Source organism: Macaca fascicularis, chromosome 8, assembly GCF_037993035.2.
Source record: "Macaca fascicularis isolate 582-1 chromosome 8, T2T-MFA8v1.1".
NCBI lineage: Eukaryota > Metazoa > Chordata > Mammalia > Primates > Cercopithecidae > Macaca > Macaca fascicularis.
Genome location: NC_088382.1, coordinates 59,764,657 through 60,918,089, shown reverse-complemented (window position 1 = coordinate 60,918,089; position 1,153,433 = coordinate 59,764,657). Strand labels below are relative to the sequence as shown.

At 35.8% G+C, this 1,153,433-nt stretch overlaps 2 protein-coding genes, 2 long non-coding RNA genes, 2 other non-coding genes and 2 pseudogenes across 15 annotated transcripts; 3 read left to right on the top strand and 5 right to left on the bottom strand.

The window, feature by feature from the left end:
- Positions 1 to 14,632: 14,632 nt before the first annotated feature.
- LOC123575392 (small nucleolar RNA SNORA7) lies at positions 14,633 to 14,778 on the bottom strand. The gene has a single exon (XR_006700683.2). It is a non-coding gene; the product is annotated as a small nucleolar RNA SNORA7 (small nucleolar RNA).
- Positions 14,779 to 253,682: 238,904 nt separating this feature from the next.
- SNTG1 (syntrophin gamma 1) lies at positions 253,683 to 1,132,051 on the bottom strand. 10 transcript variants are annotated; one of them, XM_045398223.3, is made up of 21 exons: positions 1,131,211 to 1,132,051; positions 882,580 to 882,654; positions 870,719 to 870,769; positions 654,861 to 654,914; positions 646,802 to 646,936; positions 611,207 to 611,263; positions 600,367 to 600,424; positions 599,503 to 599,546; positions 599,373 to 599,414; positions 552,801 to 552,903; positions 539,946 to 539,990; positions 533,143 to 533,225; positions 526,204 to 526,334; positions 504,753 to 504,882; positions 464,983 to 465,021; positions 401,556 to 401,672; positions 399,915 to 399,986; positions 355,408 to 355,560; positions 351,179 to 351,271; positions 296,360 to 296,470; positions 253,683 to 255,393 (listed from the first exon to the last, which is right to left on the bottom strand). In XM_045398223.3, the coding sequence occupies exons 4-21, from the start codon at positions 654,885 to 654,887 to the stop codon at positions 255,235 to 255,237; spliced, it is 1,599 nt and encodes a 532-aa protein (XP_045254158.2). In that variant the 5' UTR covers positions 654,888 to 654,914; positions 870,719 to 870,769; positions 882,580 to 882,654; positions 1,131,211 to 1,132,051; the 3' UTR covers positions 253,683 to 255,234. The 10 variants fall into 10 exon arrangements, with proteins under 10 accessions (XP_045254158.2, XP_065375272.1, XP_065375271.1 ...); XM_065519200.2 differs by lacking the exon at positions 870,719 to 870,769 and adding an exon at positions 660,989 to 661,078 and having other exon boundaries at positions 1,131,211 to 1,131,846; XM_065519199.2 differs by lacking the exon at positions 870,719 to 870,769.
- On the top strand, positions 285,913 to 286,228 carry LOC123575191 (cytochrome c-like; annotated as a pseudogene).
- LOC102128495 (Parkinson disease protein 7 pseudogene) lies at positions 495,699 to 496,561 on the top strand (annotated as a pseudogene).
- LOC135964730 (uncharacterized) lies at positions 631,318 to 651,930 on the top strand. Its single transcript, XR_010577277.2, has 3 exons — positions 631,318 to 631,549; positions 646,123 to 646,181; positions 651,274 to 651,930. It is a non-coding gene; the product is annotated as an uncharacterized lncRNA (long non-coding RNA).
- LOC123575345 (U6 spliceosomal RNA) lies at positions 813,516 to 813,621 on the bottom strand. The gene has a single exon (XR_006700643.1). It is a non-coding gene; the product is annotated as a U6 spliceosomal RNA (small nuclear RNA).
- Positions 1,066,906 to 1,073,574, bottom strand: LOC107130613 (uncharacterized). The gene has a single exon (XM_065519198.2). The coding sequence runs from the start codon at positions 1,068,070 to 1,068,072 to the stop codon at positions 1,067,512 to 1,067,514; it is 561 nt and encodes a 186-aa protein (XP_065375270.1). The 5' UTR covers positions 1,068,073 to 1,073,574; the 3' UTR covers positions 1,066,906 to 1,067,511.
- LOC135964532 (uncharacterized) lies at positions 1,115,651 to 1,119,474 on the bottom strand. The gene is made up of 2 exons (XR_010577015.2): positions 1,117,217 to 1,119,474; positions 1,115,651 to 1,116,906 (listed from the first exon to the last, which is right to left on the bottom strand). It is a non-coding gene; the product is annotated as an uncharacterized lncRNA (long non-coding RNA).
- Positions 1,132,052 to 1,153,433: the final 21,382 nt, after the last annotated feature.

Genomic DNA, 1,153,433 nt, shown 5'->3' with positions numbered 1-1,153,433 from the left:
AAAGTAGTTAGCTTTATATGTACAAGTTTTATTTGCATGATACTGGTGGAATCAGAGTCAGAAAAAGAAATAAAAACCATCACATTGGACAGCAAGAAATAAAACTTCTTTTACTGGTAGATGATGTGATTATCTCTGGAGAAAGTTCTAATAAATCTACAAAAAAGCTATTCAACTAATAAGTGAGTTTAGCAGGACAGCAGTACATAAAATCAATGTACAATAATCAGATGTATTTCTATGTATTAGCAATAAACAATAAGATGCTTATACTTAAATATTCAGTTTACAATGCATTTATAATCATATCAAAACATAAAACATTTAAATATAAAATTAGGCAAATAAGTGCAAATTTCAAATAATAGAAACAACAATATTAGTTACAATTATTTAAAAGTCTGAAATAAATTAAGAGATGTACCAAGTTCATGTATTGTAGAACTTTATATTTTCAAGACGTCAATCTTCCCTTAGAAGATCTGTAAATTCAATATAATTCTAATCAAAATGCCAACAAGCTTTAAAAAAATGGCATGAACTTTAATTTTTATAGAAAAGTAAAGGACTTAGAGTAGCTGAATTGAAAAAACAAAAACAAGTTTAGAGGGCATTTATTTATTTATTTATTAACAGACTGCAAGTCTTCGTTAAACAAAGCAGTATGGTCTAGACAAGGAGTCTGGAATTTCAAGATTGTGTTGTTTTGTTTGATTTTTTTTTTTTTTTAACAAAAGTGTCAACTCCATTCAATTTGGAACAAAATAATATTTCAACAAATAGTGATGGAAAAAAATTGGATTCCCATATGTATAATAATGAACTTCAACCCTTACATAGCAACATATGCTAAATGTAACTGTAAATACATCATTAACTTATGTTTAAGACATAAAACTATAAACATTTAGAAGAAAACATGAGAGAAAATCTTTGGAATAATGGATCAAGCAAAAGTTTCTTAAATAAGAAACAAAAATCCCAAAAAACAAAATTAAAAAAAGAAAAAAAGACAAACTAGAATTCATTAAATTTAAATATTTTTTACATTCAAAAGACTCAGCTTAGAAAATGTTTTGTTTGGCTATTCATTTCAGTTTCCTTTTTAATTATTTTAGAGACAGTATGGCTTTTCAAATTTTCCAATCTCACAAATCTTCTCTTCTCTGCTAAATACACCCCACTCATTTTCACTACTTCAAGTCATCTGCTGTTTCTCTAGATCAAGCATTGGCAAACATTATTTTTTTTCTGTAAGGGTCCAAATATAAATATTGTATACTTTGTGAGTCAGTATTGTCACTACTACTCAACTCTACCACTGTAGCACAAAAATGTCCTTAGACTATAGGACATTTAGAATAAGCATGACTGCATTTCAATACAACTTTGTTTACACAGACAGCTGGTCAGATTTGACCAAGAGCGGTAGTTTGACAATGCTGCTCAAAACCAGTACTGTTCAGTAGAAATATAATGTGAGCCATAAATGCAAGTTACATAGTCATTTTAAGTCTCCTACTTGCCACTTAGAAAGTTTTAAAATGACATTAATTTTAATAACACATTTTATTTGACCCAATTATAAAAATGTTATTTTACATTTAATCAATGGAAAACTTTATTAAGATAGTTTACATTTTTGGTTCCATCCTGACATTCAAGTTCCACTGTGTATTTTGCATTATAGCACATCTCAATTCAGACTAGACAGATTTCAAATGCTTAGTAGCCACATGCAGATAATGACTATTGTACAGAATAGCTGTCAGTATTTGACCTTGCCACCAATCAGAAATGCTAAGCTTCCTGAAAGAATCTGTAGCCATTCCAAAGGAGAGTTCAGGTAAATGCATTATTACTGGTTCTTGCTTGTTTTCCCCCTAAGATTATTATATTGCAGCACCAATGAAGAATAAACCATTAGATTTTATTGGTGTTTGTTTGACTGTGCTAGCATTCTAGATTCAATGTTAATCTTTGTATTAAGTAACTTTTATGCCACTGTTTTACCATCTGATTTTCTGCTAACAGATACTGTTATCAGGATAAGTCCTCTTCTTTTGTTTCCTTCTATATCTTGAAATTGGAGTTTTATATATATAGTACATTATAATATAGTGTTCTGGGAAAATACAAAGAGATCACGGTGCTCAAAATGAAAATAAGACAGTGATGGGGTACTGATTTTTAAAATGTAAGTGAGATAATATATTTGGCTACAGCAGTTATATTTATGTTTATGTAGAGTAGCTACACAGAATATAAATAATTTGAAGTCATGTTTTTTCTAATTAAGATTTGTGACAGCTTTATTACTTGCAGTTTGAGGCATTTCAAACTCAACTTTATAAGGGTGACAAGATGACTTAAATAGCCTCTATGGAAAAAGGTTAATGAAACCATATGTACGGGGCAGGGGAAGTTGAAGGTAAATTAAATTGTATTCAAGAGTATTGTATTGGCAGGGTGGAGGGGAGTGCAGCTTGCCCTCTATTTTCACTAAGGATAGAACTTAAGAAAATTAGCTTCATCTGTAATAGAAGGAATTTAGCCTGGATATTACAAAGAAACATTTTCAGCATGAGGGTTGCTGAAAAAAAATGCTACCATGGGAGTTCTTGGTATTTATTTTCTCAAAAACGTATGTTTTCAATGAAAGTATAAACACGTAACAATTTGGGAGAGTTACCGAGATATAACTTTTCCCTAAAGTACAAGGGAATAATAGAGAAACTGTGCTGGTTCTTTTATTCCTTTATTTTTCTATTCACTTTGAGATATAAGCATTAGTTTCAAATGAAAAAAAAAAAAAAAAGTCAAAGAGACGCGCTAGAAGAGCTAAGGACACTGCACTGCGGTGTGTGGAGCATGCCCTCCTGGTCAAGTACTGGGCCTGAGGCTGTCTCCATGTTCTTAAGAGCAGCTTTGCATGCCACAGATCATAAAGGAAGGCAAAATCAAATTCAGAAAGTCAGACTGATTAAAAGAAGGACTTGTTTTATTATGATCTTTTAATATATGCATTTGTAATAGAAAACTGTTAAAATCTACATTTTCTCTGCCTACAATTTTTAATTTTTTTAATAAATAATATAATTTTCAAGCTGTTATATATTAATAACAAACAGCAAGAATCACTCCAGAAATCTCAATTTTTCAATTTTTTTTTTACAATGAAAGAATGGATAGTCTCTTTTCAACTTTCAAGACAATTTTATTTTTAATCTGGGTATCAGTTTTTTATATTTATTCAACAATAATCACTTCTATTTGCTAATTATTTTATTTTTCTTCCTATGATTTTTTTTTTATTTTTCTACATTATCAGTGACCAACTTTTAACTTTAAGTAAGTTAGCATTATTTATCTTTTGTGGGAAGCTATAGAAAATATAGGTGATGATAGCCATGTAGATACCTTTGGTAACTGGGATTGGGTGCGAGGGTACATGGCTAATGAGACTGTGGAGATTGGGTTTAAGCACTGCATAATTCATCTGGATATATTCTTGGTTAGTCTTCTCTTCCTTCAACCTAATTACACTCCTCAACTTCAGAATTATTGCTTGAATGGTTAATGTATTCATTAGATTATACTTCATACTAGTGTTATAAGTGGATTGCATGCCACAATTACAGTATTGGAGTATTCTGGGTTGTCTTTGTATTTAATTTTACCAGTGAATTTTAAACCTTCTGGTGTGTCCTTTTTGTACGTTTTTTTTTTTTTTTTTGATTCTTTCAGATTGAAGAACTCCCTTTAGCATTTCTTGTAAGTTGGATCTGGTGATGGTGAATTCCCTTTCCTTTGTAGTTGAAAGATAGCTTTGGTGGATAAAGTATTTTTGAATGGCAAATTCTTTTTTCTTTCAGCACTTTGAAAATGTCATTCCATTCCCTGTTGGCATCTGTTGAGAAGTGTGGTGCATGGTGTACATCGAGAAGTCTGTTGCCAGATGAATTGGAGTTCCTTCATAGGTCATTTTCTTCTTTTCTCTTGCTGCTTCTAGGATCTGCTCTTGGTTCTTGCGCTTTGAGAGTCTGATTATTATATGCCTTGGGGTAGTCTTATTTGGGTCAAATCTATTTGGTGTTCTCTAACCTTCCTGTACCTAGTATCTTTTCCAAGTTTTGGAAAGTTTTCTGTTATTATGTATTTAAATAAGCTTTCTACCCTTGCTCCTCTTCAACTCTCTCAAACACCAATAATTCTTATGTTTGGTCTCTTCAGGTAATTATAAATGATCTTTATTCTTTTTCATTTTTTTCTCTATTGATTGTGTAATTTCAAATAGACTATCTTTAAGATCATGGATATTTTCCTCTGCTTAATATATTCTGCTTTTGAGAGCAAACAAAATCTTCTGTTTGCTTTTATTATTTCAATTTCTTTGTTGAATTTCTCTAATAAATTTTTAAATTGTTTTTGCATGTTGTATTGGAGATCACTGTTTCCTTTAAATTGCTATTTTGAATTATTGGTCAAGGTGCTCACATATTGCTGACTCATTATGTTCAACCACTGGTTCCTCACTTTGTCTGTTTGGGGATGTCATGGTTTCCTGTTTGCTCTTGTTTCTTGTGAATGTCATCTGCCTTTGCATTGAATAATTACTTTTGTATTGCAGTTTTCTCTGTCTGGCTTTTTAAAAATGTTTATGTTTGCTGAGAGATTCTTCATAATTTACCTGCTTGATTTCTTATATATATTTTTTTTCTCTAGATCACTGCCTCCTTTTCTGTACGAGATGGCACCAAAAGTCCAGGTTTCTCTCTGCTTTAGCAAACAATCAGAGCATATGGAATGAGGGAGTTCCCAAAGAGGTCATCCCAGGAGCATGGAAGGGCTGGCTAGGGTTTATGTCTAGGGCATCTGTGTAATATACCTCCTATAGCATGGTGATGCTGAACACTCACACTGATTTGATGTCTATTTTGGCTGAGTTATACAGCAGAGTTTTCAAGGCTGGGGATAATAGTTTCACCTCTCCCCTTTGTCTCTAACTGTTCTCAGGCATGTCTCCATTCCTGTACTCGCAATGTTTCTCATTGGTGAGGCATGGACAGATCTGCCAAAAAAAAAACCAAGATGGTGGGGAATCTGGTTGTCCACCTCAGTCTCACTTTTTCCGGTGTAGAAACCTTGAGTCGGAGAATTTTTTCCATGTGCTTGGTGCTGGGCCAGCTGCGGGGAGAAGTATTGTGAATACGAAAATACAATTCTCTTTAATTTGCTCAAAGTACTTTGTTGTTGTTGTTGTCCTTCTCTGTAGTCCCAGGAACTGATTCATCCTCATATTTGAGCCCTGGGATATTGCTGCTGGAAATTTTTATGCTATATATTTGGTTTTGGTTTTCTGTAGGTGGTGAGTGAAGCCAGCCTGTGCTTATGCTGCCATTTAGGAACAGAAGTCAAGCTTATGCTTCATAATATGTACTTTAACAAAGCATAAAAATAGCAAAAGTCACTGATCTAAATTATCTTACTCTCATTCCCTCAGCTTCAAATTGTAGCCAATTTGTCCCCATCACTAAAAATTTCCTTTGACAATGGGTTTCCCTTCTACCATTCTGTAGACATTTAGAATTCCTTCGTGATACCACCTAGGCTTAAAAAATGTAAAATGTATATATATATAAATATAAAACTCCTACTTAACTCATTGCGTTTGAGTTTCTAACAATCCTCATCTTGATCATTTGTCAGTTTTTCATAGGATTGACACCTTTCTAGGACTCCATGGCATCATTTGCTCCTAAACTATGTTCTTTCTCTCTAACTACATTATTTCACTCATTTTTACAAGATCCTTTAGTCACTGCATGCTTGTCAAGTGCTTCCCGTTTTACTACTCTGTGTATACTTTCTAAACAATTTTGTTCATGCTAAGTCTCCAATTACCACATGTGGTTGATGGCTTTCATATCTGTATCACCCACTCACCAATATTTATTATTTCCTAATTCATATAAGCTATTGCTTATACGCTCTTCAGGTTTAATAGCCAATCTTTGCCTGAACCCAATACCTGGGAATTATACTCTAATCTCATAGTCATTAGTCACATCCAAATAATACCAGTCATCAAGCAATATTCTAACTCCCTGGTGTATCTTAGACCACCAAAAAAAAAAAAAAAATCCTGCATCATTGAAAAGGATGGAAGGTGGAAAATGCCTTATTAAGGAGTAGACCTATGTCCACTTTAGGTTAATCTTAAACATATGATTCATATGTTCTCACAAAGAACATTTAGGATTCCACAAAGACAAAATAGTAATCAAAATCACAAAACTTTGTATTACAGAAATTACAAATTTTATTTATCTTTCCCTGTACCTAACATTGCCCAGGAGACACTTTATTATTCTGCAATGTTTCCCTGAAAATATCAAGTACTCTCATGTCTCCAAGTTCTTGCAAACAATGTTTCTTTTGCCTAGAACCCTCATAATCATTTTTTATTCTCCTTGAAAAACTCATACTCACCCTCCAAGTCTTGATTTTTTAAGATTTTTGAATAATTTCTCTGGTCCTTCTTGTCTGTCTCTTTATCTATGTACCCGATAAACTTGTACACCTCTGTAAATACCTGACCTTAAGCCTGAGAGCAACAGTCATTGGAGAGTTAGCAACAGTCATTGGAGAGTTTGCAACAGGAAAATGAGTGATCAGATTTCACAGCATCCACACTGAATTATATGTGGAAAATACGTTTGTAGAAATAAGGCTGAGCCTGGAAACATATTGTTTTGAAGGCTGTCACAATAAATTGAGAGATGATGTCGATTTAGATGAAAAAATGACTAGATTGGAGAGAAGTTTAAAAGTAGACTTTCCATTTCATGAGACTTAAGTGAACGTCAGGGGTAGGTAATAAAAAGAATCCAATAAATATGGACTTCCTACTTAATACTATGCACAGCCCATGTTTTTAGACAGAAACGTATACATTCACAGTGAAACCATTCATGTTGGAATTTGCTCATTCTGCATTCACTGAGGAGTCCACAGATGGGTAACTCAGTGTCTTTTTACAGAATGGCTTCACCCACTGTTCTTCAGAACTTTCAGTACCACAGTACTTCATCTTTGGAGAAATAGTGCTTCTGGCAGTCCTGTCATGTAAAAACCCTGAAATCTTTTCACCATCTTAGAATATTTCCTACTGTCAACAACAAATTAGTATATTCTCTCCTATTGAGATAACACCTCACTGCCCAGAGGAAGATATTTTTGCACAATTAAGGGATAATAGTTGTTAAGAATTGACAAACTACCTTTGGCTGTATTGTTGTTGTTTTCATTAATGCCATATATAAGACACTCCATAAGAACTAGAATCTTTTCTGGAAAAGAAATAGGCAAGTTTCTGATGTTTTTGAACAGATTTTCTTTCTCCCCTACTCTCTGCATTGTTACTTTAATAATTAAAATTTCAAAAACCTAAATACAGGCTTATTTCACTTTATTGCTTTTTGCTTTATTGTACTTTGCAGATATTGCATTTTTTGACAAGTTAAGGTTGTGGCAACCCTCAATGTGTCCAGATGTGTCCAGCACATCTATTGGCACCATTTTTCCAACAGCATGTGCTCACTCTAGTTATCAGTGTCACATTTTGGTAATTCTCACAATATTTTAAACTTTTTATTAGTATGTCTATTATGGTGATCTGTGACCAGTGATCTTTGATGTAACTACTGTAATTGTTTTGGGTGCCATGCATCTCGCCCATATAAAATGGTGAACTTGATTGACAGATGCATGTGTTCTGACTGCTCCATCTACTGACTGTTTGCCCATCTGTTTCCCTTTCCTCAGGCCTTCCTATTCCCTGACACACAGCAATATTGAAATGAGGCCAATTGATAACCCTACATTTGTCTCTAAGTGTTCAAGTCAAAGGAAGGGTCCCACATCTGTCACTTTAAATAAAAAGCTAGAAATGATTACACTTAGTGAGGAAGGCATGTTGAAAGCTGACACAGGCTGAGAGCTAGACCTCTTGGACCAAAGGGTTAACTAAGTTGTGAATGCAAAGGGGGAGGTCTTTCATGAAATGTAAAGTGCTATTCCAGTGAACGCATGAATGATTAGAAAGCAAAACAGCCTTACTACTGATATGGAGAACATTTTGGTGGTCTAGATAGAAGATCAAACCAGACACAAAATTCCCTTAAGTTAAAGTCTATCTCAGAGCAAGGATATAACTCTCTTCAATTCTGTGAGGCTAAGAAAGGTGAGAAAGCTGCAGAAGAAAAGTTTTAAGTGAGCCAAAGTTGGTTAATAATGCATAAGGAAAGAAGTAATCTCCACAACACAAAGGTGCAAGGTGAAGCAGCAAGTGCTGGTGTAGAACTGCAGCAAGTTATTCAGAAGATAAAGGTAAGATCATTGATGAAGATGGCAACACTAAACAACAGATTTTCCATGTAGATGAAGTAGTCATCTATTGGAAAAAGATGCCATCTAGGACTTTCATAGCTAAGGAGAAGGCAATACCTGATTTCAAAGCTTCAAAGAACAGTCTGATTTTCTTGTTAGGAGCTAATGCAACTGTTGACTGGAGGTTGATGCCAATGCTCATTTATCATTCGGAAAAGCCTAGGACTTTTAAGCATTATTCTAAATCTACCCTGCTTGTGTTCTATAAATAGATTGACAAACATCACACCTGTTTACAGCATTCTCAGGAAAAAAAATATTTATTTTATAATTTTACTGCTCACTGAAAATTCTCTTGGTTGTCCAAGAGCTCTGATGGAGATGTACAAGGAGATTAATGCTTTTTCATATTTGTTGACATAGTATCCATTTGCAGCCATGGATCAAGGAGTAATTTTGACTTTCCAGTCTTACTATTTAAGAAATATATTTTGTATGATGATAGCTGCCCGAGATACTGATGCCTCTGATGGATATGGGTAAAGTTAATTGGATACCCTCTGGGAAAAATTCACCATTCTAGATGCAAATGGCAGATCCAAGACTTCAGTGGAGGTAATAACTGCAGATGTGGTAGAAATAGCAAGAGAACTGGAAATAGAAGTGAAGCCTCAAGATGCCACTGAATTGCTGCAATCTCAGGGTAAAACTTTAATAAATGAGAAATTGCTTTATGTCGACAAGCAAAGAAAGTGTGTTATTACATGGAATCTACTCTTGGTGAAGATGCTGTAATTGTTACTGAAATGACAACAAACGATTTACAATATGACATGAACTTAGTTGATAAAGCAGTGGCAGGGTTTGAGAGGGTTGATTCCAATTTTGAAAGAAGTTATACTGTGGATAAAATGCTATCAAACAGCATCACATGCTTTAGAGAAATCTTTTATGAAAGCAAGAGTCAACTAGTACAGCAAACTTCATTGTTGTATTATTTAAAGAAATTGCCACAGCCACCTCAACCTTCAGCAACTGCCACCCTGATCAGTCAAAAGCTATCAACATTGAAGCAACACCCTCCTCTAGCAAAAGGTTTAGTCTCATTGGAGGCCCACGTGATTATTAGCATTTTTTAACATTAAAGTCTTTTAAAACTAAGGCCTACATATTGTTTTAGACATAATGCTATTGCACTTAATAGACTACAGTATAGTGTACACATAACTTTCATCTACAGTGGCAAACCAAAGAAAATACCCATGACTCACTTAATTTACTTCGTTGCAATGATCTGGAACTCAACTAGCAGTTATCTCCAAGGTATGCCCATATTTAAAGATCAGTTTTAAGAAGTACTATCTTTCCACCACCCAGTAGTAATAAATGCTCATTTTTCATCAAAATCTCTAATTCAAGCAATATATTATAAATAATAAAGTTGGTAGACCAATTGCTTTCCTTCCATCTTATTTCTACATTTTTCCTTCCTAAAGGTAAACACTCTTAACAGATTTTTTGAGCATTCTTTCCTTTTACCGTATGAGAATTTGCATTTAGATCAGCCAAGTATCTGAGGGCTTCATACTCTCAGACTCCCACTGATGAACTTCATGCAATGTGTTTCTCGGAATGACCAGGATAAAGACTACCCAGCTTACCCATCCATGAAAGCATAGCACTTCACAGGCACAAAGGTCAACACTTCTCAGGCCAGGATGTCTTCCTTTACTGTTTATCCCCTAATCTGCTTGCTGCCCAATTTCCTGGGTTGGAGCAGGAGTAAAACAAACCAAATCTGGATCACACTGACTCTGAAATGTAACCACTAGGGTCCCAGCATAAGATGTCAATGTTTCCTCAATTACATTCCTCACTAAGCAATATTTCAGCCTTTATTTCTGTCCTTGGGCCTCCGGAGTCTGCTAAAAGTAAGCCCTTGGCCTATCTCCACCCCCCAAAAAAACTACCTTTGGTGCTCTGCTGACCTTCTGTGCTTTCTACCACACGTACTCTAACATCATGGGCTTTTCCCTCCTTATTTTATCCGGCAGTTTTCGTTGTTCTCAGTGACAGTATTGGTACAAAGTACCTATAATACCATTACCAGAAGGAGTAAGTCTGTAATTTCCCTCACCTTCAAGGTGTCCTGCATATTGCACAGGTAAGTAATTATAAAGTATGGTGACAGAAAAAATCAGGGCTCTGTAATAATAATAATTGTGTTGATGGAATTGACCTGGTTGATGTAACAGCAAAAGTGGTGGCAATTTATCTTTACCAGGGAATGCTTTTTAAAAAGCATTAACTTTTTAAAAAGTTATTTCTAGTAAAAGTCTCCTCTGGCAAGTCCAATATCACAGTTCAGAAAGTATTCCCTGGACAATCTTACATCATGTTTACACCTGTATTTGGGTTCTCCAGAGGGACAGAAATAATGGAATATACACACACACACACACATATATATATAAAATTATGATTTCACTGTTTTACATACATACATATATGTATGTGTGTGTATGTGTGTGTGTGTGTATGTATATGCACACACACACACACACACATATATATATATGCAGGCTGAGGAGCAAGGAGAGCCAGTCTGAGTTTCAAAACTGAAGAACTTGGAGTCCGATGTTCTAGGGCAGGAAACATCCAGCATAGTAGAAAGATGTAGGCTGGGAGGCTAGGCCAGTCTCTCTTTTCACATTTTTCTACCTGCTTATATTCTAGCCGAGTCAGCAGCTGATTAGATTGTGCCCACCCCCATTAAGGGTGGATCTGCCTTTCCCAGCCCACTGACTCAAATGTTAATCTCCTTTGGCAACACGCCCACAGACACATCCAGGATCAATAGTTTGTATCCTTCAATCCAATCAAGTTGACACTCAGTATTAACCATCACAACACCAAATCATATTTGGTATTTCAAAGGCAGCTGCCTGTGAGATAAAAACATTGTTTCTCACCTCATTTAGTAGCCCAACATACAGCACATGGAAGTGAAGTGGAATGACTCAGAAACAGAGGAACTTAATTGGTGTGCTCCGACAGGTTCTACTTTGACTTCGTATAATTTGCACAGCAGCCCTGTTTGTCAAGTCTATCATGAAGACCAGTTCAAAAAGACAAAAAGAGACTGGGATCAAGATGGTCAACTAGACACAGGTAGTAGGTTCCTCCTCCAGGAGAAGAGCCAGAATAGTATGTAGACACTCACATTTCAAACAGATTAACAAGAAACAAATGCTTGGATTTGGCAGAGAAGATATGGAAGTGCTAGAATTAAGAAGAGGGTTCAGAGCAGCTTGCCCAGCTAGGAACTTGCTGAGAGCTGAGCACAGCTTCTGGATGCAGGAAAGCAGTAAGAGAGAAATCCCAGAGCTCTGAAGTGGGCTTTAATGATTTTGGCTATGGGAGAAACCCTTGATGACTAGAGCCTCATGTCTGACATATGGAGCTGTCTAAGCTTTTCACAGAGATGTTGGTCCAGTAAGGGAATCAACAAAGAATCCTGTAGTCACTGAAGCCTGGAGCAGCTACAGCTGGGAGGCATTCTGAGTGTCCAAATACCAGGAATCTACAGATGCAGCTGCAGCTGCTGCTCTGCTGGAGGGAGGAAGAGGAGAGAATGGGTGCACCCATGTGCCCCTGGATAAGTACTTACTACAGTGCTATGAGCTGCTGTTGAGACTGAGAAGGGAGTGGATTGCACTCCTTACAGTTTCTTACCCATACTGCTTGCCTGGATGGTGCCCCATCCTTTATACCCTAGGCCAAGGTGCTATTTTGAGAGTTTAATTCTAGGCTGAGCTCCACACTTGGCCTGAGTTTAGGCTGATATGGCTGTAGCCACTGCCCAGCCAAGAGTCCACAGAGAAATCAGGCCATCCCATGTATACCTAGGAAATGCCCTCTTCCCTGCAACAGGCTGCTGTGAGATTGAGACCCAGTCAAAGTCCACTCTTCATAGCTTCTTGGCCACACTGCCTGCTGAAGTCATGTCCCACCCTCCTGGGTTGCAGGCCTAAGGTATCATTTTGAAAGTTTAATGCCAAGCTGTATATCATACTCTGCCTGAGCTTGGGCTGAAACGGCTACAGATGCTGCCCAGCCAAGGAGGGGCAGGGAAGCCAGGCTCTCCTACACCTACCCAAGACAATACCCAGCGCCCTGCTAGGGGCTGCTGTGAGACTGAGACTTGAGTGGACTGCACTCTCCACAGCTGGTTGCTCACATTTCTTGCCTGAGAGGGGTTCCACCCTCTCTGGTTACAAGCCCACAGGTGGCACCATTTTGAGAGTTTAGAAACACTGGTAACCTGGTGAACACAGCTGGCATTGCAGTCTTAGGCCATAGATTCGGGTGGTTACTCTGGGACAGGGGAAAGGCCTCCACAGCCAGAACTGAGTGTCAAGGGTGGAAAGTGCCCCAGTACTAGGCCAATGGGATTGAGATCTCTCCCATCCCAGTACTGGAGTGGAAGGAGAGTTCCTGATGCTGAGGTTTCTTCCAGGAAGTAAGACATGCAGCCAGGGAGAGCTTTATGCACTCACGTCTTCTCCTTTGATCAATTAGGGGACAGTACTACAGCAGCTATGAGGAGTGGGAGGGAAGGAAACCCTACTCTGCTGGAGATATAACTCTTGGCACAGACCACCCCTAAGGGAGGAAGGAGTACAACCTGTCAAAGCCCCCCTCAGGGCAAAGGAAATGCAAGCACAGCACCAGCAGCTAAAGACAGCACCACCAAAGCCCAGTAATAACTGTGGAGTAGGAGTCACCTTTCACCCCCACAAATCCCCTCCTCAGTGAACTGTTGCAGATTCAGCTGCAACTACTCTTGTCAGGGACCAGGAAACATGGGGTGAAAGAGTTTCCTTTTGGACTTCTCCAGTGGCTCCACCCTGAAAGAAGCCAAATGCTTTCTAAGGGAGGGTACTTTTTATGCTTCTTCATTGCCTCCACACCCACCCCTACCTGTTGGATCTTACTGTGAAGCGCTGTCTACTGCACTGCAGCCTGAATTACACAAACAAACAAATTGCATTGCTACAATAGGTAATGTCTGAGAATGCCACTGCACAAGTCTGACTGCAACCGTGGGATCCACACAGAACCTAAGCACCCTGCAAGCACTGAGAAATGAAGTTAGTCAATCATATGCAATATATACCACAGTCATATGCCTAAGAAAAAAAAAGTATAAAAAATCAAGAAGCCCCATCCAAACAATAACGAAAGTTTAAAAAACTGTTGGCTTTTTCAGATGAGGAAAAACCTGTGCAAAGAACTCAGACACTACAAAAAGCCAGAGTGTTCTGTCACCTCTGAAGGCTTCCTCTAGATCCTAATTAATAGATTCTAATCAGAATGAAACGACTGAAATGACAGATATAGAATTCAGAATGTGAATGGCAAAGAAACTCAAGGATATCAAAGAGAAATTTGAAATTCAAAACGAAGAAGTCAGAAAAATGATCCAGAAGCTAGAAAAAAAGTTGAAAGGTGACATAGCTATATCAAGAACTAACCAAACAGAAGTTCTGGAATTGAAACATTCATTTCAGGAATTTCAAAATACAGTTGGAAGACTTAACAACAGTGTAGACTAAGCAGAAGAACGAACTCAAAGGCCAGTCCTTCAAACTGAGCAAGGAAGAAAAAAAATTTAAACATGTTAAACATGAACAAAACCTTCAAGAAATATGGGATTATTTAAAGTTGATCAAATCAATGACTTCTGGCATTCTTGAGAGAGAAGACAAATAAGGGAAATTGGAAAATATATTTGAGGAAATAATTCAGGAAAATTTTCTGAATCTTGCTAGTGAGGACACCAGGCAGGTACAAGAAATCCAAAGAATTTCAGTGACACATTATACAAGATTACTATCTCAAAGACACATAATGATTAGACTATCTATAGTCAATGCAAAGAAAAATTCGAAAGGCAGCTAGAGAAAAGGCTAATGTTACCTATAAAGGGAAAATTGTCACACTAATAGAATTCTCAGAAAAACTTACAAGCCAGAAGATACTGGTGGCCAGTTTTTAACATTCTTAAAGAAAATATATGCCAGCCAAGAATGTGATGTCCCACCAAATTAAGGTTTATAAACAAAAGGGAAATAAAGTCTATCTCAGGGAAGCAATTGTTAAGGGAATTTATCACTACTAGACTGGCTCTATAAGAGATGCTTAAGGGAGTTATTTTTTGTTTCTTTGTCTGTTTTGACATTGTTGCAGAATGTCTTCCAACTGCCAGATCTGGAGCAAGCTGGGAATGGAATGAATGCCTCTCCTTTTATGAACGTTTGCTTTCCCTTCCTTTCTGAAGGAGGCAGAATACTGGGCACTCTCCAGACACAATCCCAGGAGATTAAGAGTTCTAAACATGGAAATGAAAGAGCAATACTTGCTACCATAAAAACACATGCAAGCATGTAGCCCAGAGATGCTGTAAAGCAAGTACACCATCAAGACTACAAGACACATAGCTAACAACACCGTGACAGAAAGAAAACCTCACATGTTAATATTGATCTTGAATATAAATTGCCTAAACACTCCACTTAACAGACACAGAGTGGCAAATTTGATTAAGAAAACAAGACTCATTCTTCTGCTACCTTCAGGAGACCCATCTCACATGTAATGATACCCAAATGCTCAAAGTACAGAGACGGAAATGGCAAACCATTTACTTTTGTTTTCCATAGCAGACAAATGGAAAATAAAATTAAAAAAAAACAGGGGTCACTATTCTTGTATCAGATAAAATCGGATTTAAACCAACAACAGTAAAAAAGGGACAAACAAGGGCATTGCATGATGATACAGGGTTCAATTCAAGAAGAAGACTTAACTCTCCTGAATATTTACACATCAAAGCACTCAGATTCATAAAACAATTATCTTTAGACAAAAGACTTTGACAGGCACGCAATAATAGTGAGGGACTTTAACACCCCACTAACAGCATTAGACAGATTACCAAGGCAGAATACTAATGAATAAATTCTGGTCTTTAATTTGAGACTTGATCATTTGGACCTAACAGGAATCTATAGAATAATTCATCCAACAATCACAGAATATACCTTCTTCTTATCTGCACATGGAACATTCTTTAAAATTGACCACATGATCAGTCATAAAGCAAGTCTCAACAAATTTGAAAAATTGAAATTATATCAAGCATCTTCGCAGACTGTACTGGAATAATAATAGAAATCAATACCAAGAAGAACTTTCAAAACCACAGATACATGGAAAATAAATTTACTCCTGAGTGATTTTTGCTTAAAAAATAAAATTAAAGCAGAAATAGAAAAATTTATTTGAAACAAATGCAAATACAGAAACAACTTACAACAACTTCTGGTATGCAGCAAAAACAGTCTTAAGAGGAAAGTTATAGGTCTAGATGACTACATCAAGAAGATAGAAAGATCTCAAATAAACAACTTAACCTCACACCTAAAGCAACTGGATAAACAACAACAAACTAAACCCAAAATTATCAGAATAAAAGAAATAATTAAAATCAGAGCAGAAGTAAATGAAATTGAGATCCAAAAATATACAGAGGATCAATAAAATGAAAACTCTGTTTTTTTGAAAGGATAAATAAGAATTATAGACTGCTAATTAGATTAACAAAGAATAAAGGAGAAGATCCAAATAAGCAGAATCAGACATGGCAAAGGTGACATCACAATCGATTTCACAGAAATACAAAATATCCTCAGAGACCTACTAGGTACCTCTATGTGCACAAACTAGAAAATCTAAAGTAAATGGATCAATTCTTAAATGCACACAACCTCCCAATATTAAACTAGGAAGAAACAGACATCTCAAACAGAATAATATTGATAATGAAATTGAATCAGTAATGAAAAACCTACCAGCCAAATAAAGCCCTGTGGATTAGCTGGATTCACAACCAAATTCTATCAGATGTACAAAGAAGAGCTGGTACCTGTCCTACTAATATTATTCAACAAAATCGAGAAGAAAGGACTCTTCCCTAATTCATTCAACAAAACCAGTATCATATGATATCAAGATCTGGCAAAGGTGCAACAAAAAGAAAACTACAAGTCAATATTTCAGATTAACACAGGAGAAATCTTCAAAAAATACTAGCAAACTGAATCCAACAGCACATCAAAAAGTTAATTCACCACAATCAAGAGGGCTTTGTGCTTAGAATGCAAGGATATTTCAACACATGCAAATTAATAAATGTGATTCACCACATAAACAGAATTAAAAACAAAAATCATATGCACATCCCAATATACATAGAATAAGCATTAAACAAAATACAATATCCCTTCATGATTAAACCCACAACAAACCAGGCATTGAAGGAACATGCCTAAAAATAATGAGGCATTTATGACAAACCCACAGCCAACATCATACTGAATGAACAAAAGCTGGAAGCATTCCTCTTAAAAAGTGGAGCAAGACAAGAATGTCTATATCACCACTCCTATTCAACATATTACTGGAAGTCCCATCCAGAGCAATCAGGAAACAGAAAACATAGAAGCATCAAAATAAGAAAAGAGAAAGTCAAATTTTCTCTCTTTACTGATGATATGATTCTATACCTAGAAAACCTTAAAAGTTCTACCAAAAGACTCTTAAGTCTAGCAAATGACTTCAACAAAGTCTCAGGATACAAAATCAACTCACAAAAGCAAGTAGTATTTCTATATACTTGTTATAAGTGTATACCAATTGTAATTAGCTTATGATAAGCTTGAATGTTATATTCAAGCTGAGAAGCTGAGAACCCGATTGAGAATGCAATCCTATTTACAATAGCCAGAAGAACATACCTAGGAATACATCTAACTTCAGAGATGCAAAATCTCTATGAGGAGAACTACAAAACAAACACCGCTCAGAGAAATCACAGATGACACAAACAAATGAAAATTCATTTCATGCAAATGGATGGAAGAATCAATATCATTAAATGTTCATACTGCTGAAAGCAATCTCCAGAATCAACACTATTCCTGTCAAACTAATAATGTCTGTTTTTATAGAATTTAAAAAAACCTAGCATTTATTTTATTCTTATTTTATATTTATTTATTATTTTTTTTGAGATAGAGTCTCGCTCTGTAGCCCAGGCTGGAGTGCAGTGGTGCTATCTTGGCTCACTGCAAGCTCTGCCTCCCGGATTCACGCCACTCTCCTGCCTTAGCCTCCTGAGTAGCTGGGAGTACAGGCACCCGCCACCATGCATGGCTAATTTTGTTGCATTTTTAGTAGAGATACAGTTTCTCCATGTTAGCCAGGATGGTCTCGATCTCCTGACCTTATGATCCGCCCGCCTCGGCCACACAAAGTGCTGGGATTACAGGCATGAGCCACTGAGCCTGGCCAAACCTAGTATTTATATGGAACAAAACTAGAGCCTGAGTAGTTGAGGCAATCTAATGCCAAAAGTGTAAAGCCAGAGGCATCAAATAAATTGAGATTAAACTATACTACATGACTATAGTAATCAAAGCATCATGGTGCTGATACAAAAGCAGACGGATAGACAAATGGAACATAATAGAGACCCCTAAAACAAAGCAACAAGCCTACAACCAAATCATCTTTGGAAAAGTCGACAAAAATAAATAATGTGGAAACGACATCCTATTCATTAAATACTGCTGGGAAACTGGCTGACACACAGGTTTCAGAATGAAACCTGACCCCTACCTCTCACTGTAGGCAAAAATTAACTCAAGATGAATTAAAGACTTACATGTAAGACCTCAAACTAAAATTTCTAACAAAACCTAGGGAATGCTTTTCTAGATATTGCTCTAGGCAAAAAGTTACGATGAATACCCCAAAAACAAATGCAATAAAATCAAAAATAGACAAATGGGAGTTAATCAAGCTAAAGAGCCTCTGCACAGCAAAATAAATTCCTAACAGAGTAAACATGCAACCTAAAGAATGAGAGAAAATACATTTGAAAACTATGCATATAACAAAGAACTAATATCCAGAATCTATAAAGAAATTAAACAAATTAATAAGAAAAAAAATAACGTGATTAAAAAGTTGCCAAAAGACATGAATAGACACTACTCAAAAGAAAACATACAGGTGTTAAACAAACATATAGAAAATGCTCAACATCACTAATCATTGGAGAGATACAAAGCAAAACCACCATGAGATATATGTCACACTTGGCAGTATGGCTATTATTAAAAGTTGTGGTGGCTCATGCCTGTAATCCCAGCATTTTGGGAGGCTGAGGTAGGCAGATCACGAGGTCAGGAGTTTGAGACCAGCCTGGCCAATGTAGTGAAACTTTGTCTCTACTAAAAATGAAACAATTAACTGGGTGTGGTGGCACACACCTGTAGTCCCAGCTGCTTGGGAGGCTGAAGCAGGAGAATCGCTTAAACCTGAGAAGCAGGGTTTGCAGTGAGCAGACACCACACCATTGCACTCCAGCCCGGGCAACAGAGTGAGACAAATGTTGAAAAATAAGAGATGTTGGTGAGGCTGTGGAGAAAAGGGGACACTCATATATTCTTGGTGGGAGTGAAAGTTTGTTCAGCTCCTGCAGAAAGCAGTTTGGAGGTTTTTGATAGAACCATAAAGAGTAACTGGATTGCTGGATCCATTACTACTTGATTCAGTAACACAATTGTTTTTTTTTGTTGTTGTTGTTTTTGTTTTTTTTTGTTTTTGAGACGGAGTCTTGCTCTGTCACCCAGGCTGGAGTGCAGTGGCCGGATCTCAGCTCACTGCAAGCTCCTCCTCTCGGGTTCAGGCCATTCTCCTGCCTCAGCCTCCCAAGTAGCTGGGACTACAGGCGCCCGCCACTTTGCCCGGCTAGTTTTTTGTATTTTTTAGTAGAGACGGGGTTTCACCGTGTTAGCCAGGATGGTCTCGATCTCCTGACCTTGTGATCCGCCTGTCTCGGCCTCCCAAAGTGCTGGGATTACAGGCTTGAGCCACCGCGCCCGGCCCACAATTGTTGGGTATATACCCACAGGGAAATAAACTGTTTTAGCAAAAAGATACCTGCACTTCTATGTTTATTGCACTATTCACAATACCAAACACATGGAATCAACTTATGTGCCCATCAACAGTGGACTGAATAAAGAAAATATTGTACATACACACAATAGAATCCCACTCAGCCATCAGAAAAGCAAAATCATGTCCTTTGCAGCTAGAACCCCACTCAGCCATCAAAAAAGCAAAATAATGTCCTTTGCAGCAGCATAGATGCAGCTGGTTTTGCATTTTTGTGTTTAACCTAAGCAAACTAACACAGAAACAGAAAACCAAATACTACACATTCTCACTCATAAATGGGAGGTAAATATTGGATACACATGGACAGAAAGATGAGAATGATAGTCACTGGGGACTTCAAAAGGGCAGACAGAGGGCGGTGAGGCAAGGTTTTAAAAACTACCTATTGGGTACTATGTTTATTACTTGGGCAATGGAATCATTAGAGGCTCAAACTCCAGCATCATTTAATATACACATCTAATAAACTTGCACACATACCTACTGAATCTAACACAAAAAATATTGGGGAATAAAAAGGACAAAAAGGGTAGTTCATCTTCCATGGGGAAAGTCAATTTTATTATTCTACATTATTTTATTTTGGTTAAGAAACATTACTTACACGAGTTTTCAACAAAATTCTGGCCAGGCTTGGTGGCTCATGCCTGTAATCCCAGCAGTCTGGAAGGCTGAGCCAGGCAGATCACCCGAGGTCAGGAGTTTGAGACCAGCCTGGCTAAGATGGTGAAACCCCATCTCTACTATGAAAAAAAAAAAAAAATACAAAAAGTAGCCAGGTGTGGTACCAGGTGTCTGTAATCCCAGCTACTTGGGAGGCTAAGGCAAGAGAATTGCTCGAACCCAGGAGGCGGAAGTTGCAGTGAGCCAAGATTGTGCCATTGCACTCCAGTCTGGGCGACAAGAATGAGACTTCGTCTAAAAAAAAAAAAAATCTAATAATCTCATGTGTTTTTATAGCATGTATAGAAATCTGACCATGATCAAAGGCTGACAACATGTAAATCAATGAGTTTAAAAAATATTTTATTCCTTGTTTGAGATACCTTTGATCATCCAAAATAAAGGATCGTGGGCTTCTTTCTAGGGAGACAATTACAGAAAGGTTGTTGTGATGACAATTTCACTGCCCATATCATCATTTTATAGGCAGAGCAGTAGAATGATTAAAGGGGATTTAAAAACATTGATTTACATATATTTTTTTTTTTACCAATAGTTATCTTCAGTTGACATGCACTAAAAGATACTTTCTAATTTCTTTTTTCCATTTTTGATGCCTCCAGTTGATTTCTCTTACTTTATTGCATTACTTAATACCTGTAACACAAAGTTAAATGATGATAAAACAGTGGTCATTCTTTTTTTCTCCATAGGTTTGTGTGTGTGTATTGTTTTCTAAATTTATACACTTTATTTTTTATAGCATTTTTACATTTGCAGAAAACTTGAGCAGAGAGTGCAGAAAGTTCCCATATTGCCTCTGCTTGGCAACCCACCTACCCACTGCACACAATCTCTTTTATTACTGACATCTTGTATTAGTGTGGTGCATTTGTTACTACTAAAAAACCAATACAAATACATGATTTTAATTAAAATGCATAGTTTAAGTTAGGTTTCACTCTTTGTGTTGTATTGTGTGATAGGTTTTGATGAATGCATAATATTGTGTTTCCACCATTACAGTATCACACAAAATCAATCAAACTAAAAATTACCTGTGCTCCACCTATTTATTCTCCTTCCTGTCCCAAAACTCTGGGCACTACTGATGTTTTTACTCTCTACAATTTAGCCTTTCCCAGATTGCCTTGTAGATGAATTATATAGTGTTAGCCTTTTCAGACAGTCTTCTTTCATTTAATTGGCTTCTTTCCTTTAACATTATTTTAGGTTCCTCCATGTCTTTTTATGGCTTGGTAGCTCATTTCTCTTCATCACTGGATGATATTCCATTGCATAGGTATAGCACAGTTTATTTATCCATTCACCTATTGAAGGACAGCTAGGTTGCTTTCAAGTTTTGACAACTGTGACTGAAGATAGTATAAACATCCATTTGCAGATTTTTGTGTGGACATAAGTTTTCTATTCATTTGAATGAATTCCAAGGAGTACAAATACTGAATCTTAGGATAAGATTATGTTTAGCTGTGTAAGAGACTTACAAATGGCATTCCAAAGTGGCTTACCATTTTACACTTCTACCTGCAATAAATGAAAGTTCCAGTTGCTCCAAATCCACACCAGCATTTAGTATTGTCAGTATTTTGTATTATAAATATCAGAACAGGTGTCTATTGGTATTTCATTGTTTTAATCCACAATTCTATGATGATATATAATTTTGATGATCTTTTCATGTTTATTTGCTATCTGTAGGTCTTCTTTAGTGAGATGTCTATCTTGACATTTTACTCATTGTCTTTATTGAGTTGTTTGTCTTTGTGTTGTTGAGCAATGAGTTTCTTATATATTCTAAATATTAGAGCCATGTCAGATATTTGATTTGTGAATATTTTCTCACATTTGGTATGGTTTTTACTTTTCTGATATTTTGTGAATAAACTATTTTTTAAATTTTTTACTCTGTCTTATTAATATATTTTTTTCTTGTTTCTCATGCTTTTGATATCACTGCCAAAATGAAACCTCTATGATTTCTGTTAAGAGTAAGATAGTTTTAGCTCTTATATTTACATCTTTGACCTTTTTGAGTTAATGTTTGTTTACATTGAGAGAGAGGAATACAACTTCATTCTTTTGTATTTGGATATTTCATTTTCTTAGCCCTGTTTATTGAAGAGGCTATTTTGCTTTCACAGTAAGTGGTGTTGACATTCTTGTCAAAGGTAAGTTGGTATAATTTACCAAAGGTATAAATTTATTTCTGGACACTCAATTCAATTTGTATGAATGTCCTTATGCCAGTACTACTCTGCTTCTCTTGCTTCATAGCTTTTCAATAATATTCCTGACATTTGTGGTATTATTCCTGCCTTCAACTTTGTCCTTTTTTTTTTTTTTTCAAGATTGTTTTAGCTAGTCAGTGGCCCTGGCAATCTTATAGAAATATTAGTATAGGCTTTTTCATTTCTGAAAGACAGACAGAGAGTGGCCATTAGGATATTGTTAGAAATTGAAATGCACCTGAAGATTTCTTTGTGGAGTATTTCAATCATGACCATATTAAGTCTTCTAATTCATGCACACAAGATGGCTTTCCATTTACTTAGCAATTCTTAGATTTCTTTCAGTAATATTTGGCAGTGTCAGTGTAAAATATTACACCCCTTTGGTTAAACTTATTTGTATTTTATTATTTTGAAGTCTATTGAATGTGTAATTGTTTTCTTAATTTTATTTATAGATTGTTCATTGGCAGTATCTAGAAGTGCAATGATATTTATTCATTGATATGGTGTCCTATAACTTTTCTAAAGTCATTTATTGCATCCAATAGTTGTGTGTATATATTATTCAGTATTTTCTTTATATAGAATAACATCATTTATAAAGAAAGACAATTTTAGTTTTTCTTTTCAATATATATGCCTTTTATTTTTTTCATTATGCTTAATTGCTTTGGCAAAAACTTCTAGTACAATTTAATGTTTGAACGGAAGTGGTAAAATAAGTCAAGTATGACATGTTCCAGATCTCAGAAAAGTTTTAGTCTTCCATCATTAAGAATGATACTAGGTATAGAGTTTCATAAATACACTTTTTCAGGTGAGGAAATTCTATTCTATTATTCCTACTTTGTATAGTGTCATATCATAAAAAGATGATAGAGTTTGTCAGATGCTTTTCCCACATCAATAGAGATGATAATATGTTTTTTCTCTTTGTTCTGTTAATGTGATATGACTAATGATTAATTGATTAAACATGATTAATTTTCATGTTGAACCACACTTGCATTCCTAAATCATTCTTGTTAATGGTATATAAATTTGTATATGCAGTTTGCTAATATTTTATTGAGGATATTTTTCTATATATTTAAGGGATATTTTATTATAGTTTTCTTTTACTGTGATGTCTTTGGCTTTGGTGTCTGGGAATGCTGATCTCATAAGATGTATTAAAACTGCTTCCTCTTCTATTTTTGTAACAGTTTGAGGATTGCCATTAATTCTGTTTTTAAAGTTTGGTAGAATTCAATTGTGATGTTATTGACTCTTGAGATTTTCTTTTTTATATTACTATTTCAATCTCTTTACTTCTTATAGATCTGTTCAGATTTTTTATTTCTTCTTCAGTCAATCCTGATAATTTATATATTTCTAGATTATTGCCCACATTGTCTAGGTTATCTAATTTTTTAAGATGCAATTGTTTACAGTAGACTCCTACATACTGTAGTAATGTCCTCACTTTCATTTTTTATTTTAATAATTGAAATTTTTCTCTTTTACTATTCATCAAGTACAATTAAAGTTTTGTTAGCTTTGTTAATCTTTTGAAAGAGTCAACTTCTGGTTTTGTTGATTTTTTCTATTGTTCTATTCTTTATCTCTTTTTTTCCTACTCTAATATTTTATCATTTATTTTCCTATACTAGCTTCATGTTTAGTTTGTTTTTTATTTTTTTTTCTATTTCCTTGAAGTCTATAAATTATTGATTTTAAATCTTTCTTCTTTATAAATATAACTGTATAAAGCTATAAGTTTCCTTGTGAGTATTGCTTTCATTGCATTCTATAAGTTTGATATCTTATTCATTTTATTCTACATGTCTCTTATGAAAATGTAAATTTAATTTTATTCTAAACTATTTTTTTATTTATCATTTTTTTCATTGTCATTTTTTCTCCAAGCGTATGTTGTTTAAATTTCCACATACTTGTGAATTTTCCAGTTTTTGTTTTAGTTTTTGATATTTAATTTTATGTCATTGAAGTCAAAGAAGATATTGTGTATGATTGAGATTTTCTTTTTTTCTTTCTCTTTTTTTTTTTTTTTTTTTGAGATGGAATCTTGCTCTGTTGCCCAGGCTGGAGTGCAGTGGTGCAATCTCAGCTCACTGCAAGCTCCGCCTCCTGGGTTTACTCCATTCTCCTGCCTCAGCTTCCTGAGTAGCTGGGACTATAGGCACCCGCCACCGTGCCTGGCTAATTTTTTGTATTTTTAGTATAGCCGGGTTTCACCATGGTCGCATTCTCCTGACCTTGTGATCCGCCCGCCTCAGCCTCCCAAAGTTCTGGGAATACAGCTGTGAGCCACCGTTCTTGGCCAGATTTTCTTTTTTTTAATTAATTAAGATGTGGTCTCTCCTGAGAAATGTAGCATGTGTACTTAAGAAGACTGTATATTTTGCTGTTGTTGAGTGTAATATTCTGTATATGTCTGTTAGGACTACAGACAACTCTCCTTATCTGCAGGTTTAGCATGGATGTATTCAACCAGTCAAGGCATAGAAAATACAGTATGGGGGGATGTAGAACTTGCATATGTGAATGGCTGACTTTTCATATCCATAGGTTTTTGGGGATTTTTAACTAATTAATTAATTTTTTTGAGACAAAATCACACTGTTGCCTGGGCTGGAGTGCAATGGTGCGATCTCAGCTCACTGCAACCTCTTCCTTCCGAGTTCAAGCAATTCTCCTGCCTCAGTCTCCTGAGTAGCTGGGATTGCAGGCATGCACCACCATGCCCGGCCAACTTTTTGTGTTTTTAGTACAGATGGGGTTTCACTATGTTGGCCAGGCTGATCTTGAACTCCTGACCTCGTGATCCACCTGCCTCGGCCTCCCAAAGTGCTGGGATTACAAGCGTGAGCCACTGCGCCCAGGCCCATAGGTTTTGCAGGGCTGACTGTGGGACTTGAACACCTGTGGGTTTGGCATCTATGGGGGCAGTCCTGAAACTAATCTGCCATACATTCCAAGAAATGACTGTCATTGGTTTAGAGTGGTGTCTCAGTCTTTTATTTCTTTATTAATCTCCTGCCTAATTTTGGTTAAACCAGCAGCTTACCAGAATCTACAGGAACGGCAACTTCGGAAACCACACATGACAAAGAATGCAAACTTTAAAATGTAGCATAGGAAAGACATGAAGCAAACAAGCAACCACAGTGCATAGAAAAGAACAAAGGGCCGGGTGCATAGAAAAGAATCACACCTGTAATCCCAGCACTTTGGAAGGCTGAGGTGGGCAGATCATGAGGTTAGAAGATCGAGACCATCCTGGCTAACATGGTGAATACTCGTCTCTACTAAAAATACAAAAATTTAGCCGGGCGTGGTGACAGGTGCCTGTAGTCCCAGCTACTTGGGAGGCTTAAATTTCCTTAAATTTCTGGAACCATAAAACAAAAGGAAAGAAAAGAAAAAATAGTCTTTTTTAATTTCTGTGTTTGCTGATTAGCTCTGTACTATATCACTCTACAACAGCCACTGTGTTAGTTGTCTTCCTTAAAGATCAGTTGGAAATGAAAAGTTAGGGCCTTCTCAGTAATTTTCCAAGGACGTGTTTTTCCTCAGTAGGTGCATGAAGACTTTGTTCATATTATATTATATGCAGGAGCTTTTTGAAGCTACAGTCTCCAAATTTATATTCTTCAGCTTTTACCCTAAGGCTTTTTTTTTTTTTTTTTTTTTGCGTGTCTATTTTGGCATATCTGAACTGTATTTTCTTATCCTAGGCAAAAGCAGCTTATTAATTTCCCTTATAATGGTATCCAGCAATGCCGTTCACTTAGACCCTTTTATACCCTGTCAGAGTTTGAATTAGAATAAACAAAGCAAGTGCCTCATATCAATCAGAGAACCCTAAGATAGGTCAAAACATACAAACATAAGTCCTTGAGAGTAAAGTTTGCTATTCTTCCTTCATAACTAATACCTACTGAGATTATCATCTTCAAGACCACTATCTTACCAAGGAAATGGGATGAAATAGGGCTAACTTAACATGCTGCAAATATTTTCTATCATGTTTAAGTAACAGCTTTTGTTTATTAAGTACTCAATTACTGTTGCAAACCTCTGACTGTTTTTCAAAGTTACAGTAAGATTGATTCTGACAACTTTGCTATTTTTTTTCAGGGTTTCCAAAGAAGGAAAAGCCTATGGAGCTACCTACTTTGCCATTTTAACTAGATGAACTTTCTTGCCTAGCTTCTGACTTTAGTGTAAGATCAAATAAGTACACAAATATAATGCTGACATTTAGACTGAGGATAGGTCTTCTGCATATTAAATAAAATACATTAATCTTTATTTCATTTCACTTTTGATTGGTTGTTTGGTGTATTCTTGTCAAATGTTTTCTGTGTAAATACATGGAATATCATAGTATTTTTCTCTGAAGATTTATATGTATAGGTAAATATATTAATACATTTCTTAATTATGATTAACCTTTTATTCCTGGAATCAGTACAATGTGATTATGATATAAGTACTGTTTTAATGTGCAATTTGATTTTATTTGTTTCCATTCAGTTTGAAATTTGTGTATTGATATTTAAAGTGAGATTGTTCTAGAGTAGTCTATTTTAAAAATTTTTTATATGGTTTAGTTATTTATTATATCTGTACTTTAGGACGAAGTTACTTTTTTTTTATGCTCTAAAGCATTTAAATAGCCCTGGGATTATGTGACATATGCCATTGTTTTTAAACACTATTAAACTTAATATTGTAAGAAGAATATTCAATTTAGCTTGAAAGATTAAAAATATTTTCTTTTGACATTTAATTATTTACATGCTACTGGAATAAAGTAAAGCAAAACAAATCAAATATGTTATTCAGTATCTTAGTGTAAGAGAATTAATCCACCTACCAAAGTAAAATTAAAAATTACTTCCAACACTACTTCTACCTGTCCACATCGTGCCCTGAATTGCTCCCTGACAGTTTTTAAATGGCAAAGTGGATAATGTAGATTAACCTTCTCTCTCCAGGAAAAATTTTGTATCAACTACATCAGGTAAAAAGAACTTTCTTCCATTTAAAATGTGTAAACAGAAATGGTAACCTTCCATTATCTTCAATAAAACTGTTAAATAGTTCACACGTCTTCAGCTGATTTCATAAAGACTTCATAGGATAGAATGTCTGAGGCAGTCTGCCAGGAATTTAGCAAATATTTGGAAAAATATTGTGCTTGCATCACAAATGTGAGAAGATAGTGGACTGCAAATACTTATTTTGGTAGTGGGAAACCTGACCTTAAATGGTGAATTCTTAATGGTATTATTCAAATAAAAACTATGTGAGATATTCATTAAAGTGACAGACACAATAATTGAAGATGAAAATGGCTTACTGACTTTTAAAAGAAACAATACCATATGAATTATAATTAAAAATATTTAGCAAGATTAAATGTTTAAGTTATATATTTTTTTCAGTAAATTTGCCTCCAGATAATGATTGACAAATATTCTTTGAATGACTGGATTTTATGCACATCATATATAAAAATTATTCCTTCTTAGGAAAAGCCAGAGCTGCTGATGCATTCACAGTCCTGTGAAATGATTTCTTTTTACTATGAATGTTATCAGAGCTTTCAAAGAGCACTTAGAAAAGTATTGATCTAAAATCCTAAATTAACAAGACAAATCACCTTTTCAAAATGTGGAGAGACAAGTGGGTATAGAGAGATAAAGGATAGTGTCACTGGAGCAGGAGTCACAGGAGACATAAACCAATGGGAACGCCTCAAAGGTAATTTTGATGAGTAACTGGAGCCTGAATGCTAACTAGCATGAGAGTGAGAAACGACTGGGTGACAGGCTTGATGGGGGATTTCATGGGCTTCCTCTCTAGGAAACTTAGTAGGCTCTAGATGTGAGGATCTCTTGGCTCTGACAGAATTAGGGAAAAAGTAACTATTGTGAAAAACATAAAGAGATCTTTTTTCCACTACAAAGACCTACACCTAGGAGAAAAGATGCCAGAAACCAATTCTAAAACTTTATCTCAGTTTGGAGAGAGGAATTAATCCCATCACACTCCTGGCTTCTAGTATCGCCTTGCAGGAGGGGAGCCCATAGGCAGCAAGAGCTAATAAATCCAACAAATGCATTGGGAAGACTGCAGACAAGGAGGCAAGGAGGAGCCAGAGTAGGACATGTAAACTATTATGCTGACTAAACTAATAAAGATTAGAGCCCCCAAGATAGGGCCCAAGAAAACACTGATACTTAACTGAAACATTATGGAAAGCTCCTCCCTTTTAACCTTGTTACCACACCAACAGGGATTCCGTATAGTAACAATGTGTGACAGCTGAAGGAGCTTTAAGACAGACTCTCTCTGAAGACCAGCATGAATAAGTGACAGTTAATTTTATGTATCAATTTGGCTAAGCCACAGAGCCCAGATATTTGGTAGAACATTATCTTGGATGTTTTTGTAAGGATGTTTTTGGATGAGATTTACGTTTAAATCAGTGGATTTTGAGTAAAGCAGATTATCATCCATATTTGGGTAGGCATAATGTAATCAGTTGAAGACCTGAATAGAACAGAATGACTGACCTCCCTGAGGAAAAGGTAAAGGGAATGATGGGAGTAGACTGCCTTTGAACATGAACTACATTTCTTGGATTTTCAAACTTCTGGCCCACCCTGCAGATTCCTAAACACATACACATACACACACACACACACACACACACACACACACACACACCCCCTATCCTGTTTCGATTCTGTTTCTCTGGAGAAGCTTAATATGAGACGAAAGTCCATAGTCAATAAGAAAGACAAAAACGACACTAGATAACTTTGAAGATTCTGATACTTATTTACTATTGTTATTTTTTAAAATTTTACATATATAACTGCACATATTTATGGGGTACATGGTGATGCTGTAATACATATAATGTATAGTAATTTGATCACAGTAATAGAATTTATAATGTACATTTATGTTGGAAACATTCAATATCCTCCTTCTAGCTATTTAAAACTATGTAATACAGTATTTTTACTATAACCATCCTACAGTGCTGTAGAATGCTGAATGAATTCCTCCTATTTAGTTGCCATTTTTTATCTTTTAACAAAACTCTCCCTATCCCCCTTCTCCTTACTCATCCAAGCTTCTAGTATCTCTTGTAATAGTTTCTACAACTATGAGATCAATTTTATTTTAGCCACATGTGAATGAGAACATGTGGTGGTTAACTCTGTTGCTGGCTTGTTTCACCTAGCATAAGGTGCTCCAGATTCATCCACATTTTTGTGAATGACACGATTTTATTCCTTTTTGTGCCTGTATAGTATTCCCATTGTGTATACGTACCACATTTTTATGCATTTATCTGTTGTTGGACACTTAGTTTGATTTAATATCTTAGCTATTGTGAACAGCGCTTGTACTTATATTTAAAGGGTGGGTCTAGAAAGTTCTGGGAAAACCAGAAACAGTAAACATGACCCAATTTTTAGCCAAATCAACATAGTTACTGACAGTAAAGTTCTATTTACCTCAATTCCTGCTACCTGATATGTGGCTTACTAATAAAAATTACAAGGCATTATTCTTAGTCTATTTATCCTGTTATAACAAAATACCACAGACTGGGCAATTTGTAAATAATATACATTTATTTCTTACAGTTCTGGAGCATGGAAGTCCAAAATCAGGCTGCTGACAGGTTTGGTGTCTGGCGAGGGCTTGGTGTCTTGCATCTAAGATGACAATTTTTTGTTGTGTCCTCACATGGGTGGAGGAAGGCGGAAGGGCAAGAGAGGCAAACTCGCTCCAAAGCCTCTTTTAAAATGGATAACCAATTCATGAGCACAGAGCCCCATGGCTTCAGCACTTCCCAAAGGAAACCACTTCTTAATAACACCACAATGACAGTTAAGTTTCAACATAAATTTTGGAAGAAATGCATAATAAAACCTTAGCAGCATGAAAAAGGCAAAGGAAAACACAGTCTGAAGAGATAATTCAGTTGTGGCAACCAGAGTGTAATAGGATACAGCTGTTGGAGATATCCAATAGAAACTATAAATAACTATCATCAGTATGTTAAAAGCTTAGTCTAATAAAAAAAAAAGACAACATAAAATAAAAGATAGGGTAATGTAAGCAAAGAGATGAAAATGCTAAGAAAGAATAAAATGGAAATGTAGGATAATAAGAAGTATGATATCATAAGTAAGGAGTGTCTTCCATGGGCTCATTGATAGTCTGGATAAAGCCAAAGGAAGAATCAATGTTCTCTAAGATAGGTCAATAGGAGCTTTCCAAACCTAAATGCAAAGAGGTAGGGAAACAATGTAAAATAGAAAGAAATGTTAAAGTGCTGTAGAGGACTACAAAAATGTATGAAATTTATGCTTCAGAAATCCAAGAAGGAGAAAAAGTGAGAAGAATGTAGAAGAAATATTTGAAAGAATGACTGCAAAATGTTCAAAATGAATTGAGAGATATTACCGTTGATAGATTAGAAGGCTTGGTATTTAAGAGGTCAACTTTTTTCCAGCTAAATTTATAAATTAAAAAAAAAACCACAATCAACATTCCAGCAAGGTATATTGTAGATAGTGACAAATTGATTCCAACTTTTTATAATATTTTAAGGCAAAGGATCTATAAGCGCCAATATAATTCTGAAAATAAAATAACAAAATTAGAGGATTCACATTTTCTGAATTCAAGACTTACTATAAAATTATTAAAACTCCTTGATATTGATGAAATAATAGACACATACATTAATGACACAGAATAAAGAGTTCAGACAAGAATCCACAGAAATATCTTTGATAAAGAAATGATCTTTGACAGAGGATCAAAGACAATACAGTGGAGAAAGTACAGTGTTTTCAATAAATGGTGCTGGAAAAAACTGGACATTCATATGAAAAAATAAACCTATACATAAATATTATACTTGTATAGCAATTAACTTAAGTGAAAATTAAATTTTATGTAAAATGAAAAACTATAATAGTGGAATGGAAAAAATAGAAAAGAACTGATTTGTCTTTAAAATTGAAATTTAATATTAAACTACAATAGCAAAAGTATAATGCATTAAAAGATGTGAATTTTTACCTTTACAAAAATTAACAGTTCAATTTCTAAATATAATGCGGTATCTGGGATGGAACAGGGAACTTTAAAGAGAATATTAGATAAAAATTAATGAAAAATGAATAAAGTATGAACTTTAGTTATTGTTAATGTATTAATATTATTTTATGTGCTGTGATGAATCTACCATACTATGTAAGGTCTTAATAATAAAGGGAAATGTGTGTGAATATGAAAACTTCTGTACTGTTTTTAAAACTTGTGTGTAAATCAGAAGTTGAGAAACATTGATTCTTCCTTTGGCTTTATCGAGACTACCAGTGAGCACATGAAGGCACTCCTTATTTATCATATCATACTTTTTATTATCTTACATTTCCATTTTATTTTTTCTTAGTATTTTCATCTCTTTGCTTACATTATCATATTTTATATTGTCTGTTTTTTTCCCATTAGACTGAGTGTTTAACATGCTAATGATAGTTATTTATAGTATCTATATGATATCACCAGCAGCTGTATCCTATTGCACTCTGGTTGTCATGATTATATTGTCTCTTCAGACTGTGTTTCCCCTTGCCTTTTACATGCTGCTATGGCTTTATTATGTGTTTCTTTCAAAAATTTATATTGAAACTCAACTCTCATTTTGTGATATTAAGCAATGGGTCTTTTCGAGAAGTGCTGTATTATTCCAAAATAGTAAAAGTTCAGTGCAAATGTTGTTTCAAAATAAGTTCAAACTGCTTCAAAGTAAAATTAATGTTGATGCTTGCAGCTTTTAAAAATATTAAATTCAATGATATATTTATAAAGTATTATATGTACTAAATATCTAAATACAGTATTTAATATTCAAAAATGTATGTATTTCTACAAAGTGCACAAATTGGGAACACATTGATTTTTCACATGAATATATATAAAATTGAAAGTATCTTCTTAGTCATTGGAAATAAAATCAACAACAAATAAATGTCTTGTGATGTTTAAAATATTTTCTTAAAATTATTTAGATTACTGTGGAAATTTTTCAATATTTAACGATATGCAACTCTTTTCTACTCCTATAGTAATCTTAAAACCCAGACGACATTTAATTCAGGAGTATACTTGTAGACAAGACAATTTCATTTTTTTTGTAGACAAAGTTAAAAAGTTGATTCTGAGAAAAAAATATATATTTATGATCAAAGGCCATTATATAGAAAAAATAAATTTGCCTGTAAAAGCCATATTAATATTTTATTTTAATAAAGCTTAGGAGGCACAAAAATGAAGAAATTTATATTGTAGTGATTTTAATACCCATTGTTTTGACTGTTGGCAAATAGACAAAAGAAAAAACACGCACATTTGTGAGTGTGAATGTGTATCAGGAAAATTTTAGCATAGGCAGTTGCAAATGCCCATCTCTTCACAGTCACATCAAAAAACAAGTAGAAACTTTAAAAACCAAGTGTGTCAGAGCTCTAGAAAACAGTCAAAGGTTTACAGAAACCAAGTAAATGCTGAATACAGAAAAGGGGAACTTTAAACAGGTGGAAAAGCTTTGTGGTGTTTTTAATTGCTCTTGCCTCACCCCAACCCTGACTCAGAGGCTGTCTGGAAGAGAAAAGTTGACATTTCATGTGGGAGATTATGGTCCCTGGTCCCAAAAGGAATAAAATAGACTTTATTTTTAAATTATTATGTTTGTCTATTCTAACCTGTCAGAGCTGCCTGAAGGACTGATGTAATTAACTCATTGCTATTTGACTTAATGTAGAATTCACTCGTGGCAGTAAAGTATTAAGAATCACTTAAAAACACTGTAAGGTAAACAAAAAACCTGTACCAAACCAAGGCAAAAGATTACAGCTGAAACAACATAGACTACTAAACCTGAATAGTGGTTACAATAATTTGAGAAGTGTTTCTTTGAGTAATTAGGGTATACAAAAGCACCTATATCTCTTGGGGAATTTACAAAAACCTCATGATGGCCAATAGCAAGATTCATGCTCAGAAAAGACCCGAGGGTCATAACGTTTTAGCCATGACTGAGCTCTCAGCTCATTGCAAGCAATAAAGAAAGTCTAAGACAGAGTAGTAAACATCCTGGTTGAGTATTGAGGAAGACCTCCAGCACACAAGCATTGTGCAAAGGCAGGGAGAAAGGTTTATTATTTTTAAAAATTTCTTAGTTTCTGCCATTTAAGTAAATCTCTATCAAAATGATAGTTGAAAACTGTATAAAGTAAGAGAGACTTAACTACTGCACATAACGAGGAATACCACCTTTGCGAAGACAATTTGGAAAACTCAGTAAAAAATGGACAACTATCATTTTCAATAATTAAAAACAGCAAGCCCAGGGGAACAGATAAAATAAGGTATCAGAATTAATACATAACAATATTCAAATGTTCAGCGTTCAACAGAAAATACCAAGGTACACAAAGTAAAGAGAAAGTATGGGCCATTCAAAGAACAAAAATTTATATAAATAATCGATGAAGTAACCCAAACACTGGACTTACTAGACAAATACTTGAAATCTAACGTCTTATACATACACAAAGAATTAAAGGTATTGGTCATGGTGGCTCATGCTTGTAATCCCAGCACTTTGGGAGGCCGAGGTGGGTAGATAACCTGAGGTCAGGAGTTTGAGACCAGCCTGGCCAACATGGTGAAGCCCCATCTCTATTTAAAATACAAAAATTAGTCAGGTGTGCTGGTGTGCACCTGTAGTGCCAGCTACTTGAGAGGCTGAGGCATGAGAATTGCTTGAACCTGGGAGGCGGAGGTTGCAGTGAGCCAAGATTGCACAACTGCACACCTGCCTGGACAACAGAGTGAGACTCCATTTCAAAAAATAATAATTAAAGGAATTAAAGGGAACAATGGATATAGAATTAAAGGAAATCAGAAAATAATGTACAAATAAAATGGGAATATTAATAAAGATATATACATGATAAAACCCACCAAATAGAAATTCTAGAGCTGAAAAGGTACAATTTTGAAATAAAACAAATTGCTAGAGAAATTAAATAGCAGATTTGAGCAAAGAAAACAGGCTGCGATAAAAATGAAGATAGGACAATGGAAGTTATCCAGTCTGAAAGTAGAAAGAAAAAGAATGAAGAAGAATGGATAGATTCTAAGAGACATGTGACATACCATCAAGCAGATCAATAAATGCAGTGTGGGGGTCTCAGAAGGAGGAGAGAGAAATAAAGAGGAAGTGAGAATATTTGAGGACATAATGGCCACAAACTTTGTAAATTTGAGGAAAGACATGAATCAACACATTCAAGAAGCTCAACAAACTCCAACTAGAATAACCTCAAAGAGGTCCACAATAAGAGACAGTATAATCAAAACACTGAATGACAAAAACAAAGAAATAATCTTGAAGCAGGAGGGATAGATAATTAACTCATTATATATCAGGAATCTTCAAGAATATTAACAATTGATTTTTTTTTAATCATAAACCATGTAGGCCAAAGAACAGTGAGATGACATGATTGTAAAAATACTGTCAACTAAGAATTCCATATCTAGTAAAACTATCCTTCACAAGAAGAAGAAATTAAAACCTTATTGGATAAACAAGAGCTGAAGGACTTTATACCAGTACATCTCCCACACAAGAAATACTAAGGGAGTCATACACATTGAAATAAAAAGACACTATACAGTAACACGAAGCTCCATGAAAAACTAAAGATCTCCAGTAAAAGTAACTACATAGATGAATATAAAACCAATGTTATTGACTTTTTATTTCTAAACTGTAATGTTTAATTTCCTACATGATTTCAAATACAAATGTATAAAAAGAATGATAAATTTGTGCTATTTTCCACACAATGCATAAAGATGTAATATGTAACAAAAAAACTCAAATGTGCAGGTTGAAGCAGAGGTGCAATTGAGTAGAGTTGCTGTATGATATTGAAGTCAAGTTGACATATATTCAAACTAGATGGTATAAATTTATGAGGTTAATTGTAACTCCCATGGTAAAAAAATAACTAATATGTATTTACAAAATAAAATGAGAGGGAATCAAAGTGACTTTACCACAAAAAATATTATCTAAACACTAATTAAGGTTTAATAATGGAAATGAGAAACTCATCACCCACCAAATTTTAGGTTGTTCAGAACAAACACCAAAATGACCTATGTAAGTCCTTCTTTATCAGTCATTACTTTAAAGTGAATGTATTAAGCTCTCCAAGAACACAAAATTCAGTTTAGATTCACAAATAGAAATATATATGCACCAAACTATAGAGTGCAAAATGTGTGATTCTCACTTCCAGACTTAAAAAGTATAATAGGGTGGGTTCCAAGATGGCTGAATAGGAACAGCTCCAGTCTACAACTCCCAGCATGACTGACAGAGAAGATGGGTGATTTCTGCATTTCCAACTGCATTTACAGGTACTGGTTTCATCTCTCTGGGGCTTGTTGGACAGTGGGTGCAGCTCATGGAGTGTGAGCCAAAGCAGGAGGAGGCAACACCTCACCTGGGAAGCGCAAAGAGTCGGGGAATTCCCTTTCCTGGATAAGGGAAGCCATGACAGACGGTACCTGGAAAATCAGGACACTCCCACCCTAATACTGTGCTTTTCCAACTGTCTTAGCAAACGGCACACCAGGAGATTATATCCCATGCTTGGCTCGGAGGGTCCTAAAACCACAGAGCCATGTGCACTGCTAGCATAGCAGTCTGAGATTGAATTACAAGGTAGCAGTAAGGCTGGGGGAGGGGCATCCACCATTGCTGAGGCTTGAGTAGATAAAGTGGCGAGGAAGCTGGAACTGGTGGAGCCCACCGCAGCTCAAGGAGGCCTGCCTGCCTCTGTAGACTCCACCTCTGGGGGCAGGTAATAGTTGAACAAAAGGCAGCAGAAATTTCTGCAGACTTAAATGTCCCTATCTGACAGCTTTGAAGAGAGTAGTTGTTCTCCCAGCACAGAGTTTGAGATCTGAGAACAGAGAGACTGCCTCCCCAAGTGGGTCCCTGACCTGTGAGTATCCTAATTGGGAGGCACCTCCCAGTAGGGGCCAACTGACACCTTATACAGCCGGGTGCTCCTCTGAGACCAAGCTTCCAGAGGAAGAATCAGGCAGCAGCATTTGCCATTCTGCAATATTTGTTGTTCTGCAGCCTCTGCTGGTGATACCCAGGCAAACAGGGTCTGGAGTGGACTTCCAGCAAACTCCAACAGACCTACAGCTGAGGGTTCTTTTTTTATTTTTATTTTTAGATGGAGTCTTGCTCTGTCACCCAGGCTGGAGTGCAGTGGCCGGGTCTCAGCTCACTGCAAGCTCTGCCTCCCGGGTTTATGACATTCTCCTACCTCAGCCTTCCTAGTAGCTGGGACTACAGGCGCCCACCACCTCACACGACTAGTTTTTCGTAATTTTTAGTAGAGATGGGGTTTCATCGCATTAGCCAGGATGGTCTCGATCTCCTGACCTCGTGATCCACCTGTCTCAGCCTCCCAAAGTGCTGGGATTACAGGCTTGAGCCACCGCTCCCAGCCCAGCTGAGGGTTCTGACTGTTAAAAGTCAGAACAGGAAGGACATCCACACCAAAACCCCATCTGTACTTCACCATCATCAAATACCAAAGGTAGATAAAACCATAAAGATGAGGAGAAACCAGAGCAGAAAAGCTGAAAATTCCAAAAATCAGAGCACCTCTTCTTCTCCAAAGGAATGCAGCTCCTTGCCAGAAACAGAACAAAGCTGGATGGAGAGTAGGCTTCAGATGACTGGTAATAACAAACTTCTCCGAGCTAAAGGAGTATGTTCGAAACCATTGCAAACAAGCTAAAAACCTTGAAAAAAGATTAGATGGATAGCTAACTAGAAGAAACAGTATAGAGAAGACCTTAAATGACCTGATGGAGCTGAAAACCATGGCACGAGAACTATGTGACACCTGCACAAGCTTCAGTAGCTGATTCTATCAAGTGCAACAAAGGGTCAGTAATTGAAGATCAAATGAATGAAATGAAGTGAGAAGAGAAGTTTAGAGAAAAAAGAGCAAAAGAAATGAACAAAGCCTCCAAAAAAATATGGGACTATGTGAAAAGATCAAAACTACATCTCATTGGTGTACCTGAAAGTGATGGGGAGAATGGAACCAAGTTGGAAAACACTCTTCAGGCCAACAGTCGAATTCAGGAAACACAGAGAATGCCACAAAGATACTCCTCCAGAAGAGCAACTCCAAGACACGTAATTGTCAGATTCACCAAAGATGAAATGAAGGAAAAAATGTTAAGAGAAGCCAGAGAGAAAGATCAGGTTACCCACAAAGGGAAGCCCATCAGACTAACAGCAGATCTCTCGGCAGAAACTCTACAAGCCAGAAGAGAGTGGGGGCCAATATTCAACAATCTTAAAGAAAATAATTTTCAACCCAGAATTTCATATCCAGCCAAATTAGTTTCATAATTGAGGGAGAAATAAAATCCTTTACAGACAAGCAAATGCTGAGGGATTTTGTCACCACCAAGCCTGCCTTACAAGAGCTCCTGAAGGAAGCACTAAACATGGAAAGGAACAACCGGTATCACCACTACAAAAGCATGCCAAATTGTAAAGACCATTGATGCTTGGAAGAAACTGCATCAACTAATGAGCAAAATAACCAGCTAACATAGTGACAGGATCAAATTCACACATAACAATACTAAACATAAATGTAAATGGGCTAACTGCTACAATTAAAAGACACAGACTGGCAAGTTGGATAAAGAGTCAAGACCCATGGGTGTGCTGTACTCAGGAGACCCATCTCACATGCAGGGACATGCATAGGCTCAAAATAAAGGGATGAAGAAATATTTATCAAGCAAATGGAAAGCTAAAAAATGCAGGGATTGCAATGCTAGTCTCTGATAAAACAGCCTTTAAACCAACAAAGATCAAAAGAGACAAAGAAGGCCATTACATAACGGTAAAGGGACCAATTCAACAAGAAGAGCTAACTATCATAAACATATATGCACCCAATACAGGAGCACCCAGATTCATAAAGCAAGTCCTTAGAGACCTACAAAGAGACTTAGACTCCCACACAATAATAATGGGAGAATTTAACACCCCACTGTCAACATAGACAGATCAATGAGACAGAAAGTTAACAAGGATATCCAGGACTTAAATTCAGCTCTGCACCAAGCAGACCTAATAGACATCTACAGAACTCTCCACCCCAAATCAATAGTACATACATTCTTCTCAGCACCAAATCCCACTTATTCCAAAATTGACCACATAGTTGGAAGTAAAGCACTCCTCAGCAAATGAGAAAGAACAGAAGCTATAACAAACTATCTCTCAGACCACAGTGCAATCAAATTAGAACTCAGGGTTAAGAAACTCAATCAAAACCACTCAACTACATGGAAACTGAACAACCTGCTCCTGAATGACTACTAGGTACATAACAAAACGAAGGCAGAAATAAAGATGTTCTTTGAAACCAATGAAAACAAAGACACAACATACCAGAATCTCTTGGACACATTTAAAGCAGTGTGTAGAAGGCAATTTATAACACCACAAGAGAAGGCAGGAAAGATCTAAAATTGACACCCTAACATCACAATTAAAATAACTAGAGAAGCAAGTGCAAACACATTCAAAAGCTAGCAGAAGGCAAGAAATAACTAAGAGCAGAACTGAAGAAGAGATACAAAAACCCTTCAAAAAATCAATGAATCCAAGAGCTATTTTTTTTTTGAAAAGATCAACAAAATTGATAGACCATTAGAAAGACTAATAAAGAAGAAAAGAGAGAAGAATAAAAAAGACACAATGAAAATGATAAAGGGGATATCACCATTGATCCCACAGAAATACAAACTACCATCAGAAAATACTATAAACACCTCTACGCAAATAAACTAGAAAATCTAGAAGAAATGGATAAATTCCTGGACACATACACCCTCCCGACACTAAACCAAGAAGAAGTTGCATCCTGAATAGAACAATCATAGGCTCTGAAGTTGAGGAAATAATTAATAGCCTACCAACCAAAAAAAGTCCAGGAAGAGAAGGATTCACAGCTGAATTCTGCCAGAGGTACAAAGAGGAGCTGGTACCATTCCTTCTGAAATAATTCCAATCAATAGAAAAAGAGGGAATCCTCCTTAACTCATTTTATGAGGCCAGCATTATCCTGATACCAAAGCCTGGCAGACACATAACAGAAAAAGAGAATTTTAGGCCAATATCCCTGATGAACATTATGGCGAAAATCCTCAATAAAACACTGGCCCGAATCCAGCAACCCATCAAAGAGCTTACCACCACCATCAAGTTGGCTTCATCCCTGGGATGCAAGCCTGGCTCAACATATGCAAATCAATAAACGTAATCCAGCATATAAACAGAACCAAAGACAAAAACCACATGATTATCTCAATAGATGCAGAAAAGGCCCTTGACAAAATTCAACAACCTTCACGCTAAAAACTCTCAATAAACTAGGTATTGATGAGACATATCTCAAAATAATAAGAGCTATTTATGACAAACCCACAGCCAATATCATACTGAATGGCCAAAACTGGAAGCATTTCCTTTGAAAACTGGCACAAGACAGGGATGCCCTCTCTCACCACTCCTATTCAACATAGTGTTGGAAGTTCTGGCTAGGGCAATCAGGCAGGAGAAAGAAATAAAAGGTATTCAGTTAGAAAAAGAGGAAGTCAAATTGTCCCTGTTTGCAGATGACATGATTGTATATTTAGAAAACCCCATCATCTCAGCCCAAAATCTCCTTAAGCTGATAAGCAATTTCAGCAAAATCTCAGGACACAAAATCAATGTGCAAAATTCACAAGCATTTCTATACATCAATAATGGACAAACAGAGAGCCAAATCATGAGTGAACTCCCATTCACAATTGCTTCAAAGAGAATAAAATACCTAGGAATCCAACTTACAAGGGATGTGAAGGACCTCTTCAAGGAGAATTACAAACCACTGCTCAATGAAATAAAAGAAGACACAAACAAATGGAAGAATATTCCATGCTCATGGATAGGAAGAATCAATATCATGAAAATGGCCACATTGCCCAAGGTAATTTATAGATTCAATGCCATCCCCATCAAACTACCAATGACTTTCTTCACAGAATTGGAAAAAAACTTCTTTAAAGTTCATATAGAACCAAAAGAGAGCCTGCATTGCCAAGACAATCCTAAGTCAAAAGAACAAAGCTGGATGCAACATGCTACCTGACTTCAAACTATACTACGAGGCTACAGTAACCAAAACAGCATGGTACTGGTACCAAAACAGAGATATAGAACAATGGAACAGAACAGAGCCCTCAGAAATAATACCACACATCTACAACCATCTGATCTTTGACAAACCTGACTAAAACAAGAAACGGGAAAAGGATTCTCTATTTAATAAATAGTGCTGGGAAAACTGGCTAGCCATATGGAGAAACCTGAAACAGGATCCCTTCCGTATACCTTATACAAAAATTAATTCAAGATGGATTAAATTAGATGTTAGACCTAAAACCATAAAAACCCTAGAAGAAAATCTAGGTAATACCAGTCAGGACATAGGCATGGGCAAGGACTTCATGACTATAACAGCAAAAGCAATGGCAACAAAAGCAAAAATTGACAAAAGGGATCTAATTAAACTAAAGAGCTTCTGCAAAGCAAAAGTAACCACCATCAGAGTGAACAGGTAAGCTACAGACTGGGAGAAAATGTTTGCAATCTACACATCTGACAAAGGGCTAATATCCAGAATCTAGAAAGAACTTAAACTTAATTTATAAGAAAAAATCAAACAACCCCATCAAAAAGTGGGCAAAGGATATGAATAGACGTTTCTCAAAAGAAGACATTTATGCAGCCAACAGACCCTTGAAAAAATGCTCATCGTCACTGGCCATCAGAGAAATGCAAATCAAAACCACAATGAGATACCATCTCGCCCTAATTAGAATGGTGATCACTAAAAAGTCAGGAAGCAACAGGTGCTGGAGAGGATGTGGAGAAATAGGAAAACTTTTACACTGTTGGTGGGACTGTAAACTAGTTCAACCATTGTGGAAGACCGTGTGGTGATTCCTTGGGGATCTAGAACTAGAAATACCATTTGACCCAGCCATCCCATTACTCTGTATATACCCAAAGGATTATAAATCATGCTGCTATAAAGACACATGTACACGTATATTTGTTGCAGCACCATTCACAATAACAAAGACCTGGAACCAACCGAAATGTCCATCAATGATAGATTGGATTAAGAAAGCATGGCGCATATACACCATGGAATACTATGCAGCCATAAAAAATGATGAGTTCACGTCCTTTGTAGGGATGTGGATGAAGCTGGAAACCATCATTCTCAGCAAACTATCACAGGGACAGAAAACCAAACACCACATGTTCTCACTCAATAGTGGGACTTGAACAATGAGAACACTTGGACACAGGGTGGGGAATATCACACACTGGGGCCTGTAATGGGGTGGGGGGAGCGGGGAGGGATAGCATTAGGAGATTGATGTAACGTAAATGATGAGTTAATGAGTGCAGCACACTAACATGGCACATGTATACATATGTAACAAACCTGTATGTTTTGCATATGTAGCCTAGGAATTAAAGTATAATTTAAAAAAGTATAATAAAGCTATAATAATAAAAACATTATTGTATTGGCATATGAATACATACATACATACACACACACACACACACACACACCCCAATGTAATGGAATTAAAATTTCATACATAAACCCATATATTTACAGTCAATCAGTGTATGATAAAAGTGGCATGTTCATTTATTGTAGCAGAAATAGTCTTACCAATGAATGTTGCAGTGGCAACTGGATATTCACATGCAAAACAATGACATCAGGAACCTAATTCGCACTTACTAAACACTTATTTAAAATGGATCAAAATCTTAAATATAAGACCTAAAACAGAGTTTACCTAAAATCATTTCAAGGGTTTATTTAAAATGGATAACAAAACTTAAAAACAAGAGCTAAAATCATAATACTCTTAGAAAAAATCATAGGGGTAAATCTTTATGACTTTAGATGTGCCAATGAATTATTAGATATGACTCCAGAGACCTCTACAACAAAATAAAAGGAAGGCTAATTGAACTTTATCAAAGTTAAAAAAATGTTGTGTGTCAGAGGATATTACCAAAAAAGCTAAAAGATAACTGACAGAATGGGAGAAAATATTTGTGACTCATATATATGAAAGAACTAGTGTTAAGAATATATAATTTTTAAAACTATAAAGACAAAACTCTAAATCGGGAAAACGTACAAAAGATTTGAGTAGACATTTCTTGAAGATTTTTACAAATGGCCAGTATATACATGAAAAGATAATCAAAATCACTATACTTTAGAGAAATGAAAACCACAGAGACACCACATCTCACCCACTATGATAGCACTACCTATCTGCCTAAACAGTAAAATAGAATCCTCACAAATGGTTGGAGGAAATGTAAGATGTTCACGCTACATGGAGAACAGTAGGGTTATTTTTTTAAAGTTTAAACATAGAATTACATAATTCTGTAATTTCACTCTTATGCATACAGTTGACATGAGGTTAAGGGTGCCGATCCCACACATAGTCGAGAACCCTCATATAATTTCTGACTTCCCCAAAACTTAACTACTAATAGCCTACTGTTGACTGGAAGCATTACTGATAATACAAATGGTCAGTTAACTCATATTTTCCATGTTATATGTATTATATACTGTATTCTTACAATAAAGTAAGCTACAGCAAAGAAAATGTTACTAAGAACATCATAAGCAAGAGAAAATATATTTACTATTCATTACATGGAAGAGGATGATCCTACAGGTTTTCATCTTCATCATCTTCGTGTTGAGAAGGCTGGGGAGGAGGAGGGAAAGGAGGGGTTGCTGTTTCAAAAGAGGCAGAGGCTGAGGATGTGAAAAGGGAGGCAGGAATGGAAAATGGCATCCTTGGTGGAGTTTTTATTGAATCCATGTATTATTGGACTTACACAGTTTAAATCCATGTTGTTCAAGGGTTAACTATGTAACAAAAGAATTGAAAATAGATAATCAAACCAGTACATATACAGACATGTTCACAGCAGGACTATTTACATCAACCAAAGCTGGAAACAGCCCAAATGTCCATAAAGTGATGAGTGAATAAACAGAATATGGCATAGGCATACAATGAAGTATTATTCAACCATAGGAAGAAATGAAGTACTGAACATGACACGATATGGATACTTGCAACAACATTATTAAGAAGCCTGACACAAAATTAAAAAACAGAAAGCCTGATACAAAAATTCACATATTGTATAATTTCATTTATAGGAAATAACCAGAATCATAAACCCATCAAGACAGATGATGATGGTTGATTTCCAGAGGTAGGAGGAAAAGTAGAGGATGGAGAAAAATTGCTTAATGTAAAGACTATTTAGGATTGAAAGAAAATATTTTAGAACTCGATAGAGGTTATGATTTCACAACACTGTGAGTACTTTGAATGTCAATGAATTGTTCATGTTACATAATTTTAAAATTAAAATTTAAAAATATTTTCAAAATAAGTACCAAAATTAATGTACAGGATTAGGAACAGTTTTCTTAGTTATTGGTAGCCTAAGGAATCTTAGGAAGGCAGTATTGAGTTAGAACCTTAAACTGAAAAAAAAAAAAAATGTATTTAGCATGTAAATAGTTCTTGGGTGCTTAAAGTATGTTTTGTTGATGGATGTTACTGAGATACTGACAGTTCCTGACACTTCTGATTTGAGCCAGAGGTTGAAATCAATTTCTGTACATCAACGTTGGTGCTTCTTTTGAAATTTAGTTTTATGTAAGAGTAATATTTTTCTATATATTTTAGACCCACAAAAATATGAAACCAGAGAAAGCCAAAGGGAAAAGCCTTTATTCTTTTTTTTTTTTTTTGAGAAGGAGTGTCGCTCTGTCACCCAGGCTCGGCTCACTGCAAACTCCGCCTCCCGGGTTCACGCCATTCTCCTGCCTCAGCCTCCCAAGTAGCTGGGACTACAGGCGCCCGCCACCTCGTCCGGCTAGTTTTTTGTATTTTTTAGTAGAGACGGGGTTTCACCGTGTTAGCCAGGATGGTGTCAATCTCCTGACCTCGTGATCCGCCTGTCTCGGCCTCCCAAAGTGCTGGGATTACAGGCGCGAGCCACCGCTCCCAGCCAGGCTTTAATCTTTAAAGATGATAGGAATACCACCAAAACATTATGCCTACTTCACTTAATGAATAGAATATATTAAATTATATATTTATTATAGACAGAATAAATTTATAATTTTTACTTCTATTTCTATTTTTATATTTCTATATTTATTTATAAATACATATTTTTTATTTGTATTATATTTTATTCATAGTAATATTTATTTATATTCTCTGTATTCTGTGTATAATAAATATAAATATCATAAGGAAGAAAAAATATATTTGCTATTCATTACGTGGAAGAGGATCATCCTACAGGTCTTCATCTTCATCATCTTCCTTTTGAGAAGGCTATCTCAACATCATACTAGAGATAATAAATTTTATAAACAGGATAAATTTATAATTTATTTATTTTTAAAACTATAGTTAAAATCATAGATGTTTTTAACTATAGTTTTAAAAATGAATAAATACTTTAAGGTGCTTAAAATCAGATGCTTAAACAATAACTTAAATTGAGTATGCAGTTGAACATTATTGCTGAAATTTTTTCACAAAAGTAGATACAATAGAATACTCCAAATTCTATTTCATTGGTCCAGGTGGTATGTTCTTAATTATTTATCATTTTTTTCATCATTATCAGAAAAGAAAAATTAAAGTAGAGGTACATTATTGTATAAGATAAAACTATTCCCCTGTTTCAAAATTAAAGTGTTATTAGATATGGTAGAAAGAATGCAAATAGGAGACAGATTATACCTGTACATAGGGATGTGAGGATTATGTGCATAGGCATGGTAATCAGTGCATCTAAAGTAAAGAATATACAAAAAGTGGCAACTCAAAAACAAACGAAGACACCACACCTACAAATAAAGAGGAACAAGAAAAATAGACAATGTCTACATAGCTAGAAAAAACTCATGATCATGAAATAATATGATAGCTAAAGTGCCCATACTTCTGCACTGATGATGAAAATTTCTCCTCTCCTCATCTCCATTTGTCTTCAATTTTGCAATTCTTTCATCGCTCATAAAATTCTACTACTACTCAAGTATTCCTTTTCTTTGCTTGGCTAATGTGTTCAATCCATTACTGGATAAGCAAATTTGGTTCACCTTTTCTTAATTGCTACCTTTTCTTCTAAATTTTATTCCAGAAGTTATTTGCTTTAATTCCCTGCCCTTCCGTCTGATTTAGATTATTTCTTTTGGGTCAATCACTACTCCTTTTATATATTGTTTCGGTGTTGATAACTTGTGAACAGGGAGAAAACTGTTAAATCCTAATGAGAGAATCATACTGAATGGGAGAGATAATGAAGGGAAGCAGCCTTCCTTAAGGAATAATACTGACATGTTAATATTGGCTGGGAATCCTGTGATAAACCTCATTTTGCTCCCAGAAAAACAAAGATGGCCAAAGATGAAATCCAAGGCTATTCACAGCTCCTACCGAGTGTCAGACATTGGGTCACAGCTGAGTCCAAGAAATGGGTGATGAGGATGGCAGTCAGATTCAATACCTGGAGGGCTTAAGGTGTCAACTGGGGCAAACCTCAAGAGTTAAATCTCAGGGAGCTGAGTATTATAATTTTTTTATTATTACATTTTATGTTATGGTTTACATGTGCAGAACGTGCAGTTTTGTTACATAGATATACACGTGCCATGGTGGAATGTGGCACATATACACCATGGAATACTATGCAGCCATAAAAATTGATGAGTTCATGCGCTTTGCAGGGACATGGATGAAGCTGGAAACCATTATTCTCAGCAAACTATCACAAGAGTATTATAAATTTAAAAATGCAACTATGTATCCAGGGAAAAGGAAAAGTGATTGCCACATATGATAAGTGCTGAGATGAAGTGTTTTATTAATACACAGAGAGATTGTGCAAGATCAAATAGAATTATAAGTGATTCAACTGGATGGGTATAAAGGTCTGTCATGTAGGGCAAAGGAGATAAATCTAATAAGAAAGTCTAAGCCCTAGGTTTCATTCTGCTCCCTTCAGCAGACTCTAGCCAGCAATTGGTCAGCCTATAGACTGGCGGCAAAAGGGAATATATCCGAGTAAACATCATTCTAGAGGTAATGTACTCTGCTTTCTGGGCCAATATTCTCCCAGTCCACCAGGTCTACCTGCCCAGGTGCCAGCTGGAGTTTATCACAGCACTGAACATTACGTTCTGGCTTGCTGTAGATGATGACTTCCTAGTGCAAAGAGTTCCAATAGGCCAGGAAGAAAGGATGCAATGATACACATGGTAAGCCATTACGGTGGTAGAATCTGGCTACAGAAAGCCACGAGGTTGATGCATTATTTGCATTTTCATTTCTGTAACCCTATCACCCAGCCCCACCACACAAGAACACATTCCACTGCCATCTGATACTGTGTTTCAACTTCGAAGATATCCGACATCCAGAAGGGTTCACTACATCTAGAGGCCTTTAGTGGTTGCCTTTGACGGCTGAGATGCACTTTTGAATTTTGAGTGAATTTGAGGAGTTTTAGAGATTAGTGATCCCTACCTTTTACCAGGGCAATGGATATAACTCAAGCAAAGGAAGTACCAGGAACAAAAACTATGAACAAGAGTGTTCTAGTTTTGTTACTGTTTGTTTTAGCTTGATTTGTGTTAGAATTCTGCTCTGATGACCAAGGTAAGTTACAGTGACTATTCCAATTGTTGCCATGATGAATGTGGAGAGGGTGAGGTTGGTGAGTGGGAACAGATAGAAGGAAAAATCCATATAAAAGGTAACCACAAGACATTAGGCATGGCAGCTCAGTGAGTTGCTGTAACAATCAGCAACCTTAGTTTCTGCTACCAACCACAAAGCTACTGTAGTGGTCCCACACTTAACTATCTGGGACTTCTATTCAACTTGCTTCTTGTTCAATTCTCCTCCAGTATGCTTGCAGAATAATTTTTGCAACTTTATAGCTGTGTTGTTTTTTCTATGTGATAGTTTACTTGTCTTTATCACCCACTTGTCAATGAATTACTATCTATATCCTGTCTGTGTTGGTCACCATAGTATTCCTAGACTTTAGCAAGAAACCTGGCTAAGAGGAGGTTCTCCTTAGGCAGGAGGCAGCTTCCATTTCTGTGGGTGGTGCTAAGGATGCCTCCCAGCAAGGCTGGGTCTCATGGCTTTTTATAACAGAATCTAAGAATCTTACTTATGCCTTACCATTGGTTTCACTATTTTCACAGATGTTTGACATAGAAACGAGGCATTTATTTTTGGAGGCAAAAAATAGTTTATAAACTATCCTTCAGTAGGATTATGAAACTATTGGACATGTTAAAAAATTTTAATTTTCATGTTATAATTCAAATCTAGATGAAGTGCATTTACCAAGCCATTTCTACTTACATTGTATGAGTAAGGGATAACATTAATTTAGATAGTATTTTTACAGTAAAGAAATAGCTTGTTTTATTAGTTCTTTTACATAAACTTTTAAACAAAGCATGATGTATATACGGAAAAAAATGTAAATCCTAAATATACAGCTTGATGAATTTTTACAAAGTATACATACCAGTGAAACCAGCACATTGATTAAGAAACAGAACTTAATGATCATCCCAGAAGTTCTAACTCCTAACAAGGAAAAATAGTCACTATTGGGACTTATAAAACCATATATGATTTTGTCTGTTTCTGAGCTTTACATAAATGGAATTTTATAGTTTGTTCTACTTTTATGTGCTTAACTTATTTTGTCAGCATTGTATTTGTGGTATCTACTCGTTTCATTGTAAACAGCAATAGTTAATTCTTTTCCTTTCCTTACAATATTCCATTTTCTGAACATATAATATTTTATTTTTGAACTAATTTATTTATTTTACCTTTGATTTACTATTTACCATTGTTTTACTTTTTCACTAATATGAAGAGTGCAATTATGAACTTGTTATTCATTTACTTTTTATGAACTTATACATTTATTTCTGTTATTATGCATACCTGTCAATTTATCTAATTGCTGTCTATCTGGAATACAGTGTCATAGAGTAGAAATATGCTCAAAAAAAAAAAAGTTTACCAAAATGATTGCACTAATTGACACTCTCACCATCAGTGCACCATCGGTGCATAACAAATCCCTTTGTTCCACCTCCTTTTCAATATTTAGTGTTTTCTGTTTTCCTAATTTTAGCAATTCTGGTTTGTTTGAAGTGTTAACCATTGCAATTTCAACTACACTTCTTTAATGACTAAGAAAGGTTAGCACAGTTTTTTTTTAAAAGAGAAATTTGTGATACATGACTACATTGTGGGAAGACTAAATCAAGCCAGTTATATGTATGTATTATATGTTTTTATAATATATACATATAATAATACTTATTATAATATATGTATATAATAAATACGTATTACCTTTAAAACACCATTTTTCTGCATGTGCTGAGAACACTTAAAACCCACTCTCCTCGCAGAAATCAGGAATACAGAACTTTTTGTTAACTACGAACACCATGTTGTACCTGACATCTCTTGAACTTATTCCTTCTGTGCAACTGAAACTTTTCGTATAATTATTTGGAGATTTGGAGTCCATCTTTTCTATGCGTTAGTTAACATCTTTTGCCTATTTTTCTATGGATTGTCTGTTTTTTTTTAATTTATTGCTTTCAGTTCTTTAAGGAATATATAAAATATTTTATTCATTAACAGTCAACAAATAATTACTTATTGATTATACTCAGTTTTTAAAAATTTGATCGATTTGCTTTTTAGCCAAGTTTACTGTGTAGTATGAGATGCTCTGTTAGCTACAAAGACTGAAGAAAGAAATGTTTTTTAGGGATAGTTGATTCCATTATTGATATGAATTTTATTTTAAGAAATTTGGTGATAGACATTTTGTAATTATTACAAGAAGAAATGTTTGATATTTTTGAAAAGTATATTACTTCTAAAAATATTGTTTCCAAGTAACATCTGCCATTTACAATTAATTGAGAAAAATTAAGAGAATGCAGCTAAATTCAAATATATGTTTCTGTACTTTAATTTTACATACACAAAGATATATGAAGTATTTGGGGTTTAAAGATTAAGGATTTATCCAGAATCTAGATTTCTAGCCCATATCAGAAGATTATATTTCTTTGCCACAGAAATTTTCCAAGATATCCTTTTAAGCATTTCTGTACTGTTGTGTTAGTGAATGTTTATCCACGTGACCCTTTAACTTGGCCTACATGATTTGCCTCTCTCCCTCTTCTGCCTTCATCTACCTTTCTCACTAACCTCTAGTTTTAATACTTTTTTTCTTTTTTGAGAGAGGGTCTTGCTCTATCACCCAGGCTGCAGTACATTGGGGAGATCATAGCTCACTGCAGCCTCCACCTTCTGGTCTCAAGCAGTCATTCTACTTCAGCCTCCCAAGTAGCTGACACTACAGGTGTGCACCAACCCAACTGGGAATTAAAAAAAAAATTGTTGTAGAGATGGGGTTTCACTATGTAGCTCAGGATGGACTTGAATTCCTGGCCTCAAGCAATCTTTTTACTTGGGCCTCCTAAAGTGCCGAGATCACAGGCAAGAGCCACTGCACCTATCCTGTAACACGTTTTGTTTATTAAACATGTTTCTAATTTACAGCACTTGCATGTGCTATTCTCTGTCTGAGAAGTTTCTCCCCATGTTTTCACTTGCCCAAAAATTTCCCATCTTTCAAGTCTCAAAAGCCAGACAACCAACCCATGTGCAGCCATATCCATGTCCCTCCCCAAGTCCTCACTATCCTGCTACCACGGGTTATTTTCAAGTCATTGTCAGTATCCGACATTATCACTTCTTGTCTGTCACATCTCCCCACCCCTAAATTAAAATATGGACTCTGTGAGAGCTGAAAATGTGTTTGCATGTATCAGAGTGTCTATCACTCTGAAGTGCACCTATTACAGGGTGGGGTTGGAATTTGGAGAAGTCATAGTTAAACACTCACATGGCTCCTGTACCATATACCTGCTTAAAGTCTTTAATGTGTTAATGATCATAATGAAACATTAAGTGGGTCATTAGTTTGTAGCATCACTGAAGTATCCATGATTATAGAAACCCCCCATGTCTACCTCTCCCACTTTTATCAATCGTGGTATCCTTTAGAATATTTTAGTGATATTAACTCTTTGTGACACTGTTGAAGAAACATTAAGCTAGATTTATTTTTAATTAAAATAATATTATGATGCCATATATCTCTTATTTTAAAAATATATCAAATAAAAAATGAATTTCAGGTTTCATAGTTATTTATTGTATAATATATATATTGTATAATATATTTATTGTATAATATATATTATATAATATGTATTATTGTATTTATTGTATAATAATAATGTGGTAAGTATAACACTTATATTTTAAATTTATAGATGTCCTGATTATCAGTTTTAAGTATTTATAGAAAATAGCATCTCATAAACATTGTTATGCAACTTTATACATCTATTGGGTTTTAATATAAATAAAATTGTGATTATCAACATCTGAGCTAGGCAGTAAAAACAAAACAAAACAAAAAACTAAAAAGCTAAAAAGCAAGCCCACTCACATGTCTTTTCTGTCATATTTTTCATGTGAATGTCCCACTAGGAAAAGGACTGAGTTAAATTTGAAAATTACATAAAAATAAATGTTATCTTTTATTGAATACTTAAATGTATCATGCACTGTGATGTTTACTGCATATATTTTATGTTTTAATAATAAAATGTTTTCTGAATCACCTCTTTCAAAAGATAAGTGAAAACAAAATTTGAGAGGGAGTTTAAGGAATTTGCCCAACATCACTCAGTTTGTGTTTAAGTCTGGATAAAGAATCTCATCAATCTGCTGCAGAAATTGTGTCTCCACGTTGTCTCAACTTGAAGATGAAATGCACATGAATCACTGATTCAATCCGTCTGAGCTTCTGCATTGCTAAAGAGCTCCCGCATGAAGTCAATGCTGCTAGCTCGAGTATCAGACTTTGAATAACAAGATTGGTATTTGCCAGAAGCTGGGAAGGGTCTGGGGAGGAGATGAAGAGAGGCTGGTAAATGGGTACAAACACATAGCTAGATAGACGGAATAAGTTATATTGTTCAGTAGCTCAGTAGGACAACTATATTTACCAATAATTTATTGTACATTTAAAAATAGCTAGAAGGGAATATTTGAGATATGCCAACACAACGAAGTGATAAATAAATGTTTAATGTCGTAGATACATATTCGAGGTGATGGATGTCCTAAATACCTTGAATTGATCATTATACATTATATGCTTCTGTCACAGTATCTCACGTAGCCCATAAATACGTACCATTAGTATGTATCAATAAAAAATTTTAAAAATTGCTTAGTTATTAATAATGGTAATGACTTCTTAGATTGTTTTGAAGATTAAAAGAAATAATGCTTGCAGAAAATGAGCATTCAATAGACATTACATCTCAATGTAAAACAATGTGATGCAATTTAAAGCAAAAGGGAAGAATCTATTTAGTATTATCTGGAGGAAAAATACACAGGAAGATAAAGATAAAGGCAAACACTGCATCTATGTCCCTCTCTTACCTTGTTCTACTTTTTCTTTTCTTCAATAGCATTTGCTACTTTCTATCATACTATGTAATTCAGTTATTTCTTTATTACCTTATTTTCTACCTCTCATATGGAATGTAAACTTTCACAGAGACAGGACAGGTTCTCTGTTTTGTGTACCTACAACAGTACTTGGGAGGTTCTAAGAGACTGAGAATAGATGTTCAATAAGTATTTGTTGAATAAATCCATAAATTTAAAAAGATTTGCTTTGTAGCAAGGTAATTGTAAGGGAACTTTCATAGTTCTCACTTGGTCCTGATAGAAAGAATAGAAAAGTATTCTGCTGAGAATATGCAATCAAAATGCACGTGTCACATGAGTTTGGAGCCTGAATTCAAACTATCTGCATTTCAGACAACCTCAGCGGAATTTATTTTAAATCAGACCCTGGTCTGTGTTGTTACTAGGTGTCCGGCAGAAACAAAAGCTCATTTTCTCCCAAAGAATAGACCTTCAGCCCAGGGCTCAATAATTTCAAATATTCCAAACTCATATATATATATATATATATATATATATATATATATATGAGTTCAAAGTTAGGAGAAATAAATGAAAAGAAATAAAATACCATGAAAGTCAGAAGGAACAATAGACATCAGAATCATAGCTGCAAAGCCTTTGAGTAATGGAAACTTCAGATAGGGACATAAATATTTAAAAATGTCAGAGTCAGAGAGAGAGGAGAGAGAGAGAGAGAGAGAGAGAGAGAGAGAAGCCTAGATAAAAATTCCCTAAATAAGAAGGTCAAATAAATTCAGCTGTATTCTAACTATTGTGAAAGCAGTAATTAACTATCCAGTGAAAACTATAAATTGTAAAATCAGCTTTTTATAAATCTGTCATAGCTTAGCACAAAACGCAAGAACACAGAAAAATTAATAATAAAGTATAGAATACAATAAATCTGGCCGGTAGTAACTAAATAAGTTTCTATATCCACACAAATATCAGAAAAAATAAAATTTAAATTTAAAAAAGCATAAACAAAGATAGAGGTGGCCACTACATAATGAGCAAAGAATCAGTTATCAAGAAGATGTAATAATACATAACTTGCAGCCAATGAACACTACCACTTTAAAATACACAATTTGCTCACTATCAGAACTCTAAGGAGGTATTGACAAATTCACAATAATGGAGAAGTATTTTATCACATATTCCCCAATTATTGATGATATATAAGCAACAGTCAAGTTTACGAGATGGTTTACTATAAAAATTATTACAAATGTTCATTAAAAATATCTGCAGTAGTAAAAAAATGTAAGTAACACAAATACCTGTCACCCAAGGAAGAAATAATTTACTGTGATGTATCAGCACGTTGAATATTTGGGTACTCATCCAGGATAAATGAAAACCTATACACAAATAGTCATAGAAGCTTTATTTTAATAATCAGAAACAGGAAACAATCCTGATGTCCTTCAGCAAGTGAATGATTAAATCAAATGTGATACAGCAATACCATGAGATATTATGCAGCAAAAAAAAAAAAAGAAAGAAAAACAAAAATTACCATTACATATAACCACCTGCGTGGGTCTCAAGTGGATATTACTGATATAAAAGGTCAATTTCAAAAGTTTACCTAGTGTAAAATTTCATTCTCATAACTTCGTTTTAATGACAAAACTAATAGAGATGGAACACAGGTTGGTAATTTCCATAAGTAGGAAATTGGGGAGGAAGGGAAGTGACTCTGGCTATCAGTGGATAGCACAAGGAATCAGTACCTTTGCAAAGGCTCAGTACCTTTGCATGGTGGTCTCAGTACACATATGATAAAATTTCCTACCTCTAAATACACACACTGACATACACACACGGGTGCTGCAAAACTGGTGAAATGTAAGCAATATTGGTAGATTGCATCAGTATCAATTTCCTCGTTGTGGTCATATGCGATTACAGTAATGCAAGATGTTACCATTTGGGGAAACCTGGGAAAGAAAGTTTGGGATCTCTCTATTATTTCTTATCACTGTATGTGAATCTACAGTTTTCTTGAAATTATAAAAATAAAGTCAATTACATAAACAATATATTTCTTTAAACTTACATTTCTGTGATAATGTGTGTATATCTGTGTGAATCTTTGTCTTTGGGTAAATACTATTCCATCATTGACCATTCATAACAACCTTTCAAGTATATTAAATTAATTTTAGTAGTTAATGAGGATTTCATTAAAAATGTAAGATCTATGAAAGACATTCAGAAATTATTTCTGAGGCTGAAACTCTATCATCCTAATACAATTTAATATTTTCCACCACTTAACTCTTTATTACAAAATAGGCCCCTTTTTACTCAGTACAAATTAGGAAATATGTAAAAGGTATATGCAGGAAAATGTGAGAAAAATGAAAACAAAATTTTTGAGTCGACAATAACTAATAAACATTAATAGATTATCTAAGTAAACTAAAACATCTAACCAATTTTTGGAATGCTGGCAGTTCCACATGTGTTTTTTACTGAACAATATGGTTTAAATAATATCTTGAAGATTTTTTGTGTTAATCATTGAAAGAAACTCTATTTAGAAATAACCTGAGAAAAACATTACTATTAATATTTGTTATGGTAGAATTATACCTGATGTTAAGGTTATTTGAATGACTTTTACATGCTGATTCCACAGCAATAGAAATGTATTTTTCCTGCTTCACAGTGTTTTTAATTTACAACACGATGCCAAAACCTTACCAATGCTCCTTCAATCTAGAAGCAATAATCTAACAAAAATCAATATGCACTGTTTTCTATAGTTTCTAATATGCTTCATTGTTTTATATAACAAATTATGTAATGGCTTAGAATTTAGAATGCTACAGAGCCTAATTAAAGCCATATTGTATCACTAGTTTGTAGAACTATTTGCAAAACCCTTGGTAATAATAATGTTAAGTTTATCAACATGCAATCAGAATACTTTAAGAAATTCCCCCAGAAAGTTTTATTTTGTCTTATTTTATTTTATTTTTTTGAGGCAAAGTCTCTGTTGCCCAGGCGGGAGTACAGTAGCCTGATCTTGTCTCACTGCAATCTCCGCCTCCCAGGTTCAAGCGATGCTCCTGTCTTCGAGTAGCTGGGATTACAGTAATGTACCACCACGCCCGGCTAGGTTTTTTTTTTTTTTTTTTTTTTTTTGAGACGGAGTCTCGCTCTGTCGCCCAGGCTGGAGTGCAGTGGCCTGATCTCAGCTCACTGCAAGCTCCGCCTCCCGGGTTCACGCCATTCTCCAGCCTCAGCCTCCCGAGTAGCTGGGACCACAGGCGCCCGCCAGCTCGCCCGGCTAGTTTTTTGTATTTTTTAGTAGAGACTGGGTTTCACTGTGTTAGCCAGGATGGTCTCGATCTCCTGACCTTGTGATCCACCCGTCTTGTCCTCCCAAAGTGCTGGGATTACAGGCTTGAGCCACCGCGCCCGGCCCCCTTTTTTTTTTTTTTGAGACGGAGTCCTGCTCTGTCCCCTAGGCTGGAGTGCAGTGGCGTGGTCTGGACTCACTGCAAGCTCAGCCTCCCGGGTTCAAGCCATTCTCCTGCCTCAGGCTCCCCAGTAGCTGGGACTACAGGTGCCCGCCACTAAGCCCGGCTAATTTTTTATATTTTTAGTAGAGACGGGGTTTCACCTGTGTTAGCCAGGATGATCTCGATCTCCTGACCTCGTGATCCACGCGCCTAGGCCTCCCAAAGTGCTGGAATTACAGGCGTGAGCCACCGGGCCCGGCCTAGGTTTTGTAGTTTTAGTAGAGACGGAGCTTCCCCATACTGGTCAGGCTGGTCTCGAACGCCTGACCTCAGGTGATGTGTCTGCCTCTGCCTCCCAAAGTGCTGAAATTACGGGCATGAGCCACCCCTCCTCGCTCCAAGGAGCTTTAAAGTTACACTTCCATCCTGTTCACATTTTCCACTAACGATTCCTTCTATTTAGTCAATGTAATGGCCTGAATTGCGTTCTCCCCCAGTTTCATGTGTTGAAGTCCTATTTCTTGTGAACTCAGAATGTGACTGTATTTGAAGATAGGGGTCTTTAAAGAGATAATTAAAGTAAGATGAGGGCATTCAGGCAGGTAGTAACCCAGTATGACTGGTGTTTGTATAAAATATATTGGGGTACAGATGTCCACAGAGAGAAGACCCTGTAAATACACAGGGAGAAAACGGCCATCCAGGGAGGAAAAGGCCATGGAGAGGGGCCTCCAAAAGAAACCAGCCTTGCCAGCACCTTAATCTCAGACTTCCAGCCTCCAGAATTGTGAGAAAACAAATTTCTGTTGTTTAAGCTACGCAGTCTGTGATCATTTGTAATGGTAGCCCTTGCAAACTAGTACAGTCAGTGTCATAGAAAATGTGTGTTAGGGAAGTTTGTGAGCTATGCTAGGTGTGCACGCAATTGCACCTTCTAGCGGGAAGGGGCCACAATTGTTCATCGAATGAATAAATCTAAGTTGATTAGCTACTGAAAGATGGACCTTTTGGTTTAATCTAGCAGAATGCAGTTTGTCAGAGATAAAACTAAGGACTGTGACTGGATTATAAAAAAGTAATGAAGAAGAACAATGAAAATTTTCATTGAGTGGGCATAGGATAGAGGGAAGCTCATCTGTACTGTGCAATTCGGTGACTGCCACACTGGATGACAGACATGCTCAGGGTAAAGCTTCTGTTCTGAAACATCAGGATTCAAATCCTACCTTTCCTCTTTTCCTAAATCATATAACCTAATTTATTCATTCTTAACTTTAATTTTCTTGTTCTAAAATCTGAATGGTAATAGCACCCAACCCTGTGGTTGGTGTAAGAATTAAGAGAGTTAATACTACCGGAACATTTAAAGCATTGCCTTGTAAATGGCTCACACTTGGCCAATATTGACTATAACTTTTCTTTAATCCACTAACTACCCAGAAACTTCCGAATATTTTGTTTTATTATTACATTCAACATTCTCTAGGTAAAATCTCCAGATAAAATTTGAGGCATATATTGTCATATTTTAAAACATTACTTTATCATTTAGAAAGTGGTTTCTGTAAAGTACAAGTTTTTCTCTGTAGATTAATTTGTTAAATGTAAAAGACACATTTTGGAAATGAGTGCATCTTTGACAATTGGCCAATCATTCTTTATAAAACTTTTGGTCCCATCAAAGCTGAATGTGGAAAGAATTATTGGTGGAAGCTATGTGGTAAAAATGAAGTGAATTTTCAGAATATGTGGCCTCAGATCTGAAAAATAGAGTTGGGATTATCTCTCTTTCCCAAAAATAAAGCAAAAAAATGTTGTGGTTGTATATTACTAAGATGTGCACTCTCAAATCAGATCTCAGTGAGTCTCACCTGCTGGCATTCACAGCCTGTGTGTTCCCTCAGCCTGCAAAGTGGGCTAAACCCCAGGACTTATTTTTAATAAACAGAATATAATGGAATGATGAGATGTCACATCCAGGATTAAGTCTGCAAAATGACCATGACTTCAGTGTTGCTCCCTCCATTTTGCCCTCTTGTGTGCTCTCCCTGATGGAAACTAGCTTCTTTCATGCTGGAAACCATTCTATCAAGAGGCCAGCATGTCCAGAGAATGAGGGAAGCCTCCGGCCAACTAACCATGTGGAAGAGAACCCAGTCATTCATCGCATAGTGAACATAGACCTGAATCTCTCTCAGTGAAACCCTGCAAGGAGATAGCATCTCTTGGAGGGATACACATGTTAGCAATGGTACAAGATGTGTACCTTTTGTACAAAAGTAGCACAAATGGTGGCCATTTCATAATATGGGACTTTGAGTAAGTATGGAAATGTCTGACTAATCTTTTCCATTTGAGTTTTGAGAGTTTCCTCTAGTGTAGATGCTTCTGCTGAGCGATTACATGAAATGTAAATAGCTTCATGCTCTGTGCTAGTCCAAGGAGATCCATCCAGATAGCTCTCTCTTAGTTCTTCTTGTAAACAATTTTCCATTTTTGTCCTTTCCAAGTGCCTAGCTAGCAGAGCAACCTGTTATGCACTACTAGGAATCAATATATATCAAAACCTAGAGTCATCTCTCTTTCCTAATAAAGGAGGCAAATCCTGTTCCTGTCCATGGTGTGATTTCCTTTCTCCGTGGATTTCAGGGATACCATTGAGTAGGGATAGGATTCAGTGTCCTTCATTTGCAGCCAGTGCCAGCACATGCTATGAATTCATGCCTCAATCACGCCCCTGCATTTTCCTCCCATGTTGAGCAGAACTCCCCTTCACTAGCTCCAAGTGAGGGAATGTAGGTAAGGAATTAGAAGGAATTAGATTTACTGTGAGGCATCTGAGTCATCTGCTCCTGTAGTTTGTTTGTACTTTTTAGATCTCTTAGGACAAGTCTCACACCTTAGGCCTGAAGAGATAAGGAAAGCATTTGGTTATGGGAAACTGAGAGCATATTGCAAATCACATATATGAGGGAGCAGCCTCCCATTGAAAAAGACACAGTCGAAATGCAGCAAATGAGCAGTGAGGGACCCTGGATAATAGATATTTGATGTCACCTTTGTCCACACTCTACTCCCTGTCTCCTAAAATGCCCCACTGAACAAGCCCAACAGAAAGTCTGAGAGAAGTAGAACCTGGTAATGAAGTTCACAGATTTCAGAAGATCAGCCTTTAGGGAACAGAAGAGAATGGAAAGTGGAGAGAAGGGATCTAAAAGAATGAGTTGAAAGTGCCTGGAAGCAAATGGAGAACAAAAAATTGCAGGGGTTGCAATACTAGTCTCTGATAAAACAGACTTTAAACCATCAAAGATCAAAAGAGACAAAGAAGGCCATTACATAATGGTAAAGGGATCAATTCAACAGGAAGAGCTAACTATCCTAAATATATATGCACCCAATACAGGAGCACCCAGATTCATAACGCAAGCACTTAGACTTACAAAGAGACTTAGACTCCCATACAATAATAATGAGAGATTTCAACACCCCACTGTCAACATTAGACAGATCAACGAGACAGAAAGTTAATAAGGATATCCAGGAATTGAACTCATCTCTGCAGCAAGCAGACCTAATAGACACCTGCAGAACTCTCCACCCCAAATCAACAGAATATACATTCTACTCAGCACCACATCACACTTATTCCAAAATTGATCACATAACTGGAAGTAAAGCACTCCTCAGCAAATGTACAAGAACAGAAATTATAACAAACTGTCTCTCAGACCACAGTACAATAAAACTAGAACTCAGGACTAAGAAAGTCAATCAAAACCACTCAACTACATGGAAACTGAATCATGTGCTCCCGAATGACTACTGGGTACATAACGAAATGAAGGCAGAAATAAAGATGTTCTTTGAAACCGATGAGAACATAGATACAACATACCAGAATCTCTGGGACACATTTAAAGCAGTGTGTAGAGGGAAATGTATAGCACTAAATGCCCACAAGAGAAAGCTGGAAAGATCTAAAATTGACACTCTAACATCACAATTAAAAGAACTAGAGAAGCAAGAGCAAACACATTCAAAAGCTAGCAGAAGGCAAGAAATAACTAAGATCAGAGCAGAACTGAAGGAGATAGAGACACAAAAAACCCTCCAAAATCTTTTGAAAAGATCAACAAAATTGATAGACCACTAGCAAGACTAATAAAGAAGAAAAGAGAGAAGAATCAAATAGATGCAATAAAAAATGATAAAGGGGATTTCACCACTGACCCCACAGAAATACAAACTACCATCAGAGAATACTATAAACACCTCTACGCAAATAAACTAGAAAATCTAGAAGAAATGGATAATTTCCAGGACACTTACACTCTCCCAAGACTAAACCAGGAAGAAGCTGAGTTCCTGAATAGACCAATAGCAGGCTCTGAAATTGAGGCAATAATTAATAGCCTACCAATGAAAAAAAGTCCAGGACCAGATGGATTCACAGCCGAATTCTACCAGATGTACAAGGAGGAGCTGGTACCATTCCCTCTGAAACTATTCCAATCAATAGGAAAAGAGGGAATCCTCCCTAACTCATTTTATGAGGCCAACATCATCCTGATACCAAAGCCTGGCAGAGACACAACAAGACAAGAGAATTTTAGACCAATATCCCTGATGAACATTTATGCAAAAATCCTCAATAAAATACTGGCAAACCGGATCCAGCAGCACATCAAAAAGCTTATCCACCATGATCAAGTGGGCTTCATCCCTGGGATGCAAGGCTGGCTCAACATACTCAAATCAATAAACATAATCCAGCATATAAACAGAACCAAAGACAAAAACCACATGATTATCTCAATAGATGCAGAAAAGGCCTTTGACAAAATTCAACAACCCTTCATGCTAAAAACGCTCAATAAATTCGGTATTGGTGGAACGTATCTCAAAATCATAAGAGCTATTTATGACAAACCCACAGCCAATATCATACTGAATGGGCAAAAACTGGAAAAATTCCCTTTGAAAACTGGCACAAGTCAGGGATGCCCTCTCTCACCACTCCTATTCAACATAGTGTTGGAAGTTCTGGCTAGGGCAATCAGGCAAAAGAAAGAAATCAAGGGTATTCAGTTAGGAAAAGAAGAAGTCAAATTGTCCCTCTTTGCAGATGACATGATTGTATATTTAGAAAACCCCATCATCTCAGCCCAAAATCTCCTTAAGCTCATAAGCAACTTCAGCAAAGTCTCAGGATACAAAATAAATATGCAAAAATCACAAGCAGTCTTATACACCAGTAACAGACAAACAGAGAGCCAAATCATGAATGAACTTCCATTCACAATTGCTTCAAAGAGAATGAAATACCTAGGAATCCAACTTACAAGGGATGTAAAGATCTTCTTCAAGGAGAACTACAAACCACTGCTCAGTGAAATAAAAGAGGACACAAACAAATGGAAGAACATACCATGCTCATGGATAGGAAGAATCAATATCATGAAAATGGCCATACTGCCCAAGGTAATTTATAGATTCAATGCCATCCCCATTAAGCTACCAATGAGTTTCTTCACAGAATTGGAAAAAACTGCTTTAAAGTTCATATGGAACCAAAAAAAAGCCCGCATTGCCAAGAGAATCCTAAGTCAAAAGAACAAAGCTGGAGGCATCAGGCTACCTGACTTCAAACTATACTACAAGGCTACAGTAACCAAAACAGCATGGTACTGGTACCAAAACAGAGATATAGATCAATGGAACAGAACAGAGCCCTCAGAAATAATACCACACATCTACCGCCATCTGATCTTTGACAAACCTCGGAAAAACAAGAAATGGGGAAAGGATTCCCTATTTAATAAATGGTGCTGGGAAAATTGGCTAGCCATAAGTAGAAAGCTGAAACAAGATCTTTTCCTTACTCCTTATATGAAAATTAATTCAAGATGGATTAGAGACTTAAATGTTAGACTTCATACCATAAAAACCCTAGAAGAAAACCTAGGTAATACCATTGAGGACATAGGCTTGGGCAAGGACTTCATGTCTAAAACACCAAAAGCAATGGCAACAAAAGCCAAAATTGGCAAATGGGATCTAATTAAACTAAAGAGCTTCTGCACAGCAAAAGAAACTACCATCAGAGTGAACAGGCAACCTACAGAATGGGAGAAAATTTTTGCAACCTACTCATCAGACAAAGGGCTAATATCCAGAACCTACAAAGAACTCAAACAAATTTACAAGAAAAAAACAAACAACCCCATCAAAAAGTGGGCAAAGGATATGAACAGACACTTCTCAAAAGAAGACACTCATACAGCCAACAGACACATGAAAAAATGCTCATCATCACTGGCCATCAGAGAATTGCAAATCAAAACCACAATGAGATACCATCTCACACCAGTTAGAATGGCAATCATTAAAAAGTCAGGAAACAACAGGTGTTGGAGAGGATGTGGAGAAATAGGAACACTTTTACACTGTTGGTGGGATTGTAAACTAGTTCAACCATTATGGAAAACAGTATGGTGATTCCTACGGATCTAGAACTAGAAGTACCATATGACCCAGCCATCCCATTACTGGGTATATACCCAAAGGATTATAAATCATGCTGCTATAAAGACACATGCACACGTATGTTTATTGCAGTACTATTCACAATAGCAAAGACTTGGAATTAACCCAAATGTCCATCAGTGACAGACTGGATTAAGAAAATGTGGCACATATACACCATGGAATACTATGCAGCCATGAAAAAGGATGAGTTTGTGTCCTTTGTAGGGACATGGATGCAGCTGGAAACCATCATTCTCAGCAAACTATCACAAGAACAGAAAACCAAACACCGCATGTTCTCACTCATAGGTGGGAACTGAACAATGAGATCACGTGGACTCGGGAAGGGGAGCATCACACACCGGGGCCTATCATGGGGAGGGGGGAGAGGGGAGGGATTGCATTGGGAGTTATAGCTGATGTAAATGATGAGTTGATGGGTGCTGACAAAGTTGATGGGTGCAGCACACCAACATGGCACAAGTATACATATGTATCAAACCTGCACGTTACGCACACGTACCCAAGAACTTAAAGTGTAATAATAAAATTAAATTAAAAAAAAGAAAGTGCCCAGAAGACTTAGTATGAATGATTTTTCATGCATTTACTTTCAATACTTTTTATCCTTAAATTGTAGATGTGCTTTTCTGAAACTGATGTAAAGATGATATTTTGCTACTGTTGTGTTGGTTGGCTTAATTTTAATGTAGTTCCATTATCTCTGATTTTTTTTAAAAAGCGTATGTAATATGTTTCATCAATATATGGGAATGATGTTATCAGTTTGGGTTGTATTGGGCAGCACACAGCAAAAAATGGCTTAGCGTGGCTTCCTCAAATGAGGAATTTTTTTTCCCCTATATCATAGGAATATCAGAGCTCACTACTCTGGGCTGGTGTGGCTGCTTGAGCAAGTCATGTAGGAAGGACCCTTGGAGCTTCCGCCTTCCCCCTTCTCAGTCTGTGGCTCTCAACCTCACAAATGCAAAACAGCAGCTTTATCCACAGGCATCACTCCTGCATTAGGTGACCTGAAGTTGGTGGTGCATGTGGGAGTGGTGGGGAGGGGTGGGAAGATAAAATTACACACCAGTGAAGGCTATACCCTTTTATGCAAAACATGAACTTATTCAGAGCTCTATTTCTCATTTGTCTTGTCAGTACCGAGCCTATCACCACCAGTAGACAAAATAATATTTCCTCCAGGGAAAGAATTACAGATTCTTTTGTTGAGGATATTGGGTAAACATATAGCAGTAACCGCTTACGTGCTATACTTGGATATCTTCCCTCTTTATATTTTATGCTTTCTGTATACCACAATCCTCCCTTGTTGCTGTTATTTTCTGCTCTTCTGACTTCTGTTAGATTGACTGCCTTTCCTTCATTGCCCTTTTTCTCTGTAAATGTGGAGTTCAAGGCCATGTTTCTGGTTTTTCTGGTTACTCCTAAATGTCTACCATGCATAGTTAGAAAGGTTTCAAACTGACTGATATCTCTAACCACTTTAAGAATCATGATGTACTTTAAATACTTTCACTCGGGTAAACTCAAATCTGAACTACATTTTAAACATTTTGTTTTGCCAGCATCTTTCACACAAGGGGCTTCCAGAGAGAGCTGGGTATGCACTAGCTACTCCAGACTTGTTTGGGCAAAACAAAGGCAGGAGTTTTGGCCTCTGTTGTGGCTCAAAGGGGGACTGAGAAAATGTTCCTGTGCAAGAGGTTTAATTTTCCTGCTGATGCCAAAGGAGGAGGTACATGTTCATGGGTTCTCTTACCAGGCTGCACAGATGTGGGGCCAAACAGGAAAGAGAGGCCGAGCCTGCAAATGCATTCAGTAGTAGAACACCAAAAATGGAGCCACACTCTTTATTACAAATATTTACCCTTCACTGCTCTATTGCTTTCTTTCCTGAATAATAATTCACTGGTTATTTTATGCTTTATATTTTAAAGAAACAGGTTTCCAGAAACACTTTAGAGATAGCATTCTAATATATATTTTTAGCGTCTATTTGTTGCTGTTGATAATTTTTCTGCTTTTAAGGTAAATTTTCTTTTTTATTCCTAGTTGCTCTTAATATTCCGGTTTTCTTTGGTGCTTGTTGTTTTGAATGCAATTTGACAATACTATGTCAATAAAATGACTACTTTTTATTTGTGTGGCTCAGAATGCATGTTCAACCAAATCTGTAAATTTCTAAGCATACATCATATTGACTATTTATCTGCTACATTGCCTTAATTCAATAATTAAGGAATCAAATCAGATATGTCATACATTCTTATTCTCTTCTCTATTTTCTTACACTTTTGTTCATATTTTTCAAATGTTCACTAATCTGTGTTGAATTATGGCTTGTTTTCACAAAAGTATTTCTTGGTTGAATTATACCCAGATTGCTGTTTAGGCATCATTAGTTTATAATATCAGAGTCCATTTTCATTTCTCTTTTTTATCATCCATTTGTGGCCAACAAATATAGATATATAATTTGATGCCATCGAAATATTTGCCATCCCAGGAAAGGTGAATTTCTGTGAAATATTTTACAAATACATTATTTTATCTAACAAAACACATTATTTTATGAATTGTATTTAGCAAATCACTTTACCATAAATTATTTTCTGGAACCAAAGAAAGTCACAGAAGTTAAAAATTAAATTTTTGAGACAAAGTTAGAGAAGAATCCCTGATCAAAGATAAAAGAACAAATTTGAAATATCAGGAACCCAGGGAAAAATGCATCATTATGTTTGAATTCATAGTAGAGAGCAGACATTAAAAGTCTAATATGCTCCCCAGCCAGGGGGCTCTAACCCTTTTGCATCTTAGATTCAAATAGCATGACTCCCTTTATAATAGATATAAATGGATTTATTTTTATTAAAGACATTTAAGTGTCACCAAGCATTCTGTAAAGGCCATTAACACTGAAGTAGTTCTGTTGGGTATAACTTTAATTTGTGAACTCAAAGTAAATTTATAAAAATCTTGTGCCTACCAAAGTTATTTATTAGGCTCATTGAATTTAATGAGAATGTGGTTAACTGAAAACAGGAAATTTACAACCCATCAATCCAGTGATTTACATGCCATTATGCCTGGGGAATATATCCCACTCTTATTGTTGTTAATGACTCAATAGCTCTGGATTGTGAATTAGAGATATGGGACAGAAGGGAGAAGATAAAATGGAGAAGGTAAAATGGAAGAAGTTTAGTTTGCCAAGAGGGGAGAGTGGAGAAAGTAAAGATGATGCTGATACATCTCACTAAAGGGCAGTTTCTGCTTTTTACTTGCATTCACCTCGCTATGTGAACATCACTGGTTGGAAGAGGAAAATCATTTCAAATTGAATGCTGTAAGAACTTTCTGTTTGGATTTGTCTTCTAACAAATATATGGAAAGAACATTCTTCTTTCGGTAATCACATTAAGAATCACATAAGAATCACATTAAGAATGTAGGGGAACTATGTCACATGAAAATCTCACTAAGTAAACGTAGTATCTAGGTGCTAAAGTTTATTGTACTTGGGAAAATAGGCATTACTATTTATCGGGTGGCTCCAATGGACCTGTTTAATTTTTTATACTTCAAATCATTTCATTAGTTTCTAGAAGTAAGAATAAAGAAATTATGAAAGCAGTTTACCAAAAATTATAATGAGAATTTAATCGTAATGAACACAAAATGTATTCTTTATTCCGCTGGTGTTCAATTCAATTTATACGTATGAAAAATGGACAATGCAATTGTCCTCTGAATACAAGTAGCTGTTCATCGATTGTCATACATGGAGCTGGAATTTATCATTCTTATAAATACTAATAATACTAGATTCCACATATGTCTCCAACAAGTTCTAGTATATCATTTTGAGTGATTTTTCTTGCACTTGCATCATCAAAATACGATATTTGAATAATTTTTGAAACCTTTGTTGGCTCATAATTATCTTAAAGAGATAACCATCTTGTTTGCTATATAATTTAGTCTTCCACTTTTTAATGTATAGACATCATTTAGAATAATCTACCCAATGTTTTAAAAATATCTTTATCATTTACTTTCTTCTAGTTATCTTTGTTTATACATCTGCTTTCATTATACTTTTGCTTCTGAAGAGTATCAAGTAAATTTTGGCACATAAACCTAACAAAGAATAAAATTACTTAGATGTGTCTTTTTAACAAAATGGGATTAGCCAAGATTTTGTCACAAAATATTGCATGATGAAATTCTTCCTGTTGAATGACTACATTGATAAGAACATCATTATTTTCTATTTTTACTTATATATACATTTCCCAATCACAAATTCATAAATTAATTAAACATACTATCATCTAGAAATTTACCTAATATTTCACTTATAAGATCACATTCACCATCATCTTTATGGTACCAAATGTTGCTGTTTGTTGCTTTTATCCTATGATTTTTCTAACAATTATGGTGTGTCTTTCCCTGCCAATTATATTTTTCTTTGCCATTATTAGTAGAGAATAAAAATTTTATTTTCAACTGTGCTCAATAAAAATTAAAGGCAGCCTACAAAGATGGTGTCTCTAGTCTTGTTTTATATACTTTTAAAAAGGTAAAACCCTGGCAAATGCAATAAAAAGATAATGGGAATGCAAGTTTATTGTACTTTATCATCATAATTTTAAGCCAGAAATAGTCAAACTTTGCTGTAAAGGGCCAGATAGTAACTGGCTTTGTCAACTATACAGTCCTGTCACTTGCCATTCTAGCATGAAAACAGTTAGAGATTATATACTATGAATAGACTGGGATGGGATCTCATATGTCTGTATTTATAAAAACAGGGTCAGGTTGGATTCGGTCCACAGCCACAGTTTGTCAATCCCTATTTAAGGAATTTTACAATTCTTTTGTTTCCTTATTATTTTGGTATAGTTCACCCTAAGTGGGAATAGTTTATAAGTAGTAATGATTACCAAATATGATTAAAATGCAAAATGTAGAAAATGTAGCAAAACAGCATATAAGACAGAAAAGTAAGGTAACAAAAATCTCATGATGTACCTGAGATTTATAAAAGGGATTAGTAATACCACAGAGTAATTGCAAAATAGAATGCATATTATTCTACTGGAAATTAGTTAAGTTTTATTTTTGAATAATGTGTAAGTAAGAATAAAATAATGATAAATCAATCTTACAAATCCTTGTAACTGCTTAAGAAAACCCTCACAAAGTAAAGTCTGCTCAGTGGAAGCTGATACTGTGATGAGGGTTTTTTAATACCACCATAAAAGGAAGGTATTGAATTTGGGTAAACTAAAACTGGACATCCCATCACCTTCTCGAATGTTGTTAATTGACATCCCCAGCAGGATAGCAAGGCTTGTCTGGAGGTAAGTACCCATAGGAGCACTGTGATCCCACCTGAGAAAAATTAACCTTTTATTAATCTAAGATTCATAATGAGAAACGTAAATGAATCCAAGAATATTAAGTCTAAGAACACTGAAGGATAAAAATTTGATCATATTTTGGTAATGACCTCTTCTTCTCCAAGGGGGAGAAGAAGTAGATAATATATAATATATAATATATATAACATATACCAATATATATATAACAAGTAATATATATTAATAATATACAATATAAATTATTTATATATTATATATTAATTATATATACATATTATAATTAATAATTATTATAATTATAATTAAAATTATATAATTTATTATATATTAATAATATATAATAAATGTATAATATAATATATAATATATAATCACTCACTATGTAAAATAATATATATAAGGTTAAGAGGGTATAAGGTTAACAATGTAACAATATAATATATTTTATATTATTATAATAGATACAATATAAATTATATATAAATTATATAATCTGTATAATATATAATCTATTATATATAGATAATATATAATATATTATCTCTCAATATAGAGAAATAATATAATATATAATATATTGATATACTAATAGGTATATAAACATATAAAATATATAAATAGATTATACATATATTTAATATCTAATATATAAATATATAAAATATGTTAACATATATTTTAGGGAGAGAGAAATAAATATCTATTATATGTAAATAACCTCTCTCATCTATGTATATATTTTATACTTCTACTTCTCCTTCTACTTATTTGACATCTTCATGTCCTTTCTGGTCTTTCTCACTTGTGTGATTTTCTGTGAAGCCACCTCTGCCCTTTCTTTTGGTGACCTTACTCATCCTTCCTATGTGAGCTCATTGCTATGTCCTCACAGATGAACCCTGTACAATTTTCACAGGGATTTTCCTAGTATAATATAAATATGTGCCACTTTGCATTCCTACTTGCTGGTTCTTCTTAAGAGTGTAACTATATTTTTTTATCTGAGTGACAATTTTGTTGCTATGTGTCTCTTCTACCAACTGCAGGCCCCACAAGGGAAGGAGACAGAACACCCTTGGCTCACTGTGAGAACCAAACATAATGCCTGCCATATTGTAGAAGATAAAAATATATTTACCACGGAAAATGATTGAATAATTAGCATTTCTGTGATGAAACATAATTGGCCTAAGAAAATGCTACTATATTGACTGTCATATGAATATTAGTTTGTTAAATGAAGGGAATCAATGTGGCATGTCATAGACATAAATTAGACAAAATTGAACGGAGTAAATGAATTCCAAATTCATTATTTTTTATTATGTATAACACCAGGAGCATCATTTGTCATTGAGAAGTAAATGAGTGTTAAATAGATGGATATTTAGGTGAAATTTGCATTTTAAAATGAGTATATTCAATTATCATACATATAGTTTGGAGAGAAAAAAGAATGCTCATTATTTTTGGAAATAACTCAGTTGTAAAATAAATTATCCTAAGGGAATTATCTCAACTGTTTTTAAGATGACTTTGACCTTGTCCATCTGTCCATCCTTAACTGTCTTTCAGTTTTCAGCCCCTCACACAGCTACAGCTCCACTGCATTTATTTTTGGTTCACATGAGCACCATCCTGCCTCAAATTCCTGACTTTATAGCTGATTTATTTTTAGCTCTTTCTTTTCTCTCTCCATATTGCTTCTCCTTTTAATCTAACTAGCACTTCCTCATTCTGCAACACTTCTAATACCATTTTATTGTTATTTCTTTCTGTATATAAACTAAATTCCATGAAGGGACTAATAGCATCTGTCCTTTTGTCATATAACCCTTGTACTTTTTTTTCTTTTCTTTCTTTTTTTTTTTTTTTTTTTTTTTTTTTGATATGGAGTCTTGCTCTGTCGCCCAGGCTGGAGTGCAGTGGTGCCATCTCGGCTCACTGCAAGTTCTGCCTCCTGGGTTCACGCCATTGTCCTGCCTCAGCCTGCCGAGGAGCTGGGACTACTGGCGCCTGCCACCATGCCCAGGTAATTTTTTGTATTTTTAGGAGAGATGGAGTTTCACCGTTTTAGCCAGGATGGTCTCGATCTCCTGACCTCGTGATCCACCCGCCTCTGCCTCCCACAGTGCTGGGATTACAGGCGTGAGCCACCGCGCCCCGCCAACCCTCGTACTTACTACAGACTTCGTACAAAGTACAAACAGGGAAGATGGGAAGAATGAAGGACTCAAATGCAGAGTCACTTCCTTTTTTTAATGATTACAAAACATAAAAATGTGTCCCATTCATAATTGGTGGTATATATATTCAGTAGAACACTATGACACATGAAAAATGCTAACTGTATAATGGGACTCAAATGAGAATAAAACTGCATAGTCATGTGCAAGTAGGAGGAAAACAACTATGTGTCAAAAGTGTTCATAGGCTGTATAAAAGTAACACATTTAAACTTACAATAGGCATTACAAGAGGACTGAAAAAACTTGGGTGATGAAAACATTTTTCTTGATATAATTTTATTAAATGTTTATACTGCTTATTTAAAATTAACAAATAAAGCTAAAATAAACTGAAGTTAATAAAGAGCCATCCAATGAAATGTTGTTTTTTTTAAAGTAAAAAAAAAGTTTTTCTTTATTATATTACATGGTAACAAGACAGTTGCTAATTTAATCAAAATATCATTCAGAAGGCAAATAAATTGATTTGGTTTTTGGTTTCAGAAACAAGCATTTAATTAAGTAACTTTTTCTCCTTTAAGAATCATGGGAGCCACAGTGTAAATATGACCTAAGTAGATTTTCTTTTCACATAAGTGTGCCTGTACAATATTTATCTGTGTAACAGTATGCTATACAGAGAGTCTATCTTTTAGATGATTACAGATATGGTTTATATGATGCTACATATAAATATGTTTAGACCTTTGTACCTACATGTGGATACTAATACACACATAAACATAGAAATATTAGTGATGAGTTTTTAATATGTATCAATGCATGCTCAGATTTCGTTAACATAACAGACATGGCATATATATACATCTCTTCTCCCTCAAATCCTTAAAAAATTATGTGTGTGTGTTTTTGAAAGAGATTAGTCTATAATAGTAATAGTATTGATTAAAAAAGAAAGTTCTACCAAGGGGAAAATATATTTTAAAAATATTTATTTAATGAAAGTATTGCACTAAGAAAATCATATGCAAAGATCATATAGTCAAAGATGCACTACAGAGCTCAAAGCGGTTCTAGGAGGTATGAGAGGTGCCAACTTTAGAATAAGTAGATACGAGTTAAATGACGGAGGCCTGTGTGGTTTCAGGATGTTGAACTGGTTTCAGGATATTATATATATAAATATATATAAAATATATATAAATATAAATAAATAAATAAATAAATATATATATATTTGCTGCCTTTATTTCCTCTACTTTATGGATACTATACAGATACCAATAGAGGGTCAGGTGCAGTGGCTTATGCCTGTAATTCCAGCACTTTGAGAGGCTGAGGCAGGCGAATTGTCTGAGGTCAGGAGTTCGAGACCAGCCTGGCCAACATGGTGAAACCCTGACTCCACTAGAAATACAAAAATTGGCCAGGTGTGGTGGTGGGCACATGTAATCCCAGCTACTTGGGAGACTGAGACAGGCGTATTGCTTGAACCTAGGAGGCAGAGGTTGCAGTGAGCTGAGATTGTTTCATTTCATTCCAGCCTGGGCAACAAGAGTGAAACTCTGTCTCAAAAAAAAAAAAAAAAAAAAAAAAAAAAAAAAGTGTTTATTCAGAATATAAACTATTGAAAAAGAGAGTCTTGGTTTTAGGTAGCTTTCATAAAACATATAAGCAGGAATTTTCAAATTTAAAGATGATTTGACAAATATGAATTACTAAATATTCACAAAATAACAACAAATTACAAAATAATGGCAAACTATTTTAACACCTAAATAAATCAAGACTAAATAAATGACATCCTTAAATTAAATACAAAAACATTAAGCTTCAACAAACTAGTGCATTCATTAACATGAAATAGGAAGACTTGGAATTCTGCTTCTGATTAGAATGCAGAAGGCCACAGCCCAAATATACCTCAAAATGACAACTAGAAAAATCAAGTAAATTTTAAAAATTATGTGCATATGTGTTTTTGAAGAGTTCAGAAATCTGGAGACTCACATGAGTGTAAAGAAACTAAATTTCAGAGACTGAAGTGCTCTTTTCAACTGAGTAGAAATTAGAAGCTATTTCCCTTGATGAGGCATCTGCTGAGTATAAGAACAGGCAGAAAAAATATTTGGCTTGTAATAGACAGAGAGACTATGCAGAGGGAAAAACATGCAAGTGATTATGAAAAATTGGGATTTTGATAAGTGCCACACATTCAACTGGTTATTACCAGTCAAATTATTCTAAAAGACTTGGACTAAGTAATGGGCTATGCAAGAAATGGGTGTCTTAAGTGAAAAGATGGAGAGAGAAAGCCCACTTTCCTTCAGTGCTGAAGTCCAAACTCCTAGCACAGAGGACAGCCCTGTGATTGACATAGAATAGCTCTTTCATGTCTAAAAGCAACCTAGTTCCATTCCAAATCAATGTGACGTGGTCATCCCCTTCCCCTAGCTGATTTTGGCATGTAGCATTATTATAATACCTAATAACTAGCATACTGTTAAAAATAATTAGGTCTGAGTAGAAATTAAGAAGCTAATAGAAGCTAACCCCAAAGTGACATAAATACTTAAGAGCAGGTAGAGAATAAAGGCATGCTACATTTAACAGGAAGAATAACAGCTGACTGTTCATGTGAAACTTTGAAAGCCTTAAGATAATGGAATGCACAAAGACTGGATTTACTCTCGTGCCTTAAAACAACTTCAGAAAAGAGTAAATATATGAAACACTGTTTCAAGGCACTGAGCATCAGTGAGCTCTGAGTGCTACTGTGGCAGAAGCACACTCCCTTAGGTAAATTTTCCTACCATGACTCAGGGAAAGGGGATGCAGGTATAGCTGAGGAAACTTCCTGAGTTGAGGAAATGGAGCTAAGATTCCAAGTAAACCAAAGCAATGTTGGTTAGCTTAGGGGACATAGTAATAGATTTCTTAGGGCATTGATCAGAGTACTCAGAAAGATGTCTTAGTAGTAGGAAAAAGTCCTAAGCTAAGCACAGTTCTAGCCTCACCTATTCTTAAAATTGGTATATGAAAAGATCATACTAATTTCAAGTGATTTAACTGTGTCCTAGAATAAAACTCAAAAATATTGATAAGAATAATAAAATATCTACCATCCCAAAAGCTAAAAGTCACAATATCTGAAATTCCATTAATAAGTACCAGGGAGGGCTGAGCATGGTGGCTCACGCCTGTAATCCCAGCACTTTGGAAGGCAGAGATGGGTGAATCACCTGAGGGAAGGTGTGGAGACCAGCCTGGCCAACATGGAGAAACCCCATCTCTACTAAAAATACAAAAATTAGCTGGGTGTGGTGGAACGTGCCTATAGTTCCAGCTACTTAGGTGGCTGAGGCAGGAGAATCTCTTGAACCTGAGAGGCAGAGGTTGCAGTGAGCCGAGATCACACCACTGCACTCCACCCTGGGTGACAGAATGAGACTCAGTTTCAAAATAATAATAATAATAATGATAATTGTTATTATTAAGGAGACAAATAAGCAAAATATGTTCAATAAGGAAAATTTTTAAAAATCACAAACTACCCAGAATTGACAGGATGTTAAAATTAGCAAAAACATTAAACTTGTTATTATAACTTTATTGCATACTTTCAAAAATTTAAATAGGAACATGGAAGTTATTTTAAAGATACAAGTCAAACTTAAAATGCTGAAACTATATTCTCTGAAACAAAATGTCCTGGATAGAATAATAGCAGATTATACGTGTAAAATGTGGAATTCGTGAATTTAAAGACAAAATGATAAAAAAATTACATTGAAACATACAGTGATGTAAAAAGAATAGAAATAATTAACAAAGTATCATTAACCTGAGACACAGTTTTCAAGATCCTAATAGTTGTGTAATTGGAGACTCTGAAAAAGAGAAAGAAAAATATATTTTGAAGCTTAATGTCCTAAAATGTTCTAATTTTATGAACTGTTAACACTACAGAACTAAGAAGCTCAATGCAGCCAAAGCACAATAAATATGAACAAAATACATTAAGTCATACTATAATCAAATTTCTCAGAACCAATGAGATTTAGAAATTTTTATGAACAGCCAAGGAATAAAGATGAGTTATATACAGTAGACTAACGATAAGAAAGGCAACAGATTTGTCATCTCAAACATTGTACATTAAAAGACTTGAGTAACACCTTAATATTCCTGAGAGGGATAAACTTAATTTAGAATGATTTTTGCAAGGAAAATATATTTCAAGAATAACAGTGAAATGAATACTTTTCAAATATACAAGAGCTGAAAGAATTAATCACCAAGAGTGTTTCACTAGAAAGATATGTGAGAGGAAGTCCTTCAGGCAGAAGGAAGATGGTAACAGATGGAAATACAGAACTACTCAAAAGAAGAAGCACCAGAAATTATAAATATATGGGTAAAGATAAATTATTCTGTATCACTATTTTATTACTTAAATATCATTAACATTTAAATGTTTATTCAAATATTGGTTTTTAAAACATATTTAAAATAAATGTTATGATAGCAATACCTAAAGATAAAAAGGGTGAAATAAATTATACTATTTTGTTTTAAATTGGTATATCACTTAAAGATAGACAGTGATAAACTAAAGATATGAACTTTTAAATCTTAAAGCACATTAACACAAGTTATAGTCCAGAGAGGAAATGAAATAAAATCATATAATAGAATTAGTCTTAAGGCAAAAAGAGAAGAAAAATGGAACAAAGAAGATGGGACAAATTGAAAACAGGCAAAACTTTAATTTTTTAAAGGTACACACAAAACCTTTATGTAAAACATATTATGAACTATGAAAAAAGTCTCAATAAATTTAAGAATAAATTACCTCATACAAAGTATATTATCGGGCTGAAATAGAATTAAATTAGAAATCAATGATAAAATAATATCTTAAAATATTTGAAGTATATACAAACTGAATAACACATTTTTATAAATCCCATGGGCCATAAAAAAAGTCAAAAAAATAAATAATTGATTTTCAATTCAATGAAATAAAGAAAAAAATTCAAAATCTGTGAGATTCTGAAAATAGTATTTAGGGGGACTTTCACAGCATTAAACTTCTATAGTAAAAAGGAGAAAGCTCCAAGGTCAGCAATTTCAATGGACATTTTAAGTCACTACAAAAAGAAAAGCAGACAAAATCCAAACTAAGCTCCAGAAAGAAAATAATAAAAATCATACTACTCATCAATGACATATAAAATAGACAAGCATTACGAAAATTGTAAAACCAAAAGCTGATTCTTTTAGACATTTTTTTTGAGGCCTCTTGAAAAAAACTGTATCTGGTAAAAGGAAAGATAACACAAATTACTAATATGAGAAAGAAGAGAGATGACATTGCTACATATTCTACAGATGCTAAAAAATGGGAATATTATTAAAGCCTTCAGGCATTAAGTTTGTCAACTTCAGTGGAATTGAAAATTTCTTTGAAAGTCACAAACTACCAATATGTTCAAGAAGAAATATAGAACTTGTGCAGTTCTAACACTATTATAGAAACCATAGCTGTAGTACAATTATTTCCTATATGCTCCATGTCCACATGGACAAGGTTGGCAAGGTTGTCACGGAGTCCCTGTCTCCCAGGGAGCATGTGCCTTAGTGTGCCTCCTAGGAAAGTGTGACTGCACTGGAGTTCAAACTTAACCTCTGGAGCCTTGGCTATTATGGTCCCTGGAGTCAATGCCATTCTCATTGTCGCCACAGTCCACTCACATACTGTACAGACTCCTTTCTCTCCCCATCTTGGAGACAACGTCTTCACATTCTCCACAACAGACCTTCAGTTGATCTTGTAGTATCTTTACTCATCCTCTCCCTCCTCCATGGCTGCTATGAATTTCCTTTGCTGTAGTTCAGCCAGCCTTGGTAGCTTCATTGGTGTTGTGACTCAAATCTTTACTCCCAGGGATAACATGCTTCTCAGTGTGGGTTTGCTGCATGTATCTGCCCATAGTAATAATGGACAAGAGAAGAGTATGCGTGGCCTCCCATGTTATCCAGAACACGGACCAGAGCAGAATTTCCAAGTGTGGGATCTGTTGCCTCCAGAACCCAAAAAGGCCTGAGGCGCCATGCTTCCTGTTTTATGGGAAAAGATTTTAAATGCCCAGTTTGTGCCAGATGCAGTGGCTGCAAGCTGTAACTCCAGCTTTGGGGTCCACTGCAGAGGGAGGATCACTTGAAGCAGGAGGTGGGGGCTGCAGCAAGCTACGATCACCCCACTGCACTACAGTTCAGGTGACAGAATGAGACCTTTTCTCTAAAGAAAAAATAAAAAATGTAGAAGTGTGTTTTTCACTTGTGTTAAACTAAATTTTGCCTATGGATGACTGCATACATTGAGTCACTAAGTGACCAACTCTAACTAACTTAGTATGTAAACCAACTGAAAGACTAACTTATTCCGTTGATTTAGGGTGGAGAGTTCTCTAGATGTTTCTAAGGTATGCTTGGTCTGAAGCTAAGTTCGTGTCTTGAATATCCTTGTTAATTTTCTCTCTTGTTGACCTCTCTAATATTGACAGTGGGGTGTTAAAATCTCCCATTATTATTGTGTGGGAGTCTAAGTCTCTTTGTAGGTCTCTAAGCTCTAAGAACTTCATTTATGAATCTGGATGCTCCTGTAGTGGGTGCATATATATTTAGGATAGTCAGCTCTTCTTGTTGCATTGATCCCTTTACCATTATGTAATGCTTTTCTTTGTCTTTCTTGATCTTTGATGGTTTAAAGTCTGTTTTATCGGAGACTAGGATTGCAATCCCTGCTTTGCTTTTTTTTTTTTTGTTTCCATTTGCTTGGTAAATATTCCTCTATCCCTTTATTTTGAGCCTATGTGTGTCTTTGCACATGAGTCGGGACTCCTGAATATAGCACACTGATGGGTCTTGACTCTTTATACAATTTGTGAGTCTGTGTCTTTTAATTGGGGCATTTTTAGCCCACTTACATTTAAGGTTAATATTGTTATGTGTGAATTTGATCCTGTCACCATGATACTAGCTGGTTATTTTGTACATTAGTTGATGCAGTTTCTTCATATTGTCGTTGGTCTTTATATTTTGCTATGTTTTTGCGGTGACTGGTACCAGTTTTTCCTTTCCATATTTAAGTGCTTCCTTCAGGAGCTCTTATAAGGCACGCCTGGTGTTCACAAAATCTCTCAGCATTTGCTTGTCTGCAAAGGATTTTTTTTCTCCTTCACTTATGAATCTTAGTTTGGCTGGATATGAAATTCTTGGTTGAAAATTCTTTTCATTAAGAATGTTGAATATTGGCCCCACTCTCTTCTGGCTTGAAGGGTTTCTGTAGGGAGATCCCCTGTTAGTCTTATGGGCTTCCCTTTGTAGGTAACCTGATCTTTCTTTCTGGCTGCCCTTAACATTTTTTTCCTTCATTTCCATCTTGGAGAATCTGACGGTTGTGTCTTGGGGTTGCTGTTCTCGAGGTGTATGTTAGTGGTGTTCTCTGTATCTCCTGAATTTGAAATTTGGCCTGTCTTGTTAGGTTCAGGAAGTTCTCTTGGATAATACCCTCAAGTGTGTTTTTCAACTTGATTCCATTCTCCCTGTCACTTTCAGGTACACCAATCAATCGTAGTTTGATCTTTTCACACAGTCCCATATTTTTTTGGAGGCTTTGTTTTTTTCATTTTCATTCTTTTTTCTCTAATCTTGCCTTCATGCTTTATTTCATTCAGTTGATCTTTAATCTCTGATATCTTTTCTTTCACTCGATCAATTCATCTCTTGATACTTTTGTATGCTTCACGAAGTTCTCGTGCTGTGTTTTTCAGCTCCATCAGGTCAGTTGTGTTCTTCTCTAAACTGTTTATTCTAGTTAGAAGTTCCATCCTTACATTGGGTTAGAAAATGCTCCTTTAGCTCAGAGAAGTTGGTTATTACCCACCTTCTGAAGCCCACTTTTGTCAATTCATCAAACTCATTCTCCAGCCAGTTTTGTGCCCTTGCTGGAGAGGAGTTGCAGTCATTTGGAGGAGAAGAGGCATTCTGGTTTTTGGAAATTTCAGTATTTTTGTGGTAGTTTTTCCTAATTTTCGTGGGTTTATCAACATTTGATTTTGATGCTGATGGCCTTTGGATAGGGTTTTTCTGTGGGCATACATTTTGCTGATGTTAATATTATTACTTTTTCTTTTTTTTGTTTTCCTTCTGACAGTCAGGCCCAATACCACATAGCACTTATTCTGAAATCTACCACATAATTGGAAGTAAAACACTCCTCAACACATGTAAAATAAAAATCTTAACAAACAGTCTATCAAACCACAGTGCAATCAAATTAGAATTTAGGATTAAGAAACTCACTCAAAACTGCAAAAGTACATGGAAACTGAACAACCTGCTCCTAAATGACTAGTGGGTAAATAATGAAATTAAGGCAGAAATAAATAAGTTCTTCATAAACAAGGAGAACAAAGACACAATGTACCAGAATCTCTGGGACACACTGCTAAAGCAGTGTTTAGAGGAAAATTTATAGCAATAAATGCCCACATCAGAAAGCAGGAAAGAGCTAAAATCGACACCTGAACATCACAATTAAAAGAACTAGAGAAGCAAGAGCAAACAAATTCAAAAGCTAGCAGAAGACGGGAAATAACTAAGATCAGAGCAGAAATGAAGGATATAGAGACATGAAAAATCCTTCAAAAATTCAACAATCCAGGAGGTGTTTTTTTGAAAAGATTAGCAAAATAGATAGACAACTAGCCAAACTAATAAAGAAGAAAAAAGAGAAGAATCAAATAGACACAATAAAAATGATAAAGGGGACATAACCACTAATCCTGCAGAAATACAAACTATCATCAAAGAACACTATAAACACCTCTATGCAAATAAACTAGAAAATCTAGAAGAAATGCATAAATTCCTAGACACATATACTCTCCCAGGACTAAACCAGGAAGAAGTCAAATCCCTGAACAGACCAATAACAAGTTCTGAAATTGAGGCATTAATTAATAGCCTATCAACAAAAAGGCCCGGGACCAGATGGATTCATAGCCAAATTTTACCAGAGGTACAAATAGGAGCTGGTACCATTCCTTCTGAAACTATTCCAAACAATAGAAAAAGAGGGAATCCTCCCTAAGTCATTTTATGAGGTCAGCATCATCCTGATACCAAAAAATGGCAGAGACATGACAAGAAAAGAAAATTTTAGGCCAATATCCCTGAGAAAATCGGTGTGAAAATCCTGAATAAAATACTGGCAAACTGAATCCAGCAGCACATCAAAAAGCTTATCCACCACAATCAAGTTGACTTCATCCCTGGGATGCAAAGCTGGTTCAACATACTCAAATCCATAAATGTAATCCATCATATAAACAGAACCAATGACAAAAACCACATGATTATCTCAATATATGCAGAAAAGGCTTCTATAAAATTCAACACCCCTTCATGCTAAAAACACTCAATAAACTAGGTATTGACGGAATGTATCTTAAAACAATAAGAGCTATTTATGACAAACTCATAGCCAATATCATACTGAATGGGCAAAGGCTGGGAGCATTCCTTTGAAAACTGGCACAAGACAAGGATGTCCTTTCTCACCACTCCAATTCAACATAGTATTGGAAGTTCTGCCCAGGGCAATCAGGCAAGAGAAAGAAGTAAAGGGTATTCAAATAGGAAGAAAGGAAGTCTAATTGTCTCCGTAGAAGACATGATTGTATATTTAGAAAATCCCATCATCTCAGTCCCAAAACTCTTTAAGCTGATAAGCAACTTCAGCAGTCTCAGGATGCAAAATCAATGTGCAGAAATCACATGCATTCCTATACACCAGTAATAGATAAACAGAGAGCCAAATATGAGTGAACTCTCATTCACAATTACTACAAAGAGAAGAAAATACTTAGGAATGCAATTTACAAGGGACATCAAGGAAAATTGCAAACCACTGCTCAAGGAAATAAGAGAGGACACAAATAAATGGAAAAAATTTTCCATGCTCATGAATAGGAAGATTACATATCCTGGAAAATGGCCATACTGCCCAAAGTAATTTATAGATTCAATGCTATTACTAACAAGCTACCATTGATTTTCTCCACAGAAATAGGAAAAAAAAAAAAACTACTTTAAATTTCATATGGAACAAAAAAGAGCCCATATAGTCAGGGCAATCTTAAGCAAAAAGAACAAAGCTGGAGGCATTATGCTACCTGTCTTCAAACTTTACTACAAGGCTACAGTAACCAAAACAGTATGGTAATGGTACCAAAACAGATACATAGAACAATGGTACAGTACAGAGGCCACAGAAACAACACTACACATATATGGTCATCTGATCTTCAACAAACCTGACAAAAACAAGCAATGGCTAAAGGATTTCCTATTTAATAAGTGGTGCTGGGAAAACTGGCCATATGCAGAAAACTGAAACTGGACCTCTTCCTTACACCTTATACAAAAATTAACTCAAGATGGATTAAAGACTAAAATGTAAAACCAAAACCATAAAAACTCTAGAAGAAAACCTGGGAAATACCATTCAGGACATAGGCATGGGCAAAGACTTCTTGACTAAAACACCAAAGCAATGGCAACAAAAGCCAAAATTTACAAATGAGATCTCATTAAACTAAAGAGCTTCTGCACAGCAAAAGAAACTATCATCAGAGTAAACAGGCAAGCTACAGAATGGGAGAAAATTTTTGGAATCTATCCATCTGAAAAAGGTCTACAGTATCCACAATCTACAAGAAACTTGAGCAAATTTACCAGAAAAAATCAAACAACCCCAACAAAAAGTGGGCAAATGATATGAACAGACGCTTCTCAAAAGAAGACATTTATGTGATCCACAAAGATATGAAAAAAAGCCCATCATCACAGGTCATTAGAGAAATGCAAATCAAAACCACAATGAGATACCATCTTACGATAGTTAGAATGGTGATCATTAAAAGGTCAGGAAACAACAGATGCTGGAGAAGATGTGGAGAAATAGGAACGCTTTTACAATGTTGGTGAGAGTGTAAATTAGTTCAACCATTGTGGAAGACTGTCACAATTCCTCAAGGATCTAGAACCAGAAATACCATTTGGCCCAGCAATCCCATTACTGCATATATACCCAAAGGATTATAAATCATTCTACCATAAAGACACATGCACAGGTATGTTTACTGCAGTGCTATCCACAATAGCAAAGACTTGGAACCAACACAAATGCCCATCAATGGTAGATTGGATTAAGAAAATGCGGCACATATACACCATGGAATACTATGCAGCCATAAAAATAACGAGTTTATGTCCTTTGCAGGGGCATGAATGAAGCTGGAAACCATCATTCTCAGCAAACTAATACAGGAACAGAAAACCAAACACCTCATGTTCTCACTCATAAGTAGGAGATGAACAAGAACACAGACACAGGGAAGAGAACATCACACACCGAGGCCTGTTGGGGGTTGGGGAACAAGGGGAGGGAGAGCATTAGAACAAATACCTAAAGCATGTGGGGCTTAAAACCTAGATGACGGGTGGATGGGTGCAGCAAACCACCATGGAACATGTTTATCTATGTAACAAATCAGCTCTTTCTGCACATGTATCCCAGAACTTAAAGTTTAATTTAAAAGAAATACTAACTTAGGAGTCTATTTTTTTGTAACAAACAGGTGATTCTCAGTCCATTACAGCAGTCAAGCTTCAGCCAATCAGAGGCTGCCAATAATTCAGACTGTGTCCAAGTAAGGCAAGGGCAGAGCTGTGATAAATGGAGCTGTTTCCGTGCCTCCTTCTGTTTTCTGTCTGTAAGTGAACAGTGCCCAGGTTACAGAGGGAAGCTCTCACAACTGCTTCTGGCTTTGAGGGCTGATCCATTTGCTAGTTGTTTTTTGTCTATTAAATGCTGTTAAATTTATCTAAAGTTTTTTTTTTTTTTTCTTTTAACACTTGAGAGTAAATTACTGTAGAATTCCCCTCATAATTAGACCCCTAAAAACTTTACCTGAAGTTGACCTCCCACCCTGTGGGGCACAAATGTCCTTCCAGGGACTCCAGCACACTAGCCAGCTCCCGCCCCTCCTCTCTAACCATACAGTGCTGGGATGTCCTAGACCAGGGTGATGAGCTACAGCATGTCCGGGCAGTCTCAGTGCTTTTGGACTAATAATGACAGAAGAAAAGAGAGGTAACAGAGTCGTGTAGCAAAACCATAAATGAAATTGTAATTCCTCCCATACAAATGTGGACTATTTCCGATGCCCTTCTCTAATTAGAATTGTTTTTACAAAAGTCACCAAATGAATGGCTGCACACCCCATATCTGAGGCCTCGCAGTATGCGCTGACTGTAACGCCACTTCTGGGACAGCAGCTGTGATCAGAGCTGTCTCCTGCCTAAATCTGCAGGATCAGGCGAGGCTGGGGAGTAAATGGATTTGTGATGGAAAGCGCCACCCTGCAGCCTTTAGGTTTTTAAGGGTGGCACTAATATCAGCTGTCGTCTTTTTTATTTACTATATTGATAAGGAAGGAGGCAATTTGAGAGGTTTCCCTCCAGGTGGCCCTCCTCATTAACCCTTAAATCACCTGGCAAGACCCAATGTGTGGGGCCAAGTATACTGGTTCCGATTACACACTCTAGGGCCGTGAAAATACCAGTGGGTTGCTCCAGAGTGCTTGGGGCTGTTCTGTACTCACACTTCATTGATTATCTGAATGTACCATGGCCCACTCTAACCATTCTGGCCTCTTGGGTTCTGGGGATAACATCTACTGATATTCTATGCCTAATAAATGAAAAGGCCTAGTTGTTTCCCTTTCCCCAGGGTATAGCCATTCGAGTGAATGGCCTTAGAAACCTCTGGGGAAAGATTGGGGGAAACATCATGCTATATATCTGCTTTGCTGTTGCAAGATCTTTTCTTCAACAGACCTGCCGCATCTGAGGACAGACAAGGGATTTTTAGCAGGGCAATCACACTTACCCTCCTCCATCACAGTTTTTTATTTTATTTTATTTTCTATTACGTTGTAGTAGATATTAAGCAGCAGCCAGATGGGCTTCCTAGTTTGCCTCCAGGGTCCCTGTGCTCTGTTAACCATTTCCTCCACTCACTGAAGTCAGCCCTTTAGCTTCCCTGTGAACTTGCTATGTGTTACTCATGGTGACCTTGTGGCTGCTGGTGGTTCAGAGCTCCCCACTGGCCTCAATGTTCTTGGCTATTAGAAAAGGACATCTCTGTGCATGCCTTTCCCACCATCACTGGAACCTGCAGAGGAGAGTCACTAGCCAATGTCCTCTCACCAGGACATCACAGACATCCTCGGGGCTCCTTATGCAACATGGGTGTCTGGTGGGCTCTGGCTATCCCTATGTATCTTTTTTCCCAGAATCTATTTATTCTTCTCCTAACTGCTGGAGTCACGTAGAATTTCTACTTCACGAAAAGCTGATCACTTTTCCAGGCTCCTAAAATCCACTCTGGCAGTGAGTCCTTGCCAGGGTGTTAAATCTCATGTCCCAAAGAAGTTCTCTAAGTCAATGAACTCTTGTTTATCCAGTCTTTAAGCCCATCTGACCAAAGCACTCTCAAAACTTAACCCCAAGAGTGGTCCCTGCTTCCTGCAATAAATGTTTTTCCCACATCAGGCCCTGCACATCCCACAGAGGCTATGCTGGGATTTACACTCAGTCATAAGGCTTTGTCACTTGCTCTGGGCACACGATTGAAATAAATACTAAAAACTCAGTAATCAAGGTAATTAGTATGTTACTGCATTTTTAAACAAAAGTTTTACACAAAAACTCCATGTTGAACAAATTATCATTTTAAATAGATAAAAACTGACTTTCACCTTAGTCCCAAATCAGCACCATCTTCATCTCTGTTCTTGATCATGGAACTGTTAACTGTCCTCACCCTCTGTCCCCTTATGGCTATTCCAGGACTGTTACCAACAGGCTGGGTTGAGCACGCCTCACCCAGGCTGTCTACAACTCTGGGCACAGCCACTTAGCTGGCTTCTTCTTTCAGTCATCTGATCTAACAAAGGAGGTAGAAACATTTTCCTAAAACCGAACTGGGCTTCTCTCAGTCTTCTCTTTTGCTACCATATGTAAACAAAAGTTTTTGTTTTATGTTTTAACAAATGCTACCACTACAGTTTTCCTCCTAAAGCAATATCATAAATTATAGTTCTGACAGCTTAAAACATAGTTAGGAAATTTCAGGTTAGCTAGAATTTCTCTCAGTCAAAATTGCTAAAATATTGACATGGTTTACACAGGAACTTTCATTATAGGGGCTTATATATATTTTGAGGGTAAATAGACTTAGTGCAAAAAATATCAATATGACAGGGTTTATAAATATTTTACTTTTCTGAGCCCCAAATAAAGATTTCTTCTTCATGATTTTTTTCTCCTAAGATAAATACAATTCTCATTATACATTTTCATTTAATAGAGCATAATTTTGTAAGAAACTTAATTGCCTTTCTAGTAATAAAAGTGAGACTACTATAAAGCTTGGTAATATAACTGCAACCATCAATTAGAATAAAAACAAACGCAACTTGTAGCACGAACCTGGCATTTCCTTCTGTTTCTGAGTTTCTGCAGGTCTAGGACGGTTAATAGTGCTTTTTGTTTACATTTCCTTCATGGGCTTTATGTGGAATCCAAGCAATGGGGTGACATTGTTTGTAAAACGCAAAACCATATGAATGTATGATAAAGGTGAGTAACATTTATAGTTTATTCTGCTATTATTATGTAAAATTTATTTTACTGTAGCACTTGTGTGCCTATTACAACACTGAAAACTGGTTTTTCTTCTTATTCCTTAGCATTAACAAAAGATTTAGGAAGTAATCTAGTTTTTAGTCCTCATATAATACTATACCCATATTCAAATAAAATTATGTTATAGTGTTTAAGGCAATTTGGAAGGGAAATCCTATAACTATATTCTAATATTTATGGCCATTTAATTAGTTTTGAGTTCAAATTTTTGTGTTCAATCTGGTCTAAACTTTACATAAACATTTTTTTACTCAGGCAGTTTTTATTTAGTCTTTAAATAGCTATGATATTCTTCATGATACTTTTTCTGACTAGAGGCAAAATCTTGGCCTTGCTCTTTAAATATGCCTGTTTTATTGAGATGGAAATGGGCCTTGGCAATTGATTAAGGCATCCCAATTATCACACATTGAGAGTCATGTTACTAAGAAATACAAGCAAGTCAAAGCTGATCCATTTGGTAGAGACGATGGTGCAATAGGAATCATTGTTGACATCACATAACAAATGAATTGATGTACAATGAATGAAATTGTATTCACCACCTAATAAATATTTAAAGGATCTCAAAACGATACGTGCAGTCTTTGAGTTAAGCAACATATCAATCTAGGTATCACTTCACAAGTGAATGTTTGAGAAACTGAAGCTTACATATTTGAAATTACTCACCTATGATGACCTAGTATATCAGCTCATGCGGTCCTTTTTATACCACATGTGTAACTCTACCATACCTCGGATACCTTTTCATTTAGTAGATTGGTGTTTAGAAATCACAAAGTCTACTGCCTAATTAAGCATAGGCATATGCTGAATCCTAGAAAAGTTGACTTGGCTAAAGTCTCAAAGCAAGTTTTTCTCAGGATGTAAAAGAAAGCTCATGTCTTTCTATTTCATGCTCAAACAGCCTATAATATATGTATAGACAGCTCCCCAGTCAATATAACACCGTGAATGTTCAGTAACACCGTGAATGTTCAGTGTCATACATGGTAAGATTTTAGTGCTTTAGAAAATTCTATTTCAATGCCCATCCTTTATCAATTTTTGGAATTTTCTTTGGTTCTGTTTTATTGTAATTGCTCAAATCTGATTATTAAACTGATGTTCTTGTGTTTGGTGATGATCTAAAACTAAACTGTTAAGTGTACACTGTTTCACATGTGACTTTAATGTTTTTGAGAATAAAATCATTGTGTTTATATTTGTGTGGTAGATAGATATCCATCAGTCTGTATTTATGAATCAAGAGGAACATGCATATGCAGTCTATCACAGCATCCTCTCTCAATCTCAAGAACAACCTTGGGCAATCTAGCATTTTACAATGTTTACTGAGAACTATCTACTGTGGCAACCCTCGGGTATGGGCTATGGTCTCATTTACAGTACACTAGAGATCACAATGATTCCTTGTAGACAAGAAAGAAAATGGTCAAGTAGAGTTTTCATATTAGAACAGATTTCCAAATCCAAATTGCACTACCATCATTTGTGGACAATAGGAGTTCTGTTTTCAAGTTGTCACTAATAGTAAAACAAAATATAAATCAACAAAATCCCAGGAAAATATATTCTGTACTCTAGAATCAGCTTTTGCGGTCCTGTTTGCTGAATAAACATATCCATGCATTCAAATATTTTAAAACATAAATAATCAGCCACATTTAAGATTCAGTAAAATTAATCCCTCTTCAGTGCTCTCACGTTACTTTGCATATATGTTTATGTCTGTCATAACACTGACTTACATGCCTCTTTTTTCACCCACTAGACAGAAAGCTCATTAAGATGAAAGGCTATATTTATCATTCCTGCATTATAGGACAATACATATTGGTGAAATAAATATGCATGTATTTACTTAGTGTTTAATAGGAAACTGATTATCAGAGTCAAGTGTTTTTCATGTATTATTCTACTAAATCATCAAAACAATGGCAGTAAAGACTGATGATAAGGTGCTGAGGAACTTGCAGTCTACATTTTACATAGCATCAGGTGTCAGAGAGGAGGCAGGGAACAGGAGCCAGGGTTCCTGGAAGCTGCTACAGCTCTGAGTGACTAGCTGACTGGCTAGTTAGAGCAGATTTTCTGTGTTTCCAGGTCCTTTCCTACAAAATGAGGACAGTACTTAATAGCTCTGCATACTGAGTTGCTTTTAGGAACTTGATGCCATTCATTTATTTCAACATTATCTTATTCTAAAGAAGAGTTTTTGTTGCTCATGATATCGCGCATGCAAAATTCCTCCAAAATAACTAATCCATATACATGTAATTAAAATTAATGGGATGATTTTATTACCAAGTTTCTTCAAGTGTTCCAGCAATGCGACCAAGTTGAACACCTTTTTTATGTACAGGCAAGGTGAAGTCACATTAGAAATTCGGGCCTAAGGATGAGAGAAAAGCCTAATGGGAATGTTCAGAAGATGATTTGATAAAGGGAAATTGTGCCAAATCCTTCCCCCTAGCACCACTGACAGGACTGGAAGATGTTTGCAGATTCCTTGGGATAGATAATGAGTAGAAAACTTAAGGGTGAAATATTGATTATACTACTTAAGAAGGATCCTCTGGACAGCAGGAGAGGATGGTAATGTAAAAATCAAGGCTTTGGGGCCAGTCTTAGTGGCTCATGCCTGTAATCCCAGCACTTTGGGAGGTCAAGGCAGGCAGATCAACTGAAGTCAGGTGTTTGAGATCAGCCATGCCAACATAGTGAAACCCCATCTCTACTAAAAATACAAACATTAGTCGGGCGTGAATCACTTGAACCTGGGAGGCAGATGTTGCAGTGAGCTGAGATAGTAACATAGCACTCCAGCCTGGAGACTTTGTCTCCATGTCTCAAAAAAAAAAAAAAAAAAAAAAAAAAAAAAAAGAAAAAAGAAAAAGAAAAAGAAATGAAGGTTTTGCCTTTAACCACATTCAATTTCCTATATTTCTCTTCCTTGTTCATTTGTTCTTTTGCTAACACTTGTAGTTCTATACATCTTTTGTATATTTGTGTAGGTTTTATCTAGTTGTGAGTTATTTTACTGGGTAGTAAATGTTTTCTCTCTTGTACTCTCTTTATGTTTTATTATAAAGTTAATTTAATAAAGTTTTCAATCCATCTGCTGTGCACTCAGGTTGTTGCAATATATGGAAATCAAGAGTGCTGCTTAAAAGCGCAAGCTCCTGATTCATATGGACTTGGGTATGAATTTCAGTTCTGCACATGCTAGATACTTGGGCGTAGGTTCATCTTTCAGTTATCTGTATCTTTGTAATGGAGAGACAGGACTAGCTGGACTTCCTGGGCTGACTAAGAATCCCTAAGCCTAGCTGGGAAGGTGACCACATCCACCTTTAAACATGGGGCTTGCAACTTAGTTCACACATGACCAATCAGGTAATAAAGAGAGCTCACTAAAATGTGAATTAGGCAAAAACAGGAGGTAAAGAAATAGCCATTCATCTGTTGCCTGAGAGAGTGACAATGATCAGGATACAAACGCAGGCATTCGAGCTGGCAATGGTTACCCTCTTTGGGTCTGCTCCCTTCCTATGGGAGCTCTGTTTTCACTCTATTAAATCTTGCAACTGCACACTCTTTTGGTCCGTGTTTGTTAGGGACCGTGTTTGTTATGGAGCAAGCTGAGCTTTTGCTTACCGTCCACCACTGCTGTTCGCCACCATCACAGACCTGATGCTGACTTCTACCCCTCCAGATCCGGCAGGGTGTCCACTGTGCTCCTGATCCAGCGAGGTGCCCATTGCTGCTCCCAATCAGGCTAAAGGCTTGCCATTGTTCCTGCACAGGTAAGTGCCCGGGTTCATCCTAACCGAGCTGAACACTAGTCGCCGAGTTCCACGATTCTCTTCCATGACCCACAGCTTCTAATAGAGCTATAACACTCTCCGCATGGCCCAAGATTCCATTCCTTGGAATCTATGAAGCCAAGAACCCCAGGTCAGAGAGCAAGAGTCTTGCCACTATCTTGGAAGCAGCTCACCACCATCTTGGAAGCAGCCCGCCACCATCTTGGGAGCTCTGGGAGCAAGGATGCCCTGGTAACATAATGACCCATTTGACATCAATGGCATAAAAAGACAATTTATTTTTCTTAAAATTTTGTAGGTCAGGAATTTAGGCAGGTCTCAGGTGGGCAGTTCTTATGCCTGTGAGTCACTGAATGTGGTCTTTTAGGTGGCTGCATTCACATGGTGATTGTCCTGGCCTGGAAAGTCCGGTCTGCTTACTTGGCAGATGCCTCACTGGTCTTCTGCAACCCTCTCTCCCTCTTTCTGTCTCCACAGGGTGTCTTGCCATTCACTTCTCCAGCCTGAGCTTGTTTGGAGAATGGCAAATGTCTTCCCTAAAAAGCACAAAGGTAAACAGTGTCAGAAACCTTAAAATCTAAGACCAAACCTGACACAGCATCACTTCTGCCCCAGTCTCTGAGTCAAAGCAAGTATCAAGGCCAGACTAGAATCAGAGAGATTAGACTCAACTCTTGAGACATCTGTAAATAGGGAAGGGGTGACGAATTGATGGAGGCCATCTCTGGAGACTCTAACTCACTTAAACTAACCTTTTCTAAGTGAAGTGGGTGGCTTCTTCTGTAGATAACTTCACAGGGTGGTTACAAGTCTAAGGAAGATGGATTTTGCAAATTACCTAGCAAAGGACCTGCCATTGGAAGATTTCAGTACACAGTAGTTATTTGTATGCTTATGGTAAATATTACTTTTGCATTACTACTACTGTCATTATTTTACTTAAATCCAGATAAAAGGCAGGTAGTAGGCAACCAAAACCTCATCTAAAATATTTGGTAAAGGAATAACAAAGTTGTAATTCCATATCCACAGAAGGAATCTGGAGGATTAATAAAATTTAGAGAATAAATTTCAGGGAAATGAAAATCAAAAGCAAAAACATATATTTTCTACTGAAGTAATGTAGAGGGGAACTGTACTATTTCAGGGGGACAGTCAATTTTCCAGGGCAGAATTCTAGACTGGTGTGAGATCTGAAGACAGATTTGATAATGTCAGAGATGAGAAATGAGATGGAAAATAGAGGAATTTATTAAAACTCTATAATCAGATTATCCAGTTATCCAAGACACCCCTCAAACCCATATTCAATGTGAAATAGCCAGGGGTGTACTATTGGGTAAGAAAAAAAGAAAATTTCTCTAAAAACAACTAATTGAATCATCTGTAAGAGCTAGAAAATCTAGCAAGAAAATTGTCACACTAGAGAAAACTGGGACACTTTTAGGGCTAAGCAGCAACTCTTCACTCCTTTATGCTAAGTACAGTTTGCTCATTGACAAGTCCCATCCACATTTACAGAGCGTTTCTGTATCTCATCTTCCAGATGAATAAATAACTAAATGTCACCATGGATTAGAGTAAATTTGGTATTTTGAGAGAGCAAAATCCAGATAAGAATAGAAAGACATGAGAATAAAAAAGAAAAAATAGTTTATATCCTTCAAAAATAATTTTTGAGATGATGTTGTGTTAAAAAAAAAAGAAACACTATTGCCTGGAAAACAAATAATCAGTAATTAGCAAAAGCACTCTTGAAAATAAAAGGTAAAAAACACTAAAAGGGAAGAATTAAGGAAAAAGATGAAAATTTCTTAAGTAAAACCTAAGAAAAAGATAAATATTTTGGATATATCAACCAAGGAGTTTGGTTTGTTGTTAACAACCTTGTGGAAAGAGAGAGAAATCTGAGAAAAAAGAGGTTCACTGAATTACCCTGTTGTGATGGAGGTTATACAAATTGGGGGTACACCTGAGCCCTAAGCAGTTACTTAATCCAAATAACATAGATTAGGAATAATGGAGGGGCATTTGTGCAAAGAAAATAAGGGAAATTTGAAAATGGAAGAGAAAGATGTCTGGTTTCCAGTCTCACGTGTAAGAAGCTTGAAAGTTCTCAATCCCGTCCTTCCAACAAGAAAAAAGCTAAACCAACTGAATATAAACAACTCATTTCAGATACATATGAAAGCTGAGGTCACAGAGCAAACCACTGGCCTAACATTGAATAGATAAACAGATGGATATAGAAAATTAAAAGTTACCTAAGCAGAAACCTCTGTGAGAACCAACCAAAGCAGAAAAACGTAACTGGAATTGAGGAATTGCAGGAGGTTCAGTATGGGCAAGTTTGAGAGTGAAAAACTCCAAGGTGGCATTTATCGAAAGGGGCTACAATTTTGTGAGCTTTTTATCCAGAAGTCCCACCACGTACTCACAGTGAAGATTGGTAGAAAATCCCTTCATGCTTCTGGCAGGGAAATAAATCAAAATTTATATTGGTGTAAGGCCAGAAATCCTGTTTTCAACAAGATCGGATTTCAAGAGAAGTTGTTATACCTGAGCCTGACCAGTCTAGGGAAAGGAAAGAAGTACCCAATTCCAGCTCCCTAACCTTCCGCTTGGAAAATACAAAACCTTAGCTCCATCTAAGCTTTCTGTTTCACTTGAGGATTAAACCTGAGAAGGTCACAGCGTAGGAGCACGGGCTCGCTAAAAGACTGAGACCTCCTCACGGGACTGTAGAATGCCTCCCCTTCCCCACACCTTGCCACTACACCAATGGAACTATTGCATAATAAGAAGAAAAGAAGAAAGAACTACACATCTCAGACTTCATTTAAGAAGTCTCTAAGGAAAAACCAAAACAACAGCCTTACCTTGTGTCTGCCGTAAACATAGGCGTGGCTGGCATGGCTATATTTTGTTGTCTTAATTCTTTAGAACAAAGGAAGTTTACTTTTTAGAAAATAAAGCAAGGGCATTCTGCACAATTGGAAGCTAAAAAGGATTTTTTTTTTTTTCAAACCATACTTTGATTGTAACCCTGAAATGTAAACATAAACTTCTGCTAACAAGATTAGATTTTTGTTACCTGGATATGGAAACAAAAGAAATAGGGTACAAATCAAAAATTTACAAAAATATATATTCTATTTTAAAGTCTTAAACTGTGGGGGTAAATTGATTTCTAATTTTTGTTTAAGTAAAGGCTAAATGAATAAAAATTTTATTGAGAAACTATGACAATAAATTTTTTTTATTAACAGGGATAGTATAGAGATTACTTGAAAGTAATGTTTCAAAGTAGTATCTCTCTACTTACCCCAATGTGCTATTTTAGTTCTTCCAAATATGAGTGTGCCGAGCTAAACATGTACAAATAATTGGCAGGTTAAGTTGTAAAGTCATTTAAAATGAATCAACAGTTTTAGTTAAATCCAGCTTTAAAATTAATGAAAGCCTCCAGATACTAAAATTTGTTAACATTCCAATGTTTCTTTATTTAAAGTAAGTTCAGCCACTACACCTAGTTTACTGACTCATTTTTTATCTTGGGCACTGGGCTCATCTTACCGTGAGATACCATGCTTACTTTACAAATATGTATTAAACATCACGCAACCTCAAAGAATAAAAGTAAATCGAAAAATAGGCTAAGATTATGAAAATAATGATGCATGGTTCAAAGATACATTTAACATGTTTTATTATACTCTTAAATAAAAATTATCACCTGAAATAGACAACACATTCCATTAGCTAAATGAACTAAATGTTCCAAACATTTTATGTAAAATTGTTTTTATTTACAAACTGTGCCTTAAATGTCACTAGTCTGTTTGAATAGCCTCTTCCTTTCCAAAATATGAGAAGTTATTTTCAAAGAAGTTAAAACATGGAAAATTAACAGCAAATATTAGTCTTTGGTTTACTCTAACATTGCTTCCTTTGGCTTCTCAAATTTTAATGTTTATCTTTTTACTGAAGGAAGGTCTAGACAATGTGTAGTCAGTTTTTTAACCTACTCTTATAGACTCTGTCTTTTCATTGGTATATTTAGCATATGAAAATTTAAAATAATTAAGTTGTTACATTAATATTTACCATATTTGATAATGTTTTCTATTTGTGTGGCCATTTTCTTTGCTTTTTCTTTTTTGTCTTCCACTTTTTTTCTTATCTTTTCTAGTTTTAAGTGAGTACTTTATATGATCCTATTTTTTTCTATTATTTTAGCACATTAATTAGGCTAATTTTAGTGTTTTAGTGGTTTCCCTTGAGTTTACAGATATCTCTATTCTACTTCATGAGTACTCTAACTTATTATAGATTATTCTCAATTTCTCCTTCTCATTACTTATAACATTGCTGTCATTTATTTTCTTCATTCACTTATATTTATATTTATTAACTTATTCTCCTCAATCTCTATATAGCCATGTATATGGCTATATTATGTTTATGTATTTTGCTATTATTGTATTGAATAATATTTTATATCAACTAAGGACAAAAATTACAATTTTATTTTACCTTCATTTGTTTCCTTTCTACTGCTCTTTCTTTTTAATGTAGACCCAAGTGTCAGAACTATATCATTTTCTTTCTTTCTGAAGAATTTCTTTTGACATTTCTTGAAACACATATATTGGTAAAAGAGAATTCTTCAAGCTTTATTTGTTTAAAAAAGTGATTTATCTTTCAATTAATAGGTTATTAGTTTTTTTTTTTTTTTTCCTTCTGTCAACACTTGAAATATTTCACTCCACTCTCTTCTTACTTGCATAGTTTCTGAACGGGGAAGTCTGATGCACATTTTATACTTTCCCTCTATAGACAATGTGTTTATTTTCTATGATTTTTTTCTAATCATTTTCTCTTCTTTGAATTTTATGGGATTTGAATATGATATGCCTAAATGTAGATTTAAAAAACTACTTAGCATACTTGGTATTATCTGGGACACAGAATCTATTATTGTTTGGTGTACTAATACAGACACAGCATACTGTTTTTATGCTGCTGATAAAGACATATTTGAGACTGGGCAATTTGCAAAAGAAAGAGGTTTATTGAACTTAGAGTTTCCATGGCTGGGGAGGCCTCACAATCACGGCAGAAGGTGGAAGTCACATCTCACATGGCAGAAGACAAAAGAAGAGAGCTTGTGCAGAGAAACTCCCATTTTCAAAACCATCAGGTCTCATGAAACTTATTCACTACCAGGAGAAAAGCATGGGAAGGACCTGGCCCCATGATTCAATTTATCTCCCACAGAGTCCTTCCCACAACACGTGGGAATTATGGGAACAGCAAGATGAGATTTGGGTGGGGACACAGAGCCAAACCATACCAATGTCTCATTAATTTAATTAAATTCTCAGTTATTAATGTCTGAAATATTTGGTAACTTTCTTTCTTTTCCTATGATAGTCCCATTATGCATTTGTTGTACATTAATTAATTTTCTCATAGTTACTAGATTTACTATTCTGTTTTTTTATTTTTTTTCTCCATTGTATGGAGAATGGGAATTCTCTCATTCTTAGGAAATGATATTCATTCTTGGGAATCGCTATCAAAGTTTCATTCTTGGGGATTGCTGTTTCATTCTTGGGGATTGCTATTTCAATCTTGGGGATTGCTATTTCATTCTTGGGAATTTCTATTAAAGTTTATTTTTTTCAGCAATAATGGAGCATCTTATAATGAATACAATAAACTTTCTAATTTATTGGCTCACTGTATCAATGAAGGATGAAAATAAGATTTTAAAATATGGTCAACACAAAATTTTTTAAAAATAATTCCAACCATTATTATGGATTAAATTTTACACATGCAGATTTGTTACCTGGGTATATTATGTGATGATGAGGTTTGGGGTTCCCATGATCCCATCATCCAGGCAGTAAACGTGGTACCCAATAGTTGGATTTTCAGTTTATGCTCCCTTCCTACCTTCCCTGTGTAGTGGTCCCCAATGTTTATTGTACTCAACTTATGTGTATTCAGTGTTTAGCTCCCACTTATAAGTGAGAACGTGCAGCATCTGGTTTTCTGTTCTTGAATTAGCTTTCAGAGAATACTGGCCATTAATTCAACTCCATTAATTATTGCTGCTAAGGACATGATTTTGTTCTTCTTATGGCTGTATAGTATTTCATGGTGTATATGTATCACATTTTCCTTATCCAGTCCACCTAAATTGATTTCATGTCTTTCCTATTGTGAATAGTACCATAATGAACATATGGGTGCATGTGTCTTTTTGATTGAATGAATTATTTTCCTTTGGGTATATATCCAGTAGTGAGATTGCTGGGGTAAATGGTTTTTCTATTTTAAGTTATTTGAGAAATCTGCAAACTGCTTTCCACAGTGGCTGAACTAGTTTGCATTCCCACCAGCAGTATATAAGCATTGCCTTTTCCATGTAGCCTTATCAGAATCTGTTGTGTTTTGACTTTTTAATAAGTGCTTTTTTGACTGGTGTGAGATGGTATCTCCTTGTGGTTTTGATTTGCATTTCTCTGATGAATAGTGATAATAAACATTTTTTCATATTTTTGTTGGCTGCTTGTGTATCTTCTGTTGAGAATTGTTGGCTCATGTCCATTGCCCATTTTTCCTTAAATTGGACATTTGTATTTTCTTCATTGATTTGTTTAAGTTCTTTGTGCATTATGGATATTAGACCTTTGTCAGATGCATAGGTTATACATATTTTCCCATTCTGTAGTCTTTCTCTTTATGCTGTTAGTAATTTATTTTGCTATGCAGAAGCTGTTTAGTTTATAAGGTGCCATTTGTCAATTTGTTAAAAATCAGATGGTTGTAAGTGTGCACATTTATTTCTGGTTCTCCATTTTGTTCCACTGGCCTGTGTGTCTCATTTTTTTACCAATGCCATGCTGTTTTGGTTACTGTAGCCATATAATATAATTTGAAGTTACACAATGTGATGCTCCAGCATCCCAGAAATAAAGCCTACTTGATTGTGGTGAATTAACTTTTTGATGTGCTGTGGGATTCAATTTGGTAGTATTTTATTGAGAATTTTTGCATCTATGTTCATTGGAATAGTGTCTAAGGTTTTCAATTTTTATTGCGTTTCTGCCAGATTTTGGTATCAGAATGATGCTTGCTTTGTAGAATGAATAGGGAGAAGCCTCTTCTCCTGGATTTTTTTGGAAAAGTCCCCAGTAGAATTGGTATCAGTTCTTTTACATCTGATAAAATTAGACTATGAATGCATTTACTCCATGGATTTATTTGATTGGTAAGTTTTTCATTACTGGTTCCATTTCCAAACTTGTTATTGATTTGTTCAGATTTTTACTGTCTTATTCAATCTTGAGAGGTTGTGTGTTTCCAGGAATTTATCCATTTCCTCTAGATTTTCTAGTTTGTGTGCCTAGAGGTGTTCATAATAGTCTCTGGGATTTTTTTTATTTCTGTGGAAGCAGCTGTAAAGTAGCCTTTGTCATTTCTGATTGTGCTTACCTGGATCTTCTCATTTTTTTTGTCATTAATCTAGCTTATGGCCTATATCTTGTTTATTCATTCAAAGAACCATCTCTCAGTTTCATTATCTTTTCGTATGGACTTTGAGTCTCAATTTCATTCAGTTCTTCTCTGATTTCAGTTATTTCCTTTTTTCTACTAGTTTTTCAGTTAGATTATTCTTTTGTTCTATTTTCTCTAGTTGCGATGTTAGGTTGTTAATTGGGAATCTTTCTAACCTCTTGATGAAAGTGTTTAGCACTATAAATTTTCCTCTTAAAACTTCTTAGCTGTATCCCATAGGTTTTGGTAAGTTGTGTCTCTAATTTTTAATAATTTCAAAGAATTTTTTTGATTTCTACCACAATCTCTTTGTTCACCCAAGAGTTATTTAGAAACAAGTTGTTTGATTTTCATGTTTTTGTGCAGTTTTGAGAGATCTTGCTATGGATTTCTATTTTTATTGCACTGTGGTCTGAAAGTGGGCTTGCTATGATTTCTTTCTCTTTTAAGTTATTGAGACTTGCTTTTTGGCCAACTATGTGGTCTATCTTAGAATATGTTCCATGTACAGATAAGAAGAATATATATAATGTGGTTGTTCAGTAAAGTACTGTGTAGATGTCTGTTAGGTACAATTGTCAAATTGTTGAATTTAAGTCCAAGATTTATTTGTTAGTTTTCTGCTTCAATCTGAATCCCACCAATTCTTTTTTTCAGCCATGTTTAGTGTATTGATGAACACTTCAAAGGAATTTTTCATTGCATATAGACAGATTTTCTTTATTTCTAGCATCTCTAATTCATATTGAAATTGCTATCTTGCTGCTTGCATTATCCATCTGTACTTGGATGTTATCTACTTTTTTTTTCCATTAGGCCCTAATCATTTCAATCATCGTAGTTTTAAATCTGCACTTTTGTAATTCCAGCTTCTCTGCCATATTTGATTCTGGTTCTAAGGTTCACTCTGTCTCTTCAATTTATAGGGTTTCTTTGCTCTTTAGTATCTCTTGAAAGATAATGTTCTGAGGAATTTGGACTAATAGGTCTTTAATATAAAATTTTATGTTTATATAACTAAAAATTAAGCCGTGTTTAATATTTTCTGCAGCTGTAGGTATCAGAGGTTACAATTTATTCTGGTTTTCTTGTTTTGCTCTCTTTTGTTGTCCTTGGGTTTTCTTAGAGCCTTCTTCTTAAATAATGCCTGAAATGTATTGTTCTTTCAGCTGTATTTCCTTATTATTATACCAAAACCCCATTGATATAGTGATAAGAAATGTCAGGGGTAGTAGGTGGAAAATTGTTTTATAAATCTACAACAGTTCTCAGAATTTTAGTGAGCCTGTGCCCTTAGGATGTGACTTTCCCAATTGCTTTTTTGGTTAAACAGGAAGATTAGATGGAATGAAATTGGATATTTTCCATCTCGCCACCTGGAAAACTAAAATCAACTAGAGTGGGGCATTTCCTTTCTCTATGTCATTGAGGCTCTTGAAAGGTAAGTTCCCTTGGGAGGGGACCTTACTCGTTGAAAAGAACCAAAGGTACTGGCCTTATTTGTAGTTGGCTGCTTTTCCCCTCTTGCTGCCAGAAGCAGGAGGAGATTTTTCTCTGAGCTTCAACTGAGAAATTGCTGGGGCTCATTGAGGTAAAACTCATAACAAACTAGGCCTCTTAGAGCTTTTATCTTTCAAACTTGACTACATTGAGCCTCTAGCAATTTGTCTATTAAAGTTTAAGTTTTTCTACTTTAGCACTGCTTACAGTGAGGTTTCCGCACTTGAACTTCTATTCTAGTATGCTGTAATCCTCTGTATCTTCCTGTGCTTTACAATGGAGATAAAACAAAGATGTTAATTGTGAACTAATACTATTTTGCAGTTTGCGGAAGAAGCATCTGAACAGATGCCTGAAGAACACGAACAAACTGGTCATATGAAGATGTAGATTCAGAATGTTCAGGAAAAAGAAAAAAAAAGTGAAAATTTTTAGAGTCAGAATAAGCTTGGCTTATTTAGAGAATAAGCAATGAAATAAACAGAGAATTGCAGCAAAGCAGGAGAGCAGTAATTGAAGAACTGTGGTTACACTGCAAGGATATCAATGCTCACAGCATCTCAGATAAAGACTAAGAACAAAAGAAATATTACAAAATGCACTTACTTATCAATCACTGAATAATTAGAAATATTCACTTAAAATGTGGACTATAGCTTTTCTTTTTAAAAAACTGGAAAGTCTGGCAACACTAAATGACATATCTTCATGTACTTCTCTGTTTTCCAGGGTTTGGTCTACCCTGTCACTCTTATGGATAATATATTTCTGGACTTTGTAAGTATATTACTTTAACATTTTATAATCTCATACTTTCATAGTATTTTTCTCTCAAGATATTGGTATATGTCCTAAATAAAAAATTAATCATAAAAATATTTAAGGTTTAAAATTCATATTCAATTAAGTTTGGAAAATGATGTTTAAAAGTTTTTTTTTTTTTTTTTTTTTTTTGAGACGGAGTCTCGCTCTGTCGCCCAGCCCAGGCTGGAGTGCAGTGGCGCGATCTCGGCTCACTGCAAGCTCCGCCTCCCGGGTTCACGCCATTCTCCTGCCTCAGCCTCCCGAGTAGCTGGGACTACAGGCGCCCACAACCGCGCCCGGCTAATTTTTTGTATTTTTAGTAGAGACGGGGTTTCACCGTGGTCTCGATCTCCTGACCTTGTGATCCGCCCGCCTCGGCCTCCCAAAGTGCTGGGATTACAGGTGTGAGCCACCGCGCCCGGCCTAAAAGTTTAAACTAAAAAGGTTTATTTGATTTTGTTTTTGTTTTAAAAATCAACTTTTTTGAATTATACTTTAAGTATGCTTTAAGATACAGTACCTCCAGTTTTAGTGCATAGTTCAGTAAGTTTAATAAATATATATACCTAAGCATTCCACCATAAATATTAGGCCATTTCTATCCCATATACAGTTTAATTATGCTTCCTTTGACTATGATCTCCCTTCATGTGAAAAGTTCCTGGAAATCACTGATCACCTTTCTGTAATTATCAATTTGTCTTTACTAAATTTTTGTATAAACACAATAATAAAGTATATATTATTTTTATGTTGGTTATTTTTTCTTATATAATGTTTTTGAGATTTAATCAATGTACTGTGGCTATCATAGTTTATTTCTTTTTATTTCTGAGTAGTGTTATAGTGTGCAGATTTATTACATGTGCTTATTTATTATCCCCTTGATAGATATTTGAGTTGTTTTTAACATTTTGCTTTATAAAAATAGACAAAATAAAATACATGTACAAATTTTGTATGGGTATACTTTTGTAATTATTATTTCTCAGTAAGCACCAAAGAATAAAATTTGTATAATATATAAAATGATATATAAATATGCGTGTGTGTTTGTGTGAGGTATCTGTTCTTTTAATATTTTAAGTATTATTCATGCTATCCAAAAAATGCTTTCCTTAGACAGGTTTTCAAGCATTTTTCTCTGTACTTTTTATTTCTAAAAGTTCTATAACTTTGATTTCAAGTTAAGTGTAGGATATTTTGAAAGTTTGGCTTTTGGATATGGTGCTGAAATTTTATAGATCTTTTTCTTACTAAATAGGTATTCAGTTGTTCCAGGACAATCTGTTAAAACAAATTCTCTTCATAATTCCCCTGGCACTTTTATCAAAAAGATGTTTAACCACAAACACAATTATTATTGCTGGATTTTCTGTTTGGTCCCATTGAACAGTGTGCTTACTCCCACACCAAACTGTCTTGACAGTTGTAGCTTTATAGTAAGTCTTGAAATAAAATAGTGTATGTCCTCCAAAATTTCTGTGCTGTTTCAAAATTTTTCAAATTCTCTATGTCTTGCTTATTTATATAAATTTTACACTCAAAATGTTAGTTCCTACAAAAAGTACTTCTGGAATTTTTACTGGAATTACATGGAATCTATACACCAATTTGGGGAAAATGTATACCCTGACAATAGTGAATTTCCAATCTCAATAGGTCATAATCCACCTGTTTATATAGGTAATTTTAAGTTTCTTTCAGAAGTGCTTTTTAAGATTTCAATTGCACATTTTTAAATTTTTCTACCTACTTTATTAAATTCAAGTTTTCATGTTTTAGGCTTCTATTATAAATGATACTTTTAAAATTTTGGTTTCTAATTTTTGTTGCTATTTTATAGAAATATAATTATTTTCTGCATAATAACCTCATATGTTAGGACTTTTCTCATTTATTAGTTCTAGAACCATTTTTTGTGTGTGTGTGGAATTTCTAGTATATCCTAGATACATAATACTATCTGTAAATAAAGATCTATTTAGGTTTATTTGGGGGGAATGACTTTTTTTCTTTTAATGTCTCATTGCATTTGCCATGCTTTCCAGCACAGTTGCTAAATAAAAAGAATAATGTCCTTTGTCTTGCTCCCCACTGTGTTAATCCATTCTCATATTCCTATGAGCAAATACCAGAGACTGGATAATTTATAAAGACAAGAGGTTTAATTGGCTCATAGCTCTGCAGACTGTACAGGAATCATGAAGCATGATGCTGGCATCTGCTAGCTTCTGGGAAGGCCTCAGAAAACGTATAAGTATGGTGGAAGGCTAAGGAAGAACAGACACTTCACATGGCTGGAGCAGGAGCAAGAGAGTGAATGGCAGGTGCTATACACTTAAACAACCAGGTATCCCAAGAACTCACTCAAAATCATGAGGAAAGTACCAAGGGGATGTTGCTAAACCCTTCATGAGAAATATACTCCATGATCAATCACCCCTATGATCAATCACCTCCCACCAGGCCCCACCTCCAACCATGGGGATTAGAATTCCACATGAGATTTGGTTCAGGACACAGATCCAAATAATATCACCCCATTTAGCACTGTTTTACCATTAAATATCATGTTTATTGTAGGTTTTCCTTAGATGCTCTCTATCAGATTGAGAAAGTTCTCTTTTACTTTTAGTTTGCAGAGTTTGATCACAAATCGGTGTTGAAGTTTTGCCAAATGACTTGCATGCATTTCCTGACATTATTATTCACTTAAACAAATTTGTTAACATAGTAAATTACAGTCAGAAATCTTGAACATTAAACCAGACTTGTGTTGGTAAAGTAAACCCCAAAGGGTCATGGTGTTTTACCCTTTTAATACATCACTGGATTCAAGTTGTTAAAATTCGGTTAAGGATTATTATTTTATGTTGATAAGGAAGATTTTGAATTGGAGGAATAATCTGTTGTTGGTTTTATTATTTAAAATTATTTTCTTAATCTTTAAGTTTTATAGCATCACTACGTTCTTTGCTTAATTTCTTATATTGGTAATTATTTGTGCAGTCTACCTAGCAGCACATACATTTTATTTCTTAAAAACACACACATGCAAACACACACAGCATTTCGTATAATTATGGGTTTCTTTTATATTTTTGTAATATTTTTTACTGATTTTTGCTGTTTTTTTAAATACTTGCTTTGTTTAATTATATTTCTTTTAAAAATATAGCCTTTGAGGTGGAAAATTACGTTCATTGGCTTTTGACCTTTCCTCCTTTTTTCTTTTTGAGACAGAATCTTGCTTTGTCGCCCAGGCTGGAGTGCAGTGGCGCGATCTCGGCTCACTGCAAGCTCTGTCACCTGGGTTCACGCCATTCTGCTGCCTCAGCCTCCCGATTAGTTGGGACTACAGGCGTCCGCCACCACGCCCGGCTAATTTTATTTTTTGTATTTTTAGTAGAGACGGGGTTTCACCGTATTAGCCAGGATGGTCTCGATCTCCTGACCTTGTGATCCACCTGCCTCGGCCTCCCAAAGTGCTGGGATTAGAGGTGTGAGCCACTGCAACCAGCCTGACCTTTCCTCTTTTTTGATATAAACATTTAAATTTCCCTATAATCATTGTTTTACTACACCACATTATTTGATATCTTGTAGTTTTTATTTTTTTAGTTCAAAATATTTTCAAATTTTGTTTGTGATTTCTTCTTTTACCCATGTGTTATATAAAAACAAAAACATATTGTTAAATTTTTAAATATTTGGTGGTTTTCCAAATATCTGTTGGTTAATGCTTTATTACCTTTGTTTTAAGAGAATGTACAAAGCATAATTTAAATTATTTGTTTTTATTTAAAAATGTTTTATGGCTCAGTGTATAGTCCATCTTGGGAAATGCAATGTGTGGAGAGTCATATGTATATTGTTGCTGGATTGAGTGTTAAATAGAAAACTTAATTAGAACAAGTTTCTTATGATTTTCCTGTGTAGTTGTTCTACCAATTAATGAGAAAAGAATGTTAAAATCTCCAACTATGTTTGTGAATATGTCTGACTCATTCAATGTTTTTCTTCACACATTTTGAAGATACAAGCAAATGCATTTAGACTTTTATAAATTCTTGATTATAGCTTTTTGAAATGATTTTCCTCTTCTAGCTACTTTTAAGGTTTTTCTCTCTATAGCTATTTGAACAATTTGATTATACTGTGGCTTTCTGTGGTTTTATTTGTTTAAGTTTGTACCGATTGGTTAATAATTCTGGCTCTCTGAGCCTGTGGTTTTCATAGATTTGGAATATTTTTAGCCATTCTCTTTTCAAACATTTGTTATGGATATTTCCTCACCTCAACTCTATTATACTTCCTGAAAATCCAATTACACATATGCTAGCCTTTATACATTTCTACAATCCATTGGGGCTCTGCTTATTCTTTTCTTTCAGTGATTTTTTTCTTCACTGTGATTTAGGTCAACCTGTTTTTATTGTTATCTATTGTCATTCACAGAAGTTTTATTTTGCCCTGTCTATTGCATTGCTAAGACTCACCTAATTAACTTAAACTCAGATACTATTTTTAATCTCTAGAAAGATCTCTTTGCTTTATTATGTCATCCATTTTCTCTTCTTGATATTCCTTTTTTTTTTTTTTAAATCTTTGACCACTGGGCACATTAGTAACAGATATGTGAAAGTCCTCTACTAAGTCTACCCTTTTCGTAATTTGTTTGTTCCTATGACTATTTTTTTTGTCACAATTTTGAGTCACATTTTCTCCTTTTGAATGTCTAGCAGTTTTGATTAAATGCTAGAAATCATCATTGTTACATAATTGTGCATTCAAATTCTGCTTTCATTCTTTAAATAGTGTTGGGATTTTAGTACTGAGGTGTTAAATTACTTTCAGGTCAGCTTGATCCATTCAAAGCTGTTTTAAGTTTTGTTGGAGTTGGCATGAATTAGCACATATTGTAGTGATAGTTTGGCCCTACCGTTTATATATGACACATTTGGGTATTCCACTGAATACCTTGGTTGATTAATCAGCGCTCCCCATCCTAGCTTTTTATAGCTTGAACCTCTTCCCACATTGTGAGAGCTCTGAGAATTTTTAAGTTTTTGTCTCTTTCGTCATTCTTAATCATCCTCATTTTTTCTGTTCTATACATCTCAGGCATTTCAGAGGAAATAACATCCAAATATATTTCATTGTCTTCATCACTACTAATGCAGCACAAACCACAAACATTCCTAGGTTGCATTATTGGAAAAGACTCTAGTTTAGCTCTCATAGACTGTTTTCTCTACTCAGCAGTCAGAATATTCCTTTTAAGACAGAAATTATATTCATAACACTTCTGCATTATCATGCTGGGGATGCTATAACAGAATGTTATAAACTGGGAAGCTCAGAAAATAAACATTTTTAAAAATAATTCTAGAGGGTGGGAAGTCCAAGATCAAGGTGGCAGCTGATTTTGTTCCCGATGAGACCTCTCAGCTTGCAGACAGCCACCTTCATGCTGTGTCCCTACATGGCAGAGAAGGAGTGATATGTTTTTCTCTTTCTTTTCTCATGAAGATATTAATTCTATGATAAGAGCCCCACCCTTGGCCAGGCGTGGTGGCTCATGCCTGTAATGCCTGCACTTTGGGAGGCCGAGGTGGGTAGACGAGGTCAAGAGATCGAGACCATCCTGGCCAACATGGTGAAATCCCGTCTCCACGGAAAATACAAAAATTAGTTGGTCATTGTAGTGTGAGCCTGTAATCCCAGCTATTCGGGAGGCTGAGGCAGAATAATCACTTGAACCCGGGAGACAGAGGTTGCAGTGAGCCAAGATCGCCCCACTGCACTCTAGCCTGGTGACAGAGCGAGACTCCATCTTAAAAAAAAAAAAGAGAAAAGAAAAAAGAAAAACTCACTCTTGTGATATCATCTAACTCTGATTACCTCCCAAAGGCCCCATCTCCTAATTGCATCATATTGGGAGTTAGAGATTTGACCTAAGAACTTGGGGGTTGTTGGGGGGTTCGGGGGAACAATTCAGTCCATAGCAATTTTTTACACAAAACTTCTCCAACTCCAAAGGCTTACCATTTAGTTTTAAGTAATAAATACACTTCTAATTGTATGTCATTATCTTTCCTTCTTCATTGTTCTCTCTACTTCAGACACTCCATTTACTGCTGTTCTTTAAATAAGTCAAGCACATTTTTGTCTCATTTCCTTTTATTTACCACTACCTAAAATTCTGTTTTCCCGAGATATTCTCATGTATAACACCATCACTTCTTTCAAGTCTCTTGCACTTTATCATAGCCACAACTGACCTCCTTATTTATCATTTATAACTGCCCAGACTGCCTAATGGACACTGTTTTGCTTATCTTATTTTTTTAAGCATTTCTCACCTTCTAATATACATTTTCACCTGTTTACTATCATTCCTATGAACTACGACATAGATTCCTTGAGGGTGGGTCCCCTTTCCTCTTTTAATCGCTGTTGCCTCCCCAGCTTCTAGAATAGCTCCTGGGATATAGAAGTAGTTCACAAATATTTAATTTGTGGATGAATAAAGAATTGTATAGAGAACATTCTAGGCAAAGGAATCATAATGTTAAAGATTTCAAAACAGAAATAAACTTGTTATGTTGGAAGTTCCAGAAAACGTTGAGGTATTCTTCAGTGTCATGGGACAGGGGAGAGTGATATGAATGACACTCATGAGTTGGTAATTTAAGAATTTTGAAATCAGGGTAAGAACTTTGGGTTACATGAATATATATTTCAGAAAAAGTTTTAGATTGGAGTCAAATATTTGAATCGTTGTTTTTGTGATTTTTGTATTTTGTGTTGTGCGTTTGTACTTAGTTCCTTCCTTTAAAGAGTTTTGGGTTTTTTTTACTAGGGAGTTAAGCTTTTTTGAGGTTAGCTTGATCTTTTCAAGGCTAGCTTGTAAGCTTTGTTAGAGTTGGATGTGATCAAGATTATTGGCCATAGAGATATCTCAAATATAATGATTAAGTACAAAGAGGAGATTAAAATTGCAATAGTCAATAACTCTCAAATTTAAGTTTCTGTTTTTTCACATATTTTTTCTTGAATGTTTTTCTGTATTTCTACTCGGATTTCTGTAAGTGAAGCACATATATTTCTTAATAAGATTTTCCCCATATTAATTATATTTATTAATATCCAAAAACTTGGAAAGATTGCTTTGGTCTATTTAAGAAATATTTACTGTATATAGAAACTGCTGGCAAATTTAAAGAGGCAACCATCATTTTCTCAGAATCATCTTTATTCCTTCTGTATTTTGCCTTCCTCTTTCTGAGATATGTTAGATCATTACTTATTATACACAGTGTTTGCTAAATATTAACATAATATTAAACTTATAGATATGTTATTGAGCAGCACTCCAAATTAAAGATAAACATGAGAAAATCAATGTTAATATTGGCAAATGTTGGTGGAATCATTAATAAAGTTGGAGATTTTAGTGTAAGTTAGGTTTATATAGCATAATAGGATTTTCCATTAATTGATAACATGTAAATTTGTGCACATGTAACATCCATTGTACTTATCATTATAATATTTGGTGGTTACATCTTATACATTGTATTTCACTTTTTTCAGGGTTAAATTCATGTCTCCCAGAAATTTCTTTACGACATTTTAATTTTATTCTTTTTACTATTTGTTTTTGTAGCAGGCACTGAGTCAGTACCCAGAACTGCAGGACAGTCAAATGCTTCTGAAGAGTCTCCTTTACTTTATCCTTCAGTTGCAATACATCATTTTTGTTCTTTTGCTTCTGTTATTTTCACATAGTCTACAGATGTTTTCTGGAGCAGTCTAATCTATTTTTTGAGTTGAACTTTATATTGACGAAAGAAGTATTTCAAGTCCAAAAACAATGATGTACAATGACTTCTGTCTTCAGTTTTATAATGCTTTGATCATCATTAGTGAGAATATTCAAAATGTAACATCGCTTGCAGGATTTTATTCAATTTTTTTGTTTTTTTTTGAAACAAATTATGAAAGTTATAGTTCATAATAAGGCTTCTAGGGACAATGAATAAAAAAACAAGATGTAGTCCATAAATTGGTTTGGATTATTTTAGTAAGTATGATAATAAAATTATAAATTTTTTTCTTAACCAGAGTAGTCAAGATAAAAGAGCTTCATGAAATCAGTCTATAATAAAATAACATCACTACATAAAACATAAAATTTGTACAATAAGAAGATAACATTGTGAACAATTTAGGCTAATAAGGTTTAAATTTTGGATTAAATGTACAAATTTGTAACAAATATCACTAATGAAAGAGAATATAATAATCAATTTTAAACGATGCAATGTCCAAAATCTATTAAACTAATTCAGCATCATTAAATCATTCCAACAGCAAAACAATAAAAATGTCATGCCCAGATGACTTTATTGGTAAATCATTTAAATATTTAAAAAGAAAAAACAAGCAATCTTAGAATAAGTCTTCCAGATAATGGAAAAAGGTGAAACTTTCCATTCCATATATTTTTTTGATCAGTTTAATCTTGATATTGGCAAGGACATTACAAGTGACAGAAAATATAGGCCAATATGTCTCAGGATAATACATATAAAAATCTTAAAGAAAATGCTAAGAAAATTAACATAAGGAATGAATATTTTGGCTGGGCATGATGGCTCATGCCTGTAATCCCAGCACGTTGGGAGGCCGAGGACAGTGGATCACCTGAGGTCAGGAGAGTGAGACCAGCCTGGCCAACATGTCAAGACAAAAAAAAAAAAAAAAGTACAAAAATTAGCTGGGCGTGGTGGCAGGTGCCTGTAATTCCAGCTACTCAGGAGGGTGAGGCAGGAGCACTGCTTGAACCTGGGTAGTGGAGATTGCAGTGAGCTGAGATTGTGCCATGGCATTCCAGCCTGGGTGACAGAGCGAGACTCCATCTCAAAAAAAAAAAATGAATATTTCATACAATTCATCAATTTCTATATGTATCTGAATCTTTATATCTCTATATTTATCTATCTACTGATCTATCTATTTACGTATCACGTACACATAACAAATCAAAGCTATGTTAGACTCTTCCAATAATGTTACGTTGGGTTCCCATTTGAGACAAGGAACAATCACAGCATCACCTCAACAGACTGAAGGTACTTAGTAAAATTCAAATTCGGCTTATTACATAAATATTTGTAAACATTTATTTTTTTCCTGTAAAGGAAACATAAAAATCTACAGCAAATATTATATTTAAATATTAAATATTTTCAAATTTTCCCCTATGTGACAGAAATCCACATTATCTGTCATACACCAAACTATGAGACCTAGCCAACAAAACAGAGTAGAAAGAAAAATATATGGCCTAGACCGGGCGAGGCGGCTCATGCCTGTAATCCCAGCACTTTGGGAGGCCGAGGCGGGTGGATCACGAGGTCAGGAGATCGACACCATCCTGGCCAACATGTTGAAACCCTGTCTCTACTCAAAATACAAAAATTAGCCGGGCGTGGTGACTGCGCCTGTAGCCCCAGCTACTCGGGAGGCTGAGGCAGGAGAATGGCATGAACCCGGGAGACGGAGCTTGCAGTGAGCCAAGATAGCGCCATTCACTCCAGCCTGGGCGACGAGCGAGACTCTGTCTTAAAAAAAAAAAAAAAGAAAAAAAAATTATTTGCAGATAACATAATCATGTGTGTGACTAATCCCACAGAAACTTGAGATGAACCTTTAAAATGAGTTGATGCACTAGCCCGGTACACCAATAAGGGTTTTTGGTCTCAGTTCAGGCTGCCATAAGAAAACTTTGTAGTGGGTGACCTAAAACTGAGAAATTTCACAATTCTGGAGGTTAGAATTTTCATATCAAGGTGCCAATCAGTTTGGTTTCTGGTGAGGGCTTTTGTCCTGGCTTGCAGACATCCACCTTCTCACTGTGTCCTCACGAGACAGAGACATCCAGTGTTCCTTCCTCTTTTATAAGGATACCAGTTCTATTGGATAAAGATTACACTCTTATGACTTTTTTCAACCTTAAACACCTCCTTAGAAGACTTATCTCAACTTCAATCAACTGCGGGGGGCGGGTAGAACTTCAACATATTATCTTTGGGGAACAAAATTCAGCCCATAGCAGTGTTCAAAATCTCTACATATCAAATTGCAAAATGTTAGTGATGTAGATTAAAAAAATCTAAATAAGTAATTTTCCCAGTTCATGGTTTGAAAATGTCTATATTATCAATGTGTTTATATTCCATAAAATCATTTAAAAATTAAATTAAATCACCATCAAATTCAAGTCCATTCATCTGAAGAAATCACCACACATATGTGTTTTTGTGTGTATATATATAATGTATATATATGTGTGTGTGTATGTGTGTGTATATATATTGCAAGTGACAGAAAATATAGCAGCCAATATAAATTGTCCCTGAGGAGGTTCAAATATTGGACTTACTATATAAAATATTTAAATTGGTTATTATAAATAAATTCAAAGGACTAAATAAAACCATGTGTAAAGAAATAAAGAAAAGAATGACTATGATGTGTCACCAGAGAATATTCATAAAGATATCAAAACAATATATAAGAACCAAATAGAAGTTCTGTAATTGAGAACCACAATTACTGAAACTTTTAAAGTTAACTGCTAAGTGGATCAACATCAGATTGGAGGTGAAAGAATAAGAGTCAGGGAACTTGAAGATAAATCAGTATAGGAAAATCATGAGAAACGGAAAGAAAAAATGAATTAAAGAAACAGTGCTTTGGGAACCTGTTGAATACCAGCAAGTATACTAATACACAAATAGTCATAGTCCTGGGAGGAGAGAAGAGAGAAAGAGAACAAAGTATATTTGAATTATTGATACCTGGATATGTCCAAATTTGAAAAATGATAATCTATAGCTCAAAGATACCTGAATAACTCCAAGTTGCAAAAACTCTAGAACTACAGCATTGTAGCAAAAATACGAAAATCCAAAGAGAACTTTGAAAGACACAACGAGAAGTCACTCATCACGGATCAGGGACTCTTAGTCAGATTAACAGCAAATTTCTAAAACCGTGGAGACCAGAAGGCAGCAGGATGACATATTTAAGCTGCTGAAGGAAAATAGACAACAAAGCTTATCTACCAAGGATTGTTGTTGGCCTGGGAAGAGCAGCGATTTAAGAGATGTCTTTAGATTGAAGTCCAAAGTTGCATTCCAAAGTACAAACTGGATCAGAGGGAAAGATCAAGAATAGATCTTTTGAAAACTTCTGGAGAAATCCCCTGTGAGTTTAGTAGGATATACTATTTTACTGACTTAACTCCAATCTAGAACAGTAAGTTACTTTCTTCTTTAGCCTAAATTTTATCTTTCAGCCCAAAAGGATTTTGGCAACGAGTGGAGCATTTTTATTTGTTTTGAATGATTAATATTGATTTAGCAAGAGCAGAATATTTTTATTTATAAGCATATTATATATCTATTAATAATAAAAATCAGCATAAATGACAATATTTTAATTATTTGAAAAATATTTTTATTTCAGGAAAAAATCATACGGTGAGAGCCATTCATAGTAGAGCTAGAGATGACTACATGAATATAATTCCAAGATCTGGTATGAAGTACGATTGTATTATGTTTGTGCTTTGATATGGTATTTTAAATGGTTTCTATTCTACTATATCCTCAGGCAAGTTGGGCCACTTTTCTTGCCACCATACCTTATAAATACCTTATTTATACCACTATGCAGTCTCTATTATTTTTATTCCTTTCTGCGCTCCTCACTCTACTGAGAACTTAATTAAAGCAGAAAGCAGTCCTATATTTGTCTGTAAAGTGTACATTATAAATGTCACTAAATATAGGTATGGAAAAAATTATTTAACTGCTTTGGTTTTCATAACCGTTAAGCATATGAGAAAAAGCTGTGTCTTTGTGTTAACTGTTTTTAAATGGTTATCCAATACTGCTACTTGAAGATTCACTCCTTCCTGTAGCAGGCACTCAATTTATTGGTGGATTGTGGCACAATCTCTTATTTGGAAGAGCAATAGAAACTTCCTGTTTCAAAGGTTCTTTCATCTTTTCTTTATCTCTTTCTTAACAGCCACTCTGATGAAAATTTGCACTTTAATGTGTCCACCAGGACACTATGACTAATGCCGGAGAGCCCCAGCAGAGTACAGATATTAGGAGGCTACATTCAGAGCCTAGGATTGAACGTTATTTAAACTTTACAGTTCTGGGAGATCAAAACTTCTGAATCCACAACATAATGAGGTATGGTATAACAAGACATAATTGTATTATAAATTCTGTTACAGTGATTTTTTTGGTCCTCATTTGAACAAGCTGTGAAGATTCCTTTCCTTATTTCACTCTGACCACAGGATACTATTATGTCTGTTTGCTCAAAAGAGCTCAAAATAAAATCAACAAATGGAAGTTTATTTAGTAACTAGGACCTACGGAATTCAGCTGTGTGTTAGGAACAAAATGTATATAGCACAAAGAATACACAGTGCCTTTTAAAAGTGAACTTGCCTCATATTTATAGTAATCAATGATAAAAGAGTACTATAAATGTCAAGGTTGTACGACACTCTAATGAAAAAACTGTATGCTGTCATGGGGTGAGCAAGCAGGAAACTAAGCTTGTCTGATTCTACCTCTTGTGCCCTCCACTATGCCTCACACTGTTCTATTACGTTTTTAGCTTAAGATGATATTTTTTAAAAGGTTATAGAAAGGGAAATGTCTTAAATAAGTTAAATCACCAGGTAAAACATAAAGAAATGGTTCTTAATCTGGTTGTTGCAGTGTACGTAAGATACTGCCAGCTGGAAAGAAAAAAATAATAAATCCAGAGAGTGAGCAATAACATCAGCTTACTCTTATTCAGTTGCCCCTCACAATTCCATGCACAAGCTTTTCAATGATACAAAGTAATACCAAAATGCTAATGACATACAATGTTTTCCATGAGGATGTTTAATCAGAAGAGTTAAAAAGGACTTTCATATGATCTATAATCAATACTAGAGAGATAATAGTTTATATTTGTGACTAATTATTTAAAGACAATGAAATAAGTAAAAGGTAACTGAAAACAGTGGTAAAATAAAAAGAAGCCAGTATAATTAAAAAAAAATGAAAATTAATCATGACATTTTTGAGAATTAAACCTTTTGGTCAGTGTCATGTTATGAGATAAATATCAATTGAAACAGTTGATTTCAATGGACAATGTTGTCTTTCCTGCATTAACATCTTTGCTTAGTCCTCTGCTAGAATAATTAATGGGTATTATTAGAAAGAAGTGGAATTAAGCACCACCCAATGCCTTTTTACATGAAAAACACATCACAAGAAAGATGCTCTTGAGGACTGTGCTGGCACTCCCTTGGGTTTTGAAAGTCTATAAAAAGCACTAAGTGAAGATAATAGCAACATAAAATCTATACATTCTTTAGCTTAAATTTTTTTTTTTTTTTTTTTTTTTTTTTTTTTTTTTTTTTTTTTGAGACGGAGTCTCACTGTGTCGCCCAGGCTGGAGTGCAGTGGCCGGATCTCAGCTCACTGCAAGCTCTGCCTCCCGGGTTTTTACGCCATTCTCCTGCCTCAGCCTCCCGAGTAGCCGGGACTACAGGTGCCCGCCACCTCGCCCGGCTAGTTTTTTGTATTTTTTTAGTAGAGACGGGGTTTCACCGTGTTAGCCAGGATGGTCTCGAACTCCTGACCTCGTGATCCGCCCGTCTCGGCCTCCCAAAGTGCTGGGATTACAGGCTTGAGCCACCGCGCCCGGCCCCAGCTTAAAATTTTTTTCAGTAAATTTATATATGTACTATTTGCTAGTCCTATTAAATTATAGACATAAAACTCGTTTTCACTCTAGTTCATGCCTTCTTTCAGCCAATTTGTGTTGTGTACCAACTGTTTCAGGCTCTGTTCTAGGAGCCCTGGATAGAGTAAAAAATCTTCTCCTTAAAAGAAAAATAATGACCTACAGTTTATGGCACAGTCTTGCTCCAAAGTCAAAAAGATCTAAACTATGAATCACCCCTAAGGCTTATAAAATATTCCATTGTGCATCCTTATCTACCTGTAGATACTTCAAACACCCCAGGGTTATACAGCAACATGAGCAGCAGTCGGGGCCTTTACAGAGCCTCTTTTCCCCAAACTTATGGCCTTCTGGATTAAATGAACTGGAATGAGATGTATGTTGTTTCCAGAATCCAAAGTGGCCCTCTAAGGATGGCACTTTTTCTTGAAGGAGGGAGCAGGTACAGTAACTGTCCTCTTTGCAGGACATTTCTTCATATATCCTCATCATTATGCCCTAAGGTTTTTACCAAGGTGTTATATGTTTGTCTCTGAATTTGGGCGAGGTTTGTTACCTAACTTCTGGCACATTCATGTGACTTACAAAAACGCATAGGATATTTTACTACTTTCATCAGTATGACAACATCCATGTGGTGGGTTAGTGTGATGTCCAGTAGAACAGAGTAAAATCACAGTTCCTGAGCATTGATGATGGGACAGGGCTAGAAAAGGTGTTAATACAACTGAGACAGAATAGCAAAGATGGAATGCTGCATCTGTTGCTTTGAACCAACTGCTTCTGATGGCTACTGATCTGAAGTACAGGGTAAATTTATCAGTTCATTGGGGCATACATATATTGATTTGCTGTCACCACAAAATCACATCTGTAATAGCAGCTATATTGGAGACCCCTTGTTTCAGTTTATGTGAATCCATTTTCCTTTCCTGAGGTACTCCTGTCTTCTGCCCAAGCCTAACAGACAAGTTGAATGGTGATGTGGTAGAAGTCTCCCAGCTGTACCTTTCTGGGCCTCAATGGTAACGCTTTCCTCTGAAATTCCATATTACTTTTGATTTACAATTTAATTAGGTAGGAGCCCTTTTCATGGCATGCACTTACATTTCCTATTAAAATATTGTTTCACGTGTCTGTGGTCCAATGTGTGTTTCTTCTAGTTGCTGAATATATTATTTCAACTATGTATTTCAGAACTTAGGAAGGAACTATAGAACGTACTGAAATATACCCACTTTGAGATCAATTGGGGACAAAAATTCCATTAATTGCTTGGCCTCTATGAGTCACTTTGATGACTACTGTACTATGGTGTTATTTTGGATTTCAAGGAATTAATGTTAATTTAGCATCTGGTCCATTAATATTTAAAAGTTTGGCTATTTCCTCTTCCTCAGTGTGTAGTTGCCATGATGTGGCTTCAGATTCCTCCGGTGCAGGCCAAATTTGGCTCAGTAACTTTCTTTTTTTATTAAAAACATTTCAGTTGAACATAACCATTCTCATAGTCTACAGCTGCTTTAATGTTATAATGGCTGGATTGAGTACTTGCCCACAATGCCTCAAATATTTACTTTCTTTTCCTATACAGACAAAGTTTGGTGACATTTGACTTATGGTATAAATTTTTGGCAATATACAGAGTCTTTCCTCAATATCCTTACCTCTTTTTAAAGGAGCTCTGGTGTTGTGAATTGGATCAAGTCCGAGAATTGGCTGAGGGGCCAGGACCCTTTTGTAATGACTGAAGTGAAGGCCCCCTTCTTCAAATTTAGAACTCTTCCATTATCACATCAAGTTAGGCTTTCATAGACTGCCCATCTATTTCAATTGTATAAAAACTATTATCATTAGCAAATACCAAATATTTTTGTGGTTTATTCTGTTTTGTTATGATTTCTGCTTTGATGCCCAGTAGAGTAGTCACATTTACTTTGTGTCTGGTGATTAGGTGGCACCACTTGGCCACTGCCTCTCCAAGACATAGCCTACTCATTGAATTTAAGAGCCCTCATGCAAGAGCAGAATTTCCTCTGTCATTTCTGGCCACCAATAGCCATTAGAGAGCTCTTCAAAACTAAAAGTGAAGCTCTGTTAGTTCTACTAATATGTATTAGCCCCATTCCTCGCAAGTACTCCCACTTACATCTAAAACACTCTGGACATAACAGAAAAGTATGAATGTAAGAAGACTCTGAAAGATGGAATGAAGAAGGATGGCTGCCTTGTAACCTTGTGACTTGAAGATGTTCCTTAGGTTCCCTTATTATTTCCCAAGTATCTTGGACAGGGTCCTGGGAAGCTTCCAATCCAGAACTAAAAAGACACAGACAAAAATGTTGCAAGACAATCCTTGTTATCCCCAGGCATAAGTCCATGATAAAAAGGTGACTTAACAACAGAAAACCTTTTGTGGCAATACCCACACTACTCCAGTTAACCCCAATATAAAATGGACCCCACTGGGGTTTCAGCCCCCACTTCACTACACTATAGAAGCACAGAGAGCACCCGGTTCCACTGCAGTGCCATGAAGACAGATGCACTTCTGGTTCTGCCTCACAGAAACATCTGTACCAGATGGTGTTGGTGGGATGAATGGGCAGGTTACCCTCATCTCCTGCTCAGAGAAATAGGTGGGGGTTGGTCTCTGAGATGAACTTTAAAAAAAAATAAAAACTTAGATGAACTAAATGTAATAGTTTATTTCAGCAAAATGATGGCTCTCCTCCAACAGAATGAACAGTGAGCATTTATAGGCTGAAAACGATCTGTGGGGACCTTGGTAAATAAAATTAGAGAAAGCACCTGATTGGCTATAGCCAGATATTTGCTTTATAGGTGGGGTATGGTGAGGTATTTGTCTTGTTTGGATGTGATCCTATGGTGGTATCCTAGTTGTACAAGCACTTTTCTGGAGGCTGCCATTGACTGAAGTTCATTATTTATTTATTTAAGTCAATTACTATAAATGCTTCCAATTTAAGTTTTGTTTGGCCTACTTATTTAAAACCCCAGTTACAGAGATAACTTCAGACCAATGATTTCCTTATTTGCCTTGTCAATACTCCTTTTGTTTTAGCTTCTCAATCTTGATAGATTGACAAAAATTGGGAGCATTAATGCCATTCTTTGTCATCATTATAATGGACTTATTTGGTTTCATTAAGGAATTGATAAGTCATAATATCAGACTCACTAAAAGATTCTTCATGTTTTTGTCATTCTGCAGGTAGTGAAGTCATTTTATACACAATGGGTGGCTGCAGACAAGCATTTAAGACTCTAGAGAGGATACAGCGCATGTGGAGACCAAAGAGATGACTATCAGGAGGATAACACCAGGCACTGAAATATGCCCTTTAACCAAAGACTCTGCAGACCAAACTAATTAAAATCAAATAAATCAAAGAATAGTCAGAAGAGGAATCTATTTAAACCAAGTAGTCATTTGTTGATATTTTGTAACTGAGTTTCTACAACACCAAATATACTTATCCAAGTGCAGCACGGGGTGTTAGCTGTCACACACTGTTCTCCCTGTTGAGCCAACAGATAGTCCAAAGCAATCCTGTTATCTAAAAACAAAAACAAAACCTTTATCGAGAAAGTTTAGAAAAGTTTGCTGGGTAACTATGAACTTTGCAGAAGAGTCACCTATAGTAGCAACTGTTTGAGACAGTTCTCTAATTATTACCTCATTTACATTTTTGCCAAGTTAGGAAAAAAGCATTCTACCAAAAGATGCCCAATTAGAGGGATTTATACCTACTGGTAAATTTAGTTTTATTCTGTAGTGCAAATTAAGAGGTGTAGACCAATACTCAATTTTTATTTTGTTACAAATTGTTAACATTAGAATCTCTAATTCATGATGCTTTCCTATTTTCCACTTAGTGAGATACGGAGTTTCCTGTGAGTATAGTTGACCATTATATTTTCTACAGATCAAAACAAATTCTGGAGAGGCACAATAGACAGTTCTCTTCGGGGTGTCTTGTGATTTAGGAGTCACCTGTTGGGAAGCGCTGATATTATTTATCCAAGTCTCCACTACTGAATCTTTGCATGACTGAAGGCTAATGACAATTAGGAGATTCAGGTTATTAATTTGTCTGTAAATTTTCAAATTATTTTTTCTTTGGTTTTCTTATTCAGTTTCTGGCATAATTTAACTATAAATCTCTCCCCATAGGTTTTATTTACTGTTAGACTTAAACAAGGAATATAAACGTGGATCTTAAAGCCTAACCTACAGCAAGGACCAGAGGTGCAATTTGAACAGGTAGTCGCACATAAAATATCAGTGAAATGTGTTATAGGGTGAAGTAGAAAAACTTTAAGATCATATGGGGATTTTAGTTTAGCATAACATATGTGATATTCAGTTATGTTTACTGTAGAAGCTATCAATTTCAAGTGATCAATTATCACATAATTTTGCCATGTGTAAACAGAAAAGTAACACAAGGAAAATAGAAGAAGAGACACAAGTTTTACCGTAACAGAGGAGAGAATCTTGATCTGTGATCTTGGGAAAGCTGTTCATGTCTAGGCTGTGAAATGCTTCTGGGAACAAACCTCCCTGGTCAATTTTACCATGAGGTCTTAAATGACTGTACAATCTGAAGAGCCTAGAGGGGCCCTCTTGAGATGAGGAATATAGACCCAAGGCTTGAGACCCTGAAGTTTTGCTGCAGTGTGGGTAGTGAGAACTTGGTATGGTCTCTTCCAAAAGGAGTTCAAGGACAGTCTTTCTCTGATGTAACCTCTAAAATATCCAATATCTGGGTTATAGATCCTGAAATGACTGGCTGTCCTCAGCTGACAGTTTATGAAAGGCTTATTTTACCTGGTAAAAATATACTTTGACATAGTGCTTTGAAGCTTTGCAGTATTGAGTCACATCAGAGTTTGTAGGAACAGGAAATATATGACTTTCTATTATTTAGAAAGCATTTGAGTCCTTCCAGGAACTGTTTAATAAGTTTCAGTAACAGTTTAATAGGGAACAAATTTGTGTTTTGCAGTGGAGGTGAATCTGATTGCCTTCAAGGCCAAAAAATGCCATTGGTCAAGGCAATCCATTTGATGTGGCTGGCTTTATCAATTTCAGTCTTAAAACACCATTTGTCCTTTCAACCTTATTAGAAGATTGACGAAGGCAGGGATAATGATAATGCTGTTGTATTCGTAATTCCTTGTTTAACTGCTTTAAAACTTGTTGAAAGGACCACCACTACCACTGGAGATTCCTTCCACTGCGTTATAATGAAAACAGATTTTCTAATAAGCAAATTAACTACTATTATAGCATCAACCTTCTTGCCTGGGAAAGCTTTATCCACTCAGAGAACATACAATTACAAGAACATATTGATATTTCATAGGGGGTAGCATTGAATGAAATCTCTTTGAAAATGTTCAGATGGTCCAGCAAGTGGCAGAAATGTATCATCTGAGGTTTTCATTGTCTTACCTGAATTATGGATTTGATAAACAATATATCAGTTGTAGACCATTTTACCAATTTTAGAGCAGTCATCCCACCAATATGTTTTCACAGTTTGTCTTACTGTATCTATTTCATGATGAGTTAATGAGTACAGAACTTTTAATAATGGAAGCTTTAAGTATTCAGGAAGAATTAGGCAGCCAGCTGGGCCCTATGTGAGTACAAGCTTAATGTTATATTTACAACATGTTAAATGTTAGTTTTATTTCTCCAATTCAGGTGCAACATACAATTTACTAAATAGGTTATCAAACATTGTTTGATGTGGATCAATCTTATGATGTTCATTGAAATTGTTTTTCTCAATTGTTTCAGTATTAGTTGACAGCATGAAAATATGCTAAGGCATTTCCTTGGTATTCAGTTAATTATTGTTCAGTTTGATATTGGTTTAGCAGTTTTATGAATCAGTTTCTTCATTAAAATTGTAAAACTTCTTACCCCGTCCAATGGTATAATCTTAAAGTTATGGGGAACTCGTACTTGCCAGACTTATGTCCATGTATCTACTCAATGGGAAACATTTTAGGATTATAGTAGCTTGCAAATGCTTTCAGAAAAGTCTCAGAGTAAAACAATTAATTGTCTGTGGATGATAAAACATTCAGAATGGTCACAGTTAAAAATCTACTTTTGTAGTTTCAAGTTTCTGACTGGTGGAATAAATAGACATAGTAGGCATACAATCACTAAATATTTTGCATTTCTCATCCATAACTTGGGCAAGATTCTGAGGGTTTTCAGCTATTGCTGTCCTTCTTCCTACTCCTCACCTTATTGTGTGGAAAGTTTCATCTTTTCTTCCCCTAGATGTTGGATGCTGCAGCTGCCTCTACCTCACAGTGGACTTGAAAGTAAACAGGCATTGCCATTATTGCTGCTTTCAGTGTTCTATTTCTGTGCTGTACCTGGTTATGTTTTTCTTTAAGCTACTTTATAAAATATTATTAATTGTTGCTATGAGATATAAGACGGAGGTGAAATTTCTCAAAACAAGAGCTTACATTCTTAAAATTGATTCTTCATCTCTATATTGCTGAAATCAAACTCTGAAGATTGATCAATGACTCCTTAATTTCAATCATTAAAGACTCCTGTTTGGCATTTTGCCTGATTGCTTTGTAGCTTTTGATACTCAGCAAACCTGGAATGCTGACTTTTTGGACATGCTGACTTTTTCCTCCCCAGATTCCAATTTGCTTCCTGCTCCTAACAGTAAGGACTCCCCAAACTGTAGTCTTCAGGCAAGTCTCTGTAGTGTCAATTATTAGGAAACAGTGTTTCCTCCCATGACTTTAATCATTATCTCTGAGCATATGGTACCCTAGTGTTTCCACAAACTGAATCTTCATTGCTATCTAGCCAATTGCCCATCAGGCATTTTCACCTGTGGTGATCTAATTTCAATATCTAAATTAAAGGTATCTTTTCCACAAAAGAAAAAAAAAAAAAGAAAAGAAAAGAAATCGAGCACCCTTACAATATCTCTATTCTTTTTAAGAACACTGCCATTTTTTTTTATATTAACATTTAAGCTTTAATTAGAAGTATAACTTTTTTAAGGTAAGTTTTAGGAACACCAGTCTTTCTTTGATTAGTATGTAGAATTCCATCTTGAACACTGCCATTTTTTTCTTCTATGTTGCTGGCAAATATAAACTTAAAAAATTCTCGGTGCTCTATTATTATTATCAAGCCAGTCATTATCCTATGTTAATTATTTCTCCACAACATCACTTATGTCTATCTTTTCTCCCCTCTACCACCATTTTAAGTGTAAAAGTTAATTCCGTAACATTGTGAGAATGTATGTATAGTTTAGACTTTATTTCTTAATCTCAAATCCTTCCTATTGCCAATGTCAAATTAATCTTCCAAACACAATATACATCATGTTTGTGACCCAATACTATTTTCTTTTCTTAATGTGACCCAATACTATTTCCTTTTCTTTATACATTTTAGAATCCTGAAATAATAATTTCCATTCTTATAGGCAAATCACATGTAAAAGCACCATTTATAGCAGATAGGACTAATGGTCAGAAATAGACTCATTTGCTCAAAGTCATGCAGCAAGTAGTGGCTGCACCAGATCTTGACACAATTGAAAACTTGACCCTGGTTTATCTTTGTATGGACTTTTACTACATGGGCTTTTAAAGTAGCATACCTTAGTGCATGATGTCACATATTTTATAAACATATAAATATCAAGAAATAGATAACAGTTTAAGTCATTCAAACAAATATTAGATATTGGTTTTTCAGGTTAAGTGAGAATAAACTTGTCTTAATATTTCTAAACATATACAAAGCTCTAAAATATTTTCTTTTAATATTACTTAAATAAAAATAGTTTCTTATATATATAATGCTTGGAAAATAATAGTATACGTAAAAGTAGAAGTACGGCCCGAATAGCCTGAAGATCATTTAATGCAGTATTTTTCTTTTACCACTATTTTCTCTTTAATGTTTATTCTTTTGGTATGCAAGAAATACATGCACATGTGTACATAAGAGCTACAGTCATGGTTATTCACATTAGAGGAAAACATTCACTTCCACTTGATTTCTTACACAGTTATTTATTTTTTTTTTATTTTTTTTTTATTTTACTTTAAGTTCTAGGGTACATGTGCACAACGTGCAGGTTTGTTACCTATGTACACTTGTGCCATGTTGGTGTGCTGCACCCCTCAACTTGTCAGCACCCATCAACTCGTCATTTATATCAGGTATAACTCCCAATGCCATCCCTCCCCCCTCCCCTCTCCCCATGATAGGCCCTGGTGTGTGATGGTCCCCTTCCAGAGTCCAAGGGATCTCATTGCTCAATTCTCACCTATGAGTGAGAACATGCGGTTTTTGGTTTTCCGTTCTTGTGAGAGTTTGCTGAGAATGATGGTCCATGCATGCATGGTCCAGATGCATCCATGTCCTTACAAAGGACACAAACTCATCCTTTTTTATGGCTGCATAGTATTCCATGGTGTATATGTGCCACATTTTCTTAATCCAGTGTGTCACTGATGGACATTTGGGTTGATTCCAAGTCTTTGCTATTGTGAATAGTGCCGCAATAAACATACGTGTGTATGTGTCTTTATAGCAGCATGACTTATAATCCTTTAGGTATATACCCAGTAATGGGATGGCTGGGTCATATGGTATTTCTACTTCTAGATCCTTGAGGAATCGCCATACTGTTTTCTACAATGGTTGAACCAGTTTACAATCCCACCAACAGTGTAAAAGTGTTCCTATTTCTCCACATCCTCTCCAGCACCTGTTGTTTCCTGACTTTTTAATGATTGCCATTCTAACTGGTGTGAGATGGTATCTCATTGTGGTTTTGATTTGCATAAATGCTCATCATCACTGGCCATCAGAGAGTAACACAGTTATTTTAAGTTATGGCACTGGCAGTTTCTTTAAAATATGGTTTTAGTAACAAAAATCAAATCATAAAACCTTTTACTGTACTTTTATTATTTCCATTTTTAGACTTTAGGTATAAAGTATTAAATTCATATTTAATGGTAGAAAACATTTAAAAAATACAAAAACCTCTGTGACCTACACTTTCATTTTCTATTTAAAAGTTCTTTGGCCGGGCGCGGTGGCTCACACCTGTAATCCCAGCATTTTGGGAGGCAGAAGTGAGCAGATCACCTGAGGTCAGGAGTTCAAGACCAGCCTGGCCAACATGGTGAAACCCTGTCTCTATTAAAAATACAAAAATTAGCTAGACATAGTGGGATGTGCCTGTAATTCCAGCTACTTGGGAGGCTGACGGAGGAGAATTGCTTGAACCAAGGAGGCACAGGTTGCAGTGAGCCGAGATCACGCCGTTGCACTCCAACCTTGGTGACAGAGTGACAGGGCAAGACTCTGTCTCTAAATAAATAAATAAATAAATAAATAAAAGTTCTCTAAATTGCTACATTTTAAGACTGAAAAAACAGTTTATTTTTTATGTGGATGTTTTCCTGATTTTTGGACCAAGGTTAAATTGTACATATTTGCATATAGAATACATAGTTTATAATTATCTCACATGTATCCATGCATTGAATTTCTAAAAAAGATGTTATAGCAATTACTAAAATATGATATACCTTATTCAAGAAAGGGTTTTGCAAATTCACATTATAATTATATTATTTTGCCAAGAATTATTTATTTAGATATTTACCTCTATCATCTAAGTTTTCCATTTCCCTTTTTAAATCTATCTCAATATGTCACAGTCTATGTGTCTTCATTAGATTTTCCTTCAGTTTAAGTGTCCCTTATCTTAAATACTTGGGACCAGAAGTGTTTTGGATGTCAGATTTTTTTCTGATTTTAGAAAATTTGCATGTACATAATGAGGTATCCTGGGGATGAGATTCAAGTCTAAACATGAAATTCATTTTTGTTTTATATATGCTTTATAAACATAGCCTGAAGGTCATTTAATACAGTATTTTTAGTAATTTTTTACATGAAGCAAAATTTGATTCTGATGTAGCACATGAGGTTAGGTGTGGAATTTTTCACTTGTGACATCATGTCTGCACTCAAAAAATTTTAGATTTTGGAGCTTTTAAGATTTTGGATTTTCTGGCCGGGCGCGGTGGCTCAAGCCTGTAATCCCAGCACTTTGGGAGGCCGAGGCGGGTGGATCACGAGGTCAGGAGATCGAGACTATCCTGGCTAACACGGTGAAACCCCGTCTCTACTAAAAATACAAAAAAATTAGCCGGGCGTGGTAGCGGGCGCCTGTAGTCCCAGCTACTTGGGAGGCTGAGTCGGGAGAATGGCGTGAACCCAGGGGGCGGAGCTTGCAGTGAGACGAGATCGCGCCACTGCACTCCAGCCTGGGAGACACAGCGAGACTCCGTCTCAAAAAAAAAAAAAAAAAAAAAAAAAAGATTTTGGATTTTCTGACTAGAGATGCTCAATTTATTTTTTATTTCTTCTGACTTAAAAGTGGTGCTTAAGAGATCCCAGCAATGACAATCCTATCCCAACAAAATGAAGATTTAAAGTTCCATGTACAAGCAGAGAGACTCTATCCAGAATGCTGCATAGCCCAGAGATGTTATCTTCCTCACCCACTGATACTTCAATGCATTTCCAGATGAAATCCATCAAAACTTTTTCCAATGATGATATCCATATGACTCAATTAAGAATTACTTTTCATTTGATTTGATCTTTTTTCAGTAATTGTTCTTGAAACACCCTCTGTTCTAGGCAGAATCATGACCCACCAAAGATGTCAAATTCCTAATCCCTACCATCTGTGGGTAAAGGGAATTGATGATATGAATGACATTGAGGCCGCTGATCATCTGATTTTGATATGGCGGGATTATTTTGGACTACTTGGGTGGATCTAATGTAATCTCAGGGGTCTTTAAATGTGGAAAATGAAGGCAGAGTCAGCTAGAAGCAGCATAAGAAAGAATTGACTGACATTGCTGGCTTTGAAGATGGAGGAACGGGATATGAGCCAAGGAATGGTAGGCAGCCTCTGGAAACTGTAAAGGAAACAGTTTCTCCATCAGTGACTCCCGATGAAACACAGCCCTACTGACACCTCTTTAGCCCAGCGAGACCCTTTTGGATTTCTAACCTCTAGAACTGTAAGATAATAAATCTCTTCTGTGTTAAGTCACCATATGTGTGATACTATGTTATAACAGCAATGGGACACTAATACATTCTCTTTCTTAGTGTACCAAATATCAAACACTCCAAGTTTCTTCCTATATCCATGACTGGATTTTAAAATTTCCTTTGTTGGATTCTCCTTCTTTTCTTGATCATTTGACATCGAAGTTCCTCTGGGGTTTTTCCTAGTTTTACTTGGCTCTTCTTTATACTCACTCTTTCCACATTGGGATGGCCCAAAAATCTTTGTCTCTAGTTCAGATCATAGTGTGTCTAAACTCTTGTAATCAATGTTTACATGAAAGTCCTTTGTGTACTTTATATGGCCGTGATTAATTTACTCCCATTGTTTACAACATTCTATTATTTGGAAATTTTACTCTTACTTAGGTATCCTACTATGAACGGACTACTAAGAACAATCAATACTTTGCATGTATTGGCACATAAACATACTTATTTCTGCAGAATTTATGTCTAGTGATGAGGTTGTTACATCATTTGATATTGACAATCAGTTTTATAAAGTGTTAGCACAAAATTACAGTCATGCCAACTGTGTATGAGGATTTAAATTCATAAGCATCGTTGCCAACACATTGTATGATCAATCTTTATATATATTTTCCACTCTAGTTGTATACATAATGGTGTTACATTCTGTTTTAATTCACTCCTCTGTGATACAGTGAAGATGAGGACTTTTTCATATATTTACAAGCAATTTAATTATTCTTGTTTTTGAACTGCCTCGCCAAGTATTTTGCATAATAATGTTCTACTCTGAATTGATTTTAATTCATTCTTGACGTATTTTGAATATTTGCATTTTATCAGTTTACAGGTGGAAAGTATCTTTTTTCAGTCTGTGGCTTCCCTTCTTATGATCACATGTGTGCCTTTTGATGAGCATGATGTGTTGTACATATTCTGTTTGCCCTTTCCAATTGGCTTTTCACCCTTCCTTACTTTCTTCACTGCACTAGGAGCTGGACTTTTATGGGCTCCATCAGTAAATTTCTGTAATCTTTGGTTTCTTGTAAGGCTTGGGTAATGGGAAACCCAGGGAACTAAGGAAAGAGAGAGGACTGATATTAGGTTATCTATTCCCCTGCCTTCCTCCATGCAGTGATGACTTAAGTTGTCCTGGTTGTGGTACCCACAGTTGATTTCTCTTTTCAAGGCGGATGTATCTCTATGCATCTTTCCCTTAAGGCTCTGGTGTCTCATACCTCCATTGAGCTCTTCAGGCCTTCTAACCCGTAATAACTTCACCAAGACCGAGCCCTGGGATTGTGTACTACCCTTGTGGTTACAAAGGTAGTAACCACATGAACTATGTAACTAACTCCATTGTCTCATCTTAAATAAATTCTCCTTAATTTATTGTCTCATCTTAAATAAATTCTCCTTATTTGTTTGAGTGGATATGTTCAGATATATTTTATTTTAATGAATTAGAAAATGAACTGCAAGTATGTATGTCTGTATGTATATATATGTTTGTGTATGTGTATATATATGTATTCACATATACATATACTATCTATATCTCAGCTATTATTTTAAGTTTTGCTTCAATTAAACATACTATAGTAAATGAAGAGAAAAAAGCCTATTGTACTTAGTCATATGTATATATTTTTTCTTTCTGTTCTTTTGTTTTAATTTTTTTTTCTGTTACTGTTACTTTTCTGTTTAGAAAACACACTGTTTCAGGCCAGGCGCAGTGGCTCATACCTGAAATTCCAGCACTTTGGGAGGCCAAGGCAGCCGGATCACGAGGTCAAGAGATTGAGATCATCCTGGCTAACACGGTGAAACTCCGTCTCTACTAAAAATGCAAAAAAAATTACCTGGGCTTGGTGGCAGATGCCTGTAGTGCCAGCTACTCGGGAGGCTGAGGCAGGAGAATGGCGTGAACCAGAAGACGGAGCTTGCAGTGAGCCGAGATCGCCCCACTGCACTCCAGCCTGGATGACAGAGGGAGATGCTGTCTCAAACAAACAAACAAACAAACAAACAAAAAAAGAGAACGCTCTCTGTTTCAGCCTTTGTTTTAGAGAAGGTTTACTAACAATGCTAGTTTTAGATTTCCTTCATTCGACAATATCTTGATTCTTTTTTTAATTCTGAAGAACATTTTTTTCCACTGAGTATAGGATTCTTGCTTCTTTCTTTTCAGTACTTGAAAATTATTCCTTAAGTTTCTTCTAGATGTCTAATTTCTTGATAAAAGATCCACCGTCATTTGAACTGTTTTTCTCCTATATGTAATGTGCCATTTCTCTCTGGCTGCTTCCAAGTTTGTTGTTGTTGTTGTTGTCTTCACTTTCCAGAAATTTGACTTCAATATATCTTACTGTGTAGGTTTCTTTGGGATTTTCCTCTGGGATTCATGCAGTCACGTGAATCTTCATGTTCATGTCACTTGCCAAATTTGTGGAGTTTTCAGTCATTATTTTATCATCATTTTTCATTCCTGCCATCTTTCTCCTCTCCTGTGACTCCAAAGACACAAAGGTTTTATCTTCAGTTACAGTTTTATAAGTGCCTGTTGTTCTGTCTTTACATTTGTTTATTTATTTTGAAGTGTATGTTCTCTCTGTTGTTCAGATTGGGTAATATCTATTGCTCCATCTTTCAGTTCACTGATTCATTCCTCTGTCTCATTCATTATGTTCCTGAACCCACCTCCTCAGCTTCTCATTTTGGTTATTGTGTTTTTTCTTTTCTTTTAATTTAATTTAGTTGTATTTTAAGTTCTAGGGATACAGGTACAGTATGGCCATTTTCATGACATTGATTATTTTTATCCATGTTATCTTATCCTAATATTGATTCTGATTTCCTGTACTGAAATTGACTATTCCTATCCATGAGCATGGATTTTTTTCCATTTGTTTGTGTCTTCTCTTATTTCCTTGAGCAGTGGTTTGTAGATGGCTTTGAAAAGGTCCTCCACTTCCCTTGTTAGTTGAATTCCTAGGTATTTATTCTCTTTGTAGTTATTGTGAATGGAAGTTCATTCATTATTTGGCTCTCTGGTTGCCCATTATTGGTGCATAGGAATGCTTGTGGTTTTTTCACATTTATTTTGTATGCTGAGACTTTGCTGAAGTTACTTAACAGCTTAAGAAGCTTTTGGACTGAGATGATGTGAAGCATCTCTCTAATTTTGTCATTTTGAGAATGTTATTTCAGTGGTATCATACAGTTATGTCAGTGGTATGCACACTTTGGGTTTTGTTTTTGTTGATTATTCAGCTTAATGCTCCTAAAAGCTATCAAATTTAACTATTCATGTAATAGAGATATTTTACTTGTTTCAAGCTTTTCACTATTAAAAATAAAACTACCTGGCCCAAGTATACATATGTAACAAACCTGCACGTTATGCACATGTACCCTAGAACTTAAAGTATAATAATAATAATAAATAAACAAATAAAAAATAAAACTACCAGGAACAATTGCATAAAGTTTTGTGTGCAATACGTCTTCATTTTCATAGAATAAATTTCCAGGTATGATATTTCTGGGTTGTATGACAAGTGTGAGGTCAATATTCATAAAACAAACAAGCAAACAAAACTGACCAAACCATTTTTCAAAGTGGCCACACTGTTTTACATACCTATCAGCAGTGTATCAGTGAATCACTTTTTTCACATCACCTTGCCAGCCCGTGGTATTGCCATTCATTTTTGTCGTATCTGTTCTAATGGGTGTCTAATGATACAATACAGTGGTCCATATTTTCAATCGCCTAATGCCTAGTAATGTTGAACATTTTTTCATGTGCTTATTTCCCATCCATATATTCTCTTTGGTGAAATGTTCTGTTCATTTCTAGTTAATTCATTTCTAGTTGTCTTTTGGCTATTGAGTTGCAAGAGCTCTTTATGAACAATAGATATAAAACGTTTCTCAGATATATGGTTTGAAAATATTTTCTCCCAGGCTGCTGCTTGTCTTTTTAGCTTTTTAACAGGGTACTTTGTAGAACAAAATTTTTAATATTCATTATGTCCAGTTTATTGATTTTTTTTGCCAAAATAAGTACTCCTTATCGAGTCCTAGGTCCTTATCTAATTTTCTTCTTTTAAAAAAACTTTTAGAGTTTTATCTTTTTAATTTAAGTCCATAGTCTGTCTTGAGTTAATATTTGAGGATGCTATGTAGTTTAAGCCCAGGTTCTATTTTTGCCTGATTATAGCATCGTTTATTGAAAGAGTATCCTTCATCTACTATAGTGCTTTTGCATCTTAGTTATATGTTGGTCATACTTGTGTGGGGCTATTTCCACATGCTCTATTCTCTATGCTCTATTCTTTTCCATTGACTAATGTGCCAGTCCCACCACATAGTTCATAGTATTATTTACTATAGTAAATAAAGCTACATGTTACATCTTGAAATCGGAGAGAGATATATATATTTTTTAATTATTATACTTTGAGTTCTAGGGTACATATGCATAATGTGCAGGTTTGTTACATATGTATACTTGTGCCATGTTGGTGTGCTGCAGCCATCAACTCATCAGCACCCATCAACTCGTCATTTACATCAGGTGTAACTCCCAATGCAATCCCTTCCCCCTCCCCCCTCCCCATGATAGGCCCCAGTGTGTGATGTTCCCCTTCCCTAGTCCAAGTGATCTCATTGTTCAGTTCCCACCTATGAGTGAGAACATGCGGTGTTTGGTTTTCTGTTCTTGTGATAGTTTGCTAAGAATGATGGTTTCCAGCTGCATCCATGTCCCTACAAAGGACACAAACTCATCCTTTGTTATGGCTGCATAGTATTCCATGGTGTATATGTGCCACATTTTCTTAATCCAGTCTGTCACTGATGGACATTTGGGTTGATTCCAAGTCTTTGCTATTGTGAATAGTGCCGCAATTAACATACATGTGCATGTGTCTTTATAGCAGCATGATTTAGAATCCTTTGGGTATATACCCAGTAATGGGATGGCTGAGTCATATGGTACATCTAGTTCTAGATCCCTGAGGAATCGCCATACTGTTTTCCATAATGGTTGAACTAGTTTACAATCCCACCAACAGTGTAAAAGTGTTCCTATTTCTCCACATCCTCTCCGGCACCTGTTGTTTCCTGACTTTTTAATGATTGCCATTCTAACTGGTGTGAGATGGTATCTCATTGTGGTTTTGATTTGCATTTCTCTGATGGCCAGTGATGATGAGCATTTTTTCATATGTCTCTTGGCTGTAAGAATGTCTTCTTTTGAGAAATGTCTGTTTATATCCTTTGCCCACTTTTTGATGGGGTTTTTTGTTTTTTTCTTGTAAATTTGTTTGAGTTCTTTGTAGGTTCTGGATATTAGCCCTTTGTCAGATGAGTAGATTGCAAAACTTTTCTCCCATTCTGTAGGTTGCCTGTTCACTCTGATGGCAGTTTCTTTTGCTGTGCAGAAGCTCTTTAGTTTAATGAGATCCCATTTGTCAATTTTGGCTTTTGCTGCCATTGCTTTTGGTGTTTTAGACATGAAGTCTGCCCATGCCTATGTCATGAATGGTACTACCTAGGTTTTCCTCTAGGATTTTTATGGTATTAGGTCTAACATTTAAGTCTCTAATCCATCTTGAATTAATTTTCGTATAAGGAGTAAGGAAAGGATCCAGTTTCAGCTTTCTACTTATGGCTGGCCAATTTTCCCAGCACCATTTATTAAATAGGGAATCCTTTCCCCATTTCTTGTTTCTCTCAGGTTTGTCAAAGATCAGATGGCTGTAGATGTGTGGTATTATTTCTGAGGACTCTGTTCTGTTCCATTGGTCTATATCTCTGTTTTGGTACCAGTACCATGCTGTTTTGGTTACTGTAGCCTTGTAGTATAGTTTGAAGTCAGGTAGCGTGATACCTCCAGCTTTGTTCTTTTGACTTAGGATTGTCTTGGAGATGCGGGCTCTTTTTTGGTTCCATATGAACTTTAAAGCAGTTTTTTCCAATTCTATGAAGAAACTCATTGGTAGCTTGATGGGGATGGCATTGAATCTATAAATAACTTTGGGCAGTACGGTCATTTTCATGATATTGATTCTTCCTATCCATGAGCATGGTATGTTCTTCCATTTGTTTGTGTCCTCTTTTATTTCACTGAGCAGTGATTTGTAGTTCTCCTTGAAGAGGTCCTTGACATCCCTTGTAAGTTGGATTCCTAGGTATTTTATTCTCTTTGAAGCAATTGTGAATGGAAGTTCATTCCTGATTTGGCTCTCTGTTTGTCTGTTACTGGTGTATAAGAATGCTTGTGATTTTTGCACATTAATTTTGTATCCTGAGACTTTGCTGAAGTTGCTTATCAGCTTAAGGAGATTTTGGGCTGAGAAAATGGGATTTTCTAAATATACAATAAGGTCATCTGCAAAGAGGTACAATTTGACTTCTTCTTTTCCTAACTGAATACCCTTGTTTTCTTTCTTTTGCCTGATTGCCCTAGCCAGAACTTCCAACTCTATGTTGAATAGGAGTGGTGAGAGAGGGCATCCCTGTCTTGTGCCAGTTTTCAAAGGGAATTTTTCCAGTTTTGGCCCATTCAGTATGATATTGGCTGTGGGTTTGTCATAAATAGCTCTTATTATTTTGAGGTACGTTCCATCAATACCGAATTTATTGAGCGTTTTTAGCATGAAGGGCTGTTGAATTTTGTCAAAAGCCTTTTCTGCATCTATTGAGATAATCATGTGGTTCTTGTCTTTGGTTCTGTTTATATGCTGGATTATGTTTATTGATTTGCGAATGTTGAACCAGCCTTGCATCCCAGGGATGAAGCCCACTTGATCATGGTGGATAAGCTTTTTGATGTGCTGCTGAATCCAGTTTGCCAGTATTTTATTGAGGATTTTTGCATCGATGTTCATCAGGGATATTGGTCTAAAATTCTCTTTTTTTGTTGTGTCTCTGCCAGGCTTTGGTATCAGGATGATGTTGGCCTCATAAAATGAGTTAGGGAGGATTCCCTCTTTTTCTATTGATTGGAATAGTTTCAGAAGGAATGGTACCAGCTCCTCCTTGTACCTCTGGTAGAATTCGGCTTTGAATCCATCTGGTCCTGGACTTTTTTTCGTTGGTAGGCTATTAATTATTGCCTCAATTTCAGAGCCTGCTATTGGTCTATTCAGGGATTCAACTTCTTACTGGTTTAGTCTTGGAAGAGTTGAAGTGTCCAGGAAATTATCCATTTCTTCTAGATTTTCCAGTTTATTTGCGTAGAGGTGTTTATAGTATTCTCTGATGGTAGTTTGTATTTCTGTGGGGTTGGTGGTGATATCCCCTTGATCATTTTTAATTGCGTCGATTTGATTCTTCTCTCTTTTCTTCTTTATTCGTCTTGCTAGCGGTCTGTCAATTTTGTTGATCTTTTCAAAAAACCAACTCCTTGATTCATTGATTTTTTGGAGGGTTTTTTGTGTTTCTATCTCCTTCAGTTCTGCTCTGATCTTAGTTATTTCTTGCCTTCTGCTAGCTTTCGAATGTGTTTGCTCTTGCTTCTCTGGTTCTTTTAATTGCGATGTTAGAGTGTCAATTTTAGATCTTTCCTGCTTTCTCTTGTGGGCATTTAGTGCTATAAATTTCCCTCTACACACTGCTTTAAATGTGTCCCAGAGATTCTGGTATGTTGTATCTTTGTTCTCATCGGTTTCAAAGAACATCTTTATTTCTGCCTTCATTTCGTTATGTACCCAGTAGTCTTTCAGGAGCAGGTTGTTCAGTTTCCATGTAGGTGAGCGGTTTTGATTGAGTTTCTTAGTCCTGAGTTCTAGTTTGATTGCACAGTGGCCTGAGAGACAGTTTGTTATAATTTCTGTTCTTGTACATTTGCTGAGGAGTGCTTTACTTCCAATTATGTGGTCAATTTTGGAGTAAGTGCGATGTGGTGCTGAGAAGAATGTATATTCTGGTGATTTGGGGTGGAGAGTTCTATAGATGTCTATTAGGTCTGCTTGCTGCAGAGATGAATTCAATTCCTGGATATCCTTGTTAATTTTCTGTCTCGTTGATCTGTCTAATGTTGACAGTGGAGTGTTGAAGTCTCCCATTATTATTGTATGGGAGTCGAAGTCTCTTTGTAAGTCTCTAAGGACTTGCTTTATGAATCTGGATGCTCCTGTATTGGGTGCATATATATTTAGGATAGTTAGGTCTTCCTGTTGAATTGATCCCTTTACCATTAGGTAATGGCCTTCTTTGTCTCTTTTGATCTTTGATGGTTAAAGTCTGTTTTATCAGAGACGAGGATTGCAACCCCTGCTTTTTTTTGTTCTCCATTTGCTTGGTAAATCTTCCTCCATCCCTTTATTTTGAGCCTATGTATGTCTCTGCGTGTGAGATGGGTCTCCTGAATACAGCAGACTGATGGGTCTTGACTCTTTATCCAGTTTGCCAGTCTGTGTCTTTTAATTGGAGCATTTAGTCCATTTACATTTAAGGTTAAGATTGTTATGTGTGAACTTGATCCTGCCATTATGATATTAACTGGTTATTTTGCTCGTTAGTTGATGCAGTTTCTTCCTAGCCTTGATGGTCTTTACATTTTGGCATGTTTTTGCAATGGCTGGTACCGGTTGTTCCTTTCCATGTTTAGTGCTTCCTTCAGGGTCTCTGGTAAGGCAGGCCTAGTGGTGACAAAATCTCTAAGCATTTGCTTATCTGTAAAGGATTTTATTTCTCCTTCACTTATGAAACTTAGTTTTGGGTGGATATGAAATTCTGGGTTTAAAATTCTTTTCTTTAAGAATGTTGAATATTGGCCCCCACTCTCTTCTGGCTTGGAGAGTTTCTGCCGAGAGATCTGCTGTTAGTCTGATGGGCTTCCCTTTGTGGGTAACCCGACCTTTCTCTCTGGCTGCCCTTAAGATTTTTTCCTTCATTTCAACTTTGGTGAATCTGGCAATTATGTGTCTTGGAGTTGCTCTTCTTGAGGAGTATCTTTGTGGCGTTCTCTGTATTTCCTGGATTTGAATATTGGCCTGCCCTACTAGGTTGGGGAAGTTCTCCTGGATGATATCCTGAAGAATGTTTTCCAACTTGGTTCCATTTTCCCCCTCACTTTCAGGCACCCCAATCAGACGTAGATTTGGTCTTTTTACATAATCCCATACTTCTTGCAGGCTTTGTTCATTTCTTTTTCTTCTATTTTATTTTGGTTTCTCTTCTTGCTTCATTTCATTCATTTGATCCTCAATCGCAGATACTCTTTCTTCCAGTTGATCGAGTCGGTTACTGAAGCTTGTGCATTTGTCACGTATTTCTCGTGTCATGGTTTTTATCTCTTTCATTTCGTTTATGACCTTCTCTGCATTAATTACTCTAGCCATCAATTCTTCCACTTTTTTTTCAAGATTTTTAGTTTCTTTGTGCTGGGTACGTAGTTCCTCCTTTAGCTCTGAGAAGTTTGATGGACTGAAGCCTTCTTCTCTCATCTCGTCGAAGTCATTCTCCGTCCAGCTTTGATCCGTTGCTGGCGATGAGCTGCGCTCCTTTGCTGGGGGAGATGTGCTCTTATTTTTTGAATTTTCAGCTTTTCTGCCCTGCTTTTTCCCCATCTTTGTGGTTTTATCTGCCTCTGGTCTTTGATGATGGTGATGTACTGATGGGGTTTTGGTGTAGGTGTCCTTCCTGTTTGATAGTTTTCCTTCTAACAGTCAGGACCCTCAGCTGTAGGTCTGTTGGAGATTGCTTGAGGTCCACTCCAGACCCTGTTTGCCTGGGTTTCAGCAGCAGAGGCTGCAGAAGATAGAATATTGCTGAACAGTGAGTGTACCTGTCTGATTCTTGCTTTGGAAGCTTCCTCTCAGGGGGGTACTCCACCCTGTGAGGTGTGGGGTGTCAGACTGCCCGTAGTGGGAGATGTCTCCCAGTTAGGCTACTCAGGGTTCAGGGACCCACTTGAACAGGCAGTCTGTCCCTTCTCAGATCTCAACCTCCGTGTTGGGAGATCCACTGCTCTCTTCAAAGCTGTCAGACAGAGTCGTTTGCGTCTGCAGAGGTTTCTGCAGCGTTTGTTATTGTTTACTGTGTCCTGTCCCCAGAGGTGGAGTCTACAGAGACAGGCAGGTTTCCTTGAGCTGCTGTGAGCTCCACCCAGTTCGAGCTTCCCAGCAGCTTTGTTTATCTACTTAAGGCTCAGCAGTAGCGGGCGCCCCACTCCCAGCCTTGCTGCTGCCTTGCCGGTAGATCACAGACTGCTGTGCTAGCAATGAGGGAGGTTCCGTGTATTTGGGACCCTCCCGGCCAGGTGTGGGATATAATCTCCTGGTGTGCCCGTTTCCTTAAAGCGCAGTATTGGGGTGGGAGTTACCCGATTTTCCAGGTGTTGTGTGTCTCAGTTCCCCTGGCTAAGAAAAGGGATTCCCTTCCCCCTTGCGCTTCCCAGGTGAGGCGATGCCTCGCCCTGCTTCAGCTCTCACTGGTCGGGCTGCAGCAGCTGATCAGCACCGATTGTCGGGCACTCCCTAGTGAGATGAACCCGGTACCTCAGTTGAAAATGCAGAAATCACCAGTCTTCTGTGTTGTTCGCGCTGGGAGTTGGAGACTGGAGTTGTTCATATTCGGCCATCTTGCTCCGCCCCCGAGAGATATTTTTCCAAATTGTTTTCTTTTTAGAATTTCAAAGTATTCTAGTTATTTTGGTTTCTTATGTACATTTTTTGATCTTGGTTATATTTAAGTAGAGCATCAGCTTATTTCAGCAAATATTATTTTCTATTTTAATGTGGCTAGTACAGTTGACCCTTGAACAACATGGGTTTGAACTATGCAACTCCACTTGCACATGAATTTTATTCTGACTCTGCCACCCCTGAGACAATAAAACCAACCCCTCTCTTCTTTTTCCTCCTTAGCCTACTCAATGTGAAGTTGATGAGGATGAAGAACATTTATGATGATTAACTTTCACTTAATGAACAGTAAATATATTTTCTCTTCCTGAGGATTTTCTTAATAACATTGTATTTCCTCTTGCTTACTTTATTGTAAGAATATAGTATGTATAATATGCAAAATACATGTTAATTGATTGTTTATATTATCGGTAATGTTTCTGGCCAACAGCAGGTTACCGGTAGTTAAGTTCTGGGGGAGTCAAAAGTTATAGGTAAATTTCTGACTATGTGGAGGTCACCATCCATAACCCTTGCCTTGTTCAAGGGTCAACTGTGTACAGAAATACAGTTAATCTTTATGTATCATTTTCTACCTTTTAAACTTGCTTAAGTTATTGGTAATTCCAGTAAGGTTTTTTATATTCTTTAGGATTTAATAGAAAGTCGTGTCATATATGAATACAAACAGTTTAATCTTCACTTTGTATACCTTATGCCTTTTGTTAAGTTCTCAAACAATATTTGAGATTCTGCAAACAATGTTTAATGGGAGTGGTGAGAGCAGATATCCTTGTTTTTATTGTATTTAGAAGGAAAACTACCAATAGATTATTTAATTTATCATGATGTTAGTTAGAAGTATTTTTTTTAGGATCTTTATCAGGTAGAATAACTCCCTTTGACATCTAATATTCTGAGAATACTTTTTCATGAATGGAAGTTGAATTTTATCAAATGCTTGCTCTTTGTGTATCCAGATGATCATATAATTTTTCTTCTTTATTCTCTCCAATTTGATAAACACTAATTTATTGATATTTTAATGTTAAGCTAGTTATATTCTTGGCAGAAATTTTAATGGGTTGTGATATATTATTACTATTGTTTTGATTTTGCCATATTTGTTAATTCTTTGTTGAGCACATATATTTACGCTCATAAAATATATTATTAATGTGCAATTTTTCTTTTTCATGTTTTGGTATCTGGGCTATGTTATGATCTGACAAAATAAGTTTGGAACTCTTACATTCTTCTTTGCTTTTATTATATAAAGGAATAGCATTTGCTCCTACAGAGTAAATCCTGTTCTGGCTTTTCATGTGTCTCACAAATGCCAGCAATGTTAACAAGATGTCTTTGTTCTTAGTATCCCCTTACTATGCCAGAACCTAATGTTTCTTAGTATTTTGCTTCATGTTCCTCTCTAAGCCACAGAAAATTGTTCTCTGCTAAACCTCATGACATCACATTCTGTGTATTTGCAGCTAATTTTCAGCCCTTCTGGCAGTCTCTCCTTCTAATCTCTTTATTTTTCCTCTCCTACCAGTCTGGCCAACTAAATAATTGTGGAGTTTAGTGCAAAATGATACACAGGATCCCCTATTTAAAAACAGGAAGAAAATTTCACTGAAGATAGTAAAACACAAGCTTTTTACTTTCTTCAATGATTTCTAGTCTCTGGATTCGTCATAGAGTTTTAATTTGCTATCTAACATATCTCAAAATGTAGCTATTATCATTTATTTCATTATTCACCTTTATATTGTGAAAAGTCACCTTTTAAAAAGCAGACATAAAGGCATTTAACTCATATGTAAAATCATCAAAATCACACAATTTGCATTCTATAGCTCATACACACATATGTGTTTCATTCTTACCAACAATGGAAACATTGCAAAAAACAAACTCAGCTTTGTAGAACATTTAATTTGCTGATATCTGCATTTCTGTCAGCACTCTTGACCTTAGGCTTACTGATTGGTTGGAAACAATCGAAAGGAGAAGGTTACAAAGTGACCAACCTTTCCCTTTCCTTTCATGTCATCATTTTCAATATGAGTGTTTGGTTAAACGTGAGGTAAGATGAATAAGAAGGGATACGATAGGGTTCCTTATAACGTCATTGCCTTCTTTTTGTGTTTGAAGCAGGCCCTAGTTGGAACAGAAAACATGAACTCCCACAGTTGCCACCTACTCAGTCACAGATGTGACAGGCTGATGGTGCATTCCCTGGGATTCCATTGAACACCACGCCTTCTGAGCTAATTGGAATTCTGTATTCCACCACAAACACTCTGTGAGTAGTGCAGCAAGGAACAGCAGACATGCGTGTGCAAGTCTCACCTCGCCTCACATACATGCACTGTGGTCCCATTAGGACTCAATTGTGAAACTCAAGTTCAAAGATGAAGGTGTTGAGAATTTCAAGACTGTAGCAGTAGAGGATTGGTCTAAATGTGAGCCCTTCTGAGTGTGGGGTTTGCATGACTGCACAGCTCATGGGCCATGGAGCTGGTCCTCTCTCCCATTCAGTGGTTCCGGCAACCCTGGCTGTCCACATGTGGATCTAGGCCTCCTCTCTGTCTGCAATAGGAACATTATTCTTGGTCAGAGTGCCTGCTTATATTGGGTGTTTTTTGTGTATTTCCTTTCTCTCAAGGATGATGACCCTCTTACAGCTATTTACCTAGTATCTGAAAATGTTGCCTCAACTTCTTTGCCCCCAGTTTAACAGCTATTCAAGAAAATATGGTAAGTCTAGTACCAACCAATTACTCTCATAGATGAAAAGTTGAAGTTGAATTAATTTTGTTTTAACTTTGTTTGCAAATTCTTAGCTTTATTTTCTATTATTGTAGGTAGTTATGATTATTACATAATTTGATTCACTTGAAAACTCTCATTAAGTCATAGTAAATGATTACATTAAACAAAGAGTGACATTCTTATGTTAATCGCATTTGATACAACTATTTCTGAGCATAGTTTTTGCTATGTGATTCAATGCTCACGTTTGCTATGTGAATCAGTTGTGATTCAATGCATTCCATAAGGGAATCTGTGATCATAACCTGAGGTAAGAGCCACTGAACTGTGTATCTCATATACTATTTCCACCTTCAGGGTACTACTCAATGTTCTATCTAAGGTAATTAAAAAGAGGTGAAAAAGACAAAATGCACTACATATAATAAACTACTAGATTTGAATTCAGAGAAACTTTTATTCAATGTCGGATGTTTCAACTTGTTCACTGAACAACTAAATTACTATCTGTATAGTTGAACTTTCTGATGTATGAGCCAAGGATGTTTGGTGAAGCAGTCTTTATTCTTCTCTCAAATTCTTATATCTTCTATATGTAATAAATAAAAATACCTTGTCACAATATTTTAATATTTTAATTATTAATTATCCTCCAAATTTAATTTCTTCTGCAATAAATTTATATCACTCTTGCCATAGTTATATTTGTTCAGGACTGTATCAAGGTAAATAGGTGAATAATTTCTAAGTGCCAAATTTTGTATAACTTAATTGAGGGTAACAGTCAGTTGGATTAAAATTATTACATTATGCCCTGTTGCTATGTGCATTTTTAATAATTGGGGATTGAGAGATGAGAAAAGATAAGAATAATGAGATTTAATTAAAACAACTCTATTCAATATGTAGTCTCATAATTCACATTTTATAGTAAAGTAAATTTTATCTGTTTTAACATTTATTCAAAAGAGCATTACATGACACATAATAATTTCCTCTGCCCTACCTCTGTCATTACTAGATAATTACATAGAAAGTATTATTTTCTTCTTTCTGATTAACTTCAATATTCTATTCTGTTGTTGCTAGGCTACAACAGATTTCAATCTTTTTTAATGTTGTTCTATAGAAAATAACTAAAATGTATTAGTCTCAGTAGGAGTATATTGGTGACAATCTCTCAAATCAGTTGCCGTACTCTCTACATAAAAGAAGTTATTTTTTACCTTAATATGCATAGTGATTAATATAGTCCTATATCTAGTAGAGAAGGAGCTTAAAAATTTTGACTGTAAATGTCCTCTTAAAATCCTATATCAATCTTAATTTTGGCTTAAAATGACAAAGGCTCATTTATTTACTAATATTCTTTTTTTATTATACTTTAAGTTCTAGGGTACATGTGCACAACGTGCAGGTTTGTTACATATGTATACTTGTGCCATGTTGGTGTGCTGCACCCATCAACTCGTCAGCACCCATCAACTCATCATTTACATCAGGTATAACTCCCAATGCCATCCCTCCCCCCACCCCCTCCCCATGATAGGCCCTGGTGTGTGATGTCCCCCTTCCAGAGTCCAAGTGATCTCATTGTTCAATTCCCACCTATGAGTGAGAACATGAGGTGTTTGGTTTTCTGTTCTTGTGATAGTTTGCTGAGAATGATGGTTTCCAGATGCATCCATGTCCCTACAAAGGACACAAACTCATCCTTTGTTATGGCTGCATAGTATTCCATGGTGTATATGTGCCACATTTTCTTAATCCAGTCTGTCACTGATGGACATTTGGGTTGATTCCAAGTCTTTGCTATTGTGAATAGTGCCGCAATAAACATACGTGTGCATGTGTCTTTATAGCAGCATTATTTATAATCCTTTAGGTATATACCCAGTAATGGGATGGCTGGGTCATATGATATTTCTAGTTCTAGATCCTTGAGGAATCACCACACTGTTTTCCACAATGGTTGAACTAGTTTACAATCCCACCAACAGTGTAAAAGTGTTCCTATTTCTCCACATCCTCTCTGGCACCTGTTGTTTCCTGACTTTTTAATGATTGCCATTCTAACTGGTGTGAGATGGTATCTCATTGTGGTTTTGACTTGCATTTATCTGATGGCCAGTGATAATGAGCATTTTTTCTTGTACCTGTTGGCTGTATGCATGTCTTCTTTTGAGAAATGTCAATTCATATCCTTTGCCCACTTTTTGATGGGGTTGGTTTTTTTTTCTTGTAAATTTGTTTGAGTTCTTTGTAGGTTCTGGATATTAGCCCTTTGTCAGATGAGTAATTGAAAAAACTTTCTCCCATTCTGTAGGTTGCCTGTTCACACTGATGGTAGTTTCTTTTGCTGTGCAGAAGCTCTTTAGTTTAATGAGATCCCATTTGTCAATTTTGGCTTTTGTTGCTATTGCTTTTGGTGTTTTAGACATGAAGTCTTTGCCCATGCCTATGTCCTGAATGGTATTACCTAGGTTTTCTTCTAGGATTTTTATGGTTTTAGGTCTAACATTTAAGTCTCTAATCCATCTTGAATTAATTTTTGTATAAGGAGTAAGGAATGGATCCAATTTCAGCTTTCTACTTATGAGTAGCCAATTTTCCCAGCACCATTTATTAAATAGGGAATCTTTTCCCCATTTCTTGTTTTTCTGAGGTTTGTCAAAGATCAGATGGCTGTAGATGTGTGGTATTATTTCTGAGGACTCTGTTCTGTTCCACTGGTCTATATCTCTCTTTTGGTACCAGTACCATGCTGTTTTGGTTACTGTAGCCTTGTAGTAGTTTGAAGTCAGGTAGTGTGATGCCTCCAACTTTGTTCTTTTGACTTAGGATTGTCTTGGCAATGTGTGCTCTTTTTTGTTTCCATATGAACTTTAAAGCAATTTTTTCCAATTCTGTGACGAAAGTCATTGGTAGCATAATGGGGATGACATTGAATCTATAGATAACCTTGGGCAGTATGGTCATTTTCGTGATATTGATTCTTCCTATCCATGAGCATGGTATGTTCTTCCATTTGTTTGCATCCTCTTTTATTCCACTGAGCAGTGGTTTGTAGTTCTCCTTGAAGAGGTCCTTCACATCCCTTGTAAGTTGGATTCCTAGGTATTTTATTCTCTTTGAAGCAATTGTGAATGGAAGTTCATTCCTGATTTGGCTCTCTGTTTGTCTGTTACTGGTGTATAAGAATGCTTGTGATTTTTGCACATTAATTTTGTATCCTGAGACTTTGCTGAAGTTGCTTATCAGCTTAAGGAGATTTTGGGCTGAGACAATGGGGTTTTCTAAATATACAATCATGTCATCTGCAAACAGGGACAATTTGACTTCTTCTTTTCATAACTGAATACCCTTGATTTCTTTCTCTTCCTGACTGCCCTAGCCAGAACTTCCAACACTATATTGAATAGGAGTGGTGAGAGAGGGCATCCCTATCTTGTGCCAGTTTTCAAAGGGAATGCTTCCAGTTTTTGCCCATTCAGTATGACATTGGCTGTGGGTTTGTCATAAATAGCTCTTATTATTTTGAGATACGTTCCAGCAATACTGAATTTATTGAGCATTTTTAGCATGAAGCGCTGTTGAATTTTGTCAAAGGCCTTTTCTGCATCTATTGAGATAATCATGTGGTTTTTGTCTTTGGTTCTGTTTATATGTTGGATTACGTTTATTGATTTGCGTATGTTGAACCAACCTTGCATCCCAGGGATGAAGCCCACTTGATCATGGTGGATAAGCTTTTTGATGTGCTGCTAGATTCTGTTTGCCAGTATTTTATTGAGGATTTTTGCATCGATGTTCATCAGGGATATTGGTCTAAAATTCTCTTTTTTTTTGTTGTGTCTCTGCCAGGCTTTGGTATCAGGATGATGTTGGTCTCATAAAACGAGTTAGGGAGGATTCCCTCTTCTTCTATTGATTGGAATAGTTTCAGAAGGAATGGTACCAGTTCCTTCTGTACCTCTGGTAGAATTTGGCTGTGAATTCGTCTGGTCCTGGACTTTTTTTGGTTCGTAGGCTATTAATTATTGCCTCAATTTCAGAGCCTGTTATTGGTCTATTCAGGGATTCAACTTCTTCCTGGTTTAGTCTTGAGAGAGTGTAAGTGTCCAGGAAATTATCCATTTCTTCTAGGTTTTCTAGTTTATTTGCGTAGACGTGCAGGAAAGGTCTAAAATTGACACCCTAGCATCACAATTAAAAGAATTAGAGAAGCAAGAGCAAACACATTCAAAAGCTAGCAGAAGGCAAGAAATAACTAAGATCAGAGCAGAACTGAAGGAGATAGAGACACAAAAAACCCTCCAAAAAATCAATGAATCCAGGAGCTGGTGTTTTGAAAAGATCAACAAAATTGATAGACCGCTAGCAAGACTAATAAAGAAGAAAAGAGAGAAGAATCAAATAAATGCAATAAAAAATGATAAAGGGGATATCACCACCAACCCCACAGAAATACAAACTACCATCAAAGAATACTATATTTAATAATATTCTTTAGAAGAAAAATATTTGTCTGGAACCAAATATATACTTGCTGTTATCTTTAGTATATTGCATAATTAAAACTACTTTTTCTACTATGTACAATTTTCTTTTAGTTGAATAATTAAATTCATTTATTGCCACTTTTCAATGTTAATTTAAATAAACTATATATTAGCTTCTAAAATACTCAAGTAAATTACTAACAATTATTCAAAAATTCTTTAATTTCAGAATGTGTTTCTTCATGATATATTTAGAGTGTTTATTGAAAGGCATTTTTTTGCATCTAAAATTGGGTATGTTCTCTTGAAGTTTCATGTTTACTGGAGGATAAATAATTTGGTAAAAATAGATATAGATTATTTTTATAATACAATTATTAACACATCATCCTAAAGAAGGTATATGCAATATCCTACAACTGTGATATCTTTTTTAGTCATGTTAGATCCAATTTTGTATTCCATATAATTATTCAATAAAGGAATACTAAATAAAGATTTTTGTTGTTGTTTTGTATATATGTGTATATGTTCTTTTATTTTTAAAACAGAAGAAAAGGGACTGAACAAAAGATAAGTGCAAAATTCAGATGTGTTGAATGAATGTAAAATTAGAAACTAAATAGATAATAAGCTATTACACCCAGCAATTGTTGAAACATGAAAAAATGAATTACTTTTATAATATGATTGCATCAAAACTTTCGTTCTGATTTCTAACATAGTATTAGACAGTTTTATAAGCCTACTATCTACAAATTCTGGAGTGCTTCTTTTCAGTTTGAAACCATTGTCAAGTCTTTGGGAAACGTGGTGGAGTGATGCTCTACCAATTTTAGTACAGGAGGTAACTGTGGTTCAGGTTGTAGTTCCCATTTGCCAGCATGTTTACTAATGAAATATATTAATGTCCCTTAATGTTTTTAGAGTGTATATTTGTGTTTATGGTGTTTCTGGATGGATCCAGTTTACAAATGTTTTTCACTGTAATTTACAGAAATTTCCACCAGTATGTTAGTTTCTTTTGTTCTTAAGCAAAAAATATAGGGTTTGGAATCTTCTTAGAAACAAATGTGTGTATATGTGTGTGTGTGCATGTGTGTGTTCATGTCCCCTAATTTATGAACTACAAATAACACACAAGACACAAATATTCCTATATGCTTGAGTTATAGATGCCTACAGTGACAATGAAGCCTTTTTAATAAGAAAAAGTAATTGGATTTTGTGAAAACATCACCCCATTCCATGGTTATATATATATTTTTAATGCTAAAAAAACGTTTGGCAGTCTTTCTCATTCTTCCTACTATCTCTTTCATTGCAACTATCATATGTGGATGATGTTGCTATGGCAATCAATTATTCCATCTAGATAAGCCTTGATGTGATAATAATATCCCATGCAGATTTATGCCAAGTAAGTTAGAACTGCTTAAGATCAGTATACACAGATCACGAATGGCTATTTAGAATCCCTTGATGTTGTTTAAAATATAAGTGTGTCAATACAGAGAGGCCCAGTTCAATCAAAGCTCTCCACTTGAAGATATATACCCTCTTCCCTGAGTTTAAGACCAGCCCATTGTATGTTACTTTCTAAATAAAATAGTAGTCAAACATGCTGCTGTACATTTGTCACCTGGCAAATACTTATTATGAAAACTGTTAGAAACAAATTATTCAGATGATCCTGAATAATTGCTATCTCAATCAGTTTCAGTTCGTAAACAAGTCAATAGTGTTGTCATATTATTTCTTACTTCCTTAACATGAAACTTGAGAAAAAATATTTGCTAACTGGATTTCAAAGGATTAATCATTAAAAGCATAAATTAAACTTTTAAAATGTGTATACATTAGTAGATACAAATACATTAGTAGATACAAATACAAATGTGTATATATTAGTAGATACAAATGTATGAGCATTCACTTTTAAGGGATGGAAAATTCCCTTAAGGGCCATCCCTTAAAAGTGAATGCTCATACATTTGTATCTACTAATATAGGAAATAAGATTTATATTTTGCAAAAATTTTGCCACATATTAAGGAAAAGAGGAACATTCCAATTGCTTGCATGAGGCTAGTATTTTTTATACCAAAACATGACAAGAATGTTACAAGAAAGTCAAGGGATAAGCTCAAAAACAGAGATGCAACAATGCTAAACAAAATATTACCAGATGGTAAGCTTCCAATATAGAAACAGTCTTGTATGTCACAACCAAGGTGTGTTTGTTTGTGCAATGAAACATGTTTATGTTAGCATTTAAACATTGGTCAGTATAATTCTCATATTAAAAGAGTAAAGGGCAAAAATTTTATTATAATGTCAATAGATGCGGTAAAACCACTTGATGATATTCAATATATATTATAAAATTTAACAGCTTAGCAAATTAGGAATGAGATTTGCCTTTAATCTGGAAAGGACATGCACTGAAAGATCAGCAAATAAGTGAAAATAAAAACATAAACACACCTAATTAACATTTTCAGATAGTTTTATTGTATATGTTAAAAAATATGTCTATTGATATATTATTTGAAATAAAAAATAGCAAGATTGCTGAATTAAGATCAGTGCTCCAAATTTATTTTTATAAGGAAAACTCATATGTCCCAATTTCAAAACTTACTATAATGAAATACAAACACACACACACACACACACACACACACACACACACACACACACACACACAGTCCCAGCCTGGACTAGAAGAGATGATAGCTGTTGGTGACTGATATTTAAAATCACCTTTGCCTTCAACATTTTTTTTTTTTTTTTTGAGACGGAGTCTTGGTCTATTGCCCAGGCTGGAGTGCAGTGGTGTGCTCATGGCTCACTGCAACCTCTGCCTCCCAGGTTCAAGTGATTCTCTTGCCTCAGCCTTCCTAGTAGCTAGGAGTACAGGCATGTACCACCATACTCAGCTAAGTTTTGTATTTTCAGTAGAGATGGGGTTTTGCTGTTATGGCCAGGCTGATCTGGAACTCCTGGCCTCAAGTGATCTGGCAGCCTCGGCCTTCCAAAGTGTTAGGATTGCAGGCCTGAGCCACTGTGCCTGGCAGTGGTTCCAACTTTTTACAGGCTAAAAAATAGCTGATAAGGTTTCCCACCTTCTCACCTTATAACATACGTTTTCTCCATCACTCATTTAGATGTAGAAGAAAAGGAAACGGAAAAAACGGAACCTCGCAGAAAGAGAGTAATAATTCAGAGTACACGAGATTAGGATTCATGAGGTCCCTGACATAAAACCGGCATTTGATCAATATATATTCTTTATTCACAAAGTACCAGGCCCTCATAACATTTTTCCCAGTGGTATTTCTGAACACCTATGTATCAGGGACGGCTTTTTGCCTTCAGTTCTCCCCCATTTTGAATGGGCATGTTGATTCTCTTCCATTATACTGGGTTGTGGCAAGCAGATAACGTACTCTAGTCATCTGCAACAATGGGAGCCAGATTTGAACAGGATGTAGATCATGCTGATTTGACTATGTGTCTGATGTCCAAAGCGCCTTGGGTTATTTTGGTAAGGAGTTGAGAACATTTTGTGTATCTGAGGAAAGTATATATTCCTGACCAAGTAGGTGAATTGGAATATTGTTTCCAATAATTCTTATCTCTCTACATAACAGAATCATATCCCCAAGCACTGACAGTGCCTCTGAGTAAGCTGTGGAGATATATATCTCCATCCCATGGGTGCTGAGATTTTCCCATGCAATTTAATGAGGGTAAAACTTGCCGTTCAGATCAGAATTTCTAAAAGGTAGAAGATGTTTCTATCCATATCTTTTTCATGTACTATATATAAAAAAAAAAGCGTGTATCAAGGGAGTATCTACATATTTTAGTTTTTGTTTTGGAATGAGAAAAATGGAGAACAAGTCTGAAACAGAGTCAATTGAGCTGAGTTAAGCCCAGCAAAGATCAGCTGATTCTAACCTGCAGGACTGCAATAGAGAAATAAATGTGTTCCTGATACTCTAGGCTTGCTTTTTGTTTCAGCAAATGATGAATAACAAGATGGTCAAGGTTAGCAACGTAGAAAATAAAAATCAATTAACAAGATACAATTAAAAGACATGTTGAATCAATTTGGTTTGTTCTTCATTATAATAACATGGCCAGCATACAGGAATATTGGCTTTCCAAATATGCTACCCACTAGTTACCTAAGGCTGGAACAAAGTATCAGCAGACTGCAAGGCTTAAAACAACAGAAATGTATTTTCCCACTCTCTGGAGGCTGGACGTCTACAATCAACATTTGGTGAGGGCCACGTTTCCTTTGAAATCTGTCTGGGATATACTTTGCCTCTTTCCAGGTTCTGGGCATTTGCTGGAGGTCTTTGGCATTCCTCCGCTAGTAGATGCATCATTGCAATCCTGTTTTCACAGAGCATTCTCTCTCTATGTTTTCACATCATCTTCTCTCTTTGTATGTTTGTTTCTGTGTCTAAATTTTCCCTTTTCATAAGGACATCAGTCATATTGGATTAAGGCCGACACTAACGACCCCTTTTTATTACCTCTGTAATGAGCCTATCTCCAAATAACATCACATTCTGAGGCACTGAGGATGTGTGAGGAAGCACTGAGGAAAGGGCTTCAATATAATGGGTGGGTGGGGCAGGGGGCACAATTCAACCACAAAAACTATGTGTATTAACACCATTAATTGTTTTAATTGAAAGTCATGATTTCTACTAACAATAGTCATAGATATTATTTTCTGCTGTAGATCCCAAAAATGCATAAGCAAATTTGCATTACACGTAAAGGTTTTAACGGAACTCCCTAGTATACACTGAGGTCTGGAGCTCCTTTAATTTTTTAAAATATTACCTTAGAATACATGTTGATTCAATATCAATGTGCTATGTGAATTTTTTTTTTTTTTGAGACAGAGTCTCCCTCTCTCGCCCAGGCTGGAGTGCAGTGGTGCGATCTCGGCTTACTGCAATCTCCGCCTCCCGGGTTCAAGCGATTCTCCTGCCTCAGCCTCCCATGTAGCTGGAACCACAGGTGCATGCCACCACGCCTGGCTAATTTTTTTGTATTTTTGTAGAGACAGGGTCTCACCATGTTAGCCAAGATGTTCTCCATCCCCTGACCTCGTGATCCACCTGCCTCGGTCTCTCAAAGTGCTGGGATTACAAGCGTGAGCCACCACGTCCAGCTGAATATATTTTTATGGAAACAAAATTGGAATGCAAGTGCCTTCCAATCCTACATCTTTAAAATTTGGCAGATGTACTTATAAAATGTCCAAGTTTTATATATATATATATATATATATATATATATATATATATATATATATATATTCTCCTTTGGTCTCTGGTTATTTCAGAAATGACTAAAACTACAATTTTTTCTAAACCTCCTGCTACATAGTGTTATTTTTGACAAATGGGGAGTGGCATGGTGATTTATGTTAGTACATAACTTTATATTTAAAGCATACTATTTTAAACATGAGGAGAGAAGAATTAAAAAAAAAAAGAATTACGTTTGGTTTTGAAAAATTATGTCTTTGTCCTTGAAAAAACAGTGTTAAATCATTTCTATTTTTTCCACTTTGTAGCTCAGGAATATTTGATATTGATATTGTCTGTTGTCTGGTGCATTACTTTGTGCTAAGGTTCCAATAAGGTTTGGCAGTATCTGGAATAAAGGGTAAATATATCTCTTCTCAAAGAACTTACTTTCTTAGGAAAAGAATGTACCACAAATACTGTTTTCATCTGACTACTTTGTTTCTCTCTGTCCCACTTTGTTTTGATAACATTAACTTGCTGCCAATGCTCTCACAGGGCTATGGCATCCAGTGAGGAAGGACAGATATACTCTATGAAAAATCTGAATCTTGAGAAGAGAATGATTAGAACAAGATGTAGGTGATATTTCCTCTGATGGCTGAACATCAGAGGGATATGGACGTTGGTCAACATTCCAGAGTAGTCCAGGTTCCTATCATTGGTGATGTGCAATTTTGCAACTATCCATTTGATTCTCTGACATACTCAAATGCCCATGCGGTCAACTCATCTTGCAGTAAGCAGAGTCCATTTTATTACTTGCAGCTAAAACACACACACACACACACACACACACACACACACACACACACACACAAATCCTAGCATACAATTTTATAGACAACAGAGCCTCAACCTTTTGGAAGTCCCTTGCTTTGCATACTGATTTTGTGGCTGTGTGAATAAGTGGAAAGCACACTGGATCAGAAATCAACCTGGTTTCCTATAATCACATTAACTTTCACCTGCAATATGGAAATAGTCTCCTGAACTCCCCCTATCCAGATTATCCCAAATATTACTGTCAGAGCGGTATTTTCAAATCAAATCTCCCTTATTCAAAAGCTTCCAAGGCTGCCCTACAATTTATTGAATTCTTTAATTTTAAGCTATAAATTCTTACTTTTCCTCATGTGCACTAAACTTCTGAAAAATTGAATAGTGGCTACTCCACAAATAAGCTCCCATATCGGTGGTCCTCATGCCTTTGCTGGCTATTTTTTTTCCTACTAGAATGTGCTTTCTTCCTCAATCCAGCTGTATCTGACAATAGTCTACTCAGAATTTATATGCAAATTCTGCCTCATTATAAATAGTCCTCACAATTTTCATTGCTCCTTCATTTTATTGACCCTAAAAACAATCTTGTTTACCTTATAGTTTGTGTTTTTATCTTCTTTAATAATTTATACTCTTATCTACATACTGAAATAAGATCCCCCCAAATGTTGGTATCTTGTGGTGATCCCCTCTGGAATCTAGACATTGCTTTATATACTGGGTTCTTAGCATTTTTATTTTGAACAGAAAGTTCAATTATTTGTGTCCATATTTTTCTAATTGTGCTTCTTAATGTGTCAGATAGGAGTGTTTAACTACAAGTAATAGAAAATTCAAGTTAACTTAAAATAAAGGAGATAGCTTATATAACCATAATGTTTCAATGTAGGACATGAGAAGGCAGTGATTTATAATGTTTTGCTGATTTATCACACAATTGTCCTGGTTCTACTCCTCTCCAAATACAATTTTAGTCTCAGAGAGTGGCAAATAAAGATATTGACCCGTTAGCCTGAATCCATGCAGAGAAATAATGACTGACTCTCATGGTAGGTTCAAAGCAGAGGGAGTTCATTTTCATGAAGATACAGAAAAATACCTTGATAGGTATTGGAGGAAGATTGGTAAAATGCTCATGATGAAATTGCCAAAAGCAATTTCAACAAAAGCAAACATTGACAAATGGGATCTAATTAAACTAAAGAACTTCTGTACAGCAAAAGAAACGATCATCAGAGTGAACAGGCAACCAACAGATTGGGATAAAATCTTCAAAATCTATCCATCCAACAAAGGTCTAATACCCAGTATCTACAAGGAACTCCAAAAAATTTGCAAGAAAAAAAATCCCGTTAAAAAGTAGGCAAAGAATATGAATAGACACTTCTCAAAAGAAGACTTTGGTGCAGTTGACAAACATATGAAAAAAAGCTCAAGATCACTGATCATCAGACAAATGCAAATCAAAACTACAATGAGATGCCATCTCATGCCAGTCAGAATGGTGTTTATTAAAAAGTCAATAAACAACAGATGGTGGTGAGGTTGTGGAGAAATAGTATTGTTTTTACACTGTGGTGGGAACTTAAATTAGTTCAAATTGTGGAAGAAGATGTCGTGATTCCTCAAAGAGCTAGAACAAGAAATACCATTTGACCCAGCAATCTCATTACTGGATATATTCCAAAAAGAATATATATTATAACATTACAAAGATATATGAACACATATGTTCATTGCAGCACTATTCACAATAGCAAGGGGATGAAATCAACCCAAATGTCCATCAATGATAGACTGGTTAAAGAAAATGTGGTACCAAAGAAAATGTGGTACCATTTTCTTTAACTATGGAATATTATGGAATATTGCCATGGAATATATATACCATGGAATATTATATACCATGGAATAGTATTCAGGCATAAAAAAGAATGAGATAATGTCCTTTGAAGGGACATGGATGAAACTGGAAGCCTTTACCCTCAACAAACTAACGCAGGAACAGAAAACCAAACACCACATTTTCTCACTTATACATGGGAGCTGAATGATGGGATCACATGGACATGGGGGGGGGAACAACACATACTGGGGCCTGTTGCAGGGTAGGGTGGTGGGAGGGAGAGTATTAGAAAGGCTGGTTAATGCATGCTGGGCTTAATACCTAAGTGATGGGTGGATAGGTGCAGTAAACCACTACAGCATACGTTTACCTAGTAACAAACCTGCATTTCCTGCACATGTACCCCAAAACTAAAAACCAAAAAACAGAAGAAAACAATTTAATGCCAATGTGAATTTTAATCTCTGTAAAAGTGGATAGTCATGTGATGGTTGGCTTAGGCCAGAGTCACTAAACCTGCTGCAGACAAGAGAACAAAATACTGTCAGACCATCAGGGACACTTAGAGATTTAAGAAAATGGTCAACTTCTCTTGAGACAATGGGGTTATAGAGGAAAACTTACAAAATAAAACTAGCTGCTGAGTAGGAGAGACAGATACTGTAGGTAGATCCACACCACATCGAACCCAGCTCACTTTCTTTGCCTGGTTCTACTATAGGGGCTAGAATTTACGATATGCTTCCTCCCAGGCAAACTTATTTGATAAACTATAAGCAAAGGTTTTTGGTGTTTTCACTCCTTTTGTCCTGATTTATCCTATTTACAAATTTTCCTCGAGGGTCTTCTTGTAGCAATCATCCTCTGACCAAGAGTGAAAGTCAACAAGATCAAGTCAAACTGGTATCACTGAGCCCCTGAAACAACTTCTATAGATGCATACCTTTGGATTCTTTATTATGTAAGAAAAATAAAACTCTGTTTAAGTCAGTGTGATGGGGTTTTCTATTACTATCAGGTGTAAGTATAACTAAATGTTATGGTGGGAAAGCAACAATTTTCACTCCAGCAAACATAGAAAGAAGCGTGAAATCCAAAAATTGGAGTATTCGACCTGGTTCTGCCTTTGACAAGCTATAAGATGTTGAAGTGGGAAATGTATTGAACTTTACTTTTGCCAGTTATAAAGTGAGTTGTGCTGAAGTACAAAGTATCTGATGTCTAAAGTCCACTCTTGGCCGGGCGCGGTGGCTCACGCCTGTAATCCCAGCACTTTGGGAGGCCGAGGCGGGCGGATCACAAGGTCAGGAGATCGAGACCACGGTGAAACCCCGTCTCTACTAAAAATACAAAAAATTAGCCGGGCGCGGTGGCGGGCGCCTGTAGTCCCAGCTACTCAGGAGGCTGAGGCAGGAGAATGGCGTAAACCCAGGAGGCGGAGCTTGCAGTGAGCCGAGATCCAGCCACTGCACTCCAGCCTGGGCGACAGAGCGAGACTCCGTCTCAAAAAACAAAAAACAAAACAAAACAAAAAAAAAAAGTCCACTCTTGCTCAAAAATTCTAGGAATGTATAATAATTCTATAAAAAGGTTTTATAATACGTAAGTATAATAATTTATTATTTTTCAAAATATTTAAAAATTTTTTTTTAGATTTTCAACATATTTGAAAAAGAATAATTATAACTTAATAATTGAGTGATACTCTCAGCTCTCGTATGCCATGGTGTGTGCTTGGCACAGGAACAGTCAGAGTCCAGCACATGTAGACCAGAAGACCAATCCCCTTCTGCATCTTCCATGCTGGCTTTGAGAGCCTTGTTAATAAATTGCTCCTTCTGATATGTTTGGAAACTGGTCATTTATCTTCTCCTTTCCAGCTTATTTTCCTCTGTATTTCCAAATTCTCTCTATTTCATTCCTTTAAGGAAATGGCTATCAAAGTGTAGTTTACAGTCCCTCAGGGTCTTTGAGACACTTCAGAGGATCTTTAAATGAAAAGCCTATTTCATGGTAATCGAGTGTTATGTGCCTTTTCTCTGTGTGCACATGCGCTCTGATGGAACATAAGCCAGGGTGCTGAGGCTGCTTGCTCAAGAGCATGAGTTACGGGAATTGCACTGTACTCAAAGCCACCCCTCATGTCCACATGATGGTAGAATGAAAAATAAAGCCAGTTCCACTTTAAAATACCCTTGATGACTCAGTAAAAAATGGTTATTTTTATTAAATTGCAACTTTGCATGCACACATTTTTAATATTCAGTGAGACGAGACAGGAAGTTCACATAAGCACTTCTGCAACTTGCAGGATGATGGACCATTGCCAGTAAAAGCCATCTGGGGATGGTTTGAGTTGTGAGTTGAATTAATCGCTTTTTTCATGAAACAGCATTTTTCCCTGGAAAGAATGACTGAGAGGCAAACTTGCATTATATGAGTTTGGTTAATTGGCAGACATTTTCACAAAAATTGGAAAAAGTGAGCTTGTTCCTTCAAGGAAAGTCACTGACAGCTTTGTTTGTTTGTTTGTTTTTGTTTGTTTGTTTGTGTTGCCAAATTCAGCATCTAGAGAGTGAACTTTTAGAAAGCTGTCTGCCACCATGAGCTAGGCAGCTTTCTGATTTCCAAAGACTTTGTGATGAGATTGGGAATGATGTTATGAAAATGATTTTTAAGATATGTATTATTTAAAAATGTGTTATTACTGTCACATCACATAAAGACATTTCTTTCGACAAAGCTCATACACAGCAGTGAGGCATGACTTAGCTTGTTTGTGGTTCTGCTGGTGGAAGCAAACCTACTGTGCTAGCAGTCATATAAAAGTCAAAGCACAAAGTACAGTCCATGATACTTGATAAGGATGCTAAATGACTATGTTAGTGGTTGCTGTATTTAAAAACACTGCACTATAGTTTTATCATTATTTTGGAGTACACTCCTTCTATGTAACAACAACAACAAAAACATTAACTGTTAATCAGCCTCAGCAAGGTCCTTCAGGAAGTCTTGTAGAAGGCATTATTGGCATCGGAGATGATAGCTCCATGCATGTTATTGCCTCTAAAGACCGTTCAGTGGGTTAAGATGTAGAGGTGGAAGACAGTGACATTAATGATCCTGACCCTGTGCTGGCCTAGGCTAATGTGTGTTTGTGTGTTAGTTTTTAACAAAAAGTTGAAAAAGTAAAAACAAATATAAAAAATAAAAATAAAATTAAGCTTACGGGATAAGAAATTATAAAAAGAAAATATTTTTATTCAGCTGTACAATGTGTTTGTGTTTTAAGCTAAGCGCTATAATGAAAGCTATTACAACCTGGAAACAATATTGCTTAATGTTTCTGCTAGATGCAGCTGTAAAGGTTATGCAATTATACTTTTTCTTGGTAAAAAATATAAGTGGAAAATTTAGAGTGTTTACATTTCTATAATAATTTCACTTTATTTACTGTAATTGAATGAGCTTAAGATTGTTGTGCAGTTTAATGAGTATGACCTCTCTTTATCTTCCCACTTTGAATGTTTTGTGACATGCATCCCTCCCTCTGATGCACTTGAAAAAGAATAATTGGACACCAGGCTAATGAAGAACTTGATGGCAGGAAGATTATTCAACAAGGCTTAGGTTTTGGTGCCCCGGATTCATCCATCTTTCAGCCTACCCTTTCAAATTCTGACTATCATTCTTAAACAGTTTTATTGGCTACATTGTTACATCTTTAAAAAATATAATTGGAGGAAATGATTGAAAGTGAAGGAATCACACTTGCCTAATATTCTTAGGATCTTTTACCTCAGCGTGACACCACATACTGTCATCGCAGTGAACATCTTACTTGTTAATCCCAATTCTGGAAGCAGCTTTCTGCACAAACCTGCAGGACATAACTGAAGTCATGCCTGCTTCTTTAATGTTATATGACATATGGCTTAGGTGGTTTCTCTTGTCCCATTAAATGCTGTTATCGTCTAAGGAAGAAAGCTTTTGTATGCTGAATATCATAATATCTGGGAATATAGAAAGTTTGGGCATAGAATATATGGACCTGTGAAGAATTGTTCTTCAGGGAGCAATTGATTTGTGGGTACATGTCTGAATTCGATAGGACAGAAATGAGACTAAAGAGTGTTGCTGGCTTTTTTCCTTGGTTGACTTTTGCCTCTGAGTGGCAAAAATAAGGGGTGACACAACTGAGGTTGGCAATACTTCATCAGATCCAAAGAAAGGAGTAGAAATAATATATTTTTAAAATAAAACATCCATGAACTTTGCAAGGGTAATAATTGCTCATAACCCCAACGATTTTACACTCACAAAATAAAATGTTAAGCTTGGCAGGGAGCGGTGGCTGAGGCCTGTAACCCCAGCACTTTGGTAGGCCAGGCAGGTGGATCATTTGAGGTCAGGAGTTTGAGACCAGTCTGGCCAACAGACTATCTACTAAAAATGCAAAAAATTAGCCGAGCGTGGTGGTGCACATCTGCAATCCCAGCTACTTGGGAGGCTGAGACAGGAGAATTGCTTGAACCTGGGAGGTAGAGGCTGCAGCGAGTGAAGATCGCAGCACTGCACTCCAGCCTAGGGAACAGGGTGAGACTCTGCTTTAAAAAAAAAAAAAAATGTAGTTAAGCTTGTGTGGATAAATTTCTTGTAGAAGGTACTAAGTTTTTGTCAATAGGGAACTAAAAAGGAGGCAGCCAAAATGGATAAAGGAAGAATTGCATATGAGGGGGGTAAATGTAAAATTCACATTTCTACTTTTCTTAACTTTCAAGTATGTTGTGAAGCGTAAAGAATATGAAAGATGTAAAATTTTGGATAAACAAAAATAATTATTTATGTAGGTTATTATTCGTAGTATTATATTACTTCTCATATGTATACTCATTCATGTAAAAAGGCTTTCATTTAAACTTTCATATATATATAGTTGATAAATGAGTCATTATGTACAGCTAATGTAAAAACTTTTCAGTAGGATCCTACCCTTTATCTGGAACTGTAAATATAAACATGAAAAAGGTTGCTAACTTTAATCTGTAATTTAATATAATAAATGTTATAATTTTTTCCCCCAAAAGCCTGAATATATTTACTCATTGTGCTAGAGTAACCAGTCAAAGCAAAACATCCAGGGACTCTGACTGGGGCATGATTGCAAGCAAGAGGGAAAATGTTATCTTGTGTGTGAAAACTAATTGTCAGAGATTGGAAGAAGCTTTATAAGATTTCTAGTGAGCCAAAGTCAGATAGCAAAGACGATTCGGTGAATTTCAATATGTCAGTGTATTTCTCATCATTCATTACCATAAAATCTAAAGTGGATTGCATATATACTGGGAATGAATAATAAATAATGTTCATTGCAGTGAAACATCTTAGTAAACTGTATTTGACTTTCTTTTTGGAATCAGGATTAGTAATTTGTTTGAAGTTAGATTATTTGCTTTAAGATTATTAGTAATTAGGATTACATGTATGTTTAAAAAATTACAGCAACTGTATTGAATCTCATGCTTTTAAGTGAGAACTCAGAACTTGGGAGAAAACCTCTAAATTTTGTAAATAAATTTATTTATTTTAACATATTTTTCTTACCCATTGCTTATAATTTAGCTAAGGCCTAGATCATTGTATATTAAAAAATACTTTTAAAAAGTGATTTAAGAGTTAATTTTTCACTTTTAAAATGTTTAAAACTACCTGAACATAGAATGTATTTTAAGTAAGGGCTTCACTACAGTTGTAATTTAAACAGAGAAAACAAATAATTTTGTTACTAGATTATGAGCTGATTTTTTTATATCCCTAACTATAATACAAGAAGATCAGGCCGGGCGCGGTGGCTCACGCCTGTAATCCCAGCACTTTGGGAGGCCGAGATGGGCGGATCACGAGGTCAGGAGATCGAGACCATCCTGGCTCACCCGGTGAAACCCCATCTCTACTAAAAAAAAAAAAATACAAAAAAACTAGCCGGGCGAGGTGGCGGGCGCCTGTAGTCCCAGCTACTCCGGAGGCTGAGGTAGGAGAATGGCGTGAACCCGGGATGCGGAGCTTGCAGTGAGCTGAGATCCGGCCACTGCACTCCAGCCTGGGTGACAGAGCGAGACTCCGTCTCAAAAAAAAAAAAAAAAAAGAAGATCAAAGTAAACAAAAATGAAGTATATATTGGAGTTCTGTCAATGTACCTCATATTTTTTCCATTTATTCTCAAACATTTTAGTTATTAAGAGGCTAGTTTGTCTAGCCATATTAAGCTGCTGAAGAAGGGGAGGTTGAAACTAACTAGGCTGGCTCACAAAAGATGAGATGTGATTTTAGGAACCAAAAACAAGTCCCTGTGACCTAGATGTCCAGGTTGTACCTCTAGGGAAGACAAGAAAGAGACATTGTGATGTACTTTGCTGTCTAAACTGGAAAACTTAATCACTAAGACATACTAGACTTTCTTCCAATTTCATCTACCAAGAGCAATAATTACAAATTTGGACTTTAAATAATTACTTGTGACATTACAATAAAAATAGAAATTTAATAATTACCTTAATTAGCCTTTGCTATTGTGGACATTAATAGTCAACTGCACATTATGTATACGCACACACATATACATATATACATATTACATATACATATGTATTTATATACATACGTATTTTGACCATAATCTTGATTATTAGGGTAAATATTTCTATTTACAGTCTTAACATATCCAAGATTAGAATCTATGGGATAGACATCTCATATTTATGTTTCATTGCTAAATGCTTTCATTAACAGGTCTTTACCTTCAAAGCAGCATATTTTGCCCACTGCTTTCCAAATAATCGTCAATTTTTATATACTTTTCTCCCATTAGAGCAATCAACTAATTTAGATTTTTTTCACTCACATTTTTCTCAATAGAATATTTCATTGCATTCTTGCTAGATAATCACATTAGTCTATGTGATTGTAGTCTAGTTTATGTATAGTCTAATCTATACTTTTTAAAAATATGACTTTCTCAGTAGGCCTTGAACTGGCAAAACTGACTTTAGATTAATTTTTAAATGCTTCCCTGGACTTACCTGCTATTATTTTATGCTTGTTGCCCTCAGCCTAGTGTTTAAATTGCTAATTCTCTAATCAAAACACAAACCAAAATGACACCATAATTTTAATTACCTTAAGACAGCATTTCTCTTGGTCTTTGATCTAACCCTGTACATTCACATGCAAAACATTGGTCAGGACAGCCACCTTCCATCTCATGAAAATGTCATATGATTTTTACATTATAGTTTTTTAGCTTTCTTATTCCCTTTATTGCCAAAACATATATTCTTTCTACTAAATTTCACCCATATCATTATTGTAGTTTAATTCTCCTCATCCCCTTGAAACCTTTGCCTGATGATTCTGATCTTGTTTATTTTCCTGCCCTACCTGCTAGAGTACATACAGTTTCTCTAATTTAATTTAGTGCACACCTATTTTATTTATAATGTAATTGATTTCAAAAATTATTATTACAATACATACTTTTTACTTTGAGAAAGCCAATGTAAAATAAAATTGGATTAAGGAAAAAACATGAAGCCAACAGACCGATAGTACTTATCAATTGTTCATTACTTTCAATCTGTTACTTGGAGAGTTCTTTGAGTGTGGTATCCATAGTATATACTGTTGTGGGGCTTCCAGTTTCAGCTTCAACTGTGAAGACTTAAAAGTCGTTACTACTGGACCAAAAGAGCAAAACATGAAATGAAGTTGATAATCAATGACTTCTTTGGAGCCAAAGAATATTGAGGCCCAAAGATAAACCACACCCTTGAAAACTAGTGAAACAGGTAAATCCAGAGGCTCAGGGGCAAGACCTTATCTGCAGGGCGAGTCACTACAGCCATAAGCTGGTGGGATCACATAAATTGTAATTTTAATGAGTTGCTGGATGCTGGGTGTGAACTAGCTGGAGAGGGAGGGAACATTAGAGGCAGTAGTCTTTATTTAATTTAATTTATTTCATTATTTGTTTTTGAGCAAAAGTCTCACTCTGTCACCCAGGCTGGAGTGCAATGGCATGATCTCAGCTCACTGCAATCTCCACCTCCAAGGTTCAAGCAATTCTCCTGCCTCCAGCCTCCCAAGTAGCTGGAATTACAGGCACATGCCTCCACGCTCAGCTAAGTTTTATAATTTTTAGTAGAGGTGGGGTTTCACCATGTTGACCAGTCTGGTCTCGAAATCCTGAGGTGATGATCCACCCGTCTCAGCCTCCCAAAGTGCTGAGATTACAAGCATAAGCCATCACGCCCAGCTGTGGGCAGTAGTCTTAATGTTCTCCCACATTTGAGCATTTTGCCTTTTGGAAACCCACTAGGTTCTCATGGTGAAGATCCAAGAACGATCTTCCCATGGCTTTGGCAGGAATTGGGAAGAATAAACTTTATGCTATATGTCCAGAGTTTCTCCACACCAAAAACCTCATCTCCAGGACAAAGCTTTTACCAGAGCTATATCTTATCTTGGGGAGGGAATTTTCCTGAGCTATCCCACTAAGCTTCCTGTCTCATTTAAGAGTCAGATAAGGCAAGAAGAACTTGAGAATGCCACAGACCAGGGACACACACTGTGAAAAGACAGATTCAATAGTAAAATTATAGGATGCCCTTCATTCCTTAACACCACAATACAGTTGAAATTACCACTGAAAAAGCTACATTATACCCATTATACTTGATATAGACTCTGCTTAAGGATTTCTTAGAGAAGCCCACAGACAACAAGGGAGATAAAACTAAGGACACAGGAGACTTGAAGCCTCTGGCACCTACAGGTACAGCAGTATTAAATACAGCCCAACTCCTAGACAGATTTACATAAATCCTTTCACTAAAGGCCAATTTACCTCAGTTACTTTTGCCAAAAATTCATTCTCTGGTTTAAACAAAAACTACAAGGCATACTAAAAGGCAAGAAAAATCATAGTTTGAAAAGAAAAGGCAAACATCAGAACTAGATTCAGAAATAATGCCGGTTTTCAATGATTACACCAGGAATTCATATTTAACATATTAATTCATATTAATTATACATTGCATTATAAAATATTATTATTGTATAAGTTAATATGTTAGTAGGGAAAAACTAAGATGACATGCAGGAACAGATGAGTAATGTATGAAGTGGAAACTCTAAGAAAGAATCAAAAGAAAATGCTAGAAATGAAAAAGAAACTGGAACAGAAATAAGATATGATGTTGATGGGCTCATCAGTAGGATAGACATAATCAAGGAGAGACGCAGCGAAATTAAATGGCAGTTCAATTGACTTTCCGAACTGAAATGCAAAAACAAAACAAAAAAAATTAATTTGAAAGTTCAGATTAGAACGTCCATGAACTTTGGGACTACTATAAAGGCGTTGCATACACATAACTGGAAAAGCTGAATGAAGATAAAGAAAGAACTGAGCAAAAGAAATATTTAAGATTATAATGGCCAAAAATAGTATAAAGTTAATGACAAACACCAAACCATAGATTCAAGAAGCTTAGAGAACACCAACTAGATCAATTTTTATAAATCTACAACTAAGCACATCCTATTCAAACTAAAACAAAACAAAACAAAACAAAAAGTGGAAAGAGAAACTCTTGAAAGTAGCTAGAAAGTAGTAAGAAAGCACCTTACTCAATAGGAACAAGGATACGAATTATAGTGGGCTTGTCACTATTATTAAATAGTGGAGTGAAGAAAAAAAGTCCTATCAATTTATAATTTGATATCCAGAAAAATTATGGTTTAAATAGGAAAGAGAAATAAAACTGTGTCAGATAAACCAAATCTAGGAGATTTCTTTGCTCTGCAAAAAAAAAAAAGCTAAAATGAAGTTCCCTGAAAAAAAGAATATAAGTCAGAAATTTCAATTTACATAACAAAAGGAAGAGTTTTGGAGAAAGAATAAATAAAGATAAAATAAAATATTTTATTTTTCTTATTTATAATAGGTCTGTATTAGTCTGTTTTCATGCTGCTGATAAAGACATAGCTGAAACTGGGCAATTTACAAAAGAAAGAGGTTTATTGGACTTAGCAATCCATGTGACTGGGGAGGCCTCACAATCATGGCAAAAGGTGAAAAGAATATATTGCATGACAGCAGATAAGAGAAGAGAGCTTGTGAAGGGAAACTCCCATTTTTAGAACCATCAGATCTTGTGAGACTTATTCACTATCACAAGGACAGCACTGGAAAGACTTGCCCCCATGATTGAATTACCTCTCACCAGGTCCCTCCCACAACGTGTAGGAAATTCAAGATGAGATTTGGGTCGGGGAACAGCCAAACCATATCATTCCACCCTGGCCCCTCCTAAATCTCATGTCCTGACATTTCAAAACCAATTAAGCCTTCCCAACAGTCCCCCAGAATCTTAGCTCATTTCTGCATTAACTCAAAAGTCCATAGTCCAAAGTCTCACTCAAGACAAGGCAAGTCCCTTCTGCCTATGAGCCTGTAAAATCAAAAGCAAGTTAGTTACTTCCTAGATACAGTAGGGATACAGGCGGGAGATAAATACAGCCATTCCGAAAGGGAAAAATTGGACAAAGCACAGGGACTACAGGCCCTATGCAAGTCCAAAATCAAGGGGGCAATCAAATCTTAAAGGTCCAAAATGATCTCCTTTAATTCTGTGCCTCACATCCAGGTCACACTGGTGCAAGAGGTGGGCTCCCATGGCCTTGGGCAACTTCCCCTCTGTGGCTTTGCAGGGTACAGCCTCCATCTCAGCTGCTTTTGCTGGCTAGCATTGAGTGTCTGCAGCTTTTCCAGTCACACGGTGCAAGCTGTCAGTGGATCTACCATTCTGGGGTCTAGAGTATGGTGACCCTCTTCTCACAGCTCCACTAGGTGTTGTCCCAGTAGGGACTCTGTGTGGGGGCTCTGACCCCACATTTCCCTTCTGTACTGCCCTCCAGAGGTTCTCCATGAGGGCCCCATTCCTGCAGCAAACTTCTGCCTGGTAGTCCAGGGGTTTTCGTATATCCTGTGAAATCTAGGCAGAAATCTAGGTTCCCAAACCTCAATTCTTGACTTCTGTGCACTGGAATGCTCAACACCACATGAAAGCTGCCAAGGTTTGGGGCTTCCACTTTCTGAAGCAACAGCCTAAGTTGTACCTTGGCTCCTTTTATCCATGGCTGGAGTGGCTGGAACACAGGGTACAAAATCCCTAGGTTGCACAGAGCAGGGAGGCGGGCCCTGGGAGTGGCCCACAAAGCCATCTTTTTCTCCAAGGCCTCTGGGCCTGTGATGGGAGGGGCTTTTGACATGCCATGGAGAATTTTCCTCACTATCTTGGGGATTAACATTTTGCTCCTCATTACTTATGCAAATTTCTGCAAGTGGCTTGAATTTCTTCTCAGAAATGGAATTTTCATTTCCATCACATTCACAGGTTGCAAATTTTTCAAAATTGTATGCTCTATTTCCCTTTTAAAACTGAATTTCTTTAACAGTACCCAAGTCACATCCTGAATGCTTTGCTGCTTAGAAATTTCTTCTGCCAGATACTCTAAATCATCTCTCTAAAGTTTAAAGTTCCACAAATCTCTAAGACAGGGGCAAAATGTCATCAGTCTCTTTGCTAAAACATAACAAAAATCACCTTTGCTCCAGTTTCCAAGTTCCTCATCTCCATCTGAGACCACCGCAGCCTATGTTTCACTGTCCATATCATTATCAACATTTTGGTCAAAGCCATTCAACAAGTCCCTAGGGAGTTCCAAACTTTCCCACATTTTCTTGTCTTCTTCTGAGCCCTCCAAACTGTCCCAACCTCTGCCTGTTATCCAGTTCCAAAATTGCTTCCACATTTTTGAGTATCTTTTCAGCAGAGCCACAGTTGACTGGTACCAATTTACTGTATTCATAAATTTTCATGTTACTGATGAATACATACCCAAGATTGCAATTTACACAAGAAAGAGGTTTATTGGATTTCCAGTTCTATGTGGGTGGGAGGCCACACAATCATGGTGGAAAGTCAAAGGCATGTCCTGCATGGTGGCGACAAGAGAAGAGAGCTTGTGCAGGGAACCCCCCCTTTTTAAAACCATCAGATCTTGTGGGAATCATTCACTATCACAAGAACAGCATGGATAAGGCCTGCCCCCATGAGTCAGCTGCCTCCCACAGTATCCCTCCCACAACACGTGGGAATTCAAGATGAGATTTGGATGTATACACAGCTAAAATATCAAGATCTAATATAGTTGTTTGTTTAAAGTAATAATAGCAACATTTTTTGAGGTGATGATAGCATATTGGTAAGTGAAATGAGTGACAGCAGCACCATAAGAAAGGAGAGGGAGAGATTGGGAACATTCTGTTACAAGGTACATGCCCCAAAGGTAAAGCGGCACAGTGTGTGTTGAAGGTGAACTAAGATTAGTTAAAATATATATTGCTAACTTCAGTGCAATGACTACATTAATTTAAAAAAGATAACTATAATGACTAAAGTAAAATAGGAGATAAATAGAATTATATAAAATACTCCATAAAACAAAGAAGTCAGAAAAAATAGGGGAAAAAGAAACAACAAATACAATGAACAGAAAACAGATACAACTATATCAGTAATGACTTTAAGTGGGAATGATCTATGCATGCAAATTAAGTGACAGAGAATGTCGTAGTCTAATGAAAGACAACTTTGTCATCTATGAAAACCCATTTTAAAAGTAAAGACAAGTTAAAATTACAGGACAGATGAAGATAAACTATATGCTAACACTAATGAAAAGAAAACTGGAATAACTATAATAATTTGAGACCAAGACTTTGGAGCAAAGAAAGTTATGAGCAACAAAGAGGGTATTACATAGTGATAAAGGCATCAATTCTCCAAGATGATGTAGTACTATGTGTGTATGGACCTAACAATAGAGCATCAAAATACACACAGCAAAATTGATAGAACTACAGGAAAAACAAACACATTCACTGTTACAAAAGCCGAGAGAACATTTTCTGACATTCTGGGGCCATTGTTAGCCTAATACCAAAACTATTTTTTAAAATTACTAGGTAGAAAATAAATCTCTTGTGAACATAGAAGCCAAAATACTCCAAAACTATAAGCAGTAGAATCTAATATACAATATATTTGGCCTGATCACACTATCTTGAAGCCATGCTTTCAGAAGTTGCCTTTGAAACAGTCTCATTTTTTTGAATCTGAGGAATCGTCACTCATGAAGGCATTGTAAACATCTTCTGAAGTGATGATGAATTATATGTGTTAATGTGGCTAGGCTATGGTATACAGATGTTTGATAAAACACCAGACTAGATGCTGCTGTGAAGGTATTTTTAATATCTGATTAAAACTGAAGTCAGTAGACCCTGATTAAAGCAGATTACCCTCCACAGTGTGGGTATATCCCCATGCAGTCAGTGAAAGACTTAAAACAAAAAGACTGAGGTCCCCTGAGGTCTTCTGAGAAGCAAGGACTGCTTCCAGACTACCTTCAGACTCAGCACCCGACATCAACTTTTCCCTAGGCCTCCAACTTGCTGTCCTGCCCTGTAAATTTCACATTTGTCAGTCTCCACAATCACATCAGTGAATTCCTTAAAATAAATCACTATTTGTCCATCTGGTTATCTATCTATCATCTATCTATCTATCTATCTATCTATCTATCTATCTATCTATCTATCTATCTATCATCTATCTAATCTCTACATATATCATTAAACATCCAATTAAAACAAAAGAAAATATTTTAGGTAATTTATTTTGCTTCCTAAGCAAGGTAAGCACTACATCTCCTCCCCACCTTTTGACTTTTATTTTAATTTCTGGGGTACATGTGCAGGATTCACAAGTTTGTCACATAGGTAAACATGTGCCGTGGAGGTTTGTGGCACAGACCAACCCATCACCTTGGTATTAAGCCCGAAATCCATTGCCTATTCTTCTTGATGCTCCCCCTTCCCCACTTGAGGACCCAGTGCATGTTGTTCCTCCTAGTGTGTCAATGTGTTCTCGTCTTTCAACTCCCACTTAAAAGTAAGAAGATGCGGTGTTTGGCCCTTTTATTCCTGCATTCAATTGCAGAGAATGACAGCTTCCAGCTCCATTCGTGTCCCTGCAAAGCACATGATCTTTTTCCTTTTTATGACTGCATAGTATTCCATGGTGTATATGTACTACATTTTCTTTATCCAGTCTATCATTTATGGGCATTTTGGTTGGTTCCATGTCTTTGCTATTGTAAACAGTGCTGCAATAAACATAAGTGTGCATGTGTCTTTATAGTAGAATGATTTATATTCCTTTGGGTATATACCAGGTAATGGGATTGCTGGGTCAAATAGTATTTCTAGTTCTAGATCCTAGAGGAATTGCCACACTGTCTTCTACAATTGTTGAACTAAATTATATTCCCACCAACAGTGTAAAAGTGTTCCTATTTCTCCATATCCTCACCAGCATCTATTGTTTCTTGACATTTTAATAATTGCCATTCTGACTGGCACGAGATGGTATCTCACTGTGGTTTTGATTTGCGTTTATCTAATGACCAGTGATGTTGAGCTTTTTTCATGTTTGTTGGCTGAATAAATATATTATATTGAAAAGTGTCTATTCATGTTCTTTGACTGCTATTTGATGGGCTTTTTGTTTTTTCCTTGTAAATTTGTTGAAGTTCATTGTAGATTCTGGGTAATAGAATCTACTATCTTGGAAAGATCTTCTCCCACTCTGTAGGTTGCCCGTTCACTCCGATGATAGTTTCTTTTGCTATGCAGAAGCTCCTTAGTTTAGTGATATTCCATTTGTCAATTTTGGCTTTTGTTGCAATTGCTTTTGGCATTTTCATCATGAAGTCTTTGCCCATGCCTATGTCATGAATGATATAGCCTAGGTTTTATTCCGGGGTTTTATGGTTTGAGGTTTCACATTTAAGTCTTTAATCCATGTTGAGGTAATTTTTGTATAAGCTGTAAGGAAGGACTCCAGTTTCAGTTTTCTGCATATGGTTAGCCAGTTTTCCCAGCACCATTTATTAAATAGAAAATCTTTTCCCTGTTGCTAGTTTTTGTCCGGTTTGTCAAAGATCGGATGGTTGTAGATGTGTGGTGCTATTTCTGAGGTCTCTATTCTGTTTCATTTGTCTCTATGTCTGTTTTGGTACCAGTATCATGCTGTTGGTTACTGTAGCCTTGTAGTATAGTTGGAAGTCAGGAATGTAATGCCTCCAGCTTTGTTCTATTGGCTCAGGATTGTTTGGCTCTATGAGCCCTGTTTTGGTTTCATATGAAATTTAACGTAATTTTTCCTAATTCTCTGAAGAATGTCAATGGTAGTTTGATGGGAATAGAACTTTAGGCAGTATGACCATTTTCAGGATATTGATTCTTCCTATCCATGAGCATGGAATTTTTTTTTTCCATTTGTTTATGTCCTCTCTTATTTCATTGAGCAATTGTTTGTAGTTCTCCTTAAAGAGGTCCTTTGCATTCCTTGTAAGTTGTATTCCCAGGTATTTTATTCTCTTTGTAGCAATTGTGAATGGGAGTTCATTCATGATTTGGCTCTCTGTTTATTATTGGGGTATAGAAATGCTTGGGGTTTTTGCACATTGATTTTGTATCCTGAGGCTTTGCCTAAGTTGCTTATCAGCTTAATACATTTTGGGGCTGAGATGATGGGGTTTTCTAAATGTAGAATCACATTGTCCACAGCGACAATTTGACTTTTTCTCTTCCTATTTGAAAATCCTTTATTTTATTTTTCTCTTGCCTGATTGTGCCGGCCAGAACTTCCAATACTATATTAAATAGGAGTGGTGAAGGGGGCATCCTGGTCTTGTGCCAGTTTTGAAAGGGAATGTTTCCAGCTTTTACCCATTCAGTATGATATCAGCTATGGGTTTCTCATAAAGAGCTCTTATTATTTTGAGATATGTTTCATCAATACCTAGTTTATTGAGAGTTTTTAACATGAAGGGGTGAATTTTATTAAAGGCCTTTTCTGTATCCATTGAGATAATCATGTGGTTTTTGTCATTGGTTCTGTTTATGTGATGGATTACATTTATCGATTTTTGCATGTTGAAGCAGTCTTGCATTCAAGGAATGAAGCCAACTTGATCGTGGTGGATAAGCTTGTTTTTTGATGTGCTACTGGATTCAGCTTGCTAGTGTTTTATTGAGGATTTTCACATTGATGTTCATCAGGAATATTGGCCTGAAGTTTTCTTTTCTTTTTTTTTTTTTTTGTGAGTCTCTCAGGTTTTGGTATTGGGATGACGCTGGCCTCATAAAATGAGTTAGAAAGGAGTCCTTTCTTTTCAATTGCTTGGAGTTGTTTCAGAAGAAATGGTACCAGCTCCTCTTTGTATCTCTGGTAGAATTTTGCTGTGAAACCGTCTGATCCTGGGCTTTGTTTTTGGTTTGTAGGCTGTTAACTGCGGTTTCAATTTCAGAAGTTGTTATTGGTCTATTTAGGGATTCAACTACTTCCTGGTTTGGTCTTGGAAGGGTGTATGTGTCCAGGAATGTATCCAATTCTCCTAGATTTTCTTTTGTTTGCTTAGAGGTGTTGATAGTATTATCTGATGGTAGTTTTTCTTTCTGTGAGGTCAGTGGTGATGTCCCCTTTATCTTTTTTTGTTTCTATTTGATTCTTCTATTTTTCTTCTTTATTAGTTTAGCTAGTGGTCTGTTTTGTTGATTTTTCAGAAAAACAGCTCCTGGATTCATTGATTTTTGTGTGTGTGTGTGTCTCTATCTCCTTCATTTCTGTTCTGATCTTAGTTATTTCCTGTTTTCTGCTAGCTTTTGGATTTGTTAGCTCTTGCTTCTCTAGCTCATTTAGTTGTGATGTTAGGGTGTCAATTTTAGATCTTTCCTGCTTTCTGATGAGGGCATTTAGTGCTGTAAATTTCCCCCTTGACACTGCTTGAGCTGTATCCCAGAGATTCTGGTACATTGGACCTTTGTTCTAATTGGTTTCCAAGAAGTTATTGATTTCTGCCTTAATTTCATTATTTACGCAGGAGCCATTCAGAAGAAGGTTGTTCAATTTCCATGTAGTTGTGTGGTTTTGAGTGAGTTTTTTAATCCTGAGTTCTTATTTGATTGCTCTGTGGTCTGAGAGACTGTTTGTTAAGATTTCCGGTCTTTTGCGTTTGATGAAGAGTGTTTTACTTCCAAATATGTGGTCAATTTTAGAATCAGTGCCCTGTGCCACTGAGAAGAATGTATAGTCTGTTGATCTGGGGTGGAGAGTTCTGTAGATGTCTGTTAGGTTCATTTGATCCAGAGCTGAATTCAAGTCCTAAATATCCTTGTTAATTTTCTGTCTTATTGATCTGTCTAATATTGACAGTGGAGTGTTAGTCTCCCAGTATTATTGTGTGAGAGTCTAAGTCTCTTTGTAGGTCTCTAAGAACTTGTTTTATGAATCTTGGTGCTCCCGTATTGGGTTCCTATATATTTATCATAGTTAGCTCTTCTTGTTGAATTGATCCCTTTACCATTATATAATGCCCTGCATGTCTTTTCTTTCTTTTATTTTTGTTGGTTTAAAGTCTGTTTTGTCAGAGACTAGGATTGCAACCCCTGCTTTTCTTTTTTTTTTCTTCTTTTTGCTTTCCATTTTCTTGACAAATTTTCCTCTATACTTGTATTTTGAGCCTATGCGTGTCTTTGTACGTGAGATGGTTTTCCTGAATGCAGCACACTGATAGATCTTGACTCTTTATCCAATTTGCCAGTCTGTGTCTTTTAATTGGAGTATTTAGTCCATTTACATTTAAGGATGATATTGTTATATGTGAATTTGATCCTGTCATCATGATACTAGCTGGTTATTTTGCACACCATTTGATGCAGTGTCTTCCCATAGTGTCATTGGTCTTTATATTTTGGTGTGTTTTTTTCAGTGGCTGGTACTGGTTTTTCCTTTCCATATTTAGTGCTTCCTTCAGGAGCTTTTGCAAGTCAGGCCTGGTGGTGATGAAATCCCTCAGCATTTGCTTGTCTAGAAAGGGTTTTATTTCTCCTTTGTTTATGAAACTTAGTTTGGCTGGATTTGAAATTCTGGGTTGAAAATTCTTTTGTTTAAGAATGTTGAATATTGGTTCTCACTCTCTTCTGGTTTGTTGGGTTTCTGTTGATATATCTGCTGTTATTCTGATGGGCGTTCCTTTGTAGGTGACTTGGTCTTTCTTTCTGCTTGCCCTTAATGTGTTTTGTTTTTGTTTTTGTTTTTTTTCATTTCGACCTAGGAGGATCTGATGATTATGTGTCTTGGGGTTGATCTTCTTGTGGAGTATCTTACTGGTGTTCTCTGTATTTCCTGAATTTGCATGTTGGCCTGTCTTGCTAGGTTGGGGAAATTCTCCTGGATAATATCCTGAAGTGTGTTTTCCAGTTTGGTTCCATTCTCCCCATCTCTTTCAGGTGCTCCCATCAATTGTAGTTTCGGTCTTTTTACATAGTCCTGTATTTCTCAGAAGCTTTGTTCATTCCTTTTCATTCTTTTTTCTCTAATCTTATGTGCATGACTGTTTTCAGCAAAATAGTCTTTCAACTCTGCTATCCATTCTCCTGCTTCGTTGAGTTGGCTATTGATACTTTTGTATGCTTCACAAAGTTATCATGCTGTGTTTTTAGCTTGATTAGGTCGTTTATGTGTCTTTCTAACCTGGTCATTCTAGTTAATCGCTCCTGTAACCTTTGATCAAGGTTCTTAGCCTCTTTGCATTGGGTTATAACATACTCTTTGCCTCTTTGCATTGGGTTATAACATACTCCTTTGGCTCAGCAAAGTTTGTTAGTACCCATCTTCTGAAGCCTACTTCTGTCAATTTGTCCATCTCATCCTCTGTCCAGTTCTGAGCCCTTGCTGCAGAAGCATTGCAATCATTTGGAGAAGAAGAGGCACTCTGGCCTTTTGGGTTTTCAACATTTTTTGTTGATTCATTCTCTTCTTTATGAGTTTGTCTAGTTTCAATCTTTGAGGCTACTACCATACTCTTTTAGCTCAGCAAATTTTGTTGCTACCCACCTTTGACCCTTGGATGGACTTTTCATGGGAACTTTTCTTGTTGATGTTTTTGTTGTTGCTTTCTGTTTGTTTCTTTTTCTTACTATGGTCAGGTCCCTCCTTTGTAGGGCTGCTGTGATTTGCTGGGGATTCACTTCAGGCCCTATTCATTTGGTTCACTCCCACATCCAGATACGTCACTCAAGAAGGCTGGAGAACAGCAAAGATGGGTGCCTGCTTCTTCCTCTGGGATCTCTGACCTCCAGGGGCATTGACCTGATGCTGGTAGGATTGTTCCAGTATAAGGTGTCTGATAATCCCTGTTGGAGTGTCTCACCCAGTTTGGTGGCATGGGGGAGCAGGACATGTTTAACAAAGCCCTTTGACTTTCCCTTGGTGGAGGGTGTGTTTCACTGGGGGGAAACCCACTCATTTTCCAGATTCCTCAGAACTAGCAGGAGGAAAGATTAAGTCTGCTGGCTCGTGGAGAGTGTGGCCACCCCTCCTCCTAGGGTTTCAGACCCATAGAGATCAGAGTTCTGTCCCTGAGCCTCTGGCTGAAGTTGTCCGAGTTCCTGTAGGGAGGCCTTACCCAGTGAGGAGGGATGGGTCAAGCTCAGGCCTGAAGAGGCATTCCGTCTACAGTCTGACACAGCCAGTGTGTTGGGCTGTGTGGGAAACCTCTTGGAGATTAAGCTGTGCAACCTTCCCAGCTCCAGTAGGGGAAAAATGTGGCCTGGAGCTATAGCGATGGCTGCCAGCCTTCCCCTGCCCTGGGAGTTCACTGTGTTAGGTGACTATCAGTCCCAGTGTTGGCTGCTGCCCCTCCCTGAAGATGCTCAAATGGCTTAGGCAACAGACAATCACAGCTGTGGTGCTGGTCACCCTTCCCCACAGATGCTCAGCAGGCGTAAGCAGATTCTAGCTTAGTGGCTGTTGAGAATCTGCTTGGTTCTGTGCTTGGGACCCTAGACCCTGGAGGCATGAGCTCATGAGTGGGATCTTCCAATCCATGGGTTGCACAGTTCCATGCACGTTTCCCAGGCTGGGTAGCACACTCACTAACCACCTCACTTGGTTTGGGGTGGGAGTTCCCCTGCCCTGTGTGGCTCTCAGGCTGCATGGTTTGGTCCCCAAGAGGTATCCCACACAGCCCAACACACTGGCTGTGTCAGACAGAGTGCCTCTTCAGGCCTGACCTTGACCCATTCCTCTTCACTGTGTGGGGCCTCCTCACAGGAACTCTGACAACTTCAGCCAAAGGCTCAGGGACAGAACTCCGACCTCTATGGGCCTAAAACCCTAAGGGGCCTGAAACTCTCAAGTGGCCTCCAGCATCACACTGCTCTTCCTTCCTCTCTGTGGGTCATGCCAGCGGTATAGTTAGTTCTGATGACAGAATCTGAACCTCAGTTGCTGGTTCAGGTTTCAAATGCTGTTTTGTCCCCAGTTGCTCTCAAAGTGGGTGTAATGTACTTCAACACATCCCATAGTTTCTTCCCAAGCTCTCAATTACATGGTTGAAATAATATATTCAGCAACTAGCAGAAACACACACTGGATCCCAGACATGTGGAACAAGGGCTATTTTGATAGTAAATGTAAGAGGATGCCATGAAAGGGCTCCTACCTAATTAAAGTGTAAGCCAAAAAAAATATGGAATTTTAGAGATAAGTGTTACCACTGAGGCCCAGAAAAATGCAGCTGTGGAGGTTTCTATCACGTGACTTTTCAACTTGATTCCATGTCTTTGCCATTGTGAATAGTGCCACAGTGAATATACTTGTGAATGTATCTTTGTGATAGCATGATTTATATCCCATTGGGTATATACTCAGTAATGGTATTGCTGGATCGAATGACATTTCTGCCTCTAGATCTCTGAAGAATCACCACACTGTTTTCCACAATGATTGAACTAATTAACATTCCCACCAATAGTGTAAAAGCATTCCTTTTTCCACACAGCCTCACCAGCATCTGTTGCTTCTTGACTTTTTAATAATCACCATTCTGACTGGCATGAGAGAGTATCTCATTGTGGTTTGGATTTGCATTTCTCTAATGAGAAATTAGCACTGTTGAGCTGTTTTTCATATGTTTATTGGTGACATGAGTGTCTTTTTTTGAGAAGTGTCTGTTCATGTATTTTGCCCACTTTTTAATGTTTTTTTTTGTTTGGTTTTTCTCTTGTAAATTTGTTTAAGTTCCTTGTACACTCTGGAGATTAGACCTATGTCAGATAAAGAGATTGCACAAATTTTCTCCCATTCTGTAGGTTGTCTATTCCCTCTGATGATAGTTTCTTTTACTGGGTAAGCACTAAGTTTTACTGAAGATTTTACTTTTTATATGAGCACATATTATAATCATTTTGAAGTTACTATTATAAATATTTCAGTAAATAATTTATAATGTTGAGTTGGAGTTTTTTCGTTCCAGCTCAAGGTCAAAATTCATGTTCATTTGGGAATCTCAACACCAAAAATGTCAACGGCATGTAGGAGCTCAGTAATTAATAATTGTTGGATGAATGAATGATTACATCATCATATAAATATGTATGTTTACTGTTATCTTAAAATATAGCTCAATGATTTCCTTGCTTCAAAAATAGTATTGCCTTCTATGTGTATAATGGGTTCAGTGCTGCTGGTTTTAAATCATTTCACTTGAGTCACAAAATCTGATTACCAAATTAGGAAAGACAAAAAAATAACCTCTCTCTGAATAAATGGATCTCAAAATTAATAGGTATTTGGAGCTATAAAGCATTTTATAAATGATTTTGTCCAACCCTCTAATTTTACAGATAAAATAAATATTTGTATGGGTTAATTTGTATGGGATAATCCTATTATAAATAACAGATTATTTGAGAGTTACTAAAGTAAGACTCAAAAAAATTAAATTTATTTTCTGGTATACCAGAGGAAAGGTACATTATTTTAAACAAGCTGTTTACCAATCTGGGTCTGTTCTATAATATGTAAAATTGCATTAGAGAATCACAAGTATTTATTTGATTGATAACGTTACATGAATTTTCTTACCTATAAAAATTATAAAAATGTTTGTTTCTATCACTTACTACGCCTACAAAGACATAAAATATGATGCTGTGTCCAATAACTGTTTCTATTAAGGTTTTCTTTAGCTTATTGGTTAAACTTAGCACAAATCCCAAAATATGTTCCAAACAAGTGAAATGACCAAAACCATGTATTATAATTTATTTTTGTCAATGACAAAAGCCTTGAAGTAAACAACACATGCCATTTAGAACTGCTGCCAATGGTTTTATTAGAAACGTAATAAGGGAATCTAACAGAGTAAAATGGTTTCACCATCAAATAACATAACGGGTCATAAAATGACTACATCATGTGTTTTCTCACAGTAAACTTCATTACCTAGAAATGATTCGAAAACTGCTCTTTGGATTTTTTGTTTGTTTGTTTCATTTTATCTGCTGACAGCCTTTATTAATGAAAGAAACAGAAACAAAGCTCTCAGGAAGAGAAAAGTCCCTGGAACTTCCTACTACTGCAAAGGTTATAGTATTACTATTTTTTCCCCCTTTCTTCTTTCAACCTCTACTGTGAAAAATAAAGTGGGATGAAAACCTTCATTTCCTTTAGAAGTACTTATGCAGTACTGGGTTTTTTTTCCCCTATAATTTTAATACATTTTGGTTGTTAGTGTTTTTGTTCTAATTTCACTGTTAGCAATGATTTGTTAGCACCTGTTGTCTCAAATTTATCAAAAGATATAATTTTGTTGAGATACACAGCATAAGATGTCCAAGGTTGTAGATGAAGATTTTTCATGCAATTGCCTCTCGCTATGTATTACCCTTTTTAACATAGGGGAAAAGTTCGTAAGATAAATGAAACATTGTGGAGGAGAAAGCATTAAACTAAATTACCATTTCAGATGGGCCATTCAAATACTGCCTCCATTTATTCCCTTGCCTGGTAGAGCAGTTGGCCAAGGTTGAGGGTGTGGAATACAGGAAATGAAAAATCAGAATTTTCTGGAAAATTTTGTTTAAAGTTCACACATTCTGACAGTGTCTCTCTAGAGATGACTAGAAGGCCAGGAGAGGTAATGCAAATTTTAATTTTTCCTTTGTTTGACTTCCTTTTTATTTCATTCACCCAAAAATAGTTTCAAAAACTTTCTTCCCTCTTTTTCCAAAATTCCTCATTGCAATATCCCTAACACAGAATAGATGGATTTTGCTGCACAGGAGATCTTCTTACTAGGAAAAATTTATATTTTTGGCTACATTTCTCTTTTTATATCTTTTGTTTTCTTCCCTGGTTGATTACCTTGATGTTCTTAGAAATGGCCCAGAAAGCACCTGGGCATGGTGGCTCACGCTTATAATCCCATCACTTTGGAAGTCCGAGGCAGGTGCATCACAAGGTCAGGAGATCGAGATTAGTCTGGTCAATATGGTGAAACCCCGTCTCTACTAAAAATACAAAAATTAGCCTGGCATGGTGGTGGGTACCTGTAGTCCCAGCTACTCGGGAGACTGAGGCAGGAGAATCGCTTGAACCTGGGAAGCAGAAGTTGCAGTGAGACGAGATCACACGACTGCACTCCAGTATGTGTGACAGAGTGAGACTGTGTCAAAAAACAAAACAAAACACAACAAAACCCAGAAAGCAACAGCAGCAGAGAATTGGCAATATCTACTAGTTAAGAGGGAGCAAATGAACTGAAACTGTGAAGACACTCAGCTAATACAATTGAAACTGTGAAGACACTCAGCTAATACATGTCAACTGATATTTCTTTGATTAGTTTTTAAAAATAAAATATAGTCATTTGAAACTCAGAGTCAGTTTTGAATTTGTTGCCATGCAATTTTCTATTTTCTGGTGACAGTAGCATGATTTGAGAGCTACAGATTGACGGTAGCCAGAAAGTCACATTTAATGAATCAGAAAGGAAAAATTGAACGTTTTTCCAATTTGCTGAATACATCAAATGCCATGGAAAGGGGAGAGGTGAATCTGACAGCATGATTAGTTTCTTTTGCACTTCTTAAGGACTACTTAAGGTTTCATTCTGTGTGTCGCTTATCAAGCCACAAAATTCTAAGGAACACTTTGCCTGTTTTGTACTTGGTATTCATAATGGAATAAAATTTCCTTTGAACTTTCTATCACAGGCCAATCTTTTTCCATACTTCAGAAATCCTGTATTTAAATCAACCTCAACTTCGCAAAAAAATAATAATTTAAAAATCTCTGAATCAAAATTAAACTAGAAAGAAACTTCTAAGACATGAAATGGAGAGGAAGTGAATAGATGATTCAAGTTAGACCATTTCCAGAGAGGAGGGTAGATACCAGAGCTTATAATAAGTTTTTTCTTTAGAAAATTCATTGAGAATGCAGTACTTTATACAAAGTATACTTAAATTACATGTTTTAAGTTGATTACTAATGATATATTTTATATTTTTGAAAGTCAAATTTACCCTTTTATTCATTCTATACATGCACACACATATATACTACTAATCACAGTAATTAAAAAGTTACTGAATTTCGCAAATAAAATTATTTTTTGCTCTAAGAGAATAATTATTGCCTTGATCAGCTAGAGAAGTGTTGCATTCCTTATCTCACTACTGGAATAACTACCTGTCATTTATCCCGACCTTCAGACTCTCTGTCATACCCATGTACGATTCTACTCAATTATCACTGTCTATTTTCCCTCTACATAGCACACAGCAGGGGAAACTTCAAAGGAGTTTTTAAAATGAAAAGAGAAAAATAAAAGCCTTTAAATGATTAAATATGTATGTTTATATAGACACATATATTTTGTAATATTAAGCTTAAAGGTGGATGAATTTCAAAAGAAAAAGGTGACTTTTTGAAAGGAAGAGAGGCTAAGATAAAAGAAAATACAATCAGGTTAAAACAAAGAAGCTTCCTAAACAGAACCTTACCTAAGATAAGATTTAGTTTCTCTTAGGTGATGAAAGACTTCTCAACAGGATTAACCCTGAAAAATCACAAATCACCAGAAGAACAAAGAAAATTTGTGAAAAGGTGAGAGGAGGAAAAGCAACCCCATCAAATACAGTTTATGTTTATTTCCTGATTTGATTTCATTTAGTTATAAGTAGCAATATAAGGTCAAAGCCTTTTAATTCACTGTTTTCTCATTAAAAGAATCCTTTTATTTATTTTAAGGTTGTCTGTTCTAGTAATCAGGTCCTGACCCTAACTATCCCCTGCCTCCATCCAAGCTATTAGAATGATCTGAAAATAAACTTCTCTATCATGTAATAAGAGCTTAAGAAATTCTAACTGCCTCTCTGAGGCATTGCACTCAAAGGTTAATTTTGTGGAGAATGTAAGAGAGAAGATGGACACCAATATATTGAGTCTATGGTTGGAACTACCAAGGGAAAAGGAGAGCTGACTGGATCTCTGGGGTTTGCTGCAAAGAAAAAAGAAGGAGCAAAGCAGATGTCAGCTTAAAAAGAGTCCCAGGGCTTAATTATGGCAAGAGGATACAGGAATCCTTGACAGTCATCCTGAGGCATCTTTATGTCAGTGGAGTTTACATGTGTGTAATGTTTCACTTCTTAAATTTTTGAATGAAAAATGTGGAAAATCACAGAAAGCAAAGTTTTAAAAATCCTATTATTTTCTTGTTTAAAAACAAAGTAAAACTATTGCCACTTCTGAACTTCCTTTCATTAATACATCCAATTTTTAACTAAGTTTAAAAATTTATTATTTGTGAAAGATGAAAAGGAAAATTAGAAAATAATACAGTGCATAATCACATCTCAAGAATAAAATACTAAGGAATAAATTTATCCAAGGTGGAACAAGACTTGCACACAGAAAACTCCACAATATTAGTGAAAAAAATTAAGAAAAAGCTGAATAAATGGAAGACATCTTGTGGTCATGGTTTCTAAGATTTAATATTATGAAGATGGAAATATTCCCCCAAACCATTTACAGATTCAATATAATCCCTATTAAATGCTTAACATCCATCTTAGCAGAAATGGAAATGTCATTCCTACAATTTATATGAAATTTCAAGGAACTCTGGGTACCCAAAAATATCTTGAACAAGAAGAACAACTTTGGAGGTGTATTGTCTGCTCTCACACTGCTAATAAAGACATACCCAAGACTGGGTAATTTATAAAGGAAAGAAGTTTAATGGACTCTCGGTTCCACATAGCTGTGGAGGCCTCACGATCATGGTGGAAGGCAAAAAAGGAGCAAAGTCACGTTTTACATGGTGGCAGGCAAGAGAGCGTGTTCAGGGGAACTCACCTTTGTAAAACCATCAGATATTGTGATACTAATTTACTATCATGAGAACAACACAGGAAAGACAAGCCCCCATGATTCAATTACCTCCTGCTGGGTCCCTTCCACAACACATAGGAATTATGGGAGCTAGAATTCAAAATGGTACTTGAGTGGGGACACAGAGCCAAACCATATCAGGAGGAAACACACTTTCTGATTTTACACCTTTCTACAAAGCTACAATGCTAAAAACATTGTGGTAATGTCACAAGCATAGGAGTGCAGATCAATGCAATAGAAACTGGAGTGCAGAAATAAACCTGTATGTCTGAGATCGATTGATTTTGATAGGGTGCCAAGGTCATTCAATAGAAAAAATATGGTCTTATCAACTAATGGTGCTGGAACAACTGAAGAGTCACATGCAAAAGAATTAAATTGTACTCTTACCTCACACTATATAGAAAGTATATCAAAGACATAGCATAAAAACTAAAACTATAAAACTCTTGAGGAATACATGGTTTAAATCTTTATGAAATTAGATTGACAATGTATGTATAATATCACATGAAAAGCAAAAGCAGCAATTGAAAAAATAGATAACTTGGACTTTATCAAAATTAACAATCTATATGCATCAAATAACACTGTCAAGAATGTTGGCTAGGCCCGGTGGCTCAAGCCTGTAATCCCAGCACTTTGGGAGGCTGAGACGGGTGGATCACGAGGTCAGGAGATCGACACCATCCTGGCTAATATGGTGAAAGCCCGTCTCTACTAAAAAATACAAAAAACTAGCCGGGTGAGGTGGCGGGCGCCTGTAGTCCCAGCTACTCGGGAGGCTGAGGCAGGAGAATGGCATAAACCCGGGAGGTGGAGCTTGCAGTGAGCTGAGATCCAGCCACTGCACTCCAGACTGGGCGACAGAGAAAGACTCCATCTCAAAAAAAAAAAAAAGAATGTAAAAAGATGACCCTCAGAATGTGAAAAACGTTTGCAAATTTTCTTATAAAGATACAGCATCCAGAATACATATGTATATAATATATATACATATACACACATATATACACACGCACATATATATATGAGTTTATATATATAAAGTCTTACAGATCAACAACAGAAAGACAAACAAAAAAACCTGAAAATTATAAAAGAGTAAGAAAGGATTTGAGTATATACTTCTCCAGAGAAGACATTCAAATAATTAACGAGCACATGAAAAGATGTTCAACATCATTAGTAATTTGGGAAATGTAAATCAAAACCACAATGATATACCACTTCACTAGGTGGCTATCATAACTATTATTTTTAATATCAAGTGTTGGCAAGGATGTGCACAAATTTGAACCCTCATAGGTTGCTGGAATGCAAAGTGATGCAAGCATTGTGGAAAGCAGTTTGCTAGTTCCTAATTATGTTATACATAGAATTTTCATATAGCCCAGCAATTTCAAACTTAGTTACATACTACAAAGAATTCAAAGCAGGTATTCAAACAAAATTTGTACAAAAATGTCCATAGCACTCTATTAATAATACTCAAAGGCAGAAGCAACTCAAATATTCACAACTGACTAATGGATAAACAAAATATCCATATAATGGAATATTATTCAGACATAAAAAAATGTGATGTTCTGATGCATAGTATGACATAGATAAACCTTGAAAACATTATGCTGGATGAAAGAAGCCAGACACAATAAGCAACATATTATATGACTCCATTTATGTGAAATATCCAAAATAGGTTCATTTATAGAGGAAAAAAAAAACAGATTAGTGGTGTCCAGATGTGAGAGAAGAGAATGGAATGTGACTACTTGATGAGTGTAGGATTTGTTTTTGAGATGATGAAAATGTTTTGAAAATAGATAATAGTGATGGTCACACAACTTGGTGATTGTACTAAATGCCACTGAAGTGTAAGACAATTAAGATGGTAAATTTTATGATATGTATATTTGTCAAAATAAAAATACAAGTAAATTCATATTAAAATAAAACAGCTTACACTTTATATTGTTAAAATGTTATGAAGTTTCTAAAGATCGATTCATATCTACCCATATCTACATGTACACAATGTTCTGCCAATTTGCTTTTATTGTCTAAAAATATCTCTTGAATGTCTTTCCAGGACAGTCTATGTAGGTGGATCAGCTATATTGGTAAATAATATTGTTCATGGAAAATACTATTTTAATGTATGAACGTGCTGTATACTTTAAACCACTGAAGTCTCACATTGAAGACTGTGTGATGACAAGATGGTAGGACTAAGCTCCTTTCATGGTCATGGTGCTGCCTATCAGCCTCTTGTACGTGATAGAGAAAAACAATATGCCATTTAAGCTCCCATTACATCCTTTTTTATCAATTACAGTCAAATCCAATTTTTGAAATGTGTTGATTTTTTTTCACTACCAAGTTGCAATGAGTATCTTTACAAAGATCTCTGCACACTTGTACCATTCTTTCTATGAGAGAATGATAGAACTGGAACTACTAAATTACTTTCAACAAAGTTTTCACTGATTTATATTACAGATAAATTGCATGTGTACCTACTTTTCTCACACTTGCAGGACCTACATATTTTCCAATATTCAGTGATTTTGTTCCCCAAAAAATAAAAAAGAATTATATAATGAATCTTATAATGTGTATGTTTGGATTTCCTTAGTAGTTAGTAAACCTTAGCATAATATCCTGGTTTACTGTTGATTTACATTTCTTTATAAATCACATGGTCATACTCCCTATCAGTTAGCTTTTGTGCAAAGCAATGTTTATCATTTTTCTGAGTGTGTGGTTCTCTGGAGGCTTGCTGGGAATTAGGTGGTCTGCTATGCCCTCACAGCACATGTCCAAAGGTTGGCATAATGTCAGCGGGCATGATAGCAGTGGCTCAGTCCAAATAGCTTTCATTTTCAAGCAGATTTTCCTGGCACTTTTGAAATAAATTGTCTCTGTTCCAAAAGCAGAAGAGCTCAGCAGAGAAGTCTGAAAGCCACTGTAAGGATTCTTAAGGCTTTTGCCTAGAATTTGCATTGCCTCTATGTCTTTTGTTGAAAAGTGTTTGTTCATGTCCTTTGCCCACTTTTAAATGGGGTGGTTTTCTGCCTGTTGTTTTGTTTAAGTTTGTTATAGATTCTGGATATTAGATCGTATTTGAATGTACAGTTTGCAAATATTTTCTCTTGTTCTTTGGGTTTTCTGTTTACTCTGTGGATAGTTTCTTTTGCTGGGCAGAAGATCTTTAATTAAGTCCCACTTGTCAATTTTTGTTTTTGTTGCAATTGATTTTAGGAACTCAGACAAACCTTCTTTGCCAAGGCCGAAAGGGAAGGGAGGGAGGGGAACCAGGGTTGAAAAACTACCTATCTTGTACTATGAGCATTACCTGGGTTGATGGGATCCATACCTCAAACCTCAGCATCATGCAATACACTCATATAACAACTTTGCAAATGTCCCCCCTGTATCTAAAAGTTTAAATTAAAAAGAAGAAAAATTAGCATTATGTGACTCAGCAAACATTTTCCCTCGTTTCTGTTTTCAACTTTATTTATGGTAACTCCGATTTTGCAAGCATTTATAAATTCCTATCCACTGTATCTGTTCTTTACGGTTATACACGGTTCCTAAGAAAGATCATGCCTATTCAAATAGCATTAAAGAGCATTTTTTTCTAGTAATTGTATTGTTTTGAAGCTGTTATTTTGGCCTGTGCTTTATCATTGATAATCTCTGGGAAGACAAAGGTTTCCTGGCTGCAGAAAGCAGGATCCTAGGAACTGACCCCCCAGATGTTACTCACACTGCCTACTAGAAAACCCGAGCCCAGGAGGAAGTGACTTCTGAAGGTTTTTCTTCAGTGGCAGGACTCCTGGGAGAGATATGCACATATTCTTGCCATAAAATGAATCCGACTGTACTTCTGTGACGATGCTAGAGGGCAGCCTCACAGACACTGTGGTTCCACAGCAGCAGACAGCCACTGGCTCCGTTTAGGATGCACAACCACTGAGCAGCTGTGCTCCATCACCTGGAGACAGTACATCCGCATCTGTGGGGTGAGGACAGAGAGGATGCCAATGACACTCATGCCCTATAATGGGCGAACAGCTGCTTCTATAAAGTAATTAAAGCTGGGACTGGTCTTCTAATTCTGCTGTGGTACTTTGACGCATTAATCACAATCTCATATCCTCCAAAATGTGCTCCATTGTTCCCTTGAAGAAGTCAAGGCCTATACATTTTATATGGCAGGAAACCAAAATCAACAGCATTTGATTATAGTCTAATACGCTGAGCTCTCTGGATATTGATTAGCTGCTTAAAGCTACCTTGGTTTGCTTAAAATTTCTGTCGAGCCCAAGAATATTTTTTAGAAAACAATTCTAAGTACTTAGTTGATCTTACATGGTTTTAGTAAAACATGTAAGTATGTAAAAACTTTATTCTGGGATAAGCACACTTTAAAGCTTATTTAATAGCAGTTGAAATAGGCTTTTGAAATTTAAATTTTAGCATATTGGAAAACAAAGTCTAAATGTTGTGGGAGAAAAGACTAAGAGAACAATTGCTTCTTTTCACTAGTAACCTTTCATTTGTTCCTATTTTATCTATAATTTCGTAAGTGCCTACTTTGCAGGATGACCTATCCTGAAGTAGGAAAAAATTGTAACACAAAAACTTAAAAAAAAAAAAAATTGACTTGCTCTGAGAGCAAAAAAATGTCAGTAAAGTATGCATTAAGAATAATGACTTATGTTAGAGTGGTAACATTGCTGGTGTTCTCTTATATTGGTACAGAAGAGATAATTTAATAAGTAGATGGTAGTAATAGGGATTTAATAAATATTTAAAAATTCAAATTAAACAATTCACTTTCCATGAGTATTTATCTTCTGATATCAAATTCTTCACTTTTGAAGTTATTATATCCTCTACTTGAACAAGGAGAGTTAGAGAATGCAAATAGACAAGGTCATTATCTCTGTCATTTCACTATATTTGTTAATGCCTTTGCCTGAACATCATCTGACTTGTTTCTGGGACTGACAAACCAGGGAAGGAAAATCGCTGAGTATGGATGGGGCAGTCCACAACTATTAAGATGTTTAGAATGGACAAATAATGAAGTGGCCATTTAGCTCATTCTATACCATATAATTTTGGTTTCAATTGCTAACACCAGGCGATTCAAGAAAAATTTGTTTTCAGTAGCATGGATTATGGTAAAGACAAGGGCACTGTGGAACGGAAAAATCAAGAAAAATAAGCAAACCTCACAATGCTTTTCAAAAAATTTTGATTGCTTAATTTGTGGCTGTGGGAGACAGAAATTAATAGAACAATATTATGGCCTCCAAGGAGCTTATTAGAGGAATTGAACAAATACAATGAAAAATGATTAGAAGAGTCTGAGTGAAGGCTCTAATGGGAAAGGAAAGCTATGATAGATGAGCACAGTGGTGCAGGACTGCTGGGGAGGGAAGCTGTGCTTCACTTCACAGAACTAAATAAGCAAGATATCCTTCCATGTTATCCAAGTCACAGATTACTTCAAAGGGTTAAATTCACAAGGATAAATGCAAAGTTTATTAGCAAACATAAGTAATGAAAGGGTTGATATTTCTACAAAATGCTTATGGTTTTGCTCATAATTATTAAAATTGAATACTTCTTCATAAGGCAGTTTGCACTAAATGCTCATCTTTATACTTATTTAAATATCAACAAAATCAAGTTCTTTATATAATTGATAATGCATATGCTGAGATTTAATTTATGACTCTACTAGCACATCTAAGCAGTATTATGCTTTTGTATACACATTTTTTCCTTCATTTAATTGCTTCTGGGACCCAAATTTGAGCAAACTTCTTTTTCACTCTAAAAATAGAAATTAAATGATAAAGTCTTGCATAGCAATACATCCTCTTAGTTTATACACAGTTATCCACACCAAACATGAATTTATCAGAAACTATGACTAGAAGAAAAGGAGGACATCAAAGAAGAATAAACATTGCTTTGGTGAATTTCTAACTTTTTAACCTTCTCTGGGGGAAAAATGGTCACAAAACAACAATCACAACAAATAACAACAAAAAAACAAAACTGATGAACAAAACAGAGACGATAATCTTATACACTGCATTGAGAAATCATTCCAGATTTCTTTTTTTTTTTTTGAGTTCCATGTTTTCAAAGTTTTTCCCATATAATTTATCTTAAGCAACATATGAAGTATGAACAGAAGTATTGTATACAGCTTCTAAGTTATCTACAACTTAAAGGTGAGCCAGTTATCCCAAACATTTCTTCTCTTTTCTGCCATTCTCCAGGGGTAAAATGTGAATGTAAACTTGAGCTAACTTGAATCCTTCAGAGAGGAAAACACTGAAAAAATGGTGAAGGAAAAGATGAAAAGGGTTCAACCATTCATAATCCCATGTATTGAAGCAGCTTGTCTGCTCCATGCCATATCCTACCTCCAAACTCACATTAGAGAGAAAAATAAACAATAATTCCTTTAGAGATTGGTGGGATCTCTTTATTTTAGCAACATAGACTATGAGCTTGCCAATAAACCTCTTCATTAGTAGGAATATTCTTCCTGTCTGATTTTAGACCTACTTCAACAGATCATCTTACTTGTCTTTCAGGTTTCAGGTTATGAATAACTTCTTCAGGAATTCTTTACTAACTCCTCTAATCCTGGTGTGATTGGTGAATTCTTAAATACTCATGTTAGACTTCTTATGTACTGCCTATTACAAAATTTAAGAAGACAATTGTTTAACAAATAGAATAATAAATAGATGTCGTTACTATTTTCCAATTATGATTATCTTTTAAAATATACATAAACTACTTTCCACCAAATATTGTTAAATACATTCTCTTGCAGCATATCACTTTGACCTTAAAATGTCAGAAACAAACAACAATATTTATAATTCTTTTTCAAAATGGAATATAATGACATATTAAGGCATACTTTTTGATCTGTAATTCTTAAAAAATGATCAGAGCAAAAGTGATGCAAAATCTTGGTGTGAAACTATGATAATGCTACATTTTACAAAAACATGTTAAAAAAAGAAAACATCTCATTTAAAATCCTTCATTATATTTCTTTAAGGAAGACATAATTTATCCAGTCAAACATGAAAATTTACAGATAAAGGCATTTTGACACTGCTGCTGGAAGCACATCCAACACAGAACTTTCAGGCCACAATTTTTAATGTCTGAATAATCAAGTTTGCTTGATGAGTTAATCAATAAACACTTGAGAACATTTGTTGCTTTGTCATCTTTGAAATAAGTTTTCAGAATACCATTGAAACTTTTAGAATATTTTAAAAATACTTTCCTTTGGTGTTCAAGTGCCCCGTGGTTCTGGTATTGATATTTCTCAAAGACATTATTCACTACATCGAGCTCTTTTATTGCACTATTTATATCCTTAATTGCCTGCAGAATCCTCACTCTGTCATTGAGCTCACTGGACATTTACTGTGAATTTGTGTAAGTGCTTGTGCCTTTCATTTGCATCCTGGAATTCTGGCTCTGGTCATTCAATTATCTACTATTATACATTAACAGCTGCCATATGAAGAAGAAATCCTGTGATCTTACTGTTTATAGTTTTTTTCTCTAAAGTTGCCAAAACAATGTATTGTGTGAGACTAGGGTTTTCTTTATTGGCCTTAATGAAAGCCACTCTCAGTATCTGAGCTGCAGACAGATTTACTCGTTTTAGGTTTACTGACTTCATTATAAAGGACAGCCAAGAGGAAGACATGTATAGGGCAAAGTATGGGGCTGGGGTGAGGTGGAGCTTCCATGTCCTCTTTGGATACTCCACTCTCTCAGTACTTCTGTGTCACCACCCAGAACCTTCATTTGTCTTTATCTAGAATGAAAACAAAAAAAAAAAAAAAAAGAAAGAAAAAAAGGAAAACCTTTGGAAATTCAACTAAAATTGCACTGAGAAGAAAGTGATGTTCTTAAAAGCATGTGTTACAATTAAGTGGAGATTAGCCAAGGAATACAAAGCTGGTTTGATATTTGACAATCAAGCCGTGTATTGTGGCGCATATTAACAGACCAAACAAGGACAATTACATGCTTGTCTCAATAACTACAGAAAAAAAGGAAAAATTAACATCCATTTAAATTAAATCTTAGTGCACTAGGGATAGAAGGAAGCTTCCTTAAACTGAACAGGCAATCTATTTTAAAAACATAGTTGAAATAATGCTTAATTGTGAAATGCTGAATAGTTGTCTCCTAAGATCAGGAATAAGAATTTCTACATTTCTCAAAAGAAGACATTCATACAGCCAACAGACACATGAAAAAATGCTCATCATCACTGGCCATCAGAGAAATGCAAATCAAAACCACAATGAGATACCATCTCACACCAGTCAGAATGGCGATCATTAAAATGTCAGGAAACAACAGGTGCTGGAGAGGATGTGGAGAAATAGGAACACTTTTACACTGTTGGTGGGATTGTAAACTAGTTCAACCATTATGGAAAACAGTATGGCGATTCCTCAAGGATCTAGAACTAGATGTACCATATGACCCAGCCATCCCATTACTGGGTATATACCCAAAGGATTATAAATCATGCTGCTATAAAGACACATGCACACGTATGTTTATTGCGGCACTATTCACAATAGCAAAGACTTGGAATCAACCCAAATGTCCATCAGTGACAGACTGGATTAAGAAAATGTGGCACATATACACCATGGAATACTATGCAGCCATAAAAAAGGATGAGTTTGTGTCCTTTGTAGGGACGTGGATGCAGCTGGAAACCATCATTCTTAGCAAACTATCACAAGAACACAAAACCAAACACCACATGTTCTCACTCATAGGTGGGAACTGAACAATGAGATCACTTGGACTCGGGAAGGGGAACATCACACACCGGGGCCTATCATGGGGAGGGGGAAGGGGGGAGGGATTGCATTGGGAGTTATACCTGATGTAAATGACGAGTTGATGGGTGCTGATGATTTGATGGGTGCAGCACAGCAACATGGCACAAGTATACATATGTAACAAACCTGCACATTATGCACATGTACCCTAGAACTCAAAGTATAATAATAATAATAAAAAAAAAGACTCACAAAAGTTAAAAAAAAAAAAAAGAAAGAGAAGAAAATACAATAAATATGGAAAGAAACCAGACTGTCACTATTAAAAGGTGATTTGATTACCTACATAAGAACCCCATCTACTAACAAAATGCAAGAATTAATGAGTATTTAGCAAGGTGTCTGACTATAACAATATGCAAATTTTATTGTGTTAATATACTACAACTAGAAAACACTTTAGAATTACATATTTTTGTTATTACAAAGAATATAAGTACAATGAATAGATTTTTTTTCTTTTTTTTTTTTTTTTTTGAGATAGAGTCTCGCTCTGTGGCCCAGGCTGGAGTGCAGTGGCACAATCTTGGCTCACTGTAAACTCCGCCTCCTGGGTTCACACCATTCTCCTGCCTCAGCCTCCTGAATAGCTAGGACTACAGGCGTCCGCTACTGCGCCCAGCTAATTTTTTGTATTTTTAGTAGAGACAGGGTTTCACCGTGTTAGCCAGGATGGTCTCGATCTCCTGACCTCATGATCCACCCACCTCGGCCTCTCAAAGTGCTGGGATTACAGGTGTGAGCCACCGCGCCCAGCCAATGTTTTTAAGAGGATATGTAAGAAACTAAAGAAGAAAGACTTAAAAATTTTTGAAAGCTATTTTTAAAAGACATAAATATGAAAAGGGAAATATGCCATGTTCATGGGATGGGATAACTCAATATCATAAAAATGTCACCTTAAATTGAACTATAGATTTAATTTGTTTCCAATATCATAAACAATATAATAAAAATGTCTCCTGAAATTTCTCCTCAAAAAAAAAAAAAACAAAAAACTATACATCACTCTTAAAGGCAAACCAATGACAACTTAGATAAATGGAGAGTTGTATTTGTTCATGAATTATAGAATCAAATAATTTTTAGTTGCCAATTATCCTCAAATTAATATGTAGATTCATTGCAATCCTAATAAAAATTACAGCAGGCTTCTTTGCAGCAAATGATAAAATTTACGTGGAAAAGCAGAAGGAATGAGAACAGTCAAAACAATTTTGTGAAAAAATAAGGTTGGAGGATGTAGAGGAAAAGTTAAATACTAAATTTGAACCCAATTGAACATGGACACAAACAATAGTCATCAAATCCAGGAATAGGTTGTGTGAGTCCCTTGAGGCATTCATCCAGCACTGTTTAGGAGAAATCTCTATTTCAATCTATTCCTGTATGTTAATTATTAAAAAACATCAGACAATCGCAGAAACAAGTTGACCTTGTTGTGTTCCTTGAGCCCAGTCGTGAAGGGCCCCCGTGACTGGTCCTCATGCCAAACAACTCGTTACAAAGAGAGCCAGGGTCCTTACAAAAAGAGCTAGGGTCCCAGGCTGCACTGAAGCTTCATGAGACCTCTCCTCTTCCGTGCACGGATGGGCGGCTGACTCTGGAGCCCAGGATGTTGCTTCTGGGTCTGGTGATGAATCCTCCAGAGTCGGGTGAGTGTAAATATATATATACATATATATATATATAAAAATATATATATATATATACATACACATATATATATATCTTTTCCCTTCTCCCCTGCCCATTGCAATTTGCTTATTATATCATTTGCTTATTATATCTGCATTGCCATTTACATAGGAAAAAGGTTGTTTACCATTAAAGGTATTGTGTGTGTGTCTTGTCTTTTCTCCTCATGCATTTCCTGCACAGAACAGAGGACAAACGTTACTGGATTTCAACTTATCTTACAGCAGCAATAATTGAAGCAGCTTGGTATTGATGAAAGGATAGACAGATAAATACATGAAATTACAACAGAGATTCTAGAAAAGGAATCAAATTCATATCATCAATGATTTATATATTATATATACATATATAATGTATATATTGTACATATATACACATACACATATATACACATACACACATATATACAGTAAAATTCACAGATTTTAACTCTACTCTACAATGAAATTTAGCAAATGAATATACAAGTTCTCACATGCCAATAAAAATATAGAATTCATTATCTCTAGTAATTTCCTCTTGTCCCTTCCCAAACGATGTCATCTTCTCTAAGAAATAGCTGTTCTGATTTCAATTACTTTAGTAAAATCTTCCCCAGTTTTTAATTTAATTTGAATAGAATTATACAGCATTGACTCTTTCTTTGTATTATTTTGCTTTCTGTAACATCTAATATTGATCCATGTTGTACCACATATCAATAGCTAATTAGTTTTATTTTAAGTAACATGTTGGGTGAATATGCCAAAATATGCTTATCCAATCACCTGTCCGTAAACATTTGAGAGGATTTTAATCTTTGACTATTGTGAATAAAGCTACTATAAATATTCTTCAGCTGATTTTTTTTTTAAAGTTCTCTAATGAATAGCAGAACTGTGGGTCATAGGTACATGCCTATTCAGATCTATCACAATCTGCCAAACAATTTCCCAAAGCAGTTGTCACATTTTACAATGCTGTCAGTGATGCTTAAGTCTGTCCATTCCATGCCTTTTCTAATATTTAGTTTTGTAGGTCGTTTTTAATTTCAGGCATTTTAATGTGTGTGAAGTGAAATCTCTTTGTGGATTTAATTGATATTATTCATATGATTAATGATACTGAGCTTAATTTCATGTTCTTATTGGTCATTATCCTGTCTTCTTTTGTGAAGACATGTTCAATCTACTGCTCATGTTTTATTGGGTTATCTGTTATTGACTTGCCATGTTTTTCATGTATATATTTATTATTGAGAATTTTTCACTGGACTTATAAAATAACATACAAATTATTTTCTTCTATTTTTAGAGCTTGTGTAAATTTTATACTATTTCTTTATTTAAATGCTTGGTAACATTTACCAGTGAAGACATTTCCATGAATATTTATTACATTTATTTACATTCATTTACATTCATTAAATTTAGTTCATTTTATGACATTTTTAAATGTTACAATCTGTCACTTTTAGTAATTTGTACCTTTCAAGGAACGTGTCTATTTAATTGACTTTGTTGAATATATTGATGTCAAGTTTTCATCTAATTTCCTTATAATCCTTTTAATGTGTATATGACCTTTAATGAAGTTCTTTTTTCATTTCTGATATTGCGTATCAGTGTTTCTTCTTCCATTGATTGTTTTATTTATGAGCTTTTAAAATTAATACATCTTTTCGAAAAATCCACTTTTAGTTCTTTAATTTTCTTTTATTGTTTGACTTTTTAAAAATTTCACCAACTTTTGCTATTATTGTTATTATTTACTTTCTTCCACTTACTTTAGGTTTAATTTGTATTTTCTTTTAAACTAGCTTGATGTTAGCATAGTTACTTGATTTAATATCTTTCTTCTTTTTAGTTACAAAAACAGTGAAATTCTTGTTTCCCTTTAATATTGCTTTACTTCCATTTCATAATTGTTTTTGAATTAATATACTTTAATATTTAGGGAAATTTTAGGTTTACAGACAAATTGATCAGACAGTACAAAGAGTTCCTACATATCCCCTCCTCAACCACATATGCTTGGTTTCCACCATTATTTACATCTCCATTGAGTGTAGTATTCTTGCTACAATTGATGAACCAATATTGATACAATATTATTGACAAGTCTACAGTCTGTATTAGGTTTCACTCTGTGTTGCATATTATCTGAGTTTTGAAATGTGAAATGACATGGATCCATCATTTCTGTATCACACAAAGCCATTTAACTGCCCTTAACATCCTCTTTGTCCCACCTAATTTTTTCCGTCTCCCTAAATCCCTGGCAATCATTGATGTTTTTACTCTCTCCTTGGTTTTGCCTCTTCCAGATGTTATATAGTTGAAATCATATGGTATATAGTCTTTACAAATCAGCTTCTTTCACTTAGTAATATACATTTAAGTTCCTGGTATGTCCCTTTGTGGCTTCATAAATCATTTCATTTTATCACTGAATAATATTTCATTTTCTGCATGTGTCACAGTTGGTTTACTCATTTACCTACTGAAGAGCATTTTGGCTGCTTCTAAGTTTTAGCAATTATGAATACGGCTGCTGTAAACTCTAGTGTGCAGGTTTTGCTGTGGACATGTTTTCAGCTCCTTTGGAAAGGGAACAAGAAACTCCTGCTGGATCATATAATAAAAGTATGTTTACGTCCAGGTGGAGTGGCTCATGCTTGTAATCTCAATATATTGGGAGGCTGAGGTGGGCGGATCACCTAAGGTCGAGAGCTGGAGACTAGCCTGACCAATATGGAGAAACTCCATCTCTACTAAAAATACTAAAATGCTTGTAATCCCAGATACTCAGGAGGCTGAGGCAGGATAATTTCTTAAACCCGGGAGTCGGAGGTTGCGGTGAGCCAAGATTGCACCGTTGCACTCCAGCCTGGGCAACAAGAGTGAAACTCCACCTAAAAAATAAAAAAAATAAAAAAATGTTTATTTTTTGTAAGAAACTGCCAAACTGTGTTCCGAAGTTACAGCACCAATTTGCTTTCCCACCAGCAATAAATTACAGTTCTTATTGCTTCACATCCTTGCTATCATATGTTGTCAGTGTCTTTGGTTTTAGACTTTCTAATAGGTGAGTACTGGCATCTCATCCTTGTTTTAATTTGCATTCCCCTAATGACATCTGCTGGTGAACATATTTTCATACAGTTATTTGCCATCTGTATATCTTCCTTAATAGGTGTTTGTTCAAATATTTTGCCCAATTTTCAATTGGGTTTTTTGTTTTCGTATCCTTAAGTTTTAAGTGTCTTTTTAATTTTCAGTACTGGTACTTTACCAGGTATAGTTTTTATTCCAGATGTTTTCTCCCTGTATATGACTTGTCTTTTCATTCTCACCATAGTGTCTTTCATGAACTGAGTTTTAAAAATTCAGACGAGGTCCAAATTAACAATTTTTTCTTTCATGGATCACACTTTGGTTTTTATGTCTAAAAAATTATCATCAAACTTAAGGTCACCTAGATTTTCTTCTATGTTATGTTCTAAGAGTTTCATAATTTGACACTTTGTGTTTATGCCTATGATCCATTTTGAGTTAATTTTTGTGAAAGATGTAAAGCATTTGTCTAGACTTACTTGTTTTGCAAATGAATGAGCACTTGTTATAGCACGATTTGTTGAAAAAAGTTTTCTAGTGAATTTATTTTGCTCCTTTTGTTGTGTGTATGCTTCTGTTTCTGACTCTTTATTCTGTTTCATTGATCTATTGTTTCATTCCATAATTTTCTGAAGTTTTGTTTCACTATTATTCAGTTTGAATATTTCTATTATTTTTAAAGTAAGTTCTTCCTTAACTCATGAGTTATATAAAAATTTGTGGATTGTTTTCTACATATTTTATATTTTTCTAGATAGTTCCCTTTTTTATATAATTTAATTCTATGGAGGATAAGAAACATATTCTTTATAATTTTATTTACTTTATTGAAATAGATGTGTTTTATAGCTCACTATGTGGTATATCTTTGTTTATAAGTTGTATGTTTGACAAGTATATGAATTCTATATTTGAGTACATTGTAGTTTTTTACAAATATTAATTAAGTCTATTTAGATGACAATATTGTACAAATATTATTTACTTTTACTAACCTTTTCTGTTTCATTTATAGTTTTAATTTTTGGGAGAAGAGTGTTAAAATCCACGGTAATACTCCTAAATTTCTCTATATCTGCTTTCCTTTCCTATGGTTCTGCTTCATGAAGGTTGATATTTTGTTATTAGTTGCATATTTATAATTGAGATTGTATGTCTCTTTGATAAATTGGCTCTTTTACATGATGGATTAATTATCTATTACTGGTAATTCCCTTCCTTGTCAGTCTTCTTTGTCAGCTTCTCATGTATCCATTCTTGTTTTCTTATTATTAGTGTTGCATGATAAAAAATAAGTCCCATTCTTTGCTCTTTGATCTTTTTTAGAATTATAGATTCACCAGAACATGAAAATATCTTCAGTTAAGTCACATGAGCTTTTTACCGGTTTCCCCATATTGTAACATCTTGAATAAGAATGGTGTAACAACAAACTAGAAATTGACATGGTACAATCCAAGGGTTTATTCAGATTTCACCAGTTTTATAGTTACTCAAAGGTTAGTGTGTTTGTACACATGTGTACTCACACAGTTCTGTGCAATTTTATCATGTATACTTTTATGTAACCGTCACTCAGAAAAGTGCTATTTAGTCATTACAAGACTTCACTTGAGAACCACTATTACTTCTCTCTCGCTAGCAACCTCTAATGTATTCTCTATTTAAAATTCAGCTGATTCAAGAATGTTGTATAAATGGAATTATGCAATATGTAACCTTTGAAACTGACTTTTTCATTCAGCATAAATACTATGAGCTTCATTCAAATTGTTATTGTGATGGAGTAAAACGATCACCAAGTGACTAATCTAAGGGCAGAGGAGGTGCCTTCCAGCCACTGTCACTGATGGAACGGACGGAAAATGAGGATGTGGCTAATGTGACTAGTCTTGTTGGACTGTAAGAGGGATACAGTTGCCTCAGATCTGCACAGTTGTCCTGAAACCTGAGGTCCTCAAAAGCAGAGGAAATCAGAAAACAATCAGTGGCACACGATTGTGCCTACCACCCTAATGAGCAGGGAGGTTCTAGCAAATAACAAAGATCTCAGCAAAAAAAAGACACAATACCCAATGTTGGGGCTGAGCAGGGTGAGTCAACAGCTGAAGCTGCTTGGAGAGTGCTGAACCATTAGTTCGCCCAGTGCGTGTCTGCCTGGTGCACTCTAGAGACTCTAGCCCCCAAACAGTGCTTTCTACAGGGTAGGCACACTGAACAGGTGTTATGATGAAGAGTGTTAAGAATTATCATGGATAACAACAGCTCTACTCCAAGATGGTTTCTTCTACCACGGCAGAATGAGAATGTTAAGAGTCTGCACTCATTCTACAGTCAGATACTACGGTGGCCACTTTCAGTTTTAGTTTGTGTCACAGTGAAATGAGTGAAATACATAGTTTTAAACATTACATTTTTGTTTCTATATAAATTTGAGGTAATCATTACCATATATGCATACCAACACTGGAAAAACTCCTTTTCCCCTTTACATCTCAACTTCTCACAATCTCCTGGGAGACTGAGAAGCAGACACTTTAGCCTGCCAGAGCCACACTGCCCAGCTCTATCACTTGCTGGCTGAATGGCCACAGGCAAATTACTCTACTGATCAGTTTTCATAACTGCAAAAATGGGGATTGATAATACCAGCACCTGTCTCATAGGTTGCATGAGGATGAAATGAGTTTTATCATGTAAACATATTTCATCATATGATGAAATGAGTTTTATCATATAAAGGAATATATATACACATATATATGGTATATGTTAGATTTTATTTTATTTTATTTTATTTATTTATTTTTGAGACGGAGTCTCGCTCTCTCGCCCAGGCTGGAGTGCAGTGGCGCGATCTCGGCTCACTGCAAGCTCCGCCTCCCGGGTTCACGCCATTCTCCTGCCTCAGCCTCCTGAGTAGCTGGGACTACAGGAGCCCGCCAACGCGCCCGGCTAATTTTTTTGTATTTTTAGTAGAGACGGGGTTTCACCGTGGTCTCGATCTCCTGACCTTGTGATCCGCCCGCCTCAGCCTCCCAAAGTGCTGGGATTACAGGCGTGAGCCACCGCGCCCGGCCTTAGATTTTACTTTTACAAAAATCATATGGCATAACAATTCTTTGGAAATTTTGTGTCATTTAGACATTTAATAAGGCAGAGGCCCTCAACAGTGAAATCTGAAAACCAGCAAAGGCAAACATGATTACCCATACACCAATATCAATGTGGTTAGTAGTGGCCAAGAAATCAAATAACTATCAGGTGTGACATACTGGGGTGTGATAGGTTAGCCATGGTCGAGTAGAACAGGCAAGATGAGATCACAAAGGTCCTTATAGGAGTTAAAAAGAGAATCCTGGCACATATACAGGTAGATTGAGTAACATTTCTGACATTCTCATGATGTGATCAATGATTTATGAGAAAATTATCTTGTTCGTTTTTAAGTGCTGAGTATGTATAAAATCATTTGTTTTTCCTTTCTATACATGTCTTGTTTTTACAATTTGGGGAGAAAAATAAAAGCTGCTTAGATGTAAGCAAGTAGTTTATAATATCATTTTTAGTTCTTTACTGCCAGAGTTTGAAGTATGAGATTCCTGCTTTGAAGTTTTCATTTCTATTGTACTTATTTATTAAACTAAAGATCAGTCATTATGTAACAAATCTATAATACATGAAACCAGATTTTAGTGCTTCCTAGGGACAGATCTTCAGGGTATCCTTTCTTATGTTATGATAACTTTAAAGAAAAATCCATTTCTCGGTTCTCTTTACTGATTATCTGTTCCTTTGTGTCACTCCAGAAAACATCTGTAGAACCACAGAATGTAATGAATATGACTAGGCAAGGCGGAAGAAGCATGTGGCTACTGCATAAGGTATTTCATCTTAAAACACATATTTTTAAAGGGAAAAAACATACATGTTTTTTCTAAAACAGATGGACAGTTTTGTTTTGTTTTTTAATTTAGGTGTTTACCTTCTGAGAGAGTATAGGCTTTCATCAAAGAAAAAATATATAAAATATATCAGGTCTTCAATGGGCTGTTGAAGCTGAGATGCTGGATATTCTTTGACCAATTTAATCAGGCTGCTTTGTTAAGAGAGAGCAAATGCACGAAACACTTCTTTTCAAGCACTCATGCATTGAATCATCACATTATTATTCTTTGTCACTTATTGGAGATGAGAGATTTGAGAGACTATTGTCTTAATATAAATTTATGTTTTATACAATGTCTAAAAATTGGGAATCAACAGTTCTCCGTAGTTTTAATATCTGATACTATTGTATTTAAACATAGGTAAATTCAAGGAAAACCTCTGCTCTTCAGAAATTATCTGACAGCTTAACTGTCTTCAGTGTTGTCAAGAACCAAGAAGGAAGTAGAAATGCCCTCAATATTCAAAGTAGAAGTGATGAAAGCAATGAATGACTTAGTTGAGAAGCTTATTTGTAGAAAATACTATTAGGCCTCTAATAAAATTTATAATTATTCTACTTAAAATTCATAATAAGTTTTATCATCTGTTTTTTAATCTGTTTATTTTTATTTGAACCTTAATACCTATAAAGTCATGAATAGCTAGAAAAGAACAATTGCGATATTCTCAATGCCAAGAAAACATGGATGTTTGAGGTAATGGAGATCTCAACATCCCTTATTTGATCATAATGCCTTATATACATATATCCAAACATCTCATGTACACCAAAAATATGTTGAACTAAGACATATCAATTAAAAATTAATATTAAAAAGAAGATGGAGTATTTATTTAAAATGACAGAAGATGATGTGCATCTATAGTCCCAGCTACTCAGGAGCCTGTGGCACGGGGATCACTTGGACCTAGGAGTTAGGTACTCCAGCCTGAGCAACAGAGAGGAATTCTGTCTCAAGACTAAAACAAAGATTTGACAGAAGGCAGTGTAAAAAGTTGTCAACAGTCACACCTGGGTCCACTAAGGTTTTAACAAAAGAATTTAGATACCTCAATAGATTCTGGGGTCACCTGAGGTCATAACACAATAAAATAGTTGATGATCTGGGGTAGCAAAGGGAATATGGTCATTGTATTTTCTTTAGAAAGGAAAAAAATTTGGGAGTAACTCAGAAAATTCTAACCACATTAATTAAGATGATATTTTTAAAAATGAATATAGGTCAGCCACGGTGGCTCACACCTGTAATCCCAGTAGGTTGGGAGGCCGAGGCGGGAGGATCACCTGAGGTCAGGAGTTTGAGACCAGCCTGACCAACATGGTGAAACCCCATTTCAACTAAAAACGCAAAAAATTAGCCAGGCGTGGTGGTGCATGCCTGTAATCCCAGCTAATCGGGAGGCTGAGACAGGAGAATCGCTTGAACCCAGAAGGCGGAGGTTGCAGTGAGCTGAGATCACACCACTGTACTCTAGCCTGGGCAATAGAGCAAGACTCTGCCTCAAAAAAAAAAAAAAAAAAAAAAAAAAGAAAGAAAGAAATAATGACACCAGCAGCAGTAAAATTAGGAACTCAGTAATCACCATGGCAGACACTTCAATTCACACTGATGGAAGGGAGTTAAATAAAATAACCTTTCTGGCTGAACTACAATTCATTGCCCTGGGAAAGCAGTGTGTCATCCTGAGAGTGAGGAGGCTTTGCGAATGCTCCCATAGGTGGAGGAGAGCTGGAGGGAAGGGCAGGCTGTGGGACACCACAGTGGAAGAGCCCTGTAGCACTGCAGGTCCAGGGCTCAAAACTAGCCTTGCCTGAAGGGCCCAGGTTGACAGGATAACCTGGCTAAGCTGGGGCAGCTTGTACTCAAGGACAAGGCAAGGCTTTTTTAAAGACTGAGGAGCAGCAGTGCCAGGGGGCACACAACTCAGACTTGCTCATGCAACTTCATTCTCCATCAACTCCCATATTTTAAGAAGCTTCCAATCTCTTCATATGGTACTAAATACTACATTATTAGCTGAAGTTCTGAAAGCAGAATCTTTTTTTTTTTTTTTTTAAGAGTTGCATTCTTGTTGCCCAAGCTGTAGTGCAATGGTGCCACCTCGGCTCACTGCAACCTCCGCCTCCTGGATTCAAGTGATTCTCCGGCCTCAGCTTCTGGATTAGCTGGGATTACACCACCACGCGCCACCATGCCAGGCTAATTGTTTGTATTTTTAATTAAAATGGGTTTTCACCATGTTAGCCAGGCTGGTCTTGAACTCCTGTCCTCAGATGATCTGCCCACCTCGGCCTCCCAAAATGCTGGGATTACAGGCATGAGCCACTGCGTCCAACCAAGAGCAGATTCTTATAGAATCCAAAAGGAGAAACAAAGAAACAAAAAATATTTAAATGCAAAGACAGCTAAAATATTAATCACTGATGGACCAAACAACAGCAACTAAGCAGCAAGCAAAATATGAATTCTATGAGGAAAAATTATCTAAGATAAGAAGGAAGAATAATTACAGCTTTCGATGATAAAGGTTAAATTTTACTAAAGATTTCCTTTAGGATGCAAAGGGGAAATTTGAATAGTGTCTGCTTTAAACTCTCAACATTTCTGAGAATATGGACACTGAGAAGTAAGATGAAAAGTAAGAAATTAGACAACAACTTGAGTTAATTTTGTGAAGTACATGAAATTAGTCAAAAGTGTGAAGATGAAAAAACTTAAAATTCACTGCAAACTGTGTGTTGAAAAAATGTCTCTGTAGTATATGAAATGCTTTGATACTAAAAATGAGCGTTTGAGTAAAACTTCAAAATGCAGAAGAAAGAAATAAAAATTGGATGTAATATGATGTGTGTGTACAGGAAAACAATTCAAAACACAGAAGATAGATGGTTCAGAAAATGAGGCTAAGCAAATGAACATTTTCCCTGCAGAGAACAATAGTGAATAAAGGTAAAACCTATATATTTGTTGGGAATAGTTTTGTTTAAACAAAGAAAAGTCCTGTTGTTCTCAACTGTCTCCATAAAATCAATCACTCGAGGACAAGGTCGGTAAAACTAAAGAGGCAACCTTGGGAGATTCTGCACTGAAGCCATTTTGTCAGGCAAGAGGACAATATGGTAACATGTGTAAAAATATCAGAAAAGGTAAGACTCAGCAAAAACACTATAATCAAGCAAGAAAAAAAAATAAATTAGTAGTTAGAAAAAAGAAAAGAAGTATGAGATTAAAAAAAAATAAGACCAGAAAGTTGAACCACCAAAATTAGCTGAATACTACATCCCCAGTAAAAGAAAAAGAGTCGATGGATTTTTAAAAAGTCTAAAATTCTTTTTATGAGACAAACCTCAGACACCTCGATGCTAATATATATTTATATGAAATGAATATATAAGTATACCCACAAAAATTTATCAGACAAAGCAAACAGGAGGGATCATAGCACTACATGTTTCTCAATGTATTAAAAGGATTCATCTGATTTTGGAATGTTACAATTAAAAAATAATATTTCTTCTTAGAATAAAATAGATTACATTAAAATCTATTTACGTTAATCATAAAACTTAAATGCATATTAGTTTCTATTTTAGAAAGACAGTATCATTTGAGATTTGATGTTGATCATATTCTTTGGGCCATCTGTAATTAAGCATGGCAAAATGGTAGCATAATAGCTTGTATATCCCGTGCTCACAATTCTTGCTCCATTAGCGTATTTAGTATTTTCTGCCTGTCCCCCTCAGCTTCAGAGGACTGTGCACTGAAAGAGAAAGAAAGAGAAAGGTCTGTGTCTCTCACCTCTGTGTCTCTCATGTAAATCACTTACACTACCAGTTCAAATAATTCAATCTTTTATCACAACTGTATTTTCAAAACTGGATGATAAACTACCCAAGAAACGCACATATTGACTGTGTGTTGGCTGCCATGTTTATTTAAATACCTTTCGTAAGATAAATCTTTATAATTTGACATTATAAAAACGAGAGAAAATGTTTTAACATTGCATTTTAGAATCAAAGAAAGAATTCATATTGGGTACTACATTTTAGGAAAAATGTTTGAGCAGAGCAAAAATTATATTTAAATAGAAAATAGAAGGCCACAGAAGTATATAGACCAATTAATCAAGCAGTTTAATATATACATAAAACTTACTTAAAAATCAAAGCAAATCCATTTACTGAAAGTCTATTTATAAAGCCTAAAATTATAGTCATATTTTACTATATTCCGTTTGTTACAGATAGGTGAAATATGTAGAAACAAATTTTAACATAATAGCTTTTTTTCTGAACATGATTCCGAAAAGGGAATTAACATTAAAAAAGCACCTACTTAAAACTGCCACATTTCTATATATTTTCAAATAGATTCACAAATTATTGAGGCTACGGGACAATTTAAATAAAATAACAAAAGCAGAAATTAAACGGACAACATTTTCAAACATCATTACAACAAATTGGAGATAAATAATAAACTATCACAAATTTTAAAATAATAAAAAAACAAAATTTAAAATAACTAATTTTGAAATAATTAAAATACTATTATAAACATTGATTGCATCAACTAGAAAAATTATTAAATTTCGAGTACCTGAAAATATTCTTAATTAGAATACCAGGCATTAAATTTTAAAGAATACAAAATGTTATTCTTAGGAACAGTTATAAGATTAACTGTTTTGGTTATTAAATATATAAAAATGTATTTAAAATAATTTAAAAATAGAAATATAAAAATAAAATTAATGCAAAAGAGGGCATAAAGTGAAAAACAGATAAAATAAGAACAGATAAAAATGTACCTGATACCTCTAAATGCTTAGCCTGTAAAAGTAAATTAGTACCTTAAGCTATTATAAAAAAGAGAAGATATAAATATGCTAACTAGGTAAAAGGAAGGAAATTTAGGCAAAGCATATAATTAATTATAAATTCACAACACTTTCCTAATACATTTGAAATCATTACAAAGTAATAGGTTTTTAAATTACCCCAAGCAAATGTGAATGGATAAATACAAATATTTACAAATCTAGAAATGGACAATTTCCACACTATATAATTTATTCTGCAGCAAAATGAGATCGATAGTTCTCCAACCACCTCTTGAATATGGCAAAACAGGCTTCAGAGGCAAAAACCTTTATTTTTTGCTAAAGCAATTAATCTTAGTCCTGACACAAAGATTGCAGAAATATTCAGTCACTCTCAGTATTTGAGATCGCTTATATATTTTTGAGATAATAAAAGAAGCTTGGGAATTACACAGACTGGCAACTGTCATTTATTGAGGAGAAGCTCGCCCTGAGGCCAGTGTTTTCCATTTAATGTGTGTGCAGAATAGTACACCCATTTCTCAGGTTCTTATAGCTATCGCTCTGTTGTCAGGGAAGGAAGCCTGGAAGCCTGAAAACTCCCTTATCAACTGTCTTTCCATTAGGGTCCGCTGATAGAAGACACTAGCTTGACTGAAAGGTAGGATGAAGTCAGAAGTCATTCTTACATTTAGCTTCCTAAAAACATTAACGAGCTATTGTATTTTCTCACTTTGGAAGTACTTGTTATGGTAATATCTTTTATCCACTTAAAAATTGGGCTAAGTTTTTATAATTGACTTATAGAATACAAATACACACACACAGCCAGATATCATTATTTGTGGTAATTATGTTTTATAAAGTCATCACAAACACTGAATTAGTGAATACTGTACAGATGCTCCTGGAGGAAATATAAGTATAAGTTCCTGCAAGCCTCCGGTCATAACATTTTTGTCAACCGATCAATACACAACCTATTTTATGTGTGTTTCCATTGAAAAACACTCTACTTGACATGTGTATATTGTTGATTCACCTACATTGAACTCATGGCCAATAGCACTGTAATTCATGACCTAATGAAGCTTATTTAACAAATGCATTTTCTCCACAAGGCAAATCGCAGCCTTCTTGCACTTAGAACCAATAGACAGTACTTCCGCAGTACACCTGGGGAACATTTTAAAGAGCGAATACCAACAAAAAGCACAAAAATGAGAGAAATATAGAACTAAATAGGTCATTAAAAAGACACTTGTTTACATATAAAAGCTGAAACAAGCAGGCAGCAGGTCACCCTGTTTGACGTCAGCTGGGGTTCTTCAATTTTTAAAAAAATTTTTCACCCCAGTGTGTATACCCACAAAAGACTACAAAATGCATCAATTATTGATTTAGGGATTAGAAACACATTTGAGAAGTATGTAAATTTGCATGTATGGAATCCATGGGTCAACTCTATCTAATATGTGAATTATGTATATATGCGCTACATGTATGAATGTATGCACATATATATTTATGTGTGCATATTTTTTAATGAAAGTTCTTTGTCCAATAAATGGATTTTGCCTACCTTCTCTTTGTCATTGACTTACCTATACCTATTCTCAAGGTGACTTTTGATGAACATAAAGTCTTAATTTAAACATAGTCCGATTAATCAAAATTTCCCATAATGTTTACTGATGTTATGCCTTACTTAAAAACTCTGCCAAAACCAAAGTCACAAAGTTGTTATCTGTTTTCTTCTATGAAGCTCTTAAAATGATTTATAACATTAATTTAAAATATTAAGCTTAAGAGCTTAAAATGAAATAAAAGACAGTCTCCTTTACAAATGTTTCAAGGTGTAGGAATAGATTCAATATGTGCAATGTATAGGTTAGTCATCTTTTTTAAATTTTAATAAAGGAGAATGATCTTTCCTGATGCCCAGTAAAATTATTGACAAATAGGCTAACACTTTAAGTAAAATGAAATTAAACTCCTAAACATAATGAAATTTATATAGCATTTAATATGTGCTAGACATTGTTCCAAGTACTTTAGGCTCATTCAATCCTCATGAAACTTATATGAAGAAGTATTTTTCTTGCTATTTTGTGAAGATTACACTGAAGCCAATAAAGACTAGGTAACACACTCCAGCTCATTGACCGCTGAAGAGGAAGAGGGAATTTGAACCTAAGTAGTCTAGCTCTACTTTGCTTTTATTTTGTTGCCTCTGATATGCAACCCAGAAATGCCTAAACTGCTTTAAATGTTAAATAAAAATTATTAAAAACCTAAATGAAATAGAGGAATATTATAAGTATTACGTATGATTGTTAAGAATTTTGAAGGCTCTGAGATTCCTCAATTTGAAAGCTGCCATGCTGCAAGCTACCAATTTCAGGATGTTAGTAGAAGACATGAGACTCCTAAGAAAGTGATTAAGGTTCCTTCATTAGTCACAGCAATTGCAATAGCTAGAGCTTCATTATTTTTGTGCTGGTTCTGTGACACTCAATTCTGGTAGGGCAATAAAAAGAGAGCCAGGTGACAGATTTAGGGATTAGAAACATACTGTATGCAGTTGCAACACAATAGTAAGTAATATGTTAATGCATTGTACTATGATGCTATGAAGGTAACAATGTTAAGACAACCACAATGTCACTAGAAAACTGGTAATTTTTTTGGCTGAGAGCGGCAACTCACACCTGGGTATATTATGATAGAGAAACCCAGAGCTTTATAACAGAAAGTAATTATGCTTAAACAGGGCTTCAGAAGATGATGTTATCTTTATTGCTCTGAGCAGTAAACATTCCTGCCCCTTGATTCATAGGAGACATTATCTCTTTTTTCTAAGGCTGTAAGAAAGCATGCTATATTTTATGAGAGGAGACACTAGCTTTGTCTTCCAAGGAAGGTACTTAGCTATAAAAAACGTCCTTGTTAACTGCTGTTTTCTGAGTGTTTGTATCTTCCCAAAGGTTGAAAGTTGAAACCCTAATTTCCAGTGCGGTGGTATTAGAAAGTAGGGCCTATGGGAGGTGGTTAGGTTATCAGGGCAGAGGCACCATGAATGAAATTGATGCCCTTGTGTAAGAGGCTAAAGATCTCTCTCCTGCCCGCCCCCCACACACAACACTAACACACAAAGATACTGTGCAAAGACATCATCTAGGAAAGAGAAAACAGGCCTTCACCAGACATTGACTAGTGCAGAACCTTGATCTTGAACTTCCCAGCCTCCAGAATTGTGAGAAATCAATTGCGTTGTTTATAAGTTACGCAGTTTGTGGTATATTACTATAGCAGCCTGAATAGACTAAGACATTAATAGAGTCTAGAAGAAAGAACAGTTAGTGACTTTTTGGCAGGACGTACAGTATCGTGAGAGACTTATGGAAAATTTTCTCTATAAAAAACCTGAGCATGGAGAAATATTTCATAACTAAAAGGAAAGGGAGTTACCCAGAAAATTGTGTACATTTCATTGGGTAATTTGAGACATCTGCGTAACAAACAATAGGCAAATGGCAAGTCAAATAGCAGGCAAATATTAAATTGAAAAACAAAATTTATAATATATGATGAAATGCAAATAGTGCACATTAACATGTAGAAAACATAAAAGACAATATGCAACAAACCAATGAACAAATTGGAAAAAAAAGTTAGAAGCATACCTGAATAATTTTTGCAAATGATTAGTAAGTACTTGAAAAGAAATGTCTATGTTATAACTTACTAAACAAATAAGTCAATAATGCTATATATCAGTTCTTAGCCACTGGAACTGATACATAGCATTATTTCACATACTGCTAAAAGTCATGTGAATTGATAGAATATTTTCATAGGGAATTCTTTACATGTTTATTAATAACTTTAAGTTATTTATATCTTCAACCTTATAATTCTACTTTCAGGAATTTTGTACAGCTCTTTTATATAAAATTCATGTATACATATTTCCATAACATCTGTATTTAAAGAGGTCAATATTGGTGTCAATACAGATGTGTAACAATATAATTGTTAAATTAATGGGCAAATACACATTAAGAAACAACCTCAGCCATTACAAAATTTTGATTCAGGAAATAGTTAATGAGAAGGAAAAGTATCTGCAGTATGTTTTCAAGTAATAAAATAGATTAAAAAACAGTACATTTTGAATTTGTCTTAAAACAGACCGCTATATGTATACACATACATGTGCATTGAAAAAATTATAAAGTTAAATACAGGTTTATTCTGATATTATGTGTGATTTTGATTTCCAAAATTTTTTATTTAACAATTTTTTAGTATATAACTTTTAAAATTTGATACATATAACCATAGGAAGTCACAGAGATAGCACAAAGAGGTTTGTATATCATTTAATTTGCTTCAATAGTTACAGTTCATCAGAGCATAACGTCAAAATCAACATTTTTTATGTGCATCACAGATACAGATGTGTGTAACCACAACAAAATCAAGATACACAACTAATAAAAAATATAAAACGTTGATAAAAGAAATAAATGAGGACTCATGTAAATGGAAAAACTAGCCCATGCTTATGGATTAGAAGAATTACTATTGCTGAAATGTCCTCATTACCCAGGGTCATCTACAGATTCAATGTAACACTTATTACAATACTAATGACATTCTTCACAACAATAGAAAAACTAGTCTTAAAATTCATACGGAAATGAAAAAGACCCCTAATAGCCAAAGCAATCTTGAACAAAAACAAAACAAAGCATCACACTATCTCACCTCAAAATAAAGTCATGTGTCACTTAACACAGGGATATGTTCTGAGAAACGTATGCTTAGGGGACTTCATCATTGAACGAGCATCATAGTGTGTATTCACATAACCCTAAATGTTAAGGGTAAAGACTACTACACTCCTAGGCTACATAGCTTAGTCCGCTGCTCCCAGGTTACAAGCTTATACTGCATGTTATGTAATGAATACTGTATGCAGTTGCAACACAATAGTAAGTAATATGTTAATGCATTGTACTATGATGCTATGAAGGTAACAATGTTAAGACAACGTCACTAGAAAACTGGTAATTTTTTTGGCTGAGAGTGGCAACTCACACCTGTAATCCCAGCACTTTGGGAGGCTGAGGCGGGTACATTACCTGAGGTCAGGAGTTCGAGACCAGCCTGGCCATAATGGTGAAACCCCGTCTGTACTAAAAATATAAAATGAGCTGGGAGTGGTAGCACACCCCTGTAACTGAAAATATGGAAGAAATGGTTCTCGAAATTTGACTGGGCCAGGATTCTTTGAGTAGGGCCTCAAAAGCACAGGCAACAAAAGCAAAAGTAGATAAATGGAATTATATCAAATTAAAAAGTTTCTGTACAGCTAGGAAAAAATCAATAAACAATCTACAGAATGGGAGAGAGTATTTGCAAATTATGCATCAGAAAAGGGGTTGATTTCCAAAATTTATAAGGAACACAAATAACCCAATAGCAAAAAACAATTATTTAAAAATTGGTAAAAGACCGGAATAGACATTTTCAAAAGAAGACATACAAATGGCCAAAAGACAAATGAAACAATGCTCAACATAACTAATGATCAGGGAAGTGCAGATTAAAACCATGATGAGTCTCACTTTGCCCCACTTATGGTGGCTATTATCAAAAAGACAAAAAAAAAAAAAAACAAATGGAGGCGAGGATGTGGAGAAAGGCAAACCCTTATTCACTGTTGGCGGGAATGTAAATTAGTATGGTCATTATGAAAAGTGGCATGGAAGTTCCTCGACTTTTATGTATTTTCAGCATAATCCAAATTCTTTTCTTATCTTACAAAATGGTACAATTTCACCAGAAATAATTGAGAATTACAGTGCTACTTGGAACTTTGGCTATAACTAGAATTCCTCATCTTGGAGGTTTCTTAAAGGGAAAAAGCAGCAAAATTCCTAATAATCAATGGTCTTCCTTCTATTGGAATAATAAAAAAAACTCTCTAAACAAAAATATTGAAGTTTTCATTATATTCCATGAAAAACTTTTTTGCCTACAGTTAATAAAATTTGTGAAATTTTAAAAATCAAATTAAATTAGAATTATCATATGATACAGCAATTCTGTTACTGTTCTATATACTGGGTATACATCCAAAGGGCATGGAATCAGTATTTCAAAGAGATGGCTGCACTCCCATATTTATTACTTTGTTATTCACAATAGCTACTATATGGATTTAATATGTTAAATCTCATTGTGAACTTAATTTGCATTTTCTATTTGCTAGTGATATTGAACATGTTTTCATGTGCTTTTTGTCATGTGTGTATTTTTTTCTGCTGAAATATCCTTTGCCCATTTTTCTCATTGGAGTGTTTTCTTTATTAAAAATATTGAGTTTTAAGTTCTGCAAATATTCTCCATATGCATCATTTGTCAGATATGTGGTCTGCAAATATTTCCTCCCAGTCTATAACTTGTCTTTGATCCTTGTAACAGTGTCTTTCAAGGTGCAAAATATTTTTGTTGTTGTTTTGATGAAATTGCATTTCTGAATATTTATTTTGTGGATCAAGTTTTTGGGGTTATGTTTAGAAACTCTTCACCGAGCCCTAAGTTGTAGAGATTTTTCACCACTGTTTCCTTCAAAAGTTTTATAGATTTATATTTTGCATTGAAATCTATGATACATTTAAAGTTTTTTTTGTATATGGTATGTGGTTTATTTTTTTTTCTGCTCATTCATATGCAATAACTCCAGCAACATTTGTTGAAAAAAACTATTATTCCTTCATTATATTACTGATGCTATATTATGTGGTATTGCTGAATTAATTTATTAATCTAAAGAGGGTTATTTTTGCTGACTTTGCCTGCGTAAAGAATCATGTATTTAATAAATAAGAGGAAGTAATATTCCTTCTATGCAGAACTATCTGCCTCTTATTTCTTTTACTGGCTTTATTGTGCTGGCTAGAATTTCCAGTACTATTTTGAATAACAGCAGGGGTAGCTGTTAAGTGTGCCTTGTTCCTGATCTTAGGGGGAAAGCATTCAGTCTTTCTCTATAATGACATTTTGTGTAAATGTTCTTTATCAAGTTGAAGAACTTTCTGTCTATTCTTACCACTTTTCTGGCAGTTTTGTTATTGATAAATGACATTATAATGAATGTCAAATGATTTATCTTCCGCAATTACTATGATCATGGGATTGTTCTCTTTGTTTTTCTTCCTTTCCTTCTTCTTTGTACAATAAATACACTTTATTTTGGTAATGGGGAACTTATTTTAAATGTATTTTCTTCTGTTCTTTTTTTCCCCCTCCTGTTTCAACTATCTAAATTTAGGATATCAGCATGCATATCAGCACCATTCTTTTGAGATTTGGTCTTCATTCCATCATAAGGATTAACTTCAAGTTTTCTCAAGCACCACTCTGTCACCCTCAGTCATCTCTCTATGCACCTTTAAGTATTCCTATTTCTTACATAATATGACCATAATAATTTGCTTAGAAATTGTGACCCTAATCACTTATTGACTTTAACACCTCGGGATATTCTAATTAATAATGCTGCAGTGGAACAATTGTCATTCTACAAAATGTCTATTACTCTGTTCTCACACTGCTATAAAAAAATACGTAAGACTGGGTAATTTATGAAGAAAATAGTTTTAATTGATTCATAGTTTCTCATGAATGGTGAGGTCTCAGGAAACTTACAACCAGGACAGAAGAGGAAGTGGGTACTGCCTCTCAGAAGAGATGGCAAGAGAGTGTATGTAGGATGAAATGTCAAACACTTATAAAACCATAAGATCTTGTGAGAACGCATTCACTATCATGAGAACAGCGTGGGGGAATCCGCCCCCATGATCCAATCACTTCCCACTAGGTCTCTCCCTCAACACCTGGGAATTACAATTCAAGATGAGATTTTGCTGGGGACACAGAGCCAAACCATATCAGTATATATGAAATCTTGTGGCTCATGCTTTGATTTCCTCTAGAATAGAACATCTTTTTACTTTCTGTCCACTTATGTATGCTCTAAATTTCCTTACAATTCAACATTCCTAGAGACTTTTCTACCCAAAACACTCAAAAACATTTTTTTGTGATCTTCCCTCTCTCTCTTTCTGTGCATATATATATGTCATATATACATTTTTATCATATATACATATATATACACACACACACATATACTTGCACTAGCAAGTATATGCACATTAGCACATTTATCATTTGTTCAGAAAGAAATCACAGGTAATACACACCTCTGTGTAAAATCTGTTGTAAAACTACATCTAACACCCATAAAGTTACTTGAAAAATAACTTTGTAGCTATCTTTGTTTCAAACTCTGCAAAACTTAGTACCTCCAAAAAAAAAAAATCAATGATTTTATTGTATCTTGCAGTTTCTATGGGTTAGGAACTCAGGAAGGGCTCAGCTGAGCAGCTTCCATCAGAGATCTTCATACAGTTTCAGTCAGACAGTGACTGTGCTGAGACAATGGGTCACTGGAGCAGCCAGCAGCTATGGGCCATCTCCTTTACATCCCATTTCAGGACTCTCTACATGATCTCAGATACACTAGTGTAGCTTCCTCACAGAATGGCAGTGTCAAGATTCATATGGCCATGGAAGGTTTCCAGCATGAGTATCATGGCCCGTAAATTGATAACTGCATTACACATCCTGACTTAGCTCCAGAAATCAAACAGCATCAAAATGATTGAACATAGTACTGAGAGTTCCAGCCATCACAAGAAGGCAAGAAAAAAATAATACATAAAAATGAGAAGTAAATAAAGAAAACTGTCCTTGTTTTCAGATGACATGATAACCTCTGTAGATAATTCCAAAGAATCTGCAAAAAAATCCTAGAAATATTAAGTGAGTTAAACAAAGTGAGAGGAAAGATCAACTTACCAAAAGTAATATATATATATATATACACACACACACACACACACACATATATATCTCCAATAAATGCATAAGAGCTGAAATTAAAAATAAATTACCATTTCTGCATGCTAAAAATTACAAAATGCTAAGAACATAAATAAATAGAGAGATAGTTCACACTCATAGATTCAATATAGGAAAGATGTCAATTCTCCCTGATTTTATCTATAGGTTTAATGTGATTTCTATTAAAATTCTAGCATTTTTATTTAAATTTTTATTTTAGGTTTAAGGGTATATGTGCAAGTTTGTTACATAGATAAAGTTGGGTTATGGGTTTGTTATTTTTGTTAGTTTTGTTTGTTTGTTAGTTTTGTTAGGTTTGTTAGTACCTATTTTGTTACCTCTGTACTAAGCCTGGTACTTAATAGTTAAGCAAATAATGCAAGAAGAGAAAATTGAATACTGCATGTTTTCACTTAAAAGTGGGAGCTAAACATTAGGTACTCATGGACACAAAGATGGTAATAATAGATACTGGAAACTACTAGAAAAGGGAAGAAGGGGGCAGCGGTTGAAAAACTAACTGTTGGGGACTGTACTATCTGAGTGGATGTGATTGCGGCATTCCTGGTTTGATTCTTGGCTTGGCTGTTGTTGGTGTATAGGAATGCTAGTGATTTTTATACACACAGTTTTTTTGTTTTGTTTTGTTTTGTTTTTTAATCCTGAAACTTTGCTGAAGCTGTTTTTCAACTGAAGGAGCTTTTGGGCAGAGACTGTGGGGTTTTCTAGATATAAAATCATGTCATCTGCAAACAGGGATAGTTTCACATCTTCTCTTTGTATTTGGTTGCCCTTTATTTATTTACTTGCCTAAGTTTTCTGGCCAGGACTTCCAATACTATGTCTAATAGGAGTGGTGACAGAAAGCATCCTTGTCTTGTGTCAGTTTTCAAGGTAAATGTTTCCAACTCTTTCCAATTTGGTATAGTGTTGGCTGTGGATTTGTCATGGATGGCTCTTATTATTTTGAGGTATGCTTCTTCAGTACCTAGTTCATTGAGAGTTTTTAACATGAAGTTATGTTAAATTTTATCAAAAGCCTTTTATGCATCTATTGAGATGATAATGTGGTTTTTGTCTTTAGTTCTGTATATGTGATGAGTCACATTTATTAATTTGCATATGTTGAACCAACCTTGCATCCCAGTGATAAAGCCTACCCAATTGTGAGGAATTAGCTTTTTGATTTGTTGATGGATTTGGTTTGCTACTATTTTGTGGAGGATTTTTACATCAATGTTCATCAAAGATGTTGTCCTGATGTTTTCTTTTTTATTATGTGTCTGCCAGGTTTGGGTATCAGGATGATGCTGGCCTCATAGAAGGAGCTGGGGAGGAGTCCCTCCTCTTTAAGTTTTTGAAATAGTTTCAGTAGAAACAGTACGAGCTCTTCTTTGTACATCTCGTAGAATTCAGCTGTGAATCTGTCTGACCCTGGGCTTTTTTTGGTTGGTAGGCTATTTATTACTTATTCAATTTGGAGCTCATTATTGGTCTGTTCAGGGATTCAATTTCTTCCTGGTTCAGTCTTGGAAGTATGTATGTGTTCAGGAATGTATCAATTTCTTCTAGACTTTTTAGTTTGTGTGCATAGAGACGTTCATAGTAGTCTCTCATGGTTATTTGTATTTCTGTGGGGTCACTGGTAACATCTCCTTTGTCATTTCTAATTGTGTTTATTCAGATCTTCCCTCTTTTATTCTTTATGAGTCTAGCTAGCAGTATATGTATCTTATTAATTATTACAAAATGCCAACTCATGGATTCATTTATCTTTTGAGTGGTTTTCATATCTCAATCTCCGTCAGTTCAGTTCTGATTTTTCTTATTTCTTGTTTTCTGCTAGCTTTAGAGTTGGTTTGCCCTTGACTCTTCAGTTCTTTTTGTTGTGGTGTTAGGTTGCTAATTTGAAATATTTCTAACTTTTTGATATCAGCATTTAGTGTCATAATTTTCCATCTTAATACTGTCTTAGTTGTGTCCTAGAGATTTTGGTATGTTGTATCTTTGCTCTTATTAGTTTCAAAGAACTTCTTGATTTGTGCCTTAGTTTTATTATTTACCCAAAAGTCTTCCAGGAACAAGTTGTTTAATTTCCATGTAATTGTATGGTTTTGAGTAATTTTGTTAGTCTCGATTTCTATTTTTCTTGGGCTATGGTCCAAGAGAGTGGTTGGTATGATTTCTGTTCTTTTAAATTTGCTGAGGATTGATTCATGTCCAATTGTGTGTTTGATTTTAGAGAATGTGACACGTAGTGATTAGAAGAATGTACATTCTGCTTTTGGGTAGAGAGTTCTGTAGATGTCTATCAGATCGCTTTGTTCCAGGGTTGAGTTCAGGTCCTGAATATCTTTGTTAGTTTTCTGCCTTGATGATCTATCTAATACTGTTAGTGGGCAGGTTGAAATTCCCCCCTCAGATTGTGTGGGAATCTGAGTCTCTTTGAAGGTCTCTAAGAAGTTGCTCTTTATATCTGGGTGAATATGTATTTAGGATAGTCAGTTCTTCTTGTTGAATTGAACCCTTTACCATTATGCAATGCCTTTCTTTGTCTTCTTTTATCTTTGTTGGCTTAAAGTCTGTCTTATTTCAGAGAGCCAATGTCCAAGCTATGAGATTCTTTCTTCATCTTGGTCTCTTCTGTTAATAATACTTGTGAACGTATTGTTAAATACTTGTAGTGTGTTTTTCAGCTCTGCGGAATCAGTTATGTTCTTTTCTATCCTGACTCTTTTTTTTCTATCAGCTCCTGTATCTGCTTATTGTGACTCTCAGCTTCATTGGGTTGGGTTTCAATGGTCTCTTGAATCTCAATGATTGTCATTGATTTCTGTCTATATTTTGAATGATCTTTCTGTCATTTCAGCCATGTCAGTCTGGTTAAGAACCCTTGCTAAAGAAATAATGCTGTTGTTTGGTGTAAAGAAGGCACTCTGGCTTTTTGAGGAGTCAGAGTTCTTGCACTGTTTTTTTTTCTCATCTTTGTGGCCTGATAGTCCTTCAACCTTTGAGGTTGCTGTCCTTTGAATTTTTTTATTTCTTTTATCCTATCTGATGACCTTAGGTGTTTGCCTGTAGTGTAAGGTGTGTTTTGTCAACTGACTTCATTTCTGGAAGATTTTAGGGGGCCAAGATTCAGCTCAGGGCTTCTGGACTTGGGGACTGGTATCAGGCCCCAACTTTATTCTCTGGCTCCTCAACTTTAGAAACCCACTACACTGGAGGAGCCGAGGTGCTCCCAGACTGCTGGTCACAATAGTCGGATGGGTGGTGCTAGCCACAGTTCCTCATAGGGTGCTGGCAGCAGGATGCATCCTTGTTCATGTGTGCTTGCAGCAGGGACAACAGCAGCACAGTAGTAGTTAAGGGTGCAGGCTTTATGGCTTCAGTGAGGTGCCCGACTCTGTGTGGGCATTTGCAGCATCAGCAGTGGCAGCACAGCACAGAAGGGTAGCAAACAGGGGGCCTCTACTAGTGTCTGTGAGGGCATTTGCACCAGGGGTGATGTTAGCCTGGGGGAGTGCTGCTGGTGGGTACAGGACTGTGTGTGTCCTCTGTGTATGTTCACATGCTGTCAGTGGACACTCAGGGTGGAGGTGTGTCTGCTGTTCTCCATACCTAGTTGTGCCATGGTAAAAAATCTATTATGGAAACTCTCTAGTGCCTAGCAAGCATATAATAAGTGATCTTAATATGTTCACCAACTAAAACAATGGATAATCAGAAAATCATGTAAAAGGGGATTAGTTCACTTTCTGAAACAACATTTAGGGTAAGTACATTTACCTATGTAGAAAAAAATATGCAAAAGGAGTCAAAGTGTAAAGCACTGGAGGAGGAAAATCTAGATGTTATGCAGACAGGAGGCAGCTAGAGCATATGCGGAAGAGAAAAGAGGACACACCAACAAATTAGAGAGGAGGACGTGGGAACATTGAGATCAACTATAACTCCTCCTTTAATTTAGGAGGTGACAGTCATTTTTACCAAAAACAAAACAGTGTAACTCAGGCTAAGATTGCAAGTATGGTCATAATATGGAATCAATAAAATAATACAAAGTATCATTTAAAAAAACAGGAAAAAATAAACAAATTTCTTGTTTTTGTTTTAGTTTTTGAAAAGAAAAGAGATGCCTTTATTGTTTTGAAGATAACCCTTTTAAAGAGTTTTATGTGAATTGCTATTTCTAATTTTATATGTTTAAATCACTTCTCACAGCCTGGAGTATAGTCAAAGGGTCATTTTGCCATGTCAACCATGAAATTGAAGTGGAAGAGAGATTATTTTTTTCCTGCTCTTGTAGTGACACTTTCTTTTCCAAATTTCCATGCGTACCATTCATTCCTCCTATCTTTACTTTCTCTAGAAAAATGAAACTTAAAGATAGAAGACATAACTTCTAGAATATCAGGGTAATAACATCTGATTATCCAGTTCCTGATAAAAACAGAGCACTGTAAAATATTGTCAAAATAAATGGAAATTAACCAAACCTTTCAATCATCCAAAAGTGTTTATCAAGAAAAATGGATGCATCATGATAAAGTCAGTAAGATTTGTGGTATTTGAATTTACCCTGTACTCATGAAAACCAGCAGCTGTTTAACTATTGTAGCTCTGAAGAACAAGTGGGCTTAGAGCTCCAACAATAAGCATTCCAGTCCCTGCAGGACTGTAACCATTTGACCTTCCTAGCAGCTACCGTAGGCTCCATTCTCAGGTATTCCCTTTCTTCACCTGGTCAGAGCTGTTTTATAATAGCCCTGTCCTTATGGTATTTGCCAAATACAATCAACAACACTTTTTAAAGTTGCAGCTGAGATGATGTTGGTCCCAAATGGGGCTAACCAAAGTCTGACCCCAAAACATAAGAGGACAATCTAGGGAATGAGATATCTATAAGGGGCTTTGAAAACTTCAAAATAGTGCCTTAAGGAAATAGCTGCCCAATCATTACCTGTCCATTATGCTAAGCAAGCCCAGACCTCAGTGGCTGCTCATAACAAATAAGGGAGACTTTATCAAATTGTGCAGAGAATTCACTAAACAAACAAATGCCAACAACAACAATGACAACAATAAAGAGAAGAAAAACACATGCTGGGGAGAGAGGGAATACCTGATTTCCAGAGTTATCAAATTATAATATTTAAATTATGGATTTATCAAGAAAAAAATAAAGAGGCAAAAAAATTAGGAAAATATGGACAATACATAAAAGGAAGAACAGCAAAGTTGAAAGCAGGACAATTGTGGTTTTCTAGTCTGAAAATAGAAAGAAAAAAACTGAAGTAAAATGAACAGAAACTAAGGATTTGTGAGAATAGTAAAAACAGTGGTGTGCTGATAACAAATTAGATAACCTAGATGAATTATACAAATTCATAGAAAGATATAAGCTATCAAAACAGACAATAAGAAATGAAAATCTGATTATAGCTATAAAAGTAAGGAGATTGAAATGAATTAGTAATTCAGACAAAGATATCATAGCAAAATGAAACTATAAACCAATATTTTTAATAAGTGTAGACAAAAAAATCCTAAATAAAATACAAGCAAGTAGATTCCAGCAATATATAAAATAGCAATACATGATATGATCAACTGAAATTTATTTCGAATTCACTATTTGGAAGCTAAGGTTGGTTTAGCCTAGGAAAATCAATTGATGTCATACAGTATATCGGTAGAATAAAAAACAAACAAAAAAAAATCATGATCACCTCAATAGATGTAAAAAGCCCTTGACTAAATAAACATTTTCCATGATAAAATATACTGAACAAACTAGGAATAGAAAGGAGTTTCTCATCCTGATAAAGGTGCTGAAAGACTAAATTCTAAGATCAGAAACAAGACAGAAATGTCTGCTCTTTCTACTCCTACTTAACATTTCAGTGGAGGTTTTAGTCGGGTCTAACAGGCAAGGGGAAAAAAGTCATCCATATTCAGAAGAAAGCAGCAAATCTAACCTTACTCACAAATATCATGAATGCATATACAAAAATTTCTAAGGAATCTATTTTAACAAAAAACAGTTACAATTAATAAACAAGTTAAGGAAGTTTGTAGGATACATGATCAACATAAAAATTCATTTTATTTGTATATATTATCAATATATAAAAATTAAAAATAACAACTCCATTTATAATACATCACCAGAGTAATAAAATATTAAGGAAAAATTTTAACAAAAATTTGTAAGATTTGTATGCAGAAACCCCCAAATGATTGTTGCAAGAAATTATATAATGACTACATATGAAAAACCCCATTTTTGAATCATAATATTTAATATTGTTAAAATTGCAATGATTCATAGCTGATCTACAGATTCAATGCAAACACTAACAAAATGTCAGCTTTTTTTCTTTCAGAGATTAACAAGCAATTCATATATGTGTGTAAGGAACTCAGAACAATCAAAACTTTCTTGAAAAGAAGAACAACGTCAGAGAACTCAAACTTCCTAATTTCAAAACTTCCTACACTTATAACTAAAACAGTGTGGTATTGAGAGGTGACAATGTGCTAGCAGCCCTCACTCTCAGCGCCTCCTCGGCCTCCGGCCTCGGCTTCCACTCTGGCAGCACTTAAGGAGCCCTTCACACCCACACAGCACCGTGGGAGCCCCTCTCTGGGCTGACTGAGGCCGGAGCCTCCTCCCTCTGCTTGCCGGGAGGTGTGGAGGGAGAGGTGCAGGTGGAACCAGGGCTGCCAGCTGTGCTGGCGGGTGGGGGCGGGGCCTCCGCGGACCCAGCACACAGAGCAGCCAGGGGGCGCCCTTGGCCCAGGGCAGTGAGGGGCTTAGCACCGGGGCCAGCAACTGCGGAGGTTGTGCCAGGTCCTACAGCAGTGCCAGCCCGCTGGGGCTGCACTCAAATTCTCAACAGGCCCTAGCTGCCTCCCGGCGGGGCAGGGCTCCGGGACCTGCAGCCCGCCATGTTTGAGCTCCTCCCCCTGCCATGGGCTCCCCTGCGGCCTGAGCCTCCCAGACAGGTGCCGCCCCCTGCTCCATGGCGCCCGGTCCCACGGACAGCCCAAGGGCTGAGGAGTGCAGGCACTGGCTCCCTACTGGCAGGCAGCTCTGCCTGCAGCCCGGTGCAGAATCCACTGGGTGAAGCCAGCTGGGCTCCTGAACTGGAATGGGGACTGGGAGAACTTTTATATCTAGCCAGAGGATTGTATGTGCACCAATCAGCACTCTGTGTCTAGCTCAGGGTTTGTGAATACACCAATTGGTACTCTGTGTCTAGCTAACCTAGTGGAGACTTGGAGGCCTAGCACTCTGTGACTCTGTGTCTAGCTCAAGGATTGTAAATGCACCAATCAACAGTCTGTGTCTAGCTCAAGGTTTGTAAAGGTACCAATTGGTACTGCGTATCTAGCTAACTCTGTATCTAGCTAACTAGCACTCTGTGACTCTGTGTCTAGGTCAAGGATTATAATGGTACCAATCAGCACTCTGTCAAAACAGACCAATCAGCTCTCTGTAAAGTGGACCAATCAGCTCTCTATAAAATGGACCAATCAGCAGGATGTGGGTGGTGCCAGATAAGGGAATAAAACCAGGCTGCCGGAGCCAGCAGTGGCAATCCGCTGGGGTGGCATTCCACTGTAGGGAAGCTGTGTGCTTTCCCTCTTTGCAATAGATCTTGCTGTTTCTCACTCTTTGGGAAGAAGAAACAACTCCAGAGGTACTGTCTTTAAGAGATGTAACACTCACCACGAAGGTCTGCAGCTTCACGCCATCTTTTAGGAACTGTAACACTCACCTCCAGGGTCCGCGGCTTCATTGTTGAAGTCCGTGAGACCAAGAACCCACCAATACGGGATGCAGTATTGGCTTGAGGTCCAGTATATAGATTAATGGAAAAGTGCTGAGAGTCCAGAAACATGCCTTAACATTTACAGCCTACTGGTTTTTGATAGATGTGTTAAGATAATTCAAGGAAAAAGAGTAAGTTTTTCAAAATATAGTGCTAGGACAAATGTATGTGTGCAGCAAAATGATGAGTTTGGAGGCTTTTCTCAGACTACATCCCAAAATTAATTCCAAATGTATAATTTATCTTATTGTAAGAGCTGCAACATCAAAAGCATAGATGACAAATGATACCAACTAGACACACCCAAAAGACAGATAATAACATTTATGGGTAAGGAAGTGGAGACATTGGAAGTCCCACATACCGTTGTGGGAAACATAAAATGAGAGACGGTGCAAAGCAATCTTGTAGTTACTCAAAAACTAAATGTAGAGTTAGTGACCCAGAAATATATCTCCTAGCTATTCACTTAAGATAATTGGAAATATGTGTCCATGCAAACATTTGTAAATCAATGTTCATAGCAAAATTTTTTGGAATAGCCAAAAGATGGATACAACCCAAATATCTGTCAACTGATGAATGGATAAATGAAATATGTTATATATGTATAATGGGATATTACTTAACCTTAAAAAAAAATGAAGTATTGATGCGTACCACAACGTGGATGAACCTTGGAAACATCATTCTAATTGAAAGAAGTGAATCACTGAAGAGCATAGCTTGCATGGTTCCATCTATATAAAATGTCCAGATAGTCAAATTGTCCATTTATATAAAATGTCCAGATAGTCAAATTGACAGAAACAAAGAGTAGGATTAGTGTTTGTCAGGGATTAGGGAAATGGGTAAATTAGGAGTGTCTGCTAATGGGTCTGGAGTTTCTTTCTGTGATGATGAAATATTCTAGATTTCCATGGTGGAGATGGTTACACAACTTTCTAACTAGAGTAAAATCACTGTTGTTTACATTTTACAGAGGTAAATTATATATTATTTCGATTAGACCTCAATAAGTTTGTTGTGAAAAAAATCTTAATGATATATACAAACATATAAGTGTACAAAATGAAACTAACAATCAACTAATATAAAGTTAGATAATTCTCAGAACATTATATCCTTTTATTGGCAATACTGTTTATTACTTGTCACTAGAAAGTTTGCACACCAGCATTTATATGAGCAAGCTAGGAGTTAGGTCCGCCATATATATAATAATAAATAAAAATAAAAAAATATGAAAATGCTGTGTTCAGTTTATAGCAAAATAAAAGTAAGTAATACCACTGGATATAGCTGTTAAGTTTATTGCAAAGCTCATAAAATTAGTTCAATACACTGTTGTTTCTCTATCGGGTGACAAGTGTATGCTGGATTCAGTCACCTTCATACATGAAATAAATGCACATCTAAGCTTAAAGTCTATGGCAATAGAAGTGATTATTTCCAAATTAGATTTTTGTTTGAAATTGAAGATATAATTTTGAAAATGTATATTAAAATATTTTCCAGATCTAATATTATTTTAGAATTATGTGATAATACCAAAATAGGTTATTTTCTTATTTAGATTTATTATGGAATATTTTATGGAGACATTTTCTTAGTGTTTTATTTTTTAAGACGGATTATTTTTTAGTTTTTTTTAAAACAGATGTAAACAATATATTTCATTTACACTATAAAGGTAAGTTTTATGGGAACCTGTTTAAATTTTATTTTATACATCTTTTAAAATGACTAAGTCAGTGAAGTTTTAGGTATATCTTAGGGCTCTTCATAATTTCGCTTTGTATGAGAGAGCTTCTTTTGGTGGAAGATACGTAGTTCACCTCACTGACTCCTGACTTCTAATGACCCTCGTTTGCCATCTTTAATGTATGTATTTTATCTTGGCTGGGCTTGATTCAGCATCTGGGCAGGAAAATTGTTAAAGTAGGATTTTAAGCTGCAGTGTAAGTTCCATGAGCACAGAGTCTGTGACTATCTTTTGCCCTCAGCACTAGTATGACATCGGGTATATTCAATAGATATTTATTGATGAAATAAACAAAATGATAATTCAATGACTTCTGGGTGTGTTACCTGTTACTTAAAAAAATATATATATCTATTATTACAGTGCTTACTATGTGTTATGGTTTTACTGTGTCCCCACTTAAATCTCTTCTTGAATTGTAGCTCCCATAATTCCCACATGTTGTGGGAAGGACCTGGTGGGAAATAATTGAATTATGGGGATGGTTCCCCCATAGTTTTCTTGTGGTAGTGAATAAGTTTCACAAGATCTTATGGTTTTGTAAGAAGCTACACCTTTTGCTTGGCTCTTATTTTCTCTCTTGTCTCCCATAATGTAAGACATGCCTTTCACCTTCTGCCATGATTGTGAGGCCTCCCTAAACAGATGGAAATGTGAATCCATTAAACCTTTTTTCTTTATAAATTACCCAGTCTTGAGTATGTCTTTATCAGCAGCTTGAGAACAGACTAATACACTATGTTTCAGGCATTGACCTACATTCTACCATTTAATCATCAGAAGTCTCTCATCAGGTAGATCTTACCATTCTAATTTTATAGGTGAAGAAGCTGAGGCCAAAGACATTAACCTGGACATTACCCTATGCTCTATGTGCAGCAGAATCATATTTTGAACACAAGTTATTTTGTTTAGTCATCCTGGCTTCTAATATTTATAATATTAGTTGCCTATAGTCAAACAGCTGTGAAGTAGTAGTAATTAGAGCCTAGCTTTGCTTTATTTCAAACCTTATGTTCACATTCAGGCCACTGAAAAATTCAAAGAACATAAATAGAGAGATTCTTTCTTCCTCCCCCTAGATCAGTTCCTTACATTTCAGATATATGCAAACAATGTCTTTCTCTCTGGAGGAGAGAATGGGCAGTCTTGACAGCTTCCTTTGTATAAGATCAGGGTCTCCTGGTCTTGAGATATCCCTGTTTTAACACCCCCTACACACACACACACACACACACACACACACACACACACACACACATATACATACACAGTATGTGCAGGCAGCTGCTCACCTCACCTCACCTGTGGGAACTGGGGCCTGGGAACCAATAGCAGAGTCATTACAGCTATTGTTATCGCTGTGAGTAATAAACTAATTCAAAAATATATGTATGTAAAAGAGTAAATAAAGAAGTATAGATGCTCTTAAATAATGCAAATGAAATGGGCAACTCAACCTACAAGATAGCAAGACCTATTTTAAAACTATATTAATTAGACTCCCTTCAAAGTGGTAGAATAATAGACCAGTAAAACAACAATGCTACACAAAAATTCACATTGATATGGAAGTTAATATAATAGAGATGGCAAAAATAATCCCTAGGGAAAGGATAGTCTACTCAAAAATGATAGAGAGGCAACTGGCTATATTTCCACAGGAAAACAAATCATATCAATATAATGCATTTCATAAAAATTAGTTCCAAGACCTTAAATAAAACCCAAAAATATGAAACGTTTTAGAGGAAAGTATGCAATGATGTCTTTATATCTTCTATCTTGTAAAGTAGAATTTCTTAAGACTAAAAACTATGAACTTTTATAGTGATTGTTATTAAATATTGCTATATAAGATATTAAAAATATTGTCAAACAAAAATAAGTTTACAAATAAGCCATCAACAGAAAAAGCATTTGCCTCACATATATCCAACAAGAAATCAGTGTTTGAAATATAAAAAGCACTTCAATGAAAATACAGATGGCTGCAAAAACAAATTTGCAAAAGACATGAAGGTTATGAAAAGTTGTTTTAAAGAAGAGGATAATTAAATAGTAGCATCTGTACAAATTAAATCAGGAAAATTCCAATTCAAACCAAAATGATCACCAGCACTGTCTATCTACTTGGGAAGCCTTCAGAGCTGCTTTGCATGCTCCACGCCTCACAGAAATGCACAAAAATAGGTGTGCAGAAATGTCACTAGCCGCATTTTAAAAATAGCAAATAGAAACATTATAAATGTTCCCTAGTAGAGATAAAACAATGATTTGTGGAAAATAGATAAAGTGGATTAAAATACTATAAACTTCCTGACAACTCTTCATTTATAAATTAGACATAATATGGATACTCTTACGTTACTATCTTAGAATTGTTGTGGAAATCAAATGAATTAAAACATGTGAAGTGTTCCAAATTATATGTAATATGCATTGAGTCATTTGATGATGTGTGTATATATTCATATACATGTAAATTTTCACTTATTAATCTGTTAATATAAATAAACTAGACCTACAAGAATCAACTTCGAAAATCTCAAATATCTAGCCTGGGCGACAGACCAAGACTCTGTCTCAAAAAAATTAATTAATTAAATGTAAGTTTGAAAATTCTATATCCAGTATGATGCCACTTACATAAGGATTTAAAGCATGCATGCCTATAAAATATTTTGGGTAAGGGTGTATTATTTGTAAGGAAAAGATAAATAAAGGCATTATTATAATAAACACCAAACTCAGGTTTGTAGCTGTCTTTGATAAGGGAAAATGCTTGCTATTGGACAGGACACTGGGCTTTAACTGTTTTAGGAATTATTTATATTTTATCAGAATAATGAGTATGTAAGTGTCTGGTATAAATTTTCATTACTATACTTTTTACTCTGAAATAATTTATAATAATTATAGATAATGTTGAGATTGATAGATATTGTCTATTACTCATCTATCTGAATATTGAAGATTACTCAAAATTATTCCTTGAGGATAATTTGTTTTATGCATGGCTTTTTTCTTATCTACTGGAGGACAGATTTGGTGCTCTGTATTCAAGACTAGGACTTTATAGGCTATACTTAAAAGAAAAAAAAAAAACTGTTGGAAGGAACAATCAGTCATGTGCCTGACTCGGATGAATTTTTCTGTGTTCTACACTTATTGAGCATCATGCCACATGTGCTGTCCAGTTACTAGACAGCAAAATAAAATCATATAGGCAGTGCCACTTTTGACTTATCAAAAGTTTTGCATGCCTAAATGATGTACAGTGAAAATAATGATACTCTATCATGTAGCATGGAATTAAGCCATACCTCTAAAAATATTCAAAGACACCTAGTATTAAATTGCTGTCTCCCTCCTACTCCCCTCAGCCTCATCTCCTGTGAGTTATCCACCCTGAAAGAATTCACCTCTGTATTTAATGACAGAATTGTTTCTAGCAATTTTATTTTTGTTTGTTCATCAGTGTCTTTTCTAGGACAAACATCATGGGATATTTTTCTCTGACCTAATTACTAAAAACAATAGAGAATTTTCCAAGCAATTAAAGCTAATCTTGCGGACACTAATTATGGCACAATCAATTATGGCTCTTCACATTAGTGACTACAAAGCTCATGGCCAAATTGGTGGAATGGCAATATAAAAATATACATTTACATACATTTACATAAAAACAAAGCAAAATAACTTTGGTGGTCATTTTTTCTTAGTAATGTTGACAGTGTAACAAAGCTGAGTATTTGTGTGATTCTAATGCTTAATCCAATAATAGAAAGATGAATAGAACAAAGAAACACAATATCTAGAAAAAAATTTAAATTATTGTTGAGGGAGAGGCAACAGAGAATTAAGCTTTTTCTTTACATATGATTGATACACATATTCTCATAATGACACTATAAACACCATCTCCACTTGAGTAGCTATACCAATTGCCTAAAGAGAAGGCTTTGTGCCATCAATATGTAAATATATATTTAAATTATACTTTTAAGTTCTCGGATACATGTGCAGAAAGTGCAAATTCGTTACACAGATATACATGTGTCATGGTGGTTTGCTGCACCCATCAACCCGTTATCTACATTAGGTTTTTCTCCTGATGTTATCCCTCCCCTTGCCCACTACACCCTGGCAGGCTCTAGTGTGTGATGTTTCTCTCCCTGTGTCCATGTGTTCTCATTATTCAGCTCACACTTATAAGTGAGAACATGCAGTGTTTGGTTTTCTGTTCCTGTGTTAGTTTGCTGAGAATGATGGTTTCCAGCTTCATCCATGTCCCTGCAAAGGACATGAACTCATTCTTTTTTATGGCTGCATAGTATTCCATGGTGTATATGTGCCACATTTTCTTTATCCAGTCTATCATTGATGGGCAAAAATGATTTTCACTTTGAATTGGGCATGAATTTAGTAATCAAAATAGGTTTGACTAGGTCAGGTGGAAGAAGTGAATTTTAGAATATGGACGTCTTATGTATTAATAGTTTAGATTCATAAACAATTAGAACAAATTGATTATCTTCACTAGAATACATATGAGCTATATCTAAACCATGAAAATGAAGCTAAAGAGGTAATAGTTTTACATGTACACAAAATAACTCACACCTACAATATTAAATGGCCATTCTCATATCCTTTCACATAAATGTTTTCCTAAGAATTTTAGAATAAATTTTTGTAATTAAAAACAAGAGTGCTTAATTTATATAAATATTCTCTATAGTGGATGCCCCTTTCCTTAGAGAAAGAGATGACTGGAAAATTACCTGAATCTACATATGTAGATTACAGATATCACTGAATAATTTTTTTCTCTGCCAATTTTTAAAGCAATCCACAGTACTCCACTTGGAAGCTGCATAAAGATATACCTTATCAGGGCCAGGCATGGTGGCTCACGCCTGTAATCCCAGCACTTTGGGAGGCCAAAGTGGATGGATCATGAGGTCAGAAGATAGAGACCAGCCTGGCCAACATGGTGAAACGCCGTCTATACTAAAAATACAAAAATTAGCTGGGCGTGGTGGTGCATACCTGTAATCCCAGCTACTTGGGAGGTTGAGGCAAGAGAATTGTTTGAACCCGAGAGACAGAGGTTGCAGTAAGCCGAGATTGCACCATTGCATCTAGCCTGGAAATAGGGCGAGATTCTGTCTCAAAAAAAAAAATATATATATATATATACACACACACACACACACACACACACACACACACATATATACACCTTATCACCCTATCAGAATATTATTTTCCATGAAAACAGGTGAACATCTGTAAAATTAATAATGCAGAGCAAACTTGTTGCTTTAAGTAGACTTTTAAAATGCTCCATTTCTCTGCAAAAGCTCAGGTAAATATGAAACATTTAGCATAGGTTGTTAATGTCAGTTACTTTTAGCTCTACTACAAAGACCATGGGGTTTATGAATTTGAGGACGTGTGTGAAATATAATTTGAATGATTGATTCAATCAAGCAATCTGAAACAATGTTCACATTTGCTTGAGGTGCTACTGTCTCATTAAATATTTGTTTTCTTTGATAAGAGCTGATGAATTGCCTGAAGTAGGCCTCATCGAACTTGACATATTTTTTAAAATGCTGCTGACAATTCCTTTCTGCGGTTTTTATATTTAGATTCAAACTGCATTTGGGTGATATTTTGATAGCATATCTATTATTAATGGAATTTACTATTTCTTATTGCCCAAATTTATGCAAATTTTATAATGCAAAGAAGCTACAACTAAAAGTCTTACAATACATTAAACATAAAAAGGGAATAAACCATCATTTGAAAATAGTTACATTGCCCCTAAAGTGGTTAAGACAGAGGAATATAGTCATGAGGGGCATAATGACACTTAGATCAACAATGGACTGCACATGTCATGGTGGTTTTATAAGATTATAATGGTCCTGAAAAATTCCTGTTGCCTAGTGATGTCGTAGCCATTCTGAAGTTGTAGTGGAAAGCATGCCCAAGTGTTTGCGATGATGCAGGTGCTAACAAACCTTCTGTGTTGACAGTTTTATGAAAGTCTAGCACATACAATTGTGTAACCTACCTAATACTTGATAATTACAATAAATGTTATTGTATTGCTTCTTTATTACACTATACATTTTATCATTACTTTAAGGTGTGCTCCTAAAACATAAGTTAATGATTAAATAGCTTCAGGCAGGTTCTTTGGGAAGTATTACAGAAGAAGGCGTTTTTACCGGAGGAGATGACAGCTCCATGCATGTTATTGTCCTTGAAAATCTTCCACTGGTACAAGATATGGAGGTGGAAGACAATGATATTGATAATCCTGGCCCTATGTAGGCCCAGACTAATGTGTGTGTTTGTGTTTTAGTTTTTAGCAAAAACATTTAAAATGTAAAAATAAAATAAGAATATAAAGAAAAAATATATACAACTATAAAATGTTTGTATTATAAGGTATTATTACAAAAGGATCAAAAAGTTAAAAAAATAAGTTTATAAAGTAAAAAGTTATAGTAAGCTAAGGTTAAATTATTATTGAAGATTTTTAAAAATCAATTTAGTGTAGCCAAGTGTTTATAAAGTCTACAGTAGTGTACAGTAATATCCTGGGCCTTCACATTTACTTACCACTCACTCACTGACACCCAGAGCAACTTCCAGTCCTGCAAGTCACACTTATGATAAGTACCCTATACAGGTGTACTATATTTTATCGTTTTATTGTTTATTTATTTATTGTTTTTGAGATGCAGTCTTGCCCTGTCACCCAGGCTGTAGTGTAGTGGCACCATCTCTGCTCACTGCAACCTCCGCGTGTTGGGTTCAAGGGATTCTCCTCCCTCAGCCTTCCGAGGAGCTAGGACTATAGGCGCCCACCACCTCGCCTGGCTAATTTTTATATTTTTAGTAGAGGCGGGGTTTCACCATGTTGGCTAGGCTGGTCTGAAACTCCTGACCTCAAATGATCCACCCACCTCAGCCTCCCAAAATGCTATGGTTTACAGGCGTGAACCACCGCGCTTGGCCTATTTTATCTTTTATACGATATTTTTACTGTACCTTTCCTGTGCTTAGCTATGTTTAGATACCACATACTTACCATTGTGTTACAACTGCCTACAGTATTCAGTGTAGCACCGTGCTGTATAGGTTTGTATCCTAGGGGCAGTGCGCTGTAACATATAGCCTAGGTGTGCAGTAGGCTATGCCATCTACATTTGTGTAAGTACACTTTATGATGTTACACAATTACAAAATTGCCTGACAACGCATTGCTCAGAAAGTAACCTTATCATTAAATGATGCATGACCCTCTTGTCTTTCGGAGTACAGGGGCCAAACAGAGAAAGTTTATGGTTAGTTTGCCTGTCAGAGGTATGCTGCCAGCTGAACCCTTTGCTATATCTAACAATTTGCCAGCTCTGGGTGAGGCAATCTCTCCTTAGCCAGAGAAATTTTATTTATTAAGGTCAAAACCAAAAAAATATACAAAAATTTAAAAATATAAACAATATAAGGAGGGAATATTTTCCACAATTTCTACGAAGCCATTATAACTTGATACCAAAATCATGAAGACATAAAAAGAAAAGGAAACCTCAAACAAACTCTCCTTCCCTTATAAATATTTATGTAAAAACCTCAACAAAATACTAGCAAATTCAATTAGCAGCAGATTAGAAGGATTATAAACTATCACTAAGCTGGATTTATCCTAATGATGCAATAATTATTTGATGTATTAAAATCTAGGTATTATAGCAAATTAATGAATAAAGTACAAAATTTACAACATCATCACAATATCAGATACTGTTTGTCAGCAGTATCTGACAAACTCCACAAATCTTTTATAATAATCATGCTCAACAAAATGGAAATAGAAGGGAACTTTCTCAACTTGATGAAAGATATCTTTGCAAAATGCACAGATATTATTATACTGAATGGGGGAAATAGTGAATACTTCCTACTAAGATCAGAAATAAGACACCGTGACTCACTCTACCACTTCTATTTAACTTTGCACGTAAGACTCTAGCCCAGAAATCAGTCCATATAGAGAAATAAAAGCATCCATGTTAGAAGGGAAGATGTAAAATAAATCTCTGTTTACAGATTAGATGACAGGACCTAATACGGAAGAAATTCTAAGGACACACACACAGATGTGCACACACACAGGCATGCACACGCACACCTAGGCACATTCTAGTCAAACTTTAGAAAACAAAAATAAAAAATAAAAAAATAAAAACTTGAAGACAACTGAAATATACCAAGGAACAATCTTAAGAACTACCTTAATCTTCTCATCAATAGAATGATGAGTATTGAAAGTATTACAAAGTATTAAATGAAAAAATAAAGGAGTTAACTTAGAATACTCTTCCCAGTAAATATATTTTTCAAATATTAAGGTGAAATTCAAAATATTCAAATAAACAAAGCTTAAAAGAACTTATTATCAGGAGTTGTATACTACAAAAATAAAAGAAGCTAAAAAATGGTAAAAATATGATCAATATAAAATAGATATATTTTTATTTTTAAATGCTTTAAAATATAATTTACCTACAGTGACAGTAGTAACGCTTATTGAGGGATTTATAATATATCTGGAGATATTAATATGTGATAATATATTGGGGATCTTCAGGAAAAAGAGCCAATAGGATGTATGTTCGTATAATTAGTTATTTTCTGAAATATAGGTAGTTTAGCAGCCATTTAAAAAGCAAAAATTATTTACTTGGGTATATATCTCAGAACTAAGTACATTCAGTCAACCCAAAAAATTTAAATTAGGACCTGTGCGGTGGCTCACCCCTGTAATCCTAGCAGTTTGGGAGTTCGAGGCAGGCAGATCATTTGAGGTCAAGAGTTCAAGACCAGCCTAAGTTAGGAGTTCAAGACCAGCCTGTCCAACATGGTGAAATCCTTTCTCTACTAAAAAATACAAAAATTAGCCAGACGTGGTGGCACATGCCTGTGATCCCAGCTACTCGGGAGTCTAAGGCAGGACAATCACTTGAACCTGGGAGGTGAAGGTTGCAGTGAGCCAAGATCACGTAACTGTACTCCAGCCTGGACTACAGAGTGAGACTCTGTCTCAAAAACAAAGAAAAAAAAAAAAAAGAAAGAAAAACAAGTGCCATGAAGTTATGAAACAAAAGATAGCTAAAATGATGTTAAAATCAGTTAAAGTAGTCTTAGGCATTCTTATCAAAAACATAAATGTAAAAGTAAAAAAGGTACCTATGCGAGGTGATAGATGTGTTAATTAACCTGATTGTGGTAATCATTTCACAATATATACATATATCAAATCATCTTGGATACTTTATATTAATATAGTTTGATTTTTCAATTATACCTCAAAAAAGTCAAAAAAAAAATGCCTTAAGAATGAAAAACTACCAATAATATGAAGAAAAAAAATGACTAAGTCAATTCTAAGTAATTTACATCTTCAGTGAATAAAAAATAGTTTATTAAAAAAGAAATTGTACCAGAGATAAAGAATAGCTTTCATAATTACAGACATCAATTTACTAAAAGTCTGAAAAATCCTAAATGCAAATGAACTATTAGACCTTCAAAGTATGTAAAACAAAGACTAAAAGACAGAAAGGAAAATTGTACAAACTTATGACTCTAGTTGGAGACTTCAATGATTTTCTTAGTATCGATGGAACAAGTACACAGAAAATCAACATGTATAAAGAAGACATGAATAACACTATTTACCAGCCTTGCCTAATTTACAGATAAAAGAACTTTCCACTCAATAGTAGGAGAATATACCTTTTTTTCAAGATTGATTGAAAAACCATGACCAGATTTCACACGCTGCCTATTCTACAAACTGAGAGCTAATGATATGCTTTTATTACATGCTAAAATGGTTATAAAAATCAATGAACCAACACAACAACAAACAGAAAAAGGTTATTATGTAGAAGCTGGCCCTCAAGCACTAAAATATTTAGGTCTTCTTGGTAAAACAGAAAACATTTACTCAACTGTTTTCCTGCAGTTGGCTATAATTTAACTCTGAACACATTTGTTACATTAAAGATTATGTGATACATATGTATGGCCACAAGAGAATCACATTGGAAATCGCTAAAGGAAAGATAGGTAGAAAATTCACAAATAGTAAGAAATTAAACACATACCCCTCTGTTACCCATAGGTGAAAGCAGGAATCATATAAGACCTCTTTTCTTTGACATGAATTGAAAGTAAAAACCTTACATATCAAAACTGGTGAGGTGGTGTAAAGTAGTACTCAAAAGGAAACTTTCAGCATTAAAAGTTTATCTTAAAGTAGTATTTTAATTTTCTTTTCTAAGGCATGATATAGCTATTCTGTTTCTGTAAAGAGACAATATATTTTAGCCTCTGAGGACCACATATGGTTTCTGTTGTATATCCTCTTTATGTTTTTTCTTATAAACATTTAAACATGTAAAAACCATTCTTACTCCAGAACCTTATAAAAACGAGCCACAAAACAGTTTCACTGCCTCATATAATCAGGATTCACATACAATGATAGAAAAAGGAAATACAAATTAAAGTTATTAATGGACTTTTTATGGTTCAAGATTTTTCTGTACTAAAATGTTATTGCTTACAGAAAGGCTGTGAAATGCTTCTCCTGTGTTTTATTCTATAATTGTTATTGTTTTAGTGTTTACATTTAAGTTCATTATCAATGTAGACAATGTTTATATATGTCATGACTTACTTATTAAGCTTCATTTTTTTTCTAAATGCATGTCTAGTTCTTCTAGCACCATTGGTTTTAAAATAATCCACCCTTTCCTAATTGAAATACATAGACAAATTATGTCTATATTAGATTGACCATCTTTTTTTTTTTTTTTTTTCTTTTTTTTTTTTTGAGACAAAATCTTGCTCTGTTTCCCAGGCTGGAAGGCAGTGTTGTGATCTCAGCTCACGGCAACCTCTGCCTCTTGGGTTCCAGCAATTCTCCTGTCTCAGCCTCCCAAGTAGCTGGGATCACTGGCATGTGCCACCATACCCAGCTGATTTTTGTATTTTTAGTAGAGACGGGGTTTCACCATATTGGTCAGGCTAGTCTCAAACTCCTGACCTCAGGCGATCCACCCACCTCTGTCTCCCAAAGTGCTGGGATTACAGGCGTGAACCACCATGCCCAGCCAGATTGACCATCGTTATGTGGCTCGGTATATTCATTTGGTAGGGCTCCAATAACAAAGTACCACAGGCTGGGTGGTTTAAACAACAGAAATATACTTTCTTACAATTATGGAGGCTGCAACTATGAGACCAGGATGTCAGCAGGGTTGGTTTTTTCTAAGGCCTGTCTGCATTTATTATAACATATAATAAAAATAATATAATATATATAATATTAATATATTATTCTTACATGACACATTTCATTATGAAATAGACCCAACATACATTGCTTTTTAAGGTGGGGATTATTGTTGTTACAGCTCATAGTTATGTAGAAGAATGTAATGTAAATAAAACAGAAAACTGCTAATTAGGCTTTTTTTTTTAAAGAGGTCTATGGACATTTGTAGACATGTCACACAGGCATACAAACATTTCAATTTTGTGTAAAAGTCTTATCTTTTTGCCAAAAATAGAAGATATGTTTCCCTTATAGATGTAGTGACAAGCTGGGCTGACTCAATGCCATGGCCCGCTACCCTGTCGCGTTAATCGCTGACTTGAATGGTGAATGTGCATTCAACTCCATTTCCTCTTGTCATTTGTAAAGACGTTTACTTTTACGGGCTAAAGATGTAACTATGCTCTTCTTTTGAAACACAAATCATATTTACACACTAGATACTTTCTTATTCAAACAAGAATTAAATTAGTCATTTACCACAATGACATTGAATCTTTTATAATATGTGACACATAGGTTTGCTTCCTTTTCTCTCTTAATTTTATGTATAAAACTTTGGTCTCATAGTTAGGAAAAGAGCTGATACCAAATAAATAATTTGTGTCACAGAGTTTTATTTAGTTAATTTTCTTAATCTCCAAGCAATACTAACAGGAAAATATTATTCCTGACACATAAACAATGGCAACAAAATTTGGAGGAGCTAGAGCCAGGTAAGTTACACAAAGTCAAAGTTTTAATATATGGAGGAATTTATATTTGAACTCAGAGCTGCCAAACTCACAATCGTTAGCTCTTTCTAATCTAAAACATCTATAAACCCAGCAATAATCATAGGAGATAAATGTGTGCTAAAAACACGTACTCAAGCTACAGAAATCTTCCTGATCGTTATTATTCGAATCCCACATAAACCATATTAGCGTGCATAGCTTTCTGCACTCTCAAATAAATGGGACAAAACATACCTGTGTTTGCATGCATGTCCTGACACACACACCACATAAAATTATTGATAAAAATGTGATCCTATTATGTAAATGTTGCTACATATTACACTTGTTAAAAAACACTCTTTAGAAAGCCCTTCAATTAGCTGGTGCAAATCGAATTCATTTCTTCATACTTAATACTATTTTATGATATTAACACACCTTAATGTTTTCATTGTTTCTATATTATAACTGCTATCATCTTCTTTATTTGTGACTGTGATGGTTAATTTTATGTGTAAACTCGAATGAGCCCTGGGATGCCCACATATATGGTTAAATATTGTTTCGGTGTCTGTGATGAATTTGTGGAAGAGATTGGCATTTGAATTGGTGGGCTGAGTAAAGTAATTGCCCTTCCAAGTGTAGGCGGGCATCATTCAACCCATTGAAGACCCTAAAAGAATGAAAACGTGGAGGAAGGTTGAATTCTGTCTGTCTCCTTCAGCTGTGATATCAGTCTTATTCTGCCCTTGGACTAGGACTTAACACCATTAGTGTTCCTGGTTCTCAGGCCTTCAAACTCACACTGTAATTTATATCACCAGCTTTCCTGTGTCTCCAGCTTGCAGATGGCTGATCTTAAAACTTCTCAGCCTCCATAATAGCATAAAGCAAACCATTACAATAAAATTTCTGAGACATAGAAAGAGAGAGGGGTGGATAGATAGATTTCTTAATGTTTCTGTTTTCCTCAAGAAGCCTGCCTAATACAATAACCTTTCCTATCTGATTTGTTAGTTTCAGCACCTTTATGTGATATGGTCACGGTATTTAATTATGATGGCCTCCCTAATTATATTAAGAGTATTTATTTTTTAAAATGACCTGGAATGATTTGTCATTTAAAAATTTCTGTTCTTTAAAGGTTAGATATTTTCCAGATATGCTTGAGGTCACTTTTATCATGTCTGTATTTTAATAGACCATCTACTTTCTCTAAGCTTTCAAGTATTATAACACAGAATTATTTCTTTAATCTTTGCTGTTGTTGCTTTGTTTTTTGTTTTTTGTTTTGAGACAGAGTCTCACTGTGAGGCCCAGGCTGTAGTGCAATGGTGCGATCTTGGCTTACTACAACCTCCGTCTCCTGGGTTCAAGTGATTCTCCTGCCTCAGCCCCCGAGTAGCTGGGATTATAGGCATACACCATCATACTTGGCTAATTGTCATATTTTTCGTAGACATGGGGTTTCACCATGTTGGTCAGGCTGGTCTCAAACTCCTGACCTCAGGTGATCCACCTGCCTCGGCCTCCCAAAGTGCTGGGATTACAGGGGTGAGCAACCATACCCGACTTCTTTAATCTTATAATACGTATATTATGATGTATTTTTATACCTACTATTCTACGTGTTTCTTCTTTCCTCTGCACGGGGCTCATGGAGAACCACTGGAGCCCATTGTGTGCATCCCCAGATGCGTTCAGCTGATCTGACACTTTGGACAGTTGGTCGCTTGCACAATGAATAGTCCAAGCCATGCTCACTTTGTGCATCATCTCCAGACATCTTTGCTGTCTTGTATTCTACTGGGTAAACATTAGTCTTAATTATAGCATCTTCGTGGTTGAGTCCTGTTCTAAAATTCTAGTGTATGCTAATTCGTTAGAACTTAGTATTATATAATTGTGTATAGAAAGTGTTGTAAATGATAACAAATTACTTCATTTAGGAACAATTTATTGAGATGAAATTCACACAACATAAAACTTGCTATTGTAAAGCCAACAACTCAGTGGCATTTAGTATGCTCAGTCTTGTGCAATTACCACCTCTATCTAGTTCAAAAAGATCTTCATCATTCCAATGTAAAACCTCTCACCCATTAGGCAGAATCTCCCTATTCCCTGCTAGCTCCTGACAAACATCAGTGTCTGTTCTTTCTGTGGATTTATCTATAGGTTAGTGAAAAGTAATTGGTGAAAGTCATGGCAAAAGCCACAATTACTTTTGTACCAATCTAATATTTAAACAGAATGAAACAGTATGTGACCTTTGTGCCTAGCTTCTTTCACTTAGGAAAATGTTCTCAGGGTACTGTATGTTGTAGTGTGGATCAGTGCTTCATTCCTTTTTATGGCTGTTATCCAAGTACAACTAATAATACACAAAAGGCAGGTAATAATGCCGTTCCTTTGCATTCGAATCCAAGGGGCTGTGGAGCAATAGTGCTGAGGGCAAAGGAAATGAAAGAGAACTCTAAGCCTATGCTTGGATTCAGAAGGGCCACTTTTGAGCATGATTTAAAGAACCATGTTTGTCCTTGACAGCGGGCTGCCTTTTCTCTTCTGTCTCACTGTAACCCCACAGTCTGAATAATTTCTGCAGTATTCTAATGATTGCTCACCAGTCTCCTGGCTTATTGTTGCCTGACAACCTCCAAAATTATCATATCCTTATATCCTCATCTCTGTTTTATAAAAAATCTTATTTTTAATGCTCCAATAAGCTAAGAGAAATGTAGGAGAAAAATATCTGAATGAATTCAAGCTAATGGATATTAATGGAAGCAAGTAACATTTTTATAGCATTTACTATGTGTCCAGTGTGCTTCTAAGTTCTTTGCACATATGAACTGTTAAGTCAAGTTTCACCTAAAGCCGACTCTTTACCTATTTTAAGTTTGGCCTAAAGATTTTTCTGTACGTCGTGAACTATAACAAGTGGAAGTGTAACCAGACCTTAGCCTACACTTGTGCCAATCACTGAATTTTGGCCAATCAAATGTAGTCAACTGTTCGAACTGTGCTCAAATAAGGCAAACGCTGAGCTGTAGCCAATCCAGCTGTTTCTGTGCCTCACTTCCATTTTCTGCCTGACACTTTCCTTTTTCCATCCATAAATCTTCTTCCACCACGTGGCGGTGCTGGAATCTCTGAGCCTACTCTGGCTGTGAAGGCCGCCTAATTCCTGAATCGTCTATTGCTCAATTAAACTCCTTTACATTTAATTTGGCTGAAGTTGTTATTTTATCATAACTCATTTATTCCTTATAACAACATTTGAGGGAGGTATTACATTATTATTTCTGTTTTACAGGTAAGAATATAAAATATAAGTAGATTTCCCAAAATTCTCTAACAGTTGACTCAAGCAGGGAAAAATGATTAAAACCAGTATTAATGTGATTATGATTATTTAGGCTAGTACTTACATGAAATTGCAGTCTCAGTAATAAACAAAGGTGGTGGGGATCCTCTGACAAGGTGGATGAACTTCCTGGCCTACTTTTATTTATAATCAGACACAGGAGCAGAGGTAAAAATGTTTTAATGATTATAAGTGTGGCCTTGTGGATTCTCCTGTTGTCTTTCTTCACATCATGGCTTGTCATGGCTGATGTCTCAGATTCATGGATTAATACCAGGGCACTCACAGTGACAACTATGTCTATGTCAGTGGGAAGCAAGGCTATCTTTTTGGGGGCAAGTGCTCTTTGTAAGTTGGAAACATAATACCCAGAAGTTCCTGCTGCAAATATGTTTAATAATGATTCAGGAAAGTTCCGCTGCAGGGAAGCACCAACATCGCAGGCATCTCTGCTGACATGGACCTTAGTTTCTATGGCTAATTTGAGTCCTCTAGGTTCCTTTGTAGTGTCCCTTTGTCCACTTGGTTTCAACCTCTCCACACTTTTAGCTCTCGGCTGCCTCATGCTCCTGCCTGCTTAGAACCTTTGGACCGGGGTTGGCTTCTACCTTGAAGCACACTGACCAACCTGCATGGATACTCGCTGCTCACTCTTCAGGTTTTCTTTTACATGTCATGGTTTCAAGGAACTTCCCCATATGCCTCTCCTTCTTAACACTCTCACCATGACTTGTGAGTTACATCTCATTATTTGATCCAGATAACTACACCCTAGCCAATCTATGTAAGAAAAACGAGGACAGCCTATCGATTTCCACAAGGTTGACCAAAGAATAAGTGAAATAGTTCAGATGTGAATGCAAGTTTCTTGGCTACATGAAGCAGGCAGAGAACAATGCAGACTGGTAGGGAAAGCTAGGGCCTGAGAAAGAGGAGAGCAGCAAGTTTCCTAAGTTTTCCTGTTGCTTCACACATCTCAGACGAGACACTGTCTAAAGAAATCAGGAAATCAGAACTTCAATGAACACAAGCAAAGCAAACAAAGATCTCTCTGTCACCCAGGCTGGAGTGCAGTGGCACGATGTCGGCTCACTGCAGCCTCAACATCCTGGACTCAAGAGATCCTCCCACTTCGGCCTCTCAAGTAACTGGGACCACACACCCATGTCACCCTGTCTGACTAACCTCAGTACTTTTTGTAGAGACAAGATTTTACCATGTTGTCCTGGTTGGTCTTGAACTTCTGGGCTCAAACAATTCACCCGCCGTGGCCTCCCAAAGTTCTGTGATTACAGGCGTGAGACACCACACTCGGCCCCAAACAAAGATCTCAAAAACAGCATGTTCATTTAGTTGTGTGACAAGTAAATGAACAAACAAGCAAGATAGAAAACATTTAAACACCATGAAAATAACTGATGAATGTGAAAAAAGGACTATAGCAATTAGCAAGACTAAACAAGACAGAAAATAGACTGGAAACAAAAGTTAACATAGCTTCAGGGAGCTGTGGGTGTACGAGAAAAAAATATAACATTTGTGTTGTGTGCATCCCAGAAGGAAAGGAAAACTTGGGTGGACTTTTAAAGGTATTTAGAAAAGTAATAGCTGAAAACTCTCCAGATTTGTAGAACATATCTGCCAAGAGATTAAATAGTCTGAGTGAACCCCAAACAGAGTGAAGTCAATAAAATCCATTAAGAAACATATCACAACCATACTGTCAAAATCAAAACACTTTTATTTTCAAATAAAAGACAAAGAAAGTTTGAATGCAGTGAGAAAGAAAGGACATTTAGAAAGAGACACTTACATAGAGTGAGAAAAAAAAAATGACACATTTCACTTTAGAAACTATAGGCGCCAGAGGGAAGCAGCACAACATTTTTCAAGAAAGAAGAGAACTGTCCACTCACAAAACTACATCAAATGAAAATATCATTCAAGTATAATATAGAAGTCAACACATTCTCAAACAATGGAAATCTGAGAAAATTCATGGGCAGCGTACTTAATTGGAAAAAAATGGCTAAAGGCAGTTTTTTACACAGGAAAAAAATTCTAGAATAGTAATCTTAGAACATTATGATATAAGAAAGAACAACAGAAAGAAGAAAGGAATGATCACGTCCAGTAGCCTTAAGCTTCTTGTCTGAGTTTCATAGATTATGTATATGGTAGAAGCAAAAATTACAACATTCTCTGATGATGTTCTCAATACAATTATACTAGAAAGAGAGGTGAGTAGAGGAATATAAAGGAAAATAAAATGTCTACATTTTACTTGAACTCAACAACAAAAAAGTAATGCAAATATATACACCCAAAAACATTATTGGTAAATCCAAATGGAATTCTAAAATAAATGATAACGTTACTTACAGGAAGGTAAGAAATATTTAAAAAAATTTAAAAACACAAAGAAGTGACACAGAGGAAACAAATAAAAAGCAACAAAAGATTGACAGAATTAAGCCCCAACATATGACAAGCTACATTGTAAATAAATCATTTAAACACACCAATTTAAAAACAGGTATTGATATATTAGAATTTATAGAAAAGGGACTCAACCCTCAACCATCTGGAAGAAACTAATTCCAAATATAATAATATAGACAAATTGAAAGTAAAACTATGGGAAAAAATACGCCACAGAAATAATAAGTAAAATAAAGTAGGATTGACTATAATAATATCAAATAAAGTAGGATTCAGGTTAAGAATGTATTAAAGATAGACATAAGTATCATGTAATCATAAGAGGATCAACCCACCAAAAAGATATATCCATGCTAAATCTTTAGACAGCAAAATGAATAAATAAATGAATAAAGCTGAACTATTTGTACAACAATACATGATAGCACTGTAATTAGCATGGACAAATGGAATACATATCAAAATGTATGGAACTAATAGAATGTATATCAAAATATATCATATTCTAGGCCATAAAAAACTTCAGTAGATTGAATCATACAGAGTGTGTTCTCTGACCACAGTGGAAGCAAACTAAACATCAGCAATGAAAAAGGATGCCAGGAAAATTTCTAAACACTTTGAAACAAAACAACACATTTCTACATAATCCATGAGGCAAAGGTGATGTCTCAAGGGTATCAGAAAAAACTGATAAAGGCCAGGCATTGGGTATCACACCTGTAATCCCAATATTTTGGGAGACTGAGGTGGGAGAATTGCTTGCTAGGAGTTTGAGACCAGCCTGGGCAACATAGTGAGACCTCATCTCTACAAAACAAACTTTAAAAATAAACAAACAAACAAAATAATTCTGGGAATGGTGGTGTGTGCCTGTAGTGCCAGCTACTTGAAAAGCTGAGGTGAGACAATCCTTGAGCCTGGGAGGTCGAGGCTATAGTGAACTATGATTGCACCATTGCACTCCAATGTGGGCACCACCACAGACCCCACAGATATCAAAAGGATAATATGAATAACAAGTCTTTCCCAATTTTGTTTTCCTCAAGTTTATGGAAGATCAGGATGCCCAAGGACATAAAGTTAGGAACAATAGACGTTGGTAACTAATAGAAAGAGGGAGAGGGAAGGGGGAAGGTCTGAAATATGATTGAAACCATCAGCTAGATAGTCTGAAAGATGATGTATTGAGTACCATGCTCACTACATAGGTGATGGTTTCAATCATATTCCAAACCTTAGTATCACACAATATGCCTTTATAACAAACCTGCACATGTACCTCCATATTCTAAAAAAATTGGAAAAGGAAAATATGATATAAACAACTGTAAAGACATAATCTAAACACACATATTTGATAATTTAGATAAAACAAACTAAATTTCCTGAAAAGTAACAAATTACTCCAACATGTTCAACAAATGGATCATTTGGACAGATCCAAATTAAGAAAAAAATCATAATTCTAAACTCTTTGAAAAGAAATTTCAGGTTCAGATGATTTCATTGAAGAGTAAAAACAAATGTTTTATAAAGAATTAACACAAATTTTACACAATCTCTTACTAGCAAAAAAGAAGAAAGTATTGACCAAATTATTATGTAAGCTTAGTTATCTTCTAATATAACCCACCATCCCAAAATGATAGTACAGAAAAGGAAAGCAATAGGTGAATCTCTCATGAGTAGAGACACAAAATTATTCAACAAAATATTATCAAACAGAATTCAGCAATCTATAAAAATAACTACATACCATACATACCATGACTAACTGGGCTTTATGCCAGATACACAAGACTGGTTCAATATTTGAAACTGATCAATGCAATCCACCATATAAGTTGACTAAAGAAGAAAAATTATATGACTATATCAATTTGTTGCAGAATTTTTCCTTAGTTCAACTAAACACGAGGACCTTGTCACATTACCATAAAAATTTAGGCTCATAGATTATCTGAAGGGTAAGTAAGGCAGGGTTTTCTTGGCTGAAAAGGGCGGGGAAAGGGGAAACAAGGACCCTCCTCAAAGCCAGAGTCCCTGCTGGTGTGCTTCCCATCTCAAAGTTTGAATTCCAGTTTCCACCCAGGAAGAGGAGGGACCAGGCTCCTCCCTTCTGCAACCAGTGTGAACTTCTGTGGATCCACTCCAGTGCACACTCCTCCCAGTGTGCCCAGGCCAGCCTGAGTTTGTGTTGGACCCCTTCCCACCAGATTGTCTCATTCTCCCTTCTTTTATTTATTTATTTTATTTTATTTTATTTTATTTTTTTATTACATTTTAAGTTCTAAGGTACATGTGCATAAAGTGCAGGTTTGTTACATATGTATACTTGTGCCATGTTGGTGTGCTGCACCCATCAACTTATCATTTACATCAGGTATAACTCCTAATGCAATCCCTCCCCTTTCCCCCCTCCCCATGATAGGCCCCGGTGTGTGATGTTCCCCTTCCCAAGTCCAAGTGATCTCATTGCTCAGTTCCCACCTATGAGTGAGAACATGCAGTGTTTGGTTTTCTGTTCTTGCGATAGTTTGCTGAGAATGATGGTTTCCAGCTGCATCCATGTCCCTACAAAGGACACAAACGCATCCTTTTTTATGGCTGCATAGTATTCCATGGTGTATATGGGCCACATTTTCTTAATCCAGTCTGTCACTGATGGACATTTGGGTTGATTCCAAGTCTTTGTTATTGTGAATAGTGCCGCAATAAACATACGTGTGCATGTGTCTTTATAGCAGCATGATTTATAATCCTTTGGGTATATCCCCAGTAATGGGATGGCTGGGTCATATGGTACTTCTAGTTCTAGATCCTTGAGGAATTGCCATACTGTTTTCCATAATGGTTGAACCAGTTTACAATCCCACCAACAGTGTAAAAGTGTTCCTATTTCTCCACATCCTCTCCAGCACCTGTTGTTTCCTGACTTTTCATTCTCCTTTCTAAAAAGTACATGTAATTGCTGTTAGAATAAGGATAATGATGAAGACCAACCTTAACTGCTTCCTGCTGACAGGTCGCGCTGTTTGGGGGAAAATGGCAGTCAGAGCTCCCTCAGAGGACTATCAAAGGGTTCCCAGAAAAAGGGGCCATCCTCCGAGGCTCTGGATGCAAGACCATTTTGAGTTTGATGGCCTGAGGGCAAGAAGAGACAAACTTGGTTATTAGAAAATATATATGAAAATGAAACAAGGGGAGGAGTAAGAGGAGTTCAAAAATCCTGAGACCTTTTACCAGTTTGCACAGGGAGAGGGAGGCCAAAAGCCCAATGGGTAAAAAGTTTCATCTTTTTGCTGGAATGTCATGTTTCTGGATTCCCTTCCCCTAAGCCCAATACTAAGCCAATCAGTTTAAGGTTTGGAAAATTAACTTTTCTCCGTTTGGAGGATGCATCTGAGGGGAGTGTTGCATAGTATGGAGACACAATTACCTATCTGTGAAGAGAGGACAGAGGAGGGGAGGGGGAAAAGGAAAGTGTTTTGTTTTGTTTTTTTTTTTCCAGTGGAGTACCAGGGTTCAGTATGCATTTGAAAGGGATACAGGCTGAACGTGAATGGCTACCCATCTAGAAAGAGGCAGGCATCCCTAGTTCCCTTCTGTTCCTAGAAGATACCCAGGGTACGTGACAGACAGAAGGAAGAGCATCCTCTTTCCTTCCTCTGTGCTTATATCCCTGAGTCCTGGCAACCTTGGCAGGTGCTGCCATGAGTGCCAAAGCAGCATGAAGCAGAGAGGTCCTAGAGAATAGGAATTATCCACTGTCCCCTATGTCTCATTCCCACCTACTGTCAGTAGCCCTGAATTCCCTAGACCTCATCTGTGTTGTGGATACTAACATGGCCTTTATCCATGAAATGGGAAACTTGGCTTAATTGGTAGGAATCAGCCACACTCACCTGCGCTGTGCTTTCTAACTTCCATTTTTGTCTTCATCTTGATCCCTCTGATCCAGTATTCCTTCCTAGGGTTTGATCTGAAGCCTGAAATTGAGTTTAGGACAAAAATGTGCCTCAGAGGGTAGCATGGACTCCTTATCATAAGCTGAATGTGGAAGTGAAACTGTGGAACTGAGTCCTCCTCCAACAAGGGAGAGAAAATGATGTCTTGTTACACGCCCAGAAAACTTGTGGCTATAGGTATGCTTGCTAGGATTTGGGTGGCTGGTACTTGGCTTTGGTTACCTCCCTTGGTCTTTCTCAAAGAAAATCTCCAACAATGGCATTCTATTTATTCCCATCATCTGGCATGATTTGCAGAATAAGTGCTCAGAACTACATTTTTGATCCAGTTTTTACATTAGCCATCCCTCTCATTTGTTTTGAGCTGCAGCCGGAGATTGCTGATTGGTTCACAGGAACAAACAGGATTAATTTAAAAATGTATACAAAAATTTATAAACAACTAATGAATTTAGAATTTAATGGCAAATGTATGCTAAAATTTGAAACATAATTTTTGTCTCCCAGTCCTGATTTTTGTTTAAAAAACAAAAAAAGAAAAGCAAATAAGCATAGAACTGAGTGGTTTGCAAAATAGACTTTCATCTTATACTTGGCCTGATTGTTTGCCTAAAATGCAGTAAGAATAATTGTTTCTACATAGGCCTTTTGGATTGGATTTAAGGGAACTCTGTTCCCTAAGGAATCTCAGATAAGACCTTTTAAAGCCAAGCACAGCCATGGGTTTGTGTCCTCAAAATCCTGTGAGTTGGGTGATCCTTTCATCTTAAGGTCCTAAGATAAACTTGGAGTGCCTGGAGCTGTTAGAAAGTGACATTTTTTACTGATTACAGGTCAGGAACTCTGTAAGTGTACTCTGTAGGCAAGGGCATGAGACCTATTTCTCCCACAGGGCCTTTATTGACTCTGCAATTTGAGATCGACTCCTTAAAGAGAAGCATAACTTTCCAGTCAAAGCCTTGATAAAACAACCAGTTTTTCCAGTTGAGTCCTGTTGCAAAAGAAAGATGGATTCTTATTGCACTGATGCAAATAACTATATTGCCGTAAGTTAAGAATACTCAGAGAGAGTTTCCAAATTCTAGAGGAACCAGGCCGAGATAAGCAAACATGCTCCAAAATTTGATCACAAGAGTAAACCCTGTTTAATTATTAAAGGCCTAAGTAGTTAAAAATAAGTTTCTTTGACTCTCTAAAACAGAACAAGGATCAGCAATATTTAAAGCAAAGGTAAAGAAGGTTGCTTCAGCTTTCTGAGTTCAATCCATTCAGTTAACTCTTGTCTTGCTTAATATCTGTGAGCATTTTAGCTCTTCATGAGTCTTGTAATTTGCCTTTATTCCATTGTCACACTCTCCAAGGTTAACAGCAACTTTGATAACTATTTGAGAGCACCTATAGGAGTCTTATAGCTTATTATAAACCATCTTTTGAAAAGGATTAAGACAGCAATTGTTTGTGAATAGCAAAATGTCCAGGATAGATACAGTTGGAAACACAATTGACAAAGAAGTTTACCTCCATGGTTTACAATAACTTAACATAACAACCTTAATTATGATTGATAGCACATACTCAGACATTAAAATTTTAGAAATTCCGTACAATTTGAAAACATATGTTAACATTCACCAAAATATAACCTAAAGAAGATTGAACATCATTTTGGCAATCCCAGGCACCTAAACATGTTAAATAATTCTGTTTACCTATTTTCTGAATGTTTCAGAGACCCTCTGAACCATCCCAAAAGGCACGCATTAGGAAAGAAAAATTTGAGACTGAAGTTTGATTTTGAGAGGGCTGTTAAATATGTCTGAAGTTTAAAACACTGGATATTATGAAATAGAATTCCAGATTACCACAAGTTATTCATTTTGCCAAAATGATGACTCAGAAATTTTAAAGAAGCAAAAACCTTTTGTAACCCTTTACAAATTTTCCTAAAGAGCAGATTTGTGCCTTAAGAATACCTTGTTCTTTTATTTTAATGCTCAATTTACATAAAAACCATTAATATATTTTTTGAATTAAGTCAATAGGCTCACACAAAGAATCTCTTCTGCTAGATGAATTTCCACAATCTTTCCACCACAAGTTTAAACCTTCAGCTTTTTCTTATCTAATTTAAAACAATTATTTAACTCTAGGCAAAAAATTTACATTTCCATGCTTTCTAAGAACTTTTTCCATAAAAGACATTTTACTGTATTTACACCTCACATGTAAATCTATTTTCAGTAGTTTCAATTACTTGTTATAATGGTAGCTGCTAGCAATTTTTTTTTTTTTTTGGAGAGTAATTTATAATCTTTTATTTATTTATTTATTTATTTATTATTATACTTTAAGTTCTAGGGTACATGTGCATAACGTGTAGGTTTGTTACATATGTATACTTGTGCCATGTTGGTGTGCTGCACCCATCAACTCACCAACACCCATCAACTCGTCATTTACATCAGGTATAACTCCCAATGCAATCCCTCCCCCCTCACCCCTCCGCATGATAGGCCCCGGTGTGTGATGTTCCCCTTCCCGAGTCCAAGTGATCTCATTGCTCAGTTCCCACCTATGAGTGAGAACATGTCGTGTTTGGTTTTGTGTTCTTGTGATAGTTTGCTAAGAATGATGGTTTCCAGCTGCATCCATGTCCCTACAAAGGACACAAACTCATCCCTTTTTATGGCTGCATAGTATTCCATGGTGTATATGTGCCACATTTTCTTAATCCAGTCTGTCACTGATGGACATTTGGGTTGATTCCAAATCTTTGCTATTGTGAATAGTGCTGCAATAAACATACATGTGCATGTGTCTTTATAGCAGCATAATTTATAATCCTTTGGGTATATCCCCAGTAATGGGATGGCTGGGTCATATGGTACTTCTAGTTCTAGATCCTTGAGGAATTGCCATACTGTTTTCCATAATGGTTGAACTAGTTTACAATCCCACCAACAGTGTAAAAGTGTTCCTATTTCTCCACATCCTCTCCAGCACCTGTTGTTTCCTGACTTTTTAATGATCTCCATTCTAACTGGTAAGTTGCTTTAATTGTGTGCTAAGTTCCACCAAAGTTTGTCTCCCAGCATAATTAAGGGCATGGTTTCTTTCATATGTCCCCAGGCCTTACCAATTGTGAAGCAGGCAAGACAGATAGTTCTCAAAACCCAAAAAGCAATTTATAACCTCGAAACATTTAGCAAACCTTGCATCTGACCTGCATAATTTATTTCACCTTTTTAAGTTTTAATAACACCTGCATTTTACCAATAATCTATAAGACTGTTTTTATATTTCAAATGTTAAGACATGTGAAATGAAAGGTACCACACTTTTTATCTTCCCTTTAAAAAATATTTGATCCAAGCTTTCTTTAGGATCTGTCTTTCTTTAGGCCAAATTAATTGGAGCTCCTTGTACAGGCATCACACACATACATAAAACTACACAGACAGGCAGGAGAAAACCCAGTCCCTGGGTGGGGTTCTTTAAAAGACAGAGCTGGAAAAACATGCAGATATCAAACCAGAAAGGAACTTATTGGCTAAGGCAGGATTGCAAAACAAAACCCTGCTGCTGGAGTTACAAGCCATGCCCTCAGGATGTAAAACAAGATGAAGCCTTGCAGGGAAGTTTACTATGAACCATACAGACATGCAAAGCACACCAGATTGGCTACAGCTTAAGATCAGCCTCACAAATCCTTTTTCACAAGTTAAACTTTATAGAGAATATGAACAGTGGTTCTTATCATTTCTGACCTAGTAAAACATCTTCCAAAAGTAAAAACCTTGTTTAAAAGTTAACTGCTGATGGGGTGGAGAAAAAGAAGAAAGGAAACATTTTAAAAATATGTGGGGAAGAGGCTCTTATTTTATTCTCACACAACTGGTTCCTCCACCAGGAGAGAAGCCTAATTACTGTCCAATGGAGCTAAACTCCTTGGCTGTAGAAGGGGAAGGATGGGGTCACACGCCTGAGAACCAGTCACCCAGCTGTGCAGGAACATGGGCCATGCTTCCCAACCTGGGAAGGAAGGGGAGGGGCAGCAAGGAGCTGCTGCTCACCCATCTGGCCTGATAAAGGAAGGAAAAAGCCATGAAAAGGTCCCCAAGGCCCATGAGGGATGGGGGTGGGGGCACAGTTATCCCTACCCTCAGAAGTCTGAGGATGAAACATCTTTGAATGGAGAGGAAAAAGATTTCTTGTTTTGCATCTCACTCACTGCTTCTTGAGGCCCCATGTTGGGTGCCAAAATGTTGCAGGACTTTTCCTTAGTTCAGGTAAAGACAAGGTCCTTGTCACACAGTCATAAAAATTTAGGCTTGCAAATGATTTGAAAGGTGAATAAGGCAGGATTTTATTGGCTGAAAAAGGAAAAAAGGGGAAATAGGGACCATCCACAAAGCTAGAGTCTATGCTCGTGTGCTTCCCACCTTGTAGTTTGAATTATAGGTTCCACCCAGGAAGAAGAGGAACCAAACGCCTCCTTGCTGTACATGACATGAACTTCTATGGTTCCACCCTGGTCTACATTCCTCCCAGTGCACAGGCCAGTTGGAGTTTTGCCAGGGAGCCCTTCCCACCTGGCTGCCTCAAGCTTATTCAGAAAAAGCATTTGAAAAGTTCAATATCCACATATAATGTAGACTCTTAGTAAAAGAGAAATGGAGGTGAAGTTTCTGAACTTACTCATCTGCAATAAACCTACAGCTAAGATTATAGTTAGTGATTAAAAACTGAACGGTTTTACCCATGATACAGCATAAAATGATGTATGTTCTCATCAATGCTACTTAACATTATCTTGGAAGTTGTAGTCAATCTAATAAGGGAAAAAAGAAGAAATTAAGACAACCATATTGTACTATCTTTGTAATTTCCTGTGAATTTATATTTCAAAATAAAAAACTTTAAAATACATAGATGCATATATACAGAAGAACATAAATATAAATAAAGCACCAAAAGTAAAATTCATTAAAAAATCTGTGAATTGGACTTCAAATTTAAAAATATAAGGTAAGTGTGAGACCCTGTTAAGAGAATAAGAAGTCAGGCCTTATACTGGAAGAAAAGGTACAGAAATCACACATCTGATAAAATCAAGAATATGTGAGTCTCAAAATTCAACATATATTAAAAACTCAATTAGAAAATGGCTGAAGGAATTGAAGAGCCACTTTTGCAAAGAAGATATATTCATAGCCAATAAGCACTTGTAAATTTGTTCAACATCATTTTCCATTCAGAACATGCAAATTAATGTCATCATGAAAAAATACACTACCTACCTAATAGAATGATTGAAACAAATACCAATAATACTGAGAGCTGAGTAGGGTGAAGAGCAACTGCATACCTCAGGCATTGCTAGTGGGGATGTAAAATATCACAGCTCTCTGGACAATACTTAAGAGTTTCTTATGAAGTTAAACACATTAGATAACAGAGCATTTGGACATTTGTCTATTGGTTGTTGAGAACCACATCTCGATAATATTTCTACATATCTTGTAGCATGAGTTATCTTTTTGAATATTTTTTACACACCCACATGCAGGCATTTTCACAGAGTAAGCATCCTTTGAAGCTATAGATTGATTTATCTTATCACCAAGGTAGTGAAGATAAAGAACTCCCTTCCCAGAGATATTGTATAATAGTAATGACCATTTCCTCCCCTTCCTAGTGAAGATCTGCTTACACACCACAGTAATAAAGATGTCTATCTCTCCAGAGAAGACAAATAGGTAGGCTTGAGAGGAATTCTTTTATACAGATGGGGGTTTTTTAAGCTCCTCGACAAGACACAGACCTACTGAATGACCTGTACCTACCTGGGTCCAAGCTTGCTTTGCCTCCATGGATCTTGGGGGACAAAGGATAATATGAAGCTTACACTGCCTGCTATGCCATGAAAAATGAACTGTAAAAATACATTAGGGCTCCTTATCTCCTTACCATATATATCTACTGAAGTGTGACAAGAAAACCTAGCAGCTGTTGTCTCAGTGATTCTTTGGGGCTGTTTGACTGCTAGTCATTGATCCCAGATAAATGACAACTCATGTTCACCAAACATGGGCACATAAATGTTTATTTCATCTTTATTTCTAATATGCAGAAACTGGAAAGAACTCAAATGTCTTTGATGGGTGATGAACAAACTGTAATATTTTATTAGGAAAGCAAGAACCTAGGAAAGCCAGGCTGACAACATTTTAAAATCAACCCCATCTTAAAACTGGCAAAGAAATGTCTGTTCATATCCTTTGCCCACTTTTTGATGGGGTTGTTTGTTTTTTTCTTGTAAATTTGTTTGAGTTCTTTGTAGGTTCTGGATATTAGCCCTTTGTCAGATGAGTAGATTGCAAAAATTTTCTCCCATTCTGTAGGTTGCGTAAATGACGAGTTGATGGGTGCTGACGAGTTGATGGGTGCAGCACACCAACATGGCACAAGTATACATATGTAACAAACCTGCACGTTATGCACATGTACCCTAGAACTTAAAGTATAATAATAATAAATAAATTTAAAAAAAAACTGGCAAAGAACATTCCTTGCCAATCACAATCCATGGTTCTAAGATATTTATAGTTGAGGAAATAGCCTAAAGACATCTATAAGGACACACTCCTACAATAGTGGAAATTCCAGGTGTCCCAATATTTGTAACAATAAATGATTTCAATATAATTATAGTTCTGCTTTTATGAACTCACAAACTAAAATGTCACGGATAGTTTTTACATAAACTAGACCCCTATATAAGAAAAACTGAAACCAAAGATGGTGGGTTCCCTCTCGGGCTTTCTGAGAATGTCCTACTCTGTAATGGAGTAGCTTTCAATAAACGTTCTTTCTTTCACTGCACTCTGTGACTCACCTTGAATTTTTTCTTGCATAAGATCCAAGAACCCTCTCTTGGTGTGTGAATCAGGACAACTTTTTCTGGTATCATGGTAACCATATAATAGGAAATGAATTTGCAGTAAAAAGTGACAAAGAATTGATGACGGCAAGAACTTGAACCTATCTCAAGGGTATTCTATTGAGTGAAAAGTCATTTAAAAATATAACATGTTGTATGGCTCCACACATACGATATTCTCTAAATTAAAAAAAAAAAAATAGTGTCAGGGGATAAGTCAGTGGTTGCCCAGGGCTACAATTTGGGGAGTAAGAAATTATAAAGGTGTAGTACAAGGGAGTTACTCTCTGGTGACAAAACTTTTCTGCATCCTGCTGGTGGTGGTGGTCACATGAAGTCTCTACATGTCACAACATTTCATAGAAAACCTCTACATCCTAAATATGAGTGCATGTACAAACAGATGAAATCTGAATAAGGTTTGTGGTTTAGTTACTTATACTATAATAATATCAATTTCCTGGTCTTGATAGTACGTTATAATTATGCAAGGTATTATTATTTGGATAAACTGGTATAAATGTACATGGTTATCCTTTGTATTATTTTTTTGCAAATCCTTATGCATCAAGTATTTAGGAATTTAAAAAAAGTTTTGTTTAATTCTCAATATTCTACTTACATATTTTTGAAGCCCTATACTTAAAAATCAATACTTTGCAAGAGTAATAAATATTAATAGAACAATTAGTTTTATAAACCAGAAAAAAAGAAAATGAGTGAAAATTAGATACGTAACTATAATACAACGATTTAAAAATAATCTGTGGGTTAGAAGACAGATTCTAATGTATATCCTAACACTTATTTTCTTTGTGTAATTTGATAGCATTCTAAAATTTGATTTGGTTTTGGACAATCTAGAAGAAGAATTTATTCAAATGTTTTGCCTAAATATTTATAAGTAATTATGTGTAATTAAATTAATTTATTTCTCAATATTTGATTTGAAAGGATTATAGATGATCTATCTATTTTGAATGTTTCATTCACAAAGTTTGCCCTAAAAATTCAAAATTGCAAGCTGGTTTTATAAAAATAGTCATTTTAACTATTGAATAAATTAGTTTTTAAAAAGGTGGACTGTATAGAGTGGACAGTGTCATGGTTAAAGTAACTAAAATGCCTCAATTTTTTTTCATGCACGTAAGCCACCATACATCATTTGTTGGTGGTGGTGGTGATGGTGAAGTAACATGAGTTTTGAGGTCTCTGGATCTTACTCCATATCCTATGTGCAAACTTGCTCTCAGGCACTCCATTGCACCTCTTGTTTAGCTCTGTAATTTTGTTGTCATTTTCAAGATTATGTCTACCAATTGTGTGAGTTTATATGATAACTATGATTTTTTGCTTCCATTTTCTTTTTTGACAAATAAGAATGGAATGATCTAAATCTCTTCACACCATTGTTTATGATTGACTCTAAACTCTAACTGATTTTCCTCTGACTGAGATTCTGATACCTCTTGCACCAACAGATATTTCTTTTCAATTATCAAAAATTGAGTACTCTGAAAATTCCATAATCAATAACATTAATTGAATGACTTCCACAGGTGTGAAAAGTAAATGGGTTGGACTTCTTTTAAATTGAATTTACCATCTGAATTTGAAAATATTTATTAATTCTCTTTGATAATTCATATTTTCATAAACATTTTGCAACAGTATCATATAAGATTCAAAAACAATGCAGCACAACCAGGAGATAGAGATATTGACCTTATCTGGTATATTTATATGTTTGTAAATATATAAAATTATTTCAGACACTTGACCTTCCCCAACTTTGAGAGCTGGTTAAACAGTCTCTGCAAGTCTATTGTCTTTGCACTTGTGCAGGCAATGGGGAAGGGACGTTGGATGTCAATTGAGGAAGAGCGGGAGTAAACAAAACTAGAACACATAATCATGAACTAATGAGCTGCAGGGCATGCAGATGGACTGAAAACTACATAATTTCTCACTTTCTTGTTTAAAGATGCGATTATTTTTCAGGAGAGAGGACTTAAACATGCACCTGCTGATGTGTGGTAGAAACTGAAGGAAGGCTCACCGGAGAACTGGCCTGGTTGCAGCCTTGCTGCTGCTCCATACCAGTGAGGTGAACCAGTAGCTGAGCAACAACCTGAATGAGTTGCAGCAGTGCCTGGACTCAGTCACAACCTGAGTGAGTTGCAGCAGAACCTACCAAGCATAAAAGCAGTATGTTGCTTGATAATTGCCTTTCAAATATTGTGCAAAATATCTCCTGTGCCTACCATCAATGAAAGTCTACAAGGAAGGAATTTCTGGAAAATGTAGTTCAGTATGACAGATTGACCCATTACAAGCCACCTGAGAAATCAACTATAAAGTACAGAAGGAAAGATAGGATTCCCCCAATATTAATTAATTTGTAATACTTTTAATAACTACTTATATATAAAATTTTTATTTAACAATGGAAATGAGTATTTATTCTTGTTTATTAAGACATCTATTATATCTGTCTTAGTATTTCCAGGATGTTAATTACTTGGATGGATCTTGAAATCTCAAAAGATTAATTTGATTATGCTAATGTAAATAATCAATGCAATGCAAATCTGAAAACATAAGAAGTATGGTACAAATAGTGGAAAAGAATTTTCATTTTTCAGCAACATTTTCATCCTTCTCTACCATGATATGAACCATTGGAGATAATTTTCTGCTATGATAACAGTCATCTTTCCATGCAATCTGTTAGTGAGTCACATCTTGCAAACAAGATGCACTTTAAAGAAAGAGCCCTATCCTGCGACATGTTATAATTAACTTAGGGATGCATCTTTATAAAAGTCTGGATCAAGTTAAGTTCCATCAATACCAATTTTGTTCTTAAACACTGTTAGTTAGTCTACATGTTCTTGGTGGAATCGTTTTCTTTAGTGAGAATAGTTTTGCTATGTTTCCTATATAGTTTCTTATTATTTTATATATAATTAGCCTAACACAACAGCTGTCTCTCATTCAAGAAGTGTTTCATTTCTTTCAGGGTTGTCCCTGTTGTTTCTTATTAACCTTTTGGAAATTTACAAGATACTCCTGTGCAGAGCTTATTCTATCATATTCAAAATGAATACCAATCATACAAATTATGATCACTCATATTCTTGGGAGTATTATAATAACCTGCTGATAGTTTAGATTCCAAGTTTGTTAATTTAGATTTTTTCACAAAGATAAGCACATTTAAGAAAATATTTACAGTTTTCCCTATTCTCATTTGAAATCTATTTATACTTGAACTACACACTATTACACCTTTTTATTATTTCTATTTATCGGGTTTATCAGAGATTTTAATCATCCTGAGAATTTGATCAACCAGAAAGAATTTACTTATTTCTGGCTATTCTCAAACTTGCAATCTCTCCTTTCTTGCTTCTACTTTTATTCTCCATATTGCCAATAAATATAATTTTTTAAAAAGCTACTGATGTAATTTTCTGGGTTAAAATATTCTAAAATCTTCCAATTGTCAATAAACTAAACCTGAAATTCCTTATCATAGCATAAATTATTTTCACAGTTATACCTAATGTTCTCTTTCAGTTTTGGCCTTTATCACAACAATCCCAGGCACAGTTACATTCTTTTGTGTCCTTACATATCTTTGGGTGTTTGCTGTACTGTAAATTTCTGTCCAATGTCATTATGAAGAGTTGCCAGCTATCTCTATTGTCCTCCTACAATTATTTGCAAAGTCTCATCCCATTACATTTTTCCATCTTTGCCTTCTCTTTAGCATAAGTAGATATCAGAAATTCTTAAAAACAAGAGAGTTAGGGAATTGTAAATTAAAACAACGAGAAGTCACTCTACACCTATTAGAGTGGCTAAAATTAAGAACTCTGACAACAAATTTATGGCAAGGGCAAAGAACAATAGAAACTTTCATTTATTGCTTGTGAGAATACAAAATGGCACAGTCACTTTGGTAGGCAATTTGGCAGTTTCTCACAAAACTAAATATATTCCTACCCAATGATCTGATGATTGAATTCATTGATATTTATCCGAATGATTTAATAACTCTATCCACACAAAAGTGGACTCATACATTTCCTTCAATGCAAAATATATGTATATTGTGGGCTGGGTGCAGTGGCTCACTCCTGTAATCCCAGCACTTTGAAAGGCTGAGGCGGTTGAATTGCGTGAGCTCAAAAGTTAGAGACCAGCCTCACCAGGTTAAATATACGTATATTATTGTGGGATTTTTCTTAAATGGAGTTGATATTTCAGGTGTATGTTTCCTTCCTTCTCTCCATACTTGCCTGTGTTAAATTCCTAATCTAGTGGAAACTTTTGAGTTGTAAGACTTTTATGACATTTCTGTTTCCCTGCCTATCATGGCAATTGGGTGCTTCTTGCACCTATAAACAGGGGTGGGAAATATCTGCAGAAAATCAACAAAAATGCTTGATCTGTAGTCCCTAGAGTGTGTAAGACTTAAGGAATAGTAGTATCTGACTCATACCTAGAAAACTCTAAAGCTGGTTGGAGCTGCCAAAGAAGATTGGTGGGCTCCAGTAGACTCAGGGCCAGGATGGTTACAGGACTTATCACAAAAAGAGAGAGAGAGAATAATTCATATTAAATCCAACAATTTATAAAGAGGATAATATGTTATGACCAACTGAATTGATACCAGCAATGCAATGATAGTTCAACATTTGAAAATGAATCAGTGTTACTCAGTATGAAAATCATGTAACCCTTTCAATGATGCTGGAAAAGCCTATGACAGTATTTAGTATTTATTCATAATTTATTATGAACTTTTAAGTTCTTGGCAAACTAGGAAGAAATAGAAACTTGCTTAGTCTGATAAAGACATTTACTGAAAACCCATGCCAACAAAGTGTTTAATGGTGATAGATTGAATGCTTTTCCCCTAAAATCATTACAAGGCAAGGATGTCTACTTTCAACAATTAGTGTTAAACAACAATTTAGTGTTAAATTGGAGGTTTCAACCTGTGTAATATGGTAGGAAGCCAAAATTAAAACGTATTTAATAAAAAGGAATAAATAAAACAGACTCTCTTGTAGATGGCATGGATGTCAACATAGAAAATCTTAATCTACAGAAAAGGCACTAGAATTGATAAACAAATTACAGTGATATCAAATGTCATATTTTTCAGAAGTTGTAACTCAGTTGGGTAAGTAATTTGACAAATACCATCTTTCTTCAAACTTTAGGAGCATTTAGGAGTTAGATGTCTTTTCTTCATAAATATTTGTCAACTAGAACAGATTATGTACCACATAGTCTGCACTTACATATACACAGTTCATATCTTAAACCTTTTAATTGAAGTTAAATCTCTCAGGATCATGTTTTAAACATACGTAAAACTTACAATTCAACCCAAAGAAATGAAAACCCAAATCTGTAAAAAGTATTTGTTTTTATTTTTCAGTATGCTTCATTTAAAAAAGTATGGTTTTATTAGTAGTACATTAATTAACTGAAAGAACGAAGTGACAAATTTTTGTCACAGATATTAATTTACATTTTACAAACATCCACCAAAACAATTAAAAATGAAATAAATATATTTACATTTTATATTTCTGGTATTTTCATTACATTTTAATGTATATAAAATATATAACATTTATAATATTTTATTTGCAAAAGCAAATTCAAATGTGCAAATAAGTGGCATTATGATTTTAAAGTATTCAGTAGAAGAATAAACAATAAAGAACAAATTTAGAGGTATGAATAAAGCAATTTCTTAAGGAGAAATTATAAGCACAGCAGTATTAATAGTAGCAAAATGTGTCTTATTAATATCCAAACGTCTACACTTACCTTAAAAAGTTAAGCACAAGATCATCCTTGTACTTTTAAAGCTTCTCCACACTGCTGATTTCTAGCAGTAATTCTAAATTATTGTTAGGATAATTAATTTTTCTCAGTAATAAATCAAGCTTTTCTTAAATCCAGCATTCAACATAGACAAAGTTCATGATCAAGCTTCAGCACTGTAAATGAGGGAAATGTTGATCTATAAACTAATGAACCCAAAGGAACATTTCTCTCCTTGCATGGCTAATACGGACTCGACATTTATTTTCAAGTAATTGCTTTCTTTTTCTTGCTGAAGGACAGCTTTATGAGAGAAGATTTCAAAATTATAAGTTGGTACACGTCTGAAATATGGGCAAGAAATAATTACCTGATTATCCTCCCATTTTAAAAAAGCTGGATAAGTGTGTTGGGGTATACATTACACATACACTAACTATTAAATTATTTTTTAAATAAATACTTGTTGCAATATAACAAATTATAAATGCCCTTTCTGTAATATGCTTCAGCTTAGATGAATTGTTATTCTTTATCAGGCAAAAGACATTGTTATAGTAGTTAGCAGTTTTCAGATGACTTTGAACTTCATTCTCTGACCTAAATAACAATATTCCCCATTAAGCTTGTGTTATGTACACCATAATGAACCATTTAATGATAACACACACACACACACACACACACTCACACATACACACATAGACACACACCCAATCACACATACATGCTCACATACACCAAGGCACTGGAGGGGTTAACACATTAGCGTTTTGCTGTTAAAATGTGCTCAATGTACAAACTAGGATTTTGTGAATAAATCTCATACATGTAAACCCAAATTATATGAGAGAGATAAATTTATATGTGTTTTTGTTCATTTCTAAGCTTTCTCATTCAAGTAGTCCAAGATATAACAAATGCCAACGACTAATCATCACATTGTAAAGAAAACATTAAACACTAATTGTTAAACTGATGAAAATGAGAATAGTATTTTGTTACTTTTTGACTGTTGTACTAATCATGTTAAATAAAAATCACGGTTTATGTTTTTTTATCAATAGTATCAAAAATAATCACAATGGTATTGTCATAAGTTTTTAATCAAACTGCATTTTACAACTTAATTTAATGTATATTAAATGTATGTACACAAAACATATTCTTTTAATATAATTAATGGTCAGCATTTGACTATATTTATATATATACACACATATATGCATATATATATGCATATGTACGTGTGTGTGTATTCTCCGAGGAGATATATATTTATACATATCTAATTGTGCACCTTTTCCTTCATAACATACATGAGCATAGACTAAATTTTCATAATATCAAAAAAATATAGCTAATAATAGATTTTTTAAATTTTGAAATTGAATGTTTACAAAATTTCACAATTTTTAAATCATTCTATTACAGGTAGGTAAACTATTGAAACTTTTTTCTTTTGCTTATGGATAATTAGCCCACGTCATATTGCCTCAGACCAGATTGTGGACACATTCATGTAACCCCAATATGGGGAACACTGAGATTCAGCTGTGGTTGGAAGCAGAAGTTCTACAATGAACCACCTGCCACAGCTGAAAATTCTAAGTTGGATGTATCCCACTGCTTTTTCTTCGTAAGTTCAGAAGTGGCCTACTACTGAAGCCTGCTTTTGGTGGGCTCCAATTTTACAATGACTGTTGTGTTTGATCAATATAGTGTGCAATCATTCTAAAGTTCTATACTAATTACAAATGTGTACTTAGTTTTATGGTCAAAATACATTACATTGAAACTGTTTATTGCAATTTGTCACAGTTCTTTGGACAAGGTATGTTAGACTCAGTTTAACATTTTCTCAGGGACAATTCTAAACCCTCACTTTTTCTTTTCAATTTTAGGTGTTTACAAATTAATCTGATGCAAAATAAATTAATGAATCATAATGAGTATAAAAACAACTAGATATTAATTTTTAAAATTAATAAATCTGTCCTTTATAGAAATCATTTTGTTTCCTTCTTGAGTGATTTTTAAAAACATATTTGGAAAAAAAGAAAATTGAATCAATTTATTAGATACTTGGTTATATCCACAAGGACACATGTAATACTTGGTTTACCTGGGAGCATGTGTACCAATAAACAAAGTTTTGTTTTGTTATTTCTTACATACACAGTTGACTTTTAAAAATATCTCAAAAAAGCTGTACTAAAGGACAGAGAATGTTTTCCATATTATACAACTAGTTGTATAATACCTGGAATCTCAGTAAATTGCACACCTCTAAGGCTTTCAAATTTCCCAGCCTTCCACATTTACATTCTTAGGACAAAATATCTAAAATAACCTGCATAGTTGACATTACTTAATCACTTTCCATGAAAAGGGAAGATAAAAATTTTTAACTTTTATCTTTAACTATCACCTTTGTTTCTAATAAAATAGTACTGAAATGGAAAAATGTCATTTAATTAGCATATATAATAGATTTGGGACTGCTTTAGAGGGACATTTTAGTTCATGATTAGCTAGTAGACTTCAGATTACAAAGAATTGCTTCTCACACCATATTTGTTTATATTATTTTCTCTACTAAAGTTTTTTGGTTCACTGAAAATTTATGAAACTTTAATTTGATAATAAATCTTCTTAGGTAAAATATAAATCTATTTAAAACCAAAGAAGAAATGAGAGGTTCATGAAATTTTCCATCACTCATAATTAAATTAATACATTATTGGCATACTTGATTGTTGGCAGCTGATAAGACATTTCAGTAACAGTGATTGAAGGGAGAATAGTCCATTCCACATTGTATCTATCATGGGTCAAAGTAATTATCCTTTCGAAGTTCTTTGGAATATTTACAATAAGATAAAAACAATTGGACTGCCAGTGTCAAATCATGGGATGAGAACACGAGGGCAAATTTACATCAGCAAATTAAAGTACATCCTTCTTTGATGTGATTTTTTTGCATGCTCCTTGCTGATTTATGGTTTTTAACTCTTTTATGTCCCTCATAATATAATGATAGGGCTTTGTTTATGACTCTGCCCAACATGTACTAGTCATACAAAATAATCTAAAATACAGAAGTAATCTTTTAATAAGTATTTTATTTATAAGTAGCTTACTATTTTTATATTACTTACATATTTCTTCAAATAATTCATTTTTGTCTCCACTTTTGGTGAAAGCAATATACTTACTGGTACAAAGCAACTGAACTTTTCATATAGTATGTTTCACAGATGTCATCCAGAATGGAAGTGTTTTTGAGGTTCCACATGACCTTCTTTTTTCTGCCAAAATTTCGATTTGCCTCCACTGCCGACTTGGTGATGTTATGGTTTCTCTAGGGTCTAAATGATGAGTAAATGTGTCCTGCTTATATAGTCATGGTGCGTGTCAATGCAGAGCTCAGTACGTCAAGTTGTATACTTTGCTTTGCTCGTGGTAGCAGAGCTGGCAGCAGCAGAAACAGTAGCTTGATTGCCTAAAAATAGAGGGTCCAAACAAGCTACCTTGGCAGCAAAGAAGGAATGAATGCAGTGAAGAACAGCAAATAAATTAGAAAATTCCAACTCCTGAAAGGGAAAGAGAAACAAGTCAGATAACAAAAAAATTAATGTCTTTAAAAATTTATAATAGCTAGATTTTAAAAAAATTTTCAATACACTTATCTAGAATCTGTGATACCTATCATATGGAAACTAATTTCAAATGTAGACATTTTTGGTCAACATGTAAACATCATAAGTATTGAAAATTTATTTCAATACATGGTGGTGGATAAGAGGTAGGGAGGACTAATCATTCTTATCATCTATGAATGTTGTTTTAGCATTGATGAATATATTTTGCCAAAATTTTACTCCTGATAATGTATAATTAAATATAAACTTGGAAGTACTTTTAAAAGTATTTTTATCTCTTTATACACACATTAGAGGATAAATATGAGTTAGAGCAATTTAAAAGTATTCTTGATTATTGTGTAGAATGAGTTAATATTTGCCATAAGAAACTGAATAAAAAAATTCTAGAAGTAAGGGGATATGAACTCTCGTAACCAGAGGATCCAAATGATTCACTTTCAAAAAATAATTCATGTATTAATTTTAATTGTGGCTGGCTGTTTAATGGTGTATGGGGCATATTTGCTAAAAAAAAATAAATAAACTAGAGCTCACTAATTCATTTTGGATTTTTAGAAATAGGTTTCCCATTAAAATACCAAAGGAAATTTGTAACCCATTTACCAGTGGCAACCAAACTATATATGTGAAAACAGAAAAAAGTTATTTCAAAATATAATTATGTCAAAATAGCTATAAAATCATAAAGCAATGCTCAGAATACATTTAGTAAGATGATGTTGCTAGTATTTTTATTAAAGACCATCAATAATCACATAAACATGTTTTAATTCCAAGGTTATTGAAAAATTAATACATTTATGTTCCTAATGAAATCAATACGATTAACTTATCACAAGGAGGATAACTAGATGGTAATAAAGAATATGAAATTTCTGATAAACTCATTGCTATTTTATTATATGTTTCACTACATATATGCAATAAAGAATATAGAATTATAATTGATATGTACATGACTGACTGTTTACAACTTATATGTGGCAGTGGAAAATATTACAAAATATTCAATACATTATGACACATTGTAACATCTGTCATGTACCAGGCAGCTATTTAAATAAAATAATTCATCTGAGGAGCATTTTCTCAGGTCAGGCAACAGGAGTACAATGAACCATAACATATATTCAGGGGTCTCTATAACATAGAAGAAATAGCTATGCTTTCTTAGTAGCTCCCTTCAAAACTTCAATATTTGATAGTTTCCTTTGTGAAACAGCAACTTGTTCTAGAGAATAGAAGAGGTTATTCATTTATTCTAATTCCCTTAGATGTTTCCACCAAAAAAGTTTTTAGTAACTCCATCATAATGATCTTAGAAGCTTTATTTATATAATAATCCACTTCATTGGCACTAGTCATATGTTATTTGTAAATAAGCAAGTTCTCTTTGCTTTAGCTCATCCTGGAAATCCGCAATTCACCCCATCATGCTTGGTGTAGCCAGGTTATTTCCCAAACAAATTTTGAATACTTTCTCTATTATCCCAAATTAAATCCACGTGATGTGAAAGGTTTGGAAATTTTGGGAAAATGTAAAATGTTCTTGCGCGTTGTTAAAAAATAAAACAACAACAAAAAAAATAAGCAATTCACTCTTGGTAAGGAGGAGAATATTGTTGAGTGTTACAAATGGGTAAAAATAGTATGGCAAATAGCTTTTTCTTAAAGGTAATTCTACCACCTCTTTATTAAAATAGAGGTTATATTTTGGTTTACCCAAAATAAACAACCCTTAAATATCTAAGTATCCAGGCATCTTTAGAAAAATGAAAATTTTCAATTATTACCACTTTGTCAATTATTTGTCAATAATTTGATATAGATTGACAGTTTAACCTTTTTATACCCGTTTTGAAGGAGTGATAGACAGGAAATAATAGCCGGTGATTAGAAGAGAAAGCAGGAGACCAAGTTGGATCCAAGTTTGGCTTTTCATTCCAATACCCACACATCTTTCCTCTTTCTCAGTGATCAGCCTTGGCAACCATTTCCACTCCTAGGGTGTCAACGATTCCTCTTATGTAAACTCACACTGCTCATTTACTAATTTCTTCTGTGAGTACTAGAACTGCATTCTTACCACCTATCAAACATCCACTGATGATGAGCATCTATCTATCCATCCACTGACAGCTTCCGCCAAGTTACAGACTTACAAGTTTCCCTTGTAAAAAAAAAAAGTCTTATGATTGTCATGATCCCTCAGATATCACTGAATATAAGCTATCTTCAAAACTGTAAAGAGTCATCCATTCAATAAAATACCAAGTCCTTCCTATGCATCCACTCTTTTTTGTTGTTAAAGTATAGCAGTGAATAAAGCAGACAAAAACAAACAAAGAAACAAAACAGTCCTGATGGGACTTACATTCCAGTGACAGGAGACAAAATGTGACTAAGGGCATAAATAAATTAAGGATAATATGCCAGAATATGACAGTTACAATCAAGAAATAAAGTGGAGGAGACAGCAAAGACTACTCAAGGGGCCGTGGGAAAGGAAAATTCATGTTGCCTTGTATATGGAACTTGAAAGGGACAAAGGAGTGAGCCATTTCCATGTTTGTGGGGAAATATTCCAGACACAAGAATTATAATTTTAAAGGCCCAGAGGTAGGGATGTTCCAGGAGAGTCTGAAGAAAAGCAAGGGCTGTTTTGTCTGAAATGGAATGAATTAAGGAGTACTTAGCAGACAATGAGATCAAAGAATACACTTAGTACGCTGCATGAGCCTTTATGAGTTTTACTATGAGCGACATGGGAAACCATGGGAAATTTTTGAGCAGATGAGTGACAAGCATTGACATAACTCAGAAAATGATGATTCTGGTTAGACTATTGAGAATAAGCTTTATGATAATTGAATTGAAAGAAGGAGGAGAAGTTACAAAGTTTCTATATGGAAATGGTTTGAATTTGGAAGTAGTTTTCAATAACTGGAAAAAAAGTGTTGCTCTGCAAATGGAGGAATTGTGGGAAAAGCAGGTTTGGAAGTAGAGATCAAGATTTTGGTTTCGGGCATGATGCATCTGAACGCATATTAGATATACAGGTGATACGTGGAGAACTGCATATATTAGTGTGGATCTAAGGGAACAATTAGAGTTTAGAATAGAAGTTCAGCTTCTGTCAGCACATAGATGGTAGGTAAAACACTGTGGTCTGGATGAGGAGATCAAGGTGTGCAGGATAGGTAGAAAAAATGACTGAGGACTCATCCCTGCGATTCCACAGTATAAAAATGTAAGAAAGATGGAGAAGAACCAGCAAAGAAGGAATAGCTGTAGTTGTGAAGAAAGTGAGAGTAAAAACCAGGAGTCTTGTAAAATGACAGCTGGAAATCGACCATTGAATTTAGCAACACAGAGGCCATTTTAATTCTTTACAAGAGTCCTTTTGTGGAGAAGTGGAAACAAAAACTTCACAGGAATGACTTAATGAGAGCTTGGGTTTGAAGGTGTTAGAGTTACTACAGGTAAGTCTACCACAGGCAGCTTCTCTTTGAAGAAGAAATCCTTCTTTTCCTTTTAAAAGGGGGCATAGGAATATATCAGTAGGAAATCAAGAATGTTTTTCCAAGGTTTATGAAATTAGTACATATTTGTTGAATTGCTGGCACGAAATAGTTGAGCTCTCAAATCTGAGGACAATTGTAGAAACCGTACTCTTGAGAAGGGTGAGATCTGGTGCAAAAGTAGAGAGGCTGGACATGGATGGAAACCTGGACAATTGATCTGAAGCGGCAGGAGGTAAAGCACAGTATATGGGCACCACTCAAGGAAGGAGGGTAGATTTGGCGGTGTGTAGCTTTCATTCATTCTGTGTTTTAAGTGGGATACAAAGCAAAGTCATATGCTGACAGGATAAAGCAGGAAGTGTTGAGAATTTGGATAAACACTAATTTATAGGTGTTATTTTAGGCACACAATCTGGAATTTATCTTCCTCATTCTGCTTGCTCCTTAAAAGTTTTTAACTCATTTATGCCTGAGACTGCAATTTTTTGAATTTTTGCAATCAGACCTTGGTGATGACCTTGAGAAGCAGAATATAAATAACTCCACATGCTTAGCATTTCAGTAATAGAACGTTAGGCATAAGTGGGTCAATAATCCTTTTTTTTTAATTATTATACTTTAAGTTCTAGGGTGCATGTACACAAAGTGCAGGTTTGTTACATATGTATACATGTGCCTTGTTGGTGTGCTGCACCCATTAACTCGTCATTTACATTAGGTATATCTCCTAATGTTATCCCTCCCCCCTACCCCTCCCCACAATAGGACCCAGTGTGTGGTGCTCCCCTTCCGGTGTCCAAGTGATCTCATTGTTCAATTCCCACCTATGAGTGAGAACATGCAGTGTTTGGTTTTCTGTTCTTGCGATAGTTTGCTAAGAATGATGGTTTCAAGCTGCATCCATGTCACTACAAAGGACACGAACTCATCCTTTTTTTATGGCTGCATAGTATTCCATGGTGTATATGTGCCACATGTTCTTACTCTAGTCTGTCACTGATGGACATTTGGGTTGATTCCAAGTCTTTGCTATCGTGAATAGTGCCGCAATAAACATACGTGTGCATGTGTCTTTATAGCAGCATGACTTATAATCCTTTGGTTATATCCACAGTAATGGGATGGCTGAGTCAAATGGCATTTCTAGTTCTAGATCCTTGAGGAATCACCACACTGATTTCCACAATGGTTGAACTAGTTTACAGTCCCACCAACAGTGTAAAAGTGTTCTTATTTCTCTACATCCTCTCCAGCACCTGTTGTTTCCTGATTTTTAATGATTGCCATTCTAACTGGTGTGAGATGGTATCTCATCGTGGTTTTGATTTGCATTTCTCTGATGGCGAGTGATGATGAGCATTCTTTCATGTGTCTGTTGGCTGTATGAATGTCTTCTTTTGAGAAGTGTCTGTTCATATCCATTGCCCACTTTTTGAAAGGGTTTTTTTTTTTTTCCTTGTAAATTTGATTGAGTTATTTGTAGGTTCTGGATATTAGCCCTTTGTCAGAGGAGTAGATTGCAAAAATTTTCTCCCATTCTGTGGATGGCCTGTTCACTCTGATGGTAGTTTCTTTGGCTATGCAGAAGCTCTTTAGTTTAATTAGATCCCATTTGTCAATTTTGGCTTTTGTTGCTGTTGCTTTTGGTGTTTGACATGAAGTCCTTGCCCATGCCTGTGTCCTGAATAGTATTACCTGGGTTTTCTTCTAGGGTTTTTATGGTTTTAAATCTAACATTTAAGTCTCTAATCCATCTTGAATTAATTTTCATATAAGAAGTAAGGAAAGGATCCAGCTTCAGCTTTCTACTTATGGCTAGCCAATTTTCTCAGCACCATTTATTAAATAGGGAATCCTTTCCCCATTTCTTGTTTCTCGCAGGTTTGTCAAAGATCACATGGCTGTAGATGTGTGGTATTATTTCTGAGGACTCTGTTCTGTTCCATTGGTCTATATCTCTGTTTTGGTAACAGTACCATGATGTTTTGGTTACTGTAGCCTTGTAGTATAGTTTGAAATCAGGTAGTGTGATGCCTCCAGCTTTGTTATTTTGACTTAGGATTGTCTTGGCAATGTGGGCTCTTTTTTGGTTCCATATGAACTTTAAAGCATTTTTTTCCAATTCTGTGAAGAAACTCATTGGTAGCTTGATGGGGATGGCATTGAATCTGTAAATTACCTTGGGCAATATGGTCATTTTCACAATATTGATTCTTCCTATCCATGAGCATGGTATGTTCTTCCATTTGTTTGTGTCCTCTTTTATTTCACTGAGCAGTAGTTTGTAGTTCTCCTTGAAGAGTTCCTTTACATCCCTTGTAAGTTGGATTCCTAGGTATTTTATTCTCTTTGAAGCAATTGTGAATGGGAGTTCATTCATGATTTGACTCTCTATTTGTCTGTTACTAGTGTATAAGAATGCTTGTGTTTTTTGCACTTTGATGTCGTATCCTGAGACTTTGCTGAAGTTGCTTATCAGCTTAAGGAGATTTGGGGTGGAGAGTTCTGCAGATGTCTATTAGGTCTGCTTGCTGCAGAGATGAGTTCAATTCCTGGATATCCTTGTTAATTTTCTGTCTCGTAGATCTGTCTAATGTTGACAATGGGGTGTTGAATTCTCCCATTATTATTGTATGGGAGTCTAAGTCTCTTTGTAAGTCTCTAAGGACTTGCTTTATGAATCTGGGTGCTCCTGTATTGGGTGCATATACATTTAGGATAGTTAGCTCTTCCTGTTGAATTGATCCCTTTACCATTACGTAATGGCCTTCTTTGTCTCTTTTGATCTTTGATGGTTTAAAGTCTGTTTTATCAGGGACTAGGATTGCAACCCCTCCTTTTTTTGTTTTGCATTTGCTTGGTAGATCTTCTTCCATCCCTTTATTTTGAGCCTATGTCTCTGCATGTGAGGTGGGTCTCCCGAATACAGCAAACTGATGGGTCTTGACTCTTTATCCAATTTGTCAGTTTGTGTCTTTTAATTGGACCACTTAGTCCATTTACATTGAAGGTTAATATTGTTATGTGTGAACTTGATCCTGTCATTATGATATTAGCTGGTTATTTTGCTTGCTAGTTGATGCAGTTTCTTCTTAGCATCAATGGACTTTACATTTTGACATGTTTTTGCAATGGCTGGTACCTGTTGTTCCTTTCCTTGTTTAGTGCTTCCTTCAGGATCTCTTGTAGGGCAGGCCTGCTGGTGACAAAATCTCTAAGTATTTGCTTGTCTGTAAAGGATTTTATTTCTCCTTCACTTATGAAATTTAGTTTGGTTGGGTATGAAATTCTGGGTTTAAAATTCTTTTCTTTAAGAATGTTGAATATTGTCCCCCACTCTCTTCTGGCTTGGAGAGTTTCTGCCAGTGATCTCCTGTTAGTCTGATGGGCTTCCCTTTGTGTGTAACCTGACCTTTCTCTCTGACTGCCCTTAACATTTTTTCCTTCATTTCAACTTTGGTGAATCTGACAATTATGTGTCATGGATTTGTTCTTCTCTAGGAGTATCTTTGTGGCGCTCTCTATATTTCCTGAATTTGGATGTTGGCCTGCCTTACTAGGTTGGGGAAATTCTCCTGGATGATATCCTGCAGAGTGGTTTCCAACTTGGTTCCATCTTCCCCATCACTTTCAGGCACATCAATCAGACATAGATTTCGTCTTTTCACATAATCCCATACTTCTTGGAGGCTTTGTTCATGTCTTTTAACTCTTTTTTTCTCCACACTTCTCTTCTCACTTCATTTCATTCATTTGATCTTCAATCACTGATACTCTTTCTTCCAGTTGATGAAGTCGGTTACTGAAGCTTTTTCATTTGTCACGTATTTCTCATATTATGGTTTTCATCTCTATCAGTTCTTTTAAGGTCTTCCTGCATTGATTATTCTAGTTATCCATTCATCCATTCTTTTTTTAAGGTTTTTAGTTTCTTTGCACTGGTTACGTAGTTCATCCTTTAGCTCTGAGAAGTTTGATCAATTGGGGCCTTCTTCTCTCAACTCATTAAAGTCATTCTCTATCCAGCTTTGTTCCATTGCTGGCGATGAGCTGCTTTCCTTTGGAGGGGGAGTTGCACTCTGATTTTTTGAATTTCCAGCTTTTCTGCACTGCTTTTTCCCCATCTTTGCAGTTTTATCTGCCTTTGGTCTTTGATGATGGTGACATACTGATGGGGTTTTGGTGTGGGTGTCCTTTCTGCTTGTTAGTTTTCCTTCTAACAGTCAGGACCCTTAGCTGTAGGTCTGCTGGAGTTTGCTTGAGTTCCACTCTAGACCCTGTTTGCTGGGGTATCAGCAGTGGAGGCTGCAGAAGATAGAATATTGCTGCATAGAAAGTGTTGCTGTCTGATTCTTGCTCTGGAAGCTTCGTCTCAGGGGTGTACCCTGCCGTGTGAGGTGTCGGTCTGCACCTAGTTGGGTATATCTCCCAGTTAGGCTACTCAGGGGTCAAGGACCCACTTGAGCAGGCAGTCTGTCTGTTCTCAGATCTCAACCTCCATGCTGGAAGATCCACTGCTCTCTTCAAAGCTATCAGACAGGGACATTTACCTGTGCTGAGGTTTCTGTTGCTTTTTGTTTAGCTATGCCGTGTCCCCAGAGGAGGAGTCTACAGAGGCAGGCCAGTCTCCTTGAGCTGCGATGGGCTCCACCCAATTCGAGCTTCCCGGTGGCTTTGTTTACCCACTTAAGCCTCAGCAATGGTGGGTGCCCCTCCCCCAGCCTTGTTGCTGCCTTACAGTTAGATCTCAGACTGCTGTGCTGGCAATGCGGGAGGCTCTGAGGGTGTGGGACCTCCAGGCCAGGTGTGGGACATAATCTCCTGGTGTGCCATTTGCTAAAACCCTTGGTAAAGTGCAGTATTAGGGTGGGAGTTACCCGATTTTCCAGGTGTTGTGTGTCTCAGTTTCCCTTGGCTAGGAAAAGGGATTCCCTTCCCCTTTGCACTTCCCAGGTGAGGCGATGCCTCACCCTGCTTCAGCTCTCGCTGGTCGGGCTGCACCAGCTGACCAGCACCGATTGTCCAGCACTCCCCAGTGAGATGAACCTGGTACCTCAGTTGAAAATGCAGAAATCGCCCATCTTGTGTGTCACTCACGCTGGGAGCTGGAGGCTGGAGCTCTTCCTATTGGTCCATCTTGGGGGTGCCTCCCCCGTCGGTCAATAACTCTTGAGTCCTCTGAACACCACTGAGAGCCAACTAAGTCACCGTCTACATTTGCATACGTTTCCCACAGTAAAATGATCATGCAACATTCAATAGATCTTTAAACCATAACTGAAGTAAGTCTTCTAAAATGTGAGGACAAAAAAATATTAAACTGCTGAAAACTTACATTTTGTAAATCTCTTGCTTAATAGCATTATCATGTTTCCATTATGGCTCTTGATTTCAAGATAGGTTTCTTTTTCATTTCTACTGTGATTGTCATCCCTTTTTCAAGGCCAGATTTAACTCTAATATTCTTCATGCCCTTGCAGTCATTAGAGAAAAACAAATCTCTCCATCATTATTCATAGAAGGTTTATCTATTGCTAAAGCCATTATGGTCAGATTTGTTTATGTCATTATTGTGTAAGTGAATATGTTTCCTGGTTTGACATCTCCTTTATGTGTCATTCACTTTTTGCTGCAGCAACCTTAGGGAGATATAGTTCACATACTATGATACTCAACTGTTTAAACCATGCAATTCAGTGGATTTTATAATATTCACAGTTGTACAAGTATCATCATCAAATTTTAGAACATTTTTATTGCTCCAAAAAATATATCCTGTACCCAGTACAAGTCACTCGTCATTTCCTCTCTCTTCAGCTTCTGATAAGCATTATTATTATTATTTTTTGTCTTTCTATTGGTTTGCTTTTTGTGGACATCTCATATAAATAACATCATACATATAAGATATTTGCTATTGTCTGCATTCACTTAACACACTATTTTCAAGGTGCACCCATGTTGTAGCATAGATAGTTCTTCTTTTCTCTTCATTGATGAATATTTCCTGATGTGGACATATCTCTTCCTTCCCATCCATCACCTGTTGAACATTTGGGTTGTTTCTACTTTTTATATTTTTGTGGATAAAGCTGCTGTGAACATCTGTGTACAGTTTCTTTTTTGTGTGTTTGGGAATATCTTCTATTTGCTCTTGAATATACCTAGAAGTGGAATTGCTGGGTCATATGACAACTTCAACTTGCACTTTTTCAGAAAACGTGGAAATTTTGTCTAAATGAGTTACCACATTTTACATTCTCACTAGCAAAAGATGAGCGCTCCAATTTCTCTACATCCTCACAAATCATCATTATTGTCTAGTTTCTTCTTTTTAAATAATTATAGCCATCCTATAGAATGAGAAGCTGTATTTTACTGTGGTTTTGATTTGCATTTTGATGACTAATGATTTGAGCCTCATTTCTTGTGCTTATTGGCAATTTGAATATCTTCTCTGGAAAAATGTCAATTTGAATCCTTTGTCAATTTTTATTTGGGGTATTTATGTTTCTATTTCAAATTCTAAAAATCTTTTATATATTTGCATACAGTCTCCTTAACAGATAAATGATTTGAAAATGTTTCTGCCAATCTGCAAGTTGTATTTCACCTTTTTTATAGTATTACTCAGCAGAAGTGCTTTAAATTTTGAAAAAGTCAAATTTGTCTATTTTTTCCCCTTTGATTCTTGTGCTTTTCCCCTTTGATACTTGTGCTTTTGGTGTGAAATGTAAGCACAATTGTCAAACCCAAGGTTACAAAAATTTAATCCCATGTTTTCTTCAGATAGGTTTACAGTTTTAGCTCTTAGATATATTTCCATGTTTCATTTTTAAGTATTTTTTGTTTGTTTGTTTATGGTGTGAGGAAAGGACCCAACTTAACTTTTTGGATTAGATGACCAGCACTGTTTATTGAAAAACCTGTTCCTTTCCACATTCTATTGTGTTGAAAAGCATGGCAGAAGACAGTTAACAATAAGTAAGGTTCATTTCTAGACTCTCAATTGTATTTCAGTGTTCTATATGTCCATTCTTATGACAATACCACAAAGCCATGGTGACCATAGCCTTGTAGTGTTCTGAAATATGGAACTGTGGGTCCTTTCCAACTTATTTGCCAAGATTATTTTGGCTATACTGGATTGCATATACATTCAAGATCAGCTTGTCCATTTCTGAATAAAAGGTAGTTGGCATTTTAATGGAGATTTCTTAAATCTGCACATTAATTTTGGAATATTTTCATATTAAAAATATAAAGTCTTCTAATTTATGCACATGGGATGTAGCTCCCCTTATTTAAATCTTCTTGAAATTCTTTCCATGCTTTGTAGTTTTCAGTACACAATATTTCCACCTTTTTGGTTAAATATATTCCTTAGAATTTTTTTGATGCTATTATGATTTTTTTTTCTTAATTTTAGCTACTCTAATCCACTGCTATCATATAAAAATACATCTGATTTTTGTGCATTGGGATTATATGCTGCAACCGTGCAGAAGTCATTTACTAGTTAGCACTAACAGTTTTCTTAGTGAATTCATGAACATTTTTTATATTTAAGTTTGTATCATCTAGCCTTGACTAGAAATTCCAACACAAGGTTGATGAAAGTGGAGAGAGCATACATCATTTTCTTATTCCTGATTGTAGGGGGAACACATACATTCTTTCTATACTTAGTTGTCCTCAATATACTTGTTATGAAATTGTATTTTTTTCTTATTTTTGAATCCATTACAATGATTATGTATTTTTGTCCTTTATTCAATTAATATGGTATTTTGCATTATTGATTTTAAGACACACACACACACACACACACACACACACACACAAACATATATATATATCATACATTACAGAATATATATCAAGTGATCATGGTGTATAATAATTTTTGATTGTTGCTGGATTTGGTTTGCAAGAATTGTGTTAAAGATTGTTTCATCTACCCCCATTAGAGATATTGATCTATGGCTTTCTTCTCATCTGATGGTTTTGGTTTTGCTATGAAGCCAATTTGAAACTCAAATAAGCAGGGGAGTGTTTCCTCTTTTTCTGTATTTTGAAAATATTGTGAAAGATTGGTAATAATTGTTTTTTCATTGTTTAGTGGAGTTCATCAGAGAAACCTCTTGATTTGGGGCTTTTTCTTGTGGCAGGTGTTTTAAAAATACCATTTAAATACCTTTCCTTCTTTTAGGTATATTCTAATTATTTATTCCTCTTTGGGTCAGTTTCATTGGTTGGTGTTATTCTCGGAGTGTACACACTTCAATTAATTATGTAAATCTTTAGCAATTATTTATAGTTATGTTTTTCTTTTTAATATCTAAAATATACTTTCTTTTATTTCTGATTAAAAAAAATGAACCTTCTCTCTCACTGGTTATCTAGTTAAAGTTTTGTCATTCTTGCTAACCTTTTAAAAGTCTAAATTTGAGGTTTTCTAATTTCTTTAATTGTTTATGTATTCTCTTTTTATTTCTGGTCTAAATTTATAATTGTTCTCCTTCCTGCTTTCTTTGTGTTTACTTTGCTGTTTTCTCTAGTTTCTGATTGAGAAAGATTAGATATTTAAGTCTTTTATTATTTAATATAACATTTGAAGTTAAAATTTTTCTCTAAACAAACTATAGCTGCATAGCATAAGTTTTAGGATGATGAGATTTCATTGTTATTTATCTCCCAATAATTTATAATTTCACTGTGATTTTCCTTTTGACCCATTGGTTATTTAGGAATTTGTTTTTAGTATCCTCATGTTTGTATATGTTTCAATTGTTCTTTTCTTATTCATTTCTAATTGTATTCCACTGTGTTCATAGAACATAATTTGTATTATTTTAACTGTTTTAAATGTAGTGAGGCTTGATTTATAACCTGACATATACGTGGTCTTAGATAATGTTGCTTGTATTCTGGTTAAAAATGTGTGTTCTTCTGTAATAGGGTGGAGAGTCTAAACAGGTCAGCATATCTGGTTGTTTACCATGCTGACCAAGTCAATATCCTGTTACTTTTCTGCCTCATTGTTCTATCCACTAGTTAAAATGGTGTATTGAAGTCTATAACTAACTGGTGGTACTTTCCATTTTCTCTTTGATTTCACCTCATTTGTTCCATAAATTTTGGAACTCTGTCATTATCACAAATATGCTTATAATTGTTATATCTCCTTGAAAAACTGATTCATTTTTCACTAAAAAATGCCCTTTTTAGTATCTTGAAACAATTTTTGACTTAAAACCTTTTGTGTAAAATTACTATAGTTACTCAAGTTCTTTTCTCATTATTGTATGCAAGATATATGTTTTTGTATCCTTTTATTTGCAACCTACATGTGTGTTTAGCTGTAAAGCTTGGATAATTCTACTTCTAGGAAGATGGGGTAGACATATCTGTCCCTTTTACTCCCACTAAGTAGGACTGAATTCTTTGCATATTATATGTAAAACAAACATAAGGAAACTTTAAAGGTAAATATTAGTGAGATAAATCCACCCACCCTACTCAGGGTGGGATCAGTGAAAGCCTACTGGGGAACTGGATCTCCTACTCTTTTACAGTAGTTGTGAAGAGCCCACTGTTCAACTCCCAATGGAGGTAAAGTAGTAAACCTGAAATTCTACAACTACCTGGCAGGAGCAACATGGCACTCTCCATTACCTTGATAAAGCTGTATCAATGGAAATTGCATAAAACATAATGTTTAAGTAAGATTTGGAATCTCATAACTAAATAACAAAAATGTTTAATTCCAATAGAAGATCACTCATCATACCACGAACCAGTGAAAACTCAAATTGAATGGAAAAAAATTCAAAAGATGCCAGCAGTGAGATGACATAGATTTTAGAATCAGTTGACAAATATTTTAAAGCAGTCACAAAGTTGTTCCAATAAGTGATTATCACCATGCTTACAACAAATGAAAGTGTAGAAAGTCTCAGAAAAGAAACAGAAATTCTAGGAAGAAATAAAAGACATAAAAAAGAATAAAATAAAAATTTTAGAACTGCAGATGACATGATTGTATATTTAGAAAACCCCATTGTCTCAGCCCAAAATCTCCTTAAGCTGATAAGCAACTTCAGCAAAGTCTCAGGATACAAAATTAATGTGCAAAAATCACAAGCATTCTTATACACCAGTAAAGGACAAACAGAGAGCCAAATCAGGAATGAACTTCCATTCACAATTGCCTCAAAGAGAATCAAATACCTAGGAATCCAACTTACAAGGGATGTAAAGGACCTCTTCAAGGAGAACTACAAACCACTGCTCAGTGAAATACAAGAGGACACAAACAAATGGAAGAACATACCATGCTCATGGATAGGAAGAATCAATATCATTAAAATGGCCATACTGCCCAAGGTTATTTATAGATTCAATGCCATCCCCATCAAGCTACCAATGAGTTTCTTCACAGAATTGGAAAAAACTGCTTTAAAGTTCATATGGAACCAAAAAAGAGCCCGCATCTCCAAGACAATCCTAAGTCAAAAGAACAAAGCTGGAGGCATCACGCTACCTGACTTCAAACTATACTACAAGGCTACAGTAACCAAAACAGCATGGTACTGGTACCAAAACAGAGATATAGACCAATGGAACAGAACAGAGTCCTCAGAAATAATACCACACATCTACAGCCATCTGATCTTTGACAAACCTGAGAGAAACAAGAAATGGGGAAAGGATTCCCTATTTAATAAATGGTGCTGGGAAAATTGGCTAGCCATAAGTAGAAAGCTGAAATTGGATCCTTTCCTTACTCCTTATATGAAAATTAATTCAAGATGGATTAGAGACTAAATGTTAGACCTAATACCATAAAAATCCTAGAGGAAAACCTAGGTAGTACCATCCAGGACATAGGCATGGGCAAAGACTTCATGTCTAAAACACCAAAAGCAACGGCAGCAAAAGCCAAAATTGACAAATGGGATCTCATTAAACTAAAGAGCTTCTGCACAGCAAAAGAAACTACCATCAGAGTGAACAGGCAACCTACAGAATGGGAGAAAATTTTTGCAATCTACTCATCTGAAAAAGGGCTAATATCCAGAACCTACAAAGAACTCAAACAAATTTACAAGAAAAAAACAAACCACCCCATCAAAAAGTGGGCAAAGGATATGAACAGACATTTCTCAAAAGAAGACATTCATACAGCCAACAGACACATGAAAAAATGCTCATCATCACTGGCCATCAGAGAAATGCAAATCAAAACCACAATGAGATACCATGTCACAACAGTTAGAATGGCGATCATTAAAAAGTCAGGAAACAACAGGTGCCAGAGAGGATGTGGAGAAATAGGAACACTTTTACACTGTTGGTGGGATTGTAAACTAGTTCAACCATTATGGAAAACAGTATGGCGATTCCTCAAGGATCTAGAACTAGATGTACCATATGACCCAGCCATCCCATTACTGGGTATATACCCAAAGGATTATAAATTATGCTGCTATAAAGATACATGCACACGTATGTTTATTGCAGCACTATTCACAATAGCAAAGACTTGGAATCAACCCAAATGTCCATCAGTGACAGATTAGATTAAGAAAATGTGGCACATATACACCATGGAATACTATGCAGCCATAAAAAAGGATGAGTTTGTGTCCTTTGTAGGGACATGGATGCAGCTGGAAACCATCATTCTTAGCAAACTATCGCAAGAACAGAAAACCAAACACCGCATGTTCTCACTCATAGGTGGGAACTGAACAATGAGATCACTTGGACTCAGGAAGGGGAACATCACACACCGGGGCCTATCATGGGGAGGGGTGAGGGGGGAGGTATTGCATTGGGAGTTATACCTGATGTAAATGACGAGTTGATGGGTGCAGCACAGCAACATGGCACAAGTATACATATGTAACAAACCTGCACGTTATGCACATGTACCCTACAACTTAAAGTATAATAATAATAAACAAATTAAAAAAAATTTAGAACTGATAAATATAATAACAGAAATAAAAAAACTGAATAGATGGCTCAACAGCAGAAAGAAGAGAACAGAAGAATCAGTGAACTGGATAAAAGAATTGTGAAAATTAACCAGCTAGAATAAACGGTATAAGAAAGATTGAAAAAAGGAAAGACTATTCAATGAACTGTGAGACTAAAACAAATATATATATGTACTATTCATGTCTTCAGAGTCAAAAAAATGAGGAGAAAAATTAAGGAACTGCAAAATATTGAAAGAAATTATAGCGGAAAATTCATTGAAATTGGTGAAAGACTAAATTCTTTAGATTTAAGAGACTAAGTGAAACACAAAGAGGATAAACTCAAAGAAATCCTTGCCAACACACATCATAGTCAACTTCTGAAAACTAGACAGCAAAAAGTCTTGAGAGCAGCAAGAGAGAAATAAAACCTTACCTATAGGAGAACACAAGTCAAATGACAGAGAATTTCTCATCAGAAATCATACAGTCAGAAGGAAGTGGCACAAGATTTTTCAACTGCTGAAAGAAAACAACTGTCAATCCTGAATCCTATATCCATCAAAACAGTGTTTCAGAAATCAAGGGAAAATGAAGACATTCTCAGCTAAAGATAAACAAAGTAAACTTATAATAAGACCTATCCTAAAAACATGGCTTAAAAAGGACAAAAAGAGAAAATAATTAAAGAAGCTATCTTGGAACTTAGGAAGAAAGAAAGAATATGGTAAGAAAAGTGATTGATAAATATTTTATTTCTGCTTTTGAGTTTTCTAATTTATACTTGGGTATTGAAACAAAAATTGTAACATTGTCTGATTTGGTTCTTATTATATGTAAATAAAATATTTTAAAATATTATATAAAGAACAGTATAAAATATGAAATATAAAACATAATATATTTATATATTATAAATATAAACTATATTTATAATAAATATTATATGTTAATATATGCTTAAATATAATATATAAATATTATAAACTATAATATATTATATATTATAAAATGTAAAATATAAAGTAGGTAAAGAGACATAATATGTTAAAGTTTCTACACCTAACTGATAAGATGTTGATTTCACTAGAATATGAAGATATATACAAAATGTAACCCTGAGAGTAACCACTAAAAACAGTATATGTTAAAGTACACTCAAAAACGTTGTGGATGAAATTGATTTCTAAAACAATATGTTCAAAAAAGGCACATGAAGGCAGAAAAATTAAAACAGAAAAATGGAAAAAAGAACAAAATTCAAATATATAATGATAAGTATGTCAGCACATCAATAATTAAAATGAAAGTAAATTATCTAAATATACCAATCAATACACAGATATTGGCAGAATAGATTAAAAAACATGACCCAAATATATGCTATCTACAAGCTCACTTTAAATATAATGATACAGTTATATTTAAAGTAAAAGACTGATAAAAGATATATCATGCATATTTTTATGAAGAAAAGTGACTAGTGACTCTATTAGCATTAGATGAGCTAAACTTCAAAGTAAAGAAAATTATGGGACAAAATAAGACAAATTAATTAATAATAAAAGTATAAATCTATAAGAAAAACATATCAACTCTAAATATGTATGCATCAAATAACTTAGATGCAAACTATGTAAAGCAGAAACTGATAGAATTGAAAGGTGAAATAGATAAATACACAATTACATCGAAGACTTCAACATCCTCTTAACAATTGGTAAAGAGTAAAACAGAACGTCAGCAGGAATATAGAAGAATTAGAAAACACCATCAAATGACAAGATCAAACTAACATTTTTAGAACTTTTGGACAACACAAATAGAATATACATTATTTGCAAGTTTCTGTAGAAACTTGACCATACTGGGGGCATAGAACAAATCTCAATACATTTAAATAATTAAATCATAGAAGGTGTGTTTTCTGACCACAGAAGAATCAGTAACAGAAAGCAAACAAAAACAATTTCTGACACTTGAAAATGAAGCCACAGAATTATAAATAATCCATTACATACAAAAAAGTCTCAAAAGAAATAAAAGAATACATTGAACTGAATAACGATAAAAACAAAACAGGGTCAGGGTGCAGGTGTTCTGCTTTGACTGTTTCAATGGCAATATCTTGATTGTAGTCATATATATACTAGAGTACTTTTCAATTAAAAAATTTAAACTATTTCTCATGAGAGCATAATATAGTTACATCATTTAAGGAAATTTATTATGTTAATCTCTGCCTTCCGTTGGAATGTTTAATATATTTGCTTTTAATGCAATTATAGATATGGTGATATTTATATTCACTTTACATCATAAATTTTTATTTTTATTCCTTTAATTTTCCATTACTATTTTTATTTTGGGTGTTATACCACTATAAATGTACATGTGTATATGTATATACTTTCATATAAATTATATATAAATATATACTATATAGATATAATTTTAATTCTCCTATTTTTATCATTAGTTATTTTATTAGTTATTTGGAGGGATATAATAATATTTTAAAATATTCTAGTTCAGAATAATGACAGTATCAATAGTGCTCAAAAATTTGCTTCTATAAAACTCTGTTCCCCCCACTTCTTTGTGTTATTATTGTCATACGCTTTACATCTTTATACATTACAAGCTGAAAGACACAGTGATATAATTATCATTTTATGAATTTTTCTTTTAAATCAGTTAGAAGTATAACACCAATAAAAATGCATTTATACTGTCACTTATATTGAATTATGTATTACCTTTAACAGTGTTTTTATTATTTCTAAGTGTGTATTCAAGTTATTATCTAAAAATTATTTTCTGTAGTGTATATTTACTAGCGGCAAATGTTCTTCTTTTTTTTTTATATGTAATAATGATTTAATTCTCCTCCATTTTGGAAGGTGAGTTTCGCTGAATAAGAACCTCTTAAATGACACCCTTTTTGTTTCAGCACTTAAATGTGTTATTCTATTACCTTCTAACTTTCACAGTTTACTATAAAAATGAGCTCTTATTCTTATTAATGATTATTTGCATGTTGTGAGTCATTTTTCTTTTGCTGTTTTCAAGATTCTTTGGCCTTTTGCTGGTCAACCATGATAATTGTACGTCTTTGTTTTTATTCTACATGGAATTCATTGAGCTCTTCAAATATGTATAGTAATATTAAATTTGAGAAATTTTCAGCTGTTATTTCTTAAAATATTGTTTCTATCCCTGTCTCTCCTTGTTTTCTTGGTATTCCCTTTACATATATGACAGTATAACTTACGTGGCCATAGAGACTTCTGAGACTCTGCTATTTTTCTTCATTTATGTTTTTGTTATTCCTTAGACTGGATAATCTCAGTTGCCCTATTGACATTGAGATATAGTGAACTCTTAATACTCTCTTAATCTTTCTTCATAAACTCAAATATTTTGTTCAGTTCATCTAAGAATTTTTAAAATTTCAGTAACTGTACTTTTCAACTGAAGAATTTTATTTGATTCTTTTCATTACTTCTATCTTTCCTAACATTTTCTATTTGGTCAAACATTAATTCTTTGGGCATAGCTTTGTTTAGACCACTTAATATATTTGTAATTCGCAATTTAAATTATTTTACTAGTAAGTGCCCCAGATGGTTTTCCTCAGAGAAAGCTTCTATTGAGTCTATTTTCTTACAGAAAAGCCACAATTTTGAGAATTTTTTCAATGTCACATAATTTTTGTTTAAAACTGGTAATTCAAAGAATATTCTTGGAAATCAGATTCTCATTCTTCCCAAGAGTCTGATGCTGTTGCAGTTTGTTGTTGTTGTTTTCCTATCTGTTTCACTGATAGGAAACAGATTATTTTTGTCTATTTAGCTTCTTGGTCATCTATTGTTTTTTTTTTTTTTTTTTTTTTTTGAGACGGAGTCTCACGCTGTTGCCCAGGCTGGAGTGCAGTGGCGCGATCTCGGCTCACTGCAAGCTCCGCCTCCTGGGTTTACGCCATTCTCCTGCCTCAGCCTCCTGAGTAGCTAGGACTACAGGCGCCCGCCACCGCGCCCGGCTAATTTTTTGTATTTTTAGTAGAGACGGGGTTTCACTGTGGTCTCGATCTCCTGACCTTGTGATCCGCCCGCCTCGGCCTCCCAAAGTGCTGGGATTACAGGCTTGAGCCACCGCGCCCGGCCTTTCATCTATTGTTTTGATCAATATTTCTGTAAATTACTAGAAGCAAAGTCTTACAACTTTTCCATGGGGCTCTGTGTGTGTTTTGTGGCACTTCTTTAGTGCTCCGGCAATGTGCAACTCTTTCTAAGTCTTTACTTTCTTCTTGCACAGATTTTTAAGGTCAGCCAGAACGGAGAGTTTAGGGCATCTTTTCTCGTCTTGCGCACCCGGCACTTTCATGCGCTCTTCCAGGTTCTCAGGAATGTATTGGAGCTTCTAAAAGTCCCTCATTGGAATCTCATTCCTCAGATCTTAAGTTTTACACCAGCGTCTTTCTTGCCACAACCGGTATTGCCAATTCAAGTAGGTGTAATCTTAAACAACTACTGTTGATTGTTAAATACTGAGGTTAGTAATCTTTCCAATGAGAAAGGTCTGAGTAAGGTCAAGTAATGACAAGGTCTGTGTCTTAGTCTGTTTGTGTTGCTATAACAGAATATCTGAGGCTGGGTAACTTAGAGAAAAAAAGAGATTTATTTGGCTCATTACTCTGGTGACTGAAAAGTCCAAGATGGGAAAGCTGCATCTGATGAAGGTTTCAGGCTGTTTCACCTCATGTCAGCAAGTGAAAGTGGAGTGGGCATGTGCAAAGAGATCGCATGTTGAGAAAGGAAGCAAGACAGAGAAACTAAGGAAGCCAGACTGTTTTTAACAACCCACTCCAGTGGGAAATAAGGCATTTCCACAAGAGTAAGATCTCACCCACCTTTGCAGCAGGGAATTAATTTATTTATGGAGGAATCTACCCCCACCACCTGAACAGTTCCCTCTAGGCCCCACATTCCAACACTGCCATATTGGGGATCAAATTTTGACATGAGTTTAAGAGGAACAAACCATATTCAAAGTGAAGCATTTCACCTCTGCCCCCATAAAACTCATGTTCTTCTTACAATGCTAAATACAATCATTCCCTCCAAATAGTTCCAAAAGTCTTAACTTTTCCAACATCAGCTTGAAAGCCCAAAGTTCAAATTCTCCTCTGAGATTCAGGGCAAGTTCCTTGTAGTTATGAACTGTGAAATCAAGAGCAAGACATTTATTTCCAAGATAAAATGGTATAACAGATATTTAGTCGATATTCCTATTCTAAAAGAGAAAACTAGACAAAAAGAAATAAATGACAGGCCCTATATTAAGTCCGAAACACAGCAGGGCAGACAGTAAATCTTAAGGCTCCAGGATAATTTTCTTTGACTCCATATCTCACACCCTGTGTACATGGGTGTGAAGGGTGTGTGCTAAGGTCTCGGGCAGTTCAACTCCCATGGTTTTGTTGAGTGTCGCACATGTGTCTGCCCTCATAGATTGAAGTCTGGTGCCTGTAGTTTTCCTCAGTGGGCATTACGCGGTGTTGGTGGCTCTATAATTCTGAGGTCTTGATGGTGACCCCAGTAGCTCCCCTAGGCTTTGTGCTGGTGAGGACTTGGTAGAGCTCTAACTCTACATTTCCACTCAGCATTGCCCTATGGGAGGTTCTCTGTGGTGGCTCTATCCTGTGACTAGTCTCTGCCTGGGCCTGCAGTTTTTTCTATACACCCTTTGAAATCTCAATCAATAAAGCCTTGTTTCCATAGCTCTCACATTCTGCAGTCCTGTAAAATCAACACCATGTGGATGCCAATGTTTACCGTTTGTGCCTTTCAAAGTAGAGTCCTGAGCCTTACTTGGGGCCACTTGAGCCATGGCTGCTCTTGATGTGGAGAGCAGCATCCTGAGGCAGCACAGGACTTCAGCAGCCTAGGTCTGTCCCCAAAACCCATTCTGTCCTCCTAGGCCTCTCAACCTGTGATGAAACTGGCCTCAAAGGTATTTGAAATGCCTTTAGGGATTTTCTCCATTATTTTTATTATTAGCACTGGGTTTCCTTTCAGCTATGCTAATCTCTTTAGCAACTACTCACTGGACCCAACGCTCAGCACCCTTTCCAAACATGCCTTTTCTTTTTATATAACCAGTCTGCAATTTTTTTAAATCCTTACAGTCTGCTTTCCTCTTAACGATAAATTGCACATTTAGGTCATGTCTTTGCTCTTAAATCTTACTTCACGCATTTAAATGCAACCATGCAGTTGCCTGAATGCTTTACTACCTGAAGTTTTCTTCTGACAAACATTAGTCACTCTTAAGTTTGACCTTCCACAAAATACTAGGGAATCGACATAATGCAGTCAGGTTCTTTGCAAGAGTGTAATAGGCATATCTTCTACTGTTTATATTTCTAATGGCATTTTGGTTCTGACCACATAATGAATCTCTAAGAAGTTCCAAACTTTCCCTCATCTTTTTGTCTTCTTCTGAGTCCTCACCAGAATCACCCTAAGGATCTCATTCACAGCAATACAGGCTTTTTCTAGTCTCCTCCAAATTTTTCCAGACACCAACCATTACCCAATTCCAGTGCCACTTCCACATTTTCAGTTATCTGTAGAGCAACACCCTACTCTGCATGCCAATTTTCTTAGTCCATTTGTGTTGCTATAACAGCATACTTGAGACTGGATAATTTATCTTTAAAAAAAGCAGTTTATTTGTCTCTGATTATGGTGGCTGGAAAATTCAAGGTGGGTTAGCCACATCTGGTGACCACTTCAGGTTGCTTAACCTCATGGTAGAAAGTGGAAGTGAAGTGGGACTATGCAAAGAGACCACATTGTAGAGAGGAAGTAAGAGAGAGAAAATTGTGAAGCCAGACTTGTTTTAACAACCAGTTCTCATGGGAATTAATCCATTTCCCTCTAGAATGAGAATCCACCCATTCTCACAAGAAGGCATTATTTACCACCATGACTCAGACACTTCCCAGTAGGCCCCACCTCCCCACACTGTCACATTGAGAATCAAATTTCAACATCAGTTTCAGAGGGGACAAGCCATATTAAAACCATAGCAGCCTGCAAATTGATTTCTCTAGGGAGCTTCCAGATAGGTCACATGATTATGATTTTCTTGGGATTGTGCTTTTTTAGAATCTGCAAGCCCAGTCCATATCCTTCAGTGGGTTCTGAGGTACTGGGTCTTATAGCTAGCTACCATGTTTTCTAGGATGCATATTTTCAAGGTCACAGTGGTTGTCTGGACAGGGTAGTAGGAAGCTCTCCATTCTTACCAAAACTTGAAGTTTGTCTTGTTTTTAAAAAATACTGTATGGTTACTCCAAACATTTATTTCACAATTCTGAATAACATTGATTCTGATAATTATGAATATTTTCTCATTGCCTTTCCAGAAGAGTGGAATTTCAGACGTCCTTAGTGTGCCATTCTGAAAATCCAGGCCACATTCACTTTTGATTTCTAAAATGCCTAAGGCACAGTAATTTGCAAAATGTTTATGGTCTGTAAGTATCAATTAATTTGCATTCCAGCGTTTATAGGCATATATCAGAATGCAACCTATTGTTTTGATCCTTTACTCTCTTCCTCTACTTTGTGGGTTTCCAAGGACTATAACCTGTACTCTTTGTGATTTGGGTTATTGGTTTATTATGTATCTCAATCTCCTGATCCCCATTACTGAGTTTGGCAAATAAAAATAGAAACTTATTACATTGCCTATCTCTGCTAAACTGCTTGCTTCAAAATCTTTTACGTTCTTTTAGGATCTTCATGTAATAGAACAATGTTTAATAAAATTTGGTTTATTTCTTTCAAATTAATGTAAATAAAATAAGATATTTGTATGTCTTATATCATGTTTACATGGATCTTCTCGTATTAAATTATTTGGTGAATATAAATATGTCAGCCAATATCTTGATACCTGTGTCCGTAAATGTTAAGGTGGCATGACAACTGCAGTTAAGAAACTTACTTGGGGCATGGAGAGACCTAAATTTATACAGTTAGTCTTACTTCATTGTGCAAATAATTATAAATAGACACATGTATAGCTTCAGGATAATTCTGTTTTTCCGGTTGAAATGCAATTTATTATTTCTAACCTTAAATGCTTTCATGATGATGGTGTTTTTTGCTACAATTACTTATGAGAACATAATACAGTACTTGGTTACTACACTCTGTGTTTTGTTACTTTACCTCCTGGGAAATTGCTTCCAGAAGGTCTTCAACTTTAAAATTCTGATTTTCAAAATGTTCTTAAATAGGTCACTTAACTAAAAATTTATGTACAATTCTTCTCTTCGTAAATGATTACTTTTGACAAAAAGGAAAAAACAAAATGTTGCATACCATAGGCATGTTCCCTTTGACAGCTACTACTTTGGAGGCAGTTAATAGATTTGTTTCATCTATAAGATGTTAATGTAAATTTTACAGTCTACCACGAGAGACAAAATGTAGTAGAGATTTCTCTACAAATGGGTAGAGAAATTCACTATTATGATGGAGAGTAGGAGATTTGAAAAATATATGCAAGGAGAAAAAATATATCTATGAAAAATAAAAATAATTCAGAATCCTCAGTGATTCCCAGGAGTTTAAAATCTCTTCTAAGGGAGAGAGAGACACTATCTTGCCCAGATATCTTCTTTACCACACATTCCTGTTCTCAATTCAATCATTAGTTTGAAATAAAATTTCACATAAAATAAGCTATTATGGAAATAATACATAAACACACACCTGCACAAATGTGAGTTCAGTTTTTGCCCTAACTTATTTCTATCTACTTCAGCCTATTTTACAGCATGAAGCACTCCAAACACAAATTTTTGCAAGACCTGTGCTATGAAGCAGATGCTCTACCTCAACCTCGTTTGTCTTCTCTGTAGTCTAAACAGCCAGTGCCTTGTACAGCTGGAAATGAGAGGAAAAGGGATCTTGGAATTTTAGAAAACCTTTGGTTTCAGATACCAGAGGGAGTCAGAGATTGTGGAAAGCCAGACAGACTGAAAGCTGATCCTTTATTTACAAGACAGAAAGAGAGCCTTGATCCCAAATACCTCCCCAGTCTTGTGAATATTAACAGACCTTACTTATAAGACTCAAGTGCCAAACAGGGATTCATTTAGATTACCGGCCTTCCTCTTCTGAAATGCAAAGAACAACACATCATGAATTCTTCAGTCAGGAGCTTTGAAAAACTGAGCATCCAAAGTGTTCCATTAATCGTGTTATGTATTCAGTCCTTACGTTCAAATAAGAAACTTTTTTTTCCCCTCTAGAGTAACCCTTTAAGGTAGGGGCTTTAATGCACAATTTACAATGAGAAAATGAAGATTTATAGAGACTAGCCAGAAAGTAGTATTAATGGGAGTCAATCCTCAATTTCTGACTTGAATTTCACTAATACTTAATATATTTGAAAATTTCTCTTATGATGTTGTAGTACCTGAGATGGTGGTAACTTGGGGCAAGGAGATGTTTGGGGAAAAAAAGACTCAGAAGATCAACTCTATTTAAAAATCTTCCCAAGTTCTGCACTGTTCCATTAAATAGAGAAGCAAATTTCTTTTCCCTTCTCTTATGTACTGTACAAAATGCACTACCATGACTTTCAGATCTCAAACTCAGTACCTTAGATGAATATGCTGTGTACACTAGTTTAGGAAATATTTTAACATTATTTCCATAAGGGGAATTATCATGAAATTCAATGAATAAAGCTACATTAATGCATGTAGAACACAGCAGGTTTTGAAATCAGGGGATTATCTCACCACGTTAAGTCCAATTATAATTGAAGAAAAAATGCATATATATGAACATATAATATTAGAGGTAGTAAATAAAAATATTTTGACTCAGAATATTTAGTTATAAACAACTGTGAGAATATATCAGTAATCCTAGATGTATTAGTGTCTATATGAATATCATATATAGAAACAACTTTTAAGTTTTCAGTAGCAATAAAATAAGCTTTTGTAACTTGTCAAAAAAAAAAAAAAAACCTATATTACTGCTCAAGGCTTCAGTTGAGAACCACTCCCCTGTTCCACTAGGGAAGCTCTGAGAAATTTAATGAGGCTTTGGAAAACAGATGGGAAATTTATTAAGCTTTTTGAGTAATGAAGTAAGAATTTATGAATTTTTGCTAAAAGAGGAAGAAAGTATAAAAGGCTTTTTTATTAAGACATTAGTCTTATATATATCAATAACAACAACAGTAAAAAGATAAAGCAAAGTTCTCTCAATTCCTATGTAAACCCACACGACTTTCTTCAGTATTTCCGATGCTTTCTCACAAACAAGGAATTAAGCACTATTTAGAATGTTTAATGTTATAATACATATGGCGGCTCAAGCAATAATGTTCCCCAAAGAAACCATTTTTTTCTTGTTAAATAAGCCCTGGTTAGTATGTATTTGCCTGGGTATTTGTACATGAATTGTTAAATTAATGCATGTTTTATTGAAAATATTTCCCTATTATCACATATGGTAAGTTCTAAGTCCATTCTGAACCATTTTCACCACTGCTTAGATAATTTTCAAAAGGAAGGAAACATTGTAACAGCCTCCACATTTAACCACATTTTCAGACCCATATTTCACACCTTGGCTCACCTTTTCTTTTTAACTTTGATGAAACAGAATCTCTTCACTTATTAATAATTTATTTCTTTTGGGTTATGGTCTTTTATTGACATTAATAACTTCAAAAATATATCATATCCAGATGGTGGTTTTAAAATGCAGCACTTTATTAAATATGTTATATCCTATAATTTTTCAAAGATTTGCAAATTACTTGTCATACTGTTGGAATTCTTGGATTCATGGGAGGACATGTGGGCAGCAGATAAGTAAAATCTCCCAATAAGCTTCTGTAAACAACTTCAACCAGTTTTGGCATTATTAATAAATAGGTATATTCTCTTGCCATCAATATATTTGAGATGGGGACACATGAAGACAAAGTAGTAAATACTATTTGTTTCTACTCCGAAATAAAGTTTTGTTTTCTGTAGAAATACGTGTAAAGTATAATCTTAAATCCCTCTAAAACAAGTCTGGTCTCATAATGAAGTCTTAAATACTCAAACATTCCATTTATAATATGTTCTGATGAAAGTTTTACATGCAAATAGCTATTAAGCTATATAAAATTAAGTGAAAATGATAGCCTTCAATTATTATTCCCAAATCAGCAGTAAGCAAAGCAAAAAAGAATTTCCATCATAAGTCACATAAAATTTTGAAATACTCTAAGAAACCATCTTAGTAACAGTACTTTTAGACATCACTCACAGTTACTTATTTGCTTACCTATCTAAATTCTGATAAAGAGCAAGAAATAGAAAATTTGACTTTGATTAATGAATGTTGTTTAATATTTTCAGGATGAAAAATGTTCTATTGGACGGTATCTAATGGGGTAAGGGTGGTGGAGACAACCAACTTCTTGTTATGCAGACAGTGGCCTCCACTGGAACAAACTGTCCTGGGTTTCCAATCTCTCTTTCAATAGAATCTACTGCAACTCATAATCTAGTAGCAATTTACAGGTATTTTCTATTTAACATTTGAGGTTTGAAATAACAGTTTAAAAATTAAATTGGGTTAAATTATCTTAAGCCATGTAAATTCCTCAGTATTGTTTACTCATATAAAATCGACTCTTATTTAAGTCATATTTGTGTAAAAATAAGGTGAAATCTAGGCGTTGCATTGTAGAAAACATTATTTTACAAAATAAGCCTACATAACAATGTCTCTACATGTTAAGAATTCTCCCTCCAGACTACTCAGCAGTTACACCAAGAGCCACATCATAATTATACTTCCATTGTCAACTTTTAAAATATTTTTTGTCACTATTCATTTGGGTTATGAAGATTGAGAAATTAACAATCAGAGTAATACAAGTAAGTCAAATATTTTTTCTTTTAAAAAATGGCATTAACAGTTTAAAAATAAACATAGTACTATGTTGGAGATAGAATAGACGTACTTTTCCCTATTCCTCTTCCTAAGTATCATCACAAACCTTGGACAACATAAATAAAATAAATGTAAGGACACCCTGAAAGAGAGAGGAGAGGCAGGCAGACGGAGAACCTAGAGACCCCGGGACCCTCACAACACATAATGATGAGTTCTCTGGGTTTGCCTCTTTGTGTCATATCCCCCAAATAAGACAGTGGAGAGGCTGGATACCCAGAAATACCAGTGGATGCAGACCAATAAACCCAAGAGATGCCTATTCCTTCTAGCCACATGACCTGAGAGGAGTAATCTATCAAGACAGAAACTGTTACACAATAATTGATATTCTTTAGCCAAATACTACAGAAAAGCAGTGGCCCTATACCCACTCATGTCTGCAAAGGCCTAGCAATAAGCTTGGGCATTTTTTCCCCTCAAATACTGATCATTTCTTACTCTAGTCTAACAAAACATTGTACCTTTTGACCAAAATCTCTCCATTCCCCCTATTCTCCAGTCTTTGTAAATACTACTACTATTCTGAGAGTTCCATGGTTTAGATTCTACATATAAGTGGGAACATGCAGTATTTGTCTTTCTGGGTCTGACTGACTTTATTTAGCATAATGACCCCCAGATTCTTCTATGACATAATGTCCTTCTTTTTTAAGGTTGAATATTATTCTGTTATGTACAAATATACCATATTTTCTTTATCCATTTATCAGTTGATGTGCTGACTATTGTGAGTGTAGCAGCAATTAACATGGAATTGCAGATATCTCTTCAATATACTTATTTCAAATCATTTGCATATATACTCAGAAATGGAATTGCTGGCCCTACACAGAGTGGTGGCTCTATTTTCAGTTTTTAGAGAAAGCTCTTCACAGTTTTCAACACGGCTTGTATAAATTTACATTGCCACCAACAGTATACAGGGGCTCCCTTTTCTCTACACTTTTGCCAACACTTATCTTTCACCATTTTAATAATAGCCATTTGATAGATATGAGGTGATATCTCATTGAGTTTCTAATTTTCCTAAGGATTATTGATGTTAAGCATTGCTTCATAGATTCACATGTATATAAATGTTGGCCATTATTATGTCTTCTTTTGAGAAATGTCTCAAAATGAGTCCTTTGCCCATTTTTAATGGGTTGTTTGTTTTGTACTTTGAAGTTGTTTTAGTTCCTTATATATTTTGATTACTAACCCCTTATCACATGTACAGCTTACAAATATTTCTCCCATGGTATAAGTCGCCTCGTCACTCTGTTCATTTCCTTTGCTATGCGGAAGTTTTAGAGTTTGATATAATCCTGTTTGCTTATTTTTTATTGTTGTTGCTGTTGTTGCCTGAGCTTGTGGAGGCAAATCTAAAAAATCATTGCCCAGATCAAAGTCATATAATCTGTTCTGAGTTGTTTTTATATATGGTGTTAGATAAGAACACAATTTCATTTTCCTCAACATGAAAATTCCATTTTCTTGTCACCCTGTTATTGGAGATTGTTCTTTTCCCATTTTGTATTCCTGGGGCCATTGTAAAAATCAATTGATCATAATCACACAGGTTCTTTTCTGGCCTCTGTTTTGTTTCATTGGTCAGTGTCTCTATTTTTTATCAGTATTCTGCTGTTTTAATTCCCATACCTATGTAATACAGTTTGAAGTCAGGTTATGTGGTATCTCCAGCTTTATTCTTTTGGCTCAAGATTGCCCTGGTTATTTCTCTCTCTCTCTCTCTCTCTCTCTCTCTCTCTCTCTCTCTGTGTGTGTGTGTGTGTGTGTGTGTGTGTGTGTGTGTGTGTGTGTGTGTGTTTCTGTATTAATTTTAGAGCTTATCTCTAAAAAAGTAAAATTGAAATTTTGGTAAAAAATTTAATGACTCTATTAATCTTTTGGGGGTAATACAGACATTTTAACAACATTAATTTTTCCAATCCCCGAACACAGAATTATCTTTCACAGTTTTCTCTTAAAAGCACATGCATGTGCACACACACACACACACTCACACACACAATAAAGGCAATCTTGAGCCAAAAGAGTGAAGCTGGAGACACCACACTACCTGACTTCAAACTGTATTTCAAAGCTAGGAATTAAAATAATATAATACTAATAAAAATAGACACATCAACCAATAAAACAATAGAGATGCCAGAAGAGAATCTATGCAATTCTGGGTTCTTTCCATATATTTGTGTCTTCCTCAATTTCCTTACCAAAATTATGTAGTATATGATACAGAGTATGAAAAAAATGAAATCATATAGAGTATGTTCTCTGGAATCAGACTAAAAATCAACTCCAGAAAGATAAATCCCTGAATACTTAGAAACTAAACACTCCCTTTCTAAAACTCCAAGTATCAGGAGCTTCAGGTTTCCAGTTCAATGTGTAAGAACCTAGAAGTTGCTACCCCATCCTAGCAAAAAGTAAAAAGCCAAAGGAACTGAAAAATCAAGAACTCTCCTCATCTCTACGGGGGAAAACCACTGTCATCCAAATTGGAAGGACAGACAGTCATATTACAAGAATCACGGATTGTTGGAACAGAAATCACTGAGTAAAAACCTCTGCAGAAACCGGTGCTGAAGTGGAGAAACCTGAATTATTATTGATGACTTGCTGGAGGCTCAGTATGGACAAGGCTGAGACATAAGAACTCTAGGGGAACACAGTCATCAGTGTCTCCACACTTTTGTAATTTTTACCTCTAGAACCTTGACCAGATTCTCATATTGGATTTTGGAGAAAAGTCCCATATGCTGCTGGTAGGGGGAAGGGAAAACATTTAAAAATAGCTAAGGCAATAGAGTGTGATGTCTGGCTTCAGAAAGGAAACCTTCATTATGCCAGAGACTAAAAAGAGAATTAAATATGGGTGATGTTGAGGAAAGCAAGATTTTTGTTCAGAAGTGTGTCCCGTGCCGCACCATGGAAAAAGGAGGCAAGCACAAGACTGGGCCTAATTCCCATGGTATCTTTGGGCAGAAGATGGGTCAGGCTGTTGGATTCTCTTACACAAATGCCAATAAGAACAAAGGCATCACTTGGGGAGAGGACACACTAATGAAGTATTTGGAGAAATTCCAAGAAGTACATCCCTGGAACAAAAGTGATCTTTGCCGGCATTAAGAAGAAGGTAGAAAGGGCAGACTTGATAGCTTATCTCAAAAATGTTACTAATGAGTAATAGTTGGCCACTGCCCCATTAATTCAAAACAGAAATTTCCCATGAGTTTTTTATGTCTACCGTACTTTAAGAGATCTCATACACCAGAATTCAGATCATGAATGACCAACAGAATATTTTGTTGGGCAGTCCTGATTTAAAACTAAGACTGGCTTGTGGTTAAATGAATATGTTCAGTTTTTGAATTTTAGTAGTTATTCCAATTCAGTAAATTCTATTGCTGTTCACTCCTTCTAAATATATGTTAGACTTCATTAGTAATGTTCAACTTTTCACAAAGACTGTGAGTGCCATCTTAAAACTTACTGGAGATTGGTTTTATATTTAGATTTATATAACTGGTTATGTGAATATATTTAAATATGGGGGAAATTCCTTCACTGTCTCTGAACCAAGCAAGATTCACTTGTGTTTTGTATCCATTTGCCTCTTAAAGGCAAGGATTAAAGATAAATAAGGTAGCAATGTCTACTTCATATTTTTGGCCTTAAGTATGCCCATCTAATTAGAATTCTTTGTATTTAAAATGGTTCCTTTTACTTATTTAAAAGCATTTTAGTGTGGATTATGTGTAATATCAAAGATTATTTAACACTCCTCACATTTCATTGATCTGTAAAGTCACATGCTTTAAAAATAGTAGCAAGTTAAACTTCACTCTTGAATTCTTTACAATCTAAGTCAATCTAAGTTGTAATTTAGGATTGTCTTTAAACAGCATTCAGGAACATAAAACTGTAGAACTGCTGTGTATTTGTGATTCGAATGGTGCTTAAAGTAGAGGAGATACACACAAATTTTAAAACTATGTGTGATAATAAGACAAGATAATTAAAAAAGAAAACCATAGATCATGAAATAAACAAAAGCTAAGGCACTCTGTTCTTCTTAGCAAGGTCTGCCCTCAGGAGAAACCAGCCTAACCTGCTGGTATTTTGTGAGAGGCTAACTCACCTTGGAGAAGGGAAATACCCCACCTCAACCTCCTCCAACCATCCTGTCTCACCTAAGTGAAGGTGGCTGAGCAGCACATCTGAAGCCACAGTTCAGAGGCACAGGCCAGCTACAAGACTGAGACCTACTCACAAGCTGTAGAACATGCCCTTTCCCATCTTAACACAACATTACTGAAGGTATGTTTGTAACAGTACCTTTTACTCAGTACACTATGCCTGACTATTAAGAAAACATTGCATTGGTTCTGTTTATGTGATGGATTACATTTATTGATTTGCATATGTTGAACCAGTCTTGCATCCCAGGGATGAAACCATCTTGATCATGGCAGATAAGTTTTTGAATGTGCTGCTGATTCAGTTTGCCAGTATTTTATTGAGGATTTTCCCATCAATGTTCATCAGGGATATTGGCCTGAAATTTTCTTTTTTGTTGTGTCTCTGCCAGGTTTTCATATCATGATGATGCTTGACTCATAAAATGAGTTAGGGAGGATTCCCTCTTTTTCTATTGTTTGGAATAGTTTCAGAGGGAATGGTACTAGCTCCCCTTTGTACCTCTGGTAGAATTCGGCTGTGAATCCATCTGATCTTGTACATTTTTTGGTTGGTAGGCTATTAATAGCTGCCTCAATTTCAGAACTTGTTACTGATCTATTCGGGATTCGACTTCTTCCTGGTTTAGACTTGGGAGGGTGTATGTGTCCAGGAATTTATCCATCTCTTCTAGATTCTCTATTTTATTTGTGCTGAGGTGTTTATAGTATTCTCTGATGGTAGTTTGTATTTCTGTGGGATCAGTGGTAATATCACCTTTATCATTTTTTATTGTGTCTATTTGATTCTTCTCTTTACTTCTTTATTAGTCTAGCTAGAGGTCTATCCATTTTGTTGATCATGATTATTGCAATAGATGCAGAAAAGGCCTTTGACAAAATTCAACACCCTTTCATGCTAAAAAACTCTCAATAAACTAGGTAGTGATGGAACATATCTCAAAATAATAAGCGCTATTTATGACAAGTCCACAACCAATATCATACTGAATGGGCAAAAAACAAAAAGCATTCCCTTTAAAACCCAGCACAAGACAAGGATGCCCTCTCTCACCACTCCTATTCAATATAGTATTGGAAGTTCTGACCAGGCAATCAGGCAAGAGAAAGAAATAAATGGTATTCAAATAGGAAGATAATAAGTCAAATTGTCTCTGTTTGCAGATGACATGATTGTATATTTAGAAAACCCCATTGTCTCAGCCCCAAATCTCCTTAAGCTGAGAAGCAATTCAGCAAAGTCTCAGGATAAAAATCAATGTACAAATATCACAAGGATTCTTATAAGAAATAATAGATAAACAGAGAGCCAAATCATGAGTGAACTCCCATTCACAATTGCTTCAAAGTGAATAAAATACCTAGGAATACAACTTACAAGGGATGTGAAGGACCGCTTCAAGGAGAACTACAAATCACTGCTCAAGGAAATCAGAGAGGACACAAACACATGGAAAAACATTCCATGCTAATGGATAGGAAAAATAAACATCATGAAAATGACCATAGTGCCCCAAGTAATTTATAGATTCAATGCTATCCCCGTCCAGCTACCATTGCCTTTCTTCACAGAATTGGAAAAAAAACAAAAAACAAAAAAAACAAAAAAAAACCTACTTTAAACTTCATATTGAACCAAAAAAATCCCCACATAGTGAGGACAATCCTAAGGAAAAAGAACAAAGCTGGAGGCATCATGCTACCTTACTTCAAACTATACTACAATGCTACAGTAACCAAACCAACATGGTACTAGTACCAAAACAGATATATAGACCAATGGAACAGAACAGAGGCCTCAGAAATAACAGCACACATCTACAATCATCTGATCTTTCACAAACCTGATAACAGTAAGCAATGGGGAAAGGATTCCCTATTTAATAAATAGTGTTGGCAAAACTGGCTAGCCATATGCAGAACACTGAAACTGGACCCCTTCTTTACACCTTATACAAAAAATAACTCAAGATGGGTTAAAGATTTAAATAAAGACCTAAAACTATAAAAACCCTAGAAGAAAACCTAGGAAATACCGTTCAGGACATAGGAATGAGCAAAGACTTCATTACCAAAATACAAAAAGCAATGACAACAAAAGCTAAAATTGACAAATGGGATCTTATTAAACTGAAGAGCTTCTGCACAGCAAAAAAGCCTATCATCAGAGTGAACAGGCCACCTACAGAATGGTAGAAAAATTTTGCAATCTATCCATCTGGCAAGGGACTAATATCCAGAATCTACAAAAAACTTAAACAAATTTACAATAAAAAAACAACTCCATCAAAAAGTTGGTGAAGTATATGAACAGACACTTCCCAAAAGAAGACATTTATGCAGCCAACAGACATATGAAAAAATGCTCATCATCACTGCTCATTAGAGAAATGCAAATCAAAACCACAATGAGATACCATCTCACGCTAGTTACAATGGCAATCACTAAAAAGTCAGGAAACAACACATCCTGGAGAGAATGTGGAGAACGCTTGTACACTGTTGGTGAGAGTGTAAATTAGTTCAACCATTGTGGAAGAGAGTGTGGTGATTCCTAAATGATCTAGAACCAGAAATACATTTCACCCAGCAATCCCATTACTGAGTATATACCCAAAGGGTTATAAATCATTCTACTATAAAGACACATGCACACGTATGTTTATTGTGGCATTGTTCACAATAGCAAAGACTTGGAACTAACCCAAATGTCTATCAATGATAGACAGGATAAAGAAAATGTGGCACATATACACCATGGAATACTATGCAGCCATAAAAAAGGATGAGTTCATGTCCTCATGTACATGGATGAAGCTGGAAACCATCATTCTCAGCAAAGTAACACAAGAACAGAAAATCAAACACCACATGTTCTCATTCATAAGTAGGAGCTGAACAATGAGAACGCATGGACACAGGGAGGGGGCATCACACACCAGGGCCTGTCAAGAGGTGGGGGGGCGGGGCAGGGGAGGGATAGTATTAGAAGGAATACCTAATTTAGATGACAAGTTGATGGATGCAGGAAACCACCATGGCACGTGTATACCTATGTAACAAACCTTCATGTTCTGCACATGTATCCCAGAACTTAAATTATAATAAAAACAATTTAAAAAAGAAAACATTGCAAACCACAATACAAGGAAAAAAGACATCACAGTTTACAGAGATAGGGCATGCATCACAACCAGGTGCAGATATGGCAGGAACATAGGATTTATTAGAACAGGCATTTGAAATAACTATGATTAATATGCCTCAAGCTTTAATAGATAAAATAGACCACATGCAAGAACAAATAAGTAATGTATGCAGAAAATGCAGATTCTAATAAAAAAGAAACGAATGAAATAGTATTTATCTAACACATAACAGTTTATTCAAAATAATAACAATGTATTAGATTCTATAGTATTATGTATAAGCAAAATGAGTAACAGCAATAATAGAAGGAAGGAGAGGCAGGAATTAGGAGGATTTTGTTATTATAAAATACACAACCTGTGAATCAGTGTAGTGTTATTTTGAAGGCAGACTTGGTTTAGTTGTAAACAGATTTTACAAGGTGTAGCGCTTCCACTAATAAAGTAAAAATATATATTACTGTTGTGCTAATAAGGAGAGAGAATGGAATTATGTTAAATGTTAAAACTACAAAATCTGTGAAACATGGAAGACTAAAATAAGAACAAAGAACAAGGGCAATAAATTCAGAAGGATAAGAAATATTGTAGATATTCATCCAACTGTATCAAAAACTATTTTTAACATCAGAGGTCTTAAATGTGCTTATTAAAAGCACATTATGGATGAAGAAATAAGACCAAATGATATGTTATCTGCAAGAAATCCTCTTTCAATGTTAAAGGCATACACGGATTAAAAGTGAATGAATGGAGAAAGATGTACCATACTAACACTAACCTAAAGAAAGCAGTAGTAGTTTTTATTGATTCCAGATGGAGCAGACTTCAATAAGGAAAGGTTTAGGGAAAAGGAGAGACATTAGACAATGGTAAATAAATTATCCAAAAAGACATAACGATCCTTAGCATGTTTACACCTCATGAAAGAACATATAAATATGTAAGGCAATACTGATAGAATTTCAAGGAGAAATGGAAGAATCCACTATTATAGTTTATTTGCAAGGCTTTCACAAAATTTGAAATTCAATTAATGTATTACATCAAAACAACAGGCTAAAGAAGAAAAATCACATGACATATCAATAGATCTAGAAAACTCATCTGACACTCATGCATGATAAAAACTCTCAGTGAACTAGGAATAGATGGGGAACATCCTCAACTTGATAACAATTACCTACTAAACCAAGAGCTGATATCATACTTAAGGGTGGGAAATCCAAAATTTTCTACTAATATTATAAAAAAAGGAAAGATATCCTCGATCACATGTCAGGTAAGTTAATATAAGACTAACTAAATAAACAAAAAATCTATAAGAGGAAAACTATCAGGCTCTGATAAATCAAAGAAGAGCTAAATAAATGGAATATACTTCATGTTCATGGACAGGAAGACTCAATATTGTCTGGATGTCAGTTATTCCAAACTGGAGCTATAGATTAAATAAAATTCCAATCAAAATTCCAGCAAGTAATTTTGGATACTGACAAATTGATTCTAAAACATATAGAGAGAGGCAAAAGACCCAGAATAGCAAACACAATATTGAAAAACAGGATGGAAGTTGAAGGATTAATACTATCAAACTTGAAGACATACTCTAAGCTACAGTCATAAAGACAGCGTGATTTTGGGAAAGAAACAGACATATAGATCAATGGAACAGAATAGAAAGCCTAGAAATAGACCCACATAAATATAGTCAACTAATTTTTGACTAAGGAGCAAAAAAATACAATGGAGAAAATATAGCCTTTTCAACAAATGATGCTGGAAAAATTGGACATCCACATGCAATGCAAAAAACAGAAAGAACTTAGACAGAAATCGTATACCCTTCACAAAAATTAATTCCAAATGGAACACAGCTCCAATTGTAAAACACAGTAATATAAAAACTTCCAGATGATAACACAGTACAAAGTCCAGATGACCTTCGCTTTGTCCATGACTTTTTAGATTCTATGCCAAAGGCATGATCCACAAAAGAAATGATTGATAAACTGGACCTTATTAAAATTAAAACTTTCTGCTCTATGAAAGACATTCTCAAGAGAGTGAAAAGACAAACTGCAGATTGGACAAAAATATTTGCAGACAACATATGAGGTAAAAGATGCTAATGAAAATATGCAAAGAACTGTTAAAACTCAATGATATCAAAACAAAAATTCCAATTAAAAATGGGCCAGAAACCTTAACAGACATCTTACCAAAAATATATATACAGATGAAAATAAGCATATGAAGATATGCCCCCCATTGTATATCATCAGGTAAATACAAATTAAAACAATAATAAGATACCACTACATGCGTATTAGAATGGTCCAAATCCAGAACATGGACAACAACAGATACTGGTGAGATTGTGGAGCAAAAGCAACTTTCATGCACAGGTGATGGAGATGGAAAGTTCTACAATTACTTTGGAAGACAGTTCGGCAGTTTTAAAAAAACTAAACACTCTTTTGCCGTATGATCTAGAAATAACACTCTATGATATTACCCAAAGAAGTTAAAAACTTATGTCCACTCAAAACCTGAATATGGATGTTTAGAACAGTTTTGTTTATAATTTATGAAACATGGAAGCAACAAAGACGTCTGTCTGCAAGTGAATGGATCAATGAACTGTTATACAGCCAGAAAATTGAATATTGTTCCGTATTAAAAAGAAATCAGTTATTAAGTCATGAAAAGACATGGAGGAAACTTAAAGTCATATCACTAAGTAAAATAAGTCAATGTGAAAAAGGTAACTATTGTATGATACAACTATATCACATTTTGAAAAAAGCAAAACTATGGAGACAAGTTTGTAAAATGAGTGGTTTCTTGGGGTTGGGGGAAGGTAGGAGTGAATAGGAAGAGCACTAAAGATGTTTAGGGTAGTGAAATGACTATGATACTATAATGGCAGATACCTGCCACTATACATATCAAAGCCCATAACATACGCAACACCAAGAGTGAACTCTAATGTAAACCATGGATTCTGGGTGATAATGATGTGTCACGGTAAATTTATCAGCTATAACTAATGTGCCACTCTAGGGGGGGGATGTTGACTACAGAGGGGGCTGTGCTTGTGTTGGGACAGGTGGTATACAGGAAATCTTTGTATCCTACATGCAACTTTGCTGTGAACTTAAAACTGCTCTGAAAACCTAAAGTCTATTTTAAAAAGGAAAGGAAAAAAATCCATTTGTCAAATCGAAAGACTTAAAGGAAATAAAAACATATTGAACTGATGAAAATAGAAACACAAGATGTCAGAATTTTGGGGATGCAGCAAATGCAGTGTTAACAAGGAAATTATAGAACTAAATCCTATATTAGAAAGGACATTTCAAATCAGAAATCTAAAATATTACCTCAAAAAATTTAAAAATAAGAGCAATATAAAAGTCAAAGCAACTAAAAAATAGGCAAATATTAAAAGAGCAGAATTCATTGAATGGATTACAGACCACAATATAAAAATCAGTAAAAATTACTGTGGTTCTTTGAAAAGCCTCTAGCAGAGTTAACAGGAAAATAGAGAGAAGGCACCAAAAAAATAATAATGTAACAATATTGTCAGAACATGGGCAAGAAACAGGAAGAGAAATCTCCTTAACAAAGAGGATATAACATATATAGCTAGCTAATAGGCATATAAAAAGTTGTTCATCACTATCAGACTTGAGGGAAATGTAAATGAAGACTATGATGAGCAGAACCAAAATTTTAAGTGAAAATACCCCAACCTAGCAGGGATGTAGAGAAACGGGATCTTTTATAATTATTGGTAGAATATGAAATGTTATCTATATTCTGTAGCCACTATAGAATATAATTTGGAATTTTATTTAAAACTAAACAAACATTTTCTATTCTATGGTGCAATTTGCACTTCTGGGCATTTATCCCAGAGAAATAAAAGCTTACGTCCACACAAGAACATCCACACTACAATTGCTTTGCTCCTGTGATGGTATGTTAGCTTACTGCTCACAAGTCGTGGTTATAGAGATTATACAATAGTTAGCAAAAGCCCTGCTTTCAGTTCTTACACAATTTTATGTCAGCAGAGGTAATGTTCAGGTGATATGGGCGAGGTCTGGCCAACATTCTGATTGGCTAGCATTATTTGTTGTTTAAATAGTCGTCATATTTTACTGGATATTTTCAGTATTACCCATGGAGATATTATTTTCTTTTATTTTATAAAGAGAGATGCTGACTTTAAAGAATTTCAACAACTCACCAAATGTCATAATCTCATTATTTTTAAGACTACTTTTTCTCTATTCTATAATTACTTCCTATCAATTTGAGAATTTCACTCAACCAAATATCTTTTCTTACACTACCTCTTAATGAATTACATATGAGAGAAAACTTTAAAACACAAAAATTACAAGAATGGATAATACTTATCAGCTGATAGGTAATTTCTAGTAAACTTGTCAGTATAATTAATTGCATGTATAATACATGCTACACTAAATTAACATCTAAACACCATAGTTAGTAGCCATTAAATTACATTTATCACTCTTGTTCCTTTGCAAAGGGTTTGTTGACTCATTAAAAAGTGTTGGGGTAAGTAACTGAATACTATGCTGCTGTCAGCAGCTGGTGGTTGAGGTTCCCCATCAGAATAAATGCCAGAATAATACAGAACTGACAATATTAACATCTTTCACCAGTATTAAAATTTGGCTGGGCTTTGAAAGATTAAGAAATATACAAAGAGCTAAAGGTAAAACATTTTTGACAAGAGTAATGCATTCTTTGATATTATCGGAATAAATGGTTGGCACAAAGTAAATGATTGATCAGTGGTAGCTGAGGTGGGAGAAGAGGAGTAGTAGCGAGAAGTGGAGAAAGGGCCGGTGCAGAGATCGGTCTATGTTCAGGGAAGAGGTTGTGTTAGAATTCTAAGTTAAAAATTTATGAGGCATGTAAAGTAAAGGGAGTGGAAGAAGTTATCAAAGCATTTGTCTAAACTGATGGGAGACAAAGTGAGGCCACCCCCTGGAAACATCAATGCATGCAGTGGCAAGGGAGCTCGCTGTAGAAACGATACAGTTCCCACATTACATAACCTGTGAGCTAGGAAGAGGCAGAAAAGACAAGTCCAAAGACAAGTAAGAGACAAGAATGGGACATCTCCAGAGATACTCAGACAAAAAGTTAAGGAAAACAGTTAAGAGAAAAGCAGAAGATACATAAGGCTACAATGAGTCACCTTGTTAAAAGAAGGAGAGCAGTGTTACAGGAGACTTTGCCTATAATATCATCAAGGGACATTCCTGGGAAGGTTCTGAATGTCAGGCTAAGGCTCCTTATCCCTGAATTTAATAAGTAAAGGGGTATAATAGAAACATGGTAATTTTAATTCATAGTTGAAAAATTATATTGAGCTTTCATGTTCATAGATATAATTTTTCATTTTGTATTTGTTATTTATCCTTTTCCCCATCTGAGATAATGCATTTATAATTCATTCTAATGCAAACATTGTTATTGTCAATTTTATATTAAGATAATAAAAAGGCAGATTTATGAATGTATAAAAATATATATATAAATAAAATGTAAATATATAAAATTATGTAAATATGAAGTCAGATTTTTACAAAGTATTTTTAATTATTATTTAGGATGAAACCACCAAAGGACTGCTTTAGTTCCCAGGATGTTGTTTTAGTTTGACACAAATGCAGTTCATAAGGAATTAAAACTAAGAAATGCAATTAGTTTTGTGTAATTTATTTTAAGTGCTGCCTTTAAGTGAAAATTTGCCAATAAAATCTTAAAGTAAGTTTATTCTTCTGGACATGAGGGATATTTCAAGATGAGCAGAGAATGTGTGTTTTTGCTCTTGTGATTCCCCAAAGGTTTCCCCTTTGTTCCTTAATGACATTAATGTGGTTTAGAGGGGTTATATGATGAATTTCTTGGGTTTACCTTTGCTTCAATCTGTTTAGTATCTGGATTCTGAAACAAAAATTTGATTTTGCTCTTGCCATCATCTGAAGAACCTTTAAGCTGAGAGAACTTATACCTCCAAAGGATAGCCTAAAGGGAAAAAAAGAAACAATGTAAGTCAATGGAATTAATATCTGCTTTCAAATCAAGAAACTGTTCTTTTTTAAATGATAAAAGTTAATCATACAAAGTTAGTACTATGTCCCAATATTTTAAAATGAAATTTAAAAATGTTAACATTTGTGATTCAATATTATCATTTAATTTTTAGAAATATTTTTTCCATGAAATAATTATTGCGAAAATACATAAAAATAAATTGCTTTTAGTATCCTGTCTTACGTGCATGGTCAATAAGAACTGTATGTTTCATGGAGTCCTTTTCAATAGAAGTGACAAGGTGATTTTGAATTGATCATTCTGGAGCTTTATCTTGAAGTTCAACTAATAACCTTATCTTTGTTAAGTTGACATATTAGCTTGAATAAACACTTGTGACAAAAGCTGACACGGTACTTTCATGAGATTCAGAATAAGCATTTTATAGAGCCATCCGCATCAGTCTATAGTATCTTGGAAAGTAGAGAGGCCTCTTTCAGAAACATATTCTACAAATGTAATTCCCTGAAGCAGAAAGTAACAGAAATCTGTTGCCTTTCCAAATAACAAAAAAGGATATATACAAGATTAAATTGGCAATAAGTGGGAATTGTCTATAACAATTTTTTGTCTATCCTATATCATAAATCATATTTCCTGGGAGTAGGTGCAGCACTTCGCTCTTTGGTATGTCCTGAAACTAAAATCATGCATGTCCAAAGTAAAATACCAAAGATATAAATCATTAAAGAAAATTGTGTATGTGTGTTCAAACACGATCACCTGCCATGTAGTTTTTTTTTACCTTATCTTAGCATACGTTCACCTCATTAAATATGTGATAGAAAATACTTTTACAAATTATTGTTTCAAATATTTTTAAAATGATTTCTTGTGGTTTCTAAATAGATCAGCAAAACATAGCTGATATAGTCAAATATTTTCTGAGTACAGTCCTATGTAAGCTATTGTCTCTGATGAAATAGTAAAGAAACAACAGAGTATATGTCTCACATCTTTTTCAGAATAAAATCTGATAGATAAAAGCATATATGGGCATACCTCGGGGTATATACAGGCATACCTCAGGACTTTTGTGGATTTTGTTCCGGACCACCATGAAACAGCAAGTATTGAAATAAAGTGAGTCACAGAAATTGTTTGGTTTCCCAATGCACATACGAATTATGTTTGTTACAATCCTGTAGTCCATTAAGTGCACAATGACATTAAGCCTAAAAAACAATGGATATGCCTTAATTAAAATATACTTTATTACTAAAAAATGCTAGGAGCCATTCGAGTCTTCAGTAAGCCATAGTCCTTTTGTTAGTGGAGGGGGTTGCCTTGATGCTGATGGCTGCTGACTCATCAGGATGGTGATTTGTGGTGGTTGGGGTAGCTGTGACAATTTCTCAGAATAAGACAGCAATGAAGTCTGCTGCATCGATTCTCTTTCATGAAATATTTCTCTGTAGTCTGCAATACAGCCTAATAGCATTTTACCCACACAATTTCTGAATTAGAGTCAATTCACTCAAATTCTGCTGCTGTTTATCGACTAAATTAATGTAATATTCTAAATACTTTGTTGTCATTTCAACAATATTCACAGCATTTTCACAAAGGGTAGATTCCATCTGAAGAAACTACTTTCTTTGCTCCTGCATAAGAAGAAACTCCTCACTCACTAAAGTTTTATCATGAGGTTGCAATAATTCAGTCACATCTTCAAGGCTCCACTTATAATTTTAGTTTTCTTGTTATTTCCACTGCATTTGCATTTCCTTCTTTCACTGAAGTCCTGAACCTCTCCAAGTCTCCTGTGAGGGTTAGAATTGATTTAACTTATTCCAAATTCCTATTAATGTTGATATTTTGACCTCCTCCCATGAATCATAGATATTATAATGGCATCTAAAATTGTGAATCCTTTCCGGAAAGTTTTTAATTGACTGCCAAGATCCATCAGAGGAGTCACTTTATCTATGGTATCTATAGACTTACAGAGTGCCTTTCTTAAATGATAAAACTTGAAAGTTGAAAATACTCCTTGATTCATGGACTGCAGAATGGATATTGTGTTAGCAGACAGGAAGACATTAGCCTCCTTACACACCTCCGTCAGAGTTCTTGGATGATTTGGTACATTTTTAGTGAGCCGTATTATTTTGAAAGGAATTGTTTCCTTGAGGCAGTGGGTGTCAATAGTGGGCTTAACATATTCAGTAAACCATGCTGTAAACATGTAAAAAAATATTGTCTTACACAGCTTGGGCAACATGATGAAACCCTGTCTACAAAAAAGACAAAAAGTTAGCTGGGCTTGGTGGCATGTGCCTGTAGGTCCAGCTACCTGGGAGACTGAGATGGGAGAATTTAATGTTCCATTTAGAGCACAGGTAGAGTAGATTTAGCATAATTCTTAAGGGTCATAGGATGTTTACAATGGTAAATGAGAATTGGCTACACGTTAGTCACCAGCTGCAATGGTCCCAACAAGAGGGGCAGCCTGTCCTGTGAAGTTTTGAAGCCAGACATTGACTTCTCCTCTCTAGCTATGAAAGTTTTAGATGGCATCTTCCTCCAATATAAGGCTGTTTTATCTACACTGAAAATCTGTTGTTTAGTGTAGCCACCTTTATCAATGATCTTAGCTAGATCTTCTGGATAACTTGCTTTAGCTTCTCCATCAGCACTTGCTGCTTCACGTTGTACTTTTATGGTATAGAGATGGCTTCTCTCCTTAAACCTCATGAACCAACTTATGCCAGCTTCAACCTTTTCTTCTTCAGCTTCTTCATCTTTATCAGCTTTCATAGACCTGAAAAGAAAGCCTTCCCCTAGATTAGGCTTCGGCTAAAGGGAATGTTGTGGCTAGTTTGATCTATCCATACTATAAAAACTTTCTCCACATCAGCAAGAAAGCTGTTTCACTTTCTTATCATGCATGTGTTCCCTGGAGTAGCACTATTACATTTCTTCAAGAACTTTTCCTTTGCATTCACAACTTGCTTAACTGTTTGTCACAGGAGGCCCAGCTTTTAGCTTATCTCTGTTTTCAACACGCCTTTCTCACCAAGCGTAATCATTTCTAGATTTTGATTTAAAGTGAGAGACATGTGAGTCTTTCACTTGAATGCTTAGAAAGTCCATTGCAGGATTATTAATTAGCTTGATTTTCAAATTATTGTGTCTGTGGGAATAGGGAGGCACAAGTACAGGGAGAGAGGTGGGGAGCAGTTGGTCAGTGGAGCAGTCAGAACACACTTTTTTTGGTTAAAATTGTTCACCATCTTATATGGGCACAGTTCATGGTGCTCCAAAATAATTACAATAATAACATGAAATATTACTAATTACAGGTCACCATAACAAATATAATTTTAAAAAGCTTTGAAATTTTGTAAGCATTACCAAAATGTGACACAGAGATACAAAGTCAGCACACGCTGTTGGAAAAACAGCCGATAGAGTGGCTCAATGCAGGGTTGCCAGAAACCTGCAATTTGTGAAAGACAGTATACATGAAGGATGATAAAGCAAAGTATGATAACATGAGATATGCCTGTAAATTACCACTTATGTCAATACATTCACACTGTCATATGAAGAGAAAGTTATAGTTAAACATTTCATGAATACGAATTTTAATATATCACCAGTGATCCTTAAAACCCAGATTTCTTAAGGTCCTAGCCTCTTTAAGCAGAGTTTATAATGAGAAAGTACTACCCCCTTACCCAGCAAAACATAAAGTAATTCCTGGTAAAATGCCTGTTCTCTAAGATTCTCTCACATTGGCACTGAGAAAATGAGATTGGTAAAGGTTCCAATAAATACATTTAAGGGTAAATGAAAAGGTGTGAGAACATGTTTATCTCCAGCCAACATACCAAAATTCCTTCCGGAAGTCTATAAGGATTTTTGACTATGTCCCATCATCCAATATCACAGTAGCATGTTTAGATAGCATACAATCTGCAGAAGAGCAAAAGCACTAAAAAAAAATAAACTTGCATTTGTTGTTTGACTACATAATGACATTGAACCCATATCTCCAACTATAGTAAATAGTCATATGCATAACTTTTCCTAGTGGTAATATTTTCAGTTTAGATATTACAAGTTTATAATTAGGAGACATTACCCATGGTCTCCATTTGGACATTTGTATTCTAATGGTGACAGGTAACAATGCCAGACAAAAAAATTGCAACTTTCATCTTCAACTCAATAAAGTGTGTGTGTGTGTGTGTGTGTGTGTGTGTGTGTGTGTGTGTGTGTGTGTGTTTTATCTTGGTATATGGGGAATAAATGTACCTTACATTAAAAAAATATTGTCTTAAACAGCTTGGGCAACGTGATGAAACCCTGTCTACAAAAAAGACAAAAAGTTAGCTGGGCTTGGTGGCATGTGCCTGTAGGTCCAGCTACCTGGGAGACTGAGATGGGAGAATCACCTGAACCCAGTGGTTGACACTACAGTGAGATGTGATCATGCCACTGCACTATAGAGTGAGCCCTGTCAGAAAGAGAGAAATAGTAAAAGAGAGGAAGGGAGGAAGGGAGGAAGGGAGGAAGGGAGGAAGGAAGGAAGGAAGGAAGGAAGGAAGGAAGGAAGGAAGGAAGGAAGGAAGGAAGGAAGGAAGGGAGGGAGGGAGGGAGGGAGGGAGGGAGGGGTGAAAATTTTTGTGTTTGAACAATTATAATATTGTCATTTTTCTTCTACAAATTAATACTAAAACAAGATCAAAATGTAAGAAAGAATTAAAGTGACAACAGAAATAAAACAAAAATTCAACATGGAGATTATATAAAATAATAGAATGTTACCTTAATTGTATAACTAATACATAAGATAAGCATATGATAAGGTAGAATCCTAGTCCCCAGTTTACTTTATATGTGCTCTTAAATATTAATTTTTATATGCCAATTTTTTAAAAGCAAATCACTCATGCACACAAAACACTTGTAGTATTTATGCTAGATTTTTGAGGTACCCTTAGTTTGACAAATGTGGAGGAATATGAGTACCATGCTCAAGGAAAAGTTTAAGTCCATGATCTGAACAATTCTACTAGTTTAGTGCATCATTTCAGAAAGATGCAACGAGGAATTACTGCAACATAATCCTTCATTACTGAAGTCAATATTTTCTGCTATCCTCTTTCAGGAGACACTTTTCCAATTTATATGGGCCTACAGTGCATTATAATACTTTCCCAGATTTGTAGCTCCAAGAATTCCTGAGGTGGGGCATTAATCTGGAGCTAATAGTTTTATAAGGAAATTCATTGCTTACTAGATCAAAATTCCTTCCGGAAGTCTATAAGGATTTTTGACTATGCCCCATCATCCAATATCACAGTAGTATGTTTAGATAGCATACAATCTGCAGAAGAGCAAAAGCACTAAAAAAAAAAAAAAAACTTGCATTTGTTGTTTGACTACATAATGACATTGAACCCATCCTACAAGTCTAAAGATGTTTTGCAGGGAAATATTATATATTAGATATACATATGTTCATGTTATTTACAATATCTATATATGTAAATATAGATATTATACATATATATGACTTAAAAATATTAAGACACTCAGAAAGTTCATACCCACCCCACACCCAGTTTGCCCAATTATTGATATCTGTGTGGTGTCTTGTCACAGTTAATGAACTAATATCAGAAGATTGTTAAGTAGGGTCATTATTTATTTAGATTTCTTTAGTTTTATCCTAATGTCTTTTTCCATTATGGTGCCGTGTTACATTTATTCAGTGTGACTTCTTAGGCTCCACTTGGCTGTGACAGGTTCTCAGTTCCTTATCAGACTGTACTTGACAACTTTGAGGAGTCCTGTCAGGTATTTTGTAGACTAGCCCCTATTGTAATGTTTTCAATGTTTTTCTCATGAATAGATGGGCCGAAGATTTTCTTTAAACCAAAAAGGACTCACAGTTTTTTGTCAATGATGCCAGTGGATATCCCTGAGAGGTTTTCATTTAAGGCAGGCATGTGATTTGAGTGTGATGTGTTGTGTGTTCGCTCAACTGGGGTAGGTGGTCTTAACACAATTTGATAGGTTATTTCAACATAGACCTATGTGAAGAAAAGCAGACTTTTAAAGTACTGAAACTCCATATCTTGATTACTTTATTGCTAAAACATTTGTATAAGAACAGTCAAAATTAAGTAAAATATACTCATGTATTTTTATATTGCCTATAATTGCTTCTTTTCTAATTTCAAATTATTATTTAACATTAACAATTATAAAAATAAAAAGAATATTTGCATTTTCTTTTGGTGTGGTAAAATATAAATAATATAAAATTTAGCATCATAATGATTTTTACATGTATGATTCAAGAACGTAAAATACATTCACAATGTTGTGCAATCATTACCACTAGCCGTTTCCAGAATATTTTTTATCACCCTAAACAGGAACTCCGTACTCATTAATCATATGTCTTCACTTATCTTTCCCCACTACCCCAGGTGCCCTTTATTCTACTTCCTGTCTCTATGAATTTGCCTATTCTAGGTGTTTCATTTAAGGGGAATCATAAAACATCTCTGCTTTTGATTTCACTTAACATAAGGTTTTCAAGGCCCACCATGGCTAAATAATATTCCATTATCTGAAAATCCCAATTGTGTTTATCCATTCATTTATTGATGGACATTTGAGTTGCATTCACCGTTTGTCAACTGTGAGTCATACTGCTATGAACATTGCTGTACAGGTATCTGTTTAAGTCCCTGCTTTCAATCCTTTGGTGTATATACTGAGAACCTGCATTATTGAATCATATGGTAACCTATGTTCAACCTTTTGTGGAATCCCCAAATGTTTTTCTGAGGCTACATCATTTTATAATTACACCAGTAATGTGAAAGAAAGGGTTACTCGTTCTCCACATCCTCATCAACAACTTTGCTTGTTTTCTTTCTGATTTTTGCCATCCCAATGAATGTAAAGTGGTAACTCCTGTGGTTCTGACTTACATTTCACTAATGGCTAGTGATGTTGGTCATCTTTTTGTGTGCTTGTTGGCCATTTGTATATATTGTTTGTTGCAATATCTACTCCTGTTCCATTTTGAATTGGGTTGCTTGTTTCGTTGTTACTCAGTTATATAAGCATTTTTTATATTTTGGATATTAACCATTATCACATATATGATTTGCAAATACATTTTTCCATTCTGTGGATGGCCTTTGCACTCTGTTGTAGTACCATTTGATGTACAAAAGTCATTCACTTTAATGTTGTCCAATTTATCTATCTTTTATTTTGTTGATTGAGCTTTCATTGTCATAACAAATAAATTATTGCCAAATTTAAAGTAATGAAGCTTTTCTCCATGCTTTCTTCTACAATTTTTATCATTTTAAGTCTTACAGTTAAGTCTTTGACTCATTTTGAGATAATTTTTGCATATGGTGTAAGGCAAAGATTTAACTTTATCCTTTTGCAGGTGAATGTTTTGTTTTACTAACAAACACCATTAGTTGAAAAGACTGCTCTTTCCTCATTGGATGGTCTTGGCACCCTTGTTGAAAATCATTTTACCATACATGTGAGGTTCATTCTGTGATCCCTATTCCATTCCAAGTTTTTATGTCAGTCTCTGTGACAGGACAACATTATTTTAATTACTATAGCTTTGTAATAAGTTTTGTAATCAGAAGTCAAAAGAACTTCGTTATTTTTTAAGATTGTTTTGGATATTCAGGGATCCTTAAAATTTTATATTAGTTATAAGATGGACTTTTTCTATTTCTTCGAAAAACATCAGTGACATTTTGATGAAGACTGCATTGTATCATATTGTCATCTTAATAATAATATGTCTTTCAATTCATAAACACAGGATATTGTTTCATTTATATACACTTAATTTCTTTCATCAATGTTCTGTAGATTTTAGTATACAAGACTTTCATCTACTTGGTTAAGTATATTTCCAATTATTTTATTCTATTATTATAAATGAAATTGTCTTCTCAAATGCTTTTCCACATTATTCATTGTTAGTGTATAGATACACAATTCTTTTTTTGTGTGTGCTGATTTTGTATACTGTGACTTTGCTACTATTATGTATTAGCTAAAACAGGTTTTGTGCGGTTATTTAGTTTGGATATTTGTCCCCACACAAATCTCCTGTTGAAATCTAATCCCAGTATTTGGAAGGGGCCTTATAGGAGGTGTGTGGATCATGGGGACAGATCTCTGAATGATCTGCACTCATGAATGGCTTGGGCCATCCCCTTGGCAATAAGTGAGCTCTCACACTGGGTTCACAAGAAATCTGATCATTTAAAAATGTGTTGCCATTGCTTTTGGTGTTTTAGACATGAAGTCCTTGCCCATGCCTATGTCCTGAATGGTATTACCTAGGTTTTCGTCTAGGGTTTTTATGGTATTAGGTCTAACATTTAAGTCTCTAATCCATCTTAAATTAATTTTCGTATAAGGAGTAAGGAAATGATCCAGTTTCAGCTTTCTACTTATGGCTAGCCAATTTTCCCAGCACCATTTATTAAACAGGGAACCCTTTCCCCATTTCTTGTTTTTCTGAGGTTTGTCAAAGATCAGATGGCTGTAGATGTGTGGTATTATTTCTGAGGACTCTGTTCTGTTCCATTGGTCTATATCTCTGTTTTGGTACCAGTACCATGCTGTTTTGGTTACTGTAGCCTTGTAGTATAGTTTGAAGTCAGGTAGTGTGATGCCTCCAGCTTTGTTCTTTTGACTTAGGATTGTCTTGGCAATGTGTGCTTTTTTTTTTTTTTTTTTTTTTTTTTTTTTTTGTATTTCGTTCTTTTTTTTTTTTAAGATCTTTTTTTTTAATTTATTGATTATTATTATACTTTAAGTTGTAGGGTACATGTGCATAACGTGCAGGTTTGTTACATATGTATACTTCTGCCATGTTGGTGTGCTGCACCCATCAACTCGTCATTTACATCAGGTATAACTCCCAGTGCAATCCCTCCACCCTCCCCCCTCCCCATGATAGGCCCCAGTGTGTGATGTTCCCCTTCCTGAGTCCAAGTGATCTCATTGTTCAGTTCCCACCTATGAGTGAGAACATGCGGTGTTTGGTTTTGTGTTCTTGTGATAGTTTGCTAAGAATGATGGTTTCCAGCTGCATCCATGTCCCTACAAAGGACACAAACTCATCCTTTTTTATGGCTGCATAGTATTCCATGGTGTATATGTGCCACATTTTCTTAATCCAATCTGTCACTGATGGACATTTAATCCAGCATATAAACAGAACCAAAGACAAGAACCACATGATTATCTCAATAGATGCAGAAAAGGCTTTTGACAAAATTCAACAGCCCTTCATGCTAAAAACGCGTGCTCTTTTTTGGTTCCATATGAACTTTAAAGCAGTTTTTTCCAATTAAGAAAATGTGGCACATATACACCATGGCATACTATGCAGTCATAAAAAAGGATGAGTTTTTGTCCTTTGAAGGGACATGGATGCAGCTGGAAACCATCATTCTCAGCAAACTATCGCAAGAACAGAAAACCAAACACCGCATGCTCTCAGTCATAGATGGGAACTGAACAATGAGATCACTTGGACTCGGGAAGGGGAACATCATACACCGGGGCCTATCATGGGGAGGGGGGAGGGGGGAGGGATTGCACTGGGAGTTATACCTGATGTAAATGCGAGTTTATGGGTGCTGACGAGTTGATGGGTGCAGCACACCAACATGGCACAAGTATCCATATGTAACAAACCTGCACGTTATGCACATGTACCCTAGAACTTAAAGTATAATAATAAAAAATAAATAAATAAATAAATAAATAAATAAATAAAGAAGCCAGAAGAAAAAAGTAAGAGAAAAGCACACACACACGCACACACACACACACACAAAGTTTGTCGCCTCCTCTCTGCTCTCTGCTCCTACTTTCACCATGTGACATGCTTGCTCCCACTTCATCTTCCACCATGACTAAAAACTCCCTGAGAGTTCCCCAGAAACCATCAGATGCCAGCACTGTGCTTCCTGTATAGCCTGAAGAACAGTAAGCCAATTAAACCTCTTTCCTTTATGAATTACCCAGTCTCAGGTATTTCTTTATACCAATCCAAGAATGGCCTTATACATCTGGGGGTGTGTGTGTGTGTGTGTGTGTGTGTGTGTGTGTGTGTGGTTGTCTACATGAGAGATCATGTCATCTGTGAACAGAGATAATTTTACTACTTATTTTCAATTTTTTGGCTTTTGTTTTCTTGCCTAATACCTCTGGCTAAAACTGTCAATAATACCATGTCAAACAGAAGAAATCAAAACAAGTATTCTTGTTCCTGATTTTAGGAGAAAACCTTCAGTCTTTCATCATTGGAAATAATGTTGTCTGTGGATTTTTTTGTCATATTTCAAATTTCCTTCTCTTCCTAGTTTATTAAGTTTTTTGTTAAAGGTTGATGCATTTTGACAAATGTATTTTTCTATATTAATTGAGAAGATTATTGTGTTTTCATTTAACCTTAATTCTATTAAGGTGTAATATTACATTGATTGATTTACATATATTGAAACTTCCTTGAATTTCATTAATAAATACTACTTGACCATGATGTATAATCCTTTTAATATGTTGCTGAATTCTGTTTGTTAGTATTCTGTAGAGAATTTTTTTTCGTTAATATTCATTAGGAATATTACGCTACTGTTTTCTTTTCTTGCAGTATCTTCTGGCTTTGGTGTCAAGGTAATGTTGGCCTCACAGAATGACTTACAAAGCATTCCCACCTCTTAAATTTTTTTTGTAAGAATTTGAGAATAACTTTGGTTTTTTTAATGGTTCGTAATTCACCAATAAAGCTATGTGGTCCAGGCCTCTTCTCTGTTGAGAGATTTATGATTGTGGATTCAATCCCCTAAATAGCTGTAGATTCATTCACATTTCACAGTGTGTATATTTCCAGGAATTTATCCATTTCATCTAGGTTATCAAATTTCTGAAATGCAATAGCTCATAAAATTATCTCTTAATGCATTTATTTTTACAGTGTTATCAAAATGTCTCTTCTCTTTTTTTCTGATTTTAGTAATTTGGGTCTTCTTGTTGAGACAGTTAGGCTAAAGACTTACAAATTTTGTTGATCTTTTCAAGGAACCAAGCTTTAATTTTGTTGATTTTTTTCTTCATTACTCTTCTAGTATCTATTTTATTTTTTCCAATAATAATCTTTATTGTTTCACCTTTCTAGCTAGCTTTCAGTCTACTCTTCTTTTTCTACTTCCTTAAGATGTAATGTTGGGTCACTGATTTGTGATGTATCTTATTTTTAGATGAGTTTTTGTTTTCATCCTCTTTTTTAATATATATACTTATATTCCTGTAAGTTTCCCTTTTAGTACGCTTTCACTTTGTCTCATATATTTTGATATGTTTGTGTTTCACTTTCATTTTCCTCTAAATATTTTCTAATTTGTTTTATGATTTCTTCTTTATCCAGTTGACAGGACAGTGTTGATTTCCATATCTTTCTGGATTATCCAGTGTTTCTACTGGTATTGATTTTTAGTTTCATTCCATTGTGAGCAGAAAAGATATTTTGTATTATTTCAATCATTTAAGATCTATCATGACATATTTTATGTCTTAACACATGGTATAATCTGAAGAATGTCCCATGTGCCCTTCAGAAAATTGTGTATTCAACTGTGGTTGGGTGGAGTGTCATCTATATGTCTGTTAGATCCAGTTAGTTAATAGTGTGTGTATGATTTTTTAAATTAATAATAGATTTTATTTTTAGAGCAGTTTCATGTTCACAGAAATAATACGCAAAAGATACAAAGTGGCACATTTGTGACAATCTATGAACCTACGTTGACATCATTATCCTTCAAAGTCCTAAGTTTACATTTGGGTTCACTTTTGGTATTATAAATACTATTGATTTTGACAAATGTATAATAACATTTATCTATCATTACAGTATCTTGCAGAGTAGTTTCATTGTCCTGGAAATCCTCTGTGCACAAACCTACTCATCCCTCTGTTTCCCACAATCACTGGTAATCACTTGTCTTTTTCCATCTTCATAGTTTTGCCTTTTCCAGAATCTCATATAGTTGGAATCATACAGTATATAATCCTTTCCAATTGACTTCTTTCACTTAGTAATGTGCATTTATTTCCATCATGCCATTTCACGGTTTTTTTTTTTGTTTTTTTTTTTTTTTTTGGTGCTCAATAATATTCCATTTTCTAGATATACCATAGTTGAGTTATCCATTCACATACTAAAGAATGTTGGTTGTTTCCATGTTTGGGCAATTATGAATACAATTGCTATAAATATCCGTGTGCAGACTTTTGTGAGGACATAGCTTTTTAGCTACTTTGAGTAAATACCATGCAATAAGATTTGTATGGTAACAGAATGTTTTGTTATGTGAGAAACTGTTCAAATATCTTTTTCTTACATTTAACTTTTATTTTAAGTTCAGGAGTACTCGGCCAGGTGCAGTGGCTCATGTCTGTAAAAAAAAATTCCAACACTTGGAAAGTGAATGCAGGAGGATCACCTGAGGTCAGGACTTTAAGACCAGCCTGGCCAACATGGCAAAACCCCATCTCTACTAAAAATAGAAAAAGTAGCCAGGCCTGGTGGTGCACACCTGTAATGCCAGCTACTTGGGAGGCTGAGGCCCAAGAATTGCTTGAACCCAGGAGGTGAGTGTTACAATGAGCTGAGATTTCACCACTGTACTCCAGCTTAGGTGACAGAGTAAGACTCTGCCTCAGGAAAAAAAAAAAAAAAGTTCATATGAAGGTTTGTTATATGGGTAGACTTATATCATGGAGGAGTTTTGTACAGATTATTTTGTCACCCAGGTATTAAGCCTAGTACCCAATAGTTATTTTTCCTGCTCTTCTCCCTCCTCCCAACCTCCATCCTCTGATAGGCTTCAGTGTATGTTGTTCTTCTCGATGTGACCTTGTGGTCTCTTCATTTAGCTCCTCTTTGTAAGCGAGAACATGTGGTATTTGGTTTTCTGTTCTTGTATTGGTTTGCTAAAGATCATGGCCTCCAGCTCCATCCATCTCCCTGCAATGTAAATGATCTCATTCTTTTTTATGGCTGCCTAGGGTTGCATGGTGTATATACATCACAATTTCTTTATCTAGTTTACCATTGATGGGCATTTAGATAGACTCCATGTCTTTGTTATTGTGTATAGTGCTGCAGTGAACATACTTGTGCATCTCTTTATGATAGAACAATCTATATTCCTTTGAGTATATACCCAGTAATGGGATTGATGGGTTAAATAATATTTCTATTTTTAGGTCTTTGAGGAATTAACACACTGTCTTCCACAATGGTTAAACTAATTTATACTCCCACCAACCAGGTAAAAGCTTTCCTTTTTCTCTACAACCTTGTCAGCATCGTTTGTGTTTTGTTTTGTTTCTAATGGTAGCCATTCTGGTGGGTGTGAGATGGCATCTCATTGTGGCTTTGATTTGCATTTCTCTAATAATCAGTGATGTTGAGGTTTTTCTTTTTTTATGTTTTTTGGCCACATGTATGTCTTCTTTCGAAAAGTGTGGTTCATTTCCTTCGCCCACATTTTAATAAGGCTGTTTTTATCTTGTAAATTTGTTTAAGTTCCTTGTAGATGCTGGATATTAGACCTTTGTCAGACGGACAGTTTGCAAAAATTTTCTCCTATTCTGTAAGCTGTCTGTTCACTCTGTTGATAGTTTCTTTTGCTGTACAGAAACTTTTTAGTTTAATTAGATCCCATTTTCCAATCTTTGCTTTTATTGTAATTGCTTTCAGCATCTTCATCATGAAATCTTTGCCCATTCCTATGTCTAGAATGGTATTGCCTAGGCTGTATTCCAGAGTTTTTATAGTTTGGGTTCTACATTTAGATATTTAATATATCTTGAGTTAATTTTTGTATATGGTGCAAAAAATGGAGTCCAGTTTGTTCTGCAGCTGGCCAGTCAGTTATCTCAGAATCATGAATTGGATAGGGAATCCTTACCCCATTGATTGTTTTTGTCAGATTTGTCAAAGATGAAATACTTGTAAGTGTGTGGCCTTATTTCTGGGTTCCCCATTCTGTTCCACTGGTATATGTGTCTGGTTTTGTACCAGTGCCATGCTGTTTTGGTTACTATAGCCCTGTTTAAAGTCAGGTAACATGATGCCCCCTGTTTGTATTTATTTTATTTTTTTATTTTACTTTAAGTTCTGGGATACACAATGCCATCATGGTTTCCTGCACCCATCAATCCGTTATCTATGTTAAGTTTTTTCCTAATGCTATTCCTCCCCTAGCTCCACATCCAGTATATACCCAGTAATGGAATGCTGCATCAAGTGGTATTTCTGGTTATAGATCTTTGAGGAATCGCCACACTGTCTTCCACGATGGCTGAACTAATTTACACTCCCACCAACAGTGTAAAAGCATTCTTATTTCTCCACATCCTCTCCAGCATCTATTATTTCTTGACTTTTTAATGATCACCATTCTAAGTGGTGTGAGATGGTATGTCATTGTGGTTTTGATCTGCATTTTTCTAAAGACCAGTGATGATGAGCTTTTTTTCCTATGCTTGTTGGCTACATAAATGTCTTCCTTGAGAAGTGTCTATTCACATACTTTGCCCACTTTTTTTATGGGGTTTTTTGTCTTTTTCTTATAAATTTGTTTAAGTTCCTTGTAGATTCTGGATATTAGCCCATTTTGAGAAGGATAGATTATAAAAATTTTCTCCCATTTTGTAGGTTACCTGTTCAATCTGATGATAGTTTCTTTTGCTGTCCAAAAGCTCTATAGTTTAATGAGATCACATTTGTCAATTTTGCCTTTTGTTGCTATTGTTTTTTGTGTTTTAGTCATGAAGTCTTTGCTCATGCCTATGTCCTGAATGGTATTACCTAGGTTTTCTTCTAGGGTTTTTATGGTTTTATGGCTTATGTTTACGTCTTTAATCCATCTTGAGGTAGTTTTTGTATAAGGTGTAAAAAAGGGGTCCAGTTTCAGTTTTCTGCTTATGGCTTGCCAGTTTTCCCAGCACCATTTATTACATAGGGAATCCTTTTCCCATTGCTTGTTTTTGTCAGGTTTGTCAAAGATCAGATGGTTGTAGATGTGTGGTGTTATTTCTGAGACCTCTTTTCTGTTCCATTGGTCTATATATCTGTTTTGGTACCGGTACCATGCTGTTTTTGTTACTGTAGCCTTATAGTATAGTTTGAAGTCAGGTAGCATGATGCCTCCAGCTTCGTTCTTTTTGTTTAGGGTTGTTCTGGTTATGCGAGCACTTTTTCAGTTTCATACGAAATTTAAAGTAGTTTTTTTCTAATTCTGTGAAGAAAATCAATGGTAGCTGGATGGGGATAGCATTGAATCTATAAATTACTTTGGGCAGTATGGTCATTTTCACGATATTGATTTTTCCTATCCATGAGCATGGAATGTTTTTCCATTTGTTTGTGTCCTCTTTTATTTCACTGAGCAGTGGTTTGTAGTTCTCCTTGAAGAGGTCCTTCACATCCTTTGTAAATTGTATCCCTAGATATTTTATTCTTTTTGTAGCAACTGTGAATAGAAGTTCACTCATGATTTGGCTCTCTGTTTGCACATTATTGGTGTATGCTTGTGATATTTACACATTGATTTTGTATCTTGAGGCTTTGCTGAAGTTGCTTCTCAGCTTAAGGAGATTTGGGGCTGAGAAAAGGGGTTTTGTAAATATATAATCATGTCATCTGCAAACAGAGACAATTTGACTTCCTCTCTTCCTATACGAATATGCTTTATTTCTTTATCTTGCCTGATTGCCCTGGCCAGAATTTTCAAAACTACGTTGAATAGGAGTGGAGAGAGAGGGCATCCTAATCTTGTGCTAGTTTTCTTTTTTTTTTTATTTTCTTTTTTAAAAAATTTTTTAATATTATTATTATACTTTAAGTTCTAGGGTACATGTGCATAATGTGCAGGTTTGTTACATATGTATACTTGTGCCATGTTGGTGTGCTGCACCCATCAACTCGTCAGCACCCATCAACTCGTCATTTACCTCAGGTATAACTCCCAGTGCAATCCCTCCCCCTTCCCCCCTCCCCATGATAGGCCCCGGTGTGTGATGTCCCCCTTCCTGAGTCCGAGTCCAAGTGATCTCATTGTTCAGTTCCCACCTATGAGTGAGAACATGCAGTGTTTGGTTTTCTGTTCTTGTGATAGTTTGCTAAGAATGATGGTTTCCAGCTGCATCCATGTCCCTACAAAGGACACAAACTCATCGTTTTTTATGGTTGCATAGTATTCCATGGTGTATATGTGCCACATTTTCTTAATCCAATCTGTCACTGATGGACATTTGGGTTGATTCCAAGTCTTTGCTATTGTGAATAGTGCTGCAATAAACATACGTGTGCATGTGTCTTTATAGCAGCATGATTTATAATCCTTTGGGTATATACCCAGTAATGGGATGGCTGGGTCATACGGTACTTCTAGTTCTAGATCCTTGAGGAATCGCCATACTGTTTTCCATAATGGTTGAACTAGTTTACAATCCCACCAACAGTGTAAAAGTGTTCCTATTTCTCCACATCCTCTCCAGCACCTGTTGTTTCCTGACTTTGCACTAGTTTTCAAATGGAATGCTTCCAGCTTTTGCCCAGTCAGTATGATACTGGCTGTGAGTTTGTCATAAATAGCTCTTATTATTTTGAGGTACTTTCCATCAATATTTATTTTACTGAGAGTTTTTAGCATGAAGGGTGTTGAATTTTGTTGAAGGCCTTTTCTGCATCTACTGAGATAATCATGTGCTTTTTGTAATTGATTCTGTTTATGTGATGGATTACGTTTATTGATTTGTATATGTTGAAACAGCCTTGTGTCCCAGGGATGAAGCTGATGTGATCATGGTGGATAAGCTTTTTTATGTGCTGCTAGATTTCGTTTGCCACTATTTTATTGACGATTTTCACATGGATGTTCATCAGAAATATTGGCCTGAAATTTTCTTTTTTTGTTGTGTCTCTGCTAGGTTTTGCTATCAGGATGATGATGCTGGACTCATAAAATGAGTTAGGGAGGAGTCCCTCTCTTTCTATTTTTGAAATAGTTCCAGAAGGAATGGTACCAGATCCTCTTTGTACCTCTGGTAGAATTCAGCTGTAAATTCGTCTGGTCCTGTGCTTTTTTTGGTTGGTAGGTAATTAATTACTACTTCAATTTCAGAACTTGTTATTGCTCTATTCAGGGATTTGACTTCTTCCTGGTTTAGTCTTAGGAGGGTATTTGTGTCCAGGAATTTATCCATTTCTTCTAGATGTTCTAGTTTATTTAAATAGAGGTGTTTATAGTATTCTCTGGTAGTAGTTTGTATTTCTGTGGGATCAGTGGTGATATCCACTTTTTTTATTGTTTCTACTTCATTCTTTTCTCTTTTCTTCTTTATTAGTCTGGCTAGTGGTCTATCTATTTTATTACTCTTTTCAAAAAACCAACTCCTGGATTCATTGATTTTTTGAAGGGTTTTTTCACATCTCTATTTCCTTCATTTCTGCTCTGATCTGAGTTTTTCTTGTCTTCTGCGAGCTTTTGAATTTATTTACTTTTGCTTCTCTAGTTCTTTTAATTGTGCTGATAGGGTATTGATTTTAGATCTTTCCCGCTTTCTCCAGTGGGAATTCTGTGCTATAAATTTCCCTCTAAACACCACTTTAGCTGCCTCCCAGAGATTCCGGTATGTTGTATCTTTGTTCTCAGTGGATTCAAATAACTTATTTATTTCTGTCTAAATTTCATTATTTACCCAGTAGTCATTCAGGAGCAGGTTGTTCAGTTTCCATGTAGTTGTACAGTTTTGAGTGAGTTTCTTAATCCTGAGTTGTAATTTGATTGCACTGTGGTCTGAGAGACTGTCATGATTTCCTTTCTTTTGCATTTGCTGGGGAATGTTTTACTTCCAATCATGTGGCCAATTTTAGAATAAGAGTGATGTGGTGCTGAAAATGTATCTTCTTTTGATTTGGGGTGGAAAGTTCTGTAGATGTCTATTAGGTCCACTTGGTCCGAGCTGATTCAAGTCCTGAATATTCTTGTTAATTTTCTCTCTCATTGATCTGTCTTATATTGAGAGTGGGATGTTAAAATATTCCACTATTATTGTGTGGGAGTCTAAGTCCCTTTGTACGTCTCTAAGAACTTGCTTTAAGAATCTGAGTGCTCCTGTATTGAGTGCATATATATTTAGGATAGTTAGCTCTTCTTGTTGTATTGATTCCTTTACCATTATGTAATGCCCTTCTTTGTGTTTTCTGATCTTTGTTGGTTTAAAGTCTGTTTTTTCAGAGACTAGGATTGCAACCACTGCTTTTTATTTATTATTTATTTATTTATTTATTTATTTTGCTTTCCATTTGCTTGGTAAATATATCTCCATCCCTTTATTTTGAGCCTATATATGTCTTTACACGTGAGATGGGTCTCCTGAATACAGCACACTGATAAGTCTTGACTCTTTATCCAGTGTGCCAGTCTGTGTCTTTTAATTGGGGCATTTAGCCCATTTGCATTTAAGGTTAATGTTGTTATGTGTGAATTTGATCCTGTCGTTATGATGCTAGCTGGTTATTTTTCCCATTAGTTGCTGCAGTTTCATCAAAGTGTAGATGATTTTTACAATTAGGTATGTTTTTGCAGTGGCTGGTACTGCTTTTTCCTTTCTGTATTTAGTGTTTCCTTCAGGAGCTCTGGTAATGCAGGCCTAGTGGTGACAAAATCTCTCAGCAATTGCTTGTCTGTAAAGGATTTTATTTCTCCTTTGGATAGGAAGCTTAGTTTGGCTGGATGTGAAATTCTGGGTTGAAAATCCTTTTTTAAAGAATGTTAAATATTGGCCCCCACTGTTTTCTGGCTTGTAGGGTTTCTACAGAGAGATCCACTGTTAGTCTGATGGGCTTCCCTTTGTGGGTAACCTCACCTTTCTCTCTGGCTGCACTTAACATTTTTTCCTTTATTTCAACCTTGGTGAATCTGATGATATGTGTCTTGGGGTGCTGTTCTTGAGGAGTATCTTTGTGGTGTTCTCTGTATTTCCTGAATTTGAATGTTGGCCTATCTTGCTAGGTTGGGGAAGTCCTCCTGGATATTATCCTGAAGAGTGTTTCCAACTTGATTCCGTTCTCCCCATCACTTTCTGGTACACCAATCAATCGTAGGTTTCATCTTTTCACATAGTTCCATATTTCTTGGAGGCTTTGATCATTCCTTTTCATTCTTTTTTCTCTAATCTTGTCTTCACACTTTATTTCATTAAGTTGATCTTTAATCTCTGACATCCTTTCTTCCGCTTCATTTGGCTATTGATACTTGTGTAAGCCTCACGAAGTTCTCGTGCTATGTTTCTCAGCTCCATCAGGTCATTTGTGTTCCTTAAACTGGTTATTCTAGTTTGCAATTCCTCTAACCTTTTCTCAAAGTTCTTAGCTTCCTTTCACTGGGTGAAAACATGCTCCTTTAGATTGGAGCATTAGAAGAGTTTGTTCTTTAGATTACAAGAGTTTGTTATTACCCATCTTCTAAAGTGTACTTCTGTCAATTCATCAAACTCATTCTCCATTCAGTTTTGTTACTTTGCTGGTGAGGAGTTGGGATCCTTTGGAGGAGAAGAGGAATTCTGGTTTTTGGAATTTTCAGCCTTTTTGCACTGTTTTTCCCTCATCTTTGTGGATTTATCCACCTTTGGTCTTTGATATTGGTGACCTTCAGTTGGGGATTTTCTGTGGACGTCCTTTTTGTTGATGTTGATGCTATTCCTTCCTATTTGTTAGTTTTCTTTCTCACAGTCAGGCCTCTCTTCTGCACGTCTGCTGGAGTTTGCTGGAGGTCCACCCCAGACCCTTGTTTGCCTGGGTATTATCAATGGAGGATGCAGAACAGCAAAGATTGCTCCCTTTTCCTTCCTCTGAAAACTTTGTCCCAGAAGGGCACCTGCCAGATGCCAACTGGAGCTCTCCTGAACGAGGTATCTGTTGATTCTTGCTGGGAGGTGTCTCCCAGTCAGGAGGCACAAGGGTCAGGGACCCACTTGAGGAGGCAGTCTGTCCCTTAGCAGAACTCAATTGCTGTGCTGGGAGATCTGCTGCTCTCTTCAGTGCCTGCAGGCAGGAACGTTTAATTCTGCTGAAGCTGTGCCCACAGCTGCCCCTTTCCCCAAGTGCTCTGTTCTGGGGAGATGGGAGTTTCATCTATAAGCTCCTGACTGGGGTTGTTGCCTTTCTTTCAGAGATGCCCTACCCAGAGAGGAGGAATCTAGAGAGGCAGTCTAGCTACAGCAGTTTTGCCAAGCTGCAGTGGGCACTGCCCAGTTTGAAATTCCTGGAGGCTTTGTTTACACTGTGAGGGGAAAATCACCTACTCATGCCTCATGGTAGACATACCTCCTCCCACCAAGTTCAAGCATTCCAGATTGACTTCAGGCTGCTGTGCTGGCAGTGAGAATTTCAAGCCAGTGGATCTTAGCTTGCTGGGCTCCCTAGGGTGGGATCCACTGAGCAAGACCGCTTGGCTCCTTTGCTTGAGCCGCCTTTCCAGGGGAGTGAACAGTTGGGCCAGAATGAACTGTTCTTCACGGCACAGTCCCTCACAGCTTCCCTCGGCTATGGGAAGGAGTTCCCTGACCCCTTGTACTTCCCAGGTGAGGTGACGCACCACCCTATTTCAGCTCACCCTTTGTGGGCTGCACCCGCTGTTTAACCGGTCCCAGTGAGATGAACTGGGTACCTCAGTTGGAAATGCAAAAATCGCCCACCCGCTGTGTTGATCTCACTGGGAATTGCAGACCAGAGCTATTCCTATTTGGCCACCAATCCAGTTTGTGGTTTTGTGTGTATGCGTGTGTGTTTTTTTTGGTTTTTTGGTTTTTTTTTTTTTTTTTTTTTTTTTTTTGGTTTGGATTGGCTTAGCTATTTGGGTTCTTTTTTGGTTCCAATCTCAATGATAGTTTAATAGGAATAGCATTGAATCTATAAATTGCTTAGGGCTGTATGGCCATTATACTGATATTAATTCCCCTATCCATGAGCATGGAATGTTTTTTCATTTATTTGTGTCACCTCTGATTTACTGAGCAGTGGTTTGTAATTCCCATTGTAGAGGTCTTTCACCTCCTTGGTTAGATGTATTCACATGTTTATTCTTTATCTGAATATAATCTTTGGTGTGGTGTCTGTTAAGGGCATGGTTCATTTTTTAATCAAGCTGGCTTTTTATTCCTTATTATTAATTTTTAAAAGCTATTTGTATATTTTGGTAGCATCCTTTATCCAGTATGTCTTTTGCAAATATTTTCTTCTGGTCTGTGGTTTGCCATCTCATCCTCTTGACACTTAAGTCTAACTTATCAGTCGTTTCTTTTGTGACTTCTGACTTTGGTGTTGTATCTAAAAACACATTCTCAAATCCAAGGTCATCTTGATTTTCTCCTGTGTTATCTTCTATACGTTGCACAGTTTTTCACTTACATTTCATTCACTCATTTACATTTAGATCTAATCCATTTTGAATTAATCCATTTTGAACTAATATCTTTCTGCTTGTGGATGTCCAGTTATTTTATTACCATTTGTTGAAAAGTCTAGTTTTTTTTCTCTATTGTATTGTTCTTGGTTCTTTGTCAAAGATAACTTAATTATATTTATGTGGGTCACTATTCTCTGTGACATGATTATTTCACATTGTATGCCTGTATCAAAACATCTCATGTGCCACATAAATATATACGCCTACTATCTACTCACAATAGTTAAAATAAAAAGATAAAAACTAGATACTTATGTGGGTCTATTTCTGGTCATTCTATTCTCTTCCATTGATGTATTTGTCTATTTTTTTACCAAAACCACACTATCTTGATTACTGTATCTTTATAGAAAGTCCTGAAGTCATATAGTACCAGTCTTATATTTTTGTTCTTATCCTTCAATATTTTGTTGATGATTCCTGAACTTTTTCTTTCTACAGATACTTTAGAGTCAGTTTCTCTGTATCCATAAAATAACTGGCCAGGGATTAGATTGAAAATAATAGTACCATTCAAGTTGTCTATTTCCTTATTGGTCTTCTGTCTGGTTGTTAATTCTATCTTTTATGTATGGTATAAAAATTTCCAATTATTATTATAGAGTAACCATTTCTCCCTCCAATTCTGTCAATATTTCCTTTATCTATTTTGGGGCTTTGATGTTTTATGCATGTATGTTATGTTTACTATTGTTGTATCTGATTGTTGAATTAACCTTTTTTTCAACATACAATATCCTTCTGTTCCTTTTGTAATAATGACTTAAAGTCTATTTTTTTCTAATATTTGTTTAGAAATTTAACATTTTTGGGCTATCATTTGCATGGAATATATTTTCTCATCATTTCTCTTTTACACTATCTGTGCCTTTAGATCTAATATTAGCCTCTTGTGTACAGCATATAATTAGATCATTTTTAAAATCCAATATGTAGGGCAGGAAGAATGAATAATTATTGCTTAATAGTTAGAGAGTTTCTGTTTCAGATGATGAACAGGTAGTAGTAATGATTATACAGTGGTGTAAATTAATTAATGCCACTGAATTGTACAATTGTTTAACATGACACATTGTATGGTTTTATATATATATAAATATGTATGTATATATGTAAATTGATACCTCTCTCTCTCAGGATCCATACCCTGAACTTCAGCATCATGAAAATTCCCATGTAACAAACCTGCACATTTGCCTCCTGTATCTAAAATAAAAGTTGAAAAAGTTAAAAAAAAAATTGCAGAAAGATGTTATTTTTAAAAAAGGAAAAAATAATTATTTTTGTTAACAACCATAGGAGAACTTGTTTAATCTCACTAGAAATCAAGAAGACTGCATTAATATTGGAGAGACTGTTTTTTTTCAATCATTATATTAGTAAAGATCACTGAAAATTATATTAACTAAAGCTAGTAAGATTATGTGGAAAAATATTTACATAACATTGCTGGTGACAGTGTGAAATTTTAGATATATATTTTAAGCCCTTAAAATGTTAATATTATTTGATTCAGAAATTCCATTTATAAAAATTAATAGTAAGGACATACAATATATAAACTGTAAAGGAATATGTTAAACACCTTATTAATGAATATCAAAAAATGAAAATTCTAAACATTTTGCATTAAAATAATTCTCATGAGTATTATGTAAATACATGGAAAATGCAATTAATATAATGTTTGGGGGAACATAAGGACATAAAATTATTTTTGTGTTAAAATAAATAAAAACACCTGTAACAAATAGAGAGAAAATGTCTGCCAAAGTACCTCACCATTTGTAGCACGCATTGACATTAACCTACAGTGTAGTTTTACAAGATACTTTATTTCTAGCTTTGCTTAGCTATAAAATGAAAGGTTTTGAAATTCCCAAATTATAATTATAAATTTGAAATGACATTTTCTATATAGTAATTACACTATTAACCAGGAATTTGCTATTTCAACTAGATGTACTTTTAAGAGTGAACAGATTTTAAAAGCTCATTATTTTAAATAAAGCATAATAAAGTTCCTCTGGCTATAAGAATGTGTATTAGAGTCATATGAAAGAGGTCTGATACGTTTTTGAATATGAAGCATGAATCCTTGGCTGTCAGTAGGATACCCCAAAGATGGATATAAAGAAGTTAATGAATATACTTAACTGAAGGATTTGTCAGCTAAAAGATAATGCAGTAAACTAGGAAAAGAGACAAGAATCTAGGAAAGCTATGTAAACTTGTAAAATTCAAAGAAATTTACTAAGGCCAATTTGGAATAACTTAAGTCAAAATTATTGTCAACGAAAGTTACAAAGTTCTTAAAAATGGCTTAACTCAAGAACTCATTGGCAGTCTTATTTCTTTTACCAGTATTTTGTTCCTAAGATTCTGATAAACATTGTGGCAATTATGTTAAGAATAATAATGTTTAAAATGATGAGCAGACATCACTATTTTTGATAGCATGTAATTTACATTGCTCTGTAATGTAAATTGTGAGTGCCATTGTAAATTCCTTATAGCTGGCTCTGAGGTAGACCCAGACAGGATAGCGTTGAGTAAGCTATTAGAAGTGCATGGAGGGTGGGATGGTTTAGAGTTATTGAATTCACTTTGATTTGCTTAGAAACAAGGTGAGAGCGAAGAAACACAGGAGCAAGAATTTCTGGCATCAAAAGCTTTTCAATCGGGTAGAAAGTAAATCAAGATGTAGTAATGAGATCTGTATAAAATATGTGTAGAATTTTGTTGGAAAAAATAATTTGCATAATAGAAGATGGCCTAATAGGAACAGCTCCAGTCTCCAGCACCCAGCGCCAGTGACACAGAAGACAGGTGATTTCTGCATTTTCAACTGAGGTACTGGGTTCATCTCACTAGGGACTGCCGGACAATCGGTGCTGGTCAGCTGCTGCAGCCCGACCAGGGAGAGCTGAAGCAGGGCGAGGCATCTCCTCACCTGGGAAGCGCAAGGGGGAAAGGAATCCCTTTTCCTAGCCAGGGGAACTGAGACACACAACATCTGGAAAATCGGGTAACTCCCACCCCAATACTGCGCTTTACCAAGGGTCTTAGCAAATGGGCACATCAGGAGACTATATCCCACACCTGGCCAGGAGGGTCCCACGCCCACGGAGCCTCCCTCATTGCTAGCACAGCAGTCTGCGATCTAACTGCAAAGCAGCAGCGAGGCTGGGGGAGGGGCGCCTGCCATTGCTGAGGCTTAAGTAGGTAAACAAAGCTGCTGGGAAGCTCGAACTGGGTGGAGCTCACAGCAGCTCAAAGAGGCCTGCCTGTCTCTGTAGACTCCACCTCTGGGGACAGGGCAAAGCTAAACAACAACAACAACAACACACACAAAAAAAAGCAGCAGAAACCTCTGCAGACGCAAACGACTCTGTTTGACAGCTTTGAAGAGAGCAGTGGATCTCACAACACAGAGGTTGAGATCTGAGAAGGGACAGACTGCCTGCTCAAGAGGGTCTCTGACCCCTGAGTAGCCTAACTGGGAGACATCCCCCATTAGGGGCAGCCCGACACCCCATACCTCACAAGGTGGAGTACACCCCTGAGAGGAAGCTTCCAAAGCAAGAATCAGACAGGTATACTCGCTGTTCAGCAATATTCTATCTTCTGCAGCCTCTGCTGCTGATACTCAGGCAAACAGGGTCTGGAGTGGACCTCAAGCAATCTCCAACAGACCTACAGCTGAGGGTCCTGACTGTTAGAAGGAAAACTAACAAACAGGAAGGACACCCACACCAAAACCCCATCAGTAGGTCACCATCATCAAAGACCAGAGGCAGATAAAACCACAAAGATGTAGAAAAAGCAGGGCAGAAACGCTGGAAATTCAAAAAATAAGAGCGCATCTCCCCCTGCAAAGGAATGTAACTCATCGCCAGCAATGGATCAAGGCTGGATGGAGAATGACTTTGACGAGATGAGAGAAGAAGGCTTCAGTCCATCAAACTTCTCAGAGCTAAAGGAGGAATTACGTACCCAGCGCAAAGAAACCAAAAATCTTGAAAAAAGAGTGGAAGAATTGATAACTAGAATAATTAATACAGAGAAGGCCATAAACAAACTGACAGAGATGAAAACCATGACACAATAAATACGTGACAAATGCACAAGCTTCAGTAACTGACTCGATCAACTGGAAGAAAGAGTATCAGCGATTGAGGATCAAATGAATGACATGAAGTGAGAAGAGAAATCTAAAGAAAAAAGAAGAAAAGGAAATGAAAAAAGCTTGCTAGAAGTATGGGATTATGTAAAAAGACCAAATCTACGTCTGATTGGGGTGGCTGAAAGTGAGGGGGAAAGGGAACCAAGTTGGAAAACATTCTTCAGGATATCATCCAGGAGAACTTCCCCAACCTAGTAGGGCAGGCTAACATTCAAATTCAGGAAATACAGAGAATGCCACAAAGATACTCCTTGAGAAGAGCAACTCCAAGACACATAAATGCCAGATTCACCAAAGTTGAAATGAAGGAAAAAATCTTAAGGGCAGCCAGAGAGAAAGGTCGGGTTACCCACAAAGGGAAGCCCATCAGACTAAAAGTAGATCTCTCGGCAGAAACTCTCCAAGCCAGAAGAGAGTGGGGGCCAATACTCAACATTCTTAAAGAAAAGAATTTTCAACCCAGAATTTCATATCCTGCCAAATTAAGTTTCATAAGTGAAGGAGAAATAAAATCCTTCACAGATTAGCAAATGCTTAGAGATTTTGTCACCACCAGGCCTGCCTTACAAGAGACCCTGAAGGAACATGGAAAGGAACAACTGGTACCAGCCATTGCAAAAACATGCCAAAATGTAAGGACCATCGACACTAGGAAGAAACTGCATCAACTAACGAGCAAAATAACCAGTTAATATCATAATGGCAGGATCAAATTCACACATAACAATATTAACCTTAAATGTAAATGGACTAAATGCTCCAATTGAAAGACATGGACTGGCAAACTGGATAAAGAGTCAAGACCTATCAATTTGCTGTATTCGGGAGACCCATCTCACATGCAGAGACACACATAGGCTCAAAATAAAGGGATGGAAGGAGACCTACCAAGCAAATGGAAAACAAAAAATGAGGGGTTGCAATCCTCATCTCTGATAAAACAGACTTTAAACCATCAAAGATCAAAAGAGACAAAGAAGGCCATTACATAATGGTAAAGAGATCAATTCAACAGGAAGACCTAACTATCCTAAATGTATATGCACCCAATACAGGAGCACCCAGATTCATCAAGCAAGTCCTTAGAGACTTATAAAGAGACTTAGACTCCCATACAATAATAATGGGAGACTTCAACACCCCATTGTCAACATTAGACAGATCTACGAGACAGAAAGTTAACACAGATATCCAGGAATTGAACTCATCTCTGCAGCAAGCAGACCTAATAGACATCTACAGAACTCTCCACCCCAAATCAACAGAATATACATTCTTCTCAGCATCACATCACACTTATTCCAAAATTGACCACATAATTGGAAGTAAATCACTCCTCAGCAAATGTACAAGAAAGGAAATTATAACAAACTGTCTCTCAGACTACAGTGCAATCAAACTAGAACTCAGGACTAAGAAACTCAATCAAATCCGCTCAACTACATGGAAACTGAATAACCTGCTCCTGAATGACTACTGGGTACATAACAAAATGAAGGCAGAAATAAAGATGTTCTTTGAAACCAATGAGAACAAAGATACAACATACCAGAATCTCTGGGACACATTTAAAGCAGTGTGTAGAGGGAAATTTATAGCACTAAATGCCCACAAAAGAAAGCTGGAAAGATCTAAAATTGACACTCTAACATCACAATTAAAAGAACTAGAGAAGCAAGAGCAAACACATTCAAAAGCTAGCAGAAGGCAAGAAATAACTAAGATCAGAGCAGAACTGAAGGAGACAGAGACACAAAAAACCCTCCAAAAAAACCAATGAATCCAGGACTTGGTTTTTGAAAAGATCAACAAAATTGACAGACCGCTAGCAAGACTAATAAAGAAGAAAAGAGAGAAGAATCAAATAGACGCAATAAAAAATGATGAAGGGGATATCATCACCAACCCCACAGAAATACAAACTACCATCAGAGAATATTATAAACACCTCTATGCAAATAAACTGGAAAATCTAGAAGAAATGGATAATTTCCTGGACACTTACACACTCCCAAGACTAAACCGGGAAGAAGGTGAATCCCTGAATAGACCAATAGCAGGCTCTGAAATTGAGGCAATAATTAGTAGCCTACCAATCAAAAAAAGTCCAGGACCAGATGGATTCTCAGCTGAATTGTACCAGAGGTACAAGGAGGAGCTGGTACCATTCCTTCTGAAACTATTTCAATCAATAGAAAAAGAGGGAATCCTCCCTAACTCATTTTATGAGGCCAACATCATCCTGATACCAAAGCCTGGCAGAGACACAACAAGAAAAGAGAATTTTATTTATTTATTTATTTATTTTTTTTTTTTTTTTTTTTTGAGACTGAGTCTCGCTCTGTCGCCCAGGCTGGAGTGCACTGGCCGGATCTCAGCTCACTGCAAACTCCGCCTCCCGGGTTTACGCCATTCTCCTGCCTCAGCCTCCCGAGTAGCTGGGACTACAGGCACCCGCCACCTCGCCCAGCTAAGTTTTTGTATTTTTTTTTTAGTAGAGACGGGGTTTCACCGTGTCAGCCAGGATGGTCTCGATCTCCTGACCTCATGATCCGCCCGTCTCGGCCTCCCAAAGTGCTGGGATTACAGGCTTGAGCCACCACGCCCGGCCAAGAAAAGAGAATTTTAGACCAATACCCCTGAGGAACATCGATGCAAAAATCCTCAATAAAATACTGGCAAACTGGATCCAGCAGCACATCAAAAAGCTTATCCACCATGATCAAGTGGGCTTCATCCCTGGGATTCAAGGCTGGTTCAACATATGCAAATCAATAAACGTAATCCAGCATATAAACAGAACCAAAGACAAAAACCACATGATTATCTCAATAGATGCAGAAAAGGCTTTTGACAAAATTCAACAGCCTTTCATGCTAAAAACGCTCAATAAATTCGGTATTGATGGAATGTATCTCAAAATAATAAGAGCTATTTATGACAAACCCACAGACGATATCATACTGAATGGGCAAAAACTGGAAAAATTCCCTTTGAAAACTGGCACAAGACAGGGATGCCCTCTCTCACCACTCCTATTCAATATAGTGTGGGAAGTTCTGGCTAGGGCAATCAGACAAGAGAAAGAAATAAAGGGTATTCAGTTAGGAAAAGAAGAAGTCAAATTGTCCCTCTTTGCAGATGACATGATTGTATATTTAGAAAACCCCATTGTCTCAGCCCAAAATCTCCTTAAGCTGATAAGCAACTTCAGCAAAGTCTCAGGATACAAAATTAATATGCAAAAATCACAAGCATTCTTATACACCAGTAACAGACACAAAGAGAGCCAAATCAGGAATGAACTTCCATTCACAATTGCTTCAAAGAGAATAAAATACCTAGGAATCCAACTTACAAGGAATGTAAAGGACCTCTTCAAGGAGAACTACAAACCACTGCTCAGTGAAATAAAAGAGGACACAAACAAATGGAAGAACATACCATGCTCATGGATAGGAAGAATCAATATCATTAAAATGGCCATACTGCCCAAGGTAATCTTTAGATTCAATGCCATCCCCATCAAGCTACCAATGAGTTTCTTCACAGAATTGGAAAAAAACTGCTTTAAAGTTCATATGGAACCAAAAAAGAGCACACATTGCCAAGACAATCCTAAGTCAAAAGAACAAAGCTGGAGGCATCATGCTACCTGACTTCAAACTATACTACAAGGCTACAGTAACCAAAACAGCATGGTACTGGTACCAAAACAGAGATATAGACCAATGGAACAGAACAGAGTCCTCAGAAATAATACCACACATCTACAGCCATCTGATCTTTGACAAACCTCAGAAAAACAAGAAATGGGGAAAGGATTCCCTATTTAATAAATGGTGCTGGGAAAATTGGCTAGCCATAAGTAGAAAGCTGAAATTGGATCCTTTCCTTACTCCTTATACAAAAATTAATTCAAGATGGATTAGAGACTTAAATGTTAGACCTAACACCATAAAAACCCTAGAAGAAAACCTAGGTAATACCTTTCAGGACATAGGCATGGGCAAGGACTTCATGTCTAAAACACCAAAAGCAACGGCAACAAAAGCCAAAATTGACAAATGGGATCTCATTAAACTAAAGAGCTTCTGCACAGCCAAAGAAACTACCATCAGAGTGAACAGGCAACCTACAGAATGGGAGAAAATGTTTGCAATCTACTCATCTGACAAAGTGCTAATATCCAGAACTTACAAAGAACTCAAACAAATTTACAAGAAAAAAGCAAGCAACCCCATCAAAAAGTGGGCAAATGATATGAACAGACATTTCTCAAAAGAAGACATTCATACAGCCAACAGACAAATGAAAGATGTTCATCATCACTGGCCATCAGAGAAATGCAAATCAAAACCACAATGAGATACCATCTCACACCAGTTAGAATGGCAATCATTAAAAAGTCAAGAAACTACAGGTGCTGGAGAGGATGTGGAGAAATAGGAACACTTTTACACTGTTGGTGGGATTGTAAACTAGTTTAACCGTTATGGAAAACAGTATGGCAACTCCTCAAGGATCTAGAACTGGAAGTACCATATGACCCAGCCATCCCATTACTGGGTATATACCCAAAGGATTATAAATCGTGCTGCTATAAAGACACATGCACATGTATGTTTATTGCGGCACTATTCACAATAGCAAAGACTTGGAATCAACCCAAATGTCCATCAGTGACAGACTGGATTAAGAGAATGTGGCACATATACACCACGGAATACTATGCAGCCATAAAAAAGGATGAGTTTGTGTCCTTTGTAGGGACATGGATGCAGCTGGAAACCATCATTCTCAGCAAACTCTCGCAAGAACAGAAAACCAAACACTGCATGTTCTCATTCATAGGTGGGAACTGAACAATGAGATCACTGGGACTCGGGAATGGGAACATCACACACCGGGGCCTATCATGGGGAGGGGGGAGGGGGGAGAGATTGCATTGGGAGTTATACCTGATGTAAATGACGAATTGATGGGTGCTGAAGAGTTGATGGGTGCAGCACACCAACATGGCACAAGTATTCATATTTAACAAACCTGCACATTATGCACATGTACCCTAGAACTTAAAGTATAATAATAATTTTAAAATAATAATAATTTGCATAATAATACTAAAACTCAGAATAAAATATGTCAATTTGTCTCCATTTTTTTCATACTGGTAAAGTTCATGCATACTAGGATAATCAGTAGTTGCCTACATCGAATGAGATCAAGGGGATTATAAAGACCAGAAACCATTCTCTCCTGTTTATCTCTTTTGGGCCCTCTTCTCCAGGTGCTGGCCTGAATTCCATTACCAGGAAATTAAGATGCTTTCCCCTATTACAATGCATATATTCCAGGAAAGTTCATGTATTTTGTTGTTAACAGTGTACTGAAATAAAGATGAATACCAAGCTCAGAGCCACAAGCCATAAAATGTAATCTGAATTTTATATTCTACTTATAAGCCACATGACTTTTGGCAAGATTCTTAATTTATTAGAGCCCAATCATATTCCACTGTGAATTAGAAATAATAATGTCTGACTATTCTACTTTAAAGGTTAGCGTAAATGAGATACCATCTCACACCAGTTAGAATGGCAATCATTAAAAAGTCAGGAAACAACAGATGCTGGAGAGGATGTGGAGAAATAGGAACACTTTTACACTGTTGGTGGGATTGTAAACTAGTTCAACCATTGTGGAAAACAGTATGGCGATTCCTCAAGGATCTAGAACTAGAAGTACCGTATGACCCAGCCATCCCATTACTGGGTATATACCCAAAGGATTATAAATCGTGCTGCTATAAAGACACATGCACACGTATGTTTATTGCGGCACTATTCACAATAGCAAAGACTTGGAATCAACCCAAATATCCATCAGTGACAGACTGGATTAAGAAAATGTGGCACATATACACTATGGAATATTATGCAGCCATATAAAAGGATGAGTTTGTGTCCTTTGTAGGGGACATGGATGCAGCTGGAAGCCATCATTCTCAGCAAACTATGGGAAGAACAGAAAATCAAACACCACATGTTCTCACTCATAGGTGGGAAGTGAACAATGAGATCACTTGGACCTGGGAAGGGGAACATCACACACTAGGGCCTATTATGGGGAGGGGGTAGGGGGGAGGGATTACGTTGGGAGTTATACCTGATGTAAATGACGAGTTGATGGGGGCTGATGAGTTGATGGGTGCACACCAACATGGCACAAGTATACATATGACATGTACCCTAGAACTTAAAGTATAATAATAATAATAATAATAATAAAGGATGAAATAATAATGCTCATAAAATCACTTTGTAGATTGCAAATAGTTTTTTCCTCTTTTAGTTCAAACTAGTTTAGTAGCATTTTTCCAATAGAACAGTAAGCTGATGGCAAACTTTAATGTAAGAAGTCACCTGAACACAAGTACTAATGGTGATGTTTCTGGGAGGATACGGAAGCAGAAGTTAAGAACTTTCAGAAGGCCGGGCACGGTGGCTCAAGCCTGTAATCCCAGCACTTTGGGAGGCCGAGGCGGGCGGATCACAAGGTCAGGAGATCGAGACCATCCTGGCTAACACGGTGAAACCCCGTCTCTACTAAAAAAATACAAAAAACTAGCCGGGCGAGGTGGCGGGCGCCTGTAGTCCCAGCTACTCGGGAGGCTGAGGCAGGAGAATGGCGGGAACCCGGGAGGCGGAGGCTGCAGTGAGCTGAGATCCGGCCACTGCACTCCAGCCTGGGTGACAGAGCAAGACTCTGTCTCAAAAAAAAAAAAAAAAAAAAAAAAAAAAAAAAAAAAAGAACTTTCAGAAGACAAATACTGCCTCCTTCATATTTTATGATGGATCTTTCTGTGTTCATTAAAAATTCTTTTTATTTCGGCCGGGTGCGGTGGCTCATGCCTGTAATCCCAGCACTTTGGGAGGCCGAGGCGGGCAGATCACAAGGTCAGGAGATCGAGACCATCCTGGCTAACATGGTGAAACCCCGTCTCTACTAAAAATACAAAAAAAAAACTAGCCGGGCGCAGTGGCGGGCGACTGTAGTCCCAGCTACTGGGAGGCTGAGGCAGGAGAATGGCGGGAACCCGGGAGGCGGAGCTTGCAGTGAGCCGAGATAGCGCCACTGCACTCCAGCCTGGGCTACAAAGCGAAATTCCGTCTCAAAAAAAAAAAAAAAAAAAAAAAAAAAATTATTTTCATTTCATCTTAAACATGTCATAAAATTCATAGTTTTTTGAGAAAACATATCTTTATGAATGTCTATAATGATTTTTCAATGCCATTAATAGTACATATGTTGACTCCTAGTTCTAGGTTATATCACGTCTGCAAAACACATCCTCTTGCTCCATTTGCTCCTGTAATCTTTTTGTTCAACCTCTTTAATGCATAAAGATTTTGTCATGTAATGCTCCTAATATCAGAGCAAACAGGGTGCTGAGTAGTGCCAAAAGAGTGTGAAATAATGAAAGCAGAAATAATTTTTTACTATGAATGTTTAAATCCTTTGAAGAGACATGTGCTTTCACAAATTTGATTATTTCAAAGCCTTTTAAATAGCAGTGTTCTTTTTCACACTCATTAGTTCCTTCATCCCCTCTGCCCCACTCAGTGTGTGGCGTAGCGCCCTCCACTGTCCACACTCAGCAGATAAAACTAAGCATGTCTTTCCACTGTTCTCTTTGTTTTTGCAAATATAGTTTTACTTTCATACATTCAAATCACTAAAAAATAATTAAATATTATCATTTCCAAAGCATATTTGTACAACATTCTGGATTGCATTTTTTTTCTTCCAGTCTCCTCTGAAACTATCAACTCTTCCCTATCTCTCCCATTTTATCTTATCCAACTACTTTTTAGCATCACAGCCCATGTAGTGAATACAGGGGTGCTCCCTCCAGGTCAGGGCTAGCACTCTCATTTCCCAGCTGCTGGGGGTACCTGCTGCTGCTGATTTGCCTTTTTACGCATCATAATGAATTCCTTGGTCAGAGTTGAAATCCTAGCTAATGTAGGAATATAGATGTCTGACCCTGTTGTTGCCGTTAGGATAACTCGGTAGGACAATCAAAGCTTCAGAATTTCCCTTAGGTATAACTAGCCCTTAGGTACAATTACCTGTGGGGCAGCTTGTCCTTCTTCCCTATCCTGCCTTCCTCTTTACATGGAAGTGTGTCCCGAATGTACCAACTCAAAAACCTATTTCTCTGCCCTGAATACTACTCTATGAAATTCAATCTCACATAGTTCATGCTAGGTGTAGTTCTTAATATAGAGGCAACAGTGAAATATTGGACATGGATTGCTTGCTAGCTGGCTGACAAAAGAGATGCCCATCACTGGAGGGGAGGTAGACAGGGACTTAATCTGCCAAACTCTATGACATTAGAAGTGTCTATTCTGAAGAAAGAACCTGTGTGGAATTTATGTGAAGCCCTCATAGGAGAATCACAATATAGACCTCTTTGGACTCTGGAGAAAAGTGATTCCATCTCCAGCAAATCTGTGTACCATTTCACAGTCAGAGGCCCTTGTAGAGAGAGATGCTTACATGTATCCAGGGCTACACATTATATTTGAACTCTGTCTGCCTAATAAGTTATAAGGTATAGCAGGGCAATGTAAAAAGTTGTAGCATGTAGTGTATTCACCTGGAATCAGGGATGAGCCAAACCACAGGGCACCAGCAAGTTACCAAGCTGGCAGCCCAGGTCTCCATCTCATCACCAGACTAGGACCTGCACCACTCAACAACTAGCAAGTATGCCACCAAAGGGACAATCCCTATGGTGACCTAAGATAGAACAAAAGGCTAAGATTTGCTCACAAATAGACAGGCTGAGCATACAAGCTAAATATTGAGGTTTCTTCTTCAACAGCCCCTCTGTTAGCTGTTCCTAAAACATAGTGCGGAGAAAATGCTTCCCACTGCACAGAACTCTGGACAGTGCATGTGGGTATCCATTTTCTGCAAAACAAGTAGACTGAGATAAGAATATGGGTGACTCATGGACAGAGGTGAAAGATTTGACCCAGTCAGGGATATGGGAGTACTAAAATATCAGAACATTAGGGACAAAGGGGTCAGAGGAAAAAGTCCCAAACAATGAGCACTCCTAATACTTCAGAGATTTTACAACAGCCCAGCTCTGTCATTGGCATAAAGAATATATGAACAAAGGGGGGCCACACATAAGCCCAACCTGACTCCTCACGCCCACAGGAGGATCCCATTTCTACCACAGCTGAGTGTTCAATCTGTCATCAATAGAAGCCAAAAATGAGAGCTCAAGGTGCCACCAATGTGGCTAAAACAATCAACCATTTGGTGGCAGATTGATAATACTGGGCTCTTTTCTCCCAAAAGAGGCATTAATTTATTTAGACATGAACAGATGCACACTCTGGTATGAGTCTGCCTTTCCTGTTCACCAGGCCTCAACATTTTAGGATTTGCAGAGTTTTTGCAGGAGTCTTTGTAACTCCTCATACCTACAGACCCATTGTACAACAAAAGAGGTGCTGCAGCAGGAACATTATCACGGCACCTAGTGGCGCCCTCAGCACTGCATCACCCTCAGGGTTTGGGCAGGAGAGGACAGTTCATGGCCTCTTCGTATAAAACTAGTGTTTCATCTAGGAGATATATTATGAGAAGGGGACACCACCCCCAGGCTGTGGTGGAATAGACCTGGAATCACTGACCAATACACAGTTCTGTGTCCCTGGTAAGTAGATGACATGGATCAGAGAATGAAGAGGTGGATTTAGGACAGGTTGCAGTTATCACCATTCCCAGCTGCTCAAAAGGGGAATGTGAGCATCTTGTACTGACACCTCTGTACTGTGCAGGTGGAGGTCATAAGCCACGGTGCATCCTGGTGATTTTAAACACTTTGTACCAAGAGGTCAGCAAACAGTTTAAGGAGTCACCTTCACAGGGATAATTGTCCCTCAACACAATCAGGAAATATGAGGAAGGTGAAGAAGAACTTATTTGGCATGCAATAACTCTGCTAAATGTTTATGCTGCCATTACCAGTTTTAACGGTAAATGGAAATAAATCAGTGTCCATAGACACAGGATCAGCTCTTGGGATGACAGTGTGGGTTAGCCCAGCAGGCAAACTTCCCAGAGCAGCAGATGTTATGGTAATGACGGCCAGTCAAGAATGAGGAGTGGAAGAGGGGATGACGTTTGTCAGTTATGACCTTGACAGCAGCCATAGCAGCAAGAGCTGTTTATCATCTCACTAACCCTTCTCTTCTTTTCTACAGAAGGACCAGTGAGAATCCAGGACCAGTGAGAATCCAAAATGCACCTGGATGGGCCCACTTTAGCATAAGAAGCCAGTGGGGCTGCGGAATGGAAGATGTGCACTGCAGTGGATATTGTGGTTCTCTGCTCACATCTGTTGGGAGGGCTACTGGACTCCCAGCATCTAGAAATATCATCTGTTGAAAGCTCTCTCAAAGAAAACTCTTAAAGGAACCCAGTCTAAGACAGCTTGTATAGAGATTAAAATTGATATATTTGAAGTGAATTTTCATCTTCCCCTCAACCACTCTCTTCTTTAATTTATTTTAGGGGTGGTCAGCACTTTTACTCCATCTTCTAAGCATTACATTTGAAAATAAAAGTCAAGTTTACCATCAGAACCCCTGCCTCTAATTTTGTTCATTCGAATTCCCACACACCTCATGAATCTCTCTGTCATCATTATCATTATTCACCACTAATATAGTTTAAATACAATTTCTCTCTTGAGTATTCACAGTAAATTCAAAATTAGTTTATGTTTTCTACTCTTGACAAACCACATTCTTATAAGCTCACTCCCTTCCCTTTTCTAAACTTAAATCATATTTCTGCTACATAACACCTTTCAATGGTAGTATCATGATCAGATTTAAACCTTTGTTAAGACACAGAAAATCCTTCAGGATTTAGCCCTTGATCAAATTTCTAATCTCATTTTTTTCTACTGACTTTCAACTACACTCTACTCCAGCCAAGCCACTCTTTATTATTCACAAATCGTGATGTTTTTGCTCATTCCTTCCACCTTGCCTGTTGCCCATCCTGCCTGAGGGGCCTCACTTGAGTGCTCCCCCAACTTCGGCCAGTTCATGTCTCATTTTATATTTCAGCCCCACAAAAATCACAACTCCTTAAGGAAGCTTTTTCAAAAACACATTACTGGCTGAAATATGTGTCCTTACTAACTGTTCCATAGCACCTTGCGTAATAAACAGTAATAAAATGTTTTTATTTATCAATTTTTAGAAATTAGTGATGTTGATGAGAAGATTATGAATGACTTTATTAAGAGCTCTTTCAGTCCACTATTTCAATACAGTGAGGAGTTCCTGGTTAATAACATGTTAATGTGAGTTTAGAAAGTTAGCTCTACAAATGGAAATTATATTTGTACACACACATACCACATGTCACATACCTGTACACAACTAGGCATTGAAGAAGGATGAAATGTGAAGATGTATATTGTTGTGTTATACCCTGAGAGGGAAGACAGAGTAGTAGAAGTTCATTTCTTCTTCCAGTGTGGAATACTAAAGAGCCCTGACAATCCTACAGTCTCATTCAGGAAGCATGGGTAGAGAAGATGCACTTCTGTAATTCAGCAGCATTAGGCACAAGGCTTTGTTTTGGGGGGTCAAAATTTGTATCAAACCAGAATATTCTCCTGGTTAGCAAAATGCAATAGACATGGTACTTGCTGATAAAACAAAGTGCATCTGGATATGAGGTGCTAAAGGCAGCTTATTTCTTCAGCTCTATTGCAGGGGAAGTATTCAACACCTCTGCTCACAAGCCAGTTGCTATTTAACAGCCTGCTTGCTGCAACCTGTTCTCTGGCATCAGGCAATCTTTCAACGGAGTAGTGAAAAACAGAGGAAATTAGAGGTGTCACGTACATAAAATATGGACAGGAAAGAGGATAAATGACCGTTCTGTAGGGTTTGTAGGCAGTAATCTGAATGCTCGTAAAAGAAGTTTTGTTGTTTATTGTATTATTAAGATTTTATTTTTTATTTTTATATTATTTTGGATTATAATATAGAAGTATATATATTTATTTTACAGTTCGATATTTTAAAAATCTGCATTAGACTCAACTTTAGTTAAGTTAAAAAATTAAGGGGAGAATTCTAATATATCATAAAGTTGATAACAAGTATGCAATTGCACAAAATGTTGTTTAATGTTCACCCACTCACCATGGGAATAACAGTATCACTGATTGCATAAAAGCCAAATGGAAAAAGTTGGTATATGTTTGAAATACAGGATTAGTAGTTACTTTAAAAGCAAAACATTGCCCAAATAAGTTGATCTAATATATTTAGATGGAGAAGGTCTATTTACAAGTCATTCTTTTTGCATAACTTTTTATTTTGATCAAATGATTCTCCATGTAAATGAAAGATACTCATTTTGAATGTCAAATTTTCTTATGAAACTGAGCCAAATGATATTTATTTGTTGTCATTAACAGAATAAATTCACTGATAATTAAATGATACCATCTTTCTATTAATGCTTCAAATTAAAAAATCTGTTAACTCTAATAACTTTTTTCCATTCCATTTGTAGAATAAAAGTTTTAGAAATTTCTTTCTGTCAAATTAAACTGTCTCTATTATTTTGAATGCTACCATAAATTCATCCAAACCTTAGCATTGTTTATGTTATTTACTAAACACTGATAATATGAATATATAGAATTAATAGAGGACAGAGTTGTAGTAAGATCAAATTCTTCTAAATTAAGAAACATATGTACCTACAGTGCACTGGAATTGATTTTGGTGAACATACCATTCATATTTGCATCTCAAAAAACTGTGATCGTCTCCTAAAAATGATCACCAAAAATGATTAGTCTATTTATTAATGCCTAGATAATCAATAGAAATCTCTCAATTTCTCTTTAATGTGCCTAGTATATGTTTATATTTTAGAGATAACAGTCTTTTAAAAATAATGCTTGACAAAATATCTTACAAGTGAACAAATACCAGGAAACTAATTTGTTAGCTAATAAATAATTATTTATTATCACAACTTGGGCAGCAAATTGCGTGGCCACCTTACCTATTATTAGCCCGAGGAGACCCCGTATTCAACTAAAACTATAGGAACTCAGATAAGAGGAAAATATTTAAATATGTCTCCTACACCCACCCCTTTCCCAAACAGAGATTCCTTACTTAAAATAATTTGGCACCTCTGTTGGTTTGTTTGTGATTACCTACATTATATCTGTGATATCTTCCACAGCCAGTGACCCATCCTGTTTCTGATATCAAATACAAAAAAATGTAACTAAGATTGCTTAAAATACAAAGCAAATGTTAAATACAAATAATACCATGGAATAAAACCTTTGGATAAAGTAAACATGAATTTATTTTCTATACTACAATCAGAATTATCTTTTTTATTCTCTCTCTCTCCCTCTTACTCACCCCCGCCCTCCTTATGTTTCTGGAAAAAAGCAAATAGCAAAGCCCTTTCATGTCTCTGACTTAACACTTCCTGTTCCCTCTCCTTGAAATCTTTTTACTCCTACTCATTTCATAGCTATTCCATTCTTGCTGTGGTCTCACTACAAATATCACTGCCTTAGGGAGTCTTTTCCTGCAAAACTACTAGAAGACCTTCTGAACCCTCTTTCTGTCAATACCTTTCTCCTTTCCCCCCTCCCCACCGACAGACCTCATTGCCATGTACCTCTCCTGCTGTGTGCCTCTCCTTCTAATGAAAGCTTCCAGTCAGTCTAACCGACCCACTGTTGCAGCCCTGGGTCCTAATACAGTCACTGGCATGCAGGGGACATGCAATAATTCTAACTTTTGTAAAATGAACATATTAAAACAGAATCAACTTTAATGAAGAAAAATCACTTCTTTTACCTCTGGTTATGTGGTTGTCATGTAATTGGAGGCCTGTAATTGAGAAGTGGGGGAAACATATACTAAAATGAGAACTTACAAATGTCTATGAAATGCCCAACTTCAGAGAAGGCATGATGAAAACAGCCAGGAATATTTTCTGGACTATACAAGTCCAGTGTCTCATCTAGAGAACTTTGATCAAAGGACCTTGAGTTTGTTATGAATAATTTCTGCCATTAGTAATAGTCTTAATTTGCTGAACTTTGTAGAGATCAAGTTGAAAGAGCAAAAGAAATAAACAAATGAACAAAAAGAATAACAATGTATGAAGACATTTTTCTTTTTTTTTTTTTTTCTTTCTTTTTTTTTTTTTTTTTTTTTTTTTTTTTTTTGAGGCGGAGTCTTGCTCTGTTGACCGGGCTGGAGTGCAGTGGCCGAATCTCTGCTCACTGCAAGCTCCGCCTCCCGGGTTCAAGCCATTCTCCTGCCTCAGCCTCCCGAGTAGCTGGGACTACAGGCGCCCGCCACCTCGCCCGGCTAGTTTTTTTGTATTTTTTAGTAGAGACGGGGTTTCACCGTGTTAGCCAGGATGGTCTCGATCTCCTGAGCTCGTGATCCGCCCGTCTCGGCCTCCCAAAGTGCTGGGATTACAGGCTTGAGCCCCCGTGCCCGGCCTTAAAGCCTGGAATTTGACCCAAAATCTTTATATTAAGTAATTACAGACCGGAGTTTTACTTTCCCACGTCTTTCCATGGACCTGTGAGGCTCCTGTGTGCTCCTCCAGAACAAGGAAGACAAATGAGGTCAAGTACGTTTGGTAAGCTTCATTAGCACGATAGTCTGAGGATATTTTCATAAAAGAAAATAATTTAACATTATTTATGCAGGTACTTTCTTTTTCCCATGAAACACAAGTTGAGAAGTGATAAAATATGCACTATAGAACAGAATATGTAATATATTTACATATAGTGCTAATGGATCTAAGATACCTGTTGACTTATTAAAACTTATTTGTTTTTGACAGTCAAAAACAATGTTTAATTCAAAATATTCCTTGGGCATCTATATGAAATGATAAATATATAATTTTTATTGAATTTTAAAATAAAATTAAATATTTCCCATACACAAAACCTGGAAGTAAAGATGAAGAAAGAACAACACAACAAATCCCGGCATTTTTACTACTGGAGTTCACTATAACAGAATCATTGAAGACCGCCAATGGCGAAAGCAATGTATGTGGTAAAACTGTTTCAATCAAAGGGCTGATTAAAGAATTAATTAAATAATATAAAAGAAAAATACATTCTGCAGAAGAATCATTTGCCTATGAGCTACTATCTATAACAGATAAATTTTATTTGAAGGAATGCATGGAAACAGGTAAGCATTACAGAATCTTGGATTCAATGCAATCACATTCAATTATACAATGTGGGCCAGGTGCAGTGGCTCATGCCTGTAATCCCAGCACAATGGGAGGCCGAGGTGGGAGGATCACTTGAGGTCAGGAGTTCAAAACCAGCCTGGCCAACATGGCAAAAACTCTGTCTCTACTAAAAATGCAAAAATTAGCTGGGTGTGGTGGCAGGTGCCTGTAGTCCCAGCTACTCGGGAGCTTGAGGCAGGAGAATTGCTTGAACCCAGGAGGTGGAGGTTGCAGTGAGCTGAGATCGCACCACTGCACTCCAGCCTGGGTGAGAGAACAAGACTCCACCTCAAAAAAAAAAAAAAATTATATATATATATACACACACACACACACATAAAATATGATCATAAATAATGATTAATCCATGTGCAATTGAAGATGAAATGTTGAAATTTTATCAAGCAGAATTTTTCATGTGAAGAGAATGAGGCATAAAATAAGTAATCCATTTGTTACTGACACTGAATCATTTGATGGCTGAACACAAGCACAGATTATAAGTAATTTGAAAATACTTCATTTAGTGTGTGTGAAGCATTCTGAGAGTCTGCTGCTCTTTCAGTGAAACATCATCTTTGTTATTTATTAAAATGGGCATTCACTATGCTGGGCCCTTTCCTACATTATCTCTGATCATTGCAAGAGCTGTCCAATACCTAGTTATTACAATTTCCCAGATGATACAATAAAGGAAGCACCATGCATGTTCACCATACTTCACAGCTAAGAAGTAGAAATCAAACCTAAGTCTGTCATTTTCCACAGTTTATATTTCTTCTTTTATTCTGACCTACCTTTTTAATGATTTCCCTAACTGAACATCAGACTCATTTGCTGAACATGATTAGAAATAAACTCTTATTGCTAATGCCTGACTTCTTTCTTAAAATAGAGGAGAGACTCAGAGTACCATTTAGAACAAGACACTAAACCCAGGAAAACAATTTATTCATAGCATGCTCTGAGTCATCACTTCTTCTTATAATAATACTGCTATTTTAAGCATTTGTCCCCCCCCCATATGTGAAAAGTTTCCCATAAGCTATTCATTTGAGTAAGACCCATTGTTAAAATTGGCTCAAAGTTTGAAAATGCCAGTAACCTAGAGAATGTCGGTGGGAAGGGAAGAGGAAACAAAGCTTGCCCTAACTTTTTATTTTTGACACTTATAATACAGATACAAAGCTGGCTGCTAGTTCCATCAGAAAACAGGGCTACAAAGCTGGCTGCAACTAAGGGACTCAGGTTAACGAATAACTTCACTTTCAAACGACATCAAGTGTTCCTTAGATACAGACCATTCAAAACTGTAATTCATTAATAATGTACAAATGGAAAGTAAAGTTGTATTAATGCTAATGAAAGGCTTATATGTTGAACAATAAAGGTTAAAAATCCCCAGCACATTCTTTATTCATTTCCTTACTAACTCACTGTTTTCAGGTCCAATTATTCATGCCCTAGAGAAAAGTTTATCTTTAAAGAAATTGAAGCAACTTTCACATATGAAGGTAAAACTAAACACTATGTTAACTATTTTATGTGCAATAAAAGTAGCTTTTTACCACAGAGGTAAAAAGCAAAAACATTTGAAAGAACAATTTATGTAGTTTAAAACTTATTATATAGAACATGTTAAAAATTACAACAATAATGCTTTGAAGGTAGTATCTATTTATACTCTTCTCACAACACAAATCACCTGGTATTTGATATTTGACTCATGAGTGTCCAGTGATAACCGCAAACATACTTTTTACCCTTTGAAAATTGTCTTGATGAACCTTCTGGTTAAGCAATTGATCAAACTGTCCCACCAAGTCCTATTTCCATTTGGCATTATCCCTCTTGAGTCTGTAACAAGGCCCTCATAATGTTTAGACTTCTCTCCATACTGCATGAAAGTACCTACCCTATTCTAGATCTGTCCTTTTCATTAGACTGTAGACTTCTTGAGGGGAGGGACTGCATCTGTTTTTAAACTCCTAGTATCTAGCAATAGTCATGTGGCATGATTGATGCATAATAAGAATATGTTCAATAAATAAATTGACAAGCCCTATTTGGAACATACTGTGGTAATCCAAATGAGAAGAGGTTAACCAAGTTAGTAATATTGAAAATGGAAAAGAGGGAGCATTTTCTAGATTTGTTTAGAGAAAGTTATTAAAAGGCTAAATGGCAAGGGTAAGGATAAGGTAAGAGGATAGAACTAAATTTGGATTTATTTAGATAGATGAGATGGGAATACAAAGGTGTGAGACTAAAATGGACAGCAAGTTCAGTGTTGAACACACTTTTGAAATGTCGTTATTATGGAGTCTTAGGGATCATGCATGTTTGAGCTGGACATAATAGAAGAGGAATGCATTATCATTAGGCCAGTTGGCTAAATTAAAGATTGAACAAAATTGTCTAATCAAGCTCAGAACTTCTCCCTCAAACGTATTTCATCTAAATTTATTCCCTTCAAATTAAATCCACATATCAAAATATATATTTCATCAAATATATTAAACCATTCGGAGGAGTATAGAGGTTTTCACTTTCAGAATTTATTTGAAATCTATTAAGGAAAAAGATTAATCTTTTTCTATTAAAATGTTTCTAAAGCTCAAATCTTACAGATTAATTTTATAATAACTTAATGCTATCAATCTGGTAAGTTGATGCATTACAATATTTCTTTTAATCATAGCCATGCAAAATTTTTCAAAAGAATGCCCCAAATTCATGTGGTAAAGAAAGCACCAGCACATTTCCATATACTACTGGTCACGGTATGCTATTTGTTATTCTTAACCTACAGATTTTATTTTCAGAAAGTTGACATGCCATCTGTCTGATGAAAATAGGCAAAAATCTTTGTTTTGTTGGGACAGCTTTCTTGGATTCTAAGAGCATGTTAGGCTGTTCCTCCTGCTATAACAAAATACCCAGGACTGAATAATGTAGAAATAATAGAAATGTATTTCTTACAGTTCTGAAGACTGGAAGTCCAAGATCAAGGTGCTGGCAGATTTGGTTTCTGGAGAAAAGTCATTCTCTGCTTTGAAAATAGTGCTTGTTGCTGCCTTCTCCCGTGGCAGAAGGAGGAAGGGCAAAAGGGACTAGGACACCACTTCAACTTCTTTTATAAGGGCACTAATTCCATTCACGAGGACAGAACCTCATGACTTAATTAGCCCCCAAGATGGCTTTCCTCCTAATGCTGTCACATGAGGTATTAGATTCTAATGTATGAATTTTGAGGGAACACATTCACTCAAATCATGGCAAAGGGCTTTGTTTTTTGGTTTTGTTTTACTTGTTGTTATTGCTGCTTTTTTCTGCAAACATGATAAAATTCGGTCACACTAATAATTTGTATTATTAATTCTGTGTAGGAATAAACTCTTCTAGCTATTTCTTTTTAACATATGAACACACAGTTTCCAGTTCAAAGGATAGTAAGCATTCTAAAGAGAAAAACAAATGAGTATCCTGAGAGAACTACATCTAGGTAAATATATTCTGCAATCTAAGAAACAACCACTATCTCCATTCTCCACAAGGTCGTCTGTAGGCTGGCCCACTGACAGAGATTAAGCACTTTATAAAATAACTGCCAAATTAATAAATAAGTATCTATATAGTTTTATTTTTGAGGCAACACTATTCTTCACATTTACTCATATGACTTCTAAAATTTAATTATTAACTTGATTGATGCAAATTCTATGGACTGGGCTGATCTGACCTCCCATTTGATAGTGGCCTCAACCACACGACATGGTTTGACTGACAGTAGGATTTTGCAGTTATTCCCAATACAGAGACTAAAATAGAATTGCACATTAAGGCTTTCTCTCTTCTGCCTTTGCCATTTACAAGAAAAGGACATGCCTGGGCTAACCTCCTCATTCTTACAGAAGAATAAGGAACAATCAGAGGATGCTTGAGCGAACCATCCAAATTACAGCCGTACAAATTAGCCTGCCCAGGTCAATCTTCTGAATCCCACAGAAGCACTAGAAACAAATGTTTACTTTCATAAGGCAGTGATGCATGGTCATTATGTGTTACATGGCAAACTTGGGCCACTGCTGATGTAAGTGCCAACTCTTCAACATGAAGTCCAAAGCTCCTCAGATTTGGTATCTGACTATTTTACTTTTGTGTGCCCTTCCCACTCCTTAATTTTCCACCTCCTCTCTCAGTGTTCTCTTAAGTCTCAGGGATTTCACACTTGCCTTTCAGTCTTCCTTCACCGTGTGCCTATTTAGCCACCCAGGACCTACAAATTCTCAAGTGAAATGTACTTTTTTTCCAGCTATTGCTAATGGCCCCTTAATCTAGTTTGTAGCTTCCAGGTTATCCCGAACTCCCTTTGCTAAGAACTATTTAAACATACGACTACTCGTTCAACATCAATCTTCACTGGGCTAAGAGGACAAAGACCTCCAAAAGCACAGACCCTAAGGACTGGAATGTAACAGACAATAACTCTGCTGACTGGTTGATCAAAACTTCTAGAAAATACAGTGCCCCTTTGACATCTTGAGGATGGTAGCACAGTAGCAAAGGGTCTCTGGTACGCATGTACTGCACTGGGTTGGACTATCCCACAGTGTGTGAGGGGCAGAAATGTCCATCTCCTTCTAAGCGTTCATCATGCAACTCTCACTGTGCAACACACTTCACACACATTTTCTTGTTTACACTTTACCATAACCCTGTGAGAAAAGTGTTATTCACATATCCATTTTAGAGATGAAGAAAATGAGGCTCATGGTGTCTGTGTGATTTGCAGAAGCAACTCCCTGGTTTGCTTTGAGGAATTTGAAACAGAAAGAAAAAGCATGATAAAATTCTAGTTACAGATGAAAGGACATGTTGTGGTTGAAACAAGATCTGTTGAAATATGGGCTAGCTGGAAATAATGCTCAAATGTTTCAGAATCTCTATCTTATGTTTTACAATTTATTATTTTTAACATGCTATCTCATTTAATTTTCAAATAATGCTGTAAGGAAAAGCAAAGCTATATCATTCCCATTCAATTCATGCAGGTTTGAAGGATAATTCTTTGAGTTACAAAACTTTTATGGAAATCAAAAATCATAATTTAAGCAAAGGTAAACTAAAATATAATGAGAAAAGTTTGAAGTCAGTTATTCTTAATAATAATAATATTAATCCAGAAAAATATAAAATATATCAGAAGCCACAGAAAGAAAGAATAAAAAATTAAAAGATTTAAAGAAGAGGAAAACAAGATATAAAATGTAAGGGTATGAAAAGTATATATTAGCCAAAGACCTTTCGACTCTTTCTTGATTTTATTTTTTCTATATTTGAATTATAAACATAGCAGTGAATTATGTGTTAATTTTCACAGTGCTGTATAATGTCCTTGTATATCAAGAAATGAGTAAGAGCCGGGCGCCGTGGCTCATGCCTGTAATCCCAGCATTTTGGGAGGCCAAGGTAGGCGGATCACGAGGTCAGGAGATTGAGACCAACTTGGCTAACAAGGTGAAACCTTGTCTCTACTAAAAATGAAAAAAAAAAAAAAAAAATTAGCTGGGCATGGTGGCGGGCGCCTGTAGTCCCAGCTACTCAGGAGGCTGAGGCAGGGGAATGGTGTGAACCCGGGAGGAGGAGCTTGCAGTGAGCCGAGATTGCGCCACTGCACTCCAGCCTGGGCCACAAAGCGAGACTCCCTCTCAAAAAAAAAAAAGGCAGGAAATTTTATTTTTTATATTAAGCCTCACTAATATATTGCATGGAAACTTGGGTTAATTTTTTGAATGTCATTCAAATTTGAATGTTTAATTTTTTAAAAAATATTTACTTTAGGGCTATCTTTGAAATACTTGAAGATTAGAAAGCAATTACCTGATAGATAGTTTCCCTAAATGTCTGAGATTTTTTTTGCAATAAATACAATGTTCTTCATTCTCCTAAAATCAAAGAAGAAATAATTTATCTGAAGATCATAAAAATCACATCAAACAGCTCTCTGTCTGTATTGCTGAGCTGTAACACAATTAGAACGAAAAAATAAATATATAATTTTAAAATGCTAAGATTTACGTGAGTACTGTCAGAACTATATTATAATGTGTAGAGTGAAGATTTCTACTTACATAGGAGACATTTCAAGAAAGAATTCATTTTGATGTTTTCAATTTTTTTTTTTTTTTATTTTTAGTAACTGTCTGATGTGAAATAATTGAAAGACTATGGAATAATATAAAATTTAAGAAATAAAGGGTTCATTCTATGTTGAGAAGTTTAAGTGATGGAATTCATATTGTGATCGTATAAATGCTTTATATAAAAAGTCTAAAGATGTATAATAAAGTGTGTATGTGTGTGCACATGTGTGTACATGAGGGTCATACACCTTTGGGACAAACAGTAGCTCAGAGCTCCTTCAGTTTATCAAAGCCATGTCAAATATTTTTAAAAATAAAAAGGGCCATATTAATTTCAATTCAAACTTTACCTTGAAACATTCTAGAAATCAGTGTTGATTTAAAGGACTAAGTGGATTAGACAGATTAAGGTATTTCATGAATTTCAAATGTTAATGTGTTAACCGTGAATTTAATTGTAAATCAAAATTATTTTGGAAAATAATCAAGTCCTCTAATTTTGTAGAAAAAATATGAAAAACCAGAATGAAGTGATTTCAGCTAAGATCATCTTGATTGTCTGTCTCTTACTGCTCAGAATGTAAGTTTGCAAAATGAAGGTCACTATACATGTGAGTGGGTTTTAACAAACATTTTCCATAACAATGCTTTTAATGCACATTCAGTTAAGGCTAATAATGGACATAAAGAGGAAAGAAACCATAAAATCCTTTTATAATAGTGTACAGTAGCTTATAATCTGTGATAGAGCTCATTCTTAAGACTGTGTCCTTTTACTTCATATTTATTATCTTCATAGATCTGTTAGCCAATCTTGATTTTCAAAAAGTGTTTTTAACAAGCTAAGTATCAGTACTGGCTTTTAAATAAATTGAAGTAAAGAAGCCTTTATAAGTATTACACCACAGCCATTCTCAATTTCAACTATTAAAATATTAAATAATGATAAAAACAAGCAGACTATAACAATTTGGGGGACCTAGTATTCTAGAGACAAGCAATGATATGAGTAATGCTGTCCTTTACCCATGTTTAAGAGTCAAATTTATGGTGCTCTAATAATCACAATGGATATTTACATAGTATGAATATGAATATTATTTGTGCTACAGTTACATCCCATGGAGCCCTGTGACTCCTGAGCTGCAGCAGGAGGAGTAAATGCTATGTCTCAGGTGTGGGATTCCAATGCCTTCATTCTTATTTTTACTACTAACACTCAGGTGTTATTTATTGGATGTCCATATTTATTATAGAAAGAATAACTTTCAAACTTTTTTAGAATCATGGAATTTTGTAAAGCAAAAACAAAAACATAAAAGGGAGGTGCCCATAACAAATATCTCCCTTTTATAGTTTTGTTGTTGTTGCTGTTTTTAGTTTTGGTTTTTACAAAATTCCATGATTCTAAAAAAGTTTGAAAGTTATTCTATAATAAGTCATTGAGGGGAAACATAAATGCCCATTAACTCAGTATTGCCTCCACCTGCTTGCTGCAAGCTGTACCTCAGCTAGAATGTTCTTTCCACTGTGTAAACAAGATTGTGGTGGAGCGCGTGCTGGACCTTGATCATGTGGCCCAATCTATTTCTCCAGTTTTCCTCTCCCCATGTACCTCCTGGAACCTTAACTTTGAGTTGTACTGTGTCTCTTTGTTCTAAAGTTACACTCTGATAATTTTCTTCCCTCAATTCATAGTGTTATTCTTTGACTTTGTCATCCATGAATGTATTTGTTTTTTCCTCAGTGATAGAGTGGTAAATGCCCAGTAGAGGATAGATTTCAAAAATCTGGAATCTGATTCTGTGAAGAAAGTCAATGGTAGCTTGATGGGAATAGCACTGAATCTATAAATTATTTTGTACCTTATGGCCAAAATATTGATTCTTAATATTCATGAACGTGGATTTTTTTTTTCATTTGTTTGCATCCTCTCTTATTTCCATGAGCAGTGATTTGCAGTTCTCCTTGAAGAGGTCAAATTTCATATGGAACCAAAAAAGAGCCTATATAGCCAAGACAATCCTAACCCAAAAGAACAAAGCTGGAGGCATCACACTACCTGATTTCAAACTATACTACTAGGCTACAGTAATCAAAACAGCATGGTTACTGGTACCAAAACAGATATATAGACCAGTGGAACAGAACAGAGGAATCAGAAATAAAACCACACATCTACAGCCATTTGATCTTCGACAAATCTGACAAAAACAAGCAATAGGAAAGGATTCCCTTTTTGTTTGTTTGTTTGTTTTTGAGATGGAGTCTCACACTGTCACTCAGGGTGGAGTGCAGTGGTGTGATCTCCACTCATGGCAACGTCTGCCTCCTGGGTTCAAGCAACTCTCCTGCCTCAGTCTCCCAAGTAGCTGGAATTACAGGTGCCTGCCACCACGTCCAGAAAATTTTTTGTATTTTTAGTAGAGACAAGGTTTCATTATGTTGGCCAGGCTTGTCTTAAACCCGTGACCTCATGATCTACCCACCTTGGCCTCCCAAAGTGCCGGAATTACAGGTGTTAGCCATCGCACCCAGCCAGGATTCCCTATTTAATAAATGGTTTTGGGAAAACTGGCTAGCCATATGCATGAAACTGAAGCTGGACCCCTTCATTATACCTCATACAAAAATTAACTGAAGATGGATTAAAGACTTAAATGCATGACTTAAAACCATAAAAACCATAGAAGAAAACCTAAGCAATTCCATTCAGGTCATAGGCATGGGCAAAGACTTCATGACTAAAACACCAAAAGCCATTACAACAAAAGCCAAGATTGACAAATGGGATCTCATTAAACTAAAGAGCTTCTGCACAGCAAAAGAAACTATCATCAGAGTGAACAGGCAACCTACAGAATGGGAGAAAATTTTGTAACATATCCATCTGACAAAGATCTAATATCCAGAATCTACAAGGAACTTAAATAAACTCACAAGAAAAAAACAACCCCATCAAAAAGTGGATGAAGGATATGAACAGACACTTCTCAAAAGAAGAAATTTATGTAGCCAACAAATATATGAAAAAAAGCTCATCACCACTGGTCATCAGAGAAACACAAATCAAAACCACAATGTGATACTATCTCACACCAGTTAGAGTGGCAATCATTAAAACATCAGGAAACAACAGATACCAGTGAGGATGTGGAAAAATAGGAACACTTTTACACTGTTGGTGGGGAGTGTAAATTAGTTCAACCATTATGCAAGACAGTGTGGTGATTCCTCAAGGATATAGAACCAGAAATATGATTTGACCCAGCAATCCCATTACTGAGTGTATACCCAAAGGATTATAAATTGAGTACATACCCAAAGGATTATAAATTCTCCTATGAAGACACGTGCACACACATGTCTATTGAGGCACTATTTATAATAGCAAAGACTTGGAACCAACCCAAATGCCCATCAATTATAGACTGGATAAAGAAAATGTGGCATATATGCACCATGGAGTACTATGCAGCCATAAAAAAGGGATGAGTTCACACCCTTTGCAGGGACATGGATGAAGCTGGTAACTATCATTCTCAGCAAACTAACACAGGAACAGAAAACCAAACACCACATGTTCTTGCTCATAAGCGGGAGTTGAACAATGAGAACACATAGACACAGGGAGGGGAACATCACACACTGGGGCCTGTTTGGGGGTAGGGGCATGGAGAGGGATAACATTAGGTCAAATATCTAATGCCGGCAGGGGTTAAAACCTAGATGACAGGTTGATGGGTACAGCAAACCACCATGGCGCAAGTATACCTATGTAACAAACATGCATGTCTTGCACATGTATCCCAGAACGTAATGTATAATTTAAAAAATTAAAAATAAAAAAAGAATCGAAAAACACATTTGGAATCTGGATTTTGCCCAGATGGTCTTAATTTCAGTCAAACATTATTTCAGTAGTTTTCTATTCTCAAATACACATCTGATCATTTCTTTCCTTTGTCTCAAACCCTAAATGTATTCCCCTGTTCTTAGAATCACTTCCAATTTCTTAATTGGATCTTTTTTTAAATCTGGCTCTTAGATACCCATAAACATGATCTCTCATCCCACTCTTCCCTCAAATTCCATGTCCTTCCTCACTTACAGATATCTGTCTGGGCAGTTTCATCCTGCTTGTCTCAACTTTAAGGAAACGTCTTTGACTGATGTGTATGCTCTCCCATGTCTCACAAGAGACAGCAGGCATTCAATGAAGATTTATTCATAAATTAAATGAGTGTTTTGTAGATGCCACTGCTGAGATTTCTATTTAACTAGGAACTCTATCACTAGATATAATTAATTAATGCACATATACATATTTAAAAGAATATAATGGCAACAAGGCTATGCTTTTAGCTATGTAAGTTAAGTATGGCTAACATTATTCTTTGACATAATAATAATAATACCCTTCTCTAACAGTGAAAAGCTACATTTTAATAAGGATGAGAATGACAAAGAACAAGCTGAGCTGTATAGTAATGAATTTGGGAGGAAATCACTCAGCAACAGTAAGGGAACTGAAGAATGTATCACCTCCTTATACCCTGCTAATGTAAATGTAAGCATAGGGAGCAGAATGCTATTTAATATGTCTTGTGCTCTGGCAAATCAAGGGTAATCTTTTACTCTGGGAACTTCCAAGCACAGGTGGTAAGTAATGAGAATTAGCTTGACATTTTCAGACATCCCTCTACATCCACACATTTAGCATACCAGTGTAATCTAAAATCATGCGGACTCTCATTCCCTGAAATAAGAGATGCAGCAATTCTTTCCTTCATTGATATATTAACAATACACTATCTGCTTTATATGGAGCTCACTTAATGTCCCAGAATAGAGTCCACCCTTTCCCTGGAATCTCTTCTTTATTACAAGACCTTTGGTTTGCTTCTGTAGTAACTTCAAGGTTGGAAGTTACAAGAAGAAGTGCAGAAGGACAAAGCATATTCAGCTAAAGGGTAAACTCTCCTGAATCCAAACATTTAAAAACTGTTGAACATATAGTCTTAGAGATATTTTTCACTTTCATATTACTTAGCAAAAATAGACAGAAAATAACTAGATATTATTTATTTTAATAAAACATTGGACAAAGCATGTTTTGATTTGTATGTAACAATTATCTTTTTTTGTCATATTTAAAAATAACTTCCAGGCTCATTTGATGAAGGGGTGCAAGTTTCTTGCAGTAAGCCCAGTTCAGTGGTTTGTCCAGGAATCTCCATTTGTGCTTGTCCTCCTCTTTATGTCTGATATAACTATTAATAGTTCCTACTTTCATTCTCCAAGTATCCTAATCTGTGATGGATACTACAATCTCCTTGATTAATGTGTAGATTCCTTTTAGCCTTTCCCAATTCTCAGATTGCCTTGAAGTTAAATGCTTCCAATGATAGAATCAGAAAATAGAACAGTGACTACTATTCCTGAAGGCTTCTGGTGTTTTCCTGAGTATCAAGCTTGGACTGATTAAATTCTCATTGCCTATTAAACTGTTTTCCCTGGATGGCATCATAATCATTCACTTAGACTCTCCTGACTACTCACTCATTCCCAGAACACCCAGCAGAAGTAGACAGTCATGTCAGATAGGACATTGGTGTCATGATTTTCTCCTTTATTATACAGAGTCAACAGGACACTGACATAGGTTAGTATTATGCTAGCCTTAAAATAAACTCAGAATAGATTCACATACTCCGAAATATATTCATGTGAATTTTATTTTTCTCATTCGCTAATGTAAGATTCTTGCAGATTCATGTAACAGCGTTTGGTGACAATTCTGGCAATAACATTTTCTTTTTAAAATCAGACTTTGACTTTTCTAGTTAGTGTAATTTGCTTCTAAATTTATTTATAAAATTAACTTATTACTCATTTAACTGATTATTTAATTCAATTAATTTATCAAATTAATTTAATACTCAGGAGCCTATCTTGATTTGATGAGCATTTTAATAAAAAAATTAGTAATAGGAATAGTTTATGGCAGTCTCATTTGAGAGTTTTCAAGAGTCATTGGCATTTAAAATTCCTTATTCACAAAGTATTCTTTTGTCATGATGCAAAGGCAATGCATTAGATGACCAAATCTGACCAGCAAATGTGTGCTGTTTAATTTTACCATATTAAAATAAAAATAACTATTAACCATCTTTAAGTAATGTGAGATTTTGCAGGAGAATGCCAACTGCTGGGTCATGAAGATTCACAAGGTGAATGACCGCAAGGCTGAATCCTACCTGGATCCCACCATTAGACGTTCATCTTTCCCGAATCAAGCACCCCCAGTGCCTCCTACAGTCCATCTTTCCTACACGTTTGTACCACTGTTTTATTTTGTTGGCATTTGCTTTAGAAAATCCCACACAAGACTTAATTTCTAGATAAAATATGTATGTTCTGGTAAAGAATTATTCATGAATTCTTAAAATTAGTGAGAAGGAACAAATCAATTTATACCCAAGCCATACTTTGATGAAGGAGGAAGTGGAATGGATCTAAGGAACTGAGATCCTCAATGAGAGGGAAGAGAAAGTCTTCCATGGGGACAACGGTCCCAAGTCACAAACTGGAGTAGTGCCTAGAAAGAGATTACCAGTTGAATGGGGGTCAGTTGACCTTTAAGATCACTTCCAATTAAAAATAATGATAATAATGTGCAATGATTTGGCTTTGTCATTTGTCATTCCATCATAATCAAAATTGGATTTTTTTTAGGTATGACTGGCTGAGTAGGCACCCTCTCTCATTCAATGTGCATCACTCCCAGAGATATATACTTTGGGAAAAGAGCACCTCATAGTGCATAATCCTTATTAAGTCAAGTGTTTATAAAAGTCCTACTCTCTGGCTAGACTCTAAACTTTAAATTTTCACCATTCAATAATTTTAACATGTCAGCTATATATATATATTTTTTAAAAAAACAACATGTTTTCCTTCTTTTTGTCTTGCAGAAGTTGATGCAGGTAAAGTATAAAGAAACATTTTTTTTTTTTTTAAATTGCTTTTTGGGGAAGAAAATGTCCCTTCAATTATAAAGTCATATCTTTAAAAAACAGGAAAATGATTGATAGATAGACACCTACATAGATAGACTTATAAAGAAATATTTACTTTCACATAGTTACAGTTTTGTGGTACTACGTTTGTTTTATTAAAAATTCAAACTTTTTTTCAGATTGAAGCATAATTTATCTTCCATTAACGAAAACGAGGATCTTAAATCTGACATATGATTACAATTAAAATGCTGAAAGGAGTTATGAGGCATTTAAATCATCCTTGAATTAGAATGTTTGCAGCATATTTCTCAGAGTTGACCTTAACACATTACCTTTGTTGCAGCATCAAAGCAGATAAATCCTGTGCTGAAGTCAATTGTGAGTCCCATTAGATGACTTTCTAGCACACATGCATAGGTCTTGCACTAGGTAGAACAGAAAGTATTGTTACTTTTCATGTTATTGATGCAATATTAATATTAAGAACTATGTGACAGCTTCTGCAGTAAGTACTTCATACAATATCTAATTTAATATTAACAATAATTGGATAAAGAAGGGAGGATTATCAACATTTTAATGTTAACGAAACAGAAGCTGAGAGTGTTGGGTTTTATTTTTAACTTGCCAAGGTGTATGCCTGGCCAAGTTTCCAATCCTGCTCCCTCTAGTTTTGTCTTTACATTGTGCTACACTGTTGGTTTTTGCTGTATTGACAATAAAGGTTGTATATAAAAAGTTTTAGGTGTAGGCAAGTTTATGTTAAGTCATTATTTACTGTAGCCAACCATTTTCATTAAACAGAAAGATAACTATTGTTAAATAGCACTGTCTTGAATTCTCAGGATATCAATGTTATGGATATTATTAAACCACATTCTCATGCACACAAATACAAATTTAGTAACCAAGCCAAAAGAGTAGATCTTGATCTTAAGAGTCTTTCTCTGTTCTTCAATGTTGCACAAGATATTCCTACAGATACGTACCACTTTCCAATTTATTTATTTAGAACTACAGACAATTTTTAAAAATCAACAAGTAATTACTTTCACAGTGAGGTCAGATAATATTATAATTTTTCTTTTTTCTTTTTTTTTTTTTTAAATAGAGTCTTGCTCTGTCACCCAGGCTAGAGTATAGTGGCACAATGTCAGCTCACTGTAATCTCTGCCTCTTGGGTTCAAGCAATTCTCTTGCTTCAGCTTCCAAGTAGCTGGAACTAGAGTCATCTGCCACTGTGTCTGGCAAATTTTTGTATTTTTAGTAGAGATGGGGTTTCACCATCTTGGCCAGGCTGGTCTCAAACACCTGACCTCATGATCCACCCACCTCAGCCTCCCAAAGTGCTGGGATTACAGGCGTGAGCCCCTGTGCCCAGCCTAATTTTTCATATTAAATATGGATACCGAAATATAAAGAAAACAGGATATAAATCAAATATGAAATAAAAACTTGAGGTTTATATATGCCACGATGTATTGTTACATCTACAGCCAGTTTTATTTGCATTTAATTTTAAATCATGGTGGGATATTCCAATCATGAAAAATATCTGTGATTCATGTACAAGACGAGAGAGAAGTAGAGACAGAGACAAAGAGAGAGAAGAAAAAAAGGAAGAGAAGTTTATCTGAAGTAAATTTTTAATACCTATCCTTACATTGTATTTTTTTTTACAATACCGTATGTAAAACTGCACTAATTGAATCCCATTCTGAATGTAATCATAACTAGATACATCAAGTTGCCTTCACCAAAAATTACATTCTTGTGTTTAAGCCTTATTAGCATAGAAAAATTATAATGATGCAAAATTATTATTGGAGTTACATTTTTTTAAAAAAAGCAGACTAAAGAACATACTTAATGGGCCTCAAAAGCCCATTTTGGGGAGTAATTATATTTGTTTAATACATAGCATTGTGCATGCTTACATCCACCCATTAGCACTTTATTAAAACTATTATCAACATTAAGGAATGTTTAAGGCTATAAAATTTTCTCCTAATTTAGACATAATGGTTTGCTAATTTCAAGGACTGTCATTTAAACAAGAAAATGTCAGGTGAAAATAAATTCGGTGCAGCATATTAAAATTTTTCTATTAAGTTCAGCATTACAAATTAAATTAGATTTTTCTCAATAATCATTAAATTGAAACAAATAGATGCGCTATAAATTGAGACTCATTGAAGTCTCAATTTATATATAGCCTCAAGTTCTATCATTTATAATATTAATAGCATATCATGAGTATAGTTAACATATGTTTAATATTGAAATATTTAATTTGTTGTTTAATTTGTTTCCTTAAAAACAAATTATACAGAGAAAAATCAATAAATAAATTATCCTTTTTAAGGAAGTTTAAATGAGAAACACTTCGAAAGTCAATTCATTACTTTTTTTTCTGCTTGTTTTACAACAGAACTTATGTTCCTTCTTTATTTAATTCCTTACCAACTTTAATGGAAGTGATAAATTAAGAATATAGAAGAAAAACATGTAAGGTTCTTCACGTAAATATATTCACATCTTGAATTTGAAAGTAACACTACAAAGGTGTTCAGTCATTGATTTCTCATATAGTAAACAAAAAAAGTTATAAAATCTGTAGAACAACTAAAAGCTAAGAAGACATTAAATATTTTACCTTTCACTTCTGACATGTATCTTACACTGGCATTGTGAATGGGCAAGGAGATAGTCCATTGTATTTCAGTGAATATCAGTTTACAGAACACAACGCCCAGATTCAAAGATTTTATCTCTATTTAATTTATAAATATCGGGAGACTTAAAATAAAATACTAAATTGGAACCAAAATGTTAAAATTACCATGTAGTTGTTTCCAAGCAAAGTGGACTGTTGTAGAGAAATAATAATTTTGAAAACCTGAAAGTATAAATTTGAATAACAAAACTGTCAACTTGCATTCCATTAAATTATATTTTAATGCTTTAAATGGTCTTGGACCTTGACTTGGAATAAAAATCATATTTAATATATTTTTGTTTCCATTTTTGATATAATATATATTTTTTTGAATTGAGGTTCTATGAGCTAATTGTGGAAACCATTTTTTTAGCTATTTAAGACTTTTTAGATGCATGAAGATAAAAGCAGAGTTATTGAAAAGAATCAGCTGAACAATTAAAAAAACTATAATTGGAATTTTCTTTCTGTCCTCTTCCTCTGATTGTAATGACATACTGGTACAACTTGATGTGTTGACTACAGAGGTTTGTGGTCAGAAAACAGAAATCAGTTCAACATGTTCAAAATATATGTATCCAACAATCCTATTTTAAGCAAACTTTCCAGAATAGTCAATGCTAGATAATTAAGTGTCCATGTGTGTATTTAGGTCCTTGCTCTATGGATCCATTTGCATGTGGCAAGCGCATGATAACCTTTCAGTTTGTCCACAGGTCTGTTTGAAGTCAGCCACAGAACCAACTTTGGGAGGCTGTTTCATTCAATGTTCTTGTGAAGACAGAGGCTGAGGGCTCTATAAAGTTTGATCTAGTGTATAACTTCACAGTTAAGAAACAAAGTTCAATAAATATCTGTTGACTACTCATGATGTGCAAAATGCACTAGACCATGGTTGGCACATGACTAAGATAATTCCAAACAATCTATAATTTAGTGCAGGGAATAACAAGCACATGTCACTGAAATACAAAACAGACTGAGTGTGAGCAACCCTTAAAGAAAAGACAAATAAATGGAAGAATCTTATAGATGCTGCTATAAATAAGTAGAAAATATGGTATAAATTTTATCACTAAACTATGCTATTTTAAAATCTATTTCCTATAATTGTATTTCCAATCAGATGTATCAGTTTTATGATTTTTGTTCTTATATGTTTTAATGATTTTAAGTAAAAATGTAATTGCTTTTCACGAATAGTATGAATGAAATTGATTAGTTTGCATTTTCTTTTCTGTAAAAAAAAAAAAAACAGACAAGTATGTTATATCGTGTTCAAAAGTGAGAAGAAGAGTTGTTTGAACAGGATAATTGTAGGAGGAGTATTGGCAAGCGTTAGGCATGGTGGGCTGGAAATCAGGAACATGTTCCTGGATGATATGACCTTTGATAAAAAGTTTCAAAACCTCTATAAGGCTTTGAAGGACGGAGGCAAAGGGAAGGTTTTCTAGAAGAAAGAGCATTGTGAGTAAATGATGCCAAGAGATTGGAAATTAGGAGGTCATATTTGGAGAACAGGAAGTGACCATGTCAACAATTAATTAAATTAGAGTATTTTCTATATTAGATTTAAGTCAGAGTAATGTCTAATTAAAATTAGAAATATATTTTTGATTAGTAGTAGGAAATAGCCTGGAAAGATCAAGTTGTGGAAAAATTAAAATTTTATTCAGAGCTGTATTACTAGTCACTAAATAAAAATGACTAATTATGGAATGTATTTGAGGTCAAGACTCCTGGAACTGTATTTTTACACTACTTTGGAATGATATTAGAATTCTAGGGAAGTGGACATACATCTGAGCGAGCCACACATCCTGCGGTCCCACAGACTCTCACCTGTATCCGTTCTACTTCTAGAAAGGTTGCTGTCTGGAACGCTCTTTCCCACTGGGCGAGGTCACTTTCCAGCTCTACTGAGAAGTACAGGTCCTCCCCAGACTCAGACTGCACGGTGAAGCAGTGTTTCCGTCGGTCCAGCAGGTCACTGTCCTGGTGAAAACCTGGAGTTACACAGGCTGGCACACATCACTTCACATTGCTAACCTGGCCATTCCTGACTGGAGCAAGGTGTGGAAGCCACAGTAAAAAGATGTGAATTCACCATGTCTTCATTACAAATTATTCCAGAACTCCGGGCTTCAAAGCCAATAACTAACACATGACTTCTCTGTCTTTACACTGAAGCATGTCCGTAAAATAGAAGTTAGGGTTTCTGGCTTCAACTCTTACCAACAATATAACCACTAAAGCATTTAACATACAAGACTTGGTTTATTACTGTTCAAAGGGGTGAGACACTAACTCTTCCCTTCCTTACATAAATGTTATGATGTTGAAATTAAATAATGCTTGTGAACATGTTTGTAAATTTTAAGGAACTTTATAAGCAAACTGAAATATTCTTCTCCATGAGAAATGAAAAAGAAAATGAGTCTAATTTGTCTACAGCACTAATATTATTTTTAAAAAAACACATTATTTACCTTACTTGTGTAACTGTATTTCATTGTATCAAAAAGATGACTTTGATACTAACAATTTCTTGGTCTTACAAGGAATTTTCAACTAAAGTATTCACAAATTTACATGTATTCCAATTTAAGAGATTTTAACATAAGAAAAAAAAGTGAAGCAAATAATTTATGAAATAGAGTAACTCAATGCAACATGTCAGATATAATACAGTCATGTGCCGCATAAGGACGATTCGGTTAATGATAAACTGTATATTCAACAGTGATCCTATAAGGTTATAATGGAGCTGAAAAATTCCTATTCTCTAGCAATGTCATAGCCGTTGTAGTGTCATAGAGCAATGCATTACTCATGTGTTTGTGGTCATGCTGGTGTAAACAAACCTGCTGTGCTGACAGCTATATAAGTGTGGCACATATGATTATGATATATGCTACATAATAATCATGATAAGAAAGACTATGCTACTGGTTTATGTATTTACTGTATTATAGTTTTATTGAATTTTTTAGTGTACTCCTTCTATTTATTAAAAAAAATAGTTAACTATAAAACAGGCTCAGGCAGTTCCTTCAGAAGGTATCCAGATGGCAGCATCATTACCATCAGAGATGACAGCTGCATGCATGTTATTGCCCCTGAAGATCTTACAGTGGGACAAGATGTGATGGTGGAAGACAGTGATATTGGACATCCTGACTCTGTGTAGAACAAGGCTCATGTGTGTTTTTCTGTCTTATTTTTTTAAAAAAATTTTAAAAAGTCAAAAATAAAAAATACATTTTTAAATTTAAAAGTAGAAAAAAAAGTAGAGAATAAGGATATAGAATAATTTTGTACAGCTGCATAACATGTTTGTGTTTTAACCTAAGCACTTTTACAAAAAAGTCCAAAGTTGAAAAAATTAAGTTTGTAAAGTAAAATATATTACAGTAAGCTAAGGTTAATTTATTATTGAAGAAAAAAATTATTTTTTATAAATGTAGTATAGCCTAAGTGTTCAGTGTTTATAAACTCTATAGTGCTGTACAGTAACAGCCTAGGCCTTTACATTCACTCACCACTCACTCACTGACTCACCCACAGCAACTTCCATCCTGCAAGCTCCATTCATGGTAAGTGTCCTGTACCTGTGTATCATGTTTTAAAAATCTTTTAGACTGTACTTTTACTTTACTTTTTCTATGTGTAGATGTGTTTAAACAACTACTTACCATTGTGTTACTTTTGCCTACAGTATTCAGTATATTCATATGCTATACAGCTATGCAACCTAGGAGCAATGGGCTGTACTGTATAACCTAGCTATGCAGTAGGTTATGATGTCTCAGGTTGTGTAAGCAAATTCTGTGGTGTTCGCACAACAGTGGAACCATCTAACTGAGAGGCATTTCCTAAAATATATCTCAATCATTAAAGGACTCACGACTCTATATATGCTGTATATATGCAGTGTACTGAAAACTGTCAAAGGGTTAATCACTGATATCTGTAATCATTTCTCCTAAGGAGGGATGTAAGTGTATCATTATTAAACACCCAAAATACTAGATGGAATTCTCTGCTTTGGCAAGTGTTTAAAATATAATAGCTATTTTCTTTGTTTCCCATTTGCAGTCTTATAATCTCTGGAAGAGAGCTAATGGAAGGCAGTTACTTTCAGGGTTGTAGAATTTAGCTCCGACCCTTGTTGCCAGTAGATGCTCAGAAAGCTAAAATGATGATAAATGGTGTGCTTATTGATTTTCCTACTCTGTCTGAAAGGAGAAAAAAATGAAAACATAATATTTTTGTGAGTACAATCGAATGATAAATTATAAATACTTTTTAGCAGTTTTGGGGTTATAATGTCTATGGAGGCAACAAAGAGAGATAATAACCACACAAGTAAATATGTTAGTACAAATTATTGTAAGCGCCATTATAAAAAAAATAAGAGGCCGGGGGCGGTGGCTCACACATCTGTAATCCCAGCACTTTGGGAGGCTGAGGCAGGCAGTTAACCTGAGGTCAGGAGTTCCAGATCAGCCTGTCCAATATCGTGAAACCCCATCTCTACTAAAAATACAAAAATTAGCCAGATGTGGTGGCGCATGCCTGTAATTCCAGCTATGCAGGAAGCTGAGGCAGGAGAATCACTTGAACCTGGACAGGGAGGTTACAGTGAGCCAAGACTGTGCCACTACACTTCAGCATGGGCAACAAAAGGGAAACTCCATCTCAAAAATGGAAGAAGAAGAAGGAGAAGAAGAAGAAGAAGAAGAAGAAGAAGAAGAAGAAGAAGAAGAAGAAGAAGAAGAAGAAGAAGAAGAAGAAGAGGAGGAAGAGGAGGAGGAGGAGGAGGAGGAGGAGGAGGAGGAGGAGGAGGAAGAGGAAGAGGAAGAGGAAGAAGAAGAAGGAGGAGGAGGAGGAGGAGGAGGAGGAGAAGCAGCTGCGCAGGAAGAGGTAGAGGAAGAAGAAGGTATTACATCACAATACATTGAAAAGCCAGAGGAATGTTCTCTAGGAAATAAATTTTAAATAGTGACTTAAAATGAGTAGAAGATTAAAGATAAAGTATAGAAAAGGGTGTTCTTTCCAGAGAGTGGATGGGGCTGGTTGGGACCAAGTGAGGCACTTCAGAAATTCAAAAAAAAAAAAGTGGCAGAAACATTGAGAGCTAAAGCTAGGAAAAGACATGGGATGATTGGTCTGGTTATAAATGTTGGACTTGAACACAGTATAATGACAAGCTACTATAGCAAAAATTTTAGTATGCCCTCTCTTTATACTGCAGATATTTCAACATCTACATTAGCTTTTTAAATTGATAAATTGGCACAGAAACTGTAACTCAACATTGCAGTTTCCAGAAACTTTGCCAATTTTATGGTTTATTAAATTGGCCTCAATCTACATTATAATAAAAATGTTATCTAATGTCATTATTAGTCAGAAAAATTTGGTATTTTTTCCTTTTCATAAATCACATGTAGCAATAGGATCTTAAAATGGCCTTCATGTAAGATTTTCTATTCTCTGGGCAAAACTTTTCTCCTTTACTCTTTTAAAACTCAATTTAAGATCTTCTGTTGTATTACCCAAGTGGTGACTCTCTCTCAGACAAAGGATCCTCTAATCAACTCTGCAAATACAGTTTCAGCATATCTGAAAACTTCTTGCAATTTCCTATTGTTATTTATAAGATACTTCTCATGAACTGACTCATACCACAAATTGCATCTGAGCACCCAGGTCTCATTTTAGTGAGGGAGAGAAATATGTTAAAATAATGAGCATATGACAGCATAACATGCTAAGGAAGCAGAATAAGGAGCCATAGATCATCTTGAGGTAAAGTAGGAGGGAGAAAGTTGTATTGTAGGGAGAGACTGTAGTACTATCAAGGACTTAAAGACAAATGCAAGAGCAATGTGATGCAAGCCCTTAAAAGACCAGATGATCCTGCTAAGAAATTCACAGAATGCACCTGCCAGGAAAAGATATTGGAGAGTTTCAAGTGAGAAGGAGGCAGCATAGACTGTAACTTTTAGATGGCTAAGAGTGGATGAGTGGGAAGAGTAGAAAGTTCAGAAAAAGCAGAAGATCCTTTATCAGAAATTCAGTGAAAAGTGACTATAGCTCAATCATTTTAAAGGTCTACTTTCAAAGTCATCATGTAAAATCATTGACACTAGATTTCTCTTACTAGAGTTTCTACTTTTGCTGCCTATAACATTTCAAAAGATTGTGTTCCTTTATGGTTGCAGTCATTATCAAGTTATATGCAAGTAATAATAAATATATATATATATATGTGTGTGTGTGTGTGTGTGTGTGTGTGTATGTATGTATCTGAAAAACTAAATAACATATTCTTAGAGGCTGGCATTGACTAGAAGTATTAGTATAATAAGGAGTATTTACACATGGTTATTCACATAGGTATAAGTAAGAATGTATATATTCCTCTTTCTCACCCTCATTCTCTCACTCACACGCATGCAAGAGCTGTCAGAAGGTGATAAGAATAAAAGCTCTAGCTTCAAAATTCTGTCTGGATTTGAATCTCCTCTCTTTTATTTATTAATAGGTAATCTTTGGCAAGTTCATTACCATATAATAGCTTCCTTCACTCATCACTAAAGTGGAAATAATTAATTGATCTGATGATTAAATAAGATACTATATTTAATTATTTGCTTAGTCTCTAATACTTGGAAGTACTTAATTAATGTTGGGTATTTCTGTTATCAGTGTTGATTCAATAAAATAAATATAGATAAATATTTGTATCATTTCCTAACTTGCCCTCTATGGCTTGCTCTCTGCATGCATTTCTCTTTTGTCAAAGTGTGACTTATACCCGAGTAGAAACAATAGCCTCCAGAATACTTTTTTGACAATTGGAAAGTATCATTTAATAATGATAATGATAATAATAATAGCTAAACACAACAAGAACACATTTTTTGCATTTTTCTCAATTTTCTCACTTCTCCAGAAGTATCTTCTATTTTGTTAGATTTGTTCCAAGTCCCCTGAACACTTTCTATAGACCGATAACCATATGCTGTCCTTCATTGGAGACCTCTGAGATGTATAAAGCAGTATTACAAAGAAACAACAGGTTGTTTTTTTTTTTTCAAGACAGCTGACTAGATGCTTTTCCAGGGTACTTCGTCCACTTAGAAGAGTAACAATGATGTGTAGACAATCACACTTGGCACATATGAAAGTAAAATCAAATATTGGGACCCCGAACTCACTATACCAAAGGTCTAAGCTTAGGTAGTGAGTCATGAAAAAACTCCCTTCCTTTCATTCCCAAAAAGCTGTAATTTCATGTTTACTTTACTTTACATAAAATGTAGCTTTTCTGCACATGAATAAGATCCTCACAAGAATGTGACCTCTTATTTCTTTGCCTACCCAGACTTTTGTTCTTTCTTCTTCCTCCTGCTTGCTTTTTCCTGTTAAATATTGAAGTTCCCAGAACCCTTTTTAAAAAAAGCACAGGGTCCAGATCTCCTTGTGATTTGTGTTTCTTTTTCCCAGTCATGTTCTCAACCTTGGCAAAATAAACCTCTAATTGATTAAGATCCACCTCAGTCACTTTTTTTGTTTACAAACGTATTATCCAAGAGAGAACACAGGAGTTTAACAGAAACACATGAAGAAACTCCAGAATCTGACCAGAAAAAGAAGAGCAGTCAGCCTGTGTGGCTGGGACTGGCTGAAAATGAGAAGACAGTAAATTCCCAATATGGGAGAGGGTTAGTGAGTATCTCTCTGTGGTCCACTTTCCCACTATAGATTCATGTAATTCAGGCCGCAGTAGAGCACCATGACTTTTCTAAGCCCTAGATCTACCTTGGGGAGTGGCTGGGAGACCGTAAGAAGTACCTGCTCTGGGACCTGGGAACCTACAACAGAACACCATTCTTGATCCTAGCTCTTTGCAAGCTGTGCACAGTCCTGAAAACTAGCAGCAGTGGCAGACTTTGGCATTAAATACACTCTAACTGTATCCTGGGGATCTGGTTCTCAAGCACGGAAGAGGTTCCCACAGCTGGAACTGATAATCAAGTACGGCATGGGCTCCAGCCATTGGCATGTTGGAACCAGGCTCATCCTATCTTTCACTTCACCCCTTCCCCTGCCAGACCAGGAGGGGATTTGCTTGGGAGGTATGGTGTTGGGCTGAGCAGTGACTCCTAAGGCCTGGGGCAGCTTGTGTTGACAACTAGAAGCAAACTACACTAACTAAGTGAATATCCAAACCTACTGGCATAGTTGAGAAGGTGGTGGGCCCCACCAAAACTGGGGCATGAGAGAAAATCAGATCTCACTCCTCTTGGCCAAGGTAGCAGTACTGAGTCCACACCTTTATCCTTATATACTCACAAACTAGAAAACCTAGAGGAAATGGACAAATTCCTGAAAACTTACTACCTCCTAAGATTGAATCAGGAAGAAATAGAAACCTTGAATAGACAAATAACAACAATGGATTTTAAATCCAATAAAAAAATCTCCCAACTAAGAAAAACCTCCCAACAAAGAAAATCCCAGGGACAGATGGATTCACATCCAAATTCTAGCAAATGTACAAGGAAGAACTGGTGCCAATACTCCTGAAACCCTTCAAAAAAATTGAAAAGGAATTTCTTCCTAACTTATTATACAAACTATATCACCCTGATACCAAAGTCAGGCAGAAACACAACAAAAAAATAAAACTACAGACATATATCCCTAATTAACACAGATATAAAAAATCTCAACAAATTCTCAGCAAATTAAATCCAACACATCAAAAAGATATTACATCATGATCAACTCAATTTTACACCAGAAATGCAAGAATGATTCAACATATGCAAACAAATAAATGCCATACATTACCTAAACAGAATTAAGACCAAAAATCATATGATCATCTTAATAAACACAGAAAAAGAATTTTTAAAAATTCAACATTGCTTCATAAGAGCACAATCTCAAAACCCTCAACAAATGAGGCATAGAAGGAACATACCTCAAAATAATAAAGGTCGGCCGGGCGCGGTGGCTCACGCCTGTAATCCCAGCACTTTGGGAGGCCGAGGCGGGTGGATCACGAGGTCAGGAGATCGAGACCAGCCTGGCTAACATGGTGAAACCCCATCTCTACTTTAAAAATACAAAAAACTAGCCGGGCGAGGTGGCGGCGCCTGTAGTCCCAGCTACTAGGGAGGCTGAGGCAGGAGAATGGCGTGAACCCGGGAGGCGGAGCTTGCAGTGAGCTGAGATCTGGCCACTGCGCTCCAGCCTGGGCGACAGAGCGAGACTCCATCTCAAAAATAATAATAATAATTATTATTATTATTATTATAATAATAATAATAAGGGTCATATGACGAACCCACAGTCAACATCATACTGAAAATGGAGAAGTTGAAACATTCCCCATAAGAACTGGAATATGAGAGGGATGTCCACTCTTAACACTCCTATTTAACACAGTAATATAGTACTAGACAGAACAATTAGGCAACAGAAATAAACCAAAGGCACCCAAATTGGAAAACAGGAAGTCAATTATCCTTATTTGCTGATGATATAATCAGGTATCTCAAAAAATCTAAAGACTACACCAAAAAAGTTTTAGATTTGATAAATAAATTCAATAAAGTTTCATAATACAAAATTAACATACAAAAATCTGTAGCTTTTCTATACAGCAACAATAATGCAGTTGAAATGAGGGCAATCTCATTTATAATAACTTCCAAAAAAATCCAGAAATATATTCAAGCAAGGCTGTGAAAGAGTTCCACAAGAAAAACTACAAAACACTGATAAAAGAAATTATAGTTGATACAAACAAATGACAAAACAGCCCATACTCATGGATCAATAGAATTAATACTGTTAAAATGACCATATTTCCCAAAACAATTTACAATTTCAATGCAATGCCTATCAAAATACCAAAGCCATATTTCACAGATTAGAAAATTATAAATTCTAAAATTGATATGGAATCCCAAAAGACCCCAAATTAGCCAAAGCAATCATAAACAAAAATAGCAAAGCTGGAGGCATCACATTACCTGACTTCAAATAATACAAGATGTCTATAGTAAGCCAAATGGCATGGTACTGGCGTAAAAACAGACAAATAGATCAATGAAACAAAAAAGAGATCTCAGAAATAAAGCCATATACCTACAGCCACGTGAACTTTGTCAAAGTCAACAAAAATATACACTGAGTAAGGGACATTTTCTTTCATAAATGGTGCTAGGAAAATTGGGTGGCCATATGCAGTAAATGAAACCAGATTCCTATCACTCACCATATAACAAAATTAACTCAAGGTGAATTAAAGACCATAAGACTTGAAACTATTAATATCCTAGAAGAAAACCTAGGGACATCTTCTGTACATTGGCTTAGGCAAAGATTTTATGACCAAGTCCCTAAAGAAAACAAAAATAGGCAAATAGGACTTCATTAAATTAAAAACTTCTCAAATCAAAAGAAATAACTGACAAAGTAAATATACAACCTAAGAATGAGAAAAAAAAGTTTCAAATCATGCAACTAAGAGAGGGCTAATATTCAGAATATATGAGGAACTCAGACAACTCAACGAGAAGAAAACAGCCCCATTAAAAAGTGGGCATTGGCATGAACAGACGTTTTGTCAAAAGAAAACATACAAGTGACCATGAGACATATGAAAAAATGCTCAACATCACTAATCATAAGATAAATTCAAATTTAAACCACAATGAGACACCATCTTATCCCAGTCAGAATGGCTATTACTAAAATGTCATAAAACAACCGATTTCATGAGGATGTAGAGTAAAGGAAATGCTTATACACTGTTGGTGGAAATGTACATTAGTACAACCTTTATGGAAAACAACATGGAGATTCCTCAACAAAATAAAAATAGAACTACCATTCAATCTAGCAATTCCACTACTGGGTATATACACAAAGTAAAAGAAACCATTTTATCAAAGCAAGACCTGCACTTATGTTTATCACAGCACTATTCACAATCAACCTATGTGTTGAATAATAAAAATTATATATACACACATATATATATATTTCAATACTACTCATCCATTGAAAAGAATACAATTATGTCTTTTGCAGCAACATTGATGGAACTGGAGGCCATTATCCTAAATGAAATAACTCAGAAGCAGAAAGTCAAATACTGTATATCTTCACCTATAAGTGGGAACTAAACAATGGGTAAGTCTGTACATATAGAATGGAATAACTGACATTGAAGACTTCAAAAGGTAAGAGGGTGGAAGACGGGTAAAGGTTAAAAATTTACCTATTTGGGTAACTGGTGCACTAGAAGCTCACATTTCACCACTACAAAATATATGCATGCAAGAAATTACACTTGTACCTCCTAAGTATAAATAAATAAATAAATAAGAAACAGAAAACAAAGACAAAAATTAAAACTCACTCATAATTCCTTCATTTAGGAATAATAACTATTAATATTTTGGCTTATCTACTCAGTAAATAAACTATACTTGACTGTCAGAAACAGCGTATTGCTAAGCATTTTGTGTATCTATTATAAATGGTATTGTTCTTTTGATTTTTTTTAAACATTGGTTGTTAATGTAAAGAAACACTACTAATTTTTGTGTTGATATTGTATGCTGCAACTTTACTAAATTTGTTTCTATTTCTAACAGTTTTTTTGTGTGTGAGTGAGTGGGAGGACCTTGGGGTTTTTTTAACACATAAGATCATGTCACCTGCAAACAAGGACAATTTAGCATTTTCTTTTTCAGTTTGTATGCCATTTATTTCTTCCTCTTGCCTAATTTCTCTGACTTGGATCTTCAACACTATAATGAATAGGAGTGGTAATAGTGGACATTCTTGTCTTGTTTCAGGTCTTACAGGAGATGCTTTCAACTTTTCCTTGTTGAGAATAATGTTGGTTTTTGGCTTGTCATATATGGCCTTTATTTTGTTGAAGTACATTTCTTTTATAACTAATCTGTTGGCAGTTCTTTTTTAATCATAAAAGACTGTCGAATTTTGCCAAATGCTTTGTGTTTTATAAAATGATTATATGATATTTGTCCTTCATTTCATTAATGTGGTGTATCCCATTTATTAATTTGCAAATGTTGAACCATCCTTGCATTCCAAGGATAAATCCCACTTGATCATGGTAAATGATTATTTTAATGTGTTGTTGAATTTGTTTGGCTAGTATTATGTTGAGTATTTTCACAGTTATGTTTATAAAGTGTGTTGGCCTATAATTTTCTTTTCTTGTGATGTCTTTGCCTTTGGTATCAGGGTAATGCTATCCTCATAAAAAAGTTTGGAAGTGTTACCTCATGAATTATTCAGAGTAATTGGTAGAGAATTGGCATCAGTTCTTTTAAAAATGTTTGATAGAATTCAACAGTGAGGCCATCAGGCCTTGGACTTTTCTTTGATGGGAGACTTCTTATTACTAATTTGGTATCCTCACTCATTGATGGTCTCTTCAGATTTTTATTTATTCAGCATTTACTCTTAGTAGGTTGTATGTGTCCCAGAATGCATTCATTTCCTCTAGGTTATCTAATTTGTTGTCATATACCTTTTCGTAAATTTGCTTATGATCCTCTGTATTTCTGTGGTATCAGATGTAATGTTTCATTTTTAATTGTTGATTTTATTTGTTTGAGTCTTTTATATTTTTCTTAATTTAGTTAAAGATTGTGAATGTGATATATTTTTCAAAAAAACAACTCTTCATTTCCTTGGTCGTTCTTTTCCAGTCTCTAATTCATTTATTTATTTATTTTTATTATTTTCTTCCTTCTAATAATTTTGGACTGTTTCCTCTTGCTTTACTGGTTTTTTGAGGTGTAACATTAGGTTACTTACATGAAATCTTTCTTCTTTTGTAATGTAGGTGGTTGTTGATATAAACTTCCCTGTAAGATTTGCTTTTCTGTATCCCACAGGTTTTGGTATGTTATGTTTTCATTTTCATTTGTCTCAAGAAATTTTTAAATGTATCTTTTAATTTTATCATTGACCCATTGGTTGTTCAGGAGCATGTCATTTAATATTCATATATTTGTGAATTTATAAAATTCTTACTGCTATTGATTTCTAGTTTCATATTACTGAGGTTGAAAAAAGTACTTGATATGATTTTAATCTTCATAAATTTGCTGAGACTTGTCTTGTGGCTTAAATGATTTATCTTGGAGAATATCCCACGTGTGCTTGAGCAGAATGTGCATTCTGCTGCTGTTAAGTGGAATGTTCTACAAATGTCTATTAGGTCCATTTGGTCTAAGGTGTTAATTCAAATCCAATATTTTCTTATTAATTTTCTGTCTGGCTGATCTGTCCAATTTTGAAGCCTCTATAATTATTTTATTGCAATTCATCTCTCTTTCCAGATCCTTTAATATTAGCTTTATATATGTAGGTGCTCTACTGTTGGGTGCATTTGTATATATACAATTGTTACATACTCTTAAAGAACTTACCCCTTTATCACTATATAATGTTCTTCTTTGTCTCTTTTTATAGTTTTTGATTCAACATCTGCTTTGTTTAAGACAAGTATTGCCACATCTGATTCTTTTTAGTTTCTATTTGCATGGAATGTCTCTTTCTATTTCTTCCATGTGTGTCCTTAAAAGGGAGGTACATGTATGGCAATCAGCATATAGTTGGGTTTTGTTTTTATCCATTCATTCATTTATTAGAAAATTTATATCATTTCTAATAAAGATGAGCATAGATAGTTAAGGATTTACTATGGCTACTTAGTTGTTTTATGTGTTTTTTTGTTTATTTCATAGAATTTTTTTCATTTTTCATCTCTTGCTGTCTTTTTTTGTGGTTTCACGGTTTTATATAGTCATATGTTTTGAATTTGTTTCATGTTTATTTTGTGCAGGTCATGCAGATTTTTGCTATTTAGTTACCAGGAAGCTTACGATAGTCTATTTCACAGTCTATTTCTATTAATTATAATTGTCTATTTCAAGCTGACAACTTTGATTGCATAAAACCACTTTATACGTGAAAACATTTTCAACTACTGAAAAAAGTAACTTATTTTTACAATTATTAATTGTAAATAAATTTTTAAATAATTGTAAATAAAACCTTACATTTGGGATATTTTAAACATTATTTTAAAAAATCAAATGAACATTAATATATGCAAATTAATTCTTTATTTCTGAGTTTTAGTTGCTTTATCTGAGAAAAAGAAAGGAGTATACAAGTTTAAATTTCCTCCTTCTTCTTAAGAAACTATAATCCCTTATATAAATTGACATATTCTTCAAATACCATCTCTAGTTTAATCTTTATAGTAATCCACCAAAGATGGCTATAATTTAATGTATCTAATGAGGGAAATAGGTCTCAAGCACATCGACAACTTTCCCACTTTAGAAGCTATTAATATTTGGCCTAAAAATTAAAAACGTTAGTTTGGGAGGCATTCAGCTTGAGTTTGAATGCCCCTTTTGACCACTCCTTTTATCTTTCTAAGAATTAGTGTAAGCATTTTCAACAGGAGATGATACTGCCTGATAGTACCTGCCTTAAGGTTCCTGTGAAGATTAAAATAATTGATTGATGTGTATCACTTAGAAAAAGTGACTTGAACATACTAAGTAGTCCATAATATTACTAATATCTCATAATGTGACTAATAACTATAATATTAACCATAATTGAAATAGACTACTATTACAAAACTAGAGCATATCTAACAATGAATGCTGTACATGTTGTGGTACCCATGCACCTAAGAATGCACACACACAACGGGGGGGCAGAGCAAGATGGCCGAATAGGAACAGCTCCAGTCTCCAACTCCCAGCGCGAGCGACACAGAAGACCGGTGATTTCTGCATTTTCAACTGAGGTACTGGGTTCATCTCACTGGGGAGTGCCGGACGATCGGTGCTGGTCAGCTGCTGCAGCCCGACCAGCGAGAGCTGAAGCAGGGCGAGGCATCGCCTCACCTGGGAAGCGCAAGGGGGAAGGGAATCCCTTTTCCTAGCCAGGGGAACTGAGACACACAACACCTGGAAAATCGGGTAACTCCCACCCCAATACTGCGCTTTAAGCTAACGGGCACACCAGGAGATTATATCCCACACCTGGCCGGGAGGGTCCCAAGCCCACGGAGCCTCCCTCATTGCTAGCACAGCAGTCTGTGATCTACCGGCAAGGCAGCAGCGAGGCTGGGGGAGGGGCGCCCGCCATTGCTGAGGCTTAAGTAGGTAAACAAAGCCCCTGGGAAGCTCGAACTGGGTGGAGCTCACAGCAGCTCAAGGAAACCTGCCTGTCTCTGTAGACTCCACCTCTGGGGACAGGGCACAGTAAACAATAACAAACACAGCAGAAACCTCTGCAGACGCAAACGACTCTGACAGCTTTGAAGAGAGCAGTGGATCACCCAACACGGAGGTTGAGAGCTGAGAAGGGACAGACTGCCTGCTCAAGTGGGTCCCTGACCCCTGAGTAGCCTACCTGGGAGACATCCCCCACTAGGGGCAGTATGACACCCCACACCTCACAGGGTGGAGTACACCCCTGAGAGGAAGCTGCCAAAGCAAGAATCAGACAGGTACACTCGCTGTTCAGAAATATTCTATCTTCTGCAGCCTCTGCTGCTGATACCCAGGCAAACAGGGTCTGGAGTGGACCTCGAGCAACCTCCAACAGACCCACAGCTGAGGGTCCTGAATGTTAGAAGGAAAACTATCAAACAGGAAGGACACCTACACCAAATCTCCATCAGTACGTCACCATCATCAAAGACCAGAGGCAGATAAAACCACAAAGATGGGGAAAAAGCAGGGCAGAAAAGCTGGAAATTCAAAAAATAAGAGCACATCTCCCCCATCAAAGGAGGACAGCTCATCACCAGCAACGCATCAAAGCTGGACGGAGAATGACTTTGACGAGATGAGAGAAGAAGGCTTCAGTCCATCAAACTTCTCAGAGGTAAAGGAGGAATTACAGACCCAGCGCAAAGAAACTAAAAATCTTGAAAAAAAAAGTGGAAGAATTGATGACTAGAGTAATTAACGCAGAGAAGGTCAGAAACGAAATGAAAGAGATGAAAATCATGGCACGAGAAATACGTGACAAATGTACAAGCTTCAGTAACCGACTCGATCAACTGGAAGAAAGAGTATCAGCGATTGAGGATCAAATGAATGAAATGAAGCAAGAAGAGAAACCAAAAGAAAAAAGAAGAAAAAGAAATGAACAAAGCCTGCAAGAAGTATGGGATTATGTAAAAAGACCAAATCTACGTCTGATTGGGGTGCCTGAAAGTGAGGGGGAAAATGGAACCAAGTTGGAAAACACTCTTCAGGATATCATCCAGGAGAACTTCCCCAACCTAGTAGGGCAGGCCAACATTCAAATCCAGGAAATACAGAGAACGCCACAAAGATACTCCTCGAGAAGAGCAACTCCAAGACACATAATTGCCAGATTCACCAAAGTTGAAATGAAAGAAAAAACCTTAAGGGCAGCCAGAGAGAAAGGTTGGGTTACCCACAAAGGGAAGCCCATCAGACTAACAGTAGATCTCTCGGCAGAAACTCTCCAAGCCAGAAGAGAGTGGGGGCCAATATTCAACATTCTTAAAGAAAAGAATTTTAAACCCAGAATTTCATATCCAGCCAAACTAAGTTTCATAAGTGAAGGAGAAATAAAATCCTTTACAGATAAGCAAATGCTTAGAGATTTTGTCACCACTAGGCCTGCCTTACAAGAGACCCTGAAGGAAGCACTAAACATGGAAAGGAACAACCGGTACCAGCCATTGCAAAAACATGCCAAAATGTAAAGACCATCGAGGCTAGGAAGAAACTGCATCAACTAATGAGCAAAATAACCAGTTAATATCATAATGGCAGGATCAAGTTCACACATAACAATATTAACCTTAAATGTAAATGGACTAAATGCTCCAATTAAAAGACACAGACTGGCAAACTGGATAAATAGTCAAGACCCACCAGTCTGCTGTATTCAGGAGACCCATCTCACATGCAGAGACATACATAGGCTCAAAATAAAGGGATGCAGGAAGATTTACCAAGCAAATGGAGAACAAAAAAAAGCAGGGGTTGCAATACTAGTCTCTGATAAAACAGACTTTAAACCATCAAAGATCAAAAGAGACAAAGAAGGCCATTACATAATGGTAAAGGGATCAATTCAACAGGAAGAGCTAACTATCCTAAATATATATGCACCCAATACAGGAGCACCCAGATTCATAAAGCAAGTCCTTAGAGACTTACAAAGAGACTTAGACTCCCATACAATAATAATGGGAGATTTCAACACTCCACTGTCAACATTAGACAGATCAATGAGACAGAAAGTTAGCAAGGATATCCAGGAATTGAACTAATCTCTGCAGCAAGCAGACCTAATAGACATCTATAGAACTCTCCACCCCAAATCAACAGAATATACATTCTTCTCAGCACCACATCTCAATTACTCCAAAATTGACCATGTAATTGGAAGTAAAGCACTCCTCAGCAAATGTAAAAGAACAGAAATTATAACAAACTGTCTCTCAGACTACAGTGCAATCAAACTAGAACTCAGGACCGAGAAACTCAATCAAATCCGCTCAACTACATGGAAACTGAATAACCTGCTCCTGAGTGACTACTGGGTACATAACGAAATGAAGGCAGAAATAAAGAAGTTCTTTGAAACCAATGAGAACAAAGATACAACATACCAGAATCTCTGGGACACATTTAAAGCAGTGTGCAGAGGGAAATTTATAGCACTAAATGCCCACAAGAGAAAGCAGGAAAGATCTAAAATTGACACTCTAACATCCAATTAAAAGAACTAGAGAAGCAAGAGCAAACACATTCGAAAGCTAGCAGAAGGCAAGAAATAACTAAGATCAGAGCAGAACTGAAGGAGATAGAGACACAAAAAAACCCCAAAAAAATCAATGAATCCAGGAGTTGATTTTTTGAAAAGATCAACAAAATTGACACACCACTAGCAAGACTAACAAAGAAGAAAAGAGAGAAGAATCAAATTGACGCAATAAAAAATGATAAAGGGGATATCACCACCGACCCCACAGAAATACAAACTACCATCAGAGAATATATAAACACCTATATGCAAATAAACTGGAAACTCTAGAAGAAATAGATGATTTCCTGGACGCTTACACTCTTCCAAGACTAAACCAGGAAGAAGTTGAATCCCTGAATAGACCAATAGCAGGCTCTGAAATTGAGGCAATAATTAGTAGCCTACCAATCAAAAAAAGTCCAGGACCAGATGGATTCACAGCTGAATTCTACCAGAGGTACAAGGAGGAGCTGGTACCATTCCCTCTGAAACTATTCCAATCAATAGAAAAAGAGGGAAAACTCCCTAACTCATTTTATGAGGCCAACATCATCCTGATACCAAAGCCTGGCAGAGACACAACAAAAAAGAGAGAATTTTAGACCAATATCCCTGATGAACATCGATGCAAAAATCCTCAATAAAATACTGGCAAACCGGATTCAGCAATAGATCAAAAAACTTATCCACCATGATCAAGTGGGCTTCATCCCTGGGATGCAAGGCTGGTTCAACATTCGCAAATCAATAAACATAATCCAGCATATAAACAGAACCAAAGACAAGAACCCCATGATTATCTCAATAGATGCAGAAAAGGCTTTTGACAAAATTAAGAGCCCTTCATGCTGAAAACGCTCAATAAATTCGGTATTGATGGAACATACCTCAAAATAATAAGAGCTATTTATGACAAACCCACAGCCAATATCATACTGAATGGGCAAAAACTGGAAAAATTCCCTTTGAAAACTGGCACAAGACAGGGATGCCCTCTGTCAACACTCCTATTCAACATAGTGTTGGACGTTCTGGCTAGGGCAATCAGGCAAGAGAAAGAAATCAAGGGTATTCAGTTAGGGAAAGAAGAAATCAAATTCTCTCTCTTTGCAGATGGCATGATTGTATATTTAGAAAACCCCATTGTCTCAGCCCAAAATCTCCTTAAGCTGATAAGCAACTTCAGCAAAGTCTACAAAATTAATGTGCAAAAATCACAAGCATTCTTATACACCAGTAACAGACAAACAGAGAGCCAAATCATGAATGAACTTCCATTCACAATTGCTTCAAAGAGAATAAAATACCTAGGAATCCAACTTACAAGAGTTGTAAAGGACCTCCTCAAGGAGAACTACAAACCACTGCTCAGTGAAATAAAAGAGGACACAAACAAATGGAAGAACATACCATGCTCATGGATAGGAAGAATCAATATTGTGAAAATGGCCATAATGCCCAAGGTAATCTATAGATTCAATGCCATCCCCATCAAGCTACCAATGAGTTTCTTCACAGAATTGGAAAAAACTGCTTTAAAGTTCATATGGAACCAAAAAAGAGCCCGCATCTCCAAGACAATCCTAAGTCAAAAGAACAAAGCTGGAGGCATCACGTTACCTGACTTCAAACTATACTACAAGGCTACAGTAACCAAAACAGCATGGTACTGGTAGCAAAACAGAGATATAGACCAATGGAACAGAACAGAGTCCTCAGAAATAATATCATACATCTACAGCCATCTGATCTATGACAAACCTGCGAGAAACAAGAAATGGGGAAAGGATTCCCTATTTAATAAATGGTGCTGGGAAAATTGGCTAGCCATAAGTAGAAAGCTGAAACTGGATCCTTTCCTTACTCCTTATAGGAAAATTAATTCAAGATGGATTAGAGACTTAAATGTTAGACCTAATAGCATAAAAATCCTAGAGGAAAACCTAGGTAGTACCGTTCAGGACATAGGCATGGGCAAGGACTTCATGTCTAAAACACCAAAAGCAACAGCAGCAAAAGCCAAAATTGACAAATGGGATCTCATTAAACTAAAGAGCTTCTGCACAGCAAAAGAAACTACCATCAGAGTGAACAGGCAACCTACAGAATGGGAGAAAATTTTTGCAATTTACTCATCTGACAAAGGGCTAATATCCAGAACCTACAAAGAACTCAAACAAATTTACAAGAAAAAAACAAACAACCCCATCAAAAAGTGGGCAAAGGATATGAACAGACATTTCTCAAAAGAAGACATTCATACAGCCAACAGACACATGAAAAAATGCTCATCATCACTGGCCATCAGAGAAATGCAAATCAAAACCACAATGAGATACCATCTCACACCAGTTAGAATGGCGATCATTAAAAAGTCAGGAAACAACAGGTGCTGGAGAGGATGTGGAGAAATACGAACACTTTTACACTGTTGGTGGGATTGTAAACTAGTTCAACCATTATGGAAAACAGTATGGCGATTCCTCAAGGATCTAGAACTAGATGTACCATATGACCCAGCCATCCCATTACTGGGTATATACCCAAAGGATTATAAATCATGCTGCTATAAAGACACATGCACACGTATGTTTATTGCAGCACTATTCACAATAGCAAAGACTTGGAATCAACCCAAATGTCCATCAGTGACAGACTGGATTAAGAAAATGTGGCACATATACACCATGGAATACTATGCAGCCAAAAAAAAGGATGAGTTTGTGTCCTTTGTAGGGACATGGATGCAGCTGGAAACCATCATTCTAAGCAAACTATCACAAGAACACAAAACCAAACACCGCATGTTCTCACTCATAGGTGGGAACTGAGCAATGAGATCACTTGGACTTGGGAAGGGGAGCATCACACACCGGGGCCTATCATGGGGAGGGGGAAGGGGGAGGGATTGCATTTGGAGTTATACCTGATGTAAATGACAAGTTGATGGGTGCTGACGAGTTGATGAGTACAACACACCAACATGGCACAAGTATACATATGTAACAAACCTGCACGTTATGCACATGTACCCTAGAACTCAAAGTATAATAATAAAATAAAATTAAATTAAATTAAATAAAAAAGAATGCACACACACACATACAGTCTGATATTGTGTGATGTTGCATGGTAGAATACAATGTATATAATACAGAGACGAGAAGACTTCATCTTTTAACACAATTAGCTAATGGTATTCACATTGAAGTGAAAACACGCTCACCAGAATTGTGTGCTATGTAGATAAATCTGACTCTTCCTCCATTCTATAGAGATCATGTGCTGTATGTGTACCTCTAGAGATCATGTGCTGTATGTGTATGTGTGCCCAAAAAGTGTATGAATTCTATGCTAGCTTAAAATAGCTGCATAAATACAAATACTGATCTCTATAGATATGTATTTATTGTTCCTGTTAACAATAGTATTTTCTATTTGAAGAATATCATTTATATTATATTATTATATTATGAAAAGTTTTTATGGATATTATTTCATTTTCCTTCCTGCCTTTGAAAAAATTAAGGTTTGAAAAGGCCAAATGACAAACAAGTTCAAATATTGAAAACTCAGAGATTCTGAAATTTACAGGTAAAATACATTTTTAAAAAAATATAACCACCTTCCACAGTTTTTTGTATTATCAGAGTTAGAAAACATATTCAAAGATTAGCAATTTTAGGCTTGGAAATCTATGGGAGCAAAGGGGCTTTTATAAGGTAGATAATGGATGAACTCCTGGACACCATTATTACCCTGGAGGACTGGTAGTTTAAATGGCATAGTTCTTTCTGGCAGTGTCTCTCATTTCACTAGCATTTACCTCATTCAGAAACAAATACATTAACCAATCTCTTGGAGCAAAAGCAAGGTTATTTTCCTACGTTTATCATAAGCAGAGAATACATTGACCACAGCCATGCTTTTGTTCTTCTAACACGCCCCTTTGTTTATAGCATCCTTACTGATTTATTTTTTAAATCTGTGTACACACCATGGCTTAATTTCTTTCACTAACTTAATATGTCTTAGATTTAGCTTTCCACTGGGCTGGGAGAAATAAAGCTCTATTTTTTTTTTTTAATTTAAAAAAAGGTGAATTTGAGTAAAGGTAGGTAGCACATATGGGAAAATGCTGTGCAACTTCAAAGGGAAAATAATTTTTTATATGATAATTTCTTAAAATATGGATAGATCATATGTAGAATGTAATGATCATAAAAACCGTTTTTATCACTGTATTTTATTTGCATTCTTGAACTTTTTATTTAATATACTTAAATCAGTTTTCATTATTATTTTGATTGACATCAGACAGAATTTTCGCTAAGACATTATTATTGAAACAGACAGAAACTTTACTACCATAAATTAGTATTCCTAGAACCAGAAAAGCAAACAAACAAGAGATACACAAAACAAAATTAATTTCTTATAATATTGTTGAATAGATTACTTTCAAAATTGCTTACTGAGATTAATCCAAACCAAGATTAGTAGTTCTAGGATTCATCTTCCAGCTTTTAACTCTAATATTCTATCTCTTATACTAATTGTATCATAATAAAAAAAGTTCTCAAATTCATGCTTAGAAAACACACAGACAGAGAGCATGTGGTTTTCTAGAGAAATGGCTACCCAGTGAGGGGGAAATACTACTTGTTTATATAAGTGGGGATATCAGAGGATCACAAACACTAGGAATTATGGTTGGTCATTTGGTCCTGCCTCCAAAAAATAATTCAAACAAACCCACAGTTAAATGTCTACTAAGAATGAAATTATAATTCTTAATCTTTAATACTTTGTATGTAGAATTTGTTCTTCAATGTTCCAGTCTCCCTTTTTGAAAACTTTACCCTCACATGGCAGCTTATACTAATTTTTTTCCTAATCTTTCTTCAATTGTTATTAAAAACAGGTGGTCACCACTTTTTCAAAAGTAACCTTTTATGTCCTTGAGGACAATTAAGAAATCTCCTTTCAGCTTTCTCTTTATAAAATCAAATGAAGCAAATGATTGGACCTTCCTCACAGGTGCTATGTTTTAGCTATTTAATTATCTTAGTGTCCCTCCACTGCAACTTATTCCACTTTTCCCAAATCCCTCAAGTAGTAAAAGCCATAAAGTAGCAGAATGGACTCATATGGATGTGACCACCATGGGATATAAAGGGAATACTTGTGTCACTTGAAATTGCTCTCCTATTTATATACCTTAGTATACTATATTAGTATCTTGCCTAGGGAGATGTAAAAAGTGCAGATCATTGTGGGAAATGGTATCTGGCAGCAAAATGTCTCATAAAATGTGTTCAATTAGTCCTGCACATTTTGTCAGATGAAGAGGAAGGTTTTGGCCAAACTATTCAATTAGCACTCATTAATATGGGTGATATCATCTTTGGCCTGGCTTCTGAGTCCTCTTCTAAAGAATGACTCAGGACTACAGAATGCTCATTCCATCCCAGTCCCATTAGATACTGTCTTCCCCCTATCCCCACCCCATTCACGCCTATAGTTATTTCTTTCTTTTAAAAAAATACAAATAACTTTCAACTGTGGAAATATTTTCAAGCGAAGTTCAAGACTGCATATACTCACTACTATTTCAGAAAGTGTTTTATTTGGGGGGGCTACAGAAATATCCATAGTAGATATTCAACCAAAAAATGGACTGCATTCCTGCTGTGTGCCAGTTGCTGTTCCAGTGTGGGGACATAGCACTAAGCAAAACAGATGACATCTCTGTCTCCTAGAGCTTTGGTTTTAGTGGGACAAAGACAAACCATAAAGCAAATAAGAAAATGCTTAATCATAATATGTCAGGCAATGATAAAGCCAATTAAATGCAGTAAGGAGTACTAGCCTTGGAGACATTGGCATTTATAAAGCATAATAGGAAAAATGATCTTCAGGAGGTAACATTTGAGAAGAGGCATGAAGTGAAAGGGTAAACTGTGGAAAGGAAGGCAACAAATTCAAAGGACCTAGGGCCAGTGTATGCCTAAACAGGACAGTGGAATTGGTCTGAGTTATTGGGTGGGTAGCAAAGGACTAGAGCAGGCAGGGGAGGCCTCAGGGTCTTGGGGGAGTGTTCTTACAGAGGGCCCTGATAACTTTGTATTTTACTTTGAGGCAAACTGGAAACTGATAGGAGGCAAAGGTCAAAGCAGGAACCAGGTGGGAAATGTGAGACTGACAGTGGAGGGCCGAGGATGACCAGGGTTAGATATAGTGAACTCCAAGTTTCTCTTCAAGGAATCAGTATGTCAGCATGTTCAGCTCTCTTATTCTTTGATTCTCTATTTTAAAGTTTAACCTCCTGGTTCTCTTTGCCCCCTTGCCTCTAGTTTCACAACTTTCCCACCAGCTCTAATCAGTAATTCACATCATTTCCCCTGGTCACCTGCTTTGACCTGAGTCACCCCTGGTCACCTGCTGTGACCTGAATCATCCTGAGTCACCTGTTCTGTAACTGCCCTTCCCACCAAGCTACCCACCTTGCCACTCCGGCTTGTACCCCTGCTCTCTTTAAAATAGCCAATAGGAATTAGCTTAGACTGCAGGGTCCAACCCTAGCCAATAGGGGAATGACACAGCAGTAGGGGCTACCTGCATCAGGAATAAGAACTCCTTCCCCTCCATCTCCAGGTGTGCTCTTGCCATTACTCCATCTGCGAGTCACACTCTTCTGTAGAAGTAAAAATTGCCTTACTGAGAAAATTAAATTTATGTTCGAGTGCTATTTCTTCTTTAGGGCACCAAGGAACAAGCATTTGTTTCTAACACCAGTGTCACAACAGTGGTTCCAGATATGTTTTGCTGATGTGTTAGATATGGGTCATGATAAAAGATTTCAAGAGTGACTCCAAGGTCTTGGGCAAGAGCAACAGAAAAGTTAAAACATCTCTTGACTGAGGTGTGTGTCTGCAGAATCAGAGGACATGTTGTGTTGGTTGTGTTTGAGGTATTCATTAGACATCCATGTGGCATCATTCAGAAGGCACTAAAAACGTTTGTTTGAAATGCAAGGGAGAGCTCTGAATAAATTTAGAATCATTGGCATATAAATGCCTTTTAATGCAAGGCAGTTGGAAATAGGTTGGGAATTCCTAACAAGTGAGTTTTGACAAAGAATTCTTAGCATTGCTGGCTCATTATGAGGCTTTGGGTCCTCCTCTCTCATTGTTTTACAAAATAGTACAACACTCAAAAAATACTTCAAAAATAAATTTCCTCTTACAATCCAAAAATAACATCACTCTCAGTTTTACACATTTCAGTTAAATAGTAAACAGGTTATGTATTATGTATAAGAACTACAAAAAAAATGAATAATTTTAAACTATATAAAATGATGTGATGTGTACATATACCCTAATGAAATATGTTTTTATTGACTTAACATTACTGGAAAAATAGTGATTATGAAAATAATTGAACATGGTATAACTCAGAGCCATTATTTATGTATGTAATAAAACACATCCCTCTCTCCTTTTGTATGTAAGTCTTTTCCATAAATGACATTTTAAAAAACTATATGCTCTATAATGTTCAATGTATTAGTTAATACTTCAACATCAAAAATACGTAAGCATGTAACCTGCATAATTCCAATCTTATGTAAATACAAAGCAAATTTGTATTCTGACCAAAATAGGTTATTATTACTGCACTCAAATTTGACAAAATTTTAATGTCTACAATTTATTATATTAGTTCAAAAATTATCAGATCCATTAGTAAATATTTTCTGTGGCATTTAATCTTTTGTTGAGATGGGTATGACTTTTCTTTATTTGAAAGCATTTCTCCTAAAACAGAAGTATAAGGGAGAAGATAAACCAAACAAAATGGAATTTAAGTATTTGTTTAGTTTTATTTACATTGTGTTTCTACATTATTCTAGTGAATAAACACCAGTGCTCCCGGTCATTGGGATGGAGTCCCAATGCAGATGGGAAGTCAGCTTACCCACAGGTCATTTACTGTCTGCAAATCTTTAAGCTGGGTTGGAGCTGCGAGCACATACCTGGATCTGGTCTCACCTTTGTTCTCATTCCAGGGTCACAGCCCAATGCTTCCATGTCACCAGGGCCCTAGGATGTTGGCACTTGAGGACCATTGGTCAGATTAGGGGCTAGTAAACAATGGAAAACAATAGAGATAGACTGCTTCTGAAGGGTGTTGGCAGAAATGGTAGGCAGAGCCACTATCATCCTGTAACTGTGCTCTAATCTGTAGCACTTTGCTCTCATATATTTCAATGTGTGCAAGCTTAGAGCCTCTCCAAGCAGAAAAAGAATCTGAAAATGATGCTTACTAAGAGCAACACTTAAAGTCCAATAAGAAAATTAGAAAATTGCATTCTTAGTGTTTTGATCCCATTCACATAATTTGTATTGATGAACTACAGCTTCATCAGCCATATGCCCCTAAGTCAAGAGGCCGAAGCCCATAAAGAGTGTACTGAACCAAGAGTCCTGACATGATTTGCAGATTCAGTGTGAGAATGCGGAGAAAGGATAATATTATCTGATTCATTCTGTTTGTTTTATTAAGCAAGTTTTTACAGTAAAATTGCTTGTCACATACACTATCCTTTTTGAAGAAGCTATCTGCACTGGATGACTGGCTTCTTTCTCTCACTGACATACAACCTAAGCAGATGATTCAGCAAGTTTTAGGAATTGTACATGATGGAGTCAATTAGTATCCTCAGAAGACTTCTGGTGACTGAGGGCAGTGGAGAAAGAGGAGAACTCTAAGGGTTAACAGGCCAAGGTTATATGTCCATTTCTGCTCTTGATTCCATGCAACAGAAGGCCCAAGGGAGGCCATGTAGGCTCCCCTTACCCAAGTAGAAGCATCTGCATATTACCTACCATTGAGTAGAGGCCTTATTTCTGATCTTGACACACTCTCAATTTCCTTTACATACTGTGTGTAGTTGTAATTGAGTTTATACCATGCCCAGAGAAAAGCAATCTTCAAAAGTTACAAATATAATCAAACGTCAGCTCACCACCAGAGAAATAAATCCATTCTCTTAATGTCAAGCAAGCACTTGCTTAGAGGACTGTTCCTTGATTTCAAGGATGGAAGAACAACTCATTCGAATGCCTATTTGGACAAAGGTAAAATAAATCTAAATCTTCAGAATTGCCACAAAGTTATTCAGAAAAGGTGAGAATGACACTGGATAAAAAATAAGGGAATTGCCATTGTGTGCATGAATGATATCACTTCAAGGGTAGCACCTATTCCACAAGCAATTTAGAGTGAGAAATCACTAATGTATTAAATGCTTACAAAGTGCTCAGTTTAAACAGACTTATTCATAATACTAACCCTATAATGTGGCTATAATGAGAATTCTTGATTTAAAGATGAGGATTCTGGAGATAATTAAGGTAATATACCATTGATGTATTGTTGATATTAATTGGGGCCAAAATTCAAGCTCAGGTAACATGAGGCTAGTTCATTCTATTAACACATCACTATTCTTTCTCTTGACCAACTAATCCAGTAATCCATGTTAATCAGACATACAAAAACTAAGTAATACTTAGTACATAATGAATAACTAAAGTATAAATGCATTTACGGAAACCAAAATAAGATTATTTCCAGAAATAAATGGTAGCCATAAATATAGTCAGAAAACTTGTCTTAGTTTCTATGAAGTCCACAGGCTGTTATCCAGAACAAACAGTTAACAGGTTATACTGTGAAAATACTACATCAAAATTGAATATTATTCCAAGTTTTGATTTAAAAAGTATCAAAAATATAGCTATTATTTAAAAACCATTATAACCAATACCTCCAAGACACAATGATAAAACACACATATACACATAGAGTTGTGTATGTATCTGTTTACTTATCTATATCCTTAGATATATCCTTGGAAAAGCAAACATTCCATAGGAGTGCATTATTTCTCTCTCAACTACTCTTCATCACAATGAATTGGAACACTATAAAAATTTTTCTCAATAGTTTTACAAAAAATTATGAACAATGTCAACCAGTTATGGGATATAATCCCAAAGGTAAATTTTGTATGCTTCTAATTTTATTATTTACATAAATGTGAGTTAATAGGAAATATTTCAGATAAAGTTTGGCTGAACATTCCTTCAATCATATATGTGACAAAATTTTAAAGTCCCCAAGCTGGAAGGGCAAAAACAAATAACAATGAAATTGTATACCTTAAGGTTAGTAAATCAAGTACCTATGTTCCTTAAATATTCAAAAACTTGACTTACTCCAAAGCCATTTCAAACAATATAAATATGTTGACACACTTAATGTAAACATTACAGCCCTGTAAAATCACGTTTTTCAGAAATAGAACTTGTCTGGATATAGTAAGAACACAGAGCAACTTGGTCCAGAAAAGTTGGGTCCTTATGGATTTCAGCATTTGCTACTGAGCACATCTGTAATCTTCATTTTCTCTACTTTTAATAAAAAGGAATATTGAGCAGTAGAACATATCAATTCCATTATTTAAAATATGCAAAGATAAAGTAACAGGAGATAGAGAGTGTTTGATGTATGTTGCTGAGTTTCTATAAGAAACAATATTAACCATAGATTTTGATGTTATTCTAAGAAAATAATAGCACAAATATCAAGAGCACTAGTATTATTATTATTATTCTTTCCTTTTGTCCCTTTTTTGTTAAATTTTAGTTTAAGTTCCGGCATACGTGTGCAGAAAGTACAGGTTTTTTACACAGGTATACATGTGACATGGTGTTTTGCTGCACCTATTGACCAGTTCTCTAAGTTCCCTCCCCTCGTACTCCTCCCCAAATAGGCCCTGGTGTGTGTTGTTCCCCTCCCTGTGTCCATATGTTCTTATTAAGGGCAATATTATTATTGTTAATAAAATAATGCATGATAGCTAAAATATTGTTAATTTCATTAGTGGTTAAATGATGTATTGAAAACTGGCACTGCAAACTATCTATGCCACTGTATCGTCAGAAATATATTCTAAATCAATTTGAAGGCTGTTGGAAAAATGCCAAAATATTCTGTAGTAGATGAAGGCTTCAGAAGCAGATGACACCTGGGCTTCTTCTGACATTAAAATTATATTTTTACTTTTAAAACAATAATACAAGGTTTTGGAAGGTCAAATAGTTTTACAATCATACACTATGTAAATTTGCAAGGCAGAACATTTCTGTAAACAGAGATCCAAGCATATTTAGTCTAGAAAGGTTACTGAAAAACCTGAAATAGACCTGAAGGAATTTAAGCTAAATAGAGCATTAAAAATAATTATCATCCTAAGGGATGAATCCATGAGATTGGCACCAAATTATTTGTGCAACAAAACCCACTTTCTAGCTTTTTCCTTACATTAAGGATATATTATGCTATGGGTTTCCATATAAAATTTTACTAACCAGATATTATTATGGAAGATAAGTCATTATTAAGTTTAATATTTTTAAGCATTCAATTTATTCATAATTCACAAAGATTTGTTTGCCTATGATAGGTAGATTTTCCTAATATAGTTATACTCTCACATTTTTATTAAAATTACTGCAGTAAATTAAAATGTTAGGATTTAAAACAGCAATGCTTTTCTACTGCTTATTTTCAGTATAATATTTAGATTATCTTCTGACTCAGCTTAAAGGAGAACAGATTTCTGCAACATGGAAATCTGTAATCATTCATAAACATATTGCTCTTAGACTCACTTTGATGAGGAAATAATACCCCAAAAATAGATTTTGAGAGAGACAAAGATAAGATGTTGGTTTATTTTATGTAAGTGTGAATTTTTTTCACTTCAAATATTGGAAAACAGAATTAGATAGCTTCTTTGTACATATTAAATTCTTAATGAGATAAAGTGACTGAATCTTTCTATTACCAAGTCACATTACTGATAAATACTTGTTTGACTTAAATAAGAACCTTGCGTTGTTTTAGAAATGTCTTAAAAAAATGGTGAGAATATAACTTTTTTAGCAAAAGGAATAAACAAACATTTTGAGAATTATAAGATAAATTACAGAATAATATAATATTATTTAAAAGTATTTTGACAAAATCATGCTTTATTCACACCTGCCATAAAAAATGGAGTGCAAATGACATTATTTAAAACATAATAATGTGAGAAAGACAATAAATATGTGCCACTAGATATGAATAAACTAAAAGAATCAGAAACCTACATTGAGCTAAAGGAGTGTGTTTTAACACAATGCAAAGAAGCTAAGAACTTTGATAAAAGGTTAGAGGAACTGTTAACTAGAGTAACCAGTTTAGATAGGAACATACACACAAATGAACTGATGGTGCTGAATAACACAGTACGAGAACTTCGTGAAACATACAGAAGGATCAATAGCCAAAAAACCAAGTGGAAGAAAGGATATCAGAGTTTGAAGACCACCTTGCTGAAATAAGACATACAGAAAAAAAACAGAGAAAAATGAATGAAAATGAATGAACAAATCCTCCGAGAAATATGGTACTTCGTAAAAAGTCCAAATCTGGAGTGCCAGAAGGAGACAGGGAGAATGGAAATAAATGGGAAAACACACTTCAGGATAATATCCAGGAGAACTTCCCCAACCCAGCAAGACAGGCCACCATGCAAATTCAGGAAATACAGAGAACACCACTAAGATACTCCATGAGAAGATCTACCCCAAGACACATACTCATCAGATTTTCCAAGGTTGAAATGAAGGAAAAACTGCTAAGGACAGCCAGAGAGAAAGGCCAGGTCACTTACAAAGGGAAGCGTATCAGAATAACAGTGGACCTCTCAGAAGAAACTCTACAATCCAGAAGAGATTGGGAGCCAATATTCAACATTCTTACATATCCAGCCAAACTGAGCTTCATAAACAAAGGAGAAATAAAATCCTTTCTGGACAAGCAAATACTGAGAGATTTCATTACCACCAGACCTGCCTTACAAGAGCTCCCAAAAGAAGCACAAAATATGGAAAGGAAAAACAGGTACCAGCCACTGCAAAAACACACCAAAATATAAACTATGAAGAAACTGCATCAACTAATGGGCAAAATAACCAGATAACATCATGATGACAGGATCAAATTCATACACAATAATACTAACCTTAAAGGTAAATGGGCAAAATGACCCAATTAAAAGACACAGATTGTCAAACTGGATTAAAGAGTCAAGACCCATCAGTGTGCTATATTCAGGAGAACCATGAATACAGAATATGCAAAGACACACATAGACTCAGAACAAAGGGATGGAAGAAAATTTACCAAGGAAAAATTTACCGAGGAAAGCAAAAAAAAAAAGTAGGGGTAGCAATCCTAGTCTCTGACTAAACAGACTTTAAACCAACAAAGATTAAAAAAGACAAAGAAGAGCATTACATAATGATAAAGGGATCAATGCAACAAGAAGAGCTAACTATCTTAAATAAACATGCACCCAATACAGGAGCACCCAGATTCATAAAACAAGTTCTTAGAGAACCACAAAGAGACTTAGACTGCCACACAATAATAGGAGACTTTAACACTCAGCTGTCAATATTAGACAGATGAATGAGACAGAAAATTAACAAGGATATTCAGGGCTTGAACTCAGCTCTGGATCAAGTGGACCTAATAGACATCTACAGAACTCTCCACCTCAAATCATCAGAATCAGCAGAAAATACATTATTCTCAATGCCACTTGGCATTTATTATAAAATCAGCCACATAAGTGGAAGCAAGACACTCATCAGAAAATGCAAGAGACTGAAATCATAACAAACAGTCTCTTAGATCATACTGCAATAAAATTAGAACTCAGGATTAAGAAACTCTCTCAAAAACACACAATTACATGGAAATTGAACAACCTGATCCTTAATGACTCCTGGTTAAATAATGAAATTAGAGCAGAAATCAAGAAGCTCTTCAAAACAGATGAGAACAAAGATGTAATGTACAAGAATCTCTGGGACATAGCTAAAGCGGTGTTAAGAGGGAAACTTATAGCACTAAATGCCCACATCAGAAAACTAGAAATATCTCAAATCTACACCCTAACATCACAATTAAATGAGCTAGAGAGGCAAGAGCAAAGTAATTCAATAGTTAGTAGAAGACAAGAAATAACTCGGGTCAGAGCAGAACTGAAGGAGATAGAGACACAAAAGCCCTCCAAAAATAAATAAATCCAGGAGCTATTTTTTTGAAAAAATTAACAAAATAGACTGCCAGCTAAACTAAGAAGAAAAGAGAATAGAATAAAATAAACACAAAAAAAGTTTAAAGAGGATATCACTACTGACCGCACAGAAATACAAACTACCATCACAGAATATTATAAATACCTCTACACAAATAAATTACAAAATCTAGAAAAATAAATAAATTCCTGGACACATGCACCCTCCCAAGACTAAATCAGGAGAAGTCTAATTCCTGAATAGACCAATAACAAGTTACTAAATTGAGGCAGTAATTAATAGCCTACCAACCAAAAAAACCCCAGGACCAGACAGATTCACAGCTGAATTCTACCAGAGGTACACAAAGGAGCCGGTACCATTCCTTCTGAAACTATTCCAAACAATCCAAAAGGAGGGACTCCTCTTTAACTCATCTTATGAAGCCAGCATCATCCTGATACCAAAACTGGAAAGAGACACAATAAAAAAAGAAAACTTCAGGCTAATAACCCTGATGAATATTGAGGCAAAATCCTCAATAAAATACTGGCAAACTGAATCCAGCAGCACATCAAAAAACTTACCCACCATGATCAAGTCTGCTTCATCCCTGGGATGCAAACCTGGTTCAACATACACAAATCAACAAATGTGCTCATCACATTGACAGAACCAATGACAGAAAACACATGATTATCTCAGTGGATGAAGAGAAGGCCTTTGATAAAATTTAACATCAGTTCATGTTAAAAACTCTGAATAAACTAGGTATTTATGGAACATATCTTAAAATAATCAGACCTATTTGTGACAAACCCACAGAGGATATCATATTGAATGGGCAATAGTTGGAAGCATCCCCTTTGAATACCAGTATAAGACAAGGATGCCCTCTCTCACCACTCCTATTCAACATAGTATTGGAAGTTCTGGCCAGGACAATCAGGCAAGAGAAAGAAATAAAGGGTATTCGAATAGGAACAGAGGAAGGCAAATTGTCTCTTTTTGCAGATGACATAATTCTATATTTAGAAAATCCAATCATCTCAGCAAAAAAATTCCTTAAACTCATAAGCAACTTCAGCAAAGTCTCAAGATACAAAATCAATTTGCAAAAATCACAAGCATCCCTTTACACCAACAATAGACAAGCAGAGAGCCAAATTATGAAAGAACTCCCATTCACAATGGCTACAAAGAGAATAAAATACCTAGAAATACAGCTAACAAGGGATGTGAAGGACCTCTTCAAGGAGAACTACAAATCACTGCTAGAGGAAATAAGAGAGGACACAAACAAATGGAAAAATATTCCATCCTCATGGATAAGAAGAATCAATATTGTGAAAATGGCCACACTGCCCAAATTAATTTATAGATTAAATGCTATTCCCATCCAAGTACCATTGACATTCTTCACAGAATTAGGAAAAACTACTTCAAATTCCATGTGGAATCAAAGAAGACCCCGTATAGCCAAGACAATCCTAAGCAAAAACAATGAAACTGGAAGCATCACACTGCCTGACTTCAAACTATACTACAAGCCTACAGTAACCTAAACAGCATGATACTGGTACCAAAACAGGCATATAGGCCAATGGAACAGAACAGAGACTTCAGAAATAATACTGCACATCTATAACTATCTGATCTTCAACAAAACTGACAAAAACAAGCAACGGGAAAAGGATTTCCTATTTAACAAATGATGCTGGGAAAACTGGTGAGCTATTTGCAGAAAAGTGAAACTGGACCCCTTCCTTACACCTTAAACAAAAATTAACTCAATATAGATTAAACACTTAAATGTAAAACCCAAAACCATAAAAACCCTAGAAGAAAACCTAGGCAATACCATTCAGGACATAGGCATGAGCAAAGAATTCATCTCAAAAATGCAAAAAGCAATTGCAACAAAAGCCAAGATTGACAAATGGGATCTAATTAAACTAAAGAACTTCTGCACAGCAAAAGAAACTATCCTCAGAGTGAACAGGCAACATACAGAATGGGAGAAATTTTTTGCAACCTACCCATCTGACAAGGGTCTAATATCCAGAATTTACAAGGAACTTAAACAAATCTACAAGAAAAAAAAAAAAACAAACAACCCCATCAAAAAGTGGGCAGGAGATATGAACAGGTACTTCTCAAAAGAAGACATTTATGTGGCCAACAACAAACATATGAAAAAAAAAATGCTCAAGATCACTGATCATTAGAGAAATGCAAATCAAACCACAATGAGATACCATATCATGTCAGTCAGAATGGTGATTATTAAAAAGTTAAGAAACAATAGATGCTGGAGAGACTGTGGAGAAATAGGAATGCTTTTACACTGTTGGTGAGAATGTAAATTGGTTCAACCATTTTGGATCAAAATGAGGCAATTCCTCAAGGATCTAGAACAGAAATACCATTTGACCCAGCAATCTTATTACTGGGTGTATACCCAAAGGGTTATAAATCATTCCATTATAAAGATACATGCACACGTTTGTTTACTGCAGCAATATTTACAATTGCAAAGTCATGGAACCAACCCAAATGCCCATCAATGATAGACTGAATAAAGAAAATGTGGTACATATACACCATGGAATACTACAGAGCCATAAAAAGAAATGAGATAATGTCCTTTGCAGGGACATGGATGAAGCTGGAAGTCATCATCCTCAGCAAACTAACACTGAAACAGAAAACCAAAAAAAGCATGTTCTCACTCACAAATGGGAGTTGAATTATGAGAACACATGGACACAAGGTGGGGAACAATACACACCAGGGTCTCTTGCGGGATTAGGAGTCAGGGGAGGGACTTTAGAGGACAGGTCAATAGGTGCAGCAAATCACCATGGTACATGTATAACTAGGTAAGAAATCTGCACATTTTGCACATGTATCCCAGAACTTAAAGCAAAATAATAATAACAATAATAATAATAATGTGAGAAAGATAAAGAACATAGGTATCACTAGACAAGAACTAACTAAAAGAATCAGAAACCTCTCCTTGGAAAAGAAAAGAAAACAAGAAAAGAGTATGAAACAATAATGTCTTTGGACTTTTAAGAGCAAAAATTGGTCAATGAAACAAATTTTGAAATATGAGATTTAATTAATTAATACTTGACACTTGAAAGATGTCTTGGTAAAAGGGAAATAAGCACTTTATATAACAGATGGGGAATTTATAGGAGTCACTTTCACAAAAGGATATGTGATAAAATATAAATAAACCAAAGAAAATGTTATTATATAACAAAAATAAAAAATAAAATTATGTTTTTAATCAATGATGATTATTATACTTTTAAGACAGGAAGCTGGATTTGAAGTTGCTGGGATTAGCTTTGGGATGGCAGTGACTTCCTTCTGATGTGTTCTCTCTGGCATATTCATAAACAGAACAAGGAACGGCTGCACCTTAGCTCTCACCCAGAGCAGCAACACTAAAACCTAAGTGCACAGCCTATAACGTCTCTTAAAAATCACCACGGAATTAAAGTTCTATTATCAGAGGAAAAACTAAAAACATATTTTCAGAAGCTTGTAGTTTAGGAAAGGACTAAACTTTTTATGCTATTTTAATTCTAAAATGTTACCATAAAAAAAGAACCATATTAATTTTAAATTACTTAATAAAATGTAAAGCAATCAATAAACTTTTAAAGAAAAATTATTTTAAAAATGAAAATAGATATAAATGTAGTCAGAAAATGCAGAGACACCTCTTTTTACTAAGATGGTACTATGGTTTGAACATGTCTCCAAAATTGTATGTGTTGCAAACTTAACCAAATTTATATATTTAAAAGAGGTAGGGACTTGGGGAAGGCAATTAGAATTAGATAAGGTCATCAGGATGGGGCTCTGTGATGGGTTTAGTAACTTTATAAAGAGAAGAAAAAGACCTCAGCTACTATGCTTGCTCTCTCTCCTTGTGATGCTTCCCTCTATGTTATGACACAACTGGTAGACTGTCACCACATGGAGATATCATGCTCTTGGACTTCCCAGCCTCCAGACCCAAGAGCTAATAGTTAAAACTCTATTCCTTATAAACTACTCAGACTGTGGTATTCAGTTGTAGCAACAGAAAACAGATAAAGACAAATGGCCACCCTAAAATGTAACTTTTTAAAAAAGTGTTTACTTTGGTGTTCTTACAAGAGTTTCTACTAATACCTGCCACTGACATAAAATTCTACTGTAAAATGATTCTTCACATAAATTATAGTCTGCTGGAAATATTTTTAACTCTCCCAAACTTTTAGCATTTGCCTAATAATGATATCAATATACTCTTATATCATGTCTTATCTTCTGTTATATCTTAATTTATGTATATAATATACATTTCTGTATTTTTATATTTTGATTTATTTTGCTTTTATTTTAAACCATATTATAAGAAACATAGTCTAATTTGGGCCATCTCTTTTCTATTAAAAATGTAAGCAGTTGTGATAAAAGAAATAATAATATTAGATTTAACTTTTCAATGACAAATATAGTAAATACAGGGCATGGGAAAATATATATTTGATATCAAAATATAAGAATTATAAATTCACACAGTATTTATTGAAGATGTAATTACTGCATTATTTTAATTTTTAAAGTTATTTTTTCTATTTATATGTTTATTTATTCTACTTATTTTGGGTATTATTTCTTCTTATCTATTCTTTTTTTTTTATTGTTTTACTTATTTCTAGAAGTCCTTTTTATTCTCAGTCTGCTTATTTCACATAGCCTCTTTTTGTGTGCTCATCTTTGTGAATAACAAAGGAAATACCTTTATTTATTTGTATGTCATACATGGCCCTTCTGCAAATCTATTGTTCCTACCAACCGTTACCTACAATGGCTTGCGCTGTGACCTTAGATTTATCTGTGAACATATTGGTTCTGGGGCTCTAACTCAAGCTAGCTTTTGTTTAAATTGTATGTGCTTCTGCTGTTACAGATGGCTACCAACTTGTAACTGCATTTGTCTGCTTTGAGGATATTGGCTCAGTAGGTGAGAACCAGGCTGTGTTCCTCATCTGTCTGCTAGTCCAAGATTCTGAATTCCAACAGGGTCTCTACTTTGCCTTAGTTCAGATCCTTGCTCACTTTCTTTTCTTTTCTTTTTTTTTTTTTGGTGGTGGTGGTGGGGGGTGTATTTCTGGTGAAAGCTATGATTCTTGTGCAGTGAGAGGGGTCCTTTAGTATCTCGATGGACATAACGCTGTATCGGAATCAGGCCTTGGATCACGCAGACCGAAAGCAATGATTACATTTCATTTGTGATACTATTAAAGATTTTTTTCCTGGCTGCAATAACTCAAAATATTTTATTTATTTCCCACTTCATGCACATTGATTTTTTTGGGTAATGGTAGCAGAAAATACGTGATTACCAGAGGAACGTCGATTAAGGCATTGAGGTTAGTGAAGCTTCTGAAAGTAGAAGGAGGAATGTACATTTTATTTTACTTTTATAAGACATGGGCTAGTAGTGCAGAACAGGAACACTTCCTATTCATTGGTAACAACAAAGGCCTTTTATTCATGGCAAATTACATTCCTAGAAAAGTGTTTTAATGGAATTATTTTGACTCTGATTTTCTGTAATAATGCTATATGAAAAATAATACCTCAGATTTGATATTTAAAAATGTCCTTCAATAATGTATTTTTTTTTTGCAGGATACAAGTTTATTTTTTATTTTTTTTATTATTTTTATTTTTTTAATTTATTTATTATTATTATACTTTAAGTTGTAGGGTACATGTGCATAACGTGCAGGTTTGTTACATATGTATACTTGTGCCATGTTGGTGTGCTGCACCCATCAACTCGTCATTTACATCAGGTATAACTCCCAATGCAATCCCTCCCCCCTCCCCCCTCCCCATGATAGGCCCCTGTGTGTGATGTTCCCCTTCCTGAGTCCAAGTGATTCTTATCTATTCTTAATTTGAGCACAATTTTAGCGCTGTCTTAGAACGTTGTACAAGCCTGGTAGCCTTTAGGGATTTCTATACTAATCTACTGCATTGTCTCTATATGAGGCAGGTTCGCTTTTCCTTGTTTGCTTGTTTTGCATTGCTGTTTATATAGAAACTCCTGACATGGAATAATTTTTAATACAATCAGATTTAAAGAACATTTGCAAGTGAATTACAAATATTTTCTGAACTATTTGTTAACTACCAATGTGATACCTCATTACCTCCCACTCTCATACTTTAGTGTGTGTGTACCTTCTGCAAACAAGAACATTAGAGCATCCACCTACTGAAACACAATGCAACCATCAAAGCACGGACTCTGATGTGGTCTAGTCCTTGGGCTTCATTAATGACTCACCAGTTCAGAACCCTCTGCTGCATGTGGTTGTTCTATGATATTACTTGCCTTCAGTGGGAAAAAAATGCCTTAATCTTTTCCTAACTTTAATGACTTAGACACTATTGAAGAAAATACGACATTTATTTTATATAAAACGTGTCTCACTTGGGTTTGTTGGAGATTTTCTCAGGACTAGAATAGGTTAAATCACATTAGATTTGGTTAGATTACATTGGTGTCTCCTTTATATTGCATTAGATAGATGTTTCCTCCTAGTTAGATTTCATTTATACCCAGCTCTAGTGGGAATGTCATGAACCTGCTATTTTGCTAATTATGATAGTCTATCACCCTATCAGACATGCATAATTTTTGATGTGTTGCATTAATGAAGTGTTCACTTTCATCAATTTGTTAAGGCAATGCTGTCACGTTTGTGCCCTGTAAAGTTCTCCTTTCTTCTTTGATAATTACAGTAAGTTCTTTGTGAGGAGGTACTTTGAAACTAAGTATGTTCTTTGTCCCTTTTTAAATTTTTCACTTCTTTATTTTTATGAAGATAGACTTAATGTTTTCCTATTTTATTTGTTGAGTTACAATCCATTGCTAGCATTTATTTTATCCCAGAATTGCTCAGTTTGTCCCGAATTTGCCCAATAGATGCTCTTGAAAGTTGCTTTTATGTCTTTTGATCTATCTCCCTCATTCTTTGAACACCTCCTTATTTCCTAGCACAGTAATATGACTTAGCCTCATCTTTGACTTTCTGTGCCACAACCGAGTCATCAAACATTTCTCTATAGAGTTCTGGCTTTTTGCAATTGAGAATAATATTGAGAAGTGGAGAGCTTTGCTGAGTGTGCTCCTTGCTATTAAGAACTCTCTGACCCCAGATATTTTGGGGACAGAGTAAGGTACAGCTGGACACATATACATGCGCATACATACACAGACACACACACACACACCACACTGCAAACTGAGACTGCATACCAATATTTCTAATTGTAATCCAATACTACAGAATTTATTCTCGGCTTCTTTCTTTCTGTATTTATGACTCTCATCTCTAACAGTGAGAAATAAGGTTCCCATTTCACCTTCCATGTAACATATCTACTTAGTTGATCAATCCCTCTTTCTCCTTCCCCATCTCCCACCTGCATTCACTCTGAGTACCCTCCTCATTCAACCCTACCAGACATGTCTTCTTCTTTTTTCTAAAAACGATTTTAGATGAATATCAGTGTGACTATATTGCTCACTATGTATATTTTATCAAAAATTTGAACTTATTTGTAACATCAGGCTGAAAAACAGTATCATGAAAACTAAAAAATAATCTTTATCATCCAAAGACTTGTTCTTGCTAAATCTAATGCTAGCTCTGAAACAGGCAGGTGTTGAATATCTACAAACAAAACGATGGTCCACTTTTTACGGGTTTCCTGGCCAAATGATAGAGAGTGCATCTTTATACGAATGATACACTGCTCATCTATTATGAATGAAGAGAGACATTCCTTTCACTCCTCTTCTATGTTTCCCATGTATGATCTGTTAGCATAACAACTACTACACTTGGGCTTCAAGTCATGCAGTTAGGTCCTAGCTTCCCCTCACTAGGAAGAACCTCATCATTGCTACTGTACTTCTGAATTCAGCTGTAAGAAGATACCTAAGTTCCATTGGGAGCTGTCCCTGGGCTAGGGACCTTGGGTGTCCTCTAGAAGGCAGGTGACCTTGGTGCCCAGAGAGATGAAGGTAAGATGCAGGGGGGTCTACTTCTTTTTTCCATAGACACTGGTTTACAATATCCTTTTTATTCAAACAGGCGATCAAAGAATACGCAGCCTCCAAAAATATAGGAGAAAAAGTACTCAATAGGTGTCTTAGTGAATTTATTACAAATATAGAGTATTTTTCATAGATTTTCAATGTTTGTGGTATCTGCCAACTTTATTCTGCATCACGAACTTTTCTCATTCTTGATATATATTCACTTTCATGCCTAATTTTATATTCCTAGTTTTGCATTTTCTTAATTTCTAAAGTACCAAAGTTGAATAAATGACAGTTTCCCTAACAGCTCAACACACCCCTGTTGGCAGGCACCAGAGGTCTCTAATGCTAAAATGTACTCCATGCTATAACTTAGTATCATCTCAGCTAATTGCCATGAGTTCCTAAAAAAATAGCCAAACTCTAGGTTTTGCTTTTGTTTTTCTCTTTTCTCTAATTTCCATGTTTCTTTACATTCTCTCCAATTGTTGATTCTATATTTTGGACATGTAACATGGACATTTCTATTAGGTATGTCAGCAGGCAGAAATATAAACTGTTGAATACTTAGAGTTCAGGAATAAGCTCTGGGCAGAACATATGCATTTGGAGTCATCAGGATAGAATTGCTGTTTATGTCGAGTGGATAAGATCTATGACCCAATGGGAGGCTTAGTATTAGATAAGAGCAAGGATAGTTATCTGTCAGGATAGGGCTGCCAGGAGGCATTTGCAATGCTGAGAGAGTTTTCATGTACGAATTAGGATCATTACCTAAAAGTGAGAATGGAAAGTATATATTAATTTCAAAAAAGAATGAAGAAGGTTTAATATAAGTTCCAGTAGATTAGGCAAGATAATAGGCTAAGAAAATATGACCTAACAAAAGGAAGAATTAAAGGCTTTCTTGAGATTTTAGTCTGTAATTGAAAATGCGTGTTGTCTTTTTTTCCAGCCATGCCCCGCTACAGTGCCGTGTTAGGGAGCTACAGCTCAGGCTAGAGTCAGAGCAAAACGAGTCAAACCAGAGTTGTGCAAGAGGGCTGTTCTATGCAGGTAAGTGGCTACTGTGAGGGCACCGGCACTATCTGTTCAGGCCCGACTCCTCTGCCTCACTCTTCCTAGCCCGCTGTCCACGCCCTTGTTGACCAGAAGATGCCCCAGGAGCACTCCCCTCCAACCCCTTCAACTCCATCTCACGTTGCATTTGAGGAGGATTTTTAAATGGGCAAGCTCAGTCCCTCCCCATGCTTGACATGTTTTAGTGGCTGTCCTTTGTTCCTCAGATAAAGTTCATGTGCTTTATTAAGGCCTTTTCCTATGATCTGTTCCATGCAAACACTAACAGCAACCTCATACCCAACTTGTTTGCATTGCTGAAAGGACACACACTTCTTCGTAGCTCTGGGCAAGTTTACACATTATTCCTTGTGCCAGGTTGCTCTTCCCTTCCTACTGGCTGAACTCCAACCCCTCCCATGACACATGTTCCTCTGTGGAGCCCTTTCACAGTCACTTAGGTTTCCATTCATTAAAGTTCTCCTCCAAAATGCCCTTCCTAAACTCCTTCATCAGCTGGAATTTTTGTGAGTTCAACTCTCTTGTACTGTTGTATTGATCCTTAATACCTAGTGGAGTGCTTGGCACATAGAAGGTACTCGAAGTAACTATAATATGAATTAACAGACAAAAATGCATTCACAAATCAGTTAACCAATTGCTAATCTTCACAGCACCCTCTGCATCAATAGCTGCATTTCACAGATGAAGAACTGAAGTTCGTAGTGCCCAATACACTCATAAAGGGTAATGTTTTAGTAATAGAAGTGGCATTTGTTGCCAAGTTCCTCTTTTTCTGAAATCTTTGCTCTCTCATCAGTACCAGGCCGGCTCTCTGGCTCCCATTTTTTTCCCCCAAATTATCAATATTTACACTGACAGACAGAGACAGTGTAGTATCATGTGCAAGAGCACAGAATTTTGAGACACTGCAAGATTCATATCTTTAGCTCTAATATTTACTAGCTATGTGGCCTTAGGCTATTTACTTCTACTGGTTTATGCCTCAGTTTCTAAATCTCTAAAATGGGAATAACAATAACTGACAGATAGTGGTGCTGTAATATAGACTGAATTCATATACTAAGCACTTAGGACAATACCTGGCATATACATATAAGCTGTATATACCAGATCAACCTTATTGTTTCATTTTTGTTATTACTGGTGTAGCTTCATTATTAACACATCAGAAGGGACAGGATTTTCCTGACTAATGGTCACAGGACAGTTCTTCTGTGATCCAGATATTCAAATCTGACTTTGAATTAGCCTCATCTGAGGGATCCCTTTCTGGAGGCAGAGTCTACAACTTGCACAGATTGCATCAGAACTGGTACCTCATGGCAGGAGAGGGCTGGGCTGTAGAAGACGCCCCTTCTGATTTGCTCACCAGCCCCACCTATCTGACTGGCTTCCTTATCAAGCAAATTATTTTCCAACCAGTGATCCTGAAACAGGAGAAGGGCAGAATGCAATCTGCATGCAGGAAAATAATCCATTGAGCATTGAATCTAGTAGCCACTCCTCTGTTCTTATGCTACATGAAATTTTCCTTTGGGAAAAGGGATGCTTAAAGGATGGTTTTATATGTCTAATGTCAAGCCACAAAGCATAAAGCACCAGCATTGTACTTACTAATGGGAGGGGACTTCCTTAATCACAAACAACAACTGAAGGTAGATTTACATTGTATTTGATGTCTGAGAATACTTATCTCCTGGCCTCGCTAACCTATGTAAACATTTTCCCAAGTAGAACATCACACACCGGGGCCTGTTGGGGGGTTCGGGGCAAGGGGAGAGAGAGCATTAGGACAAATATCTAATACATGCAGGGCCTAAAACCCAGATGATGGGTGGATAGGTGCAGCAAACCACCATGGTACATGTATACCTATGTAAAAAACCTGTACGTTGTGCACCTATATCCCAGAACTTAAAATATTTTTAAAAATTCAAGTAAACTAAGTCTTAGAGAAAATTTTAGATAGAAAGTTAAAATGAGAAGTAGTTTTTGATTTTAATTTGGTCAGAATATAAATACACAGGCACTCTCCTAGACACTTCTGATGGCAACATAAGTTAGGGTGACTTTTGTAGGAGACAATTTGGACATATGGATTTAATATCTTGAATATGTTAAAATATTTTTCCACACGGGATTCCCAAAGCTCAGAATTTAGAATAAAGGAAATAAGACTTTGCATACAAGTCTCTGAGCAAACATCAGTCCTTCCTACATATTATTATTTTGCCTCATTTATTTACTTACTATTTTTGTCTTCTTTACTGATTTACTTAACATCATACCACTTAATAAAATGCAAGTGCAATGAAAGCAGTAGCTTTTTCTGCGTTTTTCTCAGCCACATAACAAGTACTGAGGTTACCTGGTACACAGCAAACATTTAATTTCCTATTAAATCATTCAGATAATGATTGTTGTGATATGCCTGGTAGCAAGAAACAAGTGGGGGCAAAAAACTAAATGTAAAATTTTAAAGTGGACTCAGTGAGTATGGGCAAATGATGGAATAGATAAAATCTATCAAAAAGCTATCGGTGTTTTTGAGGAACATTAACTGCCATAGAAAAAAAATCTCAAGACATATTTTTATACAAAAAAAAACAGATCACGAATTGCATAATCTTAACGTTGTCAAAAATTATAACAAAGAGATATAAAATATTGAGTGTTTGTATATGTTGATAGAGCTAAACTTAATGTTTATTGTTTCCTTTAAAATTATCCTTTTAAACTATTATAATAAACTGCATTATGTTCTAATGTTTAAATGGCTATTTTTAAAGAGAGGATTTTAAAGATCATGTAGCTACTTGGAGAGTGGTTAGAAAATAATTTAAGTCTAAGTAAGAATATATAAATATGTGTTGCATTATTACTATGATAAAAGTTAGTGTACAGATAGAGAATAGACAAAGTTGATTTGTTGAGGCAGTTTTCTTTTCCCTTCCTTCCTTCCTTCCTTCCTTCCTTCCTTCCTTCCTTCCTTCCTTCCTTCCCTCCCTCCCTCCTTCCTTCCTTCCTTTCTTCCTTCCTTCCTTCCTTCCTCCCTCCCTCCCTCCCTTCCTTTCCTTCCTCCCCTCCATGCCTTCCCTGCCCCTCCTCCCCTTTTCTCTTTCTCTCTTTCTTTCTTTCTTTCTTTCTTTCTTTCTTTCTTTCTTTCTTTCTTTCTTTCTTTCTTTCTTTCTTTCTTTCTTTCTTTCTTTCTCTTTCTTTCTTTCTCTTTCTTTCTTTCTTTCTTTCTTTCTTTCTTTCTTTCTTTCTTTCTTTCTCTCTCTCTCTCTCTCTTTCTCTCTCTCTTTCTTTCTCTCTCCTTCCTTCCTCCTTTCCTTCCTTTCTTCCTCCCTTCCCTCCTCCCTCCCTCCCTCCCTCCCTCCCTCCCTCCCTCCTTCCTTCCTTCCTTCCTTCCTTCCTTCCTTCCTTCCTTCCTTCCTTCCTTCCTTCCTTCCTTCCTTCCTTTCCTTCTTTTCTTTTCTTTCTTTCCTTCTTTCTTTTCTTATTCTAATTATATGAGTAGCTTTACTAAAAATACACAGTTGGTCGGGTACGCTGGTTCACGCCTATAATCCTAACACTTTGGGAGAGCGAGGTGGATGGATTGCCTGAGCTCAGGAGTTCAAGACCAGCTTGAGCAACACGGTGAAACCCCATCTCTACTAAAATTAAAAAAAAAAAAAAATTATCTGGGCATGGTGGCATGTGCCTGTAGTCCCAGCCACTCAGGAGGTTGAGGCAGGAGAATTGCTTGAATCCGCGAGCTAGGGGTTGCAGTGAGCCAAGATCACGCCACTGCACTCCAGCCTGGGTGACCGAGCAAGACTCCATATCCCCCAAAAAGCTATCTCATTAGCCATTTGGCAATTGTTTCAGAAAACTGGAGTTGGGTATGATCTCCTTTTCCTCAGATACTAGCACCTGTTTAAGAAACTGTCAGACCATTATTTACTAACAATACACTCAAGTATTTCACGTTGTCCCTCCACCATTACGCCTACAAAAGAACTCAAAGCATGCACACTGATGAGCAATCGATGAACTCTATTCTTAGTTGGATTTTGCACTTCAGAGAACTTCAGCTTTAATCCAACGTTCTCTAAGGAACAGAAACAATGAACACTTTTGAGGTAATTATAATTTTTGTCTCTCTGCCTTCAGACACTTTTGATGCATTTTATTGTATTTTAAATGTTTCAGCATTTGTTTATTCTGCTAAGTCTTTAACAGGAAAATAAATAGCTAACATAAAACAAAGGGAAGTCAGTTTCCCTTGGGTACAGAAACAAAGTCAACCTTATGCAGGAATTGAATTATCAATCTGTAGTGAGTCCAAGCCTACAAACCCTAAAGTAGAAAGTGAAGAAAGTAGAAAGTCTTCATGTTTTATAGGTTATTCCAATTTTAATTCTTTAAAAAATGCTATAGAAACCATGTGACATTTTACAGAATTTGTGATGGCTTGCTATTGCAATAATCCTGCATATGGCAGAAATTCAACTCATATATGACAATCGAATGTTCTTTTACATATGCAAAAAGACGGTCAGCCATGAGATTAAGAAAAAAAGAGCAAAACTTTTCTTTGCATTTTTCTTGATATTTTCTACATTTTCGAATTCCAAGTCTTACCCAAATCTTTCTCTTTTGCATTTTATTCAGAAAGAAAAGAATTAAAAAAAAAAAAAAAGCATGGTAACAACTGACGTTTAAATTTAGACTACTTTCAACTGAATTTTCTTCCCCAGTGAACTCCTGAGGAGCTTCTTCCTATTCCCTCACCCATGGCAGGACTGCAGAGTCTGCTCGCAAGTTATTTAAGCAGATAGCTGAGTGCCAGTGCACTTCTGTGCATTCCATATTTTCTCGTTTTTGTCTAGTTTATTTTCTTTCTCTGTCATTTTTCTTTATCTTGTCTCTTCTTTCATTCCATGAATCATTTGCTTTCATGAGCTACTTATGAGCCCAGAGGCACTATTTGCTGAGGAAAAGTCATTCAAATACTGACTACTTATTGATCATACCTTGAGGATCTTGCACATAATCTCATAAACTGAGAATGTTTTCTCTGCTCTCGTCCAGTCCCAGGTGGTCACCTTTAAGAGATAAGAAAATAATGTTTAATTTGTTTTAGAAAGTTATTTACCACTGTATTTGATTTGCATAATATAGTGAAAAATAAGAAAAATTTTCACAGATGTATCTACTTAGTCTCTCATCTGTGAAGCTATGCTCATAAAGGACCCTACATAATGCTTTTGTTTCCTCTATTCCATGCTTTGTCACCATTTGTCTTATGCTTTCAGCAAACGATTTATGCTATGTGTAACAGTTCTCATTTGTGCAGTGTCCTTATGTGTCTTAAATAATGTATGTATTGTCTACCTATAAACACTAAGTATTTACATTCTGCACTCATAATTTTTTTCTCAATTTACCACTAGTTAAATACAGAGAATCCTAGATCTCAGCACAGCTCTAATTTTTTAAATATACATCATTTATATTAAGAAATTTCAAGATGACTGTGACATTGCAAACATACCAAAAGCGTAATGCAGTTATTTCACTTAGGTTGGGAACATATATTTAACTGCCCTGTCAAATAAATTATTCAGAGTAGGAATAGAGTAAAATATATAAATATTAATTTTTCCTCTGTCTTCCTAGTGCTTTAAACTATGTAGAGACAGACATTTAAAACAGCAGCAAATCAGACCTGATGATTTCTAAATCCTATGTATTATTAGACCTGCAAGTGACTGGTCGGGTATTTGGTATTTATATTCAATAAATATTTATTAAGTGTCTTCTGAGCTACAAGGTACATGTTTCCAAAAGGAAGACTTGAGGTGCAATAGGTATCTACACAAATCTACTACAAATCTCAATAACTAGGATATAGAATATAATAGAGGATGAAAATGCTATTGATTTTATTTAGAGAGACCAGTACAACATAGATAAACATAGTTTGACTGTCATAAATGACAGCTTACCAGAATGTATTTATGATGTTTGCCAAGGATGGAATCCTCTAATTTAATCTTTGAACACCATGAGAGTTTACATCATCTTATGGGATTACCACTATGGTGAGATAGACTTAATAGTGGATAGATAAGGTGCTATCATTTTGAGATTTCCTTATTACTCTTTGCTAATAATAAATTGCTAGTAATTAAAAGTGCTGAATAAATTTAAAAGAACTTTCAAAAGATCCTTTGAAAATAAGAGTTTAGTAAACATGTTCATTCATGCATAGCTCTAAAACAGTTTACTCTTTTTAATTTCACTTTTGGTATATTCATTTCTTTAAATTATATTCAATAAACAAAATACACTGACATATGCTTGAAAATGTTTCTTAAAATCTCCTTTCCCATGTCTTCATAAGATTTTTAATGGCATTATATTTTGATCCATTATTTTATAGGTTCACTATTTATAAAGAAGTAAGTTCCAGACTTTTCAAGGGTGATAAAGTAAATGTTTAATGTCAGAACATACATTTTTAGTAAGTTAAATCAGATAAACTGATTTCTATTTTTTTCTCTATATTATTTTTAAAAAATATTGATAGCACACTATTTGGTACTGTTAAGTTAGTGTCAATCTCTTGTGATAATATGGAAAAGAGCAACAAATTTGGATAAAACACTTACTGGAGGTGCCAGAAACTTGTAGAGACATGAGCCTCTCAGGGCCAAGAAGGTCGGGGAGTACACTCTGTCCTGAAGTGGGTCTTGCTCCCGGGCTTCACACCAGCCCATGTAGACAATCTGCAAGAAAATGGAATACAATCAACTGTCAAAAACTTCTTATTTTAATATATCTTATGTCTAAAAAATGTTTAGATGTAAATATTAAAAATATTTTAGATATTTTTTCATGTAGTATTAAAAGCTCACATAAAATTATCAAATTAAATGATGAAAAAAGTACACTAAACCAGATTTACCTTCAGTAAATGAATGTAAACCTCTCATAAGAATTTCTTATACATTTCCATCAGCATTTATCAAGTGTATACTTATGCCATCCAACCTGCCATGGATTATATTTCCCACTCTACCAATTCTTACAGAAAAAAAAAAAGACTTATTTGTAGTAGAATTCATTGATGCATCACACTAGTTTACCAATTGCTGACATTTTATTAATTGGGAATGTGCTTTAATACACAATGTTGAAGTGAGTAAAGAAAGTAAATCAGAGAGACATCTTATGGCATTACCACTAGGGCGGTGGACCACTTCTCCTCTCTGTGTGACAGGGGAGAATAATAAATGTCCTCCTTTTAATCACTGATCTTAGATGAATACAATTTATGCTAGTGTATTCATATGTCAAATGGCATTGAAACAAATTCTGTAGCGTCTAGTGGTTAAATAAAGGCAGATCGATTTCCAAAGATTTGGTGAGATGAGTCACTCCTCTCTTTCTATGATCTGACTTTCATGAGAGTCAAACAAATACATAAACAATAAATGAGTATGACATTTCTAGCAACATATTCACGTGACATTCCGTTTCCTTTTCATCACAACTCTATGTAGGAGGATTTACTTCCCACTTCATATAATTTATGTTAGCTTTATGGTTGGCAGAGTTAACTCCTCCTCCTAGATAATTTTTTTCTTTGTTTGGCTCATGAGACCTTCTATTATCAATAGGATATTCATGAATGTATCACGAGTAAAGTTAGCATAGCATCTTGTGCTTTTGCCATTACCATGAAAAACTCATACCCAGGATAGGAACAAGTGCAGCAGACCAGAGTTCAGCTTAACACCTGGACCAAGCCCAGCTAGCTCCAAACTGGTGGCTAATGACAATCAGGTCACTTTCAGAAAGAAAGAAATACTTATTGTTGTATTACAGCTAGTAAGGGGGTGGTTTGTTGTGCAGCATTAATGTGGTGACAGCTGACTAATAACAATGCAAGACTTTGAAACACAGGATTTAAAATATTACTGTCGTCTATTCATGGATCCCATCTTCTTTCCATTAATTATGTTTACTTTCTAAAATAATTGGATTATTCACCATCTCATTATCTCAGTTTGTCTTACAATAAGCCTCTGAGCTATAAAGTCCCTGAGTTAACAAATTAAGGAATTGTGATATAAATAAATTAGCTTAATAAATGAAACAAACTTGATACAAGTTAGAATTGGAATTTGAACCAAGATGCCTTGCTCTTTTAATTATATAATGTATTCTGTAATCTTTTAGATTACTAACATATGCATTACATAGAGACTGGTTAATAATAACATAATAAGAACCAGCTATAATAACTGACAATTTTGTATTGCTTATATGGTCAGGTATAGTTGATCAGATAGCAACACAGTTTTGAAAGAGTAAATGAAGCTTAATAGATAACCATCCCATAAAGAAAAGTATGACTTAGTTTAATATATATTTAATGTGTCAGAATAATTACATGAGTTAAAATAAAAGGATATTATAGTTTACACTTCCAGTAGTTGCATATTAGAGAATATAGACAACCTACCGTCTAATGTTACCTTAGGAAACTGGAAAAGAATATGCTTAAAGCAACTAGATAATTTACAAGCTATTAAAGGACAACCAGGAAAAATTTATAGTAATATGAAAATTGAGAGAGGTTAATCATTGATACAAATGTGGGGTCAACTTTTGCCATAGGTATGCTTTCTACACAGAAATGTCACATGAGATAATCAGCTACATTGGCCAGCCTCACAAGTTTGGATCAAAAGGTTAAAGTCCAGAATCCTCCACATGTGGAGGCCTTAGTAAACATGCTCTGCTTTTAGTTAGGATCAGAAATGTCTGCATCCTAATTACAAAGTTAAGGCAGAAGTCATCAAGCCCTTGCCAGGACTGGAACTCATATTTAAGCCATTGAGATGATCCAGAAAATGTCAAGCTTGAAATGGTTTATGATGATCCTGGCATTCTCTCAGGCTCCTGACTCAAGAAAATGGAATTTTTTTTCTGGATGACAATAATATTACTTATGTCAATATATTTTCATAAGAACTGTTTCTTGGAAGAGAATAAAAATAACCAAGAATACAAGGAAATAAAACTTCATGAAGTACATCAGGAGAAAAACATGAAGAATAAAAGCAATATATAGCAGAACTGAATATTTAGGCATTTCAGATATTGGAATTTTCTAATACAGGCATTAATTTACCTAGGTTTGCTATGTATAAGAATATAAGATACAAAATTGAAACTTCATCAGGGTATATCTGAGATAATAGATTATAAAATGTTCCATTTAGAAATTAGACAAATAAATATTTATGAAATATAAAGTTGGGTTTAACAACATATTAAAAAGCAGCTAAAGAAATAATTAGTGAATAGAAAGATGGCTCAGTAAAAATGTCTAGAATGATGATTGGAGAGACAAAAGTTTGGAAAAAACATATATGAGAGTAAGAGAAAAAGGTGTTACACTGAGAAGTATAAAACTTCAAATTTGAGTCCCAACCCAAGCACAGCAAAGAAAGGGAATGAACAGAAGATATATTGAAAGAGATGATGGCTAAGAATTTTTGCAAATAGATAAAAAGAAGTCAATACACGGATTCAGAAGACAAACAAAACAAAAGCTAGATAAATATAAACACACAGAGGCACTTCGGCATGTGTCTTCAGAAAACCAAAGACAGCAAAGAGCATAGTAAAAGGGATATGAAGACAGGAAAAACGTGTACATTAACGACTGGTTTAATAGAAGGCAGATGATTTCTAGTATATGTTTCCGCATTCACTCTCCTGTGATAGCAAAATCATTTTGCTTCTGGAAAACTTTCACTTTATGCCTATGAAACAATCAGAGTTAAAGAGGCAAATACCATCTGCATTTTACTATGAAAATAGTTTTGACCTTCTGGATCCTTGAAAAGTATCCAAAGAACATTCAAGGTTCTACAAAATACTCTGAGCCACTGTTGTAAAGTAAAAACTTTAGCAAATGTTATGATCTTTCAGGTAATCACTTACTATAAGTGAAGAAAAATAACTATGTTAGTGAAATATATAAAACTTCAAAATAAACATACAGAAAAAAATAATTTGTTTTATAATCAACCTAAAAGAAAAGGAGATTAAAAAGAAACAAATGTGACGGAAAAATATAAGGCACAAGGTAAGGTGGTGGAATGTAATCAAAACAAGGTACTAGTTATACAGCAGGTAAATAGAATAAATGCAATCTTGCAAAGTTTTTTTTTTTGTTTGTTTGTTTGTTTTAGACAGGGTCTCACTATCAACCATGCTGAAGTGTGGAGGTCACAGTTCACTGCAGCCCTAACATGACCTCCCCAGCTCAAGCGCTCCTCCTGCCCCAGCCTCCTGTGTAAGACTACAGACGCACACACCACCACTCCTGGCTAATTTTTGTATTTTTTGTAGAGACAGAGTTTAGCTATGTTGCTCAGGCTGGTCTTGAACTCCTGGCTTCAGCGATCTGATCATCTAGGCCTTCTAAAGTGCTGGGATTGCAAGAATGACCCATCATGCCTGGCTTCTTATAAAGTTTTTTACACTACACTAAAAAACAAACAAACAAATAAATAAATAAATATAAAAGCAAAAGAAAAAATCTATATTCTGTCTCTGTAAGACTTATCTAAAACATAAAAGTACAGAAAATTTGTGAAGAAAAGAATAAAAAAATTATCTCAGAGACCAAAAATCAATTGATTTAGCAATACTGATATTAGAAAATGTAGATCTAAGGCAAAAATCATTTCTAGAAATAAAAAAGGACTTTTAGTAATGGTAGTCTCAAACCTATCAAAAAGACATAATAATGCTTAGATTTTTTCATATCTGATAACATACTATTTATTTATTTATTTGTTTGTTTATTTATTTATTTATTATTGTTTTTGTGACTGTCTCACTCTGTCATCCAGGCTGGAGTACAGTGATATGATCTCAGCTCACTGCAACCTCCACCTCCCGGGTTCAAGTGATTCTCCAGCTTCAGCCTGCAGAGTAACTGGGACTAAATGTGCCCACAACCAACCTCAGCTAATTTTTGTATTTTTCCTAGAGGTGGGGTTTCACCATGTTGACCAGGCTGGTCTGAAACTCCTGACCTCAAAAAATCTAGATACCTCTGCTTCCCAAAGTGCTAGGATTACAGATTTGAGCCACTGTGCCTGACCTGATAACATACCTTTAAAATATATGAAACAAAAAACTGATGGAACTACAACAAAAGAAATGAACAAACTGATAATTGTAGAACAAGTTTAGCATAATTCATTGAATAACTAATAAAATAAGAGTTAAAAATCCATCAAGCCATAGAGGTTTTGAACAATTCAGTTAATACAATCTGCTTAATTTATTATGTTTAAGACACTGGACTCAACAAAAATTGAGTACAAATTATTTTCAAGTGCACTGGAAATGACCAGATGTGATTACACCTTTATAATAATTATATCATTATATTCAGGTAATAAAACAGGTATTAAATACATTTTGCCATTCAAATGACATGTGGTGCCCTAAATAGAATGAAATGACAGAGCAATATTCACAAAAAATTAGAATACCCCCCTCCAAAAGATTTGAAAATTAAGCAATATACTTCCACAGATCAAAGGAGAAATCAAAAATGAAGTTAAGGCGGGTTGTGGTGGCTTACGCTTGTAATCCCAGCACATTGGGAGGCTGAGTGGGGAGGATCACCTGAGATCAGGAGACTGAGGCCAGCCTGACCAACATGGAGAAATCCTGTCTCTACTAAAAATACAAAAGTAGCCAGGCATGGTGACACATGCCTGTAATCACAGCTACTTGGGAGACTGAGGCAGGAGAATCACTTGAACCTGGGAGGCGGAGGTTGCGGTGAGCTGAGATTGTGCCATTGCACTCCAGCCTGGGCAACAAGAGTGAAACTCCATCTCAAAAAATTAAATTAATAATAATAATAATAATAATAAAGCCCGGGTGAGGTGGCTCATGCCTGTAATCTCAGCACTTTTGGAGACCAAGGTCAGTGGATCACCTGAGGTCAGGAGTTCGAGACCAGCCTGACCAACATGGAGAAACCCCATTTCTACTAAAAATACAAAATTAGTTGGGCTTGGTGGCACATGCCTGTAATCCCAGCTACCTGGGAGGCTGAGGCAGGAGAATCACTTGAACCTGGGAGGCAGAGGTTGCAGTGAACCAAGATCATGTCATTGCACTCCAGCCTGGGCAACAAGAGCAAAACTCCATCCCTCCAAAAAATAAAAATAAAAAAAATGAAGATAAAAAATAGTTTGAACTAAAATACAGTGAAATATGAAATATCAAACTTGAGGGATTCAACAAAGGCTAACCTTAGGCTTTTATATATATATATATGCATTTTTTAAAAATCTCAATATCTGTAATCCAGGAATCTAGATCAAGAAGTTAGAAAATATTTAGGAAGACAGAGAGAAAGTGTGAGAGATAAGGGGAGACCCAAAAGCAAAAACAAAAACAAAACAAAACAAAAAAAAAAAGAAAAGAAAAAAGAAGTATTGAATGCAGGCACTAGTGAAATAGAAAAAATACATACAAATAGGTATTCAACAAAACAAAAAATAATTGTTAAGGGAGAATAATAATATAAATACTCATGGCAAGCATCAGCATAAATTACTAAAATCCATGATACCAGATCCTACAGATATTATAATTATGTTTTAAAATCTTATAAATAATATTTTGCAAGTTACTTTTAAAATTTAAATAAGAGGCCAGGTGCAGTGGCTCATGCTGGTAAGTAATCCCAGCACTTTGGAAAGCCAAGATGAGTGGATCACTAGATGTCAGGAGTTTGAGACCAGTCTGGCCAACATAGTGAAACCCTGTGTCTTTTAAAATTACAGAAATTAACCAGGTGTGGTGACGGGTACCTGTAATACAAGCTACTTGGGAGGTTGAGGCAGGACAATCACTTGAACCCAGAAGGTGGAGGTTGCAGTGAGCTGAGATGGCACCACTGCAATCCAGCTGGGCAACAGAGTGACACTTTGTCTCAAAAAATAAATAAATAAATAAAATGAAATATATTAATTCTTAGACAAATGTCAGAATAGATGCAGGAAGAAATTTGTTTTAAATAAAGAATCCTATAATTATTAAACTAATTTAATCTGCAATTTAAAACATCCCCTCCTCAAAAACAAAACAAAACAAAACAAAAAAACTTGAGGAACTTGTGATTCTTTTTAATTTCTACTAATTGTTTTTTTTAACGATCTAAATTCTTGTAAAGTCATCCAGAGAATAGAATAAAAGGGTGATCAGTCCCAATTTAATTTACGGACCAGTCACAACTTTACATGAATGAGTGAACAAGCGAATGAATTCGAGTAACAGCACCTGACAAAAATATTCACAAAAAGGGAAATTTACTTTTTAATCATTCTTTATATGAGGTGTAAAGGTATTAATTAAACAAATACCATGAGATTTAAAAGCATCAATATAATTCACAATATGAACCAAAGGAAGGATTAAAATCACATACTCAAAAAATGAAGAAAAAATGATGAAATTCAACATGAATTCATGATAGAGTTTTTAAATTAAAAATAGAAATTGTCTTTAAAATTGAATTTTTAAGTTTATAATCCAAATAAGGGTATTTGTAATTTTTAAAAATGTATTTAATGGTGAATTATTTAAATTATTCTTTGGAGATCAGTAACAAAACAGGAATATACACTACCACCACTAATAATCAATGATTTTCTACTTTTACCCAATGTGCTGAGAAAAAAAAAAGAAATTAAATGTTAGGTTTAGAAAATAAATAAGGCCATCATTTTTGTTGATAATATGAATTTATATATAGAAAACACAAAACTTTTAAATAAAATTATTCTGCAAATTTCTCAATGTTGCCAAATATAAAATTTTATCCAAAATAAATTATATTACTGAGTAACCTAAACTAATAGTAAAAAAAAAAAAAAATAGAAATTTAAAAATAAGACAATAATAGACTGAAACTAAAAAAGGCAAGCCAGTAGAAAAGTGGGCAAGAGCATTAATGAGGTTTTTCAGAAAAGAGATTTTGGCTTATTCAACTTAGAGAAAGTATTCAACCAAAGTGCTCATCAAAGAAATGCAATTTAAAACCACTGTTGTATATCCTGTGTTTATCTTCCAAAGTGGCTGCAATTAAAAGGACAGAAAGAGCTAAATTTTGGTAACTGTAGTGATGGAAAAGCTCTAACAGAGCTGGTGAGATTGACTCCTCACTTCTTTTTTTGAGAAGGAGTCTCCCTCTGTCGCCCAGGTTGGAGTGTAGTGGCACAATCTTGGCTCACTGCAACCTCCGCCTCCTGGTTCAAGTGACTCTCCTGCTTCAGCCTCCCGAGTAGCTGGGATTACAGGCATGCACCATGATGCCCGGCTAATATTTTGTATTTTTAGTAGAGAGGGGGTTTTACCATGTTGGCCAGACTGGTCTTGCACTCCTGACCTCAAGTTATTCACCTGCCTTGGACTCCTCACTTATGTGAACTGAATGCCGGTGCATGTAAGAGCACTAGAGAAGCATGTGTACCAGTGTTCACAGCAGCATTCTCCTTAGTAGTCCCAACTATGTGCTGATTTGGAAAATATCAATGAACTGTATCACAAATGTATATCATGTAGATGAATACAGTAACATGTTGTGTTATAGTATGAGTACACAGTAAGTACAATTATTAAATTATAGTTACATGGAACAACATGTGAATGAATCTCAAGGAACATCATGTTAACTGAAAGAAGCCAATATAGAGTCATACATATATATGATTTGATTCAAATAAGCTATGGTATTTGGAATGCACTCATGGTTGGAAAGAAAAAAGTAGTATATCAAAGCAAGATCATTATTACCAAGCCTTTCAGGATAGCAGTTACGTGAGAAGAGAACAAGTCAGTTGTGCAAAGTAGGGAGCAGGCAGCACAATGGTTAACAATCTACTCTTCTTGACACGTAGTTTGCTTATGGAGGTTTGATTTTTTTTAAATAATTAAATGGTATGCGTAAGTTTTAGGAATTTTCTATATATGCATTATATTTTATTAAATCATGTTTTTTAAATGTCATACAATATGTATTATTAACAGTTTTCTACCACTATTTTATTCAAATAATGTAGAGTTCTGTAAGTTCTACAGGAAAAAAGTATTCTAACAAATACTGTTAGATTGTCATTCTGGGGTCATTGTAATAAGATGAAATTTTAGTTATTGTAAATTATATCCCCATAAGCATTATTTCTCAGTTAAGTCAGGGTTTCTAGTTTTCATTCAGTCTGATAAAACTTATAGTTTGTCTATTAATGATGCCTCTGTTTTGGCAAGAAAGAAAAAAAAAGAATGCGGTGGTATACATAATCATAAAAAAGAGTATGTTCGAGACTCTTAAGACTATGATATTGAGTTTGTTGTCTCTTCCAAACTCTATACTTTGATGCAGGCTGAAATATTAAGGGTGGTGTACTATTATTCTTCAAGAAATATCATCGTTGTATGCAATTTTATTATTTTGAACTGAGTTTAGCTTTGGGAATGAGTTGAGAATATACCTAATAAAAATGGGATTATCAGATCTGTAAGGGATATATCTACATGTTTGCTCTCTGAGTCAAACATTCACCTTCCCATTTACTATGCCAAACAGGAAAAGGGAGTTCTTTTCAATTGCTCTCAGATGCCAAAAAGTACCATCATTGCCATACTTGGGTATAATAATTACATAGTTGAAGAGACATAAAGCAGTTTCAGTATGTTCTTCCTATGAGTCTCACAGAAAATAATAATTCTTAAGAATCAGTGTATCTCTTAATTTATAAAAAATGTAAAAATGGGAATTACAGGCATAATAGAAATAGGATGTTTTGGCAAAAAAGTAGAATTAAAAGGAGAATTTCCCTTAACACATTAAATGACAAGAGGACTTCCAAGATAATTATTTAAGATAAATAATTTGGAAGCTCATTTACTTTAAATTAAATGTATCATTATCACAAAACATGCCCAATATGTGAAGCTTGTACTACAAAGTAATAACTTGTTTATTATTTTAAAATTTATTTTAGTTCATATTTTTTTTCTTCAATAGAATTTCTTTTTTTAAAGTGCTTTTGGGTTCACAGAAAAACTAAGTAGAAAGCACAGAGCTCCCAACTACCTCTTGCCCTAACTTGCACAGTTGCCCCACTAGCAAAATCCCCCAGCAGAATGAAACCGATTTGCCATTTGTATGTGTGTGTGTGTATACATTCATATGTGTATATATATGTGTGTGTGTATGTGTGCGTAGTTTTTTCATGAGGTGCTTGTTCAGGTATTTTGTCTGTTTCAAATCAGGATGCTTCCTTTCTAATTGCTAAGTTTTAAGGGTTCTCTGTGTACTTCAGGTAACAGTCCCTCATCAGGTGCCTTTTGCATATATTTTCTTCCAGTCTGTAGCTTGTATTCTCATTTTCATGACTATATTATTCATAGAGCAGATGATTTTTCCTTTAATAGGGTCCAATTGATTAATTATTTCTTTCATGGATTATGCTTTTTGTGTTGTATCTGAGAAATCATCACCATACTCAAGGTCATCTGCATTTTCTCCTGCATCATCCTCTAGGAGTTTTATTTGCCTTTTAAATTTAAGTATATTATCCATTTTGAGTTAATGTTTCTAAAAGGTGTAAGGTTTGTGTCTAGATTATTATTATTTTTATTCCTCATGTGGATGTCCAGTTTTTCCAGTACCATCTGTAGAAAATATCAACTTTTTTGTTGTATTCTTTTTCCTTTTTTCAAAGGAAACAACTATACTTGTGTGACTCTATTTCTGGACTTTCCATTCTGCTTCATTGAGATATTGTCTATTCTTTCATTGAATACAACACTACCTTGATTACTGTCACTTTATAGTAAGACTTGAGATTGGATAATATGAGCCTCCTGACTTTGCTCTTCTCCTTCAGTATGGTGTTGGCTATTCTGGGTCTTTTGCCTCTCCATATAAACTTTAGAAACAGTTTTTAATAGATATCTACATCATAATGATTACATTTGTATATTTATCCTTAGTTTTTTGAAGACAAAGGGAAGGAGGGAGCATTTCAGGTGTTTTATAAGGAGGAATCAACATAGCCTGTAACAACATGTTCATAATAAATAATAAAACTGAAACAAATGGCAAATTCTTGCAGTCTAATTGTTTTATTATACTTTAAGTTCTAGGGTACAGTACATTATGTCTTTTACTTTTATTGAAACAAACCCACAAATTTATATGTAAATTTTTTCAGCTAAAGTGAAGATGGACAGCTGCTAATCTAATATTACCATGGTTTCCAGTCCAGCAACATCAGCATCATCTGAGAACCTGTTGGAAATGCAAATCCTCAGGTCTTAACCCAGAACTACTGAATTCAAAAAAAAAAATTTAGGGGTGGAATATACCTCTCGATATTTTAATGAACCTTCCAAATGACAGAGATGCTGCCTCAAACTTGGTCTCATAATTTATGCCTACGTCAGGGAGAAGGCCATCTAATTATGTTATAATTCCAACAGCTGGTAAGGCTGTGTATTAATGAGAACTATGTTTATTACTTAAGACAGAGGAAACCATTAATGAAAATGTCCTAGCACTTGAAAGAGAAAAATAAATGATGGGCTCTTGATAAACATAGTATTTCCAAATACGACATGTTGGACCACTTTATTACAAATCAATTCTACTTCAGGGACGATGATTAAAAGAGGAAATAATCTTTTTTTTTTAATGAGGATAAAAACATTTTAGAGAGCGCTGCAATGTTACCAAGGCAACACAGACTTGACCAGCCGAGCTGCCTGGGAAAAGAAAAGCTCAGAGATGTGCATCCCCTCCGAGACACTTTCCCCCTCGATATTTCCTCACTGTAAAATCATTGCCTAGAGGCTAAAACAGTGAATCACAGCAGTTTCAAAGGACTAAGCAACATATATTTGATTTCTGAGCCCTCCTAGAGAAAACCATCAGGCAAGATATAACACAGGAGGAAAAATAAATGAGTAATAACCAACACCTCATAAAGGTTGCAGCCTAAGTGTTCTACGAGCCCTTCATAAGCACACAGTCTTTAGTCTTCTCATTACAGTGAGATAAATTGTACCTGTGATTTTATTTTGCCAGGAATAAAAGTAAATTATCTCTGGAGGAAGATAATATCCCTATGAACCCCAAATCATGTCTACATATTTATATGCAATGTATTTTCTTGAACCAAAATTTATAAGCCATACAAGGAGATAAGGATACAATTTTAAAAAACAGAGGATAAAATGGACAAGAGAAAAAAAGCCGCACATACGTAAGATATTTAAATTTTGGAGGGACCAGACAGACTTTAAAACTATCATGCTTAATATGTTCAAACATTAGGTGGCTAGTTAGAAAATTATATACAAGTAAATTACAAAATAATAAAATGGATACCTCCAAATAAAAAATAGAATAACTAAAATTATAAACCCAATATATGAATTTACCAGAAGTTTATACACAGTTGAAGAGAAGAGCAAAGAATTAAGTGAATTTAACTGTTAACATATATAAAATAAACATAATAATTCTGTTTCTATATTAAAAAGAACATTTTTCTGATCTTTGATATGTGTGTGCTAGCAGAAGTTCAAATGCTACAACTAAAAGCAGCTGAGAGATGGCAAGGTGGCTCAGGCCTTTAATTTTAGCACTGTGGGAGGCCAAGGTGGGCAGATCGCTTGAACCTCGGAGTTTAAGACCAGCTTCAGCAACATAGTGAGACCTCATCTCTAAAAAAAAGAAAAAAAAAAAAAGCACCTGGGCATAGCAGGTGTTTCTTTAGACCACAACAATCTAAAGTGCCCACAAAAGACAAAACAGTAATGTTAAAATTATTTGCCAAGGAGGCCTGGTTTGTTAGCATTGTCACCCCACAACGTTCCTCACCCTGCAGAACTCAAGAATTAATCTCAAATCTCTAAATCAAGGGAGGGCTACATGTATCTCACAAATTATAGTTGTCTCTTCAACAACACAGGGGTTTGGGATACAAATCCCCTACCACTACCACGCCACAGTTAAAATTTGATGTATAACTTTTGACTTCCCCCCTACATTTTACTATTATGGCCTACTGTTGACTGGAAGCCTAACTGAAAATATAATCAGGCGATTCACGCACATTTTATTAGTTATATGTAATGTATACTGTATTCTTACAATAAAGTAAGCTAGAGAAAAGAAAATGTGATTAAGAAAATCATAAAGAAGAGAAAATATATTTACTATTAATTGTCAGAGTGGATCATCATAAAGCTCTTCATCTTCATTGTCTTTATGTTGAGTAGGCTGAGAAGAAAGAGGAAGAGGAGGCATTTGTCTTGCTGTCTCAAGGGTGGCAGAGGTGGAAGAAAATCCACATATCAGAGGAGCCTCGATGTCCAAACTTGTGTTGTTCAGGTGTTCAAGGGTCAACTGTACAATCATCTTCATGTTTCACCTCTTATACTTCCAGACAGTGAGGTCCACAGCACCTAACAAATCCAGATATCTGCTTTTGATGTTTCCAGGAGATTTCTGACAAAAATGCACCCATAGTGATAACATTGTGTGGCCACTGCAACCACTGTTTACTGTTTACTCCACTGGTGTCTTCCCTCAGTATCCAGGGCACCTGTCTCACAGCTGGATTCCCTCTGTGGAGCCCTGGGATTGAGCTGCGATGGGCTCATTTACTTTCAAAGATGGAGGCATCCTTTACTCTCCTTCCATGGTTCCCCATTTAGGAGCACCATTCCTATTGCTTAAAGCCATTCAAATAACAAGCCAAACCAGGTCTCATCACAGCCATTGATACTCTGCCATCCCCATGTTCACCCTCTCAGAAACCAAGGCTCATCCTCCTCTTGGCTCTCCAGGGCAGCAAAAACTCTCCCTCCATCCCTTCTGGGCAATGCTTCCCTCCCCAGCCCTGTTGTTACTGTGAGTCGCTCACTGTTTGATAGATGTTTTATCAGATATTTTTATTTTTGTCAGGTTTCTACAAGCCTTTTCCTGTGTTAATATTTCTTGAAGAGGAATCTTAATAAAATAAATTTCAAAAAGAGCTTCAGGTGGAAAAGAAGTTACAAAATGAACTAAATATACCACGAGTGCTCTGCTACACGCAGAAAGAAGTAATCTTCACTTTGGGGAAGGGCACATAGTTGGTTGCGAGTTTACAAATGAACCTATTGTCATTTTATATCAGCTGTAGAAACCATCTCCTTCCCCTCTTGCCAGCTGCTTCCCTGAAAACCACTGCTGAGCCAGCAATTACTGCAGCAGCACAAAGCCCCTCAAATGGGGAGACCATGGCAATTACCCTGATTTGTCACCACAGAGGGCTGGCTATAAAAGCTCCTTTCAAGACATTGAAATTAAGCAGTTTGGGACTATGCCAGGGCCTTTTGGAGAGTAGCAATCAGGAAAGAAAAAAAGAGACACCAGTGTCAGCACAAGAAAGCAGGTAGACTTGGAGCAGTGTGCTAAAAGGAAATAGGATGGCTATTTTCTGTCGACATGTTTCAGTGTTACCCAAAATGCATTATTTATCCTAGGTTGACTTTTCCGTGACAATTAAAATAATTCCAGGCCATCTTGATTCATGAGAAGGAGTAAAACCCAAGGTTATTCGCTTGGTTTCTTGCCAAGAAGAATATCAAATATAATGGCATCGACAGTGTCCACATACAAGGGTGACATTTTCAGATGATTGGTAACCTGAACATTTTTTCTTCTCCATCTCCCATTCTCTCCAAAAGAGAGTAATTCATTCAAGCCTCTGTCATAAACACTGGACACACAGCAGGAAACCAAATAGATGGAAATACCTGTGAAAATGTAACTTATATTTTACTTTGGAAGCATGAGAATATAAAGATAAAAAGCAAAATACATGTTAGGTTAAATAGTAAGAATCCTAAGGGGGAACCATAAATCAATCAATCAATCAATCAATCAATCAAGGAAAAAAAGCAGAAAATACTGGGAAGGGCTGAAATTGTAGCTGCAATTGCCCTGACATCTTACCAACGGGACACTTCAGTATAGGCTTAAAGGAAGTGAGTTACCTGTATGGATATCTGAAAGAGAAGCATCAAGGCTGAGGGGCCAGCAAGGCAGAGGCTGAAATTGTAAGGGCTTGCCAGGACGATCTCGGGGATGATGAGTCCATTATGGTTATGGTTACTGAAAAATTGTTTGAAGAGAGTAGTTGATAATGAGATAAAATGGAATGTGTCTTCGGTTGCAGACCTCCTTGTAGGTCCCTAAAAGACCTTTGGCTTTAGTCTGAGTCACAGGGCAAGCCATTGGAGGGTTTGAATGGAGGAGAGACAGAATTTAATGTGCTTTTTGACTGGATTCCTTGCCTGAAGAGAAAAAAAGAAAGAAAAGAAGCAAGAAGGACTATTTAGAATGCTCTTGTAGCAAAGCAGATGAGAGATGATAGAGGCTTGAAACATTGGCAGCAGGGAAGACTTTAGAGAGTAGTTTAACTCGATATATTTTGAAAGTAGAATTTTACTTCTGGTGTGAAATAAAAATAGAAGTTAAGGGTGATAGAAAGTTTTTGATATTTGCAATCAGAAGAATGGAAGAGGCCCTTAAAAGGGAGGATTTTGAGAAAATCAGCTTTGGAGATAAAACCAGGAGCTCAGTTTTAGACATTTCAAGACTGTGGTAAGTTTAGAAAGAAATAGAAAATACGAAGAAATAAATTTGATAAACCATTCTGGAGTTCTAAGGCATGGTCTAATCTTGTCATATAGAATATTCAGTTTAAGACTGTCTCATCAGTTTAAGACTGGTATTTAAAGTCTTAAAACTGTATGAATGTGTACAAATAGAGGAGACCCAGTGAATGGCAAGGTCCTGGGGCAGCAGACTTTGTGTGGTAATAGAGAAGAGGAGAGAACCACAAAGGTGTAAGAAAAAACTCAAGCATTTTTTACATCATGAAGACAAAAAGAAAGAGACTAGCTGTGTCAAATGCATGGATGACTCAACTATCATGAGGACCAATAATTGGCTATTTGATTTAGTGAAACAGTGTTCATTTGTGGTGTTGATGAAAGAAGTTTGTCCATGAGTAGTGGAGGCAAATGATTATTGGATTTGATTCAAGAGAGAAGGGAAGGAGGCTAATTGGAGACAGTAGATATAGTTTGTCTTTTAAATAGGCTCTCTCTGAATGAAAGCACAAAAAGTGTTGGTCATTACAGGGATTAGGGAGAGAAATGCAAGGACAGAGGAGAGAGCTGCTGAGCAATGTGCTTGAGTGAGCAACAGCAACAGCTGGGAGCACGTGCAGGTCCTTTCCAGCCACAGCAGAACACAGATGCAGGGAAGTGGGCAGATGTGTTCAGTTCTCCTCTGATTGCTTCAATTTTTTGAAGCAGGAAGCAGAATTATCTTGTGAGAATGGGGATGAGGGCTGTGGTTATTGGAGGCTTAAGGTGACAGCAGAAATTTATTTAAAAGAAATGGAGGGAATAGACTGGGGGAGGAAAGAATAATTGCAGGCTGCTTTAGGCGTGTAGTTGAGGTCAGTGATCATGAATTTAATGTGGATGAGTCACTATGGCTATTTGTTTTTCTTCAGCCATGTTTAGCTAAATGAGTTCAGGCATATAGTGGAAGGAAAGTTAGAGTTAGTCTGAATTCAGGGAGAATAAGGAAGAATAAAGAAGCAATTGAACTGAGCGTGTATGCTGGGGAATAATACTTGATTATGGAATTTAAGCTGGATAAGTGTCAAAGATGAATGCTCTAAAATGAAAGATGGTAGATTAGGAAATTGAAGTTGGGATATTATGAGCATGGGGCACAAGAGGGGCTACATTGGAAGGTTTGAAGATATCACTAGGGCAGATTGTTTGAAATTTAAATTATGTTCACATTGTAATTACTTGTAATGACAAGGTGTGGGGTTTGAACATGAGAATGTGTGGTTTAGGAGACATGAAGACTAAGATCAGCAGAGAAGAGCAGATCAAGAGCAGAAAGGCCAGAAGACATTCATATACAGTTTTGTCATATGGAAAGTATTGAAAGAAAAATGTTAGAGATTTAATAATGATCCAGAGACTAGAATCATTACCAGGCTGCGCAGATAGGTATAGATGTCTGGGATAGTGGATGGTGGAATTGGATCGAATGTGTATATATGTATGTGATGAAGGCATGAAGAAAAGACTGAGGAGGAGCAAGAAGAATACCTATCCATCTCCAAGTTTAGTAAGATTACAAACAGGAAATGAAATCAGATGCCATGTTAGAGAACTGCAGGATCAAACAATTCTCCGCAGGAAAGCCAGCTTTCAATTTGCAGAGTAAGGTGAAAAGAATGTAGATTAATGAGCTAGAGGAAAGAGAGGCCTAGCAGATGACTGACCTTTTCGTTATACATCTTTCCACCTGTACTATGTTCAGAATAGGACAGAGGGGAAGGAAGAAAACAGCCTGGGGTATAAACAGAGCAAAGCAAGGAAAGCTATTCCTTTTCATAGGCAGATGCACCATATACAATACAAGAAGTCACACTTCTTTCTTTCTATCTAACCATATTCCTCAGACAGCTCAAGTTTTCATTAAGCAAATTAATTGATCGATAGTATCTAATTAGGTTTTCTTTTGCAATGCTAACTCAACTTCTCAAGCAATTTGCCAGATTCATTTTTGATGGTAAAATTAAAATGTGTTCAAATCCACAATGATAGTACCTAAGAAATTGCATGATCAAATAAGAACTTGAAGCGGCTGAAGGATGCGGAAATAATATGATAATTGGTCCTGAAAAAAGTAAAACCTATCATGTCACCTATTTTAATAAATACTGATTACAGATGGGGAATTTTTTGTTGATAATTACTTATGGAGAAAATAAACTCATTAGAATATTTTGTTGAAAATACCAAGAACATTACAAAATCATAATATGCTAAAAGATAAACCTTGTTCATTGTTACTGGTTTCAGTTACAATATTGAGGTGAGAGTTTACTTGATATATTCTTTAAATGTAATTATTTGTAAAATATATATTATTGTAGCAAAGGTGTAATTGAATGTTTTTTCTGTAATAATCTGTAAAAATCTGCAGGTAGGACATTGTAAGCATGATTGCAGACAATTCTGTTGAGATCAACAACATATGCGTTAGTGCTTTACACAAATATGTACTTGAAAATAACATGGAAGCAATAAAGTCAAATCACATTTCTTATAGTTCATTTTAATTTATACAGCTAAAATGGCATTACATTTTTTTCTCCTAAATAAGTTCATAGAAAAACAAAAAGGCAAAAATTTACACCCATTAAACATTTCAGAAATGTGCATTAAAGAATAAGAAGCATATGAAGGGATGCAAATTATTAAAACCATAGTGAGGCGTTAGTCACAATTTCCTATTCTGATCAAGGCCAATGAGTAAAGAACCACTGTAAAAATAAAGAAGTCACTGAAATATAGCAATAGTTTTTTTCTTTTAACTGAAAACCATTTCTGTCACTATCATTATTTTATACAACAATAATGAGCTGCTCTTACAGAACTTTAAACTTGTATATCCATTTTATTCTTAGCTTTTACTTTTGTATAAATAATGTCTTCTTCTTAATATCAGGTTGTAGGTAGAATAACTTCTTATACAATTAAAATGATATTATATAAACCTCAATAACTGAATAATTTAAAAGTTTAAAAAACAACTGCAACAAGCATTTTGCAGCTTTTAGCATAAAATGATCTTCTTTGCTAATTGTTGTAAAGTAAAACAGTGATAAGTTTAAGTCTAGTTGGATGTAATCTGCTCATATGGTGATATTTAAGTCTTTATAGACATCTGATATTTTGTTGGTGCAGAAAAGCTGCTACTGTTATAACTTATTCTAAACTCCATGATTTAATTTTTAGACAAATCCTCAATGAGGTGAAATAGTGACTTATGGGGCAAACTTGAAAGGATTTTATTCTGTTGGAAAGAATGTCTATGGAGACACACCGCCTCTTCTAGGGTGGAAGGATGTATTCATAGAATCTCAAGAAGATGCTCAAGAATACCTGAAAACCTCAAAGGTAACTAACTGCTTTGATTCTTCATCTGAATATATCACTATTTTGTAAGTTATTTTCTGTTAAGACATAGAAGCATAATTTTCTCCTGTGCAGCCTTCTTCATTGGAGTACCCAGTGCTATAGAAACAATTTTTGTAACTCTACTCCTTGGTTTTTCACTCAACCATAGCAGAAAGCAAACCAGAAAAATCAATATTATTATATGATATCTTTGAATATATAATTTACAAATAATTACAGACTTAGTACATTATAGTGGCAGCTCACTTCCAGATATTTAAATCTGAATTAATTTCCTATTGTGGTTATAAAAATTGTCATAAAACCTTGGAGGCTTATAACAGCACAGATTTATTATATTATAGTTCTGTTCATCAGAAATCCGAAATAGGTCCTACTGAGCTAAAATCGAGATTATCAGTAGGCTTCATTCCACTCAAGGAGCTCTGGAGATGAGTTAATCTCCTTGCCTTTTCTAGTTTCTAGAGACTGCATGCACTCCTTATAGCATGACCTCTTCTTCCATCTGCAAAGCCACCATTGTAACATCTCTACCTAACTTCCTTTTTCCACATAAGGTAACATATTCAGTGGTATCTGGGGTAAGCACATGGATACATCTTTGGGAGTCATTCTTCTACCTATCACATTGATAAGTCATGTCTTGAAAGGAAAGTTATAAGAATCAATATGTTGAGAAAATGTTCTTGCAAAACTTCACCTTAATATTTGGTGTGGTTTAAGATAATTATCTCACAGAGAATTACACTGTTTGATGTTTAATTAACTCTTGCATCTTAAAGTACTTTAATTGGACAATAAATATTTATACAGATAAAGATATGTATTTTTAGATACATTACTTTAAAATAAATAAAATATCAATATGACTAATATAAATATATTTGTAAACAATTCAAATTATTTCTCGGATTTTTTTTGTTACCTATCTTTCCTTCATCAATAAGATAACACATTCAATTCTGTGCATTGCTTGGATCAAAGGTAAAATAGGAGTGAGTGATCTACTAGAGTGCTATACTAAAAATTGTACTAAAAGCTGTAGCAGAAGAAGATTTAGGACACCTGAATCCTAAGCTTGTTTCTAAGATTCATGTGCCTTATGACCTTGGGTAAGCCATTTGACCAAGACTATATTTTAAGCTCCTTGAAAATAATAATGATTTATTCATTTTAGGCATACTATAACCTTCAAAATTTATCATACAGAAATAATAGCAAGAAAGGTTATTTAATTGAATTAACCTTTGGGGGACATTTTCTCTGCAAATAAGAAAAGTAAACTCATGAATGGCTAAAGTTTACTCTAAATAAAGAGTTCATGAGTTTAATGGACATGATTGTATAACAAGAAAATTTTAATCATCACAAAACACCTGAGTCCCAAGCAAGCAAGGACAAAATGCTAAGATTTAGAGATAATTTTAGTAAATTTAAATGACAGATACAGTTAAGTCTACAAAGGTGCTACATTTCTTTTGCTTCTTTGCAGGTACATATGACCATGTGACTAGATCTCACCAATGAGATGTGAGCTGAAATAATGCATGCACTTTCAGGCAAGGCTTCCCTATTTTATTCTTTTAATTTAATGTATTTTGACACCAAGACCCTGGAAGACGGTAAAGCTACAAGACAAATTTCTGAATTATGGTATGGAGGAAAGTCACCTGCCAATCAAGAACACCGGTTTTAGTCTGTTTGGTGAGAAAAAAGAAAACGTATAGTGTTTAAGACATTATACATTTGGGGACTTGGAATGGAGCAAGAGAGCTGAATAGCATCTTCCATTGATTGTCCTCCCCATAGGAACACCAAATTTAATAACTACATTTAAAAAGGACCTTCATAAGAACCAAAAATTAGGTGAACAAACACAGTACCTGATTTTAATATCATTTTGCTGAAAGAGGTGCTAAAGAGAGTAGAAAGACAGTCTTGCATTGTTCCGCTAAGTGCCGCCTCTCCTCCATACTCTGTCAGTGACAACTTGGCAAGAGGAGAGAATCTGTGCTCTTTGGGGAGGGGGAGCACAGTGACTGTGGGAATCTGCATTGGAAGTCAGTCCTGCCAACATTAGCAGAACTCAGCTGATGCCCATGGAGGAAGCATTTAGATAAGCCATAGCCACAGGGGAATTGCACATCCCAGCAGTCAAAACTTGAGTTTTGGCAAGCTTCACTACCATGTGCTAAAGTGCTCTAGGGTCTTAAATAAACTTGAAAGGTGTCTAGGCCACAAGAGCTGTAACTCTAGGTAAGTCCTGGTGCTCTGCTGGGCTCAAAGCCAGTGGATTTGAGGGTATATGATCTAGTGAGTCACCAGCCAGGGTAGCTAAGGAAATGCCTGCACCATCTGTCCTCCAACCCCAGGAAGCACAGCTCACAGCTCTGAAAGAGACTCCTTTTTTTGTGCTTGAGGAGAGAGTAAAGAAGACTTTGTCTTGCAACTTGGATACCAGCTCAGTCACAGTAGTTGCCCCACACAGAGTCATGAGGAACTCATTTGAGGCCCTGGCTCTGGGACATTTCTAGACACACTCTGGGCGAAAAGAGAACCTGCTGCATTGAAGAGAAAGAGTCAGTTCTGGCAGGATTCATCACCTCCTGCTCACTAAAGAGCCCCAGCCCTTGGACCTTAAATGATAAGCAGCAATACCCAGACAGTGCTCACTGTGGGCCTTGGCTAAAACTCACAGCCTTGTTGGCTTCAGGTGATACCAACCACATTCCTAGCTGTGGTAGTTTTCATGCTTCCTGCTCTAGAAGAGCAGAGATAAAAGTAAAGGGGTTCGTTTTGCAGCTTTGGTACCAGCTCAGCCACAGAGGTTAGAGCACTAAGTGGGCTCGTGGGGTCTCTGATTATAGGCTTTGCCTTTTGGATGGCATTTCTGGACCTTACCCAGGCCAGAGGGGAGCCCACTTCCCTGAAGGGTGAGTCCCAGGCCTGGCAGTATTCTCAACAAGCTGAGTGAACTTGGCAGTGGTCTGGCCTTAAGTGAATGTTGGCAATAGCTGGGCAGCACTCCCTGTGGGCCTGTGGTGGTGGTGACCATGGGGAGAGACTCTTCTGCCTGTGTAAAAGGGAAGGAAGAGTGGAAGGACTTTGTCTTGCGTTTCGGGTGCCAGCACAGCTTCAGTAGACTAGAGTACCACGTAAATTTCTAAGGTTTCTGACTCCAGGCCCTGGCTCCTGGAAATCATCTCTAAATCAGCCCAGGGCCTGAAAAAACTCGCTGCCCCTAAGGGAAAGACACAAGGCTGGCTGACCTCACCACCTACTGACTGTAGAGTGCTAGGACCTTGAGAGAATGTAGGAAGTAGCCAGGGAGTGGTTTTTGTTGGCCAAACTAAAGTTGTCACTTTAGTTTTACAGGTCCATAGATGGACAGGTATTGAGTCCCGGGGCGGTGCTTAGTGTATTATGCCAAGAAATATAATCTACACATGATTTATATGTCTTTGATGATGACATTTTGGACTTTGAGGTGATAAGATTTAGATGAAACTTGGGAGTTTGAGCTGACATTAAAATGGGGTGAGACTCTTGGAAAGCTTTGAAAGGTTGAATATATTTTACATTTGGGAGGAGCATGAAACACTGGGGCCCAGGATGCAGATGGTGGTCGTCAATACCAAATAGTTACATAATATGTAATTGTGTTTATATAACACTTTTGAAATGACCAAATTGTAGAAATGGAAAGCATATTTTTGGTCACAAAAGAGTGTGGGGACAGAGATGAGGATGGTTATACAAGGCAACAGAAGGGATTAGGGTGGGTCTGCAAATGTTCACTATTTTGACCGGTGGTGGATATATGAGCCTAAGCGTGTTCTATAATTCTACAAAACTAATTACACATACTCATGCCACCAATGTACACAAGCAAAAATTAAAATAGACAAAAAAGCTAAACAATATGAATAGGTTTTATCAATTTTAATACCTTTGTTGTGATATTGTATCATATTATACAATAGTTCTGCAAAATGATGCCATTGGGAGAAACTAGGTAAAGGGTACACAAGTTTTCTCTTTATTATTTCTTAGAACTGGATGTAAATGTACAATTATTTCAATAAAATTTCAATTTAAAAAACTTGCTTAATAAGATGAAGAAAGGTGGTTGAAAAATCATGTTTGAAAGCCTCAAAGATGAAATGAGTTCAAAGATTTAACTGCATAAGACAGGACTCAAGTCTCAGCAGAGGACACCTGGATATATGACCCATACAATTTGATCATCAAAGGTGACTTGTGCCACAGTTAGCCGCCGCACAGAAAAGGAGGCTTTCATCTGCCAGTTGTAGTTTTCCAAGTGGCAGACCAAACAGCTAAGCTATTGGCAACAGATTAAATGTCAGTAAAAATATAATGAGGTTTATTTAGGGGTGTATTGACAACATCCATGAGAACAGCCTTGTGTCTGTCCACTGTGGAGAGTACCAAGTCAGTGTCTGACTCTGCATGGCGGGTGCTGAGGCTGGGACACAGCTATGACAGACCAGTGGACACCACTAGGCTTCAGCTTAGCTGAACCACTGGTAGCCCAAGCCTAGCATATGAGGAACCTCTGTGAATATATGCATCTATTCTCAATTAAGAGACTCCCCTTTGCTTAAGGGACAGAGAATCATAGGCATATAATGCATCAATTTCTACTTCATACACAGATATAGGAATCAAAAACAACATTCCATGGAATGCCCAATAGGCCTAAACAGCAACGTCCCTTTAGCCTCTCCTACACTGTGAATACTTCCTAAACCCCACTGATTGAATACTGGCACCCCACAGTCCACAAGAATAGGAGGATGATAACATGGGTACCTGTTTCAGAGCCATAGAATTTGGGGTTCATTTCCTACACAAAGTTCCCCAGCTCATTTGTATGGTTATGTGTCAGTTCCTCTTAAAGACAGAGACTTTAGTACACGGCCCACCTCAACATTCATATTCCCCCTTAAGGAAGTTGGGGTCAAGGTAGTAGGGTAGCAAGGGTTGAGGGCCCAGAAGGAGAAAAACACTTAATGCTAGTAAGCACAGCATATTTCCTTTCCTCTATGAGCACAGCCCTTGTCATTCATCTTTAGGAAGATTTATGCACCTGCTTTCTCATCTCTGGTGAACCAGGTAAAGTTCTAACTATTCCCCTGGTTTTTACCAGAGTGGCTATGAATTTTCCTGCTTTAATGCTCAGGGCAGAAGCATATCTGTACCTGTTTTCTGAAAAGAGACAAATCTATTAAGAGCAATTGCAGAGTAATAGGCCTGAGACTGACTGCAAGACTGGGGAGCAAGATGGGCCACATGAAGAACCATTAGACACACAGAAGACATTGTTCAGAAGGCTGGTTTTGAACTTACTTTTCAATTCTCTACCTATACCCTTTCCTCAAATTACTCTACATTAATAAGCAATGAAATGGAGGACAACTTTATAGCCTGATTGAAGGAACAATTTGATCAATATATTTATTACCAATGCCCATGAATTCTCTCAAATCCAATTAATCATTAATGAGGCCCTCATCTTTATTTCTACTGCAAAGCTATGTCTCAATCAGCATTTCAGCCCCACTGACAAATTGTTATAGACCATGAAAGGTCTGAGGTTTTGCAAATGAATATATTAGCTTATCACAGGTTTATAGGTACTGGTAGAAGACGCGCTATTCTTGAATCAGAGACAAAGGACCTTTATTAATTATGGCACAGTTGACATCTTGGACCTGCAAATAGACATTGATAGCCTAAACCTTCCCCTGCAACATAATCAATTTTCTTTTTTAATATAACAGTCTTCAGAATTTTGGTTTGGGGAAGGCATGCACCTTACTAGTTTTATAATATTTGATTTACCACTATACATTATTTACTTGTTTTACTTATTTATTATTTCATAATAGGAATAGCATATAAAATACATTTTTCTTAACCTAATAAAAGACTATAAAAATAAGGCTGGGTGTGGTGGCTCATGCCTGTAATCTCATCACTTTGGGAAGCCAAGGTGGGTGGATCACTTGAGGCCAGGAGTTCCAAGGTAGCCTGGCCAACATGGCGAAACCCTGTCTCCACTAAAACACAAAAATTAGCTGGGTGTGGTGGTGTATGCCCATGGTCCCAGCTACTCAGGATTCTGAGACATAAGGTTCACTTAAACCCAGGAGGCAGAGGTTTCAGTGAGCTGCGATTGCACCACTGCACTCTAGCCTGGGCAACAGAGCGAGACTCTCTCTCAAGAATAAATAAATAAATAAATAAATAAATAAATAAATAAAACTTAAAAGACTATAAAAATAAAATATATGCCATAATATTTATCATTTTATCATATATTCCCTCAATTGCTAAGCTTTTACCCATCTTTTAAGGCTAGAATGTAACTATAAATATAAATGTAATATATTTGACACTTCTGTATTTTGACCTGTTTCACCCCTTAGTGACTGCCATATCCTATGTTTGTGATAGTTAACTAGTACTGCAAAATATGTTTCCTAAACATCACAATATTTCTGTCTCGAGTGACCTCATTTTAAAGTATTTCCAAATGACAAATCGATTAACATAGTCACATACTCTGAGTTACTTTAATGTTTCAAAAACTCTAAAAACTAGACTAGTAAAATATAGTGGATGTGAGCGTTGGTTTAGGGCCTAATCATCAAAAACAGGTAGGAAGGGTATTCCAGCAGTATAGAAAGTTCTGCAGTGTCTGCACTACAGAGAGTAGAGTCAATCCATTAAACTGAAAATGGGATGAACAGGTCTCTTAAACCATAGATTCACACTATGCTTTTCTGTGGCACAAATCACATATTTCTTTATGTATCAAGGAGGATGAATTACACAATATGGTCAATTAAATCACACTTCAAGAAGTAATAAAGGAAGCAGAATACAACAAACAGTTGTCCTATCAGTGGATTATTTAAAAATATAAAAGTTCTCACCTGTGGGGCTTGTCTTGTCTTATCCTTCTCGAATTTGTCTATATAACATGTGATCACCCCCTTAAATAAGCCCTTTGGTTTTGAGATTCAGAGTCATTCATTGTTAATTTGATGAGGTCAATCAAGTATTAAAACTATTTCAAAATATAAAAAGAATGTTGCTCAGGCAAGCACACAAAATGAGTTCTAGTTAAACTAGATTCGTGTCTCTATAATACAATATAATTAGGATCACAATTGGTGCCTATGAAGAAATGATATTCCAAAAATTGTTGCATTTACATTATAAATATTCATTCCCATTGATGGTGCTGTGAGGAAATGAAACTTTTCTAGATTTCTATGTGTGTTTATACAAAGCTCCAGCTTCCTGAAACAGGAAATGTACACAGAAAAAGACAAGAATATTTGTTTTCACTTCTACTGGAAACATTGCTTTTTCTTTTTACATACCATAAGAATTACATCTGGAGCTATTTTTCTAGTGAATTGCTCTCATCTGAGCCAAAAAGATAACAACACTTCTCCTGCCTACCCGAGAGGGCCAAGAGGTTACAGTCCAGACTAGATTTCTAGGTTTAGCCCTGAAGACTCCTGGAAAACTAGGAAGCTTTCTCCCTGGATATGTACATCTCACAAAGGAGAAATCTTGGAGGCATCTCTAGTTCACGAAACCCAGAGACATTTGGGATGTATCTGACTTTTGGAGAGATTTTGGCATTCCAAAAGGTTAGGCAGAGAGCCCAGGATCCTTTCCATCCAGTCTCCAAAGGACAAATTATCTGTCCCTCCTTTCAGGAGCAGAGTGCTGTTTGACAGTTGTCCTTCACTTGCACATAAAGAAAGAAAATTCACTGTTCTTCATCTGTCTTCTTGGGGTGTAATCTCAAGTAATAAAATTCCATCAGTTCTCATCACATTACCTGCAGGTCTAGGTGCAGGTGACTGACACTGAGATTACTTTGGCTGTAGATATGGTTGTATGGTTGTATAAATAAAGAGGAGGTGCTTTGTGTTTCTGTAGTATTTATATATAATAAATTCTATGCCATTCACACCTTTTAAATCACATCATGTTTTAAAACAAGATAACGCGATTAGAAGACAAAGTATAGGTCTACTGAGGACACTTGGCCAGTAAGAACTGAAGAACGGTGGAGAAAAGATTGGGTTGGCATAATTCCAAAACCTTTGGCATTAATTACTAGGCTGCCTTTATTACACATGGCATTTACCAGGATTTAGGAACTCAAGGAAGATGATTGCTGCATTCTATTTTCTTAAAAACCTTAAACTAAGGTAAGCCTACCTTTTTCTCTGTCTCTTTCTCTTTCTCTCTTTGAAAGCAGAATAAATGCACGATATTCTTCCTTTATCACTCAGTAATAGAAAAATACAGATAGAGATGCAAATTAATATTTAAAGCCTCATTTTATGATCTTGAGTTAACAAGAAGATTATATAAATAACTTAGGTTTTCCATAAATTCCTACTTGCCTTTTATCACCTGTAATTTTTTACCAACAACATGCAAAATAGAAATTGAATCTTGAAAGTAATTTAAAAATTATCAAGATGTTAAAAAAAAATCCACCGATTTACCTATTGAACAAAAACATCAAATGACTATCATTGCATAGGCCCTGGCCTAGGTACTAATGTCACATGTATTTATAATATTGAAGTAGCACTGTTATGCATTTCTTTTGACACAGTAGCTAAATTCATCAGACAACTGATCGTCCCTATAGTTTTGGGTTATAAGATGTATCAATTACAATATTGCATTTTTAAAAATAGAGAAAATAAGGAATTTATAGTTTACATGAACAGAGGTAATGACACAACCATTATGACTCTAAAGTCACTAAAATAAATGCTATATGTAATTCTTACAGAGGTGTAACAAAGAGCAAAGGAATCTTTTATGAACAGAGACTCCAGTTTTAATTTTAAGGATTTGACCACTCAGGTTCTAAAATTAGTCAATATCATTGAGGACACATTTAAATAACCTCCAGATATAAGAAGCATACAAGATTAGCAAACATCATATATCTTATCAGAATTCTGTATCAATTAACTGAGTATGGGCAGTAAGGATTTGTCAGATTACATAGTGTGATATACTGTTTCAGAGAATTATCCAAATGTCTAAATTGAGTTATCTATTTCTTTATAGATTTGACTAGAAAAAAAATCATCTAATTTGAAGGAACAAGCATAGTAGCTATGTAAACTTACTACAACATAAAGGAGATGATCAACAGAAAATATTATTTCAAAACAAAAATTATTCAACAGAAAGTATTGCAATAAAATATTTAATAGTGATAAAAAATTGAATGCATTGAAGAAATTTGAAAAAAATCTCTGCTGTAGAATAATAAAACAAAGAAGATATGCCACAAGTGAACAACACAGTATTGTTAAGTATAGCCCCCATGCTGTGCATTAGATCCCCAGAACTTATCTTACAACTGAAAGCTATACCCTTTGATCAACATCTCACCATTTCTGCCTTCCCCTCAGGCCCTGGCAACTACTGTTCTACTATCTGCTTCTATGATTTCAACGTTTTTAGCTTCCACATAAAAATGAGATCATGTAGTACTTGTCTTTCTGTGGGAAAAAAATCAGACCATGGATTACCACTGGGAGCCAGAGACGAATTCACTAGAAAGGGGATATGCAGGAATATTCTGGTAATATTCTACATGTTGATAGGGAATTGTGTTACACAAGCACCTGAATTTGTCAAAACACAACAAAGACACCTCAATATTTGTTCATGTCATTCTAAGTTTTACTTCAAAAAAAGTAAACAAGCAAAAATAAACATATACTTTGCTTTACTTGTTATTATGAAAGACCACAAGTAAGATAGTAAAGCAAAAAGGAAAATAAATATAGCTTGTTCAGTTTTAGAAGAGAAGAGGAAACAAAAGTTTCTAAATTCACATAAATAAAGGAGAAATTGAAAGGTACAACCAGAACAGATTCTGATGAATACTCAAAGAATGAACAACAAGACTGAGAAAATGACAAAAGAAAAAATGGAAGTACATGATAAATGTAAAAGTATTGACTAGAACATGACAGTTATGGAAGAGAAGCAAAGGAGACCCTCCATGTACATCATTAGTGACCCTAAATAAGATCAGAACAATTAATGGGAAACAAATACAGCAAACAATTACAGAAAAAAAATGCATAAACTATAAGATGATCTTCATCTGCCAATTAAATGAACACATCTTGTTTCAAGAATAGTGAGATTGGAAATATCAATTCCAAGACTTAAATCAATCAAGTTATTAAACTTCAGAAAGGACAGAATCTTTTAGTCAGCCAGGTCAATACAAAATCTCATGTAAGAAAAAAAAGTAGCTTCAGTAATCCAAAGAGCAAAATGTAACATGATAAGAGAGTAATGTTCTGGAAGAAAGAAAATATGAACTATTTTAATGCCATGATACTATGAAATATGTATGTGATCTTTGTTTGCATGAGATGACTGGTGGCTGGTAGCCCCTAGGCAGTTTCAGGATGGGGCTGGTCACCAGAAAGGACAAGGCTTGATTAGAGGGTTAGGACTTTCAACGCAAGCTTTAATCTTGGGGAAGGGAGAGGGGATGAAGGTTGGGTTGATCATTAATGGCCAATAATGTAATCAATCATGCCTATGTAATGCAGTCTCCGTAAGAACCCAAAAGAACAGGCTATGTAAAGGCTTCCAGATAGCTGAACATGTTCCTGGAGGGTAGCACCCCATGTTCCTGAAGAAGACATGGAAGTTCCATTCTTCTCTCATGCCTTGCCCCATGCATCTCTTTCATCTGCTGTTCTTCTGCAGACTTTGTAACATTCTTCATAATAAACCAATAATTAGAAGTAAAATGCTTCCTGCATTCTGCGAGCTGCTCTAACAAATTAATCAAATCTGAGGTTGGGGTCACGGGAACCTTGGTTAATAGCCAGTTGTCTAGAAGTACAATTGATATTGTAGTCTGTTTTGTGCTGCCGTAACAGAATGCCTAAGACTGGGGAATTCATAAAGAACAAAAATTTATCCATCACAGTTCTAAAGGTTGGAAAGTTTATCACCAAGGCTCTGGAAAGCTGAGCCCACTTTGTCTGCTTCCAAAATGGTGTTGTGAAAGCTGGGTCCTCCACAGGAAAGGAACACTCTGTCCTCACATGACAGAAGAGCAAGAGAGAACCCACTCCTGCAAGCCTTGTTTACAGCAGCTTTAATCCATTCATGATGGCTTATTATTATCTATGATAATCTATGATTCAGAAAAAAGTAAGTTTATCTGTTAAAATATAAACTTGAGTATTAGTCATTAAACAAAACTCAACTTTGTAATAACTACAAAAAGTCACAGAAAACAAAGTGGCTCAGGAAAGTTGAAAATACAAAGATGAGCAATGTCAGCCATGCCTGGAAATGGAACAAAATGAAGAGACGTGGTTAAATCAGAAAAAGTAGAAGTCAGACAAAAAGGATTAAATGAGGCTAACAAAGACACTTTAAAATAATAAGCTGTGCAGTCAACAAAATCAATACACAAATAAAAACATCAATATCAATAGTGAAAAATAAATAGGGATTGTAATGAGATATAAGATGAGACCTTAATATATACATTTTTTCCATAATGGTTCAAAAAGATAAAACATAAATAATAACCTAAAATAATTTGCTCTTTCCAGTCCTGTTGGGAACAGGCGCCCAAATCTGGACAAAACCTGGCCCCAAAACTGGCCATAAACAAAATCACTGCAGCACTGTGACATGTTTGTGATGGCCATGACACCCACGCTGAAGGTTGTGGGTTTACTGGAATGAGGGCAAGAAACACCTGGCCCACCCAGGGTGGAAAACCACTTAAAGATGTTCCTAAACCACAAACAAGAGCATGAATGATCTGTACCTTAAGGACATGTTCCTGCTGCAGGTAACTAGCCAGAGCCCATCGCTTTGTTTCAGCCTATTCCTTTTTTCCTCTAAGGAATGCTTTTAGTTAATCTATAATCTATAGAAATAATGCTTATCACTGACTTGCTGTCAATAAATATGTGGGTCAAATTCTGTTTGGGGCTTTCAGCTCTGAAGGCTGTGAGTCCCCTGATTTCCCACTCCACACACTATATTTCCGTGTGTGTGTCTTTAGTTCATCTAGCGCCCTTGGGTTCGGGTCTCTGCGACTGAGTTGGTCTCGTCACAGTCCAATAACACATTGTACCTAGTTTCTTGAATTGAACTATGGAATCTTCACTTGCGCTTCTGCCTTTGCTGTATACTTCAATGAGCAGTCAGTAACTGCCTGCAACAAATATTCTCAGTATCCTTTTGAAATATTTTGATAGATCCTAAGAAGAAATTCATAGTAAAATGAGTGATATACAGAGGAAGTTCAGCCCATATATTCTCATAAACGTAGGAATACCCGAGAATATATGTAGGAAGCCTATGGATCTAGAAGAATATTATGAAAAAGCATATGCTGGCAGACCAGGTAAACCTGGGTTTGAATTCTCATATCAGAAAAAATCTTTGAACGACTTATACAATCGGTTTGAAGCCTTGTGTGTAGCTTTGGGCTGTGTAAAAAATCCACCACCACATTCTCAGTGGGAAGGAAAGCACACACGGGGTGTCCATCTTCCAAAAGGAGTTTTAAAAATAATTTGATAAATATGTACTATTATCTCTATTCCAACTGCCTGTATCATATCTACATATATCAGAAAACTCTTGTCATTTTAAAGAATTTTATGACAAATTTAGACGAAAACAGAAAATATTCTTATCAAAACTGCCTTGGTACAAAGTTGGAAATATTTGCTAATGAATTGTAGTTGAAAAGCAAGAATCAAATACTTTTTGTCACACTGAAACAAACTGATGGGATTTAAGAGTATTTAAAGTATTCATTTACTTTTAGCAAGTTGACTTCACAAGTATGAGTGGGATTATCTATGATAATCTATGATTCAGAAAAAAAAAGTAACTGACAATGATCAATACAAGCAAATGATTTGTTCTTTTTTTGGTCTTTATTTATTGATTTTTAGTTGACAAAAAATGTGTATATTTATGGTGTTCTACAGAGGGTTTTGCTATATGCATGTGTTGTGGGATGGTTAAACCAAGCTGATCAGCATATCCATGACTTCATCTTGACATAGTCATCAGAACTGCTGACAGCATCCTTCACAATATTCATTAAATAGAGTGCTTGCAAAAAGGGAAGTAGTAAACCCCTTGTATCTGCATTGATCTGCCACATCTGGGGCAATGCCTGCAGATAAATTTAGGAAAGGATATATTTATAGAACCCAGCAGCTAATCATGTCAACAACTACCCATGTAATTCTGCTCAGTTTCTTCACCTTCATGTGCTGTAGGGTCTTATCTGTAAGGTGAGGTCATTGAACTTAGTATATACATGTGATGGGATTGAATGAAATAATATATGTGAAGAACTTAGACAAGGCCCTTGGTTATTGTCATTAATCTGTAGTGATATTATAATAGAGAAATTGACCAGTTAATATATGATTAGAGAAGAGCAAAAGAAATGCTGAAGCTTTTGGAAAGCAAGTGCCAAGGAAAACAGGAAAATAAATTGAGTACCTTGGACCATAGAAGAGAAGGTGTAGAAGAAGGGACATTTCTTTGACTCTGAACGTCTCTGTGTGGAAGACAGAGTCACTTTCCTCGTGTCCTGTTGGAACCTGACTTCTTGTCATTTCAAGAAAGCTTTCACAGTATAGATTTTTCAGGAATAGAAAAAAACTAACCTACAAATAATGGAGTTAGTTGTTGTGAAAGTGTAATGCATGAACTCAGTACTGTAAGCCCAAAAGACAGTGATGTTAAGGAATGGAGGTTAGTTCACAAAACGTGTACACCTTTCTCAAGGCTAGAGTGCTGTAGCTCAATAGATGTCAATACTGCCTCAGACTACTTTAAATCAAAACTATTCTATTCCTAGTAGCAGTACTACCACAGTAACTTTCTTAGCTGGAATCAGCTTCATTCTCTCTGAGAATTTCAAGTACCAAATTCCGTTTATGCCTCTTCTGACTTAAAATGACATCCAGGGCCATTTTGGTCATTTTAGTTAACGACAGTTGATATGTGGCCACAGTGACCCAACAACAACCAGAAATTCTTGGCATATGAGCAGATAAAACTCTCCTTTAGAGCTGCCAGACAAAATTATAAAAAGCTACTTGCTATTGTTGAAAAACAATAGAATTTTTTTGTTTATCTTGCAGAGGTCAAAAGCTAAATTATCTCACCAAAGGAGAGTAAATGCATGAATTCTAGAGTGAGGCATTAGAATTAAATGTCAGTAGTGGTTACTCTAACATAGATGTAAGGAAACATTTTTTACATTTCTTTAGGTGCTTTGTGATATATGACTATGTGTATAATCATAGCCATGAGAAAATCATCTCTGGCTCAATAATTCCACTGTTAGAGATTTTCTAAGGAAATTATTAGAAATTCATACCACCAAACACAAAAGCCTACTTATTGAATTAGTATTTGTAAGGGGGCGGGGGATATGGAAAAAATAAATATATATTAGTAGAAGATTACTTCCAGATAGCTTAACGTAACCACTGAAATCAGATTTTAAATGAATATGGGGAAAAACCTCACAATAAAGTAATTGAGTATAATTTTAAGAGTTATAAAAAAAGAGATAATAAAAACAAAAGTATGATCTCAATAAAAATTACATAACATATGATAGAAACAAAACAAATCCGTATGATTTTTAAAACATTACTAGTTCTGTATGTTTATGTTATGAGACCAACACTTTATTTGGATGTATTTTTCAACTTTTCATAATAAAAACATTTATTTTAAAATCAACATATAAAAATAAGAATATTTTCGGCCGGGCGCGGTGGCTCACGCCTGTAATCCCAGCACTTTGGAAGGCCGAGGCGGGCGGATCACAAGGTCAGCAGATCGAGACCATGGTGAAACCCCGTCTCTACTAAAAATAGAAAAAAATTAGCCGGGCGCAGTGGCGGGCGCCTGTAGTCCCAGCTACTCGGGAAGCTGAGGCCAGAGAATGGCGTGAACCCGGGAGGCGGAGCTTGCAGTGAGCCGAGATTGCGCCACTGCACTCCAGCCTGGGCGACAGAGCGAGACTCTGTCTCAAAAAAATAAAAAATAAAAAATAAAAAATAAATAAATAAATAAATAAAAAATAAAAATAAAAATAAGAATATTTTCAAATATTTCATGATATAAAGAAATAAATTTTCGAAAAGCCATGATATATTTTGCATTAAAATTGATGTGAAGAATAATAGTTTGTGAACATTCTGAAAATTTTTTTGTGGAGTAGAAATGGGCACATACAGGGACATGGAATCTGGAAATTGAATTTCTTGATCATTGATTTAAATAGATTCTTCCTACAAGATACTCAGATGTTTTTATGTATATTAATTATATTCTGCAAGAAAATAAATTGAAGAAAAATTACATTTGAAAAATTCAACACCTTTTTATGATAAAGACCAAACAAAACAAAACAAAACAAAACAAAGCAAAACAACAAAAACTAGACATGGATGCCAAAAAGGAAATTTTCTCAACAAAGCAAAGGCCTTGTATAACAACCCCACAACTAACATCACACTCAGTGGTGAAAACTGAATTTTTTTCCTCTCAGATAAAAAACAAGACGAGGTGGCCCACTTTTGCCACTTCTTTTTAACATAATGCTGGAAATCCTTGTCAGAACAATTGATCACAAAGAATAAATGCATCCAAATTGTAAAGGAGAGAATAAAATCATCTCTATTCATAGACAAGATAATCTTATGTATAAAAAATCCTAAAGATTCCACACATAAAAAACAAAACCAAAAATTGTTAGACTAACAAATTCAGTGAAGTTTCAGGACACAAAATCAAAACATAAAAGTCACTTGCATTTCTGTGCATTAAAAATAAATTTTTAAAAAGCACTTATAAATGGAATTTCAGATAACATTTTCAAAGAAAAGATCGCTAATTCATTTTGAAAGAATTCATTATGAGGAGATATATTTACCTTTGAGGAGATATAACCAAAATCTTCAAAACTCCTAACTATTTAAAGATTCTTACTTTATTATGTTCTTAGAAATTTCATCTGCTAATGTCTTTGAAATTACAAGAAAGTAACAATGCTGCCACCAACTTTTTTATTGTAATCTCACTTGTAATACACTATTAACTATCTGTATGATTATAGGGAATTTAATATTTACATAGATATTCTTTATTACCTATGGTCAGATTCACAATTTCAACAGGAATATGGAAATGTCATGGGTAAGGTATAATTTTAAATGTAAATTGATTATGGTTAATTTACAAATGAAGAGAATTTATAGTTTACCCTAAGTAAACGACTAACTTAAGACATAAACTTTAATGGTGAGCTTCCCAAGGACAAAATACACATCACACATTCAAACACTATTTTTCTCTAAATTAAGTTTTCTATAACAATTGAACTTAAGGAAAAAAAACAGATTATTATCAGATTATTATCTGATGTTATTACTACAGATTATTATCAAAGTATGTTATTAAAAATTAACTCTTTCCATACAAGCTGAGGTGTTTGGAAGTAATATAAATGGTATTAGCATCGTTTATGGAAAATTATTTATTCTTACATTCAGCAAGTTTTTACTAAACACTTATTATTTTCCAAGCACTATTTTAACTACGTAGGATACCCTAGGGAACCACACTGGCAAGCTTTCTTCCACTGGCAGTTTTTAATGTTCTACAGGAGAGAAGAATAGATCAGCATGTGGGATGAAGTAGTTGCTAATAGGATAAGCAGAGAAAATGGGCAGATGCAATACCTATGAGGAAAATCTTGAGGCAAGTTGGAGAATTAGCATGAATATATCAGGTGACAGAGCACTGCTGGCATAGACTGGTGAGCACAAATTCTCAGAGAATGAGAACCCTCAGTGCATTTGACACCTAGCCCATATAGGAGCAAGACTGTGGCAGAGGAAAGGAAGATAGAAAGCATCTGGGTATGAAATCAGAGATATATGACTCTTCATTTAGTGGAAGTCATTAATTATTTCTAAAAGTTATATTATTCACTATTTCTGAGAGTTTTACACAACTGAAATAAAATCAAATATTTATAGGTTACCATGATACTAAATTTCATTTCCAAGTTGATTTCTAAATCAATAAAAGCTATCTATGTGTACTGAGTTACCTACAAATCAGTGGTTCATATAGACTTGTCAGGATAATTCATTAATGAGACTTGCAAGTTGTCTGCTGGCTGTCTCAGGCTGTGGAATTACAAACCAATAGTTTCTTTTGGACAAACAGCTAAATTTGTATTAGTGATTACTTATTTCATTGTTTGTATTATCGAGACTCTACTTTAAAAACAACTAGAAAGCAATTTATATCTTTGTTTTTTATTACCTCTAAGCTAATAATGGCTATCAAACATTAGAAAAGTCCATTTAAATTTGTCTGAACAAAAATATTAAAAGGAAATAACAAGAACTTTCTTCCCCTGCTTCTACACCTCTTCCTGTTGTTGGAGGACTTGTGATGTTACTTCATGAATCACCTACTTTGTGCTTCTAAAGCCATATCTTGGGGTAGCAACAGCTCAGTCATGTGGGAAGAATCCATTTATCTTGCCTATGAAAGAGTGAACTATCAACCTGGAGGCATGGTCTGAGTCATAGCCTGTGTTCAGTTTTAGGACCAGCGTGGAATCTCAGAAAATACTATCTATATTTACTTGAAAGATCTGAGAAAAATAGAATAAAAAACATATAAAATTATGATTATACCCCACCAAAAGAAAATGGTATATAAAGTAAGACTCTAAACACATCTCAATAAAAAGGTATCTCTTTATGGCTACAGCTCTGCATAATTGTCTGTTTTTCTGTTTCAGTTAATAGCCTCCAAACCCTTGCTCTGATGGCAAATTCTGCATGGCCTGGCAGTAGCCTGTGTCTCCAGGCTCACCAGAGACCCTGCTTTCTATCATCCATGCCTCTTTAGCCACAATCACTTTATTTATTTCTAGAGGAAGGCCAGGATCATTCACCTCTGAACAGGGTTGCTCCACCCTTCTTGCACTCCTTTCCCAAACTGGCGACTTCTTTCTATCTAGAACTCAGTTTGAAAGATCACTCCTTGAGTGAGAATTTTATTTAATATCCAAGCAACAGTTGTCACCTAGTTTCCTCCACATGGAACAACCTGCTGCTTCTCCTGTAAATATGTATTTGTTCATTGTTTACCTCTCTTAACTGGTACTATTATGCCCATTCTATAGATGATAATGTGGAAGTGCAGAAAAATTAGCTACTCTGTCTAAGGCACCCCAGCAAATACCTGGAGCTATGCCTAGCTCTGAATTCTGTATGTGCTCTTCACTCCTGCATCACAGCAATAGAATAGTACCCCCCACACATGCCTGTCCCCCAAACCCCAGAACATGGGACTGTGTTCCTGCAGGTGCCAAAGGGACTTTTCAAGTGTGATTAAGATGAAGGATTTTGTGCTGGTGACACGACCCTGAATTTCAGGTAGGATCCATCGAATCATGTAGACCCTTCACAGTGGAAGAGGGAAGCAGAAAAATCCATCAGCGATGTGACAGAAGAATAAGCAGAGATTAAAAGTATGAGAGGGACTCACCCCACGTCACTAGTTTTAAAGATGGAGAGAGACAAGGGATGCAGTGAACCTGGAGAGTCTTGGAATGGCCCCCAGATGACAGCCAGAAAGGAAATGGGGACCTCAGATTGGCAACCACAAGAACAGCAGGATGCCAGTCATAGGAAGCTAGGAAACAAGTCTCCCTTAGATCCCCTGGAAAGGAGCACAGCCTGCCCACATCTGGATTAGCCCAATGAGGTTCATGTGAACCTTAAGACCTACAGGAACACAAAGTGAGAAATCTGTGCTGTTTAAGCTGCTGAATTGTGTCAATTTGATATGGCTGCAATGGAAAACTAATAGAACCATGTTTCCTTTTTTTTTTTTTTTTTTTTTTTCCTGCAGACATGCCTGGAAGAGAGGTTGAAGAGTAGAAGTCAATATATTTCAAGTAGAAAGGGGTTAAATCAGGATCTATGAAAGGAAAAAGATAATAGGAGTCTTAGTATCATGGGTAAAAGGCTATGATTCTTGTGGGCCATGTATCTTATAATGGCCCAGAGATAATAAAAACTTTGGAAAAATATTTAAAAATTAAAATAAGAGCACCCAACACTGATCAGAAAGCAGATAAATAGGTACTTTAGCATATACAGTTACTCCAAATGGGTGTAAACACCCTCTCTGAATCTAATTTTGCTATGACTATCATACAAATTAAAATATTCATCATACTTAAAATAAAATCTATTCCTATAATGAATCTTAAATTCTTATCTGAGAAGTAGAACATTTGTATCTGCCATGATATTCAGCATAGTGCTCTAATAATAGCAGAACCACTGTGATGTCTACCATAGAAAATCAACTTTCATATAACATAAAGTTTAAATTATACAGAACGAAACATTATTTTATAAAAACGATAGCAGGAAACAGAAAAATAAACAGCCGTATGCACAAGACAGACTAGAGAAAATGCATGTTTATAGTGATTGTCCTTGGGCACTGATCAATGTCACTTGATCATTTAATTACACACACACACACACACACACATACGTACATATACAGATACACATATATAATTCCACCTTGCTAGCACACTCTAAAATGCGTATCTTGCTGGCCTTGAAGAAGTAAACAGCCATATCGTGAACTCTCCATAGAGAGGGCCTCATGACAGAGAATTGAGGGTGGTCTTTAAAATTTAGAGGTCTCCAACTGACAGCCAGTAAGAAGCTGGACCATTAGTCATACAGCTATAATAAACTGAATTGTGTCAATGACCTAAAGGGCAAGGAAGCAAATTCTTCCATAGTGGAAACTGCAGGTGAGAATACAGCCTGACAAACAACTTGATTGCAGCCTCGTGAAACAAGTTTAGTTTTTCAGGAATCTTGGCCTTGAGAACTGTGAGCTTAGGTAATGTGTGCTGTTTTAAGCCTCTTGGTTTGTGGTAATTTATTATAGCATTGAGAGAAAACTAATCAGGCTTCTAGTCAAATATTTTTTCTTGAAATAAACATTTTACCATAGAGATAAATGTAGTATATGGTAGAATTATAAGGTGAACAGTATGTAGATATTAAAATAGTGATTATGCATGCAACAGTAGAAACTACAGTATGAAATAAAAACAAAGAAAGTAAAATTCCTTGGAGAAAATTAAATCACAGAAAAAATATCAGGGGAGAACAAAGGAACAGTTACAGGTATATTTCGGTAGTTTTAAGTTTTTGTCATTGCTGTGGGATTGGTACTGGTTGTTTCTCTTTTGACTATATTCCAGTTATTTGTAATTTGCAGCTTTGTGGAAATCACAAAATTACAAGTAGTTTAATGCAAACATCATAACAACTTAGGCAAAGATAAGTAATGTCTTTCACTTTCATTTTTATAAATTAAACTAATTCATAATTGAGAAGTTGCTGTCTGCCGGACTTTCTTCCATCCACTGAGAGTACAACTAAGAAAGGGCAAGATTTCTGTTTTCACCGGCCTTATATTCTCTTAGCTCAGCTTAGCTTTCCCAGTGGAGCACATTTTTTATTATTTTTCTTGTGTTTCGTTATTTGTGTGTGGGTTTGTGTGTGTGTGAAATGCTTACTTGATCTAAATTGGTGTGGTCATATTGACCCTTTTATGCATGCCAAGATTCATTTGCTCATTGAACATTGAAATTAACTGAGGATTGCTCATTGAAATTAACTGAAGATTGAAAAAATGCCAAGGGCAGTTATAGGTTAAAGATCAGTGGACACAAATTAGCAGGTTCCTTCCCTTCCAAACTTGTATTCTTGCAGGTCAAGTAAGTAATAAAGGAGTAAATAGATGTATAGTATGGTTTCAGGCAGTGATAAGTGCTATGCAGAGCAGTAAAACAGAATGAGTGAGATAAACAATCACAGGACAATAGAGATGCTATCCCAGATACAGTATCTGGAAAGATGTAGCTTAGGGGTGATATTTGCTGAAGAACAAATGAAGCAAGCCACTGAGTAAAGTTCCTGTCTGATAGAAAAGCTTTATGAGCTGAGGCAAAAGCAAATGACACATCCCCGAGTTGGGAATGTAGCTGGTGTGTAGATGGGTAGCAAGAAGTAGATCACTGCAGCTGGGGCTTGCATGACGGAGGAAAAGAATTGTTAAGCACTAATGCTGAGTGATGTGCCAAAGGCAGGGTATTCAAAGCCTTATGGAGTAAATCTGCCACAATCCTGCCTCTGGGCTGTTAATTCTCCTGCATTTTCTGTAATATGTTCTGCATAAAGGCACAATTATCTAATCATTCTGCACATGAAACACAGGTCCACTACACTGGTGACATCTTGCTGAATGGGTTTGGCTATGTGCACTCTGAGAAGCTGGGGAGGAGGGCTCAAGAGCTCAAGAGAGAGACTGCAAGAGTGAAAAAGGACTTGGTTGTTCTCATTCATGTCCTATCGCCTGCCTGCTCATGCTTCCTGTGAGAATCACCCCAGCAAGGCTTTTTCACCTTGTCAGTGGCAATTACTTTCTGTAGCAGCAGCTGAATTCTTTTCATGCTTTTTCCAGCATTTTAAGAACCCAATTCATTGTATGCCCACCTCAGGGATAGCATCAGTGGCCCTTTACACAAGTCTATGGCCCTGATCCATAAAGTCCCTTCTCTGAGCTCAGGGACACCAGCACTAGCTAAGTACCGACTTCTCTTCCTTAGAAGCCTGAATCTCATTCCCTTAAGACACTTTACCTAAAGTTGTATGTTTTAATTGTTCTTACTGTAACAGTTAATTTTATGTGTCAACTGGGCTAGGCTGTGGTCCAGCTGTTTGGTCAAACCCTAGTGTAGATGTTGCTGTGAAACTATTTTGTAGATGTGATTCACATTTACAATCAGTTAACTAAGTAAAGCAAGTTACCCTCTATAATGTGGCAGGGCTCTTCAAACTACATGAAGGTTGTAAGAGCACAAACTGAGATCTCCTGGAGAAGAAGAAATTGTGCCTCAAGGCCTAACACAGGAATTCTGCCTCCGTTTTCTCTCTGCTGGCCTGTCTTACAGATTTCACACTTGCTCAATGCTCACATGAGCTAATTTCTTAAAATTTCTCTGGATCAAATGATTGATTGATCAATATGTGCCATGGTTCTGTTTCTCTGGATAATTCTGACAGATGTGCTGCCTCTTACCCTTATCCTTGCAGCCCCAGATGTGGTATCTGTTTCCTACAGCTGCTATATTTGTGGCACACAAGTCAGCTGTAGTTTTTCACCTTTTCAGTTACATAGTTAACATGTTATATATCTAGGTACAATTCTTTAAATTAAGTTATCTCTAGTTAGATAACTGGTGTGATTTCTGTTTCTTGATGCACTCTGATGCTTTCTTGTAAAGGCTTTGAGCATTTTTCTATGAGTGACTGGAAGCTTTTGTAGAGTTCCTGTGGCATGATGATTTCTTATCCCTCTACTTCCAACAAGTCACTTGTCATCTAGTAGAAACATGAGGTCGACTGTCTCTGTATTCAGTTATGCTTCCTCCTCATTCTGCTTTTTCAAGGTCTCTATAGAAAGTACAGCAGAATAGTTTCCTTCTCATGGAAATCTAAGATGCTTTAATTAAACTAAATGTCAAAATAAGCTGATAAGTGTTTACTTCCATGTTTCTTATTCCAGCCACAGTTCCATTCATCTGCTACACTTTTTTTCTTCTAAGAAATATCAGCAAATATTCAATATTTATTAACTTCTAATTTTCCTATACCATTTTCTCTAGAAGAAAAAACTGCCTCTCAAGGCCGGGCGCAGTGGCTCATGCCTGTAATTCCAGCACTTTGGGAGGCCGAGGCAGGAGGATCACGAGGTCAAGAGATCGAGACCATCCTGGTTAACCTGGTGAAACACCATCTCTACTAAAAACAAAACAAAACAAACAAACAAAAAAAATTAGCCAGGTGTGGTGTTGGGCACCTATAGTCCCAGCTACTCAAGAGGCTGAGGCAGGAGAATGGCATGAACGCAGGAGGCAGAGCTTGCAGTGAGCCTAATTCGCACCACTGCACTCCAGCCTGGGTGACAGAGCGAGACTCGGTCTCAAAAAAATAAAAAAAGAAAAAATTAATTCTCAAAACCTCTGATTATCTTAAAACATTACATAATCAGAAATGTTTAAAATAATTTTATTAAGTAATGATTAATATTTTCATATATTTAGCATATGCATTGGTATGTATAGTGCATTTATGGTTTTGCTAATAGAACAAAACGAGTTATTTTATGGAGTGTAAGAAATCCAAATAAATTTTATTTTTTGAAATTTCAGTTTCAGTAATTGGCACAAGTACATATAAAGCACATCCATTTTAGCCATTCTTCTAAATGTGCATATTGTTCAAAGTATAATTAAAATTTACTCATGCTTCTGTGGGTAGGATTATATAATTAAAATGCAAATCTCAACATAGGTCATTGCTCATTGAGTAGCTAAAAATAACTACAAATGTTATCATGGCATTCTACTATACATCAATTTGTCACAACATACTCCAAGGCTTGACTAATTAGATCTACCATTAGATATCCAATTTTATTTTTTAGATAAAATAAAATTTGCAAACCAGAAATTTTCCTTAGATGGTAAAAGAAAATTATCTCTTGATTCATTGCTACTGTAAATGGTATAATTCTCCTTCTATAGGAATTGTAGGCCTTCTTATCTAGAAAGAAACTATTTCAAGCTTAATAATATTGAATGCTTTTCTATGTTTCAGAAATATGTTCATATTTTCTCAAAATATAATTGAGTTAAAATTTACTTGAAACTGTAAGAATCACAATGCCACAAAAATATATATACCATCTAATTTTTCTTATTCCTTTATAATAAATTGTATGTAATGTTATTATTTTCAATTGTTTTTTAAGTCATTAAATAATATCTAAATAAATGTTGATTAAAAATAAGTCAAACATATAAAAATACACAAAATAAAATATCAAAGCTTAGTCCTTTCTCTCCTCCAGCTCCAGTATCTTTTTTAGGACCACTGAGAGTGCACAGTCCCATTGATATCATTCTAAAAGTTGAATCAAAATTTGTGTTCATAGGCATAACAAGACATAAACAGATGGAATTATTTTGTGAATGTGTCAGAGTTTTATTTTAGAACTTTTATTTTTACACATATAGAGTTACTCAAGGATTTTGGTGTAATCTATAGAGTGATTGTACAAATTTATGTTATCATTCCTATAATGAAGACAATTATGTTGTCTTCATTTTCCTTTTGCATGTAATATTTTGTTAAAAAAAACTTAAAAAGAGGAGTTGGAAAAAATGGTATGTGCAATTTAAATTCTAATACTCAGTACAAAACTGCCCTCCAAAAGTTATATAACCATTCACACTCTCACCAGCCATGTATGTGTATTTTGAATAACATATGTTTTTATAAACATAAGCAGATTAATAAATATAAATGATGATATCTGTGCTTCCCAAAATATCTGTATTCATCAATTCATTAAAATATGGAAAAGTGTAGCTAAAATGTGTCTTCCTGCATTCTGTCTCTGTATTTCACCTGACCATAATTAAATTATCAAATTCATATTATTTCTTTTTAATTTTCAAATGCATTATTACAATTTATCATTGCCCTCTAAGGGATACATTCCTGGTGATAAACACATCAGTTCAAGGAACACATTCTATCTTTTGTTGGAAGACACATCTTTTACTTGTTCCAAATTTAAAAATAAAGTTATCCTAAACTCAGGAAATTTTGAGGCATCAATACCCTACGTTTCTCATCTTACCACAACAGGCTTAAAATGAAGTTCACCCAAGTCTTTCATACGCATTCTATATGCAGAAAACATTTATTTGAATTGCACTCTAGCAGGAAAGGGAGACTCACCATAAACTTTGCAATGTTTCTATTATTGAATCCTAATATTGCTCTTGGATTTTAACAGATGCCCTTCTCCCTCTTCTTCAATTAGTAAGTGGGGCACTTTTTGTCTTATATGTCTAAAAAGTAGCCTTGGTAACCTCAGTAATCCTGCCTAGTGTTTTCTTCCTGTACACTTGGCTTTCATCTTATTGCCGGCTTCTTTAATCACCCAAGAATTGAACTCTGCAACTAAATTATTACTTGCATTTCTGAATCACATCTGCTGCAAGATATCCACGTCTCTCTGTGCACCTGCTAGTAACGTAAATGCTACACCCATAGAGTCCAGACTCTAAATGGCTACCTGAAACCGTCCACGGCTCTGTTGCTCTTACATCCGGAAAAATTCACCTACTTGGACTTCTATTTAATAAGTTAGAAATCTTGGCTTTGTATTCAAGCTAATATGGAAAATAAGTCAGATTTACATAGTAAAGCACATACATCAGAACATTTTAACGTCACAGGCATAGGAGGGAACATAACTATGACTCTAATTTTCCAACTGCTAGCCTACTCTCTACTTCCTAATATCACATTCATTTCACACAGAAAACTGAAGGTTGATCACATTTTCTAACATATAGTCTAACATATTACAGAATTAACGAAAAGTGACAAAGGAGACTAGCTGGATTCTCCCTCTTGTTAGTTACAATGTAATGCATTATGAATGGAAATGTAGAGAAAGCATTTGAATAAAATTATATCTTTAGTAACACAAGTGAGTACATTTTAGAGCATTCATATAGTATTCAAAGATTCTACTAAATCTAAAGGTATATTTAAACGAAATACTTTTTTCTGTGAATGAAGAAAATGTAAAAGATCCTGTATATTTCACTACATTAGAAACATCTTTCAGCTCTTACTATGGAGATAAAGGTTTTCAAAAGCTCTTAGAAAGCACAAAGATTGACAAGGTGATTACAAAACACAGTATTAGGCATTAATTTTATTTACTGTAAAGTTACTACAATGAACATTATGTTCTCACATGTGCTTCAGATTTTTTTTGTTGTTTGTTTTAAAGACAGGGTCTTGTCCGGGTGTGGTGGTTCACACCTGTGATCCCAGCACTTTGGGAGGCCCAGGCAGATGAAAGAACTGTTTGAACTCAGGAGTTCGAGACTAGCCTGGGCAACATGGGGAGACCCAGGCTCCACAAAAAATAGCTGGGTGTGGTGGTAAATGCCTGTAGTCTCAGCTGTGGAGGAGGCTGAGGTAGGAGGATTGTTTGAACCCAGGAGGTCAAGGGCGTGGTGAGCCAAGATCATTCCACTGAACTCCAGACGGGGTGACAGAGCGAGACTCAAAATTTAAAGTAGAGTAAATTAAAAAAAAAAAAAACAGAGTCTCTCTATGTTGCTCACACTAAACTGAAACTCTTGGACCCTCTACTACCTCAGCCTCCTTAAGTAGCAGGGACTATAAGCATGTACCACCATACTTGGTTATTCAACATATTAAGGGTATCACAGTAGTAAAAGCAAAATACATTCTTCAATGCTTTTAAATATAAATTTACCATGGTGTGAAATAGAATAAATATCATAGTCACTTATTTTATGTCTTTCTTCTGAATAAAAAATATTCCAGCAAATTGATTATAATCCAACAGTGAAAACAATCAAATATGATGGTACTTACAAAGTATGCTGTGTATCTACAGTTCCCCACCCCTCCCCATATAACTATAATTTTAATCCTCCTACCCTCTCTTCTGCGTCTTGGATTCTCACTTTCATGCAGTTCATGAAGGAATGTCCTTGCACTGTAGCTTCCTGTTGGAGTCTTTCTATCAGAGAAACTACTCAGGGGGAAAGGGGAGGAGGAGAGTGAGATGATACTGTGTGTGTGTGTGTGTGTGTGTGTGTGTGTGTGTGTGTGTGTGTGTGTGTATTTGTTTTGTTTTGTTTTGTTTTGTTTTGTTTTTGAGACACAGTCTCACTCTGTTGCCCAAGCTGGAGCACAGTGGCACGATCTCGGCTCACTGCAAGCTCCACCTCCCGGGTTCACGCCATTCTCCTGCCTCAGTCTCCCAAGTAGCTGGGACTACAGGCGCCCGCCATTGCTCCCGGCTAATTTTTTGAATTTTTAGTAGAGACGAGGTTTCACCGTGTTAGCCAGGATGGTCTCGATTTCCTGACCTTGGGATCCACCTGCCTTGGCCTCCCAGAGTGCTGGGATTACAGGCGTGAGCCACAGCGCCAGGCCGTTGCTGGTTATTTTCTAACTCTGTCCCTGCAGAGACTGCTAAGGTTGGAGAAGGATCCTTTGCCAAAGGATACATCTTCTCTCAGGCATTCATAAACATATAACCACCGTTTAATAATTAATATAACATCTCCCTTTCCTTTCCTCTTCAGGCCGAGTTAGTGCCTCCTCATGATATATGATCATTTTAGTTTCTCAAAATGTTCCATGCATTTTTAAACAGTTCCTAATTTTAATATCCTTAAATTAAAAGTTTAATTATTATTTTTTTTGCTATTTCTTATCTACCAATGTCATGAAGTGAATGATACGAAAAAGAAATCCTAAGCACATAAAACAAATGTGAAGCTGAAGAATAAACAGTCACAAACAACAATTTGGGAGCTTCATAGTCAACCTAATGCAGACTATAAATGGAGAAGTGTTGTCTTTCAAAAACTGCTCTAACTTTGGGTAAGAACAGTAGGAGTTGGTGGTCTTACTACCTCAGTTTATTCCCATTTTCCACCCCTACTCTCAGCGGTCGATGAAATTACTTACTTTGTTCACATGAACATGACATGAAACCCAACAACTTTGATATCTGATGGCATGGAATCAAATCTTGTGGCTTTGACAACTAAAATAACATATTTGGTAGTTTACAAATAGGCAGAATTCACAGTTTCGTACAGTGCAGTTGTGATGCTTATTGGGGAAATTGTCAGACACTGACAAATTTAACAGGTTGACCCTAGAAATGAGAAAGTCAAATAAGACTTAAATGAGCTTTCCACATACACCTGACTGAGTAGGAAGCTATGCACATGCAGAGAGAAGAACCCCCAAATCACAGTGGGGAGGAAGCCAAGTAGAACTTGGAGAACTGGCTGCATTTTGAATACACCCCTCAACCTAAACAGATTGATCAGTAGATAGTGGAGGCCTATGGGTGTAGGATGTCTTCACAGAACCTCTTTCCCAATCACTAGCTAGCCATTAAAAGAGAGAACTGAGCCCAAGGAAGTCAAACAAAAAATAAAAATCAGAATTAACATAAATAGTCATCATTGGCTGCACACTACAGGGGAGACAGATCCCACAGTTAATGCTCAGGCATATTACAACAAGATACAATTAAAAACTATCAGAAAAAAATCCAGAATTGATAACATTTATTATCTAAAATGTCCAATTTTCAACTAAAGAGTATCAAACAAGAAAACGAAGAAGAAAATGTGATTCATTTTTTTTGGGGGGGGGAAAAAAGCAGTCAATAGAAACTGACTCTGAATGAAAAAAGATAATACATTTAACAAACAAAAATGTATGAAGTTTTGTAAATATGTTCAAATAATTTATTATGGCAATGACTCAAAAAATAGAAACGTCAATAGAGAAACAGAAATTTAAAAATAAGAAACAAATGAAACTTTTAGAGTAGAAAAGAGCAGAACACAGCAAGGAAAAATAATTAGTAAACTAAAAGGTAGGTTAATAGAATTTATCCAATCTGAAAGGCAGAACGAATAATGGATTGAAGAAATGGACAGTTTAAGAGACCTTTGGAAAAGTGTTAAGCATATCAACATATTTGTATTCATAGTCTAAGGCAGAAACAGGAGAGTAGAGGGACAATAACATTATTATTTAAATAAATAATTGACAACTTTAAAAACTCAAAGTACAGCATTAATCTGGAGATTCAAGAAACTCAAAAAGTCTCAAGTGGAATAAACACAAAGAGATGTACAGCTAGGAATATTAAACTTCTGGAAGACAAAGATAAGAGAAAATACTGAAAGCAAAAAACATTTTCTCAAATGTAGGAAAGTATCAATATGTGTAACAGCTAACTATATATCAGAAAATGAATGCCAGAAGACTGGAGTGACATTTAAAGTGTTGAATGATACAAACAAAAAAGGTCAACAAAGATTTCAATTTCTAATAAACTATCCTTCAGAAGTAACAACAAAATACTTCACCAGATAAACAAGAAGTGAGGGAATTCACAGCTACAGGATATTCCCCACATGAAATACTTACGGAAGTCCGACAGTGTGAAAAACAAAAACTAATGCCAGGCAGTAACTTGTATTCACAGGAAGGAAAAGAATAATTAAGCTGTTACTTATTTTTATTAAAAAAGGAACTTTTCTGTTTTAATAACTTAAAGAATGAGATTGCTTAAAACACGAATAATCCTGTACTGTTGAGTTTATACATGCATGTAATATGAAACAATAGTTTGAAATAGATCCAAACTACAATGCAGCAAAATGTTTATGTAATTCCAAAATTAAATCAGTATAAAATTGAAGTGAATTGTGATCACTTAAAGACTCATACGTGATTCTAAAGAGCAATCTTTTTAAAAAATCAAAATATATAGTTAAAAAATCAACAGACAAATTAAAGCACTACATTGAAGCTATCTCTTTAATATAACTTAGGCAGTAAAAAAAATAGAGAGAAAATAAAAAAGACATAAAACATCTAGGAAAAAATAGCAGAATGGCAGGCATACATCTAAGCATATCCATAATTATTTCAAATGTGATTGACTGAAACATCTTAATCAAATGGTAGACATTGTCAGACTGAATTTAAAACACACACACACACACACACACACACACACACATGACCCAAGTTTATTCTGACTGGAACAAATGTGCATTTGATTTACCACTGTAAAACAGATTGAAACTAGATTGAGAATCTGTGCACTTGGGGGAAGAAGAGCACAGCGACTGGCAGGCTTGGCATTGAACTGTTTTGCTGCACTGTTGCAATAAAGAGCAAAGATTGGTGCTCATCTGGTGCCTGCCCATGGAGGGAGCCTTCAGAGCAGTCAGAAAGGAATCACCCATCCCAGACATCAGAACTTGAGTTTTGGCAAGCCTCACCACTGGAGTCTAAAATGCTCCAGCATCCTAAGTAAACTTGAAAGGCAGTCTAAGCCACAAGGGCTGACATTCCTAGGCAATTCCTAGTGCTGTGCTGAGCTTAGAGTCAGTGGACTAGGGAAACAGCTGACCTAGGGAGACACCGGCCAAGGCAGCTAAGGGAAGGCTTGCACCACTCCTCCCCTAATCCCAGGCAGTGCAGCTCACAGAAATGAAAGTGACTCTTTCATTCTGCTTCAAGACAGGAGCGGGAAGAGTAAAGAGGACTTTGTCTTAAATCTTTTATATCAGCTCAGCCACAATAGGACAGGGCACAGGGCAGAGTTGTGAGGTCACATTCCAGGTTCCAGCTCCTAGACAACATCTCTAGATATACCTTGGGCCAGAAGGAAACCCACTGCCTTGAAGGGAGGGACCCAGTCTGGGGACAATTCATCACCTGCTGACTGAAGAATCTTTGGGCCCTGAATAACCTGCAGTGATACCTTGCTCGTATGCCATGGCCTTTGGTGACACCCTAAGACATGCTGGTTTCAGGTGAGACCTAGTACATTTCCAGCTGTTGTGACTAGGATGAAAGACTCCTGTTGCTTGAGAAAAGCAGAGGAAAAATGAAGGGGACTTTGTCTTGCACCTTAGGAACCAGCTCAGCCACAATGGGGTAGAGAACGAACCAGGCTATTGTGATGGCTAAATCCAGGCCTAGGCTCTTGGACATTTCTGAACGTGTCCTGCAGTAGAAGGGGACCCACTGCCCTGAAGAATTCCTCCCAGGCCTGGTAGCATTCACCACAAGCTCACTGAAGAGCCCTTGGACTTTAAGTGAATATTGGTGGTAGCCTGGCAGAAATTCCCTGCCTGTAAAAAGGGGAGAGAAATGAGGGGAGGACATTGTCTTATAGTTTGAGGGCCATCTTAGCCATGGCAGAATAGAACACTAGGTAGATTTCTAAGATTTTATTTTATTTTTTTGTTTTTTGAAAGAGGGTCTTCCTGTCACCCAGGCTGAAGTGCAGTGGTGTGATCTTGGCTCACTGCAACCTCCACCTCCTGGGCTCAAGCAATCTTCCCATCTCAGCTCCCTGTAGCTGGGACTACAGGCATGTGCCTCCATGCCCAGCTAATTTTTGTATTTTTAAGTACAGATGAGTTCATCATGTGCCCAGGATGGTCTCAAACTCCTGAGCTAAAGTGATCTGCCTGCCTCAGCCTCCCAAAGTGCTGGGATTACAGGCAAGAGCCTCTGCACCAAGTAGATTTCTAAGGTTTTTGACTCTAGACCCTGAACCCTAGAAAACATATCTGAACCCTTCTGGGGCATGGAGGTACTCACCGTCCTGAAGTACAGGACATTACCCTGTCTGGCTTCCCCACTTGCTGACTGTAGAGCCCTAGGGCTTTGAGTGAACATAGGTGGTAGCCAGGTAGTGATCACAGCTGACCTTGAGCTAGCCTCAGTCCTCTGCTGGCTTCAGGTTTGACCCAGTGCAGTCCTAATGGTGGTAGCCACAGAGGTCTTGCATCATCCATCCTCTAACTCTAAGCTGATTAGCACAGAGAGGGAGTCTTGGTTTGGGGAAAAAGTAAGAGAAGAGAACAAAAATATCTACCTGCAAACCAGACAATTCTTCTGATCTTATCCAAGGCCACCAAGTCAGCACACCTATGAGTCTGCAAGAATCAGTGTTATTTGTCTTGGGGCCCAAGTCCCATCGAAGAGCTGGAAAGCTTCCCCAACAAAGAAGGGTACAAGCAAGCCTAGACTGTGAGGACTACAATAAATATCCAAATCTTCAATGCCCAGATGCTGACTAACCTCCATAAGCATCAAGACTATCCAGGAAAACATAACTTCTCCAAAAGAAATAAATAAGACACTAAGGACTTGTCCTGGAGAAATACAGATGTATGACCTTTCACAAGGAAAATTCAAAGTAGCTGGTTTGAAGAAACTCAAAGAGATTTAAGACAACACAGAGAAGGAGTTCAGAATTCTATCAAATAAATTTCATAAAGTGATTGAAATAGTTTAAAAGAATCAAGCAGAAATTGTAGAGTTGAAAAATGCAACTGACATACTGAAGAATGTGTAAGAGTTTCTTAATAGGGGAACTGTGGAGCAGAAAAGAGAATTAGTGACCTTGATGACAGGTTATTTGAAAATCACAGAAGAGACAACAGAAAAGCAAATAACAAATAATGAAGCACACTCACAAGATCTAGAAAATAGCTTTGAAAAGGCAAATCTAAAAGTTATTGGTCTAAAAGAGAAGGTAGTAGAGAAACAGATAGGAGTGGAAAGTTTATTCAAAGAAATAATAATAGAGAATTTTCAAAGCGAAAAGAGAGATAACATTCAAGTATAAGAACGTTATAAAGCACCAAATGGACTTCACCTAAAGAATACAACCTTAAGGCATTTAACAATCAAACCTCCAAAGGCCGAGAAAATGAGAGAACTCTAAACCCAGCAAGAGAAAAGAAAAAAAAAATAACACACAATGGAGCTCCAATACATCTGGCAGCTGACTTTTCAGAGTAAACCTGACAGGCCAGTAGAGGCTAGTATGGCATGTTTAAAGTGATGAAGGAAAATAATTTTTACTTTAGAATAGTATATCCAGTGAAAATATGCATTAAGCATGAGGAACAAATAAAGGCATTCCCAAACAAAAGCTGAGGGATTTCATCAACACCAGACCTGTCCTACAGGAAATGCTATAGGAAGTTTTTCAGTGTGAAAGAAAATGATGTTAATGAACAAGAAAAAATGGCCTGAAAGTACAAAACTCACTAGTAATAGTAAGCACACAGAAAAACACAATTATAACACTGTAATTGTGGTGTGTAAACTATTCATCTTAAGTAGAAAGACTAAATGATGGACCAATCAAAAATAAAAACTACAACAACTTTTCATGACAAACAGTACTATAAAACATAAAGAGAAACAGCAAGTTAAAAACTTGGAAGAAGAAGTTAAAGTGTAGAGTTTATATTAGTTTTTGTTTATGCAACTAGTTTTAAGTTCTCATTAGTTTAAAATTATAAGTTATAAGATACTCTATCAATCCTCATGGCAACCTGAAATCGAAAGCCATACAACGGATACACAAATAACATAAAAGAGAATTTAAATCATACCTCCAGATAAAATCACTATAACTAAAAGGAAGACTAGATGAAAGGAAATAAGAATGAGAAGACCACAAAACAATAAGAAAACAAATAGCAAAATAGCAGGAGTAAGTCCTTACTAATGAATAATAACATTGAATGTAAATACACTAACCTCTCTAATCAAAAGACATAGAGTGGCGGAATGGATTAAAAAAGGAAGACTCAATTATCTCTTGTTTAATGTAAACACATTTCACCTTTAAATATACACAAAGACTGAAAATAAAGGAATAATAAAAGATATTCCATGCTAATTAAAACAAAAAAATAGCAGAAGTAGCTATACTTATACCAGACAAAATATATTTCAAGACAAAAACTACAAGAGGAAACAAAGAAAGTTACTATATAATGATAAAAAGGTAAATTTATCAAGAAGATATAGTAATTACATATGCACCCAGTACCGAAGCACCCGGATGTAGAAAGTAAATATTATTAAAGCAAAAGAGAGAGACAGACCTCAATACAAGAATAGCTTGACACCTCAACACCCAATTTTCAGCATTGGACAAATCTTCCAGAAAGAAAATCAACAAAGAAAATCATGTTTAATCTTGCACTTTAGAACAAATGAACCTAATAAATATTTACAGAATATTTAATCCAACCGCTTCAGAATAAACATTCTTCTCCTCAGCATATAGATTATTCTCAAGGCGATATGTCAGCTAACAAAACATGTCTGAAAATGCTGAAAAACTCACAATCATCTCAAGCATTTTCCCTGACGACAATGGAATAAAACTAGAAATAAATAACAAGAGGAATTTTAGAAGCTATACAAACACATGGAAATTAAACATGTGCTCTTTAATGTCCAGTTGGTCAATGAAGAAATTAAGAGGGACATTGAAAAATTTCTTGAAACAAATGGTCACGCAAACACAACATAACAAAACCTATGGGATACAGCAAAAGCAGAGCTAAGAGGAAAATCTATAGCTATAAGTGCCTACATAAAAAACAAAACCAAACAAACAGAAACCTTCAAATAAATAGCTTAATAGCCTAACATGTCTGTTTTTTATTGTTTTGTTTTGCTTTTTTTTTTTTTTTTCTTTTGAGATGGAGTCTTGCTCACTCTGTCACCAGACTGAAGTGCAGTGATGCCATCTCAGCTCACTGAAACCTCCACTTCCCGAGTTCAAGCAATTCTCCCGAGTAGCTGGGACTACTGGTGCATGCCACCATGCCCAGCTAATTTTTTTTTGTATTTTTAGTAGAGACAGGGTTTCACCATGTTGGCCAGGATGGTCTCAATCTCTTGGCCTCATAATCTGCCCACCTCAGCCTCCCAAAGTCCTGAGATTACATGGGTGAGCCACCGCGCCCAGCTAGCCTAACGTGTCTTAAAGAACTAGACAAGCAACAGCAAACCAAACCCAATATTAATAGAAGAAAAAAAGTGTTAAGATCAGAGCAGAAATAAATTATGTACAAATAACCAAATAAAACAATACAAAAGATAACAAAGTAAAAAGTTTTTTTTAAAGAGATAAATAATATTGATAAACCTTTACTAAAACTAACAAAAAAAGAAAGAATAACCAAATAAATAAAATTAGAGAAGAATTTCTAATTACAACTGATACTGCATAAATTCAGTAGAAATTTATATATTTGCCATTATGAGCAAATATATGGCAATAAATTGGAAAATCCAGAGGATATAGGTAAATTCCTAGACACATACAACTTACCAAGATTGAATCATGAAGAAATCCAATATCAAAACAGACCAATCACAAGGAAGGAAATTGGAGCTCTAATAAGTCTCCCAGTAAAGAAAAGCTTGGGACCCAATGGCTTCACTGCTGAATTCTATCAAACATTTAAAGAACTAATACCAATCCTAATTAAACTCCTCCAAAAAATGGAGAAGCTAATATTTCCAAACTTATTCTACGCAGTTTTCCCTGATACCAAAAGCAGAACAAGGCACATCCAAAAAAGAAAACTAAAGGCCAATATTTCTGATGAAATCTGATGCAAAAATCTTCAACAAAATACTATCAACCCAAATTCAATACACTAAAAAGATCATTCATCATGACCAAGTGGGATTTAGCACAGAGATTCAACAATGGTTCAACATACACAAATCAATAAATGTGATACATCATGGCAACAGAATGAGGAACGACAACCATATGATCATTTCAATTGATGCTATAAAAGCATCTGATATTCAATATCCTTTCATGATTTAAAAAAACTGGGAATACAAGGAACATACCTCAACATGATAAAATCCGTATATTACAGACCCAAGGTAGTATTATAATGAATAGGGAAAAACTGAAAGCCTTTCTTGAAAGCATCTTTGTCTGGATCATGACAAAGAAGCCCACTTTCCCAGCTGTTACTCAACATAGTACCGGAAGTTCTAGCTAGAGCAATCAGACAAGAGAAAGAAAGAGCATCGAAGTGGGGAAAGAAGTAAATTATCATTGTTTGCAGATGTTATGATCTCATATTTGGAAAAATCTAAAAACACCAACAAACTATTAGAACTGATAAGTAAATTCACTAAAGTTTTAGGATTCAAAATCAACATACAAAAAGCAGTTGCATTTCTAAATGCCAAGAGTGAACAATTTGAAAATGAAATCAAAACTGTAATCCCATTTGTAATAGCCATAAATAACAAAGAAATGAAAGATCACTACAATGAAAACTATAAAACATTGGTGAAAGAAATTAAAAAGGATGCATAGAAAAGAAAGACATTTTGTATTCATGGATTTGAAGAATCAATATTGTTAAAATGTCCACACTACCCAAAGCAATCTACAGACTCAATGCAATTCCTAACAAAATGTCAATGACATTCTTTACATAAATAGAAAAACAATCCTAAAATTTATTTGCAACAACAAAATATCCAGAATAAACAAAGCTATTCTGAGCAAAAAGAAGAAAACTTGAGGATTCACATTACTTCATTTCTAATTATAATATAGAGATATAGTAAGCAAAATGGCATGGTACTGTTAAAGACAGACACAGATCAGTGGAACAGAATAGAGAACCGAGAAACAAATTCATACACCTACAGTGAATTCATTTCCAACAAGTGTGCCAAGAATATAGATTGGGGGAAATGATAGTCTCTTCAATCAATGGTGCTGGGAAAATTGGATGGGGGATAAACATCCCATTTTCCATTATGTGATTATTATGCATTGCATGCCTCTGTCAAAGTATCTCTTGCACCCAATAAATATATACACCTACCATAGATGTAGAAAACCTTAGACTCCAAAAAGTTGTTATAACTAATGAATGACTAGTAAATTTGCAGAATACACAATCAACATAGAATTAGTAGTATTTCCATATGCTAATAGCAAACTATCATAAAAAAATTAGGAAGCAATTTCATTTACAATGGCCACAGAGAAATACTTAAGAATAAACTTAACCAAACAAATTGAAGATCTCTATAATAAAATCTGTAAAGCATTGATGAAAGAAATTGGAGGAAATCCAAACGAATGGAAAGGTATTCTGTGTTCATGGATCGGGATAATTAATATTGTTAAAATGTCAATATTAACCAAAGCCATCTACATATTTAATGAAATCCTTATCAAAAAGATAATGTCATTTTCACAGATTTTTTAAAGCAATGTTCAAATTCAAATGGAAATGTAAAAGACTGCCAATAGATAAAGCAATCTTGAGCAAAAAGAATAAAGTTAAGGCATCATACAACATGACTTTAAAATATACTACAAAGATATAGTAAACAAAATGTATGGTTCTGGCATAAAAACAGATACATAAACCAATGGAACAGAATAGAAAACCCTAAGAATAAATCCACACACTTAAAGCCAACAAAAGTGTCAAGAACACATATTAGGGAAAGATCAGTTTTTTCAGTAATGATGTTGGGAAAACTGCATATCTGCACTCAGAAAAATGAAACTAGACCCTTATCTCTCACCACACACAAAAATCAAATCAAAATGCCTTAAAGACTTAAATTTAAGTAAGACCTGAACTTTAAGTAAGACCTGAAACTATGGAAGCACTTGAAGAAAGCATAGAGAAATTGCTTCATAACACTGGGCTGGGCAAGGATTTTTAAAAATAAGACTTCAAAAGCAAAGGCAATAATAGCAAAAATAGACAAATGGGATTATATCAAACTAAAAGCAACAACAAAACAAGCAAACAAACAAACAAAACCTTCTGCTTATCAAAGGAAATAACCAACAAAGAGACAACTCACAGAGTGGGAAAAAAATATTTGCGAATTTCCTGTCTGACAAGATATTAATAACCGTAATATATAAGAAGCTCAAAACTCAATAGCAAGAAACCATGTAATTGGATTTAAAAATGAGCAAAAGATCTGAGTAGACATTTCTCAAAAGAATACAAACAAATGGCCAAGGTTTACATTTAAAAATGCTCAAAATCACTAATCATTAGTGGAATACAAATCAAAACCAAAATGAGGTATTACCCCACACCAGTTCAAACGACTATTATCAAAAAACAAGAACAAAAAAAATAACAAATGCTGGCAAGGATGTGGAGAAAGGGCAACTCTTGTGTACTGTTGTTGGGAATGTAAATTGGTACACCCATTATGGAAAACAGTACTGAGTATGCACTCGAAGACCATGAAATCAGTATGTCAAAGAGATAGCTGCACTCCCAATAAGCAGCACTATTCACAATAGCTGAGATATGGTATCAACTTAAATGTTCATATACAGATGAATGAATAAAGAACATGAGGCATATTTATATACGAATGAATAAAGAACATGAGGCATTATATATATATATATATATATATATATATATATATATATTCTCTGCAGCTATACAACGGAATGAAATCTTGTCATTCATGGCAACATGAATGAACTTGGAGGACATTATGTTAAGTAAAATGACCCATGCATAGAAAGACAAACATCACATGATCTCACTCATCGGTGTTATCTACAAAATGTTGATCTCCTACAGGTAGAGAGTACAACAGTGGTTACCAGAGGCTAGGGAGGGGAAGAGTGAGGGGAGATTGGGAAAGGTTCACCTGCGGGTACAAAGTTACAGGTACACAATAAGTTCTGATGTTGTATTATACAGTAGGGTAACTATAGCAAATAACCACATAGTGTAAACCTCAAAATAGCTAGAGGAGATTTTGAATGTTGCCACCAAAATAAACGATAAATGTTTAAAGTGATGGATTTGGCAATTACTCTGATTCACTCATTATACAATGTATATATGATTTGAAATATTACACTGTCCCCCAAACATGTGTACAATTATTACATTTCAATTATATAAAAACATTAATAAAAATATTAGGAGTTTTATCAACAACAAAAAATAATCACAAAGCTAGGGGACTCACACTACTGATGTTAGACATTGTACTACTACAGTATTCAAGACAGTTTTGTATTTGTGTCATGAGATACAAATAGATGAAGGCAACAGCATTTGGAGTCCAGAAATAGACCCACATGTATGTGATCAATTTGTTTTTTGATAGGGGAATAATAATTCAGTGAAGAAAGAATAATATTTTCAATAAATATGCTGGAACTATTGTACCTCCCTTTAAAAATGCCTTTGATCTCTACCTCACTTTTGAAACAAGTGTTAAATAAAAATAAATCATAGATTTAAAATAAAAAGAATAATGTAAAAAACCTAGGATAAAAAATACGTGAAAATTTATTTCTTGTGTTAGGAATTTTCAAAAGCATGATTCATTAAAATACAATGAATTAGACTTCATCAAATTTAAAAACTTCTATCCTGGGGCAACATTTGAAGAGACAATTCACAAAATAATATATACAGATGTCAAATAAGAACGTGGAAAGATGCTCGACATCATTATTCTTTGGAGAAATGCAAATTAAAATTTAACAGATCACGACACATCTATTAGAATGTCCAAAAATTAAAGGCCTGACCATAAGGGATATCTACGAGATTATCTTTACTCTGCTGGTGTCAATGTGAGATGTAAAACCCTTTGGAAAACAGTTTTGCAGTTTCTTAAAATGTTCAAAATATACAACCATAATATCCAGTTATTACACTACTAGGATTTTACCCAAATGTAATAAAAGTGTATGTCAAGACAAATACTTTTCATAAATATTTATATCAGCTTTATCCGTAATACACTAAAACTTAAAATCAAGCAAATGTGCATTAATGGGCTAATACACAGCATATAAACGGTGGTAGAGCTACCAGTGAAATACTACTCAGCATTAAAAAGAATGATGGATTGTTGCACGCTGTTGAATGAGTAATGTTAAAAATAATTATGCTGTATGAAAGAAGCCACACAAATTCAACATACGGTATGATTCCATTTATATAACAATCTGGAAAATGCGAAACAAGACAATTTTGCCATATTTGTTCCCCACACCCTCAGGATTTTGAAAATCTATATATTTAGAAAAGAAAGCCAATGAGAATTAAGACAGTTCTTTCAATAATGAAGCCCATGTATATATGTGTATAAATTCAACACACACACATATACAACTTTCTATTGTTTGAATAACCCTTTCCCAAGTCTTCTAAAGTGTATATTTTATTTTAACTGTAATACATAATTGTTTACATAATTAGGTGTGGGCTCTTTTAGTTTAATTGTAAAATAACATTTACACCTCGTTTTCCTGTGAAATATCCATCATGTTTATTATCAAATGATTTATGAGCTAGCTGATTTTCCAAGAGTTAATTTATAAAGACACATTACTTTTTTTGAGGTGGATTCTCCTTTAGATCATAAAATGCCAGCATATTTTATCGGCAAGTGTTATGAAATGGACCAGAACAACAATAGGCTCATTATCCCCAGATTGTGTGACTCTATAATGTGTTTTTAACATTTATAAATTGAATATATAAAGCACTAGGATAATTTCTTTCTCAAATTGAAAAAAATAGATTTTGACATCCCCCCAAAATAAAGACCAATTGTTAGTTTCATTAATAGAATATTTTGTCTAAATACACACAAATACACATCTTCAAATTGAATGAATTAAATATACAACTTATTAGATTATAAATTTCAGGTTATACATCATTATTCTGTAAGCCACCATATTGCCAGAGAAAAGGGAGGGGTTGGAACTAGATCCAGTTACAATGCCACAAAGCTTGCTGTTCTTACCAAGACTCAGCTGTTTTTCTTGAATAAATGCTCCCTGGGTTCAGTGAGCCTTTGTGAATTTCCATATTTGTTAAAAGTTGATTCTATTTTTGCCATTCTTCTGTTGCTTTTATAGAGAAGCAAATCTTTTATAGAGAAGCAAAACTGACAAAATTTATCCTACTCCTCTTTCTTTTCTGATGCCACTCCAGAAATGGATTTTTAAAGTGTCCTGAAATTCTCTAATTCTCCCCAGCACGACTAGAGACTTTAGTCACTTTCTATTCCAGCTGCCAGCATTCTATGTATGGTATGTACACATCTATAATAATGTGTCCAAATTATTATGGTTAGTCAAATGTAAATATATCTGTAGGAATAGCTGCCACAGCTAACATGTTGTTTTAAATAAGTATAACTTTATTAATTTAAACTCATGTAAACAATTTGATTATATTATTTTGTATACTGCCTAATATAAAGCTCATTATATTAATATTTTAATGATGAATTAATACTTTATAATGTTACTCCCAGGTAAACAATTATAGAAAAAAGTTAATGAAAAATGCTATTTTTGTGGAAGGAATGAGATTTATTTCAGGATGAAGAAACTTCAGTTAAAAATGAGTAAAAATGACACATGTAATAAATTATGACCTAATGGTCTAGGTACATACAGTAGTGTGATGCAGGCCTGGTTCTCTAGGCCTGTATGCCTTTACCTCTAATATATTGAGAGAATTATCACAACATTACTTGACATCCATTCAGTTATCCCTATTTTGTTCATCAGCAAGACCACTGTCCCACCTTTCATCATTTCAACAGAAAGTTATCAGGGCAAATTGAATTTCAGTGTGTTCACTGTAAAAATGAACCAATTCAGGCTGGCTGTTGTGGCTCACGCCTGTAATCCCAGCACTTTGGGAGGCCAAGGCAGGCAGATCACTTAAGGTGGGGAGTTTGAGACCAGCCTGGCCAACAGGGTGAAACCTTGTTTCTACTAAAAATACAAAAATTAGCTGGGCGTGGTGGTACACGCCTGCAATCCCAGTTGCTCAAGAGGCTGAGGCAGGAGAATCGCTTGAACCAGGGAGGCGGAGGTTGCAGTGAGCCAAGATTGCGCCACTGCACTCCAGCCTGGGTGACAGTCTCAAAGAAAAAAAAAAAAAAAAAAAGAACCAAATTAGAATCTTAATAAAACAAAAACACATGAATGTGTCCCAGATGCATAGAAAAAATGGAAAACTTACTCCTCACGAAAAGTGAAGTAGGAGATACACTAATGTGATTTCAAGTGGAGGCAATAACTAAGATTATTTAGTTGGTTAATTAATTTTAAATGTAGGTTTTTTTTTTTTTTTCCAGTTTTGCACTCCTGTTTGGTTCTTTTAACAACCACAAATTTTAGCACTATGTCCTGTTCTTGTCTTACAATTTTGATTTATTTATTTAAAAAAATCATGATTAAAAATATTTTGGAGAGTTCTTTAGTCTCTATGCATTTCTTTATAATGGTTTATTTCCTCATATGGTTTATAATTTTGGGCCCAACCATCTTCTTCAGACAGAGAGTTTTTCTTGAAAGCATCATGCATTCTGGAGTGTGGCAGAGTTCATGTGGAACTAATCTTAGCACTTGTCTCAGTTGAACTGCAGTGGCTCTCTCCCTGTGTTTTGCTTTCATTTTAATTTATCTGGTTAGGGTAGTGGTACCATCTGGGTAGCACAAATTGAAAACCAGATCTCAGGGAGCAGAGAACTTCTGGTTCATTGTAGCTTGGGTGACTTTTAATTTCTGTTTTGATATCTAGAACACCGGGAATACGAGGGAGTTATTTAATGCATATATCATCAGAAATTGGATTATATGTGCTTTTAAATTTCAATTTCCTTAAACTGGCTCAGATTTTACTAAGTAGGAAATGTATTCTAGTCATTTAATGCATTGTTGTCATACTGTGAGGTGAGTTTTCCTAATTATGCAATAATATAAATATTTAACTATAAATTAATCCTATTTCTTAAAATTCTTCATGTATACAATGGAAAGTAGTAATGAAAAAAAAAAAAAAGGCCGGGCGCGGTGGCTCAAGCCTGTAATCCCAGCACTTTGGGAGGCCGAGACGGGCGGATCACAAGGTCAGGAGATCGAGACCATCCTGGCTAACACGGCGAAACCCCGTCTCTACTAAAAACACAAAAAACTAGCCGGGCGAGGTGGCGGCGCCTGTGGTCCCAGCTACTCGGGAGGCTGAGGCAGGAGAATGGCGTGAACCCGGGAGGCGGAGCTTGCAGTGAGCTGAGATCTGGCCACTGCACTCCAGCCTGGGCGACAGAGCAAGACTCCGTCTCAAAAAAAAAAAAAAACAAAACAAAAAAAAAAAGAAAAAAAAAAACTATTATTTTCAGGTTTCTTAAATGCTGGGAAGAATTTGTTATGATTTTCAAAACTGTGAACTGCCAATATAGTTGAAATAAAATCTGAAATAGTTTTGAATTACATAATTTCAGATTTGAAATAATTATATAATGAAAAATATTAGCATGCTAGCAAATAAAAATGATGAATAATAATGAACATCTATGTTTACATATGAGTATGTGTCAGAATATTATAGTGTTAGAATATTAAATTTTTTTATTACCTGTTCTATGTGTGATTTATTCAAATTCTCATTTATTTTACTTAATATTATTCTAAACCTGGATATAAGCAAAGGTGGCAAGAAGTGGTCCCAGTCAGCAGGCTGACTGCGTGAGAAGTGTTAGCTGTAATTGTCATTATGATTACAGAATAGCTTTGGGGCTATCAGGGGAATGACTACTGTAGTAATATATTACACCAATATTAATATCTCCCATGTTGAGGTTAGAAAAGGCATGAGAGGGTGATGACACAGGTCTAGAGTCATTCTTAAATTAAAAAAAAAAAAAATCACCATTTTTTTTATTTTGGAGAAGAATTTACAAAACAGTAGATTTCCATTTTTATAGATCTGACTAGAAAACAGCCTTGTGTATCGATGGACATTATAATCTTCCCCCATAGCTGATGCTTTCTTCTATCTGAGTAATTTCTTATTAATGACATTTTCCCTCTACTGGAACCCTATAAAAGCATTAAACTGTAGCTCTAAGATGACACCTATCTTTAACTATACCTGTCTGCAGTTCTCAAGATGACACCCATATCAGAATCACCTGGGAAAGCGTGGGAGCAACAGAGGGAGCATCCCAGGTGTCATCACAGAGCAAGTAAGCAGAGTCTGCTGGTGACAACTCTGGTTTCCACACTGTAAGTAAGGGACTTAGAAACAACTACAGGTTGCTGCAGCATGTGGCGAGACATGTACACCTCTCCAACCTCTGCATTTATCCAAAATATCAACTTGACTCAGGACTGAGGGACTTAAGGTAGGAGGGAGGGGACTTCTGGAGCTGAAAATAACTAGACCAGAGCATTGTAGACACAATGAACTCTCCAAAGCGGTTCTCTCCAGTGTTCTAGTTACACATGGCTTTGGAAGCTGATCTGGGCTAGCAGCATCATTAATGATACAATTTCTATAAAACATAAATTCTGTATTCCAAAGAATAAGTGTAAACATTTGGAAACTTTGATGATAATAATAGCATAGATTGAGAACTTTACATGTGCTATTATTTAATCCTGAAAATAAACTTACAGGATAGTCACCCTTATACAAATGTAACAGATAAGGGAACTGAGGTTTAGATAAGAAAAAGATCTTACATTTTATATGTTGAAGAGCATTTAAACATTTTTATCATTAAAATTAATAGGTAATTTATGTATCATTTATAAATAGCTATCATAGATATTTAGATTTGATCAATGGTTTCTAATCAAAGTTGATATCAAGAGTAAGAAGTTTATAGAGCTGAATAATCAAAATTATTTTTGTTCTATGCATTGACTTAGACTCATTTGAAATACTGTCAGCAAATTGTGAAAAATCCGTTTGAATTTTGAGATAAATTAAAAGTATGTCTCCCAAAAGTTAAGATATACTAAAACTATCATATGTAAATAAAACTGTAAGTTCTTCAACAATGTATTCATATAAATATCATTATTTTGTATAAACAATAATTTTTGACTTAGATACACATTTTTAAAGTAATTTTTAATATAAGTAGAGGAACCTACATATTATATAATATGAAAGAGATAGCTGAAATGTATATTTCTCACTAAAGATAGTAAATGACTGTACCAATTATTTCTGTTTAGAAATCAGATAACATTATCTTCTATAATAGATCAAATTGAAGAAATATATTATTTAGCTTTTCAAGTATGCTTTGATCTTACCTGCTGGTTTACAGGAAAATTTCTGTTGATTTTTTTAATCTGCAATGATAAATAAATAATAAAAGTGAGAAGAAAATTATGTGGTAACACAAGGTCCTCAGAATTTTATGCAGATTATTTTTAGCGAACTAATATATATTAATATCCTATTTTGATATACTGAAATCATCACATATAAAACAACATATATAAACAGATTTTTTCTTTTTAAAATTGGCTATCAATATTATCTCACATTTCATATGTAAACATTTTGGAAAAGATTTCCCTTTAAAAATTTTTTTTTAACTCAGAAACCAAAAGCCTGTGCTCAAACAATGCTAAATGATTATCTATCAAGAATGTAGAGAGTAACTTTCTGTGGTTTGTTTTTTGCACTTTGAAATTATATTATATCCAATTTGTTTTAGCACTCAAGAGAACAGGGAAATGCAATATCCAAATGCTAAAGGATAAAATATGTGTGTTGAACATTTTCAGTCAAGACTCCAGATAAAGTCTAACATTTACTTTAAGAAAATTTAATCAATGATATTTTATAAGAATTTAAAGTTGGTCTTCACAGAAAGCACTTCCTCTGTCATATGCCATGGAAACAAACTTTAAAAACCAAATAAAAGTGAACGTTAAGTTTGGATAAAGGACATTACACGAAGTCTTTCTTCAATAGTGCTTTTGCTAAATAAAATGATTACCTTCCAATGGCTTTATAGAGAAACTTAAACATGCTAATTCTGTATGGTACACACTTACAGCAGAATTAATGCAGACTGTATTCACTTATAAATCATGTCATTGACTTATTTTATTTTGTCCTTTTTTAGTTCCCTTTTGTCCTGCTGACTAGTGTGAAATAATGTGTCATTTAAACAGAAAAAGTACACAAAGTTGGAACATGAACAAAGGTCACATCTACAAGAACAGATTTATTGCAAGATATTTCTCACTTAAAATGTAAAAATAAAAGAAAATGTGAAAACATATGTGTGATCTGAGCAAGTTTAGGTACAGAAACCAGTACTTCTTACATTATTATGATCATTTCAAAACACCTTTTGGCTCTGCAAAGGAATCTGCTAAGGAATCTCTGAACCTACTCATATATGCCTTCAGCTAAAATCAGCATGGCCTGGAAACACAGATGGTAAAAGTTGATCTCTAAACATATTTTATTAATCAATTAAAAAATATATACTGGGTATTTTGCGGATATCTACTTTTTGCTAGTTCATACGAATTGTTATAAAGAATTCTAAAATTCAACTAATATTCTATGTGGGCCCTTGTCTTCAATAACATGCTATGTAGCTTTGTAAACTGCAGTGTTTTTTAATCTGAAAAAATGTCTGAACCATCTTTCTAGGAAACTTGAAGATCACCTACAAAAGTAAACACTTCATGATAGAAAGCAGTGGTTGAGCCAAAGACGGAGTAGAAAGTAGTGGTTGAGCCAAACTTCTGAGTCTAGCACAGAAGTCTTGTCCTACTAACCCACCCTTGGGAGTGTTTGCAGAATTGAGATGTTTTCTTGCACAGAGATCTACTTTCTCTCCCACTAGAGTGTTTACTAGACCATCAGAATTATTTATCTGTGAGGAGTTGTTACATTACCATTTTTTGTTTTTGTTAGTTTCCCTTAGTACATACCTGACTCACCTTGGAAAAGATCAATTTATTAACTGATACATGAATGTTACCATCTCTAACCTTTGAATGGTTTCTTATATAACATTACTACTATTAAAATAATAAATGTATGGTGTATTTCCTACCACTGCTCAAAAATAAGGCAAGAAATTGGGAGTAATTCAGAATATAGAATATATTATGATATATTTTACATTAGAATATATGTATCAAAAACTAGAATACAATAAAGAAGTCATATATAAATGACTAGAGAGAATGATAAGACAGTGAGATATACCAACAACTAGAATAAAATGTAAATAATAATAGTAATTAATACATAAAAACTGTGTTTGGAAAATATTAAAATGGCCTTTAAAAATTATGTGTAGATTGTTTTCGTAATGTGGCAAATACAATAATAAAATAATAAAGTAGAACAAGGTCTTAAGTCAATTATTGAAGAAGTAATATTCTTTAAAGTAGAAATACTGATAATTGTGCTCCTCTTAGTCGAATGATATCATCATAACCTTTCAAATACTGCTTCTCTATAACTTCATAATACTTTATACTTGAACAATTTATGTCATTCTAGGATTATGTAAAAATATTCAAAAAGAATGAGTCAATGCTTAAATACTGCTATGTGTAGTATTAATAGATTTATTTGGCAAGAAAATAACTTGTGCAAGCTGATCTCTACTGTAATTTGTAGCTTTTTAATTGTGTATTAGGGTAAAATAATCTATTCATGTTTATTCATGTTTCAATGGAAATATAAACTTAAATAACCAAACTACTGACTGCACAGGAATGGAAGACGGTGAATCAAAATGGGGGATGTGATGTCCAGCACAGAAAACTCCGTCCACCTGTTACCCTCACTGTGGCAGCAAGAAATGTACATCCATTGTATTCAGGAATTTTTCCTGGTGTTGTAGATACAAAATAATTCCTTGTTAAGATTTAAAATCTGTACACACACCCAAATCCATTTTAAAGATGATTTCCATCTTTCCCGTAGCAAGTGGAGTATAACAATATAAAATGTTCCATTTGCTAGTACTTATACTAACATTTTAAAATAAAACAATAAGTAAAAATAGGGAGAATTAGAACATTTCATATCTTTATTTTATTTTATTTTATTTTATTTTATTTTACTTTTTGAGTCAGAGTCTCGCTCTGTTGCCCAGGCTGTAGTGCAATGGTGCAGTCTTGGCTCACTGCAGCCTCCGTCTCCTGGGTTCAAGCGATTCTCCTGCCTCAGCATCCAGAGTAGCTGATACTATAAGCACCCGCCACCAAGCCTGGCTATTTTTGTTTGTTTGTTTGTTTGTATTTTTAGTAGAGACGGAGTTTCACCATGTTGGCCAGGATGGTCTCGATCTCCTGACCTCGTGATCCGCCCGCCTTGGCCTCCCAGAATGCTGGGATTATAGGCATGAGCCGCTAATTTTTTTTTTTTTTTTTTTTTTGAGAGGAATTCTCACTCTTGTCCCCCAGGCTGGCAATCTCTGCCTCTGGGGTTCAAGAGATTCTCCTGCCTCACCCTCTCGAGTAGCTGGGACTACAGGCAGGTGCCACCATGCTCGGCTAATTTTTGTACTTTTAGTAGAGATGGGGTTTCACCATGTTGGCCAGGCTGGTCTGGAACTCCTGACTTCAGGTAATCTGCCCGCCTCGGTCACCCAAAGTGCTGGGATTTCAGGCGTGAGTCACTGTGCCCGGCCAAGCCGCTAATATTTAACAGTCTAACATTTTTAAATATACACACAGAGAGAGTATAAATAAGTGGAAATATCACAGTAATTAAAACATATGTAGCATATACTGAACTATTTATTATGCTAAACAGTAATCAATATATCCAAAATTTTATAACACTGTGCATTCATTACAAATGCTTATGATGATATTTACTGATTGACAAGATACAATGCTTAAAAAATGTTCTAATTTCAAGACAGCTTTCGGCAGTATTTTTAAAATTATATATATACACATATATATGCATATGTATGTATGCATATATGTGTGTATGTATATTAAACATAAATACATATATTTATATATGCATTCATATACACATACACAAAGATTGATAATTTGGGCATACATCCAGTCTTATAAATTTAGATTAATGTCTGTAAGAATGAACTGAAATTTATTTTATGTTTAATATGCATACATAAGCAGACATATGTGTATGACAATGATACTTACAGTTATAAATATAAAATTCTAACAGTTTTGTTTTTCATTTAGGGATTATTACATGAAAACTTCCTTTACTGCTTTGTATTTTGTAATTATTATTATTTTGAAATATAACTTTTAAAATTAGAAAATAATAAAATTAGTTTAATATTTATTTTTTAACAAAGCTATTCCATTATTTAAAACTTTGAAAATATAAAATGCCATCAAAACAACCCCCAGAATACACGTTTCAAAAACACCTGTCTTATTTTTCCTCTCTCTAGCTAAACTTTTAAATCTTTCACAACATTTTAAAGGTTTATAAGGATCCTCAGTACTCAGTAATATGTGTGTGTGTGTATGTGTGTGTGTGTGTATGTGTATTGACTAAATGAAATATAGACAGGAGAGAATGTCATTATTTACTTCTAAAATCTTTTAATGACCTTCTACCAAGTGTGACTCATGGTGATGAGTGCTGGAACATGGAAATGAAAGATCCCATGCAGAGATGGCATAAGGATAACCCCTTTACAGAATCCAAACAATCCAAGGAGGCTGCAAAGGGGAAAGAGGATAAGTTCAACACAGGAGCTAAAATGCAGTTGCATAAGACTTTGTCAGGCTGTGCAGTCAGAGAGATCTGGTGTTGAATTCCAGCTGTAATTGTTACTGAATATCCTCAGACAGATTATTAATTATCAAATATCTAGATCCCTTCATTTGTAAAACATCAGTAATAACATTAACTGCATATATTTGTTGGAAAAATTGACAGGAATTTCGAGCTCAATAAGTAGTGATTATAATTAATATAAAGTAAGCCTGAATTCCTTTAGAAGATAAGAAGTGCATTTTAAAGAATTCTGAGCAAAGATGTCTTTCTTACACTATAGTTTAAACGCATACTCCCTTCTATTTTTTTGTCAACTCTAGACTAGGATTTGCACACTCAGGTGCCAACTGGGTGACAATCATGTGTGAATCAGGCTGGGTGGGGAATGAACAGATAGAGGGAAAATGAAACCATTGATGCTCTCTCCTAAGCGGCACTGGTGGAATATCCTAGTGTTTATCAATTGGACACAGTATACCTTCGTTTCCATTTACAACCGTATTCTAGGAAACCTAAATTATAAGTGAACTCTCAATATAAAGATATTAGCAGTAATTTGCTTTGAAAAATATTTGTTTTTTAATTATAACATTAATATCAATAAAGCAAATTAAAATTTAATTAGAAAAACAAAAAGTATATTAATTACAATTTAAATTTATTTTAAACATATGGCATTATTCATATGATTAATATAGTGTCTGCTATATTATATATAGTAAAATACTAAAACATAAATATTTTTAGTAATAAAATGCATTCATAGAGCAAAGTTTTAAAAATTGTCTACTCTTGGTAGTAACACTAATTCCAAATAATGAAAATTCTAAATTCTCTGCATCATTTTTAAGACCAATCTCCAAATAAGACAAACCAGGGTTTTCCAAAAAGACATTTTCCATGTTACATTTCTTGGAAACCAATATTAATTTTGTGTTATCAGAACAATTTGTGTTATAAGTAGCTAAAAAGGGAGTATAACTTTGACTAAAATAAAGGTTCTGTTTGAACTTGAAGGCTTTTAGAGATCAAAGGGCATACTTGCTGTCCATATCACAAAACCGGCTGCTTTTGGAGCACAATTATTTAAGCTATTAATCCTCTGGCTGTAAAAGGAGCAGAATGGCTTAGACCAGGGTTGCCCAACATGTCATTCTACAAAATGAGCAAGAGCTATAAATGACCACAAAGTAAAATGGATTCAGATAAATGAAGGCCATGTTAAGGCTTTTAAAAATGAAAAACAGAAGATAAATTCATAAATTACATTAATCTCTGCTTGATTTCTTGGCAACTCACTTTTCGGCCAGCTGCCAAAGCATACGGTCTTGTTTTCTTGTGTTCTTGTTTCGGGTAGCAGACAAGTAAGTTCTATCTATGAAAATTCTGTATGAATGACCCAGAGCCAATGCCTTCCCCTTCTTCCCAAATACTGGCCCCAGGCTGCCTTGACTGAAAACACTTTCCATTCCAAGCACTTTGGGCTTTCCTGGCAGCAAGAAATGAACAATGCATGGACCCAGTGCCCACCCAGGTTAGTGGCTCTTCAGCACAACACAGCAGAATGGCAGCTCCAGCTGCAGGGACTTCATCATGTTTGACTTGCACAGCTGTGGTCAGTGCCAGATCACAGTAAGAAGACTGCATCATCCTTTTACCACCAAAGTACATCTTAGCAATCATGTTTCTTTCCAGATAACGTCTAAATTGAAACCTAGAGGGCTACCACTGTTCAGGTGCTATGCTGGGATATGCTTGTGACAGCAGTGTTGCTCTCTCTTTCAGGAGCAAGTGTTGACTCTCTCAGGGTCACCTTCATTAAGAGTATCATCTCTCAGACCAGTTTTATTTTTCAGATAACAATGCAAATGGTTACTGTTGCCAAAAACACTAACTTATCTTGGAGACTCTGTCTCTATCTTCTATCCTTGGTTTATGCTTTAAAATAGAAATTACTTTGAAGTTTGCATGTCTATTTTTATATGAAATCTTTTAGGAGTGATGCTGCTTTCCTGTTCTTTAGAATTTGTCGTTAATGCACATGTGCCTTCTCAAACACATCTCCATGGAGTATATTGAAGGATATTTCATATATTTTGCATTCTTTTTTCTCAAATACAAATCCGTTCCTTAAAACTGGAACACTCCATATTGTTCCTTGATATAATGTATCGAGTTTTAATTATATGTTACCAAAATGTACCATTTTAATATAGAACTGACTTCAGTGAAGAATAGGGAAGAATAGGGAATAATTCATGCCTACTTGGAAGTAGGAGAGGATACAATTTATATTGTGTAATTTTTCAAGAACCACTCACAACCTCATAATAAGAAATACAAGTTATCTATGATCTATATTTATCAGTAAAAGATTAAATATAGGCAAATATCACTAAGAGAAGAATTGCAAATAATTTATGTAGATATTCCACTCTCTGTCAGGACTATACAATTGAAATTTCTTTTGCTCCCTTAAAAGAACACATTTATCTCAAAAGCAATAAAGTATTTGACTTTCTTAAACAATAGGCTCCTTTACAAATCTGATGAAACTTGGTCGGGTGTGGTGGTGCATGCCTGTAATTCCAGCACTTTGAGAGGCCAAGATGGGCAGATCACAAGGTCAGGAGTTTGAGACCAGCCTGCCCAACATAGTGAAATCCTGTCTCTACTAAAAATACAAAAAATTTGCCGGGCATGGTGACAGGTGCCTGTAATCCCAGCTAATGAAGAGGCTGAGGCAGGAGAATCACTTGAACTCAGGAGGCAGAAGTTGCAGTGAGACGAGATCACACCATTGTACTCCAGTCAGGGAAACAGTGTGAGACTCCGTCTCCCACCACGCCCCCCCGCCAAAAAAAGGAAAAGAAAAGAAAAAATAAATCTGATGAAACTTATCTGACCTCTATTAGAAAAAAATTAAAAAGCTCAGCATTTTGCTATTTACTTGCTGTTCCAGGGGATTTATAGAAACTTTGAAACTTTATAGAGACTTCCAGCAAAAAACAAAGTTCATATTATTGCACAAGAAATATTTGATTTGACCTATTTCCTTCCATCAGGTACTAAAATGTATTGTGAATATGTGGATATCCTTCCTCAGAGAAGATGACTATAGGAAAAAGGAACTGAGACTGGCAGTGATATGTCCATGACAGAGGGCTTTGCATCTCCAAGAATTTTTGATGCTAGAGTTATTTTCTATTACATGAATTGGTTTAATGGCTCATATATATATATATATATATATAGAGAGAGAGAGAGAGAGAGAGAGAGAGTCTCACTCTGTTGCCCAGGCTGGAGCGCAGTGGTGTAATCTCAGTTCACTCCAACCTCCGACTCCCAGGTTCAAGCAATTCTCCCGCCTCAGCCCCCCAGTTACCTAGGATTATAGGAGCCGCCACTATGCCCTGCTAATCTTTGTATTTTTAGTAGAGACAGAGTTTCACCATGTTGGCCAGGTTGGTCTCAAACTCCTGACCTCAGGTGATCTGCTGGCTTCAGCCTCCCAAAGTGCTTAGGATTACAGGCATGAGCCACCACGCCTGGTCTCGTGTGTATTCTCAAAGAACATATCTAGATTCAGGATGGTGTGACCTACACAAAGTAAACAAAATCTAAGTAGTGTTAAGTTCTTATTTTTTTCAGAACAAAAGATATAAAATTCATTTTTTTAAAATATCAGTTTATTTCATTTTATGCTGCAATTGTGATAAGGAAACTCATGGGGTCTTCCTTGTAATTATTTTTGATTTCTAGAAAACTGTAGACTTTTTGAGCTTGGGAATTCTGTATTCTCCTATCTTTTAATTCCCAAAATATGTGATTTTAGTTCTATGAATGACACAAAACACAGAACAGAAAGTTAAAAATGACACTTTTGTGTAGTATTTACTTAAAAGGACATTCATTAAAATACGCTATTCAAAACCAAGCCTAGGTCATCATGTTTGCCTAAATGGGAACCTCCAGACTTATTCAAGAAAAAAACAAATTATGCTTGAATTTCTGTTTTTTTCCTAGATCACAATGGAACATTTTCTGCTAAAAGAAAAATTGCAGTACCTCAGATAAATCAGACAGGTTGATACTTTCAGATATATAGTACATGGACACACACACACCCCCCCACACACCCATACACACTAAAAATGTGAAATTATGCTTAATTGTATCTTTATTTCCTCTATACTACTTATCAGTATCTAATAACTGCTTATTGTAATAGTTTTCTTTTATAATTTATTTGATACCCTCACTAGAATGTAAGTAAGTTCTAGGTCACAGACTTCTGTCTGTTTCAGTCTATACTGCACCAACTTGTACCTAGAGAAGTCCTAGGTCTTCTTAGTAGGTGCTCAATTAATATTTGTTGAATGAATGAAAAGACAGAGAATAACTCAGTTACAACAAAGTTAAACTCATGAATTTGAAGTTTAACTTTGCCTTGAAAGCTAATCACTTAAAAAGTAAAAGAAACAAGCAAACAAAAAAACAAAATCAAACAACCAAAAAAACCCTCTAAGTTCTTGAGTCTTAATGTCTATAGTGTAAAACCTGCAAATACTGGATGATTGTTTTTGTCAGATCCAGACAAAATAGGACTGGAAAGACATGAAGGAGAGGGAACTCATGATTACGTGTCAGAAAAGAACTGTTTCCATGGACTCTCTAAAACCCCACAAGAAATTTATTAACCTCCTTCAAGCATGCATATTTTGCTCATATACTTATGTTTGTATGACAAGGTCTATAACTAGACTTTCTTTAGGAACTCAATATTTTCAATAAGATGCTCTGCCAAGAACACTTGCCTAGTAAGGACATCTCCACCAGCAAACTGAGCTTGAGCCTCTGAAACCAAAGAACTTTGTTTCTAAGCAACTTATGTAAACCCCTCTCTTTGTGCCAATAAAAGCTTCCATTTTCCCTTCCCTCACTTGATACATTTGTGGCATCCCAGGTTTTAATCCTCATATTTCATTCCTGAGTATACTCGATATATTTGGAGATACTAATCTCTAATTGTTTTTAGATTGACAATAGTAATTCTGGTGGCTTCAAAATGTAGAATTCATACTATCAATACAAGATTTGAAATGAATAATTATAATTTAAAAGGAAGTTCTTATACTACAAGAATAATTGTTTCTGGGCTGAGATGAAACATGGAGCCGGGCGCGGTGGCTCAAGCCTGTAATCCCAGCACTTTGGGAGGCCGAGATGGGTGGATCACGAGGTCGGGAGATCGAGACCATCCTGGCTAACACAGTGAAACCCCGTCTCTACTAAAAAATACAAAAAATTAGCCGGGCGAGGTGGCAGGCGCCTGTAGTCCCAGCTACTCGGGAGGCTGAGGCAGGAGAATGGCATAAATCCGGGAGGCAGAGCTTGCAGTGAGCTGAGATCCGGCCACTGCACTCCAGCCTGGGCGACAGAGCGAGACTCCGTCTCAAAAAAAAAAAAAAAAAAAAAAAAAAAAAGAAACATGGAGAGAGAGAGGTATTTGCAGTATTAGTAGAAAAGGTAGGGTAAATATGATGAAATTTGAATTGATTTCTGTTCAAAAAAGAGAGGTGTAGTCTTATGAAACATGATCATAGAGTTTATTAATTAATTGTTAAATATAACCTTCTCAGTAGTATTTCCTAGCATCTTCTCACTCCTTATCACTGGTGACTTCTGCAAGTAATCTGCCTCCTTTAGTTGCAGAGGAGACTTTGGAATTTAGTCATCCCATTTATCATTTAACACACAAGAACATCATAAATGCAAGTGCAAATTCTTGTAATTTTATGTGCTGTTGATAAGATGGATGATTAATAATAATATTTCAGGTTTGTCTCTCTATTACATAAGCACATATGTTTTCTACAGTAGTATTTTAAAAATGTACATTTGAAATGGCCATTTTTTATTTAATTAATTATACACTGTCCATTACTTCAGAAACAAAAGAGCAAAATCATGTATAATTCAAATCCTTCCACATCCTGGCCTGTGTGTCGCTCAGGGGTCACTTCAGTATCAGGTCCTTATATGTATGAACTCCAGGATGTAGGCCCTGTCCTGCCATAGCACAGTGTCTTTGCTCATGTTCACTCTCCCCAGGCCCACTGTATTAGCCCATTCTCACTCTATTAATAAAGACATACCCAAGACTGGGTAATTTATAATGAAAAGAGGTTTCATTGGCTCACAGTTAAGCATGGCTGGGGAGGCCTCAAGAAACACAGTCATGATGGAAGGGGAAGCAAAGACATCTTTTGTCACATTGTGGCAGCAAGGAGAAGTGCCAAGCAAAAGAGGGAAAAGCCCCTTATAAAACCATCAGATCTCTTGAGAACTCACTCGCTACCATGAGAACACCATGAGGGTAACCATTCCCATGATTCAAATACCTCCCACTGGGTCCCTCGAAAGACACATAGGGATAACAGGAACTACAATTCAAGATGAGATTTGGGTGGGGACACACCCCAGTCATATTATTCTGCCCCTGGACCCTCCCAAAATCATGTCTTCCCATTTCAAAACACCATCATGTCCTTCCAACAGTCCCCAAAAATCTTAACTCATTCCAGCATTAACTCAAAAGTCCAAGTCTAAAGCCTCATCTCAGACAAGGCAAGTCCCTTCCATCTATAAGACTGCAAAATCGAAAGCAAGTTAGTTACTTCCTAGATGCAATAGGGGGAAAGGAATTGAGTAAATACACTTGTTCCAAATGGGATAAATTGGTCAAAACAAAGAGGCTACAGGCCCCGTGCAAGTCCAAACTCCAATAGGGCAGTCATTAAACCTTAAGGTTCCAAAATGATCTTGTTTGACTCAATGTCTCACATCCAAGTCATGCTGATGCAAGAGGTGGGCTCCCATGGCCTTGGGCAGCTCCATCCCCGTGGCTTTGCAGGGTATAGCCTCCTTCCTTGCTGCTAACACAGATTGACATTGAGTGTCTGTGGCTTTTCCAGGCACATGATGAAAGCCATCAGTAGTTCTACCATTATGGGGTCTGGAGAAAGGTGGCCTTCTCACAGCTCCACTGGGTAATGCCAACCCCACATTTCCCTTCTGCACTGCCCTAGCAGAGATTCTCCATGAGGGCTCTACTGCTGCACCAAACTTCTGCCTAGACACCCAGATATTTCCAGACATCCTCTGAAATCTAGGCGGAAGTTCCCAAACCTCAATTATTGTCTTCTGCACACCCACAGGGCAAACACCACATGGAAGCTGCCAAAGCTTGTGACTTGCATCATCTGAAGTGATGGCCTGAATTGTGCATTGGCCCTTTTTAGCTATGGCTGGAGCAGCTGAGAGTCAGGGCACCATGCCCCAGGGATGCACACAGCAGGGTGTCCTGGACCAGGCCCAGGAAACCATTTTTCCTTCCTCTGTGCCTGTGATGGGAGGGGCTGCCATGAAGGTCTCTGGGCCATGAAGGTCTCTCATGCCCTGGAGACATTTTCCCCATTGTCTTGGTAATTAACTTTCAGCTCTTCATTACTTATGCAAATGTCTGCAGCCTGCTTGAATGTCACCCTAGAAAATGGGGTTCTCTTTTCCATTGCATTGTCAGACTGGAAATTTTCCAAACATTTATGCTCTGATTCCTCTTTGCTGCCTAGAAATTTCTTCTATCAGATACCCTAAATCATCTCTCTCGAGTTCAAAGTTCCACAGATCTCTGGGGCAGGGGCAAAATGCCACCAGTCTCACTGCATAACAAGAGTGACCTTTACTCCAGTTCCCAAGAAGTGGTCTCCATCTGAGACCACCTCAGCCTGGACTTCATTGTCCATATCACTATCAGCATTTTGGTCAAAGCCATTCAACAAGTCTCTAGGAAGTTCTGAACTTTCCCACAATTTTCTGTCTTCTGAGTCCTCTAAGTCTTCCTAAGAAGTTCCAAACTTTCCTACATTTTCCTGTTTTCTTCTGAGTCCTCTAAACTGTTCCAAACTCTAACTGTTACCCAGCTCCAAAGTCACTTCCACATTTTCAGGTATTCTTACAGCAACACCCCACTCCTGAACCAATTTACTGTATTAGTCCATCTTCACACTGCTAATTAAGACATAACCAAGACAGAGTAATTTATAAAGAAAAGAGGTTTAATTGACTCACAGTTCAGCATGGCTGGGGAAGCCCTCAGGAAACACAATTATGGCAAAAGGGGAAGCAAACACATCCTTCATTACATGGCAGCAGCAAGGAGAAATGCCAAACAAATGGGGAAAAGCTCCTTACAATACTATCAGATCTTCTGAGAACTCACTCAGTATAATGAGAACAGCATGAGGGTAACTACCCCCGTGATTCAATTACCTCCCACAATTGGGTCCCTCCCATCACACGTGGGGATTATAGAAACTATAATTCAAGATGAGATTTGGGTGGGCACACAGCCAAATCATATAACCCATCAAAGCTCACTTTATCCCTCTTTTATTTTTCTCTCCCTCTTTTGTTCCTCCCATCCTCCCTTGCTCTTGTTCTCTCGCTCTCTTTCTCTCTCTCTTTCTCTCTCATCCTCTCACTTTTTCACCTAGCAAGACTCTATTCTATTTTTATGGTTAGCTGAGGCACACAGAGATTAAATATCCTTTAATTCACCCTGTAATTGGCACCAGCTAATTCAGTCTGACAAAAGGCTATGCACATGTACCGCATAATCGAAACCATATCTGTCATGAAAGCTTTTCTGAGGCCTCAGAGAGAATGTCCAGTGACTTTCTCTTTGGGTCTGCATTTCCATCTGCTATTCCTCTTGCTGCATGTGTTTACTAAATATAGTGTAAGCCTTAAGAACAGAGGTGTGTCTTATTCATTTTATCTTCCCTCAGTCTAGCAGAGTGTCCATATGACCCTAACAAGCATTATCAGAAAAAATTAGCTACCTTTTGAGGTAAACTGTATGCCACTTCTATCTTTTCAAACGCTTTGAGGATTCTAGCTCTAGATAAATATAATGCCATTTTCTCTTTCTGTGCTCTTGGTGCTTTGCAGCTTATCACTGAGGACTGGACTTTGAAAATCTATAATTGGTCAGGCTTCTTAATTCTTCTTTAACTGGAACCTGATTTAACCTCTTTCTTTGTATAGTCTCAACATCCTGTAGTTCGTTAAAGAAACCTCATGTTCTACTTTGTCAATGATGTCAACATAAGTAAAAGAACAGCAGTGCAACAATAATGGAAATCATCAAATTAGTATATTTTCCTGACTAATGAGGGAAGTTAGCACTAAGATTTGACACACTCTTGCTTTGCCAACATATAACACAGTGTTCCATGTTTATTATGTTTTCTAAAAATGTATTTTATGTCAAATCTCAATGTATAAACATTTGAAGAAGAATTAACACCAGTCCTTCTTCAACTTTCCCAAAAAATAAAGGAACATATCCTAAATCATTTTGCAAGGCCATTGTTATTGATACCAAAGCCAGAAAAAGACACCACAAGAAAACAAAACAAAACAAGACAAAAACTATGTACCAATATTATATATGAACCTAATGAAAATATCCTCAATAAAGTACTAAGAAAGTGAATTCAACAACACAATGGCACATTAAAAAGATTACACACCATTATCAAGTGGGTTTTATTCCTGGAATGGAAGATTGGTTCAACATATGAAAATTAATCAAAGCAGTTCACCACATTAACAGAATGAAAGCAAAAAGCACATAATCATCTCAACCAATGCAGAAAAGGCAACTGACAAAATTCAACACTCTTTTATGATAAACATATTTCACATACCAGAAATAGAAGGAAACTACCTTAACGGAACATAAGCCATACATTAAAACCCCCAGGGAATATCATACTCAGTGGTAGAAGACTGAAACCTTTCCCTATGAAAAGGATAATATGTTCCTGTGTGATCAGGAACAAGACAAAGATGCCCTGCTTTTCACCATATTATTTGACACAGTACTGCAAGTCCTAGCAGGTGTAACTAAGCAAGGGAAAATAAATACAAGAAAGAATTGAAAAGGAAAAAATAAAGTTATCATTGCTCACAGATGATATGATCTCATATGTGGAAAATTCTAAAGCTTTAACCAAAAGTAATTGTTATAACTAATAAACAAATTTAGAAAACTATCTGATTACAGAGTCAACATGTAAAATAAATTGCATTTCTATATACTAACAATGAACAATCTGAAAAGAAAACTTAAAAATTTATTTATAATAGTAACAAAGAGAATAAAATACTCACAAATTAAGTAAGAGGTGAAACACTTATAAAATGTAATCTACAAAACATTTCTTAAAAAATTAAACAAGCCAAATAAATGGAGAAAATTCCATCTTCATAGATGTGAAGACTTAATATTATTAAGATATCAACACTACTCAAGGGAACCCACAGATTCACTGCGAACCTTATCAAAATTTCAGTGAGGTGTTTTACAGAAATAAAAAATCTATCCAAAAATTTGCGTGGAATCTCAAGGTCCCTCCCGAATTGCCAAAACAATCTTGACAAAGAACCATACCAGAGAACTCATATTTATCAATTTCAAAACTTTTACTACAAAACTACTTACTACAGTAAACTATGTGGTACATGTCTAAAAACAGGCACAAAGATAAATAGAATAAAATAGAGTCCAGAAATAAGCCCTCATATATGATCAAATAATTTTTAACACAGGTGCCAAAACCACTCAACGGAAAAAAGACAGTCGTATTAACTAATGATTCTAAGAAAACTGGAAATTCATATGCATAAGGATGAAGCTGGACCTTCCATTACATTATATTCAAAAATTAACTCAAAGACCCAAACATAAGACCTAAAGCTGTAAAACATTTTCAGGATGCATGCAATTGGCATCCTGAAAGAAAAGCAGAGAGAGAATGGAGTAGTATGGAAGAGCTGAGAATTTTCCAAATGGATAAAGCCATTAATCTACAAATTTGAGAAAATCTACTAACATTGAGCCCATCACAGTAAAACTGTTGAAAAATAAGGAGAAGGAAAAACAATTGAGTACAGACAGAGGGAAAGAGGCACTATTTCAAGGAAACAAAATAAGGCTGAAAGTGGTTTCCTGGAAGAAGATATGAATGAGCATTTATGAGATTTCTTCATTTATAAATATTTTTAGAAATTTTCAATAATAGTCCATGAGATGCACATTTGAAAGACCAGTACATGTTTGAAGAATACAGAAAAGGAAACACAGACTCACATTTGATTTGTCTCCTTGTGGTTCACACTGTTCCACTGCCGACCCTGCACACTAGCCCTACAGAGGACACACAAGCAATCAACGATACAGAGGTAGCAGCAGTGCCCTCATGGAGAAGCATCCAAACCTTAAACCCCAAACACCTGCAAGAAATTTGGCACCCAACATACATGTCAGAGAAGTAAGGGCCTTGGGCTTGCTACTTTGGTATTGTGGGGTCTGGAAAACAGAAAAGGAGCTGAGGTGTGTTTGGGCATGCTATGAAGTCACTCAAGATTCCACCCCACAAATGCAGAGGAAAATGATAGCTCTCTCAATTGTTATTCTCACACTGTTATTACCTTCATCAGCAGGCATATTTTAGAAGTAGGTACATTTGGCCTTGTGATGGACTAATCAAATTTAAAGAAGGTCATTTCAGTAGAAAAGTTAATGTGAACACTACATAAAAATAAGTATCAAAAAAGTGGGCTATTCATAAAGCTCCCATAAACAAACTTGAAAACAAGAAAACATTACAAAAAGATTAATAGCTCCACTGTATAATAGGCTCTTCTTAAAAATACATATGCTCTCCTTCATAGCTATAGGACTGAACAGACTGGATCTGACATAATTGCACCACCACACTCAGGACCTAGAGCACAGAGTGCCAAACAAACATGACCAAACAGAAAAGGACATCTATGTAAGAGAAAATTCATAAAAATGTGAAAATGTGAAATGCTACTTTTGCATATGATCAAACATGATTAGATTAAAACCAATAGTGTGATCTTAACCAATAAGGGCCAAACATTGAACAGGATGTTAATATTCCTTCACACATTGTTGTCACATTACATAAAGTCAAGTTAGGTTAGTGAGAATAAAACATATTCATGTTTTTATGCAAATAAATATTCAGCCATGTTTTCATTGATTAGTATACCAAAAAATCCATAGGCTTTCAATGTTTTAATAATATATTTTAAATGACTTACATGTCAAATATTAATCCATTCATGTTATTATATAATATACTCAAGAAGCCAAACTTCTATGAACCCATTAAGAGTGGGTAATCTCAAAATATGGTTACTGTTCTGAGGAAGTGTTTATGATCACATATTAACTTAACAAAAAATAATACCATAAACATAGGAAGCTGGCAATTTTGTTTTATATGTGTAAAGAAAAGTACACATTTTCAATATATGTAATATATACTCATAAAACATTAATATTATACTCATAAACCATTATCGTTGCTACATGTTTCACTTTACTGTTTTTCTGTGCTTTACTATATTTCTAAAGTAAAAATATAATTAAGGCACATGTTTTAAAAAACATCTTTTACCAACCATAGGTAATCAGAATTCCGTGTTTTATTTCCAAAAGATAAAAGTATCAGGTAAATATAGATGTACTCTTTCAGAAGGTGTAGTTTGAATAATATTTTTAAGTGAAAGAATATACTGAATATCCAAGATGAAAAGAATCTTCATATTTTATTTGAAACGGAATAGTAAAAAATATGATTTTAACCCATTTATGCCTGAGGCTGCAATATTTTTAATTTTTGCAATCAGACCTTGGTGATGACCTTAGCAGTAGAATATAAATAACTCCCACATGCTTAGCAGTCCAATAATGGAACCCTAGGCATAAATGGGTTCAGATGTTTCAAGTTATTACTGAAAATAGTATTTGCTGAATGTCATATATAAATTTTTCAGACATTAAAAGATATTAGAATTAAAATCATCCTATTTTGTTAAGAATTTTCACAGGTTATTCTTCCTTGTTATTTGATTCTATCACATAAGTTAATGTTTTTCTTATAGTAATCACTAGTATTAGTGTTATCTTATATTTAAAAACAGTTACTAAAGAAACAAGATATATAAGATATAAACTTCTATGTTATTAAAATTTTAAGTTAAATTAAATAGAAACTTTTTCATTAGAGACTTTTTATTGGAACTATGATATTGAAATTTGAAATTTCTCTTTCCAAAACATGGAGACAAATATAAAGTTACGGAATGCATATATCACAAAATATTTTTGAAACAATATGTTTCATACTCAAGAACTGAAATAATAATGAGAATGCTCCTGTTTTTCAAATTATTAAAATTTACAAACTATATTGTTGTCAAAATTAAATATCTACTTAGATATTATGGACAACATTTAAAGGAATAATATTCACTTTGAGGAAATCCTTGGGAAAATGACAAATATATGCACTTTTTTTTTCTTAAAAACTCATTCCACTGAATGTTAATAATGGTAACCTCTTAAAGTGGTTAAAGTAAGTTCAATTATTGTAGATCCATTAAATAGAGCCAGTTGTACAACTCATTCTAATAAAGATTTGCTTGGAATTAATTTATTTAAAAAATTTAAGAAATGGAAGTGCACACTTATTTTAAATATTGTCCTGTTTCTTAAATTCCTGAATTTTGTTTGTTAACTTTCAACATCATTGATTTAGCAGTAATTTGTAACGTTCTTTTAGTAGTAATAATATTCTCTTTTGATGACTTCTTTAGACCAGCAGGGAAATTCAGATTCAAATATCCCTTTAAAAATATTCCTCTTTTCTGAATTTAAATGCCTTTAAAGATAGAATTTTTTAAAATTAGGTTGCCAGTTTAATCAAAGATCTTGTATGTTTAAATTGTATCTTAATGATACTAATTTTTTAATTTCCAGCTTTCATGTACAAGACACCTTGATGACAGGGGAGGTGTGCTCTCCAGATGGAAGATGCAGGATGCTGTTTACCAGGGTATATTTTCTCATGAAAATCAATTTTGAAGACTTAATCAAAAAGCTACAAACATTCCTCCATTTTTTTTTAAAGATCTGTGGCCAATACTATTTAACAAATGTGTTAGGGCCTAGAGAGATCATTATTCTACAGATTATAAATTCAGCTGACAAATAATGCCATTAGTGTGAGGACACACGATGACCATATATCACCTGTAACTGTTGAGAAAATTCTACTTTTACCATGAGGAGGGAAGAATTTAAACATCACTTTTACTTCTAGAGCTCACATTTCAGCTCATATTTTTCCTTTTATACCCTTTTACTTTGGTTATTTCTCATGCCTATGTATAAAAATTAAAATCAGGCCATGTTACTTTTCAAAACATATCCATTAACAGTAAATCAATGCCTTAGGATGATTAGATACTATATCTGAATGAGCTTTCTTAAACTTTATTTTCCTATAACAAGAATTATCCAATTTCATCTGTCTCAGTCATCATCTTAAGATTAGCATACACACATACATACAGCTGTGAATCAGGAGCCTGAAAGCAAGTTGCAATCACTTACAAATATCTATGGGTATATGTTCAGTGTCAAATCATTCCTTTTGCATGAATTCACCAAACATCAGAAATGACTCTCTCTATATATATAGTTTCTAGCTTTTTGATTAAGTCTTCAAAATTGATTTTCATGAGAAAATATACCCTGTTAAACAGCATCCCGAATCGTCCATCTGGAAAGCACACCTCCCCTGTCATCAAGGTGTCTTGTATATGAAAGCTGGAAATTAAAAAATTAGTATAATTAAGATACAATTTAAGTGTATATTTTATACATATACACATATATATACACATACATACGTGTGTATATATAGTGATAGAAACAAACATGCAATAAATAATCCCAAGTCTCTGAGATGAGTATTATAACAGGACGCTACAGGAGTATGAGAAGGAGGGGACTCTTCTTATAGGGGCAGGTGTACCCGCGTAGCACCATGACTGTAGACTTCAGGAAATAATAAAAAGTGCTTTTCGTCTGTCAGTATTAACTGTTGTCATAGATGAAGAAAATAGTTTTACCATTGCTATATGATTAGCCAGTTTTCTATAAATTAAATGCACAGTGTTCATACATGAGAAGCTCAAAGCACCCTCAAGTGACGTGTGTGACCACCTCGGCTCCCTCATCAGGGGTCCTTAGCTTTGAAGCTCCATTTTAGAATGAGGTGTTTCTAAAACATGTTTAGTGGAGCAACTGCCCACTCAAAGTGATTTCTTTTGTAATTTTCTAACGGCCTTTCATCTACCTACTTAACACAATTCACTTATACCGCTTTACACCTATGCCTGATGGGAGGTGAGAGCGAATCACCTAGGGAATATTCAGTACTCTGCAATGAACATTTAGAGGTGAAAGGTGTTTCCTTAGTCCTGCTTCCATAGAAATAGAGTGTGAGGCAAAGTCTCACATGTTAAAAATTGACAGGGAAGATGTTTGAGCCTAAGGAACTGAGGGTCATAGGTGAAGAACAGCAAGGCAGGCAAGCAGAAAACAAATATGAAGTGGGAGTTCCAGGATCCCTGAACTGGCCTCAGCTTCTCAGTGAAGCACTGCTTCATCAAGTGTGCTTTGACTCTAGGGCCTATGCCATCACTGCACTTCCAAATCCAAACAGCTCATCTATTGAGCAAGAGTGAGCGAATTTATCAGCAGGCTGTTTCATTGCCCTGGTCTTTCACGGGACAAAGTATGTCGCCTGGGGATCAATTACCCCATGTTCCTGCTGCGTTCTCTTGAGCCCGGGACAGGAGACAGGTCCCAACGAGTTAGCTCCTGTCTCTTTGGGTGTGATGAAGATCATGCTAACTCCAGCCCTAGGCACTGAAGGAGAGAGCAGCATTGGTGTACTGTGGGGTGGCCCCTGTGCAGTGTCATAGTTCCAGGGCTGCTGAAACATTAACAGCTGGGGCTGCCCTGGCCAGAAAGACAAGCAAAGCAAAGAGGTTCCTAGGGCAGGCAGGCAGCACCCATTGGACAAAAGGGTGGTGGGGGCAGAGGGAAGCAAACTATGTTCAGGAAAGCTACTCCATTTTATTATGACTACATTATTTATGATAGATGCTGGCGAAGGGGTGGAGAAAGGGGAAACCCTTCTACGCTGGTGGTGGGAGTGTAAATTTGTACAACCACTATGGAAAACTTTGTGGAGGTTCTTTAAAAATTAAAAATAAGGGCCGGACACGGTGGCTCACACCTATAATCCCAGCACTTTGGGAGGCTGAGGCAGGCGGATCACAAGGTCAATAGATTGAGACCATCCTGGCCAACGTGATGAAATCCCGTCTCTACTAAAAAATACAAATATTAGCGGGGCATGATGGTGCATGCCTGTAGTCCTAGCTACTCGGGAGCCTGAGACAGGAGAATCTCTTGAACCTGGGAGGGAGAGATTGAAGTGAGCCGTGATCATGCCACTGCACTCCAGCCTGGCGACAGAGCTTGACTCCACCTAAATAATATTAATAATACTAAATAAGGCTGGGTGCGGTGGCTCACCCTGTAATCCCACCACCTTGGGAGGTCAAGGCAGGTGGATCACCTGAGGTCAGGAGTTCAAGACCAGCCTGACCAATATGGTGAAACCCCGTCTCTACCAAAAATAGAAAAATTAGCTGGGCATGATGGTGTGTGCCTGTGTAGTCCCAGCTACTCCTCAGGCTGAGACAGGAGAATCGCTTGAACCCTGGCAGCGCAGGTTGCGGTGAACCTAGATCACGCCACTGCACTCCAGCCTGGGTGACAGAGCAAGACTCTGTCTATAAAATAAAATAATATAATATAATATAATATAATATAATATAATATAAAAATAGAACCACCATATGATCCAGCAATCTCATTAGTGAGTATATATCCAAAGGAGAGGAAATCAAAGCAGATGTTGTGGGTAGTGGTAAATAAAAATCAGCTGATAATTTCCAATATTAAAACTTGTTAAAAAAAAATCAACTTCTGGTGAGTACTGTTCCAAGATACAAAGCAGGCTATTTTACTGAAATATTCTACTTTCCTGACATACTTCTTGAAATAAACTCTAATTATGTAAAATGTAAAAATGTGATTGTCAAGAATCTGAATGCAGTGCAGTGCCCAAACTTGCCCTTGCTTTTATTCTGACTTAAATGACTCTCTCTGCAGTTATTTATTTCACTCACGCTAACCCTTTTTCGGTTGGCACCTGTTTGTCTGACATTCACATTTCGGTGGATAAAGAATAAAAATGCAGACAAGCAGACAACAACACACTAATGCTAAAAAGTACACTTTAGGACTCAGAAGTGTCCGCAGCTATAAAGAAGGAAGAAAAAGTCGGCTTCAGTCACACCCATGCCTGTCAGCGCCACACCCCACAATCTCTAATCACAGTCTTTAGTTCATTTTTGGTAAATCTTCCTTCTGTTAGTCTTTATTCTGTCATGATTTTCAACTCACTTACAAGCTTTGTTGAGCCTTTTCAATGTGACAGACAGAATAGAAGTTTTGTTGTTGGTGGTGGTGGTGTTAGCTTTTCACAACCAACTCTTTTATGGGAAAAAAAAATGATTTTTTAACTTGCAAGTAGTAGTACAGCAGATCTCTATGGATTAAATATACAACTCCTAAACAGTTTTTTTTTTTCACTTCTGCACATAAGCGTGTGAAATATAGAAAGATGGGTGAAATACTCGTTGAATAAACTCTAATAACTGATAAATTATTTGTGTATGTGCATTAGTGTGTTTGTCTGTGAATCCTGAAGGGCTGTGTTCATCCCACAGAGGGGCTGGCTATCCATGCTTTTTCTTTAGAATTAATATATCCTCAGTATTAAGCAATGTGGTAAATACTACTGACTGACTGATCCAGAAGTTATTCACAGTCACTTCTTCTGTGTCATGTGGCACTACAGATGATAGGAAAGTTAAGTATTGGCCAAACTTGTCTTACCCCACTCCATAAAGAATTGTCATGGATTTTGTTAAGCAGAATGAGAAGAACTACCACAAGGATTTCTGGGAAATTTTCTCTTACCTGATACAAGGGGACAGATGTGGTTCATTCTACTCATCCCTCTTCCTTTTCTTTCCTTCCTGAAACTGAAGTGATGTTTGTAGCTGTTGTCGCCCTCCATGACCAGGACTTGAAGGCCATAAGATAAAAGCCAATACTCTACAGATGATAGGAAATAAGTGATGTGGATAGATAGAAGATGGAGAGATGAATGGAATTGCTTCAAACTAAAAGGCTTCCTCACAGCAAAGAAAACAATTAACAAAGTAAAGAAACAACTTACAGATGCATTTGCAAACTATGCATCTGACAAGGAGTTAATACCCAGAAAATTCAAGGAATATAACTTAACTAAAAAAATCCAATTAAAAAATGGGCAAAAGACCTAAATAGATATCTCTTAAGAGAAGAAATATAAATGGCCAAGAGGTATATGAAGAAATGCTTACCATCACTAATCATCAGAGAAATATAAATTAAAACCACAATGAGATATAATCTCACCCAGATAACATAGCTTTTATCAAAAAGACAAGCAATCACAGAGGCTGGCGAGGATGTGGATAAAGGAGAATGCTTATACACCAGTGGTAGGAGTGTACAGCTACTATGAAAAACTGTAGAGAGGTTCCTCAAAAAGTGAAATCAGAACTACCATATAACTCAACAATTCCATTACTGAGTATATATCCAAAAGACAGACCATCAGTTTATCCAAGAGATTCTGTACTCCCATGTTTATTGCAGCACTATTCACAGTGGTAGATAGATAGATGGATAAATAGATAGCACACACACAGACACAAACACACATGGACAATGGAATACTATTCAGCCATTAAAAATAAAGAACTCCTGACGTGTGGCAATATAGATGAATCTGAAGGACATTGTATTAAGTGAAATAAGCGAGGTACAGAAAGACAGACATTGCATGAGCTCACTCATATGTAGAATCTAAAACAGTTGTTTTCACAGACGTAAAGAGTAGAATATTGATTACCAGAAGCTGTGGAAGGGAGAGAGAAGGGGAGAACTGGGAGAGTTTGGTCAATGAATACAAACTTACACTCAGGAAGAATGATATGATGCTCTATTATATAGTAAAATGACTAGAGCAAATAAAATGTAATGTGTATCTTGATGTAGCTAAAAGAGAAGATTTTGAATGTTATTAAAGCAAAGAAATGATAAATGTTTAAAGTAATGACTGTAAAAATTGCCCAGATTTGATCATTATACAATGTATACATGAATTGAAATATCATAATGTACCCCATTAATATGTACAATTGTAATGAGTCCATTATCCATTTAAAACATTAATTTAAAAAATACAGGAAATTGGTTCTTGTACATATTATTAATTTGACTATCACACTGAAAGATAGTAGCAAATGCTACCATCTAGAATTCTTGTCAAGCGAGGAAAAACAATTATTTACTCCATCAATACATAGAGTTTCTCTTGTTTTAAGGCTAGAATAATATCTCATATACATATGTGTATGTATGTGTATATTTCTATATATATACATATACATTTATACACATACACATATGTTTCAAAGTAACAAAATATATCTAAATAAACAACACATATAAGGTATATAAGGAAGAATCAGAATCAAAGAGGAGATTCCTTTATATCCCTAAGTAACCTTAATAGAAATGTCATATAAAATTATCTCTATTTACAAATTGGTATTAATTTTAGCATTCCAGCAGGAAAGCATGATTGGGAAGGATTGATTCATGAAGCGCTAGCTGAAAGGGAGGTTAGCATTTTACCTGTTTCCTCTGTCTCTTTTACAGAAGAGGAAACTGAGGTACAGATGTATCACTTGGCAAAGATCATAGCTGCTTAAGATACTAATCACGGCCACACATTTATTTCAACTAATTTTGTCCAGTATCATCAACATTCTACTACACAAACAATGATCCTTCAGAATCCCAAAGACTATTACATGAACAAAGATGTGTAAACTCTTTAAACAAATATAGGCTGCCGTTTATTGATGGCTTATGGATTACATCATTTAACTTAGAATTCAACTGGAAAGAAGAAAAACTGCAAATGTTTCAGCATCATATAAGGGGCAGAATGTTCAAAGTACTTTTTAAATTTGATGTTCACAGTAACTTACAGTTACCTGGTTTCTGTTTCTAAGGAGCAAATTGAAGTTAAGTACACATAGCTAGTAACTAGAGAAGCTAGGATTTTGTACCCAAGTTCCCAAGTTTGATGACATCAAACAAAGTTCATGCATTTCTCACAATATAAAAATACTTAAAAAAAAACAAAACAAAACAAAAAAAAACAGTGGATTTAGTTCCCTTGATTGAAACAACGGAGAGTTTTGAGTTTATACTTCCTCATCTTTTCAGATCCAGCATATTCAAATACCTTTTAATACTGATTGCTTGTAATGTTTCCCAACTCAGTCGTACAGATTTCTGTCTTTTCTGCTGCCTAAATTTTGATAAATATTTGTTTTTCCTACTGTATTTCGAGTGTGTGTGTGTGAGATACTTTTATTACATGGTAAATTAATATCACAAACATTGTAGAGTTATAAAATACCAGATTTCGAGAGACTTGCGGAGTTGGTTTCTGTGATTTTCCAAAATTTGACCCATTTGTCATGATCAGTATTCTGCTAATAACATCATCATTTTCTTCCAGTCCTGGTATTCAGTGACTTGGTTTAATCTCAAAACTTTCAGTTGCTTTGGGACTATATCGAGACTTGACCTATCTGCCAAGATTCCAGGTCAATGATTTTGAGGAGTGTATTTGTTGGAGTATTAAATCTTTCAGTAGTAATGACAATGGGGTAACAGCCTCTTATTTTATTAAAGAAGGATACCAGACAAAACAAAATTTTTCTGTGATTACTATCATTTGATAAGAGAATGGACATTTAACTCCATAAATATAAGAAGACTATATATAAAATTAAAGATCTTTCCTTAAAAATACAGTCTTATGAAAAATTCACTTACATTAATATAAACATTTTCATTTTACCCTAGACAAGTGAAAATTTCCATAAAAATAATATCCATTGCTATGAATGTATCTATTTACTTTTTGCTCCTGAATTTATTACCTCTGCACAAAATATCTTTTCCCACCAATTCTCCCATTTTATTCTTTCTTGTTATTTATATATAAACTTTAGGAAACTGTCCTGGGTAGCTAGAGACTCAGCCTCTTCTACATATTATCTATGAATGTTGCAATTTCACATTTGTTTATGTGCTAATTTTATTAACGTCTTCCTTCCCAACTAGGCTCTTGGCTCCATGAAGGCAGAGACTAAACATTTTTTGCTCAATATTACAGTCCTGCTCCCCAACAAATTGACACAATAAACTCTCACAAAATGTTATGGAATAAATAGATGGATGAATACATCAGGAAGCTGATAATCATCTCACAAGTTTGTTAATATCTGGGATTAACTTAATTATACATATATATGAATATGTTTAAGTAAACTTTTTAATATCAGGACGGTTTTGGATTTACAAAAAAATATATAATTATAGAACAGAGTTGCCATATACCACATAGCTAGTTGCCCCTATTATTGGCATTTTATACTTCATAACTATGACACATCTATTATGATTAACAATACAATGATATGAATACACTAGCATTAACCAAAGTCCACACTCTTTTCAGATTTCCAAAGGTTTTACCAAATTTTTTTTACTTGCTATTCCTGGATCCCATCTGGACTGATAGCACATTTAGTCAATAGGTCTCCTTAGGCATCTCTAGGTTATACCAGCTCAAATTTTCCTTATTTTTGAAGACATCGTCAGTCTTGAGGAGTGCTGGTCAGGTATTTTGTAGACTGTTCATCAGTTGGGATTGTCCACTGTCTTTCCATGATGAGACTAGGATTATGGATTTGGGGGCAAAGATCACAGAGGCAAAGTGCCATTTTTATCACATCATATCAAGGTTACATATGATTAACTTCATTTGTTAACATTATTAACTATGTTTGTTAGGTTTCTCCACTCCAAAGTTGTATAATTTCCACTTTCCCTTCTTAACACTGGAAGAAGTTCGCTATACACATTAACAAACAAGACTAAGAAATAAAGGACATTTTTAATAATAGCATATTTTATTGGAGATTGTAACATCCACAATATTGCATTTGAAGTCCTCATTGTATGGCATTGTTTTCAAAGATATAAGGCAAATATTAGCCTTTTGTTAGTGTTGAATGGATTACTAACCTTTAAAAAACTTACAGACTATGGTATTTAAACTTCTATAAAATATCCTAAATATCATTGTAACCTAAGAAAGAAGGCAACACCACTAAAATCTCAATATTTGAAAAGTAAAAAACTAAGAAGCTAAGTTTTTGTGTAAATAGTTTAATATGGGGGTTGTCTTGCATCACTTTGAGAATTTAGTAATTTGTACAGCCAGCTAAATGTAAAATACCTATTCGAAATTTGGATTGTATTCACTATTGCCACCATGATGTACAATATTAGTACCTCATGGTGAAAATATGAGCTTTCATTGATCATTATAATAAAATATAAAGTAATTGAGTGTTTGCTATATATGTTTATATATTGATTGTATGAAATCAGTAAATACACATCAAACCAAAACGAATGGGTTTTTTTTGTTTGTTTTGTTTTTTTCAGATGGAGTCTCACTCTGTTGCCCAGGATGGAGTGCAGCGGTGGTGAGATCTCGGCTCATTGCAAACTCTGCCTCCTGGGTTCACACCATTCTCCTGTCTCAGCCTCCCAAGTAGCTGGGACTACAGGTGCCTACCACCATGCCTGGCTAATTCTTTGAACGTTTAGTAGAGACAGGGTTTCACTGTATTAGCCAGGATGGTCTCGATCTCCTGACCTCGTGATCTGCCACCTCGGCCTTCCAAAGTGCTGAGATTACAGGCAGGAGCCACCGCGCCTGGCAATGAATCTTAAAAATATTTGAGTTCATGACAATGACAATAATAAAAAGTTAAATATATTATTACTCTACCTATTCTAAAGAGCTTCTATATTCAGAGACAATGACTAGGACAGGGAAAGTCTCAGATGACATGTCAGAGAGAAGCAGAAAGGAGCCAGTGATATTTCTATTTAAAAAAAAAAAGACTGCAACATATGACACTTGTCTTTGTATGTTGGAGGAACTGCCAAGTGAAAGAGAAAGTTGAATTATTGTGTGTCTTTTTCAAAGCAGAACTAGTACAAATGGATGAAGGTTATAAGAGAGATATTTTTGTTCATTAAAAGTATTTCTTAATATTGTTGTCAAAAATTTAATTGCTATATTGTGAAGCAATGGTTTTCTATGTCATTTAAAGATTTCCAGCAGAGAGCTGTCTGAAAGAATCTTTTCAGGAGAGATTTCTAACTGGGCAGGAAATGGGGCTAGATAATCTCCTGATCCCTTCCAGTAAGAAGGTTTTAGGAAACCACAAGTCAATGTATTCTTAGGAGACTCCAAGTTGTTGTACATGATACATGTGTTCAAAACTATTTGTCTTGATTTGCAACTAGATATATGCTTTAAAGTGCATTTATTTCCAATTGCTCTGCTACACTGTATTTCCTATACTTGTCACTTAGAAATTGACTCAGTGAGTTATAGAAAGAAAATTTATTTAAAAAATTTGTCTATCAGACACTTCATTATGAGAGATAGAGATTTATGATGGACAGAAGGAACTATACCCAGAAACACAGGGAACATCTACCATGGACAGCACCTCTGTTTCCTCATGACAGCAGCAACTTTTCCCTACTCTAAAACACAGTGGCCCCTTGAAAGATGTAAGAATTTAAGGAGTAATACATGTGAATCTCTTCTTGCAGTGTTTACTGCAGCTAAATGTGTTTTTCTCTCTTCTGTCTTCATTTTTCTTTACGTTCTCAGCAATGTTTCCTTCAAACAACTTGATTGATAAGGGACTCACTCATTCCCTTCCTATTCGTTCCGTATGGGCTGTGTTAAGTACTGGAAATACAAGGACACAGTCAGTAGTTAGTGTGTGACCTGAGCCAGCCAGCACTTCCTAGGGCCCATCTTCACAGGACACTCTCAGGGATCGATGGCATCTTTCTTTCTCAGTTTTGACTGCCTGACAATTCAACAGTCACGCCTGCTCCTCAGGGACAGCAGTTCCTTATTCTCATCTTGTGTGGTTTCTCCCTCCTGGTTTCCAGTGACATGTGAAAGCTTCTAGCCATGCTTATCCAGGCACTGAGAGCCAACACTGCTTCCCAATTCCAAAGACAGTCCTTGCTCAGACTGCGTGAATGCAACAATTCTGATCATTGTTTTTCTGGTGATGTCAGTTGGCTAAAAATTAAGTATATAGGAACTCTATAGGCTGATTTGCACTGGGAATAATTAATAATGTAAATGTTAGGTTGTTTTCTAACATATGCAAGTATGTTTTACAGTTATTCTGAAAAAAGCTACGTGTGACATGAATTAAAGGCATGATTTTTAAATTAAACTGTAAGCTTTACATTAAGTGAAAACATGCAACTGAATAAAGATATGTTGTATTAGTTTCTATTATTGTCATATCAAATTCCTACAAACTAAGGTGGTTTAAGAAAAACTCACAAATGTATATATTATCATACTGTTCTGTAGGTCGTAAGTCCTAAATGAATCAAACAGGAGAGAAATTGAGGTGTTGTCAGGGCTGTGCTGCTTTCTGGAGGATCTAGAGTAGAAGTGCAGCCTTTCACTGCTATTGGACGACTGCTTTCTTTGAATTGTGTTCCCTTCTCCATCTTCAGAGACAGAAACACTGGGTTCAGTTCCTCTTTCCCTGCTGTCTCTTGTTCTCTCACTCTGATTTCTTCCACTGTTAGAGAATCACACTAGACCCGCTTGGATAATCTAGGCTAATCTCCCTATTTTAAGGCCAGCTGATTAGCAATGTTAATGGTATTTGTAACCTTAATCTTCCATTGCCATGTGACATGGAATTTTCACAGGTTCTGGGAGTTAGGACATAGACATCTTTGTGTGAGCATTATTCCTCCTACCACAGATGGGTAGAGTTAAATCTTATAAGATGAAACCAAGATAAAATGTCAGTTTTGAATTATTGACAAAATAACATTTTTCAAATTGCTTTCCAGTTACGCATTGTAACTTATAAATTAGAAAATTTTAGCAGTCTTTAAAATGCATGCACAGTTATCTTTTTTGGGTCAGGTAGCATTTAAAGGACGTATATGAGATGGATGTTGGATAGCTAGAATCTTTGCAGGACTATTTTGACCCTAAGGAATGACAGTGAGGAAAGCTGAAAGGTTATAGAAGAGAGATAATTAAAGTGAGTTCTGATCTCCCGCTCAGGCTGGGAAGACATTCTAAACACCTAGTACTGAATGAATAGTTCATTGGGAAATGTCTGCTTGATAATGTGATAATGACTTCCTATAGGCTAAAATAAAAGCTGAGCATGAATTTTATTTTCTTCTTCTGATTCCATAATCTATTATTTTACTTCCAATTTCCTCATAGCCAGGTCTTAACCATTTTGTGTCTCTAGTTCTGAGATATTCTGATTTTTACTTTCTCATCAGTCTACATTTTCAATTTCATCTAGATATATTTAAGTCCATGTGACATTATGTTTGCATTTGTTTCCTAGTGCATTAAACATTTTTATTATTACAAAGTGACCATATCTATATTTAATAATACATTTGCTGTGAAGTTTGCTTTGCCTAATATTAACAAAGCAACAAACCTTTCTTTTTTTTTTTTTTTTTGAGATGGAGTCTGGCTCTGTCGCCCGGGCTGGAGTGCAGTGGCCCGATCTCAGCTCACTGCAAGCTCCGCCCCCCGGGTTTACGCCATTCTCCTGCCTCAGCCTCCCGAGTAGCTGGGACTACAGGCGCCCGCCGCCTCGCCCGGCTAGTTTTTTGTATTTTTTTAGTAGAGACGGGGTTTCACCGTGTTCGCCAGGATGGTCTCGATCTCCTGACCTAGTGATCCGCCCGTCTCGGCCTCCCAAAGTGCTGGGATTACAGGCTTGAGCCACCGCGCCCGGCCTCAAACCTTTCTTTTATGGTTTGCACTGTATTTTTTCTTTCTTTCTGGTTTTTAAAACACATTTATTTAATTTGTAAATTAACTGTATTAGTCTGTTTTCACACTGCTATAAAGAAATACCTCGTTCACCTTCAGCCTGGTGTGGGCCTTTTAAACATATAACATAAAAATGGCTTCCAAAAGAGCTCTGGTCATCCTGGCTAAAGGAGCAGAGGAAATGGAGACGGTCATCCCTGTAGATGTCATGAGGCGAGCTGGGATTAAGGTCACCGTTGCAGGTCTGGCTGGAAAAGACCCAATACAGTGTAGCCGTGATGTGGTCATTTGTCCTGATGCCAGTCTTGAAGATGCAAAAAAAGAGGGACCGTATGATGTGGTGGTTCTACCAGGAGGTAATCTGGGTGCACAGAATTTATCTGAGTCTGCTGCCCTGAAGGAGATACTGAAGGAGCAGGAAAACCGGAAGGGCCTGATAGCCGCCATCTGTGCAGGTCCTACTGCTCTTTTGGCTCATGAAATAGGTTTTGGAAGTAAAGTTACCACACACCCTCTTGCTAAAGACAAAATGATGAATGGAGGTCATTACACCTACTCTGAGAATCGTGTGGAAAAGGACGGCCTGATTCTTACAAGTCGGGGGCCTGGGACCAGCTTCGAGTTTGCACTTGCAATTGTTGAAGCCCTGAACGGCAAGGAGGTGGCGGCTCAAGTGAAGGCTCCACTTGTTCTTAAAGACTAGAGCAGCGAACTGTGACGATCACTTAGAGAAACAGGCCATTAGGAATCCATTCTCACTATGTTCGCTCTAAACAAAACAATGGTAGGTTAATGTGTTCAGAAGCGGCTGTCACTACTGCTTTTGCGGAAGTGTAGTTGTGAACTCACAACTACACAGATTTCTCAGCCTACAAATTGTGTCTATACTTTTCTAAGCCTTGTTTGCAGAATAAACAGGGCATTTAGCAAAAAAAAAAAAAAAAAGAAATACCTGACACTGGGTAATTTATAAAGGAAAAAGATTTAATTGACTCATAGTTTTGGCTGGTTGGGGAGGCCTCAGGAAACTTACAATGATGGTGGAAGGCAAAGGAGAAGCAAGCACCTTCTTCACAAGGCGGCAGGAGAGAGAGCAAAGGGAAACTGCCACACATTTTTAAAACCATCAGCTCTCATGAGAACTCACTATCATGAGAACAGCATGGGGGAAACCACTCCTATGATCCAATCGTGTCATACCAGGTCCCTCCCCTGACACATGGGGATTACAATTTGTGATGAGATTTGGGTGGGGACACAGAACAAACCAAATCATTAACTTACGTGGAAGCATTACGTAAAATGTCATAATCTCAATGTAAAAGCTTCAAATCCATTTAGTTATTAAACACTTAGAGAAATATTCAAATTATGTCAATTTATTTATTTGTTTGTTTTCCTTCTTTGTCACATTTTATTTTAAGTTCTGGGGAACATGTGTAGGATGTGCAGCTTTGTTACACAGGTAAACACGTGCCATGGTGGTTTGCTGCCCTGATCAACCCCTCACACACGTATTAAGCCCCACACCCATTAGCTGTTCTTCTTGATGCTCTCCCTCCCCTCAACGACAACTAGCCCCAGCGTGTGTTGTTCCCCCCATGTGTCCATATGTTCTTATCATACAGTTCCTGCTTATAAGTAAGAACATGTGGTGTTTAATTTTCCGTTCCCGTGTTAGTTTGCAGAGGATAACAGCTTCCAGCTCCATCCACGTCCCTGCAAAAGACATTGTCTCATTCCTTTTTATGACTGTATAGCATTCTCTGGTATATATGTACCAAGTTTTCTTTATTTAATCTACTATTGATGGGCATTTGGGTTGATTCAATGTCTTTGCTATCATGAACAGTGCTGTAATGAACATACACATGCATATGTCTTTATAATAGAATGAGTTCTATTCCTTTGGGTACATAGCCAGTAATGGGATTGCTGGATCAAATGGTATTTCTGCTTCTAGATCTTTAAGGAATTACCACACTGTCTTTCACAATGGTTGAACTAATTTATATTCCCACTAACAGTATAGATGCATTCCTTTTTCTCTGCCACTTTGCCAGCATCTGTTGCTTCTAGACTTTTTAATAATCACCATTCTAACTGGCCTGAGATGGTACCCCATTGTTGTTTTGATTTGCATTTCTCTAATGACCAGTGATGTTGAGTTTTTTTTTTCATGTTTGTTGACTGCATGAATGTCTTATTTTATGAGGAGACTGTTCATGTCCTTTGCTCACTTTTTAATGGTTTTTTTTTTTCTTGTAAATTTGTATAAGTTACTTGTAGGCTCTGGATATTAGGCCTTTGTCAGATGGATAGACAGCAAAAAATTTCTCCCATTCTGTAGGTTGTCTGTTCACGTTGAAGATAGTTTCTTTTGCCATGCAGAAACTCTTTATTTTAATTAGATTCCATTTGTCAATTTTTGCTTTTGTTGCAATTGTTTCTGGCATTTCTGTCATGAAATCTTTGTCCATGTCTATGTCCTGAAAGGTATTGCCTAGATTTTCTTTTAGGGATTTTAGTTTGGGTTTTACATTTAAGTCTTTAATCCATGTTGAATTAATTTTTGTATAAGGGGTAAGGAAGTTTCAATTTCCTGAAATGGATAGTCAGTTCTCCCAGAATCATTTATTAAATAGGGAATCCTTTCCAAGTTGCTTCTTTTTTCAGGTGCACTATATTTTTCTAAATTTTCACCTTCAATCTTCCAATATTTTTAGACATTTTCTTGTAAAAAATATATCTTATATTTGGATATCTCACTGTATGCTTACTATTTGTTCAACCTACTCTAGTTTGCTTTCTGTTTTTATTTTTTTGTGAACTTCTTTTAGAACATATTAGCATTATTTTTTCACTTATTCCTTTGTTAATTTAGAAGATACACATTCTGGCAATTTAGTTAGGGCTTTCTCTAGGAAACAAACAATCCATTTTGACATAACAAAGTTTAATATTAATTACATTTGCTTTGTGGATATTTTTGATATTGCTTTTGTAATATATTGTAATGCTGTTAATTTATCTAAACACCACAAGAAAGTTTGCCATGTTAATACAAACAATGTTCATCTAGATTCATCTACATATTTATTTTCTCCTGTACTATTTACCCCTTTCCACATCTCCAAGCCTCTATCTGGCATGATTTTTCTTTGCCTGAAATAGCACCCTTTACTTTGCTCCCTACCTGGTTGATGGCTTCAATTATACTTTAAACCTCAGCATCACAAAATACACCTTTGTAACAAACCTACACATGAACTTCCTATTTCTAAAATAAAAGTTGAAAACAAAAGAAATTAAAAAAATAGAACACAGAATCTGATCCATCATAGTCAAGTATTCAATAAATATTTGTTGAATAAATAAAAAATACAAAAAAAAATAAAAGTACCTTGAATATGTCTTTTAGTAAATCTTTGTTTTGTTGAATTTTCTTTATTTTTATATTTGTCTGAAAATAAATTTATTTTATCAGGACTTTTAAAAAATATTTCCAAGGTACAACAAACTCAGATAGCAGTTATTTTCTTCCACTACTCTACAAATATCATGTAGTTGTTTTGTTTCTTACATTTTGTTTTCTATTAAAAGTATCTCTTGCTTCCAGTTAGAGCCAAGAAGGAATGAAACCACTACAGCCATCTCTCCCAGCGATCATACCTCAATACGCTAGATAAAATGCAAAAGACAACTATCTGAGAATATTGTACAATAAATGATAGCAAGAACTTTGTAGAAAGAAGTAAAAATTGAATATTGACTAATATGACAACCAGGAGTTTCCTGTTTTTATTTTGTTTTCCCTTTCTTTTTCTCGCTTCCTTTATTTCCCAGCATGGACTTGAAGTCAAGACCAATTAAGTCATGGACAACAAACAAAAACTCTGAGAGAGCGTGTCCTACTGATCAGAGACCTAGGAAGAGGCCCCTGTGAGCCAGCAGCTATGGAAGACCTCTCTGTAACTGCTCCTTTGTTTTGGCTCCTGAGCTGACTCCAAGGCCCGCTGGCCATGCAGCTGCTGCCATGGAGCCTGGGGCAGCTGGGCCAGTTGGAAACCTGGAGAGAAAATCCACCCTCAATCTAAAGGATCTGGAAAAATTAGTTTCTGTGGCATGAGGGATCCCCATTCTTCTCTCCTTTTCTCATGCTGTTTTCTCCAGTCACGAGGAAATGTGCATCAGTACAGGAAACTAAACTCTGAGAAAAGTCTTGGATTTCTGGACAGAAGACCAAAGAGAGTGATGCTGGGATCCAGTGAGAGTGGGGAACTCCCACCTAGGAGGGAAGGGAAGGAAGCGATATCCCAATTTTATTGAACTGCGAGAAGCTCTGGGTCCACCCCAAGCAATGCATGTGTGGAACACCCAAATGGCGAAGCAAAGGCTTTGAAACTGAGCTGCTACCATAGACACTGCACAAAAATCAGACAGAACTGTCTAAATCTAATCATGTTGTTCACCTGCTGGATAGTTCTTGTGGCAGGCCAAAAATGCTCCTCCCAAAATATCCACATCAAAAACCTAGAACTGGATAAAGGATCCTTGCAGATCTACTTCAGTTAAAGATCGTGAGGTCAGGCTGTAATATGTGAGTGGGCCCTGGGACCAATGACAAGTGTTCTCATAAGTGACACACAGAGAAAGAATCAATGTAACCACAGAAGCACAGGTCTGTGTGATGTGGCTGTGAGCCAGGGAATGGTGGCAGCCACCAGAGACTGGGAGAAACAAGGCTTCTCCACTACAGAGTCCAGAGGGATGTATCCAGAGGGATGGCTTCAGATTTCAGACAAATGGGCCACAGAATTGTGAGAAAATGAATTTCTGTTGTTTTAAGTAACCAAGTTTGTGGTAATTTGCTTTGAAATTGTTTTACGAAAATTTGGAATTTTAGGAAACTAATACAGTTCCCTATTGCTGTGTAACAGAATATCCCAAAACTTTGTGACTTTAACCAAATATTTATTATCCTATAATCTCTGTATGTCAGGAGTCCACATGTGGCATAGCTGGGTCTTCATCCCCTGTTCTGTTTGTTTTTGTTTTTTATTTTTGGCTTTCTCCCCTACTCTCTAACCTCTACCCCTGCCCCCACCGACCTGATGCTGTGGGAGGGATCGGCCCTCAAAGAAGTGGTGGTGCATGCTGGGCCCAGCCTTCTTGCCCACCCTCACTTTCCAGGGCAGAAAGGGTCCAAGGTTATAATAAGAAGTAAATAACTCGTCTGTACAGCCTGTGCTTGTGTGGTGTGAGATGGAGTGCAGGGTAGGGAACAGCTGGCATGGGCCTCTGGTTGGTACATCTTTGTGTGTTGATCCCTGAGGTGACTGGCATGTGCTGAGCCCTCAGCATGTGATTAGTGTGGGTTAGCATGTACTGGATTTCTCAAAAGGCTCTCAAGAGTCATCTGCTATCTCATCTGAAGTCTTGTAAGAGAAGCGTCTGCTTCAGAGCTCACTATGCAGCCAACGGACATGGAAGGTGATCCCATAAGGGTATAAATATCAGGAAGTGAAAATCATGGGGGAGCATCTTACTAAACTACCCATCAAAGTCTGATGATTCATATCCCTTATATATTATGCCAAATATATTTACTTATTTCCAAGGTTCCCAAAAACTTCACCCTATTACAACATTGCATATTTTAAAGTCTTCAATTATTTAATAATAAGTAATCATGGAAATAAAAATTGATAACTTTCTACCAATACTTGTTCCTATAGCTGGTGAAATAATGAATGAAAAAAATTGGCAAATTATTAATTGGAATCAATTAATCTTTCTTACAATTTATAAATTTTATGTTTTAGAATCTACTCAAGTCCACTTTACCTAAAATAATAGATACTGGGAGTGAATGCTCATCTAAAATAATAGCAAATGCTCATTATTTGAGTGCTGGTTAAGAAATGAACTGAACCCCACCTACCCCACAACAGCATAGCCTCTGCCATGCTTTGCTTTCCAATGTGAAAGCATAGAATTTGAATAAAATGAGTTGAAACCTGTGCCAATACAGCTTAAGACAAGTCCCTAAAGCCTTCACACTCTTTCTACTAGACATCATTCACTAAATATCAAATATTAACAACTATTATAAATATTTTGGAGCCACTCTGAATAATGATAAAATACAATTTTACATTGTCAGTGTGTGTCTAGGTATTTTTTAACCATTATGATCAATTATTTCTGGAAGAAGAGATTTTTCAGATATCAACTATAATTATATAGAATTTTTAAAAACTGGGTATGAAAATCCCAGTCTCATAAGATTACTTTTAGAAACTAGTGAGCAAAGAGAAAAGAAAATGATCAGTACGTTGATCTAATTATTCTAACACAGGTTGTTTTTTGTTTTTTGTTTTTGCTCTCTTTTATCCTTCCCCTGTCTGTTCTCCAACTAGTTTACAACAAAATGTGATTCATTATTAAAAAGTTTATATACATATGTATGTCTTATTTCAATAGCACAATTTTTAAACTGTCAAACTTATTATTTTATATGCATTTTAATCCTTTTTTCAGTTTTATTTTATGCCTGATAATCTCTTGAGTGGAATTTCTTTAAATATTGTATCACAATATTTTTATTTCTGCACCTATTATTAACAAACTATTCAAGTCAGACTTACACAAGCCTATGCTCTCAGAATATTGGCAAATAAAGAAAAAGTTCTATATCTTTCCATAAGGTATTATTTCCAGTATATCTTTAGAATTAAAAAAAAGTAAGAGAAGTAGAACTGATATCTAACTATCCTAATCAAAAGTTTTCCTAGCTATTCTTTCTGCCTAATTTATTTCTTTATGCTAATCAACCATATTGTTTCATCAATGCATTGTGTCTTCTCCAAAGTCAATGTGACTTTCACTTTTTTTATTGCTATGCCTAATAACTTTTCAACATTTACGTAGTACTTTCCATATCAGAGTACATTGTAACCTAATGCTTTTGAATGAAAACTGATTACAAGAACAAAAGAACATGTAATTAGAATATAGAAATAGGAGGTGAAAGAAGAAATACATAACTTTTAATATTCAACAAACATACAGATCTCCCAACCGTTAAAACAATAGTATAGGGGAATCATTTGCTTTCCTAAGTAAGATGGTGAGCACTTAATACAAAGATGAAAAGCAAGCAGTAAAATGTGGCTTGTCCTTCCTTAGGCTTACAGAAGGTAGAGACATTTGCATCTTCACTGTTTTGTTGTTGCTGTTGCTTTTAACTAAAGCATTGACTTTTCAAATGCTTGTCAGCTGAAGCACAGCATTCTAACTGAATAGACCGTTTGAAGAAATACAACATGACAGTATTCCCAAGATTTTAGGTCAATGCAAATTTGGATCTAGGTAAGGAGAGAAAAAAAAAAAAACTTTGCATTTAAAGTTTAACATTGTGTTCTTTCAAAAACATTTGTCTCACAAATATGTTCATAACTTGTTTTTAAGAAACTAATCATTTCTGTAATAAATTCCCTAGCCTCATGCGGTATTTTTCTGTGTTTAACTCTAGAAACATCCATGTATGTCAGTCAAAGGAGAGGAGACAGTCCCCAGAGAAACACTGCATTTCTTTTCCCTTTTTTTTCTTTGTTTTTCAGTCATTCTGAAACCTATGCCCTCTTGTGCAACCTCAACTCTAATATGGTGACAACACTGGATTAGCAAGGGCGGGCTTAGAGTGAGCGCTCACTCTTGCCCAAGCTAGGCACACCCATGTCTAGCCTCCTTGTTGAGGGATGACCCTGGGTAAGGCTTGGCATATTTGCACCTATCCTAGAATCACCAAAAAGAAAAAAAGAAAATCTGTTTTTATTCACACTGGAAGCACATTTCCACATGAATCAAATAACCAAAAATTCAAAAGGCAGGGTGACCCAGAGTTTTGAAAATTATCTATAGAAAGAGACATATCATCCACCAAGAGTGAGGGGTAAACTGCACAGCCAATTGGAAAACACTTAGCATGGCATGGTAAAACTGACCATGCACATATCCCACGACTGTCAACCCTATTCCCAGAGCATCCCATCACCGTATGCATGGCCATTATGATGGCATTGTTTGAAATAGCCATAGACTGGAAACAAGACAGTTGCCTTTATTGGCTAGTGGTCCTCCTGTAGTTTTAGAAAGGTATAGTCGCCACAATCCCTTCTTATGTTTCAAAGCAAAGTCTACTCTGTGCAAGGATACTTCGATCTGAAGGGTCATTTACATAAGAACAATTTTGTGTGTTCACGTGCTGGTGACAGAGTTATGTATTTCTGCTTGACCATTTGTATATTCGACTCCCGATCTCCCTTAGGACTTCTGAAATGCCTCAACATGGCATGAACAATTGTGGACTGAGGAGAGAATTAACACAAGGGTATGGATGATGACAAGTACTTTTTCTAAAACAATTATTATTAATTATACCTAGATTGATATTCAGTAAGCTGAGGTTTATGGTTTTGTATATTTTGTTAGACTATATTTCTCATAGAATTATTAATAACAGGGAGAAAGAATTGTTTAGGTTATTAAAGAGTTAAAATAATGCAAAGATAGCTACAATAAAGAGACACAGGAATGTGGAAGGAAGAAACGGTTGTAGTGGAAAGAGAGAAAATGCAGAGAAGCCATTTCTAATAATACAGACCAGGCTCTACCTAATGTGAGATAACGGCAATCTTCTGACTCTTCTGACTGTTTCCTTCAGTCTCTATGCTAACTCTTTCGTCCTAGCCTACTACTCCTCAAACCTTCCTAACTGTAATTCTAAGATCTCTAAAGGTAAACCAATAATGCTGTCTTGAATTCCAGTATTATATTAGTCCAGAACGATTTTACTTAAATATATTTAGCGATTATATGCTAACTACTTGTTTTCATTTGCTTAAGTACTGTAGGGATTTATGATGCTTATTAATGGAAATCTATGCAAATTATTGAACCATAAATTGGGCTAGAACTCTCAATTTTCTTTCAATAAGTATTCCAAAATTGCTTTCATAATGAATGTCTCATTCTGAGAAGAACACTAAACAATTGATGTGAAGTTACATATATAATTGAAGGATTTTATAACGCCTGATAAACCCTGGCTAGGTATTCCTTGAATCGTCACTTACATTGTGCTTTGTGAGATTTGAAATATTAGTTGCTATTGCTTGTAGCCAGTCAACGCAGTCTTCAGCAGAGAGGCTCTGAATAATCCCACTGCAGACCCCATCCACAGCAATGACTTGAAAGGCATTCTGCCTGCAGAAGTTGAGAACAAATCAGATCAAAACATACTGTCATTGATCTATTTGCAACTCATAATAGTATCTGTTGAAAAGCTTATCTTTGAAACAATATAAATATCAGCCTCCAAATTCATATTTGGTTGCCTGACTTTATAAACATCTCTGTTTTAAATGAAACACTGAAGATAGACCCAAATGACATACAATTTCAATTTAGTAGGAAGCATCTTTAGATTCAGGTAACTATGGAGAAACTTTGACTTCTAAAACATACAATATGTAAATGAAAGAGAATCTAAGAAATTTTAGATGCATTATTTTCCCAGTTTGCTATAACATTATGCATAGTTTACTTATTATTTAGGCTACCTTTGTCTCCTCTTAACATTTGTCAATGCATTTTCTGACTTAGAAAGATCGCAAACACAGGCAATAAAACATTCAGTGTGACATTAAAAAGTCACTTGATAACGTGAGTGGCAGCACTTTATCCATTGTTCTCCACCCTCATTCTCAGTCTGTTCATCTTCTCAAAGATGATTTGGAACAAGAGATTCATACCTCCTTTCCAGGTCTAAATGATCATGCTCTCCATTTGCATGGATGCTGAAAATTTCATTAACATTAAACTTTTTTCTTAAAATGTTATGATCAGTCTAAGCATTCTGAAAGTATATTATTGACTTTTGTTTTTGTTGTCATAGACAATTAAATGATGCTTTTTAAAATTGTTCACAAAAGTGCTATTGAATTTAAAAGTGTGCCCTATAGTTTCAGTGACTTCCTTACTTCCAGATATTTTAATATTTTGATATAAACTTAATGGACAGGAATATATAAAATCCCAAAATGGATGGAAGCCAGCCAAAGTCTCATGCTTAAGAATTACTTCATTGTGCAACATGATACACAAACTATATTTCAATTCCAGTCAATTATAAATAGAAAACTTCTGCAATTCAGTATTCAAAGCTATGTAAAATGTATAAATTTATATGTTTTCTCCAAACAAACACCTTTCCTGGCTCTTCTACTAGACATTTGTGGATATAAAACATGAGTTTAATCCCCAAACAAAGAAAATCCGATAGAGCATGTCTGACTTAGGTCTCCTGCTAGATTTATGCCACTCTGCCTTCCTGTCTCAGAACTGGGCACACGGTAAGGCCTTGGGCATTCACGACTCTGAGGGTTCAAAATATCAATATTTTTAGAGAAACTGGTTCTCATATTTTGGACACAGCACTTTATAATGAAAACAGGGATGTGCTCAGATATACGTTTTTGCTTTCTTTTAAAAATACATTAAAAGAATTTCAGAAGTATAACTGTTGTGCATTTCTTTGAAATAAAGTTAGTTTGATTTTGTGACAGTGTACACATTGAATGAAAATAATGTTATAATTTCACACGATATTTTTAGCTTTCATTCTGATGTTTAACAGCAAGTAAGATGTTTAAAGTATTCAGACAGAAGTTTAACCATCCATAGAAAATGAGAAATAATTGGAGTTTAGTAATACATATTTCTTTCTGCTCACCGGTTGTAATCACTGCTTCATTTACCATAAATTAAAGCATATCTTGATCATATTTGTCTTCTCTGCTTTAAATGAATAACAGCAGCTAGATATCTTTAGCTAATAAAAATCAGTACACTTAGATCAAATCTTCAATCTATGTAATTACGGATGCTACATAGTCCCTACATAGAATAATTGAGGGGCTGATCTTTTATGAAACTAGACTTGTAAGTTAATACATATCAATTTGTACGTTCTGTCTCAACCTTTCAAATATGGAAACTCTTTCATGAACATAAGTGAAACACTTGAACAGTTTATTTGATTACATATGACCACTGATAGAATAAGTTGATCATAAAAATTACAGTTATCTGGGGCCTCTATTACTAAGTAAAGAAGGTTATTAGTAAACTAGCTCACTTAGTTGTGCCTCAATTTCATCTAAAGTGAGAAGAATTTACTGTACAGATTTAACAAGTATTTTCTGAATAACTGGTGGATCTAAATACTTTAATATATGGATGAAGTTCTATGTATAATATTCCCCTGAATAATCTATCAATATGGTCTTGGTTGCAATATTTCAGTGTTAAAAGAAAACGTACCCACATAGAATTATTGTCTCATCAAGCACTAGGGAAAAACTGCAGTGCTTTTGTTTTTATTTGTAGCTTTTAGAAAATGTAATTCTAGATAAACAATAAGAGTTAATATTTATTATGGAATCAATAGACTCCATTACCCATTAATTTAGCATTGTGAGACATTAAACTTTTACAGCATTAACAGTAACCTTATGGATACCCAGACAAAACTATGTGTCTTAGTCTTAGTTATATATATATATACACACACGCAAAAATTACATCACTGAAGAGTTAGTCCGAAGTTTTTTGTTCAGGCTTATTTTTCCACTGTCCACTTATACAGTTTTCTAAAGATTCTTGGTAACTCTTCTGGCAGTAAAAAGTAATTTCAAATGTTGCTCAATTTCAAAGTAGGTTTATTCATTTAAAATACAAATTTAGTCTTCCTTGAATGAAAAGTATACTGCTCACTATATAAATTCATGAATAATTTTCAACCTAACATAAGCGATCAAATAAATATACATCATTTCTAATTAATACAGTTTGTGATTCCTGTTTTGATTCATTGTTGATTTTACCCCACAAGAGGATATGTACTTTTATGCCACAGAGACTAAAATGTAAAAGTTTGGAGTGGCTGGAATGAGCATGAGTTCTGGGAGCTCACCATGGAAAAACAGGCAGACTCAGAATGAGGTGGGCTTAAAGTCTGCAAGGAACCACTGCAGAACTCCACCTAGAGGACCACAATGGCTAGATTTGTGTGGCTTGGGTGGTCCTGTTAGACCAGCGAGGGAAGGACTCTCACTGGTAAAACTTGAAGTGATATGAAACTGAAATAAACCTATATTAGTGAGAGTGAAGATGAAGCAATTTAGTTCACTTAGTTGTGCCCCAATTTCCCCTAAAAAATGAGAACGATTTACAGATTTAACAGGGATCTCGGTACTTTCACATATGGTTGAAGTTCTACGTATAATTTCCCCCTTAAAGGCATTAGAAATGACGTGATTCAATAACTGCTTTTTAAAATGAATTATGAAGGAGTGAGTAGAATCAAAACTGCTCCACCATGTTGGGTTAAGCAGTGGGATGGCTTGGCTGGGGCAGGTAAGGGAAAGCAAAACTTTTAAAGAGGAGATAATTAATCCAAAAGAAAATGTTCAAAGCATGAAAAGCATAGTATAGCCAGAGAAATATGCGTTGTCTGGCATATTGTGTGTGGATCTGAAGAGGAGGCAAGTCATGAAGTTGGTGATTGGACAAGGCAAAATCAGTGATAATTCACATATCTTGCTGCAACTTGATCCTGAGGGTCAGGGGAGCCACTGGAGACATTGAAGCACTGGAGGAAAAGGGTCATGCTTATATTTTAGAAATATCTCTCTGTGGGGTGAAGGATATGGAGAAAAAGTGAGAATAAAGTCTGAGGTATGTGAGAAGGGTATTGCAATACACAAAAGGAATTATGAGAAAAATCAGTCTCACAGAGTGGCCCCGTGTGAAGACGGAACATTGACTCATTTACTTGATTTCATTATCACTTAATTGGTGGGAGGATGCTATTCAAGGAAAGGAAGAAATAAGAAGAGGCCCCTCGGGTTTGTGACTGTAGCGTTTTACTCTGTCTTATTGAGTGTAATCCACACACAGCAGGCCTGAGTTGTTTCTTCCCTGTGTGCACTACCTTAGTTCACTGCTGTGTCTTCTCTTTAATCTTTCAGGCACAAACCTAAGCTGTTTAGGTACATCAGGAGCTTTTTCAAGTTATTTTTTGTGACTTATTTTCCAGACCTTAAATTCACTAGATGTTTCATGAGTTGAAACCACATAACTCATCATTCCCTAAAGAAGTCCTGCACTTTATGCAACAGTGTCTTTCTTCCTGGTACACTTTGTGTGAAATGCCCATCTATGCTCCTTCAACATCTCCAAGGTCCTTGCAAGTCAGTTAACACTGGGAAACTCTCTGACCCGCAGTTCCTCTAGTCGTGAAATGAAGAAGGCAACACATATTCTGCACACCTCAGGCTGTATTTTAAAGGCTATAGACTGGACTTCTTAAGAACTGAAAAATCTGTCAAAAATACCAGTTGTGTTATTTCTGCCTGTCAAAATCCATTTCAAATTTTAAGAAGTTAACTCAGGTGCCATCTCTTCCATGATATTTTCTATAACCCTTGTATTTGGAATGAATCTCTTCCACTTTAGTGCCCCTAGACTTCCTGATTCCTTTATTGCAACATTTGTTCTCTGTGGTATTAAACATGTTTGTGTAACAGCTAAATCCTGTTCGATCTTACTAAGCTGCTAGCTCCTTGAAGGAAAAGCCATATATGCTATTTTATACCTCTCATAGCATTAGCACAGTACTCGGAGACTTTAATCTGTAAGTAAGGAACAAAAACAAACAAGTCCATCTCCATTTTACTTTCACAATCCACTGCTTTTGCTAACTTGATATCTAGTGTTGTCCAAGACAGCTCCACTGTCAGACTTGAATTCTCACATTTCTGTTCTTTAACTATAACCTCTTCGTTTCCATCACCACCAAATTACCCTATTATTTTTCTGATCTTTCTTAGTCCTTCCAATTACCCTAGTAAGTGTGTTATAATAAACTGGAAAAATGAAACAAATAACGACTCTTTAGCAAGCTAATTTGCCCTAGATTGAAAGAACTATACAAAATTGATCTAGAATTTTTCAAAGGAAGTGTGGACTTTTCCAAAGAGAGTTATATATTTTAAGGGTATTATGACAGTTTCTTTTTTAATCCCCTACATAATTGTGTAAGAACAAGTGAAGAGGTTTATGCCAGAGGAAGGAATATTTGCATGACTTATGGAAAGGGTCTTAATGGTATTTAGTTGATGTTTTCTAAAAATTATTGATTGTTCCTGAGTTACATACAGACCAGTCCTTGTGGACCTCCTGACCAATCTGTGAAAGTGGAATGCAATCAGTCCAACTTCTGTATCCACTTTTGAGAACCACATGCCACATCATGATGATGAAACTGAAGGGCAACTGCCGCATCAGACGTGGGTGCTGTTTCTGTTTATGAGCATATTTGCCATTGAGTCTTCCTTCTCTGCCAGGCACAGTGGCTCATGCCTGTAATCCCAGAACTTTGGGGTGCCTACGCAGGCAGATCACTTGAGGTCATGAGTTTGAGACCAGCCTGGCCAACATGGCAAAAACCTATCTCTAATAAAAAATACAAAAATTAGCTGGCATGGTTGTGGGAGCCTGTAATCCCAGCTACTCAGGAGGCTGAGACAGGAGAATCACTTAAACCCGGGAGGCAGAGGTTGCAGTGAGCCGAAATAGTGCCACTGCACTCCAGCCTGGGTGACAGAGTGAGACTCTGTTTCAAAAAATAAAAAAGTGAGTCTTCCTTCTCAATTAGTAACGCATGCCATGGAATGCTTAAATGTTATATTCCCCTTTCCCCCGCATCACATTTTTATGAATATACTCTTACACATTGTGCTCCTTTCTCTACTGTCATTATCTTTCTTCCTATAAACTATTTTTTATCAATTAGCTTCTACAATTATTCTACCCAAAGTCACCCCCAAATTAATCACTGTTCCTCAGTTCTTTCAGTATTTCTTTTCTGTAGTTGATACAATCAACTGTTTCTTCTCCTTAAAACCTTGATTGAAATAGCTTCTATGACATCCTTACGTCATAGTTTTTTTATGCCTATCTACTTTTTTCTGTTTCACACATTCACTAATTGTGCTTCCTCCTCAGATCCCCTAAAATATACATTCCTGAAGCTTCCCCTCCTTCAATGAACAGCCATGAATTCAGTATTTACTATAAGCCAGATCCATATTTGGCTTTATTGTTACAGACCCATTTGCTAAGATTGCTGTGTTATTAAAAGCACAATTTTTATAACCACTAAACTTGCCTACTGTTTAGATACTAAACTTCATCCACCAGTGTCAAACCTGTCACCATCTGAAACGTCTTCATCTCAAGGTAAACAGCGTGTGCACTCTAGGAGAAAACTAGAAATTCTACTGTCATTTGAGAACTTTTAAAGTCCAAAAGCCTACTTTCAATATTGTTGATTTTCATAGTGTTTAAAAAGCATGCAGTAGATGATAATTCTACCTAAGGAAAAAACTAAGACATTAACTTTTTTCATTAAAATTCATTTAATAAATATTTGTTGAGTACTTTCAGTCATAAAGTATGCTAAACACTGAGAGTGCTCCTCAAAATTAAACTCTCAAATTCAAATATATATATAATATGTATATAATATTATATAAACTGACGTGCACATATTTATATGCTCATTTTGCATATAAATAAATTAAAGCTTGAAGAGATTAAAAGAACAGCCAGTTTTAACAATCTTTAACTCTTATTGTAATACCCTTGACACTGCAATATTATAACATACTTCAAAATTTAAAGCAGATATTTATATCTGAATCAGGGTCATTACATTATGATAAATGTAAACTATGTTATTACTGATAAAAATATCATGATTGATAAAAATATCATGATAAAATATCACTGATAAAAATATCATGACTGATAAAAATATCAAAACATGATAAAAATATGTTTTAATTTATACATACACAATAGTACATGACTGTAACACAACTTGATTGCAATTAAAGTTAAAATCATGAGCTATGGCAAAAAAGCCACCAAGAAATAATATCCTAAGTTTGAGCCAAGCTAAATAATTTTATTTATTTGTAATCATGGGCAGCGCTATTCATAATAGTCAAAATATGAAATCAACCTAAGTGTCTATCAGTGGATGAATGGCTAAAGAAGTGTAGTATACATATATTACATTCATATGTACATATACATATATATGCAATAGTATATTATTCATCTATAAATCTAGTGTAAATCACTTATTTATCTTTTCTTGCCCCCTGATCCCTCACTGAATCTACTACTACTAGTCCGTGAGCTTTTTCAGAGAAAGAATCAAACGCAATGTCTCCCACTTACAGATATTAAATCAATATTGATTGAGTGAATGAGTAAACAATAAATTAGCTCTTGAATGTGAATCTCTATGAAATCCATTCTGAATAGTGCTATGTTTGTAACTGCTTATTGCTGTCATGTGTATTGAGTGTAATTAATTCAGCTGATGAAGCTGTTGATGTGCTGAATGCCATAAAAATGAAAATGTAAGGAGTCATCTGGACCCATTCAGACAATTTCTTTCTTGCCAGAAATTTCTCTAGCTAAATGTCTTCAAATAATATAACTGCATTTTTTAAAATAAAAATGAAAATAAATATACACTTTTAAAAAATATGCATTCTCTTAATAGAAACATTAAGAGAGCTCTTAAGGCAGAAGGAAAATAGAACCAAAAGAAAGAAATGAGAAGAAAGATTAAAAGTAGAATATGTTTGAATAGTTACATGAAAGCAATAATATATTTTGAAGTATCTAATTTACATTTTTTAAGTATATCAAAAATATGCTGAAACAGAAGGAAAAACAAAAGAATTAAAGTGTCTTAAAGTTCCAACATTTTCTGAAATTGATATAAATTGTGTTAAACTGTAATAGTTATACACATATGGTTCTATATCTATGATAATGTTTAGGCAATAACTTAAACTATAACAAAAAGATGAATATATGAAAATTGAATAGAGGCAGTATTAAATAATAAACATCTCTAATTATTACAAGAGGTAAAGAAATAAAACAGCACAAAAACTAGTGTGTTGAGCAAAAGGACTTTGAGATATATGTATATCTCAACAGTATAAAATCTAACAAATCAGTTTCAAAATGGTCAAAAGACATGAACAGACACTTCAGTAAGAAAGAAATACTGACGGTGAATAAGTACATAAAAAGATGCTCAACGTCACTATAATATGCAAATCAAGGCCACTGGGACATGTCACTACATACCCATTAAAGTGGTTCAGCAAAGCAACAACACTAAATGTGGCAGAGATGTGGAGAAACAATCATTCCTACATTGTTGGTGGGAGTGTAAAATTGGACAATCACTCTAGAGAGCAATTTGACTGCATCTTAAAAGACTAAAATACTATTGTAATATAACCCATTCATTGCACTTTTTAGCATTTATCAGAAGAAATGGAAATGTATGCTCCCAAAAGATCTATATACAAATATTCATAGCATCCTTATTTAGAATAGTCAAAAACTGGAAGCAACCTAGATGTTTTGCCAAGGTTGAATTTTTTAAATGTACTACATCTATACCATAGGATATCACTCAGAAATGAAAGGGAATGAACAACTGAGAAAAAAAAAAAAAAAAAACACTACTTGGAAGAATCTCCAGGAAATTATCTTGTGGGAGAGAACAACAACAGCAACAACAACAAAACAGACACATAGACCAATGGAGCAGAATAGAGACCCCAGAAATCAATTCTCTCATTTACAGCCAACTCAGATTCAACAAAGGTGGCAAGATTGGAGAAAGGGCAGTCTCTTCAATAAACGTTGCTGGGAAAACTGAAGACCCATATGCAGAGGAATGAAACTAGAGCCCTATCCCTCACCATACATAAAAATAAAATCAAAAGGATTAAATACTTAAATCAAAGGCCTGAAACTATGAAACTGCTGGAAGAAGACTCTGGGGAAATGCTCTGGGATATTAGTCTGGGCTAGGATGTTTTGTGTAAGACCACAAAAGCACAGCCAAAGCAAAAATAGACAAATGTTATTACATCAAACAAAAAAGCTTCTGCACCACAAAAGAAAAAATAAAGTGAGAGACAACCTACAGAATGGGAAAAAAATATTTTCAAATGACTCATCTGACAAAAAGTTACTGAACAGAATATATAAGGCACTCAAACAACTCAATTAAAAAATCTGATTTAAAAATGGGCAAAAGATTTGGACATTTCTCAAAAGAAGACATAAGCATGGTCAACAGGTATAAGAAAAACTGCTCAACATCACTAATCATCACAGACATGCAAACAGAGTGCAATTCATTCAGCTGATGAAGCTGTTGATGAGATATCTCACCCCATTTAAAATGGCTTATATATGAAAGACAGGCAATAACAACTGCTGCTGAGGATACGGAGAAAGAGGAACCCTTATACACAGTTGGTGAAAATGTAAATTAGAACACTTCACTACTTCAGAACAGTATGGAGTTTTTCAGTTCTCAAAAAACTGAAAATAAGACTATCACACAGTCCAGCAATTTCAGTAGTGGGTATATATTTTAAAAGAAGGAAATCAATGTATTGAAAGATGTCTGTGCTCCTATGTTTATTGCAACAATATTCATAATAGTCAAAATGTGAAATCAACCTAAGTGTTTATCAGTGGATGAATGGCTAAAGAAAGTGTAGTATACATTTGGGTCAGGCACGGTGGCTTACACCTTTAATCTCAGTACTTTAGGAGGCCGAGGCGGATGGATCATTTGAGATCAGAAATTCCAGACCAGGCTGGCCAACATGACAAAACACCATCTCTACTAAAAATACAAAAAAGTAGCTGGGCGTGGTGGGGTGCTACTGTAATACCAGCTACTCGGGAGGCTGAAGCAGAAGAATTGCTTGAACCGAGGGGCGGAGGTTGCAGTGAGCCAAGATCGTGCCACTGCACTCCAGCCTGGGCAACAAGACTGAAACTCCATCTCAAAAAAAAAAAAAAAAAGAAAGAAAGTGTAGTATACATATATTTTGTATATATATGCAATAAATATTATTCCTCCATTAAATATTATATTCAATGCAATAAAATATTATTTTATTAATATTAAATATAAAATATTATTGCATTTATATTTAATATTTTATTAATATTAAATATAAAATATTATTGCAATAAAATATTATTCCTCCATTAAAAAAAGAATGCAACTCTGTCATTTGCAGCAACATGGATAGAATTAGAGGTCATTATACTGAGTGAAATAATCCAGGCACAAAAAGATAAGTATTCCATCTTCTCACTCATATTTAAGTGAGAGCTAGAAAAGTTGATTTCATTGAGATAGATAGTAGATTGTTTGTTAACAGAGACCAGGAAAGTTAGAAGGGAAAGAAAATGAAGAGAAGCTGATTGATGAATACAAACATATAGTTTAATATAAGAAATAGGACCTAGTATTAAATAGTTTAGTAAGGTGACTGTAGTTTATAATAATCTATTGTATATTTTTTAAAATAGCTAGAAAAGAAGGATTTGAATACTTCTCATATAAAGAAAAGACAAATATGAAGATGATGGATATTGTAAGTATACTAACTCAATTTTTACAATTCTATGAATGTGTTAAATGATCACGTGTGTTCTAAAACTATGCATCTATTATGCATCAAAAAATTGAATTAAATAAGGTTATATAGTATCGTATATAATGTTCTCAATAAGATGAAATAACAGGCAAAGAACAGGTTATTAGTTGTCAGATTAGAAATGTGGTGAGGGAGGAGGGCAGGAGGGATGCTGGTGTAGTTATGGAAGAACTACAGAATACCTACAATGATGGAACTGTTCATACAAAACTTGGCTGCATTGGAGGATGCAGGAACATGCATATGTGACAAAATTTCACAGAAATAAACACGCGTGCGTGCGCGCACACACACACACACAAAGAGGTAAAATCTGTGTGGTGACGGAGCCTCCCTCATTGCTAGCACAGCAGTCTGTGATCTAACCGCAAGGCAGCAGTGACGCTGGGGGAGGGGCACCCGCCATTGCTGAGGCTTAAGTAGGTAAACAAAGCCCCTGGGAAGCTCGAACTGGGTGGAGCTCACAGCAGCTCAAGGAAACCTGCCCATCTCTGTAGACTCCACCTCTGGGGACAGGGCACAGCTAAACAACAACAAAAGCAGCAGAAACCTCTGCAGACACAAACGACTCTGTCTGAAAGCTTTGGAGAGAGCAGTGGATCTCCCAACATGGAGGTTGAGATCTGAGAAGGGACAGACTGCCTGTTCAAGTGGGTCCCTGTCCCCTGAGTAGCCTAACTGGGAGACATCCCCCACTAGGGTCAGTCTGACACCCCACACCTCACAGGGTGGAGTACACGCCTGAGAGGAAGCTTCCAAAGCAAGAATCAGACAGGTACACTGGCTGTTCAGCAATATTCTATCTTCTGCAGCCTCTGCTGCTGATACCCAGGCAAACAGGGTCTGGAGTGGACCTCAAGCAATCTCCAACAGACCTACAGCTGAGGGTCCTGTTAGAAGGAAAACTATCAAACAGGAAGGACACCTACACCAAAACCCCATCAGTACGTCACCATCATCAAAGACCAGAGGCAGATAAAACCACAAAGATGGGGAAAAAGCAAGGGCAGAAAAGCAGGAAATTCAAAAAATAAGAGCACATCTCCCCCGGCAAAGGAGAGCAGCTCATCGCCAGCAACAGATCAAAGCTGGACGGAGAATGACTTTGACGAGATGAGAGAAGAAGGCTTCAGTCCATCAAACTTCTCAGACCTAAAGGAGGAATTATGTACCCAGCCCAAAGAAACTAAAAATCTTGAAAAAAAAGTGGAAGAATTGATAGCTAGAGTAATTAATGCAGAGAAGGTTATAAACGAAATGAAAGAGATGAAAACCATGACACGAGAAATACATGACAAATGCACAAGCTTCAGTAACTGACTCGATCAACTGGAAGAAAGAGTATCAGCGATTGAGGATCAAATGAATGAAATGAAGCGAGAAGAGAAACCAAAAGAAAAAAGAAGAAAAAGAAATGAACAAAGCCTGCAAGAAGTATGGGATTATGTAAAAAGACCAAATCTACGTCTGATTGGGGTGCCTGAAAGTGAGGGGGAAAATGGAACCAAGTTGGAAAACACTCTTCAGGATATCATCCAGGAGAACTTGCCCAACCTAGGAGGGCAGGCCAACATTCAATCCAGGAAATACAGAGAACGCCACAAAGATACTCCTCGAGAAGAGCAACTCCAAGACACATAATTGCCAGATTCACCAAAGTTGAAATGAAGGAAAAAATCTTAAGGGCAGCCAGAGAGAAAGGTCGGGTTACCCACAAAGGGAACCCCATCAGACTAACAGCAGATCTCTCAGCAGAAACTCTCCAAGCCAGAAGAGAGTGGGAGCCAATATTCAACATTCTTAAAGAAAAGAATTTTCAACCCAGAATTTCATATCCAGCCAAACTAAGTTTCATAAGTGAAGGAGAAATAAAATCCTTTACAGATAAGCAAATGCTTAGAGATTTTGTCACGACTAGGCCTGCCTTACAAGAGACCCTGAAGGAAGCACTAAACATGGAAAGGAACAACCGGTACCAGCCATTGCAAAAACATGCCAAAATGTAAAGACATCAAGGCTAGGAAGAAACTGCATCAACTAATGAGCAAAATAACCAGTTAATATCATAATGGCAGGATCAAGTTCACACATAACAATATTAACCTTAAATGTAAATGGACTAAATGCTCCAATTAAAAGACACAGACTGGCAAACTGGATAAAGAGTCAAGACCCATCAGTCTGCAGCATTCAGGAGACCCATCTCACATGCTGAGACATACATAGGCTCAAAATAAAGGGATGGAGGAAGATTTACCAAGCAAATGAAGAACACAAAAAAGCAAGGGTTGCAATACTAGTCTCTGATAAAATAGACTTTAAACCATCAAAGATCAAAAGAGACAAAGAAGGCCATTACATAATGGTAAAGGGATCAATTCAACAGGAAGAGCTAACTATCCTAAATGTATATGCACCCAATACAGGAGCACCCAGATTCATAAAGCAAGTCCTTAGAGACTTACAAAGAGACTTAAACTCCCATACAATAATAATGGGAGACTTCAACACCCCACTGTCAACATTAGACAGATCAACGAGACAGAAAGTTAACAAGGATATCCAGGAATTGAACTCATCTCTGCAGCAAGCAGACCTAATAGACATCTACAGAACTCTCCACCCCAAATCAACAGAATATACATTCTTCTCAGCACCACATCTCACTTATTCCAAAATTGACCACATAATTGGAAGTAAAGCACTCCTCAGCAAATGTACAAGAACAGAAATTATAACAAACTGTCTCACAGACCACAGTGCAATCAAACTAGAACTCAGGACTAAGAAACTCAATCCAAACCGCTCAACTACATGGAAACTGAACAACCTGCTCCTGAATGACTACTGGGTACATAATGAAATGAAAGCAGAAATAAAGATGTTCTTTGAAACCAATGAGAACAAAGATACAACATACCAGAATCTCTGGGACACATTTAAAGCAGTGTGTAGAGGGAAACTTATAGCACTAAATGCCCACAAGAGAAAGCTGGAAAGATCTAAAATTGACACTCTAACATGACAATTAGAAGAATTAGAGAAGCAAGAGCAAACACATTCGAAAGCTAGCAGAAGGCAAGAAATAACTAAGATCAGAGCAGAACTGAAGGAGATAGAGACACAAAAAACCCTCCAAAAAATCAATGAATCCAGGAGCTGGTTTTTTGAAAAGATCAACAAAATTGACAGACCGCTAGCAGGACTAATAAAAAAGAAAAGAGAGAAGAATCAAATAGATGCAATAAAAAATGATAAAGGGGATATCACCACCAACCCCACAGAAATACAAACTACCATCAGAGAATACTATAAACACCTCTACGCAAATAAACTAGACAATCTAGAAGAAATGGATAATTTCCTGGATACTTACACTCTTCCAAGACTAAACCAGGAAGAAGTTGAATCCCTGAATAGACCAATAGCAGGCTCTGAAATTGAGGCAATAATTAATAGCCTACCAACGAAAAAAAGTCCAGGACCAGATGGATTCACAGCTAAATTCTGCCAGAGGTACAAGGAGGAGCTGGTACCATTCCTTCTGAAACTATTCCAATCACTAGAAAAAGAGGGAATCCTCCCTAACTCATTTTATGAGGCCAACATCATCCTGATACCCAAGCCTGGCAGAGACACAACAAAAAAAAGAGAATTTCAGACCAATATCCCTGATGAACATCGAAGCAAAAATCCACAATAAAATACTGGCAAACTGGATTCAGCAGCACATCAAAAAGCTTATCCACCATGATCAAGTGGGCTTCATCCCTGGGATGCAAGGATGGTTCAACATTCACAAATCAGTAAACGTAATCCAGCATATAAACAGAAACAAAGACAAGAAACACATGATTATCTCAATAGATGCAGAAAAGGCTTTTGACAAAATTCAACAGCCCTTCATGCTAAAAATGCTCAATAAATTCGGTATTGATGGAACATACCTCAAAATAATAAGAGCTATTTATGACAAACCCACAGCCAATATCATACTGAATGGGCAAAAACTGGAAAAATTCCCTTTGAAAACTGGCACAAGACAGGGATGCCCTCTCTCACCACTCCTATTCAACATAGTGTTGGAAGTTCTGGCTAGGGCAATCAGGCAAGAGAAAGAAATCAAGGGTATTCCGTTAGGAAAAGAAGAAGTCAAATTGTCCCTCTTTGCAGATGACATGATTGTATATTTAGAAAACCCCATTGTCTCAGCCCAAAATCTCCTTAAGCTGATAAGAAACTTCAGCAAAGTCTCAGGATACAAAATCAATGTGCAAAAATCACAAGCATTCTTATACACCAGTAACAGACAAACAGAGAGCCAAATCATGAATGAACTTCCATTCAGAATCACTTCAAAGAGAATAAAATACCTAGGAATCCAACTTACAAGGGATGTAAAGGACCTCTTCAAGGAGAACTACAAACCACTGCTCAGTGAAATAAAAGAGGACACAAACAAATGGAAGAACATACCATGCTCATGGATAGGAAGAATCAAGATCATGAAAATGGCCATACTGCCCAAGGTAATCTTTAGATTCAATGCCATCCACATCAAGCTACCAATGAGTTTCTTCACAGAATTGGAAAAAACTGCTTTAAAGTTCATATGGAACCAAAAAAGAGCCCACATCTCCAAGACAATCCTAAGTCAAAAGAACAAAGCTGGAGGCATCACGCTACCTGACTTCAAACTATACTACAAGGCTACAGCAACCAAAACAGCATGGTACTGGTACCAAAACAGAGATATAGACCAATGGAACAGAACAGAGCCCTCAGAAATAATACCACACATCTACAGACATGTGATCTTTGACAAACCTGAGAGAAACAAGAAATGGGGAAAGGATTCCCTATTTAATAAATGGTGCTGGGAAAATTGGCTAGCCATAAGTAGAAAGCTGAAACTGGATCCTTTCCTTGCTCCTTATACGTAAATTAATTCAAGATGGATTAGAGACTTAAATGTTAGACCTAATACCATAAAAACCCTAGAGGAAAACCTAGGTAGTACCATTCAGGACATAGGCATGGGCAAAGACTTCATGTCTAAAACACCAAAAGCAACGGCAGCAACAGCCAAAATTGACAAATGTGATCTAATTAAACTAAAAAGCTTCTGCCCAGCGAAAGAAACTACCATCAGAGTGAACAGGCAACCTACAGAATGGGAGAAAATTTTTGCAATCTACTCATCTGACAAAGGGCTAATATCCAGAACCTACAAAGAACTCAAACAAATTTACAAGAAAAAAACAAACCACCCCATCAAAAAGTGGGCAAAGGATATGAACAGACAGTTCTCAAAAGAAGACATTCATACAGCCAACAGACACATGAAAAAATGCTCATCATCACTGGACATCAGAGAAATGCAAATCAAAACCACAATGAGATACCATCTCACACCAGTTAGGATGGCGATCATTAAAAAGTCAGGAAACAACAGGTGCTGGAGAGGATGTGGAGAAATAGGAACACTTTTACACTGTTGGTGGGATTGTAAACTAGTTCAACCATTATGGAAAACAGTAGTGCAATTCCTCAAGGATCTAGAACAAGATGTACCATATGACCCAGCCATCCCATTACTGGGTATATACCCAAAGGATTATAAATCATGCTGCTATAAAGACACATGCACACGTATGTTTATTGCAGCACTATTCACAATAGCAAAGACTTGGAATCAACCCAAATGTCCATCAGTGACAGACTGGATTAAGAAAATGTGGCACATATACACCATGGAATACTATGCAGCCATAAAAAAGGAGGAGTTTGTGTCCTTTGTAGGGACATGGATGCAGCTGGAAACCATCATTCTTAGCAAACTATCACAAGAACAGAAAACCAAACACCGCATGTTCTCACTCATAGGTGGGAACTGAACAATGAGATCACTTGGACTCGGGAAGGGGAACATCACACACCGGGGCCTATCATGGGGAGGGGGAAGGGGGGAGGGATTGCATTGGGAGTTATACCTGATGTAAATGACGAGTTGATGGGTGCTGATGGGTTGATGGGTGCAGCACAGCAACATGGCACAAGTATACATATGTAACAAACCTGCACGTTATGCACATGTACCCTAGAACTTAAAGTATAATAATAATAATAAATTAAAAAAAAATCTGTGTGGTGAATTTTTTCAAGTTAGTTTTCCAGTTGGGATATTGTATTATTGTTTTGCAACATGATACCATTTGGGATAATAAGCAAAGAGTAAATGAAAATAGTATTTCCCACAAGTGCATGTGAATATACATTTTTTTCAAAATAAAAGGTTAAATCATAAAAAGCTAGGATTTTCAATAGAAAAATAAGATGGTATATTCAAAATATATCTGTAATTACATTAAAAGTAAGTAGACTAATTTGATTTAATGACCAAGTTTGTTACTTTGGATTAAAAACAAAAAAGAATATTCCAAATATATGTATAATATATAGATGTGTATATATACCTATATATTAATGCAGAACGAGCACATTTTGTACAGTAAGACTAAGAACAGTTTAAATAATAGGATAGAAGAATATACAAGTAGATATTAATAAATATAAATCTGTTTTTTATTTATCCTAATAGATAGACTTAAAGGCGAGAAGTATCTCCAAAGGTATAGGACATGTCATAATAATCGGGCATCATATAACTGGAATTTATAAAAATTCTAAATCTACTTGTATCCGACAACATAATTAAATATAAACAGTAAACAGTCACTCAACAATATAGAGAAACACACAGATCTACTATCATAGTGGGACACTACCATCTTCATATAAAACCTAATACAATAAACTGGAAAAAATCGTGACTGATGCAGAGGATCAGAGCCTCTAATGAACACATATGACCTACTTGAAATATGTACAACACAGCACTAAAAAACTTACAATACTCATCCTTTATAAATACATATAGAACATTTCCCAAATTAACATATATGCTGAGTAAAATCAAGCCTCAACAATTATCAAAGGATTGAAATCATCTAGCATGAAATTATACTAAATAGAAATAGCAAAAAGATAATTAGAAAATCCACAAATATTTTGAAATTTTATGCTACACTTTTAAATAGTCCATATGTCAAAGAAGTAATTATAACAAAAATAAAACATTATCAAATGAATTTTTTAAAATATATGAATATCAACATTTGTGGATTTCCTATTTTGGCCAAGACAAAGTGACCTCATTCTTATCAGATGCTTCCTGATGCAACTAAAGAACTTCACACTTAACATGACAAAAGTATGGGAAGCCCCTGTGAGGTGAACAGGTAAGCATGAATGACTAGGGACTTCAAACTCAGGGATAAAAAAAAGTGCTAAGTCCCCTGGCTTTTCCTCCTGCATGTCCTAGACATGACCCTCTGAATCCGACCCTCTGAATCCTCCCCTCTGAATGGCTAACGGCAAGATTTTTTAAAAACATAAAGCCTCCAATGGAAACCTGTTACTCTAAAGGACTAGAGAATGGGTACACTGAAAACAAACAAAACAAAACCTTTTGGCAACACCTGCCCAAATTCAGTCAAATATCAATGGATACATTGTCTCCCTGTTCACAAGGTTTCCAGCAGGGCTTAGCAGGAAGCTGGTCTTCCATCCCACACCTTAAAGAAGCAGGCTCCAATTTCCCTGCCAGGGTAGTGTCAGTGGGGTGTCCTGGACAGCTGAACTATCATACTCACCTGCAACAACCAGACTAAACGGGCTTGTGGGAGATGGGACAAGTAAGTACTGTGCCTCCATTTCCGTGCTGACAAGTGTGGCCCAGCAAGGAGCTGGGTCTCTCCCACCATTATCACCATGGTGGAATGAGGTGGTACTTGGTGGAGCTAGTTGGCCTCTCCTATCCATCCACCTCCTTCCTTATGTCAGTAGAATTCTGTGGGGAGCTGAGCTTCTACCTCCAACCTTTAGCAACCAAGAAATGTTAATGACCCTGTCCATCTACCTTTCCAGGTGTCAGCATGGTGCAGTAGGAAACTTAACATATACACCCATGCAGTCCTCACAACAAAGAGATTGCCTGCTAAAAACAACAAGAAGAATAAGAACAACAACAAGAAAACCCAGATTAAATAGGAACCCGCATCTCAACATTTAATATCCAAAGTCTAGAATGATTTTGTTAAATCACTTGTCACATCAATATCCAGGAAAATCACAAGTTGAACAAGAAAAGAACTAATGATACTAACAATGAAATGAATGAGATATTGAAATTATCTCACAAAGATGTCACAGTAACCATCATAAAAATGCTTCAACAAGCAATTAGAAGTTTTCTTGAAACAAATAAAATTGTTTTTAAAAACTTTAAAAAAGAAGTTATTTTTAAAAGGATAAACTAGAACTGAAAAAATAAATCAAAAAAAAAATAAAATGATGAATAGGCTGAAGAGCAGAGTTAAATGACAGGAAATAAAATTTGAAAACATAAATACAGATCAATAAACTTTTCCCAAACTGTTTAACAGAAAGAAAACAGATTCTTAAAAAGTTTCTCAGTGATGTGCAGGACAATAATAAAAGGGTTAATATTTGCATCAACAGAGATCCAGAGGGAGAGAATGTAAAGTGAGGCTAAACAAGTATTTGAAGGAATAAAAGTCAAAACTTCCCTAATTTGCTGAAAGTCATAATCACACAAGTTTAAGAAGCAGAATAAAGCCCATTTATGAGAAACTTAAAAAAATATGTGCCAACATACTTCATAATTAGTCTTCTGAAACTGAAAAAAAAAAGAAAAAAAAGTCTTCAAAGCAGAAAGAAAGAACATATTACTTATAGGGGACACCAATTTGAATGACAGTAGACATTAATGCCTAACATATTTTAGCTACTGAAAGAAAAGAACTGTCAACTCCAAAGTCTGTGTCCACTAAGATAAATGAAAACTAAAGGAATTAGATGCTAGCAAATCTACCTTTAAAGAATGTCTAAAAAAATTATCTAAGCAGAAAGGAAGCGATAAAAGAAGCTTTGAAATTCAGAAAGATCATTGATGGGTACACTTTGGGTTAAGTATAATGGATTATCCTTTCTATGAGTTTTTAAAATCTTATTTGATGGTTGAAGCAAAATTCATAATACCACCCAATATAGTGTTTGATGTATGTGTAGGAAGTTAAGGCAATATCTTTATAAACAGGAAAGATAAAGGAATCTTAATGGAAGCAACATTTCTATACTTCATTCAAAGTGGTAAAACGTTACCAGTAGACTGGGATACATTACCTACACATATACCTCGAGCAACCAGTCAGAAAACTATGCAAAGTGATATACTCAAAAATACTATAAATAAGTCAAGAGGTGATGCTAAACTTGCAGGAGTAACTAGAAGAGTATTTGCTGGAAATGGGAAGATCTGGCAATATATATTAGGAAAAATAAATCTTAAAATTAATTATCAAAATGGACTCGCAAACTAAACCCTATGGGACAAATCTAGCCTGACACCTGTTTTTGTAAATAAGTTTTATTGGAACAAAGGTGTGCTCATTTATTTATATATTGTATACGGCTATTTTTGTGGCAGAACAGCAGAGCTGAGTACTTTGTGACAGAGATATTAAGGCCTGCAAAACATAAAATATTTACTATACAGCTCTTGGCCGGGCGCGGTGGCTCAAGCCTGTAATCCCAGCACTTTGGGAAGCCGAGACGGGCGGATCACGAGGTCAGGAGATCGAGACCATCCTGGTGAAACCTAACATGGTGAAACCCCGTTTCTACTAAAAAATACAAAAAACTAGCCGGGCGCGGTGGCGGGCGCCTGTAATCCCCGCTACTCAGGAGGCTGAGGCAGGAGAATGGCGTAAACCCGGGAGGCGGAGCTTGCAGTGACAGGGCGAGACTCCGTCTCAAAAAAAAAAAAAAATTTACTATACAGCTCTTTACAGAAAAGTTTCCCAATCCCCGGAACTTATATCTCTCAAAAAGCAATAAGAACAAAAATTCAAGCAGAAAAACTTAAGAAATGGAAACAATCAGGGAAAAAGCAGAGGCTCATAAAGTATATATATAAGTTAAGAGATCCAAGAAAGTCCCAAATTAATCATTTTTTAAAAATTAACAAAATGTACAACTCCTTAGCAAAACTGACCAAGATAAAAAGAGAAAAAAAAAAAAATCCAGAATGAAAAGGAGGACACTACTTATCTTACACTTAGTAAAATAGATAATAATATAAGAATATTAAAAGCAGAAAATAAATCTTATAATTTAGACCAACTATGCCACTGGGCATGTGGTTTATGCCTGTAATCCCCGCACTTCGGGAGGCCAAGGCAGGCAGATCTCTTGAGACCAGGAGTTCAATACTAGGGAACATGGTGAAATCCCATATCTACAAAAACAAAACAAAACAAAACAAAAAAAGCTGGGCATGGTGGCATGTGCCTGCAGTCCCAGCTACTCGGGAGACTGAGGTGGGAGGATCACTTGAACTCAGGAGGTGGAGGTTGCATTGAGTCAAGATCGCCCCTCTGCACTCCAGCTTGGGCAGCATAGCTAGACCTTGACTCAAAATAAATGAATGAATGAATAAATAAATAAACTATGCAATATTCTTGAGAAGTAAACAACACAAGAGGAAATATGAAAACTTAACAAAACTATCTATTGAATCCATTGAATCCATTAGAATAAGTTAATAGCAGAGTCAGGGCTTTAACTTGTGGTTTTGTCATCAGAATAGTAAGTGTTTAACTTTGTTAGAATACTATTTTGAAGCTCTTATTTCTACTATAAAAAATATACTAAAATCATAAGGCATATTGTGATATGTTTAAAAGGTTTCCTAAAAGGCCTCTTTTTTAATAAGCAAAACAATCGTAACCCATAAACATGGACTCACCGACTCAAATCTGTGCCGGGCACATACTGAGAGAAGCGTGAGTGTAGTAGAGGGATCAGTCTGAGGTCGCACCATCGCTTCTCCCACCTCAAGCCTGGAGATGTCGGCCACGACGAGCATGATAATGTGTCCTGAAAGGAAGACAAATATTTAAATGTAATGTTTTTCTTCTGTGCTTTGAGTTTCTGTGTCCCAAACCCCTTTCATCTGGGGGATATTATTTTTCCCCTAAATGATCAAAAGACTTTTATGGAATACCATGAGAAGAATTCCATATTACGGACACTAAAGTTGTATTGGTTAACTCATTTATTAATAGAATGCTATAAGAAGTTAAGAAAGGAATTATTGAGACTAAGAATGCTAGTGAAAACATATTTTTTAAATGAGGAGTGGAGATGGAAGGAAAGGATAAGAGTGTGACAGAACATAATTTATTCAAGAATGGAAAAAGTGGGACAAAAACTGTAAGTATAATTAGCCAATAAGTGAAAAAATAAAAATAACTGGTAGTTCATTCAATTAGCAAGTATTTTATGAGTGTCAAGCACAATTATAAGTGTTTTTAATTTATCAGTTTTTTGCAAATATTTTTGAATAGAATGATAATTCCTATAAAACAACTTTCAAAACACTACTCAAGGAAATCTGTGCTCGTTTTTCTAACTTCATATTCTTAAAGAGTTTATACTTTCTTATGTTGTTTTAATTGCATATCAAGGCAACTATTGTTGGCTTAAAATTATACATATCTTAAGTTTGGTTTTTTTTTTTTTTTTTTTTTTTTTTTTTTTTTTTTTTTTTTGAGACGGAGTCTCGCTCTGTCGCCCAGGCTGGAGTGCAGTGGCCGGATCTCAGCTCACTCCAAGCCTCGCCTCCCGGGTTCACGCCATTCTCCTGCCTCAGCCTCCCGCGTAGCTGGGACTACAGGCGCCCGCCACCGCGCCTGGCTAATTTTTTGTATTTTTTAGTAGAGACGGGGTTTCACTGGGTTAGCCAGGATGGTCTCGATCTCCTGACCTCATGATCCGCCCGTCTTGGCCTCCCAAAGTGCTGGGATTACAGGCTTGAGCCACCGCGCCCGGCATCTTAAGTTTTGTTAGAACTTTTTTTTTTCCCTTTCTACATGGAGGAGACTTACATTTGATAAAATTTGGGCTTTTTCACTTGATTCATGTTTATTTCAGCTTTAATGTTAAAATTTCTTCATCACACCAGCACATCAAATAATATTAATATTCAAATTGACATGGGTTGTAAGCTCAATTTGGCCAGTAAACTGGTAACATTGACTTCCCTTTATTCACTAATTTTTGAGTGATAATGTTGGAAGAAGATTCTATTTTAGTCTAGATATTGAAACTCTGTGAAGTCTAAATATTATTAAGCATTTCTCTCAGGCATTAAATTTTTTTAACAATTCTTCCAGTGAAAAATAGTATTACTTTTACTAAAGGTTGTATGTTGCCCGGCATTTTTATGTTAATTGTTTCAGATTGAGCAAACAAAAACGTACTAAGTGAGTGGAGTGGTTTAGAATACCTGGAAGGGTGGACTGGCTAAGATCACTTAGTGAGGGGTCCCTATTAGTGACTCAGTGAGCACCTCAGCCTCCAAGACACCTGTCCTTCAATGCTAGCCAGTTGCTTTGAATGCCTCTCTGGTGACTGCAAAGGCACAAACCTAGGTTTCATATTATTCTTTCTCCTGGCCTCATATCAGATGTTATGGATGATCAGCATGTGACGTGAGGTCAGATCTTCATGTCAGCTGTTATACGTGGTCAGTTCAAGACACGGAATCAGTTCTTTATGTCAGCTGTTATAGGTGGTCAGCGCATGATATGGGGTCAGCTAGGCAACAGTACAATGTGGCGAGCGCTTAAGCTGCAAGTCAGAATCAGGCCACTTATATTTGAATACCGATTTCCCAGCTGACTAGTCCATTACCTGGGGGCAAATTTTGTAGTCTCTGTCTTACTGTGTTTATTTTCAAAGTGGGGATAATAATGGTAACAACTGGTAAGATTACGGCAACAAATGAAAAAGTTCTTAGAATATAGCCCAGCTAAATAGCTCCATACTATTTTCAATATACCTAAAAGGCTAAAGGTAATTTAACATTTACTAAAACAAACTAATTAGATGCATCGCTTGGTAGCTGTAAGTAAAAAGTATCAAATAATGTATTCTCAAAAATAATAAGCTCAAATAATGGGCAAAATTGTTTCTAAACATGGAACTTTTAGGGAGGACATTTTTAGGAATATTACTGTTACTATTTAATAGTAGTTTTAATAATACCTGCCTATACTAAGTGCTTGACTTACACCACTTGCAACATCTTTGAAAACAAAGCTCTTACTATGTTCATATTTGAAGGGAAAAACAGAAGGTTTTTTTATTTTTATTTTTTATTTTTTGAGACAGGGTCTCACTCTATCACTCAGAAGTGCATGGCATGATCTTAGCTCACTGCAACCTCTGCCACTGGGGTTCCAGTGATCCTCCTGCCTCAGCCCCCCCAAGTAGTTGAGATTACAGATGCCCACAACCAGACGTGGCTAATTTTTGTATTTTTAGTATAGACGGAGTTTCACCATGTTTGCCGGGCTGGTCTTGAACTCTTGACCTCAAGTGATCTGCCTGCCTTGACCTCCCAAAGTACTGGGACTACAGGTGTGAGCCAAGAAGGTTTTTTTAAGAAGCATTTTATTATTACTTCTCACCTTTTCATCATGAGGGAACATGAGGAAGCAATAATACTGCGTGGCAGGCTTGGGTAAACCAACTAGGTTTCTGTGGTCAGGTCAGAGATGTCCACAGGGATTGCAAGTAGCCCAGGACCCACCCAGCTGCACAAAGCAAGGTTCATGTTGGCAATGACTGAAACTCCTTCCCAGAACCCCAGTACACACATGCATTCCTGAGTTCTATAGTAAACAATCTACCCAAGTTGCCCAGCCAGCAAAGGGCACCCCCAAGATTCACTTAGACTAACAGCTCTTTGATAGCAGAGCCAACAGATCTACTGCAGCACATTTAACATTCAACACTCATAATCAGAGGTGAAACAATGGAAAATAATTTGGATTTTTTTACTTGATTATTTCACATTTTGGTTATATATCTTCAAGTATATTATTTAAAGATAATTTCTCATCTTTCATAAAATACAATAATAATTTCCCTCAAATTTTGTGTTTCATCAATAAATGGGACAGAATATGTCGAAGATTGTTAAAGACATGGATAATGAGATGTTGGGGACTGACTAATCACCAATACATGAATATGGTAGGTTTTACAAACCATAGCAGTCCATTTCATAGATTGGCAAGTATGGAAATATATGTGGCCTTTGACATTCTTTTTGTGGCATCTTGATTGATGCCTTTATGTACCAAAGGTATAAATATGTCACTTTCTTATGTTTCTTGTTTATAAGAAATATGTAATAAGTCCCTCTTCAGTTATTTGACTAAACAGAGTTGATATATTTCATATTATAGACCTGTTATTTACAGTGGAAGATAAGTTATCCTTTAAAGAATTTTTCTCCTTACTTATTTTATTTATGTAAATAGAATATAAATTTACTTTCTGATCATATTTTGGAATAGCAGTCAGATTTATTTTTGCACAAAAGATAGTCTAAAAACACAACCACTTTTATGCTTTTGAGAACCATGACTGTTTTTCAATAGCTCTACTTTACAATATCAAAAACGTTGTTTCCTAAAATATTAATAATGTGATTGGAAAAAGAAGCATTTATGTTTCTTTGCTCTTTTCTCAAAATTTTACACATGCCACACAATAAACTCAAGAACAACTATCTTACCAAAACAGAACTGCACACAGGGCAAACTGCTGACCCAGATTTTATTAAGGATTTGGCAGCATAGGATGTATTAATTAAAAGTGTACAGTTAAGAAAAATGTTTCTCAGTCTGCTTGGCCGATTATCTGAATCAGAATCTTCTGGTAAGGACAAAACAAATCCTTCTACTCCATTTCAAGAGAGAAGTTCAGTGAATCTGGGCTGGGGCTGAGGAGCCAAGGTCTGGGTTGGCAAAACAAGTGACTTTCATATCCCTTAAAATTAGTGATGTTGTGCATCCTTAGAAAGAATAGATGATATTTTTATGTAGGATGGTGGAATGATGTTAATATATTATAATCCTTTATTTCCCCTTAGACTTAAAATGTTGCCTTAAAATACAGTAGGGACATCTTAGAAAACCAGAATAATAAATACTCAAAATTTGCTTCAGATCAAGGTATAGACATTGAAAAGGCAGTTTGTGAGCCTAGGATAGAACTGAGAATTAAGACACATCAGAGAATCAAATGTTTCTTTTAAGCAGACTGTCTATAATATACATGTATTCTGCGGAAAGAAAACTTGCCTCACAATGCACTCTTCCTTCCGAGTGCTCACTGTCTGTTGTTATTTCATGTCTTTGACCTCTCCAAATTTTGGACACCTCTGAGTAGATGTGTTCTCCACTCGCCATTCCTCTATCAAAGCTTATTCAAGATACAGAAGGAACAGCACGTGCTCTCCCTGGCTGTGCAAGCCTGCATGGTCTGATTACCATTGCAGGTTAGTCTCCCGTGTGGGCAACAAAGCACACACTTGGTTTGTAGTCTCTCAACTTACTTTGAATTTTTTAGTCAGATGTTCAAAGTCTCTACAGCTCTTTACCTCTGTTATTAGAATGCTGCTACTCATTCTTCTTTTTTCTGCTTATGTTATAGTTAATTTTATGCTTTGGTCTACAGATCTGGATCTTACTGTTCTTGTGTTAAAATCATAATTAACTGTTCCCCAAAGTATAATGGAGGGGTGTTTCCACAGAGTAAGTTCTCAACAAAAATGCATTTAATTGATATGTATTGAGACTTTTGTCTTTATTTTGAATATACTTTGTTTTGTTTCCATATTTTTTATTATTATTCTCTATAGCATCATGATAAATACTTTCAATTGCCTTACACTGAAATATCTTCAGCAATGTCAAAAGAATGTTCAATTCTAATGCTCAAAGGTTAATACAATGTGCCTCTGGAAATGGGAAGACATAGCTCCAGTAAGAGGAATTTGTAACAGTTGCTTTATTTTTAATTTTATAAAACTGAATTTATTTGGGATCAGACATGTTATAGAATTGGAGTGATTTTCTTGCTGTAATTGTAGTTTTCTAAGGAAGGACATTATTCTGTACACATTTTTCTATATGTCAATGGAATGGGTTAAAGACAAACCAGAATGATTTCTACCCTTAGACCTGCCATTCGGACTCCTCTGCTTCTCATTATTATACAGGAGTTCAAGGGTATGAGACAAGACCTAGAACAAAACAGCTCCAAACAGCTTTCTCCCACTCTGAAGTAAGTGTGCTCTTGTTTCTGTCTTAGGATCAGAGTTGAGATGGAAATTCTTGTATGAGGGACATGTGTAGGGTCACTCTCAGGAGCAACCTCTCAGGACTGATGGAAGCAGGGCATGTAGTGCCCAACACCCAGATGAGCTCTGACTCCCAGGCAAAGGGGATCCAGAGAAGAGGGATCAGCTGTGAATGGGCACAGCCAACACCTCCAGCTACTGAGGGCAGGTGCACCAGAAGTGCATTGAAATTATCGAAGGCATCTAGATTGGGAGGGAAGAAGGTGAGCACAGCAATTACAAAATCAAGAGGTAAAAAACTTCATTGTATATCTAAGTGTTTCATTAGGAAACCTGTACATTTCCTCATAAATTTTAAGTCACTCCCGTCATGCTGTATTGTGGTTTTAAATGCCCCTTTTTGTGTGGCAATTACTTTTCTGGCCAAAAAAAAAAAAAAAAAAAAAAAAAAAATGGTTTCAAAGATGGTCACGTGAAATATATCCAGCTGAGGGTGGTTTTAGAAAATATCCTAAAATATCCTTACAGTTGTACAGATAACCTTTTGTCTTGGCAAATGTCTTTTTATGACGGAAAAAAGTCGACAACTTGAGGGCCTAAGGTTCTCAGCGGAAGAGTAATACTGGGGAAATCAGGTACAGTGAAGGCCATTCAGGACTGAAGATGTTCAAAAAGATTGCTTTGAACTAAAATGCCACTATTTTGACAAAAATTTCAAATGCAGTATGAATCATACGAGTCGGTAGAAGAAACTACATGACGTCTGTACCATAGTATGTGGAATAGAACGAAAAAATTCTGCTTAAGGTCACCTCTGCTTCTCTTCATGTTTGTAAGCATGCAAGATGATTTTTAGATGTGCTTGTAACCAGAAAAAATTATTTCTTAAAGAATGTGTGAGTGTTTTGAAGGATGAAATACAAGGAACTTCAAAACTATTTATAAAATATTAAAATCAATTTACTCTAAATGCAAGTAGAAAACAAAGATTAAAATTTTATTAAATATCTACAAAACAAAGGTTAATTTTAACTTTTACTAAATACATGTATAAACGTTCATTACATGTTAAAATAATGTGTGAATCGAATTTTCTCACTGCAGTAATTGCTTACTGTACGTAAAGTTGGCTAAAATTCCTAACAAATGGCAAATTAAATAGGTACTTTTAGTTAAGTAATTTCAAAAGAAAAAAGTGGTAAAACTAATATCAAAGCATTTTGAACCTGAAATCACATGTAATGTGCAATGTTCTAAAATGATTGTATGATATTATACATTCCCAGTGACCTCCCCAAGTTAATAGTATCTATTGCTTAAAAAGAACTTAATCCGTACAGACTTGAGAGGGGAAAAAATGGCATAAAAACCCTGACCTATTTATTTTCCATTTCTTGTTTATCATAATACTTAAATGATTATGCAACCAGGGATTTCCTATCTATCACATAAATCAGATTCACTAGCAGTTTTTACAAACTATGTGTTATCTCCTTATTAATCTGAGCCGTGCCTGGGTCATCTTACTGTATTATTGGGGTGGTAGTTGAGATGTAAGCCACTGTCACAGAGAGGAGAGGAGGTGCCACTGCTCTGGTCACTTGGAGCACCTGCAGGAGACAAAATCATAATATTCCACTGGTGAGAATGCCATACCCTTCTAAACTTATGCATTCCATTAAACTTTCAAGGATACTCAATAATATCAAGTAAATCAGATATTACAATACAATTTTATTTCAGTTATACTAAAGCCAGAGTTTTGCAAGTAAGCCAAGTGACTGCAGATATCTGGGCACTAAAAGAGACTCACAAAAATTTGTCTTTGATTTCAGAAACATTAAGACTTTATTAAGGAAAATGTACAGCCTTATTAAAAGTATTATTTTGTTTGATTAACTAAAGTGGCTTGCTTTTAGAAACCATACTTAAAATAATGCAAGATTTTGGTTGTCTACAAAGTTCTATTTAATGTCGTATTTCAACCAACTGGTAAATCCTACCCTTAGAAACTATAATTTTCCATGATGCAAAAATGTTTGCATATTCTCTGTTTTTATAGGTACTCTTAGTTTGTATTCAAGTAATCATTAAAATTATCAAATTTTGTATAATTGCAATGAAAAAACTTCATATTAGATTTTAATGAGATACTTACTAATATCTATTTTTTAAAGATGAGTAATGCCTTAAAGATTTGTCATTTTCTAAGATTTCCCAGTTTAGTAAGTATTAGAGTCACAATTACTATACATAGTTCCTGACTTCTGATTACTTGATTTTTCTAAAGATATTTTTTAAAGTTACAAATGTTTATAAATATTACCCATAAATATAATTGATTCTCAATTTACATTTGAAATATTATACTTGATTTCAAACATCATATGTCATAGGGAACAGTACTTACATAATAGTCAATGTGCTAAAAAAATGATATTGTTCCTCTCTTTTATTACTCTAACATTCTGTAATTTTCCTGGAACTAAGAAGGGAAACATAGGCCTTCTTGCTATACTGATCTGGATATAATTTTTCTAACCTTTAAACTGTAAGAAATATCACACTATGTTTTAGTTATTTTAGTTATTTTTCTTGTGCAGTTTATTTGCATTTGTATCTTCTACAACATTTTAATGTATATATGTATTACTTTAAAGCAAATGTATATACATATTACTTTAAAGCATATACATTTTGAACTGAACAAAATAAAAATACAACATATCAAACTCTGTGAATGAATCTTAAGCAGTCATTCGAGTGAAATTTAAATGTTTAAATACATACACAAAAGGAAGGTAGGTAAACTTAATGCTCTTAAGAACTTAAGAATGGAGGCGCAAACTAAACCAAAGCAAAACAAACAAACAAACAAACAAAATAAATTAATAATAAAAATAAAACTGGGAAAAAATTAAATAGAAAAGAGAAAATAATAAACAAAATTAATTAAGACAAATATCAGATCTTTAGGGACACTAATAAATCAGATAAACGCATAGCAAAAAAAAAATTAGAAAAGAAAAGTAAGAAAATACAAGTTATCAATATCAGGAATGAAGGAGGGGTCATTACTGAGAGCTAACGGATGTTAAAAGGAATAATGAGAGGACATGATAAATAACTTCATGAAAGAAATTGACAACTTAGTTGGAGTGAACAAATAAATTAAAAAAAAAAAAAAAACAAAACTTACAAAAGAAGAAAGAGACTATCAAGTCTCATGGACATACACACAAAAAAAGTAAACAATATATTAGCAAACCGAACCTAGTACTATATGAAAAATATATCACATCATGACCAAGTAAGTGGTATTTATTCTAGAAATAAGCTTGGTTTTACATTCAAAATCCATTTTAAACATTTACCATATCAAAAGGCTAAAGAACGAAAACATATACATAATATTTCAATGTATGCAGCAAAATATTTGAGACAATTCACCATCCATTTTTTTTGAAAAAAGCAAATTAAAAACTTTAGAGATCTAGGAATAGAAGTGCTCCTCTATCTGATAAAGAACATCTTTAAAAACCTATATCCAATACCCTAATTAATGAGAGAAAAAAAAAACTCGATTATTCCCTGCTAACATCAAGAGAAAGAAAGGGATGTCTACTGTTAACATGTTGTTCAAAATAAAATGGAGGTCTTAGCCACTGCAACAGGAAAGTCAAAAGAATTAAAGAAATGTAGATTGGAAAGGAAAAAGCAAAACCTTATTTGCAGATAACACAATTGTATATGTAGGAAAACATTAAGAATGCAGAAAAGTCTTTCTAGAATTAATAATAAAATTATGCTATTGTGCAATATGTTAATATATGAAGTTAAATTACATTTTATGTGCTGGCAATAAACAAATGGACAATGAAATTTTAAAATATTATTTACAATAAAATTAAAACATAAAATGCATATAAGTAAATTTAATGAAAGATATGCAATACTTCCAAATTAAAAAGACTAATATATTGCTGAGAAAAAAAAATGAAAAGGTATATCATGTTCATCGACTAAGACTTAACGTTATTAAGGGGTTAATTTCCAAATTGTTTATAAATTTAATTTAGTTCCATTCAAAATTCCAATACACTTTTTATACAAAGTGGCATGTTATTTCTAAAATATATGCAGCAATACAATAGATGTAGAATAGCCAAACAGTCTTTACAAATTGTAAAGTTGAAGAACCTATTATAGGTCACTTTAGGATATGTTACAATAATAAACAATGTGATTTTCATTTAAAAAATAGACATGTAAATTAGTGGAAATAACAAAGTATCCCAAAATAGATCCAAACATGTATGATCAAATAAAAATCATATGTATACAAATTCAAATACGCACAATTGATTCTTATCTAAGATGCACAAAAATATAAGATACATTATAAATGTAAACATAAAAGCTAAAGCAACAAACCCTCTAGAGGAAAATAAGAAAAAATATCTTTGCAACCTTGGGGTAGGCAAGTATGTCTTAGGGAGGATACAAAAACAATAAAAGTAAAAAAACTTCTGTTAACAAAGACAACCTCAAGTGAAAAATGTAGTTACACAAAGACTAAGAGAAAATCTTTGTAATTTATATCACTGGCAAAAGGCTTATATAGACAATATTTTTAAAAACTCATGCACTGTAATAGTAAAAACAACATACCAATAGAAAAACAGGGAAAAGCCTTGAACAGAAGCTTCCCAAAATAAGATATGCAAATGGCCAATAATCACACAATATGGAAATAATTATTATTAGTCAGCAGGAAAATAGAAATTAAAACTACAATAAGATTTCACTGTGCACTCAATAGAATGACTGGAAAAAAAATATTTGAGCATCAAATATTGGAAAGAATGTAGGGCAACCAGTGCTTGCATACATTGCTATGGAGGACAGTGGGAGTTGTTTAAAAATATGCTGACTTTGCGCTGGGCACGGTGGCTCACACCTGTAATCCTAGCACTTTGGGAGGATGAGGCGGGCAGATCACAAGTACAGGAGATAGAGACCATCCTAGCCAACACGGTGAAACCCAGTCTCTACTAAAAATACAAAAATTAGCCGAGTGTGGTGGTGAGCACCTGTGGTCCCAGCTACTCGGGTTGCTGAGCAGGCGAATCACTTGAACCCAGGAGGTGGAGGTTGCAGTGAGCCTGGTGACAGGGTGAGACTCCATGTCAAAATATGTATACATACATATGTGTATATATATACATATATGTGTATATATGCATATATATGTGTATATACACACACACACACATATATATATATATATGCCAACTTTGGTGTAGTTCAGAAAGATGGTGGAATAGAAACCCCAGACCTTGCTTCCCATAGAGATACCAACTTTGCAACAATATATAGTTCAAAAACCTTTAAAGAGTACTCGAGAAACTAGTTAATAAGTCACAGTAACACAGCTAAGGTCAAAGCCAAGAACAGCCACATTAAAAATGAGTAAAAAGGCCATTTTGTTTCGCCCATGACAGCCCATCCACTAAGTCAGAACAACTTGGTGTGATCAGAAGTAAATGTCAAACTTGCAGTCACTCTCTAGAGTGGAAGAAAAGCAAAAAATGCCCATCTAATGTTCTGGTTTTTTGGGGAGTGGACAAGGGTCTGGTTTCTATGTCACTGACTGGGTGCACTGATAGAAATAGCATACTCTGGATGCCTGAGGCTCAGAGAACACAGAAGGGTTCAGGGGCTCATTGCAGTACTAGAGAACCTGCAGTTCTGCAGCCAGAGAGCAGAGGAAATAGTAATTATAAGGTTGGGAAAAAGAAACCAATAAACCTCTCTATTGGGATTTTACATGCCCAGAGAAGATGAATCCCCTAAAAATGTTTGGGAGACACTTTACCCAGGCTGATTGGTGAAGTTCTTTTCCTGTGTGAAACCAGTTAGAAAAAGTCTAAGAGACATGGCTGATTTTTTCAAATTCACAAATCCCAGAAAAAAATAATAGCACAGACATAGGAAGCAACAGAGAAACAAAAGAAAACACCAGAAACCAACTGGAAACCATGGTCTATAAATTGTCTTTAAAAACACAAAATAATCATCTTAAAGAAGCTCAATTTGCTAAAAGCAAAAACACAGATAGCTACATAAAATTAGAAAAATTATGCATGAACAAACTGAAAATATCAAAAACTACGGAAAAGATTAAAAAAAAAACAGAAATTCTGAAGCTGAAGAATACAATAATGAAGTACAATATTCACTAGAGAATATCAACAGCAGATTTTATCAAGCAGAAGAAGGAGTAAATGAATTCAAAGGCATGACGTTTGAGGAATAAAAAGAAATTAGAATTAGGAAAAGTGAAAAAATGCTAACAGATTTATATGACACCATCAAGCAGACCAATATACACTTTATAGAAGTCCGAAAAAAAGAAGGAGATGGGCAAAGAGCTTATTCAAATAAACAATTTTCAAAAGTGTCCCAAATCTGAGGAAGGAAATGAACATTCAATACAAGAAACTTGAAGATCTCCAACTAGGATGAACCTAAAAAGACTCACCCTGAAACCCACTATTATCAAACTGTCAAAAGTAACAGATAAAACAGATAATCTTGAAAGCTGCAAAAAAAAAAAATGCACTTTTGCAGGTAAAAGGAAGATCTCATAGATCAACACATTTCTCAGCAGAAACATTATAGGGAGATAGGGGTGGGATGATATATTCAAAGTGCTGAAAGAAAAATAAAATCAGCCAATCTAGAATACTATACCCAGCAAACCTGTTCAATAAATGTGAAGGAGAAATAAAGATCTTCCTAAATAAACAAAAACCATGGGACTTCATCACCACTAGAACTCTTTTACAAAAAATGCTAAAGAGAATTCTTCAAGTTGAAATAAAAGAACACTAGACAGAAACAGAAATGCATATAAAAAATAATGTCCTCTGGTAAAGGTAGATGTAGACAAATACAGAATAATGAAGGTGTGTTCATAGTAATTTTTATTGTGGTATAGAATTTAAATGACAAAACTGTGAAAAATAACTATACAGTCATTCCTCCCAGGGAGATTGATTCCAGGACACCCTGCACATACCAAAATTCACATCTGCTCTAGTCCCTTATATAAAATGATGTAGTATTTGCATATAGCCTATGCACATCCTTCAGTATATTTTAAATCATCTCTAGACTGCATATAATACCAAATGCAATGTAAATGATATGTATGTAGTTGTTATACTGTACTGTTTATTTGTATTATTTTTATTGTCGTGTAGTATTTTAATTAATAATTTTGATTTGCGGTAGGCTAAATTCACAGATGTGGAATCTGTGGCAGAACTATACCTATACAAGCGGGTTAAGGGATCTAAAATATAACAAATTGTAATTATAAGGTAGTGTATGTGATTGACATGGAGTTATCAGTTTAAATTCACTTATTTAAAAACGGTTAATAGTATTTAATAAAGTGTATTAACTTACAATTATTTCTTGCCTAGGTGACTTGTTTTTAACAGAAAATAATAATTTAACAAGTATATTTGTCCATTAAAAATAGGTAAAAGGGAATTAATAACAGCAAAATTGTGGGATAGAAATCTCTATATTTCATTCCCCAAAAGAGACACTAACGTGAAACCAGTATATGGTATAGAAGGTGGGGAGGGAATGTAAAGGAGTAAGATCTTTATATTGTTATTAAGTTATTATCCATTTAAAATAAATTGTTATAGTTTGTTCTATGCAATACTAATAAAAGTCACAGAAATACCTATAAAGGATACACAAAAGAAATTGATAAAAGGATCAAAGCATGGAACTACAAAAAACAAGGAAACAAATGAAAGTAGCTACAGAGGAAAAGAGAGACAATGTTACTATAAGATATACAGAACACAACAAAATGACAGTAGTAAGTGCATCCTTATCAGCAATTATTTAAACATAAGTGGAATAAACTTCCAAAACCACAGACATAAAGTGGTTAAATGGATTTAAAAACCAATATCCAAGTACAGACATACCTCATTTTATTACATTTTGCTTGATTTTGCTTCACAGATTTTTATAAATTGAAGGTTTATGTCAACCCTGCATCCAGCAGATCTATATGCTGTTTTTATAATAGTTTGTGGTCCCTTTATGTCTCTGCATCACATTTTGGTAATTCTCACAGTATTTCAAATTTTTTATTATTATTTTACGTGGTATAGTGATCTGTGATCAGTCATAATTTACGTTTCTATTGTAATTCTTTTGGAGCTTCACAAACCATGCCACGTAAGGCAAGGAACTTAATGAATAAATGTTGTATGTGTTCTGACAGCTCAACTCACCATCTGTTCCCCATCTCTCTCCCTCTCCTTGGGCCTCCATATTCCCTAAGATACAATAATATTGAAATTAGAACAATGAATAACCCCACAATGGCCTCTAAGTGCTCAAGTAAAAGAAAGAGTTGCAAATCTCTCACTTCAAATCACAAGCTAAAAAAGAATAGCCTAGTGAAGAAGGCATATTGAAAGCCAAGATAAGCCAAAAAACAAACTTCTGCCAGTTAGCCAAGTTGTGAATGCAAAGGGAAAGTGTTTGAAGGAAAGTAAAAGTGCTACACCAGTGAACACGTATATGTTGAAGCAAAACAATCTTATTACTGATAAGGAGAAAGTTTTAGTGGCCTGGGTAGATCAATCCAGCCACAGCATTCCCTTAAGCTAAATCTTAATACAGAGCAAGATACTAACACTCTTCAATTCTATAAAGGCTGAGAGGTGAGGAAAGTACAGAAACAAAAGTTTGAAGATAGCAAATGTTGCTTTATGGGACTCAAGAAAAGACACTGTCACCATATATAAAATTACAAGATGAAGAAACAAGTGCTCTTGCAGGAGCTTTAGAAGCTGTAACTAGGGCTGGGATCAATGCTGAATGCGTCTTCACTAAAAAACAGATTTTTGATTTATCCATTAAAGAGCCTCATATTAGAAGAAGATGACATCTAAGACTTTCTTAGGTAGAAGGAAGTCACGCCAGGCACGGTGGCTCATGCCTATAATCCCAGCACTTTGGGAGGCTGAGGCAGGCAGATCACAAGGTCAGGAGATCAAGACCATCCTGGCCAACACATTGAAATCCCGACTCTCCTAAAAATACAAAAATAAACTGTGCGTACCTGTATTTCCAGCTACTTGGGAGTCTGAGGCAGAAGAATAGATAGAACCTTGGTGGCAGAGGCTGAAGTGAGTGCAAATCACACCCCTGCACTCCAGCCTGGGTGACAGAATGAGACTCTGTCTCAAAAAAAATAAAAGGAAGTCAATGTCTGCCTTCCAAACTTCAGCGAACTCTCTTGTTAGGGTCTAATGCAGCTGCTATCAGTTGAATTCCATTTTTATTTACTGTTCTGAAATCCTAGGGCACGGATAGGTCCCTTAATAATTATGTTAAATCTACTCTGCCTGTGCTCTAGAAATGGAACAACAAGGCCTAGATGGCAGTGTATCTGTTTATAGCAAGGTTTACCGAATATTTAAGTCCACTGTTGAGACCTACTGCTCAGAAACACACAAACACACAAACACACACACACACACACCCCCCCTGAAACACACATCAAAACACATTCCTTTCCAATAATTACTGCTTATTGACAATGCACCTGGTCACCCAAGAGTATTGATGAAGATGGACAAAATTAATGTAGTTCTCATGCCTGCTAACACAAAATCCATTCTGCAGTCCATGGATCAAAAATGAATTTCAAAGTTTCATATCATATTATTTAATAAATATTTTTAATAAAAGGATAGCTGCTGTCGATGGGGATTACTCTGATGGATCTAGGCAAAGTCAATTGAAAACCTTCTAGAAAGGATTCTCCATTGTTGATACTATAAAGGATATTCATGATTAATATTGATGGGAGTAGGTCAAAATATCAATATTAAGAGGCATTTGGAAGAAGTTGATGCCAACCCTCATGGGTGACTTTGAGGAATTCAAGACTTCTCAAGTGGAGGCAGTAAGTGTAGATGTGAAGGAAATAGCTGAAGAATTACAATCAGAAGTAGAGCTTGAAGACGTGACTGAATTGTTCCAATCTCATGAGTGTTTTCTTGAGATGGAATCTATTATTGGTGAAGATGCTATGAACATTGTTGAAATGACAATAAGTATGTGGAATATTACATAAACTTAGTTGATAAAATGGTTGCAGAGTTTAAGAAGATTGACTAATTTTGAAGGAAGTTCTAATATGGGTAAAATGCCCCAAGACTATTACATGTTACAGAGAAATCTTTCATGAAAGGAAGAGTTAATGAATGTGACATACTTCATTGTTGTCTATTTCAAGGAATTATCATAGCCATTCCAAACTTCAGCGACCACCACTCTGATCAGTCAGCATCTCCATCAACATAGAGACTAACAAAAAGGCTGCAACTCAGTGAAGGTTCAGATGATTCTTAGCATGTTTTAGCAAAAGTTTTTTTTTTTTTTTTTTTTTTTTATACTTCAAGTCCTGGGGTACATGTGCAGGAAATGCAGGTTTGTTACATAGCTATGCACGTGCCATGGTGGTTTGCTGCACCCATCAACCCATCATCTACATTATGTATTTTTCCTAATGCTATCCCTCCCCTAGACTTCCACCCACCATCAGGCCCTTGTGTGTGATGTTCCCCTCCCTGTGTCCATGTGTTCCCAAATGTTCAGCTCCCACTTATGAGTGAGAACATGCAGTGCTTGGTTTTCTGTTCCTGCATTAGTCTGCTGAGAGTGATGGTTTCCAGTTTCATCCATGTCCCTCAAAGGAAATGAACTCATCCTTTTTATGGGTGCATAGTATTCTATGGTGTATATGCACCACTTTTCTTTATCCAGTCTATCATTGATGGGCAATTGGGTTGGTTGCATGTCTCGGCTATTGTAAATACTGCTACAATAAACAGAAGTATGCATATGTCTTTATGGTAGAATTATTTATATTCCTTTGGGTATATACCCAGTAAAGGGATTGCTGGGACAAATCGTATTTCTGGTTCTAGATCCTTGAGGAATTGCCACCTTGTCTTCCACCATGGTTGAACTAATTTACACTTGCACCAACAGTGTAAAAGCGTTCCTGTTTCTCCAAATCCTCACTAGCATCTGTTGTTTCCTGACTTCTAAATGATCGCTATTCTAACTGACATGAGATGGTATCTCATTGTGTTTGATTTGCATTTATTTAATGATCAGTGATGATGAGCTTTTTTTCATATGTTTGTTGGCCACATAAATGTCTTCTTTTGAGAAGTGTCTGTTCATATCCTTTGCCCACTTTTTGATGGCATTGTTTGTTTCTTGTAAATTTAAGTTCCTCATAGATTCTGGATATCAGCCCTTTGTCTTTTTCTCCCATTCTGTGGGTTGCCTGTTCACCCTGATTATAGTTTCTTTTTTGTGCAGAAGCTCTTTAGTTTAATTAGACCCCTTTTGTCAATATTGGCTTTTGTTGCCATTGCTTTTGGTGTTTTAGTCATGAAGTCTTTGCCCATGCCTATGCCCTGAATGGTATTGCCTAGATTTTCTTCTAGGGTTTTTATGGTTTTAGATCTTATGTTTAAGTCTTTAATCCATCACGAGTTAATTTTTGTATAAGGTTTAAGGAAGAGGTCCATTTTCAGTTTTCTGCATATGGCTAGCCAGTTTTCCCAGCACCATTTATTAAATAGGGAATCTTTTCCCCATTGTTTGTTTTTGTCAGGTTTGTCAAAGACCAGATGGTTGTAGATGTGTGGCTATTTCTGAGGCCTCAGTTCTGTTCCCTTGGTCTATATACCTGTTTTGTTACCAGTACCATGACATTTTTGTTACTGTAGCCTTGTAGTATTGTTTGAAGTCAGGTAGCATGATGCCTCCAGTTTTGTTCTTTTGCTTAGGGTGCTCTAGGCTCTATGGGCTCTTCTTTGGTTCCATATGAGACTGAACATAGTTTTTTCTAATTCTGTGAAGAAAGTCAATGGTAGCTTGAATCTATAAATTTCTTTGGGCAGTATGGCCATTTTCACTCTATTGATTCTTCCTATCCATGAACATGGAATGTTTTTCCATTTGTTCGTGTCCTCTCTTATTTCCTTGAGCAGTGTTTTGCAGTTCTCCTGGAAGAGATCAATCACTTCCCCTGTAAGTTGTAGTCCTAGGTATTTTACTCTCTTTGTAGCAATTGTGAATGGGAGTTCACTTATGATTTGGCTCTCTGTTTGTGTATTAATGGTGCATAGGAATTACTGTAATTTTTTCCCATTGATTTTATATCCCGAGACTTTGCTGAAGTAGCTTATCAGCTTAAGGAGATTTAGGGCTGAGATAATAGGGTTTTCTAAATATGCAATCATGTCATCTGCAAACAGAGACAATTTGACTTCGTCTTTTCCTGTTTGAATATACTCTATTTATTTATCTTGCCTGATTGCCCTGGCCAGAACTTCCAATACTACATTGAATAGGAGTGGTGAGAGAGGGCATCATTGTCTTGTGATGGTTTTCAAAGGGAATGCTTCCAGCTTTTGCCCATTCAGTATGATATTGGCTGTGGGTTTGTCATAAATAGCTCTAATTATTTTGAGATACATTCCATCAATAACTAGATTATTGAGAGTTTTTAACATAAAAGGGTGTCAAATTTTATTGAAGGCCTTTTCTACATCTATTGAGATAATTATGTGGCTTTTGCCATTGGTTCTGTTTATATGATGGATTACATTTATTGATTTGCATATGTTTAACCAGTCTTGCATCCCAGGAATGAAGCCGGCTTGATGGTGGTGGATAAGGTTTTTGATGTGCTGCTGGATTCAGTTTGCCAGTATTTTATGGAGGATTTTCTCTTCAATGTATATCAGGGATATTGTCCTGAAATTTTCTTTTTTTGTTGTGGCTCTGCCAGGTTTTGGTATTAAGATGATGCTGGCCTCATAAAATGAGTTAGGGCAGAGTCCCTCTTTTTCTATGATTTGGAATAGTTTAAGAAGGAATGATACCAGCTCCTGTTAGTACCTCTGGTAGAATTTGACTGTGAACCCATCTGGTCCTCGGCTTTTTTGGTTGGCAGGCTATTAATTACTGCCTCAACTTCAGAACTTGTTATTGGCCTATTCAGGGATTCGACTTCCTCCTGGTTTAGACTTGGGAGGGTGTATGTGTCCAGGAATTTATCCATTTCTTCTATATTTTCTAGTTTGTTTGCATAGAGGTGTATATAGTATTCTCTGATGGTGGTAACATATTTCTATGGGATCGTAGTGATATCCCCTTTATCATTTTTTATTGTGTCTACTTGATTCTTCTCTCTTCTTTATCGGTCTGGATAGTGGTCTATTATATTAATCTTTTCAAAGAAAAATAGCCCCTGGATTCATTGATTTTTTTGAAAGGTTTTTTGAGTCTCCATCATCTTAAGTTCTGCTCTAATCATAGTTATTTCTTGTCTTCTGATAGCTTTTACATTTGTTATCTCTTGCTTCTCTAGCTCTTTTGATTGTTATGTTAGGATGTCAATTTTAGAAATCTTGTACTTTCTCTTGCAGGCAATTAGTGCTATAAATTTCCCCCTAAACATGCTTTAGTGGTGTCCCAGACATTCTGGTAGGTTTTGTCTTTGTTCTCATTGGTTTCAAAAAACTTATTTCTGCCTTAATTTTGTTATTTACCCAGTAGTCATTCTGGAGCAGGTTGTTCATTTTCCATGTAGTTGTGTGGTTTTGAGTGAGCTTCTTAATACTGAGTTCTTATTAGATAGCCTTATAATCTTAGAGACTGTTTCTTATGATTCTCATTCTTTTGCATTTGCAGAGGTGTGTTTCACTTCCAATTATATGGTGAATTTTAGAATAAGTGTGATGTGGTGCTGAGAAGAATTTATATTCTGTTGATTTGGGGTGAAGAGTTCTTAAGACGTCTATTAAATCCACTTGCTCCAGAGTTGAGTTCAAGTCCTGAATATACCTGTTAATTTTCTGTCCCCTTGATCTGCCTAATACTGACAGTGTGGTGTTAAACTCTCCCACTATTTTTGTCTGGGAGTCTAAGTCTCTTTGTAGGTCTCTAAGAACTTGCTTTATGAATCAGGATGCTCCTATATTGGGTGCTCTTCTTGTTGCATTGATACTTTTATCATTATGTAATGCCCTCCTTTGTCTTTTTTTGATCTTTTTTGGTTTAAAGTCTGTTTTATCAGAGACTAGAATTGCAACCCCTGCATTTTTTTACTTTCCATTTGCTTGGTAAATATTCCTCCATCCCTTTATTTGAGCCTATGTGTGTGTTTGCACATGAGATGGGTCTCCTGAATACAGCACACCAATGGGTCTTAACTCTTTGTCCAATTTGTCAGTCTGTGTCTTTTAATTGGGGCATTTAGCCTATTTACATTTAAGGTTAATATTGGTATGTGTGAATTTGATCCTGTCATTATGATGCTACCTGGTTATTTTGCCATTAGTTGATGCAGTTCCTTAATGGCATTGATGGCCTTTACAATTTGATATAGTTTTGCAGTTGCTGGTATCAGTTTTTCCTTTCCATATTTAGCACTTTTTTTTCAGGAGGTCTTGTAAGGTGGATTTAGCGGTGACAAAATTTCTCAGCAATTGCTTTTCTGTAAAGGATTTTATTTCTCCTTCACTTATGGAGCTTAGTTTGACTGGATATGTAATTCTGGGTTGAAAATTCTTTTCTTTAAGAATGTTGAATATTAGCTCCCATTCTCTTCGGGCTTGTAGGGTTTCTGCAGAGAGATCTGCTGTTAGTCTGATGGGCTTCCCTTTGTGGGTAACACTACCTTTCTCTCTGGCTGCCCTTAACACTTTTTCCTTCATTTCAACCTTGCTGAGTCTGATGATTATGTGTCCTGGGATTGTTCTTCTTGAGGAGTGTCTTTGTGGTGTTCTTAGTATTTCCTGAATTTGAATGTTGGCCTGCCTTGCTATGTAGGGGAAGTTCTCCTGGATAATATCCTGACGAGTGTTTTCCGACTTGGTTCCATTCTCCCTGTTACTTTTGGGCACACCATTCAAATGTAGATTTGGTCTTTTCACATAGTTCCATATTTCTTGGAGACTTTGTTCATTCCTTTTCACTCTTTTTTCTCTAATCTTGTCTATACACTTTATTTCATTATGATAATCTTCAGTCTCTGATATCCTTTCTTCCATTTGATCAATTTGGCTATTGATACTTGTGTGTGCTTCATGGAGTTCTTATACTGTGTTTTTCAGCTCCATCAGGTCATTTATGTTCTTCTCTAAACTTGTTATTCTAGTTAGCAATTCCTCTAACCTTTTTTCAAAGTTCTTAGCTTCCTTGCATTGGGATAGGACATGCTCCTTTAGCTTGGAGGAGTTTGTTATTACCCACCTTCTGAAGCCTACTTCTGTCAATTTCATCAAACTCATTCTCCATCCAGTTTTGTTCCCTTGCTGGTGAAGAGTTGTGACCCTTTGGAGAAGAAGTGGTGCTCTGGTTTTTGGAATTTGCAGCCTTTGTGTGCTGGTATTTCCCTCATCTTCGTGGATTTATCTATTTTTGGTCTTTGATGTTGGGGCCTTTGGATGGGTTTTTTTGTGGACATCCTTTTTGTTGATGGTGATGCTATTTCTGTTTGCTAGTTTTCCTTTTAACAATCGGGACCTTATGCTGCAGGTCTGCTGGATTTTGCTGGAGGTCCACTCCAGACCGTTTGCCTGAAATATACGTTCTTCTTATGTGTACACAAAATATTCTCCCTAATAGTTTACATGTGTGGTCACAAAACAAGTCTTATTAAATTTAAGAAGATTTTACTCATACCAAATATCTTTCCTGATACAATGGTATTAAACTAGAAATCAATAGCAGAGAGAGAATTGAAAAATACACAAATGAGTGGAAATTAAGAAATGAAATTTTGAAGAACCAATGAGTCAAAAAAGAAATCACAAGGGAATTAAAAATATTTTAAACAATATCCAACAAATTAAAATGAAACACAACATACACAAACTCATAGGATACAGTAAAAGCGTTACTAAGAGACAAAATTTTATCAGTAAACATTCGTATGTTAAAGCAGTACGTTACAAAATAATTTAAAAACCTCTAATCTACAACCAAATTTTACCCTTCGAAAACTAGAAAAAGAAATAAACTAAACCCAAGGTAGCAGAAGGAGAGTAATTATAAAGATTAGAGCAGAAATAAATAAAATGGAAAGACAATATAGAAAATCAACTAAGCGAATACTTGGTTTATTGAAAAGATCAACAATAATGACAAAACTTTGACTAGGCTAATCCAAAAAGTTAAAAAATGTAAATAAAAATTAGAAATGAAAGAGTAGACATGACAACTGATGCCACAAAAACCAAAATGATTGTTAGAGAGTAATGTGGACAATTATGTGCCAACAAACTGAATAATCTAGAAAAAATAGATAAAATTCTAGAAATACGTGACATACCAACAATCAATTATGGAAAAACAAAAAATACAGACAGACATAAAACTAGTAAGGCAATTGAATCATTAATAAATTCTTCACATAAAGGAAGAGCCCACAACCAGATGGTTTTCCTGTAGAGCTTTACCAAGCATTTAAAGAAGAATTAGCACTGATCCTTCTCATATTCTTTAAAAAAAATTTGATGAGGGGAAAGCAGTTTCCAATTTGAGGTGAACATTACCCAGATATGAAAACCAGACAAAGATACTACAAAAAAATTAAACTACAAACCAGTACTCCTGATGAACTTGAATGCAAAAGTTCTCAAAAAGATACTAAAAAACTGAATTCAACTACCAATTTAAAAGATTATACACCATGATCAATTGTGACTTACTCCTGAAATGCAAGGATGGTTCAACATGAAAAAAAATCTATCCATGTAATTAACACACCACAGTAACAGAATGGCAGAAAAAAAAAAATCCCACATAGTCACCTCAATTGATGAAGAAAAAAGCATTTGTCAAATTCAATACGTTTTCACAATTTAAAATATAATACATTTTACAAACTAGGAACAGAAGGAAATTATCTCAACATAATAAAGGTAATTCATATATAAAAAGCCCACAGCTAACCCTAGACTGAATGATGGAAAACTGAAAGCTTTTCCTCTAAGATTAGGAATAAGGCAAGGATGCCCATTCTCAAGTCCTCTATTCAACATGCAACCCAAAGTTATAGCCAGAAGCAATTAGGCAAGACTAAGAAATAAAAGTCACCCAAATTCAAAAGAAGAAGTAAAATTATCTTTGTTTGCAGATATGAGCTTGCGTGTAGAGAACTCTCAAGTTTAAACACACACAAAAATGTTAGAACTAATAAACAAGTCTAAGGGAGTTGCAGAATAGACAACATAAAAAATCAGATGTTTCTATCCATTAACAATAAAAAAGGAAAACAATTTTACTTATAATAGCATCAAAAAGAATAATTAGGAATAATCTAACCCAAAAAGTTAAAAGTCTTTACACTGAAAACTAGAAAACATCATTGAGAAATTAAAGATGAAACAAATAAATGGAAAGACATTCCATGCTAATGTATTGGAAGAATTAATGTTGTTAAAATGTCCATACTAAGCAATGCAATCTATAGGTTCAATGCAATCCCTATCAAAATCTCAATGGTATTATGTTGCAGAAATAGAAAATCTATCCTAAAATTCATATAGAACCTCAACTAATTCTGAATAGTCAAAAAATTCTGGAGAAAGAAAAACAGAGCTGGGGCTTTACACTTTCTGAACTCAAGATATACTACAAAGCTGCAGTAATCAAAACAACGTGGTACTGGCATTAATTCAGACACACAGAAAAATGAAACAGAATAATCCTAAAATTAACCCTCAATATGTGATGAAATTATTTTAAACAAACTTGTTAAGGTTATACAATAGGGAAAGAATAATCTTCTCTTCAATTAATTGTATTGGAAAAACTGGATATCCTCATGCAAAAGAATGTTGGGCACTTATCTGATATTATGTGTAGAAATTGACTCAAAACAAATTAAATTCCTAAACATTAGACTTGAACTGTAAAAAATCCTAGCAGAAAACTTAGAGAAAACTATTTATGACTCTGGATTTGGCAATTATTTCCTGAATAGGACACCAAAAACATAGGCATTAGAAGCAAAAATAGACTTGACTACAGAAGAATTAAAATTTTTGTAAAATAAATAAAATGATCAACAGAGTGAAACAGCAACTTTTGAAATGGGAACAAATATTTTCAAACCATATGTCTGATAATACGTTAATAGCCAGAGTATCTAAATAATTCTTACAACTCAACAACAGCAAAATAAATAACCAGATTTAAAACTGGATGGAAGACTTGAATAGACATGTCTTCAAAGAAAATATGCAAATGGTCAATAAATATGTGAAAAGACGCTTAGCATTACCGATTATCAGGGAAATTCAAATAAAAACCACAGTGAGTTATCACCTGACAACCATTAGAATGGCCACTACCAAAACCAAAACAAAACGAAGTAAAAAACAGAAAATAAGAAGTGCTGGTGAGGATATGCAGAAATTGGAACCTTTGCCTCTGTTACTTAGAGTGTAAAATGATGTACCTGCTATGGAAAATAGTATGGTCATTCTTCAAAAAACTAAAAATAGAATTATCATATGATCCAGGAATCCCATTTCTGAGTGTATATCAAAAATAACTGAAAGCAGAGTTGTGAAAGGTATTTGTACACTCATGTTCATTGCAGCATTATTCACAATAACAAAGAATAACCAACCTAAATGCTCACTGTTCAAGGTTTGAATAAAGGTTGAATAAAGAAAATGTGGTATATGCATACAAAGGAATGTTATTCAATCTCACATAGGAATGAAATTTTGTCATATTCTACAACACAGATGAGTCTTAAGAACATTATGCTAAGTGAAATAAGCTAATCACAGAAAGAACAATACTGGATTATTCCAAGTGCACAAGGTGACTAAAGTGGTCAAATTCTTATAAACATAAAGTACAATGGTGTTTGCCAGGGGGTGACTCTGAGGAAAACAGGGAATAGTTTAAGGGGTATAGAATTTCCATTTTGCAATATCAAAAGTTTCTAGAGATATGTTACACACTAACGTACATAGACTTAAGACTACTCTTCTGAACACTTAAAATGGTAAAGATGGTAAATTTTAAGTTATGTGTTATTTCCCACAATAAAAAATATGCTCACTTTGGAAATAAATTTTGCAATTTATTTATATTTATTTATTTATTTATTTTTGAAACCGGGTCTCACTCTGTCACCCAGGCTGGAGTACAGTGGCATGATCTCAGTTCACTGCATCCTCAGCCTACCAGGCTCAAGCCATCCTCCCACCTCAGCCTCCCAAGTAGCTGGAACCACAGGCACATGCCACCATGCCTGGTGAATTTTATTTTATTTTTATTTTATTTTTATTTTTATTTTTGGTAGAGACGGCATTTTAACATGTTGTTCAGGTTGGTCTTGAGCTCCTGAGCTTAGATGATCTGCCAGCCTCGGCTTCTCAAAATGTTGGGATTATAGACATGGGCCACTGCACCCCTCTAAATTTGGCAATTTATTAACAAGTTAATTATACATCTATATAGTCACTCAGCAATTCCATTCTTAGGTATTTATTGTACTAAAATAAAATTATAAAACTGCCAAAACCCTTATACAAGAAGCTTCCAGTGATGGGATTGCTGGGTCAAATGGTATATACTTGAAATATATAAATCATTCTATTATAAAGACACATGCATGCGTACGTTCATTGCAGCACTATTCACAATAGTAAAGACATGGAATCAACCTAAATGCCCTTCAGTGATATAATGAATAACAAAAATGTACATATACACCATGAAATACTATGACACCATAATAAAAGAATGAGATCATGTCCACTGCAGGGACATGAATGGATGGAGCTGGAGGCCATTATCCTTAGCAAACTAACACAGGAACAGAAAATCAAATACTTCACATTCTCACTTATAAGTGAGAGCAATATGATGAGAACACATAGACAAATAGAGGGGAACCACACACACTGTGGCCTTTCGGTGGGATGTAGGGTTGGAGGAGGGACAAGATCAGGATAAGTAACTAATGGTCACTAAGCTTAATAACTGGTTTGTGTACAATGAACCCCCATGACACAAGTTTACCTATGTAACAACCGTGCACTTGTACCTCTGAACTTAAAATATAAGTAATGTGTCCAGCAGCTTTATTTATTATAGCAAAATACTGGAAACAGTGCTGGCATCTTCAACAGAAAGATGCATTAATAAATGTAATACATTCATACAATGAAATAATAAACAGCAATATAAATGAACCAACTAAGAAATATGTAGCATAAGTGAATCTGAAGGAAATTATTCATAAAGAAAGAAGCCAGAATAAAAAATAAAAAAAGTAGAATTCCATTCTATAAAGTTCTAGAAGAAGTGAAATAATGTATGAAGAAGAGAGTGTAAGTGAGTAGTCATTTCTGGGCTGTTATTTACTGGGAACAGTTTTATGATTGCAGGAAGTGGATTAAGCAAATGTGTGCCTTTTCAGAACTGCTCCGACTGTGCAAGATATTTGCATTTTATTGCATACAAATTATGTCTCAGTGAAAAATATATTATTCTTCAATTTTTCAGCAAAAGTATTAGATAATATACATTTCATTTTAGAAAATGCATCCAGAAAATAAAGTTGACAAATAACTTTTTAAGTAGTTCTATGTAAATTAGTACATTCCCACAAAGGCAAACGCTTTTCTTATATTCTCTCATCAGATTAACCTAAGCACACATTCTTGCTTAATAGTAATTTTTAGTTAGAGAAAATACATTCACCAAGTATTCTGATGAAATTTAATAGATATGCATAATGCATACATGATATTTGATATGATGCTTATTTTTAAAACAAGTAATACTTCTGCAATTGTATGTTAGAAAAAAAACCATAATGTGGTGATTCTATACTTGAAGAAAAAAAATCTGTTTCCTTTTCATAAGGGTTAGTAGAACACTTTGTAATATAAAGATATTTACAGTCACGAAAAAATTTCAACTTTAAGAAGAAATCACCAATTATTGTCAAAATAATAATTATGTAGCTATAATGATGTGAGCACTTTTATCTATTCTTTCTAAATGCTTACATGCACAATCTTCATTCAATGGGAGTTTGAGGAAAGCAGGTGCTCTTTTTAAAAATGACACTGTTAGAGTCACTTCTTCTCCAGCATTCCGAAGAACCTGAACCTAAAAAAAAGAATAAAAAGAATAAAACTATCATTACGTTTATCATTTTATATGATGACAAAGCCTTTAAATTATTGGTTGTTTTTTCCACCTTCCATTTTTCCCTAGTGGTCAGAAGCATTTTATAAAAGATAGAGGGAGGTAATTATTTATCATTTCAGTAAGAGTCATTAATGTGCATCCTCTTGTCACAATTTGTGATCCCCTGTTTATATACAATGTGCATCTTCCATTCATACTTATTGAGATCTTCTTGAATTTATAGTCTATATTAGGCAATATGACGAATCATGAAGTCCACAGAAAGACAGATATAATGTTCAGGACACTGTATTTATTAGTAAATATTAATAATTGTTGAACATCTATTATGCACCAATAAATTGAATAAGCTTTGGAGCATCCATTATGCAACATAAAATCGGCTAAGATATAAGAGAAAATTATTCTAAAAGCATAAAAATCTGATTCTGCCAATGTTGACCAGAGTACTAATTCAGATTAAATCAAATTGAACCAATTCACTCTAATCCTCTTGCAAAAAAAAAAAAAAAAAAAAAAATTGGCATTACATCTTCTACTTAATATTTTCTTTTCCCTGCAAACCTGTTATTATCAATAGCATCGGTTGTTATATAATGTTGAAGTCTGTTATTATCAATGACTCTCAACATTTTTAAAATTATAGAATAAGTAAGTCTAGTTTTTCCAGTTAAAATAATTTCAATGTCTCCAAAAATCATATCTAAAAATATAAGCATTGTAAAAACTTAAAAATTGTTTAAAAAACTAAAAGAACAAAGAAGCTGAAGAGCTATTTATACCAAATACATCTGAAAAAGATATTAATATATTTATGATTTTAAACGGTCATGTAAAATAAGAAGACAAGAATAATCAGTGAAAAAACAGTTCATAAACATGGAAATATATCTTGTTAAATACACTGAAAAATTGTTCAACCACAAATCATTAAAGAATTGGCTACTTAAAGCCAATTTACAATGACTTCTGGTTCTGACAAGATGGCACAGATGGCTGGGTGTGGTGGCTGGTGTCTGTAATCCCAATACTTTGGGAGACCGAGGCAGGTGGATCACCTGAGGTCTGCAATTCGAGACCAGGCTAGCCAAAATGGTAAAACCTCTGTCTCTACTAAAAATACGAAAAAAAAAAAAAAAAAAAAAAAATTAGCCGGTTTTGGTGGCAGGCATCTGTAATCCCAGCTACTCGGGAGGCTGAGGCAGAAGAATCGTTTGAACCTGGGAGGCAGAGGTTGCAATGAGCCGACACCACACCTCTGCACTCCACCCTGAGCAGCAAGAGCGAAACTCCGTCAATACATACATACATACATACATACATACATACATACATATATATATATATTTTTAAACGGACAAGCTCATCTCTCTCTGCTCCTCCCCAAGAAGTACAACCGTAAACACTGAAGAGAAGAGACAACCAAATAAGAACTCTGAAAGACGGAAAGAGAAGGGAAACCTGATTACGGGTCTCAGGACAGCACTGAACAGCACAGAGACCGGATACATTACCTGCTCCACCAAACAGAGGAACACCAAACAGGCCGGGCATTTTCTCCGCCCCATCATTAAAACAGACAGCATGCTAGATAGGCTCACACTACCTCTGGATTGTAAGAGATCCCCACTAATACCAGGCAGGACCACAAACATCAGTGAGTGGTGACAACTGGAAGCCAGCAGAAGTGCTAGCCTTCTCCCTGGGTGTGAGAATACTCTGCCCCACTCGGAGGCACTGTGTAACCGGGAACACTGGCAGCGGTACCTCCTCATACGTGCCCAGTGAAAGAGGCTGCTTTGTGAAGATCCTGAGACTACCCTCCCCCGCCTAGAGACACCGTCCTAGCAGAGAGTACCAGCAAAGATAGACTTGCTCCAAAGTCCCCATTATCCTACCTCCTCTACAGCAGGGAGGAACCCTCCATAACCAGCACTGACCTGGGAAAACTTTTTCCATCCCTTCAGACTATCCCAGCAGGGAACAGTGGGTGCCCATTGATACGAGATAAATCAGTCAGAAAAAGCAGCACCAAACGGCTCTAAAACATATGTCGTAAGTGGAATCATGGTCCATAAACCCGTGAGCTAAATAGTAAATTTCTGCTTAAAAAAAGAAATCTCAAGTAAGAGGCAGTCACCTAACATAATAAACAAAATGACCAGGATATAGTAAAACTTATATATCATATTGAGAACCAGAAAAATCACAATTTTAAAGGGAAGAAGTAATCTACTAATACCAATGAGATAAATCACATATTGGAACTCTCTGACAAGGATTTTGAAGCAATCAACAAAAATGATGCCATAAGAAATTACAAGTTTTTTTGATTCAAGTGAAAAATTATAAAATCTCAGCAAAAAAATAAGTTATGTTGTAATATCCAAATAGATATTACACAAATATTTTTTCATAAATTTTAAAAACACTTGGGGATAGTTCCATAACAGAGTAGGAATGAAAGAGAGTAGAAGTAACAAAAATGAGGACAGAATAATATAATTCACCTAATCTGAACAATAAAGACTATATAGACCAAAAAAAAAAAAAAAAAGAAAAAGAAAAAGAAAGAAAGAAAAAATAACCTGAAGGATAGTAATAAAATATATAAAATGCATATCATATGAGTCACAGAAGAGAGGAGAAAGAAGAGGGACTGAAAGAGTATTTAAACATATAATGTCTGAAAATTTCTCAAATTGGATGACAGATATGAGCCCACAGATTTAAGAAACTTAACAAACCTCGAAAGGATCTTGTCAAATAAATCTACACTAAGACACATCATAATTAAAAGTTTGCAAACTAAAGATAAAAAAGAACAAACTTTTAAAACTTTTAAAAGGAGCCAGATAAAAGACTTATGTAAATATTATTAAATGTTTTAACAAATCAAACAATACAACATGATCAATGCAAATCAGATAATACAACATGATCAACTGAAGTTTAATCCAGGAATACAAGGTTGGTTTAACATTAGAAAATCAATTGGTGTAATTAACCACATAAAAACCTAAGTTGAAATATCAAAAAACATTTGGCAATATTCAAAATTCATATCTGTTGAATGCTTTAAACAAAGTAATGGTAGAACAGAACTTCCTCAAACTGACAGAGGGAAAGCTATAAAAAAAAACTACAAGTAATATCATTACTAAATGGTAAAAGACTAAAGGCCTTAATGACTTCAGTTTAGAAAAAATAAAAGAATGTCCACACAATCTACTTTAAGTCAACATTTCCATAAAGGTACTAGGCAGGGCAATATAGAGAAAAAAAGTAGTTATCTATATTTGAAAAGAAAGTACAAAAGCATCTATCTGCAGATGACATGATGGCTTACAAAAAAGTGCACTAGAATCTACCAAAAAATAAAATAAAATAAAATAAAAATCTCCTAGAACTAATCATAACTAATCTTTTTAGCAGAGTTTCAGGAAATAAGATAAATATAAAATAATTATATTTCTTTATAAAAAATCAGAATTTCTAATTTAAAAAATTTATAAAATCACCAAAATCATGAAATATTTATGTATCAGTCTAACAAAAGTAGTAAAAGCCCTGTATACAAAACATTGCTATGAGTAATTTTTAAACATTTAAATATATGTGTCACAAAATTCAATATTTATCTACTCTAATTGACATATGAGAATCCCAGCAGACTTTTTAAAAAAAAATTGACAAACTGTTATTAAAATTCATGTGGAAATTTTAAAAATCCAGGATAAACAAACCACCTTTGGAAAATAAAAACAAAGCTATTACACCAACATCGTTTGATTTTAAGAGATATAAAAATACTATAATCATCAAGACATTGTGCTATCAAAAACATAGATAAAATAATAATATAATATGATGTAATATAATGTAATATAATATAATGTAATATAATATAATATAAAATGTGTCCAGAAATAAATGCAAACAAAAATAAACAACTATTTTTCAACAATATTGCAATGAAGTAGAGAAAGTAAAATCTTTTTAACAAATTGTGCTGGGACAATTTCAAATCCTCATTAGAAAAGAAAAGGAGCTTTGATCTATACCTTACATGACATACTAATACTACTTCAGAGTGAATCAATCACCTGAATGTAAAGTCTAAGCTTATAAAACTTCTAGAAGTAAACTTTGGAGAAAACCATTGTGGCATTGAGGCAGGATTTATTTTTGTAGTTATTAATCCAAAGTACATCCCGTAAAAACACAAATTGTTAAGTTGGGAGTAATCAAAATTGAACCATTGTTTTTTACACAATATGCTTTTAAGAGAGTCACAAACTTTGAGAAAATATTTGTAAATCTTTTTCTGATAAATAATATACACCTGGAATATATTTTAAAACACTCAAAACTCAATAATAATACAAATGACCTAATAAAACATGAGAAAAAAATCTTAGGCAGGTATATCCTTGAACTTATGTTGATGGCAAATAAGTGCATGAAAATATGCTTAACATAATTAGGGAAATGTAAATTAAAACTATAATGAGATACCACTATAAATCTTCTGAAATGTCCAAATTATATACGCCTCAGATACTAAGTGCGTGTAAGGTGTTGGAGGAACTGGACCGCTCAGAGACTAAGAATAAAAATTTTAAATGTTACAATGATTTTAGAAAATAATTTAGCAATTTCATAAAATTGAAACATGCCACACTACATGATCCAGTAAATTTATTTTTAGAAATTTATCCAAGAGAAATGAAAGTAAATGTCCTTACAAATACTTTTCATGAATATTCATGGCAGCTGTATTTTTAATCAGAAAATTTAGAAAACTCAAATGTCCATCAGAAGGTAAATGGGTAAACAAACTCAAGTATATCCTTATAATGGAGTGTGACTCTACAATAATAAGAAAAAATGAATGAGTGATGGGTACATGATACCAGGTGAATAAATATAAAATAATTATATTAAATGAAAGAAGCCAGAAAACATAGTACCAACTACAGGATTACATTTACATAAAATTGTAGAAAATGTAAACAAATGTATAGTGCCACAAAGCAGATTAGCGATTGTTCAGGGATTGAGGAGAAGAGAAGAGGCAGAAGGACAGATTATACAGTGGCAAGATTAAACTTTTAGGGCAAATGAGTATTTTATTATCTTGATTGTGTTGGTGGGTATTTTATGTTATGGATTGCTGGACACAGTACTGTGAAGATATCAATTCTGCCTTATTTTTCTATAGATTCAGGATAATCTCGTTGAAAGTTCCAGTGTTATTTCTTTTACTTTTTTTGGCTTAGAATGAATTTATGAACTTGGCTTCTGTATTTGTATTGACATTATATTATAACCTCTAAATATTAATATAATCAATATTATATGACAATATTGAGAATTTCTGATAAATTAAAATATATGGTGCAGTGGAAAAAGATAGATAAGTGCTCATATTCTATAGTAAGTGTAAAATAGATAATATCTAGGATTAAACAAAAAGAAATAATGGTATGAAAATCAATTTTGAATAAGTATATAAATATAGGAATATGTGAATATGGGTGTAGATATGGGAAAAATATGACCTGTATAGGTTAAATATGGTTGCCTACGAAATAGGCAATGGACAATTGCTTTACTTTTTTTATTTTATTTTATTTTATTTTATTTTTTTATTATTATTATACTTTGAGTTATAGGATACATGTGCATAACGTGCAGGTTTGTTACATATGTATACTTGTGCCATGTTGGTGTGCTGCAGCCATCAACTCATCAGCACCCATCAACTCGTCATTTACATCAGTAAAGCTTTACATTTGTGCTTCAATCTTAAAGTTTTTTTCAAATATAAGTGAAAAATATAAGAATGTTAAACAATAATAAAAACTCACCCTAAAGAGATAATGATTTTTTAAAATATAAGGTCACTTATGAGTATCTGTGTAATCATAATTTTAAGTCTTTGACAAACACACATTTTTTAATTAATTCAGGATTATTAATCTTTTCAGGGAATAGGGTTGAGATAGTATATTTTTTCAGTTTTTCTTCTATGGTTTAAATGCGTATTATATCAGCCTGATACTGTCAGGTTTGAAAATATAGGTTCTATATCTTGAATAATAATGAATGAATTCTTCCTGCCAAATCAGAAATTACCAATAAATCCAGTTGTCCTTTTTACTTTCATTCACATTTTATAATTCAAATAAAATGTTGTGAATTTTAATCAGATAAAGTATTAGCACAGTTATTCTCTCAAACTTCTATAGGTGAGTACCCAAGCAAGAGGATTGATAAATGGTGACAATCAATAAGAATAGAAAAGAGAAATTAAATTCAAATATATATTTATGGATTTAATCTAATATTAAAACCACTACAAATCTAACGACTCAGTTCATGAACTGAAAATTCTTAAGTTCCATTCATCTATTAAGAAGAAAAGTTCAGCCGGGCGCGGTGGCTCACGCCTGTAATCCCAGCACTTTGGGAGGCCGAGGCGGGCGGATCACGAGGTCAGGAGATCGAGACCACGGTGAAACCCCGTCTCTACTAAAAATACAAAAAATTAGCCGGGCGCGGTTGTGGGCGCCTGTAGTCCCAGCTACTCGGGAGGCTGAGGCAGGAGAATGGCGTGAACCCGGGAGGCGGAGCTTGCAGTGAGCCGAGATCGCGCCACTGCACTCCAGCCTGGGCGACAGAGCGAGACTCCGTCTCAAAAAAAAAAAAAAAAAAAAAAAAAAAAGAAGAAAAGTTCATACAACGTTTTTTGGTTCTTTGCCCTTTCTGATTTCCCCTTGGAGGCCATTCTAACTTCTATGAGATTCTAAGGAGGAATTTAGCTAGCTGCCACTACTCTGGAATATAAAGCCAAGGATGCCCATAGCTGAGCTTGCTTTTAATTGATAAAAAGAAGGCACTGCTGCTTTGTCCATGCATATTTTAAGCACACATCAGGAAACACGTACACACCTCCCTTCACAGACAGCAAGGGCAGGAAGATTAGTCTGTGAGGATCATAGTTACTGACCTCACATAATATCAGGAAATCAAGTAAGACTTTGATCTTAAGAGAGTCAGATTGACGTATTTCTGCCCACTAGTAACAATGATGGAAAACAGTCACCTAGAATGTGACATTAACATTGGACTTATCCCACTTGACATAAGTAAATTATTTCCTTATTCTGGATCCTATCTGAAAAGGATCTTAAAAATGACTTTGAGGGTTGATATTGAAACAGATCACTTTACAGATAAAATAGGCTAATCCAGAAACTATAATATGCTTGACTGTTCACTCTAAAATAGTGACTATATGTGGAAACCAAATGAATGAATCATTTTTTTTTTTATGCACTGGTTTATGAACTGAAGGAAAAATAAGAAGTTGGCTTATTACGGGTATTACTGGGTGACAGCTTTGGTTGAAACTGTAATGTAAAGGCTTTCATGCCGGGGTTAGGGAGTCCTCCTGCCATTGTGTATCTACTAGCACATTCAGGTTTACAGAGAAGTCTTCTGGTGGCAGGGTGAGGGAGCATACTGCCCTTCTGTGGTTTCCTGCAGGCATATACATTCACAACTGCAGATTGCTCACAGGGTCATGGCAGTGGCTAGCCATGGGCAGGAGATAAGGCCTTCTTAAGAGAGAAGCATTTGAGCAAGAAATGAGTCTGTAATATTCACAAGAGCTGGTACTGTTGGACTGAAAGTAAATCAAGTGTATTAGCAGAAATTTCCCTGCTGGAAAGTAGGGTATAGAGCTGCATCTAAGAAAACTTTATCACATAACTTTTGGAAGTAGTGGATTAATCAACTATGTGAAGTCAAATATAATTGGGAATGTGGAGGAAACAACTGAAAAAAAAAAAAAACCAAGAATTTGACATGATTGAGACACATCAGCTCTCATCTTTGTTGCTGCAACCACAGGATACAGGACAGAGCTGGAAAAGCTAGAAATACATCACATTAGGGATGGGGAGTGAGATTATCGTCGACATAATAGCACAAGGAAGGTAATGTGATGTTCCTGAGGAGGCATTGTATGCATTCATTCGTTTTATTATTTTTCTCTGCATTTTAATTTTTAAAAATACTTCATAAATACATAGAAATGAAATAGGAATATTTCAATAGCCATTTCTAGTGTAAATTTTATGTCGTTTAAAATGAAAAGTCCCAGCAAGAATGTCCATCTGGTTATATGATGAAAGAAGGAACTATGAATAATTAAAAATTTCAGAATTCCTAAAATTTCAGCCTAAAATAGTGTATAATTATGCAATAATGTTTGATTTTGATAATTATTTATTACAATTAAGAATGCAGTTTCAGCTCTCAGCTCTAACAAAAATAACAAATCTTAGTGAAACTAATCATAATACAAATAATAATAAATTATTGAATTTCAATATAGAAAAGAGCCACTTATTTTAGTTAGACAAGAATATTGAAACATTTGATAAAATTGTACTTATTTAAGGTAATGACTTAATATTTAAGGTTATGACTGAAAATAATTCATTGTTTTCAAAGACTCAACTAAAACAAGATTCTATATAATGAAAGTGTATAAAGAGACATATCCTTCTTAGTTAAACTTTAATTGAAGTAAAATACATTATTAGCTAGTTTACATCGCTATGGAAATACTATTTCAGCATTTGTTGTAATTCCAAGATGATTTCCTCAATAACTCAAGCAACCTTTTCTTTTTTATTTTAATTGTTGTGTGGCCAACTGAGTAGTTCAAGATCCATTACAACTGATAAAATTTCTACTTTGAAAAAGCATCAGGAACAGAGGGATAAAACTGAGTTTTATCTAATTCTTAAAGACGAGATGATTCCAGTAGGAAATCATGTATCTTCAAACCATTTTATTAAAGTAAATTTAAATGAAAATTAAAAATAAAGGCAGACATAGTAGTATAAATAAAATAAACAAGGGACAATTATTAATATAAATATATATGCCAATACTGTATTTTGAATACATATGGAATTCAGCAAGTGAGAAATGAAATTTTGCTATGAGCAAGTGGTCCTTATTTCAAAAGAGAAATCTTGAATAAATATCCAGGAATTATTAGGAATATAATTAATTTCCTCAAAAAGTTGTGTGTGTGTGTGTGTGTGTACATATATATGTGTGTGTGTGTGTGTGTATATGTATGTGTGTGTGTGTGTGTGTGTATATATATATATTTTTACATGTTTCTGCCTTCAATGAAAGATTCTGAAAGGATGTTTGGTCAAATTGAGCAGCAATTCCTAATGAAAACTCTAAGAAAAGTAGGAATAGAAAAAAAAAAAAATTCCCTGGCATGCCCCTCCCCCCAAAACCCTCCAACTTAGGGATCTCTTTAATATTTCTAAAAGAAATTTCAATTTTTTATTTGCCTGTATTTGCTGGAACTCATAAAATATTGTTGAAAAATAATGGAGATAATGATCATCTTTATTTGGTACCTGACTGTAGTTGACATGGTTTTATTATTTTTTATTTTTTTTCAGCAATTACCAGTTGCCTTTATTTATATAAAAGTATATTAAATACTCTCAATATATACAAGTAAAAAATATTATCTATATAAATAGAAAATTTCCATATACAAAATCTTTTTTAAAATTATACATGTATATACAGTGTTGAGCTTAGAAGCTGTATCTTAATTCTTAATCTCTGTATAGTTTGTACAGTAGGCTTATAAAAACAGAATTATTGGTCAAATGTTGAATCAACACCACTCAAGTCAAAGTACTAAATGATAAAGCGTATTAGGAAGGTGCCCAAAATGCAGAATTCTCCTGCATTTAATACACTAATTGAAGGTTTGCCAATTGTTTTGAATTTCCAAATGTACTCCTTAAAATAGAAAAAGAACCTAAATACAGTATTACAAACATTAGAAAAGTCTGCACAATTTCCATCTTAGTTTCCTACATGGTTTGAGGTCAGTCTTTCAAAAGCTCTTCAAAAGTTCATTCAGGAATATGTAAGGCATTCATTCATTTGTTTTTGGTTGGATGATCTCAGTACAGAATATATCATCTAAAGGATGACATACGTAGAAGGTCCAGAGTTTTAAAAACTACAGCAACTTGGAATTGGTTGTACCATCATGCTCTAAAATCCCTGTTTGTATTTCCACATATTCTACTATCTTAAGAGTTCTGTTTTCTGCATATGGCTAGCCAGTTTTCCCAACACCATTTATTAAATAGGAAATCCTTTCCCCATTGCTTGTTTTTGTCAAGTTTGTCAAAGAGCATATGGCTGTTGATGTGTGGTGTTATTTCTGAGGCCTCTGTTCTGTTCCACTGGTCTATATATCTGTTTTGGTACCAGTATGCAGAAAACTGAAACTGGATTCCTTCCTCATACCTTACACAAAAATTAACTCAAGATGGATTATAGACTTAAACATAAGACCTAAAACCATAAAAACTCTAGAAGAAAACCTAGGCATTACAATTCAGGACATAGGCATGGGCAAAGAATTCATGACTAAAACACCAAAAGCAATGGCAACAAAAGCCAAAACTGACAAATTGGGTTAAACTAAAGAGCTTCTGCACAGCCAAAGAAACTACCATCAGCGTGAACAGGCAACCTACCTAATGGGAGAAAATTTTTGCAATCTATCCATCTGGCGAAGGGCTAATATCCTAAATCTACAAAGAACTTAAACAAATTTACAAGAAAAAGCAAACAATTCCATCAAAAAGTGGGCAAAGGATACGAACGGACACTTCTCAAAAGAAGACATTTATGCAGCTCATCATCACAGGTCATCAGAGAAATGCAAATCAAAACCACAATGAGATACCATCTCACACCAGTTAGAATGGCAATCATTAAAAGGTCAGGAAACAAAAGATGTTGGAGCAGATGTGGAGAGATAGGAATATTTTCAAACTGTTAGTGGGAGTGTAAATTATTTCAGCCATTGTGGAAAACAGTGTGGCGATTCCTCAAGGATCTAGAACGATAAATATCATTTGACCCAGCAATCCCATTACTGGGTATATACCCAAAGGCCTATAAATCATTCTGTTATAAAGACACCTGCACACATATGTTTATTGCAGCACTGTTTGCAACAGCGAAGATGGAGCCAACCCAAATGTCCATCAATGATAGACTGGATAAAGAAAATGTGGTGTATATACACCATGGAATACTATGCAGCCATAAAAAAGGATGAGTTCATGTCCTTTGCAGGGACATGGATGAAGCTGGAATCCATCATTCTCAGCAAGGTAACACAGGAACAGAAAACCAAACACCACATGTTCTCACTTATAAATGGGAGTTGAACAATGAGAACACTTGGACACAGGGAGGGGAACATCACACACTGGGGCCTGTTGGGGGTGGCGGGCTAGGGGAGGGACAGCATTAGGAGAAATACCTAATGTAAATTATGGGTTGATGGGTGCAGCAAACCACCATGGCACGTATATACCTATGTAACAAACCTGCACATTCTGCACATGTATCCCAAAACTTAAAGTATAATAAAAAAAGACTTCATTATATTTATTTATTAATAACTTTTTAATGAATACTTTTTATGGGCCAAGTGTCATGCTGGACTCTTGGAATCTGTCTGTCAATAACATGGCTTGCTGTTATCGTGTCATTGCCTAGCACTCATTTTCAAGGGGCAGGAACAGGTGATGGAAGATAGACATTAGGTGAGCACAAAGTAGACAATACGAAAGCCCAGAAAGGGAGACGTTGAGAGGTGCTCTTAGGCAAGGAAAACGGCAGGCAGAGCAGACAAGCAAGAACAGAGCTGTGTGGAGAGTTATTTTAAATACATCAGTGAAGGTAGGACACATTCATAGGATTTCTGACCAAAAGATAGAAGGAGGTAAGCATGTTTGCCATACAGATACTTAGATAAAGGGCGTGCTAGACTCTTTGGAAACATTGAAAAACTGAGTGACTTGCTCAAATGTAGCACCTCATATATGGTAGCCTGACAAGTAAAACTACATGTAAACATGAGTTCTCCATTTTTTTCCACTGTGCCTTCCGCTTAAAATAGTCAGTGGCAAATCTTGCAGAATTTCTTAAAAAACATATTTTACTCTCATAGCAATTTCAGGACAATCATCACCTATCAACTTCTACATGGGTCTTTATCTGCAGAACCCAGCTGCACAGCACCACTTCACAGCCCTAGTTCTGAGGAGAAGGAAGACTCTACCTAGATACAGTAAACAAGATAGAATGGACTAAGTAGCTTCTTTCCACATTGATAAGACTCCGTTTGTTTAAGTTACTTATTTGTGTATATTTTCTTTTGAGATCAAGAAGCAGAGTTTAAATTAACTCAGCAAACATATATCAAATGTCTATCACATTCAAAACACCATATAAAGTAACACAGAATATGCAATGAAGAAATGGAGTTGATAAAGCCCTTTAGTTCTAGAGACTTCTAAGCTGATGGGAAGACAAATGTTTACAACCACTTAAAAGAAAAAAAAAGGCATAAGAAAAGTTTGTAAAAGTAAATAGCATTATGTAAAAAACCCAGGCCCAAATCTAGTCTGCATAAAAGGTAGTCACAGTGTTTTTTTAGCTTCTGTGCTAGTAATACTGACATCACTGGAATGTGGTGCAGTTGTCTCATTGCTTAGTGTGATACAACAAACAAGGAAACCAACAAAGCCTACGCAACCCTGCACACACAACCTTATGGCCCCAGCAGTTTTTCAACAAGTTTCTACAGTGCCCTCTTGGTCACATCTCAGAGACTACCAGTGACTTCCTCAAATGAGCAAAGTTTCCATTATCGAATCAAATGTAATCACGTGTTTACTGAGGCCCCAACATACTTAAGTCAGACCCATGTTGAATGTCCCTACACCTTCCTTCAATGACAGACAGTATACTTATAAAATGCAATCATTGCACATGAAATGAAATATACTCAGTTCAAATCTTGCAGATGGGAAGAAAGGACATATTTTACAGACTGAAAGGTTATAGCATATTTCCTTATTTTTTTTTTTTTTTCTTTGAGATGGAGTCTCTCTCTTGTTGCCCAGGATGGAGTGTGATGGCACGATCTCAGCTCACTGCAACCTCCCCTTCCTGAGTTCAAGCGATTCTCCTGTCTCAGCCTCCCAAGCCGGTGGAATTGCAGGCATGCACCACCACGTATGGCTAATTTTGTATTTTTAGTAGAGACGGGATTTCTACTCTTGGACAGGCACTCGGACAATCCACGTGCCTCGGTCTCCCAAAGTGCTGGGATTATAGGCATGAACCACTGTGCCAGGCCCAGCATATTTCTTATACATAAATACAATATATTTCAGGCAGGATACTGAGGTGGAGAACATGTCTATATCAAGAAAATCCAGGCTGGGCATGGAAGCTCACACCTGTAATCCCACTGCTTTGGGAGACCGAGGTGGGCAGATCACCTGAGGTCAAGAGTTCGAGATCAGCCTGACCAACATGGTGAAACCCTGTCTTTACTAAATACAAAAAATTAGCCAGGAATGGTGCTGCATGTCTGTAATCCCAGGTACTTGGGAGGCTGAGGCAGGATACTCGCTTGAACCTGGGAGGCTTAGGTTGCAGTGAGCTGAGATTGTGCCATTGCTCTCCAGCCTGGGCGACAAGAGTGAAACTCCATCGAAAGAAAGAAAGAAAGAAAGAAAGAAAGAAAGAAAGAAAGAAAGAAAGAAAGAAAGAAAGAAAGAAAGAAAGAAAGAAAGAAAGAAAGAAAGAAAGAAAGAAAGAAAGAAAGAAAGAAAGAGAAAATCCAGAGTGTTTACATAAAGCCTCACACATATTTGATACAACCACATTAGATGGAAATAACTTATACACATATTTACTCTAAATTCCTAATAGTAAAACCATAGCTATATAAATGTTTAGCTTGAAAACTACGTACCATATTTAAGTAGAATTTGTGAAGAAAAAGAAAGAAATCATAACACTTATCCTTATTTGAATAGAATTTTGTATAGGTTACTTCAAGCATAAAGAATTATCAAGATCTGAAAACAAAGGTAAACCCTATCACGCCCACATTAGATTTGCAGCTTCAGAATACAGTTGCTAAATATTTGTTTATGCACATTATCACAAAATGTTTGCACAACATGGAACTAAGAAGTAAATATTGCAGAATTGCTTACACTGTTCCCTGCCATATACTGTCATTTCAGTTCATTGCGTGAGTCATTTGAACATGCTATTCTGAATTTTAAATGCCATCCCCTTTGATATACACTGAGTACAGTATAAATACCCTGATACCATTAGCAGCATTGTTAGGGCCACCATGGAGTGAGCTGTGCTAGCACTTTCATGGTGACTGTAGCCTGCATAGGGAGAAACACAGCTGTACCACCACGAGAAAACAGTGGTTTCTTTGAGAGTCCAGTAATTTTAAACACTTAAAATTAGATGTGTATATGCCAAATATAACGTATTAAATGAGTAGGGAGAAAACTGTCTGCCTTACATGTTGCTAAATACATGAAAAAAATACATAGATCCATTCTATCACTTCATGATTATTTTAAATTTCAGCCTTCAGAGAGGTTTGCTATGCACAAAAATGTCAGACATAGGATAACTGTAAAAACCACCAAGATATTTATCAAATTATACAAGATGCAGGCACTTTATGGGACTCTTCAATATTTAATACATACTTAGAAGTAATTTATGACCCATCTTACATGAAAATTAGTGTGAATATCTAAAAATAACCCATAAAATTATAATATTGTCACCTTTCTATTTTATCTCAGACTTCTTTCGAGTCTACTATTCTACTTCAAGCCTTGTTTTTTTTCCAAGAGAGTCCTAAAGGACATTCCCATCACCTGGTACCTGAATGATAAGAAAAATCAATAAATAAAACATCTTTGGGAAATTTCTTGTGTCCATGCTCTGAGCTCAGGTGCAGATGTCAGCATCATACCAACTCTCCTCCAAACTAAATGCATCATTATCTCAACGCAAATAAACCTCCAGGTAAGGAGCACACATATCAATGGCAATATATTAGGCATAGTTTAGTGCTAATGCATTCGCCCCCTCATATTCCATAATTGCATTTTTCAGAGGCCACTTGCCTAGAATCCTTGCATCTATGTGGCTTCAGCAATGTTGTAGAAACAGGGAATTCAAGCTCTGTCTCTCTACTCTCTAAATGAACTGAAGTAAACGATTGCTGATTTTATAATCTATAGACTATTTACTTCAGACCTAAGATTGAAATGGGTTATGTTCCGTGAGAGATTTTAGAGGAATGAGTGCTCATTGGGAGTTTGCGAACTCACAATGAGAGTGTGAAAACTCACAAATAATATTTTCAAATGAGACAGTGTTACAAAAACTACTGAGGGTAATTCTCACAAACATTTTCTTTGCAAAGCAGGTGGTAAGTAGGCAGGGATGGGGAAGCTGGGCTCCCTGCCCTTGTGGAGGATTAGAAAGGAAGCCCCACATGCCTTTGAAGTCCCGTCATTCTCACCCTATCTGCCTCAGTTATATTTGGAGTCTAGGGTAGGATAAGAGTTCACATTTGTTAGTAAGAAGAGGAGGAAAAAGAGCAGCTTTTACATTCATATCTACTATCACGGTGGTCTCCATAGCAACCTGGGGCAGCAGAGCCTCCATAGAGAGCTAGTCCACAACTACAACTTAGTGGGAGGATAGAGGAGGCATGAGAGAGACATCCTGACAGATTGACTGGAGCAGCAATTTGTCAGATCACTGGACTGGGAAATGGCTACAGCTCTGCTGATTCTGTTCCTATGTTCACTTCATAAACTGGGGACTGAATAAATATGTCTGTAACATGTTGCATGCAGGCTTGAAAATCCAGGACCAGAACTGTTTCCATTCACTGCTGGGATTGACCACCTCACTTCCATGACTCTGCAGAAATCACAAAACTGATTAGTAACAAAAAACATTACTCATTAAGGGAAGCCGTTAAGAGCAACAAAGCATGCGTTCTTTTTGATATTGATTAGTGAAAGAGACGTAAAAAGATTTCATAGATATTTTCCACACCAATCATCAAAACATTCCTTGATGTAAGTAGAAGTACATAACTTCATTCCAATTATTGATGAGGAAAAGTATCTGAAATCAATATGATTTCTTTAATGACATCTAGAGTAATAGGAATCCAAAGTGCAGTCCTCTTGTTCTCAAAATGCAACCTCAGTGCTTTTCTTAACGTAGAACAGTTATGTTTTTAAATTTCATTTGCTGTGGTCATAATTATTTGCTACTCACTAAACATAAAATCTTCATATTCCTTGAATATACAGAGCACAATTACAGGGAAATAGTATAAAAATCCCCAAATAAAGCAAATGTTACACATTGCCCACTGTAGAATCTAATAATACTTTATATTGTATGTTTTGTTGTTGTTGTTTTTGAGATGGAGTCATACTCTGTCACCCAGGCTGGAGTGCAGTGGCGTGATCTCAACTCACTGCAACCTCCGCCTCCCGAGTTCAAGCAATTCTCCCGCCTCAGCCTCCCGAGTAGCTGGGATTATAGGTGCCCGCCACCATATCCGGCTAATTTTTGTATTTTTAGTAGAGACAGGGTTTCACCATGTTGGCCAGGATGGTCTCGATCCCCTGACCTCATGATCCACCCGCCTCGGCTTCCCAAAGTGCTAGGATTACAGGCATGAGCCACCACACCCAGCCTATGCCATGTGTTTATCAGCTGTGCCTTCAAACTATTACTGCCTTGTTTTATGGGTGCTGCCACCTTAAATGATAAAGTTCTTTATGGGAAGAAACAACTTGTAGTAATAATTTTTATATACAAGAGGATACTATGTGTACACTGAATATTCAATGCTTGTTTTTAATAAAAATAGTGCGGTAATTATAGTTTTGAGTCTTCTATTTGAGCTATATCCGAATAAAAACAACTGTTTATTCTTTCATTTTCACTACCTGTAATTCTTTCAATTACATATTTAATGTTGTTACATACAGGTTGACTTCTGTTATGAAAGTCAAAATATTTTCCTAATCTATTATTAAATCATACAGTATAGTTTATATCTGATCATCCAAATATAATTTTTCTAAAGAATACAAAACCCTCTGTGACCAAACTTTCAACACTGGGTCACTGTGAAAGAAACACTTTAAAGATTACTAATGTGAAGTGGACTTTTTTATGTTGTTAACATTTTCACGGCAAAAGACAATACTCGTCTAATTATTTCAGCACTAATTAGTAATTTTTTTCCATTTGCTTCCTTGGATTGTGTGATGCTATATGTCAGGAGCTTGTTAATTAGCCTGAGCATGTCTCCAGCTAAACAGAAAATAAATTTAAATAAACCAAGTATTATAACTCCAGCCATTGTTGTGGCCTTAGACATATTTCTCCCTGTATACTTTTGAGATATCTCAAGTCATCGAATGACAATGTCCCATTCATTCCAAAAGAGACTACACACACCTGATTACAGGCTGGTCCTCACATTAAATGTGTTCATGTTGGAAAACATCTCAAAAAATGAAAAGGTGATGACCATACCCATCACTAATTGTAAGCTCCACAATCAGAGTGAATTAAAATTCGTGTGGGGTGAATGCAAGAAGGTGGGAAGAGAGTGACTTACTAAAGATTGTTACAGCGGAGGGTTTGAGATATTAAAATTTATGAGTTAACATTTTTATTTAAAAATTTTAAGTATTATATTTCAAGATGTTTGACATGTAATTCTAGCCAGAGGTGCTCTATCCTCAGTTAGACAAGGCCTCACTATTTTACAGTCTCCACAGTTGATATTGTGTCTATTTTTGTGTATTTTCTTATCCAATTTATTATCCTAATCAACTAACTTTTACTGAACCTCTACAAGGAGAAATACAGCAACATTCATTAAGAGCCCAGGAAAACTTGAAATATTGACAAACGTTTGTAATTGTCACGATCTAGTCAATAGAAAATAATTCAGGCTTTTCAAATGGTAATTTAACATGAGATATCTTGGGAAATCCTCAACAGGAGAGTGTGAAGCGACATATAACAGTAGAAACCCACTACCACCGACATGGGGGACAGCTGAAGAAGAGGATGGCACAGGGGCCCAGGGTCCACCTCGTGCTAGACCGAAGGCTAGACTCTACAGTGAGTGCAGACTAATGGCTCTAAGGGCAGAGTTAGAATAAAGCAGAGAAGGACAATCCTCAGGCCCCATGAAATCAAATTCTGTGTAGGCGAGGAGCTAAATGAGGCATCAAAGGAACTAAGAAGGTGGAGGAAAGTGTCAATGGGAAAAGAAAGAAGCCAAGAATATTCCCCATTGTGGAAGTAAGCAGAAGACAGGCAATAAAAAAATTCATTTCAAATTCTGTAGGAAAGAAAGCGTTTTTCTGTTAACACACTACACACCACAGATTTGGAACCCTCAAAAACAGTCAGACACTTGGCATCAGATGAGATTCAAATTCTTGGCAGAAAGCTGGATAATTACAAGAGTCCCTCAATGCTCAAGCTCTATAACATTCTTGAAGAAAAAAAAATAAATCCAAGTGTTTTAATTCTCATTATATTCTCAGAAGAAAGATTATTATCACAAAATCATCCCCAAACTACTTTCTTCAAATGGCAGGTACTTGTTAAAATTTGGACTTGGGAGTTACATTCTATTAGTTTTAATTCTATTTCCATAGTTTGACAGCTGTATATCCCTGGGAAATTGATTTAATCTCTCCACATTATATCTTTCTCATATATGAAATAATAGTAATAATCATATCTATCTAGCAGTTTTATGAAGATTATATGTTCTACTACTTAGAGAGCAGCTTGGAATTTTGTATTTACTTAATAAATATTACCTTTTGTTACTAGAAAAAAATATTGGATTAATTAAAATAAGAGAAATTTCATATACAATGCTTTATTATGGAATGTCTATGTATTCCTATAAGAGAAATATTTTATTCAACAAAATTATTCAATAAATATATGGGACTCCAGTGAAATAGACTTAAAAGTATCTGACCATATGTACCCATTTGCTTTCTCATTTCAAGGACCATAAGACAAACGCCAGAACATACCCAACATTTAAATAACATAGCTGTTTGAAATAAGATGAATCCCTACGTAAAACAAAGATAGTTTCAGCCACACACATGCACTGCTTTACTCAAAGAAAGAGAAGGAAAGCAAATTTGAAAATGTATGTCCAATGGATATAGTTTACAACGTAGAGCAAAAGAGGAGTTATCCCAGAAACGCTAGAAGTGAAAATCAAAAACTAGTGATTAGGAAGTGGCTTCAGTGGTTAGCAGAGTGAAATGACTGATAATAAACTAGGAATTGTGGGAACAAGAAGGAACTTTAATTTCAGCTTATCAAATTGTATTGCTTATTCAGAAATCTACAATTGGCAATATGCATAAATAGATATGTTGCAATCCAAAAACCTGTCATTAAAAATGATACAAGATTAATCCTAAAGCATCAAGTATAAAAATATATTAGGATGACTTAAAGTCCAAATGATTTTTAAAGGAATATTTTCAAAATAGGTTGAAATCCAAATTGTGTTGATCCACCTTTAATCCCATGGTTTTGTGTGTACAAACATAAGTAAACCAAGGGCTGCTGTCTGGAGGTTCCTTCCTAAACTGGTAGAAGATCTGTTATGCCAGATGAATATAGAGAGGATTATTTGAAAACAGAAAAGAAGAAGGAAGGAAAATATACAGGAAAGGAGAAGAACTCTTTCTGAAATTAATTGGGCATCTAGATTACAGTGGAGAGGGCATTTCAGTATTTCATTCATTGTACCTGTATGTGTATTGCTCATTAGCATTATATCAATACACAAAACTTTGAATAAAAGAGAAATGACTTTCACTCTCAAAGAGCTGACATTCCAGAGAGAGAAAAATAAATAAAAGTAAACAAAAAAAAGGGGAAAAAATGAGATCATTGTAAATACAAATGTATTGTTTGTAAAAATAGAACGGTTGTGTTTAAACAGTTTTAGATATACAGAAACTTGAAAAGACAGCACAGAGAGTTCCCATGTATCCCACATCCAGTTTCCTACATGAACATCCTTCTTTACTATGGTACACTTGCCACAGTTAATGAGTCGGTATCCATGCGTTCTTACAAACCAAAGTCCATAGTTCATTCAGATTTCTTAGTTTTTCTCCTAATGTCTTTTTTTCTAGTTCCAGGACCTCATTCAGGATATCACATTACATTTAGTTGTTCGGTCTATTTAGTCTCCTCTTGGCTGTGACAATTTCTCCAGATTTTCTTGTTTTTGAAGACCTTAACAGTTTGAGATGTACTGGTCAGGTATTTTGTAGTATATTCCTGAATTATAATCTTTCTGATTTTCTTTTCTCGTAATTAGACTAGGTATATGTGATCTGGGGAAGGGGACCACAGAAGTAAAGTGTCATTTTCCTCATATCATATCAAGTGTGAATGCAATAAATAGGACTCTCATTGTGGATATTATCCTTGATAAACTTGCTGAGGTAGTGTTGTCACATTTCTACACACTAAATTTCTCTCCCCACCCCTCCTTTTCATACTGCATTCTTCATAAGCAAGTCACTATGAACAGCCCATATTTAAGAAGTGACATGTTATACTTCACCTCCATGAGTACAGTCTATCTGCATGAATTATTTGAAATTGTTCTGCACAGAGTTTTCTATTCCTACCCCATTTAATTATTCAATCATTTATGTCACTGAGGACTCATTGATCTATATTTTATATAATGAATTAAAATCCAATATTACCGGATTTATTTTGTTGTTCAGATGGTTTCAGCTTTGGCCACTGGGTGCTCTTTCAGTTGGCTCCTTTGCCCCTTTGACATGCCCTATCAATGTTGTGTTTGTATGTTTCTCTGTGTGTGTGTGTGTGTGTGTGTGTGTGTGTGTGTTTATGTGTGTGTTAGCGCGCGCGTGTGTGTTTCACTATAAAATGATCCAGGCTCATTTGTATACATCCTGCCGCAGTCTTTGAATCCTCCATTCCTCTGTATTGGAAGACAGTATTAGATACCGAGATCTAGGTACTAGGTGTGCTCATTTCCACTGGAGTGACAGTACCTTCTAAACCCTCCAGTTGGCAGAGCAAGAAAAATCTAGTAGGTTTATAAACCTGTTTATTTACATAAGTGTATAAATGTTTCTATGTGCAATAACCTATATCTAATTTAGGCAAAACAGGAGTTCATAATGACATCTCCCAACTGTATACTATCTATTACCACATAGACCATTCTAATCTTTTCCCCTTGCTTATCTGTAACCTCCTACTCCAACAGTGAGAAACCTAGCTCTTCATCAAGTATGTTTTAATAGTTCAAATACAGTGTACAGGTATAGCAGTTTCAGAAATTTTTAACCCATAATTCATGAAAACCAACTTTATCAGCTGAGTAGAGTAGTCCTCCATTATTCAAAGGGCATATGTTCCAAGACCCTCAGGTAATTCCTGAAATCACCAGATAGTACAAAACCCTATATATACCATGTTTTTTCCTGTATATACGTAACTATGAATAAGTTTAATTGATATACTAGGCGCAGTAACATATTAACAACAACTAATAATAATAATAGAACTATTGTAATATGCCAGTATCATTACTCTTGCACTTTGGAACCATAATTAAGTAAAATTAGGGTGACTTGAAAACAGCACTGAGATACTATGACTGTCAATTTGATAATGAAGATGGCTACTAAGTGACTAACAGGTGAGTAGTGTATACAATCTGGACATGTTGGACAGAGGGATAATTCAAGTCCATGGGGGGACTGGAGCAGTGCTCCAGTCATGCTAGTCGGAGCAGTGCACAATGTAAAACTTATGACTTGTTTATTTCTGAAATTTTCCACTTCACATTTTTGTACCATTGTTGACTGCAGGTAATTGAAACCATGGGTTCAAGAAGAGGACCACTGTATAGCATTTATGTAGTTTATTTGCCTTTAGTCTACAACTTTTCCTCATTTCCAAAGTCAGCACCTTATTTGTAATGCATTTATATCACGTTGTCACATATTCTTTCCACCCTGGGATTTTCTAAACTTCGAAAATGATTTTTTTGGAAATCCTTCTATTCAGCAAACTTTTTAGTTACCCTGTTTTTACCAGGCATTACTATGGGAGCACAAACCATGGTGTGAAAGACAGCATTATTGTCACCGTTGCCTCTTGGTTTTACTGGGAGGCCAGTAATGAGATGCTTATGATACGGTTGAGTTTTACTGGGATCTACTATAGCAAGCGAAGGAACACAGGGAAACGGTGTCTGACTCGGGCATTTGGCCATTTCAGCATTGCCATTCAGGAATCTATAGAAGTCAGGCAGGCAAATGCACAAAGAGGAGGATAACTGGAAACTGTGAAATATCTGAGAAACAGTGGAGGTCTACAGTTGCCAGAGCTTCTGGTTTTTAAAGGAAGAGCCACATATCTGAATGTTTATATGATTTGTCATGATTTTTAAAAAATTTTACTTGTGACACACTACATATAAAATGTACCATCTTAATCATTTTTAAGTGTGCGGCAGTTTTAAGTATATTCAAATTGTTGTGCAACAAACATTCATAAAGTTTTCAACTCTAAAACCTGAAACTCTAGACTCCATGGAGCCCTCGCACCTCTGTGCTGGAGCCAGGGGGAAAAAGACAAAAAAAAAAAAAAAAAAGCTAAAAGCTAAAACTCTATACCCCTAAAACAATAACCCTCTGTTCCCTTCTTAACCCAGGCTCTGGAAAACACCATTCAATTTTCTGTTTCTATGAATTTTATTACTCTAGGTACCCCATATAAGTGCTGTCATACAGGATTTATTGTTTTGTGACTGTCTTATTTAACTCAACATAATGTCATCAAGGTTTATCCATGTTGTATCACGTAAAAGGATTTCCTTCCATTTGGGGGGAGAATAATATTCTATTACAAGTATATATCACATTTTGTTTATCCATTCACCTGTTAATGAACATTTGGATTGTCTCTACTTCTTAGCTATTGTGAACAATGCTTCTGTGAACATGGGATTGCAACCATCTCTTCAGAACTGCTGTCAATTCTTTTGAATACAAACCCAGAGGAGACACTCTGGATCATATGGCAGCTATATTTTTAACTTTTTGAGGAACCATCATACTGTTCTTCATAATGGCTATACCATTTTACATTTCCACCAATAGTGCACAGGAGTCCTAATTCCTCCACATCTTTGCTGTATCAGTTAATTTTTACACTGCTATAAGATATATCTGAGACTGAGTGATTTTTAAGGGAAAGAGGTTTAATTGACTCACAGTGCAGCATTGCTGGGGAGCCCTCAGGAATCTTACAGTTATGGCAGAAGGTGAAGGGGGAGCAAGGCACCTTATTCATAAGGTAGCAGGAAGGAGAAGTGCCAAGTGAAATGGAAAGAGCCCTTTATAAAATCATTAGGTCTCCTGAGAACTCGCTCACTATCATGAGCACAGCATTGGGAAAACCTCCCCTATAATTCAGTTACCTCCACCTGGTTTCTCCCTTGACACTTGGGGAACATGGGGATTACAATTCAAGATGAGATTAGGGTGGGCACACAAAGCCTAACCATATAACTTGCCAACACTTGTTTTCTGTTTTGATTTTGCTTTCAATACTGGCATTCCTAACCGGTGTGAGAATATCACTTTGTGGTTTTGATTTGATTTCCCTAATGATTAGTGTGTTGAGCATTTTTTCATGTTTTCTTGGCCTTTTGTGTATATTTTTTGGAGAAGTGTCCATTCAAGTTTTTTACACAGTTTTTAATTGGGAAAGGTTTATTTTTTGTTGTTGTTAAATGTGGGAGTTCTTTATATATTCTGAATGTTAACCTCTTGTCAGATATATGATTTACAAATATTTTATGTCATTCCATAGGTTGCCTTTTCACTCTGTTGACTTGCATCCTTTGATTCACAGAGGTTTTTCATTTTAATTTAGTACAATTTATCTATCTGTTTAGTTGTTGCCTGTGATTTGGTGTTCCATCCAAAAATTCCTTGCTAATCTGATGGTATGAAGCTTTTCTCTGTTTTCTTGTATGAGTTTAGTGTTCTTTTTAGGTCTTATTAGATCTTTAATCATCCATTTTGAGTTAATTTTTTATATGGTATGATGGAATGATCCAGTTTAATTTTTTCACATACAGATACCCAGTTTTCCCAACACCATTTGTTGAAAAGACTATATTTCCTAATTGAATGGTCTTTAAAATCTTTTTTAGAATCCTTTACTGAGCTCACTGTTCTCTTCATCACATTTACAATGTGACGCCTGTCTTTATATCAGTACCACATTGTTTTGACTGTGGATTTGTAATAAGTTTTGGAATCAGGAAGTGTAATGCCTCTGACTTTTTTCCTGGTTTTCCATATAACTTTTGCTCTCTGGTGTCTCTTGAAATTCCATATAAATTTTAGAATGGAGTTTTCTATTTCTCAGAAAAACACCATCACAACTTTGAGAGATCACACCAACTCTAAATTACAACGGGTAGTTCTGATATATTAATAAAAATTGTCTCCCAATCCATGAATATAGGATGTATTCTTCTCATTTACTTATACTTTCTTTAATTTCAGAAATATTTTGGAGTTTTCTGTGTAAAAATCTTTTGCCTCCTTCATTAAATTTACTCCTAAATATTTTATTTTTATGCCATTTTAAATAAAATTTCTTTTTTTTTAGGTAGGTTATTGTTAGTGTACAGAAATTCAACTGATTTTTATGTGTCAATTTGCAATCTGGCAACTTTGCTAAATTTATTAGTTCCAACTTTGCTTTATGGACTCTTTAGGGATTTCTACATATAAGATAATGTAGTCTCTGTTATTTTTATTCCAAAATGGTATTTCATTTTACCACAGTTTGCTTTTTCATTCATATGTTGAAGGACATCTTTCTTGGTTTCAGTTTCTGTTGGTTATGAATAAAGCTGCTACGAACATTCCTGTATATGTTTTGGTGTGGACATTTTTGTATTTATCTTGGATAAATACTTATGAGTGTGCATGTGGCATTGTATGCTAAGACAATATGTAACTTGGTAACAAACTGTCAAACTCCCTTCCACAGTGACTGTGCCATTTTGCATTTCTAGCTGCAGTGAATGAGCTTCTGCTGCTCTGTATCTTCACCAGCATTTGGTATGCTTGATTTTTTGAATTGTAGTCATTCTAATAAGGTTGTAGTAATATCTTGCTGTTTCCTATTTAGTATTATTTCCTATGTAGTATTATACATAGATGACAATTCTTAATTTATATAGATGATAAGTATATCACAAAGATATTAGCTCATAAAATTGAAGCAATGGTATCAAAACACACTCTGATAGGAACAAGGGTGTCTCCACAAAAAAAAAAAAAAAAAAAAAAAAAAAGGTATGTGATTTTTAAACAATGCCTTAAACAATGCCTTGCTTAGGATGTTTCTACCAGGGCTAACACCTGGACATTTATACTGTGGCACTGATGTCTTGGCCATTCTTCTGTCACAGAACATAATCTCATACTGACATTTCACTCTTATTTCTTAGGATTAAAGTTCATTACTAGGAGTATTAAATTTGGCTAAACTTTGCTGCTTTGTTAACATTCTATTTTGCAGAGGACTTAATGTGGGAATATATATTCCTTCCATTCATTTTTGTTGTTCTATACAAGAACCTATTTCCCAATTGTCCTGGAATGTTCCATCATATAAGAATGTTTTTGTGATGCTGGGCAGCCCAGAATGCCAAATGACTTCTATTACGTGACTTACCAGAGAAGGTTTCCATGATAAGGATAATTATTTGTTTATTTATTTATTGAGACAGAGTCTCTCTCTCGCCCAGGCTGGAATGCAGTGGCGCCATCTTGGCTCACTGCAACCTCTGCCTCCCAGTTCAAGCTATTTTCTTTCCTCAGCCTCCTGAGTAGCTGGGATTATAGACATGCACCATCATGCCTGGCTAATTTTTGTATTTTTAGAAGAGACAGGTGTTGCGGGAAGTCAGGGACCCTGAACGGAGGGACTGGCTGAAGCCATGGCAGAACATAAATTGTGACAATTTCATGGACATTTATTAGTTCCCCAAATTAATACTTTTATAGTTTCTTAATGCCTGTCTTTACTGCAATCTGTGAACATAAATTGTGAAGATTTCATGGACATTTATCACTTCCACAATCAATATTCTTATAATTTTCTATGCCTGTCTTTACTTTAATCTCTAAATCCTGTCATCTTTGTAAGTTGAGGATGTATGTCGCCTCAGGATCCTGTGATGATTGTGTTATCTGCACAAATTGTTTGTAGAGCATGTGTGTTTGACCAATATGAAATCTGGGCACCCAAAAGAAAAAGGATGGCTGTGATTTTCAGGGAACAAGGGAGATAACCATTAGGCCTGACTGCCCACGGGTCCTGACAGGACAGAGTCATATTTATCTTCTTACAAAAGTGAATAGGATAAATATCACTGAATTCTTTTTCTCAGCAAGGAACAGCCCTGAGAAAGAGAATGCATTCCCAGGCGGAAGTCTCTACAATGGCCACTCTGGGAGTGTCTGTCTTATATGTTTGTAGATAAGGGATAAAATAAACCCCAGTCTCATGTAGTGCCTCCAGGCTTATTAGGATTAGGAAATTCCTGCCTAGTAAATTTTAGTCAGACTGGTTGTCTGCTCTCAAACCATGTCTCCTGATAAGATGTTATCAATGACAATGAGTGCCCAGTGGGACATGAAACTTCATCAGCAATTTTAATTTTTCTCTGGTCCTGTGATCTCACTCTGTCCCCATTAGCCTTGTGATATTTTATTGTCCTTGAAGCATTTAATCTCTGTAACCCACACCCTATTCTCACCCATAATAAAAACTTGCTGGTTTTGCAGCTTGGGGATCATCACGGAACCTGCCAACATGTGATGTCTCCCCCCGACAACCAGCTTTAAAATTTCTCTCTTTTGTACTTTTTTTTCTTTTTTTAGACGGAGTCTCACTCTGTCCCCCTGGCTGGAGTGCAGTGGCGCGATCTTGGCTCACTGCAAGCTCCGTCTCCCGGGTTCCTGCCATTCTCCTGCCTCAGCCTCCGGAGTAGCTGGGACTACAGGCTCCCGCCACCGCGGCCAGCTAATTTTTTGTATTTTTAGTAGAGACAGGGTTTCATCGTGGTCTCGATCTCCTGACCTTGTGATCTGCCCGCCTCGGCCTCCCAAAGTGCTGGGACTCTCTTTTGTACTCTTTCTCTTTATTTATCAGACAGGCCGACACTTAGGGAAAATAGAAAAGAACGCATGCTGAAATATTGGGAGTTGGTTTCCCCAATAGACAGGGTTTCACCCTGTTGGCCAGGCTGATTTCAAACTCCTAGCCTGAAGTGATCCACCCATCTTGGCCTCCCAAAGTGCTGGGATTACAGGCTGGAGCCACCGGGCCCGGTCAATAAGGAGGCTTTTAATCTAAGGTCTGAATGACGTGAATCTAAATCATGAAGAGATTAGGGGAGAAAAATGCAGGAAAAGAAAACAACAAAGACAAAGGCCCTAATTTGAATGTGAGCCCCAACAAAAGTGGGGGAGTGGGGATTGGCACATGGTGGGTTAGAGGGAGTGAGGAACTAGATGAATTTTGAATATTGGAGTTGCTGAAGCCCAGATATGCACTCATTTTTTTCTATGCTGGGAAGCCTCTGGAAGGTTTTCAGGATGCCTGGCAGAACCTGACTGTAGTATGGAACTCCGACCATGGTGGGATGGACATGCAGCAGGGGAACAGGGAGCGCAATCATGAGACCACTGGGTCTCCTTAGAACCCAAGAAAACGTGAGGAGAGAAAAATGAATCATGTCAATTGCTGAAAACTGTCCTTCTAAAGTAGAGGAATAAACAATCAGACAAACAATAGTAGACAATGCCTTGCCAGGAGCTCTGCACTGCAAGTAACATAGGAATTCCTACAGGGATTAGAAAAACGACATAAGTCTGAAGCTCAGATCCACACAAGCAAAAGAGAACTCCAATGAAATAATAAATGAAAGTAAATAAATTATCTTGCTTTTCTCATTCTTGATTGTCAGCTTAGCTCTTTGTTTAAAATAATAATACTAACAATATGTGGGGTGACTAAAGAGTATGGATAAGTAAAATAAATGATAGTAATGTCATAAGAGATGGGAGGGAGAAACTGGGAACATTCTGTTAAAAGGTACCTGCACTTCACATGAAGAAGCAGCACAGTGCTATCTGAAAATGCATACAGATTGTTTAAAACACACAATGGAAACTAAAACAAACACTAATTGTTTTCAATAGCATAATTGATATTATGCTTAATCAAATGCTTAATATAAACCATGGAAGTAATGGGCTTAAGGATGTAATGGGCTTAATCAAATGCTTAATATAAACCATGGAAGTAAAAAAAGAGTGAGGGAGGGGACAGAAAAAAGAACCAATGTAATAAATAGATAAAAGTTACAAACATGGTGGATATTAATTCAGTTTTATCAATAATAACTTTATATTTGAATGGTATAAATATAGCAACCAAAAGACAGATTATCTAGGGACTATAAAAGAACCAACTCTAATTTCTACAAGAAACCCATTTTAAATGAAGACTCCTATAGGCTTAAGGTAAAGGGATGGAGAAAAATATACTTTGCTAGCATTAATAAAGGTAGCCGGAGGAAATATATTAATTATGGACAAAGAGGACTTAGAGCAAGGAGAGTTACCAAAGCTAAGGAGAGGAATTAAATAACGATTAAGTGAGAAATTAAGTAAGATAAAGCAGTAGAATCTCAAAGAAGACATAGCCATATTAAACAGTCTAACAACAGCATGTTACTATATATGTGGCAAAAACACTGATAGAACCAAAAAGAAAAATATACATATATTATAATTATAGCTTACAATGGCACTTTTTTCAAAAACTGATAGTTCAAGCAGGTAGCAGTTGGTTAAAAATATAGTTGGACTGAACAGTACTATTGTTATAATAGACTTTTATAGAATATACCATTTACAAGTAGCAAAACATATACTTTTTTCAAGCTTATAAGGAAATTTTATAAAAGCAGATTATATTCTATGCCAGAAAAAAATTTTAACTTAAATTTTTGAAAAAAAAAAATTTATTGTACAAATATGTTCCCAGATAATGAATAATTTAAAACAAAAATCAGTAAAATAAAGAGACCTCAAAAGTCCCCAGATGTTTGGAGGTTAATCAGTACCCTTCTACACAGCATGTGAGCCATTAATAAGTCTGAAGAGAATTTAAAAATATTTTGAACTCAATAAAAGTAAAAATACATCTTACCAATATTTGTGACATTCAGGAAAAGAAGTACTTAAAGGTAAATTTATACCATTGAATGCGTGTATTAGTAAAGAAGGTTAAAATCAATGATCTAAGCGCTCACAATACAAAATTAGAAAAAGCAGCAATCAAAGTCTAAAGCAAAAAGAAAGCAAATAACAAAAATTACAGAGGAAAACAATGAAATGGAAAGCAGACACACAAAACAACAGGGAAAAATAATAAAACTTAATGCTTGTTTTTTGAAAAGATAAAGAAAATGAGAAATTCCTAGGAAACTCACCAAGAAATAAAGAGAGAAAGATACAAACTACCAGTGTCAGAAATGAGAGATCATACTTATTGATCCCACGGATACCAAAAGGCTAATATAGGAACACTGTGAACAACTCTGTGCCCACAGATTTGATAATTTACATGATCTGGGTAAATTTCCACAAGAATAAACAGATATTACAAAATAGTCTATATTTATTAAATATATTTAGTGAATAAATAATAACATTACAAAAAGAAAGTACCAAATCTAGAGAGTAGCCTTAGTAAATTCTATCACATATTTAATGAAGAAATAATATTAATCCTCCACTATTTTGTCTAGAACACAGAAGGAGAGGTAACAGTTTGTAACTCATTCTGTGGTAACATAATTAACCCAACACTCGGAAAAGTTTTTAAAAGTGTTACAGAAAAAAAAATAAGAGCAATATTTCTTATGAATATAGCTACAATGATTGTGAACAAAATATTAGCAAATCAAACGGAATAATGTATAAAAAGATTTATATACCACACCTAATGAGATTTATTCCAGTTAAGCATGTATGAATCAAAGTTTGCAATCCAAACAAACCCACCATATCAAAAAAGTCTACCAGAAACAAAACCAAAACAAAACACAAAAACTCTTAGAACTAACAAAGAAGTATAGCAAGGTTTCTACCTTGCTAGGGATAGACATTCAATATACATTGTGTTATTGCTTTCTACTTACCAACAATAAACAATTTAAATTTGAAGTTAGAAAAACAATACTGTTTATAATAACACCAAATAATTGATGTACCTGCATCCAAATTTAACAATATATCTACAGAATTATATGTGGAAAACTACAAAGCTCTGCTGATAGAGCAAAGACAATATAAATCAATAGATGTTCCATGTTCATGGATTTGAGGACTCAACATTGCTTAGATGCTGATTTTCTCAAACTGATCAATGAATTTAATGAAATTCCCATCAAAATCCAAAAAGTTATTTTGTAGATATTTTGAAGTGATTTTAAAATTTATATAAAACAGCAAAAGACTTTAAATTGCAACAGAATATTGGGAAAGAAAAAGTTAAAAGGCTCATGTTTCCCAATTTCAAGACTTACAATTAAGCTACAATAATTAAGGCAGCATGGTGTTGGCAAAATAATACACATGATCAATGGAAGAGAACGAGGAGACCAGAAATAGCTCCACATAAATATAATCAACTGATCAACAAAGAAGCAATGGCAATTCAATGGGAAATTGGTAAGATTTTGATAAATGTGCTGAAACTATTAGAAAGTCATACACACACACAAAAAAATAAAAATTAAGTTAGATATGTGTTACCCCTTTCACAAAAATGAACTCAAAATTAATAATAGACCTAAATTTAAAATGCAATACTATAAAAATTCTAAAAGAACGTAGAGTGTAAAATAACCTTGAGCTTGACAATTAGTTTTTATGTCAATGCATGACAATGTTGGCATGCATGCAGGGTAACAGGAACTTTCATTTACTACAGGGATATACACAAAATGGTATAGCCACTTTGGAAGACAGTTTGGCAGTTTCTTACAAAGCTAAAGATAGTCTCTCCATATAATTCAGCAATTGCCTTCTGAGCAAATTGGTTTCTAAAAATACGTCTACACAGAAACCTGCATGAAAATGTTATAGCACTTTATATAATAATTGACAAATAGTAGAAGCAAGTGTGATGCCCTTCAATAGGTGCATGAATAAACAAATTATAATGCATCCATATAATGGGATATTCTTCAGTAACAAAAAGAAAAGAACTTTCAAGCCAGGAACAAAGTCATAAATCTTAAATGCACCTTGCTAAGTGAAAAAAGCCAATCTAAAAAGGCTAGATTTTCTACAATTTTAATTACTTGGCATTCTGTTAAAGGAAAAACTAAAGAAACAGTGAAATGATCTACAGCTTCCTGAAGGCCATGGTGGCTTCAAACATGATACTGTGCAGGTGTCAAAACACATTGAATTTACAATCAAAGAGTTAACTTTCGTGTGTGAAAATCTTAAAATAAAAACAACTTAGTAGGTTGAGAGATATGACAAAATGCAGAATGTGACAACAGAATCTTACTGTATTACAAATGTTTGAAGCAACTTCACTTAAGATCTGTAAGTCAAAGGGGAAAGGGACTGAGCATAATTCTTCTACTCTACCTGATGAAATTGTTTCCCACTGTGGAATGGGTTATTCTGATACTGCTGTACATATATTCCAGATTTGAACAATTAAATAAATGAATAACAGATAATATAACCATGTGTTAGAATGAGATGAGCAAGGGGAGGAGGCTGTGGAGTTTCATGTGATAAGGATTGAGTTAGAAACAGCAGTATAAAGTCAGGAGTAGCTAATAATAGCTACATATAACAATGTGTATGAATAGACACAAGCACACCTTGTTTCCTTGTGCTTGACTTAACTGACCTCTGCAGATATTGCATATTTCATATACTGATGGTTTGTAACAAGCCTGTGTGGAGAAAGTCTATCAGAGCATTTTTTTTCCAACAGCATGTGCTCATTTTGTGTCTTTGGGTTGCAGTTCGGTAATTTTTACAATACTTTGACTTTTTCAGTTAGTGAAACTACTTGAAAAACAGGTATTTTTTCAGATATTATTTAACAGTTATGATTTTAACAGATATTATTGTATCTGACATGATGACCTGTGATCAGTGTTTTTTGTTTGTTGGGTTTTGTTTGTTTGTTGGTTTATTTTTAAAGACAGAATTCCACTGTGTCACCCAGGCTAGAGTGTAGTGGTGTGATCTCAGCTCACTGTAATCTCCACCTCCCAGTCCAAGTGATCCTCCTGCTTCAGCCTTTCGATGATCACTGATCTTAGATGTTGCTATTATAATTATTTATAGGGTGCCACAAACCATACATGCACAAGGCAGCAAACTTAATTGAGAAATGTTGTGTGTGTTCTATCTGTTCATTTCCCCAGTTCTCTCCCTGTCTGCAGGCCTTTCTATACCCTGAGACACTACTGAAATTAAACCAAGTAATAACCCTGTCCTGGCCTATAAGTGTTCAAGTGAAAGGAAAATTCACACACCTCTCACTTTAAATCAAAACTTAGAACTTATTAAACTTAGTGAGGAAGGCATAGTGAAAGGCAAAATAGGGCAAAAGGTAGGCCTATTGCACAAGCAGTTAGCCAGGTTGTAAATTTAAAAGAAAAATTATTGAAGGAAATTAGAAGTGCTACTCAAGTGAAGATGCAAGTGGTAAGAAAGTGAGACAGGCTTACTGCTGATATGGAAGAAGTTTCAGTTGTCTGGATAGATCTAACCAGTCACAACATCCCCTTAATCCAAAGCCTAATCCAGAGTAAGGCCGTAACGCTCTTCAATGCTATGAAACGTGAAAGAAATGAGAACATGGCAGAAGAAAATTTGGAAACTAGCAGAGGTTGGTTCATGTGGTTTAAGGAAAGAAGGCATCGCCATGACATAAAAATGCCAGGTGAAGCAGTAAGTGCTGATAGGGAAGTTGCAGGAAGTTATTAAGAAATCTAGTAAAGATAAATGATGAAGGTGGCTACACCAAACAGCAAATTTTCACTGTAGACAAAATAACCTTCTGCTGGTTGCCTTCTAGAAATTTCATAGCTAGAGAGGAGAAGTCAATGTCTGTTTTCAATGCTTCAAAGAACTGACTGGCTCTATTATTAGGGGCTAATGCAGCTGGTGACTTTAAGTTGAAGCCAGTGTCTATGTACCATTTTGAAAATGCTAGTGACCTTAAGAATTAAACTAAATCTACTCCACCTGTACTCTAGGAATAGAATAACAAAGCCTGGATGACAGGACATCTGTTTACAGCATAGTTTGCTAAATATTTTAAGCTCACTGTTGAGACATACTGCTTAGAAAAAAAGATTCCATTCAAAAGGTTACTGCTCATTGACAATGCACCTGGTCACCCAAGAGCCCTAATGGAGATGTAAAATAAGATTAATGTTGTTCCATGCTTCCTAACACAATATCCATTCTGAAGCCCATGGATCAAGGAGTAATTTCAACTTTTGAGTTTTGTTATTTAGGAAATACATTTCACAAGGTGATAGCTCCAAAAATAGTGATTCCTATGAGGGATCTGGGCCAGGTCGATTGCAAACCTGGACAGAATTCACACTCCAGATGCCATTAAAAAAAACATTTCTCTTTTACGGGAGAGGCCAAAATATCAACATTAACAGGAATTTGGAAAAAGTTTATTCTAACCACCATGGAGGACCTTGAGGGCTTCAAGTTTTCAGTGTAGGAAACAACAACAAACAGTGGAAATAGCAAGAGAATTGGAATTAGAAGTAGAACCTGGGCTGGACGTGGCTCATGCCTATAATCCCAGCACTTTGGGAAGCCAAGGTGGGTGGATCACAAGGTTAGGAGTTCAAGACCAGCCTGGTCAACATGGAGAAACCCCATCTCTACTAAAAATACGAAATTTTGCTGGACATAGTGGTGCGCACCTGTAGTCCCAGCTTCTTTGGAGTCTGAGGCAGGAGAATTGCTTGAACCTGGGAGGCGGTGGTTACAGTGAGCCAAGATCATGCCATTGCACTCCAGCCTGGTGACAGAGTGAGGCTTCGTCTCAAAAAAAAAAAAAAAAAAAAAGTAGAACCTGAAGACGCAACTGAGTTGCTGCCATGTCATGAAAACACATGAATACATGAGGAGCTGATTTGTGTGGAAGAGTAAAGAAAGTGGCTTATTGAAAGGAAACTCTTCCTGATGAAGATGCTGTGAACATTCTTGAAATGACAACAAAGAATTTAGAATATTACATAAATGTAGTTGATAAAGCAATAGCACGGTTTGAGAAAATTGACTACAATATTGAAAGAAGTTCAAAAGGCTATTAAACAGCATCACATTACAGAAATTTTTTTAATGAAAGGAAGAGCCAATAGATGTGGCAAATTTCATTGTTGTTTTAGTTTAAGAAATTGCCCCAGCCACCCCAGCCTTCAGTAACCACTACTCCAATCAGTCAGCAGTCATCAACATTGAGGCAAAACTCTATCCCAGCAAAAATATTATGACTTACTGAGAGCTAAGATAATTGTTAGTTTCTTTAGCAATTAAGTATTTTAATTAAGGTATGCACATTTTTAAGAAATAATCCTATTGCATGCATAAGAGACTATAGTATATTTTAAATATAAGTTGTATATGCACTTCCATATAGATATTTTCATAAACCAAAATTTACAAGACTCACTTTAGTGCGATATTCTCTTTTTTATCTTTTTATTTTTTATTTTGGCTTCAATAGTTTTGGAGGTACAGCTGGCTTTTGGTTACATGAGTAAGTTATTTGGTGATGATTTCTGAGATTTTGGTACACCCATCATTGGATCAGAGTACAATGTACCGAATATGTGGTCTTTTATTGCAGTATCTAGAACTAAACCCATGGTATCACCAAGGTATGCCTCTATGTGTATATGAAGAGGCATGTATACACACGTTTCCTTCCTAGCTGAGAAGGCCTAGGAAGCGCCACTACTTTGCACACCTAGAACCCAGATTTTGACTTCTGGTACCATTCTCTATTAAAGGCAAGCAGAACTTCTAGGGGAAATATCTGATTCTTAGACTGGCAGGAAATATGCAAGATCAGCCTGAAAAGTACGTTAGTGCTAGAAGCTGAGGAGCTGCAAAGAACAAAACAAAACTAACAAACAAACAAAAAAAACCCTACTATATTAGGGTATTTAAAAGTGACACTGAAGTCTACAGAAAGAGCTCCCAATACCCAAAACTGGAACCATTTGACCAGTAAAATATATAAGATAGTATTGGATTATATCCCAAAGTATAAAATAAATCTATGTGCATCCACAGTGATTTAATAAATGATCAAATAATAAATTGAGAAAAATAGATAAATCTATGTTAACAGAATTCTAAATAATTTATGTAGATAGCCTGCCCTCACGCAGTAAAGCACAATTTTCAACTGCATAATTGGCATTGTGCATAGCGACATACTTCTTGAAAACATAGCCTGGACAGAAAAAAAAAATATATTTACAATGAAGAATTCTGTAAACCTCTATCTCAGACAGGTAATCAATGTTATTATCTATGGTAATAAGTCATGCTGGTAGTTTTCTCTTAGTATGATGTGATAAGAATGGCAATTTCACTCTGTGGTCTTCCTCGGGAAAACCACATAAACCCAGTATGGTCACACACACACACACACACACACACACAAATACACACATACAAATACACACACACAAACAAACACTCCAGAAAAATCTCAGCTGAATGACATTCTACAAAACAACCTGGCCAGTACTACTTAAAACTTTCAAAGTCATCAAAAAATCAAAAGCAAGAACCCTGAAGAGACATGACTACTAAATGCAATGTGTATTCTGATGGGATCCCATAAGAAGAAAAAAAAGCCATTAGGTAAAAACTAATGAAATCTGAATAAAGTGCAAGCTTTTCTTGGTAGCAATATATTAACAGTAATTTCATAATATCAAAAGATATTAGTATTAGGGAAATATGTGTGATGAGTACGTTAGAATTCTTGGTACTATCTTTAAGAAAGGACTCCTTATTCAATAAATGGTGCTGGAATAGCTGGCTAGCCATATGCAGAAGAAAGAAACGGGACCCCTACCTTTCACTATATACAAAAATTAACTCAAGATGTATCCAAGAATTAAATGCATGACATCGAACTCTTAAGTATCCTAGAAGAAAACCTAGAAAACACCATTTTGGACATCAGCTTTGTGAAAGAATTTATGACCAAGTCCTCAAAAATAATTACAATGAAAACAAAAATTGACAGTGAGACCTAATTAAACTAAACAGCTTCTGCACAGCAAAAGAAAACATCAAAAGAGTATACATACAACCTACAGAATGGGATAAAATATTCACAAACTATGCATCCAACAGAAGACTGATATCCAGAGTCTTTAAAGAACTGGAACAATAGAACAAGCAAAAAACAAATAGCCCTATTAAAAAATGGTCAAAAGACATGAACAGACACTTCTCAAAAGAGGATGGAGAATCAGCAAACAAACATATTTAAAAATGCTCATCATCACTAATCATCAAAGAAATGTGAATTAAAACGACATGAGATACCATCTCACACCATTCAGAATGTCTGTTAATAAAGGCTGCAGAGAAAAGGGAATGCTTATACACTGTTGGTGGGAATGTAATTTAGTTCAGCCACTGTGGAAAGCAGTTTATAGGTTTCCCAAAAAGTTTTAAATAGAACTACCATTTGGCTCAGCATCCCCATTACCGGGTATATATCCAAAATAAAACGAATCATTTTACAGAAAAGGCACACGTGTTCACATGTTCATTGCAGCACCACTCACAGTAGCAGAGTCATGGAATCAACCTAAGTACCCATCAATGGAGGATTAAAGAAAATGTGGTACATATACACCATGACATGTTATATGGCAGTAAAAAAGAAATAAATCACGTCTGTGTAGCAACATGGATAAAGCTGGAAGCTATTATCCTAAGTGAAATAATACAGGAACAGAAAACCAAATACCACATGTTCTTTTATAAGTGGGAGCTAAACATCGGGTATTCATGGACACAAAGATGGCAGCAGTAGACACTGAGGCAGGAGGGAAGGAGTGGCACAAGGTCTGAACAACTAATTGTTGAATAATATGCTCACTACCTGAGCAACGGATCTTTCATACCCCAAACCTCAGCAACATGCAGTATACCCAGGTAATAAACCTGCACATGTACCTCCACAATCTAAAATAAAAGTTGAAAAAGAAAAACATATATATCATTATGCATAAAATGCGTGTATTTCATTTGGAGAAAAATACATGAAAATTCAAAATAAATATATATTTCAATATTTTATTTTAATTACCTCCTCTCTTATCATGAGTCAAATAAAATGCTCGAATGAAAAAATAAAAATAAAAACCAAAACCATTCGAATATAAACAGTTTGCTTAACAATCAGATTTAAAGAGAACAAAGTTTGATGGCTTACCAACATTTAATTTCAAAACATAGTACAAATTTACAAGAATCAAGAATGTAATACTGGTATATGTGAATAAGTTAATGAAACAGCATTAAGAATATGGAAATAAACTCTAACATTTAGGGCAATTCATTTTCAACAGAAGTGTCAAGGCAATATAATAGGAAAGAATAGTCTTCTCAATAAATGGGACACCTTACCTTACCATATACAAAAATTAACTCAAAATTGATCCTAGACATAAGAGTTAAAACTATAAAAACATTAGAATAAGAAATGACAGTAAGTCTGTATGGCCTTAGATTAGGAAAAGATTTATTAAGTAAGACACCAAAAGCACAACTGACAAAATTAAAATATTGATAAAGTAGACTTCATAACAGGCAAAACCTTTGAGCTTCAAAAAGCACCATTAAGTAATTGAAGAGATTAAGCCACAGACGAGGAAAAAATATTTGCGAATTGTGTATCTGACTTGTAGCCAGATTATGTAAACAAACTCTTAGAAATCAGTAAGAAGTGAACCCTTCTTGTTTAAATTAAAGAAAAATTTAAAATTAAATTTTCTTCTTTAAATTAAAGAAAAATTTAAATTTAAATTTTCTTCTTTAAATTAAAGAAAAATTTAAATTTAAATTAAAGGTGATATAGGCATATATAACAAACATAAGAAAAGATGTTCAATATTTTTAGTCATTAGGAAAATGCAGAGTAATATCAAAATTTGATGCTACTTCATGGCAAGTATAGACATGTAAAATGCTTTTATTTCATTTTCTTTTAATTGGTATTGTGTTTCTCCTGGAAAACATATACAAGAAGTCTGGATATTTTTCTTGTATTATTCTTTTGATAATGGATGCTCCTTTTATTTCATGTAATATTTTATTTCTGAATTCCATTGGTTCAATGTCAAAATTATTGAATGTGCTGTCTCTCATATTCTTTATCTGCCATATTACCTTCTTGTTTGCTACTTTATTCCATTTTGATATGTTTCCCAACATTTTTGTAATCTAATTTTTAAAGATGGATATCAAAGTGTTAATATCCAAGAGTTCTTCTTTTTCTGCATGTTCCTTTTATATATAATGGTAGCGTTAATTCATTTACAAATTAATTTTCACCATCTGTCTGAAAATATTACAATATAAAATCCTTTTGCTAAATAAACCTTGCTTTGTCTGTTTCCTCAATTTTTTTTTCCTGTTTTAGCCTCTGCCTTTGATGTGGTTGATTTTCTTCAAATCTTAATGATCCTTTGGTATCACAAAATATTTCAGAGTGAGACACTGAAAAGCAAATTGACAGCGTTGGGTACAGGACTCATGGTTTATCGACTGGGTTCCACTGTGAGGTTTAGGGTGAACTCTGTTTGCACCAGGAGAGTCCAAATGTGTTATTTGTGGATTATTTGTTAGATCAATTTCACTAAAAAAGAATCTTCTCACCTCTTCTCTGAGTGGTGAAACCGGCTGCCAATATTCTGAGAGCTGAAGGAAGGACAAACACAGAGCACTTACTGCCCATAATGGACATCTCACTGTACTTACGGCAGTGCCTGGGGCTGAATACTCAGAGCCTCTTGAACTCTAATTCGATTGCCTGTTCTTGACTACACCTCTTCAATCCTTCCTTTCCACACTCCCATCCACGATTCCTGTCTGAAGCCTGCAGCGGGGATGTTTGCTGAATGGTGACTTTGACTATAGCCCCTTGGCCCTTTAGGTCCCCCCACCCCGCTCCATCTATCTGCTCTCTATTCTTAAATAATATTGCCAACAACCCTTTCCCCTTGTCTTCTATTCTCCTCCTCTTTTATCTTTACGATTTTTACATTTAAAGAGTTATTCATTATCATATAGAAAGTATTTCAAAAGGGGAGAGAAGTAAAAACATTTTGCCTAATCTCACATCTCTGTATTCATTTGCTTAAAATTGTACATTTGCTCCTTGGGAAGGCCTTAAAATTGTCTTTTGATAGAGAATTTGGAGAGTCAGGAATACAAAGAGTTCCCCTATTATTAATATCTTGCATCAGCATGGTGCATTTGTGACCATTGCTGAGCCAGTGTAGATGCGTTGTCATCCAGGGAGGCCCATAGGTATCCCCATTAGAGGTTTCTCTTTGTGTGCTGCAGCTCTGTAGGCTTTAACAAATGTTTGTGTTATTTGACAATGAAAGAATTGAACATTTTACCTGAAAAAGACCTAAGCAATAATCTACTTCAAACTCTTAATCCTTCAGATGAGAGAAACGAGGGAGAGAGAGAATGAGGCCCTTTATCAACATCACAGAGTGGAAAAGTGTGACAAAACTTTTACCTTGCGTTAAAACCTCCATTGTCATATGGTTTCTTCTTGGCTTTCAGTTTGATGAGCTGATTATTTTAAAATAAAATGTCAGCTATGTGAAAATTATAGAATTTGTATAACATACATTCCTCATTCTAATCCCTCAGACAGGAGAGTGTCTGAGAAGATCCCTGCGGAATGTGTGAAGGGATTGCAGGCACACCCATGCCTGCCCTGCCAGCTTTCTCTTCCCAATTTGACCTGGTTTAGGTGTGCCTGCTGGGGTGTATCCTGTTTTTAGACTCCTCTACAAGGAAATTGGCTGGGGCTTTAATAAGTAGTTGGTTTTTCAGGCCTGGTTTTGTCTCATTAATAGAACGTGCTAAGGTTTGAACATTTGTGTCCCTCCAAATTTTATATTGAAACTTGACCCCCACAGTGGTAGAGCAAGTGGTAGAGTCTTTTGGGAAGTTATTAAATCATGAAGGTTCCACTCTCATGCACAGAACTAATGTTCTCATAAAGGATCTTCAGAGAGTTGCTTGGCCCTTCAAATATTTTCTGCTGTGTGAGGACCCACCCAGCTTTCATCTCTTCCAGAGGAGGCTGCAAAAAGATACCATCTTTAAAGCAGAGAGCAGCCCTCAGTGGACTCCAAGCCTGCTGGTGAATTAATCTTGGACCTCCCAGTCTCCATGACTGTGAGGGGGAAAAAAAAGCCTCTATTAGTTATAAGCTATCCAGTTGCAAGTATTTTGTTACAGCTGAAGGGATGGACTAGATGGAACTTTGCAAAATCAGGTCTTTCAGTTCTCTAAGATGTTCAATTTCACTCAAAAAATAGACCACAAATAAAGATTTGATAACAATCAGCGGTCAGTATAAGCATGTATGTCATTAAAATGTCACCTGTGCTGTCTGGATGCATAACTTATACAGGGGACGGACAGGTGGGTCTAGCAAAAAAGACATCCCTAAAAGTATTAATGCAAAGCTAAGTATGAAAATAAGGCAAGGATATTTTATTTCTTTTCAAAAGCAGGCATAGTGTAGACAGTATTTCTGGCCTTTTTGTGGTTGCACTAAACATTTCCCAGAGCACTGAGAAACATTAAAAGTTAAATTACATTGTATATGGCTTTCCTTGGTGGAAGTTAATTCAGAGAAAAATTATCCAGTACGGTTAGAATTCTTAAGGAAGTATTAATCACTTAGAGCTCAAAACCTATTTTCAGATTGTAAACAATGTAATAGTCAGCAGTTAGGTAAAACATGACTTGTACCTCATGATATTTTAATCTAAAATGATCTTTGTGCTCAACTCACATCCTAAATTTGTTCCTTGGTGACACATAAAACCTCCCAGATTGTTGCAATACATAAATTTATACCTTTTCCGAGATGATTTGTTATAACTCTTGTATTGTTTTTGTCTGATTAAAGTAAAAAAGAATATGTTCTTACTCCAATGGAAATTTTAAATTAAGTTAGGCATATATCATAACAAGCAAAATGCTATTAACCAGGATTTTTGCATTAGGTTTTATCAGCATTTGTTTTCATTGTATGAAGGTGTCATTTTAAATTACATAGTTTTAGTTACTCATTCTATTCTTTTAGAATTATGAATTTTTTTAGAGTTTAGTTCAAAGTCATGACTTCAGAATTAGGTGTTAATTTTTGCAATTCAAATTACCTAATAAATTCTATTCATGAAAATCATAGAAACAAAAAGCAAATGAACATACTTTTGTTGAAACCCATAAATCTCAAGTCTGAAAGCGGAAATGCTACTTTAAAAGGCAACCTCTGGAATCAGCTATGCATCCATCTTGCTTTGCCTAATGATGATTTACTCTTTCAAAAGTCTCGTTAGATGGAAATTTCAGTTATGCGAATGGATTATCTTGTTAGAACCAGGATGCTTTTTACTCAATGAATACTTTTCTGCTATAGTTAAATCTTATTTCCTATTATTTCTGGTGAAGAGAGGAAGATCACCATTGTTATATGTTAGAGACCATTGTAAATAAACATTGTTTTCATATTGCCCCTTTCTAATAGTTTTCTTAAATTTTTTGTATACTCAATTATTAAAATCAAAAGAAATGATGCCCACATACCAATAAGGTTACAGTGATATAGAGTTATTTATATATTCTTTCTTATCACACAAAGTACTCAGCCTCAAAAAGTATTCAGTGTTAGAGTTTTCACATAGATGGCACTCAGGTAAGTACTTTTTTTTTTTTAGCTCTGTCTGAGAGGCTGGAGTGTAGTGGCACAATCTCAGTTCACTGCAACTTCTGCCTCCTGGGTTCAAGCAAATCTGCTGCCTCAACCTCCTGAGTAGTTGGGATCACAGGCGTGCACCACCACGTCTGACTAATTTTTGTATTTTTAGTAGAGACAGGGTTTCACCATGTTGGCCAGGCTGGTCTGGAATCTTTGGTCTCAAGTGATCTGCTCTCCTGGGCCTCCCAAGGTGCTGGGATTACAGGCGTGAGCCACTGCGTCCAGCCACCCAGCCACTCACACAATTCATTTTTTTGTTGTTGTTGTTGTTTAATTTTGTTTTGTTTGATTTTTTTCAGATGGAGTCTTGCTCTGTCACCCAGGCTAGAGTGCAGTGACATGACCTCAGCTCACTGCAACCTCCGCCTCCTGGGTTCAAGCAATTCTCCTGCCTCAGCCTCCTGATTAGCTGGAGTTACATGTGCATGTCACCACGCCCAGCTAATTTTTTTGTATTTTTCGTAGAGATGGGGTTTCACCATGTTGGCCAGGGTGGTCTTGAACTCCTGACCTCATGATCCACCCACCTCAGCCTCCCAAAGTGCTGGGATTATAGGCATGAGCCACCACACCTAGCCCAAATAATTCTTGATATGTGATCAGTTTACTTGTTAAGCAAAAGAAAAATACAGATGACAAGATATAGAGATGGCCATCAGCTTACTGTGTTTAGGGTTCAGTGGCAAAGAGAGTAGCATCAATGTTAACATCTGCAGTGGCAATAGATCGCTTTCCTTGATGGGTTTTGGTGTCTTGGAGGCACAACTCATAAGCTCCAAAACATGTTCACATGGAAAATAAAAAGACACACTGCTAGGATGAACAAGGAATCCCCATTTTTCACACAGTCCTGCCAGTCTTGCCTTGCCACTCTTTACGATGTCAACTCCTCACTGGAATTGTTGAAGGAAGCATGGGATGCTGAGCAGCAGCATTGACTCTGTCTGTGTGTGACCCCCCAGGACCCATCATGGGTCCTAAGCAGACCCTGTCCCACCTTGACACAGCAGTGCCCATGGAGGGGGAATAGGGAGATGAGCAGCAGCATGTGAGCGGTGGCATTTGGTGGTATCAAAATAATGTATGACCACTTAATTGCCAGGTATATGCTTGGAGTTTCACATATAGTATTCTCATTCATTCCCACAACATTTATTAATTGTTCATTTTTTTGAATACATAATAGAGAGATAGAAAAGGCTAGTTCATTCTGTTGACCTTAAATTACAATGTTCATAAGTGGTTGAGCTACGATTTGCAGAGTTGTTTCTGAGCATTGAAGCCCTATGTATGCACTATGCTGCATGCCAAGCAGTGCTGGGCACTGGTTCTAGTTTCCTGTCATGAGGAAACTGTGAGATTCTCTTCCTTAACAATCTTCCAGCAAGAATGCAGTGGGTGATGTGAATGAAGCCAGGAATTCACTTATTATACTCCCATACTGGTCCCATGAGAAATATATACAGTAGATGTAAATGCTTCCGTGATCTAATTCTAGGCATTTGGTTACAGAATCCCATCCACAAATCTACTGAGCACCCACTGCTCACAGCACCAGGTACTGGCCACTACCTGGACAATGTAAAATCCCCCTTCTATATAAATCAAACCTAATAACTCCAACACAAAACATTTACACTGTTGAAGCCTGTTTGACGGTAAAGCCGATCATAGGCTGAATGCACAATTTCTAACATCAAGGAATAGCGTAGGTGTATAAAATAAAAGTTACATATGCACAAACAACATGCTTCCATACCTGCCCAATTTGTTTCTGAATTTGGTGTTTTACAAGGAATGTGGCATATCAGCATGCTATTTGGAATAAGAAATGTGGTATATCAGCATGCTAACTGAAAACCACCTACATTCTCTGAGCTTGTTATAACTTTTTCTGCCCTTGTAGGTTTATTATTAAACATTTAATTAATATCTCTGTTCTGCTGAGGTGTAAGTCTATTGGCTTAGCTAATAAGCAGTGAGGACAAAGCATCTAATAGCTGTTGGAAAGTCAATTATTAGATATAAATGAAAATATTAGTACTCATATTTCAAAGCTGGTAGAGTTAAGCTTCTCAGAAAAAAATAAAATTTTTTGTGAAGGACCACATATAATTTGCAATACAATCCCAAATTTCTTTCCTTTATAACAAAATGAGCACCATTCAGAAGTGGAATTATTAGCGCGTTCTAATCTTTCATGCCGCACTAATCTGTTTAATCAAAGCTCCATCTCAGTTTGTCTAAGCATGCTGCCTGCCTCTGAAGGGCAAATTGCATTCCATCTAACAGCATGTGGTTTTAAAAGAGAATGCACTTGTTTTTACTCCCTGGGTAATGAGTTTAAAATCACTTTGTGCTTTTGAAAGAAGAGTCAAGTTACAAGCAGCTTGGCTTATGTGACTATATTTAAAATTTACATAGGAATCTGCAAAATAGAAGGCTCTGTGCTGTGCTGGTTTCTCACTTGTTTACAAATTTGTTCTAAAATATTAGTTCTCTTTGCACATATTTGTAGGAAACTTGGGACTTGAAATATGTATATTTTACATAAAGTTGAGAACAGAGTGGCAAGAGCATGGCTCAAATAAGATTTTAAGAAGACAAAGACAAGTGACAAATACTAAAAAATCTTGATTATTTATGCCAAATGTTCCTAATTAAAAACCCTCCTTCATATCAGTTCTTGTGCAGCCGTGGCTTTTCACAGACACTTGAGGTTGCCTCTCTGAGATTTGAAATGTATCAACATAGTTTTCTCTAAATAGCTTTTAACAGAGGAGCAGTCTATTCAAAACCCAAATAAACTAGAGCTGTGACAAGCAAAAGGGCTACAGTATTCCTTATTTTCTTTGGCCTTTGAGTATAAACTTTTAAATACAATTTCTCCTCTACTGTTTCCCATAGGAGCTGATACAGAAATCAGTGAGGTTTTAGAATGATATTTAATCAACCAAGACAGACATGTCCCAGAATGCCTATCACAGTCTTGTTCCTTTCTGTATTTTTTTAATGTCATTTCACCACCCCCAACAGAAGTTCCTTAACCTTTCAGCTTCTCTGAAAGTTGAATTTAGAAGCCACCTATAATGGAACCACTTAAGCCGGTTGCTAAAATCCACATCCCTGGGCCCACCCAAACTTGTTAAATTAGAATATGTAATTCCAGGGCTTGGGAATCTGCACATTCACAAATCTAAGAAAACACCGCCATAAAACTGGATGACTACTCTGTCTAGTGTTAAACCTGTCTGCCTTGAGGTTAAGGTTCTCTCTCTCTCTTCTCTCTCTCTCTCTCTCTCTCTCTCTCTCTCACACACACACACACACACACACACACACACACACACACACACAAACACACACACTCACACACACAGACAATACACACTTGCAGTCTTTATATGTCCTTCCATTTGTTCCTAGGTAATCTATCTGTGGGGGATTGGTTCCAGGAAGGACCCCAGAGGATACCAACACCCATGGATGCTCAAGTCCCTTATATAACAAGTTGTAATATTTGCATACAAACTATGCATATCCTCCTGTATGCCTAAAATCATCTTTAGATAACCTGTAATATCTAATATAATGCAAATGCTATGTAATAGTTGTTATATTGTTTTGAATTATTTTTATTATTGATTGTTATTTCTTATTATTCTTCCTCAAGTATTTTCTACAGATGGTTGGTTGAATCTGCCAATGTGAAATCCCATAAATAGAGAGGGATGCCTGTACTGTCTGACATTCTACAGGCATAAATGAATTGTTTATAAGCTTTTAAACACTTACAGAGATTTAGAGATACATTTCACCTAATGGTGTATTTAGTGGACATTGACTGGTAGGGGTAGATAGAAAAACTGGAAAAACATAGAAAATGTTCATCTTTAAGTAAGAACTTCAAAACACATTTCATCCTTGATAGGACTCATTAATCTATTTCTAATTAAAAAAAAAAAACAAGAGAACATTTGAAAATCTGATATCAAACTGGATAAATGTCATATCTGCCTAATGAATGAAATGACAATCTTCAGCAATGCACTAAATTCTTATTTGCACATGGGGAAAATTATAACATTAGGAAAAAGTAAACTCACCACTTCTTCATGTCTACATTTTCTCACATTAATGCCATTTATCTGCAATGAAAAGAAAAGCATAGTTTCCTATGGCATATTGTAAACTGAGTTAATGTTTTGACCACAAATATAATGATAAAATGTATACCTGTAGAATTGCATCTCCAATAAAGAGTAGTCCCGAAAGTTCCGCTGTGAATGAAAAAGCACAGTTGATAACATATTGACTATTTTTGCTATTCAGATGAAAGGACTTTTAATTAAAGATAAAATTTACAAATATAAAAATTAAGTGTTTTATATGGTTAGCATCTTAAAAGATCCAGAAAAAATGGAAATTCAAAACAATATGATTCAGTCTAATTACTGAAGCACATGCAGATACATTTACTTTTACTATTGCAGACCTAACAGTTGCTAAAAGTGAGCCGCTTTTCTAAGGGTAGGAGACCACATTTTCTAATGCACTTAAGATTATTAGGTCTCTGTGAAAAAGTTTAAGACATAGACATTTAACCCGTCATCTATGGAATTGGCTCCTAGTTCATTTTTAAACATTATATTGTTTTACTAATTTCAGTTATTGCAACATCTGCTTTATATCTCCATTAGTTTTCCTACAGTTTCTTATGAATGGTTAGCTGAGTAAAATTGCAAATTAGAACTGAAAAACAGATACTTTAAATTGTCTTTACTCAATGGGACTTGTTATCATTACTTTTGTATCTTTGTTGGTTTAATGAAACAACTGAAAAGCCGTGCAGTCCCTAACTCATACCTGCTTTCATGGGTTCCTATCTTTCATCCTTGTTCCCCTTCTGTGAGAGAAGCCCTCCCCGACAAGAGGATAAAGGGAAAGGACCCAGGAAGCAAACTCAGCCACTAATGCCTGAAGGTGGGGAAGCTGAAGCCAGTCAATCACATCATAATTTATGATTCTTAAATATCATGTCACACTTCAAAAACAATGTCTTAAAGAAATGGCTGGTACACAATTCTCTAAACACGTTACCTCTTTGTTCCTTGGAGATTTTTGAAACGACAACCGGAATGTTATGTTCTGCTCCTCCCTGAAAGGAGAAAATCATATACTGTACTTTTTAATCTAAAAAAAAAAAAAATGCTGCTTGTAGCTAAGAAACGATACAGGTTCTGAACGGAATGTTAAGTGGATACCGGCTAGAATTTAAATAAACTTGTAGAATTTCTCCACTAAGGAGATAGTGCTCCCATAAAAATTATCTACCTGTTTAGAATTTTGCTGAGACATCCAATAATAACAACTGGCTTTGAAAGTTTTCATTTATCAACAAATATTGATTATGTATTTAGATAGGTATTCTCTTCAATGTGTAACAATGCTGTCCAATAGAAATTCTTACTTAGGATTCCAAACACCAGATAATTATATATTACTGGTATCCTGCTAAGTTATTCTATGCTGGCAGCTAAGGGCTTTTGGTGGTGCAGTGACCCCTTGGGATGCCAAGGAAGCAGAGAGAACTTTACCCAAACAAATGGATAAACAAAATCAGAATGTGCATATGCATGAAAAACCAGGGATTCATCTGCATTTCCTTCCTTAGTATTGAATTCCTCTTTGTGTGAAAGCACATACTACAAATTTTACAGAGTAAAACATACTGCCAAGAATATTGAAGTACTACTATTTGTTTATTTATTTATTTGTTTGTTTGTTTGTTGAGACGGAGACTTGCTCTGTCGCCCAGGCTGGAGTGCAGTGGTGCGATCTTGGTTCAATGCAACCTTCGCCTCCCAAGTTCACACCATTCTCCTGCCTCAGCCTCCCGAGTAGCTGGGACTATAGGTGTGCCACACCGAGCTAATTTTTGTATTTTTAGTACAGACGGGGTTTCACCATGTTGGCCAGGATAGTTTCGATCTCCTGACCTTGTGATCCATCCGCCTCAGCCTCCCAAAGTGCTGGGATTACAGACGTGAGTCACCGCACCCGGCCTGCAATAGTACTATTTTTTATTTGACCCAATGAGATATGAAAAAAGAAAGACAAGTAAGCTAAATTTACGTGAAGGAAAATAAAATGAATCCTTAAAAACTGAACAAAAATCCCGTTTTTTTTTTTATTACAGTGTTGAGAAAGTTAAAAGCAGTAGTCGAAAAATGAAATCAGTACATAAAAGAATAAAATGTCACACATGAAAAGAAGCATAGAACTTGTAACACAGGCTAGTTGAAAAGACAGTCTGAATTCCATTGAAGTTGTTCTATCTTCAGAATATGTAAACCACCTAAGCCTTCTGTTTTCCAAGCACATAAAATTATTTTGGAAGAGATACTCTTTTTTCCCTTGCATGTCCATTTTTAACACTGAATTGCCAGTATTCTTAAATATAAAATAGTCAATCGTTTTTTTAAAAAGCAGGAACATTTAATTTTTTTTTCTTGGCAAGTAGAGTCCTTTCCACTTCCAGAATATTAAGAAGAAATATGATAATTAAGATAATGAAAACTGTCCTACTCACACTGAATTTCAAGCGCACTGCTCAATTCCCTTTTCCTCACTGTTTCACAGCAACCTAATATTTGTGCACTGCACCCCTCAGCTCTATGTGGGAAGACACTGGTGTAGGTTACAATGGCTCCCACTTGTTCTGCTGGTTGGTCTGTGTGTCCCTAACAAACACAGACTGTGTCTAAGATGACCCTGCCTCTGATTAGAGCAGAGATAGTGATTTGTGGCTGATAGTGTGGTGGAAATTACGTGCTTATTTGCACACAGTAAACACTGAATAAAGGATGGCTATTATGCTAACATAGTCCATCTATTAAGATTTATGAGGAAACTCACATAGCATTAAAGTGGTAAACAAGATTAGGACTAATCCCTTCAAAGATCCTTAATATTTATAAGTTAGGACTCCAAATTTCCAATCCCCTATTATATGCTCCATTTTGTCCCATTACAGTTATCAGTATCTAACATGCTATTTATTCATTTCTCACACTTACTGTTTTCTTTCTCCTTCCCATTCCTAACTAAAATGCAAATTTCTTCAGGGGACAGACGTTATTGGTAGTTTGTTTCATGCATTGATGTAAACCTAGTGCCTGAAATAATGTCTAGTTTTTCTTTGAAATGTTTGTTGAATTGAATGAGTGAATTAGTTAATGAAGTCTAAGGCTTTCCCAGGCCTAGTGTAAGGTCACTGATAGCCTCTAGAGATACTTGGAAATTAGAAAGGATGTTAAGGATGCATCTACGTTTCTTAGAAGGAAAAAGCTGGTTAACTCAAATGAGTCATTAACTGATGAACTTTTAGGTGAAATTAAAAGATGAAGCCATCATCCAGATATAGTGATTCAGATATTCTGGGACAGGGAAAAACAATGTTTTTGCTGGTCTCATCAGTGAGGCTGTTATCAGACTATTTTCCTTCAGCTGTTTTTGCATTTCACCCTTTTCTCTTACTCTACTACTGAACACAAATTATTTTAATGCATAGACTATTAATGCAAATTACCATGGCGGGACATTGGGAAACCTATTCTTGGTGTCCAGAGACAAGGCTTTTGAGATAGAGGTTTTCTGCAGGTTGGCTCAATAATCCCATTCTTTCTTCAACACCCAGACTGGTACAGAAATCCCCTGCTTATTTGTGTTTCGCTTTCTGTGCTTTCAGTTATCTAGGGTACAGTACAATACAGTATTTTGTGAGAGAAAGGAAGCACATTCACATAACTTTTATTATAGTGTATTGTTATAATTGTTCCATTGTATTATTAGTTACTGTTCATCTTTTACTATACTAATTTTCAAATTAAACTTTATCACAAATATGCATATGTAAGCAAATATATTATATGCAGTATAGGATTCAATGCTGTCTGCAGTTCCGGGCAACTACTGGGTTCTTGGAATGTATCCCCCAAGGTTAAGGGGAGAGTATTATAACTATCTTTGTAATGCAAAATGTAACTAATATTTATTTTACCATAATTTTTCTTTTACATGTAAAATTTATCCTAAAATTTGAGTGGTTTGAATCCAAACATGGCTTTTGGGTTTTGTTATTCTGTTTTTATTTTATTTTATTTTTTTGAGAGGGAGTCTCACTCTGTTCACAGGCTGGAGTGCAATGGCACGATCTTGACTCATTGCAACCTCCACTTCCCAGTTCAGGTGATTCTCCCACCTCAGCCTTCTGAGTAGCTGGGATTACAGGCACCCAGCATCATGCCCCACTAATTTTGGTATTTTTGTAGAGAAGGGATTTCACCATGTTGGCCAGGCTGGTCTTGAACCCCTCCCTGACCTCGGGTGATCTGCCTGCCTCGACCTCCCAAAATGCTGGGATTATAGGCATAAGCCACTGCCTCTGGACTGTTTTTTGTTGTTTTTTTTTGTTTGTTTTTTGCTTTTAAATTAGACATTTGGAGCCTGACATACTTTTTAAACTATTTTCTGAAAATGACTTTAGTAATTACTAAATTGTAAGACAAAACTCAGAAGACAAAATTGGAACTCAAAATCATATTGCCTTCATTACTGAAAAAAATGTGAGCAGCTCAGCTGCTATAGTTAATTAGATTTCGTGCAGGGCCTAAATGGGGAAATGTAAGGTTTTCCAGTCAATAATCAAATTATGTGGCTTGCCCTGTTTAAAACAGGTGAAAGGCTTCCATGACACTTGAATAATAATGAGAATCTTTAAACTGCCCCTCTTCCAGTGCAGCTCCTGGACCTCCATCGCCCTGAACCTGAAGGACACGAGAATGCACTGTTGTCTGGCCAGGTATGCTCCTCCCTCCCTCCTAACCTGGAAACTGTTCATTTTGAAATTCTGGCTTAAAGCCTCCTCCTTCAGTGTCTCCTTACTTGAAATAATTCAGTTATGTAGCACCGGATCATGCCTATGATTTACATTTATTTTGGTAACAATTTGATCAAAGTCTACTTTCCTACTGGAGTATAAATGGCATGCGGTCGGGAAAAGGTTTTCATCACCATCTTATCCCCAAGGCACTCCTGGGTGGGGCTGTGGCTCCTGACTATGGTTTAGAGAATGTTGGAATTAACTGAGCACTGTTATTCTAGTTTATGGAGAAATCCAAGATTAGGAAAAGGGAGGCAGTGTTCTAAAGCACAGCCTAGGTAATGTTCACACATACATCGTTCAGCTTTGTAGTATTCTTTTTACAACACATAGTGGATTTTATAGCTAGCTCTGTAGGAAGAAGGATATAAAATCCCATCTAAAGCATTTTGAGAAGGACTCAACACAATGATTTTACCAGTGTTACTGTGAAATATCACCAAATACAACCTGGACTGCTTTTAGAGCATCAGGAGTCTTGCCAAGTAATCTTTTCAATTCAATATTATTATTGCTCCAATCAGTCAATCATATTATGGGGCATGGGGTGCAGGGAAGATGCATAGAGCTAACCATTACTTTTCCTTTTAGAGAAAGGAGACTACTTGTAAGCAGAGAATAACAGTAATTAGAGTTAAGAGCTGCAATGGACAGTTACAGAAGAGGCAAGTAAAGGAATATCACCTGGAGGAATATGGGCAAGAGTCATCATCCTTCTGGATGCTATCTTTGTCTGCCAACATACTTCGTTTGATTTTGGGAAAAAAATAATTGTCTTTTTCACATGCTATATGATTACCTTCATATGAAAGTCTAAAATAGGGAAATGGTCATTACTCAGCGGTGAAATAGGGGAGATAGGGAATAAAAGTGTGATGAATAAATATGAGATTTCTTCTGGAATTGATAGAATGTTCTAAAATTGACTGTCGTGATAGTTGCAAAGATCTATGGATATACTAAAAACAATTTAATTGTACACTTTAAATGTATAAATTGTATGGTATTGGAATTATACCTCAATAAAGCCATTTAATACAAAAAAGTAATGGTCTTTGAAATAATTGACCAGTGGTTTCAACTAATTCTTGGGACTAATTCATAATCCTCAATTTAAGCTTTAGTGTCTTCCTGTTATCTCCTTTTTTTGTTTTTTGAGATGGAGTCTCACTCTGTTGCCCAGGCTGGAGTGCCGTGGCACAATCTCGGCTCACTGCAACCTCTGCCTCCCAGGTTCAAGCGATTCTCCTGTCTCAGACTCCAGAATAGCTGAGACTACAGGCACGCGCCACCACGCCTGGCTAATTTTTGTATTTTTAGTAGAGATGGGGGTTTCATCATGTTGGCTAGGATGGTCTTAATCTCTTGACCTTGTGATCCACCCGCCTCAGCCTCCCAAAGTGCTGGGATTACAGGTGTGAACCCCGTGCCCGGCCCTGTTATCTACTTTTTTGATGGAAATGGGCATATCCATTTTGTCTATAGTGAAAACAAGCAAATTGGACTTGAGTAAAAATAACAGGGGATGCGAAATGCAGAAAAATGTATGCAAGCTTGTGCATGCACTTATAGCAACAGTTGTTATTTAAATATTTCTGCCCAGATACCACTAATAAGTTAAAAGGAATACATTTATTACAACTAGTATAAAGATATATTTTATTTGGAAAATTTGAAACAATTAGTACTCAACCCTTTATCTTACAAAATTGCTTACTTGATCTTGGTCATTTTGACACATTTATTTCAATTTTATTTTATTTTATTTTATTTTATGTTTTTTTATTTATTTATTTTTGAGACAGAGACTCGCTATGTCACCAAGGCTGGAATGCAGTGGCATGATCTCAGCTCACTGCAACCTCCGCCTCCCAGGTTCTAGTGATTCTCCTTCTTCAGCCTCCCAAGTAGCTGGGACTACAGGCATGTGCCACCATGCCCGGATAATTTTTTAAAATTATTTTTAGTAGAGACAGGTTTTCACCATGTTGGTCAAGCAGGTCTTGAACTCCTGACCTCAAATGATCTGCCCGTCTCGGCCTCACAGAGTCCTGGGATTTTAGGCATGAGCCACCATGCCTGGCCTTATTTCAGTTTTAAATAAACCAGAAAGTGAACAGCATAGAGAGGAAACATGATTTGTGTCCCTGAGTAGAGAGTTTTGAGGTAATTTATTCCAGGTCTCATAGTTCAAAGCATAGTTATTAAGAGTAAGGACTTTGTTATCAGCTTCTAGGGGGACTGAGGTCCAACTCTACTGCTTATAACAATAGATGAACTACTTAACCTCTTGACACTTGATCTCATTGTTTGTGGAAGGTATAACAATAGTTATCTACTTCGCTCGATAATAAAGGCAAGTTAAACTAAATATAAAGTATTTAGCTCAGAATCTGGCACTTAATAAGTGGGGCATAAATATTAGCAATTTATTTATAAATGAGAAGATGATTAAGAGTAATAATGATTATAATTATATTTTTGATTGCTGCAGTGTTAAAGCTTCCAAATAGAAATCACATTTGATTGCATACATTTATTTAATGGACATAGATAATTTATATATTTGCATAAGAAAGTTGTGTCTGTTGGAAAATACTGCATAAAATATTTTTACAGTAATAACATTTAAAACTTCCTTTCCCTCAGAGGTAATTTTTAAAATGACAATGGTCAGAAGTATAATTTAATAATGTGCAGATAGATAGTATTGGATTTTAAAAGACATGAGAGATAAATAAAGCCTCACAAGGGCAAGATGATGGCTGACTTTAACCTGACTATCCCTATGGTAATTCTGATAAGAAGAATAAGGCAAAATACAATAATATTGAATCCTACGATGCAGAAATTTGTTGATTTCTGCAGATGTAGTTGAAGAAACTATTAAAGTTATTTATATAAATGCCAAGTCTTTGAATGGTCCAGACCAGAGAATGGGCACTTAAGAGGGAAGGAGACAAGAATCGGTGAGGCTGGGAGAAGAACCATGAAATGCCGGTAGAAATGGTGCTACAGCAGAGAAAAACAGCCAGGCCCAAGGTCATGTGCAGGATGCCACTAGCCTGCTGAATCTGTCCACTTCAAAGGAGCAGTTTCTAACTGAGAGCAGGCAACAGAATATGTGATTATGAGTTGAAAGTTTAGTGGTTCTTTTGTTCAGCTTTGGGGGAAGCCCAGATAGGGCTTTTTGTGGAAACATTTTTAAAAAGTAAATAGAAGAGCTTGATTTTTTTTTTAAATGATGGACAAATTAACACAAAGAAATAAAAAGCATACAAATGTGTGATTTCTGAGAGATGTTTTAATCACGGAAAATTAAATAATAACAAGCAGGAAGAAATCTAAATCACTGTCAAAAAATACCAAAAGTTACAGCAGGAGTGAGGACACCTCTGAAAGGCAACCTGAGAGAAAGAACAGCTGGAATAAGCAAGGATGCCTGCAGGGCTGGGAGTACGAGTAAGGGTGGTGCACAAAACCCTAGAAGGGTTCTGATCAGAGAGGAAGGAAGCATTGCTCTCTCCTTCAAGGGTCTAAAGTAGGGGTTTGCTTCACTTAAAGACAGCAGAGGGACTGGCGTAAATGTGTATGTCATGCCTCCAAATTTCATCTCATTACATTATGGCTCAGTTACTCATTTGATCCTCCTAGATTTGCTAAACAGCAATGAAAGAATAACTGTAGAATGAGACAGGGAAAGCAGAGAAAGTAGCACAATCCAGGAAGGGACATTCTCCCCAGAGGTTAAAAAGAATTTCTATTCACTTTAGGAGCTGAAGAAAAATAGTTCATCAAAACTGGGAGATGGGGATGTGAAAGTGTCAGCCTGTGTGTGGCACCTCTCTGGTCAAGGCATCCGCTTCTCCATGTGCAGTATGAGCTAAAGCTGGACACTGTGCTCAGAGGTAATTTCTGGCTTTGCTTTTGTTTTATTATTATTATTATTATTTAGAATTAACATGGAGAAATAGGTAATTTTGGTCTTTACCTATTAATGTAGTAAAACATTCTTATTGTAAAATGATGGGAGTTTAGGAACCTAAAGGACAAATATGTGCGTGAAGATAAATCAGTAATTCCTACCTTAAACCTCAATGTAGTTGATGTCAGAACTCTTTTTGGGTGGCTGTCTTTTTCAAATTGAGTGTCTAGCATTTTTGGAGATGATTTGAAGAAATGATAAGTAAAGGACAGGCTCAGATTTGGTAAGAAACTCCAAAGAATATACTTCAAAAAATTAAAGAGGAAAATTAAGGAATAATAGGAAGAAAACTAGACAAAATTTGAAAAGAAAAAGGATTCAAACTTACTTAAATCACATTTGTAAAATGTAAAGCTATTACAATATTCCTTTCATTTCTACTAAATACATACTTTCTTCGGGATTTCGGGAAGTTTTGAGATGGGAACTCTCCTCAATGTGGTCTACATCGTATCTGGTATTAGTGCTTCAAGGGAAGAGTTAAAGTCCTAGAATTAAGCTCGTGGGACATAGAACTGCCTCAACCTCCAAGCCACCTGCACGTTTTTTGTCCCAGAAGTTTGAACAATGTCTTATATAAGGTAAATAAGAAAAATGAAGGTAAAGGCTAACTTTTATTTTCCCATCAACTTGTACCCTACAAGGTACTCCGGCTGGAAACAGGGCTTGAGAGAGACAGCAATATTGCACATGAGCAGCAGACATCAAGGATTTGTGGACACTGGTAGCTACAGAGACATCATGTTGCCCACAGCCCACAGCCAGTGAGACATATTAACCAACAAAATACTGGACTCAAACCTACATAAGAAGCCCCTCCTCACTGTCCTTGTCCACTTTGTCGGGAGATACGACGAATTACCACGGTGCATAGTGGTGACTGTGACGGGAACGTCCCCAAGCCAAGATTTGTCAGGAGTGTAGGGCATGGCCAGCTGGCTTTGACTTCTAGCAGCACATGTTAGAGCGTTTGACTGCATTCTGTCTAAAAAGGACATTTGTTACCCTTTAACCAAGTTTTTTTTCTTAAAGAGTGTTTTTAATATAAAACTAAAATGCCGTGTGTTCTGAGTCCAGTGGAATTCACAAGCACCTGTAGGAGTCTTAACTACATTGGTAAATGATTTTTCAGTTGTGTAGCATACCATCTTCCTTCTGTGATCTTAAGCCGAGACCATAAAGGTTTTAATTAATAATTCTCACCACAAATCTTCCAGGTGTGTGCCAGTGAGGATTACTTAACTGAAGCAAATAAGGGTAAGATATGCATTTACATATTTATATGCATACTTATATTAGAGGCTCAAATTGCTCCTGAAAACTCCAAATAAATAGTTCAACACCAAAATACGAATTCTGCTTCTAACTTGATGTTTGTATTTCTTATCAGAGTGTGTGTGTCATAAGAATTTTGCAAAATGTTCTTTTTTGTTAATCCTAATATAAGATATTGATCATAGTTCAAATACCACTTATTGGTTAATATTTGAATGGAAACTACATGCTTATTTAATTCAAAAATTATTCTATTCATTACACACATAATAGTTTTGCTTGGATTGAAATAGTGAAAACATCAATATGAAAAGATTTATTTAGAAAAATTATTGATGCTTAAAAACTAGGTTAAAATGTGGTATTTTAATAAAAATACATAGCATTGTATTATTGGGTTTAAATTATAAATACAAGCAACAACAAAAAAAGGAAAAGAACGTTTCTAGGTGACATAAAATTAATGTAAGCAATACTACCAGAAATAGAGTTAGTGCCTGATTCAGTAAAAATAATTATTTCAGATGAAATCAGCTCTCACTATTGGATTTCATTCATGGATTTTCTAGTATCTTAAGTGGTACCTTTAAATTCTTTACGCAATATCAATAAACAGCTTGGCCAAAAGAAAAAAAAAATCTCATTTGCTGAGGGATGAAATTCTCATGGCATACTTTCCACATCCTATAATTTGTTCTACATGCCTCCCTGGTCTTAGTTGGTGATAAAATAAAGTTTCACTTTGATAAACCGAATGTACAAAATATGTTTTAAAGGCAATGCTCTGTATAGCAATATTCTTTTCTTATCACTGACAGTACAACACTATTGCATACTGATTTCTACTCTGAGTCATTTTCACAAAGTCAACTAGAGCTGATGTTCACAAAATTTAGAGTTCTGATTTCCATACATATATGATATGAGTTGTGCTGAAATATCGAGAAATGTGTGCTTGAAATATATAAATTATTTTCACCCTATGTAAGTCAAATGACTAACCTAAGAATTATAAAGTTAAACTTCATTTATCTATGAAGAGATGTAGGTTTGATAAAGGCATTGCAATCATGAGATTAACTCTTCAATATTCACATAATTTCCCATCCTTTAAAAATTTCTCCTTTATTTCTATAATAAATTACAGATATGGCACATCTCTAATAGTCAATAATATACAAAATGAAAGCCTTTAAAATTTGATAATAAATTGAAATGAACACGTGTTCACTTTAAAAATAAAGGCTATGCAAAGACTTTAAGTCTATCCTATATGACTAGCACTATAAAATTAAATTTACCGATTTCTTTTTAAAAAAAGAAAAATAAACAAGATGAACAGAATACAATATCTCACTTACTATTGGGCTTTATAAGTGTGAAACTTGTTAATGTTCTATTTACTGCAGATCATCATTTCCTACTCCAGTTTGTTAAAGAAAGATATGCACACGATATCATATTTAACACTTCCGAAGAAACCAGATAAAGAAAGTTAATGAGTTATATTTAATGGTAAGGTAAAATTCCCATATTCTTTGCTAAATTTTCTAAATCAAATGGTAAGAGTTGGCAGGAATTCTGTGAGAACCTACCTAACTTACATCCCAGTCCAAATATTAAGAAGTTTGCTACAGCCATTCTTGTCTAATGATTAATCAGCAAACATTGAAATGCACCAAAGTTCAACTCTTATGGCACGGCCTTTGTAAGGATAGACTAGAAAGGCAGGCTACCTTTATGCTTAATCCAAATCCTCCTACTGTTTGTCTTCTGATGGTCACCGTTCTTTCCTGAAAGACAGGATTTTTAAGAATGGTTAGTGTTTCCTAATACTATACTTACACACCGTTTTCTGTTGTTGTTTGGTTTTCTTCTGGGTTTTGCTTTTGCTCTTTAAAAAAAGAGAACTCTTTTGTGGTGGGATAGATGCTCCACATTTTGTAAAAAATAGTCCTTGACTTTTAAATCTAAGGGATATTTGTCAAAATAAAAGAGAGTAAAGTGTTAATAAACTCCTAAACTCTTAAAAATAAGTTATTCTCAATGATTATTTTGGGCATATTTTGGAATCTAAACTTTTATACTTCTTCTTATTTCCACATCACGTATTCATGTTTTCTAAGAAATGACAAGTTTTAGGTTATATAAAAGGAACTCAGAGGCAATGGTAAATATGATCTTGGTAAACCATGGCCCTGTCTCCATCACTGCCTGGAATTTGAGAGCTAAGCTGGGACGCTGCTGTGGCCAGCACAGAAATGATTCATATGAGTACTTTAGATTGAAAGTGAATAAACCAAGTCCACAATAAATTAATTGCTTGTTCATAAAATTAATACATTACATATCTAAGTAATAATGATAATTGAATTATCAACTTTAAAAATTAGTTTCTTTTCCTCTCCACAATAGAAGTAATTCAGTCACTGGCCTATAAAACTTCAAAATCACAAAGATGATGGCATGAGAACAAAGAGCTACATTTGGACAAATCCTGTAATTTTCAATTTGAAAAATCGATACTGCTCTGATTTTGGGCAGTCGTCTCTACATAGTGCTTACTGTGGAGGCATGTTATAGGGCTGAACGCTTTAATTTTTAGCTTGCTCCATTACATCAACCTTCTTGAACCTCCCCCTGTGCAGAGCCATTTGAGACACTGACCCCTTTCCCCTGCATCTGGGGTATATATTTATTATCTTGTCCCTATATCTCTACAAATGCCTTTTGCCCACATTATCCATTTCCAAATGGAAATACCCCTCTTTCTTACAGATGAATTGCTTCCCTCATTTCTTTATTCTGCAGAAACTGTGTGGAACAGATAATATCATTTAAAAAGAACTAGTGAAAATCAGAAGAATGTGTGCTTCTGCTGGCTCTTGCTAAATATTTTAAGACAGCATAAGACTCTTCATTTTGGCAAGGTTAAAAACTTCCTTTTTTAGCCAAAAGTTTGGTTTCTATGAATAGAACAAAATAATGCTTAAAGAACAAGATCTCCATACCAGAATTTGAGGTATACTAATATTGATTTATTTTGAATTTTGAAAATAGGACTTTTTGATGAAGATTGGTGCATATTTACTTAGAAATTATTATTATTATTTTTGAATGCAAATGAGTGACATTCAATGATATAAATTGTCTTTATTTTCACAATGTGCTGAGTAATTTCATCTATTTCTAAAATACTTATGTTACTCTTATAATCTGTCATCTAATCATACTTTCAAACCAACATTAAAATTATAATTGCACAAATAAGTTTATATGTGTATAACAATTTATGCAAAGCAACTTGAAATATAAGACAAACTAAACTTTGCGGTATTAAATAAAACACCAAAGCAAAAAGGAAGGTTAAACATGTGTATTCTAGGTACACAAAAATCTATTAATAATTTAAGATAAACTACATATGTATTAGAAATGTCTTTTTATTGAACAGGAGAAGTGCAATCTGTCTAATTAATAATTAATTAATATTTATTATTTCTCATTAAATGATTCATTAAAGAGAAGTTGAATATTGCACACAATATTGAAATTGAAGTTAGCGAACGTGCCAATGACTCAAATAGCCACAACTTCATATGTTCAGCAAATTACTTATGCCCTGTGAGCCTCTGTTTTCAAATTTGCAAAATGCTGATAAATAATACATACCAATTAAAAGTTTTGTTTTGAGAATTAACATTTGTAAAGGACCCTGGCATAGAGTACAAATTTAATGTTCACACACACACACACACACACTCCAATATTCTACACAGAGATTCTTATATAATAGTCATTTTAATATATTTACATCATAGAATAACTCAAATTCTGGAAGACTCAGATTCAGGAACAGGCAAATTAAATAGTGACTATTTTTCCTCTAAAATAGATAGGTAAACTGCTTTTATAAAACTGACCACCAACTAAACTAAAACTCCCGGATGACAGGAACTATGTCCTTTTTTCCTTTTCTGTAAAAAGTAAATACGTGATTCCTTAAAACAGTATCAAAGTCAATGGTGCAGTCATCCAGACAACCAATATCAGTTGTCTTCAAATACAAATTTCAATCAGAGCAAATGCATTTTAATCAGCAAATGGCATCCCCTAAATTTTGTAGAGCATTTTGCATAGCAATCATTAGTCATGAGGAAAACTTGGTCAGTAATTGCTGTTCAGTAGCTAAATGTGTACTGAAATGCTGCTTTCCTTTGACAGAAACAACAAGCATCCCAGAGTTCTCAAAAACCATTTCTTTGAATTTCTTTACTCATGCTCGACAAGCCCACCCTCTAATCTCTGGTGGAGAATATTTAGAACATGTTCCAAATCAAATACAAAATTGCTGATGCAGAAAAGATTTCGGAGAGACTAAAGAGTCAGCAGAAACTACCAAAAATATCTCAAAAACAGCGCTTATCTTAATGTTTTATTAAACACCTGGGCACACACACATATACATGCAAACCCTAGCTAGTGCCTCCAGTTGCTGCTTCTTCATTAGCTTACTTTTAAGAAAGTTAGGAGAGATGAGGCAAAACAAATTACTTCGTGTTCGAAAACCAAGATTGTGCATTGGTCACTGCAGGCAGCAGGAAGCATAAAAGGGGAAAGAACTGTTCTTGGTGTGACCTCTGCTAATATGTTCCCAGTTGTTTGTGTTTGCGCTAGCTCTGCCACTTTATCCCCTTACACCTCTGCTTCTTCCCTCCTCCCAAAAGAGATGCAATAGAAAGAAGAAAAGAACCTTGTCAAATACTCAGCTTATAAATCAGACAATACCTGGAAGCTGACCTGAAATTATATTTCGTTAACACATCATGAGTGTGGTAAAGACTGTTGCCAGGTAACAAAACACCGTCCTTTGGGAGACCAAAGTATTGTCAGTGATTTTATCTTGTAAAACACAAAATCTGGGCTGATGCTCCTATACAGTCTCATATACACAAAATGCTTTCATTTAATCTTCCTATTCCTTATAAAAATGCAAAGGATTGAGTCCAAGATTAATATCAGACTTCATAAAGACTGGCTACTCACCTACATAATCAACATCAGTGTTACAAAAAAAAGCCTTGTATTAAACACCTAGTATGCTTTGTAGAAAAATGTAACTAGCACCTCTGCTTTTGGGAATATTATATTATAAGTTACATATAGGGAGAGATTATATGAACTATATGAAAAAAATACACATGACACCAAAAAAAGTTGGCATCACATATGTTAGGTATTGAAATTTTGAGATATATATGTGAAAAAGTTAGGAAGAAGTGGAAACCATGCAGAAACTAAAGAGGTTATCATTGGAAAATTGTTTGTACTAAGTTTTTGTTATAGAAACCAATGCATTATTGTTTGCAGAACAATAATGGAAAGAAAATAGAGAATGTTAATAGTTCTTTTTGACAACCGAGGAAGAGTAGCTGAAGCTAAAAAAGGAATAATGAAGATGATGGCTTCTAATTATTAAAAATCTACTATCGGTACTTATAGCTCTCATAGCACTTACAATTGTTTATTGAAGAGAACAATGCCCTTGACTTTTTTCCTCCAAATTTTCTGAGAACTGGACCTATGTCTTACACAAAGTTCTCTCACAAGCATTTAGGACAGGTCCTAAATCAAAGTTAGGTATTAAAATGTTAAATGAATAAATATTCATTCAAACATTATTCTAAGTAATTATCACAACAAGTCACTGGTGTAGGAATTTTTTTTTCTAATTAAGAGATGAGGAAATCAAAATGTGAAAGAGTGAAATTAACTTGACCAAGATCCAAGTTGTGATTGAAACCAAGATTTCTCTGATCTCTGCTGTTCTTTCTATCCTAAAAGGCCTGCAATAAAATGAAGAATTAGAATGAAAAAAAAAAAAAAAAACCTCTGAAAACTCATGGTGCAATGTAGTAAAAATGGGGAGAAATGTAATATTTTCCCTGCAAGATTGGGAATAAGACCAGGATGTCCCTGTTCGCCATTACAATTCAACATCTTGATGTCCTAGCTAGCATACTGATGAAATACTATGAAATAAAGGCTTATGAAATGAACAAACAGAAAAAGAACTGTCTTTGTTTTTTGTCAATGTATAAAATCCCAAAGAATTGAAAAAAAAAATTCTTCTGGAAGTGGTAATTATAACAAATTCATAGAATACGAAATTATTATACAAATTAAATTGCTTTCTTACATATCAGCAATAAGAAATTGGAATTTAAAATTAAAAGCATAATGCCATTTACAATAACACATACTAAAAGGGAAATATTTTGTGGCCCGGCGCAGTGACTCATGCCTGTAATCCCAGCACTTTGGGAGGTCAAGGCGGGTGGATCACTTGAGGTCAGGAGTTTGAGACCAGCCTGGCCAAAAGGGTGAAACCCATCTCTAGTAAAAATACAAAAAATTAGTCAAGCGTGGTGATGTGTGCTATAATCTCGGCTACTTGGGATTGCTTGAACACAGGAGAATCGCTTGAACGCGGGAGGTGGCAGTTGCAGTAGCTGAGATCGTGCCACTGTACTCCAGCCTGGGCAATAGAGTGAGACTCTGTCTCAATAAATAAATGCATAAATACAATAAAAAAGTAAATAAAAAGAGAAAAATATTTTGGTATAAATCTAACATAATATTAATAGAATTTATATATGAAACTAAAAAAATCTAGAGAAAAAAACTCAAATATGTTCAAAATATATGAAGGGAGAACCACATTCATGAATTGAAAGAACCAATATTTTTAAGATGTCGATACTTCCCAACTTGATTTTTAAAATCTATGCAATTCCAATAAAAATCCCAGCAAGCTGTTTGTGGATACAAGCAAACTAATTTTTAGGTTTAGATGGAAGTTAAAAGTTAAAAGACCTATTATAACGAGTACAATACTGAAGAAGAATAAAGTTGGAGGACTCAGGATGCTTGACCCAGGACTTACTATAAAGTTTTAGTACACAACGCAACATGGTATTTTTGACAGAAAAAGCATTTAGACTAATGGAACAGAACAGGTGGCCAAAAAAAAAAAAAAAAAAGGAAACAAAAAAATAGAATCAACTAATATTTGACAAAAGAACAAAAGCAATTCAATAGAGAAAAGCAAGGATATTTTTTTCCAACAAACAGTGCTGGAGGAATTGGACATCCATAAGAAGAAAAGGCATATATACTACACTCTTCACAAAAATTAACATAGTGTAGGCTTAAATATTAAAAACACAGTAGTCACAGTAGTAATGGAAGAAAATATAGGAGAAAACCCATGTGACTTTTGGTTTAGTGATGAGTTTTTAGATACAACACCAAAAGCATGATTTATAAAAAATGTTGATAAATTAGAATATATTAAAATTAATAACTTCTGCTTTGTGCAAGAAACTGCTAAGAGAATGAAAAGAAAAGCTACAAACTAGAGGAAATATTTGTAAATCACATATCTGATAAAAGACTTGTATCCACAATATACAAATAACTCATAACACTCAGTAAGAACACAAACAACCTAATTAAAAAGTGGCTAAAGTATTTGAACAAAGACTTAATCAAAAAAGATATGCAAATAGCAAGCAAGCCTATGAAGAAACGTTCAACATCATTTGTCAGGGGGGAATTGCAAATTAAAATAACAATGAGATGATATTATGCACTTATTAAAATGGCTAAAATCCAAAACACTGACAATACCAAATGCTTACAAGAATTCTGTTCAAGGCTAATTCTCATTTCTTATCGGTGTGAATGCAAAAGAGATTTTGGCAGTTTCTTATAAAGCTGAACCTAGTCTTAACATTTGATCTGGGAATGACACTCCTAGGTCTTTACCCAAATAAATTGAAAGTTTGTGTTTATACAAAAATCTGCACGCAGATATTTATACTATCTATATCCATTATCACCAATAAGTATAAATAGCCAAACACGATACCCTTCAATAAGTAAATGAATAAACAAACTGTGGTACATCTATACAGTGAGGTACTGAACAATTTTTAAAGTGAGCAATCAAGCTGCAAAAAGACATGGAGATTCTGCATGCATAGCCTCCCACATTATCAATATCCCCTATGAGATGGGAACATTTGTTACAACTCATAAACCCACACTGACACAGAGTCTACGTGTTAATGAAACTATTCTACATGATATTACAATAGGAATCGCATCCCATTATACATTGTCAAAACTCACAGAAATTTAGAGCACCAAGAGTAACCTTAATGTATGCAAATGGTTAAAAATAATTTAGAACTAAAGAAGGAATGCAGTCTGTGACACTTAAACTACATTACGAATGTATGTTATAACCTCAGCGATGGGGCAGGGGGAAGATGTGCTGACCCCAGTCACTGTGGAAATGTACTGTGAAAGGGTCATTTACACAAAGTGGCCCCCATATGCTGAAAAAGCCAAGAAACCAAAGAATGAGGAAGACAAATTGACTTTGTTGTAAGGGTTGTTTTATTGGCGGAACTTGCAGACAGAAGTGTGGAAGACAGTGTGGGGATTCCTCAAGGACTTAGAACTAGAAATAACATTTGACCCAGCCATCCCATTTCTGGGTATATAGCCAAAGGATTATAAATCATGCTGCTATAAAGACACATACACATATATGTTTATTGTGGCACTATTCACAATAGCAAAGACTTGGAATCAACCCAAATGTCCATCAAGGACAGACTGGATTAAGAAAATCTGGCACATACACACCATGGAATTCTGTGCAGCCATAAAAAAGGATGAGTTCATGTCCTTTGTAGGGACATAGATGCAGCTGGAAATCATCATTCTCAGCAAACTATAGCAAGAACAGAAAACCAAACACCACACGTTCTCACTCATAGGTGAGAATTGAAAAATGAGAACACTTGGACACAGGTTGGGGAACATCACACACCAGGGCCTGTTGTGGAGTGCGGGGAGCGGGGAGAGATAGCATTAGGAGATATACCTAATGTAAATGACGAGTTAATGGGTGCAGCACACCAACATGGCACATGTGTACATATGTAACAAGTCTGCACGTTGTGCACATGTACCCTAGAACTTAAAGTATAATAATAATAAAAAATTCTAATCCTATTATGCATGTATATTGAAATTTAACAAGTAAATGGATGGTGGATGAAGGGAAGCCAGGTTTCTCAATGTTGGAGAAGAATTCACAGATAAGCAAGAGGAGGAGGCTAAAAAGTTTCATGAGGTTATGGAAACTAGTTGGGGACATCAGTATAAACTCATGTTTAGCTTAATATTGGTATTGATGTTTATGCATAAAAAAATTTATAAATATGTGAATATACACAGTTTTTGTCTTTCTAAAAATATATTTTTTGAGATATAATTCATACACCATGAAATTCACTCATTTGAAGTGTGCAATTCAATGACTTTTAGCATAGTCACATGTCTGCATTCATCACCACAATTAATTTATTTGGCTACTATGAATAAAGCTGCTGTAACATTCATGTGCAAGCATTTTTTGGCACATTTGTAACAATTTCTCTTGCATATATACCAAGTATTGAAAGCGGAAATTGTCAGACTGCTTTTCATTGTGGCCACATCATTTTATATTCCCATCAACAATGTATGAGAATTTCAATTTCTCTATATTCTCACTAAACCTTATTATCTGTCTTTGTGATTATAGCCACCCTAATTGATAAAAAGTTGTATATAATGGTTTTGATATAAATTTCCCTGATGGCACTTTATTCATTGTCTTACCATTTATTTACCTTCTTTAGAAAAACATCTAGTCAAATTATTTGCCCATTTTTTTATTGCCTGTTTAATTGAATTGTGAAAGCTTTTTACACATTCTAAATATAAATACCACACTAGATCTGTGACTTACAAAAGTGTTCTCCCATTTTGTGTATTGTCTTTTCACTATATTGATAGTGTTATTTGAAGCACAAAAGTTTTACATTTTTGGATGTGCCATTTATCTATTTTTTCTGTGTTTTTTGTAACTTGCACCTTGATGTCAAATTTACAAAACCATCGCCTAAACCAATGTCAAAATGATTCACATGTATGTTTCCTTCTAAATTTTAATAATTTTAGTTCTTAAATTTAGATTTTTCATGTATTTTGAATTAACATTTGCATGTGGTGTGAGGTAGGTTTCCAAATTCATTATTACACATGTAAATATTTAGTTGTCCGAGAACCATTTGCTGAAAAGACAGTTCTTTCTTCATTGGTTTGGGCACCCTTGCTAAAAATAAGTCGACTATAAATGTGTTTATTTCTGAACTCTCAATTCTATTCCACTGATCTAATATGCCTATCATTTTACCAGTACCACACACCCTAGATTACTGTCTAGTCATAGTAATTTTTGAAATTGGGAAATATGAACCCTCAAACTCTTTTCTTTTGTTTTTTTTTTTCAAAATTGTTTTTGTTATTTGAAATCTCTTGTATCTCCATATGAATTTTAGAACCAGTTTGTTTATTCCTGCAAGGAAATTAGCTGGGATTGTTTTATAGGGATTTAAATGTAGATCAATTTTGGTAATATTATTATAATATAAACAATAATACTGAGTTTTCTAATACATGAAAATGGTATGTCTTTCCATTTATTTAGGTTCTCTTTAATTTCTTTTATTCATGATTTTCAGTTTTCAGAATACATATTTTATAATTTTGTTAAATTTATTCCAAGTATTTTTGATGCTATTTTAAATGAACAATGGGGTCCTTGGTCCTAAGGAAGTAATAGCATCCCATCTTAGAAGACTTAGGCACAGAACTTACCTCCCTAGACAATTTTACAAAAATCTAATTAAAGGGAATAGATTACAAAAAAAAAAAAATGCCCTTTCCTATAAATTCTTTTAGACTCATATTTATAGCACTTCTGAGGTTTCTTGCTTCATTCCCTTTGATTTGTTCCCCCAGTAAGCTCTCAGGGTTTTTCTCTCTTGCTACAGGTGTAGTGGTGAAAAAGATTAACATTCCCTAAAGTCCACTGAAAATTGCAGTTTGTAGCAAGTCCTTCATATCTGACTTAAGGTCGTTAGATAATGGAGACTATTTAAAATTTAAATATTCCTTGTTAGCTTTGCAAAGAATTGAAAATTGTACAATTTCACTTTTGTTTCTGCAAATATGCATCTGTAATATAAACAGAGGCACAGCAATGTTAAGTAACTTTACCAAGGTCAGTTAGTGGTGAATTGTCTGGATTGAAATGCAGGCACTAGGGGCCACTGCCTACATATTCATCCCCTGTTCTATTCTGTCTCTTATTGCTTTTCTTTTCTTTCAAGAGACAAGAGTCTCACTCTGTTGCTGAGGCTGGAATGCAGTGGCTTCATTATAACTCACTGTAACCTTGAATTCTTGGGCTAAAGAGATCCTTCTGCATCAGCCTCTCCAGTATCTAGGACTACAGGCATATGCCACCATGCTCAACTAACTTTTTAATTTTTTGCAGAAATGGAGTTTATGTTGTCCAGGCTGGTCTCCAACTCCTGGCCTCAAGTGGTCTTCTCACCTTTGCCTCCCAAAGCACTGGGATTACAGGTGCAAGCCACTGCACCTCGTCCTGTCTCCTATTTCTCAACACTTATTTAGATGGTAATGTCTCTGAGGAGCGCTGTATTAAGCATCATTGTTTCCTTTTGTCTAATCTACTGTTTCTCTAACTGAAGACTCTAGCATGGGACTTCTAATTGATTCAGACAAGTATATATTTAAAAGGTTGTGTGAGACAAAGATTCACTAATTCAAAACATCTAATGAATTGTTGAATATTTTGTCCCAACACTGCCTCTTGGCATAATATAGAAAGTTTTTCTGAGAATATTTTTAAATTACTAGGTAAAAATGTATTTGAGGTTGGGTGCAGCGACTCATGCCTTTAATCCCATTGCTTTGGGAGTCCAAGGTGGGAGGGTTGCATGAGGCCACGCCTTTGAGAACAGGTTGAGATTATTGTGAGACCCTGTCTCTACAAAACATAAAAAAGCTTAGCCAAGCCCAGTGGTATGCACCTGTAGGCCAAGCTACTTGGGAGGCTGAGGCAGGACAACTTGAACCAAATAGTTTCAGGCTGTGGTGAACTATGATCATGCCACTGCACCCAAGCTGGGTAACAGAGGGAGACCCTGACTCAAAAAATTAAAAATAAAAAAAGTGTATACATACATATTTGAATATTTGCATTAGTGTCTGTTTTCTTTAACAGTGTTTCTGATACAGTTTTTTAAAAGATTCATACCATTTATAAATATTGATATTAATACTAATTATTATGTTTACATTTCTGCAAAGTTTAATATTTTACTTAGTAAAATTGGCTTGTAATTTTAGATTGTTGTTAAATAATATTTTTGACTGTAACATATATCACAATGGTAATTTAGGGGCCAATTACCATAAAACTAAGAATTAACATTGATTTTTGCTTTTCGTGAAACCTTTATTGTGGGTAAGAAATTTTATATCTATGTAGGTAGAAGTATACATAACCATTCCTCAGTGTCTGTGGGGGATTGACTCCATGATCTCCCTGGAATACCAAAATCTTCAGATGCTCAAGTCTCTTTTATAAGATGGTATAGTGTTTACATGTGATCTACATACATCTCCAGGTAAACTTTAACTCATCTTTAGATTACTTAAAATAGCTAAATATAATGTAAGTTCTATATAAATAGTTATTAAATAGCGATTATACTATATTGCTATATCATAACCTATACAGTAGTTATACTTTATTGCTTTTTAAATTTGTATTATGTCTTATTGTATTTTTTTCCTGAATATTTTTCATTTTACAGGAATGGAAGTTGCTATAGGTGAGTCAGTGAGTGAGTGGTGAGTGATTGTGAATGATAGCACACTACTTTATAATACTGTAGACTTTATGAACACGTTATGCTTAGGTTATACTAAATTTATTTTAAAATACTTTTCCTTCTTCACTAATAAATTAACTTTAGCCTATTGTAACATTTTTTACTTTATAAACTTTTTTTTTGACTTTTAGTAACACTTAGCTTAAAACACAAACACATTGTATAGCTGTGTAAAAATATTTTCTTTATATTCTTACTCTATAAGCCTTTATATTTATTATTATTATTATTTTTAAAATGTTTTTGTTAAAAACTAAAACATATACACACATATTAGCCTAGGCCTACACAGGGTCAGGATCGTTAAGGTATAACTAGAAATTTTTCAGCTGCATTATAATCTTATGATACAGTGTAATATATGTGGCCCTTCATTGACCAAATATCATTATTGCTGAAAGCAATAACAAGTGAATTCTTATACAGTGTCACAGACAAGAGGTGCCTGAGGAGATCTGAGGACTACATACAGTGGTGTCCTGGATGCGATCCTGGACTATCGATGAAAACTAAGAAAATCCAAATACACTATGGACTTGTGTTACAATTTACCTATCAAAATGTATTCATTAACTGTAACCAACTTACCATACTATGTAAGATGTTAATAGGGGAGCCTGGGTGTGTGGCATATCACTATATCATTTTTGCAATTTTTTCTGTCAATCTAAAACTGTTCTAAGAAATAAAAAACATTTTTAATGGAGGAAATTAAATTTAGTGAAGACTTCCAGAATGCCAGACACTCTACTTTGTACTTGATTTACAGAAGAATATAAAACAACTGGGATTTAGGAATTCATCCAATTTGCTTCTTCACTGCAAGCTTATTTCAGCACCCCATTGCATCTCCTAAGTGTTTTCCTTGATTCAAATGTCACCCTCCAATATTTTTTACCAATAATATCAGACTGACTTTTATTTTACATAATTCAGTTTAATGCTTACTTTTTATCTGTATCAAAGTAATGTATGTATGTTAAAATAGCAGTCTCTAACCTTTTTGGCATGAGGCACTGGTTTCATGGAAGACAATTTTTCCATAGACCAGGGTGGTGGGGATTGGACTAGGAATGATTCAAGCTTATTACATTTATCGTGCACTTTATTTCTATTATTATTATTATATTATAATACATAATGAGATAATTCTACAACTCACCATAATGTAGAATCAGTGAGAACCCTCAGCTTGTTTTCCTGTAACTAGGTGGTCCCATCTGGGGGTGATGGGAGACAGTGGCAGATCATCAGATATTAGATTCTCATAACGAGTGCACAACCTAGATCCCTGGCATGTGCAGTTCATAATAGGATATGAGCTTCCATGAGAATCTGATGCTGCTGATGATCTGATAGGAGGCAGAGCTCAGATAGTAATGTGTGATCACCTGCCACTCACCTCCTGCTGTGTGGCCTGGTTCCCAACAGGCCATGGACTGGTGCCAGTTGGGACCCCTGTGTTAAAAGTCTAATATTCTAAATGAGTTGTATTAACAACAACAACAAAAATCTCTTTTTGCACTTATCTCCACTTAGCTTTCACCTGCCTAGATGCAAATCTTGTGTCATTTCTTCTTATGATTCATCACATATTACTAAATAATATACTTGTGATTTATTGTCTTCCATTTTAAGATGGTATTTCTATTACAGAAAAAAATATTGATTTCTCATAAGCAATGCTATACACATACACTTTTTATATTCCAGTTTCACCTGTAAAGATAATTATAATTTTCTAGTGAATCAGTATTCAATGTTTATGTAATTACTTGGAAATATTATTCACACCTAATACGGTAAGTATAGCATAATTATGTTTCCATCTTGTGCAATTCTTAGCATTTCCTGAAGTTCCTAAATGGCTTTTGAAATTTTCCTAGTTTTCTATATACTTGTCTGTCATGAAATTGATTCCCAAACTTGACAGAACAGTAAAACTCGTCTTAATAAAGTCACATATTATAATGTTTTCAATAGTATGATAGTGTGATTTTTAACTTTTTAAAAATCTATCTCTCTCCTGGACTCATACATCCTCCTGTTCCCATGTCAGCTAATTAAGTTCTTTGTATGCTACACAGCTGTTGCCCTGAGACCTCTATTCATCCCATTCCTGGACTCTTGTATCATATTTCTGTGTAGGATCTGTTTCCTAACTCCATGCTTGCCTTTTCACAATTTACTTCTTCAATGTGTTTACTAGTGATCTTTGATCACTCATCCATGCATGGTGTAAAAATGATAGTGGAAACTGTATATATGTGGCTAGATTTTTGATTAGTACACTTTACAGATGCTGAGGGGCTTCCAAATGTCAGTATTTGTTGTTGAGGCTTTCTCTTGAGATTATCTTTTTTTGTTTCTGTTTGTTTGTTTATTTTGTCTGAAAAGAAACTTCCATTTACTTGCCAAGGACTTACAGACCTAGGTACTGTATTCTGGGAGAGGAGTGACCCTGAGGGAGGGTACCTTGCACATCTCGCTACCTTGCCATTTTTAATCCCTTCATTTGCGGTGCAGTGCCTCATCACAGTTTCACCTGGAGCACATTCCCGGAACCTTTGATTCACTCATTCCAAAATCAAACATCATGTTTATTTACTGTTAGGACCAGAGACTGGGGAAGAAGGGTCTTTTGTCTACAGCAAGAGATGCTCTCTAAAACCTCAAACACAGGTTCCATCAGTATCTCCATCTTTAGACCATCCCCATATCCAAGACTTTAGAAGAACTTTGGGTTTCCAATACTTGAGTCTTCCACCATTTGAAGTTAAGGACTTGACCACTTCATTTCTGCTCCCTAATGTGATATCAGGCACTCAGACTTTACCTTTCTCTGACTTCTAGTCAGTTAAGTCTCATATCATCACATTTTTGGGCCAATTTCCAGAGGTTTTATTTTATTTTTTACATTTCTCATTTGCTTTATGCTTCTTTTCCATTTTCCTTATATATTTTCTCAAGCTGAGAGTCATTTCATGTACTGAGCTTTAATTTACTGATTTATTTGAAAGCTACTCTTGTTTGTAGTTGACTTGAAAATACTGCCTTTGTGAATATATCCACAATATCTCTCTGTCAGATAGCATTCCGCTATTGCCTTTGGATGAATAGCTTTTGGTCATCCTTTGGCAAGAGTATAGGGGAAAGGATGAAGAAGTTAACTTGAGTTAAAAATTAAAGGTTTTATAGTCATGTTGAGTGCAAAAAATAAGTGAATAAATGAACTTTTGGAAAGGGATTATTAAATTATAAAAATTCAATGAAACTTAAATGCAGAATTCAGAACCAGGAGAAATGAGATGATTTTTGATTGTTTTTTGCAATACTGAATATTTCAAATAATTGTTGTGTGGCTACTATATACTAAGCACTGTCTTACAAGCTATAAACACAACAGAGAACAAACTGATTTAAAAATTTCTGCCTGTTAGGTGTTCACATTTTAATGAAGTGTTTGAAGATTTTCCTTGTATCTCTCTGTTTTTGGTTTCTACTTTGATTCCATTATAGTCAGAGAACACACACTGTATGGATTTCTATTATTTTAAAATATTGATATTTACTCATTTCACGGTCAAAAATATGTTATAACATAATAATAAAGCCAACTTTGCAAAAACTGAATCAGTGAGAAAAGTTTGACAGTTAAAAAGATCTGAGCTAACCCACCCAAACCCACCTCCTGCTTTTAACTTTCAACATGCCTGAATTATATCGGGGCTTAGGCCAGAGCTAATTTTGGAAGATATTTAGGTTACAGTTTATATGATAATAGCCGTTCCCCAAAACTGAGTGTGTATGCCTGTATCATCTGACTAGGTGGAGTAGAGGAGCCTGCATGCTAGTAAGGTGTAGATATACACAACTTCTAGCCATTCTTGCAAATAACATCACTATTGTAGAACCTAAGATTGGCCTTTTGAGATATCTTTTCAGGTTTTTGCATGTCTAACGCCTGGCTCTACCTGGCCCCACCAACCGCACTCCTGTGGCTCCACCTAGAAGCTTTAACTCCCTATTATTTAATCTCTCACATATTACCTAGAAGCTTTAACTCCCTATTATTTAATCTCTCACATATTACCTAGAAGCTTTAACTCCCTATTATTTAATCTCTCACATATTACCTGATCAACCCCACCCCTTCCCCAACCTACCTTTGGAAAACTCCTAACCTATGAACTTCTGGAGAGATTGATTTAAGTAATAATTCTGTCTCCTGCATGCTGTGGCTGGCCTTGTGTTAATTAAACTCTTTATTTATTTACTGCAATACTGTGGTCTTTATTTGTGAAGCAGACAGAAAGTACCCCTCATACAGTTACAGTAAATGTTCTTTGGTATTTTAAAATAATGTGTAATCTGCTGTATGTTCCGTACATTTGTTCATTAGATCTGGTTGGTTGATAATGTTTCTGAGTCCTTCTATATTACTTTTCTTTTTGTCTACTTGGTCAATGAATTTTAGATAGATAGATAGATAGATAGATAGATAGATAGATAGATAGATGATAGATCGATAGATAGATAGATAGATAGATAGATAGATAGATAGATCACTCTTGAAGGAAATTCAAATATTTTACCCCAAAATATATATTTTGACATATTTGAAATGACTGCCTTCTGGCCAGCAAACAGAAGTGGTCTTGTTAGCCTGTCTTTTGTGAATAAAATTTGCATCTGTAGAGAATCTCCATTAATGCAGTCAGTCCTGTCCTTTCTATGCCTTTTCCAGGTCCAGGAGAGATTGAGAGTGTGACATTTTTAAAAGTCTGAAAAGAAACATTTACTCTATAAAGGCTTGGTCTACACAACAAAGCCACTTTGCGAGTCAGTCTTCTTCCTTTCTCCCTCCCATAACCTGTCTTGCTATTAAAACCTGTTTTTGGAGATACTCTAGTTCTGCATTATGTCTGTAATTTCAAGATGGTATATAAGCTTTTATTACTTACTGAAAAGTTGAGTCTTCCTTCTGGAGGCTCCCAGGTATACACATTAACTAAGTCTGTATGCCTTTTTTCCTATTAATGAATATGTCTCATGAGAGTGATCTTTCAGCAGACCTTTAGGGGGCCAAGAGCCTATGGCCCTCACACTGTCTATTGGTATTGTCAGAGGAGTTTGAAACAGAGCAACTCAATCTTAAATAAGGGTTGGGTAAAATAGAGCTGAAACCTACTGGGCTGCATTCCTAGGAGGTTACGGCATTCTCAGTCACAGGATGAGATAGAAGTTTGGCACAAGATACAGGTCATAAAGGCCTTGCTGATGAAATAGGTTGCAATAAGAAAAGCCAGTTAAATCTCACCAAAAACAAAATGGTGACAAGAGTGACCTCTGGTGGTCCTCACTGCTACACTCCGACCAGCACCATGACAGTTTACAAATGTCATGGCAATGTGAGGAAGTTAGGCTACATTGTTTAAAAGGGGGAAGCATGAATAATTCACCTCTTGATTAGCATATGATCAAGAAATAACCATAAATATGGGTGACTGGCAGGCCCGAAAGCTTCTCTGCCTATGGAGTAACCATTCTTTTATTCCTTTACTAGCTTAATAAGCTTGCTTTCATTTTACTCTACGGACTCACACTGAATTCTTTCTTGCGGAGATCGAAGAGCCCTCTCTTGGGGTTTGGATTGGGACCCCTTTCTGGTAACAGTGTCAGCATTTTACTAGTTCAAGGGAAGTAATAGAAATCTTACTTTCATTTAAATGTCCCTTTATCACCCCCTCTTCACCCCCCCCCCTTTTTTTTTTTTTTTTTTGAAACAGAGTCTCAGTCTGTTGCAAGACTGGAGTGCAGTGACACAATCTTGACTCACCACAATCTCTGCTTCCCTGGTTCAAACAATTATCCTGCCTCAGCCTCCCAAGTAGCTGGGACCACAGGCGCGTGCCACCACACCCAGCTAATTTTTGTATTTTCAGTAGAGACAAGGTTTCACCATGTTGGCCAGAATGGTCTTGATCTCTTGGCCTCATGATCCACCCACCTCGGCCTCCCAAAGTGCTGGGATTACAGGCATGAGTCACTGCACCTGGCCTATCTTTCCCTATTTTTAATTGTTATAAATATTTTCTCTATATACATTGAGAAGTACATTAGACAGTGTTATAATTTTTGCTTGAACCATCATCCTTCCTTTAAAAAACTTAAGGGGAAAAGGAAAATGTATTGTATTTACATATCTCTTAATTATTTTTCTTCCTTTGTGATGTTTCAGGATTCCTTCTTTAATCATTTACTCTCTGTTGAGAGAGATCTTTGCAGCCATTCCTTTAGTGAAAAACTATTCTTATATTTCTTATATCTTATGATGTCTTGATTTTCTCTTGATTCCTGGAGGATACGTTTCACAGATATAGAATTCTGGGTTGACAGTTTTTTTTTCCTTTCAGCAATTGAAAACTATTGTTTCACTTCCTTCTGGCCTTCATTGTTTCTGGTGAAAACTACACTGTCATTTGGATTGTTTTCTTCCCATTGCTGTTATTCCTTTTTTGTTGCTTTTAAAGTTTTCTTCTTTGTCTTTAGTCCTCAGAATTTGCTTGTGAAGTGATCGACATGAATTTGAGTTTATGCTTTTTGGGATTTGCTCCATTTCCTGAATACACAAGTTCATACCTTTTGCAAAATTTTGAAAAATTTCAGGCGTTATTTTTTTTAAATACTCTGAGTCTGACTTCTTTTTCTTCTCAGGAGACGCTGCTACAATACATGTTAGAACTTTTGTCACATTTCCATGAGTCCCTGAGACTCATCTTATTTTTTTTTTCAGCCCAATTTCCCTGTTTTTTTCAGAATGAGTAATTTTATTGTTCTCTATGTTTCAAGTTAACTGTTTATTTTCTCTGTCCTGTGCTGTTGAGTCCAACCATTGAGTTTTTATTTCAATTATTGTATTGCTTAGTTCAATAATTTTGATTTTATTTTTTTGGCTGAGGTATTCTATTTTCTCATTTGTTTCAATGGTGTTTGTAACTAATATATAGAAATTTTATGACAATTATTTTAAAATTCATATTATATAATTCTAATATCTGTGTCATTTCAGACTTGATATCTGTTAATTATTGCTTCTCATTCAAGGTGAGAATTTTCTTGTTTCTGCTGGTAATAGGTGGGAATTTTAGCTCCCTACTAGGCCTCCACTGATATAACCCTTGTTTGGGGGAGGAGGAGAGTCTCATCACTGCTCTCTGAGAGGTTTCAACTGACTCCATTGTTTGGGATGGCTTCTTTATCACTGGACTGCACAGATTTGAATTTCAGACAACCAGATAATCTCCTCTGACACCACAGTGAGGTGTAGTTTGTGGGGGATTGTTGTTGACCTTGCAACATAGAGATGAAAGTCCTTGTTCCTATTTATGATTTCTGTAACACCACCTTGGCAGACAGAGCTGGAGAACATCAGTGCAGCCTGGTGAGAGTGTTAAGTCTAACTTCTCCACTGGGTCATTGCCATTGGAAATAGAAGGAGGGCACATTTTGTGTGTGTGTGTGGTATTTTGGTAGAGTAGAGCATTTATTTTGGAAGAGTTTATTGTCTTGTTAAACTGCTCACTTTTTTTCTGGAAAGAAAAGTTTTGGTTGGGTTTATTTCATTTCCAGGTTACTGGCTTCTCCTGTAACCAATCTGGGATATTTGAGGCCAAAAATCCATAGAGAATGTAGTTCTATGACACTCCTCAAATCCTAAAATCCCAAGCCAACCTGTCTTTCTCCCTATTCCTTTCAGAGCCTTATGGTATTTTTTAAAAGGATAATAGTCATAGTTTTTAATTTGCACTTAGTAAAAATAATAGAGAAAAACAGTTCTATCCCTACTTTCCAGAAGAAAGAATGGATATATCCTGGAAATATTTTTGACAGAAAGCTAACATTATTTTTTAAACTGATTGGATGTAGCTTTAGTGAAACAGTAGAGTAATGAGAGATTCCAGGGATTCTGCCTAATGCAACTGGAAAGATGACATATTCATTTACTCTATTGGGATAGGAAACATTGTGAAGGGAACTGATTTGGGGAATAATCAAGAGTTTGGTTTGCCTAACATGTTTAAACTTATGTTTTAGTTAAACATGAAGTTTAACTAAAATTTCATGTTTAAGTTGAAAATGCCTACTGGACCTCCAACTGCAGATATTGTACAAATCGTTGCACTATCTTAATCTGGAGTGCAGGGAACAGGACAAGGTAAGATATAAACTGGAGCTTAGTCACTATCAAAGCCATGAGAATGGATGACATCTGAAAGAGCAAGTGCAAAAAGTAAAAGAAAAAGAATAACTTAAAGAACTAAGTTTTGCACCGCTAAAGTGTCTACAGATGGAAAGGAAGAAAAGACTCAGCAGTGAAGACAGACAAAGTTGCTTAGAAATTGGAGGAAAAGAGGAATGTAGGGTACCCAAGAAGCCAGTAAGAAAATATTTGTAGGAGAAAGGAGTGTCAGTGGTGTTAAAAACAGAAGTAAAATTAGGAATGGGAAATATCCATTAAATTGAGCAATATTGAAATAACTAGTGAAGTTGAAGAGAGAAATGACAGTGGAGTAGTGGGGATGAATTACTGAATTTGGGGGATGATGGCAAAGAAACAATCATTTCAATGGGTTTGCTCTGGGAGAGGAAGCAGAGAAATGCAGTGGAAGCTGGAGGAGAATTTTTGGCCGGGTGAGTTTGGTTTGGTTTTGCTTTTGAAGGAGGGGAAATTATAGTTGCTTGGTTGGAATGATCAGAATGATCACTGGTCAGAATGATCTAGTGGAAAATGAGCATTTGATGATGCAATCAAATATAGTTGGAATCATCAAATACAGTGGGAAACTGCTGGAACAATGTCTTTGAAGATGCACACAAGGATGGAATTTAGTGTATGACTGGATGGTGACCTTAGGTAGGAGAAAAGACAGATCATTTAGGTAATGGAAAGGGAGAAAACACATAAGGTCACAAGTCCAGGAAGGTAGATATAAATGGCAGTGGGGCATTATTTTCTCGGTTTCATTTTCTCAGTGAAGGAAGAAGCAAGGACATCACCTTGGAGTGAGAATGAGAGAGATGTTACTGGATACTTGAGGAGAAAGAAGTTGATATGACATTGTCACCTAAGGGAGCAAGGGACTGAATGGACAAGAAAATGAAGTGTGATGTAGTAGTTCATGAAAGGTGAGAAAAGCACACTCTTATTTATATCTTACACGAGCCTCTTTCAGGCAGTCACATAGAGTCTCCACTATTAGAGGAGATTTAGAAGAAAAAAGAGAAGCAAGCCATGGAATATTATAACTAGGTGACCTTTCATAAGTACAATTCTACATTCTAAGAAAGCAAATATTGCGTCTAGAGAAAGTAAAATGTTACGATCACATAGGTGCCTTTTGACAGACTCTGAAATAGAAGCCAGTTCTCTCCTATAAATCACTAAGGCTCAGAATATACAGTCTACAGAGTAAGATAATGTGGCACATGCTTCAAAACTAGTAGAAAAGTCAAGGAGTGCCAAAATTCTGCATGTGCTCCTTATCACAGAGATGTTCCAACTTATGTATATAAGCAATTGCTTTGATTTTATTGATGTTACTTAGAAAAGCATATATCATGGAGGTTCAAATGGAAGTTATACATTATTTTTGGAGACAAATTTTTTATAAGTTAAAATTATTTTACCATATGTCCAGTGGGATTAAAACCACCTAGAATTTCTTCTTTAAAACACTTCTTTTCCAGTACTAGTAAAAATAAATCCTCCTATACTATACAACTTAGAGTGTCCAAAGTGCATTTGAATATATCACTTTATGTGACATTTGACTCAAAAACAGTGCATCATCGTCACAGTCACTCAGGGGTTAAGCTACGGATAGAACAGAACAAATATCTGCTTGACTCCATTGCTCTAACGCAGGGTAATGAGATCCATGACATGGAGTTCAGCACAGCTATCGTTCTATTATGGAAAGATCTTAGCGTTAAATCACATGGACTTCAAAGTCTTCATTTATAGAAGAAAGGCAATGATACAAACAAATTAGCAAAATAATGATATGATGTGAATATAAGTAGTCATAAACAAAATGTCTCAAACACACTTCAAACAGTTTAAGTAATCTTTCTAAAATATTCTGTAAATTACCAAGAACTAAGCATAATCAAATACAAGCCACAGTAACACCTCAAATTTCCAAGATTTAGCTCATCTGCAAACTCATGTATTAATAATAGTGTTGAAAGTCATAAATAAGAAAAATAAATCATCACTATTGTGTAATAACAGATTTCAAAATTTATGCTCTTAAGTAAGAAGGCCTTAAATTCTCACTCTGATTCTCACTTTTTGTGCTACACATTTGACATATTGGCTATGTGGATCCAGGCCCACTGTATAGGAAAGTAACAGACTTAGTGTTTTAGAGTGGAACGGAGCAGGGGGAACTAAAGAACCACTCCATGCATGTGTACATGTATAACTATGCTTATAACCTCCATGGCAATCCAGGAATATTTAGTGTGGAAGCAAATGATCCCACAAACCACAGATTATCACTGAGTGAATGCCCAGTGCAAAAACCAATATCCATACTGATGATTATACAAGTTTAATTGTACTTGGGACATTTTGTTTAAGACTGCACAGACTGCTTTCACAGATGAAGAGAGAAAAGATACAATCTAAAATAATATGAAGATAAAAGCATTGACATTGTAAAAATAAAAATATTAAGCTACAAAGAAAAGTGGATGACCTATGTGGCTCAATATTTGAACACCAGAACATTATCCATTTTACTCTGTCATCATAATCACCCATCGTTATCATGTATCAACTCTCCTCAATGCCTAGCTACATTAACAGCAATCCATTTATCAAAGATTAATTTCAATCATTGCCTTCTTAATGCTCTGAAAATTAAAAGACTTATTTAAACTCTGAATTTTGGTTACCCACATTTCATTGTTAAGTTTATTATTAATTTTTTTAAAAAGGTGGCTGTCTTACCCTGTTTCCACATATGTAGTACAAATTAACAATATGTATGATAGCGAGCATCATGCAAAATTATGTGGATTAAATACAAAAAAAAAATTTTAAGTTTTATATAATATACTGAAAGAGGAACTTTTATTGGCTTGAAAAGGAGAAAAATGTATTTTTTTAAAACTAAATTTCTCTACTTGTGCTGCTAAAACAACTGAGGAACTGTTTCATGGGAAGAGGATATTACAAATACATTGTTGACAAAAATGAGAAATTTTAACCAAAAATTTTACTGCTTGTTCTATTATGTTAACATGTATAGGTAAACATTTACTTCAATTATGTTAACTTTATTTTTACATTATTATCTATTTCTTTTCATTTTCTAGTGTGTCCTGATTATTGATTTCCAGAACAATATAGATTTCAGCCTATTAGTTTATATTCAATCTCATTTAAGTATTACCTACTTAATGTAAATGTTTTTCTGCAGAAACAGTATAAACTTCATAAGACTATAGTCTTTGGAATACCTCTAGGCTGCTTTACATTACTGCCATTTTGAGAACTCTTTGATTTAAAGCAATAATGAAACTCCTTTGCATTTAAAGAACATTTGTTCACTCGCAAAAGATTTATTTTAAGGTAAGAAGTTTTGTTTTCTAGTTTTGAACAGAAAGATTATTTATGCTCTTCAAATTACTCCTCCAGGTTAATCATTTAAAGTTTTAGGCAAAGTGAATTAGAGAAAGAAACAATTATCCAGATGAGTAATTCCTTTATTATTTTAGCAAACATTTATGATCTCAAATAAGATTGTGGGATTAAGATAAGCACACAACAACAGTTTAGAAGCTGAAAGGAAGAAGAGAGCCATCTTTATTGTTCACCTAAAATGGTCACCTAGGCAATGCAATCTCATTTAATTTTGCCACAGTGAATTATATATAGTAAGTGGTCTCTGTTTTTCACTCATAGGAACCATGATTCGGAGAAAACAAGAAGTCACACAGGTTCACAAAGTTGGCAAATGGGGAGACTGAGATTAAAAGCCAGGCCTGTACCACTTCAGATCTGATAGCTTTTCCACAAACACACACACACATACGCACACACATGCGCACACACATGCGCACACACACAACTAATCTTGAGTCTAACGTTCCTTTGAGTTAGATATACTACAATCCCTTTCCAAGACAACACACAATAAAACGATGAATAAAATAAACAAAAATAATGTCAAACGTGCAGCCAGAGTAATAAGGAAAGAGGAAAAATGTCTCAGTTGTCAGGAATGATGACTAAGTATAAAGATTCACAAGTAAGAAGTCTGTACAACCAGGGACCCAAAGGCAACCATTCAGGGCCACCACTGAAAGGACCAGGCAGGAGAGGAGAGGCACCATTACCTGCATAGAAAACCCTTTTAGTGTGTCAGTATGAAAAATGATTCCTATCACGCAAAGGATTATAGTAAAAAAACTTGCCAATCTTGAACTCAGATCTGGATGAAAGAATTAAAAAACAATTCTCCTGAGATTTTGTGAATTGGTCCACAGGTAAGTTTGTGATGAGTTGTCTCTACCTGTGTGGCCTCATATCCCCAACTAAGAATTTAGTTTAAAGAATATCTGGGTTGCTAATATACCCTTCACCTGGAAGAACTAAATGTAAATTCTGTGTTCATAGCACATTATACAGCCAAACTGAGGGATACTCATAGAGTACCAAGGACCATGAGCCCACAGTGAGAAATCCCAGGGGGAAATAGAACATAGTGAGTGCGTCAGCAGCAGAGCAAAGAACAGACGACAGAGTCAGATCTATACAGACTGCAGATCTTGCAATTACAGATACAGCATATAAATAGGATTCTCTAACAAGATTAATATTAATAGAAAGGAGATATCAAATGTATAATCATGATGTAAAATACTATGAGGCAAATATAAAATAGAATAGAACTTCCAGAAGTGAAAACCATAATAGCCAGAATCAGAAATTCAATAAAGAGTTTAAATAATAGACTCAATGTAACCAAAGAGAGAGACAGTGAACTGAAGGGGAGACGGGAGGAGTTGCCTTTAGCAGTCCACAGAGGGCAGACAAGTTCAAAATATGAAAAAAACATAAGAAAATGGAGAATCCAGGGAGCTGATTTAGCATCCATCCAAATGTTACTGAAGGAAAGAATACAGATAATAGAGAGGAGGCTCTTCCAAGATAATGGCTAAAATTTCTTCAGAATTGAAGAAATACATAAATTTTCATATTCCAGTCTTATGACTCCCAAGCAAAGAAAATAAATCTTCAGACAGATACATCAGAGTGACACAGCAGATTACCATGGGGCATGGATGGGCATGGATTCTGAAATCTTCAACACTCAGAAGAGACAGCTTTCCTACAAAGACAAAATAGATAGCAGACTTTCTACAACTCCAAAACTCAATGTGAGAGCTAAGGGATCAAAATATAACAAAATGCATCAAACTGTCACACTTTTTATAGAAGAAGAAGAAAAAAAACATAGTGTTAATCTATCGATACTTATCAATCAATCATCTGTCTATACCTGTTATCTATGCATCTATGTATCTAACATCCGTCTCTATCTATGATTTAGCTGCTGATGGGCACATGATTGATCATAGCCCTCTTGAACTTTAAAACTCAAATTTAATGTTATAAAAATTCATTTGTGTAAATATGACATATATTTTTGGAAGTATGACAAATCTGTAAAATCATAAATGTGAGCAATGTAACTGATAAGCTAGTGGAACCAGGCATCATTGCTTTAATTAACTGATTTTAGCTCCCATCTTGATATCAGTCTATGGCAAAATTGCATTGGTTCTAAACGGTCTAAGTTTTTTTGGTCTCTATTCAGCTTCATTTTATACCACTCTAAAACCTGATTTTCCTACTTAAGTTGCTCCCTTCGTTGATGGCACCACAACCCACCAATACACCTTGTACCCACCCCACTTTACATCCTTCCCAACTGTATCCTGAGGGTAACATGTCCCATGACTAAGCAATCCTTGATTATGGCACGCTTTTTAACGGTTTGGTAATTGGTAATTTTGCATACACCCTTTGTCTGCTTTGAATGTTACCTACATATGTCTTGTAAAATTACATATATCCTGTAAAATTCTACCTGCTATTTAAGAGATGGGACCTTAACCACATCCTCTGGAAAGCAGTTCCTGACCTAGACCTCTGTACTCCGTGTATCACCATGTCTATACACACCCAAATTGTATCATGTGTCTTGTTAATAAACATATTATTTGTTGAGCTCCTACTATGTGCCAGAGAATATGTTCTCTTTTACTTGCATTCACTTATTTCATCTTCACAATTATTCAATTAGATAGTATTATATCCATTTAGAAGTGAAAAACAGAATAATACGAATCAGAAATTCAGTAGTTTAAATAATAGACTCAATCTGTCAAAGAAAGAGTTATGAACTGAAAGGAAGACGGAAGGAGTCACCTTTAGTGCCCCATAGAAAGACAAAATAGGTACAAAAATAAGAAAACCTAAGTATTGAAGAGTTGTCAGTAAATTTGCTTTATATGTATAAAGAAAATCTCATTAAAATTATTTTAAAGGTAAAATAAAATGCACAATAACAAGTGGCCTTAACAATGCTAGGTTTAACGAAAAATGTTAAGATAAATATCCTCAATATGCATCTTATACTTAGCAATGTATTTCACACACAAAAAAATAACTCTGTCAATAAGGTATCCTTCTGTGGCTGCCATTGTTCTTGTGGTAAACGTTATCATTCATTTGCTTCTACATTTGGAGGAGGTTTCAAATAACACCACCAACACCTCCAACTGCATCTGCTCTGTCTATCCTAATCAAAGGAGACACAGGCAGTAGTCCCTGGGGACTGCTGCCCAGACTGTGGAACCCGCGATGGTGTTGCCGCGGCTGACGACAACTGTGACCACCTCGGGCTAATCCCACTGCGGCCACCACCAGGGGGTCCAGTGACAATGTTTTCACTGCAGCCACAGTATTTTCTTCCAGGGCTGCCATATTTGGAACAGCATAAGCCCTGGGAAATTAGGAACATAAATGTCCCTGGTGGTGATTATTGACTGGCAAAAATGAAACATCACATGAGAAATAGAAGGAGTTTCCAGCACTGTCTTTTCAATTTAACAATCTCTAATAATAAAAGAAACGGACACTCTCGGTTTCAAGAGCAGGCCTTTGTATATCTTCCTGTTATAAGATCACAGCTCTATAAACAATACTTGCCCATCTGTAAGTATTTTTCTACTCCTGAAAAAATGTTTCTCTTCTTCCTTTCTTTTTTTTTTTTTGAAACTGAGTCTCGCTCTGTAGCCCAGGCCAGAGTGCAGTGGTAAGATCTCGACTCACTGCAAGTTCCGCCTCCTGGGTTTATGCCATTCTCCTGCCTCAGACTCGGAGTAGCTATTTTTTTATTTTTAGTAGAGATGGGTTTTCACCGTGTTAGTCAGGATAGTCTCGATCTCCTGACCTTGTGATCTGCCCACTCTGCCTCACAAAGTGCTGGGATTACAGGTGTGAGCCACAGCGCCCGGCCTTCCTTTTCTCAATTTTATTTTCACACATTTGGAATGTCAGTCTACCCAAAAAGACCAAATAAGGAGAAGCACAAACATAAAATACTTTGTATTGCAAAATTTATAGACATACAATCAAATGTAAAAACAAGATTAAAGTGATAGCTTCTTTTATCAATGTTAGTAACCAATGACCACTTTTACCTCTAAAATGTTTTGAAAAATCAGTTGTATTTACTTAAAATAGGTCAAATTTTATAGAATCCAACCTAAGTGTCTGTCAACAGATGAATGGATAAAGCATTTATATATACAGTTGACTATAATGCAGCCAGAGGAAAGAAGGAAACCCTTCCATTCATGATAACATGAATGAACACAGAGGACATTATGCTTAATGAAATAAGTCAGGCACAGAAAGACAAATGCTGTATGACCTCGCACATGCATAATCTAAAAATGTCCAACCCATAGAAATAGAAAGTAGAATGGTGGGCTTCCAGGTGCTGGGGAGTGGAAGAAAGAGAAAGTGCTGATAAAAAGGTACAAACTTTCAGTTATAAAATGAACAATATCTCAGAGTCTAATGTACAGCAGGGGAGGTGACAGACGTGTTAAGTTACTGTAACAATCATTACACAATGTGTATATATATCTATGAAGTCATCATATTGTACACCTTGAATATATATATTCTTTGTCAATTCAATATTTTTTTAAAAAAGAAGAATGCAATCTCATTAAAATCAGCAAACAAATGATAACATTGGCATACAAGAGTTATTTTTAAAAGTTTAAAAAATACAGACAATGTGTATTTTGTGCATGTGTGTGTACACAGACTCTGAACTCCATGTTGACAGATTTCAGTGAGTAGCTCTGTGATGTGGGAAAAAGAAAGAATAACCTTCCTATCTAGGCCTGCACACACCATCCCTCCCAGATGACCTATTAAGAATCTATCCATAATAAGTGCACTAGTCTAGATACATTCTCTCTCTGGATCGCATTTTCACAGATAATGAACCTCAAAGAGCCACATCCTACATCATGTCACACCCATGTGGAAGCCAGTACAAATTTCAACGTTAATAGTAGATACTAGTTCTCTTAATGTTATCTTCAGGAAATTGTGGTTTCACTCGTGGGATTGCTAATTGCATGTTTTATTCCACAAGGAAACTGGAAGAAGTTGTTTTGTTGATTTTAAAGTCTAATGGTACCCATTACACTGAGGTACTGATTGTCCTGATGCTATTTATCCGATAGTTCTGCCATGTTTGGAATTTAAACTCCATGATTCTTCGTGGTTTTCCTATCTTTTACTAGCAACACCTTTGAAACTGGTGTCTCTATGGGAAAATAGAGAGCCATCTTGTATTGATTTTACTCTCATTTGCCTTTTAAAAATATTTCATCAATATTTAAAACTGGCACAGGCTAAATTTAATTTTCCTTCAGGGTACATTGAAGGGTATACCTTCAATGTATCTCATGATACATGAGAACAGCCACAGATATCTCTGACTTAGAGTGGTAAACCGTTCAGAAGGATGACAGGAACTGAATGTCAGATTTCAGTTCCCCCGGAGCACCAGGGGAAGATGATCACTTTTTTGTATGTTAACTGAAGCTTTAACACATCTATCTGACAACTGCCATGCATCATTCTGATCAACAGTCACTCTACTATCTGCATCTAAAGATCTTGAATAATTGCTGCCTACGTTTTGATACTATTTTTAAATTATCACAGATGAAACAGGTTTTATCTGATATGAACTCAATGCTAAAACTTCAACTGTATAATCTCTGAATAAATTACAGAATGTTCTTCAAAAGTAGCTAATAAAAGGCACTGGGGGAAAGCGGTATTTTTCTGACAGAAGTCACAGTAAATGCATGGATATTTCAGTTTTAACTCTCTAGCTGTCTCTTGTAGGTGAAAATGTTGATACACGTTTCTAAATGATCAACATTTTATAGGACTTTCGGCATAACTAGAATTAGAGTCAGATGTGCTAAATATGTCAGAGTGTTTTTTCTCTGCGCCACCTCCTCAAGCCTCTCAGGAGCTACCTGACTTCTATTATAAACTCCCAGACCCACTAATCAGGGAGTGATGAGCAGGTTTAAGCCCCACTTGATGGGGGTTATTGTTAAGTCACCTTCATTAGAAACTCACCCTGATAAAGCCCTGGAGCTCAGCTACAGGTTCATCAGCCTGTGGTTTTCTGGTGCTGACTCTGGGATTATTAACTGTTCCCATAGTTTCCTCTCCCAATTCTAGAGGTTTGTGAAGCAAAGCCTTTTCCCAGGGGTCCCTTCACTATCCAAATCCTATATCCTGCCCTCTCACAGAGGCTGCCCTTACATACTTACCATGAATTCTCAATTCTGGTTTCTCTAACTGAGCTATGCCCTACAGTATGTCCAGGAATTCAGAGCAAGGAGCTAAGAGGGTCACTTGGCATGATGCCTGGGTTTTGGCCCATCTGCCAATCCTTGATTTTCAGATACCAACATTTTGTCCAACTACAGCTTCTCCAAATGCTCAGTTCTATGCCCCCTCCCTCAGAGTGAGCCTTTTGCCTGGGCTCACATCCCACTGTTTATCCTCCATGGACAGTAGGTTAATGTTGGGGCTGATGAAACCCTCTCCTGCCTCTGGTAGAGATATAGAGAAATTGTCGAGCTTACCACTAACTCCCTATCCCAGACCTTCTCCCACTGCCACCCTTGAGTCCCAGTCCACAAGGGCTTTTGGAACCACTTTTGCACAATTTTAACAATGACAGAAATCTAGCATAACTGACTCCCTAGTGCTTCTAACTGCACAAGCCTTTGCTTATTTCTCTGCCTAAGCCAAAATAACTATGGGAGAGATTTACTTTATAATTTAATGGAAAAATTTAGTTTATAGTTTAAAGCAAGGATGATGATAGTCCCTTCCCAAAGTTAACCTTTTCCCTATTTGGGGACTGAAACTGTCTTTGTAAAACTAATGAAAGGCCACAAAATTATAATTATGCTAGGGACCTGAATTCTGCTAAGATATAGGCATAAACAGCACCTAGGCATTGTTTCCTAGCTTGCTTTTTATAATTGTTTACTGCTCAGGATTCACATAGCCAGGTGTCCGAAGATTTGTAACTTCCCCAGTTGCCCCTCTAGGTAATATTGCTATTGTGAAACCTCAGCCTAGTCTTTGAGATATTTTTCAGACTTTGCATTCTAGTATACCAGCTAATGCCACCCAGACAAGTGACTCCACCCAGGAGCTAACTAAATGCCTGAAGACAGTTTTGGCAGCACTGTGATTTAGGCCCTGATCCATCCAGTCAGTAGGACCCATTGCCTAGCTGCCTGCCCACCAAACTATCCTTAAAACCCTAGTCTTCAAATCCCCAGGCAGAGAGATTTGAGAAATATCTCCTGTCCTCTTTGCTTCACTGCCTTGTAAGTATTAAAGTCTTCCTCTAATGCAGTACTGGCTGTCTCATTGTATTGGCTTTTCTTCTGTGCAGTGGGCAAGAAGAGCTTGACTAAACTGTAACATTTTCTTTCAGCCTGAGCAAGGCAGGTCAAAAGTGTCAGGCAAAAACAATCCTAGAAGCAGCTTTCAGCTAATGTGATAGACCTGAAAATATAAACAACTTCCTCCCTATTGTGGAGTTGGAGAAAAACATATAACATTCTATAATTCTCAGGATTTTTCAGCAAACTGGAGCTTCATTTTCCCCCTCATGAGTAAACTGCCTGATAGCAATCTTCTTCTCAGACCCTTGCCCCTGACTGTCCTATTTTCCACCCAGACCTTCAGAGCATTGCTTCCAGATAACAAAATAGCTCCTTGCCTAGGGTTCCTCAGACTGACATTTGCCTTTCCTTAGAATATTCTCCTAACCTTTCCACTCACTTGCACAGACTGAGAGTTAATACTCTATTTGTTGTAATACTCAGATAAGACTTTCTGCTCTCCAAAGTTGGATGATTATCTCTGGCCTAATCTCTTACTGTCTCAAATGCATCTCGTAATTAGCTGGTAAGTGGGGTGATCCCTGTCCAGAGAGCACATGAACTATGTATTGTGGCAATACAACACAAACAGTGCACTGTGAAGGGTCAAGTTTAAAGAGGGTATCTTTTAATACAAAGGTGTCTGCGGGCCTTTACCAGTGGGAGGCTTTAAAAAACAGAAAAAGGGAGTTTTCTCAGAGAAAATCTGGCTCTCTGAAAGTACGGTGCACTACTTTCTCTGTTGTAGATTGGCTTTCCTCAGATGCAGACCTAGAAGTTAGAATTCCTTCCTGGGACAGAGGTCCCAGGAAGTACTTTCAAGTAAGAAAAACAATTTATAGAGCAGAAGAAAAAAAAATTTAAAAGCACACTTGATCATCTCAATTGATTCAGAAAAAAGCATTTGACAAATTTCAAGACCTCTTGGTATAAAATTCAACACTGCCTCAATACTCAGCCAAGTAGGAATAGAAGAAAACTACCTCATCATAACAAAGGCAGTATATGAAAAACCCGTACTCAAAAATACTCAAAAATGAAGCTTTTCCTTTAAGGTCTGGAATAAGAAAAAAAAGTCTGCTTTTACCACTTCTATTCAGCATAGTATTGGAAATCTTAACCAGAGTAATAAGGCAGGAAAAAGAAATAATAGTCATCCAAATTTGAAAGGAATAAGTAAAATTATCTCTGATCACAGATGACATAATCTTATATGTAGAAAACCATAAACATTCCACAATAAACTATTAGAACTAATAAATTCAGCAAAGTGGCAGAATACAAAATCAAAATTTAAAAATCCATTACATTTCTATGCACTAACAATAAAAAATCCAAAAATAAATTAAGAAAATAATTTTTTAACAATACTATCAAAAATTATCAAATACTAAGGGTTTAACTCAAGCAAGGAGTTGAAAGACTTGTACACTGAAAACAACAAAGCATTGCTAAAAGAATGTAAAGTATACATAAATAAATGGAAAGATGCTATGTTCATCTATCAGAAAGCTTACTATTATTAAGATGTCCATACTACTAAAAGTGATCTACAAATTCAACATGATCCTTATAAAAACTGCAATGGTATTTTTTCAAGAAATAGAAAAATTCATTCTAAAATGTATTTGAGATCTTAAGGAACCCAAATTAGCTGATTTCAAAATTTGCTATAAAGCTACAGTAAAAACGAACAAATAAACAAAAGGCACAACTGTGTGTTACGGGCGTAAAGACAAATATATAGACTAATAAACTAGAATAGAGAGGCCATAAAAACCCCCTTGTGTATATGGCAATTTATTTTGGACTGGATATCCAAATGCTAAAGAATGAAGTTCAAACTTTAATGCCATGTACAGAACAGAAATTAACTTAAAATATAACCAAACCTACAAGTAAGAGCAAAAATTGTAAACTCTTAGAAGAAAATATAGGGGGAAAAGATTCATGACACTGAATTTGGCAATTATTTCCTGGAGATGGTACAAAAGGTACAACCAATAGAAGAAAAAATTGACACAGACTTTATTAAAATTAAAAACTTTTGTGCATCAAAATACTATTAATAGAGTAAAAAGGCAACCTACAATTTGGGAGAAAATATTGCTAATCACATACCTGATAAAGGACTAGTATCTAAAATACATTAAGAACTCCTGCAACTCAGCTCCAAAAACCAAACAATCCAATTCCAAAACAGACAAAGGATATGAATAGACATTTATCCAAAGAAGACGCACAAGTGTACAATAAGCACATAAAATAATGCTCTACATTATTAATTGATAGGAGAATGCAAATGGAAACCACAGTGAGATTCAGCCTCACACTTATTTGGATAGCTATTATCAAAAACACTGAAAACAACAGGGTTGACATGGATGTGGAGAAATCGAAACTCTTGTATTTTGCTTGTTGAAATGGAAAATGGTACAACTACTGTGGAGAAGAGTATGACAGTTTCTTAAGAAGTTGAACAAAGAATTACTATTTATCCAGCCATTTCACTTCTGGGTATATACACCAAATAATTGAAAGTGGTGATTCAAGCATATTTGTACACCCATGTTCTTAGAGGTATTTTTCCAAAAAGCCAAGGTGGAAACAAACTCAATGTTCACTGCCGAGTGAACATTGATAAACAAAAGGTGGTATAAATACACAATGGAATGTTATTCAGCCTTTGAAAGGAATGAAATTCTGATACATCCTTCAACATGGATGAACCTTGAAGACATTATGATAATTGAAATAAGCCATCCACAAAGGGTCAGATATTGTATGATTCCACTTACAAGATTTAACCAGAATAGTCAAATGTAGAGGCAGAAAGTAGGACAGTGGTTAACAAGGGGTTAAGAGGAGGAGTACGGTTCAGTGCATACAGAGTTTCAGTATGGCATGATGAAAATTCCGGCAATGAATAGTGGTGGTAGTTACACAACAAAGTGAATGCACGAAATGCTACTGAACTTTATACTTAAAAATAGTTAAGATGGTGCATTTTATATTATGTATATTTTATCACAGTTAAAAAAAAAAAAGAAAAACAAAACTTAACTGACCATATAAGAGTGGGTCTATTTTGGGCTCTTTATAATGTTCCATTGACTGATATACTTGAATTTATTACAACATTACATTGTATTTATTATTAGAATCTTATAGCAAGCTCTGAAATCAGTTAGAATAAACCCTCCAACTTTGCTCTTTTTATTCAAGATTGTTCTGGTTATTGTAAGTCCTTTATATTTCCATGTGAATTTTGGAATCAACTTGTACATGTCTGCAAAAATATTTTGGGGTTTTGACTGGTTTAGGGTATCTGGAAAGATGTGACAGCTTATCAGCACTTAGCTTTCTAGTTACGATCATGTCATATTTCTCCATTATTTGTTTATTTTTTAAAATTTCCTTCAACATAGTTTTTATAGTTTTCAGGACAGAGATCATATACATCTTTTGTTAAATTTGTTCCTAAGTGTATTGTCTTTCTGACGTATTATGGATTGCATTTTTATTTCATTTCTAGTTGCTTGTAGGTAGTTTTAGAAACACAATTAACTTGGGCTATTGTCCTTATTCCCAGCATCCTTGCTAAATTTTTGTGTTATTCTATCTTTTGTAGAATTCTTAAGGTTTTCTATGCATACCATCATGAAATCTACAAGAAAAGCCATTTTGTCTCTTCCTCTATAATTTTTTTCTTTGTATATAATTTGTGACTTGCTGTAGGAGCATGGTGAACAACATTGATTAGTGAGCAAGGTATTATCCTTGACTTGCTTTCAATCTCAGAGAGAATGTTCAATGTTAACTAACATATTAGAGAGAGGCTTTAATTAGATGACAGTTGTCAGATTAAGAAAAATCTTGTCTACTCATATCTTGCTTAAAGTGTTTTGTAAAAATGGGTGTTGAATTTTCAAATGCTTTTTTGAATTTGTTGACAACGTCATAAGATGTTTCTCCTTAATTGTGCCTTCATTCTTCCTAGCACTCTGAGCTTTATTTATATGTACAATTATCTTTTAAGGAGAAAGTAGGTCTATGTGTATCAGTTATTATTGACTGTGAAACTTAAAATCAATAATATTATTTCAGTATTGAAGTAGTAAATTTTACTGATTTTATTTTTTTATCTGGGGACCAGTGTGATATATTTATTCTAGAGAGTTGTATGACTCATGCCACTTCTCTGTTATTAACCAAAGGGAAGAAAGGACAACCTCATGGGAACAGTTTAATCAGCCTTGACATCCAGGCCCATGATTCAGAATGATTTAAATGGTCTGTGACAAAAGAATAGTTAACAGTCTGTAAAATGTCTATTATCTTTAGTTGGCAAAGGCCTATTGATTTAGGGCCTTGAGTTACTCCCATAGGGTATTAGTAAGAAGTGATGTGAGAACTCAAGTTCGGCATTATTTGCCACCTACTAAACACTCCAAGGTAAGTCTATTAATAAGGTACAAATTAAATCTTCATGCTAAATAGCTGCAGATGTTTGGGAAAAGCAGGGAGCAGACTACATGCTACTGTCTATAATTTTCTTCTGAGATCACATATGGCAACATTGTTAAAAAAGATGTCTTTAATGGTATTATTATACAATGAATGATAAACTCCATAACTTGTTTTATGACAATGTCTTTTAGTGGAATAAAATCTAATCTCATCTAAGGATGTCTTCCACAGCTATGCTGCCTCGACATGAGTAAGTACAGCAATCAGTTTTGCACTGTAATTTATGGCTCTTTCTGAAGCTAGATTAGGAGCAGTGTAATGTGTCAATGGGTTGGAGCATTGAAGAACAGAATTTGCTACAGCACTTGCACATAATTCTATTAGGGAGGTCCACAGAATCATTCAGACACTATCCCAGGGGAATATCACTCACGCTGAGTTCAGTGACCGCTGCCTAATGTCTCCTGCTTCAGTGATGCTGAAGGATGGGCCCCACCCTGACACCACTCTCAATAGTCCAAGTTCATGAAACGTAAGACCAGAGCAGAGGACACCACCATGTGCAGTTCTCAATTAATTCTCTATGTGAAAAGGTAGAATGATCAGAAAATCCAGTGTCACTCTCATCATATGATGACAGCTAGGAGTCATAGACAACAGGCTGGAGATGGGCCCAAAAGGCATGTTCATGGACCCTAGGCAAGGTTCTCATACAGGGCCACTGCTTACTTAATGATGTAAGCAAAAATTACACGCAGAACCATTGACTAGACACTGAAAGAAAAACATATTTAAAATGGTCTTTGAATAAACATTTTTATTAACAAAAAACAAACACAAAAAAATTCAACAGAAGAAAAAGTTACTTACACCAGAATAGAAAGGCTCACCAGACACACATATCACATCCTGTTCCTGGATCATCAAAATATCTTTGGCTAGGTGCAGCCGGACTTTGAAAGGCTCCTGGTTACCATCCTGCAGCAAACAAATTCCTGTCTTTGTCTTCAGATTAAAAAAAAAAAAAGAGGAAAAATTATACTTAGTTTATAGGTTGTAATTTTGTGGCCAATTTACAGCAAAATATGGTGAATAACATTTAAGAGGTGGTGAAAACACAGTCTGATGAGCCTGAAATTGAATACTTAGCATGGGTGCAAGGAAAAAGGAGAATGATTTCAAGTAAAGCGAACTCTCGGATAAGGAAAACGATGTCACAAAATTCACACAAAGAAGTGGGGAGTAAGAATTATGGTACATGTACTATATTTTTAAAATAATGAGAGGTTTTGTAATACTTATAATCTAAAAATAAAAAGGTAATAGCTTTATTGAGATATAATTCAAATTCCATACAATTCAACCCTTTAAAATGTACAATTCATATTTTTTTAAATATAATCAATGGTGTGCAACCATCACTGTAATCAATTTTAGAACATTTCCATCACTTCAGAAAGAAGGATCACACTCCTATTTCTCCATTTCCTCTCCCACTGCCCCAGCCTACTGTAAACTCCAGTATTTCAGCATTCCTAGTCACCAACAAACACATGCATGCATACACACATGCACAGACATGCATGAAAACACACACAGACACGCACACGCACACGCACACACAGTTTATACCTAGAAGGAAATAAGGGTAACAAGGTGAAGCAAACTACCCAAATTAACATAGTTAATTAAAAACAGAGCCCAGTTTAAGACCCAAGATTTTTGATGCCTAATCCAATATGTTGGCTTTATATACTTTGGGGAATTGTGAAAACGGACTGCAAAGATTTCTGAACTTGTGCTATTACCTAAGTAATCACCAAATAAGTCCATGAGTCTTGTCACTTATCCAGAATACATATATTAATCTGGATTAATATAAATATTGTCCCTAGCAAATGCACTTAACATTCCCATTTGTCACAGACACAAAAGGTAATTCCTTTGAGACAGAATATAATATTTAGCTCTTATTCTGCACCAAAAAGTCCATAGGAATAATGACCACTTTGGAAATGACATTTTCTTTTAGTAATTATTGAGTCATTCTTAACATAGTGGAATATATATATGGGGATATATATTTATCCTCAGAGTTAATTGGTTAATTAATTTCAAATTTAAAAAATTAGCAAATAGTAATTGCATGTATTAATGGCAAACAATGTGAGGTTTTGATGCATGTATATATTGTTTAATTATTAAATCATGATAATTAGCATATAAATCACTTTAAACAGTAATAATGTACGTGTCGTAAGAACATTCAAAACCCTCTCTTTCAGTATTTGTGATATACAATATTGTTAGCTGTGATCATCCTACTGGGCAATAGAGTAACAGAGTTCATTCCTCCCATCTAACTGTAATATTGTACCTGTAGGCTAACATCTCCCCACCTCCGACCCTCCCATGAGCCCCAGTGTGTGGTAACCACTCTTCTACTCTGAACTCCAACATCACTTACTATCAGGAAAATGCAATTCAAAACCACAATGTAACACCACCTCACCCAAGTTAGAATGGTGACTAACAAAAAGACAAAAACTGGCAAATGCTGGTGAAGATGTGGAGAAAAGCAAGCTCTTATACACTGTTAGTAGAAATGTAAATTAGCATAGCCCTTACAGAAAACAGTATGAAGATTCCTTTAAAAATTAAAAACTGATCCAGCAATTCCATTACTGGGTATATATCCAAAGGAAATGAAATGAGTATGTCAAAGGGACATCTGCACTCCCATGTTTATTGTAGCACTATTCTCAACAGCTAAGATATGAAATCAATCTAAATGCCCATTAACACATGAATGGATAAAGAAAATATGGTACTTATACACAGTGGAGAACTATTCAGCCATAAAAAAGGAATAAAATTCTGTCACTTGGAACAACATAGATAAGGCTGGAGGACATTTTGCAAAGTAAAGACTGCCAGACACAGATAGACAAATATCATATTACATCACTTATATGTGAAATCTATCTTTAAATTTAAGGAGCACGCTATCCCAGGCAAATAATACCAGACTTTCTCTTGGAATACACATTTCCATGGCTATTGCTGGGAGTCTGCTACTTTATCCTCTGTAATATTGATGGGAATATATTTATATACTGTAGCCTCCCAAGATACCTATTTCTCTAAACTGCTTTTGTTCTTGCGTGCTAATGCATACTCTTTTGCCATCTATCATATACACTCTTATATTAGTTTAGAATTATTTTGTAAAAGTTATGATGTCTTTTTAGGAAAAACAGAAGCTTTTTCATGAGCAAGGAAAGCATTTTTTCTTCATCTATGGCACTAGCACACACATGCTCATGAAACCAGGCTGACTAATCTAGAGAAAATTTTAAGTGAATATATCTAGAGGACAAAAATCTTTTAACACAAGCATATTGTACTTTCCCTAATATAGAACATAATTTTCCTATGTTTTTACACAAAGTCACTCATGCTTACAATGGGATATTGGAGAGGGGCCGACATGGAGCCTTTCTGAGGGGCGAAGCCACTCTGAGGAGTGGCAATATGAAATAATACATCAAAGCCAAGTGATCATAAATGAACACATTTGCTGATTTTTTAGTACAGTATATTCCAGGACATTTCTCCCCCAGAAGTGTAATGGAATAGCTGGTAATCACAAATAATGCTCTGTTTGAACTTCAGGATGAGAAAAGGGTTTTCCCTGAAAGCCCAGAAATATACTTTTGGTACACATCAAAGAGATGCCAAAGATCATCCAGGGAAAGTTTGAGGAGCTAAAACAAAACTATGAGGATACTCTCATTTAATTTTTATGTGGCCAAAGCTATCATTCACGTAAATACTATGTAAAATGTTCACAAATTATTAGATAGTTGTCTGGAGAACAGAATACAGTCTTTGAGCTCGCTTTTGGATTCTGAAAGGACAAGAGTTGCAGAAAATAAAGAATGAGGAGGATTTTTTTTTTTTAGAATAAATCACAGAAGCGCGCACACACACACACACTCACAAACACACATTCCAAAAAATAGCTACTGGAGAAAACAGCACACAAAGTGCTAAAACAGATCGGTTAAAATACGTTTCCAGAAGTTAGAGATGTTACACATGTTACCATGAAAATTCAGCTGGTGCACATGGAAACACATCTAAAATCCCACACATGTATTAATTTTGCAAATACTGTGCAGCATTAACAGAGAATCAGACATGAATTAGACAACAGTCCCTGACCTCATAGTATTCGTACTTGTTTTACCTTATGTTATTTTACTTTTTTCTTGAGGCGGAGTTTCGCTCTTGTTGCCCCAGGCTGGAGTGCAGTGGAGCGATCTTGGCTCACTACCATCTCCGCCTCCTGGGTTCAAGCGATTATCCTGCCTCACCTCCTAAGGAGCGGGGATTACAGGCGCCTGTCATCACGCCCAGCTAAGTTTTTTGTATTTTTAGTAGAGACGGGGTTTCACCACCCTTTTGGCCACGCTGGTCTCAAAATCCTGACCTAAGGTGATCCGCCTCGGCCTCCCAAAGTGCTGGGATGACAGGTGTGAGCCACCACGCCCGATCTCGTACTTATTTTGAAAGTACATATATAAAAACCCACAATATGACATCTGATAAGGGAGCAACATGGAGACAGGAATTTAATATTCTTGAGGGATGGGGGTTTATGGAGGATAGGAAATATGTGTGGTTTGTCTTGAAAAAAAAAATAAACTGAGGAAACCATAATTAAAGGAACAAATGTCATTTTAATCAAGAGGAAACACATGAGTAAAGATATGGAAGCGTGAAAATGCACTCCACGTGATGATGCAGGAAAATGAGTGTGCGCTTGCCGCTGAGCCTGTGTAGTCCAGCAGGGGCCGCTGCGGGAGAGATGTTTGGAGAGGACCAGGCGGGCCAACGCCCTGTATGGTGGGCGGATGGTGGACGGTAAGGGAGACGCCATATATAAATGTGAGCAAGAAGATAATACGTTCACTGTTATGTGTTCTAAATGTATTTCTTGTAGCAGAGTAGAAGACGGAGAAGAAATGGGAAAGTTAAAACACACTTACTGTTGACAGAAACAGGCACTGAGCAGGGAAGTTGGGGACTGATAAACAGGTGCATTAGAGTCAGAGCTTCTCTGGGAGATGCAGGAAGATGGATAAACTCCATTTCAGGGCACTGTCTTGATTAGAATCAGCGTTGCTGGACTAAGATCCTCACTCATGAAATATGGTCATATATTTCATTATTTGTTGTATAATAATAATTATTCATATAGTGCTCACTGTGTGACAAAAAGTATTAATTTGTTTTTCTCCCTTAACAAAAATTAATGCAGCCATCTGCCTTTACAGATTAGACAAGTGCAGAGGGACCCAGAGGAAGAATTCAACCCAGGCAGCTGGGCTCTTCACCGCACGGCCTGCTTTACCTCATACACAGATTATTTAAGAATGCCATCCCCAGTTGTCCTGTACACCGTGGCATGGCTACTGGCATCTTTCACTGGAGAGAATTATGGTTATCAATAATCTCCTATTGGGGTGTGGATAATTTTGAAAAGAACACTTGAAGCAGCTATTCTTCGTATATGGAAGCAATGGCCACTAGAGAGATAAAATGAGTAAGAGACTACTCTGGAACTTACAGATGGTCTTCCCCAAAGTCAGACTACTAGGAGGCTCTCTGATAGAGGAAGAGGTTTGGTCTCCACTCCTTCCTGAAGTGTTTTAAGAGCTAAAAATGGGAGACCGAATCATGGGAGCAGTTGCTGGTTGGTGCTGCAAACCTAAAACAGCCCCACCTGCAAAGTCTTTACAGATCTGTGGACTCAAATTATTTAGATATCGAAAATCACCTACATAATTATTGGTCTCAAATTTTAATATAAACTGAAGACACACACTTATCTTCTTTCTTTCTATTAATGTGACATCATTTGTCTCCAAATTTTGTTGACTTTGCATACCATTGCACATAAATAAAGGAATGTATGTGATATAGATACTGTATGAACGTATTTTGTACTTTATAAAATATACACCAAACTTATAATTTTAAAGGGAAGATTAATTTAAAAATGATACCATTGAGGACATAGGCATGGGCAATGACTTCATGTCTAAAACACGAAAAGCAATGGCAACAAAAGCCAAAATTGACAAATGGGATCTAATTAAACTAAAGAGCTTCTGCACAGCAAAAGAAACTACCATCACAGCGAACAGGCAACCTACAGAATGGGAGAAAAATTTTGCAAATCAAGAAAATGTTTATGAATTTGCGTGGGTTTACTCTTTAAACAAATCTCACATTTAACTTCTCTCACATTTAAACTTATTAAGAATTTGTACTTTCTTAAATGTAGGACCTACGTTGGATCTTTATAAAAGTAGAATGTCATCCATTTTCTACTTAAAAGTTAAGACCCTTTTAATTTATGTTCTAGTCTTTCAAAAAGTACAACATGTATTTTAATGAAACGTTAAAATTTAAGGTCTTTTAATTTTGAAATATATTCACAATGTCAGATGTAAAAAACGACAAACTGCAAAAAGTAGACAAAGACCGTAATATGAACTGCAAATTTTCTTGCAAGCATCCACAGTATTTCCATGTTTCAAGTGCAAAATACTATTTAATTCGTTTTGTCTTACACTGTACTGCATTGTAGCAGTAGTGCACTAAATGTTCTTTTAGGTGAAGTGCTTCAAACTGCCTCATCATTTACATTGCCATTCCTGGATTACTTTTAATCATGGCCTTTTCCTTAACTAAATTGTAGCCATTGTTCAAGTCCTAGCACCAGACTGAATTCTCTTTGAAGCCTTCTGAAATCATTCTATTCAAAAATGAGGAATCATGAGTGATTTAATTTCCTCTTTCCTCACTTTCCTGAACACATGGATTCCGTTAAGTAAATATTTGCCCCAAAATTGATCATGATTGTCTTTTGGCATCACATATAGTGACTTCAGCAATATTTAGCTATATCTCATATAAGTGATTTAATTTCCTCTTGTATATTGTTATCTCAGTAACAGATTGTCACTCTTTTCAGTACTAAGGATTACTAATTTACAAGAACTAGCATAGTGATCACAGCATTACCATTGTAAATAAATCTTCTAATCTTAACAGAGTTCGAGAAATATCTCAAATCAGTACATCAAAACAATTTTGTTTACAAAAAGGTCTTGTAAATCTTTCCAGCCTCTGAAATCAAAAATAATATTTGTTAAAATAGTATTTGGCCACTGTCCAGTCTCTATCATATGAATGTCATGTGTCCCGTAAGTATCTCATTCACACAAATATCCACTGGGTTTCAATGAGTGCCTTACTAATCAAGACATAAGGGTTGCATATTAATGGAAATAGAAGACTTGCTACATAGTATGCAATTAAAACCAGAAATGGCCTGGGTGCGAGGGCTCACCCCTGTAATCCCAACACTTTGGGAGGCCGAGGCAGGTGGATCACGATGTCAGTAGATCGAGACCATCCTGGCTAACAGTGAAACCCCATCTCTACTAAGAATACAAAATATTAGCTGGGCGTGGTGGTGGGTGCCTGTAGTCCCAGCTACTCGAGAGACTGAGGCAGGAGAATGGCAAGAACCCAGGAGGCGGAGCTTGCAGTAAGCCGAGATCATCTCAGAATGATCAAAATTCCGTCTCAGAAAAAAAAAAACAAACCCTGAAACAATACAATTAAAATATAACATACAAAGCTTCTAGAATATTAATTCAATTTTTAAAAATATATGAACCAATAAGTGCTAAGTTAAAAAGATGAATAATTTGCATACTCTGACCTTATAGTATTCTGTGTAGCACATGAGAAAGGTTTGTAAACTGCATTATAATTGATGAGTATTAGCATAGAGATATGTTTAAAATGTTATGCTTAAAGCATTAAAAGTAGAAACATAAGAATAGAAATATAAAAGCAATTTATTAGTTTTCTGAAAAACCCTTATATTTACAGTCTGAACTTTGTACCAACTGTGACAAATATTTTTAAATATATATTTTTCAATTGCTTTAGAAGAAAATAAGGAGTTATGTTCCACAAATTCAAGCAAGAACTGTAAACACATGACATTTTCACTAAAATAACAGTCTTCACAAGGTTAAGAACTGAAGCCTTTCCCCGGTTTGATTTTAACACTACCAGAGGTAATCCAGTTATGGTTGGTTTTTGTTGGGTCATTTATATACAATAAAAAATGCCTTAAATCTTTTAAACAAATATAAAATATTTTTAAGCTGCATGTATTTTTATTTTGCCTGAAGAATGAAAACACAATGTTTTGAACGTTACATATTTAGCAAAAAAAAAAAAAAAAAAAAAAAAAGATAGTCTTCCTTCCTAAGATGGAATGGTTATATTCCCTGGGGGCCCATGTCCATGCACTATTGAACTGTACACTTGAACGCTCTTTCACATCCTTGAAAGACTAATGTGCCACTTTAACTCATGCTGAAATGTGATGACAGCTCTACAGAGAATCTAAATTGCTGTGTATTAATACTTAAATAATATCGAATTACTTAAATAATATCAGAATCATAAAATAATAGAATTATAGGGCTGAAAGGAACCTTAGATGTCTTATAATTTATTACCATTTATGTGAAAAGAATTCTTTCCAACACTTCCACTACCTGAAAAGTGCAGAGTTGGTGGAGACGACCAACTCAATTATATTTAATATGCTCCAGTCTTCCTAAACAAAGAGTTAAAGTCCGAGACTTTCCATGCACAGTTAGGTTTTCTATCTTTGCAGAAGGAGAACATAATCTGGAAAGAAAAAGAGCCCATACCCCTCTCTCCATCTTCTGCCAAAAGCAGAGTTTCCCCTATATAAATTGGAGCCAAGTGTTTCCTGCTTATATTCTGTTTTTCCTGTTTGAAAAGCAGAAAGCTCTGTACTCACCTCCTCACAGGCGGTTCTGAAATCCATGTGCTATGGCACCACAAAGAATGTCGTCTGAAAAGACACAGAAATAGTAAGCGATTAGGCACAGCATGGCATGTAAGAGAGAACACTAACATAGTGGAGGAAATCGTGAAGCAGAACTTGTGGGAAAACTGTGTTTACAACCACCTGTAAGAAACAAGAGCTCCAGGGTATACTGAAGAGAGGAAAATGAAGAGATGAAAAAAGTCTTAATCCCCAGCTTTTAGGAAGTATAAATATCCTGCCATCATTCAGTGTGATGAAGAGTGTGCATTTCCAGGCACCTCTCCATCCTGCCAGCAGGCGTTCAGATTCCATGTACCAGCAGATCAATCTCTTCTCGCTCATTCCCAACATGCATTGTGAAACCTGAGTTTGCAATTGAGAAAGAAACTTCAAAAAGAGCAATTAAAGATTGCCTTCATATGGTTATCTCATGAAAAAGGTTGACTAATCATTCTCTTTTTAATTAAAAAGCTACATGCATGAATAATTCTCTCTGGAACTTAAATTTTATTCACAATACGATGTAAGGAAGCAAGCTATTTGTCAGAGTGAATAATAAGAAAAATCAATGTATAAAATATCTAAAATAAATTCATCTATGGTCATTATAATATCTAAATGATGAATGTAGGTTGAAATACATATAAATGTTTTTGTAAAATTATTCTGGAGTGTTTTGTTTTCATTACTTGATACCCCTAACAAAACTAAGATTTGTCGCGGAAAGTTGACACCCAGACACTATAAAACAAAGCAATGCAGAGCCGAAATATAATGGATAAGTAAATGAGACATCAAAGTAAGGTGAATGGTTAATTCCAAAATAGAAGACTCTATACTCCTCAAAATTACTCCGCCTCTCAGCCTTTGGAAGAGTAAACTATTATATCCTTCTTTGGCATTTCTTTTTAATTATACAAGATTGATTAATGCTTTATCAGGTATGTGTGGTAAAACAGAGTAGGAGGTATCACCATGCTGTCACTGAACTGATGGATTGCTACTATTGACTTTGAAAGAAAGAGATTAGCCATCATCAGTATTAACCAAACACATCATATAATCTATTAAATATTTCCCCTAGATAAATCTTGTGGATTGTGAGCCTCATTAGTATTAATGAAATTTTTATTACTAACAATTATTTTTTAAAATTGCTCTTAAACATTTTATTTGAAGAACTGTAAATATTTTCTTGTCTCTAACTCTGATGTAAAGTTATTCTTTTACTACAAAAGAAGGAAAATTTTGATATGTATTGATTATATAAAAACAGGAGACATCTGGAATCAACTTCTTGCTACTAAAAACCAACCGGAGAAATAGACATGAGGATACTCAACCATCTAAATATAACCTCATGTTTGTTTTATATGCTGAATTTAATTTTAATGCATAAATTTTAAAATTTTAATTATTTCATAGTATGACACATTTGAGCAGGTGCTGTATCTGTACCTTCTACCAATTTAGCAAATCTTCCTTTTTTTTTTAATTCTAATCTTCTATTCTTTTTCATCAAAACAGTAGGTAATAATATCAGTTGTTTGTTCAGAAAAATAATTAATACATAAGCACAGATATATAAGTATATATCTACATACTGTTAGATAAAATGTGTAGGAGATAACCGATTTGGATTGAGTCCCTACCTTAGGTTCTACTAGACTAAATAAAAAATGAAGCTACTCATCCTAAGCTTCACATCACCAAACTGAAAGCAAGATGTTCGACTTTTCTAAAACATTGGAAGAGGGAATAATAGCCAAATAGCCAAACAGGCCAATTTTAGCTGGCATTAAAAGAAGTCCCCTCTGCTTTAACCCTAAAAGGAAAGCAACTTTGTAATGAATAATCTATGTTTTGGCTTTTATTTTGCTTTCTTCAGCCCTTTTCTGCATATAAATCCCACCTCGAGGGCTCAGCTCATCAGAACATCTTGTCTGAAGGTTTAAAGGAGATACTGCCCTGATTCATGAATCACAATAAAAGCCAATCCAATCATTTCACTGCAATTGTTGTATTTTTTCTTCTGACAGTCCTCCACTTCCATTTTTCTCTACTGTTAGATTCTTATATTAGTTTGTCACATTGATTACAATTAATGAACTGTTATTGATACATTATTACTGTCTAAAGTCTAAACTTCATCTGTGTTTTCCTTGTTTTTCCTATTGTCTGTTTTCAGTTCTAGGATCGCTTCCAAGGCACCTCATTACATTTAGTCCTCTTTTCTCCTTAGGCTCCTCTTGGTTGTGACTGTTTCTTAGACTTTGCTTATTTTTAAAGACGTTGGCAGTGTTGAGGCATGCTGGTCAGGAATTTGTAAGATATTCTTCCATTGGGATTATTCTGATGTTCTTTGTAGTTATTATGGTGTGGTAATGTGGTTTTGGAGGGGGAAGATCTCAGAAGTAAAGTGCCATTTTCATCCCATTCAATCAAGGATACGTGTGAGCAATACGACTTAACACTCGAGTGCTTGCTAACCTTATCATCCCACTGACATAGTGTTTGTCAGCTTTTTCTATTGTAAAGTTCTTTTTTCCTCTTCTCTCCACACAATACTGGTTGGAAAGAGGTTACTATGAGTACCTCACACCTAAGGAATTGGAGGTTATGCTTCCCATTCCTGAGGCTGACCTATCTACATAAATTATTTGAGATTACTCTGCACAGGAGACAGAATTGTTTTCCACCATTTATTGATTGAGCCAATCATTTCTTTTAGGACCTCTCTTCTGACAGAGCAAAGAAATATCTGTGTGTATACTAACCCATGTTAGCATGCACATATCGATAGACATGTCCCTATATAACCACCTGCATCTATATCAAGCTGGACAACAGTTATTAGTGATGCTCCACCTCTAATAGCAACCACATGTGCTATTCTAGTCTTCTTTCTTCACTTATCTGTAAACTTTTACTGTACAAGATTGATGAATGCTTGTTTAGGTAAATGGTAGAATAGGCTAAGAGGTGTCATCATGTTGTCACTGATAAATTATTACTATTGGCTGTGAAAGGAAATAGATTGGTCATTTTCAGTAGAAACTGAATGTGTCATACAATCAATTAAATATTTCTTAAGTCTCTGACAGTGAGAAACCTAGTTTCCAATAACCAACCATTCATGCGCTCAGTTGTGCAATCCCAGTATACATGTATAGTCATAAGAAATGCTAACCCACAGGCCTGTGGGAAACAACTTTATCCATTAGAGCATAGTTTATTTTACCTTTCATCATATAGACTGCACTTATTATCAAAAGTACTTATGTCTACCCCAGTGATGGGTGGAGAGAAATGACCATATGCTAGTTTCTCTGCAGACCTCACATGTTTCCGGTGCCCTCTAGCATTTCTGCAATTGCATGAGAACAGATTCCCCAAGAAGCTGCTGCCCTGTTGATCTGGCCTTAAAATGACACACACAGAGCCAAACATCTTATACGACCCACAGAATGCAAGGTGCAGCCCAACTACCCTTACATCCTTGCCCAGGACAGAGCTGCCACAGCCACATTGTAGACCTGTGAGTCAAATAAGTGATTGATATTTGTGGTGGCGAGCTTTAGGTGCTACAGAGTCCGGTCATTTAATCAAACACTAATCTAGGTGGTGCTGTGAAGTTTCTTTGCAGATTATATATATAATCAACTCACTTTAAATAATGGAGACTATTCTCAATAATGTGGGTGGATCTCATCAAATAAGTTGAAAGGCCTCAGAAGCAAGCTTGAGTTTGCTCTGAAGAAGAAATTCTGCATCCAGACTGCATCAGCAGCTTCTGCATGAGAGTTTCCAGCCTGCTGGGCTGATGTAGATTTCAGGCTTGCTGACCCCCAGTCACATTAGCCACATACATAGTGCTTCCATTCTTCTGTAGAACCATGACTGATATAGATTTGGTTACCAACAGTGGTTTTGAAGGAACTGAATTCTAAGAATGAGTTTTTTGAATTAGTTTTGAGGTTTCAGGAATTGATTCTGTCATCTAATTAGATTTAAAGGCAGTAAAGACTCTATTTCCAGTATTAACAAGAACACTGGTAGTCCATGGCACAAAAAGGCAATACAGATACACACAATGTCACCACTGAACACTACTACTCAAGTATTGATAAGGCAAGGTTCTCAGTGACCAAGAATTTGATAACTTAGAACAGCTCTGTCAAATAATGAGTGCAATAAGATTGGCCCTTTGCTCTTAACCGTGCTATAGAAAGTAGAGAGAAAAAGGGTGAGCTTGGATTTCAAATTTCTAGCCTATGACCTTCATATATGACCCGAAAATGCCTATGCCTGTCTTAGATTATACCTTTATCTCCTATAGTCACAAGCCTGAGATTTCTGAACAGTTAGCCCAGAGTCTCATCCTGCTAGTCACTGAATTACATCACAAATTAAACCCCCAGCCTAGCAAAGTTTCTTCTGTTAAACACAGACATTGGGAAAAACGGGACCCTGAATATTGGAATGAAGACATATATGAAGTCTGTGATGAAGCTGGGCTCAGTGAACCCCTAAGTTCTGCTGAGTCTTCTTTGGTAGAAGAGTGATGGCCTTTGCTGAGGTGGTTGTCCTAAAGACAATGCTGATTCTCCTGAGGATCCAATCCCACCAATCCTCTTTCCTTTTATAGGTATAAGTAGACTCAAGTGGCAACAGGTGAAAAAAGGTGAGATACAAAGTTTAACCCATTAAAGGTGTGTTCCACTCCAAAATCATTGTATATTTTTTCAATTTATACAGACAAAATTCTGGGGACTATGTGTGGAATGGATATTCATGATGTTAGATAATGTTGGAAGGCACAAAAATTTGGACTAGGTCAAATTGATTGATATTGCCCCACTAAGAATAAATTCTGGATGTAAATTTGGGGTGTTGGAAAGGGTTCTGACAGTTTGTTTAGCTGACTGGGTTTAAACATGGACCAAAAAAAAAATGGCTTATAATAAATTACATTAAAATGCCAGGATCGCCTTGGTATACTGCAGAGGAAGGTAACAGATGACTTAGGAGTATTGGAGTGTTAGAGTGGATTTATCATACAAGAGCTGCTCACTCGCCCTGGGAGCCCAGAGAATGCACCTTTCGACTTGACTCTGAGGAATAAATTTGTGGGGTGGCTCTGTTAAAGACCTCTTCAGTCACTCTTCTGTGTAGGGTAGAAATTACCATGGGAACTATTGCCACTGAACTGGGATCCTCACATGCAATAGCAGTAATTGGATCCTGGGATGGCAGGGGCCAAGTGGCAAAGACAAAGAAGCCATGGTTATGAGAATGGAAATCAGGACCAAGGCAGTAATCAGAGTAGCTTAAATCAGAGAGGCTTATAGTGTTGTCAGGTTGATCATGTGTCCCTAGAAGCAAAATAGACAGGAAGCCTACTAAATTTTTACTTGATCAGTACAAGCAAATGAGTTCTAGGTTGAGTGAAAAGTCTAGTATGAATCACCAGAATAGAGTCATAGACTCTCATTCAGTTCCCAGAATTGAAATGGTTTGTAGAACCAGAGCCTCCTTGCATGAAGGTGATGTGGTTTGAATGTTCACTCCAAATCTCATGTCAAAATGGGATTCCCGGTATGGCAGGTGGGCCCGGTGGAGAGTGTTTGTGTCACGGAGGCAGATCACTCATGACTACCTTGGTGTCCTCCCTGTAGTAATAAGTTAATGCCAGACCTGGCAGTTTAAAAATAGTCTGGAACCTCCCTTCTTTCTCCTTCACTTCCTCTCTCACCACATGACATGCTGGCTCCCCTTCCATCTGCTATGACTAAAAGCTTCCTGGGACCTCAGCAGATGTAGACTCTGGTGTCATGCTTCTTGCACAGCCTGCAGAACCATGAGTCAAAATAAGCCCCTTTTCTTTATAAATTAGCCTGCTTAAGGTATTTGTTTATAGCAACACAAATGAACTAATATAGAAGGGAAGTCGGGTCATGTAAAGAAGGACCCTGATACCCTACCACAGGTTTATATTGTTAATCTTGCTTCCAGCCTCCCCCAAAGAACTGCATGATCATTTCCCAGGGTAAATAAATGTGAATTAAATATGAATTAAAGAAGGGAAATAACCATACCTTTCAGCAACTACCAGACACTGGTTTCTGAAATGACACTGATTCCTGAAGACGCAAAACACCACTGTGGTCCACCAATCAGAAGAGAGGCTGTGGAAGTAACCAGTGGAGTTTTAGCTCAAGTCCATGTCAGGATAAGGCCAGGGTAGTCTGTGAACACATCCTGTGTTTTTTCCCTGGTTCTGAATGTGTAATTAGAATAGACATGCTCAGTAACTAATAGAATCCCGGCATTGGTTTTCTGACATGTGGAGTGAGAGCTGTTGCTATGGGAAAGGCCAAGTGGTTGCCACTAGAACTACCTTTACCAAGTAAAATAGCAAACCAAAAGCAATACCACTTTCCTAGAGTGATTGTAGAATTTATTACTATCATCAAGGACTCTAAAGATGCAGGAGAAGTGATTCCCACTATATCCCAATTCAACTGACCTATTTGGCCTGTGCAGAAGACAGATGGATTTTGGAGACTGACAATGGATTACTGCAAGCTTAGCCAGGTGGCCACTCTAATTGAAACTCTTTAGCAGATGTGGTTTTATTGCTTGAGCAAATGAACATATCCCCTGGTACCTGGTAATGCAGCTATTGACCTGCCAAATCCCTTTTTCTCCATTCCTGTCCATAAGGTCCATCAGAAGCAGTTTGCTTTCAACTGGCCAGGACAGCAATACACCCTCACTGTCCTACCTCAGGGATGTATCACTCTTCAGCCCTATGTCAATAGCTCACAAAGATTTTGAATCACTCCCCCTTTCCACAAGATTCCACACTGGCTCATTACAGTGATGGCATTAAGTTAATTGGACCTAGTAAGTGACAATTAGCAACTATTCTAGGCTTATTAACAAGGTATTTGTGTGTCAGAAAGTGAGAAATAAATCTGAAAAAAATTCAAGGACCTCAGCAAAGTTTCTTGGGGTCCAGTGGTGTGATGTCAGTTGAGATACCCTTCCAAGGTAAAGAATAGGTTGTTGCAGTTGGCCTCTCCTACGACCAGAAAAGAGGGACAATGCCTATGGGGCCTATTTGAGTTTTGGAAGCAACATATTCCTCATTTGGGTGGGCTACTATGGCCTCTTTAGTTAAGTGACTCGAAAAGCTGCTGATTTCAAGTGCAGTCCAGAACAGGAGAAGATTCTGCGTCAGATCAAGGCTGCTGTGCAAGCTGCTCTACCACTTGGAACATACGATGCAGAACATCTGTTATATGAAGTGGCAGTGGCAGATAGGGATGCTGTTTAGACATGCTTTGGCATGTCCCTGTAGGTGAATCACAGGACAAGTCCTCAGAATTTGGGAGCTAATCCCTGCTCTCTTCTCTGGATAGTAACTCCCCTTTTAAGAGACAGCTCTTGTTCTGTTTTTGGCCATTAGTAGATACAGAATGTTTAACCATGGGACACCAAGTCACCTGAGATGTTCATCATAAACTGGGTATCATACAATAGACCAAGTCATAAAATTAGGGGTACACATCATCAAATGGAAGTGACTGGGCTCAAGTGACTAAGGCACAAACAGTTTACATGAGAAAGAACTTTAAATACCTATGGATTCCACTCTTGCTCCATTACCTTCTCCCTCTTAGCCCACACCTATGATCTCTTGGGGGGTTTCCCAACCACAATTCACTGGAGGAAGAGAAAAGTTGGCTGGGGTTAGAGATGGTTCTGCACAATATGCAGGTGCAACATGGACTTCCATTAACCAAGGCCAACATGGTTACAGCCACTGCTGAGTGCCCACTTTGTTAGCAGTATAGACCAACACTGAGCCCAGCATGGCATAATTCCCCAGAGTGATAAGCCAGATACCTGATGGCAGGTTTATTGTATTGGGCCACACTTACGTAATGGAAAGGTCAGCATGTTGTGCTTACTAAAATAGACATTTATTTTGGATATGGATTTGCCTTCCCTATACACAACGTTTTTGCTAAAACAGCCATCGGTGGATTTACAGAATGCCTTAGTCACTGTCATCATATTCCATACATCATTTCTTCTGATCAAGGCACTCACTTCACAGCAAATGAAGTGAAGCCGTGAATCCATGCTCATAAAATTCACTGGACTGCTCTTACCATTTTCCCACCACCTTGAAGAAGTTGGCTTGATAGAACAGTGCAATGGCCTTTTGAAAACTCAGTTATGGCATCAGCTAGGTGGCATTTTCTTGCAGGACTTAGTCAAAGTTCTCCAGGAAGCTGTATATGCTCAATATATGGTGCTGTTTCTCCCATTACCAGAATTCATGAGTTTAGGAAATGAGGGTAATGCGTCTCAGTATCACCCACTACTTACTAGCAAAACTTTTGTTTCCTGTACCTGCGACCTTATTCTCTTCTGGATTAGAGGTCTTCATTCCACAGTGAAGAATGTTTCTATTAGGAGATCCAACAAGGATTTCATTGAACTGGAAGTTGAGATACTCTCAGCCACTTTGGACTCCGTTGCCTCTGAATCAACATGCAAAGAAATGAGTTCCTCCACTGACTGGGGTGATTGATACTGACTTCCAAAGGGAAATTGGGCTGTTCCAGCATGGAGATCAGGAAGAGTGTGCACAGATTCCTTAGGTGTGTCTTACCATACTTGTGATTCATGCCAATGGAAAACTGCAATAGCCCCATTCACGCAGGGACTGTTAATGGCCCAGACCCTTCAGGAATGAAGGTTTGGATTACCTTACCAGGTAAAGAACTATGACAAGCTGAGATGTTTGCTGAGGGCACAGGAAATAAGGAATGGGTAGTGGAAAAAGGCAATTATCACTACCGGCTACCACCACACGGTCAGCTGCAAAAATGAGGACTGTGATTGTTATGTATTTCTCATTTTGTTATGAACTTGACTGTATGTGCATGTACACTTACAAACATATTTATATGTGTCTATATACATATGTATATGTCAACCATCTTTGTTTTCTTCCCTTCTTTATTCCCTTATCATCTAACACAAGATTTATTAATAATGATTAATTTTACATCATAGCATTTAAATTATAGCATATCAAGGAGAAGAATGAACATTAGTCAAGGCCTTTGCATCCCCTTCTAGGGAAATAATTAGTGTGTTTTTGATTATATAAAGGATTTTTGTATCATATTTGTTAGAAGGATGACTTTGCAATGGTTTTTATTTGGAGGTAAAGTAGGTTTAAGGGGATATATATGAGTGTTACGTTGACAAAGGATGAGCTGTGATGGTTACTTTTATGTGTCAATTTGAATAGGTTATAGTGCCCAGTTATTTCATTACGCATTAATCTAAGTGTTGCCGTGGAGGGATTTTGATGTGGTTAACATCTGAAATCAGTTGGCTTTAAGTATAGGAGATTATTCCCAATAATGTGGGTGGTTCTCATGCAATCACTGAAAGGCCCTAAAAGAAAACACTGAGGTTTCTCTGATAAAGAACTTCTGTTTCAAGTCAGCAGCACCAATTCCTGCCCAAGAGTTTCCATCCTGCCAGCCTACTCTACAGAATTTGGACTTGCCAGCCCACACAATTGCATGAGCCAATTTCTTTAACTGAGTCTCTTAAAATATGTATAAACATATATAGACATTCTACTGGTTCTGCTGATCTGGAGAATCTTGACTGATACAGTTGTGTATGCCACTGAGATTTTATTGTTTTATTATGTAACATTATGTGACAATAACTGACTAAAAGCATATTTCTTTTAAAAAAAATGAAAGATTGAAGGTAATTTATTTTAATGATATTATCTAGAAAAAAATACTGTCAATCAGTCCCATTATCTGGATTCTGTGAGCTACCCTGCTTTCTGCTGTTTCCAAAGCCTGGTTGGTCAGTTGTGTCTTCACTTTGGTGAAACAGTCCATATCTTTCCAAAACATCCTTTTATAGTTTGAACTAGTCAGGTTTGGATTTGGTCTCTTGTATCTAAAGAACTCTAGGAGAGCATATTTCTAGACATTCCTGGAATTTCTTTAAACACAACTATCAAGTACCAGCAATTTAATAACATAAGTTCCAGAATATAAAATATACTAGATATTTCTATGTTATACTATAAAAAACTATAAGGAAAACACTTCATTTGTAGCTGGTTTATTAGTAACATAGGTATGATGGTTAATACTCAGTGTCAACTTTATTGGATTGAGGGATACAAAGTATTGATCCTGGGTGCATGTGTGAGGATTTTGCCAAGGTTAACATTTGAATCAGTGGGCTGGGAAAGGCAGATCCACCCTTAATCTTGCTGGGCACCATCTGATCAGCTGCCAGTACGGCTGGAATATAAAAAGCAGGCAGAAAAATACGAAAAGATGAGCCTGGCCTAGCCTCCCAGCCTACATCTTTCTCCTGTGCTGGATGCTTCCTACCCTGGGATATCAGACTCCAAGTTCTCCAGCCTGGGACTCGAACTAGCTTCCTATATACATAGAACTAATAGGATATATACATATATACACATATATATATGATATGTAGGATATATGTACACATACATATGATATGTAGGATATATATATAAAATAGGATATATATATATCTCTTATTAGAATATATACACACACACATATATATATATCACCTATTAGTTCTGTCCCTCTAGAAAACCCTGACTAATACAATAGATTAACTAATACTGTTATTTAAAATGTAAAATTAAGATGTTTTTTCACACAACAAAACTGTATTTTTCTCTTCTGGAGACACATTCATCTTCCCATATTTTTTCTTATTCAGATATAAAATTTTTAATGCTTTCTTTATGATTTTTTAAAAGTAACTGATTTGTATTAAAATATGATGCAGGAACAGTTTATAAATGTCTTCTTTTCTGTATCCATGGATAAAAGAAAAACAAGTTTATTGGTTAATCATTATCTAATATAAGTTTTTTTAGGGGCAAAAAAAAAGCTCCTATGAAGATAATTTTTAAAATTTCATCAGTAAACTTTATTACATAAAACATAAAGATGAGAACTGCAATGCATAAGTAGCTTTGGTGAATAATCTGATGAAATTATCTTTGATGTTTAAAAAATGACAATATATGAATGTCCCCTACCTCATCTTTGATCCATGTAGAATCTCCATGGACAGCTCAGTGATAAGCCACAAAGCATGAAAAGCTCTAGCCTAAGGAAGCCTGTTTAGACTATTATTACATAACTGACCCAACAAACAATGGTAACAGCCTAGTTCCTGACCAAGAAAAGTGAAAGTGAAGCTGAACATTTCCTGACTGTCACTTCATCAGATGTGGCCTCTGTCTAGAGGTCTTGCCTATTATGATTAAATCTAACACTCAGAAATTAACAAGAACTATTATCATCAATTATCATAAGAACAGCAACAATAGCTGTTGATTAAACTTCATATTTGCAACCAAAACATGGAAAATAAAATTAGACAAACACAGCCAAATTTATGCATGCTGAATATAAAACATACGACTGCTTCCCTTCAAATGCTCCATTGGCCAGGAGACTGATAAAGATAATGGACCTCTCCAACTGCACACATGGAGAGCTGACCAAGTAGTTATGTAAAACAGAATAGGAAGTATTGGTGAAAAATATTTTGGATTTAAATGATTTTGATAATTTCCAGAATGCTTCAATTGATAAGTGTTAAAAAGTCTCTATAATGTTCTGCTTACTCTGACAGTTCAGTTTACTGAAGAGAAAAATGTTATCTATTTATAGAGTTTGCTCTAGGCAAAATTATGAAACATGCAAAATTTATTTCCTATCTCTTTATGTGTCTCAAACTCAAACCCAGTGTGTACCCTCTCCACAAGCATTCACATCTTCAGGTTATGCCTTGACTGTCGCAAAAAGATTAATTGGTCCTCTCTCCAACCTCAATTACAACAACAGGATTTAAAACAATGGTTACAGTCACTTGAGTTTCATTTTGTGTGAACTTTTTGTTCATTTAACAATATGTACCTTGAAGGCAACTATTTATGCGTCGTTAACCTTTCTATGTTAGTTAGAATACTGGTTTCTTTAAAAAAAATAATGAATATAATAGTGGCGTATCTCAGAGAGCAATTTGTTCCTGTAAGAGTCCAAACGTAAATGTCCCGAGGTGATTTCAAAATCTGTGGGACCCACTCTCCGTCCCTCCTATTTCTCTGCCATCCTCAGCATGTGTGATCTGACAAGAGTTCAGTGCTGCCCTCATGTCCAAGCTCTTGCCAGACAGAAAATGGGAGGTGGACACATCAAGACCATTCACATTCCATTCTCTCATTACAAGATCACATCTAGCGGTGCTAGGACTGGAAAATGTGATGTTTAAGGGGACAGCCCTGTGACCAGCTAGCACATGCTGGAGAACAGGGATGGCCACCAGGCATTTTCCCAAGTTGCTCTTGCACCTTGTACCTTTCACCTGTGTGAAAAAGGCTCCTTTTAACAGCATTTCTGTAGTCCTTGGGCCTATTGAGACATTTTATGCACTTTTAACATTTATTACTATTCCTGTTGGCAGCAGCAAGCTGTCTGGAGTGGCAGCTGCCATCATGCCAGCTGCAGAAGGGAGGCGCGGCCAGGGCTGCATGCTCCATGGAGTGGTGGGAGCCAAGAACAAGTGGGAGCTCTGCCCCTTCAATGTTAGGGCGAGAGCTCCCCAGATGCTTCTGTAGTCACTCAGTGCCCGGCTGTGGACCCAGACATCCCTGTGCTCCTGGGCCTTGGAGCAGGCGGGAGCCCTGCCCCTGACTCCCCATTGGCACGACTGCAGTTGCCCAACTGCAGCTGCCCAAGCCATGGCTGTAGTTGTGAACCCAGGCATCTCTGGGGGCCCAGAAAGGCTCCTCCCCCCCGCTTCTTTCATAGGCTAGGAAGTGCCTGCTCCTGCTGTCTGGCTACTCCCTGCTGTGAGCACTTACTCTGATATTGAAGCAAAGTCGGGACCAATCCCAGATGCTCTCAAAGGCCACCCAGGTGTTCACATGCTCAAGGCAATGCTGACACACCAGCCCCTTGCCGCCTTAGCTGCCTCCAGACTTTGGGCACCAACCAGTATAGGAGAGAAGCTGAGATGGGGTTAAGGGAAGTTCTTCACTGGCCTGCAGCTGTCCCTTGGCACCTACAGCCTGGGCTCCATGAATAGTTGCAGGAGGCAGACAGGTTCCTTGTTGGAAGTGGGCAAGTCCCTGGTGAGGCTCCACTTTCAGGGCAGGGAGGGCCTGAAGTCTGGGGGCCAGGATGCCAGTCCTGCTGACCAGAGTGGGAGCTTGTGGTGCCTTTTCTGGGCCTACCCATGGCCTCCCATGGATGAATCACCTGTACTTTCTCCCCTCTGAGGCCCATAAAAGCCCTGGAATCAGTCAAAGCTTAGCACATGTCAGGATAACCAGCTGCAGAGAGGAGCTACCCTCTCTACTGAGAGCTGAGCACTCATCAGGATGATTTGCCTAGCAGAGAGGATCTACCTTCTCTTCTAAGAGCTGAACACTCACTGGGGCATCGTGCCTGAGGAAAGGAGCTACCCCCTATGGCTCTCCTCTGAGCTCTCCTATCTATCAATAAAGCTCCTCCTTGTCTTGCTCACCCTACACTTGTCTGCATACTTCATTGTTTCTGGTCACAGGGCAAGATCTCAGGATCCATCAAATGGCAGGGCTAAAACAGCTGTAACACCAACAGGTGTTGCAGGTGAAGAGAAAGAGGGAAGAGCTGTGGCCCTTCAGCATTCCCAGACATGGGCACTCCCTGAGCCAGGGCTGTGACACCATCTTTGGGGCCCTGTGGTTCCTGGCATCTCCAAGCTTCCGGATGCCACCGTGTTCTGCAATGTCAGCTATGGGAGCTGCTTGAAGTGCTCCTGGACAAGTCACAGCCTCACAGAGAGCTGGTGCTCATGCCAGCACCTGGAGCCACCCTCCCCACTGCAGCAATTGGTGCGTCAACCCCATGCTCACTCACACACTCCTTGCTACTTCATGCATGGCTTGCCATGGCAGACGTGAGATCCAGGCTGGTAGCATGAGCCAAGCACAGCCCGCCAGGCTGAGTAGACGGAACAAGCCCAGTGGGCCTGAACAAAACTCAGACAAAGGTGCCACCAGCCACAGAGGTTTCCAGCCAGAAAAGTGACACCCCAAGGATCCCATAACATTATTATTGATATTGCATCAGTTTTGACAAGTTATACCAACTCTGCTTGTTCACAAAGTTGTCATGAAGTTTTGAAATTTTCTGTTCATCCCTGAGGAACATTCCAAAATCAATTTTTTTTTAAATTGAAATAACTGCAGTTTCATAGACATTTTGATAATTTATGTGGGCTTCAAATGTCTTAAGTTGATTTCACAATTTTAAATTAATATTTAGGTAATTATGTCAATTCCTTAGGTGATTTTGCTTTATATGATAAAATTGCTTTTAGCCAATTAATCTATTTAGCTAGATTTTTGACATTTTTTTGTGTATATTTATTTTTAATTATGCAAATTTGATAATATGCTATAAAAAAGTCTTTTCAATCATTGATTCTTCGCTTAGAGGAGAAAAAATTTGAAAATTCATGAATACATTGACAGAAAAGTACTGCAAACATAGTGAACAGTGAATTAGAAAAAAAACAAATGAGATATTTAAAGAGACATAAAATGTCTTCCAAAAAACTGAAGAATACTCTATTTTACAAAATTTTTCTTGTCCTTCAAATCTAAAATATGAATAAAGTACTTGAAATTATGTACGAAGTTGTTAAACTTCCCCATGTGCACAGAAATAAGCCAACAAAGGATATATAAGTGGGTATAAATATTCATGTCCCTACACATTCCATTTTTTTTCTTCCTTCCCTAAGGTTTTATTTATGAAGGTGTAGGTTTTTTAGTGCCTAGATTTTACCATTTCAAAAATTCAGCCAAACACACTTACATCAAACTTTCACCTCAATTCTCCTTCTCACCCTCCTCAAATACACACCTCCCAGATTGCCCAAGAGCAGCCTCCTTTCTAGGTGCTTATTATTTTATACAGCTGACTCAGAAAGCCGACCCAGTGTGAGCCTGGACTCATGGTGCCCAGGCAGGAGCCGCAGTCTGGTAACACTCAGGCCAGGCTGAATCCTCCACTGCTTCCTTTTGACATGCCAGAAGTTTTAGCTTTCAGGCATGAGGATAAAAGAAGTTCTAAATGCAGCATGTAAAGAGCACAAGACAACTGATCAAAGTGTGTAACTGACAAGAGAAGGTGAAGATGAGGAGAGCTACAGGGCAAAGTAATATTGTTTTCAAACCCTTAGAGAAGCATTATTTTTTTTCTCTCTCTCTCCACGTATATAATTTATTAATATTAAATATATAATATTATATATTTAATCTACTTCTGAAATAGATTAAAATGAAGTCCTGGGATTCATGGAGGCAGGCAAAAAATATATACAATTTGATGAAGACTCTGAAAGTGGACGGCACAGTATGGCAAGTGTCAGGCTGCAAGTCAGGAGGCTTCACCATTGGCTGGGTTACTTACTTGCTGAATCATTTGCTTAAATGATCTGAGTCTCAATACCGTTTTCCTAATCAATTATACATCACTGATTTTTCCTCAAGGATGAGGTAATATGCAAATGAGATGCAATATAATTTTTTGAAAAAAATTATCATCATGCAAGTGAAAAATACTACTGCTGCAAAGAAAACCTCAGTAAGATGATATAAAATATTTTACCCATTCTAGGACATGTAAACCTCAAATCTGAATAGCAAGAGTCTGGCTCAAGTTTTAGCAATCGCCAATTTTATTACAAATATAAAGTGGAGGATGTATATAATCGGCATAGTTACAGTTGTTGGAAATCAGAATATGCTGCCCCCAAATATGAAGATTTGTTGAGCTGAAGACAACTATGGTGCAGCAGATGGAAGAAAGCTCTTTTTTCTCCCTCTATATGCCTAAAAGCAGGATGTAAATTTACAAAGACAGATGATACCCTGCCTTCTCCTTCTACCAGTGAGAACAAAGTTTACCCACTGGAAATATCTTTAGACTTTCAGCCTGGAGATAACAGCTTTATGAACTGGCCTTTGCCATTTATTTACCTTTCCTCTGAATTGCCATCTATAGAGATTCAAAGTCCTTTTCCTTTTTCTTGTCACTTCTCTAAAAATGTACTGTTCTTTGTAAAGGGGCTGTATAACCTGGAGCTCAAAGCCTCCCCTTGGAGAGCTACTCCTTCCCTGGGTGCCTCCCATGCATATATAAAACATACCCGTAATCAACTTCTGTTTGTTTTTCTGTTGCTAATCTGTTTTTTGTTATGGGGGTCCATTCCAACCAAGGACCTATAGGGTTACTATTTTTCCCCACATAGTAATATAAAATTCCAAATGTTCATTGTATTATCAGAGGATTTTATGGACTTATCCTGACTCCTTTTACATGGGAATAATATCCCCAAACAAGTACATGCTAAGATTGTAAAGTTGACACTACATGTTTTTTAAGTGATTCAGCCTAAACATCTCCCTCTGCCTAGACTATCTACTCTCCCCTCACTCACACTCATGCTCACAATTGCTCAGCACCCCTCCCACAGCTGCCTTGATTCTTTGCCTTAGTCCTTCTGAATCACTGTCTCTTCTGCTTGGCTCCTCTGTAAGTCATATTTGTTCCATGCACAAACTCTTGGCTCTCTAAAGTTCTGGAGCTTGTCCCCCAGGTCTTCCTGTACCTGTCCCATTGCCCCAGTACACCAGCCATATCCACCGAGATCTAATGTGTCCAACCATGTGCCTGAAGGCCATCTGATGACATTAGAGTACAGATTCAAGGCTCTATGTCCACAAAAGTCAGCAATGCAAACATCTCATTTTGTAAGGAGCATGCATGGAGTTTCAGAAATGATGTTGTTTTAAAACACATTATTTTGGCCTCCATCTTCAAGAATCTTCTACAGGAGAGATCCCCAACAGCAAATCAAGGACCAAATGTGGCCTGTAGACACACGTTGTTTAAGTGTTATTCTGGCAAGACATTCACTCTTCAATTAATGGATAGCAGGTTCTTCCTTATCCAGGACACATTACACTTTCACGTGTTTGTTTTACTTCCCAGGGCCTGAGGTATTGAGTTTGTGACCTTTCTTCACGATGAAAACATTTTTATTTATGTGAAAACAAGTTTCCAACTTAAAACAGTTTTCCAACTTCTAAAAAAAGATCAAATTGCCTAGGGAATTTTATTTATTCATTCAGCTATGAGATGCTTTGTTTCATCTAAATGCTGTGTAGAAGTCAAATATGAAAAATACATAAATGTTGAGCAGTTCACATTGATTTGGGCATGAAAGAAGGCTGAGGTTTCCTAAGTTCACTTTATTTTCCAGTGCAAATTAGGCCACCCTTCTTGAAGCCTGGAACTCTGCAGAGCAAAGTTTAAAGACCACCAAGCTAACTAATTACTGCAGTCCCAATTGTCCCTATGAACTGGGTACCTGGTCTGAGAAGAGGCTTAAAACAGAAAGAACAGAAAATCAAGACCTTTTTCATGATGTTCAACAGTTGAGCTGCCCATATAAAAATGTACCATGCATTACAATCTGCAAGGAAAATTAGTCTCTGGACCTCACAAAAAAGTAACAGGAATGATATTGACTAAATTTGAAAGTGCCTATACAGTTTTATTAAACAGAATTTAATTACTTATTATGATCTTTCTTCCAGGACTCCAAAAATAGCAACCTTGATATTTTAACTAATTGGATGTTTACATATTAAGGAAACTAAAATTGATCACACTATTAGCAAGGCTAAAAGGGTCAATTCACCAGGAAGATCTGCCCAAAGGGAATTTAAGATTTTAACAGCAAACACAGAGGTCACGAACACCTAAATGATAGTGAAAATTGTGACAGAATGTCATTGGCTATGTTTTTTGTTCAGAGTCCTTCACCATCAAAATAGGTCTTCTAACAAGCGAAACATTTCAACACTAATACATAGCTTCAACATATGAATTTTGGGGAAGATAAATTTAAACCCATGAAAAAAAAATTGTGTAGGTTACATTAGCGATCCCAGGACTAGACTTTTTAAGAAGAGTGAGATGATTCCTGTAATGGCCCAGGAATGAGGATTCACGATGGAGCAAAGGTGTTGGTGGGAGCCTCGGACATAAGGGCCTGGTGATCAAACAATGCTAAGGCATGAGAACAGGTGTGGAGTCAGCCTTAACATAGCCCGGGTGACTTAAAAGTTATTGTCACCATTAATAGATATGGACTTAAGAACATCTCACTTTAGAGAAAAAAAATAATATTTAGCTGCAAGTATATTGATATCTTCCAATATATTTTCCAATGTACATTTAACCATAATGAAAAGTATAATCTCTCATGTGAGATTAAACTCTGCACTTCTTAAATGAGCTCCCCTTCTACTGTCTCCCTGTCATCAGAACAATCCTGAAAAATAGTTACCTGTTGTAAGGTTGAGGAAACTGAGGCTCATACTATACATTTTTAACTTCTTAAACTTTTACAAAGGTATGGATATCCATTTAATCACAGGGTAACATTATACAATCTTACACATCACTAATCCCAAGAATTTAGAATTCCCTTGTCACAATTGAAAAATTAATATGGAGAGCTATTTGAAAAAATCCTGATCACTAGATTTAACAAGTGAGATTTACTCAGCAATTTAAAAAATGACCTATCATACTTGAGCTCATAAATTAACTTAACTTCTATATTTGATGAAAACATATTTGCATTCCTTAAATAAGAGAATCTGGGAGTTTAATAATCACTAATCAAAAAGAATTACAATTTGTTTATCTTTTTGAAGCAAATAAATAAAAATTAAAACTTTACAAAACAGAATTTACCAAGTGCTACATTGGGATGATTTGTAATTAACACATGGAAAAATTTTTACCTACACTGGTGATTTTGCCTCCCTCTGTTCTCTGTAGATAATTTCTTTAGTCAGTGGGTAAAATGTAGTTATATACATGCAGAATGGCTAAATGTTTAAATTTAGTTATAATGCTTGTACAGATGGAGACACAGAAAATTTTTTCCAGTATAACACTGATAACTTCTAAAGCAGGTGTTTTGTTTACCAACTGTCTCTTGGAAACTCTTCAGGTCAAAATGGTGAGTTTTTTTTTTTTTGTATACAAAATCCAGTCTACTTCCTAAAATTCAACCCAATATGCAGTTCCTTGGGATATACTATCTGACACCATAGAAAGAAACGACTGTTCAGACTGCACTGCGTACTGACTTTCGTTATTGAAATCCTTATACTGGATTTGAATGATTTTTTCTTCCTATTTGTCATCCCATCTTGTTACATAATATCAGAGCTGTATCTTTCATTTATTGGAATCCCCAGAGCTTCTCAATGAGCTTAACACATGGCAGACATTTAATAAATTTATATAAAGTTAAATTATGACCATCTCCTGAGTATGTGACATATACACAATAGGAAGTAATAATTAAAATGCATATCTGCCCATTTTAAATAAAGAAACAAAGATACAAAGTATCAGTAAGACGGCAGAATAGGAAATACCAGAACTTCTTCTACCACAGAGACACTAGCATAATAGCATAACAATATATGGTACGTACATGGGGACAAGAAACAGGAAGAGACGTAAAGGAGTAGTTTTTATATGTAATTGAATTTAAGTTGTTATCAATTTAAAATATATTATATAAGATATTTTATATTAGATCCATGGTAACCCCAAAGGAAATAACTATAGAAGACACATAAAATAAAATGATAAACGAATCATGCCACCACACACACACACAGAAAAACATCAATGAAATACAAATGAAAGCAGCTAGAGAGGAAAAGCTGACATGGGATAAGATAACTATAAATGAAAAATTAAAAAAGATGAAAAATTAAAGGAATTAAAAAATAAAAAGGAATAAAATAACAACAAGACATGCAAAAAACAATAACAAAATGGCAATGGTAAGTTCTTTCCTATTAGTAATTGCTTTAAATGTAAATGGATTAAACTCCCTAATCAAAAGACAGAGTGGCTGAATGGATTAAAAAACAAGATCCAACTACATGCTGTCTACAGGAGATTTATTTTTTGATATAAGCCTGGCAGTAAAATAATAGGAAAAGATATTCTAGACAAATGGTAGCCAAAAGGGAGCAGGGGTAGCCATATTTACACAAAATTGACTTTAAGTTAAAAATGGTCAGAAGACATGAATTAGGACATGATGTAACAATAAAAGGGTCAATTCACCAGGAAGATGTAATAATTATAAATAGTCAGCTAACATTAGAGCACTCACATATATGAAGAAAACCTTGACAGACTTGATGTTAGAAATAGATATTAACACAATAATAGCAAAATACCTAAAAAATTGCATTTTTAGTAGTGGTAGGTCAGTGAGACAGAGATCAATAAGAAAACAAAGGTGCTGAACAACACTCTAGAGCAATGTGACTTAATAAACATATACTGAACACTTCACTCAACAACATCAGAATCATCTTCACACCAGGTTAGAGACTTCTCTTTCCCTGCTAACTGATCACAGTGAACTTGGCAGGAGCCATATGAACATGCAGGGAGGGAGAAGCCATGGTAGCTGGAATGGGGTCCATGGGAATTTGGGCCACTAGTTCATGTAACCTGTTTGTGCCTTCAGGGCTTGCTGAGGCCTGATGACTTATTTATTGGGTGATGCAGTACTGCTGTGCTCACCCGAATTTATGGCTTAATGAGTCCGATAACATCCAGTTAATGATGGGCAGCTCAGGCCACATAATAACATGGTGACCAATGGTTAAGCATTCAGTCTTTTCTGAGATCCATGAGTAGGCCAATAGCTGATTCTCAAAAGAAAAATAGTTATCTGCAGTGAATGGCTGGGCTTTTCTCCAAAATCATAAAGACTCGTGCTGTGGTTCACGTATAGAAGCCTCCAAAGGCCAGTTTAGCATTTCTAACTTGCTCACATTAGGCCACGTTTAAGTTCGTGTTTCAATTATCCTAGCAAACAAATTATTATCCTATTAAACAAATTATTAAAATCCTCCCTAATAGATTCTCAGCTTAGAGAGACCATATCGATAAATTCCTCCTGATTCAACTTTTATTTTCCTTTCACTCTTAATCCATACTCTTAGTATCCATTCACATATATATTCCCTAGAATTCTGCTTGTATAAATTAGAAAATTCAAGTGCTTGTGGAGTGTAGTGCACTTCCTCATGGGTCATACTTTGTACCTCACCTCCAGGGGACTACTGGGACTTGGGTCTAGTTATAGGTCTGGAAGCAAACGGGGGAGGTAGGGGTGGCTCTGGAGAGAAATGGCATTACCTTGCATAGTAACTGCCTTTGGGGAGGCCATTAAAGGTTTTTCAGGCAATGTAAGGTTAAGCCCCTCAGACAGGTGTGGAGGGGTGAGGAAAGTATTATCATTGCAGATGGGGAGGCTGCTCCCACTGAAGTCCTGAAAATGGAGCACTGCTCCGACTCACCACTGAAAATGGAGAAGCTTCCTCTATGAGCAAAAAAGTCATCACAATTTACTGGCTCATTGTGCCCATACTCATCTTCCCACAGGGTGGTTCCCATTCTGACTTTCAGGATCCCATTCTTTACTAATCAATTCCCTCACTGTAGCAGATAGACAGTTTACGAGGCTGGGAGTTCAAGTTGCATTTTGATTCAGCCAGTCGCAGAGTGGTATTCTGCATCTGATTTTTAACAATCTCAGCCTTATGACTATGGGAGAAAAGATCTCCTTCATAGCACACCCAGAATCTTTCATGTCATTTACATAGCCCTTGAGCTTGGAATTTGAATTTCTGAACTCATCCTTTTATTTTCTCACTTTGCACAGTGAGTTAGGAGCTGCCAGCCAATCGCATTATAGTCATTAGTTTGCCAAAAATGCTCACATGTATATACACAGTACTCAGATCCTTGATTCTTATAAGCGGTTGATTAGGAGTGTCCAATGGTGATATTCTGCATATCCCTATGGCCAGATCACACCATGGAATGAATATTAGGCTCTCTTTTCTGCTGGAAATAGAGTCATTGGCATCTTTAAATACAATAAGATTAAAGAGCCAATTCCAGATACTTCAGAACCAACTAAGAAAATTCATCCTTAAAATCTCTCCCAGGAATGACTCTTGGCACCAAGTCAGCTTGGGCTGCCACATAGTAAATACCGTACACTGGGTGAAGTAAACAACAAAAATGTGTCGCTCACAGTTCCGAAGGCTGGAAGTCCAAGATCAAGGTCCAATGGGTTTTGGTTTCTGGTATGGGCTCTCTTCCTGCCTTGCAGATAGCAACATTCTGACTGTGTCCTCACTTGGTAGATAATGAGATAGCTCTGGTTTCTGTTTCTTTTTTTCTTTCTTTCTTTTTTTTGGAAGCGGGGGGACTGAGTTTTGCTCTTGTTGCCCGGGCTGGGGTGCAATGATGCAATCTCAGCTCACCGCAAACTCCGCCTCCCAGGTTCAAGCGAGTTTCCTGCCTCAGCCTCCCAAGTAGCTGGGATTACAGGCATGCACTACCACCCCTGGCTCATTTTGTATTTTTAGTAGAGATGGGGTTTCTCCATGTTGGTTGGGCTAGTCTCGAACTCTCAGCCTCAGGGGATCCACTTGCTTTGGCCTCCCAAAGTGCTGGGATTACAGGCATGAGCCACCATGCCCAGCCCCTCTTTCTTTTCTTAAAGGACACCAATATTATGAAATGAAAATGCTATCCTTATGGCATCATTTCACTTTGATACCTCTTAAAGTCCCTATCATGAAATACAGTCACATTAGGGGTTAGGGCTTCAATATATGCATTTTGGAAGGACACCAAAATTCAGTTCATAGCATTCTTCCCCTGTTTCCCCCAAATCCATGTTCTTATCACATGCAAAATACAACCATCCTATTCCAGTGGCCCCCAAATTCTTAAATTATTCTGGCATTAACTCTAAAGGTTAAAGGCCAAAGTCTCATATTAATATCATCTAAATAAGATATGAATGAGACTTGAGGTATAATTCATCATGAGCCAAAATTCCTCTCCAGCGCTGAGCCTGTGAAACAGACAAGTTATGTGCCTCCAAAATACAATAATGGGACAGGCATAGGATAAATATTTCCTTTTCAAAATGGAAAAATATAAATTAAAAAAGGAGGTGATGATTTCCATGAAAGTAGAAAGCCAAGCAAGGGCAGTTTCATTAAACCTTAAGTCTGAAGAATAACCTCTTTTTTTCCATATCCTGTTAAGGAGGGTGTAGGACAACCCCACTCATTTGGTTAATAGCTCTACAGTCTGGTCCTATAAAATCCAAGAAATCTAACAACTTTTCCTTAATCTGTCCTGCTCCCTCTGTCCTCTTCAGTTCAAACTGGCTGGGTCTTTGATGGTGTAATCTATTTGCTGTTCCTGGCTTCAGCTGACATGACTGATTAAGCTGATGGGTCAACCCCATTATCTCTTTAGCAAAGGGTGATTCAGCCACACTCTTAGTGTTGTCTCCAGGACAGACTTTCCCAGTTTTTGCATTATCGATAAGCTGAGAAATCTCTAAATTTCCTGGTCCTGGGTCTTTTTGCTTAACAAATCCTTCTTTAATCCATATTTCTCCTATTGTATTGCCTTAAGGAGGACCCAAGCCATACTTTCAACACTTTACTTAAAAATTGCATCTAGTAAACAGCCAATGGTATCATTTATAAGGGCTATTTTTCTCAAAACATTAGAAAAAAATGTAACCAAGATATTTGCCACTATATAACAAGAAGCACTTTTCCTCCAGCTTACAATAACCTGTTCTCATTTCCATCTGAGATCTTCCCAGAATATTTAACACCTATATTTCCAAAAATATTCTATTTTGATTATTCATGATTATTTATTTTCTAAGAATAGTGAAGCTCTCCTCTTTTCCTCCTGATTCCTTACCAGAATTGCCTTTAATATCCACATTTCTACTAATAGTCCTGTCATAGAAATTCAGGCTTTTTCTAGTCTGTACCTCAAAATTCAGCCAGCCACTACCCATTGCCCAGTTCCCAAGCCAAGCCCAAGCCAGGTCCACATTTTTAGGTATTTGTTATAGCAGCAGTCCACTTCCTAGTACCAAAATCAGTGCAGTGTTGCTCAGGGGTTTCCAGAGAAACAAAACCAGTAGGGTGTGTGTGTGTGTGTGTGTGTGTGTGTGTGTGTAGTGGCCCATTCAAGTTGACACAAAAAATTAACAATCACAGGTAATTACTAGATATTACATCCCGATACAATTTCATGATTGAATGAGTTTATACTTTAGCAAAATGTAATAAAAAAGAATTGGAAATGATTCTATATTAGTATAAGCAGTTGTTAAAATAAGTACATTTTGATGCATTTTCAACTGAGTCATTATCAAAAATAGTAATATTCTGAAAGACCACATAAGTAAACACATATATCTCTCACTAATATATAAAATTAAAAAATCAATAAATTTTATATGCAGGTTTCAAATCTAATGTACATATTTTATTACTGGCTACAATTCAGCATTCTAACATAGAATTAAATAAAATTAATCTGATGCTAGCTAATTTTACTGTGGGAATTTAATGAATTATATGACTATTTTCTTTCTAATATTGCAAACTAGGAAATGTCATAGACTTTGGTAGGCTTCCTGGTGGTCAAGAGATTAAAATCAATGTTTCAAATTTCTAACATTTAAAGAATACATGTAAGAAATGAACTATGAATTTAAATACCCAGCTGATCTACTTGGTAAACATTCCATTATATAAACCAATGTTTTCCAAATATAATGATCCCTTAGAATCACCTATGCTCACATCGGAACAGTTATCATCAACTCCGGGGTGGGTTCTAGGATTCCATGCTATTGCTGCTGAGATCTCTTTGATGGTGTTAGTCTTAAAAATGATGCAGACAAAACAGATGATTCCTTAAATCTATATTTTACTACTCCTTAATATTTGCATCCTTATAGTATACTATATTATATTTTATATAGTATAGGCCTATATTATATTATATAGCATATTATATATGCTATATTATATAGCATATTATATAGTATAGGCCTACATTATTATATTATATAGCATATAGTATAGGCCTATACTATATTATACAGCATATTATAGAGTATAAGCCTATATTATTTTATATATATTATATATATAATATATTATAGTGTTATATCTTCCATATTGGTTTTTAAATAATATAGGATAGGCCTATATTATTTTATATATAATATAAAAAACATATACATTTGCATATATATGCAAATAGTAATATATAATATATAATATTATACATTATGTATCTTATATAAAAATATATAAAATAATATAGGCCTATATTATTACAAAATAATATATATATAAAATCATATAGGCATATATTATTATTTAAAAACCAATACGGAAGAATCAGTTACACAGTGCTTCTTTTCTTTTCTTTTCTTTTTTTTTTAACATTTGGAAGTAATCCAGTACCTCCTCCTTTTCCTATTTTTTTTATTATACTTTATGTTCTAGGGTACATGTGGACAGTGTACAGGTTTGTTACATATGTACACATGTGCCATGTTGGTGTGCTGCACCCATTAACTCATCATTTACATTAAGTATATCTCCTAATGCTATCCCTCTTCCCATCCCCCTCCCCACAATAGGCCCCAGGGTGTGATGTTCCCCTTCCTGTGTCCAAGTAATCTCGTTGTTCAATTCCCACCTATGACTGAGAACATGTGGTGTTTGGCTTTCTGTTCTTGTGATAGTTTGCTGAGAATGATGGTTTCCAGCTGCATCCATGTCCCTACAAAGGACATGAACTCATCCTTTTTTATGGCTGCATAGTATTCCATGGTGTATATGTGCCACATTTTCTTCATCCAGTCTGTCATTCATGGACATTTGAGTTGATTCCAAGTCTTTGCTATTGTGAATTGTGCTACAATAAACATACGTGTGCATGTGTCTTTATAGCAGCATGATTTATAATCATTTGGGTATGCACCCAGTAATGGGATGGCTGGGTCAAATGGTATTTCTAGTTCTAGAAAGAATTGACTTGAAGTCCTTGAAGAATCGCCACACTGTTTTCCACAATGGTTGAACTAATTAACAGTCCCACCAACAATGTAAAAGTGTTCCTGTTTCTCCACATCTTCTCCAGCACCTGTTGTTTCCTGACTTTTTAATGATTGTCATTCTAACTGGTGTGAGATGGTACCTCATTGTGGTTTTGATTTGTATTTCTCTGATGGCAAGTGATGATGAACATTTTTTCATATGTCTGTTGGCTGCATAAATGTCTTCTTTCGAGAAGTGTCTGTTCATATCCTTTGCCCACTTTTTGATGGGGTTGTTTTTTTCTTGTAAATTTGTTTGAGTTCTTTGTAGATTCTGGATATTAGCCCTTTGTCAGATAAATAGATTGCAAAAATTTTCTCCCATTCTGTAGGTTGCCTGCTCACTCTGATGGTGGTTTCTTTTGCTGTGCAGAAGCTCTTTAGTTTAACTAGATCCCACTTGTCAATTTTGGCTTTTGTGCCATTACTTTTGGTGTTTTAGTCATGAAGTCTTTGCCCATGCCTATGTCCTGAATGGTATTGCCTAGGTTTTCTTCTAGGATTTTTATGGTTTTATGTCTAACATTTAAGTCTCTAATCCATCTTGAATTAATTTTTGTATAAGGTGTAAGGAAGAAATCCAGTTTCAACTTTCTACTTATGACTAGCCAGTTTGCCCAGCACCATTTATTAAATAGGGAATCCTTTCCCCATTTCTTGTTTTTGTCAGGTTTGTCAAAGATCATATGGTTGCAGATGTGTGGCAGTATTTCTGAGGGCTCTGTTCTGTTCCATTGGTCTGTATCTCTGTTTTGGTACCAGTACCATGCTGTTTTGGTTACTGCAGCCTTGTAGTATTGTTTGAAGTCAGGTAGCGTGATGCCTCCAGCTTTGTTCTTTTGATTTAGGATTGTCTTGGCAATGTGGGCTCTTTTTTGGTTCCATATGAACTTTACAGTAGTTTTCTTTCCAATTTTGTGAAGAAAGTTATTGGTAGCTTAATGGGAACGGCAGTGAATCTATAAATTACCTTGGGCAGCATGGTCATTTTCACGATATTGATTCTTCATATCCATGAGCATGGAATGTTCTTCCATTTGTTTGTGTCCTCTTTTATTTCACTGGGCAGTGGTTTGTAGTTCTCCTTGGAGAGGTCCTTCATATCCCTTGTAAGTTGGATTCCTAGGTATTTTATTCTCTTTGAAGCAATTGCGAATGGGAGTTCATTCATGATTTGGCTCTCTGTCTGTTATTGGTGTACAATAATGCTTGAGATTTTTGCACATTGATTTTGTATCCTGAGATTTTGCTGAAGTTGCTTATCAGCTTAAGGAGATTTGGGGCTGAGATGATGGGGTTTTCTAAATATACAATCATGTCGTCTGCAAACAGGGACAATTTGACTTCTTCTTTTCCTAATTGAATATCCTTTATCTCTTTCTCTTGCCTGATTGCCCTGGCCACAACTTCCAACATTATGTTGAATAGGAGTAGTGAGAGAGGGCATTCCTGTCTTGTGCCAGTTTTCAAAGGGAATGCTTCAGTTTTTGCCCATTCAGTATGATATTGGTTGTGGGTTTGTCATAAATAACTCTTATTATTTTGAGATTCGTTCCATCAATACCGAATTTATTGAGAGCTTTTAGCATGAATGTCTGTTGAGTTTTGTCTAAGGCCTTTTTTGTATCTATTGAGATAATCATATGGTTTTTGTCATTGGTTCTGTTTATATGCTGGATTACGTTTATTGATTTGTGTGTGTTGAACCAGCCTTGAATCCCAGGGATGAAGCCCACTTGATCATGGTGGGTGAGCTTTTTGATGTGCTGGTGGATGCAGTTTGCCAGTATTTTATTGAGGATTTTTGCATCAATGTTCATCAGGGATATTGGTCTAAAATTCTCTTTTTTTGTTGTTGTGTCTCTGTCAAGCTTTGTTATCAGGATGATGTTGGCCTCATAAAATTAGTTAGGGAGAATTCACTCTTTGTCTATTGATTGGAATAGTTTCAGAAGGAATAGTACCAACTCCTCCTTGTACCTCTGGTAGAATTTGGCTGTGAAACCGTCTGGTCCTGGACTTTTTTTGTTGGTAGACGACTAATTATTGCCTCAATTTCAGAGCCTGTTGTTGGTCTATTCAGGGATTCAACTTCTTCCTGGTTTATTCTTGGTAGAGAGTATGTGTCCAGGAATACATCCATTTCTTCTAGGTTTTCCAGTTTAATTGCGTAGAGGTGTTTATAGTATTCTCTGATGGTAGTTTGTATTTCTGTGGGTTTGGTGATGATATCCACTTTACCATTTTTTATTGTGTCTATTTGATTCTTCTCTCTTTTCTTCTTTATTAGTCAATTTTGTTGATCTTTTCAAAAAACCAGCTCCTGGATTCATTGATTTTTTGGAGGGATTTTTTGTGTCTCTATCTCCTTCAGTTCTGCTCTGATCTTGTTATTTCTTGCCTTCTGCTAGCTTTTGAATGTGTTTGCTCTTGATTCTCTAGTTCTTTTAATTGTGATGTTAGGGTGTCAATTTTAGATCCTTCCTGCTTTCTCTTGTGGGCATTTAGTGCTATAAATTTCCCTCTACACACTGCTTTAAATGTGTCCCAGAGATTCTGGTATGTTGTATTTTTGTTCTCATTGGTTTCAAAGAACATCTTTATTTCTGCCTTCATTTTGTTATGTACCCAGTAATCATTCAGAAGCAGGTTGTTTAGTTTCCATGTCGTTGAGCAGTTTTGATTGAGTTTCTTAATCCTGAATTCTAGTTTGATTGCACTGCAGTCTGAGAGACAGTTTGTTATAATTTCTGTTCTTTTACATTTGCTGAGGAGTGCTTTACTTCCAACTATGTGGTCAGTTTTGGAATAAGTGCAATGTGGTGATGAGAAGAATGTAGATTCTGTTGATTTGTGGTGGAGAGTTCTGTAGATGTCTATTAGCTCCTCTTTGTGCAGAGTTGAGTTCAATTCTTGGATATCCTTGTTAACTTTCTGTCTCATTGATCTGTCTAATGTTGACAGTGGGGTGTTAAATTCTCCCATTATTATTGTGTGGGAGTCTAAATCTCTTTGTAAGACTCTAAGAACTTGCTTTATTAATCTGGGTGCTCCTGTATTGGGTGCATATACATTTAGGATAGTTAGCTCTTCTTGTTGAATTGATCCCTTTGCCATTATGTAATGGCGTTCTTTGTCTCTTTTGATCTTTGTTGTTTTAACGTCTGTTTTATCAGAGACTAGGATTGCAACCCCTGCCTTTTTTTGTTTTCCATTTGCTTGGTAGATCTTCCTCCATCCCTTTATTTTGAGCCTATGTGTGTCTCTGCATGTGAGATGGGTCTCCTGAATATAGCAAACTGATGGGTCTTGACTCTTTATCCAATTTGCCAGTCTGCGTCTTTTAATTGGACTATTTAGCCCATTTACATTTAAGGTTAATATTGTTATATGTGAATTTGATATTGTCATTATGATGTTAGCTGGTTATTTTGCTTGTTAGTTGATGCAGTTTCTTCCTAGCATCGATAGACTTTACATTTTGGCATGTTTTTGCAATGGCTGGTACCAGTTGCTCCTTTCCATGTTTAGTGCTTCCTTCAGGATCTCTTGTAGGGCAGGCCTGGTGGTGACAAAATCTCTGAGCATTTGCTTATCTGTAAAGGATGTTATTTCTCCTTCACTTATGAAACTTAGTTTGGTTTTGATATGAAATTCTGGGTTGAACATTGTTTTCTTTAAGAATGTTGAATATTGGCCCCCACTCTCTTCTGGCTTGTAGAGTTTCTGCTGAGAGATTTGCTGTTAGTCTTATGGGTTTCCCTTTGTGTATAACTTGACCTTTCTCTCTGGCTGCACTTAATATTTTTTCCATCATTTCAACTTTGGTGAATCTGACAATTATGTGTCTTCGAGTTGCTCTTCTTGATGAATATCTTTGTGGCATTCTCTGTATTTCCTGAATTTAAATGTTGACCTGCCTTGCTGCAGAAGAGAGAATATTGCTGAACAGCAAGTGTTGCTGTCTGATTGTTGCTCTGGAAGCTTCGTCTCAGAGATGTGCCCAGCCATGTGAGGTGTGAGGTGTCAGTCTGCACCTAGTGGGGGATGTCTCCCAGTTAGGCTACTCAGGGGTCAGGGACCCACTTGAGCAGGTAGTCTATCCATTCTCATATCTCAACCTCCATGTTGGGAGAATCACTACCCTCTTCAAAGCTGTCAGACAGGGTCATTTACATCTGCAGAGGTTTCTGCTGCTTTTTGTTTAGCTATGCCCTGTCCCCAGACATGGAGTCTACAGAGGCAGGCAGGCCTCCTTGAGCTGTGGTGGGCTCCACCCAGTTCGAGCTTTCTGGTGGCTTTGTTTACCTACTTAAGTCTCAGCAATGGTGGGCGTTCCTCCCCCAGCCTCGCTGCTACCTTGCAGTTAGATCTCAGACTGCTGTGCTTGCAATGAGGGAGTCTCCGTGGGCATGGGACCGTCCAAGCCAGGTGCGGGATACAACCTCCTGGTGTGCTGTTTGCTAAGACCATTGGTAAAGTGCAGTATTAGGGTGGGAATGACCTGATTTTCCAGGTGTTGTGCGTCACGGTTACCCTTGGCTAGGAAAAGGAATTCCCTTCCCCCTTGCACTTCCCAGGTGAGGCGATGCCTTGCTCTGCTTAGGCTCTAGGCTCTCGCTCATTGGACTGCACCCACTGTCCTGCACCAACTGTCTGACACGCCCCAATGAGATGAACCCAGTACCTCAGTTGGAAATGCAGAAATCACCCATCTTCTGTGTTGCTCACACTGGGAGCTGGAGGTTGGAGCAGTTCCTATTCGGCCATCTTGGGCATGCCCTAGTGCTTATTTTCAGTGCAGATCCCTATTATACATTCCCAAACCTCAATCTGATTCAGTAAATTTAGGGAAAAGCTCAGGATTATGAATTTTTCATGAGCACAGTTGTGGTTGAAAGAGACTTGTTATGAATTTCTCATTAAGATTGTCATAGACATGGTTATGATTTCTGATAAAGATGGCCAAGGAAAAATACCAATTTAAACACAACTGCATAGCATGGAAAAAGACTATTGGGTAAAGATGCAGTTCCGTGCTGACTCACTCTGTGATCTTGGGCACAATCATGTTGTAGTTCCTAAATCTGATTTAGTCATCTCCAAGTGCAAGGATTGAGCTATGTTCCTTTCTGGCTTTAACATGCAGAGGTCCTACCAGCATGTTTTGGCAATGTTTTGGTGGTGCATTGACTTTATTACACAGATCCCAATGTTTCATGCTTTGGGTGGACTCTAGTTCTCATTCTCTTGTTCACTGGAAATTTTCAATATAGCTTGATAAAAGTTATACATTCCTCAAATGCTCAGGTGATAAATTGTTTGTTAGAAAATAATAGGCATGCCAGTTAATTTAAGTATTTAAAATACAGTCAACTGGTTATTTTAGAAAAGTAGGAAATGGTTAGAAAATTGCTTTTATGTCAGCTGCCCAGAATCCAATCTGGATTCAGTTTTGCAACATTTTGCAAAAGAAAGCTTTCAAAATAATTTATGTTAGCATTTAGAGACTAATAAGCTTTTAAAATATTTTATGCAATTTAAAATGAAAAAGCAAGAACAATTGTCTTTACCACTCGTAATTTGTGGTTATAAGAGTTCTTAATCAACACTCATAATTAAGAAGACACCATAAAATAATTAGGCTATTGAAGTAAGAACACAATAAATTTTTTAAAAAATTGGACAAAGAACTGAATTTCAATTTGTTGTATCCATTCTCCTAAGCTCATAGTCTAGATATAATTAAAACAAAAACATTTATTCATTTATTTCTGCAAGATTTAAAAAAATCTTTGATTTTATAGAATCCTTTCATAAATGCTTTAAATCAGATATAACAGAAATTTTCTTATTATTTGACTAGCAAATCTCAAAGGGAAAATTTATAAATACATATAGTCAATGTATATATAGTCAAATTCAAATAGACATATTTGCATATTACATGGAGTTACAAACTATATTAATAAATGACAAATATAAAAGCAAATTCATCTAACCATGTTTTCACTCTGCATTTGGTTTGCTTTTGCTTAGAGGTCTATTTCAGTAATTATGTCACCAGGTCTCTTTGTACACAGACTACAATGATATCATCAAAAATTAAAGATATTGAGGAGAAAAATAAATGAATACAACTTTCAGAAATCTAATTTTAGATATCTTTTTATCTCTCATTTTTCCTCTTGAATTTTTCTCTGACTACTCATACAGAAGCAACTAAACTTATGGAAATTAATTGACTCTCACGTGAAGTCGAAAATTTGAGAAATCAAGTAGATTTGTAGTAACATAAAGTATGCAGCACAAGGACAAAATAACTGCTTTATAAATAGAAATTGTGAGAATGGATAGTGGAAGCATTTGTAATGGTAGCAGTAGTAAAAAGAACATTTGTTTTGGTTTTGCAAAAAGCCTTAAATGATTTTTTCTGTTTGAAAAAATACAATTCTATTATTTCAAACTTAGGTTTTCTCAAGCACGTAATTACTGTTACTTAATTTTCATGATTTGTAAAAAGTCAACAACTGATTTAAATGATTACTGCAATAAAAAGAACAAGAAGTAGTTTGCTGATCTAAAACTTCTGAGTAAAATAGAACTGAATATAATGTATTTTTAAATATTTTTATGAAAATTTAAGGCCTATAGGAAAGCAGATGTAGGTATTGGTCTTGAATATGAATGAATTATTCATATTAACCCTTTTACAGCCAATATAATAATGAGAGGTGCTGTAATTAATGCAATGGCATTATGTCTCGGAGGAAATCCTATGATATAAGCATATTAAGATATAAGATATAGAATAGAATAAACTAATGTTGCTCTCACCTATTTCTCTATTTATTCCTAGAATATACATAAATTGTCATCAAGAAGAAAAAAAAGAGCCCATGACAGTAAATGTGTGAAATTACGATGTCGTAGAAATAAGTATTTGGTCTTAGTCCCAGGTTCCTGGGTAGACTGCCTAAAACCCTTGTAAATTGCTAAGGGATAAGAGTGATAAAGGTGAAAGGAGTGTCTTTCATTATTCATGACAAGTCCCTTTCAACCACACCTGAGTTTATATTATTGAGTGACTTTCAGAAAAACTCTAAGCAGCGGGTGTGGCTTGTCAGGGTAACTATGGATTAAGGGATAGGAACTTTCAACCCCAATCCCCCAACTTCTAGGAAGGCAAGAGGGACTGGAGGTTAAATTAATCACCAATGGTCGATGATATAATCTATTGTCTATGTAATGGAACTTCCCTAAAAATCCCTAACCAAAGGGATTCTGAGAGCTTCCAGGTTGGTGAACACAGGGAAGGCCTCAGGGCTTGGTGCATATGGGCAGGGCATGAAGCTCCAAACCCCTTCCTCCATGCCTGCCATGTGTATCTCTTCCATCTAGCTTTTCTGAGTTGCACCCTTTTATGTTAAACCAGTAATCTAGTAGGTAAACTGTTTTTCTGAGTCCTGTGAGCCTTAAGAGAGAGGGCTGTACTTGGGTAGACCACTATTCAAATGCCTATGAGAGATTCTCCAAATCTCTCTTCCCAAAGGAATTGTATCTAGAGATGGTTGAGTTTATTCAGACCTACAACAACTCTTAAAATGGCTACATCTCCTTAAATATATAATAGCATATAACTTGCAAGTCTTCTTATAGAAAAAAAAAAAGTGTTTGGATTCAATCTAAGAAAAAAGATGTCATGTGCTTAATATTTATGCATAATCAAAATCCAATATGTCTTACAATTCTGTGAATTTCTCATTTCCATTTCCTCACTAGTCACTTCACAACTGAGGATCTAAAAGTTATCACACACACACACACAGAGACACACCCCGAAGTGATTTTCCCAAACAGAAGCTTCAGGAACAAAGTCCATTTGTAAAGGCAAAAGCCTGATGACAATGACCAGTGATTCCCTAGATCAGCTTCCCTGACTCTAACCCTGTTCTGCACATCCGGCCACCACTGCCATTACCTGCACATAGGCCACAACTGTTACCTCCCAGATTCACCACCTTTGCACACTCAATAAAAAAAAAAAAAAAAAAGATATGGGAGGGGATGTAAATTCATGTCTATTTATTTTCAACTCCTGGAAAAAACTTGGCACTAGATAGGTTCTTCATAAATATTTGTTGAGTGAATAGCTAAAAGATTGACTAAAGTGTCAATGATTTAGTAGTTAAATCTGGTTAGAAGTTTCTCTAGGCTTTAGCACTATTTAGCCTTAAAAATAAACATAAAACAAATAAAAAAGACTTTCTTTCTTTTTTTTTAAAGTTCTGCTAAGTCCTGATAGGCCCAAAGAAAGGAAGAGGCCATGAATTTCATTTTCTATGCTTTCTCTTCCCATAGAGCAATCATCTATTGGCAATTCAGTTGTCTGTGTTTAATAAGGAAGATGAAATCTTCAGTAGATTTCAGTAATAGTTATATGGCCCATTCATGTTTTGCTTTCACATTTTAAATTTATATCAATCTTATGTGTCTTTGTGAAGCCTTATTTAACACCCAGAGTACAAGTATACTTCCCATAAAACTCACCATACATAACAAAGCATAGCACCTGGTAGAAATTATTATCTGCTATACATAAGACTCTAACTTAAAATCCTAATAAACATAAGTAGCTTCTGTATAGTAAAAATAACCAGGGGAAGAGAATACTAAATTCTAGCCTCACAGTGACTACTTAATATCTATGTGATCTTGGCAGAATAATTTTAAAGGGATTTAGCTTGCTCATCTGAAGAAAATTAGAGTGCTAAATCATTCCTATATATTCTCAGTTAAAAAAAAAGAAAGAAAAGAAAATTGACTGTCTTTATAATGAGGCATGTTGTAAGTGGGTGAGAGGAAAAACAACTTTAGGTATCAAAGTATTTTTGAAGTGTCCAATACTTATCCCTTCCTTCATTAGAAGACTTACTCCTCAAAAATTCATTTTCCAGGCCAAAGCTGCAGCATTAGTTTATTGAACATAATTTCACTGTTTTGTTTTGTATATGTGTTTACTGTTACAGTCCCTTTCTTTGGTACCACATTGGAAGATATACTGGTTATCTTCATCCTCAGTCAAGGGTCTAATTAGTCAAGACTCTGACATCCCGCATTTGTCAGAATGAGAAGCCAGCTCAATAAGGGGACAATAAAATGTAGCAAGCCCTTCCCTGGCTTTAAAATCCATACTCCTGAGGCAATTTTCTATACAAATATAATTGAAAAGACACTGGAAACATAGGGCAGGAAGCACATTTGGGGTTAAATAAGAAAACAAAAAAGTATCACAGACAGGTGCTGCATCGAGTTATCTCAGTCAATGACACATGACATACATGACTCACTCACTGACTCATCCATTGCCACTTCTAGTCCTGCAAGCTCTGCTCAGCATGAGTGCTCTATATAGGTGTACCATTTTTAATCTTTTGTACCATTTTTTACTGTACTTTTACTGTATTTTTCTTTGCTAAGATATTTTTGGAGATACAAATACTTACTATATTGTTGCAATGACCTTCAAGTTTTAGTATAGTAATGTGCTGTACAGGTGTGTAGCATAAGAACAATACGCTATCCCGTGTAGACTAACTGTGTAGTAGCTTATAATCCCTAGGTTATGTTAAGTGGTCCCATAAGATTATAAAGGAACTGAAAAATTTCTCTTCCCTAGTGAATCCCCCAAGAAAAAATCACAATGAAGGGTGAAGACCTTCAAGGGTGAAGGCCTCAGGAAGCTCCTTAAAATGTGAAGACCTCAAGAAGCTCCTTAAAATGTTTGAGTGGGGTGTTGTGGCATGCACCTGTAATCCCAGCTACTTGGGATACTCAGGTGGGAGGCTTGCTTGAGCCTAGGACTTTGAGTTCAGTCTGAGCAGCCTAGAGAGATCCCATCTCTAAACAAACAAACAAAAAGTTTGAAATCATATATCCCAACACCTACAGGTTTTCATTAATAGAGAGGAATGCTTATGATGCTTTACCTGTTTATAAACAAGTCTATAATGAAAAAAAGAAGCAAACCATCGTGGACATATTTCTAAAAATATGACTGCTACTCAAGAAGAGCTTCAGACACGTCCTTCCAGAGGTATTCAGAAGAAGGCATCGTTACCATGGGAGATGACAACTCCATGGCTGTTACTGCCCCTGAAGACCTTCCAGTGGGACAAGAGGAGGTGGTAGATAGTCGTATTGATGATCCTGACACTGTGCAGGCCTAGGCTAGCATGTGTCTTTGGGTATTAGTTTCCAACAAACTATTTTAAAAAGTAAAAAAATTAAAATTAAAAAAATGAAATAGAAAGAAGCTTATAGAACAAGGATATGTGAAAGAAAATATTTTTGTACAGTTGTAAATGTTTGTGTTTTAAGCTAAATGCTATTACAAAAGAGTAAAAAAAAGTAAACCATTAAAAGTTTATTAAGTGAAAAATTACAATAAGATAAGGTTTTTATTAAATTTTTAAAATAAACTTATGTAGCCTATGTGTCCAGCATTTAAAAGTCTACAGTAGTGTACAGTAATGTCCTAGGGCTTCATATTCACTTACCACTCACTCACTAACTCATGCACAGCAACTTCTATACAGCAATTATAGACCTGCAAACTCCATTCATCATAAGTGCTCCATATAGGTGTACCATTTTTTGTCTTTTATGCCGTACTTTTACTGTACCTTTTCTATGTTTAGATATGTTTGGAGATATAAATACTGTGCTGTTACAACTGCCTACAAGTTTTAGTATAGTAATGTGCTGTAGTGGCATGTAGGCTAAGACCAATAGGCTATCCCATGTAGTGTAGGTGTGTCATAGTTTATAACTTCCAAGTTTGTGGTAAATACACTGATATTGGCACAACAGCAAGATCCCCTAATGACACATTTCTCAGAATGTATGCCTGTTCTTAAGTGATGCATGGTTGCATTTAAATGTGTTAGAAGATATTAATGATAACCCACCCACCCACAATTTCTAGGGGGTCACAATGGCAAGACTTATAATTATAGTTCCCCAAGACAAAAGAAAACCCAAAAAGAAAAACATTTTTTAAAAAACATGATCTTCCAGATGTTGATAGAGAACCGGATTATCAACAGATGCTGAGCAATCCACTTGACTACTAGTCATCAAGAAAATATTTTGGAAATGGGGGTGGGTTTCATTGTCACTCCCATTTGCACATGTAATTCACTGCGAAGTTTGTTGCCTAATTTAGTTTGATCCTAGGAAACACTAGTTTGATCATAGGAACACAATGATGTGTGATGATGATGATCTATCTGGTCTCATGTGGGTGTGTGTATAGTATTTCTGTATGAACTGTTAGGCCAGTTAATAAGAGGTGTTGATTATCCCATTCACTGAAAATTAGAATTGAGTCAGTCATTAATTTATCCTCACTCTTCTACAGAAAGGACTGCATTTCTAGGAAACTTGTTCTCTTCCTTTTAACATGAAAATTTTAGTAAGCTAATTGCACACTAAGTGGTTAGAAAAATATGTAACACACTCATGTGGAAAAAAGAAAGAAAGGCATCACAGTGGAAAAAAGAAAAAGAGAATGGAAAACTAGAAGCTTAAATGTGAAATAAGGATTTAAAGATGCAAACAGAAAGAAGAGCCAGAAAAATACTTTGAAATAGTATTAATCTTTATCCTTAAAGTTTTCTACCTTAAAATTTATCCCCATTGTGCTGAAAGATGATTTTTGAAGAGTTGAGATTGAGAGACGCTGATAGACAACTAGAATTTCTTTCACCCATTTAATATATCTTTCATTTATTTTCACTGTCAAGTCAGTGGCATATTTTAGACAGATTTCCAAAATCTCCTTAAGATTCAAACTGTTGCTGCTATCACTGATACAAAACTTGCTCAAAGCAAATTTTACTGAAAAATATTATCACATTGGGAACAACAAGGAAAACAGAGATGCAAAAATTGGAGCTAAGCCAGGGTTATGTTGTTTTATGAAGTACAAGGCCAGCAAATTTAGGACACTTAAATGCCAGCGGTTTACAATGGGCAGTCCCAGAAAGTGGACTGTATAGAGCAAGATAAATTCCAGTCCTGGTTCAGATGTCAAATGCATGCTGGTGAATACAGCAGGGCGCAGAGTGAAGCCTGTGGGCTGAGGAGTCTCTAAGGTATAAATGTGGTAAATGTGGAGACCCTGTCACATGGGGAGTGGTTTTGTGGACGAAGGTGTTGAACTCAGAGGAAGATTGAGCACAAAGCAGAATAAATGGCATTCCTATTTTAGGAAATTTTTATGTGCATGTACCCAAGGAAAGGACCAGTTGACAGCTTCAGTTATGACAGCAAAGGCACAGGGATACAGAGAACATTTTGGTTCTGGAAGGCAGAAACATTTGCTGCCGCCTGTCATTGCCACGCAGTATGATTTGTCTTTAGATGATCAGCAACTAGGTGTCAGGAAGGCCATATTTTAAGGCACAGAATACCAGCATGCATGGTTCCTAGAATATTGAGAGACAAAGGAATATCAAACTGTGCATTAATTTACATGGAACAATCAGAAATAAAAATGTCAAGTATGAAAGTGTTTTATTGTCACACTTGATGATGGTCTGAACTTGAATAGTTCATCAAGCCTTAAAACATTACCATATCTGCACTGAAAGTGGTAATTTTTCTTAGTACAAAATTCTAATTTATTGGCTAAATTTGAAACCTGTAAAAAAATCACAGCATTAATCCCTGTACTGCTAAAAGTAAAATTTTTAATACTTTCATCAGTCATTTGGTAATTTATAGTTATGAAAATTATCCAGATAATCATTAGATACTACTTGAAATGAAATTGTTATGAAAGTTGTGCATAGTGTTATCGAGTCAAAATTGTTCAAGGTCTAAACCATTGCAAACTTATCTGAAATCTTGAAATATAACTGTGGTCCTGGACTAATTGTGTCCAAGGCCATCCATCCCATTTTATGTGATTCTCTCCTTTAGTGTGTCCAGACCAAATATCAAACTGGTTCCCATATGCAGTCCTTCAGGGTTTCCGGAGGACACATGGAACTCACTGGTCCTGACCTCTGCTTTATCCTCCATTAGTTAATGAAGTTAAAAACAAAAACTTACTCTAATGAACACTGAGCAGATGTAGAAGTGTGAGCGTTCTTCCAAATGGAAAACTATCCGGGAGTGCATTTGTATGGCAAAACTGTTTGATGTTTCTTTACCTTTCACTCTTATAAAGTTCAAGGTGCTTCTGAAAAGAGCCTATGGGTTCCCTAGAGGAGCCTTGCTCCCAGCTGTTCAGCACAGTACTCCTAGCACCCAACACAGAGCCTGCCACATGGTGGGCCACAATCAATATTTGGAAGAGATTCACATTATGTCAGAGCGGCTGGAAAGGGACTTTATGGAAAAGCTGGGGCTTGGATTTTTAAAAAATAAGAAGGAAGTCCTAAAAAAAAACATAAAAACAGAAAACAAATAAAACTTCTAATTACATATGCACCCAATGGAGACACAACTAAATATCTGACATCTGGATTATTGACAAGAAATGCTGGCCAGGATCATGTAGCCATCATTTACAGGTGACATTAGATTTCCTCACACAAGTATTTTTTTTTCTTAAGAAGCCTATTTCATCATTTGTAAGTAACCCAGGACAAAATTACTTTATTTTCTTTAAAGGCACACCACTAAGTAGTTATCAGTTCACTGAGAAATATTCTAGGTGACATGAGAAAGTCATTCTGGAAAACAGATAAACGTTAATGTGCTGACAAGAATAATCAAAAGCTGACAACATTAAACTTGCCTCAGTATCAAGGCTGGTCCATTTCCTTTGAAGTCCAGTCTTATTGCACAGAGAATGATGTTAATATAATATAAAATCTATTCATCTTGGTAACAGAAAGAGTAGTGATAATAATTCCCACACGCCAAGGACACTTATATTGATTTTAGAATGTGATTTTGAACTTAATTTGGAACTGTGTCTGGTGCTCTTAGAATTCATATCACTTCAGTGGGATAATAAAATCATACTGTAAAGCATGTCTCAGAAACAATGCATAAACTTATTCTTTTGTTTCCATCCAATTGGACTTGGCACTTGTTGATTAACTTCTACAGGGCAGGATAGTCCCCAGTGTGGAAATACAGGGATGTAGAAGACTGGAATGCTGCCCTCTGAGAGTCATGGCGGGGGAGACCCAAGAGAGAAGCATAATCTCATTTGCAGAGCCCTGGTGATTGAGGGGAAGGTGCAACTCGCCACCAGGGAGTTTGGCTGACATGGGAAATGAGCAGGTGGGAATCCCGCCGAGGAGGTGAAGCCAGTTCCTGAAAAAAGGGCAGCTTTTCAGGCAAACCACGGAGGGAAGGCCAACCGGGGAGATAAAAAAGGCCCGAGGGCAATTTTGGATACACCACAAGTGTGAAGCCCTTCCAGTTATGCATTCCCTAAGACTGGAATAGCGGAACCTATGTCCAGCACACTGGGGCCCAAAAGTCACACTGATGTTGTTGGATTTTTGAGAAGCAGCAATGAGTCCAGCACTGTACAATCTGTCTTCATGAATTCTCATGAGTTATTTCTACATTGTGAAGATAAGGAATCAGACTCAAAAATGCTATGGTTTGAATGGGTCCCCTCCAAAATTCAGGTGTTGAAACCGAATGGCCCATATAATGGGAAGTCAGGCCTTTAAGAGGTAATTAGGTCATGCGGTTCCTCCTTCATGAATGGGATTGGGGGCCCTTACAAAAGGACTTGAAAAGAGATTGTCCCCTTTTGCCTTTCCACTTTCTTCCATGGGAGGACAGAGCAAGAAGGCCCTTCCTCACTGGACAGCAAATGCCTGCATCTCGATCTTAGGCTTCCCAGACTCCAGAACTGTATGAAATAATTTTCTGTCCTTTATAATTAACCTTGTTTCAGATATTTTGTTATAGCAGCACTAATGGACTAAGACAAAGAGTGCAGAGTATTTGCTCAATAGAACACTGCCATTTATTTCTGTGGTAAAATTGAACATTGCCTTTGGGCCCTAAATCCCTGGTTCTGTCCACAACGGTATTGTGAGGCACCCTGACTCATACTTCTCTATTAGGAATCCTGAAGGGAGATGGGAAACTCCGGTTAAGAGAGACTTGAACCCCTTCCCAGGGAAGCTGAATCAAGTAGTTTGGCAAAAATCACTAATGTCTCCTGTCAAGATGGTGAACTGAGTACACATTTGACTTCTATCCCTCTATAGAACCCACTGACATAAATGTATTGAAGAAACAAACCCACCGAATGAAAACAGCACAAGAATGGAAAATCAGAATTGCAAAGACCATCCCCAAAATGCTAAAAGACAGACAAAAAACAAAAACAAACAAAAAAAGGAAGTACAAGATTTGGGCAGCAGAAAAAGCCAGAGCCTACTCTGAGCTATGACAACATTACATGGGGTGTTGTGAATGAATCCCCTGCCACTCAGAAGGGTCCGGTGCTCAGAACAATCAGTCACACACAGAGACTGGAATCAGCTCAGTCTAAAAGCCACAGTAAGCTCACAGCAAAGAATCAGAAGCTTTCTCATTGAACAGATTAAATGTACTGTTGGGATAGTTGAAGCTAAAAATGAGGGTTTTATTGTCTCGAAATGAAATCCTCTTTCCTCTTATACCATAGGAATCTCACAGACTTAGGTCAAATCCCACAGCTGATCTTACATAAATTTTAAACATTTGGGCATCACATTTCTCAGCAGCAGCAATTGATAATAGAAGATATTGAGACAACACCTTCAAAGTTCTGGGGCAAAACATTTTCAACCGGTCATTCAAATGTTAAGGCAGAACAAAAACATTTTTTGAACCTGAAAAAGTTCACACGTTTCACCTTTCATATATGCTTTTTATAGTAAAACATGTTGACTATAAAAAGAAGTTCACAACTTAAAAGCGCCATTTCACCCAAAAATACTAACATAATTATCAAATTTAGGCAGGGGTGGTAGGAGAACATTAGGAGCTCTTATAAATCTCAATTTTCTATTTTTCAGTAGATAATATCTAGTCATAATATATCATAAATTAGAAATATATGTCTGTCATTTAGACTGGAGGTGGCGATCTAATTAATGAAAAAATCAGTGAACGACTATGAGAAAATCTACATTCTTCAATTTCCAAGTGTTTCACTACATAGCCCCCTTGGCTTAATTTTTTCTCAGTTTCTTTATTTGTAAAATAAAATATTTGAACTACAATTCTCTGACAAGCAGCATGTTTTAAGGACATAGTGTAGCAGTGAAAAGTAAACAGACTTGCATTTAAAATAGCCTTCCACACCTCCCCGAAATCAGGCTTCCTTGACTGAAACAATGCATGCTTCTCAAGGATGGCGGGTTTTCTCTTCTTAAAAGACACATGCATCTCAAATCTCACTATATTTCCCTACATCCTTCAGCTTTCAGGAAACTTAGTAGTATCAAACTTGTGCTCTAATTTTAGACAGCCAGATGACACAGTTCTGTATGCCTATTTCACCTTTAATTTTATTTCTTTTAGTCAGCAAGAAAATGGGGATTTCAGTCCGGCCACTGCAAGCAGCTGAGTTCTGCCTTAGCTACGTGAGCTTGGAAGAAGACCCAGGCTCCAGAAAGAAACACAGCCTGGCTGACATCTTGACTGCAGCCATGTGAGATCCTGAGCTGCAGACCCACCTGAGCTGTGCTTGCACTCCTTACACATGGAAACTGAGAGATAATAGTACATGCTGTTTTAAGCCATTACATTTATGGCAATTTGTTATATGACAATAAAGAAAAACTAATATAGCAGAAGAGACAATAATGTCAGCTCTCAGGATTTAAGATTTTCCTTCTTTTAGGGCAAGATGAAACAACACATAATTGTAGCTAATTAATTTTAACCATTACAAGCAAGATTCAATGATAATACAATATATAGACAATGTTACCCCAAAGAAAAAAAGGCCTAAAATCTAGTACAATAAATAGAAAAAAATTACCTTAGAGTATTTCCCACTCTATGTGATGATGTTGCAAAGATTTTTGATAGAATCTATTTTAAAGAAAGCTTGACCATGCTTTAGTTTCACAGAGTCAGTAGCACCTTTTAACAAAAAGGTACATCTATGACTATTTGCTCCAGACATAAAAAATTGTTTGTAACTTTTATACCTTTGTGATGAAGGGAAAGTGAAGACTTTCTTTAGTAACAGCTAATAAAGAACAGCTGGGGTTTCCATCAGCAGGAATACAGAAAGAACAGGCTGGCTGAGCTTTCTGGATATGGACAAGAAGGGACAGAGCTCTCTGAAATGGAAAGTCCTGCTTTGGAGATAATCAAGTGAATAGTTCACTGGTCTGCCCTTTCTAGACAGGGACACTCCCTGCTGAGGGCTCATGTATCATCCTCACTCGAGAACCAGGTACAAACTATCAATTAGTCTTTTTGAAACACCATGAGTTTCTTTTGAGACCAGTTAAAATACTGAACACTTAGAAGTATGTGATTTGTTGCTGAAGAATAAATCCTTCACCCTTGCCTTCCTGGATGGCTTGCAGTCTTCATTTATCAATTATTCACCCTTTCCCATTTTTGTTTAAAGCACCATTCCTGCTGCCATAATGAGTGTGAGTTTTGTGGTTGAACTTGACCTTGTATGAATGAAAAGAAATGGTTTCTGGCCTCAGCCCATTCTTGGGAAACAACCTAAAAGCACATCACACACACAACAGCTTCAATGTAGTTCAAATAAATGCTCATTCTGTATGTGACTTGTGGACTGTATGGAGCAAAGCCCAAACTCACTTGTCATATCTCATAAAAGTGGGATATTGACTTGAATCAAGGTATCATCAAGGTGGCATGCTTATTTTCATGATATTGGTGAGTTCTGCATTTGTGGAAAAAAAGAAAAAGACTTAAATATTCCTGCACATTTGCAATGCTACTTTTAGTGAGTAAGATAATGCTAAAAGTGTTATTTTAATGAAGGTATTCTGAGAAGGCTAAATATTGTAGGACAAGGCAAGAGAATTTCAACTGCTTCTGAAAATGTTTAATAGCTGTCTTAACTTCTATAGTGAATAATTACCAGAAAAGAAAGGACCAAAAGCCTGGTGCACGCCCATAATCCCAGCACTTTGGGAGGCTGAGGCAGGTGGATCACCTGAGGTCAGGAGTTCGTGGCCAGCTTGACTAACATAGTGAAAACCCACCTTTAAATATAAAAGAATTAGCCAGACGTGGTGGTACAAGCCTGTAATCTGAGCTACTTGGGAGGGTGAGACAGGAGAATCTCTTGTACTTGGGAGGTGGAGGTTGCAGTGATCTGAGATTGCGCCATTGCCCTCCAGCCTGGGCAACAAGAATGAAATTCCATCTCAAAAAAAAAAAAAAAAGGCCGGGCGCGGTGGCTCAAGCCTGTAATCCCAGCACTTTGGGAGGCCGAGACGGGCGGATCACGAGGTCAGGAGATCGAGACCATCCTGGCTAACACGGTGAAACCCCGTCTCTACTAAAAAATACAAAAAACTAGCCGGGCGCGGTTGCGGGCGCCTGTAGTCCCAGCTACTGGGGAGGCTGAGGCAGGAGAATGGTGTGAACCCGGGAGGCGGAGCTTGCAGTGAGCTGAGATCCGGCCACTGCACTCCAGCCTGGGCGGCAGAGCGAGACTCCGTCTCAAAAAAAAAAAAAAAAAAAAAAAAAAAAAAAAAAAAAAAAAAAAAGAGAGAGAGAGAAAGAAAGGACCGAAAGCCATTAGGAGAATGTCAGATGTTTTGAATAACTGTGCTTTGTGGGGAGTTCCAGGAGTTCAAGGAAAGCACTTAAATTTCCCTTCCTCAAGAATCAATTAAAACAGGGACACATTAGTTCAACTCTGTTCTGAAAATTGCTTTCCAGTCTTAAGTTAATTATCTAATTTTATTTACCCTTAACAGTTAATTTGGGTAGGTCTACCTTTCTGGGTCTAGGATTTACAATATCTAAAATGAGATGGCTAAAAATAAGATCACTGAAGTCTGTTCAAGCTTGAAGTTCTCTGGGTACAGGATTCTCACTTGCAAAGAAAAGTATGCTTATGCTTCATGTGCCATCTTTTTAATATTCAACCAAATTACGAGCATTAAAATCTCGATGGCAGGATATGTTCTTCCTTTCCTCCCCTCCCCTCACAGTACTTTTAACTTGTAGGTTCTCAACATTTATTTTTAATTCATAGGAACCAGTATTTTTTCCCAATTCAGTAGGAATTCAGTGGTATTTCCCAGTCACCAAAGATCATCAAGCAACTACCCACCTACTTCAGGAAAGATACAACGTTAGCTACATTTCTTAAGAATCTCCTTAATGAGCCAATTACTCCAGAATGTATTTTTGAGACTTTTCAGACCAGGCATATCCTGATATTGAAAAAGAAACTTTCAGCTGTTCTCTGCTCTTCATATATCCTCAGTTGTAAAATTACAATGCAGTTTTAGAATTGTTGATATTTTTCTTATTTTTTTTACTATTTTCTCTTCAGTTTTTTTACTCCAGCATGTATGTTTTACTGTGATATTTGTATGTAGAAGCCTATTTATTTCAAGAACATCTCAATGAATGCTTTTGACTAAAGTCCATTATGAAATTATACATGATCAAAAGCAATAATGTAAAAATAAAAAGAAAAGAAAGTATATTAATCAAATGAGATAAACACAATGTTTCTAAAGGCAAATTATCTAGAAATCTCCAAGGGTAGCATTCATCATTTCCGTCAAAACTACTTGAGTGCCCTTCCTGTATACACTGTGCACCTGTATAGCCAAATGGTGAGTAAAGGGACATTCTGTGTGAGGAAGTGATCTATCAAAGTACCCAACTTGTCCTGGTTTTCCGGGACTTGGCCAGTTTTGCACTGAAACTCCCACAACTTGAGAAGAAACTCCAACACCTTAATTCTACTGAATACACGAGAACAACTGTCAAAATTGGAAGAGCAACACAGGCGTCCCCAATAAGAAATGGGTCTAGGTAGTCATCACCAATACCTGCCAACACCACATAAGGGGACAAGGGAACATGGCATGCCTTATGAAGGAATCCCATAACACCACAGGAAAGTATATTTCCAAAACTCAAGTGTAATTCTTAAGAGCCCTAGGATTTTTAAAATGGTAAACAAGCATTGGTTTTAACTGAAGTCACAAGCTGCATCAGCTCCTAACAAGAGACTCAGCCTGTTCTTTGAAACTTTGAAGCTAGATATTAGCTTCTCCTCTCTAGTTGAGAAAGTCCTAAATGGCATCTTCTAATTTAAGGCTGTTTTGTCTCCACTGAAAATCTGTTATTTATTGTACCCACCTTCATCAATGATCTTATTTAGATCTTCTGGGTAACTTGCTGCAGCTTCTACATCAGCATTTGTTGCTTCACCTTGCACTTTTATGTTATGAAGATGACTTATTTCCTTAAACCTCAAAACCAGCTTCTGCTCACTTCAACCTTCTCTTCTGCAGCTTCCATACCTCTCTCAGCCTTCAGCCATACCTTCTCTTCACTGAAGAGAGTTAAGGCTTTGCTGTGAATTAGGCTTTGGCTTAAGGGAATGTTGTAGCTATTTTGATCTTCTACACAGATCACTAATGCTTTCTCCATATCAACAATAAGGTTCTTCCATTTTCTTAAGATTCTTGTGTGTTCACTGGAGAAGTATTTTTAATTTCCTTTAAGATCTTTCTTTTTGTATTCCCAACTTGGCTGTTTGGCACAGAGGCCTGGCTTTCAGCTTATCTCAGCTTTTCACGTGCCTTTCTCATTAAGCTTAATTATTTCTAGCTTTGGATTTAAATGGAGAAACATGTGGCTTCCTTTAACTTGAACACTAGGAGGCCATTGTGGAGTTATTAATTGGCTTAATTTCAATATTGTTGTGTCTCAGTGAATAGGGAGGCCCAAGGAGAGAAAGCAAGACAGAGGAATGGCTGGTTGGTGGAGCAAAGACACACTACATGAATCCATTCAGTTTGCCATCTGATATGGGCACAGTTTGTGTCACCCAAAAAAATCCCAGTAGTAACATCAAAGATCACGGATTCCAGATCCCCATAACAGACATAGTAATAGTGAAAGTTTGAAATATTGTGACAATTACAAAGACCAGAAGTGAGCACATGCTGTTGAGAAAATTGTGTTGATTGACTTGCTTGATGTACTGTTGTCACAAACCTTCAATTTGTGAAAAAGGAACATCTTTGAAATGCAATAAAGTGAAACACAATACAATGAAGTACGCCTGTAAGTCATAGGTATTTGGGAAGTTGGAATACCATTTTGCTTCATTATGGCCTGTCATCTTTGCAGATAATATGTTAACAAATTAAGACATGAATGAAAGAAGATCAAATATTCACATAATACCAACAGAGGTAACTAAACCCAGTTAATGAAATTAAACACTATTAGATTTGGTAAAATAATACTGTCAAACTAAAGCAAAGATGGTTAAAATTAACTGCATTGAAAAAGATATCAGATAAATGCAGTCAAAATGAAAGAGAGGTTGAGAATATTAACCAAAAAAGAATACTAGGAGGAAAAACACTATTTCAGAAATAGAATTTTAGAGTTGTATAGATAAAAGAATACCACAATGTAACACTGAAATTCTAAAAAGAAAACTGGTATAAAATATACTGAAAAATTGATAAATGACTATAGTCATTGCATATTTTTTGTTTGATATTGATAAATCAATTAGAAAATCATGAGCATAAAGTGGAAATTAACGTAATTATGGGAGTTGATTTAATATATGCATAATATACCCACCTCACTATAAACCAGGAACATATGTTTCATATGTTTTATTTTCCCATGTAAGGCACAGTGGAAATATGATTCAGAGTGCAGAGCCAAGACCTTATGGGGCAGGGCCATGAATGCAGAAGAGTCAAGATTCAAGAGGGCAGAGTAGGGTTCTAGAAGGCAGAGCCAGGATCCTAGAGGACAGAGTCAGGAAGCAGGTGGACCACCCCCAGGCACTAAAATAGAGCTCCAGGCAAGGAATAGACATGTACCTTGCTGGCTTTCAGAATTTCTATGGGCCAGTAACTGCTGTGAGTCTCCAGCATTCCCTGTTATTGAAAAGGAGGCCTGTCATGTTTATTCTGTGCCTGTTCTACCATTGTATAAAAGGTATAGAAGAGGAGGGGATAACTTATCTTTTTTATTCAAATCTGTATTCTTTTGCTGGGCTGTCATAACAAAGTAACACGGACTGCATGGCTCAACCAACAGAAATTGATTGTCTCAGAGTTCTAGAGGCTAGAATCCAAGGTTAAGGTATCAACAGGTCTGGTTTCTATCGAGACTTCCCCTTGGCTTCCTTCACCCTGTGCCCTCACATGGCCTGACCCTGGGCTTGTGCACCCCTGCTGTTGTTTTGTGTGTCCTAATTTCTCATGTCATAGACACCACTCTGATTGGATTAGGGCCCACTTTAAGAACCTGATTTAACCTTAATCACACCTTGAAAGGCCCTATCTCATAATAGAGTCACAGTCTGAGGTACTGGGGGTTAGGGCTGTGATGTATGAATTTTGGTGAAATGCAATTCAGCTCATAGCCTCTTTCAGCACCAGAGGGGCAGTACTCAAGAATTCCAATGCGAGAAGCCTTTGAGAAGCCTTGGCCACACCTGTATCTGCGCTGGATCTTCACCTTCAGAATGAGATGAAATTTTGAAGAGCAGGGGATGAGTGAGTGTTGCATGTGGGAAGACTGCTGTGAGTTGTAGTGGCCAGAGGGCAGAATGTGGTCAATTATATCATCCAGATATGACCAGAGTAATATTTGTTTCCACATGCTCTTTCAGTGCCTTTGCATTCCCCATCAAGACACAGATATTATTTCCTTTCGTCTTGAAACTGGATGGAGTGTGTGTGGCATCCTCGAAAAATAGAGTGAGGTGGATGTGAGGCTGCCTGCCTCCCAGCGCTGCCTCCAGGGGTGGCCTTCCACCAGCCCCAGCTACCCGCCGTGGAACAGAAACAAGCTATCTTCTATGAGCCTTGCTCTAGCTGGAGATCTCGGAGCTAAATAAATTTTCTCATTGTTTTAAGCCACTAGTTTCTTGTGTAATTTTTAATAAAGCCATTGTAACTAGGATAGTAAGTTGCTTTGTTTTGTTTCAAAAAATGGTATATATAAGGTATATATAAAAATGGTATATATCAAGATTCAGAGAAAAAAATGAATTGACTGTAACTCAATGGAATGATAGATTACTAACAAAACAGTACCCTCAAATTTAAACCTTCTTAGGCTGAAGGTGCAGTGTTCTTGGTATCAATTTCCAGGCTGCTTTTGGGAAATTGTCATTGGAGGTTGTGATAGTCTGTCAGCAAAGAGAAAAGCCAGCTGAGGATGGAGTTAACGACCTGCTCAGATGACTAACACCAGCCACCCTGGATCTTATTCCTGAACTGGCTAGCCTGGGAAGCAGGCACATTCATCACTATTGTGATAGTATTAATGCCCGGTATTTTAACTCTATTAAGCCTAGAAAATGTGCTGGAAGAACATGTGCATCTCATTTATACTGAGTTATTACTTTTTTTATTTCAAAAAATCAAAAAGATAATTGCTTTGGGTTTTATCTAATAGCCTTACTCTTAAATGGATATGGTGATCACATAAGAATAATAAATGTAATTTAATCAATGATTAATGTAATTTTTGATGCAGTTACAAAATACAGTACAATAAATCATTTCCCAAATCTTATCTTTCCAAATATACTAGTTTGCTATTTATATTTCTTTTTTTTTTTTTTTTTTTTTTTTTTGAGACGGAGTCTCGCTCTGTCGCCCAAGCTGGAGTGCAGTGGCCGGATCTCAGCTCACTGCAAGCTCCGCCGCCCGAGTTTACACCATTCTCCTGCCTCAGCCTCCCGAGTAGCTGGGACTACAGGTGCCCGCCACCTCGCCCGGCTAGTTTTTTGTATTTTTTAGTAGAGACGGGGTTTCACCGTGTTAGCCAGGATGGTCTTGATCTCCTGACCTCGTGATCCGCCCGTCTCGGCCTCCCAAAGTGCTGGGATTACAGGCTTGAGCCACCGCGCCCGGCCCTATTTATATTTCTTTATTAAAAATTCAACACATCATTAATATTTATGTTAAGATTAATTTGCTTGGCTTTGTTTTGTTTGTATTTGTGATCTTTAAATTTGTTTTATAATTAAGTCAATTGTTAATTGCTTTCAACCACACTAATATCTATGACATGAACTGATTGTTCTTACAGAAATATCTTACTTTAGGATTCCATCCTTAAAATACAGTTTTATAAACTCAAGTGCGTCCTCTGACACAGAAATCACTAAAGGTAAGGATATAAAGGTCTTCCATTTAGTGTTCGATTTATAAACTACATTGTAATTAATGCCACGTAATCTATTGAATCAATGCTGATGGTTGTTCTTACCTATTTTCCCCACGTTTTAGTGTGGGTTTGAAAGCTCTTTACTCACTGGAAGGTTGAGCTTGTTCAGGTCTGACTGGGTGCAATTCCTACAAGTGACATAAATCCATCACAAAGTACTGGAGATTAAACAGTGAAGCAGGAAAAATTTCAGTGACAAAATTTTGTTTTGATTTGTGTATTTCTGTTTGTTTTCTGGTTTTGATCCCAATTTTGTTTCCTGGGAGTAAAGTCCCAGGTGGTTTCTTTAAAGAAGATTTTGACTTAAAACAAAATTATGATACTGGAGGATTTGTCAGCGAGCTCCAGGCAGATGGCCTCATGTCTCTAGAACTCCCTTGCTTCAGGTTTGGAAAGAAAGAATGAGACTACATGTGACTGCTCTCCCTTTCCACTTTAATATGTTAGAACTTCTGAATGCCCAGACTCACAGGCAAAACAAAAGCATTAAATAAATTTACATAAACACTACTATGGTGATCCTTTTTTCTTGCAAAGTTATTTTTAACTTATTTGAAGAGCAGTCCTCTCTATTAACATGCTTCTTAGTTTTCCGTTCTTACCTACATGGCTTCAATTTTGCTGGGTGGAATGTGGGTGACAGATTTTTTAAAATCTAGAATATAACATGATTGAGCCATTGGCAGGTTAACACAATAGATGTGTTTTAAATACTTGAAGCCATAATACTTCTTTCTAAATATACTTCTTGCTTGCCTTACTTAGCAAAACTTTTTTTAATCTATTGATTTATGTTTAAAGAACTATTTTTTGCAATGCAAAGAGTATAATTAGTCTCTGGTTCACCATGAACATTTCTTGTCTTTAAAACATAGTATAGAAGTAAGGAGCCAATTATTGTTCATGCAAAACTCAACGATGTTGTCAGGTGAATTTGCCTATATCTACCTATAAGTATTCTATAAGCTAAAGAGGGCATGTTTTCACAATTGTGCTTACGTATTTATTGTAGCTTCCAGAAGGTGGCAGTCTGTAATGTTAGAAGGATGCATGGTATTACTCTGGAAGCTTTTAAACTGCTTCATGCAGAACTAAAATGAGCAGAAGGAAAAAAAATGCCTTTTATAGCAGTCTATTTTTTCTTTGAAGCAAAAACAAGTTACATATTTATTGTCATTCTGGAAGTAATGACAAAATTGCTACTGTACAAATAGTGATCATGCCATTTTTTATAGCCAATCCAGACTATAAGAGTGGCTTGGATGAAGTGATGATGAAAAGCACAATATTTGGAATAGAAATTTAATCTGAGAATACGGAAATAGGCAATCATACAAAATTTGTTTTTGGAAAATGGTCAGCTATTTTACTATTTTCTGGCATAGTTGAAAATGAATAAAAAGTTAACTTTATCTGCATTTAGCTTGTTATTATTCTTCAATGATAATTATCTTGTCATGTTCCTATGGCTATTAAGACTGTCAATATTAGTTAAGTTTATAAGGCAAAGGTGACTACTGTCACCTACAAACTGGCACCAATAATGTTTCTCCTTAACCCTACTAATATTAGTTGCCCTGTAGCAAATTAAAATCCATTTCATTTGGGAAAAAGAATTAAATGATTACATTTTTTACTACAATGCTTTCTCCCCAGTTGGGTAATTTTTTCTTTCCTCCCATCAAAATTTATTTTCACCCACATGTCTTATGGTTCATGTCAATCTTCACCTAATTTCATTTCCTGCATCTCTGCATCTACCATCATTAGGTATTCAAAGGAGTAGCAAACAGTAGGATACTTTCATAAATATTTGTTGAATAAGTTAATAAATAGTATCATATTAACCCACTATTATACATAGAAATGACTATTGCAGATATTCATTAAATTTGAAATCTGATTATGCAGATGGGGGAAAAAGTACCATTTGTGGAACAAGCAGAGAAAAAAATGTGTTAGCCACCATTCCTCCAACTCTTATTTGTCCCAGGTTTGAACTCCAAAATATTAACTGTCTATTTTAATAGTACTAGTTATGTATCAATGTTCCAAGAGGAGTACTGGGTTAAATATTTCTACAGGAAAAAAATATATATGGAAAGAGATCAACCCCTTTAAGGAGGCTTGGTACTAAACCACTCTATTTAAGGCTGCATTGTATACAGTTGGCCAAACTATTATGTAGCCAGAAAAATACAATTAAACAACAATAAAAGCAGCTGAAGTAAGAAAAACTCAAACAATCTTAACCCCTTTGCTTTCATCTGTAACTGTCTCACATTTGAAGGTTTGGATTAGATGAATTAAGTCTTCATTGAAAAGTTAAACTTTTTGTGTGTGTGAACAAGTCAAGTAATTTGTGCTTTACTTTGAACTCTGCAAATTGTCATTAAACAATTTCAGTACCTATTTTGCACCAAGAAGTATTTTTTACATTTTAGAGATAATGTACAGACAAAACAAAGTCCCAAACTTACACAGTGCATCATTTTTAATCTACTTTTAATCAATAGATTAGTGAGGGAAAATTAAGTTTTTAATTTTAAGGAAGTCTAATTTTTCAGTTTTCTTTTTTCTTTCATAGATCATGCTTTGGTATTGTATTCATAAACTCATTGCCAAACTTAAGTTCATCTAGATATTCTGTCATGTTGTCTTAGGAATCTATCAAAACTGATAATTATGTGTTTTGCTTTTAGTTCTATGATTCAGTTTGAATTTATTTTTGTGAGGATTGTAAGAAGTGTATTTATATTCATTTCTTTCATGTGGATGTCCAGTTGTTAACAGCACTATTTGTTGACTTTGTGCTGTTTACTTTCTTTGTGGTCTTTGTTCCTTTGTCAATATCAATTGACTACATTTGTATGGGGCTATTTCTGACTTCTCTATTCTGTTATCTTGATCAATTTGTCTATTCTTTTGCTAACACCACGCTGTTTTAGTTAATGTAGCTTTATAGCTACTCTTAAGATAGTGTCAGTTCTTCAGCTCTTCTACTTTGCTCTTCTTCACTATCGTGTTAGCCATTCTGGGGCTTTTGCTTTCCATGTGAACTTTAGAATCAGTTTATTAGTATCTACAAAATACCTTGCTGGAATTTTGACTGAGATTGTGTTGAACCTATAGATCAACTTAGGAAAAACCAACATCTTAACAATATTTCTTCCAACCCATAAACATGGAATATCTCTCAATTTATTTATATCTTCTTTAACGTTTTTCTTCAGAGCTCTGTGGATTTCACAGATCCTTTATGTATTTTTATAAATCTGTATCTAAGTACTTCCCTTTTTCTGGGCTTCTGTTTTTACTTTTAACTAATCTATGTTCTTATATTTAAAGTGCATTTATTGTACACAATACATAGTTTACTCTTGTTTATTTTTATCTACACAGGAAGTCTGTCTTTTAATGGATATATTTAGAACATTTTAATGAGTATATTTAGACTAGTCATATTTGAAGTAGTTGTTGACATAGTAGGATGAATAACTACTATATGTATACTTGTTTTATTTTGTTGCACTTTTTGTTTCTTTTATTTTCCCCTCTTTTTCTGCCTTCTCAGGTTGTAATTGAGCTTTTTATGACTCAATTTTTACTTCCCTCTTAGTATATCAATTTTATTTATATTTTCAATTTACTTTAGTGATTTCCCTAATGTTAGAAATATACATTTACAACTAATGTAAGATTACTATAACACTTCATGGATAATGCATGTGGCTTATAGTAGAATATTCAAAACCTCATCTTCCTTATCTCTTATAACATGACTATAATTTATTTTACTTATCCATAAGTTATAATCACCATATAGACAATTGTTATTATTATTTTACAGAAGAGTATCTGTTAGTTAAATTAAATATAAACAAAATATTGTTTTTATTTATTTTTTAATGTATACATAAGTTACCGACCTATATGATTTTTCTTCTCTCTGAAGAACTTCTTTCATAATTCTAGCAAGAGCGATGAACAGACAATATGTTCCCAAATTTTTGTTAGACTGAGAAGTTTCATTTCTTCTTTACTTTTGAAAGGTGTTTTTTAATGAAATTTCAACATTTTAAATATTTCACTCCATGTGTTTCTTCTTTGCATCGTTTCTAAGAAAAGTCCAATGTAATTCTTACACTTATACCACTATAAGTAAGGTGATTTTTTTCTCTGTCTTATTTTCTTCTTTGGTTTTCTGCAGCTTATTAAAAATATTTCTTAAGCATAGTATTTTGTGTTGTTTTGCTTTTAGTCTGTGTATATTCTGTTTCATGTTCTCTGAAATTCCAGTATCTGAAGTTTGGTACCTGTCATTAGTTTTGGAAAATTTTCAGCCATCATCATTTTAAATATTTATTCTGTTCCTACATGTTTTCTTTTTTCTTCTTCTGGTATTCCCTTTACACATAAGTTACACCTTTTTAAATTGTTCCACATTTCTTGGGTATACCATTCTGTTTCCTTTTCAGTCTTTATTTTTAATTTTTAGTTTAAATAGTTTCCATAGGCATATCTTCAAGCTAATTATTTTTTCCTCAGCTGTATTCAGTTTAATAATTTCATAAAAGACTATACCTTTTTCATTTCAATTATAATGGTTTTGATTTTTAGCATTTTCTCTTGGTTATCTTCTTACAGTTTCCATCTGTTTGCTTACATCACCTATCTTTTCTTGCATGCTGTCAACTTTATTCCATTATACTTCTTAACATAATATAGTTAGTTTAAAGTACCAATTCAATAATTCAAAAATCTCTGCCATATCTGATTCTGGTTACGTTGCTAGTTTTTTCTCTTTACACTGTATTATGTGCCTTTTAACATGCTTTCTGGGTTTTTATTGAAAGCCAGATATGATGTCCTGGGTAAAAGAAACTGATGTGAGTAGATCATTAGTGTGAGGTATTGCATTTGTCTGGCCAGGAGTTAGGCTGTGTTTACTGCTTGCTGCAGCTGTAGATTCCGGAAGTTTCCATTTCCTCCTGTGTCCTTGTTTTTGTCTCCTTTTTGCATTTGAGTTTTTATAAAAGACACTTCTTAAATAAAGTTATAACCTCATAAAATTTTCAACTGTATTTCACTATTATTGTACTAAAGCCTTGTTGATATGGGGTAAAGTGTGAGAAAGGAGGAAGTATTCCATAAGTTTCTGACTAGGTCTCAGTCTTTCAGGGAGCCTGTGCCCATGGGTTGTGACCCTTACAAATACATCTCAGCTTTTCTTTCACCTGCCTTAGGTGAGACAGGAAAGTCTGGGGGGTCTTGAAGGGCTTATTTCCCTTCTTCCATGTTAGCTGGGTTCTAAAAACCAAGGTTTTTCATGAGGGGAGACCTTTGTTAAACAGAACAGAATGCTCTGGGTATATTTAAACATGGTTGCTTTTCTCCATCCCATGCAGGAAACGGGTAGAAATTTTTCTCTGATTGTTGCGATGATAACCTGGTGAGTCTCCTGGAGGTAAAACTCATGAAAGAGCATTGTTCCCCTTGAGGCTTGACCTCTAGGAGACTTAACTTCCAACTAGTCCACATTCAGCAACCACCAATTCATCAGTTACAGTTTAAGTTTCTCTATAATTTATTGGCACCAACGATGGTTTCGGCTCCTAGTAAGCTGTGGTTCCCTGTATCCATATTTCTCCAGTTTTAGGGGTGGTAATTTTCTCTGTGATTAGAAGAAGAGTTGTCCCTATACAGTTTGTTCACTTGTTCTTGAAGCAAAGAAGACAATGACAACTGCCAAGTCATTTACATGTAGGAGCAGACACAAGCAGCCTGATTCCTCATTTTTCTAATGTGATGCAATGTAGGGAAAAAAGGCAGGGGATGTCATGCGCGCCCTGTGAAGAGACCACCAAACAGGCTTTGTGTGAGCAATAAAGCCTTTTAATCACCTGGGTGCAGGCGGGCTGAGTCCGAAAAGAGAGTCAGCGAAGGGAGATAAGGGTGGCGCCGTTTTACAGGATTTGGGTAAGTAAAGGAAAATTACAGTCAAAGGGGGGGTTGTTCTCTGGCAGACAGGAGTGGGAGTCATAGGGTGCTCAGTGGGGGAGCTTTTTGAGCCAGGATGAGCCAGGAAAAGGACTTTCACAAGGTAATGTCATCACTTAAGGCAAGGACAGGCCATTTTCACTTCTTTTGTGGTGGAATGTCATCAGTTAAGGCGGGGCAGGGCATTTTCACTTCTTTTGTGATTCTTCAGTTACTTCAGGTCATCTGGGCTTATAGGTGCAAGTCACAGGGAGTGCGATGGCTTGGCTTGGGCTCAGAGGCCTGACAGGGGAACTATCAATACATTTTCTATATGGAACTTTTGAAGATAAAAAGAGCAAAAGCAATGATTATAACGTCTAACACATAATATGTAGAAATAAAAAGTTATTTTCTTTAATAATGCTGAAATTAAGAGGCATATAGTAGTAAAGAACACAGACTCAATCAGGGGCCAGAATCTATGGGTTCAAAGTCATCTCTACTACTCCTTAGGCCATGAATTTATGGATTTATTTCACTGTTCAGTGCCTTAGTTTCTACATTTTGGAATACTCATGCCTGGCACACAGCAAGGTCAAGATAAGCATGAGTTGTTATTACTATGACAAAAACATTCAATAAGTTGATCTATTATTTATTAGGACATTCAATTATGTATTATGTCTTCAAACAAACAAGCATAGTGTGGGTTTATCATATGTAAGGAACTTTGGTAATGCTGGGCATTCACAGACATAATTTCTGCCCTAAGAAAACTACATTTTGAAAAGACAAACTATAACTCATTTGACATGCAGCCTGTAATAAATATGTTTTTGTTAAAAATATAAGGAAAAAAAAGACCACCTCTGGTTTAGACAATCTAGAAGAACCTCATAAATCTTCTACCAGTGCTTCAAAATGATAATTGAATAATACCTCTCAATTCACATAAACAGGGATAGAGCACTAAGGAAAGAAGAAACAGGCAACACACAGAAGCATGGGGAATGGACAAGATATTAGAGAAAATCTATGAATACAGATTCAGAGAATAGAAGCAGATATGTTTAGAAATCTTTTCAGTTGGAAAGAGTCTGCAAGATGAAGAGAATGCTCTATGGTCTCCAAATTCTTCTTTATTTCCCCTGGAATATTAAGAAAAATTACATTTCCCAGTCTTCTTTGCAGTTTCCAGAGACCATGGCCTGAGTTTTAGCCAATGGAATGTGGATAAAATTCATATTCCCAATTCTGTACCCAACACATAAAACTTCATTCATCTCACCCTTCCTGAAGTAAAGTGCAGGTGTACATCAAAGATGGTGGATTCAGAAGACACAGGAAGAACAGAACATCTGAAAGACCTTTGTGTTTTAAGGCGTCGCAATTTTGAGATTGTTATATACCTATATAACATGACTTACCCTGACTAATGTAGACATTGTTTCCCACAAGAGATGTGATCCCATAAGAGTAACATAAATAAAATAAAATAAAACAAAATAAAATAAAGTAAAATAAAATCATAGAATTGGCAGTGACTATGACTTGGCTGATATTAGAGTTCAGAAAGCTAGAGGCCTTCCCATGTGGTGGTGTAAGAGTGTTCTTGGTGTTACCCTGGAGTATCCATGTGGACCCAATCTAATCACAGAAGCCCTTAAAAGTAAGAACTCCTTCCCATTGGAGTCAAAGATATGAGGGAGAACAGTCTGATAGTTTCCAAGTGTGAGAAGGATTTGATTCAACCATACTGGTTTTGAGATATAGGGGCCATGAACACAGACAGAAAGAGACTTCTAAGTACAATGGTCAGTGGCCTGGTGACAGCCACCAAGAAAATGGGAACTTCATTCCTACAACCAATATATATTCCTACCACAAACAACTGCCAAAATGTTGATTGAACTAGGAAGCAGATATTTCTCCAGAGCCTCGAACAGGAAACAGTGCTCTGCTGACATGTGATTTTGATTTTCTGATATGCAAAGCAGTGGATACTACTGAGCCATGTTGTATGCTTAGCCTTCTGACCACCAGAGTGGTGAGATGATACTAAACCACCAAGTTTGTGGTAATCTGTTATGACTGCAATATGAAACTAATAAAAAGATAAAGCACATTAAACCAGAAGGAATAGAACAAGTAGAAAAAAACAACACAAAATGCAGCCCTAAATACACGATAAGCAAGACGAGGTCAAGTAAGAAAGGAAATCAACATTGTTTGAACACTTAATATATTCTAGACACATTCTTAATGTTCAATTATTTAACAGATATATATTGACTACCTAATATTTTTTAGGTCCTGAACCACACACAGGAATATTACAGTGAAAAAAATTGTCTCCTTTATAAGTATAATCTGGCAGAAGAATTGGGCATTAACACATTCCAACAATTAACTATATTTTCAATTACAATAAGTGCAGGAGAAGAGGTGCATTGAGTGGGCACAACCTCGAAGATTTAGAGGTTAGAAAACCATCCTTGAAAAATGGCTTTTAAGCTGCTTAGAGAAATATTGTTCAGTCTATTATCCCATTTAATCCACACAATCTTATAAGGAAAGCTCACTTTTCTTTATTATTTTATAAGAAAATTTGATTGAAAGAGGTTGAGTAATTTGCCCAGATAGCACAGCAATGGGCATTTCTGGATTTTGACACTATGTTGCTGTTTTTATGTCCTACCTTTCTAGCATGTTCTCCCCGGTTAGTCTTTGATTGCTACAGAAATAAAGTAAAATGAGTAATGAAAACCATATACTGGTTTGAGCAATGAGGTCTGCTGTTTCTTTTTTTTTTTTTTTTTTTTTTTTTTTAGCAGAGATATAAATGAGGACCAAATCCCGGGCAAATAATGCAGAACAGGACAATTGTAGGGGAGAAACTCAACAGAGAAAGCTGAAGGCAGCTTGCTTTTGTTATGGTTTTTGTTAGGTTTCTACTGCTGCCATAACAAATCACCACAAAGTTACTGGCTTAAAACAACTTTGCTTTATTTGCTCTTAGTTCTGTATCTCGAGAGTCCAGCATGGTATACATAGATTCTTGGCTCAGGGCAAGAGGTTGAAATCAAGGTGGGCTGCCATGTGTATTTTTGTCTTCATGCTTGACTTAGAAAAATGTGCTCCTGGCCAGGCACGGTGGCTCAGGCCTATAATCCCAGCACTTTGGGAGGCTGAGGAGGGCGGATCACCTGAGGTCAGGAGCTCCAGACCAGCCTGGCCAACATGGCGAAACCCCATCTGTACTAAAAATATGAAAATTAGCCGGTCGTGGTGATGGTTGCCTGTTATCCCAGCTACCTGGGAGGCTGAAGCAGGAGAATTCCTTGAACCCGGGAAGGAGAGGCTGCAGTGAGCTGATGTCATGCCCCTTCACTCCATCCTGGGCAAAAGAGTAAAACTATGCCAAGAAAAAAAAAGGAAAGAAAAGAAAGGAAGAAAGAAGGAAAGAAGGAAGGAAGGAAGGAAGGAAGGAAGGAAGGAAGGAAGGAAGGAAGGAAAGAAAGAAAGAAAGAAAGAAAGAAAGAAAGAAAGAAAGAAAGAAAGAAAGAAAGAAAGAAAGAAAGAAAGAAAGAAAGAAAGAAAGAGAAAAGAAAGAAAGGAAAGAAAGAAAGAAAGAAAGAAAGAAAGAAAGAAAGAAAGAAAGAAAGAAAGAAAGAAAGAAAGAAAGAAGGAAAGAAAGAAAGAAAGAAAGAAAGGAAGGTAGGAAGGAAGGAAGAGAAAGAAAGAAAAGAAAGAAAGCAAAAAAGAAAGGAAGAAAAAGAAAGAAAGGAAGGAAGAAGGAAGGAAGGAAGAGGGAGGGAGGGAGGGAAAGAAAGAAGAGGAAGAAGAGGAAGAGGAAGAAGAAAGAAGAAGAAGAGAGGAGAGAAGAGAAGAGAAGAGAAGAGAAGAGAAGAGAAGAGAAGAGAAGAGAAAAGAAAAGAAGGAAAGAAACTCCCAAATCCATCTACTCTCAAAAAGGAGGTGATGATCCAAATGTGTGAGGCACTGGATTCATTCATTCTTAGAATTCTGCCTGCTTCATTGTTAATTGTAGTCAGGATTTTAATGATGGGAGAGGATGTAGGATATTTATAGCCTAAAGAGAAATAGCCTTTGGGAGAGGTTGAAGACATTAAGGGGTTAGAGTCATCACAATGTGGTTGAATACAGTTACTAAAGCACAGGTGACATTTTTTTTTTAACATACAAACCCTGGCTTATAGTACAACATGTTATTCAGTTTTGACAAGAATCTAAATTATGTATATTATCCACATAAGATTTTATGCATCAATGTGGCACTTTAATGGAGATAAGGAGAGCTCAATTGGATTTCAGGTGTCCTAAGAATTACCCTAGTAGTCTTAATTTCTTCTTTAATTTGACTTTTATTCTTTCTGGAGGATTTTATTCCTTATTATTAGCTAGTTTATTTTGGTCAATCAAGGGAACGTTAAGAAATGGAAATAACGTTGGCCTCATAAAAATTTTGGTTCTGTGTTTCTCTGATAACACCATTCTCATGATAGGAACTCAAGAGAGAGAAGTTTTGCAGCTACAATCTCAACAAGAAATACATTTGTTCCTCTTCCATAAGAAATGTTTTGCTATTGCTAGGCAATGCTGTTTCCAGCATTAAGAAATAGAAAAGTACATTCATAGCAAAATATGGCAGGAGGTAGCTTTGAAACATTAGGAGAAGCTGAAATATTACAAAAATGGTACCAGTTATTCAGCTAGGAATTCAGATGATCAAATTGTGGGTAATAAATGAGATAAGAAGATATACAAAAGTTTGGCGAACATATAAACCCATACATTTAAAAAATGTCAGGAAAATACTTCTAAACAAACACTTAAACTAACATTCAATATGTATCGGACAACATTATGTAGACTTCATAAATATTAATTCATTTAATCTCTATGGCAAACCTGTGAGGTAGACACTTTCACTCTTCCCATTTGTAAATTATGATACATAGTCTCAGAGAGGTTAAGTTATTGTATTGAAGTCACACAGCTATCCTGTGATGGTGCCAGGGCCAGAACCTGAGTCCAGCAGGCTGAGTCTTGAGTATACATTAAGTTTTTACAAAGTTAGCAATGACTTTTTAAGAGTTTTTTATTTGTTTTTTATATCTTCATATCTGAAAATACATAAAACTATTGTTAGTTAGTGTCAAATATAATATAGTTTACCATATTTGCATTAGGCTACATGCCAACACATACTCACAATGTGAAAACAAAGAAGAAATAAACCTGCTTCAATGATTACATTGATTCTGAGAACAAAGTAATTGTACTTGAGAAGAAATAAGCTGCTCCAACTGTGCTATTTTGTAACTGAGCTCTCTCCTGGTGAGATTGTAATCATTTAGTGCCAGGTCTTCAAACACTCTCACATGCTCACTTCCTTGCACTCCAAAGACTGGTGTATAATCTACTCTAATGGCGAAGGTTATGAATTACTGGTAAAGCTTTTATTTTAATTTTAGAGAGAGAAGGTTGCCTTAGTAGCTGAGTCATGTATGCCTATGACATACATTATCTATATAAAATGGTGTCAGATCTAAACTTAAGAGCTGATTCCATCAGGGAAATAATGTGAATAGGCATGAAGATGCTGTCAAACATTATACACATGATTCCATGTATTTTAATATTTTATTTCCCAAACAAACTTGATTCATACCTCAGTGAAATTTACTTTAGTATTAATTATAAAGCATATTAAAAAAAAACCTGAAGTAGTAATTTTCTCTTAATTGGGGACACTGTTTTCTTCCCTGGTGGGGGCCATGGAAGTACACGAGGGCACTTTGTAGAGGAAAGCCATTCAAGAAATGAGGACCCAAATAAGTTTTTAACTCTCCAAAATTCAATTTTGTCTTACGAATAAAATGAATAATAATGACAATCACATGCAGGATTGGGGAAATGATTAGGAATAATATGTATGTCATAAACAGACTATGTGGTGCTTACAACATGATAGCTCATTTGAACGGATAGAGAGATTAGAACGTTCTTCAGATTTCATAAAATTTTGGGCTTGCCTGGTTCCATAGCTCAATAGTCAAGAACATGCATTTGAGAGTCAGATAAGTTTAGAATTAAATTATGGATCTGCAACTACTTAACAGCATGGCCTCAGAATTCTACATACACCTGTGTGATTCCATTTGCTGATACTATAGTTTTAAAAAACAAAAATTTGCCATCTTCATCTTTTTCCAAAGCTCAGGCATGACTTACTTCTGAAAAAATCTGAAAATTAAAATATTTTAAATGAACACTTCTTTCTGCTGTCTTCTCCACTTTAGATTATAGCACCTTCATCTACCCAGTTGTTCTCATTATAAGTTCTGAAGTAAATTGAGAAATCGTCCCTGTCACTAACAGAATCTCCTGCCAAATCTGTCCATTGTACCTTCCAACTATGTCTTGATTCAGTATCCTTCTCTACATCAGCAGGCACCACTCTACATCAGTGATTCAAGCCACTGCTATCTCTCATGTAGATACTTCTCTTAACCACATCCTTCAATCTATTATCCATAAGCACCCAGATGAAGCACTCACTTGCCAAGACTATGCTCGATACTGCCAATGGCTTCACTGTAAACTTAGAATGAAATGGAAAAATTCTGACCATGGACACTGTATCATCTGATTCTCAGCTGCAGGATTTCTTCCCTTGTTTGATTCTTCCAGACTTGCTAGCTCTCCTTAAATTTCCAAAAATACCATGCCTTTTCCTCACTCAGGGCTATTTCTCTAGCTTGGAACACTAATTAGTGATCCTTTTGGTCTCAAGTTCATGCAAACTGTATCAGAGATTCTTCTTCTGATTCCCTCAATCAAAATCAGATGTCCTAGACACCCTTCACTTTACCTTAGAGAGTATATCAACCCCATAAGGTGTGCTGCTGTAATGACACACTTAGTAAAAAAAGCAAGCATACCACATGTGTCTTCCCACCTGTCTGTGTGCTATTTCAATTTCTACCAGCTGATGATTTCCCTGATAGTTATATAGCATGTGTGTACAAATGTGCACACACACACGATAAATACCTAGTGTACCATATTTGTATTTTAGAAAATAAAAAACATAGAAACAAATCTTGGAAAATAGCTAGAAAAATATTACCTGTAGAGAAGCAAAAATAATAATTATATCCTGTTTCTCCTCAGAAATTACGTGATATGGTTTAGCTCCGTGTCCCCACCTAAATCTCATCTCGAATTGTTAATCCTCATATGTCATGGGAGTGAGGTGATTGGATAATGGAGAAAGTTTTTCCTATGCTGTTCCTGTGATAGTGAGTGAGTTCTTACAAGATCGAATGGTTTTACAAGTGTTTGTCCATTCCTCCTCCACACATGCTGTCGGTTCTGCCATCTCATGAAGAAGGTGACTGCTCCCCCTTCCCCTTCTGCCGTGATTGTAAGTTTCCTGAGGCCTTCCCAGCCATGTGGAACTGTGAGTCAGTTAAACCTCTTTCCTCTATCAATTACCCAGTCTCAGGTATTTCTTGATAGCACTGTGATAACAGATTAATATAGTAAAATGGTACTGGGATAGTGGGATATTTCTGTAAAGATAACCTGAAATTGTAGAAGCAACTTTGGAACTGGGTAACAGGCAGAGGTTGAAACAGTTTGGAGGGTCAGAAGAAGGTAGGACGATGTGAGAAAGTTTGAAACCTTCTAGAGATTTTTTGAATAGTTTTGACCAAAATGCTGTTGATGATGTTGTATTAATCTGTTCTCATGCTGAAAATAAAGACAAACCTGACACTGGTTAATTTATAAAGAAAAGAGCTTTAATTGACTCGCAGTTCAGCAAGGCTGGGGAGGCCTCAGGAAACGCACAATCATAGTGGAAGGGGAAACAAACAGATCCTTCTTCACGTGGCAGCAGGAAGGAGAAGTGCCAAGCAAAAGGGGAAAAATCCCCTTATAAAACCATCAGATCTCATGTGAACTCACTCACTATCATGAGAACAGCATGAGGGTAACCACCCACATGATTCAATTAGTTCTAACTGGGTCCCACCACACGTGAGGATTATGGGAACTACAATGCAAGATGAGATTTGTGTGGGGACACAGCCAAACCATATTAAATGTGGACAATGAAGTCCAGGCTGAGGTGGTCTCAGATGGAGATGAGGAACTTCTTGGGAACTGGAGCAAAGGTCACTCTTGCTATGCTTTAGCAAAGAGACTGGTGGCAAATTGCCCCTGCCCTAGAGATCTGTGGAACTTTGACTTAACAGATATGATCTGAAACTAGAACTTATGTTTAAAAAGGAAGCAGAGCATAAAAGTTTGGAAAATTTGCAACCTGATGATGCAATAGGAAAAAAAAAAAACAAAAATATTTTCTGGGGAGAAATTCAAGCCAACTGCAGAAATTTGCATAAGTAAGGAGGAGCCAAATGCTAATCTGTAAGACAATGGGAAAAATGTCTCCAGGGTATGTCAGAGATCTTGGTGGCAGCCCCTTACATTATAGACCTGGAAGTCTAGGAGTAAAAATGATTTTGTGGGCCAGGCCCAGGACCTGGCTGCTGTGTGTAGCCTCAGGACATCGTGCCCTGTATTTGAGCCACTACAGCTCTAGTATAGCTAAAAGGGGTCAAGGTACAACTCAGGCTGTTGCTTTAGAAGGTGCAAGGGCCAAATCTTGGAAGTTTTCAAGTGGTGTTTGGCCTGCAGTACACAGAAGTCAAGAATTGAGGTTTGGGAACCTCCACCTAGATTTCAGAGGATGTATGGGAATGCCTGGATGTCCAAGCAGAAGTCTGCTGCAGGGGTGGAACCCTCATGGAAAGCCTCTACTAGGGCAATACGGAAGAAAAATGTGGGGTTGGAGCCCCCACACATTGTTCCCACTGAAACATTGCCTAGTGGAGCTGTAAGAAGAGAGCTACTCTCCTCCATACCCCAGAATGACAGCTTGCACTGTATACCTGGAAAAGTCATAGACATTCAATGCCAGCTGTTAAAGCAGCTGGGGGTGGGTGGGGGGTGTGGTGTTGGGGAGGTTGAATCCTGCAATGCCACAGCGTGGGAACCCAACCTTTACATCAGTGTGACCTGGATGTGAGACATGTAGTAAAAAGAGATTATTTTGGAGCTTTAAGACTTAATGACTGCCCTGATGGATTTCAGAATCAAATGGGACCTGTAGCCCTTTTGTTTTGGCCAATTTCTCCCAGTTTGAATGGAAATATTTATCCAATGCTTATACCCACATTGTGTCTTGGAAGTACCTAACTTGTTTTTGGTTTTACAGATTCACAGGTAAAAGGGACTTGCCTTGTCTCAGATGAGAATTTGAACTTGGATTTCTGAATTAATACTAAAATTAGTTAAGACTTTTCAGGACTGTTGGCAAGACATGATTGTGTTTTGAAATGTGAAAAGACATGAGATTTGGCAGGGGCCATGGGCAGAATGATATGGTTTGGTTCTGTGTCCGCACCCAAATCTCACCTCACATTGTAATATCCACATGTCTAGGGAAGGACCTGTACTCCCCACATGCTGAGGGAGGGAGGTGACTAGATCATGAGGTGGTTTCTCCCATGCTGTTCTCATCATAGTGAGTGAATTCTCATAAGGTCTGATGGTTTCATAATTGTTTGACAGCTCCTCCTTCACACATGCTCTCTCTGTGTCCTGCTGCTTTGTGAAGAAGGTGTTTGCTTCCCTTTCCCCTTCCACCATGATTTTAAGTTTCCTGAGGCCTCCCAGCTATGCAGAACTGTGGGTCAATTAAACCTCTTTCCTTTACCCACTCTTGGGTATTACTTTACAGCAGCATCAAAACGAACTAATACACCACATAAGCAAGAAGAGTGGAGTGAAATATTTAAAGTTGACAGACAAAAGCATGAAGCTAGTACTCTGAATCTTGCAAAATTATCCTTCAAAAGTGAAAGGTAAAAATTTTCTCAGTCTAAGAAAAATTCAGAGAATTTGTTGCCAATATCCATGTCTTGCAAAATATGCTAAAAGAAGTTCTTAAGAGAGAAGTAAAATGATATAGATCAGAAACTCCGATCTTCATAAAGAAAAATAATTACAGAAGGTATAAGTGAAGGTAAAATAAAACTCATTTTTCTTATTATTAATCAATCTAACAGCAAATAGTTTGTTAAAAATAATAATAGCAACAATGTGTTTCATAATAATAGGTTATGTATAAGTGAAATGAATGACAACAAAGATAAAAGAAATAAGATAGAGGAATTAGGAATATTTTGTTATTAGAAAGTATTTGAACTACCTGTGAAGAGGAATAGTTACTTGAAGTTGTTTTACATTCATTGTAAATGTATATTGCAAACTCTAAAACCACTTTAAAAATAAGTGAAAAAATAAGAAGCTGACATGTTAAGAATGGAGAGTAAATGGAAACATGCAAAATGTGCAATTAAAATAGAAAATGCAGAAAAAGAATGGAAGACAAAAATGAAACAAAGAAGGGCAATGAATAGAAATAACAATAAATGTTATAGACATTTATCTAATGGTATCAATAACCAGTATAATGTCAATGGTCTAAATATACCATTTAAAACACAGGTTGTCAGTGTGGATAAAAATATAAAAATCAATTATATGTTATCTATAAGAGACCCACTTAAATATGAAGAGACATACAACTTAAGAGGATACAGAAAGACATACAATGTTTATACAAACCAAAAAAAAGCTGCAGTAGAAAGACTTATTCCAGAGACAGTCTACTAAAAAGCAAGTAAAAGTAACAGGAGTAAAGTACTGAACCATAATAAAGGGATTAGTTCTCTAACAAGATTTAACAGTCTAGTGTGTATGCGTCTAACAGCAAAGTATCAAAATATATGAGGCAAAATGGATAGACTTGCAAGGAGGAAAGGGTGAATTCGCTATTTTCTTTGCAACTTAAACACCCCTCTGCCAGAGATGAACAGACCCAGGAAATATAAAGGTAGTAAGCTTATAGTTGAACTCAATATTAACCATCAATCATATGGATCTAACTGGTATTCATAACGTTCTTCTCAAGCTCATATGGGACATTAATCAAGTTAGACCAAATTCTGGGCCATAAAACACAACTTAAAATATTTAAAAGAATAGAAATCATGCAATATATGTTCTCACACTACAATGGAACTAAACTAGAAATCAATAACAGAAAGATATCTACAAAACCACAAAACACTTGAGGATTAAACAAAACTCTTCTAAAGAAAACATGGGTCAAAAAAGAAAGATCAAAAGATATTAAAAATATTTCAAAGTACATAAAAACAAAAATACTCAACTTTTCAAAGTGTGTGGGATGTAGAGACAGCAGTGCTTAGAATGAAATTTAGAACATATAATGCATTTTTAGAGAAAAGTAAACTCAAAATCCGTAATATTAATACTCACCTTAGAAAATTAGAAAAATAAGAGTAAATGAAATTCAATGTAACCAGGAGAAAAAAATAGACTTAGAGCAAAAGTCAGTGAAAATGAAAACAAAAATCAATGGAGAAAATTTTTGTAAAAAAGTTAATTCATGGAAAAGATCAATAAAATTAGCAAAATAGTAGCTAGGCTAAGAATAAAAAAAGAGAAAAGACACTAATTATTCATATCAGATGTAAAGAGGAGACATAATTATAGATCACATGGAAATTAAAGGAATAACAAAAAATACTATAAAATAACAACTGTCTGCCCACAAATTTGACAATGTTGGTGAAACAGACTGATTCCTTGAAAGATACAATTTGCCAAAACTCACACAAGAAGAAACAGTCAGTCTGAATAGTCTATATCTATTAAATAAACTGAAGCAATAACTAATAACCTTTCCAAGCAGGAAGCAAAAGGCTTCTACCAAATGAATTCTATCAAACATTTTAGGAAGAAATTTTACTAATTTTCTACAAGCATCTCCAGAAGGCAGAATTGGAGCAAATACTTTCCAACTCATTTGAGGCAGGTATTACACTAATACCAAAACAAGATAAAGTCATTATAAGAATAGAAAATTACAGGCAAGAACAGTGAACAAAATTATAGCAAGTAAAATCCAACAGTGTATACAACTATACATTACTTCCACTTGGAATTCATTTCAGGCTCCAAAGCTGTTTCATCATTTGAAAATTAATTATTGTAATTTATCATATTCACAAGCTAATTAAAAAATCACGTGATCTTATCTATGTGTACACACAAAAAAGTATGACAAAATTTAAACATCTGTTCATGAAGAAAACTCTCAGCAAATTTAGAAATAGAGGAAAACCTCCTGAACTTGAAAAAGAACATTTACAGAATAACTGACATCACACATAATGGTAGAAAACTAAAAGCTTTTCCACAGAGATCAGGAACAAGGAAAAGATGTTTCCTATCACCATTCCTTTTAAAAATCATAGAGGAAGTCCTAGCTAATGTGATATGATGTGAAAAGGAAATAAAAGGTGTACTGATTTGAAGGAAGAAACGTAACTGTCTTTGTTTGCAAGCTTGATAGTCTACGTAGAAAATACTATAATTGACACAATAACTCCTAGGACTAATAAGTAATATAGCTAGCTTGCATGATACAAGTTAACATATAAATTTTCATCACTTTTCTATATACCACCAATGAACCAGTGCAGTTTGAAATTAGAAATGTAATATCATTTACATTAGCACCACAAAGATGAAATATTTCAGCATAAATCTTCTTAAAAATGTTCAAGATCTATATTAGAAAAACTATGAAGCTTGAATGAAAGGAATTTAAAAGGAACTAAATTAATAAAGTATTGTTTTATATTTATGGATAGTAAGACTCAATTGTCAAGATGTCAGTTCTTTGTTACTTTGTCTACAGATTTATTACAATCCCAATAGAAGCCTTAGAGAGTTATATTTTGAATATTACCACATTGATTCTAAAGTTAAGATGGGAAAACAGAAGACACAAAATTGGCAATACAATATTGAAGAACAAGGTTGAAGGACTGACTGACACTGGTTAACTTTATGACTTGCCATATAACTATAGCAATCAAGATATACATATATATTTATATATGTATATATGCATATATTTGTGTGAGTCTATTTCTGTGTTCTTTATTCTGTTCTATTGATCTATCTGTGTGTGTGTGTGTGTATTACACACACAACATTATCTCTCTCTCTTTCTCTCTCTCTCTATATATATATGTATATATAAAATGCACACACACACAATTAATGCAAAAGGGGTCACACACCTAAATGTAAAACACAAGTTTATAAAAATTATAGGAATAAATAGAAGACAATCTAGATGACCTTACATTTGGTCATGACATTTTAGATATATCACCAGAGGCATGATTCATGAAAGAAATTATTGATAAGCTAGAGTTCAGTAAAATTAGAAACATCTGCTTTACAACTGACACTCTCAAGGAAATGAGAAGACAAGCCACATACTGGGGAAAAATATTTCCAAAAAAATATTTTCAAAAGGCATATTCTATAAGGGAATGCTTTTCAAAATATACCAAGAACTAAAGAGGGAAATGCAAGCCAAAACAAGGAGATGTGGGGGCAAAGCAAGATGGCAGAATAGAAGCTCACAGTACTATTCATCCCTCCTACCCCCGCCACATGCTGGAACACCAAATTTTAGCAACCAACTACATGCAGAGAAGCACCATCACAAGAACCAAAAATCATGTGAAAAATCACAGTACCTAATTTTAACTTTATATTGTGGAAAGAGGTATTGAGGAGGGCCGAAGAGACAGTCATAAATTGCCAAGGCCAACAACTGTGGCATAAATTGCCAATGTCATGCACTGTGGAGACCGAATCTGTGTATCTGGGGGAGGAAGAGCACAGCAACTGAGGGACTTTACATTGAACTCAATGCTGCCCTGTTACAGCAGAGAACAAAGCCATATTGGGATTAGCGAGGGCCGGCACAAGGAGGGAGAATACTTACCAGCCCTAGCCAAAGGGGAATGGCCCATCCCAGCAGTTGGAAGTTTCTCTGTAAGCCTTGCCATCATGGACTGAAAGACCCTGGGGTCCTAGGTAAACTTGAAAGGCAGTATAAGACACAAAGACTGCAATTGCTAGGCAAATCCTAGTGCTGGGCTGGGCTTAGAGCAGGTGGACCAGGGTGCCATGTTACCTAAGGAGACACTAGCTGGAATAGCTAAGGGAAGACTTGCGCCTTTCCTTCTCAAACCCCAGTATTGGATTTAAGCACCAGCTTAGCTGTAGTAGAATAGAACACTTGGTAAATTGCTAACGTTTTTGACTCCAATCCCTGGCTCCCAGACAGCATCTCTGGACATGTTCAGGGACTGGGGATCTTGCCACCCTGAAGGTAAGGGCTTTAAGCAAGGCTAAGTATTGTGCTGGCTTCAGGTCTGACCCAGCACAGTCCCAGTGGTGATGGCCAAAGAGGTGCTTGCATCACCACATCCCTATTTCCTGGTGGCTCAACACAGGGAGAGAGAGAGACTCCCCTTGTTTTGGAGAAAATAAGGAAAAAACAAGACTCTGGCTGGTAATCCAGATAATTTTTCTGGATCTTTTCTGAGACCTCCAACATAGTACCTCTTTGAGTCTGTAAAATCAATAGCATTATTTGGCTTGGGGTTCAAGTCCATTCAAATACCTAGTAAGTCTTCCCAAGAAGGGCAGGTACAAACAAGCCCAGTCTGAGAAGACAACAATAAATACCTAATTCTTTAATGCCCAGACACCAAAGAACATTTACAATCATCAACACCATCCAAGAAAACAAGACTTCACCAAATTAACTAAATAAGTCACCAGGTGGCAATCCTGGAGAAATAGAGATACGTGACCTTTCAGAGAATTCAAAATAGCTGTTTTGAGGGAACCTAAGGGAATTCAAGAAAACACAGAGAAGGAATTCAGAATCCCATTATATATATTTAACAAAGAGATTGAAATAAGCGAAAGAATCTAGTGGAAAATCTGGAGTTGAAAAATGCAGACGACATATTGAAGAATGTATCAGAGTGTGTGTGTGTGTGTGTGTGTGTGTATATATATATATATATATTTTTTTTTTTTTTTTTTTTTTGAGGCAGAGTCTTGCTCTGTAGCCCAGGTTGGAGTGCAGTGGCGTGATCTTGCAACCTCCGCTTCCCGGGTTCAAGCAATTCTCCTGCCTCGGCCTCCCGAGTAGCTGGGGCTGCAGGCATGTGCCACCACCCCTGGCTCATTTTTGTATTTTTAGTAGAGACTGGATTTTACCATGTTAGCCAGGCTGGTCTCAAACTCCTGACCTCAGGCAATTTGCCCACCTCGGCCTCCCGAAGTGCTGGGATTACAGGCATGAGCCACTGTGCCTGGCCACATCAGAGTATTTTAATAGGAGAATTGATTAAGCAGAAGAAAGAATTAGTGAACTGGAAGACAGACTATTTGAAAATACACAGAAGAGACAAAAGAAATAAGAATAAAAACCAATGAAACATGCCTACAAGATCTAGAAAATAACCCCAAAAGGGCAAGTCTGAGTTACTGCCATTAAGGAGGCAGACAGAGATAGTAGAAAGTTTATGCAAATGAATAATAACAGAGAACTTTCCAAACTTAGAGAAATATATCAATATTCAAATACGAGAACATTATAGAACACCAAATAGTTTTAACCCAGAAAAGACTACCTCAAGACATTTAACAATCGAACTCTCAAAGGTCAAGGATACAGAGAGGATCCTAAAAGCAGCAAGAGAAAAGAAACAAATAGCATATAATGGAGCTCCAATATAGCTGGCAGCAGACTTCTCAGTGGAAGCCTTATAGATCAGGAGAGACAGACATGATATATTTAAAGTGCTGAAGAAAAACAAAACAAAACAAAGAAAAAAGCACCTTTTTTCTAGAATAGTATTTCCAGTAAATATCTTTCAAGCATGAAAGAGAAATAAAGACCTTGCCAGACAAACAAACCTGAAGGATTTTATCAACACCAGACCTGACCTATAAGAAATGCTAAAGGCAATTCTCCAACTTAAAAAAAGGATGTTAAGAAGCAATTAAAAACACCCGAATCCGAAAGCACAAGACTCACTGGTAATAGTAAGTACACAGAAAACAGAGAATATTATAACATTGTAATTGTGATGTATAAACTACTCTTAAGTAGAAAGACTAAAAGATGAACTGATCAAAAATAATAACTACAACACATTTTTAAGACACAGACACAAAAAAGTAAAATAAGATATAAATAGAAACAACAAAAACTTAAAAATTGGGGGAACAAAGTTAAAGTGTACAGCTTATATTAGTTTTCATTTTGCTTGTATGTTTACACAATCATTGTTAAGCTATCATTAGTTTAAAATAATAAGTTATAAGATATTATTTTCAAGCCTCATTTTGACCTCAAATCAACAAGCACACAACAGGTATACAAATAATAAAAAGCAAGAAATTAAATCAAACTACCAGAGAAAATCACCTTCACTAAAAAGAAGACAGGAAAGAAAGAAGGAAGGAAGATCACAAAACAACAAGAAAACAAAAAATGGCAGGAGTAAGTCCTTATTTATTAATAATAATATTGAATTTAAATGGACTAAACTCTCCAGTCAAAAATATAGAGTGGCTAAATGACCCAATAACCTGTTCCCTACAAGAAACACACTTCACATACAAAGACACACATAGACTGGTAATAAAGGGATGGAAAAAGATGTTCCATGCAAATTAAAACCAAAAAAAAACAAAAAAGAGCAGGATTTACTACACTTATATCAGACAAAATAGATTTCAAGATAAAACTATAAAAAGAGACAAGGTAATATAATGATAAAAGAGTCAATTCAGCAAGAGGATACAGCAATTGTAAATATATATGCACCCAACATTGGAGCACCCAGATACACATAGCAAATATTATTAAAGCTAAGGAGAGAGATAGACCTCGACACAATAATAGCTGTATACTTCAAAACCTCACTTTCAGCATTGGACTAATCATTCAGAGAGAAAATCAGCAAAGAAATGTCAGACTTAATCTGTGCTATAAACCAAAAGGTCCTATATGTGTATTACGTACATTCGTGTAATGTTACAGAACGTTTCACCCAACAGCCACAAAATACATTTTTTTTTCCTCAGCATGTGGATCATTCTTAAAGATAGACCATATATTCAGCCACAAAACAGATCTTAAAATATACAACAAAATGAAATAATGTCATGTATCTTCTATGAGCACAATGGAATAAAATTAGAAATAAGTAACAAGTAGAATTTTGGAAACTAAACAAACGCATGAAAATGAAATGATATAATACTGAAAGACCAGTGGGTCAATGAAAAACATGAGAAGAAAATTGGAAAATTCCTCTAAACAAATGGTTTTGGAAACACAACATATCAAAATCCGTAGGATGTAGCAAATACAGTTCAAAGATGAAAATTTATAGCTACAAGTGCCTACATTAAAAAAGAAGAAAACTTTTAAATAAATAACCCAGTGATGCATCCTAAAGAACCAGAAATGTCAACAGAACACCAAATACAAAAGTAGTAGAAAAGAAATAATAAAGATCAGAGCAGAATTAAATGAAATTGAAATGAAGAAAACAATACAAAAGATCAATTCAACAAAAAGTTGGTTTTATGAAAGATAAACAAAATTGACAAATCTTTAGTCAGACTATGAAAAAAAGAGAAAGCCAAATAAATAAAATCACAGATGAAAAGTGAGACATTACAATTGATATGGCAGAAATTCAAAAGATCATTAGTGGCTTCTTAAGCAACTTTGTGCCAATAAATTAGAAAATCTAAAAGAAATGAACAGATTCCTAGACACATAAAACCTATCATGATTGAACCATGAAGAAATCCAATCCCCGAACAGACCAATAACAAAGAATGAGATTGAAGCCTTAATAAAATGTCTCCCAGTAAAGAAAAGTCCAGAACCCAATGTCTTCACTGCTAAACCCTACCAAACATTGAAAGACAACTAACACCAATCCTACTCAAACTGTTCTGAAACACAGAGGAAGAGCAAATACTTCCAAGCTTATTCTACAAGGCCAGTATTACCCTGACACCAAAACCAGACAAAGGCACGTCAAAAACAGAAAACTTCAGGCCAATATTTCTGATGAATATTGATGTAAATATCCTCAACAAAATACTAGCAAACCAAATTCAACAATATATTAAAGAGATCATTCATCATAACCATGTGGGATTTATCCCAGGGATTCAAGAATAGTTCCACATATGCAAATCAATTAATATGATACATTGTATCAACAGAATGAAGGACAAAAACCATATGATCATTTCAATTGATGGTGAAAAAGCTTTTGATAAAATTCAACATACTTCAGAATAATAAAGGTTATATATGACAGGCCCACAGATGGTATCATACTGAATGGGGAAAAACTGAAAAAAACCTTTTCTCTTAGATTTGGAACATGACAAGGCTACCCACGTTCACCGCTGTTGTTCAACATAGAACTGAAGTATTGGCAAGATTAATCAGATAAGTTAAAGATATAAAGGCCATACAAATTGAAAAGGAAGATGCCAAACTATCCTTGTTTGCAGATGTTGTAATCTTATATTTGGAAAAACCTAAAGACTTCCCTAAAAGACTATTAGACAAATTCAGTAAAGTTGTAGTATAAAAAAATCAACATACAAAAATCAGTAGCATTTTGTTTTATGTATGTATGTATGTATGTATGTATGTATGTATGCATGCATATATTTATTTATTTTTGAGACGGAGTCTTGCTTTGTCCCCCAGGCTGGAGTGCAGTAGTACGATCTCGGCTCACTGCAATCTCTACCTCCCAGTTTCGAGCAATACTCCTGTCTCAGCCTCCCGAGTAGCTGGGATTACAGCACCATGTCCAGCTAATTTTTGTACTTTTGTAAGTATATATTTCTACTAAAAATATAAAATCATTTCCAAAATTTATTAAATAAATAGAATCAAGCTTTTGTCTTGGCTTTCCTATAGGAGCTATAACACAAGGTAAACAAATAGAATAAATACATTATATGTATATATATCTATCTGTATACATAGATATATATAACACATGGGCATATGTGTTCTGTGTATATATACACACATATACATATATATAGGAATACACATATATATACACAGATAGAATACATATATGTATTCTAGTTGATAAAACGTAGAAATAATAGAATTGAAATAGAAAATATATGCAATACCACCTTGAAAAGTCCTCAAAAAGAGAGGCATATTATAATAGAAGGTTGATGACAGGATGGATGTGCATGTATTATTTTTTATGTAAACACATTGTTGCACACACATATATAGAATGTGTATTTCAGTACGTTAGAACTGATATCCATGGCTCTATAGTCTAAATTTCCACAGATAACACAATTCAGGAATTGACAGGAAAGGCTCTGTGTCTCAAATCTACTTAAGGAAATTTTCCCAGTGGTATCAGAAGCAGAGATCTTTGTCCCCCATTAACATCCTTTGGAGAAAAATAGTGCAGAGGCTTACCATGGGAGGCACACAGCGCCATTTGTATTATGAGTAATTGAGAGATTAGTTCTCTGCTGTGAAGTGATGGAGGGCAATGAATCAGGCATTATCTTTCTTTCTCTGAGGAAAATGAGTTGGAAAATTCAATAGATGGAGCTTTAGGGAGGTAAACAAGATCCAGGCCAAGAGAAGAGTGTCAGTATGTGTTCTCAAGTTAAACAAATACTGATGCTTTTTATGCAGTTAGGCATTGTATCCAATGCATTCCACAATGGCACAATTATATAATTACCTTCAAACATTCTTTTACACATACTTGTAGATTGCCTTGCACATATTGAGAACAGACTAGGAAAAGTGACATGAGACAGTTCCTACTCTCAAGTCCAGGGAGCAAGACAAGCCCGTAGTAATTACAACTCAGACAATAAGTGATGTGTTCTGAATAGGCAAACGATGTCATGAGAACACAAATAGAGAAGAAAAGGAAAGTAAGAATGTGTTCTAGCTCTCTTCCAGAGAAGACACGAAAAAGACCAAATTCTTCCTATGTTAGGACTCCTCTCCTTCCCACTTGCATTGCTCTAATTCAAACTCCTTTGTTTCTGTTTGTGCTAACACTGTTTCACACACCATCATCCTATTTCAGTCTCATTCCTGACTATTCTTCACGTTGCTGCCAGGATTATCGTAAGGATAGGCATGTGCATTATTTTTCCACGTAGAGTCTTCTGCTGTTTACTGTTGCTAAGGGACTGATGTGTAGAATTCTGAAAGTTAACTTTTCTATGGAAAATAACCTTGCACTTTATCTTCAGACCAAAGAAGCTTTTGGGAGTGAAAAAGGACACTGTCAATCATGATTTCAGAAACAGTGATATAATCAGGATTGTTCTGGACAAACTATGTCACCTGGCAATTAGACTTCACCTACATGCCAGCTTGCAAAGGATACAAGTTTTTGCTAATACTAATAGATACCTCTATTGGCTGGGTTGAAGCTTACCCTACCAGAACAGAAAAGGTTCTCTTAAAGGAAATAATCCCTCTAAGGAATCTACCACATATTTATCAAAAGCACCTCCAATAGCTTTTCTTTCTCCTCCCCACTTATCTTGGGCTTCGGTGACAATCACTCACTACTTTTTAAATATAGATTCAGCTTAGACCTTTATAATCATTGTTTCTTTAGCAGTGAAATCTTGAACTCCTCTTCATTTAACAACATACTTATCTTTCAAAATGCAGATTAAGTACTATCTCCATTAATTTTTAAAAACATTTTCCAGTAGAAATATTGTTCCACTATTACTGGAATTTCGGCACATATAAATTTCAGCACAGTGCTTGGCCATAGTGGTTGTTCAATATGTATTTGTTGATTGCATACTCTTACTGTGTTTACAAGTTCTCATTGTATTATCTAGTACATATCCCTCTGCAATCAACTGTATACTTAACTAGATTAGAATTACATCCTTAGTACTAACTGGGTTGTTTGGAACATATTAGTTTCTCATCATTTGCTGAATTATTAAACATATTCTTTGTCATATGGCCTAGGCCATGAGAAGTTTGCCATCAGCAGAAAATGAAATTATTTTAAAATTTCTTTATAAATTCCATTCTTTGAACTGATTTGCTATATAACATAGTGACCAAACAAGAAGCCATATAAAGAATGTTTCAATAACTTGCAATACTCTTAATTAGGTTTTGTGACATTTTAAAATGGTAACATTAGTAAAGGCACTAATTCCTCATTCTGTCAAGTTCTAAATTCAGGTACATCAAAACATTAAAAATGAATTAAGTAGACATGATCATGGTCACATGGTATTGAGAAGTGACAATGTGCTAGTAGCCCTCACTTTCAGCGACTCCTCGGCCTCGGAGTCCACTCTGGCTGTGGTTGAGGAGCCCTTCAGCCTGCCACGGCACCGTGGGAGCCCCTCTCTGGGCGGGCTGAGGCTGGAGCCTCCTCCCTCTGCTTGCAGGGAGGTGTGGAGAGACAGGTGCAGGCGGGAACTGGTGCTGCGTGCCACACTCCCGCACCAGTGCGAATTCCAGCAGGTGCAGGCGTGGACTCCGCGGGCCCCGCACATGGAGCAGCTGGCAAGCGCCATTGGTCCAGGACAGTGAGGGGCTTAGCACCCCAGCCAGGCAGCTGTGGAGGGTGCGCCGGGTCCCCCAGCAGTGCCGGCCCGCCGGGGCTGCACTGAAATTCTCGCCGGGCTTCCCCGCAGGGCAGGGCTCGGGACCTGCAGCCCGCCATGTCTGAGCTCCCCCACTGCGGTGGGCTCCCCCTCAGCCTGAGCCTCCCCTACTGATGTCGCCCCTGGTGGCGCCTGGTCCCATCGACAACCCAAGCCTGAGGAGTGCAGGCTGCGGCTCCAGACTGGTGGGCAGCTCTGCCTGCAGCCCCGATGCATGATCCACTAGGTGAAGCCAGCTGGGTTCCTGAGCTGAATAGAGACTTGGAGAACTTTTTTATCTAGTGGGAGGATTGTATGTGCACCAATCAGCACTCTGTGTCTAGCTAATCTGGTAGGGACTTGGAGAACTTTTATGTCTAGCTAGAGGATCCTAAATACACCAATCAGCACTCTGTATCTAGCTCAAGGATTGTAAATACAGCAATCAGTACTCTGTGCCTAGCTCAAGGTTTGTAAATACATCAATTGGTACTCTCTAACTAGCTAACTCTGCATCTAGCTAACCTAGTGAGGACTTAGAGAACTTTTCTGTCTAGCACTCTGTGTCTAGCTCAAGGATTGTAAACACACCAATCAGCACTCTGTGTCTAGCTCAAGGACTCACTGCAAGCACTCTGTCAAAACGGACCAATCAGCTCTCTGTAAAATGGTCCAATCAGCAGGATGTGGGTGGGGCCAGACAACGGAATAAAAGCAGGGTGCCTCAGCTAGGCAGTGGCAACCCCACGGTGTCCCCTTCCACACTGTGGAAGCTTTGTTCTTTCGCTCTTTGCAATAAATCTTGCTGTTGCTCACTCTTTCGGTCCACTAAGAGCTGCAACACTCACCACGAAGGTCTGCAGCTTCACTCCTGTCAGCGAGACCATGAACCCACCGGAAGGAAGAAGCTCCAGACACAACTGAATGTCTGAAGGAACAAACTCTGAATACACCATCTTTAAGAACTGTAACACTCACCGTGAGGTTCCGCGGCTTCATTCTAGAAGTCAGTGAGACTAAGAACCCACCAATTCCGGACACAGTATGACATCATAGGAGATCGAGAATATGCGCCCAACTTTCATGCTCGAACTGAAACTTTTTTTTCTAACAAATATGCTCTGGCATCATCAAGGAGTCTACTGTGTTTACCAAATTATGTAAGCTGGGAAAATCAGTACAAAAGTTTATTGTGTTTTACCTCATTGTTTTTAAACGTTTTGAATTTATGACTTGCAGTGACAAGACTGAGAGAAGATTAAATATAAATGAAAGAATAATGACATTAAGTAAGGTAAACCATGTCACATGATGTCTGAAGAAGGAAGAATTAAAAAGTTGGCTTCTTGAAAAGCAACTGAAATGTGATATGAATCAAAAAATTGGGAATAACACTTGCGAGATTTTTCTTCTTTGAGTGAAGTCTTCTCACATTCAGTTTCCACTTTTCTGAACTTCCAGGTAGTATTTATTCGATGAGAATCTAAATGGTAGAAATGTGCTTATCAGCATACTTTAGCTCACATCTGTGAATTGTTGTGCTTGATTGCAGTGTAGGTGTTCATGGTGGGAATAACAAGAGCAGAGCTTTGATGGGATGCATCCTTAGTATTACTACGATTTTCTTTTCAATGGTTTTGAATGAAAGATAGTTAAGAAGGCATACCTATTTTCACTATAAGTGTCCAAGAGAAAGTAAACATTCTTAGAATCACTACATATTTGAAGTATGCTTCATTTCAGTCCTACACTACAGGTTTTCTGTTTTGTTTATTGAAGCAGTCTGCATTTTGTCATTTCACTCAACATTTCAATATGATTCTCCACTATCATTTTCACTACCTACAGTATTAGTTCATTATATCTTGCATTTTTTATCTACTCTTAAAATAATTCTCAATAATGTTGCATAATACGATCAATACAGTTAATTTTTCTTTTACTATACACTATATAATTTGTGGGGAATGCCAATAAAGTTCATACAAAATTTGAATGCTACTAAGGTATTTATGAAGTATATTTAAAAGTAATTACTCATATCAACATATAAAATATCTCCTATTGGCTCCCATAAAGCAATGATACTGTTCCTTTCCCATAGGCTACGTAAGGGAAATAAAATTGAATTGCACTCAACACTGCACCATAGACATAACAAACTGAAGATAAATTAACATTCCTCAGTGACTATTGCAGCTCTATCCCTTATCTTGCGTTTTAGAAATTATAAATAATATATATATATACACAAGAACATTATAATAAAGTTAAATGACTTTTTAAATTCATTTCTTAAGGCAATCCATTCACAATATTTAGTAAATAATTTTTTTGATGAATTATTTAATAAATTACAATCAATGAGTTTAATGCTGTCAATCTATCAAAACACTATAGTTAGAAGCAGTACCATAAGGGGTAGAAAAATTGTAACACATTGTCTTGCTCTCAAGGTAATGATCACCTAGTAGATAGAAAAGTTCACCAGTGCTTACAACACTAGGTGAAGTAAAAGTACTCAAAAAGGCATAAACCAAGTGTAGAGTTAAAAGATATCACATTTAATTGGGGGAGATTACACAAATCTTTGTAAAAGAAATAACATTTGAAATTGTTATATAATTATTTACATTTCAACATGGGGTAAAGGAAGAGGTGATATAGATCATTTCAGATTGATGAAATGACATAAAGAAAAGCATGATTTTAGAAATAAGGCACTTTCAGGAAATAGCAAAAACTTTGAAACTGTTTGATGAAATTCATATCTCCATCGATACCTCTCAATATATTTTCTTCAAATGAATGACTGGTTGGTTTTTTACTTGTTATAAGTGTGCCTAATAAGGCTCCCAAAGTCTTTCATTGAAAATTATCTCCTTCAGACATTCCAGTCACTGTGCACTTAATTAGAATGCCTAGAGTAAAAGAGGGAAGAGGGACTTTTTTTAAAGGCTCAAAAATGTTTGATTTGGTGAAACCTATAAATCCATGGATCCAAGAATCCCAATAAAGCTTAAGCACAAAAAAAATGAAAATAACTACACTTAAGTATGTCCCAGTCAAGTTGATGAAAACTAGAGATAAAAAGGAAAACTTTAAATGAGCCAGTGAATTTTTAAAAAATCAACAACAGCGACAACAACAAGATTTATAGTATCAGGGAGTAAAGATGAAATCATCAACTCAAGAAAATTAAATAAAAACACTGAACCCAGATTTGAAACGGAATGTTCTCCTTGGTTTTAATAAGTAACTCTGTCCACTGAAGGGGCCTAGAGGGAATGACTGGATGAGCTAATGGCAATGGGGGTACCTAACAACGTAAAGGCTTGTCTGTGTTTTAAATGGAGAAACCAAGATTGAAAAGACAGCATGGGGGAAATTAAAATATATATATATAAGAAAATGGATTGGCTATTAAATACTGATAAATCTTTTATCAATATTTTTTTAAAGCATGATATTGCCAAGCTAGTTATGTGGAAAAATAATCCTTGTGTTTCAGATATGCACACTGAAGTATCTGAGGTAGAAATAAGAGGGTGTCGAAACTGACTTTTAAATATTTCTGGAAAACAAATTATGATAAGGGGAGATAAAAGAAGATATTGATCACTCTCAGTTCTTTACATTGTTTTTTTGTGTCTGTTTAGGTTATCCAGAATAAAATAATTTAAAGCAACCGTAAGTATATAAAAGATATATATTTCAAACACCAGTTTTTAAAAATATGTTTAATATAATTTTGGCATTATAAAATAAACTGAAAATAAAATAGCCATTTTAACTTGTGTGGGGTATAGCTCATTTTGGTTTCCATTTGCATTTCTCTGATGGCTAACAATGTTGCACATTTTTTCATTTATTTTTGGTCATTTGTATGTCTTCTTTTTAGATATGTCGATTCAGATCATTGGCCCATGTTTTAATAGGATAGTTTTCCTGCTATGGAGTTGAATTCCTTCCATATTTTGAATATTAACCCCTTATCAAAGTATAATTTGCAAATATTTTTCTCTCCATTTATGGTTGTCTTTTTGCTGGATTAAATTGTTTCCTTTGCAGTGCAGAAGTTTTCTAGTTTGATGAAACCCCTTTTGCGCATTTTTGCTTTGGTTTCCTGTGCTTTTGGGGTCATATTCAAAAAATCATTGCCTAGCCTATATCATGCAGCTTTTCCTCTAAGTTTTTCTTTGAATAGTTTTATAGTTTCAGATCTTACATTTCAGACTACACTCCATTTTTAGTCTATTCTTGTATATGGAGTGAGCTAAGGGTCCAGTGCCATTCTTTTGCATGTGAATAGCCAGTTTTCCAAACAGCATCTATTGCAGAGACTGTCCTTTCCCCATGTGTGCTCTACTTTTGTGAAGGATTACCATGGAATTTTGATGGGGATTGCACTGAATCTGTAGATTGCTTTGGGTAGTATGGACATTTTAACAATATTAATTCTCCCAACCACAAACATAGGGCATCTGACTGCACATGATTGTTAAACTTTAAATTCCTCAAATCTGAAACCTAACTGGATGTTAGTAATTTTGGGTAAGATAGTTATATTTTATTATATTTATGTTTTAAATCCCTTATAGTTAACATATGCCTAGTGGAGAACCTTATAGATGAAATTGTATTGTTCCCTGGTTTTTGTTTCACAATAATACTGGAAGGCATGTTAGGAATTGAGAAAAGGTATAGATGAACATATTTTGCCATGTGGAAGTTTAGTAATTGGTATGAGGTGGTTTATTATGCTATTTTTATTGTTTTTGTATATGCTTGAAATTTTTCATAATCGTAGTACTTTTTAACCCAAACCCTTGGCTACTGACTGAAAGACCCTTCCTTTTTCCACAGTCTGTTTCCTCCTTGAGACAGCTGAAGTGCCAGCTTCCAGATCCTGCTTGAATTTTCAATTTTACTCTGTTACTCACCTTACATATTTCTGAATTCATTGTGCATAAAATATTATATTTTATCTAGAATTTAAAAAATTATACCAAAATTTCATATCAAGACTATTGGAGAAATAAGCTATCTCTCATTGGGGCCATCTATCTCTGTTATTTTGAGACAATCACTAAACATTCATCTTCTTGGAAATAAGACTAGCAAGGAATTGACCAGAACAGATAGATGGGGGGAACTAAAAGTATTTGTTGGTTTAATTTTTTACAATATCACTGAAATCACAGATAATATTCACTCTAATAGCTTTGGATTTACTATTAAATTTTTATATTTTCAAAATAGGAACACTGAACCCACAGTGAAACCCAGAGTAGACTATGTAACTTGTCCATTGTCATACAGCTGGATTTTTTTCTACTTTGAAAACATACAAAAACATATTCTTCACAAAATACATTCTAGAATCATATGCACACTACCTTTCGTTACTGTTATTATGGAGAATCTATTCTTCCAGTCCTCTCCATTAATGGGGATAATTAAGAGTCTGCAGTGATCCCAGGAGAACAGATAATGCACAAATATCAAATAACTGAACTAGAGAAATTAAATGCAAAGACTACTACTTGGTTACCCTGGCAACTTACCTAATTGAATATTTCACATTACTCTTGGGTGAGTCAAAAACTATACAAAGTGTATTTCCATGTATTTTCTACAGAATATTTTTGAGAATAATCTCAAGATACAATTTTCCAACGCTTGCCTACTTTTAAGAATGTTTTCTTTGTTGAGTTCATAAGAAATAGACATAAAAAGAGAACTGAACCAGTTATAGTGGATAACAATTTAAGATTTTGAAATATATTTTCAGAATTTCAAGGTAAATAGGCCCAAAGCATTTATATTTTCAGTCACATTATGCATACCAAAAAGACATATTTTAAGAATAAGATGTTTGTATGTAAAAGATGATTTGTAACCCTAGTCACACAACCTACTCAATGTATCCACTCAAAGGATCCTGTTAAGAAAAGGTTAATTTTGCTTTCAGTCAAAATCCATATGTAAACACACACCTCATCAAAACCTGATTATAAGAGTTCATAAGAAATATACATATAAAGAGAATTGAACCAGTTATAGTGGATAACAATTTAATATTTTGAGGTATATTTTCAGAATTTCAAGGTACATAGGTTCAAAGCATTTATATTTTCAGTCACATTATGCATACCAAAAAGACATATTTTAAGAATAAGACTTTTGTATGTAAAAGATGATTTGTAACCCTAGTCACACAACCTACTTAATGTATCCACTCAAGGGATCCTGCTAAGAAAAGGTTAATTTTGCTTTCAGTCAAAATCCATACATAAACACACACCTCATCAAAACGTGATTATAAAAGCACTTAGGCTCTGCATTTAAAATGTGAAGTTGGAGGTTAATCGGCACACATATTGCTGTCTACAATGGAACATAACCTTTCCTAAAGTGGCACACTGTGTAGGTTCTTGCAGTCCTTGATAATAAATGCTGACAGAGGTATCCAATTATTCAGGCTTGGCTGCAGCCACAGTCCCTTAACTATGTGAGATAAATGGGATGGTGGAGAACACACAGAGGGAACACAAACCTTAGATAGCCAAGTATAAAATGAAAGAAAAACGGAACTTAAAAGCAGTAATTTTGAGTTCATAGGAAGGCTCATAACACTTTTAGAAAGAATCATGCCTCAGTGAAATAAGCAATGAATCAGAAGTCAGGACCTAATTTTGGCTCAAGCCTTAAGTAGCTGTGTGATCTTGAAATAAAATTTTCTGGACATTCGTGTCCTCATTTGTCTAAAGGCAGGAGGTGGCAATTGAACGCTGAAATAGATTAACTGTAAGACCCTATTTAGCTATGACATTTCATGATTCAATTATACACACACATTCTTTATATATGGGAAATGTGTATTTTATACTGGTATGTATATCTTATCTCACAATACTAATTGTTTAACCAATATATCAAATCTTATTTAAGAACACTTTAATAGCTTCACAGACTCACTTTCAAAGGATACTTATATTTATTTATGTATTTATTTTGGGATAGAGTTTTGCTCTTGTTGCCCAGGCTGGAATGCAACTGCATGGTCTCAGCTCATTGCAACCTCTGCCTCCCAGGTTCAAGTGATTCTCCTGCCTCAGCCTCCTGCATAGCTGGGATTACAGGCATGTGCCACCACACCTGGCTAATTTTGTATTTTTAGTAGAGAAAGGGTTTCTCCATATTGGTCAAGCTGGTCTTGAATTTCCAACCTCAGGTGATCTGCCCGCCTCGACCTCCGAAAGTGCTGGGATTACATGGGTGAGCCACCAAGCCCAGCCAGGATACTTACATTAAATAAAATTGCAATAGTTTAAGATTCTTGAAATTCTACTCTTAGAACTGCTTTCAGAATGTATTTCTGCAATTTTCCTCAGCAATTAAAATCTTTATCCTTTGAAATTTAAATGTTATAACACTCCAAGGAATCCATAATTATTTTATTTAATAAAACTAGAGAAGAATCCAGGTAACAAGTTTGACATAAAACAAAACAGATATTTCAAGCAATGCCACATCGTTGGAGTAGGTAAACTCCTTCCCCAGATGACCAATTTAAAGGACAATGTTCAGTATAAAGTGTAAGCTTAGATGTATGAGGATCTTATAGATAAATGCATATGCAAGTGGATATGCTCAAACACAGATTGAGTTTCAATTAATATTGATTAAATAAAATGGGCTGTTTGACTATTTTTACGAACATAGACACTGAATTTTTACTTTTGATATTAATACCACAGAAGTTAAAACACAATGTTTTCCAGTTAATTGTCTCAGTCCAATATTTTTTGGATACTGGTCAATGGAGTTTGCAGACAGGGAATTAATTCATTGTTGCATTAAGAAACATTTTTTTCCTGATATTAAGTATTAAAATTCTTAGCTTCTAAGGTCTTAAACATTTTTGGAAGATAATTGGTTAAAGCTAAATTCTACATGCATTTTCCTTTCATCTCCACTTCCTCACTCTTCTTTAAAATAGCTGCATACCTAAACCACTACTAAGATATGGCTTATTTGTTCCAGCCCCCAATGTAACCTGCCACTTCTGTAGCTTTTTGAAGTTTTATTACCAAGAAAGATGTAATCAATTTATCCTAAATTAATGAATACAGCTTGCATGTCAAAATTCCCCACTCATCTCCTTGAAGTATGAGCACAGTAAAATAACATCTGATACCAAATTCATTTGTTTTCCCAGCATTAGCTTTGCATTTAACTATGTGGGCCAAAGGAATCAAAACCATCTGACTTTCTCTTCTTGAAATAATCAATACATTTTTACAGGACAGTGTAATTTTTTTCTTAAAAAAGAAAGAGGCAAAGTCTGTTTAATATTTAGGAGCTCAAAAACCTGAGAGAAAAGAATAAATACGTGGCTTCCTTCTTATCATGAAATCCTGTCATTTTTGCTTCCGAAAATGATACACAGATTTCAAAAGAAACTTAAACCTAGGTGTCCTTTCAAATATATAACAATAACAAAGAGAGTGTGGTTTTCTTCATCTTCTTCTGAACTTTAAGCTTGATTAAACTCAGTAAAAGGTTATGAATGTTGTAAAATAGCTTTAGAAAAATATTTTTTATTTCTTCTAAGTATTAGCTCTTTCCAGATGACTATAAATGCCTAGAATTTGTGAAGACACATTTGTGTTCTCCCAGGAAAGCCTTTCAAAGTTATCTTTGATGTGTAGATCAAAACTATCTCTTCCTAGTTATAACACACAAAAATCTACTTTATGAATAGAAGCATTTTTTTAGAAAACAAAACATCATTTGTATAATTATCTAGCTCTGGAAATCATTTGCCAGGAAAATGAGGGCATAAAGTTAGCAAGAACAAAAGTGTCTAAATAACATTTCTGACTTTAAGAGCCAATTGTTAGAAGACATCAGTATCTACGGAAATTGTGAAATGATAACAACTTTTATTTTATCAAGCATTTAATAACACATAAATGAGTAGGTATAACATATTATCCATTAGAAACAATGACATTAAATTAACGGTAGTGTGCTCTATTCAGCTGACTATATATTTAATAGAACTTGAATATTACAAATCTTAAAAGAAAACAGAAAGAAGATGGAGGTGGTGACAATGTAGATTTTTTAACATTCTTAAATCTCCCTGAAAATGAGAAGATTGATTATATATAAAATGTTAAAATATGGTCAACATCTACAACAATGACCACACAAAAGGAGATATGATAGCTGTACACACCCCAATGTGCTTGCTTGGTCAAGAAGAAAATACAAGTGAACTCTATAGGCCTGGCATGGCATTAGTGTCTGTGTGGAGGAAGCAGAGAGAAACAGAGAAATCTCTCATGACTATGGAAGAAGTAAATAAAGAAAAACTAATACCACTTATAGGAACTCTCTGGAAAGTACAATGTACTAATTTGAGAACAAAAGATGAAACTTCAAGTGTTTTTGTTTCAAATTACTACCAGAGTGAAAGGGGTCTCTGATGAAGTCTGAAGGTGCTGGAACCATCTGAGTCCTGTGAGCACTTCCAAAGATTGCTTGCAGGACAACGATAAAACAAAACAAACCAGACAATGCAAGGAATTGCAGCATCACTGCAATTGTGAGGGAGTGAACTTACTGTCCAGTCCAAGCTTTCTTCTAGAACAAAGTCCTGAGCTGAGAGAAACCTCTAGCAACATATTTCTCATTGAAGGAATAAGAAAAATACGGGCAAAGGGAAAGCTGAAATGTTAGAACAGATCCAAGACATCTCAGAATGTGAGACCGTGCCTTTTAAAACAATTCACAGGACAACAGAAAAATCTCTAATGCCACGAAGCTAGGAAAAAAAGCCTTATGTACCCTCTTTCCTAAAAGTTCAGCTATAACTAAATAACATGTACAAAATGAAGAATAGAAAGAAATTATCATTGAATTACATATAAAGCTGATACAAGAAAAAGATTGAGGACAGAATAATGTATTTAGAGGCAACATTAGCATAGGACATGCCCATAAATAGATGAAAATTTTGGCCCAATGTTTCAAAATGAGCTAAAAAGATGATGAAAAACAAAATAAAGACATAAACTGGAAGTAAAAACAAAAATCAAGTGATGAAACACAGGAATATATTTTATTTCATAAATAAAATACTTTTTTCAGACATAAAGGCTAAGAGGAAAATAAAAAAAAAATAGAAAATTCCTTAAAACAGAAAGATGGAAGAGAGGTAATTTTTTAAATAAAAAATAAATGGAGAAAATATGAATTAAAATTATAATGCAATACCACTACATATAATCTAATTAAATAATAATAATAATGAAATATATACAATTCTAATTGTGTTGAACAGTGTTTAAATATCTCATATAACCCTAGGTACAATCACTTTGGAAAAATGGCAGTACCTAAAATTGGACATTCATACCTAAGACCCATTAATCCCCTGCCTACATTTATGTACAAGAGAATGCATATATAGGTTCATCAAGAGATTGAAACTTTGGTAGTCAGAACTATTCATAATAGCCAAGAGCGTTAAAAAGTTCAAATTTTAATTAGCAGAACTACAAAGAATTAAATCATGGTATACGGTCAAATAAACACCATATATAAATGAAAAGTAATGAATAACTGTACGCAGGAATATTGATGAGCTCACAAACATGATGTTGAGAGAATGAGGCCAGACACAAAAGAGCACACACTGCAAATATCCTTTATGTAAAATTTAAAAGCAGATATAATTTTAAAACCTCAAAAGTAAATTAAAAAAAAGTAAATGTGATCTCATTAAATTAGAAAGCTTCTGCATGGCAAAATAAATGGTCATAAGAATAAAGAGACAACCCACAGAATGGGAGATAATATTTGCAAACTATGCATTCAACAAAGGACTAGTATCCAAAATCTACATGGAACTCAAAGAAATCAGAAAAAAAAATCCATCAAAAAGTAGGCAAATGACATAAATAGACATTTCTGAACAAAAGATATAAAAATGGCTAACAAGAAAAAAATGGCCAACGTCACTAATCATCAGGGAAATGCAAATTAAAACCACAGTGAGATACCACCTTACTCCTACAAGAATGGCCAATATGAAAAAGTCAAAAAATAATAGATGTTCGTGTGGATGTGGTAAAAGAGGAACACTTATACACTGCTGGTGAGAGTGTAAATTAGTACAACCTCTATGGAAAACAGTATGGAGAGTATTTAAAGAACTAAAAGCAGATCTACCATTTAATTCAGTAATCTTACTACTTGGCTGTCTACCCAAAGAAAAAGAAGTTATTATTTGAAAAAGACACATGCACACATATGTTTATTGCCGCCTAGTTTACAATTGCAAAGATATGGAACCAACCCAAGTGTCCATCAATCAATGAATGAATAAAGAAAATGTAGTATATATACATCACAGAATACTACTCAGTAATAAAAAGGAAAGAAATAACGTCTTTTTCAGCAACTTGGATGAAGCTGGAGGTCATTATTCTAAGGAAAGTACTCAAAAATTGAAAATCAAATATTGTATATTTTCACTTATAAGTGAGAGCTAAGCTATGGGTACACAAAGGCCTACAAAGTGACATAATGGACTTTAGAGACTCAGAAGGAAGACGGTGGGGGTTAGGGATAAACAACTATGTATTGGGTAAAATGTACACTATGGGTACACTAAAATCACTGAATTCACTACAAAATTCATCCATGTAACCAGAAACCCTTTCTAGCCGCAAAGCTATTGAAACGGTTTTTTAAAAAATAAATAAAACGCAGGATGCTGGTTAATTTTTGGCAATGCTGGTGGTTGGATAAATGTACCTTGGAGCTACTGGGTTTCTGAGACTCCGAAATTTAGATTTCTTCGTCTAGATACTAATTATTTGACATCCAATTCATTGAACCTTAAGCTTTTTAATGAGTAATTTTTGGCTTATATGTTCTACTTAAATCAATTTTTTAGGTAAGATAAATAAAAGGGTATTATAAAAAAATGTAACAGACGAAGCAATCTAACACATATATAGCGAAATTCCACATTGGAAAAAAAAAAAGTAAAAACAAAAATAATGGGAAAATAATGGAAGGGAAGAAATACATACACACACACACACACAAACACACACAAGCACAAACTCATCAAACATCCACAGAACTTTTCACAAATTAAAATGTAAACAAAACTTGAAATTTGTATTTGAATAATACATCAAACCTGGAAAAACCAAATCCAAATCACCAACACCAAGAAGACACATTCTAGTAAAAAAGACTAGATTTTAAAAACAAACATTAAAAATTATTTCATCACCCAAGCAAAAATTGAGCAGGTACCCCATAATAGAAAGAAAATTAGACTGTACTTAGATGTTTTTCATTGCTATAGTTTATACCAAAAGAAAATGCAGTAATATATTTAAGATACTCAAAAAAGAGAATGTGAGAAATACAAAGACTACGACCAACTCCTTTCAACATATAAGAGCTCAATAAAATGTTCCTGTGAGCACCCGAGGTCAGGAGTTCAAGAACAGCCCCGTCAACATAGTGAAACCCCGCCTCTACAAAAATACAAAAATTAGCCAGGTGTGGTGGTGTGCACCTTTCAATACCAGCTACCCAGGAAGCTGAGGTAGGAGAATAGCTTGAATCTGGGAGGTGGGGGTTGAAGTGAGCCGAGATCATCCCATTGCACTCCAGCATGGGGAAAAAGAGAGTGAGACTCCGTCTCAAAAAAAAAAAAAAAAAAAAAGAAAAAAAAAATTCCCGTGAGCAACTCGAAGAATCTAACAGAGAATAAAGTTCAAATAACCAAAATGACAAGAGAGATTGTGACATAAGAAATAGTGGTCACACAAATTCTATCTGATGGTGGATCATCATGAAATGATGGCTATATTAGACAGAGTATAGTATGAAAAAGCTATCTACTCAGACAATAAAGATATAAGTCAAGAACTAGAAGTGTGTGGGAGCAGGATAAAATAAACTTTTTAGTTTTTTAAAATGCTTTTTATTGTTGTTGTTCTGTAATGTATTTTGTCAAATATCATGTTTGTGACCCCTGCTTTCTTTCTATTTGGTATTGCCTGTCATATCTTTGCCTGCACTTTTGTTTTAACTTTTCTATCTTTGTTTTAATGTGTCAGTCTATTTACAGAAAAAATCAGTTGATATAATGTGCAGTATTATAGTTAATCCAAATAATTACTAATTCAAAAGAAGCTGTAATGTCATGGTAGAGATGAGATACCTTTATCCATTTTCTACTTCTATAACAGAATACAAACAAACAACGTGATTTATAAAGAAAAGAAGTTTGTTTGGCCCACAGCTCTGGAGACTGGAAGTCCAAGGGCAGAGTGCTGTCATCTGTTCAGCATTTGGTAAGGGCCCCCTTGTTGTGTTATAACATGCTGAAAGGCATCACATGATGAGAGTGTGAGAGACAGAGAGAAAATAGGGGCAAAACTTATTCTCTTCTCAGGAGCTCACACCCAAGACATGCAACACACTCCCATGAGAGTGACATTAATCCACTCACGATGGCACAGCCCTCTTAATTCCATTATATGGTAGTTAAATTTCAACATGAGTTTTGGAGTGGACCTTGAAACATAGCACAGAGCCAATGTGGGATTTTAAAGCAAAGTGCAAACATACCTGTTTTGGCGTAACTATAGTGTGACCCACAATATTCTACTGCATATAGCAAAAATAGAAGAAAGCAGCTTGGCAATTCAATATGACTCTTTTTTAAAGTAAAAAAATAAAATGAAAGCATCAAATGGAATTATTAATATTGAAATTGTAATTCTTGTTTCTGAAATGAATACACTTCCTATGTCCAGCTCACAGAGGAGGATGTTCTCGGGTCTATAATCAGGCACAAAATGAACTTCACGAGCTAAAACATTAAGATAAAAATTTGTTTTTTTAAATTATATATTTAATAATGAAAACAAAAGAACAAAAAGACCTTTGTAGACGACCAAAGCATATGCATTGTAAATTCACCTACTATTTGAAAATGCTACAAATATACATTTCTTATTTCTAGAAGATTTAATATGGTCTAGGAAATTATACATATTATATAGGTTAGGTAGTTTTATTTTTGTGTATGCCAATACAAAATAATCTTAGGCCAAATCATAAGTTTTACATTATTTTTAAGCATATTCCATTGTATATTTAGTAAGCAACTATGAATATATCATAAAATATATTTATTACCTTTATTTACTATATAACATTGAAATAATAAGTTGAGAAATTTTAGCATATTAATTTTGCTATATGTACTGAAGACATTCTAAAATCATAATTTAAAAATACCCTCACCCTCAGAAACTAATTTAATGTTGTGATTAAAAGTCAGTCACTGTTATAAACAAGTACTATTTGAATCAAAGAAATTAATATCTAATTAATTAACTTAATAAATAATCTGGGAGTCCATTGTGAAAACAAGTCCTCATCTCAGAGACCTTAGAAATGCTACCAATGTATTTACAGATTTTCAAGGTAGTAACATAAATATGTGTTTATGTGCTTACTATAAAATTATTTTAAATGTTTTTTAAAATGAGAAATGTTATGACATTTTGACATATGATTTGATATTAATACATTCATTAGTTATTTTATCCATCAAACTTGTATTCATTATTCTGGAAATGCTAAGTGAGCATCTCAGCAAATCTTTTCTAAAGAAGCAATCATAAAACTGGACACAATAGTCAAAAGCAATTATTTCAGAACGCTAGAAATTGACCAAAAGCACATAGGGTGATTTATAAAGAAAAGAAGTTTGTTTGGCTCACAGATCTGGAGACTGGAAGTACAAGGGCAGAGTGCTGGCATCTGTTCAGCATTTGGTGAGGGCCCCCTTGTTGTGTTGTAACATGCTGAAAAGCATCACTCATGAGAGTGTGAAAGACAGAAAATGGAGGCAAATCTTAATCTCTTCTCAGGAGTTCACACCTAAGATATGTAACATACTCCCATTAAAATGACAGGATCCATTCCTTTTTAAATTAAATCCATTAATAAATTAAAAGGCATTTATTCAAGAAAATTCACTGAACCTCAGTAAGAACATTTGGAGTTTATGGTGTTTTGCTTGGTAGTTTAACTAGGGAGGGGTGATCATGGAGACAGGCAGACTCTCCACAGAAGATGACAGTCTTGATTCTGTGAAGTATGAAAAAAACCTTTAACCACAGCATTGCCAAAATTATAGTGATCTCAGTGGCTAATAATCAGGGAAACACATCACAGCTGATGTCACAGTAGTGATGAAACAACAACTGTTGGTTGTCTGGAAGTCTGCACATCTAATAAGCAACAGGAAAGGGCCCAGCTAACTGAGCCCTTAGTGGGGCAGGATGGCTTACACATGCAGAAATTAAAAGCTGGGTAGACCTATAAACTGCCTCCATATTAAATGTGTTCCCCAATCCACACACTGGTCCATCAGCAAAGTGTCAGTCAATATATGTTTAAGCACAATTTTTGGTGACCACTAAGCAAAGCTCATCTACAGGTAATCCCTTGAAAGCAGGCTTAAAAAGTAAGAATAATAAACTGAGCAGACCAGCTTGACCAACATGGAGAAACTCTGTCTCCATTAAAAGTACAAAAATTAGCTGGGCATGGTGGCAGGCGCATGTAACCCCAGCTATTCAGGAGGCTGAGGCAGGAGAATAGTTTGAAGTCAGGAGGCGGAGGTTGCAGTGAGCTGAGATTGAGTCACTGCACTCCAGCCTCGGCGACAGAGCGAGACTCCATCTCAAACAAACAAACAAAAACAAAAACAGAGTGGAGTCTTCAATAAATACATGTTTCAGGGGAGACTAACTCTAGATAATTGGTATAGACAAATTATGTGAAAACAAATGACCAAAATAAATGAACAGAAAAACAACAAAAATGGCAATCCCAGGGGATGTCAGAATCTAAAATTGCAACAATATATTATATAAAACAGTATATAAAATGTCCAATTTCCAGAAAAAACAATAAGATATGCTTAAAAATAGAAAGGTGCCAGTAATCAATATCCCTGAGAATTTATCAGTGTTGGACTTACTAGACAAAGACTCCAAATCAATTATTGTAAGTATATTTGAAGAACTAAAAGAAACTATTTTTAAAGAATTAAATGACAGTACGATGATGATAAATTGTGAAATATAGAATGTCAATAAAGAGATAGACATCATATAAAAAAAGAAGTTGAAATTCTGGAATTAAAAAATACAATATTGAAATAACATTTTTTTTTTTTTTTTGCTGCAGATATAAGCTGCCAGAATAGACAATCGGTGAACCTAAAGATCAATCAATAAAGATCGCTCAATTGAAAGCACAAAAAGTAAAAAGAAAAATAAAGAGTCCTAAAGTCCATTAGAACACCATTAAACAAAATGACCTGAGTCTAACATGAGTCCAAGATGCAGAGGCAAGAGAGAGTGATGAAGGAAGAAAATGGAAAAATAATGAATAAAAACTTCCCACAGTTGATTAAAAAGATTAACTTGTACATCTAGGTAAGTCCCCAAACTCCAAATAGGATAAGCACATACAAAAACACACACCCAGATAATTCTATGCAGACTTTTCGAACTGTTGAAAAAGACAAAGGAAACATCCTATAAGCAGCAAAGCAAAAATTACTCCTTATAGTCAAGGGGACCACACTATAACTCTCTTACTGCTTGTTAGTAAAATAAAGTCAGAAGGCAGAAGAAGGATGTTTAAAGACAATAAAAACGTCAACTAAAAATTCTATGTCTAACAAAACTATCTTTCAGAATACAGGCAAATTAAAGACATTCCAAGATAAAGACAAAATTTGTTGCTAGCACCTGCTTTACAACAAATGCTAAAATAATTCCTTCAGGCTAAAAGGAAAAGGTACCACATGGTAACTTGAATCCACACAGAGAAACAATGAGTACTGAGAAAAATTGTATCAGAATTTTTTAAATCAGTCTCCCGTTTTTTAAAAATTTTCCTCCATGAGAAAACTTGTCTGCTTTACTTAATCTATCATCAAAAGAAGAAATTTCAAACTATTGAAATTTATTAGAAGAATACCAATTTTAACTTAAGTAATTCGAAATATTTTTCCCATTCTTATATTTTGATGCTGCAAAGAAAAACCAAGAATAATCTGCAAAATTTATTTATTGGCTGGGCACAGATTTAAGATATTTTTTTCAGGAACTCTCTTCCAGTATTCCGGGGCAGTCCAACATAAATCAAATGAATTTGTGTATTCACACACACAAAAATGTACACTACATAGATATAGATATGCATATGCATGTATTTAAGTAATAACTGAAAAAAAAATCTTCATGAAGTATGGAAACAAGCACACAAACTGGTGCTCTCACACTACAACTGTTTCATAACACGCTTTCTATCTGAAAAGATAAGTGCATTAGGGAAAATTACAATAAATTTGATAAAAGTTAGCTACTAACTAGCTGAGTAAACTTGGGAAGATTATTGGACCTCTCTACATTTAGTTCCTCTTTTACGAATGAGGTACTAAAACTAATTTCCAAAAAAGTGTCTTAAAAATAAATTTATTCAGTAATTATAAGTACTATAATAATAGAAAATATGTGACAGGCTTTAGTTTAACTGTTCTATATGAATTCATTTAGTCTTTACAACTACCCTATATCAGGTACTGCTATGAAAGATAAAGTTGAAAGCATTTAAGTAATCTCACCAAAGTTTAGTAAATGGGTTAAAGTACAGGCAAGTTGGTTGTAGACGTAAGCTCTTATTCCAAAGGCCTATTCTGTCCTAAATGGGAACTCCTAGTGACATATATCTACTGAGCCTTTGAAATAGGGCTAGTTCTAATGGAGATTCCAATAAAAATAAATATAGTACAGACAAGATTTAGTATAAAAACGTAAAATCCCTCTCTAATAATGTTCTTATTGATTATAAGCTGAAATTTTAATATTTTGGATCAGTTGAGATAAATTAAAACACTATTATAATTAATTTGATCAATTTCTTTTACTTTTTTAATGTGACTCCTAGAAAATTTAAAGTTTCACATGTGGCTCAAATATTTCAATTTGACACTAACTTAGGATTGCATTAGCCTATGATGTCTCTTTGTCTGTTCCCCAAAAGACTGTTTGAAAACTTTGTAAGATTCCAAAGAGGTTACTTAAATGCCCCTCTTATAATACATGTTCAATAAATGATGTCTTTTTCCCCCTTCTTTCTTTTTCACTAAAACAATGGCAACAATGACAATAATGAGGAGGAAGAGAAGGTGAAGTTGAAGAAGGAGAAAGTTAAGGAGACAGGAGGGTAGCTTGAGTTCAAGAGTTCAAGGCTGCAGTGAGCTATGATCACATCACTGCATTCCAGCCTGGATGACCAACAAAACCCTGGGAAAACTTTTGGTATTTCTCTTTCTCATGGTACCCTAAAATCTACACCTGCCATGCTAAAACTATCAAGGTGTAAACTGGTCCTAGAAGAGACAACTTAAATTTGATCATACTTAACATTAGCAATTACTTTGTAATTACTTTATTTGATTTGTTTCCATGGGAATTTTGAGTGTTCAAGTTCAATATATGCATTTCACTTTCAAACAAAGGCAATTAAAAACAACCTGAACTTCAGTACTTTAGAAATAATTAAATCTTCCTATTATTTCTTACGGTTGATTTTGTTGCTATAAGATCAGTTTTGAAGGAATATGAAATACCAACCAAAGAATAAAGTATTTTTGAAGTAAACTTGCCTGTGTTTCTCAGAGTTCACACTAGAAGCCCTAGCCCGAAACACAGAAGTGTATACAGCACAAAAATAGGAAATGTTTGCCGTCACTTCCCCTAGAAACGTTTCACTCTTCACATACAATGAGGAGTAGATCTATGGCCATTTGTCCTGTTTTTCTGATCCAAAGGGTAATAAAATTGAATTGAAGCCTGTTAGGTTTTTAACATTCATCTTTATTAAATGTATCTTGATTGCACACATGAAGTGTTCTGGACCAGAGACAGACCACTTATTACTTCAAAGTAAATAGTAAGTGCATCAGCCCCATGCCTTACATCCTTATCTCATGCCATGAGAGCTGAGGGAAATTTTTCCAACATAGCTAGCTGTACATTGCATGGGCAGGGGGTGAAGAAAATGAGTTTTCTCTGCTTACAAAGGGAATAAGGCAGCTTCCCTCACTCTGAATCTGAGCCCTAACTCCACACCATTGGAATATAAATATACTCTCCAGAAGTCAAATAGCCCCATGTATCTGAATCTTTCCAACCTAGAGATGTTTCCAAATTTCCAGGTATTATTACTTCTTGAAATGTAAATACTTAGGCAGATAACTACTCTACTCTTCCTGATATTTGGAGACAAAAACTAAGATCTAATCTGAGATGTGATCATTTGTCCATCTCTGGGAGGTAAGAGAAGTTTTGTTACCTTTTGGATCAGGTCTTTACCTTGGGGAGAGGGATGCATGAGCAGGTGTAAAGCTGGCTAGTGACAAGATGATTCAGCCCTTAATATGGATTTTTTTAGCTTTTCAACAGGATGGTGACATAATGTGCTTCTGTCTTCTTCCTTCCCCCATTATCCTGTTTTTGACAACAAAAACAATATTTGTTTTTATTTTTCTCTTTGTAATAGTGTCCTCACATAACAAACCAAATTGTTGAAAAAAAAAAGCCACATATTTCAACCAAATCTTCCTCCTGCAACCCAGTTATCTTGCTAACACACCGCTGGAATCCCCTCTTCTCTCTGGTTTTGCTCTTCATGGTTTCAGATACCTGCAGTAACTACAGTCTGAAAATATTCAATGGAAAACTCCAGAAATAACAGTTAATAGATTTTAGGTTGCATGCCATTCTGCGTAGTATAACGAAATCTCCAACTGTTCTGCCCCAGGATGTGAATACTCCTTTTCTCCAGAGTCTCCACACTGTGTAGGCTCCCCACTTCTGAGGCTCTTAGGGGCCATCTGGACTGTTGAGGTATCACATTGCTTGTGTCCAAGTCACCCTTATTTTACTGTGTAATGCCCCAAAGTGCAAAAGTAAAGAAGCTTGCAATTCAGACATGCCAAAGACAACCCATAAAGTGCTTCCAAGTGAAAGTTGTAACTCCTTGACTCAATAAGGAAAGGGAAAAAAAATTGTGTGCTGGGGTTGCTAAGATCTATAGTAAGAATGAATCCTCTATCTGTGAAATTGTAAATAGTATGTTGTTATAGTTGTCCTACTTTATTATTATTGTTGTTAATCTCTTATTCTGCCTAATTGATAAATTAAAGTTTTATCACAGGCATGCATGTGTAGGAAAAATGATAATGTATTTGGGATTTGGTACTGTCTGCACTTTCTGGCATTCACTGGGGGTTGTAAAATGTATCTTCTGCAGATAAGGAGGACGACCATACTGTCATGTGCAATCATGACTCATTGGTCAAACGTTTCCCATTCAAACAGTAATTAATTCCCCAAAATATTTACATTGATGAAATTAAAGACCATGAAAATATACTGGGCACTGCATGTATTCTAACCTGATATAGGGATGGATAAGGTTGACCCCGTTTTTAAGAAATCTAGAGTTGAACTGATGAACAATAAATCTCCAGATGGATTTATGAGCTATGTGGGACAAGTATTCAGGGAGTACTTCTTGTGCTTACTATTTAATAAGCAGGATAGCTAATTTCCTTAAATATGATGTAATGCCCATGGAATAAACTGTTTTTGTTTTTGTTTTGCTTCTCTTTATCTCTCTCTTTTTATTTTTTATTTTACTTAAATTCTGGAATACATGTGCAGAACATGCAAGTTTATTACATAGGTATACATGTGCCATGGTGGTTTGCTGCACTTATCAACCTGTCATCTAGGTTTTAAGCCCAGCATGCATTAGGTATTTGTCCTAATGCTTTCCCTTCCCTTGCCGTCCACCCACCTGACAGGCCCAAGTGTGTGTTGTTCTCTTCCTGTGTCCATGCGTTTTCCTGTTCAACTCCCACTTATGGGTGAGAACAGGCAGTGTTTAGTTTTCAGTTTCTGTGTTGGTTTGCTGAGAATGATGGTTTCCAGCTTCATCCACATCCTTGCAAAGGACATGAACTCATTCTTTCTTATGGCTGCATAGTATTCCACGGTGTATATGTGCCACATTTTCTTTATCCAGTCTATCATTGATGGGCATTTGGGTTGGTTCCAAGTCTTTGCAATTGTAAATAGTGCTGCAATAAATGTATATGTGCATGTGTCTTTATAGTAGAATGATTTATATTCCTTTGAGTATATTCCCAGTAGTGGAATTGCTGGGTCAAATGGTATTTCTGATTCTACTTCCTTGAGGAATTGCCACACCGTCTTTCACTGTTTTGTTTTTTCAATTGTAGCCTGCAACACAGTCTTTCCATTACCTAGTGTTTCGCATTTAAGATGAAGAACATGGTGTTCTGCATCTCTCCTGGGGAGCTGTGAGTGGTCTGCTGAAAAACAAATTGAATCTTAAATATTTTCAAATCTTAAAATATTCCTAAACACTTTAACATACTGTCCCAGCCTAGGGTCATATTAATGAGCTATACACATGCTCAAATGCCATCACAGGATTTAAATGCATTAGGTGCATTTTTTACATTAAGAGTTTTGTTATCAATAATTAGGTGTTGAAGCCTCTAGAATGAAGTTAGACTCAAATGAGGAACATTTTGTCCAAAGACATCCTTGTCTTTAGTACTTTGTTTTCTATGTATGGTATGTTCAGTACACACTGTATGTATCTTAGCAAACTCTTGGCAGATTCCAAATTGTCCTTAAACTGGATTTTGAATAGTCAAGCAAATGTTGACTGTGGCAGTTAAAGAAGAACTAAAACAATGAGACTAGTTAAATTTCTGGAAGGTTGTTTGTCTACATGTAAACAACCTTTGGCAGTAATGTTTTTCTCTTTTTAACTTGTGGCACAAAGAAGAAACCATGATTTGATTATGCAAGTGACTTCAATCAACATATCTGTAATGGCAACTGGAAACTCACACTAAATCAAAGCAGCTGCAATATGTTCAATGAAACACTGTTCTGTTTAGATAAAAAAAATTATTTCAAAGAAATCATTTACCTATCTTATTAAAAGAGAAAAAATATTCTTTAAGGTAAACTTCAAAATGATTAAAGACATATATGGATTTTTCTGGAATAAGTAGGGAGATATAGAAATATTATGAATGTTAGAGATGATGGAGTTTGGCAACCAAAACCATTTTCTATGTTCAATCTCCTATCAATGTTGCCATTATTTGTAGTTCTGTCTGTTTCCAGTGGGCTGGATTATCATTATTAGAAAACATGGTTATAATTTCTTGTTTAAAATATATCCTTAAGAATGTACTTTGTCCCTAAGTTTGATTTTAATTTCTTTGCTTCTTCCCTAAGTTTGCAGAATGTCTTGGAGGTAGGGATTGTCTTAAATTGTTTCCTTCTCAGACTACAGTACCTACATAGGTATATACTATGTACAAAGTGGTTTGTCTGTTGAATATTCTACTTACCTAACTGATCTGGTGACCTCAGCCTGTATCTGTTGACAGAGAGAAAGAGATGTGATGTAGTGTTGGATGGAGATTTTTTAGTGCTCGTTGTCCGGCTCTGGTGAGCCATTGGCAGGACAGCTCACCTGCACATCTGCTCCACTGACCTCCCTACTAATTTTTCCTGTTGGCACTGATAAGCAAATGTAGAGGATAAGTAGACTATTATGATGTTTAATTTTAGTGTCATCTTGGCTGAGCCATGGTGCCCAGATACTTTGGTGGAATATAATTTTGAATATTTTTATGCAAGTGTTTTTGATGAAATTAACTTTTAAATCTGCAGACTTTGAGGAAAGCAGATTTGCCATAACACGGGTGGGCCTCACTCAATCTGTTAAAGGCCTGACTAGAACTAAAGAACTAAAGACTGACTCCTTCTTTTCCTCCTACCCCATAAATAGGAGTTCTGCCAGCATGAAAGCTTTGAACTTGAAGCGCAACATCAGCTGTTTCCCAGGTGTCTAGCCTGATCCTCTTTGAACTTCAACTATAAATTTTGGGGCTTGCCAGACTCCATAATTGTATGAAGCAATTCCTTAAAATAAATCTCTTTTGATATATACACATATCCTATTGTTTTGTTTCTCTTTAAAAGGCATAGAAAGCTTGAGAGTACTTTGAAGTTGTTGGGTGACTCTTGAGCCTTTTTTGTTTCTTGTAGTTATTTAATGTGGATTAGAACTACACATTCAGAATTAAATTGGTGTGGAGGTTCTTACTGGTCTATTTGACAGTTTCACTTATTGCACTTTTAGGAATTACTTAATCTTAAATGTAATAATATTAGATTATCTTAACTTTTTTATTCTGTGTTTATTAGATTATTTTTATTTTATTATTTTCTACAGTTTTGATATAAGAGAAAGTAGACATGTGTACCTATTTGTAAGTAGACATGTGTACAACTTGATTCAATCTTCCACATTTCTTAATAACAGATCATTAATTTATCATCATTGTTTAGGTCATAATTTTTTCTTGATAAGATGTTCTTTCCAGTAATGTCACAGTATAACTTATTTTTCTCTAGAAATACAAAAGTTATATGACATCAAATATTAAATGATTTCTGAAGATACATTTTTTTTTCCAAGTCACAACTCCTACAAATGTGAGATTTGTGTGGTCTAACTGCTATGGACTGAATTTTGTACTACACAATTTTATATATTGAAATCTCAACCCCTGTACTACAGATATGACTGTGTTTGGAGATAAGGTCTTTAAAGAGGTAATTAAGTTAAAAGGAGCTTACAGGAAGGCACAGTGGCTCATGCTTATAATCCCAGCACTTTGGGAGGCCGAGGCAGGTGGATTGCTTCAGGTCAGGAGTTCAAGACCAAACTGACCAAAATGGTGAAACCCTGTCTCTACTAAAATTACAAAAATTAGCTGGGGGTTTTGGTGCATGCCTGTAATCCCAGCTACTCGGGAGGCTGAGGCAGGAGAGTCTCTTGAACTGGGGAGGTGGAGGTTACAGTGAGCTGAGATCGCGCCACTGCACTCCAGCCTGGGTGGCAGAACAAGATTCAGTCTAAGAAAAAAAGAAAGAAAAGGAAGCTTATGAAGGTGGGCCCTAATCCAATATGACTGGTTCTATATAAGAAGAGATTAGGACACAGACATACAGAAGGAAGACCCTGTGAAGACATAGGAAGGAGATGACAATCTACAACAAGGAGAGAGGCCTCAGGAGGAACTAACCGTGCCAACATCTTGGTCTTGGACTGCTAGCCTTCAGAATCACAAGAACACAAATTTCTGTTGTTTAAACCAATCAGTGTTTAGTACTCAGCTACGATAACTCTAGCAGACAACCATGTGACAAGACTGCCTGGATGTCCCAGTTCTATAATGAATTCCAAAGGCTACACACACAGGTTGTTCCAAGGAAACACTTTGTATGAACACAATGCTGAGCCCTCCTGAGGGGCCCTACGATGAAGCTCTCACTTTTTAGTTGACTTCCAAGGCCAGAACCCGCTGTGTCTTGCCTCAGGTCCCTGGCTCTTCCTTCTCCACCTCCTCTGCTAGGGTCTCCTTCAATGCTGTTGCACACTGCTCTTCCTCAGGTGCACCTTGCTCCCTCTCCTTATGTTATGCACTTATAGAGAGAGCTCATTCATTCTTTTAGTTTTAAATGCCACCTGTTGGTTGTGGATAACTAAATATTAAAATATACATCCCAGTATTGTTGACAAATATCAAAACATTCCTTTCACAAGGAGCACATTAAACTCACGGAGCCTCTCTCACCCCCTGGTCATATTCATCTCAACTGAGAGTAATACCTCCTCCAAGCACTCAACCTAGAAACCTAAACCACATCTTCTTGTCTTTCAAATGCTTTTGCTTGTCTCTTTCCATAATGAGCATCTGGGTGCCAGACACAGTCATCCCTCTCAGGTATTTCTGTAAGTATTCTGAACAGTCTATCTGCCTCTGCTCTTTTCCTCTCTGAACCAGTCTTCCCACTTCAATCAGAGGGGTTTTAAAAAGTGACTGAATGTGTCAGTAATTTCCCAACTGAGAATCCTGTCTATCCTCAGGACCGCAGCAGCATCGGCCATCCGTTTTCTAACATATTGCCTGCTTTCTTCTTTTGGCTCATACTACATTATACCCTTCATTCTTTCCATATTTTATCCAAACTGATCTGTCCTGGATTCAAGTAGATTATGCTCTCAACTACAGTTATATGCTGCACCAACCTGGAACAGGTTGAGTCTTCCTTACTCATCTGGCTTGTTTCCTCCCTCTACGCTTCTGTCCGCATGACTCTGACTGATGTCATCCAACCCCACGGTTTTAAATGCTATCTGTATATACTGTTGGCTACCGTATTTTCAGCTCTAGAATTAACCTGTCCCCTGAACTCCAGACTCAAACCCACTGACTACACATGTGTGTGTCATAGACATTTCAAACCAAACATTAGAGCACGTGCGCACCTTTCCTCATTCTGCTTCCTACCATGAACCTCCCTCCATTTCAATAAATGCCTCTACCATTTTCACTCCAAAACAATGGACTGCATCTTGATGTCTCCCTTTCTCTTACATAGATCAGATCCATCAACATGTCTTGTCTTTTCTGTCTTAAAATTCTATCCTAACTATGCCTTCTACTTAGCTTTATTCCTGACACCCTGGTCTAGGACACAAGCAACAGTCACTTAGAGTGCTATGTCACTCCTCCAATTGGTCTCTCTGATCTCATTTTCTTTCCTGTAGCCTATTCTTCACTCAGTTGCCAGAGTAATTTTTTAAAGACAGTCATTTTATCATGTTACTCCTTTTCCAAGCCTGCATTGATTCTCCATCATACAAACAATAAAATTCCAAATCCCTCGTACACCCTAGAAAGCCTTCCTTCATCTAACCCTGCAACTTTCCCAGGGTCATTTCTTACCTGTCTGTCTCATTTATTATGTCACTGGCCTTCAAACACACTATGAAGGTTGCCATTACATGGCACGTGCACAAGCTTTTTCCTCCACCTGAAAAAGTTTTTCCCAGAATAGTTACATAGCTTGCTTCCCTACTTGATTCAGGTCTTTGCTCAAATAACCTTCCTTAGAGAAGTTTTCCCTACGAATCTTTTAAAAAATAGCACCTCACACTCTATCCTTCTACTCTGTTTTTTCTTCACAGTCCTTTTCATTATCTGACATTGCATTCTACACACACACACACACACACACACACACACACACATATGTCTGTCTCTCTTATATATAAACACATAAGTCTGGCTCTCTCTAGTAGGCAAGATGTTTGAGGAGAGACCTTATGTCTTTTGTTCTCTGCTGAAACTTCAAGGCTGAAAAGATTGCATTGCAAATGCTCAATGATTATTACTTGAATGAAATCCACATATGCAGGAATGAATAAATAAATAAATGTATAAGGTGGCTAATGTCTGTAGTCCCAGCACTTTGGGAGGCTGAGATGGACATTGCTTGAGTTCAGGAGTTTGAGACCAGCCTGGGTAACATGGAAAATCCTTGTCTTTATAAAGAGTATCAAAATTAGCCAGGTGTGTTAGTGCATACTTGTAGTCCTAGCTATTTGGGGGGCTGAAGCAGAATTGCTTGAACAAGGGAAGTCAAGGCTGCAGTGAGCGCCAAGATCATACCACTGCACTCCAGCCTGGGAGACAAACAGAGACCCTGTCTCAAAAAAAGCAAAATAAAACAAAATAAATAAATCACAAAAAAATTTAAAAATGTATAAATGAGTACAATTATTATTAATATTATAACCGACTAGATTTTGTCCTCAAGAAGAATGAATAGGAATAAGCAAATGTAAATAAATAAGGACAATAAAGTAATATATGTGCTACACTAATGGCTATATCTAGGAATCCAAGATATTACAACTGGAAAAACCTAAAAATCTTTGGAAACTGCAACCTAATAAGTTTTAGGTATTTGCCAAAGATTGGACTTTCCTAAAACCCCAGCAACCTAAACAGCGATGTTTCCCTGCAAAGGCCTCACATTCAGTAGAGAACACAGCAATGAAAAATGGCATAATTAACCCTGCAATTCTTGAGATTAAAAAGAAGAAAGGAATCCTTTCTTTCTTTCTTTCTTTCTTTCTTTCTTTCTTTCTTTCTTTCTTTCTTTCTTTCTTTCTTTCTTTCTTTCTTTCTTTGTCTCTCTCTCTCTCTCTCTTTCTTTCTTTCTCTTTCTTTCTTTTTTCTTTTCTTTTCTTTTCTTTTTTTTTTTTTTTTTTTTGAGACAGAATCTCGCTCTGTTGCCCAGGCTGGAAGGCTGGAGTGCAATGGCACGATCTCGGTTCACTGCACGCTCTGCCTCCCAGGTTCAAGTCATTCTCCTGCCTCAGCCTCCCAAGTAGCTGGGACTACAGGCTCCTGCCACCACGCCTGGCTAATTTTTTGTATTTTTAGTAGAGATAGTGTTTCACTATGTTAGCGAGGATGGTCTTGATCTCCTGACTTCGCGATCCACCCACCTCGGCCTCCCAAAGTACTGGGATTACAGGCGTGGGTCACCATGCCCAGCCAAGAATCCTCTTTCAAGGACCTTTCAGCATTGCAAATGGCATTCTGAAACTGTAGTTAAGCCACTTTTTATAGAGTTGTATTAAATGTCTTATTAGGGAGAAATAATGTAATGACTCAGGGAGCACACCAGGTGGCTTGTTTATTGTGGTAACTCCAGATACCTAAAATAGGCAGGATTTGGAGGAACCTAGGTACAGGAGAGGGTCTGAGAAACATGAGGCTGAGGGAATGTTTCAGAAAGAGATCCCAGCCCTGTGTGGGATAGAGAGCTATAGTTTATGGAAGATGAAAGTGTATAGCAGGAATCCTGCTAGTACTGAAGGAACTGAAGAATCCTTCAAGTTGGAAAAGAATGTAATTGCACCCCCATCCCCTGCAATACTCAACAGGAACCCATTCCTCATGTTCTTCAACAGATGCGCAATCAAATTCTGTGAGAACATTCTGCGGAATCCAAAGCCTACTATATGTGCATTCCATGTATTCCTTTACTATAAAAGGGGAGAAACAGATATCCCAAAGGAAGGTAGAGGACTTTAACCAGTTCTGCAGTTTTTCCTGGTGCCAATCCTGACTGTAACTACCAGCAAACACATCTGACTTCTCCTCTCTTTCACTATTAATTTCAAAACTATTTGCTGAACATAAATAATAATAAATTTATTATTTGTTCATGTATTATATCAGTCCTTATTGTAGGCACTGGGAATACAGCAAAGAGCAAAACAGACAAAATTTCCAGTCCAGTGTTATTTACATTCTAGCTTCTACATTTGTGGAAATGGCTCAGAATTCTGTAATATTTCTTTAAGTGTGAATAATTAAAAGAACTTCAATGATGTTAGCGATAAAATGATGTGTGCAAACTCTTTAATGGTGCACAGCACTGTCTCACTATAACTAAGGTATAAGCAAGAGGAAGTACAACTTCAGTCACTGACCCCACGCCTCCACTTTCTGAGGCTATTATGCGTGATTGCACCACAAAAGAATCACGGGCACTGACGCAGTCACACCCTGGAGATTTGTCCAAGTCTGTGCATTCTATTCAGTGATAACTTAGTAAATGATACCAGAAAATCAGTAAACTTGATAAATTATCTAGTGAAGACACAGCTTCATCTGGATCCACATAAAAATTACATAGCAGATTACTGAATTTTATGTTACTGTGTTTTCCATACCACGTACAACCAAGGATTGAAATATTTATATGGTAGTCTTCTACTCAGGCTTATTATATACTATTTATCTAAAGGTTGAATATTACCATTTTGCTCCTCTTAAAAGAACTTTGCAAAGCAAAATGTAAGACAACAACAGAATCGAATTTCTCTTGTTTAAACTGGTCACATGTTGGAACTAAATGGAACTAATATTTGGAACTAATATTTTTGGAACTAATATTTTTCTTAGTAAGCACATTTAACCTTAGGACACAGCTCTGTGCCTTCACCAAGAAAAGGATAAAATTGTTGTGTTTATTTTAAGGAGAAGAGACACTGTAAATTAATGCTAGCAACCTGTAGCATGCAATTCCTAGGTGGGGGAAGAATAAAGCATTAAGTACATTAACCTCTGAAATGACAAAAATAGCCTCATATGTCAACATCCTTTAATTGTGTAACTAAAAATCATTCTGTTTATCCTACCCCTTTTTTTCCCCCCAGATGACCTTAAACAACACATTTTGTAGCTCTACACACAAAACTGATCCCTTGAAATCTTGGTGTTTCTGAGCCTGCATGTCCTCAGAGAGTTGAGTTGTCAAAAGTGAGCGGCTTATTCATTGTTCATCTAATGTTGGCAAGAGTAGAGTGCTGGGTTTGTCAGTAAATTTAAAAAATGACAAGCAAAGGCTATTTCTGCTCTCACAGGCAGTATAAAATAGGTGGAATTTCTCAGTATAGTAGATGTCTTTAGTTAAAGGGAAATAATTTACATTACACTACACATTCTCTAGAACAAATAAACCAATTAAACAAGTAAATCAATGGCCCGCCATTTAGAAAGATTTAAATTATTTTTGTTACTTGAGTGGGTTAGTTATATTTCTCTTTTTGTAAAACAATTAAAAATATGGAGGGAAATCTTTGTATTTAGAAAATATGACAATAGTAGATGTGTGTAATCTTAATCCTTTTGAGAAGACCAAATTATTTTTTAAGCATGCTTATTCGGAACTAGTAACAATTGCTTCCTCAATGCCATTCTCCCCTATACTAATGTATGGAGCAGACATTCTTCCGGATACTAGAAATACAAATATGAATAAGTGAGTACATCCTGGTATTTTCCTAAATAACTTTACAGTCCCTGAAGGTCTATAGAATAAATGCCATATTTGGAGGAGAGAGGAATAGCAGAAAGTCAGAAACACTTCATAGAGATGATTTTGCAATGAGACTGGAAAATATAATATGGTGAGCCAGATGGACACAGAGGGGTGGAAAGGACACAGTAAATACTGGGAATGCCATGAGCATATGTAAAGTTGCATGAAGTATTTTGTTAAAACGTGGTATGGAATGTTGTCACCAGAGTCTAGCATTAGGAGATGAGTTATGAGGATTCTTGGGGAGCAAGTGAACTGGTAGAGAGCCTGCTCAGGAGTATGGATTAAAATTATTGCTCAGACAATGTGGAAGATGGATCCAGTGGTGGTAATTGTGGAAGCAGGAAGACAAGTCGGGTATAAGAGGAAGAGCTCCTAAACTATGACTGAAGCAGTCAGGAGATAACAGACCACAGAACTGCAATTCAGGCTACTGCTAAAGGATTTGGGCATCATTTTGTAAGTGGGGATGGTCTGCTGCTTGACCCCAGGACACCTTTGTGCTTGTCGGGAAATGTGAGCCTCAGACAATCCCCTGACCTGGTGCTGTGTTGCAGTCAGTGACTTGCATAACTGTGCATGAAAGCTCGGGAACCAAGGGCCAGATGGCAACGAGTTTAACTTTCAGACTGCTCATCTGAGTGTTTTTATTCATAAAGACATGGGAACTAGGAGAAGAACAACATTGGGAGAAAAATATGATAACTACAGCTTTTGGTATGTTTCACTAGGAAGCGTTCAGTAGGCCTAGATTTTGAGAGATAGAGCTTAACCTGATTTATGCTTGGGGCAGTAAGTAAAAAGGTAGATGATGAAAACGTACAGATGGAGGTGACAGCTCAGGGAGAGAAAGAAAGCCAGGATAAGGATGGTTCTCTAGGGGAACCTAGTATTTTATTAGGAGTCAAAGGAAAAAGACAAGCAAATAGGACTGGAATAATAGTCAAGTAGGTCGGCACACGGCAAAGAGAGAACAAGGCCATTGATAAGAAAGGAAAAGAGAATTTTTAGACAGAAAAAGAAATTAATGATGCTAGGTGCTGGAGTGCAATATGGTAAAATTAGGTCTAAAACAAGCAGCGGTATCGGTAATGAAGGCACTGATGACCTCATTCAGAGCTGCGTCAGCTGAGTGATGGGGCAGAAGCCTCAATGTATGGCTTGAAAAAAATATTCTGGTCCCTTCTGTATTGAAATAACTGGTTAAACCTGCATCACAATATTTCTTCACCAATTATGAAATTAACAAAAATTTATAAAACACAGCAACAAATTCCCCAACCTTAACCCAGACAACGGAATTTTAACACAGTGCAATTAACATTTAAAACTAATAAGGAAGAAGAAATGACAACAACGACAATAATGTTGGCTTGAAGCAGACAACGCGAATAATGTGGGGTTGAAGCAGACAAACCGGCTCAGCTTAGGTCTTCATTCTTCCTTCACAATGCTGAAGCCACACAGGTATGTGGTAACAATTTGTGGAATTCTTCCTAATACAAATATCAAGAGAAAAATGTGGTTGCTTTCATTATGTTTCCTCATTTGGATAGAAGTATAAACGAAGTGACTGGTGGGGAGAAATGAGTGATTCGGGGATCATAAATGGCACGAGTGACTACAGACCGGAGCACACTTGTAGCATACACTGACTTTAGGCAAAGAAAACACATCCAAACCCAGGTGTTTGTCACATTGGGAGAGATACAGCCCTCACATAGGTTGAAACAAACACTAGTAGAAAGCAGTTAGAGAATACATCATGAGAAGGAAAGTAAAGATCTGCCATTCTAGCAAAGAGGATATGCTTTTTGTTGGTCTCCTCTGCTCAGATTTTCCCATTCTCTGCATACTACTGCCCTCACCTCAATCTTAAGGCACACATAAAAATGGATAGAACAGAAAACAGAACAGAATGGTCATATAGGAAAAAGAGAAGTTATACATATAGTGAGGAAAAAAGCCAAAACATCTGTATATAATGTTAGAATAAAATAAATGATGGAGTAGAAAGGTTCAAATGTGAGGTACAAACAAAATGGCAATTGTGAAAACATAATACTGAAATAGAAAAAGAAATAAAGTACCATGTTATTGATGAAACAAATTTACTTAGAAGACAACATAACTCAAGGTACTGAGGAAAATGTGTTTTATACTTGCTATAATTATATTGTTCATTGTCATGTTAATAAGCACCTTAATTCAATGTAACAAAAACACATGAAATCATAGAAAACAGAGTGAAATGAAAGGAGAACTTGCCCATCTGAAGGAATACATTGAGGCTCAAAATAACATTTCCAAGCAAACAAATACTGTTAAAAGTAAAAAATGTAATAAACAACATTGATAAGTTGCTTTTTGCAAAAAGGTGAGTATATACACATATATTTCTTGTTTTAAGGATATAGGAGAGTTTATTCTCATTGAGATAATAATCTAGATAGACAGATAGAGATATATAAATAAGTATATATGTAATTTACCATCTTTTAGTGTACAGTTCAGTGGTAATAAATACATTTATGTTCTTTACTCTGTCAATGAGCAGGGCACAATGAAATAACACCTAGTAGCAAATGATCAACAAGCTCATACCCATTTTCCAGGAAAAAGAACAATGACCCCTTGCAGAAATGGCTGATTTCAGAGGGGACGAAATATACAAGATGAAATTGGAGCATTTTGTGGTTCCAGGAAGTAAGTAAGTGCTTAAAAACAGTAACAACAATAACAAAACCAAAGCACACATCGACAGGTGGATGTTAAAGGACCCACCTGAAAGAACAACCAATGGCCAAAGTCAGAGCATTTGAACAATGAAATAAGACAGTAGAAATGCATCATGACCCTCAACAATGATGGGGCATGTTCAGAGTATGTCTGCTTGAGATGATGGGATGAAAATGGTAATTTACCTTTGTGACCTTTCTTTCTGAAATTTATAATCTCAATCTATTCATAAGGAAAACATCTAACAAATTCTAATAAAACAATATAAACAAAATTCCTGGTCAGTACGCCTCAAATGTTAAGGTTATCAAAACCAAAGAATGTTTGTGACACTGTTAACAGACAAGATGAATAAATGCAATGTGTTATCCTGGAAGGCATCGTGGACTGGGACAAGAATATTAAGTTAAATAGAAATCTGAGTAAGTATGCACTCTGCTTTATACTAACGTACCAATAACGTATGGTAATTTTAACAAGTGCACCATATTCATATACTATGTTAATCATAAAGGATACTGTGTGCAGGGGCGTTTGGAAATTCTCTATAATATATTTTAAGTTTTTCCACAAATCTGAAAGTGTTATTAAATATAAAGATGATTAAAAACAAAATAATATGTAATCCCAGAGTATCATATTATGTCTACAACAAGAAAATCACAACTTTCTCAACCAGAGCAGCTTGGGAAATACAGAACTATGTGCCCTTTTGAAGAAATGATTTGGCTATGTAATGTATTCAGTTAAGAGTTGATTCAAGAGGAACTTCTCAGGAATGAGAAACTATGTTAAAAGCACAGTAAATAAGGGTGAGCACTGAAAATATATAAATGGAGAACTAATACTACAGGATGCTGGAATTGATGGATATAAAATAAAATGTGAATTTACACAAAAATTAGTTTTGTTCCATATTCATATATTTCCTGTACTGATGAGTGTCCATTGCATTATAATGTATGTTCATCAGACCTTCAACAATGGCCATTTCAAATCTTTTGTCATCTGCAGACAATTATTTTACTCTGAATCTTTCCTGAAATATTTTGTGAGCAACTATAATACAAATGTGCTTTGCCTTTAAGGAGATTCTTGAGAAAGACTAACAACTACATGTTTCTGATAACTTTAAAACCATACCGTTGAACTAGGTAAGAATTTCCTGAACTCTCATGGAGAGCAGGATTCATCAAACTGCTAACCCAAGATTAAGCACAACAAAAATTAATTATATGAGACCGAAATAACTGATGAGGATGACTGTAATTTTTGTGACTTTTTGTTTCAAACACTGTTGGTTATTTAATGTTTTATTTTTCTGGCTTCAAGGAAACATTTTTCCCTTTCTTTTTTCTTAAGCTATCTATAGCTTGGAGCAATATGGTAAAATACATATTTGTAAACACAATTGAAGCATTTATCATTTGTTCACTACCCGATTCATCCAGACTTTAGAAAGTCTTAGTGAATACTTCTATTTTCATGGCAATATAGTTATTTGCATGAGTTCTATAATAATCTGTTTTCTTTGCAACAGGACACAACTGGTAACACTGGTTACATTACCAAGGGTTGACTGGATTGCCATACTAGCAAAGTGCATAGAAACAGATATTGTCAAACAGCTTTCCCCCGCCCTGCTTTTTTTTGAGATGGACAGAGTCTCCTCTGTCATCCAGGCTGGAGTACAGTGGGACAATCTCAGCTCACTGCAACCTCCGCCTCCCTGGTTCAAGCAATTCTCCTGCCTCCGCCGTCAGAGTAGCTGGGACTGCAAGCGTGTGCCACCACGCCTGGATAATTTTTGTATTTTCAGTAGAGACGGGGCAGACAGTTTTAAGGAAATAAGGTTGACTTTATATAGCTAACAGAGACCCCTGGGGGAAAAACCTGGTCTAGCACCTGGCTAAAAAGTTTCCCTGGCTTTATAAATTGAGTAAATCGGTTGAGTAACTTTCAGGTAAGAAATTCACCCACATCAATAGGTGTAAGCGTTAAAGAAAGAAGAAAGAGACATGAAAAGTGCCTCAACAGTCAAAGACATGCTTATTTTGGAGAATAAACGTGAGAGGGGCTTCTGGCCAATTTTGGTCATGAACGCTCTCTCTTACAAACTAAGAGTATTTATTGGTTTTAGGGTGAAAGAGCTTATTAGAGGCTCCGAAAGTTTCTGCGTGAGGGAGAAGTTTATTGTGGGGTTGGAATGTCTCCGGTTTAAGGGGAGGTTATCTTGGGGCTGACATTTCTCTGGCCACTGGGGAGGTTATCTCAGGGCTGGTATATCTCTGGTTGGGGAAGGGGTTTATCTTATGGTTAGATTGTTTCGGTCAGAGATGTTATTTGTGGTTTATGGTCAGGCTGACCTTAGCCATTAGGCTGATGCCCTTTGGATTTGGGCAGTTTTTGATCAAGACGATCTTCAAAATGGCAGTGCTTGTCCAAGATGTTGATGCTCCTGCTCTGTCAGTAAGTATTGTAAGTGAAGTCTAATGTCAATTCCTTGGCTTGGCTTCCTAAACTTAAAAGGGTTTAAAAGTCATATCTGCTATACCTTATAAGTTACAGCAAGTTGGACTTTAAAAGAGCCTATACGTTCAATTGATACTCTTGCTCACTTGTATAAATACTCGAAGTTTAGTGAGACTACTTTTAATTTGCAAAGAAATCAATGTTACTATGATTATTTTTGGTAAAAATGGAGGTGAACCTAGAAAGAAAAATTACAGTATACCTATTAGATTCTAGTCCTTTTCATTGTCCTTGAACTTCTGTTACCTATCCATAAAGTAAACTGGATTCTAAATTCTTCCAGTTTTTCTCCAATATCTCATTCTAACTCTCCAAACTATGACTCTCCAAACTAGGGTTTCTCAGTTGCTCTCACTCTTCTGATTTGGAATTACCAAAAACAAAATTGCCTTTTCCCTGAAGCCCTGAAAGCTGAAGTTGAACAGATTGATAAAAACTTCAGAGAAATCACTACAACAGCTCATATGTGTGGATAGACTTGAATGTATTGTTATGTAAACCAAAAATATAATTCTAAACCCTCCTACTAACTGAATGAACTCCCCTCTGAACCAAGCGGATTCCAAAGAAACCTGAAACGATAACTGAGGCCATGATGGGAAGTGAGGGTTAGACAGGCCTCCCTGTACTCACTGTACTCTCCTCCCTTTGGTGTTCAGGAACAGCTGACCAGCATTAACATTAAAACAGAGATCTTAAGACTGACAAAACAGACTCTTTGTTGCGGTAAGATACCAAATTCCAACCTGACTCTAGTGTAGCACCACATAACATGTAGGAGATTTTATCCCAAAACATATTCCTTTGACGTATTTTGAAATAGTCCTGCAGCTCTGTCTCTTGTCTAGAAAATTTAAATTCTGTAGAGAATCCCCGCCCCTTTTCTAGGTCCTTTCTTTTTCTTTTCTTCTCTTTTTTTCTTTCTTTCTTTCTTTTTTTTTTTTTTTTTTTTTGAGACAAGGTTTCACCATTTTAGCCAGGATGGTCTCGATCTCCTGACTTCGTGATCTGCCCGCCTCGGCCTCCCAAAGTGCTGGGATTACAGGCATGAACCACCATGCTGGGCCTCTAGGTCCTTTTCTTATCCTGAATAGATTAGCAAGAGTCTAGCACCTGTTAAAGGTCAGACAGGAAAAATTTGCTATCTGTTATCTCTAAAGGTGGCCATGTATGAGACTTCATCTACATAATAATATTTATTTCCACACCCCCTTATCTTAACTGAGACACTCCTTTCTATTGATTTCAGGTCTTTAGATAATAACTTAACTCTTTCAACCAATTACCAGTCAGAAAATCTTTGTATCCACCTATGACTTATAAGCACCCCCTCTTCAAGTTATCCCACCTTTTCAGACTGAACCCTTGTGTACCTCATATGTATTGATTGATGTCTTCTGTCTTCCTAAAACATACAAAACCAACTTATAACTTCTTGAGACTATGCCTTGGGCCATAGTCACTTACTTGGCTCATAATAAACCTCTTTAAATATTTTACAGAGTTTAATTCTTTTTTTTGTTGACAACTCTGTGGGTCAATTAGAAAGTTCACTGGAACATTGAGACATTTAAATTGCAAAATATGTTTTAAGCCCAACCCACACCTAGAAATTTTTTCAACTGAGTGTCCTCCAAACACATAAACTAGTTTTTACTTTGCTGTAACTACGAACATGTGTTTTTCTTTTATTTGTATAGAAATGCCTCTTCAACAAATTGTGAGATAATCCACCAACTCATGTCCTGGACTGTGAAACTTCTTGCAGAATTTTCAAATGGAAAAATAAGAGGGCTCATGCCTATCACTCAGCAGCCAAAATATGACTGTAGGAGGCCAGAATATGCTAACCCAAATATGCCTCTTTAGTATATATAAATAATTTGGAACAAACTATTTTGAGAAACATCAGACAAGGGAGAAGCATTGAAAACAGAGTAGAAATTACCCTTTCATAAGAGAAGTTTACATCTATAAGGAAATCTCCATTCGTAAGGGTGTCTCCCTCTCGGTTCCAGGAAGAGGATGACTACATCTGTAAAATGTCGTATCAGTGGGAAAGGCATTGATTTAAATCCACATAACAGACTTTGTTCTTTTTCACTGTGGTTTTCCTGGCAATTCCCCCATAATTACCCTTTCCTCATACCCTTCCTTCTTTGTTTCAGCAAGGCATGGTACTTAATCCCAAAGTCAAAGCCACCTCTTTGAGATCTACTTTGGCAATATACTAATTTCTCTGGATCATCTCCCATGTATGCGTGATATACCCATTTTAATAAACTTCCGTTTGATTTTCTCTTGTTAATCTATTATTTTATACCAGCATCTGTCCCAACTAGTAACTCAGAAAGGGCAGAGAAAAAAATATATATATTTTTTAATTTACATGATGCACTTTAAAAGTGCATATGAACATATATATGATAAATGTATTTCATAAGATGATTATAATGACAAGATAGCCTTAGTTGAAAAAACTTTGCTCTACTTATTCAGTCTGTTATACAGTTAATAAGTACACAAACACATTGATAAAGTTAAACAAGGTGATATTCAAATATATTAATTCAAATTTTCATACTGCTTTACTCAGATTTCGTTTTTCATTTAGTATCAAGAAGCAGGCATCCAAAATCATAAGCATCTTTAAAACAGTTTTCTCAAGGCCATCTTCCTCATGTTTATTGATTTCTTATGAGCATTTTGTTTGGATTTAGCCATACTCTTATTGCTTTTATCAAATACCTATACTTCATAAGTAAAATCAACATTTTTCTCAATTAGATTGTAAATTATTTAGGTGTCTGACCATGGTTTTCTGCATTTTTTATGTGTCATTTAAGCTTTTGATAAATATTCATTAATTGATTGCATAAAGAATAGATGTGAGAAAATATTTGAAAGCATACTCTCGTATCTTGTACTCATCTTCTAAATTATGATGTGGACTGTGTTAACTTTTATTTCTATAATTTTCTAACAATGACAATATCAAAATGATCTCTAAAAGGACCTCGATAATGTTACAAATATTTCTGAAATTTATATGGCAGTAAATGGCAGTCTAATAACTAAACTGCTCTCTTAGAGATGAAAGTTCTTTGTTGTTGTTGTTAAGTTAAAGGTATAAATATTGGCCTTATCTGAAACACTGTGGCTAATTGAAAGATGTCCAATATTTGTTTCTTTAGATATGTAACTTTATTTGACTCAATTTAAGGGTTAAAAACATTCTACATTTTTCCAAATTTTTTTTTTTCTATAGACTCCTTTAGTTCACATTTGAGATTGCTGATTTAGGGTCCGTTGATATTTCCCCTAAACATATGATTGAGAGAATACTAAAAGGGGTCAGTAAATTTGATAAATAAGCCACCTATAACAGCCTAAACATTTAACTATGAATCCATATGCAAAGTTTTGTATGTCATAAAGAGTCCTTGTTTATGATTCACAGTAAATTCAATCACAGGGATTTCTGAAGAGATTTCCATTCCAATTAGGCAGGCATCATTATTACACTTCTAGTGAGGCAGAAAAAACAAGGCCAAAGCCAACAGACAGACATAAAGTATAAAACCAGTTGAAAACAATCTCTGCAGTTTCAAAGATTAAAGACCTATAAATAACTAACTCTTTGTCTTTGAAAAATATTATACTCAACAACGAGAGAAAATTACACCTTTCCTTAAAATTATAGAGAAAGAAAAATTCATGGAATAAGTTTTTATTAATTAATATAAGTCCTTTTTTTTATTTTTCTTTTTGAGACGGAGTCTCACTCTGTGGCCCAGGCTGGAGTGCAATGGTGCAATCTTGGCTCATTGCAACCTCTGCCTCCTGGGTTCAAGTGGTTCTCCCACCTCAGCCTTCTTGGCAGCTGGAATTACAGGCACATGCCACCATACCCGGCAAATTTTTGTATTTTTAGTACAGACAGGTTTTCACCATGTTGGCCAGCCTGGCCTCAAACTCCTGACTTCAAGTGATCCACCCGCCTAGGCTTCCCAAAGTGCTGGGATTACAGGTGTGAGCCACCATGCCCAGCCTAGTTAATATAAATCCTGATTACCTACATTTCATAACCATCAATAAAATTAATACAGGATAATTAATTAAAATAATGAGTAAATGTAAATAAAATTAATAAAAACTTAATTTATACAAATCCTGATTAAGTGTCTTCCTAATAAGACAGAAGAGAATAATATCTCAGAAAAGGTTATGGTTTCTTGATGTATTAAGTATACAACTTGGAAATGGAGCTTGGGAAAAGTTTGTAGAATATCTACACCCTTGCACAAAAAATGGTCTATATATACCAGTATAAGATTGTATCACATAATTGTTTAATATTACTTTGAATTCCATTTTATAACAACTATCAGTCAAATAGTATTATTTTCAACTCCGTTCAAAATAGATTGAAATCACATAAGTCTGCCTTACTTTAGATAAGAATTATTTCATTTAATGATTTACCAAATATTTAAAAAATACATATAATTTGTCTGTGTCTGAAAAAGTTTCTATATCTAATAAAGCCACAGTAGTTAATTGAGTATAAAAGACTATTAAGCATTAATTAGATTTATTCCTCATATTATTATAATGCGTTTCCAGTTCAGATGTTCTATGAAAGACAACCTCTTTTTTTTTTTTTTTGGCAGTGTCTTGCTCAGTTGCCCAAGCAGGAGGGCAATGGTGCGATCATAGCTCACTGCATCCTTGACTTCCTAAGTTCAAGAGATTCTTCCATCTCAGGCTCCTGAGTAGCTGGAACTACAAGAATGCACCACCTTGGCCAGGCGCGGTGGCTCACGCCTATAATCCCAGCACTTTGGAAGACTGAGGCGGGCGGATCACGAGGTCAGGAGATCCAGACCATCCTGGCTAATTCGGTGAAACTCCATCTTTACTGAAAATACAAAAAATTAGCCAAGTGTGGTGGCAGGCGCCTGTAGTCTCAGCTACTTGGAGGCTGAGGCAGGAGAATGGTGTGAACTCGGGAGGTGGAGCTTGCAGTGTACCAAGATCATGCCACTGCACTCCAGCCTGGGCAACAGAATGAGACTCCCACTGAAAAAACAAAACAAAACAAAACAAAACAAAAGAATGCACCACCATGCTCAACTGATTTTTTACCTTTTTATGCAGGTGAGGTCTCGCTATGTTTCCTGGCTAAGACAAACTTATTTTACTTTAGAATAACTTGTATATTCTAGAGCTTTACGTATAAAAATCTTATTTTTGATGTTGAGTAACTGCTTCAGCTAGAGAAGCAGCTGAATACATCAGTGCTTGTTACATTTATTCTATAGCACAAAATGATTAAAAACTCAACATAGAATTAAGGCTTAGGGTTTAATCAGTGTCTTGCCCAAATGAGTCCTGGTGGTTTTAATTTATGAAAAATGTAGAGGAAAAAAGCAATGACAGTTTCCTTCCAAAATGTTAAAATCATTACCTTCTAGGTAAGTTACAAAAGGAAGTTTAAAGTACAAGAACCTATTTTTTTGTTTAATCTGTGATTTATATATATAATTATTATAAGTAAATTATATATATTATATATAAGTAAATTATATATATGACATATATAATTTACTTGCACATATATGTATGCTAAAATCTAAGTTGAATGCTGACAACGAATTTAGAATAAGTCACAGCATACTGCTCAGAACACTTTCCAGCAGTATCACAGTTGTGAGTGCTGAGAGCTTGTAGGTCTGTAGTGAGTCAATGACTCACTGAACTGTTCCATCATCTACCAATTAACAAACAAGCAGAATGCCGTGGGCCTGTACTGTGGCAAATCACAGCTGTCTCCCTACTTCTTGCTCTTTAAATGAGTTCTGCTTCTAGATGTCTCTGGTATGTAGGTATTGTTATATATTGAAATAAAATATGTAGAGATTCAAAATTTAGCAGAAGTAAAATAAATTAAAAATTAAAATAGACATTGGTTACCAAATAAACACATTAAATATTTGTTAATTGGAGGACTTCTGATTTCAGCACTGGGGCTCTGAAAGCATCACTCCATCCTCCTCAAGAGAAACCAGAGCAAAGAGAAACAAGTATCTTTTCTTAGATCCAAGTAAGAATGGTGGTCACAGGGCAAACTGCCACCCTAAAATCTGAAAAGACAAGTGAATGCAGGGAATCTTATAGTCAAGATCAACTTGGAGCAGTAGTCACTGGAGTCCATATCTTGCAGGAAAATTTCCACAGTAACTAATGAATTGCTGGGAGCTGAATGTGGTAAAGCTTGAAGGTAAAAGATGCCTGGGAGGCCCAGACTTAGGTGGAGTAGGAGCTCCACACATTCATGGGTTCTACCTCCAGCACTGCAATTCAGTTCTAATGGTGAAGAATAGAGAAAAATCACCTCATGTTTTACACAGGGGTTTAAGTTACTTGCACTACTTGTGAAGTGTTATAACGTTATTTGAAGCTGGACTTAGGTTACTGTAAATATGTATTACAAACTCTAGAAGAAACACAAAAATATTTTTTAAAGATTTAAACTAATATGCTGTAAGAGGAGAAGAAATACAATGTAATAAGATATTCACTAACAGCAGAGAAGGCAGAAAAAAGAGAAAGATTTAAAAAATAACAAAGAACAAGTATAATAAAAACAATTACACATATTGTAGGTAATCTAACCATATAAGTAATCACTTTAAAGTAATCATTCTAAATATCAATTAAAAGACAAAGCCTTTTTTTTTTGAGACGGAGTCTCGCTCTGTCACCCAGGCTGGAGTGCAGTGGCTGGATCTCAGCTCACTGCAAGCTCCGCCTCCCAGGTTCACGCCATTCTCCTGCCTCAGCCTCCCGAGTAGCTGGGACTACAGGCGCCCACCACCTCGCCCGGCTAGTTTTTTGTATTTTTTAGTAGACAAACACTATTAAAATGTTGATTCATTTAAGAAAATAAATCAATCACTAATAATTTTTAAAAATACCAGAACTGGATGATTTCACTGGTAAAATCTACTATAGAGTCAAGGAAGAAATGTCATCAATCCTTTATAATCCCTTCCAAAATATAGAAGACTAATTCACTCTAGAAGGCCAGCATTACTGTAATGCCAAAACCAGATAAAGAATTGCAAAAAAAGGAAAATGACAGCATAATTTATAAATATAGATGAAAAGTCTTAAAAAATATTAGCAAATCAAATTCAACAGGATTATAGAATTGTAATTGAAATAATCAAAAGAATTATATAGAACTACCAAGTGGAATTTATCCCACATATTTGAGGCTAGTTCAACACTAGAAAATCAGTTATGCAATCAGCAAATCACATCAGCAAGCTAAAGATAAAATCATATGATCGTATCAATACATGCAGAAATTTGGTTGAGAAAATAAGCACCCATCAATGATTAAAACTTTTCAGCAAATTAGGAATATAGAGAGATTTCTTCAATTTAATAAAGAGCATCTCCAAAAGTACCTACAACTAACATCATACTTAACAGGTCAGAGAGATGAGGTGTTTTTATCCTAAGATGGGGAAGAAGGCAAGAATGTCCTCTTTCCCCACTGCTTTTAGCCATTGTATTGGAAGTCTCATCTAATGCAATAAGTCAAGAAAAACAAATTTATAAGTGTACAAATTGAAAAGAAATGTAAAAACTTTTTAAAAATTTTTCCACAGATGGTATAATTGTATATGTAAAAAATCCCAATAATAGACAAAAATATCCTTATAAATAATTATAAGACGGTTGCAGGGTATATGATTTATATATTGCCGGGCACGGTGGCTCACACCTGCAATCCCAGCACTTTGGGAAGCCTAGGTGGGTGGATCACTTGAGGTCAGGAGTTTGAGACCAGCCTGGCCAACATGCTGAAAACCTGTCTCTACTAAAAATACAAAAATTAGCCTGGCATGGTGGCACGCATCTGTAATCCCAGCTACTAGGGGGGCTAAGGTGGGAGAATCGCTTGAACCCGGGAGGCAGAGTTTGCAGTGAGCCAAGATCTCACCATTGCACTCCAGCCTGGGTGACAGAGTAAGACTCCATCTCAAAAGCAACAACAACAACAAAATTGACATATAAAATTCCATTGTGCTCTTATATATCAGAAGTTAACAACTGAAATTTGAAATAGAACCAAAAAAAGGAAATAATTAGATAAATATTTAATTCAGTAGGTGCACAATTTATATATAGAAAACTGGCACTGGCTTCAGCCTTGATGTCAGTCAAGTTTTGATGAAATGAATCAAAAAGGGTCTAAATAAATAAGATGATTCCTAAGTATTCATACTGCCATTCCAGGACCTCCTCCGTTAAATATCTGACTTTTCTCTCATCACTCTTCTCCATCTCTGGCTTCAGTCAACCATGCTTCCTTCCTTGCCAAATATACCAGTCCGAAACTCACTTTAGGGCCTTGCCATGATTATTCCCAGAATTTAAGACACTTGTCACCACCATTGTTAATCCTCTTATCTCTTTCTTTACATTGTTGTTTAAATGCCGGCCCCAGGAGGCCTACACTGATCATTCTGTTTGAAACTGCATCATGCATCTGCTCCTGTTTAGTGCTTCCAATCCTTCCAATACCCATGACACCAAACAATCATCAATTTTATTCATAATGCTTAAAATGACTTAACATGCACATAGCATCTTACCATTGCAGTTATCATGTGTTTTATTTCTTTCCTGAGTATAAGCTCAAGAGGGCAGAATTCTTTTTCTCTTTTGGTTATTGATATAACCCAAGACCTAGAACGGTGCCTGGCACAGGTTATAGATGCCACGTCAATGTGTCAAATGAAGAAATGACAAAATATGTGAACTTTTTGCAGACTTCTGTCAGAACTTGTGTTTTTCAAAACCATTTTGAACCATGTTGGATTAAGTGTTTGTATAAGACTCTTAGTACGAAACTTCATGACTCTATTCTGAAGGCGGCTCTTATTTCCCTCAAAGCCCTTATAATATAACGTCCTAAGATTATTTGTTAAAAATATCTTAAAACTGTTTTAAACATCAGCATCCTAACCATTTACCATGTTGATTCAAATTTCATCCTTCTCCCAAGACAATTTCAGATGATTATTTCTTATTTGTAATTATAAAAATTTGAATAAACACTAATATTTAAAAATATGCTCATGCTTGTAATCCCATCACTTTGGATGGCTGACATGGGAGGATCGCCTGAGGCCAGGAGTTCTAGACCAGCCTGGGCAATATAACGAGACTCTGTCTCTAGACATTTTTTTTTTTTTTTAAGTATCCAGTCATGGTGGCACACACCTGCGGTCACAGCTACTCAGGAGGCTGAGGCAGCAGGATTGCTTAACCCTAGGAGTTTGAGGTTACCGTGAGCTATGATTGTGCCACTGTTCCCCAGCCTGAGCAACAGAGAAAGAGTCTGTGTATAAAAAAAGAAAGTGTAGCATTACAAGCTGTGTGATATAAATGATACATCGTACATATATACATGATGTAAGTCAAGGTTCAAGGCTCTTTTCTTCTAGTCTGATACTAGTGCCTGAAGTCCACAGGTATCCTGTGGCCATTGGGAGGGAACTATGCACAGAAAGCCAAGGAGAACAAGAACCATCTATACCCGTCAAGCAAGAGTTGAAGTCCTCAGGGAAGGCTGAAGTCAGTGCCAGTTTTTGTTGTGAACCATCTTGATGTCCTGGGGCCTTACAGCACCAGGTCTCTTTGTTATGGCACAAAGTTCTGTGCACACCTGGCCCAGGAATCAAAGAAACTGACAGAGGATCCAGGGAAAGACGGGGAGTTGTAGGCATGGAAGCAAATGTATATGTGAGCTACAAAAAAGCTGCTGCTTCACTTTGACACTTGAACTGTCCCACAAGAGTATCTCCTGTGGCCCACCGTAACCAGAAACACACAGAAAGGGTAATTCTTGGAAATACAATGCAGACTAGCCAAATAAACATTTGGGAAAACCTCAACAGTATGCAAATAATTACCAAATTGATGATATATCACTAAATGTTTCAGTTCATTTGGGCTGCTACAGCAAAACACCTTAGACTGTGTGGCTGATAAACAATGGAAATTTATTTCTCACAGTACTGAAGGCTGGAAAGTCCAATAACAAAATATAGGCAGATTCGGTATCTGGTGAGGGCTGCTTTCTGGCTCATACATGACACCTTCCAGCTGTGCCCTCACCTAGTGAAAAAAACCAAAGAGCTCCCCGGGGTCTCTTTTATGAGGGGATTAATCTCACGCATGAGGGTTTTGCCTTCATTGCCTAATCACCTTTCAAAAGGCTCCACCTCCTAATAGCTTCATTGGAGTTAGGATTTCAATGTATGCATTTCATGGGAACACAGGCATTCAGATCATAACACCAGGTATGTATATTTTATGCCTTAAACAAAAGCATTCCCAGATAATTCCCAGAGACTCCCAGAGAATCTTAGTAATGGAATTTTCAGAATGGAAATATTTAGGAGATCAACTGTCATACGAATATATTGTCTACCTCTCTGGAAAGCTCAGTTGAACCATCCCAATGAAAGAAAACTTTATTATACCTTAATTTTTTGCCTGCTAATATACTTTTTAGAAAGCCAATAGTTATAAGAATTTTATATAGATATAAAATAAAACCTTATAAGTTTAATCGACCACCAAAAAACAGCTTAAAAAGCTACAGCCAATTAAAATTTACTGCCTATTCATTTTCAGAACATTTCATAAAACTCCAGACTTTATGCAGATGCCAAAATAAAATACTTTAGTGATTTTTAAAAAGAAGTGAGTAAAAACACTTTGAATTTGAATACAAACATAAAACCTTTCTGAGTGTTAGATAAACATGAGAAATATGAAACATTAAAATAGAAAGTTATATTGTTTGTAGTTCTTCAGTAAATGTCACTATCATTATTCTTACACGAAATTTGCTGGCATAATAATGGATCTTCTGAAAGGGTTAGGGATGAAATACCGAAAGCTGACATATTTTTAATAACACTTTCCATTTCTCACATGCTTCTATAATCTTTTCCCTTAATCACATTTGGCAGGGATGTTGTTTTTCTATTTAATCATGCAATCTCAAAGCACTCATTTTTTATTTGAATTTGGTACAGAGTATCTCATGTTCTCCTTCAGAAAAAATAATCAGATTCATCTATTTTTCTGTCTCTGAGTGTTAGTAAATGGCAAAAACAGAGGCAGCAAGCGCATATTTAGAGTAACTTTTATCGTCTTCCAACTACACCCAAAGGCATCGCAAACAGCTGAAGAGTGATTGGCTCGTAATTCAGGCGCGTGGCTGTGACTTTCCTGATTCTTCATTGGAGCTCTATTCTTACCAGAAACCAGGGCTTGAATAGCTCTTTGTTTTTAGGTCTTTTGTTCTCTTTTACACTCAGAATCAATATGTGCTAAACCTTTTGATTTTATCTCATGTTTGTCTTCATAATGCATTCAAAATACATATTGATCTGTTACTATGTTCCAAGTACTATGCAAAGCAATGACAACAGAGACCTGAATAGGAGTGAGCTTTCTTCCCTCACTGACTTTACAGGGAGGAAAAGTTCTCAAATCTGTCTTATCAACCTAGTTCCTTCAAAGACCATGCAGATCTCAATTCCTCTGACTTGGAAGATGATGACAGCAAAATTATGAGATACCTCTCTGATCTCCAGTCATAACAGATTTTTGGTGTTGAATTCATAAACTTTTTTTGAAGATCCGGCAAGATGATAAGAGAGTTATTAGTTAAATTTTGTTAGAGAACTATCCACAGTACAGCTTTCTCTTTTTATGGTTCTTGTTTCTTTTTCTCTTTATATCTATGGTAGGACTGAAAGTTTTCACATACACATTTTCATTGGATAGCCTGTTTCATCTCTGTGCGGCCCCGCTGAAACACTTTTAATAGCTTCTATCGCTCTATAGGACAAAAATAAAATTCTTAACCTGGCATTCGAAACCTAAAATCTGGCTTGCATCTTTTTCTGCTGTCATCACATATTATAGCTCTTGCTTTGGAAGAAATAGATTGATTGTATTCTGCTAACTCCTGTTTTCTGCTTTGATATTCTTGTGCATGCTGGATTTACCCTGAAGTTACCCCTATTACTAACTTACACTTAGAAAAATCTTTGTAAAAATTATTTTCAATGATAAGGAATGATAAAGAAAGGATTAAACAAGAATTTTTAAAAATGGAGAAAGAAGAAAAAACCTTTTGTCCTTAAAGTTTACTGCCAAAGGCCTGTTTTCCATGAACTTTTCCAAAAAGCATTGCTATCTTCTTCCTAAGCTCATAGAGTAAATGTGTATACGTCTTTTATGTAACTTACCACAAATTGCCTGTACCACAGTCATTTGTATGTGTCTTATTTTTTGACTACCTTACAGAATCCTTGAAGGCAAAAACTCCGTTTTTTTTGTTGTTGTTGTTTCTTTTTATTTTCTATTTCAGACTATATTTTTGCCACATGCAGGCTGTTGTACACGGTCAGTACTAAAAGTTTACACATAAATATACATATTTACACCGCTGGGTTGTATAGACAAATGTGAGTACCATACTTTGAGATTGCCGTGGAGGATGTTAAAATGCAATTTTGCTGGCACATATTATTTTTTTCCTAACTTTTTATTTTGCATTACTTTTAGATTGGCATGCAGTTGTAAGAATGAATATAGAGAGACCTAGTTTACACTTTATAGCATTTTCCCCAGTGGTAACACCTGGGCAAACTTATACAATAGCATGACCATAATTATGACAGTAATAAAATCAACCAATTTTGCTCAAATTTTCTCTGTTATCCATGTTAAATTTAAGTGTTCTTTATGTATTCTAGATATTATATTATTTCTTTGCAAATATTTATTTTCAACCTGTAGTTTGTCTTTTCCTACTTAAACAGGTATTTTATTTAGTGAATATTTTTAATTTGTATAATATAAAGCCCGGTTTATGAATTCTTCCTTTTAATGTTAGGACTAAGAATTCTTAGCCCAGTTTTAGATATCAAAGATATTCTTCTTTGTTCCTTTTTCTTTAAGTTGAATAGTTTTACATTTCATGTTTAAACCTGTAATTCATTTTGAGTTAAATTTTGTATAAGATGTAAGGTTTAGCCCCCTTTTTTGGTCTATTAAATCTAACTGTTCAAATATCATTTGGTGAAAAGGCCACCCTGCCTTCCATAAAATGCTTTTGTACCTTTTAGAAATTGGTTGAGGCTGGGTGTGATGGCTCACACCTGTAACCTCAGCACTTTAGGAGGCCGAGGCAGACATATCACTTGAGACCAGGAGTTTGAAGCCAGGCGGGATGACATAGCAAAACCTCTTCTCTACTAAAAATAAAAAAAAAAATTAGCTGGGTGTGGTGGTGTGTGCCTGTAATCTCAGCTACTCTGGAGGCTGAGGCATGAGAATCGCTTGAACTCAGGAGACGGAGGTCACAGTGAGCCAAGATCCTGCCACTGCATTCTAGCCTGGGCAACAGAGGGAGACTCTATCTTTAAAAAAAAAAAAAAAGTTGAGTATGTATGAGTATGTATATGTATTCTTAGGTTGTCTATTGAATTGTGTTCCATTAATCTGTGTATCTCTCCCTCCTACGATGCCATGCTGTCTTGTTTGCTGTAGCTACTCATTAAAGGTCAGTACTGGATAGAGTGATTCTTCTCACTTTATTCTCTATTTTTGTTCATGATTGTCTTGGCTACTCTAGGAACAGAGCATTTCCATATATGTTTATTTTATGTCTATTTTAAAAATATGTCTTTCTTATGTCTATTTTTAAAACTTGCTAGATGTTGATAGCTATTAAATCTATAGATTAATTTGAGAATTGATTGGCATCTTTACTGTGCTGAATATTCCATTACTTATGGATCCATGAACATAATATGTCTCTCCATTTATTTAAATATGGTTGATTTCATTTTATCAACATTTTGTGACTTCTGGCATACAGATCTTATACATTTTGTTAAAATTTTGTTAAATTTTTACCAAATAATTTTTCTTTGGATACATTTTAAATGGTATTGTATTTTCAGTTTTTGTTTCCTCATGTTTATTGTTAGTACATGAAAATGCAAATCAATTTGTGTTGATCTTGTATCGGGTAACCTTGCTAAACTCATATAGTATTTCTGGAAGTTTTCTGCAGATGCACTGAAATATTCTATATAGTCAAAAATATCATTGGTAAACAGGAATAGTTTTATTTATTCCTTTCCAATGTGTATGAGTTTACCTTCCAGTACTGTATTGAATAAGAGTGGTGAGAATGTATACCATTGCTTGGTTCATGATTTTTAGGGAAAGGACTCACAATATCACTGAGTACATTAGCAGTATCTATTTTTCCTATAGATTCTCTCTATTCAGTTAGTTCTCATTAATTCTTAAATTGCTGAGACATTTATCATGAACAAGTGTTGAATTTTTTGTCAAATGTGCTTTCTACATCAAATGATACTACTGTTTTTCTTTAGCCCAATAATATGGTGGATTACACAGATTAACTTTTGAATTTTGAATAAGCCTTGCTGTCTTCATGTGGGAAGGTGATATTTTGAGGAATTGCTAACTTTTTTTTCATATGGCTGCAGCACTTTAGCTTCCTCTCTGTAACAGATGAGCATTCTAATTTTTTTCTCAACCTAGCCAACACTAGGTACTGCCTGTCCCTTTATCATTATAGCCAGCTTTGTGTAGGTAAAGTATAGCTCATAGATTGACTTGAATTTTTCTAAGTAGTAACGATATTGAATATCTTCTCATGTGTGTATTTGCCAGTAGTATACTATTGTTGGAGAAATATCTATTCAAATGCTTCACCCACTTATTAACTAGGTCATTTTTCATCTTATTACTGAGATGCAGAAGTTTTTATATATTCTGGCTACAAATCCCTTATCAGACATATGATTTGAAAATGTTTTTTCTGCTACATAAAATTATTTAGGTTAGCCCAAAAAGAACCTTCATACATTTAAACTTTAATAACACAGTAAAGGCATAAAAGAAAAACTTGTAAACATCTGAAAGCAAATTTAGAACTTCATTACACTGTATACTATTAGATTAGATCTTGTGACAAATGAGAAATGGTTATCATTTATAAAAATTTATAAAGAGCTTCTGCACAGCAAAAGAAACTACCATCAGAGTGAACAGGCAACCTACAGAATGGGAGAAGAGTTTTGCAATCTACTCATCTGACAAAGGGCTAATATCCAGAACCTATAAAGAACTCAATCAAATTTACAAGAAAAAAACAAACAACACCATCAAAAAGTGGGCAAAGGATATGAACAGACATTTCTCAAAAGAAGACATTCATACAGCAAACAGACACATGAAAAAAATGCTCATCATCGCTGGCCATCAGAGAAATGCAAATCAAAACCACAATGAGATACCATCTCACAACAGAATGGCAATCATTAATAAAACCAGGAAACAACAGGTGCTGGAGAGGATGTGGAGAAATAGGAACACTTTTACACTGTTGGTAGGACTGTAAACTAGTTCAACCATTGTGAAAAACAGTGTGGCAATTCCTCAAGGATCTAGAACTAGAAATACCATTTGACCCAGCCATCCTATTACTGGGTATATACCCAAAGGATTATAAGTCATGCTGTCCTAAAGACGCATGCACATGTATGTTTATTGTGGCACTATTCACAATAGCAAAGACTTGGAATGTCCCAATGTCCATCAGTGACAGACTGGATTAAGAAAATGTGGCACATATACATAATGGAATACTATGTAGCCATAAAAAGGGATGAGTTCATGTCCTTTGTAGGGACATGGATGCAGCTGGAAACCATCATTCTCAGCAAACTATTTGCAAGAACAGAAAACCAAACACCGCACGTTCTCACTCATAGGTGAGAATTGAAAAATGAGAACACTTGGACACAGGTTGGGGAACATCACACACCAGGGCCTGTTGTGGAGTGCGGGGAGCGGGGAGAGATAGCATTAGGAGATATACCTAATGTAAAGGACGAGTTAATGGGTGCAGCACACCAACATGGCACATGTATACATATGTAACAAGCCTGCACGTTGTGCACATGTACCCTAGAACTTAAAGTGTAATAATAAAAAACAAAGAATGTAAAGTATGACCTAAGTATAGCAGAATGAAAGTCTTTAGTAACTATTAAAAAAAAAAAAAAAAAAAAGGATGCCTTAAATATAAATGCTCTTTAGAGACAGCTTCTCTGGGGCATGGTGATCTTGTTAATGTTCCTACACAGAGATGTCTGAGCAAGTGGAAAATAGACAAGGGGAGTGGCTTCAGGGGATTTTTCCAGTCACTGATGCTTAAAGTGGAGTTTCCAAAGTGAAGAGTAGCACTATGGCTCAAAACCGGGGAGCAAGAATCACACAATGATTTCTACTTCTCTTTCGCTTTTTCTGGTTAGCTTAAGGAGAAAGTTTATTGCTTTAATTTCTTATTAACATTTATATCATATATATATACACGTATGTGTGTATATTTGTATATACCTATATATGTATATATACATACATATGTGTATATGTGTATATATATACGTATGTGTATATGTATATGTATATATACATACATATATATGTAATTCTGTCTCTTTCACTTTTGTTGTGGTACCATATGCCCCACCAAAATTATTAATTTTATTGATTTATTTATATTTATTCATCACATGTATTTTTGTTTTCATGTCATAAGAAGTCATTGCATAATCAAATTTCAGGAAGATTTACTTATATTTTCTCTGTTAGATTTTTATAGTATTAGGTCTTACACTGAAACCTATAATCTATTTTAAGTTAACTTTTGTTTATGATTTGAGGACACGATCCAACTTGATTCATTTGCATGTGTGTAACTAGTTGTTTCAGGATAAATTGTTGAAAAGAATATTTTTTCTAGTGAATTATCTCACCATCTTTGTTGAAAATCAATTTGGCATAAATGTAAGACTTATTTTCGGAATTTTAATTCTATTCTATTGATTTATGAATGTCTTTCCTTATGCCAGTCTTACACTTCTTGCTCACTGTGGCTTTGAAGTGAGTATTAAAATCTAGAAATGTGAGTCCTCCAACTTTGTTCTATTAACTCAAGATTGTTCAGGGTATTCTAGGTCCTGTGCATTTCCACATGAATATTAGCATTAGCTCATCAATGCCTGCAAAAAAAGACAGCTAGGATTTTGATATAAATTGTGTTTAGTCTGTAGATCAATGTGTAAAGTATTGCTTTTTTAACAGTGTTAATTCTTACAATCTATGAATATGGTATGTCTTTCTATTTAGATTTCTTAAAAATTTTCTTTTAATGTTTTCTAGTTTTCACTGTATATATTTTATACCACTTTCATTAAATGTATTCCAAAGTATTTCATTTTTTATGTCATTGTAAATGTAATTGTTTTTTTATTTCATTTAAAGGTTTTTCATCACTACTTTACAAAAATACAATTGAATTAATGTCTCTCTGAATTTTTAATTAACTCTAAATTTTTGTAGATCTTAGGATCTCCTACCTACAATATCATGTCATCTGAAAATAAGTATAGCTTTATTACTTATAAAATGCACCAGGCACAGAAAGACAAACACAACAAGATTTCACTGGTGTGGGACCCGAAAGCCTATTATTCCATATTCTTGGTGCATTTCCTTACTAGAAGTTCCTGTCAAATTTGAATAGAAGGGACAAAAGCAAATACTCTTTTCTTGCTCCACAACTTACCAAGAAATGCTTTCGTTTTCCATTATTAAGAATGCTGCCAGCTATCGGATTTTTATAGATGCCCTTTATAAGGTTGATTAGGTTGTTTTCTATGTCTAGTCTCTTGGGTGTATGTGCTATAAAATGGTGTTATATTTTGACAAATAATGTTTCTACATCTTTTAAGAAAATCCTGTGGTTTCCAGTTATTCTAATAATATGATGTATTGCATTATTGATTTTTAAATGTTAAACTAACTTTTTATTTTAGTAATATGTGACACCTGGTTGTGGAATATAATGCTGTGTTGCTGAGATTGATTTTCTGGTGCTGTTTTGCAAATTTTGCTATATATTCATAACAATTATTTGGTGGTAGTTTTCTTTGTGTTGTCTTTTTATGGTTATGACATTGTGGTACTAATAACCTCACAGAATGAGTTGGGAGTATTCACTCTTTTTTAATTATTTAGAATCATATGTAAAACATTGTTGTAAATTCTTCTTTAAATGTTTGGTAGGATTTACCAGTAACATTATTTGCCCCTGAGCTTTTAACCTTGGGAAAAGTTTCCAAATGATTAATTCAACTCTTTATTACTTATAGATCTATTCTAGTTTTGTATTTATTAATGAGTTACTTTGGTATATTTTTCTTTCTGGTAATGTGTCCCCTTTATCTAAATTATCTAATTTGTTGTCATAGAGTTTTTTATAGTATTCTCTTACCTTCTTCATTAATTCTGTAAGCTCAGTAATGATGTTCTCCTTTTCATTCCTGATTTGAATAATTCAAGTATTCTCGCTACTTAAATGTTTTATAATTTCTTAGATCTTTTCAAAGAATCAACTTTTTGTTCCATTAACTTTTTAAAATTATTTTTCTCTTCTACATTTTTATTTATTTCTATTTTACTATTTCCTTACTCTGCTTGTGTTGGGTTGTTTTGTTTACCTTCATTTTCTGGTTTCTTTTTTTGTTTGTTTGTTTGTTTGTTTTTTGAGACGGAGTCTAGCTCTGTTGCTTAGGCTGGAGTGCAGTGGTGCAATCTCTGCTCACTGCAACCTCTGCCTCCTGGATTCAAGCGATTCTCCTGCCTCCGCCTCCCGAGTAGCTGGGACCACAGGCATGCGCCACTATGCACGGTTATTTTTTTTGTATTTTTAGTAGAGACGGGGTTTCACCATGTTGGTCAGGTTGGTCTTGAACTCTTGACCTCAAAAGATCTTCCCGCCTCAGCCTCCCAAAGTCTTGAGATTACAGACATGAGCCGCCACTGCACCTGGTTCATTTTCTGGTTCCTTAAGATAAAATTCTGGTTATTAACTTGAGATTCTTCTGCTTTTTAATATAATAAAATACAGTGATAATTTTTTTCTAAATACTACATTATCTGGATCCCATAAGTTTTGGTATACAGTGTTTTAATTTAACTCATCTTCAAGTATTTTCTAATTTCCATTGTGATTCCCATTTTGATATCTTGTTTATTCAAGAATCCTTAATGTTTAATTTTCATATATGTGTGGGTTATCCACATCTTCTTTGTTATTAATTTCTAGTTTTCATCCATTGCAATTAGAGAAAACAATTGATGGTTTTAATTTTCTTAAATGTATTGAAGCCTGTTTTATGGCTTAGCATATGATTTGTCCTACAGATGTTCCATGTGTTCTTGAATATGTATTCTGCAGTCACTGGGTGAAGTGTTTTACACATGTCTGTTGGGATTAGCAAGGATTCATAGTGCTGTTCAAGTCTTCTGTATTACTGTGCTTTTTCTGCTTGCTCTACCAGTATTGAAGACTCCAGCCACTGTTGCGAAATTGTCTAGTTCCTCATTCAAACTTGTGTTTTCACTTTATGTGTTTCCCCTGTAAGACGTCTATAATTTTTATAATTGTTGTTTCCTCCCCATGCATTTTAAATTCATTAAAAATGAAGTTACTTTTTTAGTAGAACATTTTTTAACCTTTAAATCTATTTTATGGTATTAGTATAGCTACACCAGCTCTCTTAAGATCATCAATTGCATTATATGTCTTTTTCTGTCATTTTCATTTCAATTTACATGTATCTTTGAATCTAAGTTGTGTCTCCTGGAGACACTTTTCATTATAATTCATTTTCATAATATCTGCTTTTTTATTACCTTGTTTAATCCATTTACATGTAATAACATTACTAATATGGTTAGATTACATTTGTCATTTTGCTTTTCTTTCTACATGTCTTATCATTTTGTCTTCTTACTTTTGTACTCCATGTCTTTACCTCAAATACATATCTTTTTAAAAGATTCTATTTTTCAAGTAATGTTAGGTTCACAGCAAAATTAAAAAGAAGTTACAGGCCGGGCGCGGTGGCTCAAGCTTGTAATCCCAGCACTTTGGGAGGCCGAGACGGGTGGATCACGAGGTCAGGAGATCGAGACCATGCTGGCTAACAGGGTGAAACCCCGTCTCTACTAAAAAATACAAAAAACTAGCCGAGCGCGGTGGCGGGCGCCTGTAGTCCCAGCTACTCGGGAGGCTGAGGCAGGAGAATGGCGTAAACCCGGGAGGCGGAGCTTGCAGTGAGCTGAGATCCGGCCACTGCACTCCAGCCTGGGCGGCAGAGCCAGACTCTGTCTCAAAAAAAAAAAAAAAAAAAAAAAAAAAGAAGTTACAGAAATGTACCATATCCACACATGCATAGCCTATCCCTTTATCAATATCCCCCACCATGGTTGTACATTTCTTACAATTGATAATCCACATTGACACATCATTATCACAAAAAGTTCATAGCTACATTAGGTTTCACTCTTGGTGTACATACATTTGGACAAGTGTATAATGACATGTATCCACAATTATAAAATAGACAATTAAACAGAGTATTTTAATATTAAACAGAGTATTTTAACTGCACTAAAAATTCTCCCTGCTGTGATAATTCATCTCTCTCTTTCCTCTAATCCCTGAAAATAACTGATTTAAACTGTCTCTACAGTTCTGTCTTTTCCAGAATGACATATATTTGGAGTAGCAGAGTATGTTGTTTTTCCAATTTTCTTCTTTCACTTAGTAATTTGGATTTAAAGTTTTACCATGTCTTTTCACAGTTTGATAGTTTCTTTCTTTTTAGATAGCCTGGGCTTATTGATTTCAATGATCTTTTAAAAAAAGAGATTTTGGGCCGGGCGTGGTGGCTCACGCCTGTAATCCCAGCCCTTTGGGTGGTCGAGGCGGGTGGATCACAAGGTCAGGAGATCAAGACCATCCTGGCTAACACGCTGAAGCCCCGTCTCTACTAAAATACAGAAAAATAGCTGGGCGTGGTGGCAGGCGCCTGTGGTCCCAGCTACTCGCCAGGCTGAGGCAGGAGAATGGCGTGAACCCAGGAGGCGGAGCTTGCAGTGAGCTGAGATCACTGCACTCCAGCCTGGGCAGCAGAGTGAGACTCCGTCTCAAAAAAAAAAAAAAAAAAAAAAAAAATTGGTTTGCGATTTTCTCTTGATTTACTGTTTATAATTATATTGATTTTTGTTCTAATTTTAAGTATTATTGCTTACTTTAGATTTAATTTGTACTTATTTCTATAGTTTCCTCTGGTGGAAACTTAGATTATTGATTTGATCTTTCTTTTTTTCAATATGGTTACTCAATGTTATACATTTACATTTAGTCACTGATTTCATGGCATTCTACAAATCTTACTATGGTATTTTTCATTTAGTTCAAAATATCTTCAATATCTCTTGAGATTTCTTCTTTGACCCATGTGTTATTTAGAAATATGTTATTTAATCTCCTAGTATTTGGGGGATTTTTTCCAGCTACTTTTATGTTACTGATTTCCAGTTTAATTTTATTGTGATCTGAGCACACACATTGGGGTTAGGGGCCTCTTCCAAATTCTCTATATTTTAATTGATGCATAGAGACCATTGCCATTTAAAGTGATTATTAATATACTTACATTAGTATATGATAACATTTATAATCTATTATCCTCTTTTCCTTGTTTTTCTTTTTATCCTCTATTCTTTTTCAGTCTTCTATGGTTTAATTGAATGTTTTATGTGATTCTGTTTTCTTTCCTTCCTTTGCATGTCAGTTATAATTTTTTTCACTTTTTTATTGGCTGTTCTAGAATTTGCAATTTACATTTACATCTAATGCAAGTCTACTCTCAAATTATAATGTGCTGCTTTTCAGAGAGTGCAAGTACCTTAATAGAAAATATTCTCACTTTTGCCTTGCCCTTTCTTCTGTTGCTGCTTTCATTTCACTTATGCGTAAATTATATCCACTGTGTACATTGTTGCTAATAATTAGTAGCAACTAACAGATTAGTAGTAATCTGTTATCTATTTGATCAACTAAGAATAAAAAATTATTTTTACTTTTACTTATTTTTTCTCTAATGCTCTTCCTTTTGAAAACTATATTAAGGTTTCTAACGTATACCATTTTCCTTTTTTTTAGAAGAACTATTATTCATTGTAAGATAGGGCTACTAACAACGATATCCACAATGTCTATTTGTCTGGAAAAGTTTTACTTCTACTTTACTTTTGAAGAATAATTTCACTGGAATGGAATTCTAGGTCGATGATACTTCATTTTTCAAAACTTTAAATATTTTACTTGATTTTCTTCTTGCTTGTATAATTTCTGATGACAAGAGTGATACAATTATTATCCTTGCTCATCTGTAGATAAGCGTGTCACCCCTACCTCACATTTTTCATGGTTTTTTTGATCTGTGTTTGAATTTCTGCAGTTTGAATATAATATGCTTAGAGGTAGTTCTTTTGCAATTTATTATGCTTGGTGTTTTCTGAACTTCCTGGATATGTAGTTTGTTCTCTAAAATTAATCTTGTAAAATACTTGTCACTATCAGTAACTGTTGCTTTAAATATGTTGCTCCTTTTTTTCCCCTCTTTCTAGTATTCCCATTATGCATGTGTTATAACTATTATATTTATCCCACAGTTTGGGAAGTTTCTACAAACTTTCATGTTCCATGATCTCCTTTCTTCAATCATGTTCATGCTACCAATAAGCCCATCAAAAGTATTCTTCATTCTTTTACAACACTTCTAATTTCTTGCTTTTCTTCTTTTTTTTTTTTTAAGAATTGCTATTTCTCTACTTACATTGCCTATCTACTCTTGAATATTGTCTGTTTTTTTTCCATTAGCTCATAACACGATAGTCATATTTCTTTTATGTTTCTGATCTGATAATTTCACCATCCCTGCCATATTTTATTCGTTGTTGTTTCAAACTCTCTTTTGCTCTTTAGAATGCTGTGCAATGTGTGTGTGTTTGTGTGTGTGTGTATGTGTGTGTGTGTGTGTCAAAAGCTGGATGTGATGTACTGGGTGAAAAAACCTGCATTCACCAGGACTTTAGTGATGCATTTGTAAGTTGTGTGTGGAGAAGAGTACCATAGTCCTGTGCTTAGTTCTGATTTTTAGTGAGCTTGTGTCTCTGTATAGTGACTTTAGAAATCCTTCTCAGTCTCGTCTGCCTTGGTGAGACTAGAGCTGGGTATGTCCTTAATACAATGTGGAAGGTTGGAGTGGGTTGCAGTTGAATATTTTTCTTCCCCCGGAACACTGAAATCTAGAGAGAGGCTAAAGTTGGATATTTTCCTTCCCCCCAGTTGCTTAAGCTCTGGTAAAAACCATTTATTAGACTCTAGTGAACTATCTGGTTTTGAGGGTAATTCTTGTTAAGAACAGAATGTCCCAGGTGTATTTCAAAACAGTTGATTTTTCCTCCCTCTACCAGAAGGGAATTTCCTCCCTCAGCGTAAGGGAACTTTTCTCCAATCTTTTTGGTGAAAACCTGGTAGGGCTCTCAGTGGCAAAACTTACATAAAAGTGTGGGTAACCCTTCTAAGACAGGTACTCCTTGGAATTATTAATACTCATTCACCAGTCTATCAATTACAGCTTTGGTTTCCCTACCCCAGACTGTGACTCACGCAAGTTTCTTCTCCTAGGTTTCTATTCCAAAAAATTGTAATTTATCTGCATTTACCTGACTGCTTCTTCAATTTGTGTGGCAGCAATTTCTCCTATTGCTTCAGTTTTTTGAAGGATCTAAGAGGAGTTTTTGATTTTCAGTCTATTCAGCTTTTTCTTACAGTGTGAATGAAATTGACAACTTCCAAGATCCATATACATCATATGGAAAACCATACATCTTTAGTCATTCTTTTAAGGTGGATTGCCTAGGAACAAATTCAGTTTTTATTTATATGGAAATGTGCTTTTCTCTTTTCTTTTCTTTTTTTTTTTTTTTTTGAGACAGCGTCTATCAGGCTGGAATGCTGTGGTGTGACATTGGTTTCCTGCAACCTCCACCTCCCAGGTTCAAGCGATTCTCCTGCCTCAGCCTCCTGGGTAGCTAGGATTACAGGTGCACACCACCATGCCTGGCTAATTTTTGTATTTTTAGGAAAGACAGAATTTCGCCATGTTGGCTGGGCTGGTCTCAAACTCCTGACCTCAGGTGATCCACATGCCTCAGCCTCTCAAACTGCTGGGATTACAGGCATGAGCCACCATGCCTGACTTTCTCCTTTAATTTTTGAAAAAAACTAGTTTTGCCTGATAAAAGATTCTTGGTTCATAATTCTTTCAGAATTTTAAATATGTCATTACGCTGACTTCGGTATTCCATGGCAATGTCCTTGTAAATAATGAGAAGTCATCTATTAATCCTATGGTGATCCCTTTGTATCTTAATCTTTTTAAGATTTTCTTCTTTGCCTTTCAACATTTTTACTGTGATATATATAGATTTAGGTCTCTTTTCATTTTTCCTATTTACACTTTGTTGAACTTTTTGGTGTTTTTTAATGCTTTTTATCAGATTTAGAGCATTTTCAATATTATTTTTTAAAATAAATTTTTGCTGCTTTTTCTTTCTCCTTTATTCTGGTAATCTCATTATGTGGTAATCTCATTATGTGTAAGTTTATGTATGTAATGGCATCATACATTTCTCTTAGATTCTGCTTATTTTCTGTCTTCTTTTTTCCTGTGTTATTCAGATGATAAAATCTCTATCCTTGTTTCTTCAAATTCATATATTGTTTATTCTTCAGGTTTTGATATACTATTGAGCTCCGTGAATGAATATTTCATTTTAATTATTCTACTTTCAACTCTAGAATTTTCACTTAGTTCTTTTATAAAATTTTATTTGTTGATATTCTCTAGCTAATTAGACATTATCATCATACCATCTTTTAATTATGTAATTTTTTAAGTGTTTGAATATTTGTACAATAATTGCTTTGAAGTCTAAATCTACATATATGACCCCTCAAAAACGAATTCTATCACTTGATTTTCTTTTGTGTATGGATGACACCTTCTTGTCTCTTTGCATGTTTTACAGTGCTTTTCTGAAAATTGAACATTTTATTTTTCGTCAAAAATATATTTATGTTTATTTGTATACCCATTAAAATAACATATTTCAGAAAAATTAGTAATATAATATTTCCTACTCTCACATTTCATTGTGTTATTTAAACACTCAAAATACACAGTATTAGCATCCTCATCAATGAAACTGCTTTTGAATCATCTAAAAATGAAAACTCAACATTTTAAATAATATATTGTAGCAACTCTGAATATTGATTCTGCACTCCAAGCTTGCTGCTGCTGTTGTTCCGTTTGTTACTAACTAGGCTAGATTTATTCAGTAAAGTCTGTTTTCCTGCATGTGCGGACTCAGACGACATATTACTGCTCTTGTGCACAGATTCCTTGGACTAAGTAATGGGTGCAACTTTTCTAGATTTCCTTTGACTGTTTCTTCCTTGATTTCATGTTAACTTTCTGGCTGCTCTGCCTCTATTGGTTTCACACCTAGCTGTTAGCTTCCATTAATTGCTAGCTGAGTGCTTTATTATTTTTGACAAGACCCAGGAGCATAGTTGTTCCACAGTCTGATTCAATTAAGTTTGGGGCTCCATTTGCAGCAGTAGGGTTCTTTTTTCCTTCTTTGAGCTTGCCTTTAACCGAAAAGTGCTCTTTACGTGTCCTCTTTCCTGGTTATCTCTCTTCCCACTTATGCCTAGTGTTCCATTATTGGAATGCTAAGCATGTGGGAGTTATTTATACCATACTGCTCAAGGCCATCGCCAAGGACTGATTGCAAAAGTTCAAAAAGATTGACTCTCAGGCACAAATGGGTTAAACTTGTAGCTGGCCTACTACTTTACCCCATCTTAACTGCTCGCTAACCAAATCTACACTGTTTTCTAAAACACTCTTCGAAATTAGTTCTAAGAATACTATTTCACTTAGGGAGAACTGTGGGGCTCTTTGTCCTTATGGCATGCCTCACTCTTGGCAGAAACTCTGCACCACACATGAGGACAGGGAAGATGTTCTGCTTTTCACAGAGGGCCCGCTACTCTACGAGGAGGGTACTGGATGTAAATGGCAGCATTTGTCCTTTTTAGTTTTCTCCTCCTGGCAAGAAAACTACACCCTAAAAGTGGGCCGGGTTTGAACAATAGGGTCCAGTATTTTTCATCTGCAATTCCTTGGATAAACCTTTTCTTAACAAGTGTATATTCAGTGGGATAAGGGAGCCTTAATTTTAGCCATGCCTGCCTCAAACAGAGCTCCTGCTGCACAAGCTGAAGGGTTTTGGGGGTTGATGAGAGATGCTGGTGGGCATGCCCCTTCTGTGGTTTGAACTGTATTCCTAAGTGGGGAGCAGGGGAGCCACAGAGCCACGTCTTCCTGGCCATACTTATTCAGAATAGGTCTTCCATCACATGGAACGGGACACAGAAGTGGGAGCAGATAGCAGGCTTAAATGTCGCAGATTATTGTTATGCTGATTAAGATTTAGTAGCTTTCCTTGAATAAGTGATTCTCTGTTTGATGTATGCCCTTAGGACAATTTTTAGAAACTACACACACACACACACACACACACGCGTGCGCGCACACACAAACTTTTTTCCAGTTAAGTAGTTAAATGCTTGTGGAGTGAGTCTGTCTATTGATTTCTTAAAAATGGCATGCTGGGTGTCAAGATCCCTTAATTTTGTAAGTTATAGTAACTTTATTTTTTAAATTTTCTTACAAAATATTTAGTCAACATATTAAATATAATTTTTTTCTAAAATAATGCTTTTGGAGTGGATTTCCCTCACTTCTGCTGTTTCCTTATATATTGTACATCTCTCCTACCAGTCTGCAAACTTTTTGAAGACATGTTTTATTCATACTCACATTCATGTAGTTTTGGAACAATTAGTTAAAAATACATTAATAAATGGTGTTATGATTAATAAGGTCTTTAGGCTTAAAATATTTAAAATATTTTAATATTAAATATTTTAATTTTTAAATAAAAATGTTAAGTATCTAAACATTTTATTGTAGATTAATATAATGATTAGTCTTTCACTTTTCATTCTTTATTTTTCATCTCTTAAAGAAAGCAAAATACAGTACCTGCTATGTGGTATACACTTTTATGGGCCCTGTGGGTGTTACAAAGACATGAAAGGCTAGGCTGCTGTTTTTTTAATACTCACAATGTATAGAAAAACAGGAATGTATAAACAGAAAGACACATGGAACATATTGAAATGCCATGTCAGTGAAGAGAAAATCCTAATGACGTACATACCAGCAGGCAAAGTATAGAGCAACAAGGCAGTGGCAGAAAGCAGACAGCATGCTTTATAGTTGGTGAATAGACAAGTATTTGATGATAAGGGTTAATAGAAGAGTCAGTCGATCATAACACTGTTTCAGCCATGTTGTGATAGGTCTTATAGGCAAGGTAGGGTTTACCTGTCCTACAGTGTAATGGAAAACATTAATGGTTTTGCTGTGTCAAGTGACATGGTGTTACAGACTGCATTGTGTCCCCCTACCCCACAAATTCTTATGTTGAACTTCTAGCCCTCAGTGCTTCAGAATGTGACATTCTGGTGGGAAATAGGATCATTGCAGTGTCATTAGTGAAGCTGAAGTCATACTGCAGTAAGGTGGGCCACTAATTCAATGTAACTGATGTTCTAATAAAAAGGAGACGTTTAGACATAAACATGCAGACAAGAAGAGCTTGATGTAAAGATGAACACAGAGATGAGAGTGATGCTTTTACTAGTCAGAACACTTAAGAACTGCCAGCAAACCACCAGAAGCTATGAGAGGGGCACAGAGAAGATTCTTGCTTACAACTCTCAGAAGGAAACAACATGGCCAGCATCTTGATTTTGGACGTCTAGTCTCTAGAACTATGAGGACATACATTTCTGTGTTTTTAAGCCCCCTACTTACTCAGTGCCACTTTGTTGTGGTAGCCCTAGTAGACTAATGTGCACAATGACAGTCATGGTTGGAAAGTGTGGTAATATCCTTTACAATTTACTCCAAAACATTAGAAACTTGACATAATTTATAAATTAGAGAGAAACTTACTGGCGTTAAGGAAACCAGTTCAGTGATAGGAATACCAATCATGGCTAAATGTGACAAATACTTATGTTTCATTCTGGAAGTCTGACATTGTAATTACAAGTGACCCCGATAAGAAATAAAACTAGGAGTTTCTAAGAACTAATTTTAGATATACAGATAATTATCTAAGATGAGCTCAGATTTAAAAAGGTCAATTTAAAGGGACCAAAAGGGCATTTAATAAGCTACAGCAAACAAAATCACAGTGATAAATACTTTCAGAAAGGCTACAATTCAGATTGAAGTGAATTTAAGAGAAATTACCAGGAGGTGATAAAAATGTTTAGAGCAAAAAACAGTGAGAATAAAAGAGATTATCTAGCCTCCAGCAGCAGAAGTCTTGCACAAGGGAAATACTCAGCATCTTGTCCTTTGTTTCTTTTTTCTTTTCTTTCTTTCTGTCTTTTTTTTTTTTTTCTTTGAGGAGTCTTGCTCTATCGCCCAGACTGGAGTGCAGTGGCGCGATCTCAAATCACCGCAATCTCTGCCTCCTAGGTTCAAGTGATTTTCCTGCCTCAGCCTCCTGAGTAGCTGGGACTACAGGCATGCACCACCATGCTTAGCTAATTTTTGTGTTTTTAGTGGACACAGGATTTCCCCATGTTGGCCATGCTGGCTTCAAGCTCCTGACCTCAAGTAATCCACTGGCTTCAGCCTCCCAAAGTGCTGGGTTTCAGGTGTGAGTCATGACACCTGGTCCTGTTTGCTTCTATTTTCTATTCTTACTACTCAGTATCTTTTAGTCTTGTCATATTTCATAAGAAACTTGAGACTCAGGTAGAAGAAAAATCCTTTAAAAATTACCAAGGAGTTTAAATGTTAATTACAAAACTCAGGCTGTAGAACAAACCTTAAGGATGAGATTTCAAAGCTCTTTTAGTAATCTTTGAGTTTTCAAAAAAGGTACAGGGATGAAGGTAAGTACTGAAAAATGAACTACACCATCTAACCAAAAGATCGTAAATGGATTTTATTCTTTAGTAGTTAAAAACTTGTGTTGATCAAGAAAATAGTCTTTGAGTTTCATTTTGATGGTTCCAATTCTGACATCATATTTGTTCATTTATTTTTAATTTGTTATTGAAATCTTATAATTGTGCATATTTTTGGAGTACAATGTAATATTTTAATACATATATAGATTGTATAATGATGAGATCAAGGTATCGAGTGTATCCGTCACTTCATGCATTAATCATTTCATTGTGATGAGAATATTCAAAATCTTCTCGTTTTCATTTTGCAATATATAATACCTCACTGTTAACTATTCTCACCACACTGTGCAATAAAATACCACAACTTATTCCTTCTAATTATCCCTTTTTAATTCATTCACCAACCTGTCTCCATCCTTACCTCCCCACTTCCCTCGTTCTACTCCCTGCTTCTATGAGATCAACTTTTTTTTTTTTTTTTTTAAGATTCTACATGGAATGAGATTATGTGTTCTTTTTGTGTACGGCTTATTTCACTTAACAAAATGTTCTTCAGGTCCATCCATGTTGTTGCAAATGGTAAGATTTTATTCTTTTCTATAGCTGAATTATATTCCATTCCATATATACACATATGTGTGTATATATATATGCATGTGTATACATATATATGTATATACATTTGTGTGTGTATGTATGGAACACACACACACACTACATTTTCTTTCTCCCTTCATCCATGGTTGCATACATGGGTTGATTCCATAAATTGGCTTTTGGAAATAGTGCTACAGTAAACATGGGAGAGAAGAAATCTCTTAGACATACCAATTTCATTTCCCTTGGATATATACCCAATGGTTCAAATGATAGTTCTATTTTTATTTCATTTTCTTTTATTTTTGAGATGGAGTTTTACTCATGTTGTACAGGCTGGAATGCAATGGCACAATCTTGGATCACTGCAACCTCTGCCTCCTGGGTTCAAGTGATTCTCCTGCCTCAGCCTCCTGAGTAGCTGGGATTACAGGCGCCTGCCACCATGCCTGGCTGATTTTATATTTTTAGTAGACAGGGTTTCTCCACATTGGTCAGGTTGGTCTCCACCTCTTGGCCTCAAGTGATCCACCCACCTCAGCCTCCCAAAGTGCTGGGATTACAGTGAGCCATTGCACACAGCCTCCATTTTTAATTCTTAAAGGAATCTCCATACTGCTTTCAATTGTGGCTATATGGATTTACAGTCCCATCAATGTTGTGTAGATGTTCCCCTGTCTCTACATCATCGCCAGCACTTGTTTTCTTTCGAGATTTTTATAATAGACATTCTACTTGCTTATTGTGGTTTTCATTTGCATTTCCCTCATTATTACTGATGAGCACTTTCTAATGTACTTGTTAGCCATTTGTATTTCTTCTCTTGAGAAGTGTCTTTTATGGTCTGATATGGTTTGATGTTTTGTCCCCTCCAAATCTCATACTGAAATTTGAATCAATGTTGGAGGTAGGGCCTGGTGGGAGGTGTTTGGGTCATGGGGGTGAATCCCTTGTGACTGCCTTGGTGCCTTCCCCACAGTAATGAGTGGTAATGACTTCACTCAAGATCAGTTTGTTTAAAAGAGTGTGGCACTCCCCCACTCCCTTTCTCTTGTTCTTAGCCTTGCCATGTGGCTTGTGGGCTCTTCCTTCACCTTCCACCATGGTGGTAAGCGTCCTGAGGCCCTTGCCAGAAGCAGATGCCAGCACTCTGCTTTGTGTACAACCTGCAGAACTGTAAGTTAAAAAGAAAAAGAAAAGAAAAAACACTTTTCTTTATAAATTACCCCATCTCAGGTACCGCTTTATGCCAACACAAATGGGCTAACACAAGGTCTTTTGCCTGTTACTTCATTGGGTCATTTTATTGTTGTTTTGAGTTGTTTAAGTTCCTTATATATTTGGTATGTTAACACCCTGACAAATGTACAGTTTGAAAACAATTTTCCCATTTTGTAGGTTATTAGTTTACTTTGTTAATTGTTTCATTTGCTGTGCAAAAGCTTTTAGTTTTATGTAATGCCATCTGTCCACTTTTGCTTTTGCTTTCTGTACTTGTTAGGTTTTAAAAATCCTTGTCTAGCCCCATGTCATGCAGCATTTCCCCTATGTTTTCTTCTAGTAGTTTCATAGTTTTAGATTTTACATTTAAGTATTTAATTCATTTTGAGTTGAGTTTTGTATCTAGTGAGATGTAAGGGTCTAATCTCATTCTACTGTGTGTGGCTATTCAATTTTCCCAGGATCACTTATTAAGGAGACTGTATTTACCCCAATGTATGTTTGTTGCACCTTTGTTGAAAATATATTGACTGTAGGTGCTTAATTTTATTTTGGACCCCTCATTCTCTTTCACTTGTCTATCTGTCTGATTTTATGCCAATGTCATATTCTATTGATTACTACAGCCTTGTAGTATATTTTGAAGTTAGGTAGTGTGATGTCTACACTTTATTTTTATTGCTCAATGTATTTTTGGCTACTTAGGGTCTTTTGTGATTCCATACGAATTTTAGGACTATTTTTTCTACTTCTGTGAAGAATGTTATTGGTGTTTTGATAGAGATTGAATTAAATCAGTAGATTGCTTTGGGGAGTATGGCCGTTTTAACAATATTAATTATTTCAATACATGAGCATGGGCTTTTTTTCCCCATTTATTTGTGTTTTCTTCAGTTTCTTTTAAGAACATTGTATAGCTCTAGTGCAGAGACATTTCTCCTCTTTGGTTAAGTTTATTTTAAGGGATTTTATTTTGGGGAGTAGCTATTACAAATGAAATTGTTTTCTTGATTTATTTTTAAGATAGTTTGCTATTAATGTATAGCAACACTACTGATTTTTCTATGTTGATATTGTTTCCTACAACTTTACTGACTTTGGTTATTAGTTCCAACAGTTTTTGTTTTTTTGTTTTTTGTTTTTTGTTTTTTGTTTTTGGTAGCGTCTTTAGGTTTTTCTACATTTTAGATCATGTCATATACAAATATAATCCCTTTGATTTTTTCTTTTCCAATGTGTATGCCCTTTATTTATTTTCTTGCTCTGGCTAGAACTTCCAGTATTATGTTCAATAGAGTGGTGAAGTTGAACATCCCTGTCTTGTTCCTAATCTTAGAAGAAAAGTTTCCAGCTTTTCCCCTTTCAGTATAATGTTAGCTGGAGTTTGTCCTATATGGGTTATATTGTGTTGTGATATATTTCTTCTATATCTAATTTGTAGGGAGTTTTTATTATGAAGAAATGTTGAATTTTGGTAAATGCTTTTTCTATGTTTATTGAAATATTTGTATGGTTTTTGTCTTTCTCTCTAGAATTGTGATGTGTTACATTTATTATTTTATGTATGTCGAACCATCATTGCATTCCTGGGATAAATCCCACTTGTCGTGGTGAATGATCTTTTAAATGTGCTAGTGAATTTAGTTTGTTAGTATTTTGTTGAGAATTCTTGCATCTATATTAATCAGGGATATTGGCCTGTAGTTCTCTCTTTTTCTTTTCTGTTGGGTCCTTATCTGGTTTTGGAATCAGGATAATGCTTGCGTCATAAAATATATCTGGAAGTATTTCCTCTTCTTGAATTTTTTGAAACAGTTTAAAGAGTATTGCTATTAGTTCTTTTTTACATATTTGGTAGAAATCAGCAGTGAAGTAATCAGAATCTGGGCTTTTCTTTGATAGAAGACTTTATGACTACTATTATTTTCTCACTGGTTATTGGTTTGTCTAGCTATTCTGTTCTTTGAAATGTAATCCTGATAGGTTGTACGTGACCAGGAATTTATTCCTTTTTTCTATGTTCTTGAATTTGTTGGCATACAATTGGTAAAAGTAGTCTCTAATAATATCTGTGATCTTAATAATAATGTTTCATTTTTTTATCTCTGATTTTATTTATTTGGGGTTTTTCTCTTTTGTTTCTCAGTTAATCTAACCGAGAGTTTGTTAATCTTATCTTTTCAAAAAAAAAAAAACAAAAACTCTTTGTTTACTTGATCTTATGAATTATTTTAGTCTCTATTTTGTTTATTTAGGTCTGAACTTTATTAGCTCCCTTCTACTACTAATGTTTGGCTTAGCTTATTCTTGTTTTTCTAGTTCCTTGAGTTATACAATTAGGTTGTTGATTATAAATATTTTCCTCTTTTGATGTTTATTGCTATGAACTTTTCTTATAGATCTGCTTTTGTTATGTTCTATACAGTTCATATGACATGTTTTTGTTATCATTTGTTTCAAGAAATTTTTAAATTTCTCCTTTAATTTTCTCAGTGATCCATTGGTTAAGGTGGAGGAAGCTGTTTAATTTTCATGTATTTGTAAAGTCTCTGAAGTTTTCCTTGTTAATTTCTAGTTTTATACTTCTGTGACCAGAAAAGGTACTTGATACTATCTCCGTCTTCTTAAATCTGTTTAGACTTGTTTTGTGGCCTAATATGTAATCTGTCCTGGAGAATGTTCCATATGCAGTTAAGAAAACTTGAAATTCTGCAGCAGTAGATGGAATGTTCTGTAAATATGTATTAGGTCCATTTGATCTAGTTTGAGTCTGTTGTTTATTAACGTTCTGTCTAAAAGTATCTGTCTATTGTTGAAAATGTGAACTTGAAGTCTCCTACCATTTTTGTATTTCTATCTAACTCTCCCTTTAGGTCTAGTAATATTTGCTAGGCCTGTCTTGGGTGCATACATATTTATAATTCTTATACATTCTTGTTGAATTAGTTATTTTTTTATTATATAATAATATTCTTTGTATTTTCTGAGTTTTTCACTTAATGTATATTTTATCTGATATAAGTATGGGTATCTCTGCTTGGTTTTGGTTTCGATTTGTAAGAAATATATTTTTCTGTCCTTTCACTTTCAGTCTGCCTGTGTTTAATGGTGAAGTGCATCTGTTATAGGCAACGTATAGTGGGATTTTGTTTTTTATTCTTTTAACTACTCTAAACCTAAATTAGAAAATTTAATCCACTTAACTTCATGTTATAATTTACAGGCAAATAATTACTCCTCAAGTTTGTTAACATTTTTTTTTTTGGTTGTTCTGTAGATATTTTCTTTCTTTCTCCTTCTCTCATTGTTTACCTCTTTGGTTTGGTGGTCTTCTGTAATGCTAAATTTTGTTTTTTTTCTCTTTCTCATTTGTACATTTACTGGAATTTTGTCTGTGTGTGTGTGTGTGGTTACCATAAGGTTAACATGAAAAGTCTTGTAGGTATAGTAGCCTATTTTAAGCTGATAACAACTTAACTTTGGTCACATAAAAATACTATAGACTTTTTTCCCTCTCCCTTTTCATTTGCATTTTGGTTACCATAATTTGTATATTTATCTTCTGTGTGTTCCTTAGTCATTAATTGCAGCTATTGGTGGTTTTGACCTTTTTGAATTTAAACCTACATACTGTGATACTGAAGAATTTACATAGCACAATTGCAGCACTAGGGAATTATGGGTATGGTTATGCATTTACCTATACTGATGAGTGTTGTATTTTCATAATATTAATTACTGTCCTTTTGTTTCCTTTTTTTAGCATTTCTTTAAACATTTCTAGTAAGGTCATTTTAATTGTGATGGATTCTCTCAGTTTTTGCTTGTCTGCAAAGGTCTTTGTTTTGCTATTTCTGAAGAATAGCTTTGCTGGATATAATATTCTTGGCTGTGAGAAATTTTTTGTTTTTGTTTGTTTGTTTTCTTTTTGTTTGTTTATTATCTTTCAATATTTGTAGTATGTCATCAAATTTTTTTCCTGGCATGCAGAGATTCTGCTGAGAGATACGCTGTCAGTCTAATGGAAATTCCACTATATGTATCTTGACCTTTATCTCTTGCAGCTTTTGAATTATTTATCTTTAACCTTTGACATTTTGTTTATAATGTGCTTTGGAAAGAATATTTTTGGGTTAAAAATCATTGAAAACTTTTGAGCTTCTTAGATATGGATATCCATATCTCCCATAAGACTTGGGAACTTTTCAGCTATTATTTTGTTAAGTAAGTTTACTATACCTTGGTTATTTTTTTTTCTGTGGCACTTGTATAATGTGAATATTTGTTTACTTAATGAAGTCCCATATATCACATAGGTTTTCTTCATTCTTTTTCATTCTTCTTTCCTTTTTTAAATTTTTCTCTGATTGCGTTATTTCAAAATGCCTACTTTTAAGCTCAGAGATTCTTCTTTCTGCTTGATCTAGTGTTGTCAAAGCTCTGTATTATATTTTTATTTCATTTATTAAATTCTTCAGCTCCAACAATTCTGTTTTTTATAATATCTATCTCTTTATTATGTTTTTCATTCACATAATAATTGTTTTTCTGATTTCATTGAGTTGTTTTTCTAGGTCTTCCTATATCTCACTGAGTTTCCTTGAAATCATTATTTGGAAATCTTTTTCAAGCGTTTTATAAATATCCTTTCATTTATGATCTGTTGCTAGAGACAAAGAACTGTGTTATTTTGTGGTGGTTGCATTTTCTTTCTTTTTTGTTTCTTGTATCCATACATTGATATCTGTGTATCTAGCAGAACAATTGTTTTTTTTCCAATTTATGGAGTAACTTTCATAGGAAAAGGCTTTTTCTTGTAAATGGATCCCAGGATGTTGGTTGAGAATGTGGCATTGGCTTTGGTTCTGGGTGAACTCAGTAGCATGTTCTCTGTACAGATGCTTCATTTATAACCTTTGATTGTGATATCTGAGATTATTATAGGCCTAGGCTACAGGAGTTTGTGACTATGGTGTTGTTATGCTAGGCGCAAGGGTAGTGGACTAGTCATTAGCAGGACACATGCAGGCATGGAAGTCAAATAGATTTTGTGGCAGGCTCTTCTGAATTGTCAGGGTCACTGCCAGGGCTGTAAGGGGCAGGGGTGGGTGTGTATATGTTAAACAACTGAACAAGAGTTCTCTCTAGAGAAATGGGTTTACCTCCAGGCAGCTGTCAAGCTAGGGGCAGGTACATGTGGGTCCAGGGGTTGCCCCCAATCCTCTCTGCTGAGATTAGGCCAGCTTATGAGGCAGGACTGCCTCTGGCCTGGCTGTTTGTGAGGACAGGTGCATGCAGTTTTGCTGCCATGCAGAACTCTGCTCTGATGTCCAAGCCTGTGCCATAGCTGCTTAGGTCATAGGGGTTGCAGATGCCATGAGGACTCCTGCCCTGGGGATGAGTTGAAACTGTGCAGACTTCCAGCAATTTTTACACTGAACTCAGGGCCTGTAAGGACTAGAAGATCCTCCTCTATCAGTTACCATTGATATCTGGCAGTGATGAAGACCACTGAGTGTCTCCAGCTTATATTTTCCTTGTAGGAAGAATTTTCTCCTGTCTGTGATCTGATCTAGTAGGAGATACAGTGTGGCAGATGCAGGGTACCATACTCCACTCTATTTGGTGTTATGCTGGGCTAGGCTCCCATGCTCCACAGGAATTTTGACGTTACCTTGACAGCCACCATGCTGATGGCACTCTCTTTTGGCATTTCCTTCTAGTGGCTTTGTAAGCTGAGGCAGGATATTTAGCCAAATTATAACATTTTATTTGTAAAGTGAGAATAGAATTTATAAAACAATTAGCACAAACCTGGCATAAGGTAACTACTCAAGAAATATGAGTTATTGCTAATATCACAATCAGCAGCACCACCATCTTTATTTCTATCTCTCTAATCACTTTGTTCTCTTTTTATTTGTTCTTTTAACATATATTTAGTGGTTGCCGTGTATTCTGTACCTTATTTTTGTAGTGGTCTCTGGATATATCTAGAGATAGAGTTATTCATTTCAAAGAGCATAAACTCATTACAAAGAACAGAGAGGCCTTGTAATGTGGAGAATTTATCATTAAGGGTGAAGTAGGTGTTAGAAAAAGGCTTCACTGGAGATTTAATAGTCTGACTGAGGAAAGTAGTATGCAGAGAGATTTATGAAGGTGCCAAGCAAGGAAAAAATCTTTGGGATAAGTAAATCAACTTTTGGAAATGCAAAGATGTATAACAGCATGTTTGTCCTTGGGGGAATTGAGTTTAAAATCATATGACCGAAGAGAAATTGAAAGTCAAATATGGAGAGACAGGAAGCTCTATAGTTGTCAAATAAGGAGCTTTGATTTGGGTGCTATACTTTTAAACATGGACTATTTTATGGGTTGACGATTTCCTTCCCCCACCATTATGCAGATGTTGAAGCCCTAACTACTTGCACCTTAGAATCTGACCTTATATGGAGACAAGGTTTTTGTGGAACTAATCAACTTAAAATAAAGACATATGTGTGGACTCTAATTTAACATGACACATGTCTTTATAAATAGGGAAATTTGGGTACAGAGAAAGACAAAAATGGAGGGAAGAAGATGTGAAGAGACACAGGGATAAGATGACCATAACCATATATAAGCCAAGGAAAGAGTCCCAGAACTAATCTTTCCTTTATAGTTCTCAGAAGAAACCAACTCTGCCAACAACTTGATCTCAGACTTCTTGCCTACAAAATTATGATACAATAAATACAAAGGGTCTTCAAAAAGCTCATGAACAATGTGTATTATGAAAAACCTATGGGACCAAGCACAATGGCTCACAGCTGTAATTCCAGCACTTTGGGAAGCTGAGGTGGGAGGATCACTTTATTAAGCCCAGGACTTCAAGACCAGCCTGGGCAACATAATAAGACCCAGTCTCTCCAAAAAAGAAAAAAACAAAACAAAAAACAAACAAACAAACCAAAAAAAAAAAAAACACTTTAGTTTGCACTGGTGGAATGCACCATTAGCCCTGGCTACTCAGGAGGCTGAAGCAGGAGGACTACCAGAACCCAAGAGTTTGAGGTTACATTAAACTATGATCATGCCATGCACTGCAGCCTGGGTGACAGAGTATTTGTCTCTAATTTTTTTTAATCTATTCATAGATTTTGATTTTTTTGCACCAAAGTAACTTGCACTAACTTATGATAACATGGCTGAACAAAATCTAGTTTGTGGCATTAAGAAGGATGATGCTTTCTTCAGTTTGAAAATGGCCCCTATCAAAGCAATATGAATTCTACTAAATCTGAAGCAAGAACAAACATCAAATATATGGTGAAACTTGGGTGGAAGAATGGTAACATCACGGATGCTTTATGAACAGCTTATGGGGACAATGCCCAAAGAAATCAGCCGTTTGTGAGTGGACAACTCATTATAAGAAGGGATAAGACAATATTCATGATGAAGTCTGCAGCAGTAGACCATACACAAATTGTGCAGAAAATGTTCATCTTGTTCATACCCTAATGGAAGAGGGCCAATGACTAATATCAGAAACAATAGCCAACACCTCAATGGGTTCAGCTCACTAAATTCTGATGGAAAAATTAAAGGTAAGCAAACTTTCCATTCAGTGGGTACCAAGTCCTTTGTGTCAAGATCAGCTACAGACAAGAGCCGAACTTTCATTGGAAATCTTAAACAAGTGAGGTCAAGATCCTGAAGCACTTACTTAAAGAATTGTAACAGTGGCTTCAGTGTTTCTATCCAGAAGACAAAGTACAACTGAAGCAGTGGCTAAAACGAGGTGGAAGTAGTTTAGTCAATGCCAAAGTTGACCAGTCAAGAGCATGACATCAGTCTTTCGGATGCTCAAGGCATTTTGTTTGTTGACTTTCTGGAGGGTCAAATCATGATATCTTTCTATCATGAGAGTGATTTGAGAAAGTTAACCAATGCTGTAGCAGAAAAATACCCAAGAAGTCTTCACCAGAGAGCCCTTCTTCACCATGACAATGCTCCTGTTCATTCCTGTCATCAAATAAGGGCAATTTTGTGAGTGTTTCGAGGGAAATCATTACGCATCCACCTTACAACCCTGATTTGGCTCCTTCTGACTTCTTTTTTTCTTTTCTAATTAAAAAAAAAAAAGAAAGACACTCATTTTTCTTCACTTAGTAATGTTAAAAAGAGTGCATTGACATGGTTCTATTCTCAGGATCCTCGGGTCTTTATGGATGAACTAAATGACTGGTATCTGGTATCATCATTTACAAAAGTGTGTTAAACTTGATGGAACTTATGTTGAGAAATAGAGCTGATATTTTTGTTGTTATCTTTTAATTCCATTTTTCCACACACTTTTTGATGTCCCCTTGTATCTGCTCCTTAAGCTATCTAGTTGGTGGATCATTGTTACTATAGCCCTAGCAACTTACCAAAGAATAAGCACATTAGGGATGTTTTATTTCTACTCCAGTTTTAAATGATCAAACAATATCTACTTACCTATTATAATAGTTTCACATTTTATGCATCTAGTATCAGGTCTGTATTACTTCTGTGCATGAGAGATTTTAATACATTTTAATAGGGATTATTTAGTGTTTTCCACTGTTTTTCTTTAATTACAAAATAGATAAAGTCTTTATCTGGCTATTTTATTGATCAAGGCTTTTGAGATTATAATTGTTTAGCAGTTACCCTAATTTGAGGACAAATGGGATAGCCATTGATATAATTCTTAGTAGACGACAAAGTTTTCACAGTTTGCAGAGTTGTTCTTACATTCTATCACGCATAATGACTACCACAAGATGAAAATATTCTCATCACTATAGTGTTATGACTTTGACATATAAGAAAGTTGAGCTCACAGGGATGGCTGAGAAGCCCCAGGTCACAATGAGAAGAGGACTTGACATCTATTTTACATTCTTTTTATGTTTTGTTTTCTTTTCTTTTGTTTGTTTGTTTGAGACGGACTCTTACTCTACAACTTAGGCTGAAGTGCAGTGGCACGATATCGGCTCATGGCAACATCTGCCACCTGAGTTCAAGGGATTCTCCTGCCTTAGCCTCCCAAGTAGCTTAGTTTACAGGCATGCACCACCATGCTTGGCTAATTTTTGTATTTTTAGTATTTTTAGTAGAGATGGGGTTTCATCTCGTTGGCCAAGATGGTCTCGATCTTTTGATCTCAGGTGATCTGCATGCCTTGGCCTCCCAAAGTGCTGAGATTACAGGTGTGAACCACCATACCTGGGCTATTTTACATTCACTTTACAGTTTCTGCTCCTCCCTCCATACCATGCTGCTACTTATTTAACTATCAAACTTAACAAAGCAGAAGAAATCAAAGAATCTATAGTCTGGTGATCTGTCCCAAATCAAGGAATTACTGAAAACTCCAGATCAGAGTGTTTTCAGGAGTGTGAGAGAAACCCCAAACATGATTTGGTCTGTTGACTTCTTAGGCCATTTGGAAGAGAGAGAACAATCTCATTGACCCCAAGAATGAAACATGTTTATTGCTGCATACACATGCACTGAGACTATTCCTAGACACCTTGAGAGTTGTAATTGCTCTGATCTAACCAAGAAAACATAATAAAACTTTTGTTGCAAGAAAGATAATGGGAAAAATGTAAGAATGGCATTTACTTGTATTAACATGAATCATACTTTAAACTGTACAATAAAATTTTTCTAATGAAAATTACTCCTAGCTTTGAGAATGTCTGTCTATCCCTTTCCCTCTGTGAATTACAATCTAGCATCTATTTTGTGATCGCCAAGCATATTTGAGACTGCAAGTTTTTCTTAACCATGAATGTCTTGATGCTTAACTAACCATTATGCGGTCTTACATTGGCAAAGAGTTGGTAAATATTCTTATATTTGTGGATGCGGTAGATATTCAGGATGGAGCCCATGAGAATGTCTGCTGTGCTAATAGAGCTCCCTATGTTCAGAGCAGCTAAATTTTATATTAAAATTTAAAGTAACCATAGTCCTCCTGAATGAAACAGAAAATTAAGCATGCTCAACCTAGAATTTAAAAATATATATGCTTCAGGTAGGACATTCACAGACTTTTGGAATCGGGGATATGGTTTTGAAGCTCATGACTTATATTTTAGAGTGCTGTGAAACACAAATATGAATAACAGAAGGATCTAAGGTGGGATTTTGTAGGCCTGCCTTGATACTTTGAGCCTGTTAACGCAGTGAAAAAAAGAGTTTCCCCACTTACTAAAATACTTATCAGATATTGTTTGGATATTTGTCGCCTCTTAAATCTCATGTTGAATTGTAATCCCCATTGTTGGCAGTGGGGCCTAGTGGGAGGTGTTTGGGACATGGGACTGGATTTCTTATGATTTGGTGCTGTCCTTGTGATAGTGAGTGGTACTCTCAAGATCTACGTGTTTTAAACTGTGGGTACTCCACTTCCCACTACTCTCTGTCTCTTGCTCCTGCATGTCTGCTTCCACTTCACTTTCTGCTATGAGTAAAAGCTCCCTGAGCCTCCCCAGAAGCCAAGCAGATGCCAGCAACCTGCTTGTATAGCCTGAAGAACCATGAGCCAATTAAACCTTTTCTTTATAAATCACCCAGTCTCAGGTATTTCTTTATAGCAATGCAAGAATGGCCTAATATATTCCCCTTCCCCTAAAACACCAGCTCAATGACACAAAGGTCTATTCCTCATTCTTCTATGGTTATCTCAATGAAGTAAAAGGAGATATCAGGGGATATATCAATTATTCCTATCCTAAATCATATGTTCATTCTTGCACCGTGTATTTGCTTTTTTCATAAAATGACAAGAAGAAACTTATTAGAGTTTTAAACTCTAGTTTAACATTCTAGAACATGTAATCTGTGTGTATGTCCATGGCATGCTAAAAAAAATAATAATAATAATTAATTACCCTGAGACCTGGCCCACACACAAATGCCTTAAAATGCATCACATTTGCTCTTAGAGTAGGCCCAAAAAGTGTTGTGTTAAAACTGGTGAGTTCTGTATCCCTGAAGATGTTTAAAAATGGTTAAACAATGGGTAAAATTGTTTGAAGTAGCAAACAGACATTTGCATTTTAAAATCCCTTCAAATTCGGAGAGTTTTAATTTCTAAGATGGATACAGTATAGGTGGAAAGAAAGATGAGAGGATCTTTAAAAATCAAATTGATCTAGATAATTTTTAGTAAAATAGGGAAAAGTTACTCCATAATTAAATTATTCAAAAATATCTGTAAATTCAGAAACACTACACTTGCATCAAATCCTAACTAAGCATATATAATTGCAAATTTTATGAACCTTAAATGTCAGATAATATTATCACGTAATTTTTGGTCAGACTGTTAAAATATTAGAATATAATTAATTTTCACAGAGGTCTTTTAAATATGTATTAAGATAATTCAGGACTCATTTATCCAAACATATACCATTAGCTGTCAATTTATTCTTAAATATTTTATAGACGTATTTTTTTTGTTCAACAGTTTACTAATTCTGATATGTAATTAACTCTCAGAAGTTAAATTTATTTATTTTGTGTCAATATTCAAAAAACTATTTCAAAACCTTAATAGAAATAATAGACAAACTCATAGATCTCAACAGACATGCTCTATAAGTCCTGCATGAATCAAAGAAAATTTCATGATTTCTATGCAATGCTATTCTAAAAAATACATTATTTATTTTCTATAAGCACATAAATAAGTAAAAGGTAGTATATGTGCTTATATTTTCTATGTTTATTTGCATGCTTATATTTTCCTTAAATAGATAATATGGTAATATAAATAGATAATATGTGATAATAGATAATTATATAGTAATAACATGATAATACATAAGTGATATAGACATGGCTATACAAACAAAGTAATGGAAAGATACAGGGTAGATAATGACTACCCACTCCTACACCTCACAAGTTGGAATGTGTACATATTTGGAGGGTTCACATCAGTACATAAGCTTCCATAAAAAGCTACAGAATAAATACAATACATTTTCTGTTTTTTTCTTTTTTTTTTTTGTTTTTTTTTTTTTGAGACGGAGTCTCGCTCTGTCCCCCAGGCTGGAGTGCAGTGGCCGGATCTCGGCTCACTGCAAGCTCCGCCTCCCGGGGTCACGCCATTCTCCTGCCTCAGACTCCCGAGTAGCTGGGACTACAGGCGCCCGCCACGACACCCGGCTAATTTTTTGTATTTTTAGTAGAGACAGGGTTTCACCGTGGTCTCGATCTCCTGACCCTGTGATCCGCCCGCCTCGGCCTCCCAAAGTGCTGGGATTACAGGCGTGAGCCACTGGGCCCGGCCTTTTGTTTTTGTTTTTTGTTTTTTTTTTGAGATGGATTCTCACTCTTTCACCCAGGCTGGAGTGCAGTGGCACAATCTTGGCTCAGGGCCACCTCCACTTCCCAGGTTCAAGTGATTCTCCTTCTTCAGCCTCCTAAGTAGTTGGGATTACAGGCGCACACCACCATGCCCAGCTAATTTTTGTATTTTGGTAGAGACGAGGTTTCACTATGTTGACCAGGCTCATCTTGAACTCCTGACCTCAAGTGATCCACCCACCTCTGCCTCCCAAAGTCCTGGGATTACAGGTGTGAGCCACCACACCTGGTCTAGAATGCATCTTCTTAGAGCATCAGCTTTATTCAAAGCTTTATATAAGACATTTTCTTTATGATAAACCAAATAAAAATATCGATAAGACAGAAAATGTGGAAAAATACATTAAAAATTACCTCTAGGTTTCAGAAACATATTTCCACCAGAAGTGATTCCAGATATGCTCCTAAATATCTCAGGGTGTATCCATTCCCTTTCTTCTGATAGTTAGGTTACTGCTTTGGAAAATCAGAGGAAAAGTGTTCTGTAACTCCTCTTTGTAAAGGCTCTGCTGCTTTAGCTCCTGATAATTATCAAACATAACTTCTTTTTCATCACTGTAATTTTTTTTTAAATAAAGATGTGAACCAGATTTCAAGTCACCATTCATTTAACTGTAACAATCCTTTTAAGAAAGAAGAGTTTAGGTTAGAAAATTACTGTGTGGATCTGCACAATGAATGTAGTGGCTTTAGAGCTTCTGGATGTGAGTGCTCTGGGGATGTGTTAAGCAAGCTATGAACATTTGTGTTGTTTGATGACAATTATATCTCCAGATGTATTTGCATGCCCAACACTAGGGAAATAACTTATTTTCTCCTTTACCTTATCTTAAATAGAGTTTTAGCAACCAGAAAGATGTAAGGTGCCTTTGTTGTAGTCTAATCATCTGGGGATCTTTTCTCATATATATATATATATATATATATATATATATATATATATATATGCACACACACACACACATATATATATTTGCTTTTTTATGTATATATATATATGTATGCATAAGAATATATGTGTATATATACATATATAGTATTATATATGTAGATTATGTATTATATATGTGTAGATGTATTTTATATATATGTATTATATATATATGTAGATATGTGTGTGTATCTGTCTATCTATCTATCATCTATTTATCATCTATGTATCTATCTATCTGGTGATCCATCGAGAGGAAGGAGAGCTCCAGTTAGGAGGGAGCATTTCATTTTACAGATGGGAAAAGTGAGGTTCAGAGAGAGTGAGCTGCCCAGAGTTTCACGGATTAACTGGCAGTGAGAGTCCCAATCTAGATTTGTCCTACCTGTTGCTGGCCTCCAGGGCTTTGGGGATGAGCTGACCGGGGTGTAGGTTAATGACCAGATTCTCACTCCTGAACAGGCTTCTTAACAGCCAGAAGGTTCAAGAACATTGGAGGCTTGAGGGAAGGGAAGACAAAAGTTCCTTTATGTATTTATTTATTAAATATGAAATATTTCATGAATCTGCATATCATCCTTGCCTAGGAGCCATGCTAATCTTCTCTGTGTCTTTACAATATTAGTATCTGTGTTGCAAAATGAGCATGAAAGCAAGGGTTCTTAAGAGTACATACATACATGCTCTGTATATATGTATGCTGCGATTTGAATGCGTCCCCTCCAAAATTCCAGTGTTGCCAATACGATGGTAGTAAGACGTGGGGCCTTTATGAAGTAATTAGGCCATGAAAACACCTCCTCTGTTAATGGAACCAAGTCCTTTACAACATATGCCTCACATAGCAGCATGCAGCCAGCTTGCTCTTCTGTCTTCTGCCAAGTGAGGATGCAGCAAGAAGGTCCTCACTAACCAAATGCTGGGATTTTCATCTTGGATTTCCCAGCTTCCAGAACTATGAGGAATAAATTTCTGCTCTTTAGAAATTACCATATCTCAGACATTTAATTGAAGCATTTCAAATGAACAAAGACACACACACATATACATAATTTAAAAATTTACCAAGAATTAATACTAAGTAATATCAGTAATAGTAATCCATAAAACATGAGAATAAGTAGGATGACTTTAGGATGAACAGAAATAACATGTTAGATAGATGCCTGATATGATCACATGACATCCGTTTCCCTTCTCTGACAATATTTTTTAAAATAAACTTTTAAGATAATGATAAAGGCCCTCCCTAATTGATTAGTAGTGATGACAAGAATTCACACTTTAACTCATAACCAAGCATATCCACTTCTTCTTGCCTTTATTTTCGACAACTCTGAGGCACATGGGTTAAATAATGTCCCTTCCAAGCCACAGGTATATATAGGTGTGGTACATAAAAGAAGGCAGAGCCTCAGCCTAAATCCCCCATCACTCCAGAAGTAAGGTTTAGTGTTTGCAGTGAGAACCTCAAGACTGTGAGCAGATAACCTGAGACTGGTATGTTAATGCTGGGCAGTGGAATCCTTATTGCTTCCCGAGTTCTACCTGCATCCTCTGAGGCACATCCAAGCTGAGAAGAGGAATTACTGCTTAATTTTAAAGTTCATTATTATCCCATCTAGTACGAATCATTAACCCTGCTCATCAATATAGTTCTAACTTAGTTCATGTTGGCACACTATGAAAACTGTTTTTGCAACTTCCTCTTCACACTGGGACATCACCTTACTCTTCTCTTCGCGAAAATTAAAGTCTGTTCACATAAACCTAAAAGCAATACTTAAGGCCTTGAAGAAGCTTCATAGATGCTGAATGTCTGCCCACTGGAACATCAGACACCACCCACCTAAATGATTGCTCCTTACTCCAGCCCCTAAACAGATTCATAGAAATATTGCATAGTTTCATCTTTGTCACTGTGGCAGGCTAGAGACTAAACTTCAACAGAATATTGCCACACATTAAAAAAATATTGTTTTTCCTCCATTTACCTCGAACCATTCTGTCACCTCACCTAGTAACATTCAGTCTGAACTTGTCTTTCTCAAAGTATCTCTCTGATGGCAAGCCATTGCCATTCACACTCTCTGCTCTTCTTTCTATATATTTGACCTTAAATGTAATGTAGGTTCACATAAATCAGTAGCTAGAGAGGAAAAAAAAATTTAATGAATCACAATATTTCAAAACACTTTGTAAAATTAAAAACACAAAACAAATGTAAACATTAACTCTGGAAGTATAAGTGTATCAGAACTTTTTACTCTGTCACTAGCCTTTATCCAGACTGAGAGGAAATTGTCTTTCTACTTACTCTAACTTCCCAAGGAAAGAGAAGACTATCCTATGACCTCATAAACTCCCTAACGGCTTTTTACAGTGGACTCTGTTTGAATTTATCAAGGTTTAATTACATCTAGACTACCTTTCTTCTATTTATCACCCTTCATTGCTAGGGAAAAAAAAAACAGAAAAATATAAATCATCACCTTGAGATTAAAAAATATGAAATTCGAATATGAATCTCTCATGGGAAATACCTCTATTTTAGAAACTGGTAAATCAAAATTACTTAAGCATAAATTTCTTTTCTTTGTTTAAGCATTATGTTATATAAACTTGTTTTCTTTGTTTAAACATTATGCTATAAAGCACTTATGGGTGAGGGAACATGGCCAACATGAAGAACTGAAGTGTTGCTTAACTATGGGCTGAGACAATGTCAGGGACGATGGAGCTCGACTGGGCTCCAGGACCCTCTGTGCTGCTTGTTTCCCGCCTTTCCTGCTAATCATAGAGGAGAGCTCTCTTGCTACAAAATTGTTTTTTACATAATATATAAAATCTTGCGACAGGTTTAGTTTGTTCTAAGAAGTCACAAAGCAAAAGTAGAGTTCAGGATTCAGGATGGTTCATAAAATTTAAATTATTTCAAATGTAACTAAAGAGACTTACTAGAATTTTAAATTTTTTAGCTAAGTAAATCTCATTTATTCCACAAACATTATTAAGGAGAAATTGTGAATTCCGATATTCAGAAAAGCAGTTCAGCCTGTTGTCACTTTCTACTGAAATTAAAAATACAAAACCAACTTAATAAAAGAACAGTGCTTGGAATCCTTGCGAAAGTAAACAATATGCAAAGCCTTGTCTGTATTTCAGGAGCAAAAATAGTATTTCCTTTTTGGTTCATTTACTTCCTTCAAATGGAAATATCTAAGCATGTCTCATTGCAAAAGTCTAACAGGCATATTAATGAGCTCTCTCCACAAACACCAAGAGAGTCTGTAGTATGTCTTTCCATTAACCCCAATATTTTTAGCATTAACTGTTCTTACAAATATTCCTACAACTTCCTGCCCATTGCAGAAGCCAAAAGATTATAATTACTTAGTGAATTTTCAGATGCGATGGAGCTCAAAGGTTGTTCTTATATCAGAAAGGATAATTGGGGTTTTTAACTTGATGCTGTTCTAACTGCTGAGCATACTATCAAATTGAGACCAAGGTCTGGAAAGATAATGGTAGATTTACCTACCCCCAAATCTTTAACTCTCCCCTGATCCCTGAAATAAATGAAACAACAGCATAAGCAGTATAAACCTAGTGAATAATTAAAGGAACAAACAAAACTAGGAAGAACATCTATAACAATATTAATGAAGTATCCTCACAAACCTAAAATATTTGGAAGCCTGAACCACACACTGCAACAATCCTTGGTGATATCAGCAGTGACTCTAGGAGAAAGTGGAGCAGAGAAATCAGAAATTATTCTGATACCCCTGATATTAGGAGAAATTCCATTGTCAACTGGTCCTCATTTACAGCTGAGTAATTAGATTATGGGGGCAGTTTCCATCATGCTGTTCTCATGGATAGTAAGTGAATTCTCACAAGATATGATGGTTTTATAAATGGTAGTTTTTCTAGCGTTTGCACACACTTTCTTTCCTGCTGCTTTGTGAACAAGGTGCCTGCTTCCCCTTCCACCCTGATTGTAAGTTTCCTGAGACTTCTCCAGTCATGCAGAACTGTAAGACAATTAAACCTTCTTTGTTTATAAATTGCCAAGTCTTGGGTAGTATCTTTATAACAGTGTGAGAATGAACTAAATCATCCAGTCTTCCACTGATGGGCATCTAGGTTGACTCCTTGTCTTTGCTATTCTGAATGGTGCTGTGATGAACATAGATATGCAAATGTTTCTATGGTAGAACAATTTATATTCCTTCGGGTATGTACTCAGTAATGTGATTGCAGGGTTGAATGGTAGTTTTGTTTTAAGTTCCTTGAGAAATTGCTAAGCTGGTTTCCACAGTGGCTGAACTAATTTACATTCCTAAAAGCTGTATATAGCGTTCCCCTTTCTCACAACTTCTCTAACATCTGTTATTTTTTGACTTTTTAATAATTGCCGTTGTGACTGGTGTGAGATGGTATCTCATTGTGGTTTTGATTTGCATTTTTCTAATGATAATAATGTTGAGCATTTTTTATATGCTTGTTGTTCATGTGTATTTCTTCTTTTGAGAAGTGTCTGTCCATGAACATTGCTCATCTTTTAATGGGGTTGTTTGTTTTCTTCTTGCAAATTTAAGTTCCTTGTAGACTTTGGATATCAGAATTTCATAAGAAGCACACTTTGCAATTTTTTTTCCATTCTGTAGGTTGTCTGTTTACTCTGTTGATAGTTTTATTAGCTGTGCAAAGCTCTTCAGCTTAATTAAGTCCCACTTGTCAATGTTTGTTTATGTTGCAGTTGCTTTTTGAGTCTTTGTCATGATATCTTTGCCAGAAATAATGTCCAGAATGATATATCCTAGGTTTTCTTCTAGGATTTTTATAGTTTTAGGTTTTACATTTAAGTCTTTAATCCATCTTAAGTTGATTTTTATATATGGCGTAAAGAAGGGGTCCAGTTTTAATCTCATGCATATGGCTAGCCAGTCATTCCAACATCATTTATTGAATAGTGAGTTCTTTTCCCATTTCTTGTTATTGCCAGCTTTCACAAAGATGAGATGGTTGTTGATGTGTTACTTAATCTCTGGGTTCTTTAATCTGTTCTATTGGCCTATGTATCTACTTTTGTACCAGTACCATGTTATTTTGCTTACAGTAGCCTTGTAGTATAGTTAGAAGTCAAGCAGTGTGATCCCTCCAGTTTTGTTCTTTTTGCTTGGGTTGCTTTGGTTATTTGGGTTCATTTTGGGTTTCATATGAATTTTAGACATTTTTCTAATTCTGTGAAAAATCTCATTGGTAGTATGATAGGGATAGCATTGAATCTAGAAACTGCTTTGGGCAGTAGGGCCATTTTAATAATATTGATTCTTCCTATCCATGTGGCTCAACAATTTTAATCAGGATATGATCTCATGATGTGTCTCATCTTGAAAATAAAAAGTTGCATCTTTCTTGTAATAGGCAAAGAAACCATGACTGTTTGAGTAGTAATGAGTAGCCAGAGTGCCCAGAGTTTCATCTCTAAATATCTTTTTTTATAGAAATAGGTAATTTCAGGGCAAGTAATATATAACCTTTAAAATCTCTTATAAAAAATATAAAACACTACCAAATACTATTAGGATCTATTATATAGACTCAGGAGACAATATGAAGAAGTTCCTATTGGCCAAATTTGAGATTATTTTAGCATCAGTGAGAATCTTTAAAGTGATGGAGCAAATATGTTTAAAACTATGAATTTAAATGGGTACTAAAATAAAATCCCTTTTTGCCTTCTTTGAAGGAGAGTTTGGGAAAAAGTCATTATATTGAAAGTAGAGATAAATAATTGAGCATTTTTTCCTGTCTTTTCTATAAGGTCTATCCTTCAAGTTACCTGAATAGTTGGTAAGATGATGTTTTCCATTAAATGTATGCTAGGGAATAAGTGAATGTCACTTCAACATGCTAATGAAATAAGAAATCTAATCAACGATCAGCAATGACGGCCAAATTCATGAAAAGAGAGAAAGTTAACACACGGCGTCTGATAGACTTACATGACATCGCCAATAAAGTATTCTTGCCAAAGATATTGGAACCCAAATTTTATCAACCTTAGAGCTCCAATTACAAATCAGCAGGAAATATAGAGAGAGTAGAGGATCATGTTAACCTACTCCATGAAAAAGCAATTGAAAACAAATCCTGACTGGGAGAAACACCATCAGACAAAGGTTCTGTTTCTTTCAAGAAATGAACTGCAAGAAAAAAGAAATAAAGGTAATAAAATAAAGAGTGAGGAAAGAGAGATTTAGTGTATGATTCTTAATGTTTACTAGATTTCTGATTTTAATAAATTATTACAAAATAATCCGTAACAATTGGGGAAATTCAAATACTAAGTACTTGTTTGTATTCAAGCAATATTTATGATAATGGTATTGCTGTAAACCAAAAAGTCATTTTTTAGATACACACACTGAACTACTTAAAGAGGAAGTTTTTTGATATCTAGGATTTGCTTCCAAATAACCCAGAGAAAGTAGTGGAGAAATGAATGGGGCGGGGTCTAGAAGAAACAAAACTAACAACATATTGACATTTGTTGAAGCTGCGTAATGTCTACATTTCAGTTCATTATATTATTTTATATCTGTATATATACATATATATTTTTTTTAATTTATAATTAAAAAGTTTCTGTAAACATTCAGAGCTTTATATCACCTGTAAAATTTAAATGTATAAAAATAATGCACCTGAATCACACCTTGGAAGGAGAGGGTTTGAGAGCTTAGTCACTAAAATATTAATTAGAAATAAATATTAAGAAATGTTTGTCTACATTCAGTTATGGTCTATTTTCTATTCAAAAAAATTATATCTTCTTAATTTGTTACTTCTGTGTTCAGTATAACTGAGTAATATAGCATACTATAATAATCTATAGTGGCACTCTGTTAGACTAGGAAAAGAAAATTTGTGTAATGTAGAAAAGCCATCCAGGTAAAACTGTACCATTTTAAAGTGGCACAGTCTCTCCTCCATACTCCCAAGACCATTCAAAAATCTCTCACACTGTTGGACAGAGACACCTACACTGTTCTTTTAGATAACTGGGCTTTATTCTCTTAGGTTTGTTTATAAACTCACTGAGAAAAGATTATTTAACTGTCTGAATTTCTTTATGGGTAGAATATTATCTACTTTGAATTTAAATAATGCTAGAAACATTTTTTCTTTTTCTTTTTTTTTTTTTTTTGGCTGAAGTTTTTGTGAGAAACAGCTAACATATTTTACTTGGAGGAAAATAAGAAAACCGAAGCACATTTATTTTGAATACTTTTATACCGTTGTCTTCCCATGCATTTAGGGAAAGAAAACCTACAAAGTAAAAAGAAAGAGAATCATAATTGTCTTTCAAATCCTTAACATACTTCTTATCTAATGAACTTTTTCTTTCGCACGTAATCCACTAGTCAACTGCATTCCCCATAAAGCAGCAAGTTTATTACAATAATAAGCATAGTTGACCTTGATATTTATTTTTTCCAACAAAAATGTGTTGATTGATTTCCACTCACAGATCGCTGTACATTTTTTTATTAGAAAACCTGTTGTTTTGATATCGCAATTTTTGTTTTTATTTTAAATCGACAGATAAAATTGTATGTATTTATCAAGTACAACATGATGTTTTGCAGGATATATTAACTCTATTTATGAGAACAAGGTTTTCGGGTCCCACACCAGTGAAACCTTGTTATGTTTGTCTTTCTGTGCCTGGCTCATTTCACTTAACATAATGCCCTCCACATTCATCCCTGTTGTCGCGAGTGTCAGAATTCCCTTCTTTTTATGATGGAGTACTATTCCACTATATACATATTACACATTTTCTTTATACATTCCTCCATCCGTTACTTCCATGTCTTGGCTATTATGATGCAGCTGCAATGAATATGAGAGTGCAGATATCTGTTCGACATGCTGATTTCAATTCCTTTTGAAATATGTCCAGTAGAGAACAGTGTATATTTTGTCAGCATTTCTTAAATTTTTGTCAACTAACCAAGCTAACCTTCTTTCAGTTTTAACTTTTCACTGAAATTTCCCAATGCCCCTGCATCTTTCCTTACACTGATTTTGTCTAATATTATATGACCGTTTCTGCCAATGTTATCAATTTTTCCACATCTACTAATAGTAGCTTATACCTGTTAGCTATTGTCCTCCTTTTCTTATTCTAGCAAAAATATTCTGATATGATCTATCAGAAAAAGAGACCCAAAGGAGCATTTTTAAAAGTTGAAGTGATGGCATGATGTCATTTTTAGTCACTTTGTAATATAAATTTATCTTGTTTTGTTTTGATAATATTTAGAATTACTAGTAGTAGCAATATTTAGGATATGGTTTTATAAATGTAACATATTTTAACTTGTTATTTTGAATTTGTATACATTCACAGGAAGTTTTAAAGACAGTCTAGAGAGGTTGCTTGTACCCTTCACCCAGTTTTTTCCATTGGTTGCACTTTATGTAACTATGGCAAAATATCATCGCAGAAAATTGACATTGGTACAAAGTGTGTGTATAGTGCAATGCCATTTTACTGCATGTTTAGATTCTGGTTACCAACGCCAAATGAAGATACAGAACTATTTTGAAAAACTGTTCCATGACCACATCTCCCTCATGCTACTGTTTTGTAGTTACACACACAACTAACCCATGGAATCCACTAACCTGCTTGCTATTTTAATCATTTTGTCATTCAGTGGCATCACACAGTATGCAATTTTTGATACAGCCTTTTTTCTTTAGCGTAATGCTCTTCATATCCATTCAAGCTTTGGTATATATCATTAGTTCATTCCTTTTTACTGCTGAAAAGTATATCATGATATGGAGGTACAAAAGTTTGTTTAATCATTCAACTATTTAAGAACATTTGATTATTTCCAGGCTTTGGCTATTACAAATGAATTTGGTATGAATAATTGTGTATGGATCTTGTGTAAGCATAAATTTGTATGTCTCTAGAATAAATGCCCAGGAGTACAGTCACTGGTTAACATGGTCAATTTCTGTTTGGTTTGATTTAAAATATGCCAAAATATTTTTTCAGAGGGGCTCTTTGACTTTATATTCCTTACAGAAATATATGAGCGATCCATTTTCTCTTTCTCTTCACCAGCTTTTGGAATTATCAGTAACTTTTACTTTAGCTCTCCTAACATTGTAGGACATTATATTGCTAGGATGAGTTTCATTTCCTTAAAGTTTAGCAATGTTTAACATTCTATCAGGTGCTTATTTGCCATCCATATAGCCCCTTTAGTGAAATGTGTCTTCATTATTTTTTTCCATTTTCTAATTAGTGGGGTTTTTTTAAGTGAAGTTTTGAGATTACTTTATAAATTCTAGTTATGGGCTCTTTATCAGATTTGTGGTTTGAAGGTTATTTTGCCAGCTTGTGGCTTGTCTTTCATCTTCTTAACAGAGAATTTTCAAAGCTAGTGTTTAATTGATTTTTGATTGATGTTTTTGGATAGACCATGCTTCTGGTGTTCATGTCTAAGAAGTCTTAACCAAACTCTCGGTCCTAGTATTTTCTCCTATATTTTTTTCTCAAAGTTTTATAAAGTTAAAGGTTGAAGTTAAATTTATGTTCCATTTTGAAGTTTTCTTTATCTATTTCTTTTACATGAGGAGTAAAGTTTAAATCACGGTTTACTTTTACCTGTCGATATCCAATTACTCCAGTACCATTTTTTGAAAAGACTATCCTTCCTCCATTTAATTGCTTTTGAATATTTGTCAAAAATCACCTGGTCATATTTGTATGTGACTATTTCTGGAGCATCTATTCTGGTCCATTGATCTATGTATCCTATCCCTCTGCTGATACCACATAGTTTGATAACTGTGTGCCATAATCTTGAGAATCAGGTATAATGATCCATCCTACTTTATTCTTTCTTTTCAAAACTGTTTTTGCTATCACATTTTTTTTGACTGACTATAAATTTTACAACAATAACATCTATATCCACAACATATCTAGTTAAAATTTTTGCAGGAATTTCATTAAACTTATATATCCATTTGACAATGACATCTTCACTATTTTGGGTGTTATAATCCACGAACACAGTATGACTTTATTTTCATTTTTTATTTATTGCACCAGAATTGTTGAGTTTTCAGCTTAAAGTCCTGTAGATATTTTAAGTTTAAATCACAGCATTTTATCATTTTTTGAGCAATTGTAAATAATACTGGAATTTTATTTTTAGGTTCAATGTATTGCTAATATATAGAAATACAAAGCAATTTTTGAACGTTTATCTGTATTTTTGTGTTTTTTGCTGAACTTACTTATTAGTTCTAGGAGGTTAGTTTTTATATTCCTTAAGATTTTCTATGTAGGTGATCATGTGATCTACAAATAGGGACAATATTATTTCTTCCTTCAGACTCTTATGCATATGTTTCCAAGTCATCTTGCACTGTCTAAAAATGTCAGGACTATGTTCACAAAAATTGAAAAGAGTAAACATCTTGCCTTGTTTCTAAACTCAAGGGTAAAGATTCACTCTTTCACCATTATGTATTATGTTAGCTGTAGTTTTTCTTTTTTTCTTTGTAGATCCTCTCTATTAAGTTCAGGATGTTCTTTCCCACTATTAATTTTCTGAGAGTATTTGTTAATCATAAATGTGTGCTGAATTGTCAAATTATTCTTCAGGTGATTTTTCTTTTTAGCCTACTAAAATCATGGATTTTACTAATTGCTTTTAAAATGTTGAAACAGCCTGCTTGCCTGTAGTAAGACCCCTTGGTCACAGTGTATGTTTCCTATATATGTTGCCTAATTCTACTTTACAACATTTTAAAAAACAGTTTTACATCTATATTTTCAAGACATATTGCTCTGTAGTTTATTTATTTTTGCCTTTTCTTATTTTGATTCTATCTTTGCTAATTTTGGAACAGTAGTGCTAGCTTCATTAAAATGAATTGGTAAGTTTTATCCTCTTTCATTTTCAAGAAGAGGTTGCATAGAATTTGTGTTCATTTTATTTTTTAATTGTATTTATAGTTGAATATATTTATAGAGTACAAAGTGGCATGATAGTTCAACATAATGTAAAATGACTAAATTAAGCTAATTAACATATTTATCACTTCAAATATGCAACAATTATGATGGTGAGAACATGAGAAACTTACTCTCAGCAAAACTGAAATGCACAGCACTCAGTTATTAATCATATTCAGCATTTTGTGTTACTGATTTAAAAAATAAACCAAATGTATTCCTTCTAACTGAGGCTTTGTACCCTTTGATTATTGTCTTCCCGTTTCCTCCAGTCCCCAGACTTCATAACCACCTTTCTATTCTATTTTAAACTTTTCATTTCAGATTTCATATATAAGTGAGAACATGTGACATCTGTCTTTCGTGTTTCTGGCTTATTTAATTTAGCATAATATTCTCCATCTATGTTGTAACAAACAACAGAACTTCATATTTTAGGGCTAAATAGTGTTGCATTTTGCATATATACTACATTTGCTTTATTCATTCATCCCTTCATAGACACTAAAGTTTATTCAATCACTTGGCTATTTTGAGCAGTGCTGGAATGAACATAGGAGTTCAGACTTCTCTTTGACATATTGATTTCAAATCTTTTGGGTAAATACCCAGAAGTGGGATTGCTGGATCATATGGTAACTCTCTTTTTAGTTTTTTGAGAAACCACCATATTGTTTTTCATAATAGTTGCACTAATTTACATTCCCACCATTAGTGTACGAGGGTTCTCTTTTCTCATATCTATGCCAATGCTTGTCTTTTGTATTTTCTGTAATAACAACCATTCTAACAGAAATAAGGCCATGTCTCATAGTAGTTTTAGTTTGCATCTCCCCAGTGATTAGTGATGTTGAACGTTTTATTATGTATCTGTTAGCTATTTGTATTATGTTTGGAGAAATTCAGGTTCCTTTCCCGTTTCTTAATCAGATTATTTATTTCTTTTTTTTTTTTTTTTTTTTTTTTTTTTTTTTTTGAGACGGAATCTCGCTCTGTCGCCCAGGCTGGAGTGCAGTGGCCGGATCTCAGCTCACTGCAAGCTCCGCCTCCCGGGTTCACGCCATTCTCCTGCCTCAGCCTCCCGAGTAGCTAGGACTACAGGCGCCTGCCACCTCGCCCGGCTAGTTTTTTTGTATTTTTTTAGTAGAGACGGGGTTTCACCGTATTAGCCAGGATAGTCTCGATCTTCTGACCTCGTGATCCGCCCGTCTCGGCCTCCCAAAGTGCTGGGATTACAGGCTTGAGCCACCGTGCCCGGCCAGATTATTTATTTCTTTAGAGTTGTTTTGAGTTCCTTATGTATTTTGGATATTAATCCCTTATCAGATGTATGGCTTGCAAATATTTTCTCTCAGTCTGAAGGTTGACTGTTCACTCTTGTTTCCTTTGATGTGCAGAAGTTTTTTACTGTGATGTAACACTATTTATCTATTTTTGCTTTTGTTGACTATGGTTTCTGAGTCAAATTAAAAAAAAAAAAAATTACCCAAACCAATGTTAGATAGTTTTCCCCCCATTTTCTACTGGTAGTTTTACAGTGTCCAGTCTTATGTTTGTCTCTAATACTTTTGAGTTGTATTTTATACATGGTCTGAGATATGGGTCCAATTTCATTTTTTTGCATGTGGATATCCTGTTTTCTCAACAACATTTTTTAAAGAGACTATCATTTTCCCACTGTATTTTTGCTCTTAAATGTTGGGTAGAATTTGCAAATGAAATGATCTGGTCCTATAGATTGCTTTTTTGAGAAATTTTTATGTTATACTTTCTATTTTCTTAATAGTAATAAAGCTCCCAAATTATGTATTTGATATTGGACAAGTTGAGGTAGTTTATCCTTTTAATGTAATTAATCCATATTATCTAACTTGTTCATTTATGTGTAAAGCTATACATATAGTATTACTCCCTTAATGTACTTTTGGTTTTTCCAGGGTTTGTAGTGACATCCCCTCTTTCATAGTAATATTGGTAATTTACATCTTCTCTTTTTTTCTTTCTCAATCTTTTTAGAGATTTGTCAGTTTCATTAATCTTTTCCAAGAAACAGATTTTTGTTTCATTGTTTTCCTCTATTATTTTCCTGTTTAAAATTTCATTGATTTCTACTTTATTTTTCTTATGTTGTTTTAGACTAAAATTGCTTTTTCTCTAATTTATTAGGTTGGAAGCTGACATTATTGTTTCAGATCTTCTTCTTCTCTAATATATGTTGTTAATGCTGTAAATCACCCTCTAGACATTGCATTTGCCACATCTCACATTTTGATAAGTTGCATTGTCATTTTTATTTAAGTCAAAATATTTTTAAGTTAGTCTTAAGTCATCTTCTTTGGCTTATGGGTTGTTAGAAGTGTGTTGTTTAATTGTCAAATATTGGAGGATGTCCCACATCTCATTATGTTTTTGAGTTTTGGCATAACGCTGTTGAAGTCTGAGAATAGACTTTGTATGATTTCTGTTATTTTCAATGTGTTAATGTGTATTTGTTGCCCAAAACGTAATCTTTCTTCATGAATGTTCCACATAAGCTGGAGGAGAATTTGAATTGTCTTGCCACTGGATGGATAATTCTATAAATAGCCATTAGAACAAATTGATTTACAGTGCTGTTCAGTCAACTAAATGAAATTTTTGCCTGCTTAATCAATGTTACTAAAAAAAAAAAAAAAAAAAAAAAAAAGATGATAAAGTCTCAAACTGCACTCTTACATTTGCATATTTTTTTCTTTCACAACTATCAAGTTTTGCCTCACAAATTCTGACTCTCTTTTTAATTGTGTACGTGTTAAGGATTGTTAAATTACCTTGTAAAACTGATCATTATTCCTGATAATTTTCCTTGTTTGGAAGTCTCAGTTTTTTCCTGGAAATTTATATAGCTAACCCTGTCTTTTTATGTTTTTTTAATTAGTAAAGTGTATCTTTCTCTATCTTTTTAGTTAAACTATCTAATTCTTTGTATTTAAAGTGGATTTCTGAGAGACAGCGTATCAGCATACAATTGTGTGTACTCTGAAGCACACTGTCTTTTAATTGATATGTTTAATTGGTATGTTTAAGATTATGTCCACTTGAAATAATTATTGAATTAATATTTACCATACTTAAGCATTTTAATTGTGTTGCCTTTGCTTTTGTTTATTTTCCTCTCTTTTTCTGTCTTGGTGGGTTTTAACTGAGCATTTTATCTCCTTTCCAAGCATATCCACCATACATTTTTAAAAATAGTAATTGCCCTAGAGTTTATATCATTTTAATTGATCTAAATCAACATTCAAATAACAATAAACCACTTTACTTGTATAGGGAACTTGCAACAGAGTACTCCCAATTTCTCTCTCACCTCTTTCGACAGTGAAATCATTCATTTAACTTATCTATATGATATAATCACCTTAGAATTGTTACTATTATGATTTTAAGCAGTTATATTTTTCAGCCAAGGATTAAACAAATAAAATGTTAAATATGTCTTAATGCATTCTCCCTCCTGTGCTCTCCCTTTCATTCTACAGGTATGCATTTGTGAATTATATTATTTTCCTTCTCCCTGAAGAACTTTTAACATTTCTTACAAGACAATTTTCTGGTGATTAATTCCCTCAGTTTTTGTCTAAGAAAGTCTTTATTTATTCTACATGTTCAAAGGATAGTTTTGTAGAACATAGAGAACAGTAAGTCAGTGGAATTTTTTTCCTTTAATATTTTAAACATTTCACTCCACTCTTTTCTGGCTGTCTTGGTTTTTGATGAGAAGTTTCTTGTAATTTTTATTTTTGTTCTTCCATATGTAAGGTGTTTTTTCCTCTGGTTTATTTCAAGATTTTCTCTTCACCATTGTTTTTTAACAATTTAAATATTCTTAGGGATCGATAGGTAATTTTAGCATTTTGTTTGGCATTGACTGTTCATTCTGGATCTATGGTTTGGTATGTGTCACTAATTTGGGAAAGTTCTTAGCTATCATAATTTCAAATATTCCTTCTGATCATCTTTTTTTCTTTGTAAGGTATTCCACATACATTTACATAATATTTTTGAAAATGTCTCACATTTCTTAGATGTTTTGTTTCTTTTATTCCTTTTGCTTTTTATATTTTAGTTTCATATTTTTTTTTCCTTGGCTATGTCAAGTCCACTTATTAGAACAGCAAAGGCATTCTTCATTTCTCTTACAATGTTCTTGATTCTTACATTTTCTTTCAATTCATTTTTAGATTTTCTATCTCTCTGCTTTCATTAACCATCTTTCTGTCTATATTTTCTGCTAGGATACTTTCCATATTAAGCATAACTATTTTTAAATTCTCCATTTGATAATATGAAAATCTGTGTCATAATCTGATTCTTATTTTAATGTTTAGTTTATCTCTTCAGACTGTGTTTTGCTTATAATGGTGCTGGTGTTCCTTTGTTTTTTTGGTTGTTGTTTATGTCATTGCTTACAGTTTTGTGGGAGACTGGACGTATTGTATTGAGTATAAACTAAAGATGAAATAGACCTTAACTTTGGGGATGTATGTTAATTTGGCTAGAAATTGGGCTTTATAAATACTTCATTAGTTACGGTTGTCAAAGGCTCTCATAGTTTCCTTTTCTTTTCCCTTTCCTTGTTCCCTTGACGTTTGGCTGCTCCGATGACTCCTCTTCAGGGAAAGTCTGTGTCTTACAGCTCTTTCAACTCTAGCTACTGTTATTTTACTGGAGCTGCGTTGATGAAGAGGGAAGGGTCAGAGAAGAGAATCATTCTACAGCCTGATGATGAAATCTTTTTCTTCCAAATGGGCCTCTGTCTGTGGTCTGGGACCTTCACAAGTTTTTCTCCAGAGGTATTCTCTTAGGTGATGCAGGAAAGGTAAAGGGAACTGGAGTGAGAGAAATGCCATTCCAAATTTGGGAAAAGACTCTGATAGTCTTTTGCCTTTTGTAGAGTAGGTTTTCTAATGAAGATTTCTCTGGACCTGTTTCACAATGATTACTCTTACCCTCCCTCTTCTCTTTCTTGGATTTTACCATCAGAATCTGGTCAGGTCCTGGGAGTGAAACCCCCTCTAAAACTGCAGCACCACAAGTTTCTCATTCTTATGCTATTCTACATTTTGCCTTCACCAATTTGAGAACATCAGCATTTCATTTCTTCTACAGGTCTATAGTTCAGGGCCTTCTTCTCCACAGAAGCAATCTTGGCTGTCAGTCTCCAAATCGGCCTGTCTCTCCAGAGTTTTAGGTTGATGATAAAACTGGCAGCTTCAGTTACTGGTAAGTACAATAGAAGTCATTGATTTTCAGTGCATCCAGATGTATTTTGTTTTAAAAACTAGAGTAACAACATCCAAATTCTTTACTCGTTAGTGCTAAAATCAAACTTCCCCCTGAAATCTGGTTTTAAATTTTTTTTTGTAAATATTTGGAACCCTCTATTCAAATTAAATGAAGTGTTGTAGTGAATATATTGTTGACAAAAAGAATCAAATCATAAAATATTTGAAAATATTTATTTTGAGCCAAATATGAGTGACCATGACTCGTGACACAACACATTCAGGAAGTCCTGACTACATGTGCCCAGGGTGGTCAGGTTACAGCTTGGTTTTATATATTTCAGGGAGGCATGAGAGAGACATCAACCAAATACATTTAAGAAACACATTGGTTTGGTTCAGAAAGGTGGGACATCTCAAAGTGGGGGAGGGGGAGTTTCCAGATTATAGGTAAATTTAAACATTTTCTGGTTGACAGTTGGTTGAGTTTGTCTAAAGACCTGGGATTGATAGAAAGGAAATGTTCAGGTTAAGATAAAAGACTGTGGAGACCACAGATCTTTTGAAGTCTTATAGTGGCTGCCCTTAGAGACAACAGATGACAAATGTTTCCTATTCAGATCTTTAAAAGGTTCTAGACTTTTAGTTAATCTCTTTAGGACTGGGAGGGTCTGGAAGAAAAAATCTAGCTATCTTAGTAGAGATTCTTTACAGATGCAGATTTTCCCCCACAAAGGACAGCAGGGAAACACGAAAATCAAATATTTTGATTTTCTTCCTTGTCTCATAATGTTAAGCCAGAGTCAGATTAGAAAGTAAGTCATGATATATAGGGTTTAATAAAACCCATTTGATGACAATTTATGGTTTGTAGGGGATGACTCCCCAGACCCCTTAGATAGGAATTTGGGCAAGATAAAAAAATCAGAGCTTAGTCCTCAATATATATAACATTGGCATAAAATTATTTAAATAAAAATAAAAACAAGGATTTAACTTTTGAAAATAGACTTTTATAATATTTTTAATAAAATAACACTATTTGCAATTCTATTGTACTCATTTTGTTGTGAATATAATCAGCATCATGTCCTAGATATGTATATCTAGACCTATACGTGTATATAATTAATAATAGCATACATTTTTAGTACTGCAAAATATTTTCAGCTGCCAATGATAACTGTTGCAAATACTATGCTAATTGTCAATAGTTCTTGAACCACAAGCTATAGTATAAAGTAAACAAAATGAGTATTTAGCTCTACTGAGTAAGAATACTTTGTTATCTAACGACATATTCCATTCATGAATTGGAGAAGTATCTAATGTGTTACTTAATTTGTCTTTTCTCTTACACAAGCACTTAATTATTCAAACTTCTCCCTATTTTTTATATAGCGCAAAGAAGAAATATTCATGGTGTTGGCAAAAGACTCAAGCTCTGGAAAATATTTGAAGAGATTTATTCTGAGCCAAATATGAGTTAGGAGATCCTGAGAACATGTGCCCAAGGCAATTGGGCAATAGCTTGGTTCTATATATTTTAGGGAGACATAAAACACCAATCAATACAGGTAAGATGGTCATTGGTTCTGTCTGAAAAGGCAGGGGACAACTCAAGGTGTTGGTGTTGGGGTGGGGGGTGTGGCATTTCTAGGTCCTAGGTGAATTCAAACATTTTCTGACTGACAATGGTTGAAAGCATTTATTGTTTATCTAAAGACCTGGAACCAACCGAAGTAAGTGTCTGGGTTAAGATAAGGAGTTGTGGAGACCAAGGTTCTTATAATGCAGATGAAGCCTCCAGGTAGCCTGCTTCAGAGAGAACAGATTTCAATTGTTTCTTATCAGACTTAAAAATACGCACTTTGGGAGGCCAAGGCGGGATCACGAGGTCAGGAGATAGAGACTATCTTGGCTAACATGGTGAAACCCCGCCTCTACTAAATAAAATACAAAAAATTAGCCAGGCATGGTGGCGGGCTCCTGTAGTCCCAGCTACTTGGGAGGCTGAGGCAGGAGAGTGGCGTGAACCCAGGAGGTGGAGCTTGCAGTGAGTGGAGATGTCACCACTGTACTCCAGCCTGGGCGATAGAGCAAGACTCTGTCTCAAAAAAGAAAATAAACACAAAAAACCCACCAGACTCTTTAGTTAATTCTCTCCTGGATCAGGAAAAAAGCCTGGAAAGAGAAGAGGATTCTCTCTAGAATGTAGATTTTCCCCAGAAGAGACAGCCTTGCAGGAACATTTTAAAATATGTCAGGGCAGTATATTTTGGGCCTGCTATCTGTCATTTTGGCATTTTATTGCTACAGAGTCTGCTTTGTTAATCTTAAGGTCTCTGTTTCAATGTTAATGCTGGTCAGCTATGCCTAGATTCCAAAGAGAGGAAAGTACAACAAGGCATGTTCAACCATCCATTCCCATTGAAACTAGGCCGCATAAAACTTAGAAACTAGGCCTCATAAAAAAAGAACTTAAAAAATTAACACCAGGTGGCTCTGGATAGGGTCCCACCCTGCCTCGATAGGGTCCCACCCTGATAAGGTCCTACCCTGCCAATTCCGGGAAACAACCTCATGGGGTCCCACCCTGCCAATTCCGGGGGTCCCACCCTGCCTCGAAGTTCCCGGAATCAACAACTCCAGGAAAAAAAACCTCATAAGGTCCTGCTCTAACCAATTAGAACAAGACACCTTGCTCAGGCCATAGACAGACCCAATTACCACGCGCCTAAAGCTTTGTTTGAATTTCGCGCCCTAAGCTGTGTTTGAACTTGTGTTTGCCTATATAAACAGCCTGTAACAAGCAGTCGGGGTCCCAGGGCCAACTTAGAGCTTGGGACCCTAGCGCGCTAGTAATAAATAACTCTCTGCTGTGAATCTCGTGTCGGTGATCCTTCGCGGCGACCCCTGCCCAGGAAGGAATCGACAGTTCGGTTCCAACACCATCATGGCCTGAACTAGATAGAGTTCAGCTTTACCTTAAAATGCCCTTAGCTGAGAGGAGGAATCCAGTCAGCTGGTTGGGGGTGCTTAGAATTTTATTTTTGGTTTACAATTGCATTCAGGAAAAACATATCTTGTTTTACAGATAGAGGAGAATAGATATGCAGAAAGGTTTACTCAGGTGTGAATGGTGTTAGTCACCGCCTTAAGGCTTAGGGTCCTGAGTCTTCCTTTGAAAGCTGAGTTCTGGATCCTGTATGACAGAGGAGCCATATACTCTTTAGTAAAAGCATTCTGTTTCTTTGTGATCTGTGGGATCTACGAAGCCGGGGGCCCATGGAAGGATGTCCGCTGATTAAGTCTGAGTATGGTAATGCTTGAAAAATCTTTGTGTGTACTCTATGTCACTTTTCCCTTGTTTTAAATATTTAAAACAATTTAAACAGAATTTATATCTTTAGCATAGTAACATTTCCACTAACGTGATATGCCTCCCAACTTAATTTAAATTTTCTGTAATGTACGTCATTCACTTTATATGTTTCTATATATAGGTCTTATATGTCATACATTATTCATTATTATGCATATTATGTAATATTTAGTCATTTTAAATAATTTTTGTTTTATTTTGATAATACTTGCTGCTATATAAAAATGTCATTCACTAAATTGAATAGATTTATATCTGGCAATTTTACTATGTTTTTTATTAAATCTATCAGTTTGGGATTCTTTTGGATTTTCTACATAGATGAATGTCTCATTTAAAGAGTGACAGTATTTTATTCTTCTCTTACATTCCTTATATTTTAGGGTTATCACTATTTTTGTGTAGTTAAAGCATCAGTGCTACACTGAAAAGAAATTAAACATTTTTGTCATGTTCCTGAATTCACAGGGGTTTTAAAAAATTATTCTTCTCCCTCCATTCAATAAGTTTGCTGTAGCTCTTTTGAAAATGTGCTTTATTGATTGAAAGAGTTCCCATTCATGTAGAGACAGCCTTTTGAAAAAATGTATTTTCCGTATTTTATTGTTCTTTTCTTTTTGTTTCGTAAGTGGTAGTTGCATTTCATCAAATGATTGTCTTTTGCATTTAATGAGATGGTCGTATTTCTCCTTAAAGTTCTTAAAGAAGTGAATTGCGTTAACATGTTTTCTAATGTTGAAAATACCTTCCTTTTGTATAACAAAGTCAATAAGGATAAATAGTTATTTCCAATAATAGTTATTTCCTATGATATTTTTATATATCATTCATTCATATTGCTAATTTTTAATTTAATTCCTTTGCATCTGTATAGAGTAAAATTGCATATTTTTATTTTCCTTCTCTATTAGGAGATCAGTTATACTAGCCATATAAAATGAGTATACGAAGCTATTCTGCTTGTGGAGAAATATCCAATGTTTCTGTTCTTTTAGTGTAGAATTCAGTGTTTTTAATGTATTTACAAGGTTATGTACTTTTCCTCACTATCTAATTCCAGAACATTTTTGTTACCCCAGAAATAAACCTATACCCATTAGCAGTCATTCCTCATCACCCTTCCCTTAATATGTCTTTGAATTATTTAATAGTTAGTTAGATTGCTTGTTTTATTTTGAGTTGGTCCTGGAAATTTTTCAATTTATATACATTTTCAAATTTATTGGTACCAAGGTTTTCAGGGTCTTTCTAATAACTCCAATTCCTGAAGCTTCTGTTGGGCTATTTCTATTGAATATTCTTGGGCCAATTTTCAGGCATGTTTTCTTGCCCCTTCTCCTACGAGTGACTTTTATTGTGGGTTGAAGAGGACATTTGAAAAGGGTTTTTACAGAAATAAAGCCTCAGATGCTGTTATATGTCTCTAGGGAGTGTCTACATTTGCTTCTGTCTGTAACTGTGGTCACTAGTTCCCCAGGCCATTCTCAATTAATTTCGGTGTTGGAGGTGCTGTGAGGCTGAGCAGCAGTCCCTGCTGAGGGCCTGTCTGCATCAAGTGAGTCCTTTCTCTTAGCAAGTGGCTGGTCAGTACCTTGGCAATCCCTAGCTGCAAACTAATGTCCCCATGATGCCTCAAAGTCAGTGGTCAAAATCCTCTCGAATTGGACAATTCAGAGGAAAAAGGAGGTATATGTTCCAGTATTCTATAGCACTGGAGGATGACTCTAGTTGAAAACAATTTATCACATATTTTCAGAGAGTTAGAAAAGAAGAATTGAATGATTCCCAACCCACCAAAAAATGATACGTTTGACATGATGGGGAAACTACCTTTGTAAAAAATTATAATAGTCAGAAAATTATGACAGTGAAAGAGATGTGATTTGACCACTCCATCTTGCCTTTAACCTCCAAACTACCCTTGGTCATTCCTGGGCTTGGGCCATTCTAACTAAGAGAAATTTAGTTTATAGTTTAAATGATAGTAGGCCCTCCCCCAGGCTAAACTGCCTTTGTAAAACTAATGAAAGGCCACCAGGTTAGCAGGATGAGTTCCACTAAGATGTAGGGGTAGTTAAATGATTACCAGCCATTATTCCAGAGTTCACAAGGTTTGCAACTTCTCCAATTTACTAGTGTAGAACATAAGACTGGACTTTTAATATGTCTTTTCTGGCTTTTGCAGGCTTGTGCCTGCAACTCTGCACTCAACCACTCCTGGGACCCTCACCCAGAAGTGACCTCAGGCATGAAGGCCATTTTCTGCACCCCTAAGATTGCATCCCCTACCAATTAGAAACACCCATATCCTAGCCCCCTACCTACCAACTATCTTTAAAAAACTCAAGTCTCTGAACTTCCAGGAAGGCTGATTTGTGTCATAATAAAACTCTAGTCTCCTATTTAGCTGGCTCTACATGTATTAAACACTGTCTCTGTTGCAATTCCCCTGTCTTGATAAATTGGCTCTATCTGGGCAACTGGCAAAATGAACCTGTTGCATTGTTAAATGGATATGCTAATTACCCTGATCTGCCCACTATACATTGTATGTATCAAAACATGACTATGTACTCCACAAATAAATGCAACTATTATGTGTCCATTAAAAAATATATTTTTAAATGGGCCACACACATAGCATACATTGCTATACTGCAATCTTCTACCAGATCCATCATATATTACTAACTCTCGCTGTCTTTAAGTATTTGTTTTTATTATTCACCAGTCTTTTTGAGTGTGTGTGTGTGTGTTTGTGTGTGTTGGGAGGGGTAGCAGATGTAAAAGTCCTTGCATTATCATCTCTATTTTTTATTAATATTTTGCCATATTGATCTTTTATTTTTTATTTTTTAACATTTTAGCTTTGTTGAACCCTCCCTTGTACCTTTGTTTTCCATTTTAATTCCCCATTGTACCTATTTTTTCCCTTTACTGCACATTCCTTAACATTCAAACTAATTTTAATTCCTGCATTTCCCACAATAAATACATTAAAAGCTACACATTTCTCTGTGTCATAAAAATTTTTATATTTGGTATTTTTTATATTACCATATTGTATACATTTATATATATTTCTATTATGATTTCCTCTTTAAACTATGAGTTACTTAGAAGATTTCTTTTAATTTCCAAATATATGGGGGTTTTAATGATTTTCCTTTGTTACCAATTGTTAACTCAATTGTGCTGTCATCAGATAATATAATCTACATAATACCAGTACTGGTTTTATGGACTGGATTTGAAAGGAAGACATTTTCTCAACCTGCTTAGTTCAGTGTTCTACATGCAGCCACAGTGTGAATTACTGTAAGGTGAATTCACTCATGGGTGATTTGTTAATAAGGAAGTTAGTTTAGAATGGAGTAAACACTGTTTTGGCTCATCCACAAATATTCTAGACAAGAGGGTAGAGAATTATGGTAGGATCATATCTTTATTGGGAAATACAAGTCTTCAATGTTGCTGCCATGCTGGCAGGAAAAGCACTACTGCATCTATCTTAAGAAAACTAGAAACAAGTACTACGGTCCTTCCCAGGGCCACATCCCTCATCCTCCTGTGCTGCACTCTTGTTCCATTGCCCTGCCTCCACAGACACCCTAAAGGAGCACGCTAGCTCATGCTCCTCCCATCTGCCAGTCTGTACCCACCATCTCCACTCCAACCAAACTTCAGTATATTGCCACTCTATTGTTCTGGAGCATTTCTAGCAACCACTGTGGCAGCATGTGCTCACAATGTATCTGGATGGGCCAACAGATTATCCCCTCCAGTCTCGTGTACTCTTTTCTGTTTTGTACTCGTATTATAAAGCTGCATAGTTTTGTATTGTCCTCCACAACTCTTTTTTCTCATAATCCCTACTATCTTTTGAATATATTTTTCAGAACAATGTATTTTTCAGGAAGTAGACAATGTTTCAGTGCAGAAATATCTATATAACCTGCAGTTTCATCTTACAGTTTGTGTGGTTCAAATCTTTCACACACTTCCTATCGACATTAAAGACAGGAGCATTAAAATTACCCCAAAGGTGGCTTCTATCTTCATATTTCATGTGACCTTGAGGATTGTGATATCATGCTCAATAAAATTTTATCTATGGGATTTTTGAGGCTTTGATTTAGCCCTTCATCTTGTCAGATACCTGAGAAGGGTCACCAATGGGATCTTCTTAAAGTTCATTCCAGATATGTCACTTTCTTCTTGTAGTTCTTTCACTTTTGACTTTATATATTTTAAAGTTATGTTACTATGTTTAGATAAGGTTAGGATTGTTCTCCCCTCCTGGTGAATTAAACCTTAATGTTTGATCTCAAGAAAAGCTTTTGGCCTTAAGGTTTGTTTTGTCTTAGACTAATAAAAGTTCACTACTTTTCTATAATTTGCCTTTTAAAATCTTTTATTTCATCTGGAATCTTTGATACTTTGTTATTGGTTGATATGGTTTGGATTTGCGTCCCCACCCAAATCTCATGTCAAATTGCAAACCCCAATGTTGTAAGATGAGCGTGGTGAGAGGTAATTGGATCATGGTGACGGATTTTCCCCTTGCTGTTCTCATGGCAGTTGAGTGAGTTTTCAGGAGATTTTGTTGTTTAAAAGTGTGTAGCATGTCCCCTTTCTCTCTCTTCCTCCTGCTCCAGCTACATAGGACATGTCTGCTTCCCCTTTGACTTCCCATATGATTGTAAGTTTCCTGAGGCCTCCCCAACCATGCTTCCTGTACAGCCTGTGGAACCATGAGCAATTAAACCTGTTTTCATTATAAATTACCCAGTTTCAGGTAGTTCTCCACAGCAATGTGAGAACAGATGAATACACTGGTGTATTGTTTCTCCTAAAGCTTGCTCGCAACGGCTTGCATCTTCTTATTTCATGTGACTTTGAGAATTGTGGTATCATAATCAATAAAATTTGATCTGTGGGATTTTTGAGGTTTTGATTTAGGCCTTCTTTCTGTCAGATAACTGGGAAGGGTCACCAGTGGGAGCTTCTTAAAGTTAATGCCAGGCTTAGGTCTTTTGGCATTGGAAGTAGAGTGCATTCTAGTCTAAAAGATGCCTTGTAAGCAGCCTGTCATTGGAAATGCTTTATTAAAGCTGTTTTCCTCCTTCCATATAAGCCAAAACCTCAAAGTTTTCCCACTGTCTCATTCTTCGGTTACTTTCTTCTCTTCACAGTTCGTTCTTTCCTCTAGAAAATCACCTTTTGGAAATTGTTTTTATGGGAGATTCTTATACTGATTTCTCACCTTCTCAGGACCTAGACTTTCTCTTGTTTTACTCGTGAAGCCCATTTAAATGCAGAGACTTGGGCTATGGAAGATCCAGGAGGCTGAAAGCCCTTGGCTCTGTGGCTTCAGTGCCTATCCAATTAATTGTTTCTGCCTCTCTGGACGCCTCTTACTTTCTTATCAACTCAAGTCTACATAAAGAGGATATTTGTATCCAGTCTTTTATTCTTTTAATGTGCGATGCATTGCAAAGGCTATTTGGGCAATTAGTCTTCTACATTGCTGGAATTTGATGTCTGATTATAGCTGCCCTTTTATTAGTATCTGTGGTCCTCTATTTTAAAAATTTCAATAATCATAACACCATGATGAGAAAGTATTACTTTAAACATAATATTATTTTTTAAAACACAAACGTTCACTGCACTGAAAAAAATAGGAAAAATGTAATACTGATTATTAAGCACTTTATAAGTTGTATACCTTTAAAAATATGGTTATTTTTATTTCTCTAAGAACATATAATGCAGGCATTTATGAATATTAAATAAACTTAAATATATAACAACCACACAGTGAGTATAAATACTGAACTCTGATATAGTGGATATGTGAATGAATTCTTTACTTTGTGAGCATTTAAATTTTTTTCTTAAATTTTTATAATGATTGAGGAATTGTTGGAAGCAAAGTGTAACCCACAGTGCTAAACACACTTTCAGGCCTCAATTTTGTAATTTTCTACAACCTTCCTTATGCTCAGTGCATTCCTCAGAGATAGTTGTTAAGTATATTGCCAGTGTTAGGCAACAGAAAACATTACTCTCATTTTCAAAAATAACATTTACATTGAGAGTGCAAATGTTAACTATTATGAAAAAAGCCATATGCCCTAATGTCATGTCAAGGAATTAGCTCATGCTGAAATAGTGACTTAGTATTTTTGAAGTCATGAAATTCCATTTCAGGGTCTGAGGTGAGTTGGTATTTTTGTTATGTTTGATTTTATTCACAGAGTAGAACTTAATAATGTTAAGAAAAAGGAATCAAAGTCTTTGAACTGAGCTGATTTGCCTTCTTCTTTTGCATGGCTTAGAATGAATGCAATCTGCAGTCTTTCCCTCTCATCCTCACATCCACAGACTCTGCTTTTGCTGAGTGGTGTGGTAACAGCACAGAGCTGGAGATCAGAACAACAGATTTTGAATGACTTCTCCATCATTCTCTGGCCTACTAAAAAATCTGGCAACTCTTCTTAGCCTTGTAATTTGAAGAGTTGTTATGAAGAGTATATTCTACTAAATGAGAAAACAGTGGTTTGTAGAATGTAATGGAACTTCTAATATAATAGGTTTTTAATATCATAAATTGATTCTAGATCCTGTAATTAGATTGTAAATAGATTTGGCCTTGTGTTCACTCACTCGACTTTTTTCTATTAAATCTGTTATTGGTCTATTTTCAGTATATAGACTTGAGACAAGAACATTACATGCCAGCACATATTATGAAGGTGCTAAGTAAGTGTATAAGTAGGTGACTGGGTTTTATTGCAAAGGTCAGGAAATACAGCTTTTAAGATTGATTCTGACATGTGAGATATATATATATATATAATGTTTTATCCCTTTGGGCTGCCTTCCCAGTGATTGAAAAAAAATGACGCCTTCTTCATTAATAGTTCTTTCATCATAGGCCAAGGTGGTTTTATTAGACTTTTCCTACATGTGCTTTTACATCAACAATATGAAACAAGTTATGGTATGTACCAATATATTAACCATTCATAAATGAGTAATGTTTAAATATGTAGTTATATCATGATGAGGTTTTACTTTTGCTAAATTAATATGTCTACATTAAGTTGAATCATCGGCTTAAAAATCAACTCCTTTTGGTGTCAGCCCATTTGTTTCATTACTGTTCATTACTAATAAACTTATACATATATATATTTTCTAAATTTATCCTTGAATTGCTTTTCCCCAAAACTCAATAAATAAGTTTTCTACTTCTGGTAAATATTAACAGGATACTATCTGGTATGTTGACTACTCTCTGATGTAACAAACCTCCTAGTGATGGTTCTCCAAATGCTATTCTGGCATGCATTCTGGAATAAATGCATCTAGTAATCTCTAAAATCATTCACTAACTTATGCTTTTTGGGCAATTGTTGACATAAAATTTTAGCAACTTTCCTCTCTTATGAAAAGAATTCTCAGACATTAAGAATTTTAATTTCTAATTCAACATTCAAATAGCACGATCCTTGATTATTTTTTCAAAAAAGTTGTATTTACCATATTCTAGACCCAGAAAAATGTTCTTTTAATCATACTGCCTAGTATACACTTCAGATAAAATCTAAAGCAAATTTGTCTAAGTAATTTATAACAAAACGATGTGATAGATTTGAAGCAACCAGCTTTCATCCCCTAAGTCTGTTGCTACTCTTAACAGTATAAATTTATTGAGTTTACTTATTTCCTTCACACCATACTCTTATAAAAACTTAATATGTGATTATTGAAAAAAAAAAGTGGCACACTTCTTTCCTTCAGCAATGTCCTATCTTACTGAAAAGATAGTTCCGCATTTCAAAAGAAGTTGAGTAAAAGACAACATGTGAAACAAAGCTAAAAACACACGGAACCAGAAGTAATTAATGCGAGGAAAGGTAAAACTAAACCATGAAAAAGAGATCAGCAATATGTAAAAAGAGATCAGCAAAATTTAAAAATGTTCTTATCCTTTTGTGGCTTTTAAAGATGCTTACATGGAGAGACATAGAAGGAGCAAATCAATCCAGCCACCCAAATCAGCTGACCCATTGAAAACAGTCCTTGGAATGACAGGTGCCCCAGCCATCTGTCCATGCCAAAGAATCAGACATTTTTTTCAGGAGGGAAGACATGCCTGAGTCATGTCCCTGAGTGAGATAGAAACTCTCTGGCTTTTTATAAAGAAAATCCTTGATTTTACAAATAATCTTGATGAATTTGTCAATATATTTTACTATAAATAAGCCTATTCTAGTGAAAGTGATCACTAATTCGGTTTTGCAATTAAACTGAATATTACTCTTAAGACGTTTTTTGCACTGATCCTTGTTATCCATGTGACAGATGCCATATGAAGAGTTAGCTGGGATTAAATTTAATTAAATTCATAATCTCCTTCTGGAAACTTTCTAGGAAGTTTGAAAGTGATTGGATTTTAGTCTCAGAAGATATGTCTTTGCCTATAATCTTTTGGAAAGGAGAGCTTAGATTCAATCAGTTACCTAGAGTTCAACAGTTTGTCTGGATTGATAATACTTCTAAAATTATTTTTAAAATTAAGCTATAATTTATCACCTTTGTTATAAACCTAATTGATCCTTATCATTGTCACTTGAAGTAACAATTATAACAAAATGTCAGGATATCTCAAACCAATCTCAATCTTTCATCTATGCCTAATTATAAATAATATATTCAAACAGGAATATAGCCATAACAATCTTACTTAAATAGTGTGATATGATGATGAAAAGGCATTTTTAAATATTTTTGGCTCTTTTTGTTGATTGTTTCATGATATAACTTGTGTCTAATTATTTTGTCCTAAATTGCCAACATAAATAAAAATGAAAAATAATGAAACTCATTTACAATGTGATATGTCATATACTGACGTGGTTCATTTTGCGAGGTTTTTGTTTATTTGTAGTATCAAATCAAAGCACATAGAATATATATACACACATTTCTCTATGCCCCTTGTTCACACTTCAAACTGAGGTATCCAATATTAAAATGTCTCGTTCTTCCTCATACAACTTTTTGCAGATTTATACAATATTTGAACTTTTATTTAAACCAAATAAAAACATCAAAATCTCCTGAAGAAAGTAATATTTTAAAAATCTCAGCTGATTGTTCTATTTTTGTCTTGTGACATCCACTTGATTGTAATTAAGGGAGTGGTTCCTGCCCTAGAAAACAGGGCCCCAGGAGAACAATCCTCTTGGACTGGTGCACATGCTGCCATCTAGTGGTCAGCCCACGGTGAGAACCCACCCTACCGTCTACAGCATTTTGATTACAGCATTTTGATTATCAAAATTGGAAGATGAAAACAGATTTCTTTGCCTTTGCCTTCAATGCCACTGGACGTGCCACTAAAGAAAGTCGAATGAGGTCTCTTTGAGACATCCACGTGGCTGAGTAGGGAGACACGTTCCCCTTGATTCTAGCATGTTACTTTTCTAGAGTATCCTCAGCTTTGTCAGGATACTGGAGTTAAGCCCAACTCGCTTGCAATTTGTTGACTTGGCTATTCTCTATTTGCCAGGTCCCTTTTATTTTTATTTTAAGTATCCATGCCTAGGGTGGACAATTGAAAAGGCTTTGCCAGATCCCGAATCAAACTGTTATCAGAGATACAGGCTTAGTATTGAATCAAGTCAAGCCAATTACATTACACAAAGAACACTGAGAAAATTATCAGGAGCAGAAAATAAAACACAGTAGATGAGTGCACAAAATATATTTTCTTGACCCGCATTTTCCAAGTACATAGAAAATCCTAACACTCGTGTCCCTGTAGGTGAAAACTGTTGTATCATCCAGTCCAAAGTGGTTTTCTAACTATTTTACTGCTCCACGTAAACATAAAGAGAATATAAAATTTTGATTTTTTTCTAATACAGTGATTGAAAATAAAATACATATTTAATTTTTCCAAAAGTTTGATGACAAAATAGTTTATTTTCACATCAACTCATGTAAATTTATTAATATACCAGAAAACATCCCCCCCACTATAATTGGTATGTCATATGCCATAGCCTACATACTTTTTAAGTCAATTTTATCAATACTACTTTCATTCCCTTTGGGTTTGCTTTTATCACTCAATAATTATTCACAAGAATATAATTAGGTATGATGGAGCCATATGAAAGAAATTCCTATACAGAATACTTCACTGAGAAATTACTGTTCAGATGTTAAGATTTTGCCACCTCCACACATACATGATGGTTTAATTCCTTCTAGAAATATCTACTGGCACACTGCCTATGCACAAGCAAGTCTGTCTGAGAATGTTGGATAAATGACGATGTGTATGTGTCTACTCTTTCATAGGGAAGATGATATATGTGTACACTACAAAGACTCAAGGGAATGCATGGCAAGCAATAAAATATGAGCTGTTGAGAGGCAGAAGAAATGTTATTTCCAAATCGAGGTTATTGGGAGAGGCATCATTAAAATGCTGTTTGCCATTGCATAGGCAGGTCTCAATTGCTCTGGGGTTGCTTCCACACGTTCTCTCACAGAATAGTTCTGAGAACATTCCAGCCAAAACTTCTATTCAAATTGGTCAGCCTGATCTTACAACACAGCTGCTGGAAGAAACTGAATGGCACTTTTGAATTTCAGCCAATTTTGCTGCCTCATGGACAAAAAACTGTGTCTGATCTGTTCCATTCAAGAGCACTTTCAGAATTTGAATTTTTCTGCCCCAGAGTGTATATAGACACAGCTTTGGTGCATAGACCACATGCTGGAGATGAGAATTAACTGTCTCATACCACTGTGGCCCATCGTAATAGGAAAACAGAATACTTACCATTTTCTTACGAGAAAGTATTATCAGATTTCCCCTTTTTATTTTCTTGCTCATCTCTCTCTCTTACTAAACCATGAATTCTTGGAGGGCATAGATCTGTATCTCTCTATATACATCACACATTACTTATGTGTTCAGAGAATGTTTCCTAATGAATGTTCAATAGGTATGGAGTGATTATGTTCATGTAATCCTGAATCTCAACCCTAAACCCAAATTGTTCTATAGAGAGCAATTTCTCCTAGAGGCAATTTTCATTACTCACATATGATAGAATCTCTATCATTCATCAGGGGATATAATCTACATGGCTTTACTTATGGTTAAAATGGACCCCTATCTGGAACTGGATGAACAGAGGAAAGAAATGTGTTGCCCAAGCAACAGAGCTGCTTTATTTGAATGACTTTCCTTCTTATCACAGTGGAAGTTAAAACAGATACTGTACAAGAAATTGCTGAGTTTGCATTAAGTCTGCTGATGAAGAAAATAAGAGAAAAAAAAAAAAACACTTTTGAGAGAAAGATGTAAAATGTGGGGGCTATTCTCAATGTTGCCAAAATGTGTGATAGGATATTTATTTAATTCACTAAAAGTATTATGGAAATTTCTGAATAAATTCAAGAGTTACTGCAGAGCACATATAACAGCCTGTCTTTTTATTTTATTTATTTTATATTAATCCTTTAGAAAATATTAACAACTTGAGAGAAATATTCTGTGGATCTCTCTCACAGCTGTCTGCTCATATACTAGACATTCAGAAAACACAGAATAAAAGGAAAATAAATTTTGAAACTGAGTGTCAGATACTGTCAAATGTAAACATTTGATCTCACTGAAGCAAAATTATTTTGTAATTGCAATATTTCTTATGAAAATAAAATCTTTTTAAAAAAGGTTTGATGTCCATCTTTTTAAAAAAAAATAAGAGGAGGAATTTTATGGCTCAGTTCATTGATAACCGTTTCATTTCTCTTAGATTGTTTTAATTGAGAAGTATCAATACATAGCAGTTCTGAATCAAACCCATGTTGGCTTAGAATTCTCGTACAGATCTTAATAGTCTTATTATCTCATTGGTGAAATTGAGTATAAAATTATTGACTAAACAGGGTTGCTCTCAGGATTAAGAAAGATAACCCATTAAAGAACCAGCACAATGCATGGCACTAAGTACATAAACAATGCTAGTCAATTATTATTAACCAAATATAATTATATGGAGAAAATGAAATATAATATTTCTCTGACAACAAAGATTTCACCAAATCACTTCAAAAGCTAGATAATAGCTATTGTTTCTAAGGGTGCATATAAGATATTAAAAATAATTTTCATTAAGTTAAACAGACCTTTTAATATACTCTTGATAGCACTAAACAATAAACTTCCATGTTTCTTTATACTAAGTTATGTACTTTACCTCAATATTACCATTTTGTAATTTAAAAAAAATCCATTGTGCATAGCCTCTAAAGTCAACATATTTTGTGATGACTATATTACATTAAATATTTTTTATCTGAATTTGTAATACCCATATTCCAACTTAGTATTATTTAACAACATTGATTCTAAAATATTAGACTTGGAGAAGCAATCATATGTTATCAATGCATAAATTACAGTCAATGTAGGGGCATTTTGCACTGCAAATAATATCTAGAAAGATACATGACTTAGCTAAGAGCAAATGTAATTAGTGACTATCTATAATTAGGTCTAGCTTCTAACGTGGTACATTTTTTAACCTGTCATTTCTAAGAACTAAAGTATCATAACACTAATTCTGTTTTTTAGTTTTGTTTTGTCTAAATTCACTGGTCTACTGCAATACTCCTTTGAGGTATTTGAACAAATCCTTGAGTGGTACAAAGTCAATAGTGAAAATCACTTTATTTTTTAATCATTGTCTAACTCTATGTACCAATGAGAGGGGATTGTCATTAAAATATTTATATCTTGTCTGTAAAGGATTTTATTTCTCCTTCACTTATGAAGCTTAGTTTGGCTAGATATGAAATTCTGGGCTGAAAATTCTTTTCTTTAAGAATGTTGAATATTGGCCCCCACTCTCTTCTGGCTTGTAGAGTTTCTGCCAAGAGATCTGCTATTAGTCTGATGGACTTCCTTTTGTGGGTAACCCGACCTTTCTGGCTGCCCTTAACATTTTTTCCTTCATTTCAACTTTGGTGAATCTGACATGTGTCTTGGAGTTGCTCTTCTCGAGGTGTACCTTTGTGGCATTCTCTGTATTTCCTGAATTTGAATGTTGGCCTGCCTTGCTAGGTTGGGGAAGTTCTCCTGGATAATATCCTGAAGAGTGTTTTCCAACTTGGTTCCATTCTCCTCGTCACTTTCGGGTACACCAATCAGACTTAGATTTCGTCTTTTCACATAGTCCCATATTTCTTAGAGGCTTTGTTCATTTCTTTTTACTCTTTTTTCTCTAAACTTCTCTTCTTGCTTCATTTCATTCATCTGATCTTCAATCATTGATACCCTTTCTTCTGCTATATCAAATTGGCTATTGCAGTTTGCGCATGTGTCACATAGTTCTTGTGCCGTGGTTTTCAGCTCCATCAGGTCATTTACGGTCTTCTCTACACTGTTCATTCTAGTTAGCCATTTGTCTAATCTTTTTTCAAGGTTTTTAGCTTCTTTGTGATGGGTTTGAACATCCTTCTTTAGCTTGGAGAAGTTTGTTATTACCGATCACCTAAAGCCTTCTCTCAACTCATCAAAGTTATTCTCCATCCAGCTTTGTTCCATTGCTGGCAAGGAGCTGCGTTCCTTTGGAGGAGAAGAGGCACTCTGATTTTTAGAATTTTCAGCTTTTCTGCTCTGGTTTCTACCCATCTTTGTGGTTTTATCTACCTTTGGTCTCTGATGATGGTGACATACAGATGGGGTTTTGGTGTGGATGTCCTTTCTCTTTGTTAGTTTTCCTTCTAACAGTCAGGACCCTCAGCTGCAGGTCTGTTGGAGTTTGCTAGAGGTCTACTCTCAACCCTGCTTGCCTGGAACATCACCAGCAGAGGCTGCAGAACAGCAAATATTCCTCTGGAAGCTTCATCTCAGAGGGGCACCCACCGGTATAAGGTGTCAATCAGCCCCTACTAAGAGGTGTCTCCCAGTTAGGTTAGTCGGGGATCGGGACCCACTTGAGGAGGCAGTCTGTCTGTTTTCAGATCTCAAACTCCATACCGGGAGAAGCACTACTCTCTTCAAAGCTGTCAGACAGGGACATTTATATCTACAGAAGTTTCTGCTGCCTTTTGTTCAGCTATGCCCTGCCCCCAGAGGTGGAGTCTACAGAAGCAGGCAGGCCTCCTTGAATTGTGGTGGGCTCCACCCAGTTCAAGCTTTCTGGCCCTTTTTTGTTTACCTACTCAGGCCTCAGCAATGGTGGGCACTCCTCCCACAGCCTTGCTGCCACCTTGCAGTTTGATCTCAGACTGCTGTGCTAGCAGTGAGTGAGGTTCCATGGGCATGGGACTCTCCAAGCCAGGTGTGGGATATAATCTCCTGATGTGCTGTTTGCTAAGACCGTTGGAAAACCTCAGTATTAGGGTGGGAGTGTCCTGATTTTCCAGGTACCATCTGTCATGGCTTCCCTTGGCTAGGAAAGGGAATTCCCTGACCCCCTGTGCTTCCTGGGTGAGGTGATGTCCCGCCCTGCTCTGTGGGCTGCACCCACTGTCTGACAAGTCCCTGTGAGATGAACCTGGTACCTCAGTTGGAAATGCAGAAATCACCCATCTTTTGCTTTGCTCACGCTGGGAGATATAGACTGGAGTTGTTCCCATTTGCCATCTTGGAAATGCTGAGAGATTTTGTCACCACTGGGCTTGCCTTATAAGAGCTCCTGAAGGAAGCACTAAACATAGAAAGGAACAACAGGTACCAGCCACTACAAAAACATGCCAAATTGTAAAGACCATCAATGCTAGGAATAAACTGCATCGACTAACGAGCAAAATAACCAGCTAACATCATAATGATAGAATCAAATTCACAAATAACAATATTAATCACAAATGTAAATGGGCTAAATGCTCCAATTAAAAGACACAGATTGGCAAACTGGATAAAGAGTCAGGACCCATCAGTGTGCTGTATTCAGAAGACCCATCTCACGTGCAGAGACACACATAGGTTCAAAATAAAGGAATGGAGGAAGATCTACCAACCAAATAGAAAACAAAAACAAGTGAGGGCTGCAATCCTAGTCTCTGATAAAACAGACTTTAAACCACTAAAGATCAAAAGCAACAAAGAGGTTATTACATAATGGTAAAGGGATCATTTCAACAAGAAGAGCTAACTATCCTAAATATATATGCACCCAATACAGGAGCACCCAGATTCATAAAGCAAGTCCTTAGAGACCTACAAAGAGACTTAGACTCCCATACAGTAATAATGGGAGACTTTAACACCCCACTGTCAACATTAGACAGATCAAAGAGACAGAAAGTTAACAAAGATATCCAGGAATTGAACTCAGTTCTGCACCAAGAGGACCTAATAGACATCTATAGAACTCTCCACCCCAAATCAACAGAATATATATTCTTCTCAGCACCACATCACACTTATTCCAAAATTGACAACATAGTTGGAAGTAAAGCACTCTTCAGCAAATATAAAAGAACAGAAATTATAACAAACTGTCCCGCAGACCACAGTGCAATCAAACTAGAAATCAGGATTAAGAAACTCATTCAAAACCACTTAACTACATGGAAACTGAACAACCTACTCCTGAATGACTACTGGGTACATAACGAAATGAAGGCAGAAATAAAGACGTTCTTTGAAAAGGAGGAGAACAAAGACACAACATACCAGAATCTCTGGGATACCTTTAAAGCAGTGTGTAGAGGGAAATTTATAGCACTAAATGCCCACAAGAGAAAGCAGAGAAGATCTAAAATTGACACCCTAACATCACAATTAAAGGAACGACAGAAGCAAGAGCAAACACATTCAAAAGCTAACAGAAGGCAAGAAATAACTAAGATCAGAGCAGAACTGAAGGAGATAGAGACACAAAAACCCTTCAAAAAAATCTATGAATCCAGGAGCTGGTTTTTTGAAATGATCAACAAAACTGATAGACCTCTAGCAAGATTAATAAAGAAGAAAAGAGAGAAGAATCAAATAGACACAATAAAAAATAATAAAGGGGATATTACCACCGATCCCACAGAAATACAAACTACCATCAGAGAATACTATAAACACCTCAATGCAAATAAATTAGAAAATCTAGAAGAAATGGATAAATTCCTGGACACATACACACTCCCAAGACTAAAAGAGGAAGAAGTTGAATCCCTGAATAGACCAATAACAGGCTCTGAAATTGAGGCAATAATTAATAGCATACCAACCAAAAAGAGTACAGGACCAGATGGATTCACAGCCAAATTCTACCAGAGGTACAAAGAGTAGCTAGTACCTTCTGAAACTATTCCATTTCTTCTGAAACTATTCCAATCAATAGAAAAAGAGCGAATACTCCCTAACTCATTTTATGAGGCCAACATCATCCTGACACTAAAGCCTGGCAGAAACTAGAGACACACACACACACACACTCACACACAAGAGAATTTTCAACCAATATCCCTGATGAACATTGATGCAAAAATCCTCAATAAAATACTGGCAAACTGAATCCAGCAGCACATCAAAAAGCATATCCACCATGATCAAGTTGGCTTCATCCCTGGCATGTAAGGTTGGTTCAATATATGCAAATTGAGAAACGTAATCCATCATATAAACAGAACCAAAGACAAAACCACATGATTATCTCAATAGATGCAGAAAAGGCCTTTGACAAAATTTAACAGCCCTTCATGCTAAAAACTCTCAATAAACTAGGTATTGATGGGACATATCTCAAAATATAAGAGTTATTTATGACAAACCCACAGCCAATATCATACTGAATGGGCAAAAACTGGAAGCATTCCCTTTGAAAACTGGCACAAGACAAGGATCCCCTCTCTCACCACTCCTATTCAACGTAGTATTGGAAGTTCTGACCACGGCAATTGGACAGGAGAAAGAAATAAAGGGTATTAAATTAGGAAAAGGGGAAGTCAGATTGTCCCTTTTTGCAGATGACATGACTGTATATTTGGAAAACCCCATCATCTCACCCCAAAATCTCCTTAAGCTGATAAGCAACTTCAGAAAAGTCTCAGGATACAAAATCAATGTGCAAAAATCACAAGCATTCCTATACACCAATAACAGACAAACAGAGAGCCAAATCATGAGTGAACTCCCATTCACAATTGCTTCAAAGAGAATAAAATACCTAGGAATCCAACTTACAAGGGATGTGAAGGATCTCTTCTAGGAGAACTACAAACCACTACTCAATGAAATAAAAGAGGACACAAACAAATGGAAGAACGTTGCATGTTCATAGGAAGAATCAATGTTGTAAAAATGGCCATACTGCCCAAGGTAATTTATACATTCAATGCCATCCCCATTAAGCTCAATGACTTTCTTCACAGAATTGGAAAGAAAACATGACTTTAAAGTTCATATGGAACCAAAAAAGAGCCCACATTGCCAAGACAATCCTAAGCTGAAAGAACAAAGCTGGAGGCATCACACTACCTGACTTCAAACTATACTACAAGGCTACAGTAACCAAAACAGCAAGGTCCTGGTACCAAAACAGAGATATAGACCAATGGAACAGAATAGAGCCCTCAAAAATAATACCACACATCTACAACCATCTGATCTTTGACAAACCTGACAAAAATAAGAAATGGGGAAAAGATTCCCTATGTAATAAATGGTGCTGGGAAAACTGGCTAGCCATATCTACATATGAAACCGAAACTGGATCCCTTCTTTATACCTTATACAAAAATTAAATCAAGATGGACTAAAGACTTAAATGTTAGACCTAAAACCATAAAAACCCTAAAAGAAAACCTAGACAAAACATTCAGGACATAGGCATGGGCAAGGACCTCATGACTAAAACACCAAAAGAAATGGCAACAAAAGCCAAAATTGACAAATGGGATCTAATTAAACTAAAGAGCTTCTGCACAGCAAAAGAAACTACCATGAGAGTGAACAGGCAATGTACAGAATGGGAGAAAATTTTTACTATCTACCCATTTGACAAAGGGCTAATATCCAGAATCTACAAAGAACCTAAACAAATTTACAAGAAAAAAATCAAAGAACCCCATCAAAAAGTGGGCAAAGGATATAAACAGACACTTCTCAAAAGAAGACATTTATGCAGCCAATAGACACATGAAAAAATGCTCATCATCGCTGGCCATCAGAGAAATGCAAATCAAAACCACAATGAGATACCATCTCACACCAGTTAGAATGGCAATCATTAAAAAATCAGGAAACAACAGGTGCTGGAAAGGATGTGGAGAAATAGGAACACTTTCACACTGTTGGTGGGACTGTAAACTAGTTCAACCATTGTGGAAGACTGTGTGGCGATTCCTCAACGATCTAGAACTAGAAACGCCATTTGACCCAGCCATCCCATTACTGGGTATGTACCCAAAGGATTATAGTGTATAGGGTATATACCCAAAGGATTATAGTGTATAGGGTATATACCCAAAAGATTATTTAGTGCCCTTTACAGAGCTCATCTATAACAACAAAACTTTTAGATTGAAAAATTATAAATTTGCTACAAAAAATGTGTTGACATTGCAGAGTTATTTCTAGTCATCCTACATTCTTACTTTTAAACTAAAAGTCCTCCATTATTTTTCAGTACAAATATAATAAGATTTTATTACAAACACACACACACACACACAGACACATTTAATTCTACCACATAGCATGACAAAGATAGTACAATGGATGAACTTTTGTATTAATAGAAAACCGAGCTTCATATAAAGACACATGTACACATATATTTATTGTGGCACTATTCACAATAACAAAGACTTGGAACCAACCCAAATGCCCATCAATGATAGACTGGATGAAGAAAATGTGGCATGTATACACCACGGAATTCTATGCAGCCATAAAAAGAGGATGAGTTCATGTATTTTGTAGGGACACGGATGAAGCTGGAAACCATCATTCTGAGCAAACTATCACAAGGACAGAAAACCAAACACTGCATATTCTCACTCATAGATGGGAACTGAACAATGAAAACACTTGGACACAGAGTGGGGAACATCACACACCGGGGTCTGTCATGGGGTGGGGGAGGGGGGAGGGATAGCATTAGGAGGTATACCTAATGTAAATGATGAGTTAATGAGTGCAGCACACCAACATGCACATGTATACATATGTAACAAACCTGCACATTGTGCACATGTACCCTAGAACTTAAAGTATAGTAAAAAAATTATCTATTTTAAAATTAAATAAATTTATTTTCAAAGATGTATTTTCAACAAATTTACATTTACACCATTCCTAGGTTAATATGCTATACAAAATGAACTTGTAGTTTATTTGGAGGATATCTGGGTCAGACAAATATTGTCTGGCAAGGGACAGACACATTGGCAAGGAAAAGATAGAAAAGCATGATCAAGATAATGTACTTGGAGCATAATTCATGCCCAGATACCGAGTGTTGACTACAATTTGTTTCAGTGCCATATTTACTGGACAAAAAAAGATATATACTATACATCCAGTACAGACCTAGGCAGAGTGGAGATAATATGAAATAGAAAAATAATTGAAAGTTCTTCTCTTGAGAAAATAAATCTTACCTGGCACATATCTTCAGAGGGCTGTAAGGTCTATGACTAGTCTATTAGCCACCAAAACTTGAGGAAATCAAACATTCCTCTTTGCTTTTCCATCTCATTACTAAATTGTTGAATTTACACTGAATTGTATGTCTGTATACAAAATGTATCTACTAAATTTTTCCAGGGGGTATCATTATGCATTTTGCACCACCTTATAAAACTGACAGGTCACAAAAGCAGAGCTGCCTTTCACAGAGCTCATCAATAACAACAAAACTTTTAGATTGAAAAATTATAAATTTGCTACAAAAAATGCGTTGACATTGCAGAGTTATTTCTAGTCATCTTACATTCTTATTTTTAAACTAAAAGTCTTACGTTATTCTTCAATACAAATACAAGATTTTATTACGAACACACATACACAGACACACACACACACACAGATATTTAATTCTACCACATAGCATGACAATGATAGTACAATGGATGAACTTTTGTATTAATACAAAACTGAGCTTCAATTTCAGCTCCTAAGAACCATTACAAATGCCCAGATAAAAGGTATACATTTCACGTTTTTACTGTGTGGTTTTCTGCACACAAAGAAAAACCACAAAGTAAGGAGCCTAAATGCTGCTATTTAAAAAAAAAAAAAAAAAAAATGCAATAGATGTGCAAAAAGTCTTAGAAATAGCTACTCCTATCCTTACAACAAGAAAAAATATGAACGCACTGAAAGTTAATTACTTTTTTTGGGCCCATTAAAGAACTGAAGTCTCAGGGCAAACTGTCACCTGAAATCTGCAAAGACAGGTGAATACAGAGAAACAGCTGAGATTGTCTTACCTGGAGGATGGGCTGCTGGAGCCATAAAGCTAACACTTCTGGAAAAAGTGGTCAGCATGGAAGAACAGATGGGTAATGTAAACAGAAACTCTAAGAAAAATTCAACAAAAATGCTAGAATTGAAAAACTCTGAAATAGAAATATCCGTTTGATGGATTCACCAGAATCCTAGACATGGCAAAGAAAGAGTGAGCTTGAAGGCATGTTAACAGGAACTTCCCAACTGAAATGCAAAAAGCAAAAAATATATAATGAAGAGGAAGAAGGAGAAAAATAAGAGAATAAGGAGGAGGAACAAGAAGTGCCCAAGAACTTTGGGACAGTTTCAAAGCTGTCATATATCTGTAATGACAATATCAGAAGAAAAAGGAGACAAAACCGAGAAATATTTGAAGTAATAGTCGTTGAGATCTTTCCAAAATTAATGATACTCAAAACTAAAAACCAGAATACACAGGGAACACAGAGCAGGATAAATAGGAAAATAAATAAATAAATAAACTCACCTACATGTAACATTTTCAAATTGTAAAAAAAACAACACAAAGAGAAAGTCTTGCAAGAAGCCATGAATGGGAGGTGAGGGAATGCTTACTTTTAGAGGAACAAGGTAAATTTACTTTAACTCTGTTATACAAATTAACTGAAAACTTATTTCCATAGATAATACTGCACATAATTGTTAATGTCAACTTATTCACTGCTGCCAAAAATTGGAAAATATCAAAATGTCCTTTAATAAGCAAATGGATAAAAAAAAATGTGGGTAATCTGTGCAATAGAACAGTATTCAGCAGTAAAAAGAAATTCACTATCAAGACATAAAAGGGCACTGAGGAAACACTGTACATTGCTAAGTGAAAGAATCAGTGTAAAAAGGCTACATACTGTATGCTTTCAATTATATCACACTCTGGAAAACCAAAGACATAAAGATGATACAAAGAGCAGTAATTCCAAGAGAGATCATAGAAAGAGAGGAGGACAGGAGAGTAGAGGAAGAAAGCACAGGAGATTATTTAGAGCATTAACACTGTACTGTATGATATGTAATTATGGATACATGACCCTATCCATTTTTCAAAAACCATAGAACTTACAGAACATAACGTGAAAATTAATACATGCAAATTAAGAAAAAGAGGATTGGGTATCCCAGGAAATAATTCGGGCCATGATAAGAGAATCTAACTGTATTACAAATGTATGAAACAACCTCATTGATGGGGTTGGGAAGAAAAGGTGCTGACCTAAGTAACTCTGGAAAGAAGGAGTATCTATAAGGCTAAAGGCAAAAAAAACTCACATAAGAACGGTGCCATAGTTGATAAAGGTGTTGCCCATGGAGACATGGGTTAAAAATTCTCATACTGATATACTTGTATTCTAGAAATGAATACATCAGTAAATGGCTGCTTGGTGGTGGGAGCCAAGTTTCTAACTATTGAAGTATAAAATTTATAAACAAGAAGAAGCAGCTAAATGATTCAGGAGGTGATAGATTAGAGAGTTGAGGTCATTAGTATCAACTCACGTTTAGCTGAATATAGCTACAACTTGATATATACAAAAATATTTATAAATATCTGTTTAAAGCCAATGAGTGTACACACGTTTGCTGAGATTGTCTAAAGGAAAATGATATCAAGACACATAACACCCAGTTCCTGATTTCTAATATCATTGTTCAGTAAAAGAAACCAAGGCTCCTTTGAGAAATGGCTAATTCTAGAACTCAGAAAGTAAACAAGATGATCATGGAGAATCATATAGTGCTAGAAAGGAAGAAAGTGCTTCACAAAAGTTAAATAAATTTTAAAAATGCACCATAGACTTTAGTTAACAATGACATATTAATATTGGTTCATTAGTTGTAACAAATACCCAGTACTAATAGAAGATGTTAACAATACAGAAAACTTTGTGTTGAATGTGTGGAAACTCTTTGTGCTATCTTTTCAGTTTTTCTTTAAATCTAAAACTGTTTTAAATATTAAATTCTATTTAAAAATCACAACGAAAGGAATCCAGTTTTCTTAGGAAAAAGAGAGATTTCAGTTACATTATTATAGTAAAATATCACTTAATTCCTGTGAATTACAGATAAATGAAAAAACCTTAAACTTCATTATTAATTGTCTGATCCTGGGCACATGGCTATAAGATGTATGTTACATCCTTTAAGCTTCTAGTTTTTAATCTTGAGAAGGAGTTGATGATATATTGCTTTTTTCATGAAGTATTCCATCAGTATACCTCAAAGCAAGCCATGATGTTACAGAAAGTTTTAACGCTTAAAATAAAAAATCAAAAGACAATGAATGAGCCCCTCCTCTGATTTAGGGGAATAAATTAAGATTTGTATACTGGATTCACAGTGGTAGCAACTGTGAAGAGCAAAGTCAACAATTTATTTACATCAAATGTATTTTTTTTTTTATACTTAAAGGATTTTGTTGGTTTGTTCTACTTTTTTTAGCCCTAGTTTACTGCAAATATCACTGACACATGTATAAAATATTGCATGGATCATTCCCCTTCCCTTCGCAGAGGTCTATTTGGTTTTCATTTATCGCGATTCATTCTGAAATTGCCTTTCTATTGTCTGTCATCAGTTGAGGTATTCTTGCTCAAATGCTTTCAATCCTTGATCCTCTTGTGCTTCTGGTGACTAAATTGACTAGAGTTGAGGAAGGCCTTCCCTGGTGTAGATGGCCTTTTGTTCAGTAAGCGCCTGGATGGAACAGGCCAGATTTTAAAAGAAGGCAAAGAATTACAAGTACACATCTTTCGACACAGAGAGGATTTCGGCTTGCTACACTTTTCATTTTAGCCCAAGCCTGGGGATTTAGTTTCGAGTATTAATGCTACAACCCAAGGAATCAAAGTGTGTTTCTTGGATCATTTACTTTCTCCACAGCCCAAGTCATTGTAACCTTGGATTTTCTGATGTCATAATCTTCAGGAGATTAAATGAGGAGATTTCAAAGCTAAACTGCCTGAGATAAAGTCCCACTTCCACTTCCAGCACTTGCTCAATGCGACCCTTGGAAAATTATTTTCATTTTGATGACTTGTTTTTTCAGCATAAAGTGGAGATAATAATGGGAATTAATTCATAGGATTGTTTGAGGATTCAGTGAATGTGCAAAGTGTTTAGTACAGTGTCTGGCATGAAGCAGGGGCTAAGAAAATATTTGCTGTTATTATGTCACATACACCTTTCTAAAACAACCAGGTAGGTACATGAAGGTAAGCATTTATACTATTCAGGATCTCAAAAGAAAAACCAATTTGTTGGAGGAATGATTAAAATAGCTAATTGCACTCCTTGCCTATCATCCTATTAGTCCCCAAATGCTTGCTAAAATCCACACCCACAATACAGGTTCCCTAATTTTGTTTCCTTATCTATGTCATTCACTTCAGAATCAATATTCCCTCCAAATCAAGTCACTGATGAAAGTGAAACCACATGCAAGAAGTCTGGGAACTCGATGTTTTGCACTCTGCTAAGAGAAAGCCCACTGGAAGACTGGAACAGCTGTTGGCTGACTAGCACCCTACGTCTACCAGGTTCCATACCATCCTGACGATAAGGCAGCCATGCACCTAAACAGGGCAGCTGACGACCTGCCCTCAGCATCGTCATGATTTCCTAGAATCTGTACTCACAAGTAGGGTCTGCTTGTCCTGCCTCATATTTCTCAGAATTGCTTCAACAGAATTTTGGGCTCAACTCCTCATTGGTTGATTTGCTTTTCTATGACCACATTATAAGTTAAGTCCTGCTAGGCGCAGTGGCTCACACTTGTAATCCCAGCACTTTGGGAGGCTGAGGAGGCGGATCACCTGAAGTCAAGAGTTCGAGGCCAGCCTGGCCAACATAGTGAAACACTGTCTCTACTAAAAATACAAAAATTAGCCAGGTGTGGTGGTGGGCACCTGTAATGCCAGCTACTTGGCAGGGCTGAGGCAGAAGAATCACTTGAACTGGGGAGGCAGAGGTTGCAGTGAGTCGAGATCAAGCCACTGCACTCTAGCCTGGGCAACAAGAGTGAAACTTCATCTCAAAAAAAAAAAAAAGAAAGAAAGTTAAGTACTAATCAGTTGTGTTTCAATAGTTTTGTCTAACCACAAAAAACTGTGATTAAAAAAAAACTGCAAAGAATAATAAAAACATTTACAGAATAGAAGAAACTATCTTCCACCATCTTCATCCCAGAAAATACATTCCAAATCTGAGCCTGATGACATTACTTTTGTTCCTGACTTATCAGGTGAGATAATGCTAACCATATTCAGTACGAATTCCCTGTGTAAGCATTTCATTTATAACTTTCACCAAAAATAAAACCAATGTACCCAGGATCACGTTTAACAAGCACTGGAAGTAGGACTTTAATTCAGGCATTTTAGCTTTGAAGTCCCTTCCTTTCATACTGTTGATACTCTACTAAAAGACTTGAACATCCTCATGATTGTGATGCCAAAAAAAATCCAAGATCATAGTCTACTGGATGGCACAGAAAAATGATCGTGGAGATACACTGCGATTCCTTGAATTGTAGCATTCATAGCTGCTCTTGCTATCTTCTGAACCTAAAAATTCTACAAGGCATCAAGTTGTTAATTAAAAGAAAGTATAACATTTAAAAAAGAAATGGATGCTTTACTGTACTTTGCTGCTGATGTTCATTGCTCTGCCTCCTTTTCTGTTATGAACTTCCTGAGTGTCTGTCACCTGTCACAAAGGTAAATCACCACAACTTGCAGAGTCCTGTAGATTTGAGGAGCAGAGTGGGCTCTGTAGCTGCCTGAGGACTGTGTCAAGGCTGGAGAAAATCTTCTACTTCAGGATTTACTTGCCCCATATTGCCTTGTAAAATGATTGCCTATCCTATTTCCAGAGAAATAATCAGCAACACAAACTGATGGTGGAGCATGATAAAACCAGGGCAGGAAAAACAACTATTATCAGGACGAGTCGCCAAAGGGCATTTATTTCCCTTCTCCCCACTCCCACCTTCAGAGCCGGTAGATTCAACCTGAGAGACTGCTTTCTCCCAGCTGGATCCCTCCCAGTCAGATGCTGGTTTTTTTTTTTTTTTTTTTTTTTTTTTTTTTCTGAGTCTAAAGTCAAGTCACTGGCCTGGGATGTACCTGCTGAGGGACTTCAAATGGAAGACTTCACCTGCGCTCTGGGCACAGGCTGCTCTCTGATATGGGGCTCATTCTGAAAAGAGGACAAGTGGGCAGATAAACTGCAAAGTATGGAAATAAATATAATAACATTGGTAGGGAAGTGGAAACCAACAGAACACAAGAGAGAGATTTAAGAATGGTCAATTTATAAGTGGCAACTGAAAATATAATAAATATGCCACTAAAACCAACGGGAAAAACAGATGATTTAGAAGATGGTACTAGGACATGTTTTACTACTAGGGAAAAATGATAAAACTGTATCCCTGCATAATACCATGTTCCAAGTTTGAAACTAGATGTATCAAAAACCTCAGTGTGGAAGGTAAAATGATAAAGTAGAATATCCTTATTTTTAGTAATCATGTAGCTTGCCACTCTGGACAGTAATCTGGCAATACAAAATTTAAGCATGTACAAATCTTAGAAAGTCAGATCATAGATACATATTCTAAAGATATTCTCACACAAGGGAAAATATGTAAGGATATTCATCCTGGTGTTATCCTGTGATGACAAGGCCCTAGACGCAATCTCAAAGTCTATCTCTGGAGAACAATACTGAGAAATTACAAGATAGAGACAAGGTGCACATATTAACAGAGACAAGTTTAAAAAAATGCTGAGCAAAAGTACAATAGAATAAGAAAGCATTAGAACACAATAACCTATGCAATCCTAAAATGTACGTAAACAGACAATAGAAATACTGCTTACAAGAATGTATTTGAATATATATATCTCTATGTACATATTACATATTCACACATACACATAAATGTATAATCAGGCAGGCCTTGCATAAGCCAGTGGTGATGTTTTTCATAGACCAAATAATATGATGAATTCAACTATTTGCAAGTGAAGACCATAAAGAAAAAATAAATATAGAAATAAATAACAATAATTTTTGCTAAATTTCAATACTTTTCCAATTCCTATTCTTCAAGAAAATAAACCAAGTAGTAGCAAAGTGGCATCTTTTGTTTAGAAAATTACTGTTATCTTTCTCTCTGGGTATGCTACTTTTAATTTTTTCTTTCTTTATTTTGAGACAGAGTCTCGCTCTGTCACTAAGGCTGGAGTGCAATGGCGTGATCTCAGCTCACTGTAACTTCCACCTCCCAGGTTCAAGAGACTTTCCTGCCTCAGCCTCCTGAGTAGCTGGAATTACAGGTGAGCGTCACTATGCCCGGCTATTTTTTTTTTTTTTTTTTAGTAGGGATAGAGTTTCAGCTTGTTGGCCAGGCTGATCTTGAACTCCTGACCTCAGGTGATCCACCGGTCTCAGCTCCCCAATGTTCTGAGATTACAAGCATGAGCCACCACTCCCAGCCTATATGCTACTTTTAAAGCATCAAGAATTTTCACATCTACTTGCCCACTCTGGCTCCAAACAACTTTTCTCCTTGCTCTTCTATGAAGAGTACTCTTCTATATAGAATGAAATTAAAAAAGAAAGCAGACAATGCTTTGAACCAAATAATCCAAAACAAATGAGGGAGAGAGATCCTTCAACCATCCACACTTGCTGTAAAGAGAGTAAACATGGCTTAGAAAAGAGAAAAAGAGAGTTTAAAGGCAGCTTCTACAAATATTCTAAATCTATCCTTAATAATCATGGTTATTCATTATGCATTGCAGTTTTCACAAATCGTTTCATTGGTCTTTCATAAGAATCTCATGTACTTGTTAATTCTGAGACAGTTGCATGGATTGCCAGATACCAGTTGCTAGCTATAAAATGGCAAATCAAGGTCTTTTGTCCAGGCCTTCTGACAATTATTTAAGTGCTTGTGCCTTGACACTAGGTCAAAAACTCTAATGGATACAGGTCAACTCAGATAGAGCATCATTAGACTTTATACAGCAGTGATTTCCTGGGACAATTCCATTAACTTCAGCAGTGTGAAACAGACTAAGGACATTACATAAAAGGATAATTTTTATATTGAGCCCAAGTAATTCCTGAAATTTACTCCAGTTAAGTCACTTTCATATGTTTGGATGGATAAAGATCCCCATGAAAATTACTGATATTAAAATCCCATCTCAAGAATCATCATCGTGGAGGACCGGAGGCAGGACTAGATTGCAGTTCCAGACAGAACAGCTTGCGGAAGCTCGCATTGTGAATTTTAGCTCCAGATCGACTGCAAAAGCAAACCAACAACCCTGAGAAGACACACAGACCCTCTGAAGGAAGTGAACTGCTCCTGTAGGACCCAGAAGACACCCCATATACAAATGCAGAAGTGGGAAAGGGAGACCCTTCTCTCCAGAACACACACTCCCACTGGAGAAGCTGAAAGTCTGTTTGTGGGAGACGTTTCTGACTTTACCTGGAGCTGAGTCAATTTAGATAGCAAAGTGAAATACAGGGGTAGAGGAAGCACCAGAAAGGCCCTGGGAGCTTGCTGCATCTCCTAGCAGGCCATCCTTGCCTGGCACCACAGGGATCCATCGGGAGGGTGACCAGAGGAGCAGGAGGTATAACTCCACAGGGAGAAGGGAATCTCTAGCTGAGTTTTGTAACAGTTTGAACAAATCGAGAAACCTCCTGGCCAGAAATCAGGGGAAGGCACAAATCTGTTGTGCAGACTTTACAGGTGGGGGAAGAACCAAGCCCTTTTCTTTCACAGTTGGAAGGCAGGTATCCCAGGGCAAGTTTTCAAGTCCACCATGCCCTCTGCTTGGAAACAGACTTGGGGCTGTTGCAAGGTACATGGTGGAATTGAGACCCTTCGGTTTGCATGGGAGCTGGGCGAGGCCTGTGACTACTGGCTTTCCCCCACTTCCCTGACTTCCCCCACTTTCCCCCACTTCTCCCACAACCTGCATGACTTAGCAGAGGCAGCCATAATTCGCCAGGTATACAACTCCAGTGACCTGGGAACCTCACTTGCATCCCCCACAGCAGCCACAGCAAGACCCACCCAAGGAATGTCTGATCTCAGTGATGCCTAGCCCTGTCCCCACCTGATGGTCCTTCCCTATCCATCCTGGTAGTGGAAGACAAAGAGCATATAATCTTGGGAGTTCTAGGGCCCCACCCACCACCTGTCCCTTTGTACACTACTACAGTTGATGCTTTCTGGAAAGCGTCATCTTCTGGGTCAAAAACGAAATCAAGAGTGAAATAAAAAATTCTTCAAACTGAATGGCAATAATGACACAATCTATCAAAACCTCTGGGTTGAAGCAAAGGCAGTGCCAAGAGGAAAGTTCATAATCCTAAGTGCCTACATCAAAAAACTAGAAGAGCACAAACTGACATTCTAAGGTCACATCTCAAGGAAATAGAGAAACAAGAATAATCCAAACCCAAACCCAGCAGAAGAAAGGAAATTACCAAGATCAGAGCAGAACTAAATGAAATTGAAACCAAAAAAGTACAAAAAATAAATGAACCAAAAAGCTGGTTCTTTGAAAAGATAAATAAAATTGATAGACCATTAGCAAGACTAACCAAGAAAAGAAGAGAAAAAATCCAAATAACCTCACTGAGAAATGAAACAGGAGATATTACAACTGACACCACTGGATTACAAAAGATCATTCAAGGCTACTATAAACACCTATACACACATAAACTAGAAAACCTAGAAGAGATGAGTAAATTCCTGTAAAAATATACCCTCCTAGTTTAATCAGGAAGAATTAGATACCCTGAACAGACCAATAACAAGCAGGGAGATTGAAATGGTAATTTAAAAATTACCAGCAAAACATGTCTAGGACCAGATGGATTCACAGCAGAATTCTACCAGACATTTCAAATAAGAATTGGTACCAATCTTTTTGAACAGTATTCCACAAGATAGAGAAAGAAGGAACCCTCCCTAATTCAACTTATGGAGCCAGCAGCACCCTAATACCAAAACCAGGAAAGGACATAACCAAAAAGAAAACTGTAGACTGATATCCTTGATGAATATAAATGCTAATATCCTTAACAAAATACTAGCTAACCGAATCCAACAACATATCAAAAAGGTGGCCCACTGTGATCAAGTGGTTTTCATACCAGAGATGCAGGGATGGTTTAATATACACAAATCAATAAATGTGGTACATCACATAAACAGAATTAAAAACAAAAATCACATGATCATCTCAATAGATGCAGAAGAAGCGTTTGACAAAATCCAGCATCTCTTTATGATTTAAACTCTCAGCAAAATCCGCATAAAAGGGACATACCTTAAGGTAATGAAAGCCATCTAGCACACACCCACAGCCAACATAATACTGAACGGGGAAATGTTGAAAGCATTCCCTCTGAGAACTGGAAGAAGACAAGGATGCATACTCTCACTACTCCTCTTCAACAAAGTACTAGAAATCCTAGCCAGAGCAATCAGACAAGAGAAAGAGTAAAGGGCATCCACAATGGCAAAGAGGAAGTCAAACTGTCACTGTTTGATGATGATATGATCGTTTACCTTGAAAACCCTACGGACTCCTCCAGAAAGCTCCTAGAACTGATAAAAGCATTCAGCAAAGTTTCTAGATACAAGATTAATGTACACAAATCAGTAGCTCTTCTATATACTAACAGCGACCAAGTGGAGAATCAAATCAAGAACTCAACCCCTTTTACAATAGCTGCAAAAGCAAAAAAACAAAAAACAAAAAACAACTTGGGTATATACCTAAGGAGCCAAAAGACCTCTACAAGGAAAACTACAAAACACTGCTGAAATAAATCATAGATGACACAAATAGAAACACATCCCATGCTCATGGATAGGTAGAAAAAATACTGTGAAAATGACCATACTGCCAAAAGTAATTTACAAATTTAATGCAATCCCCATCAAAATAACACCATCATTCTACACAGAAGTAGAAAAAATAATTCTAAAATTCATATGGATCCAAAAAATGAGCCCACACAGCCAAAGCAAGACTAAACAACAAGAACAAATCTGGAGGCATCACACTACCTGATTTCAAACTAAACTATAAGGCCATGGTCACCCAAACAGCATGGCACTGGTATAAAAAAAGGCACACAGACTAATGAAACAGAATAGAGAATCCAGAAATAAACCCAAATACTTACAGTCAACTGATCTTCGACAAAGCAAACAAAAACCTAAAACAGGGAAAGGACACCCTTTTCAACAAATGGTGCTGGGATAATTGGCTAGCCACATGTAGGAGAAGGAAACTGGATCCTTATCCCTCACTTTATGCAAAAATCAACTCAAGATGGATTAAGGACTTAAACCTAAGACCTGGAACTATAAAAATTATAGAAAATAACATTGGCAAAATCCTTCTAGACATTGGCGTAGGCAAAGATTTCATGACCAAGAATCCAAAAGCAACTGCAATAAAAACAAAGATAAATAGCTGGGACCTATTTAAACTAAAGAGCTTTTGTGCAGCAAAAGGAACAGTCAGCAGAATAGACAGATAACCCACAGAGTGGGAGAAAATCATCACAATCTATACGTCTGACAAAGGACTAACATCCACAATCTACAACAAAGTCAAACAAATCAGTAAGAAAAAAGCAAACAATCCAATCAAAGTGTGGGCTAAGGACATGAATAGACAATTCTTAAAGTAAGATATACAAATGGCCAACAAACATATGAAAAAAAAATGCTCAACATCAGTAATGATCAGGGAAACGTTACATGAGAGTGTAACAACAAAATGGGCCTAACTTCCTTATTTCACAGATGAAAAAACTAAAGACCAAAGAAAACAAGTAAATTTCTCAAACCTAAAAAGCAGATGAGTTGTTGAGCCAGAGACTCCAACATCCCAGGCCAGTAGAATTTGATAATACCAAGCTGCTTCTGGTTTTGTTCTTTTTTAATGAGATACAACAAAACAAACAACAAAACAACAAAAGCTTTTTGGAGATTTGGCTTTCTTGCACTGCACTCAGGGTGAGATGCCCACTGGGCACTCCAGGGCTCTCAATAAGTCAGGCCACACTGAAACCTTCTCTGTGGCTTCTCTGACTCCATGAAATCCAGTAAACATGGAAAGGTAAAGACAATATGGTGACATTTGGAAATTCTCTTTTGCTGTGCAAAAGCTCTTTAGTTTAATTAGGCCCCAGCTATTTATCTTTGTTTTTATTCCATTTACTTTTGAGTTCTCGATCATGAAATTCTCCCTTTTATTGTCCCATCATAAATAGGCTAACTGAGGCAACATACTGAGAGGACAAATATTCAATGGTGATTGGTATCATCAGTCTCATCTCAAGAACACGTTCCTCACATGGACAAGGGAGGGGAACAACACACACCGGAGCCTGTCGGGGGGTGAGGAGCAAGGAGAGGTAGAGCATTAGGACAAAAACCTAATACATGCAGGGCTTAAAACCTAGATGACGGGTTGACAGGTTCAGCAAACCGGCATGGCACATGGATACCTATGTAACAAACCTGCATGTTCTGCATATGTATAATAGAATTTAAAATTTAATTTTTTAAAAAAGTTTCCCCTCATAATTTTATATTAGAGGATGGTTTCTCAACATAAATTTCAGCTGATAAACCAAAGAAAGTGAGGTAAATGATTTGCCGAGCTATTTACAGTAGTGCTCTTGTGAATCAATGGAACACTACTGATTCACCTGGCATATTAGAGCATCTTATGCTGATAACCCAATATTTCAAAATTAGCAATGATTTGCCAACCATTGTTCTCCTTTTGCACTTCAATATTGCTTCTGATAAACTGAAAAAAGAATAAAAAATCTGTTACAAAGAAAATCTTAGTTTTATTACCATTACCAAATGGCTCTGTGTAATGCTTATAGTGAGGTTGGAGAGGCTTTTATCCCAGAAACACCACAGCATAATATAAAGAACAAAGAAACAAAAGCCTAGCCTAGTATATTTGACGTAAAAGTCTCATAAACTTTGGAGCTTTCAGAAGACTGCGTAATTATGATATATGGCAAGACTGATGAAAATTGAGAATTCTGAATGGTAAAATGTAAAAAGAAGACCAGTGAAAGAAAAAATAGCAAAGTGTTTATCCAGAAAATACAACCCAGCATAATTTATGGCAATGAAAGGCAGGCTGTTTGTAGCATAATTGCACCATTCTATCTAAGCCCAATTTATTCTTATTGTCTTGTCATTTCACCTTGTTCCTTCATATGCTCTAGTTGTTTTGCTTCACCTACTGAAACAGTGAACAGGTGGCTGCTTCCTCACAGGGAACCAGTTCCACTATCCACCCCCAAATGACCAAGCATGTCACTTCTGTGATATGCAGAGCATCTTGCTGTGTTTATCAACAGGAAGTAGTAAAATGGCTTTCAAAGGTTCTGCAAGTGTGTGCAAGAAGCTTTATTGAAATAATTTACCTCTAAAAGGCAGTGACAAACAAAGAAAAAGAAAGAGTGTTTTCTGTTACTATACCTTTCTCAGGTTTTCAAGTAGAAAAGAACACCAGTGTGATTTATGGCATGCTAATTAGTTATGACCTATTCATTACTTTTTTTCTCAAAGAGAAATCATTTAAATCCACTGGAACTATTCATTTCAAACTGATTGCAAAGCCATAACCTTACTGATGTTATCAATGTTATAAACAATAGACTTAAATTGGACACATTGAGTGAAAATAAGTCTGAATTATAATCTTAAAAGCAGAAAACATGGAATATAAATGTTATCACCTTTTGTTCTGACTGTTCTCCTCAAGCCAGGGAGGTAATGACTGTAAAAATATGGTTAACAGCTGCATTTTGCACCAAACATCATAGTCTATGAAATATAATATTGTTCTAGAAAGAATCAAGCAGAATGCTGGCCTTCCTCGTAGAAGACTCAGTTACGAAACATTAAACTGTGAGCTCTTTAAAGGCTGAATTATACCGTATTCATCTTTGAATTCCAGTGCTTAGTACAGAACTTAGTATATAGCAGGTATTCAGTACATACTTGTTTAATGGATTAACAAATGAATGAAAGCTACCAAATGACTCTTATGAGTAATTAACATTCAAACAGAAAATACGGAATGTCTATAACACAAGCAATTGTCTTCCCATTGTTCACAAAATAATCTTCACTCAAATGTGTTCTAGAGAAGAATTAACTTAATCAGAATTTAACTTAGATTGGAATTTAGAATTAGGATTCAAAAAAGTTAAATTATTAGATGTGCTACTGAAATCAAGTGAAAATCATCTCCATTTTTATAATTTTTTGAAAACACTATGTTTCGTGCCTAAAATATTAAATATTTATCCTAAATTGTTTATCTCTTCTGAAATATATTAAATGTTCTCTTCTGCTATGTAAATGCCATGTAGCACCTAGATACAAGGAGGCTTGATGCAGAGGTCTGTGGGGTCTTACAGCAGACTTGGTACCCGGAGTTTGAATGTTGTTAACTTCCCTTTTACACAGAGTCATAACTCTTTACTCACAGAACAAATTCAGAAACAAAACAGAGAGTTATCAGTGATAAATGATATTACAGTCAACTTATAACTTGCTTTCTACCATAAATCATCCACTTTTTTCTCCATCTAGTGGTTTGCACAATGTGGTCCCTGCATGAGCATCACCTGGGAACTTAGAATTGCAAATCATAGGCTCCTTCCCATCCCACATCTACTGAATCAGAAACTCTGGTGTTAGGGCCTAGCAACCTGAGTTTTAACAAGATATCCAGGTGATTCCATTGTATGCTCACTTTTGAGAACCACTGCTTTATGATATCTAAGACTACTCAAAAAACATAAACAATTGCATAGAATAAAAATAAAATGTACTGTATTTCCATTCCATGAATTTCATCCTTAAATTCATAATATCTCCGATGGCTTAATTATGTGTCTTTCAAAATTTCCAAGGCCCAGTGGCCTGGAGATTGTCAAAATATCCTTTCCTAGGTAAGGGTTAAGTTGCTGTTTTTCCACCTTTGTGCTATTCCTGTGAAGCCTCCATGGATTATGGAGGAAGTGTGTACCTTGTTAGGGTATGCTTCTCTGGCCCATTTACCAAGTGACTCAAAAGTTGCTAATGCTGGGTGACACCCAGAACACAAAATGGCTCTGAACAGATCCAGGCTGCTATGCAATCTGCTCTGCCTCTTGGGTTTCATGATCGAGTAGACCTCAGGAAACTTGAAGTGTCAGTGGCAGAGAGGGACGCTACAGGTGAGTCACAGTGTAGGCCTTTAGGATTTGGGCTCAAGGCCTGACTATCCTTGGTGAATGTCTACTCTGCTTTTGAGACACAGATTTTGGTCTACTACAGGGACTTAATAGATAGTTCACTGTGAACTGTGTATTTTTTTGCCCCCAAAAATCACAGTTAGGTGTGCACCACAGTACTCCATTATCAAATGGAAGTGGTATTTACCAGATTGGACTCAGGTACACCTTGAAGGCACAGGTAAGTTACATGAATAGGTGTCCCAAATGTGTATGGCTCCTACTCCTGCTACACTGCTTTTTCTCTCTCAGCTTGCACCTAAGTCCTCACTAGAGTACCCTATGACGATCTAAGGGTGAAAAAACTCTTGCTTAGTTTATGAATGGATCTGCATGATATGCAGGTACCATCTGAGATGGGCAGCTGCAATGCTGCAGCCCCACACCTACAGGGTCTTCCTGATGACAATTGCAAAGGAAAATCTTCCCAGTGGACAGAATGTGGATGAGTGCACCTGGTTGTTCATTTTGCCTGGGAGGAGAGAGAGCCAAAGATGGGGGACTATAATGATTCATGAGCTGAAGCCAATAGCTTGGCTGTATGGTTCACTATTTGAAGAAACGTGATTGGAATATTGGTGACAAGGAGGTCTAGGGAAGGAGCATGTGGGTAGACCTCACTGAATGGTCATAGAATATAAAGATATTGGTATCCTTTGTGAATGCTTGTCAACAAGTGTTTTCAGTAGACCAATACTTTAATGATGAAAATAGAATGCCCTGTTCTGTTGATGGCAGGTAGTCTCTTTCCCCAGCCATTACTGTCATATCCAAGTATCAGCTGGTGACAAAGTGGCTAAGGTGGCAGTGATGCAGAATATGTATGTGCTGAAAAACACTGACCTCCACTCACCTGGGCTGATTTGGATACAGCCTCTGCTAACATTAAAACATTTCCTGGGTGACCAGCCAGCTGCCTGGTTGTTCTCACCAGGCCACTTCCGTCATGGAAGGGCAGAGCTTTGTTCTTAGTGGAATACTTACTCACTACAGGTATTTATTTGCTTTATCTGATTACAGAGATTTTGCAAAATTACCATCCATGAACTTATAAAATGCCCTTTCAAATATCATGTCATTATACTCAGCATTGTTTCTGACCATGGACCTCATCTCAGAGCAAATGAAATGTGACAATTGGTTTATGCTCATGAAAACTCTAAAACAATAGTACCCAGAGTTTATATATGTATGGCTTTGTAGGTTTGATATTTCTTATTTTTTTAATTCTATAAGCTATAAAATAGGCCCAATATTATAATCTATTTAACAAAGATATGGTAAAACTAAAACAAAAATATAAGTGTAACATTTTCCAGTTTCAGCTTTCTGCATATGGCTAGTCAGCTTTTCTAGCACCATTTCTTAAATAGGGAATCCTTTCCCCCTTGCTCGTTTTTGTCAGCTTTGTTGAAGACCAGATTGTTGTAGATGTATGGTGTTATTTCTGAGGTCTCTGTTCTGTTCCATTGGTCTATATGTCTATTTTGGCACCAGTACCTTGCTGTTTTGGTTGCTGTAGCCTTGTAGCAGACTTTGAAGTCAGGTAGCAGGGTGCCTCCAGCTTTGTTCTTTTGGCTTAGGATTGTCTTGGCTATATGAGCTCTTTTTTGGTTCCATATGAAATTTAAAATAGTTTTTTCTAATTCTGTGAAGAATATCAATGGCAGTTTGATGGAAATAGCATTGAATCTATAAATTACTTTGGGCTGAAACTGGACCCCTTCCTCATACCTTATACAAAATTAATTCAAGATGGATTAAAGACTTAAATGTAAAACCCAAACCATAAAAACCCTAGAAGAAAACGTAGGCAATACCATTCAGGAAATAGTCATGGGCAAAGACTTCAGGACAAAAATGCCAAAAGTAATTGCAATAAAAGCCAAAATTGACAAATGGGATCTAATTAAACTAAAGAGCTTCTGCACAGCAAAAGAAACCAGCATCAAAGTAAACAGGCAACCTACAGAACGGCAGAAAATGTTTGCAATCTACCCATCTGACAAAGGGATAATATCCACAATCTACAAGGAACTTAAACAAATTTACAAACAAAACAAAACAACCCCCTCAAAAAATGGTAAAAGGATATGAACAGATGCTTCTCAAGAAAGCATTGGCCATTTATGTGACCAATAAACATACGAAAAAAAGCTCATTATCACTGATCATTAGAGACATACAAATCAAAACCATAGTGAGATACCATCTCACATCAGTCAGAAGGGTGATTATTAAAAACTCAAGAAACAATATATGTTATTGAAGCAGTGGAGAAATAGGAACCTTTTTTACACTGTTGGCACATGTATCTTGGAAGTTAAAGTAAAATAAATAAATAAACGAAATAAAATAAAAAATAGTACTGTGTTACCTTCCATGGTATAATATAGAAAACCATGAATTCGTAGAAATATAAATTAACAGATAAAAGTTTGATGGGGAAAAAGAAAAAAAATAATGTTTTCCACAATGATTAGTGAACTTTAAAGTCACAAAAATGTGATTTTTGTTAACCAATTAACGTATATTATTTGCTTATATTGTCTGATAAACATGACATTAAGCACTTTTCACATATACATTTATGCTCATCATAGCATTATGGTCTATGTGGGAACTTACTCAGAGGGTTTAAGAAACTGGCAAATGAGTCACAGCTAGTAAATGACAGCATCAGGTTTTGACCTAAGCAATATTTCTTTGGACTATTTTTAACACAACCTGTGTATTAGTCCATTCTCACGCTCACTGCTGTAAGTAACTGCCTGAGACTGGATAAGTTATTAAGAAAAAGAGTTTAATTGACTCACAGTTCCACAAGGCTGGCGAAACCTCAGGAAACTTACAATCATGGCAGAAGGTACCTCTTCACAGGGGGCAGGAAAGAGAATGAGTGCCAGCAGGGGATATGCCAGATGCTTATAAGACCATCAGATCTCAGGAGACTTAATCATTATCATGAGAACAGAATGGGGGGAAAAATGCCCCCTTGATTCAATTATCTTCACCTGGTCCTGCCCTTGACATGTGGGGATTATTACAATTCAAGGAGATATTTGGGTGAGGACACAGACACAAACCATATCAATCTGATTCTATTTTCTAAGCATATTATAAAACTCTGTTACCTTATGAAGGCATTTGTCATCTTCAGAGGAATCAATGTCAGAAAGTGTAACCTTGAATAAGAAGAAACTCAAATTTTTCTTTGTTTTGTTAAAAAAGAGCAATCATAATTTTATATTATAAAAACATTGAGAATCTTCACAGTAATAATTGTCATTTACAAAGTCAATAATACTTAAGTACCACAAAAAGGATATTTAATACTCAACTGAGGACATTTTATTTTTTTTTTCCTCAAAAATATACCAATCCTTATGTTTTTACATTTAGGGCCCTAATATATATTGTTTAACCATTTAAAAGGAATCTGAATGACATCCCACAAATGAGGCATGAAGAAGAGACATTTCAAGTCAGAAGTAAACTCACTGGGAAACATATTAAATTTCCCTTGGCCCGTTTGCTAAGAACTGTTTCAGTGGAATGCTGAGTTAAAACCTATTTGTAATAGTTTCAAAGGTGACTAAAATGTGAAGATTTGAAAACATGCCATAATTACAACTACGTAGAAGAGATTGAGATTGCAGGGAACAAACATTTCAGGCTGAAACTACCGAAATAAGTGGAGTTAAAGGAGGAATTTTATTTTTAATTTTAAGATGTAGGTTGGGCATGGTGACTCACACCTGTACTCCCAGCACTTTGGGAGGCTGAGGCGGGCAGATCATGAGGTCAGGAGTTGGAGACCAGCCTGACCACCATGGTGAAACCTCGTCTCTACTAAAAATACAAAAATTAGCTGGGCATGGTGGTGTGTACCACCTGTAATCCCAGTTCCTCAGGAGGCTGAGGCAGGAGAATCGGTTCAATCTGGGAGGCAGAGGTTGCAGTGAGTCGAGATCGCACCACTGCAGTCCAGCCTGGGTGACAGAGTAAGACCCCATCTAAAAAAAAGAAAAAAAAGAAAGAAAAATATGTAACCATATTTGTATTCTAATGGAAATAGACAAATAGAGCAGAGAGAGACAAACTGTTGATACTTGAATAAGTAAGATATAATTTCAGGAGCAGAGTCCTTAAGCAGGTGGGAAAAAAATGGAATCCAATGTAGAAGTGAAGGATTTTTGGCTAAGATGGGAGCATATACATTTCTTCATAGTAAGAAGGGTTATGGGAATAAATGCAGCTAGTTTGGTAGATTTTCTTAATAGATAAATAATTTTGTTCTTAATGCTGCTATAGTAGTAAAGCAAAACCAAGCTTATTAAATACAGTAATAAAGGACATTTGCTGAAAGTTTGGAGAGAAAAAAGATATAAACAGCAAATTCAGACAAATGATGACTCATAAGCAAGAGTCATGACTGAGCTGAGGTTTGGGGGTCACAAGTTGAAGGCGAACTCATCAGCATAGTTGTATGTTTTCTCTGAGTCATATTTTGCTACTTGGGGAAGCAGATAGAAATTTAGTTGAATTATGGTTAAGATTTTTCAGACGTGTTGTAAGAAGGAGAGAAAGGCAAAAACATTGGGGAGGTATGTAAATAGTGATTATACTGATGTATCATGGAATCTAAGTTGTTTAAGGATGGAATTAAGGCATAACATGCTATGGGCACTTGAAGGTAAAGGGTTGAGGACTGGGAGTCTTCAGCTTAGTCTGGAATAGCATAACTATGGTAAGTGGGCTGAAAAAATGGGACATAGAGTTATGAAACGGAGACTCTGGAGACTGTACCATCATAGGCAATCATACAGTTTAGGGAATGGGCACCTGCAGACAAATGCACAAATAGCTGAGAGGGAAGCAGCATAGCACTGAAAGCCAGGGTATGGAATTAATCTTCTGTGTGAATGCTGAAGCGTAAGACTTACAGAAATAGTGCAGAGAAACACTGTTAGTCAAATACTAAAACGCTGAGTAAATGAGCAAGAGTGACCAGGTTGATGTCATCAGTATGCAAATAAACAATGCAATCTGATGAAATGCCTGGCAAAGGAGCAGTGGTTTATGAGGAAGTGGAGATCAGGAAAAGCAAGGAGGAGCAAGGTGACAGAATGGGTCAGATTAGGCATTACAGTTGGTTAGGGCAAACCATGAGAGGATGTAATGTAAAGTTGGCCACTACTTGGTATGAGGCATCAGTGACATCATCTTGGGATGGTGTCTCTGAGGATAAAGGGGAGAATAATACATCTATTGGCTCTAGTCTCCAGGTTGTCAGAGATTTGCCTCATGGACAATTAATTCCATAGCATTTGTGGGTGCATCACCTCAATAGGAAATTTCCAGGCAAAAGAAAAAAGAGGAGTGATATGGGATGCAGGTTTAAGATGAAGAGCTGGTCACTCGTGCTTGCATAAATTTGTTTCAAACTCCAGAAACTTGACCACTGCAGTATTGGGTGAAGCTGGGAGAAGTGACCAAAAAGATGAAATTAAGGGAATCTGAAGTAGCTTTTAAGAGTTGTCTGGTGTACACACACACACGTGCCAAAGCACACTTTTTCTCGAAAAAATGCTTCCTGTTAGAAATAGGGCTACTTTTATAACTAATATATTGGGATATCTGTACTCATAAACATAAAATATATTTTATTTAGTAACATGCATCTTGTACATATTTATATCTTTCAGCTTATTAATTACATGTTACTCAACTAAAGATTTATTTCTTATAGTGTTTATACCCTGAAATATAAAAATGGTTTAAAGTCATATCATAAAAAATTTTTGGATTAGTTGACAAAAACCTGAAGAGATAGTTGTTGATCTGCCATTATCTCACCATCTAACTTTGGAGAAGTGCAATTGGCAATAAAAGAACCTACTGTATCTATATGGTAGGTGCATTCTCATTTTTAAAAAGGCGTAAAATTGACTGTTGTCATTATTATATATGCATTATTCTTTGCCTTGCCAACTCATAGGCATTTAGACTGGGGTTCTCATGCTGCAAATGACACTTTTCTAAAATAGATCTTCCTATTGATCTTCCTTTAGAAAATAATACTATATTTTTATTATGATATCACCACTTGCTCCATTGAATTCATACATTATATACTGTAACACACAAGTGTAGAATAATTTTGAAAATCTGGTTTGGTTTTTAAATAGTATAACAATTCTTGTATTCTGTCACGACATTTCTTTCAAGGGAACTGTTTCTTCGCTTGTTCAATTGACCCTTCTTGCACTATTGATTTTCCTTCATACTGGAGGAAAATCAATAGCTTTCCTTCTTATTTTTTCTACATATTAGGAAATAATATGTAGCAAGGCCCAAATTGAATTTTTTTAAAATAAAAGATAATATCACATTTCAAAAGCATATAACTTTGTGCATGTTGCTATCCATCACTGAGAAATGTAACAGATTACATTTTGCTTCATTTTCTCATCATTTTTCTATGCATACTAGCAATTACACAGTTAAAAATAAAAATGAAATCCCTTAAACATTTTCACATTATCCATTGTACTACTGTTATTTTCTTCCTTAAATACTCAAAATAACTTGTTGAAAACACAAATATTATAAGTAACAGTTACACCCATTAAATTTATGAAATGAGAATGTATAGCCCAGAAATAGCACCTGAAAAACTCTGCTGACTCCCCTTCCCCACCTATTCGTGGAGATAGGACTGAAGCATGTGCCAGCCAAATGGTTATTTTTGGAGAAGTGGTTTTTGGAAAGGCAAGAAGCCTGAAATTATATTAAAGCAATTAATAAAACTACAGTCAAGTTTATGATAAAATCCATTAGGAAAATAAAAACAAAGATCAAGTCCAAATATCCAGATGCAGGATCTGAGACACACAATGCACACAGAAATGAGTTTTAAGGATGGGGCATGTGTAAAAGCATAGGACATGAGTCAGATCAAGTCAACTAAAAGTGAGGTCCAGAGCAATCACCACCAACAGTGCTAGCCTGGAGAGCACAGTTCAGACAGGGCTGAGTGAAGTGACTAGGAGGGAGAAGTACTCTTGGCAATGGAGTAATGCAAGACTTCTCTTCAAGAGTTCACAGGCAGGGCATGGTGGCTCATGCCTGTAATCCCAGCACTTTCGGAGGCCAAAACAGGCTGATCACCTGAGGCCAGGAGTTCGAGACCAGACTGGCCAACATGGTGAAACACTGTCTCTACTAAAAATACAAAAAAAATTTAGCCAGGCATGGTGGCATGTATCTGTTATCCCTGCTACTCAGGAGGCTGAGGCAGGAGAATTGCTTGAACCTGGAAGTCAGAGGTTGCAGTGAACCGAGCTCGTGCCATTGCACTTAAGCCTGGGCAACAAGAGCAAAACTCTATTTCAAAACAAAACAAAATAAAACAAACAAACAAAAACAAAGAGTTCACAATCTGCTGGGAAACACAAACAAAAATAATCTAAAATGCTATTATATAGCAACATAGAAAATGAATACTTAGGATGGGCCATCTAAAAAAAATGTGTTGAATATGGTAGGATTTATGTTTGGGTTTTGTATAGTAGGAAGTCTGTTTTCTCCCATGTTTTCTTGCATTTCTTTTCATTGAGGTAAAATTCACATAGAATAAAATCGATTACTTAAAGTATATAACTCAGGGGCATTTAGTAAATTCACAACATTGTGCAAATATTACTTCTATCTAGTTCCAAGACATTTTATTACTTTCTTTTGTGTATGTATGGTAAGCACACCTAAAGTCTACTCTCTCCAGAAATTTCCAGTATACAGAACAGTATTATGAACTAGAGTCCTCATGCTGTACCATAGATCTCTAGACTAATTCATCCTATGTAACTTCAAGTTTGTACTCTTTGATTCGCATCTCTTTATTTCCATGCCCTCTCCTCCCAAGTAACCACCATTCCACTCTTTGTTTATATGGATTTGACTTAAGATCCCACATATAAGTCAGATAGTACAGTATCTGTCTTTCTGTTTATGGCTTATTTCACTTAGTGTAATACCCTCCAGGCTCAACAATGTTGTTGCAAATGTCAGTATGTCCTTTATTAAGACTGAATAGTATTATATTATGTACATATACCATAATTTATTTATCCATTCATCCATCTATGAACAGTTAGGGTTGTTTTCAAATCTTGGCTATTGTGAATAATACTACAATGAAAAGGGAAATGCAGGCATTTCTACAAGATGCTGATTTCACCTTCTATGGGTGAAAACGGTAGGATAGCTGGATCATACAGTAGTTCTATTTTTAATTTTTTGAGAAAACTCCATGCAGTTTTTCACAACAACTGTTCCAATTTACATTCCCAGCAGCAGTGGACAAGGGTTTCCTTCCCTCCACACCCTTGCTGACACCTCTCACATCTTGTCATTTTTATTATAGCCATCTTAACAGAAGTAAAATGATATCTTACTGTGATTTTTATTTGCATTTTCCTGATAATTAGTGGTGTTTAACGCCTTTGCATATGTATGGTTATTTGCATGTCTTTCTTGGAAAAATGTCTATTCATATATTTTGCCCATTTTTAATTAGATTACATTTTTCCTTTCAAGTTGTGGGAATTCCTTATGTATTTTGCATATTAACTTCTTATCAGATATATAGCTTGCAAATATTCTCTCCGAGTCCATAGATTACCTTTTTATTGTGTTGATTATTTCCTCTGCTGTGCAAATGTTTTTTAGTTTAATAACTAATGTTTATGGATTGAAAGTTTTAATATTTTTAAAATGTCAAATACTGCCTAAAGCCATATACAGACTGAATGCAATCTCAGTCAAAATTTCCATGATATTTTTCACAGGAACAGAAAAAACATTCTAAAGTTATATGGAACCATGAAAGACTCAAATAACCAATGTGATCTTGAAAACTGAAAACAGAGTTTGGGGCATCATATTTCCTGATTTCAAATTACATGACAAAGCTACATTACAAAGAACAATATGGTACTGGCATAAAAACAGACACATAGACCAATAGAACAGAGTAGAGAGGCCAAACATCAGCCCAAGCATATATGGTCAACTAATTTTGGCAAGGCCATGAAGAAGATACAATAGCATTAGGATAATTGGAAATTAGTACTCAAAAGAATGAAACTTAACTCTTATATAATACACAAAAATCAACTCAAAATAAATTGATGATTTAAACATGAGATCTGAAGCAGTAAAATTTGTAGAAGAAAACATGGCAAAAATCTTCTTGATATTGATCTTAGCAATAATTTGTTTTAAATATGACACTGAAAGCTCAGGCAGCAAAAGCAAAATTAAGCAAGTGTGACTACATCAAAATAGGAAACGTTTTAGTAACAGAAAGTGTGTCTTTTTGGCAGAGTGTCACACAGAGATAACATCAGAGAGAAAGGTGAGATTATAGGATGAGGCAATTACATATTTTGATATGATAAAGAACGAAAATAACGAACAGAACATGCATAAGAAGGCTGATAGAGCTGGTGGTTATAGAATTCATGGACACCTGGAAGTTCAAGAAGAAAGACATGGAAACCTATAAGTTTGAATTGTGCAGACAAATAGAGGAAGATACTGACTAATTAATACTGAGACCTGAGGAAGAGACTTCATATTGTATCTTCTCTTTATAATTCCTTTGTATTCATTTGTATTGTCTAAAATGGCCTTTCCCAATTTCAAAACTAACGTGTTAGGTAACCTCCCACAATTTTGTAAAGTATCCGTGTGTGTGTGTGTGTGTGTGTGTGTGTGTGTGTGTGGAGAGAGACAGAAAGCGACAGGAAAAAAAAAAAAAAGGAGGAAGAGACCGGAAGAAGAAAATGAGGAATGGAAAGAGGAAGAGGTAGAGGAAGGAGAAGACAGCAGTGGCGAAAAAGAGAATGCCAAATGATTCTGCCACGTTGGAAGACAACTTTGCCGTTCCTTATAGAGCTTACCACCTGATGCAGCAGTTATGCTACTAAGCATTACCCATTGATTTGAAAGCTTATGTAAGGTCTGAATATTTTTGTTGCAGCTTTATTTCTAACTGCCTTCAGAAGATGAATGAATAAATAAATCGGGGTATACCACAGAATGGCATATTATTAGGAAACAAACCACCTATCAAACCACCAAGAGACATAGATGAATCTAAAATGCGTATTGTTAAGTGAAGGAAACAGGCTATCTACTATAGGATTCCAATTATGTGACAATTGGGAAAAGGCAAAACGGTAGAGACAGTGAAAAGATCAGTGGTTTACAGGGGTTCAGGAATGAGGAGAGTTAAATAAGAGAAGCACAGGGAATATTTTTGGGTGGTGAAACTCCTCTGTGTGACACTGTAATGATGGTTCCATGATATTATGCATTTGTCAAGACCCGTAGAGCACTACAACACAAAGCACTCATATGACTGTATACAAATTAAAACAAACATGTGTTAAAGAGGTCAGAGCATTCAACTAAGTGTGGGGCTGTATATGCAAGGGACCTATAAGGCTAAGTAAGTTTTTGTTTCCATGAAGCCAGCCCACTCCTGTTTCACTTGTCAATGTTTGCCTCTTAACATTTGCCCCTGAGCTTTTTGCTGGATGTAACCAACCTCTCTGAGCAAACCAAGGTCTCTGTGTGTCCTGCGGGGTTGGGGCAGACACTGCACAGCTGTGACAGCTCCTCCATGGGAATAGTTGAGGCTGAAGTGAAGATTGGCTTTTGCATCCAGGACAGAGGGAGGCAAGCAGGCAAGTTCAGGAATGAGGCACTGACTGCAGCTGACACATGGTAACCATGGGGTAGTGAGAACCATCACTAGGGGTATTCCAGCCTGCAGGCAAGGAAAACTCTTGAAATTTGGAAAGAAGGCAGGACTGAGCAGATGTGGAAAGTCATATGAACAAGAGGGTCCCACACTCACAGGAAGACAGTGCCTCTCTCCACCATTTCAGCTGCCATGCTCCAGAGCTTCTGCAACTCTGTTCTGCAGCTTTTATAGTATAAGCAGCATTTAACACAACAAGATTTATGAGAATAATTTTTGAGACTTGTTTGTTTTTCCTTGTATTACCAAATGTGTCTGATGGTGACCTAAAGATTTTCCTGTGACTCTACTTTACAGACAGACACAAATACAGGCCCACACTTTTAGTCCTGAGAGGATGCCAATGGCCTTTCCCTGCACACCATGGTCCCACCTTCTCTTGACTGAACAGGGAGAGATGGAATCACCAAACTAAAGCAACCTAGATTAATCTGCCCATGAGGAAAAGCAATTCTGAGAACTTGAGAACTTCCAGAAGTCCCCTCATACCACTAGGGTAGACAATACTAACAATAAAAGGGAATATTTTTAAGTGTAGCTAGACTTTCCTCAACTAAGAGTCTTTGAAATGCAGAAAATGGAGCTACAGAAATGTTCCCTTCAGTTGATCAATTTTCCTGAAATGTTCATTTGGACCTTATACATTGTGGTACAACAGTTCATCCTGAGATCACAAGGAGAAACTACAGTTTCTTCCCTCTCATATAACTTTCCTGGAAACATAAAACAAGCAAACAAATGCAAGTCAGGGTGGTTTTTTTCCAGTCTGGGGGAACCTCACTGCTATTGGTGCACTGGCTGGGGACTTTACCTGCCTTCCCTACATGAAGCTTTTGCAGTCAGATCCAGGAAACAAGAGAAATGGGCAGTGGGTCCCAGTCAGAATGAATTCAGAAAGTTTCCCAGGGTATGAAGTCAGTACTGGGCTGAAATGCTAAGCTTGCTTGCATTTGATCATGGTGTCATTTTATCTGTGACAGACAACACTAGAAATAGAGATGATTTCCGAGTGAAGCCAATGATTCTTCAATCACAAACTTGCCTAAGAATACTAAGAACTTGAACAATGATTCTGGCGGCACATGGGCCAATAGAAGTTGCGTCCTGTCAGCAGCTGCAACTTGTGACACGAAGAGGGGCAGGCCACCACAGAAGGACCAATTGAAGTACAAGGGCAGAGGCCTCAGACATCCCCAAAGCACACAAAAGCAGCAATAGCAAAAAAAAAAAAAAAAAAAAAAAAAATTCTATATATTCAAATATTAAGTATTTTTATTATAATACTCTTGTTACAGTAATTTTAAAATACCCAGAAAGCCTGGGGCTGCCTCTAGCCAGGTAGAAAGGGCAGCAAGCACAAAGAGGCAGGGACCCAGCTGTGACACTTGAGGACACTCAGGCTCTCAGGGTTCCTTATGCTCCTGGGGCTATTTTCAACTCCAATGTGAAGTCAGCCTAGCTTTAAATGTGGGCAAATATGAGCATGAATTAAACATGAAGAGGCAAAGAGATATATTTAAGAAGAAAGAGGATGGCTTGAAATGCATCCAGCCATATTTTTGAAAAATAACAAAATATTAACACTTTTCAGGATTGTCAGAAGAAGATAGTTTGAGAATGGGAATAGCCGCCCTCAAGTGAATTTCCATTATTTTCCTTACAACTGCCTTTCTCCATTTCTTCATGTAGAACCTGTACTCTTATTGGGCTTTAGTCAGGATTTGCTGTGCATGATACTTTGAAATCTTTGCACAGCAGTGGTGTGAAAGCATGCAGAGCGGCCCCTGACACTTGGAAATTCTAAGAAGGGAATAAATGATCCCCTCTTGCACAGCAACAGCTTGGCCTCTGATGGCTAGCCCAGAATAATTCTGGAAGTTTCAGCTTCCATCCTTTGCTCTCTGTGCCCTTCAATTGATTCTTCCACAAGTGCTTCCAAATTAAGAATTGAAAAACCAGGGAATCACAGGACTCAAAGAAATATTAATATTCATCTAGTCTGGAGGTTTGGGGAATGGGAATGGATTTAGGAGAAATGAAGGCAGTGACAGAGCAACCAAGTTCTAGATCACTCACTGCTGCTTCCATTAAAATGCTTCTTTTTCCCTCTTTTGTCTGTTGGACTCCCCTATGAGGTTTTATGTGAAGCACATATTTAACTATGAAAAAAGGTCTAGCAATGAAAAATAACTTGAAAACTTTGGATATATAATGGCATTTATAATGCATTAGAAAGGGTTCTTTTTGCTTTGTAGAAAATATGCTTTGGAAATTTCTGAGTTTACATGAATGATGAAAATACACTGTTTAATTTAAAGATAATTGTTCAATGCTTTTACACTGTTGGTGGGAGTGTAGATTAGTTCAACCATTGTGGAAGACAATGTGGTGATTCCTCAAGGATCTAGAACCAGAAATACCATTTGACCCAACAATCCCATTACTGGGTGTATCCGCAAAGGATTACAAATCATTCTACTGTAGAGACACATGCGCACATATGTGTATTGCGGCACTATTCACAATAGCAAAGACTTGGAACCAACCAAAACATCCATTAGTGATAGATTGCATAAAGAAAAGGTGGTACATATACATCATGGAATACTATGCAGGCATAAAAAAAGAATGAGTTCATGTCCTTTGCAGGGACGTGGATGAAGCTGGAAGCCATTATTCTCAGCAAACTAACACAAGAACAGAAAACCAAACACCACATATTCTCACGTGTGAGAGCTCAATAACGAGAACACGTGGACACAGGGAGGGGAACATCACACACCAGGGCCTGTTGGGAGTTGGGGTTGGGGCCAAGGGGACGGAGAGCATTAAGACAAATACCTACTGCATGCGGGGCTTAAAAACTAGATGATGGGTTGATAGGTGCAGCAAACCACCATGGTACATGTATACCTACGTAACAAAACTGCATGTTCTGTACATGTATCACAGAACTTAAAGTAAAATTTTTTAAGAAGATAATTGTTTAAAAATCTACCTGAATAATTTTAGGGTCAGATTGGGTGAGGGAAATCAATCTATGAGCAACCCATTCCCATGTACATTCCATGACAAGAAACAGCACAATGTGGCTTCCAGAATAGGTAGCAAACAGGACAACTTTGAGGCCTAATTGCCTAATCCCCAGTGCCTCTGAACTTGCCATAGTCCTTGAAAACCCAGCCTAGAAATCTCTTATAATAGACAATCTGCGTGGCTACATAGTTATAAAATTTCATAGTTTTTATAACACATGATACACTCAAAGATTCTCGCCACTTCTATACTACATTTAAGTATAATTGAATACATAAATATGCACACAATATACTTTTCAGTACTGGCACTCATTGAAACTTAACAGATATCAGTGAGTTTGATGATTCTTACTAAAACCATACTATAAGTCCTTGGACTGCCAGGACATAAGCTGTCAAAAATACTGTGACAGCTTATTATAAAAACAGATTTAGTGACTTCAATCCTAACCTTTTCTAGCCAGGTTCACCTCCTTCTAACAAATAGTGTATGATTCCTTCCTAAAGTAACACTTATTCTACTACAAGGTCATTGATCCACCTGCATCATACATGCTGACTCACACTCCCTTCCTGAAGGAATTTGATTCATTGTACTAATTTCACCTCATTCACTCATTCCTCCGAACAAACAAAAGAGAACGTGACAGTCCATAGTCATTCTGCCAAGCACCGCCCCCTGGCCCCTGCTTGTTGAGTGTCTACTTCTTAGGAAATCACACCTCACTGAAATGTGTAACTCCAGTTACCATCTTCATGAGGAGACACTGACCCTTCACTTAATAAAGGGTGTTTTAGAAAAACTCAATTATTTTTCTCATTCCTATAAATAGTATTTATTAAAGAAATAACACAAATCAACATAGCTGTTTAAATAAATATTGTGGAAAGACACATCTAAATGCTGTGTAACTGCAATTAAACATTGAGATATTTCTGAATATTTCTACTCCTTCCATAACAAGAGGTTTTGTTTTCTATGTCAATTTTCAAGAACAGAGAAAGAGGCTTCAAAAAGATTAATATCAAAGAAAACAATTGTCTCTTAGAAGTGTAGACAAATACAGTTAATTTTTTTCCACTAATTTATGCATGATACATTACTGCAAAGTAATGGTCTTACTTGAATTCAGGTAGAGCAATATTTTTCTTTTGCTGGGGTCACTTCTCGGGCAATCTCAACATTCTGGAGAGCAGTCTAGATGCAGAAATTAAAAAAATATATATAAGTCCTATGAGCATTCAAAAATAGAAGTGATGAATTGTACACCCTGAAACGTATCTACTTTCCCCATGAGGAAGACAAGCCTGCTATTTACACTCAAATCATACACAATTTTCCACACTTTCTTGTCAATTTCTAGGAATAGCTCAAATCCCTATAAATTATCAAGAGAGGAAGCGAGGTAATATTTTCCAAATGACTAATGTCACAAGATTAAGTTCTGTAGAACACACTTTGGGGAAATTGACTTCAAAAGGAGTACCAGAGGATATTTGGCAATCTGCCCAAAATTTCATCTGCCAGTAGGTAGCCCTTGGATCCAAATTTAGAATGAGACTCCAAGTTTAAATTAGTGATAATATGTAAAAGCCTTCATCGTGAGGAATAGTCTATTGATTTAATGCCAAGAAGTGATAACTTTTTTATGAAACTTAGCTATTAACTCAGTTTTATTGGGGGGGGGGCAGGCTGATCCCTTAAAACACTGAAGGCTTGAACAACAGATTGCTAATTCCAGAGGCTAGAGAGATGCTTCTGCCTTTGTCATTTAGTTTTTAATGATCCCATTTATGTTACTTGGCCCCTCATGAACTCAACTGTTGTTTTGAAAATACTGTACTTTAATAAATGAAATGCAGGTGAGATGTCTATATTTAATAGAGAAGTGGTTATCAGAAGTCCCAGGGTGATGAAGCTGGCTGCACAAGTGTTGCTTCTATAGCTTATTGAAAATAATAATATATTTATAACTGAGGAGAGAGGGTTCAATTCTGAATCTGAATCAGAGTCAGATAGAGGCCTATAAATATGCATTTTAAAGAAGCTCCCTCAAAATCTGAAACATAGCTAAGCTGAGAACCCTTAACTAGAGTAAAGCTTGTGAGATGTGCTAGGAATAATTCTTGGATGGTGTGATGGTTAACACTCAGTATCAACTTGACTGGATTGAAGGATGCAAAGTATTGAACCTGGGTGTGTCTGAGAGTGCTGCCAAAGGAGATTAACATTTGAGTCAGTGGGCTGGGAAAGGCAGACTCACCCTTAATCTGGGTGGGCACAATCTAATCAGCTACCAGTGTTGCCAAGATATGAAGCAGGAAGAACACCAAGAAAAGACTAGACCGGCTTAGTCTCCCAGCCTACATCTTTCTCCTGTGCCAGATGCTTCCTACCCTTGAGCATCCGACTCCAGATTCTTCAGCTTTGGGACTCAAACTGGTTTTCTTGCTCCTCAGTTGGCAGGCAGCCTATTATGGGACATTGTGATTGTGTGAGTTAATACTATTTAATAAACTCCAATTATATATATATGTAATATACATATATATTTCCTATTAGTCCTGTCTCTCTAGAAAACCCTGACTAATACAGATGGCCCCCAGATTCTTGCCCCTAAAATGCTCCTTGGCTGCGGACTGGACTTGTGGCAGTTGTGGATTTCACTCCTGTGATGAGATTCTATCAGATGACAAAAGTGGAGGGATTATGTGGCTGTCATCTCCCAAATCAGTCAATTTGAGTTAATCAGTTTGAAGGAGATTATACTGGGTGGCCAGACTTGATCAGGTGGGAGCTCCTACAAAGGATCAGAGGTTCAGGCTGGGACAGATTCTCCCGTGCTTTTGGAAGAGGGAAGCTGCCCTGTGGAGATGGTTGCATACCCAAGTCCTCCAGGAGGCGGCCACTAGGAACCTGGAGCAGCCCTTGGCCAGCACGCAGCAAGAATGTGGGGACTTCAGTCCTAGAAATGCAAAGAACTGGATTCTGCCACAAACCTAAGCAAGTTTGGTAGAACCCCGGAGTTCCAGATGCGAACACAGCCTGAATGACACTATGATTGTAGCCTTGTGAGACTGTGCATAGAATCAATCTGCATATGTCGTGCCTGCACTTCTAACTATGGAAACCATGAGGAAACAAAGGAGTACTGTTTTAAATGACTAAGTTTGCTACATGTTTTTATGCAACAATAGATAACCAATACACGAGTTAAGTCTTATGCCTCACTCTGTTATTACTGTATCCCCACATGTCATGCATGTGATTCCATATTTTTTTTAAATTTATATGATAAGGGGTTCAGAATTAGATATTGTGTCAAAATAATGTTAATTGCACTGGAATAATTATCATATCTTTAAGTGTTTTCACAGGTTGTTTCCTTAGTTATTTTATGTGAAATAATTTTAGACTAATCTGTTTTTCTCCATTTATTTATTATTTTATATAGATGTATTTGATGGATTTTATCTATGAAATAATAAATATACATTAAGCCTCTTGAATTAAAAAAAATGTAACCTTGTACCACAGGACCAATATTGAGGTGTGAAAGTAGGAACATTAGTTAAAGAACAACAGGCTATCCTCACTGAGGCGGGTCTACTCCTGGTCTCTATAGCCACAGAGGTGAGCGGACATTAGAACTAGAATACAATGTTCAAAGTACCACTCTTACAGCCCCAGGTGCAAATATGAAGAGCAAAAAGGGAAAGGAAGCTCGATGAGTCTAGCTAGATGAGTCTTCTGTTTACATATTTACCACCCTCAATTCCACGAATTTTTTTATTATTTTACAGATGGGGTCTCACTCTGTCACCCAGACTGGAGTGCAGTGGGTGCAACACTCAGTGCATAACTCACTGCAGCCTCTAACTCCTTGGCTCCAGTGATCCTCTTGCCTCAACTGCCCAAGTAGCTGGGATTACAAGTGCAAGACACAAAACTCAGCTCCTAATTGGGACCTCTGCAGAGGCTTTAATGTAACACCGTGAGGGAAATGAAGAAATCAAATAAAAACCTCAAACCAAAACACAGACAGTCCAAAGAAGAGTTCACTAGAGCTAATGAAGTAAATAAAAATCTAAAAATGGTAGGTTAATCAATGTATTACTTAACAAGGAACTAGAAGAAAGGAGAGATTTTAAGTTTCTATCCAACCTGAATATATGAGGCAAATAAGAAATACCAGGGGCTCTTGCCACACCATGTCCTTCCCAGTTCTGAGCTCCCTAAGAGTGGGCCGTCTTCTCTCTCCCTTTCTAGGTCTTTATATGTTTTTCTCTATGTGATGTCCAAGATATTAAGTTGCATTTAAGTGGGAGGAAGAAGCAAAACTGCTTCTACTCCAGTTTTCTCAGAAGCAGAAGTCGAACTTCATTTTTGACCTAGGAATTTAACTGGAAAATTTAAGTGTAAAACATAAGAGTATACATGTGAGTTTTAAAAATACATTATTGATGTCAGTTATTCAAAGTGTCTTTTAATATTGATAAATTCATACTGTGTGCGCTATGACGTCTTTTTGTGAAATAAATTATTATTCACTGTAATTATTCAATGAAATTATTATTCATTGAAAGCCCTCAAATACAAGTATCACTGAGGAAAACAAATTCAATTGTAAGTGACAAAGATGGAAAAGTTTCAGAAAGAAAATAAATGTTTTAAAACACTCCTCATCTATATAAAAATGTGAAACAATCACTCTGCCTGGCATATTATTTAATAAGTTAAATATCTTAGTTGTGATGGGAGTTTCACAGAAATATACATATGATAAAATGACATATACACACAAACGAGTGCACGTGTAACCAAATAACTCTGTGGGTTGTACCAAGGTCAGTTTCCTGCTTTTCATAATCAGGTACTGCAGTTACACAAGATGTTAAATTTGGGTGAAACTGGGTGAAGGGTACACAGCATCTCTCTGTATGTTTCTTTGCAACTTCCTAGAAATTATAACTAATTAAAATCTTAAGTTTCTTAATGTGGGGTAAAGAAAGAGAGATCAGACTGTTACTGTGTCTATATAGAAAGAAGTAGACATAAGAGACTCCATTTTGTTCTGTATTTGAGATGCTGTTAATCTGTGACCCTACCCCCAACCTTGTCCTTGCGAAAGACATGTGCTGTAGTGACTCAAGGTTTAAAGGATTTTGGGCTGTGCAGGGTGTGCTTTGTTAAACAAGTGCCTGAAGGCAGCTTGCTGGTTAAAAGTCATCACCATTCTGTTAATCTCAAGTACCCAGGGACACGTATACTGCCAAAGGTCGCAGGGACCTCTGCCTAAGAAAGCTAGGTATTGTCCAAGGTTTCTCCCCATGTGATAGTCTGAAATATGGCCTCGTGGGAAGGGAAAGACCTAATCGTCCCCTAGCCTGACACCGTGAAGGGTCTGTGCTGAGGAGGACTAGTACAAGAGGAAAGAAGGCCTCTTGGCAGTTGCGATAGAGAAAAGCATCTGTCACCTGCCCGTCCCTGGGCAATGGAACATCTGGGTGTAAAACCCGATTGTATGATCTGTTTACTGAGAAAGGAGAAAACCGCCTTAGGGCGAAAGGTGGGACTTGCTAGCGCAATGCTGCTCTTTATGCACTAAAAAGGTTTATAGAGATGTTTGCATATGCATATTAAGGCACAGCACTTTTCCTTAAACTATGTCACAGAGATCTTTATTCACATGTCTTACTGCTGACCTTCTCCCTATGATGATCCTATTATCCTGCCACTTCCCTTTTTCTAAGATGGTAAAGATAATGATCAATAAATACTGAGGGAACTCAGAGGCTGGTGCCCGCGTGGGTCCTCTGTATGCTGAGCGCCGGTCCCCTGGGCCCACTTTTTCTTTCTCTATACTTTGTCTCTGTGTCTCATTTCTTTTCTTAATGTTCCACCTAACGAGAAATGCCCACAGGTGTGCCGGGGCAGGATAATAGGATCATCGTCCACCCCTTCACTTAAAAAGTAAAGGAAATGTTGAATATAACTTCAAATAGTGTTATTTCTTAAAGGAAAATAGAATAAAATACAAATATAGTAAAAATCATGTGTACTACAGTTGTCATGCTCCACTTCTTACATTGGGTAATAGATTCACAGATTCTTATGGTATTAATATGCTTTATAACATATATATACACACAGACACACATATATATACACACACATGCATATACATGTATACACATACATATGTGTTAAGGTTTTGTTTTTGTCAACTATTATACTAAAGTAAAACAAGCAAAATGCATCTTATACTGTATCCTCTGTTTATGTATTTTTGTGTGCATATCTTCAGATGAGAGGTACATATTTTCTTTCCTTTACTGTTAGACAAAAAAACAAATTGTTCTTAATGGCAGTAATAAAAGAAATAGAATGACTTGGTCTTAATAATACATCTACAATTTGTGGCCTTATTTACATTTGATTGTCTTTATGTTAACAATGTAAAGTGGTTTGTGTTTGTATGAAGTATGTAGCAATAAAATTAGTAGTTGAGAATTATAATTTTTCACAAATATGATCCTTCCTAAAGATGTGTAGATTTTTTTCAGGAAGTTGGGAAATATTAAACATTTTAGAAAAAGGTTACTAAATCATTTAACTTGCTTAAGTTTTATTATACAAATTAAAGGAATTGTAATTAAATTATATTTTTATATTTTAATAAGAGAAAGCACAAGAAGTAGCCACATAACATCAAAAGTTAAAATTTAGATTCCTTCATTAAGTAATCATGTATTTTATAACAATATTTATCTAAGGTAATTTTTAAATTATTAGAAAAATATGATATGCAAACTAATTAATGGCTTTTCTAAATCTCTCTCAAAATAATACTTGAGTGAAACAAATTTTCTTCCTTCCTTCCTTCCTTCCTTCCTTCCTTCCTTCCTTCCTTCCTTCCTTCCTTCCTTCCTTCTTTCTTTCTTTTTTGAGATAGAATCTTGCAAACTTGCCCAGGCTGGGGTACAGTGGTATGATCATGACTCACTACAACCTCAACCTGCCAGCTGACAGGATCCTCCCATCTCAGCTTCCTGAATAGCTGGGACTACAGGCGCATGCCACCATGTTTGGCCAACTTTTGTATTTTGTGTTTTTTTTTTGTAGAGATGAGGTTTTGTTCTGTTGCTCAGGCTGATCTCAAACTCATAGGCTCAAGCAATCTGCCTGCCGAGGCCTCAAAAACTGCTGGGATTATAGGCATGACCCACCATGCTTGGCCAAATATATTTTCTTATCAGGACTATTACATATAATCACGGTCCAGAGAGGTCAATGTTATTTGAAGGAATGTGATATGAGAGGTTTTATATATACTAGATTTAATACCTCAGTGACATATAGGAAAAGTTGGTTTAGAAACAGACTCTTTTGCTTTCCTAATTTCAAAGATATTTTTATTTAGCATAATTGGATGGCATTTAAGTTACAATGCATCTTCAGGTTCAACTAGTAATGCCCGTTGGTTATATGACAAATGTATATATAGACATATATCTTGATATTTTTAGGAAATACTAAGGTTTTCCAATGTAGGGTTTCTGTAATGATCTGAAAATTATAGTTGTAAATCACTGAAAAAGGAAAATAAAAATGGCATGGCCATAATGGAAGCAATTTTCAAGCAGATAATATGCAGAACATGGTAGATGAGTGTCCCTGGCTGAGGATGATGTAAATTAATTGCTTCACTTACTTAAATTAAGCAATATTAAGCCAATTGTACTGTTTCTAGATATAAAAGCTCTATTTGGAGATGAGTACAAGGATGAAAAAACTCTATAGCAAACATCAGTATACGGGACACAAAATAATTTTTGGATACACTTTGACATTTTCTTGATTCTTGCTTGAATAAATCACTACTTGCAAAAATGATTTCTGTACATCCATACATCAGTTTGCTAAAGCCTCATTCCTGTCACTGACTGCACTGTGATATAGAAAATTAATCTTTTCTTCACTCAGACAACTTGCTAGAGCAAGGTAAATGGGAATCTCTGGCTGGGGATGGAGACTAAACTTTAAGTTAAATTGACCAAACTTAATTAAATCGAGCAATATTAAGCCAATTGCTCTCTTTTCAGTAAGCAAAGCTATGCCTGTGAAGCTCATCAAAGCAGAACTCAACACTGCTCTGTCCAATATTATAAACACCTGACACCAAACTCAACATTTGTGTATGTGTGTGTGGGAGACAAAAGATTATTTTTATTGCTGGGGAGGGGAAAGCATAATTTCTATGGATTAGAGTCACTATTGTCTTAATTTATGACATACATAAAATATGCTAAAAGCAAATTTGAAAACCTATAAATAAGGGATGGCTTATTCTTTGACCAGAATGTTTAGAGTAATATTTAAAAGAATGAACTTTATCTTCTGATGTTGTATAGTCATACCATTTAATAAAGCCATGGAGCATAATAAGTATTTAGCAATAGAATTCATAGTTGGAGATAATATTTTTTTCCAAACAGTTTCCAAACTGTTGACATAAGGGTTGCATATTTTGAAGCGTTACTTCTATTTACACATTCACCGCATGTTTGAGTGTATATTAGGGACCTTGTACTCTTCTAGGGTCTGTGAATGTAGCAGGGAAAGAAAACAAGGGACAAATAGATAAGTGAAATTTATATTATGACATGTAATATTTTGTATGCACAAAGAGAGTTGCAACCAAATATCCCCTAGTAATTTAAAATGTGTTCACTAAAAATTATCTACTTAAAAATCTATCTACTTTTAAATATCTTTTGATTTTGAAGAACCAAACTATCATTTCAGATTGTCTGATAGAGCTTTAAATGAAAAAGCACCAGTAAAGAAGGTTTCCCGTGTCATCCACTGTTCGTGCTTGTCAATGGAGAATTGCCAGTTCTGTGGAAAAAAGCAATCCCCTTTCAGAATTTCATACTGGAACAGAACATGTTCATATGCGAAGTTCTTTGTAACTGTGCATCATGCTGTACCAGCCATGGCAAAGCATCTGAATAGCAGCAGAGCAAAGTTCTGTTCTCCTTAACCATTTCAGACAAGCATTGTGAAAAATCAGCTTTCCGTTCATTTTTACTTCTGACCATAGTTTAAGCATATTGAGCAGGCCCATGATGATAGAAAAGAAAAAAAAAAAAAAAAAAAAAAAAAACCTGTGTCTTTCTATCAAGGTCTCTGAGATCAATAGGAACATTAAAATGGAAGAGAGACAAGAGGAAAAAGCAAACGCAAGAGGTAGATCAAACCCGTAGATTTCAGTCTGTCAGTTCAATAATTTGCAGTGCTAAAGGCAGCAATTGTAAAGATGTAGTCATTATCTTGAAAAGGTAGGATCCAACATAAGTGATTTTTTTTGAATTCTTAAACTTGTCAGTTTGCATTTAGAATTTTAAACTACAATTTAAATAATCTATTATAAAAGCAAATTAATTTTACTAAAAAAATTCCTGGGCCGAGTGCGGTGGCTCATGCCTGTAATCCCAGCACTTTGGAAGGCGAAGGCGGGAGGGTCATGAGGTCAGAAGATCGAGACCATCCTGGCCAACATGGTGAAATCCCGTCTCTACTAAAAATGCACAAATTAGCTGGGCGTGGTGTCGTACGCCTGAAGTCCCAGCTACTCGGGAGGCTGAGGCAGGTGAATCACTTGAACCCAGGAGGCGGAGGTTGCAGTGAGCCGAGATGGCGCCACTGCACTCCCACCTGGCGCAGAAGAAAGACTCCGTCAAAAAAATAAAATAAAATAAACCTGAAGAGAAATTTGTAATACTAAATCTATTAAAAAAAACTTGGAATTCTAACTGGAAGACCTAAATTTTGGAAAAATTATATTTTGGAATACTCAGAAGCAACAGTAAAAGGGACACAGATAAGTCGTCTTCTAATCAATAGGTTATAATAGGTTATGATTAAGAAGAATTTTTCGAAATTTAAAACTAGAGAATATGGGACTTAGTTTCTGTGGATGAAACGAGTCTGTCTCAATAAAGGGCAGTGGAATAACTGGCTGAGTCGAGGAGAGTTGCTTTCTTCCCAGTTGTTGGAATCTACAGAGTTGAGAGACCAGAAAGGGCCTCCCCTAGAGGGTGAAGGGAGAGGCCTCTCTTCTGAAGAGTTAACTGGGACCTAGGGTATGGAATCAGGTAGTTAGCAACTCTATGAGAAAAGACTGGAACCATGAATCCTGGAAACAGCCACATGACACCAGATGCCATCCCCTTCTGTTTGCCCTGAGCCCTTAGAAAGGCTTCCTAAAGATTTCATGGTGATCTCTGCTGTGCCTTGTTGTAGAATATGCGAGAAAGTTTCTGGGTCCAGGCTCCCATGAGGCAGTAAGAGGAGCATGCTCTGAATCTGGGATAGCCGGGGCATGTTAACCTCCAGGAACAGCAGTGGGGGCAGATGACAGGAGCAGAACACGTCACTACATAATCACCACGAATGGCCAGGCTGATGCCAATCAGGACAGAGGATTCAGCTTCACATATGTGATGTAAATACCCCTTCCTATCCTGATGTCCTAGATTAGATAGCGCCTCAGTGCGAGATCCAGCGGGCTAACAAAGGGAAGCATGATGGAGGATGAAGTCTTGCTAGGGACTGGTGCTTTTTGTTGTTGTTGTTGTTGTTGTTGTTGTTGTTGTTGTTGTTGAGACGAAGTCTTGCTCTGTCGCCCAGGCTGGAGTGCAGTGGCGAGATCTCGGCTCACTGCAAGCTCCTCCTCCCGGGTTCACGCCATTCTCCGGCCTCAGCCTCCGGAGTAGCTGGGACTACAGGCGCCCGCCACCATGCCCGGCTAGTTTTTTTGTATTTTTAGTAGATACAGGGTTTCACTGTGTTAGCCAGGATGGTCTCCTGTCCTCGTGATCCCTCCGCCTGAGACTCCCAAAGTGCTGGGATTACAGGCGCGAGCCACCGCGCCCAGCTAGGCCTTAATCTTTTTTTTTTTTTTTTTTTTTTTTTTTTTTTTTTTTTTTGATACAGAGTCTCGTTCTGTCACCCAGGCTGGAGTGCAGTGGCGCAATCTCGGCTCACTGCAAGCTCCACCTCCTGGATTCACGCCATTCTCCTGCCTCAGCCTCCCGAGTAGCTGGTACTACAGGAACCCGCTTCCACGCCCGGCTAATTTTCTGTATTTTTTTTTTTCATTTTTTTTTTTATTATTATTATACTTTGAGTTCTAGGGTACATGTGCATAACGTGCAGGTTTGTTACATATGTATACTTGTGCCATGTTGGTGTGCTGCAGCCATCAACTCGTCAGCACCCATCAACTCTTCATTTACATCAGGTATAACTCCCAGTGTAATCCCTCCCCCCTCCCCCCTCCCCATGATAGGCCCCAGTGTGTGATGTTCCCCTTCCCGAGTCCAAGTGATCTCATTGTTCAGTTCCCACCTATGAGTGAGAACATGGGGTGTTTGGTTTTCTGTTCTTGTGATAGTTTGCTAAGAATGATGGTTTCCAGTTGCATCCATGTCCCTACAAAGGACACAAACTCATCCTTTTTTATGGCTGCATAGTATTCCATACAGCCAACAGACACATGAAAAAAATTTCTGTATTTTTAGTAGAGACGGGGTTTCACCGTGTTAGCCAGGATGTTCTCCATCTCCTGACCTCGCGATACGCCTGCCTTGATCTCCCAAAGTGCTGGGATTACAGGCTTGAGCAACCGCGCCTGGCCGGTGCTTTCTTAAAGCCAGCGGGCTGCACGGTTTCACTCTGGGCAACCTCACTTGCCCATTGGCTTGGTGACACTATTTTCCTGCTCTCAGGTTATTCACAGAGCTGCTCTGACAAGAACCAGGGTGACTAATTCTATCTCACTTCCTTATTTTGTCCTCCCAAGCAAGTGGCAGTCAAGTCAAGCTCTCCACCTTCCCTGTCACTGTACAATTCAATTCAACCACAAATCACACAGCATTTCTTCTGCCTCTCACTCTTCCTCCTTCCTCTTCTCTTTCTCTTTCCCTAAATATTATTCCCCTCTCTTTCATGCTTATAAAAGCAGTTTGTGCCAGGTTGTGAAGGATTTTGAATGCTTGTCTAAGATTATATGCTTTATTAATGCAGAATAGGGAATGAATGTGTTTTTTTAAAGACAATTATCTTTTAACCTAATTTGTGGTCTCTCCTTTTGCCCCTTAAATATTGCTGCTACCCAGGATGTTTTGATTCGGTGTTTCATTTTTGTTTTCTTTTTCTTTCTTTCTTTTTTTTTTTTTTTTTTTTCTGATTCTTCCATACCTTTTTTGTGGGAATGCTCTCCTCACTAGACTAGGGCTTTCAAATCTATAATTACCTCAGGTACTCAAGGGCCAATCACTGATTCTATCTTTAGGCCAGAGGTTTCTCTGAACTCCAGATACACATACACAACACACAACACATATGCCACAAACTCTCAGGTCCTCTTGGAAAGTCCCTAGAATCAGCACATTGACACTGAAAGTTAGCCTTTCCCCACAAAGACATGCCTGTCTTCCCATATAATCTGTTAATCATATCATCACAACTCCCACGCCCCAAGCCACGAAACTGAACTTCATATTTGATTTCTTCCTTCGCTTTGTCCCTATACAATCAGTGGGTCAAGTTCTACTAAAATCTCCAAATAATTTCCCAACTGTATACTTTCCTTAAGTCTTTCTACCTTATTTAGCTTATCCTGTTATTTTTCCTTGCTTAGATTTCCATAATCATGAAAAACTGATTATATAGTGTTCCATACAAAATCTCTGATTTGTTCTATGCGCTGCTGCTGAAGTCATCTTTTTGAAACATAAACTTTCAGCTTATATGATCATGTGACTCTTCAGCAATAAGTTCTTTCATGGATCATCATCATCTTCAGGACACAGTAAGTATCATTTAGAATAATATTCACTGTCCTTAATGATCTATCTATAAGTCTTGACATTACAATATCATCTTCTGTATTTTACTATTCCAAAGTCACTGCCATTCTCTAAATATGAAATCCTCTCTTTGCAGCAGTGGTCCCTCTCATTGGTGGCTGCATCTGCCTGAACTCCCCTTTCCCCACACTTCTCAGACTCCTACGCTTCTTCCAGGCTTGTGTCCAGTTGTTTTCAAAACTCCTCTAGAAAGTACCCTACAGTCTATATTCTATGCCCAAGTTCTGTGCTCCAAAAAGAGTACTACAGCTATTCTGTGTTTCTGCAAGAGTTCAGTGAGTATCAAATAAACTGGTATGAGTATGTCTTCGGGTTCAAAATCCATAGGATACATTATAAGGCAATAATTAGCTATGCATAGTGTTTCTAAGGAAGATTTCAGAAATATATTATGACTCAGAGAGATCACAAATCACATGACTTGTTGTTCAGGGAAATTTACTAACACACTATGTTATTTTATTTACATTTTATTCACAATGAAATGTAAATCTTAGAAGCCATCCTAGTGGCGATATAAAATGAAAGCACAAAGAAGCAAAAGCATGTCCATGCTTCTAAGTGATGAGGACTACTCTTGAGCAATCCATATGACCCTTTAAGAAAACTGAGAAGTTTTCTTCTTGGAAAGAGGTAATTCTTTCACAGCAATAGCATTTTCCTTTTCAAATTCATCTCAAAAGTCAACAAAAGGTTACCAGTTACCATTAGAATAGATATTGTTTATATCACCCCTTTAACACAAAAATTTCAGATGTTATTGAAAGTCAATTTGCTGTAACAACATTTATGTGTCAGAAATTGTATTCAATTCCATACGGCTCCAGGTGAGTATTATCTAGAAATAGTTCTTCCAACCCTAAAGATTAGTAAATTTTTCTCAGAAGATGAGACACAAACTGCATAGAAAATTAAGTGCAATGCCCAAGAGCATGTCCTCCTTTTATTAGAAAACCAACAAACACATTACTCAATATGTTGTCCCGCATAAATATCAAACATGCAGAGTTTGCTACTGTTTTCTTGTTCTGAATTAAAATTGCTCCCAGTTGATTCCTCACTTTAAGTCTAGCAGGTAAGGGCCCAACTTAGCTAATTGGGCATATTTTTCAACAGGAGAGGGAGCTGCAGGTGGATTCTGGTTTAATTCTTGGTTTAATTTCTTTGTCTACTTTGCTGGTGGTATTCCAGAACAGATAATTAAGGTTTTTGAACTGTGATCCCCTCTCATATATTAATGGAACCTGTAAGTTCCATTATATATAGAACCAAATGAATGAGGACAGAATGAGAGGATGCCTGTGAACACGCCATAGAAACACTAGGCTCAGCTACTGAATACAATTGCTGGGAGAATCAAATACTCAAGTACACACATATGACATTAAGTTTCATTGAAGCTGCAAAACAATCACTGCTATTTTATTTCCTTTCTTTGATACACATGTCAAATAGTGAAAATATTCTCTATATAAACATTATAAAATAGTGAAGACTCACATTTTACTTTTTCCTTTGACCAAAATCTCATTGAGATTACAGTAAAGAGACTAGAAAAACACAAATTAATAATTACAAAGAACAGGAGAGGACATAACAATGTTTTGGAAGTTTAAAATCAGATGTGTGATGAGTAACTTGCTTACAAGGCTAATGCCTAAACCTGTGCTAAGCCAGCAGTAGGCAAAGAATAGGAATAAGATAATTTATATTGCAGAATTTTGGTAAAACCGGGAAATGTAAAATTTAGATGTTTGAAAGTATTACCTCAAGTGAACAGAAAATAAGACTGGTTTATAGGATACGTAAAGAGTTTAGTAACAAACTCATAGAACATAACTGCAACCAACTACAAGTTAAAAAAAAGAAATATTTAAAATAGTCAAAAACCTTCTAAAAGTCAATAAAGAAAAAAGTCAAATAATCCAATATAAAAATGGACCCAAGACAAGAACAAACATTTTAGAGGAGAAAAAACCCAAATGGCCGGCCATCATCAAAAAATACTCAACGCCCACTAACAGTTATCAGGCAAAGGCACATTCCGTTCACAATATGTTATTCGACCATCAAATTAAAAACAAATGCAGACAATAAATGCTTGAGACTAAGAGGAGTAACTGGTTTGTAAACTCTAGTAGGAACATTAATTGGTACAATAATTGTGGAAAATAGTCTAGTATTATTTATTAAAATTAAAGGTGTCCATATCCAAGGTCTCAGCGATTCTATCACCAGATATATACCCTTAAAAAACAAAAATCCTCTTACACATGTGCATCGAGGCATACCAGAATGTCTGTTCACCAAAGCATCTTTATCATAGCAAAAAATTGAATCACTTAAAAGTTATGTTGATGTAATAAAGAATAGAGAAACAAATTATGCAGTGTTATTGCAACAGAAGGTTGATTACAACGGAGAAAAAGAATAAACTCCAGCTACATAAATCAACATGGAAATCTAGGAAAATGTCTGTAGATATTCAATAATTACATAGTTGAAATATTAACAAACTTTGATTTCCTATTTCACATTTAAAATTGTTTTTATTAAATTGAAGTTAATAGTATTACCCTGTTATTCTAAATAGAAGTCCTGTTTGTGCTCCATGATCATAGGCATAGCATCCACTGAGTATTGTCAATCCCTGGGGACTCTGTCCAGTGCTCTCTGATGCTCATCTTCCTACACTTAAAAAGTATTGAGAACACACCCAAGAAGCTACTTTATACATGGGTACAATCTGTTTTTTATTTCCTAAGAGACAACCTAAAAATAAGACTATATATGTGAAAGATGAATAGATTTCACATAAATTCGAGAATTTTCTAAAATTCCAGCCATGTGACATTAAAATATCAAGAAAGCCTTGGATATCATGGATCTACCATAATCTGAACCTGGTAATGGGAAGAGAACCCTTTACTGCTTAATAGAAGAAATGAACCAAAAATGCCTATCTTGATGTCCAAATGGACCAGGTCTCCCAAACTAAGATGATCATGGAATTTGCCACCCAAATAATGTCACTTGGGAGAGTGATAGGAAGAGGTATGAATAATTTGCTAGGACAATAGACATAAGCCAGGAATGCCCTGGGAAAAAGAAAACATGCATTTAACTTACCCAAAACTAACAACCACTTATTGCTTTTGTCTGTCAATGAACATTTCTTTAGAAATTTTTGAAAAAGTTAACTTCTGTCTAGCTTTGGTAACTACTTTTATAACTTTCTCGATTCTATGGATTTATTTTCATTTCTATGAATGTGCAAGACAGGAAAGGTCTCAGTGCTGTAAACAAAGCACCAGTAGCAATCTCGAGGAAGTGTAAATTGTTTTGTTTCCTTGGCTGAATTCTTGAATTTTACCTCCATTTTTATGACTTACAATGAAAAGTCCTAAATATTACATTTTTATTTTGGCATCCAGTAATACCCTATCTGCAAGCTCGGGGAAAGTCCATAATTCAACATTTTCTAAAGGCTTTTGCTGCTGTAATATTTAACCTCCTTCCTTTTTTGATAAGAAAATAATAATGATGCAAAGAATATGTTTTTAATTGTGTGTTGAATAATATGTATTTTGTGTATACTAATATGTATTTTTATAATCAGATTTACCTTAAAGAATTATCAAGTAATCATTAAATATAAGTTTTTATTGGGGAATAATTTAAACAAAATAAAATACTTATATACAAAGGATACAGTTTGATGAGTTTTAGCAAACCTATATAGCTTTGTAACCACTCCTCTGATCAAGATACAGAACATTTCTATAGCACTCAGGCACAGTCACTCTTCTAATTTTCATCTTCATAGTTTAATTTACCTAGAAAGCAAACAAATTAAATACTACTATAGCTATGTATCTAAATATCTATATACAGACATATAGATTTGTCCATATAGCCATAGATATTAATATCTAGTTTTGTCTAGTCTTCCTTGTTTGAGATTCAGCTGTTTTTGCACCAATCAGTATTCCATTCTTTGTATTTCTGAGTAGCAAGCATTGCATAAATATAAAACCATTTGCTTATCTATTCATTTGATCATGAGAATTTTGTGCAATTTCAATTTAGATATGAAAATCTGCTATGAACACTTGATTTATTCCTCTTGGAAATGGAAATGTTATACCATTTTACATTTCACACAGTGCTTATGAGTTCAGTTGCTCAACATCCTTAACAACACTTGGTATTGCCAGTCTTACTCCTTTTAGTTATTCTAGTGGGTGTGACTTGGTAGCCCAAGATGGTTTAATTTCCACTTACTTGATTAATAATGATGTCAGCGCCTTTTCATGTACTTACTCACAATTTGTACGTCTTCTTTAGTGGCATACCTGGAGTGCTTGATCAGAGCACTTGCCCATTTTTAATGGGCTAATTTGTCTTTTTAGCAATAATTTTTATTATTCTTGATACATCTTGTCCATGGGCAAAACTAGGAAATAATGCCCATATCAAAATCTACATTTTAGTTATATATTAAACTATGTACAGTAATACATATATAACTATATATACATATAGATGTACATTATATATATCAGTCATATATTGGTCACTGCATATATTGATTTTTATATTTTGAAGTAATCTTAGATTTCTGGACTAAATCTATGTGGCCAACGTGTATTATCCTTTTATGTATTGCTGAAGGAGGTCTGACAATATTTCATAAAGGATTTTAGCATCCGTGATCATAAGTGCTATAGGTCCGTAATTTTAATACATTTTCATTTCGCTATAGCACTTGTCAGTGTTGGATTCAGGGCTATACTGATTTCATACAACAAATTGGGAATGTTTCCTCTCCTTGCATTTTGTGAAAGAGTTTGTATAAGTTTTGCATAATTGTTTCCTGAATTTTTAGTAGAGTGGACTAAAGAAGCCAACTGTACCTGGGGGTGTTCTGTGTATAGGGACAAAGGATGTAGTCTTAAGTCTCAATTTCACTTATTTAAACAAAATAAGGCTATTCAGATTTCCTCTTTTTATATTAATCTTAGCAGATTCTATTTTTCAATAAAAGTTTTCATTTCATTTACCATTTTTTTCTTTACGGAATAGTGTTTATATTTTTTCCTTTTTACACTTCTATATCTCTAGTATTCATGGTGATGCTCTGATAAATTGTGATTTTTCTGTTTCTTTTACAATTCTAACTAGTTTTATTTGTTTTATTCATCATTTCAAACAACCAACTTTTGTCTTTTTTTTTTTTTTTGAGACGGAGTCTGGCTCTGTCGCCCAGGCTGGAGTGCAGTGGAGCGATCTCGGCTCACTGCAAGCTCCGCCTCCCGGGTTCACGCCATTCTCCTGCCTCAGCCTCCCGAGTAGCTGGGACTACAGGCGCCCACAACCGCGCCCGGCTAATTTTTTTTTTTTGTATTTTTAGTAGAGACGGGGTTTCACCGTGGTCTCGATCTCCTGACCTTGTGATCCGCCCGCCTCGGCCTCCCAAAGTGCTGGGATTACAGGCGTGAGCCACCGCGCCCGGCCAACTTTTGTCTTTAGTATTTCTATCTTATGTTGGTTTTCTGTTACCTCTATTGTTTGTTTTCTTCGACTTACCTTGAATTACATTAAATCTTTCTTCAGATGGCCCTATAGAGTGAAAGGCGATATTTTTATCATAAACCTTTTCTTTTTGCTAATATAAAAAATTAAGGCTATACATTTCCCTCTAAGCTTCATCTCACAAATATTTGTTATCTTTAAATTATCTATAGCTTCTAATTTATTTTGTGGTTTCCTGTGCATAGCTTAATTTACAAATATTTGGGAATTTCTAAACATTATAGAATATTTTATCTCTTATTTAATTCTGTAGTGTCATAACTTAAAATTTTTTGCCTAGCCAAAGGTCACAAATATTTTCTTCCATTATTTTTCTATAACTGTTGTGGTTTTAAGTTTTACATTTGCTCTCTAATACACTTTTAGCTAATTTTTGAATTGTTGATTGAAATTAATTTTGTTTACTGTGGATATCAAATTGTTCTACTACCAGTTGTTTTTAGATAATCCTTTTCTCAATGAATTGCCTTTGCAATTTAGATGAAAACCAACTGATCATGTGAACCTGTGTCTAATTTTGTAGTCTCTATCCTTTTCCTATGATCTCTCTGTGCATTTTTACAACAGGACCATACTGCCTGTAATTAAGGCAGTTTTATTTTGAGCTTTGAAATGCAGCAGTACTATAACTCTGTTTCAAGCATGATGGCAAATTTGGTGTCTATTAATTCATCTGGAGTAAAAGAAAAATCTAATTCTTTCACAAACTATCTTAAAATTATTTCAATTGAATTTTTACCTCGAAATAATTTCATAGTTAGAAAAAAGATGTAAGTATAGTACACAGAATAACTCTATAACCTACACCCATTTTATTCTAAGTGCAACATAGTACATAACCATTAACAGGTTAACGTTGCCACATTGCCATGAACTGAACTATAGGCTTTATATTCAGACTTTACCTTTTTTCCACTAAAGTCTTCTTTCACTCCAAGATTTTATCCAACACACCACATTGCATTGGGTTATCATGTTTTCTTGGTCTCTTCCAATCGATGGCATTTTTTTCAGGTGTTTTGTTTTCTATGACCTTGATAGTTGTGATCAGTATAGGCCAGGTGATTCATAGACAGTCTCAATTTTGGTTAGTTCAATACTTCTTCATGATTAGGCTAGGTTTATAGATTTTTGTGAAGAATATCACAGAGGTGAACATCCTTCTTATTTCATTATTTGAGGAAGGTCAGGACTTATTTCTGGTAACATACACCTTGCCCACTTGGTTACAGTGGCGCCTGCTGGGTATCTCTATTCTACTTGGACACAGGAAAGGGAGCATCACACACTGGGTCCTATTATGGGGAAGGGGTAGAGGGGAGGGATAGCATTAGGAGAAATACCTAATGTAAATGACCAGTTAATGGGTGCAGCACACCAACATGGCACATGTATACATATGTAACAAACCTGCACGTTGTGCACATGTTCCCTAGAACTTAAAGTATAATAAAAATAAAAAAATAAAAAATAAAGTTACTATTTCTCACTTTATGTAGTTTATTGTTTGAAAGTGAGTCTCTAATTCCAACCCGCACTCAAAAGTAGGGATATTCAGCTCCACTTCTTGAAAGGAGGTATATGAACATATATTATTTGGAATTCCTCTGCAAAGAAGACTCCCCTATGCCATATATTTATATCCATAATCAATTTTATACCAGTACGAATTCATATTCATGTATGTTTATTTTATATTTAATATAGTGCCTATATGTATATACATACTATGTACAGGATACACACACACACACACACACACACACGCACGCTATGTTATGTATATTCTTGCTCAAATTGTACAAACTTTGGCTGTTGTGAGTTCTTTCAGATTGGGTCCCATGTCCTTTTGATATAACCTCATCTTTATTTAACTTCTATTTTTGTCACTATTCTACTTTCTAGTATTATAATATGCATTACACGTATCCTCTATTTTCCCTGCCTCAAGTAGAGAATCAGCCATTTTTCCAGGAAATCCTGGTTCATTTCGTTAGAGAGTAGTATTTGGAAACTGAAGAATGGCACGTGCAGTGTGTTTATGATTACTGGAATTACAGTGCTTCTAGATACCATGCATATGCACAGCTAGGGAACACATGCATGTATCCTAACCTGCATGCTCATATAATTTATGTATCCGTCCGTATTTGTTATTGAATTAAACAAATTCATAGTACCTCCAGTTGTAATCCAGAACCACGAGCTTCAAAGTCAGTCCCCACCATCCCTCCTGGCTTCTTCCTCTGACAGAGAAAATGCTGAATCAATTTGCTTAAAGTGGCATCTGCAAGGTTTAGCTATTCCAAAGTCACTCTTTAGAGTAATGTATTACCTATATTTTATTACTTATTTGTCAAACCCTAGTGTATTCGTAAAGCGGTTTCAAAATTTCTAACCTCCATTTCTGTAAAAAACGAGTTTCCCAAATAAGGTACAGTGATTAATTCTTTAATTCTATAATTCTTTTGTCTTTAGCTTACCTTAGAGTTTCCAGTCAAAGCAGTTCTTTTTCTGATGTTTCTCAAGTCAGCTCTTATTTTTCCCTCACCACCTTCAGTGAAGTTTGTTATACATTTATAATACAGTTTGATTCATTTTTTACAGTCTGCATTCCATTCTGACATTCCCTGGCGTCCTGGTTGATTTTTTTAATTGACCTGTCTTCAAATCTACTAGATGACTCTTGACAAGTGCATAGAGTCATGTATCTACCACCCAGGTATCATGCAGAAGAATTTTATCACTTTCAAAATTCCCTGTGTCCTTGTTACATTCAATCATTCCTGCCTTTGGTTTTAAATACAACATCAACAGGATATATGGTAAAAAAAAGTTTAAAAATTGGACTTCATAAAACTTTAAACTTTTGCTTTGTGAAACACATTGTTAAGAGAATAAGAAGACAACTGTATAGTGAGAGAAAATATTTGCAAATCATATATCTGATAAAGAATTTGTATCCAGAATGTATAAGAAAACTTAAAACTCAACAAGAAAAAAATAAAGAAAAAAAATCATCACAAGACTTTTAACAGACACTTAACTATAGAAGACATATTAATGGCAAGTAAGAATATAAATAAATCTAAATTTAAACCACATTGAAAGGCCACTACCTAAGTTTTAGAATGTCTAAAATTAAACAAAACTCTCACAATATCAATGGCTGGTGAGGATGCGGAGGCACAGGAATCCTCACACATTGATTGTTGGTTGCAATATGACATAGCCACTGTGGAAGACAGTTTGGCAGTTTTTTAGATAAGTAAGCCTGCCTTATCATTCAACTCAGAATTCCCACTTTGTTTTGCATGTTTGTTAGTGTGTTTTTGATTTCATTTTTAGACTGAGTTTTGCTCTTGTTGCTCAGGCTGGAGTGCAATGGTGCGATCTTGGCTCACTGCAACCTCCCTGTCCCAGGTACAAGCGATTCTCCTGTCTCAGTCTCCCAAGTAGCTCTGATTAAAGGCATGCACCACCACGCCTGGCTAATTATTCTGTATTTAGTAGAGATGGGGTTTCACCATGTTAGTCAGGGTGGTAACGAACTCCTGACCTCTGGTGATCCACCGGCGTCAGCCTCCCAAAGTGCTGGGATTACAGGCATGAGCCACCATACCCGGCCAAGCATTCCCACTTTTAAACATTTACCCAAGTAACTTGAAAGCATATTCACACACATACACGACACACACGCACACAAACACAAGTTGGATACTCTTTAGTTGAAATATTTCCTTATCCTCATACAAAATAACATTAAGCATAGGTATTTTATTTTTCTAATTTTCTTTCCAAAGCACCTTAATAAGTTTAACAAAATCATTTATCTATATTTAGCTGTATTTCTACAAGCTTCTACCTAACATTCTATACAAAGATAGTTCAAGTCATCTATATATTTTTATTAGAATTTGAATATGCATATTTTATTTCCCTTTAAATGCATTTAGATTTTATTATTCATAGATATCTAATTATTCAAAAATATATATCTAATTTTAAATTATTTAAATAAGTAAACTGCTACCTTCTAAAATATGTGAAAATACAAACAAAAAGTGCATTTGACAATAAGGAGATTTTTTTATTTTGGGACAATCATTTCTGCTTTCCCTGAACTTTGTTGGGTGAGAAAAATATTTCAGTTTGTGTTACTAATCCCTGAAGCAGAGTATGTCAGCATGAGTTTCTCTACACCCCCCGGCTCCCCGACAGCCCGGACTTTTTCTGTAAGGCAGTAAATGAAGTCAGGCTTCATCCCTATAGTTTCATCTTGAGTAAGTCTACAAAAGGGCCCAAAATTCACATTAGCGGGCTTCTTGTTTGACTCTGATCTGCAACCAGGAGTTACTTCATGAGTTTCACATCTATTTTTTTGAATAATAGTTATGTATGAATTAGTCTAAAAGTAAGTATTAAAATATCAAAAATACAGAGTTATTTCCTCTGCAAAGAAGCAAGCAAATAAAACTGAGTCTATAATTCCATCTAGCTATATATATGTGTATATAAATTTTTCATATTTATCTGTTTCAAGACTTATTTTAAAATGTGTCTATAGTCATTGTCACCACTAGCTCTCCATGAAGATTCTCCTCAATCCATTTCAATGAGGCTCCCCCTTTTCTCTGAAGACTGCTCTCCTCCAGGTCGCCAGGGCTCTGCCACTGTCACTCCTGGCCCCCTCCCTATGTTTGGCATTGCCATCATTCCTGAAGCACTGAATCCCCCCAGCATGGGGAGCACCACATGTGACTGGTGTTCCTACCTCATTTGGTGCTGCTTCTCATCTCCTTTTGTCATTGTTTTGTGTCATCTTGACCTCCAAAGCCCAGAGCACTACAAGCAGCTCAAGTCCTGTTCTCTTTCTTGACCTTTATTCAAGATTGCTGACCTGACAATGCTACTAGAAGCTTTCATAGGTGTCTTGAACCCAGCATAAGAAATACACATATTGATCCCTTTCCTTTACATAAAAAATGCTGTGTGCCTCATATATGTGAGTAGAACATTCATCCACCCACTGCTCAACTCCCAATCTACAGCCGCTGCTCCTGCCCAGTCAGTCTCCTTCTACTCATTCTTACCTGTTGATCCCTGCAGTGTAAATGGAAGCACGATTCACTCCATCCCCATTGCTGCCACAGTCATGTCTATCATTTCCCTAGATTCCTGAAGAAGCTTCGTAAATGATCCCCAGTCCTATTTTTGAGCCCTCCAATTCACCCTACAGTGCTAAAGCATGAAACATATGATAAAATTCTCACCCTTTGCTTACAAACCCCGAGAGGACCTGGTCCCTATATAACCCATGGAAATTCTTCCTGAAAATCTGTATGCTGCTGGCTCCTCCTCTCTCTAATATGCCCTGCTCAGAGGAGCCCATCCTTGATGACCTCACCTAGGTATGCTGGACCTCATACTCACTGCTATCATTTCACCCTTAGGTTATTCTGTCCTATCAAAATCAACACTATCCGAACTATTGTCTTCATTTGTATGTTCCCTTCCTGATTGATTTCTCCATCTGCCTTCCATCTGTGGCCTGATCATACAATGCATTCTAAGTAATTTGTCTAAAAAGTATTTCATTTAACCATTAAGATGGTTTTGTATAGCACATCTTGAAGTAGCATTGTTCAAAGTTATTTTTTTTAAGTAGGCATTTCATTCAATCAGATGAAATTTTCTAGGCTAAAGATTCTAGTCAGGATGTTGGAAGTGAAGGTGTATGACTGCATCTGTGTGTCAATGCTTCTGATCAAATGTGTCAGCACTCTGGTCCTGCTCTCCAGGATTCATGGACTCAAATCCATACCGAGGTTGATGGAAGGCTTTCTGGTGACATGTTCTTGTTATGCTTCTCAGTTACCTCATGTTAAAAGAAATTCTAATTTTTAATACTAATTAAGACATATGATATAACTGTTAATAAGCAGGAGAGAGTAGCTGTATTCCAATTTCTGACCTAGGAAGTAAGTCTTAATATCTTACTCTCCATTATCAACTAAATACAAGGCATCTTTAATGGAGGTTTTACTCAAGAATATGTGGCATAGCCATTATACTAAAATACACTCTAAAATTAAACCAGACCAATAGAGTTGTGCACCCAAACGGTAACATATTGGTTCTTTCTAAATTGCTTTTACAGACTGCTTGCTAAGTGATTCTTATCAAACTTGCATCTGAGCAAATGTTATGCATATGTATGTTTGAAAGTATGAGACTATTTGGCACAGTTTGGTGGGAAAAAGTATCCATAAAGACACTTGAAAAGTGATGTTCCTAATATAAATAAGTCTTTAATACACAGAAGCAATTTCTGCTATGCCAGTTACTATTTGTCACCCTAGTTAGGAAATATTTTCTAGAATCATCCCTTCCACTGCCAAAATGTAATTGTATTCCCCTTTTCTATTCAGTATTTAAATGCCAGGGGAGGATAAGGAACGAACACGACTTTTTCTCAATAAAAATTCAGTAATACAAAATATAGCAAAGCAAAACTTGAAAACTAGACAGGGAATTTTGTCTTGGACAGAAAGTGATATTATTATGAGTATTGGAAATGAGAAACACTTAAACAAATTTCCCACTAGAACATTTCCCACATGGAGTTCTGTCAGGTCGAGGCAGCACGGTCATATAATGTAATTGTTCTGGGTAATGGGAGATACTGTGGATTTTATTTATTTTTATTTAATTTAGTTTATTTATTTATTTATTTTAAGATGGGAGTCTTGCTCTGGCCCCCAGGGCTGGAGTACAGTGGAGTGATCTCGAGTCACTGCAACATCTGCCTCCTGGGTTCAAGCGATCCTCGTTTCTCAGCCTCCCGAGTAGCTGGGACTACATGTGCCCACAACCAGGCCCGTCTAATTTTTTTGTATTTTTAGTAAAGATGGGGTTTCACTATGTTGGCCAGGCTGGTCTTGAACTACTGACATCAGGTGATCCACCCACCTTGGCCTCCCAAAGTGCTGGGATTACAGGTGTAAGCCACCACACTGGCCATGGACTTTATTTTTAATTTCTCTTGCTTTTGCAAAATTTCAGTGAGAGGTTTTAACATGATGAAATACACTCATCAACCTGTATTCATAGGCTTGTTAACACTTGTATAAAGTAAAAATGCAAGTCATTAGAAAATTTTACTTCATTTACCAACAGCTTCGTTAACAAACTTTATCTCCTCCCAAATAAACCTAATTACAAAGTTATCGACATTTTTTCATTTCTGGTTATATTTTCTTTCTTTTTTTTAATTTTCCATTTTATTTTATTTTATTTTTGTAACTGTTATTATACTTTAAGTTCTAGGGTACATGTGCACAATGTTCAGGTTTGTTACATATGTATACATGTGCCATGTTGGTGTGCTGCACCTATTAACTTGTCATTTACATTAGGTATTTCTCCTAATGCTATCCCTCCCTCCTCCGCCCTCCCCACAATAGGCCCCGGTGTGTGATGTTCCCCTTCCTGTGTCCAAGTGATCTCATTGTTCAATTCCCACCTATGAGTGAGAACATGTGGTGTTTGGTTTTCTGTTCTTGCAATAGTTTGCTGAGAATGATGGTTTCCAGCTGCATTCATGTCCCTATAAAGGACATTAATTCATCCTTTTTTATGGCTGCATAGTATTCCACGGAGTATATGTGCCACATTTTCTTAATCCAGTCTGTCACTGATGAACATTTGGGTTGATTCCAAGTCTTTGCTATTGTGAATAGTGCTGTAATAAACATACGTGTGCATGTGTCTTTATAGCAGCATGATTTATAATCCTTTGGGTATATACCCAGCAATGTGATGACTGGGTCAAATGGTATTTCTAGTTCTAGATCCTTGAGGAATTGCCACACTGTTTTACACAATGGCTGAACTAGTTTACAGTCCCACCAACAGTGTGAAAGTGTCCCTATTTCTCCACATCCTCTCTGGCACCTGTTGTTTCCTGATTTTTTAATGATTGCCATTCTAACTGGTGTGAGATGGTATCTCATTGTGGTTTTGATTTGCATTTCTCTGATGGCGAGTGATAATGAGCATTTTTTCACGTGTCTGTTGGCTATATGAATGTCTTCTTTTGAGAAATGTCTGTTCATATCCTTTGCCCACTTTTTGATGGGGTTTTTTTTTTTTTTTCTTGTAAATTTGTTTGAGTTCTTTGTAGGTTCTGGATATTAGCCCTTTGTCAGATGACTAGATTGCAAAAATTTTCTCCCATTCTGTAGGTTGCCTATTCACTCTGATGGGAGTTTCTTTTGCTGTGCAGAAACTCTTTAGTTTAATTAGATCCCATTTGTCAATTTTGGCTTTTGTTGCCATTGCTTTTGGTGTTTTAGACATGAAGTCCTTGACCATGCCTATGTCCTGAATGGTATTACCTAGGCTTTCTTCTAGGGTTTTTATGGTTTTAGGTCTAACATTTAAGTCTCTAATCCATCTTTAATTAATTTTCGTATAAGGAATAAGGAAAGGATCCAGTTTCAGCTTTCTACTTATGGCTAGCCAATTTTCCCAGCACCATTTATTAAATAGGGAATCCTTTCCCCATTTCTTGATTTCAAAGATCAGATGTTTGTAGATGTGTGGTATTATTTCTGAGGGCTCTGTTCTGTTCCATTGGTCTATATCTCTGTTTTGGTACCAGTACCATGCTGTTTTGGTTACTGTAGCCTTGTAGAATAGTTTGAAGTCAGGAAGCCTGATGCCTCCAGCTTTGTTCTTTTGGCTTAGGATTCTCTTGGCAATGTGGGCTCCTTTTTGGTTCCACATGAACTTTAAAACAGTTTTTTCTAATTCTGTGAAGAACGTCATTGGTGGCTTAATGGGGGTGGCATTGAATCTATAAATTACCCTGGGCAGTATGGCCATTTTCACAATATTGATTCTTCCTCTCCATGAGCATGGTATGTTCTTCCATTTGTTTGTGTCCTCTTTTATTTCACTGAACAGTGGTTTGTAGTTCTCCTTGAAGAGGTCCTTTACATCCCTTGTAAGTTGGATTCCTAGGTATTTTATTCTGTTTGAAGCTATTGTGAATGGGAGTTCATTCATGATTTGGCTCTCTGTCTGTTACTGGTGTATAAGAATGCTTGTGATTTTTGCACATTGACTTTGTATCCTGAGACTTTGCTGAAGTTGCTTATCAGCTTAAGGAGACTTTGGGCTGAGATGATGGAGTGGAGTTTTCTAAATATACAATCATATCATCTGCAAACAGGGACAATTTGACTTCTTCTTTTCCTAACTGCATACCCTTTATTTCTTTCTCTTGCCTGATTTCCCGAGCCAGAACTTCCAACACTATGTTGAATAGGAGTGGTGAGAGAGGGCATCCTGTCTTGTGCCAGTTTTCAAAGGGAATTTTTCCAGTTTTTGCCCATTCAGTATGATATTGGCTGTGGGTTTGTCATAAATAGCTCTTATTATTTTGAGATACATTCCATCAATACCGAATTGATTGAGAGTTTTTAGCATGAAGGGCCGTTGAATTTTGTCAAAGGCCTTTTCTGCATCTGTTGAGATAATCATGTGGTTTTTGTCTTTGGTTCTGTTTATATGTTGGATTATGTTTATTGATTTGAATATGTTGAACCAGCCTTGCATCCCAGGGATGATGCCCACTTGATCATGGTGGATAAACTTTTTGATGTGCTGCTGGATTCGGTTTGCCAGTATTTTATTGAGGATTTTTGCATCAATGTTCATCAGGGATATTGGTCTAAAATTCTCTTTTTTTGTTGTTGTGTCTCTGCCAGGCTTTGGTATCAGGATGATGTTGGCCTCATAAAATGAGTTAGGGAGGATTCTCTCTTTGTCCATTGATTGGAATAGTTTCAGAAGGAATGGTACCAACTCCTCCTTGTACCTCTGGTAGAATTCAGCTGTGAATCCATCTGGTCCTGGACGTTTTTTGGTTGGTAGGCTATTAATTATTGCCTTCATTTCAGAGCCTGCTATTGGTCTGTTCAGGGATTCAATTTCCTCCTGGTTTAGTCTTGGGACAGTGTAAGTGTCCAGGAAATTATCCATTTCTTCTAGGTTTTCTAGTTTATTTGCATAGAGGTGTTTATAGTATTCTCTGATGGTAGTTTGTATTTCTGTGGGGTCAGTGGTGATATTCCCTCTATCATTTTTTATTGTGTCTATTTGATTCTTCTCTGTTTTCTTCTTTATTAGTCTTGCTAGCATTCTATCAATTTTGTTGATTTTTTCAAAACCAGCTCCTGGATTCATTGACTTTTTGGAGGTTTTTTGTGTCTCTATCTCCTTCAGTTCTGCTCTGATCTTAGTTATTTTTTGCCTTCTGTTGGTTTTGAATGTGTTTGCTCTTGTTTCTCTAGTTCTTTTAATTGTGATGTTAGGGTGTCAATTTTAGATCTTCCCTGCTGTCTCTTGTGGGCATGTAGTGCTATAAATTTCCCTCTACACATTGCTTTAACTGTGTCCCAGACATTCTGGTATGTTGTATCTTTGTTTTCATTGGTTTCAAAGAACATCTTTATTTTTGCCTTCACTTTGTTATGTACCCAGTAGTCATTCAGGAGCAGGTTGTTCAGTTTCCATGTATTTGAGTGGTTTTTATTGAGTTTCTTAGTTCTGAGTTCCAGTTTGATTGCACTGTGGTCTGAGAGACAGTTTGTTATAATTTCTGTTCTTTTACATTTGCTGAGGAGTGCTTTGCTTCCAACTATGTGGTCAATTTTGGAGTAAGTGTGATGTGGTGCCGAGAAGAATGTATATTCTGTTGATTTGAGGTAGAGAGTTCTGTAGATGTCTATTAGGTCCACTTGGTGCATAGTTGAGTTCAATTCCTGGATATCCTTCTTAACTTTCTGTCTCTTTGATCTGTCTAATGTTGACAGTGGGGTGTTAAAGTCTCCCATTATTATTATATGGGAGTCTAAATCTCTTTGTAAGTCTCTAAGGACTTGCTGTACAGATCTGCGTGCTCCTGTATTGAGTGTATATATATTTAGGATAGTTAGCTCTTCCTGATGAATTCATCCCTTTACCATTATGTAATGGCCTTCTTTGTCTCTTTTGATCTTGGACAGGTTAAAGTCTGCTTTATCAGAGGCTAGGATTGCAATCCCTGTTTTTTTTTTTGTTTGTTTGTTTTCCATTTGCTTGGTAGATCTTCCTCCATCCCTTTATTTTGAGCCTCTGTGTGTCTCTGCATGTAAGATGGGTCTCCTGAACACACCAAACTGACGAGTCTTGACTCTTTATCCAATTTCCCAGTCTGTGTCTTTTAATTGGACCATTTAGTCCATTTACATTTAAGGTTAATATTGTTATGTGTGAATTTGATCCTGTCATTGTGATATTAGCTGGTTAGTTTGCTCGTTAGTTGATGCAGTTTCTTCCTAGCCTCGATGGTCTTTACATTTGGCATGTTTTTGCAATGGCTAGTACCGGTTTTTCCTTTCCATGTTTAGTGCTTCCTTCAGGATCTCTTGTAGGGCAGGCCTGGTGGTGACAAAATCTCTCAGCATTTGCTTTTCTGTAAAGGATTTTATTTATCCTTCACTTATGAAACTTAGTTTGACTGGATATGAAATTTGAGGTTGAAAATTCTTTTCTTTAAGAATGTTGAATATTGGCCCCCACTCTCTTCTGGATTGGAGAGTTTCTGCCAAGAGATCTGCTGTTAGTCTGATGGGCTTCCTTTTGTGGGTAACCCGACCTTTCTCTCTGGCTGCCCTGAACATTTTTTCCTTCATTTCATCTTTGGTGAATCTGACAATTATGTGTCTTGGCGTTGTTCTTCTCGACGAGTATCTTTGTGGCATTCTCTGTATTTCCTGAATTTGAATGTTGGCTTGCCTTACTAGGTTGGGGAAGTTCTCCTGGATGATATCCTAAAGAGTGTTTTCCAACTTGGCTCCATTTTCCCCATCACTTTCAGGCACACCAATCAGACAGAGATTTGGTCTTTTCACATAATCCCATATTTCCTGGAAGCTTTGTTCATTTGTTTTTACTCTTTTTCCTCTAAACTTCTCATCTCATTTCATTTCATTCATTTGATCTTCAATCACTGATACTCTTTCTTCCAGTTGATTGAATCAATTACTGAAGCTTGTGCATTTGTCATGTAGTTCTCATGTCATGATTTTCATCTCTATCAGTTCTTTTAAGATGTTCTCTGCATTGATTATTCTAGTTATCCATTCATCCATTCTTTTTTCAATATTTTTAGTTTCTTTGCACTGGTTACATAGTTCCTCCTTTAGTTCTGTGAAGTTTGATCAACTGAAGCCTTCTTCTCTCAACTAGTCAAAGTCATTCTCCGTCCAGCTTTGTTCCATTGCTGGTGATGAGGTACGTTCCTTTGGAGGGGGAGATGTGCTCAGATTTTTTGAATTTCCAGCTTTTCTGCACTGCTTTTTCTCCATCTTTGTGGTTTTATCTGACTTTGGTCTTTGATGATGGTGACATACTGGTGGGGTTTTTGGTGTGGATGTCCCTTCTGTTTGTTAGTTTTCTTTCTAACAGTCAGGACCCTCAGCTGCATGTCTGTTGGAGTTTGTTTGAGGTCCACTCCAGACCCTGTTTGCCTGGGTATCAGCAGCAGAGGCTGCAGAAGATAGAATATTGCTGAACAGCGAGTGCTGCTGCCTGATTCTTGCTCTGGAAGCTTCCTCTCAGGGGTGTACCCCGTCATGTGAGGTGTGAGGTGTTGGTCTGCACCTAGTGGGGGATGTCTCCCAGTTAGGCTACTCAGGGGTCGGGGACCCAGTTGAGCAGGCAGTCTGTCTATTCTCAGATCTCAACCTCCATGCTGGGAGAACCACTACTCTCTTCAAAGCTGTCAGACAGGGACTTTTACATCTGCAGAGGTTTCTGTGCTTCTTGTTTAGCTATGCCCTGTCCCCAGAGGTGGAGTCTACAGAGGCAGGCAGGCCTCCTTGAGCTGCAGTGGGCTCCACACAATTCGAGCTTCCTGGAGGCTTTGGTTACCTACTTAAGCCTCAGCAATGGCTGGCACACCTCTCCCAGCTTCGCTGCAGCCTTGCAGTTGGATCTCAGACTGCTGTGCTAGCAATGAGGGAGGCTCTGTGTGAGTGGAACCCTCCGGGCCAGGTGTGGGACATAATCTCCTGGTGTGCCGTTTGCTAAGGCCCCTGGTAAAACACAGTATTAGGGTGGGAGTTACCCAATTTTCCAGGTGTTGTGTGTGTCAATTTCCCTTGACTAGGAAAAGGAATTCCCTTCCCCCTTGTGCTTCCCAGGTGAGGCGATGACTCGCCCTGCTTCAGGTCTTGCTGGTCGGGCTGCACCCACGGACCAGCATGGACTGTGCGACACGCCCCAGTGAGACGAACCTGGTACCTCAGTTGAAAATGCAGAAATCACCCATCTTCTGTGTGACTCATGCTGGGAGCTGGAGGCTGGAGCTGTTCCTATTCGGCCATCTTGGGCACCCCCTCTGGTTACATTTTCTTAAAAAATAAATAAATTCTCTCACTTAATCAACTGCTTAATTCATTCAACCCAAATATATATATATATATATATATACATATATATATATTCATTCATATATATAAATATTTTTATTGCAGGTTTGTGCAAAAAAGTAAAAAGCAAAATTTGTGTGTTTGCTATGAAATTCCTTGTGACTCCTTCTTCAATCTCCTACTCTCTTCTCTCACCTTTTCTTTGTTTATAACTCCTCTGTTATAAACTTTATGTCCTTGTGTTATAAATCATATTGTATCCTTCATCTTAACTTTAGTCTGGGTTTCTGCAGAAAAGACACGGTGGAATTCATCCTTGTGTTCCCAGATATTGCAAAATGCCTATCATGTGGAAACTGTTTAAGAAATATATGTTTTCTGGCTAAATAACTTTAAAAATGTTTAAATAACAAATTTACAGCTATACCATAAAATATTAAGGAAGCCATAAGAAACAATTAGGTAAACACACAAACAAACACAATTATAGCAACCCAGAAAGAAATGTCATAACACTTAAAGATAAAAAGGAAGTTATAGAAAAATAGAGTGTCAGTTGATTTTGTAATAACAGGTGTCAATATAAATAATTTGTAACTATGTGTGGGTGTAATAATTATATGCAATTTTAAAGGATAAGAAATAATGAAACACACATATATATGCCCAGCTTTTATTTTCTTTTATTTTCAATATTATTACATTATAAATATACATAATTATGCATTATGAAACCTTAACTGAATCTTTGTCATGAGATATGTTATTGGTTCCTTGTGGTCCCCTAATTCTTTCTCTGTAGCTCTATCTAGTAGAACATTTATACAACATATTGTAAGACATTAAACTTACATTTTCACCCTCCACTAAATTAAGAATTCTCTAAGGTGGATTTCATGTCATTTTGTTGTTGTTGTTGCTATGTACCTTAATGATCACATAGTAATGTATTTCAGATACTCAAAGTGTTCAGTTTAAAATGGATAAATAATTATATAGAAATTTAGTTAGCTAATCTTCCTAGCACATGTCCATTTTTGCACATATTCACATCTCTCATTGCAAGCCTTCAGGAAGGTTTGAACCATTAGTAGTCACAATGTTTGTTTATTAATCATTAGGAAAATGCTAATTAAACCCAAGGTGTGGAACAATTCCACACCTACTAGAATTCTGGAAATTAAAAACAAAAGTGAAACAAATGAAAAAATGCAGACTAAGGGTTGGCAAGGATGAAGAACTGAAGCTCTCACAGGTTGCTGGTGGGCATCCAGAGGTATCTTATGAAGTTCAACACGCAATTACCATATGATCTAGCAATCCTATTCCTGTATATTTAAGTAAGAAAACTGAAAACAGACATTCATAGGAAGACCTGCCTAAAACGTGTATAGCAGGCTAATTCATAATCAGCGAAACTTGGAGACTGCATGTATCTTTCAAGTGATCACTGAAGAAACACGTTTCCATGCATTCTTACAGAGTTTCCATTCCAATGGGTCTGGTGTGGGCCAAATAATTTGAATTTCTATCAAGTTTCCAGGGGATGTTAAAGCCGTTGCTTTGGAAACCAGACAATGAGCATATTGATTTAGAATATAATTAGTAAAGAGCTTAGGTGGTCGCTCTCTCAACCTACTTCTTTATAATGGAACCAATGTATACAAGTATTTGTACAATGATGTGTGAGGTGAGATGAAAATAGTCTCTCTGTTTCCAAAATGACTATATTTTAAAGATGACCCAGAAAGATCCTCCCATAAAGAAGGAATGAAGACGGATATGTCAAAATATGAACTTAATGCTCTAAGCATTTAAAATGAAAGACAAATGAGGTTGGCACTGGGTCTCTGCAGGCCAAGGGGAAGTTTGTATTATGTATGTGCACACACACTCAAATACACACTCACTCCCACCCATCCACATTCAGACTCACATCCACATGCTACAAACATTCACACATACACACTAACATGAACATTCTCACTCACACATATACAGATTCTCACACTCATACCCACGCATACCACACCACATAAAATACACAGACATTCTCACACTCACACACACTCTTACACCCACATACACATACATACGGCATATACACACCATACATACCCTCTCTCTTTCAGACACACACATGTTCAAGATGAACCAGAATGGGAAATCTGGCTGAGAAAGGGAGCATCACCTATAGCAGTTCATTAGACTCAGAAGAAGGCTGAACATGGAAACAACCGGAAAGATGCAATGTCATGTGTGACAATCTGGGATCCTTCCAGAAACCCTTCTTTATAACTACAATAACAAGAGTGGAGTCAGTTGATCCCTCTTTAAATGTTAGATTTCTGTCTCACACTTCTTGATTTCTGGCATCATACAGAACAAAGATTTGCCTCATCAATGCTTATTGGTTGATTATTTTTTATCAACTAAACTGGGGCCTTATAGAACAATATATTATCTTTAGGACACTGCAAATTTTGCAGCCGTTTACTCCAGCACTTATTTTAATTTTTGCATTGTTTTCTTTGCAATATAAAACAGAAACATAAAACTTGCTAGTGACATGTGAAAAGCTTCAGACATCAAATGAATTTGGCAAGACTGTTCTAAACTGAACTACATTACTGAGCTGTATGAGTTAATTCATCGCTAAGAATCACTGTGAATCTTTCTGCAAATGCTCTCATCTCCTTTAAATTCCAGTGACTCACTCTTGGCTCTGGTGCTTTACAATCTTGCCAGGTATCTTGGGAATGTGCACAGTGGGCACATGAAAGATAATTAGCTGTTTCTTCAAATGACCCAACTGTGGAGTGCATTAAGATAATTCTAGAGTCCCATAAATGTAGAGGATTCTTTCTTCTTTTCCTTGCTTAGTCTCCAAGAGCAGGGCATACTATGCACATCTGATGATGTCTTTCTAGTCTTTTAAGTTTTTACTGATGGATTTTTAAGAAAAATAGTTGGAATTATTTTAGCATATATTTGGGATTTTTAACTAAGTCTAATGTTGGCAGACATGACACAGTCATTCTGTTTTCTAGGTTAATGACATCTTACATATTGCAGCTCTTCTGGGAGTGCTAGTCAACATGGGTTAAAGCCTAAAAGCTTACACTCTTAGACTATATCCATATTTAGGGTTTACCTAAGCAAATAAGTCATATTTAGAAACTATGCATATAAATAACCACAGCAATTTTATAGTAAAAAATTGCATGTTCAAATATAAATGATTTATTATGTACATTGTGATATGTACATTCAGTATAATATTTTGTTGCCATTAAAAATGTTTTTAAAAATGTTGGTAACATAATATCCCCTGATATATGCCAAAAGTAGGTTACAAAATAAGACATTCACTGTAATCTCAATTATAGGAACATAAATACCCACAGATATACATAAATGTACACAAATATACTCAAATACATGTACATAAAAATCTACACAAATATAAGCAAATATACACAATACGAATGGACACATACATCAAAATGGTAACAGCATTTGTGTGTAACAGGATCATAAATGGCTTTTATTTCCCATTGTTTTTCTGTTATTTCTAAACTTTTAGACTTTAGTTCAGTAATTTTATTGTCAAATAAATATAAAATTTGAAACTTAAAAAGTCAGTATGATACACTCTATATCATATAAATATAACTTACAGTTTTTATTTGCTTAGGAAAATATGCAACAATCCTACCCACTTTAATGAATTTCAATATCTTACCCAAGGATTTTTCTGTTTAAAATAGATACCTGTTTTATTAGGAAAAAACACAACTGCCTGCAAATGGCACTCACCACCCAGTATGAGCTGCATGCCCTTCAGTGCTTTGAAGGTGCATGAGTCTTTCAAATAATTCTTCTTCTTATTATTATTATTGAGACGGGAGTTTCACTCTTGTTGCCCAGGCTGGAGTGCAATGGTGAAATCTCAGCTCAGTGCAACCTCTGCCTCCCAGGTTCAAGCAATTCTCCTGCCTCAGCCTCCTGAGTAGCTGGGATTACAGGTGTGTGCCACCATGCCTGGCTAATTTTTGTAATTTTTTTAGTAGCGATGGGGAGTTTCACCATGTCGGCCAGGCTGGTCTTGAACTCCTGACCTCAGGTGATACACCCACCTCAGCCTCCCAAATTGCTGGGATTATAGGTGTGAGCCACTGTGCCCAGCCAGAACTCTTTATTAAGGTTGGTCTATTTTCATTGGCATCATGCTGAATTATTTCAGTTGCTGTTTTTTTCTGAGAACACATTTTCAGTGCTTTCTTCATCCGTGAAAAACGTCATCTGTGGAATTCACGTCAACCGTGAATTTCAGGGGTTGAGAGGCTGTGTCTTGCCCTGATATCCTTACTCCAGACTGTTAAAGTTCTCACACTAATGTCATTTTTAAGGTTGTCATGAAGACACATTATCAGCATCTGTAAAAAAACGTATTCCTCTACCAGATATGTTTCTTAGCTTTAGACCACAGAATGGAATTCAAGCAGAAAATTTATTGATAAGAAACATATTGGTTTGATCCCATAATTAATGTAAAGGCTGAAGAATTGGACTCAGGACACAGAGGCTAGCCCAGGAGGTGAGGCATGGCTGACATGCTAACATGGGAATCCTGTCTTGAGGAGTCACTCCAAGAGGAGTCACCATAGGTCACTCACTGTGGCCCCAGCTACTGCATCTCTGGACAGTCGCCTCCAAGCTGAGCTCGTCCATCCTCAGTGTCCAGTGCAATATCTGTGTTGATGCTGCCTCAGGACAGGAAGCTGCCTCTTGCCTGGATGTTTCCTGGCATCTTCCCCACAGACCTGGTGGTTTACTCCCTGTCACTTCCTCATGTCCTTGCCAGGTCTGACCTTAGAATGGAAGCCTCCATAACCACTCTAGGTGAAATAGCACACTGTCACTCTGTTGCCTTCATGCTGCTTTGTTTATTCTCAGGGATACTTATTGCCTTCTAACATACTATCTATGTACACATTTACTTAATAAGTGACTGTCCTCCTCCACTGAAAGATAAACTCTTTAAGCAAAGTCTTGGTTTTGTTTGCTGCCAGGTTCCCACACCTACTGAAACATAGCAAGCACCGTATAAACCAGTGCTGAATGAAAGATGGAAAGTTGACCACAGGCAGTAGGAGCTGTGGTCAGGAGATGAGATTGGTCCAATGAGATGGGGGACTCAGAGCGTCCCATCTGCAGGACGATGAAGATTAATGGGCAAATTAAAAGCACTGTTCTGTGTTATGCACTCTTTTTAATTTCTCACTACACTAATTCAGGAGCCTTCTAGCTCATCTTCTCACTTTCAAATCTCACCAAATACATTCCATCTTTCACACTGTGTGGGAGGATGTTTAAATACAGTATGTTAACACCGGACATGAGATAATGTTTGTATTTCTTAGAGTGTCTTTTTTGGCAACTACTCTGCTGAAGCTAAGTCATTCTGAAGCAGGTATTTTTCCCCTAAATGTGTTGTGTTGTTTCAGTTGCTTTCCATATATCCTTTCCAGAGAGTACCACAGGGCCCCAAATGCTTTATGCTCTCTTCTGCTTGGTGAAAACCTACTGTTTTTCAACAGAGTAAAAATGGGTTGGTTTTAAAGGGTCTTCTGATGTCTTCCTCATTTTGGTAGCATGGACCACCAGTTACCATGGGTCCCAACTCTGACCCCTGTATGTATTCTGTCAGAGTCCCTATGAGTTGCCAGGGAACTGAAGGGCCTGTAGGTCTGTTTCACATGATGTCCTTGAACACAAGGTAAGTCATAGTTACCTCTGTGCCCCCTGCAGCTCAGGCATAAAATAATATTCACCAGGTATTAAATTCATGCTCCAGGAAGGAAATGGAAGCTCAGGTGTGGAATTCAATGAGAAGGGTTGTGAGGAAGACAGGAAGGAAAATGGGGGAGAAGAGACAAGAAAAATGAGACATGAGTGAGGGAGACTAGCTGGATTTGTGTGGAGTTTATGAAATAATCCTCACAGAAGATGTAGATTATAAAACAGAGGGAGTTTCTATTCTTTATAGAAACTGTTCTTTATAGAAGAGATACTGTAAATCGCCAAGCTGCTTTTCATGGTGGCCACACTAATTTACACTCCCACCAACAGTGTATAGCTTTCCAAGGAGGAGCCCTAACACTGTCACAGTTGGTAAGAAAAGAAGCATCACATATGTGATAAAGGAGTTAGGTCAGAGAGTCAGAAAATAAATAAAGATTGCTAAGAGTAGTGGTGTCCATGGTCAAATAGATTTTTTTTTTTAATTAAAAGATTCGGAAAAGATTTTAATTAGTCATTGCATTTTGTAATTTAAAGATAATTAGTGGCTTTGAGATTGCTTTTTTTTTTTTTTCTTTTTGAGACAGAGTCTCACTCTGTCACCAAGGCCGGAGTGCAGTGGCATGATCTCGACTTACTGCAACCGCCACCTCCCAGGTTCAAGAGATCCTCCTTCCTCAGCCCTCTGAGTAGCTGGGATTACAGGCATGTGCCACCATGCTTGGCTAATTTTTGTGTTTTTAGTAGAGACGGGGTTTCACCATGTTGGTCAGGCTCGTCTCGGCCTCCCAAAGTGCTGGGATTACAGGCATAAGCTACCACGCCTGGCCTCAGGATTCCTATAATTTTAATAGAAAGTAAAGAATCTTTTTTTCCAAGGGTTCTACATTTTCTTTTATTTTTTTTTTTCTGTCTAAACAGGAATATTATGAAGAAAGTCTTACAATCCTTGGATTGGGTTTTGACTATCTCCTGAATGTTGATGATTTTCATAACTATTCATTTCATTCCTATTTATTCTGAATTTAATTTCTGTCATTTCAGCCATTTCAGCTTGGTTAAGAACCCTTGCTGGGGAACTAGTGTGATCATTTGGAGGTAAGATGACACTCTGGCTTTTTAAGTTGCCCAAGTTCTCGTTCTGGTTCTTTCTCATCTGTATGGGCTGATGTTCCTTCAATCCTTGAAGTTACTGTCCTGTGGATGGGTTTTTCTTTCCTTTTATCTTCTTTGATAAGTTTGATTATAGTATAAGGTAGGCTTAGTCTACTGACTTTGATTCTAATTCACTCCTGGGTCTTGAAGGGGTCTGCTCTGATTGCTATCTCTGTGACCTTGTTTATATTTTTTTGGATGTTCTGATCCATGGAGCTCCGTTAGGCAGGGGCAACAGTTGGTAAACAAGCCATACCCTTGCTGGATTGGCTCTTATCTGCTGTCCGTGTGCTTTGCAGGGAAACACAGGGTTGCACCTGCCTGCAGAGTTCAGGCAGAAGCAGAACCACTGTGCTGGAAGCTCTAGCAAGTGTGACTCATCTAGCTACAAGAGGTGGGGGTGGGTGGGGTCACCTGTTCTGCTGACCATCTGGGTGCTTCCCAGGACAACAGGGAGCTGTGGCAACAGGCCAAGTTCACACAGATGTAGGATGGCTGGGCTGGAAGTTATAGCAGGCATTGCCCACCTGGCTATCAGTAGCAGGTGTGGGTGGGGTGAGGTGCCCTGCTATTCAGGTGTTTCTCAGGACAAAAATAGTCTGTGCCCTTTAGCTGAATTCACACAAAAGCAGAACCACTAAATGCTCAACATCACTGATCATTAGAAAATACAAATCAAAACCACAAAGGGATACCATCTCACATCAGTCAGAATGCTTATTACTAAAAGAACAAAACATAACCGATGCTGGTGAGGCTGCAGATGTAAGGGAAAGCTTATATGCTGTTGTGGGAGTTTAAACTAGTTTAGCCGACATGGAAAGCAGGTTGGCAATTTCTCAAAGAACTCAAAGCAGAACTACCATTTGGCCCAGCATTCTAATATTGGGCTTATTCCCCCTCAAAATATAAATTACTCTACCATAGAGACACATGCACACATAAGTTCATCACAGTACTATTTACAATAGCAAAGACATGAAATCAACCTAAATATCCATCAATAGTTGGTCTTGATAAAGAAAATGTGGTACATAGACACCATGAAATACCATGTAGCCATTAAAAAGGAACCAGATCATGTCCTTTGCAGCAACATGGATGAAGCTGGAGACCATTATCCTAATCAAACTAACACAGAGTCAGGAAACCAAATACAACATGTTTTCACTTATAACTGGGAGCTAAACGTTGAGTACACATGGACACAAAGAAGAGAACAACAGACAGTGGGACCTACTTGAGGGTGAAGGTCAGAAGGAGGGTGAGGATCAAAAAACTATCTATCAGGTACTATGCTCATTATCTGGGAGACAAAACAATCTACACACCAAACCCCTGCAACATGAAGTTTACCTAAATACAGTAAACTAAACTAAAAAATAAATTTAAAAAATTAAACACCCAAACAACAATTTTAGATAAACTGATAGATAACAAGGACAGAAGAGATGCAGCATAAATATTCCACTACTTCTGAAAAATAAAGTTTTTAAAAACAAAGAAATAAAATTCATTGAATTTTTTGTTAAAAGAAAGTCCCCACAAATCATGAAAGACCCTGTAAAGGTTAATGAGAATATGTCATGTATCCATAAACTGATATAAACAAGAATTAAATAGTTCTTGCTACCTACTGATCACTTTAATATCTGCTGCATATTAATGGTAGCTACCAGTAATATTCTCTGCTGGTAAACACACTAATAGAAATAATAACAATTCAAATAATGACAAATGCTTACCAGAATAAACATAAACATAAAAGAACACTACAGTTCTTCAGTTTCATTCCTTTATGTAATATTTTACTTTCTGACTTGTCTTTTTATTTATTACCACGTGGTGGAATGTTAAGAATGTTCAGGATTTGGATTTAGAATCTGATTGAAGTATTCACGTAGGATAAAACAAAGTTGAATTTCATTCAGAAAGCTTTGAGAACAGTATTGGGAAGGGGACGAATCGCCGTGAAGATCAATTGACTTTTCATGCCTTTTCTTGTTGACAGGGGGTAGGGCCTTGAAAGAGCCTGGCTCTTCTCAGACTGCAGCACGCAGCCATGCAGAAAAGGGAATCCGAGTCTCACAGAGATGTTCATTTCCAGGCCGACTACTGGGTTGACATAATTGAACCTGTGGAGCTATTTCCCACTGGGATCACAGAAAATAGCCCAATCCAGGATCAGTTCTATGCTACAGTTTCTATTTATTTGACCTTTTTTTCATTGTAAATACATAAAAGAGGACTGAAAATTACTTTATAACCACTGGAAGAATATCATGAAAGCTGGATTCTTTTTGATAGTAAGTTGGGATCATTCTAGTCTCCTGTCCAAAGTGAACACTTCCACCTGTGCTCTGAATCTCAATTCTTCCTGGGACCACATTCCATCGGTGATTCAAGTATGCCCCCTCTTCCATCTATAACCGCTCAACTGTTTTTTCTCCTAAAGTACATACACTCATCTCAGCATCTCTCATTTTTAAAAGGTAAGAAAATGGAATATACCCTACTAACCATACATTCCCCCTAATTGTTATTTTATCTTTCCCTGTCATCACAGAAAAGATTCTTGAAATTGTTGTTTACCCTTGTTGATTACATTTCTACCATATTTTATGGGAGGAAAAAAAAAAAAAAAAGCTTTCCTATAAGCCAGGAAAAGCCTGCTTGCCAAATCCAGTGTACTTATGTCACTGCTTCCCTCGCCTAACAGCTCTGTGACAACTTGGTTCAGCAACTGCATTACCTCTCTTTTTATTTTATCTTACATTGATAGTAAGCCTCATTTAGAAAGCTCCTCTCCCTGTGCTCTTTTCATAGGCATTGGTGATCTCCAGCTTCCATTCCCCTTTACTCTTGTTAACCATGCATATTTGTTCACCTGGGTGACTTTTTAACTTTCAGTGTTCTTGCTATAACGTATGCCATGGTAACTGCTGGAACTGCCTCACATGGTCTCATCAATTCAAGGATCTCTTCCTTTGTGACAGCAACACTGATATTAACCCACCACCACTGACATTGATATTAATCCAGCACCACAGATTGAGTTCCATGAATGGCATATTATGTACTGAATCTTGGCAGCCCCCACCCCCATAGTCTTTTTTATGTATTGGCCTTAACTAACATGCTCAACAATATAGAAAATTTAAGCATATCCTCCTAAGGGCTGTCTTGCTAAGCATCCCAGGCTGGACTAGTTGTCGTTTTCTCTGCTTCCAGACTTCCTTTGTTAATTACATTGAAGTTTCTTATTATGAATTATACTGTGCTTTCAAAAAGACATGTTGAAGTTTTAACTCATAGTACTGCAGAATGTAAACTCATTTGGAAAAGGGGACTATTGCAGGTGTAAATGGTTAAAATAAAGTCATACTGGGGTAGGGTGGGCCCTGAATCCAACATGACTTATATTCTTTAAAGAAGAGAAGAGACACACAATGAGGATGACAAGTGCCAGTGGAGGCAGAGACTGGAGTGACACAGCTGCAAGCTTAGACCTGTCAAAGACAGATGGCCACCAGAGGAAGCTGGGAAGGGGCCAGGAGGCAGCTTCTACCCAGAATCTCAGAGGGCACATGGCCCTGCTGACACCCTGATGTTGGATTTCTAGCCTCAAGAACTTTGAGAATAAGTGTCTCTTAAGTCACTCAGTTTATGGCAGCCCTAGGGAGTCAATACGGATATTAGTACCAGAAGGAAGGGAGCTGGCATACAGATAGCTAAAAAAATGTGGAAGTGGCTTTGGAATTGGGTAAGAGACAGAAGCTGAGAGAATTCTGAGATGCTTAACAGAAAAAGCATAGATTGTCTTGAAGAGACTGTTGTTAGAAATATGGACATTAACAGTGGTCCTGTTGAGGCCTTATGGAGAAATGACAAGCATATTATTGGACAGTGGAGGAAAGGAAGGAAAGGCAATACTTGGTATAAAGTGTCAGAGAATGTGGGTGAATCGTGTTCTAGAATTGGGTGAAAAGCAGAACTTGTAAATCATAAAGGAGAATATAAAAGAGCTGAGGATATTTCCAAGCAAAGCACAGAAGGTGCAGACTGGCTCGTCCTTGCTTCTTATGGTAAAATGTGAGAAAAAGAGATAAAGTGAAGAATGAACAATGAGGCAAAAAGGAATCAGTATTTGTTGATACGGAAAATCCCTAGGGTACTAAGATACCATGTCCTGGAGATGGGGGTCAAGGATGAAACTGAACAGCTGTTTTTAACGAGATTTTATTTACAACTCATGGATCCAATCCACAAATCTCTCAGCAGAAGCTAGGGATAGAGATACAGTTATCCTGGAATGATTTGTTGGGGACACTTCTTGTCTTATGGCTTGGATCCCTGTGAATTGTACAGGAAACTGATAAAGCTTTTGAGAATTTTATACCAGCAGAGACACTGTCAGTTTAGACTGAAAGAGACAGAGATGGGACAAAATGAAGGAAAAATTCTAGGGTATAAAAATGGGTGCAGAGTCACTGCCCACTGGGACCTACTTGGGCCAAGAGAGTGAGGATTTTTGCCACAGAAGGCCAGAGGACAGATTTTCAAGATACAGAGAATTATTAGTAGTCCTTGAAACCTAATAGATTTTTCTCTGTTGAATTTCAGACTTGCCTGGGACCTGTGACTCCTTTATTCTTCCAGTTTCTCCCTTTGGAATGACAATGTCTATATTCTGCCTATCTTAGTCTAATTACTGTAACTTGGAAGCAGATAACTTGTTTGGTGTTTTGACAGATCCACAGCTGGAGAGGTTTTGTCATAGGATTGATCACAACCTGAATCTCACCCATAAATAATTTAAATGATAAAATTTAGAATGTTTTAATTTGATGATATGTAGATAAGATTTCAGACTTAGAGTTGATGCAGCAGTGGTTACTCTGGGGATGTTGGGATGTGGTGAATATATTTTAATGATGATTAAAAAATTATATGACTTTTTTACAGAAATAGAGAAAGTAATTCTAAAATTTTATGGAATGACAATAGACCCATAAATAGCAAAAGCAATTTTGAGAAAGAATAACAAAGCTGGCAGGGCGCAGTGGCTCAAGCCTGTAATCCCAGCACTTTGGAAGGCCGAGACGGGCGGATCACAAGGTCAGGAGATCGAGACCATCCTGGCTAACACGGTGAAACCCCGTCTCTACTAAAAAATACAAAAAACTAGCCAGGCGTGGCGGCAGGCGCCTGTAGTCCCAGCTACTCGGGAGGCTGAAGCAGGAGAATGGCGTGAACCTGGGAGGCGGAGCTTGCAGTGAGCTGAGATCTGGCCACTGCACTCCAGCCTGGGTGACAGAGCGAGACTCCATCTCAAAAAAAAAAAAAAAAAAAGAATAACAAAGCTAGAGGCATCACATTTGATTTCAAATTATATTACAAAGCTACAGTAATCAAAACAGTATAGTACTAGCATAGAAACAGGAAAATAGACTGACGGAATGAAATAGAAAATGCAGAAATAAACATATGCATATGTGGTCAACTAATCTCCAACAGATATATAACAAGATGCTCAACATCACTAATTATCAGAGAAATGAAAATCAAAACCACAGTAAGATGTGGTTTTATGTTTAAATGGCTCATATATATATATGATTGGAATGTAAATTTGTACAATCATTTAAATAAAACAGAATGGAGGTTCCTCAAAAAATTAAATATGGAACTACCATGTGATCCAGCAATCCCACCTCTGAGTATATATCCACAAAATAAAATAAAATCAGTACTTTGAGGAGATAATTACACTCCCATGTTCATTGAGGCATTATTCACAATAGCCAAGATATGAAAACAATCTAGACATCTAACAACAAATGAATAGACAAAGAAAATGTGATGTGTGTGTACACATATGTACAATGGAATATTATTCAGCCTTAATACACAAGTAAATCCTGTCACTGGCAGCAACATCCATGAACCTGAAGGACATTCTGCTGAGTGAAATAAACCAGACACAGAAAAAAATGATTTCACACACATGTGGAATGCATACATATAACAAAACCTAACGTACACCTTCAATATGTACAATTTTTATTTTTCAATTATACCTCCAAAAATCTGCAAAAATTTCAAGAAATAATCAAGTGCCCCCTTTGATTATTCCAGGTCAAAATATAAGGGTTACTGAAACAGTTATTTGTGAATGCTTTCCTGATCACATTTGCTAGCCTTCACACTGAAAGGAAACACTGTCCATAAATGTGATTTATAACACACGTATTTTATATTATTTGAAACTTTCACTGACTATATCCCCTGGAAGCTTATTTTATATTGTTCTGCTTTTTCTCTGTGTTTTTCATACCCTCTTTTTGAAATTAAACATGTTGTTTTTATTCTAATTTGCTCCTTCCCATGGTCCAGATTATTTTTATACCTTTCTGTTGTTAAATAAGGCATTCTAAAATTTCAAGTTAACGGTTAATGAATATCTTTGTAATCTTTCTAAACACAACAAAGGCCTCAAATATTTCTTGAAACCATTATCTCCTATCCTAAATTATATTGTTGTCAAATAATCTGGAACTCCCATACTTTCTTAATCCTCAAATTTGCTTCTGCTTTGTGTAGTCACTGTTTATTTATATTTACCAAAGTGTTTAATAATTTTTTGCTCAGTGTTAATTTTTGATTCTGAGACTTCCCTTGCAATATCGTTTATCTTTTTCCTCAAGTACATCTTTTAGAAATGCATTTATTGAGCATCTTTTAATGCAAATTTCAAAGGTTCTGTATGATAAAAAAAATTCTTTCTAATTTTTGTAAGTAAAAGTGTGAACACAGGAAAAGCAAGCTGGCATTTCCATTCTTTTAGCATTGTGAAAGTGTTAATTTTTGCTCCTGGTTTCCATTATCATGATAGTAAAATATATAACCTTTTCTCTCTGACTACTTAAACACTTTTCAATTTCCCATTGGCATTTTGTAATCTACCACAAAATCAGCTATATATACATTTCTTCGTATTTATCTTTCTTGATATTTGTGCCTCCTAGATTTGAAGACTTTTGTGTTTCCTCACTTATGAAAAATCTGTAAAATAGTTTGTCTCTCACTCTCACTAATCTCTCTCTGATACTCCAATTAGCTTTATGTGAGAGCCTCTCATTTTGCCTTCTTTGACTCTTAACTATCTTAGTTTCAATTTCTATCTTTTCAGTTCTATATTCAGGATAACTTATTTTGTTATATTTTATGGCTATAACTAAAGATATGTCATTCTTGGGCTATGATAATCTAATAATTCTCCTCAGAGTTTTAAACTTAGAGTTTTAACTTAGAGAATATTTCCCAAACATTCCATTTGTTTCTTTTTCACATTTACATGAACATTTTTTCCTTAGTGTTATTGTACAGAATCTCCAATTGAATTTTATTTCCTTAATTTATTAACTATTTGTATGAAATTCTGGTCACCTAAAATTACTTTGGTCAAGGTACAGTGGCTCATGCTTGTGGTCCCAGTACTTTGGGAGGTGGAGGCAAGAGGATTGCTTGAGATCAGGGGTTGGAGACTAGTCTGGGAAGCACAGCAAGATCCTGTCTTAACAACGACAGCAAAATAATAAATGAAATTACTTTGTATTTAGTTTTATTATGAGCTTTGAAAACAGAGGGCTTTTTCCTGCTGTATTTGTAGTCGTTGACCATGAGATCTGAAGTCATGTTTGGTTGTTCTTAATCTTGAGGAACCTATAATGTGTGATATGAGGATGGTTTCTCCATAACACAATTGGGAAAAGTTTCAAGTCTGAGCCATTTCTCCACCAGGGCAGTATGAATCTAAACCCACGGATCTTCTGAGGGCAATTCTGTGGGTAAAATTGTTACTCATAGTAGCTTGTGCTTTGCTGACAACTCAGGCCAAGACAGTGAGAATCACGTTTTCAACTCTTGTAGGAAGACTGATGTGTTTTATAGATTATATCTGGGGTCCTCTGAGGGTGCTGGCTTTAAACTAAGAAGTTTCAGTTCTCATTTATTGAGGTCCTTGCCTTCTGCATTCCACTTGGACAGTAGAAACTAAGGTTTCCTTCTGGATGCTATGAAGCCTTGAAACGAAACTTTCAACCACTCTTTTCCCTTCTGTGCCATGTGAGATGCTCTGTATGATCAGGAAGTGTGTGTGCTAAACTAACCATTTAAGGTATAAACAATAATACAAAAGACATTTAATGTAATTTATTAATTCTTATGTCTTAGTATCTAATGTAGTGGTTGGTACATAGCAGGCACTCAATAAATATCTGTTGCCTAAATAAATCAGTTTAATGCTATGAGTTAAGGTGTATGCAATATTAGAGAATAAAGTTGTCTGTCATCAATTTTATCTTCATCAAATTATGTTCTGACTCTCACTACTAGTCATGTGAATTCTAAGTCACATTGGATTTCAGAGTAATTTCGCTATCTTAAATTTCATTTCTGACTGACATAGCCATGAATGTACAGCCAAAAATTACTAAAATGACACTTGAATGCAATTTGTATGTCCAAATTATGAGTATATATTAATATACAGATAAAATTGTGTGTTCCTTAAAGAATGGAGTGAGCATATAATTTTTCTTTTCAAACATTTTTGTAATTATAATTAGAACTAACATTTATGAAATTAACTGCAAGCTGAGAATTGGGATAAGAACTTAAGTTAACTTACTTTTCAACACTCCATGAAGCTGGTTCTATTATTTTTTTCTGTTTTATAGTGGGAGAAACAATAACCAACAAAAATCTCAACTTGTTCAAAGTCATACCACTTTTAAGTCATGGTATTGGAATTTGAACCTCGGATGAAGTACTGGGAGCAATATACGGTTTATTTATCTGGACATTTGTGTAGGAATTTTTGAAAGAATATAAGTACTTATTATTGCTTTTATCACCTATGAATTGTAGCATCTTTGCTACTGGCATGAATGATTTTTAAAGTGCTTTTACTGTATAAAGTAATATTGCTTTTAAATTTCTACAGCCTCTTTCTATATGCTCTGTCTAGCTAAAGACAAGAACTTTTGTTACAAGTGAGACACTCAAAAAGAGCAAAGTATTTCTTTGCTCATCTCTTAATCACAACCATCATTTTATTTAGTTTGTGCTTAGACTATGTCTCTATTTTCATTCCTGTTCACCATCAGCAATGGAGGGAGATAGAATTAAAACATCAGTACCGATCCTGGGATAAGCAAGTAGTTTCTCTGTACAGAATTTTTCTTTTTCCAATATATTTGTGAATTGTGATTTCTCAGTGGAGATTAATTAGAGTGCTACATTAGAAACTTAATATGCAGTGCTACTAAGTTTCAATGATTTAAAGTTTGATTCTTCCCATTTGCTTGCAGTAAAAGACACTTTTTTAGGCTCTCTCCCCAATCAAATAACCAGTTTAGCATGATAATGATATACATAAATTTAAAAGTCAGCTATTGAATACAGAAGTGATATTAGAAGGCGTGTTTAATGCAGTGGTGTGTGGCTGCTCAGAGGCAGACACAGTCAGAAAAACAAAACAATTGGACTTGCAAAGCAGATTGAATGGTAAACTAATGAAAAAAAATGAAGATAACATTTATTTTACTGAAGGAAATATGTCCTAATTGTATACTTTTGGTCAGAGAGTTTGTAGGTTGAGATAACTTTGGAAATACATCCTGTTTGGGCATTCTGAAATGAAGCGTTATTAAAAATTAATCCAGCAGCAAGAGTGACAGAAAAATGACTACATGTCTTGAATGTTTCGATCTATGCAAACCTGGTCTAGACCAGTAGGCTTCTCTGCAGTCATTACAGGACAATTGCCAGGCCTTGAGGCAGTCGGCTCTCAAAGGATTCCAGCTCTGAGAAAGCCCTTGAGACTTCTGTTCCAGTCCCTTCACCCACTGGGCGGTGGGCCAGAATAACCACTTTGATGAAAAGGGCCTAAAAGGAGCACCTGTTGTAACTGAACCCAATGCTTAAGTCATTCAAGATGATTACATCTGATGCACTGTTTTCACTATTGCTAAGTAAATCCATACCTTCGTCATGACCTCATATTCCCTCTAGTACTCCTAAGATGTATTTTAATGCAATGTTAGTACCACTAAATTACTCTTAAAAGTCACAGTAAATGGCTTCCAAAGTGCATCTATCGTATAGGCCTCATGTGTCGGTCTGAAGAGTGCACCTCAGCCTCAGCTGCTAGCTCTACGTCAATGAATTTCTCCTTCCCCATCGCTCAGGAATCAATTTCTTTCTGTTTTAAAGGATCTGTAGGACACACCACACTTTCTGATATTATACCTAACATTTCTCTATCTTCACGATTCCATTGTCCTTATTTACCAGGTGACTTTATATTTTTATTCCTGACTGTGGAAGTTCTTAACCACTTTAACTTCCATGACCCCAGATATATCTGTGATGTATGTAAAAGCATGCTGCTTCCAGGATTGTATGCCCCTGAGGGAAAAGCTTGTACCTCTCCACTTTGTGGAACCTGGTACTCACCTTCACAGCAGACATGGACCTTTTCTGGCCAATACAGCTCATGGGCTTTCTTTCGTTTTCCTCTGCCTTGCTGACTAACCTGGATACTATTGTCACCTGTTCCAGAAGTTTCTCCACTGATGACGCTGACTCACACACCTTCCTCTACAATATGATCTTGACAAATCACCAACATTGGGATCTGTGTTTTTTATATACATGAAACATATATGAAATTTATATATAAAACATACATATGTTTTATATTGTCACCTGTCACCTGCATTTATTTTTTCGTCAATACTAAACTTTTGAAAAAAAATACACTAATTTCTTACAATTGTTCCATTATTTACTAAGTTATTTTAATCAATTTTGTGTACATTATAATACAGCATTCTGAGAAAGTTTCTTTTCCTTCCATTCAAACCTATTTCTTCTCCTGTATCAGTTATGGATGTGAATTGTCTCATAAAACTATAGAACCTGGCACAACCAATTAAAAATAGCCAGTCTGAGTCCAAAGGCCTGCTTTGAGATTCTTAGAAATTTAGTCACATGGCCCTTTCAAAACTTAACATCACTGTTTTCATTACTGAGTCATGAAGATAAATAGAGTCCCCGAATTTCCCTGGTCACTGTGACTCCTTTTCACTTCATCTTCCTCAGTGTGCGACCACTTGTCTTCAGGTGCGATGACCCAAGAAGGGTGCCACAGAGCCAGCCATTGTGTAATCACGCATAAACTTCAAAGCATGGCAGAAACAGCTCACCTACACAACCAGAGACAGCTCTTCCTATGTTGCTTTCTCTATTAAATATTCCAGAATTCCACCAACAGTAATATGCCTCCGACCTTGCACAGACTGTACACATAGCACTCCACATGCAGGCACTTAGCATGCCCTATGAGGAGCACTGAGCACACTGTGTGATGGGCATGTGGCACGCCTCACTAAGACACAGAGCATACCATACAATCAGCACTTTTTTTTAGCACAGCATATGATTGCCACCTAGCACATCTTAATATAGCAATGTAACACGCCATACACTAAGCACTTAGGGTACAAGTCACTATACACCTATCCGAGCAGACCTGAGCTCCAAGAAAGCAAGTGTGCATCTTTTCCTTCTAATCACAGAGCTTGCACAGTTCTTAGGACATAGTGTGAATTCAGTAGTAGAGGATTTATTACAATGGTTGCCTTAGTATATAAAAATTACATTTTATGTGCTTATTAAAAAAATCATGTTCTAATACTACACATTTAAATTTACTAGGCATTACTTAAATATATATTTGAGAGATTTCTATGTGACACATACATAAATAAAGAAAACCTGATGTCTATTTAAAGAAACAAACAAAAATTGTATTGGACCAAATTAACCATCTTCTTCAATTTAGCTAATGCATTTTTAAAATAATAACTACTACATTATTTTGATACTGTTTACAGGACAGAAAAACAAGTGTTGATTATAGTTATATTTAAAATTTCACCTGTAATTGCTTTAAACAATGGCTTATATTCTTAGCTGGGATTTAATTTCACATTTAGAGGAGCCATTGATTACTGAGTTCCTAATGTTAAAAATGCATATGCTCACTTTCCTAGTCCACCTGCTATCCAAACCAAACTCTGTGATTGCTTTGTATTCACATAATCTTTTCAAAGAATTCTGGACTAAAGCCAAATGTGCCTTTCAATAATCAGCAGCTGGACTCTTGTATAGTGATAGCAGAAATCTGAGTGCTTTCAGGTATGGCTTTGTCGGTAAATAAGTAACTATCTTATAGTATCATTTATGAGAGGGTATGCCATGAAAAAAATAAGATAACGTATGTTCAGTGCAAGTAACTGCATGCCCACAAGAATTTGTAATGCAGTTACAAACTCTTTAACACAACAAATATTTCAAAAATTCTATGGAGTATTTAATCCCATTCTCATACTGTCTGTCACTTAACACTCGAATTTTAGCAACAGGCTTCAATTACTAGGGCCAATTTCTTTAGGAATTTGGCAACAATTTTCTTCCTCACTGCCTAGCACAAGCGGAAGCAGGGAAAGGCCTTGGAGGTAATTTGGCATAGGAACAGGATAATTTTCTGCCTTATTCAACAATAATTTGAAGCTATATCAATAATTTATAAGCAGAGGATTGAAAGTAAAGCTTCAAAGTCCATTTCATTCATGTAATTAGGACCATATTGCTATTCAGCATCTTATATTTAGAGGTAAGCTTTACTAACATGCAATGGTAATTTTTTGAAAAATAAGATTTATGCTTTAGAAGTATCAGACAAATATTATTTTACACAGTCTATTAGAAAATTTCTGAACAACGATTCATTACATCTATCCTTTAGCAGCAATGCTATTCACATACTAAGAAGGTGATTTAGTTTGCCCTGCCATAAAACAGTAGCAGAGACTGGGTGACTTCAACAACTGAGATTTGTTTTCTCGATATTCTGGAGGCTCGACGTGTCAGCGGGTTGGTTTCTCCCAAAGCCTTTCTCAAGGGCTTGCAAATGGCCATTTTTTCCCTGTGTCTTCACATGGTCTTCTCTGTGATTCTGTCTCTGTCCTAACCTCCTCTTTTAATAAGGACACAAGGCATATTGGATTAGGGAGCATCCTAATGGCCTCGTTTTAATTTAGCTAGCTCTTGTAAGACACCATCTCCAACCACAGATTCTGAGGTACTGGGAGTTAAGAATTTAACATACTAATCTGGGGGAGAGACACAGTTCAGATCCTAACTGAAGGATTTTGTTATTTTTGTTGTTATTCTAATACTAAGAAAAAGACACTGAAAACCCTATATTATTTATATTCAATTTTGGTAAAAGCAAAGTCACCTTGGGAAATGGGATATCTACGTTTGAATCCAAGCCCTGCCACTTATTACTTGTATGGCCTTGGGCACATCACTTAAGAAAGCAAAGATGTGTTGACTTGTGTGCATTTTTAGCTGCTACCTGTAGGTTACACAGCTATTTGTCACACAGGACTGGTTTGCTTGAAGATGTCCCTTCTTTTGGTCTCTACAATGTCACCTTTCCCAGTAGGAAAAACAAAACAAAATCTGTGCTTTGCATATACATAAAAGGCAGATTTTATTCTGAAAAGGGGTTTTGGTTTGGAAATTATGAGAATTAATGAGGTATTGTAATAGGCATCTTTTAGCAATTTCATATTTCATCTTTTATAATGCATGTAAGAAAAAACCATACTCTTGCTTTCTTAATATAAAGATATTCTAAATGCCTGATCTCTTTATATTTTTGGCAGCAGTGAATAAAACTATAGATTTTAGCTGAGTGTAACTGAATTATTTGCTTGCTCTTTGGTTTATCTACTGATCATTAGGAATTCACATAAGACTTGTGCAGTATTCTCCATTCTCCTTTTAGGAACACTGAAACCAGCAAATGCATTCATTTACTCAAATTAACTGTCTGACAGTTTAAATATCCATGCTTTTATGCACCGAAGTAATTGTGTGTTGGAGCACTGAGTGGTACAATAATTACCATCAGCTACTAGTCTGTATTTATGTACACCTCTGCAATGCCTCAGTAAAAACTGACAAATCAGGTTTGAGGTGAGTCTTAGGACTTTGCAGAGGCACGTGGAGTATGAAATCTTAGATGTCGCAAATGCATCTAAGATTTTGTACTCCAGTGACCTAATCTCACCTGCAGTATTGATGACCTGATCTACCACAGGTTTCCGCTTAGTTTCTGAATCTGTCACAATATGCTAGAAGTTGTGAGTCCCCTGAATCCACCGAGTGTCTGTGTTTAGCACATAAAAGCCTCTCTGTAAATATTTGTTAAATAAATGTACTTCCAGTCCCATTTTATATGCAAAGCAATTAGGTTTTTCTCTCTATTGGTCTGGTGCATTCTTCCTGTGAGAGCTCGTACAATTTGGTTTTCTATGAGGAGAACTACTGTAGGGTATTTCAGCTGGTATAGCTCTTGAATTTCTTCTCTGTACTACTCCTATCCTCCTTCAACTCATCATCAGTTATTTCAAATGCATCCTCTTGTGCCCATTGCCATCCTCCTGCCTCTCTGTTGACGTCACAGTGCTTCCCTCTTCTGCCAACCATCTTCCCAGTGTTCCTGAGCTACAGCTTCACCTCCTTTATTTAGTGATGGACATTGCAGCCCAAATGCTCTTTCTAAAATGTGAGCTATGAGCCTCAATGTCATCCGCCTCTGCAACATTCTTCAAGCTCTAATAGCCTTGAAGATGAAGTCCAAAGGGCTGAGTGCAGTCACAGCATTTTCTGACCTACTTCTTGTGCAGTGCTCGGCCTGCCCTCTTCCTGCATTTCAGGCCTCGCAAATCCACTGTAACTCCTGAAAGGGACCTCATGCCCTCACCTTCACTACCTCTCCCATCTGCATCCCCTCTCCAGGTCCATAAGAATAGTGAAGTCTTCTGCTGGGAATACGGGAGTAGTTATTTACCCATTTTACTATTTACTTTGCAAAACGAAGTAGGGAACAAGTTACCAAGGATGCCTTGAATATTTTTACATTTATTCAAAGGCAGCGTGGCTTAAAGAGACTGAGAAATACTATCCCACACAACCATGGGTACAGCTTACAAGGTATGTGTTTATCTGTGTGGCAGATGACACTTGGGGTCCCTAAACCAAGGCAGTGGTCATTGAGGGTTGGACATGGTGCTGAGGAGCAGGTGAGAGGCCAGCACAGGGAAGCCAGTTTAGAAACAATTTCACTTGAGCTTTTTCCCAATCCCAGAATTTGTATCTCCAAAATTCACTATTACTAAAGGCTTTCCTATCCAGAAAACTTAAACTTAAGATTTGTATTTAAAGTATATATTTTTGTCTTATTGCATTTATTCTCTTTTCCAATTTAGTTTCAAGCTTAAACACCACATTATTTCATCCAGGCTGTAGTGCAGTGGTGCAATCATAACTCAATGAGGCCTTGAAGTCCTGGGCTCCAACAGTCCTCCAACCTTAGCCTCCTGAGTAACTGGGGCTGCAGTTGTGAGCCACATTGCTTGGCTTATTTTCATGATTTAAAATGCATTATATTCTTTTTGGTACAGTTGTAACACACTGGTTTAAATCCTCAACAAATTCTCCATCTGTGTCACTAGCTTAACAGTTTGTAATTATTCTAAAATACTGGCACAATACCACTAAAGTTAGTTTGTATTAATACTTATTTGAGTGAATCATGTTACTTCTCACCTAATAGACTCTATTATCTTCCAAAGCACATCAACATTTTTTTCTAGCAGGTACCTGTAACATTATTTTTCCTTTTGTACATAAAATTTTGTGTGTGCTGATAAATATCTGAGGTTAAACATTCTAGAAAGTACACAGTTTCTGAGCAGTGCATATAGAACTAGGTAGGAACACCAGAACTCCAAGAGGCCTTTGAGCCCATCTAGTTAAAAGTGCTTTATTTTGCAGATATGGAAGCCAAAACTCAGAAATTTTAACTGATCTAAGTTCACAGAAATAATAAATGACAGAGCCAAGTCAGAAGCCAAAACTAGCCTTCAAGTATCCAGTTCAATAAATTTTAACTCTGACAATGTGGTTGTTATATTCAGAGGCACTTACGTACAAAAACTAATGGTCTTGAGAGACTGTTTTTGTGTGTATGGCAAGTATGCATTTATTTTCAATAATAACGAAGACATTTTAATATTCTTAGACAAAAATAAATCTAATAAATATTTTCCTTTCAGTGTCTTGATATGATAATGATATGATGGGGGGAAAAAGCAGCTCAGTGCTTCCTATAAGTCAGATTGTCCTATGATACGTTTATGCGAAGTAAGGCAACCAGCCGTGTAAAGAGGATCGGTTGTCCTGCAAAATTGCACTCATTCCATGGCTACATGACTTGTTCCTTTAATATCTACTATATCATTTCTCTACCAGTTTCTTACAAATTAAGAACTTGGTACATAATTTTTGATTAAGCAAAATATGAGACCCAAAAATAAAAACATAATTTGGGAATTAAAATTTGATCACCAAAAAACTATGTGTTCAGGAGAAGAAACCTCGTTGTAATGTATTAGTAGTGCTGGTGGTGATGACAGCAGTAATCGTAGTGGCGGTGAGGTTGGTAGTAATAGAGGTAGTATAAAGATGGCAGTAATAATGAGTAGTAGTTGTGGTGGTAGTAGTGGTACTAGTAGTAGTAGCAGTAGTTATCATGGTAGCAGTATTGGTGATGGGGGTGATGGCAGTAATGTTGGGTAGTGTTAGTGGCAGTAGTAATGGCAGTAATAGTTAATAGTTTCAGTAGGGTGGTGGTGGTAGTTGTATTAGTAGGGATAGTAGTAGTTATGGTGGTGGTGGTGGTGTTGATGGTAGTAATATTGGTAGTATTAGTGGCAATAGTTGTGATTGTAGTAACACTGGTAGTATTTTCAGTACTGGTGGTGGTAGTGATGATAGTAGTGACAGTAATAGCTAGTATAGTAAGAGCTAACTATTTCTTAAGTGTTTGCTAACGGTCAGGCATTACTCAGAGTTCTTACAAGTATTAACTCATTAATTTTTTCCTTATAATAACCCAAAAAGGTAGGCACTACTACTATTACATTTTGCTAGAGGGGGAAAAAGCAAAAATAACAAGACAGATGTTATGCAATGTGTCCAAGGTAAATGGCAAAGCTACATTTTTAACTCAGGAAGACTGGTTTTATCTTCATCTTCTACTGTGCTTCTTAAGGCGAGATACTAAATTATCATGAACAAAATTGATGATGAGTAATTATTAATAAAGAATGAGGGATATTTTTATAATCTTAGCAATTCTGAATCCAATTCAAAGAAGTATGTAATGCGTGTCCTATCTGAGTATTGAACTTTCCTGTAACAGTAAGTATGCTTGTATTATTCTAGTTTATTAATTCTGGCTCCTAAATTTACTAGATATGAGTTTTTTAACAACTTCTTTAATTTCCCTATGCCTCAGTTTCTCATCTGATAGGGGTATAGTAATTGTCCTTACATTGTAAAATTATACAGACTGAATCAATACAAGGGCACTGATCAAAAATAATAGCTAATTAGCTCAGTGCTAGCTATTATTATGTTTACCTATTATCTCATCTAGTTTTCACAATAATGTAAAAATTATCACAATTTATATAATTTAATTAATTAGTAGTAATTAGTTGAATGAGGATTTGTTGAATTACTATTTCTTTAACACTTAAATTCCATGTCCTTGCCATGCCATCATTTTGTCTCTTGGTGAATTGCAACATAACTTTTCCTGGGTCTGGTGTGTTCAGCTGCATACCAGCCTCACTCCCCTACAGGAATCCTGGAAACAAGTCTCAGCCATAGGACTCCTCTGAGCACAAGTTTTCTCTGAAGGTACTTGATTAATCCAAGGAGGCCATTTCCTGGCCATGTCAACCTGAGTGCGTTGCTGAAATTGTTTAGATGGCCACTGAAAAGAGAATTAATCTTCTCTCTGTGGTGTCAATGATCAGTAATAAAATATAAAATGGGGCACTTCGCTGGCTCTCTCTCTCTCTTTCTATATATATATATACACACACACATATATACGTATACACACACACACACACACACACATATATAACCATATAGAGAAAGGTAGTGAGAAAAAGAAGGCACATTGAAAAAAGAAAAATACTTCCAGAGGTATTTTGTTTTGTTTTGCTTTGCTTCTATGTAGTTTCTGAGCCCCAGCTGTGTGCCTCCGCCACAGTAGTTTGGAGGACCAAACCTTTGTTAGTTTCTGTGGGCCAGTGCATCCTGCAGTACTTTCTTGAGGTAGTTAGAAGTAGAATTCCATCACTCAAGTAGAAAACAGGCATCGATCTCTTCCAAGTCTAAAACAAACAAGTTCTAGATCCCATTACTTTGCCTCCAAGTCTTTTAATTTAAAGAAATTAATTTTTGGATTCTAACCGAGTATGGTTTTAATATCAATCTATATATAATTTTTTAGAATGATAAAAAGCCGGTAATTTTGTTATTTGGAAAACAAACAATGTGGAATGTAAGAATACATTTTAATTTTATAAACTATAAAGAAAGAATTAAAGAAAATAATACTTTGTTTTCAACTCATAGACTCCTGATTTTTCTTTCAAAATTATCAGGATTCTTTGGGGTCCACAGGGAATGGAGAGAAGAACTGAGTCTTTCAGTGAACTCCTCACATGATTGTCTTGGCCGTGTGTTAGCTGTGTGTCCAGAGTCAATAACTAAGATCTTCTTTGCTTCTATTTCCTTATATGCAAAGTAGAGCTGATGATGTTTTCCACCTCAGAGGGACACTCAAAGATCGTGTGAGTAATCTACATATGTAAAATGTGTAAAGCAGTGAGAACAACACTTAGCAGTTAATAAATCTTAGTTCATGTGCTCATTTCCAACATATTTATTTGAAATAAAATATTGAAAATCATTGTACATGCAATTTTTTAAAAAACTGAAGGGGAATAATGAACTGTTGCTGCTTAGAGTTGTAGTATCTTCCCTGGTCATGAAGCATGGTTTCTACTCTTTGGGTTGAAGCCTGTCGAGAATGGACTTTTAGTGGGTCAAAAACTTCAAATGCCTTAAAAATGGGAAATTTAAGGTTAATAAACAAATCATATTCCCAAGTGGCTGGTATGCAGCCTTATTTTTTATTATCAAATAGATTGTTCGTAAATCATACATTTGGAAAATAGAGAAGCAAGTAGGTGCTTTCTGTGAAATGCAACCTAAGAACAGGAGGGTGCTCAATCTTCTGCAGTGGTCAGCATCTTTTCCTTCCTCAGAGCCAACTTCACATAGCTCTTACCAGGTAACAGGGAACTCAGCACACTTCAGCTCTGCTAGTCACAAATCTCATCACACTAATTAGATTGTGAAGCAAAACCAAATATAACCTAACTTCAGACCTAATATTAATATTTAAGAAGGAAATAGAAATGAATAGAGGAAATGTTGCCTTCCTCCTAGTTCCTGCGACTTTTCAGTTGCTAGTACATACTTATCTGCAATCTAGTGATAACAGAGAGAATAACAAAACTCAGTGACCAGTAGAGAGACTTCACTACTCACTGGAAATATAGTGAGAGCTAATTCTGTGATTAAAAAATCACTTAAAAATAAATAAACTATAAGATTCAGACAACAATGGAGCAAAGACAATTTTGCTGAGAAGCATGAGGACTGGTACCATGCCCTACCTTCCTCCTCCGTGATTATTGTTCAGTTTTATCTGAAATATTGGCATTTCCCTGTGTGCGAATTAGACCCTAAACATTTTATGTTCTTTATAAGAAAAAGAAAAACATATTGTATACTGATGTCAGGAATCAATCTTAGATAAGGACAATTCTATCTTGCTTATTTTTCAGAATGTGAAGAATCACATACATTTTGGTCATACCAGATAAACAAGTGTAGCCTGTTTATTTTTTGATATGCTGGACTCTAAAATTATAATAAATTACATCTGTTCTTAAGTGCTTTTTTACAGCATGACAAGTCCAAATTGTGTGCACACACTCTGGAAATGATGTCTAAAAAGGCATTTGAATATTTTCAGGCGTATGTGAAACAAAGACAAAAGATGATTCACATTCAGCTGAGTGATTAGAACGTTTTCAAGCAGAAAGAATGGAATATGTTCATTCCAGTATTATTAAAATTGTCTTAAAATGTAAACCATGATGTTAAAATTATCAAATATAATCTTCGTCATGTTGTTTCATGCCTCATTCTCTACTGAGAAAATGAGTCCTAGCATTAAAAAAATCTAAGTACTCAGAAGCTTTGGTCTTCTGTAAGTTAAATATAAAGTTTTCCACTTAACTTAAAATGCCAGGATGTTTTCTGACTCCTTTGCAGTTCTGAAGGTCATTCTGCTGATGCCATGGTCAGGTAGAGTCACAGGTAAATTTGCGGAGTGAACAGCATGGAGCTCCGGAAGTTATTGGAATATGGCTTCTGCTTCAGCAGGGAAATAGGAGCAGCAGCCCCTGCACTCCTCAAGCAAAATGCTCATGGAACATGAGTCTAAAATAAACATTTCTGGCATACCAACAACCTAACCTGACTAACAAGAGAAAGAAATAGGCCAGGTTTGAAAATTATAACACTTCACGTAGAAATGCATCCAATGGGCATGCTTTGTGCATATGAAGAAGGTGTATATTCAAAATTCTTATAAATGCACAAATATGAATTAGGTACGCAACGACTGAGGATGGAGAAGTGGGTGAGAATTTTATCTTATGTGGTTTTAAAGTCCATTCCAACACAGAGTCAATGATTCTTAAAAATTATAAGCAACATAAATCAAAGGGCGGGTAAAAATCACAGAAATAAAAGATCTAAGAGTAGAGTTGGGGGAAAACCAGTGCTGAGAAAAGTCAGGAAGAAAGACAAATTTTATACTGAAATTGATTTTGGAGTAAAATCCTACTTCACAGAATCATTGTAAGTATTCCATTAACTAGGGAAAAAAAGGGATTTGGAAAGTGTTTAATGCTAGATGGCGTTAGTTATAATGGTTCAGGGCATGCCGTCTGGAATCCGACACCCTAAATTTGACCACTTAATAGCAGTTTAACAGTTGGAAGTCACTAATGTCTGCCCACAGTAACCTGGAAATAAAAGTGGTGCATATTTTATAAAGAATTAAATAAAAAGACATATGAAAGATCTTCAAAAAGTGCCTTGGAAATAACAAATACTCAATGTATGCTCACGGCGCTGTGACTGTGTACATGTTGCCGGGGAGGGCTGCTTCGGCTGCACAGGGGCAAACCTGACACGACCTTGGGCTGCTGTAGTGTATGACTGACATTTTATTTACTTTAAAACAAAATTATCTCCACTGGGGGCGGGGGTGTGTGCGGTACTTTTCAATGAATGATGAAGGAGCAGTGGACATTTATAGGCAAAATAAAATAAGCCTTAAGCTAAACATCTTACCTGGTAAAAAACAATGATATCTAAATGAGTCATTGACTTAATGTAATGTAAACAATAAAATGCAATGTAAACAATAAAAACATGAAAGTTCTAGACATACACACACAGTATGAAAATTTCCTTCCACCTTTCAGCACTCATTTGTCATCACTTGTCTCCTTAACTGCGGATTATCACAGCAACTTTCCTACCTTCAACCATCTTTATTTTGTTTTTGTTTTTGAGACAGAGTCTCGCTCTGTCACCCAGGCTGGAGTGCAATGGCAAGATATTGGCTCACTGCAAACTCTGCCTCCCGGGTTCAAGCAATTCTGTCTAGCCTCCCCAGTAGCTGGGATTACAGGCACCAGCCATGATGCGTGGCTAATTTTTGTATTTTTGTAGAGACGGGGTGTCACCATGTTGGTCAGGCTGGTCTTGAACTCCTGACCTCACGTGATCCACCCACCTTGGCCTCCCAAAGTGCTGGGATTACAAGCAGGAGCCACTGCACCCAGCCAACCATCTTAACCCTCTCACTCACACTGTAAAACCATATCCTTAGTAGAATTTAATCACCATTCTCTCCAGTCTTACCACCTGAATTTTGCAAGACAATATCAGAAAGTAAGCTGACTGGTTGCACTTTAAATTCACGCCCTCAGACATGGACTTTCATTATAGGCCCAATACATTTCCAGTTAAATTCACTTTCTAAAGTATTTATTTTTTCATTGCAAATGTATTCTTGAATTTTAAAATATTTATTGGCAAGTACATGTTATGTATATTCAAGGTGTCCAACATGACGATTTGATATATGCAAACACTGTGTTATAGTAATCACAAGCAAACGAATTACTACACCACTTCTGCTGTACATTACAGCCCCATAACTTGTTCATCTTTTTTTTTCCTTTGAGATGGAGTCTCACTCTGTCTCCAGGATGCACTGCAGTGGCACGATCTCGGCTCATTGCAACCTCTGCTTCCTGGATTCAAGTGATTTTCATGCCTCAGCCTCCAGAGTAGCTGGGACTACAGGCGCGCACCTCTACACCCAGCTAATTTTTGTATTTTTAGTAGAGACGAGGTTTCACCATGTTGGCCAGGAGGAGTTCAATCTCTTGACGTCGTGATCCACCTGCCTGGACCCCTCAAAGTGCTGGGATTACAGGCATGAGCCACCGCGCACAGCCTTGTTCATCTTAAAACTGAGACTTTATACCCTTTGGCCACATTTCCCCAGTTTCCTTTCCCTTGGCCTCAGGCCAACTACCTTCCGACACACTGCTTCTATCGGTCTGACTTTTAAAACTTTCTCATGTGAATGACATCCTACAGCATTTGTTTTTCTCAATCAGGTTTATTTCATTTACCACAATTTCCTCCAGGGTCATCCATATTGTCACAAATGGCAGAATTTCCTTCTTTTTAAGAAGTTATTGCATATTTGTCACTATTAAGAATGAAATACATTCTTTTAGTGCTTATTACTAGCATAAAGAAAATCTAATGGTTTTAAGTATTTATTTTATAGATAATTATCTTATCAAATTGTCTAATTCCAATTGCTTTTTAATTGCACCTTTGATTTTCTAGGCATGCAATAATATAAATCAAAGTAAATGAGTGTCTCCTACGCGATATAGTATTGTTCACATTATTCGTGGGTGAGTTGCTGGTTATTATGCCAAATATTCTCAATCTATTCCTAGATTACTAGTCTTTAAAAGCAATAAAGATCACATAATGTTGTCAAATGTCGTTTTGTGAGTTAGGTTTTTTCTATGATAATTTATGTAAAGTTGAGCCATCCATGCATATTTAGAATTAAATACTTGGGCCAGATGCAGTGGCTTACGTCTGTAATCTCAGAACTTTAGGAGGCCAAAGCAGGTGGATCACGTGAGACCAGTCTTGCCAACATGGCGAAACCCCATCTCTACTAAAATTACAAAAATTAGCCTGTGGTGGCAGGGGCCTGTAATCCCAGCTACTTGGGAGCCTGAGGCAGAAGAATCACTTGAACCTGGGAGGTAGAGGTTGCAATGAGCCGAGATTATGCCACTGCACTCCAGCCTGGGTGATAGAGTGAGACTCTGTCTCAAAAAAAAAAAAAAAAAAAAAAATTAAATACTTGTGTATGCTGCATAACTGTTTTGATATACATCTTGATTTTATTAGTTTCTTAATTAAAGTTTTTAGACGTGCATTCTTAGATCCAATTGTTACATTGCTTCAGTTTATGCTATCATATTAACCTTCTGATTTGGGGATTGTGTTATCTTTATTCTTTTTTCTCTATTTTAATATGTTTGGTGTAAAGTCATCCATCTATGCCTGAAATCAAACCTACCTGGTTTCCTACATTTTTTTTTGTATGATTTTAGATTTAATTAGCTAAAATTACAATTAAGGTGATTACATCTATGTTCTTAATGCAAAATTAGTTTTAGTCATATCTTAATAATTTTCTGAAATAAAATATATGCCAACCATCTTTTCTATGATCTCAAATTCTTCGGATGATGAAAAAAAATCATATGTTTTCTAAAAGTTAACACTTGTCTTTTCTATCAGACTGTTTTTCCGGTACTACTAAATTTTCAAGTTTTGATAAAATATAATTGTCTTAAAATAATTCATTTACCTTTTCAAATTTATGCCATAGAGTTACTTATATTGTGGCTATATTTTTTGGCCTGAAAGATTATTTTTGTTATATCTTCCTTTGTGAGTGTTTTAACTCTGAAAATGGAAACTTTCTTTTTTACATAGGCTCTTTTTTCTTCTGATTCTTTCCTTTCCTTACTTTCCATTTCAACTACTGTTATTTGATCACAGAGTTATCCTCCATGTCCCATTTGTCACTCATAATTTCATTTTCCTAGAATTTTGCTTGGAGCTGAGATATATGCCCTCCACTGGGCCTTGGTAAACACTGATGCAGTTCCACTTGTAGTAATCATTTTCTCTCTTCAATAAGAGTTTTAATGGAGGGGCATATTGCTGTGCTTGGGCTGCCATAATAAAATATCATAGACTTGGTGGCTTAAACAACAGAAACTTATTTTTGCATATTTCTGGAGGCTGGAAGCCTAAGCTCATTTCTAGCAGTTGGATTTCTGGTGAGGGCTCTCTTCCTCCTTCTCACTGTTACCTCACATGGTTTTCTTCTGTAGGTGCAAGAAGATTGAGAAGAAGAGGGAGAGAGAGACAGAGAGAGAGAAAGAGAGAGAGAGAGAGAGAGAGACAGAATATGCTGTCTGGTGCCTCTTCGTATAAGGACACTATTTATATTCAATTACGACCCCCACCTTATGACATCATTCAGCCTTAACTACTTCCTTAGAGTCCCCCATCTCCAAATACCATTACATTGGGGGGCGGGTAGAGCTTCAACCTATGAGTTTTGGGGAGAGACAATTTAGTCCATAGCAGGAAAGTACAGTAGGTGATCTCAGGAAGCAAGTGTGAGGGAGCTAGGAGAGTAAGGCAATGACAACAAAAATACACTAACACTCATACGCATTGATGTTGCAACTAACAGAGTTGTAAATCTTCCTGGGGTCTGGATAATCATAATAAATTCCTCCTCAGAGAATCTGTCTAAACCAGAAGTCATCACACTACAATTTGCAGGTAGAGTTGAAAGCTAAAATACATACCTAGTTAAGTTTGAATTTCATAGAAATAACAAATAATTGTTTAGGACATATCTAGATTAAAGAAGTTAATTGCTATTTATTTAAAATTCAAAGGTAAGCAACCTATATTTTTATATGCTAAATATGGCAAGCTTCCCCATTGGCCCAATTTAGCCACGGGCAAATTTTTGTAAATAAAATTTTAATTGGAACATGACCACATTCATTCACTTCATTCACTTTTGTATTGTCTATGGCTGTTTTTGCACTACAGTGGTATTACTGAGTAGTGACTGCAAGATAGTATGGACAGAAAATGCTAAAATATATACTGAATATATTTACCAAAAAATATACTAAATATATTTACCTGGATTTAAAGGACAAAAAGCTTCATCTTGAGCAGTTGGTGTTGGTTCCTAAAGCTTTAGCCCCTTGCTCTCTTCCAGGCTGTGTGTGTCTGCAGGAGTGCTAAGAGGGTTCAGGGTTATACAGACCAAAAACTGAAAGACAAATGGCTTGTCTAAGCTCACAAAGACTAACTACTACAGTTGCAAATGAAATCACAAGTGTTGCACACCAAAGATGCCTGCAACCTTCCAGGAAGGCTAGTGATGGTCACTGATGAGAGTTCTGCTTGCACCTGTGTTACAGTAGGCTGATAGCTAGACATGAGCAGAATGGGGAGCCCCTGAGAAAAGGGAGGGCTGGAAAATCTCTCACCCCAGAGACCACTCAAAACATCCATGCTAGATATGAGCAGAGAGGAGGGAAAACACCTAGATGGAAAGCAATGTCCCTTACGACTTGCAGTAATCCCTCACTCCGCAGTTAACCTGTCAGAATATCACTAGATGCATGCTGATAAGGGAAGGGGGCAGAGGAGCAATCCCTAAGAGATATTCAGGAGCAGTAAGTGCAGATTTAGCCACTACACAACCTTCCTGGAGTGAACGACACAGCTATTAGGTAGAATTCCTATCCAACACCTGGTTTGCACATGCACATCAACAGAGAGTAAGAGAGCATTCCACAAGCCTGGGCAGAAACTAGATGGGGAAAGGTGGGTACTTAAGACATAAGTGGGAAAACTAGAGAAAGAAAAAGATGGTAACTAAAGACAAAGCTGGGAACTTCCAGAACAATCCAACGTTATAAAAATCCCATGCAGAACTCTCAGGGCTGTTGCTGGCACACTGGCTTTCAGCAGCCCACTCTGCCTCACGTTTCAGAGTATACTGTCTCTCTATGTAAACTCTTTGCTCCCAATTTCCCTTCAATAGGGCTCACTGCTATCTTTGAATTGTCACTTAGCAGAATTCTGTCTCCCAAGTAAGACTAAGAACTGAGGATCTCCCCCTTCCTGGTAACACCTGGACTTCCTGTTGAATGAGACCACTCAATGGCTCAGTTATTTAAGGAATTATAGTAGGGTATTCTATTCATTAAGTCTGGGTATAATTCTAACCAATATAATATGAACATTTGTTAAATGCTGCAGAACATAATTTGAAAACTCTTGTTCTAACTAGAAAATTAGTGCAAGTAGTTTTACCAATAATCCCCACTATGATTCCTCCATGTTTTATATTCTCCATTGAGGCGCTGGATTTAGACTCCTCTCATGTTTTTGATAATGTGATTTTCTACAGGACAACAGAACTGAAGATTGCAGAAACCTGAAAGAGAATATGAATTGCATCTGCTAAAAAATTCTCATGAATTAGATATTAATTGTACCCTTGTACATTTCAATATTCGCCTATTTATGTCAGTGGACAAGAGAGTCAGGTTGTCTAGTCTTTTGGTAAGAAAGATAGTCAAAGTTCAAGGGAGAGATCTTTATCTTGATTCCTGTGGTATGCCATGGATTGGCTTCCTACGAATTTCCAGAAAACTAATGTGGGATACTCCATACCCAGGAGTGGAAAGTGTCTCCATTGTCAATGGAAATGACTGGTGTCCCACAGGGCTGCAACCAGAAATCAGAGTACAGTCCCTTTACCTTCAATAATGGAATTTTCTTAAGTTAATTATGCTTCCCTCTCCCTGTCTAACTGCCTTTTCCACCTAGACTGCATACATACACAGAAGTGATGCTAAGATTGCTCCAGACAGGGTCGTCTCACATCTGCAAAAATCCTGGTCTCTGGCCTCTTCAAAGTTTCCTTCAGACTCCAAAAGCAGATCACAGTTAAGTGTAAGGTTCCTTGAGCAATGTATTGGATATACTCAAAATCAAGAAAATTTGTTCAGGCCACTGTATGACTAGAATCCCCCCACAAATAACTCAGCAAAGGAGCTGGACATACTAGGATTTTAACAAAGATTCTATAAATGTAACAAAAACATATAAAATATTTTAGCTTCAAGAAAATCACAAAAGAAAGAAGATACAAAATCACTTTTGTTGTTATTGTTTTATTTAGTTGTAAATATTACCAAGAGTTTTGTGGGGGTTTTTCCCTTCATGAATGTTTGTTACAAAATAAATCTTGCTTTTTGTAGAGTATCATCTTTATAGCATTGAAAATACGTTTACCCCCTTCTTCAGTCTCAACATTATTTTTTACACAACATCAAATTCAATCCCAGTTCCATGTGAAATTATTGCAAAGAATGGTAAATATAAATTATTCTTACAACATCAACCTTTGACCTGTCCTCTGAAATACCAGAATATAAACTGTCTTGTATTTTATAACATCTCTTCTTTCTCCTAATGGCAACTTGATTTTACTCAGCATGTCAAGTCTAATAAATAACAGTTCATTTGTTGCTGTTATTTTCCAAATAAAAATAATTGCTCTATTTTTCTTCAATGCCTCTTGAACAGAGTTCTATTTAGTTAGTAAATGATACTGGCCCAATTATTTAGAGAGAGAAAACTATGAAAGGTAGATTTGTGTGACCCATGTTAGCGGCTACCTCATCAAAACTTGGAATCTCTCCTGTTGCCAATAAAAAACCTACACAGGTAGAATGTGATCAATGAAATGGACACTGACTCATCATTCAGAATATAGTTTGGGGAAATGCTCATGGCAAAGGCAAGGAAACTAACTCCTATCAAAAAATTACTTATGTGATGCTAACACAAAATATTTTACACATTTTCTCATTTAATTCTTACAACACTTAGTGATTTGCTCTTGTTAAACATCTTGATTCTTGGCCAGGCATGGTGGTTCATGCCCATAATCCCAACAATTTCGGAGGCTGAGGCAGGCAGATCACTAGAGGTCAGGAGTTTGAGACCAACCTGGCCAACATGGTAAAATCCCATCTGTGCTAAAAACACAAAAATTAGCTGGGTAACTTGGCAAGTGCCTGTAATCCCAGCTACTTAGGAGGCTAAGGCAGGAGAATCACTTGGACCTAGGAAACAGAGGTTTCAGTGAACCAAGACTGTGCCACTCCACTCCAGCCTGGCCAACAGAGCTCTGCTCCATCTCAAACAAAACAAAACAAAACAAGACAACAACAACAACAACAAAAACCTTGATTCTGCATTTATGCTATTTTAACCTTTAAAATAATATTTGAGATAAGTTACTCCTAAACTTATTTTAAAAAGTGAATGCAATTAATTGTAGTTATTAAATACAAGATAATTAAAGAAGTATTTAAAGACAATTTACCTTATAAAATTGACCATTAAATGTCATATATGCATGAGAATTTATCTGTCTATTTTCTATTTATCTATCTATCTACATATCTATCTGTCTACGTTGCCAATATTCCATCTAGAATGCTAATAAAGGATGGGGAAAGGGTCTATACCTTGCTCTTTCATGTTGCCCAAGTTACACTTTGTTTTGGCAACTTAGGATAGTCTTGAGAGTTTATAAAAGGTAAAAATATTTAGAAGATGAAAATATAAAAGGGCATTCAAGAAAACTTACTTTAGTAGACATTAACTGCATTCCCTTCCTTGAAAGTAAAATTTTACTTTCAGTAATTATTTTAATTTAGACTGGAAAGTCTCTTAATTGTCTTGCTGAGCACCCTGGTGCTTCAGTTGCTCATTACCAACAGGCAACATATTTCCTGTGCATTCTGCTCTTGCCAATCATAAAACTCTAATTTAGGAAAGAAGAGTTAATCAGCTCTGCTTGTCTCCAAACCTGTTTATGGCAGTATGAATTGCTATTGTGATTATATAGTGATTTTCAAATACATGTATTATGGAAATTCCATGCTGAAATATAGAATTGAGTCTATATAATCTATGAATATTTGGGTGGACATAATAAAAGTGAGTTGTCAAACACAATGTTATCAAGGTTAAAGTAAGTCAACCAGAAAAGTTTGCAAAACTCATGAGAATGCAAGAAGGATTCTGCATTCATATCACATAAAGATAACCAAAAACAAAACCACACGATCATCTCAAGAGATGCAGAAAATACTTTTGATGAAATTCAACGTACTTCATGTTAAAATCTGCAACAAACAAGGCATTGAAGGAAAGTACCTCAAAATGAGAAGAGTCATCTCTGACAAATCTGCAGTCAATGTCATTGAATGAGTAAAAGCTGGTATCTCTCCCCTTGAGAACTGGAACAAGATGAGGATGGCCAAACTTCACTATTCCTATTCAACATAGTACTGTGAAATTGTTTAGCTCTGTGTCCCCAACCAAATCTCATGTTGAATTAGAATTCCAAATTTGGGGGGAGGGATCTGGTGGGAGGTGATTGGATCATGGAGGTGGATTTCCCCCATGTTATTCTTGTGATAGTGAGTGAATTCTCATGAGATCTGATTATTCAAAAGTGTGTGACAATCCCTCTTCTTTCTCTCTCTCTCTCCTCCCTCTATGTGAAGAAGATTCTTACTTCCCCTTCTCCTTCCACCATGATTGTAAGTTTCCTTAGGCCTCCCATTCATGCTTCCTGCTAAGCCCGCAGAACTGTTGGTCAATTAAATTAAACTGTTAATCTTTTCTTCATGAATTAACCGGTCTCAGATAGTTCTTTATAGCAGGGTAAGAATAGACTAATACATACTGGAAGTCCCAGCTAGAGCTGTCAGGCAAGAGAAAGAAAGAAAAGGCATCCAAATAGGAAGAGAGGAAGTCAAGCTATTTTTGTTTGCAGATGATACGATTCTATACCTAGAAAGCCCCATAGTCTCTACTCCAAAGCTTCCAGATCTGATAAATAACTTCATCATAGTTTCAGGATACAAAATCAATGTATAAAAATCAGTAGGATTTCTATATGCCAACAATGTTCAAGCTGAAAACCAAATTCAGAATGCAATTTAATTCACAATAGTCACAAAAATAATAAAATATCTAGGAATACAGCAAACCAGGAAAGCAAAAGATCTCTAGAATGAGATTTACAAAACACTGCTGAAAGAAATTGGAAACATCACAACTAGAAAAATATTCCATGCTCATGAATAGGAAGAATTGATACTATTAAAATGGCTGTATTGCACAAAGCAACTTACAGATTAAATACTATTCCTCCTGCCTCAGCCTCCTGAGTAGCTGGGACTACAGGCACCTGCCAAGATGCCTGGCTAAGTTTTTGATTTTTTTAGTAGAGACGGGATCTCACTGTGTTAGCCAGGATGGTCTCGATCTCCTGAGCTCTTGATCCACCTGCCTTGGCAGTGAGCCGAGATTGTGCCACTGCACTCCAACCTGGGTGACAGAGCAAGACTCCATCTCACAAAAACAAACAAACAAACAAACAAACAAAAAACTACTCTTACTAAACTTCCAATAACTTTCCTCACAGAATTAGAAAAAAAAATTATTTGAAAACAAAAAAAGAGCCCAAAGAGCCAAAACAATATTAAACAAAAAGAACAAAACTGGAGACATCATGTTACTCAAATTCAAACTATACTACAAGGCTACAATAACCAAAAGAGCATGGTATTGGTACAAAACAGACATACAAACCAATGGAATAGAATAGAGAGTGCAGAAATAAAACTACACACCTATAACTATCTGATCTTCAACAAAGCCAAAAAAACAAGCAATGGGAAAAGAACTTCCTATTCAATAAATGATGCTGAAATAACAGGCTGCCCATATGCAGAAGATAGGAGCTGGACTCCTTCCTTACACTACATACAAATATCAACTCAAGATGGACTAAAGACTTCAATGTAAAACTTAAAACTATAAAAACCCTGGAAGGTAACCTAGGAAACACCATTCTGGATGTAGGATCTGGCAAAGATTTCAAGATGCAGATGCCAAAAGCAACTACAACAAAAACAAAAACAAAAATTGACAAATATGACCTAATTAAATTAAAAAGCTTCTGCAGAGTGAAAGACCATCAACAGAGTAAACAGACAACCTACAGAATGGAAGAAAATATTTGCAAATTCTGCATCCAACAATAGTCTAATATCTAGAATCTATAAGGAAACTAATCACAACAACAAGCAAAAAACAAACAACCCTGTTGAAAAGTGGACAGAGGGCATGAACAGACACTTCTCAAAACAAGACATACACATGGCCAATAAGTGTATACTCTCCATCACTAATCATTAGAGAAATGCATATCAAAACCACCATGAGATATTCTCTCACATCAGTAAGATGGTTATTATTAAAAAGTAAAAAAATAATAGATGCTGAAGAAGTTGTGAAGAAAAGGGAATTCTTATACACTGCTGGTGGGAATGTAAATTAGTTCAGCCTCTGTGGAAAGTAGTTTGGAGATTTCTCAAAAAACTTAAAACAGGACTACCATTTGACACAACAATCCCATTACTGAGTATATACTCAAAGGAATATTAATTTGCTACCATAAAGACACATGCATGTGTATGCTCATTGCAGCCCTATTCTCAATAGCAAAGACATAGAATAAACCTAGATGCCCACCAATGATGGACTGGGCAAGGAAAATGTGGTACATATACACCATGGAATACTATGCAGCCATAAAAAAGAGTGAGATCGTGTTTTTCGCAGCAACATAGATGGAACTGGAGTCCATTATCCTAAGCAAACTAATGTAGGAACAGAAAACCAAATATGATATGTTCTTGCTTGTAAGTGGGAGATAAACATTGAATACACACGGACATAGAGAAGAGAACAGACAGCAGGGGGTATTCAAAGGTTGACGGTGGGAGGAGGGTGAGGATAAAAAAACTGACTATTGGGTACTATGAGTCTTACCTGGGCGATGAAACAGTCTATACACCAAACCCCCATGACATACAATTTACCTATAAAATAAACCTGCACATGACCCCTGAACCTTAATTTTTTTTAAAAAAAGGAATGTAAGTATGATTGTACTTTTAAAAACCTGAAAATGGAAATATGACATAGAAAATGCATACCAGGTACTGTTTATGCAAGAAAAATCTAGATAAAACTCTAATTAACAAGCTTATGTTCAAAGAAAGCAACTTAGCCTTACCTCAAAAGTTTGTCAAGTAAATATTCAATTATAATATTGTATTAGTGTATTTGAAGGAATATGTCAGTTTTTAATTGACAGGTAATAATTATACAAATTTATCAGATACATATTGATGTTTTGATACATACAGTGCATAGTGATCAAATCAGGGTAATTAGCATGTCCGTCACCTCACTTACAGTTTCTTTGTTTTGAGAATATTAAAAACTCTCTCCTTTAGCAATTGAAAGTATATAATAAATTATTGTTAACTATAGTCATCCTATAGAGTATAGAACACTAGAACTTGTTCTATTTAGTTGTAATTTTGCATTCTTTAATAAGACTCTCCTTATCCTTCCCTCTCTCTGTCCTTCCCAACATCTAGTAACCACTTTTCTACTCTATTTTACTCTACTTCTATGAAATCAACTTTTTTTTAGCTTCTGCATATGAGCGAGAACATGTGGTATTAACTTTTCCTGGATTCTTTCACTTACTATAATGTCTTCCAGGCTCATCAATGTTGTCTCAAATGACAGGATTTCATTCTTTTCTATGGCTGAATAGTATTCCAATGTGTATGTACACCACATTTGCATTGTCCATTCATCTGTTGATGAACACTTAGGCACCAAAAGCAAAAACAGACAAATGGGATTCTGTCAAACTAAAAAAGCCAAGGAATCAACCAACACAGTGAAAAGACAACCTACAAAATGGGAGAAAATATTTGCAAACCCTTCATTCAACAAGGAATTCATATCCAAAATATACAACGAACTCAATACAATAGCAAAATAACTGCAAATAATTAAAAATGCACAAATGATCTGAATAGCCATTTCTCAAAAGAGCTACAAATAACCAACAGATTTATGAAAAAAAAAGTTCAACATCACTATTCATCAGGGAAATGCAATCAAAACTACAGGATATCATCTCATCCCAGTTAGAATGCCTATTATCACAAAGATAAAAAATAGCAAATGCTAGTGAGAATGTGGAGAATGGGAACTCATACACTGTTAAAGGGAATTCAAACTGGTACATTTTCTATGGAGAGCAGCATGAAGTTTCCTCAAGAAGCTGCATATAGATCTACCATTTGGCACAGGAATCCTACTTCTGGATATTTATCCAAAAGAAAGGAAATTTTATCAAAGAGATACTTGCATCCCCATGTTTACTGCAGCACTATTGAAATTGCTAAGATAACGGGAATATGTCCATTTTGAAGGTTCTCCTTTTAACCAATGTTCTCGAATAATCACAAATTAGGTTTCTGTCTTATTGTTTGTGTATCCATGTGTGGCTGTGTGCGTTTTAGCCACAGACACTATGTAAAATATAAGGAATATCTGGGTTCTGTTTAAAAACAATTAAAATACTGTCTAAATTCTCAAAGACCAGCAGCAGAAAATCTACTTGTTATGTAGAGAATATCATTATCAGTGGAGTCAGAATGGAATTCTACCTGTTCCTAAATATCTCTCTCATTCAAGTAACACAGAGTCTGAAATTCTACCATTAGACACATATCCCTATTGGTTGCATCACTTATTTTTTGTGAGGTGCTTTTAAATAGTTTTAAATTTCAGTATAAAATGTCAAAAATTTCAAAATGCCTTCTGTAACCTCTAGATGGATTGTGTCCCCTTGTTCTATGTGTACATGGAACATTGTTTACCTCCTACAAAAGAAGAGTAGTGTGATTTGTTCACTGTTTTGTGTAAAGCTGTAATGAGTCCGTCTTCTTTGCTAGATTATGAACTCCAATGAAAGTGCACGTATGTTCCACAGAATCTTCAAAACCTAGAACACTGTCTGCCTAAGGAATAAATGAATATATATATTCATGTTAAATCACTTGCAAAATTATGTGACTTATAAATAAGGACTGATATTCAAATACATAACTTGTTCAAGATCACATCTTATGTGGATATCACTGTGAAATGAGCTTGTCTAAATTCTAAACCCATGCTTTCTCCACTATATTAGGAAGCATTACAGTGATCCCTCAGTATCCATGGGGAACTGGCTCCAGGATCTCTACAGGTAGCAAAATCCACAGATATTCAAGCCATTGATCTAAAATGGCCTGCTATTTGTGTTTAACCTATGCACATCCTTCCGCATACTTATCTCTAGATTACTTATATTGAATACAATGAAAATGCTACATAAATAGTTGTTAGACAGTATTATTTAGGGAATAATGACACGGAAAAAGTCGGTATATCCTCAGTGTAGATGCAATTTAGTTTTTCAATATTTTCAATCCACAAAGGATTAACCCATCGATACAAAGGGCCCACTGTGTATTACCCTATCTTGAAATGAAATACTGACTGGAAGAATATTTTATTCATGAAATTGGGATACATTGGTTGCCACACGGTCTTTTCTTGAAGTCGGTGGCAACATCCTGAGCTCATTGGAAAGATTTGAAACCATGAAAATAATTAAAAACAATGTCAGGAAAGAATGAAGATGAACCTATTTATGTCTCTGTTTTTCCTGGAGTTGAGCTATGTTTTAATTAATCTGAAATTTCTACTCCTGTAAGAAAAATAATAATGACAATTATAGGATCTGGGAGAAGTAGGAAGCAGAAAAAAAATCAATTGCTTTTCACACACCGAAAGTAAGTATTTACAAATTTAGACATATTAATATTTTAAAAAGACATATGGAAACTTAATAAGTATGCCAAGTATAACCATTGAAACAAAAGTTGTTGCATAAACAACTTTGAATGAAATACAGCATACTTAACAACCAACACCTATCTTATATAAAAAGTTCTTTTGTATCTGGTACTGCCAAAACTCATGATGGGTGAATTTCATGATGAAGTTCTCTTAAGTTTTTCACTCTCAATCAGGGTCAACAAAACTGTATTTTCTTCATTATCTTAAAGTACATAAAGTATGCACTATACTTGTAACTCTCCTTAGTTTCAAAATTGGCTATGTTAAGAAAGAATATTTCTCTGATGTATAAGGAATTTTGTGATTGTGAGTATGGTTGACATTACTCTAAAAACTACATGAAATAAATCATTTCATTTTAATTTTTGTAATGCTACATTCGTTTAAAACTATTAGTTCCTAGCTAAAACAAATTCTTCAACATGGACTATATAAAATTCGCAACTAAGAATCTACACATAATTATTAGTTGAATAGTATGTCAACAATTTTTAAAAGTTGTAGTCTTTGGGAGGCTGAGGTGGGCAGATCACGAGGTCAGGAGATTGAGACCGTTCTGGCTAACACGGTGAAACCCTGTCTCTACTAAAAATACAAAAAAATTAGCTGGGCGTGGTGGCCGACGCCTGTAGTCCCAGCTACTCAGGAAGCTGAGGCAGGAGAATGGCGTGAACCCGGGAGTCGGAGCTTACAGTGAGCCTAGATCGCGCCACTGCACTCCAGCCTGGGCGACAGAGCGAGGCTCCATCTCGAATAAATAAATAAATAAATAAATAAATAAATAAATAAATAAATAGTTTTAGTAAGAGTTCAATGTTTTGTATTTTCCTACAGCGAGTATACTACTTTTTTGAGTTACACTACTACTATTTTTTTCATCCTCAGACACAAATACTTGCAGAATGTATTCGTTCATTTGTATCCTGAATGACTACTCTGGCATAAAAACATCAAGATAGCTCATTCATAACTTTTGTGGATAATCTTACCAAATTTTTGTGAGCTGTTCTGAAAACAAAGACAAACTTACACGAAGCTGTTCTTTCTGGAAAAAGTCCCTATTTTACAATAGGTATCATCTATTTTAGTTCATAAATATGTTATCATGTCTTGCCACCTTTTGGTGCACATTTTATTTTATGATTCCCATTGACAGTAGGTAATATTATGAACAGGGAAATATATAAACTGCTCCTTCACTTGAAAACGTATTACCTCACAATTCAATTTTCAGTAGATTACAACAATTGTGTTGTAAACTCAAGGAAAGCCTTTTTTTACCTCAAAGGTAGACTCATTTGGATCTCATTATTCACACTGACAAATTCCCCTTAGCCTCCTTCACAATTATACTCGCCACTTCTACCCAGCAAGTTTCTTTTTGTTTTGCAGAAGCTCCAAGATTTCCAGAGTTACACCTTTGCCAAAAATATCAATGAAACAAATTTGAACTATTATAGTTTAAAAACTGCTGAACTCTTCCACAATTGTGTTACATTATTGTTTTTCTATCCCCTTTCAGCTAACCCTCAAATTCAATACTGTCAAGAAGTGTGGTTGTGTGGATGGATATTGACATGGATGGAAATTGAATCCTAGTCTTGGGCTCTGCCATTTTTTAGCCATCTGAACTTGGAGAGGCAACAAAACCAAATTGTACATCATTATAAAGATTTAAAATGGTAAAATATATTACAGTGCAATTTCCAGGTTTTAGCATGTACTAGACTGGGGTTCTTTTGCCCTTAAAAATGTTTGTCATTCATGGAATTTTTTTTTTTTTTAAGATTCAGGTAATAGTAATTAAGATAATAATTTGCAATGCTCTAATAATTTTCACATTTCAAAATAATTTTCATATTGTTTATCAACAAAAATGTCAGAGATAGCCTTGTGCTCACTTTGAAGAATTTAAAAAAAAAAAAAGCACTGGTAAAGAAAAACTGACCCACAAAGGAGAGATTATAAAAAAACAAACAAAATCCACATCTTTCTTCAGTTTTTATCCACATTTTTTACCTGTACTTAAAGGCACTTTAAAAGAAATAAACAAAGCAAACAAACATATTCTGGTTCAACATTTCTGTACATTCCCTTCTGAGTATTAAAGGCATATCACAATTGTACACAATAGTAACCTGCATAGCTACAACTTTCTGCCTTCTGGTTTTGCACACAGAAGAAAACCAAATCACATCCTATGTGGATCTCATTATGAAATGTGCTTGTATAAAAATCCATTGTATGTAAAATCCACTGAATAACTGGCAGAATTTTACCTCTTCCTCAATAGGCCACCTGACCTCGGTGCTGTCCACAATGACTCTTCATCTTGAGAAATACTGAGACTGTTTCTGTCATTCACATATCTAAATGCTTGCAGAGATCACATCCATGGAAAGGTTTCAGTCCTTAAACTACTAGTTTTCTTTTTTCTTCTTTCTCAACTTATATTGTAGGTTTGGGGGTAGGTGTGCAGGTTTGTTACATGGGTAAATTACGTGTTGCTGGGTTTTCGTGTACAAATGATCACATCATCCCGGTAGTGAGCATAGTACCCAACAAGTAGTTTTTCAACCCTCACTGTCCTCCCACTTTCTACCCTGAAGTAGACCCTGATGTTTATTGCTCCCTTCTTTGTGTCTATATCTATTCAGTGTTTAACTCTCATTTGTAAGTGAGAATATGCCGTATTTTGGTTTTCTGTTTCTGCATTAGTTTGCTTACGATAATGACCTCCAGCTGCAACCATGTTGCAAAGGAAAAGATTTTCTTCCTTTTTATGGCTATGTAATAGTCTAAGGTGTATATGTGCCACATTTTCTTTATCCAGTTTACCGTTGATGGGCAGCTAGGCTGATTCCATGTTTTTGCTATCATGAATAGTGCTGCAATGAACATATAAGTGCATGTGTCCTTTTTGGTAGAAAGATTTATATTCCTTTGTATATATACTCAGTAATGAGATTGCTGGGTCGAATAGCAGTTCTGTTTTAAACCCTTTGAGAAATCTCCAAACTGCTTTCCACAGAGGCTGAATTAATTTACACTCCTCCCAACACTGTAAGTGTTCCCTTGTCTCTTCAACCCCAACAACATCTGTTATTTTTTTGACTTTTTAATAGTCATTCTGATTTGGTGTGAGGGCATCTCATTGTGGTTTTGATTTGCATTTCTCTATGATTAGTGATGTGGAGAATTTTTTTCACATGCATATTGGTCATGTGTGTGTTTTCTTTTGGGAAGTATCTGTTCATATCCATTACTCATTTTTTAAATAGAATTGTGTGTTTTTTGCTTGTTGATTTGTTTAGGTTCATTATGAATTTTGGATATTAGACCTTTGTCACATACATAACTTGCAAATGTTTTCATCCATTTTGAAGATGGTGTGTTTCCTCTATTGATAGTTTCTTTGCTGCATAGAAACACTTTGCATACATTACTAAATTTCTAAACAGCATTTGACACTAAGTAAACCCTGCTGTTAACCTTTTTTCCCTGAATTGGTCTGACAGTTCAGTTCCATCTTCTTTCCCTTAGCACAATAATCTCTCATTTCTTTACACACTTTTCTACCTCTGTTCCTTCTTGAAATGTTGATGTGTTCTTTGTGCTATTTATCTACTTCTTCCTACCCTCCCTGCGCACTCCCAAACACACATATAATTTCAGTAAACATCTCCACAAGACTCAGACATCAGTATCTTCAAGCCACATACTGCCTTATACTCCAACTGCATCCTAAAATATAGACATAAATGAAAACCAAACACATAGACAAACGGCTTTTCCTTTTTCTTTGTTTTATCTATCTCAAGTAATGTCCTCATTATCCTTTCGAGTTAACCACACTAGAATCTTGAGTTTTATTTGAATCTGCTGTTTCCTTCACATCTTTCTTCTGAAACCTCACAACATTGTATTCATCTTCCTATCCCATGTCTCTTTATGATTTAATCTTGCTTGATGGCTTTCCACTACCTTCAGATAAAATCCCAAACTCCTCCATGGATGTGGACTTTTCACAATTTGTTAACAGTCTTATTTCTTTACCTTAGCAAACTGCCCTTATACTTTATACCACAATTATATAATACTTAACATCTTGTAGGTCTTACAAGGGACCATATTCTTTCATGGCATAACATCTTTGTGCATGGTGCTTTCTGCAGGGACTCTGTAGGAAAGAACTTCAGGCAGGACTGAAGTTCTAGTTCAGCCCTAAAATGAAATCCACATGGAATTTTGGTTGCTATTTTACTTGGCTTCACAGAAACCGCTCATGAGTGGCTACTGTTATTTGATGCTAATTACTGGTGAGTATGCCAGCCACTTTGCACCTTGATATAAAAAATGTGGTCTGTGTGATAAATATATTATAATATTAGGTAATGATGATGTCTATGTGATTGTGAACATGCTAAAAACCAATGAATTGTACACTTTAATGGGTGATTGTTACAATATATCAAGTATATCTCAGTAAGATTATAATTGAAAGAAAATATATGGTCTCAGGCCTTATACTAGACTTACTGCGTTTTAATGAAAGCTCCAAATCATTTGGATATATATAGTAATGTTTGAGAGTTACTTTAGAGTATGGTAGGGTTTGGCAAACCCTTCTTTAGGTGGAATCATTAGCAATGACTATCCACCCACATATAAATCTCATCATTGGGTATATTTGCTGCACAACTAGAATCAATGCTTTGCATGGCTAGCTCTACACAGATAAGTGTTAATATTATTTGCTCTTGAGAATTCTCCTTCAATGAAATCCACTGGTGTCTTACCACCAGCCACAGTGCTTTCCTTTTGGGATAAATCCATAGAATGTAAATTATCATACTTTTACTGTATTGAATTATACTTTCTCCCAACACAGTATGTTTTATAGGGAGTATTGTCTTTCTTATCTTTGCATTACTAGAATCTAGCACAGCAACAATGTACTCCAAGGAGACTGCTGAATAATATTAAAACTGTTTGTCAGTGTAACATGGTTGTGATAGTCCTAGTCTTCTGAGAAGCAAATGCTAAGATGGGATTCAATGTGCAAGAATTGTATTAGGGAAATACCTGTGAAAGAAAATGAAGAAGAAGCCTAAGAAGTCTAGAAGACCCATGAAGCAAGGCTGACTCTGAGTGAAGAAGAGAGGGAAAGTGGGGTGGAAGTGTCCTAAGTAGCTATTTAAGCTGAAGAAAGTTCAACAAAGATATCAGGGAGTCCTGAAGCCAAAATCAGGTGTGAGTCAAATCCTACTCAAGTTTTCCAGAAACGGGTGTGCCCATTATCATTCCTGCCAGTCAGTCAGGCTGAGTATGGCCCATGGGAAATGCAGTTTTGGAGCAAACAAACCCATAGACTTCATAGTACAGAGACATGCCCTCCCTAAAAGAGGAGACTGGAAGAGCATTTTGATGGCTGCCTCAGTGACTCTCAAAAACCTCCCAAATCTGATGTATTTAGGTTTTTCACAACATGTCCACTGATAGCATTGAGCATCTAATTAAGGTCTTTGCATTTTTCCTTATTTGACATTGGTTCATCCCCATGTGTGAAGTCCCTGCTATGTCCTCCTTCCAGGAACAGATAGCTTAACCAGGTGGGCCAGGTTTCTGCCATCAGAAAACTAAAGGACATAAAACAGCAAACCTGATGCAAGTTGGTTATTAATTATAATCTCATTCAGTAGCATACAATAAATAAATGCATTATATTTTCCTTAGAATAGGAAATGGGAAAAGAAGGATTTTATTGGTTTGAGTTTTGTTTTTTTGTTTTTTTTAGACTGGGAGTTCCCAGGTGACAGGTTTTATATTTTGTCATTGCTATCTCACTCAGCAGAGGTCCTAACATACTGTAGTTTACAAATTAAATCTGACATTTTAATTAAAATTATGTGGGACTTCTACAGACCATCAAATAGGAGAAAAAAATAAATTTAAAAAGTTAGTTATCTGTGTATTATCCTGCTTACGGATTACACAAAACTTCTCATTGACCAGTCTTCAGGGATATCATCAGGCAGGTTATTCTCAAGAAAAACAAAAACATTACCTTACATGAAATATACTTATGAAATATAGAATCATGATACATACACACAGTGCAATATTATTCAACTTTTAAAAATAAGAAAATCTTACAATTTTAGACAACACAGATGAACCTGGAGGACATTGTTTACTGAAATAAGCCAGGCACAGAAAGACAAATGCTGCATGATCTCATTTATGTATAGAACTACAAAAGTTAATGACATAAAAACAGAGTAGTAGAATGATAATAACCAGGGATTGGGAGTTGGAGATCATGAGGAGATGTTTCTCAATGAAGTTATGTAAGGTGAATAATCTAGAGACCTAATGTACAGACTGGCGACTATGATTAGTAATACTGTATTATATACTGGAAGTTTGCTAAAAGAGTAGATTTCAGGTGCTCTTACCACACGCACAAACATCAAAAAGAAAGAAAATAAATTTGAGACAGTTACGTAAATTTCCTTGACTGTACTAATCATTTTACTATGTGTAGGTATAGCAAAACATCATGCTGTACACCTAAAATATAAACAAGAAGAAAGAAAAATAGATAATCTAATTTTATCTTGCTCCAAATTAAGAAAAAATATATTTTTATTACCAAATATTTTAATTATCTATGCCACTATGTTTATTCCTATTCATGGGAAAGTAAGAATTCACCTTGAAAACATATTTTTGGTCCATTAAGATTCTTGTGAGCACTCCTCGTCTCTTTACTATCTTTCAGCATTTTAAAAAATAGTAAACTAGTCCTTTCTACATAAATTTTCCAAAAGCATAATTTTAAAAAAGGTCCCATTGTGGTCTTAATTTCAGTAAAGCTATCTTTTCATTCTTTTATTATTTTTCCTACCTTCAACTCACTTTATTTATATGCTGTCTGTATTCTTGTGTCTGAGGTTATAACCAGTACAACGTGTGCAGAGATATAATGGTTCTTCCTGATTGTATTTTCTGCCTTAGTACCCATCTTCCCTACTTTTGTCAGCAGCCCTTGATATTTTTGGATCACACACTCTTTTTTTAATTCTCATTCAGTATAATCTGAGAGAAGGGGAGCACTGGGTTCCAAAGTTAGGGTACAGGACTCAATTAGTGCATTGTCTTCACCTGGCCAAGCTAATAAGTTAGAGAGGTATAGAGACTTTGACCTGAGCTAGTGCTTCCAGAGTGAGTATCAAGACTTCTAGAGAACCTTCTGCAGATGAACCTTTCTAAATCTGTTGCTCTTTGATTTTGTGAGAACTTAGGACTGAAGCCGTCTTACCACCATGAAGGGAAAGCCTGTCTTGCACAAGAACCAATCCAGAGAAAGAGAAACAAAGTGAGAGAAACAGCATCCAGGGATGTCTTCTGAGGCCCCCACTTAAGATGGGCATAGACCCAGCCCTATCCTTACCTCTTCAGTTACAAGTCATGAGCCAATCAATTCCCCTTTTATTTAAGCCAATTTACAACTGGATTGTGTTGCTTGCAACTGAAACAGTCTGAGTAATATACAAAACTAATGAAATTTGAAACTTTGCTCAAAGATTTTACAATATTTAAGAAGAAAAAGCAGGGAACTAGTATACAATTAATTTACTTAATTTATTTAGCTCTGAAATGCTTGTTTAATTTCTATGGGTTACTTGAAGACGACACTCTTATGGCCCTGGCCCTGGGACTGATCCTACAGAACTTTTCTCTTCTAAAATAAATTCTAAATACTTCTAAAAGCATAATAGGACTGCCCACGGTTGTCTAATTGTTTGTATTTAAAGGTTAATAACACTATTAACTTCATATATTTTGCAATAAGGACAGTTATTAAGTTTATGCTTTGATTAAACATACACACAAAACTAAGTAGAATATATTTATAAAATATTATAAGGTTTGGTTATGTAAGGATATTTTTCCCATGAAAGCACCTAAAATATTTTAGAAACAAAAGAGAAAGGGAGGAAGAGGTATACAAGAAAAGGTGGGACGTTTTGGCAGAATTTTGACACAGTGTAAAGAGGCTTGACAGTATTGAAACAAACATTTATACAAGACATCATAAAATAGTAAACCACATGACTAAGAGTTTCAGCTGCTCTGGAACTGTGGAAGCTCTCTATTTGAGATACCAAAGCATAGGGTACTTCAGCAGTAGTCTTGTTACAGACAAAGACAAACTTGACCCTTTCAGGGGCAGCTCAAATCCCCAGGAGATTACAACTAAGAGATGTTATTATATTTCTAAATGAAAAAGCTGAAAACAAATCAGATGTTCTTAAGTCTTTGTAAACCATGTCTTATTCAGAAGAGATCAATCACAGAGGGCAGTTAAAAAATAGACATAGCAATCTCACTTATTTCACAAAAACTATCTGGAACATAATGGTGTAATATCACAAGCTGAAGGTACTCTTAATCCCGACAAGACCTTGAAGCTGCCTCCTGTGTGAAACAAATAAAAGAACAATGACCTTGCCTTAGAATTGTGAATACCACAGTACATGCTTATCTTCAAAAAGAGTGTTCTCAAAACAATGTCCATTTCCAATCTTTAAAAACTTTTATTTCACTGCTACGGCTAAAAGTTTACTATTGGTGATTTTAAAGCAGATATCCTAACCCTTCACTGCTTTACACAATATATAATAGGTTTATAAGCTTTTTATAATAAGGTGAGTATTCGGGTTGTTTCCTTCCAATGGTGGTCACCAAACCCATATTTTCAACCACCTTTTGCAAACAACACAGAAATCCATGTCTCTCATTACGAACATATTCAATTGATTCCAAAAATTGCCATTCTCTTGTATCATAGGCACAGCCTCCCATGCCTCAGCCACTTCAAACATAACCCATGACATTATCTTCCAAGCCTCTCCTTCCCCTGGTATTTGCTATCTCTATAAATGATACAGACATTCATCTGACCATTCAAGCAGAAAACTGGCTATCATCCTAAAAAATTACCTCTCTCATTATGCAGTGTAACACTAATTGATTATTACATCATATTGACCCTTTTTCTACATATCCCTTCTGTGGCCTGGTGTCTAGATTCCATTTTTCTAAATTATTTCAGTCCATAATCCTTCCTAATGAAGTTTACACAATTATAGCTTCCAAATGGTCTCCCTGCCTCCAACTTCTTCCTCTGTTCCCATGGTTGTCTCCACACTTCCAACAGAAAGACCAACACTAAAAATGTGACCATGCCTAACAGTAATCTGGGGAATTCCTGTTAATTCCTTAAGATTCAGCTCAAACATCAGATGCAGCTCTCTCTGGTCTCCTTTGTGACCTGATTGTCTCTGCATTTTTCTCCTGCTGCACAGGATTCCACATTTGTTTTAACTCTCAAGAAAATCATGAAAACGTGTATGGACATGGTTGGTTGCTACCCCAAATCAGTCCTTTGTTGTTGTTGTTGTTGTTGTTTTCTCAGAGAATTCCAGTTTAATTTGGGTATGAACTCATCATAAGACAAAAAGTAAATCCTCATTGTGCTACGCCAGCAGTCCTCAGGCCAGCAGAAAATGTGGAACCTATAAAAGATACCATTGCCAAGGACCCAGTGTCAGAGATTCCAATTTCGCTGATCCAACACAAGGCTTGGACATCAGTGTGTGTTACGAGCATTTTCCAAATCCTAAAGTACAACCATGGATGAGAGAAACTGTGAGAGCATGTGGAGTTCCCAAAGACGTTTATTGCTCCAGGGTTTGGTGCATGAATTAATGAGCTAATCAGATGAAAAAATAATGATTTACGTTCTAGGCTCCAGGTCAGGATTACTTTATATCCTGCTGAATATGAACAGGCATGCAGTGCAGACTGCAGCACAGACTGTCTACTAAATGCGACAAAGAGGAGACCAGCCTAAGAATGAAATGAACACTAGAGCAGTAGAGGCAAATAGAAAGAACCTGAGGGTTTGATGATACTATGAAGGTGCTGATTACACTGTGCATAGAGCCTTGTCTTTGATCTTTGAATCCTTAAGCTCTTGACTTCCTCAGAAGAATGTAATGTAAATGAGAAAAATATTTTGTTTGCATTATCCAATACTGCCTACTCTTGGTTATAGAGGCATTCTGGTACTAAATGTATAGTATAGAAGGAAGAAAAGAAAGAAGGAAGTCAGTTTTGTGAATGGTGACATTTAAAAGGAAGCGTGTAGATGCTGCTATGGAGTTGTCAGTGATTAACAAATTTTTCTATAAAGACTTGGTGCTCTAAATTGTTTGTCCTGACTTGCACACATTTTCCCTATATTATTAATATCCTAGAATTTGAAAGAAAAGTTATTTTTAAAAGTAAATAAAAGAGGCTTTATCTAAATTCTTCCATAATTACTTTCTAACATGGACAGATAGGATTACCTGGAGAAGACAAAGCATACCAGTTTCCTGCTCTTGCATCATCTAACTTGAGAGTGCACTTTCACTGATCCATGTTAAACTACAAACATATTCATCATTAATTGTAGTTACAAACATGTTTTAGTTTCCTATCTGCTGCTATAACAGAATACCATAGACTGGGTAATTTATGAGAAACAAGTTCTGAAGGCTGGGATCCCCAAGATCAAGGGGCCACATCTGGTGAGGGCCTTCTTGCTGTGTCATAAAATGTCAGAAGGGCAAGCAAGCCCTAGAGATAGAAAAAGGAGGCTGAACTCCTACAATAACTAACACACTCCCACAATAACAGCATTAATCCATGCATGTGGGCAGAGCCCTTATGACCTAATCACAGCTTAAAGACCCCACCTCTTTAAGGTGTTACAATGGCAACAAAATTTCAACATGAGCTTTTTCAGAGACATTTAAGCCATAGCACATGTAACATATTACAATTACAGAGATGTTTACAATTTGTGATTTTAGACATTATAGCACAATAGTTTACTTTCATCTAAGTCATGAAATAAACCAAGGACCTGCAAATGACTTATCTGAGGTCATATAGATTTTGGTCATCTAAATTTTTGCCAAAAAACGAGTTTTACAGTCTGTTTCTTTTCTTTTCTTTTTTTTCCTTGAGATGGAGTCTCACTCTGTCACCAGGCTGGAGTGCAGTGGTATGACCTCAGCTCACTGCAACCTCAGCCTTCAGGATTCAAGCAATTCTCCTTTCTGCCTCAGCCTCCCAGTAGCTGGGACTACAGGTGTCCACTACCACGCCAGGCTAATTTTTGTATTTTTTTGTAGAGATGGGGATTTACCAAGTTGGACAGGATGACCTCAATCTCTTGACCTCGTGATCTTCCTGTCTCAGCCTCCCAAGGAGCTGGGATTGCAGGCGTGAACCATCGTGCCTGGCCAGTTTTACAGTCTACTTAAATATTTTCTAGCATACATTATTTAGCACAACATTTCCCCCCACATGAACCATTTAGTGTGAGAGGTGTCTTTTAGAGATGACTTTTGGAGTATCTATTCCGTTTAGAATGGCTATAGCAATTAGATAATTTGTGTGTTTAATGCTAAAAGAATAAAGAACTCAGAATTGAAAGAGGTTCTAAATTAAAGTTGCATCAACAAATTAAGGCTTTTCTGGTTTTCCTAGAAATTGCAGAATAAGAAAACCATTTGATATTATTTGCATATCTGAAGATTCATAGTTTTGAATAATACTCAAATATTGCAAAATTACTGACTGGGTAGTCAGAAGGCATGATGAAATGAACAAATGAAAAGTGTAAGCAAACATAGTCCCACCACTTTAGCAGCTAATATTTTCTCAAGAAACAGGACTCTATCACAACACAGAGATACATCTGTGTTAGCACAACACCACAATGGATATTAACACTCCAATAAAATGAATGCTTGAAGTTGTTGCGTGCATTATCTTATAGCTTACATGTATCATACACCATTTCTGATGAACAGAATCCTATTAGTGAAATAATATTTTGCTTTATATAAAATTCACAAGCTTAAAAACTGAATGTGCATGTAGATAATGAAGTTCACACATTTCCAGTTGTTTTCTCTTTTACTAGAGGTCCTTTCTTTAATTAAAAGGCTTTGCTTATATTTTCTGCATTTGATTGAATGTATCCATCAAAAGATAATTTATGGGTGCAAAATTGACTTTAATTATTGAGCAATGAATTTGAAAATAATTATCTAAGTCTCTTTAGCTTTTTATATAAGCATTTATATAAAAATGTTGTTCTGACTCCTATCGTGAGGAGCTTGACAAATCTTCCCCTCAAAAATCAACTACAAAATTGAACAAATGGTCAAATCAGCAGTTTTAGAGCTCTGGGATTTAACAAAAGTCATAAAACCAACTAAGAAACATTAGTTTATTGAGACTACTGAACTTCAGCTAAGAATAGTTAAAAACCTTGCCTAATAGTCTGTGATTGCTTCATCCACACTAGTCCCAGGACTCCCTCAGTTCTATTGGCATAGTAGTTTAACCCAAATAGGCAGGATATGAAAACTAGCAGCTTCACATCTATTGTCAGAAAGGATTCACTTGATTGGGAGTATAATACATTAAAATGGAAATCTCAGTGGCAATTGAAAAGAGAGGTCAGTGGCTCCATTAGCCTGAGATTGAGGTTGTAGTTGGGGCAAACAATGAACTGTAAGAGTAGCATGGGATGTAACAGGGAACTGTAGAAGTCAGATAGTCAAAGGAAGACTTAAGGTAGCCACATATCCCTGATTGACGGGAGTCACTGTGTATGTCCAGCAGAGAGTAGAGGGGTGTTAAGACACCCAAACATTCTTGGCAAAAGAAGTCTAAGTGCATGTGTGGAGGAGGCATGAAAGGGTCTATTGGAGGTAAAAGCCAGGGAAGCTTTAAAACAGCCTGAGATTTGAAAACTTTCTCGAGAACTTACATAAATTCATCATCAGGGAATAAGAAGTTTACTGGCTCTGTCTTTGAGCATGTTCTTTACCACTCTTAAGATGAACCCACTCTTAAGATGAGCAGTTACAGTAGGAAGCCAGACTTAAAAATAAAAACAAGAAGAAAAAATAAGAGCGGAAAAATAAACTGGCCCATATTTCAGGAAGAAAGACTTCACAAACTTTGTCCAGGCAAGTTATACAAACAACCAAACAAGACAACAACATACTGTGGGAAAGTTAAAATCTAGAATTACAACATAAGTTTTCAAAATGCTCATTATTGTGCATAAAAGTAAAAAGAAACAAGAAAGTGTGACCAATATTTAGCAAAAATTTTTAAAGTCCATAGATTTTTGTCTCTGTCAACAAATGTGGAATTCAGCAAAGACTTCAAGGCTGCTATTATAAATATATTCAAAGAACTAAAGGAAATCCTATCTAAATAATTAATGGAAAGTACAATGAAAATTTCTCACCACATAGAGGAACTCAATATTCATAGGCATTACTAAGAAAATATAAATCAAATGGAAATTCTGGAGTTAAAATGGATGGTAACGAAAATTAATTATTTAGAGGAGTTTAACATAAGATCTGAGATAGGAGAAGAAACAATCAAAGAACTTGACGATGTAACAAAATTAATTTTCCAGTCTGATGAACAGGGAGAAAGAAGATTAAAACAAAGTGAACAGGCTGGGTGTGACAGCTCACGCCTGTGATCCCAGCACTTTGGCAGGCTGAGGTGGGCAGATCTCAAGGTCAAGAGATTGAGACCATCCTGGGCAACATGGTGAAACCCCCTCTCTACTAAAAATACAAAAACTAGTCGGATGTGGTGGCATGCACCTATAGTCCCAGCTACCCGGGAGACTGAGGCAGAAGAATCACTTGAACCTGGGAGGCGGAGATTGCAGTGAGCCGAGATAGCATCACTGCACTCCAGCCTGGGTGACAGAGAGACTCCATCTAAAAAACAAACAAACAAAAACACGAAATGAACAGACCTTCAGATACCTGTGGGAAGACACCATGTATGATGCACAGCAACATACATGAAATGACACCACAGGAGGAAGATGAGAAAGTGAAAGGGGCAGAAAAATAATACAGGAAAAAATGATAATTAAAAAGATCTCAATTTTATGGAAACTTTTAACCTATAGATTTAAGAGACCTAATAAATGCCAAATGGAATAAAAACAAAGAGATAACACATCTACACATAGTAGTCTAACTACTGAAAGCCAAAAGCTGAGTAAACTTGGTAGAGGCTAGAGATAAATGACCAATCATATACAACATGATTATTGCTTGACTTGTTATTAGAAATAACAGACAAAAAAATTATGTTAGAAAATATTTGTCAACAAAGAATTTTATAACCAGCAAAACCAGTCTTTAAAAATGATGGCAAAATATAAATATTTTTGGAAAAAAACTGTTGCTAGCAGACCGGAATTCAAGTTGACAGGAAAAATTAAAAGTGTCACAAATGGTAAATATGTGGATATACATGAAAGGTTCTATAAATGTTTTCTCTTTCTTTTATTAACTTATCAAATAGGCCGGGCACGGTGGCTCAAGCCTGTAATCCCAGCACTTTGGGAGGCCGAGACGGGCGGATCACAAGGTCAGGAGATCGAGACCATCCTGGCTAACACGGAGAAACCCCGTCTCTACTAAAAACACAAAAAATTAGCCAGGCGAGGTGGCGGCGCCTGTGGTCCCAGCTACTCGGGAGGCTGAGGCAGGAGAATGGCGTGAACCCGGGAGGCGGAGCTTGCAGTGAGCTGAGATCCGGCCACTGCACTCCAGCCTGGGCGACAGAGCGAGACTCCGTCTCAAAAAAAAAAAAAAAAAAAAAAAAAAAAAAAAAACTTATCAAATATAGATCTTATACATTGATATTCATGACATTGTAATTGGAGTTTATAACATACAGGTATATATATGATCATTAGCGCAAAAGAAGTAGGAGGAAAAGAAAATAAGTTGGAGCAAACTTGATATATTTTATTAGAAATAAGCAATTATAATTCTGAAGTAGATTGAACAAGTTAATATACCCAATGCAATCCCTAGAACTTGAGTGGATATGCTATCACCCATAGATCAAACTGGGCTGCTAGCTGATTGCAGGTACATTTTTATTGAAAAACAGACTTGGTTCCTCACTTACATATTGGCTGTGTCAGTTTTAATACTGCAATAACAAATTGATCAACTGCAGCAAAGATCATATGACTCACAAAGTTTAAAATATTCGCTATCTTTAAAAAATGTTTGCCAACGCTTAACATAAACCAATACTAAGAAAATAACTCAAAATAATACAGCAAAAATAAACAAATTAAAATGGCACACTAAAAATACTTATTTAGTACAAAAGGAGACAGTAAAGGAGAAACAGGAACTGAAAAGACACAACTGTTTAAAAAGTAGCAGATGACAGTCAAAACATAATAACAATAAGTTTAAATGTGAATGTGCTAAATCTTCTATTAAAGGGGCAGATATTGTCAATCTTGATAAAAATGTAAGATATAATTTTATATCATCAACAAAAGACACATCTTATACTCAAGGACATAAAAAGATTGAAATTAAAAGGATGGCATATGGTATACTCTAAAATTGTATCCATCAGAGAGTTGTTCTAGTTTTACCAATATCAGACAAAATAGATTTTAAGATAAGAAATAGTACAGTGATGAGAAGGACACTTCATAATGATAAAAGTGTCTGTATATCAAAAAACATAGAAAATAGTATGGAACCACAATAAAACTTTTATAATTCATAAACAAGTTTTATGAAGTCACAGGTTAAAGATTACCATAAATACACATTGTGTTTTTATATTACAGCAATGGCCATTAGAAAATGAAATTAGAAAAACAAGCCCATATAGCCAAGACAATCCTGAGCAAAAAGAACAAAGCTGGAGGCATCTCACTACCTGTCTTCAAACCATACTACAAGGCTACAGTAACCAAAACAACATGGCACTAGTAACAAAACAGATATATAGACCAATGGAATAGAACAGAGACCTCAGAAATAACACCATACATCCACAACCATCTGATCTTCAACAAACCTGACAAAACAAGCAATGGGAAAAGAATTCCATATTTAATAAATGGTGCTGGGAAAACTGGCTAGTCATGTGTGGAAAACAGAAACTGTACCCCTTCATTACACCTTATACAAAAATTAACCCAAGATTGATTAAAGACTGACACATAAAACCAAAAACCATAAAAACTGTAGAAAAAAACCTAGGCAATACCACTTAGGACATAGGCATGGGCAAAGACTTCATGACTAAAATCTCAAAAGCAATTGCAACAAAAGCTAAAATTGACAAATGGGATCTAATTAAACTAAAGAGCTTCTGTTCAGAAAAAGAAACTATCCTCAGAGTGAACAGGCAACCTACAGAATGAGAGAAAATTTTTGCAATCTACCCAACTGACAAAGGTCTAATATCCAGAATCTACAAGGAACTTAAACAAATTTACAAGAAAAAAACAAACAACCCCACCGAAAAGTGGGCAAAAGATATGAACAGACATTTCTCAAAAGAAGATATTTATGTGTCCAACAAACATGAGAAAAAGTTCATTATCACTGGTCATAAGGGAAATGCAAATCAAGACCACAATGAGATACCATCTCACACCAGTTAGAATGGTGATCATTAAAAAGTCTGGAAACAACAGATGCTAGTGAGGCTGCGGAGGAATAGGAAAGCTTTTACATTGCTGGTGGAGGAATAGGAAAGCATAAATTAGTTCAACCATGGTAGAATATAGTGTGGCGATTCCTCAAGGTTCTAAAACCAGAAATACTGTTAGACCAAACAATCCCATTACTGGGTATATACCCAAAAGATTATAAATCAATCCACTATAAAGACACATGCACATGTATGTTTATTGCAGCACTATTTACAGTAGCAAAGACTTGGAAACAACCCAAATGCTCATCAATGATAGATGGGATAAAGAAAATGTGGCACATATATACCATGGAATACTATGCAGCCATAAAAAAATGAGTTCACGTCCTTTGCAGGGACATGGAAGAAGCTGGAAGCCATCATCCTCAGCAAACTAACACAGGAACAGAAAACCAAACACTGCACGTTTTCACTCCTAAGTGGGACTTGAAAAATGAGAACACATGGACACAGGGAGGGGAACATCACACGCTGGGGCCTGTCGAGGGTTGGGGGGCTAGAGAAGGGAGAGCATTAGGACAAACACCTAATGTATGCGGGGCTTAAAACCAAGATGACAGGTTGATAAGTGCAGCAAACCACCATGGCACATGTTTACCTATGTAACAACCATGCATGTTCAGCAGGTGTATCCCAGAACTTAAAGTAAAATAAAAATAAATATATATATAAAAAGAAAAAATATCTAATTCACAACAGCAAACAAAATTATAATGTATCTAAGAATAAAACTAACAAAACGAATGCAAACTTGTACACTGAAATGTACCAAATATTGGTAAGAAGGAGTACAGAAGATCAAAAGAAATACAGAAATATTCCATGGTGATGCAATGCAGGGAAGAAGAAAATTCTCTGCTCATGTATATATGTATTCAGTGGAATCTCTATAAAAGCCTAACTGACATTTATTATAGAAATTGATAAACTGAACCTAACGTGTAAATGGAAAGGAACTAGAATAGCCAAAATAATTTTGAAATGAAAAGCAAAGGTAGAAGATGTACCTTATCCAGTGTTGAAACTTATTAACTTACAGAAATCAAGACAGTGTTGTATTGTCTAAAGACGACATATACACCAATGAAACTGAACTGATAGTTCAGCAGTAAGGTTTCACATTTATTTTTAGATGATTTTCAACAAATATGACATGACAATTAAATTGGGAAAGCCCAATTAGATACATATCTGTATCCATATATGTACATATAGATGTAAATACAAATGCACACACACATACATAAATACACACATACATACATAAATACACACATACACATGCATCACATATTTAGGCCATTATTTCACACCATAAAAATACCAACTCAAAATTAATCAAAGACCTAAAGGGAAGAGTTAGAGTTATAAAACTTTAAAACATATGCACACACACACACACACAGACTTACATGCATACAGGTGCTTACACACACAAGAAAATATGATATTGAATTAGGCAAAGATTCTTGGACACACACCAAAAGAACTGGTGTTGGAAGCAGGAATTGTCTCCAAATGGGTACAAGCAAACACTTTAGGATGATGGAAGTGATCTAAAATTCAGTTCTAATGATGGTTGATGATGGATGGTTGCACAACAATATAAATTGCTAAAAAATTATAACTTATCTGTTACAATGGACGAATTTGATCTTACACAAATTACAGCTTGAAGTTTTAAAAATGCACAAATTAGACAAATATTAATGATATATATCGCAGAATGTTATATTGAATAATGCTTAACAACCGTAATATGAGTTATTATGTGTTAGAAAACTAAACTGATTTGAATTCAGTGTTATCCTCAAAGAGAAAAACAGCAAAAAAATTACTCTGAAGAAGATAAGGCATTTAGCTCTTAGTAATATCCTGTATAATAATATCAGAAAATTATGAAGGGGTAAAATTATCTACATGCCAGATGTTGGCCAGAAAATTTTTCTTTAGTTATCCTGCCCTTCATGATAGTCAAAATATCTGCCAATCAGATTCAAGAGGAATAAATAAAAAATGTAAGAATAATTATACACAAAACTGCCAAATTGAATGTCAAATTCATTGTTTCTGTATCTAACTGCTTTGTAGCCAAAATAAGCAATAGATGTTGTGTTGTGCATTTTCAGTCTGCCAATCTACAAATCTGCCAAACCACACATCAAGGAGTAAACACAGAACGTTAAGCCAGAGGCAGAAAAGATAGTCACCTAATTTTGATATTCTTTTGCACTTTGAAAAATAGTATCCACTGTATTGAAACTGAAAAGTTTGTGTCACCGACAACTATACTTCTTATTTTATATTTCACCCATTTACATTGGCTTTAGCTAGTCATAATTTTAACTTAAATCTACTTAAATGTTTTTTAAAAAACACATGAAAATAAAGTCCTGGATATCTCCTGAATTACCACCCATTTAAACTTCTAAATACAGTATACATTATAAATAATGCAGTGGTATAATTTATAATGATGATTGCAAAGGTTTTTTTCCAAGGAACTCAAAATTTGTACCTTAGGAGTATATTAAAGTTAAATTATTGTAATTTACATAGAAAAACAAGATGCCTACCTATATAAGACAAAAACCAAGAGAAAGATCTGAAATACCTGTTTAGCCACTTGAGAATTTTCATATTTTTATGATGGAATACGTAGGCCTAAATATATATTAGCTTCTATTTCTTGATTTGTATTTATCCTAAGCAGTTTTTCATTTTAATAGTAATCAAGGTAATATAATTTTGTGGTCATATTTTATAGTCCACTCAAAATGGTTCTTCTTGGAAAGAAACAATTTTATTCTGGACTAATTCATTGCATTGGAATTCATACCTTTTTGTAGAATCTACATTGTCCAACATTAAACATTAATAGTATACTAATATACTGTTAATACTCATAAACCAACTCTCAAAAGAATTCAAGTTTTTTTGGTTTTGTTTCTTTCAGTATGTTACCTAAAGAATAATTCTTGCCAGATGTATGACTGAGAAAAAGGGCTTGACCTCAACTAAATTAGCATGTGGAATTTGCTGGCCCAAGCTCCTATCGGTGCCAGCCTTTTGGCTTGCTGGCAAATTCCTCAGGCTCTATGCATCAAGCTTACACAGGCTTACCTCATTTTACTGCACTTTGCTTGATTGCACTTTGCAGGTATTGGATTTTTTACTAATTGAAGATTTGTGGTCTGTTTGCACCATTGCGTGTCTCTGTGTCATATTTTGGTAAATCTAGCATTTTTAACTTTTTCATTATTATTATGTTGTGGTGATCTGTCATCAGTTATCTTTAATGTTACTATAGTCATTATTTTGAGGTGGCACAAATCACGACCATATACAACTGCAAACTTAATTGATAAATGTGTATGTTTTGACTGTTCCAACAACCAGCTGTTTCTCTCTCTCACTCTACTCGGACCTCCCTGATCCAAAGGCAAAACAATATTGAAATTAGATAAGTTAGTAACTCTACAGTTGCTGATATGAAGAAAGTTTTAGTGGTCTAGATAGGTAGAAGATCAAACCAGCCACAATTCTTCTTAAACCAAAGCCTAACCCACAGCAAGGCCATAACTCTCAATTTTATGAAGACTGCGTGAGGTGAGGAAGCTACAGAAGAAAAGTTTGAAGCTAGCAGGTGCTGATTCATGAGGTTTAAGAAAAGAAGTAATCACCATAACATAAAAGTACTGATGGAAAAACAGTAACTAGTTATCTAGAAGATCTAGCTAAGGTAAGTGAAGAAGGTGGTTACAGTAAACAACAGATTTTTGATGTAGACAAAACAGCCTTATATTGGAAGAAGAAGTCATCTAGGACTTTCATAACTAGAGATGAGTAGTCTCTAACTGACTCTATTGTCAGGAGGTCATTCAGCTAATGAATTTAAGTTGAAGCCAACATTCACTTACCATTCTGAAAATCCTAGGGCCCTTAAGAATGATGCTAAATCTACTATGCTTGTGCTCTAGAATTGGAACAACAAAGCCGGACAACACCATATCTGTTGACAGTATGGTCCACTAAATATTTTAAGCCCACTGTTAAGACCTGCTTCTCAGAAAAAAAATAAAAATTAAAAGATTTCTTTCAAAAGTTTTCTTTCAAAAGCAGACTACTATTGACAATGCACGTGAATATCCAAGAGCTGTGAGGCAGACATACAAGGAGATTAATGTTTTTTCCATGCCTGTTAACACAACATCCATTTCTCAGCTCATGGATCAAAGAGTAATTTTGAGTTGCAGGTATTATAATTTCCAAAATACAATTTCTAAGGCTATAGTGATTCTTCTGCTGGATTTGGGCAAAGTAAATTGACAACCTGGAAAAATGCATCATTCCAAATGTCATTAATAACATTCAGAAGTAATGAGGGGAGGTCAAAATTTCAGCACTGTCAGGAGCTTGGAAGAAGTAGATTCCAAGCCTCATGATGACTTTGAGTGGTTAAAGACTTCAAGGGAAGAAGTAAGTGTAAATGTGATGGAAATAACAAGAGAACTAGAATTAGAAGTGGAGCACGAAGATGTGTGAATTGCTGAATTATTGATCTCATGATAAAACTTGAATGTATGAGGAGTTCGTCTCATGGATGAGCAAAAAATGTGGTTTCTCAAGATGAAATCTATTCCTGGTGAATAGAACATTGTTAAGGTGACAACAACCCATTTAGAATATTGTATCAACTTGTTTGATAATTAGTGACAGGGTTTGAGGCAGTTGAGTCCAACTTTAAAAGTTCTGCTGATGGTAAAGTGCCATCAAGCAGAATTGCATGCTACAGAGTAATCTTTCATGAAAGGAAGACTCAATTGATGCAGCAAACTTCAGTGTTGTCTCATTTTAGAAAATTGCTGCCCCCATCCCAGCCTTCAGGAAACACCACCCTGACTAGTCAGCAGCCATCAACATGGAGGCCTGACCCTCCACTGGTGTAAATGTTATGACTCACTGAAGGCTCAGATGACTGGGAGCATTTTTTAGGTATGAATTACTTTAAATTATGTACACTGTTTTTAGACATAATTTTATTATACACAGTATACTGCATGCAGTATAATGTAAACATTAATTTTATATGCACTAGAAAACTAAAATATTTGTGTGATTCACTTTACTACAATATTCACCTTATTGCTGTGGTCTAGAACTGAACCCATGATATCTCTGAGCTATGCCTGTATTAAGGTTAGCATTGCTATTTTAGTTTTACATATGATCAGATTTCCTCCCACATAACTCTTCTAAGAGTATATATCATCTTCAGGTACTTCAAGATAAAAGTATGATGTTTCCCACTGAATTAACTTTATTAACAATAAAGTATTATATTTACTTTGTTACAACAGCTCTACAAAACTAATGTAAGCAGTCAACTCATGAAAGGGAAGATGCTTGGATTTCTATTATTATTTTCATGGTTAAAAAGACTGAGCTCAGGCAAATATTAACTGTACAAGCCATAATTTAGATTTTTTTATGTTTATTTAGTGTCTTCCTCTTAAATAATAACTCATATTCAATTTTGTAACCTGCAAAATGGAATAGAACCATGTATCACTCATAAAAATAATATTACTTATTGGATATCTATATGTCTCAGCACTATGTTAAGTAATTCATGTGTATTCTCATTTAATAATAAACAACTCACTATGGCAATTACTATGTTTCTTCTACCTATCACAGTGAACCATCATAGTTCATATATTACTTGTCCAAGGGACATATTACTTGTCCAAGGCAAATAGATCCATGTCTGTCTGAATTAAAAGCTCAAGCTCTAAGTCAAAATACTAAATTGTAATCGGCTATTTAATTTTCTGATATTTGACTTTCAAAAATGCATTCAGGAGTGAGTTGGTACAAATCACACTGGGGGATTCATTTTGCTATATTTTGATAATTTACGTTTCTCAGAACAATATATATAATAGCAAGAAAATAATATTTTTTAATGGAAAAGAACAAAAGATGAATCAGCTCTTAACATTTTTATATTTTATCTCTATTGGATAGCAAAAATGTATCAACTGAAACTTTATATTGTTGTATAATTCATCTTAGTTTTTCTCTTTTTTTTTAGTACTAGTATGTTCTCTGTAAAAATATACGTATTTTAGGCTGGGAGCGGTGTCTCATGCCTGTAATCCCAGTACTTTGGGAAGCCAAGGCGGGCAGATCATCTGAGGTCAAAAATTCGACATCAGCCTGGCCAGCGTGGTGAAACCTTTTCTCTACTAAAAATACAAAATTAGCTTGGCGTGGTGGTGTGAGCCTGTAATCCCAGCTACTTGTGAGGCTAAGGCAGGAGAATCACTTGAACCCGGGAAGTGGAGGTTGCAGTAAGCCAAGATTGAACCATTGCACTCCAGCCTAGGCAAAAAAAGCCGAATTCCACTCAAAAATAAATAAATGTGTGTGTGTGTGTGTGTGTGTGTGTGTATAATCTCGTTATATCTTAGAACAAGTTTGTGAGTCTGGGAAAAATAACAAGACCCCATCTCTGAACAAAATTTAAAAAAGTTAGTCCTAGCTGCTTCAGGAGGTTGAAGTGAGAGAATGGCTTGAGCCTAGGCTTTCAAGGCAGCAGTGAGCTATGATCATGCCACTGAGCTCCAGCCTGGGTTACAGAGCAAGACTGTCTTGAAAACAGGAAAAATAAGTTCATGTATATGTGATGAACTAATGAGGTCCACAGATTCTTTTGCATTCTTCCCTTAGGAGTTGGGATCTCCACTGGAATCTGAGCAATCTCTGTGACCACCTTGGCCAACAGAGTGCAGAGTAAGTAGATTGTACCTGCTTATGGGTCCAGGCCTTAGAACACGGATAGTTTCCACTTCCTGCCTCTTGGAACACTCTCCTTTGGAGCCCTAACTTTCCAGGTAAGAATAACAATCACGCAGCTAAATGACTGTGGCAAGTCCTGCTCTCCATGAAGAAGGAGATGAGAAGGGCTCAGACTTCAGCCGTCCCCAACAGGGCACCTTGCATGTGAGAATAGCCATGTTTGACTTACCGGAGCAGCCTAGCCACTAACTGAACACATTTTGACCAAGAATGGCAACCCATGGGGTAGAAACCTGATTGAGAATGCCGTGTCTGAGTTCTTAACCCACACATTGATTGGATATGATAATACAATGGCTGTTTTAAACCACTCACTTTCATGGGTACTGTGTTATGCAGCAATAGAGAACCTGACCAAGAAACTCAATTTTGCTTAGCAGAATGGAATTGAAATCATTTCTTTTTGTTTTTGTTTTCACTTTGTTTTTTTCATTTCAATTTCAAATCTCTAACACAGAAGCCCTATTCAGCTTGCTTTTGTGGAATTTGGATGCTGAAACCAGTCATTTGGCCTGACCAGTAATTCACAGGTGCATGGCTATTTATGTCATCTGATTTAATGGTTTTATTTCTAAGAGGAAAAAAAATCAGATTGAATTTATGATTGCATCTCTGCACAAGAAGACAACAAAATGCTTTTAGTTTTTAGTGGATGATATATTTTCAATACAGTTTCCAAAATGTTTTTTAAAAGTTAGTATAACAAAAGAAAAGCTATTTTTTCAAATTATGGGAGCCACAATAAAGAACAATTTTTCTACATCTTGATTTCCAAAAAGAAAGAAATCACAAGGGTTTTTTCGAATAATGTTTTTTTTTCCATATTTGAATAACCCCTCTGAGCTAAGATCTGTTTTTAATATTCCCCAGTGAACATGTGTTTTTCTTCTCAATATATTATAAAAAGATTGATTTGCATTAAAATACCTTATTAACTATTGTAATGATGATATTTTTAGTATCACATGCATTCATTCTTTACTATTTTATCAAACATACATTGAGTGTTCTCTGTGTCATGGGTATTTTACTGCCAATACAGCCCCACAAATGGTCAGAAGACAAGAAACTGACAAGAACAGAGCACCTGCTGCACAGCCTTACTTGCCCTCAGAGAAGCACCCACAGGCTGCAGATGCAGACCCAGCCCCAGGGGAGTCAGGCAGCCTTAGCACAGACTTGCAGGAGGAGAGCAGCTTGGGCAAGCGTTGCCTAGAGAGCCAGTAGTGAATCGGAGCAGCAAGGGTGGGGGATTGTGCAGCAAGCTGACAGCAGAGCAAGTAACAGGGCGGGACTGAAGCATGGGATCCACACCAGGGATTCATCATGCGCACCCTGGGGAGAAGTCAGGAGGAAGGAGAACATAGTGGGGGTTTTAAAAGGAAAAGGTATCTTGTTATGAAGCTGTGTTGTCAAGCTGCTGGAGAGAAAGCAAAAAAAAAAAAAAAAAAAATTCCTCCCAATCTCACTGCCCAGAGAGAATCATTTATATCTTAGTAACGCAAGTCTTTTCAAGATGATTTCATTGCACAATTTTTTGCAGTAAACAATTTTAAACACCAATTTTTATTGTGAACATTTTTCCATGCCAGTAAATATTCTGTGGATAATAACTTCAGGATCACTGAATTGTTTTTATAGTGTTCTGGTAAATGTTGGGGCTACTATTTATCAACCAGCATTCTGGAATAGAAAAGTCTTGATTTGCAGCGCTTGTGAATTTTGTGATATAAATACTCCTAAACTGGCCACAGAGGTGACACAACTGAGCCCAAAGTTGGGAGGAAACTGCAAGAGCATGTGCTGGCGCCAGCTCCTCACCGAGTTTATTTTCACTCGTGTAAGTAACCCAAACTTCATTTCCCCTTTTCTGTTCTAGGATACTTAATTTACATACATTTCCTTTATAATGTCACCCTATCTGTCACCCTAGCATCTCCTTTGAAAGGAAGATACTGGATACAAGTTTATCTGGATACAAGACACCCTCCGTATCTGTCACCCTAGCGTCTCCTTTGAAAGGAAGATACTGGATACAAGTTTATAAGCGGTAGTGACAATTATCAACTGTCTGGAGAAAACAGATAAATCGTAAATCATAAATAAGATATGATGTTTTGCTTGTTTTCAATTTTGTCAAGAACTATATACTGCAATGAAGAGATCAGACATGATAGCTGTATAAAACCTGCAATTTAAAAATGATGTTTTAAGTAATTGTAACTGTGAATAGATTTAGGAAGACACACAGGGAGCGGACTGACAAGACAGCAGCAGCAGGGGAAAAGGACTATTAACATGAGCTGAGCAAAAGCAAAATCAAAGCCATCTACTCAACATTCAGCAGCAGCCACAGAGTATATCATGGATTGTTTCAGGCACTACAGATACTGTAGTGAATCAACAGGAAAAAAAAAAAAATCCTACCACAACCTGGCATCTATTTGTGTAGAAGAGGTAGAAAATAAGCGAGATAAATCAGAAGCATGGAATATGTGAGAAAGTGCTCCATGCGACTGGAAAACCTAGCACAGGGGAAGGATCTAGGAACTGTCCTGGCTGGCAGGGGTGGGGGTGTGGCTCCAGCTTTATCTTCCACAGAGCAGGCCCAGCTCACTGAGTCTGAAGTACTCAAAGATGACAGCAAATGTCCTCAGGCTCTCTTTGTGTCAAACACCTTGGGAATGATTTTTCACTCAGGAAAGTGATTACTGTGGTCTGACTCTGCACTGAGGAAGAGAAGAAAGTACAAGTCCAGTGGCAAAAAAAGCTACAATTAGCAAGGATAGCATGCACAGGTAATCTGCCTGAGGATAATGCCTGATGAATATGACAGTAACATTCCCAGAGCCTCTCTCAGTCGAACCCACTAATCCCACTGAAGTTGTAATTAGGATGGCATCAATCCTGCAATGTGAAAAGACGGAAATATTCTCATGTAGATCACTGATCAAAGACCAAAACTGATCGTATTCTGTTCCTTTACATCTGTTATGTCCTTCAACAAAGATTTGTACTTTTCTTCATAGGAAACCCTCAGATTGACTTTGGAAGTTTCCTAGGTATTTTGTCTGATTTTTGTTGTTACTGGAATGTTTGGGTGTGCCTGGACATGGGAAGATGATGAAATACACATAGAGGAATATTTAGGGGAAAACAATCAAAATTTGTCTGAAAGATACCTGCCATAATTCATGCAGCAACTGTTGATGGAGACCCTGCAACAGGCCCCAGCAGGCTGTGTGCCCGAGTACTGTGGACCCAGGGCGCTGTGTGCACTACATCATTCCAGGTCATCTGTGGGTGACCCTAAGCAATCCAGGCATCTGAAACAGCATCTACAAGAGTTCATGCTGAAGACATCAGCCAATGAAACTGAAATCAGGGTGTGGATTCTCAAACTCCAAGAAAAAGGGAAAGTTGGTAAACTGTGGGTTTTTACCTAACAAAAGTATACACGAATGATAACTACCAAACTATATTTTGAAAAGAAGTCAAAAGAAAGCAACTTACAAATTATCAAAGGGAAGACTAAAAAAGGTTTAACAAAATGTAAGATGTAGAAGGGTAGTTTAAGAAACCGATTAATTTCACACTGAGCTAAGTAAACAAGCCCATTCAAAATAAAATCCCACATCAGAAACGGAGAGACCTGAAACAACCATATGGCGTACAATTGTATTTCGACTAATCTTATTTTCTTAATGGCTTAAAGGTAAATTTAAAGTTAAATTAGGTTCAGAATGCAATTGAAAGTTAAATGGTGTGTAAATTAATAGTTCAATTTTTAAAGTAATGGCATTAGTTTCGATTTTGAAATAAACTGGTAAAAAACCACATATGTAGGAAATAAGAATGTTTCCAAGTTTGTAAAACTTCGTTGGAATTGCTTGCACAGAAAAGGAACAAACTAATGAAAGAGAGACAGCAACAATACTAAATGTAAAAATCGCATAGACCTTTGCTGTCTTTCATAAGAGAAGGCACATTTAAGACAAATGTAAGCCGACTATTGGTGACAGCAGAATGGCTTTATATGTCTTTCAAAAAAAAAAAAAAAAAAAACTGGCCGGGCGCGGTGGCTCAAGCCTGTAATCCCAGCACTTTGGGAGGCCGAGACGGGCGGATCACGAGGTCAGGAGATCGAGACCATCCTGGCTAACACGGTGAAACCCCGTCTCTACTAAAAATACAAAAAAAAAACTAGCCGGGTGAGGTGGTGGGCGTCTGTAGTCCCAGCTACTTGGGAGGCTGAGGCAGGAGAATGGCGTGAACCCGGGAGGTGGAGCTTGCAGTGAGCTGAGATCCGGCCACTGCACTCCAGCTTGGGTGACAGAGCAAGACTCCGTCTCAAAAAAAAAAAAAAAAAAAAAAAAAACTGATGAAAGAATAAGTAATGGTTAATGATATTCATGTTGTGCATTTATTGCTATAATCAAATTCATTGTCCTTCTTTTTTCCAGTGGAGTTTTCCACAGAAGACTACAATATTTTCTTTACTGTTTTTTATTTCCATTTGAGGATTTTCTAATAAATTGTTTAATAGGTATTAGACACCACTGGTGACTAGCTAGTTCAACAGATATAACGGTACAAAGTCAAGTGCAGTGGGAATTGTCTGTCAAGATAAATGAAGATCATGCAATTAGATTATTCCCATTAAATCCTGTATTATTTTAAACACTGAAGTGAAAATAGTTTCTATTTATTCTTCACTGCAGATTTACAACATGGAACATGGAAAAGGAATTATGAGTTCACGTGTTTTTACTTCAATGCCCGCATTCATTTCTGCCTGGAAGCATTTTTATTGCTATAGCATAGATATACAAACACACAAAAATGGTGGGGGGAGAAAAGGAAAGGAATTTAATTAATTGTTTTTAAATTTGACATTGTGTTGTTATCCTAAGTATTACTATTGACACTATTTCCAGAAAATTGTTACTCCAGTTCTCACTACAAAAATAAAACAAAGTAAATTTTAAAAACTACATGAGATGATAATTATGTTAATTAGCTTGACTGTGGTAATTCTTTATATATATATATATACACACACACACACACACTCATAATATATGTGTGTGTGTGTATATATATATCTCAAAATACTACACAGTACATCTTAAATGTACATAATTTTTATTTGTCAAGTATACCTCAGTAAAGTTGGGAGGAAGAGCCAAGAAAATGAAAAGCTGTTATGACTTGGGGTTTATTTAATTTTTTTTTTAAGATGGAATTTTTTCTTTTGTTACCTAGGTTGGAGTACAATGGCACAATCTCGGCTCACTGCAACCTCCGCCTCCCAGGTTCAAGCGATTCTCCTGCCTCAGTCTCCCTAGTAGCTGAGATTACAGGTGTGTGCTACCATGCCCAGCTAATTTTTGTATTTTTAGTAGAGATGGGGTTTCACTGTGTTGGCCAGGCTGGTCTCAAACTCCTGATCTTGTGATCCGCCAGCCTTGGCCTCCCAAAGTGCTGGGATTACAGGTGTGAGCCACAGCGCCCAGATGATGTGGAGTTTATTTTAAGCTGAGAAAGTATCATGGGAAATGAGGTGCCATAGGCAATCAAATGTAAATTGATTATTTTATTGACTCATGATATTTGAATAACTATTTTAAGCTAGTAACCTAAAACCTAAATCTTACAGAATTTTCTCAATCATATTTAATTACTCATTTTATGGCTTTATATTTCTTCTTAAATTTTTAAATCTACATTTACTGATGCTCTAGCCAAAGCATCCTAGGAAGATATCTACACCTTGAGTAAATGAGGAAGGTAGTAGATTTATGTTGTATGTATATACTTCATCAAATGTACTCCCTCCTTGACAAATACCTTCCATATTGGTTAAATAGCATATTTAAGAACTTAAGCTCTTGTATTTCTATTAAACTGCCAGAGTACCTATAACAAAATTCGTAACATTCTGTTGAATCAGCGGTCAAATGTTCTGAAATGACCCTGAAAATGTCTATAATATTTCCTGAAACAAGTTGTTTAATAAGAATTTTATAGTATTCTATAAGATGCAGTAAAAGAAAAATATAATAGAGTCACATATTTTTCTTAAGGGTAGTAAATAATTACAATTTGATGTTTTTGATAGGTTATAACCAAAGAAATGCCTAGCAACTCAGTATCACTAAATTGGATTTGAAGTTAAAATGCCATTTTATTGATTCAATTTACTTATGCATCTTTTTATTTATTCATTTGCTTGCCTCAGGATATTTGTTATGCAAAATTACAATTGTTTTTATTCCTCAAACAGCTAAACAAAAATAAGATAAAAACATGATGCTTTACAGAATCTTTTTCCAGACATTAGTGAAAGACATTTCCTAATTACAGTAAATTCAATGTATCACATTTTATTAAATATGCAACATAATCCAATTCATTTATTTGAAAATCACCTGCCAATATGTAAATTGATTATTTCATTGACTCATGATATTTGAATAACTATTTTAAGATATCAACCTAAAACATAAATTTGTGGAATCCTCTCAATCATATTTAATTACTCACTTTATGGCTTTATATTTCTTCTTAAATTTTTTATTCTACATTTACTGAGGAATCACTGTATGCCAATCACTGTCCTAAGCACTTAACATTACAAGGGAATCCATATTTTAACCTACCAGTGAGAGGGAAGTAAATAATAAATGTAAGATACTGTATGAAATTTATAACTGCTCTGAAGACAATAAAACATGGTGATGTGGACAAAAGCATTAAGAGTTGCAGGGTATTTCAGACACGGTTGTCAAGAGTCAGTTCCTTGAGAAGCTAGCAGGGGAAATGGAACCAGAATGATATGAAGGAGCCAGGAGGTAAAGGAATTAAACTGTTAGCACAAATGACAAAAAAAAAGAGAATACACGAATGACCAATACTAGGGATAAAAGAGGGTGTATTAATACAGATCCTGAAACCATTAAAAAGGTAACTGTGGAACACCATAAACAACTTTATGTTCAGAAGTTTGGCAAACTAGGAGAAATAGATCAATTCTTTGAAAACTACAAACTATAAAAACTCAACCAAAAAGGATAATTAATCTAAATTATTCTGTAATCATTAAATAGATTGAAGTCATAATTTAAAATCTTCCCCCCAGTAAAGTCTTTAGGCTTAAACTGTTTTGCTTTTGAATTTTGCACAACATTTGAATAAGGCTTTTAACAATAATTTTACAGAGCCCCTTTCATAAAATTAAAGAAGAGATCATTTTCTAACTCGTTTTTAAGGCCAGTACCCAGGTAGTAGCACCAAAGACAGAACAAAAACAAATAAACTTTCTCTTGAACTTAAACATTAAAAGTCTCAACAAAATATTAGCCAACTGAATCCAACAGTATATAATAAGATATTTACACTGTGACTAAGTGGAATTTATTCCAGGGATTGCTGGTTTGACATGCAAAAATCAATCAATGTTATATACAATATGAACAGGCCACAGAAGAAAAACTATATGATCAGACAAATTGACATAAAAAAGCATTAAACAAACCTCAAAACATATCCATAGGGGTAGGGTAGACCTCAGGCAAGCTGAACATAGTGGAAAAATACCTCAACTAGAGAAATAGCATTATAAAAAGCCATAGGTTTTTTAAGAAGTGAAAGGCCTAATAGTGAGAAATCCTAAGATCAGAGGCAGGCAGGGATGTCTGCTCTTACTACTTTGATTCAACATAGTGCAGGAAGTTTTAAGTCAAGCCTCTATGATAAGAAAAAAAAGGCAAGAAATCCTTATAAATCACACCATCTAAAAAACCTCAAAATTAGTTAAAGACCTGAATGTAAGAACTAATGTAATAAAAACACTAGAAGAAAACATAGGTACAAGTGTTCGTGTTTTGGAATAAAGCTTAGATATGACACAAGAAGTATAAGCAACAAATGACAAAGAAGATGGACTTCATCAAAAGTAAAAACTTTTGTTCTTCAAAAGACACCATCAAGGGAGTGAAAGGCCATAGAATGAGAAAAAAAAATGCAAATCTGGTAAGATACTTTATCTGGAATATATAAAGAAAAATTAATTACCATTCAGTGATAAGCAGACAATTGACCCAATTTTTTTTAAATGGTCAAATGATCTGAATAGATATGTCTCCAAAGAATCTATACGGATGACCAAAAAAGCACACAAAAAGATGCTTCCCATCACTAGCCATCAGGAAAATGTAAGTCAAAACCGCCTTTATTGTAAGTTACCACTTCATACCCACTACGATATCTGTATCAAGACAGAAAATAGCAGGTGTTGGCAAACATGGTGAGAATGGTGAGAAACTAGAACCCTCATCTACTGCAGGTAAGAATGTAAAACGAAATAATGCTCCTGCTTTGAAAAACAGTCTCATAGTTCCTCAAGTAGTTAAAGGTAGAGTTACCATATTGTCCAGCAATTTTACTTCTAGGTGTACACTTAAGATAAATGACAACACTATGTCCACACAAAAAATTGTACACAAATATTAAGCAAAGCATTATTCATGATACCCAAAAGGTATAGTTAATCCAATTGTCCATTTACTGATAAATGTATAAATAAAATATGATATAGTCATATAGTGAAATCCTATTCAACAATTTCAAAATCTAGGTGATACACACTACAAAATGGATGAATCTGAGAAACATTACGCTAAGTGAAAGAAGTGAGTCACAAAAGTAACATATTGTATGATTCCATTTATATGAATTGTTTACAATAGGCAAATCTATAGGAACAGAGAGTAGGTTAGTGTTGTACCAATGCTTGAGGAGTTGGATAAATGGTAGGGTAATGTTTAGAGGTGTAGTGTTTCTTTTAAGGGTAATGAAAATATTCTAACATTGATTATGTTGATGGGTGTATGACTCTGTACATACACTAAAATATATTAAATTGTATGCTTCAAACGAGTGAGTTATAAGCTATGTGAATTATAGCTCAATAAATCTGTCAAAACAACAACAAAATTGACCTAAGCTAAACATGCAACTGCTATGCAATCTGGCAATCTTAATCTTGAACATTTATCTCAGTGAAATGAAAACTTATTTTATACAAAAATTTGAAATGCATGTTTATAGCAGCTTTATTCATAAAAGTCAAAAAGTAGAAACAACCCAAATGTCCTTCAATGGAACAAGGGCTAAAAAAACTGTCACATGGATACTATGTAATACTACTCAGAAATAAACAAAGAATGAACTGTTGATATGAGCAACAACTTGGATGAATCTTGAGGGAATGTTATTGAGTGAAAAAAGGCAATCCCAAACGCCTGCACACTGTATGATTGCATTTATACAACATTCTTGAAATGAGAAAGTTTGGAAAATGGAGAACAATTTATTGCTTACCAGGGGTTAAGGAAGTCAGGTGGAGAGGGTAAGAGAGAGAGGTATGGTTATTAAAGCACAACAGCAGGAATCCTTGTGGCAATGACTGCTCTGTATCTTGATGCAGGTGATGTACTTAAGACATTTTACCTGTGATAAAATTGCATGGCACTAAACACACACACACACACACACACATACACACACACACACACACAAATATTTAGTAAAACTGGATCTGAAAAACATCAACTGATTTTATCAATGTCAGTATCCTCATTGCTTTATTGTACCATCATTTGAAAATGTCAACTATTGAGGGAAATTGGTTAAAGGGTACTCAGGGTCATTGCATATAACTTCACAACTGTATATCAATTTTCAAAGTTAAAACTTGAATTAAAAAATTCAAGATAGTTTTGGAAAGTTGGACATTGTGTGAAGATATGTTTTCTAAACTCTGCTCCACCACCTTTAGCTGTGCCACTCCAAAAATCACTTGGACTTCCTAAGTTTCAGCTTCCTTATAGGAAATGGATAGATTTAGATAAGGTGTGTGGCTTCCAGCCTGAAGGAAACATTTACCATATGAGTGTATTTAGAAACCACTAATCGAGATGTCTACGTTAAAAACAATCTCATCTGTGTGTTTCTGCTCTTATTAATCATATAAACATCTATATGCATTTGAAAAAAAATAGCATTTGTTGTGAAAATATTATTTATCTTTTCCACATACCATGTTTGCAGCCTGTGTGGTATAAGGGCCTCTGGTGGCAACTCTCCAACCCCTCAGAGTCTGCAGTTTATAGTGTGTAAATTTTAAAAAGTGGCTTTAGAAATCTCAAAGATCTCTTTCAGACTTGGGATTCTGAGGTGGAGCTTTAGATTTTTCACCCCTAGAAATTTACAAAAATTTTTGACTTACCGTCAACCACCGAGTGTGTATGAGTCATATTTTCCAACATGTGTAAATGCCTTATCAAATTACATGCAAATAATATTCAATAAGTTAAAAAGTGCACATAGACTATCACTGTCTGCAAGACATATCATCAGTCAAAAACTGTGTGCATATTATTCCCTAAACTGAAATGATCCTGGGTCCTGGGATCATTAACATCCCTGAAATAGGTTCATTCCGACATCCATGTGCTGACATGAAAGGGCCTAGCCAAGTCCTGTTGAGCAACTCAAACAGGGATGGAAACAGTTCCAGTTTGCAAATTCTGTAGAATCTAAAGACAGAGGAGGAAGAAGCTTCCAATGACACTTCATCCTGTGTACGTAGTGCTCTAGGCCTTACTATGTATCTTATGCATTTAATCCTTAAAGCTGTCCTTATGATGACATATCACCTCCAGTTTACAGATTTTGACACCAGTGCTTGGGGAGATTATGTAATTTTCCCAAGTCGGTACCAGATCTTGGATTTGACTTTGACCTTGTTCTCTTTCATTTTACAGCCTACACACTTTCTGCTCCACTGTAGCATTTCAAATAAAGTTAGAAAGATGAAAAACAAAAACAGAAAAGTGTAAAGCTTCTAAAGAAGAAAAAAAAAGAATGTACAGGCTCAGCCAAGCCATCTCTCCCAATAGCATATAATCACCTTAGCCCATTGTGTCTGTATGCATCCTGGCTTCCACCTATGAGCTGAACTTACCTGTGACAGCTGCATTTCCACTCAGCATAGCCCTCTAACAAATATGACAAAAGATGAGCATATGACAAACTGACTGTTTCTCTGGCTAGGAGAACACCACGTTCTGAGTAAAACAATTCTTCCCTTAAAAATGAAAGAAATGATAGAGAGAGACTGTCCATGTAATTTATTTCATAGTAACTATAACAAGTTTAAATATTTCCTCTAAATTATGTTTTGCTAAATCACTAAAGAAATGCATGATGAAATATGACTTCCTATCTTATCTCTTACAACAATATACTTAGGTTTGATAAAATAAATTATAGGTTAAATCTCAAAACACAGGGTAGATGACATGGTTACACTCTATAAACCTAAGCCTGGAGGCTCAGTGAGGATTTGTTGGCTTGCTTGTTTATTTTGAAATAAAACATGTCTGCCCTTGATCCTAACACATACAGCCCAGTGTCCTGCTGTTCCAGCAATCCCCAATTGCCTCCACGGGGCCCATTCACTCATCTGTCTTGCTTGACATTGTTGGAAGCTGAAACTTGATAATTACAGCTAACACTGCTGGTGCTTTGCACCAGACAATGTTCTAAACGACTTTACATACAGTAAACCATACAGCATCACAGGAAAGAAATGTTGTCATCTTTCTTACTCTACTAATGATGTGACTGCTTGCATGAAGTGATTAAGAAACCCACTTTGTGTGGTTTGTGAACAGATTGGAACCCAAGAGGTTGGACACACTCCAGAGCCTGAAAATTTAGCCACTGGGCTATATATTTTGAAAGATGGTTCCAAACTCCTGACTTCATCCTTCTCCACAGCTTTTCTGCTGTGTCACGTATCTGGCATGGATGTTTGCTTTAAAAAATAAGAGAAACATTTCCATAGCAATAGGAGGAGGAAGATATTGTAGCCTCGAGTAAGGTCCAGGCTCTCTTTCAGACAAAGTGCCTAAGGTCAATCCCAGGTCCAAAATCTCCTCTGGGCTCACTCAGCTTTGACCTTTATGAATGATCCTGATATTTTATCTGCAGAACATAGTAGGACACATTGTCTTTCATTAATTTGCTCTAACTCAGCTCCTATGCAAGCTCAAGAACAGAGAATCCTTAGATTAAAGCAGGAGTACCAGGGTAAACAAGAAGGTCATGAGGCTGATAGAAATTCATGCTTTTTCTATTGTGAAGTGGAACAATATGAGGTTATTTTCAAATCCAATTTGACAATCCAAAATGCTTGCATGGAAAGGCGATGATTCATTTTTCCCTCCCTTTGGAACTGCTTCCAAGCCCTTCAAAACAGAAAGGATAGAAAAATGGGGTCAAACAGAATTACCTGGCGTGGTACATTATCCAGTGTTTCCAATAAAAAGACAGTAAAATATATTTTCTTAAGAAAAACAGGGCCTATTAAGTCTATAAGACAAACAATTTTTTAAAATGATAAAATACATTAATGTGTTTGTCTCTCCAACTCTTGCTTAGAAATAATGGAAATGACTTGTTTTCTTACAAGAGAAAAAAAGAACAGGTTATGAGTTAGAACCAACTTCTGAGGTACCCCTTCTCAGGACTGACTGCCGAGAAAAGATAGGAAAAGCAAGAGCTGCTTCCTCAATTGGCATGCTTTACAGACATTTCGTTTTACCCTCAAACAGTCCTCATGTGTTCTAATGCCTCTTGCAGATGATGAAATTGAGATTCAGAGATGTTAATAAATTCACCCACACAGGAATAAGAAGACATCTGTTTTCCTCCCTGCCCCATGCATTCCAGCACCATGGAGCATCATGAGAGGGACTTCTTCAATGTAATGAAACAGGAGCATTAACATGTTTTTTAAAGTTTATTGAAAACCTGGCAAACACCTTTCAAATCATATTTCTTCATTCAAAAATATTTACTTATCACCAGATTTTTTTCAAAGCAAGATACAATAAAATAGGAGTGCTTCTTGCTTTCCCAGAGGTAGCAATGCATATGGGAATAGAGAAAATGGAACACATAAATACTAGAAACTGTTAAGGGAGGTTAATACCAAGTATATTCTCACCAACTTGGGGGTGGTCAGGGAAAAAGTCTTAAAAGCAGTATCAGCTTAGTGAGTTCTGAATATTCAGTAGATGTTAGCTAGATGGGCCATTGAAGCAGTTGAGGTTAGTGTGGGAAAGAGTCTGAATTACAGGCAAGTTGGAATGATGAGTTAATTGCAGCCCATTTGAAGAATTTAAGAAAGGGCAGGGTGGTTCAGCCATATGAGTGAGAGAAGTTAAAAAAAACTGCAGGCCTAGTTCGCTGGCTCATGCCTTGAGAGACCGAGGTGGGATGTACCTTGAGAGGCGGCACCTCGAGAGGTCTCAGAGGAACACTTGAGCCCAGCAGTTTGAGACTAGCCTGAGCAACATAGCAAGACCCCATCTCTACCATAAGTAAAAATAAAAAAATTAGCTGGGCATGGTGGTGCACACCTGGATTCTTAGTTTCTCTGGAGGGTAAGGTCAGAAAATCACTTGGACCCAAGAGTTCAAGGTTGCAGTGATCCATGATTGCACCACTGCCCTCTAGCTTTGGGAACAGAGTAAAACCCTAACTCGAAAATGAATAAATAATAAGAACTGAGGCTGGAACGGTAGTCAAGGAGCAGGTTATTCAATCACCAGGTTAAAAATTATATACATTACCTTGAACAGTGGAAGCCACTGAGAAATGCTCTCATGAAAAGGAACATTTTGGCAACAGTATGAAAAATGATATGGAACAAAGATGGAGAGTTTATGGTTTGTTCAGTAATATAGGTATGAAAAGATGATGCCTTGGCCAAAGATAGCAGTAAAAGGTAAGGAGATAAGTAATGGTTAAGGAAATAAGTAATGGGTAAGGAGATATTGGAGAGATGTAAAATCTCTTTAGAAGGTAAAGTACATAGAACTTGGTGACTGGTTGAATGTAGAATGTAAGTGAGAAGAAATATTTACAAACAATGCCCAGGTTTCTGGCAAGGGCAAGTAGGTAAATAATGACATCATTTGCTGAGAAGGGAGCTGCCCAGAAGGGAGCGCATTTGTGAAAAATGTGTTATGTTGTCACAGTTGGAGTCCATTAAATAATGATAATCAACTCATCAGAGACCCAATGCAGAAATTGGAGATTTGGGAATATTCACATAAGGGTGATCATAACTTCGTCTTTTTTATTGAGAATCAATATTATAGTAGGTAAGAGGATCAAAGCCAGAATTAAAATGCCACTTCTTACAGGCAGGAATATGATACAAAAATTTTTCTGGATTGCTTAAGATACCTGACACAGTCCCTGATAGTAATGAGAAGTATCTTGTTCTTCACCCGATGGGAGCTCAATCAATAGTTCTGGTGTTTCAAAAATTGCTTGAAAAAGGAAGTATGGATTTAGAATATGAGAGAAGTCATCAAAAAAATGAAGTTTAGCTCACAATGTGTATGTGTTCTGGTGGGGGTTGTGTTGTAGATAAATAAATGACTGGAATTAATTTCAAGAGGTGACAAAGGAGTCATTGAACAAGTTCATGTGTTACTAATTTGGAACTTTTGGCAGCTTAAACAATCCAGGATTCTGTCCAGGATACTATCCTGGATTACACACACACACACACACACACACACACAAAATTATATATATTTATATATATGCATATTTATAATCAAAATATAAATCATTCATTGTAAACCATAAAGTTCACTTTTGAAGTCTATAATTCAATGACATTTATTATATTCCCAGGGTAGCAAAATCATCACTACTGTCTTACACAAAGAAAAAAATTGTTCCCTATGTGTTCCTCTCCCTAATCCCTGGAAACCACCAGTCCATTTATATTTCTATGGATTAGCCTATTCTGGACATTATATATAAATGAAATCATACAATATGTGATTTTTTTTTTACTTCTTTCACTTAGCTTAATGTTTTCATGTTTTCAAGGTTTGGCCATGTTATAACATGTATCAGTATTTCCTTCTTTTTATTGACAAAGACTATTCCCTTGTAAAGGCATTCCATATTTTGTTCATCCATTCATCAGTTAATGGTCATTTGGATCATTTCCACTTTGTAACTATGGTGCGTAATTCCACTATGACCCTTTTTGTAAAAGCATTTCTGTTAATGTGTGTTCATTTATCTTGGGTGAATATGGGACGTGTTTTCATTTATCATGGCAGTGGAGTTACTGGGTCACATGAGAACTCTAGGCTAAATATTTTGAGGTATTAGCAAAGGTTTTGTAAGGCAGCTGTGCCATTTCAGATGCCCCCAGCAATGTAAGAGTGTTTCAATTCCTCTGCATCTGGGCTAGCATTTATTACTGTCTGTTTTTTGGCAATGGCCATCCTAGTGGACATAAAGTGATAGCTCAATGTAGTTTTGATTTTAATTTCAATAATGACTAATGATATTAAACATACTTTCATTTGCATATGGTGCATTTGTGTATCTTCTTTTGGAGAAATATCTTTTTAATTCCTTGAATTTTTAAATTTGGGTTGTCTTTTTACTGTCAGTTAAAAGAAATGCTTATATATTCTGGATACTAGGCCCTTACTAGAAATGTAATTGACAAATAGTTTATCTAATTTTATAAACTGATCTATTCATAGTGTCCACTGAGGTACAAACTTGTTTTTGTTTTTAATTTTAATGAAATCCAACTTATCTACTTTTAAGTTTTTTCCTTGTGATTTTGTTTGCATGGTCAAGAAACAATTGCCTAACTTTAGGGCACAAGAATTTATTCTTACATTTTCCTATAAGAGTGTTGTAATTTTAGCTCTTCCATTTAAGTGCATAATGCATTTTAAGTTAATTATTATATGGTGTAAATTAGGCATTCAACTTAATTCTTTTTGCATATGGATATCCAGAAGTCCTAGTGCCATTTGACAAAAATGCTATTACTTACTTAATGAATTGTCTTTGTCACATTGATAAAATGTTGTAACAATGAATTTAAGTGTAAAACTGTATTTCTGAACTCTCAACTTTACTCAATTTATATGTGTATCTTCATATTACGTTACAGTAATCAGTTTATATAACATTATCTGATTACTCTATCTTTTTAGTAAGTTTTGAAATCAGGAAATATAGTATGAGTCCTCCAACTTTTTTCCACCTTTCTGGAATTGTTTCAATTATTCTAGGTCTCTTGCATATGAATTTTATCATCTGATTCTCAATTTATGCAAAAAAGCTGAAATTTTGAAAAGGAGAACATTGTTTCTTTAGGTCAATTTTGGAGGCATAAACATCTTAACAATATTAAAATCCATCACCATGAGATATTTTTAAAAATTTAGATCATCTTTAATTTTGTTCAAAAGTATCTTGTGGTTCCCAGAATGCAAATTCTTATGGTTTGGATTGTGTCTTCCCCCAGAAAAGTAGGCTAAAGTCCTAATCCCAGTACTTCTGAATGTGAACATATTTAAAGGTAGGGTCACTACCTAGTCCAATATGACTGGTGTTTCTACAGGAAGACAAGCATGTGAAGAGAGAGGCACACAAGAATACTGGGTGGCAGAACGGCAGAGTATGGGGTTACGTAGCTACAAGTCGAGGAATGCTGAAGATTCCTGGCAAACCACCGACAACTAGGAAGAGGTAAGGCTCTTTGTACATGTTTCATGACTCTGTTGACCCCTTCATTTCAGACTTCAAACTTACACAACTGTGAGACAATAAATGTTGGTTATTTGAAGCCATCTCATTTGTGGCACTTTAATATGGCAGCCCTAGGAAACGATAGAGACATTTTTGCACTTTTTCATTAAATTTATTCATAAGCATTTTATTATTTTTATGCTGCTATCAATGGAACAGTTCTCAATTTTATTTGGATTGCATATTGCTAGTGTATAAAATACAATTTATATTTAAATTTTGATCTTATATGATGTTATCTTGCTGAGTATGTTTTTAATTTAAATATTTTCTTCTTGTATGTGCGTGTTTGTGTCAAGATTTTCCATCTAAAGATAATGTCCTCTAGCGTAATTTTATTTTTTTCTTTCCAAAATGCATATGTTTTATTTCTTTTTCTTGCCGTACTAACCTGGCTAGACTTTCTATTACAATGTTTAATATAAGTGGCAAGAGCACATATCATTGTCTTATTCACAGTCTTAGGGGGAAAGTATTCAATCTTTCACCAATAAGTGTGAATTAGCTGTGGATTTTTCATAGATGCCTTGTATCAAGTTGAAGAATTTCTCTTCTATTTTTAGTTTGTTGGGTATTTTTATCATGAAAGGGTGTGGATTTCATCAACTGTAATTTATGCTTATATTAAGGTGATTATGTGCTTTTTTCTTTTTTCTATTAATATGGAAAATTAAATTAATTTATTTTCCAGTATTGCAGTCCTGGATAAATAAAATTTACAATGCTGGGATAAATAAGTTTCTGGATTCCTTGTATTACTTTGAAGATTTGTGTGTTTATATTGATATGGGATGTAGGCCTGTAGTTTTCTTTTCATGTGATATATTTGCCCGGTTTTTATATCAAGATAATATTGTCCTCATAGATTGAGTTTTTATGTGCTCCCTCCTCTTGTATTTTCAAAGATTTTGTGAAAATTTTGTATTATTTATTTCATAAGCTGTTAGTTATATTTATCAATTAAGCATCTGTACTTAGGATTTTATTTGGAATGTTTTATTTATAATTCAATCTGTTTACTCCTTGAATTTGGGGAAGAACACACAAGTAAATATATCTAGCCTGGTGTTTTTTGTTTTGGAAGGTTATTAATTATTGATTACATTTCATTAATAGATATAGAATCTATTCAGGTTCTCTATTTCTGCTTGTATGAGTTTTGGCAGATCATGTCTTTCAAGAAGTTTGTCCGTTTTGTCTAAGTTGTCAAATTTGTAAGCACAGGCTTGTTCATAATATTCTCTTACTACCCTATGAATATCCATGAGATCAGCAATGATGGCCTCTCTTTCATTTCTGATATTAATAATTTTTGTCTTCTCTCTTTTTTACATAATTAACTTGCTAGAGGTGTTTTGATTTTATTGACTTTTTTCAAAGAGCCAGCTTTTGCTTTCATTGATTCTGTTGATTTCCTGTATTTCAATGAATTTATTTCTGCTTTAATTTTATTATTTTTTCTTCTGTTTATTTTGGATTTTCTTTTTCTCGTTTCCTAAGGTGAAAGATTAGATTATTGATTTCAAATATTTGTTTTCTAATATATACATTCTATGCTACAAATTTTCCTTTAAACATTGCTTTTGCTGAATCCCACAAATTTTGATATGTATTATGGTATTCTCATTTTCATTTCATTCAAAATATTTTTAAATTTATCCTGAGACTACTCTTTTGATCCATGTGTTATTGAAAAGTTGATTAACCTGTAAGCATTTTAGAGTTTTCCAGCTATCTTTCTGTTATTGATTTCTATTTTAATCCTATTAAAATTATACTTCTTATGTTCTATTATTTTAAATTTCTTAAGATGTACTTTATGGCCCAGAATGTGGATTCTGCCATTGTTGGATAAAGTATTCTATATGTGCCAGCTAGATTTAGTTGATTGAGGTGCTGCTTAGTTCCACTATGCATTCATTTTCTACCTGCTAGATCTATCTGTTTCTGATGGAGAGGGGATAGGTACTGAAATACAACGGTTAATTCATCTATTTCTCCTAACAATTCTGTCAGCTTTCACTCTCACAAATATTGATGTTCTGTTTTTAAGTGCAAACATGTTAATGACTATTATGACTTCTGGTGAATCAATCCATGTATCAATATAATAATGATCTCCTTTATCCCTGATTAATTTCCTAGTCTTAAAATATGTTTTGTCTGATATTAATTTAGCTACTTTAGCTTGTTTTTGGTTAGTGTTAGCCTAGCATATATATTTACAAGTTACCTACCTGTGTATCTATATATTTACAAGTTATCTATCTGTGTCTTTATATTTAAGGTAAGTTTTTTGTAGATAAGGCAGTTGGAGCTTGTTTCGTTGCCCATTCTGATAGCCTGTCTTTTAAATGATGTATTTACAACTTTTTAAATTAAAATGATTATTGACATAGTTGACTTAATATATAGCATATTTGCTAATCCTTAAAATTCGTGGCTCTTTTCCATTTTCCTTTTTTCTTTTTGTTTTCACTTTATCCTGCCTTCTTTAGCGTTAATTGAGCATTTTACACACTTTTATTTTTAATTCTCTCAGCAACCAATTATACTTATTTTTTTTAACTTTTTTGAGTGGTTAAGAATATTGATGCCCTGTTTATTAATATAATAGAGTTCTTGCCTGCAAGAATTGTAAATGACATACTGTTAGAATTAGGTACCAAATTTCAATGTAACGAATTATGAAATTAAAACCAGACCAGTGCTATCAGGCAAAACTCACTTGGCAACTGCCATTATTTACAACAATACTAAACTAATTTCAAGTCAGAGGTAAAATATTAAGAAATCTTTCAAAATATTAATGATAAGGTCAAACACATAAAAAATAGGTTTATGATATTGCCATAATTTACTAATTAGTATTAAAAAACCTGAACGCCATTCTACAAAACAGAACTAATAAATTAACTGAAAAAACTAGAGTTTTCTCACCTTCATTTAATATTTGTTTTGTTAATTAGGAGCTAACACTTTTTGTATTTTTTGATAAATATAGTGCTGAAAATGAAAGAATGTAATTAAAAATCAAACTATTTAAGTTAATCACTATTATAAAAGAAGGAAAGAAAACAAAGAGATATACTAAAGTGAAGGAACACATTTGCAGGTGCAGGTAATGCTGCACATAAGGATCATGCATTCACCCCATACTCTGTCATTTTCCAGGGCTAGGAGCAGCAAATGTAAAGACAAGTTGTCAGATTTCTTATTTCATATATACAACTATTTTACTGTGAATGTTGGGCATGACTTTCTTTTTTTTTTTGTCTTTCTCTTTTTTTCTCTTGGTTTATCTTCAAGATTTCAAATTTCCCTCAATCCCATTATTTTTAAAACCTACCTTAGCCCCTTATTTTTGAGGAGGATAAACTAAAATTCAGAAGATTTAATAAAATTGCCTGATTGTTTAAAGGAAGTTATTTAATGCAATAAATAAATGCAAATTACTTTATATTTTTATGAATGCCAACACAAAAAAATGTATTTACAATATATTACACCTGTAAAGATGATTTATTAATTGTTTTATTTGTGCCAGGTTCTCAAGTAAGTCCATTCCATATACCCTCTCATTTAATGCTCTGAAAAAATACCTTGAAATTAGTATTAATATTGAATTTTAAAGCAAAAGAAACTTAAAATTTTGATCCTTAAGTCTTAACCACTAACTCAGGATTTATCAAATTTGCATAATTTAAAAAATCATCTTAACGACTTGGTAAAACACAGATTCTTTGGCCCATCTTCATCTAGAATCTCTAAGGTGTGGAGAATATTTAATTTAGCATGTGACACCCCCAGGTTGTTATGACAGTCAAGTTTAAGAAACACAGGATAAGCTTTCCCATCACCTTACTTTGCAGAAGGTGAGTGGGAGGACATTTTATGTTTTTCCTATTACATATACATACTTAATGACAGTTATTTAATTTAAGTCTTACACCTAGAAAGTTTTCTAAAATGGCAACTATTTCCCCCATCAATTTGTCCCAACAAACATTCTGGTCATGAATGTATTCTGGTCGTGTAACTAAAATAGCTTTGTATGATTACCTAGTATCTCTTAATTTTGAGTCCTTCCTTGGATCTAAACTTTATCTCTCACATTTTACACAGAGCCAGCTTTTATATGAAAAAAATATAAGTTTATAAATTTTAAGTAGGTCTACATATAGGTAAATGATAATATCAATGATTGATTGTATGTTGAACTAATTTTTATTTTTTATTTTTTATTTTTGGCAGCATCTCTGTGTCACCAAGGCTAGAGTGCGGTGGCGCCATCATGACTCACTACAGTCTCAACTGCCTGGGTTCAGCATTCCTTTCACCTCAGCCTCCCAGGCAGCTGAGACCACAGGCGTGTACCACCATGTCTGGCCAACATTTGTGTTTTTTGTAGAGATGGGGTTTTGCCATGTTGTCCAGGTTGGTCTTGAACTCCTGGGCTCAAGTGATCTGCCCTACTCAGCCTCCCAAAGTACTGGAATTTAAAAATAGGTTTCTTTTAGACTTTTACCATATATTCCAAGAAAATTTAATACTCCTAAAAATAAAAAGGAGAGTAAGAATTTTGGAATTTAGAAAACTCAAAGAAAGTAACTTATCCTAATAACATAAATGACACTTTAAATTTCTTTGGAACAGTAAAGTGTAACTAGAACGAAACTAATATTTATAAATAATGCAAAAACATATTTGTGTAAAAGCTAATAATTTGGTTATGAAGAAACATCAACTTCTAGTAGGTAAAAGTAAAAAAGGCTAAGACATAACACATCAAAAAATCAGATACTTGGGAAAATTTGACAAGATGCAAAAATTGAATGGTCAGCATTTGTGGCAGAGGAAAATCACTTTTGTTTACATAAACAAACACATACATATAAGAAAGAAATGTTGAGATTATTTATCTTTGTTTTCTCTATGAACTGTTTTATTTTAGGTTCCTTTAATTGAATTCAGGTTAATGAATGATTACTCTTGGCCCAGGTCTTGGTAATATAAATTCACTCTAGAATGGGATGGTTATGATTATTGATTTCAGAATATTTTAAAAAGAGTTGAATTAACTTACCATTTGATGAATGATAGTGAGTTAAACATGTAAACATTTAAAATAATATATTATCTTTCTTGATAACAGCCCTTTAAAAATTATGAACTTGCAACCACAAGGTAATTTTCAGAAAGAATACCAAGCAGATGTGCAGAAATGGGAGTGTGGGGATGAGAATGAGAAAACAGATCAAAGAGTACCAGTTACAATAACAGAATCAAGGTTTTGAGAGTATGCTAGCTCTTGAAAACAATCTAGTTTAGAGATCAGCAAACTCCAATCCTGGCACCAAATATAGTCTATCACCTGTTATTTATGGCCTGTACCTAAGAATGACTTTTACATATTTAAAGGTAGAAAAATATCGAAAGAAGGATATTATTTAATGACAAGTTGAAATTATGTGAAACTCAAATTTCAGTGTCCATAAATACAATTTTATTAGATCACAAGCAAAAGATAATTTGTTTATGTATTGTCTAAGACTGCTTCCTCACCGAAATCACGGAATTGAGTATTTGCTACACACACTCTGTGGCTCTTCAAAGCCTGAACTCTACTCTTTGACCATTTAAAGAAAATTTGCTAACCCCTGATCTAGTTGAGCTTCTTCACACAGCTAGGAAGTTCTTAGAGCTTTGGTGGTCCATACGGTGTCTTACAAATTGTTCTCAACAGAGCTAAAATCAGAACTCAGATGAGCTGACTACACTACATCTTTGCATCTCATTTGTCCTAAGAGAATCACATATCCATAGGGTTTGATGCTAGAAGAGTTTGAAAGTTAGAAAATTACCCACTATTTGTCTTACTATATGTAGTTATTTTTGTGGGATATGTTGTTTTACTGTTTTGATTATGACAACACATATTTTTGATAGTTTTTTATTATGCCTGATTTAGAAATGAAGAAACTGAGGACTCCCTCCCCAAAAGAAGTAAATCTTAAGTAATAAAGTTTGGATGTTGTCCCCGCTAAATCTTATGTTGAATTTTAATCTCCAGTGTTGGAGATATGGTCTGGTGGGAGGTGATTGGATCATGGGGGTGAAATTGTCATTAATGACTTAGTTGTCCTCACAATAATGTGTAAATCTTCACGAGACTGATTGTTTCAAGGTGTGTTGCATCTTTCCTTCTGGCTCTTGCTGCTACTCTCTCCATGTGATGTGCATGCTCATGCTCCACTTCCTGCCATGATTGTAAGTTTCCTGAGGCCCTCACTAGAAGCAGATGCTGGAGCCATGCTGGTATAACCTGTAGAAAAATGAGCCAATGAAACCTCTTGTCTTTATATATATTACCCAGCCTCAAGTATTTCTCTATAGTGAGGCAAAGAACAGCCTAATACACCAAGCGAGTTAAGGGACTGGGTGGATGTCAACCCACGTTTTCTGACTTCCAGCACCTGTGCTCTGGCCCTGCACCCTACTGTCTCCTAACACTGGGAGCTGTTTGTCACCACTGCCTTAGGAAAAGGAGCTACATCCTGTAGACTTGCTCTTTCAGTATGTCTCAATCTCTGTATCTATCTAGCTATCATCTATCTGTCTAAACCAACAGAGTACTTCCTATATTTTAGACACTATTTTAAGTGCCTTGCATATATCATCTATTTTAATTCACAGAACAAATGGAAAAATTCCTTATAACCATAAACTCATCTCTTAAGTCCTTATATCTAGAAGTTCTCGAAGAATCAATGCGTTTTTCTGTCCTTGTGAGATCAAAAGTTTTCAATGGCAAATATGAGGAAACAATGTGTTAATTCTGTCACAAATTTTGGATAAAGCAGTTTATAGATGTTATTTTATGAGAAACCAAGAAGAAATGCCAAGGCTATACCTTTAGACCTTTATATGAATCTATAGTTCTCTTGCAGAGTTTATTCCAGATTATTTTACAGAGAGATTCACTAAGCTTCAGCACAGATAGCCTTCTTCCAGGAAGCCACCACAGTCTAGAATAAGTTATCCTCAGAAATCGTTTTTATATCATCACACTTACTGCACTCCATCATCCCAGCTGCTTTCTTGTTCATCTCCTCACTGGATGAGACCTCCCCATGGACAGGGAGAAAGTCTCATTTTAAGGCATTCCCACCTCTTAGAATTGTCTGTAGTCCATGTAAACAGACAATAACACTTGTCAAATGAATAGGTGGCATAGCTGAAGATTTATCATGTACAAATATGTATTTATTTCTTCTGCATAAACAGGCTAAAAACCAAGCTCCTCTTCTTCAGCTGAAGTAAGCATGCTCTATAAGTTTATAACTATGATTTGATTTTCTAAGAAGTATGATACCATCTTTTATTTTCCCTAAAATTGTATTCTAAGAGTAGGTATTGTTCACTAGCTGACACTATTTTGGGACTACAAACTTAAGAAATATACAAGACTTTATGTAGGAATTAAAAAGTTAAGGTTATATAACCTGCAGTCTCTGGAAGTGAATGCCTCTGTAAATTTCAATAATATGAGTTCATCGTACTTAATGTTTCATTTACACCATAGATACGTAACTTTCCTAGCTCTTGCTTTTCAGCACTGGGTGGTCCTGCCTCCCTTCCTAATTACGTTTGTGTGACAACTGGCTTGCATAATCAGTGCATTTATTCTCTAAGTTTAGAAAATTATAAACATTGCATGTATTTCCACAATTTAATTCACTGGCAGTTCTGTTAAAGTGCAGATCATTAAAAATATTGTTTTGATGTAGGTTATCTCAAAGGTTTTTTGCTGAGTCTGTAGTAAACCAGTGCTTCTCCACCTTTATCTCACAGGAATGATATGAAGATTTTGTTAAAATGGTGATTCAGGTCCAGCAGGTCTAACGTGGGCCTGAGATTCTGCATTCTAACCTGCTCTGTGAGATTGTAGCCCCCTCTGCTAGGAGCAAAGGCCACTTCTACAGGAAAGAACAGTAACCAATATTTTTCCTTTGCTCTTGAACAAACTCATTAAGAGGAAAGATCAATTTACAGTATCTAGATTAGAATGATTATGAAATACCATGTCTAGAAACTAGTTCCACAACAGGGAGGCATGAATCAAAAGGGAATGTTGTCGCTTTTCAACTGGGACACAAATATGGTTCCACAGTCACCTAACAGATTTCCTGCAGCTGTGATGCCTGAATAAAAGAAGGTATAAATTGTGGAAGTTGAACAAACTGGATAAAATAGTAAGGACGATTTAGAAGAAAAAGAATATTTACAATCACAGGTTGTACTGAGCTCATTTCCATTTAATCCCAAGTCTTATTTTTACATTGAATACAACTCTCAGTGTTGTCAACAATCTCTCTAGGTTCACAGTGATTTACACTGTCATTAGTGTTGCAATATTAAATGTTTAGAGTCTGTATTAGTGTTATTTTAGTTAATATACATGTTTTATTATGAAAAATTTCAAAAACTCATCAACTGGGAGAGAATGGTATACTGACTCTGCCTCTACCCACCATTCATCTCCAACAGCAATTGACATTTGGCAATGTCTTTTGCTTTCATTTGTTGAATTTCAAAGCGACTCAATAATACGATTTTATTTTAACTACAAATGCTCCTTGGCCAGGCATGGTGGCTCACGCCTGTAATCCCAGCACTTTGGGAGGCTGAGGCAGACAGATCATCTGAGGTCGGGAGTTCAAGACCAGCCTGACCAACATGGAGAAACGCCATCTCTAATAAAAATACAAGTGATCTCATTGTTCAGTTCCCACCTATGAGTGAGAACATGCAGTGTTTGGTTTTCTGTTCTTGTGATAGTTTGCTAAGAATGATGGTTTCCAGCTGCATCCATGTCCCTACAAAGGACACAAACTCATCCTTTTTTATGGCTGCATAGTATTCCATGGTGTATATGTGCCACATTTTCTTAATCCAATCTGTCACTGATGGACATTTGGGTTGATTCCAAGTCTTTGCTATTGTGAATAGTGCCGCAATAAACATGTGTGCATGTGTCTTTATAGCAGCATAATTTATAATCCTTTGGGTATATACCCAGTAATGGGATGGCTGGGTCATATGGTACTTCTAGTTCTAGATCCTTGAGGAATCGCCCTACTGTTTTCCATAATGGTTGAACTAGTTTAAAATCCCACCAACAGTGTAAAAGTGTTCCTATTTCTCCACATCCTCTCCAGCACCTGTTGTTTCCTGACTTTTTAATGATCGCCATTCTAACTGGTGTGAGATGGTATCTCATTGTGGTTTTGATTTGCATTTCTCTGATGGCCAGTGATGATGAGCATTTTTTCATGTGTCTGTTGGCTGTATGAATGTCTTCTTTTGAGAAATGTCTGTTCATATCCTTTGCCCACTTTTTGATGGGGTTGTTTGTTTTTTTCTTGTAAATTTGTTTGAGTTCTTTGTAGGTTCTGGATATTAGCCCTTTGTCAGATGAGTAGATTGCAAAAATTTTCTCCCATTCTGTATGTTGCCTGTTCACTCTGATGGTAGTTTCTTTTGCTGTGCAGAAGCTCTTTAGTTTAATGAGATCCCATTTGTCAATTTTGGCTTTTGCTGCCGTTGCTTTTGGTGTTTTAGACATGAAGTCTTTGCCCATGCCTATATCCGGGAAGGGGAACATCACACACCGGGGCCTATCATGGGGAGGGGGGAGGGGGGAGGGATTGCATTGGGAGTTATACCTGATGTAAATGACGAGTTGATGGGTGCAGCACACCAACATGGCACAAGTATACATATGTAACAAACCTGCACGTTATGCACATGTACCCTACAACTTAAAGTATAATAATAATAAATAAATTAAAAAATAAATAAATAAATAAATATCTTCATATAAAAAAAATACAAAATTAGCCAGGTGTGGTGGCACATGCCTGTAATCCCAGCTACTTGGGAGGCCGAGGCAGAAGAATCACTTGAACCTGGGAGGAGCAGATTGTGGTGAGTCAAGATCATGCTATTGCACTCCAGGCTGGGCAACAAGAGCAAAACTCTGTCTCAAAATTAATAATAATCATTAATAAAAAAAAATGCCCCTTTGTGCTTCTCTAGCAGATAAGAGCACTTTCAAACAATAAAAATATCATGAAAATCTCTAATAAAATTAGTAACTACTATTTAATGCCATCTAATACCCAAGTCATTTTTAAATTTCTCCTAAAATTCTCATAAATTTCTCAACAATGTGTTTTTTAAACCAAAGTCTAAACGAGGTTCACATAATGTCTTTCTTTGCTTTGGTTTTAAATGTCTTATTTTTATAAGCATCTCCTTCCCTTTTTCTTTCTCACCATTTATTAGTTGAAGAAATAGGATTGCTTGTCCTACAGAATATCTCACATGTGAATTTACCTGCAATACTTAATAATCCTTGCATTGACTTAATCATGTCACTCTTCTCCAATAAGTTTTTATGGTGTAGTTTGCACACATTCCAAGTGGCCACTTACAAATTAAGATATATAGTATAATTAACGTACTATGACTAGAAATGCTTAAAAAGAAAGATAATGAATGCCTCAAAATGAGATAGAAAAAATAAGCATGCTATATAAGTTTTATAACAAAAAGTGTGCGTCTCATTTATTTCTAAAATTTTTTGACATATAAATTTTTTATAAAAAGATATGGAGTTAAATGTAGTGGGTTTCATTGTGTGGTGAAAATATTTCTACCTGAAACAAAAAGTGAGGTGTTTTCTTAGTCATCAGGCAAGGCAGAGACATCAGTGCCAACAACCGGCGACTGCCGGAACAGCACAGGTGGCTTCAGGTGCTTGGTCAGTGGCATTTTAAACTGCTCTTAGCTTGCCTGTCCATTTCTCTGTTTTATAAATTGCACAATTCCTTGACTCAACATGACTCATCTTAATTCTCATTTCATCAACTCCGTGGCATCCAAGAGTCAGTGTGTGCACAGCCCCTTGGACACCTTCCTGGAAGGCACACAGAGAGCTCGACATCATGTGCACTAGGGCTGCGGTCCGTGCAGCTTCCGTAGCAGGCAAAGGCCTCATTCACCCTCCACACCTCGTGCAGTCAACCATTAGCAAGTTCAGTGTCTTCTGAACCATGACTTACGGGTCTGAGGTTTAAGTTTCTGCTTCCCAAATTACTAGAAAACATATAACACCAATTTGACCTTGGAAATAAAATGAAAGCATACAAACTAGTACAATTCACATCTATTAAGGCACTCGGAGGAATCTAACAATGGCAAGATTTGATATGGAAAATCGGAAATATACTCTATAGGCAAAAAAATGTAAATCATGAATTAGAGAAATGTATAGGGAAATATTAAAGGAAGATAATATGGTGATTCTGATTAAATAAAATGGATTAGTTGATGCATCCCAGTGAGATGCCTTGCTTATGCTGATACCCATTTTAGATAAAGAAATGGCCTAGGAATTAAGTTGAGTTTTTTTTTTTTCCCCCCGCTCTGTAGCCCAAGCTGGAGTGCAGTGGCGCGATCTTGGCTCACTGCAAGATCCACCTCCCGGGTTCATGCCATTCTCCTGTCTCAGCCTCTTGAGTAACTGGGACTACAGGCGCCCGCCACCATGACCTGGTAATTTTTTGTGTTTTTAGCAGAGATGGGATTTCACCATGTTAGCCAGGATAGTCTTGATCCCCTGACCTCGTGATCTGCCTGTCTCGGCCTCCCAAAGTGCTGGGATTACAAGCGTGAGCCACCACACCCAGCCTAACTTGAGTTCTTATTCCACAAGTTATTTATCAGATACAATCATCACACCCGAGTGGAGACTGAGATAAATGCAAGGACCTACTATAGCCATCTTAAGCAAACGACACCATTTTAATTTCTGAAACCAGGGATAATGGGAAGCTATGAAAAGCACAGGGGATCCTTATGTCCCATCAGAGTGCCCCAAAAGGTTCTTGCAGGGTATACCACCATGGATGAAATCCTGTATGCAACCTGATGGGGCATGGTCGGCTGATGTGAAACACACACCAACACCTGATTAACCAAAGTGAAATGTACGGAAGACACTCTTGCTTACTCTGTGTGGGCCAACCTAAAAGTCCATGGAGTCCTGATGTGTCATTCGCTGTTATAAGAGAGTATCAAATGTGTGGTTAGCACTGTCTTTATCTCCGTGTCAGTAGATCTGACTTACAGGTGGGAGCCACTTATTTTGATCATTACGATTTTTGTGTCTAGAATTATCCTCTTCAGGATTTTTATTCATTACTTAGACAAGAACTTTGAAATTAGAATGATGAATGCTTTTATTTTAGCTTTGACATCAAATGGGGAGGAACAGCAAATTCCCTGATTGAAAGAAAAAATATCCAAATCAATGTGGCCTGCCATGAGAGTAATATAACAGGAATGTAATAGTAATGTCTCTGACAGGAATAGTGATAAGGTCTATGCATCCCCTATACCCACTGCACAGGAGGGTAGGAAAGAGGAGTGATAGAGTTGCTAGTGAAGACAGTCATAATTTTCCACTGGGTTCTTACTGTGATGTGACCACAGTGCCAATGTGATCTTGGATTGCACTAAGAGAACTACAGTTACCAGAAGCAGAAACTTGGAGGAGCTCATTCTGCAGTACACATCTAGGATTAGTCCATTCAATTCTTGCCTTTTGCCTCTGGATGCTCTATTTTCAGGGGTACATAGATCAGCACCAGAGGGCAGGGTGGAAAGGAGTGATTGTTTTCGACGTGTACAGAAGGCTATGGGCAATTGTCAAGCACAGGAGGACCAGTGCAGGGCAAAATGATGGAGCCATTCCTGTACGAATTCATAAGAAAGAACAAGGCTGGGGTGGAAGTCTTAGGAAAGCATATCATAGTTGGAGTGTGGAAGGAGTTTCTGATGATTTAATTAAAAGCAAGAGCAAGGAGGCTCAGATTTTCAGGCAAGATGGCATTCCAGAAGAGATTTGAGTGTTAGAGGACGGTTTGGGTTAGAGCACCCACAAAGTCCCTTTCATGGCTAACATTGAGTGATTCTTCCACACTCTTTTAACAGTTTCTAAAAAGAGATTGTTATTACTACTTTAACTATGGTTTATTATGCATTTACCACATCCTGGGCTTATTGCTATTATATTAATTTATCCATTTTATTCAAATCAATGGACCTGAGATTTGATAACTAGCCCAATGTTTGTAACTTGACAAGATAATTAATGAATTTGTCCAAGGACAACTGGCTACTAAAAGGACAATCCAGAAGTCAAATCTGGCTTAAAACTTATGTTGCTACATCATTACTTCTTTTAAAATACACGACATGTATTAGGAGAAGCAGGATAATTTTAAATTCACATTAACAAAATAGTCTGAAGCATTTACCTTCTAACTATCTATTAGCTATTGCATTTTATTAGCAACTTTACTATAAATTTCATTTTCAGCATTAGGGAGCATGAGTGAACCAGATGAAGACTCTTATTTTGAGGTCCTGGTTCACAGGCTGACATCATTGGCCATCTCACAGAGCTGGTTAGAATGCAGAATCTCAGGCCCACGTTAGACCTGCTGGACCTGAATCACCATTTTAACAAAATCTTCATATCATTCCTGTGAGATAAAGGTTGAGAAGCACTGGTTTACTACAGACTCAGCAAAAAACCTTTGAGATAACCTACATCAAAACAATATTTTTAATGATCTGCACTTTAACAGAACTGCCAGTGAATTAAATTGTGGAAATACATGCAATGTTTATAATTTTCTAAACTTAGAGAATAAATGCACTGATTGTGCAAGCCAGTTGTCACACAAACGTAATTAGGAAGGGAGGCAGGACCACCCAGTGCTGAAAAGCAAGAGCTAGGAAAGTTACGTATCTATGGTGTAAATGAAACATTAAGTACGATGAACTCATATTATTGAAATTTACAAAGGCATTCACTTCCAGAGATTGCAGGTTATATAACCTTAACTTTTTAATTCCTACATAAAGTCTTGTATATTTCTTAAGTTTGTAGTCCCAAAATAGTGTCAGCTAGTGAACAATACCTACTCTTAGAATACAATTTTAGGGAAAATAAAAGATGGTATCATACTTCTTAGAAAATCAAATCATAGTTATAAACTTATAGAGCATGCTTACTTCAGCTGAAGAAGAGGAGCTTGGTTTTTAGCCTGTTTATGCAGAAGAAATAAATACATATTTGTACATGATAAATCTTCAGCTATGCCACCTATTCATTTGACAAGTGTTATTGTCTGTTTACATGGACTACAGACAATTCTAAGAGGTGGGAATGCCTTAAAATGAGACTTTCTCCCTGTCCATGGGGAGGTCTCATCCAGTGAGGAGATGAACAAGAAAGCAGCTTGGATGATGGAGTGCAGTGAGTGTGATGATATAAAAACTATTTCTGAGGATAACTTATTCCAGACTGTGGTGGCTTCCTGGAAGAAGGCTATCTGTGCTGAAGCTTAGTGAATAAGCAAGCAGGAACCAAATGAAAGTTAGTGGGAAAGATATGTTTAAGCAGAGAAAAGAGAACGTACCCAGAATTGTGGGTGACGCTGGGCACAGCACATTAAGGAACAGAAAAGACTGTGCAGGAGCTGCATAGAGATGTCATAGTTTTCATTTTCTTATCAATAACATGGTGTTGAACTGTCTTGTAGCTTTTGTGTGTGTGTGTTTGGGAGAGATAATGTATGTGAAAGCATATCTGTGAAATGAAATGCATTTAATGCATATTCTTGTGCATTCACATGAAACAAGTCTAATTAATTTATATTCCATAGTTGCACATTTTACATCAATTTCGACCATCTTAAACCATCCCAAATGGAGCTGTTGTGGAGAGAAAGTGATGCATAAGGAGACCTTTCTTTTTTTTTTTTTAATTTTGCAGGATTAATTCTTTATGTCCTATATTTTCCCTTGCTTTATTTCTCACATGATCTCAGAAATGAACCCAAAGCTGGCCTTCACCAAGCTGTCTTTCAGTCTGGTGATGGCAGGTGCAGTCTGTGCTTGGACATCTGTCCTAGAGCTTAACCCAGATCTTGTTCAGAGGAACACCATCTGGCCCTCCATGCTGTCGGATTTGTGTGTTCCGGTCCAGTCTCAGACGCTCTCTTCCAGTCTCTGCTCCTTAAACAGGCTTGTCTGGGTCCTTCACGATGGTCTGTGTTAGTCTTCAGCAAAGACCCGTGATGCTGGGGGCTTGGGGGAGTCTTTTCTTTGCCTGAATTTGGAATCTCAACTGATAAATGTGATTGAAACTTGGATTGAACTGACCACAGAGGACACACTGAAACATTTCCTGAAGGCACACTCCTCATTTTCACACTAAAGTGAGAAGTGTAACAACACACAAAATATTTGACTGTATCTTTCTAAAACTTCACACTTTTGTTCATGTGCCATCTCTGGGAAAAAATGTACACCCAGAAAAGAAGGATATGTGGGCCCAAACCTTACTTTCCGAGACGCAGGGAGTGTTCACAACCCAGGTAAGGGGAGAGGGAAGTAGCTTTGACTTGGAGAGCACATGGCATGAGAAGTTGGAAAAGAACAGAGGGAGCCCACAGAGGTGAGATGTGTGAGTAAAAGATTGTTCGCAGGTAAACCCAGACATGGAGTGGGGGCACTTGGATTCTTTTATTCAAAAAATACCATCAACTCTAAGAGAGACACTCAACAGGAAACACTGCAAAAAGTTCAGCCTCCTTAGAAGAGTGAGTGAGGCTTCTAATGAGGGTGATCTCAGGAATAAGTTTGGTGCACTGCATGCTAAGGAAAGAACCAACCAGAAGGAAAGCTCACATTAGCCAAGTAGGAAATAACAAAGTGATTTCTAGTGGGAACGATGTGGGGTGTCACCTAGCCAGAAAGACAACTTGGAATGCAGGTTGTTCTGTGTAAGGAACCTCTGTTCATCCGCTGCTGGAAATTGGGTTGAGGGGTGCTAGGCACTGGTGGGTAATTCATCCCAATCTGCATCATGGCAATCCAGGACTAGCAAATACTGCTTTCAGAAAATAAGGTGAATTGCTAAAACACTAGATGAAGCTTCTCAAACCTGCGGCCCACGGGTCGCATGTGGCCCAGGACAGCTTTGAATGCAGCCCAACAAAAATTTGTAAACTTTATTTAAAAATTATGAGATTTTTTTGTGATTTTTTTTTAGCCTATCAGCTGTCATTAGTGTTAGCGTATTTTATGTGTGGCCCAAGACAATTCTTCTTTTTCCAGTGTGGCCCAGGGAAGCCAAAATATTGGACACCCTGCATTAGATGATCCAGGTTGACACAAAATCCCAGGTTTGGGGCAGGGGCTCATACCAAGTGAAAGCTGAGACTCCCCCACCCCAATCCCACCCTGCTGAACAACCTCTGCTCTCACTGCTGTAGGAATTTCGAACAAAGGAATCAGCTTTGATTTTTAAATGCTGGCATTAGCCTTATATTTAAACTTCTTAAACAGTGAAAACAATTAGTATTTCTAAGAGTTCAGACAACCTTGTTTTCTAACTACATTAGTTAACAAGTCTAAGAAAAATTTCACCAATGTTGTATCATTTATTTCTTTCAATGAAATGAATATAGGAGTGTGATTTGTATTTTCCTTCTTGCATGTTTTAAAGCTTTCTTCTAATGCTTTGTAAGCATTCTGGCAAGAAGTTTGATGATCCAATTGCTGAATTTGTTTGGATTGAGAAGGAAAAGCACCCTCATTTCCTTCAAAGTCCAGATCCTGAGAGAAATGTGCCTGATTGTTCCAGACTTTTATGTTAGCTACTTAACAGTTAGAAGAAAATCTTTCATTTCTGCTACTTTCTTTTTCATTGAGTTGTGACCTGCTGCCATCAAAAAAGCAATTAATTAAATAATCTTTTTATCACAATCAGAAGAGTGACTGCTAAAAACCTACAATCTCTTCTCTTACTGCTTATCTTTTCCCATCTGTGACTTTAAACAAATCAGTTCAAGAGATTACAGAACACCTTCTCATTCCAAATAATAGGAACATTTATGAAATCAGTCCTCCCCTGCAATTTATATGTTAAACCCCTAACCCCCAGTAGCTCAGAATGTGGCTGTATTGAAGATGAGGCCATTAAAAAGGTGATGGAGTTAAAATGAGGTCGTTGTTTGGTCCTAATTCAATCTGACGGGAATCCTTACAATAATAAGAGGACATTAGGACACACAGAGATACCAGGGAGTTAACATTGACAGAGAAAAAAATCACTTGAGAACACGGGGAGAAAGCAGCCATCTACAATCCAAGAAGAAAGGTTTCAGAGGAAATCCACCCTGCTACCTTAATCTTGGACTTGTAGCATCCAGAAGCGAGAGAAAATAAATTTTCATTGTTTAATCTGCTCAGTCTGTGGTGTTTGTTATGGCAGCCCTACCAAACTAATACAAAGACATTAGGTGTATATCAACTATTATTGTTAAGAATAATAAATTGGCTGGGCAAGGTGGCTCATGCCTGTAATCCCAGCACTTTGGAGGGCCGAGGCAGGCGGCTCACCTGAAGTCACGAGTTTGAGACCAGCCTGACCAACGTGGAGAAACCCCATCTCTACAAAAAATACAAAATTAGCCAGGCATGGTGGTGCATGCCTGTAATCCCAGTTATTTGGGAGGCTGAGGCAGGAGAATCGCTTGAACCCAGGAGGCGGGGGTTGTGGTGAGCTGACATATTGCCATTGTACTCCAGCCTGGGCAACATGAGTGAAACTCTGTCTCAAAAAAAAAAAAAAAAAAAAAAAAAAGAAAGAAAGAAAAAGAAGAAGAAGAAGAAATTACTTCTTATTTCATGGTTCCTTAGCACTATGCAAGGCAGTTTTCAAAGCAGTATTATCTATAACATCTTATTTTGCTTTCTAAAACAAACCCAAGTTTAAAAAAAACTGAAAGAGGAAATTGAGGTCAATAAAATGTCTATGCAGGAAATTGTGAGTGGTTATCTAAAGAAGAATGGACAAATTTAATGCATGATTATTAGGGATGGGACCAGATTGTTGTGAGTTTAAAAACCAGGATAAAAAAATTTGATTATATACTTTAGCTAATTGGCTAATTGATGGTTTCTGGGATTTTTAGCAGGTGAGCAGCATGAAAAAAATTTATATAGTATTAAAATATTAGTCAAATTTTGACTTCTGCTTCCTAGAAGTGAAGGAGAGTTACTTCTCTATTGTCTTCAAAGTACAACTGAAAAGCGTAGACATTGTATCTACGAAACAAACTAAGGAGACACAGCAAGCTGGAAAGAAGATGGCAGAGCAGCTATGGGCCTGGGCATGACTGGAACATTGGTTACTGGAGAAGTCAGTGACTTGGAAATGCCTATGGGTGCAGACAAACAAAAACAAAAGTAACAATGGTCCCTAGAGAAATTTGCACTTTCTAGCCAAAGAACCACAAGAAAAGCAGCCTAGCAAGACAGAAAACTTTAGACCATGAGTGTTGTCTTCTAAATTATAGTGCTCTAAATGTTTCTATTAAAAGAAAAAGAACAATTTCAAACTAAAAATCTAACCTGCCATCTCAAAAAATTAGAATAAAAGAGCAAAATTAACTCCAAGTAAGAAAAAAGAAATAAATAATAAAGAGCATAAAATAATGAATTGAAGAATAGAAAGAAAACAAAAAAGCAATAAAATAAAAGTTGGTTCTTCCAGAAATATCAATAGAATTGACAAATCTATAGCAAGACTGACAAAGTAAAACCAAATTGAGAAGATGCAAGTTACTAAAAAATAGAAATGAAGGAAGGAACATCACTACAGTCACCGTAGCCATCAAAAGGATAAAAAGAATTACTGTAAACAACTCCACACAAATTTTATAAACTAGACAAAATGGATAAATTCTTGGAAAAGTACACTAACAAAATTCAACCAAAATGAAAAAGATAACTTTAACCTCATAACTGTTAAGGAAATTGAATTTACAATTAAAACCTTTTCAAAAATGAAATCTACAAGCTCAGTGTTTTATTAGGGAATTGTATAAGACATAAATTCTACACATTCTTTTCTAGAAAATGGAGGCGGCAACACTTCCCTATTCATTGTATACAGCCAGTGTTGCTCTTACACCAAAACCGAGGAAAGTACATACAAACTGCAGATAATATTATTCATAAATATAGATAAAAAATTTTTAACAAAATATTAATGAAAAGGATTTACCAATACATAGACGGAATTACACACTACATCCAAGGGTGGTTTATTCTACTGTTGCAATTCTGGTTTAACATTTGAAAACAAATCCATATGATACAAAACTTCACAACCTAAAGAAGGAATATCAGATGATCATATACATTTATGGGAAAAAATATTTGCCAAAATTAAGCACCATTCATAATAAAAACTTCAGTAAACTAGAAATAGAAAGAAAACTTTCTCAATGTGATAAAGAGTATCTACGAAAATATACAGCTCTTATGGTAAAAGACTAAATGTTTTCCCTTAGACTTTAGACCAAGGCAAGGATATCCACTCTTAAAAGTACTTTTCAACATAATACTACAAGTTATAGACAGTCCAGTAAGGCAAGTAAAGGAAATAAAAGACATATAAATCTGGAAAGAAAAAATAAAATAGTACTTATTTGTAGATGACATGGTGATCTATAGAAATAACCCTGATAATTCTATGCTTAAGGACCTAAAATAATCACGGAATCCAATAAGATCAACACACAGAAATCAACTGTATAATTAAAAAATCTGTAAGAAAAAAACTCGACTCTATTTATATGTATTAGTAAGGAGCACATGGAAATAGAAATTTAAAATATAGTATTACAATGAATAAAATACTATTTAAGTATACATCTCATAAAATTGTGTAAGAGTTTTATGTTGAAATCATAAAGGACTGCTGACACCAACTAACTAAATAAATGCAACATCCATGGATTAGAATACACAACATAGTAAATATGTCAATCCTCTACAAATGTATATACAGGTTTAACACAATTCTTACCAAAATCCTACCACATTTTCAGTAGATATAATCAAAATTATTCTAAAATGTATATGGACAGGCAGTGAGTTAAGAACAGCTAAAGCAATTTGGAAAAGAAGAATAAGGTGGGAGAAAACATTCCACTCGATTTAAAAAAATATTATGCACTAATCAGGATTGTGTGGTGTTGGTGAAGGGATTGACACATAGATCAATGAAACAAAACTGAGAATCTTGTAATAGACCCACATGAGTATGACATCTAATGCCTGGCAAGAGAGGAAAAACAATAATAAGTGGAGAAATGATAGTCTGTTCCATAAATGGTGTTAGAACAATTGGATATCCATAGACAAAAATATAAATATATAATTAAACCTTATACCATATATTTAAAAATCACTCAAAATGAGTTATAAATTAAAATGTAACATTTTCAACTATACATTGTTTTGGAATAAAACATAGAAAATCTTTGGGGCCTACAGCTAGGTAGAGTTCTTAAAGAGTAATACCTCAAAATCACAGCGACCAAGGCAAAAATGGACAAATAGGATCACATAAAGCTAAAAAGCTTCTGCCAACAAAGGAAACAATCAATAAAGTGAAGAGACAGCCTATAGAATGGGACAAAATATTTGCAAACTATGCATCTAACAAGGGACTAACAGAATATACAGGGAATTCGAAAAACTCTATAAGAAAAAATATCAAATAATCCAGTTAAAAATTGAGCAAAATATGTGAATAGACATTTCTCAAAAGAAGACGTACAACTGGCCAACAGATATATGAAAAATTGTTCAACATCTTTGGTTATTAGAGAAATGCAAAACAAAACTACAGTGAGATACCATCTCACACCAGTAAAAATGGCTTTTATCTAAAGGATAGGCGTCACAAAATGGTGATGAGGATGTAGAGAATGGGGAACCCTCATACACTGTTGATGGGAATGTAGATTAGTACAGCCACTATGGAGAATGGTTTGGAGGTTCCTCAAAAAATGGAACATAGAACTACCATATGACCCAGCAATCTCACTGCTGGGTATACACACAAAAGAAAAAAAATCAGTATATCAAGGAGATATCTGCACTCCTGTGTTTACTGCAGCACTATTCACAATAGCCAAGATCTGAAATCAACCTAAGTTTCCATCAACAGACTAATAAATAAAGAAAATGTAGTACATATACACAATAGAGTCATATTCAGCCTTAAAAAAGAATGGAATCATGTTGTTTGCAACATGTATGGAACTAGAAGATATTATGTTAGGCAAAATGGGCAAGGCAGAGAAAGACAAGTTTCACATGATCTCGCTCACATGTGGAAGCTAAAAATTAAAACAGTTGATCTCATGAACATAGAGAATAGAATGATGGTTACCAGAGGATGGGAAGAGAAGTGGGGGGGGGGAGGGGTGGAGGATAATGTGGGGATGGTTAATGGGGGCAAAAATACAGTTAGATAGAATGAATAGGATCTAGTATCTGATAGCACAAGAGAGTGACTATAGTTGATAATAATTAGTTGTATATTTTAAAAGAACAAAGAGAATGGAATTGAAATGATTCTAACACAAAGAAATGATAAGTGTTTGAGGTGATGGATACCACACTGTGATTATTACACATTGAGATTATTACACATTGTGTGCCTGTAACAAAACATCACATGTAACCCTGTAAATGTATACACCTATTATGAGCCCATAATAATTAAAATTATAACACAAATGAGAGTTTGTAGCATTAACTCTCAAGGCTGTTTTCTTTCTAGGCCTCACTGTATGCCCAGGGTTTTGTTATATTTCTCTGGCCTTAGCTTCTCTGATCTCCCATCAGCTGGTAACCAGGTGTTACCAGGTGTTTCCAGTTATAAACAAATGGGAGTTTATAACACTTTCTGGGAGTTTATTCCAAAATGAAAAGATTAAAAAGATTTCTTAGATTTGAAACCACATGCACAACACAGGAAAAACATTGAAAAATGGACTCTATCTTTTTTTTTTCAATAAATCTGGTTAATAAGATAAAAATACAAACTAAAGATTTAGAAAACAAAAATTTCAAATCTTACATCTGCCACAATGTTTGTACCTAAAACACACAGAGAATTATTAAAACTCAAGATTAAAAACCAAAATATCCAATTTGAAAATGCACAAAAGACATGATCTGACATTTTATGAGGAGAATATACAGATGGAAAATAAGCACGCAAAAAACTGCTTGACATCTCTAACCATTAAGGAAATACAAATTAAGACAATAATAGACTTATGACACATGTATTGGAAGAGCTAAACAATTAAAAATATATTGAAAATGTTAAATTCTGGCAATAAGTTAGAAAAACTGAATCTCTTAAACATTGCTTGTAAAGAAGTAAAATGATGCATTCACTCTGAAAATACATTGGCAGATTTTTTTTTTTAATGATACACCTGCAACTGCCCTATCACCTAGCAATGGCACAGCTGGCCATTTATTTCATGGAAATGGAAACATGTCCACACAAATATCTATACACAATTATTCATAATAGCTTTATTTTCAATAACCAAAACCCGGAAACTAATATATTTGGGGAAAAAAACTGAGTGGTTAAACAAACTGTTTACCATCTATACCGTGAAATATTACTAAACAATAAAAGCAAACTGAATATTGATACGCACAATAGCTTTTACCATCTCAAGGTCATTAAGCTGAATATAGAAAGTCAACCTGAAAAGTCACATTCTGTATGATTCCATTCATACAACATTCTTGGAATGACAGAATTATACAGATGGGGAACACGTTAGTGGTTGCCAGGGTATGGGGGTGGGTGTGACTATGTATATACACTCTTTGTTAGTAATGGAATAGTCCTGTATATTGATGCCAGTGGTGGTTTCAAGAACATGTGGTAATGTGACATAGAACTACATACACACAATGTAACCATGTCAGTTTCCTACTTTTGATACTCTAAAATGTAACCATTGGGGAAAATTGGGTGAAGGGCATGCTGAACTTTCTGTACTATTTTTGCAACTTTCTGGGAGTTTATTCCAAAATGAAAAGATTAAAAAGGATTAATCATTTAAGGGATGGGCTGAATTGAGAGAATAGTGAAGGTGAACAAAAATCAATGTACTTCTTATATAGTCTGAACAGCTGCTATTTACAATGAATCGTGTTGGATGAAGCATTAGTGTCCTTGGGTTTTGGTACAAAGCTCCACAAACTGAGTAGATTAAAATGACAGAAAGTTATTCTTCCACAGTAAAGAAGGCTAAAAGTCTAGAATCAAGGCATCAGCAGGCCTGTGCTCTCTCTAATGAAGAATGCCCCATTGCCTTTTTCAGCTTCTTATGTTCGGCAGTCCCTGACTGGCAGAAGCATCACTCGTCTCTGCCTCTGTTGTCATAAGGCACCCTTCCTCTGTGTCTGTCTCCACAGGTCCTTAGGAGCCACCATAATCTGTATAATCTCATCTTAACACTGTCTACAAGACCCTTTACCCAAATATCCTCACATTCTGATGTTGTGGGTAGACAGAGATTTTGGAAGACATCATTCAACCCAGTAGAGATGGACACCAAAATGGCATAGGATGTGTCTGGATATGGCTGGTGTGAACACCTGGTTACCAGCTGGTGAGAGGTCAGAGAAGCTAAGGCCAGAGAAATATAACAAAACCTTGGGCATACAGTGAGGCCTAGAGAGCAAGCAGCCTTGAGAGTTAACGCTACATTTTGCTCTAAAAATGAACTTTTGTCCCCCTTTGACCATCAAAGCACCCGCTTCCACCCCCACTTTTGCTTTTTTCAAACACAGAAATGACATGGTTAGAAATAATGTGTCGAATGGTCAGTCACTAGTGGTGTGTAGGATGTACTCAAAAGAAAGGATGGTAGAAGAGGGTGGCCAGCTAGAAGGAAGGACATAGCAATCCTGCAAATGAGTGACACAGGTTTTTCACAGAAGGAAAGGAGACCAGAGGCAGGAACAAACAGCACTGTCAAGCAAGCACATTTGGGGCTTGTGCATTTGACCTTGACTTATCTACCCATTTTATTGTTCTTTTACCATCAACACTTCAAACACATTTTCTTAGTAGTGAAAAAATATAGCTTTAAAACAATGCAAAATCTATAAATTTAAAAATCCATAACCCATTTCTTCCTGATGTTTTGTTTAAAATTTGTTCCTTTCAAGGGGGCAAGATAATTTTTAGTATACACACACACACCCACACATACACACAAATGCCATAAATATAAGTATTGAATGAAGATATTAATAGCCTTCTGTTTGAGAGTTCTAAATATGGTCTATTTTTAAATTCATGGTTGGTTTTGGGTTTCTGTTGAACCATCCTTAAGCTCATAAATGTCTTTCGTGCAACATTTTGTATTTGTGATGTGGTAGTCTTAGGGACAGGAGTATGGAAAACTCTTATGAATTTAATTGGTCAACAGGAAGTTTGAACTTTCAACCTTTATCTCATTATCAACTCCCTTTAGCCAAATGAGCCAACTTGGTGGACACGTATTACAATTAGAACAGGAAAAATCCATTAGGCTATTGTGCACATTCACTTAACTAGTCCAAAACAACATAGAATTCAAAAAGCAAAGATTTTTCAGAACAAGAGCCCTAAAATAAATAGTCAACCACTACCCTCTGCACATTTCTAAAGCCATTTTTAAAAACCATACAAATACAGTAAAATCATTATTGGCAAGGTATACATGGTCTCAAAATAATCTAGAAACTGAACTTGGTAACAATATAGTTTTTATACACAAAGAGAATGCATGTTGATTGAAAATGGCATGCAAGTGATCAAAGAAAATCTTTATAGATAAACATTTGAACTTTTTGCAGTATGGGACAATTTTAGATAATTTATGTTCTTCTGAAACTCATTTGTAGTCTACTCTAAATATATAGCAGCCTAAAAGTTTGAGAAAATCTGGGCCACAGACCTAAATACAGAGCTCCAGGGAGGATTGCTGGCTGCATGCAAGCTCATTTATGTAACCACTAGTCTAGCATTTTATCAATGTGAGAAACAGAAGTATTTTCTTCACTACAATCAGTAGGATGCATTCTGCATACCAACACATAACCATGAGAGAAGAAAAGAATTGCAATGTGTTGATTAGGAAAGTTATTTTCTAAAGAAATAACAAAATAAAATAATAGATTCAGAGTGGTTCTACTGTTTTTACCATACTGAGTTATCCACACATTTTTTTCCGAAACGGAAAGGTTTATAAAAATATGAGATTTTCCTCAGCATTTGAAATATTGAATTGCTGTTGAAAGGCTTAAAAATACCGACATAGGTTTTCCGACTGCAGGAGTTACCATGGCCATTTCTTTCCCTAACTATCTTCTTCAAATGTTCTCATTTATTAGCTCTTCTCTTTGATTTATTATATGTCTCTGAGTATAATTATAAAAAGAAAATATACTTCTTGCACTGTGGCTATCACACCATCTCATAGAACTAGACTTCTTAGCTTCCATTAATTTTTGGAAGGGTGAATTTAACATTCTAAACTAATTAATAATTTGGCAGACGCATTGAATGCATGTTAAAATTGGTAGAGGAAAAAATACCTAATATAGAATTGTGGATGAATTAGGCTTAAGATTAATGAGAAAGTGGCTTATTATAGATGACTAAAATTAATGAATATATAGTTTTCAAATGTGGAGTTATATTCTATTTTGTGCCAGAGAAGTTCTAGAGTTAACATTGTTATAATATTTAAAAATGTTTATTTTACAAGTCTTTTCTTGGTTTTGTATATCTTTCAGGGTGTTTGCTGTGAAGAAATATTAGAAAGAATAAGGTGTAAAAGATTGCATTTCAGTAAAGACAACTGGTAGCCTCCAGACCCTTGCCTGCCCTTATCCGAAGTTTCACTTTCTGAGGTTTTAGTTACCTGAGGTAAAACAATATTAAATAAGAAATTTCAGAAATAAACAATTTGTAGAATTTTAAATTGCATGCATACTGAGTAACGTGATGAGATCTCATGCCATCCAGTCCATCTTGCCGCAGGACATGAATCATTCATTTGCCCAGCATATCTGTGCTGTCTGCATTACTTGCCCACCCATTAATCCCTTAGTAGCCATCTTTTTCATACTCTCCCATCATCACAAGTAGGAGGAGGGTGAGTACAGTACAATAAAATATTTTGAGAGAGAGACAAGATTCAGTAACTTTTATTATGGTATACTGTTTTAATCATTTCATTTTGTTATTGTTAATCTCTGTTCCTAATTTATGAATTAAACTTTATCACGGATATACTTGTAGAAGGGAAAAACATGGCATGTAGAGGATTTGGCAGTATCCAAGGTTTCAGGAACCCACTGGAAGTCCTGGAACACATCACCCTCTGATAAGGGGAACTATTTGACTGGCTTTTGGATAGAAAATATATTGAGAGTAATGAAATATAACTAACACGAAATAAGTTATTTTCATTTGTTTAAAAATAAATTTCCTAAAAGAAATCCAGTCTGCATGATTTTGCAGGTTTCCTTTAGTGAGTGACAAATGCCGTCTTGCTTTGAAGTTATATAATTATTCCTTTTTGTAGTTCTGGATTCTGTTTGCCTAAAATGCTGGTTCTCAAACTTGATTGTGCATCAGAATCACCTGGAGAGTTCACTAGCATAAGCCATAGCTAGGCTTTACTGTCAGAGTTTCTGATTCAGTAGCTCTAGGATGGGAACCAAATTTGAATTTCTAGTAAGTTCCCAGGTGATAGCAATGCAGTTGGTTGAGGGATCATACACAGAGAATGGGTGGGATAAAAAATGAGAATGCCTTTCTTTTTGCCAATGTATACTCTATATCTCAACTATTAAGAAAAACCTTAGCATAGAATCAGTTTGGAATTTAAGTATATTCTTTCACCATACACATTTACCTGTCCATGGCTTAACATATAACTCCTACAACAAGGTCCAGAGCCTGAAACCCCATGGTTATGAGGCCAAAACCCTATGGACTCACAACAGTTGATGGTCAGGAGGCCTCAGGCACAGACCCTCAACAGACGCTCCTGTTTCATGTCAATCATTATTTGTATTTCATGAAACCTGAGACATTTTTGTTATTATGATTGCCATTCATTCCTTTCTTTTAGTGAAGACTGACTTACTAAATATACTGGAAAAAAGGGAAACTGCATTTGCTTTGTACTGGGGCAGCAGGAGTCTTTGAAAGATGTGGTGATTATTGAAAAAGACCAGGAAAGAGGTTCCCAAGTGTTTTACGGTCAAAAAGCTAAGAAAGTCATCCTTAAAACCTGCTAAAATGGCATGAAGTTTTCAGAAATTCATATTTGCATACATGAATAAACTTTTTAAGGACAACAGGCTTTAGCTTTTACCCTCTGAACCTCATACTGATACCCTTAAGGAGAATAACTTCTACTGTGATTGGAAAGTTATCAACAAAATAATGCCATCTTAAGTGCCAGTTGAATTCTTTTAAATTTATAATTCTTCCCTTCTTGATGAGGATTAAAATATCTCTTCTCTCCATGTCTCTTTATTCAAATCCATAGGTATGTGTCTCCCCAAACTTGGGCCATGTAACCAATGTGCTCTTCTGGAGAAAATGATGAAATAATGGAATACTAGCTTACTCCAGTTTCTGATTGTTAATATCACTACTTTAACTCAAAACATGCACTGCTTCCCTCTCATCTTTTCCATCTGTCCCTCTCCACAGGCTCCCTGCCAATGGATATCAAACAAACTCTGTTCTTCCAGAGCCTGAATGGACTTCCACTTCACCATCCATCCACTGCCAACCTTGTTGATCTCCCCTTGGGGACCGGATTTCTCAGACTGGTGTTGACATAGCTTTCCTATTGTATACTCACAGAAAACATTAACTAACTTAGTTGTTTGTATGGTTTTTCTTTTTCTGTTTGTTTGTTTGCCACTGAAATAACTCTAATTGTGTATTTAACTCCTATTAGGATAATTTTGAAACACTCTCCTAACATGGAAAACCAGGAACTTCTTTGCCCCAAACCAACATGTGTACTGTCTGAGAATAAATAAAAAGTCAAGGTCCACCCTATCAACTCTTCACTTAACCAATAACTGTGCATTTTGGGTTTGAGCCTAGTGGGAACAGAGGCAACATGGACACTATTTCCAAATCCAGGTATGCCCTGGCAGCTCAGTGCCTCCCGAAAACACAGACAGTAAGTAGTCCTGAGCAAGAAGATGAATGAAATAACAAAACAAACTGCTAGGCTACTGTATTCCACTTAATTAAATCCACTTTCATCCAATTGAATTTATTACAAGTTTAAGATATTGACCAAGGTTCAGGTCTCCTTCAAGGAAATTTATCAGTGTTGGGGAGGATCTGAAGCTCTCATTGGTTTAATGATCAGCCTTCTTCTACTTTCCCTGGAATCCCAGGATTTGATAGCACTTGCTTTCCATCATCTGTCCTACTAGTATGTTGACATGACTTCACATGGCAGCATCGGACTCCAGTCTAGCTGCCTCCTCAAGCCTTTCTGGATCCTTCTCCACTCCATCTCAAGGGATCAATGATCATTTTACTCTCATAACACAAAGCATTTTACACAAGTATCTATTACAGCATTTATAGACACTATTATCTCATTTATCTATATAGCAGCCTCAAGACATTGTAACTGTCTCCAACACAGGGAGGCTATTTACCCCATTTCTGAATCCCATAAAGATTCTATGTCTGGTTAAAGATGACACAACAAGAAACTGATGGAGCTTGGTCTCATATACGTACTATACCAATGTGTTCTTTACATTGTGATGTATTCTTAGGTGTATGGTGAATTTTTACATTACTGTGTTGCTATTTAGAATGATATGTCTTTAAAGAAATAACTATAGTAACTATGCATTTCTCCTTCTTCTTCTTCTTCTTCTTCTTCTTCTTCTTCTTCTTCTTCTTCTTCTTCTTCTTCTTCTTCTCCTCCTCCTCCTCCTCCTCCTTCTTCTTCTTCCTCTTCCTCTTCGTCTTCTTCTTTTTCATTCTTTTTTTTTTTGACAGGGTCTCACTGTGTCACCCAGACTGCAGTGCAGTGGTGTGTTCATGGCTTACAGCAGCCTCAAACTCCCAGGCTCAAGCAAGCCTCCTGCTTCAGCATTGCAATTAGCTGGGACTACAAGCACAAGCCACCATGCCTGGCTAATTTTTATAAGATGTTTTCTGTAGAGATGGGGATTCCCTGTGTTGCCCAGGCTGGTCTCAAACTCTTGGGCTCAAATGATCCTCCCACTGTGGGCTCCCAACATGCTGGGATTTTGGGCTTGGGGCACCAGGCCACATATATAGTGTCCAGCAGAAGATGTTTGATAAGGGTTATTTGTGCTCACAAAACCACATAAGAGATCAGCACCATGATACAGGATTGACCCTCCAGACCCACTAGAGTTCCCAGAGTTCTCATGTTAGTTAATACATATAGAACATTTCATTAGTTTAATTAACTCCATTGGAGAAATGAATTCATCAAACTAAACATTATAATCTAACAAGGATTTGAGGAAATGAGCCATTGACCATATATATGGTATTAGTGGGAGAAAGTAAGAGAAGTCTTAAATCTGGAAAGGATAAACTAGAATCTGTACCAGCTGTGACAACAGACAGCAAAACAAACAGAGTAAAATTGACAGAATTCAAATAAAGGTGGTGAGAAACAATGACAATGTCGATACAATTGAGGAAGTCATACTGAAAGATTATAGATATAACTTGCAGCTCTTTCCTTTGAAAATCAACTCTGGAAACATGGAAATTTGCCAGAGCCAGATTTTTTTGAGTGGGATTAGCTCTGGTGAATGCCCACAGAAAAACCTAATAGTACTCAGGCTTTTGTGGGCAAAAGCAATACCTGGAACTGTGGTTCAAACGCCACCTCCTCTGCCCAACCAAAGATATTCATCACAGTAGATTAAGAGTGGCCCCTAATCATATCAATGGCCAAAAGGAATCATAGGTGATTCTGAGGCAGCAGGCTTGTAGATTGCAATTAGAGAAGTTCTAGATTGCCCATATCAAAAATGTTAGATTAGGATGAAGAATCCATTTATAATGGAGATTTTCATTTTCCCATCACATTTCTTAGAATCCATGGACATCTCAACTACCTAAGTAAATAATGCCTTTTTGTCCTACATAAAGTGAAAAATCTAAGGTGCATTGGATCATCCACTTATAACCTGAGAATAAAAGTATTTTCACTCTCCTCGCTATCATAGCTTCTCAGAATATAGATCATCAATCTATGCAGGAGCATAGTCTGTGCATTTTCACCATCTGCTCTCCAGTAAATAGCCTCTTGTAAAAAGATGTGTATATCAAAACCAATCAAACAACAACAATAAAATCCATGCAGATTAACGATGTGCCTAAATGAATTAAGCAATCATTATTGTAAGAAGAAAGTATTTTACAGATAAAATATATTTCAAAGAGAATGCAATTGAAACTTTATTATCCCCTAAATGATTGCACTGAACATAGTAAAGTTTACTATTCACAAAGGTAATTAATAAACTTGGCTTGGCTGTGTTTGCATTAAAACCAATGATTTTAAAGTGAGATGAATGGCAGCCTGGCAGCAGTGTAGGAAACCTTGTCTCAGTCTCCCATCTAAGACCTTGTATAAATACATCAAAACCAATCCCAAGAAAGCAAAGGTTTATTATTCACTCTGTACTGAAGGAAACGTTATCTTCTCTAATTAAATGAATAAACAAGGAATATAAGATAAAAGAGGAGGAGGAGAAGAGCTTTACGTCAAAGCAAAACATTTTCCTTTCGGATTTCAGATTTGTCAACTCTCAGTAAGAAATAACCATTCCAGGTTCTGTTTAATACACAATGGAAATGGAGAATCCCGTGCTGAAGAATACTGTATAGTGGCACAAAAGGCTCAATTCATTTCTGATTTTTTTTTCTAAAGGTCAACAATAGAAGTGGTCATGGATTCTGCTGTCAAACTGCCATCTGTTTTAGTATCTTAATAACTTTTGGAAAGATTACAACATTTTCACAGTCTCTCAATTTGACAAGTGGGATAAAATAACACCCTGTTTAGAGGACACTCTTATGTCTCTTGACATTCATGATAGCACTGCTTATGATGTTTCACACCCAGCAGGACCTCAGCATAGACAACAGCTATGCAAACACTAGTTTGTATAATTATATTTCTATCTCATATGCCTACAATCATTTCCTCATTATCATACTACTCTATACTCTTAACATTTCATTGTGTCTTTGGGGGTTATTTGATTTTGTTTATGTTTTCACAGAATGTATGAATCACATTTTTATCATGTATCTTTCTTTGAATTAAGAGGTTCTCAAAGTGAATTTAAAGAACCCATGCATGGATACATGAATGAATGGGCACATGAATGTATGACAAAGAGATGCATTAATAATTCAGATAAATTTTTCATAGATATAGAAAGCAAGATAAACTAAGAGACTTTGTTGAGAACAAGTGTGAAGTGTAAAAAGAGCTTCTTTGGATTTCACTCAACTAATACACTGTTCTTTATCCATCTTAAGGTAATTCAATACATTGTAGGAACCTATGCACACTCGTCTGTATTTTCTGTTTATAAGTCTGTCCCTGAAAACCACTCTCAAGACTGGATGTCTTATCAAATAAGAGAACTTCCATCATTTTCTTCAAATCTATCAGAAAGACAATGAAAATTTTTCTGAAGCTTTACTGAGACACAATTCACATACTATAAAATCCACCCATTTAAAATATTCACTTCAATCTTAGTATATTTACAATGTTGTTCAGCCTTTATTGCAGTAGAATTTTGGGACTTTTCTCATCGATTCCTAAATAATTCCCATGCATATTAGCATGGATCTTCTTTTCCCTGACCCTTCCCCCAGACCCCACTTTATCAACTTCTAGTTTACTTTCCATCTCTATTTTTGAAGGATATGTTTTTATTTCCCTTAGGTATATACCTAGGAGTAGATTTGCTGGATCATATAACAATTCTATGTTTAACTTTTTGAGGAACTGCCAAACTGTTTTCACAGTGGCTTGCACCAGTTTACATTTTCAGCAGCAATGTACAAAGGATCCAGTGTTTCCATATCTTGGCCAACACTTGTTATTTTTTGTTTCTTTGTTTATAGCCATCTTAGTGGGTGTGAAGCGAAACTGTGGCTTTAATTTGCATTTATCTAATGACTAATGATGTCGAACATCTTTTGATGTGTGTATTGGTGAATTGTACATAGTTTTTTGAAAAAATCTAGTCAAATTCTTTGCCTATTAAAAATGGTTTGTTTGTTATTTTGTTGTTGAGTTGTAAGAGTTCTTTATATTCTATGTACTAGATTCATATATGTGTTATGTTCTATGCACTAGATCCATATATGTAATATGTATTATATGCTATGTACTAGATCCATCTATATATTAGATTCATATATATATGATCCACATATATGATGTAGAAATATATTCTTATGTTCTATGCATTGCTTTCTCACTTTCTTTGTGCTCTTTGATACACAAGTTTTTAATTTGATAATGTCCATTTTATCTATCTTTTTTGCTTTTGATGTCATAAGTAAAAAACAAAACAACAACAGCAAAAGCACTGCCTAACACATAGTCAAGAAGATTTACTCTTATGTCTTCTTCTAGTTTTATTACTTTAGATCTTATGTTAATGTCTATAGTCCATTTTGTGTGGATTTTTGAGTAAGGTGTGAGGTAGAGGTTGAAACTCATTCTTTGTACATTGATATCCAGTTGTCCCAGGAACATTTGTTAACAAGAATTTTCCCTCTCTGTTGAATGATCTTGTCACTGTTATCATTAATTAGTTGAGTGTAAATGTAAAGGCTTACTTCTGAAGTGATCTATATTTCTATCCATATGTCAATACCTCAGTGTCTTTATCACTGAAGCTTAAAATAGGTTTTGACATTGGGAAAGGTGAACCCTCCAAGCTTCCTTAAGCTTGTTTTTACTATTGTGAATCATTATCTTTCCATGAAAATTTCATAAGCATCATAAAAATTTATGCAAAACACTTGCTAGGATTTTTATGGGGATTATGTAGGATCTGTAGATTAATGCAAGGCATATTGACAGCTTAGTAATGTTAAGTCTTACGGTTGATGAACATGGATTTTCTGTCTATTTATTTGGAAACCTTTTAATTTCTTTCAAATTTTTGTGTTTTTTATTGTTCCATGTGCACTTGAGAAAATGCTACATTCTGCTGTGATTAAGTGCTGAGTTCTTTAGACCTTTTGTCATAGTGTTGTTCAAGTCTTCTGTTTTCTTTTTTATCTTCTGCCTAGATGTTTTATCCCTTGTTAAAAGTGGGTATTGAATCTCCAAATAAATTGTTGACTTCTCTCTCTCTTTAATTCTGTCAGTTTTTGCTTCATTAAATTTGAGGCCTTATTTATAGGTGCGTGCATGTTTATAACCATATATCTTCCATTTTTGACTCATCATTATAAAATGCGCTTTTTTTGACTCTCATAACATTTTATCTTAAAGTCTATGTTGCCTGATATTGCTATTCCATCTCCATCTTGATTCAATCTTGCCTTGTATATCTTTTCCATTTGTTTATTTTCAACTTATTTGTGTCTTTCCATGTAAAATGTGTCCTTGTAAACAGTGTATTATTGGATCGTATTTATTTTTTAACCATTCTTTCAATATCCACCTTTTATTTGGGATGTATAATTATTCAATTTAGTATATTTACAGATAAAGTAGAATTTGCATCTGTTATTTGCTCCTTGTTTTCTATATGTCTTATTTTTAAAAATTTCTTTATTCATCCATTCCTGTCTTTTGTGATTGTTAAATAGATTATTTTCTAACATAATTTTAAAATTCTCTTTTTCTATTTCTGTATTTTTTGTAAAGCTATCAAATAATTTTACAGTTATTGCTTTATACAATTGTATTTAAAAGAGATAGAACAAGAAATGAGTAACAAACAGAAAGATGTTGACCTTTTAAAAGAACAACGTAGTAACATTTCCTGGTGTTCTTTTATTTCTTAGTTTGTATTTGAGAAACCATATACCATCCTTTCATTTCAGCTTGAAAGATTCACTTTAATATTTATTGCATTAGTCTCTCAGCTTTCGTTTTCTGGAATGTTTTAATTTTCTCTTTGTTGTTGAATGTGAGTTGAGGTAGATGGAGTTCTCAGTTGACCGCCTTTTTCTGCCACAACTTTAACTATGTCATCTCACTGCTTTCCAGCTTCTTTGGTTTCTGATGTGAAGTCAGTTTTTAGTCTTATTAGTTGGTGAAAACTCATTGCATTTTTTTTGGATTGGTGGAATTTGCCATTTGATATTGGAATACATTTCTTAAATAAATGTGGTTTGTTACACATCTTTTTAATGGACATTTCTCGCTTTATGTTATTTTGCTGACTAATTACTTTCTGTTTATTTTAAGTTTATTTTAGACTATGGAAATTATGTTAGACAAAAAGCAAATTTAAGCAATTTTCTTATTCAAGTTCAAAATGGGTCTTAAATCAGTGGAGACAACTTGTATCATCAACAATGCATTTGGCTCAGGAACTGCCAATGAACATACAGTACAGTGGTGGTTCAAGAAGCTTTGCGAAGGCGACAAGAGCCTTGAAGGTGAGGAACATAGTGGCTGGCCATCAGAAGTTGACAATGACTAATTGAGAACAATCATCTAGGTTGTCCTCTTACAACTACACAAGAAATTGCCAAAGAACTCAGCATCGACCACTTTAGGGTCCTTCGGCATTTGAAGCAAATTGGAAAGGTGAAAAAGCTTGATAAGTGGGCGCCTCATGAGCTGAGTGAAAATTTTAAAAATTATCATTTTGAAATGGCATCTTCTCTTATTCTAGGTAACAACGAACCATTTCTCTATCAGATTGTGACATGTGATGAAAAGTGGATTTTATATGAAAACCAGTGACTACCAGCTCAGTGGTTGCACTGAGAAGCAGCTCCAAAGCACTCCCAAAGGCCAAACTTGCACAAAAAGAAGATCATGGTCACTGTTTAGTAGTCTGCTGCTGGTCTGGTCCACTACAGCTTTCTGAATTCTAGCAAAGCCCTTACATCTGAGAAGTATGCTCAGCAAATTGATGTGATGCACTGAAAACTGCAATGCCTGCAGCTGACATTGGTCAACAGAAAAGGCCCAATTCTTCTCCACAACAACACCCAACGGCATGTCGTACAACCGATGCTTCAAAAGTTGAATGAATTAGGCTACGAAGTTTTGCCTCATCTGCCATATTCACCTGACCTCTTGCCAACCAACTACAACTTCTTTGAGCTGCCCAACAATTTTTTTTTGCAGGGAATGCTTTCCAAGAGTTCATCAAATTCCAAAGTACAGATTTTTATGCTATAGGAATAAACAAACTTACTTGTCATTGGCAATAATGTGTTTATTGTAATGGTTCCTATTTTGATTAATAAAGATCTGTTTGAGCCTAGCTATAGTAATTTGAAACTTACCATTTGAAACCACAATTACTTTTGCACTAATCTAACATTAAGTCTCCCTTGTGTGTAAGTCACTTTTGATGCGTCTAGGGTTGGATCTCTTTGAGCTTATTCTACTTGGAGATTGTTGAGTATCTTGAATGCATACACTAACATTTTTTACTCAAATTTGGAAAATTATTAGCCATTATTTTCTCAAATAATTTCTGCCTGTTTCTCTTTCTCTGCTCCTTCTGTGAATTTCTGTATACACCTATTATGCTTGATAGTGTCTCACTTTTCTCTGAGGCTTTGTTCATGTTTCTTCATTGTTTTTCCACTCTGTTCCTGAAACTACATAATCTCTATTGACCTATCATCAAGTTACCTGATTCTCTCTTTCTCCTGTTCAAGTCTGTTGTTTAAGTCCTCTGGTGAATTTCTTATTCCAAATATTTTGCTTTACATCACCAAAATTTCTGTGATCCTTCTAAAATTATTATTTTGATCTCTTTCTTGATATTCTCTGTTGTGTGGGACATTGTTTTTATATTTTGCATTAATTATTTCTACATGGTTTCCTTTAGTTTTATGTACATATAGATTCACTGACTTAAATTCTTTTCCTACTAAGTTCAAAATCTGGGCTTCTGTAGGACATGTTTTCTTGGCTTTTTTCTGGGCATATGGTATATTTTCTACTTCTTTGCATGCTCATGAGTTTTTGTTGAAAACTGGACATGTTAGATAATATAGTTTCTTCCATACCTTTCCCCTTAACATGTCTTGTTGCTGTTTTTTTTGTTTGTTTTTTGTTTTTGTTTGTTTGTTTGTTTGTTTGAGACAGAGTCTCGCTCAGTGGCCCAGGCTGGAGTGCCATGGCGCCATCTCGACTCACTGCAAGCTCCGCCTCCCGGGTTCACACCATTCTCCTGCCTCAGGCTCCCAAGTAGCTGGGACTACAGGCGCCCGCTGCCACGCCCGGCTAATTTTTTGCATTTTTAGTAGAGACGGGGTTTCACTGTGTTAGCCAGGATGGTCTCGATCTCCTGACCTCATGATCTGCCCGCCTCGGCCTCCCAAAGTGCTGGGATTACAGGCGTGAGCCACTGCGCCTGACCATTGCTGGTTTTTTATATTCCTTATTTGTTTAGAAGCTTTACTGGAATAATTCTATAGATTACATATTTCCTACAGTTTGTGGCCACTGAGATCTCTTCTGACATTTTTTTAAAGTTCTTGTTACTATTTTAAAGTCTGCTTTCCTAGGAGTCACACCTTAACCGTTATAATTTAGTGGATAGCCTATTATTGTTTAGAAGTTTTCCCTAAATTGCTTGCCTATAGATCTTCTTTCCTTTGCCATGGGGACCTGTATGTGAGTCTTCCAACTTCTGGCAGTGTATTACAAGACAGACTAGCCTTCACTTCCTGCTTAGGGAGGACCATAAGGTCAGTGAAGCTGGTGGCTTCTTCTAAGATCTTAAACATGCACATGGCGTTGTATCAGTTTAGCTACCCAGGAGTATTTCAGAGCTTTTTGGTAGTCCTTATCATTGTGTAGATCTTAGAATTTCCTTTTAAATTCTCAGCAAGGCTTATGTTTTCCCCAACTAAAATCACAGCCATAGGTGCCTAAAATGTTACCAGCAATTTTCTATTGTTTCTGTAATAATGTGGGGTGGACATTTTTTATTTGTCCTGCCTAAGTTGAGCTCTGGGTCAAATCAAATAGCTAACATACTCTGAGATTTCACAGGGAGCTACAGATTTGGACACATAATATTGACTGTGCTCTGGAGATAGTATTTTTAATGAAGCTCCCAAAATGGTCACATCTCTCTGCTGTCTGCAATGCTTTCAGCCTTTGGCTACTGTGCCACTCAGCCGCTGTGTGTCGTGGAAAGGATGGGGATAGCACCAACTTAAAACATCACCAGACCTGCTGTCATACTGTGGTTTAGTACTTTCTTTTGAATAGGTTGTCCTCAGTACATTCTGTGACTTTGGTTATTTTTCTGAGATCAAAAATGGGTTGTTTAGTTGTCTTGCTGTATTTTTGATGTTTCACATTAAAACTGAGTTAGAGGAAAACTGAGTTAACCAAGATCTTCACACTGCCATTCTGCAATGTTTTTCTCCAATGTAAATGTTGAGGTTCCAAGTCCTCCCTTAGCATGGATATTTATACAATCCCCGAGCCCATGATTATGCTTATAGATTCCTTTATTATTTTCCCCAAGAAAATATGTTAAATATATGTGAAGTTTTATAGAATTATATAAAATCACCATTTTTAAAAAGTACAACATGCTAATTATTCTGATGTCATTACCATAATCATATGCATCACCACATCACTATGTATCCCACAGATATGTACAATTACTATGTGTCAATTTAAAAAAATTTTAAACACAGTACTTTTGTCTATTTTTTCCAGATAGTTACTGTCACAGAGAGTCATATATATATATATATATATATATATATATATGTATGCACATTCATATATATCCCTACCTACCTATCTATCTATCCCCATTCTGGAGGTTATAGATTCAATGAAAAGAAACTTTTATAAAATAAAGGAGGAATCAATAAATTAAAGAAAGTTGTCAGGCAAATCTTTCACAGAGAACTGAATTTGAGAAATTAAAATGCAAATAAAAGTCTATGACGAGGTTCTATTTTGTCTGTTGCTATTTTTTAAGATATCCTTCCTAATCTCTGTAGTCTTCTACACATTTAATAAACTCTTTATCACTTCATCACTCAGTTAAAGAATAGTACTGCTTCTTTCTATGAAGATTAAACGCTAGCAAGATTACAGTATAAAGACTAGTGAATCAGTTATTTATTGATTAATTTAACAAATATTTATTGAGCAAAGTGCATGGGCCTGTATTAAATTTATCCTTTTATTCTAATGCTCTGATGTCCAGGGCTTTGCTAACACAGTAGGGACTTCCCCTCTCTTTCTAGGTTTCACCAACTCTTAGAGGTAGGACTCACCCGTGAGTGTGCAGCCTTCCATTTGCAAACCAACAAATCCAGAGCCCACATTCCAGCCATATTATTTACTGGGCTTTTATGCTCTGGGACACCATCTACCTGCCCTAGTTACCCCAGGATGAGGTACCAGACAACTAGGGACAGCTGCTGTCTCAGAACCCAATGAAATTAATCTAGTCCATCCTAAATCTATTTACCTTGCCTCACCCATTCCTTCACAGACAAACAACAATAAAGACTTATGCCCACAGTTTCCCTTTTGTCTCTGTCTCTAGACTCACCTAAGTGCTCCCCCGTGTGTGATCCCCATGGCATAGCAGGCACCTCTTCTAGAGAACTGTGAGTAACAATCTGTCTTTTCTATGGCAGTGATCTCCTGATCTGTCAGCCTCACTACACCTGAATAATAAAACTACATTTTAAAACAAGGCCTAACCCTCCAGTGAATTTAAAAACCTGAATTCCTAACCTCAGAGCCTTTGTGAAAGGAGGAAATTACAACCAACATCTAACCTCTGAAATTTTTAAGTTTGTACAAATGTAAGTTATTAGTATTATGAAGACTCTGTACTTCCCAGTGTTTTTCTGGTTCACCCTTTTTGTGGCCACATAAGGTAATGATGAGATTTATGGTACTGCAGCAGGACCACATTTCCATCCAGAACATACAACAGCCCCCGATGTCCAGATTCCATTGACATGCAAGTAGCAAAATAAACCACCTCAGTTGCACTTTACTTCATGAAGATAGAAAAATAAGAAAGAAGATGTAGGCAATGTCCACAAGAAAAGCCAACGTGCTCATGAGGTGTAAGTGCTCATATATATATTTTTTTAATTTAAAGAAATAAAACACTTTTTAAAGTTGAAATTAACGTGTGTGAAAATAATTACTCATCTCTTGCCAACTTCACTAAACTTTTTGCCACAGACGTATTTAATGTGGATTCTAAATGTGTCAAAAGCTGAATTCACTCTACCCAAAGATGTACTTGAGGAATGTTTTGTGGGCCATGGGATGTTTCCAGATATGAAGGAAAAAAAGGTGATAGCATTTGTAGCTCTGGCCTTTGCCCATCAAAGACAGCACTAAAGTTCATTGACACTTGCATCAGAACATACAACCTGTGAAGGCAGGTCTGTTGTCTCTGTGTTCATTGCTGTGCTCTCAGCACAGAACGACTCCCAGCAACATGCCCATTGTTCACTGTCAGAAATAAAGGATGATTTCACAAAATATATTCCTCCCCATTGACATTAAGACAGTGACAATCTTTGAATAAAATTGAAATAATTCCACAATATCCAAAGGAAACATAAAAGCAACCAGGAAGGCTCAAAAGATTTTTTTTTTTTTTTTTTTTGCCTTGGGATAGTGACCTGGAATCACATATAAAAATTATTAGAATTTGGCAGTACTGGATTACAACCCATCAATTTAATATTTTGCTAGTAATAAAGAAATACTTAAAGGTTAAAAAAACACTATTTAATGATAAATAACTTCATCAAAGTCCCTCAAATTCTGAGTTGTTGCACATCTTGGTAAAAGTTAACAATATTTGTGCTTAAAAATATGGAAGAGTTCATGGTACATCCCTGCATTGTGCTAACAATAAGTGTCATGTACTAAGTGTCTAGTTCTTACAAACATTATTTTCATCCTTCAAAACTTTTTAACGTGGGTATTTTAATATTTTATTTGGTAATAGATATTTCAGGTAGATTTCCCTTTAAAGTTAAAAGCTAGTAACGGTCAGAGCTGAAATTCAAAATAATGTTTGTCATGTTCTAGTTCTTTAAATGCTTTCTCAATGAGATGTGGAGACTGATTCTGTCACCCTCAATGTTTATTAGAGAGCTTTTTTCATTTCAAAGCATGGCCATGAGAAGTCACAAGCATATATCTAGTCCTGCATTTAATGGAAAACCCAGATATATGAAAGAAATTATTTAAATCAGTCTTCATTTTATTCATTCACAGCAAATCAAGTGGTATATATATATTTTCAATTTAGGGAAATTATTTCACCACCATTAAAATGAATGAGCAATGGTGTGATGATAGGAAGACACAAAATATAGAGAAAATAACATAACTATATTTTGTTGAAGTAAACAAAGGAATCTGAAACAACAGCAACTAACTTCCTCTTCTTCCCCCTCCACCTCACCTAAAAAAAAAGAGACCTGTGTCTTCGGATATGTCAGGTAAATAATCACCCACTTCAGAAACATTAGAATTCCTTTTACTCCTCACTAAAAAAAACATAAACAAACATCATACATTATTTCATACGTAAAATAGTGTTTATTAAAAGCTATGGTCTATAAAATATGAACTGAGATTTTGTAAGCAAATGAATATTCTGAGTGTCCCTATGGAGATGTTTTTAATAAGAAATTTTTTAAAAATCTACCATTTAAGAGAGTTTATCAAAATTTAAGATACTGCATTGTTATTCATCAGGTGCACGTAGTGAATTTGTCATTCTTTAGAAAATGACTATACTGGTGATTATTTAGGGTATATGATTGTTTTTTAATCTACATGCATTAATAATCCTATCATACATTCAGATTTTGTTTTATGAAGTCAGACATTTGATTAATTCATTCTAAACATTAGTGAATGAACAACAGCTATGACAGGAATTAATTGCATCTCATTGTTAAAATTATTAAATTGTCAAAGAGCACTCCTTCCTAACTGTGTAATTATAGGCAAGTTCCTAAAGCTCTCTGTGCTTCACTTTCCAAATCTATAAAATTAGGCAAAGGTCTCATTGGAGTTTATGAGGATTAAGTGAGTTACTCTGAGTAATACACCTTGAATAGTGCCTGGTATAATTGAACACAATTATTATTAGATGTTGATATTGAGTAGACATTATTCCAAACTAGTATTAGAGGAGACTACTAAGGGCAAAAATCCTTAATTGTATGCATGTTAGTGGCTTTCTTTTAAAACAAACTGATTAAAAGAAAATCATTATGGAAGTAAAGTTAATTAAGAAGAATTGAGACTTGATAAAAGGGAAAAACAAAAAGGAGAATCAAGAAATAAATAATTGTTTTCTTTTTAGACAGAGTCTCTCTGTCACCCAAGTTGGAGTGCAATGGCACTATCTCAGTTTACTAAAACCTCCACCTCTTGGTTTCAAGGAATTCTCCTGCCTCAGCCTCCTGAGTAGCTGGGGCTACCGGCATGCACCACCATGCCCAGAGAATTTTTTGTGTTTTTGGTAGAGATGGGGTTTTGCCATGTTTCCCAAGCTGGTCTCAAACTCCTCACCTCAGGTGATCTACCCACCTTGGCCTTCCACAGTGCTGGGATTATAGGTGTGAGCCACCACATGCAGCCTTTTACATACTATTATTTGAGTAAATAATACTTGACACTTTGCAACATTTTTCTTTATAATATCAAAAAAGAACCTCTTGATTTTGGAAGACTGGCAACAATAAAAAAGGTTTCAGGTAATTTGCTACAGACAAATATAGAAACAATGGCTACAACAATAATTTGTCCTCAGACCCCAGAATGTATGAAACTAAATGGCACCACAAAATCCCCATGCAAAAATGCTTAGCCTAATGCTCAGATGATAGACAAACTTCCTTTAGGATACATTTACATGAAAGGCAAAAAACATAGACCAAATTACACTTCCATGCCCTTTAGACCCAGAGAAAAAGTAGTCCTGGTCTACCCAAATAATTCCCGTAAGAGTAGTAGTTATATAACAATCCCTATATCATGCACAATAAGAACATTAAACTCCACAAATATCCAAAATTTAAATTAAAGTTGACAAAAGCATGACAACTAAAATTAAATTACACAATCTAAGTGAGATCAACACGCTATATAAAAATCAGTCCCCAGTCAAATAGCATGCAGGCCATATAGAATAAGGATGCAGAGGACTGCAGAAATGATAATCCGGTACTTTAGCAATGTCTGAAATAGTTATAGATAGTATCCTTACAAATAAGCATGGGAATCCAGAATTCAATAAAAAATAAATTAATGTCTCACAAATAAATAAATAAAGCACTGACTGGGATATTGATTCCCTACAAGAGGCAAACTGTGAGATTGAAGAATGAAAATTAAAATTACTTGAAAATTACTTAAGATAACTACTTACATGCTGTGCAAAAATGTCAAGATGCCTCTTTAATATATTGATTTGATTTTGCAACTATGGATAAGCATCTAATTAACAACAGGAGCTAGATATAGCATGCATTTAAGTAATGCATCTATACAAATCTTAATATAATCATTTAAAAATCTTATGAGGAATCTAATTTGCTTGTTCTAATAAATCAGCAATATGACAAAACAGGTGGCTGACATATAATTTGATTAACTGAGACAAGCTGTAGGAAGGATTAAATCAGCATAACATTATCTGGCATTATCCAATATAAGGTTGATGGAATTTTTCTTTGTTTCTCCATCCATCCAGTTTCCCATCCTTCCATTCATCCATCCATCATACATCTATCATCCGTTCATTCATTCATCCACTTGTCCATTGATCCATCCATCCATCCATCCATCCATCCATATGCCCACATATCACATTTCTAATGATTAAAATCATCTCAATAATAAACTTTACATAATAAGGAAGACTAGGCCTAATTTCTAAGAAGAGCAATAGTTTCCACAGAATGTGTCTAATAATAGAAGATAACAATAATCAGGTGCTTATCCAGACACTGCATTAAGAAATGTGTACATATTAGCTCATTTAGTCCTTGAAGCAGCCCCTTGAGGCGTTTACTAATAGTGGCTCATTTTCATACAAGGAAAGTGCAATACATAGGGTTTGATAATGTTTTTGATGTCAACTACCGGAAAGAGTGAAATTCCAGTCCAAAAATTGTCACTCTAGAGCTCTTATTCTTAATAACTAAGTGTTGCTTTCTACATAGAAACGTGTGGGTTTTTTCCATAAACTCTTTTAAATTCTCTGATATGATTTGGCTCTGTGTTGCCTCTCAAATCTCATCTCGAATTGAAATTACCATTTGTTGAAGGACGGACCTGGTTGGGGGGGTGATAGGATCATGGGGGCAGTTTCCTCCATGCCGTTCTCATGATAGTGAGTTCAAAAGCTGATGGTTTTAAAATGGTGTGGCAGTTCTCCCTTTACTCTCTCTCTCTCCTGCCACCTTGTGAAGTAGGTGCTTATTTCTCCTTTGCCTTCCGCCATGATTGTAAATTTCCTGAGGTCTCTCTAGCCATGAGGTGAGTCAATTAAACTTTTTTTTTTTTTTAATAAATTACCCAGTCTCAGGTAGTTCTTTATAGAGGTGTGAAAATTGACTAACACATTCTCTGTTCCTCTAAATTCATTACTATGAAAGCTGCAACTCCCTTCAAAGAAATTTCCGCACCCTCTCTAGCTCACTGTGACTCTTCTCTAAAATCCTATGGAATCAATTATCACTCAGCAATCACTCATGACCTGCCACATAGCATATCTGAAACCAACGCATACAATTACATTATATGGTTTTTACCTTTCTCACCTTCAAAATTTGTCTAATCAACTCTCAGCGCATTGAATCCCTAAATCTGCTTATTTATTTTCCCCTCCAGTTAATGAAGTATCACTGAAGGGTAAGAAAAATGGTTATGTTTTAAAATGAAAGAGATTTCCAGTCCAGACAATGTGGTGAAAACTATCTCTCCCTCCTCCTCCCCACAAGCTCAACTATAGACATGTTGGAGAAAAAATGTGAAAGACGACCCAAGGAGAGCTCTGAAATGTTCAAAGAGAAAGGAAGCTGAGTAGGGGCCAGGACTGGAGGAGCAGCCCAGAAGTAGGATGTCATATTATTCCATGCAACAGTGGAAGGACATCCAAGCCCAACATTTCCTGACCCCCAGCCTCACAGAGGGAAGATCAGCTGGTTTCATACCACACGTGTGTGGAAATAGAGTCCCACCATACCAAGCAAGTTGGGGGAAACCAGTAGAGGGGACTGATCAGAAGCCCTGTGGCAATAAGTGGTGCTCTCCTTCCTTGGCCTGGGACTCCTCCTCCCACTGAGTGACTCCATTTAACAGGGACAGCAGCAGGGACAACTGCTACAAACAAAATGCTCAACCTGGGAAGCCACTTAGTCCCCCAGGGCCTGAGATTCCTCTTTCCTAGGCAGGAATATCACACTGTGGGAAGCACCTTGCAAAGGTGACATTGAGACCATGAGCAGCCTGAGAGGGGCTCCTCCTCATCCCACTTTTTCAACAGGCAGGCGTGGCCCTTGGCAAGTGCTGGGCTGGAAATGCTCTTAGTCACCATGGGACAAAGGATCCCTTTCCTAATTAGTGGCACAAGCAACCTGGACTGTATAGCTTCTTCTGCCCACCCAAAGAAGCACCAGTGGGAACCACAGGAAGCCTCACTGGCACAAGATAAACTATTCAGAATAAATAACACCTCACAGGCTCAAAAATGAGACAGCTAATAGAGACAGACAATCAGTCTATAAAACTAGGCCAGGACGTATGTGCTAAATCCAAACGAGGTAAATGCCCTCTTTTAAAAAATCTTAAATAGTACCCAGCCTTGAAACATAATAAGCCAAAAGACAGAATACAATTAAAAAGTATGTGTTATACTGAGAACTAGGAAGATCACAACTTGAAAGATAAAAGACAATCATAGAACACCAACAATTAAACAAATCACAAATTGCAATTATCTGACAAGAATTTTAAAGCAGTTATCATAAAAAAAAGTTTCAACAGCAATTTCAGATTCTCTGGAAACAAATGAAAAAATAGAGAATTTTAACAAAGGAATAGAAGCTATCAAAAAGTGCGACTAGGTTGGGCGTGGTGGCTCACGCCTATAATCCCAGCACTTTGGGAGGCTGAGGCAGGCAGATCACTAGGTCAGGAGATCGAGACCATCCCGGCCAATACGGTGAAACCCCGTCTCTACTAAAAATACAAAAATTAGCCGGGCATGGTGGCATGCTCCTGTAATCCCAACTACTGGGGAGGCTGAGGCAGGAGAATAGCTTGAACTCAGGATTCGGATGTTGTAGTGAGCCAAGATGGCCACTGCACTCCAGCCTGGCGACAGAGTGAGACTCCATCTCAAAAAAAAAAAAAAAAAAAAAAAAAAAAAGTGCAATTTAATAGAAATGAAAAGTAAAGTAACCAAAATAAATACAGCAAGCTACATGGGCGAAGTTTTAGAGTTGAGATGACAGAGAGAGTGAGCTAGATGACAGGTCCACAGAACTGACTCACTGGAAACAGTAGAGAGAAAAATACTGAAAAAGCAGTGAGTATAGCCTCAGGGACCTTTTACATAGTCACAAAATAGCCAATATTTACGTTAGCAAATCTAATTCTATTACATGGAGTGTTTTATATCTGAATTTCAACTATTCATCCTACACTACCTGAACTAAGGATCTGTATATGTAAATCAACATTTTCATTGTACTTCAAAATAATGCAATAAGGTAAATGTAATTATGTATTTGTATGTACATAGTAACCCTTACTGCACATTTTTAGTTTATTTTCAATAAAATTCTATTTGAATTCTATTTAACAAATATATACCATATTGAAATGCACAGCTAAACGATCAATTATTTTTATTTTTCCAGCAATACTTGTAGACTATGTCATTGTGTTGAAATAATCTCTCCTGTTCCTTTTTACAATATGAGAAACATAAAAGGAAGTTTTTGAATTTATTTAAGATGTATATGTTCAATTAAAGGTAAATAATCTTTCTATAAAGATGATATATATTTATTATCTTAAAAAATTCCTGTGTTTTGAAAAAATAAGTTTTTATTTGTATAACACTCCTGATAATATGTCTGTTATGCTCTGTTTTCATTGTTTTCTAGTTTAGAATGTATATTTTTCTTCTTTATGTATGCTTTTATGTAAGTTTATGTAACTTATCATTGACAGTATCAAGAAACAGATTTTACACCTTTCTTAATCTGTATCTTTTTATAAATATTAGTAATAGAAATAACACAAAAACATATATGAATTTTTCTGGTATTTTATTATATTTATAGAAACGACAAAAACAAAGTATATCTGGCTCATGGAATAAAGGGCATTTATTGGTTTAACTAATGGAAATCAACAGTCAGGAAGGTTTCATGCACAGTTTAATTCAGCAGTGCAATAATCTCACAAACACCAACTTTGTTCATTTTCTCTCCTTTGGTTTGTGTGCTTTTGGTTTGGTTTGTGTGTCAGGTTCATTCTAATGCTGGTTGCCCTTTTAGTTCTAAATAGCCATAGGGCTACCTGGTGCTGCTTCTCTCTCAAAAAGTAGAATATTTCTTCTGAAAATTATTTCAGGAGACAAAGGAAGTTTACTTCTTCCTCTAAAGGCTCCAGAAATCTCTGCATAGAAATTGTTGGACCACAATGGGTCATGTGCCAATCACTACAATTGCAAATATTGTCAGTGGATGGAGTGTTACTGAAGCAATTTTTCTTTTTCTATGGAGAAAAAGATGGGAAGATGGAGTTAGCCTTACCAAAAGTAAAATGGCAAAGGACTTGTGGGGGAGTTACTAAGAGAAGGAGAATGAGGTTTGGAGTGAGAAAGCACAACATTGGGTGCAGTGTTGCAGTAAGTGAGGATCTTCTAGATTCTGGAAAAAACTTGATTCCCAGCAACCAGGACTTACCATTGTCCTCTTTCTCCTACTGAGATTTGGGAAACCACCAGCTTTTGTAGTAAAAGTTTAAAGTGATCGTGTTTTCCCAATTAACTAGGAATAAACATATTTTATAACTCAGTGATCCTCAATTTATATGAAATGAGTTGGAGTAATGCAGGTTAAACATCCCTGGGTCAGAAGAGAGGGTGGAATTTAAGTAGTTTTTCATTATTACGACTATGTGAGGTAGTTATGCTAAAGGTTTGTGTACGTTTTCATATAGACTCCTTACAAAAATCATGAATGATAAGTTCATATAACTCAGGCACAAGAACACTAGATGATGACCTCAGGGTATTAGCTTTGCCTGATCCCAGTGTATACATGCTACACACCACTACCATACTCTGCACCCTTTGCAAGTCTTGATGATCAAAACAGGAGTAAAAGCCCTAACACAACTTTGGATCATTGGCAAATTCTTTTAACTAGAATAATAAACCTAGATCAGCTACAATGAAATTCACTTCCCCCAGATTGTTCTGGGCCAGTACCAGACTCCAGGGAACAGGAGAGAGACACCTGGAAGGTTACTTAATTCTAACTGATTCAAGTGAGCAAACAGTTTTCATTTGGGTGTTTTCCAGACAGAAAATGACCAAATCATTCTTATTCCCCCTAGAGGCATTAATACATTATTTTAATATATAAGAGAGCAGCTCCTCTTGAGAGAACAAAAAGTAAATACCAAGTAATTACAACAGAAAAATGTCTATCTTCTAAATAGAGTTTTCTTCTAAAAGGTTCTTTGGGGAAAAAGTAAATTTCACACTGTAATCTTGCTTTTTAATTAAAGTTAAGACCAAAAAAAAAAAAATCCATAATTACATCAGCATTTAAAATGCATTGCCTTTTATTCTTAAATTTAAATTTATCTTTTAAATTAAATAAAGTAAAATGTTTTCAGTTCAAGAATTTAATTAAAAGTGATCATTGTTGCCAGTTTCCATGAAGATTTTTCTAAAGCATCTGTTTTTCACATAAGACCACTGTAATTGTTTGGCAAAAAAAAAAAAAAAAAAAAAAAAAAAAACGCTGATAGTTACAAATTTCATTTTTATTTTAAGTTATAAGAATAAATATCTTCCTTGCCCTTTACTTTCAGCAAATATAAAATGCCATTATATTTTTATAACAGTTAAATTGAGATGATTTATATATCATAAAATCCACCTTTTAAGTGTGCAACTCAGTGGTTTTTAACAGATTCATAGAGTTGCACAACCATCACCACCATCTAATTCCAGAACATTTTTATCACTCCAAGAGAAATGCTTGTACCCAATAGATATGACTGTTTGTTATCTCATAAGCTCCTCACAACCACTAATCTACATTTTGTCTCTATAGATTTGCCTATTCTTGACACTTCATATAAGTGGAATCATATAATATGTGAGACTTTGTGACTTGCTTCTTTCACTCAGCATAATGTTGTCAGGATTTATTTCTATGTTATAGCATGTATCAGTACCTTTCCCTTCTCACAGCTGTATAATATTCCACTGTATGGAAATACCACTGTTTGTTTATTCCTGTATCTACGGATGGACATTTGTTTGTTCTATCTTTTGGCTATAACAAATTCTGCTGCTATTCACATTTTTCCACATGTTTTTGTACAGGCATGTTTTTATTTTTCTTGGGTATATATGTGTAACAAAATTGCTGGGTCATATCATCATAGGGTAACTTCTATTCTGTTATTATACAACATTCAAATCAACCTGATTTGGAGGAAGCGTTATGTGTAAACTCTTAAATAAATTTAAGAATTGAAACCTGAGCAAAACTCACAGCAAACAAACAGAAAAATCAAGTAATCCTCCTAATATAATATTATATTTCTTTCTAAAATAAAGGAAAAAAGTAATAAAATATTAAAATTGTGTTTATTACTTTCATTGTTGAACTTAAATGACTGTTCATGTTATAAAATATTGCACTTTTATTACTGAGATATATAAACCAACTCACAGAAAAAAAGGCAATATTGAGTTTTTTTGAATCTTTTTTTCTACATAAATATGAATAAGAGATATCACTCTTATCTTCTAGAAGATCACAAGGTACTTGGGAAGACAACGTGGACTAAGGAAAATCAGAAAGAAAAAAATACAGTGGACTATGCCACTGTAGTGGCATTGATGGCTAAACGAAAGCATATGGTCCTGTATCTGAAGAAGGAGGAAAACATTTGGAGTTGGGCCTTTTAAAAAATACCCATTTTGTGATATATCACTTTCCTGCAACATCTTATTCTCATCATTTCAGTTTACCTTTGTTTCTTCATAGCTTCTAGAGATATTCAGTAATAAGACTTTTAAATATCATGAAATATGTCTAGTGTTGATGGTGCTAAGTGCATGACAAGCCTGATTAAATGAGGTGCCGCTCAGAAACAGCGCTAGTCTACAAGCCCCAAAACCTCCTTCTCAGCCTGATTTGTCAGCTTTACTATCTGGGTCACCTTCCACAAGCACTTACTTTCTCTAAGTTTATTGTTCTTATCTACAAAACATAGCTCAGTTCCCTGTCTTCTTCCCAAGAATGTTGTATAAATCAAATACACTGAGGTTTGTGGAATTATTTTACAAACCATCAGTTTTGCTGCAAACTTGCTGTTTAACCTTGAGCAAGCTATGAGGTCTCTGGGGATGACATGTACACTTTAGCAGAGTGCTACTTCCTTGTTCTCAGAGGGAAGTTATTGGTGCACTTCACCAAGCAGTAACCAATTCACAGAAGTTTAGAACTGCAAGATAACTTAATGTTTTAATTTTACGACAATAGATGATCTGGTGTACACGGAGGAGTTGAAAATCCACAAAACTCTGAAAGTTACTGGTGCCTCCATAGTCCCAGTGAGCCAGAGGTATGAGTCATATAAGACAATAGATGATGAGTGTTCTCCTTGACCGAACTCTAGCCACGTTCCTCTGGGCCCTCTTTTGACTAGGTCTCACTCTTGTCCTATAAAGACTTTAGTAAACACTAATACAGTTTCTAGCAGCTCAAGGCCATCTTCCTAGGCTCACACTAAGCCCCCTTAAAGTGCCGTCCTGAGAAAACTCAAGGCTGCCCAAAGAATTTACTGTTTGTTTTAGCCGACACCTGAAGACGGGATCCTCATCTCTCAGTCTCTGTGGGAGGGTGGGAACCCAACTTCAATAAGCACCAATTAAAAAACCCAGATAGGTTTCACACAGACCAAACCCTCATTCCTGCTTTCTGTAATTTTCCATTTCTCTGAATACTAAGCCCCTGCGCACCCACTCCCCACTCACTTGTTCTTCTTGTGTAACACACAGTTATTTCTGCACAAGTCACAGTTGAGTTCAGCTCATGCTGGACTCTTTTCCCTAATGCAGTAGCATATGATTGATTACAATCTGTCCTTACCATGTCAACTATTGTCCTGCTTTGTTTATCTTTACCATAAGTTTCTGGAAAGAAAACTGAAGGCAAAAGAAAGGCTTTGACAACTATATCTCTTAGCAAATATGCTCTGATGTTTTCAAAGGGCCAAGAGTTCAGATATGGTGAAACAGTTTCACTTGCTCTCCTAAAATAAACAAATTTGTCTGCTACTGACAGGAAGGATAACCTCTTGTCCAGATCTATAGGACACTAGCAAGAATGGAAGGAAGTACATTAAGTAACTAGCAGGGAGCAGTTATTTCTGACTATATTTGTAAAGCACAAATACATTTCTCACACATTTATGCGACATTTAGGGGCACGAGAGTGTAAAAGCTTCAATTACTGCAGCCAAGGAGACTATTTTATATTGCTTATGAGAAGTAGCATAGAGTCTGTGATATTTGCACTACAGGCAAGCTTTTCTTAAGTCAGGTTATACACTGAAGTTTAATTCTTTTCACAAAAATGTAAGGCTTTAAACACCCTTTACATTGCACAAAGAATCTGAAAGGGGAGTAGAGAAGGAGAAAAATAAACTAAAGCACAACGTAAGAAAAATAAGACTCATTCCAGAACGACCCAGAGGAGCAGCAGTTTGCAAAGTGCACACAGGCCCTTCTAGCATTTTGTGATTTTAAAACTCAGAGGAATAGAGCTTGATAGATTTTTAGAAATATTCTAGATGATACTTCTGCTTAAAATCTGAACTGGAATAATGTCAGTCAGAAAGAAATGGAAATGTCTTTGCTATGGATATTAAAAGCCTGGAAGTAAGCGACCAATCATTTCAACACAATGACAAGGGGGGAAAAACAGAAGCAGATCATATTGCAGGAACTTGCAATATGAAAAGATGACATCTGGACCAGTGTGGCATGGTGCCAGTTATCATGGTCAGTGCTAAGTAAAAAAAAAAAGTTAAATGAATGAGCAGACTTTCCCTTGGCCTTACCAAACTGAGGATTTATTTCTCTTTTAGTGAAGAAGGATTATAAGTCAATACCAGATACAATTATTCAATTCAACAATATATGTTAAGCCAAGAACTGATCGAGGCTCTGGGAATACAACAGGAAACAAAGTAGAGAGAACAGAAAATCATTCTAGTTCCTAAAAAGAGGTTCCATTCTAGTGGGCACAGGCAAATGAAGTTAGGTGAAATATTTAGTGTAATTATTATACCAGCTAATGTCAAGTACCACAGAGGAAAACATAGAAGAAGGTGGGAACAGGAAGCACTGGCTTGGTGGGAGAGCCAAGCCCTGGATTCAGGAAAGGGGCAAAAAGGACTGGCGGTGAAGGTGACATTGGAGCCAAGCCCCAGGAAGAAATGGGGAGAGTCAGGCAGACATTGGGGGAAGAGTGTTCTGGCGCATGGAACTGCAGGTGCAAAGCGCTGTATAAAGAGGACCATGTAGACCCAGAGAACGTTTAAAAAGAATAAGGATGAATGGTCAAACTCATCATAGGCCATGGAGAGTGAGATGGAAGTCACTGAGAGATACTCATCAGATTTGAATTGACTTTATTGTAACAAGATCACTGTGACTGTTATGTCAAGAATAGACTGGAGGAGAGTAAGCAATGAGAGACAAGGAAACACTCTGCTTCCAGGCAGAAGACCGTACTCATCCAGGCTGCTCAGAGGAGATTGCAGCAGAGAGGCAGTGAGACAATGAGTTACTCTTAATGATGTAAATGTAGAGGGAGAAAAAGAGAAGAAAAATTTTGACTTCAGCAACTGTGAAACTGGACACCATTAAAGAAAAGTGCAAAAGTTTGAGAGGAAAAATCAACAATTACGTTTGGACATCTTAACTTCAATATTCTTTTTAGACATTCAAGGACCTACGTTGAACTGCATTTACAGTCATGCACCCCACAATGATGTTTCAGTTAAAGAAACACCATATACAAAAGCAGTTCTGTAATATTATAAAGGAGTTGAATACTTCCATTCGCCTGCTGACGTGGTAGCCATCACAGTGTCAAGCAATGCATTACTCAAGTGAAATGTCAACAAACCCACTGTATTGCCAGTCTATAAAAGTCTGCCCACACAATTATCCAGTACATAATACTGGATAATGGTAGTAAATGACTATGCTACTGGTTTATGTATTTACTATACTACAGTTTTTATCATTACCTTTCATTATTCCTTCTACATATCAAAAATAATAATAAATAAATAGCTAAACATGGCCACAGTTAGGTCCTTCAGGAGGTATCCAGATGAAGGCATCATTTTCACAGGAGATGACAGTTCCATGCCTGTTATTGCCCCTTAAGACCTTCCAGGGGGACAAGATGTGGAGGTAGAAGACAGTGACGTTGATGATCCTGACCCTGTGGAGGCCTAGGATACTCTGTGTGTGTGTGTGTGTGTGTGTGTGTGTGTGTGTGTGTGTGTGACTAAGTTTTTAACAAAACGCTTAAGTAGTAAAGAAAACAATTAAAAATAAAATAAAATAAAATAAAATAGTATAATAAGGATATTAAAAAATATTTTGTACAGTTTTATGATGTGTTTGTGTTTTAAGCTTTGTTATTATAGAGTCAAAAAATTGAAAAAGATAAAGTTTATAAAGTAAAAAAGTTACAGCAGGCTAAGGTTTATTATTGAGGAAAGAAAAACATGTTTTATAAATTTTGTCTAGCCTAGCTGTCCAGTGTTTATAAGTCTACAGAAATGTATAGTAAGGAAAGTCACAGGCCTTCACATTCAGTCACCACTCACTCACTCACTTACCCAGAGCAATGGCCAGTCCTGCAAATTCCATTTACGGTAAGTGCCCAATATAAGCGTACTGTTACTGATCTTATATACTGTAGTTTTGCTGTACTTTACCTATGTTATGTATGTGTATGTTTATGTATGTGTAGATATACAAACGCTTACCATGGTGCTGCAATTCATGCCAAGGACAGAAACATGCTGTATGGGTTTGTAGCCTAGGAGCAATAGGCTATACCATATAGACCAGGTGTGCAGCAGGCTCTACCATCTCAATTTGTATAAGTATCCTCCATTATGTTCACATGACAAAATTGCCTAACAACATATTTCTCAGAAAGTATTCCCATCATTTAGTGACAAGTGACGGTATATGAATCGAGATTTCAGGTGAGAAGTCTTGGTTGACGATGGAAATTTTATTCTTAGCATAATCTCTAAAGGCATGAAACTAGATGAAACAATAGATTTCTAATGACTGAGACACTGCAAGATCTCAAGATCAAAATGCTACAAAAACAACAACAACAACAAAAATTCTAAGAAAGAGTAACTTATGAGATTGTAGGAAAACTAGGACACAAATTTTTTCTGGAAGTCAAGTGGTAAAATATTTCTAGGGTAAGGGCATGATCAGTTGTGATAAATATACTCATTGCTAATCCACTAGGTCTCACTGAGATAACTGGTTATTGTTTTAGCAGCATAAAGCTTGGTGGCAACTTTAAACATTTTCAGTGATTGGAGAGGGAGAAATATGACTTGAAGGAACTTATAGTGAAATGAAGGAGGGAAGGATTTGAAGACAGGAAATACATGACTCCATTGAGTTAAGGGAGCAGAGAAATAAGGTGGTAATTATAGAAAATTAACTTTTAGCTTTTTTGATTGAAAAACTAACAATATGTTTATATATTTATGGGAAAATCTATTAAGGCATGGGGACTAAGGATATAACAGCAAAAGGAGAGAATTTCTGGAAAACGATGTTCTTGAACAGGTCAGAGGGAATGGAGTGAGATACAAAAGTGGATGGTGCGGCTTTGGATAAATCCGTGGCAATTGTATGCGTATAATTATTACAATAAAATGTGTACAATTCTGATTCCACAGTGTTCATTTAAACAGAGAACAACTTTGTGGGTCACATAGTTGCCTACTTTATGTAAATCCAACTTAAATTTTATATTCTCAAAGGACAAAGTAAGTAAGTAGCTCACAGAAGGCTCCCATTTAAAAAGCTAATTATATTCTAGGTGTGTCACTCATTACACAGACATTGGATAAAATAAGTCTATTAAATAGGATAAACAAGTTCAAATCGTCTTACTATTGGACCTCAAGATTCTTATTTAAGTTATTAAGTGATTTGGCTATGCAATTATAGTTATTCCAGGATTGCCACAATCTAAAAGCTATGTAATATGAGCTTCTATCTTGGAATTTATATCAGAAAGCAAGAAATACTTTTAGTTCCTTGTTAATATGAAGTTCCCAGATATTAAAAATTCAAGGTCTGCGAAATGATAGTTATTAGAACAATAACCCTTTTGATGGGACAAAGTAGTGAAACGTGTTGGCATACCTATCTAGATAATTGCCAGGTAATCTAGATACTGGAAATAAACATTTGGACTGGTGATTGGTCATTTATTCAAATAAAATTTATTTTAATGTTTAGTATTTTAAGAAGTCATTTTAGAAGGTATATTCTATATTTTCAACTTGTCCTTATTCCAAGCTTTATGGTGACAAAATATTTCTCTCCAAGATGCAATATGAGGCTTTTGGATAAAATTAGAACTGAAGGAAAAGGAGAAGGCAAAGACATGGAGAATGAAGTGCTCTTTCTTTGAAGAATGTTTCGACAAACATTGTGGAGGAAAAATAAAAGCTTCTTACTGTTTCTTCTTTAATTTTTTACCTTGACACATTTATTGAATAATGATAAGTGGTACAATCCTTATTTCCAAGAATTGTAATGCAAGTTACTTGGTAATTTGACCTTTTCTCCTCTCTTACAAAAATCATATCATCTCAGAAGAAAATAAGCAGTATTATTAATTAAACTTTCTATCTTATTTAGCTTTATATGTAAATCTGAGAAAATGGAAGGATGAAGAGTTTTCTAAAATGGCAATAAAAAAGACAAACGAAAAAATTCAATTTTAATGATGAAAGTAAATAACATATATTTGCTTGTTTGCAGTAACTAATTTCTAAGGTTTCATCTTTTTCTGTAAAATCAAGAGTTCTACTTGCAGTTTTTCCTTCTAGTTCTACTCCTTGGCTATCAGCTTGAAGTTACAGATTCATTAAAACATACCCAGTTTTTAAGTTTAAAGATATGGATTCATAGGCATCAAATAAGAAAAAAAACTTCAGGGCATAAGAGTATCTTGGTGATCAACTAATAAAAAGCTGAATAAATAGTATGTAAGTGACAGAGAAAAATGAGGATTTATTGACAAGGCAATGAGCCTTGCCTGAGCATAAGGCATGGAGGGTGAGCCGCACAGACACCGCAGAGGGTGTGCTCCTCTAGAGTGGACTTCTCATTCTCTCTCTATCGAGCAGAGATTCCAATGCCTACTCTGTCAATATCCTGAACATTTCCACTGCATTATTCTTCTTTTACACTGACCTGCCACTTTGTGTGGTGGGGGGAACTCACACCTGAATAAATCCGACTTCTCTGCCAGCTCTGCAAAAACCCTGAACTGCTGAATGCTAGTGGAGAAAAATTATACAAATGCACACATCAGTGCTACCATAGTCTTGCGGATGCCAACCTCAACTGGGTTCTTAGCTCTTCCCACTAATCCTTCTATGTCAATACTCTCTCCATTTCTCAGCAGACAAGAACAGAGACCAATTTCTCTATTCTTCTCACACATAACCTTCTGGCTACCTGATTTATTTTCAGCAGAGAGCCTTATTTTGTATTTTTCTTTTAAAAAGTCACCTAAAAATAACATCAACATTAATCTAAACTCCCGCAAATATTCCAATAGCTGTAACTATTCTTTCTTTTTTTCATTTTCTGTTTCACGCTCCATTGAGTGGCTTTGACAATCTTAATGTTGAACTCTTCACCAGAATTCGGGATCCTATTCACTCCAGAATTTTTGAAACTTCTGTTCACTGATTATTTCTTCTTCTCTTATTTCATTATTATCTTCATCTCAATTAGTCTTTCACAATCTCTGGATTATCACATGCTAAAAGAAAAAGCCAAGTTCACATCATCTTACCATTGGACCTCAACATTCTTATTTAAATTATAAGGTGATTTGACTATGCAATTACTACACTTTTTCCTAGCACTTACATTCTATTAATTATAAGACCCATGAGGGCATTGAAATAATAACGAGTCCTTTACTACATTTTAAGATCTGGGATGATTCTAAATGAAATGAAAAGGTAGCCATTATCTTTAATTCCCTACCTTTGAGGTCCCCTTTAGCCCATTCAATGTCTTATTATGTTTCTGACTTTCCCTCCATAAAACATTGTCATCTTTCATCTAATTATATGAGGATGTTTCTTAGGTTCAGAGAAAAAAAAATGAGTAGCTATAGTCAAAGTGAGGGGATTATATTACAAAATATTTAACAGTTCTTTTAGCTATGAATCCATATTTCTTGGGTTACTCCAATTCAGCACATCTCTCTTTATAAAGTTCCATTATAAGAATAAGGATCTTGGCCAGGCATGGTGGCTCACACCTGTAATCCCAACACTTTGGGAGGCTGAGGCGGGTGGATCACCTGAGGTCAGGAATTTGAGACCAGCCTGGCCAACATGGTGAAACCCCATCTCTACTAAAAATACAAAAAGAATTAGCCGGGCATGGTGGTGGGCACCTGTAATCTCAGCTACTGTGGAGGCTGAGGAGGGAGAATCGTTTGAACCCAGGAGGCAGAGGTTGCAGTGAGCTGAGACTAGGCCATGGCATTCTAGCCTGGGTGACAGACTGAGACTCCATCTCAAAAAAAAAAAAAAGAATAATGATCTTGAATATTACACCCAGTATCATGTGGATAACAGGAAAGAAGAATTTATTTTTTCATGTCTCATGTATACTAAGATAAAGTATATTATACTACAGGAAATAAATTTTATAGGTATATCCATATACTTGTATGTACACATATACATCCATCACAATTTAAAAACACTGAAAAGGCATGTAGTAAAATTAAATAAACCCTATAGGCTATATAATGGATATCCTGAGGGACTAGAAGGTTAAAAGTAGATGATAGAAAGGATTTGAGAGGAAGAGAAGTTTCCCCACATATCTACATGCGTAAGAATTCAAAGATACTTTCAACAGGAATATAATCGTCCTAACATTTCTTTCATTCAATAATCAACACCACTCTTCAACATAAAGCCCAGATAATACAATAACAAAGACTCGGGACCAACCCAAACGCCCATGAATGATAGACTGCATAAAGAAAATGTGGCACATACACACCATATTATACTATGTGGCCATAAAAAAAAATGAGTTCATGTCTTTTGCAGGGACATGAATGAAGCTGGAAGCCATCATTCTTGGCATACTAACACAGGAACAGAAAACCAAACACTATATATTCTCACTCATAAGTGGGAGTTGAAAAATGAGAACACGTGGACACAGGGAGGGGAATACCACACACACTGGGCCTGTCGGGGTGTGGGAGGGAAAGGGAGGAGAGCATTAGTACAAATACCCAATGCATGTGAGGTTTAAAACCTAGATGATGGGTTGATGGGTGCAGCAAACCACCATGGTACATGTATACCTATGTAACAAACCTGCACTTTCTGCACATGTATCCCAGAACTTAAAGTAAAATAAAAATAAAACAACAACAAAAAACTCAGAAAAAATTTATAATAGAGGAAGAAAAATTTGTAAATAACAGATACTACTGATAAAGAGAGAAATAAAGAGTGAGTGTCAAAGAATCATACTTAGAGAAACTCGTAAAGTGCCCTCCTCCCACTTTGGCCCCGACCCCACTCTGGGCTTTGCCCATGCCAGTACTCGCGTGCACGTGGAGGGAAAAATAAGCCCAGAGAAAAGTCTTACTCCCACCTTTTGGGTGAAAAATATCCTTATGTATCATCCTCCTTGATCTTCTTAAAGGTATGATAATTTTAAGTTCATACATATATACCTATAAGCATGTGTGCAATGACTAGTGTTTTTCCTACAAAAAAAAAAAAGATTTTGAGCATGTAAATGGCATTTATGATTATATATTTCTGCAGAAATAATACTTTGCTTTCAACTTTCCACTATCTGTATGTATTTAATCTCTAGCCAAGAAAGTGAGCAAATGCAAAGTCAAAATATAATTATCACTAGTGTCATTCTAATAAAGGTGATTTTAGTATGTGTGAGCACTTTACTAAGAATAAATTTTCGGCATTATATTTTGAACTATGTCTCTAAATTAATACGTAAAGCAATACATAAAACACAAATGTTCTCAAGAGGTCCATTACTAAATAAAACCCACTTTCACCCATACAGTGATGGTAAAGAGTTTTAATTAGGAAAAGCATACTACTTAGAATTCCCCCTTTCTGCTGATGGTAGGCACTATCATGAAAGGCAATTTAAGTTTCTTCCAACACTACCCATTTGTCAATGCAGATGTGTGGGAGTTTGTTTCCAGGTAACAAGGTTGCTGAGGCTCTCTGTGTGCACTTAAGGATTATACCCACCACGATTTAGTTAACGATGAAGTGTCTCGAATAATAGAAAAGTTAACTTGCTTCAAATCAAGTGTACAAATCTATGTAGAAAATCCACAAGAACAGAAAACCAAACACCGCATGTTCTCACTCATAGGTGGGAACTGAACAATGAGATCACTTGGACTCGGGAAGGGGAACATCACACACCGGGGCCTATCATGGGGAGGGGGAAGGGGGGAGGGATGGCATTGGGAGTTATACCTGATGTAAATGACGAGTTGATGGGTGCTGACGAGTTGATGGCTGCAGCACACCAACATGGCACAAGTATACATATGTAACAAACCTGCACGTTATGCACATGTACCCTAGAACTCAAAGAACAATAAAAATTAAAAAAATTAAAAAAATAAAATCCTATGCAATAAAACAATAGTTTTCAAATTATATTTGAAATAAAAAATCTTCCCCAAATTTAAGAAATACATCAAATCCTAATATGTAAAATGGACTCCTAATATGCAAAATTGCCAAGTTAGTGACCAGTGGTGGACCTGCTACAAATGGAGGTATAGTCCCTGTAGACCTTGCTTATTCACCAATCTCTTACTTTTTTCTCCCACACACCTTGATAACATGGTACCACTTCTGAATATTTTTTATCTTCTTACATTCTTATCCTGAAAACTCTTACAATACAATAATGTAATTTGGAAAGTCTTTTTCTATTTACAATCTACATTACATAGCTTCAAGAATGTAGGTCAGATATGTATAAGTTTCCGGTGTGTTCCAGTTCTGTTCCCGCAAAGGAAGACATGTTGTAAGGGAGGTGTGGAAACAGTACAGAATAATGAGAGCTCAAGAGGAGAAATCACTAAGAATTCTCCTTTAAGACATTATTTTTTAACAGCTTTAATGGGATAGAATTTATATACCATAATATTCACCAATTTAAATGCCACAATTCATTGGTTTGTAGTATTTATACAGTTGTGCAAACATCACAACTATCTAATTTTAGAACATGCCATCATACCAAAGAGAAGTACCCACAAGCATTCATACCCCATCCTTCTCTACCCCATATGCTGGCAACCATGAACCTATTTTCTGTCTCTATGGGTTTGCCTATTCTGGACATTGTATATAAATGGAATCACAACATATGTGCTCTTTTGTAACTGGATTATTTCACTTAACATAATGTTTTCAAGGCTCATCCCAGTTACACAGCATGTATCATTACTTTCTTCTTTCTTATTCTTATTTTTTATTCTCATTCACAAATATTGTTCCATTATAGAGATGTACCATATTTTGTTTATCCCTTTATCAGTTGATGGCTATTTAGGTTATTTTCACCCTTTGGCTATTATGAATAATACTGTACATATTTTTGTGTGGATATATGTTATTATTTCTCTTAGGTATCACCCTAGGAGTAGAATTCCTAGGTTGTGTGATAACAGTTTAACACTTTAATGAATGGCCAGAGTGTTTTCACAGATGGCTGCACCATTTTACAATCCCATCAGTCTTGCATCGGGGCTTCAAATTTTTCACATCCCCATCAACACTTTCTACTACCTTTCTTCTTGATCACAGGCATCCTAGTGTATGTGAAATGGCATTTGACTGTGTGGTTTTGATTTGCAATTGGCAGGTAGAAAAATATGTTGATCATCTTTTTATTGGGTTTATTGTCAGTTTGCATACCTCCTATGGAGGGGAGTCTGTTCAGACTCTTTGTCCATTTTTAGTTGAATTATTGTCTTTTTGAGCTGTAAAAGTTCTTCATGTATTCTATATGCAAGTCCATCATCAGATATATAATTCGCCAACACTTTCTCCAGTTTTCTCAGCTGCCCTTTGATTCTCTTAATGGTGTCTTTTGAAGAACACAGGATTTTTATTTTGATAAGTTCAACTGTCTATTTTTTCTATTGTTACTCAAGCTTATTGGCCATATCTAAGAAGTCTTCCTATAACACACCATCATGAAGATTTCCTTCTATGTTTTTCTTCTAAGAATAATACTTGCAGTTTTAGGTCTTATATTTATGCTTATGATCCATTTTGAATTATGTTTGTGTGTTATGTGGGGAAGGAGTCAAACTTAATCGTTTCGCATGTGTCCTAGCACTGTTTGTTTACAAGATACATCTTTCTCCATTAAAATGCCTATGCACAAATTGAAAATAGATTTACCATAAATATAGATGCTTATTTATGGAATCTCAAGTCTATTCCATTAACCTCTGTGTCTGTCATTATGCCAATATTACACCATTTTGATTTTTGTAGCTTTGTAATACATTATGTATTTTATGTAGTTTTGTAATACATTTCTACATGAAGTAAGAAATTGTGAGGCCTCTAACATTGTTCTTTTAGGGGATTTTTTTTTGTTATTCTGGGTCCATTGCATTTCATATGAATGTTCAAATTACACTATCAATTTCAGCAAAATTGTATAAGTAACCAAGCTGGAATCCAACAAACATTGTATAAAATCTTTTGATCAATATGGGACATGTTGCCATCCAATTATTTACAGTTTCAGTCTTACATTCCTTTTGTTGGTGTTGTAATTGTTTTTTTTTTAGTTTCATTTTCAGATTGTTCATTATAGTATATAGAAATATGCTTTTCTGAATTCATTTACCAAAGTTTTAATAAATTTTGGTGAATTTCTGATTTTCTATGTACAAGATCATATGATTTCTAAATAGAGACAGTTGTATTACTTTCTTTCTTTTTTCTTCCCCTTAGTTACTCTTGCTAGAACTTCTAACAATGTTGCATAGAAGTGGCAAGAGCACAGATCCTTGTTTTGTTATTGATTTTATGGGAAAGATACTCTGTTTTACACAATAAGTTATGTTAGCTATAGGTTCTTCTTGTATACCTTTTATCAAATTAAGAAAGTTACTTTTATTTTTAATTTATTTAGTGTTTTTACCATGAAAGGATGTTGACTTTTGTGATATGCTTTCCTTTTATGTTATTGTAATTACACAAATTTTCTTTCTCACTCTATCAATATGATACATTACATTGTTTGGTTTTCAGACGTTAAAACTACCTTGTATTCATGAGATAAATCATACATGTTCATGATGCATACTCCTTTTAATAGGTTGCCGATTTAGATTTATTAGTATTTAACCAAGGATTGTTGTGTCTATATTTCTAGAGACGGGGGTATGTAGTTTTCTTTTAATGTTTTTGCCTGTTTTTTGGCATGAGGGTAACACTGGCCTAATAATATAAGTTAGGAAGTGTTCCATCTTACTATGTTTTTAGAAAGATGTTGCTAAAAATTATATTAACTATTTATTGCATGTTTGGTAAAATTCACCAAAAAAGAAAGGTATAGTAAAACTTGGACTTTAACTTGTTGGAAGTTTTCAAAATAATAATTCAATCTGTTAAATGATTATATATCTATTCAGATTTTCTAATTTTTTGAGACAATTTCTATAGTTTATATCATTTTTAAGAGTTAATTCATTGCATTTAAGTTATTTAATTTATTTGTATACAGTTTTTCAGGGTACTAATTTATTATTCTCTTTAATTTTGTAAGGTCATTATTAAGATCTTTCTTTCATTCTTGATTTTAGTAATTTGAATCTAAACTCTTTTAAATGGTCATTCCAGTTAAAAGTTTGTCAATTTTAGAAAATGATTTCAGAGAACCAACTTTTGGTTTCCTCCATTTTCTATATCTTCTACTTTAAGTTTTTTAAGATTTATTTTTAGTGATCATGGATATATAATAGTTATATATATTTATGGGGTACATGTGATGTTTTCATGTAGGCACACTTTCTATGATGGTCAAATTAGGGTAATTGTATCCATCACCTCAAGAATTTATTACTTTTTTGTGTGAGAAACATTCTAATAACTCTTTTACTTTTAAATATACAGGAAATTATTGTTATTATATTTTTTCTCTCTTTTTTTATTCCTTCCTCCTATTTTGCTGTTTTTTCATATTTTAATGAAAAAGACTAGGTTACTCATTTGAAGTCTTTTTAAAATATAGGCATATAATCTACAAAATTACCTCTATATATTGCTTAAGTTCTATGCATTAATAAGCTTTTGTGTGTTGTGACTTCATTTTCATTTATATCAAAGTATTTTGTGCAAAGCATTCTCATTATTCATACATTGGTTATTCTCTAAAGTTCCATTAAATTTTCTTTGTTTCTTTTTCTCTGTTCTTCAGATTGCATAATCTCTAGCAACGTACATTCAAATTTTCTGATTATTTACTCTGCCAGCTCAAATCTACTGATGAATTCATGCAGTATATTTTTCATTTCAATTATTGATTGTAATTCTTAACTCCAAAATTTTCATTTGATTCTTTTCAAAATAATTTTATCAATTTATTTATATTGCCCACCTGATGAGACATTGTCATCCTACACTTCTTTATTCTATGTATCATTTGCACGAATTCTTCTAAAATATTGATAATAGCTGCTTTGAAGTCTTCTGCTAAATCTGACATCTGGAAGTTACTGTAACTTAGTTTATTTCACATGTATGGGACACAGTTTCTGTTTCTGTTTCTGTGTCCTGATATTTTTGTTGAAAATTGAACATTTTAGATAATATATTGTAACAAATCTGCATGCCAATTTTTATCCCCACTATCTTAAGTCATTTTGTTGTTTTATGTCTGTTTCTCTGGCTACTTGGCTAGATTATTTCACTGGAGTCTTTTTTCCTGCCATGTACAGTCTCTGTTGTCACTCCTCACAAGTCACAGCCTTGAGTCTGTGTACAGTCACCCTGGGATACCAGTGGTTTTAATAGAGCTCTTTTGACTCTTTCTCTCCTTTGTTGCTAATATTAGGTTGGTGCAAAGGTAATTGCAGTTTTTGCCATTAAAGGTAGTGGCATAACCTTTAATACAAGGTTAATTTAATTAAAGGCAAAAACTGCGATTACTTTTGCACCAACCTAATCTTATAACTGGCTGTTAGCGTCCACTAATTTCAGGATAAGTTCACCACTATATTCAAAAATGCTCTGGGCATAAATTGTTTTACCTTCCGATCCAATTAAATTTGGGACCTGCTTCAAGAATAGATTTTGGGAACAGATTTTGAGGTTGTTGTGACCCCAAGAAGACTCTTTTTAGGTGTATCTTATCTTGTAGTATGCCTTTGAGATAATTTCCAGAGACTTTAAATAATTGTTTATTTACTTTTGATTTATAATGTGAACTTTTATGGTTGTTTCACATTGTCGTTCTGGAAATTATTCTTCTAACTCATTCTTATTCTTGTATGTTTTATTTATACTCTTAATTCTTCAGGCATCCTATGATTTTATATTTGACACATATATTGTTTTCACTATATATTCACCATCTGCTTAGATACGACTCCCCCTCCTGGGGTCCAATATGACACTTCAACTTAATTGGAAGTATCTCCTCATGGAAACCAACATGCTATCCAAACTCAAAATTTCCAAAATGTAATTTGTCATACTTTTCCAACATAACCTACTTTTCATTTCCCAACATAAGCTAGGGCAAATAGAATTGCTCATTCTAGTTAGAAATTTTGGAATACTCTTGCATTCTAATCTCAATATCTATTACAGAAGACTTTTCTTCTCCATACCCAGATATTTATTTATATTTTTGTATTTATTTATTCGTTTATCTATTCTGAGATAGGGGCTCACTCTGACGCCCAGGTGGAATGCAGTGGGAATGATCACGGCTCACTGCAGCCTTGACTTCCTGGGTTCATGTGACCCTCCCACCTCTGCCTCCTGAGTAGCTGGGAATACAGGCATGCACTGCAACTCCTGGCTATTGTTTTTTGTGGTTTTTTTTTTTTTTTTTTTTTTGGACTTTTTGTAGAGATGAGGTCTTATGTTGTTGCCCAGGCTGGTCTCCAACTCCTGGGCTCAAGCAATCTGTCCACCTTGGCCTCCAAAAGTGCCAGGATTGTAGGCATGAACCACTGCACATGGTCACTCAGATGTTTATTATTTAATCTGGGCTATACTGAGTATCATGTACAAACATTCTGATAAAAGTGGCTACACAGGAAATTGTAAAAGTCATTAATATTGCACAACCCCAATGACTTGCTTGATGTGATACCTCCAACTTAACCACAATTGACTTAATCAATAATTAGAATCTTACTCCAGTTCAGACCAGTCATATGAGAGGGGATGATAATGAGTGTTCCACCTACACTGTAAAACACTCTTCATTGTCTGAAGAACAGTGACCCAACTAGATCCTTTATCAGGAAAATGGAAGTGAAATATATACAGTTCTGCTCGGTACAAGAAATTCAGATTATTGCAGTTTTTCTGTTGATCTGAACATCTTTTACCCCTTTTTTATTTTATGCATTACACTAATGCCAGAAATTTACCTTGATAGATCTGATCAGCACAACTTTTGCTTTGAAACTTCTTGGAATGTTTTATAATAGAACTAATACTAAAATATTGTTCACTTCAATAAATTCAAATGAACCTAATTCACTTATTTGTAAAAATCTACCACTTTTCTATAAAGCCTATCTCACATAGGTCTTTGTTATAAAAAGAAATTATTTGGACTTTTAATAAGTAGACTTCTATGAAACCTTTGATACATGAAAAATATGTACTTATAAAATATAAAGGTCATATCAGATTTACTAATTCAAATATAGATCATTATCATTATCATCATGGAATAAATGCCAAATAGGTGTCTATAAATAAAATCAAAGTTTAAAAAACAATTACATGAAGTTGGGATTACCTATTATGAGAGAATATGCCACCAAATAACTGAAGAAAAGCATCCTTTCTGCTGAATTATTTTCAGTAGTGAATTTCATTATCAAAACTTGCATTGCCATTGTCTATGAGCCTTATTTAACTATATTTATTGTATGTTATATGATTTATATCAACTACTTTTAGTCATTAACCCCTCACATTGTAATGATTAAAAAAACTTTCTATTGTCATCTATAACTAAAAGCTTAATCTACATTAACAAAATGGTATCACAACTTAATATTATTAATATCCTCTACAGGAGATAATAAGAATTGTGATTTCAATATTGATTTTAATAGATTTAAAACATTGTAGGCCGGGTGTGGTGGCTCATGCCCATAATCCCAGCACTGGGGAGGCCGAGACGGGCAGATCATTTGAGGTCAGGAGTTTGGCAACAGCCTGGCCAACATGGTGAAACCCCAACTCTATTAAAAATAGCCAGATGTGGTGGTGAGCACCTGCAGTCCCAGCTACTCAGGAGGCAGAGATTGCGGTGAGTGGAGATCGTGCCACTACACTCCAGCCTGAGCGACAGAGTGAGACCCTGTCGCAAAACAAACAAACGAACAACAATGACAAAACTTGTGGTTGCTTCCCCTTTTATAACATGTTCAGTATATTTCAACCATCACTTTATGCCTCTGAAACTTTCATTCTCAATTCATTATTATGACATTTTAGTACCTTAGGAATCTAATCCTGGCCACCAGAGGGAAAGCTGATTAATTAGAATTCAACCAAAAACACCTTTCAGACAGTTTTCCTTCTGGAAATTGGTAAGGCAAAGGTAAGAAAACATACTCCAACAGAAGAACAGATTGCTTTATGATAGAGATGCTTCCAATTTCAAGATTATAGAGGCAACTTACTTTCTGTGACACACCTCTAGCCAAACATTTTTAATGCTATTGTTGGGGAATGTGCCATCTCATTCTCAGCCATGTAAGAATTCTTTAAAGCTGTGCTACAGTTAGCATGCTGATTCTCTTCCTACTATAAAGTATCGATTCTTCAATTTACTTTTCATGAAATGTAGTGATCTTATTTTTAAATAAAATTTAAAAACAACATTTATTTTTTAAATAAAATTTTACAGCAAACATTACAAGTAATTGAACCATAAGTTACAAGTAATTAAACCATAACATAGGTGTATAACCATACACCTATATTTAGGTGTAAAGCATTAAGGATAATTTTATATCTCAAGTCATTCATTTGCTATTGGAAATAATTTATATTTGACCCTATCTAATCCCAGATAAATATATTGTTTAGAAATAATAAAAACAAGAAATGCTCACAGCATGAGCTATATTGCCAAATGTTTGAACTTCTTTGAAATAGGATTTTTAATCTAATATTTGAAAGATAAAATGTCACGAAAGAAAACTAGTATGATGGATAGTAAGAAATACAGTGGTTATAGAAGACAACAAGGCAGAATTCTGCCTCAGAGTAATAAACTGAATTGGCACATCCATGAAAATTAAATGCTACCAAGGCCACAGGATAACAGTACCCCCCCATTCATCTTACTGGGAATGAATTTTCTCATGAATAAAATGAAACATAGTTTCAAATTTTCAGTAGAGTAACATTATTTTCTTACTTTAAAAGGGAGCAAAAAAAGAATTCAATAACTGTGATTATTCTATACCACTCTCCTGCAAACCTTTTAGAAGCATCAGGACAGTGAAATAGACAGCACCATCCCAGCCTTCTATAGGGGCCTCTGCCAGCTGCTGTGATTGACAAGGACCCATGTTGGCCCTCAGCTAGTAAGTCAGGGCTATCCAGGGCAAGAGCAGTGAATAAGTGGGAGTTTAGGCACCACACTGAGCGCTCTTATACATGTTATCTCATTTGGTTACTTAAGCTATGATCTCATACACTTCTCAATAATAAAAAGCAAATGAGATTATTTATAAAGTATATAGAAATCCAATAAACAAAACAAAAGGGTTCTTTAAATACATAAAATTCACATTATTTATGTTTAAAGACTGAATTTGATATGTTTATTGAATGCAGTATAAATGATACATACATAAAGCACATTAAATGCACGATTTTATAAAGATGTTACTTGAATTTTGAAAAATGTGCAAACTTTTTTTGCCTCAAGTTGTCTGAACTTTTACTTGATGAATAGACAACTCTCTCTTTACAATGATTAATCAGAAAGTTCCTATGTTAATGTTTTTCCTTTTTCAGTTATAAATGAGTTTCAAATAATATAATTATGTATCAAAGGCAAGCTGTCAAGCATCAAAATGATTGTATAACTATGGCATAACACTTGAGGTTTTATGGTCCATGAAATTACTGTGGTATAAATCCCCCTCTTCCTGAAGCATCCTTTGGGTAGGGATGAGAGGAAACTGCATTTATAAAGGTTCATTGGTATAACTTTAGACAAGCACTGTAGCCTTTGCAAAACTGTATTAAAAGTACACACAATGCATAATGTTTAATGCTTTTTAAAAATCAATAACTTTGCAACTCAATTGAATTGGATTACATCAATTTTACTGTAGTTCCCATCTCTTGGATTTAATACTAATTCTGAAGTATTCTGACATCTTCTGTGAGTAATTGTAGGAAACATGGACATAAGCATTTATAGACAAATATCCACTACATTAGTTTTCTAAAAATAAAGCAAGGAATGATGTAAACTCAACTAGGTTAAGCCATCTGTTTCTTGTAAAGGTAAATGCAAGTTAAGGTAACATCCTTGGCTCTTGGTCAAGTGAATATAATCACACACACACACACACACATTGTTTGTTTTGTTTGTTTGAGATAGTGTCTCACTATGTAGCTCAGGCAGATCTTGAACTCCTGGGCTCAAATATATATATATATATTTTTTTTGCTTCAGCCTCCTGAGTAGCTGGGATTACAAACATGAGCCACAGCACCTGATTAATTTCATATTTATAAACCCACACACATTATGTATGTATACATGTATACATATATATGATATTTTGCATTATATATAATGAATATATATGGTTATAGATTCAAAATTAGAAAAAATTCAAAATTAGCTATCAGAATTTCTTTTGTATTTCCAGAGTTTAGAATTGTGTCTAACAAAGAGCAGATGGGCCCAAAATGCCAAAAACATTTGCTGAAGAAATCAGTCATCTGAACTCACAAAATATTTCGAGCTCTCAAAACGAAGGATTAAGATGCCAACTACTTGAGCAGTTGCATACCACTGAGACTTATAAATTTTCATGTGCCCATACATATTATAACTGAAGGATATGACATACTCACTGAGTAATTCTCCAGGGCATAGATGTACTTTTTCTTTTTATAAGTGATTTCACATGGAAGTAGAAGGAGAGCGTCTTTAACTTAAAGGAGACATAAGAGTTTGATTGGATCAAGTCAATTTGAAAAACATGCTCATTTTTTTCCAAAGACTTTTATTTTTAAAGCTATTATTTTCTCCATAGATTTTATTATCTATCAGTTATTTTTTTAACAAGGATCTGTGGTAAACAACTAATGATGTTCATATCCACAACAACAACAACAACAAAAAATTAAGGTAAAGATATTCAAAAGACATCATTTAACTTTTAAAGTGCTTTTTATTTCACTACAAAGACTGTTTAGAAAGTCTACATACTCTGAAAGCCCGAAGAGGGCAAGGATTTTTTGTTTGTAATATATTTAATTTTTTAATTGAAAGCAAAATATTTTATACACCTTTAAGGAACAGGAAAATATTTCATAACAATTAAAAAATGGATAAAAGATTACTTATATTATTTCAACTATTATTGATCACCTGAAAATGATAAAATGATTCACTTTTATTCATTTACTATGACAAAATGTAATGGTAGCCGTATTTGCTTTCCTAAAGTCATATTTCATAGTTGGTGGCAGACAGACAAGTAACCATAATACAGGATAGACTAAAACAAATTATGTTGGCCCATCTTTTTGCCCTACTCTAATCAATAATGCCCTTACAAACAATAGTGCACTACTGTAAATCTAAATGTCAGAGTCCAGATTCTTTATCATTTCAGTCTAGCCTGCCTCCAGGATAAAGGAAACAGTAACTTCCATGGTCTAGCAGCCAGGAGCAAAGTTTCTGAGCCTGAGGCTTTAGGAGACTGAGGCTCTGTATTTACATTTGCCTTTTTTGGCACCTCTAATTATGAGTCTTTCCCAGGAGTCTCTGATGCCAGTTTATTTATTTCCCATCTCTCCTTTTCTTCATTTCTTATTAGGCTATTATTGCTAAGGTTACTTCAGGTACTACTGCTTGCTTCTGTTCTGTGATACTTCCCCTTTTAACTCACATGGCTTTCCTTCTCCCTAGATTAATACCCTGGCCCGCCAGGAGATTTAATTCAATGTCTATCAGGAACCTAGTCTGCATAGATGTTAGACACTCAACTGCATCTATTATTTAGCTCTCTAAAGGGCTTCACTGGTCTTCACTCTCTTCCGTGTACATGGGGCTCAGAAGGGCACTTACAGAGAAGAGACTGATGTATGGGAATTCATTCTATTTTTATTGAAAAAACAGTTCTTCTCTAAGAAAATACGTTTTTAAGCAAGAGTGAGAAAATATGAATAGAAATCATAAGAGTGTACAGTTTGTGAATGAACCCTTACCAAAAGTTAGCTTTAAGTGTCTAAAAGGCTTAAAAACACACTTCCCTAAAGAATACTTTTTATTGAATTTTTACTTTTTCAGTAGAAACCCCAGAGCCACATTACCAGAAGCACCTGAAATTAAATTTTATTTCTACCACACTCAATTATAATGTATAATATGAAAGTACATTTTATTTTATTTTATTAAAAAAAATTCAAGAACACACTGTTCTTGTGAGTGGTGGGCTGGGCAACTGCGAGGCAGCAAAGCTGTGCCCCGGGAGCTCACGAGGCAAACATAATATTTTTTTTTTTTTTTTTTTTTTTTTTTTTTTTTTTTGCAAACGAGTCTACAGGAAGGGATGTGAAGAGAAAGTAAAGCAGGAAGCCCTGGGGCAGGGATATGGAGGAATTCTTGCAGGCAGAAACTAGGGAGCAGGGCATTTTGTGTACATACAAGCGCATGTGCAAGTCAGGAGCGCTCAGGGCTCTGTCTTCTAGAACTGAAGCTACCAGTTAAATTTCAGTTGATGGAGCAAGCAGAGAGGAGGATGGCTACTGGGCCAAACATTTGATTTCTTTACAACATCAAGCAGGCCTGTAATAAAAACTGCAAGAGGTATCCAGAGTAATGCAATTCATAGAGAAAGAAAGTAGAATGGTGGCTGTCAGGCGCTGGGGGAGACCTGGGAATAGGGAGTTTCTGTGTAATAGTTAGGCTGTCTCAGTTTTGCAAGATCAAAAAGTTCTGAAAATTGGTTGCACAACAATTTGGAGATACCTGCTGTGTGTTTTTTCCTTGTCACTTGCTCTGTCCCTGCATTTCAAAGAGGCTGCTGCCTCCTTTTACCCTGACAACATGAGTGTGCCTGTCAAATACATTGAGTGAATACTGTGGTGTCTACATGGGTACAGTTACTGTTTCTCAACAGCAAGCTCTTTCACCAGGATAGAATTTTCCTCACAGAAATAATCTGAAGATATAAATAACCATGTGCATCTGCCTGGCTGTTTCCCTGCACACACACGCATGCACAGTGTAAACAGCGGACACATAAGCGACTCAGCACTCCTGGGCTGCCAGTCTCTCAGAACATTCCAGCCAATATACCTTGAGCAGACTCCAAGGGCGGTCAGGAAGACACCGAACAGGCCTGATCCTGACCGCAGAAAACCTTCAGTCTGCAGAGACAGGCCTTTTAACCAAGATGCAATAGCCCTGGAGCGCCACGACAAGCTAGGTGTGAGAAGTCCCCAGTCAGACCAAGCCAAGAACCCCGGAGAATGAGGGAGCCCGAGGACCGAGGACGTCGGTGTGCAGACAGGCACAGGAAGGGACAGGGTGAGAAGGATCAGGAGGAAGAGCAAAGGTTGGACAGAAGCGGCAACAGATGAAAATGATCCCGACCGAAAAAAAGGATTGTCATCAAAAGCACAGAACCTGACTATGAGCCACACACTTTGGATACAGGACATACAAAAGCTGTTTAGGAGCTGCTGGAGAGACCTGCGCCTGCTGAAACGGTGGTAGGACAGTCTGGGCCCATCCCTGCTCTGGGTTCTCCTGGCGCAGGGCAGGCGGCGGTGCGGGGCACATGCAGTCCCAGGGGCACACTCAGTCCCAGGCTCACTCCGCTACCGCTGCACCGCCCCAAAGGCGTCTGCGTCTCTCCATTGTGAACTGCCCTCCTGCTCATTGCCAAGCCATAAGGGACAGTACTACCCCGCCTGTTAATTACACTACCAAATTCGCTTATTCTTCTCCAAAATCTTAACAGAGTGAAGCCTTTTAATGTACTGAAATAGAATTATTTTCAACTTGTCCAGGGAAGAATTCCTACATTATGGTGTCAGTTCTCCCAAGCTTGTGATTTTACCCATCTGTGGAGGAAGATTACATTTATTCATCCCTATCTCCTATCTCCTATATTTTCTTCCTAACATAGTGGTTAGGGACACTGAAGTCTGGGGTCAGGAAGACCCAGGACTGAGTCCCGAAGTCAGCTAATAACTGGGGGATATTTCGGATGTTACTCAACTTCTTAAACATCCATTTCCTCATTTCTAAAGTGAACATAAATATAAAACCTGCTGCCTGGAATTCAACATTAGATAATGGAGGGAAAGAAGTCAGTGCCCCACTCAGCTAAACTCTCAATAAAATGGCTATTCTTATTTTTATTTTTATTACTATTTCATTCTAATTTAAGTGTTTTTACATGATGTCCTCATACTTCTGGTAGACTATTAAATGAAACATGGACCTTTACAATAACGACAACAATTTTAACTATATGTTCAAAAAATCAAAACAAGCCCATTTTTACAGGTACAAAGCCACTTTGGAGCCGCTTCAGTGATCGTGGCCATGAATGAAGGCCACTCATGCTATTTTAGATTGAGGCAGCCTGCACAGCAGCAAGACACTTCTCTGTTAAGCATATTCCTATCCAGTGTGTTTCTGCCTTGGCTGCATTTTCATTTGTTTGCATTGCTTTCTTTTCTTCCTCTTTGGTCGTTAATTAGCTCCTGACTAGCTCATTCCATTCTAGCCCTGTTCTCTTCTTCCCTCTCCTCTCCTCTCCTCTTCCCCCTTTCTTCTCTCTCCTCCTGTTTCTCTCTCTCTCTCTCTCTCTCTCTCTCTCTCTCAATCTCTCTCTCCTTCCCTCCCTCTCTACCCCCTCTCTATTTCAGTTCATTCTAGTCTAACTTGGGGAACTAGTTATTTCAAATCTCTTTCATATCCCAGCATCTCTTTACCATATAAAAGAGCAAAAGGGCTTTGAAGAAAAGAGTGATCTACATTTCAACATGCCAACGTCCATTACATTGAGTGGACAATTGTGAAGTGGGTTGGCCACAGGCCCCGTGGGAAGCATTTTACAGGTATTCACAAATGATCCTCCAGGCATCTTTATTATTATTATTTCCCCTTATGAAGATATGAAAACTGAGGCTCCGGGGATTTCCCCCGGTCCTGGTCACAAATCTAATAAGCAGCTTTCTTGGGAAGCCAGCTGAAGACCGTCTAACGCCCAAGCCGTGATTCCGCATCCCCGCTACAGAGGCTGCATGCATTGCCTTGTCTTCTGACCTTCTAACTTTATCTTTGATCAGCCCTTGCAATGAAGCCTTCCCCTTTCCATCTTCTGCCTATGACAGGATCGACAACGGGAAAGAGGAATGAATGTAAGATAGGATGAAAAGGGCATCTGGTCTTTATTTTTTGTCTTCCTTTGAGGAAAGATAAGTGAACACTAATAGGATCTTCATCGGCATCTTCCCCCTCGGGGATCCTTGCCCAGGCCACATGCCTATCCTCTTACCCTCAGATGTTTCTGTTGTTCTGCTCTGTTTTCCTACTTAACTTTTCTTTTGAAAATGTTCTGATTTTGAAAGATAAAAATAATGAATTCAGTATATAAAGATGAGATCTAACTAGTAAGCACTCTGGGCTAGGTCTCAGAGATGGAGATGATCTTGCACAGGTCTTTGAGTGGGAGCACTCTCAAAACAACCTTTCATATCCTTCCTAGTTTCAAACATAGCACTGTGTTCAAAGTGGAAATGAATAAAAGCACAGTCCCTACATTTTCTTAATTGCTTTGACTGATCTTTTTTTAATTTCTGAAAAAAAAATCTGTCTAAATCATTTATGGGTCTAGCACAAGAAGTTAAACATGTTTTGCAGTCGTATGCCCATTTTTATCTATTGAGTCTGCTTCAGCTTGCTGAGAAGACTTGTCATTCATCCTTACTTCATCTTGCAGACACTTCTCTAAGCTCTCCACTTCCCACCCACCTTCCCTCTCAGACTGGTCGCTCTTCTCTTTGAATTGAGTGAGTTGCAATGATTTTGCCTTCCCACACCTCATTATTAAAACATGGAATCAAAGCCTAAAATACATCAATTTTTTCTCACCAGCACTTCCTGCTGCAAATTGTCAGCCTCTGGCCATGGTCAATGAGACAAGCCCACCTCCAGTCTCTGAGCTGCTTTCCTCTGTCTATGCTTCCTTTCTGCACATAGTAGCCAGAATCTCTCTTCAAAACCAAAGAAAGCATGCCATTTAATCTTGCTTAAAATATGCTGGTGGCTTTCCATTGTAACCTGAATTTAAGTAAAATTTATCTCTTTGGCTTTACAATATCCTGCATGATCAGGACTCAGGGCTCCCTTCTCTCCGTTCCCCTAACCTGTGGGCTCACACCTACCTGGGTACCTCTGCTCTTCTGTTAACTCTTCTCCTAATCCTGGTATGGTTGGTTTTGCTCTGTCAATTACATCTCAGTATAAAATTCACTCCTCAGAGTAGGCTTCCCTGGACAAATTTAAGTCACTTTTCTTTTTGCATGACATTTAAATATTCTCTGCCAAACACTCAGGAACACTCCACAGGCTATTTCTGCTTCTTATTTCCTGCTCCTCCTATCCTCCCAAACACAAACACTCCATTGAAAGTTTCATGAAACTGGGGAACTATCTGCCTTATTCAGCCTCACAACCTGGGAGAAATCAGGCAATATGTACATTTTTAGAAGAAATATAAAAATGCAAAAACACAGAGAATAAGTGGATGACTTGCCATCCAATCCGTTAAGTTTGTGATTAAGGCACTTAAGTAATATAATTTCATATAAACATCACTTTATGAAAGCAAAGAAAATTTCTTTTCCTATTTCTTTCCGTTTTCCACAAAAATATACACACACTGAACCTTCATATCAGGCCTTGCTTTTCTCAAAAAGATATAGGGTCTAATTAAATGTATCACTGATTGCAAGGTACCTCTCGATGAACCATTGCTTCTGGAGTAAATTGAGATGTGCATCTCGAAATTAGTAATAGTTCTCAAGAATGGTAGTAGGTCTTCTTTCCAATTCTTTCTCCACCCCAGTTTTTGAAATAAAAATAAGAATAACTAACTCAGGGAGCAAATGTAGTTTGTAAAACTAGCTGTTTACTGAAAAAATAAATGGAAGTCAATTTCATGTAATTCACCACCAACATGAAAATAAACAAACAAATAAGACAAAGTTGTTAAAATTATATATCAAGAATGGAGCCTTTGCACATGTATATATGTTTTGTAAGTCTTGCAGGCACATAGTCATACTGTTTTAAAACAGGAGAAATCTTTCCTCAAACTGAAAGTAACAGTCCCCTTCTTGTGGACTACCTATGATTTATGTGTATAGAGAACCTGTCTGTTATGGTTATTGTAGAACTATCTTGCAAGGCCTATGGATGTCAAAAGCATTCAGATCAGCTTCATATTCTCATCCTGAAAATAGTAATAAGAAAAAAATTATCAGATTGTAGACACTGCGTGCCAATTTGACAACCCTGCACACCCCCAATGATCTTGAAGGCAAGCGCTGCTGTACATGTTGTGGCGATTAATCGAAACATGAATCTTGGGAACCCTCCTCGAATAGCTTTGTATCATATTATCAACATCAACAAGCATACTGAGGCAAAGATACTGGGGTATTCTTAACATGAAATTCTAAGAAATTCCAGAAATCCTTTTATCCAGCACTGCTATAGGTAAAGAAGAAAGAAACGATGTCTTCAATATTGCTAAATAATCTTGGCAGTTGAGGTGATTATGAATTAAGGCAGTCTAAAAGTTTAGTTTGCAATTATATTTATTAAGAAACTTCTTTAAATTTTATTCCACCAGATATGTCTTTAAATATACAGCCCGTAGCCACCTCAAGGTCCATTTGGTAGAGAGGAGATATCAGGAGATGCCATGATTTGCCCATTGCGAACCATCGCGGACAGTTTGGACATGAGGCTTTTCTCAGAGACACTTTCCTGGACCATTATTGCCATGATCATGTCCATGGACCCTGCCTGGACCTGTGCACTCTCCATGCTCTTTCTCTAGTTTCACTCTGCAGTTGGAATGTTGAAGTCACGGAGAAGTCCTGCCATAAAGAAATTATGCCTAATTTTGTTTTACTCTGCATTTCGCAAAACCAATTACCCACAGATTCTTTTATGCCATAATATATATTAACACATGTGGCACTGTAGTTTGCAGGATACATTCTGGGAAACTTTCAGCAATAAAATTTCTTATAGATGCAATTTTTCTGAAGCTTCCTACATTATATTAAATAGAGTCATTGGATTTTACAGCTCTAAGTACTTAAAATGATCTAGTTCAGAGCCTTCATTTTACAGTTGATGTAGGGAAACACAAGGTCACACAGCCTATACAAATCACTGATCTGGCACATGAGGACTATGTTCTCCCAATTCCTAGGCCAGGCCAGGGCTCTCTTATGACACCAAAAGAAAAATAATCTCTTTTGCATTTATCTTGAGAAATAGTTGAAAGAGCAAGGAATTTGAAATGAAAGACCTGAGGATGATTTTGCCACATGTTAACTATGTGTCCTTGGGCATATAGATTCCTCTTCTGGAAAACAGATGTTTTAATCATGCTTTATCTCCTTATCTCAAGGAATGTTTGAGAAGTCCAAAGAAGCTAATAACATATATGAAGGCACCCTCTACAACATGGAGAGCTAGGAAAGTATTGGCGCTCATCAATTGAATATTATTATGACTGTTGTATTTTGTTGACTTCCATTTGGAAAAGATTAAAACTCTAAGGTAATTCTTGGGAATTAATTTTATCAGGCTATAGTTACTATGTCTTGCTAATGGGGTTGTGGCCTGTGCTTCCAGATAGGAAAATAAGGCAGCTGGATGATTTGAAATTTTGTTACTTACATTCATTCTCTTTGGAAAACAGCATACTTCCTAGTATAGAAAAGCAAAAACTTGACATGATGAATAATCTTAATGAAGTCAAGGAGGAAACAGCCTAATATTCTAATGACATAAACAATTGGGGCTTATGGTAAAATATTGATATGATTTCCTCTAAGAAGATAGCATTCATAGCATCAAGAATCTTCTCTTCATTTGAATGAAAACACATAATTTAATGCTGTTACTATAGCATTGTAGAAGTATGTTTTGTTGAAATGAAATGATATATGTTATCAAATGGTATCAGAATTTATCATTGTTGCTTTCATTTTCATTTTCTCCAAATATTCCTTTCTTGACATCTGTATCTGTAATTTTATTCTATAGTTCTGAGTTCAACTGATTTGATCTATGCCAAATGAACAGGAATACGCTTTTCTTCAGTATACACTGTTTTTTCATTTTTATTCCTTGCTTCAAATATTTTTAATTCTATAAGATATACCGATGCATATTAATGAAAGCCGAGACTCCCCAAAATGAAGTAGTAAATTTCATCTCATCTGGATCTCAGCCAGACTCTTTTAATCTGAACCCAGCTGGGAGTTGAGTCCTGCGTGCATTCATAGCACCACTAGTCTCCCAGATTACCTGTACTTTAAGTCAACTTTGCTTAGATCTGGCATCATTCCCTAACCAGAGCTGCCAACTCTTCGAGGTGGGAGAAAGGAGTCTCTAGCATTAAAAATAAGTGATCTGCCAGTCTCACTAGCTGCAGAATTTAGGATGGCAGAATGTTCTTCTCTGGAGACATGGGAGTTAGAGCCACATAAGTTATAACCTTCTCTGACCATCTATTTGGTCAGGGATCTTATGGAATACAGCAAAAATAAAAACATCTAAATATAATTTGGATTCCAAGGGAGCAAATATTTGTTTCCTAAATGAAATAGGTAATTTGTTATTGATTATTTTGGAAGCTGCAGGGAAGAAACAATAATCTAAAACAATTGTATTAGTCCCTGGAAGAGAAGAATTGTTCAGATCAGACAGGGTCACTAAATGCTAGATGTTGAATGAATTAAAAAGAGTGCAGCTAGACATACATGCATTACTGAAACAATTAAAAACTACAGCAGGAAGTACCTGTGTTTCTAAAACAAAGCAACGCATTTCAGTGTATGTGTCTGTTTGCAGCACTACTGTGGTCATAAACAATTGTTAAAACTGTTTGTTGGTGCTGAAATTTCCTCGTAATGATCTTGTAGCACCTCTTACTCATCAAACAGGCACTGTGAAATGCTGCCAGATGGTGAGATACACAGATATTACTGGAGTTGTCAAATCACTGAAACCCTTTAGTAGTAAGAGGCCAACCAGAGTAAAAGTTACATTCTTTACGCCAATCCTGTTCTCTAATCACCCCAGGATTGGCCTAAATGTTTCCTTAATAAGTATCTGTAATGACAATTTGAGTAAAATAAGCAATAAAAACATGAGACAGTCTTGTTTTGTAAGGATTCAATAGCACACCAGCCTGAAAACACACACACACACACACACACACACACACACACACACACAGGCTTTTGATTCCAGCATCAAAAAGCAGCATGAATTTATGACAGCATTTTGAGTGTGGCTGAGGAGGAGTGAAGAAGAAATAGCAACTTTTCAAATTCTGTAACTTGGAACATACACCATGATGTCATTGTCGTTTTGATAGTGAGGCTATCTCTCTTCTTTAACCTGACCCCACCCTACATGACCCTATGTAATGGATGTAACTTGAAAAACTAAGTGAATGGCTGGGTGTGGTGACTCACACCTGTAAGCTGAGCACTTTGGGAAAATGAGGAGAGTGGATCACCTGAGTCAGGAGTTTGAGACCAGCCTGACCAACATGGTGAAACCCTGTCTCTACTAAAAATACAAAAAATTAGCCAGGTGTGGTGGTGAGCACCTGTAATCCCAGCTACTTGAGAGGCTGAGGCAGGAGAATCACTTGAACTCGGGAGGCAGAGGTTGCGGTGAGCCAAGATCACACCATTGCACTCCAGTCTGGGAGACAGAGTGAGACTCCATTTCAAAAGAAAGAAAGAGAGAGAGAGAGAGAGAGAGAGGAAAAGAAAGAAAAAGGAAGGAAGGAAGGAAGGAAGGAAGGAAGGAAGGAAAGAAAGAAAGAAAAAGAAAGAAAGAAAGAAAGAAAGAAAGAAAGAAAGAAAGAAAGAAAGAAAGAAAGAAAGAAAGAAAGAAAGAAAGAAAGAAAGGCTAAATGAATTAAAATGAATTTGCTTTTGAGAATTTTTGTAAATTCTACAACTTCCCATAAAGTAGTGTATGGCATCCTGTGGTGAAGCAAATCCAAGCTTTCCTTGCATTAATGCCTCTCTCTGAATTATTACAGACTTATAAATAAAATTTAAAAGTTTAAAAAGTAAACCAAGCCTCTTAAAAAATTATTCGCCACCTTATTAAAAAGAAAAATAATCAATGCAGAAGACTTTGAATTAAGCAGTACACATACAAGCCACCAATCCATTAGTTACCTTGCTGTCACCTAATTTGTCTGTCATTCTGCCTCCAATTCATTTTACACACTAATTCCCAGTTAATATTTCCAAAGCTCAAAAATATTATCTCTCTGTCCCCTTCCTTCAGACTTTATCCAAACTCCTTTACTTGACACTCAAGTCCCTGGAATTTTAAATGCAGCCTGAAATATATTCTTCTGCCTCAGTATCGCCCTTTGCCTGGAGTGCACATCAGTCCAAGGGAAAGATCCGTCATCCCCAGTTCTATCCTGAATGTTTCTGCCTTTCGGTTTTCTGGAACTCTGGAACACAGTGCCTAGAAATAATTATGATTGAATTGCAGGAGATAAAGGGTCTCTTGCTTGCTTAGGAGGTCCTCTCTTTCATGGAGAAGTCTTCAATATTCTTCCAGCTATAGCTTTGGTCTATCTGGAAGAATAAGGGTCTCTCTCTTTGGTATAACCTGCATCCTGTAGCTACATCTGATCCTCCCCAATTGATATTACTTCCTCTGAATAAGGAGATGTCTTTTGCATGTAGAAACCTGGAAACTTTATTACAAGTTCTTCCAGGGCAAGAGTCATGCCTGGTTCATTTTGTATCCTTTTAGTATTGCATCTAATGATCTGAATCTTTCCACTTTAGATCTTATGAAAATTTTGGAACTAAAAAATTAATGCAATGTCAAGACATTGTGCCGACTTACTGGGTAAAATATTTTTGCATGTGTTCTTTATTGGTAATTCTCAAGTCACAAGAAGCAAAAGTCAAAAAAGTTTAAAGATCTTTACATGAGGCAAAATACACCATGACTGGGGGGAGAAGAGAAGGTGCTGAAATTTCATAAGTAAATACACTGCATTTTGGTAAGTACTGGAGACATTTGGGGCATTTTAAATCATCAGATTCAATGAAGGATGTGGTATATGGCTTTGGACACAAAGAAATTGGAAGAACAAAATACATTTTTCCTTCTTCTCTGCCCAAAATCTTTCCTTCCAATGTTATATATTGACATAAATATATACTGAGTAGATCATTGTATTTATTTGCAGAAAAAAAAAACCAAAGATTATTCACCAGATATAGAGGAAGCATACCTGGACTTGGAGGATGAATAGGGTGATTCTCTGATGTGCTGCAAGACACTGACGGGTAGGACCAAGACTGAGGAGAATACCCTCACTTTTGTATCGGTGTAGAAAAGTGCACACTCCTGGGGACAGGGAGGAAGCTGCTGTAAAGCCAGATTACTTTGATAATCATGATCTTAAACTACAAATGTCAGTAGCGCGATGTAATAAGATGCTCATGGCATCTTATTATTTGCTTAAGAACTTCCATTAAATGCCAACCTAGTAATTAATTCTTCTTAATGGAACTTTTCACTGCTTTAATCTCACTTTCAGTGATAATTAACACTTATCAATTCTCACTACAAATGAAAGAGCTATTTCAGAGAAAGGGCTGAACTCAGACACCTGGCACTCTCATGGTGAAGGCAGATTGAGAAAAGGCTAAAGATTACATTTACTGAACTTTTTCTCCTGTCCAAATCAACCAATTCTAATTTAAATAAAGTTTATATATTATAACAAATTAACAAAACTTGAGAACAAAAATCAATGAAAAGTGAAGATTTTATCAAATGAAAAACTTGTATCACCACATATATGCAATGAGCAAATGTGTCTACCAAAGCAGAAAGTAAACAATTCAGAAAACTTCACAGTCTCATATCTACCAAAGTAGATTTTATAATAGGTAAACAAGACAAAATAATGGCTATGTCACATGCGACAAACACAATCCTAAGAACAGGCTGTAAGCTCCCTGAGAACAGGCTGTCTGCATGCTGAGAGGACAGACTCCAAAGCCGGACAGGTATTCTTCAAGCCCCTTTTTCTTGCCATTAACCATGTGACTTTCGGGAAGAAATAACCTTTACTGTGCATCTGTTTTTTCATTTGTGAAATAAAAATCACAACTGGTCCAGCTTCCTGGGACTGTTATGAGGATGATAAAATACGCCCTTGGGACAATGCCTGGCCAATAGTGAGTATTAGCTATTGTTATTATTCCTGGCATTTTTTTCCTAATTCAGTGCTCTCCAAATAGTAAAGAGAGCACAAAAATATTTTCTTGACATTGTGTATAGATTATTGAAAAAATATTGCTAGCAAATTTGTGATACGGCACTAAATTTACATAAACATCCATTTGCATTGCAATATAACCATTGAACAATTATTTCTTATTTAATATATGCTAGATATACACAAAGTAGCACATAAAAATATGCCTATATAGTAAAGGAAATAATTTCACAAATCATCATACCCATTCTTGGTTACAAATTCACTACCAATGGAATAAAAGTAAAATAAAAATAAATTATTTCCAGAGATTAAACATGTGTTTTAGTCAAAAGGACTGAAATAGGCCTGGCGTGGTGGCTCACACCTGTAATCCCATCACTTTGGGAGGCCAAGGTGAATGGATCATTTGAGGTCAGGAGTTCGAGACCAGCCTGGCCAACATGGTGAAACCCTACCTCTACCAAAAATATAAAAATTAGCCAGATGTAGTAGCGGGTGCCTGTAGTCCCAGCTACTAGGGAGGCTGAGGCAAGAGAATACCTTGAAGTTGGGAGGCTGAAGTTGCAGTGAGTAGAGATTGCGCCACTGCACTCCAGCCTGAGGAACAGATCGAGACTCTGTCAAAAAAAAAAAAAAAAAAAAAAAAAAAAAAAAAAAGACTGGAAGAAGCTATACACTTTTTTTGTTTTTTTTTAAACAGGAAAAACAAAAATGGTAACTAAACACTTAAAGTACTGACTGTATTTCCCCTACAAATCAACAAATTTATAATGATTTCATGGACTAATAACTATAAACATACCTTTTTACAGAGACAGAAACTGAGACTTGAAAAAAGCAACTTTGCCAAAGCTTCAATCCTAACTAGACAGGCTCCAAACTCTGTTTATTTTTCTCAGATTTTCCAAATAGAGACAAGAAAAATAGAGAGTCCAAGAGAGACTTGAGTAAGTAGAATTTGAATCAGAAATAGAAGCCAGATATATTGTAGAAATGAACATTGCATGCTGAATATACTGGCAACAAAAAGTCAGAGCAAGGAAAATGCACAGAGCTTAGTTGGGTAGATGAAGGGGAGGCATAAGAAAGTCCAGCATAAAACATTGAAACAGCAGGAACTCAAAAATTGACTCACTTTAATTTCCATATAGACTGAAAGAAAAGGTAAAAGGAGATGAAAGATCACAGGAGGAAGTTAGAAAAACACTGAATTAGTAGAAATGACATTTGGGGAAAAAAATAGATAAAGGGGGAGGATGATAACTAAAATTTGTAATATGCCATTTGGTTTTAAATATCTTTTGAAATTGCAAAAGCCAGAGTGGGCCCTATTTGTATTATTTTCATGAAAAAGATTCTCTTATCTAAAAATGGAACATTTCTGATGGGTCAGAGGCTGGAACAATCAAGAGGCATGAAAACAACCACATTAAGCAGCTAAAAGCAACCCGGTGTCTGCTTACAGAGATTTCACATTTCCATAGAGACTATTGTCCTGGTGTCCAGAGCAGGATTCTCTTGAGCTTCTACTCATAAGCTCAATTATTCATTTCTGAATTCATTTTCTGTTTGTTAAGGTGAGTAAGCATGAGAATCAAAGTGAAATGTCCTTGAGAGGAGAATAGACTGATTAGATAGTGAGTTGTTGCATTAGCAAATATATCCAGGCTTCAGTCACTGTATACATATCCAGCAGTTCAGAAATAAACTCATATAAAAAGAGTTATTGCATTTCATCATCATCATCATCATTATCATCATCATCATCACCTACTGAGTGCCTCCTTCTGTACTAGATTTGTTAGAGTCCACAGGAGAACTGTATCTTTACTGGTAAATTGAGGTGTAGCTTGTCACAGTTGACTTTTACCACCCTCATAGGTATAAGCGGAATTTACAGCAAATATCAGTGATAGGTAAATCATACCAATATAATGGAGGAGTGCAGTCAGTGCCAGAGTGTCACACAAGACATTTCACAAAACAGTAGTATCAGTTCCCTGTTTTCTGTTTTAACTGAAAACAAAGGTCAGAGATCCCATGCCCTATCCTGTCCAGTATGCCATTAATTTTAACTTTCCTTAACAACTACTGTATAAATAAACTCTAATTTATATTAAATTCTGTTTCTAATGTGGCTTGATAATACTGCATGTGCCATACATGGCTATCAATTATAGAAAAAATGAAATATACTAAATTTTAAAATTATACTGAGAATAATTCCATCTATCTTGGAGTTAACAAAGACAATTTTTGGAAGAGCATTGCTAATGAACACTTACTATCATGGAACTGGATAAATATTAACATGTTGGCTAAAAAGGGAAAATAGAATAAAAGTATAGAAATGAGAAAAGGGGAAACTTTGTTTCAACAAATATGCCTAAACAAGGTGAAAGTGAGTATAAAGCACCTGTTCCAGAGGTTTCCCACATGGGAAGAAAGAGGGACTAAACCAACTGTCGGAGTATTTGCAAGAGTTCTCCAAAGATACAGAATGGATAGAGTAATATGCCTGTGCCTGTCTACCTATCATCCACCTATCTATATAATCTCTTCCTATCTACCTAGCTATCTATCATCTACCTGTCTATCAATCTAACTAGCTATCTCTGTAGAGAGAGAGAGAACTAGAAAAAGATTGGGATTGATTTTCAGGAATTGGCTCATGTGATCATGCAACTGTGGAGAATGACAAGTCTAAAATCTACAGGTTCAGCTGCTAGTTGGAGACCCAGGGTAGAGCTGACACTGCAGCTCGAGCCTGAAGGCAGTCTGTGGCAAAACTCCCTCCTCCTTGTGGGGAGCCAGTCGTATCCTTCCAAGGTCTTCAACTGATTAGATGTGGCCATCCACTTGAAGAGTAATCTACTTTACTCCAAGTCTACTGATTCAGATATTAACCTCATTTAAAAAATACCTTCACAGGAACATCTAGAATAATGTTTAACCAGATATCTAGGTACTGTGGCCTAGCCAAGTTGATACATCAATCACACTGAGTGCCTACTATAAACAAGGTGCCATGACTTTTGTGAGGCATACATGTTATTTAATTTAACTTGTGTGGAGTTGAAAATAACTTCTGGGAATTTAATAAATTTGATGCAAACTATTTTTCTCATTTTGAGCTTTATGTATAAGTTTTTAAATATCAGACATTGGTGAGAAGCCAAAGAAAAAGTCTTTTTAAATGGAAAAGATTTACAAACACATGTTTTGTCATATCGCTATGGAAAACAGAGAAGAAAACAAAGTCTCTGTGAAGTTCTATTTTCATGAAGTTTTAAAACTCACTGAAATAAAGTGGGAGCTATTCATAGCATTGCTACATGCATTTGAGTTTAAACAGTCATCAGAAGGTACAATGCAAAGACCAGTAGCTTGTAGTAAAGGAAACCTCAACCTGTTAGCACTGGACTGAATTCCACTTAGCTGACAGAATGGAAAGGAGCAAGGTATAGGGTCAATGCTTGTTTGAGCAGGAAAGTTTTCTTCGAGGTAAAGAAGCAACACTAGTGACTTCTAATTTTTTGGAGAACATACTAAATACCAAAACACTACTGCATTTGAATAGTAATATAAACCTAGTTCTTACAAACTATGACTCAAAAAGGAAAATAAAATTGTGAAACAGCAGTATGAAAATGAACACTGAAAGCTCAAGACATCAACCAAAACAAAATCAGCCACGCCAAGATCACAGTTGGGCAATATGCCAAAAGACATTTTCCAACACTAGTCTCTGATTTCCTGTTTATTTGAATCCTGGCAGAGTGTTTGCAGCAAAGCGTTCAGACAGCACATGCTGTGGGCAGATGTCTTGATGTTTTGCTTCCTGAGGAAGGGAAAACCAAGGAGGTGATATGATTAAGGATGAAGAGGGTTTTCTAACTTAGGGTTGGATTCATTCACTTAGACTTTATTCACTCATCCATTCATGTATTCCTTTAACTAATCGTTTAGCTTTCATCTGCTACAACTACAGGAGGTGCTGTCATGAAACTGCAAGGAGACGGTCACTTCTTGGATTGCACTTCCCACCTCTGGCTTGAGAAGCACCTACTCAAGAGTTGTGGATCCCTGGCTGTACCCCTGCTCCTGCCAGATACTGCCTGTCTCCCTGCTACAAACAGCCCAGGAATCTGTGATTGGAACCACTCTTGGCTGGGCGCAGTGGCTCATGCCTATAATCCCAGCACTTTGGGAGTCCAAGGTGGGCAAATCAACTTGAGGTCAAGAGTTCAAGACCAGCCTGGCCAGCCTGGTGAAATCCCATTTCTACTAAAAATACAAAAATTAGCTGGGCAAGATGGCGTGCACCTGTAATCCCAGCTACTCAGGAAGCTGAGGCAGAAGCATCTCTTGAACCTAGGAGGAAGAGGTTGCAGTGAGCCGAGATCACACCACTGCACCCCAGCCTGGGTGACAGAGCAAGGCCATTATCTCATTGCATCCCAATGAGAAGAGGAGGAGGGCATGATGCATCTATTGTCTCTATCTGAGGTAAATACAGATTCAGAGAGTCACATGCGCCTTGAGTGGCACCACAGAGTTAGAACAAGACCCAGCTCTTTTTGGAGTTCTTTCCTCATGATGACCTTGTTTCTTGACTCACTTACATGTGATATATGTGAGCCTCTGCCCATTATATGTGTCTGCATGTATGTGTGTCTTACTCAAAATAACACATGGTGCCATTTGAACTGTAGCATCTTACGACTATAAGGCACCCTAGATATCACCTGCCCCCGCAAAAAAGAACCACTCTCTCAAGTCTCTCAGCTTCCTGACAGCCCCGGGGCTAGTCCCATCTGCTTCTCATCCTTGCTGACCTCACATTCCAACTAACCTCCTCATCTGATTATGAAGCTCATCCTATGGTCAGTCACCTGTGCTCTCTCCGCCCTACACTTCTTCCTCTCCACCTCTGACCTTAGCAGCATTCCACAGGGCCTTGCATTTGTTTCTCAATGTCCACTCAAGGAGAACCTACTATTCTGAGCCCCCGGGAGGGTGTGCTAGCAGAGGGGAAGCTGGAGAGTGTTAGTCCAGCTGCCATCGACGTGGCTTTTCTTGCCATTCTCAAACTCCCTCAAAGTCACTACAAATTCCTTTTGCAAAGCCAGTAGAAATGATGCCATTTTTTCTATGCTTGGATGGGCATTCAGAGGTGACCTGATAGTACTTAATTGTGTGATTTCAAAAAGTCACTGAATTCTCCCAAGTCTGTGTCCTTCCCATTAGAAAAGGGTGACAGGAGTTCCCAACTTATGAGGTAAATGTGAGCCATGTGATCTGAGGCAGAGAGGGCATTTCAACAAGTAGATGCCTCCGCAGATGCTTTCAATCAATGTTAGCTACCATTGTTCTCTTTTAAGTGTATTAGGCGTATTCTCATGCAATAATGTATAGCAGAAAGTCTTATTCTAAGGAATTCCACTAAAATATTATTATTAGCAGTGACATAGAAATACTCAAAATTTCTTATTTAGCAAGGTAATTATTGCAAACAAAGACCTTCAACAGCAACCAAAAAGGACAATATTGAAAATTTTGTTTCAGGAAGAACGTGCATCAGGATGCAAGAATGATTATGTTTAAGGAATAGCAAGTGGCCCCAACAGGCATCCAAGTTTCTACAGGTTAGAAAGTGCCAATTATTCTTTTTCCTATAATCAAAAGTTTCTCATCCACAGTGGATTTGGGACTTATGGCTGATGGTGGGATATGGATTTCTTATTAGGTGCAACATTCTTATCAACATGCTTAAATAAAATATTAATGTTAGTAGCATTGCTGCATATGATTTTTGCCTGGCAAAAATCAATGAATAGAAATTTATTTTAAAATGGAAAAAGCTCTGAGGGGGGAGAAAAGTAGTCCAGCTATGTTTATGAAGTGGACTCCACAGAGAACAGGGTGACCCTGCATAACTAAGCTTAGCTAATCCTGTAGGTCCACTGCCAACTGTCCAAGTGTTTTATTCTTGTCCAAGCCCGCAGCTGGGATTCTGGAAGATGACAGTCCTATCAAATAGAAAGTTTTTAAGATAGTATTGCAATAAAAGTATATTTTCCTACACAAGTAACTTTCTGCTTTTGATAATGCTGTTTCTGTGTAGGGCTCTAAGGAGTCCTCCACCTTTCCTAATCCATGGAAGATATTCAATGCTCTACCTAAGAATAGAGGGGCCATTATCTCATTGCATCCCAATAAGAGGAGGAGGAGGGCATGATGCATCCATTGTCTCTATCTGACGTAAATACAGACTCAGAGAGTCACATGGGCGTTGAGTGGCACCACAGAGTTGGAACAAGACCCAGCTCTTTTTAGAGCTCATTCCTCTGATGACCTTGTTTTCTGACTCACTTACATGTGATATATGTGAGCCTCTGCCCATTATATGTGTCTGCATGTATGTGTGTGTTACTCAAAATAACACACGGTGCCATTTGAACTGTAGCATCTTACGGCTATAAGGCACCCTAGATATCAACATATCGTCCTTTCAAAGGTAATGTAACTTACACTCAAAGAAACAGATTTCTTCAGATTTATAATTATTATTAAGGTGGGATCAAAATCCATCTTTTAGCAATCAAATCTGTATATTATGCTGTAAGTGGCCCTAAAACAAACAATTTAACCCCTCATTACCTACTTTATCATTAATTGTTGTATTATCTTGACTCTTAATTTCTTAATGCAGTTGCAATTTCCTTCGTATTCCAAAATATTCAATGCTAACTGCATTGTTTATGCTCAATAGATATTTGTTGTTACATTAAATTGATACAAATTGAGAGTCAAGGAAACAAATCACTGCATACACACACATTCTTTTGAAGCATCAAATATGGTAATTAGATATAGGGTCTGTTTGGAAAACAAATCTATTCTCCAAAGAAAAATAATTACAAAAGTAAGCTTCCCAGGTCAGCTCATATGATCTCAGCTTAGTTCAGTTGCACCCCGTGTGGGTTTACAATGTATAGTAAAAGAATGCTGAACTAGATCTCAAGCAAATTTTGAGTTACTCTGTTGACACTAATTAGCTGTAACACCTTGGGTAATTTATTAATTTCATGTGATCCAGTTTTTTAAATTTCAAAAGCATAAGGGTTAAACTAGAAATCTCCATCCATTTTACCTTAAAGGATTCAAATGGACTTCAGTGATATTCATGGATAAGCAAGTGTGCTATGCAGATAGGGAAAGGTTACCATTAGTGTTCTAAAACTAAGTGCTAATTATGGTGTACTTCTCTACACAAAAAATTGGGTACAGCTGTTCACAGAAGCATTATTCATAATAGCCAAAAAGTAGAAACAGGTGAAATATTCATCAACTGCTAAATGGATGAACAAAACGTGGCATCTCCATACACTGGAATGTTATCTAGCCATAAAAATAAATGAAGTATTGACACGTGCTACACAACATGGACAGACCATGAAAACATTGTCCCAAGTAAAAATGTCAGTTGCAGAAACCACATATATTGTATGATTCCATTTACATGAAATGCCCAAAATAGGCAAATCTATAGAGACAGAAAGTAGATTAGTGTCTGTGTAGAGCTGAGATGGGGCAGCGGGGAGTGACTGCTAGCGTGCTAACAACACCTCTATGGAAAACAAGTCAAGGATCAATGAGTGTGATGCCAGATCATATGGAATCCCATAAACTGAGGACTCCAAGTCAATGGTGTCCTATTTATCAGTGACATTTAATCAAGAATAACAGAAAAAACTTGTCTCCCCATTTTGTCCTACCTTCTTGCTTTTCACCAGCATGCTCTTTCCCAGAGGCAGCAGGGAGGGAGGAGAAAGCCCTTGGTACCCGTACATTTTCCTCTGAGCCTAATTTCCATAAATCAGAAAATGCCTGCAATATGATTTAACAACTACTAATGAAAATATCAAGAATTTCATATCAACCACTTATTTTGAGTAGTTGAGAAATAATGAAGCAAACAAAAAATTCAAAAGAGCTAATTAGACAAATTTAACTTGTATATTGCAAGGAGAATCATATTTTGTACATTAACTAACAGATCAAAAAGCATGTCATTTTATGCTTAAAAGCACACTTTCAAACACAAAATATTTTAGGCTTTGATTGAAGCTACATTTACACTGGCATGAAGGCCATAATCTTTGCTTTGGGGACCCAAATGGAGAAATTTCTCTGATAATAATTATCTTTCTACTCTATGACCAGTAATGATTCATCTGTAATTATGTGCTGTACTGTTTTTGCCTAAGAATGATCCTAACTACATTTCATAGCAGTAAATTCTTGGATTAGAAAGAAAATGTTGGCTGGGCACAGTGGCTCACCCCTGTAATCCCAGCACTTTGGGAGGCTGAGGTGGGTGGATCACGAGGTCAGCAGTTCAAGACCAGCCTGGTCAACATGAAGAAACCTCATCTCTACTAAAAATACAAAAATTAGCCGGGTGTGGTGGCAGGCCCTGTAGTTCCAGCTACTTGGGAGGCTGAGGCAGAGAATTGCTTGAACCCAGGAGGCGGAGCTTGCAGTGAGCCAAGATGGCCTGGGCGACAGAGTGAGACTGTCTCCGGAAAAAAAAAAAAAAAAAGAAAAGAAAGAAAATGTTGACGTTGACAAGCCACTCACTCCTGGAATTGCAGGACTATCCCCTGTTAGTTGCTCATCTCTTCATAATGGATGTCATTTCACTCCCTATTTAGCCACAATGGACATGATTTTCCCCCCATTCTGTCTGCAAGTGTGGGTCTCCCTGCTGGATGTGTGCCTTGTGTTCAGCCCTACAATGAACCTAAAGTGCTGATCTTTGATTCCCATAGGCTGGGCCTGTGTCCTCTTGTGGGCCTCTGCATCTGCCTTGGAGCCCTGCAAATGACTTCTCTCTCACCTACCTTCATTTTGTGGTCTCCACATGTATTTGAATCCCCAACCTGTTACCAACACTGAAGAGTTAAACCTTTAATTGTGGAAGTTCAAGCATTAAACTTGGCCAGCAGAATTTTTTTTTTAAGAGCTAGACTTCTAATCTCATGATCCACAAGTCCTATGTCATTTGAATAATGTTTATTTATTTGTTTATTTTTTTAAGATGAAATCTCACTCTGTTGCCCAGGCTGGATTTGAACTTGCGATTTCAAACCACCCTCCAGTCTTAGCCTCCTGAGTAGCTGGGACTACAGGTGCACACCACCATGCCTGGCTCCTAAAAAATTTGTTTTTGTGTGGAGACAGGGTCTCTCCCTGTTGTGCAGGCTGCTTCATCTGCATAGTTTTCAAGCCATCACCCCTTTCAGTCAACTCTCCAAAACCCAACAAAAGGGCAAAGGGGAAGGAAAGCATCTGAGTAAGTAACCTGGCTCAGACTGAATGACATTCCAGTTTTTACGTTTATCTGCATAACTATAAAATCAAGTAATTGAGGGCTCTCTGCATTCTGGAAAATGTTTTCTTTCTTGCTGTACTATCCTTGCCAAACATTCTGCCTGCTTGTCACTCATCTGGTGTGTGGAGACACATGAAACATGACACACTTACCCCCCTACATGAGGCTAGACCAACTTAAACTGCTTAAACTACTCCATACAAAGTACAGCACTAATGAAGTACAGGAACATAAAGACAAACCACAACCGTAGTTAATAATACATTTAGAAAATGAATTCATGTCATTAAAATGAGAAGAAATATACTCTATGTAGGACAGCCATAGCTAAACTTAGCTCAAGGGAATGGCATTTTGCTGATGTTGCTCTTCCCAATCTTTTTACAAAACATGGTTGTCTGCTGGGAAGTGTGAGAATGAGGCAAGACTCATACACCTCTTCAGGATCCCCACATGAACACCAGTTAGGGGTGCAGAAGCACCATCTTAATGCTGTGCTTCTAGAATTGGGGTAGGTTACTGACTATGCTACTTACGTTAGAGCTTTTCAGCATGCAGCCTTAAAAGATTGAATTAACTTACTCATCTTGTAACTAAAATTTCATACCCTTTGACCAAAATCCCTCCATTTCCCTCACCCTCCTATCCCCGGGCAAAACACCTTTCTGCTCTCAGTTTCTATGAGTTCTTACATTCTACATATAAATGAGAACATGCAGTATTTGTCTTTCTGTATCTGGCTGAAATAAAGCTGGAGGAGGGGAATGAAAATCTTTAAAAAAGAGAGAGACCGAATTATCCATGCCTATCTAAGTTAATGTATTATTTACCATGGTTCTTAGAGTCCTGGTTTTTTTCTTTGTTTTCCTACTTTTATTTATATTGAGGATGATCAATGGTTCCAGGATATGTCTGTCTGATCATTTCATATAACTGTTTAGCAAAATAAAAGTTAGGAAAAATAAAAATGAAAACAAATACATGCAGAGAATATAATCAGAAAACTGCTATTTTGCAACCTTCAGTAAAATAAATGAAATTGAGAAATACTAATCAACAAAAGTCCAGTTTTTAAATGTGGATCTGGAGACAAAACTGTGTCTGGTCAGAGCTACCCTATGCCATGCACTGCCTGGCTGTACATGACCCATCCCATTTCACAGCTGAACCAAACTTACCACCCACATCAGTTTTAACACACACTGAGGAGATATGCGAGAACCACTGTAAAAAATAGCAAAATAAAGTTGAAGATGGCCAGTTACCTGAAAAGATTAGATGTTGTCAATCTGGATAATTCAATCAAAGTACACAGTTTGGGTTGTTTTAGGTTTTGCCTCAATTGTACTATATTGGCTTTGTAAGGTTCTCAAACAAGTTGTACAAGGTGTTTTGCTCAAATGCTTAAATTATGTCTTTGCAGAACCTAAAATTACCATATATGCAAAGATAAGTTAAATGTCTCTCTGCAAAATGAAAGTAACCCAGATCAGAATTTTAAATCTCTATGATCTTAGTATCAGTGAAACCTGTTAAATAAATAGCAATTGATGTATGTAACACTTTAGGAGACTTCTTTGATCAGCAATTCTGTCTAGCTGGAGAAAAACGTATTCTGGCATAGAAAACAATATATGGCAGTCAAAAGAAAGCAGAAGAAACATGGCATGGATAATGAGATGACATACTTGGGTCCTAGAATTCTTTTGCCAAGGGCTCAGAAATCAAGGTCAAGGGCTTCTCAGAGCTTACTGCCCATAAATTGACAAGCCTGAGAAAAGCTTATAAATGACATTAATCTCCATGATGACACAGCAATGGAATATAGAGCCCTTTACATGTGTGACAATGCTGTTTTGCAGCGTGGGCCACCACAGTGGTTTGGCAGCACCTGTGGTAATGCTGGACGAAGATTCAGCCTTGGTCTTTCACTGAGGAGAATACTGCCAACGTGAATTTTGGGAACTCTTCCCTTTCTGCTTACATTTATAAGCAGCAAGTCCATTAAAATCAAAAGAATATGACTAAGTGCCTGATAACAGCCAATCATGTTAATTCATTTCCCATTAAAAACAAGTAAGTGATGAAAAGCTACTCCCAGTGGATTTGTAACTGTAAGACCTTACTTCTTGCCTGTGCATGTGAATGGGCTAAAGAGGCTTGAAGCATTCACTAGGCCCTGCTATAGCACAAGGCTCTGTCTCACCAGAGGCGCCAGGGCAATGTGCATGCTGAGCTCGTTATGAAGACAGCCTGTCATCGAGCCAGCAGGGACTGGAACTCTGCTGGAGGACAGTATCACTTTACTGCATGAATACAATCTAATGAGATCATTTTAGATTTAAAATTATTTTAGCTAGCAAAAACCAAAGAGTGATTTGTCCAATGAATACACACAACAGATTTAGGAGATAAGTGAATATACATTGAAATACATTACACAAAGTCTTCGGTCTTTGGTCTTTAAGGGAAATGAAATGTGCCAAATATTCTGACTAAGAGTGTTCTCACTTAAAATATGCATGAATTATGAACCTTTTATAAACATAACACTAAAGATACCTAATATTAAAATTGTGGCAAGCATAATTTTTCTTTTGATGTTCATGGAAACACTTCAGATTTGATCACATTTTTTTGAGTCATTAATAACAGACCAATTACATAGATGTTGGTTAAACATCTTGCTTACTGGAATACTGGAAAATAAACATTAGCATATATTGATCTCAAATAACTAAAAAGTATTGTAGCTTTCTACAATATTTCTAGAATACAATGTTTCTTCTTTGGAGTAATACAATAAGACATATTACTTACAGTAATATTGCAGAACAATAAGTCAATATGCGTTTTAGAAAAAGAAATAGGAAACATTAACATTGGAAAAGAAAAACTCTGGACTTATAATAATGAAAATTAGCTTTGTCATCAGTCTCTGGCTCAATATTTTATGAGAGGGGAAGATTTAACTAAGGGCTTCTGTCATGTAAAATTTCAATTTAGCATGACGATTTAGAAATACAGACTGTATTAGAATCAAAATTTAAAGACTCTAAGAAAGAATAGAGAAAATACACTTTCTAGTTCTTTCGAGTTTTGCTTTTGAGTACATATTTCTCCGTGAAAAATTGCCACAGAGTAAGAATTATAAACAAATCACCTCTCTCCTCTAAATAGCAGCATTTACAAATTAACTTTCACTTACAGTACTCGTTAGATCTTACAGCCTAACATAATTTTTATTAAAGAGAGCTGTTAGTGACTTTTATGTTTGATACATAGTTACTAATCAAGTGCCTGAACCATTTAGCTACTTGACATCTCTCTGAGTGTGGCCTACTAATTTAATTACTACACTTTAAGACAATAGCATTCATTTAAGTTTTACTTTCTAACCATATGTGATTCTCTCTCTGGTAGTATTTCCTTTAAAAATTACCCAGTTAGTTTATAATTATCAGAGAGATAAAGGTTGAATTAAAATAGATGCTAAGTGAATACAAATCTTTTTATACAAATCATTCTCATAACAGTGCTAATCTTGTCCTCTACAATTTGATTGTAACAGAAAATATTATTAAATGATATCAATCCTTAACTTTTTCACTAAAGAAATAAAGGAATTTCCATCTTTTGGTTTTCAATCTAGAACATTTTTGTTATGAATATAATAGAAGTGAATGAAGGAAAAAGCAGCAAGTTGTAGTTATGCAATTACTACATGAAGTAATTTCAAGTTGCCTATGCAGAACTGAAATAGTACCTTTTTCACAGATGGGATTTCCCAAGAAGCAAACTGAATCTGCACAAAACTGGCTTTATTTTTCTGACAGAGGATGTGTTTTCCTTTACTCAATGGGTGACTCGACATCAGCAATAACAATACCAATGCCTGAATTGGGCTATGAACTTTTCAAGCAAATATCCAGTGTCTCAGGTAATTTAATTCTCAACATACCCTAATGAGATAACAAATACATATCTTCTACATTTCCTTTGTATTCACATATCATCAAAAGTACGAGAAGAACTTATAATCTTCATAATCTTAACTTAAAATATTTTACTCTCTGTGCCAGGCACCTTCTGTGAGCATCTTCAGATGACTCCCCACCTTGTCTACCCTCCTTAGCACTTGGAGCCCTGACCTGTATGGTCAGGGCACTTGTAATCTCTAGTTCCCAGGGAAATTTGGCCAATGGGCAGCATCAACAGAGAACAGAGGAAGGAGAGAGGACAATGAGGACAGGACATTGACCCTCTGTTTCCCTCCCAGGGTCCTCTCAGACTGGCTGGATCCCTGGAGAGAAGACTGCAGTTTCTGTGAGTTGGTCTACTGTATCTACAGACAAGATGAGGAGGGGCTTTGACCTCACTGTTTCCTGTGAGGACCCTGTCTGTCACAGTCTCTTCTGCTGGTTTGTCCTTACTTTGTTCTTCTAAATGTTGGAGTTCTTCAAAGTCATTCCTAGACTTTAATCTTCTTGTCACTCTTGGTGGTCTCATTCATTCTTATAGATATAAATCTCACCTACAAGCTAATAATTTCTAAATTTATATGTCAATTTCAGACTCCTCAGAGCCCTACACTCAGAGCCCTACAATTAGTATCTACCTATTGATTTGCATCTCTTCCTGGAAGGCAACAAATTTATCTACACGAATGTACATGATACTGAACAAGTGATTTCTGCTTATCCCACCAGTCAATATTGTTCTGGCTCAAGTTATTTCCATTTCAGTAATTTTTACCTACTCAGTTAGCCAAGTCAAACACCTAGAAGTTCCACCTTGGTTTCTTCTTATGATTACCTATTAAGTCAAAGCTATTAAAAAGTCCTATATATTTAACTCTGGTAACACATTCCAAATCTGTCATCATCTATCTCTACATTACTGTGATGTGTGGTCTGGTCCACTGGAGTGGCATCAGACTCTGCACAATACTGTCACTGCCTCATCCCAAGTCAGACTTTTTGGTGGCTGTTGATAAAAATAACAATAACATTAGCAATAATGGCTGGATTACCATGTACCTCCTTAAACCCTTTAGACTACTGCCTATTTCTCTAACCTGTTCTAAGCTAGCATCTTCTTCATTCCTGAGCACCAGTCACAGCAGCCTCTAATGTGTCGGACAGGGCAAGATCTTTCCCATTTCTATGCTTGTGTGTGAGTTGTTTCTCTTCTGTGGAATGCCTCTCACTATGGTTTTATGCAGGACTGGTTCCTTCTCTTCGGTCCTCACCATTAGAGGGGGGTCTTCTCTCCCCACATTCTCATCAGGATTTTGCATCGTTTAACACAACTGCACAAAAAAATCTTTATAACACTTCTCATAATCTGTCGACTGTCTTTCCTCAGAGGCTCTCTGAGGACAAGGGCTGGTTTTATTGTTTTATTTTTCATGGCATGATACAATATATAGCACATGGCAGTTATCTGAATGAACACAAACAGTAAAAGCAGTTCACTATAAGAACAGTCTGTTGATAAAAAACATTTAGGTCTAAAATAACATTTCTGGCAGAAAGCTTTCCCCAGGCTCCAAAGTCTTCTTGAGATCAATCCAGTTCCAACTATGCTCATAACATAACAAACAAAAGAGCAGTTCTGGGTGATATATTTCCCAGTACCTACCCTCACTACTCCCTTACTCACAAATTGCATCAAGAAGTTCAATGGATACTTCTAAGGAGTCAAGTTTCCCATTAACAGCGCTGCCATTTCCTGACGGGGCCAGCATCTCAGTGTCTACACTCTCTGTGTCTCAGTGGTTTCCCCAGAAAAATGGATTAATTTCATTTGTCTCTCAAGATTTGCGAGGATTTATTTAGATATTGTAACCGGATGCTAGTAGGCATTCTGTTAATAACACTGATTATTTTTACTTTTATTTCTCAGTCCACTGATTATTTCCCTTTTCACAGATAAAATATTACTGTTTTCACCTTTAAGTATTTTCCGTAGCATAAAAGTATGATGAATCAGATGTCAGCAAATCTAATTTCTAGCTTTACTTTGACCACTATCTGCATAAAGTCAGAGTAAAGATATAATCTTTCTTAGTCTCAACTTTACTATCCCCCCAAATGCAAGTGTTAGAATAATTTAAAATTATCTGCCAACCCTAAGATTGTAAGGGTTCTATGAATAACCAATGAAAAAAAGATGTTTTAGGTATTGTTTGGATGGCAGATTTATAACATTTAAAAATTATTTTTAAAAAATAAAGTGAGCTCTTCGCAAGTAAAGAATTGCACAGCATCACAATAGTGACAATATTTTCTGGAATTTCAAGAGAACTTCACATGTCTCAGAGCTGTGAGAAGTAGAAGAGAGCTGGGGAGCATTTGGTATACCCACATTTAGCAGATGTGAAGGTAGGAGCCGACAGCCTTTTTGGATGCCAAATCAAAGCCAACTGCCCAGACGTTTTACACATGATCAAATGTATCATTTTTCTTAAGCAGAATACATGACTTATTACTTTTATTTCTTAGTCCACTGATTATTTCCCCTTTCACAGATAAAATACCTCTGCCTTCAACTTTAAGTATTTGCCATAGTCTAATAATAAGATGAATTAGCATAGCAATTAGCATAGTATAATAGTATGAAAATTAGTTACATTAGATAACAAAATGCTGACATATTAATAAGGTGTATTTTGCTTAATTGGCAAAAAAACTCCCCTGGATTTCTAATTCCATTTAAAAATTTAAAAAATAGCATAAGTATTAGTACAAATAAGAACTACTAGAGGAATAGCATATAAAATGTTGAGCAGTTTTTCAAAATCATTCCAATTGTAATTAAATGGGAAATAAATTGTATTAATACAATTTCATTGCATTTATCATGTGCCCTGGGACTTTGAGATGATAGCATGTTTAACATTCATTTTAATAGAAATTAAGCAAGCAACATTTAAAATTTACTCAGAGAAGAATCTATAAATATATAATGAAATAAGTTGTCCTTTGAACTTTCCTTTAAGGAATGCATTTTTAAATAATTATTTATTTATTTATTTTTATTTATTTATTTTTGAGGCAGCGTCTCACTCTGTATCTCAGGCTGGAGTGTGGTGGCGTGATCTCAGCTCACTGAAACCTCTGCCTCACAAGTTCAAATGATACTCCTACTTCAGCATCCCAAGTAGCTGGGATTATAGGTGTGCACCACTACACTTGGCTAATTTTTGTATCTTTAGCAGAGATGAGGTTTCACCATGTTGTCCAGGCTGGTATCGAACTCCTAGGCTCAAGCAATCCTCCCAAAGTGCTGGGATTGTAAGCCTGAGTCACCGCGCCTGGCCAAGGAATACTTTAATAGTAACTGAAATATACTTGAGAATTTCAGACGCTAACAATTGTCAAAAACATAACTAGAGTAGGATAGCTCAATGAAGCCAAACATGTGCTAACAGGTACTCCCTTGTGCTTTTGTAAGTATGGCTATCTTAGGCAAACAACCGACCTATGAGCACATGGAATTCAGATCTCTCTTTTATCACAATGGAAAAATATAAAAATCATAGACATCCCTGAGTCCATGTATGAAGTAATGCCGTTTCTTACAATGAGCTACATGAAGGGCAGGAATTAATATAGTTCACTCCAAATATTTTCACATGGATTTATGCAATTCAAAATAGCAATTATAATACCAGGAAGTGAGCTTCATGTCTATAAGAAAAAAAGAGTGGTCTTAAGAAGATTAGTGAATTACAGATAAAACATGAGGACTGAAATACATGTAGTAAAACACCCAAGGATTCAGTATTCATTCTTGATTCTCAATTAAGCTGTAAATTATCTTTTTTTTATGAAATAGAATAGTTTTCTAGCACCGTTTTTCACATGATGACATCGATTCTTTGTGTTCATGTAAATGTGTGGTGCAATTTTGAAAGGTTCATTGGCAAATACTTGTTAGACAACATCCCCACTAGTCTCCTCACCAACCACAAAACAATGACCAGCACCTTTCCTAAGAAGAGCAGTTTTTAGAACCATCAGGCCTGGACAGAATGAATATGACTTCAAACACTAAAGGTGTGTAGCATGAGAACAATGAAAGAACTTTCCTACTTAACCTGAGGGAGCTTTGGGTCCAGAGTTGAAATCCAGTGGGTGAGGATTGGTGCACCTCTCCTGTGGAAGGTGTGGTCTCAGAAGCTCTGCAACGCTTAAGAGAAGGGTGGCAAAGATCAGGGAGGAAGTAGCAGGAAAGACCAAAAGGTGGCCTGGGCCTCTCCACGCTGTGAGCCTGGGGGCTCTTAGGAATTTGTAGCTAAGGCAACTCGGGGGAGAAACGCTTCTTTCCAGTGCCTCAGAAAATGACTGACAGCCTTCTAGCCCGAGGAGCACAGACGCTCAATCCTTCTCACTAATTTTGCCAAAACTGAGCTTTAGGCATCAATCATGAATGAGCCAAGAACACTGAGGATCCAGAGAGGAAATATAAACAAAATCGTCTTTACCAAAATACAGCTTCTAGAGGAGACAAAGGATGTTTTGCACCAAAAAAATAACAAGAGTACTTAAGAAGATTCGAGTACAACATTCAAAAGTCCAGGAACATAATTTTCAAACTAAACTATTCAGTAGATGATTTAAGAAGAGGATAGTAATTGTTCAGTGACTCCAACGTTCAAGTTGAAGAAATATCTTAAATTACATAAGTAAAAAATGCACCAAACAAGGGTCATGAGAGAAAAATAAACAGATTTGGGGAAGCCATTGTGTTCCTCACAACAATAGATCTACATTCTTCATGTCTGGTAGAGAACGTCTAAACCTTTTTAAGGTTCAACTTCCTCACCACAGTAAAATAACCCATGATAATTAATGAATAATAAAATAATACATGTAAAACAGTTTTTGGAGGCCCAGCTTAGAGCATGAATTGAGTTAATGTTAGATTTTTAAAATAATTAAAATATCAGTCTCTGTGGAGTTTAATTTACAGAGGTTTTATGAGATTAAAATGGAGAGAATAATTAAGAGATTCTGTGTTTTTTCCTGTTTTTTTTTTTTTCATTTGTTTCTTTGAGACAGAGTCTTGCTCTGTCACCCAGGCTGTAGTGCAGTGGCACGATCTCAGCTCACTCCAACCTCTGCTTCCCGGGCAAGCAATTCTCCTGCCTCAGTTTCCCAAGTAACTGGGATTATAGGCTCCTGCTACCATATCCAGTTAATTTTTGTATTTTTAGTAGAGACTGGGTTTCACCATGTTGGCCAGACTGGTCTCAAACTCCTTACCTCACGTGATCTGCCAGCCTTGGCCTCCCAAAGTACTGGGATTATAGGCATGAGCCACCATGCCACGCCTGATATCAACTTTTAATATAAACACAGAGCTTTAATAGAGTCAAAACATATTTTTTGGACGGTGTTTAAGTATCTTTGAGCATTTTCCTATAAAATGTTAAGCTCCTGTGATTTGATCTGCAGAAAAAATAGAAACTGGTCATTGCAATTACACAAAGTCACTTCTGAGGTAACTCTCAAGGAGATTAAAAAGTCTTCTAGCAATGTACAACTTGTTACCAATTTTCACAGCTTGTTAGAAAACACAAATATGTTCAACTACATAGACAACATCTTTGCAATATTAGAATACATTTAAGTTTAAGAATAAGTATCCTTCCTGGAAGATGCCATTTATACTGTGTATGTGTGTATCAGTGGAAATGGGGCACAAGCCCCCGGGTTGCTTTGGACCCTCATAAAGATGGTGGTAACAACAAAAAGGATGTATTCACCAGTACAGCTCTTTATAGCCTTGAAATATAAAGTGGGTAAACATTGGTCATGTTTATCTCATCACTGAGAAAAAGCTGTAAATGGATTGAGGACAGAAATCACTTTTTTTTTTTTTTTTTTTTTTTTTTTTAGACGGAGTTTTGCTCTTATCATCCAGACTGGAGTTCAATGGCGCGATGTTGGCTCACTGAAACCTCCACCTCCCAGGTTCAAGAATTCTCCTGCCTCAGCCTCCCAAGTAGCTGAGATTACAAGCATGTGCCACCATGCCTGGCTAATTTTTTTTGTATTTTTAGTAGAGACAGGGTTTCACCATGTGGGCCAGGCTGGTCTTGAACTCTTGGCCTCAAGTGATCTGCCCACCTCAGCCTCCCAAAGTGCTGGGATTACAGGCGTGAGCCACCACACCTGGCCGAAATTGCCCTTTTTACTCTTTTTTATACCTCTCGTAGCAATTAAAAATTACTAAATTTGTTGTGAATGCGTTAAACATATATGTTGAATATGCTAATATAATCATGGAAAATATGAATATTTGGAGACATTAATTTTAAGAAGAAAGAACATTCTGTGTAATTGAAATGGAATTTGAATACAACTAGAGGTTACATGTCCTATTAATTATTTCATGGGGATACAAGATTAATGTTTCCATGGTTTAGATCTTGTCTAGGTAAAAGGAACAAGAATATCGTGTAATGGTTGATATTCATAAAATTAACCAGATTCAGATTACATCAGATGGCCTACTTTGACTACAAAAAATATTGTGAGACTTAATCCAATATTAATACACTTCCCCGCTTTTCCAAAGAACAGAAAAAAAATCAGCTTTTTATTTCTGAAGTAAAGAAAAGAATATTCTGAAATCATTTCCTTTTGATTCTATAATATAAAAGCTACTGCCAGCCATGTTAAAACCAGTGGCTTTCAAATATTTAAAATGTTCAAAAACCCAAGTAAAATTTAGGGAGTATTGAAGTCCTTGGTGTGTGTATATATCCCACCACCACATGCATATCTCCCAGGGTTTTCAAGATTTTTTTCACAGTCTCATTGTAGCCTAAATTAGAGAGAATGTATATTGAACTATTATGTTTACAAAGTTATTTACAATATTTTATCCAGTTATAGTAACAGACTTTTATGTGCTTAAGAGTATGAAATAATTTTGACAAAAGTAGGTAGGAGTCAGATTTATATAAACAGCAACAGAAGAAGGCTGAACTCAAAAACAGTACAGCTGGAAAAGATAAACCTTTAGGAAAATACTTCTCACATTTACAGATACAGAATAGATAGATGATACAGATACATAGATGATAGATACAGATGCTGGACTAGAGAGGGCATTGGCAAAAAATAGGGGCTTTGGAGTCAAATAGATCCAAGTTTGCTTCCTGGTTTTCGTAGTTAGTAAAACCCAGAGAGCAAGGTATTTAATCTTTCTGATTGTCAGTTACTTTCTTTGCAAAAAGAAGATGCTTATAATGACCTGCTTTCATAAGGTGATGAAGTTCAAGAAGAAGGATATTGTGAATTATTGTCCAGCAAATATCCCCTTGTTCTTGGTCCCACTGTGCACAAAGGGTCCAGGCCTGCTCCTTTCCTGCTTGGCCATGCGCTTTGACGGTGGACCTTGAGCTAACTGACACAGGCAGAGGCCTTCAGTGCCTGTGTACTGAGGCTTGCCTGCCATGCTCTAGCCATCCACAGAGGGAAAGGGACACTCACAACTGCTGCCCCTTTAGCCTAGGCCCTGGCAAGCAAGCGCGTGAAGCAGACCTGAACCCAGCGAGTTTGCAGGAAGACTGAGTCCTGCATAGATCAGCTGAACATGGGTCATCTCCTGGCTGCTGAATGTGAAAATAAATGCTTGTTTCAAGCTTATTTTAAGTCACTTTGTTTATAAGGCAGCATTATCGGGGTGACTGCTGATTGACATAAGACCCAGGACGAACGGTTAAATTAATGCAGACCTCGGCTTTCTATCTGGAGCTCCCCAGTGATGTAACACACTACCTCTAAAAATAAAGCATTTGTATTCCGTGAGCTTCAGCAGAGGATAGAAGACCTGCCAGGATGCTGCGCCCAAAAGTTCCACATTGCTAGGAGGGCAATCTTGTAGGCATAGATTCTAACGGTCTGTGAGTTTGTGTATTCAAGTACTGAAGTTAATCTACCAAACTTCCAACACTGTTTTGAACAATGTAAATTCAAAGACTAAAGATGAATAATACAAAAAAATTAGCCAGGCATCGTGGTGGGTGCATATAGTCCCAGCTACACAGGAGGCTGAGGCAAGAGAATTGCTTGAGCCCGGGAGGTGAAGGTTTCAGTGAGCCAAGATCATGCCACTGCACTCCAGCTTGGGCAACAGAGTGAGACTCCATCTTAAAAAAAAAAAAAAAGTACTAATATATGTTATGAAATTACACAAATATCCTTTTTCCAAATATTTCTTCTTAGCACAGCATCTACAGATCTATAGAATGAAGGATGTAGCAAATTCCATTAATCCCTAAAATAGAATTCTAGACTCACATCCTACAGCCTACAGAGCTCTGTAAAGTCAAACGTGATATGCTGTTTAACCCTCCTAGGAGCTGCGCTTTTCTCAGGGAAAGAGTTGTGAAATGAGTGTCAGAACTGGGACCTTTCGAAGACTTGGTACTCAGATCCTATCACACAAGAATCAAGAGGTACACAACATAAGGATATAGTAACTGCTGAAATAATTTGGAAGGGGACATTTAAACAGATATTTTCAAAATTATTATACAATAAACACTTCAATGATAATATAGTGAGATAAAATTATCTAATTCTACATTAATATTGTAACCACTTTATTTGCTTTTGAACCATAATGAGATTAAATTTTCCTGCTTTAATATTTAAAAGCTTTAAAAAATAAGTGCATTAATCAAATTAATGTGATAACAAAAACTAAGCATTTAAACTTAAGTGGATACGAAAATATGTTTATGGAAACAAAATTAAAATGAAAAATGTGCAAATACAATACATAGTGATGTGATGTAAACGTTTGCTTTTCTAAAAAAGACTCATTTTAATAGAAGAGGAAATGCAATGTAATCTGAAAGTACTAGAAGTACAGAACTATTTCCATTCAAATAAGTTTTATATTTAATGTAGGGCTCACAGTGAAATTTTAAAAACATGGATTATAGGACCAGAAGGGCAAGGATTAAAATTCTGCACATTGGAAAAAAGAGAAGTCATTTGGAAATACGGATGTTCTCTCAAGCCTTCAGACAAAAATATCTTTCCACACTCATACCTTGTATCCTAAATCCATTCTCCTAGCCTTAACAAGTATTCTGTTCCTCTTTGTTACATGTTTCAGAAAGAGCAATAATAGTTTCAGAGATGTGAAGGCATTAACATTATCCTAAAATATTAGCACTTGTGCTTGGTGCTTAGTATTTATCAAATAAAATAGTTACTAGAACATACATTTCATCTTTATACTGCAAGCACTAAGTTTCCAATTTGTTCTTTAATTGGCCAGTTTCTCCACTAGATTGAATGATCCCTTTTAGTAAGCAAGGAATACAGCCTTTGAGTAACATAATTTGGATGCAATCTCTGTGTGTCCTTTGGCAAATCACCTCACCTCTCTGAGCCGTCCTTTCACTCCCAACTTCTTTTTGAACAGGGCGGATTTAAATATGTTTTAAAGAAACATATTGAGCAATGAAATAAAGGAGTATTGCATTATGACTGAAATTATAAAATAAACATCCATGAGTTCATACTGATACAATGAATGATTAGATTTGAACATCAGATGGTGGAGAGGAGGCAAATCTCTTATGAAGAGAAATTGCAAATATTGTTTGTAGAAAATCAACTTTTAAGAGAAAGAGCCTAAATCCTCAGAGTGACTGTTTTCCAAACAGCACAGTATGGAGGTGGGTGGAGTGTGAGGGAAAGTAACTTTACAGAGGAGAAACCGGACAACCATAACCCCAGCCGAGTGACCAAAGTCCACATGAACAGTGATATGTTGTGTTGACAGGATGCGATGAAATGGCAATTTACCTCTGTGGTCTTCCACCTCAAAACACATAAACTCAATCTAGTCATACTTCAAACATCAGACAAACCCAAATATGGGGACATCTCGCAGAATATCTGACAATTATGCCTCAAAACTCTCAAGGTCATCAAAAATAAGAGAAGTCTGGGACATGATCATAACTAAGAGGAGGCTGAGGAGACATGAGGACAAAATGTCCTGTGGTGTCCTGGGTGGGATCTTGAAGCAGAAAAACAACAGTAGACAAAAACTAAGAAAACTTAAATTAAGTAGGAACTGTAGTAAAAAGTATGGCATTGATATTGGTTTATTAATTTTAGAAAATATAGCATACAAGTGTAAGATGTTAATAATAAAAGAAACTTGGTATGGGGTGTTTGAGAACTCTGTGTGCCACATTTGCAATCTTTCTGTATATTAAAAACTACTCAAAAACTAAAATTTATTTTGAACGAGAAATATGTTGTCTATAAAGAGCTTTGTAAGCTGGAAAGTTATATGCAAATGAAAGTTGTGATACTTGTTAGTAAATTTTTTCTTGTCTTCAGTCCTGGGGAGGTCTCAGTCAAGACAAATAGGGCATCAATTCAGAAAACTTATTAGATTTTGTGGGCAAGGTTTACAATATTACTTTTACTCCTTTCTACTAATGTTCCGATTGAAAAGGCAGGTCTGTCCTAGTCTATATTTACCGTACCCTTCCTCCCTTTTGTCTTTTTGAGATATATTTATCTCTAGTCATTTGTATACATTCTCATATATGCCACTAGATTATATACCTTTTCATGTCAAACATATGACCAACATATGTCTGAACACTTCTCAAGATTTTTACCCCAGTGCCATGTTCACAGTAGGTCTTGCATACTAATAAAATCTATTCATCTAAAAAAAAGTAAATAAATACAAAATGGTAAAAGCAAGAGGGAAAAGGTCATTTATATACTTTTAGACAGATTAACATAGATTAGAATGACAAATCCAACCTCTATCCAGAAAGCTTCCTACCCTTCGGTAACAGACTTATCCCAGAGTTCAGGGCATCTGCTAGTGGAGCGTGACACAGGTTTCCAGCTGGAATGTCAACCAGATCTCAAGGCAGGCAAGCGGCCAGAGGCCGGAGGGACTCACTCAGGCTGCAGGCCAGTCTGCTCGTGAACCTGAAGCAGGTGCAAAAGCCTCCATGACCAGCTTCAGAGCCATTTCAAATATGCATATATATACACATTAAAGTAAACATATAATATATTAATAAAAATCTATAATATATAAAAATTAATGTAAATATACTACATATTAATATAAATATATAATATATAAACATTTGTTTAATGAATTTCAGAGGAAAAGTCAGAAGAAAGTACTATCAGGTTCTCAATATCAGTTATGAGTGAGGTGACCATTCTGGTGCATCCTGAAGGTGTAGGAGTGCCATAAAGACAACTTCTTCTGGGAAGAGGGAGGTTCTTCTAGAAGGGAGCTGTTCAACCGCTTCAGCAATGTTAAGTCTCCTCAAAAGAAAGTGCATGGAGGTTGGAGTTGATATGTTCATATTTTTTGGACAGAAAGCAGGGAAAAGGTCAAAGGGAAACCCCTCTTAGTGAAACCACCCACTCTTGCGTTGTCAGAGATTGAATGCAGAGTGCTATGGGACTGAAGAGTTTGTCCTGAGAAGAGGGGGTGCCGCACTCAGATGCACCCCACTAAAAGGCATTTTATTGATGGATTCAGTCTAGTCCACGTTCTGGTCTCTAAATGGCAAGGGCTGTTCCAACAGTGCCTTAACCATTGCTCCATCAAACGTATGTTGATTTTATCAATTAAAGTTTTTTAAACTAAGAATATCAGCTAAGGGATCATTTCCTCAGAGCAGTCATTCCTGACCCCGAGACTAAAGTATTCACATGAGTAGCATCCTGCCTTATGACGTTTTTGCAACATGTGTTCTATTTTCACATGTATGATTACATGCTTAAAATATTTAATATTTCTATGTTTAATATTTAATATCTCTCTCTACCATCTGACTACAGGTTCTGTGAGGGCAGGGTCATAACTATTTTGAGTTCTCTGTTGTTAGCACAATATTGGGCACGTGTTAGGTCCTCAATAAGTATTTCCAAAACGTCATTTGGTGAAAGAGACTGTACAGAAATGTCATCTGTTGAACACATTGTCTCTCCTTGAGCAGACCTGAGAGGAGGCCAAATGTTATGAAAGTTTGTTTCATGAAAAAGAGAGTCAAAATAAAGGATTTTGTTATATGAATTTCATATTGTATGTAATCAAGTTAAGGGAGAAAGCAGGTAGAAATAAAGATATACCTGCCACTGTGACTGAATTAGCCATTTCCCTTTTCACTGAGACAATATTTCCTAGGAAAATCTACTTTTTCGCTAAACTAACCAACCAACACCCACCCTAAGAGTGGGCACAGCCATTCCTCAGATATGTGATTACAATAGCACCTGGGTGCTGGGATCCTCTGTCTTTCAAGGCATTTTGCACATCCCTGCTCAATGTATTTGGTGCATGTTACCTAGCTGACTACCTTTTGGTGTGGTTTCCCAGGTCTTTCCAGGCATTTTGTTTGTGCCCTCCTGCCACCTCAAGAACTCAGTGTGCAATTTCTCTGTATTGGTTTGGTTCAATCCAAGCACCTCACATTTCACAGACTCTAGATTATACAGACCAAAGCCTGAAGGAGTCAACTCCCAGAAGCCAAGAAATCATCTCATGCTGTGTCGAATTCAAATATCCTCTAGTATATTATCTTATTACTGTGTATCATAAGACTTTTTCAGTTTTGCTTATATTTACTTCACATGCTTTGTTGCTCCTCATTTTTCCTTTTTAAGTAAAAGTCAGAGAAGTGATGCTCTCAGCCTGCTGGACCCTAGACCTCTCAGGAGCTGCTGATTTTCCAAGAAGCCCATGGTTAGAACCTCTGAAACCCAATGCTTTCTAGGAGAACAGAGAAATTGAGGGTGGGCCCTTGCTAAACATAGAATATACCGCAGAGAACAAGTTGCTCAGTTTGGATATTTTAAAAGCCTTAATGACTAATAGCTTGAAGGTCATTTTATGCCTTGTTACCCATGGTTAATTGAGACAACTCAAAAGACATAGCAGGAATTTGACATATAAAACAAGCAGGCCAGGCATGGTGGCCCAAACCTGTAATTCTAGTTACTTGGGAGGCTGAAGTGGAAAAGGTTGTTTGAGCCCAAGAGAGCGAGATCAGCATGGATCACATAGTGGGACTCTGTTTCAGAAAAACTCAACAACAACAACAAACAAAGTGTAGTACATTGTTTTTTATTAAGTGAGCATTTATGGTGTGTATACTAAGTGGTCAATGACAAGGGTCTTAGTCAATTAAACTATTTATTGACAACTGACTATAACTAGACAAGCTATAGATGAGGACCCAATGGTTGAAAGAAAATTAAAGAGATTCTCACATTCACTAGTAGTGATATAGATACAAATTTAGATGCCAACATATGAATTTATACCCATTAGAACAGTAAAACTAAAGGGTTGCTAATGCCAAAGTTTATATAGAATGTTAGAAAACAGAAATTCTAACATGCTAGTGGAAAGAGTAAGTATAAATTGAAATGGTCATTCTGAAAACAGTCTGCAGTACTAAATAAAATTTAAAATGTGAAAACATTTTGAGTCAGCAAACTCATAAGTCAATCAGAAAGCTGTACTAAAGTCTTATTTCACTACAATGCATAGTATCTGATAATTGAAAATAACCTAAGTATCCATCTCTAGGAGACACACTGGTAAAATGTGATAGGGCACTGCTATGGAATACTATGAAACATTTACACATACTGAACTAAAGCTTCATAAACAACATGGTGAGATTTTCAACAAATATAATGTTGAAGGAAAAGAGCAACACCTAGAACAAGATTTGAAATTAAATATAATTTGTACAAATTTATAACACAGTCAAAATATGTTACCTAGTTTAAATTTACATTTTCATAGGAAAAAAAAATAAAACTCTTGTTATGAAGTGCAAGAAACAGTGGGAGAAAGGAAGAAAAGGAAGGAAGGAAAGAGGGAAGGAAGGAAAGAGGGAAGGAAGGAAGGAAGGAAGGAAGGAAGGAAGGAAGGAAGGAAGGAAGGAAGGAAGGAAGGAAGGAAGGAAGGAAGGAAGGAGGGAAGGAAGGAAGGGAGGGGAAAGAAAGAAAGAAAGAAAGAAAGAAAGAAAGAAAGAAAGAAAGAAAGAAAGAAAGAAAGAAAGAAAGAAAGAAAGAAAGAAAGAAAGAAAGAGAAAGAAAGAAAGAAAGAAAGAAAGAAAGAAAGAAAGAAAGAAAGAAAGAAGGAAGGAAGGAAGGAAGGAAGGAAGGAAGGAAGGAAGGAAGGAGGGAAGGAAGGAAGGGAGGGGAAAGAAAGAAAGAAAGAAAGAAAGAAAGAAAGAAAGAAAGAAAGAAAGAAAGAAAGAAAGAAAGAGAAAGAAAGAAAGAAAGAAAGAAAGAAAGAAAGAAAGAAAGAAAGAAAGAAAGAAAGAAAGAAGGAAGGAAGGAAGGAAGGAAGGAAGGAAGGAAGGAAGGAAGGAAGGAAGGAGAAGAGAAAGAAAGAGGAGGCATGTTAAGATAGGGAGGGACAAAGAGAAATTCCACAAATGCACATTTTGGCATTGGAAGAATAGTATAGTATTGCAATTAATTTGAATTCTGTCAATGTAGTCACGATTTTCACCCTGAGTATCCAATTTAATAAACATGCACATGTTCCTTTGTCTATGAAATAATGGGGATTATAATTATTATCTACCTTCTAGGATTATTATATAGACTAAATTATCTAAGGTATGCAAAGTGCTTGGCACACACTGAGTTGATCCTCTTATTTGGGAACACATCATGGGCAATGACCATATATGAGATGCAAGAGACAAGTGGGCTCAGCTTGAGAACAGCTTTACAAATCACACTAAGGAATTACACAGTCATACACGGTCAGTTGTGGGCAGCCAACAGAGGTTAATAGTCAAGGGCATGGAATGATTAGAAATTGGGTTTCAGAAAATTAGACGGCGTGTCATGGCATGGATTTGAAAGGAGTCAGGAAACCAATAATGAGACAACTTTTGTAGCCAGGGAAGGGAGAGGCAGGTTCAAAGATAAGGACAAGGTCGACTTTAAGACTGATCACCGATAGGGTATAGGAAAGAAGGGAGAGACAAGCTAATGACTATGCCAAAAATATTAGCTTGTGGATCTGACAGGAATAATGTTTCACAAAGGAACTCAAAAGAAGGAGGGAGGGAGGCAGGAAAGAAGACAGGAAAGGAGAAAGAAAAGAGAACTCGCTGTCACCAAGATAGCTGGATAACTCTAAAAGGAAATGTAAAATCACAGTCTGAAAAGCTACACATTGCATTGGGCTGGTATTTTTCATATGACCCTTTTTACCTCAGGTTTCCCTTGTCATTAGTTGTTGAAAAAAGCCTAATCATTTGTTCTATGGTTTCCACATTTTGAGTGTAGCTGACTAGATCCCAGTGGTGTGGTTATCATATTTGACTGTCCTTCATATTTCCTGAAAAGCCATAGTTAGATCTCGATCAGTGCTCTCCAATAGAAATGTAATGTGAGCTACATAGAGAATTTTAAATGTTCTAGTCGTCACCTTGAAACAGTACAAATAAAAAGTCAACATTAATTTTGTAACAGCTTTATGAAGATAATTCACATATAACTAACTGCACATATTTAGACTGTAAGTTTGAAACCATTGCCATCATCAGCAAGCTGAACCCCACCCCCAAAAGTCCCCGCGGGCCTCTGTGTCATCCGTTTCTCCTGACATTCCTGCTTCTTCCTGTCCCAGGCAACTCCTGATCCACTTCCACTATAGTTTAGCTTGTATTTTCTAGAGTTTTATGTAATTGGAATCATGTAATGTGTACTCTTTTTTCTCTTTTTTTGGCCTGACTTCTTTTGTCAGCCTAACTGGGTTTGTTTATTTGTTTGTTTGTTTGTTTGTTTTGAGACTGAGTCTAGCTCTGTCCTCCAGGCTGGAGTGCAGTGGCACAATCTTGGCTCACTGCAACCTCTGCCTCCTGGGTTCAAGTGATTCTCCTGCCTCAGCCTCCTGAGTAGCTGGAATTACAGGCGAGTGCCACCACACCCGGCTAATTGTATTTTTAGTAGAGATGGGGTTTTATCAGACCAGTTCAGGTTGGTCTAGAACTCCTGACCTCAGATGATCTGCCCAACTCAGCCTCCCAAAGTGCTGGAAATACAGACATGAGCCACCATGCCCGGCTAGCATAACTGTTTTGAAGTTCATCTAGGTTGATGCATATATCAATAAGTATTTCAATACATGATTGCTGTTTTTTGCTTGAAAATTTTGCCTTGTGTAGAGGTACCACGTTTGCTATTCACTTGTTGATGGACTTTTGGATTATTTCTAATTTTGACTGGATGAGGGTGCTATGAACACTTGAGTACAAAAAGAAAAGTCAGGCAGTGGAATGAGTAAGTGACAGGAAAAATTTTACATAATAGTGACACATTTTTCCAAATTAGGGAAAACAAAGCATATTGCAAAAAAGCATGAATAGTGCCAAAGTGAATTTTCTGGAGGAAATCACTGTTTATATTTTTCATTCTCAAAAGTACTTGATATATTTATTACTTTATTTGAACCAATTTGATAATTTGTATTTTAATTACCAAACATGTGAATGATACTTCTACTATAATTCTTTAAAATTTCAAGTTGTTTATATTCAGATCCTCTATAAAATGAACTCATACTAATAAACAGAGCAACTGTAGCAAAAGGGACTTTGACACTTTCAGCTCACTGAATTTTCAAGGCAGATAGAGGAGTCACATTAAAAAAAAAAAAAAAGGAAAATGCTCTTTGTAACTAAATCAATTATAAAATTTATTTTTTAAAGGGCATTAAGTCAGCTGACATCATTTTGATCAATTCTATTAATGGTCCTTATGCCTGCACTAAGCCCTTTAAATTATATCCACTAGTTTGCAACGACCCCTAGGTCCTTGCATATTGGAAAGTTAAAAATTGCTAAATAAGTCTCTCTGTGAACCATTCCAATTAGGATTCTTTTCAGTGTTCATAAACATTTTTTAGTTTCAACTTTAATTAGTTTTAATTGTATTCACTTTCACATAATCAATTTGTTCCTTTAAAATGTAAATGCCAAAGTTCATTGCTATCCATGTCAAAGGGAAGATCGCAGACATTGCAGCAGAGCATTTAAAAAATAGAAAAGGCAGAGTTATACTTCACAGTCCAATAGAGAAGATGAAGGGAGAATGAAGTTAGAATACAAATTTGAAAGACTGTAAGTTAGTGCATCTGCCAGGCTATCAGGTGAATTGCAGTGTTGGTTTTGCAGTTGCCGAGGTTTGGGGAAATCTGGCTTCCAACACTGGACCAGAGCTGCAGGCTGGTGACAAAGGACTGTGCCAAGAGCACAGGAGAGATGCCCTGGTTGAGGATACATCAGTTGAGTCCTACATATCTTTGTTTGATTTCTCCTGTTCTGTCTTAACCAGGGCTGGGAAGATGGGAGCCAGTGTGTATTTGGATAGAGTCACCTGGGCTGCACGATTTTTTGTTTTCTTTTTCTTTTTTCTTTTCTTTTCTTTTTTTTTTTTTTTTTTTTTTTTTGGCTTACGTCTCCTTCCTCTCATGAAGCCACTTTTTTCCCAGTGACCCAGCATTTCCCATTTGTAAAATTATTCCTAAGCATCTCTGCAGTCATTGAAGGCCTGTGCTTACCACCAAAAAAAAAAAAAAAAAAAAAAAGGAATTAATGGCTTTGGGGGCCCTTTGTGAGTGAAATAGTATGGGAATCCCCCAAGATATGCATCAAAGTCCTCATCAGAGTAGGTTGCTCTCCAAACATTTCTTCTAAGGAGATGTCATCGGAGCATTCAGAAGAGCTTTAATACACACACACACACACACACACACACACACACACTTCTGCTTGGCTGCTGCCTCATTCCACAGATAAGATTAACATTTAGCAAGTCTGGAATAAGGTCTTAAATCCATACTTTTAAATGCTTCCTACAACTGCTTGGTCAGTTTTATTAACCAATGATCTAGACAACACCTTTTCTGACTTCTTCGACCTTTATGGTACAGGATGGCTTAAAATTACTGGTACTAAATCAGCATTGGCATTGATTTATCATGCTTTCTCATGAAGATAGATAATAGTTTCTTTTAAAAGTATGTTTAACATTTTTCCCCCACAAATTCAAAGAGAAACAATTCCTTTGTTTCAGCATTTTTTTCTCCAGGTTACTCATTTAATCCTATCCTGTTTGAGCTATTTGGGTGATGGAAGTTTCATGAAGAAACCCATATTTTCTTATGAACATTAGATTTTAAGTCAACTTATTTATTTGTTCACACATGGTACTGTTTTCACATGCATACACAAGCATGTTGATCTTATATTTGCACCTGTATTTTTGATGAAATTTCATAGGACTGGCCAACATAATCATGACAATGGCAATTATTATGTTTATTTTGCAATTATTTCACTTTCCAGAGCAAACTCTATCATTAAACACATACTCTTCTGGGGTATAATTTCCAGTGGATAATTTAGTCCCACCATCTCTCTGAGGTCTCTTCCACTCTCACATTAATCTTTATCATAGCATTTTCACCCTGGATCAGTTATTTTATACTGAATTGAAGATTTCACTTTGTAAATTGCCTAATTTGAAAATACCACTCTATCATATTTTGTCTCAAAGTCTACATGATAATATGACAAAAATGATATGATAAATAGGTAGATAGGTGGGTTGGGGGGGTGGATGGATAGATAGATAGATAGATAGATAGATAGATAGATAGATAGATAGATAGATAGATCTATATAGTATATATGACCAGGACAGGTGATCATGGCCAGGAAAGATGTTTGTTGCAAGGAAAGCTATGTGTAATCAGGGAAGGTATCAATTTAAGTAAGGTATGCCTGATAAAGACTAGAGAATAACCCAGTCAAATTTAGGTTTATGTTTTAAACAGCAGCCCAGACATCCTAACTAGATAAGAGACTTACCTCCACACACTCATCTCACAGATTGTACTATGCACTTTTCCTTCTCAGCATATTAAATTTCTGTTATGAATTTGTTGAGAGACAGAAAGAAGCAAACATCTTGGATATAAATTTTAGGTTTACTTATCTTTTTACATTTATGCCTTTTCCCTTTCTCACATAATTCCTAACCTAAGCAGAGAGCATAAATATGTAGTGATATCCCAGCTAAACCTCCACAACCGAGTCCAGAAGATTACCAATAAATATGCATCACGTGAATGAATGAGCATCAAACATGTTGAATAGAAATGAATGGACTCACATTCACCTCTTTCAAAATTTAGAACAAAGGTACAACGATAAAATTCTGTAGTATTAGGATGAGACTGGGCATCAACATCAATGGAATAAAATGGAGAGTTCAAAAAACAAACCCGTACACTTATAGCCAATTGATTTCCAATAATGTACCAAGATCATCCAATGAGAAAAGAACAGTTTCTTAAACAAATGGTGCTGGGACAACTGGAAATCCATAAGCAAAAATAACTAACTAACTAGCTAAATAAATAAATAAATACAGTTGGCCTCTACAACATGGCATATCCAAAAGTTTATTCAAAATGGACCAAAGGCCAAAATATAAAAGCTAAACTGTTAAATTCTCAGAAGAAAATTTAGGGATGAATCTTGAGCTCTTAAATTAGGCAATAGTTTATTAGATGTGACACCCACCAAAATCATAAGCAACAAAAAATTGCTAATTATATGCAAATTAAAACTAGAGTCAGTTACCCCTTCACATCCAGTAGGATGGCTATAATAAAAAACACAGACACTAAAAAGCATTGGTGAGGATGAGGAAAAATCAGAACCTTCATGAATTGTTGGTGGGAATGAACAGCTGCTTTGGAAAACAGTTTTGTGGTTCCTCATGATGTTAGTCCATATGACCCAGTAATTGCACCCCTAGATATATACCCAAGAAAATTGAAAACAAATGTTCACATAAAAACTGGCACATGAATGTTAACAGCAGCTTTAGTCTTAATAATAAAAAAGTGGTAACATCAAAATGTTCACCAAGTGATAAATGGATAAATACAATGTGGTAAAATCCTACAATGGAATATTATACATCTATGAAAAAGCATGAAGCACTCATGTATGCTACAATATGGATGAACCTCCGCAACAGCATGCCAAGTGAAAGAAGTCAATCACATAAGACCACAGATTTTATGACTCCATTTATGTTAAATGCCCAGAATAGGAAAGTCCATAGGAATAGAAAATATGTTAGTGGTTGCCAAGCGCTGGGAGGAAAGAAGAATGAGGAGTGACTGCTAATGATTCAGAGTTTGTTTTGGAGATGATGAAAACATTCTGAAATTAAATAGTGGTGACAGTTGTACAACCTTGTAAATAAACTAAAAGCCACTAAATTATACACTTTAAGAGGGTAAGTATTAAGTTATGGGAATTATATCTCAATGTATTTTAAAAAACAACAGGGATCAAATAAATGGTCATTAAATACGTTCTGACTATTTAAACAAAAATACCATAATGGCTAGTTTCAGATGGATAGAAACCATGTGTAATAATACGACACTGGACATAAATAGTGAAAGATAAACATTATTCAATAATAATGTTCAATATTATTTAATATTAATAAATCTCAGTGAAGATTTTATATGTGTTCACTGTGTGGGTTCCTTCAATTTTTTTCTAAGATTGACATTTTTCAAATAAAAAGTTAGAAGAAAAGTAAATAGAATTTAATTAGGATTAAACAACAGAGCAAAAATTATTAATTTTCTTTAAAATATTAGACCTTCACTCACTCAACAAATGTGTTTGAGCACTTGCTATGTTGTAGAAGATGGAATAGGAACTAAAACAGAAAACTGAGTAAGCTCCAGTGGTTGAGGTAAAACTGACCTGTTTTAGTGATCTGTGTCTCTTCCACAAAAGGGATTTGAAGCTGCATGAAATGGAATGGGGAAGGGTGAGCAGAGGACTTTCTGGCCTGTTTTGATGCTGCAATTACATAACTTTTTTCCTTTAATTATAAAAAATTAAATGCACACAATGCATAAAATATATATGTATACTTTTATGTGTTATTACGAATAACTTATTTATAAATTTTGGGAGCAAAAAGTAAGGCAGGTGTCTTTGTATTCCTTTCTAACCATTAAAGTGTTTGTCAGTTGTTGTCGTTAATGTGCTTACTGTGGTGGAAAAAACTTTCAATGCAATATGGGAAAGTAGTTGTTTTACTGCTGTTCTTACTTTGTTACTGGTTTCAAACAGAAAATTTCCAACATATACAAATAAAGAATGGTGGTTTCTGGAACATATACATATATATACACACACACACACATATAATATGTACATATGCTACACACACATGTATATATATACACATATATATATTATATATCTCCTTCATCAGATTAAGAAAGTCCCCTTTTATTTCTAGTTTGCTAGATTATTAGACGTTATCAGGAATTTGAATAACTTTTAATTAGTTAATAAAAACCTATATATTGAGGTTATAGTATGATTCTTTCTCATAATCTATTAATAGTGCTAATTGCTTTATTACTTTTCGAATAGAATAATCTTGCCTCACTGATATAAATGTAAAAAAGGCACAAAGAATGATTTTTTTTACTATTTATGGATGTGGTTTCCTATTTTATGTATTGTCTTTCTCATACTATCTCCTGTCATGTTTTAATTTCAAAATTTGATAACCTTATAAAGTTCATGGGAGCCTTCTTTTTGTCCTAATCCCCAGGACATTCTTTTCTTGACAATTTGGTATAAATTGTTTTTGAAGCAATCTGGACTTGTAGTCTATTTATCTTTTTCTAACAATTTAATTACATTAATGCCTATAAGGCTTTTTGGGTTTCCTTTTGTTTTAGTTGTTTACTTGTTCTGTTTTATTTTTATTTTTTTGGTTTTCTGCCTCTTAAGGAAACACTTTATAAAATAAGCTAAAACAAAGGGCTGAGTTGCTCAATCATAAATCCATGATTCAGGGATCTTACCCAGTGTCAGGCCTCCCTGATAAAGCTACTGACATCTGTCACCTAGCGGCACAGGCGGGGAGGGGAAGGGGAAAGCCCCCCAGGTGCGTCCTTACCACCTCACTCACTGGATCAGAGGATGTCCCTGAGAGGGATGCACAGATTACCTCACAAAAGACCTCCATTTCACAGCCCAGAAAGTTGAATCACTCCTATGGCATTCTTCGGGGAACCCATAATCAATCCTAAATCAGGGATGGCCTGCACAAGCTCTCCATAGATGCGGGCTTGCCCTCTCCACCTGGCAAGTGCCATTGAGCAAGAGGCCAGTGCCTGCGTATTTAGGAAGAGATTCAGATGAGTCACCGGCCTTTATCATGTCCTCAGGAGAGGAGTGAATCACATGGCCCCTGCTTTCATTCTTTCCTCTCCAATGAATTATATTTTTCTAGGAATTTATAAGTTGCAAATAAAAATTCTAAAATATTGATGGGAAGTGGTTCACAATATACTATTATCTTTTAAATAAATTTTAACTTGATTTTATTTTCTTTATTAGTTATTTAAGTCCTCCCTTTTTCTTGATGCCCTACCATAGTTTGTTCACATATAAATCTATTGAAAAACCAGCCTTTTCTTTATTTTCCTATACTATGTTTGCATTTGTTTTCATTAATTACATTCTTATATTAATTATAGGCTCTTGTCCAATTCCACTGTGATTATTTTTAGATTTCTTTAAAATTTTTGACATGGATGTTTAGTCATCTTTATTCTTTGTTTCTTTCCAAAAATACATTTCAGGCTAGAAAATTACTTATAAATTATCCATGTCCTAAAATTTCATATGTGTAACATTTTATTACTTTTTTGTTTAAAATATATTGATTAAAAAATATTTTTTCTTGCATTGGGGAAAAGCATTTCTTAATTTTACAAACATGAAAATTTTCTAATTTTTTAAAAATTAAATATACTATATTTAGAGCAGTTTTATATTCACAGCAAAATTGGGCAAAATGTGCAGAGAGTTCCTGTATAGCTCCTGCCCTGCCACACTCACAACCTAGCCTGCTATCAACATTTGTTGCACACCAGCAGAGTAGTACATTTGTTACAGTCTAAGAATTTTTTTTAAGTAAAAATCTGCTGAGTGTGGTGGCTCACACTTGTAATCCCAGCACTTTGGGAGGCCCAGGTGGGAGGATCACCTGAGGTCAGGAGTTCGAGAGCAGTCTGGCCAACATGGAGAAACCCTGTGTCTACTAAAAATACAAAAACTGGCTGGGCATGGTGGTGAGTGCCTGTAATCCCAGCTACCCAGGAGGCTGAGGCTAGAGAATCACTTGAACCCAGGAGGCAGAGGTTGCAGTGAGCAACTGGTATCATACCACTACACTCTAGCCTGCGGGACAGAGATAGACTCTGTCTCACAAAAAAAAAATAAATAAATAAATAAATAAAAAACCCTCCACGACACATCTTCACCCAAAGTCCATCTTTTTAATTTTTATTTATTTATTTATTATTTTTTGAGACAGAGTCTCACAGAGTCTCACTCTATTGCCCAGGCTGGAGTGCAGTGGCTTGATCTTGGCTCACCATAACCTCCACCTCCCTGGTTCAAGCGATTCTCCTGCCTCAGTCTCCCGAGTAGCTGGGATTACAGGCACATGCCACCATGCCAGGCTAATTTTTTTAATTATTAATTTTTATTTTTAGTAGAGATGGGGTTTTACTATGTTGGCCAAGCTCATTTTGAACTCCTGACTTTGTGATCCTCCCCCCTCAGCCTCCCAAAGTGCTGGGATTACAGGCATGAGCCACCACTCCCAGTCCTAAAGCCCATCATTTACATTGTGGTTCTCTCTAGGTGTTGTACATTCTGTGGGTTTGGACAAACGTATAAGGACTTTTGTCCACTATTATAGTGTCATACAGATTAGTTTTACTGTCATAAAAATCTATAGTCTGCCTAATTATCCCTCCCTCCCCCTAACTTCTGGCAATCAATAATTTATTATGATTATTATTTTTTTACTGTCTCCACAACTCTGCTTTTCCCAGAATGTCATATAGTTGGAATCATAAAATATGCAGCCTTTCTAAGTTACCTTCTTTCACTTAGTACCATAATATTTAAGTAACTTAATATTTAAAATATATTCTCAACTTCTTAAGTAAGTTAATATTAACATATATTTCACACACATTCCATGTCTTTACATGGCTTAACAACTCATTTTTTTTTTTAGCACCTTATAGTATTCCCTTGCCTGGAAGTATCAGAGTTTATGTATTCATTCATCTACTGCAGAACATTTTTATTACTTCCAAGCTTGGTATTACGAAGAAAGTTGTGATAAATATTCCTGGGCCAGTTTTGCTGGACATAAGCTTTCAAATAATTGAGTAAATAACAAGAAGTGTGATTGCTAGATTGTGTGATAAGAATATGTTTAGTCTTGTAAAAAAGTCCCAAACTGTATTCCCACGTGGCTCTACCATTTTGCATTTCTACCAGCAATGGATAAGTTTCTGTTTCTCCACATTCTTTTCAACATTTTGTATTATCAGTGTTTCAGATTTTGGCCATTCTAAGTTTCTAATTTTTTTATTGTGCAGTGGCATCTCACTGTTGTTTTAATTTGCAATTTATTAATGACATAAGGTGTTGAGCATCTTTTTATATGCTTATTTGCCACCTGCCTATCTTCTTTGGTGAGATGTTTATTAAGATCCTTTACCTATTTTTTTAATTGGTTTGTTTGTTTTCCTATTGTTGGGCTTGAAGTGCTCTTTGTATATTTTGAATAACAGTATTTTATCAAATATATCCTTTGCAAGTATTTTCTCCTATTCCATAGCTTGTCTTCTTATTCCCTTGACATTGTCTTTCACAGAGGCAACATTTTAAATTTTAACGAATTTAGCTTATGAATTATTTCTTTCAAGGATTATGCCTTTGATGTTATATCCAAAAAGTCATTGCCATATAAAAGGTCATCTATATTTTCTCTTATGATATCTTCAAGGAGTTTAGTGGTTTTGAATTTTACATTTGGATGAATGTTTCACTTTAAGTTAATTTTTGTGAAGACTGTTAAGGTCTATGTCTAGACTCATTTTCTTTGCATGTGAATGTTCATTTGTTTCAGATTGATTTGTTGAAAAACTATAGTTATTTTTAATTAGTTTATGTTTAATTAAATTGTATTGATAAAACATGATGGTCTTTGAAATTTAATCATTTGAAGTTAAACATAATTTCTTTTATGGCATAATATATGCTCCAGTTTTTATAAATATATTTGTGAACTTCTAAAAAATATAAATTATAAAAAAATTATACTTGTACATATTGTGTGTAGATTTTTTGTTACATTTCACAAACCAATTTTTTTTGTAGTAGAATATATGGGTAATTATAAAATCGAGTAAATATGACTTTACCTAGAACCTCTTCTTAGAAAATTGATACTTGTGTGGGAAGTTTATTGATTTGTTTAAATTTTACATTACTTCCTAGAAAATTATTATTGTTTTACAGTATTATATATCAGAAACCTGGCTGGGCGCGGTGGCTCAAGCCTGTAATCCCAGCACTTTGGGAGGCCGAGGCGGGTGGATCACGAGGTCAGGAGATCGAGACTATCCTGGCTAACATGGTGAAACCCCGTCTCTACTAAAAATACAAAAAACTAGCCGGGCGTGGTTGCGGGCGCCTGTAGTCTCAGCTACTGGGAGGCTGAGGCGGGAGAATGGCGTGAACCCGGGAGGCGGAGTTTGCAGTGAGCCGAGATCACGCCACTGCACTCCAGCCTGGGAGACACAGCGAGACTCCGTCTCAAAAAAAAAAAAAAAAAGAAAAAGAAACTAACAGAGAAAATGTAACCAGTAAAAAATCATCATCCATCCATGAAAACCAGAGTGTAAAACTTAGTATGACTGATTGAAGTCCTTTGTTCTCTAGTACCTTTTCTACCTACCTTCTCAAAATATATTGTTAACATGTCCTATTAAATGATCAAGGGTGCTCATAGGGAGATATTCCAGTTACCTATTACTGCATAACAAATTACTTGTTCATTAATGTTCATAGCACCTTTATTCACAGTAGCCCAAAACTGAAAGCAACCCAAATGTCCTTCAATCACTAAATGGGCAAACAGATTGGAAGAGCTGGAATACTACAAAATACTATTTAGCAATTAAAATGAATAAACTACTGGCACAGGCAACAATTTGGATAGTTTACTCTGAGTGCAAAAAACGGATCTCAAATGCTACATACCATATGATTCCATCTGTGTAACATTCCCAAAATGACAAAATTATGGAGCTAGAGCAGATCAGTGGTTTCCAGGGTAGCTGGGTGTGAATCACACTGTACCAGATAGATCAAGGAAGTTTATTTGTGGTGCTAAAACAGTTGTATATCTTGACTGTAAGAGTGGTTCTACAAATCTATGTATGGATAAGCTACACAGAACTCCACACACAGAGAGACAGACAGACAGACATGCACACACAGACACACACACACATACACAGGTAAATTCGTTCAGGTAAAAACTGGTGAAATGTAAATAAGGCTATAGTGTATTTGACAATATCGTATAATATCAATTCCTGGTTTGGGCATTGTACTACAATTACATAAAATGTTATCATTAAGGAAGTTGGATGAAGGTTTCATAAGAAATTATGTCTGCAACTTTCAGTTTATAATTAAAGTAAAAAGTTGAAAGAAAAGTAATTATTTAAATATAACAGCTGTGCATAGCTGCATCTATAATTTGTTTATTTCATTTATTTACTTTTTTAGAGACAGGTTCTGGTTCTGTTGCTTAGATTGGAATGCAGTGGTATGATTATGGCTCACTGCAGCCTTGAACTCCTGGGCTCAAGCAATTCTCCTGCCTCCACTTCCTGAGTAGCTGGAACTACCGGCACACAACGCCATGTCCAGATAATTATTTTCCTGTTTATAGAGATGGGGGTCTCACTTTGTTGTCCAGGCTGATCTCGGACTCCTGGCCCCAAATGATCCTCCTGCCTCAGACTTTCTGAGAGTTGGAATTATAGGCGTTAGGCACTACACCCAGCCAATAGCTGCATCTATGAAGGGAATTCAACAATGATTGAATATCATTTGAGAAGTCAAGCAAGACTTACAACTTGCCTCTTCTCTTGTTTCTCAACATCCTAGGTTGCTCATTTGCCCTGAACTATGGTTCCATATAGAGATACCCATTAAACATTATTCAACTTCTCTTTAGCCTTTTTGGAGTATCATCATGAAATAAAACATAATTAATGTTTAAACTCCCTCATGAACTAAATTTGAAACTTGAAACAAATTGTAGACATTCAGAGGGTCAGCTGCCTAACCTGATCATCTGTGAGTACATTTCCAATGCCAGCTTGTTATGATATCACAATGCTATGGTAACCCGGCTCTGCTCACCTCTGGAGGTTGGTAACTAAACTTGGTTTTTAAAACAAATTTATACTGCATTATTCTGCATACTGCAGTGGTGTAGTAATACTTGTACAAACAGGAAGTGTGAGTTATTATCTGTATTTGCCCCTGATCATTGCTATTCTGACCACCTGACATTGAAATTTAGCCCTGGTAATGCCAGTAAAGCAAGTGTTGAACACAGATTTTCTAACAAACTTTTTTTCCCCTATAAAGTACATATATCTTTCCTTATGAAAGCCATAATAATCTGAGTGGCCGAAATACTGTATTTTCAGATACTATCTGTGAACCCTATTTTATAATTCCATATATTGTTGAAATTTAAGAGTTTTTAGCTTTGATACTCTGTTAGTTATATATCTAAAATTGTACTGGGTTAGCAAAGCTAGTTGACAGACTAACCCTATTCATTAAAAATTAACCTGCCTTGAAATTTCCTTCAAAATGTCCTAGAAAATTAAAAAAAAAATGGTATTAACAAGAACACATTTATTGCTTTAACAATCCAAGATATAAATCTAATGATGTTCTTTAATGTCTTGATTCAGTATTATCTGTTAGACATTTATTGCTAATTCACTTTATAACATACTTTATTAAAAGTCATTAAAACCTGCAGCTGCATCCCGTAATTATTTCCCAAATAAAGACAGCATTTATAAATGATCTCCTTGTTCAAAACACTGCCATACAGCTCACAAACTCTTTGCTGGAAGCCAGAGAGCTTTTATTCTTTACAAAAAGATATGCTAAGTAACTCATCAGATGCCAAAACTTTTTTTTCCTCCTTATTGGACTTGTTCCAGTTGTTTAAATTCCATGTTCATTAGGAACAGTTATAATACAGTCTGAGATTGATGCTCAAAACTTTCGTTTATTTGAGTGTCATCTTCCTCCTAGGACTCAATGTCTTAATATGTATCCTTTATAAACTTGAAAAGGCTGAGTAATTTGGCTCAGCTAAGTACACTAAAGTGAAGATCTTATGCAAATGTTCTAGAAGTACACATTGAAGGAAGAGACTGTATTTCATTTTGAGTTTTGTTAATTCTGCTCAGAAGAAAATAGCCTATTGAAGACTTTATATGCTTATAAAAATAATGTAAATAATTTCTAGGCTTCATTTAATTGATTATTCTACCTTTATGCCTATTTTATCCATGTTTTCCCCTTGCAAAAATGTTTCAGGGAAATAAAGAGTGGGTAAGATTTAAAGGAATTTTATTTTTTAACAAAATCCCAACAAAACTGAATTACACATAGTAGAATTGCTTAGTTCTCCAAACAATTTTATCCATTCATAAGCATGACTAGGAAATCTTTGGTATTTGTCAATGTTTTTGACAATATCTCCTAAAAACAGGGTGGGATATCTTTGAGTTATTTGGTAGAATGGTATGTAGTAATATGCATATATTGCTTGAAATATGATTCATGAGACCTGAGAAAAAGGGCCTTAAAAAATTCTTTCCGTTGAATTTCCAGATATTTGAGGTAGAATATCAACCGCAACTGGAAATAATGGTAATTAATAAAGTAGACATGAATCACTACATTTATCAGTACGTTTATGGAGAAACAGGAGAAGAGTTAAAACCAAAAACAGTTACATGTAGTAGGTTCATTTACATCCAAGTTATTGATTTTTTTTGTTGGCAGAAATAAATTATTCCATTTCACAAACAGGACCAGGATAAAAATAGCAATGGTCAGTACATGAAAAAATAAAAGAGTTGATTATTTCACAAAGAATACTTCTACACAAATCTAAAAGCAGATAATTCTTCATGATCATGGGTTGTTAACTTCCCTATTATTGCCAAATATATATATGATGATATAGAAATTCCATCCAGATAACGGCTGACAGCATTATCTGCAGCTTTTAAGGGTACGGATCATCTCTTGTGTCCCTCCTCCCTTCTCCACAGTGATAAACACCTCCTCACCCTCCATGGGTTAGCTTCACAGAGGCTCAGTGACTCCATACTTCACTGTGACTCAATGTAAATGCTCCTATTAATGCTCTAAACTGTCTTCCCTCATCAGTGGTGAAGGAATAAATTGCCCACCGTTTGGTGGTACATTAATTCCTTTGGGTTACTGGGGAGCTTTTTAGTGCACTGAAAAGGTAATTTGCTAACAGGCCCACTAGCGGTTTAGAAAACTTAATTGGCCTCCAGAAAGTAGATAATTTACCCCTCTAGTACCAAGATAAAAGCCAGGCAATTATCTGGAGAATCTGAGTGATTGAGAGAGAAATTTGAGTATCAGACAAAAGCAAACTTTTGTTTGCCTGAACTTGGGAAATTCCCGTTGTTCTGATGGAACAGATAGGGTCAGTTTATCTTCCAGGTAATTGAGCTGTAGTGAGGTATAAAGTCCACTAACGAAGTTTAGATGGGTCTGCAGATCCCTTGTATGCATTCTTCATGCTCCAAAATTTCTTTTAGAAAAATATGAAAATTTTTCACAAGATGAAAGGCAGAGAAGACAAATCATGTCGAAGAGAATATAATAGGATGATATAATAAAAAGAGACACCATTATCTGAAATGAATATCAGCCTTTCAAGTAAAGTCAACACTACTTTACATGTTCCAAGTGAAGAAAAGTCAATTTTCAGTGGCTAAAACAAATGAGTAACTATTGACTATTTTATGTGTATATTTTATGTATATTTTACATGATCACTTAAAATTGAATATATAATGAGGTTGAGAAAAGAAAACTTTAAACAGATGTCTTCCCAGGTAGTATGTGTATCTTTTTGGTTGACTATACTCTCGTTTATAATTCCAATCACTAGACCTTAATCACCACAGACAGACCTGATCTGATCTAATGCAACAAAGCACTCATATTCCCAGAAATGCAGCATCATCTAATTCTGAAGCAGGCTGTAAACCGGAAGCAATAAGGGAGACAACACACATTGTCAGCAATAATTCTGTAGTGCTTTTTCCTTGTCATAAAAAATTCCTTCTAATCCCTACCCTCTTCCTAGAATGAACATAATCTTTCTACTGTCTGTCCTTGATTTGATCTTGAGGATCTGACAGTCCAAAGATTATGTTAATCGTTTTTCAGAAATGGTTCTCTCCAAGTTGCCCCATGATCTGCTTTTGAGCAAACCCAAAGGAACCTCAAACATTCATTCCTTTCACTTCTGTGCAGTATCAACACTGTTAACCATGATATGGTTCTTAGAACTCTATGAATTTTCCTTTATACCTTTCCCCTACACTTTCTACGACTCTTTTATAACCTTCTTTTCTCTTATTTTTTCCTACTTTTGAAAGGTATTTATGTCTGTAAGCAATTGTTTTTCTTTTATTCTCTCAAATAGCTAATACATTTTCATAATGGCAGCAGTAATCTCCACTTTGGTAACTCTGAGTTAGATAGGTCAGGTTTTACCCTCTTTCTAAAATTAATGGGTACTTCACCTGTATTTGGCTATTATGTTGTCTCATTATCCATTTGGCCTGTCCCATGTCAGATGTCACATGTTTCCTTCCAAAGAGGCGTATTTCACACTTATAAAACATGTGAGCATTTACCTAGTACATGAAAACATTAGCTCATTTGGCCTCCTCCTGATTCTTGTTTAATGTGATAGTGGCATCACTAACATCTGGTCATTTAGTTTTATTAGGCTCATGTCTAACCTTCACCCAATTAGGAACAGTTCTCATCAGTTCGTGTCTGAATTCTGCAACAGAATCAACCCTGGTCCACCATGGTTCACTGAAGCTTGTAAAATATGACTTTCAACATGTGATTATGCTGTCCAAAAACCTCTCTGTTTGTATAAGATTAAGACCAAGATAATATATGAACTCTTCAAGATTCTTGAGAATCTAAATCCCTCCAGTTGCTTAGTAAAGCTAAAAGTCAATGAAATTCAGTTGCTGTTTTTTGTTGTTGTTGTTGTTTCTTTGTTTTTTATTTATTTACTGTAATCTGAAGCAAGTAAAGCCTATAATAGGTGTTATAAGAAGAGAGGCAGTTTTTCTTCCTAAACCACTTATGAATAGAAAAGTATTAAATGTCGATCTTGAATCTCAATTTTGACTTAATCTATAGAGAATCATTTAACTTTTCTGGACCTTGATTGTCCCATTTGCAAAACCAGAATGAAAAGGTCAGCTTACCAGTCCTGCTGTGAGAATCACATGAGATTCCCTAAAACAGGACTCTAACAATCATAAATAACATATAGAATGTGAGAAAATAGTATTATGAATGGAAACTGAAGTGTAGGGTTACATTTTCTTAACTGCATTTATTATGCCCTATGAAGACTTTATACTGAAACTTCTAGCTCCAACTTCAAGAAGATTTCTTGGAAAAAAACACAACATGGAAAATAAAAATAAATGAATTAGGTGGATAATAGGCAAATTTTAGTTTTCTCTAATTGCTTAAAAGGATTCTTAAGTCGAGAAAAAGATGTGTTTGAAGAGAAAAATAAAGTCAATTTGTGAAATTAATGAATTAGACAAACTACCACAATCTGACTTACTTTGACTTAAATGTGCCCTATTGTATTACTCTTGATTGTGTTATCTATAATAATGGCGTAAAATGTACACAAGTAGATTAATCTACTTTTGGGACTTTAACTTCTTCAAGATTAAAACCAGACCAGGGAAACAAAAGAAAAATAGTTTAGCTAAGCTGGAACAGGCTTACCACGTGTTAAATAAGGAAATATCATTTGAAACTACTGAAAAAAATCACCAAATACAGAAAAAAATGACTATTCAGAAATAACAATTCTTTTACCCCCAATGATTTTTTAATCCATTTCTGTGTCCTTTTCATATTATTCATTTGTTAATAATACAGTAAAAGGACACCCACAAAACTTTGATGTGTTAATTACATTTAAGGTCAAACATTTCATTTTAAGATGTTCTTTCCTTACGGGAAAAAAAAAAAAAGCTTTTAGGGAAACAACAAGCCAATGAACCCACTTTTGCTGAGTATTCCATCAACAGTAGATAAATTCACTGACTTAGAAATCTTGGGTAGATTCTTCACTAGTATTGTAGAGGACAAGTGTTGTTCTTTTTCTATCCTTTAATGTAGTCTCTCCTTTCTGCTGAAAACTGCACTACGCCAGAAATTTGTATTCTGAGAAGAGGGAATATTTGCAGATATGAGTCAATAACTAATACCCCTCAATCAGTGTGATTTTGTAAAGCCCGCCCTACTTCAAGATTCAGCCCAATAAGTAATATTCCCTTAGTCAGTCCCAGTACATCTACTGGAACTATTGAGGAAGTGAACTGGACTGTAGATCTATAACTGGTAAGGAGGTGAGTAAGACGGAGAAAGAGATAGAGAAGAGAGGGGGAGAAAAGAGATACAGACAGAAATAGAAACATAGACAGGAGTGAGGGAGAAAGACAGTGAGAACAAAGAAAGAGGCAAACGTTATCATGTAGGCAAACTGTACTTTGGAATGAAGACAACACTGAAGAATGTGGATAATGTTTGAACACTTTAATCAAGCCATACCTGCTATAATCTACTACTGCATGAGCCAGTAATTCTCTTTTGTAAATATATTTTTTGTTTAGTTGCTTATTTGGATTAAGCCATTTTGAACTGGGATTTTGTCACTTCCAGCAAAAAAAGAAATTAAAATATACAAATACCAATTAGGCAAAATAAGCTCCTTTTTTTCCATCAATAATGGCAGAATTGTTTTTCCCTTTGGCACAGTCACTATTAACAGGGATTAGAAAAGAATAAATTAAAAAAAAATTTGCCATCTATCAAACCAAAGCATGATCTTATCCATCCCTGTGTTTGTGTACTTGTCTGGGTGTGTGGACTTACATCATCAAACATACAATAAGACATCTGCCTCCAATTTGTGAACTCCAACAGAACATTCTATAGAGTGTGTTATAATTTGCTGATGAAATGTAAAACATAACTTTACAGAGAAATTATCTGTTTTTACACATATGAGTAGGCACAAAAATAGAAAATCTGTATTCTGGGAAGAAGGAATATTTGCAGATATTAGTCAAAAACTAATCATCTTTTCTTAGTCTCACTGTTAGTCAAGGTTATTATCTGGGTTATTGTAGCTGTTGTGTGTGTATGAGGGGTAAAAACAGTAGCTGGAAAAGATGCTGGAATAAAATATATTATGGAATATTATTGACCTATCTTCATTACTATTTATTCTATGAGTTAATTTTTCCCCACAAAACTTTTGCCCATTTAAAAACATGAAGTATCTATTTTATCTCAGCCACTCATTGTTTTTAGGTTTATTTATTTTAAAATTGTAGAAATATTTTAAGATGAACCTTTTCATGAAGTCCTGGTTCATCGTCTCATTTTTAGACAAAAACCAAAAGGTCTGGAAAAAATTGACTAAATATCTCAGTTTGGGGTTTCTATTAAATGTCATTGAAATGGGAAATGAAAAAGTTCGACAGCTATGTTTGGAATCTACCATGTAGTCTGTTTCGCTACATGCAAAATTTTAACAATCAAATTAGGTAAAACAAAAAGTAGATTTCACACAAAATTCTCTGTTTTCAGTTCTCACATTTTGTTCTAACTGAGCAGAGCTGAGCCGAGGACTCTCGACGGGCTTGCTTTCTGCAATGTGATGCAGATCTCACTGGCTAGCCTCACTCCTTACATGAACTGCGTACACCCTGCGGGAATTTGAATTTACGATCTATGTAAAGAGATATAGGTTTGAATAAGTAAACAGAAAAGGGAAAGTCTAGGACAAAGCATTAACAAAAGAACTATGTGGTGGTGAGGACAGTATGTTTGGAAGAGAATGTACAGCATGGGGGATTTATCTGGAGAAATGAGAGAGCAGTCGTTGATCAGAGCCATGTGCATAGACTAGTCTAACAGGCCAAGTCATGACACTCACCAGCTTCAACAAATCCCTGGCAATGCACTAGCCATTCTATACAATTTGCTCATTAACTGTTCCCCGCAATACATTGCAGTGGACATCAGACTCAGAGACTTCACATTCCTTGCCCAAGTTTTTGTCAATAATGCCATTTCTATATCAGGATTCAAACTTAAGACTGATTCTAAATCCCATGTATGTTCCACCATGAGAGCACGGAAACATTTTCAAGAAGAATGGCATGACGGATGTGGAAGGAAAGTTTATGAGTTCAACTAAACATAGACTTTGTTTCTCATGGACATAATAATGATTTACCAATAGGACCAAGGATACAGATGAGCAGTTAAATTAAGATAAGGTGATTTACCCAAGACCACACAACCAATCGATGACAAACCATGTTGAACCTCATATTTTGTGTGTACTGGATGCATTTTTAACCACAAAATACTCTTTTCTCATCTATACTCTAAATTTCTTAATCTCAGATACCTATTTCTCACTGTGGCTCCCCTTGAGAAGGTTCAAATAAAATTTATTATTTTCTTAATAGTTTTTCTTTTTTGAGATAGAATCTCATTCAAACTGGAGTGCAGGGATGTGATTATAGCTCACTGCAGCCTTCAATTGCTGGGCTCAAGTGATCCTTCCACCTCAGCCTCCTGAGTAGCTGAGACTACAGGCACATTCACCACACCCAGATATTCTTTTTAAATTTTTTACCTTTTTTTTCCTATTGAAGAAACGAGGTCTCACTGAGTTGCCCAGGCGGGTCTTGGTCTCAAACTCCTGCCTTCAAGTGATCCTCTTGCCTCAGTCTCCCAAGGTGTTGGGATTACAGGCATGAGCCACTGTACTTGGCCTTTTCATAGTTTTATATAAGTAACACATTATTATTACAATTTTAGCACCATTTCTAAAAGATTTCAATTTTTCGTTAGGTTATTTAGTGAATTCACCAGGCAAACACTTATTCTTTTAAAAAACTAAATCTTAAACTGAAATTGTGAGTAAATTTGTTAAACATAGAGCATATAATTACTTCACAATTTTTAATTTTAAAAATGTTTTCGAGTATGTACATTACATATGATGAAGTGATAATTACCAAGTATTCAAATGAATTGATTGAACGATACGTTTTTGAAAAAAAATAACATGATCACTTTAACTTTGCTGACAAATTGAAGAACAAATTCAGGAGACCCAAAATGATTTTCTGACTCTTTCAGTGAGTACAATGTGCTGAAGAAACTTCACAGTGACAATTTAAGGATAATTCAAAGGTAAATTATCTGGCCTCAAGACATTATTTTAATGACCTCTTACTCTTGATTCTTCTTCATTTTATTTTTTCGACCGTTTTTGGGGTTTTTTTGTGTGTGTGTTTGACAAAAAACAAAAAATCTGAATTATATTACTGAGTAAGTGATGATATAATTTTTTATCTCTGGTGCAATCATATAATTTAACCACAGAACAATGCTGGAAATAACTGTAGCACCAAATATTGACTTACATTTCTTAAGCATACTATCAGTATATTTTTGTTGATAGTCTAGAAATCTATACAGACCAAATGTTGATAAATTACATTGAAAAAATCATAATGACTTTTAAAACCCCAATTAAGAAAAGCAAATAAGCAATGAAATATTGCTTATTTGGTTTTCTAAAGAGATTTCCTAAAGAGGCCTATGAATAGAATCTAGGCTTTGGACTAAATCAAGACAGCATCTTAACAGCATTTCCAGGCTAGCCCCTTAGATCAGCCCTCATGTTGTCCACATTTCACTCCATGCTCACAAGCCAGCAGTCAAATCACAATGTTTTCTGGATGTTTTAGGATAGGTAGTTTTGAAGTCTACTTATCCTATGAGTTTTCTTATCAATATCACTAATGGCAAACATTAACACTCCTTTATAAACCAGAAAATTATGGCACAAAGTGATAGATTCTTTGAGGGTCAAAATGAAAGTTGTTGAAATAAACTCAGGTCAATTAGGTTTGTCCAATTGATAAAGAACGTGGTGTCAATTCTGAGTAATAAATATTTTTTAAACTAAGTCCACCTTCATTGAATATCGCTTATATTTATACCATTAAGAGATATAAAGGAAATGACTGCTGAATTATCAGTAAAGTATTATATTCCCCGAGGTGAGAGTTGTTAAATATAAAGGATGTGCCTGGTATATAGTAATTGGTGGGATTTTTTGATGAATGAATGAATGCTATTGGAAATTATTGATAGTAACCCACAGATACAACACTTGTTTCCAAAACACTCTCAAAATCACTGAATTTGGACTTTCCAGTATCCCACAAAGTAGGCATCATTCACTCATCTCATGAGTGTTCACATATCAGCTGTATGTAAACTACTGTGCCTTCATTGAAAGGTAAAGCATCCCCAAATTTAAGGAAGAAAAATTAAGCTGCAGTGAATTGAGTGACTTGTAGAAGATCTTACAGCCAGCAGTTAAAAAATTCTGATCTTTTGACTGTCGGGTAGTACTTGTTTCCCTACAACATGATGTGTAACATGTTTCTTGCTGCAGGATGTTGTCTCTTCCAACACATGCTATGTGCTCACTCTGATAAGCTAAATAGGAAGAAAACACCAAATAAGATGTCTCTCTCCGTTTGAGTTCTATTCTGTAACACACTGTACAGATTTCTGGGAAGGTGAGATGACTACGGAAATAATTTCTAGCTTACAACATGCTTTTTTCTTTCCTAGTGACTTTGGTCTTGCTTGACGGAACTAGGTGAGTAAGCAGGTTAGCCGCCTGGAATTTATAAATCTTTAAGTGGTCAAAAACAGCCAATTACTAAATATTAGCAATAGTCATTTCTTATTTTTATGTTTTTTGATAAATGTTTGAACTTGGTTGAAACCCAAGTAAATAACTCCAAAGGCTTGGAGTTATCTAATTCTCATTAGTTATCTAATGAGCATTAGATATCTAATGAGTAATTCTAATTAGATATCTAATTATCATTAGTTATCTAATGCCCACATTAGATAACATTAGAATCCAATATGATTTCATGGTATTGATAATTACATTAGAATATACAGGTAATATATAAATATTACTATATAGTCCATGCAAAAATTAATCAAGAAAGGTTTTTATAATATTTTGGAAGAAGGCAATTGAATGGACTCCAGGGCTCATTTTAATTATCCTCTGGTCCTATATACACTTTACATTTTCTAGATTATGTAATCCTATCTCACTTTTCCCTTTTGAGTCTCAAATGTAAGCAACAGCCAACAACACTTAGTCTTATCCAATAAAGCTTTTTTTTTTTTTTTTTTTTTTTTTAATGAAGAAGAGATACTGTGTTTGGTACTCCCAAGACCTCATGCATCGTTTTTCTTCAGCAAAACAAAATAACTATCAAATCAAATAGATGCCCTTAGTGGAGTACAGATATCCCTTAATAAAATGCTGATTGATCTTTAAAGACAAGTGATTCTGTGCAATAATGAAGGTTGGTTTCCACTACCTCCTTTTTGTTGGTTTGTTCGACTATCTGCTTTGCAATTAGAGATTAGCATTAGGTAGGCATTAAGTTGCTTTCCCAAACTCTATCTCAGTGTAAGGACATTTCCCTACAGATAAGGATTGACAAGGGCTTCCAAGCACTTTCATGAGTTTGGAGTGAATTAGAGTTAGTATTTCTGTAACTAAATCTCCTAAGGGATTAGGCAAAGGTAACTTTCACTTTCAGAGATTTCAGTTACACATAGAGAAAGTCTGCCCCCTCTGCCCCTGAGGAGGGAACTGCGGCCATATACCCAGAGGAGGAGTGCTTCTGGAAACACATTCTCTGCTTACATTTTATACCCTATTGACTAGGGGAGTCCCTCGGTGTTAATTAATTGACAACCAAAATAATTGTCTAACAACATGCTGTAACTCTCTTAAAATATGATTAATTCTTCCATGTGATAATTTCACTTCTATACCTCTCCTATTGGAGAAAAAAAGGATTGTGTTAAGAGCACATTGTAGGTTTTCTGGGAAGAAATCCAAATCAATGATACATGTTTCTGCTCCTCAAATAATCATTCTTGACCTATATAGGGCAACAGAGCCCCCAAGGAGCTCAGTGACATAGATGCCTCTGCTCCTTTTCTGCTAAGCAAGCAGGTTCATGGTAAGTGGTGACAGTTAAGAATGATTTTTCCTCAGAGAGTAATTGCTACACTCAGCCAACATAAAACAAGAGGATATCACCCCACCAATGAATGCCACTGTAACGGCCTCCAATGATTTTTGTGTTAAAATTGAGAAGGAAGGTATGTACAGATGTGAAGTAGAGCCATTTTATTATCAGTTACACACAACCAATGAGATTAAAAGTAAAACCTAAAGATCTCCTGTAATTTTTCAAAGGGGTAAACTCTTTTCACAAAGTTGATTATGCATATGTCATCACATGTATTTACATGACTATAAAATTCCATCCTTGCAAGTGGAAACTCTTCACTGAACTGAATGTACTCATTGGAATTGATCAAGTTCTTAGTGAAATGTCAGGCACGGGTTATAAATTAGTGTAACTGCTTTTGCCCAGTGAACCCTTTTTATTAAAGCAGAATGCTTATCAAGGTCACTGTGAAAGATTGTAATTTTAAAGCTCCAGGGGAAGACTAGAAATAAGAATCAACAGAAAACAGATTTAATGAGCATTTTAAAGTTTACGGCTTTTCGGAAACCTATTGGCCCCTATCACTTTCTGAATTTCAGTGACAAATGTATTTTACAGAACTAGTAAGTTAGAATGATTTTGAAATCCAGCTCTCCTAAAGAGGCATACTAAAGCTTCTCATTTTCTGCCTTCTGGCAGATCAAGTTTGAGAAAGCAGTCTTGAGCTTTAAAAGGCCAGAAAGAGGGTGCTAAGTAAAAATGTGAGTGTCTCCTTACATAAGATTCTACAGGTGTAGGCATACTTGGGGGTTGGCATGGAGTGAGAAATCTGGTGTGTATGTATACATGTGTTTGTTCCCATGCCTAGTTTGGTATATTGTAACAATACAAAATGTGTTAGAGGGCATGGTTAAACCGTCTCTATTTCAACTTTTTGAGCCTTGCATACTATGTAACACAGACAGGATCACTTTGGGCATACATAAGACAACAAAATTATCTTGGGAAACGTCAGATTGTATTAGCTTTGGAAAAAAATAAACAAGATATGCACAGATCCAAAAAGATATTAAACAAGCAATAAAAAATGGCCAGCTAAAAGTTTGCTGTATTTATGTAAGGCAACATGTATGTTATTTTGATTCTTCTTGTCACACAATGATCCAGAAACAATTATTTTAAAACAAAATTTCTTGTCCCCCCCTTTACCCCAGGAAAAATTACATTGCTTATGTTCTTTCTGTTAAACCATAAGACAAGTCATTAGAATTTTAAAAAAACAAAAATAATAGTGCTATCACTTACCTGCCAAGCAATGAAATTAGATGTCTTTTCAGTTTCTCTAACGTAGAATTTTGAGTAGATCTCCAACCTCTTTTCACAAAGCTATTTCCAAAACAGTTGCAATCCACTCAGGACCATTCTGTTTATTTCAAGAAGTGTGGGCCTTTTAACATTTCGACCCCTACTGCATGGCCCATGATTTCTCAGAGCTTCTAAGAACTTCGACTTTACTCTTCTGCCAGAATTCCTCCCAGGCCCCTATAGAAAAATGATTCTTGAAGTTGCTGCCGAGAGTTTAATCGGTGGAGCAAGAGTACTCCTCAGAGTCCTGTCCTTAGGTACAGCAGGTGTAGAGGGAGGGGTACTTTTCATCCATTAAGGAAGGGGACCGGGAGGCGAGGGAGTAATAGGAGACACCTCCTTTTAGCTGCGAGGAGCAAGGAGCCCAGCTGCCCCTGGCGACGACAGTGGTGGCAAGGAGAGCGGCCTCGGCAGCGTAGTTGCGTTCCTGTGGCTGCAGCCCGGTCCGGAGACGCTGTCCATCCCCTCTGGTGCTGAACTAAGGGGACGAGAGCCCCCAAGCCCAGCTCCCGGTCGCACTTTCCTCCACCAGCGAATCCAAGCAGCAGCTTCCTTCTCTTCCAGCCTAGCCTTCTCCCCTCCGGTGATTTTTTTTTTTTTTTTTTTTTTTTTTTTTTTTTTTTTTTTTTTTTTTTGGTAGGGGCTAATTGTTTCTACAAAATAACAGTCTCATTCTTATTTGGTGACAACGTTTCCGGAAAAACAGGAATCCGTGGGAAATAACATCTGAGCCTCCCCTGACTTTTCAGTGGCCCTGAACGAGTTTCCTAATGCCAGAAATGAAAGAAAACGCACGCACAGGCGCGCGCACACACACGCACGAGAGAGGCAGAGAGAGAGAGAGGGAGAGAGAGAGAAATACAGATTTGTACCGTGGAAAATCCAGAGCTTCTTTGGAAAGCTCATGGACCTCTAATTACATAAGATGAAAAAGGCTATTTTGGAAGACTTCGCAATCTTGATTACCAATTAAGGTGACCACATTCAAATTTTGAGATATCCAATTTGAAATTCCTAAATTAAACCCAGTGAAGATTCTTAGACCCTCCACGGGGAAAAGACAGGATATTGCTAAAATTTTAAAAGACAGAGAATGAAAGAATGAAAAAGACAAGAAAAGGCATCTCCACTCGGCTACCTTTTACAACGCTGCTGAATTGGATCGGGATCGTTGCAGAGCCTCTCAGAGGATCCAGCGAACGCAGCTCCTGTGAGTGTCAGCGCTGGGCTCAGCGAGCAGGGAGCTTGGAGGCCCAGGGCAGTGCAAGCGAGTCTCCCACAGCCTAAGCTCCTGCAGCGGGGCAGAAAGCGGCTTATTTCACAAAGGACTGGATAAAGAAGGCACAAAGTCAGTCAGAGGGCTTGACCATCTCTGCCTTTGTAAAGCCGGAGCAAAGCCCAATTTACCTTTTTTGTTTGTTTGTTTTTGTTTTTGTTTTTTTGTTTTTTGTTTGCTTGGCTTTTCAGCCCATTTTCCCTTCTGGTCTCCCACGCTGCCCCCTCGCCTCCCTACTCCGGAATCCGCGCTCTCCTGGGCCTTGAAGGCTCTTCACTCCCGCTCCAAACAGCCCCCACTTGTGTCTGTTCCACTGCTCTTGGCAACTGGCTGACAACGAGCATAAAGAAGTGTATGGGTTCGTGATCCTGAGTGCTGTCACCCAGGGCTCCGCCACCCACACTCGGCAACGGGTGCAGACGCGAGTGAACTGAGACGGGAAGTTGAAATACATAACGTTGAAACTGTTGGAAAACTGGTCAAAACCAGGGCCATGCGGACCTTTGAAACTATGTAGAGTAAAGGGGGAAGATGGAAAGAGCTGGACTGTAACATCTCCCGCCCTTGCAGGCTCTTGACTTGTGCAGTGCAGATTTCTTTACCAGGAGGTTGTTGATAGACGTGAGAGGAAATTCGAGAAAGGCTGGCGAGGGGCGCTGGTGTGTGTGGTGGGGAAGGGGGTTGGGGAGGGGCGGGGTGCAACACTAATTTCTCCCGGACTGTGGGAAGGGGCCGGACGCCTGCTCCTGGCCTCCCTTCCCCGGCGACTTCTCAGGTTCTTCTTCCTCCTGTTCTTACACTAGAGGGAAGTCCTAGACGTTGTGCTTTCCTCCCACGCTTGCTTCCATTAAGGATTAGAGCGCGTTCCCGCTGGTCTGGAACCATCCATTCCAGGTAGGGGATCTTTCCTCTCGGGGACATTGCGCTCTCCAAGCACCGGTCTGAGGCGCGCGCTGGGGGCGCGCGAGGAGGCGGCACAGCTAATGGAGTTCCAGTGGGCTCCCTGGAGGAGAAACGTTATTGAGCCGGGAATCAGTCGGGACGGAGAACCAAATAGGCCGCGTATTCACTCATAGGAAAAGGCCAGGCTTTGGCTGGACTTTGAGCCATTTTACTGCTGCAGCAATGGCTTTATTTCCCTGGGGTGGCCACCAGCCGCCACCGCGGCTCCGGCTGAAAGAGGCCGCGCTGTGCTCCGCGCATTGCAGGCCGCGGTCGCTGTGTGGAGCTGCACACGCAGGAAACGGTCGCCGTGGAACGAAGCCCTTGGTCAACTTTCTCTAACAGTCTTTTTTAACAGAGGCTCTCTAAAACCGTGTTTGGGGAAGCCGTCAGATCTCACGGAGACACACAAACCTAAAAAAAAGAGTATCTGCTGCTTGAGGTTAATTTTTAAGGGCTCTTTCACTTTTCAGTCCATGTGAAAACAAATTGCTTAAGGTTATGGTAAATGAAGTTTCCTTTTTCCTTAGACAAATGTGATCAAACACGTGCTTATTTTTTTCTGCAGAAACAATACCTGTCCTATGTAGAAATAAGTTTCAGAAAGTGCCCCCTTTTTGTTAGATAAGGAAAACAAACCCCCGTGTGAAGGTTATGCTCATCAGGGCCCTTCCCTCCTTGTCAGCAAAGAGGGTTTTCTCTGCTGTGTTCAATTCTGTGCTTACTTAAGTGGATTTAATTGATTGTTAATTATTTTATCGGGATATATAGAAACATGAATAATCACAGAAAATCAACACACCAAATAAGAGCATTTAAATGAGGCATAGAGTACAAAGATGTTGCTAATTAAAAACACATGCACTTGATTATTCAGACCTAGAAGAGCAGATTCCCTTCTTCCTGATCACCGATTGAGTTTTATGCAGTCTCTCTCAATCTTTCTCTCCCTCTCCCTGTCCTGCCAGTAAAAGAAAACAGAAACAGTTGATTAATTTGAACTGACAGTCCCAGTATGATTATGATAGTTTGATGTCTTTTCTTCAAGAAGCAAAATCCACTTTATATTTTTTCTCATCAAGTTGTGTAACCAGTTATGGAAATCAATATGATGAAAATTAAATACGGCCTAACATCTGATGCGACAAATGAATATAAATGAAGTACAAGATAACAAAACCAAGGGACAAATAAGCTGAGGTGAATTAAAGAATTATGTTAAGAAATTTCACCCTGGGAGCAGATTTTTTAAAGTCTATTTTAAATGATTTTAAAAAATTTCTTAATTTAAGTTGCCATGATTTTAAAAATGTAAATATAGTAAAATGTGAATATAAATAATCAAAACAATACATGAAGCATTATATGCACAAGAAAATGTAGTAACCTAGCATCATTACTGTGAATCCTAAACTGGCTCATTCAATCCCTCTCTATAAAACTAGGATGCAATTCCCCTCTAGTCCACTCTACATAGTACACAAATCTTAGAAAACATAATAGTTTGTGGAACATTTTGGAAACAATTGGAAGTCCTTTGGGTCAGGAAGTTTAAAATGTAAGGCGAAACCGCCATACAATATGATCTAAATGAATAGTCATTATACACTATGTAAAATATTGGCTGTGTCAATTCCGGAAGTCTCCTATTTTCTCATCTCATTACCATATATAAAATGGTGATAACAATAATAATTTTTGCCAGCCTCATAAACTGTCATATGCAAAAATCAGCATATTTAAAAACTTTGTATATCTTGTATATTTCTACAAAAATAGGTAGTAGCCCCTATCATCTGTGGAGTATCATTTGCTCACAATTTTTAGACCTCAACTGAAAAACTGGTGATTCCAGTTAAAGTTTCTATTTTTAGTTAATATATATTTCTAATTATTTCTGTGTTTACTTCATGTTTCCCAGTAGATGTAGAGCTATAATAGGCCAATACCCATATCCAAACCCTTTTCAATTCACAGTTTTAACATCTTCAGTATAATTTTGAGTTGCTTTTTAAAATTGGGTCCAAGTACAACTAAATATTACATATCTATTACCAATTATTTCTGAATTGGAACAATGATTCTATTTTAAAATATCTCTCTATTGGTTTTCAGATGAAATGTTACTGAGTTGTATATTCTTTTACAACCTTTGAATGTAAGATCCCTCGCTCAGTCATACCTTTACTCAGCTAAGGAGTTCTATTTTGCTGAATCGTGGTCAGATAAATCTTAAAGACTTCATGGGTATTTGCACTTGTATCAGTTGAGCTTAGTTAACTTCAGTTGCAGGCAAAAGTAGATGGAAATTTGGACTCAAATGACCGAGATACAAAAATCTGTCCCTCAGATTAGTTTAATTTTTCTTTTGCGGGAGGTAACAGGTGGCTGCCAGAGAAGCTTAGAAAATTGGATACTGTTAACTGCAACTGCCTAGGAGAGACATTTCATTTCAGAGAGTAGTTCCCTAAGCACTTTCTTTTATATTTCTATTTTTTCTATTCACAAAAATTCTGAAGTTGAATACCGACTTACTTGACAAAGAGTGTTACTTTCTGCCACTTGGATAAGTTACTTAATCTTTTTGAGTCTATTTATTCACCTTAAAATGAAAATAATGCAACTTATTTAGCAGAGCTAATATATAGCACCTGGATCAAGGTTTTGTCCATATGTGACAGGCGGCACACTCTCTAGAAGATCTCTCCATGCCTCTCTGAGAGGAACAGTGCTGCAGAGAAATTTTCTTGTTCATTAACATCAAGCAGGAGATATGGTTGTACTTGAAGTGTGGTGTAGATAAAATTTGTATAAAAATATGTGGAAATTCCACACACAAGATTTCCGTACTATGGAAATCCCTTCACAGCTCAACACAAATCATTCATAGTAGTAAGTTGCTAACCACTGGAAAAAAACATCCTTATAGGATATGCTGCCAATTTGGCTTAGGGTATAAAATAGTTTTTAATTGCCTGGTAGCTATTCTCCTTTCTAATAAGTATACATATATATTTCAGTAGCTTCCTTCTTAAAATATGTGTGTGTGTGTCTGTGTATGTGTGTGTGCACAAGTATGTGTGCTTATGCATGTGTGCCAATAAATGTATGTACTTCTATAAATAAATAAATATTACATTGATATTTCCAGCTGGTGTTCAATTATTAGGAGAAGTAAATTCTTGGAAAAAATATCTAAAGTGGTCTTTAGAGAGCTAATTTTTTTTCACCTTCTAGTATACCATTTTCTCTTTAGAGACATCTAATTAGCTTCTCTATTAAGATACCAATGAGTTCTCTATCTCCAAAACCATCGTCAGTCATAATTCGGCCCTCACTATATTTAACTCATTTTAACTGACTTGCAGGCTGCATATGACTCATTCAATGACTTTCTATTTTTTGAAACACTCTTCTCTTGGCCATTGTGACTCATTCACATAAATGGCCATTCTTCTTCAGCCTTTCTTGATGACAGCTTATTTGCTCCTACTTCTCATTATTGGAATTCCACAGAAATTATTTCTACAGAACTTATCTGCATTATCTGCTTATATAATTTCATTCATTCCCATTGTTTTAAATATCATTTATATGACATTGACGTCCAAATCTGTAGGGAAGTCCTTACCTATCCATTGAGCGAAAGATACTCATATGGAGAGAAAGAGACACAAGTTATATATTTGACATCTCTACCTGAATGCTTACTAGATATCTCAAACTTAACATACCCAAACCAACATTCTGGATCACCATCACAGAAAAACTTTCCTTGACCATGTCTTTATCAAATATTGCATCATTGCACATCTGCTTAAAGATCACAACCAACTAGTCACCTCACTGCTTATATTCTCTGATCCACCATCTCCAAAGAGTCAACAAAGAGGGTTGCTCCTGTTACTAACATAGGTTCCAAATCCATGCACTTCTTCCAATATAACATTTTCATTCTAGTTCGGGCTGCTACAGTTTCTTATTGGTACTAATACAGTCTACTAGTTTATTTCATTGTGGCATGTTTTCCCTGTGGAATCCTTTCTCTGCACAGCAGTAGGAACGAATTTATGACAACGAACCATGCCATACCATGCTATTGCCTAACCCTCCAAGGTTTTCTAATGCACTTGGGGCCATGTCTAGCTTTGCCTGTCTGATTCTTATTTTATTACTCTTTCCTTCTTGATCACTGGCATTCTGGGTTTTCACACTGGACTCTTCCTGTACCATTCCCATTCCCATAAGCTGAAATACTACTCCTAGATCTTTACATGGCTACCCTCTGTTTTCCCTTGTGATCTCAGATCAAACATCTCATTCTCAAAGAGGTCTCTTCTGACTAGTTAATTTAACGGGTCTGCAGTCTCCTTCTGTCCACCAATTTGTTTTAATGTCTTTACAGAAAGTATCATCACAAGCAGACATTATTGGTGTATGATTTTTTTGTTCTTTCTCAACAACCCAATATCACATCTAAAGGAACTAGAAAAACAAGAATAAAACTAATAGAAAAAAAAAGAAATAACAAAGATCAGAACAGAACTAAATAAAACTGAGACTCCAAAACCATTCAAAGATTCAACAAAACTAAAAATTGTTTATTTGAAAGTATAAACAAAAATGATAGACTCTTAGCTAGATTAGCTAAGGCAAAAAGAAAGAAAATTAAAAAACTAAACACAATAAAAAATGACAAAGGTGACACTACAACTGATACCACAGAAATATAAAAGATCCTCAGAGACTACTATGAACACTTCTGTGTGCACAAACTAGAAAACCTAGAGGAAATGGATAAATGCCTGGAAAAACAACCTCCCAAAACTGAACCAGAAAGAGATTGAAAACCTGAAAAGACCAATAATAAGTTACAAAATAAAATGTATTTTTTAAATTCTTAATTTAAATTGCCACGATTTAAAAAATGTAAACACAGGAAAATGGAACTTAAATAATCAAAACAATATATGAAGCATTACATGCACAAGAAAATGTAGTAACTTAGCATCATTACTGTGAATCCTAAACTGGCTCACTCAATCCCTATTTAAAAAAACTAGGATACAATTCCCCTCTAGTCCACTCTACACAGTGTACAAATCTTAGAAAATATTGTAGTTTGTGGAACAGCTTGGAAATCAGTAATAAAAAAATCTACAAATCAGAAAAATTGCAGGACCAGGTGAATTCACAGTCAAATTCTACCAGATGTACAAAGAAGAACTGGTACAAATCTTACTGAAACTATTCAAAAAAAAAACTGAGGAGGAGCGATTCAATCCTAACTCAGTCTATAAAACCAGTATATCATCCTGATACCAAAAGCTGGCAAGGACACAACAATAAAAAGAAACTGCAGGCCAATATCCCTGATGAACACAGCCAAAAATTCTTCAACAAAAACACTAGCAAATTGAATCCAGCAGCACATCAAAAAGATAATTCATCACAATTTAGTGGGTTTCATTCCTGAGGTGCAAGGTTGGATCAACATATGCAAATCAATACATGTGAGTCACTACATAAACAAAATTAAAAACAAAAATCATATGATATTCTCGGCCGGGCGCGGTGGCTCAAGCCTGTAATCCCAGCACTTTGGGAGGCCGAGACGGGCGGATCACAAGGTCAGGAGATCGAGACCATCCTGGCTAACACGGCGAAACCCCGTCTCTACTAAAAACACACAAAAAAAATTAGCCGGGCGAGGTGGCGGCGCCTGTGGTCCCACTACTCGGGAGGCTGAGGCAGGAGAATGGCGGGAACCCGGGAGGCGGAGCTTGCAGTGAGCTGAGATCTGGCCACTGCACTCCAGCCTGGGCGACAGAGCGAGACTCCGTCTCAAAAAAAAAAAAAAAAAAAAAAAAAAAAAAAAAAAAAAATCATATGATATTCTCAATAGACACAGAAAAAGCATTCAATAAAATCATCTCCCTCTATAATATAAGCTGCATGAAACCAAAGACCTTGTGTTCCTTGAGTGTCTCCTGTACTAGAACAATACACCAGAAGATTCAGAAGATTGTAGGTGCTTAGTAAATGGTTCAGAATTGAACAACCAAAGAATAAAGCTGTACGATAATTGCTGTGCAACCAAAACTAAACCAAATAGTGTCTTTGCTTTTCAGATTTCAGAAGTATTTGTTATTTATAGGCCTGAGAGCCTTAATATTGAAGTTATTTCCCGTGACTTTTTAAAAATATACTTATATATTTCCATGTTTTCAATGTTGCAATGAAGAATTTATTTTTACAGAGGTGCACCTTGTATGCCTTCACAATTCTAACTTTTTAGTATAATCAATGGGATAGCTATAAATGTGTCAAATTGCTAAAACTATTCATAGTCTGGCAAAAACAAAAGTAAAGGCATAGAACTAGGTTTCATTGTGAACATTCCCCCATGCACTCTGATCTGCATTTCTTATGCTTTCATTATCTTCACTTCATTATTTTTACTATCTTTGCTTTTCATCATCTTCACTTTCTTTTGCAGAAAGGATAGCATGTGATTATTTTTATTTATAAACACATTTTATTATAAAAGCCAATAAGATAACTATGAAGAAAAATGGAATGGAATGAAGAAAACAATCTGACACATTCTTACCAATTACATTATAATTTTATTGTATTTTCTCCTAACTTTTTGCAATGTGTCATCTCTCCACTGATTAACACAGTATACTTACAATTTTTACGAAGCCTTTGCAATTTAACAAAATCTGTAAGATTTTCTATGTGTTATATAGTCTTTATAATCACTTTTAAAGGCTGCATATAACTCCATCATGTGGAGGTAACATAATCTGTCATATCTTTATTTTATGACATTTGGTGTATTTTTATTTTTTTATGTTATATGAATAGCTTCATGGATATACTTTTTCCATCATTTGAATTATTTTTGGTGGAAGAAGAGTCAAATCGATGCAAATATCAGTCTAAAGTACCTGCTTACTTTTATGGTTCTAAATATATGGCCTTTGTGTATGGGGAGAGGTATAGGAGAGACAGAGAGAGAGAGAGAGAGAGAGAGAGAGAGAGAGAGAATAAGATGGCCTGTAGTCAAAGAGGAATTTTGCTATCCTACTCTGCTAGGAAGAATCATTAACCATGAACCACCTATTGTGATAGATGAATGCTATTATACTGTTATTCTCTATGTGACCCATTATATAGAGTTTCCCAAGTGAGAGGTAGCCTGATTTCAAATCCATGTGTGCAACTTTTACTTATGACTCTCCCTATGGGCTTATATTTACAACCACTATTCATTTCCTCTATCCACAGTATCTTAATATGTGTGTCAGCATTGCAAATCTCTTTTAATATTAAATTTTCAGCCTCTCAGGAGGGTGACTATCTGCTTTTTAGAAGTATACTCCCCAGCTTCCCACAAGCAAATTCTTGCACTTTTGTAAATACCATAATACTTGCACTTTTGTCAAACCAAATACAAATGCTACTCAAGTGTGGTGAAAATATTCTCAGTCAACTTTTTGGGGAGTGAGAACCATTTAACATCTTTGAAGTTCTCTCTGGGGTCCTCCTGGGTAGATTGCAGATAGCATAAATACTTTAAAAAAGATCATCCAAAAAATAAGGTCATTCAGATTTTGATAAGGGACAAGTTATGAAAAAAAGACAAGTAAACGAAACTTTTCATCTCTTTTCTTTTTTGTACTTACATTTGTTTATTTATTGAAAATGTCACAACCAAACACAATACCAAAGGCAATGTATAAAAATAAAAAGTTGTGATACACTCCAATAACTATAGATTTTACATAACATGATAACTGCTTTTTTTATACTGATTTATAGCCTGGTAATATTCCTTAGGGGGAAAAAACCCAACTTTTGGAAGAAACGCAAATATATATTATGTTACAATCTATCCATGCAATAGATTACATAACAGTCTGTTGTTCAGACACATATCTATCAGTCTGTCTGTCTGTGCACCTATCTACCTATTTAAATATTTACCTACTTATGGATTGATTGAAATAACACGTTTAATTAATTACACCTCTCAAGCCACAATGTGCAATGAGTCTATGCAGTTTTCATAAACAGTTGGAATCTATTATTTCACCCCTTGAGTCAGAGCAGCCTTGAGAGTTGCATTTAATAATAGGATGTGGCAGGAGTGATGTTGTGTTAGTCCCAAGTCTGGGCGTCGAGAGCTCTTGAGCACTTTAGCTATCATGTGGGCCTTTTTCCCCACCACGATGAAAAGGTCATGACTGCTAGAGGATGAGAAATGATACAGAGAACAGCTGAGTCTTCTCAGTTGACTCTATCCTAGCCCAGCCATTCCCCAGCAATCCCTCCAGCTTACAGGGATACATGTGCAAGCCTGTCTGAGAGTAGATGACCAACATTCATGACACTAAGTTTTGGAGTAGTTTTTTCATTGCAGTAACTAACTAATTCAATATATCTTATGTGGAATTTAAATATCACATGTTCCATGATTCATTTTCCAAACAACCAAGTTGATTAGTAACCACCTCGTCTCTCTTTATATACCCTATTTGTGTGTGTGTGTAAAGAAGAGATCTCACTATGTGGCCGAGGCTGATCTTGAACTCCTGGATTCAAGTGCTTCTCCCACCTTGGCCTCCCAAACAAGTTCTAGGATTGCAGGAGTGAGCCCCCTCACCCAGCCTCTGCTCATGTAGCACTTGATAAGTGTGTTCCTTTTGTTTTTCCTGTAGTGAAAGCAGGTGGAGTAAGAAATAAAAAAGCAAACATCAATTGATACTTAATTCTATAGCACATTCACACTGAGTTGTAATTCCTTTTGCTATCATTTTAGAGTTTTTAAGGCAAAATGGGGAAATGTACTGACTTTTATAAATCAAATCCTAGAAAAGTAGATTGACCTTTGGATCCTAGAGCTTGAACCTGTAGTACAGACATTACCACTCTTTTGTCCTGTTCCTACTATGAGCTGGCTGAATATTCCAAACATTTAATGAAAAAGTCTGGCATAGCTCCAGATTCCTATCCTCTAGCAGGTCCATTGGGAAAAAGGTATTGTTTATCCACCTGTCTCTCTAGGAAATAAGCAATGAAAGGGGCTAGAATCTTATGATCTTTGTACTTCAAGTAGTGAACACATGAATTGGTTTCTAACAGTGACTCAGTGAAGGTCTCTGGAATGCATGCACACATCTGTGGAAAATTCTCATGCCCAGTAATTTTCTTCTCCCTCAACTACATTGCAAATGTGGCTGACCTTTAGCCCGAGAGATCACATGCTGCTCCTAGCTAATCATGGAATTCTCCCTTCCTTGTTTCTGAGTTAAGAAGTATGAAAACAGCACACACACTCTGACATGCAAATAAGACCCTCATCCTAGAAGGAAATTGAATGGTTCCCTTCACAAGTAGTTTCTTGCATACATTGCAGAACCTCACAAATAAAGACAAGACATATGTTTTAACCTTGGAATAAAATTTATTTTATTCTGTGCATATAATTTAAATATTACAGTTTCTTTATATAAACTATATATATACATACATAATATATATGGTGTCATAGAGAAATATTTTCATACAAAACAATTATGTCTGTCTTTAAGTAAGTTTTAATATTTCCATAGCCCTGAATGTTTAAAGTTGTGCTCAGAATGTTGGTTTAAAACCCGGCCCATGTTTGTTTACCATTTGTAGTATCCAAAGCTTTACTCTTTAACCTTATTCTTATTTTTACTTTCCTCTTTAATTTCTGCTTCTGCTTTTTTCTCCTCTTTTTTCTCATGCTCTCTTGATGCTTTTCGCTTCTCTGTTTCCTCACTTACTCTTTCTCTTATTACTCTTTTTCCTCCTTTCTAGCTTACCCTGTATACACAAAATATAGATGTGACACAAACATTTCATAACCATTAGAGATGTATACACGTGCAGCAAAACTGTTTGATGTCTTCTGATGTTCTCTGAAGTTAGGGTAATAATGGCATATTTTTAGATCACAATTCATTGCAGGTCCCTAAAGCTCTCATTTTTGTGAAAACCTCTAAGTCTTACGGGTTGGCAAAGAAGATCATCATGAGTAGTCTCCATTGCAACTGCAGGAAGGACTTGGGGATAGCAGATTACAAACTACCCCACACCAGGACACCAAAGGGTGCAGGAGGAATGCTGCCAATATAACATAGCATAGGGCTATTCCCTTCCAGCTCAGGCTGTTGAAGTCTTGATTGCAACACAGATGCTGAAACTTTGAAGGTTTACTGTCTCTAATTATACAGGTGTCAAATTTATAGAGAACATTTGGGACAACTTCACAGTATTATAAATAGTCTATTTTTGGACATTAAAAAGTTTATTTCTAATGATCATGATATGGTTCAGCTAATGTAATGTTAACAGTGAACAAACAATTATTAATGTCAGAAGCATTTTAAAAGAATGCTGTGTAAGAATTGAGAATTTTGAGTTTGATATACAAATTTTTTATGTGAAATTCTTTAGTACTTCACATAGGTTAAAGAAAATTTTTACGGTATTAAATACTTACTGCTTTGTCTGCATAAATTCTATTTAGAGAGTATTTTTCATAGATATTTTTAATCTCTTTAACATTTCAAAAAATGCAATCAAAGAATTCAGCAGAAAACTTTAAAATTCATCCACAGAGAGTACAGAACAACACATTCTATATCCACAGCTATGTTTGTTATTTTACATTTAAGATATGGTTGGTACTCTCTCAATTTTTGAGACAAATATATGCATATTCTTTATTTTTTAATTTTTATGCATTGAATAAGTAATGGTGTAAAATAGAAAAGACAGGACATAAACACTTAATTTGCTTCAGGACCTCATATTAAATTCAACAACTTTAGAATGCTAAACCTTTTGGATTAGAAGTGACATAGAAATATTTACAAGTATGAATTTTTGTGTTTGAAAATTATAAGATAGACCACGACTTACAGTTTGAGAAGTCTTACTTCAACTCTTCCTCATCCTCCCCCATCATTGTTTTAAGATAATGTCAAAAGGAAGGTGTATTTCATTCTAGTGAATAATGGGAGGAGACAGATGTTGGAGTGCGGGATTCTTTACAGAGTTTCTACATGTCTTGTGACAGCTTTTCCTCTACACTGTCTTTTCAAGGATGTTTGTGTAGCAACCAGCCTTTGAAGATAGAGGTAGTGTAGTGTCTTCCTCCAGGGCAAAGGGAAGCCTTTTTCTGACGAGGATAATAAAGGTTATCCTTCTCTTTGGGATAAAGATTGAACAGGTCTACTTGCAGCCCCCTTATAAAACTGAGGGTCCTAAGCGCAGTGTTGTTCAACTGGGACACAAATTCACTGTAAATACGGCATCCATCTAGGTTCACCTCTGCATCATCCCCAGGGGACTTAGCGGACAAGTGAAATAGATGTGAACATGAAGCTCATTCTGCTTGCTGCGTCACAAGTAATAAAGTCTTTTATCTCTGACCCTGGAGTCCTGTTTTAACTGTGGCAAGCTAACTTGTCAGCTTGCAAGTAGGGCAAAATCTCAGCCCCTTTACAGTCCTTGACCCTCGAGAACAGAAAAACCCTATAGCGTGACTGGAGAGAATGTGAATTTACCCAAGTGATAGTGCTAAAACAGGCAGGTCTGTGAAGTCAGATCTTCAGCTGCCAGTTTATTTTAACCTCAGTGAGGGAGAGAAATGAAAACATATCTAACATGCTTCACAACGAATGCTAGAAATAAATTAGAATGTTTTTAAATTTTATGTATGCTACTCAAATCATGAAGACAAATCCAAAGGCAAGTCAACTGGTGATAGCAATTGATGCTAACTTAGTTTTCAAGGCTTTGATCTTTGCCAATGTGTTCTTACTTGCAAAACCTTGAAAATTTGGCTAAATAATCAGTACTAAATGATTCTTAAATGTGGCAGTATAGTCTTTAAATATGAGGACACTAAGGGGGACTGAAACAACACAACCTCCATGAACTGACTTGATTAATAGATTTTTGATTATAATATTGGCATTTATGTCTAAGACAAATTTATTCTGTCTTTACTGAAAGGGGAATAAAAATATATACATAGGCATCTTAGCATTCTTCCTTTTACAAGAATGTTTATATATTTCATAACAAAACAATTTTGATAATGTATTTAATCACCTCCTGACCTTGTCTCCTAGTTATTTAAATAAACTTTTGAAAAAAATGAATAAATTTTACATTATAAGCCTGAATGTTCTCTCTCAAAATAAGGAATTATGTAAGCCAGACTGTACATTCTACTTGTGAAAATGATAAATAGAAAATGTATGATTGTGTGTGGATAAGCATGATAGTAAATTGAGCCTCACTGTAACTGGATCCAGCAATGTAATCTAACATAAATTATAAATGTGTCCTTAGGAAAACATTCCAGCTCCTCAACCTAAGTATCCAGTAACTAATGCAAATACCTTACCTTGCTAATTCTTCATTATTGCTCAAGTACAAGAAAATAATGAAGAGGAAAGGGAATCTCATTCAATATTTTTCTTATTGGATTCATATTTCATAGCTTCTTTGAAGGTTTCATTTGTTTCCATCCTTTTGCAAGGCAGCACTTTCATAAGATTCTCTTGGATTTACATCTTATTTAGTATTTCATACAAATAGGTTACTCTCCCTGTCTCTGAGAGATCCCCTGAAAGGCCTCAAGAGAGAGCTCTTGCCTGTGTGATAAGAAATAGCAAAGACTTGGAATCAACCCAAATATCCATCAGTGACAGACTGGATTAAGAAAATGTGGCACATATACACCATGGAATACTATGCAGCCATAAAAAAGGATGAGTTTGTGTCCTTTGTAGGGACATGGATGCAGCTGGAAACCATCATTCTCAGCAAACTATCGCAAGAACAGAAAACCAAACACTGCATGTTCTCACTCACAGGTGGGAATTGAACAATGAGATCACTTGGACTCTGGAAGGGGAACATCACACCCCGGGGCCTATCATGCGGAGGGGGCAGGGGGGAGGGATGGCATTGGGAGTTATACCTGATGTAAATGACGGGTTGATGGGTGCTGACAAGTTGATGGGTGCAGCACACCAACATGGCACAAGTATACTTATGTAACAAACCTGCACGTTGTGCACATGTACCCTAAAACTTAAAGCATAATAATAAAAAAAAAATAAAAAAAAGAAAGAAATAGCCCCTCTGCAGCTGCCTGTGGCTCTCTCAGTCCTTCTCCTTGATTTCCATTTAATCTCTCTTTTAAGAGATATTGGAAAGTATAGAAAGAAGATAGAAAATTTCCATTAAGGGATCCTAGCAATGGCTAAACCGAGATGCTATGAAAATCAAATGAAGAATTCTGAGGAGAAGAATATATCTGGCTTCTGTGAAACTTCAGACTTTGAAAATACTCTACAGGACACTGAGGAATCTTGCCTTCTCTACAACAGCACAGCAACAATTTTGCTGTAATTATTTGGCTATTTTATTTTATTTTATTTTCTACTGCCATAAAATTTAGATAGCTTACATCAATTCTTTCCCTTTTCATGTCAAAGGTCCATTGTCTGTCGGTTCAATATGGTCCTAAGGCAAATAGGGAATCCTGTTATCAATTCTAAAGCCATCTTATCCAGGAAGATGTATTTGTAAAATGATATAATACAATTTTATTTACTATATGGGATACCTGGAATAGTCAATTTCACAGTGATAGAAAATATAATGGTGGCTGCCAGGGATTGGAGGAGGGGAGAATGAGACTTATTGCTTAATGAGGCAGAATTTCAGTTTGAGATGATGAAAACCTTTCGGGTAGGCATGGTGATAATTGCACAAGGTGACTATAGTTAAGGTCACTTTCCTGTACATTTAAAGATGGGTAAAATGGTAAATTCTATATTATATATATTTTACTGCAATAAAATAAAGATATTGAATTTCTTTAAAAAATTCATTTTTCCCTAAGTTGATCTCCTTCTGTAAAATACTGCACAGTTTTCATAAGTTTCTATATTTTCGATCTCCCTTAACACTATAAGGCACCATTGTATCTCTGAATAAACTTGGGAGAGAAAGAAAAACTATTTTGAATCATTTACAATGTTTCATTTTGTAAGTCCCAGCCCAATTTACCTTTTCTTTCTAAAATGTATACTCATATCAGTATATTTATAAAAACATTCTTGCTTCCTTTTTCTTATTATACCACACCAACAACCTTGGCTATAATTTCAACTTTTTTAGCTGCAATCTTTTCAGGGAAAAACAATGAAAAAGGCATAACATGGAGAATACAGATGGAAAAGAAAGATACAGACTTGTAATTGCCTGACATTTTCAAGGAGACTACCTCTAGCTACTAAGACGCTGTGTGCAACTGTTATCTTTGTAAAAGTTCAGAATATGCATGTCCTGCTTATCAACAAGCATAGTGGTCACTAGAAATTATCCAATTTGAACATCAAGTGAAACAAGTAATTGAGGGCTATTTATTAACTTAAAGTTACACTTTAATCACCTATTTTTTTTTATTCAGCAATTGGCTTTGATGTTCAGATTGCCCTGCAACATTTTTTTCTAATTTGTTCAGCTTTCATTGCAATTAAATATGAGCATATTTATATGCTGCACACAAACACATATGCCACCTATGTTTTTCAAATGTTTGGACTTCAGGAAGTCCTATGAACCACATGAATTGCATGTTGAAGTGCTAGATAAAATGTATGCATCATTCTCCATGAAAATGTTCACAATTCTTATAAGTTTCTAAAGTATCCATGCCACTCAATGTAATGAAATACGTTATTCAGCTTGGGAGAAAAGGAAGTCTGTGTTCTGAAGAATAGCTGTCGAATATGTCCAGTAATTTATTTAGAACATGGGAAATAGACAAGTGTTCATGTGTGGATAACAGGGATATGAGCGTCAATTTTAGACCAACAACTTCCAGGGGGGAGAAAAGAGCTATTATGTTCTCCTCCCCAACACACTGAATGTCTTTGCTAAATAGCTTTTGAGAAATAGATTTTTGTCTTTCCCGTTATTTTCATCGTCTGAAACAGAATGTCCATTAAGAGGGGCAGTTCTGAGAATAATGGAAGACCACCTAAAAGGCAGAGCAGCCTTGACATTGCTCCTAAGAAGTGCTTCCCACAGCTCAGGTAACAGCTGACAGAGCAGAGCTGGTGATCCCCTCGAGCCCCCAGGTTCCACATGGAACTGGTGGCCTGATAGTAAGCTGCTACCCTCTGTTCATCATAAGCATAATGCTGCCAGAGAACACATTTGCATGAAAGGGAGAAAGAGAGAAATACAGAGAGCAGAGAGGGAGGAAAAAGGGAAGGGGAGACTAAAGACAATCTACTACAGGATCTTCAGACTTCAGAGTATAAGAGTATATCATGTTTATGCTATTTGCTGATACTCAAGTTAGTATAGCGTAAATTACTCAGGGAAGGAGAAACTACTTCATCCATTTGAAAAGACTTTTAATTATCTTACAGGCAGCATGCTTCTGTGAAAGGTACACTGTGTAGTAATTTAACATTTAAATTCACTGAATTGAAAATGTTTATTGCTTTTCAGATATGTGTTTATTGTCTTTAGCATTATGCTCAGTACCTTTATTGGATTGGCATACCTGAATTCATTTAGCTTAAAGAGAAGCAGTCTACTTTTCGGATACACAAGAATCCTTGCCTGGAAATGACTAAATCGCTATAAGTTGTCCTGAATTAAAACACTCTCACTTTCTGGCTACTTGGTTATAAGAATGACAGTAATGTAATAATAATAATTTCAATAGTAAAAATAGCCGACACCTGCTGGAGATTTCTAAGTTCCAGGCACTTATCTAAATTCTACTGTCCCCTTTTTATGGATGCCAAAACTAAGGTTCAGAGAGGTAATGTTAAATGATCTGGCCATGATCATGCAACTGGTAAATAAAGAGTTTTTACTCAAACCTAGGTAGTCAAATATGAGAGCTCAGACTCTCAGCAGGTACAAACCTAAAGTGATTACATTTTCCTTCTTATAATGCCCCTCCTATAAAGTCTCCCATAGAACAACTTTTTTTTTCAAGAATTTATGACATTTTAATGGCAGTATCAGATTATAAATTTTGACTAGCTCTACTTTTATTTTGAAGATTGCTAGTATGTTATTTGGATAATATCTGATATGCCACATCTTAAATTGGAATTCTAGAATTAAGTTGATTTCTGTCACACACATACAAAATAGCAGAAAAAATAATAATTTTTGGCAAGATAATAAATGAGCAGTGGCTAAAGTCATGTGCAAATTGGAAACACACTATGCTCTTTCTGTGCCTAAAAATGTGAGGATAGTTGACTAAGAATATTTGGGCAAATAATAGACATGCTTGTTAATAAATTTAATAAACATAAAAACTAACCTGGGTTGATAAGAAAATACTGAATTGTCATAACCCAAGCTACCTTTGTATCAAGAGAGACATAAAATATAAGAGGTAGTTCTCTGCCTTAAGATAATAAGTTATTGTATATATTTATTGATTTCTTGAGATTTTATAAGCATTTAATTGGATATATGCTATTGTATTTATTTCAAAACTTTTCCAGAACACTTATTTTGTATTAGTCATGGTGTTTGGTGCTAAAAATATACAGGTAAATTTATTTCTGTGGCATAAATTAAATAGAAATTTTGATGGAGTATGATAAGTGCTCTAATAAAGACATAGAAGAGAGGGAATACGCAGGGACAGAAATTAGCCTAGCTAAACAACAGGGCAGGCATGCATTAAAAAATTATATCTGTATCTAGTGATCTTTGAGATTTCAAGAATGAGAAGTTGACAACTCAAGGCAGGTAGATATGGTTCATCTGGGCACACATTAACGAACTAATGAATTAATGTACAAAGGCAAGGAAGTGAGAGATTGCATGATATTTTATGATGAAGTAAATGACTTAGCATCAAACCTCAAATATTAATTTAAAATGTTGGTATTTTAACATCAAATATGCATATAGCATATTGCAAATTTCTGTGAGAAAGAAAAAGTAATAAAATTGTGTTTTTCTTATAACAGTTTGCAGTCTATAATATACACTAGTAATAAAAATTATTCATTGTATTAATACTAATAGAAATTTCATAAACATTTTTAGTCATCTTATTGAATACCAGACACTGCACTTCACATTGGAGGAAAAGAGAGAAACTCCCTCAAGGAGGTTATAGTCAGTGTTAGAGATAAATATGTCAACAGGAACTTTTAATGTAAACCTATAAAGGCTAACTAAAGCAGCACACAGAATACCATGGAAACAAGAAGAAAGGGCATCTATCCTAGGCTGGATGGTGTCAAGGAAGCAATTCAGAGAAGATGCCACTGAAGGACAAATAGAAACAAACTAGACTAGGGCAGAGAGAAAGGGTGGGAAGGCCCTTCTAACCATGATGGAAGGAAGAGGAAGGGAATCCCCACTCCCCCTAAAAAAACAAACAAAACAGGGGCAGAAATTACAAAATTGGACAAATTGTCAGAAACACCTTTATCTTTTCAGGACTTCAGAACTTGACAAAAGATGAACAAATCAAAAAAAACATTTATTCATGAGAAACTGCTGAAATGTGAGCGAGATTAGTGTGAGTCTGTTGTGTGGTATCTGCAGCTGCTCCCACCACTTCCTCTCCCTGCTGCCTGCCATGCCCACCTAACATTACGACAAAAAGAACTAGAGAAGCAAGAGGAATCCAACCACAAAGCTTGTAGGAGACAAGAAATAATCAAAATAAAAGCTGTACTGAAGGAGACTAAGAAATGAAAAACCATTCAAAAGATCAACAAACCCAAGAGTTGTTTTTTTGAAAAAAGAAAAAAGATAGACTGCTAGCTAGACTAATAAAGAAGAAAAGAGAGAAGATTCAAACAAACACAATTAGAAATAGTGAAAGAAAGTTCCCAACAATCCCACAGAAATACAAATAACCATTGGAGACTACAATGAACACCTCTATGCACACAAACTAGAAAATCTAGAAAAGATGGATAAATTCCTAGACATATACACCACCCTTATGACTGAACCAGGAGGAAACTGAATCCTTGAACAGACCAATAATGAGCTCCAAAATTGAATCAGTAATAAATAGCCCACCAATCAAAGAAAGCCCAGGGCTAGACCAATTCACAGCTAAATTCCACCAGATGTGCAAAGGAGCTGCTACCACTCCTACTAAAACCATTCCAAAAATTTGAGGAGGAAGGACTCCTTCCTAACTCATTATATGCGGCCAGCATCATCTTGACACAAAAACCTTACAAAGACACAACAACAACAAAAAAATAAAACTTCAGGCCAATATCCTTGATGAACATGAATGCAAAAGTCCTTAACAAAACACTAGCAAACCAAATGCAGCAGCACGTCAGAAAGTTAATTCATCAGGATCAAGTAGGTTTCATTCCTGAGATGCAAGGTTGGTTTGACATCCACAATTTAATTAGCGTGATTCATCACATGAATAGAAGTAAAAATAAAAACCACATGATCATCTTTGTAGTTGTAGTAAAGGTTTTCAATAATATTCAACATCCATTCATGTTAAAAACTCTCAATAAACTAGGTATTGAAAGAAGATTCCTCAACATAAAAGAGTCATCTATGAGAACCCCACAGTCAACATCATACTGAACGGGCAAAAGCTTGAAGCACTCCCCTTGAAAACTGGCACAAGATAAGGATGTGCTCTCTCACCACTCCTGTTCAACATAGTATTGGAAGTCCTGGCCTGAGCAATCAGGTAAGAGAAAGAAATAAAGGGCATCCAATAGAAGAGAGGAAGTCAAACTATCCCTGCTTGCAGATGACATAATTCTACATCTAGAAAACCCCACTATCTTGGCCCAAAAGCTCCCTGAACTGATAAACAACTTCAGTAATTATTCAGGATACAAAATCAGTGTACAAAATTCACTAGCATTTCTATACACCAAGAGTCAAGCTGAAAGCCAAATCATAAATGCAATCTTATTCACAACTGCCACAGAAAGAATAAACTTTCTAGGAATACAGCTAACCAGGGAAGTGAAAAATTTCTACAATGAGAATTAAAAAACACTGCTCAAAGAAATCAGAGAAATCACAAACAGATGGAAAATCATTGCATTCTCAAGAAGAGAAAGAATCAACATTGCTAGAATGACCATGCTACCCAAGGCAATTTACATTGAATAGATTCAATGCCAGTCTTATTCAACTACCACTGACATTCTTAACAGAATTAGGAAAAGCTATTTTAAAATACATATAGAACCAAAAAAAGAGCCCAAATAGCCAGGGCAACCATAAGCAAAAATAACAAAGCTGGATGCATCACACTACTTGACTTCAAACTACTACAGCTCTACAGTAACCAAAACAGCATGGTGCTAGTACAAAAACAGACACATCAACTAGTGCAATAGAATAGAGAACCGGGCTGCACACTTACATCATCTGATCTTCACCAAGGCTGACAAAAACAAGCTGACAAAACTATTCCATAAATGGTTCTGCGAGAACTGGTTAGTCATGCCGAAAATTAAAACTGGAGCCTTTCCTTATCTATAAACAAAAATTAACTCAACATGAATTAAGGATTTAAATATAAAACCAAAACCTATAAAAACCCTGGAAGACAACCTAGGCAATGCCATTCTGGACTTATGAACTGGCAAATACTTCTTGATGAAGATGCCAAAAGCAATTGCAACAACAGAAAAAAAAAAAAAAATGACAAATGGGATCTAATTAAATTAAAACTTCTAAGGTCTAGTATCCAGAATCTATAAGTAAGCTAAACATATCAACAAGCAAAACACAAGCAACCCTGTTAAAAAATTAGAAAAGAACATGAAGAGACACTTCTCAAAAGAAATGTGGCCAACAAGCATATGAAAAAAAC

Excerpts from the sequence above, each read along its gene's own strand:
- SNTG1 (XM_045398223.3), bottom strand. The coding sequence starts at position 654,887 with ATGGATTTCAGAACCGCCTGTGAGGAG. Across the intron at positions 599,415-599,502 it reads TTGGAGATGCAATTCTACAG|ATAAATGGCATTAATGTGAG; the intron begins GTATACATTTTA and ends TTTTCATTGCAG. Across the intron at positions 504,883-526,203 it reads CCCGGCACAGATTTGAGTCG|GCAGAATGCCTTTCAAGTCA; the intron begins GTGAGTCCATGT and ends CAACTTCTGCAG.
- LOC107130613 (XM_065519198.2), bottom strand. The coding sequence starts at position 1,068,072 with ATGTCCTGTATCCAAAGTGTGTGGCTCATAGTCAGGTTCTGTGCTTTT.